This window comes from Peromyscus maniculatus, chromosome 16 (assembly GCF_049852395.1).
Source record: "Peromyscus maniculatus bairdii isolate BWxNUB_F1_BW_parent chromosome 16, HU_Pman_BW_mat_3.1, whole genome shotgun sequence".
NCBI classification, from domain to species: domain Eukaryota; kingdom Metazoa; phylum Chordata; class Mammalia; order Rodentia; family Cricetidae; genus Peromyscus; species Peromyscus maniculatus.
In genome coordinates, this window is record NC_134867.1 from 32393596 (window position 1) to 33356712 (window position 963117).

Below are 963117 nucleotides of genomic sequence, written 5' to 3' on the forward strand. Positions count from 1 at the left end.
TACAGAGACATTATTAATTATAAATGCTTGGCCAATATCGTAGGCTTGTTACTAACTAGCTCTTTCAACTTCAATTAACCCATATTTCTTATCTACACTCTACCATATGGTGGTACCTTTTTCAGCATGGCATGTTCATTTCCTGCTTTCTCTGTGTCTGGCTGGTGACTCCACTCCCCTTCTTCCCTGCCCTCTCTTTTTTCCACAAGTCCCCCCTAACCTCTACCTGCCTAGCTATTGGCCATTTAGCCTTTTATTAAACCAATCTGAAGGTACCTTGGCAAAACACATCTTCACAGTGTACAAAAAGATGATTCCATAACAATAACCGGCTGGCATGTTCTTTCCTGTCAACTCTTTACCATGTTCTTGAATAGACTTTGGTAATGCTATGCTTTTACTAAGATGTCTCCATTAGGGAGCTGATCCCCAGTGCCATGGCTAATCTTGTCTGTCAACTTGACACACCTGGGAAGTGGGAACTTCAGCTGAGGAATTGTCTCCATCAGGTTGGCTTATGGGCATGTCTGTGGGAAAAATTTCTGGATTGCTAATTGCTGAAGAAGGCATCTCCATCACTGTGGGGTGGTGCCATCCCTGGGCAGCTGGCTGTAAGTTGCATAAGAAGGCTACCCAAGCAGAAGCAGGGAGCAAGAAGTAAACAGGAACAGCATTCCTCCATGATTTCTGCTCCAAGGTCCTGTCCTGCAGGAGTTCCTGCCCTGATTTCCCTTGAGGATGGAACGTAACCTGTAAGATTAAGTAAACTCTTCTTTCTCAAGTTGCTTCTAGTCATGGTGTTTTATCACAGCAACAGAAACCAAATTGTAACACCCACCTATATTTGGTACTATTTGATTGAACCTCATGTTCCCACTTTTTAGAAGCCTTTGGCATTTTTCACTGACTTTTAGGATGAGCATCAAATTTTTCAGGGATTGCAAGACCACTCACATTTTGGCACAATGTACACAATGCTCAGAGGATGGAGCAGGGGCCAGGGATGACTGATGTCTCAGTGTGCAGTGCACTTGTATATAACTTACCGTCCAGTATCTTGCAAGACTTTCAAATGCCCCATAAATGCTCCAAGAGGAAAATTTCATCTAAACCCAGATCCTCTGCTTTTCATAATATTCAAAGCTCTTATTTAACTTAATTTTAGAAGGATTTTTAATATGTAACAATTTTAATGGTAGTTTAAACCAAGATACTGCAGCACATCAGTTGTGGGAACTTTCCATTTTTAGCTTCCTAGAAAGAAAAACAGGAAAAATAAAAACATGACAAAACCCTGGGGCATCCCCACTCAGTTACCTTCTTGTGATATGTTAAGGTATATGTACTAACGTGTGTGTGTGTGTGTGTGTGTGTGTGTGTGTGTGTGTGTGTGTGTGTGTATACATGAAGGTAGCTTCAGCTGGGGCAGGATGTAGTGTATAGAGTGCTCAGAAGGTGAAGTACACAGGACACACTTGTAACCTGTTCCTTCCCCACTGGCCTTCATCATCTTGGCACAAACAGTGCCACCTCCCGATCCCCACAACTCCCAATCCCTACTCAGAACCTTCACTCCAGTGTCTTCAGGACCCAGTGCCAGGCAGTAAACCAGTCCTTTCCTTCTGGGGAGCTGAGAGAAGCAGGTGGGGTCAATCTGACCATGTGGGAGTTGAGTCATCATCCCTCATTATCCAAATTACCGGGACAGTGGTACTCAACCTTGCTGCACAGTGGAAATACCTACGTATTGTAAGATGTGCTAACACTGGGTCCCTCCCTCCCTAACAGCTTATGGTTTAGTTTAGAGTGTAAGCTTGGAGATTTTTAACTGGTTCTCGTGGCAACATAGATCAACTAACAAGCATCTTCTACTGATGGTGATTCGGTGCAGGGTAATTAAAGGTAGAAAATGAGGATTTAACTTTGGGATGTTTGGGAGTATGGGTGGGTGGGTGGGTAGAGTTAGAGGTGCACCCCCCCCCAAGTTATCTAGATCTCCTTGTCAATCATATTGGATTGACATAATGGCATGTGCTCATTGCCTGACAGGAAATCCAGTATACCTGGAGAGTTAGATCCCAATCCACACACCTTGGAGTCACCTGGACACTTTAAAAGAGCAAGAAATATGAACAAAAGAAATGAGAAACCCCACTGGTACTTGACTCCCACTTATGCACATGTCCATTTAATCAATACATGGTGGGACTTGGTATATGATATTAAGAATTTGCACAATTCTAATGGGAGACAGCAGAGTGGGGAATTCCGACTTTAGTGCAGAGGATATCCCAGAACAATACAACATCCCAGCTGAGGAGCACAGCCACTTCAAACATTCCCATAGATTATCAATCCCAAAGGAAAAATAACCTGACAAACAGAACCTGAATAAAAGGTTGATATTTGAAAGTATGTATACACACACACACACACACACACACACACACACACACACACACACACGCTCGTATATATGTAAAACAAAGAAAAGGAAGTAGGTAGCCAAATTCACACTGTGTACATGGAAAAATGTTTCAAGACCATAATGGCAAAAAAGAATCTAAAGCTGAACTGAGAATAGCTTCTACTAGAGCAACTAGTAGGTGCAAAAAAGATGAGGAAAGGGTATTTTATAAGAAGTAAAAGAAGCCAGCCTAGTCTACAGAGTGAGATCCAGGACAGGCACCAAAACTACACAGAGAAACCCTGTCTTGAAAAACCAAAGAAAAAAACAAAACAAACAAACAAACAAACAACAACAACAACAAAAAAAAACAGTAAAAGAAGCTGTACAGTGGTGGCACACAACTTTGATCCCAGCATTTGGGAGGCAGAGGCGGGCAGATCTGTGAGTTTGAGGCCAGCCTGGTCTACAGAGCAAGTTCCAGAATGCCCGAGGCTACACAAAGAAACCCTTTCTCAAACAAACAAACAAACCCAAGTTTGTATCCCCTGCATCTATGTAAAAATCTGGGCAAGGCAAAGTGTCACATCCCTGTAATTCCAGTGCTGGGGACTGGAGACAAGAGGAACCCTAGGGTTTGCTGGACACCTAGTCTAGTCAAACCAGTGAGCTCCAGGGTCAGTGAGAGACCCTGCCTCAAAAAACAAGGTCAGTGGCCAGGAGGTGGTGGCATAGGCTTTAATCCCAGCACTCAGGAGGCAGAGGCAGGCAGATCTCTGTGAGTTTGAAGACAGCCTGTTCTACAGAGTGAATTCCAGAACAGCCAGAGCTACACAGAGAAACCCTGTCTCAAAAACAAACAAACAAACAAACAAACAAACAAACAAACAAGCACAAAACAACCCACAAGGTCGGAAACAATGGAGAAAGACATTGAATATCCACCTGTGATCTCTACATGAGTCCACATCCATGACGTGTGGGAGCACACACAGAGACACACAAAAGAAAATTAATAGTATATCAGTTATTTCCAGGAAAATGTCAAATGGCCTAGTATAGATGCAGTTGAAGTTCTCATAGGGAACAAAGCAGAAAGAGAAATACTTGAAGAAATAGCGACCGACTTTGTTTCAAAAATTATAAATTCACAGGTTAAATGAAAGAAAGAAAAATAAATAAATAAAAAGATGGGCATGGAGGCACCAGTACTCAGGCAGGAGGCAGGGGAATTCAAAGCTCACAACTGCTCTATAGGTTGAGGGTTGCCAGGGGGTCTGATGAGACTTTGTTTCAAAAAATAAAAGTCAAAAGAGCCCACTACAAACATTAAAAACATTGTGTGGTTTTCTAATGGAAGAATCAACAAAGTGTCTCCACATTGTTTATCATTAGTTCCGCTCTCAGCACTGGTCAGAGACCCTTCTGGAGCAGGCACTGGTTCTGACCTTTAGAACTATGTGCTGAGGGAGCAACACATATGGGAAACCCAGAAGTCTAGAACCAAAAAACTATCTGTCCAAACAGCCAAAAGAAAGATTTTCAAAGACGCTGTGGAAGAAAGAAGAAAACAGAAGTGACTGCAATGTGGATACATACATAAGAACTTTTGGGCATGCTAGTACAGGTCCTTAGGGAAGGTGAAGGAGGGAGGATCAGGAGTTCAAGGCCAGCCTCAGCAACAAAGGAAGCTCAAGGCCAGTCAGGACTATTGGAAGCCTCATTTCATAAAAAATAAATTGGAATCTTTCTTATTGTGCAAATACCCCTAAAAGAGGATTGGTGGTTTAAAGGATCTGCCGTGTGTTTGGGAGGGTTCTGACACAAAGTGAAATCTGTGCCAACAACTGCAGAAGACGGGAGAGGAAAAAAATGGAAAGATATGGGCATAAGGGTACCACATGGGTTGGCACAGTGTCACCGGGAGGCAGACTGTGGGAGGAACAAAGGCCCAGCCAGAAGAAAACAGTCCAGTATCAAGAGGAAAAGAATGGCAAAGTACAGATAGCACAGGTGTATTTGGACCCAACAGAGGCCATTGAAAGGACCATTGGAGCATCATCGCACACGGGTCAACATTTTCAAAAATAACTGTTCATCTGATGCAGTAGTCAAAAACTGCTTATGGGTTACAACCTGTGCGGGATGTGTGGCCTGTGTGTGTGTGTGGTGTGTGGAGGCCAGAGGAGACATTAGTTTGTCAGTCTGCCAGTTACCCAGCTCCAGTCATCTTCCTGCCTCAGTCCTTACCCCTGAATGCTACAGTTAGGAGTGTGAGCCACACCTGGCCTTTTACATAACCGCTGAGGATCTGAACTCAGGTCTTCACGGTAACCCAGCAAGCACTTTTATGCACTGAGCCATCTCTCAAGCCCAGATTTAAAGTTCTAACGCTAAAAACCTAACATCTCCCTGTGCTGTGGGATGGTCTGTATGTCAAATTGCTCTGATTGGTCAATAAATAAAACACTGATTGGCCAGTGGCTAGGAAGGAAGTATAGGCGGAACTATCAGAGAGGAGAAAAGAAAGAACAGGAAGGCAGAAGGAGTCACTGCCAGCTGCCACCATGACAAGCAGCATGTGAAGATGCCGGTAAGCCACGAGCCATGTGGCAAGGTATAGATTTATGGAAATGGATTAATTTAAGCTATAAGAACAGTTAGCAAGAAGCCTGCCATGGCCATACAGTTTGTTAACAATATAAGCCTCTGTGTTTACTTGGTTGGGTCTGAGCGGCTGTGGGAACTGGCAGGTGACAGAGATTTGTCCTGACTGTGGACAAGGCAGGAAAACTCTAGTTACATCCCTGGGCAGGTTTTCAGGTTTCCAGAAACACCATGGGTTGCAGTGTCTTTCCATGCCCAAATAGAACTTTGGACTGACTACCTGTTAAAAGTTCAGCCCAGTTTGGTAGGGTCCCATGCTCCATCCTTTCCTCCTATGGAAACTCATTTGTCATCCTTGCTGACTCTTCATCTTACACAAATAAGGCTGCCTGCTTGCTAATAGTATTAATTTTCTCTAGCCATGTGGCCAATCATCGCAACCTTTCTGCTTGATACAACAAACGGTCATTCTCATCCAGTCCCGTAGGTTAAGTTTCTGATGTGGGTGTTACCAGTGAAAACCATGACATTGACCAGACATCATTCCCTCCCGGAAGCCCAGTGGATGAGGTGGCCTCTTCATCTCTCCCAGCCTCTAGAGGTTTCCAGTATTTCTTATCTTCTGGCCTCCTACTCCATCTGTCCCCCTCACAGGCTTATGTTACTGGTATGGCTTCCGCCTCCACATCTGTTTCTCCTCGGATCCCTCTTTTATACTTTAAATTACCCCATGATTACATAAAGCCCACCCAGACAATTCAGGATAACAACACTGTTTCAAAGTTAGCTGTCTCAATTCTATCAGAGCAGCCCCAGTTTTTCTTTGCTCTGTGCCAGAATGTATTCACAGATTCCGGGGACAGGGATGTGGACATTCATTACTTCCTGGGGAAGGGGGAGGCATTTTTCCACCTACTAAATGTTTCTAATATCGGCTTTTGTTATTAGTAACACATACCTCCACCCCTTTTTATCGCCCCATGGCTATATAAAAACAAGTTCACACGGCCACCCCCTGTCACTAATCAGATTTCATTAATTTCGTGTCGTTTAAAGCACCTGGCAATTCCATATATCCTCCAGTGGAGTTAGGCATGTACTTTCATGTGCTGAAATAAAATTTAAGTTTATATCCTATTATAACAGTGTAACTTCACAATTGTTACATTCTCCTGCCCTCCCTGCTTGCCTCTCTCTCTCTCTCCCTTCTTTCCTTCTACCTACTTTTGTTTCTTTTTTTCTTTCATGATGGTATGAGTTTGACTTTCGTATTTGAGAGCATTTGCTGAACAACAAGGGTATTAGGTATGTTGCTATTGAAACCCGCTTCCTGCTGACTGTTTGAACTGTCTGAAGAAACTTCTTCAGGGCTAACTGAAGTGTTCCGTCCAAAAAACACCTGTTTAGCTCCACCCATTCCCATCTGCAACTACCTCGGGTGTCATGGCAGGTGCCACCAAGTGCCACAGAGCTGCTGCCAAGGGAAATATTGACCTGGTATGTCATTTCATTATTTCCATTTTCATGCTAAGATACTCTGTTGCAAGTCTGGGGCCAGAGAAGGAAATGAAACTTATCAAATAAAAATAGTTAGTTCCACAGAGAAATAATGGAAACAGAGTCAACACTTCAAATCCAAAATAAACGAAGTCAAAGTTTTGTGCATGAAATTTTTAAAAATCTGTCTTAATTTTGTCTTGGTTACTAAATGATAATTTTGACACATTTAAAAAATAAATGATTAATTCCTGTTTATATGATTACTAGTGGGATGCTTACCAAAAGCTTCCTTCAGTTTATGGTGACTGTTTATGTGTAAACATATCTTTTTTTTTTTCCCTTTTTTTGGTTTTTCAAGACAGGATTTCTTTGTGTAGCCTCAGCTGTGTTCGAACTAGCTCTGTAGACCAGGCTGACCTTAAACTCACAGAGACCTGCCTGCCTTTTCCTCCCAAGTGGTATAAATACACCTTAAACTAGAAACTTTCAGGGTTGATTTTATTCTCTGTATTTTTTTAAGGGAATAAATCTCATTCTTGGTTTAACAAGACAACACAAACACCTGTCAGATTTCTTTTTAACTTCTCTCTTAAAGCAACTCAATATTTGGTTTTCTGTTTCTTTCCCAGCTGGCTTCTTCTCTTTTCTTTCCTTTTGTTCTTTAGGCACACCGTGGTGGTGGTGTGGGAGATACTGGTGTTCAGAAAATGCTGGCTATTGTAGTGAAAAAAATCCTCATTCCTGTGGACAGAAAGAAGACACCAGTGCATTCAGAAAGGCTTAAATAAAAATAATCCGTGCAAGTTTTATCTCCTGAATGTTCCCAGCAAGAAGAATCCAAATGGTATCTTAGAGGTCTATATGCACTTTCTCATTCAATTGTGTCGCTGATTACAAGAAACTCACCCTTCACCCCCTACCACCCAGTCCCCACCACCACCACCACCAAGCCCCCCTACCCAGTTCTGATGTAGAAGGAACAAAAACCCCTCACCCCTCGCCTGGCACTGTTTTCCATAATGCAGTAGCTTTGCTATGTTTCCTAGAGCTATTATAATTTTATAAATAGAGGAAATGAAATACGAAGTTATTTACAGAGGGAAATAAATCTCCCAAACAAATTGAGAGCCAGAAGGACAATGGTCTGGTTAGAACTAGTTTGGGTTATTTACTTACTCATTCATAAACTAGTTCAGTACTTCCTGTATGGGATGTGGTGAGTTAGACAATGAAATGCTGAGATCAGTAAGGCAGGGATCTGCCCCCTAGAGATTTCTTTGAGAAGGAGACCAAAAGCAGGGTGGGATTATGTAGTTATGTTTCTAAAGGTTGGTGAAGAAATCACACAGGAGAGTAGCTGTCTTAGGTGGAGAGCTCATGGACAGCCCGAGCTGAGACTGCAGAAGCTAAATTCCTAGCCAGAGTGTGGCAGGAGAGATTGGTGGGACAAAGGAAACATTGCTGGCAGCCATGCCAACCAGTGGGAATGAGTTCTGGGCAGTGTCGGGGAGATTACAGAAGTCATGGGGACAAAGCATTTGTGGAATGTTTTTGGCAGCATTTACGCACATAGTGTTTTGGTTTTTATTTTGAGGTAGTGTCTTACTGTGTTGCTCTGGCTGGCTATGTAGACCAGGCTGGCCTCAAACTCACAGAGATCCACCCGTCTCTGCTTCCTGAGTGCTGGGCTTAAGGGTGTGTGCCACACACCTGCTCAAAGCAGATCTCCAGTGCATTTTAATTTGTTTGGAGTTCACTATTTCTCCCAGGACTACAAGAGAATTTCCTATGTGAACTAGACTATACAGGATGACATAACTCTTTCCTCCCCTAAAAGCCAAGAGGGCATGGGATCCCTTCATTGTATCTGCTCTCTTTCCTTTTTCCTACCACTCAGGCTCTTCTATTTTAGATTTTCCCCCCCTACTCTCCAGATAGTCCCTGATATTCCCCCCCCCCCCCCCCCCCCCCCCGGTCTGGAATAATAATAGGAAAATAACACACAGCAAAGCTAACACATCACCCGCTGGGCTATATTGAAGGTGTTAGCATACATTTTAATTGTTAAAGTTTATTTTGGTAAGCTAATCTTTTTTCCAGTTCTCCTAATATATACCAATGACACATGTCCTCTTGGGAGAGGAGAGCAGTGGGAAGCCATCCCAGTTCCCCCAGGGGCATGTCTGAGGAGGAAGTCAGCACTCCTCTTTAGAAGGAAGATTGTGACTGTACCAGTAAAACCTGCTTTGGTGGAGGCCAGCAGTCAAGACTTGGATCTTTGCTTTTGTTTGCCTGTAACTCACTCCTGGTTTAAGTTCCTCAAGTCTGGAAGCAGCAGGCATGCATGTCATTGTGGCCAAACATTTCCCATGACGTTTTTCGTTGTTTATTGTTGCAGTAATGAGGGTATGTGGTGGTATAGATGAGGCATCTTTCTGTTTGCAGCTCTGCCAGGCCTCTGCATACTAGGCAGAATGAAGCCTTTAGCTAAGTACTCAGATAGTTCAGGCAAAAGGCTAACCGAGAGGGAATGACTTGTGCGCCTTTTGGTGCACTGCAGTGTTCTGGATCAGCTGCCCTTGTGTGCCAGAGCTTCTCTTAGCTGTGTCTTGGGTGCGGGAGGTAGAGGTAGACTCTGACCAGCCCTGTGGGCTGTGCTTGTCTGTGAGCAGCTTTAGAATATATGAGGTTAGGGCCCTAGAGATGCCCCAGCACGTAAAGGTGTTGCTAAGTCAGATGAAGCTATTGCAATCCCCAGGACCTACATGGAAGAAGGAGAGAACTGACTTCTACAAGTCTGACCTTCACACTCAGGCACACACACTCTCTCTCTCCCCCTCCATCCCCCCCCCCAAAAAAAATACATAAAGTAATGAACAAAAAAAAAAATCAAAGAATATACAAGATTAACCAGGAGGTGCAGATAACCCGCCCCCCCCCCCCCCAACAGAGAATCATGATTTGGGCTAAGACTAAATTGCTTGTAAAAGTCACAGCAGTACATAAGTAACAGAGGTGATACTTGAATATCCACAGATTCTGAAACTCCCTCAATACTTTAAAACTTAGAATATAATTTAATGGGCTTGCTGTAATGGTGCGCACTTGGAATCCTAGCACTTGGTAGGCAGGAAGTATCAGGATCTTTAGTTTAAGTCCAGCTTGAGCTGCATAGTGAGATATCATCTCAAGAAAACAAAAACAAGCCGCGGTGGTGGTGGCGCACGCCTTTAATCCCAGCACTCAGGAGGCAGAGGCAGGTGGAGCTCTGTGAGTTCAAGGCCAGCCTGGTCTACAGAGCGAGTTCCAGGAAAGGCGCAAAGCTACACAGGGAAACCCTGTCTCGAAAAAACAAAACAAAACAAAAAAAAAAACCCCAAAAAACCAAAAAACAAACAAACAAACAAACAACAACAACCAAAAAACAAGCCCAACATGCTGGCGCTGACCTTTCATTCCAGCACTTGGGCTGCAGAGGAAGGTGGGTCTCTGAGTTTGAGGCCAGCCTGGTCTGCAGAGCGAATTCCAGGTCAGCCGGAGCTACAAATAGAAACCTTTTCTCTACAAACAAACAAACAGTCAGCGTAGTACTTGAGGATCCTTCTTTACTTTCTTGCTTAGTAGTAAGGAATGACTGCCTAAGATCAGATGACTGTTAATGGTGGAACAGAAGCCGTCCAATGGCCTTGAAAGCAACCAGCTCCAGGGCAGGAGAGATGATGGCTCAGAGGATAAAGACCTCTGAGCCACCAAGCAAGCCAGAGGACCTGAGTTTAATCCCCAGGACCCAGGTGGTAGGAAGAAAGAGCTGACTGGCCTTCAACCGTCCTCTGACATCCCTTTGTACATGGTGGCATGTCCATGACTGTGTGAATGCACACACCAAGTCACAAAGCAACTAAATAAAATGCATAAAAAATTTAAAATGTATCATCTCTGTATGTTAAGGATGACACCAATGTATTCTTTAATATCTCTATGCTTATACGCAAATGAAATTTTAGGAATTTACTATACATACATATAAATGAATTTCCCACGAGGCCAGTTTTTCTTACAACACATGTTCTGAATAACCCCCATGTATGTGCAATTTGAACAGTGAGGCAGTGGTGGTAGGAGCAAATTCACACAAATCATAAAACTCTTGTTACACAACACATTTGGCTTTTCAGTATATTCTATCATTTTCTTAAGTGAACCTATCATTCAGGCCAGGCTTTTAGAAAAGGACATTGCAGGTGGTAAAACAAGGTTAAAACAACCAGAAAAACAAAACAAACCAGAGTTCTAGCCACCTATGCATTAGCATACACCTTGTAAATATAGAGCTAGAAGTGCACATTATTCTTGATGGATGGCTGTTCCTGCGGTGAAGGTTTTACTGTGTGAAAGACAGCAGGAACAGTATCTGCAAAGCCTGGGAAGGTGCCTTTCCCTTTTCAGACTCAGTGGTTTGAGATTATTACTGTTCGGCAAGCAGGAGTAAATTGGGCCACAATTTCAACAGCTTTGTAGAAGTAGTCCGAGAGAGTGTTGGTGAATGAATCTCAACACACCACGTTGCTCTCCTGTGGCTTCATTGTCTGATGACTTATTCACAACTAACACGCTCAGCTCTGAGGGTTCCTGTCACACTACCAAATATGAAAGTTGCTGCTTTCCAATCAACTAGTTCAAGTGGTATACACAGAGCTTGAATGGATGATTGGCTTCTAGCAAGTGTGAAGCTCTGGGTCCAATCTACAGTACACACTTTCTCTCATGCAACCAATCAATTAACCAACCAACTAGCCAACTAACCAAACAACTAACCAACCAATTAACCAACCAACCACGTAACCAACCAACCAACCAACCAACCAACCAACCAAGTAACCAAACAACACAAACTACCCATGTTAGTTGCTTTTCCTGATGCTGTAATGAAATATTCTGATTGACAACTTAAGGAAGCAGGGGTTTATTTTGACTCACAGTGTGTTGGTTTCCTTGAGTGAAATTATTGACTTATGATGCCTATTCATAGTGCATTCATAGTGAAGAAACCATGGCAGCAGCAGCTCAAGAGAGCTGGTCACATTATATCCAGTCAGGGAACAGACGGAGATGCCTGTTCCTGCTTAGCTGACTTTCTTTCTTTTTTTTTTTTTTTTATGCAGTTCAGGAGCTAGCAGAAAGGAATGGTGCCATCTTTTAGAGTGGGCTTTCCTACTTTCTTTTCTTTTTTTTTTTTTTTTTTGTTTTTCGAGACAGGCTTTCTCTGTGTAGCTTTGCACCTTTCCTGGAACTCACTTGGTAGTCCAGGCTGGCCTCGAACTCACAGAGATCCGCCTGGCTCTGCCTCCCTAGTGCTGGGATTGAAGGCATGTGCCATCACTACCTGGTGCTACTTTCAGTTAACCTAATCAAGGTTAATTAATAATCCCTTAAAGATGTGCCCAGAGACTTGTCTCGTGAATCTAGATCCTGTCCGCTAACAATCAGTATTAAACATAAGACCACCACACAGACCATAGAGAGCTTTTGCTATTTTTTTAACCAATATAGCAAATGCAATTTGCTTTCTACAGAAATCATTATTCTTCTGTATATCTGAACATCACCCAGGACAGCATCCTGTTTAATTTTGTCTAGGGTCCTATGATTGATACTGTTTGGGGGACAATGAACATGACATTTCCTTTAAAAGAGTAATGCTTTCAAAGCTCTTTTGTCAGACAGGGTTGACTTTTCTTTCATGAAGAGTCTGGCCTAAACATAGCTACTTTGCATTCTAAAGGGCTGCCCATGTGTTTAGGACAAGGGAGAGGTCGGAAAGTTTCAGTACCGTGAGATGTTTCCATGCTCTATCTTATTTAATGACTATTTACACGAAATTTTGCAAGTTACATATCAGTCCTAGTTTACAGATAGAAATATGGTACTCAGGAAACTTAAAGAGCCTGCCTAAGTCAGGCGGCAGAGGTGGGTTTTCAAGGTTCCATTTCTCTCTCCAAGGTCAGGCTCATCCTAGCTCCCATTTGGTTTACAGGGTTTACTTGGTTCTTGTACCAAACTCAATGAAACAGTTTCTTTTCTCTTTCAACTTTGATTGCATGTACTTATCGTGTGTGTACACATATGAGTGTAGATGTCATAGGACACCCTGCAGGAGCCAGTTTTCTCTTTCCACCATGTAGTTCTGGGTGACCATTCAGGTATACGAGAAAGAGAATACTCCTTTCCTGTGGGGCGTTTACCCACCACCCCCACAGCTTCCCAGAGTTTTCTTGAGTGCGAGCAGCAGGAAATATTAGATAGAAGGATTTATAGCGGAGAATCTTGTGGAGATAAACAGATAGAAAATAAAGGATAGCCTCGAGAGGGCCTGGAACCTATTCCAAAGGGCCCGGACTGTCTCTGGTCCAGGGTTTTTATAGAGACGCCAAGGGGTGGAGCAAAAGACCTCCTCCCCCAGCACAGCCAAGTGCAGACCATCTCAGACACCTGCACTCAGGCCCGTGGTCCTGATCATCCTCTATTTGGACCTGCTGGGTAAAGCCACGAGGAACCCCAGAACGGGCTCCCACACTTTCCAAAGTGGAGTGAAGTTCTAAGCATTTCCTTGAGCGAAATTATTGACTTATGATGCCCAGAATGAATGAGATTAGCCTGAGATTTATTTTGATCAATGTACACCTTTAGAGGACACCAACTGTACCATAAATACATGACCTCGTGCAAAGAAAATGACAGATTCTTATTGGGAGATCATCTATATGCTGACCATATTGTCAAGAACCTAGGCCTTATGTATATGTCTTTTCTTCTTCTCCTTCTCGTCCTCCTCCTTCTTCTTTTTAAACCACTAACAGTGAAGTAAAGAAACTTGCAGGATTGTAGTGTGGATGTGAGTTATGAAAGGGCATATAATGTTAACTGTTTCTGTCATTGAATTTTAGTTTTTTTTGTGGTGAATAAGTGCATAAAAATATATTTGATAGTAAAAATATAAAATCCAATGTGACACTCCATGGCTTCCTTTCTGTTCTAACCACATTCAAGTCCATTGAGATGTATAGACTGTGGGCCTGGTTAATTTTTGTGTGTGATTTTTTTTTTTGTTTGCAAGTTTTTTTTTTTTTTATAATGGAGTTTATAAAGAGATTTTAAAAACAAGAAATCTGGAGGAAGATTCTTAGCACCTATTTTGATGAGAATGTCACATTCTCTTTGTGCAAACATCATGAAAACAGTCTCTTTGTATTATGCTGTGACATGGTGTCATAAAATGCTTTCTGAAATAGCTAGTATATTAATTATTTTCCTTTTTTTCTATTTTTTTTTTGAGGCAGAATTTCTTTGTGTAACTCTGATGGTCCTGGAACTCATTCTGCAGACCAGGCTGGCCTCGAACTCAGAATCACCTGCCTCTGGCTCTGTAGTGCTAGGATTAAAAGTGTGCATTGCCTCCTCCCAGTCTATTAATTATTTTTCTTATTGCTACAACAAAAACCTGACACCCTCAGTTTAAGAGTGATATAGTCCATCACTGTGGGGTAAGCATGTTGGCAGGAGTGTGAGGTAGCCAGTCACATTGTGTCTACAATCAGGAAGCAGGTAGAAGACAGGAAGTGAGGTCACGATATAAAAGCTCAAGGTCTGTACTCCAGTACATACTCCCTCCAGTAAGCTTCCACCTCCAAAAGATTCCACAAACTTCCAGAACATGGTCACCAGCTGAAGACAATGTACCCAAAATTATGAACCTGCAGGGGACATTTCAGATTCAAATCCTGGCAATTAGTATGCTCATCCTACCTCAGCAGCCTCAGTGATCAATACATTTTGTAAACACGTATTTACAAAGTGGAGCAGAGTTGGTGCCAATCTGAGTTTTAACACAGCCCGCAGTTGGCTTTGATCATTCTAAAGCTTGATTATTACTGGCTTATGAACATGTCCATATCACTATATTTCCATTTAATTAATTTTTGGGATCATGTTTGGTCAGATAACTGAACCCAAGATAAATGATTTTCTTGTCTTATTTTGTGCATAGCAATAACATTTTGAGTTAGCCAGCTTTATACAGTTAGTCTGCTGTAATGATGTGTCTTTTAAAGTGTGAATTTGTTCCTGTGTAATTGTTATACCGGAAATGAGCTTATTATAAGGGAAATTTGCATTTAAGTGCACATTACTTCATTGGCTAGACAAAGTAGCTGAGTGCACGAAAACTTCATACATTTGAACAGGGCCTTGTAAGAATACACAAAACTTGAACTCACACATCACAGGGTTAAGCAAGGATTCTCACATTTCCCTATGAAGTGATACAACTCCTTATTGATTTCACTGTCTCTTCCACCATTTCCTACCCACTCACAAAGCTATGATCCTCCCGTAAATAAACTTCAGGTCTTTTGTCATGCAAAGTGTTGCAGTAATTATGTGTTTTAATACCTTAACAAATATACAGTAATGCTAGCACCTTGTTAGGTATTTCTTTTTAAAAATGTTGTTTTGACATTTGGGGGGTATTATATTCCAATACTGTGTTCTTTTGCACAGTCTGGATAATTTTAGGAAATCTTGTGTTGCCCTGAAGCAATCAAAGTACAATTTGAGCAAAACGTAGCAACTGTTATAACCCTTATTTTAGGACATTTTTGTTTACAATCATGCCCCCCCCCCCCATTAGTAACATCAAAGTGAATTTGAAGTGTTTACCATCAGGGTGGACAGGCTTTAAAATATTTATCAAGGGCACAAGACTGTAATCCCGGGGTTTTGGAGGTAGAAGCTAGAGACTCAGGGGTTTAAGGTCATACTTGGTGCGATGATTGCTTTTATTGTAAACACCTGAGAGAAGAGGCTCAGTGAGGGTTGCCTACATTGGTGGGCCTGTGGACATGTCTGTGGGAAACTGTCTTAATTAAGCTAATTGATGTGGCAAGACCCGGTCCACTGGGCTGTCCAGAACTGTGGAAGAGTGGGAGAGACGGAGCTGAGCACATGTAAGCAACATGCATACATTTGTTTCACTCTGTTCTTGACTGTGATATGAGCAACTGTTTAGGGTCCCCTCCCTGACTACCTACTATGATGGGCTACAACCTGGAATTGTAAGAGCAAATAAACTATTTCTCCCATCAGTTGCCTTTTGTCAATGTATTTTAATCACAGAAACAAATGTCATTAGAACATTTGGCTATACTAATTCTAGGCCAGCCTGGGCTATTTGAAATCCTGTCTCTGTCTTTCTTAGTCTCTCTCTCTCTCTCTCTTCTGTTTTCAGTAGTATGTCTCCACGTTGACCAATTATCACAGTGATAGACAAATACATGAAAACAGCTCAAATTGTCCTTCTTTGCATGGAGCTGGAACCAAATTTGTTGGTATGTGCCAAAAGAACTCAAAGACAAGAGACACTTGACATCACAGGAGGAAAACGTCAACCCTAAGCCTCCCACTTACTGTTATCAGCATTGCATTTGTTTTTCCCCTTCGTAATATAGTGCCTCATCCTACACGGCTCCAGAGATTGGCTGGACTGGGGTGGTGAGGAGATAGAAAGAGGAGGACAGACAGAAACACATGCGCAGAAAAGCTGGGACCAGGTGGGCTGGGCTCGCTGATGGAGACGCTGCTGCACCCCAGAGGAGCAGGATGTCTTTAAATGCATTTGAACATGGAGGTGGGGTTATTACATAGAGCTGAACAGGGAGGTGGGGTTATTATTACATAGAACTGAATGGGGGAGGCGGGGTTATTATTACACAGAGCTGAACAGGGAGGCAGGGTTATGGGTAAGCAGGGTTATTACACAGAGCTGAACAGGGAGGTAGGGTTATTACACACAGATAAGGAGGCAGGTTTATTACATAGAGCTGAACAAGGAGGCAGGTTTAGCTAATCTTGATGGGGGATCAGTCTGCAAGGCCATAAACCTCCTGGAGGAGAAAGCTACAGTGGACATCTTCTGCATACACTGTCAACATTTGTCCCTGGACCCAAGGAAGGCTTTGCCAACACTCTGAGCTTAACCAAGGGAGGTTTTGCTGTTCCCAGGGTTTTAAGGCATTGGACCTTGACACACTGTGCCCATGTTAGCAATACACATTTATTTAGGACTTTGCTGGCTCCCTACAATACAGTCCTTTATTGTTTTTTATTTTTGTTTTTATATTTTTCATCAACTGTCAAGAATAGTTGTCTGTCCAAGTCTGTCAGTGATAGCTTTCCTTATTGTACAAAGAGGCAACATTATTTGGTAGTTAGCTATGCACGTGGGTCATTGACAGACAGGACAAAGGGAAGCAGCTGTTCTTGGATGCTGTATAGGGCTGAGGGCTTGAAGGCCAGGCTGTCCCTACCACCCCCAACAGGAAGACTTTTGACCAAGTCTTGCTTTTTTTTTTTTTTTTTTTCTTCTCCAAAGTCCCAGCTGAAGCTGAAGAAGAAACCCTGTGAGCATGTGCTGGTGGCCATGATGATGCATGCTCTCGAGGCAGGGTCTTTAAACACGAGAGGAATGACTGACCTTACGGTTGATCCTCAATGTATTAACTCCACAGTCAGTGGACTTTGGCTTCCTGTTTACAAGAGGACATTTAGACTTCATCATTCCGGACCCATGCAGTGCCTCAGACATTCCAAAACTCAACAGATCTCATTTTCTAGTTATTTGTCTGTCTTATTGAGTTTTTCATGGCTAGCTTATCCTCAGAAACAAAACGAAGTTATCTGATGGGTCAGAGTGGTTTTTGAGGAGAAATCAATGGGTACTGGATTTGTTCTTGTTAATGAAGTTTTAGAGGCTGTACCGATTTTCTAATATGAAACTCGGGAGAGGATGAGGACTACAGTGAAAAAAGGCATCAAGAAAACCCGTAAGAAGCAGATTAAATCTTGGACTCGAGTTTCTTTGGGTTTTAAAGAGACACATCTATAACAGTATTGCTTCCTGCTGACCTACCCTGAACATGATGTTCAGTGGCATTTTCTTTTCCATCCCTAGAAAACACACTCTATTCCTTCAAATAAAAAACTTGAATAAAGCCATTGTAGTTTATAACTCCCTTCTTGCGTTTTGAGGTAACATGTCTGAGTTTCAGGAATCAGGGTAATGTTGTGAAGCGAGATCCTGTAGGCTGAGAACTCCGGTATGTGCATCACCTTTCAAACTGAGTGTATGCCAGTATGCTGGTTCAGATCTATATGCAGGATGGCTTTCTGAACAATTAGGTGTATGAAAAGAGCGAAGGTAAATAAATTTTGTAGTTAAAGACAGCAATTGGAAGAGTGCACGGTGGTATAATCCTAGTACTTCAGAGGTAGAGACAGGAGGTCATAAATTCCAGGCTAGCCTGGACTGCACAATGAGTTCAAGGCTAGAAGATTCTGTAAAGTGAGACATGTCTCAAAAATGAAATAAAATTAAATTAAATTAAAAGAAAAAGAAAAAACCCTATTTGTTCAAACGATGTTTTGCTTCAACTCATTTATTTCTCAATGTCCTCCCCAAACCTATTATTTCATGATGCGTTGGCGGGAAATCATGATCTCTCGAGTAATGAATGTGCAGCAGAAAATAACAGCGCCTGATGGCCCTTTAAAGCATTTAGCAATTAAAGGTGGCTTGTCCAGAACCCATTTATCCTGAACAAAAACATGGTGAGACTCCGAAGTTTTATCTCTGTAATTATTCATTGCTTATTATTTTGTTCATGGTGCAGCCTCCCTGCTCCTGCATCAGTGCTATCTGTCTTAGATTATGATCTGTCTTGACCTGAACTGTTTTCTAAATTGCTCTGTGCAATTAAATCCTTTGTGATCGTGATAAAAAAAGCATCATTATAACTGGGAGGCTGGAGATCTACAGGCAAAGCCACACCCCACGAAAAGAAGCTACCGCCTGTGAGCAATGGCTGAACGTGCTCTGGGAAGGGAAGGAGTCACAGTTGTTGGCTTTGAAACAAGCACCCATACATGGCTCTCAGTATTTGAACTCCAGCCTAGTTGTGTGCATGCGGGTATGTGGGTGTAACTTCCCGCTTACTCTACAGCTCAGAATAACAAGTAAATTGGATTATACTGTAATGTCAGTTAATGTATTTGTTTTTTTGTTTTTGTTTTTTGGTTTTTCAAGACAGGGTTTCTCTGTGTAGCTTTGCACCTTTCCTGGACCTCGCTCTGTAGACCAGGCTGGCCTCGAACTCACACAGATCAGCCTGGCTCTGCCTCCTGAGTGCTGGGATTAAAGGTGTGAGCCACCCCCGCCTGGCCAATGTATTTGTTAGTAAAGGAACTTTCTGTTGCTGTTTTTGTAGACTTCCATGGCTTGATCTCCTAAACCTGAGGTCTCTGTTAGACTCACTAGGGACTCTTAGTAAATGGTAGACAATAACAGATTTTATACTTTGTAGCAATGGAAAAGTTCTACGCAACTCCCTCAACTAACTTTCATGAACATTTGCTCAGTGTCTGAGACACAGGAGGTGACAGTCTTCCATAACCAACAAATTACTCTTTTCCAAAACAAAACAGCTTTTGCTAATGTGTGCAAAATAACAAGCACACGGACACACATGTGCGTGTGTACCCCGCTCCCCAAATGAAGCTGATGGTCTTGATTTATTTTTCAGAAATAATACATTTTGGATCTTTTCTCTTAAACTGTTTATAAAAACATTTGAAGAAATATGAATTTATTTAAAAATTCTTTCTCCCCTACTGTGTTCTCAGTCTTGTCTTTTCTAGTTAATATCAAAGTATTTTTTAAAATGAAGGTTAAAAAAAAAAACCCAGAAATAAGTGTATTAACATATATAAACTTCTGACATTATTAGTAGTGCCTAAGTCTTTAATGAGTGAGCATCTGGAATGACAAATAAACTTTCAAATCATCTTTAAACTGACAAGCTTTAAAAATTCTCCAAGTAAATTTCCCCAATTTAAGTTATTCTTTCATAATGTACAAAACCTTTAAGTCTGCAACAGGAAGTTAAAAAAGAAACCTTGATGTTTGAAAATAAAAGGTTGTATTTCAGAGAATGCATGAGAAAATATCCCATCAAAGGCTATTTCTATCAACATAAACAGCTGGGGAAAACAGGAATGGTAAAGCCAAGGAGAATATCCTGACCCCGCAGTGGGACTCCGTGCCCACGAGCACATCTCATTATGGAAGCCTTTCTAATCTGGTGCCTTGCAAACTCCAGGTTCGACCTTGGGCAGGTCATTTCATCTCTCAAGGCCTGCTTTCTCTCATGTCAAAGGAAGAGGTTCATCTTTAAAAAAAAAAAACAAAACAACTTAAAAGTCCTTGTTTGTAAATACTATAAAATTATTACCCCGATACATGGCATGATTCTTAAAAATTCTAGAAGCACTTATATAAAAATGGCTTGAACGCACACTGTACCCTGGGCTGCTATGCTAAGGAATCTCAGAGGCATTAGTGACCTAGTTCTCTGATAATCAATGACCACTGAAGAGGGGTACAGTTTCTCTCAAAGTTTGTAAATTCTCCCCAAATACTGGTGGAGGAAAAGAATCTCAACATCTGTAGTGGGCACCCACAATACGTAATTTATAATAATAGGTACTATGTATCATTATCTGCATAAAATGTGTTAAACGTAATGACCTCTGGAGCTCAAGCTAATTATATCGAACTCATGAGCATATGCGTGTTTATCTGGAGTAAAGTATGTTTCAAAGATCAGTGGCCCTGAGTTAGACTGTAAAGGTCAAAGCTCTTAAATTCATCCAGTGCACATCACCTAAGGAGATAGTAGTGATTTCTGTTAGAGCTGTTCAATTCAAGGTAGAGTGACCTCACAAGGCAGAGACTTTCCTACAACGGTTCATTTAGCAAATGTTAGACCAGCAGGCCATTAACGGGAACACAAAAACATTGCAAATACATATTCTTCTTGTTTGTTTTTGTGTTGTCTGTCGCCCTGACAATGGAGGGGAAATCACCACACACGTCAGAGTTGCCCATCTTCCTCTCTCCCAGGCTGGAAATAATTGGCAGTGTGGATCTGAAATGCAGACACAGGAAGTCATTCTGGGTTCGATGCTTTTTTTGTTTTGTTTTGTTTTTCATGTTTTTATTTTGGTGCACTCTCCCCTACCCTATAATTAGATATTACCTTAGTATTAAAAAAGAAAAAGCAAGAAAAATACTGGTTAGGAATGCAAAGAGGAAGTGAGAAAAAACGAGCTCCTTACTTGTCTCCTGCGTGTGGCTGGGCTTATGTGATTGGTGCATTTGACTTTGTAGTCATTTCACTGCCTTCTCTGTAAACATCAATAACGGCACACGAAAAGCACATCCTTCTACTGTGAGGATGAGCACCAATTATTTCTGTGTGTGTACAGGTTGCCTGCTTTCCATCTATTGATCTTCAGGTAAAGGCTGAGACTGAAGTAGACTTAATGTATAGGTATAGGTAACTGCTCTATCTTTATATCTATTGCAATTAATATCTAGGAGAGCAAGCAGGAAAAGATAAATTGCCATTCTTCTGATTTTTTTCCTACTTGCTCCTGAGAAAGTGGGATAGAGAAGGCTTACTGTCTATCTAACTGAAACAGACAGTTGGACTATAGTGAATTCAAAATCCTTAGGCATTTCCCTCAAAGTTTCTTTCAGTGAAAATTGATAAGAATAAAAATTATGTGGAAAAAAAAATTGCAGGGCCATTGCTCCTACCGGAGTTATCTGAATGTTCCCCAGGTCAAGCAATCTGTCAACTATTTCCCTCTAGATTGTAGGATTAGTATATAAGGCCAGATGCTTATCCTGTATATCATTGGGTAGTTATTTTTAGAATCAGACTGAGCATACGATTTGACACTCCTAGAGGAGACTTTCGAAGATTTTACTTCCAAAAATCTGGTGGGATATTATAGTAAAGTAGAATTTCTTTGCAAAATACAGCTGGAAAAACTAAAATGCAGTTTGAATACATTTAAAACGAGTCTCCAAGGCTTTCTTCACTAAATAAAAAGATTGCAAATTAAAAGCACTCAAAAATTGTAGTTGACATTCAGAAACTCATTAGCTTCATTCTTCTCCAAAAATCACCATAGCAATTAGTCTAAACTTTAATTGGTTAAAATTGCTCCTCATTAAGGCACTGATTTTTTTTTTAAAGACATTTTTCCTCCATCTCTGCCTTGGTCTTAAATTTTTTAGAAATTGAAATTCCTATCCTTGACTAGTTTCTGACATGATTGAGTCCATTGCATTTCATCTGTCCAGAGATGATAGTCTTTTCTTTGAACTTTCTCACCCAGGTTTCTTCTGCATGGTCAAATGTCTGAGAATCCCACACTGATATATTGCTTACTAATCTATATATTCTAAAACAGTAAAAAGTGTGTACAGAGTATCCTATTTATATTAAGAAATTTCAAGTAGAAATTTCTGTCAATTTTACTCTATCTCTGTAATGTAGTCTTAACATTTTCATGTCAAGTTAGTGTTCACAATTTAAGATATTACTTCCTATTAAAATATAATAGATGCCATCTTAAAATCACCCACTACTGTTTAATATAAATCTTTATGTTCCTTCCTTCCTTCTATCATATATTCAATAGTCATGTTTAAATTAATTCAGTATCTCCCTGTGCAGATATTATGGTAGAAATGTGGATTAAGGGGAAAGAGATGTGTTGTATGGTCTGAAAATGCTTACGAAAAGCAGATAAACTAATGCTTTTAAACTGTTAAGGGAACAGAGACAATATGACAGACAGGGCAAGAGAGAAGCCCATAGAAACAGAGATTTTACCATCTGAAAGGCAGGCGATGAAAGAGAAGACAGGTTAAAAATGTACATGAAGCTTGAGCAGCTGAGTGTTCAAAGTTGTGTTTTACCAGGTGGTCAGTGGACAAAGGTGTCTTCGATGGAAGACCTGAGGCACAGGACAGGAGAATACACAACACATTAAGAGAAATCAAGCAGTCAACCCAGCTAAAGTAGATGAGAAGGCTCAAGACTGAGGCAGGGACCAGTCGATGGATGACATCAAGACAACAATAATCATGAATTGTAGACAAGAATCAGCAATGTCAAGCAGGAAAAAGAGCATAAAACATAGTTTCCTCTTTTGGAGGAAAGATATTAGATATTTGAAGAAATAGAAATAAAACATTTCCAAACGTAGATTTGGCTTCTCTTTAACCAAACTTGTACCAAAACAGAATAGAAACAGAAACATGGACAGAGAAGTGCAATTGCTTCTGAACTGACAAGGCGTGCGGACCATAGAACTTTGACAATGAGAATCTAAGCAAAGGCCCAAAACTCCATCCTTTTCACCAGTGTGTAGGTTGTTGTAGAATATTATTTTAAGGTGTGTTACTTTTGTTTATGCTCTGGAACATTTATTTAATGATGCAAAGATGTGTTTGATTAAATAAAATCTACCTGCAGTCAGGAGGCTGACTCAGCAACCAGCTGACAGGAAGTGGTAAGGAGGAGCCAGGTGGAGAAGGGTTTGTAAGGAGGAGTGAGGAGCTGCACTGGGCTTTTTGGGGGGAGGACATGAGCAAGGAGAGGAGGTGAGGTACTTGCTATTCAACCTCTCTGAAGAACAGAATTCCACCTTAACCTTTGAATCCTGAGTTTTTTAAGGGACAGAAGTTTAGTTATTTGCAAGAGTCAGAGCCTGGCCGGGCAGTGATGGCACACTCCTTTAATTCCAGCAATTGGGAGGAAGAGCCAGGCTGATCTATGTGAGTTCGATGCCAGCCTGGGCTACCAAGTGGGTTCCAGGAAAGGGGCAAAGCTACACAGAGAAACCCTGTCTCAGAAAAACAAACAAACAAACAAACAAACAAACAAACAAAACCCCAACCAACCAAACAAACAACAACAAAAAGGCAGAGCCTGAAAGAACAGAATTCCCTCTGGCTACGACTCTTGTGGGCTAATTTCTGCTGGTACCTGAGGAGTTGCAGTTGCTGATTTGGACAGCCGTGGCTTAAAAGGCAGCAACAACTAAATAAAAGGACAACAGTAGGTAGCATGGTGGAACTTTAAATTATATCCAGCTAGCCGGGCGGTGGTGGCGCATGCCTTTAATCCCAGCACTCGGGAGGCAGAGGCAGGCGGATCTCTGTGAGTTCGAGGCCAGCCTGGACTACCAAGTGAGTCCCAGGAAAGGCGCAAAGCTACACAGAGAAACCCTGTCTTGAAAAACCAAAAAAATAAAAAAAATTATATCCAGCTAATTTCCTTACAAAGTATGTGACTGAACAGATACAGAAGAAACAAATAGGGGCTGGAGAGATGACTCAGTGATTAAGAGCACCTGCTGCTTTTATAGAGGACCTCAGTTTTGTTCCAAGCACCCACATGATGGTCCACAGCCATCTACCACCCCAGTTCCAAGGGATCCAGTGCCATCCTCTGGCACCTTCAGGCACTGCATACAGGAGATGCACATATATACATTCAGACAAAAACATTCATACACACCAAATAGGTAAACCTTTAGCAAATAGGACAAGAATATTAAAATGATAGGAGTGAATTAGAAGAAGGTTGATTTTTCAAAGAGCTTTTATTTTATTTGATGCGCTATAAACATAAATGTGATGAAATTGTGGCAATTCATGATACATATTGTGGTCCCTTCAACAGGCATTGAAAACAGGGTAAAGATGCATACTAAAAAAGACAACTGAGCAATTCAAACCTAGAAGTAGAAAAGTGGAAATGCAAGCAAAAAAGGAAGAAGGAACAAATAGCAAATACTATAATCAGATCAAGAACTGCTCCCTTTTAGTAGGAGAATGTAATCTATTTATACCAAATATAATTGTCCACTAAACTGGCTTTAATTAGCCTGAATTAAACAATAAGGTCTATTTATATCCTGCCTATACAGAAAAGCTCTCTCTCTCTCTCTCTCTCTCTCTCTCTCTCTCTCTCTCTCTCTCTCTCTCTCTCTCTCTCTCTCTCTCTCTGTGTGTGTGTGTGTGTGTATGTCCACATCTCTGTGTGGGTGCATACATAAGTATGGAAACTAGAGGTCAATGTATGGTGTCTTAATTTTATTTTGAGTCAGTTTCTCTCATTGATGTTCAGTTCAACTAGACAACTAGACCGATAGACTACTCTTAGCAACTGCAGAATAATCAGTTTTGAAGTGTGAATAGACTATCAGAGATATACTGAGCCCTAAAACATGTCTGAACAAATTTCAACAAATTGTGGAATTGCTGAGTATATATCCTGACCAAAATATGCGTAAGTTAGAAATAAACATAATGTATAGAATAGTCTGGAATATTTGGACATTAAATGATTGACTCCATGTAACATCTCAGTCAAAGGTAAGGTTACAAACAATATTTTAGTTATAAACTAATTAAATTTATAGTTTGTATTGAATGATACCTGATCAATATTCTTTTTTTTTATTTAAAATTTTTCTCATTTTACATACCAACCACAGTTCCCCCTCCTTCCCCTTCTCCCACTGCCCCCCCCCCCCCACCTCCCACTCCCCCATTCCCCATCTACTCCTCATAGGGTGTAAGGCCTCCCTTGGGGAGTCAACACAGGCTAGTATACCAAGGTGGGGCAGGACCAAGCTCCTCCCCCATGCATCAAGGCTGAGCAAGGTATCCCACCATAGGGAATGGACTCTAAAAAGGCAGTTCACGTACCCAGGATAAGTCCTGGTCCCACCGCCAGGGGCCCCACCCAGATCAAGCCACACAACTGTTACCCACATTCAGAGGGCCTAGTTTGGTCCCATGCAGGCTCCCTAGCTGTCAGTCCAGAGTCCATGAGCTCCCACAGAGTCAGTTGTCTCTGTGGTTTTCTCCATCATGATCTTGACCCCCCTTGCTCCTATAATCCCTCCTCCCTCTCTTCAGCTGAACTCCAGGAGCTCTGCCAAGTGCTTGGCTGTGGGTCTCTGCATCTGCTTCCATTAGTTACTGGATGTAGTAGGTTCTATGGTGACAATTAGGGTAGTCACCAGTCTGATTACAGGAGGAGGCCAGTTCAGGCACCCTCTCCACTATTGTTAGGAGAGTCTCAGCTGGGGTCATGCTTGTGGGTTCCTGGGGATTTCCCTACCACGAGGTTTCTCCCTAACCCCATAATGGTTCTCTCTGTCAAGATATCTCGTTCATTGCTCTCCCTCTACATCCCTTCTCCAACTTGGCCATCTTGATGCCTCATGTTCCCAACCCCCAATCCCCTCCCACTACCCCCGTTCCCAGTTTACCTAGGAAATCTTAACTATTTCCCCTTTCTGGGGCGATCCATGCATGTCCCTCTTAGGGTCTTCCTTTTTACTTAGCTTCTCTGGGGTTATGGATTGTAGCCTGGTTATCCTTTGCTTTGCGCCTAATATCCACTTATGAGTGAGTACTCATACAATATTCTTGACCAACTGGAGAGAATAAAAGGTACAAAATATTATCACAGATTCTAAGAAATAAAGAAGGAAACAAAAACCTCAATGTCAAAAGATTATGAAAAAATACTAAAAACAGCTGGGCGGTGGTGGCACACGCCTTTAATCCCAGCACTCGGGAGGCAGAGGCAGGCGGATCGCTGTGAGTTCGAGGCCAGCCTGGGCTACCAAGTGAGCTCCAGGAAAGGCACAAAGCTACACAGAGAAACCCTGTCTCGAAAAACAAAACAAAACAAAACAAAACAAAAATACTAAAAACAGACTGTCAACTCTATATCAGATAATTTTTTTTAAAATAGTAATAGTTTCTTAGTTTTATTTCATTACTGTGCTAAAACACTCTGATATAAAAACAACACAGAGGAAGAAAGGATTTATTCCAGCTTATAGCTTAGAGTCTCTCTTTGAGGGAAGCCAAGTCAGGAACTTGAAGCAGAAACCATGGAAGACCACTGTTTGCTGGCTTTCTCAGGCACATAGTTAGCTAGATTCCCTTATACAGCATATGACCACCTGCAATGGGAATGGTGCTGCCCACAGTGGGCTGGACCCTCCTATTTCAGTTCACAATCAAGACAATGTCCCAGAACTAGGTAATTCTTCAATTAACCTTTTTTCTCAGATGATTCTATGCCAATTAAAACTAACTAGGAATACAGGTTAAGTAAAGACTTCTTAGAAAAAGAATAAGTGGAAGAAATTGCCAATTTAAATTATTTATTTATTTATTATTTTTTTCATTTATTTTACATACCAACCAAAGTTTCCTCTCCTTCATCTCTTCCTGTTCCCCACCCTCCCTCCCTCCCTTCCCATCTATCTCCCTTATCCACTCCTCCTTCATTCAGAAAGGGGCAGGGCTCCCATGGGCATCAACAAAGAATGTCATATCACCAGAGGCAAGACCAAGCTCGTCCCCCTGCATCAAGACTGGGCAAGGCATTTGTGCATGGGGAATAGGCCCCAAAACCCAGCTCATGCTCCAGGGACAAGTCCTGATCCCACTTCTAGGGGCCCCACAAACAGACCAAGCTACACAACTGTCACCCACACAGAGGGCCTAGGTCAGTCCCATGCAGGCTCCCTAGTTGTTGGTCCAGAGTCCATGAGCTCCCATGAGCTCAGATCAGCTGTCTCTGTGGGTTTCCCTGTCATGCTCTTGACTCCTGCCTCACTTGCTTGTTCAATCCCTTCCACTCTCTCTTCAACTGGACTCCCAGAACTTGGCTCAGTGCTGATTTTTTAAAAATTATTTTATTTTTATTCATGTGTATGTGTATATGACAGTGTGCATGTGAAGATGCCTGGAGAGGCCAGAAGTCATCGCATTTCCTGAAAAATTATTTTATTTTTATTCTTGTGTGTGTGTATGACAGTGTGTATATGAAGGTGCCTGGAGAGGCCAGAAGTCATCGAATTTCCTGGAGCTGAAGCAACAGGAAGTTGTGATCTGTCTGATGTGAGGGCTAAGAGCCAAGCTCTGGTCCTCAGCAAGGGCAGGATGTGTTCTTAAACCATGAGTCACCTGTGCAGTCCCTGCCAGGAGATTCAACTGTAAGAAATATCAAACATTGTTCCCCAGGTTGAAGAAAAATGATATTAGATAGTGATCTGGAAGTAAATAGAAAAAGTTTACACTGGTAAAATATACATTACATAAAAAGTTACCACTTCATCATTTTAGTGAACACTTGAGGGAGTTAGATACAGTTCCATTGTCTAAAAATGTATCATGACTATCTATTTCTAGTTCTTCATCTTTCCCCAAATGGACTGAGCAAACCATGGGAAGCAAGCTAGTGAGCAGCTCCCCTCTATGGCCGCTGCATCAGCTCCTGCTTCTGGAATCCTGCCCTGTTTGAGTTCCTGTCCTGACTTCCTTCAGCGATGAACATCAAGGCTAAAGTGTAAGCCTAATAACCCTTTCCTCTCCCACTGCTTTTTGGTCATGGTGCTTTGTCACAGCAAGAGAACTGCTAACTAAGACGGTGTCATCTAATTCAGAAGGAAAAATGAGCTGGAGTGCTGGCTCAGCAGTTAAGAATGGGTATTGTTCTTGGAGAGGACCGGCAATTGTTTTCCAGAACCCACATAAGTGGCCCACAATCGCCTGTAACTCCATCTCCAGAGAGACCCAATGCCTCTGGTTTTGTGGAACCTGCACTCATGAGCACACACACACACACACACACACACACACACACACACACACACACACACAGAGAGAGAGGGGGGAGGATAAAATAAACCTTGACAGAACCCAGATAAATAATTCAGAAAAAAGGAACCAAGAAGAAACATAATAAGTCGAAAACACAAGATAGAGTATTGACTTAAATGCCACCATAACAGTTACATGAACTCAGATGATCTAAGTAGGTCCAATCAAATAGCAAGGATTATCAGACTGCATTAAATAAATTGTGTCCAACCCCATGTTATCTACAGAAAAATTTAAAAGAATAGACCAAGGAAGTACCACACATTGAAAACCACTACAATACACTGAGAAAGTTATTCTGTGACTTTCCTGACCCTCTTGCCAAGAAGTACACATCCTGAACTTGATCTGATCTAACCAAGTAGAAACCTCAAAAAATCAGAAGGAAAACTAAAAAGATGACCAGCTTCTCCAGAACTGTCAAGGTTATTAAAGTCAAGAGGGAGATGAAGAATGCTTCCTGACTAAAGAGACCTGTGATGGAAGTTCTGGTCAGGATCCTTTAAATAGAACTATTGTTGGGACAATTGAGCAACTGTTAGTAGGATCCTGCATAGTCGAGAAGTATGTAAATGAGTCCTGTGCCGGTGCCCGCTTCCTGATCTCATGACTGCATTCCATTGTGCAGAGCAGACTGGAACATGTCCTTTTATCTAGCAGGTAAACTGAAGTCTGGGTGTCCCGGCTTCTGCTTGAGAGCTTTTCAAATGGCTTAGGAAGACGTTCTGCTATCCTGGAACGTTTCTAAATGTTTACTGTTTGGTTTTGTAGGGCTGGCAGGGTTGTTTAATGGGTGAAAACACTTGCCATGCAGGCTTGATGACTGTGGTTCATCCTTGGAACCCACATAAACGAAACAAAAACAAACAATATATGGTTGCTAGCCAGCAGTCCCAAGCCCGGGCAGGAGGTGGAAAAAGAAGTGGGAGGTGACTCCTCAAAGTTTTCTTTTGACTTCCATACCACCGTATGTAAATATGTGCCAATACACATATAAATTTTCACACACACACACACACACACACACACACACACACACACACCCCATAATATGATGTAAATACAAAATTTTAAATTTGTTTTATAATAATCAATTTTATAATAACAATGAACAAAATCAGAACGACATTGAAATTCTTTTTTTTTTTTGAAAAACATAGTTTTTTAAATTGATTCTTTGGGAATTTCACATCGTGCGCCCCCAATCCCACTCATTTCCCAGTCCCTCCATATCTGCCCTTAACCCTTGTAGTGTCTCCCTCCCAAAGGAAAACTGAAAAAGAAATCATAAAAATTAGACAAAAAATACAAAAAACAATGCAAATAATATTAGTTAAAAACAAACAAACACAAAAGCAAATAAAAAACCCACTTGGCTCGTCGGTTTTTCTCACCTCTCTATCACCTCTTCACTCGTCTTAGTGGCGTTGGGAGCTGCGGTGTATCATGCAGTATACTCTTTGTACAGACAGCTTTACTTGCAAATGTTCATTGTGTCATGTGTTGTTGGTCTGGTTCAAAGCCTCTGACTTCTGGTGCACCATCAATGCTGGACCCCACTGAGACTCTTCGCAGATATCCCGCTGTTGCCCTGAGTCATGGAGAATCTGTAGCTATGGTTCCACAGGACCAGTCCCTTGGTGAACTCCAACAGGTCATAGGAGTAGATATTGGGGAGTGCCAACTCAAAGCCCTGGAGGTATGTCTTGGTTTGAGAAGGCGGCTGGAACCACCCCCCTCAAGTGAGGGATTGATCCAGTTCTCCTATGGCCGTGGGGGCTGGGGGGTGGGGCCAGCTCTCCCAAGTGGGAGCTGCTCTCCTATTAGAGGCAGGGCCATATTTCCCATGCTGGGGTCATGGGCCCGGTATAGGTTATCCCAGGGCCGGTCAGGGGTGGGGTCAGCTCTCAGGAAAAAGGGAGTGGCTCTCCCTGGCCAGCGAGGGGCAGGACCAGGTCAGTATGGCCCTAGTACTTCAACACATGGTTCACATGGCCCCCTGTGGTAACACAGGCCACAGATATCAACACCAACCCCAGGACCATGTGCAAGACCAAATGAAGGACCACGGACCCGACATGGCCATCAGTAGCAGCTTGGGACTGGATGTCACCACTCGCCCGGGGGTGGGGGTGGAGGGCACAGGCATCCCTCATCGGCATGGGCCCAGGAGCAGCCTGTTTCTCAGACTCCAACGTGGTCCCAGGTGGTAGCCCAGACCCTAGGCAGTACCACAGCTTTTGATGGTAGTAGGAGCCACAGATCTCAACATAGCCCAGTGGTACCATGGACCCAGACATAGTCTCCCGCCATTGCTAGACTGAGATGTCAACATGGCCCCAGGTGGCAGTGCTGGCTACTCTGATCTGTATGGCCCTGGTGGCAGCATGATCCTTGGGCATCAACGTGGCATCAGGTGTTGGCCCAGACCCTGGGTATCTGTACAGCCTTTGGCGGTAACTGGAGCCATGGAACTCGATGTAGACTCCAGCTGCGGTAGGGCCACAGACCCAGACATGCTCGACAGCAGCTTAGGTGCCAGCACAGGCCACTCAGGTTGGCATGGCCCGGCAGCGATGTGTCTGTTCCTTTGTCCCCAACATGGTCACAGGTGACAGCCCAGAAGCCAGCCATCCTGTGTCCTTTGGTGGCAACATGTGCTATGGACATCAACACAAACCCCAGCTGCAGTAGGACCACTGACCCAAACATGGTCCTTGGCAGCATCCTGGGCCTGGTTGTCACCATGACCCCAGGTGACTGTGCAGGCCACTCAGATTGACATCACCTGGGTACTTGGACACCAACATGACTCCAGGGAGCAGCCTAGTTCTTGGGGTATCCCTATGGCCTTCGATGGTACCAGAAGCTGTGAATATCAACATAGACTCTGGGTGTGGTAGGGCAACTGACTCAGACATGACTCTAGGCTGTAGGTTGGCCTGGGAACATTGAAGTTCTTAACAGTTGCCCTAGATGCTAGGGATAGAGCACTGCATTCAGAATTCCCAAGGAGAATCCCCCATGCAGACCATCTACCAGCCAAGCATGAGGGCAACAGAGCAATATTTCAGAGACACAGGTACCAAGAAATGTTATCCCTTCTGTTGAAAATTGGAAAATCTAACATAAACTGGTTATGGTGGGGCATGCCTGAGATCCCAGCACTTGAGAGGTAGAGATAAGTGAATCAGAAGTTGAAAGCAATAGCCTTGGGCTCATTGGCACAGGAGAAGACTTTCTGAACAGAACTCCAATAGTACAGGCACTAAGATCAACAACTGATAAGTGGGACCTCATGAAACTGAAAGCTTTAGTAAGGCAAAGGACAATGTCATTTAGATAATGTAGCAGCCTTCTGAGTGGGAAAAGATTTTTTACCAACTCTACATCTGATAGAAGACTAGTATTCAACATATATAAAGGACTCAAGAAACTAGATATTTAAAAACCCCAAATAATCCAATAAAATATGCGGTACAGATCTAACAGAATTCTCATTAAAGGAAACTCATATGGCTGAGAAACACTTAAAGAAATGTTTAACCTCCTTAGCATCAGGGAAATGCAAATCAAAACTACTTTGAGATTTCATTTTACACATGTCAGAATGGCTACGATCAATAATAGAAGTGACAGCTCATGCTGGCAAGGTTGTGGAATAAAGGGAACACTCATATATTGCTGGTAAGAGTGTAAACTTGTACAGCTACTATGGAAAACAGTGTGGTGGTTCCTCAGAAAGATGGGAATCAATCTACCTCAAGATACAGCTATACCACTCTTGGACATATACCCAAAGGACACTTCACCCTTCCTCAAGGACACTTGCTCAACCATGTTCATTGAGGCTTTATTCACAATAGCCAAGAATTGGAAACACCTAGATGTTCCTCAACAGAAGAATGGATAGAGAAAATGTGGTGCATGTACACAATGGAATATTACTCAGCTGTTTAAAAATGACATTATGAAATTTGCAGGTACATGGATGAAACTAGAAAAAAGTCATCCTATTGCCTTTGGATCAAGATGTAGCATTCTCCAGCACCGTGTCTACCTGCCATACTGCCAGCCGCCATGCTCCCCACCACGATGATAATGGACTAAACCTCTGAAACTGTAAGCTGCCACCTCAACTAAATGTTTGCCTTTATAAGAGTTGCCATGGTCATGGTGTCTCTTCACAGCAATAGAAACACAAACTAAGACACCAACCCGGCCACAGAACTTTTGATCTACGATGCTGTCCTGCCTGCAAAATATGCTAGGGCGCTGGTGGCACAAAGCTTCTGAGAGTAACCAACCAATGCCTGATTGGATTTGAGGTCCACTCCACAAGATGGAACCCGTACCTGACACTGCTTGGGTGATCAAAAACTAGAGACTAGATATCCCAGAAACCTAGGGTAAGAACAAATATTACTGGTCTGAAAAAAAAAAAAATAATGATAAAATGACTCCAAATGGCTATAGACCACAGAACTTATTCAACCATCATCAGAGAAGCTTCCTCTTGAGTAGATGGGAAGACATACAGCAACCCACAGGCAGACATTACACACACACACACACACACACACACACACACACACACACACAGCACACACACACACAGAGACAGAGAGAGAGAGAGAGAGAGAGAGAGAGAGAGACAGAGAACCTTGCTTTTCATCATGTGAAGACACACGCTATGAAAAATAACAGAACATAGAATGACGTGGATTGCTCAGCCTGATGAAGAGAATGAAAAACGCTGTGCCATCAAGCAGAGGGAGCCCCTTAAGCAGAGCCGAGCCACCGTGCAGGAGGTGTTACAGCCCAGTACGAGGATATGCCCGGATAGGTTGGGCACTTGCAGGGGTTTCCAGGTTCTTGTGTCCTGGAACAAGGGACCGGGCAGAAGCGTGTGGCTAGTGGTGGATGCAGTTTGTAAAAAGAGCACCTCCAAACAGGGAATGTCTAGACCAGGACATATGTATATTACAATACCAGTCAGTTCTACATATCAACTATGGGTTCCCCTATTCTCCCCCCTCCCACCCCCTCCCCTTACCCCCAACCTACCCCCCATTCCCACCTCCTCCAGGACAAGTCCTCCCCCGAGGACTGCGATCAACCTGGTAGACTCAGTCCAGGCAGGTCCAGTCCCTTCCTCCCAGACTGAGCCAAGTTAGACCAGGACTTTTATAGGTCATTTGTATAGCATACAGCTTTTCTGCACACGTGGTATAGAGAGCCTGCTTTGGTGGGGAGGGGTTTCCAGTCTGGTGTCTTTTAAATGCTAATCAGGACCTCACTCTGCTCCCCACTCTGTTGTCCTGCTGGGGAGGGAAGCCAGCATTTTCCTTAGCCGCAGGACCCTGTGCATTTCTTCAGATCCGCTCAGCGGCCTGCGAACAGACACTCCCTCTAAGATTGAGAATCTGTTCAATGAGTGCCAACAAGGAGCGACCCGAGGAAAGTAAGCGAGAGGCGGGCAAGTTTGACAGACAGGAGGAGGAGGAGGAGGAGGAGGAGGAGGAGGAGGAGGAGGAGGGAAAGGGCAAACAGCCGGGATCTGATCTCTTGGGGGACAGAGTGTAAGGAGCAGGGAGCTGGGATGATGTGGCGGCGTTCTGGCACAAGAAAGGATGCAATTCGGATTTGGGACTGACCGAATTTTATATTGCTGGGAAACAAGGCCCGTAAACAGTCAAGAGTGAAGAAAAGGAAAAAGGGCAGGGATAGCTGACTTACAGCTCCTCGCTTCATCCTTTCATTCTTAGGGGCTCAATTCTTAGATGAATCAAACTTCCCCAACCTCCGTCTACCGGAGCTAAACCACCTGCCATGGAGGCTGGCCCTGTCCAGGTTTCTACCTCGGTGCTTATTTAACCCTGGAGTCCTTTCTAGAACGGCTGTTTTTATTTCCGCTTTCCTTTGCTTTGTGATTTTCTGTGCATGTCTCTGATAGTTCTCTGGGCGCTTGGTCCCAGCTGCTGACAGCTCTTTATTTTTAGGCTTCCCTATTCAGAGAGAGCGGTCCCTGTGCAGGGACTTCCGCTGTCATCCTAAGCTTTCCGTGGAGCTCGACCCTGTAGCTTTCTTCAAATTCAAGTCACTGGGGAGAACTCTTGAAAAGCTGGAAAGACAAGACGACATTCTGTAGGAAGAAGGAAGAAACGTAACTGGAGACGGAGTCCAAATCAAGCAGATACTGTGAAATACACACACAGACACACAGAAGCACTTAGATACACACACACACACACACACACACACACACACACAGGTAGACAGACACATACACACAGACCCACACACAGACACACAGAAACACTTAGATATATATACACACACACACACACACACAGATAGACAGACACATACACACAGACCCACACACAGACACACAGAAGCACTTAGATATACACACAGACACACACACAGATGGACAGACACACAGAGACCCACACACAGACACACAGAAACACTTAGATATACACACAGGCACACACACAGATAGACAGACACATACACACAGACCCACACACAGACACACAGAAACACTTAGATATACACACAGACACACACAGATAGACAGACACACAAATACACACACACAGACAGACACACACAGACAAACACACACAGATAGACACACATAGAGACACACACACATAGAGACACAGACAGACAGAGAGACACACAAACTCCTCTCAGAAAAGTGAAGACAATAACAGGAGCCAAGAGATAAAGGACAGGACCCCAAATCCCCAGTAAGCCAGCCAGAAGCGCCAAGGCCAAGGGGGCTAACTAGTCCTTAGAAATTTGCATATACAGAAGGCAATACTCTCCCTATAATTTCCCCAAATACCTCCTAGGTTACTATACAGATTATAAATCCTCCCTTTTATTAAAATAAAAAATGTATTTATCTACCTTTTGCCCACATGGTTTGGATACGAGTGTCTGAGAGTGTACCTTGAAACACATTTAGATATATGGGTTTTCAAAGGGGTAAGACCATTATGTGAATGAACCTTAGGTTAAACCTACAGTCTAAAAAGAAGGAATAGGAGAGCTGAATGGATTCATGCCTGGAATTGCAAAGATGTTTATTTAAGCATCATCAAGTTTTATAAAGAGTATTAACCTCTCTTTCCCCAATATTTAGTAATCCTCCCAATGGTGAAAGATAAACTAATGAATAAGCCACACTGTAATTGTCATCAAATATAAAGGTGCACCTCAGGCCATGTCTAACATGCCTTTTCGCAGTGACTTTGAGAACAGTATGTCCTGTCTGTGATGCCAAGAAATGCCACATGAGTCTTTTCTTTTTTTTCCCCGTCCTAAAATGGAATCATTTGTTTCCTGAAAATAAATGTTATCTTCAATATTTCAGCCACTTGAGGTCTACTCCCACGAACCACTGTAAGTGACCCGCACAACCCAGGACCCATTTCCTTGTTCACGACCCTGGTTCCCATATGCACCCACTGCAGACTGCCACCTGGTTGCTAGCTTTGGGTCTCCAGCTCAGGCCCTTTCATTACAGCAGGCAGGAATGCAGGAAGCTGGGCAACAGGAGAGCAGGAAGCTGGGCAGGAGCAGTCCTGTTGCGGGTCAGACGTGTCTCGCCTTGTCTTTCTCCTTTCTCTGCATTTCCTTGGCTGTCTGGACAGTTTCTGAGGACTTGCATTTTTGGCTACATTTTTTTTTTTTTTTTGCTTGCCCCCATTGCTCATTACAGAAACTGCGGGGCCTTTAAAACTCCTCTGCCCCTCTCTCCCCCATCTCTCTTTCCCAGGATCTTGTTCCTGCTGGCCAAGTGTTCTGACACTATGCTACATACAACTCACGGTCATCTTGGAGCTGTTTTAAAGTGTTTTGATGCTGTTAGTTAGTTCCATTAAAAGGCTATTACCCCATGCTGCTTATGTGTGCCGTTCTGCGGACTGGTCCGCTGCCTTGTGCAGGCCAGGCCGGCATCATGTCGATTTGTCTGTTTCACCATGTCCCTGATAGTAAAACAAGTCGTTTCTTCCAGACTTAGCGTGATCCCAGACTCTCCTCTGACCTTCCTCTATACATCCCGTCTTAATTAAAAGTTGAATGAAAGAAGCCAAGCAGCCCATACTTGAAATTCATAAAAACTTCACAGTGAAAAAACAACAACAACAACAAAAGATCTGGCTGAGAAAAATATCTGGCATCCCCAGACCCCTGCGAGTGTTTCCCTGAAGGTTTGACTCTCACCCTTGACACAGCCACAACAGTGGCAGTCAGTGACACTTTTTTTCCCCCTTCTTCTGAGGATTACACAGAGATCCAAGGCCAAGCTCTGCATTCAGACTCAATGAGTCATGAGTTCCTCCTGTGAACTGGTATTAACTCGGCCCCCTGTGCAAACACCTGCGAGCGTTTTGGAGCGAAACCACGGTTACTGTACAAGTACCGGCTTCGGGATGCTCTGGCTGCCTTCCAGGCCCAGCGACGCTGTGTCGTAACTATAGTCAATCTAGCAGCATCGGGGCTTAGAAAACCATACTCCAGAGTGAATGGCCAGAAGCACAGCCGTTGTTCCGCCTCCTCCTCCCCTCCTGCTCCTCACTCCTTTTTTGTCTTACGAGGTAAGCCAAAGAAATTAGAATTTCCCTTCCCAGTGCTGGATCATAGCAGTTACTAGCACTTTGGTCTAAAGCCAATCATTAACTCTGAAAATATTGATTCTAATTTCCCCTGCCCTTTTTTTGGCTAAGAATTGATCAGAAGACAGCCTCTGATCGGCCTCGTTGTACTGCTTAGTCTTTTATTGTCAACTTCATACAACCTAGAGTCACCTGGAAAGAGGGATCTTCAGTAGGAGAATGGCCTGGATCACGCTGGCCCGTGCCCATGCCGGTAAGAAACTTTCTTGATTGGCGATTGATGTGAAAAGGCCAAACGTACTGCGGATTACATCACCCCCAGCAGGTGGCCTGAACTATAGAAGGGTAACTGAGAAGGAAGGCAGGGAGGCAGCCAGGAAGCAGGCCTTCTCCGTGGTGGCTTCAGTTCATGTCTGACTTCCTGTCCTGACTTCCCTCAATAACAGCCTATGACCTGGAGGTACATGATGAAGTGAATCTTCTCCTCCCCAAGTTGCTTTTGGTCATGGTGTTTATCACAGTAGCAGAAAAGCCAACTACAACAGCCATCGTATTAAAAGTCATAAGACGTCCCATTCCAGAATGGGACCTGCCCATACCCTGGGAAGAAGGAGGTTTGTAGAAAAGAGCCAAGAAGAAGAAGGAGGAGGAGGAGGAGGAGGAGGAGGAGAAGGAGAAGAAGAAGAAGAAGAAGAAGAAGAAGAAGAAGAAGAAGAAGAAGAAGAAGAAGAAGAAGAAGAAGAAGAAGAAGAAGAAGAAGCAGAAGAAGCAGAAGCAGCTGAACAGCCAGGTCTCACTGGGCTTTCACTTTACACATTGCTGTAAGATCATACCATTTTTGAGTTGTATTTCCATACAGATGTTCATGCGTCATCGAACCTAACCATGAAATTGGTCAAATAAATTTGTTAGAGCTTTATTCAACTTCCAAACGAAACATTTGAGTTTCCTTACACAATAATAGTAATACCACCCCCACCTCCAAACTCATTATAGAATGCAGTGCATAGCAAGTCCTCTCAATATATTAAACACTGTGATTGATCGTTTATAAAAGTGTTTAGTGAACGGCTAAAGTTTAGATTGATATTTAAAGGGATGTTCTTAGCATAGCCTCAGCTTTCTTCAGGTGGTCACGTCTTTGGCACTCACCCTCATCCTAGCAGGCCTTATCAGTATCCCCTGCTGACTGCTCTCATCTCTAAAATGCCCATGACTACACTTTAGGCTTAATGGAAAAACACTGTCCCTCTCAAAAGTCTATCTAGTTGATAAGTTCTATCTGGTTGGCACTTCCTGAGTAGTCAATGCTAACTTCCTGCTCCGGGACACACCTACCAGAGGTATGTCTCACTGAGTTGTTAGGAATTACTTAGAAAAGTTCCCTCCTGAAAAGGACTCAGTGTGCCCTGATTAACCGTTCCCACCTCATTACCAAAGGCCGACAGGGACAGGAAACCGGGTCAGTGGGAAAACAGCAGTTACCCCTTTGCTGTCCTGTCTCTTCCACATTTTGACTAGGCTCAAGGTTTGTGTTCATCTGTCCATAGGGTTCTTTCCAAGCTCTGCCAGAACTTGGCACGGGGGATGGGAAGGCGGTTTTCAGCGTGTCTCCCCCTGCATACCCCCACCCTTAGGAAAACAGAAGATGGATATGCTCCTTGGGAATTGTCATCTCCCCAGTTCCCGACTGGGGACTGTCACAGTGCTTAGGAACTTGTCATCTGGTCTTAGACTGTTGGTTCAGTTTACAATTCCACTCCTCACCATCTGTGCGAGAGCTCTTCAGTTACGTCTCCTTTGGCTTATTTGTCTGGAAAACAGGTACTTTAATAACAGCGCTTACTTCTTTGAGGAGATTAAATAAGTTACCCTGCATAAGCAGCAAGGATGGTCCTCTGTGTGGAGCACATAGCTATTAAGGTAGGTGTTCAATAAATGGTTGATGGATTGAGAAATGCCATGGTACTTTCAGTCATCAGCATTCACCAGGCATCATTTAATCACTGTGAATAGGCCCGCTGTTTTGAAAGTCTCTTGATTTTTTTTTTTAAAAACACTTTTCCACAGGCCGCCTCTCACGTTTTATTGTATTTGTGTCAAGTCCACTTGTCTGAACATTTAAAAGAGCAAAATAGTGTTACCATTACAATGTGACTATAGGTTTCTAAACATTACATACAATGCTTAATTGCCTCTTGTAAGGCTTTACTTCTTGGAATACATGTAGTCAGTCAGTAGACACGTATTAATGTGGTGTGTAGCATGTAAATTGGGATACCAGGTCAGCCTTTGCATGTATAGCTTGGTTTGTGTATATGTTTATCTGGATGTGTGTGTGTGTGTGTGTGTGTGTGTGTGTGTGTGTGTGTGTGTGTTAGTGGTGAACTGGCAGTGACAATAGATGAACAAGACAAAGTTATTCCATGAAATTTTAAAATTTAATATTTTGTTCCATGGAATCTTGAAATTTAATATTGAAGATCACTACACCAACATCGAGCTAAACAACCAGGCTCATTCTCTTGTGAGCCTTGGGGGTGTCTGCACCCTGTTCCAGGAAGGTATAATAGTCTTCCTTTGTGTCTCTAATTTTCCCCAGGCTGGCATCAGAGTCAGAGCTTAGGCTCTTCAGGTCACTCTATTGCTTGTACAATGTACCTCTGTCTACTTCTATACACAAAATAAAATGCTGCTGTTACTACATTATGAAAAGAATGCATTTTCCCTGGAAAGGATCAAAGTGATTCCACAGAGGTAGAAACAAGGGTAAATTGCAGTTGAAAAAAAGTCCCTTAAAAGGAACTTTAAAAAATATTTAAACAGCCGGGCGGTGGTGGCGCACGCCTTTAATCCCAGCACTCGGGAGGCAGAGCCAGGCGGATCGCTGTGAGTTCGAGGCCAGCCTGGGCTACCAAGTGAGCTCCAGGAAAGGCACAAAACTACGCAGAGAAACCCTGTCTCGAAAAACCAAAAAAAAAAAAAAAAAAAAAGAAAAGAAAAAAAAAAAAAAGAAAAAATATTTAAACAATCTAACTAACTTACTAACAAAAAATAAACCAATGGAGTAGAGTTTAAGGGGTACTGTCCATTCTCAGTCATCCTGGTTTTTCTTTGCTCATGCTCTTCTTTGGGTCATATTTCTTCAAGTCCACTCGGTCCTAAGTGAGAGCATTCCCAAATCAACTTCATAACATTTTGCCAACAGCAAATAGAAGCAATGGATTTCATATCTCTGTTCTTCAATATTTTCTTCTTCAAAACTTTGGCTAGAGTCCTTCCTGTTTCATCCCAAATGTCAGATTGTCCCTTCTCAGACAGCTCTCCTCATTATGATTGTCAGGGTCAGTGCATAGAGGGAGTCTTCCCACTGAATGAACAGGGCGGGGGGGGGGGGGGGGGGGGGAGGTTACCATAGAAACATCTGTTGTTATCACTGATTCACTGCATCCCCCAGAACTGATGAACCACATCCTGTCTCCCAGTTGCACTGGGTGAAGCCACAAACTTGGCATCCCTTCTATGACCAAATAAAGAAAAGCTCTAAAATCTATTCCAAGGAAACATTCCTCAGACTCAGAGTAATGATACTGTTTGCAATGTGTTTAAGTGGGTGATGCTAAGCGATTAGCTGCTAAGAACTGTTAATAGGGCACACAGCAAACATCACCTGTTTCCTGCTCTGCTTTCTGTGTGGTGGTGCCTATGGAAATAAAGAAAATGCCCATGTAAAAGCAAAACATCTGCACGTTCACATTGAAGATCCTCCTTCTGAGGGGTTGGTGTAGTCTCAACCTGCTGTGCTGTGAAAAGAGAAATAATTAAAAGGTCTCTATTATGGGTGGTGGTGGCTCATGCCTTTAATCCCAGTACTTCAGAGGCGAAGGCAAACAAATCTCCCTGAGTTCGAGGCCAGCCTGATCTGCAGGGAAAGTTCTAGGACAGCCAAGGCTACACAGAGAAATCCTGTCTTGAAAATACAAAAAAAAAAGAAAAGAGAGAGAGAGAGAGAGAGAGAGAGAGAGAGAGAGAGAGAGAGAGAGAAGAAAAGAAAAAAAGAAAAAGAAAAAACCAGCCATAAAAAGTCTATGTTAATTTTTTGATCCTTTAATTTAAAAAGTAATAAGTTGATCTATGTAGAAAAGTCACATTTGTGAGCTTCAGATGTATTATCTAGCTTTATTACAGGTTTATTGTCTAGCCTTATTGCAAGAAAGCAGCATTTCCTGGATGGGATACCCAAAGAGACACAACTTCCCATTGTCCACCCCCTACATCACCCTCCTTCGAACAGCTGCTAAAACTTATAGCTTTCCTGCTCTGTTAATTTTTCCCCTTTAATCCTAGTAAAATTGTCTTCAAGCTTCCTTCCAGATCTCTTTCTAAATTCTTCTGCTAATGAGATCAATAACCCAAAAGGGAACCCTGACTTCCTCACTGACACCATCATTTTGGTGCTTTATTGGGCCCAAGACTGGAATTTTGAAAAATTGATCACTGTATTTATTACAAACACATTTCTGATATTCAAAAATAGATATTAACATAATAACACTGTCACCTGATTTTAATGAATCAAGGGAAAAAAAATCAATGTGAACTAGTCTAATAAACCACAGAGTTTCTTTTATTATTCTTGAAATCTAACTGTCCTGGGCTTTACAAGCAAATGATGAATGTCTCCAGGAAAATCAAATAAAAAGCACAAAACACCAAAGCCCACATCATTGCTAATTCTGTCACACGTCTGGAATGCACATCGGATAAGATAGGGCATTTATCTAGAGGACTCCTCATCATGTTGCCTACAGGTACCAATCTGCTGAAATGCTCCTGCTCCAAGGCACAAACCAATGCATTCAAAAACCGCTCTTTTCCTTCCAAGGATCCCACTTTCATTTGGATTAAAGCTTTGATGGAGAAGAGGGGCCGCTGGGAACGCAGGCAGTTTAGGGACTGACTGTTCAGTATCCTTGCTCATCATCCCCAGGCTCCATGGAAAAACGGGTCTGAGGACAGTTGTCTTCTCCAGCAACACCTAGAAGGCCGAGTGGTTGGTGAACCACACCTTACGCTGAGGATGAGGCAGCTGAACCAGTGGTTACAGACAATCTAAACAGAATTCAGGGAGGAAAGGCAACATCAATCTCTCAAAAAAATTGCTGAATGGGTTTAGGGGTAGCAAAGCTATTATCATTGGAGAGCTGACACAGCAAATTGTGTCTTGCAAGACCATGCACAAAAGCAAAGACAATGGGAGCTTTCAGGGATGGAAGTGTGTGTGTGTGTGTGTGTGTGTGTGTGTGTGTGTGTGTGTATGTATGGGTGTGTGTGTATGTGTGTGTGTATGTGTGTGTATGTGTGTGTGTGTGTGTGTGTGTGTGTGTGTGTGTGTATAATGTGAGCTGGCACACTACTACCTTCAGGCTGGAGTCTTGGATTCATTCAGCTGGGATTGTCTGGTCTAGGTGGACAAGTAGGGATTATTTGAACATATAGTCCTAACTGGCTTCCTGTGGTTATCCCAGGAATTTAAGGAAAATGTTTAAAAACACCACTACAAATAATCTAGCCTAGAGAAGGGCACAGAAAGACATTGAGAAATTAGAGATGAAGAAAATGGAAAATAAATTAGTCATGGAAAGCTTGGAAAAGGAGAGCCCTGACACAGGGTTGGAAAAAAAGAAAGCTATTTCAGTTGTTATTAAAGGTTTGTGCTTTAATGTCACAAGCATCTTTTAAGGTTCTAGATTTGTCTTTATGAATGAGAAACCACATGCTGTAGATGAATTTCTAACATGTTATTAAATAAAAAACACGGAGCCAAACATAGGGGTGAAAGCCTTAAAGGGGTCAGGGAAATAGGGAAAGCCACCAGCCAGCCTTACCTCACCAACTCTGCAGCTTCCAAATGCGAGTTACTTCCTGTCTGCCCAGGCCTTTATTGCCTTGCTGTTCTGCCCTCTGATTTGCTCTCTGTCTAGTCTAGCTACATCACTTCCTTTTCCCACATGGCTCTGTCACTTTCTGCCTGTCTGTACAGACCTCCAGACCTCTATGGTTGGTACTGGGATTAAAGGCGTGTGTCACCACAATTGGCTCTGTTCCCTAGTGTAGCCTTGAACACACAGAGATCCTGCCTGCTAAGTGATTGGATTAAGGGCGTGTGCTACCACTGCCTGACTTCTTTGTTTACTAATATTGGCTTTCTTTTTCCTCTGATTCTCCAGGCAAGCTTTATTTATCAAAGGACAAATAAAATATCACCACAACATGTCTTCCAGTAATAAACCAAAGCAAATACATGCTACTGTTTTGGGAGAAACTCTAACCCATAAGGTGTTTCTTCTAGGACTGAGATGTCACCGTCGGGGACTTACATGAGAGTCCCACTACAAGTCTCTCCCCAGTCCTGGTGCTCACTTTATCCTGGGAGAAGGAAGAAGTTTCCTTATTTTGAGTGTGTAAGGCATTAAGTGTAATCATTGAAACCCTTTCCTCTCCCTTTCTGCTATCTGTCAGGAAAGGAGGTATATGAATGTCTGCTCTTTGCCATTTAAGAAAAACTCAGCCCCAGCCCAGCAGGAGGCCAGCAGCTGCCTGGTTATCACAATGGCCAGTGAAGGTGCAGCCCTTTCCAGTGTGAGGGTGATGGCACAATAATCTTACTGTGTGCAGTGTCGAAATCATCATAATCAAGGTGACATGGATATGTTATCCACTCCCAAGTTTGAACATGAAGGAGGGGATGTGTGCAGTATCTAAGTCATAATTAAGGTAATATGGATATGTTATCCACTCCCACATTTGAATATGGAGGAGGGAATGTATGTGTGCAGTATCTAAGTCATCATAATCAAGGTGATATAAATATGTTATCCACTCCCAAGTTTGAACATGAAGGAAGGGATGTTTTATTTGAAAATACCTTAAGAAAATTCTGCTTAATTCCATGATGGAAAAAAAATTAAAAGAAATTTACAATTATATATCAATAAGTAACACATCAGTAAATTATACATACATTATCATGCCAATTTGAGCAAGGTAGATAACAGAATGCATTTGAGCCCTAAGGTCATACTAATGGCCAATATTATTCTTTACTCCATTCAATCAGTTTTAGAAATATTATGGTCCATTTAAAATTTTTGTCTATTTTTAATTAAATTAATTATTAATCTAAAGATCTATATTTATGTTTTAAAATTATGTGTATGTCTGTCTGTCTATGGGGATATGTACTTGTTTGTGAAGTTGCCCATAGAGGTTCAAAGACAGTATTGTGCCCTCTGGAACTGGAGTCATAGGAAGATGTGAGTTGTTTAACGTGAGTGCTAAAAACTGAAGCTGGAGACTTTGGAAATACAGTCAAAATACTGAACCTATCTCTAGCCCCTTTAGTTTAATTAAAAAAAATTTGAAATAGATTTTACATAAACAGGCTGACCTTGAACACATTATTGAGCCAAGGATGACTTTGAACTGTTCTTCCTGCCTTCACCTCTTCAGGGCTGATTACAAGTATGTGCTACCATACTTGGTTTATTTGGTGCCTTTGTGTATGCTAACACAAGCGCTCTATCAACTGAACTAAATTTCAAGTCCATGGACATGACAATCAATAAGAAATGGACATTGGGCTGGGAGGTGGTGGTGCTCGCCTTTAATCCCAGTAATCAGGAGGCAGACACAGGCGGATCTCTGTGAGTTCCAGGCCAGCCTGCTCTACAAAGTGAGTTCTAGGACAGCCAAGGTTACACAGAGAAACCATGTATCAAAAAACAAGACAGAAAAAAAAGAAAAGAGATGGAGATTGAAATCATCATTAAGGACATGAACTTGGAATGGGGCTCTCATAATCTACAGAGCACTGCAATTTAATTAGACAAATTTGATACATTTCTTAGAAAACAGAACTTTGGTTGTCAATGCCGACATTTCTTTCTTCTATTTCTTTATTGTTTTTGTCTGGATTCTATTGCCAGGAGAAAAAGAAATAATTTAATAACGTACTAGGATATCCTGCCAAAATAGTCTTCAAAAAGCTTTACCCAATTTATCCTGCAGCTTAAAGTATGTAAGTGTGTAATTTGAATTCTCATCCTCAGAGTAGGCTGCTGAGAATTTCCACATTTTATTTCAGTCAGGGCCGGCTATGGCATCCATAATTGCAAGCAGGTCCCAAATGTTAGTGATACGAAGTAACTTGGGTTTCTGTCTTGGTCAGAACCCCTTATCTTTTGCAGGTAGGTGAGTACTCAGCTCTGTAATTGCCCTCCTCTGGAATCCTACCTAGGAGAGTTCAAGAGACTTGACATCTGCTCTTTCATATTCTGGTCCCTGAGTGAAAATATCACTTATGTCCACAGGCCCATTAGTCATAACAAATCACTGTGGTGGTATTGTGTTCCCCAAAATATTATGCACCCTAATAAACTTATCTGGGGTCAGAGACAGAACAGCCACTAGATATAAAGGCTAGAAAATGGTGGCACTCATGCCTTTAATCCTAGCATTCCAGAGGTAGAAATCCCTCTGGATCTCTGCGAGTTCTAGGCCACATTGGAAACAGCCAGGCATGGTGACTCACGCCTTTAATCCCAAGAAGTGAGCCTTTAATCCCATGGAGTGATGGCAGAAAGCAAAAAGATATATAAGGCATGAAGACCAGAAACTAGAAGCTTTTAGCTGGTTAAGCTTCAGTCTTTCGAGCAGCAGTTCAGCTGAGAGCCATTGGGATGAGGACACAGAAGTTTCCAGTCTGAGGAAACAGGACCACTTGAGGAATTGGCGAGGTGAGGAAACTGTGGCTTGTTCTGCTTCTCTGATCTTCCAGTGTTCACCCCAATACCTGGCTCCAGGTTTGATATTATTAATAAAAACTTTTAAGATTCCTGCTGCAAATCACATGACTTCACTGAATCTTAAGTAGAGTAAGGAGTGTAAATCTAACATATATCAAAAAGGAGAGAGAGAGAGAGAGAGAGAGAGAGAGAGAGAGAGAGAGAGAGAGAGATATTTTGTGATCAGTTCTATGCCTTACTTTTTTAATATATAAATCTCTCTTGTAAGAGAAGTCAAGCAATGGTCTTTTGTGCATTGCTCACTGGGGTTGAATTGGCTTGCATATTAAGCTAGATATGTTGTAGAGCCTAGTGGAAAAGTTGAACAATTTAAGTTGCTCTCACATTATGGAGCAAGGATGTTCCCCTTCCTGCTCACATAATTTCACACAGTGAACAATTCAGAGGCTAGTGGGTGGTCACCTGACATGAGACTCACTTCCAGCATTATGTCCTATAATGTGTTCAATAGAGACATGGACCATTAGCAGTAATTGGTGACCTATGATTGTGCTGTACAAATTTATTGTACAGTAATAAAAAAAATGTCAGACTACAAGATACACACTGCCCGGTAGCTAGTTTTCCAAGAGGCAATTCTTAGCTACAAGGGACAGAATTTCAGTTTGAATTAGTTGAAAACCAAACATGTACTGACTGCCTCAAGTGAAAATTGCATGGTTTTCTTACTCACAGCTTGGCCAAGAAGGTGGGATCAAAGAGTATCACCCGAAATCTCTTTCCTTTTTCACCTGTCATGCTTGTTTTGGTCTGTGTTCATTTTTATCCTCAAAGGGTCTTTTCTCAACGTAGCTGTAGGGAGAAGGTTGGCAGTTATGTAGGTGGGCTTCAGATTGTATCTGAAGTCTTAGAACTCTGAACTTCAAGAAATAGGACCCGACCTTTCTTACCAACAATAATTAAAAGAAAATCTATTTTCAAATAAAAACTGTGCATATTCTGAAGTATAATATGATGTTTATGTATATCTGATATAATAATTAAGCAAGATTATTTATTGTTAGACACCCATCTTTATGGTAAGAACATTTAAGTTTTCTCTTAGTAAGCTTGAAAGATTATATTATTAAGTAGGATCGATGTGTTGCTCAGTAGATCTTAAAAATTTTTATTTATCTTTCTAGCTGAAGATTTGGCCAGCATCTCCTTATTCTCATTGCACACTCCCCAAACACTAAGTACCAATGTACTCTGCAGAAATTAACAAAGTAATGGCCATCCCTGCCCTGTGGTTGTGATTCCATTCCTATCCTATAATGAGATAGGTGAAGTCCTAGCTCACTAAACCACTAACTCTGACAACAGTCCTCCAAAGGGAAAGAGGCAGGGATGCTAGGCACATAGCTGCACAATCCCCATAAAACCTACTTGCCTAGGTCTAAACATCGTATGTTTCTACAGAACCATGGTCTAAACATCGTGCTTTCTACAGAAACATTCTGGTAGGGGATGAATTATTGATGATGGAGCTCTTATTAAAGTTACTCCAAACACCTTCAACATCAATTTCAACATCCACAGTCTGGTATAGGTTAGATGGATGCTGAGCACAGTTTACAAGGCTCTGCAGTTAGTCATATCTTAATTGGATCCTATCCACACCAATTTATTGCTTAGATTACTTCAGAGTCTGTCAGGTGCTATGTTTTTTTTTTCTTTCCTCTACAAGTTGTGGATAATAATAGTACTTTTTCAGTTGTGTGGATTCTTTATGTTAATTTATGTAAAAGTCTTATCATACTGCTTAATACAGTAATAGTAGACACTGCCCATTATTGTCCTATAGCAACTACTATGTATGGCAGTCCACACCAAAATGACCTGATTGCATGGAAGTCATGCAGAGATCTGAATTTAGCTCTACTATTATCTTTGAACTTTATCATAGACATGCAAATGAGGGTAATGGCATGAAAGATTTCAAGTATGTCCCAAGCAGATTGCAGAGAGAGGAGGAACCGGATTTTCCAGAGTCCATATGTCTCAGTGTTGACTATGTTGAACTTGAGGTGCCTCATGATGACAGGATGGAGATGTCTGGTTTGAAACTCTGTTCTGTACATAAGGACACACTCAGGATAGGAGCCAATCCTGCAAAAGTCATTTGCAAATGTCAGAGATTACAACAAGCTCACCCTGGAGAACAGTTTGAGTACGCTTTCTTCCTCTGTAGAATTTCATACCAAATGGACAACTTTGCTATCCCCAAACACTTCAACAACAACAACAACAACAACAACAACACTTCCTTTAATTGATGAAGTGATTCAGGAGCCGTGCTTTACATTTTCACATGGTAAATGTCAAAGGAATTGAGAACCCCCTAACTCCCCAGACAGGGACCATGCCGCTGGTTCCCCATTCTTATTCTTTTGGGCTTCCTTTCTCCATTCTGCAAGCTTTTGAGCATTGAATCCAATCAAGCATCATGGAGGTCCCGATGAAGGTCACAGCCAAGACTGTCGACACAGATGAAGTTGCTGTGGGAAAGCACGTGCAAAGGGCTGGTGGGGGAAGGGCCAGTGAGGAAGGAATCCTGCAGGAAACCAAGAAGAAACAGTCAATAAGAAGAACAGAAGACATTCTTACCAAGGTCAAGGCAGAAAGACGGGGTTCATTGGAGGGAAGTGGTCAAACCGTCACATCCCTAAAGAAATGGACTAGGCTGAGTGAACACTGTCTATTCATTTTGTCAGTGAGAAGGTCACTGGTGACATTATCCTTGTGATGGGGCAGAGGTGGGGAAGTCTTTATTCTGTTTTAGAAACATTGAACCTGCCTAATGTGATAACTGACTGAGGACTGATGACAAGGCTCTTTGCCTTTCTTTTTTTTCAACCCCAGAATAAAAATGTGCTTTATTGACTTCATAGGAATAGGTCTGAGTGAGAATTCCTGCAAAACAGTGAATAATTGATGGGCTTTATTATAAATAGAGAGACTGACTCAGCAACATTTTACACCTATGCAGGAGAATTTTAAGACTGGGTAGTTTTGAGATGAATACTATATGGATTGTTGGAGCTTAGAAAAATTGAAATCTAGCTTAGTAATTGATCCTACTTCTCTTTAAACTGATTTCTAGTCTTACATTGTTCTCCAAATCAGGCAGTGTTGGAAGAACTCTGGAAATTACTTTGTATTTTCTTATTAACAGTTGATTCCTCTTATTCTCCTCGACACAAAGTCCCATTGAGTTGCCCCCTTCAATATGTTTTGAATCTTTGCAGTTTTTACTTCTTAAGACATTTTTATTAATTCTTTGAGAATATTCTGCAATGCATTTTGATCACATTCACCTACACCTCATGCCCCTAGCTCTTCCCAGATTGCCTATACTTCATCGCCCGCCTCCACTCATGTTCTCTTCTATTTTTTTTTTAAAACTTTAACCCATTGACTCCAGTTTCTGATATTCATATGCTCTTGGATGTGGAACACGTAGGCGATCTGGCCTCAAGTAGCTCCAGCTGCGTGTAACTGCTTATAGCTATGGTCAAATGCAGCTTTGACCGCCTGGAGCCTGACCGGTAGCTCCGGCTGGGCCTGGGGCCTGTAAATTCTGGCTGAGCCGGGACCTGTAACCCCTGGCCTGTGAGGCCACCAATGATTTTTTAATGAACTCTTGCCACGTGCATGCCAAATGTAGACGAATTTCTAAACAGTCTTATTAAATAAGAAACACAGAGGCAAATACAGTTAAAGCCAAAGAGATCAGAACAAGAGCCACCTAGCTTTCGCTTACCACCAGGAGTAGCTTCCCCTGAGAGAGAGAGACGTTCTACTGTCTGACTTGTGTTTTTATTGCCTTTTTGTTCTATCTTCTCATTGGCTCTAAGCCCAGCCACATGACTTCCTCTTTACTGCCTGTCTATACAGACCTCCTGGTCTCTATGGTTGTTACTGTGATTAAAGACTCACACTTGGCTGTGTCCTTGACCACACAGAGACTCTGCCTGCCACGTGATCGGATTAAGGGGGCGTGCTACCACTGCCTGACTCTGCTCAAAGGCTCACTATGACCTCTGATCTCCAGGCAAACTTTATTTATTAACATACATATAAAATCACATTTCAGTATAAATAAAATATCACCACATTCCCCCTATTATTCTAATAAAAAGAAAAAAGGAAAAGAAGTTATAACTAATATAAGAAAAACTATATACAGTAAGTATAATAACTATATACAATATATACAAGCAGTAAATACCTAAACAATGTCTAGTCCATTTGCATTTGACAGACTCAGAGAAAATACTCCATTATCTATTCTATTTTAGTAAGTCCAAAATGTACCTTATTCACTTTCTATCCTAACTTACATTACTAACAGAACTATCTACCAAGAACCACACCCTTAAAGAAAACTGACTCTCCTTCACCTAGAAGTTGTAATCTGTCCACAGCTCTTAGTCACAGTTTGGGACCACCTAATCCTTCCCAGTGTGTTGACTGGCTTGCCCTTGTGCAAGTAACCACAGCTGCTGTGAGTTCATGAGTTCATTGGTCCTCTCCTGTCCAGAAGACACTGTTTTGCTTCAACCCTCCCTGACATCTGACTCTTAGATTCTTCCTGGCCCTTCTTTCAAGATGGTCTGATGCCTTCTGAAATAGGAATGATGTAGAAGTCCCATTTGTGGCAAAGTACATCCCCCCCCCAGCCATTTATTTTCTCCACTTTGACCAGTTGTGGATTTCTGTGTTAACCACCATCTACTGCACAAAGAAACTTCTCCGACAAGGTCTGAACTCTGCACTAAACTGTGAGAGGGGAGATATAAATTGCGAAGACAGTTTGATACTATGTCTGTTTAACAAGATAATAGTAGCTGGTTTACCTCTCAAACAGTACCAGGCATGCATTTCCTTATTTGGAATGGGCCTTAAACCCTTTCAGAAAACAACTAGGTAACTCCATAACATTTGCGTTACTATTGTATCTATGGGCATATCTCGCCAGGTCTGTCCTTCCTGTGTAGCTCTTAGGGTTCACAATTGGGAAAGGCTGTTGATGACGATCCACCAGCAGCCCGAAGAACACTTCCAGCACTGTGAAAGCTAGCCAGCAGCAGGGAAGCTTCCACGTCAACACCAGGATAACTCCTCCATGTCCTGTAACCAGAGTGTGTGGTGTCTTTCGCAATAGAGCCTTACCAACAAATTCTGTTGGGCAACTGAAAACAACAGGATCAGCCTGTATTGCTTTGTGAGGCTCCTGGACACCTCTGACTAACAACTCCAGGGGAAGCATCCCACATCTGCACATCTGGCTGTGGGCTTTTTTGTTGGCAACCTGTGGATGAGCACAATCTCATGTAAGAAATTCTAATCAAACTCTTTCATATGTATATACATTTGGGAGAAAGTCATAAGATAATAGGTTTCCATGATGTGGGTTTTTTTCAAATGTAAACATTCTTAACTTGGCTATCACTCCTTCACCCACTTCTGTTCTATCGTTCATCTGACTCCTCACTTAAACTTCCTTCTCATTATTTTCTTTCCCCCTTTGTATCATTTTGAATGTTTTTTCTTAATGAAGGTGATGTATCTTTTTCCCTATGGATCTCTGCCGAATGGGAAGCAATTTAAAATGTCATTTCAAGTTCTAAAGATGTATCTCAATGAGTGGGCTCAGTGATTCCGCTCATATCTCAGGACTATTGTATCTATGTCCTGGCTACAATGAGCAGCCGCTCTTCCTCGAATACCCTAGACTACTCCTTAGTCTTTCGTGTATCTCCTGTCTCTAGATGAACTATTACTTCACTGAATGCTTTGTGCCATGGACCTTCCACCTGGAAAATAGATCATTTATAGTCAGCGGAGGAATTAACGCGCCTGTAAAATTTCTTATCACTCCTTCTCATTTGTGCAGATTGTACTGCAGAATGCTAAATTCCTTTTTCCTTCCAACATACAACCACAAAGATTTCTCAGCCCACGTCCTTTGGCCTGGCTGCAGTAAGTGTCTTCTCATTGTGATCCTCTGTAGCGTTTCTCAGTTTCCAATGGTCAGTTTACACAACCCGCTAAAGGAACTCTCAGAAGTCACTCGTCGAAGATGGAAGAGCCATTGGAAAAATGTATCCCAGATCTCTCATTTATGGTTTGGGAAAGTTCTGCCGAAGTGCCATTCATGAACTGGATCTATTATCTATTATTTATATGTGTATTTGCCTGCACATATGTACACCATATGCATGCCCGAGGAGGGCAGAAAAGAGCATTGTACCTTCAGGAACTGGAGTTACAGAAGTTTGTAAGCCAGCATGTGAGTGCTGGGAATAAAACCCAGGTCCTTTATAAAGAACTTCCAGTGCTCTTAAATGCTAAACTATCTCTCTAGGCCTCACAATTTCTAAATTTTAATATATATTGTTTTTTTTCTCAAATTAATTTTGCCTCAGAACTCCCCCACCCCCCAAATTCTTAAATTGTGATATGGGCACTTTTTGATTATTGATTCCTATGGGGGTCTAGCCCACTGTGAGTGGTACCACCATTGGATAGGTGGTCCTGGGTTGTCTAAGAAAGCAAGCTGAGCTGTGTTTCTCCAAGGCCTCTGCTTTGGTTCCTACCTACAAGTTGTAGGCCCCTGTTGTCTTCCCTGATTATCAGCTGTAGGGTGAAAAAGCCCTTTCCTCCCCAAGTGGGTTTTGGTCTCTAGGACAACATGTCTTTCTAGACCTGCATAGATGTACTTTGTGCAGTTGGGTGTAGGCTGGAAGATGACTTTGAATAGCTTCCTTATATTTTGCAACAGGATCTCTCGGTGGCGCACGCCTTTAATCCCAGCACTCGGGAGGCAGAGGCAGGAGGATCTTTGTGAGTTCAAGGCCAGCCTAGTCTACAGAGCGAGATCCAGGAAAGTCACAAAGCTACCCTGTCTTGAAAAACCAAAAAAAAAAAAAAAAAAAAAAAAGGATCTCTCATCGAATCCGAAATTTACCAACTTGGCAAGACTAGCTGCCCATAGGTTCCAAAGATCCTGCCATCTCTGCCAGTTCTTCACTGCTGAGATTGTTGGGATGTGCTGCTCTGCCCAGCTTCATGTGGTGCTGACGATCCCAGGTCTTCATGTTTGTGTGGCAAGCACTTTATTGACAGGACCAAGACACCCCCCCCCCCAACCATTTTTAAGTATCCAGTACAGTAGCATTAAATCATTAAATAGAGTCATAATGCTTGTGCCAACATTATCATTGCTTTCCAACATAAGTCTTCTCACCTTGTAAAATGGATACATGGTACACACTAATGGATACATGATGCACACTAATGGATACATGTTATACACTAATGGAAACATGATGGATACATGTTACACGCTAATGGATACATGAGACACACTAAGTAACACTTCCCCATTTCTTCCTCCCCAAGTGCCCAGACATTACCATTTTATTTACTGACTTTATGTTTTTTAAAAACATTTCAAATATTCCAACTCACTGCTGGCTGTCTCCAAAATTCCTGAGAAGGAACCTGAGAGTAATCCCTCGCCTGTGCGTAGTTGCTCATTTCTCCGTACACCAGACAGATTAGCCAGGGCTGCTGTTGTCTGGCTGGGAAGGTAGCCCTTGTTCTCCCTACACTCACCTCTCCCTAGAATTTTCCAATGGCTATTTTTCCAAGGGAGAGCGTTCAGGAAAAAAGTATATTCTTCATAATTACAAGTGACTGGATTGTGGTTTTGGCACAAGGTGTTCTCAGTTTTAGGAAACGTATGAGGTGCAAGAAGTCATATATTCACCCAGTAATCATAAGCCTAAGAATTCCCTCTTCTCAGAGTGAAGAGTGATTGATATCAGGCCAGTTTTCAAATGTAGATGTGGTCCTGAAGTTTATAATTTATTATTTGTATTTTCATCAGTGCCAAGTGCTGTGGTGGTTCGCACAAATGAACACCCACAGCAGCCGTATTTTAGTAAGATTGAATAATAACCGTCTGTAACCTGAAAGGTAATTCCATTATGGCAAGCGTCCTGGGAAAATCAAGTGGACTGACTGTTATGAAAATTTGGGTTCATTGTTAAAAATTACAAGTTTATCCAATAATTCATACAATTGTCATTTGACCTTTAAATGTGAAGCTTTGGACTAAGGGTAGGAAAAGATAGTTTCTTAGAAAGCCTTTCATTAATTCTCCCCCGACCCCAAATGATCAGACCCTGGTTTGGAAGGTAAAACAGATTGTGAAGGAAGAAAAAGGATAATTGCCGTTCAAGTCAAGACTTAGAGCTATTTTCGTTTTTTTTTCTAAGCATTTCCCTTTGTTCCAGAGCAAATAAGGGATTTTTCAAGCTAATTTAATTATAATAAGTGATTCTTAAAATCCTAGAGAGCAGAAAATGACCTTGTTATTCAGGATTAGTCTAGTAAGTAATTAGTAGAAGTAGATCTTGGAAGTACTGGTTACTAAAATCCAATACAGGTTATAAGAATATTATTGTTATAGAGGAGCTTTTAAAAAATGTTTTTACCTTTAGATTAAAAATCTCATTAATTTGAATTGGCAATTATTTAGACTTTGTAAACAAAGAGTGCAGTCTGACATTTAAATTATTTGTTTTGAAAATCAGTGGTAAAAGTGGTATGTTAGGAAACTTTTAAAATCCATTTACAGTGTTTAGAGAAATAGAAAACAAGGCACTGGTTCTGGTTGTTGAATTAATAGTAGTTATAAAGAGCCACAGCTACTTATCAACATGAATATGCTGATGCAAAAGCCACATTCCATCTTAAAGGGAACAAGGGATAATTTATTCTGGAATCATTTTGAGTGACCATGGCCTGGTAGCATAGATTTAGGTTACTCCAAATTTGCACGTTCTAATGTGAAAGTGGTTTTGTGAAATTTTATTGTTTCACAAAACAAGAAATGTCATGAATCAAGGCAAGTTTAAAATACACTGGGGAGTACATCAGGTTTAAAATACACTGGGGGGTACATCAGAGAGCCCAGTAAGCAAGATGGGGGAAGCTTTTCTATAGGCCCAAGATGCTGTCTGATGCCATTCTTAGTTTTGGGGTTGGTGGAAGATAGTGGTCTGCAAAAGTTGACAGATCTTAAGACATTTTTTAAAATATATTAGTCACATGATATTAGTTGTGCCACAGAGGTAGGTGTGCAAGGAATGGCTGTTCTGGAGGGCTAGAGCTAACCCACGGGAAGGTACTTAGCCTCTGGGACTTTCCAATCTCTCCACAGTACCCGTCAGCCAGTGGTCTCTGAAGACACTGCCAGGAGTACTCATTCACAAATACAATGACATCTTGAATCATCAACGCCATGGGATGGATCTGGAATGCCCTCCCAAAGGTCACATGTTTAAGACTTAGTCTTCGGTGTGGGTCTATTTGTAGACGGTGGAGCCTTTATTAGCCGTGTTCTTGTCTCAGGCCTTCAGTTCATTGTGGGCTTTAACACCTTTAAGGTGTTAGTGGGACCCCGGTCTCCTCCTTCTTTTTGTGCACCTCGTTATGAGTGTGACTCTGCTCTGCTTCCCAACGTGCTGCTTCATCACAAATTCAAAAGTGATGTGGCAAAGTAAGCATGGACTGAAACCTCTAAAGCCATGGGGTGGCACACACTCTTGCTGGGTAGTGGGTAGTCATTCCAGCTTTGATCTGGAAGTTCCAACCCACAGAGGCTTCGGTAACTGTCACGCCTACAAGGCGGGGCCAAGAGAGGATCCTGAGGACTGGAGATCCGGATGCGTGCCGGCTCTCTTGGTTCCTGGACCCTGGATGCTGGAGGTAGACCGAGCAGAGTTCTCCAGAGAACAAAGCCCGACTGCGCCACGCCTTTCCCAGACTCTGTAAACTATCCATTCACTTGTTAGTTACCCCACAAAATAAACTTCCCTTTTAACTACATGGAGTGGCCTTAATAATTTCACCAATATTGCTGTGTTTTAGTTTACCTACTACCCAGGTCTTTGTAGTAACATTATAGTAACAGGAAGTATAGTAAGCCGACTAACAGACGGACAATCAAAATCCGGGTTCATATTTGTATAAACTGAGGACGTGACTGCTCCAAACGTATGGTTGAGGGGAACGTTTTTTTTTGTTTTTTTGTTTTTTTTTCTTTCCGAGACAGGGCTTCTCTGTGTAGCTTTGCGCCTTTCCTGGAACTCACTTGGTAGCCCAGGCTGGCCTCGAACTCACAGAGATCCGCCTGCCTCTGCCTCCCGAGTGCTGGGATTAAAGGTGTGCGCCACCACCGCCCGGCGAGGGGAACGTTTTTTATTGTAGAGGGGAGAGAGGAAGACAGAGAGAGTCTGGGCAAAGGAGACCAAGAGGGAGGGGGGCCAAGAGAGGAAGACAAAAGAGAGAGTGTGTAGCTGAAATGGTAGGGCAGACAAAGCTGGGGGGTGGGAGCCCATGAGCTGGAGGTGTTAGGGTAGGTGGGCAGAGTGAGAAGAGCTGAGAAGAGCCACAGGTCACTGGGATACTGAGGAAGCCTGGAGGCCAGCATGCTCTGTGCTATGCTAATAGGCCCCAGAGTTAGCCCTTGGTCCCAAGTTTCTGGTGAACCTGACACTATTTGTGTTATATACTTAGAGCCGGTGCAGCCACAGTTCTCCTAAACAATCTCAAAATTTTGGTTCTCTGTCTATATTTGCGAGACAGGCACACAGGATTTAAAGCTTAACTTGAACTTTTCTGTTAGGAACTTTCTTGTTAAGGTGAACAGGTTCAATATCAGAGATTCCGGGAAGACAGTGACCTAAATAGAACGCTCTGTATTTCACAACTTACTCCTTCCAAACTGACTTTCCCTAGGCAAACAGCTTCTGGCTGAGTCGAAGGGAGCTATTTGTTTCTTTCCCTTTGGTGAGCTAAGGGCCTTAGAGTCTCAGAGCCGCAGGCTAGGTCATTGGTTAGTTTCTCTTTCCTGGGTTGTGATAAAGTACCCTGACAAAAGCATCTTAAGGGAAAAGGGGGTTTTTGTTGTTGTTGGTGGTGGTTTTTTTTCCTTCTTTCTTTTGACTCATAGTTCTAATAGTTCATAATAGAAGAGGACGTCACAACAGTAGGAACTTGAGGGAACTGGTCATATTGCATCCATTGTTTGGAATAGAGAGAGCAATACATGCATAATTAATGCATGCATACTAGTGCTCAGCTCATTTTTATCAACTCCTATGTGAACCAGGATCTGCTGCCTAGGGAATAGTACCACCCAGAGTGGGCAGGTCCTTCTTACTTCAATTAATATAATCAAGACACGCTCAGAGGCCCATATCCCAAGTCATTCTAGGCTTCATCACACCGATAATTAAAACTAACCACCACAATCGTAAATCAATATGGCCCCTAAACAAGAAAACTAGCATGCTTATGGACTTCCCTTCCATTGTCTTCCAGAGGGGGCAGAAATCAATATTTTAAAAATCGCGTAAGACAATATGAACATCTTTAGGCTTGTTGCATATACCCAGGCATATATGATAATGGTAGATGTTTTAGCAAAGACATTTATACTATTTGTGGATGAAGGAAAAGCTTCTTGGCCTTAAATGGAAACTCACAAGTATTTGATGATGTTGAAGAATAATTGACATAAAAATTCACGCGCCTAAAAGTTTCTGGCTGAAATGTTTAAAGCGACCCTTCTTATAAGCACCGGCTTTAAAAAACAATGAAAATTACAAAGGAAATACAGTCTGTCAATGGAGTTGTCAGCCACAAAAAGCAAATATAGAAAGACATGGGGTCCTCTGCCATTCTTCAGTATTCTACAAGATGTGGGTATTTGAAGATACTAAAACACACACCCATTATCATGAAAAAGAAAGATTATATGTGTGCTAGCCAGGGGTCTCTAGGGGAACAGGACTGATAGCAAGAATACTAATTGCAAAGGGCGTTCACTAGATCGGCTTACATGATGTAGGCTGGGCATTTTAACAGTAGCTGGTTGTACACTGGAGAAGTGGTGAATCTGGTAGCTGCTTACTGCACAAAGCTGGATGCCTTATTAACTCTAATCTGGTGCCAAAGGCCTGGAGGATGCCTGGAGATTCCTACGGGAAGGATGAAGAAGCTGAGTTCCAGTGTCAGGGAAGGGGGGCAGCAGCTGTATCGACAGCAGAGTAGATGTACTTACATGTAGAGAGCAAAGGCAGGCAGAAAGGCAAGCAGGACTCCTTTTCCCCAGATCTTTTTATATTAGTGTTGCTGCAAGAAGGTGTCTACTCTAGGGCATGGTCTCAGCCCCTTACTGAGTCCTTTTAGGAAACAGCCTCCTCATAGGTCTATCTGAGGCATGTTTCTTAGTGGATCCTAGATCCAATGAAGTTGACAATCAAGATTAACTATCACAGTGCGGTGTTGGAAGGCATTATCACTTGGACATTATCAAATCAAAGCAAAAAAAAAAAAGTAGCCTTAAGGTAGAAGAGGAGGGTACGTCATCTCATAGTCCCATCTGACTGTCTTCACCCACACATGAGTGCTAAGTATGAGTCTTGAAATGAAAGGGCTGCACTGGGAATACATTTCAACCTACAAATAAAAGTACTAACTATTGTGTAGGAAAACCCAAGAGGCTGGAGTGGATTGGAGAGAAGTGGAAGTATTCAGATAGTTTTGTGTGGGGCACAAGGAAGAAGGGGAACTGATCACAAGTACCTGATGTCATTCATATGTACCTGTGTGTGTGTGTGTATGTGTGTGTGTGTGTGTGTGTGTGTAGTTGAGGGTAGGGGTGGGAAAGCAAGAATTAGGGTAACATTATACAATCTTGGCTAGGATTATTACATGATTTTTGTTTATTTTATTTTATTTTTTTTTTTAGTCGTGGTCTTCATAATCCAAGCTGGGCTCAAATTAGCTAAGTAATCAGGAATGATCTTGAACTTCTGATCCTCCTGCCTCCATTTTCAGGGATTACAGACCTGCACAGCTACCAAGTTTATGCAGTGCTGGGGACTGAACCCCGAGATTTTGGCATGCTCAGGAAGCATTCTGAGCTACATCTCTATTCCACAAATGATGTTTAAATACTGGAGTGATGACAAAGTGTCCGATAAAGACCTTCATTAGTATGTCCATCAAAATAGGAAAGATATAAAATAAGCTAACTAATATCAGTGAAATAATGAAGTCATAACAACCTAACCAGAAATAAAATAAAAATATAAGGAAGAGATAAGGTAAATTCTAATGACTAGTATAAATCTGCATACACGTTTATAAGAATGACTCCCCTCTGCAAAAGGATGCAATGCACAAAGGGTAGAGTTTAAGGCGAAAATGGCATTGTAAGTACAACATTGAAAATTGTGCCTATGACATTTTAAAAAGATAGGTACCTTATCAAAATGGCAGAACAGGTTAATGAGTGTTAAATGATTCAAACACACACACACACACACACACACACACACACACACACACACACACAGTGTATGTGAAAAAGAATACTTTAATTTTCAACATCTTTGGTTTCATTCCAAAGTGCATTGAAAAGACTTCAGCAGGTAAGCTGTTATGAAGTGACCGAACAAGGGTCAGCTGAGTTTGCATGCAGTCTTTTGGGCTGGGATGAGACTCATGGTGTGAACTGTTTGCTGTGCTAAGGTGAGGACCTGAGTTCAAACCCCTCGGAAGACACATCAGATCTGATCAGATAGCGCGTCTCTGCAACCCTGGTGGTCTGATGGTGAGCTGGGAGGCAGAGAGACAGACTCTTCAGTTCACAGAACAGCTAGCCCGAGCTATGCAGCTAGAAACAAGAGATGGAAGGTGGGAGGCAAGGATCGACAGCAAAGGTTTTGTTGTCTGATTTCTGTATGTGCATTGCGGCTGCACACACACACACACACACACACACACACACACACACACACACATGAAAAACATTGATCTCTTAGAAATACATCTTTATTTTTAATTGATAACAAATATATATATACATATATATATATATGTATATATATATATATATATATTACAGTGCCTATTTTAAGACATGTATAAAGTCCTTATTGATCAGGTTAAGGTCAGTTCTACAGTTTTGGGTTTCTTTTTTCTTTTTTTTTTTTTACAGTTTTATTTCAGTGTGGTTGGAGAACACAAATACTTTGATTTGCATACATTTTGTGGTCTGTTGTATGGTCTGTTTTGGACAATACTTCACATGATAATCAGAGAAAATGTGTATTTCATGGCTATTGGAGGAAATATTCTTGAAAAGTCTATTGTGTCCATTTGGTCTCTGACATAATTTAAGTATGATGTTTATTTGTGGACTTTGGGGTGGAGTCTGGGTAACTTACCTATTAATGAATGTAGGGTATCACACAATACTGACCATTGTATGCTACAGACCTCTCCTTTCAGATCTAATATCACTGGGTTTAAACAAACACTGTTGCAGTGCTCTGGGGTGCATATACTTACAATGATTATTTCTTCTCATCGAAATGAGACATTTTTCATTATATAGTGATGTTCTTTGTTATTTTAATTTTCTAACTTAAAGTCTATTTCAGTTGACATATGGATCTAGCTATTCTTATTCGGTTGTGTTTTTTATTTGTGTGACAAAAATTCTTAATATTTTCACTTTTATTAAGTCTTATTAAATGATTTTCTTGTAAATAAATATATTGCTAAGTGTTATTTTTTCTATCCATTCCATCAATGCATTTTTGATTGGGGAATTCATTGCCAATGTTATCATCATTGATTAAATAAAGATCCATGTGTTAGTTAGGGTTTCTATTGCAGTGAAGAGACACCATGACCACTTAACTCTCATAAAGGAAAACATTTAATTGGGGCTGGCTTACAGTTCAGAGGTTTAGCCTGTTATCCTCATGGTGGGAAGCATGGCGGCATGCAGGCAGACTTGATGCTGTAGAGGTAGCTGAGAATTCTGCACATGGATTCTCAGGCAGCAGGAAGAGAGAGTGACACTAGGCCTGGCTTGAACATTTGAAACCTCAAAGCCCAAGTCCAGTGACGCACTTCCTCCAATCAGGCCACACCCACTCCAACAAGGCCACACCTCCTAGCAGCACCACTCTCTATAAGCCTATGGGGTCCATTTTCACTCAACGCCCCCACAACCCGTCTGCTCTTTTGGTAATTTTTTCCTGTTCATTGTCTGCACCCTTTATTCCTTTCTTCTTTTTCTCATTCATCTTTGATGTTGTAGGACTTTCTGTAGTGATAAATTTTGCTTTTATTTTCTTCCTATTTTGTTTCATTCAGTGAATTTTCTGCCACAGATATTTTGTACAGTAATTACTATCATTTCAATGCTAGTATAGTGCTTTCATACATTTTTTTTCTAGATCTAGTCAAACTGTTACATTATCCCTGGATCTACTTTTTTTGTGGTCTTCCTTGCTTGTAGATCCAAAAATATTACATTGTGTCTCAGTTAGGTTTACTCTTACTATGATGAAGCACCACGAACAAGACTAAGTTTGGGAGGCAAGGGTTTATTTCACTCATAGTTCCATATAATAGTTCATCATTAAAAACAGTGAGGGCAGGAATTCAAGCAGGGCAGGAACCTGGAGGCAGGAGCTGATGCAGAGTCCATGCTGGGGGGTGGGACGGGGTGCTGATTCCTGGCTTACTCCTCATGGCTTGCTCAGTCTCCCTTCTTATAGAGCCCAGGACCACCAGCCCAGGGGTGGCACCACCTACAATGGGCTGGGTCCTCCCCACCAATCACCAATTAAGAAAATGCTCTACAGGTTTGCCAACAGCCAGATCTTATGAAGGCATTTCCGCTCAGGTGATTACAGCACAATACTGGCCAGCACACATAAGAAATTCCAGAAATAAACAAATAAATCTCTCCCTGACTCTGTTCTATTTAGGACCTAAATCATCTCTTAGTCTAGCACCCAAACAGTTTATATGCTACTCGTTATAGCCACTTAGTGACAATGACAGTTATGAAGTATCATCCCAGGGTGATACTTGAGCTGTATGCAAGCAACTATTACGTTATTTAATAACAGCCTCAGAGTTCAGCAGCACTGGTAGGTAATTTTATTCTAGCAGAGTCACGTGCCACAGACTGCTGTTCTAATCAACAAAGGACCACACATAGGAAGATACTCTCATGAAATTATAATGAAGTGAAACATTTTCCACGGCTGGTACCCTATTCGTTGTGGCATCACAGCACAGGGGGTTAGTCATACATTTTTGATGCTGCTGGGGTAAATAAACATATCAACTCACATTCATTTGATAGTGACAGTAATTGGGCATGTTCTGGTTTTTGTCTGTGTGGTCCTTTTGTCATTATTTTAGAGGGTCCTTCTACATACAGGAGAGTTCACTATAGAGAGCACGGTCCTGCTTTGCTGTGAGCAGTCTCACACACCATGTGTTTCCTGTGTCTCAGGACCGCATCGTTCACCTCTGCTAATGTTATCATCAGGGCCCCAGAACACATGGAATGCCCTATGTACTATATACCTTTAATAGGTAAAAGAATATACCACCTTGGTTTGTCTAGGTGTACTCTATTGTGTTTGTGTAATGAAAATTGTCTAATGACACATTTTCTAGTATATACTTCTGCAGTGAGCAATAAATTATATTATAATTACCCTACTTTATTAGTTATTATCGATAACATCTCACTGAACCTAATTTATCTATAAAATTTATTTATATTGGGGGTTGGGGATTTAGCTTAGTGGTAGAGCGCTTGCCTAGCAAGCGCAAGGCCCTGGGTTCGGTCCTCAGCTCCAGAAAAATAAATAAATAAATAAATAAATAAATAAATAAATAAATAAATAAAAAAAATTATTTATATGATGGGGATGTTGTTCTGTACGCTGTGAATATGTGTTGCTCTGATTGGTTGATAAATAAAATGCTGATTGACCAATAGCCAAATAGCCAGGGAGGAAGTATAGGCGGGACAAACAGACAAGGAGAATTTTGGGGAAAGGAAGGCTGAGTCAGGAGTCACCAGTCAGACACAGAGGAAGCAAGATGTGAAGGCAAAACTGAGAAAAGGTACCAAGCCACATGGCTAATCATAGATAAGAATTATGGGTTAATAAGTGTAAGAGCTAGTCAGTAATAAGCCTAAGCTAATGGCCAAGCAGTTTTAATTAATATTAAGCCTCTGTGTGATTATTTTATAAAAGGCTACAGAACTGTGGGTGAGAGATTTGTCCTGACCGCAAGCCAGGTGGGACACAGAAAAACTTCCGACTACATTTATATATACATATTATAATACATAGTACATACCTTACATGCACACATAGAAAAGGGTGTTGTTGGCACTATTCGAGGGTTCTGACATCTATAGTGTCTTGGTGGATAACCCCTGGAAGCGAGGCAGGCTCTTCTATCAATCCCAGAAAGCTGCATTCAGTTTGTGCTCTTCTCAGCTTTTGCTTTAAAATTTGTTTTATGTTCAATTTTTTTCAAACTTATCACTTATGACAAAAAATTCATATTTTCAAACAAGGGCAGTATATAATAAAGATAAGAAAAGAAGGAAGAAATGATATTCCTCTTTACAGAAAACGTAATGGAAGTAAACACACAAGATAGCCAATGGGGTAACATCAGAGAAGCTGAATTTTAAGGTTAGCCACTGCAATCAGGATAAAACAGAATGTTATGCAATAATAAATGACTGTTCATGAGTAAACATGCTCTGTAATATAATATGTAGCAAATAAGGCAGGAGTTCGTGGGATACAGTGAAGTAGGAAGGATGATAAAGGATGAAAAAAAAAAAGATAGTTGGGCAGGGTGGCTAGACCTCTAATCCAAACACAGGAGGCTGGGCTGAAGGGGTGTGCATTCCAGGCCAGCTCAACTATAAAATGAGACCCGGCCTCCAAAGCTAGCCAGCTCACAAGCGAACAATCATGATAACCAAACACCAAATGAAATACAGACCATATTAATAAAAAACAAATGGTAGCAGACTAAAAAAGAAAACAGCAGAAAAGGTCAGTGTACAAACAGACGTGTATTTCTATGAAATTTAGTAGTCTCTGCTACTTGTGCGTTTTGAAAGGAAAAGATTGGTACCTAACAATTAAAACTGAATTAATTGGAATGCAATATAACCCCTGTAACATATAGCTTTATTTAATAAGAACATTGTTAAATAAAAAAGGTTCTGTTGTATGGTACATTGGGGCTACAAGGGAATGCATCATGTCTAAACTACATTCTTCTTCAAGTCAGAGAAGGCAGGATGGAGACCTCATCCTGTCTGGGAACAGTAATGATGGCTTCTGGCTTATACTTTTCAAAGAGAACCAGCTGGATTACATTCAAGCGAGGATGTCATTACTTTAGTTTGCCTTCTCTGTTGACTATTAAAATGAGTTGTCTGAAAGATCATAGCCGGTAGCCACCTACGTATATACAGAAAATGAATAATTTGTGCCTTGCCAACGTTTTTCTAGACGTTCAAAAGGACTCTGGTGCCTAGGGATCAACATGTGAAATTCTGAGTCCATGGTACAGAAGTCATGATTGGCTTTCAGAGACAGAAATAGTGACAGTGAGACCAGGTATTCTATTGCTCTATAAGAATTAGTAAGGCATTCTAAATCTATCTAAAATTTTTCTAATACAAATGACTTTGTGGCAAGAGCTTTAGAGGACTATATTCTTTAATTCTCATCCATGAACAAACTAACTGGAACAGAAAAGAATAATAAATCATTCCTTAAGTGCACTATGACATGTTTGTTCTCAAACAGGAGTATATGAGGTCTACACCGACTAACGTAGGATAGTTGAACCTTAATCCTGGTCAATCGTGACTATATATTGAAATCACCTGATGCTATGCTGTGACTGTGTCCCTTAAAATTCTTACCTTGAAAATGTAATTCTCAGTGCCACACTGTTAAGTGGTACAATTTGAAGACATGCTCAGTTCATAAGCTCCCTGTCCCCATGGATGAAATAATTCTGTTATTGAGGGGAGGGCTCGTAATCACAGAAGCAGGTTCCTTATCACAAGCGAATAGTTTTATAATTCAGGTTTGCTGCTCTGATGTTCTCTTAAATGCTCTTTTGCCTATTAGCCTTCCTCCATGGAGTGAGGCAAGAAGAAGTGTCCCCCAAGGTGTGGCCCTTAGTCTGGGGCTTCTCAGTCTTCCTGACTATGGGTCCACTACAGTTAGCCTGTTTATATAAACTGTTCAGCTGTGACATTATGTAACAGCAGCACAAAACAGGCCAAGACATTTAAAAAAAAATACAGTGCTCTTTCCCACATATAGGGACTTTAAATGTTATTCATGGATTTCTATTGTGTAACCAGAGTTAAAAACCTTGGACGTAGAAGGAAATTGCCTCAAAACAACTTAGTAGAAGTATCAAAGCCCTATAAAACGCCAATATTTGCTCATTTTTGGTTTGTTCATACATTTGTTTCAGGTGTTCAGCTTACTCTTTGTTTTCATCTTAATTCAATTGTTATTAAACAAGTGCTTTGTTATTAAGCTAGAGGCAGAGATTCTCTATCCAGCCTTCAAAGTCCTCCCTACTTGGCTAAGATGCGCATTAGTTTTCATTCAGTGCTTCTTACTACAAAAAGACATCTTCTTTTATTGACTCTGGATTGGAGAAAGAAAGAGATAGAGGGAGAAGAGGAGGAGGAGGAGAAAGAGGAGAGAGCGAGCGCGAGAGCGAGAGAATGCATTCCACCCTATTTGGCAAGTGCAATGTCCGAGTGTTTCTCCCAGTCAGCTGTTGGAAACTCGATCCCCACAGGCACATACTATTTGTGTGCAGAGGTGGGCCTTGGGAAATAGGATTAGGTGAGACCTTGAGGGAAAGAGAACTGACCTAGGATGCTTGCTCCGCTTTTCCTCCTGATGCTTCCTGCCATCTTGCCATAGCAAAAAGGGCTCTTACCAGGATTTGCTCCCCTGCTCTTTGGCTCTCCAATCTCCTGAACTCAGTTCAATAAATGTCTGTTCTTTAAAAACCACTCAGTCAGTGTTGTTCAGATAGAGCCCCAGACAACAGATTAGGAGAGCATTAGCATTTCACAACTGGACTCTATGAAGGAGGCATTAACTGTTTTATAAACTAAGATACTAAGACTGGAAAAGATTAAGTAACTTTAGCACAAAGAGGCACTTAGTGGCTGAACTGGGACATAGTCTGCAAAGTACTTCCTTAAAACCTTTTGATTGCAGCTTAACTCAGATGTGAGTAAAATTATGTCATCCTTAGAAGCTGTGCTTATGCATGTGTTAGGAAATACATTCTAGGAATACAGTTTCTTCTTGTTTTTTTAACGCTTATTTTTATTTATTTTATATGGAGTCTAGTCACATGCCATAAGTTTTTCTTTCTTCAGTTTATTCTGAAATACCTTTTTCTTCTGTGCATCCTTCTCTTATGGCTTAGGATCAGCAGTTCTTTCCCTTGCACAGAGACTCATCTACATGACAGGGGAGCTCATGCATGGGTTAATTTACCTTGCTTTCTGTAAATTCAGTGATGCATCTTGGGAGTTTAGTTCATCTGGACATGTCATGACTTGACAAACTACATAAAACCCTCAAGTTCAGGAATACTCTGTGTATTTAACCATGTGCAGAAAACATTTGATGTTGGGGAATATTATTATAATTAAAAAAAATTTTTTTTTTTTGGTTTTTTGAGACAGGGTTTCTCTGTGTAGCTTTGCGCCTTTCCTGGATCTCGCTTTGTAGACCAGGCTGGCCTCGAACTCACAAAGATCCGCCTGCCTCTGCCTCCCAAGTGCTGGGATTAAAGGCATGTGCCACCACCGCCCGGCAAGGGCAATATTATTTTAAGGTGTATTACTTTTGTTTATGTTTGCCTTTGTTTAACTCTGTGAAGCTGTGTTACTGTGCCTGTCTAAAATACCTGATGGTCTAATAAAGAACTGAATGGCCAATATCGAGGCAGGAGAAAGGATAGGTGGGGCTGGCAGTCAGGGAGGATAAATAGAGGGAGAAATCTGGGAGGACAGGAAGAGGAGCAAGAACAAGGAGAAGAGGACATCAGGGGCCAGCCACCCAGCTACACAACCAGCAACAGAGTAAGAAAGAAAGGTGTACAGAAATAGAGAAAGGGAAAAGCCCAGTGGCAAAAGACAGATGGGTTAATTAAAGTTACAAAAAGCTGGCAAGAAACAAGCCAAGCTAAGGATGGGCATTTATAAGTAAGAAAAAGTCTCCATGTGTAATTTATTTGGGAGCTGGGTGGCACCCCCCCAAAGAGTAAAAAACAAACAACAACAATTTGGCACCCTTTTGGGACTACCAAACCTGTATCTAGTGCCACTGTTTGGCTTGGGTACACCTATAGACAGTCCAATAAAGCCACGTGAGTCCATACATTGCTTCTTTTTTTTAAAAAAAATTTCTTACCTCATTGTTTTTGAGAACTTCATACATGAGCACCATATTTACACCACTTCCTTCCCCCTTTCTTCTCCCTGCCATGTTGCTTCTTTAAAGAGACACCTTTCAGAACTTGGCTTTTTGTTTGTGCATATAACCTTGATGGTCTGGACAGTTTCACTGATATTCTTAAAGTGAACATGAAGATCTGAGTCTCTCTCTCATTAATTAATTATGGGTATGGGTAGTTTGCTTTCATGTATATGTATGTGCACCACATGCATGCCTGTTGCCATGGATCCCCTGAAGCAGGAATTACAGACAGTTGTGAGCTGTCATGTGGGTGCTAGGAATTGAACCTGGGTCCTCTAGAGGAACAACCAGTACTCCCGTCCCTTGAATTATTTCTCCAGCCCTAAGACTTGAGTCTCCTGATTTGCATGATTTTGTAGTTTTTTTTTTTTTTTGTCAAGTGAGTGCCAAATGATTTCCACAGGTCACCTCAAGCCACTTACAGGAAGATTCTTTTTGTATCTTAAAAAATTCATCTTTAAAATTTTATCTCATCCCTGTATGTCAATTAAGGTAAAAAATGGTGGGTAGCTTATCATCAAGTTAAAAAAAAAAACCTGTTTCTGCTTTAATAGGTACAGTTATATCGAGTATATTAACTTCAGAGCCTTGTGCAAAAAAGACATGAGCATGAGTTAGGGTCAGCATCCAGGACATTTCTCTCTTCTGCCTTGTGTTTACTAAATTTTTGGAATTCACCTGACCATTAATACGGGGATACACGTGGCAATGGGCCTTGTTTGCTGCATTTTGAGCCTCTGATAGTGTGGCTGAAGCTAACCCTCAAGCGTTGCCTGAAGCGAAACACCCTCATGTCCACTGCTCGGTCTCCTGATTGAGCCTGCTCTGTACTTCTCTTGACAATATAATTCTATCCCCTGAATTAGAAGTCTCAAGTGATTGCAGTCCCTAGGATTACCTCTTTAAAACTTCTCTCTCTCTCTCTCTCTCTCTCTCTCTCTCTCTCTCTCTCTCTCTCTCTCTCTCTCTCTCTCTCTCTCTCTCTTTCTCTCTTTTCCTTTTCCTTTTTGTTTTTTTTGAGACACAGTTTCTCTGTGTAGCAGCCCTGCCTGTCCTGGAACTCACCCTGTAGACCAGGCTGGCCTTGAACTCTCAGAAATCCACCTGCCTCTGCCTCTGAGTGCTGGGAATAAAGGTGTGCGCCACCACCACCAGGCTAAACTTTATTGTGATCCTACATCACTGTCACACTCAGCAACCCCTTGCCTACTGCAATCACTTACTTAAATCTCTCAATTATCTTCCAAATTTGTCTAGTCCCTGCTGGCACAAGTCTGGGAAAGACAGGAAGTGGGTCTGTCTTTTCAACTAACGTATCTCCCATGCTTAGCGTTTCCACTGGCTACCTCATACATTTAGTGCTTGTTGACTCCAGTGTGGGAATCTCCATGTGATTTGTTTGCAGATATACTTCTCATGTGTCAAGTTTCACTGACTGTATTGAAATGTTAGTGTAATTTATAAGGGCACCTGGTTGTACTTTCTACTTTATTGTTCCGTCACCTTTGGTATTAATAGCTTCTATGTTACTATAGGTGTGTGTGTGTGTGTGTGTGTGTGTGTGTGTGTTATGTGTATATATGGACGTATGTGCATGATGTGTGTATGTGTATGGTGTGTGTATGTGTGTGTGTGTGTGTGTGTGTTATGTGTATGTATGGATGTATGTGCGTGATGTGTGTATGTGTATTGTATGTGTGTGTGTGTATGTGTGTGTTTGTGTGTGTAAGAGAGAGAGAGTGAGAGGGTGGAGGGAATGTATGTTCCATGGTGGACACGTGGAGGTCAGAGAACAACCCTCAGGAGCTGGAGTTGATTCTTGCCCCTCACCTTGGAGAGACACGAGCTCTCTTGTGTCAGCCACTTTCCTGTGTGCTCCAAGCTAGCTGGCCTGTGAGCCTTTAGGCAGTTTTCCTATTTCTGCCTCCCATTTCACATGAGGAATGCTGGGATTGAAGATGGAGTCTACTGCATCTGAATTTTTATGTGGGTCCCTGGGATCTGAAGATCTGAACGCAGGCCTCCAGGGCCCCCAGGCTTGTGTGGTCAACATTTTGCCCACTGAGCCATTTCACTGTATCTTACACACACACACACACACACACACACACACACACACACACACACACACACACACTACTTTAATTACACATTTTTTCTAAAGAATCTTTTCAAGTCATTTACCTTAGAGTCGGTTGACTCAAAGATTTCAAAATGTTCTGCACTCCGACTGTTTTATACACTTTAACTGATTTCAGGCCCACTTTCAAGTGATTGCTTTCTTCTTTTTGTTTTTGAGACAGTCTCAATCTGTAACTTAAGCTGCCCTTGAATTGGCTGTGCAGCCCAGGAAGGCCTTGATCTAGCAACTCTACTACCAATTGCTCAGATTCTCTGTGTGACTCAGGGTGCTTGTCAGATGATGGGTATTGAAAACCCTCCTCATAGCAGGTACATAAAATACTGATTAATACTAATTTCCCTTCTTAAACCTGCTGTGGAGGGGAACTGGTAAGTTCAACCTTCAGAAACTTGGGAAATGAAGATCAAGACTTTTAGGCTAACCCTGGCTACAAGAGGAATTCTGTTTCAAAACAAACCACAGCAAAGAAGACAAGTTTGTTTGTAAATGCAAAAGATTGTGAATAGTTTTACTCATGTTAACACTGGATTGTCATGTAATTGGAGAACTCATAGTGTCAGAAACTGGTATCAAACCCACCCTGTGCATATCTAGCATCTAGTAACAAAAATATACAACCACTGTACTCCATTACTTTACATTACTCTAGATGTGATTTCTCAATTCCCAAATGATGCAATTTTATCACACAAGTGTATATACTCTTTTTATTGATATTTGACAATTACAGACTATCATACAACATTTATTGTCTTTCAAAAGCATAATGAGCAATGGGAAGCAGCTGGGACTGTGATGAGTTTGGTTCAAGGTCACGCATGCTCTGACACAGCTAGTCCCAGACCTGTCTTTGGTGGCTCCTGTTCACCCTCTCCTATTTTGATTTTAGAATTCTGGCAGAAGGGAAGGGAAATAAAGGAAACGGCCCACTGCTTTCTTGCTCTACACTTTATCTTGTGAGAATTTATGGTTCCCAGCTCTTGAGAACAGTGCCTGCCTGGCGATTCTCTCAGCATCTCCGGGGCTGTATATCTTCCCATTTTCTTATTGGCCACATTGTAAATCAGCTTTGCAAATAGCCACTCATACAGGAACGGAACTGTGGATGGACAGTATAGAACTTTCTAACCCTGTATGTGGCTTAGCAAACTGTGTCTCCTAAGTGTGCCACTTTTTTTTTTTTTTAATCACCATCCCACCACAATTAATTCTAACACAGCCTCACAATTCTTTGGCAAATAAAAGACAATATTGCAGCATACCTTTGTTAGGTGTGATGTACACGGATGCTAAACTATTTTAGGATATCTCGTGGGGTGTTTTATGATACCGAGGTAGAAAACTTTCATCAGGACTTGGTGGGGGAATAAAACAGATGATGCAGTCTGGTAAGATCCTGTTGACCTTGGCAGAAAGACGTGATAGAAGACACGGGTTTAGAGAATTCCTGCTGCAAAAGTTTTCAGCTGATCTAAGCAAGCACGAAGTGGAGTTGCATGTGCAGGAGAAGGCTGTGCAGAAAGCATCCATTGTGTGTGTGCATGTATTTTCTTTTTTAAGCTAGAACTAGCTGCTTGGGTCTGTGGCTGAGACAGCCTCTGATGGGTGGGAGCCAGCGTGAGTCGCTGAGGGATCAGTGACTTGCTGGAGGCACGAGGATTCCAGCTAAGAGCTGACCTAGCCTCTTGCCAGGGGCTGAGAAGCTGCAGTGTGCCTAGATCAAGGACCCAGGGAGACACAAGGCAGGTGTTTTATCTGGAAGACTTCAACTGGCACACTGTCAAGCAGAGCAGCCAAGCTCGGCAGAGGCAGGCATAGCTGGGCTCCCTGAATGTGTGGCTTTGTGAGAAGGTACCTGGCCTCAGCTCTTTTCGGCTCACTGCTTCTCTGTTCTTTACCTTCCTAGCTTCCCACTGGGGTGGTATTTGTTGCTTTAAAAGTTTCAAGAAGTTTGGGGAAACCCTGCTACTTGGAGATAATATTTTACCCATATTTACTAAGGGGGGGGGAGAACATCTGTGTTCTAAATTAAAACCTATTACTTGGTTTTGTCCTTACTTGGTGGCAAATTCACCCCTGGTGCCTGGATTTGTGCTGGCAAGGTGGATGCTTCCATCTGAGGATGCCTTTGCTCTTTAAGTAGCACAATCCTGAGCACATAAGGTCCATAAATTCTGCAGCTCTTCTGACTTTGCCCTTGACTCTGTCAGCTCTTCCTTAAAAAAAAAAAAAAAAAAAAAAAAAAAAAAAAAAGCAACACTGTGGGGCAGAGCGGTGAGGTGGCTTCCCCTGAGTATATCCTCCCCCTCTCCAAGCTGCCTGTGGGTTGACAGTTTATGTAACACTAACTCTGAATATATGGAGCTGACAGTTGTCAAATTAATATTTATACAGAATTTGCTTCATATGCAAAACCAGTCAGCCTCACGTTTTCAACAGTGGACACTGGTTTAATGCTTTAAATATCGTGCTGATGTGGCTGAATCCGACCGTGGCATAGAAATGTGGTAGTGTGACGGAAGTGCTGGGCCACTTTTAGTGCATGGTAATTATCTCCCACCAGACAACTTTATTACTATCTCTTGGGAAAACCATGAGATTTTAAAAATAATTCTTCCTTTTCTTTCTTATCTAGCTCTGGTCACAATTTCTCACCCAAAGAGTCTTAACGAATTGTTTATTTCTCCATATCTTTACTTCAATTCCATTATAGCTTTAGCATTTGGATTAGACCCAACAGCCCCCTTTAAGGTCATTCAATGATCAAAATATCACTTTTTTCATATTTATAAAATTGACAACAACCTTCTAGCATTATCACTCTATAATTATAGCAAGCACTGGAAAAATAGTCATTTAACTAACCAAGGTCCACAGAGGCTCACAGAGACTGAAGCAACAATCATGGAGCCTATTTGGGTCTGACCTAGGTCCTCTGCATGTATGTTATGGTTATATAGCATGGTGTTCTTGTGGGACTCCTAACAGTGGGAGAAGGGGCTGTCTCTGGCTCTTTTGCCTGCTTTTGGGACCCTTTTCCTCCTACTGGGTTGCCCCACTGAGCCTTAATATGAGGGTATGTGCCTAGTTTTATTGTAACTTGATATGCCATGTTTGGTCGATACCTCTGGGAGGCCTGCCCTTTTCTGACGGGAAATGGAGGAAGAGTGGATATGAGGGAGAGAGGTGGTGAAGGGGAGGAGATGCGAAGAGAAGGGAAGGAAAACCACAGTTGGGATGTAACAAATGAGAGAAGAATAAACAAAGAAGAAAATATATTCATAATTAAAATGTATATAAATATTAAAAACATTCAGATACAGCTGAACAATGCCTGTGAATAAGACAACAATTCTCATGACAGGTCTCAATAATGGTTAAATGGTCAGACCCACCATCTGTAGAGCCTTGAAGTGTTTGAGAAACAAAGCTTTATCTTGGGCGTTTATAACGGTAGAGAAATAGAAATAAAAGGAGCTAGGAGAGAAAATGTAAGGAAATAAGGATGTCTGTTTTTACTTCTCTATCATATGTCTACACCACCCTGTATATTTTTCCCTTATGGAAAAGTTAGAATTACACATACTTGAGTCAATAAATAATCTCTGTCTGCTTTAAAGAAAACCTATAAAATTTGTAAAGGCAAAGACTGTTTTTTTCTTGAATCCTCTGTATCCCAAGCATGAGATACCATGATTGCATAAAATAAGTATGCAGTCCATTTTCTGAAAGAATAAATTAAGAAATTTCTTGCAAATAAATGAAAGAAAAATCAAATAATAACTAGTGAATCTAATAGATACCCAGGCAAATAAGTCTCAGGATTCCATAGAGATTTACAAGACAGCCTGTTGGATATCAGTGGTCCTGAGTATCCAGATGTTACCCAGCGACAGGAAGTGCCACCAGACTAGAAGGTGACTCTTTGCTTTGATTGTCTTGGTGACAGTGAGTTATCTCCTCTGAGTTTGGATTACGGCTGTATGTACAGTAATTGTTAAGACAGGCCGTGAGAGCATCAAACAAAGGCTGTTTTCATTTCTCCAATGTCCAATGTAATTCTTTAATGGAAGAGACATTGGCAGACCATCTAACATGCTAAGCATATTTTTTTACAGTGGTTATAAATGTAACATTATCATAATTTCTCCAAGTCTATGGTATTTTTAAGTATAGTCTCAATATGAATAAGCCCAAACACCCCTGTGCAACTCGTTGGTTGTATAATAATTAATACGTTTAATAAAGACGGTAAAAGACCATCTTTTCTGGAGACAGCACATTTAACTTTCTTACTAGTTTTTCCATAACAATTTGCAATTTAATTTATTCACACTTGTTTACATTCACTAATTTCTTTATATACTATCTACAAGAAGCAATTTGTCTTGTCTTCTTATTGGTTTATAAATTTGAGTTTTAAGACCAATTAAAGAAAAAAATCATCAGATGAATGCAGCTGAATTAATTAACTAGCTGCTTTAACAGAATAAAAATACATGGAAGTTTGTGTCTTCTTTAGTGGGATTCTTTGTTATACCCTAGACTTACAGCCGCTTGAATGGGGTTTAGTGTAGGTTCAAGAATCCAGGGCTACCTTCTGAATATGACAGAAGTGTTACCTGATAGGCTATAAGATCCTCTGAGAATACCAAATATAAAAATATCAAAACAAACATGCACTGAGAAATTTGTTTTTACTTCTAATTCACTGAAACAATGAAAGCCGACTACGAATATTTAGAAAATATTTATGAAAACAGTAGGCTAGATACTGGGTATGTAGAGACGAAAAATGAGAGTTTTTAAAATTCTCAAGATGTTTTTCGATTGAGAAGGTAGATACAGACAGCAAGGGCTTCATTAGAGTCTGATGAGAAGTATAGGCACTCCCAACACATATGAGGAGCCATCATAATGGCTGGTGGGTACAGGTGTCCACTGCTAGGCCTGTAGACCTGGGCTGTGACTCACATGGTAGAAAGAGAGAACTGACTTCTACAAGATTTCTTCACACTTCCAAATACACCCCTTGGCTTCCTTGTGCTCACACATATACATATGCACACACCAAGTAAATAAAAATATAATAAACAAAAACTGAAAGCATCAAAGAATTTGCATGAATTCTTTGAGAGTTTTGTGCAGGCGTGCAGTATATTTTGATCATATTGACTCCCCCCTTTCCATAACTTCTCTCAGGTTCACCCGCAGCTTCCATACCCCACTCCAAACTTCATGTCCTCCTTTTTTTTTTTTTTTTTTTTTAATAGTTCACTGAGTTCAATTTGTGCTGCCCATCTGTGTATGGCTATAGCACAAACCACTGAAGCATGGTTGATGTACGAGAAACCACATCCTTAAAGAAAACTGACTCTCACTACCCTGGTACCAATTGCCAATAACTCCTCAGTTAGTAGTAGGAGGGGCTCATAAGCCTTTCCATGCTGCATACTGGAGTGCTGATTGTGATTGGCTCCATCTTTGCAGGTTGTATGCAGATAACCACAGCTGCTGTGAGTTCAAGAGAACATTGCTCCTGCCACGCCTGTAAAATGTTTGGGCCTGGCTCTCCTTGACTTCTGGCCCTTCTAGTTTTTCTTGGCCCTCTTCAGTGGTATTCTCCGAGGCTTATGGGGGAGGATATGGGATATGGAGGGCTCACTTATGGTTGATAACTCTACAGACAAAAAATTCTCTGCACTTTGGCCACTGTGAGCTTCTGAGTTACTTGCTATCCATTGTAAAAGAAGCTTCTATGATGAGGACTGACTGCTATGTTAATCTAAAGTAGAAGACACAAATCTTTAGAGGGACGTATAAAACTATGTAGACATAGCCAGCTAGTAGAGGCAGGTTCATTTCTGGGGCCTATGAGCTCCTCAGTCACAGGTTGTTGGTTAGATTTATAGTACCAAATATTCATTTATTACTGTGGTTGGACCTTAGATTCAATCAGACAGTTGATGGTTACACCCACGACATTCATGCCATCACTGTGCTCATGGGTATGGCTTACCAGACCGGTATTTCTTGTAGCTTGCAGGGTTCATAACTGCGTATGACTGTTGATTGCTCTCCCAAACTCCACCAACAGCCTGTCTAGCCCCTTCCCATTTGTGAAATCTGTCAAGCAGTGAGGATGCTTCCATGTTAGTATCGGCTAAAGTGGTTTCTCCATTTTCTGTGGCCAAAGTGTTTTGTGTCTTCAGCAATAGGATCTTCTCATCAAACTCTGTTGGACAACCAAGAACGATGGGAATAGCCTATATTGTTTTGTAGGTATCTGAGATACCTACCCCTGGCCAGCAGCTCCAGGGGAGCTATCCCACCCACATTTGGCACTGGGCTTTTTATTTTGCAACTTATAGCATCTGTGATAGGCAGGGAGGTTTAGGTGGTGAAGGATGGGAAGGTAGGTTGGAGGAGGAGGTAAGGAGAGGGATAAACAACATTAAGGATATGTAAAAGATCCATATGGAAACTTGTTTCATAAGCTTTATATATGTGTGCAAGAATATAAATAATTTTTTAGCCAGGCAGTGGTGACTCACATATTTAATCTCAGCACTCGGGAGGCAGAGCCAGGTGGATCTCTGTGAGTTCAAGGCCAGCCTGAGCTACAGAATGAGTTCCAGGAAAGGTGCAAAGCTACACAGAGAAACCCTGTCTCAAAAAACCAAAAAAAAATTAATAATAATAATAAAATAATATTTTTTTAAAAGTGCAAATAATGAAGAGGCATCCCATTCAACCTCAAAATTTACTTTGTTGTCAAAACAAGTATCTAAGGCAACTATACTTGAGGGGTATTTTGAAGAAAAAGACATCATCAGAAGCAAATGGTGTGTGTGTAACTGTGTGCATGTGTAGTAGATATCAATGGGGGGATGTAGTTGCAGGGGTAGCTTGTATATGGCAAAGCACGTAGTTTCTCCTTTGTAGTTCTGTACAGCATTTATGTTTAGTAATCATTATTGACATCTTGGGAGAGACAAATAGATGCCATATCATGAAAAACTTTAAAAGCACATTTACCAAATGGCCTCTTATTCCAAAAAGAATGTGGAACCTTATAAAAATTTTTTCGTAGAATTGCTTCTGGTCTCCTTCATCATCTTCATTCACTCACCTTCCTTCCTTCTTGCCTCCTTTCTCTGCTTTCTATCAGCACGTATTCTCTTTGAATACACATAAAAACAATATGGCTTAAAAACAACAACAACCCAGAGTTCAAATCAAATGTTACTACAGAAAGTAAAGCAATGAAAGCCTTGAGTAGGATTTCCCCAATTGCACTAGTGACCGTTCATTTAAGGTTTGCTTTTTTAATAAAGTGTCCTTTCCCCCAGCACATAGGAGAGATTGCTATATGATCTCTTTGCAGACACTCAGTTGAAATGTAAGGTCATGGTGGACTTTGAAGAGAGATGTTGGAGAATGGACTTGGGAGCTCTGTTAGGGGGTGAGAGCATACTGCAGGGAGGAATGATTAATGTCTGCGCTGAAGAGGGAGCATCAGGAACTGAAGAAACAGCATTGGTGTAAGAAATACTGAAGAGTTCCGATCAATAGAGCTGGGTGATTGATTGAATGGGGCGTAGGGAAGACAGGGCAGTTACTCTCTATTAAGTGGAATTAGATGGGTTCAAATGAGGAAACCTTGGGAAAACCGTCTATTTACACAGAAGAGGAGGAAGGGAAGTTGTAAAAGACTCTGGAACCAGGAGCTATGGAAGCAGGAGTGAAGGCATTACAGAATCTTAGGAGAGAACACAGGGAGTCACACTGAGGTAGAAGATGGAGATTCCAAAGTGACCAGAGGTCGAATGTGGTGGAAACTTACAAGCCTCATTTCATTTGGTCACCACAATGTCATAGGTGGCTATATTCAGGTTGCATTTATGATTTTGCTGTTAAGCCAGAAAGATTTCTTTTTGTTTTTTTGTTTGTATTTTAATTACAATAGTCTCTCTTCCCTTTTTCTCCCTCCAAACCCTCCTGTATAGCCCTCCTCACTCTCCTTCAAATTCATTGACTCTTTTTCATTGTTATTGCATGGATGTATGTATTTGTAAATGCACACACACACATATTATTTGTACTAAAATGTGATTTTATTTGTATGTTAATAAATAAAGTTGCCTGGGGGTCAGAGCTAATAGCAAGCCATAGCAGAGCTGGGTGTTTGTGGCGCACGCCTTTAATCCCAGCACTTGGTAGGCAGAGCTAGGTAGATCTCTGTGTGGTCAAGGATACAGCCAGCATTGGAGACACACGCCTTTAATCTCAATACCAAACATAGAAGACCTGCCTGTCTGTACAGACAGGCAGTGACAAGGCAGTCATGTGGTTGGGTTTACAACCAATGAGAAGGCAGAACAGAAAGTCTATATAAAGACAAACACACAGGAAGTAGGTCTCTCTTGGCTGAAGAGGATCGCTGAAGCAGGAAGGGTAAGGCTCTTAGCTCTGACCTCTTGGGCTTTTATCTTTACATTGGCTCTGTGTTTCTTATTTAATAAGACGGTTACTTCTACATATATACATATGTATGTGTACACACGTGTGTATACACCTATACACATATATGTATATGCATGCATTCCTAAAACTAACTTGTTGAGTCTATATAGTGCTTTTTGTATTTATGTTTTCAGGGCCAACCATTGGGCACTTGACAACTAATTGGTATGCTCTTCACTCAGGAAGGCTCCCCTTCTGCTCTCAGATTTACTCAGTTGCCTATAGTTCTTTGTATAGGGTTGAAGTCCCTGCAGTCCCGTGGGCTTTTTCTCATCCAGTTTGACATGTGCGTTGGTGTCCTCCTTATTCAGCTAACATTTGAGGTCATGTTGGTGAGACTTTACTGTAGAGTGTCTGATAATAGAAAACCTCAACCAATCAATACGCAGAGCCATAGAGCCCAGTCCCAATGGGTAAGTCTCCGAGGTTTCTTTTGGAGACACAAAGCCCATACTAAACCAAGTCTGATTAAACAAACAAGCAAACAACAAACAAAAAAAACATCTTTCTTCACACTAAACCAAGTCTGATTAAAAAAAAACAAAACAAAAAACCTTTCTTCACGTCACTTATTTTTCTTAATGTTGCAAGAGCTTTTGTCATTGAAAAAAAAAAAGAGGAGGAAGGAAAGATAGTATCATACTCCTCCTGTATCCATTTCCTGTCATTCCAGTCAGCTGTCGGTTTAGTAAATTTATATATTTGCAATGACATAATTGGCCCCAAATCTATTTTGATCTTTTCAGATGTTGCTTGTATTCCACTTATTAAATTTTATGTCACACAGACTTACAATGTTATTTTCTGGATTAACATTAATAGCCTTGAGTCTATAATGTATTAATTATAGGTGCACTTAAACATTAACTTTGGATGAATGTAGAAGATAATTTAACTTTAAAACCATAGTAACAGCCTCTCCAAACCTTATAGCATCCCTTATGAAGAAGGGTTCTGGGATCTGTCTCTCTCTCTCTCTCTCTCTCTCTCTCTCTCTCTCTCTCTCTCTCTCTCTCTCTCTCTCTCTCTCTCTCTCTCTCTCTCACACACACACACATACATTCAACAGAGTCCTACAGGAAAGATTTTCTTTCTGATTAAAATTTCCATTTTTAACCTCTCAAAAAATTATATTTTTTTTGTGTATGCACACACACAGACACACAGACACACAGACACAGACACAGACACACACACACACACATACACACACACAGACACACACACACACACGAGTGAGAGAGAGAGAAAGTAATTTAGTGGATGACAGAGAACAACCTATGAGTGATATTTCTTTCCTTCTATTATGGGCAGCCCAGGAGTCAAACTCGGGTTTTAGCTTTTAAGTATAGGAAATGAAGTAAAAAAGTTTATGTAAACAATGGAAATGTGGTTTGAATCTGGTGACAACAGAGACAGGAGAGAGGAGAGAAATATGACTTCCTTTTAATACCTAACAACATTGTTCTAAACAATAGGTCAACTTCTACTTCAAAGTCAAGTAGCCGCAAAATGCTCAAAATAGCCACAGGCAATACTGAGAGAGACCGCAGCCAGGATGCCAAGGCTAAGAGAGAACTTGGGTAAAAAGTGGCCATGGAAGTAATATTTTGGGCTTAGGAAAGAATGAGATGGTTCCCAGGACTTCCTACTTCCTGTTTCAGGCATGAGTTATATTTCCTAGATAAACAACATCTGAAAAAAAAAAAACAAAAAAACAAAAACGGTGACTAGGAATTTTATAGAGGTGAAATTTCTTCTTTCATTATTGTGCAACACAAAATTTCTCCATTAAAAAAGCAAAACACCTCTTTCTTTAGTAAATGAAGTTTGAGAAAATGTAGGACTTTGTAAATCAGTATATTGTTGAGGAAGTAAGATGCGTTCTTATTTCTTTTATCTGTTTTCAACTAAAGGATAGAGATGAGACTGAGAAATAAATCCCCCATTCTTTTAACAAACTGAGAAGAGCTGGTTGAAACTCTTAAGGCCCCCAGAACATGTGTGTAGTAGTGATGTATGCTAATCTCAGTTGGGAGAGACAAGAGAGCTCCTGCCTTCTCAGAATCGGAGAGGTAGTTTATTTAGATGCACAGAACTTGCCAGAAGCCCTTTGAATAGCTGTATGTGGTGGCCATAACTTTACTTCCTAATTGATTTATATTTTTCTTAGTTGTAAAACCAATTAGATTTTTATACAAATATTTCAATAATCTAACATTGTGAACCTGACTTAATTCACCTCTGAAATCACTGCCTATGTCCAAAAAAAGCACAGAAGTATATGGAGCTGAGAGATTTGTTTCAAGGAAATAGGAGATTAAACTCTGCTATGGAAAGTTCTTAAGTCTCTCTAGTTGTCTATATGTTGTAACTTTCTTTTTGCTCAACATATTTGTATTTATTTATTATTTTTAATTTTTTAAAATTTCTTGAGATTACAATGACACCATTTCCCTCTTCTCTTTCCTCTCTTTAACCCTTTCCTCCCTTTCAGCCCTCCCACTACTACGTCCCTCGCTCTCTTTCAAATTTATGACCTGTTTTCTTTTAATTGCCGTGTGTGTGTGTGTGTGTGTGTGTGTGTGTGTGTGTGTGTGTATGTATGTGTGTGTGTGTATGTGTGTGTATGTGTTTAGCAAATACATGAATACAACCTGTTGAGGTTGTATAACGTTACTTGTATGTATGTTTTCAGGGCTATTTCGTCTTGGATAACCAATTGGTGTGCTCTCTCCTGGGGAAGAATCTTCCCTATTCCTCCTGCTCTCAGCAATTGTTAGTTGACCATTGTTCTTTGTGTAGAGTGGAGGCTTCATGAGGTTTCCCTCATCCACATTAGCACATTTATTGGTGTCATCTTTGTTCATATTTTAAGTTCCAACTAAATTTCTATTTTATTTTGCAGGTAGATATGTGCATATGCCGTGGTGTATACGGTGGTGTACATATGCCACGGTTGGCCTGTGGAAGTCAGAGGATACGTCTGTGGAGTTCACTCCCTCTTTCCACCTTTATATGGGGTTCAGGAATCTAAGTGGATTACTAGGCTTGCGTGACAGGTGTCTTTATCTACTGAACCATTAAATACTCACTTGTCCATGAGTATTTAATTTTAAAAAGAACTGCGCTAGGTGCTTGGAGGAAAGAGTCAGACTTCAAAGATGATCAAGGCATGGTAGACTTAAAAAATGGTAATTGTTCTATTTTTTCTTTGACTATGAGAAATATGCTAGGAATCCCCAATTCATCTGTACAACTAATTTCCAGTTTTAACTGTATTTTGGCATTGTAGAGCTGTTTCTTCCCAAGTGAGATATTACTTCCTAGAGAAAGGAAGGAAGGTCATTAAGACAGAGGAGGTGAATGAAACTTAGAAGGCTAAGGAATTAAGTATCAGGAGGCCCTGAAATTCACAAGACTCACCAGGCCCCTCCCCAGGGTCCATAGATAATAATGGTTGTTGAGGAGAGGAGTTATATCAGTAGAGCTGCCTGTATGTCATGAAAGGCACTCCAGGGATGAATCAGCTCCCATAAGGGAATGGGCTTTTCATGAGACACTGCCTGTGTCACCCATGATCCAGTAATTAACCCTTGGTCCATACTCCTATAACTAATGTAAATAGGCTGGCTGGCTCCTTAGGCGAGGCTTGGGTACAGTTGTTTCTGTGGTCTCTCGTCAGCACTCTACCTGAAGTGGACAGATGTTTATTCTCATCTCCACAGGAAAAGTTGCATGACAGCAGGTTGCTGCGAACAAATCCAGTAGTGTGAGAAAGTGTTTCAAAAATGGTTCTTTGAAATCAAACACCGTTGTTAGAGATGGGAGGAAGTTCCTTGGCCAGGATTGTCAAACCTTGGTCATGAGGGTCACATCTTTCTCACATCTAGCTCTAATAACCACTACTGTTAAAAAATATCCACCAACTGTTATTATCTGTAATGCTCCAACTGCTCTACCAGACTAAAATATTGCCTATTTTGAGGGTTTTCTGAAATGTCACGTCATTGGTGAGACCCCTTCTTGATCTATATACTGAATGCAATCTTTCCAAATTCTGCTGGCCCACGAAAGTATCTCCCTTTTCATGTTGTTGAGGTTTAAGATTTGTTTTGTCTGCTCGTTGGCCACACAGCTTGTAACTTCTTTCATAGCACAATTTCTTCTTCAGGTTTATATTACCCATCATTTTAGATCATGTCCAATTGATGACAGGTAGATAAGTGATGAGATAATTTGTTCTTATGGAATTCTTTAAATTATGGTGAGGAAAACAAAATTTTAACACACACACACACACACACACACACACACACACACACACACACACAGAGAGAGAGAGAGAGAGAGAGAGAGAGAGAGAGAGAGAGAGAGAGAGAGAGAGAGAGAGAGAGAGAGAGATCCATTTGCCAAGAGTCTTCATCAGCAACATCAGTTGGGGATATTTCCTTCAATGTGTTTTATTCTTGGCACATTGATCTGCTCAACACATTTTCTTTTTAAAATATTTGTTGTTATGTATATGTATGTGTGTCTGTGTGAGTAAATGCCATGTATGCATGAGTACTGGTGGAAGCTAAAAGGGGGAATCCCCTGGAGCTGCAGTTATAGGAAGCTGTGAAGCTTAGGATCAGTGTGAGTCCTGGGAACTGAACATGGATCTCCTGTAAGAATAGTAAATGCTCTTAGATATGGAGCCATCTCTCTAGTCCTGCTATTTTCTTTTTCAGAAATTACATTTTTGTTTGTTTATTGTGTGGTGTGGGGTAAGCATGCACTTGTCATGTGCAGATGTAGAGGTCAAAGGAAAACCTGTAAGAATTGTTTTTTTTCCTCTTGAACTCAGCTATTTTTTTTTTTAAACTATTTTTCACCCTGGCCACAGTTTTCCCTCCCCCACTTCTCCTTGTCCCTTCTTCTCACTCCTCTCTGTTCCCACACCCCAATCCACTCCTCCTCAGGCTCTGTTAAGGAAAGGGCAGGCCTCTCATGGATATCAACAAAACATGGCACATCAAGTTGCAGTAAGACTAAACCATGTATTAAGGCTGGGCAAGGCTACCCAGTACGAGGAGTAGGGTCCCAAAAGCCAGCAAAAGAGTCAGAGACAGTCCCTGCTCCCACTGTTAGGAGTCCCACAAGAACACCAAGCTACACAACCATAGCATATATGCAGAGCGCATAGGCGAGTCCTATGCAGGCCCCCTGGTTCTTAATTCATTATCTGTGAGCTCCCATAAGCCTAGCTCAGTTGATTCTGCAAGTTTTCTTGTGGTGTCCTTGACCCCTCTGGCTCCTACAATCCTTTCTCCCCTCTTCTGCAGGATTCCTGAGCACCTAATGTTTGGCTGTGGGTTTCTGCATCTGTTTCCATCAGTTGCTGGATGAAGCCGCTCTGATGACAATTGGGCTGGGCACCAATCTGAGTGTAGCAGAATAACCTTAGGCATCATTACATTGACAATTTTTTTTTCTCCAGTCATATTTGATTCTATCCTAGATCGCTGGGTCATCCAGCCTGTGGCTTCTGGTGCTCCAGGCTGTGTCAGGGGTGGGCTCACTCTCCAGGCATGGGTTTTAGGTTAGAGCAGTCATTGGTTGGTCACTCCCTCAATCTCTGGGCCATCCTTAACACCCCCACCCCCCAGCACATTCCATTGAATTCAGCTCTTAAGGCTTGACAACAAGTACCTTACCTTGTTGATCTACCTCATTGATGATATATATATATATATATATATATATATATATATATATATATATATATTTGCTTATCATATTTTTTTTTATTTATTTTACAATACTATTCAGTTCTACATAATAGCCACAGATTCCCTTGTTCTCTCCCTTCCTGTCCCCCTCCCCTTCCCCCCAGCCCACCCCCCATTCACACCTCCTCCAGATCAAGGTCTCCCCCGAGGACTGGGATCGACCTGATAGACTCAGTCCAGGCAGGTCCAGTCCCCTCCTCCCAGACTGAGCCAAGTGTCCCTGCATAAGTCCCAGGTTTCAAACAGCTAACTCATGCAACGAGCCCAGGACCTGGTACCACTGCCTAGATGCCTCCCAAACAGATCAAGCCAATCGACTGTCTCACCTATTCAGAGGGCCTGATCCAGTTGGGGGCCCCTCAGCCTTTGGTTCATAGTTCATGTGTTTCCATTCATTTGGTTATTTGTCCCTGTGCTTTATCCAACCTTGGTTTCAACAATTCTCGCTCATATAAACCCTCCTCTTTCTCACTAATTAGACTCCCAGAGCTCCACCAGGGGCCTAGCCGTGGATGTCTGCATCCAGATTCCTCAGTCCTTGGATGGGGTTTATGGCACAACTATTAGGGTGTTTGGCCATCCCATCACCAGAGTAGGTCAGTCCCGGCTGTCTCTCGACCATTGTCAGCAGTCTTTTGTGGGGGTATCTTTGTGGATTTCTGTGGGCCTCTTTAGGTCTTTGTTTCTTCCTTTTCTCATGTGGTCTTCATTTACCATGGTCTCCTATTCCTTGTTCTCCCTCTCTTTTCTTGATCCAGGTAGGATCTCCCCCTCTCTTTCCCTTGACCCTCGCCCTTCATTGCTCCCACTCATGTCCAGGCTGTTCACGTAGATCTCACCCATTGATGATATTTTCTTTTGATTCATGTGCTTCTTTCTTTCTTTTTTTAAAAATTTACATACTGCCCATTGTTCCTCCCCCCATCCCACCCCACCCACTCCTCCTAAGGGGTAAAGCCTCCCTTGGGTATTCAACATGGGATGGCATACCAAGTTGGGGCAGGCCCAATCCCCCCCCCCCCCCCCCCCCCCCCCGCCTCCCCGATCAAGGCTGAGTAAGGCATGGCGCCATAGGGAATGGGCTCTAAAAGAGCCAGTTCATGTATTTGGGATGAGTCCTGGTCTGATTGCCAGGGGTCTCACAAGCAGATCAGGCCATGCATCTGTCACTCTTATTCAAGGGGCCTAGCATAGTCCTATGCATGTTCCCCAGCTGTCAGTCCAGAGTGCATGGGCTCCCACCAGCTTGGGTCAGCTGTCTCTGTGGTTTTTCCCATCATGATCTTGTCCCTGCTCTTATAGTCCCTCCTCCCTCTCTTCAACTGAACTCCGGGAGCTTGGCTAAGTGCTTGGCTGTGGGTCTCTGAACCTGCTTCCATCAGTCTCTGGATGTAGGTTCTATGATGACAGTTAGGGTAATCACTGATCTGAGTACAGAAGGCTAGTTCAAGCGCCCTCTCCACCATGCTATGAGTCTTAGCTAGGACATCCTTGTGGGTTCCTGGGGATAGTGAGCTCAAGGTCAGCCTCGGACAGCAAGACACCTTTAACAAAAAAAAGCAAGTAATAATTCTTCAGTGATGCATTTATTGTACTAATTTATTTTAAATTTGAAAAAAATTAAAAAAATAAGTTTTGAGAGTTTTATTTTTATGTTATACCTATTTCTTTAATTTCTAGAGTTAACTGAATACTCTAAAATTAAGTTTCATTTCTCAAATATTGCCCCAAATTGTGTTTTTCTCTAAGTGTGTTGTAAAATAAACTCACAACTTTAGGTTTAGAATGACTTAGTTCATCCTAGTGAATATAAATCCTGGTGAAGCATGAAAAAGCATCTCCTACTTCTGTGTCTATTTACCCAGATTATCAGTACCTAAGTACTTATTGGTTGTCCATGCTTATTTTAAATAATATTTTTAAATCCTGGTAAATTATCTTTATAAGTCTGTGGGAGGTAAGGAGAGGGAGAGGGAGAGGGAGAGAGAGAGATATTCAGTCTACTTTATATTTAAAACTTAAGAGATGACAACCACTGTGTTGGAATCCTTTAGCTTCACAAAAACCCTTTGAGTTTGCTCTTTTTTTTTTTTCTGTTTTTCATCTTTATGTGGCTGAAGACATGAAATGTCAAGAAATAGCAATTAAGCTTCCAATAATCCAATTACCTTAAAGCTAATTGATGAAACCAATTGTACATTCATATGTTACAAAGCAAAAAAGCAATGGAAAATTAGTGAGTATGTTATTATGTTATTATTTGATGGCATAAACACTTATTTGTTATGGGTAAATTAAAAAATGAGAGTCAGAGACGCATAGCCAGACATTTTGCAGACAGAAAGATTAGAACTCACTCTCTCTAAATGGGATGTCTCCATCAAATTCCTCTTTTCAGAGCTCAGGGAATCCCATGGAGGAGGAGACAGAAAGAGTAAGAGCCAGAGGGGATGGAGGACACAGGAGATCAAGTTCCTCTAAATCAACTGAGCAAAGCTCATATGAACTCCCAGCCAGCACAAGGCCTACACAGGTCTGTGGCTGGTCCTCTACCTATGTATCACAGCTTGTAGTTTAGTATTTTATGTGACAATTGACTGTGTGAACAAATGGGTCTCTGGTTTTTGTGCCTTCTCTTGTTTTGTTTTGTTTTGTTTTGTTTTTTTCTTCTTCTGTTGGTCTGCCAACTTCAATGTGATGGTTTCTTGTTTTATCTTAATATATTTTATTTGGTTATGTGTGGTTGTTATCTCTTAGAAGCCTGTTCTTTTCTAATGACAGTGGAGAGGGGAGCTGGGGAGGAACTGGGAGGAGCAAAAATGTGATGAGTTTGTACACTGACAAAACCTGGTAAAGACATGAGACACCAAGGATCACATATAATCAAAAAATCATGTTGAAAACAGGAATTTGTTAAAATTGTTTTGGTATTGATTTCAGGGTAGTAAATTATAGTGACTTTGATTTTTTATTTACTCTTAATAGCTGACAATGAGTGTACCTCAGTACTATTTAAAATATAGCTCTTATTTCTAAAGTTACGTGTAATAATGTCACACAGTTGTTATATAAGAACATAGATTTGCTGTATAAGGCCATATTCTTTTTACCATTATATACTTCTTAAGTCCAAGGACACTTTAGACATTCTTGTTGGTGTGTTTATAAAGGAGGAGAGGGACAGAGACCAGAAGCCCTGGATTTACTCTTGACTTTCTTTATGTGCAGTTCACATTTCATGAGCGTTTACCTTCAATCTAACCATTGTTTGCACACACATGTGAAAGTCCCTCCCAAAGTGAACAACAGGATATTTTCAGAGCTTTACTGGCTGCTACCAAAAGTCATAAAGGTATTTTTTAATTACCGTCAGAGAAGGTCTGTTGTCCAGCTCTGGGGAAGTCCGAGTATAGATTCTTTAGGAAAGCTGTGCAGGCGCAATTACTGGGAGGTTAATATTTAGCACAAGGGAATTTGGTTCTTTCTTCTTAAATGGCAAGTTTAATCAAGGTCTGGGTCAGAAAATCCTAAGCAAAAATCAATGGAGCACAAAGAAGAATAAACCATAAACTCTTCTAAACAGTAGACCACGGACCCCTCCCTCCCTCTCTCCTTCCCTCTGCTTCCTTCCTTCATCCCTCCTTCCCTCCCTCCCTCTTTCCCTCCCCTTTCCTCCGTGTCTTCCTCCATGCTCTCTATTTTCTTCTTCTGTCCCTCTTATTTTTTATTTTGTCCCCTGGTTCCTTACCTTCCTTCTTTCGTTTCTATCTTCTTATTACAACAGTCTCGGTCAAATGCTCTGCTTGAAGCACTTTTTGTAAGGACACTGCCTAGACCATGTTTGTACATTAAGAGCATAGGTTAATATTTGTCTTTACTTAATAAATAGCTCATGCTGTAGAAAATCATGTACTTTGGGGCCCGAACCCCACCCATGACCTTCAAACGGAAATCAATGTTCTAATCAATGTAATGTGTACAGCTAGTGATCCACAGCATTCACTTGTAGTGGTGGTGCTGGTGCTTGGGTATCAGCCACATGGAGACCTAGGGATAAAACAAGAGAAATTAAATGAAGAAACTTCAAGTTCAAGGAACAATTTCCCTTGCAGAATAAAATCTTTCCTATTACAAGCAATATTAGGGTGAAATCTCACAGAATTACACAAAACACACTCAATTACAACTGTAATACTATAAAGTATAATATTAAATCCAGACTCGGAAAGAATACAAACGTGGGCTGAAAATATGTTTTATTTCAAGTTGAATTTCATGACAGCAGACTAGGGATAGGATATTGCCTTTTGATGAGCTATTTCTCCCCAATTTTAATACTGACCTAAGGTTAGCCTTTTTGGATTACACAGCACACATCTTTAAAGACCCTTCTAAATCATTCTTGCAGTCAAGTACAAGGTAACTACAACCCAAATCCATGTATTAAATCAAGGGTCTTTCAAAATGTGGGCGGAAAAAGCAAGTGGCTACAGGCACAAGGTGCTGAGTGCTTTGGGAAATAGAAATTAACCCTGGAAGCTTCTTCATTGGGCAAGGTTCAGATAAAATGGCGAGTTACTCCTCAGAGGATACTAAACCGTTAGAATAAGTCTCATCTTGATGTGTGGGCCCCCTGTTTATTTCTGGACACAAGTCTTTCTACGTCTCTTCCACATGTGAGAAAATGTGAGTTATGTCATATGTTTCTAATTGGTCAGGTTTAGAGATGGAGTGCTCCTCATGGAACACTGAGGCTCAGTCCAGAGAAATTGGTGTACAGCCCCCACCTTACCGGAAGCCAGCAGAGAACTGGGAAGTAGATCATTGGCAATGGGGAATGGTCAGACCTTGGGACCCATCTTCAAAGTTCAACAGTTATCCAGAGAAGTGATTTAGACAAGTTGGCATTTAAAGGAATGTGGCAATAAGAATTCCAACAGGTACAATCCTTTAAAATAGAAGACTACTAAGACTTAATATCTCCTGAGTACTTTCTATATGCCACAAACTGTACTGTTATTTACATATAATTTAATAACAACTGTTTACTATGTACTGGGAATCCTTTAAAAGTACTAATTTTCTTGACTGTGACCCTATATTTATAAACTTATAGCAACATTTAGTCACCTCTATGGAGAATTGTGCAATAACACATTTGCTCTGTCATTTCCGCAATATAAATTTTGAGGCAAATATCCAAACAAATAGGCACCCCACAAGGTGGCTCACAGCTGTCTGTAACTTCAGTAACAAAGAACCCTACACCTTTCTCTGGCCTCCAGGGGCACCTGGAATGCACATGGAACACAGAAGCACACATAGGAGAAACACAAACAGTAAATAGATAACAGAAATAGATCATTACTAACAACAACAACAACAACAACAACAATAACAATAAAGCTTGCCAGTGGGAAGTCCTGCCCATCAGAAAATTCTTTCCTCTTAGTTTTTGGCTTTCCATAGCGAGAGAGATTTCTTTATATACTTAAAGCCCTTGTTTCTCTCCCTCTTAGGAATCCAGTACCTCCAACAGCCAGCTCCTGAGTGTAAAGAGATACTTAGTTTGAAGCTAAGTCATTCTGTTGTGTCAGGAGTTGCTCGCTGACACTCCGCTGGCTTCATGAGTTACTGAAGGTGCGCTCCCATGACTTCCTGTGGTGACTTCCTGTGATACACCGAGTGTTCCCAGAAGTAATTGAATTTGTACATCAAGATATCTAGCAGATATTAGCTATCGGAGGCTTGACTACAGCTCAGTACACATCTGCCGTCTGTATGAAAGACTTCATGGTCCACACAGACTATAAGAATGTTTCCTTACCCAGGGTAGTGAAAACTTCCTGGAATGCATGAAGGCAATCCTAATGAGGACTCCTAGTAATGGGGGACATGGAGTCTCAGCTGGCCTCTGTTGTCACCAGGAGAGGCTTCCAGTGGTGGGACTGGGTTGATTTGAACCTGAATTGTTGGCTAAAGCGGTCCATGGAAATTCCCAAACCACCCAGGCTGTTGCTAAGACAAAAGTTGCTCTCTGCAAATGGACAGTGGGACCATGGTCATGGACAACACAACGGTAATTTTATGAAGAATGCTGTTCGGGTAGCTTAAGGTTTGAAATGAAGGTGGGCCGTTGTGGTTGGTATTGGGAAATTAGGGTAGCTTCAACAGCTTTGATGTAATAATATTGGGTTGTGAACTTGAGCACAGAGGGACTTCCTTTCTTAGAGTCCAAATCTCTTGAGCATGCAGGTGTATGTATACCACGTGTATGTGTGTGTGTGTGTGTGTGTGTGTGTGTGTGTGCCCACAGGTCAGAAGAGAGTGTTTGATCCCTTGTAGATGGAGTTACAGACAGTTGTGAATAGCCAGGTGTGGATGCCAGGACCAGAGTTTGAATTGTCTGGAAGAGCATTAAGTGCCTTTAACTGATGAGTCATTTTGTAGCCCCAATATGAAGATTTTTGGTTACAATATTTCATGGAAACTGCAGCTGGATCTCTATGATATCTGCCTAAGTTTTGAATTATTCTTTAAAATCATAGAGTTAGGTAAATAGGATTCATATTATAGTTGCTGGTCATGTAAATTATTGTAAAGGAAGTTGCTCGCTTTAATTTTCTTGCCTTAATTTTCATATTAAAACTTGAAGAGCAATTCCTTAAAAAATCTGGCATATGTTACTAGTTTGGAAAAAAATTTGTATTTCATATATATATGAAAAACAAATCCTGCTGTTTCAGAACCCAAAAGAGAGACCATCTCCCAAACAACCTTTCCTCAGAACTCCCTGTGGGTGCCAGGCCCAGTGAATTTACATCTGACAGACAAATGGGAAACTTTTTCCCATTACACAAAGGCGACTTTATAGTCTGGCTGTCAGGCCGCAGCTCCATTGATGCACTCAGATGTGGGGCAGATGAGGATCATCCAGGGAATCCAGCTGCAGCGACAGTCTCAGGGAGTCCTCCCCCCGGTTGGTTGAAATCCCAACCGCTTATCACAAAAGCGAGAGAAACTCGATAACGACTTGGCAGCAGTGGACCAGCCTCATTCTTGCTAGAACAAGAAAGAGATTGACATACTCTTCACATGATCAAAAGTTTTCTTTTCAGCGCAGCTTGGTCAGATAGTGTGAGGGGCCACGCCAAATCATTTCTTCGCGTCTATAAAATAAAGTTGAGAAAGGGGGAAGAAAAGGTAGAAAAGAATGGGGCATTTATTTGCTGCAAGGACCAATGAAACTGATCCTCCCCCAAAAGAGAAGAAAAGGAGGCTACTCTGCCGGGTACTTAAAAATGTATGCACGGGGGATGATTTCTAGAAAATGCTTGGTGGATAGTTTCCACCATAGACACCAAAGGTAACAAAACTGGGTCATGTCAATTATCACGAGGTAGTGAGTAAAACTGATATTGAAATTTGTGTTGGCAAAAGTAATACAGGTTCATATAAAAGCAAAATCAGTAAAATGCAGAAGGTGTCCACTCCGTGGAATCAGCCGCAGTTAACAGCCTGATGTACGAAAATCACAGAAGAGCGGATGAACTTGTAGGTGCTCTTTAATTTGGTTCCCTTAGTTAACAGCAGAAGACGATGAGATTCAAGCAAGGCTACCTGAGTGGCTGGTCTGCACAGCTAGATAGAAAAAGGTCCTGCTGTGCTCTGAGACTACCTGTAGACACGGATGTTTCCAGTAACCCAGCTTTCTGTCTTCAGCTACTAGGAAATCCATCGGATGGTCTGAACCCCCTCTTTTGTTTACCAAAACAGAGAACGGAAAGAATCGCTCAAAAGGAGAATGGCCCAAGGTAAGCAAAGGAGGTAATTTATGATTGAATGATCAGTCTCAGATGAAAGAATCTGCCATTCTTCTAAACTTGAGGTAAAAACTCAATAGCAATATCTAACAATATCCTGCGATTTCTTTGTTGAACACAGGAGTGTATTTTCAGCTCTTTCTCTGGAAAATCAAACTACAGGTTATGGACTATTTGGCCAGTCGCTATATATGTTTACTCTGTTTTTTTTCCAGCACACCCACAGGGGGCTATTTTATAGTGAATAATACCAAGATAGTTTTAAATTTCTCTGAGATATCCACAAATTCCCTGAATGTTGGTGCCTCTCTCTTTTAAGGAACACTTACAAATACTTTTCTTTATAGTTTATAACAACTGTATTTAGCATCTACCTTCTCTAGGAAGACTATTTCAGTACTATGAAAATCCCAGAAATGTTACTCATACATTTTGCATTGTTTAAACTCATCTTAATACTGTTTCTTTCTTAAACATGTCTCCAGGTCCTCTTTTGAATTTATGAATTTATGCCTTCTTAGCTTTTTAAAATGAAGCGGTGCATAAGCACAGGATAGCAATGGTCCACGTAGTTTTTTTTTTTTTTTTCTCTTAACCTCCACAGTGCTGAATGCAGTCAGCAACATACCTGGGAGTACATGGATGAACAGTCTGTGTACACATGTGTTTGCATATGCATTTAAGCATTGCAAGGTTCACAAATGTTCAAATAGGAAGGTGGTTGGACTTAGATTTGGAATCAAACGTTGACTCCTGTTGCTAGCTGTATGATCTTGGACCATTCACTTCCCTTTAAACGGTAGCTCCTCCTTTATGAAATGGGAAAAATCACGACTTCCTTCACACCTTGTCTTAAGAATTAAATAAGATGATTCATTAGAATGCCTAAGATGTCAGAATGCTTGGTACATTGTATGTTTCAACAAATGGCAATTGGTGTCTTCATCGTTATTATTTTATTCAGACTCTCATGCATTGTTGACTGGCTTTGAACCTAACATGTATCAGAGATTGACCTTGAACTTCTGATCCTCCTACCTCTGCCTACCAAGTGCTAGGATTATAGGTGTATGCAGTTTATGTTGTACAGCAAATCAAACCTAGGGCTTTGTGCATGCTAGTCAAGCATTCCACCAAAAAAGTCAAATCCTCAGGCTTAGCAGTTTCTGATATAACCACTGTCTTTTCTATCTTTTTTTTTTTCCAGAGCTGAGGACCGAACCCAGGGCCTTGCACTTGCTAGGCAGGCACTCTACCACTGAGCTAAATCCCCAGCCCCTTGTCTTTTCAAAGAACTAAATATTATTACATAAAATATGCCCCAATTTTTTTCTTGTGTTCTGACTTCCGTCCTTCAGAAAATACTTCTTTAACACAATTTACGGCGTGTAAACCCCCATACCCTATTTTTCTCAACCATATTATTTCTCCCTGACTCCATCTCTCACAGCTTTCCTGCTTGTTGCTGTGTTGTTTCATACAATATTGTGACCCGTTCCGGAACCATTTGGGGGTATTCTGTCCTCTGTGGATCTACCTTAGAATCCACCTGTCACAGTTGTTGCCGCTGGTGACATCTTTATGAGTTGACTAAATTTCACAGTTGAGCATAGATTAGGCTGTCATGCCTCTGGAGTGCTTGCAGTTCCAAACACTTTACTGGACACTTTCTCTTGTCCCCTGATACTAAGAAGAACATGTCAACAGTGAAACTTATCTGGAAGCTGAATATGATGTGGCTGAGAGATTTAGGTGTCGTGTTATATGGCAGACAGTAGTATTGCTTGATAGGACAGAACACTGTTTGACTTTTTGCCAAAAGACACACTGAGTTCACGATAACTGTCTAGCTCCTCGTGTATCAGAATGTCATTTGCTAGCATGCTAAAAATGTAGCAAGAGGCCAGGGTTATTTTTAGTTTGAAAAGCTTCATTTACTTCTTATAGGCTAAATAGATCTTTAATGAAAAGCTGCTTTAATTTAGGCTTGTTTTTAACACATGCAAAGGGAATAAATATTCAGTGATTTGAATGATGGGTTCCCTGGAACAATGAAATATTTAAATGTTCTTCTTAGGAGCATTAATCGACCATAACGTTTCTTTTTGGCACTCATGAGAATTTCCCATTAAGTGGGAGTCATCTTTTAAGGCTACATATAAAATCATAAACATAGAGAGTTTTCATTTTAAACCTTCAATACTCAGAAATGAGCTTTTCTTCAGGTTGCCCATAGAAATATTTTCCTTAATTGTTGCATGAATAAGAATTGCCTACAAATGAGAATTAATTTTATGATTGGCTTTGAGACAAAAAGCTAAATTATAGTTTCTTGCATGAAGTGTTTCCTAACTAGAGAAATCAGACTTTGTTTTCTTTTCCCACTAACCCAGTCACCACCTAATATCACCTAATACCTGAGAGTAAATGCCAGTTTTTCAGTATTCTAAGATGGTGGGTAATTTCCAAAATATTCCGATTATGTTGGGAGGAAATTGAATCTGGTAGATGAAATGCAGTAATCTGAGATTATCAATAATGAATTTTCATAGATGAATTGAGAATTCCAAGAAAAAGATGGGTATGGAGGGTTACCTTTGACAAGATTGCAAAGACCATGTAAAGGGTCAATCATTGCACTTCAGCTTTGAGTTCATGTGATGGAGTACTTTTCCATCAAGAAAATATGGAACCAGAGAAAAAAAACAATACTTCAAATTTATTTCTTAAGGTATGTCAAGAGTTCTTTTATTGTCCATATACACAGGACTTAGGGGAGACAATATACAGCATGAGTCCCAGCCTAAGACTTCACCAGAATGATGCTGATATGGTTTATAGCTTTCTGTTTTCAATCACTTTTTGACCTTTTCTAATAATGTAGGGAGTTTTCCCACACTGGTAGATTTCAGTCAAGAAATCAGAAGCCCCTCTGTTTATTCCAATAGGAAAGGTTTTGCTAGTGAAATGAGTATAATTATAGCTTGGGCTGCAATTGAATGTCAGGAATCCCTACCTGCACTTGCCAGTGACCGAGTGACTTAGAAAGGATTCTTTTAGATTTTTTTGTTTAATTATGTGTATGTGTATGTATATGTATATGTGTATGATGTGTGTGTGTATAATGTGCATGCAGATGTGTATGATATGCTGTATGTATATGTTCATGAACATGTAGGTGCTTGCAGAGGCCAGAGGAGGGCACTAGATCTGGTGCTGGAGTTACAGGCAGTTTGAGCCACTGGATGTAGGTGCTGTAAACCAAGAGCAGTAGTACGTACTTGTAACCACTGCGTCATCTCTCCAGCCTCTAGAAGGGAGTCTTAAAAGGTCACCTGGAAGCTTTTATAGTCCTCAAGGATCTTTAAGATGTAGTTATCAGTCATCTCATTAAACACCATGGTGACTGATTTGGAAATTCTCATGCAGAATCTCATGCCTGCCTATGAATTTGTTTGGTTGCTTTGAGGGGAAAAAATGCCCCTTCTCCTGTGATACCTTCTTTGTTTTCATGCTAGTTTGTCATATTTATTCCAGTTGATAGCCATCTACCTAAAGGAATTCTGGATGTTGGAATTTCAGTTATCCTTTCTTTGACACAGACAAAAAGATAAAAGATGGACAGTACTAGCGTCAACGTAAGAGTCAGTCTGGAATTATCCAAACATGGTCAATTCAGGCTCCACAAACATTCTTCCACTCACATTCAGAAGCAATGTGAAGTGGTGTAAGTGTCTCTGTCCAACCATGTCCCGTTTATCACCTCTATGTGGGAGTAAATGTGAAGTTCTGTGAGTCACTCTGTTTCTGGGTGGTGTCGATTCTTTTTTCCAACTCGGTTGCAATTCTTCTTGGATACATGTCGCTTACAGACCGAAACATAAGCATAAGGCTCATCTCAGCTAACACATTCTATAATAGAGAAAAGATAAAGAATGACAAAATACGGTTAAAATATTCAAATATATATTTCATAAATAAGGAAAAGAAACGAATTTAGCCTCCATTGGCCTTGTTCCTGCCAATGAATAAGATGCCATAATTTGTATCTCTAGTTCCTTCCTCTTACTATTCATTCCTCTCCTCTTTAGTAATCACCTTGTCTGGTCTTGATTTTTCCCCGATGAGGTAATGTAAAACTTAATTTTTAATGGCTTGAGGAATAAAAACCTCACTTTTATTGGGTTGACTATTCCTTTATCAGCCCCTGACACTGGACACATGAGTACTGAGGCAATTCAGAAAATTCCTTGAACCCTACCTTTCTTAGGGAGTAGCAGGTTTTTTTTTTTGGTTGCTGTTGCTGTTTTAATAATCACTACTATCCCTGCAGTTAGTACAGGAAAATCCTTCTTTTTCTGCCAGTTGGATGGTATAAAAAACTCAAAGTTACATGGTATCGTTTAAGCAGCAAATTCCATTTAGTTTTTAGCAACAAACTGTCTAAACCTACAGAGTTAAACCATTGAAAAGAACAATCCAAATTCTTGTGATTGGCTCCTTGAGGGTAACAGGGAGAGGCAGGACCCGCCTCCTTTCCCCTCTCCCTCCACCTTTTGATCCATGCATTCTGGCAGTGGGGAAAAGATAGCATCATACTGGCTGCTGATTCAGGAGACATATCAAACCTTGCAGGACAGTACCCTCCAAATGAGATGTTGTTACTCTCTTGTGTTATCCAGCACTGCAATGCGGGCTTTCATATGGTACTCCACAGCTTTCACAGACAAGCCAACCTGAGCTGATGTGGTGTACGATAAGACCAATAAATTGCATGGGTGTGGGCCTTTCTCTCATTCCTGGATGGTACACGTGTTCTTTGGCTATCATCAGAAGTTGAATGGCTATCATTACAGAATATCAAACATTCCTTTAGCCCACAGTTAATATAAAAGTAGAGCACCCAGAGAAGGCCATTTATATCCATGTTTATTTTCGTGAAACATGTTGTTCCTGCTTCTGTGATGGAAATAGTCAACTTGGTTTGCAGATTCCTTGGGGAATGGAGCCAATAAATTGAATCAGTCTGTTAGGTAGCTAGCAATTGTGGTAGCAAGAATAGATTCGTTGAAGGGAAAGCTGTGTGTTATTTAGCAAAATGTGCCGTATCTGTACTGGGTGACTGTTTTGTTTATGAGCCCATTGGTCAAGCTAAAGAGGCTGGAGAGGGAGGGTGCTTAGCGGCCACAGAAGAGTCAACTTGGGGTCAGTATTGAGAGAGTGCCCTGCAAGTGAAGCCTGCTGGTGAGCAGTAACTTGCAGCAGGATTTCAAACTCTTACCCATTCATATTTGCTCATTACTTTTTCTTATCAATCCCTTACGTTGGTTCTTTCAAAATCCTGAGACACGCTATAGCTATTATCCATTTTTTATTGTAGAGCTCCTTTTTTGTACAAAACAAACAAAACAAAAACAACAAAATACAAAACCAACCAACCAGCCAACCAACCAACCAACCAACCAACCAACCAACCAAACAAACAAACAAACAAAAAACCCAAATAGAAGTAACAACAGTTCGGGCTGCAAGGATGATTTCTTTCCCTGTCCTCCTTGAGGGCTATTGTATTTAGGGACTGAAATGGTATAGGCTAGTGCAAGATTGGTGGACATATCTTCTAATCACAATTGACTTGGGTTGTTTTAGTCACTTGTTCGAGAACTCCTCCCAGTTCGAAGGTGTAGTATGTGATGTAATTGTCAGCGCAAACTTCTGGGGTTGAAAGTCTGAATTTTTGTGTCCATTCATATTGTTCTGGAAGTTTCATTTTCTTTTGGTCACTAAGAAGGGAAACTGATGTCAAACCCATGTGAGATTTCTGAATTCTCTCCTTTAATACACACTGCTAGGACTAATTCAGTTTTATTTGTGGTTGGGCTGTAAAACATCTCCCCAAAAGTCTGTGTTTTGAGGGCTTTGTCCACATCTGGCAGCAGCATTGAGAGGTGACTGGGTCATAAGGATACTGAGTTTGTCAATGGGCCAATGTGTTGGTGAATCCAGTGCTGTGGAAACTCTTAGGAAGTGGGATCTCAGCAGAGGAACTAGATCGTCTAAGATGGGCTGTGAAAAGAAAAGTCTCTGGACCCTTCCCCTTGCTCATTCTCTACCTTTAAGGCTACTAAGATGAGAAATTCTGCACCTCCAATCTGCTGTCTATGATGTTCTGCTTCATCAGAGGCCCCCGTAAAAATGGAGCCCAGGAACACAGATTGAAACCCTGGTCACCAGGAATCCCAAAGGAAGATTTCCTGATTCAATTGGGTTTCCCAGTGTTTTGTCAGAGCAACAAAAAGTGCCTAATCCACCAGTTTAGGTCGATTGTGGGGACCATCTATACACTCTTAGAAACTTTATTGATATTTAATTTCTATCCAGAACTGTATCCATTTAAATTCTATCATTTAATATGTTCTGACAGTTGTATACTTTATGCATGACCTTCACAATAGACACTTTATGGGAAGTTCCAGTGTACTGACATGCTGCTGCTCATTGTCCCATTGTTGTACTGGGCATTCTTTTGTTATAGATTCACCTAAGTAAATTTTAGAACTAGAAACTAGACGGTTTTCCAAATGACGCTTGATCTTCCTAGTCCCGTCTACAATGTACACGACCCTGTCACTTTACAGTCTTGTTAGACTTTTAAAATGTTAGTGGTTTTGACTAGATATTTAGGGATATTAACTGTAGTTCCATATCGGTTGATGGTGCTTCAATGTTTCATATGCTTATTGAACACGGAATGCTTATCTATTTATTTTGGTGATGCAGAAGTTTACGTTTACTTTTAGTAATAGACCAAATATGTCTATTACGAATGCTGACTCCCGGTCACAGCTGGCCTTTTTTGCTCTGTACAGCACAGTTCTTTCAAAAAACAGTCATTGCAATCTTGATGAAGGGAAATGATCGATTTTTTTTCTTTTTGGCTCATAATTACTGTGTACTATACAAAAACAGCAAACAAAACAATGAAAAGAGTGTATCAAAGCCATACTTTCTACTATGCTTTATTTTAGACTCCACAACATGTCTGTGAGGGTCACAAGAGCGCATTCGATTCCCCTGGGACTGGAGTTATAGATAGTTGTGAGCCACCATGAAGGGGCTGGGAACTGAACCTCTGACCTCTGGGAGAGCAGCCATTGGTCTTAACTGTTGAAGCTTCTCTCCAGCCCCACAGCTGTGATTTTTCCCTCATATGTCAGACTTGAGGAAGGCCTTGAGGCTTCTGCACCCTTTTCTATCTCTAGTTTATGTCAGGTCATTTTGTATCATGGTTGTCTCTATTTCAAATCTTTCATTTTTTTTGTCCAGCTTTGTATTAACTGATTTATTGCCTTTGTTTACACGTCCTATCATCTCTGTAATTTGGAAGCCAGTTTTGATGTATGTTTCTACTCATTATGAGTCTTATTTTCCTACTCATTTTCTGTCCCTACAGCAGATTTTGTGAAATTCATCTTGTTAGGCTGGATGTTTCCATATTACTTACTATAAATGTTTTTTTGAGATTCATTCTGGGACATAGTGAAGTTACCTCAAAACAGATTGGTTGTTCCGGGTCTTACATTTAATCTTTGTTATGAAGGATCCTGGCAGCTAATTTTTTCACACTCTGTGTGTTTGTGCATTTTCTATCCAAAGTCTTGCTCTCCATTCTGACTGCTGAGAAGAGGAACTGTACCTGGTCCGGAGAGAACTCTGGACCCTCCCCCTCCCTCTCTGATGCTCCTGGGTTGCTCTTTTTGTGGTTGTTGTTGTCTGTGAGCTCTTGGACAATTCACTTATGTGTACAGTACATTCCGGTTGCTTCCCACACGTTCTTGCTCATCATCTCCCTCCCATCTCCACTGGCCTCCTGTCTTCTCTCTCTGTGCCTGCCCTAGATTCCTGACTCTTGGTTTCATTGTACAACCCGCTTGGTTTCACCAGGGCCATCTGTGTGACCTTCAGATGGAGACTGGCCTTTAGAGGTTGTTAATCTTCATCCCTAGAGAGTTTCCTCGCAGAGATTCACTGATCAGGATTTAGTTAAAGACTGGAGGGAGAAGGAGTCCATGGAGACTTTTGTGCATCTTTCTGTGTACAACTCTCTCCTCTTTTCCCCTGGCAGGGAAAAAAATGGAGCCTTCTCCCAAAGATACTTCAGCAGATAAGCAGAATATACTATATCTGACGTGGTGACATCACCAGGAAAATGACATGTGGTGGTGATACCTGTCAGTCTCAGGCACCTCCTATTGTCACAAATCTCTCATGCCAGCAGGAATGTTCTGGCCAGCTGACTTAACTCTTCTCCCCTGGACACTGCCAGACACTCCCTATGGGCCTGTCTCTCTTGGGGTCCTTGACCCTCGCTGCATGCTGATGTGTGTTTCTTTTATAGATCCTTCCTTTAGCCATAACTGCACAGCTTTCTTGTTCTAGATACAGTATAATCTTTGCAAATTAGTCTTGTGTAGCTGGTTAAATCTTTCCCGCCCACCCGCTGGTACCCGAATAACCAGATAGAGGCTTCATATTAAGTACAAACTGTTTGGTCTATGGTGCAAGCCTCTTGCTAGCTAGATCTTTCATCTTAAATTAACTCATGTCTATGAATCTATGTATTGCCACGAGGCCATGGTGTTAACAGTCTGTGGGCATGTTGTTCCTTGGGCTGAGGGCTGGCATATGCCCTGACTCTTCCTTTCTTCTCCCTGTATGTTTGCTTGGATTTCCTGCCTGGCTATAATCTGTCTTGCCATAGGCCAAAGCAGCTTCTTCATTAACCACTGGTAACAACACATATTCACAGCATACAGAAAGACCATCCAACAGCAGTCATGTGAATGGAAATTTTCAAAACTCTTTATTCACAAATATTGATTGTCAACTGAGTTGTTCTTGTAATTTAATAGTTGAGTAAGTATATTTTGTTTTTTTTAAAGTATTTTAAATTTCAGAGATGAATTTCATTGCAAAAGTTATGACTTCAATTGTTATGGTTTATGAACTCCTGGACATATTATTAGTATTTTCTACCTTATTTGCATGAGTTCTTTTATAATCTCATTTTTTGAATATCATTTATCTGCTAATATTTTCTCATTTGGTCTTGACTCCTATTTTGGTTAAATTTGATTCTGTATAAAATTTAAATTCTTGTTTACATGCATTGTTCTTCCTCCACTTCAGTTCTCATGCACGAATTAATCTTTAATCCACAAAACTGGAAAAGACGTTGAGTTATATATTTTTGCAAATACTTTCGTGTTTCCAGATGTATTGGAGTGCTGTCCCATCTCTTCTATTTCCCTCCTCTCAGGAAACCAGTACCAGATCTCAACTGGGAGAGACCGAGCAAGCAGGATGGTAGCTAAGTACAGCCCTCTGAAGACATGCTATTCACAGAGACACCAAAGTCAACAGCTACACAGACTGTTTTTATTAGAGTGGAGAAAGCCAGGTGAGACACAAGAGTGCTTGTTTTTTAATACAGTGAAATGGAAAGACTATTGTAGAAACAGGAACAAAAGACAGATGTCACGTCTCTGCACCTCTAAGCATCCTGGCACATGGAGAGATACCTCCTCCTTGTGGGAAAGATGGCAAATTAAATTCGGGTTTAAGTGTAAAAGCTAGTATCAGGCTCAACCAATGAAACCAAGTTCCTGGCAAAGCCCCCACTGACTCTATAGCCAGGCAAGGACGAGCTGGTGGAACTGCTGATAACAACTACTGTCTCTCCCTAGCCTTGTGCTGTAGAGATGGGAGCAGGACTCCACCCCAGAACCAAGGCACCGGAGCCAGCAAAAGGCTTTGTCCTAAAGTCCAGCACCAAGGTTTTCATAGTAACACCAGCATTTGAAAGAAACTGAAGTGGTCCTGCACACAAACAGCCTCTAGGTCAGGTCCAGCATTAAGCAGAGGTATATCTGCCTTCCAGACTGACTCAAGTGTGAGCTGGATTAATTTCTAGTCTTGGAATGAGCTTTGAGTACCCTTCTCCTCTTACTGGGACTGTGGGTTGAACAGGATCCTGCATTATAGAGACTTAGGCACAGTCTTCCCTAATAAGAACCTAGGTGGCCGAGGGACTGACTTTACCAATACTTTCCCACTTCCAGTATTATAGTGTCTCATGGGAACCTATATACTAGATATAAGAAAGGGAAGAAAGTAAGGGGCTGGTCAGGATCTTCACTGTAGGTTAACACTTGGAAGATCTTTATGGCCCCCAGCTCTAGGCTTGCCCATAACTGACAACAGCTCTGGAACAGCGCCAGTGTTAGAGAAAGGTACAAAGCTGTGTTAATTGGGGTTTTACCCCAGGAATGCCTGTGGCTGGCTACAGTGGTCTTGAGCTTAAAGTAAACGGCAACCCATAGCAATCAGTCTTGGTCTGATTGCAGCGATATGCTTGCAGATTCAGGGTGTGGTGAAGCTTGGTGGTATTGTAGCCACAGAGATGACATAAGAGCCATGGGTCGTCCATCCAGGGTGACTTTGTCCTTGGCTATGCAGAATCCTGCAGTGCCTAACTACAGGCTTGTAGCCAGAGACAAAACATCTGTCCCCAGTTGAGATGTTCCTGAGTACACAAGACCCTTCCTAGATGCTTTCTTGTTTTTTTTTTTTTTCCTCACTAATTCATTGACAAGGGCTTGGATTGCCTTCAAATGCCAAAATAGCGACAACAACAGTAGCTTCCCAGCCAGTCTGGATCTCTGCAGAAACTGTGGAAGTGAGGGTAGGCTTAGAGAAAATAAGCAGCCAGTTTAGGGTTTTTCTCAAGACATATCAAGAATGGGACACACCTTCTGTGTTTATCCATGACTGCAGAGGTAATGATAACAGGGGATTCATTCATAAAACAAGAAGTAGCTCCTACTAACTGAGATGGCTCAGAGGATGAGGATGCTTGCCACCAAGCCGGAAGACCTGCTTTTGATTCCTGGGATCCACATGGTAGAAGAAGGACATTGGCACCCAGGGGTTCCCTCTCTGGCCTCAACATATGTGCTGTATGCAGATGTACATACCTGTGCAAGCATGTATATGCACACAGATAATAAATGAATATTAAAACTTTTATTAAAAACCTAGAAAACAGCCAGGCAGTGGTAGTGCACTCCTTTAATCCCAGCCTTCGGGAGGCAGAGACAGGTGGATCTCTGTGAATTCCAGGCCAGCCCGGTCTACAGAACCTGAGCTGTTACACAGAAAAAAAAATCTGTCTTGAAAAACAAAACAAAACAAAAAATCCTTGAAAGGATTTTGAAAGTTTTCTGCAGGAAGAACTAATAAAAAGTTGAGGAGATGTGTTTAACATAATTTATATACTATATGATGTATGCATGTATCAAAATGTTACACATCGTCCCATTAGCATGGGAAAGTATGCTCAAATAGATTAATAAAAATTTAGAAAAGAAGAAGGGAGAAGGCTTGGGCGGTACTGGAATAGTTTAATTTAAAATTAAAAGCCGAAGAAGTAGTCCTTTCCCTTCTCACCCCTCCCCGAGGATGACTTAGCTCACCCACAACATTCCCCGTGGCAGTAACTGCACACATATTTATTTCATTGTTTCTGTCAGGAGAGTGAAGGAGAGCTAGCAAGGTCCAGGGTGGAGCAAATTGACAAGGTTTCAGGAGAAGGAATGACCTTTGAGAAAGAGAATAAAGCATTTGCATGTATATTTAAGGTGTCAGGCTTGTTCCAGGGGGTATGCAGACTTTTGTTTTACAAAAACCACTTTATAATTACTTTTAACAAAAGCAGCAGAAATCTAAAAGTGTGTGGATTTAAGCTTCTGAATTCTCTTCTATGCCTTCAACACTAATTTTCTTTTTGAGATATGTGTTAGGCTTGTGATTTAAATATATGCACTGCCTGGCTTTGTAGAAGGACGAGGTGAATGCAAAGGATGCTGCTAAGGAGCCTCCGAGCTTAAGGGAGAAGGCTTTGTGTCAGGCAAGTGGTGGAGGTTGTATTCATTTCCTCCCATCATCTCAGTGAAGCCAGACTCATGGCCCCAAGTCCTCAGACACAGAGAAGGGAAACAGGTAGGAACCAGACAGTTTTAAGCACAAGTTATGTACTGGTCCAACAGGAGGGCGTGATGATTTCTGGCTGCTGTTTTATCCTTAGTACTCCATTCCACACCTCCCCCCCCCCGATCTATTTATTTCTATATATTGCAGAACACAGTGAGAATTTTGTTATTTACTTACTGATTGATCTGGTTGTTTTGAGACAGAATTTCTCTGTGTAGCCCAACTGTCCTGGAACTCCCTCTGTAGACCAGGCTGGCCTCAAACTCAGAGACCCCCTTGCCTCTGCTTCCTGAGTCTTCAAATTAAAGCTGTGTGCCACCATGCCTGGCTATTTTTAGTAGAATATATTTATTTTTTAATTGACACATGTAAACAATGTTTCTTTCTTTCTCTTTCTTTCTTTCTTTCTTCCTTCCTTCCTTCCTTCCTTCCTTCCTTCCTTCCTTCCTTCCTTCCTTCCTTCCTTCCTTCCTTCCTTCCTTTCTTTCTTTCTTTCTTTCTTTCTTTCTTTCTTTCTTTTTTGGTTTTTCGAGACAGAGTTTCTCTGTGTAGCTTTGTGCCTTTCCTGGAACTCACTTGGTAGCCCAGGCTGGCCTTGAACTCACAGAGATCCGCCTGCCTCTGCCTCCCGAGTGCTGGGATTAAAGGCGTGTGCCACCACCGCCCGGCAAACAATGTTTCTTGAGCATATGTAACCTAACTCCTCTCTCCTGCTCCCCCCGGCACTCAGACATGCCTTATCCTTGGTGTTCTCTCCCCCACTTTTTTTTTTTTTTTTAAATAAAGCACTGAGACCAGTCAGTGTTGCCTGTAGTGATGCTGACTGATTCTGTTGACTTGTGTAAGTACCGTACTTACAGTGGGTTCATGGATGCAAAAGCCATGTCACGGGCAGAACAAGAGCATTTCAGAGCATCGCTCTCTAGCGAGCCTTGGGCAGAGGAGAGATGTCCAAGTTAGGGCTTGATCCCTCTCCCAAAGAGCATGGGAACCTGGAAGCTTCAGGGAAGAAGTGAAAACTCAAAAAGCGCATGCGTAACTGTGAGCGGGTGTCTGTGGCAGACGAGGTCAAAGGGGAAAAGTTCGTGCAGTTTACTGGTTTTAAGAGACAGCAGGAAGACAAAATTTTGAGGCAGCCCGGATTAGACTCCCCGCCCTGCAGGAAAACTCTAGTCCGCATGGGTCTCATTTTGGAAGTGGATTGAGAGGGTAATAGGCATGGAAGTGAGGTGCTACACACGGGTCCTTATCGCTTTGAAAAAAATAAACATTTCCTCTGACAGATCAGACCTTTTGTGGCTTTACTATTCTGTTCTTAGGGCTCAGATTCAATGTCAAAGGAAAAATTAAATCACTTTTACTAATAACTAGGATAAACCCGATCATTAAAACCTGAACATCTTGTTAAAAATCACACACCATCATATATTTCTACCTTTCTGTTTTTTTTTTTTTTGTAATTGGATTTGATTGCTCGTTGTAGGGATATTTATCCATGAAAATTTTATGTTTTGTTCAATGAACAATGTACAAAGTTCATTCTGTTATCACTTCTTAGTGTACTAGTCACTTATTTTCTTATTACATATAATTAAAGTGTTAGCACCAGCAGATTAAATAATCCTGTGTATCTACTCAGTATGGAATATGATAAATAACAGCCATGTCCCCCCCTGCTCCCGCAAAAAAAAAAAAAGTAATTTTTTTCCTTCCCTAGGTATTTGGACAAACTGTACTGGTAGAATTTTATGGGCAGGAAAGGTGGCATTAAGGCTGTCAATCAATTGACTTTTGAGCAAGGAAAAGCTCCCAGATGCAGCATGGGTGTAATGTAATTGCTATCCCTATAAATGCGGAAGACAGCAGCAAGAAGACCAGAGTGAATGACTCAGTGTGACTTTCTGATCAGCAGATGTTAGATCTGTTGTGAGTCTTTCTCTGTCCTGCCAACCAGATCCCAAATCATGACATGGAGACTTACTAATTATGAAAGCTTGGCCGATAGCTTAGGCTTGTTTCTGACCAGCTCTTATAACTTAAATTAACCTAGTTCTATAAATTTACTTTCTGCCTCATGGCTTTATTACCTTTTCTCTGTAGTGCCCATCCTGCTTGCTCTGTGTCTCTTGGCATCTCCTCCTTCTTCTTCCCAGCATCCTCTCTGTCCAGAAATCCTGCTTAGCTATTGGCTGTTTAGCCTTTTATTAAACCAATCAAAGTGACCAATCCTCACAGTTTATAAAAAAGACTATTTCACAACAGTGACTGTGTACATGTGGCCTGAACAGGGCAAGAAGGCAAAGACTTCCTGTATCCCCAGTGCAGAAATCCAGTCCTCTGGTTACCTAACCTCTAACCCAATGGGGCCCACTCTGAACTTCAGATCTTTGGAGCTCGGCGGTGGTGGCTCACACCTTTAATCCCAGCACTTGGAAGGCAGAGGCAGGCGGATCTCTGTGAGTTCAAGGACAGCCTGGTCTACAGAGTGAGTTCTGGGACAGCCAAGGCTGTTACACAGAGAAACCCTGTTTCTTTTTCTTTCTTTCTATTTTCTTTTTTTGTTTAAGACAGGGTTTCTCTGTGTAGCTTTATGCCTTTCCTGGAACTTACTCTGTAGACCAGGCTGGCCTCGAACTCACAGAGATCTGCCTGGCTCTGCCTCCCAAGTGCTGGGATTAAAGGCATGCACCACCGCCCGGTGAAACCCTGTTTCAAAACAACAGCAACAACAACAACAACAACAACAACAACAACAACTATCTTTGGAATTATGACAATAAACTTTGTGTTCTTTCAAGCCACTGCATGGGCACTAATTTGTTATGGTGGCATTATTAGGGATATTTCCTATACACATATCAAGAGGGACATTAGGTTACTTTTATTACATAAACACTGTGGGCTAAGTACTATAAAGTACCAAATACTCTATATGCTTGTGGTAGCACAGGTGGAGCAGGCACAGAAATCTCTCTGTCTGTCTTGGAGTCTGACCATAGAATCCATGGTACTAACCTCTGTCTACACACTCTTTTATTAATCATTGAACGAATAATTAAAATATAGAACATCAGGCTAGTACACATATGAAATGCTCAGCAAATGCTTACAAACAATTCATTTGTCATTAACAATTGATTTTTTTCATAGTTCTCGAGAGTGAGCATAGGGACTCACGTGTGCTAGGTAGACATTCCTCCACCACTGAGCTCTAGCCCTGCCTTTTGTTTAGTTTTGATTTTAAAACAGCATCTCCTTAAGTGGCCCTGGCAGACTTTGAGTTTGTAATTTCCCTGCTCCTGTCTCTCGAGTATATGGAATTATAGCCATATGACCAGGTGAGGCTGCATTTTCTATCAGAACACATTTCATAGATTCCTGTAGAACAATGTTTTGATCAATAGGAGTACTGAAGAGGCCAGAGCTATTCTGCCTGCCAGGTTATAGGTGTGTCAGGGTCCATATGAACTTCCAGTGAGTGGAGCTATTTATATTTTAGCTGTTCATTACATGCATGATTTTAGAAATACCCAGACCTTTCAGAGCTCATTTCTTATAACTCAGAGAATGAAAAGATATATGAACCTTCAAGTATGCCCTGGTGAATTATCCTAGTCAGGGTGCTTCTCTCAAGGATTTCCTGACAGGCATTTTTTTTTTTTGTTGTTTAAATGTGAAGAAATGGAAGCATATTGAACCCAAAGTCAAGTTATAGATTCCTTAAAGGTAAGCATCATAAAAACAACCGATCATTTTTCTTCAACTTTCCCAACTTGTTTTCAGCCATTTGCTCAAAATGTTTTCTCTCTTGCTCTGTAAGAATGTTATGGGTAGTGCCTGAGATCCCCTGTGGTGTTTGTTCTCCATTAACTTCCCATTGATTTTCAGTTATGTGTACACAGTACTGTAGGAGCATAAACCATGGGCACCAGACCTGAAGTTCTCAACTGTAGCTGTGTTATCTTGTTGACAAACTACTACGATGTGAATACTATTTGTGCTCTCCTTTTAAAAAATGTATTTAAAGGGAGTTGTGACAAGTCGGGTCAAGTCTGAGTGATGATGTATATAAATTATAGTGGGAAGGTGTTTGGCACCTTGAGATGAAGGATGTTCAAATAAGAAAGACAGGCTGAAATGGATAGAGATGAAGTTTTGAAAATATGGCACAGCAGAAGATAAAACAAAATGTAAACCTTGAAAAGAGAGGTATCAAAAGGTGGGAAAAGCCAAGTGGAAGGGCGAGGAAGGAATACACAGAGAGCTGATACAACACCTAAAGAGGACATCATGTTTGAAACAAGTGAAATGTTGCATGGTATTTTAATTTACTTTGATTAACACTGCCTCTCACATTTAAAGACATTCAGATTTAAGAAAATTTTTTTAAAAGATTTATTTATTTATTATGTATACAGAAGAGTGTGCCAGATCTCATTACAGATGATTGTGAGCCACCATGCGGTTGCTGGGAATTGAACTCAGGACCTCTGGAAGAGCAGTCAGTGCTCTTAACCTCTGAGTCATCTCTCCAGCCTGACATTCAGATTTTTATTGTTTAGTTTTAGACTCTCAAGCATAAGAGCCACGTGTTGAAACTGGAAAGACATGGCAATACACTAGGCAAAAATATTTAATTTTATTAAGACTTCGTTAAATCACCTGTGAGAATGGTCTCTGGACCAGTCTGTTGGGGGTTGTTTTGATTATGTTAGTTGAGGTGGGATGATCCAACACACCATGGGTGGCACCATTCCTTAGGTAGGGATCATGGATTGTACAGGGGTGGAGAAAGCCAGCTGAGCTTTACTATGTATACATTCATTCATGTGATATGACCAGCTGCTTCAGGTTACGCTATCCCAACTTTCCCAATACGATGGAACATTGAGCTAAAATTTTTCTCTTCTTGAGTTCCTTTTGCCGGGGTATTTTATCACAGCAAGAGGAAAAGATGCTGAGACGTTAGGAGAGGTGACAGCCAGCAGACATAGAATTATTTAAAAGGTGGCTCATGATAACAGGGTTGTGGGGATAGAGCTCAAAGGCAGAAAGACTGCTTCACATTTGTAACTTCCAAAGCCTGGGACAGAAAGAAAAAAAAATGTAGTGAGATGTCTTTATGTTATAGCCTCGTTTTGGACAGTTTGTGATAGTAAGATTTCTTTGTGTTGCAGGTTTGGACAGTTTCTGACTACATAATTGCACTGAGCTAAGACTGAGGTGGAAGACTCTTTGTTTTGTTTTCTGCATCAAATCTAATAGCATGTAATTTTTTTTTTTAGAACTCAATATTGTGTTCTACGTTCATGTAGTATTTTTGGAAACAGAACAAAGCTTGAGATATAAGAAAGCCTTGTCACAGTGCTGAAAGTCTTGTAAAAAGCACCATATTGCGCAAAGTAGCTTTAGACAATGTTCATTTTTCGTGATGCCTCCTTTGAAGCATCTTTCTTGATACAACAAGGGACCGTTTTCTCAGTAGAACAAAGGTATGCTTTGGGATGGCAGGTAAGAGGCCAATGATCTTTAGCTTCATGCCTCTTTTTTTATGCATCCAACAATCTTATGGATTTAATTGTTCAAAATACTTTTTGGGTGGTATTTACCATATTTTGTTTGAAGAGTTTAGGAATCTTAACTAATGTTTAGTTATTAAATATTTGTCACCCCTTTTAAAAGACAGGGTTTCCCTTTGCAGTCCTGCTTGGACTGCAATTCACAATGTAAATGAGGCCAGCCTGGAACTCAAAGAGAACCCCCTGCCTCTGCCTTCGAAGTGCTATGATTAAAGGCTCACACCACCACGCCTGCCTTAAATGCCTTGTATTGATTTTATTTCATGTATTTCTATCAAAAAGCTCTTTCAAATGCAGGAAATAAGACTTTGATTTTTTTTTTCTTTTTTGGCTAAATTGGGCTGAGTTGGGCTGACAGGTTCCTGGATTGGGATTGATAAATGGCTTTTTCTAACAGAAGTCTTTTTGGGACTTGAAAAACTTCAATCTTTCTCCAGCCCAACCGTAAGCTGCAATAAAATAAAGGATTCCACATACAATTTCTTTGAATAGGAATTGGTCCTTACACAGTGAGTTCATTTTTTTCTCTCATCAATTACAAGAATACATCTCCTCCCGTTATTAATTAGCAGAATAATTGAAATAAAATCATTGGCAGCTAAGATTTCTATTCTCTTTGATAACAAGTTAAGTATTTTGTTGCTGTTATTGTTTTGATTCAGGGTCTTGCCATATAGGAAATCCTCCTGTCTCTTACTTCCAAGTGCTGGGATTTTAGGCAGGTGCCATCACTCCTGGTTACAAGTCAAACTTTGACAATACAGTTAAACTCTGCAAAAAAAAATTAAGCCCTGAAATTTTGTTCCCTCCAAGGTCTATTGCAAAGACTTTGTCTAAGGTGAGAAAGAGAGGCAGTCTGTGGAAGTGTTTTATTTAAAATGGTGATCTTCTGAACCACTTCTATTATTAATAAAAATTATCCTTTTATATCGAACTTCATCTGGCCACTCTGAGTCAGATTTCTAAGACTCACAGAATGGAAAACCTGGAATGCTGTTAGCCAGCAATGCTACATGCTGGGCAGAGTGAATTCAAGAAGCAGCGGTGAAGTACTGTACCACATGAAGCTGTGTGGTCAGTTAATACCTTATTGATAATACACTTACCACTAATGGCTGATTGTTTCTTGATAATATACTTAGCTGTAATGGGAAGAAAATACAATGAAGTGTTCTGAGTCTGGCAATTTTCATTTAATCAAGACTTTAAGAGCACCAAGATGGCTCATTTTGTGGGGGTGCTTGCTGCCAAGCCTGATGACCTGAGTTCAGTCTTCAGACCTCACATGATGAAAGGAAAATGTAGACATGTAGACTCCCACAAGTTGTTCTCTGACCTCCACATAATCCGTGGTCACACACACACACACACACACACACACACACACACACACACACACACACACAGTAAATGTAATAAAAAATTAAAGGAACTCTATTTGTTTGTATATTTTACCATAAAGAGAAAACGGCCTTGATTATGACAGAGTTCATATTTTTATGGAAGAATTCTGACCCATCCAAGATAACACAGAAACTCATATTTGGAGAATAACAACATCTTGTTCATTACTTTTCTCTTCACTATGGCAGCATATTTGATAAGAACACCGAAGGGAAGGAGGGTTTATCCGGCTCACAGTTGGAAGGGACACAGTCCATCGTTGTGTGAAAGGCTTTGGTGAAAGGTGGCTATGGTGAGGAGTGCCTGTCTGTATCAACGTCGTCTCCTGGTAACCCATTCTCTTTATCTAGGCTCCACTTCCTAAGAGTTACATCACCTCTTGAAACACTACCACCATCTGAGGACCACGTGTTTAAACACATGAGCCGATAAGAACATTTCATACTCACATCACAGATGTCTGATGGAACATTGATGTGGAAGTCAGTGTGTCACTTAATGCTTTCATTCTTTTTAAGTCATATCTCGAATCCTACCAGTTCTGGTCCTGAACCACAGGAATACCAGAGAATTCCCTGTGACTCACACTGACCAAATGCACAGTGAGTGCGTGAAGGATTAGATTTCTCAAGCTTGCATGAAGATGAGATTATTTACAAATCTGGAACGCACAGAATGGCCATCTGCAAACCAGTATTTTCTTCTCATCTGAGGCCACCATCCCTCCCTGAAATTTTCTTTTTTCTCATTTAGGTTTACTAGTTTTATCCTATAACCTCTCTTTATTCTTCTCATTTGTTTGTTTTGTACTAATGGTCACCCATTGGACAATCCTTTCAATTTCCCCTTGGTATTTCCTCTCAAATGACACTTAATTTTCAGTATTCCAACTCAGTTCTTTTGCTGTCTTAGGTACTGGAGCTCATTCTTCACCTGTAATCTAGCACGGACCCAGAAATATAGACATTTAGTTGATTGGATAAGAGAAGTAGTAGGGATGAAATATGATTTACATGTATGTGTATGTGTGTGTGTGTGTTCGCATGCATGCACGTGTTCATGTGTGCACATTTATGTGTAGGTGTGTAGGTGCATGTTCATGGGTGTGAGTGAGCATGTGGAGGCTAGAAGTCAGCCTTGGGTGTTCATCAAAATTACTGTCACTTAGTTTAATGAAAGAGGCTCTTTCATTGGGGTTGGAGGTCATGAATTGGGATAGTCTGGTTGGCCAAGAAGTCCCAGAGATCTTCCTGTCTCTACCTCCTGGTATGGGAATTATTTGAGTATGCCATAATATCACACCTGGCTTCTTAATGAGTTTTGGGGATTGGGATCTGTTTCTCATGATTGCAAGGCAAGCACATGAAAAACTAAGCTATCTCTCTGGCCCAAATTAGGGACCAGGATGCTTAAAGGAATCTGAGAAGCATATTGTTCACTTATCTGTTTAATACCTACTACTAGAATTGAACAAGTAACATCTTTGGGTCATTCTTCTTTTCTCAAATGAGACAGAGATGAACACTTGAGTATTTCTCTAAAACAATTTTTGTTTCATTCATAACCAGCCTCTTCTCTGCTAGGCCAAGGTTTTTACTCATTGAGTCTATCAATAAGTTGACAGTTTGTAGCTATTTTCCTTTAGGTCACGTTCATTGTTTTATTTAAATCAGCTTGTATGAACTTGTGCTTTTTCTCAGGCTAGAACTCTTTTGTTTGTATCTAAAAATCTAGATTCAGCATCTTATCATCCTTCTCATGTGTCCTATGCAGTACTTATATCATATACTGATAACTGGATATGAATTATAGATACAGACTGCATAATTTTGTATTTATTTTATAAACAAATGGTTAAGATATTATTGTGTGCAAGCACTTGATTCCTTTGTTCCTTCACTCATTTCTCAATTCTTTTAAGGTACTGAGGGTTTATTTAACACATGCTACCATGTAGTGGGTACTCCGCTACAAGTTTATAGCACACAGAACAAAGTAGATATGTTCACTTCTAAGTGTCTACAGGACAGTTGGGAAATCAAGTTGGGATTCAAGGCAGCTGATAAGACATAAGCTCTTCATACTGTAATAATGATATAGAAGCATATTGAATTTTACATTGCAAAATTCAAAGCAGTGTAATTTTAGTAAAATTTGTAAAGTGACCCATACACATGAAGTAGGAAATAAAATCTTACTTGATAACAAGATGGCCAGTGACAGTTTCATCAAGTTTTTTCCAATGAAGAGAGAAAAAAATTAAGTTATCAGTGTGGTTCTCTAAGGGCCTATAAGGAAACACCAAATCTGGTAGCAATTTAAATCCCAGGACAGAAGATCCGTAGAGAGTAAAGCCACACTTCATCCATAGCTTCACAAAAGAAATGTGAAAAATCGACCCTGGTTTGGCAGAAAGAATAAACATAAAAATTCTAACCCTCGGGAGAAAAAAAGAAAACCTAGATCTTGATGAAAGAAAGACTTCAGAAGAGAATGGTTAATGTTAGGAAACTACGGGCAAGCCTAAAAGCCCGGGATGTTTGGATCCCTGAAGAAATAAAGACACCATCACACGAATTTTATAGGGCATTTTATTTTCACAATAGTTCATACTGTAAGTTATTCTTTTTTCCCCCAAAGAGAACCTACCATATAACAACCAGTAAAACAGCAAAACAACAGGTGAAATTGGATAAAAGACTCCATCTTCCAGCAGTCTGAGAGTTTACCCTGTAATTTGTCTTTTATTTTTTCACTTAGCTTGTCTCCGGCTGTCTCATCTAACAATTGGGTTGTAGATTATCACATCACTGAGCAGTCTGATGGTCTGAATCATAGGCCAGGGAAGCTCCGCAAGTGTCACCTTCCCCGTCTCCTGCCCTACAGCGTTCAGACTAACCTAAAAGAATCACTCTTTTGGTCTCGAAAGTCTTTTGTGAAGGAGAGGCCCCCATCTTCCCTTTCAGGGCTCCATGGAAAGCATCTAATTGCTAGGCTATTTTTAGATGAATTATCAATGACTATGCTTTCCTCCAAGTCTCTTAGCAAAGTACTTCCATACAGTGCCAACAGCCCCTGTTATTACCATGTCAGTGTACTATTTTATTTAATAGACCCCTGGGAGGAGGGGAATGAGTTTATTCTTTTGAAAGGATATATATATATATATATATATATATATATATATATATATATATATTTTCCTTGCATTTGTCTAGCATATACTCATACCTTGTTCTTATATTTTCTTTTCCAGTCTACACATAACTCCCTTTGCCTCTCTATAAAGTTTAAAAGAATCAATTGAAGGAATAATAAAGAGAATTAAAGTTGAATTTGGGATTTGGGGTATGAGGGAAAGGGTTTTGGGGAGCTATTTGTTAATGCCCACTGGCTCAGGACTTATTGTGTGACTGACATCACCTGTTGCTAGAGTTTTCCGCCTTGCCCACAGTCAGGACAAATCTTTGTCACCCGCTAGTCCCACAGCCGCTCAGACCCAACCAAGTAAACACAGAGACTTATATTGCTTACAAACTGTATGGCCGTGGCAGGCTTCTTGCTAACTGTGCTTATAGCTTAAATTAGTCCATTTCCATAAATCTATACCTTGCCACGTGGCTGGTGGCCCACCGGCATCTTCACATGCTGCTGGTCATGGCGGCATCTGGCAGTCAGTCCTTCTGCCTTCCTGTCCTTTTATTTCTCCTCTCTGTTAGTCCCGCCTATCCTTCCTGCCTAGCCACAGCCGATCAGGTTTTATTTATTGATCAATCAGAACAACTTGACATACAGACCATCCCCCAGCACAGCCAAGTGCAGACCATCTCAGACACCTGCACTCAGGCCCATGGTCCTAATCATCCTCTATGCGGACCTGCTGGGTAACGCCACAAAGAACCCAAGAAGGGCTCCCACAGGACATACAGAACATCCCACAGCAATCACCCATCTCACAATTAGTATATTCATGTTCTTTCTATTCTGCTTAGGAAGTTAAGGTTATATTTTAAAATACTTATCTGAATATATTTACAACTACCCGGTTATCTACTATTTCTGACTCATCAGCAATGATTTTTTTGTATGTGTGTACATTCTTTACCTTGTGTCTCCTTAAGCAACTTTGCCAATCACTGCTTTATGAGTTGAAGTTTGAAATGACAACCAACCAACCAATCTAGATCTAGATGTCAACAATAGTATTCAATTCCCGTGGCCCCAAAACATTACTTAGAGGGGCAACAAAACAAATACACCCCACTGTGTAAAGGCAGCCCTACAGTTGGATTTTGAGAAAGAAAGGCTTTGTCCACTGTGCTTGCTAAAGGTTGATGGCTTCCTAGAGCCATTGGGTGACACTTTGCCTCTCTCTGGGCAAGAGGAATATGGTAGTGTGAATGGAAGTGGCCCCCATAAGCTCATAGGGAATGGCACTATTAGGAAATGTGGCTTCCTTAGAGGAGGTATGACCTTGTTCAAGGAAGTGTGTCACTGTGGGGGCAGGCTTGGAGGTTTCTTATGCTTGAGATACCGCCCAGTTAAACATTTTCCTTTGTAAGAGTTGTGGTTATGATGTGTCTTCACAATAACAGAAATCCTAACTAAGACAAGGAAGAATGGGGGCCAGAAGGTCAGACAGAGAAAAGCAGACCCAAAGACAAGAAAACAGACCAAGTTCTTATTGATATAACTGGAGTTACACCATCTATTGTCTTGAAATTTAAGCTTATAGATTCTCCAATAGCCTCTTTACTTTCCACAATCCTTCATGTCTTGCACTTTTCTATTCTAATAAAAACAGTCTTAGGTAATGAAATATTTGTTTTGCTGCCATATTCGTAGTAGAACTTGAGACCATATACATTTCAATACAAAGGAGTCTATGCAGGATTCCCCTTTTGACTTAGTTGACCATCTGATTACATTGAAAATAGATGGGAGATGTCATACAGCCAGTAAACTACACAGGTAAGTGGTTATGGGTCATTTTTTATGCTAACAGTTAAATAATGAATACTCCTTTGTTAGAAAACAAATTGGATTAATTTAAAAATGTAACTTATCTATGGTGGACACTACTGGAAAAAAAAAGCTAATATAGTTTAAAGACAGTTTGCTACTGATACCCTTTCGTAGAGGCAGGAGGAGAAAAAGAACAAAAGGCCACTTCTCTTCTTAAACTGCTTGGAAGGAATCTTGATGCAGAAATTGTGCATTTGTACCTGTCTATTCATATCTAGCAAGATGAGTGTTACAGAAGTCCATAGATACTGGTCACTTTTATTGCCACTCTTTGAAGAGGTGGATAAAGGAAGGTAACAGACCCTGGTGAAAAAGCAAACAATACATGAAGCTGAATTCTTTCCCTGGGGAAGGTATATTATAAGACACTGGAATATTGTGAAACTGTCCTAATGGCTTTGTGAGGAACAAGTTTGCAACACTAGACATTAATTGTCTTAGGTAATACAGTTACTATTTGTAGTAGGAGGAGAGGAACAAATGTCTTATTTTTATTAATTTTCAAGTTGTTGCATCATTTCTTTTCTGCTTTTAACAGGAAAGGAATGGGCAGACTTGCAGATGAAATGTCAACTCAAGGAACCTCTAAGTCATCTGATACTTGGAGATGGGTTGGACTTTCTATTGGCAGCAGATTTTGTTTTATTATTTGCATAAGAAACCCCAAAACATTATTTTATGGAAAACTTTATGAAGTCTTTGTAATTTAAAGGAGGAGACTGTACTCACAACAAATGAAATCTTGATAAAGTCTTAGAAAGGGAATATAGCAGTGTAATGAATACTCACATTAAGAAACACAGTGTGACTACATCCCCCACATTGCCCATTTGACTGTCTACTACCTCCACACTGAGGACAACTGACAGTCTGACTTCTTACTCTAAATTAATCATTGGCAGGAGTTTTGAAAAGCAGAATGCCCTACTGAAATGTGAGAGGACTTCCATTCATTACTTTAAATGTTAAACTGTATGATTCCATTCATTACTTCAAACGTTAAAACTATATGTCTTTTAGCAACATTGACTTTCCTACGACTTATACAAGTATCTTCTCATGCCTACCCCACATTTTTGGCATTGAATTTTTTCTATTAAATTTTAAACCTTATGGTTGGTGCTATAAATGACTTTGGTCTAAAGAGTTTACTCTATCATGGAGGATGGATGCCTTGGGAAGGGAGCATCCGCGTGATAATGTGGGTACCTGTGACAGTCAAGGGATAGGGGCTAAAAGTAAAGCAGCCCACTTGTTTTCTCCCCTCATCCTTGTCTGCTCCATAACAGCCACTGGTGCGCTCTTTATGAGAAAAAGGAAAAGGAATAAAAGTTGCTTTTAGATGGCTTCATTTTAAGCCCCTTTAATTGCTCCCGCCCCACGCCGCCGCCGCCCCTAATTTTAACGTTCCTTAATCTTTTGTGTTCTTACCTTAAGGAGTGTAGGTCTCTTCTAGTGTGTTCCATTTTGCATCTGAAGCAGCAGAATTACACACAAGCAGACAGGTGAAAGGATGGTCCAGGAGCACTGGCTTGTATGTGCTCTGGGTGGAACACTGGTGTGGAATAGGTTGGAAAAGGGGCCTTGCCTTGAAAGAATAGTGGTCATTCCTGTATACTGCCAGCTATTCTGGGTTTCTAAGTGTTACATTCTGCATCCAGCTAAAATAATCTTATCATCATTTACTACAGAGAACACAGAATGACTGATTAACAGAACCTAGTTTTAAAAAAAATAGGGGTACTTGAGCCACGTGAGTTTTGCTCGTTATACTGGGATATTAGGAGAAATTTGACTGCTAGAAGGTTTAAAACTTGAGATGAAGCACTGTAAAAATACTTAATAGCATTAAGAAAGTCAGAATGAGAGGAATGTGCCTTAAATGATATTTTGTCCTTTATATTAAACTATAATCCGAGAAATGCTGATAGGAAGACTCTATGCATTTAGCAATTCCCAGAGCCACCGTTTAAATTGGATTTAAATAGAGATCCCTCTAGCCCCTAATTTCCCTACATGGTTTAGTGGTTAAGATCACTTGTTGCTCTTACAGTGGATCTGGGTTCAGTCCCATCACCCACGTGGTAGCTCATAGTCATCTATAACTCCAATTTCAGAAGATCTGATGTCCTCTTCTGTCCTCTGGAGGTACCAGGCATGCATACATGCAGGTGAAACATGCATACACATTAACTAAAAGAAAACAAAAATTATAAAAGAAAACACAATGCATAAAACTCAAAATATTTGTACATTGTGGCAGCATGGTTTATTGTACTCAGCCATTTAAAGGACACATGTAGCATATTACATTAGCATCTTATAATCCTTCATAGCACACATTTTTTTTCTTCTTGCAGTAAATCATTTTTGAAAACTGTTGAGATGATTTTAAAAGATTATCAGGGAAGCTCTCTACCCTTACCATCTTTCTGCCTTCTCATAGATAAACATTTTAAGCTTGGGTGTTGACTCAGTGTAACCTGGAACAGGTTAGTTCAACAAGGCTGTGTACGTGCATGCAGGCAGGTGCTCACTCACTGAATGTGCAATACAGTATTCATGTTAAAAATGGACACAGAATGAATAGTCTGAGCAACAGAGACAAATGCAGTCATTAATAGTGGGGAAAATAGAGGAAGGAGCAAAATGCAATAAGTACAGAACAAATGATCAGGGTCTTAATCTTGTTGATAACAAGAAGGTATGGTGTTTCCTGGGGATGTGACCAGAAATTCCTTTGGTAGACAGAGCTAAGTTTCAAGTTCTTAGGTAGATAGATCAGTAGATAGATCTTGGGAACCAGAAATAACTTTCCAACTCTAAAGAGAAAATCCTCCCTAAACTGCATATGTTTAAATTTGCATGAAATTTCCTAGAGACAGTGGCATGAGTTAGTCAAACGAATAAAAAAGAAATGGAGAGATCTTTGCATGTGTAAATAAATTTGGTATCAAATATCAGATCAGTATCCTGAGAACTAGTACCAATCCATCTCTTCCAAGCCTAATAGCATACTTTCTCTGATGTTGAAAGGCTTTCTGTTGAACCAGTGAATTCAAGTCAAGAGCAAATGCTAGACTAATAAAACCCAAATGCAAGGGGCTTGGGGTGTGGCTAAGCTGTTAGAATGCTCACCTAACATTCATGAAGCTCAGAGTATGAACCTCACTAGTGAACAGAACTGAACATGGGTACACACACGCACCTGTCTATAACTCCAGCACTCAGAGAATCCAAAGTTCAAGGCCAACCTCATCTACATAGTGATTTTCAGGGGAGACTGAGCTATATTGTCTCAAAAACAAAACAAAACAAAACAAAACAAAAATCCCCAAACCAACAAAAAAGAAGCAAACAAAACAATACATACATATGAACATGTTATACATGTGTGTGTACATATATATATATTATATAGTATATTAATGTAAATATACTTGAGATATGTGTGGTTGAAGGAAAATGACCCTCATAGAGAATGAAAATATTAGGAGGTATGACCTTGTTGGAGTAGGTGTGGCCTTGTTGGAGGAAGTGTGTCACTGTGGGGGTGGACTTTATAGTCTCTTATGCTCAAGCCATGCCCAGGGGCATAGTTCACTTCCTGTTGCCTATGGATTGAGATGTAGAACTCTTCACTCCTTCTCCAGCACCATGTTCTTCAGCACCGTGTCTGCCTGCATGGCGCCATGTTCCACTATGATGATAATGGACTAAATCTCTGAAACTGTAAGCCACTCCAATTAAATGTTTTCCTTTATAAGAGTTGCCATGGTCATGGTGTCTCTTCACAGCCATGGAAACCCTAAGACAGTATGCATGTACATGAGCTTGCTATTTATGTATGTGTGTGTACATATGTATAGCCCATTCATGTAAATATACCTGAGTCTTAAGTATTCCAGGTCACAAGATTTTGAAAATGTTATAAAATACTAATTCATTAAACTTCTGATATTAATCCAGGTTTTATAAATTTTTCCTTTAAGCAAGACCTCCAAGTTTTAAAATACAACCAATTTCATTTTGTTTGTTTTATGTATTTTATTTGTAGTAATTATCTCTAAAAAACTTACAACTTGGTCATACTCATACACATTGCTGATGTGAGAATATTACAGTCCAGATGCAGACGACAGATCTTGGTCTCTGGTCCTGCTACTGCCCTGTCAGTCTTGGACATTATTACCAAACATGAGGTGGGCAAGGAAAATCAGTTACTTTCTGTCTGTGAGATTTGCTTGTCCCTTAGATACAAACTTTATAAATAGTGTTGGCTTCTGGAGACTGCAGTGGACAGATGGGAAGGCAGTCACCTGTCTCACCCAAGCGTATAACACAGATCCAAGTATAGCATGAAGAGGACTTGGATGTCAACATGACATTTTCCTTACAATGTATGCAATTAAGCATAGGAGTGGTGAAGAAAATGCAACTTGATGATATTTCCAGGGCCTGAGGAGAAGGCTCAGTGGATAACACATTTGCAGTACAGACCTGAGGACCTGGGCTTAGAGTCCTAGAAGCCATGTAAAGCAGGGCATGGAAGCACCCATTTTCAATCCCGGTGCTTTTAAGGTAAGATGGGAAGCTGAGACAGCCCTCAGAAACTAAAGTGGCATAGGTAGTTACAACCAACAGGAGACCTTGACTCATACAAGGTTGAAGGCGAAGACCAATTATCCAATACTGTCCTTTGACCTCTACACATCTGCCATGGTAAACCAACCCATATTCACACATATGAACACACATACACACACATACATATACACACAAAGGTTAGAAAACTAGAATGATTTCAACCTACTATTTTTAGGAAGCAAATAAAAATGTTTGGTAATCATTCCATTTGGTATCTTGGGATTATTTAGTGGCTCCTGTCCCAGATGGATATTAGCATATTGGTTTGGCACTGCCAGCTAAATGGTCAAATTTTTAAAAAAGCAAGAGCTATTCGGTTGGCTTCAACTGCTTTCTTAAAATGGCAGATTAGTTTTATGTGTGGTGTTTTTAATACAGCTTCATGGCAAAGCAGATTTGTGTAATTTGGCCACCTGCTATAAACATCAATTTTAATCAATCACATATATCTTTGCCAATACAGTTTATCAGTGGTAAATGTTTGAAGATTTTTGATATAAATTTAATGATAAAATTAAGCAGCCATCTGGAATCACAACACAGGGCTCCTCTAAATGGTTTGCATGTCATAAATCTGAAATGCTCTCTCTCGAGAGGACACATGCACAAAGTGTACATACATTTCCCCTCTTTCCAATATTGTTTGCAAGGACATTTTATCATGAATAATTCAGAAAATTTACCTACCAAATAGGGTCTGTATGCAACCAAGGGTGGAAATATGTTTGAGCTCCACTGGTCTAGACCAGTGTTTGGAGAAAATGAATTCAGCTGCTCTCTCAATCCAGGGCTCATAGAGATTAGGATCCTGTCCCTGTAGCTGTCCAGTGAGTGTGTCATTATTGCAAAAAAGATGAAATTCGCTTTCAGATATTGATTTTGAGTGATACTGTGCTAATGATGTGCCCTTGATTCAAAAATCACTTACGGTAAAACACCATATTTATCCTGCATGTGTGAGTTAGATACTCCTCCATCAGAGTAATAATTTCCCAAACTGCTTAGGGAAGACATTTGCAAAGTATTTGCACAAAGATTGTATTACAGTCTGGATCCATGGAAGTAAATATCCTTAATATCTGCATTAGTAGTCATTTCTGCCTCTAACCCCCTCAATCTTCTTAGCTCCCCACATGGCTTATTTTGGATCTTTTCTCAGGCTTATTTTAGATTCATTGATTTATTCATTACTCATGGCAGGGGATGTAGGTTTTTAAAAGATCTCTCTTATTTTATTCCCCTTTTAGAGTTCTTTTATAGTTTGTTTTAAGAAGCCACCTATGGGATTTCTCTTTGAAATTACAGTATCAGGAAAGCAAGAAAGATATTTTAGTATTTTTCTAGCTTAGCCCTGCCTTTTATTCAAACTTATAGGGTTAAAAAGGACTGGCTACAACATTGAAAATCTAAAAATGAAGAAAAATACATTAAAATGATTAGCATTGCCAACTTGATACTTATTCTTTCTACTTGCAAAATAATTAATTTTAAAACAGTTAAGGATGATATATTGTATTTCTAATCCCTACAGTTATATTGAAAATATGCATAATATATAACCCTTATTTACAGATTTGCTCTGAGCATGTAAATAAGTAATATCTCAACTAGAACTCATCTTGGTCATTGTTTATTTCATTTAAAATTAAAATAATTAGGGTCAATGAGATACCTTAGTGACCTGCTGCCAAGTCTAACAACCTGAATTTAATTCCCAGGACTCACATGGTGGAAGAAGAGAATCAACTCTCTCAAGCTGTTCTCTTACTTCAGCAAATGTGACATGACACATGAACACACTCCTCCCCCAACACACAATAAATAAATTAAATGTGATAAAACAAAAATACTTTATAGATTTGAAAAGTATCCTTAGGCTATCCCGTCATATAGAGACATGGGATTCTTTAGCACATTCGTTCAACAAAACCCATACAATGAATTGAATCCTCATCTAAACATGGTCTAACATCAGAATGTTATGCGGTAATATGCTGAATCTAAATGACAAGTTATCACAGATATGCTTGTTATAGTTTGAGAAAGAAATGTCCTCTACAGGTTTATGTACTTGAACACTTGGTCTGCAATTGGTAGAGCTGTTTAGGAAAGTTATAGAAACATTGGAAAATGTGGTCTTACTGAAGACAGTGTATCCCTGCGGGAGTAGGCTTTGAGGGTTTATAGCCTCTCTCTACTAAATCGGTCTGCTCCATGTTAATGAGAAGATGTGATCTCTCATCTTCATGAGTTGGTCACATGCTGTCATGCCTTGCCCACCATTAAGGACTCTTCTAGAACTGTAAGCCACGGTAAAGTCTTAATTCTGTAAATCACTTTTGGTCATTGTGTTTTATCATCACAACAAAAGAGTAACTAATGAAATACCATAGTACCTGTTAGCAATATTTGTGATGCAACTTGTTGCAAGATATGTTAATTACAAATTAATGTGTGCTTAGAAAACAGAGAAAGAAGTAGCACAATTGTCTTTTAAGTTTCTTATGACTTTACAAGGGAAGTAATATTTGCATTGGGCTATATTAGTCAAGGTTTACTGGAAAGACCAAACTGATAGAATATATATATATATATATATATATATATATATATATATATATATTACACAGAACTTAGTATACATTTTAATACATACTTATGCATATACAGTTTGGATGGGATTTATTAGGTTGGCTTATGAAACCAGTGGCTGCATAATTACCCAGTGATTTTCTCTAGACTGGTATCTGGGAAACCAGTGGATTCTCAGTCCAAGAAGTTGGAAGCCTTATAGTAAGAAGAGGGACCCATGATGTAGCCCTCTTCTAAGACAGAAGACCAAGAAGCTACTTGAAGGGCAATACATTCAAACACTGAAGATTCTGATGTCAGATATCCAATGACAACATCAGCAGCAATTTTTAAAAGGCACCTACTCAAGGGGAAGAGTCTGTGTGCATAGGTCCTGGCTTCCTCCTGGTTTCAACCTGTTGACAGCATTGAATTGAAGGAGACTCTTTGTCACTTAGTTCTCTGACTCCCATACCAGTCTTTACTAAAAACAGCCTCCAAGTTCTACACAGACGTGCACTTTACCGTTTCCTAGCCTTCTCCCAAACAAGTCAAGTTGAGAAAGATTTGCCATCACATGGGTCTTAAGGGATGTATCCATGTAAGAAGCAAGAAAGCAGACCGGGGTACATGGAGTGTCCTCACATCCTGTGTTGAAGACTCGATGTCCCAGCTTGTGGCACAGTTGAGAGGTGACCAATGAGGAGGGGCTCATTGATACATTAGTCCATCAGTGAGTTCACAACTAAATGGGCTAGGAGGAAGTGAGCCTTACTTAGAACAACTGTTTCCAAGAAATTACTTAACTTAACCCCAGGTATAAAAACACCTATGGTGGGAATGGGAAGCTGGAAGCTCATCCATGGATGGACTCTTCTTCTCCGGCTGAGTTCTTCATTCGCAAGCTGTGGCACACCAATTTCAAGGCCTCTCCAGTTGGTTTCTGCTGTAGGTTATAAGCCTCTGTTTGGGGATGCTACTTACACTCTCTCAATCCTGCTACTCTAGTCATCTCTTTTAGATGTTTTAAGTGCCTAGTGGGACAATGTTTTTCTATCGAGCTGCTGTGTCTGTCTGCTACTTTCTATTTGATCTTTTCACTCTTGTTTGATACAGACCTGATAAAGTCCCTCATTTGAAACTGAATGTGAGGCTATACAGATCATTCAGAATACTCATGGAAGATGAAACATGCAATATTTATTGGAAAGTAGATACTTCTGTATGAAGATTATTATTACTGCTGTATCCAGTACCTTTATTTTGTACCATTGATGCCTATACAGTGCCAAATCCATATACTGCAATGCATTATAAAACAGGATATTCTTGTGCGAGAGATTATTTGTCCATGTCAAGACATTTGATGGATTTGACTTGATTTGACAGTCTGGGTCAATCAAAACAATCAAACAAGCCTTTATACTACATCCAGTCTAATTACACTGTCAAAGTGTAGATGCTCTCTGATGATAAAGCATCTTAATTGTTTCCTGCAAGGAGCTTAGGGTTCTTAGCTGCCCTTCTAGCATCTAAAATGTTGTTCACTTTCGTGAATATGTAAAGGGAAAGTTGGATTAAATTTTAAGCAAAGCAATTTATTTCCTTACTTAATGTAGGACTAGTACTAATGATTCTTGTAACAATTGTCATAAAGATGATTCATATTTTTCTATGTGGCTTTATAAATGCACCATCTAGCGTAAGATAGAAGATTCTAGTTTAATTGCTAGCATTTATCTTTTTGGGTCTCATTTTCCCCCTGGAGTAACATTTCTAGAAATGATAAAAAAATAAATCATTACTTAAAAGATTGGGCTTTAAAAGTGGAGTTCAAGGTTGTTACATAAAAGTTTTTATGGAGGGAATACTTACATTGGCCTAGCTTGTATGTTATATTCTCTGTTAGTCCACAGAGATAATTCAAAGGTTTATTGCCTTGCTGTCTTTACAACATCAATGTTTAGATTACATCACAATTACCAGTTGCTGACTTAAATATGTAGACAATTGCTTTAAATTTTATCCTTTGAATCAGTGTGTTCAACAAATAACTTCTTTATTTTCTCTCTCCTTCCCCTGGTTCCTCCATTCTCTATTAACTTCCTTCTTGCTGCTTTATTATTGAGAGATTACTGAGTGTGTGCAAAATGAAATAACCTAGTGGCAACTGTGTGTGGTCATAAAAACAACGCAAAAATTTCCTGCATTAAACCATTGTCAAGGTTTGCCTCGAGCAACATTTGAAGATGGACAAAGCAGCCTCCTTTGGAGGGAAGATACTGTGAGTTAACAGAGACTACACCAGAACAAAATTGGCCCCTAAAGAGTAGTCACAAGGGCTGAGTTAGTTAGCAAGAATCTTATACACACTGTAGGCCTTTTTTGCCGGAAGAGGGGAATGGCCTTTAGACAGGACTGAAGAAGGAAATACTAAACACACTGCTGTTACCAACCCTCATAGGAAAGAGTGCTTGGTGCAGAAGCAAGGCATGGGTCATGAGGAGCAGGAAGGCAAATCCTGCCTTTAGTTGTCAGAAAGGATACGTTCACTAGGAGAAAAACCAAATCATTTTGTGTGACATCAATAGTGTTGCTGTTGTTATTTTCTTTTCCCTTTGGGGGGGGGGGGAGAATAGGGCAACCATGGGATCAAAATGGAGTATAAATTTAGAGGACACAGTCATCAAGAACACTCAGTTGTGATGTCAGATTGTCTGAATTCAGATCCTAGCTCCACTCCTCACAAGTTATGGGACTTGGGGAAATTATTCATTCTTTTTGTGCCTTAGTGCTATTATCTTCAAAGTGGAGAAAATCATTGTGCACACCTCATAGGATTATGCTTAGTCAATAGTAATATTATCGCACATATTTAAAATGGGCTATATAAATAAATAGTTCATGATACAAATAATAAGTACTACTACTATAAGAATAAAAGGGCAAATACCTGGTGGTTAGTGTTTGAATGAGATCTGTGGGGTGAAGTTTGTAGTTGAAGGGACAGGTCTATACTTATTTTCTGTCTCTTTATACAAGACCAATTAATGCCCGAGTTCTCCATATTACTCCGAATTTCATAGAAGCTGGTTGTATAAGTGATGAAAAGAATTAAGATAATAAATTTCTACCTAAAAGGAAAAGGATATTGAGGTTCTAAGCAGTAAAATCAGACCAAAAGTATCTCTCCAGGAGTCTTGAGAACAAATATTCAGGGATAGAAATCTTGGGACTTCTGAAGAAGGCATGTTACTATAAGGTCCAAATGCACACACAAACTAAACAAACAGGACCAACACAGCAACTGAAATGGAGATTGGCATCTGCCTGAGAGGCTGCTATCTGGGTCTGACTCATTAATGGTTTATAATTTTAGGGGTAAAAACTAAGGATCTAGAATTTGGACGTTTCATTCAGTCTTCATGTCTGTGATACTATCTATTTGGAGAGTCTAAAAGTATAGAACTCTGTAGACATTTGAGAATGCTGTAGGTTAAAAAATGGTTAATGTCCTTCTGAGAGGTTGATTCATATTCTGTTATCCTAAGGGGAGGTCTCTATTGTTGACAAAAATGTAAATTTCTTCCTAAGTCACATTGTTCAGTCTATGGGGACAACACGGATTGTTTTGTACAGTATGTTTTCTAATGATTTGTCCAAACTGATTTTGTATTCTGGAGTTACACATTGCTCTTGGGTTTTTCTCCCCATATTTCCCCCCCAGCGGATTATTTAATACTTTTAACAAAATGATGAATGGTTCTTTGTATATTCTAAATGTGGTTATTTCTGCTGGAGACTCTGAGCGAAACAAGTATATTCTTGCAGAAGACTCCTAACATGGTTACCTATCCCTTTGAAATTGGCTTTCTCTTCAAGTCTAAGAATTCTCTACAAATTGAATGCTGAGTATTAAAAAGCTGCAATATTTCTTATTTATAATAGTAGAGATAAAATTGTAGAAACAAGTCAAAATAGAGATGGGATTTTACTTTCTTCTGGAGAGGCATATTTTGTAACATAAAATAAATCCATTTAGGAATTTAAAGACATCTTTCTCTCCATAAAATTATGGAGTTACTTTACCCCTTCTAGGAAAATCTTCCTCTATACTTCTAGCATCTGTTGTCTTCTCTCTTCATTGTTGTGTTTTTTTTTACACGATGACAAGTATATTTTTTAAAGTCTTTACCAAATTGCTTTTTTCTTTTATTGAAAATAGATTTTTTTTCACGCAATAGATTCTGATTACAATTTCCCTTCCCCCAACTCCTCCTAGTTCTTTCCCTCCTCCCCTCCCATCTAGATCCATGTCCTTTCTGTCTCTCATTAGAAAACAAACAGGCATCGAAGGAATAATAGAATAAAATACAATGCAGTAAGATGAATAAAAGACAAAGAAAATTGGAATATGACAAAACAACCAAACAAGAAAAGGAGCCGAAGAAAAAGCATAAGAAACACATATAGATGCAGACACATTTGTGTACACAGGTATCCCATAAAAAAAATCCCAAACAGGAAGCCATAATGTGCACACACACACACACACACACACACACACACACACACACACACACACTGCCCCAATTTAGCATTATGAGTTAAAGAACCCCTAAAGATCGCCACTGAGTTCATTCTGTGTTGGCCATCTACTGATGGGCATGGTGCCTGCCCAAGAGTGGTTTGTTTCCCCAGTGAGACTCCCATAGAGAAAATTATCAGTTGGGGATAGCTTCTGAGTCAGGGATACGGGCATCTATCCACTTCTCTCAGCTCCAGAACCCCATCTGGTGCAGACCTGTGCAGGCCTTGTGCATGCTGCCACATTCTGAGAGCTCATATGTGAATCAGCGGTGCCGTGAATACTAAGAAGGCCTTGTTTACTTGGTGTCCTTCATTGTCTCAGGCTCTTACTCTCTTTCTGCTTCCACTGCCCCACAGTTCCCTGAGCCCTCAGGGGGAAAATTTCATGGTAACACCCCATTTAGGACTGGGTGTCCCAAGGTCTCTTACTCTCTGCATATTGTCTGGCTGCGTGAGGGTTGTGTGAGGGTCTCTGCATTTGTTTCCATATGGTTCAGGAGGAAGCTTCTCTGGGGATGGCTGAGCAAGACACTGATCTATGAGTATGGCAGAATGTCATTAGGAGACATTTATTGCTGTTTCTTTAGCAGAGCAGTGGTATTTGGTTTTTCTTTAGGTTCCTGGTCTAGCTCGTCTCAGATTCTTGGCCACCCAAGCAGTGCTAGGTATGGGTTTCATCTCACAGAGTGGGTCTTAACTCAAACCAGATACCCCTACAAGCTTTATACCACTATTGAGCCAGTGTATCTTAAAGGCAAGTCATTTTTGTAGCTAGGGTTTGTAGCTCTGTTGGTGTTTATCTTTCTTTGTTGGTAGCATGCAGAGTGCCATGAAAGTTAGCCCCAAGGGTTTGGGTAGGAACCAGCTTGACTTCTCCATGTTCAATGAGTTGTGTAGATTTTGTCTTCAGCAATAGGGACTTAACATCAGTTTGTAGAGAGCTATCAATAGCTTTGGCAATGGCCTGGGTTATTTTGGGGTACCTATAGGACCCCTTTGTCCAAGAACATTATTAGATGTAACCCATTCCCAGTATTGGGAGTGTCATTGGTGGCAAGAGATGTCCAGTTGGAGTTCTTTTTTTTTTCTTTTATTAAGAAATTTTTTTTCATTCATTTTACACACCAATCAAAGATTCCCCTCTTCCTTCCTCTCATTCCCCTAACCTCCCCTCCCAACCCACCCCTACTCCCCCTTCACAAGAAGGCAAGGCCTCCCATGGGGAGGCACATTCAGTAGAGGCAGGTCCAAGCCCTTGCTCCTGCCTCAAGGCTGCACAAGGTGTCCCATCCATCATAGGTAATGGGCTCCACAAAGCCTGCTCATGTGTCAGATGGATTCTGATCCTACCACCAGGATCACCTACTATCCATGCAGATCAAGGTACACAACTGTCTTGCCATGCAAAGGACCTAGTCCAGTCCCATGTAGGCTCCACAGCCATTGATCCAACTTTCATGAGTTCCCTCTAGTTTGGTTAGGTCATCCCTACATGTTTCCCCATCATGATCCTGATGCACTTGCTCATAGAATCCCTCTTCTCTTTCTTTGATTGGACTCCTGGAACTCTGTCTAGTGATTGGCCGTGGATCTCTGCATCTGCTTCCATCAGTCATTGGAGAAAAGTTCTGTGATGACAGTTAGGGTATTCACTGGTCTGTTCTCTGGAGCAAGTCAGTTCAGTTCAGGCACCCTCTCCACTATTGCTAGTAGCCCAGGGTGGGGTCATCCTTGGGGACTCCTGGCAGCTTCCCTAGCACTGGGTTTCTCTCTATCCCTGTGATGTCTCTCTCTATCATGGTATCTCTTTCATTGCATTCCCCCTCCCTCCCTGTTCCAGCTCAACCATCCCATTCCCTTATGTTCTCATCCCCTATCCCCTACCCTCCATTGCCCACCCCTCATCCCCAGTTTACTCATGGAGATCTCATCTATTTACCTTTCCCAGCATGGTCCATGCATCCTTCTTTGGGTCTTCCTGCTTAGTTAGCTTCTTTGGAGTTGTGGGTTGTTGTCTGATTACCCTTTGCTTTATATCTAGTATATACTTATGAGTGCCAGTTTAAGTTCTATCTCACCTTTTATTTGGAAATTTTTATTTAGATCATCTTCATTTATGCACATATTATAGGAAGCTTCTACTGTATTAGGTTTCCATCTGACGCCTCAAATGACCCTTTGTTTAAATTGTCCTTCCCTTGACCCTTTTTTTTTTTTTTCCGAGACAGGGTTTCTCTTGTGTCGCTTTGCGCCTTTCCTGGAACTCACTTGGTAGCCCAGGCTGGCCTTGAACTCACAGAGATCCGCCTGCCTCTGCCTCCCGAGTGCTGGGATTAAAGGCGTGCGCCACCACCGCCCGGCTTGACCCTTCTTATTTTACTCTCTCGGTATGATCCTCCCATTCCAGTCCTCCGACATCCAGCCTTAACTATCTTATTTCTTCTTCCTACAGATATCCACCCTGCCCTTCTAGTCTCCTTTTCACTGCCTAATCTCTGTGGTTATAAGGATTGTGACTTACTTACCAATGACTTAACAGCTCACATCCACACATAAGCAAATGCATACACATTAGTTTTTCTGGGTTTGTGTTACCTCATTCATGATTTCTTCTGGTTCCATCCATTTACCTGCAAATTTTATGATGTTATTTTTTTAATGGCTGGGTAATATTCCATTGTGCAAATGTACCACATTTTTTTATTTATTTCATCTGCTGACAGACATTTAGGTTGTTTCCAATTTCCGGCTATTATGAGTAGAGCGGCAATGAACATGGTTGAGCAAGTGACTCTGTGGTAGGGTTAAGTGTCCTTGGGTATCTGCCCAAGAGTGGTACACCTGGATCTCGAGGTAGATGGATTCTTATCTTTCTGAGGAACTGTCACACTGACTTCCATAGTGGCTATTCAAGTTTACTCTCCCACCAGCAACGGATGTGTGTTTCTCTTACTCCACATCCTAGCCACCATACGCTGTCATTTGTTTTGTGGATCTTGGACATTCCAATTGTTGTAAGATGATATCTCAAAGCAGTTTTGAATTGCATTTTCCTGATGACTAAGGATATTGAACATTTCTTCAAGTGTTTCTCAGCAATTTGGGTTTCCTCTTTTGAGAACTCTGTTTAAATCTGTACCCCATTTTTAGTTGGGCTATTTGTTTTCTTGATGTCTAGTTTTCTTTTTAGTTCTTTGTATATTTTGGATATTAGTCCTCTGTCAGATGTGTAGTTGGTCAAAGTCTTTTCCCATTCTGTAGGCTGCTGCTTTGTCCACATGATTGTGTCCTTTGTCTTAGAGAAGTTTTTCAGTTTGGCGAGGTCCTAGTTGTTCATATTTGACCTCACTGCTGTGCTATCAGTGTTCTTTTTGGAAACTTTTTTCCCGTGCTTATGAGTTCAAGACTACTCCCCACTTTATCTTTCATAAAATTTAGTGTATCTAGCCTTATATGTGAGTATGTGCACCAGAGTGCAGGTGCCTGCAGGCCAGAAGTGTCAGAGAACTTGGACATGGAGTTATAGGAGGTTTGATTCACTGGATGTGGGTACTGGGAAGTGAATGTGAGTCTCCAGGAAGGGCAATATGTGTTTTTCACTGCTGAACCATCTCTCTATTCCCTCATTTATTTTTACACAGTACATGCAAAGTCTCTGCAGGATTTAACAGGAGGAATAAAACCAGAAATGATGGTGGAAAAAAATGAAGTGTCTTTCCTAACGGTCAAACTACAGAAACCATAACTTCTCTATCCACGCCAAGAAAAAAGTGACCGAGTACCTGCCCATGGAGCAAGGCAATCTTCTCGGTGCCTGAAAGAGATGAGTGGAATGAGGTTTGCATTCTAAAAGATGATCTGGACCTTACAGTGAGTGTAATAGTTACAGAGGCATGGCAGCATAAATCATGATCAAGACCTCTCTCTCAGCGAGTGTCACAGTCACAGTGGCATAGCATAAAGGATGATTAGGACCTCACGGTGAGTACGACAGTATCGACAATGATTTCTGAATAATTTCCTCCCTCATTAATTGCAGTGATGTACTATGGCCTGATAGAAAACAATAAGAAACAAAATAGAGAAAGAGTGTGATAAAGAAAGGGAAAAAATTCAGAAGTGTTTTAGACAGAGAGCATTATTCAATTGACTTTATAGTATATTTGTAAAGCAAAGGTCATTTTATTTTTCTGATAGCTTTTGTTTGTTTTATTTACAGGTGATAATTGCACATTTTTTTAAGTTTTAAAATTGTCTGTTCATTTAAAAGTAATTTATTCATTCAGTTAATTTAAAACTTTATTTCATTTTTGAGAATTTTATACATGAAGATTGTAATTACAATATTTTCACCTTCCTTCTCCACCTTCAACTTCTCTTGTGCCCCCTCTCAAATTATTGACTTTGCTTCTTTAATTATTATTTTATAACATGCACATATGTATATACGCATACACACACACACACACACACACATATATATGAAGAAGTACATCCAACCTACTAAGTCCATTTAGTGTTGCGTGTGTGTGTGTGTGTGTGTGTGTGTGTGTGTGTGTGTGTGTGTGTTTAGGAATGACCATTTGGAATTGGATAATCTATCAATAGGTTTGTCCCTGGAGGAGACTGGTTCTTTCTCTCTCAGCCACCATCAGTTACCTGTAACTTTTCAACTAGAGGTGAGCCTTGTGAAATTTCCTCATCTAAGGTTGAACATCAACTGGTAGTGTCATTATGCAGATCTTGTTTAGGTGACCACATTTTTGATATTATGGGTGCAGCTTCTCTGTCATACACAGAGACATTATTTCACAGCAGATGATCTGGTTCTCTGGCTCTTATTACCATCATGTCCCCTCTTCTGTGATGTGCCTTAAGCCTGAGGTATAGGGTTGTATTGTAGATGTATCAATTAGGGTTGATCACTCCACAATCTTTGTTCTCTTCTTTTTGACCAGTTGTGGATGTTTGTAATAGTCTTCATCTCACACAGAAAGAGGCATTTCTGAAGAGGGGTGAGAGCCACACGTACCTGTGGGTATAAGGATAGGATTTAGAATACATTTAGGAATGACACCGGTCAGGAAAGTGACAGAGGCAGGTTCTCCTTTTGAATCCATGACCTCACCAGTCATAGGCAGTTTGTTAGGTTTACAGTACCAGGCACGAATTCCCTCCTATTGATCAGGCCTTACATCCAATTAGAGAGTTGTTGGTAGCTCCCAAGATATTAAGTGCAGCTATTGCACCATTGGAGAGATCTTGGCAGGATGGTTCACTTTTGTGGCCCATAAATATTAGAGCTGGCCATGACTATTGATTACCTTTCTCCCTTGTCACCTTGCATAGCAGCTTTGGACAGTATGAGAGCTAGTCTTTATAGATAGTATGTTCAAAGTTTGTGTTGTCTTCAGCAATAGGGTATTCCCTTCAAGTTTTAGTAGGCAATCAAGGACAAATGTCAAGGGCCATATTGGTTTGGGAGTCTCTTAGACTTCCCTCCCAATGACTCAAAGGATGCTTTTCATGCTTGCCACTTGTTAGACACTCTATGACTCTTGGGGAAGCATTATCACCCCAAGTAGAATAACTTCATTTGAAAAAAAATTAAATATGTATTATTTGTATTTTTAAGTAAACATAAAATAATGTCTCCCTATGTTTTTTTTTTTCTCAAACATCCTTGGTGTAATTTATCCCTTTCTCTCCCTCTTCTTTTTGACCCCTCCTTCCCCTTCTCCAGTTAAATTCTCCCCTCCATGTGAGGACACAGCCTGAAGGAACTGTCAACTGTGTTTTTAATGTGAAGTTTACCCAAAGAATACATTTTCCTCTAGAGTGTTTGTGTCAGAGAAGCAGACAAGACACAGAAAAGACTGAAAAGAAGATAAAATTCACCATGACAGTAGTCCTCTAATCATTTGAGAAATTTTCCCTGCTTGGTGGATATTTATATTCCACTTAACAATTTAATTAACACATAGTTATCAAAGCCTTTCTATCTTAAAAAAAAGCTGCAAACAGGCTATGGTATATTTTTTAAAAATCAAGAAATAAAATCTTTCTTTAAGAATTTTATGATCTAAATAAGGGCTTTTTTTTTTTTTAAATTTTAGGTCAAGCAAGATTGCGTAGCTGGTTTGTTTCCTTTCTACACAAGTCTGCTGCCCTGTAGTCAAGCCCTGGAGTTTGGGTAGAAGTGGAAGGAAAGAGCTGACTCTACAAAGCTGGTCTTTGATTTCCATATATGTGCACATCCACCTCACATCAAACGCACAGGCACACTAACAATGATGCTGATAATAATAGTCATAACAATAAATATAATGGTAACAATAACAACAATAAATATTTAAAAAGTCAATCCTAAGCCATGATTAAACATTGATAAAAGGATTTAGATAGGAGGTGTCTAAATTTACTTCAGGATATCTGGCAAGCTGACCAGGGGAAAGGCTCTCAAGACAAGCACAGAAGGTAGAACCCAGAGGCCAGGACATTTCCAGCAGCAGTTATACAAGCCAATGCTTGGAAGGGTCACACCATGTAGAATGCTAAACAAACAGGACATGGGATGGGAGGGGGCTGGTGGAGATGTCAAAAGGCATGAATGAGCCTGCTTTGCTGCAAAAGCAGCTGATGAGATGCATTGCCTGTCAGCCTATACTTGAATGTTCTGTAGTGAAATCTTTTGAGCGCTCAAATGTTAGAAAAAAGAAGGTTGTCGCTATAGTCACCAAATACAGAGCATCAAGCCAAGTCTTTGAGGTACTGTTGAAATAGGATGTGATGCTGTGGTCTCACTTGAAATGGTGGTCATTTTCAGAGGCTGAATCTAGATTCCCTGAAGCAAAAGAATAAACAGACACAGAAGGTTTAATGAGCTTCTTAAAGGCAGTCTTCACCTAGTGGAAAGTATAAAGGAGAGTTCCAAAAAGGAATAACAAAAGTTGTTTGCTTTGTCTAATAAATATTTATTAAGCACCCACAAAGTATCACTGTATAAAGTATGACTCTTACTCTTGAAGAGTCTGTAAAGTGCCACAAATATAGCAATCTTTGAGTCTGAAGAACTACAGCAATAGAATCATGGGTGTCTTGTGGCTACTTCCTGCCCCCTAGGTACTTTGAGTGAATTATACTGCTGATCTCAAAGAGTGGGAAAGTTAATGGACAATTGCATTTCTTGGTGTGCTTGTAAGTGTTCCTTTTGTGAACGAAATGTTTGCCTATTTGTAAGACACACCAGAACAAGGTCTAGAGGGAACTCTTCAAGCTGCAGATTCAAACTTGGGGTTGTGAAAATAAACAAACAAGTCAGGATTTTTAGTAGATTGTAATGAAACTAGGGAATGGATAAGCAGAACAAAGGGACTGCCTTAGCGGTGGGCACAGGCTGCACTCTTGGTGGACTGTGAGCATGCATCTCTTTTCTTTGTGCTTTGCCCAGGGTTTCTGAGCATCAGAAGATCTTGGCTTCTTCTCCAATTCCAAGAGGGGGGGGGGCTCTGACTTGTCCCAGCCAATTATGGCAATGCCATAGCCCTGCCAAGTGATTCATTATGGCATGGGCATATGACAGAACCTCGCAAGTGAGATATGACAGACATCATTTGGCTTACTTCTGGGACAGTTTTAGCTACTGTTATTTAGGGATACAAGGAAATAAATTTGCCCTCTTTTCATCCTGGCTTTTGGATGTGGTTGTGTAATGGTGGAACATCTGAAATAGCCATCCTGCCTGCTGGCATGCAGGACAGACAGGCCTGAGGACTCCTCTCTCCATTCTGATGGTGATATGTGGAAGAGATGGAACATGCTACATGCTACACAAGGTGTAACCAACTGATGATCGACCAGTTAACCATTTTATTTCAGCTATAGCTCCAAACTCTGTATAACTCAGAAAAATCTCTCTATGGCAGCCAGTATTGTTTTAATGGCCTTTTCAGTTCTGGAGCCCAAAAGCTCCACTGGAGGGGAGCCTATTTCCTTTGCCCTTTTACATTCAGTACTGAGCATCCTGCACATCAGACTGACAGAAGACAGACTAGTAAGTGGAAAGGCTTGTGCTTTATTTTTTTAAACCACTCTTTTCTTTTGAAAACCACATGGTTGATGGGTGATGTCGCTCTGTATGCCGTGAATGTGTTGCTCTGAATGGTTGATAAATAAAATGCTGATTGGGCAGCAGTCAGGCAGGAAGTACAGGCAGGATAAGAGACCAGGAGAATGCTGGGAAGAGGGAGGGCTGAGTCAGGAGTCGCCAGCCAGACACAGTGGAAGCAAGATGTGAAGGCAGAACTGAGAAAAGGTACCAAGCCACGTGGCTAAACATAGATAAGAATTATGGGTTAATTTAAGTGGAAGAGCTAGTCAATAGTTAGCCTGGGCTAATGACCAGGCAATTATTATTAATATAAGCCTCTGTGTGCTTACATGGGGGACGTGAGTGGGAGAGATTTATTCTGACCGCCAGCCGGCAGGGACACAGAAAAACTTCCAGCTGCACATTATTGGTTGATAGTCAAAGAGGTGAACATAGTTAATGTTCATATCTTGCTAAGTCTATAGGTGAACATGTCATCAATGAGGTCACCACTGTTGTAATATGTACTTAAAGGCTGCCTTTACTAAAAAACTCTATGTGATGGCTAGCGTTGTCAACTTAGTAGAATCTACAGTCACCTGAGAGATGGGCCTTTTTTTTTTTTATCAACTTTACACAAATGTAGATGTATATGGGAAAAGAGAATCTTAATTAGGAAAATGCCTCCACAAGACTGACCTGTAGGTAAATGTGTGGGGTATTGTCTTGATTAACGATGGATGGGGGAAGGCCCAGCTCACTATGGGTGGTGCCACCCCTGACCTTATGGTCCTGGGTTGTATAAGGAAGCTCAGCAAGCCATGGTAGATGGGGAAGGGGGAGGGGGAGGAGAAAGCCAGGAAGCAAGCCAGTAAGCAAGCCAGTAAGCAACATTCCTTTATGGCTTCTGCTTCAATTCCTGGCTCCAGACTCCTGCCTTGAGTTTCTATCCTAACTTCTTTTAATCATGGACTATGATTTGAAAGTATAAAATGAAATAAAGCCTTTCATCCCCAAATTTCTTTTGGCTAACCTGTTTTATCACAGCAATAGGACTCCTAACTCATGTCATGTAGGTAGGGCCATTCCCTAGGCAGAGGTCCTGAATTGTTTGAAGAAGGGAAAGTAGCCGATTGCTGGAATTTACACATTTGTGTTTTCTTTGCTTGTTCACTGTGGAAGGGATGTGGCCAGGACCCCCTAACTCTCCCTCAGTAGTGATTTCTCCACCGCAATGGACTGTCACTTGAACTATGCGTCAGAATAAACTCCCTTAAATTGCTTGGTTAGAGGATTTTATCACTGCAACAAAGTAAGACATACTGACTCCTCCTCCCTGGTACCTACAAGGTAATTATAATCAGGAGAGAAGCCTGGCATCCTTGCATCTAATTTGCATCTGTTATCTTCATCTTAAGATTTTGGGTCAGTTTCCTGCTCAAAGTGTATGTAGGCATGCTAATCACACAGGGAGGGTCCATGTAACACTGGTGACACCTGAACACTCTTACCTCCCTTCAAGGGCAAAGGCAGACAGATAAAAGTAATCGCAGCAAATTGCTGTCAGCTTTAAAGTGTCTTATTCTACAAAAGAGCACCCCAGAATGTACAGCTATTGTCCTAAATCTGTAGCCTCACTTGATTCTAGAAAGAACAGAACCTTACAGACAGATCACCCAAAGAAGAGATCACTCCCAAGAAGGAACATTCATTTCATGGGATGGGCGTGTCCCCATAAGCATTAAGGACATCTTGGAACAACCTTGTAGAATCAGAGCTAAAGCTTCAGCAGACCACAGCTTCATCAAGACAGCTTAATTATGCTCACTTCTTGCCCACTACCCTAGTTCTTTCTCTGTGTAAACCTAAAAAGTTCTTGTCTGTACTCTACAGGAGAACTTGGGGTCATTGAACTCCTTCATTCATTCTTCCCCACATGGCTACATTGGTTAAATCTTGCTTCTCAGCCCCTTGCAATTACTCCCTTGATTGGCATATTGGGGAAGGAACTGGATCCCCATTGTTGGAACTTCTGGAGTTGTGGAGGGATCTTTGTCTAAGACCCTGGTGACACTATAATTTGCCATAAACTTGGATCATTGAATTCACAACTGTCATATTGCTATTTATTTCTCTGTTTTGAAATATCAATATTTATGTATTTGGATGCTTTAATATCGATGGCATATATAAGTATACTTACATAGATTTCTTTTGAATTAACTGATTTAAAAATATTTAATGAGTTTCATTGAATCTTATGGTAGTTTTTGAGTTAAAGTCTGTTTAGTTCAATAAAAATATAACTACTCATGCTCTTTTCTTGGTTGCCATTTACATGGACTATTTTTTCCTATCCCTTTACCTTCAGTGTGTTTGTGCTCTTATATATAAAATTCATTTCTGTAGTGTTTGAATGGTTCCACCTGTTAATTTTCAAAACCCACTTAGCCTCTATGAAACGTTTAACTTCTAACTTTTTTTTTTTTTTTGGTTTTTCGAGACAGGGTTTCTCTGTGTAGCTTTGCGCCTTTCCTGGAGCTCACTTGGTAGCCCAGGCTGGCCTCGAACTCACAGAGATCCGCCTGGCTCTGCCTCCCGAGTGCTGGGATTAAAGGCGTGCGCCACCAACGCCCGGCTTAACTTCTAACTTTTATCCCCTCATGTTTATAGTAATTTTCTTATGAGTACAGACTTAAAATTTTTATTTAAAAATTTTCTATACATCACATAGATTTTTGTTCTGTTCCTCTCTCCCCAACTTATTGTCTTTATTTGTATTTTGTTAAAATTTTTTGTAGTGACATATTTGACTTTTTTTTTATATTCTGCTAGCTAGTGTATGTCAACTCAACCCAAACTAGAGCTATTTTGAGATGGACCCTCAACTGAGAAAATGCCACCAACAGACTGGCCTGCAATGCATTTTTTAAAGGCTGAAGTGCATTTTTAAAAATTGATGATTGATATGGGAAGGTCCAGGTTACTGTGTGTGGGTGTTGCCAGTCCTGGGTGTATCAAAGAGCAGGCTGAGCAAGCCAGTAAGCAGCACACCTCCATAGCTCCTGGTCAGTTCCTGCCTTCAGGTTCCTGCCCTGCTTGATTGAATTTCTGCCCTGACTTCCTATCATAATGGACAGTAGTGTGGAACTGTAAACCAAAATAAACCCTTTCCTCCCCAAGGAACTCTAAGACATGTATCTACCATAAATTTCTCTCTGGGGTAGTCATGAGACATCCATAAAACTTCATATGGTGGTAATAGACTATTTTAGCTACTGACAACTTCAATTTTATACATGGATTAGATTTATTTCCCTAATTTTATTTTATTGATTTCATCATTTACTTAATTTTCATTCTATATTCACAAACCAGCTTTGTTTATAATTAATTTTATTACTTAAAATTAACTGTAGTTTTCTTTATGTGTCTGTGTCCACATATGACGGCAGGTGTGTATTCATGAAGGCTAGAAGAGGGTGTCTGACCCCTTGGAGCTGCAGTGACAGGCAGTTGTGAGCCACCTTCAGTTAGCACTAGGATCTGAACACGGTGTCTAGGAAAAGCAGACAGAACTCTTAACTGTTCAGTCATTTCTCCAGGTCCTTAGTTTGTTATCCTTGTCTTAAATTCTATGCTTAATGATGACTTATAAACCTCCCTTGTGCAGAAGCACAGAAATCTTCCACAGGAAAAAAAGTGGTTTTATGAGAGTCGCCAGATCCAGGTGACAGGCACCAGGACACACTAGAGCAGGCAGGACAGTTGCACCGAAAGAGGACCCTTTGGTCCACAAATTCTCCCATGGAAGAAAGGGTTTGCAGGAATGGGGGCTGAAACCCTTAGTCTACCACACTTCTGATAGATAACCCCGTATGTTGATTTATCGATAGTAATATGTACATGTATATTGGATGTCACAGAAAAGATAAAACCCAGAGGGCCTTAGACTCACGGACATACCATTTAGACAAAGGGACAATAAATTGTAAAGAGGCAATTAGATACTGAAAGGGGGGGGGGGATTCAGCTTCTAGGGATAGTAACTTGTAGGAATGTATGAAACATACAGTAGACAAGGCTATCTAGTCTGGTTGGTTTGTTACACAAATTAGAACTGTGTCCTCCTCTTGGTACAGGAGATGGGAACACCTTGGCAAAGGAGATTTCTGTTCTTTTCTGAAGGGAAACATATGTCCTTGAGTTAAGGTGCTAAAGGAAGGGGCTAGAGAATTCTTCCTGCTGCTTCCAATTCACTTCAGCTCAAAATAACCCTTACGTCAAAGTAGACTATTTTGGAGTGGCATATTTTGATCTCCCTCAGCATCCTGCCTCATATAACATCACCTCATATTTTGTTCTCAGAGCCTGGGCTTGAACCTTTTACTCTGGATTGTGGCTACAGTTAATGTTCTCTAGGAACCAGAGCAAATTGGAGTAGGGTGGTAGTTTTCAGGCTAGACATGTTTACAGATGGTAATTTTCATGTCTAAGGTAAAAGCAAGTCTTAAGCATCGTTGTAACAAAGCTGAGGGTGAAGGCTGGAGGTGTAGCTCAGTGGTAGGTAAATGAAAAAAAAGAAATAAAAAGAAAAGAGAAAGACATGACTGCTCCTAGGTATGGTGGAGGAGAAAGTTTATTATAGATATGTGGGAGAGCACAGCCAGAGGCAGGGACCTCTGGGAGAGTCAGGAATTGACATGACTAGGCTGAGCTGGGTCATGTGGGGAGAGGGGGGTGGGAAGGGAGGAGGGAGAGAGGGAAACCAGGTGCAGCAGCCAGAAGGCCAAAGGTCCACAAGGGAAGGGTAGCCAAAATGTCTGGGTTGTATAGGGAAGAGCCTCCGGTGGAAGGGCAACCCAGCCCCTGGGCTGCAGAGTTCAGGGTAGGGACTGTAACAGGTAGGGACTGAGGGATGCTGGGAGAACCTGGTGGTGAGGTCCAGTTTTGATAAGTTAAATACGCACCTTAGGTTTGAAACTTAACAGTAGGGTGCATGTTTATCATGTGTGAGGCAGGAAGGTTGATCTTTAGTACCAGTAAAAATAATAATAGTAATAATAATAATAATAGTTAATAGTATCATCATCATCATCAGATCGAGATAATAAATGAGTTGAGAAATTTAAAAATATTGTAAAAAGCATATTCTGGGGCTGAGGATGCAGCTCAGGAAGAACAGTGCTTGTCTATGAAGCCTTAGGCTGGTGTCCCAGCACCACCTATGTCTGTGTGGTGGTACACTCCAGTAATCTTAGCACTAATGTGGTGAAGGCTGGAGGATCACAAGTTCAAGGTGATCCTTGGCTATGAAGTGAGTTTGACATGAGCAGCTTTTCAACTAAGATGTGACAGTTCCAATTATGGCAATTTTCTTATTTTTATGACTTCTGAGAGTAAAAGCACAAAGATCTAAAGCAAGTGATCAAAAAGTTGCAATGGATTGGGCAGACAGCTATTTTTTTTTAGGTACAAAAATAAGCATGGTTCTGTCTGGAATTTAGTGGAGTGGATGACCCCTGGCTTTTCTTTAAAATAGACATACGAGGGAGACATAGTGAGCCCTTCATAACTGAAGACCGGGAGTAAGAATGTGAATCTTACGACCAATAAAACGTCTCTTTCTACATCACTATTGATATCATTTGTGTAGGGGTTTGAGTGACATTTAAGAACCTCTTGGCTGTATGAAATTGAATTTCAGTGAAACTACACTGTTACTTTGTGGGGTATCTGACTTAGCCCTTTTTTCTTTTGGAAGATATGGTTTTAATTAGTGTGTTTGAAGGTTAGGAGGACAGCATCATCCTTTCCCAGTAGTGATTACTTTGCAGACTGTAGTTTTATGTCATGGATGGCTGACCTTTCCAGTGTCTCTGAAAGATGCCTGGTTTTGATTCTTACATCGGGAGGACTTTATTCCTGATTGAGAAGCAGAGACTGAAAATGTCACTTCTCCCTTTTGAGGTGTGGGGCATCATTTGGAAATGTTCAGTCTTCCAAGCTTCACGAGGGATAACTTCTGTAGAACGTTAGGTCAGAACTTTCACTACTGACATTTCTCACTTTCAAGTGTAAGCCTTGATGACACAAACACAGGTAGCAGTTCCACAATGCCCACCTCTTTCAGTGACCCCAGCACCCAGTGATGTGCGACTACAGGCTGTGATGGTTAATACTGATGGCCAAGTGGATGGGCTTTAGAATCACTATGGAAACAGGCCTTTGGGCATTTCTATGAGGCTCGTTGAGGTGGGAAGTCTCACCCTAAATATAGGCAGTACCATTCCATGGGCTAGGCTCCCAGGCTGATTAAAAAGGAGAAAGCAAGCAGAGCACCCGCATTCACCTCTCTCCGATTCTTGACTGTGGATGCCATATGACCATTTACCTCAAGTCACGGCTGTGGTGATTTACTCGTCATTGTGGATGATGCTCTTGAACTGTGAGCTAGAACCAACTGTTTCTTACCTAAGTTGCCTTTGTCACTTTGTTGCCCCAAATGAGAAAAGGAACTAACATACAGGCAATGCCACCCACTCGTCACCAAGCCAAATCTTCTTTCTTTAACCTTCTACGCGGAGCTCCAAATCATACCAGAGGTCACCACAGCAAACGGGTCTTTAGTGGTCAGTGACGGGCAGGGACTTGATGTTGCTCTCTCAAGTTATTGCCCCTTCCCCACTTACAAGTGAAAGATACATATTTTCTTAGGGTAGGGAGGGTCAGATGAATTAATAAGTGGGTGGCATATTTATGATCTTTCCAGGAAGGGACCACTGTGTCTTCAAGAATTCTCTTTTTCTGTCTGCTTGGTTGTGGTTAGCTATTTACAGGGATGTTCATGGAAATTCCATAGTTCCAATGGGCAGGAATTTAATCAGAGGTGAGTTTCAATCTGAGAGTGGAGCTAAAGGACAACCAGTCATCAAGAAAGCCACAAAGATGTTTTGAACCAGCCTGAGTGGAAGATCTGCTGTTTCTCATGGAAACTCCCCAATTGGATAAATCAGGAATTCTTAGGGCACATGCCGATCATGCAAGTGTGCTTCGATCAGTGGTCAGGAAAGAGGAGTATTAGAGAAGAGAAAAGAAATGGAGAAAAGAAAGAAGAGAGGGAGGGAGAGAGGGAGAAGGAGAGGGAAGGGGAGGGAGAGAGAGCGAGAAGAAGAACAAGATGAGGGAACAGGGAGACAGGAAGTGAGGACAGGGTACCAGCAAGATTAACTTATTGACAATAATAGAGTTGAAATGGCTAGCATGAGTGTTCATCTTTCCTTGTTCCATGACCCTGGTTTAAGAAGGTTCTCTTTTTGAGAGAAATGGAGACCTTATGTGGACTGAAACATGAGGCGATGGTCTTTGTACAGATTATGATTCCCCGATTAAGTGAAAATTGCTTTACAGAGAGGACCAGACATTCTGAAATTCATTATGGGTTTATTGTATGGTCTTGGCTCATCCTTTTCTCTAAGCTGTATAGAAAAAGAAATATTTTTTTCTATTATTTATCAAGTACTACCGTAGAGTGTGGGCAAGTACTCATTTTGATGGTTTTGATCCTGTTGCTGTTGGGTGTGCTAAAGTTTGGATCCTGAGCCCCCTGTCTACCAGGCAAGTGCGCTGCCACTGAGTTATGTGTCCAAGCTCCCGTATCCAGTTCTTGACTGTCATGTTTTGTTAAGAGTCTAGAGGTAAACCAATGTAATGAGCTGCCCATGATAGAAGAGGCACAATTAGCTACAGATTAAACATTGAGGCATAATTACAGTCTAATTATAAGGAATAAAGATTAGATACCATTGACAGAAAAAGACTTCCACAGCTCATGCAATAGATACCCATTGAGTGTCTCCAAGGCGCCAGAGACTTTTTTGTACAAGTGTTATGATTTTTTGAACTTATTCTTGGATGGCAACGTTAATTTAAAAGTCTTACTAATGTTTAATTAAAAGTTATATTAAGTATCGTGGCTGAATTGATAGCTTTGTCAGGGTAGAACAGAAACTTTCAGTTGCAGATTTCCTAAATGAACTAGGAACCATGAGGTATATTCTGTACTTAGGTTTAGCTGTGTGATCTTTTTGCGCTTCATTTTCTTCATCTTCTAAGCAAAAAAAAATGCCATATTTATCTTATCTATAGAGAAAATGAATATAAATGAGGAAGCCCGGGAAAATGAAAAGTGTTATACAAATGGAAGTTGAATAGTGTAACAGGATAACAGTCAAAAGTACTGAAGCAAGGAATACCTTTGAAGAGCAGACTATTTGTTATCCAAATTAATTATGGTAAATCCAGAAAATGTAATTTGCTTTTGTAAGTATTTCATGGAAGTATTTTTGCAGGGGTTGTCATTGACTTTTGAGCCTAGTCGAAAGAATGCTAGATGATGAAAATATGTTTCAGTTGTTTAGGAGAAAATGGGAGCAGAGGAGGGGACACTCAGGGCTGAGTGTAGGAATCATAATTCAGCTCCCTGTGTCGAGGTACATGCTAGAGTCAATGGCTCCTTTTAAGTTCTGATGTATTTCATCAAGAGAAACTCCTCTGCCTCAGTCTCTCTCACTAGATTTTACCTGCCCTTTAGCCTGAAATGTCTTTTTTCCTTCCCTAGTGGGAAATGGTGACTTGTTATTTGATGTTACATAAGTTACACGAGGAAAAGATCCCAAGCTGACCTATGCCTGGGGGCCTTGAAGGATTACTTCATACTTGAATAGACAGCTGCTTCTTCCTTTTTGGATAGAGTATGCTATATTGTTACCTATCTCTGCCACATTTTCATGAATATCTCTTCAATTTATATTGTTCCCACGTTATTGTTTTACAGGTGCATTTTTTAAAAGGCTTATTTCATTATTGTTAGTTATGTGCATGGGTGTGGGTCTGTGCATCTTTATGTATACATGCATGCAGGTACCTGCAGGGATCAGAAGAGGGCCCTGGGTCTCCTGGAGCTGAGTTATAGGTGGTTATGAACTGCTAGTGTGGGTACTGGGAAGCAATTTGGGTGCTCTGCAAGAGCAATATGTGCTCTTAACCACTGAGACATCCCACTTGCTCATAGGAAATGCTTTAAAGACAACATATATAGATCTGGTACTTCCTTGAACCAAGTAGCATGACATGCTAAAGCCAGACTTGATATGACATATGTTTAACTCTTCCTGGACAGTCATGAGAGGCACCTGATAGCAATTCCAATAGCAGAGACAGCTTATAGCTGTCACACTTAAGTCATTCAAGGCTATAAACTGTTTCAGAAAGTGCGGGGACCCTTGAGTTCCCTATCTTCTCTAATGTCAGATAGTCACCTTCTATGACAAACAAGTTTTTAGGAACATATCTCATAGAATTGTTAAGTACACTCAGTAGAATTTCACACTATGGTATTTATTTCACACCTCCATATCTTTTCAGGCAGGTAAAAGAAACCATTGCATTATAAGCCTCTAACTTTAATTTTTGATATACTTATGTTAACAGCACATGTAATAGCAAGCAAGTTTATTTAGTTTTAATTTTTTTAGATTATAAGTATATCATTTACTCCTTCCATTTCTTATCTCCAAGCCTTCCTGTATACCCCTCCTTGCTCTCTTTTAAAATTCATGCCTCTCTTTTCATTGATTGTTACATATATATGAATACAAATATACATGTATATATGTCCCTAAATACATAAGTACAACCTGTTCAGTCTACATAATGTTACTTGTATGTATGTTCTCAATGCTGACCATTTGGTATTGAACGACCGAATGTCATATTCTTCCATGAGGACGACTGTTTCTTCTAATATCAGCATTCCTTAGTTGCCTGTAGTTCTTTGGGTAGGGTTGAGGTATCCTGGGATTGTCTTAATCCACTTCAGCACAACTATCATTGCTGTCTTTGTCCAGCTCTTATTTAGGCAGTCATGTTGGCGAAACTTTGTGGGTATAGCTTCTGATATTACTAGGAGAAACAATCTCATAGAAAACTCCCTTATCTTCTGGCTTTTACAATCTTTCCACTCCCTCTTCCACAGTGATCCCTGAGTCTTAAGTGTGGGAGCTGTTTGTCCGTTGGGAATGGGCTCCACAACTCTGCATTTTGATTGCTGTGGTTTTCTGTAATGGTCTCCATGTGTTGCAAAGAGAAGTTTCCTTGATGGGGAGGGAAGACTACACTTACGTGTGGGTAGGAAGACAAATATTTAGAAAATAGTTAGGAGTTGTGTTGGTTTAAAAAGTGGCAGTTGTAGATTCTCTTCGAAGATTCCTGAGTTCACTAGTCCTAGAGAATTTTCTAGATTTTCAGTCTCCCATGTGATTTCCTACTTGTTTAGCAGATTGAGTTCAATTAGAGGACTGTTTGTTGACTGCTGCCAAGGTATATATACCACTACTACACCCTTAGGATTATCCTCCAATGCTAGTTATTGATGTGGTTCATAGGCATCATCTTCTTTGGAAGCTTGCATGGTGCCTTCTGCTACCATGAAAGCCAGTCTTCAGGGAGGATGCTGAAAAGCAACTTTTAACAAATTCACTGGATGTAAAAGAGATTTGCTACTGACATCTATTAGTCCATGAATCACTAAGGAAGATTTGGCTGAGTTAACTTGTCTCCTGACGGTCCCTTTTCTTCTTCATTGCCCATTTGTGTCTTTTATCAAGTTGCAAGTTGAACAAATTCAAGACAACTTTCAAGGGAAGAACTTTAATCAAACATCTTTAAACAACATTGATATACATTCAACTCAACTCTGTTGATACCGTAGTCATTGTCTTCATGAACATTATCAACATTAATATTGAAAACTCACTCTTGGCTATGCAGAATGACATGTGTCTGCAGTCTAAACAGAGACTACATAGCAGCTCTAACTGCAAGGGTGCTGCAGCTACAGTTGAAAAACCCATTGTCAAATTACGCCCAGTCTGAAATAGTCCAGCTTCTGAAGGCTTTTGAGCACTGACCTGATGCGACACGTGAAAACCCTTACACCATAAAACCCCGTTTTATGCACAAAATTAATAAAAGCAATGTATAAAATTGTGGTGAGGCTATGTGAATGAACTGCTTGCTAGTCAGCTTTCTGTCACCATAATAAATACTGGTGACAATGAAGATAAAAGATGAAAGGTTTACTGTGGCTTACAGCTCCAGAAATTTCAGTCTTGTGCTTCCCCCCTCCAATTTAAGTCTATGGTCGTATGTCATTGCATAAGCAAGGGGCTGTGTGAAATCACTCACCTCATGACCAGGAACCAAAAAGAGAAAAGAGAGGAAGAAGTTGTGGTTCAATTGTTAATTTTAATCAATTATTTAGTTAATTGCATCTGTGTCATGTGTGCATGGGAAGGTCAGAGGACAACTTATGGGAGTCAGTTCTCTCCTTCCAGCATGTGGATCCTGAGGATTGAACCTCAGGCAGTCATGCTTGGGAGCAAGTGCCTTTACCCCTGAGCCACCTCACTGGCTACTCCAACCATTTCTTCAATAACTTGCCCGTACAACCCAAAGATCTCTCCTCAAGTGTTAAAGGTTTTACAACCTTCCGATAGGGCCATGCTTGGTGATAAGCCTCCAGCACACAGATCTTGGAGAGCACTTTATACCCCAACTGTAGCAAGGTCTATATGCATCCTGAATGAATTTTGTGTTTTCACTTGTGTTTCACTTCTATGATATTTCATATGAATATGCCAATACTCCAAAACTAGGAAAAATTTAAACTCTGATCTACAAGCTAAGCATTTCTGGCAGAGTACACAAGTATACGCAACATACAATAGATGATGGAATGTTTGATGGTGTCTAAGGTGAGCTATGTTTGGAGCTTATTGAAGAGTGCCTATAATTTCTTCTGATTGTGATTCTTCTCCTTTGTGACATAAATATGTATATAAATATATACACATGTGCAATTCTCTACTGTTCATACTTTAAATATCACCAGATTTATTTTATTTGGTTCATGTAAAGCAAACATAATTCAAAACATGATTAATCTTCTACAAAACTAGTCCGCTAAGAAACCTAGCTGATTTACTAGAGAATGGGATAAATCTGTAAAGTCTGTGTGTTTGTATCAAGAAGAGTAATTGATATTACTAGGACAGATGATGATATTTTCATGGGCTGATGGGTGGGGACTTCCCTGGGTGGCTCACATCTATGCAATGGTTAACCCACTTTGGCTATTCTAATTACATGTCTACTGTCCTGGAGTCCATCACTTTCCATCTTAGATTTAGAAGACAGTGTGAATTATCAAATGGAACTTTAGAGAATACATCCCTATGTCAATAATCCAGTAGCCTGAGATTAATTATGTGATTTTATGCTAGTAGCCAGAGAGGATGGGGAATGAAGTTGTCCCATGTCCTATACCTCAAAGCCAAAACAATCAAGAAAATGGGTACAGTTGGTACATAACATTGTCTCTATCACCCTGTATAATGTCCAAGCAGAGATGAAAATAGGCATGTGGAAAGGAGGAAAAGGGAGTGGATGATCGATATTGCCTTGCAAGAACTTGACCCTGACAGAGTGGGTACTGGATAATAATGGCTATCCTCCAAAGAAAGAACATAGCAAGTTATTTGAAAGAGGATTTAAAGAATAGTGCTTCAGATGAAGGACAGGGCTGGAGAGATGGTTCAGTGGTTAAGAACTTGTACTGCTCTTGCAGAGGGTCGGTTAGTTAGAACAGGCTTAGTTCTCAGCACCCATGCCAGGTAGTTAACAAACTCTTGTAACTTCAGTGGTAGAGCCTGCACACACCCGAGCAATATCTGCCCACCCACCATGCATACATATGCATAACTAAAAACAAGAAAAAATAAGTATTAAAAATGAAAAACAAGGTGGAACTTGTGCCCTTCTTCCTTGTGAAAAAGTTCTTGATCAGTGCTTGACCAAAGGACAGTTTTGATCCATTGCTTATGTTGGTATGAGTATGTGACTGGTTACTTTTGGATTACGTATAAATGTAGATGTCATATGGGTTTCTGCCAAAGCATTAAGAGCATGTGCATTCATTTTCCCTTCCTGGGCTGACCTTGACTTTGGGAAATGTGCTCTGGGATTGTGGCTTAGGAAAGCAGAAGAGTAAAAAGTTTCACTGCCTTTTTCCACAAGTCTGGCCTGTGAAAGCAAATGAGACTACTTTTTGCTTAAGTCGCGACTCATTCCTGCCTTGTTTCGCACATCTGATCCAGTTCTTAAATGGCATACTTGAAATGGCAGCATTTCATGCAAACACCACCACAGAATCACTGGACATAGTTCTGATGCTTTGTGTTTGTGATTTGTCCCTGATCAACATGATAACAATGATATCCACAATCAACAAATGTAGTCTCAGAGTCTTTGACATTTCCAAATCACTCAAAATTATCATACGTTAGGAAGGAAAAAGAAAAGATGGCCCGGAGTTCCTTTTTATCTTTTTTTTTCTCTATAAGAATTTCTCCATCTTTGGGGTTAGGGGTGTAGCTCTAACTTGGTAGATATAATGCTTGCCTAGCACTCATGTAGCCCTGGGTTTAAGCTCCAGGACCATGCAATGCAAAAGGACTTGGTGGTCATGCCTATAATCTCAGCACTGGGGAGTTGGATAGGGGAGAATCAGAAGTTCAAGGTCACTCTTGACTATGTAGGAATTCTAGGTCAGCCTAAGCTATAGGAAACCTTGTCAAAACAAACAAATAGAAAGTAAAAGTAAGAAGAAAGAAATTTTCTGACTTTCTATGTCTTCAAAGAACCAACAATATTCCCTGAAAATCACCATTCACACGACACAGAAAACCAGTGTATTTTTTGGTCCCTATTGTTATATGCCACATACAGTACAGCTTCTTAGGAAGGTGAAATTAAAAGAGTATACTATCATAAAACTTTAATTGATTTTTAAGAGGGCAATGGAATTTATATGAATAATAAGGAGCACCATCTTCTAAGTAATAAATTTTATTGAAAATGATAGCTTCATATAGAACACAACTCTGAGAAGTGATAAAAGACTGTATATATAATATGTAGTTCTTAGAATTTAATAAGCCATTAAATGTACCTGAGGAAACATGTGAAAAATTAATTTGAATTGGCAATGTCACTTTGGCTGAGAAATGGGTAACACTGATGGAATCTTGAGCTGTCTGACGGGTGATAATTACAGAACAAGATTAACTGCAATGCCTGACTTTTGTCTTGGCCGTCCAGAGGAAGACAGTGTTTCTTTTCTCCCTGTCTCTGTTTCTCCTTCCTCTTCCCCCTCTTCTCCTCCACATTTCCTTTCTTTCTCCCTCTTTCCTTTCTCAGTACATTTTATGAGTTTTCTGAAAAGACAATGCCATGTGCAGTGATTACTACATAGTAAGTAGAGCCTATCTACACTAGAATTCTGACTTTTGCTCAGCAAGCATTTTGAGTATAAATAGCTAAATAACTGCTCATAAATGAAGTATCTTACTTTCAACTCATATCTTTACCTTGCATGAAGCTGCATGTCTTAGCTGTGGGAGCTGCAAGTCTTTTTTCTTGACTTGTGATGTATATTGTTTTCTTTTTTTCTATTCTCTCTCTCTCTCTCTCTCTCTCTCTCTCTCTCTCTCTCTCTCTCTCTCTCTCTCTCTCTCTCTCTCTCTGTATTTTTATGGGTCTCCAAAAATGTACTTTCATGCACATAGAAGCCTGGGGTTGATGTCAGGTCATTTCCTCCATTGCTGTTTACCTGGTTTTTTGAGACATGGTCTCTTACCGAACTTAGAACTCACTGATTGGTTAGACTGGCCAGCAAGCTTACGCAGTCCTCCCAGCACTGAGATTCCAGCACAGTCCACCATGTCTGGCTTTTTTCATAGATAATGGGACTCAAATTCAGCATGCTTGCACAGGAAGCCCTTCACCAAACTTAATCTCCAGTCCTGTTTTCTCTAGTCTTAAAGACTTCCAGATGGCACATAGCTTTCTATTATACCAACAATTCTCCATTCTTCCCCTCCACCTCATTCTTCTTTTCTATATTCCAGAATGAACTTTTTTTCCATGCCCCATTTTTCTTCACTCTAATAGTCTCATTAAGATGAAAACATTTAAAATGCTTCCTAGTATGAATGGGACATCAGATAGAAATTAGAGAAACATTTGGTTCACAGAACTACATAACTATTGTCTGTGTTAATTAATTAAGGGCAGGTTAGTTCTTTCATTTTTAATTCATAAAATTTGTATATAAGTAAATATTCTGTCATCATGAAATAGGTAAATGATAAACCACATATGAAAAGGTTTAAGGCACATCACACCCAGTGTGTGGGAAGTAAATGAAAGTTTTCTATCTTTTCTCTTTTATTTCTTTTTAAAAGGAAAAGTGTTATTCTAGCTCAGGCTTTTCATTATATAGCTCAGACCAGCTCCAAACTCATGCCAATCCTCCTGCCTCAGCTTCCCAGGTGCAGACAGCCATCATGCTGGGCTTCCAAGCGCTCCTCCACTGGGATTCCTACAGCCATCGCTCTGTGCTTTTTCCCTATGTACACCTATCCTTTAATTTCTCACATTTCCTCTTCATCCTACCAAAATATTATGTTTGTAATTTTCTAAAAACTGTAGTACCCTGACATAGGCCTAACTTTACTATACCTATTAAATCACTTTTTAAAAGCAGATTTCCTAACACTGGAGTTTTAGCATAAAAACAGGGAGAAACAACTGTGCATGAACTTGAGTCTTCTATGGCCATTTGCAGTGTCTGCTTAGGGAGAATGTTAGCGTTTCGTTGCTTTCTGTAACACCCCAGGAATGTTTTCTTGTTCCCTTGCCAACTACACTCACCACCCATTCTGACTGATGTGCCAGTGACAACAAGCATGTAGCTCTCTAAAAGCATGGGAATGAGAATATGACAAACAGGACTTTTCCGGGTGGCATTTGGAAGTGGCTGCTGTGAATGTTCACAGTAGTACCCTTCCACCAGAAGCCGTGACCTCAGTGGAGGCAATTCCAGAGGAATCCCACTAGGGAAGACATCACAGCATCGAACATATTCTCTGTTACCATAGCAACCCCGTGCTGCCTATCACATCACTTCCTCTCCACCTTCACACTGACAGCTTAAGTCTGAGCTTCTTCCTTTAATTTCCCGCATCCTAGCTTCCTGCTTTGTAAGGTTCTGCAGACCATGACTTGGTTTCCTTACAGAGCGTCACTCTCGTCATGTGGCCTACCCTCTGTAAGGGAAGCACATGCTAGTCAGCAGAGGGCAAGCCCTAACTACGTTTGCCCAGCTGAGGATAGAGTAACAAGTTTGTCCCTTAGGTGGCTATTGAGGAAAAGAGGTTCCGACAAGCTTGTATTTCCAAGAAGACCCAGGTTCCCCCTGGGCTGATGCAAGTATCATGTCCAGTATCCATATCAGAATGACACACACATTAAGACAAACCCACCCTCTATGGAGCAATGGGACAGGGGTCCTGTTTTCTCAAATCTGTGACTACACAGCCTACTCTTCACTAGAAACAGAGAAATCACAAACACCAAATTGAAAGAAAATGTAAAACTTCCCTGACACTTCACTTCTGAATATTTACAGAAGATGACAGAACATAGTCAGTTTCTTGTTATTTAGTTCTTGAGGGAAGTGCTGGGTTTGTAAATCCTAGAATATAATCAACTATGTTTCGAGCTTCCCTTTTTTTAGAGCTGGAATTTTAAAAGATTACATATTTTTTTTTGTGCTCCAAATGTGCATGCAGTTACTAATAATGATGCGGAGGGGATGGAAATGTGATCCTGGGAAGTGCTCCCCACTTCCTAAAGTTTTATAGTTCAGGAACCAGAAGACTGAAGATTGAAGTTTGATTTAATATGTGGTGGAAATAGGAGCTTATTATTTATTGCTCTGATATTAGAAATTATTTGAGGCTTCTGTTACCAAACTTTGTAAAAAAACGTATTTCATAAAAATGGCTCTTAAATCAGGTTATACAATGAAAAAAAGGGATGCTGAAAAGTTGTCAGATCTTTACACTGCTCCTGACCTAAATAAATTGGAGAAAGTTCTTAATCTATTATGCTCATTTTCCCATCAATAAATGGAGTGATGATAGTACTTAATTATTTATTGCACAGGAGTCTTGCAATAATTAATTAATGCTTGAGAGCATTTTGAAGATGAAACAATTTAATAGGCCTCATTATTGAAGGTAAATTTTTATGGTAAATATTAACTAGTAAAAGCCCTGTATCTGGTCTCTTCAAGTTATTTTACATGCTTCATTTGGATGTTAACTAAAAATTTAAAAACTGACACTTATGCAAAGAATGTGAAATATTGCCATACAACCTGATACTGTCGGTTTTGAAGCATCTCTCAGAGCCAGCCAGTATGGAAGTATTGCTCTTGGCTTAGGGACATAAGAAGAAGTCATCCATGGTAGAAGACCTGTATTTGAAGCCTTTTACTTGCTTCAGAGAAGGTGTCACTAGACAATGGCAGTGCTGAATATGAAGATACACATTTCTTCCTCATCCATTCTAGCAAAGCACTGAGCAAGCACCATTGCCTATGAAGGAAGCATCACTAGCTACATCAAGGACCAGAAACTCCATCAAGGAGCACAGTATCATCCTCGAGCTTATGAAACTCACATTTAATGCAAAGTGCTAAGTAGTTAAAGGCAAAGTGGAAGGTGACGGGTGCTACACAGAACATGAGCCGCCAACATTGCAAAAATCGTGCAATTCTGAGCACTGTGCAATTTTGTGATGGCAACATCTGGGTGTTCCACCATATTTAGTAGACAAAAAGAGAGGAGCAATATCCTAGACCAGTGGTCCTCAACCAGGCAATTGTCCAAACCCTGTGACATTTAACACGGTCTAGAGACCCCTTTAGTTGTCCCATTAGGGAACGTGCAACTCAGATCTAGAGAGACGGGGCAGAACACACCCAGGAGAATTTCCCACAACAAAAAATTACCTAGTGAAAATGAGAACACAGCAAAGGAAGAACATAGGACTGTGGGTAAAGTGTAGGACCTATATCAGGAGTCATTTGGCAGTAGAGAAAATCAGGACTGGGAACACTGAAAATGTCATTAAGAAAGCTTTTATCATTTTATTCTTTTTCTTTTAAAATTTATTTTACAACACCATTCAGTTCAACATAATAGCCACAGATTCCCCTGTTCTCCCCCTCTCGCCCCCCTCCCCCTCCCCCCAGCCCACCCCCCATTCCCACCTCCTCCAGATCAAGGTCTCCCCCGAGGGCCAGGGTCGACCTGGTAGACTCAGTCCAGGCAGGTCCAGTTCCCCCCCTCCCAGACCGAGCCAGGCGTCCCTGCATAAGTCCCAGGATTCAAACAGCCAATTCATGTAACGAGCCCAGGACCTGGCACCAACGCACAGCTGCCTCCCAAACAGATCAAGCCAAATGATTGTCTCACCCATTCAAGGGGCCTGATCCAGTTGGGGGCCCCTCAGCCTTTGGTTCATAGACCCTGTGCTTCCATTCATTTGGTTATTTGTCCCTGTGCTTTATCCAACCTTGGCTTCAACAATTCTCGCTCATATAAACCCTCTTCTTTCTCACTAATTAGACTCCCAGTGCTCCACCAGGGGCCCAGCCGTGGATGTCTGCATCCAGATTCCTCAGTCCTTGGATGGGGTTTATGGCACAACTATCAGGGTGTCTGGCCATCCCATCACCAGAGTAGGTCAGTTCCTGCCGTCTCTCGACCGTTGCCAGCAGTCTTTTGCGGGGGTATCTTTGTGGATCTCCGTGGGCCTCCCTAGCTCTCTGCTTCCTCCCCTTCTCATGTGGTCTTCATTTACCATGGTCTCCTATTCCTTGTTCTCCCTCTCTTTTCTTGATCCAGCTAGGATCTCCCACTCTCTTTCCCTCGACCGTCCCCCTTCATTGTTCCCATTCATGACCAGGCTGTTCATGTAAATCTCATCCATTTCTCCGTGTCTTTTTTGGGGTCCCGTTTTCCAGGTAGCCTCACTGGTGATGTGAGTAGCAGTCCAGTCATCCTTGTTCCACATCTAGCATCTTCCTATGAGTGAGTGCATACCATATTTGTCTTTCTGAGTCTGGGTTACCTCACTCAGGATGATTTTTTCTAGATCCATCCATTTGCCTGTAAACCTTATGATGTCATTGTTTTTCTCTGCTGAGTAGTATTCCATTGTGTATATGTGCCACAATTTATTTATCCATTCTTCAGTTGAAGGGCATCTAGGTTGTTTCCAGGTTTTGGCTATCACAAACAATGCTGATATGAACATAGCTGAGCAAGTGCTCTTGTGGTATGATTGAGCATTTCTTGAGTATATGCCCAGGAGTGGTATAGCTGGATCTTGGGGGAGATTGATTCCCAATTTTCTAAGAAAGCGCCATATTGATTTCCAAAGTGGTTGTACAAGCTTGCATTCCCACCAGCAGTGGAGGAGAGTTCCCCTAGTTCCACATCCTCTCCAGCATAAAGTGTCTTCAGTGTTTTTGATCTTAGCCACTCTGACAGGCGTTAAGGTGGTATCTCAGAGTTGTTTTGATTTGCATTTCCCTGATGATTAGGGATGTTGAGCAATTCCTTAAATGTCTTTCAGCCATTTGGGTTTCCTCTGTTGAGAATTCTCTGTTTAGTTCTAAAGCCCATTTCTCTAGGTGTTTATTCATTCATTAATTTGTTCATTCATACACTTATAGTCTTGTGGTGTTCTCTGTTGCCTAATGCCTTAGTTACATTTCCTGTTGCCATAAAATACTCAGACAAAAGCAATTGCATGGAATAAGTGTGATATTGATTCATAATTCAAGGGTACAGTCTACCATGGGGAGCAAGTCTAGGCATCAGGTGCTTGAGGCCGCTGGCCACATCACATCTATAGTTAGTAAGCAGAATGTCTTAGTTAGGGTTTTTATTGCCGCGAAGAGACACCATGACCATGGCAACTCTTATAGGAAAAACATATAGTTGAGGGGTCCTGCTTACAGTTTCAGAGGTTCAGTCCATTATCAACACAGCAGGGAGCATGACAGCTTTCAGGCAGGCATAGTGCTGGAGCAGCTGAGAGTCCTACATCTTTTAGGAAACAGGAAGTTGACTGAAAGTCACACTGAGGGAAGCTTGAGGAAAAGAGACCACAAAGCCCACCCCCACAATGACACACTTCCTCCAACAAGGCCATGCCTCCTAATAGTGCCACCCACTTTGAGGGCCATTTTCTTTTCTTTTTCTTTCTTTCTTTCTTTCTTTCTTTCTTTCTTTCTTTCTTTCTTTCTTTCTTTCTTTCTTTCTTTTTTTTTTTTTAGTTTTTCGAGACAGGGTTTCTCTGTGTAACTTTGCGCCTTTCCTGGAACTCACTTGGTAGCCCAGGTTGGCCTCGAACTCACAGAGATCCGCCTGGCTCTGCCTCCCGAGTGCTGGGATTAAAGCCGTGCGCCACCACTGCCCAGCCGAGGGCCATTTTCTTTCAAACACAGGGTAATGACTTCCTTTGCTCATCTTACTTTCTCCTTTCTCCACAGTCCAGGATTCTATCCTAATGGATGGCCCCACTCACAATGGCTGGGTCTTTCCACATCATTTAACTGAATCCAGGTAATTTTCCACAAGCACGTTCTGGGGCCCATCTCCCAGGTGACTCCATATTGCATCAAGTTGATTCTTTCTGTTAACTATCACAACCAACCAAGCTGGCCTTGAACTTTTGGGCTCAAGTAATTCTCTTACCTCAGTCTCCTGAGTAGAGACTACATGCGCATGCCATATGCCTATCTTTTTCTGTTCCTTGTAACTACTTCCTCTGCTGAACCCTGAAGATTGACAGCTGCCAGTGACTTTATTGTTAAAAGCCTTATGCTGTTCTACTGCCTATGTATTAGTAAAAATCCTTGATTAATTTTAAACTAATCTATCCAGGATCCTCCTATGAGCATGTGACCTGGGAAACATTTGTACAATAACAGCTTTGAAAATCATTTTCCAATGGGAATAAAATATTAATCTTTAGATTTCTTTTCAGGACCCATGAGAATGTATTGAATAATTTGTATTTCAGCTTATTTATAGCTGTATTTGCTTTTAAATATGGCTTATTGTATTAGCTCCTTTGCTAATTGTTGCTACAAAATACCCATCAAGATGCTGTTTAAGGAATGAAGGCTTTATTCTGGCTTACAGTTTGAGGGGACATTCCATCATGGTACGGAAGATAGAAGATAGTGTTGTCTGGCCACACTACATCTGCACTCAGGAAACATAGGTCAACAGGAAGTAGGACTGGACTCTTAAAGCCCCGAGGCTTGTCCCTAGTGCCCCATTTTCTCCAGCAAGGCTCTAGCTCCTAAATCTTTCTAAATAGTAGAAGTGCCACCAGCAGTATAGCGGGACATTTCTCATTCAAACCTCCACACATGTTTTAGATGGCCCATAGGACAAGCCTATGGGGGACATTAGTCATTCAGCTCTCCACACATATTTACACGGCCCACTGTTCCACAGAGATGTTCTGATATTATATAGATTTCAACTTTGGCTATATTTGATTTCAGAACAAATTTCAGAACGTTGCAAAGTGAAGTGCTTGAACACAAGCTGCATTTTGTTCTGACAGATGGATTACCAAGAGGGAGGAGAGAGTGAGGCAAGAACCCACTGAGATCAACATTCAACACTGAATAATTAATACACTATGGCTCATACTTTCCAACCTGAAAGAAACCAAGACTGCACTTTAAAGTCAAGAGAATGACTCGAAAAAATTTTCTATTGGCAAGAGAAGCAAAACCGGAAGGGGACTTATACTAGTATGAAAGTGTATTGGATAGCACACCATCGTGTAGTGTTTCATGACATGAGATAAACCAGGAGGTGAAGGGAATGTTCAAAACAGCATTCTCTCTGTCCTCCCCATTCCTTCATGGTTTCCAATTACATCTTCCTCTGAATTGAAAAGTTAGAATTTATACCGGGCATCCGCTGGCATGGATGGAGTGGTGTGACAAAAACTCTTTAGGTAAATGGAGACTCAGTAAGGAAGGAACTCCTAGTATCCATGAACTCGAGGAAAGGTCATCTGAGGAGGTGCGTGTTGAAATCAGACCCTGAACAGAGTGAAGCAGGAGCTGCACTGGGTTTCAACCTCTGTGTCTAATCCAGAGAGAGGCAGGCCAGAGACCACAGACCGACTGGGAACAATTCATCTGTGCTTAGTGTCCCACTTAAATTTGACATTTGATCCCTTGTGTGCTCCAAAGCCTCTTGGGTCCAAATTATTTACATGTATAATGTTTTGGAGCTATCAAATTCTGCATATATTAACACTTGTTTCATTTTATTAATGGAGTAGTTTAGATTTATTTAGCTCGTTCTCTCTCTCTCTCTCTCTCTCTCTCTCTCTCTCTCTCTCTCTCTCTCCCTCTCCCTTTCCCTCTTTCTTTTTTGAGACCAGCTTTTGCTATGTAGCCCAGGCTGATTTTGAACTCCTAGTCATTCTCCTGCCTCAGCCTTCTGAGTGCTGGGATTATAGGCATGTGTCACCACACTTGATTAAGTGGTCTATATTTGGATATACTATAGTTGGCCATTCATATTTCAGTTGATAGACATTAGGACTGTTTCCAATTTTTGCTTATTATGAACAACTATAAGCAAGTATTTATTTGTAGTGCTTATTTGTGAACTCATGTTTGTGTAAATTACTTAAGAGTTACTCAATATGAACATGTATGGAAACACTACATGGTACTTCCTAAATACCTACAATGTGTGTTGTTATGCATTAGTTAAAACTAAATTTAATTATAAGCATTTTGTGTCAGTGGGGGGACATTTAAGTGTGGGCACATCGGTTATGAAATTATTCCGTCTTTTTAGCCAGGATAGTGGTAGTTGGGTTTATGAGAAGCATGTTCTTACTAGGATCTGTATGTTGAGCAGTTGCAGGTCTTAGTTGCTACAAGAGTTCTCTTCATGCAGAGTCAAAATATTTTTAAAATTTTAAAAAGATTTATTTGTATTTTTTTTGTGTGTGTGTTCAGGTGCCTGTGTGCATGCATGTGCACCACAGACATTTCTTGTGTCTGAGGAGGTCAGAAGAGGGTGTCAGATCCCCTGGAACCGGAGTTATGGGTGGTTATGGGATGTCCAATGTAGACACTAGAAACTGAACTAAGTTTTGTGTAAGAGCAGCATCTCTCCAGCCATGTCCAAATCTTTAAAATATGACTTTATTAGTCTTGATCCTCCCACTGGAGTTGAAAGCATGTGACAATACTGATGGCCACGGGAAAATTTTCTTTTTTTCATATCCTTATCTATTTATTAATTATATGCTACCATGGCACATATCATTTTAAGCATCATGATCCTTTTAAAGACCTGAGTTGGCTGAAGTTGGGAATAATCATTATATCCACTGCTTAAATGGCATTACATTGATGTGATTTAAATTAGTATTTATTCTTTAAGAATAAAATTTATAGTGTTTTCTAAAGGTATGTGTACATATATACACATGCAGACACATGCATATCTTTGTATTCTCATTATATAGGTAGTTCTGATATTTATATTATAGATACTAGGCATCATATACACTATTGTATTATTGTAAGAGGCTGTGGTCTGCACACCCATGTTCCCTTGATTCTGTTAAACTCTTTCTTACAAGTTTGTGACTGATAGGCTTTGCAACAATTTCAATATATACTGTGTATGGGAAATCTCCATTCTTGACTCTATCTTTCCATTGGGAAATGTTGATTGGACTGAGGGCAAGTGGTGAGCATGTAACAACCACACCTGCTCTGCATTCTTGAATGTTAAAAGCACTTGTGAATTCTACATTTTGAGCACACCAGGTGAGACCAGAACTGCTTCCAACTGGTTATATGATATGGTCTGTTGCCAACCTCTCAAACTTTCCTCCAATGGAGGTGTCTCAAAGTCTAGAAGAGGAGAGTACACCAGGATGTCCAATGAGTCAGACGAGTTCTCCAATTTAGTGCTGTTAGCAACAATGCTAATATTCTGATATTTTTAATACCTGCTTCTGGTTCCAACTTAATGAGGGAGAGAAGGTTTAATTTAATACCTCCTCCTCTCCCCTCCCCAACAGTCAGTGATGCAGAAACATCATATATTTTTAGCATGCACAGTTGTAGCCAAAGGGGACCCAGAGCAGTTCTGTTTATTTGCATTTTAATTTGACTGCAGAATTTTTTTGTTTTAGGCCCTTTGGTCCAAGGCTAATTTAAATCACTTTCAAAAGGCTAGTATTCCCTTCTTTTCATGCTTTACAAGCCCAAATAATAAAAGATGCCGCCATTCATTTTAAAGCCCATATTCTCTAGGTGTGATTTGTTTTTCAGTTTCATGAAGGGCCAGGGGAAAGAGTGTTGAAGGCTGGGGATTCGGTGATTATAGACATTGTGTGGGGCAAAGACCTTGCTCGGTTCTAAATCTTAACTCTTGTAAATTAGCTGCACGCACATGTTAAAACCACCCAGTCTCTGTGCAGCTCTGCTTCCCTGAGTGTAAAATAAGAGGAACTGTGCCGTGGAGCTGTTTCCTGTACGGCTGATTTGTCCACCACCACCGTCCAACACAGGAGCGCCCCGAGGCAGCTTGGCAATGAAATAACAGAATGATGCAGCCAATAACTCAGACTGTGGTGGAGGGATGGAGACTGTTAGCAGTCCCTCCTCGAAGGAACTAGAAAGGTCAGGAGCTCCCACCTGATCTTCCACAACACTCCCTCCTGTCCCAGCTACACAGGTCTTGGAGTTGCGGGAGTATGGAGGAAGTGGATAAATAATTAGGGGTTGTACTCTTCAGTAGGGGCAGATTTCCATGAGTCACCCATGCTGGGGGTGGGACTTTGATTCCATGCAGCTGCTTTGATTTGCCTGTTCTCTTCTGTAAACTTGCTGGCTCACCGAGCTCAATTTGGAGGGAATCTGTTCTTTGCTCTGGGGTACATAGGTGTTCCCTTATATTTCCCCTGGTGTACTAATTGGGGTTCTCTTATGATCAGAACTGATAGAATGAAGATGATAGATAGATAGATAGATAGATAGATAGATAGATAGATAGATAGATAGATAGATGATACACACACATATGTAATATATATGTATATTATATACACACAGATAATGGATTTATTAGACTGGCTTACAGGCTGTCACCCAGCTGTCCAAAAGTGGCTGTCTATCAATAGAAAGTCCAAGAGTCCAGTCACTGATCAGTCCATGAAATTATATGTCTCAGCAGGTCTTCAGCACATGTTGAAATCCTGAGGAAGCAGGCTTTGAAGCCAGTGAAGGAATAAGTTAGCCAGCAAGAGCGAGGGCCAGCAGGGAAAAAGCAAAAGCTTCCTTCTTCCATGTCCTTTACACAGGCTTCCAGAAGAAGATGTGGCCCAGATGTAAGGGGGATCTCACCATTTCCAAAGAATTGGATTGGTACTCTTACTTCAAATGACTGAATTAAGAAACATCTCTCCCAGGTGTACCCAGCCTCTCAGATTTTAGTTTATTCCAGATATAGTCGAGCTGACAGGTAAGAACATCTTATCACACAGGGGTAGAGCACACAACAGTGGACTTCATAGACTAAAGGAGCTATCACATTTATGGTGGATGTTGTGGTGTCTTCCATATAAACCTCAAAAAGTTACCATGCTTACCTGCTAGAAAAGTAAACCAAGAATTAGGTGGAAATGCTGGGAATGGATTTGTGCCAGCATTTCCGTGAATGACGCTCCATTTGTGATAGCTGTAAAGAAAATTGAGGAAACCCCCTCTTCTGAAAGAAGAGTGGTGAGGACCAGAGTCTGCATCCTGGAGAGCTGAACAAAACATGAGAACCACATCCATAAATGATTTAAAAAAAATCAAATATCAAAGACAGAATTCTGAGGGGATAAACTGCCAAAAAAGTGATAGTTATGTAAAAAGGAAAAGTCTGAGAAAAAGAAAAGAGAAAATTAAAAAAAAAAAAACAGATTAAAAAAATGGAACAGTGATTCCAATGATTGATGTGCTTAAAAATGGGCCAGACATCCGCTGTGCGGTTCTGAATTGGAACATGTATTGTACACGATGATTATTCACACAGTAGATGTTTCTCTACTTAATGACAATTATAGGAAACAACTGGATATACTTTATTGAGCCTACTGAGCTCCGTGTTCTCAGACTTTCCAGAGAAAGATTCATCTATGCAGAGATGAGGCACTTTATCCCAGGTGCTACATTGAGAAAAGGGGTTAAGATATAACTTGTGTTTTGGAGCTTGTAGCTTTGGCTTTTCTTTTCTTTTTCCTTTCCTTTCCTCTTCTTTTCTTTCTGATACTTTCCAAATTGACAGGGAAGAAGTTTTGAGAGGCAGGCAATATCTTCGACACATGCTAAGATCAGTCTGCTGGCTGTCAAGTGTGTAAGGATTTGGGCTTTGGAGTTCTCTTTGTTTGTGTGATCTGGAGTCCTTGCAGCTTCATTACAAATGTTTCAAAGCTTCTAAGCCCGACATACCATTTAGTTTAATAGAAGGAACAATGAACGCTGATTTCCAAGATGCAAATAAGCAGGTTATTTAACAAAGCGTTTTAGTTCACAGTAAACTAAGATTTTGGAGAGATTTCTTTCCTTATATGTAACAGTGTATTTTTTTTTTTCATTCGACATTTCTTAGAATAACATGCTTGATTTCGGAGCCTTGCAAGGATGTCCTGTGCATCTCTCTGTTCGATACACGTAAGAGGAGACCGACTTAACATTGGAAGTTTAAATACATTGCTTTAGAACTTAGATTTTGATTTGCACTCTCTGGAGCTAGGTACCATTGAGATACCAGTGAAAAACACTGAGTGGATGGCAACATAAAATGTTCTATCATGAAGGGAAACTTGATGAAAATATATTTGCTTCAGAGACTTTTGTTGAACAAGTAAAACCAATGATTTTTCCCCCTCAACATCACAAACTGCAACACCCCCCCACCCCCCCGCCGCACACACCAGATTTTCTTGGAGACACATGTAGAATAAAATGTAATAAATACTGCACTTGTGTGTTTACTTACCAGAATGTTCTTCCCAGAAGAAGTAATGATACCCTTTCATTGACATCATCCCCGTGATAACATACTTTTGTTTCTGTCATTCCTGTAATGATAACCTTTCAGCCACATCACCGCACAGCGCTTCTTTTATTGTACATAATGCAGAAAAATAAAAAGGCTATATTATTTCTTAAGGAATAAGGCTGTTATTTAAACAAACTCACAGACATCAGAAACTATGGTTCCTTGCTAATGTGGACTAAAATTTCTATAGATACTTGTGTTCTCATTCAAAGTTAATTTTAATATTCTTTCAACTGTTACATTGCACTTAACTATGGGTCTCTGGGATTTCTTATCTCAAAAATATGACTTAAGCCAGTTAAAGTTGCTTATATCACCAAGATTAGGTTTCAGAATTTTTTTTCTCCAGATATGTTTCAGGCTAGGTTTCAAAGTCTAGTTTGTTTTAAAATGTACAAGTAGATAAATTGCTTGCAAATAAGAAAACAAGAATGTAGAAGCTGAATACAGGGCTGACACTAGTCATGGTGAGAGGTTAACACATTTTCTTTCAAAATACTTTAATAATGTAAATAAACCTATAGATTCAAAGGGGATCATTGTTATGCATTTATATAAGTCCTTTATAAATTCCTATCATGATGAATACAGTGGTAAAGAAATTGTGACACTGAGCCCCATAAATGGGGTCTCTTCAGCTTAAAAAGTGGTCTTTTTTATTTAAGTTTACTAAGTTTGACTATGCTCATCATAAATTATCATATGACTTATGGTAGATGATGGAAGTCAATGTTACTAGATGTAGTAAAAAAAGTGCACCATATATTGAATTCAAAAATCAAGAACTATTTATTTGAAGTAATCAGGTAGTTTTGTTGTATATAAGTGAATCTCAGGTAACAGGCCTAGAGGAATTTCCCAGCAACTGATTCCAGTATTTGACAAGGTTTACGTGCTTATTACGTGTGTCTGTGTAGTCTTGCTCCATATCCACAGAGCAGCTTTAGGCTGGTTTGAAGACAAGTTTGCAAATGGAGGTCAGCATGTCACCACCATGTCCAGATATCTGTTACTAAGTTGCAACCTATTGTTGTTAGGTATTGAATTGTCTTGGAAGAAGAAAAGTCAAGGCAACGTTTTCTTTTTAGTATGTGTATTTATTGAACAGAACAGGAAACCTTTAAGATGGAGTTTTAGTTGTTTTCAAAGTAATATTTGGGTTTACTGTTGGAGACAGAATTCATGATAGTCCGAATGTTACAATGACTGTGTTAATAGTTGATATGACTTAGCATGCTTGGTTCCCTTCCATCAGCATTAAATTTAAGTATACTCTAACTTAAGAGTATTCTACTTTCTTTTACTACCAGCCTTACTGAGATATAAATTGCATATCATTTGTTTAACCTATACAAAATATACACTTTGTTATTTTAATAAATCCAGTTATGGAACTATTGCCACAATCAATTTTATAATTAGTATTTTCACTTCTCAGAATAAATTCTAGACTCACTAGCAGCCACCCTTCACATGTTCCTAAACCAGTCCTCCCTACCTCTCAGCCATAGCCACTTAACTTACTTTCTGTCCCATACTCTGGCCTCTTCTGGGAACGTCACTTGGAGTCAGACAGAGTGGGTTTCTTGTGCCTGGCTTCTTTCAGTGACCATAATGTTTTCAGGGTTCAAGCAAGTTGCAACATGCATGTGTATAGCATGGCTTTTTATTGGCAAATGATATTTAGTTGTGTAACTAGTGCTTGGGAGGTGGAGGTATGAAGATCAGAAGTTCAAGGCCAACCTCAGCTACATAGCAGAGTCCAGGCAGGCTGGAATACACAAGACTGTCTCAAAAAAAAAAAAAAAAGGCATTGTGTGGAATTATCAGGTTTCATTGAGTTGCTTCTTAGCTGAGAGAGTTTGAATTCTTTCTTAATTGTGAATATTAATGATATGACTGTAAACACTCATTTACAAGTTTCTGGGTGGATAGATATTTTTATTTCTCCTTGTGATAGAGGTTGTAATGTTACTCAGTACACAGTTAATAAAATAATGGGATAATTTACTGAAGATTTCTGGGAGGGAGGTAGATTTCCTACTGTGTGCCATTAGGGGGCCCATTCTTCTAGAAATATGTGATATGAATAAGCACATTAACTTCATGAACATGCATTTAATTTTTTATTTTATTAAATACAATAAGGGGGATCAGTGTGCTCTATTAGCACCTGCATACAATATGCATTGAACAAACAAGCCTCCATTTATCTATCCCTCTTTGCCAACCACTTGTAGTAGCTGGACTACAATCAGATCAACTGAAAAAAAAATTCAACATGTGACGAGATCATGTGCTATTTCTATTTCTGGCTTATTTCTCTCAGCAAAAGATCTCCAGTGTTCACCCATTTTGATACAACTTGACAGATATCTTTATTCTTTATGGCTGAATCATATTTCTTTATGTACATAGACTACATTTTTCTTTATCCAGTCATCCATCTGTGGACACATAGTTTAGCTGTTGAGGAGTGCAGAAATGTAATTGTCTCTTTCAGATGCTGATCTCATTTCCTTTGGATATATCAAAAGTGGGATGACTGAATCATAGGATAAACCTCATTTAATTTTTAAGGAACCTCTGTATTGTTCCTTGTAATGTTTATCCTTATATTCTCCCCAATGACAAATGAGAATTATTTTAAAAAAAATTAAAATTTATTGCTACTGTGTATATGATGTGTGTGTGTGTGTGTGTGTGTGTGTGTGTGTGTATGTACACATATGATGGTGTTGTACACACGTGTGGGTGCACATCTGTGTGGAAGGTATCTTCTGTAATCTCTCTCCACATTATCTTTTTTGAGACAGAGTCTCTCGCTGAATCTTGAGATCATGAATCTGGCCAATTCGTTGACCAATAGGCCCCAGGGATCCTCCTGGGTCCGTTCCCTAATGTTGAGATTACAGCTTTCTGCCATCATGCCTGAATTTATATGTAGGTGTTTGGGTTCTGAACTCAAATGTTTGTGTTTTAGGATTACAAAGCAACACTTTACTTACAGAGCTGTCTCTTTAGCTCTTCCTCTTGTATTTTTTCAGACAACATATTACCTCAAAAAAAAATGAAATGAACTAAAAACTTGAACACATTTGGCTTTGTCATAAATTTGGATACATCGTAAATTTGGCTACACATAGAATGCCAACATAAAAAGTATTTTCCATGGCACTGGAGAGATAGCTCAGACATAAAGAGCACTTGTTGCTCTTGCAGAGGACCTGGGTTTGATTCCCAGCACCCATATGGTAGTTCACAACCATCAGTAACTCCTGTTCCATAGCATGTATGTGGTACATGAACAATGTTGGCAAAATTCTCACACATAAAATAAAATGAATAAATCTAAAAAAGTTAAAGCTTTATTCGCATTTTAAAATCTTTTAGAAGGGGATTGGAGTGAGAGCTCAGAGCACTTGCTGCTTTTGTAAAGGTCCTTGGTTTGACTGCCAACACTCACAGGGCAGGTCATGACTGTCTGTAACTTTAATTTCATGGCACCATCCGCTTCCAGACTGCAAATATTCAGATGCATAAAATAAAATATTAAAAAAAAAACGCTTGGAAACTATCTTAGTTTGAGTTTCTATTCTTTGAAGAGACACCATGACCACAGCAAAAGAAAAAAATTAATCGGGGCTGGCTTATAGTTTAGAGGTCTAATCCATTATTGTCATGGCAGGAAGCGTGGCAATACACAGGCAGACATGGTGCTAGAGAAGGAGCTGAGAGTTCTACATCTGGGTGGACAGGTAGCAAGAAGAGAGAGTGACACTGGGCCTGGCCTGAACTTTTGAAAGCTCAAAGCCCACCACCAGTGACACACTTTCTCCAGCAAGGCTTCACCCCCTGTTAGTGCCACTCCCTATGGGTCTATGGGGCCATTTTTATCCAAACCAACACATTCAAACAGAGATAAATGAGCTGACAATGTAAACATTTTTAGGGAGATAAAAATCTGGGTCAGCAACACAAATGAAGTCTTAACTATCAGCACATTTCTAGAAGCATTGCTTAGTGTACCTCATGATTCAAAACATGGGCACACAAACTTTGGAGTCATACTTGAGTGACAGCTCAGTTCATCAGGTGTCAGCATCAGCACCCATGCCTTTCATCTTATGAATATCTCCGTTTCAGCTCAAAGATGAACAAATGGAATTTTTCCAATTAGCCAAGCCCCAAGGCAGGAGAGTAAGAGTTCATTAACATGAATGTGGAAAAAAGCATATGTAAGGCATGAAGGAAGGACACTGCCTACATAGAAATAAAAAAGAAAAGAAAAGAGCAAAAAAGAGAGAAATCAAACTTCAAAATGTAAATTTTTTTGTTTTGTTTTTTTCAAGACAGTGTTTCTCTGTGTAGCTTTGTGCCTTTCCTGGAACTCACTCTGTAGCCCAAGCTGGCCTCGAACTCACAGAGATCTGCCTGGCTCTGTCTCCCGAGTACTGGGATTAAAGGTGTGTGTCACTACCACCCAGCCAAAAACGTAAATTTTTTTCTTTACAAATATTCTTTTCTTTAGCCTTGGTGTTTGTTTGTTTTGTTTCTTTTTGCTGGGTGACAAGGTCTTACTATGAGGCTCATGCTGGCCTTGAACTCATGAACCTCCTGCACCAGGCTCTTGAATATGAGGAACATAGGCTTGGGGATTGCCTGGCTTTGGCTAGCTTCTGTCAGCAGGTGATTTCATCTTGTGATCTCAGTGAAGCATGGTGCCCTTGCCATTGTTTAGAGCTCTTACGTGAAGTCACCCACAGTTAGTCTTGAAAACACATATGCATGGGGAAATGTAAAACAACATAAAACACTAAGGAAGCTTTCCTATTTAAACTTTAATGTTGGTATGATTAAAAACATACATCAAGAGCTCAAGGGCAAACTTCATAATCATAGAGAAGGCTTGCTAAAATAAAAATAAGCTTTCGTCATGTATGGCACAGATTTAATTCATTATTATTTTTTAAAGTAAAAAATGGTAGGCAGTGATTCATTTATTTTGGTGGAAAAACCGCATGTGGCACAGGGTTAATAGCCATGTAAAAGTATCATATCATTTAAGAAGGCTTGGGGGAGCCTAAAGCCTTGACGTCTACATCATTTGCTAATAAGGTAGTTATCTGCAAGCTATTAAATTAGAATATTTGAATTTGCCGAGATTAAAAAGAAATATTGGACTCATAGCTAATATTTTGTGTAGAGATGTTCTATTACATTCTGCAGTTTTAAAAGCCAAATGGAACAGCCTATTTTTGCTTTAGGAAATGTTGCTCTGTTGTACATGAAATAAAATAAATACAAAAAATTGAACTAAGCTAATGCTTTAAGCTTATATTTTTACATTGCTTCAAGCTTTAGAACTGTGCTTGCTTTAAACATTTTTTGTGGTTAATGTTTGTGCTCCAAGAATCCACTGTTTTCTGCTGTGGAGAGCCTATGTGTGAAGGATAATTAATTCCAACAAAAACAATGTTTTCCCCTTTGACTCTAGTGGGAAAATTTGTAGGTAGAAGTAAATGTGAGGTTCCTAGTGAACTATGCAAGAGTACATAAATATTTTAAAAAGTAAACCTGAGAGAAGGTCATGAGCAGGACTTTTAGCACAGGTTGTAAATCTTTTAGATTACACTGATTTTAGCATGTGTCTGTACATGCATGTGAGTTCATATGAAGGTGTACATATGGAGGTCAGAGGACAACTTCTGGAAGTTGATTCTTCCTTCTTCCAGGGTTTGGGACCTGTGGATCAAACTTGGGTTGTTCTGTGTGGCAGCAAGTGCCTTTATCCACCTCACCATCTCACCAGCCCTTGATTATTTATTGTTATTGGAAATTCAAGGTCTGATCATTTATTTGTTACTCTCAAAGACCTTTATTATTATTATTATTATTATTATTATTATTATTATTATTATTATTATTATTATATTCAGACTTAGAAGTAGAAGCTCTCAATGAGGACAGACTATGTCTCTTGACTATCTGTTCCTGGCATTTTTCTGTGGCTTTCTTCATTCTCTTGGCCTTTGAAAGTTTAGCATATTCTGCAATTTCCTCCTTGTTTTTCTTAGTATATTGTTCCTCTAGACATCATCTTCCTTAGAGAGATTGAAAATTTTTCAGATTATGATAGTTCTTTTGGGCTCCAGCTGCCCAGGCATGGTAGTATCTGTCAATCCAGGCATCTCTCTCTCTCTCTCTCTCTCTCTCTCTCTCTCTCTCTCTCTCTCTCTTGTTTTTACAACAACTAAGTTGAGAACAGTCAAATTGGCATCCCCAATGCTTCTACCAGCAGACTTTGTGCTTCCTCTCTGGTTTTCTCTGTCTATAACAAAGATGTCCCTTACTTACCAGCGGGTACACTCTGTTGTGGGTCAGGATGTCTTGTTCATAGAAAAAGCTTTTTTTGTTTTTGTTCCTATCATGGATTAGGACCGCTTGTGTTCATCGTCCACTTCAATGTGTTTCTGAAAGCCAGTGGCTGGCAGGAGATATTCAACTTCATCTTGTCACAGTCAACAGCCCAGGAGGCACCCACGACAAAAAACAAGATTAACCTTTTAATATCTGATTTTTCTTTTACTTTCCCTTTCTTCCCTTCCTTGTCTTTTTGCTTCTTTAAAAAAAATTCTACCAAAGCTATTTTTATGCAGAGACAAGATACGGTCCTCTCTAAGGTGAATTTTAGAATTCCAAGCCCTGTCTATTCAGCACCTCACATCAAGACACTACAATGTGCACGTAGTGTTTATATAAAATCCACGTAAGTTTTAGTTCTAAGAACACTGTAGATATAAATTTAAATCTGTTTCTTTTCTCTTTTGCCTAGCATGTTATATAATTTGTCATAGTTCAGTAAATAAATTGGAGTAAGCAACAAAGAACCCCCACAATCACATTCTTGCCACAAAATTTAATGCCTATGTTGACTTATGTTAAATGAAATATAATCACAAAATTGTTTCCCCCTTACATAGATTTCTTAAGTTTTTAGTGAAAGAAGTAAATGTGCAAAATATCAAAACCAGTTTCTTTTACTGAGAAATTACTTGACGATCAGCTTCACTTGGGACAGGCAGAGCCGACTTATGAGTGGGCTTTAAAATTTCCTTGATACGAGAACTGTGAGATTTCAGAAATGGTTTCCCACTGTAAAAAAAAAAAAAAAAAAAGAAGGAAAGAAAGAATGAGACTCGGCCCAAGAATGAGTCCCCCCAACCCTCCAACTGGCTTGTATGTCTCATAATAAAACTGAAATATACAAATCAAGAAGCTCACTTCAAAGCGTTGTTTCTAGGCATGGGAGAGAAGAACCCAAGCAATTCGCGTTTGCACTGCCCATGCGGTCAGTTTCATCCCTGTCTGTCTGACTCCAAAGGGGAGAATAAAACTGTTCAGACCTGGCTGGCCACAGCTCCGTATTTGTCTTAACTGAGCCTTCCTAGACTCCTTCCTTCCATTCTTGTCTCTCACTGGCTCAGTAACAAATCTCAGGAGGAGGAGCAGCCTCCAATGTCTCACTTCGTTCCTCTTATCTGTCCCACTCTGTGGTCCCTTTCTCTTCAGGCTCCATCCTTATTCTTCATCAAATGATTATTAAGTACGTTTGAAAAAAATTTAGGATGCTTTTCCTCTTCCTCACATTGTGAAATTGTGAATATTTTTTCACAATTGTAGATCCAGCCTATCTCTTTGAACCTGACATGAATCTTCCTAAATTGTAGCTCGAGTTTTCCTGCCTGGCCCACGGTCAGCACAAATCTCTCTCACCCACCAGTCCCACAGCCGCTCAGACCCAACCAAGTAAACACAGAGACTTATTTTGTTTACAAACTCTATGGCCGTGGCAGGCTTCTTGCTAACTGTTCTTATATCTTAAATTAGTCTACGTCTATAAACCTATACCTTGCCACGTAGCTTGTGGCTTACCGGTACTTTACATCTTCCTTGTCCTGGTGGCTGCTGCAGGCAGTGACTCCTCCTGCCTTCCTGTTCTTTTATTTCTTCTCTCTGTTAGTCCCACTTATACTTCCTGCCTAGCCACGGCCAATCAGGTTTTATTCATTGACCAATAAAAGCAACTTGACATACAGGCCATCCCCCAGCACAGCCAAGTGCAGACCAACTCAGACACCTGCACTCAGGCCCATGGTCCTAATCATCCTCTATTCGGACCTGCTGGGTAAAGCCACGAGGAACCCAAGAACGGGCTCCCACAGGACATACAGAACATCCCACAGCCTATAGTACTGTAGATCCAGCCTATCTCTTTGAACCTGACATGAATCTTCCTAAATCTTATCTGTAAGAGAAAATTTCTTATACTCTTTCCCAGACTTTCAGGTCTTTTTTTCTTATTCAACCACATAGATCTCTTCTTCCTTCATTTTCTTCACTGATAAACACTGCCAATGTCATTTTCATTTCCATTAGTCTAATTTTAAGTACGTTAACTGTTTTCCTATCAAGCTTACATTCTTGAGAAGAACTTTCTTTCAGCTCTAATACACATCTACCCAACCAATCTACTTAGTTTTCTTTCTCCTTAAAATTGCTTTTCACTTGACCTCTGGATCAAAAGAACATTATATTGTTTCTTAAGACTAATATTTTTCCTCTGATATACTCAAGTTTTTCAAATATCCCTTCTCACTATGCTGTTATTTTCTTTTCTAAATCCTGGCCCCAGAACTCTCCTGATGCTCAGAATTGCAACTCTCATTTCCTTGTGAAAAAAATCACAAAATAATTGTTTCCAAATGTCTTTGCCTGAACAACTATATTTATTCATCAACATGAATCCATAAGGCACAGAATTATTTCTGGAATCTCCAGCTTATAGTTTCTGTTTCCAAGAATCTGGCTATTTTCTCAAGTAAGCCAGAGATTTGAATACGCAGGCATTCAACATAATGTAGTCACAGATTGATGATTACATTTATGAACTTTGTTTCCTCCCATCCATTTTCCTATCTTATTTTTCCTATTGAGATTAATAATTCTGTTACCAGCTACCTATATTCATTCAAAAATTTAAAGTTAAGTTTGATTTTACAGTGTACAGGGCTTCTAAGGTATTAATGTGGCTCATTGTCTCTTGGTGGCCCTCAACATTACCTACCAATTCATTCATTAAAAAATAAATTCTTAAGCTAGATGTGTTTGCACATGTCTGTAATTCTAGCACTGAAGGGGTTGAGGTAGGAGGACCAAGAGTCCAAGATTAGCCTAGTCAAGAAAGCAAGACCGTTTCTTAAAACAAAACACTCAAATAAACAGTGTGGATATTTATACATTAATGCTTTCCATCCATGAACATGGGATATCTTCCCATTTATTGTGTCTCATTCAATGTCTCTCTTATCTATAACAGTTTACTATATAGGGTTTTATACTGGATTAATTTCAGTAATAATCACTTTCTTTTTGTAGCTATTATATATTGAATTGTTCTTTTGCTTTCTTTTTTTTGCATAGTGTATTGTTATAGAGAAATGTAGGTTTATTTTTATGTGTTAATTCAATAGCCCCAAATTTACTCTATTAATTTACTAGTTTCAGTAGGTTTTTGGTGGAATCTGTGAGGTTTTCTAAAAAACCCTCTGTATCAACTAATAGGACATATTCCTTCTGAAAATGGCTTTTCTTGCCTTGTTTCAGAATTTCAAATGCTAACTTCTTCTCTGAGTCCCTGGTTTCAACATATTTTGGGAACATTTTCACATTTGTTTTGCTGGCAGAATTTTGGCCTTCTAATAGGTGACAGGCTCTTTGGTCTGGTAGACTAGTACTCATATTTTTGCTGCCACCTACAGGTTGGATGACTCGCTGCATGTCTCGTTTCTGAAGCTTGTTATTTCTGCATTGGCAAATAGTGTTCATACAACATATTACTCATGGGATTTTAAAAGATGACCAAGGACGCAATAATACATGTAGCTGGACAATAACAAGTGCTCAGAGATTTCCTCTACAAGAGCAGAATGCTGTTACTAGCAGAAATATAGCTCCAAGATGCAGGTTCTTGTTAGCATAGGTACTAAGATCATCAATTAGTAAATGGAACTTCATGAAACTAGAAAGCTTCTGTATAGCAAAAGGCATCATCATTTGGACAAAGTAGTAGCCTACAAAATGGGGAAGGATTTTTGCTGACTATACATCTTATAGAAGGCTAATATCCAAAATACATAAAGGACTAAAAACGTAGACATCAAGAAAACAAATAACCAAGTTAAGAAATAAGGTATAGATCTAAACAAGAGAATTCTTGAAAGAGAAAGCTCAAATGACTGAGAAGTATTTAAAGAAATGTTTAGCACCCTTAGTCATCAGGGAAATGTAAATCAAAACTACTTTGAGATTTCATCTTACATCCATTGAAATGACCAAGATCATTAAAACAAATGACAGCTAATGCCAGTGAAGACATGGAGTAAGAAGAACACTCAGCCATTGCTGGTGGAGGTGAAAACTTGTAAAGCCCCTATGTAAATCAGTTAAGATAGAAACTTATCTACCTGAAGATCCAGCTAGTTATACCATTCTTAGACCTACACCCAAAGGACACTTCATGCCACTACCGCAGTGGTCCTCAACCTTCCTAATGCTGTGTCTCTTTAATACAGTCCCTCATGTTGTGGTGACCCCAACCATAAAATTATTTTCATTTCTGCTTCATAACTGTAATTTGCTACTGTTATGAATCATAACATAAATATCTGATATGCATAATATGTGATATATGACCCTTGTGAAAGGGTTATTTGACCCCCCAAAGGGTCATTATCCACAGGTTGAGAACCACTATATTACAGAGACACTATGCTCAACTATGTTCATTGGTGATAGATAGAAGTTGGAAACAACCTATATGTTCTTCAAAAGATGAATGAATAAAGAAAATGTGGCATATTTACACAACAGAATATTATTCAGCTGTTAAAAGAATGAAATCACGAAATTCATAGGTAAATGGATGGAACTAGAAAAAAGTCATCCTGAGTGAGGTAACCCAGACTCAGAAAGACAAGTGGTATGTATTTGTTTATATGTGGGTGTCAGCTGTTAATTCAATGATAATCAACTTGCATCTGTAGAAGCACAGAGGTTAAGTATAGCGTCAGGGACCAGTTGAGGAGGGATAGATCTCCCTAGGAAGAGAAATAGAATAGATAGTTGTAGATGGGTGAGGGGGTGGACTGGAACAGGAGGGTCAAACAAGTAGTGAAAGGAAAGAAGGGCATGAGGGAAGGAATATGGATTGCAGCTAAAATTAAGGGCCATTTGAGGGGAAGTATGGAAATCTAATATAATAGAATTTTCCTAAATTATATACATATGAGAAGGTGATCTATATGAAATCACCAAATCATGGGAGACAGAGCCCAGCTAGATATCTCTTGCCACCAAATGAAGCTCCCAGTACTTGGAATGGATTACATTTAACCCAGTTCTTAGCCAGAGGAGTACCATGGGAACCCCCAAACAACCTAGATTTTCACCAAGGCTGTAGGTTGCTCTTCACAAAGTAATGACAAGACTCTATTGCTGAAGGCAACAACTACATAACTCATTGAACATGGAGTGATTGAGCTGTGTTTACCTAGAACCTTCATCCCTATGGGCTAGTGTTCTTGGCACCTGAAGGTACTCTGCACACTAGAAGAGAAGAAGAGTAAACACTAACCCAGCAATAAAACCTTGGATCTACAATGGTGTCCTGCCTACAAGATATGCTAGTTTAACGGTGGTACAAAGTTTATGGGAGTAACCAACCAATATCTGGTTTGACTTAAGACCCATTCCATGAGATGAAACTATTTGTGACTCTGCTTGGGTGACCTGAAACCTGAGACTAGATGGACCAGGGACCTATGATAAAACAAAATACTACTGTTCTATTAAAGGAATGGAAAAATAAAATGCATCCGAATGACATTCTGCCATACTCATAGATTAGTACCATGCTCAACCAGCATCAGAGAACATTCCTTGTGCAGCACATCAGAATAAATACAGAGACCCCCAGCTAAACAATATTCAGAGAGTGAGAGACCTTGGAATACTCCCCCTAGAAGGGATGTTTCTATTACCACCTGCACCCCTCACCAAGGTTCAGGGATCCCTGTGGAAAAAGAGGCAGAAAGAGTGTAAGAGTTAGAGAGGATGGAGGGTGCCAAGGAAACAAGGCCTTCTAAACATAGCATGACTAATGTACATATAAACTCACAGAGACTGTGGCATCATGCACAGGGCCTTCACCAGATGGGTTCTTAGAGCTGAAAGGAGAAGTGGAAGCATCCCCTATTCCTTACACAGAAGCGAACTCCAATTGATAAACTCCAATTGAGTTTTCTGCAAGTAAGTCTCACTGGAGAAACAAACAAAACTTATTGGTAATTCCCATGATCAGCAGTAGATGGCCAACAGTAAACAATCTAAATGGCATCTTTGGAGGTTCCTTGCCTCATAATGTCATACTAGTGCTTGACTCTTTCTTTCTTTCCTTCTCTCTCTCTCTCTCTCTCTCTCTCTCTCTCTCTCTCTCTCTCTCTCTCTCTCCTTGCTTTCTCTCTTTCTCACTTGCTTGCTTTCTTCCTTATTATTTTCTCCTACATGTCCTTTATATATTATGGCTTCCAATTTTGTTTTTTTATGGATTTCTTGAGTGTGTGAAAGAGTGGGTCTCTCTGTCTATATCTCTCTTGCACCTTTTCTTGACTCTTTCCTTTGTGTTTGTTTTGTTTTATTTTGATTTGTTTGGTTTTGTTTTATCTTATTTTATTTTATTATGGTCCCTTAGATGCCTACTGCTTTCTAATGAAAGACAGAAAGGGGTGGGGATCCAGATGGGAGGGGACGTAGTGAGGAACAGGAAGGGGTAGAAGGAGGGGGAATCCATTATCAGAATCTATTGTATGAAAAATATCTAATTTCAATAAAAGGAGAAAGAAAAAATCCAGGTGCCCTTTTCTTTACCTGGTCACAGTATCCAAATTACAATAATTATACCATCTCTACCACAAGGTGTATTGAATTATAATTTAAGTGTTTAAGTGGGTATTTTTGGTTGTAAAGACATCTGTGTTGTTTTCAGTGAATATAAACAATGAATGAAATAAAGTATTTCAAGAGAGAAATTAGGTTTTGTGTATGTATATATATATATGTATATATATGTACACACACACACACACACACACACACACACACATATATATATATATAGTTTGTCTGCCTAGCCCTGGCTGTCCTGGAACTAGCTCGCTAGACCAGGCTGGTCTTGAACTCACAAAGATCCTCCTGCCTCTGCCTCCTGAGTATTGGGATTAAAGGTATGCACCACCACTGCCTGGCATTTTTATATATCTTTAATATTTTTATATTTTATATATTATACAAGCCATTGTATTATAGTATATATTATATACACATATTTATGTACATGTATATAATTGTTATTTTTGATTACATTTAGTTTGATATTTTATTGTTCAATTTTCTGATATTGCAGCAAGATATCTGAGACCACTAACTTCTAAAGAAAAAAAGATTTACTTAGGCTCAGTATTTTGAAAGTTCAAGCACAAAATTGAATGGACCCACTATACTGGGCACCTGGTTAATTGTGAGATGGGCAGATCAGCCCAAATTTCACCCTCACATGCCAGGAGACAAGACAATAAGGGGTCAAGGTGCCATAATTCCCTTCAAAGACACAAATGTTCTATGGACCTTCTTCAAGGTCTCACTTCCCAAAGTTTCCAATACCTTCTATAATAATGCCACCTTGAGGACCAGGCATTTACCATATGGATCAATGGAGCATGTGTAACACTCAAACCATAGCCAATATGAATCTTCCATTTCTCATACACAGGTAATTTTGAAAGTATAACCCATCCCTCAGAAAATCTCTCTTATTCTTACCATGTCCTGTAATACAAAGTCAAAGCCACAGCCTCTTATTCAGAACAGAACCATTTTGAAAACAATGGTTAATACTTTCTCCTTGACCCTTTGTCTTTAGGCTTGAATTCTATCAATCTGTTCATTGAACTGATGTAGACTAATCATTATTATTGCTATTTATGTGTATGGGTGTCTTGCCTTCATGTGTGACGATGTACTACATGTGTGCCTTGTGCCAGAATAACCAGAAGGTAGCACCTGATCCTCTGGAACTAGAGTTATAGACAGTTGTGAGCTTCCAGAGGAAGAGCAACCAATGCCCTTATCTACTGAACCATCTCTTCAGTCCCTTATAATCATCCTTAAAAAACTCATAGGTCTATAACTGTCCCTTCGCTTGAAAAACTTTCATTGGTTTGCTTTTCCCTATGTTGATGAAAAACCACAGCCCTCACTTCAAAGGAAAAGAAAATTATTCTGGAGCCAAATATGAGTGACCATGGCCCAGAAACACAGATACAGGCTGCATTAAATGCTAGGTTCTAAAAGATAACAGTTCCATGGAGTTTTATAGTAACACAACAGTGAAAGTCACAAATTTGTACTCTCAAATACATCAGTGGGTGCATCAGGTAGGGAGGGAAACTTTGAGCAAAGGGAAACTTCTGTAACATGTCTCAGATGTTACCTGGGGACATTCTTAGCTGTTCAGGTGGTGACATCTAGGGTTTTGTTTTTACATTCCACAAGATTTATCTAATAGTCACAGGATGTTTTTGTCTCACACAAAGATAGACGATAAATGGCCATTTTAGGGCGCTAGAGAGAACTGAAGATTATTTGTTTTTAGGTTTTGGACCCCCAATATTCTAACTTCCCCAGATTATTTAAATTCCAACTGGTGAGTCAGCTGGCAGCTTCATTCTGGGGACTAGAGTACACATAGCCCAACAAAGCTAAATGTCTTCCCTGAAATTTAAAATTGCACACATGCTTTTGCTAATATTTTCCATTGTTCCTTAACAAGCTTCCCCTGTTCTCCTGAGACAGGTATATTTTTTGCTTATAGTAAACAATGTCTCAAAGATGAAAAAAATTATAAAAATAGTCAGGAACACGTTCCTTATTTTACCCACTCCTAATATGGTTTTAAACATACATACCTCCCATTAATCCACAGAAATCTGCCTAAAGCTCACAACCAATTACATGTCCTCATTTCTTAACATCCTCCCATAGTCTTTTAAAATAGATGATCAAGTCACATAAAATAAACTTCAGTAGGTATTGGGAAAAATGCAAAGGTTCTGGCTCCCCATCAGATAATGGAGAAGGCAAAGCCCTAACTACACATCTCTTGCCACCAAGTGATACCTCTAGTGCCAGGAATGGCTTACATCTTATTGAGTTGTTGGCTAAAGAGGCTCCATGGAAACCCCAACATAATCCAGGCTAATGGTTGCTTTCCACAGACTGATGATAAGGTCCTACTGTTGAAGGCAATCCCTACATATCTCACTGAATGCAGAGGAGTTGAGCTGTGCCTAACCAGAGGCCTCACCCCTGTTGACTAGTATCCATGGAACTGGAAGGTACTCTGCATGCTACCAGAGCAGACAGGTCAGCACTAACCCAGCTCCAAATTCTTTGCTCTACAATGGTGACCTATTTGCACGTTGTGCTGGCCATAATCATGAGAGTAACCAAACATTATCAGATCAAATTTAAGGCACACTCCACGAGATGTTACCTATGTTTGACACTGCTTGGGTGGCCAAGAACTTGAGAGTAGATAGTCCATGGACCGAAAGGAAAGCCGAATCCTATTGTTCTGTTAAAGGGATATAGAAATAAAATGATTCCTAACAATATTCTTCTATAGTTATAGATCAGTGATTCACTCAGCCATCATCGGAAAAGATTCCTCCTGCAGTCGATGAGAACTACCACAGAGATCCACATCTGAACAATATGCAGAGAGAGCAAGATTCTGGAACACTCAGTCTTAAATGGGATGTCTCCAACAAACCCCTTTCCTCAGGCTCAGGGATCTCTATGGAAGAGAAGGCAAAATGAGTGTAAGAGCCAAAGGGGATGGAGGACACCAAGGGAATGCGTCTTTCAGACACAACGGGAGTGATACACATATAAACTCACAGAGATTGTGGTGGAATGCACAGGGCCTGCATGGGTCCAAGCTAGATGGGCTCCCAGCAATGAGAGGGGAACCAGACAGGAACTCTCATCCTAAACAAGAAACCATTTCCAATAGACAGCTACTCTCAAACAAAAATTAGTTTGCACCAATGGAGTTTCTTTGAATATACAAATCACACTTAAGGACAGACTCCAAGTTCAGGTGTGGATGGCTAATGATCAATACAAAATGAACTCACTTTTTTTTTTAAACTACTGGTCTTTTGTTTGTATATTATAGTTTCTGATTTTGTGTTTTTATGGTGTGTGTGTGTGTGTGTGTGTGTGTGTGTGTGTGTGTGTGTATCTGTTTCTCATGTTTTGTTTTTGATTTGTCGGTTTTCTAAAGAGAGAGAAGATTTGGAGTTGGAAGGGTGGGGATGTAGGGAGGTCTGAGGGAAGGAAATCTGTGGTTAGAATATATTGTATGAAAAAATTATTTTAAAAGAAAGCCCCCAAATCTGAGCAGAAGAGTGTTGTTTTTGCTCTTTTACTCTTTTGGGGGGCTCCGCCACCCAACTCCCAAATAAAATCACACAGAGAGGTTTTTTCTTACTTATGAATGCCCAGCCTTAGCTTGGCATGTTTTTTTTTTTTTTTTTTTTTTTTTTTTTTTTTTTTGGTGCCAGCTTTTCTTAACTTAAATAACCTTTCACCTGTCTTCCTTTCACCTCTGGGCTTTAACCTTTCTCTATTTCTGTATATATTTTCTTTCTTCTTATTCTATGTCTGGCTATGTGGCTGGGTAGCTGACCCCTTCTTTTCTCTCTCCTTGATCTCTCGTATTCTCTCTCGCTCTTTCATTTCCTCTCAGATTTCTCCTTCACTTTATTCTTTCTGCCTGCCAGCCCCTCCTATCCTTTCTCCTGCCTCGCTATTGGTTTTTCAGTTCTTTATTAGCCAATCAGTTGTTTTAGACAGGCACAGTAACACATCTTCACAGAGTTAAACAGATGTGACGTAAAAGAATGCAACAAATCTTTGCATCATTAAAGCAAATGTTCCACAGCATAAATGAATGTAACACTTCCTAAAATAATATTCTACAACAGGAGTCCTTTCAGAGATGTTCTTTGCAAAGACAAATGTAATTCATGTTTTCCCATCATTTTTCTTTCTTCCCCCTTCTAAATTCAAATTAATGGAGGAAGAGGAGAGATAGAACTGTCCCCAAGGAGGTCACAATAGAGCGGGGACCTGAGTGGAATAATTGAGAAGGTCAGGTGAAGATCTGGGGAAAGCATTCCAGGCAAAGCAAATGGTAACTGCAAACTCATTTACACAAGGCAAGTCCTTCCTACTTCAGGGAAACCAACAGTATAAGAGGCAGTTGGGGGCGAGGTCACAGCAAAGGAGGAGGGGCAGGTGTCAGGATGCAGTCAAGGAAAGAGATTGAAGATACAATAAAGCCTTCAGAAGATCTTAACTTGATGAAAATCTACTGCCTGGCTGAGAGCACAGTGGGACCAGACTGTGATTTAATACAATCGTGTGTGTGATCTGTTGGGATGAGAGGCTTGGCCACGGACAAATCTCTCCACTGAAAGTTTTAGAAACACTTCCCTACAGTGACTTTGACAGTCAATTGCTGTGGGATGGTCTGTATGTCAATTGCTCTGATTGGTCAATAAATAAAACACTGATTGGCCAGTGGCCAGGCAGGAAGTAGGTGGGACAAGGAGAGAGGAGAATCCTGGGAAGCAGAAGGCTGAGGAGGGAGACACTGCAGCCACCGCCAGGACAAGCAGCATGTAAAGACTGGTAAGCCACCAGCCACGTGGCAAGGTATAGATTTATAGAAATGGGTTAATTTAAGATAAAAGAACAGTTAGCAAGAAGCCTGCCACGGCCATACAGTTTGTAAGCAATATAAGTCTCTGTGTTTACTTGGTTGGGTCTGAGCGGCTGTGGGACTGGCGGGTGACAAAGATTTGTCCTGACTGTGGGCAAGGCCGGAAAACTCGAGCAACAGTCAATCATGGATGATGTAGAATTAGTGACATTAAGTTCACTGTATAAACACTAAAAAGTCAGAGGCATGATGTTGGAGAAATTAAGGCCAGCCTAGGCTACATAGTGAGTTCCGGGTCAGCTTGTGATATCTAATAAGACCCTATCACAAAGAAATCGAAACGATTACTATGCACCTAAACCTAGAGGGTATAAGTAGAGTGGTACTGAGATAACACACAGCTTATAATGAGTCTATTTAAGGCGGTGGGATAAAACTGAATGTCAACTGAAGCAAAAATTTTAACAAAGTAAGGCCAAGTCATTAGGTGAAAATGGAGTCAACTGTAAACAGAAATTAAATATACATAAAAAATTAAAATTGACAAGTTTGAAGAAGAAAAACACATTAATATGTGTTATAGGAAAGTTTTGTAAGGATGGCTCAGCTCCTAATTCTATGGTTTTGGAGGACTAACCTCCAAATGTACAGAGGTTGATACTTGGGGCTCTGTGTATCACATGTTTACTGTGATTCTTTGAGTACACCCTAGGAAGTTCACCCTAGCTACACTAATTATGTGGGTTTTTTTTCCTCATGGAATTTGGATGTTGGGATGAGAGGCTTGGCCAAGGACAAATCTCTCCTTTATTTCCTTCCAAGGAAATAAAGTTGTCAAGACAAAGAATGATTTGAAAAGGTGTAAAGTGGGGGCTGGAGAGATGGCTCAGAGCTTAAGAGCACTGGTTGCTCTTTCAGAGGTCCTGAATTCAACTCCCAGCAACCACATGGTGGCTCACAACCATCTGTAGTGGGATCTGATGCCCTCTTCTGGCATAAAGTTGTACATGCAGAGAAAGCACTCATATACATCAAATAAATAAGGAAATCTTTTAAAAAAAGAAAGAAAAGGCGTAGAGCAGTGGCTTCCATCATTGAGGATCTGTTGTGAGGCACTTGTCTTGCTGCTGTGACAACATGACTAGAAGGAAGTCAAGGCAGGAAGCGTCTTCTTTGCTTTACAGTTTGAGGTTGCAGTTTGTCAGGATGGGAAAGGCATGGTGGCAGGAGCAGGAAGCAACCGACCATGCTGTGTCCACAGTCGGGAAGCAAAGAGTAATGAATACCTGTGTTTAGCTCAGTTTCTCCTTTTTATTTAGTCTAGGATCCTGGCCCAGAAAATGGTGCCACCCAAATCTCGGGTGGGTCTTTCTTCTCTAACTAACTTAATCTAGAAAATCCATCACAGACGTGCTGCGAGGCTGCTGTCCATTGAGTCTACACGGCCACGCTGACAGTCAGGATAGACCATCACAATTGTGATTATTGGGGCTCATAGATCATGTAAGGGAATCGATTTCTATAATCCTCACCATCCATAAAAACTCTCTCCTAAATTGGCCTGTTTAAAAGGAACATTGTAAGAAATTATGTATCCCTTACTTGAATTTTCACGTAGCCTTTGTCTGCTTTACAAATGAAGATGCATGGGCTGGGAAAATGGCTGGCTCAGTGTTTGAGCACTCATGGCTCTTGCCAAGGACCTGAGTTCATTTCCCAGCACCCACATCTGGTGGCCTGTAACACCTATGGCCTCTGGGGACACATGTGCACACGCACACAGCCTGCCCTCATAATCAAAAATAAAAGGAAGGAAAGAAATGAAGACATGGCTCTCTTCAAGTTTCCTAGAATATTACAATAGACTACTATGCCAGTCTGTAACCATCAGGGTACCAGACAAAAGACAGTTGGAAATACTGATGCGGGTATGGAGCAAGCAAATGCCTAGTGACTAGGTAACAAATCCTCTCATGGACTGTGGGATTTACTGTTCATTGAGTTAAATAAAACTTGGAGAATCTAATAGAATTTCCACTGATTAATCACTAAAAATAATATCTGAAGGAATACTGCTAAGTGATTTTTGTTATATACCTAATAATGAGTTCAAGGAATTGAACAACATTACTGTGTCTAAGCTTCCTCTGGGAGCCTGTTATTAATTTATGTGAATAAGCATCCTCAGCACTTATATCTATGAAAATGAAAATAGGGATGAGATGGCTCATGAATACTGTCTCAAGAATAATAATAGCCATCAATGCATATATGAATTAATAATAAAGACTTATTGAAAGATCAGAAAAGCTTTATTACCTTCCCATTTCATTAAGAAATGCATTGTCAATTAAAGTTTATATTTTCAAGACTGAATATGGCTGAAGTTGTATTTTATTTATGTGTATGATCCTGGGGCTTGAAGCCAGGGCCATGCACATACTAGACAAGCACATTGCCACTCAGCTACTTCTCCAGCCCAAATTAGTCAATTTATTCATTAAATCAACAGAGTACAACTAAACAATTATACTAATGATTTAATTCTGGGAAAAAATAATTTAACACTAGAAACAGAATCAAAGAGACTTATATATTAAATTTATTTACATAGTTTTTTTTTTTTTACAAAAACACATTAAGAGATAAAAATGATGACAAAATGTATCATAAAACTATTTTAAAATTTTGTGTAAGGTTATACCAGGGCAAGTAAATGACGAATAAGAAAAATTTTTATTCCCGAAGGCAATTTTATTTTAAATGGAATATGGTTCCAAATCTCCATGGTGTTCATGCTGAAGCAGATATGTTTCAAAGTGACTTGACAGTTTTATTTTCAAAGTGATGTATTTATAATAAACAGAAAAGTAAACTTTTTTGCAATGATTTGAATTTACAATGAAAAATTTTAGTTCGTAGGAATTCTTATGGAGATACTAAAATAACAAACATTTAAGACCTCACTCAGTTCTAGAAAGAAGGCAGAGTTGTGCTGGCAGAGGCCTTAAAGGACCTTGGGAAGGGACTCCTTCTTCTAAACTGGGTTCAATTTTCAATTTAAAGGGGCGGAAAGATGGCTAGACGTGTGTATCATATAGGTCGAGAACACAGGCTTTCCAGTATGGACAGTGAGGCTGTTTGTTCTCTGTATAGTACTAGACAAGGGCAGTATTGATTTATATCTCCATTTCTTCATCTGAACAATGGCGAACATGGGCTACCTACTTAGAAAAGTTGTTGAAAGAACTACGTTAATATAGTCTGTGAAAAAATGCCAAAAATAATTGTACTAAAGTATAACAGAACACTAATTAAACATTTGAAGAGTAGGTAAAACAGTGAGAAACTGTAATGATTAATTCCCGAGTTGACTCATATAAAGCAGAAAACCTGAACAAAGCAACAATCATAGAAGAAAATAGTGCCTAAGACAGATTCCGATGTGAGTTGACTTTAATGTCCAAGTGATACAGAAAAGTCTGGGATCACTGAGTTTGATGGAGGATTTCTCCATCAACTCAGGGGGATTTAGTTTAGGATTAGGGTATCAGTCAGTTCTGGACACAAAATTTTCATTCAGTCAGTGGTCTCCAGGTTCCTGTTCTGCAATTTGAAGAATGTGATTCACAGACAACTGGAATATAAGTTTAGAAACGAGGTTTAATACAGATTCATACCTGGGAGCTTAAGGGAAGTATGGCAGACAGAGCTCCTGGACAGTCAGAAAAGATTCCTGGAAGTTGGGTGCCCTGAGGTGCTGTTCTGGGGGTTTATATTATAGGACCCAAAGGCAGAAACTGGAATGAGCCATGGGAAGGCAGTCAGTCAATCCAGTCTACTCATCCATGAGGCATCCAAGGACCTTCTCTTGGTTTTGCTCACATCCTCACATACAGCTTCCAGGCGGAAGGGTAAGAGAGATAAGGAGAAAGTAGGCCAGGAATGGGAACTCCCTTCTGGCATTTCTAGCCTCCGGCCAGGACAGACCAAGGACACTTCCAGCTTTGGGCCAAAGACAAGAATTAGAACTCTTTCTTCCCTGCCAGGGTCCCTGCTGCTAAAACTGCCTAGTCAGTCTCTGTTTCCTGCTCTCATCACAGTCCTCCTGAACCTTTTTATGATTTAAAGATCTGCTTCTGAAAATGGGGCAATATGGCAGGCCTACTCCCCCCTTTCTTTCCCTCCCTCCTGCTCTCTCCCTCTCCCCTTCCTTCCTCCTTCCCTCTATTCCTATCTTCCTTTCTTCCATCTGTCCTTACAGTAGAGATCAAACTTAGGTCCTTTTGCATGCTAGCAATGATCTATAGCCTTAGCCTAAATATAATTAGAAATGAACAATTCCCCTCAGGAAAGCAAACACATGTCTTTTAAGTACTAGAGAAAATATTGCTATTGTGAGATGAGAAGCATTAACAACCCAAACTCGACCACATTACATTTGTACAGTGTAAGATGAATTGCTAAACAGTTTTATTAATAAAAAAAATCTGGAGCCAGATATTGGGGTGAAAACTGAGAGATCAGAGAAGGAGAAAGAAACCAGCCACGTTCTTACCACTAAGAAATCCTCAGCCAAGGAGAGAGCTACTTCCTGTATACTCACACCTATATCCTTTCTGTGCCCTGAAATCTCACTTTCTCTCTCTGTCCAGATACATCATTTATTCTTTCTGCCCAACTCTATCACTTTCTGTCTGTCTGTACAGACCTCCAGACCTCTATGGTTAACTAGTACAGGGAATTAAAGGCGTGTGCCACCACACCTGGCTCTGTTCCCAGTGCGGCCTTGAACTCACAGAGATCGGGATGGATCTCTGCCTCCCGAATGCTAGGATTAAAGGCGTGTGCTGCCAGTGCCTGACCTCTATGTTAATATAATGGCTGGCTTTTTCTTCTGATCTCCATGCAAGCTTTATTTATTAGAGCACAAATAAAATATCACCACAGTACAGAGATTTGGTGATAGGAGAAAGGGATTCATAGAAAGTTCTCAGATGGAAAAACTAAGCATGTATTGCTAATAATGGTCCTAAAATTAATCTAATGATTATTGCTCAAATTAAATGGTAGAGCTGGAGAGATGACTCAGTGTTTGAAAGGACTCATTACTCCTGCAAAAGACCTAGGTTCCATTCTCAACACACACATGCTGGCTCATAACCACCTTTAACTTCAATTTCAGGGGATCTGATGCCTTGTTTTGACCTCCACAGGTACCATGCATGCATGTGGTGCACCTATATGCATTCTGGCAAACCACTTATGTAATAAAACAAATAAATCTAAAAATAGTTAAAAATAAAATGGTAACAGACTACTGACTTTCAGTTTTCTCAGAAATGAATTAATTAATATATGCAAAGGGAGCTAGGCCAGACCATGCTTGATGAGGGAGCTGATTGATACACTGTTGTGAAAGGCTATCATGGTACATCACTGTACATTTAGAGCAATGGTTCTCAACCTTCCTAATGCTGCAGCCCTTTAAAACAGTTCCTCACTTAGTGGTGACCCCCCTACTGTAACATTATTTTGTTGCTACTTCATAACTATACTATTGCTAATGTTATGAACTGTACTGTCAATACTTGATATACAAGATATTGGATATGCCACCCCAGAGGAGGTTGTGCCCCCCAGGTTGAGAACCACTGATCTAGATAAATGAGTGACATGACCTTTGACCTCTCTCTCACTGAACTATTTTTTATTGAAAATATTATTTTTCATACAGTATATTCTGATCAAAGCTTCCTTCCCTCATCTCCTCCAAGATCCTTCCCACCCATCCTACCACACATTTTCTTTCTCTTAAAAAAACCTGGGAAAGGCTGAGGGAGGGGGGCAGGAGGAGGAAAGAGAAAGATCTTTGATTAGTGTGTAAAATGAATGGAAAAATTGTCTTAATAGAAAAAGAGAAAAAAACCCAACAGGCAGAAACAAATAAGAATAAAACAAAATCAACAAACTAACAAAAGAAATAAAGAAACACATGTACACACACACACACACATACACACACACACACACACACATACACACACACACACACACACACACACACACACACCAAACTCATAAAAACACTAAGTCAAAAACCATACTATACAAGCAAAAAACCAGTAAGGCTAAAAAAGAAAAAGGAAAAAAGAAAAGCCCAAACAAAGCACTATGAAGCAAGACATCTCCCAAAATACATTTGAGTTCTTTTTGTGTTGTCCATCTACTGCTGGGGATGGAGCCTGCCTTCAAGTTTGGTTTGTGAACCGAGTGAGACTCACTCTCTCGGAGAACCTCATTTTCCCTTTGTAAGCATTTCTCAATTGGCAACAGCTTCTTGGTTGAGATGGAAACTTGTGTCTACTTCCCAGTCTCATGGCTGGGAGTGCATCTGGTTTGGACCTGTGCATGCTGCCACAGTCTCTGTGAGTTCATGTGTCACAAAGAACTATTTATTTACAGATTGTTTAATTTATTTTATTTTGCTGAAGACTCACACATAGTTACTCTCTCTATAGTTATATATAGATGTATTTATATCTAAGAAAATACATGTATAAAGAAAAAGGTATCCAAGAGTGCACACACACTTAGAGCAGTATACAGTGGCATACACTATGAGTTAGAGGCCAGATTTGTCTATGTGGTGACTCTCTGTGGCAAAAAAAAAAAAAAAAATCTCTAAATATCTGTCATTTTTAACAGCACATTGCAAGCGCTCGTTTACATTGCTAATTGACTAACAAGAACAAAAATTTCTACAAAATGCAAGTCAAGCCTTGGGAGAAATGAAATTGGCAGTGGCCACCGAAAACAAATGTTCCCGTTACCTAGAATTAGAGGTGAGATGAAGGAGGAAGAGGATTTTCCTGCAAACTGTCTGTCCTTCGCACTCAGTGGTGGCTCTGCCTTAGGCTGGATTCACCATCACTTCAGCTAAACCACACCGTCTCTTCTGTAGTGAGTGACCTTACACATACATGACCTTGCACATACATGACCTTGCACATATATGACCTTGCACATATACAACCTTGCTTGACTCTCATTCTTTTTTTCTTAACTGACCCTAGATGGCTTAGGGACTTTGGTCAGTCAGACACTTTAGTTTCTCTCCTAAATTTTATGGCACCTTCTGATATGTGTCTACATTTGCATCACATGGAACAAAAGTAAAAAAAAGATACAGTTCTGATTTGTATGAATTATTTCCTTGTTTCAAAGATGCAGATGATAAAAACCAGGAAGACTTTTAAAAATCTTCAATGTTGGACATTTATTCTTGGGGTTTCCCATCTTTCCCAATGCTCTGCCTTGCAGTGTGGTCCTGTCCCCTGCTCGGAACCCGCCAAAGCACCACATCCCCATATGTTACCCAGTTTTCCTTCATGGCTAGCCATTATTTCCCTACCCAGACTTTGGTTCTTTCCACCATGACACTCTCTCAATATCTTTCTTTCCTGGGTCTCCCATTCATCTACCGAGTATCTGTCAATCTATTAGTCCACCTCTCTACCTGTTAGATCTGTCTCTCATCTACATATTCTGTAGCCTTTGCTTTTCACCTAGATATGATAAAGAAATGTGCATGTGTATGTGTGCTCTTATGTCTCATATGCACAAGTGTGTGGAGGTCAGAGGTCAAACTCTGGTGTTGTTCCTTAGGTACTGTCTACCTTGTTTTGTTGACAAAAGATATTTTCCTAGATTGGAACTCCAAAATTTCTCCAGAAAATCAATTTCTATAATCGGACACTAGTCTTCCAAAAAGAACTGTGAGCAAGGTCATTCTTGTACACATTACCTATAGCACTGACTGGTCAGCAAGCCTCAAGGGTTCACTAGCCTCTGCCCCCCACCCCTCCATGCTGGGATTACAGGTGTGTATTTCTAACCCTCACATTTCCAGTGAGGAGTCTGGGCATCAAACACAGGTCTTCATGTTTGGAAAACACGCACTTTCCCATCCGAGCTCCCACCTCTGTCCTACACATACACTATTGACACCTTTATGTATAATTTCTTCTAAGAGGATCTAAATATGAAGAATTTGATCTTCAAGGTTTTCACAAATTGATCCTAAAGAGAAGAACAAAGTACCTATAAACCCAAAAGGATTTGAGAAATTAGCTTAAAGCAACTTGAATTGAAATGTTTATCTTTAATATACTACAAAATAATTCTCTTTGAATCTCATGGAGTTGCAGGGAGAGCTCTGGGCAAGCTTGGGCAATAGAACAAGACCCAATCTCACAAACAAAAAAGAAAAGAAATAAAAAGGACGTTCAAGTAGAAAATAAAACAAATCATTTTATTTATTTAACCAAATATTTAATAAGATTGATTTTCCAAGATGGGTTCTTTCACAACTATCACCTTGCAGGGTTTCTCAAACACCATCTCTCCAAAGCATAGCATTTCCTAGCTAACTCTCTTGTCTTTGTATTTGAGGATGTGTGATCATGTGCTTGCATAGGCTGTTACTTTGGGGTGTTTGGTAAGTAGAAATTTCTTACCCAGTGTTTCTTAGAGGCCTGCTATGCTTACTAGCGGAAGTTATATGGGAGGAAAGCATAATAATGTATGCAAAAGCTACTCCTTAGATTTTCCATGCACTTAGAAAGCTGAATTTCAAAAAGGCCATCTCAGTGTCTTATGGAATTAGTCACCAGAAGGAATTGATGCAGCTTTTAAAAGAAACAGAAGTTCCAGGAGGGTGCTAATGCTTTGCTGGAGTGAGCATCAGTAGGCAGGTAAATCAGTCATACAAAATGAAATTATATATGCACCTATTAAAGATTACCTCTTTGCTAAATAAATGGAAAATTTTATGATGGACATATTGCGAGTAATTGAACGTTCTTGATTGCATGGGGTGTGAATGACAGCAGAGACTCACGGCGACCTGTTAGAGTAAATTCTTCTTAAAAATAGACTGAAAATGCAGACTTGGAAAGGATATTTTACTTTCTTCTAAGTGCTGGAAGTCAGGGATATGAAAGATTTAAATGAAACTCTCAGTGCTAAATTATCTTACAGAGAGAAGTCTTGTTTCTTGTTAATGTATATAATTCTTTCCATGTACTATTTTAAATAATTTAGCACGTGTGATCTAAATAATTTACAGTGACTTGTTTGAGCACAGATGTTAACTAGGCACTGTTTATGAAACATGAAAGGGTCTCCTTGGCTTGATGAGGGATTGGTTGCATCTTCAGGATGTAGGGGTGAAACCAAAAGAGAAATATACTCTGAATCAAATATAGGGGGACAGGTAAATATGGAGGAGGGCTTTCCATGACTATTAGAATTTGTATACCTTCCATTGAAGAAGCATAAGATGCCAGGTGCAAAGGTCTCATCCAGAAAAAGTTGCATATGGAAACATCAGAGGAAATTGAGCGCCTCTAGACCATAAAACAGAATGGGCTGTGTGCCTGCTGGGTGAGTTGGTGTCAATGACAGCAGAAGCTCAGCTGTCTGCTGAGTTCTGCCTTCCATGGCAGGTAGGCAATGGTCACCATGTTCAGTTTCCTTCTCGTTCTCAGTCGTCCCATCACTCTGTACACTGATGTGTCATGTTTGTTTGTCTGGGTGAAAGGCAGTGGCAGAGCTGCTCCCAGCACAAACTTGGCCTAAGCAACTTATATATATATATACACACATACATGTATATATATACACATATGTATATATATACACACATATATATGAAATATATATTATATATACACACACATGCATGTGTGCATGTGCATGCGTGCGCGCGCGCGCGCACACACACACGCACACACACGTAAATTTTGACACCTAAAACTCAAAATCAGAATATTGGATGTCTATTTTTTGCTTAGGTCTGTGCTAGTAGTGAGCTGGTTTCAGTCAAGAATCTTAGTAAACAATGACAATAAAACATATCAGGCAAGAATGCCATAAATTTCTTAAATACTATCTTTTTTCCCCCTCAAAGTATATCCCTTTAAGTACAAGATTTCCCCTGTCCTGTCCCAACAGGTCTTCTTCTTCTGCTTCTTCTTCTTCTTCTTCTTCTTCTTCTTCTTCTTCTTCTTCTTCTTCTTCTTCTTCTTCTTCTTCTTCTTCTTCTCCCCCCCCCCCGTAGCATCTCCTCTTGTTGAGTGATAATGAGTTCAAATGGTACAGTACATCTCCCTGACCTCTCATTTCATTTTATTTTGTCACAAGTGACTGCTATTGGAGTTGAAGGATTTTCTGTTTTCTATAGGAATGGTGACCTTGAGCTTGCAAAGGTGAAGATTTCCATGCGAAACCTGTACAGCAGTAAACGATTCCCTCGGGACTTTGTTGTGCACATGTAAGGCTCCTGCCGTGACTTAAGTCTAATTTATCTTCAGTTCAAGGTGAAGTTAATATTCAGGCTTCGCTTTTCCCTTAGCTAGCTTTCTCCCCTTGCCCATTCAAGTAAAGCCTGAGCATTTTCCCCTTGCATTATCCTTTTTTTGATTTGTATACTTGATGTCACCGGAAAGGTATTTGAAAAAGAGTATTTCAAACATAATATGGCTATAAATATCAAAGTTCTGTTTTTAATTTCGTGGGAGAACTGTTGCCATTTTGTAGACTTTCCTAAAAAACTTTAATTATTTCTCAATTAATAGTAACTTTTGCATCTACAGGCAATTGAAATCAATAAAACTGGGATTCCAACTAGTTTTAGAACACCTGCCCCTGGAATTTGGCGTGACATTCTGGGAGCTAGGAATGAATTGAATTTCTGAAGGCCAACACTAGGGGTCGCCCTTCCGTATTTTAAAGTTTTAGTCATTGTCCACATCCAATTGACATTCCATTAATCTCCGAAGGAAGCAGGCACTTTTGTAAAGGGAAGCAAAGAACTTTGGCTCTAAGAATGCTAGTGTCTTTTGCATTTTTGTATCTGTCTTGCTGTGAAGACAAAATTTGTAACTGAATTTGGTGAATATGAAGATGCTATTGAACTCTTTGACCAAAACTGTTTTGAGAATAAAAATTAACTCTGGGTTAGAGCTCTTAAGACAGTAAACATTTTAGTTCACACACACACACACACACACACACACATATATATATATATATATGTATATGTATGTATATATGTATGTATGTATGTATGTATATATTTTAAATTCAAATAATTGAATTTAAAAAGGAGTTTTTCACTTTTTTAAAACAAATGAATAAATACCTTCTAAAACAGTTCAAATTCTTCACAAATTAAATAGGTAAGTAGTGGTTATGCATAATATAACTATGGGTTTAAATATGTTATCTAAGAATGAAATTAAAGAAAAAAGACTGAATCTGTGGGTATGCTGGTGAATATCTTTAACCCTAGGGCTCCAGAGGGGGAATCTCTTTGAGTTCAATGCCATGCTGGTCTACGTAGAAAATTCCAGGCTAGTCAGAGTATGGTAACATCTGTTTTAAAAGAACATTGTGCTGATCCATATAATGTTTATTTATGTTTTAGTGTGTATGTGTGTGTGTGTGTGTGTGTATGTGTGTGTGTGTGTATATACGTGTGTGTTCATGCACATGAGTATGTCTGTGAATTTGAAAGAATATTTCCATCTACAGTAGTACAAAGAATCTGTAGATTATCAACTGATATTCTTAGATTTTTCCTCCACTGTTGAATTTTCAAGATGTCTTAACAGTTTTGTTAGAAAGCTTGTAAATGTACATTTCTAGTTCTTCTCAGCTATAGTGTATCAAACATAATATGGCTATAAATATCAAAATTCTGTTTTTAATTATGAAAGAGGTTTTGAAATTTCTTTTAAAATTAAGATCGTAGAGCTGAGGATGTAGTTCAGCTGGTTGGGTGCTTGTTTAGTGTGCAGGGATCCCAGTTAAATCCCCAGCACCACATCAAACTGAACATGATGATGTACCTATTACTCCAGCAACAAGGAGGTAGAGACAGGAGGATGATAAGTTTGGGCTCATCTTCAGTTGCATATAGAGTTCTTGGCCAGCTTGGACTACAAGAGACCTTATCTCAAAAGGCAAACAAACCAACCAACCAACCCTAAACTACATGATACTGTACATAAGAAACCTTAAAAAAACTCCTCTAGAAACCTCCTAGAACTAGTGAACACCTTCAGCAAAGTATCAGGATATAAAATTAGCATTAAAAAACCAGTAGCTATTTCATATGTAATGAACACACTGAGAAACAAACCATGAAAACAATTACATTCACCATTGCTTAAAAACACATAGGAATAAACCTAGCCAAGGATGTGGAAAAGCTCTAAAATGAACACAATAAAACACCGAAGAAAGAGATTGAAGATGACATTAAGGATGGGATGATCCCATATGATCACAGACTGGAAGAATTAATATCATAAGATGGCTCTATGATATTAGATACATTGCCAAAAGCTATCTACAAGCTCAATGCAAACCCTTTCAAAGATCCAAGGATATTCTCCATAGGAGAAGAAAAAAAATCCAAAAATTAATGTATAGAACAGAAAAAAACATGGATAGTCAAAGCCATCCTGAGAAAAAGAACAATATTGGTTGTATAACTATCCCTGACCTCAAGCATGGTGCAGAGGTATAGTAACAAGAACACAGTATGGCATAGTCGTGCAAACAAGAACATACGTCACTGGAATGGAGTGGATGACCCAGAAATCAACCCACGCTGCTACAGCACACGATTTTTACAAAGATGCCAAAAGCTCACATTGGAGAAAAGACATCTCCTTCAACAAAAGGCACTGGGGAAGTCGGATACCTAAGTGTAGAAGAAAGAAACTAGATCCCTGCTCTCATCCTGTATAGGAATCAACTCAAAATGGACAGATTGCCTTAGTGTAAGAGGTGAAACTGTTAGAGCAAAAACCAGGGAAAGCGATTCAAGATATGGGCAGAGGCCAGGACTCTGAAATGATTCCAGTCACCCAGAAAAAAAACCCCACATGTTGATAAATGGGATTGCATGAAGTAAAAAAAAAAAAAAAATGCCTCTCTATGGCCAAAGAAACAATCATGTGGAAAAGCAGCTATAGAATGGGGGAAAATATCTTCTAGTTATCCATTTGACAGATGACTAATACCAAGAATATATATAGAATTCAAGAAACTGAATTCCAAATGATATCCAAGCACTGGATTCAGTAAGTATGCCAATTAAATGAACAGAGAGTCCTCAAAAGATAAGTGAATATACCACAGAAATACTTCTACATCCATATGTGTAGAGATTTGAGACAGCATCTCACTATATAGCCCTGGATGTTCTGGAATTTACTATGTAAAAACCAGGATGGTTTTGAACTTACAGATATCTGCTTGCCTCTGCCTTTTGGGTGCCATAGTTAAGGAGGCATTCTACCATGCCTGGGTGTTCATATTTACTGTAACACTATTCACAGTAGCCAAGATACCTGTCAACAATAAATGGGCAAAGAATACATAGTGTATATACCCAATGACATTTTGTTCTGCCATCCACAAGAGAGAGATTATGGCATTTGATGGAAAATGCTTGCAAGTGGAGGTCATGAGAGGAGAAAAGAGGAAGTATATGGAGTGAAAACAAACAATGTACATGACATACTTGAATGAAAATATGCTGATGAAATTCATCAATATGTGCAATGAATCACATGAAAATAAAAGTCTTGCCACAATTCTCTCCTGACCTACAGTTTTCTTTTTATTTTGAATATAATTCTGCTTATCTTTTGTTCATCCTGATGAGAGAAGTACACATTTTAGTTGCTGATGCTTCCTATGTGATGAGCATCAGGTCTTTACAACATCTTCATTTTATAGATGAAGAAACCAAGATAGTTGTTTCCTTGGTGCCAGAGGCTGGATATGAACCTATGCAAGTGAACTGAGCATCATTGTTCCTAAAAGTCTGGTCAGGCTGAGTTAGCCTGCAGACCACAAAACCTCATTATTAACTATATACCATACCCAGTAAGCCGCCTTAGATGGCAAATGTAGGGCTGTGGATGTACCTCAATGTTCTATAGCATTTCTTCTGAACTGAAACATTCTATCCTGGAGGGAGACTCCTTAAGTAATAAGGAAGTAATATGATGTACAAGACTCAAGAAGTAGACATCCCACAAGTCTCAGGAAGTCTCAAAAAGCTTACAGGATTCACAAAGACCTCCTCCAAGGTTGTAGAAGCAAGGCAGCTTCAGAGATGCAGCTCTTGTGAGTTGTCTTGAGTGTACTTTTGGTGAGTTATCCATGTACCTATAACTATCTGCTCACCCAGACTTAAGTAATCCCCCCAAACTCACTGGTTCATTAACCTGTTCTTGGGTGGGATCATTTCTTTGGTCCACCATAAGTGCTATACCTGGAATAAATAAATATTTGTTTACATCTCCCCAGGAAAAGTCACACAGCACTATGTGGGTGGAGTGCTTGCCAAGCATGGGTTCTATCTTTAGCACTACATAAACTGCTGTGTGCCTATGATCTCCACTTGGGATGTAGAGGCAGGAGGATCAGAAGTTAAAAGTCATTGTCAGCTATATATTGAGTTCAATGCCAAGATGAAACTAAAGTGAAATAAGACAGAGTTACAATTTCAAGAGTGTTTCATTATTGTTGTTGAGACTGGTTCCTATATATATCAGGATGTCCTAGAACTTGGTATGTGATCTAGGATGACTGTGAATTTCTGAATAGAGTACTAAGGTTGCAGATTTGTGCCTCCATGCTCAGTGTTACATCAGCTGAGGATTGACCCAGAGCCTCATGCATGCTGGCAAGCACTCTTTCCACTGAGCTATCTCCCTAGACCAAAAGAAGGAATCTTATAGTAGCATTTTGGACACTGTAATGGGATCACTAGGGCAGCTATCTGGAACAATAGGTAATCATACAAGATACCACATTGTTTCCTGAAAGTCAGCCACACTAACTTGCAGGGAAGAACCTCAGCCAGCCGCCTATGTTAGAAAGCCTGTGTAAAGTCCCACAGCTTGGTAATAGTCATGTTGATGCATGTTGGGAAGACAGTAAGGTATCACTGGTGATTTAATGAGATTAAATTTATATTTGAGATGTTTTCTCCCCAGTTACATATTTTCTTAAATTAAGAAGAATAATGAATTTCTCTTTTCTTTGTTATATTCTCATCTATCTATCTATCTATCTATCTATCTATCTATCTATCTATCTATCTATCTATCTATCTGATTACTGTAACCTCATAGCCTCTTGATTATATCTACAGTTTCATACACAGAATCTATAAGCTCACTGAGGCTGAGACTATGTGTCGTTCTCTGTGGCATCCTCAATAACGGTAATCACATCAGACATATGAGAAATGGAAAAGGCGGATTATCAATAAATGTGTTCTCAAATTTTAGGAACTCTGCCATGTTTTGCCATCTGCTGTTGAGATATTGCTCAATACTTTTAAGGTAGGGATTGGGGCTGGGTTCATGGAGATGCTATGTTAGGAAAATGTGGTGTGTGGTCAGTTACAGGTGACTGAGAGACAAAGAGAGAGACAGTGATAGCCCAAGGTGAATTACACAGTGTGAAAGATGAAAGATAAGGAAAGGGAAGATAAGGGAAGGGAAGGAAGAGAAGGAAAGGGAGGAAGGGAGGGCAGGGGAGGGAAGAGAAGAGGGGAAGGGAAGGGAAGGGAAGAGTCTCGTGGGAAGGAGTGGAATGATGCTTATCCATCTGACCAAGGTGTATGCTTTTTTTGGTTTTGTTTTCTGTTTTCTTTGGTCAATTCCCAAGTGGCAACCTAGGCATTGTTTTGGAGAAGTTAAAGTAACATTTTTTCCAAGCTGAATGCATTATAGAGAATAAAATCTTCTCTACCTCATTTTCAGAGTTGACAGAAAGTTGTCTGCGGGCCGAGGCATCAGCCTCCTGTAATCTAGATGCCTGTTGAGGCATCTGGCGGTTGGCATCCACACCTGCTGCTTTTGTTGATTTTGTATCATTTCAGCTACAAAATCTGCCAGCTTCCCATGTTGCCTAACACTGCTTTCACACACTCAGTAGTTCTGGAGTTTAGAAACCCTGAAAGTTCAGAGGCTCTAAAAAGAGTCACAAGCTTGCCTTCATATTGGCTTTACCTTGCTCTTTGGCCCATCCCCTCTCTCCTCTCAAAGTCTGTGTATCTGGTGAGAGAGTGGAAGAAAAGAAGCCTTTCCTGGACTAATGTGTGAATGAATTGGCCTTACACTTGGACTGGATGTCCCAAATTTCCTTTTGCTCACAGGTACCTTCATACCCATCACTCCACCTCATTGACATTTTAACCTGCCTTGCCTTGAGAGGGAAAGTCTTTACCCCACAGTGATGTTTAGGCATACACTACTTTCTAAATGATTTTTGAATAAAATTTTGTTTGGTCATGAGAAGAAAACGAAAACAGCTCTCGCCCCCTTCCCCTTGGAATGCAAGAAATGCAACATGCTTCAAAAATTCTGCACTAAATTCCTTTAATCCTTCATATTCAGGGTGGGTGAGTGCTTGGGACACTCCATACCAGCATTGCTCATCATTCTCTACATATCTTCCTTCTTGAGTGTCTTGCACCTGACTTTGAAAGTATTCCTGAAACTTTCTTTCTTCCAGTCAACTCTTTCTCCCAGTCTCTAACTAAAGTAGGCATTACCTGGGAACCTACAGACCAGTCTGGCCAGAGAAACAGGCAGGCTAACTCCAGCTCTGTAACCAACCACCTACTTCAGCCCCCAACTCCTCCCTGCCTATATCTCCAATGGATCATGCAGACTTTCTTCTCCAATCTTCATCCTACGGAACCTATTATCCCAGTCCCCAACTCCAGCAAGGGCCAAGCCTACAAGAGAAGCTATTAGGCCAGCTAAGCAGGTAGGCAAGCTTCGGATCTTTACTCTCTCCTCCTCTCCTCCATATCCAGTCCCCCAGTCTCATCCTCAGTTCTGCAGCAGACCCTCTGCTTTGGCCTCTCCTCACTCTTTGTCCCCATTCCCAGGAGACTAAGCAGGTCCTGGTGGGACACCCTGCTTTTTACTCTCCTGTGGACCCCTTACGATCCCCTTAGCCCGCCCTCATTACTAGAGTGTCGGCTACCAATACCTAGAAACACATTTTACTCGGAACGCCCAGTGGCCACCTATTCTTGGCAGGATCCCAGAAGAATTCTCTACCAGGCAACATGCAGCTACCACACTCTCCCGAGAACCACAGAAGGGACAAAGCACCCACCCAACAAAGACAAGGCCAGATATCAGCACCTACAATGATCCCAATCCCAGATGCCTAGACTTCAGTGTAAAAATACAATCAATTATTGCTAAGACAATGTGTCTGTACTAGAGCCCAGCAACCTTGCCACAGTAGGCCCTGAGAATTGTGATTCAGCAGAAGCATAAGACAATGACTTTAAATTAGTCTTTATGAATATGATAAAGGTCATTAGAGAAGAAATGTATACATCTCTTAAATCTATGAAATCACAAACAGTGGAAGGAAATTAATAAAACACTACAAGACCTGAAAGTGGAAAGGGAATCAATAAAGAAAACTCAAATTAAGGGAAATTTGGAAATGAAAAATCTAGGAACTTGAACAAGAACCTCAGAGGCAAGCCTCACCAATTGAATACAACAGAATGGAATAGAAATCTCAGGCACTGAAGACACAACAGAACAATCACCACCTCGGGCAAAGAAAATGATATATATATATGTTTTATACATATATAAAACTGGTTCAAAACATCCAGGAAATCTGGGACACTATGCAAAAACCAAATCTAAGAATAATAGGACTAGAGGAAGGAAAAGAAATCTAGGTCAAAAGGATAGAGAATGTTTTCAACAAAATCATAGAAGAAAATTTCCCTGATTTAAAGAAGGAGATGCCTATCAAGGTCCAAGAAGCAAATAGAACACTAATAAGGTCCATTGAGAGGAGCCAGGGCAGGAACTCAAAGCAAACAGGAACCTGATACAGAGGGTATGGAGGGTTGCTGCTTATTGACTTGCTTCTCATTACTTGCTCAGCCTGCTTTCTATAGAACGCAGGACTACTAGCCCAGGGATGGCATATCCATAATGGCCTGACATTTTCCCATCAATCACTAATTAAGAAAATGCCCTACAGACTTGCCTACAGCTAAATCTTATGGAACCAGTTTCTCAATTGAGGATCCCCTCTCTGATAACTCTAGCTTGTGTCAAGTTGACATAAATCTACTCAGTATACTCATCAAAGGAAACATTCACCAAGGTGACATTTCGATTCCCAACATCTATGCACCAAACACAAGGGCACCCAAATTCACAAAAGAAGTACTGCTACAGCTTAAATCACACATTGAACCTCACACACTGAGAGTGGGACTTCAGTACTCCACTCTTGCCAATAGACAGGTCATCTAGACAAAAACTAAACAGAAAAATGCTGGAGTTAACTGACATTATAAACCAAATGGATCTTACAGCTGTTTATACAACATTTTATCTAAACAGAAAAGAAAATACCTTCTTCTCAGCAGCTCATGGAACTTTCTCCAAAGAACTGAGCACATACTCAGACACAAAGCAAGTCTCAAAGGCTCAAGAAAATTGAAATAACATCCTGCACCCTTCCTGACCACTATGGATTAAAGCTGGATATCAACAACAAAAACAGCAGAGAACTTATAAACTCATGAAAACTGAACAACTCACTGCTGAATGAAAAATTCATCAAGACAGAATTAAGAAAGAAACTAAAGACTTGTGAGAATTGAATGTAAATGAATACACAACACACCCAAACATATGAGACACAATGAAGGTGGTTCTAAAATGCTATCCAGAACACTAAGTGCCTACATAAAAGCTACTGGAGAGATCTCATACAGTAACTCATAAGCAAACTCAAAGCTCTAGAACAAAAAAGAAGAACCACACCCAAAAGGAGTAGAAGGCAATATAATAATCAAATTCAGGGTTAAATCAATTTAATAAAAACAAAAACAATACAAAAAATCAATAAACTAAAGAGTTGTTTTTTTGAGAAAAATCATTAAGATTGTCAAACCCTTAGCCAAATAACAAAAAGACAGGAAGAGAAGACTCAAATTTAAAAAAAAGAATTACAAATAAAAAAGGGCATATAAAAAGAGAAACAGAGGAAATCAAAGGACTCATAAGGACACACTTTAAAACATTGTACTCCTCTGGGTGGTGGTGGTGCATGCCTTTAATCCCAGCACTCGGGAGGCAGAGCCAGGCAGATCTCTGTGAGTTCGAGGCCAACCTGGCCTACAGAACAAGATCCAGGACAGGCACCAAAACTACACAGAGAAACCTTGTCTCAAAAAAATCTCCCAAAAAACAAAAAACAAACAAACAAAAAACCCCAAACAACAACAAAACCTCCCTGTACTCTACCATATTCAAAAAAATCTAAAAGAAATGGATAATTTTTTTAATATATATTTAATTTACCAAAGTTAAATCAAGATCCCATAAGCAATTTAAACAGACCAATAATGGTTAGTGAAATAGAATCAGTAATTAAAATCTACCCCCCCCCCAAAAAAAAGCCTAGGGCCTGAATCCTATCAGACTTTCAAAAAACAGTTAATGCCAATACTCCTCAAACTATCCCACAAAATTGAAACAAAACAAACATTGACCAATTTATGTTGCAAGGCCAAAGTTATCCTGATAGCCAAACCACATAAAGAAAGACCATCCACCATGATTGAGTAGGCTTTATCCCAGAGACGCACACAGGTATAGTTCAACGTATATGAACTGATAAATGTAATTCACAATATAGACAAACTGAAGGACAGAAAACACATGATCTTCTTATTAGATGCAGAAAAAGCCTTTGAAAAAATCCAATACCCCTTCATGACAAAAGTCTTGGAGAGAGTAAGTATAAAAGAGATATACCTCAACATAATAAAAGTAGTTTGTAGCAAGCCCATGGTCAATATCAACTTAAATGGTGAGAAGTTCAAAGCAATTGCATGAAAATCAGGAACAAGACAAGGCTTTCTTTCCACTCACTCCATACATTTTCAATATAGCACTTGAAGTCTTAGCTAGATAAATAACACAAGGGAAGAAAATCAATGGGATACATATTGGAAAGGAAAAACCTCAAAGTATCTGTAATTGCAGATGATATGATATTAGACAAGTGATCCTAAAAACTCCACCAGGAAACTACTACAGCTGATAAACACTTTCAGCAAAGCAGTATACACAATTAACTCACACAAAATCAGTAGCCTTCCTTTATATAAATGGCAAATGGACTGAGATAAACATCAGGGAAACAACACCTTTCACAATAGCCTCAAATAATATGAAATATCTTGGAGTAACTCTAGCCAAGTAAATGAAATATTTATTTGATAAAAAACTTTAAGACATTGAAGAAAGAAAGTAAAGAAGATACAGCAGATGGAAAGATCTCCCATGCTCATGAGTCAGTAGAGCTAAAATAGTAAAAATAGCCATCTTGTCAAAAGCAATCTGCAGGTTCACTACAATCCCCATCAAAATTCCAACACAATTCTTCATGGATATTGAAAGAACAATTCTCAGCTTCTTATGGAAACAAAAAACCTAGGACATTGAAAACAATCCTGAATAATAAAAGAATTGCTGGAAGTATCACCTTCTGGGATCTCAAGTTGGACTACAGAGCTATAGTATTAAAAAAACAGTGTGGTACTGACAGAAAAACAGACACATTGATCAATGGAATAAAAATGAAGATCGTAACATAAATCAACACACTGATGGATGCTTGATATTTGTTAAAGAAGCCAGAAATACATATTGGAAAAAGGACAACATCACACACACACACACACACACACACACACCCTCCCTCCCTCCCTCTCTGGTCTTGCTCTGTAGCCCAGTCCAGGTGTTTGAACTTGCAGTTATCTTCCTGTTTCTGCCTCCAGAGTCCTTGGTTTGCAGGTGTGATCAACTATGCCCAGCTAATAGTTACATTTCCATCTGTGCAAGTATGCAGTTCATTGTCGCTAATTGTAGTGATGCTGTTGTACTCTAAATGTCCACGACCCAACATCTTTGTCCAGGCTGTGTGCCTTGATGCGACTCCAGCGATTGTTTTCTCTTGGGATGAGACATACATCAAGTTCTTCAAATCCTCTCTACTTGTTTTTCGTCTCCATTCTCTTGAACCTGAGCATGACTTGTGTATTTCACCTTTACTTTCTACTAAAAACTGTAATATTGGGCTTGAGAGCTTGCTCAGCTGTTAAGAGCACATACTGTTGCTGCAGAGAATCTTTGTTCAGTTCCCAGCACCCACCTCAGGTGGCATACAACCAGTTGCAACTACCGTTTCAGGAGCTATGATACCCATGTATCTGCAAGTACATAGTTCATATAAACTCACATAGGCATGCACACAAACACACAGGTGCACACACACACACACACACACACACACACACACACACACACAGTGGGGGGAGGGGCACTCACAACGATAAAAGTAATAAAAATTAAAAAATTGAAACACTGCTTTCCTCAGGTCCTAATGTTCGACATCCCCAGTTTTTACTCAGTCCTCTAGGGTTTTCTAATTTTGCTTTCAATTCACTAGCCACTGAAAAATAAAAAAAATATAACCTGCACTGTTTGTTAAGAGTAAACAGAGATGATATCAAGCAGCTAACTGCAATTACTCAGCCACATCCTTCCTGAAAGTTTAACCTAACCCTGTTTCATAATCAACCAATCCAGGAATGGTGTTCTATAGACATGCCTTTCTCTGAGATATTATGCATTACTTCACTCACAGAATACTTATAAATGTGTAAGAAGTTAACCATAAAGGCAAATTGGATAAGTCATATTCCATATAAAACTGAAATATTATTTCAAATGATAATATGAGAAGGAAAAGTTCCAGTGATAAGCTGAGAGCTTCCCTTGAAAATATGAAAGAATGGGGGGAATCCTTCTTTCTGACATTTGGTATTATTTTTCTAAAATGTATGTCTTACCTACTTATGCATATTTGTGCCTGGATGAGTGTGTGTGCGTGCGTGCGTGTGTGTGTGTGTGTGTGTGTGTGTGTGTGTGTGTGTGTGTGTGTGTGTTTGTGTGTAATAAAAGAGAGTGCCAGTTTCCTCAAAGCTGCTGTTACAGGTGATGGCCAACTTGTTACATGGTAGGTGGGATCCAAACTCTGGTCTTCATGACGCAACAGTAAGCTCTCCTAACTGCTGAGTGTGTTTACAGTCCTGTGTCTTTTTTTTTTTTTTTTTTTTTTTTTTTTTGAGGCTTGTCTCATGACCTTTGAAAACTCATCCCGACTCCAAGGCTGCATGGCTAGGACTTTAACCAGGCCACACCAATTATATCTTTACCTTCTTTGAATACAAAGGAGCTTTCATATATAGTCCAGGTAAGAGAAGACAATGTGGACATCTGTTCTTAAGCTGCGAGCTGAGTGTGAGTAGCCTAGGAATGGGGCATTGATTTTCTTTGTTTTAAGATTGCTAGTTTGCAACAGGGTCAAGTGAGCTAGCTCCTTGATTATCTGTTCTTACACCTCATCATCCCACAGAGGAAACTCTCTGCAGTAAAGGAGTTTGTGGTAGCTGTTTCCTAAGGTGCACATAAGGGTGGTGAATCCAACCCCAGAGTGAGGGAGAGACAGAGAACTCTGAGAGACTCTGAGACAATCACCATTCTTAACTCTGGTGATACTGTTTGGGAACTAGAATTTAGTGATGTTTCAAAATAAATTTCTTCAGCTTCCTTGGAAGTTTTCTCTTTTATGAAGCTTTCATTTTTCTTCCTGCGAGAGGCAAAGGCAAAATGATTGGAAGTTCACAGTGACCCTGGGCTATGAGCAAGACATTGCCTCAAAAAAATAAATAAATAAAATGAGTACTACTCGAGGACTCCTGAAAAATAATACTCTTATTATTTAAAAATTTCTTTTAAAAATAAGAAAATATAAGCAACTAAATAAAATGAGCAAAATTATGAAGTAGAGGACATCAAAATGACTAAAAGCAACGTAAGAAAGAAATAGAATTTACTTCATATTTGTCATCAATACCAAAATAGTAAGGCTTATTAATGACTTAAATATAAGTAAAATGGTAAAAATAAAAACTGCATATTTTTTAATTTTATGTAGGCAGGAAAGGCCTTCCTTATGAAAACCCAAAAACAAAATCCTAAGAGAAACAAGGGGAAAATTCAGAAGTGATTAAACATAAATTTCAATGACTTGATAGGAAATAAGGTGAGATGAATATTTGTGCATTTGCATATAAATAATATGTCTTAAAAACAAAGCCCCACAAGATAAATAAGGGCAGGAGAGGTGGCAAGCAGTTAAGAGCACAGGTGTTGCTTATAGAGGACTTGAGTTTTATTCGCAGTTCCCATATGATTGCTTCCAGTTGTCTATAACCAGGGGAATCTGACACTCCCTTCTGGCCCCCATGGGCACTGTATACATATGGTGTGCAGACATATATACAGGCGGGTAGCTGGACTTTTCTTTCCCACCTGTCTGTTCCCAAATTACAGATAAGGAGACTTAAAATTATTTATAAATGCTCAGCTGACAGCTCAGGCTTATTACTAACTAGCTTGTACAACTTAAATTAACACATTGCTATTCATCTATGTGCTTCTCTGAGTGAGGCTGGTAGCATTTATCTCTCTGGCATGTCTTGCTTCTGTGTCTGCCTGGTGATTCCTGAAACTTGATGACTATTGTGTGGTATGCAATTTTCCTATGTTAAAGTCAAAACCTTCCTTTTTAACTAGCCCAAAAGGGGGAAATGTGGAATATTCCTTTACACTGTGTGAGTATAGTCGTTGTGACTGGTTTAATAAAGAAGCTGACTGGCCAATAGCTGAATAGGAAAAGGTTAGGTGGAAGAGTCAAACTGTGAATGCTGAACAGAAGAAGGGTGGCGTCAGGAGTCTGGAGCAGATGCAAAGAGAAGCAAGATGGTCATGCCATACTGAAAAATGGTACCATGCCACATGGCAAATCATAGATAAGAAATATGTGTTAATTTAAATGTAAGAGTTAGCTAGTAACAAGCCTGAGCTATTGGCTGAGCATTTATAATTAATATTCAGCCTCTGTGTGGTAACTTGGGAGCAGCTTGTAGGACAGAAACTTCTGCCTACCCAGGCAAAAATCCATACACATAAAATAAAAATAAGTAAATCTAAAATAAAAATCTCCAAGAATTTTTATAAAGTACATATACTAGATAATCAAAGTATCCTACTTCTGGGTATGCAACCAAATCACCTCACCAAAGACATAATTTAATAGTCATGTGTATTCTAGTCACTATTTAGAATAGATAGAATAGGGAATCAGCCATTGTATCTGTCAACAGAAGAATAAATAAAATGTGTGTGTGTGTGTGTGTGTGTGTGTGTGTGTGTGTTGTGCATATGTGTGTGTGCAATGGATATTATCCATCTTTAAAGAGAAATGAAATCCTGTCATTTGCACTAAAATGCATGAAATTGGATGACATTGTGTCAAGTAAGCTGGGCACAGAATGACAAGTTCATCATCTCTTCACTCATATGTTAGTGTTTAAAATAATGTCAGCCTGAATGTAGACTAGTAATTACCAGAGATTGGAGATGCATAAGTGTAAGTAAAGAGAGGTAGAATTTACTCAATGTATGCATATTTTGGACCTTATTGACATGAGCAATTAAGACATGCTAGTAAGAAAAAGAATAGAATTAAATTAAAAAACTTTAAAAAATAATAAAAAATGAAAAAAATAATTGCTAGGGTAAAACTAATTTTTATAGAGGATACAAAGAAAAATGAGGTACCAATTTCCAATGGTCATCATCAGACAATGTGATAGTCTTGCCTGACAAGTACAAAACAATGCACAATTTTTAATATATTGCTGATAAAGTTGATAAAAATTTTTTGGGGTTGGTGTGAAATATTTTTCTGTATTCACTTAAGAGTACACAAAGAAGGCTGATAATATGCCAAGTACTGTCCCAGGCAATGGATGAATGTAATAGACATAGTATACAATAGTCTCTGACCTTATAATATTCCATTTTACAAAAACATAATATAATAACGTCTTCATACAATAATGTACTACTAATAATTTATCTTGCAAAAAGGCTTATTAAAGTGCATAAAGGTTTACATAAAATGATATTTGTCATATCACAGTTAGTCATGGGAAAAATTCAAAACTAGAAAAAAGTTTATCAGTATATGACTATTTGAAAAAAATTACATGTGTTGTGAAAACATTTTTGTAGTTCTTGAAAACAATGAGGTGCAATTGTCATATATATTTTTATGCATAAAAGACATTATATATGTATATACATATTAATATAGGAAATAGAGGCAGCATGCACCAAGTAATTATTTCCTCTAAAGGTGAGATTACAGCAGACCTTTATTTCTCTCTTCATTTTTAAATGATTTAAAGGTGTGTTTCAAATGGCATGTGCTATCCATCAAATAAAAATTGTTTAAGAAGTATAAAATGTACAAAATACATTAGCAACCAAAGAAATCTGAATTGAAATACCACTGTTGTCTTTTAAATTGATGTGAAAACCTACAAAGAAAGGGAGAAAAATTCACAGTGTGGACAAGGGTTTGGGGAACAGGAGCTGATACACGAACTCTCTTCTGACATCACTTTCTTTAGATACTTTGGCAGGATCCGCACTGACTGTCAGGTAGCAGGAGGCTTTGGGCAATGCCGTTCCCCAAAGGTCTTAATTTTCCATGACAGAAGCCTTCACAGTTCCATGGACTCAGCAATATAGATACAGCAAGCAGTTCAGTCTTAGGAGTACATCCCTCAGCATTGCCTGGAAACCTCTCCATCCCAAGTCCTGTCTTTGTTATCCTACAGAGGCTGGTATGATCAATGGAACAAACCGTGTTGCCGGAGGACCAAGCTTATAACCGATCAAGGTCTTGAGAAGGGAAGGCCTTTCTTGTTGAGTGACAGGGGGAAAGAGATCCAGCTCTCAGAGTGGCAGGACTGGACAGAGGCAGGTTCTGTGTGGAAGCTGTGGAAGGACAGGAACTTTGCAGGACCAGTGGGCCATTCAGCAGGGACCACAGAGCTGCTATCTCCTTCTATTCATACAGCCCAGTACTCACAGGATGAATCATTAAGAAAAAGAGACTGGAAATCTGTAACTTCTTAAAAAATCCATGTGATCAAGTTGCATTCTCATTTTCATTCATCAGCAAGGGGGCTGAAGACATTGTTTTAGGGTCTGAAAGCATATTTGTTCACTGCATAAGTCTGCAAGTGGCTCATTGTATGCAAAAACACAGATCAATCATAGACTTATTCAAATGAAATTGTTATTACAGATAGTAGACATAATATGAAGTCTAACAACAAGAGATGCTGTAATAGATTCATGGTATTATCCTGTGACTGGATGCTGGGGAGTCTTAAGAATACCCTTGAAGAATACTTTCTGCCATAGGAAAATATTAAAAACATTTTAAGTGAAATAAAATAAAATAAAATGAGGCTTTGAATCATAGCATACAGACCTGTTTAAAAAGAGGTCTATTTTTATTTTTATTTTTTATTATTATTTTATTTTATAATTTAATTTAATTTTGCATATCAGCCACGGATTTATTCCCCTGTCCTCCCTCCTCTCCCCTCCCTCCTCAACCCACCCCCCATTCCCATCTCCTCCAGGGCATAGACTCCCCTGGGGATTCAGCTCAGCCTGGTAGATTCAATCAAGGCAGGTTCAGTCCCCTCCTCCCTTCACCCAGGCTGAGCAAAGTGTCCCAGCATAGGCCCCAGGCTCCAAAAAGCCAGCTCATGAACTAAGGACAGGTCCTGGTCCCACTGCCTGGGGGCCTCCTAAACAGTTGAAGCTAATCGACTGTCTCACTTATCCAGAGAGTCTGATCCAGTTGGGGGCTCCTCAGCTATTAGTTCATAGTCATGTGTTTCCATTAGTTTGGCTATTTGTCCCTGTGCTTTTTCCAACCTTGGTCTCAACATCTCTTGGTCATACAATCCCTCCTCTAAAAGACATTCATATATTAACTTGCCTGGATATATGTGTTCACTAACTGCTATGAGCGGCTCTCCTCACCTGTGGGTACATGTAGGAATTTTACATGAGGAACTGTTGCTTCTATCTTGTTCATTTGTTCTAAAATTTTCCATAACAAATAAAATGTGCTCAATATTGGCAAACATTTAATTGAGCAAACTACCTCCATTTGGATTTCACTATATTTAAGTCATTTTTTTGTAACTGTTCTCATGATTGTTTATTACTTACCAGTCGCTAATTTTATGTCTGGTGCTATAGCTCATTTGGTAGAGTGCTTGCCTAGCATGCACGGATGCCTGGGTTTGATCTCCAGTACCTGACATGGTGGCACATGCTTGGAATCACAACACTTGGGAAGCAGGGTGGGGGGTGGTGGGTAGAAGGATCAGAAATTTAAAGTCATCTTCAGCTACTTAGCAAGTTCTAGAACAGGCTGTGATACACAAGGCCAAGTCTAGAAACAAACAGCAACAAAACCCAAAGATTTGTTAATTTTAGATATCCAAAGTTATATAAATATGTGTCTTTAAGATTTTAAATTCATATAAAACACCCAAAATCCACAAAATGAGGTGGAAAAAATGTATCCTATTATAATTTAACCACAGATAACCCAATGATAACCATAAAGCTTTTTGCAAAAACTGTTTCACTTTTTAAAAAGTTAAGAAGAGTATGTGTTGGATTGAGATGCACCCTCCTGTATAAAATAGTCAACATCATTATCTGTCTTACGGTTTCTTTTAGAAATGTAAATGAAATTTATTCATGCAAAGTACCCCACAAAATTTCTACACGTCTTACTTGTTCTGATCACCACCAAACAGTAGCTGCAGCAAGCCTGGTACATCATCATTTCCTTCTCTGTCCTTATGCTTAAGCATTGGCCATCAATAGATGTCTACTCAGTGCACCTCTGTCAATCAGATAGATACTGGTGAGAAACACAGTCCCCATTCAAGAAATTTTATTCCCCATTTTACTTGGAAAATTATCATATCTTTAATAAACAGACACATCAAATATGTTAACAAATATCCATGTGGATAAAATGCAGCTAAATTCCTCTGGGCTCCTCATTTGTCTCCATGTTAGTCAATCCTTGGAGCAAAGTGCCAACATTTTCTAAGATCTGTTGATTTTTATTATTTTATAAGCTTATTTTTTTCACATAATAAGCTTTATTCAGACACATCCACTAAGTACATAAAATTGAAAGCAATCCAGAATTACCATGCATTCTACTGAGAGTCACACTAGGGCAATATTGGTAAACAGGCAAATCAACTGCTTTCTATTTGTATCAAAGTTTCTTGCACCAACATCCATGCTCAGATAGCTCACAGGAAGGGTGGACTTTACCTGTCAATCATTTTGCAGTATTTTGCAATACTTCAACAATGCAGCATTTTCAAACCAACATCATGGCAAGACCCCATCACTTTCCCATGACATCATACTACAAAAGAAGTGAACAGAACATACAAAGGGAATCTCAGATAAGTCTTTTTCTTTCTTTTCCTTGATGGGTAAATTAGTTTGAAAGTTGATTTTTTTTAATCACTTAAAAAAATTTTCCACATCAAAGATTGTTTGGGAAAGGCAGATACATTATTATTGAAAATAAATTATTTAAAATTCAAAGCTCCTTTCTTAAATAATTAGTAACCTATTACAATATAAGTACAAAAAAAACCCTGTAATTTCAATGGAATACATTTATAATTCTGAAAACTTTGTTATGGGAATTAGAATGACAGACTTTCACAGTGTTTTATTTTTCATTGACAATATGGGCATGTGTGAGCACATATTCAGTATTCAAAGTATTCAAAGAAGTAGGAAGCTAAACTTAATTCTACTAAGAATTGAGAACTTTATATTTCATGATTTCTAATTTAAAACTTTTAAAAAACAAGAAAGGCAGACCAGTCTACTCTTAGTCTGTCTTTAGAATCAATATAGCACAGCTTGCTTTCTAATTGGCTGGAGCTGTGACTAGGACAGTTACCATTAAATATTTCAGTTTGTTTAATTTATTGAATATTTTGATTCATAAAAACTTAAGCAAATTTTATTGGGAATATAAAAAGACTATTAAAAATGATGTCAACTGTATTATGTAGGTTTGTTACTGTTTCCAAACTGTGTGTGATATTCAGGGTTGGTGGAAAAATATAACTTCAAACATATTCTCAAGAAGTAGTGCATATCAGATTCCCAAAATACTCATTTCTCCACCATAGAAATAGGAAATTTACTAGATAGACAGGTTACAAAAATAGATTTCATGGTGATGCCCAACAGAGACTACTTTTTCCTTCCAAGTATTAGAATTATAACCACGTGCCACCACCCCAGCCTAGGCTCAATACCTTTGACTTCCTTAGGTATGCATCTTAAGCTATGAGGTCATTTAACCTGGCAGACTGCACACTGTTCAAACAGGTAGACAAAAAGTGTAATGAAGAAAGCCACACTCTAATCTGACGGAATAAAGGGTATCAGTAACAGTAAAAAGAAACAATAAAACAAAAACCAAGGCCCAAATAAGCAAATACCAAGTTGTTAAATAGATTCAAATACACTGGTAATCATAATATGCATAAATGAGTTAAATTCTCAAATGTACAAATTCAAAACTAACAGGAGAACTCATGAGGAAAGAAGACTGATCTAAAAATTCTAGTTAAGAAATTAGAAAAACAAAAAGGAGAAAACAATTTAAAGAGATAAAAAACTGCACAAGAAAACACTGCAAATAAATCCAAACACAGATGTAATCACCATAAATGTTTGAAGTAAACAAGTAGTTTTCATGAAAGTTACCACATTAAAGTAAAATGAAAACACCTTCTGCTTTGGCTTATACTTTCTTACAAAGTTATAAAGACATTAAAGTAGAAAGATATAAAAAAAACATAGGCCACAAAAATACAAAATCAAGGATATTTACATTATTAACTGACAATGTAAAGTTAAAAAAAAACCCATTGTCTTAGTTAGGTTTTATTGCTGTGAAGAGAACCTATGGCCATGACAACTCTTATAAAGGAAACATTTAATTGGGGCTGGCTTACAGTCTTAGAGGTTTAGTCCATTATCATCATGGTGGGAAACATGGCTGCATGCAGGCAGACATGGTGCTGGGGAAGAAGCTGAGAGTTCTGTCTACATCTTGGTCTTCGGGCAGCAGAAGGAAGCTGCCACTCTAGACCTAGTTGAGCATATATGAGATCTCAAAGCCTGCTTTCCCAGTGACACACTTCCTCAAACAAGGCCACACCTCCTGACAGTGCCACTCCCTTTGGGCTAAGCATTCAAACACGTGAGTCTGTGGGAACCATTCCTACTCTAGTAAGTTTGCTGTAAAACTGATTAAAATGAGTGAACAAATCAGTATAAATTTAAAAAAAAGCACCTGTTTAGGAATTGATGGTCCAAGGGAGTAAAATTAATAGTCAAGATGCCTACCATTGACATGTTTCATCAGAAAAACAGGTAAGGGAGCTTTGAAGGGGTCCTTATGGTCCTCATGGATAGATTCAATCTTATCATTTGCTGCTGACCCATGTTGCCTTTGTAACCTATGTTTCCTGGGATGGGTGTCCTGGCTTGTTGTTTTCTTTCACTCTAGCCCCACACTGGGCACCACCAAGATGCTGTTGTTTGCTTTTGCTCTTTTGGGGTCCCACCACCCAGCTCCCAAATAAATCACACACAGAGGCTTATTATTACTTATAAATGCCCAGCCTTAGCTTGGCTTGTTTCTAGCCAGCTTTTCTTAACTTTAAATTATCCCGTCTATCTTTGGCCTTGGGGCATTTATCGTTCTCTATTCCTGTATACATTTTCCTTCCTTCTTACTCTGTGGCTGGCTGTGTAGCTGGGTGGCTGAGTGCCTGGCCCCTGATGTCCTCTTCCTCCTTCTCTTGTTCCTTCTTCTCTTTTCCTCCATATTTCTCCTTTAACATATTCTCTCTACCTGTAAGGCCCGCCTATCCTTTCTTGTGCCTTGATATTGGTCGTTCAGCTTTTTATTAGACCACCAGGTATTTTAGAAAGACAAAGTAACACAGCTTCACAGAGTTAAACAAATGCAACATAAACAAAAATAACACACCTTAAAATAATATTCTCCTACACTGGCTGTATATTTTCTATTGATATCTGCACTCAAATTATATTAGCATAGCCACTGTAGGTTTTTAAAACAATGATAGGGTGATGTCACTTTGCTGTTCTCAAAAAGTTTCCTGTATGTTGGCTAAATAATTGCTTTTTCTCATGGATTTTTAGATAAAAAAGAATCAAGTTTCATAGGGTAATGCTGTGATTTTTTTTCTGGAATTACATTAAAATTATACATTACATTTTGTTGTAATTGAATCTTATTTTTTCATTAAGTTTCATAATGGATGATTAAAGATATATAGGAATATTGCACAGACACAAGCACACACACACACACACACAGACACACACAGACACACACACAGACACACACACACACACACACACACACACACACACACACACACAATGTTTTTGAGACAGTGTTTTAACCAAGTTGCCCAGCCTGACCTGAAACTCACAATCCTCCTGCCTCTTGGATGCTGAGATTAGAGACATGGAAAACTATGCCTGTGCTGTATTTCAAGGTCTATTATTATTATTATTATTATTATTATTATTATTATTATTATTAAAACAATATAATTGTAGATTGTCTTTTATTTCCTAGTTAGACAACTTTGTTTTCTGAAAATATAGCTAGTTTGTCTTTTCTGTGAATATTTCTAGAATCATTAGTTGTTTTACCTTCTGGAAATGAAGCTGCGCCTACGGTAGCATGCTGGCCTGTTGTTTTTGAATTTAGTGTTCTTCTTTATTGCTCCTATGGAGTTTCATAAGATGTCATTCTCAGACTGTCATAATTTCATCCAGTTCTAGTTTCTTAGTTTTTCTTTACTCATGGATGTTCTGTTTGAAGGAAAAAAAAAAAGATTAGTTATAGAAAAAGCATCTGAGTGCTTGGCTACTTATATTCAGCCCTTAATATGTTTATCAATATCCTTATCCTTGTCTTACTTTCTTTTGTATTTGTGTATTTCTGACAGAAATTTGCTAGAACATTCACCTTATTAATAGATTTCAAAAATTTCTCCTTAAAATTCAAGCAATCTTGCATTTTGTATTTCAGCCCTGAGTTGTTAAGTTCATATACAGTCATTTTTTATTACTTGTAAGACCACTTCTTAGGAAATTACATGGCAACCTTCTTTATTCAATTGTATTTTTAAATGAGACTTTGTTTTTTCTGAAAAGCATGTCAACATTGCTCCAGCCTCTTCTATTACTATGACATATCTTTCAAACTCCTTTGTCTTTAAACTTTCTGCATGTTTTTATCCTACCTGAATATAACTGCCAAATTCGTTTATACCACTCCCTCCCCCAACTGAGGGATTTGGTAGGTGAATATTCTCTTCTGTTTGCTTTTCATTCAGTATAAATAGTAAATACAATTTCCATTCAAATCTGTACTTCTTAGATGTTTCCTACTAAGCAATAGTAAAAGTTTTAGCATGATTCTCCAATGGGTAATCTGTGATGCTCCTCATCTTGTTATTTTAGCCAAGAAGTTGATACCTCCACTTTTATGACACAGAAAGTTATTTGAAAAAATGCATTCAACTTATTTCAGGAGGGCATTTTATCATATTCAATGTTTTAGTTCCCTCCCATTTTCTTATCTGCTGATGAGTTTTGTGGGTTAGTTAGACTAGACATCACCAGATAGATGATGCAATATATTCTTTCAGGGTATGTCTAAGAAGGTGTCTCTTCCTAGATCAGCTCTTGCATCAGTGGGATGAATAAGGAAGATCAGCCATCACCAGTGTGGGTGGGCATCATTCAGTTTGTAGATGACCCACTAGCATAGGGAAAAAATGCAGAGCAAGGCGCAATCTTTCCTCTCTGGAACCTGTACAGCAACCTCCTCAGGCCTCTGTGGAAACTCACAGAACACTTCCCTCATTCTCAAGCACTTCTGGTCTGGTAAAGGCACTTGCTACCAAACCTGAAAACCTGACTTAGTTCAATCACTGGATCCCATATGATGGAGAGAACCAAAATATCATAGGTTGCACACACACACACACACACACACACACACACACACACACACACAATTAAAATGTAACATAAAACATTTTGAGAGAATGGCTTATAGATAAATGATCTCAGATATAAGTCTGAAAATACTTTTTTTTGCATTTACTGTTGAATATCAGTTTAATTAAGTATGAATTCTTTGTTGATAGTTTTCTTGTCTCTTCCATCTGTGCTTAAGCATAATTGTTGAAATATACTGCTGTAAATGAGAAGTCTACCTCCTGTTTGATTGTGAATTCTAAGTAGTTTATCTGTGTTGCTCTGACAGATTTCAAGAGCGTCATTTGGAAGCATGGAGCATCTTGGAAGCATGGAGATCAGCTCTCTGGATGCATGTGTGGAACTTACCAATGGATCTCTGCATCCTCTTGACCTATGGGTTCGAGCTGTAGCTCCATTAACGTTTTATGTCTCCAATTTTCCTAGCTCTCCAAGTTACCCTATTGGAATTTCTTAGCTATGTTTTATTAAGTTTTTGAACTGTATTTTCAACAACTCAGTTCTTTATCCATCTTTCTAGTCATTTTGTTATTGTTTCCATTTTTATAACAATCATATATATACTACATTTTATTTAATTGACATTCTTTTTCACTTTGGGGATAATTAAAGTCTCTTTTATTCTTAGTTTTATTCTTGCTTTAAAACCCTAGCTCTGATTTATTTCAAGCAAGCTCGGATTAATTACAATGGACTTAAGCTGTGAGTATTGATTTTCTTGGTTATGTTTTAGTATTCTACTTTTTCTTTTCCTCCTCTTCTTCCTCCTCCTCCTCCTCCTCCTCCTCCTCCTCCTCCTCCTCCTCCTCCTCCTCCTCCTCCTTCTGTGTGTGCGTAGTCCTGGCTGTGTTGGACCTTGCTCTGCAGACCAGGCTGGCCTCAAACTCACAGATCTGCCTGCCTCTGTATTCCAAGTGCTGGGATTATAGGCATGCGCCACCCCTGCCCAGGTAGTATTCTATTTCTTTATGTGTTTACAATTTTCACCTCTTTTTCTCTCTTCTTTTCCTGACTACTACCCTCCTCTACTGCTTCTTATTGTTACATTCTTTTGCATGTGGTCATGTATGTGCTGATACAGCTATGTGAGCACATGTATGTATACATGATGGCCAGAGGTCAGCCAGTCACAGCCTTGAAGTTTCATCCAATCATAGACTCCAAACAGATCAGAACACACTCATGTAGGGCAAATGTTAACTATATCTGATCATGTGTGGTTTTTTTTTTTTTTTTAAGGTCCTTCCTTTCTCTGGCTACATACATAATCAACATATGTGGTTAGAGCAAGGCACTTAGAACTGAGTCATTTTTAGCCTGAGTGATGCCTGGTTTTAGAATTTTTTTTTCCTCAAGTAAGCTTTGTGAAATATATCACTTGCAGTTTTCTTTGCTTTTTGTGTACACTGAGAGATTTGAAAGCCCCTTAGGAGAAGACCTGTGGTGCTCGCCCTCAGTGCCAGAATTTGGGAGGTGAAAGCAGTTATATTAGGGTTCAGGTCAATTTCAGCTACATGGCAAGTTTGAGGCCAGCCTGGGCTATAGAAATCTTTCTCAACAAACAAAAACAAAACAAGAGAAGAACTATTAACTTGGAAAAAGAGCTGAGGATCCAGCAATGCCGTTTACGTTTTTCCATGTCGACTGACAGGTTGATTTCTTTTGGTCTTTCTTGCATTTCTTTGAAAACAGTGTAAGTCGATAAAAAGAAAATAGCTTTGTTGCTGGTGTCATCTGGGTAACTAGACAATTGGAGCAAACACAGGCACAGCCTTAACTCTTTAGCTTTTTTTTTTTTTTTTTTCCAAATGGATGCTGCCTGGTGGTCATTTGAACTGTAACACTGGGGTAAACATTTGCAACGACAAAGGAAGCGTAAGTGTGTGACACAGCTGGATGACATAAAGGTAGAACTGTTGGCTTAACTTTAGAATTTAAAAAGAAGAATGGTAGATCATACGGTTGGAAGTGCAGTTATTAGCGATCAAATGTCATGGGTCTCATGCTATTATTTTTCTCTTCCTTGTCTTTTTGCAAGGAGCCGAAATAACTATTTAGTGTGTAAAATGCTAAGTCATCTTAAATGTATTCTGGATGCAAATCTAACATATAATTCTACAGTTTGTGAGAACCCTCTTATTTCCTATTTGCTCACATCTTAAACATGATTTATTTTGCTGGGCAGTGGTGGCACATGCCTTTAATCCCAGCACTTGGGAGGCAGAGGCAGGCAGATCTTTGTGAGTTCGAGGCCAGCCTGGTCTACAGAGTGAGTCCCAGGAAAGGCACAAAGCTACACAGAGAAACCACCCCCCATAAAAAAGATTTATTTATTATTATTGTGTGTGCCACAGGGCTTGTAGAAGGTTGGCAGGCAACTGTGTGGAGTGGTTCTCTCTCTCTCCACCTTTATATGAATTCTGGGGATGGAACTCTGAAGCCCTTTACCCAGGCATCATCTCAGTGGTTTCCTGTTTCTGTTGTTTGTTGTTGTTTTTGTTCAGCAGGGGAGCCACATTGATTTTTGTTATAAAGAGGAGACTAAAAACTTGAGCTGATGTACAAAGCAATTTAATCTCGATAATCAACTAGCTAAATAGATATCATTCAGAGGCAAAGACACCATGGTGCACATTCGAGAGCATTTAAGCGAACTCATTTTTAATCTCTCTCCCGTTGACAATAGGCAAATATTGATACTGGGTGCTACAATGCATGCGGCAAAAGAGAGTGATTTTCATGGTTATTGAAAAAAGGCAGTGGAGCCACTTTGCCTGTGGTTGGTTCTTTTTATCTCTCTGAATTGGCTAATTGTTTCAGGCTTTGTCTCTTATTTAGAGGCAATTTATACAAAAAGAAAAAAAAAGGAGGTTTTCAAATTGCATATTCTGTTGTATTCAAAGCATGTTTCCTTGGAAACTTCGGTTGTCTGAGACAGATATTTACATAAACAATGTTTTCATCAAAGCTAATGCTTCCACAGAAGGGGGATATTAATAGTTTGTCTTGAATAAACACCGAGTTAGCACTAACATACTCTACCCCAACATCTACTGCAACTAACAAATTTAGAGACTCTCATCAACAATATGAAATCATTAAAAAAAACTTTCATAATAACACTAGGTTACATGTTCTATACATTATCAAATCATATTCGTTGTAGTTGGACCAGGCATAGTGGCCCGTCCAAGCAATAGGGAGGCAGAGACAGGTGGATCTCAATGAGTTGGAAGCCACAGTGGGTTCCTGCCAGCTAGGGCTACCCAGTAAGACCCCTGTCTCGAAAAACAAAACAAAACAAATGCCTACTACTAATTCACAACTAGTAGTTAGTTAAAACTGTTGCTTGAAGTGAGCTATCGGGGCTGGTGACATGGTTTAGTTGGTAGTGTTTACCTAGTAGAGTCTCCAGGTTCAGTCCCCAGTACCTCCTCAACTCCATGTGGTGTGTACACTTGTATCCCAAGGACTTGGGAGGTGGAGGCAGGAGGATCAGTACTTCGAGATACTCCTTAGCTACTTAAAGGTTTGAGGCAAGCCTGGGATACATGAAACATTGTCCCAACAAAAATTACATAAATCAAATTTTAAAAATAAAACTTAGCTACAGGGAAGGAAGAAACAGATGAGACGTTTGCTAAAGATGGCATGGCAGATGTTGCCCACAGAGGATCGCTAAGCTTGGGACTACAGCCGTGTCCTGTATTCAGGAAAGAGACTGGAGCCAGGTCTGACCTTGAATAAGGACCAGTAAAGATTTAGAGTCAAGAAGTGGTGAGGACCATGAGCCTGGGGATGTGAGAAAACACCGGTGTCTTTGGATTCAATGGAGGCTTCTCCGTCGCCTCGGGGGGCGGGGGGGGCTTTAACTGATGCTCAGTGTCACACAGATCTTTGCGGAGTGAGTGACCTCTGTGTTGTTGTCTTACGAATTCAAAGAATGAAATCAGGGACGATGTGGCAGGGATTTCAGGAAGGAGTTTTATTCTAGAATCACGGCTGAGAGCTTACGAGGCACAAGGCGAAGCTTTATTGGAGTATATGTTGTCCCCGGAAATGGTACCAAACTGCTAGTCTAGGGCTTTTTAAAGGTCTGGAGGCAGAAACTGAGGCGAGGCATGGGGAGGGAGATGAACTGGTCTGTCCAATAGACTGAACCAGGGGTGTCCAGGTACCTCCTCTCACCTTAAGTCACTTCTTCATGGATAGATTCCAGGAAAGGGCTCTCACGTAAGCAAGGGAGAGGAGAAACCAGCCCTCTCTCATTTCTGGAAACCCTGAGTTCTGTCAGAAGCAAGGACGTTTTGCCTGAAACCTTACTCTCTGAGACTTCAGTAAGGACAGAGATACCCACAGGGCTAGAGATATTTCCAGCTTTAAGGCAAGGGAAATCTATTTATTACCACAGTTCCTTACCCCAAATCTGCCTGACCAGTTTCCACCTCTTGCTCTCATCAATTGTATGGAAAATTCCTAAGAGGAAACACCGTGGATAATGACATGTAATAACTTGGTGGATGATTGCTAAGGATGGGGGAGGCAAACGCACAAAGGGAGTCAGATGCCACGGATAAGGGATTTTTGCTTAAGTAAATTGGTGGAATTCTTGTTCAAATAAAATTCTACAAGGAGAAGAAGGGAAGCCCAAGACTGAGTTCAGTCAAGTGAAGGACTCAGTGGCACCAGTCCAAAGTTTTGGCTGATGGAGAGAGCCTTTGTCAATGCACGCATCAACATTTCACTTTAAGTTAAAACCAATGAATTTGCACTCATTTGCCCAAGCTTTGATGGTGATCCAAGAGCATTACTTTGATGTCTGCTGGGAAAAGCAGTACATTTTCTTCCTTATATAAACACATTCACGATGTACTTTATGATTTCCAGTTTTAGTTTCTTTAAATTTAGTATAGAAGTCCATGCACTTGGGGAAAAAAAAAGACTGAGTATAACTTCTAGATTTTATTTCCAAAGCCCTTGTCAATATTTAACTTTCCTTGCTTGTCACACAACAGTGAGTATGTTAGGCATTAACATTTGTGGAAGTCTTCAAAGCATTTAACTTAGTTTACACAGCAAATCCACCATCAATCACATTTCATCAATTTGCATACCATTTAATTTAATTACATAATTGTAGTAAGAAGTACTGCTAGCATAAACAGTTCAGGAAATTCAGCTCGATTCTGGTAGGAACATATCTCTACTGCTAGGAGTACATCTATGCAAAAAAGAACCAGAGCAGTCTACTGAGGACTTACATTTACCTTTTGAAAAATATCTGAGAACAAGGAGGCTCTGAGTAAAAGTTCTCATTGCCATAAAATGGCTTTTTAAAATTTTTATTTTTGAGTCTTTATAGATACTAGACAGAAAAAGAAAAGATCACGTCATTGAAGAAATTTCCTCAGGCCACCACCAGTGGGGTCCAAGGTGATGTAGCAGGAATAAAATAAAAATACTTAAGGTAAAACTTGCAAGAAATAAAAAAAAAATGCTACCTACAAATACTCTATCAACTTAGCTACCCCTTCCACCCAGACTTCCCATTTTGAAAGAGAAAACTATCTGCCCGTGTGGGATTTCGGCACTCCTTTGGTACCAGGCAGAGTTCTTTTTGAAACTTCATTCCTTGGATTGGTAGAAACTGAAATTGCTTTGTGCATTTTGTTTGGTGGGGAACGCTGCATCCTGCATAGCTCCGGTGGTTGTCCTAAGCGGGACATCAAAATAATGCAGAAAGAACAAACACGTGGACATACAGGAAGCTGAGATTGGGTGGACTGGTTCTCTGACAGAGAAGCTCAGAGCGTTTATTATATATAGTTGAACAGAAAGGCGAGGTTATTGTATATAGTGAACAAGGAGGTGGAGTTGTTTCCTATGAACAACCCTTTTCTACACTATGAATATGTATTACTCTCATTGGTTAATAAAAAGCTGGGCAGGAAGTTAGGTGGGAAAGTCAAACTGAGAACGATGGGAAAGTGGGCAGAGTTAGGAGTCACCACCAGGTACAGAGAGAGCAGGAGACAAAAGGCCATGAGAATAAAGGTATCACCATGTGGCAGAGCATAAATAAGGAATATAGGTTAACTTAAAATGTAAGAGCTAGCTAGTTAGTAATAAGCCTGAGCTATTGGCCAAGCATTTATAATTAATTGTTATTTAGCCTCTGAGTCAGTTATTTGGGACTGGGTGGTTGGGACAGGAAACATCTACTTACAGTTATTACAGACATATAAGCAAGGAGGCAGAGTTATTATCTACAGCTGAACAAGGAGACCAGTTGGGCTAATCTCAGTAGAAGTAGCCTCTAGAAGAGCAGTCTTTGGGCAGTAAATAATCGGATGTGGGGGTGTGTGAAAGCTATGGTGGACACTTCCTGCACACACTGTCAACATTTCCACTCAGACTAGAGGAAGGCTTTGCCATCCCTTGAGTCTCACCAGAGGGGAAGGCTTTATCACTCATATGGGGCTGAGGCTTTGGTCCTTGACATGGAGGTCCAATGGAGAAAGGACTTCACTCACTCCCTACAGGAGAGCTTTGAGTGGCACTTTTTAGATTAAATAGCTGTCTTATAGGGCTTCAAACTTGGAGAAGATTACCTAGTTATAGGTCTTCTTACAAGACAGGACTGTAACTTTCTGATTACTTTTGAATAGTTACAGTACTCTTAACAGTATTTTAATTTGAAGGACTCCCCTTCTGAATTAAATGTCCTCACAGTCCTTTTATCTTCAGTTTTTGATTGACTGATTTGTGCATTTTATGTGCACCAGTGTTTTGCCTTCAACATGCAGTACATGCATGCTTGGTGCTAGCATATTGTAGTTACACATAGTTGTGAGCCACCGTGTGTGCTGGAAACTGAACCTCAATCCTCAGCAAGAACAGAAAATGCTCTAAATTGTTGGGCCAGCTGTCCCTTATATTTTAAAGATTTATGTATGTATTTATTTATGTATTTATGTATTTATGTATTTATGTATTTATTTATTTATTTATTTATTTATTTATTTATTTAATGTGTATGAGTGCTTTAACTGTCCATGATTGAAAAATGTGTGCTATGTGGGTGAAGATGTGACCAGGCCTTTTGTAATACAGATTACAGGCACTAGGCGAGTGTGTTCCTTTGCTTTCTATCTACTTTGACTTTGCAGACTTTAAACAAGAGTTCATTCTGGCTGGAGATCTTCTCCAATATGGCTCCCAGAGCAGAAGCATTGTGGATAGTATTCAGGATGCAGTAGACACCAGCTAGGATTTTTAGAATAGGAATTATGAAGGTAACTTATTTCATAGTGTTGTAGATCTTAAAAAGTTACAGGGCAATTGTCAGCCAAGATGTGCTTGACTCAGAATACAAGTATGAGACCAAAATGTCACCCAAATCTAACCTGAGACAGTGCTTTTATGGTGCATTGTTTCAGGATGATAGTTAAAAACAAGGATGTACATAAGAGAAAGCAAAGCAAAAGCAGATTAAGCAAACGAAAATTAAGGAAAAGTGAGATATAAGGAAAAGCAAGAAATTAAGAAAGAGTGAGGAATTCAGGAAAAGTGAGAGAAATTCCTGAGAGTGGGGTGGTCCTAAGAGAGGGAACAAAACAGCTGTCTAGCTACTTGCTTGGGGACATTCCATAGGACTTACAGCAGAAACTGGACAAACACTGGAGTCGTTTCTCTTGAGATTGGTGAATTTTCTCTGCATATTGTGGACTGAGCCAATGAGAGCAGAAGAGCATCATACCCTGAGCCAATGGAGAACAGAAGAGGATCATACCCTGAGTCAGTGAGTGCAGCAGAGCATCATACACTCTGCACAGATCCTCCTGGTTGAGTCAGAGAGACCATCACATCCTGTTCACGCACTGCTTGCAGTTAGGAAGGTGGTCAGGTGTTGAAGCCCTGCCCCCACCACTGTCCATCTCTTACTTCTGCTTTGTTAGCTGCTGACCTTGACTGCTGTTGCCAGTTGTTGACTTTGTAGGTGTTGCTGGGCTCTGACCTTGGCTTGTGTCTTGTTGGCTGCTAATTAAACTATGCTTTCTTTGTTTTCACATTTATGTGGTCATAACTGTAGTTTTATCATGGGCCTTTTTCCCTTTACTGCCTCCAGACCTCTCATTCCTGCCTCAGTATTGGTCGTTTGACCATTTCTTTCTTGTTTATGTATGGCAGTGTGATTTAGGGCAAAGGCTTTATATTTCAGCAAACTTAATCAGTATTTTTCTTCTAGTTGGTAGACTGCAATGTTTCTTCTCCACAAAATATAAATGCAACTGTGTTTACTGTAAGTTGATATATAAGTAATTTATTATTTTTGTCTAAAAAAGTAATATTTTAGTAATACATATATATTCATATCATTTCTTGTCGGTACTAAAAACCAACCTTCCGAAACTTAAATTTTCTTTCAATGACCAGGTTAATAAATCTAGCTAGTGCTTTTAAAGAATATTATGTCACAGCACTACAAAAATAAGTCATAAAGAAATTTAGAGAAAGATTCTTTATTTGGCTTAATTTTACTTTATAAAGAAGACGGTGGCTCCATTCAAATAAATCCGAATGTAAATATTTCCAATGCAGTAAAACATGCATTACAACATCCCATTATGCTAGAAAATAAAACACCATTTTTTTTTCCAATTTTGCATTCTCCTATTTCTTTGCAAAAAAAAAAAAAAAACTTTGCTTTGATTGTGGTCTTTGTTGCTATTGTGATTTCAAATTGACCAATTTTAGGTGAAGTGGAAACATCTGTGTACCTGTTAAATAGGTGACGGAATGAGCATGGACTTTTAAAAAAGGATACAACACACTTTGTGATATCTTTTTAAAATAGAAGTTCAGTTAAAACAGCCCTTTGCTCTCTCTCGTTCCTTTGGCTTTAGGCTTCCCCCCTAATCCTAAGGACTGAGAAGAAGCCCCCTTCCAGCTTCAGTCAATTAGGGGCGAGAGGTCAGAGTCGACTGCAATCTTCATGCCAGAAGAAGGCTTCTTGGCTCATCCTCAAATCCCTCTGGAGCCAAACTCAGTTCCTCAAGTCAAGAGCTTTCAATGAACCCCCAAATCTCCCACAAAGAAAGACAGGTGACCAGAAGTGAGGCATTGCCCCCAACCTCCACCCCTTCTCACAGAAATGGGATGTAGGAACTGAAGAGCTCGGGTGGAAAACTTTGATGCTGTATTTGGGAAACTAAAGGAGGATGTCCAAAACAACACATTTATCAATTTGTTTACTTTGATGTAAGAGAATAGTGACATGAGAGCTGATGAGCTGAGGATTATATTTCCTGTTTCTTGTCTTGGTTTCCCTTCTAATCTTTTGTTTACCTCCGATTGTTCTGCTATTCTAGTCTCTAATCTTTTATTTCCTCCTCCTTCCTCTGCCAGTCCTTTTCCAAGTCTTTTAACAGATCCTCCTTTCATGTGATAGTCTCGATAATCCTTTCCTCTTCTAATGATCATGTGAGCTGAACACAGAAGTCATGTATTCATCTTAAAGCAAAGGAGTAACACTGGCTCTTGGAGGATGAGATCCCCTTTGACTTTTTGAATGGAAGTAAATAGCACTTGGGAGATGAATCCTCAACCCAGCTTGGGTTTTACTCAATGTAAATCCCATTCCCGGTTTGTAGCTGAAAGTTTCCTGTGTCCCACCCAGTCCACAGCTGCTTAGATCCAAATAAACACACAGAGGCTTATATTAGTCAAAACTGCTTGGCCATTAGCTCAGGCCTACCACTGCCTAGCTCTTATACTTAAACTCAGCCCATTTTTGTTAATCTACATGTCACCACATGTTCCATGGCTTTACCTGTGTGCCGTTACATGCTGCTCCCTGGACAGTGGGCTGGCATCCCTCACTGAGCCTTCCTCTTCCCAGAATTCTCCTTGTCTGCTATACTTCCTGCCCGGCTACTAGTCAATCAGCATTTTACTTATCAACTAATCAGAGCAACACATTCACAGCATACAGAGCAATATCACCCACTACTGGTTAATGCCTTCCATATTCCTTGGACCCTTTATACATGGAGATATCAGACAGACTTCAAACTTAAGACATATAACATTAAAAAAAGAAGAACAAGAAGATATTGCAGTTTTTATCCTACCTTTTTTTTTTTCAGGAAATTGCTTTGTTACTTTCTTTTCATGGGAAGGCTAGTTTATCAGTGTGTATTACGTTATGAATAACTGTTAAAGAGGTGGCTTGGACTTTCTTTATATATAGCATCTTCAGTAAAAGCCATACATTTTTCAGAGAAGAGGTAAGACAAGGGGGAAAAAAGTCCTTAAATTTTTCTTGGTAGAGAGTAGAGGAAGACAAACATATAAGCAAAGGCAGACAAAATCCAGCTCCTGAGATATACATAGATGCCTCTCTTGAAGTCTCTGAACTGAGGTGGGTCCTAAGATGTTATGGTTTGTGTGGGCTATGCAACAGATAACGTGGCTACAAACAACAGAAATGGGTTCACATTTCTTGAGACTACAGAACTCTGTAGTAAGGCACTGTCAGCCCCAGTGTTTGGTGAGGCCATATTTTTGGTCTATAATGATCTGTGCCTTGCCTGGGGAAACAATTCTGATCTCTTTGTTGACTTTTTTGCCCATCAATCCCATCTAAGAGGGTTCACATTCATGACTAAGTCATCTTCCACAAGCTCCACCCATGAATGCCATCTCATATTCAGGATCACATTTCAACCTACAAATTTTAGGGCACGTACACATTCAGACCACAGCAAAGGTATCCACACTTGCTTTGGATGATTAACCTTGCACCTTGGCAAAGAGGAGAGGAGACTCTGTAAATTTATATCAAATGGGGAAGGTGCAGAGCCTTTTTCCATCTCTTCCCATTTGCCCTTACTTTAAACTAATAGTTTTTCAAAAGTGACAGACTTCGCTCTGGCACAGTGTGTTGTTGGTCTTCAGTGTCTGGATAGCTTATGCCTAGAATCATAAAGGGGTCAGGGGTGAGAGCAGATTGACTGAATGGAAACATGAAAGCAGAGGAGAGGTGAGATCCCAGACTGTTAAGAGCCTCATCTAGGCTGCTATGCCCAGAAGAAGAAAAAAAAATGTGTGGCCAAAGTGGGTAGAATGAACCTTGGGTCTTTTTTTTTTTTTTAAACAAAAACAAGGAAGTTTTATTAGCAATTCAGAAGTGCTAATACTTCAGGTTGGAAATAGGCTTATGATGGGTACCAGGTGTGATGTGGCATTTATTAATTATTTTTTTATTATTAAGAAATTTTCTATTCATTTTGCATACCAACTACAGATCCCCCCTCTTCTCCCTCCTTCTGCTCCCCCCAGCCTTCTCCCCCAACTCACCCCCCATTCCCACCTCCTCCAAGAGAAGGTCTCCAATAGGAAGTCAGCAGGGCCTGGTACATTCAGTTGAGGCAAGTCCAAGCCCCTCCTCCTTGCACCAAGGCTTGTAAGGTGTCCCACCATAGGCTCTAAAAAGCCAGTTTATGCACCAGGGATGGATCTTGATCCCACTGCTTAGGGGCTCCCTAAACAGTTCAAACTAAACAACTGTCTAGTCTATCCAGAGGGCTGTCCAGTACCATGGGGGCTCCATAGCTCTTGGTCCACAGTTTATGCATTTCCACAAGTTTGGTTGGCTGTCTCTGTATGGTTTCCCATCATAATCTTGATGTCAACCCAAGGTGTTTTATATTATTTGTGGCTATTGTAAAGGGTAATGTTTCTCTGATTTCTTTCTCAGCCCATTTATCATTTATATATAGGAGGGCTACTAAATTTTTTTTTAGTTAATCTTTGTATCCTGCCACATTATTGAAGGAATTTATCAGCTGTAAAAGTTCCCTGGTAGAAATTTTGGGGTCACTTATGTATACTGACATATTGTGTGAAAATAGTGAAAATTTGACTTCTTCCTTTCCAGTTTCCATCTCTTTGATTTCCTTTTGTTATCTTATTGCTTTAGCTAAAACTTCAAGTACTATATTGAATAAATATTGTTGTTCCTGATTTTAATGGAATCACTTTGAGTTTCTCTCCATTTAATTTTATGTTGGCTGTCAGCTTGTTGTAAATTGCCTTTATTATGTTTAGGTATGTTCCTTGTATTCCTGATCTCTCTAGGACCTTCATCACGAAGGGGTTTTGGATTTTGTCAAAGGATTTTTTTCAGCATCTAATGAGATGATCATGTGGTTTTTTTTCTTTCAGTTTGTTAATATGGTGTATTACATTGACAGATTTTCATACGTTGAACCATCGTTGCATCCCTACTTGATCATGGTGGATAATTTTTTTGATATGTTCTTGGATTCAGTTTGCCTATATTTTGTTGAGTATTTTTGCATCAATGTTCATGAGGAAGATTGGTCTGTAATTCTTTTTCTTTGTTGCAACATTGTGTAGTTTGGGTATCAGAATAACTGTGCCTCATAAAAAGAGTTTGGTAATGTTCCATCTGTTTCTATTCCTTGGAACAATTTGAAGAGTATTAGAATTAGCTCTTCTTTGAAAATCTGGTAGAATTCTGTGCTGAAACCATCTGGTCCTGGGCTGATTTTTGCTTGGGAGACTTTTAATGACTGTTTCTTTTTCCTTAGGGTTATTGGTTTATTTAAATAGTTTATCTGGTCTTGATTTAACTTTGGTATGTGGTACCTATGCAGAAAATCATCCATTTCTTTTAGTTTTTCCAATTTTGTGGAGTACAGATTTTTAACGTATGACTTGATGATTCTCTGGATTTCGTCATTGTCTGTTGTTATGTCTCCCTTTTCATTTCTGATTTTGTTAATTTGGATGCTCTCTCTTTGCTTTTTAGTTAATTTGGATAAGGGCTTGTTTATCTTTTTGGCATCCATGGTCTCTTAGTGTCTGCATAATGTCTGACCAGGATCTTCTGCCTTTCAGAGTCTCTATTGAGAAGTCAGGTGTTATTCTGATGGGTCTGCCTTTGTATGTTACTTGACTTTTTTTCCTTTGCAGCTCTTAATATTTTCCTTTATTCTGTATGTTTAGTAGTTTGATTATTATGTGGCAAGGGGACTTTTTTTTTTTTTAAATCTAGTCTCTTTGGCATTCTGTAAGCTTCTTGTATCTTCATAGGCATTTCCTTCTGTAAGAAAAGTTTTCTTCTATGATTTTTTTTTTTTTTTTTTGGTTTTTCGAGACAGGGTTTCTCTTGTGTAGCTTTGCGCCATTCCTGGAACTCACTCTGTAGCCCAGGCTGGCCTCGAACTCACAGAGATCCGCCTGCCTCTGCCTCCCGAGTGCTGGGATTAAAGGCGTGCGCCACCACCGCCCGGCTCTTCTATGATTTTTTAAAAATACATTTTCTGTGCCTTTCAGTTGGTATTCTTCTCCTTCTTCTATCCCTATTATTCTTAGGTTTGGTCTTTTCATGGTGCCCCAAATTTCCTGGACATTTTGTGTTATGACTTTCTTGGCTTTAGTGTTTTCTTTGACTGATGAATCTATTTCCTCTATCTTGTCTTCAACATGAGCAATTCTCTCTTCCATCTCTTGCATTCTTTTGGTTATGCTTGCATCTGTGGTTCCTGTTCGTTTACTCAGATTTTTCATTTTCATCATTCCCTCAGTTTGTGTCTTTTTATTGCCTCTATTTCATTTTTCAAATCTTGGACTGATTTCTTCACCCATTTAATTGCTTTTTCTTGACTTTCTTTAAGAGATTTATTGATTTCTTCCAATTTTTTGTTCATCTTTTTCCTCAATTTCTTTAAGGGACTTTTTCATTTCCTCTTTATTTTTTATTTTTTATTTTTTTGGTTTTTTGAGACAGGGTTTCTCTGCATAGCTTTGCGCCTTTCCTGGAGCTCACTTGGTATCCCAGCCTGGCCTCGAACTCACAGAGATCCGCGTGGCTCTGCCTCCCGAGTGCTGGGATTAAAGGCGTGCGCCACCACCGCCCAGCCTCATTTCCTCTTTAAAGGCCTCTACCATCTTCTTAAAGTCATTCTAAGGTTGATTTCTTCTGCTTCTTTTATGTTAGGATGTTTGGGTCTTTCTTGCTGATGTAGAACCACTAGGTTCTGATGGTGCCATGTTGGTATTTATATTGTTGAATATGTTTTTGCTCTGGTGTCTACCTATCTCTTCTTCCACTCTGTGCAAGTGGAGTCTGTGTCTGAGGGAGCCTCTCTTGGTCCAACTGATACTCCTGGTCTAATTGGGGCTCTTGGTCCAATCTGTGCTGGTGGACTCTGTGTCTCAGGGAGCAGCTCTTAGGCCAATGGGTGCTATTGGGCTCTGTCTCAGAGAGCAGTTATTCCCATTTGGCACAGGCAGGGCTCATGGCTCCAGTGGTCACTGGTGATGCAGGGGATGGTTGGCTTGGTGAGGTGGCAGGGGAAGAGGCAGTTGCCTGGTCCCTGGGCCTCGAACAGCTGTGGGGAGGGGCATGGCATGTACCCCTGGGGCCTAGGGGCTAGAGACCTGGTCTGCTCAGTCCAGAGATGGGGCCTTACCCATTCCCAATCAGTGCAGAGTGGGCTTATTGTTCTGGTGGTCACTGGTGTCACAGGGGATGGACCTTGGGTCTTAACATGGTAAGATTTTGGAGAGGTTTTGAAAGCAGGCTCCTTAAAAATCTATATAATTAAATTTTGAACAAAATAATATTCTGTTTCTTGGCATAAGACAGAAATCACTGTTGAATCATATCTCTTGAGATGGATTCTCTGATTGCTTTGTAACAGGTCTGAATATTATTTGTGACTCTTGTTCAGCATTAAATTTTGTTTCAAAATTTTTTTCTGGCCTATATTCATATATGAAAAAAAACCAGTTTTATAGTGAGATGACAGAACTTGATTTTACAGATATGTGTGGGTTAGGTTTAGGGTGAACTTGGCTTTCTTATGTTATATGGATCATAAATATGTTTATTAATCCTATAAGTACTATAGTTTTAACCTATAACTAAAACTTTTTTCTTTGTTTTTATTATCATTTTTTAATTTTATAATTTAATTTAATTTTACATATCAGTCACTGATATAACTAAAACTTTTAACTATATCTTTATTTTTATTTCCAGAGTAAAATCTATACTTAAGATGCAAAAACCATGGTTTTACAGGTGATAAATTCCCGTGCCCATCACTTCTAAACCAGGCATCCCCAAACTGGTAAGAGATTTATGCCTCATCTTTTGTTGTTAACAAGTCATTTGAAACAGGGGACTGATAAATTCTGAAATAGACTCTGAAGTATTGGACACCGTTCCCCCATTTCTTTAAGTGAAAATTCTTTTAAACAATTGGAAAACATATCAAGTACCACAACCCATTTAACACTCTTGTCAAAATCGCTCAGCTCCACATGTAAGTGTTCTCAAGCTCTTCGCTCTCCACAGTGACAGGTTATCTATTATTTTGTTGTTTCATTCTTTCACCTCAGTCTCTATTTGAGTGGCTTATTTTCTGTCTACAAATGAAAAGTTAAACCATCATTTTTTGTCTTTCTGATGACACAGAGTGATGTTTGAAAAAAAATAGCCTGGGAGAAGTGATGTAATAGTAAGAAGAGACAGACATGTGAGTGACAGAAGTCAGCATGGCTGGACCAACTTGGTAAAACCCACTCATCTTCCCAGATAGAAATCTGAGTGTGCTAAGACATCCCACTGACAGATGAAAAATATGCATTGAAAGTTTCATCATCCTTTCAGTTTATTACCGATGAGCTTATTTCTTATGACAAAACCCATATTCTCTTTATAAAAATTTAGGTGGATGATGCTTCATGGGCGAGATGACAACAAATGATGTTGGAAGTAGGGAGACAAAAGATCTCTTAGCACACACAGCTCTTAGTTTGGTTCCAGCACTTAGGACATTCTTCATGCTTTATGTAGATCAATTTGAGTTAATCTCACACAGATTTCCTTTTCTATCAGGATTGTTCAGCTGAACATCAAACTTCGGTACCTATCTGTATCCTGTGAATCTCAAACTGAACTTCCAGGTTACAGGGCTCTGATGTAAAGGTCATTGCAAGATTAATTGATAATGACAATTCTTCTGTATACTCAGGCCCACAACTTGAGTTCCAGTCTTGGCCCCTCTTTTGCTCTTTTATCCCACATCTAGGCATTAGGAAATACTGTTTGCTGTAATTAAGAGTATATATGCCATCTAACCCCTTCTGTCTGAACTACCTGTTATAGACTGGGAGATGGCTGGAGATATCTAAATGCTTCTATCACCTTCTGCATAGCCTTTTCTTTTCTTTTTTGAAAAATACTTTCACTATTAGCAAATGGGTTTCATTATGATATTTTTTATATATGGACATACTGGATTTTTATTATATTCACCCACTGTTGGACTCTTTTTCCCTCTAACTTCCTCCAATCCACTTTCTCTTGCTAACTAGCCTTATGTCTACTCTTATAATGCTCATGTCTTCTTCCTTCCTTCCTTCATTCCTTCCTACCTTCCTTCTTTTCTTTCTGTGAGCTCATGAGTTTCACTAGAGTTGTTTACAGGTGTATAGGTGAAAATTTGTTTACAGAGACATGGGCATCTTCGCAGTGGCTCCACCACTGAAGAAAACGTCTCTCCCTTCTGCATCAATGAATGACTGTGCATAAGTTCTCAGGGAAGGGCAGAGCCTCAAGAGCCCTCCACTTTCCATGACAGGTTGTTGACTGGTATTATTGTGCAGATCTTGTGCAGGTAATCACTGCTTCTATGACCTTGAGTGCAAAACTATATCACACACTGAAGTCAGGATTTTGCACTCAACCTCCTACCTTGGTTCTTGAATTCTTTCCATAAAATTCTTTTCAGTCCTTGGTGAATTTTTGAAGGAGCAATATTGCTGTCTCATTTGTGGACCTGTGTTAATTCTCATACTATATTCATGCTTAAACATTCACGCAAACTACTTGAAACATCATTTATTGTCACGTCTTTCTGTGCTCCAAACCCTACCATTATGGCCCATTTTAATTAGAAAACACCACCAACACCACCAACAAAGTTCTCAAACTGGTCTATAAATACATACACGATCTAGCCTACTGTTATATCTTGCATATGGGAACATTCTTCAACATCCATCCACTATAAAGCTTTCTAGTAAATTCACCCTTGATGTCATATAGAAACATTGAGACCAGTTGCCATAATCTATACTATGCTTACTTCATCCCTGAGTAGATTATGATAACCCTTCTCAACTCTGTATGCCAGCCATATAGATGAAAGCAATAACAATAAAAGGTTCACCTGGAGGAAGTCAATATTAGATGGAGTTAGCATATTTTTATACACAATTTACTCTTTTTATTAAATATTACTAGTCATGTCAAGAGAGAATTTTATCGTCAGAAATAAAGATGAAAATGGGGACAATAGAAACAGATTTACAGGTGATCCTGTTATTAACTGATGGAAACATTATCATAATTAATTGAATTGAACATATAATTGAAGAAATAGAGAACAGGAAAAAAGAGGAGTTGAAGAATGTTATCATAGGGGTAGAAGTGAAACAAACAATTGCATTTATGACTGAAACTAAGAACTGTATAGTTAGAAGCAGCAGGAGACAAAAAGTCAACAGAAAAATATCCAGCCTGGACCATCAAAAGAGAAAGAATAAAACCGATATGTGGAATACATGATTATGATCTAAAGTTTCAGAATGAGGGAGAAAATGTATCAGAGGCAACATTTGATCCCCCTGCTTCTGCCTCTTCAGCCTACCCCACTGGTGTGCACCACCACAATCAACCAGAGGCAATATTTGAATAGATGATAAGGAAGACTTTTAAAAATGGATGAAAGATTCAGCAGCACAATTTAGACAAAGATTCTACTAGAAAAATTCTAGCAGAATAAATATAAAAGCATCACACCCTGGAGTAACATAGAGAAAATGAAAATAAAAAACAGGTAAGAAACCTTAAAAGGAGCAAAACTAAAAGACACTTCATCTTCAAAGCCTGACAGCTAATTACTCAGTAGAAATGATGGAAGCCAGAAACCAGTGGAAAGACATCGTTACCATGCCAGAGAAAGTGGTTCTATTATCAACTCTATAACCATAGGAAAACACAGACAAAACAACTAATGGCATTCTCAAACAAAAGGTAAGAAGTCACTGTGAGGAAATCGAACAGAAATACTTAGGGAGGGCTTCTGACAGAAATAAAGTAACCTGAAACAGAGACATGGAATGTGAGATGGTAAGCATAAGGATGCTGGTAAATCCAGACATAGACTGTTCATGCAAATAGCAGTAATTACAGTGATTAATAGTACTGAGACTGTGTAAGGCATAAAATTCCCGGCAATATGAATGTGGAAGAATATAGTGCCCAATTTATGCTCTATACACGTTGACATTTTCTAACTTCTTGCCCTGAGTGGCATGGCTCTAGATTCAGGGCTTAGATGTTGACAGTGTTTACCTGTAATTTTCATTGTCTGGATTTGACCACTAGTCCATGATGATGACAATGGACCAGATATTTAACTATTGCATAATACAGTCATCCATCTTTTCCACTTCTGCTATTAGTGACCTCATTGTCTACTGCCTGGTTACTAAGCCAGCACTACCTAGGTAAAATACTTCTGTTTTTCTTTTCTTTCCTTCCCCCCCTTTTTTGTGAGATAGTTTCTTGTAGCTTTGGCTGTTCTCCAATGCATTGTATAGTCTTATACCTCCTGAACCTCTGTTTTCAGCTCCCAAGAACTGAGATTACCAATGTGATCTACTATGTCTAGCTGAAAGACATTTCTCACATTCAAATTCTTATTGTCTATACAAGTTAAAATTATCCTATATGACAAAATTACCAAATCAAACACAACATGGATGACTTTTGGTTCCTTATATATAAGTGAATATTTTATGCCAAAGTACCAGGTGCTTTTGGTTGACATGTATTCCTCTTGTCAAGTCTCTAACTTCTGTCATATGTCTCCTCCATGGTTATTTATTTATTTATGTATTTATGTATGTATGTATGTATGTATGTATGTATGTATGTATGTATGTATGTATGTATTTGTGTATGTGTGGTGTTTTCACCGAGGAAGACACTGAATATCCTTTGGAAGAACAGCAAGTGCTCCTAACTGCAGGGCCATCTCTCCAGCCCCTTCTCCATCCTTTAAGCTTTCATCTTCTCTGTGTCAGGTGGCAGATAAAGAAACAATGTGACCAAAGCAGAGCTGCTGTTGCAGGTAAGGTGCCACCTATCTCTTCACCTCACACTATTTCAACCACTCTGATTAAGGGAGCAGAACGTGCAGTTGTAAACTTTGATGAACAACTGGTTCTCAACAGGAGCTGGTGCAGCACAGAGAGAAATCATGACTTTGTGTTAAACAGTTAACTATTCTGACACATGGGACACGCGAATAAAAATATAATCCTATTTTAAAAGTGTGTAATAGAAATATATCTCATCATACTTACCTTGGAATATTATGACTATTAAATAGATTTGCTACAGTCTCCAGAGGATAGAAATGAAAATGTCATCTATTTGTAGACCTTATGCAAAAGCTTTTAGTTAATTCATTTATTGGGAGTTTAAGTACTACAAAATAAACATAAACTGAAAAAGAGTCATGTAAACACCCAATGACATGGTACAGAAGTTGAAAAAAGGGATACTTTACTCAAAAGAGATTCTTTGCATTTTAACCTATCTCCAGTGAATTTAACTTCATTGTTTAACCCACTCTAGAGTCATTTGACTTAAGTAGGCATCATAAATGAAGACTGAAGAGAGCTGTTTGCCATCAGCTCTGTGTGCCATTTTCACCCTCTTGTGGATCAGTTACTTTCCTGTTGTTGGATTGTCTAGAAGACCTTGAGTTTGTTTCCAAGAGTAATACAGTACTAGATTCTGTAGCAGGAATCTTAGATGGTCTTATTAATAAAATCAAACCTGGGTCCAGTTATTGGGGTGAACTGGAAGATCAGAGAACCAGAACAAGCCACATCTAACCTCACCTGGCCAACTTCTCAGCTGATCTTGTTTCCTCAGACTGGCAGCTTTTGTGTCCTCATCCCAATGGCTCTCAGCTGAACTGCTGCTCGAGAGCCGGAAACTTAACCAGCTGAAAGCTTCTAGTTTCTGGTCTTCACACCTTATATATCTTTCCTTTCTACCATCACTCCCTGGGATTAAAGGCGTGAGTCACCATGCCTGACCCTTTCCAATGTGGCCTTGAAACTCACAGAGATCCAGAGGGATTTCTACCTCTGAAATGCTAGGATTAAAGGTGTGAGTGCCACCATTTTCTAGCCTTTGTATCTAGTGGCTGTTCTGTCTCTGACCCCAGATAAGTTTATTAGGGTGCACAATATTTTGGGGGAACACATTACCACCACAAGAGTCCCACAGACTTTCAATATTTACACCAGATTTTCAAACCTCCCTGCTCTTAATATGGAATGATATGAATTGCTTTTAATGTGCACACTTGGAGATTGCTGAAATCCTTAATTCCTCACAACCACTTACGTCTTTACTTTGTCAGTGGAAGAAACAAATGATACTTATGGTAAAAACACGAATGCACACATGCATTTGTTCACACATCCACAGCCCAGAATCTAATGAAGTCCTGTTTGGAAACTGCCTGGTGCACCACGCTGAGTTTATGCTTTCTAGTAGTTTGCATAACCGATTCAGACTTAATGAAAACCTTACACTTGCTACTTAATTTCTGATATATTTATTAAATTGGTATAGAAAAATTCTCTCTTAAAACATGGAGTTCCTTCTCTTGACTTGAATTGCTTGCTCATGAGGCACCTTCCTGAATGACACAATAAGGATACCATTAAAAGTTTTAAAGATATTAAATGCTAATTAGGTCTGGTCAAATATACATTAAACTTTTATTGCAGTTCATTTTGTTCTTGATTTATTATTGAATACAGTAGTTATATTCTTAAATTTGTAGCAAATGAATTATTTTCAACTTTTTAATTATTATTAAAATGGCTCATAGCCTGTTGGTTTTCTTTTTTCCCCCTTGATAGTATGTGATAAATGTGGACCCTTCATAATAAGAGCCTTAGAGACTCAGAGTGTGACCTTGCAAAGCAAAAGGTCAGCATGAGCATGCTAGTTGATCACAGAGAACAGTTTTTAGCATTCCCATACAGCGGTTCTCAACCTTCCTAACATTGTGACCCTTTAATACAGTTCCTCCTGTTGTGCTGACCCCCAACCATAAAGTTATTTTCATTGCTACATCATAACTGCAATTTTGCTACTCATGAATTTTAGTATAAATATTTGCTATGAAGGATAACTTATATACGACCCATGTGAAAGGGTCCTTTGACCTCCAATAGGGTCACGACCCACAGGTTGAAAACCACTGCTCTCATACAAGCCCCTTCCTCCCTCTTCTCATTGGCTGAACAGTCAGGACACAATCTTGTATGTCTTCCAGATCTTATTTTTCTCTCTGCCACTAATGCTTTCCTTTATCTGTAGCTAGATCCAAGATGACTCGGGGTACTTTTATTTTGAAAATGAACAATCCTATTTTTATTTATTACATTGCTATTTTCATGGTGGAGAACAAATGAAGGCTTATGTATTAGTTACTGTGATAAAACACTGTGAAACAAAAGCAGCTATGGATGAAGGAGTTAATTTTGGTATATGGTTTCAGCCAATGGTAGGCATGGTAATAGGAATGCGACGCTGTGTAGAAGACAAGAGGGCAAGCTACACACAAACTCTAGCCAGAATCAAGTCTGATCATTGCAATGACTGAAAATTACCAGAGGAAAACATTTACATTGTAGTTTATTCTACATATCGCTTAAACAGTCATTTACTATTTTTCTTGGTCCTGGGATCTAATCTATCACACTGCATGCACGCACAGAAGGTGCTCTATCACTGCACCACACTGCTAGCCCTCAGCTATTTTAAAGTCTTTAAAAGTGCAAGGGAGAGGAGGAGGAGGAGGAGGAGGAGGAGGAGGAGGAGGAGGAGGAGGAGGAGGAGGAGGAGGAGGAGGAGGAGGAGGGTAGAGTTCCATACCTCATGGGAGGTGAGAAAATGATCTCTTGTTGCATGCGCTCTCAGGATTCCTCTCTCAGGAACACAGGGTTTTTGGCTTCCTTTGTGTCTCAGAATGTCTGCAGCTTTCACTTTTTTGACATGGCACTGTTTCACCTTTAATTTCTCAATTATTTTGTGTTCTTTGACCCTGACATGAATGGGACTTTAAAGAATTTCCTTTCATAATTCTATAAATAGATAAATGCAAGCAATTTTATATTACCTCTGTGTACTATTACCTTGTTAAAATCACTTCATTAAAGTTGCTTATGTAGCATGTTTAAAATTTTCTGTATGTGTCGATATGTGTATAATTGAATATGATTAACAATCTCTGTGTCATTCTGTGTTCTACTATATTTTAGATATACAAATATATTTGGTTTTATCATAGTCTAACTGTACTTATGAAATAATGTAATCTATAAATATATACAATTTGAAACAAGGGTTTTCATGTTTTTAAAAAAGTATCTTTTCCTTGCAGCAACTTCTATAGTTTCCAATAAAATTCTGTGTGCAGTATTGAGAGGGGACATCTATCTCTGTTTTAATTATTGAGTGGAATATTTTATATATTTTTCTTTAGAAGTTGTAGTTTTTCAGGGATATTCTTAATCTGATTGAAGATTTTCATTTTCTAACTGTTGCACTTTTTCCCTAAGAAATGATATTAAATTTTCTTTAATTTTTTCCCATGTGATCTTGACCTTCCTACCTTCTACAATTATGGGAAATAAATTTCTACTGTTTGTAAAGCATCCTCTCTGTGATGTTATGGTAGCACTAATGGACTAAGACCGTTAATAATCATTTCTATCTTATTTTACTTTTTCAACAGGGAGTTATGGAACGCAAGCTGACCTCAAATGCTCAGTGCAGCCAGTAAGAGCCTGGACTTCGTGATGGGCCTGCTTCCACCACCCAAATGTGGTAACAAGTGTGAACCATCATGCCTGCTTTATTTCTATTTTAAATATTGGACGATTTCAACACTGAAGTGATGTGAACATGAAGTTTGCCTTCTGTGGAGCATATCAATAAAAATTCAATATATTAAACAGGAAGTAATTAAACCTTTTCTTATGCTATTTTGGTAAAAATAGTTTTAACATTAATTTTGGTTTTCATTGGGTATTAAACTTCATGGCATAAAAGTCTTCCTAACTTCTTAAGGCCTGTAGGGCCTATATAATACCACTTTTGTTTAATTCTTCATTTGGTAATCATCCATTTCTTCCTTTTATTGGTTATTCTCACTGGAGATTAAAAACATTGTTTTTTAAATCTCTGGCCAATAGCCTAGCGAGCCTCAGGTTCAGCAAGAGACTCTGTTTGAAAGGAATAAAGTCAAAAATGATAGAAGATGCTAGATGTTCTCCTCTGCCCTCTGCATGGGCATATGTACCTGCTTACACATGTGTACACATGTGCATACACCTCACCAGCACACATGAAGAAATAAATACAAAATTAAAAAATATTGTTTTTTTGTGAATTTAGATTTACTTTTGTCTACTGCACTTTAAAAGTAACACTTTCCAAGTGTCATCATTACTGCTCTGTATTTTAATTGTTGCATACTTAATTCACTTTTGTTTTGGTAGCTTTTAAAAGTGTAAGCACAGATTCTTTTAAAGGTTTGCTCTTTTTTACTGTCTGCATTAAAAATTATGTTTCCAGTTAATTAATACTTAGCTGCATCATGGTAATTTTGACATATTGCATTTCAGTTACTATTTGGCTTGAAACAGTGTCCTTATTCCTCTGCAGTTTTCTTTACTACAAATTATTTATAAATGTTATTGCTATTAATTATGATTCAATTTAATCAAGGGTCAAAGGGAAAATACTGTTATTCTTTGCAATTACTGAGACTTGTTTCCTGGTCTCACTTATAGTCCACTTGCTAAGTATATACATAATGCAATTATAAGGTGGGGCATTCATAAATGTGCCTATTATCAAGTATGCTAATGTTGTTTAAGTCTCTTTTGTCTTTGATGAAAGTTTGTCTAATGATTGCTAACTAGGCAATATTAAAATCTGTAATCATGCTTGTTGATTTGTCTATTTTTGTGTGTGTTTATATATGTCTATACAGACATGTGGATACATGTGTGTTGTGGGGTAGGAGCATGTATGCATGTGTGTGTGTATTTGGAGACCAGAAGTCAGGAGCTATCCCCCTTTGTTTCTTGAAACAAAGTCTCATTGACCTGGAATTTGCCAACTGGGTTAGAGTGGTTTGCCAATGAGATCCAGGAATCACCTTGTCTCTGCCTCCCTGGGGTTATAAGTATAGGCCATCATATTTATCTGTTTTATTAGTGTGGTCTGGGGATTGACCTCAAGTCCTTACTCTTCCAAGGCAAGTACTTTATCTACTAAGCTATCACTCCAGGTCTCCATTTCTTGTTTTAATTCCATAAGTTATTGCTTGAAGTATTTTTGTTCTGTTATTAGATATGAATAAACTGATTTGTTGTTATGAAGTCCCTCTTTATTTTGTCAGCGGGCTTCCTGTCTTGTCTTGAACTATACAGTCGCTCATATTAGCATAGCTGCATATGGTTGCATTTTATCTTTACAGGGTGGGTCTTACTAGTCTGGAGCCCAGGCTGCTCTGAAAGTCATTAAGTAGTCCAGGCTGGCCTTGAACCCATAGCAATACTCCTGCTACTAACTCTATAACCCTAGCCTTAACATGCATGAACCATAGACCAACACAGCAGATATGAACCAACATGTTTGATTTTCCATATCATTCTTATGGCTATTATTTATATTGTATGGTTATTTCTAAGCATTTGCTAGCAAAATACTGAATCTATCTGTCTCTCTGTCATCTGTCTGTATGCATTTTTAAAAAAGCAGATAATTAGGTGGCCTGGGCTGGCTGAAGATATCCACAGGCCTGTCTGGTACCGTTTGGCCCAAGGTGGGCACCATTACAATGAGCAAATCTATGGTGAAGAAATGAGAGGGAAAGAGAAGCAGAGTGGTTCATGTGCTGTAGAGAGAGGTAACTGAAGAAACTAAGGCGGTGAGGAACAGGTTGATGTGGATGACCTGCATGGCCACCCCAGGCCATAATGACATCCAGGCCCCAGCTGCTGCCGAGGGCCATGTCTGGGTCTGTGGCCCTATCACACCCAGGGTCTGTGTTGATGTCCCTGGCTCCTGTTACTACCAAAGGCCTAGCAGTCGCCTGGTGTCTGGTCCATGTTGGTGTTCAAGAGCCATGCTGCCCTCAGGGCCATTCTGATCTGAGTGGTCTGAGCTGCCACCCAGGACCATCATGGTGACATCTGGGTCTGAGCTGCTTCTGGGTGCTATGTCTAAGTCAGTTGTCCTGTTGCAGCTGGGGCCCGTGTTGATGTCTGTGACTTGTGTTACCTTTGGGGGCCATGCAAACCATGTGTGTTGAAATTTGAGGTATGTGCCAAGCTTGCACCACCCTAGCTCTGTCTCTCACTGGCTGCTGCAGCAGAAGAGTTGGTCCTGCTCCTCACCTGAGGGAGGTGGTCCCAGCAGAGGCCGGGACTCATCAACTGGGCTACCACATCCAGGGCTTTGTTTTGGCTCTCGCCAACATATACCCTATCTATGACCTACTGGAACTTGTGAAAGTCTGGTTCTGTGGAGTTATAGCCACAGGCTCTCCATGACTTGGGGCAACAGCAGGGTATCCAAGGGGAGTTTTGGTGAGGGTCCAGTACTGATAGTGTGCTGGAGGCCTTAAACCTGACTAACCACACATTACACTATGAACATTTGCAAGTAAATTGGGCAAAAGGGTCTACTGCATGATACATAGCAGCCACCAAGAGGAAGGAAGAGGTGATGGATAGGTGGGAAAGATGGAGGATTGAAGTTTTTTGTCTTTGTGTTCTTAAAAATATTTTTGTTCTTTTTTAAAAATTTTCTTTTGTGGGTGGTGGGGGACTGCTGAAGGGTGGATATGGAGGGTCTAGAAATGAGTGGGATTGGGGTGCATGATGTGAAATTCCCAAATATAAACAATATGAATCAAACATTTCTTCATTTAAAACAAAGCAGACAATTAGATTCAAAATTGTACCCTCATTTTTAATTAGAGTGGCCAGATGACCTGCGTTTCATACAGTTCTTATAAGATTTGAATTTTAGACTAATCTTTCGTTCTGTTACCCTCCTCCTTCTGCTCCTGTGTTCTTGACATCCTTTCCATTAATCTTGCTTATTGGCTTTTAATTATTCTTGGTTTTCATATTAATTTTATTGTTTTCCATGGAGAAAGTGATATGTACCCCTTAATTTCAGTCTCTACTATGTCAGTATTTTATTATTGCACTGAATGACAGATTATTTCTAACTTCCTTCCCATCCATTGCGCCGCTGTTTTACACACCTGTCTTCTACACGGGGAACAGATCGCACACCCGTCATTATTTTTGTTCTAAATAATCTATTGCCTGTTAAAGCAATTGAAAAAGTGTTTTAGTTTTCTCACATGTCTATCATTTCTGATCATCTTTATTCTTTCAGGAATATACTTGTTCTGTGTGATATAATTTATTTACATGCTGACAATGTGTTATCTACAATATCTTATAACTCTGATGATGTTTAAAATGATTTATTATTATTTTATCTATATGAGTTTTTTTTTTGCCTGTATGTACACATGAGCAGTGTCTACGGAGGGCAGAAATGGGCATTGGATCCACTGGAGTTACAAGTGGTTGTGAGCTGCCATGTGGGTGCTGTGTACTGAACATGGATCCTTTGCAAAATCACTAAGTTCTCTCAACCACTGACCCATCCTGCCAGCTCCTTTCTTTAATTTTTATACAAATTTTTGTTTATTTCACTTCCATTGTTGAAGCATATCTTTGCTGGCTATAGGAGTTTGGCTGGTAGGTTTCTCTCCAGAACTTAACTACACAACTTCATTGTCTTGTGGAGTTGTGATGAGAAGTCAGTCAGTCTTCTCAGCAGTGTCTTTTTAAAATGTATTATTTGAGAATTTCATCCATGCTCACAATGTGCTTTGGTCAAATCCGTCCCCATGTCCTCCTCTCCACATCTTTCCACATACCTCCTACTTCTTCCTCTTAACTTCATCAATGTCCTTTTAAGCTCTTGACCCATGGACAATTTTTCTCAGTGCTTTAATTTTTTCAGATGTTGGAATATATTATTATTCTATACTTTGGTGCCCATTGCTATATCCCCTCTTTTTTTCTTTTCTTTTCTTTTTAAATTTAATTTAATTTTATTTTACAATACAATTCAGTTCTACATATCAGCCACAGATTCTCTTGTTCTCCCCCTTCCTACCCCCCTCCCCTTCCCCCCAGCCCCCCCCATTCTCACCTCCTCCAGGGCAAAGCCTCCCCCAAGGACTGAGATCAACCTGGTAGACTCAGTCCAGGTAGGTCCAGTCCCCTCCTCCCAGGCCAAGCCAAGCGACCCTGCATAAGCCCCAGGTTTCAAACAGCCAACTCATGCAATGAACACAGGACCCAGTCCCACTGCCTGGATGCCTTGCAAACAGATCAAGCCAATCGACTGTCTCACCCATTCAGAGGGCCTGATCCAGTTGGGGGCCCCTCAGCCATTGGTTCGTCGTTCATGTGTTTCCATTCGTTTGGCTAGTTGTCCCTGTGCTTTATCCAACCTTGGTCTCAACATTTTTGCTCATATAAACCCTCCTCTTTCTCGCTAATTGGACTCCTTTGATGAGTATTTACTTCTTCTGTATCTCTTCTGATTAGTTTTTGTCTACAGTCTGGTTTGCTAGATATTAAGATGGCTGCAGCAGCTGGCTTCTTAGTTCCATTTGCTTGGAGTATCTTTTCCATCCTTTACCGTGAGGTTCTCTTTATCCTTGATGTTAAGGTGTGTTTCTTAGGTGTAGCAGAAGGATGGATCCTGTTTTCACATTCATTCTGCTTGTCTGCCTCTTTTTATTGGTGGATTGAGACCATTAATGTTTAGAGCTATCAATCATCAGTACTTTTTGATTCCTGTTATTTTGTTAGGTTGTTGTTCTGCGTATTTCCCTTCTTTTGATTTGGTAGTCTAGAATTATTTATGCACTCTCTTTTCTTGGGTGGGGCTAACCTCTTTAGGTTCAAGCTTTCCTTTTGGTATCTTCTGTAGGGCTAGATGAGTATAGAGATATTGCTTAAATTTGGTTTTATCATGGGATATCTTATTTTCTCCATATATAATGAATAAATGTTTTGCTGGTTATAGCAGTCTGAGCTGGCATTTGTGATATCTTAGAGTCTGTAAAACCTCTGTCTAGACTCCTCTGTCTTTCAGAGTCTCCACTGAGAAGTCAAGTGTAATTCGAATAGGTCTGCCTTTATATATTACTTGCTCTTTTCCTCTTTCAGCTTCTTTTACCTTTTCTTTGTTCTCTATGTTTAGGGTTTTGATTATTATGTGATTGTTATGTGCCAAGGGGACTTTATTTTTCTGGTCCAATTTATTTGGTGTTCTGTATGCTTCTTGTACCTTGATAGGCATTTTTCAGATTAGAGAAACTTCTATGATTTTGTTGAATGTATTTTCTGTGTCTTTGACCTATGTTTCTTCTCCTTCCTCTATTCCTATTAATCTTGGATATGGTCTTTTCATAGTCCCTCAGATTTCCTGGATTTTTTTTAAAAATATATTTAAAAATATATTTGACCAATTTATCCATTTCTTGTATTTTGTCTTCACTACCTGGGATTATCTCTTTAATCTCTTGTGTTCTGTGGGTGAGGCTTGCCTCTGAGGTTCCTGTTTGAGTTACTAAATTTCTCATTTTCAGATTATTCTCAGTTTTGGGTTCTTTATCGATTCTTGAACTCTTTTATACATTTTCTTCCACTGTTTGTGTTTTCGTTAAGAGATTTATTCACTTTCTCTTTAAGGACATCTATCATATTCATAAAGGCGATTTTAAGGTCTTTTTCTTGTGCATCAGCTATGTTGGGATGCTCAGGGCCTACTGTTGCAGGGTTGCTATGCTCTAGAGGAGACATAGTGTCCTGTCTGTTATTGATTGTGTTTTTAGTCTAACACATCTAGACATCTGAGATTGAGAAGACTGTAATTCTAGGACCTGGTATCTGGTCTTGTCTTTTTTTGGGTGAGCATTTTCCTCCTTGGTTTTTGTTTCTTCTCGCATTCTTAGGAACATGTCATAATTGTGTGTTGCCCGGCAGTGAATTCTTCTGGGATCCTGATAGGTGTGGCCACTTGAGGTTCTGGGTAAAATGTATTTATAAGTATTGAGAGCTCATACTTAGGATTGGATTTGGACTAGGAGGGGGAAATGAGGGGGTCCACAGGAAAGAGAAAAGAGGGGTGCTCCACCAGGATCTGCTTAGTCCCTTAGGAATAGGGGTGGAGGATGAGGTGAGACCACAGGAGGTGGTCTGATAGAGAGCTGGGAATGGCTCTGGGGGCTTGAATTTGGAGGAAGGAGGGAGAGGTAAAGATCCAAAGGTAGCCCATGTACTTTTCTGTTCAGAGTGGCCTGGGGTTCCCAGAGGATGCCTGTTGGAATTTTGGGCTGGGATAAATCAGTGAAGGGTGGAGTTACGAAGGGAAGGGAGACATCAGCTGGTTTTCTGCTTGCAGAGCTAGGGATGAGACTGGGGGACTGGACTTGGAAGAGTGTAGTCAGAGGTGAAGATTGGCAGTAAGTCTACCTTCTTCCCTGGTAGAAGTGATCTGTGGTTTCACAGCACATTTGTTTATTTTTTTTTACAGTTTCTGGTTAACTTTTTGGTTTCCCGAGATCTCATTTGTTTTCCTTATCCTTGGTATTTCTTCCTCAAGTATTTTAACATGTTAAAAATTCTGGGTTCAATGCACTGTGTACTAATTTGGGAGTCTGAATTAGGCATGATGTTCATTACTGAACTTTTCTTAATATCTACCTACTCTGGATATTATGTTTGTATCTTTGGAGTGTTCATTACTGAACTTTTCTTAATACCTACCTACGCTGGATATTATGTTTGTATCTTTGGAGTGGTCCTGCTTCATCCTTTTCATGAAGGGCATCTCCTTTCAAGTCCAGGAGGAATGGTGTTGTGGTATTTGGGACTGTTTTATCTTTGGATTTTGTCATAGTTACTTTTCTATTGCTGTGCTAAGACATCACAAGCAAGGCAATTTATAAAAGAAAATGCTTATTTAGGGCTCATGGTTCCAGAGGGTTAGAGTCCACAATCATTATGGTCGGGAGCATGGCACCAGACAGGCAGACATGGTGCAGAAGCAGCAGGTGAGAGCTTACATCCTGACCCACAGGCTCAAAGCTGAGAGAGGGTGCTAACTGGGAATGACATGGGCTTTTGAAAACTCAAAGCTCATACTCAGTGATACACTTCCTCCAACAAGGCTACACTTCCTAATCCTTCCCATATATTTTTACTAACTGGGGCTAAGTATTCAAATATATGAGCCTCGGGGAACATACTCATCCAAACCACAACATATTCTATTTTAGCTGGTCTCTGAAACCTTTGCAGCCCCTATAACATAATACTTTATGAATTCGGGTTCATACTCATCCTTCACTGCCCTTCTTTTAGCAAACTTCAGAAAGCTATGGGAAAAAGTGGCCAGCACAGTGTTTTCATTTTGTATTGGAGATGCTTTCAGGTTTCAATATTTTCTTCCAATCTTTACTTTTTAGAAATAGTTTTCACCTCATTCTTCAAAGCTGTAGACAGGCTACTTACTGCTCAGCCCACACAGATCCAGACAAAGTGTAAATCCCTGGTGAACCTCTGCTTAGGAAGAGATGCTTTGTAGATTTTTTTTATCAGCATTTCTAGATAGTCTGTTTTTAGAAAGCATGGGGTATGCCATAACAAAAGAAAATATACTTCTCAGATCTTCATATACTTTTTAAAAAATAGTTTGAAAAATCTTACCTGTGTAAGTATGGAGAAGTATGGCCATATTCATGCTACCCAAAACATGCTATGGAGACCAGACGACAGCTTACATGGGTTGAGGACAGCTTACAGGGCTTATTTATCTCCTTTTACCATGTTAGTCTCAGGGATTTAACCCAGGGCTTCAGGTTTGGTGGCAGGTGCCTAAATCACTGAGTCATTTTCCTGGCCCAGGTCTTCATATCATTTTTATCTTTTAAGTTGCATATATTGAAATGTTGTCTTTCTTCTGCTGGAAACCATCAGTGTCTCAGTTCATTTAATGATTCTCTGTTCCATGCTGTATCTTTTATTGTTTTCTGGGATGTCCCAGCTATTCTACAGAAACGTAGATTCAAGGCTGTCGGTGTAGCTCAGTGCTGGAATGTATCCTTATCATGCACGTGGCTCTTGTTCAATATCCAGCACTGTTATGAGGGTGGGAGGGGGAAATGTAGGTTTCAGAAGGAACTGGTTTTATTTTGTTATAGTCTGTCCATAAGTTAATTAATTAATCACATTTATTTTTGGAGACAATATCTTGCTATGGAGCCCAGGCTGAATTCATGATTTCCCCTGTGTCAGCTTCCCAGTTATGTGATTGTAGTGTGTGTCACGAAACTCAGTTTCTAAATTTACTTTGTACTCTCACATGAAAGTAGAAATGCCTTAGTCCCATTGCTCATCCTTTCTCTACTTCTTCCACTCCCTACTCTCTCCAGTATTTTAATTTTTATGAGATTAAATATTTTTGATTCCACATATGAGTGAGCACATAATTTTTTTTTGTGCTTGCCTTTTTTCACTTAGCAAGATGAGTTCTAGTTACATTCATGTTGCTATAACTTACAAAGATTTAGTACTTCTTGAAGACTAAAATGGTAGAAGTTGATTTCTTTGTCTCATTCCAGATCTTAGAAAGCATTCATCTTTTTCTCACTCAATATAATGTTGACTGATCATAAATGGCCTTTATTACATTGAAATATGTTCCACATATGCCTTATTTATGCAGAAGTTTTTGCATGCAGGGATGCTGAGTCTTAGCAAATGTTTTTCTCAGTTGAGATGGCCACAGGGTTTTTGTTTTTAATTTTGCTGCTGTGTTTTGCTGGTATTTACTAATTTACCTGTACTGAGCAGTTACTGTATCCCTGGTAATGGATTCCATTTAAATCTTTTAAGGCACTGTTCAATTTGGGCTCTCAGTATTTTTTTTGAACACTTTACAACAAAATTGATTAAGACTGTTGGCTTATAATTCTCTTTTGCTGGTTGTATCTTTGATTTTCTTATATTCTTCATATTAAATTACTAGTGTCTTGTACAGCTAGCTCATTTCTCATGAGGAAAAGATGTATGAAGAGTGTAATAATGTTGATGAATTTCTATAAAGGAAAGGTAAAATATTTTCTGTGAAATCATGTATTACAGCTATGGACAAAAATGACTTCACAGACAAGCAGCCTATAGCACTTTTCTCAATCCAGTTACTCCAGTGTTTTCTCATTTTCATTATACATTTCTCATACTACAGTTAGCAAACATCCACAATCAGTGCTCAGTTAAATTTTAATTTCAGAAAACCTAAGTCATTTTTTATGTTGTATGACTGAAACTACAATTAATTCCCCCCCCCCCCATATCCAAATGTAACTAGGTGTCCTGTATTTTAACTGGAAGTCCTCTTTACATTGTAACTATATTCCTACTGCTGAGCTTCCCAAGATTACATTCTTTCAAGTCTGTCTTCTACCCCAAACAGCTAATCCTCTAAACCCCTCTAAACTCTAAACCTTCCATCTGCAATAAGGAAAGATTGCTGCTGATTGCTCTTGGCATTTTTCAAGATGACAGTTACCACACATGCACAATCAGGCCATGTCATATGTGCACAAGAGTGGTTATCTCTTGGAATTTGCACCTCTCAAGTACAATAAATGCAACGAAATAATGTTCCTTTGGAAGCAATGACATCATCCAACTGTTTGATTCTATTATTGTAAAGTTCAAAGCACAGACAAAGATCTCACTATGAAGAAAGATCAGGTTATGTTCATAATGTCAGGGAGCATATTCATGCTTAGTGGGAAATTTAGTCTAGATTTTCTATCCTGTGTGTGTGTGTGTGTGTGTGTGTGTGTGTGTGTGTATGTGTGTGTGTGTGTGTGTGTGTGTGTGTGTGTGTGTGTGTGTGTGTGTGTTAAATAGGGCCCCGTTATATGAAGAAGCCCAGGCTGTCTTCAAATTAGTGATTCTTCTGCCTCTGTGTACCAAGAGGTAGGGCTGTGGATATGACTGGGGAAATTTTTTTTTGAATGCTAGAGATTAAACTCAGAGCCTTCTGCCTGCTAGGCAAGTTCTCTACTGATGAAATACACTCCCCAAGCCCAATATATTATTTTAAATTTAATTTTAAGATGTTTAAGAATTTCCTAGGAATATTTAAAAAGTTTAAATGACAATTGCAGTCTTGGGTTCTAAAGATGTAATGAAATGTAGTAACAAAAATCATGAAAACAGTCATAGTCTTCTAAATACAACATTATATACACTGCCATCATTTCTTTTCAAAGACTACTCACAGCACAATACTACTCCCCCATTGTTAAAGTAATCAGGAAATCGACTTGGAAACAACTAGAGATGCACAAGTAAACTGCCACTGTTTATATACCATTTAGCCACTGTTATTTTCAATGAGAATCTACTTGTAAAAATGTACATTTAAGGTGGTTATACAAAAGAGCATTATTGTGCAAAAAGTTGGGTCAACAAAATGTGAAAAGCTTTCAACTAAGCTAAGAAGAATTCTATGAGCATTTTAAGTTTATATTTCATGGAACTCTGGTGATATTTTGTTTGTGCTCTCACAAATAAAGCTTGCCTGGAGGCCAGAGTGCAGAGCTATCCACTCGAGGCCAGGCAGTGCTGGCACACACCTTTAATCCCAGCACTTGGGAGGAGGAAACAGGAAGTGATATGGTTGGGCAGAGAGAGGAAGTGATACGGCAGGGTGGAGACAGGAGCTCGGCCTCTTTCAGTGTGAGAAGTCCTAGAGGTAAAAAGTTTCACTGTGGCTGGCTGCTCTGCTTCTCTGATCTTTCAGCTTTCACCCTGATGTCTGACTCTGGGCATCTATCTATCTATCTATCTATCTATCTATCTATCTATCTATCTATCTATCTATCTATCTATTTATTTTGAGGCAGGATTTCTGTGTGTAGTTTTGGTGCCTGTCCTGGATCTTGGCCTCAAACTCACAGAGATCCGCCTGCCTCTGCCTCCCAAGTGCTGGGATTAAAGGCATGCATCACCATCGCCCAGCTTTGTTTTTATTTTTAAGACCAATTAGAATTTGCACTACATAGAACAGTAGTGATTTTTAAATTAAAGCAGGAACAGTGATTACATAGAAGATAAGGAGAAACTTGGACTATACAACCCAAGAAGATAATTGACCACTGGGGACAGTTTTTGACAATACTGATGCATCATTTTTGAGATGGACAACTTCTTCATGATTCTGTGTGTCCCAAAGACCTCTCTGTATTTTATCTCTGTATGACAAAATGAGATGCTTGAGCAGAAACAGAGTTAGTAAAATCATTCTAATATCCTCTTCTTAATAATCACACCTAATAGCAACCAGTTTTTATTTTTATTTCTTTATTTTTTTGGGTATTCATGTGTTTGCATGTATGTTTGTGGGACATGAAGTGCATGTGTGTGTGTTTGTGTGTGTGCGTGTGCGTGTGCGTGTGCGTGTGCGTGTGCGTGTGTGTGTGTGTGTGTGTGTGTGTGTGTGTGTGTGTGTGTAGGCCAGACATCAACCTTGAGTGCTGGTCCCCATGTTTGAGACAGACTCTCCCACTGATCTGGCACTCAAGTAGGCTAGATTGGCTGGCCATATCCTTAGGCATCTACCTGTCTTTGCCTTCCCAGCACTAGAATTAGAAACAGAACACTCTGTTCACCTTTTAAACATGGGTTCTAGGAACCTGACTCAGGTATTCACGCCTGTGCAGGCAGCAGTTAACCAGCTTGCTGGCTTCTAAACTACTCTTTCGGTGAAGCATGTTAACCGTCAGTTTTGTCCAAGGTTGTCCTGATATTTAGATGAAGAGAGAAAGCTGGAGACTGCCTCTCATTTTCAAACGCACCTCTTTCTGACACACGGCTGTCTACTCTACCTCTCAAGTGATCTTAGTGTCAGCAATGACACATCTCTCATTTCACAAATGTCCAGGGCTTGCTAACCATTTTTTTCTTTTAACAAGTTTTTCCTTTATTATAAAACAGTGCACTTCTGGGAGAGAAACACTCTAACGTGAGTTGATTGAATTATTTCCAGCTTGGTGCTTCCCAACAAACTCAGAGGAATTGATACAGCTGTACCAGTCTTTTAGAGATCTTGCCTTCTTTATTGCTTTAGTATTTGGGACACATTGTAAGGATGTTAATAAAAGAGGAGACACATCGGAGCTCAGGCACCAATGACTAATTCTGACAAATTCATTCAAGCAGTCTGGTTGCATTTCATACTGTGGCTTTGCTAATTTCCTGCATTCAGGCATGCTCTAACTAGGAGGATAATTTCACTGGACAGCAGGAGTGAAGTGCACAGCTATTCCTGATACTTAAGACAAGAGCCAAAAGAGAGGCATTTCCATTTGTCTAGGATCTGTCAGTGCTGCAGGGACTCATTCATATTATTAAGAAGCTTGTCTTATGTGCCAAATGTGTCCTAGGTTGTAACACAAGGAAGCTTTTGCACTCTTGGTATTTACAGTCAAGGTGGAAAAAAAATCACAGTTTTACAGCCTAGCTGATAAACTTTTCATATGCACTTGCATGAATTTCCTTTCATACACACGTGTCCACATTGAAAGCAATAGGTACAAATGCGTGTGTATGTCTGGTGGTGAGTTTTTTTTTTTTTTTTTTTTTTTGGTTTTTTCGAGACAGGGTTTCTCTGTGTAGCTTTGAGCCTTTCCTGGAACTCACTTAGTAGACCAAGCTGGCCTCGAACTCATGGAGATCCGCCTGCCTCTGCCTCCCGAGTGCTGGGATTAAAGGCGTGCGCCACCACCGCCCGGCTGGTGGTGAGTTTTTAAAAAAATTGAATAAAAGATGGAATTTCACAGTGGGCTACTGCAGCTAGAAACACCTCTTTGGTACAGTGACATCTCCTGAGAAATGCAGGAAAAGTGGAGGGTTAAGCCAGTGTGATGCTGCACAGAGCCTTTCAAGGCAGGCCTTTGTGTTTGCAGAAGGACGGAGAAGGGAAGAGGCTGCAGTAACGAAACAGAAGGCTAAGGACTTGATAGGAACCTAGTTGATTTGGGAGACCTGCTGAGGGTAAGCGTTTTATGCTGCAGCACCAGTGGGCATGCACTGCATAACTGTGCATCACAGAAGGGAATAATCTGGTTCAGGTTTTAAAAGTAACGTGTGTGTAATGTAAAGATCAGACTGTAGGAGAACCAACATACCCAAGACCCACTTTTGAAGCTGTAGGGAAGAACATAGGTTAAAAAAAGATGGCTACATCTGGTCTTGTGTGCTGTCTTTAGAAGAATTTGAGTCTCACTAAATTTGTGTTCCATCGACAAGATTTGCTGATGTTTGGTTTTGGGATGTGAGGAGGAGCCAGTGTGACACTGTGAAGTTTGGCCTGAGAAACTAGAAGTATAGAATGTGCTGTTTCTGAGATAGGCAAGCATGTGTGATAGCCCAGACCTGAAATCCCATCCCACTGGAGGCTGAGGCAGGAGAATCACAGGTTGGAAGGCATCCTGTGCTTTATAGTGAGGACTGCCTCAAAAAATAAGAGAAAAGTTTCTGAGAATATTAATAAGGACTGATGTCCAAAATCTTCTGCAGCCATGTGACAGCTCTTCTTGGACATTAGTAAAAACTTTTTCAGAAGACTGAGCTCATTCAGGATCCCATGATGTTACCTCTTGAATATTTTTCACACTTGTTAATAAATGCTCAGGTTGGTGGCAGATAAAAATGATTGGTAGAACTGTTAGGGAAAGGAACACCCATGGAAGCTGAGCCATCTTACTTGACAGGCAGAAACAATGACTTCTTAAGTGGCTTTAGCGCTGGGTAGTGGTCACCAACCCAGCTTAAAGGAATGCTAGCCTTATGACAGCCACAGAAGGACCCTGACTTCATGAGCCATTTGCTACTAACAAGGTCCTGGGAGATTCTCTCCTTCCTTTGGGTTTGAAAATTAGTATTAAATGATCATGGGCTAAAAATTAAATCGACCTTTTTCCTTTTTAATTATTAATAATAGGTCATGTATTTAGTGTCTGGGAGTAGAGAGACAAATCTAAAATCACTTGGTGTATTGATACTTTCCGTATTGACAGTAAAACAATTATTAAACAAACTGCATATTAGGAAAAAATATATACTAGAAATTTTAAAATAACGTGTGTCTTAGTTAGGGTTATTATTACTGTGATGAAACACCATGACCAAAAAGCAACTTGGGGAGGAAAAGGTTTATTTCACTCACAGTTCCATATGACATTTCATCCTCAAAAGCAGTGAGGGCAGGAACCTGGAGGCAGGAACTGATGCAGAGGCCATGGAGGGGTGCTGCTTACTGGTGTGCTCCCCATGGCTTGCTCAGTATGCTTTCCTTTTTTCTTTTTCTTGATTTTTTTTCATTTTTCTTTGTTAGGAAATTTTCTACTCACTCCACATACCACCCACAGATTCCATCTCCTCCCTCCTCCCACCCCAGCCCTCTCTCCCAAGCCACCCCACATCCCCACATCCCCCAAATCAGGGTCTCCCATGGTGAGTCAGCAGAGCCCAGCACACTGAGCCTAGGCAGGTCCAAGCCCCTTCCCACTGCACTAAGACTGTGCAAGCATCACACTACAGGCACCAGATTCCCAGAAGCCTGCCCATGCACCAGGGCAGATCCCAATCCACCTGCCTGGGTGCCCGCCAAACAGTTTGAGCCAAACAACCGTCTTTCATATCCAGAGGGCCTAGTCCAGTCCCATGGGGGCTCCACAGCCACCAGTCCACAGTTCATGGGCTTCCACTAGTGTGGCCAGTCATCTCTGTACGTCCTCCCATCATGATCTCGACATTCCCTGCCTGCAGAATCCCTCTTCTCTCTCATCATTTGGATTCCTGGAGTTCAGTCTGGTGCCTGGCTGTTGATCTCTGCATCTGCCTCCATCAGTCACTGGACAAAGGCTCTATGATGACAGCTAGGTTATTTGCTAGGCTGGTCACTAGAGTAGACCAGGCCAGGCACCCTCTGGACCACTGCCAGCAGTCCAAGGTGGGGTCATCCTTGTGGATTTCTGAGAGCCTCCCTCCCCAGCACCCTGCCTCTTCCTATTCCCATGATGTCCTCATCTATCATGGTATCTTCCTCCCTGCCCTCCCACTCTGTCCCTGTTCCAGCTTGACCCTTCTGTTTCCCAATGTTCTCATCCCCCACTCCTCGATCTCTGCTATCCCCCCCCCCAGTCCGCTCATGTAGATCTCATCCACTTCTCCTTAGCTGGGTCCTCCATGTGTCCCTCTTAGGGTCTTTCCCTCTTAGCTAGCCTCTAGCCATCCCTTCCCTCACATCTAGTATCCACTTATGAGTGAGTACATACTATGTTTGTCCTGAATCTGGGTTACCTCACTCAAGATGATATTTTCTAGTTCCATCCATTCGCCTGCAAATTTCATGTTTTCATTTTTTTTTTTTTACTGCTGAGTAGTACTCCATTGTGTATACGTGCCATATTTTCTTTATCCATTCTTCACTTGAGGGGCATCTAGGTTGTTTCCAGGTTCTTGCTATTACGAATAATGCTGATATGAACATAGTTGAGCATGTGTCCTTGTGGTAAGATTGAGCATCCCTTGGGTATATGCCCAAGAGTGGTATAGCTGGGTCTTGAGGAAGACTTATTCCCAATTTTCTGAGAAACCGCCATCAGTATGCTTTCTTATAGAACCCAGTACCACTAGCCCAGAGGTGGCCCCGACCCACAGTGGGCTGGGCCCTCCCCCATCAATCACTAATTAAGAAAATGCCCTACAGGGTTGCCCACAGCCAGATCTTATGGAGACATTTTCTCGATGGAGACTCCCTCCCTTCAAGTGACTCTAGCTTGTGTCAAGTTGACGTAAAACTAGCCAGCTCAACATGTAAAAAGAATTCTTAAAAATGTATATAGTGGATTATTTTCTCCTAGAAACATTGTATTTTTATGTGTAGATTTTTTATTATCTAGGAAATTTCTTTGCTAAGGGAAACTATTTTTTAAAAGAGCACAATTAAGTGGTAATTTAAAACTATAGTAGAGTCCTAGAATGCAAACCTTTCCAGGAATGACACAGCACTTTGCATGACATACTTGCATCCTATGTGCTGTCTTCTACAGCATGTCTTTCTAAAGAATAATGCTATCATCTCTGAGGTTTCAAAGCAAATCCATCTCATTCAAGAAAATAAGCATCAAAACCGATTCGCACACTTCAGGCTTCAGAAGACAAGACTATTTACCTGAGTTTCAGCTTTTAGACTTACAGCCGAAACATAGAACTTCCAACTGGGCATTTCCCCATGGCCTTCTGATGGTAATGCTTCCTGCGCTGCCCTACAACATGACCAGCCAAGACTATTCTCTTTCATTGAAAAACCATCCTTACTCCTTTCAATTGTTACTTCCATGCACGACACCTTCCTCCTTTCTTTCACCCCAGGCTTTGCTGTCTTGCTACTTATTTCATTGAGAGCTTTATGAATAAAGAACAGCATCTTCATGACCCCATTCTTTATTTCTGCAATGAAGGTGGGTGATATGTCTCCAAATCAGCTAACTCCCTCATCTGCACGGTCATAAGGTCATAACCTTGACTCCCCAGGAGTTATCTACCCCTGGAACAATCAGCTAGATATTCCAGTGTTTGTCCATACCCTCCTTTGGCTAGTCTGCTGAATTCCATCCTCTTGTCATTTGTCTGTCCTCACCAGAATCACCAGCATGGACACCTCCTCATTTCCTTCATCATCTGCTCCTGACTTCTTATGTGTGCCGATGATCCAGTTTGTGACTCTTTTTCGATCATGCTTAAATTCCTATCAACTTATCCTCCCATTCCATCTTCTGGGAAACATATGCCTGTACCCGTTCGTGATCCTTACTGCAGAAGGATGGAAAATGCTTCAGGATCATTAAAGCGGGAAGGAACTATTGGAATAGTTACTGGAGGCTCACAACCTGGGCAAGAAGATGTGGAGAACAGGCACCGAGGCAGTTTCCAGGGAAGGCTCAGGGCACAGATAGATGGGCTTAGGACGCTGACAGAAAAATGGGTGGACACAGTGACATGGCTCATCTGAACAGCGATGCCACAGCTGTCTGGTCCTGATACTGCTGTTGCTACCACGGCTGTACCAATAGCAAGTAACGTATAAGCAGGGCTGGGCATTTGTATCACTTCCTTAAGACTCACAGTCTTAGATGGGAGCATATGTTAGTTTGAAATTTATGTAAATGGTTATATATTGGCTTTATAATAGAGTAGGAGATTCTCTCCTTTGTCTTTTGGTAATTGGAGATGAGGGAGTATCATCAACTACAGAGTAAAAACCTCCCCCAAGTCAGAAACATGTTTGGGAGCTAGTTGGTCAAAACACTGAGAGTTGTCTGACTTAGAGAGCTCTCTCAATTCTGCTGTGTTCCTCATCTCCTCTGTGCAGGGGACAATGAGCACTACTAGGGAAAACCACACGGGCAGGCATCTATATTCCCCATCAGAATTAGACGCCCTCCATTTCCTTCACATCCCCTCTGTTAATTATCCCTCTTCTCCACAGCAATAATTGCTGGTTTTCTCCACCTCTCTGATTCTTCTAAATATCCTTCCCTTTCTTCTATTCTTAGTAATCGCCTTCATCGCCTTCTTTAGGAAGAGAAAAAAGTTTAGTCGAGTCCTATAATTCCAGCCGGCATCCTAACAAGCACCACTGGTCACAGTGACATTTTTCCATCCCTTTCCTCAGTCTTCCCACCTGTGTTCCACACTGGACTTCACACCATTCGGGTTCTTTACTTTGTTCATCCCCCGCCCTTATAATTAGGTACTTTGAGTTCTCTTTTAACTTTGCCATTATATGTCTGTTCATTGATAGTTTAGCATGTTACAGTTGCAAATGGAAGTGAGATTTTAACCAATACTATTCCAGATGCATCCACTTCCCTATTCAATAACATTCAATAGCTTTTTATGGTTGTTCTGAAAGACTGTCTTATTTATGATACTATTTCCGGAATCATTTTAGAAGATGGAAAAAAATCAATTGATCAATATCTTAGTTAGCTTTATGTTACTGTAACAAGACATTTAAGACAATTAACTCATTTTTTTAAAAGAGTTTATTTGTTTAGGCTATGTTTTTAAAAGAGAAAATGGCTCAGTGGATAAGCACTTGTTGAGTAAATGTGAGGACTCAAGTGTAAATCCCTGGAGCTAACTCTCTCTCTCTCTCTCTCTCTCTCTCTCTCTCTCTCTCTCTCTCTCTCTCTTTACACACACACACACACACACACACACACACACACACACACACACAAACACCCCACACACAGAGCAACACATGTTTGTAACCTCAGGGCTCCTACAGTAAGATGGGAAGTAGATACAAGAGGATCCACAGACACTAATGGCCCAGCTTGCTTGGCATGTGCAGCCACAATCAGCAGACCTTGTCTCAGGCAAAGCAGAAGGCCACAAGCAACATGCAAGTTGTTCTTTGATTTTTACACGAGCACCATGACACAAACACACCATACTCACACTCTCAAACACACACACACACACACACACACACACACACACACACACACACACACACACACATTCATGCAGGCATACACTTGCATACACACTACAAGAAAAGAAATGGTTTAGGACATTTAAGCCCAAGACCAACCATTTAATACCATGGCAGCAACACCTTGTGGTGGAACATATGACAAAGGATGCCTCTTCACGTCAGGGTTATCTAGTTACAAAAGAGAGAAAGACCCATAGTCTTACATAGTCCTATGATCTTCTTTGTGAATGTGCTCCACTCACTGAACAGTGTCCCATTGGGAACTAGCTTTCCTCTTTTTGGGTCCTCATCTAGTATCTCACTCGGGACAATGACCTAGTAACTACTGTTTGATCTCCTTATCCTGTATGGACTTCTTGTTGTTCCTATAAAATGTAACATCAACGTGACACAGATGCATGGTGGCACTATCTTCTAGGGAGGAACTCAGTGCTGGTTCCACTAGGTGGAAGGAGGTGCCAGCAAGTGAGCCTTCCCTCTGGAGACTCTAGAGGAGAGGCTGTGGCTTGGGTTTTGCCAGCTTCTAAAGACGGCTTGCCTTTTACAATTCACGTTGTCTTTCCTTTAACTTAAGAACTAGCAATAGAAGTGAAGGTCATTTCAGTAATAGTGTGTGGACCTTCACTGCACCTCTATCTTCTGGTGTTAAGGTCCCTTGTGATAAGTTTCTGGGACAGTTCAGAATAGTCACTTCAAGGTACTTAATCACATCTACAAGACACTTGATGCCATGTAAGGTAATGTCTTCATCGAATATGCCAACTAGAGCATAGATAGCATTGGGTGGCTGTCCATACTATTTTGTACTGGCAAGTTTTGTGTGTCAACATGACACAAGCTAGAGTCATTCAGTGGAAGGAGCCTCAGTTGAGGTCATGCCTCCATGAGATCCAGCTGTAAGGCATTTTCTCAATTAGTGATCAATGGGGGAGGGCCCAGCCCATGGTGGTTGGCGCCATCCCTAGGCTGGTGGTTCTGGGTTGTATAAGAAAGCAAGCTGAGCAAGTCAGGGGAAACAAGCCAGTAAGCCATGGCTTCTGTATCGGCTCCTGCCTCTGGGATTCTGCCCTGTCTGAGTTCCTGTCCTGACTTCAGCAATCCTGATGTGTAAGCCAAATTAACCCCTCCCTTCCCAACTTGCTTTTTGGTCATGGTGTCTCTTCACAGCAATAGAAACTCTCACTAACACCTACACACCTTTGAGTTGCCACTGAACCATTATGTATGATCTTGTGGCCATGTATTGCCATGGTCTAGATTGGTTTGCATAGTCTAAACAAGGAGGAAGCAGTTGACTCACCAAAGACTGCCATATTTTTCTCACATCTCTTGCACGTAAGTGAAGAGTGAACACAGAAAAGCATCATAAGGGCTGGGGAGACGGCTCAGTGGTTAAGAGCACTGGCTGCTCTTCCAGAGGACCTAGGTTTGTTTGATTCCCAGCACCCATATGGCAGCCCACAACTATGTGAAACTCCAGTTCCAGGGGATCTGACACCCTTACACAGACATGAAGGCAGACAAAACATCAATGCACATAAAATTAAATTAAATAAAGTCTCAAAACAAAACAAAACCCTGGCAATATGAGTGAGTGGTTCTGGATCTGAGGGCCTGAGAGCAGGAGAACTGGCCCTGCTCCTTGCTGTAGGCTGCAGCGAGTGAGCCAGACATGGCAGTGCTGGAGAGCTCGCCCACATAGTGACAATGAGGGAAAGCTAACAAGCTGACCAATCCACCTACCACCCAGGCCCAGAACCGGGGCTGAGTTGGCACACCCCAACATCCACTGAATCTATGAACTGTTGGGGCATGTGAAGGGGACAATCCAATAGATTCAAACAGCAGGACCTCCATGACACAGGACAACAGGATATCCAAGATGAGCCCCAAGGAGAGGCCATTATCAGTAATGTAGTAGAAACCAGAGGCCTTCAGCCAGACTGACTGGTGGCAGTGACCACTTACAAGTAAAGATGAATGGAGAATGGACTAAAGGGTAAGCTGTATGACTCAAAGGGCCACACTACAGCTGCCACAACAAGATTCTTCTTTCTTTCTTCCTTCCTTTCTTTCTTCCTTCCTTCCTTTCTTTCTTTCTTTCTTTCTTTCTTTCTTTCTTTCTTTCTTTCTTTCTTTCTTTCTTTCTTTCCTTCCTTCCTTCTTTCTTTTTTCTTTTTAAATTGTGTTTTGATTTGGGGGGGGGGTTGTAAGGACAGAGGGCAGATTTGAGGAGAGGAGGAGATAAGTGTGATGGGAATACATGACGTGAAATCCACAGAGAAGATGTGATTACAGGTCTGCCTGTAGGCTGGCTCCTTTCCTCTTTTGAAGTGTCTTTAAGGAACAGACATTGCGTATGAAAGAGGGTCAATACACTCCAGCCTCCAATCTGTTGCTTTGGTGTATTGACTATTTTGAGCTGAATGTACTTGTGAAACAGCACACTGACAGAGAGGCTTGCTCTCAGTCTTCTTAGCTGTTAAGGCAGAACCCCCCCCCCCAAGGGAACTCAAGTGTCAAGTCAATGATCCATTCACCAGGAATTTTAACAACTGGGAAACACTGGTTCTTCTAACAGAGGAGAAGACAAGTCAACTCTTCAGCTTTTATTCAAAAGATGATGTCTCTCACCTGTTCTTTAGAGAGCTTGTTCATCTTACTCAACGGTAAGTGGATCCCTCCTCTTATCCTATTAGGACAGTACATAACTTTTATTTCTGGCTGCCTATTTTAGTATTCATTTTCTTTGGGTGACACCCAAGTGCCTATTAAAACTAATGATTTATGAAATCCTTTTTCTATTAACTTGCTTATTGTCAGATTGTTTCTTATACCATCTATCAAACCTAGTGGTGTGGAGACAAAGTCCTGCTCTGCAGGGTGTTTCATGGATGACACTTTTCCTGTCATCTCCTCCAGTATCACAATGATGGTGTCTTAGGGTTTAAGTATGATATATTTTGAGGGCTTAGACTTATGCTCATAATAGACATGAAACAAATGGTTTTCTTGGTGTAATGTGAAGGGAAAGTTTATGATTTACCATATATATATATATTCATTCTAGTGGCATTTATTGAAGAGATTAAATTTACCTCTTAAATTATCTTCCCCTTTGCACAAGCAAAATTATTTCAAATGTAGAGACCTACTCAGTCCACAGTATCTATCCCTTATACACATCTTTGGAACAATACATTCTGTTTTCTGTAGCTTCTAATAAGCCTTAAAATGAAGTCATGTATGTTCTTTAATCTTGTTCTTTATAAAGCATATTGTTTTTATTATAGATCCCTTATGTTTTCTTATAATTTTAGAATCAGCCTAATTTTTAAAAATTCTGCTTGGATTGTACTGAAAAGATATAGCAATTAGAGAATTATTCAGCAATATATATTCTATGAATTCATGATTGTGATATATGTCTTCCTTTCTCTGGGTCATTTATTAAAGTTTGGCCACTGTTTTAGAATCCTTATTGTAATTAATATACTTTAATAAATATATTCTTAAGCATCTCATGCTTTTATAAATTGCTGCATTTAAATTTCTATTTCCAAGTTGAATGTGGGGATACAGATTCTAGCACTTGGAGGCTCAGGCAGCAGGGTTAATGGAAGTCTGAGGGTAACCTGGGCTATGTAGTGAGATTGAAGCCAGCTTAGTTTACACAGGGAAGCTGCCTAAAACACACATATACACAAAACCCCCAAAATAAGAGGCAATAAAACAACAACAACAAAATCCCCACCAAATCTAAACAAATACTCAACACAACACCTACTTCAGTTGTTTGCTTTTGTGTGGAAGTAGAATTGACTTTTATTATCTTTATTATCTTTATGTTTATTATTATCACAGGATATGTGAATGGGTTCAGTTTATGGTTATTTTGTATGTTCTTTGCTCCTTTCTATGAGAGATACTGATGAGAGTCACGTGTGACTCTTCAAGATTCATTTCTTATATGCGTTACTTTTGCCAGTTCACATTAACTACTAATTCTAGTACAGAGTGAAGGGGATGAGCGTGAACTCCCTGTTTCTGGTGTTTGGTGAGAGCATTCAGTCTTACTTGGAATTGTGTATTACATCTGCCATAGGTTCTCATAGATGCTAAATGCCTGAGTAAGGAATTTTTTTTCCTGATTTTCATTTTCTCGGGTTTTTGTTTTTATTGAAAACTGTGAGTAGCTGTCTCTCTGAATCTATTGAGATATTCTTCATGTGATTTACCTCTTTTATTTTTATTATTTTAGTAAATTACAATGATCAACTTTCAAATGTTAACCCAACATTGAATTCCTGGAAAAATCACTAGTTTTTCACCTTCCCATTATCATTGTGTAACTGATGGAGTTATTTGACTAGAATCACTAATATCTAAGATTTTACCTACCTACAGAGGGATATTATATTTCCCTCTACCTCTTTCCTTCCTCTTTTGAATTTTGACAGTTTTCCACATCATGTTAATGTGACCCTATAAAAGTCACTTGGGGAATATAATTTCTATGATTCATTTTTATTACCAACTTTTTATTTTCTTAAAGTATTTAATAGATATCAGTAAATGCTTTTGTTCTGGAATTTTCTTTGTGGTAAAGTGAATTGAGAATCAATTAAAAGTCTCTAGTAAATTCAGGGCTATTTAATGTTCATATTACTTTCTCAAACAAACATTGGTTGTTTTTAATAGAAGGTATATTTTTTCTTCATTCAAGTTGTCACATTTATACCAGACAATAAGCCTTTATGTCCTTTGAGACTGCTTTTCCCGTCTGTGTTATTTCTTTTGTTGATATGTCTTTCTCAGTGATAAAATTGTTGGTCACATCATCAGCTACATCTCCAAGATCAGTCAAAAGAGAGCTCAGCTTGTGGGAGAATGTGGAAAGGACAATAGAGGAAGGAACCACTGAGCCTCTCTTGAAAAGCTCCTGGTTCCCCAGGTACTTGTGAGCCCTTCTCCATTTCTCCTCACTCCATTTTCTCCATTTCTCCTTGAGAAGATATTGCACAGAATGCACAGAGGTTTCACTGTAGCGAAGCAGATGATGTACATGAAGCAGTCGGTTGTCAAAGGTCGCAACATGTGCCACTGAGATTGGCATACCTAGATATGCCACTTCAGCTGTTTCTGTGAATAAAACAACAGGTTCACAGAAAGGGCCAAGGAATGAGAACATCGGGGGAACTAACCAAGGCTCATTATGGAAGGCATGAGATTGCTCCAGTAGTTGATGGTGGCACAAAGGTTTCCCACCACCAAGGCTGGAACTTTTGGGGGAATTATGTGCAGAGTTTTTATCCCAGCGTTTCTTCTTCTCCAAGGTCCAGATCAACATTCTGTTTGAAGACTGACCAGTATCCTCTGAAGCATCTTCACTTTTCCTCATGGTATATGTCTTAGGGAATCTTCAGCACATGTAATCCTGCTGTGACATCTGCCTTGTAGAGGGCCTGAACTCCTCTTGGTGATGACACATCCTTAAGCTTTCAGGTAGTGTCCTTGCCTTTGCGTTCATCTGGAGTCCCTAGGGTCACCATGCATAGTCCTATGTGTATCCCTCAGTCCCACAACTCTGCTCTGCAGCCTCCCATGCCTCAACTTCCCTAAATTCAGTTTTCACCCCATTTACTCATTTAAATAATTATGTTCTACTTGGGATCTTCTGGACTAGGCCCATATAGATATCCAGGGGCAATGTATGACTCACCTGCTTGTTCTGTCTGTCTGTCTGTTTATTTGTGACTCTCACTTGTTTTGTGTTATCTTATCTTACATTCAGTTATTTATTGTGGATATTAAAAATCTGAATATTGCAGCCTCCAAATCATTCCAGGTGATGCTATGAGATGAGGATTTAGCTTCTTTTGTTTGTAAACAGTGAACGCAATTGTAAAATTATATTAAACACTATTTTATCATAAAAAATTCTTAAATATCTTTGTACCTAATTCTTGAGTTATTGTCCTTTTCTATTTACATATTTGCTTTCACTTGAGGAAGTTTCTGATAATTTCATAGAACATGTTCTTCAATCTGATGTGTAGAATAAACTCAATTTTTGTTGTTTGTTGAAGTTAATAACAGGATGTTGTTTAGACATAGACAAGTATGTCTAAGAGGACTTACACCACCCAATTTACAATACAGAGTCATCGCAGCAAGACAGCTACATTGATCAATGTGATAAGATAGAGAAATTGATGTGTACAAATGTGCACAGCTGACTTTTGTCAGCACTAGGAAAATAATTCAACAGTTGAGCAAGTGTTTTTAACTAATGATCTGTGATCATGCAGCACCAGTGAGCCAGTAACAACAAAGTGCAGGACTTTGTCCAAATTGCTCCAAGTAGAACATTGGTCCAACACATACGGCAACATAATAGGTAAATCCTATAAATCAGGATTAGGTAAAAACTTCCTAGGTAAAATACAAAAAGCATACTCCATGAAAAATACAGACGAGTTCCGGTTTCACAAAAATTTTAAATGTTTCCTGTTCGAAGAATCTTTTATTCCTGTAAGATGGAGAGTCTATTAGCAGGGAGAGTCCTGTAACTGGGAGAGTCTATTAAGAAATCATATGCATAACAAATAAAAGCTATTATTTATTTATTATTTACTTTCTGAGAATTTCATACATGAGTAATGAGTATTGCATTCCCATCATTTCTATACCTTCCTCTTCCAACTCCTCCTGTGTTCCAACTCCATCTCAAATTCCTGATCTTTTTTCTTTAATTACTATTGATTCACACACACACACACACACACACACACACACACACACACACACACACACACACCACACACACCACACACATACATATGTAAATACATCCTGCTGAGTCTATTTATTGTTACTTGTGTACACATGATTTCAGGATTAACCATTTGGTATTGTATAGTCAGTTAGGGAGACTTAGGGAGCTTATCCCTAGAGAAGACTAAGTCTCTCTTTCAGCTGTCAGTCTGTAGTTCCCCATCTAGGGACAGGGCCCAGAGGGAATACTCCCTTCCACATTAGTAGGTCTACTGGTGTTGTCATTGTTTGGGTCTTGTTTAGTCAACCATATTGTGGCAGTACTGTGGATATAGCTTTCCTGCAATTCTAGGAGACAAAATCTACAGCAGGTGCATGCCTTTTACTGGTTCTTACACTCTTTCCGTGGCCTCTTCTGCAGTGTTCCCTGAGCCTGAGGTGTAGGAGTTGTGTTGTAGATGGATCCATTGGGTCTAAGCATCCTACAAATCAGTTGTTCTCTGAAATTCGATCAGTTGTGGTTTTCAATGATGGTTTCTGTTTGCTACAAAGGGGAGTTCTTTTTGATGTATCCCTTCTAACTATTATTCCTATGTGTACAGAGCTGGCCACATAGGGTAGGATAACTTGCCAGGGGGCTCATCACTGTAGGTGACTGAATCTTGTTCTGTCAGCAGCCACGGACTCTTTGGAGTTCTTCCTCGAAGAGTGGGGCCTTGCGAGATTCCCCCAGCTGTGTTGGCATGTGAACTGCCATTGTCACCGTATTGGTCTTGCATAGATGACCACATTGCTGAAATCTCATGGATGTAGCTTCCATGTCATTTATAGAGGATACTGTCTCATAGCAGATATCCTGGTCCTCAATAACTAAAAAAAAATTAAAAATCTGATTAGAAAATAGGTAAAAATGTCAAGCACATACTTTTTCAATGGATTTATACAATTGGGAAACACGAATGATGTTCATCATAGCTCTTACAGAAGTACACAAATTCCAAGCCACAGTGAGATGCCATAAGCCTATTGGAGTAGTTAATATTAAAATCTCGTTGACTGCGTCAAACGAGTTTCTCATATATTGTTGATTCATTATGATCTTATTTTAATTAAAACAATTGACTCACCATAAAAACTCATATATTATGTGACTCTGGAAGCAAACCCTTCCAAGTGTTGTGTATTATTTCTCCAGTTCTGTGCTTTGTTACACTGGTTGGTGGAAAGACACCTTATTTTTGGTTCTGAGTTTGTTTCACAAATCGATGGCTTCCTCTAAATGTTCCCTTCCCTCATTTTTCCTATTTCCTTCCTTTTTCCTTCCTTCTATTACTTACCCATTACTTTCTCATTGGATGGGGTCTTCAGTCTTCCAGGCTGCTCTGACCCCTGTAGGTAGACAAGGAAGGAACTTGAACCCTTTATCCTCCTGCACGTTCCTTCCCAAGTGCTGGTGCTACAGGTGTGTACCACCATATTCAGCTTCTAATGCTTTTTAATGTTTTAAAAATGCTTTTTCTTAGCCTTTGATGGTCTCCTCACATTCATACTCAGACTCATACTCTCCTGTAGTATTCTCTCTCTGTGAAGCTTTCTTCTCAATGATAATCTCTATGCCTCTCCCTAGCTTGGATTTTCTGTTCTCTTTTCTCCACCCAGGAAATCTGCCACTCTCCTTCTCTGTGCCCTTTCCATATATGGAGACTTGAAAGACCAGGCATGAGACTGAAGCAGTAGCAGGATGGACCTCCCCGTGTCTCCTCTTCCTGGGATAGCAGTAGGCGCGATACATAGAAAACTGTTGTTCCGTGTTTCTCACATTTTGTCTGCGTTTGTGGATGTTTCACACAGAGAGACCCTGTCCTTGAAACTCCTTAGCCAGATGTAAAGGCCTCCAGTATTCTACTTTAATTGAACATTATAAAAACACTTCATAATTCTCTTTTATTCCCTTGTAGTAAATTGGTTGTGTGTGTATGTGAGACAATAAGTGTGGTTCTTCAAGATACAATTCCACTTAGACAATTCCATGGTTTTTCATGGCATTTTAGCACTAAAGTTGGAGTCTAATAAAAGCTTATGGTGGTACAAGGGTGTCCATCTTTTTGACATTGTGATGTGATATTGTCTACTACAGATGTGTCAAACAATGTTCATAGCTGTTCTGGAACACATGTGGCCCAACGACCATACACTGAAGATGTCCAGTAGAAGGTTCTATATAAGTCCAGTGTCAAGACCTCTGCACTTCCCCGTTCAATGCCTGTGTGCTAGTCTCACTGAGCATGGAGCTCTTCAAAGGCAGCAAGGTGGTCTTGCATCTTTAGACATTTACATATCCAAGGCCTTCTCTCTACTTACAATTCATCTTTAACTGTCTTCTATTTGCCCTTGAATAGAGGACGTTTACACTATAATTCCTCCCACTGTAACACTGTGTCACTCAATGGATAAATGAAAAATATCTTTTTCATAGTATAATTTGGGATTGGAGAGTGGAAGATGAGACTAATATTAGAGACCTTGAGTATTTGCAGCATTAAAAAGAGCTAAATGGATTCCTAATAAAATTATACAGTGTTTACCCTCTCCAGATCTTTATTTCATACTAGATAGTCATATGTGTACTTATTTTAACAACCTTCATGTTCAGTAGAGCTTAATCCACCTGTTCTCTGTGTTCATCATTCCCACTGAGCCTCCAGGACTTTCCATTTAGGGCCAGGTTTTACCCAACTCAAGACCAGCATGGTCACTGCACTGTATTCCATGAAATGCCTTCTCCCGTTTCCACTGGTCAGTTGGCATTGCTCATGGCCCTTTCCACAACCATGGGCCATCTTAGGTTCCAGCTTCTTTGGCTTTTTTCTCACGGCACCAGACTCTCTTGATGAGACAAAGACTATTTGTCTTGACTGAGGGTGGGCAAGATTCCTACTCCTATTACAAGTCACTAAGCAGAGAGTGTTGAAGTGGTAAGACAAGTTGGCTCTAGACAATTTATGAAAATTAAATACTAAAAATAAATGAAAAAGTTATCCCTATGGAACAGATAATTTTTTAATATGAAACAATGGCATTTCAGTTGCTGACATAAAACTATGCTTTCAGATATATTTTAAGTATATAAATTAAATCTGTCCAGAAATGCTTTTTTTTTTTTAAAGAAGCAGTGCTGAGGGTTTTTCTCAGGGCCCCACACATGAAAAGCATAGGCTTTATCCTTAGGTACATCCCCTAAAATATGATAATACTGTTTTTCACAATGGTATTGTGTGTCATATGTCTATAATAATTATTTTTGGAAACAATATTTTCTATGCTCTAAATGATAAGAACTCTCTTAAAGTTAGATTAACCTTAATATCTGAATTATATACCATTGGTCATATATTTATTAAGCACAGCACTTGATTTTTGGATTGGCACAAGGTGCACCGACGGGCATGTGATGTCTGCTGCAGGCACCTCTAAGGAGAGAGATCACAAAATGGCTAATTAATAATTCACAGTAGGCTGAGCTTCTACACTGTCTAGCCCCACCATACCCACTGTTATAATTTATCATTTGCAGAAAGTGACATTAGCTGCATGTGTCTTTCCTTTTTATTGTTCGGTTGCTTGTAGCCAGTGGTAGAGAATTTTTATCTTTGTTTTGTCAGGTACTGTCATTGGAGACTCCAGTGTACTTTATTTATTCATGTTTTTATGGGTAAGTGATACTGTAATAAACACAAGTTAACCTAACATCCGGTTTGGAAAATAGACACCCAATGGCCTGGCTCTTCATGTTTCTCTTCTCCACTTTTTCTCTGTCTCTGTCTCTGTCTCTGTCTCTGTCTCTGTCTCTGTCTCTCTCTCTCTCTCTCTCTCTCTCTCTCTGTCACTGCTCTTTCTGAATTATGTGTACGTATTTTCTTGCTTTGAAAAACATGATGTTAGGGTCCCAGAGAGGGGGCTCAGTGGGTAAGAATGCTCTCTGTGTAAGCAGGAGTTCCGGGAAGGATGTAAAAAGTCACACATGGGGCTGAGGAGATTGCTTGCTGTATAGGAGTGAGGATGTGAATTCAGATCCTAAGAACCCACATGCGTTCTAGGTAGGCATATCAGCCCATCTAGAGTCCAGTGTTGGAAGACTGAGAGAGGGCAGCCCCAGTGCTTGCTAGTTACTGAGACTAGCCACGTTGATGAGTATGGGTTTAATTGAGAGACTCTCCCTCAACCAATAAGGTGGAAGAGTTATTGATGGAAGATGATTCCCAATATTCACCTTGGGTTTCCATCTACTTGTGTAACCACATACACATGCACTCACACACACATGCCCCCCCACATACACACGTAGGTGCATACCACACAAACACATGAAAATAAAAACAGGGAAAAAGACAAACGTAGCTGTGTAACCCCAACATTTGGAGGCATACACAGGTGTCTCCCAAGAGCTCACTGACCAGGCAGCCCAGCTGATGGGGAATTTTAGGTTCATGGTGGACCATTTCTCCAGACAATAAAGTGGAGAGCAAGAGACGAAGACATTTGACCTCTTCTGATTTCCACATCAATGCACAGAGGTACATTGTTCATGTGCATGTGGCACGTATACATGCAACACATAAAACACCCAGAGAGGAAAATATGACTTTGCAATTTATTGTTGAAAAGTCTGTTGTCTTCTTCTTTGTGAGAACACCTCATACAGTGATTTACCTTTCCACTTACGAAGAGTTCTTGTTGCTTCCCAAACTGGGCAAGATGCTCCTAACAACACTTGCCAGATGTTTGTACTGGGTATATGTGTTATTATGAGAAAAAAAAAACATCCATTTTTACATAGGACAAGCATTTCTCATGTTTAGTTAAAACAAAGAAATGAACAAATAAACAACAAGATTAGAGTTGTAAATAGATTTGACAGTTTGAAAGAAAGTGTTGTCCAAATGCCGTTTTCTTAGATGATGGACAGGACTTTGAATAAGCAAATTGGAAATGAATTAATTTATTTTTGACACTAGCTCTCACTCTGTATACCAGGCTGGCCTGAAACATGCCAGGTAGTCCTGGATGACCTGGAATTTGCAGAAATCCACCTGCTTCACAATCCACAGTGCTGAGTTTAGAGGAATGAGCCAATTTGCCTAATTTTCACTGGTCTCTTAAAATCTTAAGCCTTTTGTCTTAAGCCATGTTATTTGTTTGTGGCATGTGTCCTGTAAGGCAGTACTAGCTTACTTTTTCTTTTTTTTTCTGTCTGTAACCAGGTGGTAGTCGATATTTCCTGAAGGTAGTGGACTCCTAGCTTCTCTGGTCTTATGTTCAGAACTTTCCCTTAATGTTGCATTTGTAATTTATTACTTTACCACAAGGGTGCACTAAAAAGCCCTCATAAACACAAGAATGAGTTACTTAATTTGCTGTAACTCATTTACCTGGAGCAGTAAATGTTTTATTGGATTCACTTGATGGTGTTCACGCTCACAGGATTTTCCTAGGTTGTTGAGACAACACACATAAAAATGAAAATAAATTTTCCTCTCAGATAAAATACAATTGATAATCGCCTTTAATTAAGTCTTTAAAAAAACTATATAGTTTATTTTAGGCATGAAAATGAATTTAGATAGGAAGTTAAAAAAAACCTCTTTGGTAGTTAAAAATAATTTATCTTTGGGAGAAATAATGATATAATTGGTGCAGATATTTCCGTCTTGAACTGTAAAACTTTACATGGTAGCATTAAGACAAATTTCCTCTACTACTAAGATTACTAAGTAATGTTATGTGTTGAGTTTTTAATGAGTCATACAGACTTGAAAAGAAACCTCACATGCTACATCTAACAGTCTGAACTACTGGAAGTGAGTAAATTGCTTTTCACAGGACAAACAAAACCCAATGCTCAAATTTAATTACCTTCATATGCTGGAAACACATTACATCTTTTATCCTTTTGATGAAACATGGCAGTTATTTTGCTTTCAGGAAGAGCTTTAGAATTTTTTGTTGCAACTGCAACGTCTTTTTATTTTGCACTGTGCATATTTTGATCACCGTTTGTCAAGCTCCATGATAGACCTGGCAAAATAAAGAGATGAAGGCTCTTTTTAAGTCTTCTCAGGATGACAGGGGGATGGAGTTAACTAGAAAGTCACCTGAGGGACAAAACTGGCTTCACTGTTCATTGGAGAATTTTCATGTGTAGATTGGGTGGATGGATTGGAGGGAAATATTGGGGTGTTTTAAAGCTAGATCAGGGAAGAAACAATAGATGGGGAGCCATCTCTTGTGTTTCAGTCTCAGCTCAATCCCCAAGACCCAAAGGACTTCAGAAGATCCAGTTTTCTTATTTGTAAAATAAGAGAATTAGACAAAATGACCTTTGAGTTGTCTTTGTGTTTTATAATGTCGATTCCACTTGCATTCTGCGCAGTGGAGAGGGTACTCCACTTAAACGAAAAAGGAATGGGTTACAAACTGAACATTTTTTAGCAACAGGACAATAAATATATTGTGAGCTCTTAATTTTGAACATAAAGACATCATTCATTTTCACAGTTTAATTCAGCAATGGCATCTTGCCGATATGATAGGCCTAATATGACCCCTTCAACACAAAATCTCTGAATACCACGACATTCTACATTACTGCTATTCATCACAGGGAATGTCTTGGTAGGCCAGTTAGCTTGGAAATGGAAAAATAGGCAACAACAGTCCAAGAGATGGCATTTACTATTGAAGCCTAATAGTGCATGGTTTCATTGAGAACTTCCTTATTTTCCACCATACCTCTCTTTACCTCAATATTGCATTTACCTTTTCAAAATTATGGTTAATAGTTGGTGCTTAAAACAAAATTGTGTAATAACACAAAAAAATCTGTGTATTTTTCATGTACTTTTTAACAATTATTTTTTGCATATTGGATCTCTGCCATTAGGTCTCACCTACTCTCACCCCATGTGAAAAATGCATTCAAAGTGATCAGAACCCTTGGCAAAGCAGCCCGTTACTTCTTCCTACTGCTTGAGTGGCTTGTGTTTGAACTCTTTCCTCCAGTGAGCTGAGGCTGTGGAATGGGCGCAAGCATGATTTGTGAGCTGGGGTTCCAGAATGTCTGATCATGTGGCTTCTACATGTGCTTCATTGTAGAGTGGGTTTAATCAGGAATGAACCATTACATTTTGTAATGTGCGGCTGTTGTCTATGCTTGATTTTTGTCACTTAGTAAATTGAACAGGACGTGTGTGTGTGTGTGTGTGTGTGTGTGTGTGTGCGCGCGCGCGTGTGTGTTATGCGTTTGTGCTCATGTACATGTTGAGGTGGCTTCCTCATCGACATCTCCATCTATTTTTTTTTTTTTTGACACAGCCTCTCAGTGACCTGAAGTTCTGTTCCAGACAAGCTGGTGAATGAGTTCCTAGGATCCACTGATCTCCACTCCCCAGGGCTGGAGTTACAGGGGCAGCCATGTTTGTATTTCTGTCTTTTCAATGTGGGTTTTGGTATCTGAATTTAGTTCTTCATGCTCGCAGAGAAAGCATGTCACCCGTTAGGCTATCTCCCCAGCTCTTCCCTTCAGACATCAAGTGGGTGGACCCATTAACTCCAGACCACTTAGTACGTATCTGATGCATACTATGAAGAATGGGCCCACTTCTATTACGAGGTTACACCTATACCACTTTTACAACCTTTTGCTTTCTCCCTACTTATCTGAGATGCTACTTACTTTATCATGCCTGTTGTCATAACAGTTAAGCATACACATGCATTTTAATTTCATGTCTCTTACCTATCTGCTTAGTTGAACATTATCATTTTAATTACAGAGGCTTTTAATATATTTTAATATATGGGGGTGCTAGTTCCCTCAGACATTAATCTTTTTTGTTCAGACCTTTAAGTCACTTTTTATTCACTCTGAAATTAACTTTATAATAATCCTTTGTAGCTCAAGGAAAAAATCTGTAATGACATTTCTGCAGCATTTACCTTAAATATATAAATTAGTTAAAGGAATGCTGATGTTTTTCTGGCAGTAGACCTTCCCCTCCAAGTCTAACCTGTCCTTAGACCTTCCTTTCCAAGTCTAACCTATCCTTAGACCTTCCTCTCCAAGTCTAACCTATCCTTAGACCTTCCTCTCCAAGTCTAACCTATCCTTAGACCTTCCTCTCCAAGTCTAACCTATCCTTAGACCTTCCTCTCCAAGTCTAACCTATCCTTAGACCTTCCTCTCCAAGTCTAACCTATCCTTAGACCTTCCTCTCCAAGTCTAACCTATCCTTAGACCTTCCTTTCCAAGTCTATCTACTAATGTATCATTAGTGGTTTTCATGTTGGCTTTTCTATGCTTCTTGTTAAGTATGCTTCTAGATATATACATGTGTGAGGAGGCAAGGAAGTCTTGAGTGAAGGTGTGAAGAGTGGATGAATTACAGTATATCGTTTGACATGGGCACAGCCCTGTCAAAGATCAATGCCTTAGACCCACAGGAATGGCAAAGCCTTCACCATATGGGTCCAGCTCAGAACGGGCAAAGCCTTTCTCTGTCCTCATGTGAATGTTGACAGTGTGTGCAAAGACTAGCTGCTGCAGCTTCCTCCTCCAGATGTGTACAGCCTGACACTGCTCTCCTACAAAGCCTGCCTACTGTATTGTAGATGGTAAACTCGCTGAGGTTCCTAGGTGTTGCCGTTGTTGGTGTGTTCCATCAGAGCAAGCACAGCCCTCCCGTCCCCACCTATGTGTCTGTTCTTCATTCTCTCGCCAGCTGTAGTCAAGTTCCCAGGATCCAGCGGTTCTGGCCATGGCACAGATGTGTATTAATGTAACTGTGTACGCAACTGTTAACCTACAAATGTACACACATCTGCTCTCAAAAATAGGGTTTTAGTTAGTTTTTGTTTAGACACAGAAAGACTATGTTGATTTTCACCTGCTACCCCATTAAATTATCTTAATGCAGTAATTTACATATTATTTAAATTTTCCATATAAATATGATTATTTCACTTGTAAACAATAACAACAAAATTACTCCCTTCCCTCTCAACACTTTGTGCCTTTAAGCACTTCCTTTTGTCATTGACCAGTATCTCCAATAAGAAGACTGAGTAATGATGGGTAGTGGTGGTGCATGCCTTTAATACCAGCACTCAGGAGGCAGAGGCAGAGGCAGGTGGATCTCTGAGTTTGAGGACAGCCTGGTCTACAAATTGAGGACAGCCAGTGCTACAAAAAACAAAATGAAAACTAAACAAAACAACAACAAAAAAAGATTGAATAACAGTGGATTTAATTGGCATACTTTCTTTCTAATGAGACCTTGCTTCTCAGCTCAGGCTGATCTTGAAGTCAGACTACGTTTCAGGCTGATCTTGGCCTTGTGGAAGTTCTCCCACCTAAGTCTCCCCAGTGCTGGGATTACAGGCCACGCCTTACTCATTTTTTGGTTTTGCTCTTGATAAAGAACTAACTACAGCAGGGGTGCCTCTGATGTTTTTCATTAGAAAAGATGTTGGCTTTTTTTTGTTTGTTTGTTTTAAAGTCAAGGAAGAGCTGCTTTATTATTAAGGAAGTTTCAATAGTTGTGTTTACTCATTTTTTTTTTTTTTTGGTTTTTTCGAGACAGGGTTTCTCTGTGTAGCTTTTAGCCTTTCCTGGAACTCACTTGGTAGCCCAGGCTGGCCTCAAACTCACAGAGATCCGCCTGCCTCTGCCTCCCAAGTGCTGGGATTAAAGGCGTGCGCCACCACCGCCCGGCTTATTTTTGTTTTTTTTTTATAAGATATTGTGTTGAGTTTGCAAAATAATTTTTCTTCAACTATGAAAATGAGCTAGTGCTTCATCTCTTTAGTATACAGTGTGAGGATAACATGTACATTTCTATAAAGTGGAACTTCAAGTTAAAGGCTGTATGACTTACTACCGTTATTATTATTACTATGTGTTTGAAATAGGGTGTCAGGTAGTCGAAGCTGTTCTCAAACGTGAGATCCTCCTGCCTTGAGATCCTCCTGCCTCCGCCTCCCAAGTGAAGGGAGGTGGGCACTATGGTTTACCTCCTTTGGGTTTTCTGTGCCTATATATTTGTTTACCTTTCCTTAATTATCCTACTTGATCTGCCTCAATAGACACTAACCTCAAATTAATGTAGAATTTTGTCTATAATGGATTATGTTACTTTGAGTGCTCTGTTTTTATAACAGTCTTAAAAGAGATGAAGAAAACCACATATATTAGTTTGTTGGCTGTATGTTACTTTTCTTGCTGCTCTGACAGAACCAAGGGAGAATACTTTTACCTTGGCTCACAGTTTCGGAGGTTCTCCTTAGTCTACCATGGTGGGAGGAGAGTAGCAAAGCACATTGTGGCAGTCAGGAAGCAGAAAAAAGAGGGATATAAGAAGATGCTACAATCCAGTCCCTAAGAACATGACCCAGAACTTGACATACTTCCGCCAACTGTGCCTACCTCCTACACCATGATCTCAAGGGAACAACAACAACCAAACAACAAAACTCCCCGAGTCTTTACTAGCATCTACCATTTTTCTCTATCCCTTTCTCTTGACTCCACAGTGGGAAGGTGCCTGGTCGCACTGGGTGAATATAGGTTTCCGCTACTGCACTGATTCAAATCTTACACTGTCCCCCAAAATCCCCCACACCTTTACAAGCATTAATTCTAGGACCACTCTGCACCCAAGCTAACCTGCAACTTACTATGTAAGCTAGGCTGGCCTTCAAGGCATGGTCATCCTCTTACTTTAACCTCTCACATTCTGGGCTCACAGCAGGGACCCGCCATCTCTGGCTTAGTAAAATCTGCTTACGGGGGATAATATGCAGCTCACTAGCCACTCCATTAGAGCAGTTTGCCAGTGTTTTCCCCAGAACTGGATTCTGGCCTACTATATTCCATATTCAGGTCAAATTCTGCATCTCTCTATTAATTCCATCAAGTTATGGATAGTGTGAGGCTGTTTCTGTGTAGTCATTACAAAACATGGCTGAGAAACAAGCAATTCTAATTAAAATGAAAATATGGACAGGATGAGGAGCCTTTTGAATTTCATTTAAAATTATGTTTCATATAATGTAAAAGTCAAGCAATGACATCATGTTAAATTGATATCATTTTAAACTACATGATGTCAAAATAATGAAATTATCTTTAAAAACTAAGTAATAAATATAAAGAATATTTGAACTTAATTAGGAGTAATTTAGTGCTGCTTTAAAATTCTTTAAACTCATCAATTATAAAAATAAGAACTTTGTAAAATTGAACTTTAACATTGAGAAGTAATCACTGTATAAAAGTTATTTAAACTGTCAATTAATAGAACACATTGCATTGTGTAACTTCTTTCAAGGCATTAATTACTTTTTTTCCCTCTTGTTCTTTGAGAGGGTCTTATGTAGGTCCACCTGCCCTCAAACTATATATAGCTGAGGATAATCTTGAACTTCTGATTTTCCAGCTTCCACCATTTGAACACTAGGCATGAGGCTTGCAGTCACACCTTACCACTCCTGATTTAGGAACCCACAGTTTCATGCAGTCTGCCAACTGAGCTACAAACCCAGTCCCTTGAGTTCTGAGTCCAGTGAAAAGTGTGTAACATTTGTCAAATCACCCCTCCCTTTGGTACCAATTATGACCTGGCTAAACCGTGAGATGATATTCGAAAGTCATGCAAAGCTACACAGGACACCACCATTTAAATAAAAAAAAGAAATGAGCAATGATGCTTCCATTTCTTCTGCCTGTTCCACAAGAGGACTTTCCTGTCTCCTGACACATATGCGAAAAAGAGAACAAATAAAAATTTGCAGTTGTTCTGGACTGGAAAGATAGAGGTGAAAAATACCAAGAGCAGATATGTGTAGAAAAGGATATCTCAGCAAGAAGAGCACTCAGGGAAGGGATGCCCATCCCGCAATACTGCATGTACATAGTTTTCAACAAGGATTTAAGGCATAGAACAAGCCATAATCCAAAGAGGTCAGAGGAAAGCAGAAACTGAGCTATCCAAGACTCCAACATTTACCTCTAGTTTAGTAAGAGAAATTTTTTCTTCCATCTCTCTCCCTCTATGCATTCCTCCTTCTCCCCCCCTTCACCCACCCTCCCTTCCTTTCTTTTTAAAACATGTGTGTTAGCGTATATGATTTCCAAGGTGTTATGTGTGTATGTGTTAGTGTATATAATTTCCATGGTGTTATGTGTAGTGTGTGTTAGTGTATAGGATTTCCATGGTGTTATGTGTGTATATGTTGTGTATAGGATTCCCATGGTGCCCCTGTGAATGTCCTTGCCTTCCAATTTACTTGAAGCAGAGTCTCTTGTTCTTCACCATTGCATACACCAAGCTAGCTGGCCCGTGAGATTCTGATTCTTCAGTTTCTACCTCCATAGGAACACTGGGATTATAGATGCTTACTCCTGCATCCACTTTATAGGTTGTTTCTGGGAATTTGAACTTTGGTCCTCATGGTTATGTGGCAAGGGCTTTATTTACTGAGCCATTCCCCCTATCCAGAGTCTCACTTTTACGTCAGACAGGTTTGTATCTCTCTGTTGCCCGATCTGGCCTTAAATACCTAGAAATTCCACAGCTTCAGCCTCCACAGAGCTGGAACTTTAGGTATGAGCCACCATGCCCTGCTCTAATTTTTCATTTAAAAGATACTAAGTCATAGGTTCCAGAACTGTGAGACAATCAGTTTCTGCGGTTTGCTCCACCTGGTTTGTTTACTTTTAAAGATAGCCTTAACAAAAACTAATGCAGGGATGAACTCACAGACAGCCACATGGAACACAGAAAATAAATCATGACCAAGTGCATTTTATCCTATGAATGCAAAGCAAAAGCGACTCAACATTTCAAATTAGTCAATCTAATTTCAACATATTAATTCAAAAGAGGACAAAGAAATAGGGTCACCTGAAAAGAAGCATTTGACAAAATTTAGCACTAATGTATGAGTTTTACAAAGGAAATCTCCCAGCAACCTAGAAACACATGTGAGAAAGCATTCTTAATCTGATTGAAGACACCTGAGGGGAAATGCAGAGCCACTGAAAATATCCTCTCTCAAGTAAGAAATCAATTGCTGCCATTGCTACCACTCAATGCCAAGAAGAAGAAGAAGAAGAAGAAGAAGAAGAAGAAGAAGAAGAAGAAGAAGAAGAAGAAGAAGAAGAAGAAGAAGAAATAACAGGGAGTTCTAGGGCAATGAGAAGGAAAACTAGGGTCTGGGAAAATAATTTGCAAAAGCCACAGCTCATAAAAAGCTGTATACTACAATATACAAAGAACTCTAAAAACCAAAGAATAAGAAAATAAACTCAATTGTAAAACAACCCAAAGACCTTACAGGATATCTCACCAAAGATGATACATATTCAGGAAATCAGCATATGAAAAGATGCTCTACATAGTTTGCATCAGGGAAAATGCAAAATAAAATCACCGTGACATGAGTTATATAGCTAGTTATCAGATGGCCAAACTCTAGAACAATATCAAATATTGATAGAGCCATGGAACAACAGAAATTCTTATCCATGGCTTCTGGGAATGCCAAAAAGCTTAGCCACTGTTGAAGACAACTTGGTAGTTCCTTGCAAAATGAAACATACATCAAATGATCCAGCATTCATACTGCTTGGCATCCACCCAAAGGAGTTGAAAATTTAAGTCACACAACCCGTTTACAGATTTTTATAACAACTGTATTTATAATTGCACAAACTTGGGAGCAAGTAAGATATACTTCAGTAGGGAAGAGGATAAATGAACTGTCTTAAGTCGAGATAATAGGATGTTACATTATTGTGAAAACATATGAGCTACCACCCTACAGGAAGGTGTGAAGGAAACTTTAATGTTTATTAACAGATGAGATGAGATGAGATCAGAAATATGAGTGTTCAAGCCTGTAAATGAGATAGATGGTTTTAAGGCTGAAGACTCCGCATGAGATACTATCGTGGCAGAATCACATCCTTCTAAGTCTATCCAAATTGATACAATGTATAATACCAAGATTGACCCCCAATATAAATGAAAAATGGGTGATAATAATGTGTCAATGTAGGTTTTTCAACATTAATAAATGTAGCACCCTGGTAAGGTGCATTGATGAAATAATCTGTAATATCCTTTTTATTTTATTGTGATTCTAAAATTCAGGGGGAAAAGGCAGTTTATTTAAATGTTGGAAAAAATTTAGAAGAGAAGAAGTTTAGAAAAGAACAAGTGAAACTTTATTGATGATACATTATTTACAGGGAAAACTATATGCATTGTAAAAAATAGAAAAAAATAGCCTACTTGAACTCATAGGTGATTTTAGCATAGTAACGCAAATTTTTAGAAATTTGAAGGAGAATGAAAACTACCATGCTTATTCTTATGTTACCTTTCACTCATACACTCTACTTATACTGGGCTTGTTTATGTGTGGTGTATATGTTCACATGGGTGTGGGTAAACGTGTATATGCATGCATGCAGAAGTTTGCATGTATGTGGAGGCCAAAGGTTCAAGTCAGGCATCTTCCTCAATTGCTCTACATATTGAGAGAGGGTCTCTCACTGAACCCAGAGCTCATTGACTTGATTAGTCTAGCTAGCCAACTATTTTCTCCTCTAGGCTATTGGGGTTGCAAGTGGGTTGCCTTCACAACCCAACATTTATCTGATCTTAGTACCCCATCATTCATCTTCCTAGCCCCGTGTGCTTTCATCAGGTCATTTAATGTACCAACTATCTCTTAGGGTACACTTCACACACCCCTTATAAGACAAGCTCTGACCATGTGCTCTCTTGGTTGAGCATTGGGTTAGATATTAGCAGGCTGGAGGTCATCAGACATAAGCCAAGAACTGAGAGACTTCAATTGTTACTGGCTCAAGGAGGTTCTACTACCTGCTCCTCTCCCCAAACAAATCTGGAGACAGACATTGCAGGAGGAGATAATTTTTACTCCAATCTGGACTTGGGAAAATTAGGTGAAGACTGTCCATATTGAAGAAATGTCCTCCTCATACTCCCCAAAAGAAAGGTCTTGGAGTAGGGTATAGAGTGATGGGTGAAACATTCATGCTCTTAGCAGAGAATTTTGACTCCAGACTCCAGCAGATCAATTTCTTCTTTAAAAACTAGCCACAGGCTGCATCCCCCACGTCCCTGTTGACACACTAATTTTACAGTTGGAGAGCAGCGATGAAGGAAGGAGAAATACCATTTCAGCTTCGCCTTCAAAAGGCTAGCTACTAAGTAGACAGAGAAGGGGAAGAAGGCTGGAGTCAGAGGGCTTTGTAGAGGCTCGAGAAGAGAGGGTCATTTCCTTCTGGTAAACCGAGTTCATTTTCATCAATTCATTTGTAGCGCCTCCATTGTTAATTCCTCTTAATCCCTTATGTTCATGATTACTGGTCAGAGAAAAGAGATCTGAATTGTAGCTCTGACCCTGAGTAGAGACACGACAGTTTGAGTTGCCCTGAAGTTCATAAGATTACAAGAGAGTTTACATGGTACTGGCTCCTCCTGTAAGAGTTAATTCAGCCTCTGATTGTGCATGCAAAGCTCCAAGAAAAAAAATGAAAGAAAAAAAAAGGTAAAAAAGAAAGAAAGAGGGGAAAAAAATCAAATGTACCTGTTAATCAGCTGTACAGGAAAACAAAGTCAGAAAAAACAATCTAGTCCCAAGACTGTGGAAACAGTATGAAGCCTTCCTAAAAATGAGCACAATAGTTTCTCTGCCATCATCCACTCTCTCTCCTAGAGAGTCTTTTCCTCAGCAATGCTGTCAGCAATTGTCTGACTCACCTTTGAGAGTAGTCCACCACTCCTCCTGTCCCTCCACTGTGTTCTGCCCATCTCTTCTGGTGAGACCACGAGGGCAGCTTGAGACCCAGTGCCATTACCGTGTAGTGTACTGAATGTGTTCTAGGTGAAGGGTCAACACACAAAATCCTCACATTTTTTCTGAAAGACTATAAGATGCACAAAGAGTTGATTGGATATTTACTGGGAATGCCACGGTCTGTTGCTTCCTCAGTAAATAATTATTGAATGAACGACCATGCAAATGATGATTTTGGAACAAGATAACCTTTGACTTTTAAAGCATGGACAAAAATCTCTTGTGGGGGTTCTGTATATCTTAATGATACAGTGCTTGCCACTTGCTTACTATTTAAAAGGCTCTGAGTTGGATACCAGCCCTGGAAAAAAGAACTAAATGCTTTTTTCACTTGTTTGGACTAATGTGTAATTGAAGACAGTTTTCTAACACTAAAAAAAAAAAAAAAAAAAAAAAAAAGATCCATTATGGTGGTACACTCCAGCAAGATATGCTGGAGAGGCAGAAGTAGGGGAATCATGAACTACCTTGCCAGCCTGGACCATACCTTGGGCTGGCAAGGTAGTTCAGTGGGTAGAGGCACTCGCCACAAAGTCTGGCAATCTGAGTTTGTTCCCTGGGTCCAACCTGCTGGAAGGAGAGCCTCAGCTACTGAACATTTTTGTATTCTGAGCTCTTCATGTGTGCTGTGGTATGTGTAGTAGGATTTTTTTTTGGGCCACCGGCTCTCAAATAACAACACAGGGACTTGTTAATTACAAAAGCTCGGCCTTAGCTTAGGCTTGCCCCACTAGTTCTTATAACTTAAATTAACCTGCTTTCATTAATCTATGTTTTACTATTGGCTTTTCACCGTTCTTCCATTCTGCATGTCTGATTCCCTCCATGTCTCTTTGGCGTCTCCTCTGCCCTCAGTTATCTCCTCCTTTTTCCTCTTTCTGCCCTGAAGTCCCACCTATCTATTGGCCATTAAGCCCTTCAGTAAACCAATCCCAGCAATATATCTTCACACAGTGTACAAATATCTTACAACAGGCATGTGCTGCCAATAAATACGTGTCCTTAAAATAGTGTTTAAAGTACAGTCAGAATGCCTTCCACTTATAGAATTATTCTATAGATATTTAAAATTAAATTTCCTCAGTTATCCACTGATAGAATTCTGCTTAACACATAACTGGAGCTAGGTATTTTCAGTCCTATTAAAATGAAAATAAAAGCCATCCTTCAGGCTGATATGATGATACAGGAGCTCCAGTACTCTTTCCCAGGTTAGCTCCTCATCGGCTTTGTAGGAAAAGGGCACATATTATTTGTATCCAAGCCTATGCCTTTCTAGAGTTGCGAGGCAACCTATTTCCACGTAATTCCCTCATATGTTTGTTAAGATTGGCAGCCCTGAAACTTACTGAAGTGAAAACAAGATCAGGAGGGATTCAGAGCTGCTTTCAGGGTATGTGGGGAAAGAGAGAGCATGGCCTTTCCTGACTGGCAGCTTCAGGGGTTGGATAGATGAAAGCACTTGACAAAGAGATGAGGGAAAGCATTTCACATTGGTCATGGAAGGAAATCCTGTATTGGGTGTGCAGCTGTGAATGTAGGTCATGGAAGCAGAAAGGGGACCATAGGGAGGCATCTTAAGTGGCAGATCGGGGGGCGAAGGAAGGAAGAAAGCAAGAGAATACTTTGACATCAAAATGGGATGTAGGCTAAATGGGGGAGGATGAACACCAATAGGAGGGCTGAGGGGGCTAGGACATGGGAGAGATGGAGGATCGACAAGGTACATATGACAATACCATAATGAAATTGATTTGCTAATTTAAAAGAATATTAAACAGTCATATTGTTTTGATAATCAAGATCAATAAATGAAGTACTTAAAGTGAAAAAGGAAATTTGAAAGTAGGCTAGGTATGGAGCCCATGCCCGTAATGCCAGTACTCAAAAGGATGAGGCAGGAAGGTCACAAGTTCCAGGTCAGCCTGGGTTACATTGTAAGACCTTGCTTCAAAAATTCCTGATTGATGCAGTTTTTAGAAGCAGTTCCTGAAAGAGTTCTGCTGATGTTCCATCAGTGAAAGTGGAAGCTGAAGGGGAACTCGTGTGTGTGTGTGTGTGTGTGTGTGTGTGTGTGTGTGTGTGTGTGTGTGAACAGTATGTGTGCAGGTACATGTGGAGCCTAAGAAGAGGGCATCAGAATTTGCAGATCTGGACTGGCTAGTGGTTGTGAGCTGCCTGACGTTGGTGCTGGAGACCAAATTCTACTCCACTGGAAGAGAGGCGAGTACTCTTCCACTTAGCCATGCTCCAGCCCCACAGATGGACTCTTGATTCAAATTGCCAGTCTCCTGGTGTAACAGAATGTGAGCTGTGGCTGTGACAGTCACATCTTTACTGAGGAAGAAGTGAGATGGCTTCAACACTAAGTGTTTCACGATTTGAATTAAATCTACTAAGAGCAACCTTGGGAAGTAAGGGAGGACAGAATACATAAACAGTCAGGGGATGATATGTGGGGTGCAGATTCATCTACACACAGTGGTCTGTTCCTTTCCCTTCAGTTAATGCAATCATGGTAATCTCCCATAGGCCTGCCTATCACCCACACTATCCTACATTCTATCATGATCACAACGGATACTATCCACCACAAAGTATAAGGCATAACTGCCCTTGAGGTAAAGATTTATTTCAGGATAAGTGTTGGATTAAAAAGAAATTCTAACGACAGCAATAAACAGATTTGTAGTTAACAGAAACAAACTGACATTTGTCATGTTGTCCCAGAAAACATACTCTGAAATTTCTATACTTTGGCCCTGTGCATTCAGCCCCCACCTGTGCATGAAAGAGGTGACAAGCAAAAGCTGCTATCATCACCGTGGTACATTTTTTGATTCAGCGGCTGAAAGCGACAGCTTAAGTTACAGAAAATTGGTAGAGGTACCATCAGGTAAGTAAAAGTCATTTTGCTTTTCTTTAGAAGTTAGAGTTCAGAAACTGGGAAGCAGAAGTTTGCAGAGCATCATGACTCGAGCGTTGTAGCAGTACTACGGAGAGACAGATGACAAAGAGAGAAATAAACAGAAAGGATAAGCATGGGGGAAGATGACTGATGCTCTGTGCTCTCTTAGGTTCATCTCCTAGTTTCAGAACAAAGGGGAGATGTGCTGCAAGAATGACAGCCACAAATATAAAAAGCACAAACACCACAAGAAAACAGCCCATACACATGAATCCAGGCCCCTGCTGCCAACATGGTATGCATCAGCAATGGATCACATTTGCAGATGTAGTCTCACACGATCATAATGGAGCTGAAAATTCCCATCACCTCATGACACCATAGCCCACACAACATGGCAGCATGCTACTATTCGTTTCTGTGGGCTTCTTGTGACATTGGGGTAAACCGCAACCCCCAGGGAGGTGCACAGAAAATACAATGCAGTGCACAGAGTATTTATTTGATAAGGAGAATAAATGGGTATGCTCTTGGTTTACATATTGGTTGGGTTTTTTGTTACTAAAATATTTATTAGTTTATAGTCACATTGCCTGCCACCCAAATAAAGGCCAAACATGAAAGCAGGAGAGTCCAGTCAGGACCCCTTAGAGTTTATAAACAAGTATGAGCTAAAGCTGTTAGCTGTGAGAAACAGAATTTTCAGATTTGTTATTTAGAAAAGTCCTTCTATTCATAAAACTGTGCCCTGTGATGCTGACTGCAGACTCATACAACCAGTGTTTACTGTCCCCTGACTGAAAGCCTTCCTCTTGGGCTTAATTCAGTCTCTTGATGTGTTCATCAGGGCCCTGGGAACAATGGGTTCTATCATATCCATATGCTGTATAGCTTAGACGGGCAGTTGTGGCTGTACTGTCTAGACTGATGCAGGTACACTCTGGGGTGATCTTATGACAAGAATTTGTTTAGAACCCACTCAAGTATTAAGTGATGTACGAGTGTAAAAAGTATCCGAAAAAGACAGTCTTGAAGCCAGCATATGTGAATTAAGAAATACTTAATCAAAAGGTTTATGATATATGGACTAGGGAGATGTCTCAGTGTCTATTTATTTATTTATTTTTGTCTTTTTTCTTCGCACTTAAGAGCAGTCAAGTTCTCATGTAGCCCAGGATGGTCTCAGATGCACTAAATAGCTGTGGATGATGTTGAACTCCTGATCCTTTTGTCTCTACTTGCCAAATTCGAGGAATATGAGAATTCATCACAACACCTGGTTTACATGGTGCTAGGGAAGAAACCCAGGGCTTCCTGTATGCTAAGTAATCTAGCCCAGAACAAGGCTTCCAGCATGCTAAGTAAGCAGTCTATCAATTACACCTGGAACCCAGGTCACTACCTTTTTGGAAAAGCAAACCCCATAAGTCACTGTGTTGTATCTATAATTATTGGGCCCAGATTTGCTCCCAAATTGGTCAACTAGGTTGTGGATAAAAAAACAAAAACAAAAACAAAAACAAAAACAAAACAAAACAAAAAACCCTGAAGTTATCTGGAGCATACGTGAATCACTTGTAATCATAGTAATTTTTGATCTAAAAAAATCAGTAAATAATAAAGAAAACAATGATATCTCAAGATATCATCAACAATTATAATATGACATGGACATTAGATTTCTAGTTTTGACAACTGCAAATGTTTCTGCGATTTCTTGGTCATGTGTGTTTATAACCGCAGCTCTGAAAGGCTGAGACAAATATCCTGAGGGCTCTCTGACAAGGCAGTCTGGCAAAACTGGTGAGCTTCAAGTTTAATGAGACACTTAAAAGAACAAAAATAAAAAAAGTGGAAAGCAATAGAGGAAGAAAACCAACACTGATCTCCAGCCTCCCCGTGAGAAGCCATAGATAAATGGACAAGCACACACACACACACACACACACACACACACGCACACACACACACACACACACGCATGTATGTATACACCACGCACAGCTGCACATATGCATGCATACACTACACACATTCACATATGTAAACACCACACAAACATGCACATATGCATACTTAGACTATACAAACACACAAATATGATATACATTGAACTTACTAAGTAGTTTCAGCAAGAATGTGTCCTTAGAGGAGGGGATGTTCTTTAGAGTTGGGCTTAGTGCAAATATATCTCCCTACTAACTGGAATATGAAAAGGCAAATATATTTCAGGATCTGAACTTTTGAGCATCAGCAGAGGGATACAGGTAGAAAAATCTACACTTGAACTTGTCCTGTGATGATTTGCAGGCAAGACATATGCACTAAAGTATGATGTAAATTATCATCAGATTACATGTATAAGACTATGTCTCTAAGATGTATTTGAAACATGAATGAATTTCAAGTTTAGGCTTAGGTCCTATCCCTAAGATATCTTATTATGTATATGCAAATATTACAAAATATTAATTAGCCTAGTGTTCTACTTCTAGATTTAACAACATAAGGGATATTCAACTTGTAAGAAGGACATATAACCCAAACAACCTTTTTGGAGAGGTTTGCCCACTACACGCATATAAAATGCCCTTGAAAGAGATCTTCTAGGTCAGACTCTCAGAGTTTCCACTTCACAGGGTGTGGTGGTTTGAATGAGAACATCCCCTATAGGCTCCGATGTTTGAATACCCAGTTAATGGAGTTGTTTGGCTACGTTTAGGAGATGGAGGAAGTATGGCACTGGGGGTGGGGTGGACTCTGAGATTTCAAAACAGTGTCATCGCATTCCCAGTGTGAACTCTGTTTTATGCTTGTGGTTCAAGGTGTGAAGCCTCCAGCTTCCTGCTCCTCCTGTTTTGCCTTCACTCTGCCGTCATGGACTCTAACTCTCTGGAAGCATAAGCCCAAGTAAACTGTTTACTATAGTGGTTGCCTTGGTCATTGTGATTGATCACAGCAATAAAAAAAGTGACTGATACATAGAGGCTAGAGTCACATTACTTGTCTTATTCACTGAATTTCTTGTTCTCTCTCTCTCTCTCTCTCTCTCTCTCTCTCTCTCTCTCTCTCTGTGTGTGTGTGTGTGTCTTCCTTCCTTCCTTTTCTCTCTCTCTCTCTTCCTTTTTTTTTTTTTTTTTTTTGGTTTTTGAGATAGGGTTTCTCTGTGTAACAGCCCTGACTGTCTTAGAACTCACTCTTTAGTCCAGGTGGGCCTTGAACTCACAGAGATATGCCTGACTCTGCCTTGTGAGTGTTGGGATTAAAGACATGCACTACCACAGCCTGGCACATTTCCTGTTTGTAGTGGGTATCTGTTCCAGCTTTGACCTGGAAGTACTAACCCTAGTGAGGCTTCTGGTAACTGCCGCACTTATCTATGACCTGCCCATGGGATGGGGCCAAGACAGGAGCCCTTAAGACCCGAGATCTGGATATGCTGGCTCTCTTGGTTCCTGGTGATCCTGGATGCTAGAAGACAGATGGAGTCAGAGTTCTCCAGAGAACCCTGCTGGACTACACCTCACCTCTCCCGGATCCTGTAACCAACCCCTTTACTGGCTGTAAGTTATCCCCAAATAAACCTCCTTTTTAACTATGTGGACTTACCTTAATAAATCCCCACAATATCTGGTGCCCAACATGGAACAAACTCCCAATGCCTGGTGGCCCCCACCCTCAGCCTCCTCTGTGGCTGCTGTGCCACATTTTCCACACTTCCCATGCTTCCCTGTCTCTTCTTCCCTGTCTCTTAAAATTCCCACCTCTCCTTGAGACCAAGTGCTTACCCCTTCAGCCCATAACCACCTGGTTCTGCTCCTCCCCTCCCCTCCCCTCCCCTCCTCTCCTCTCCTCTCCCCTCCCCACCCCTCCCCTCCCCTTCCTTCCTCCTCCCAGGCACCCATCTGCCCAGTTCTGTATAGCCAGGGATCACCTCTGCAGTGATTCTGGTTTCATTTCTGATTCAAGGGAGCAGCTGAGTCTGGAGTCCTAGATTCTCCAGCAAGCTTAGCTCCCAGACTGGCAAGAGTCACCGTAAATGAGGCACCTCCCCCACCACCCACAACACCCCCTTAAGAAAAGAAAAAAGGGGAATGGATAGGTATAGGATATTAAGGCAGATTACTGTATATACTAGTAAACTAATTTAGTAAAATATCAGCCTTAGATAAATTGCACTGTTATGGATTCTTGTATATTGATACAAATGTAAACTATTTTTATATTCTTATTCCAGATAATTTGTATATTGATATAAATACAGAACCATATTTGTTGTAATGTACATGTATTTCTACTCTTATTTGAAATGTTTGTATATTGATACAAATTTAAAATTATAATTGTCATACTGCATGTATGTTCTAACTCTGTTTAGGATATTTGGTATATTGATACATTTAGGATTATTGTCATATTGCATATTGCACTATACATTCCTACCTCAGCTTTAGCTATTCTGTGTATTGTCACAATTTGGAGGTCATTGTCCTTTTACTGTACATTTGCTTACAGACTATTGATCCTGTTTACATGAAGCCTTAGTCCTTAGGTTATCTAGGTAGATAAGACTTACAGATTTTTAGTCACTTATGCTTCTCATAAGTTATGTTGGTTAGATTCTCCAGACTTACAGAAACATATGTTAGATGGGTAGGTAATCTTCAAATGCTTCATAGGCCTGGAGAATATGGCATTTAAATGTTTTGATAACTTAGAATTCTGTTGACATGAGACATGATTGCTCCTGGCAGCACCGATCTGATCCCAAGAGAATGTTGGGCTTCTGAGACATTTCTGTTTGGAAGTTTGTCTTCACCTTGGCACAAAATGGCCTACTGGGCAAAGAACTGCCCTTGCCTCCATTGCTGACAGTAAAATGGTCTGACAGATATTCTAGGCCTGGAGCCAATTTGAATGTACCAATGATGCTGAGAAACTTTAGGTGACTGTCCAGGTTGCCAGCTGTCTCTATCTACTCTCATAAGGCTCCCAAAAGTTGCTTGCATCCTTCTTCTGTTTTTCAGGTATTATTATATTTCTTCTCAGGTCTTTGATGGGACTGAAGACTAACATTTACAGTTACAATCTTCTTGTATCTTAGCTAGAACATATTAAGTATTAGATTTAGGTTCTTTAGGATAGGACATCTTTTAGAATGATCTCTGTAATGTGTAAGTTACATATGCTCCAGACTTCTCTGGATTTTAGTATTTTAGTATGTGTCTCTTGTTTGATATTGTTCATGATGGTTGTAGGTCCATCTTGACTGGGTCATTATCCCTTATTCCTCCTCGACAATATTTGATAATCATTCCTATTTATATATTTTTGTATTATGTTAGAACTTTCTTATTTAGACAAAAAAGGGAGATGTAGTAGGTAGCTGTTCCAGCTTTGACCTGGAAGTACTAACCCTAGTGAGGCTTCTGGTAACTGCCACGCTTACCTATGTCCTGCCCCAGGGGCAGGGCCAAGATGGGAGCCCTTAAGACCTGAGATCCAGATGTGCCAGCTCTCTTGGTTCCTGGTGATCCTGGATGCTGGAAGATAGATGGATTCGAGTTCTCCAGATAACCCTGATGGACTGCACCTCACCTCTCCCGGATCCTGTAACCAACCCCTTTACTGGCTGTAAGTTACCCCAAAATAAACCTCCTTTTTAACTATGTGGAGTTGCCTTAATAAATCCCCACAATATCTGTTCTTACAATAGTGACTGCCATAAAAGAATACATTTAAATTTAAATTTAAAAGATGAAAAAGCAATAAATATTTTGGGTTGTGTTAGGCTACGTTTCACAGCAGAGCTGGGGCTTTGGATTGGTTAGTTTTGTCAACTTGACATGAATTGAGTCACTTGGAAAGAACCCCAACTGAAGAACAGCCTCTATCAAACTGGTCTGTGGAGACGTTTTCTTGACTGCTGCTGGCTTTGAGAGGGCTGAGCCCTCTTGGGTTGTTCCATCACTGAACAGGAAGGCCTGGGCTGTATAGGAAATGCAAGGAAATGCAACAAGAGGCATCATTCCTCATTTCTCTTTCAGTTCTTGCCTCCCAGTTCCTGCTGTGAGTTCCTGCTTCGGCTTTCCTTGATGATGCATTGTAACCTTTAAGCCAAATGAACCCTCTCCTCCCCCAAGTGAGTTTTGACCTGGATTTACCATAGCAACAGAGAAGCAAACTAGGGCAAGCATGTATTGATTCTTCAGGAAATATAGGGAACTTATGTATCACATGCTAGAATAAAGAAACTTCCTTGTCTATTAAAAAAACAACAGCTCCGAGGAGCAGCTGCCTGGTGGGAGAGGTGAGATCCCCCGAGACTGAAGAACCCGGGAAGAAGGGGAGCATCATCAGGTCAGATGGATTACCTTTGTGGAGAATATTGGAGATTTGGCGTGAAACATGGCCAAGATAACTGAAGGAAAATGATTTCCTAAATAAAAGAATGGAGTTTAAACTCTTTTATATCTAATTTTAACAGGCTGGATTGGGCATCTCAGTACGGACAAAGAAAATGTTGCCATTTGCTACTATCAGGAGTATTTCTGGTGGTGGAGCCTAGATTGCCTTGATTATGGGCATATAGGCAAGGAAATCACTCACTAGTGATGGACTGGGGCTACTTTATATGGTAATAAAACTTACTGTTCAAAAATTCTCTGCCAGTATTACATCATGCTGATAGCCCCTTAATGGAAGCATGTCCACAATTATATGGGCTGCTGTTGGTGACTTTGGGATATTAACCTCATTTTGAGGGATAGTCTCAGGGGTATACATCACTGAAACTGTCCATTTGTAGTTTGAATAAGACACTTAGTACATTGCCTGGGCACAGGAGGCACATGCAAATATTTCTCTCCTTTGCCTGTGTCATGACTATTTCCATCTTCACAAGTATCAATTAGTTTCTCTTTAGTCTGAATCAGAAGGCATCTGATACAGTGTTTGGTCTGTTTTTTTGTAGACAACTGCAATTCCTCTTTTTCCCCCCGTGCTTAAAATACTAACTCTGATTCTCTCCAATGAAACATGTCAATCAGCTCCATTGAATTCCTGAAGGTTATCACTATTGAGATACCTAATACCAAGCGAATACTATATGCTCATTTTCTAGTCTTAAAGTCACATTTCATTTAATCTTAAAAATTGCTACCCACCCTCAGAGTTCATCATAGTGCTCACCTAGTTGGAAGATATACTTGCAGCTCTGCTGAGTGTAGATTTAAATGACTATGGCCTTCAGATTAGTACCGCTAATTAGGTCTTAATGATTTTATGTGTTAAAGCTGATGTCATAGGTAGATTGTAAATGCCTTGACTATTAAGCCTATCTGAGGAGTATTTGTTTCCTTGACAGCAGTAAATCCAAGGGTCAGCATGTGACAGATCCTCATTAAATGCTTGGTGACTTAAACAGAGCCTACACATAGGTGGAAGGAAGATTCCTAAGTCTCTGAGACAGAACTAAATGCTCATACCAGGGGCTGTGGAGATGACTCAGTCACAAGGATGAGGAACTGAGTTGCATTGCCAACATGTATGTAAAAAGTTGAGTGTTGCAGTGTACATCGAAAATTTAAGTTCAGAGAAGGTGAAGCTAGGAGAATCCCTGGAATCGCTTGGCCAAGCAAACGATGAATTAGTGAATTCCAGGTTCAGTGTCTCAAAACAATATGTGCCTCCATATGTACCCAGACACCCATGCACCCAAAAACCCATGTACCCACATACAAATACACATGCATATCACACACACACACACACACACACACACACACACACACACACACACACACCACTCATTCCTTTAGTTTTAGAAGTGTCTCCTTCAGCACTCTTCCCTGCAAGACGTCTTCACAGCCTTCTTCTTGTCATTCTATTTTCCTTTTGCTTTTAGTCATTTTCTCAGTCTGTATCTACAGGTTCTTCATGACCATAAAATGACACATGAGAGTTATGGCAAGAATCTGCTGCATATCACTGAATAAGAAATGTTACTCATCACCAGCTAATGTGACATGGCAAACCCCCAGTCACTGGAATGTTCTAGGTCTATTCTTGAGCACAGCAAAAAATGGAACAGTCACACCCTGCACTCATGACTTCACAAATTTATTCTCAGAATTGGTGAAGCAGTGACCCTAAATAACTGCTTAGATTTTTGCTGTGTTATATATAAATGTTCCAACTAAGTATAGACTTATCTCCAGCTTCTGGCTTCATTGACAGTGTCTGGTTTAGTAGGTAGCTGATAATCAGTTTGTATTATAAAAATAACAAAATGTAATAGTGCTTGGTTGAACTTCAATGCTCAATAAAGGTAAAACCAATAAGCAATTATAATGAACAAATTACACGTTGCATAAAATCTATATAGAAAGTTGAACTATTGAGATAGACTTATTTTTTCTGAAGAGTTTCATGGAATTATTTTAGAGCTCTTCGAACAGATATGTTTTGAGATGTGGTCTTGCTATGTAGACCAGGCCAGCTTAGAACTTTTTATGTCTGTTCAAGATGGTCTCAAATTCCTAGCAATTGTCCTGTCGCAGCCTTCTGAGTACTGGGATTAGAGGCTGTGTCAACATGCCTGTCTGAATGCAGAAACCTTTGTTATTCTGAATAACAAAGAGAATTACAAATTTAATTAATTACGGTCTAACTATCATTACACTTTCTCATGGGTAGTAGAATATTAGAGAAGATAAACTGGTACATTGTCTCTGTTTTTCACTTATACTCACCATGACAGAAATTTCTCTCTGACGTGCAAGAGAAGACAGTTATTTTTCTAGAAGAATGTCTGTGGTGGTTATTCCCAAGAGAAACTGCCTAAAGGACCTCGCTGGACCTCTCTAGTTATAAGGTTGTTCAAAGACAAAATTTTTTAAAAAAGCAAACAACTCCCTCCCCTCCCCTCCCCAACTACTCCATCTCTCCAAAGCTGCAAGCAAATTGAAACTGTCCTCTTGGGCTTTCCTGAAACTCTTCAGGTCTAACACTTCAGCTCTGCCCTCAACACCTTTCACCTGCTTCTGGTTCTTGTTTTGAAATTTCACAGGGCCACAAATTCTTAATGGAAAATGGCTGAAATACCTGGAGATCAATTTAAGAACTAGAATGAGCTCTAAATGCTATTTGAAGTTAATTAAATATGGTAAAGCAAGGCAGACACCCCCCTCCCCCAACATGCTCTTCTCTCCCAAAAGTTATACATCTATACAGAATCATGCATGGACACTGGTCTCTGACATCTGGCCCAGAACAGACTCCGTTGAGGGACAGTTTTTACTGCAGAGTTCCCAGTGTGCTTCACTGCAGCATTGGCAGATCTTTGTCACTATTGGGAGATCTCTCTGCCTAATCCCTTTTCTTAAGTGTGGGAGCTCCATGGTGACCTTGTGCCTTCTGACATACCCTACTTCCTTCAGTTTTTATCTCTGGCAGACATTCTCACTCAAGGGAGCTTCCGACTTCCTTTATTTTTTCAGTCTGCTTTCCAGAGAACCCAACTGTCAGAGTATTTTAACTGACTTGTCTAATATGTAAAATATTCACTGCAGTTTGTAATTTAATGTCCCTTTTATTCTATCAAGTTATGCAAGAAGAGGACTCAGAGCCCGGGGCTTGTGTCTAGACAGTTGATTTTGCACTGTCATTCCAAGGAATAGGGATAGGGAACTGGACAGAGTGAAACATAGCCCAAGGGTAGTTACTGAGCTGGTCACTAAAATCCTAGGTCAAGTTCCATTACAGACTGAGAAAGTTAGTCCAGCTTCCCCACCCCCACCCCTTAGCGCCTAAGTGTTGATCATAGGGTGGGAATTTTCTTGTACTGCTGTTTGATCCTGTATTTCAGTAGCTGAATGGATTGCTTCTGAGAACTCATCAATGAAACAGTAGAGAATCTGAGAGAGAGAGAGAGAGAGAGAGAGAGACAGAGAGAGAGAGAGAGACAGAGAGAGAGACAGAGAGAGAGACAGAGAGAGAGACAGAGAGAGAGACAGAGAGAGAGACAGAGAAACAGAGACAAACACTGAAGCCAGAGGCTGCTTTTATACCTCTGTGCAGCTGAATTTAACATTAACAACTGAGATAAAATTATAGGTCAAGAGATTGTGACGAGTGGCCAAAAGATAGACACTTGCCATTTTAAGTATCTATGAAGTAAGTCAATTTTGAAATAAATAAAATTATAAAAAGGTGTAACTTAACCTATTAGAGTCAGCTTTAACAACCATCAGCACTCTATTCTTCTCATTTTCTTTTTCATCAAGTGCTTCTTTCCTTTGTTTCCTTGGTATTTTTAAGAAAAATCTAATGGAACATTAGGTTTTACTCATAAGGAACATGGTTTGGACCAGCAAGATGAGTAAAAGTACTTGGCATGCAAGGCTAAAGACCAATGTTTGATCCATGGATGCCAAGGAAGAAGAAAGGAATTATTGGGGTGGGGGTGTCCCTGTGGCTATCACCATCCACAGGCAAAGGAACCATGAAGAGGTGAGAATGAAAACCAGGCACAGGTGGACTTGGTTGGTCCAACTGGATCAAAATCTAAAGGGTCAGATACAGTGGTTTAATGCTTCTACACATTTAAACACAGTAACACTCTGGGGAAAAGTCTCTACATGACAGTTTTAATAACAAAGCTTCATGGGTGGCTACATCAAAATTTCCTTTTAAAACACTGGCTACAGCAAAGTACCTGAGACCTTTATCCTAAGAATAGCTTCTATTGACTGGGGACCCATGCTCAGGGCTAGGACCTAGAGAGGGAGAATTTGTACTAAACATAAGGATGAATTCTATTAATGGAGTGCGGAAAGTATGGGGGGCCTCCTTCATGAGTTTTACCCACTGAGAGAGGAAGCCCAGGGTTAGATCTTAAATAATTCTCAGGATTTGGGGGAAATTTAGGTGGAAGCTGGCTCCTAATAGAAGAGCAAAAGATCACTAGGTTGTTGGATCATTTTCATTTGCTCCAGCATTTCAGGTGACCCAGAATCTTCTTCCTTCCTTTGAAGAAAGCAGTGCTGTGTGCATAATAATTCCGGCTTGTCCAATGCTTACCCAAGGCTGTGCTTCCTACAAGCAATGGCTCTTGAAAGTTGTCCTCTGACCTCCCTGTGTGAGCTGTGACATGTGGCACAAACACACTACTGTGCATGAGCATGCCCTCTCTAAAAATAAAAATGACAAATTAAAAAATAGATTTAAAAAGGATCTTAATTTTTACTTGTATCAAGAAATTTTAAGCCTAAACACAATGTTGTCATCATTTTTAGCAAAATATACTTAACCCATTACAATGTCCAAGTTCATTTTGTCCTGTTTTTAAAAAACACACACATACATACATACTTTCACATGCCATTTGTTGGTTAAAGTAACTGAATTATGTGTCTTACAGAATTTCAAATATTCTTTCCTTGACTGAAAAAAATGACATTCTATAAATGAATTCTATAAATGACATTCTATAAATTCTTAACCTGATTATTTCAGCGCTATAGCATTCAGAGAAGGCTCTCTGAATGATCTCTCTCTCTCTCTCTCTCTCTCTCTCTCTCTCTCTCTCTCTCTGTTTGCTTTAAACATAGACAAAATAAAGGGGAATCTTTATGTTGACTAATTTCTAATAGAAATCTTAAGGTTTTTTATCTTTAATGTAACAAAATCACAGAAATTTTAGCAGTTGTCAAAAAATATAATTTTAAGCCTATACCGTGTTTTAATTGTTAGATACATTGAAATATCATTTTCATCATTAATTTACTATTTTACACAGTTACTTTTGATATTAGTTATTGCAATATATTTCAGGTCATGACAGTCTTGCTAGCCACAAATCTGACTGGTCAACTTGGGGACAAACCTAGCTTACCAATTACACAGGTAGAACACAGTGACTTACGCGGTTTGCATTTCAAAAATGCAGTTATCGGGGCTGGAGATGTGGTTGGTACAGTTCTTGTCTAGCATGCAAGAAGCCCTGTTCTTGACCTCTAGCACCACATAAGCCGGATATGATGTTGTAGACCTCTGTTCTAAGACTTGAAAAGTGGAGACAAGAAGACCAGCAGTTTAAAGTTATCCTCCATCACATAGTGAGTTTAAGGCCAGCCTTCACTAAAGGAGACCCTGCCTAAACCAAAAGTCAGTAGTGATATTTTGTAACATAAATGGTTTCCAAGGCTCTGAATATAACATTCAGCATGTGTAAACCTAGTAAGTTCAAAGAGATATTAAATACATTTGAAGGACACTCAATATTGGCTATTTAAAGGATCTTATTTTTACTATAAACAAATTGGATATTACCAGCTCTAAATGTGGTAAGCAACAGAGACTCTTGTTTCTGTTTTCTTCCAGATTTTAACATTGTCTATGTTGTGAAATAAAATCATGTGCTGAAGTATTAGCTATGAAATTTGATTCTAGGGAAACTGTTCACCTATGTAAAAGGACGTTCAAAAGGGCATGTGTTAGACTGGATCCTGCTGTGTTGGTTTTTTTTTTTGTTTGTTTGTTTTTTGTTTTTTTGTTTTGGTTGTTTGGTTGGTTTGTTTTGTTTTGACAGTTGAAAAGCATCAATACAATCTGTGGAATTTAGACTAAGAAGAAAATAATGCAGAGTGGAAAGAATAGTTTTTATTATTTTTACTTGAAGATTTATCCAACTTAAATTATTGAGTGAGTCATGGAGGAGGTAAGGAAATATTTGGAATATATTGGTGTGTGTGTGTGTGTGTGTGTGTGTGTGTGTGTGTGTGTGTGTGTGTCTGTGGGGGGTGTATATGTATATGCATGTATATGTATAGTGTGCTTGTTTGTCTTTGTGGCACATGAAGAGGCCAGAAGTCAATGTTAGGAGTCTTTCTCAATCACTCTGCACTTTATTTTGTAACATAGGGTCTCTCACTGAAATGGGAAGTTTCTGAGTTGGCTAGACTGGCTAGCCAACAACCCTCTGGATCTGCCTGTCTCTGCTACCCAGCACTGGGATTATAAATGTACACTTCCATAACTGTCATTCTGTGGATACTGGAGACAGGATTCAGGTGCTCCTGCATAGCCAGCAAACATTTTAGCTCCAGAACTGTCTCCCCAATCCTATAGTCACGTATTTTGTTTTAGTTTCTTTTCTCCTATTACTAACCAGTAAGTACTGTTTTAGATAGTCTTGCTGTAGTATTCGTATTGTATATTTTGGGATCAGGAAGCCCTCTAACCTCATACTTCCAAGTGATAGAATTGGAGCTTCCATGTTTAGGAGATGAAGGATGTAAATGACATTGGCACTGGTACTGTTGGGACAATGTCACTAGTGACACACTGTATATACGTGACTTACTGTGTTGCACACTGTTTGAAGGATTGCTTTAACTATTCTTAAGCATAACCTTAAATGCTAATTAAAATCACATTTCCAAGTAGTCAGCATTTATCAAAATATTGTGAAGACTTACATAATATGATATTCATGAATTGTTATCTACACCACTGAAAAGTGTAAGAGGAATTATTTAGTCATCAGTTCACCCATTCTGTAAAAGTTTAAAGCAGCACTTATCATGATATTAAAACTCAAGAATAAAAAAGAAGGAAGCTTCACTTTTCTCCACTGGGATGATGCTCCTGAGTGGTGGTGTGAGTTTGGTTTATCTCACAGGTACTGATCTGTGTGTTCATCTTCTTATTGCACTTCCATGATTTTATGTAATTCTCATCATTTAAATTTTAAAAAGCACATGGAAGCATTTATTTGTTAACTTAAGGCAACAGGCTTAAAATGTGACAGATCCAGTATAGTGACACTTTATTCAATCTGAAAAGTAAGGTGGGTCTGAAGACCTTATTTTTAGTAACAGAGATTATAGTACTGTATGAACTTGCCAGGGCTGACATAACAGAATTCAACACCCTGGGTGTATTAAACAGCAGATATTTACTTTGCACACTCTGGGAAGTCTGAGACTAAGCTGTCGGCAGGACTGATTCTTGATAAAGTGAGTATCCTTGACTTGCAGATGACTGTGTCTGCTCTGTCCTCACAAGACCTTGTCTCTGGTCCAGGTTCTTCCGGTGTCCTTGTGGAAAATTGCCAGTCATATTTATTAATCCACACTCGATGAGTCTCATTTTAACTTAGTCACGGCTTTGGTGGCCAAAGGGTTTGGCTAAGAAACAATGCAGTCCAGAAGCCAGATAACAGTTGAGTGATATAGGACAGGGATGAGTAGAGGAGGGCCCAGAATAGACAGAGAGGGTGGGAAGTCTAGCAAAGAAAGCGCGGTGGGGTTAAAAGGGCAGTGAGAACAGCACCAGATACCCTATTTCAGCCAAACACACTTGTGGGTCAAACACAAGTTTTTATTTATTTTTTCTCTGTCTCTATGTCCCTGTCTGTCTTCCTTATCTGCTCCTCCCACCCTTTTCTGCAGAAAGGTTTGCCCATGCAGGTACATTTGAAGGCCAGAAGTCAACATCAAATGTTTTCTTCAGAAAAAGTAGTGACAAAGAAATAATACATTAAAAAAAAACAATAAAAACAGTAAACAATCAAAAGCCAATTCACAAAAGTAGAGACACAGAGAGATTATAAATTTATGTTTGTTTTATTTAATTATATAATACTATTTAATTAGACTGACCAACATTTTAAACATTGGTCAATCTAATTAAACATTGATAGCATAATTAATTTTTCCTGGCCTTCTGCTCAGTTTTGGTCTAAGACCATGACTGATGGATAGTGCTTTTGCAGTTTTTATGAAAATATGCTTTTCTGGGATCTTTCAGAAGTAAAGCCTTGACACTGTTCCCAGGGTGGCAATGTCCTTCTATCATTGGAAAGAGCTGTACCCTTCCCACAAGTGCTCAGGTAGACTGGTGGCACCCAGTCAATATAATTGGGTTGTATTGCAGGGCATTGTGAGGTCATAAACTATATTTTGTGGCAAATTAAATGAGTCCTTGTAAGATGATGAGAAATTACCAAATATTTATGTACAATGAACATATAAATTTAAAATTAGTTTTATGAATCATTTGTATCTCATCTGTCAAAATAGTTGGAAGAATGAAAGTAACAAAAAAATTCACCTTCTGATCAATTTATTCCCAACTCTATCTAGATTTTCTGCTTTCAAAAATGCCACGTATTATGATTACTAAGAAAATCCATCCTTTAGCCAGTATTTTAATTCTGCATGGTATATAAAACCTGTATCTCCTATGTGTCATTTGCTTAAGATACACATTAATGTTACAAATAATTAGATTGGTTAATTAAAATATTTAATTAAATTTGTCTTCTGTCCTTTCAAATATCTGTACATGTTATTTTTTCTTATTTTATTAAATTATACATTGGAAAAAGACAGTATGCCTGGAAGAATCATGAAGTAAGGGATCAATCATGTGAGCTTGACTTGAATCGTATGGTTGGGAGTCTTGACCATTTACCTTGATTGAGATAATGAATTTCTGTAAACTTTAATTTTTCCATTTCTAAAATGAAGAATAATAGTACTTAGGCTTGTAAGAATTATTCTCAGGAATTATGAAAAATATTTTGATTGGCCATATATTTAAAAATGATTGCTATTGTTACTAGAATATCATACACATAAGATAACTAAAACATAATGATGTTTGTAACAATCAGATTATATATTATGCCACATGAATAAAATAATATATACATTTTCATGCTTTAGAATATGAGATAACAAGTTATCCTGAAGAATAACAATACATTAATTTTTAAAAAAGATGTCACATTATCTTTTGTAATCATTGGTTTTTAAGTATCATTTACTGATTTTTTTTAGAAATAAGGCTTTAAAACAAATTAGCCATTTCTGCAATAATAATAATAATAAATAATAGTAATAATAACAATTTGGATAAAATTTTTTGGGAAAAAAAGACAACCCTCAAATGTTGAGTTCTTTCCTGCTTGGATTCTGGGAAATTCCAAGCTGCCTTGAGATCCCCATCTGGTCTTTCTGTCAGTGGAACAGGTGGAACAGGTGGAGCAGCTGGAGGAGGTGGAGCAGCTGGAGTAGCTGGAGCACCTGGAGCAGCTGGAGCACCTGGAACAGCTGGAGCAGGAGGAACAGGTAGAAACACCCCCGTTGTACCAGGTCACTCCAGCTTTCAAAACAATTAATATGAGCCTAGGAGAGCTGAGTACAATTTACATTTACACTAATACTTTCAAAATGGAAACTATGAAACAGGTATTTAACTTTTATTCCCTGAAAATGGGAGCACCATTTTTACTTTGTGACATATTTCAAAAGAGGAGCCTCTGAGGATTTCTAGAGACCAGAATCTCTTATCCACTGCTCACATGCACTGGCTTTTCTACCTCACATTCTATATTCTTTAAGTTACATTAAGTAATGCAAGTGAAAGTTGCTTAATCCTCATAGGAGACTTATGAGCTCCTGTGAATGTGTGAATCTTAAGGAAGTTGAGTTTCTAGGCTGATTTTTATTCAGTAACTAAAGGGAATCTTTAAGGACTTGGCATTTTGTTTTCAAATTCTGCTTTTTGTTATCATCTTCATCCTCACCTTCCAGCTTCCCTCATTATGCCAAAACAACTGCCCTACCTCCATGCTTTGTAACCACATGTCATCTGGAGAAGGGACTGCTTCTTCCCTAATGTTCAAAGTCAAAGTCCTAAAGTTCACTTCTCTATAGATGAATTATTCATTATGCACGGGAAGCAATGCTGCTCACTCGGGCCAGTCAGATGCCTCACTCTTGAACTGAACTCCCTTAGAATCCTGGGCAGCATAGTAAGTACCTAAAGTGAAATTAGTAATCCTTTTAGGAAAAGCCAGCTCATGTTGACTAAGCAGCTAATAACCAAAGTCAGAAAAAAAGAACTGAAAACATTTTGTAAACCAATCTTAGGTTCTTTGTAAATTTAACCCTACATCTTCAATTATATTATAAAATAAAACACACGTAAACAATGGATAATAAAATAATAACTTACTTTTTTCTAAAAGAAAACCTACATCCCCAGAAGTTATCTGTAATTTTAATATTAATCTACTTTAAGAATATGGATCTAGACCACCTTACACCTGTCAGAATGGCTATGATCAAAAGCACCAATGACAGTCAATGTTGGAGAGGATGTGGAGCAAAGGGAACACTCCTCCACTGTTGGTGGGAATGTAAGCTTGTACAACCACTGTGAAAATCAGTATGGCGGTTTCTCAAAAAATTAGGAATCAAACTACCTCAAGACCCAGCCATCCCACTCTTTGGCATATACCCAAGGAATGCTGATTCATACCATAAAGATACATGCTCAGCTATGTTCATAGCAGCACTATTTGTAATAGCCAGAACCTGGAAACAACCTAGATGCCCATCAACGGAAGAATGGATGAAAAAAAAGGTGGTACATATACACAATGGAGTACTACTTAGCAGAGAAAAACAATGAAAGCATAAAATTTGCAGGCAAATGGATGGAACTAGAAAAAATCATCCGGAGTGAGGTAACCCAAACCCAGAAAGACAGTCATGGTATGTACTCACTCATAAGTGGATTCTAGGTATAAAATAAAGAACAATCATATTACAACCCATAGAACCATTGAGGCTATATATATAGCATGGAGGTTCCTAGGACGACTGTGGCTTATAATAAATTTCGGTTTTACTCAGTTACTGAGCAAGCCTCAATGAAACATCTCACTATTAATATAAATACATACTCTATCAAGATGATAATAGAAAAATAAATAAATAAATTAATTTTAAACAATAAAAATAAATAAAAATAGAAAAATTTGAAATATTAAACAAACAAACATTTTACTAAAGTTAAAAAAAAGGGAGAACTAGGGATTCATCATTCCTCTCCACATTCTATTCTTTCCCTTGTTTTTTTTTATCGGTGGATTCTGCTGGAGTTTATCAGTGGATTCTGCTGGAGGATCCGATGCAGATAAGCACTGGAGGGCTCCTGTTGCAAATCACCCTCTGGAGCGATGGAAGGATCTTTCTACTAGCACATGGAGGAGACCTGATCTAGTGTTGGTGTGGCCCTGGAGATTGGTTTATGTCTTTCCTCAGGACAATGAGGTTCCTCTTTGGATTCCTGAGCACTGAATACACCCTGTGGCTGCTGCAGAAGCCCAACATGACAGAGACCTAATGGGTCATCATGAAAAAAAATCTACCCTTCTGATGCCAATGGAGATTGAGAGCCCAATATGGCCAGCTTTGGCAAGCATTAATGTAAGCCTAGAAACTGTAGCCATGAGATTGGATTCTCCAGAAGAGCTGCCAGCCAAAGTCATGCTGGGATCAAGAAAAACGGGCCTTGGTGGCTCATGTTCCTGGAGTTGTATCCATGCCAGTGGATGTCCACACAATCCAGAAGAGAATTTGACATTGCTGCTGCCGCTGTTGCTGGTATAACAATGGCGCACACCGCTGCTACTGTTTCTGGGATTACCATTTCATAATTGCTTACTACAGCTAGCACAGTGGAGACCCTGGCAACAAAAGTAGCTACCACAGTTAGTTAATCTTTCATTCTATTGGGCATGATAAATTTAATTCAGTAGTTATATACATCTCGATTGGCTTTGAAAATTATAAATTTATAAACTCAAGTTCCAGTTGCTTTTGGGATACTATCTTACAAGGACTCCAACGTACAGTATGGCTTGATAAAGAAGGGAATGGCTCAGTTGCCTTTAGCCTACTGGCTATAGGTGAGATAGGACCTCTGTTGGTCTTTTCTGTATCGAACACACAGATTGCAAGCCCAGTGCCACTTTGAGATCTTTGGCAGCAATTAACCATGCAGCTCACACATGATTGAGCTGGTATGATAATGAGTATTCAGAGACAGGTAACGCCTGGGGGGCACTCACCAACCTAAGACAGAGCACCTGTGTGCCCTGGGCAGGCGTCTCCATGATGGGTAAGGTGACCTGCTGACATCCCACGCAACCCAAGTCAGAAGCTCATTTTTTAATAAAAGGGGGACCTGCAGGGCCCTGGCCCCCATTTTGGGTAACTGTTGCCTTGCTTGCAGACCTTGACCATGATATCCTCCCAATGCTAATTCCCTGCCAGGTTCCACCCTCCTGAATCCTTAAGGGAAGTTCCTTGTCTGTGTATCCTGAATAATGACCATTAACAGCTTAGATGTAAGATTGTAAAACATCAGTAGCGAACTTCTGCCCTCCAGGGTCCTCCCATTGTGCTGTAAGCCTGTATTTAAGACCTCCTACCCCCTTCAAGAAATGACATTTGACATTTAAAATTAAATATATATATAATTGAATGAATACTGCGAATGTAATCTATGAATACCACAATGTGATTAATATCATGAGTGTAATTTAAAAAAAAATAAATTAAAAAAAAGAGAAAAAAAGAATATGGATCTGGAAATATAGAAGTCTAAATAATTGTGCATAAATTTGTAATGGATAATATACTCCAAGAGAGCATTTGTTATGGGACCCTCAATAAATAAATACATAAATAAACCATTTAAAATGAAGCTTCTAGTGGCGTCTTAAGACACTTGTCACATGAGACACTGTTTCACCTGGGACATGGTAACATTGGATTTCTGGACCTCCAGCACTGGATGCTTTCCAAATGCTAGAGAAGACTATAGAGCAAGTTGTAGATGGCTTCATCTCTTTCTCTTCGATGCTATTACCAACCATACTTCCTAGTTCAAATAGATCTCCAAGGGGCCGACAACTAAGTATGAAGAATGGAGGAAGAGATAATATTGCTCTTTTGTCTTGTTGGCTTTAATACAATCCATGTGGATGAGCTGAGGCAGCTCCAGTCAAAATGAGTTTGAGGATAAAGCTAATATGTAGTTGGTAGGGTTCTCTAGAGATAGGGTGGATGGAGAGATGGATGGATAGGTAGATAGAGATAGATAGATAGATAGACAGACAGACAGATAGATAGACAGATGAAAGGTAGACAGATGATAAATAGATAGACAAATAATAGATAGATAAATAGATAGATGACAGAAAAAAGATTATAGATGTGTAACAGATAGATGATAAGTAGATAATAGATATTAATTAGATGGATGATAGAAAATAATAGGTAGATAACATATAAATAATGTATTGATGACGTAGAAGGATACATAATGAATAGATGATAAATAGGTGGTTATAAATGATAAGGAGTTGTCTTACGTGATCATAGAGGCTAATAAGTCTCAAGGTCTGCACCATGGAAGCTAGAAAAAGTAGACTGATGTTTTAGTTCTAATCTAGTCTGGAGGCCTGATTACATGGTGAATGGATGGTGTAGTTCTAGCATGATGGCTGGTAGGGCAGCCTGCATATGCAGGCACCCAGCAAAAGCCCACGTTTTTGTTTGAGTCAGAAGCAGAAAACAATAATGCCTCTGGGGCTGGAGAGAGGGCTCAGTGGTTAAGAGCACTGGTAGCTCTTTCAGGGGACCCAGGTTTGATTTCCAGCACCAACAGGGCTGCTCACCACAGTCTATAACTCCAGTCCTAAGGCATCCAATGTCTTCTTGTAGCCCCTGTGGGTACTCCATGCAGATGGTGCACACACATGCATACAGGGGAACCATATACATAAATACAATAAATAAAATAATAAAAACAAATAAACAAACCTGTGTGTGTCTCAGCTGGAAGGCAAGAAGAATTCTCTCTCTTTGGAAGCTTTCTCCATCTTTTCTGATAAGAGACTGCCTACATTAGGCTATAAAATATATTTTATCATATTGTCTATCCAATGCTCATCTCTCTTAGAAGCACCCTAGTACAGAATATTTGGTCAACTGTCTGAGTATTCCCAGGACCAAGTAGAGACCCCAAATTAGTTACCACATAACGGCAGCTGAGGGCACTTTCTGTTAGAAGCTGACAAATGACTGACAGAAAGAGGCAACCCTTTAAGACTATAGAGCTATTTTTTTTCAGTCATTTATACATTTTTGTTTGAAGTTTTTTAGTTCTATCTATCTATCTATCTATCTATCTATCTATCTATCTATCTATCTATCATCTATCTATCTATCTATCTATCTATCTATCTATTTATTTATATTTTCTGAGGGGGGAGCAGGAAGGAATATGGGTGGTAGTATGTCACAGCATGCTTCTGAAGGTCAGGGGACAACTTGTGGGAGTCTGCTCTCTTCTTCTAGCATGTGGGTTCCAGGATCAAACTTAGGTCCCCAGGCCTGGCAACAAGTACCTTTACATGCTGAGCCATCTCATCTGTCCTATTTACACATTTTAAAATCCATGTAAGGGATCAACACAGAACGAATTAGCATGGTTTGGAAGAAAGCATTGTAAGGATTGGGGGTGGTGGATGTGCTACCCAGCCTACAGCAGAGGAGGAGTGTCTTGAAGATGTGTATGTCCAGATTAAAACTCTCCAGAAAGATTGCCATGCCTGTATTTCTTACTGTAATCACCTAGAAAAATAGGTTCAAACAGTTCAGTAGCCATAGTCCTATATCTAGTAGGTAAAATGGCTTACTTTTAAGTCAGGGCATGTAGTAGCTGATTCATATGAAGGACAGAGGGGTTGGATGAAATTTGTGCTTGGAGGGGGTCGGAAAGTGAGAAGAGAAGAGGACTTTAGGGTCATGTCTGAGCTTGTGCCCGGTTGGCTTGAAGTCTTTAACAGAGAATTTTCATAACAACGCTACATGGAGTGATGGCTCAGTCTCTTGTGGAAGACCCAGGTTCCATCACCAGCAACATGGCGGTTCACAACCCTCTGTAACTCCAGCTCTAGGGGATCTGATTCCTTCTTCTGGCCTCCATGGACACTGGGTATACATGTGGTACACATACTTACATGCAGAGGAAACATTTACTAACATGAAATTTAAAAAAAACTGAGTAAATCTTTAAATAAACAACTCCACTAGACAAAGGAGGCTCCCGCAATGTTGTTTCAGAGTTCTGGTCTGGAATGTAACAAAGACAGAGAGAGGAGTGGAATATTGTACTTGTTATTTGTTACTTTTTTTTCTAAGCAACACAGCATGGCATAGATACAGTGCAGACTGGAGGAAGTTCAGTGTTATTTTGCTCCCCAGTGAGTTTACTGCTATGTAAGCAACAAGAGAAGCTGCCCTTATCTTTACAAAACAAAAACAAAACCTCGGAACAACAACAGAAACCAAAGTTTTTTTATGGTGGGTTCAGAAGCAGCAGCCACATGGGGGCCTGTCTCCAGAGGGTCTTGAAGATTGGAAGCCTCTGGGGGAGGCTGGACACAGAGCAGTGGACTGCTGGTATGCTAATATGAGATACAATGGCAGTGTTGGGAGGCTGGGAGTGGGTTCTGAGTAATTTTTATAGACAGATTTAAAAGCCAGCAGTATTTATTTGAGTTACTGCTGTTAATAAGAGTGTCTCACATCGCTAAGTAGGGTAGATAACTGTCATTTCTTGGCTCTATGACCTTGATACTAAATAAACAACAGAAGAGATGACTGAGGAAAGCAAAGGCTGAAGATGTTATGTCAGTATTACATATTTTGAGGAGAAAGAGAGAGAGAGAGAGAGAGAGAGAGAGAGAGAGAGAGAGAGAGAGAGAGAGAGAGAGAGAGAGAGCGCAAGAGAGGAGAGAGAAGCCACAACTATTTCTTTGTTGTATGTTTCTGTGTCGGTGACTTCTAATTTCAGTGAATGACTTACCTTCTGTTTAAGGGTTAACTTGGTCACCTGCAACATGCAGAATTAAATGAATCAAGTCAAATCCGGAAGTCTCCTTTCTTACTGTGAGAAGCTAAACTCCACATGCAAACTTCTAGAGCAGTGGTTCTCGACCTTCTTAAAGCTTCGACCTTTTAATATAGTTCCTCATGTTGTGGTGACCCCCAACCATGAAGTTATTTCATTGCTACTTCTTAACTGTAATTTTTGCCACTGTTATTAATTGTAACGTAAATATCTGATATGCAGGATATCTGATATGTGACCCCTATGAAAAGGTTGTTTGACTCCAAAGGGGTCTAGACCCATAGGTTGAGAACCACTGCTTTAGTGACTAATAGCAGTTGCCTAGTCATTAGATTTCAGAAGTGCATACTGTCCTTGATTATCTGGCACTGATACCTTTTTTACATTGCCCCCAACACTGGTGTTTTTCAAGCGTCTTAAGTAGAACTTGTTTTTCAGTTAACTATAGGTATATTCTTTCAATAAATTTGGAGTTATGCTTGTGTTATGAATGCTGGTTGCACTCACTAAACTAAGAACTCTGCCTGGTAAATGGATCATATTTTCCACAGAGCTGCTGAAAGACACACTTGATGCCAGTTTTATTCCATTTAGCATGTAAATAGGGATGGGGATATGGCTACTGCTAGGACCTTTGCCTATCACGTCCCATCCCCATTAGTCAAGGCTTCCTTTAGGCTCCACTTCCCAACACCACCACATCAGGGATTAAGCCTCAGTTTACCATTTGGTGGGGACAAACTCTATTCAAATTAGAGCAGGTGTATACATGTTCTTTCTTTCCATTTCCCTTCTTCCGTAACAGTGAGGATAGTGTAATAATGACCTCCTTCCTTCCATACTACAGTTATGTATCAAGTTACCCCCACCCCAAGGCTGGTCTCGCTTGTGTATCTTCACTCCTCTTCTAGTTTAAGAATCATGTCATCTGATATCGCTCCAGTGTGGGTTACATTTTTGTCAACCTGACACAAACTAGACTTGTCTGGGAAGATGGAAACTTAACTGAGAAAATGCCTCCCTCAGACTGGACTATGCACGAGTCTGTGGGGGCATTTCCTTGATGAATGCTTGATATGGCAGGGCCCAGCTCCGGTGGGCAGTACTGTCTGGGGTTGCCTCAGAAAGCAATTTGAAGAAGCCACAGAGAGCAAGCTTGCAAGCAGCATTCCTCCACGGTCACTGCTTCAGTTACTGTCCTTCCCACACTCTGTGATGGACTGTAAAGCGTACGATGACAAACCCTTTCCTTCCCAAGTTGCCTTTGGCCAGGGTTTCATCACAGCGACAGAGAAGCAAACTTGGACAGCCCCTTTCTGGGTTTAATTTGCTGAATTCTGACCTATACTTCATTATTCAAGTGACGCTCAGAAGAATCAGAGTTCACCCGCACAGAATTATCAAGTCTGGACTCCGCTGCCAGATCTTGGCTCCAAATGCACTTCTGCTGAAGGAACCTGACCTTGGGGAAGCTGCTGAACTGCTTTTGCCCTTCAGTTACTCATTCTGTAAGTTGAAGGTAACCGTGCCTATTTGTGGATTTTTTTTTGGAGGCACAGAAGAGAAAACATGCATGAGGCACTTGGCAGAAAAAGGTGCTTCATGGCTGGTGAATATCATACAACATGGTTCTGATTAGGATATGTAAAACAACATGCAAGTCTTTCTCCCAGAAACTGGCTGGTCATTTCTCTAGCCTTGTCTCGGTATGCCCAGTAAGGTATCTTTTCTATTTCAAAGTAAATAACTTCTGAGATGCAATACTAAGTGTTCAAACTATATATCTCCCCCCCCCCCCTGTTTTCTTGCCCTAGAGTGGTCTTATGCTGCTTAGTGCTTGAGGGGAAAAAACGATTCAAAATTCACAGCCAAACTTTGATGGTACACTTTTTCTGACCCTGTCTATGCTAGGAATTGGTTCAAGCAGTAGACACTGTGGTTTTCCTCCAAAGCTCCCGATTCTATCTATTCTTTCCACACGTGACAGCGTCGGCTGCCATGACACTTTTGTTTAGTGACGGCCCTTCAGCTCTTTCATTCACATTATCATCCTGCTACGGAATTCACATCACAAACTAAGTGTGGGTTAAAGACACAAAGGGCTCAGGGGTCCGAACATCGTTATCCACCTGGGGCAACCCTTACGTACTGAGAACATGGGTACAGGGTCGGATCTTGGAATTCAAAGAATTATTTCTTCGTTGTCTTTTCATAGCACGCTACTCAGGTTCTTTCTGCAGAGCTGATTAGAGAATGGTGTAGATTTTATCTGCCTTCTGCCTCTGTGCCGTGAGATGCTCTTGCATCTGGCCCAGTCTTATCTTTGCATTGCCACGAGCCTGGCTTTGTTAGCACAAGAAAAGCCCAAGAAAATAGGCAACTAAAAGGGACCGGGGTTATCTGTCATGTCATCTAATTCTCTTCCTGGCTCTTTCAGTCCCTTGACTCCTCTAAGGTTGTAGTGATTGAGCTTGAACTTGCACCTCCCTTTAAGAGACTGGAATCTTCCCCTTCAAATCCACGCTCATGGCTTTTACCTTCTAGCTGATGACTTTTTATTTCTGACTTTCTCTTCCTGAACAACTAAAGGAAGGAGGAAATAAATTAGTAAAAGTATGAAGGAGAGCAATTGAAAGAAAGGGAGAAAGTAGGGAGTTGGAAAGGAAAAGACTGTGGAGAGTTCAAATTTGATATTCTGTCACGTGTCAGTAACACAGGACGTGAAATCAGCTGTGAAATGTGTGGGGCAGGCCTAAAGCTGAGAAGGGGTTGAAGCATGCCTAGAACCCGGGATCTTCTCATCCTGAGAGTGGCATGAGTTTGGCTGTTCTCCTGCTTTGCTCCGGCAACAACAGACCCCAGCAGAGAAGTTTCCCCAGCCCAGAAGTGCTCCGTGCATGTAGTAGCTGATACACATTTCTCAGGCTACAAGGACTGTTTGCTGTTTATCTAACGACTGAAACATCCCAGGCTGGACTTCCTTTATTTTCTATATGACCTTCTAAGTGTCCTTCTCCTGGCCCCTGATCCTCCCAAGTATGCAAATGAAGCACCTTGACGTTCTTGCCTGAACCAATAACAGAACACCACGTGGATCCAACTGGCCATTGTTGGGGTGTAACTATCCCCTGTCCCCTCTGACAGTTTCCCAGGTGTTCTTTCCTGTCTACTACTCACTATCACCCAGGATCATCCTTTGGCCCCGGCCTTGCTTGTCCACACTTCCAGCCTCTCTCCCAGTTGAGCTAGTGTGCAATAGTCTGACCATGCTGCGACAAAGTAGGACTTGAGCTTGGGATGGACAGGCAAGAAGATACAGATGGGCAAGAGGCTTGGAAAGGGCTTGGGAAAATGGAGAAGAATAACATATATAGGGAACAGTGGAGGGCAGAATTATTGGTATTTCTTCAACCAGTAAGCAATTACAAAACAACTCTGAGATACCATGTCCCAGAATAAGAACCATCAAGATCACCATTATCTGATAAATATACCAAACCTGTTATATGTTGTCAATACATTCATTCTAGTATTTTGGTCAAGATTTCTTCTTAGTTAGGATTTCTGTTGCTATGATGAAACACCATGACCAAAAGCAAGTTGAAGAGGAAAGAGTTTATGTGGCTTACACTTCTACATTGTAGTCCTTCACTGAAGGAAGTCAGAAATTCAAGCAGGGTGGGATCCTGGAGGCAGGAACTGATGCAGAGGCCATGGAGCAGTGCTGTTTACTGGCTTGCTCCCGTTTGCTCAGCCTGCTTTTTTCTTTCTTTTTGGCTTTCTTTGTATCTTTCACATCATGAATCTCAATCCCATATATTTCTCATTCCTTTCATACCCACCCTCTGCCTTTGCAACCTATCCCCCAAAATAAAATAAAAATTAAGAGAAAAAAATTGAAAAAAGAAGATTAAAAAAGAGAAAAAGTCAATCTCATCATAGAAGCTATAGTGACACAGTGAGTCACACAGTAAGTCATATATTTTTACTTTCAAGTGTTCATTGCAAAGAGTGATTGATCTGGTTTGAGGCCTCTGGTTTCTGATACACTATTGATGCTGGGCACTCACTGGACTCCTCTTGGATATCCCGTTGTTGTCCTGTGTCGTGGAGATCCTGCAGCTTTCTTTCTTTCTTTCTTTCTTTCTTTCTTTCTTTCTTTCTTTCTTTCTTTCTTTCTTTCTTTCTTTCTTTCTTTCTTTCTCTTTCTTTCTTTCTTTCTCTCTCTCTCTCTCTCTCTCTCTCTCTTTCTCTTTCTTTCTTTCTTTCTTTCTTTCTTTCTTTCTTTCTTTCTTTCTTTCTTTCTTTCTTTCTTTCTTTCTTTCTTCCTTCCTTCCTTCCTTCCTTCCTTCCTTCCTTCCTTCCTTCCTTCCTTTCTTTCTTTTTTTAAGATCTGTAGGACTGGCCCCTTCACATGCTCCCGCAGATCGTGGGTGAGGTGGATGTTGGGGTAGGGCAACTCATAACCCTGGTTCTGGGCCTGGGTAGTTGCAGGGTTCATCAGCCCGCCAGCTTTCCCTTGTCCTCACCACCGGGGGTGAGCTCTCCAGCATTGCCCTGGCGAGTTTATCCCTTGCAGCAATGAGCAAGGGGTGGGGCCAGTTCTCCTGCTTTCACATCCCCAGGTTCAGCTCCCCTACACCTACACCATCAGGGCCAGCTCTACTCTGTTGCCCAGGCAAGGTGCCGGGACCACTTTCCCGAGTGCTGCAGCTGGTGAGGGGCAGGGACAGCTCTCCCACTCTCATACCGCAGGACCAGCTCTCCCATCCACCTCAGGTGTAGAGGGGAGGAGGCAGCATCTCTTCCCTGTCCATGAAGCCATATGGCAGATGAGGGGCAGGTTGAGATCTCCCACACTCATGTTCTCCAGCTGGCTCAACCTCCCCCTCCTCTGCCGCTGCCGCCACCACGACCACCACGACCACCACGACCACCACGACCACCACGACCACCACGACCACCACCACCACCACCACCAGGTTTGGCTCTGCTGTGCTGCCCAGGTGAGTGTTGCAGCTGGTAAAGGGAAGGGATAGCTTCCTGGCCAGCTGGAGGTGTTAGAGGCGAGAGGGGAGGGTATCTTTCCCTCATCCCCAACCAGCTGGAGGTGTTAGGGGCGAGAGGGGAGGGTATCTTTCCCTCACCCCCAACTACTACATCGTAGATGAGGGAGGTGGTACCAGCTATGCCCCACTCATGTCCTCAGGGTTGGCTCACTCATGCCTTATTTACATGGTGAACTCCACTGTGGTATACAGGTGAGGCACAGGGCTGTTCTCCCAAGTGCTGCAGCTGGTGAGGGGTTCAGTCAGTTCCCCTACCTGCTGCAGGTGGCAAGGGGCTAAGGGAGGCATCCTTCCCTCACCACATGGCAGGCACAACCTGCTCTCATTCTCATGTCCTCAGGGCCAACTCACCTTCGCTCCTGTGAGCAGGGTCAGCTCTATTGTGCTACACCTGTGAGGTACAGGACCCTCTCTCCTGAGAGTTTCAGCAGGACCAGTTCTCCGTAGTGTTGCAGCTAGTGAGGGGGTGGGCCCTAATCTATAAAGCCCGATCCTCTTGGCCTTCAGTGATATCAGGAGCCACAGACATCAGTGCAGACTATGGCTCTATCAGGACCATAAACCCAGACATGGGCAGGCTGCCAGACATCACCATTCAGCCTGCTTTCTTGTAGAACCCAGGACCACTAGCCCAGGGTTGGCCCCACCAACAATAAGTTGGGCCCTTCCCCATCAATCACTAATTAAGAAAATGCCTTACAGCCGGATCATATGGAGGCACTTTCTCAGTTGAGGCTCCCTCCTCTCTGATGACAATAGCCTGTGTCAAGTTGATATAAAACTAGCCAGCATATTATCTTAAATATAAATATATCTATTAACCTAAAATATAGACACACTCATTGAGAAAGAGGAAACATTTCTTAAATTATTTAAGCTTTGAAAGCAAACATTCTTCTATCACATATAACTTCTGCCAATATCACAAACTAGTGTTTTGCTGCTTTATTGTCCATTAAAGAGAAAAGCACCTCTGGCAATATCACTTTCTTTATTATCTTTGCAGGTGTTATCTGGAAGGCAGGATATTGAGTCATTGTCTCAGAGCAGAAAGAGAAAACATATACCAGCAGAGGTCTGCTCAGAGGTTTACAATAATATTCTAAAGGAAAGTATAATTTTATAGCTAGAGTCTTTTGACCCAATTTTACAATTTTAGAAACTTTTAGGCCTATGGCAAAGTCATAATCTAATGATTTAGGTTTAAATTCAATAACAATCTCACATTCTTCTGCTTTCATAGGATATATTTTGAGCACTTCCCAATCTCCCCAAAGCGTAAAAATATTTTCTGTCAAAATTACATTGTACATTGGACCCGGTGAGCAGTTAATTATGCAATTATAAACAAAGCTTATAATGAGGTGGGGCTTGGTATGTGACAGGGTTTCAATGAAGTAATTCTCCCGTCTCTTATTAGCTGTGACTTTGGAGAAGTGATTTCACCTCATTATATGTTAGCTTCTGCACCAGAAATTGAGAGGATAGAGTAATGGAAGAGCCTAATGAGTTAATTAATTGAAAGTTCATAAGGCAGTGCCTGGTAGTGACAGGAACTTGATGAGTGTTAATAATTTCTATTGACTACTGCTCTTGTGTTTGCTTGATCACTCTGTGACCATTCTATGTGCCCAGAAATTCTGACCTGAACTCCTGCTGGGGGGATGTCCTAGTTAGGGATCCTATTAAACAACATGACCAAAAGCAACTTGGGTAAGATAGGGTTCATTTCCTTCATTCAGTTTGTAGTCTGTCAACCACCAAAGTCAGCACAGGAACTCAATGCAAGATCCAGAGGTAGCAACTGAAGAGGATGTGGAGTAACACTGTTTCCTGGCTTGCTCCTCATAGCTTGCTCAGCCTCCTTTGTCATAAAACTCATGACTACCTGCCTAGGGGTGGCACCCCATCCTAGGATGGGCTCTCCCACGTTGATAATTAATCAAGGTAATATTCCACAGACTTGCCTACTGACCGATAATATGGAGGCATTTTCTAAATTGAGATCTCCCCTTTCCCCAGATATATCTTGCTATGTGTCAAGTTGATAAAAAAAAACAACAACAACAACAACAAAAAAAAACAACCAGCAACAAGGGAGACTCAGTCTTCCTATGTGAATAGCAGGTACTTAGCACACTTGTCTCTGGAGATTCCCTTGACTTAAACTTGGAAACTTTGGGATGCATGAGATCATTCTGCAAAGAAACTTACACAAGTAAATGTGTGTCTAGTCAAAAGCAGAGGCGTAGCAGTGAACTTACAGAGGCAGCATTAGCACGCGCCTAGCAGTGGTAGTCTAAGTTGTTAGACATCCTTCCTACATCTCTGAACCAGTTTTATCAGTGATAACAGTGGCCACTAAGAATGTCAAGCTCATATAGGCAGTATAATTTTTGGCTTCTCTTTTGAATCTGGTTTTCCAACCTCATTGCAATTTCCTTCACAGCATTTTTGTTTTTTCAAATTTAAATCTCGAATCATCCAGTGACAGTCAGGATTTGTTGCTTTCAATGCAGAACTCTGATTAATATAGAATTGGAACCAGAACATGTTTGCAAGCAATAAGCCTAAGGGGAAATGGATGGTGAGGGCACACAAGGACTGAAGAGCCCGGAGGCAAAAAGATTCCGCAGAATATTAAAGACTTGTGGTAGTCAGTGGCATGTGGTACTTGAGCCACTAATTAAATTATTCCCTGTGGTCATCTACAGTGAAAAAATCCATTCAAAGCAAGGCCGTGAGAGACCAATGGCTATTGCACAGTAGCATGAAAGGCATTCAATGGGTAGGACAGAGTTTTTCAAATTTATGGACATATTCAAAAAGGAGGACAGTGTGCTCAATTCTAAAATTCTTGGCTTAAGCCTGAGACTGTAAATAACAAAAATTTTTATGACCATATAAAAAGGAGGAAAATCCTATCAGCTTTTGCTGCCCAGCGATGGGATATTGTAAACAAAATGAGCATAACCAGTCTGTGCTCCTGAATTGCGTTGGGTGAATTCATTGCCCTGCTGACTTATACTTTGTTATTTAGTTATTAATGTGTGTGTGTGTGTGTGTGTGTGTGTGTGTGTGTGTGTGTGTGTGTGTAGGGAATGCATATGTGTATATTGCTGTGTGTAGGCCAGAGATCAACCTTGGGTGTTGTTCTATAGGCACTAGGCTCTCTCTCTGTCTCTCTCTGTCTCTGTCTTTCTGTCTCTGTCTCTGTCTCTCTCTGTCTCTGTCTCTCTCTCTCATTTCCAGACAGGCTCTTTCCTTGGTCTTTAACTCAGTGCATAGGCTGGGTTGGCTGGCCCATGGTTCTCCTAGCTCCTCTTGTCTTTGCTTTCTCCATGCTGTGATGACAAGTTTACACCACTATAACTGGTTTTCTGAACACAGTTCTGGAGAGTAAATTTGTCTTTATCCTTCCATAGCAAGCACCTCATGGAATTATTTCCACAGTTTTTACTTTGCCTTTTCTTTTAATCTCTACTTAGAAAATTATTGGTTTGTGTTTTTATTAGTGCATGGATTGCAAATGAAAAAAATGTCATCCAGGTATGAAGATAAATAATTTCTGCTTTTCAGCACAGAGAGCAGAGACACTGACGGCTTAAGCATAGTAATTTAATCATCCAGGTGAACCCACATGTGCTCATGAGGATGTTATCTCCTTGGTGGTGATACAAATCCAACGAATGTGGCAAACCATGCATGTACCACATCTGAAAGTGATGAACCTGTTCAACAGCTCAGAGGGGTTTCTCTTTGCCATTACTTCATGTCAAAGACTGGCCACTGTAATTCTCCCTTCTACATTCATGCTCAAGGTGAGGTCAAGGTAGTGGGAAAATGCTAAATCTGCTACCAGACAATAAATTCTTGCTGGAAATACCATCAATTTGACACATTTCTGATAAGGTACCCTTGTTAGGATTGAGCTGTGTATGTTTACCACATAATAGAAAGTGTAGGGAAATGGGTCTTGCTGTCAACTAATAAGGTCTGCCACATTGTGCTTAGGTACTTTGGCATTTCTGGAGTGTGTGGTTGGAGTTCATATGTTTCAGAACTAGCAGACCCTTCATTTACTTGCCTGAGCCATGAGACAGAATTACTGTGGTAAGGAGAGCCAGATAGGAGCCATGGAGCTTTTCTTTCTTATCAAGATAATGCATTGAAGCCAATATATGATCCCTGAAGAAGGTAATCATCAACAAACACTTGAAAGAAAGAAACCCAGGGCTCCTACCATGTGTTTCACTTCCTTTTCCTGTTAATGTGCAGCATAATGGCTTGTCCCATCCTTTAGAAGAATTCTACTGCCATGATTCAACTTGTTGGCATAACCACTTTTAGGTTTCACTGATAAGGTAGACCCCTGTATTTCCTCTATCTTCCCACTTTTATAGTTCATCTGTCTTACCAGGACTTCTAATGTAGTTGCTTTCCAATGCTTAACTATCTCCTTTTAGTTCTGTGCCATGGGACTTCAGAGGTAAGCTTTTAAGTGTGTATGCCAAGTACCTGTTTGTTAGGATTGAGAGTCCGATAAGCTAGTCATCTTTACATGTACCAAAGTGCACATTTGCAAAGATAATTCTAATACAGAACGGGCTTCTTGCTTAAAAGTCTTGTAGTTAGATACTTGGGGTTTGGTTTATTATGCCTCAAGTAAAATATAATATATTATTAATTGGATTGGTCACTGGGCCAGTCACGGTGGTCAACTTAATTGCATTAGGCTCCAAATTAAACAGAGTGTGGTTGTGTTCAAGTAGAATTTAAGTTCTCTGGAAAGGATGTTGTGAAAGACAGTAGGAGACAAAGGAAGCAGTGTCTTTCTGCCTTGACTATAGAGGAAATGAAATAAACAATGAAACAAACAAAAGACAACAATGAAAGTCCCAAACCCCTCTTCCATCCTACTTAGCTCTTTCCCCTGCAATCTACTTCTGAAGATTAGCTTGACACTGTGTTACAGAATTATAGCATGGCCCCAACTGGATTTCAAGATCTGAAGGATCTACAATCCAAATCTATGTGGACCTCTGTGTTTTATTTTGCTGTTGCATGTAGATTTGAGAATGCTTTGAACTGAAGTTGATGGGCAGTGTAGGGAGTATCGTCTGTAGGACTGTTCCCAAGCTTGGTTCATCAAGCTTGGAGCTCATTTAGGGATCTCCTCTGCTCCCTAAAGCCCTATCTTTCCTCCGCTCACATATAGAAGAATTAAAGGCTTTAAGGGTCTTCTCAAGGTTCCTTTTGTGACACAGGGTAGCTAAGGATGGTAAAAGCACATCACATGGCAAGATTATCCAAATTAGCTCTTACTGAATTGAAGTCCTGTTAAAATAAGTGTCATCTTCTTATTAAGCAGATGTTGTTATTAGAGAATAGCCGTAGTTTCAATCAAGGATGAACCAGGATTGTAAGAGTAAGTCCAATCGATGAGGGAGAGGAGGGATTCTATGAGCAAAGGGCATCGAGATCATGATGGGAAAACGTACAGCGATGGCCAACCAAACTAGTGGAAACTCATGAACTGTGGACCAGTAGCTGTGGAGCCCCCATGGGACTGGACTCAGCCCTTTGGATACGTGAGACAGTTGTTTAGCTTGAACTGTTTGGGGGGCCCCCAGGCAGGGGCATCAGGATCCATCCCCGGTGCATGAGTGGGCTTCTTGGAGCCTAGTGCCTAAGGTGTAACACCTTGGTGCAGGGGGGAGGGCCTTGGACCTGCCTCAGCTGAATGTACCAGGCTCTGCTGACTCCCCATGGGAGACCTTGACTTGAACGAGGTGGGAATGGGGGGAGGGTTGGGAGGGAAGGCTGGGAGGCAGGAAGAGGGAGGCAAGGGGATCTGTGGTTGGTATGTAAAATGAACAGAAAAATTCTTAATAATAATAAAAAAGGGGAAAAAAGAGTCAATTTGAGGACCAGGAAGAGAAGGGAAGGTGGTAAAGATAAGAGGAGTACTGAGTGGGAGGAACCCAGTTCTCCTCTCACACACACCCTCTCTTCCTTACCCCAACCTCAGCAATGACTGGCTATGTGTATCAAATTTCCATCCACTTTTATTTAAGGAAAAGGTCCTGCTGCTTAAATTGCTTGAGGACACTTGGGTTAGAGCACATCTAATGTCCATTGCAAATACAAAATCAATGGCCTGACATACCCACCACTTCTAATAGCAGAACTAACTTTTGGAAAATATTAGGCACCTTATTTGTATTAAAAAAATTTGATGAATTTGGGACATAAAATAAAATGTATATTTATGTTTGATTATTTATTTAAAATTTAAAAGTTAATAATAGATAGATACATAAAATATTAGGGCACATACACAAATCCCCCTTCTCCCTTGTTCCCAAGACATGGCATTTTCAAACAGCAATGACTCCCTAGTCTAACATTTCCAAGCAACATGAACTGGAAAATTGTCTTAAGCTCTTTATCCTTCAAATTCCTCATCTGTAAAATGAAGATGATAATAGGATCTATTCAGTGTAATGAAAACATTGTAAGACATTTTAAACCTTTAGGAACGTGACAAGAACCCCGTCAGCACTCACCATAAATAAAATTATATTATTGTTTATTTTGAAATGATTAAGTCAATATTACATGTGTGACCATTGAATATTTGAATAACTAATTTACGCCATTGTATAAAAAGAAATGGGACGTCTAGAATAGCTCGAAGTAGAAAAACAGAAATGGAAAACAGATGGGAAATACCCGGAAAGAAATTTTTCTCGATATTGCCCATCTGCCTCTCTCTGCCTGCATGCTTTGCAGTAAAATAAATTTCCAAACAGCCAAGTGACAGAATCCTCCATCCAGTTTAATTTGTGTTTGCACTTCAGTGGCCACTGGCAAGGAGTGGTTAGATTTCAATTTGACAATCGTTGCCACATAGTCTTCATGCTTAGCCCACTAGAGGCAAAGCCGTACAAAAGACTGAAATCAGTGGGAGGCAATTGTTCTCCTTATTAATCAGTTCTGGACACATTTGGCAGCCTTCTTTTGTGACACAAGCATTATTCAAATCAAGGTGTGGAGGCTCTTTTCTAAAGTGTTATTTTAGTTGAAAGCATGCAACTCTTCTGAGAAGGTCACAACCTCCTTTGCCTAAGAATATGTTAAGATTAGTGTTTTTCATTTGAAAATTACACGGTTTTCTAACCGCGCCATCGTTGTTCATTCTCTTATTAATTTAAGCATACTTATTCACAGAAAAATAAATAGAACCCTATTTGATTTGGGAATTAAAGGCTAATGCATTCTCCTTCTAAATGGGAGGAAAGTCAGCATTATTTTGATTTCTTTTAATAAATGGCTGTGCATGCAGATCCAGATCACAAAGCAAATGATGGGGGCTCTTTTTTAAAGACAAGACTGAAATGTCGCTCCCGAATCCATTAAGCAGTTTATAGGTTTTTTTTTTTTTCAGAAATAAAGGTGGTTAGTTATTAAGTCTATACATCACTAGAGTAGATGTTCAGTTTCCTGTTTTAGTAAACCGACTAATACAGACACTTTGGAATAAAAAGGAAAAGAATATTTTTTTGGCTTATTTTTAATCCTTATTTTAATCCTTATGGTGGTATTTGTAGATGTTTGGTTACATCTACAAATCCTTTAATAGTTAAAGGAATTGGGCTAAAGGCTTTTTTTCTCTCTTTCTTCCTGTGTGGTTCTTGTTAGGAAATCTCTGCTGTGAACCCGCAGAAGTTCCAACTGAAGGTCTTGTAGTAGCTAATGCTCATGTCTTAGTTCCATGCCGCATTGCTTGGGGTGGCATAGGATCCAGGCCAGCGGTATTGCCTTCTTTAGACTTCCGAGTCTCATGAGGAGAGTGGCATGGTACAAGGAGAAGCATGCAAAACCAACAGACATCTCATTTCTTCCCTTGCCAAGGCCAGACACATAGCACGATGAATTGGACATAGCGGGAAACCATAGTCTGTCTCCCTGTTAGTGGGACTTTGGGAGTACCTGGCAGACCTCACCACAAACAGCTGAAGAGAAGTCTTGTCCAAAGCCCTGTAGTGCTGATCTTAGCAATACCAGGTTGCTCATTCTTCTTCTAGGGAAAAGGGAAAAAGATCAAAGGAAAAGTTAAGCCTGGCTTGCTGGTGTATTCCTTTATTCTCAGCCTTGGCAGGCTGGGACAGGACAATCGCGAGTTGGAGGCCAGCTTGTGCTCTATAAAAGAATGTCAGAAACAGACAAGCAAACAAACCAAAAGGCCCCAAACATATACAACAAAGTAACAAGAGTTAAAAAAAGTTAAATTTGACCTTTTATCCTCTGGCCATGTCTAAATCTCTCTCATTAAGAGTGTTTTGGGATTCTATGTCCTGGCTAGGGTACTTGAACTTTGTGTGAATAGTTTGTTCATTAACTTAAAATTTGGAGAGACTGTTACATTATGTTCTTTGTTAATAAATCATCTGATATAAGTGTACTTGCTGTTGAAGGTGTCTGCAGCACTCTAAGAGTTACAATGGGACTGCAAGGACTTTGTAATTCTTTTTGTATTACTTTTTTTAAAAATAGTTCTCGCTTCCTCACAGACTAGGATGTGTTTTGATCCCAACTATAATAATATAATTTCATCAATCCCCTCCCTTTCCTCCCTCCAAATCCACTCTTATACCTCTTCTTACTTTCTTTTAAATTATGGTCTCTTTTTCATTAATTGTTGTCACACACACACACACACATACACACACACACACATGTCTAAATACATAAGTACTACTTGTGCAGTCTGTATAATGTTGCTTGTCTATGTTTTCAGGGTTGAGTATTTGCTGTTGGATAGCAAGTCAGTGTGCTTTTCCCTGGGGAAGACTAGTTCAACCACTTTCAGCTTCAGCTTTCCTTAGTTGCTGGTGTTCTTTCTGTAGGACTGAGGTTTCATGAGCTTTCCCCTGCCCACATTAGCATTGTCTAATGGTGTTATCCTTGATCAGCTGGTATTTAGGAAGCCATGGTGGTGAGTATATATGGTGTAGCTTCTTGCATTTCTTGGAGACATAAGCTCACAGCAAACTCCCCTGTTCCTTACAATCTTTCCACTGCTCCTTTTGCAATGATCTCTGAGCCCTAGGTGCAGAAGTTGTGTTGTAGATACATCAACTTGGACTGGGCTCCAGAACTCTGAATTTGTCAGTTGTGGTTTTGTGTAGTGGTCTCTGTCTATTGTGAAGATAATTTTTCTTGATAAGTGGTGAGTACTACACTCATCTGTTGATATAAGGACACGTATTTAGAATGTAGTTAGGGACTATGCAAGTTTAGTAAGGTGGTGGTTGGTTGTAGTATCTCTAAGATCTATGCCTTCATTAATCCTGGGTAGTTGTCAAGTATTCCAGTACCAGACATGATTTCCCTCTGGTTGAATGCGTGATAAGGCCAATTAGACAGCTGTTGGTTACTGCCCAACTATGTGTGCCACTATTACACTCAGGGTTATCATGCCATGCTGGTCATTGTGGTTCATAAGTTGGCTGTGCTGTTGTTTGCTTCCCTCCTTTGGAAGTCTGCAAGGTATCTTCTGGTACCAGGAAAGCTAGTTATTAGGGAGGGGCATTCAGGTCATTGACAGCTGGGAGGCCTGGGTCTTATGTACAAAATATATGATGTCTGTGGTGATATATAGTGTCCCCCAATATACTGCGTCTCCCAATAAAATTTACCCGAGGATCAGAGGGAAAAGCCAGCCACTATATTAACATAGAAGTCAGACAATGGTAGCACATGACTTTAATCCTATCACTTGGGAGGCAGGGATCTGTCTGGATCTCTGTGAGTTCAAGGCCACACTGAGAACAGAGCCAGGCATGGTGATACATGCCTTTGATCCCAACACTAACCATTGAGGTCTGGGGGGTCTGTAAAGACAGACAGGAAGTGACAGAACTGGACAGGGAGAGGAAGTGATGTAGCTGGGCTGAGAGAGCAAATGAGAGAACAGAACAGAAAGGCACATAGGTGTGGGTAGACAGGAAGTAGCTTGCTTTGGAAGCTGTGGAGTTGGTGAGGTGAGTTTAGCTTTGACTTTTCCTATTTCTCTGATCTCTCTCAGGCTTTAACCCCAACTTCTGGCTCCAATTTTTTTTTTTTTATTAATAAGGCTGTTTAACAATTTGTCTACAGGTGTCTGCAGAAATAGGGATTTACCTTTTATGTCTTGTGGGCAGCCAAGGGCAATAACAACAGCAATAGCCTAAAATATTTTGGGAGTCTCTTAGACAACTATGACAAGTCAAAAGAGAGCTGATCATGTCTGGTATTGGGGTTTTCATAAAGTTTCAAGAATGTGTTCATCTTTTCATTTTATTTATGCTTTGAAGCTAACTAATAGAGTCTATCTCTTTTTATTTCTAGTTTTCTCTATTTCAAGTTCAGAATATTTTCTCATAAATTTTAAATTTGCTAATAGGAGTTATTTTAAAGTTTCTGACATGAATATATGCATATTGCTTTAGAGGTTTTAAATTTCACAGAAATATATTCATTGACAAAAATCTCATTAGTAATATTTCCATTCTCATATGTAAACATCAGGGACAACTAGGTATATCCAAATATAATTATATAGTTCTCATTTTTAGTGTGAAAACACCCACTGTTTAGTAAATTTTAAAGAAAATTGTATATCATTACAAAATTCCTGTGTCTATAACACTCCTTTTTATGCTGGATTAGCATCCTATGGGAAGGACAGATCATAATTTATTGAACCATTTCCAGCTGACACATCCTATATGCCTGGCTATTACTATTGTGTACACTCCTACAATCATCATCCTTATACCTACATGGCATTTTTTTTGCAAATATAGGCTTTCTCCTTTGAGCTCCCAAAGAGGGAAGTCGTGTTCTGCAAATTAGCTCAATTAAGGTGCAAGAAAATTAAATATGGCAGCAAAAGACTACCAAACTCGAGAACCTTTGAAACCAGAGAACTCCAGAATCAGAAAACTGATACTCAGAATAAAGTATGCTACTCAGGCAAGAGAACTCTGTGCTGGAGGCCATCACAACAGATGTTAAAAATGAATGAAAGCACTGAGAGGGGAATGCTGATAAGAGCGGAGCTGATGGTGGTGAAAAATGGACTGCTGAAGCAGAGCAGTGAGCCGGGTGGATGCCATCCATGGTGGGTGCAGGAAGTAGTAAGAACTGCCATGAGAGTGAGCCATCACAGGAGAAGCCAGGGTGCAGACATTGATTCTCTTCCTTTTGATTGGCACATAATATTTGCACATATTTATGAGGTATGATGTGAAGTTTTGATGCATATATGCATTGAATATGCACGGTTCCTTAATGGAATTCTACTTCTGTGTCAGCTAGGCTGTGAGCCTTTTCCTCTCATCAAAGGTTATATATCTACTAATGCTTTCCTTGCTGTTTTCTTGGGGTGGGGTGGGGGCAACAGTATGAACCCACCCAAGTTCTTTGTGATGTTTTACATCCATGACCTATTTGTAAATCAAATGGGAACAATTGACATCAGATAAATATGAGCTGAGATGAAACAGACTGTGTTGATGAAACAAATGATTCTGCAAATAGAATAATTGGTCAAAGGCACCACATGTTTTAAATATTGCATGAATTGAATGAAATTTACACACTGTAGATTCTTCAGGAATGTTTTCCCAAATGATGTTGGTAATTTTAATCACAGGTTCCGAGAATGTTATTCTACAGTTCTTCCTTTAGCAGTGTGGATGGTTAACTTTTAAATATTTGATCAATTTATTTTACTCATTAGAGTGAAAATAGCCACTTCATTACTATCTTCATGTTTCTGAGTCAGCAGGAGAAGAATATGTATCTTTTATCTTATGAACCACATGTTAATCTTTGCTTATTTTTCTATTGAATTGTTTTCTGTCTTAGCAGTTTATAGACACTTAAAAATAACTGTATGTAAATGATGTACCCATTAATCATTCAAAAGCATCCCCAATAATCCTTGTTCTATAATTTAACTTTATATGTTATTTCCAAAACAAATTTTACATATTTATGTGGAAAATTTCACTAGTTTTTCACTAGTTGTTATGAACTTTTTACTTTGTCTGCTGCTCAAGTATTAACATATTCATTTCTATAGTTTTGTCTATTTTTGAGATTGTATTTTAATTACAGCATTTCTCTCTTCCCTATTCACTTGTATTTTAATATGCTTTTGAAGTTTTAATGTACAGATATTAGAACTAGTCTATTTTTATGTAAGTTGTATAATGATATTCCAATTATCCTAATGATTTCTTTTGCTCAATAAATAATCAAAACTAACATTTACATTCCTTACCCAGTAATTTACAGATATTTCTAAATTGTGATATCTACTGTTTAGTTTACCTCTTACCAAATTGCTAGTGTCAATGACTTTTCCTGTTCCGTAAACACACACACAGACTTGTTTTAGTTATTTGCAAACAGTTTTATCTCTTTTTAAATTATTTAATTAATTAGTATAATTTATTTATTAGGTTTAATTTTTAATTGAAAATTCCTGCAATATATTCTTAAGTTGGTTTCTCCTTCCCCATCTCCTCCCAGATCCTTTGTACCTTCCCACCCATCCAAACTCTACACCTTCTTTCTCTTTCTTTAGAAAACAAACAGGCAAATCAAAAAGCAAACAAACTAGAATAAAAACAAACAAACAAACAATAAAGAGACACAAGAAACACACACACAAGAAAACCCATAAAAGCACAAAATAAAAAAAAATAATATACAAGCAAAAGACCAGTGAGATAAAAATGCCTACAAAAAGTAATATGAGACAAAAAAAAAAAATTCTACAAAATCACCATTGAGTTAGTTTTCTGTTGGACAGGGGGCCCACCTATCCTTAAGGATACTTTATATATACAGTGAGACTCTGTTGAAAAAAAAACTAATTTTTCCTTTGCAAGTAGTTGTCAAGTGGAGATAGCTTCTTCATTAAGGATGGGAGATCATGACCACTTCTTCCTTTTGGTGCTAAAACCGCACCTTTCGTGGACCTGTGCAAGCCCTGTGCATGCTGCTACCGTCTCTGTGATTTCATATGTGCATCAGTCCTGTTGTGTCTGGGAGACACTTTTTCCTTTGTGTGATCCATCTCCTCTGGCTCTTGCAGTCTTTTGCTTCCCCTTCTGCATAGCTCCCTGTGTCTTGGGAGGTGGGGTGGGGAGCTGTTAAAGACATGTCCTGTAGGACTAAATGTTTCAAAGTTTCTCACTCTCTGCACATTGTCCAACTGTAGGTCTCTGTATTAGTTCTCACCTACTGCAAGAGGAAACTTTTCTGATGATGACTAAGAGAGACACTGATCTGTGAGTATAGCAGTATGCCATTATTAGTTTTTTTTTTTAATTGCAATGTTCCTTCAACAGAACAATGTATTTGGTTTTTGCCTAGGCCAAGAGCCTACGTAATTCATGGATACCCAAGTAGTGCCAGACCTCAATTCCATTTCATGGAATGGGCCTTAATTCCAACCAGATAATGGTTGATTATTACCACAATGATTTCGCCACTATTGCACCAGCATGTTTTGTAGGCAGGTCACCATTGTAGATTGCAGGCTTTGTCACTGGGTTGGTGTTTACCTTTCCACTCTGGTATCATGCTGACTACCATCCAGTACCATGAACACTAGTTAGTAGGTGAAGACTCCCATTAGGCACCAGTTTGAATTCTCCATGTTCAGTGAGTTATGTAGGTGTTGCCTTCAGCAATAGGACTTCACCATGATTTTTGTGGAGATAAATCAATAGTTTTGGCAATAGCCTGGGTTGTTTGGGTTTCCATGAGGCTTCTTTGGCCAACAACTTGATTAAGTTGGCCGTTTCTGACTCTGAAAGTTTCACTTGGTAGCAAAAGCTGTCTAGTTGGGCCTTTGTATCCCCTGCTATTTGATGATTATTTTTAGCTTTCCTTTAATTTCCTTATTAAGAATATATATATATATATATATATATATATATATATATATATATATGCTTCTATAGTAGTAGATTTGATATGACACCTCAGTTAGCCAGTAGTGTTTGTTGCCCCTCCCTTACTTCCTGCCTTACTCATTCATCTCTTTCCTTGCCCTCCCCATTTAATTCTGTTCCAGTTTGCCCTGTCTCTCCATAACTGTGTATTCTACTTTCCCTTCCTTGGGAGATCCCCCCACCCCAGTTTTTTACTTTATACCTAGCCTCTAAACAGAGTATAGCTTCCTTATTGAAGACTTAACAGATAACACGCACATTTAAGTGCATACATACATGTTGTGGGATGTTTTGTATGGCAAATGTGATGCTCTGATTGGTTAATAAATAAAACACGGATTGGCCAGTGGCCAGGCAGGAAGTTTAGGCGGGACCAACAGAGAGGAGAATTGAGGGAACAAAAAGGCAGAGGAAGAGGCCTGCCAGCCACTGCCATGACAAATGAGATGTAAGGTACCGGTAAGCCACGAGCCACATGGCAACTTATAGATTAATAGAAATGGGTTAATTTAAGATAAAAGAAGTAAATAACAAGAAGCCTGCCACGGCCATACAGTTTATAAGTAATATAAGCATCTGAGTGATTATTTTATACATGGGTTGTGGGACTGCGGGGGCTTGGTGGGACCTGGAGAGAAGCCCTCCAGCTACACATACATTTGCCATTTTGGGTTTGGGTTAATTTACTCAGGATGAATTTTTTCCTGGTTCTATCCACTCACCCATAGATTTCATGATTTTGTTGTTGCTATTTTTTTCTGCTGAATAATATTTTTAACTGTGTCTGTGCCTATGGAGACCAGATGAGTGTATCAGATTCCCTAGAACTGAAGTTACACAGAATTATGACATGTTCCACATAGGTCATCAGAACCAAATTTAGGCTCTCTGTAAGAGCAGTACATGCTCTTAACAGCTGAACCATCACCCCAGCCTCTAGTTTTACCTTTTTTTTTTTTTGATGAACTTTCACGTCACATTGCTCCTTGATTACATTTTCGTCTTATTCTTATGAATCTTCTTCACCAAATTTGGGCTCTGGGCTTTTCTGTCTCGCCTTGTAGAATCCACTTTTAGCAAGAATCCCACAATGCCAGATTGCTGCTATTCTTACCCTTTGTTCGCCTTAGCCAAAACATTGTCACATCGTTTATCATGACTTCCCTTTCTCTTGATGTGTCTGTCCACTACCCCAATGTTAGCCCCATCTACTTGTCTGTGTATCTTTGCTTGTTCTTGTGTTGGGAGCCATGTCTCTCCCCCACCACAGTAGTCTCAATAAGAGACGCAGCCTGGTAATCAAGAGAGGTTTATTTCTGGGGGTAACTTACAGCCAATAAGGGGTTGGTTACAGGATCTGGGAGAGATGAGGTATCATCCAGTGGAGAATTCTGGCTTGGTTTCCCATCCAGCTTCCAGGACCACGAGGTATCCTGAAGGGGCCAGCACTATGCCCCTCAAGTCTTAAGGGATTCCCTCTCAGTCATGCCCCAGGGGTAGGTAATAGGCAAGTGTGGCAGTTACCTGCTGTCACTCTAGGGGCAGTGTTTTAAGGCCAAAACTGGAACAGCTGCCCACTACAGGAGCCCCAGTATGTTTTCTTTAAGACACAGTTTTCCATATTCCAAAAATCTAGACATTTAAATATTGATTAATTTGAGTATATTTGATATATTTAATGTTTGATCCTCTTTACAAGAGACATAGTTTATATATCTATTTCTAAAGATATATTTTGTTTTTCTCCTTCCTTCCTTCCTTCCTTCCTTCCTTCCTTCCTTCCTTCCTTCCTTCCTTCCTTCCTTCCTTCCTTCCTTCCTGTCTTCCTTCCTTCCTTTGCTTGTTAGGAGATTTGCATTTGCAGGCTTAGGATATGTGCATAGTAGAGACATCTATTAATAACTTAAAACTTGAATGGAATCTGAAGCATAGGTGTGACAAATACATAAAACACATCATTTAAATTTAATTATTTGAACCATTTTATATTTAGCTTGGGAAATTTAAACAATAAATCTAATTCTTTTTAGCTGATATTTATCACCTTTCATGAAAGTCTAAAATTCATAAAATATATACAATGAAAATAAAAAAATATACATTGAATTAAAAAATATACTTTGAATTATTGGGAATGGATTTATATAGTTTTTAAAAACATTTCCAAATGGAAAGTGTGGAGAGCTTTCTTTCATTTTTATGTCCTGGAAGGAAGAAAAAATAAAATTTTAAATTATGAGTTTATTATCTTGGACATTATGATAAAAATTATAAAAGGTTAATAAAAATCAATACTAAGAGAGATATTCCTCTAACTGGTCTTATTTTTGTCATAGGAAAAGAATGAACTGAACTTGCCCTACTGTAAATATTTCTAACAAAAATTATAGAAAACAGGACATGAAATTGTTTATTTTACATTTAGTTTTTGAAATACACTTCTTAAACTGACCATTTCTGCTGAAGTACACAAGCTGTTTGTTAAAAGTGAATCTTAAAGTTATCCTTATTTAAAGTGTTTACATTGTTACCACATTTCTCCAATTTTCTTTTTATTAATTGCTGACTAGCTTAAGTGTGACCTGTGCTTTCTGTATTTCCCAAGATCACATTCATGGACATGGGGCATGCTTTAGTTTTACACAGCTTTTACTTTCTCATTATGTTAGTTACTTTTCTTATTCTAATCGACCCCTGTCAAGAAGCTACCTCAGGAACCAGGGGTCTGTTTTGGCTTCCAGTTTGAGGGACAGAGTAAGTCATGATGAGGAAGGCATGATGGCAGGAGTTTCAGCTGGCTGGTTCCATTATGTGTTGTCATGAAGCAGGGGGTGAAGAGAAAATAGAGCCAGGTAATCATATGTCAAGAGGAGGTGGAGAACTGACTCAGCAGTTAAGAGCACTTGCTGCTCTTGGAAAGGACCTGGGTTTGGACCTTAGCACCCACATGGTGGTTCCCAGACATTCACTCCAGTTCTAGGATATCTGATGCCCTTTTCTGACCACCAGGCATGCACATGCCATACACATACATACAGACAAAACACTCATAGACATAAAATAAATCAATCTTTAAAAAGTCCAAAAAATATTAAGGCTTGTCAGCAATGATTCATTTCCTTCAGCAAGGGTCAACTTCTTCAAGGTTTGGCCTCCTTCTCCAAGGGCTGTAGCATCTGGGGAACGATAGCTCAATAGCTCTACACATGAGCTATAGGGCATACTTCACATTCAAATCTCAACACATAAGGCAACTGGCTTGCTTTTAGTACCTATTATAGTATTAGAAATCATTTCTGAGAATTTGACACTCATTTAGTTTAACACATAAGGAATAGACTTTTCACTTAAGTTTGAGAACTAAGTCAGTAGTTTGTACTGATACACACACACACACACACACACACACACACACACACACACACACACACACATATGCATGCATGAACACCTCCCCCTTCTCTCTCTCTCTCTTTCTCTCATTCTGCTTAGTCTAACTAGTGTTGCTCTAATTTGAATGTGCTTAGGACTGACCCCTGAAAATTAGGGTTTTATCCCTTAAAGAAAAACCTCAAACAAACTGATTTTCCCTCCTCCAGCAGTCAATGACTAACTATAGTTATTTATCTAGGGGTGTGGTCTTGTGAAGTTTTCCTTCATCCATATTGGCACGTCAGTTGACATTGTGTTTGCAGGGTGTGTGAGAGTTCAGGAAAGGAACATCTTGCTCAATCCATATGAACTGTCATATAGTAGTCGTCCTGTTCTCTGGCTCGTAGCAATATTTTTACTCTTCCTTCTGCAATGCTCTCTGAGTCCTAGGTATAGGGTTGTATTGTAGATTTCCCATTGGGGTTGGACACCACAAGTCACCTACTCTTTGTATTTTGACAGGTTCTGTATCTTTCTATTAGTCTCTATCTGCCCCAGAAAGAAGCTACTTTGATGATAAATGAGAGCTGTATTTATCTCTGGGTAAAATTAAATATTTAGAAGGCAAGTAGAAGCTATATTACCTTGGTAATATGGTAGTAGTAGGTTTTCTCTAAGATCTAGAGCCCCTCTAGCTATGAGTTCTTGGCTGGGCTTACAATCCCAGGCATGAATTCCCTCCGACTGAGCTGGCTTTCAGTCCAATTATACAGCTATTGGTGGACTGCAAGACACAAATACTATGACTGTCCTGTTGGGGATATCTTGTCAGTCCTGTTGCTGTCACAGCTCTGTGGAACTATTAATTGCTTTTCTTCCTTGGCAGCTTGGATAGGAGCTTCTGATACCATGAGAGCTAGCTTTCTAGGAGGTTGTCTCCAGGTCAGTATCAGTATGGTTTCTTTAAGTCCTGTGTCCAAAGTGTACAGTGTCCCATGCCTTATCTTATGCCACCTTTCCAACATTCCAGATCATCTGTGATTTTACATCCTAATGAAAAGTTATCACATGCACGTTTTCCCTAGGATTAGTGTTCTGTGGTACCATAATTAAGGCAAGGTTTTCTTCAAATGTCACATTTTTTAATGACATCATATTCTTGATACCTACTCACGAGCCCTACCTCACAGTTCCTACAGTATATTTTTATGCATTTTCCTTAATTCATCTATAATTGTTCTAAACAATTTATTTTTACATTTGATCATAAGATTATTTGGAATTATATATGTGAAAATCTGAATTTCAATTCCTGCAGTTGCTCAGCCAGTTGACTATACCCTTACAGTTGTTTTTTCCCCCTCGTTCATATTAATTCATGATGCAAATGAGCATCTGTTAAATTATTTTGCTTTTAGGTGCGTTATCCTTTCTAATGATTTCCTCTGCACCCATTCTTCTACTTCATAGAAAAAAATCTCTTCCCTTGACTGGGTGCTCTATTCATTGAAATGACTCTGGGATGCTTTTATCAGAACTAAAAATAAGCATCCGGACACCTCCAGTGTCAATTACCTCAGCATATTGAGCTCACACCTGGCGGTCAGCCTGTGTTTCCTATCTCAGGCATTCACACTGCCAGACAGCCAGTTGCTCTAGGCAGAAACTTTAGAAGGATCCTGAAATCCTCACGTCCGGTTGATTCACAAGACTTGTGAATTCACCCTCTCAAAGATCTCCAAACTATTCTCTCCTCGCTACCGACTCGGCATTCACTGCAATCCTGTCCTCTGTCAGAGCTCAGCTTAAATGTCACCCCCTCAGAGGGCTTTGCCTGGCACTGTTTAAGGCGCGTCATTTTACAATGACCACTTAACTCCCTCATTTCCCTTGTAACTCCCGTAACAACTTGTTGTGACTCATTCCCCACTTTTTACTGACTTATGGTCGGTTTTCCCACTTGAATGTAAGTCCTGCGATGGCTGTGTTATAGATCCAGTGTGTCCGATCACTCCTGTGCCAGCTCCTAACTCATAGCAGGCATTTGGTAATAAGAAGGAATGAATGGCTGAATAAAAGCACCACATGCTCCCTTCATTACTAGGTTCATTTGCTTCCTTCTCCCTGGATTGTTTTTGACAAACCCTCATGACTCGGATAGACTCTTTACCAAGCACAGAGGTCTGACCTTGATACTTCCCAGATTACAGACCATTCCCTCTTAAATGCAAAGCCGATATCGTTTTCCTTAGCACACAAAGTAGCAGAGCTACTTTGAATCCACTTTAGGTTTTGACTACTCAAAAATGAAACATCCATATTACATATGCACCATACATCAAATCTACCATACATATTATGCTAAAAAAATCTTAAAATTCATATCAGATCTTAAATTCATCATGAATGAAGCAACAACAAAATGTCCACTGGTAATAGAGTTCCAGGGCAAAGAAAAAAAATCCCTAACTTCACCTACAGCAGTGTTTCTCAATATGTGGATCATGATCCCTTTGGGGTTCCAATGACCCTTTGATAGGATCCTATATCAGAAATTCTGCACATCAGATATTTATTTTATAATTCATAGCAGTAGCAAAATTACAGTTATGGAATAGCAAGGAAAATAATTATATGGTTGGGGTCATCACAACATGAGGAACTTTATTGAAGGGTTGCAGCATTAGGAAGGTTGAGAACCACTGCTCTAGACTGTATTTATTAACTCTTCAAACATGTTCTCAACTTATTTCTTGCTAAGTATATTAAATTCTATTATATCTGTTTTTAGAGAATAAATTTCTGTTTTAAGTATAATAAATTCTATTATTTCTGTTTTGTCTTTTGCTTTTATGTTTTGTTTCTATTAATCTTTTTGTGGATTTTATAAGATTTCCCCATTATTAAATATTATCCACTTTTCTGGGTAAATCAATAGAAATGTTACAGAAAAGAACTGTATTTTGTGATTACCCTGTAGGGTTGATTTCATTCATGCCATTTTCTCTTCTACAGATCATACATTGGAAGAGCATGACAGACTTCCGGTGACAAGGGCAATGTCTCTGTTTACATAGCATCTGTATCATCTGCATGTCGAATTGGACACTTGGACAGCGGCTAAAGAACTGAAAAACCTCAAACATTAATTTTGTTTTATTTCATTTCAGTTTACATAACCAGCCTTGACTGTGGCTACTGCATCACAAAGTTCAAATGCAAACACCCTAATAAGAAGGCAGAAATTGATAGTCTCTGTGAAAATGCAACACTCAATCAGTTGTTGACTGTAAGAGACAAAAGTAGGCTGTTGGAAAGAATGCCAACTAAATAGGAACCACTGGATTTTAGCAAGAAAGAAATTTTCAGAGATATTATCAGGTTTCATTGTGATAGAATACCAGGGTTTCAGAAGAGGTGATATGAATGTACAAACATAGGTGCTGTTGATAAGCTTCATCATTACTAGAAATCTTATGTGAAGAAGCTGCAATCTTAAAGAACTATTTGATAAGATTATGGTGGTGTTGACAGAAGGTCACTCTCTGAAAACTGACAGCAGACCCCATTGCCAAGGACAACATCCACACAACTTATTGAATATAGAGAGGTCCAGCTGCTATGGGTTTGGAGCCTTCATCCCTACATGGTAATCTCTTTGGCCATGGGAAAAGAAACTTGGACACTAACCTAGACACAAAACCCTCTACCTACAATCTATCCTGCCTGCAAGATGGGCTGGGGCAATGGTGGTGCAGAACTTGTGAGAGTGGCCAACCAATGTCTTATTTCACTTGAGGTCCACTCCAGGAGAGGGAGCCCATGCCCTTGATGGCCAGGAACTAGAGACTGGATAGCCCAGAGACCTAGAGAAAAACCAAATATGACTGGCTATATATGAATATATATATATATATATATATATATATATATATATATATATATATATATATATATATATATTCGTAGTTAGGTGCCTTGTCCAGTAATCATCAGAGAGGCTTCCTCCAGTGGCAGCAAATGGGAATGGGTGTAAAGATCCAAAGTCAGACATTATGCAGCAACCCAGTCTAAATTGAAGGTCTGTATTGGGTCCCTCCCCTTGGAGATCCGGGTATTCCAAGGAAGAGGCAGAGGAAATATTATAGGAGTCAGAGGGGATGGAGGACACTAGGAGAACATTGCCTAATGAATCAACTAAACAGGGCTCACAGAGCCTGAAGTAGCAAGCATAGGGCCTGCATGGGTCTGCACCAGCTCCTCTGCATATTTGTTATGACTGTTAGTTTGATGTTTTTGTATGACTCCTAACAGTGGGAGCAAGTGTGCCCATGACTCTTTTGCCTGCTCTTGGGACTCTCTTCCTCCTATTGGGTTGCCTTATCCTGCCTGGTATGAAGGCTTTCCCCTTGTCTGATTGTATCCTGTTTTGTCCTGTTTGGCTGTAGTCTCTGAAGAGGCAATAATTTTTGAAGTTTCTGAAGAGGAAACAGAGGGGGAGTGGATCTGAGGAAGAGGGGAGATGGGAGGAAGTAGGAGGAGTGGAGGGAGAGGAAACTGTAGTTGGGATGTATTACATGAGAGAAGAATCTATTATATATACCTAGACACCTTTGAATACTCTTCCTTTGAAAAGGAGTCTAGTTCTCGATCCATTGCTTATGATCTCTATTTATTCTCCTCATTTGATGGAACACATGGTGTGATTAGGTCATATATAGCCTTATAAATTCACCACCTCCAGAGCTATCTCTTCAGTTGGCCAAATTACAAGACTACCCAGTCAAACTTATGTTGGCATGTGTCTGCTAAGAAGCTAATCCCAAAGTAAGTAGAGGGAAGAAAAGTTTTTAAATGAAAAGAAAATTAGCAAACCTGGAAATGTACAACAACAATGATGACAACAACAACAACGACAATAATAATAATAATAATAACAAATCCCTGTGAAACCCAAAGGTGTTTCTTTGAATGCATCACTAATATTTGCAAGAATCACACTAGACTGTTTTATCTAAATGCTCTCTTTTCTCCCCAACCAGCTAACTGAACAAGGCAAAAAATAGTTTCAAATTCCAGGGGAAAGAGGCCACCATAGCAGACTTCACAGACAATAAAAGAATAATGTGTTTAAGAGAGAAAGAACATGAAGTTGGGTGGATAGGGAGGTGGGGGAGGATCTGGAAGGAGTTGAGGGGGAGGGGGAGAAAAGAATATGAGCAAAGTATATTGTATGAAATTCTCTAAGAATAAAAAGGGAAATTATTTTAAAAGATAATTAGCTATTATAAGTTATTGCCAATTGAATTTGAGAATATAAACAAAATAGATGAAGTCCTTAATAGTCACAAATCACCAAAGCTTGTATAAAAATTGAATTACTTTGTATATACTTAAAGCAATGAATTTAGATCTTATAATCAGGAAAATTATGAGCTCATACAACTTCAGTGGTGAGTTCCATCAATCATTTAGGGAAAAATTGTAATAATCCTCTATGAACTGTTTCAGGAAGGACCACATTCCAAGTAACTAAATAATGCCAATATTACCAATCTGTCATCAGAAAAAGGTTCACAAGAAAATTACTATAGGATGGTATGTCCTATGGGTACAGCGACAAAATACTTGTAAAGTCCCAGGTTAATTGTGATAGTATTGGTCTGCAAATGAATGTACAAATGAAACCATTGGCCACTTAAATTGTTCTTATATAGCTTTGTATGTGTGTACAAGTGTGTGCATGTTGTGTGTGTGTGCATATGTGTGTGTGCATAAGCTAAGACCACAACATGAATTCTACATTTAAAAAATTCAGTACATAATACAGTATTCTTCATTACTGAACTTGAAAATAGCACAAATTAGAAGATCTAAATCAGAAACCTAAAGGTATAACAAATTGTGGTTACTTGGAGTTTATACATGGGCTCTTTGATTTAATATTAAAATAAATCTAACAATTCATAATGTAAACCTAAACAAATTGTGTTAATATATATGCAAAAGAGTTTCTTTTTCTTGCCTTTTTTGGGGGTCAAAATTTAATACTCTTTTCTCACAAAAGTTTCATCCAAAGAAGAAAACTTTCTGTTTCGGTGAGTGCCTGTTGAAACTTCTAGCCATTATCATATGAGTGCCAATGGAATGGAAGGTTGCTTTTCATTCTGGTCTGAAATGGGGTAGAAGCGTCAACTCTTAACACTTGCATTCCACCTGGGACCATTGCCAGGTCCATAGGCCAGAAAATATATAAAAGAGATACCGATCGAACAAGCACTAGTAAAATTGCCTATTTGTACATAGCATAATCCTGTAAATTATGATTCAATGCATTTGTCCAAATCAGTAACATTATTGTTAGTATAAATATTTGAAAAATAAACCACTTTAAACATTAGACTTTCATTAAACCATGGAACATTTAAAGTTTTGAAAGTATATTTAAGACACATGTACTTGAAAACTTCAAAACATGGTGTAAGATGTTAAAAATGTGAATTTATGAGTCATATATTGTTTGTAGAATGGAAGTTGTGGTATTGCTCAGATGTCAGTTTCCCCAAAATTAATTTGTAGACTCAACCTAATTGCAGTCAAAGTCCCTCTTTTATAACAGTAGAGATTGATGAGTTAGTACCATGGACTTTATAGAATCAAACATACTCATATGGTCCAACCTGGTAATTGTGATCATGGGTCCCAAAGCTCTGAAAAGTTATGCGCATGCAAAATATCTGTGCTTAGATGTTTATAACAACTGTTATGACTTGTTCAATCTTAGAAGTAATAAGGAGGTCTTAAAAAAATCACTGATTGCCAGAGACTAGGGGGTCAAAAGGTGAGAAGAAAGATGAATTGGCAAAGTTTAGGGAGTAATTTTAGGGCAATGAAACGACCCAGCATAGCATATTGTTCAAATCCACAATCATATGAGGTAGCAACTTAACATGTATGTGCTGTGCAGGCTGAGTGATAACTGTGGGAGCACAGGGTCATTAGCTGTAACAAGATCACCTTGATGAGGAAGTTAGAAATAGAGGACACACACACACACACACACACACACACACACACACACACACTCCTTTTAACTTTCAGTTAATTTCTATCTGAGTCTAAAACAGTAAAGTAAAAATGTTCAACTTTATCAATAAAAACATTTTATCTAAGCAATTACACAAAATGCAAAAGCCCTAGAATAGTTAAGTGTTTTATTTTGTAAAACTAGTATAGGATTTAACATTACCTAACTTTGAAGTTTGTTCTAAATCTATATTTGGAAGCTGTGACAGAGATAAATATATATGCATATATCGCACACAATGAACTTATTTTTTTGGGGGGGAAAGCCAAAGTTATCAGCTTATCCGCTGGGGAAATGATACCATTTGCATCAAATATTGTCTCAGAGAGAGAGAGAGAGAGAGAGAGAGAGAGAGAGAGAGAGAGAGAGAGAGAGAGAGAGAGAGAGAGAGAGAGAGAGAGACTCCTTTAGAGGACCAAGAGAAGAGCATCCTGATCCCATGGTACACTGATGCAAAGGATATCCTGTGCCTCCTAAAACCTATTAAAAGTTGTTTTTGATGTCTTACTAAGAACCATTGGTCAATAACCACCTGGAATGGCGTGGCCATCTGACCCCGGTGACAGAAATACTGTTCTGTTGAGTTAAAGAAGCCGCCATGACTGAAAAATGGAAATCCTCGCAGACACTTTATCCCCTTTTAATAACGTCCCCCGAGTAGAGGGAAAACTTCCAACCGGTGGAGTGATGAGAAACATTTCAGTAGAGCCTGGACAGCTTTAGTCTGCCACCCCCTGCTGCCGCCTGGACTGTCACCTCCCAGGAGGGGCGTCCCTGCAGGCGACTTCAGTTCCTTAATACTTTAGCACCCTGGCCTTGGGACAGTCCGGGATCACCTGGACCCAGGGCAGCTGCACACAGTTTTGCCAGGACTTTCTGAGGAGCAAAAATCTCTAACTTTACGGATTTCTGGGAGATAATGTTTTCCATCTGGAGGGATTTTGCAGACCCCAGACTGCCTTGGTGTCAATTACTTTCTTAATTCCTAAGAAGTTTTCAAAAGTCCCAGTAAGATATGATCCCCCTGACAGAGGAAGCATCCAGAGGAAAAGTCCTTTCAATCAAGGACCCTTTAAAGGCCCAGGCCTGGGAAGGGGTGGGGACTGTCCTTTCTCCCCCACCCTTGGGCGGTGGCGGGGCAGAGCTGGGGAGGGCTGTCTCCTCCTCTTTTCCCTCGCAGCTGCTCATTCTAGCCTGGGTGGACCGGAGGCAGCAACTCTGTGGGCTCTGGAGGAGTGGATCTGCTCCGGCCACGATGCCAGCGGCCGCAGGGGTCCTCCTGCTCCTGCTCTCCGGGACCATCGGAGGCTCCCAGGCGCAGCGGCCACAGCAGCGGCGACAGTCCCCAGCGCATCAGCAGAGAGGTAGGGTCCAGGGCGCCCTTTCCTGGGACCTCTGCTCCTAACTGGCTTCAGCTGGCAAGAGGCGGCTGGCTAGGGACCACTTTCTTGCTTTACTTTAGGACTTAGGCTTCCAAGCAAAAGGGACTAGGACTCCTGAAAGTTTAGGGTCAGATCCCTGAGTGGGAGAGGTGCAAGAGCATTACCTCCAGTAGAAGGGACCCCAAGCGCTTTCTGCTTTTTCACTCCCGAAGTCCTGGAAACTGGTTTATGGAAAACTTTTCTAAAGTTCCCAGGGCAGCCTTTTTCCAATTGAGAGAAAATGTTTCATCAAATTAGATTCCGTTCCTGCAGAGGAAGGCTTCCCAGAGCTGGAGTTTATCTTAGAACTTTGAGTTAAGTACTTTTTTTTTTTTTTTTTTTTTTAACTTTAGGATCGTGTTCCCAATTATTTATATAAAGCAGTTTAGCATGTGGGATAACACATCCATCCTCACAGTTGTGAAATCTCCTCGCGCTTAAAATAAAGACTAGACCTCTGCGTATCTTCAGACTCCAGGGACCAGACACACATTTCGGGGGCTTTTGTGAAACAAGTGTGTTCAGTGCAACCAAATTTCTTTTATCAGCACACCTTAATGTTTCTGTGCATTTCTTTCTGAAAACTGGGGAGCCTTTGAAGGGTCATCAGAATTTTAACGAGATGCGCGCGCACAGCACTGAGAAACATCATGTGTAACACATTGTTCCAGGACGCATGTCCCAAGGCTGAAAAACTTGAATCAAAGTAGAAAGCATTTCAGAAACATGTGAACTTTATGTTAAAATATTTACTCTTAAAAGTGCAAAATCGAGAGGAAAAAGCTTGGGACAGTTGGAGGAGGCTGAATCTGGTCGAGTTTTGAAATACAATTTCTGTTTATTAAGTAACTGGAATCAAGCCATGCCTAAGAATTCTCATGCTTGTTCTTGCTCCAATCTATCACTTTCCACACTACTGTTTAAGAAGACATGTACAGGCACCCTGAGCTCCTCGGCTGTAGTCTCTGATGATAGTTCCTAGAATAAAAATGACTTCCAGCCTCTCTAGATAACTTCCTTCTATTTTTTGCAGAGGCGAAATGAGGTCAATGTGGCACAAATAATAGAATTACTTGAGACTGCTTTGGGGGAAGTATGGCTGGCAGTTGGTTTGAAAAAAAAAATGCTACATTTAACCTTTTAATTTTTTTCCCTTTCTTCAACTGTGATTAGCAGCAGGTGGTACTTTAATACTATTGGGCTTTGGGAGAGATGGGCTGGGTCTGTGTATTCTCCATTAGAATAAGGCAGAGCTTCAACTCTCCAGTGTAGTCACAAACTGAGTTCCAAATAATTTTTTCTGCACACACACACACACACACACACACACACACACACACACACACACACACGAAATCTCTCCATGCCCTCTTCTTACATCTATTTATTTACTCTTTTGTAGTGGGGTGTACACATGATGGTGGCATATGTGTATCAGAGGTCAGTTTGGAGAAGTCACAACTTTCACTATCTGGGTTCTGGGTATAAAAATCATGTCATCAGGTTTGGGCAAGCACTCTTACCCAAGGATCCATCCTCCTGGCTTTGTAAATGTCTTTGTTATAGCCATTTGTTACAGTTATTGTAATATATTTGGAGATAGGCTCCAGGATAAGTGATTTAAATTTATTAATAATAAAAGTATATTTAAAATTCATTTTATGATGACTTAAATTAGTATGGATGCCTTAGAATTTAATGTACTTATATAGAAGTCATATAAACTTGTATTACAAGATCTATTTTCATCTTCAGTTATCATTATTCCCATGAGGCTAATTTAAAACCTAAGGCTTGGAGTAGTAGCCACAAAAGTTCGCATGACTGATGAGAATATTGTCATTTTCAGAAACTAAAAGAGTAGCCAGTATTATTTATGCTCACATTTCCTTTCCATGGTGCCAGGGTCTCTTTACTTTCCTTTTAGAAGGTTGTTTTCTTTTTGATATTGCATTATCAGTAAGAGTCACTGAATATGGTTTGACAAAAAGTGTTTTCTTGGTTACCATCAACTTTTCTGGTTTTGATTATATGTACTAGCAATGACCTTAATGTCCCGGCACTAACTGTGAAGGATTTCTGATTTCCCTTGTAGACCAGTGCCAACTTATTAAGGATACTGATGTGTGGTATATTTAGACTTTGTAACACAGTGGTTTTCAACTTGTGGTTCATGACATCTTTGGGGACTTGAAAGACATTTTCAAGGGGTCGCATATCAGATATCCTGCATATTAGATATTTACATTGCGATTCATAATTGTAGCAAAGTTACAGTTATGAGATAGCAACAAAAATAATTTTGTGGTCCGGGGTCACCACAACATGAGGACTTCATTAAAGAGTCGTAGCATTGGGAAGGGTGGGAACCACTGCTGTAATAAAATTGGAAACCAGATTTTATTTGTTTGCCTCTCCTTTTTCCTGAAACTGTTGCACACTTTCTATAGAATATTGAATTATAGTGTGAATATCAGTGATTCAATAAGTTTGATTTCATAAAGGAAAAACTTTACTGTCCTGTTAATATATAAAAAAAAGAGTGATTCAGTCAAAACAAATCTACCTTTCAGCACAGCAATAAATAAAATGCTCTCTGAATTCACATTATTAATATGTAGAATTGGAAGCATAACAGTATGTAATCTGCAATTGAGGGAAAAATAATTTCCCAAGAATATTGTATAGTGAGTGAAATCAATCTGGTAGTAAGGCAGTTTTCTTATGTTTCTTGTATAGATAAAAAACATACAATTTAAGTTGTCAGAACTTCAGTTAGTCTGAAGTTAATCCGCTAGTCTCAGTTTGGTTGTTGGTGAATAACAGGTCCAGACATTTCAGAGGTCTCCACACCTGGACCATGGAGCCTGCATGAAATTAGTTTATTACTCATATCCAGATGTTAAATGATTCATTCTCTTCTGGAAATGTACTGTGCCCTCTATTAATGCACAGGAATGAGAATGACAATACCAGTGTGAATTGCAGCAGTTTTAGTGTGAATATATAGTCTGGAATTGTGGCAGAAAAGTCAACTTCCATTCACATCCACATAGAAGCAGACAAGGGTAGCATAGTTGTGTACCTGACTGATAAATCCACAGGCAGGGGGACAGTAGTTAAGGCTTTGAAAATATGTTCATGGGAGGCACAGACCAAGGGAAGACTTTTATTGAAGAAGAAGGGAAAGGAAAGGGAATATAACAGACCTCTTCAGACCTCAAGGGGTTGTTATATGAAAAGGACTGAGAGGGTCTTCTTGAATTGATTCCATAGAAGACTATGTGAAAAAGGAAGACTCTACTCCAATAAAAAGAACAATCCTGATCTGTCTGTCGTTCTGCTTACTACTCATTCCAAACAGTAGGGCAATAACTAGAAGCTCCCTGCCTCTGAAATGTCCGCCTGATGATCAGATGCCCAGCTGGCCAGGTGTTCCTCAGGAGGAGATGCCATGCCCAGAGGAAGTTACGGCATGTGATGTTCTCAGTCTTGTTTCAGTTCCAAGATTCTGGAATTATAATTTATTGTCTTTGGAGTGAATACTTGTCTCTCAGTCTCTGGATTCTTAAAAATGTCAACAAAATGTTCAACGTGTTTGAATGTGTATTTAGATGCCTTTGGGAATTTAAAATAAAAACATGTTTGGGACAAACCTTGCTCATTTCTGGCAACAATACTTAAACATTTGGTAAGGAATTTCCACATCACTGACAATTGCCTGATTTTAAAACATCGTGTGTTATAAAATGCGAGAACAGTTTATAAATGACCTAAGATATTGCTGTGGGGTTTATTGTGGTCATAAACCTAAAGTTATTGTTTTTAACCTTTGTTTTGCCACTTTTATGATTTGATAGTTTATTTACTGTTCCCTGACCTAATAGTTTAGTAAAAATTCTTCAAAACAGTTAAAACTGAGAATAAGAACATATTCAAAATTGACTGATTTATATAGTAGGGTTAATAAAGTTGATACAAATACTTCAAGTTTCACATGTCAGTGAATGAAGATTTCAGTTTGGAGCCTTGAGGTTTTTTTAATCCAGCTGTATCATGCAAATTACTGAGCTGCATCTGTATAAAGGATGTTGGTCATTAAGAAGCAAAAATTGGGCATGCTTTTCCCATTCTTCCTAACTCACTTCCTGAAATGTGGGTCAGTTGACACCTTTAATTATGGTCATTATATAGCCTAATTAGGTAACCCAAGGGTTCTAGCCATGAATGGTGGCTGCAGGAAAAATGTTATTATATTTTCCATGAAGGATAGGTAGAGGGAGATTTCCAAATAGGAGACTGAGAAGATGGTTCTGTAAGTGAAGTGTTTGCTGTACAGCATGATGATTTGAATCCAGATGGGCAGTGCCAACATAAAAGCCAGGAGTAGTGGCCGTTGTCTGTAACCCCATCACAGAGCTGGGGAAATGAGGATCCTGGGGATTCTCTGTCTAGCCAGTATAACTGGATTCATGAACTCCAGTTTTACTGGGGGACATTCTCTCAGATGTGAGACACTGACATTGAGCTCTGGCTCCCACATGAACACACATATATAAGTGCACATACATGTAGATCAAATATAAACCCACACATACATACACTTCAAATTTTTCAGATAATTCCTACTATACTGTAATAGCTATGAACAAAAAAGTGTGCTTGATGGTACATTTCCCAACACACAGACTTCACTTTTATTCACCTACAGCCGAGCATTGCTGCTATTTGTCCATTCACACATCTAGTAAATACTGAATATTCTTTGACAATGAATGTGCTAGACCTCTAAGATTGAAGTACTACTTCTCTTGGTCCAAAGAGACATAATAGGAATTATTAGTCAGTAAACTTTGTAACATATCTCACACATTTCTTTCTTTCTTTCTTTCTTTTTTTTTTTTTTTTCGAGACAGGGTTTCTCTGTGTAGCTTTGGTGCCTTTCCTGGAACTCACTTTGTAGCTCAGGCTAACCTCGAACTCACAAAGATCTGCCTGCCTCTGCCTCCCAAGTGCTGGGATTAAAGGCGTGCGCCACCACTGCCTGGCCACACCTTTCTTCATAACATATGTTATTAGAGGGCTACACATCTGTTCACAATGGAAGAAGAGTACCCAGTAAGGCCAGAGAATGGCAACAACCTTAACCTTGACCATATACTGCACAAAATCAGTGAGGTGCTTGGCTGTTTAAATTATAGAATACAAAGAATTCAAGTTGTGCTTAATTCATGTCATCATGGTTCTTCAGTAGGATTCTACTTTGCTGTTGAGCAGGGTAGAGAGGAATAACCACAACAGCAACAACACTTATTATTGTTATATGGAAGTTAGAGGAAAACCAAAACTGATTAGTGCAAGATTCATGTCAAGGTTGGTGTATGTAGATCAAACAGACAGACATAAGAATGACACACAAGTCCCCATCACCGTGGAAAGTATATTTAGTTGGGATAAACATGGGGTTACAGGAATGTGGTGAATATATAATGAAGTAACACAGTTTACACAAAACAGAATATAGTCGATGATAAACACCTGGAGAAGCATACAGAAGAAAGAAGGGTCCATAGAAGAGCAGGGAGAATGGCTACTGTTGTAAATGTGTTGGAAAAGGTTGACCTCATGAAGAAGGGTCAACTTGAGCAATTGCTTGCAGGTAGAGTAGAATGTCACTGCAGGTATCAGGTGGAAAAGAAATCCCCAAGCAGGGAGCAGCATTGACTGGGCCCAATTAGAGGACTCAGAGAAGTAGCATGAGCTAGATCACACAGTTTTGACCACTGTAAATCTTTGGCTTTATAGTCTAAATGAGATGGAAAGGGTACAGGTTTTGATCAGAGTTAATAAATGACAGAAATCATACCTACATCTTTCCTCATGTAGACACAGCTCATGGAACTAGACTCAATGTCCAAGAATAAGACAATTTGCTGCTCATCTCTTCTCCCAGATGTCCTGTGCCTAGAGGATGTTAAATGATTCTATGTGGTAGAACATTATACCTCAAAATGCCTCTCTCTGTAAAACTCAGATACCTGATCTGACATTTCCTTCCTTTTGTTGTCATCAATACTGTGCCACAATTCAAAGCATGTCAGTGGCTGCCTCAGTAAATGCTTTTGCAGGGACATCTACAGCTCTCTTTAGATTCTGCCAGTGCACTCAGAAATACACTGTGGACTTCTAAGGGTAATTTTCTCTCACATGCACTTTAAAACAAAAGTGAAGTATTTTCAGTCCCACATAGATTCGTCTGTTCTTTGGAGTTGCCTTTGTTATTATCCATTTCAATATCAAAGCTAAACTTCAGACATCATTGTTAAGTGACAGAAAGATATATTGGTCTGATGACCTCTTTTATGAAATGAACTTTGAAACATTGCCTATTATAGGAACAGAAGTTTATTCTCTGTTCCGTTTCGATTTTTATAAATAAGAATCACTGTAAATCTTACAGTGGCCTTTGGACTAAAGTAATGTGATTAGGGCATGATTTAATTCTGTCATTTAAGACAAAAATTACAAAAAGAAAATTGCTTAGCTTTTCCCTTCGGCCATCTCTCTTTCATTCCCATTTAGTAGCCTGCTTGAGAATAAAATATGGTATTTGAAAGAGATGATTTTAGCATTACATTTTTTAAGAAGACATATGCAGAAAATTTCACTTACATCTTTCATATTAAAAGGCACCGATAATTACTAAGATAGGTTTGAAACAATCTGAAATTACATGATGAATTAAAGCTAATGGCTTGTCAAACATATGTAACCTAGATTAATTTTTCCCTTAAATCATCTTCCATATTGTTTTCATTTTTTTGAGGTAAGGTTTCATGTATTCCAACTTGTCTTGAATCTTGCTGTATAAACACATCTGGCTTTGAACTGCTGATACTCATACCTCCACCTCCTAGGTGCTGGGATCACAGGTGTGTGCTACCACATACCTTTTTGAATTATCTTGAATCCAAGGCTCTGACAACCAGGCTGTTGCACATGTTAGCAAGGGCTCTACTACTAAGTATAATTTGGAGATGGTGTTTTTTTTTTTCAAGTTTTTTAATTTTTGTTCAAAGACGTGCCATTTAGTAAAAGACCATGAAGTCAATTCTATTTGTGAGTTATTCCTCATAACACCATGAAGAGCTTAATACAGTTCAAATAGCAAGCTAATCTATGCAAATTCTGAATCATGAACAGTGTCAGAGCTCTGTGGTGCCTGGCACTTAGGCAAGGCCCCTTTTGCAATGCTGCAATGTCTCTCTATGTGTGGTCCTCTTAGCTGACTCTGAGCTGCATGTCTCCCCAAGGCTCTTCCTTCAACTGCTCTCCAGTGCCAGATGGTTTCATTTAGTGTAATAGTATTTAGTAGATTGTATACATTAGCATATTTACTTACATAATGGGGGTGTTTAGTCAGTTAATATAATTATCCTCAGCTTATAGAGGGACAAGGATAGATGTCCTGCAGTCTGTCAAGGACAAAGAACAATTCCAGTGTAGTTTTAAGACTTAGAAGTTCATTTTTGTTCTGATTTTATGAATCCTAAGGCATCATCTCTTTTGGAGTTTTAAATGTCTATGTTTTATATAATACCTTGAGAAATTATATCTTCCTTTGTGAGTTTTGTTACTTTAATTTGAAAATAGCCATGAGACTCTACTCTTCAGAGGTCATCTTCATTTTAACTAATACACTACATAAAACCATGTGAACATATAAACATACATAACTAACTAAAACTACACTTGAGGCAGCAATGTATGGATGCAAATATAATTAGAATTTCTGCTGTAGTATTCTGAGCTTTGCAGCTTAGCCTGTAATAAATTACTTATTGCTGCATATCTTGTGATAATTTCAATTTTCACATACATTTCCCTGTTTTAGAAATAACTCTGAATATGAGAAACATGCACTTGAAAGACGGCAAAAATTAAATTGATAGAAAAGTTACTACTTATCTAATATCAAAATTTTGATAGACAGTTAATCTTATTAGTATTGTAATTGAGTTAGAAAATACACGTGGAAATGATTGGCAGTGAATCAATGCTTGTTACTTCTTTTTCTTTTTCCTTTGAGTATTGGGCTCAACAATAATATTTCCAGCACACATGAAGATAATTTTGCTTACAAAAACAAAACACCCTAAAGTATTCCTTTAATACACCCTAAGAGATTACACATGTCAAAACTATTTCGCTGTAGAGGTGTTGAAAAATTCTGTCAGGGTTGCACAGGTCAGCATGGGAGATAACAGGAAACAAAAACCTCTATAATTAACTAATCTTCATGTTAGTAACTCAGTGTGAGAAGTGATTTGAAACAGACAAGACTATGTAGACATTAAGAATACATTTTTGACTCTCTGCACTTTTTTCAGTTAAAAGGTGATTGCTGGTTTTAAGTATCTCTCTGTTTTAGATACTTGTTAACTAAGTATTGAGAAAGCATTATTATAGAACCCTGTAACAAACAGAAAAACACATCACACAGTTTTGTAAAAATTAGTTACCATTCCTAGCCTATGAAGTATTTATATCCATGATTGACATCTGCTTTGGTGAGATGTAGAAAATATCTCACTATAGTTTGTTTATATTGATTTTTCACTAAGGACAAATAATTGTCTTGAAACACAGTTTTAATACTAAACTGGAGAGAGATATTTAAAAAAACAGTATATATTGTACAAAAGAATGGTTATTTTTTGTTTGTTTGTTTTGTTTTTTTTTTTGTTTTTGTGGCAAGGTTTATCTGTGTTACAGCCCTGTGTAACAGCCCTGGCTATTCTGGAACTCCCTTTGTAGAACAGGCTGACTTCAGACTCACAGAGATCTGCCTACCTCTTGCCTCCTGAGTGTTGGGATTAAAGGTATGCACCACCACCAACTGGCTCAAAATAATGATTTTCATTATGACCTTTTTCTAGATGTATATATTATACATTGAATATATTCATTCTTCAAATCATCTTCTCCTCTCTCTCTTCTACTTGGTCCTTCCTCTCCTCAAAGAGTTTCTTTCTGTTTTCACATCTTTGAAAAATCCAGATTATTCATAGGAGAAAATATTTTTTCCTTTTTTCCTTCCTTCCTTCCTTCCTTTCTTCTTTCTTTTCTTTCCTTCTTTCTTTTCTTTCCTTCTTTCCTTCCTTCCTTCCTTCCTTTTTTTCTTTCTTTCTTTCTTTCTTTCTTTCTTTCTTTCTTTCTTTCTTTCTTTCTCTCTTTCATCTCTCTCTCTCTCTCTCTCTCTCTCTCTCTCTCTCTCTCTCTCTCTCTCCATGTCCTAATAACAGAAAAGGTGAATTGATATGAGAGAGAAACTTTTTAATTTTTATCTTTTTATTAATAATTTTTTATTCACTTTATGTACCAATCACAGATCCCCCTTTCTTCCCTCCTCCCACCCCCAAGCCTTCCCCCCAACCCACACCCCATTTGAGAGGGAAGCTTTTAAAGCAGCTATCTCATCATTTTTAGTTTTTTAGAACACATGTTTTGCAATTAAGCAAACATTCTTTTTCTTTGTCATGTAGACTTTATATCGCAATATATTCTTCCTATTCTAATTTTCTTCAGAATTTCTCTTTAAATTTAAAATAGATTTTTTTTCATGCAATAGGTTCTGATAATGGATTCCCTTTCCTCAGATCATCCCGAGCTCATCTACCAAATTCACAATCTTTCTTGTTCTTTCTCATTAGAAAACCAACAAGCATCTTAAAAAATAATAATAACATAAAATAAAATAAAAACAAAGAAACCAGAATGGTATAAAAAAGAGCCAAAGAAAGCTCAAGAAACACATAGGGAGACAGAGACACAAACATTCACACACATCAAAAACCAATAAAAACAAAATTGGAAGCCATAATGTATAAGCAAAAGTCCTCCAAGGTAAAAGAAAGGAAGAATTAAGAAAGAAAGAAAGAAAGAAAGAAAGAAAGAAAGAAAGAAAGAAAGAAAGAAAGAAAGAAAGAAGAAAAAAGCAAAAACACTATGAGACAAAACAAACAATACTTTAAAAAAATACCACTGAGTTCTTGTTGTATTGACTATATGATGTTGATCATGGGGCCTGTCCTTAAGTGTAGTTTGTATACCCAATGAGACTCCACTGGATAAAAACAATGTTTCCTTTGTGAGCAGTTACCAGCTGGAGACAGCTTTTAGGTTAGGGGTGAGAGCTTGTGCTCACCTCCCCTCTCACTACTGGAGCCCCGTCTGGATTAGACCTTTGCAGGCTCTGTGCATGTAGCCCGTTTCTGGAGTTCATAGGTGCATCAGTTCTGTTGTGTCTAGGAAGCTTCGTTTCTTTGGTGTCTTCCATCCCCACGGGTTCTTACAATGTGTCTTCCTTCACTTACAGAGTTCTCTGAGCCCTGAGAGGAGGGATTTGATGGAGACACGCCATTTACGAATGAGTGTTCCTAGGTTCCTTACTCTCTGTACTCTGTCCAGTTGTAGGTCTCTGTATTTGTTCCCATTTACTGCAGGAGAAAGCTTCTCTGGTGATGGTTGGGCAAGACACTGATCTACGAGTCTAGCAGAAGGTTGTTAGGAGTCATTTTATTGCTGTGTTCCTTTAGCAGAAGAGTAGCTGGCTTTTCCTTAGGACCGTCACCTATCTAGTATCAAGTTCATGGTCACCTGAGCACGTCAGGCATGGGTTTCATCTCATGGAGTGATTGGTTGCTTCCACAGTGTTTGCGCCACGCCACTATTGTACCAGCATATCTTACGGGCAAGTCACTGCTGTAGGTAAAAATATTTGTACCTGGGTTGGTGTTCACCTTTCTCCTCTTGTAGCATGCAGAGGACCTTCCAGTACCATGAATACTAGTCAGTAGGTGAAGGCTCTAGGTAGGCACCAGCTTGACGGCTTGACTTTTCTGTGTTCAGAAGGTGTTGTTTTTAGCAGTAAGGATTTGCCTTTAATTTGTGGTTGTTGTCTTTAGCAATAAGGACTTACCATTAATTTGTGGAGAGCAACTAGTAGCCTTGGCCATAACCTGGGTTGTTATTTGGCTTGTCAGTGTTTCTGTTTGGCTAGCAACTTGATTAGCTGAAAGTCACTTCTGGCACTGAAGGTTTCGTTTGGTGGTGAGAGATGCCTAGTTGAGGCTTTGCCTTCCCTGTTATTGGTTGACTCCATTTAGATTTCTTTCATATATGTACGGATTTTAAGATGCTTCTAATGTATTAGTTTTCTATACAATCTCTTAAATGGCTTATAGTTTTAACTGTTCCTCCCATATTTCCTCCCCCATCCCTCATTTCCCTCCCTTTCCTGGTTTGATCCTCCAGTTCCAGCAGCCTCCCTTTATCCACAACTACCTATTTTATTTTCCCTTTCTAGAGAGATCCTTCTCTCCCCCATAGTCTATACCTAACCTCTGCAGAGATATGGATTGTAGCATGTGTATTGAAGAGTTAACAGCTAATGTCCACATAGAAGTGACTATATATATATATATCACATTTATCTTTTTGTGCCTGGATCACCTCACTCAGTATGATTTTCTTATAGTTACACCCACTTTCATACAAATTTCATGATTTCATTTTTTTAACAGCTGAGGAACTTTTCATTGTGTAAATGTACCACATTTTCTTCATTCATTCATCAAACACACGTTTTTCATTTCTTCAATTTTCTTCCTTAACCTTACGTAGAATGTTTTCTACTTAACTTTATACATTGTGCTCCTTATATGGTGTTCTCTGAGAAGTATTGAGGAAGTAGCGCCGTTCTCAAGCTTCTCACTGCTTCAAGTTTGTGAATTTTACATTCAGTTATTAATTCCTTTGGAGACAACCTTTTTCTTTTCCCTTTCCTAAAGCATCTGCTGTGATGTTCTTGTTCACTTTGTTGTGAATTAATTTCTGCTGATCTTTCCTGAGGATTTCAAGCTGTATTCTGTTTTCAGATCTACCTGATAAGAAATGTTTAGGGAAATAAAATCTAGGTTACCTCAGTAGGTTATTAACAAAATAAGAGGACACGAAATTTCAAGGGACTGGAATCTAGGGGGAGTTAAGTTGAGGAGTGGGAATGGATGTGGTCAAAATACATTGCATGAAATTCTCAAGGAATTAATAAAAATACACTTAAGAAAAGAGAAAACACTAACTAGTTCTGAAGAAAGTAGAAAAAAAAACCCTAGGTAACATACATATACAGCATTTATAAGCAAACAGTTTCCCTTATTTCAGTTAAATTTTTTCTCTAGTTTTTAGATTAAAAATTTTATGTATCATACATGCATACAATAAAACTTATCTCTTCTCTCCCTCTAATTTTCTCCCCAAAGTGCCAACCACTCTTCTTCCCAACTTCATCTGCTTTTGAAAAAAAAAAATCTCACTGAATCCACTTCGTGTGTAGGACATGGGGCCTGGGCAACCTCTCATGGGCAGCATCGCTGAAGAAAACCGACTCTCCTTCCTCCATGAAGCAACAGCTGCCTAAGTCTCTTCAGCTGATGGAGGAACTTCATGAATTCCTCCATTACCCATGCTGGGACGTTGGCTGGCTTGAACTTATACAGGTCTTGTACAAGCAGTCACAGCTGCTCTGAGTACTGACATGACTTTTAAGTGTATTCTGACATTGGTTATGTAGTCTAACTTGTTATCTCTCTCCTGGAGAAGGCGCTGTGTGTGGATGAGGAGAAAAGTCTTGTACTAAAGTTAGCTGAAATGGTGCATGAATGTTATTTTTCTCTTATTTAATTCTTCCTTTTATCAGCATATAGGGGTCCTCCTTTATAGTGGCTCCTTTTGTCTTTGTTTTTTAAAGTTGGTACTTTAAAAATCCATTCACTATATCTGACATAAGTCTGGCTGCTTCTTATTATTGTTTTGTTTGCTTAGGATATCTTTTCCTAATCTTTAATTTTTACTTTGTGTCTAAGCAAGTTTCTTGTAGGCAGCAAATTGTTTGCTGGGTTTCCCCCTTTGTTTTCTTTTTATTCTTTTCAGTCTCTTGATTGATGAATTTTCTCTTTTATATTAAAGTTGTGTGTGTGTGTGTGTGTGTGTGTGTGTGTGTGTGTGTGTGTGTGTGGTCAGAATTTAATCCTGCCATTTCATTACCTGTTAATTGCTTTCTGTTTGTTTTACTATTTTGTTGTTCTCATCTCTCATTTTCTATCTTTTTGACGCATTTTCTCTTTTGTTTTTTTCACTGTGGTTACTGGAATTGATTCTTTTATTTTTCTTTGGTATATCTGCTTTACCAGAGAGTTTTATTCTTTCATGTTATTTGTATAACATATAATACCTTGGTGTTATTTGTCATCTTTTACTTATAAATGCTCTTTAAACATTTCTTGTAGTGTGAGTATAGTCATAATGATTTTCTTCAGATTTACTTGTCCTGGAGTTCTTATTCCTAAATAATTTCTGAAGGATGTATTTACTACATATAATCTTCTTTGCAAAAATTTGACAAGTACCTCATGATGTACTATTGATAACACATCAGGGTAAAGAATAATATGCAATTGGCCCCTGTATGATGTTGGTGGAGTATAAATTCTACTAATGAGGTTCCTAGTTGGCAGAACCATTATTTCTAGAACTATAATTTTCTATCAGAAATCCAGCTCATGTGAGAATTAAACATGCACATCTTGAAATTAGATTTTCTGGAGGTTGAACTCTTGTTGGCTGAGTGATGTTTGGTGAATTATTTAGCTTCTTTCAATGACTGTCTCCATCTTTAAAATTGTGCTAATAATAATAATAATGACTATCTTAGAAGAGTACTCTCAGGATTACAAGGAATCTAGGACTTAATGCATATCAGAAGAGAGTGATGAAGCCATTATCCAAAGTCTTTACTCAGTGTGGTGTCTTCAGCATGACCAACTAGAGCTTTGACTTAAGACATGTAGGAACTAGCCTGGTTCGTCCTAGCTTTCATTTGATTAGAGGAAGTCACCTGCTGGTCTAAGTTGCACTGCTCTGTTTCAGATGGTGATACTGTCTACTTCATGTCGGCACTTGGATGTGTGTTTGGCCTTTGAGAAGGAGCTTTTCCAGTACTAAACATAAGTACTCTGTGTTCCCTTACTTCCTTTTTTTCCAAGCTTTCCCCAGCTTGGAAAATAACACTGATACCCACCTATTGAATAAAGTCAGACACATAGAGGATATCATGAAATTTTTTCTTTCCTTCACCTCCCACATCTAAATCACCAAGGCTTCTATCACCATACCACCAAAGGTTGCTTTCTCCATGTATAGTCACATATTTTCACCTCTGCTGCCGCCTACATTGAAACGCTCTTTTCTTGCCTATGAAGCTACAACAGCTGCTGTTCCTTTTGCCCAGTTTATAATCCATTTTCCAGGCAACAGCCAGAGTAAGCTCTGAAAAGAGAAAATCATATTAGATCTGCCTCCTCCTAAGGCGTTCACAGAATTCCAATTTGAGGAAATAAAAGCTCCATAGTTTACAAAACTATTTGTGAGTGAGCTCCTATGTCTTTTCTGATGTCAAAGTGTGCTTTTCTGTTACATTCCAGCAGCAATGAGGACTTCTTCCTATTCTTCAAACATATGAAGCTTATTTACACGCCTATTCTTCTCTTCTCTTCTCTTCTCTTCTCTTCTCTTCTCTTCTCTTCTCTTCTCTTCTCTTCTTTCTTCTCTGTGTAGTTCCCTCAGCATGACTTTATTTTAATATTTAAGTTTCATCTCCTGGCAAGGCCTTTCCCGAGTATTAGTTTAAACTATCTCCTATTGTGGATTTATTTTCCTGTTATAATTTCCTTAGTCAGGTTAATGTTTATTTAGAATAACTTTATCTTACTTTTCTGACTGTCTTCCTCCACTATTGGAATGCAAACTCTAGATGAACCTTCATCTCCAGAGCCCAGGGAATACTATGCATCAATATTTCTTATTTTAAACAGGGCTGTGTTTAGTCTCTTCTGAACATAATTACATGAGCTAAGCCAACCTTGAATTGATGTATGTAAAGGATGTCTTGCTTATGATTTCTAGTTATGTACTGTAAGAGAAGACCAGTCCATTCATATTTTGAACTAACCCATAACAACTCCTCTTATAGAAAGATAGAAGGGTTGGTTATTAGGCAATTAGTCCTTCCATGGGCTTCAGTATTTTAACAAATAGAAAATTATCCCACATATTTATAATGATAAAACTTTTGTTGTTTGCTTCTTCTTTTTTGTTTTAACAATTGTGTCTGGCTTAATGTGACATGTGTCAGGCACCCAGGAGAAAAACATGTAGTAACTAAATCAATAAACCAGTCTTCTTAGCTCTACCCAAAAGTAAGACAACTATAAGAGAGCATTATTGGTACTACTCATGTGATAAATAAAATACTTTAGAGATGAGGCTACCTTAAATCTTGCTTCTTGAGTTACATTTTTTTCTTTAGACATTCCACAGAATTAAACAGCATAAACAGCTTAAACAGCATTTAAGCTTTGGATGAGAAATGAATATTTCTTGGCTTAATCAGAGCTGTTAGGTATTTGAAGCCCTTTTGGATGAGAATTACAATGTATCAGATCAAAATACCAACTTAAGATGTAAATTGTAGAGACAGAATATAAATAATTCACGTGGATTGAGTTGATTGGCAGCTGTTTCCAGTTTTTGTTGTTTCTTCTTAAACACCACAGAATATTTTTTTCACCCAGAACCCAGGAAACAATTTCTTAAAGTTTCTGTAGACCTACAGAATATGTCAGTGCTTGTACCATAACTTTAGATGTGGTCTCTTCCTTGTAGTTCATAACAATCAAAGTGGGCGATATATGTGGAATTAATAAAAGATTTGGGACTAATGATTCAGCTCAGTTGTCAGAGTGCTTGCCTAGCCTGCAGGAAGCCATGGGTTCAGTGCACATCACCACATAAAACTAGATGTCTGGGTGCATGCGTGTAATTCAAGGACTTTAGGAGAAAGAGGAAAGTGGATCAGGAGTTCAAGATCAGCCTTGGAAATTGGATGCCAGCCTTGGATTTATGAGACATTTTCTACGAAGTAATAAATAAACTTTTAAAAATGTATTTCAATAAATGTGGTGCATTTTTTTTTTAAAGAATAGACTGTTTATCAAGGCCAAAGGTAAGCCAGAGCTGGCCTACTAACAGAGGTGTGGTGGAGGGTTTTGTTATAGAAATGAAATTAACAGAAAGTAAGACAGTGTAAGAGCTTTGAGAGCAAGGATCATGCCTAGTTTTTTGCCACTGCTGTATCCTCACTACAGAAGCTGATGCTTACAATGTCAAAGAGAAGATTGATGAACTAGGAGAAATAGTGTAGCTGACTTTCAGGAAGGAATATGTTCTTTATACCTGTGGTTGTAAGAATAAAAAGAGGAATGGTTGAAATTCATGGTTCTATTCAAAGAAAGCCATTATGATTCCTCCCCATTATAGAAAACATGGCGAAACAGTGCCTACCACAGGACTATTGCAACACGATGCCTTAGTTAAATATTTAAATTTAAGTGATGATGTCTATTTTAGGGTTCTTCCTAAAATCCTCCCCACTTTCAAAGGTCACCATCTAGACTTGATGTCCTCATTTCTCAGTTGTTTGTTATTATATGGTCAAAGTGATTCCCTGCTTTATGCTTTTAGTAAACTATTCAAGCCATCAAAAATACCACCATTCTCCTTTAGCACATCCTTCCCTGGAACACCATACCTCCTCTTCCCTTTTTAAAATAAGGCTTAAACATCATTTTCTCCACATTCTCCTGGTGACGTCACCTTTGTCTGACTGCATCTGTCATGTTAGCACCGGTGATCACCACAACGTATGGCATAAAATTCTTGGTTGTTTAATGTATTTAGAACTGCAGTCAGTTTCGCTCTTAACTGAGTTAATTAAGCTCCCCATTTTTATGAATTTAAATCTTCAGTTTTCATGATTACAGTGCTTGTATGCTCAGAGTGTGGAAGGGGTAGGTTTAGTCTCAAAATTATGCATTTTTCCTTAACAAATTGAACTATTTAGTCATTAAATTATGTCTAACCTCACCAAGTTTAGCCAACATTTTTAAGTGGCAAATTTAAATAAAACAGAAAAGTCACACCCTTTAAAGTTATGTATTTATTTATTATTTTTGTATATGTGTGTATACACCATGTGGAGGAACATGTGTACATTCCCCTGTACATGTGTGCAGATCCAAGGACAGATTTTGGGAGTCAGTGTTTTCCTTTTCTGCTTGGGACCCAGGATCAATTTCAAGTTATCAGATTTGCATGGCAACTACTTCTGCCCATGATGAGCCCTCTCATTCTTCTCTATTTGTCATTTTCCTCTCATTAATTCTTCATACAAAAAAGAAAAGGTAAAGTGATTGAAAGGACAACATGAATCAAATACTGAAAACCTCTGCAGCCAGATATAGAATTATTAGCCTACTGGGAAGTTTCTTTAATGCTAAACATTCCTCTAAGACATAGAATTGATGTGATACAATTTAAACATTTTCTATTCAGTAATCAGTTACTATAACATATAGATACAGTCTGTTGTGGTTTGGATGGATATCTCAAAAGTCCATTTGTAAACCCAGGTCTCTAGAGTGGCAGGATTAAGAAGTATTATGGTCCAGGCTGGTATAACATCCTTATATCATGGGTGGCATACCACCAAAGGGGATTGTGGGACCTTGCCTCATCTGTTCTCAGATTCTTGACTTCAGATGTATATGCTTCAAGAAAAGGATCTTCCCTAGTTTGTCATCCTTGTCAGAGACCCAAACCAAGGGGACCTCCTAACCTTGAGCTTGAATATCCAAAGCTATAACATTTAACTTTGCCTTGATGACTAACATAGATCCTACAATTTAAATGTCTAGTCTTAAGTAACTAGGTAACGTATAATTTTTGTGGATTAAATAACACAAAGCCATGACTCATTGATTTTATTCATTATAATTTCCCTTTCCACCATGTTTCTAGCATATTCTTTACACCTGTGCAGAATCTGTCATCATGGAAGTCGAGCCTTTGCATCTTACATATAAGATGAATACTATAGCATAACCCATAGCTGGAGTAAAAGGGATCACTAGTCAAAGTGAATGAAAGATTGATGAAGAGAGGGAAATAGAGCTCCGTGTATTTTATATCTTATTCATGGATTCTATTTCTACATAAATTGTTAATTTTCTCTCAGTACTTAAACAGTTGAAGGCTGAGGAATTTAATATGAAAATTATATCAGAATAACAGTACTTAGACATGATAGGATTAAGATTTGTTTAGAATCATGCCTATGACTAACCTAAAATGCAGGTTTTTTTTTTTTTTTTAAAAAAAAGTAGTAAGAAATGCTGATTTCTATAGCTGGAGTTTTCTTTCCAGGTCCCGCCAAGCCCCGGCAGTCTGACAGCCCACTCATAAAATAAACACCGAGATGCTTATATTATTTAAACTGTTTGGCCTAATGGCTCAGGCTTCTTCCTAGCTGTTCTTATATCTTAAATTAATCCATTTCTATTAGTCTATAAGTTGCCACGCTGCTCATAGCTTATTGGTACCTTACATCTCACTTGTCATGGCAGCGACTGGCAGTGTCTCTATGCCTCAGCCTTCCACCTCCCAAAATTCCTCTCCTCCTTGTCTTGCCTACCCTATCCTTCCTGCCTAGCTACTGGACAATCAGAGTTTTATTTATCAATCAATCATCCACAGCAGATTTCTTAGACTTTCCAGAGTAAGGCATATATTCATTTAATTATGTGCTTCAGATAATTATCACTTATTCACTTGTACAATTCATTTTTGTATTCCATTCATAAATATTCATAAATACATTTCTACAAATTAGAATCTATACTGTCTTATTAACATATTTTGTTCTTTTATGTTAGGGTTGTGCATGGTTTCCTACATTAGGATGTGTAATTTATTATAATTCATTTTGTAAATTATTGATGTTAAAATATCTAGCATGTATATTTTAATGATGCCAGAATCTCACAGTGAAATTATTCCATCAAAATCATTCACTATTACTGGAATTGGGTTTTGTGAATTACATTCCTTTGATATAATGTAGACTTCCATTCTACTTCACTATAAATGGAGTTTTATTAAATCTGACTCCACAATAAGTGGGTTCCAGAACCACTGACATTTAGTAGAATTGCAGATCTTAGTGTCTTTGTATATTGTGTAATAACAATTCTGTTTTAAAGATGTGACCATTAATTTACATAGTTGTTACATGAAAGAGTTTGTTTAAACTTCACTGCATGATTTCAGAGTGCCTTGATTTTTTTTCTGAAATCATTTGAAAATATTTTGTAGCATAGTTACAATTATTGTATAAAAATGAGATAAATTATGGATTATAATTTTTATGGATCTTAAGATATAATTGTAGGTTTTTCACAATATTCTTTTATTCTTTACTTCTAAAAATCAGAACTTTCATTTAGGCAATTAAATATTTTGGGCTTGGGATGTAGCTCACTTGGCAGAATAATTGATTAGCATACACAAAGCCCTGGGTTTGACCCTCAACAACTGCATTGTGGTATATGCCTCTTGTTCCATTCCAGCAGTGCAATACCAGCCAGGTTATATGATGCCCTTTCTTATAAAACATGAAGTATTTTTCTTGCAATTTCTATCTATCTATCTATCTATCTATCTATCTATCTATCTATCTATCTATCTATCTATCTGTGTATCTTCTCTCAGTTTGTTTTCCCAAGTTTAAGGGACAGAGCTCACTGGGAATAGAATCTTTCCCTAGATTACATATTTTGGGAATGTATTGGTTAAGGTGTTGCTATGTGGAACAAAAGTGAGAAATCTGGGTTGAAGGCAGTGACAAAAGAAAAGATAAATGCAATGGTCTTGATTTTAAAATGTTGATGCTAGGATCTCATCCACACCCAGAAGCACATTTTTGCCAGTGATCTGTTTCATTTCATTTATTTATGTGGTAGAATATTATTTTAAGGTGTGTTACTTTTGTTTATGTTGCATTTGTTTTACTCTGTGAAGCTGTGTTTCTTTGTCTGTCTAAAACATCTGATGGTCTAATAAAAAGTTGAATGGCCAATAGCAAGTCAGGAGAAAGAATAGGAAGGGCTGGCAGGCAGAAAGAATATATATTAGGAAAAAATCTGGGAGGTGGTGGAGATCTAGTAGCCAGAGAAAGAGGAGGACAACAGGGGCCAGCCACTCAGCTACACAGCATGCCACAGAATAAGAAATGATGAAAGGTATACAGAAATAGAGAAACATAAATGCCCAAAGGCAAAAGGTAGAAGAGATAATTTAAAGTTAAGGAAAGCTGGCTAGCAACAAGTCAAGCTAAGTCTGGACATTTATAATTAAGAATAAGCCTCCATGTGTGATTTATTTGGGAGCTGGGTGGTGGTCCCCCCCCCAAAAGAGCAAAAACAAACAAACAAATAATATATTTATTTGTTTGGCTTGAAAGAACCTTACAGTGCAGGACCAGCAGGGGCATTTACCTTGTAATTAGGTCAACACTGTCAGTTCTGGAATTATTTCTTCAAGGGTCTTAGATCAGAGATCAAAGCCCAAGACATATCTGCTCAGTCCACTGTGATGGGAGGAACTCTGTGAATTCATCCAGGTCAATATCGCCCACTAGCACCCTGTGTCAAAAACTGTGCCACAGGCCTCCTCTTTGTCCTGGTTTGAAGAGAAAATGGTCACCAAGTTAGTAGCTCCTTCAAAAGACAGCTTTCTGTTTCATCAGTATGCCACCCACAGCCTCGCCTCCTCAGCTTGTTCTGAGGAAATCTTCTTCATAACTTCCAGCAACAGATCGGGTGCAGAAATGCCCTTGATGCGGGTTGTAATAAGCATTCTTAATTTCCAACAACATGATTTCCCTTTGCCTCTCTCTCTCCCTAGCTAGCAATATGTGGGAGTTGAGTTTCCTGCTGAGTTTTTTAGCATTATTGTCAGGTCAGAAACCAAGCATATTAACAGGAAGCATGCTTTTCTGCATCTAGAAGCCAGAGCATAATAAGCATTGTTAATTTAGTTAAAAGAAAGACAGCTGCTTACGATTACTCTTCTTGTGTATGTGTGGGAGTTAACAGAATAATGTCTCCTTTCCAAATTATGCATGGTTTTCATTTGCTTATATGTGAAATTTAATTGAAGGAATTAAGAAGCTGAATGAAATAATGAGCTGTTTGGAAGGAAATCGGGCTATTGCTGCTCACTTAGATGCATGGTTGTATAAAGTACTAGAAACTAGATAATCTCCAAATCCTTTTTTACTGAATTTTGTATTCTAGGTTATAGTTTCCTGTGAAATACCTAGAAAACCATTCTACTTCCTAAATCAACCTTTTTGGTAGCTAGTATTTAGAGCCCTGGTCTAGCTAATGACTTGCAGTTGGACCAATGCTGTTTTCTAATAAGAGACTTGATAATTGTTTAGATTATACACTATATACAGATGTGTATAAAGAGCTTCTTTGCAAAATAAAGTTTGTGTGTTGAGTTTAAAACCTCTTATCTCCATTTGGCTTTTGTAACATCTGACTAATTTTTTTTCCTCTCTCCAAGGGGTAGTACCAAGTGTGTGCCAGACAACCTATTCATATTGTCTCAACCATTTTTGAGATTCACTGAGGACTCAGACTGTTGCAATTATGACTCCACAACAGGATAGGCAGCTGCTCTGAATTGTGGGATACTTACAAATGCCCCAAAGGCACAATTCCTGCTTTAAATGAACCCTTTGAGGCATAATTTATATCTAATAAAGTTTGGGTAAGAATGTAAAGGTGTATGGTTTTTGAGAGCACATTCACTTATGTAACCATTACCCCGATCATGAAGTAGAACTTTTCCTTTTTCCATCTAGTCCTCCTTGCCCTTTGTGGTGTCCTCCTATACTCTCCAAGTTGTTACCTGATTAAGTGATTTGTCTAAGAATTTCTGAAATCCAAGCCATCCAATTCTGTATTTCTTAGGATCGTCTTAAGACGATCCCTAATTTGATAACTTCTTTTAAAAAGTCATGATGTATGTTCCTCAATATTTGTCCCTTCTAACTTTCTAGCGTTTCCTATGTATAAATTAATTTTGTTTGCTTATTAGTGACATATACACATGCTGACTGTCTATGTTAACTACTTCAAATAGAGTTGATATTCACAATTGTTTTGTAGGTGTATGTTTTCATTTCTCATATTTAAGATTAAATTAATGGATTTCATGTAAGATATTGTTTAATCTTATAACAAAAGAGAGACTTGTGTTTCAAAGCCAAGGCACAATAAGAGTGGAGTGTTATGTCCCTATGGATAGCAATATACATGGTTGGTCAGCTAACATTTTTGGCTACTGAATGAAACCATAATTAATATTTTTCTTCTACATTTTGGCTCTTTTTATATATTTTGAAATGTAACAGTAAAAAGCTTGTTTTATTTGGAAAGATTTTATCTTTATAAAATACTGACAAAGCTAACATTTCTTTAATAATTCTGCTTAAATATATGCCACAAAATAAATATACACTAATTTTCAAAATGTGTGTGTGTGTGTGTGTGTGTGTGTGTGTGTGTGTGTGTGTGTGTATGCCACAGTGTTCAATTGGAGGTCATAGGGCAATATTCAAGACTTAGTTCTCTGATTTCATTATGTGGGTTCTGAGGATGAAAAGCAGGTCATCAGTCCTGATGACAAGTACCTTTACCTGCTGAGCCATTTCACTGATCCAAATAAATATATTTTGTTTGATGTCTTTTTATCTACTTTACATGCATTATTCTCCCAAGTCAGGCAATGGAATGATACAAAGGACAGAAAAAAATCCCCCTGTTAAACAGGAATGCTTAGAACCAGGTGCTATAAGTAAGAAAAGAAATGTGCAGTGTAGATACAAATATGAAAAAGGTATAATTTTCTCCCTCTAGAATTATATTAGTAGAGAAAAAGTAAATGTATCCATATAATGAGGTAAACACAGGCACAATGTATATGGAGAGGGTTTAATATGGTTATTAAAGTGTTTTTAGATTCTAAGAGAGAAAATTTTTTCATTTCATAGGAATAGGGACAGCATTACAAAGGAGATGCAATTTGTACTGAGTCCACTAGATGAGAGGAATTAAGATGGGCAGACCAGGAACAAAGTAACTCAGGGAGAAGGAACGGTGAGTTATGGGGTGTAAATAATGAGCCTGACAACCAGGGAGACAGAATTATCAGTATTAAAAGAAAAGATCCAAACTTGAATTTAGGCTTATTAGTTTATAATGAAATCTATCATAAAAGAAGAATAACTGAAAATCATTTTAAATGTTATTTTTTAATTATGACTATAGGTGCATGCGTGCATGCATACGTGTGTGTGTGTGTGTGTGTGTGTGTGTGTGTGTGTGTGTGTGTGTGTGTGTTTGTATTGGGCACATGAGTGTACGCACCCAAGAAAGCTAGAGATCCCCTGGATCTAAAGTTGTAGGGTGTTGTGAGCTGCCTGGGTTGGATGTAGCGAATGTCTTCTACCTCCTGTATTATCTCTCTAACCCTCAATATCATTTAAAAATATTTGATTAGTGTGTATTAACTGAATATGCTAATGGGGTTCAGTGTGATTTTTCAACATGTGCATACAATACAATGGGATCAGATTCTGCCTCATTTTATCCATGCTCCCCTATGGTATCCCTCTTCCCAGTTCTGGTAGTCACTCTTCCACTGAACCTCGGCCTTTTTATTTTTTCTTCCACATGGAAGGAAGCCTGTAGTGTTCCTTCTGAGTCTGGAGTAGTTGAGCAGGCAGATTATGAAAGTTGAGGTGGAGTCTAGTTACATGTTTTTGACATGGCATGCAGACATAGTTCCTAATTTAACCAGGCCTAGAAGCTACACAGGAAATAACCATTACAGTGGCAATTCTAATAGACAGAGATTTTTAAATGTTGGTTCATGTTTTGTGTCACTTTTATCTTTTAAAGATTTATTTTATTTCTTATTGTGCATATGTGTGCATGCAGGTGTCCATCTAGATGTCATCTGATCCCACAGAGCTGGTTTCCAGGTGTTTGTTAGTCATCCAGTGTGGTTGCTGAGAAGCTAATTTCCGTCCTTTGTAAGAACAGTGCATGCTCTTAATCTGAGCCATCTCTTTAGCTCTTCAGTAACTTTTCAAAGCTGATAAATTTAGCCAAACTCACCCAACTATTGGTTATTCTAGTGATTGATTTGTTTGATATACCTTTTCTTTGGGACATATTTTATGAATATAGATATTTGTACTGGCTTCCCTTGTCTCTTCTTAGAGCTTTTCATCTGAGATAAATGTCCATGGGAATGTAATCTGTATTTTTTTTTTTTGGTTTAGATGACTTTCATAATTTGGATTTAGTCACTACTAACTCGAGATTCTTTTAAAAACTTTATACTTGTAGCTTATTGCAATACCATAGTCAAAGCTCCCATATTTCCACTTCTGGAGTTGATTTGTGACATCCTCTACATTATATACACCACTGTAGTAGCAAAGCAATCAGTGTTAAGCTCTCAGAGCAACTTAGACAGTGCTTATTAGCAATAAAATTTAGTTAAAATATGCTAGGCATAAACATATTTTTATGTTATGGAATTGTTTCAGCCCACAGGTAATCTAAATTAAATGAGGTTATAATTGAGAGTTGTTTGCAAGGGAAAAGAAAATTCATCTGTTACATAGACCACACATAAATTCATCTGTTGCATAGACCACATAGTATGGTCTATGCAACAGATGAATTTATACATATATATGTGGTCTTTGTAACAGATGACTGTGAGTGTATGTGTGTGTGTGTGTGTGTGTGTGTGAGTGTGTGTGTGTGTAATTTTATATCACAGCCAAAATTATCAGTATCTTTTGAGAATATGTGTGGGTGCCATTAAATGAAGCTGTTGTCTTAGACTGTGAGCACAAGAATAAATCTAGACATAAAAAATAGAAAATAGCAAGAAAAGCACTGTAGAGAAGAAAAAATTTTAAAGTAAAGCTAACACTTTCAATCCATTTTTCTCCCTTAATGTTGGTAGATAAAATAATTTTCCAAATAGTTATGAAAAAAGAAGCTCTTACTTTTATTTTTATAATAGTTTTCTATGGTGGGAGGTTTGTTTCTCTGTTACTATTAGAAATTAAAACAAAACAAAACAAAAAATAATAATGGGTTGGAGATGCTATTTTCACTGATCCTCAAATCATTGGGTAGATGCTATTTAAACAGTATTTAGGTGCATTTGATTTTCTACTTTGGAAAAATATGTACATTTATTTGCAAAGTGGAACCTGAAACCAGCAAACTAAATGTAAATGTGTAAAGAGCAACAAAGAATCACTACTTAAGTTAAGAGTTGACCTGTGTAATTTAAATGTGTAATCCTCTGTAATGTATGTATGTAATACTTCCTTCAAGTTCAATATAGCTCCTGGGCTCAGTGCTTCACAGTGTCATCTCAAGCATATCTAATTTTAAAATAACTATGCTCATTTCAAAAGGAGAATTTGCCACAGTTAAGTTGTATTTCATGGGCTGCAGTTTTAAATCATAGCTCATAGGAAAATAACAAAGCAAACTTTCATGGATAACTGTGCTTGACCTGTGTGAGGTAAACGATCTAAATATGTGTCACACAAGTACTTTTTTTATTTGAGTCTTAAGATGAAGATTGTAAATGTGCTGAAACAGACGCATAATTGAACCAATGTTAGTCATTCTTGAGTTCACTAGACTTGAATCTACATATACTTTAATTTCTATTATCTAGATCCTGTTCTTAATTCATTATGACACTCCCAACTATATTTTCACATTATTTTTGCAAACTTTATTTTATAGCAAACAACAAAAAAATAACCTTCTCCTCAATTTCTTGTACCAATTTGATCTGGTTAGTTTTTCTTGTTAGATTGACATAATCAAGAGTTATTTGGGGAGGGGAACTTCTGTTGAGAAAATGTTCCCACCAAATTTCCTGTAGGCAAATCTGTAGTACATTGTTTTTTAAATTAATGATTGTAGAGGGTGGCCCCAGCCCAGAGGTGTGGGGCAAGGAACAATGCTAACCTTGGGCAGGTAGGTGGTCCAGAGTTGTATGAAAAATCAGCATGAACATGCCATGAGGAGCAAGCCAGTGAACAATGTTCCTCTGTGGCCTCTGCATGAGTTCCTACCTTCAGGTTCTTGCCTTAAGTTCCTGTATGACTTGCCTAGATGATTGAATACAAATTATAAGATGAAATGAACCCTTTCTTCCCCAAGTTGCTTTTGGTCACAGTATTTTATCACGGCAACAAAAACCCTAAGACACTATTATTAGCCATTGACAATTTTAAGTAGAAGTCAGAACTTTGAAAACAATAACAGCCAGAGAGAGAGAGAGAGAGAGAGAGAGAGAGAGAGAGAGAGAGAGAGAGAGAGAGAGAGAGATGATTCAGCAAGGAAAAAATGCTTGCTGGCCAATCTTCACATCTCAGGTTCAGATTTCCAGAACCCAAGTAAAAGCCAGATATGGTGGCACACATCTACAATCCCAGCACTCCCATGGTGAGATGGGGGCTGGAGACAGGCTAATTCCTCTACTCCACAGAAGCTCATGGGATGGCTAGCCTGGAGTATACAGAGCAGTGGTGTTCACACATAAATACACATACATACCACAGAGAATTGGCGAGAGACCACACACACACCACCACCACCACCACCACCACCGCCGCCGCCGCCAACAACAACAAAGCCAATTCACAAACTCCGTGAACAACTCCGCCCTCAGACTTAATTGTTTTTGTTTCTAGATCTTGTTTAATGAAAGAGGTGAGGGTAAGACAGGAGACCATTTGCTTTAATTTCAGACACTGGTTTCACGTGGACCTGGACCTAAATGCTACTGCTGTTATTCTGTATTTGGCCAAATGTTGAAAATTAACGTACTTTTCCTCTCTGCAAAAACACTTACCACGGTGACTATTTCAAACATCATGTTTTGCACTATAAACACATACAATTTTGTCTATCATTTTAAAAGGTAGGAAAGAACAGGGAACAGAAAAAAGGAACATTTTGTAAACATTCTTCCCAGACAGTGAACAAGGGAAAAAGGCTAATGAAAACAACAACAGCAAAAAAAACCCTCATTACCTTTCTTGAAATGCATGTGCGTCTATTTTTCCTCCTTTAATTGCTACTGTGCTTTGTGGATTGGTCTGTGGTTTTCTTTGAGGACTTCAGGGAGTATAGGGCAAGATCTGAGGAAGGAATTTTCCCCAGAGCACTTCTGATTCTCTTGGTATTCTTCAGAACAGCGTGAAAGCTGTCTTCCAATTGTGTAGGGTAAGTACAGCCCACTGAATGTGCTTAACAGCAGTTTACCACAAGCCAGTTATAATGTCAGAAATGTTGGAACCTTTTCATTTCTTCTATATTTGAATAATGATAAACGCCTTCATGCTGTGTGAGAACTATTGAAGTGTGTTTCCCTGCAGGTAGACTTGGCAATGTCTTATATAACTCCACTCAATGGGAGTATTACTTAACCAGTGTGAAATGCATTGTCTGATATGAACTGTATCACAATTTGGAATGATGTTTATGCAAGTAGATAGTCCACCAGCTATTTTATAGTTGAAAAATGGACCTCTGAGGCCACAGAAGAAAAAAAAAACCAAGTCTTTATTTGGATGATTGTAGTGAAAACTATAATTGTTCTTTTTGAGAGAACAATAAATTAAGGAAGGAAACTCAAGATAAATTTTACAATTTGGCCCCAGTTTATCATGTATGTTTGATGAGAGAGAGTATGTTTGCTTGGCAATTCCACAATAATATGGATAATGTAACTAAGACATTAGTATAAACTATCTAAATGGAATTGAAATATGGAAGTTTGTGTGTGCCTGGTAGTCGATCAGTTATGTCGACGGATGCACTTCACTGCCTCACTCTGCTGTCGCCCTTCGGAGCTTTGGAAATTGCTCCACTTGCCTCTCTTGATGATCGTCTTGCTGTTCATTTCAAGTGTCAGTCCAGGTTTTAATGGCCTTAAGTGGGCAGCATATCAACCTTGTGACTGAAAAGTTTGTTTGGGTAGTACAGAATGAGAACAGATCCCAAACATTTTGGTCACTGGCCAATTTCTCTATTCCTATCCATTGGGTTTGAAGGTACTCAAAAGAGAAGACACTAACCACAAAATATCAAGTTTTTGTCTTTTTTTTTTTTTTTTTTGGTTTTTCGAGACGGGGTTTCTCTGTGTAGCTTTGGAGCCTCTCCTGGAACTCACTCTGTAGCCCAGGCTGGCCTCGAACTCACAGAGATCCACCTGCCTCTGCCTCCCGAGTGCTGGGATTAAAGGCATGCATCACCACCACCTGGCAAAATATCAAGTTTCAAAGCTCACCCAGCATGCATGGGATGCCTGATCATCCCATCCCTGGATACCTGACTCGGGTCATGTTAGCAGTACTGCATGTTACTTGAAATCACCTTTTGTGGACTGACTGGGATTTCAAGCCTCCTTCCTCTGATAATGTGCTATTGAGGTGTAGGGGTTGCTTTCAGTGATAGCTTTGGGCTCCTTCAAAGTCTGAAGTCCTTGCCTTTTAAGGATAGTTTTTCTAAGCTGGGCATGTCCACAGCATAGAGAAGTGTCTGGTGTCACAACAGCAGTGGCTCTGAAGTCAGCCAATCACCAGAGGGGGGGGGAGGCGGTGAGCTAAAGCCTTCCTTCTCAGCTTCTTTGGGTTTGAACAAGCAAGTAAAATGGAAACTTACTTAATTTGCTCTACTCTGGCTCTGTTCCCCTTCTTAATGGGAATGATTTGAGTAAGTTATGTTATATAGAGAAGACTTGAGCTTATGTGGTGGCATGGGGGAAAGTATTAGGTTGAGGGTACATAAAGGACCTTCCTGTAATTTTTGGATTGCTCTTTCATTTAAAACAGAGTCAGTTCAAATTTCTACGTTCTGATCACACTTTTGATGTGGAATATGGATTCACAGGGGGCTTATGTGACACCATGATATCAAGCCGGGAAGGCACACATCTGGCTTTTGATTACACTTATCAACATGGCCAGTATGGTGTGATCCTATAGTAGCTGTCAGAAACCTCTCCTGGTGTTGATTTAGTTCACCCGTAGTGACCTCACAATTCAGTCATACATGTCATCTGACTCCCTCTTTCTCTGACTGACTCCCCATTTCTCGACTTGGTCTAATGGCATACTCTTTCCCCCCTCATCTTCCTCTTTGAAAGCCTTAGGGTACTTATGGGGATGATTTTTCTAGAGTTGGCACTCTGCTTACATGCATGAACCACATATAATCAAGCGCTTTTCTAATGTCCAGGGACAGCAATCCTCACCATTTTGAATGTATAGTCTTCATCAGTCAGTCCACTAATAACAATATTTTCACTAATTTTTTTTTTTATCATTTTCACTATTATCATTGTTTAACACTGTGACCAACCAACCATTTTCGTAAAATCTTTCAGGGGTGTCTTCGAGCTTTCATGCTGGAGGCCAAAAAAAAAAAAAAAAAAAAAAAAAAAAAAAGGTGAATTTCAACAACTTGATAAAGTCAACCTAATAGTATTTCATCAGTTTCTTTATAGTCCTCACACAACTATCACGATGATTCAGGTGACCATTATCTCAATAGCCAGAAGCTTCATAGTGAACTTTTAATGGAGCTTCTTGCTTGCAATTTAGCCTTCTCCCATTTGTTTCTTGTATTTGAGCTAGAGGCAATTTCATGAAAACAAAATAAAACAGAACACACTCCTCTCTATAAAATGCCATGGTATATCTCATTGACCTTAGCCCCAAGTCTGAGCTCTGCTAATGTGAAGTGAGTTGCTAGTTTTCCTGACAGCAATGGTGTATACCTTCTGTTCCAGTTTAATTAATAGCAGTGCCCCCATTTATTCTCAAAAGTAGCCTGGTCTGAATGATGAATTAGGTGACCATCTTATTTATAAATTACTCTGTGATTTGCCCTTTTGCATTTCTTCCCAACCTCATCTATCACCCCTTTTCTCAGTCATGATCTGAGCTGCAGCCATTCTGATTCCTTGGGATAGATGAGATATGTCATATCCTGTCAGTTCTGGACAGGAGACTGTTGTGTCCCCGAGGCCTGAAATGACCCTCTGCTAATGAGAGTAATGCATGATAGCTGCCATATTTGCATTTCTTTCATGCTTTCAAGAAACAGGTTCTATTCTTTAGAGGACTTCGAATTCTCTGTCTCTGTGTCTCTCCTTCCCTCCCTTCCCTGTCTATCTCTGTCTTCATCATAGAGTCCAAGCTTGTCTTGAACTTGCTGTTTAGCTGGGATTTCCCTTGGAGTTCCTCTAATTCTCCTGCATCTACCTCCTGAGTGCTGGGATCCACAGGCTTGGATTGCCCTAGATTCCAGTTTCCCTGTACTACCCAATCAGATCATTCTCCAATTAACCTACCCATCTACTGACTTCTATGCTTCTTTTTGAATTGCAAATTGTGGTAAGGTAGTGCTTTCTCATTTTGTCACAAGATTTTATAAACCTTGCTTATTTGGGTGCTATTCATGTGTGTATATGTGTATGTTTGTGTGTGCATGGCATCGGAACAAAGATAAGAGAGAATGTACGGGGCTGTGTCCTGAATATCAAGAAAGGAAAACATGGGGAGAAATACCTGAGATGCTTTGAACTGACCATTTGGATGGACAACTGCATTCCATTTCTCATCATCTGATGACCCTGCCTACACATTGTTGCTTACACTTAGCTTAGCAAAGACATGTGAGGAAAAAAGAAGGAAGAGAAGAAAAACAAGAAGAAGAAAAAACAAAAAAAGAAAAGAAAGCCTGAAGCCTATTATATATATAATGTATGTATGTATATATACATATACATACATATATGTGTATGTATGTATGTATACAATTTCCCTCCCATCCTGTCCTCCAAGTCCCTCCCACTTCACCTTCCCTCTGCACCCCCCACCATCCACTGCTCCTCTGTTACTATTAAGAAAAGGGCAGGCTTCCCATGAATATCAAAATATGACATATCAAGTTGCAACTCCCCTTGTATTAAGTCTGGGCAAGGCCACCCAGTATGAGGAGCAGAGTCTCCAAAGCCTGTAAAAGAGTCAGACACAGTCCCTGCTTCCACTGTTAGGAGTCCCACAAGAGACCAAGGTACACAACTGTCACATATATGCAAAGGGCCTAGGTTAGTCCCATGCAGATTCCCTGGTTTTCAGTTCAGTCTCTTTGAACTGCTATGAGCCCAGGTTAGTTGTTTCTGTGGGTTTTCTTGTGGTGTCCTTGACCCCTCTGGCTCCTACAATCCTTCCTCCCTCTCTTCAGCAGGATTTCCCGAGCTCAACCTAATGTTAGGCTGTGGGTCTCTGCATCTGTTTCCACCAGTTGCTGGATGAAAACTCTCTGATGACTATTGGACTAGGCACCAATCTATGAGTTTAGCAGAATATCATTAGGCATCATTACATTGACTTTTTTTTTTCTCCAGTACTGTTTGGTTCTATGCTTGTCCTTTGGGCCATCCAGCCTCTGGGTTCTGATGCTCCAGACAGTGTCAGGGGTGGGCTCACTCTGGTGGCATGGGTCTCAGGCTGGACCAGCCATTGGCTGGCTACTCCCACAATCTCTGTGCCACCATTACCCCAGCACATCCCATCGGTGGGACAGACTGTAGGTTGATGGTTATGTGGCTGTGTTGGTGTCCCATTCCCTCACTAGAAGTCTTGCCTGGTTATTGGAGATGGCCAATTCAGGCTACATATTTCTACATATTGCTAGGACTCTTAGCTGAGGTCATCCTTGTAGATTCGTGAGAGTTTCCCTTGTACCAGGTTTCTGCCTGACCCTGAAGTGACCCCCTTTCCAGTTGTCTCTTTCAGTATTTTCCCCCTCAACACCTGATGTTCCCATACCCTCCTACCCCCAGTTCACCCATGAAATATATTCTATTTCCCCTTCCTAGGAAGATCTGAGTTTCCCCCTTAATCCCTCCTTGTTACCTACCCTCTTTGAAGATGTGATTTGTAGCATGGTTATCCTTTACAACTAATATCCACTTGTAAGTGAGTACATACCATGTTTGTCTTTCTGGGTCTGGGCTACTTCATTCAAGATGATGTTTTTCTAGTTCCATCCATTTACCTTTGGATTTCAGTATGCCATTGTTATTAACAGCTGAGTAATACTTCATTGTGTAAATGTTCCACATTTTCTTTATCCATTCTTCAGTTGAAGGACATCTAGGTTGTTCTGGCTATTATGAATAAAATTGCAATAAACATAGTTGAGCAAGTATTCTTGTAGTATGATTGAGCATTTTTTGAGTATATGCCCATCAGTGGTATAGTTGGGGCTTGAGGTAGACCGGTTTCCCAAATTTCTGAGAAAGTGCCATATTGATTTCCAAAGTGACTGTACAAGTTTTCACTCCTATCATCAGTGGAGGAGTGTTCCCTTTGCTCCACATCCTCTCCAGCATGAGCTGCCTCTTGTGTTTTTGATCATAGCCATTCTGACAGGTGGAATCTCAAAGTCATTTTTTATTTGTATTTCCCTGATGGCTAAAGATGTGGTAGGGTTCAGTCTTATTGGAGCATCTTTCCTAGTCACATAATTTCAGTCAGTGCAGAGTGATTACGCTTGAATCTGAGAAAGTGTTGTATCAAGAGGAACTCACCTTCTAAAGTTGGCAATAGGTTAAACCAAACAAAACACTTTTTTTTGGAATGGCGGATAAAGTAGGGGTTGTTGAAATCCTACTTCCAGCATTTACTTCCAGAAGATGAAAGCAGGATGCTGAAGTGGAATGTTGTTTGCCAGCTGTTTTTATGGGTTGAATTGTGGCTCTCAAAAAGCCCCTTTGAACTTCGGTCTCTCAGTATTTGTGACTGTGACCTTTTCCACAAACAGGAACTCTGTAAATGTGATTCTGTTAAGAGGAGGTCATATGGGGACAGGATGAGCTTGCACCATGTGACAGTGGAGGATACAGGAAATGTAGGGGTCCGGGAGAGATGCTTCCACAAATCACACCATCCCAGGGATTACTGAGCCTCATCAGAAAGAAGAAAGGAATGGGAACAACCTTTTTCTCATGGTGTCTACAGGAACACAGTCTGCAGACATTTTAGTCAAAGGCTTCTAGTATCCAGAAACACAAAGGAATAAATGTCTGCCTTTTTAAGCCACCCAGCATGATGTAATTTGTTATGACATCCCTAGGCAGCCAGTCTAGTTTTTTTTTAAAGGGGGTAAATACATCAGTGTATTTGAATGGAAGAGACGGAAAGGGATGGTAGAACATGCATTTAGTAGTTACATTGAACATTATAATTTCTATGTTTTTCACCTATCCTCCTCCATTGCCTTCTCCCATACCCCTGAACATTATTTCTGATCTCCTTCCTCTTCTCAAATAGTTCCTCCTTGTACTTTCCCACCACATGTATTCCAGTTCTCTTTTTCACCTCTTCCCCCTCACATAATGGCTTTCCCTCTCCTCTCATGGTCTACTTTCTTTTAAAAAACATTCTTGAAGAGTGTGTGTACGTGCATGCATCCACTTGTGTGGGCACACGTGTGAGTGCAGATGCTCACAGAGGCTGGAGGGGTAAGTCTCCTGGAGCTGGAATTAGAGGCTGCTGTCAGCTGCCTGATAAGGGCTCTGAGACCCAAACTTGGGTCTACTGCAAGGGCAGTACATCCTTTTCACAGCTGAGCTGTCTGACCTGTCCCTGTGACCTTCCTTCTAATAATACGATCTATTTCCAACCACCGTGTACCCCAACTGTTTTCTTTTCTTTCAACATCACTGCTATTTTTATTTTTTATTAACACAGTCACTTGAATGTCAGTGCTCAACCATAGCGCAAAAGTCTCAACATTACCAAGGTTTATTTCTTTTACTCGAAAATCATGCACTGTGTAAAGAGGTCCATGAAGTAAGTCAGAGTTCCAGTGGGTCTTGCGATCACTAATTAGATCAATACTTTCCCTGATTACTAAGGCAAAGGTGAGATTAACATAGATCTGACACTCCAGATCTTCAATAATTCAACTAGGAAAGCATGCACATATTTTACTATATAGAAATAGTTATACATCTTCTTAACTGCAAGGGGGTGAGCTCTGTATGGTACGCAAAATGGACTTACTTAGAACTACTACAGATATTTTTGCTTAAGCATCATATTGAAAAATATGGTTTTCAAAGTATATTAAAAGCATTCAAGTTTTGCAAATATTCTGCTTCCTTTATTTATTTTATATATGCATACCATAGCTTATTTGTTTTATATGTTTTATATGAATAATGCCATACTGTACAGTTCCACTTGTTTGAGACACCTGAAGTCATCAGATTCACATGGACAGAAAATAGAATGTTGGCTACAGGGAGCTCAGGGAGAGAGAAATGGCAGTTAGTGATCCAAAAGTACAGAGTTAGGTTTCACAGTATGCAAAGTGTTCTGGAGATGGAGAGTGGTAATGTGTGCAGAGAATTGTCAAGGTTATTGTTAGTGCCAAACTGGGCCCTCAAGATGGTTAGAATACCATATTTATGTTATGCATATTTTTCTACAATTAAGAAAACTTCAAAAGTTACTTCACCACAAGTGCTCTTCCAAAGAAAAACCTGTGGTTTTATACTTCACATTCTCATGCACCACTATGCAAATTACTTGCTGATTAGTTTTTTTGTTTGCACAAATGTATTACATGCACACAATTTGTTTTCCATGTCCAGTGATATCTCACTATGAGAGACAAAGCATGAAAACATCCTGGCCCAAACTGAGTTGGTGTTTTGTCTCTTTTACTGACTTGTTCTTTGTGGTCTTTAAAGCATTGGGCTGCTGTTCTCCATTGGCCTGTTTCAAATGAGCTATTCTGAACAAAGTTTTCTAAGATTTATATATCATTTACACCATTTCTCCAATTTTCAACATGTTTTACCTACACTATACTGATTTTACTTGAAGATGTGTGTGTGTGTGTGTGTGTGTGTGTGTGTGTGTGTGTGTGTGTGTGTGAGATGCATATGGGATGCAGAGTGTTGTTCTCCAAAGATGAATTTGTATGTATGCACAATTCAAGTTTCCTTAGTTTTGAGTCTTTTTAGTCATGGTGGGAACAGGGTTTGGAAGGACAAATTTCAGCTCCTTTTTACAATTGCTTCTTTTAGACATAAAACATACAGAGTTTTGAGGATGGAAATACATTTCCCAAATTTATATTCCACAGAGCTTACTCATATGTTTGTTATTCTTGCTAATCTTTTTTGTTCTCAATATTTAGGATGAATCCAAGATGAAGAATAGGCAAGAAGCTTTTCAGGGCTCCAATGCTCTAACAGGGTGACAAATGATTGACCCTTAAGACTTCTTTCTTTATCCAATACAGAGAAACTCAGTATCTCATCATCATCTAATATCAGTACAGTGTCATGTTGCTAAATGATATTAGGAGTCATATTTTGAAAATTTATGCCTGCTTTTAGCTTTGGTCATCCCTCTGCAGGGGTAAATTCTGGAAATCCAGCCCTTCTCTCGAGCCCTTTTCTCACTTTGAAATAGATAGGACCATTTATCAATTAGAACTATTTAGTGTGATGCTAAAGCTCGGAGCGGGAAGGTGTTTTAGTATTCATCAGCTGCAGCACTGCAGTATTATTGCTAAGACTGTGACAAATCCCAGTCTCCCAAGCTGAGTTAACAAAGACAAAATGGAGAATTAAGTAGGTATATGATGAATATGATCAAAGTTGACATCCAGTTTGAACACATTCATCCACTGGGGTGTAGTTTGGGGGATAAATCATCCACCAAGCACAGAATGGAGAAGTTGAAAGCAGCAGGGCATGTGTTAGTCAGTGCTGAATTACTGTAACACAGTACCTGACACAGGCTACTTAGGAAGTGTTTTGGAGACTGTAAGTATGGCATACGCTCAGTATCTCTGCATGATCTTCCTCTAAGGTTCCCCCCCCTTCTCTCTCTCGGATGTTAGTTCTCCCCTAATGCCCTACTCTAACTCATTCACTTCACACTTTTCCGAAAACCATAGCCAGATAAATGTCCTTTTGAAAACTACCATTAATGGACTAAAATTCTATATAAGCTTACAGAGACAAACTCTATTCAAAACATGATGGGAGCAAAGATCTGGTAGGTTTAACAAGCTGAGAATGATGTATGTGTCTATGCTAAAATATAAGGTAGAAGGGGATCCATCTGTGGTATACATTCTAAGGAAATTCTTAAATTAATTAAATTCTTAAATTCATTGTTCAACACTCCAGTACATGTTCTCTTGCTGCACTTCTTTTTATTTTTTTTTTTTATTTTTTTTTTGGTTTTTCGAGACAGGGTTTCTCTGTGTAGCTTTGCGCCTTTCCTGGAACTCACTTTGGAGACCAGGCTGGCCTCGAACTCACAGAGATCCGCCTGCCTCTGCCTCCCGAGTGCTGGGATTAAAGGCGTGCGCCACCACCGCCCGGCAGCTGCACTTTTCTTAAATAGTAGCCCCCAAATCATTTTCTTAGTAAGAAAACCTATAAATTCTGACCACTTTTCTCTCTAACACACACATACAAAATTGATTAATAAATAGTGACATAACTTGTCTTGAGGACATGCTACGACTACTGACCACTCATTGTGTTCTAGCTAAGTTTCTATTCTATATTCTTTGTTAATACTAGTTCTGACCCACTACACTGGACTTCAAAATCCAGAAACAAATGCTAATGACAATTTGCAGAAACCATCATCAGACTGTTTCATTTCATGTTTGACTTTATTATGGAACTAAACGAACTTGCTAACTGAGTAGTGAGTCCTTTCAAATTTACCTGCCCAGAGACTGAACAAGTTTCTCTGCACTGACAACCTTGCCTAGGGAAGTTGCTTGAAAAAAATCTCATAAAGATTTCCCTCATTAGTTTTTTATTAAAAGTTCATGTCTGTACACGCTAAGGCCAAGGGAAAGAAAAGCTCTTTAAAAAAAATCACAAAATGATTATAACACCCTTCTGAGGATCATAGTTAAGTATGAACTTTTTAATTACCTCGGGGGAGATCAGCCATTTTCCTTGTATTTACACTGTGACCTTCTAGGAGTGACATGCAAAAGCTGCAAGACTTTATTAACAAAGAACTCCTGAAGGATTCAAAATTCTACCACTGATTTCAATGCTTAAAATAGTAATGCTCCCGAAAAAGGTCCCAGACTCTTCTCTACATTATTTTTATCATTGTCATTTTCCCCCCAGAAATATAAAACCAAAGAAATAAGATGAACTTTCTCTTGGCACAGGAATGAGATAAGGTCACATGATGGATGCTAAATTTGCATAGGTTTGAGCATTGTTTCTGTTAGTGATTCCAGAATCTTTAGTTCCTTTTCTGTGACTCTATTTTCTAATTTTCATCTACATTCTGGACATCATTACTTATGTATCTTTCCAGGACTTACAGCACACTGCCCTGGAAATATCTCATTCTGCCTGCAGGCTCTCTTTATCTTCCATGAACTTTTTCTCCTCTGATTTCCAAACATCTACTAGAGGTACCACCGGCCTTACAGCAGTAAACCCCCACATTAGAACCTTTCCTTTCCTCTCATCTTACATTGATCAAGAAGGTCTCAATTTCCTTTCTAGAATAATTCTTATGCTTGCCAAATTCTTTGCTTCTGAAGCTTTACCCACATCCCTTTTTGAAGTAGGTGCTGGTATTGTTTATGGATATCTCTAGTTCTTTTTCTGGGAACATGGGGATTATATGAAGTTAGACATAGGTCAAGGTCATAAGAGCAGAATCAACATGTAATACTCTAAGGCTCAACCATTTAACGACCAGAGCACAGTTCATCATCCTACAAATGACCTTTCAGATGGACACATGAGTAAATGGGCATTAACTTCACCAACACATGGACACTAAATGCACATGAGGAAGAAGCAGGAGATAACATTCTTGTTATGTTTCTTGGTTTAATCTACTGAGACTTCAGAGTTACATGGCATCCTAGTCTGGTAAAACAGATTCCCTCTTATGATTCCAGTCTCTTCCTCCTCCAGTGACTCTTTATTACTCTAACATACTAATCGTGTGAAGAAGACATTGCTTTTCTTTCTTTTCTTTCTTTCTTTCTTTCTTTCTTTCTTTCTTTCTTTCTTTCTTTCTTTCTTTCTTTCTTTCTTTCTTTCTTTCTTTCTTTCTTTTTCTTTTTGTTTGTTTTCAAGACAAGGATTCTCTGTGTAGTTTTGGCACCTGTCCTGGATCTCGCTCTGTAGACCAGGGTGGCTTTGAACTCACAGAGATCCACCTGGCTCTGCCTCCTGAGTGCTGGGATTAAAGGCGTGCACCACTGTCACCTGGTGAAGAAGAAGTTTCTTGTACACATTTATTTCTGTGGTCTTTTATTCCCGGGCTTTCAAACCCATCACAATGTACACAGTAACGCACTTTTCAAGCATCTCATTATGTCTCAGCATTCATACTGACAAGACACCTTCTGCTTCTGTTTCATGATCTATCAGTCCTTGTGGGTGAAGATATTACTTCCCCCTTTCTTTCCTTTCTTTTGTGTGGTGTTTGTGGCTATGTGCATGTGTAGAGATGCATTATTCTCTGTGTGTGCATGTGTAGAGATGCATTATTCTCTGTGTGTGCATGTGTAGGCTCGTGATCAATAGTGGGAGTCTTTCTTATCTTCCATTCTCCAACTCATCTTTTGAGACAAGGTCTCTCTTTGAACTTGGACCATGGTATTCAGCTAGACTGAATAGCCAGCAAGCTCCTTGGAATATACCTGTCTTTATGCCCCCAGAGCTGGGCTTGCAGATGTGCAACACTACGTCTGACTTGATTGTATGTGAGTGTTAGGGATCCAAACTTCAGGACCTCTGGAGTGTGCGGCAAATACTACCAACTGACTCATCTTCCCAGCCTTTGCCACCTCTTTTAAACAAATGATTTAAATGTAACTATCTCTAAAAAAGTATTTTCTGGACACTTATATGAAAGGGACAAGAGATATCACTGTACCTAAATTCCCAAAGGCCTTCACTAGTTCCCATCACATTTTCAATGGTCATTCAGAGTAGAGTTCCTGATGTTTTTTCCCAAGCATAAAATGCTACTTCTGCCTTACTTCGAATTCTTCTGCATAGTGTAAAGTACCTTAATGTTAAGGGATAAGTGAATTTTAAAGCTGTCACGTTTCTCTGTTGAAACCATGAGATTATCGATACAATAATGAGGCAGGTATTGCCAGAGAAGTTTTTATTAAATAATAAAAATAAGTTTTATTACTTATTCATTTTCCTTATTCTTTTCATGAGATGGGGCCTTTCCCTGTAGTACAAACCGCCCTGGAACTTACTATGTAACCCAGGTTGGCCTCAAACATAACTCAGGTTGGCCCCTGCCTCTGCCTCCCAAGTGCTGGGGTTACAGGTGTGTGCCACTATACCCAGATAAGGCTTTCTTAAAAATTACTTTGTCTGAAATACATTATTAATTTTATTTTATGCTCCAACTTACTTAATTTTCAAGCATTTTTTGTGACTTCAGTTTACATTTTAAACGGTTTAAAATTGTGTGCAATAACTGTTTCAAAGAATGTTCCACTTAGACACTTGCTATTGTAGAAATATGTTAATTTTCTTTTCATTTTAAATTAATTTCTTTAAAAATAATTATTCATTATATTTTTCCTAACTGCTTTAAATGTACCAAGTGTTCTTTGATAGGTTATATAGGGACTCAGGTAAATGAATACTATACATTGTCCTAGCTTTGATTATTAAAAAGAAGGGAAAATTTAAAAACTATTTCTTGTGTAAAGTCATACTTAATGGGCCTCTACTTTAAATTTATTCTTAAGTGATGTGTAAAAGCCTAAAACTTGGACATTTCAATGGTGAACATTGAGAAGTAACTGTACATTCAAATGCCTCCTTTGAACCATAAAAGCAGTCTTCCCAGCAATAGTGGTAAGAACAAGAATAGATGTGGCGATATTCTCACAAGCAGAGCTTTGTGTCATTGGCTTCACTTTTGCTAAGGAGGGATCCCCAGTGGCAATGACTGTGCCTTATACAAATCTATCCAGCTGGGGTTCCTTTCAGTACCAATGCCTTGGAGCCCTCAAATCCATCACTCAACAAGTGTTTACCAAGAACTTACAATACTCATGCTTACAGCTCCTTACCAAAGAGAACACTAAATATGGCATATAATCCCTCCTTAAGAGCTTAGGCTCAAGAAAGGACTCATACATGTTACAGAAAAACGTATGGGAGAGCATGACTCAATTCTGACCTGTATATCACAGTCTCTGAGTGGGGAGAATTGAGAACAAGAGGCAATGTCCTTCACAAGAGCAGCATAGGGGAATGGTATTTAGGTAGCACCGGGGCCCAGACAGTGAACTTTGTCTCCTAGTTTGTGGAATTAGGAAAAATGAGCCTAGTCCTAAAGTTAGGCGTGATTTTAATTTATCGACTTTAAAAGAATATAATTGAAAAATAGAAGTTACACACATTTCACATGTGCAAAGTAGTGATTTAATATGTATATGCACATTGTGAGATGATTACCACAGTTAAATTTATCACCTCACAGAGTTAATAGTGTGTGTGTGTGTGTATTTCATATCTCCAGGGGAGATATGAACAAATGTCTATTTATATCAGATAAAATGACTCCCCTGAGGAAAGAGTCATCCTTGAAAACTTGCTTTGATAAGTTTGTCCTGTGAACATGTCTGTGGGGATGGTCTTGATTGCTAGTTGATGTAGCAGGGTTGGTGGTATCATTTCCTAGGTACCTGGTCCTGCACTGTATAAGAAAACTGGCTAAGCCTAGGCCAGCCAGCAAGCACCATCCTTCATGGTCCTTGCCATGCTGCTTCGGCTGTGAAATGAGTTCCTTGGTTGGAAGTAAAGCTGTGTGGAATAACAAGTCAGCTTACCTTCAGGTTCTTGCTTGAGTTCCTGCTCTGGCCTTTCTCAATGATGGGAAGTGACCTGGAAGGTGAAATGAACCCTCCCCAACTCCAAGTTGCTTTTGGTCATGGTGTTCCTCACAGTAGTGGAAAAGGTGGTTAGAACATCATTCCCCCTTTCTCTCCACAGGCCAGCTCCTGTTGACTACCGTTCTACTTCCTGCTTCTGTGGGTTCAGTCATCAAGCTTCCTCATATAAGAGAAAGAATATTTTAAATTTTGTTGAGTTTGTGTGTGTGTGTGTGTGTGTGTGTGTGTGTGTGTATACTTGACTTATTTCACTTAATATAATAAAGCCTGGGTTTATTCATGCAATTGAAAATGGCAAAAGTTCTTTATTTATCGTGTGTGTGTGTGTGTGTGTGTGTGTGTGTGTGTGTGTGTGTGTGTGTTAATATATATGTGGTATACGTGTGTATCTGTGCATCTGGAAACTAGTGAATAGCCTGGGATATTATTCCTCAGATGATGTGCATGTTATTTAGAGACTAGGTGACTCTCTGGCCTGGAACCCACCAATAGGCTAGCCTGGCTGGTCAGCAAGCCCTGGATATCTACCTTTCTCTGTCCCTCCAGTACTGAGAATATGAGTAGAGATTATTGTGACTGACTTTTACATAGGGTCCAGGTCCCATGCTTGCAAGACAAGCATTTTACTAACTGAACTGTCAATCAGCCCTTCCTCCTTTGTAGCTAAATAATTTCCCACCACATACACATGCTGTGGGATGTTCTGCATGGCAAATGTGTTGCTCTGATTGGTTAGTAAATAAAACACTGATTGGCCAGTAGTCAGGCAGGAGGAAGTATAGGCGGGACAAGGAGAAAAAGAATTCTGGGAAGTGGAAGGTTGAGTCAGAGTCTCTCCCAGCCACCGCCAGGACAAGCAGCATGTGAAGATGCCAGTAAGCCATGAGCCACATGGCAAGGTATAGATTTATAGAAATGGGTTAATTTAAGATATAAGAACAGTTAGCAAGAAGCCTGCCATGGCCATACAGTTTATAAGCAATATAAGAATCTGTGTTTACTTGGTTGGGTCTGAGCAGCTGTGGGACTGGCGGGTAAGAGAGATTTGTCCTGACTATGGGCCAGGCAGGAAAACTCTAGCAACATATACTTTTTTCTTTATCCATGTATTCACTGATAGACACAAGAACTAATTCTAAATTTTGGATATTGTGAATAATGCTGCAGTGACTATGGGAATGTAGATATCTCGCTGAAATCTTCTTTTTCATTTCCTCTGAATATATACCCAGAAATAGATTGTAGTGTTATGTGGTATTACTATTTTATTTTTTAAATACCTTTTGCTGTTTTCCATAGCAGTAATACTAATTTACATTCTCACCAGAAGCATACAGAAGAGTCCCCTTTCCCACACCTTTCCTAATATTTGTTATGTCTTGCCTTTTTGTTAATAGCCATCCTAACAAGTATGAAGTGATACTGTGATGCTGATTTGCATTTCCCTGGTGATTACTAATGTTTGTTTTTTTCATATGCCCATGGGCCATTTATACAACTTAGGAAAAAACATTATTTTTTGTACTGTTTTGAGTTGTTTGCTTATTTTTAATAATGAGTATTTTGCTTTTGATGTAACTGACTTAAACAATTTTTTCATGTATTCTTTTATTATCCCTCATCTGATACATAGTTTGCAAATATTTTATTTCATTTCAGAGTTTCCTTTTTCCTTTTGATGTCATTTCCTTTGTTGTGAGAATCTTTCTTTCTTTTTGATCTCGACGCACCTGTTTGTTTTCCTTTGTTTGCCTGTGTGCTTTCATATCCAAAAAAACATCTGCCAAGAAAATACTAAGTGCTTTCCCATATTTTGTTTTGTTTTGTTAATTGATCTTATAAAATGTAAAATACACAGAGTTCATGTTAAGAAGCATAATCAGAAAGCTTTTGAAAGATTGATGTTTTAGTTTCTGAAGGGAGATTTTTGAATGAATAGGTTAATGCGTAAATAAATCAATCAAATAAATGAAATCATATTTTCAAAGAAAATTCTAAATCTCCTCAGATTAGTTCCCTTGACTGTGAAGTCTGAGTTTTATTTCACAAACCCATTGGTTCTCTTATATTCTGCTAAAGAAAAAATATTTTATTTATTTATTTAGTTTTTCGAGACAGGGTATCTCTGTATAGTTTGGATGCCCGTTCTCGATCTCACTCTGTAGACCAGGCTGGCCTTGAACTCACAGAGATCCGCCCGGCTCTGCCTCCTGAGTGCTGGGATTAAAGGCATGTGCTACTACCGCCCAGTGAAAAAAATTTTAAAAGTAATATTTTTGTTAACTCAGACAATTTTGCAGACATATTTTAATCACAGTAACCCCTCAGTTACTCTCAGATATACCAATCCTCCCTATCCACCAAACTTTGTGTTTTTTCTCTTTTTTTTTTTTTAATCTATGAAGTTCAATTTATGTTGCCAAAGTACTTTTGAGGGTGGGCCTGCCTTAGAGTCACTACTGGGGGTCATGCCATTAACAAAAACTGACTCTCCATCTTCAAGTCTTCCAGCCACGATTAAATGCCAATAGCTCCAAAGACAGGTGTGGTATTTCATGCCTACCTTCCATCTCAGTGTAGGGATTTTGGCTGATGAGCTTGCTGACAATCATGTACATGTTATGACAACCATCGTGAGTTCATATGTGGAATTTCCCTGTTGTTCTTGGAAAAAATTGTTTACTTTAAATCATCTACCACCTCTTGCTCTTACAATATTTTCACTTCCTCTTTCAAGAAGATCCTTGAACCTTGTGGGGACAGATGAGATATAGACAGCCATTTAGGGCTAAGCATTCCACTGTCTCTTATTCTTGCACATTGACAAGCTATGGGTCTCTCTGTTAACTGCCAACTATTTTAAGAAGTTTCTCTGATGAGGGTTGGGTGATGATGCACTGATCAACAAGTATAACAATAAGTCATTAGGAGTCATTTTAACACAATGTCTACTTATCAGAAGTAAAAATGTTTACTTTTGGAAACAAAATAAATGATGTGCTATTTTTTTTAAAAAAGGTGAGCTTACACCTAAACATTTTGAGAAATGGTGAATGTACAATTGGGAAAATGAAAATGAGTTTCATTAACAAGACACATCATTAAGCAAGACCAGATTCCCATGTGGCCGATGGTCGTTTTATTCTCCATGCCCAGTGTGCTGTTGTCTGCTCCTGACAGTGATTTTTTTTAAATGTCCTGTGAAGCTAGGGGCCATCAACAACCCACAAAAACCTCTGTCACTGAGAAGTTCAGCTATAGATGATGAAGGAGAATGGTGTTGATCTTGGTTAATCTTGGCTCAAAAAGGACGTCTCTAGAGGACACTAGCTGAATTAGCTATGCCCAATGTGCTGCATCACTTCAGAGCAGCAGAAAACAATCTCATTAAGACAAGCTCAGAAATTAATTCCAAGATACATGATTAAAAAGTAAGCGAAACACATACAGCCAAAGCAGACACAGCATGACCTTCTCAATACTTTTAATTCCACCTCTCTATTCACTGAAGTCTTCTTTGGGACATTAAGTTTTGTTCAGAGCAATAACTTTTGAGGTTACTCATCTATTCAATCTATTATTTTTCTTCTGATTTTTTTTCTTGAGTTCTGTGCAGGCCAGTCTTTTTTTTTTTTTTCAACTTGACACAAACTATAGTCACCAGTGAAGAGGACTTGCCTCCATCAGATTGGCTTGTGGGTATGTCTGTAGTTCATTTTCTCAATTCATGATTGATGTGGGAGGATGTCCTGCCTGAGGAAGGTATCCTGGTTGAATAAGAAAGCAAGCAGAGCAAATCATGGAAACTAAGTTATTGTGTGATATTTTGGTTGGGTTCTGACAAATAAACCTTACTTGGAATCAGAGGGAGGAGAGCTAGTCACTAGTTAACCATAGAGGTCTGGAGGTCTGTACAGAGAGGAAACAGGAAGTAATAAGTTGGGGCTGAGAGAGGTCATTGACCCTTTTGGTCAGAGGAACCAGAGAGGTTGGAAGTCATTGGTGCTCCCAATGCTTCTCTGATCTTTCAGGTTTTACCCCTATATCTGATTCCTGGTTTTTATTAATTAATTAGATTTATGCATCACTAAGTTCATGAGCAGCATTTCTTCATGGCCTCTGTATCAATTCCTACCTCTACAATTCTGCCTTGAGTCCTGCTCTATTTCCCTTTGTGATGGACTGTGATCTGTAAGCAACAGAAACCCTTCCCTTCTTAAATTAGCTAGTGTTTTGTTAAATGAACAGAAACTCAATTGTAACAAACTCTTTTAGGAAAACCTTGAAAAAAACTATATAAATCAAAAGTTTTCACCCAAGCTCTTTTAATGCAATAGCAAATCCAGAGTTTCTTTTAAAAGTTTCTGATCTTTTGTCCCAAAAGTTACTGTTTACTGAAATTTCATTGAAAACTAAAGAGAACTTTTTTCCTTTCAGTTCATCTTGAAAAAAAAAGAATAACCAGGCATACTGAATAAATTAATACTTTTAATTTGATTTTCAAAACTGAATCCACTCATTTAAATGAGTTCTAAAAGATATTTTGTGTGCATGTCTGAATACTGTTTTCATGAAGAATAAAATATTTTTCCTTTTAGTTTTTTATACTGAGAATGGCAGATTTCTTCAATTGATTGTTCTGTTTTTTAAAAAATGAGACCTAGCTCTATATTCATGGCATACTAACAATTATCAATTCAACTAGAGACACTCTTCATCATAAATAGGCCTGAATCTTACCAAGGGAATTGACTAGCAGGGATTGACATAGGTGTGGGAGTTGAGGGTTTACTATTGAGACTGTGGGCAGGAATTTCTTAAAATTATGCTCCCTGTGAGCAGCAGAATCTATGTAAGGTTCTTTCTGTATGTTTCAGAAGATTCTGTCGCATGTGTTCCATAGAGTTCATACTATCATTCCCTCAATATTCTCTAATATCATTTCTTATAATTTTTTTCTGTCATTATTGTTATCAGTTCATGTTGTTTGTTTTCCAACAAGGTCTAATATAGCTTTGGTATGTAGTAAAAAATGAATTTGAACTTCTGGTCTTCCTACCTTTACCTTCTGAGTACTGGGAATATAAGTATACACACCCAGGCCTGGATTATGCAGTGCTGAAGATTAAACCCATGGAGGTCTTGCTGAGTAACAAGCAAATACTCTACCAATGTAACTATATCCTTAGCTTCATTTCTTTTTCTTTTTAACATAAATTAATTTTGTGGCATACAGATTTGTTTCTATGGAATAACAGATGTGTACCAAGCAACTTCTACTCTTTGAGATTAACTTTGACTTTCCTTGTGGATTTTTATATAATATAGATTCTTGTAGTTACTCGGAAACAATGAAGCTCTCCTAATGTAGTTTTCTACTTACTGCCTTATTAGAGAGAATTAGTGGAAATGATGTTACAAAAATATTGCCAACTACTATCCTGGAAAATAGAAGAGAAAGCACAGCATAATTATATGGCATGAAATAGAGCAGAGAACACATCTTTCTGTCCTATATGAAGCATGTAGGTCAGATGTATGACACCAGAGTGGAAGAGTCTTGCAAAGAATGAGCAACTAACATTAAAGAGTTAGAAAGACAACTTGCCAATATATTGATGACAGCAAGCCTGTTTGGTGTGTGTGTGTGTGTGTGTGTGTGTGTGTGTGTGTGTGTGTGTGTAACAAACTCAAGCTCTCAAAACATGTTCAAAGATTTTTGCAATATATCTTTTTATCATTTAATTAATAGTGAAATATCAAGGTTGCTTTTTGACAGGCAAATACTTCATAGCATATATTCTATGTATCAAATCTTAGGGAGTTTAGTGGACTGGAAGTTTATCAGATGCCTATACTCTGATATGATTAGTAAAAATTTTACTAGGGGCTTCATTCTTACTAGACATGATTTCTTTAAGGTTTAACTGAGTATAAATACCCAAAGTGTTGGAAGTATACGATGTAGGAACTATCCCTAAATTAATGAATTAATCATTTGAACTGTCCCCAAACTTCTTGCATAATCCCAGACTTTACAAATGTATGTAAAACATTGAAGTTGATAACCTTGACCCATTTTCTTTTTTTAAATTGAAAGTAGATTTTTTTTTCATATAATATGTTCTGATCATGGTTCCCCTCTCCCAAGTATTCCCAGATCCTTCCCACCTCCCAACCCACCCAAACTCACACACATTCTTTCTCTTTCCCATTAGAAAACAACCAGGCAACCAAAAGAGAAGAGGAGAAAAAAATGAGAGAGAAAATGATTAGGACAAAACAAATAAACAAGAGGGGAAAGCCAAAGGGAAAATACAAGAAACATACAGGTGCAGAGGCCCAACACTCACACTTATATAAGTGCCATAAAAATACAACATTGGAAACCATAACACATAAGCAAAAGATCTGTATGGTAAAAAAAAAATTACCAGACAAATCATTACGAGACAAAAACCCTCCAAAAATACCACTGAGTTTGTTTTGTGTTGTTGTGTTGGCCATCTACTGCTGGGCATGGGTCCTGACCTAAAGAGTGGCTTGTATACTTGATATTTCACTGGAGAAAATTAATTTTTCTATTGTGGGCTATTGTCAGTTGGAGATAGCTTCTTGGTTATGATTGGGGGTTTGTGTCCACTTCTCTAGGTGCTGGAACCCATCTGGCTTAGACCTGTGCAAGCCCCGTGCATGCATGCTGCCATAGTCTCTGTGAGTTCATATTTGCATCAGTCCTGTTGTGTCTAGAAGGCCTTGTTTTCTTGGTATCTTCCATCCCCACTGGCTCTTACAATGTTTCTGCCTCCTCTTCTGTAAAGATCCCTGATCTCTGAGGGGATGAATTTGATGGAGATATCCCATTTTGGTCTCGCTCTCTGTGCATTGTCCAGTTGTGGGTGTCTGTATTTGTTCTCACCTACTGCAGGAAGATGATTATCTAAAGATGGTTGAGCAAGGCATTGATCTATGAGTATAGCAAGATGTAATTGGGAGTAATTTTGTTGCCACATTCCTTTGGCAGAATAGTAGTATTTGGTTTTTCCACAGGTTCATGGCCCATCTAGTTTCAGGTTCATGGCAACTTGAGCATTATCAGGCATGAGTTCCATCTCATGGAGGGCCTCAAATCCTTTCAAATAGTGATTGGTTACTCCCATAGCTTTTGTGCCACTATTGCAGTGGATTATTATGTAGACTGTTGACCTGTTTTCTTCCTTCCTTCTTTCCTTCCTTCCTTCCTTCCTTCCTTCCTTCCTTCCTTCCTTTCTTCTTTCCTTCCTTCCTTTCTTCCTTCCCTCCCTCCCTCCCTCCCTCCTTCCTTCCTTCTTCTTCTTTTTTGACCTATTTTCTTTTTGCTAAATATAATTTAGCAAAACAAATCTCAGTTGCCACACTACAGAAGGACACAGTCTACTTTAGTGGAGAAAGAATAGATATGACAATAAAGGTTTATAATAACATTTTCTTTTGATGGAATGTATTTTATCAACTATTAAAGCAGGCTCAGAAATCCTTTGTCTTTAAATGGCTGAAGAGACTATTTCTAACAAGTATATTCATCAGTGTGCCTTACTTGTTGAGAATTTTTGATTGAAAATGTCCTTTGGTGAGTGAAAACATGCCTTTCATTCAGTGACTATCTGTTAGAATCCTTGAAACCTCTACCTATTGAAAAAATTATTTATATATATATATATAAATATATATATATTTATCAGTTATATATATATATAATATATATATATATCAGTTATATATATATATATATAATATATATATATATCAGTTAAGACACATTTGTTCCACAAAGCTCTCAGATCTGGACTTTTACAACCAACATAGTTTCCATCAAACTGACCAACCAGCTTACAATGTTACACTGATACCGTGTGGAGCAAAGAATAGCTGCTGGGTTCTCGTTCTCTTTCTGTCTGCCATGACATCCAGGTGCTAATCACTGGGGACCTGCATTTTACCAAGACTAGCAACAAATAGCTTGATCCTAAATCAGAACTCATTTTCCAAAAAATGAAGCTTAGAATAAATATCAATAGCAACACATACATAAAATATTAGTGAGTTTAATTCCAGCTGTTTTTAAAATGACTAGTTTTTATGTTGGAAGATCTCATGTATATGCAATCAAGTTAGAAGGTTATTCACTGTAGCAAAAGATTCAAAAAGTTCAATATGCTTAGTCCTTAGGTTATGTCTTCTGTATAGTCATCGCTAAGTAAGTATGGATGGGACCCATGAAAATGCTGGGCTGTCACTGAAATGATTGGGGCATACTTTATCATAAAGTAAAGGATAGAATTCTGCCCACTAATTAGCTTTTTTGAGATATTCAAATGAGAGATCACCTTGAGTTGATCTGACTGTTCAACTCAGAGCATTTAGAACTGAGAGACTATCTCCTGCATCCCTGAAGGACAGGTGGACAGATCATGAGAGGAATTTTAGGGAAGGTAGGAAGTTTGAATGACAGCCAAGATGTAAGGGTAGACCAATCAATGCCAAGATCACTGCTGACTGTTACCTGGTGTATCTTGAGCAGGGAACCTATTCACTCTGTAACCATTCCTGCCCCACAAAAATTGTGATAATAAGCATTTGTTGAATTAAACTGGGGGGTTTATGAACATTTCTTGTAAAACATGCCCAGGTAAACAATCCCATCAAACAGCTACCCATTACTCAAACAACAAACTTGTTCTTTCTAATACATGTAATTTCTATTTGTGTAGTTGATACTTGTTAACTTGAAAATGGATGGGATGATCATAAAATTGAAATGTTTGAAAGTAATTATAAATTTTCCTCTTTTTCTTATTATTATTTCAAACCAACACTCTGTTTGAATGTTACTTAATTTTAAATTTGAGATTTTTTTCTCTGTTTCTCTCATTGTTTTAAAAGATACAGAAACACTTTTCATACTGTACTTTATGCTTGCTTAGAATTACTATATATCCCAGGATGGCCTTGAACTCACAGCAAACCCCTGTTCAGTCTCTCAAGTATTGGATTTGTATACATGAGCCACATGGCTGGCTGATATTTTTTTTTTACTGATAATTCTCTGTTAATATTTATGAAGTGAACCATGTTTGTTGAGACTCACTACATAATGAAGCAAAAATATAAGCAACATAAAGTAATTTCCCTCTAATTTGGGGATATTGAATGCTGATGTAATACTTGCTCCTATCTGGTATGTTAGGTGGCTTGACATCTGATAACAATATTGTCATAAAACTACTTGTTCAATTGCAAGCCCATTATTACCTTTACTTATTGGTTTGCCAGTCTTTGACTAGATAGCTTCTCTATTCCTCATAGTATGTTAGCTCTGAGAACATGAATAATCCAAAATTTATAATTCTGCTTTTGGTCCATGTAACTGAATATTCTAGATCAAAAAGAGGTTGGGAGTAACTTAACTGTAAGGTAACAAGTCTGATTTTTGAGATTATATTTTTCTTAAATTACATGTATCTAAGCATGAATTACTCCTATGACTATAAAACACACATAGCCATCCCCCTAACCCCACAAGAATGTTTCAAGCTTTCTAAGTAAAACAGTGATTGTTTTTGTTTGTTGTTACTGTTTTGGGTTTTTGTTTGTTAGTTTTGATGGATCCTATCTGGTATAAAGGGAGAAAGGTGCAAAAATTATGGACAGTGGGGACGATGTAGGTCTGAAGAAAATTAAAGTATTGTGAGGAACTAGGTGGCTTTTGTCTATTGGATACAAAGTAGAGTCATATGGAAATAGGGACTCTCAGTTGAGAAATTGCCTTCTTCAGGCTGCATACATGTCTGTGGTGGTGTTTTCTTGATTAATGATTGAAGGATGGACGTGAGAGGGCCCAGCCTAACATCAATTGTGCCAACTCTGGACAGGTGGTCCTCAACTGTGTAAGAAGGCAAACTGAGCAAGCCATGGAGAATAACACAATAGGCAGCCATCCTTTGTGGTCTCTGTCTTAGTTCCTGTCTCCTGGTTCCTGCCCTGAATTGGCTCAGTGATGATCACTGATGTGGAAACATAAGACAATAAATTATTTTGTTTCTCCCAGGTTAGTTTTGGTCAGGGTTTTAGCACAGTTATAGGAAAAGAAGTAAGAACATATGGAAAATGATGCTTACAATGTCACCACAATCTGAGCAAAGGAGAAGAGAAAGAACTCAGCAAGATTTTCTAGAAAAGTACAGATGATACAGGTTTGAGATGTAAGTGACAATGTTGGCCTGGAGATGGAGAATGGAAAACTGAGATTTGCAAGAAAAGAATCGAGAGTTGAGAAGGCCATGTAAAATGCAGAGAAGAGAGCAGACACACGAGCAGCCAAAAGCCATGGTTTGAATTAAGCCAGGTCATTAGTTGAGATTAATAAGATTGGGTGTGGAGGTCCTGGGAAAGTCAAGGTTGCAAACATATAAAATAAAGCAAATAGAGAGACATGAGCACATGCACATTCCAGAGTGGTGGGGAAGTTAGCAGGTGGGTCTGACTGCCACCCAGAGACTGTGGTACCCTGACCTTGGAGCAGGGACTTTACAGGACCCAACTTCTTCATTCTGTGTGACTATTACATTGGGCTTTACTAAGTTCCCAGCTTATATGCTTCTAGGATGACTTCTGACAACACAGACTTGTGATCCGAGCCTGCCTGCTCTTTTTTTCCAATTCAGACCATTACTGCCTCCAAACTGCCCTCTACGACACACATAATCCTGTCTACGCTTGAGTCATTTCAAATTGCACAGATTCTTTTGAAAATTAGTGTGAACGTTAGACATCAGGGAATGTGAATTAATTATATGTGTGTACGTAGGGGTGTGGTGATGGTGGGGTGTCAGTGTAATACACAGATATCTCACTGGGAAGTGTCCAACACAAAGGTCAAAGTTAGGAGACTTTTTAGCTTCTAAGAAAAGCATAAAAGAAAGGGAAAGAAGAGGAAAGCATAGAAAGAAAGGACAGGAGGAGAGAGGAAGGGGAAATGCATCATAGGAGCCAGTGAATTGTGCTTCTTTATAACTGCCGGCAAGTGAACTTAGGTGCATTGATTCAAGGCAAAGTTAAAGCCGAGAAAATAATCCTAACAGTGAGTAACCCAGCAAGTGAATATGGGTTATTAATTATTTTTAGTATTTTTTCTTACACAACACATGTTTTAAATCTTCAAATTTCACTAAAGCTGTCATGTTTTCAACGTTGGGATTTGTATTTTATGTGACAATCTGAGATTTGTCACCCCGCCCAATGTTAAAGATAAACTAGATTCAGATTTAGCCAGAATATTATTAATAACTTCCTTTGATGTGCTTAAAGAGTTTGTACTTCCAAAATATAATAAAATATCATCTATATTTTATTATTTCTATAATCTTTTGCACCTAAAGAAACACACACATGTGCACACACGTGTGCATATACACACACACACACATGCTATACAGATAATTTAGGGCACTAAAATTTGAAGTAAAATATTATTCCTATACTTAGACTACAGCAGATTTTCTATCTGATCATCAAAAGTAATATGACCTAATATTGATGGCCCCAAGGGCATCATTGTAGACAGATGGCAGAAACAAGTCAGGCAGGTGTAACATTGCTGTCCACTCTATTGGTGAATATGGACTGCATAGAGAGGGCGATTAAGAGTGTAGCTGGAGGCAAAGCCTTCTGTTCTGGCTGTCTAGGAAGCCTATGAGACTTTAAGGAAAGTGAGTACTTTTGGGGGATGAACATTTCTGAAAGAACTCACCTAAAAGGAAGCAGGAAAAGAGAAGACAAAATGGTAGTAGGGAAAGTGAGTGAGGAGGTAGGCAGCCAGCTAGCTTATGTGCACTTTTTGATATGTGATAAGCTTTGGAATTAGACTGTTAGGAATTTGAATTGTACTCCTCTCTTCTAGATCTTTGATCAAGTACAGATGCCCTCAACTCCATTTAAACAAAACCTGTAAGGTGAGGTTTTATTACTTTGGAGGTTTAGTCAAGAGGACTAAATGTGACAACAGGTAGCAGAAACTGGTAAGGATTTGGCTCCAGGAAATCTTCATGATACGGTTCCTGTAAGTAAAGGGAGCTATTAGAAGAAAGATAACACACTTGTAGATAAAAATCTGGGTTTGAAATTGGGTGAATAGGTGGTGTTTTTTTTTCAGTGATGCCAAATAAAAGAGTCACCATAAATTACGTTATGAATATACCAGGCGACTCCCCGAGCTACATACATCTCAAAGCTCAGTAGAATGATGACTGCGAATCCTTTCTCTCTTCTTGATCCAGGTTCTCTAGGCCGGCACTCCTTTTTAATAGAAAAAAGCTTCTAATCTGTCCCCCTAAAAGCTATTGGTGATGAATTTGGCTCAACAGACCCTCCCCAAATGCTGCTCTTTTAATTTCTCTTTCACATTAAAAATATCTTCAACTTCTTATTTAAGAAGTTTCTCTTGTTAATAAATCGTACCAATTCTCTAAATTCATGAACACTTTGAAATCCTATAGTTTCATTTTCTTTGAAGAAAAGATTCATCTTTACATGGAAAAGCCTTTCCTATTATACAACCTATTTTTGAAGTTACTGGGAATTTGGTTAAGTAGTCTAATGCTTCTTGATAATTTGGACATTTCCCCGCAGGAGTAGGAATCAGTTCATGTGATATCAATCACATATGAATTTTGGACATCTACATTAAGCAAGACATTGCCTTAATGTTCTGGGATCTAGACATGAAGAGATACATGTTCAACTCCTTAGGCACTCAGAAAAATAGATGTGATAATGAACATCGTTGGGTTTAACAAAATTAAAACTGTGCCTATACTTGAATCTATGTTTGCAGGTAGGGAATTTTACAATGTAAAACTTGGACACACCTTCTGCATAGGAAACAGGACTGTGCTTTTAGTGACACAATAGGAATACCATTGTTGGGTACCTTTTATGGACTGTCCTGGATACTTTATTCCTAAACAGGTGTAAGGAAGTTTGTGATATGTTAGTCTTCAGTGGTAGGTGATCAAAATTCAAATTCTTCTGTCCAGGGCAGAGCGAGAGGTCTGAATGATCTATCCGTTAATCTGATGCTGAATCACATCACTAGCGCTCTCACTTTTTTCCTCTCTATAGTCTCCTTTCCTTTCTCCCTCACACTCCTCTTGTGTCTTAGTAATTCACTGAGGCGTCCCTCGACTTGATCCCCCTGCTTCTGTCTCCCAAGGATTACTAGCAGGCACCACAGTGTAGGGGGAAGTTTTGGTCCTGCCTTGCCCTATGGTCTGGATGAATCTCTCTCACATGAGCTCTCACAGCCGCTTATAAAAAATAATCACTCAGAAGCTTATAGTAATTGCAAACTGTATGGTCTATGGCTCAGGTTTCTCGCTAGCTAGCTCTTTCATCTTAAATTAACCCATTTCTATTCATCTATATGTTGCCATGTGGCCATGGCATTACCAGTCTGCTGGCATCTTGTTGCTCCTTGGCTGGCGTCTCCCGTGACTCCACCCTTCTTTGTCTCTGTCTTCAGTTTGAATGTACCACCTAATCTTATTCTGCCTAGCCATTGGCTGAACGGCTTTACTTATCAATCAATGAAAGCAACGCATATACACAGTGAACAGAAAGACATCCCACAGCACCACAGCACTTAGCTCCTGCCAAATCATCACCAAGCCTCTATTGGAAGCACTTCTCAATCTAGATAGACTACTTTCTGTCATGTCGCATTTATTTTATGTGAAAACTGATTGTCAATTGCAAGTGAAAGCAATAAAAGTTCTTTTTATATTTTCTTCTTGTGTAGAAACATATTTCTTAATATCAGAGGTTTCCTTGATAAACTAGTCTCTCAGGAAGGAAAGAAGTTGTAAAACACTGGGACATCCCTGACCAATGCAGCATGAATTCTAACAGGTGACAAACTGGGGGATTCACTGCCCCATCCTAGTATACCCAATGTTTACAGAACCTGCATTTGGTTTATGTTCATGTGCGCACTTGGTGTGTGCATGCATAGATGTCTACATATGTCTGCACATGTGTGGTATTTAAGTGAGAGGCAAGGAGAAGAGTGTGATGTTGGATTATCAATATACTATGGTAGTTGATATTACATGGCCTTTTCTCTCCTCCAAATTAATCAGAGGACACTTTTATGTGCACTTTACACAGGAGACAGACTTTACCCCCTTCTAATGAGAGCAGTTTTCAAATAATCTCATTTATCATCTGATTCTAGTCAAAATGCCAACCCTACAAAATGCATTGGTACTATTTTATGTGTATTTTATTTATAGTGTTCCTTGAACGTTGAAGCCCAGCTGATTTCTTCTTGACTGTAACAAAGTCCAGGGACCAAATTACATTCTTCAGATTTTTGCTGCTGTGTTAGATTTGATCCCATCTCCTTCAGTCTTCAGGGGTGTTGTGTCAACATGGAAGGGAGGCCAAGTCCTAAAGTTTGTCTCCTTCACAGTGGGGTTTTTGTCCATTTCAGAAATATAGCACGTGTTTTGCAGAGGGAATGAGCAGCAGGACACATCTTTGAAGGAAAGAAAGCAATACTTGGCAACAAGGCATTCTGATCTTACCTTTGAAGATCCCTATCATTTTAGCTGTTCTAAAGCAGAAAGAAGTGTTGCAGAGCATTCAAGAACAATATCTATAGCCACAGTGGCATGGCATTAAATAAAGTGAAGGCATGAATATTTAAATTAGATTTTGTTTCTCATACTTTATTATGTCAGGAAGAAATTGCAAGCTCGGGAAATCCTTTGCGTCTCATTGAGAGAAAAGTCTGTTTCTTTTTTTTTATGGCCCCTTTAAAGAAATATCTGCATCAGCAGAAGGTTGCTAGCAGTCATCATATTTGATTTTATTTCACATTTCTTAAACACAGAGTTGTTTTTATGCATATGTGGTGTGTTGGCATTTTTACATTATCAGCTCCTTGATTTAATTTTTATTCGTGGTGCTGACCTGTCATAGGGGATAAATCTACTCAACAGGAACATTCCGTTTTGCTTAAGTACACAGGCAAATGCAATACATTTGAGTGGAGACATTGTAAGTCACAGAAAGAGACATATTTATGAATTTTCAAAACAATCCTCTTGGGTCATATACAAAAGTGCCCTGACATCAAACTCTAGCTTATGTAATATAAGCCTGTGTGTCCCAACTTAACTTGTTACTTATCATCATCATCATCATTATTATTATCATTATAAACATCAATATCATTGGTATTGTGCTACCAAAATCAAAAGTCATGGCCTTGCCCATGGTGGGGCATCTGTTTACCACTGAGGTATTCTTCCAGCCCTCGAATTAATTTTATCATTCTAAAACCTCTCTATATAAATTTAAACTTTCTCAGAATTAATGAACGTTTTTCAGTTTGTCAGGATCAGAAGTCTGATTTAACAGTGCTGTCAGCCTAAACGATACACGCAAGAGCTCTTCAAAACGGAAAGCTGTGCAGTACATTATTGTCACGAAGCTTCCCAGTAAAAAGAGCTGTCAGCTTCAGAAGATGCTCAATGGAGAGAAGTCATCGAAGTTGTTCTATGAAATGTAGTGACTCACCTCGGGGATCTGCTGTGTGCTACTTAAGATTCTTGAGATAAACAAAGTGACATTTTGCATGGTCCTTATTCTCCTCCCACAAATGCTCAGATGCTTGACACATAGTTCATTAGCTCTCTCAAAAATGCTGTGAGGTAGGAACTACTACTGCATCCACTTTACAGACACAGAGCTTAGGAGTTAAGGAACTTCTCTTAGGCCGCACATATGAAAGGGCCCAAGAATCTATGCTTTTATCACTAGTCAGTATGGTTACAGTGAGTTCTATAGCTAGGACAAATTGGGGCTATATTTTCTGAATTTGAAAATGAGAGATCAAAACTTGTGGAAGCACCCAAAATTGTAAATATTTTGATGTGTTTACATGTGCATATGCATGTATGCCTGTGTGTGTGTGTGTGTGTGTGTGTGTGTGTGTGTGTGTGTGTGTAGTTTAGAGAATGTGCATGTACACAGAGACCAGAGAATGATCTTCTGCATAATTTGTCAGGTGCTGCCATCTATCCTTCCTGTTTTCCTAAAAATCAAGTCAAAGTCTGTAACTGACCTAACCTCCCTGAGGAGGATAGACTGGATGGCCAGTGAGCCCTACAGATCGGCTTGTCTCTGCCCTGGCCCCCATTCTGGCATTACAAGCATGTGGCTGCCACCATGCCTTACTTAAACAACAACAACAACTTAAATTTGGGGTGTCAAATTCAGGTCTTGACTCTTGTAAGGCACATATTTTAGTGAGTGACCGCTTTCCTCAGTTCTGTCAATATGTTTTAATGGGATAAAATGAATGGAAAAAACATATATAAAATTTTCATTCTTATTACTGTTATGATGGGTGTTTAGATACAGTTTGAATTTTTAAGGTTTGTTACTTTTAAATATATATATATATCTTCTTATTGCATTTATCTCTTTATCAGTTTTGTTAAATTTAAGGACCAAAATAGAGGTAGTCATTATAGAGACCAGATATTTAAAATATATTAACATTACATGAAGTCACTAATCATCATTGAAGAAGTATTTTCAATGTCTGTATCTTTTGAATGAGAGCTACAAAGAATGGCAGATATATAAGTAGTGTGGCTAACCAATGTATTTAAGTGAACTACAGTGTTCAGTAATGAAGTTCTTTTTGAGCAAAAGGCTAAAATATACTCATTTGATCAAAACACATGAATTCTCCTGACTTGGTAATTCTCATTCTACCATAGATTTCACCATCATTTTTTATAGAAAAAATATACCCCCACAGCAATTCTCAGTTTGGGGAACAATTCTCATCAGAGATATAGAATGATATGCCCATATGGTATGAACATGGAAGTTTGTCTTAGCCCATCAACTTTGTTCAAAGACAAATTTAAGCAACATTTTAATATTAAAAATAAAAAAAATTGTGCAGTAGAATAACATATTTGCATTTTAAAAAATATCCTGCCTAACTCTTCAAAGAAATTTCACAGTCATGGCTGTTAAGTTAGAAATTGGGACTGTGCCAATAGACCTCAGGGTATAGCTATTTATTCTTCCCTGCCTTAGGGAAATTAAAAAAAAAGAGTTTGAGACTTTCTGAGGTAATGTAGCTTTCCATATTTTTTTCTCTCTGAGGATTGGTAGTAAGTTTTGACACACTATGACTTCCACAATGAAGATGAGACAGAGTTAGGTGTTTTTAAAAGTCTCAGTGCATTGGTCTGTTAATCCAAAAGAATAGACAGATCAATAATAGTCTTACCCACGAAAGAGAATAAAGAGTATTAGTATCCAAGGAACAGAAAATAGAGTTAATGACATTTTTCAGAGAGTGGCAACACTGAGCAATATATATCTAGTAATTTTCTCCCTTGACAATTACTACTCTGTGAGTTTTTAATGTTGTTCTCTGTAATGACACACTGCTGCCTCTGACAATCATGATCATCTCCTACTTCCATTTTATTTGTCATGTCATACAAATTCATGTTTCATTCCCCAGTAATACAGTTCCAGCAGGTCACAAAGAAGGCAAAGGAAAAAAAAGAATGAATGTAGCACTGAAACTGAATGATGGCATGGTTGGATTTTATGTGCAACTGACTTGTGCGAAAAGAAATTCAAAATAAAATGCTCCAAGACACAGTGCGTGGCAATCTCAAAGCACGGCAATTCTTCCACAAATTAAAGCTTATTCTCATGTTAGGGTTTTGGTACATGCAGAACATGATAGAATTATAATAGCAACAGCTCCTGAGGTTACTCATCTGATTTTCACTTGACACCAAAGCACAGGAGTAGGGCAGGGATGTGACTTCATGTCAGTGTGATGTTTTCGAAACTCACTCTGATTTGTTTAGTGCTTTTGTTGAGTGTTCATTGTGTGCCACGTATCAGCTAATTTCTGGATGAATGTTAGGAAACTGTACTCCAGTACTGTTCATTAGGTTAATCTTAACCTTTAGTTTATGTCGATTCATTTCTTTATTTATTAAAAAAACAAAATTGTCAAGTATATTAACCAATATGGTACAGCTGCATGTTGTATGCAAAAACTTCCCTTTACCTGCAGACTTGAACATAAAGGAAGAGAGAAGATTAAGTGTTCTAACACCAACTACCAGAAAGCTAGAATAACCTTTCTTTTCATTTATTTTTTTATTGAAAATAGATTTTTTTCTTCCATCATATATCCCGTTACAGTTTCCCCTCCCTTTACTCTTCCCAGCAACCCCCTTCTCCTCCCCCATTTTGGTCTCTCATTAGGAAGCAAACAAGCTTCAAAGGAATAATAGCAAAATAAAATGTAATCAGATAAAACAAAAACTAGCATGTCAGAATAGGACAAAACCAACAGAAGGAAAAGAACCCAAGAGAAGGCACAAGAAACAGAGACTCACTCATTTGCACACTCAGGCACCCTGTAAAAACACTGAACTGGAAACCACAATATATACACAAACGCCCTTTAGGCTAAAAGAGACAAAAAAATATATAAATAAAATTAAATAAAAATAAAAAAGAGGAAAAGTTTTTTTTGAGACAGGGTTTCTCTGTGTAGCTTTGCGCCTTTTCCTGGAACTCACTTGGTAGCCCAGGCTGGCCTCGAATTCACAGAGATCCACCTGGCTCTGCCTCCCAAGTGCTGGGATTAAAGGTGTGCGCCACCACCGCCCGGCCGAGGAAAAGTTTTAAAAAGGGAAAAACCCTGATACTACATTATGAGATAAGAAACCTCCAATGATGCTGTTGAGTTTGTTTTCTGTGGTTACTGCTGGGCATGCAGCCTACCCTTCAGAGTGGATTGTTTCCCCTAGTGAGACTCCCTTGGTGAAAACTAAATTTTCTTTTTCTTTTTGTTTTCTTTTCTTTTCTTTCTTTCTTTTTTTTTTTTTTTTTTTGGTTTTTCGAGACAGGGTTTCTCTTTGTAGCTTTACACCTTTCCTGGATCTCGCTCTCTAGACCAAAGTCTTTAGACTTTGTGGCCCCGAACTCACAAAGATCTGCCTGGTTTCTGCCTCCCGAGTGCTGGGATTAAAGGCGTGCGCCACCATCGCCCAGCAAAAACTAAATTTTCATTTTCAAGTGCTTATCAATTGAAGATAGCTCCTGGGTTAGGGATGGGGCATGTGTCATCTTCTCCTTTTATCTCCAGGACCCTCGCTGGTGCAGACCTGTGCATGCCACTTCCCTCTCTGAATTCATATGAGCATCAATCTTGTTGTAAACCATCACACACCATAGGACTGATATTTGTGACCCCTTTCATCTTCTATTTCTTTACTCTCTTATTTATGGATGTTTCGGTGAATCTTCTGGCTGCTTGGCACAAACGTCCAACAAAAAGCAATTCAAAGGAGGAAGGGCTTATTCTGGATTTTGGTTTTAGTAGATCCTTCCATCATGGTGGCAAGACCAAACATCCTGGATAAAAATAGGCCAGCTAGTCACATTGTGTCCACACTCAAGGAGAAGAGAGAAAACAGGAAGTAGCAGATATAAATGCCCCAGGCTGCCCCTAGTGATCCACATCTTCCAGCAAACCTCCTGAAGTTTATACAACTTTCTAAAACAGCCCCATAACTCTGTACTCAACGTTCAAATGCCTGAACCCATTGGGAACATGGCACATTCAAACGACAAAAACAGAGTTATTGCCTGGGCTCTACCAGAGTTTGATGTATTTTCACTTTTCAATGGCATAAGGCATTCTGTAGATTTCAAAGACATTGCTCCCTGAGTTTTTCTTCTTTTCCATTTTTCCAGGCTGAGATACAATTGGCTCTACTATCCACAGGTCCAGCACCTACTGACACAATAGAGCACCAGTGGAAGAATCACTGGGGAAAAATTGCATGTGTACTGAACGTGCACAGATTTCTTGATATCACTCCCCAAACGGCACAGTGTAACAGTTATTTCTGCAGTATTTACTTTGAATTAGGTATACAAGTAATGAATAGAGTAAATGGGAAGATGTGCACATGTTATGCAAATGCCACACCATTTTCTATAAGGAAGTTCAGCACTGGCAGATGTTGGTATTTACCATGGGTATGGGTGTGGTGGAGTATCCAGAATGAATCCTGTAAGCACCGAGGAATAACTGCATGTGTCTTTTAAAATCTGGGTTATAAAAGCGTCATGCTTCTCTGCCCTCCATCAGATCTCACGGATGTACTTAACCATAGGTGTGAGGGGAACTTTGCACTGTTTTGGAGCCCAGTGAAGAAGGAGAATTTCACTGATCTTGCTGGCTGTTTCACTGCCAGGGATCTGTTGTCTTGGAGGAGTACTTTACACTGAGTGACAACAGGTCCTTGAGATCTCAGAGCTTATTGACAAGTGTAATGTGGAGTGCCCCCCCTCCCCAGTGTAATACTTCAGGCCCATTTTCTGCCTCTTGTTTGAGAGCTGTCACTTAAATGGGGCTCTTTCTGTGGATTTCACATTCGGAGAGATGTGTCATTTACCAATTTGAGGTTTCCCATGAAAATCCTCTTAGCCCTTAGAGAAAAGAATGCATCTCAGTCACATGCCATACCCTGATTCTGTTCTCTGTTTCTAATCTGTTATCACATGTTCTGTTTCGTGGTCATAGAAGACCGCGTATTGATATTAAAATCTGGAAAATTCATACAAGTAGACTAATCTCATCAGTCAAAAATAGTATTTGCTGACATTAAGCATACGTCATAGCACTTTGATTAGGAAATATACAATTTTACAGAACTTATAAAACCTTAACATTTTACAAATGTATTTCTTTATTGGTGGTCTTTCAAGTTCTCCTGTTCTTTTATCATCTAAATTTAATTTAATCTCAAGATATTATCTTCCAAAATTAATTTTTTATTAGCTACCATTCTTGTTCTGTGGAACATTTTTCTATGATGTCATTAAACTGAGTTTCTTAGAGAAAAAAAATTTCTAAGTGTCATTTATATGTTTAATGTATTTTATCTTTGCTACTTTATTTTAAAGTCAGAAAAATAAGACTTCAGAATTCATAGTTTTAACATGTTGTTATAAAATAAAATTATATGTACAGTTGAAGCCTTACCTGCACATCTTTTCCCTGTACTTCATAAGGTACAATAATTTATCATGTGATTATACATGATTTTAGTCTATTTTTGTGGAACACTGCCCGGAATTCTTCTCAAGATGTCTTCATGGCTTATGCCCTTCTCTTTGTTGAAAGCTAATAAAATTGATCATTCTCAGTAAGTCTCCTCTCACCTATTTATGTAGGTTTGCAAATTGACTCTGCCTTATCCATCCTGGTTTCTCAAACGTTGTTCCAGTTCCTCTTCATTTTTATCTTTAATTACACTATGGAGCCACTTCTGAATTAGGAAAATTTTATTGTGTATCTCTCTAATACTCACAATATTCCATACTCTCTGAGAAAGTGAAAATATGATAAAGTTAAAATATTGAATTTTTAACATTTAAACTATATTTATTTAATTGTGTCTGTGTGCTTGTGGGGTAAACATATTCCACAGCTCGCATGTGGAGGTCAGAAGAGATCCTGGGTGACTTGGTTTTTCTTTTTCCATCATGTGGGTTCTGGGAATCAAACTTAGATTCTTGGGCTTAGCTACAGGTACCTATACATGCTGAACCATCTCACTCGTTTTTTACTTTTCTTTTACTTTCTTAAAAAGTGACATATCTGCCAGGCAGTGGTGGTGCACGTCTTTAATCCCAGCACACAGGAGATAGAGGCAGGAAAATCTCTCAGAGTTCAAGGCCAGCCTGGTCTACAGAGTGAGTTTCAGGACAGCCACGGATACACAGCCAAACTCTACCTCAAAAAGCAAAAGAAAAAAAATGACATATCTAAATCTACTAAATATATCCCTACACATCTACAAAAGTGCCCAGAAGGCTTGGAATATGCCTTAGTGGTTGAGAGCTTGCTCAGCATATGTAAGGCCCTGTCTTGGATTGCGTTACTGAAGCAGACACAAAAGAGAATAGGTAAGTATTTAAAAATACTTGTTAATAAATTATTTTCTAATTGCCCATGTTGAAGTTGAGGTCTTCCCATTTTCCCCACCCCATGTGCCCTATGTACAAGCCAAACTTTGCCTCATTATACTTTTGAAGTCATGTCTTGATGTTCAGTATTCTGTAGTTGATAATGAAGGTCTTATGCTATGAATATTTTTAACCTTGAAATACATGAATTTAATTTTATTATTGATTATTCAATGGTGTGTTATCTATTTCTATAACTCTTCATTATATGTTATATCTCATGGATTGATCTTTTAACATTCATCACTCTTTTCTGTTTGATTTTATTTTTCTTTTTATTCTTTTTTTCCCCAGGAGGAACTTCATCTTTGACTTATAACAGCTTTTTTGGCACTACAATTTTAAGTTTGATAATTATTTATGCTTTGAATACGTGTTAAAATCAACCCTCTCACGTGATTCTGTTTTCATCGACACCGTTGTTTTTTGCTACTTCTCTTAGAGCATTGAGTTTGAAAAGTTTGTTGTAATTTCCTTAAGTACCTCATTTTTATTTCTCTTATTTACTTTCCTACCTTTCATGTTAGAAATAATAGTTCTGAATAATCTTAGCTGTCTAATTTTAAGTGGGGACACCAAAACTGTTAAATGAATGGGTGTTAGAAAAGTATATTAACTCAATTATGATCAAGTTGTGCTTTCACTAAGAGACTCCCGAATACCACAAATCCTGACAATTTTCATGGACAGGTATTTGCCAATGTTTTGTCTGTTGTCATTTCTAATGTGGATGGAGTTGGGTAAGAGACCAGAATGTTCAGTAGTATCTAGCATAAGGAATTTTACTTTTTTATTTTCAGTATGGGATATTCCCTTACTCTCTTTATCCACTGCATGAAGACTAAAGAATCAGTGGCTCAATTGCTCTAGAGCAGTGATTCTCAGCCTGTGGGTCAAGGCCCCTTCAACAAACTCTATATCCAAACTATTTACATTAGCAAAATTACAGTTATGAAGTAGCATTGATTTTATGGTTGGGGGGTCACCATAACATGAGGAACTGTATTAAAGGGTCACTGCAATAGGAAGATTGAGAACCACTGGTCTAGAGAAAACATCCCCCTGTCTCCTGCGAGCAGTGGGTTTAGTAGCTAAGTTTTATCGGTCTGGCAAAGGGAGAGATGGGACCTAAGATTTTGCAACCTCAGTGCTTCTGCAGCATGATCCTTTACTTTGTTCCCGACATTTTAGACACTTTTGGGAGCTTAGCAACTCCAGTTGATGTGGCTTGTTCCTCCCTATCACTCTGTGTTCTCTGATCTGAGATACTACCACTCCACCCATTTTCCTTCTGCCTTCTCACATTCCCCTCGTTTTTATTTGCTGTCATAATCGTCTTGGTTATATAATGGCCAAAAAGTAATAAAAAATCCTTTTTATTGATTTCAGTCTTATTTCAGCAAGTTGTGCATTAGGATTTAATGTATGTGTGTTTATGGCTCTGCTTAGTCCAAATTCTAAGAATGGCTACTTTCTTGGGAAGCACACATTCTTCTCCTGCTTTTGAGAGGTAATCATTTTAACCCCCTTTTACACCACGATCACATCAAGAACAATGACATGAATCTGGGTGTGTGTGTGTGTACACATGTGCACACCTTCCAATGCATGCATGTGTGGGTACATATGTACTTGCGTGTGCCTTTGAAGGCCTGAGGTTAACAGTGGGTGTCATCCCCACTTTTTCATTGGCTTGCTTAGGGCTTGTTGATTAGGCAAGCTGGCTGGCTAGGAAAGCCCAGTCATTTGTCTGTCTCTACCTCCCCCAGTTCTAGGATTACCAAGCATGAGCATCATGCCTTATGTGGATTCTGGGGATCGAACTCCGGTTCTCATGCTTGTGTGGCAATCGTCTTAGGAGTTCTCCAGCCCTGAAGTTGGTTAATTTTATGTGCTTTATATCACTACAGAGAAGAATGTGGTGACTTAACATGTTCTCATGTTTTTTGTGAGGAAGCTTACTCCCTTAGGGAAACAGACAATGGAAATTTAGTACAACTACATTAAGTATAGTTAGACAATGGGTGGTGGCTTTAAATTATTAAATGTTAAAGTCACATTTCTCTTTATTTGTGATCTTAAAAAAAGTGACGAATCTTGAGAGATTTTAGCCAAGGCTTTTCTATGAATGTGGCATAGACTTGAGCTAGTAAAGTAATTGATAAATCTAGGGATGGAGAGATGAGACTCAGTGTTTAAAAGTACACACTGCTGTTGCAGAAGGCCCAAGTTTGGCTCCCAGCTCTCATGTTGGGCAGCTCACAACCTCTAGTACCTATAGTTGCAGGAACACCTATACCTACCTACCTACCTACCTACACACACACACACACACACACACACACACACACACACACACACAGAGAGAGAGACAGAGACAGAGACAGAGAGAGACAGAGAGAGAGACAGAGAGAGAGACAGAGAGACAGAGACAGAGAGAGACAGAGAGACAGAGACAGAGAGAGACAGAGACAGAGAGACAGAGAGAGTTAAAAATACAAAACTCTTCTGCCTCAATATGGATTTATTAATACAGTAAAATATGTATAGAAAGTCCCATAGTAGTATGGAATATTTTGTTCATAATCTGATTTGTTTCTTAGTAGACAGGACCTCTGATCTTAGAAATGCTGTTTAGAGTAGTGTCTCACATGAAGCCTTTCCATCTGGCTATCTGCGGGACTCATCTTGTGTAAAACCCACTGTGTGCTTTTTTTATGATCAGGAAATTTAAATCAACATGTTACATCAATAGAGAAGTTGCATCAAAAGACTTAGAGTAAAACCTCCAAGAAGCCCAATACTCCCTTCCTCCATTTACAGCATCAGCAAAGTCAACAACTGTTCCCAGCATCTGAACTCACCGGGCTTATCATTTTGCCCCTTTCATGTCTGTTTTTCTCATAGTTAAAATGTCTTCAGACTTCCAATTCCGACAAGGAGGAAGGTTACAAGCAAGCAAGCCTTTGCATTTTAGCTGACAAAAACATCTTTTTGAAATGCTGTCTATGTGAAACATTCAGGAATTCAACACCCAGATAGTCTAAATTATAGTATAGGAAGCATGCCACTTGTTTGGGGGATGAACCTTCAACATCCGTCTAGACTAATTTACTCCCACATGCAGGTTCTTTCTGTGCTTCTGTGCTGTCCTCAGATGGCTGTGGTTTTCTTTGGAGCTTTGAATGTCTGACCACCTTTCATCAACAGTGGCATTCAATACGCTTGGGGAAAATATCGTTTTCTTTGGAGGTAAGTAGAGGGGAAGAGAAATCATTAAAGTCTGGCGTGTGGAATTGTTGCAATTGAAAGAATATCAAGTGTATTGAGTGCCCTGTATTTTAAAAGTAAGAGTGATCTCTATTATTGCCTTTTAAAAATCTGCCTTTTATATGATACCTGCCATGGGAAAGGGATGCTTGATGAGTAACCAATGATGTTGAACTTGTATTTTCCAACTGACTTGCTTTTCTCCTGAAAGCAGCATTTTAGTGAAATTGTGTTTGTTTTTATTTCTGATAGGTTCTAATTGAAGTTTGAAGGTTCATTACACAGTGCTTGGGAATATGTTGTCAAATACAATTCACCTCTCCCATAGTGAATGCTGGTATAATTTCATAGGACAGGGTGCTTCAGAGTGCTCAGCTGCCCCAATATTTGGCTCCAGTTTCGTTCATCACAGACAAAATAGCCACGGTGTTTTGATTTTCTATTTCCAAATGTTGGTATAGGGAAGCAAATAATGGAGAATGGGTTTGAATGTAAGTAGATGGACTTTTGGAGGCTGTAGCAGTGGTAGTTTTGAAATCATGAGGATTGAGTTTAATCCATAGGACCCACATAAAAAAGCAGTGTGTGTATATATATAGAAGTATATATATATCCACTTCTATAATCACAGAATTTGGGTGGCAAAGACAGACAGGTCTCTGGGGCCTAAAGGCCTGGGCTAATCAGCAAATTCCAGGCCATTAAGAGACTCTGTCTCAAAAAACAAGGGGACCACATTCAAGAAATTACACCCAAGGTTGACGTCCTACTTTCAGGTGTATCTACATAGACACAGACATATATACAAAATAGAAGGGCTTTGTCATTCAAGCAGCATGCTGTAGGCTAATCATAGCCTCCTTCAATTATATTGCAATGATGCAACCTTGCATGTTTTGACAAATGTCTCTCAAAAAATAAAACCACAATCACTTTATCAATCAAGCACAGTCATCTGCATTTAATTTTAATATATGAAAAGGAGCAGGCTAGAATTGTAAAATTTCAGTTGTTATTACATACATACTGCCTCACATAGAAGGGCACCTCTGATTTTATCTGGAAAATTGAGTACATGTTAGGTACCTCTGGTTGCTCAGTAAATGAGTGTACTTCAGCGTGAGAACTGTTTTTATTAACAGAGTTTTATAAACTGGCTTGGGTGGCTTCCAGTTCTGTGGCAGGAATCATCTATCATCATAAACCTGTAACATAAATGTACAGGCTGCGTCCTTGCTTCAGGAGACTGTAAGAGGAGTCCCCCTCATGAACAATTTATATGAGAGGCTCATAAAAAGACGACTGGTGATAGCCCAAGCAACCACAGGCAACAGCGTACTGTTGAGGCACTTTAAATCATGAGAAAAGATACTTCCAAGAGCTTATTAATCTTATTCCAAATACATATCTTTGGCAAATAGAATCGGAAGGAGGGATTTATATTTTTGAGGGGTGCCTAGTTCATCAATGTATCATAGGACTAAAACAGACCTTAATGCATATTCTGACCAGAATATGTTACTGTTTTGCATCTGGGGCCACCAAGGCTGAGTGGTGTCACTTTGGGTTTTGCTTGTTCAACTGGGATGAGACTGTCTGCCTCCAAATGCGTTCTGTAAGCAGAAACTCTCTTGTATGAGTACAAAAATTGTTCATAGCATATGGAGCAAAGTTTACAGAAAGTTCAAAAAAAAAAAAAAAGAAAACCCCCAAACAATCTTATCCTATTTATTTAATTATTCTAAAAGATAACTTAGTAAAGCATAGTCGGCATTTTCCACTTTGAAAAGTTATTGTCATTGGCCCTTATTCATTTGAGTCATCCATTTTATTCTTTTTTTAATGTTCAGTGGAGGAAGAAGAAACCAAAGTTTCAGAAGAAAAGGACAAAAAAGATAGAGACAATATGTGTTTGAGTGTAGATGTTTATAAACTACAATTTTATGACATTATTACTTATGGCATATGAAACTGTGTTTAGCCAGTTAATGTATCTTTTTTTGAGTTCTGTTTTATACTGTTCATAAATTATTCTTCAAAATGTCTCCCAATATTATCCATCCTCCAGAGAGAAATGTTTGAGTCATGCTTTAAAAAATTACATTTGTTTCTTCTTCTTCTTCTTCTTCTTCTTCTTCTTCTTCTTCTTCTTCTTCTTCTTCTTCTTCTTCTTCTTCTTCTTCGTGTGTGTGTGTGTGTGTTTGTATGTGTACGCACACATACACACATGCATGGAGAGCATATGGAGGTGAGGGGACACCTTGAAGGAATCGAATCTCTCCTTCTCCATGTGTTTCAGGAATCCAACACATGTCAGCAGCTCTGACGCTAGTGCCTCTACCTGCCTCCCTTGAATTATTTTAACTCCAATTTTATTCTAATTTCTTGTTTCTTAAATCTAGAAACAATATATTAAAATGTACTAGAAAGAAACTACCCTTTCTCCATAGTGTGTTTTCCACTGGGATATCTTTTACTCTTCTAAAGATGAGCATGAACACCAGGCTTTTTTGCATGTTTAGAATAATCTGGCACTTCTAGGGTATTGTTAATTGCCAACAGGGAATATTGAGATGACAGAGAAGTTTACAAGATATAGAGCTCCTTTTGAAGGCTTATCACTATAATGTCAGTGTTGATGAGATAAAGGCAGGGTTGCTACATTTTGAGGCCAGCATGGTCTACATAGCTCTTCCCAGTCTGGGCTATAAAATCAGAAAGAAATATTTTTTTTGAATATTCAAGTAGTTATATATCAACATTCAATTTTTAAATTTTTCTTTTTCACTTTGTAGAATTTCACCTTGACTTTGACTAGTCTCTAAAATGCAGATATCCTGATTTCCTTTCCTGCTAAGCAATAGTCTTAGAAATTGGTCATGAATTTTAAAATGTGATGGTTTTTCAAATGTTTGATGTTCATGTAAATTTAGAAAATACATCCTTGCTCAAGTGACTTGAATTTTTGAGCTAAATAACTTCTGGAAATACAAGGATTTTTTTTCTATAATTTATATTTTCTGTGAAAAATTTCTTGAAGTCTCTTCTGCTGTTATTGGTTAGTACTCAGGCCCTTTAACTAAAAATGAGATACAATGGTATGTATGGACGAAGACTAGAAACAAAAGAAAAATAATTTCAACTTCTGAGATTTCCCTAAGCTTCATCATGCAAGCTCTTCTTTGGAAAGGCATTGTGCATTTAGCTGAATAGTTTGAAAAATCCTTATTATTTTGATAAATGATTCTATTGTTTTCTCAATGCTAAATATTCATAAAAAGTATCTATTCATTCACATAATTCTTTTTAAAGTGAGGTAGGTTTAAGGAAATAAAGTAGGTCAGTGTGATGAGAAATTAGCTTTTTCTTTAACAAATGGTTAATTTTGTATTCTTTAAAAGAGCAAAAATCAGGCTGGCAAATAAGGTCCTTGTAATAATGAAAGTCCTACACACAGGAAAAATGGTCTTTTTGTTTTTAATCTAGAATTGATTAATTAAACTTCATTGTGCATGTATTGCATAAAAAAACATTTCAAGGACACAATTCTTCCTCATTATACGGTGAGTGAAAGTCCAGATTTCATGGAGTGACTCACACTGGATGAGAAAGTACTCACAAGCTGGGTGTAGCTTGTTAGAGATCTTTTCTTAAGATTCTTGTGAATAGAGGCCAGGAACGTGACCAAGAATGAACTGGTTCAATGCATTTTTGCTGCTGTGAAACCTCAGGCCTGGGCTCTGGCACAGAGATGCTGGGCACCCACAGCACACAGCAGCCAGGCAGAGATACTGGGCACACCCAGTGCTCAGGGTTCTGATAGATACACGCTTTCCACTGTGTACAAAGACATGGGGAATTAGACACTCATTAAAAAGAGAAATGATGCCTCCCAAACAGATCAAGCCAATCAACTGTCTCACCTATTCAGAGGGCCTGATCCAGTTGGGGGCCCCTCAGCCTTTGGTTCATAGTTCATGTGTTTCCATTCGCTTGGCTATTTGTCCCTGTGCTTTATCCAACCTTCGTTTCAACAATTCTTGCTCATATAAACTGTCATCTTTCTTGCTAATTAGACTCCCGGAGCTCTACCGGGGCCTAGCCGTGGATCTCTGCATCCAGATCCTTCAGTCGTTGGATGGGGTTTCTAGCATGACTATTAGGGTGTTTGGCCATCCCATCACCAGAGTAGGTCAGTTCTGGCTGTCTCTCGACCATTGCCAGCAGTCTTTTGTGGGGGTATCTTTGTGGATTACTGTGGGCCTCTCTAGCACTTTGTTTCTTCCTTTTCTCATGTGGTCTTCATTTACCATGGTCTCCTATTCCTTGTTCTCCCTCTCTGTTCTTGATCCAGCTGGGATCTCCCGCTTCCACAGACTCTCTTTCCCTCGACCCTCGACCTTCATTACTCCCACTCATGTCCAGGTTGTTCATGTAGATCTCAGCCATTTCTCTGTCATTGGGCAATCCCCGTGTCTTTCTTGGGGTCCTGATTTCCAGGAGGCATCTAGGCAGTGGTACCGGGTCCTGTGCTCATTGCGTGAGTTGGCTGTTTGAAACCTGGGGCTTAAGCAGGGACGCTTGGCTCAGTCTGGGAGAAGGGGACTGGACCTGCCTGGACTGAGTCTACCAAGTTAATCTCAGTCCTCGGGGGAGGCTTTGCCCTGGAGGAGGTGGGAATGGGGGGTAGACTGGGGGGAAGGGGACGGGGGAAGGAGGGGGGGAGAACAAGGGAATCCGTGGCTGATATGTAGAACTGAATGATATTGTAAAATAAAATAAAAGGAAAAAAAGAGAGAAATGAACTACTTTAAAAAGGAAAGAGCACAAGGAAATTATTTTTAAATTACTGACAGCAAAGAAAGAAAATCTTAATTATTTCATTAAATATTTATTGAATAAAATATTTGTGTGTGTGCCCAACAGTGTTAGATTTTCTCTGTGTGCATTGTACCAGCACCATATAAAGTATGTCCAGCACAGAATATACTTCTGGACATCTTGATGATAGATGTGATATCTACCTATACAGTGCCTAGGGTTTGGGCAGAATCTGTGCTAAACAATACCTGATGAGTATCTTTGCCAGACACTTAAAAACTACTTTTTGTGTGATTATTCCCTGGGAAATATGAACATATTTTCATCCCATATGGGGCCACCAGTTATAGGTCAGAGAAATGATTTTACCTCAATCTAGTTTAGTGGGTCAGTGAGTTTACTTGGGTTTCTTACAGGATCACAGCTGAATCCAAGGTAGCTGTATCATCTAGAACTCATTCTAGCTTGGGTAATAACTAACAAAAGATGTTTCTCTTTGAGTATCCTAAGTTTCTTGCAGGGTGTCCTCTCCTCAACCAGCTGTGATGCTTGTTTAACACTGAAGAGGAGTCTTGGAAATCTGTTGAGTTTCATGGATTTCCCGAGACTTGTGAGTTTCCTCATTTATTCCCTGAGTCTTAAGGACCCTTTCCTCCAGTAGGAACTGTTTCAGTTAGCAGAAAATTACTACAGAAAAACTCTCTTCCCTGAAAGTGTAAGGAAAGCCCTATCAATCAAGGGCCTAAGGCTTAGACAAGCTCCAGGAGGAAGGACATGGGTGAAAGTAGTTTTGTTTTTATTTTTGTTTATTTGTGTATTTATTTATTTATTTGTTTGTTTGTTTAGAGCAAATATCCGAGAGAGAGAGAGAGAGAGAGAGAGAGAGAGAGAGAGAGAGAGAGAGAGAGAGAGAGAGAGAGATCCCTTTTTCTCCCTAGGGAAGCAGAGGCTCTCCTGTTCAGTGGATGAAAAAATGTGAGCCATGATTTAATATCTGGGTCATCCCCAAATTACTTGGTCTCTTAAGGATCCTGGAAGTCTCAGCTCTATTATTACTATAGGTCTATTATTGCTCAAGGAAAACATCACTCATACGCTCCTTCATTTGTTGAGTGAATAATTCTGAGCTCCTATTATATACCAGTCACTGTCCTACACAGTGGAAAAAGCAGGAAGGAACAAAATTTTGTTCTTAGGATTTAGTGATTTTGGAGGGCCTCTTAACCAGGGGAAAAGAAAATCATGACAACTCACAACTATCTGCAACTCCGGTTCCAGGATGTCTGATGCCCTCTTCTGGTCTCTGTGAACACTCACATGGTACATAGACATACATGCAGGCAAACCACTTATACATATAAAAGGAAATAAAGTTAAAAAATAATATGATTGAAAACCAGCAGGAATAAAAATCAGTATTAAATATATTAATTTAAATTAGGAATCTAGCTCTCAGAAGGAAAATTTAACTTTACCTTTAAGAAGTCACTATAAATTTCTAACACTCGTATTTTTATAATTGATCAAATTTAATTTTCATAAAAATTAAGATAATATTCTGACCCTTTAAATAGTATCATAGCCATGGGTGTTTTGATTTAGTTGATTGGCAATGTGTGAAAGAATGTATACTTGTTGTGCTGGGCCGTGGTGGCACATGCCTTTAATCCCAGCACTTGGGAGGCAGAAGTAGGTGGATTTCTGTGAGTTCAAGGCCAGCCTGGGCTACAGAATGAGTTCCAAGAAAGGCGCAAAGCTACACAGAGAAACGCTGTCTCAGAAAAACAAACAAACAAACAACAACAAAAAAACACAACAGAATATATATTTGTGGTGATTTAATGTGAGCCTATGTTCAAGGGTCTCATGATGTGCTGGCTGAGCTAGTTGGGCACTAGAACCTATTGTTAAAGTTTTTCTGTTTGAGTTAAAAATACTAGTGCAAATTCAAAGCACAAATGCATAAACTAAAATATGAACAGCTTTCAGATAGTCTGTCATCTTTAATCCCTTTCTCTGTAGAATATTGACTGCCAATGGTAAGAGTCTGTAAGTTTCCCTTGCTGTATTTAATTTTCCCAACACCCATGAGTGCAGGTAAGAAAGATGGCTTATTTGGGTCTTTATAACTGAAAGTAAGTAAGTTCAGATCTAATCTATATCTATATCTATATCTATATCTATCTATCTATCTATCTATCTATCTATCTATCTATCTATCTATTTCTTAATCGGTTTTTTTTACAACATAATCCTGAATAACCACAAATAAATTTGCGTTATAAAATGAAGACATTCAGTTGTTGGAAATAATGTTCAATCCTAATGTGATCATTTGTTTCTTTTAAGTTCTCAAGAATCTCCTTCCTAAAGTGTTTTATGATTTGACTTTGCATTACTAAATCAATCATTGCCCATTGCAGTCTCTACATTCACTGTCTTCAAAAGAAATGGATTACGTTGTTACATGTAATGGGAATAACATACAACTATAAGAATTAAAAGCAAGATGTGTCATTGATAAGAGGTAGTAGCCATCTTTTGCATATCTCTTGAAGTATGGAATGACTCAGCTGTAAACTAGTGACAGCCAACACTTGCCAAAGTTCAGAAATGGAAACTCAGGCCTGGAGAAGGTTTCCAGGTAAGACAGGGATAGAATTTCCACCGTGGGAATTCCACATGGGTTAGGTCCCTATAAGGCTATGTGGGACAGCAGACCCGCTAGCTAAACAGAAATATTTAATTCAGATAGGTTATGACTTCTGATTGAAATTACTTCATTCAAAAATAGGACACATTTTTCCTCAACAGCACTGGATTTTGAGTCAGAAAGACTTTCCCTTAAACTATGGTTTTGTCTTTTGCTGCACAAGTAGCTTCATATTTGTTACTGGACCATGCTGATCCTCCAGTTGGAATGTGCTCTAGGGATTTGCAATGCTGGACTCCACCAGACTGAGAGAAACATGCACTACTTTATAAGTTGAAGCATTTCACACTGTGCATGGTGACCAGGAACATTTCTTTGGATGGCCTATAATTACTTTATTCCCGATGAGCAAAGACTTTATGATCTCCAGGGGACATTCAGAGGCATTGTTGAGTTCTGGGGATCACTGACTTTGGAGTTAGGGCCTGGGAGTGAGTCCCTTTGGTATTTGTATGTGTATGGTCTTAGCGTGAATGCCTTCTTACAGTTTGTCTCTTTACAGCTCTATGCTTATGCTTACTTCATCATTGAAAAGAAACTTTGCTCAATTAGAAATAATGAACTATTGGAAAGGATGAACTACAGGTATCTTAGAGGCCCAGGAAAAAGGCCATTTTTATTGCAGTGATTTTGGTAGTGCCTTAAGGATAATCCCAAGTGTTCTCTATGTCTCATATAATGCTTTTCACAATATTCTTTGAAAAGGTTTCAACATCATCTTAGCTATATTGCTGTTATTTTTTATTCAGCTTAAATATCCTTTCAGTATTGAAATAGAAAATTTTGACTGAATACCAAATGAGCTCCCTGAAAACACACAGAAAACTTACAAGTTCATCTCACATTTCAAATTTAAAACAATTTACTAGCAAGTTATTATATTGGGATGGGAAAAGGGAAAAAGCTTTCCAAGACTGGTGATTCAACAGTGTTGCCCTGGTAGCCATTGCTACAGAGAGTGACACTGAATCAAAGCCATCTAAAATGCTCCAGACTTTTGACTTGTTTGGCCCTGGTGCTAATGAGCTGAGCACAGAAGATCTCACTTCAGAGCAGGGCTGATTTCCTTACTGTGTGGTAGTCCTGCCTCTGGGTTTGGCTCAAAGGCACAGCCACGTGCAAAGGAGGATACTGATAATAACAGAGTTTGACACTTTAAGATTTTCCTTCTGCCAGAATCTCTTTATAACACTCAGCTTAAAGGAATGAGGAAGTTACTTAAACAACAACAGCCACAGAACAGAAGTATTATTAAAACTTCACTGTTCCTTTTGCTGTAGGCATTATTTTGTTCAAAATAACTTTAGAAACTTCACTGGTGGGATGTGGAGATGGCTCTGCAGTTAAGAATACATGCTGCTCTAGCAAAGGACCCACATTCCGTTATCAGCACCCGTGGTTGTGTGACTCACAATTGCCTGTAACTCCAGGTTCAGGAGATCCAACAGGCATCACAAACACATGCAACCCCCCCCCCCCCACACACACCCCATACTCCTCTAACACATATACAATTAAAGTAAATTAAAAAAAAAAAACTCCATTGGCAATTAAGCCATTAGAGATATAACTTATTTATGACACATTCTGAAAATATTTCTTGTAACCATATAATTACCTAGCTGTATGACTTAGGAGTCTCTTTATTTGTTCTCGTTCATTATTAATTATGAATTACCTTTTTTTTTTTTAAAATGGGAATTTGAAAATAGAGGATGGGTGTAGAGTTTTCCTGCCTTGCCCACAGTCAGGACAAATCTTTATCACCCACCAGTCCCACAGCTGCTCAGACCCAACCAAGTAAACACAGAGACTTATATTGCTTACAAACTGTATGGCCGTAGCAGGCTTCTTGCTAACTGTTCTTATAGCTTAAATTAATCCATTTCCATAAATCTATACCTTGCCATGTGGCTCGTGGCTTACCTGCACCTTCACATGCTGCTTGTCATGGTGGCGGCTGGCAGTGACTCCTTCTGCCTTCCTGTTCTTTCTTTTCTCCTCTCTGTTAGTCCCGCCTATACTTCCTGCCTAGCCACTGGCCAATCAGTGTTTTATTTATTGACCAATCAGAGTAATTTGACATACAGACCATCCCACAGCAGATGGGAAAAATGGAGACAGAAAAAGGAAGATGGAAACCCTAAGTTTTCAGTTTCCCAGCTGGGCGATAAATTGCTAGATGAGCTGAAAGTTAATGTCATAGAGACAAGGGCACGTTTAAGCACAGGGCTAACCCCACTGCTTTCTTATATCAATGATTAGATAACTAAGGCTACTCACAATGATAGCTATCCACCTTGGAAATGGGTGCAGTGCCTGCTTTTCAATGGCAATGTCCCCATGCCAAGGGAATCCTAGGAATTACCTCCTGGCACCAGTGCTGACCAGTGTACCTAATTAATGTACCTTCTTCAAATGCTTTTTAAGCTTTTCACATTAGCACAGACATACTATACCACATAAAAGTCTTAATACATCACCAGCCACTTGTCTAATCAAGGTACATGGTCAGGCACCAGCATTCTCTGCACAATATTAGTTGGCCTTGATGTCATCCTCTGTGACTCTACCTGCTTTATCAAACACAGCTTTGAAGATGAGGACAAAATACATCCTTGCATTCCACCAAAAGAATTGCTTGAAATTGCAGAAAACATGATCCTATTTTTCTAATGTTCACTTTCCACCAAAAGAAATGGCTCTGTGATCGTGAACTAAGGTAGGTAGGTGGACCTGACCCTCAAGGTCAAATACTAATGCATATTAGCTGACAGCATTCCAAGAAATAGCAAAACTTACAGGATTGCATGATACTAACTTGTGGAATAAACATTAAAACCGAGGACTGGAGGGACAGCTCAGCTTCATTGGCTGCCCTTACAGAGGATCTGAGTCTGGTTCCCAGCACTCACATTAGGTGACTCCCAACTGCCTGTCATTCTAGCTTCAGGGGATCTCACACCCTTTTCCAGCTTCTCTAGGTGCACACTATCATGCAGACACATACAGGTAAATAAAGAATTACTAATTAAAAACAAAAATGTTAATGGGGTATAGAATAAAAACCTTGTTTATGTTGAAATATATCCAATCCTACCACACAATAGAATAGAAAGCTCACATGCAGTATATTTCTTGGAGTAACAACTCATAATAATATGCTGGTAGTAATGCTTTGGAAAAGTTTAAACGTTGTGTCCAAAACTAGCACTGATTTTCAGAAAAGTATTTGCAATACATTTTAGTCACTACAATGAAGTATAATTTTGTTCTATTCACTTGGAAGATAAAAATCAGTCAAATAGGCCTTGTATCTTCTTTTAGGGCACAATTGAACAAGAAAACATTTTTAAAGCAAGGTAAATGACATACAGTGAAATAATTACAATGATGCCTACTGACAGGTGCTGTAGGTCCAGAGGTAAGAATATAGGTTGAGTCTTAAATGAATTAGAGGAGTCTTTCCGAGGGAAAAAGAACTAATCTGAAAATGTGTAAGGATAAGCAGGAGAAGTTAAGAGAAACAGAATCTAGAGTTGGGAGAAAGGTAAAGTGGATATAAAAATCCCAGAGAAATAGCATAGATTATGAGGAGACCCTAAGTGAGCAGGGATCTGCTGCTTACGAGTTACTGAAAGGAGGGTTGGAATGCTTGACATATTAGAGTGTGTAGAGAATAATTGAAGAGAAGAAGCAGAGATCGAAGGGAAAGAATTGGAGGAGGTGAGGTCAACTGCTGAGCAGGAAGCAGACCGTGAACTTCATTGTGAGCCTTATTAGAATGTCAGAGAGTAGAAAGATGGCTCTGTGATTAAGAATGAGGATTGCTCTTACAGATGGATCTGAGTTCAGGTCTCAACATCTACCTTGGGAGGCTCACAATCACTGGTAACTTCATCTCCTGGGGCCAGTGTGTGGGGATCAGACACCTCTGGTCTTTGCAGGTACCTGAACCCATGTGCACATATTCACTCATAGACACATACTTTAAAAAATATTTCTTTTATTTTTTGAGATTATAATATAATGACATCATTTCTCCCTTCCCTTTTCTTCCTCCAAACTTTTCCATGTATACCTCGCTCTCTTTCAAATTTGTTGTTTCTGTTTTCATTAATTATATTTCTAAATACTTAAATACAACCTGCTTAGAATATATAATGTTATTTGTATTTACATGTTGTCAGAGGTGACTGGTATGCTCCTCTCTGGGGAAGACTTTCTCCCACTCTCCGAATTCCTTATTTGCCTATAGATTGTTTTTTTTTTTTTTTTTTTTTTTGTGTGTGTGTGTGTGTGTGTGTGTGTGTGTATGTATGTATGTGTGTATGTGTGTTGAAGGTTGAGGCCTTGTCATCTTTCTCCAAACATCTTTGACTCTTTGTAATATCTATTTTTGTTGTCTTTGTTCAGCTTGTCTTTAGCCACTCTTGCTGGTGAGACTTTATGGGTGTACCTTCTGACATTTCTAGGAGATCTCACAACAAACTCCCTATTTATCTGGCTCTTCAAATCTTTCCACCATTTCTTCTGTAATGATCCCTGAGCCTTAGGAGCAGGAATCATGTTGTAGATGTATCAATGGAGACTAAGCTTATGCTTCACAACTCTGCATTTCAGCATTTTGATTGGTTGTGATTTTCTGTAATGGTCTCTGTCTGTTGCGGAGAGATATTTCTTTGACGAAGGGTGAGGACAATATTTATCAGTGAGTATAATTAAAAATATTTAGAATGTAGTTAAAGATAATGGTAGTTTAATAAGGGAACAGTGTGGATTCTCCTCTAAGATCCATGGCATCAGTAGCCCTGGTAACTGGCTAGATTTCCAATGCCAGTCATGATTTCCTTCTTATTGAATAAGGTTGTAAGTACAGTTAGGGAGCTGTTGGTCACCACGCAAGTATGTGTGGCACTACTGTACCTGTAAGGGTTATCATGACATGCTGATGTGGCTGTGGTTCAGAGACATCATAGTTAGGTAGAGCTGTTGACTGTCTCTCTTTTTTTAGAAGCTTGCATGGTGCCTTCTGTTACCATGAACGCTAGTCTCAGTATAATTGAAGGAATTTTCAAGGCCTGAACTAGGACGGTTGCTGAGGAGGTAGACTGTAGCAATACATTGATAGCTTGCTGTGGTGTTTTGACCTTACAAGACTTAGTAATTAGTTATATGCAGAATACAACGTATAAGAAGGGGCTAGATAGGATGTGCAGATTTCTAACTTGGTTGAAAGAAAAACAGGTTTTGAGGGGAAACAAGAACTTCTGGTTTGATTTAGTTTCTGATTTTTGGTACTTCAGAGGCATCCAGTCCCCGATGAAGGTTGAGAGTCAGAACTTATTGGAATTGTGTCTCACAGAAATGGCTATAGTACTTCAGTGCATAAGGTCCACTGGTATCCAAGGGACCCATAGGTACTGCTGGTACAGGTTTGAAGAATAAAAGGCATGTACTAAGAACATCAGAAAAGCAAAGGCCTGGGAGAGGAAGAGAACTTTGACCCAGGGTATACTCAGTTTTCACATTTTTCTCTTTAAGAAAAGCACGAAAATTGAATAAAAAAGGAATTTCTTGTGCTTTAGACCATCTTTAATGCATTGTCTCATTAATAAAGAGTACACACTGTGAATGAAGTTGACATCCATGTGGACTATCTCTTGGGATCTTCAAATCTATGTCATTTCAGTTCTAACAAATCCAAACAAATTGTGTGAGGTGTAGGTTCATGTTCCATATACAAGATACTTTCCAAATACAGAAAGTACAAACTCCCAAGTGTAGAAGAAGCCTCAGATAAGATCTGGTCTAAGACTCCTCTCCCCTCCAAAGTGGGGGGGTTCCCTACATCGTACAGCAGGTCTATCATGTGCTACCAAACAGATATCAAAACAATATTTAGCTTTGTTTTTTCCTTGAATTTGCTTATAAATGCAGTTTCTTCTCCCTTTAATCTTTAAAGATTAAATGGTTGTTCTTATTGATAGATTTCAAAGGTCAAATTGTACTTATAAAAGGAACATAGTAGATATTGCAGATGATTTAAGGTCTCTGTCATGATTCAACCTTACTGTTGCAAGGAAGAGGATGCCATATACAACGCTTATGGAAATGAATGTGTTTCAATAAAACTTTATTGGCAAAATAAGCCATGGAGAGTACTTTGCATATTCCGTGGTTAAATAAAATTTTAGTCATTGTCTTATTTCTAAATGCGTCCATTTAAACAAATATAAGGATATTTAGAGGGCTATCGTACATATTTAGCAAGCATCAATGAAATTTATACATTGAAAATTAGGTTAGGAAAAAAATTGAAATCCTTTGATTTCCCTTTGATGGACTGTCACAAAAGGAAAGCAGCAGCTTGGATCATCTACCAAGAGGATTAACATGAAAGACAAATGAAATGCCAGAAACTGGATACTAGAGGGAATGGAAGCTAAGAAAATGTTTAAAAGGGTTCTTGAAAAGCAAGGCTCACTTGGGAGGTGAACCTGTTCAAAGGATGCATTAACTCGCCTCTTGCAAGAACAAACGATCTTCTGAGGCTCTGCTCCAGCTCTTCCGATATGTGGCACCCATGGTCTCTGTAGACAAAGGGTTCTGCGCATGAGCAGCATGGGGTTAGGGCTCCTGCTGGAAAGAATGGTGAGTTATCTTCAAAGCATGAAGATGAAGTCAGAGAAAGGCAAAAAAGACTTTCATCACGGCACTCTTTTGTTTTTGCTTTAATTTAAATTGTATACATATATGTCTATATGTGTGTGTATATATGTATACACGCACATTGTGTATGTGTCTGTGTGGATGATATGTGTGTGGGCACATGTGTGGAGGTCAGAAAACACACTGCAAGAGTTGTTTCTTTGATTTCACTGTATGGGTCCTAAGGATTGAATCCAGGTCATTAGGCTTAATAGTGAGCACCCTTTACCACCAGCCATCTTGCTGGCCCACAGTACTCATTTATTTGTGTGATTTCATAGAAATCTTTTATTCTATAGTTTTTTTTTTATCTTGATCACTTTGTGAAATTTTTTTAATTAAAAATCAGTTGGTGTTTTAAAAGTGTTTTGGGATTATGACAATGGGCACGAAGGAAGAAAATATTACTCAGGATGGGCTATGCCACCCCCCCATATCACCCCCACCCCCCACCCCCGCCACCATTTCAGTCACCACCACTAACAAGCATGTTTGCCACTCAGAGTACACATGTACGGTTTTCAGAAGGTGTCTGTTACTAGCAAGTCACTGAGATCACTAACCGGACGGACTAGCCATCTTTTTACCATTACTGGCAATCAGAATAGAAGGAAAAGACACAGTGTAAACAGTTAAATGTTTGTCTTTGGGGTGACTCTATTTTATTTTATTTTTTATCACTTAAAAGACTGTACTAGTTAATTGTCCCTCTCACTCCTATTGGCCCAGGATATTCGGGGCTAGGTGAACTACTCTCCAGGTATCTAAAAGGCGCATGAAGAAAGCTCAGACTATGGCAGAGCATTAAGTAGTACAACACAGACTTTTCAATACTTGTGTGAAGTTATTTTTACTGATTCATTAATACCTCTTCTTTCAACATGATGAAAACACAGGCTATTATTATTTTTGTTCAATGTATTTTTCAGATATATATAAAACAGTGCCTCACAAAATGGGAATCACAATGTATTTGTGAAGGATGTGATGCTGTCTCTCTCTCCGATGCTAGATCATGTGAGATAAAGGGTCATGTCTTGTTTATGATATCTTCAGGAATATAATTTCTATGTGTTATTCCTGAAATGTATGTCCCATCTATTAGAAGTTAGATGGAACTGAAGATGATTTGTTTATTGGTACATTGTTCACAGTAGCACCAGAGACCATAGAAATGTGATAGTGCCCTTGGGGCTTTACCCTCTTGGTTTACTGTAAGACAAATTGCTAAATGGTCTTACTAATAAAAAAACCTGGAGCCAGATATTGGGGTAAAAACTAAGAGATCAGAAAAGCAGAATGAAGCCACAGCCACACGTTCTTACTGCTAGAAATACTCAGCCAAAGAGAGGGCTGCTTCCTGTATCCTCACTCCTATATCCTTTCTGTTCCTGCCATCTCGCTTCCTCTCTCCACCCAGCTACATCACTTCCTCTTCCTGCCCAGCTCTGTCATTTTCTGTCTGTCTGTACAGACCTCCAGACCTTTAAGGTTAGTGCTGGGATTAAAGGTATGTATCACCATGCCTGTCTCTGTTCCTAGTGTGTCCTTGAACTCACAGAGATCCAGAGGATCTCTGCCTTCTGAGTGACAGGTTTAAAGGTGTATGCTACTATTGCCTGACCTCTATGTTTACTATAGTGGCTGACTTTTTCCTCTGATCTTCAGATAAACTTTATTGGGGTACACAGATAAAATATCACCCCAATTTACATTAACTTAGATAGTTCTGATAAAATAAGCAATCCCTAAAATCTTGGCTGTTTCAAACAAGAGAGTTTGTCTTATTTCACAACTCATTTATCAGGGATGTGGAGAAAGGAAGACTGTGTATCTGCCATAGATGACAGATGCTAATGGGTGCTGCCTCTCTGGGAAACTGTTGATCACCTTGACTGAGATAGACAGCTGAAGGTCCAGCTCTACTCTTTATGACTTAGCCTGGAAAGTGAGACAAACCACTACTACCTATAGCTTACTGTGCAGAGCAAATTGCATGTTCTTACATAAACTATAGATTTTATTTTGGATATATAATTCTTTAGATAGCAGGAGTAGACTGAGATGGTAGGTGAGACAATAACCCAGTCATGACAGTTTGCTAAAACTCTCAGTGGGACTGTTTACTGATTAAATAGTAAAAAACAGCAAAAGGAAGAGAGAGGTTGGAGTTTGAGAGTGATGCCCAGGTCAATAAATGCTGTCTTCCAAATTCAAATGATTGCTGTAATGACAAAGAACAAAGAAGGATCTACAAAGCTACCACTAATGGACTACCATGGATCAATGTCAACAGTGTTTCCTAATATTAAATGTGACAGTGGAAAGAAAAAAAATTATCCCTACACCAATGTCACACACACTAACAATGGATGTGTGTTTTAAAATATTTCACTTTTTGCCTTATAAACAGTTCCCCTCTGCATACCCTACAGATCTTGAAATGACAATATACGATGAGTGTGGATAGTTGGCCTATAGAAGAACACCTGTTTAGGCCTTCTACATTAATTGCTCCTAGCAGACTAGGAAGAGTACATTTTTTGTATTTTATAAACATTGACATTCACAAGAAGAAAGGAGGAAATCAAGTGTTTCTCTTAGGGATTTAGTGTTTTGTGTGAAACAACAATCTCATTCTTCTATTTGTTTGTGCATGAGTTCTCATGGACTATTGGGTCATATTAGGTTAGGGTGAGGAAACAGATGTTTTTTGAGCTGTCCACATATCTGCTTAAGGATATTCACATCTATAAATAAACTTATTTTTCCATGGTGCCAGAGAGATGATAAGACTTTATATAAAAATATTTCTACCAGCTGATGTATTATGACAGTTAGTCTAATGTCCCCTCCATATCTACTTAGTAACTATATGTCTGTTTTAGCAAATCACAGTATACACACACACACACACACACACACACACACACACACACACACACACACACACACTTTTTTGCTTCTTAGAAACTACCTTCAAGAACAAAGGCAGATTTTTCATTCATGTGTATATCTTGTGATATGTTTCAATAAATCTATATCATGAACAAATACCTATAATATTAATCCACAGACAAAGGTAAGGTTTTGCTTTAAATTATTCTTAACATAATGATGTGATAGTATTTAGATGGTTTCAGTATTTATTTTCCAGGTTTTAATAGTGTTGTAGTTAGGTTTTTTATTGCTCTGAAGTGATATCATGACTGTGACAACTCTTATGAAGGAAAGCATTTAATTGGTGGGAGGTTTAGTCCATCATCATCATGGCAGGAGGCAAAGTGGTGCATAGGCAGACATGGTACGGGAGAGGTAGCTGAGAGTTTACATCTGAATCACCAGACAGCAGGAAGAGCAAGTTAGCTACTGGGCCTAACTTGAGCTTCTGAAACCTCAAAGCCCACCCACCCTGTGACATACTTCCTTCCTTCAACAAGGCCATACCTACAATAGTGCCACTCACTCCCTATGAGTCTATGAGGGTTTTTTTTTTCCAAACCACCACAAGTATTAACTGTTACCAGCTTAAAACCAAATGAATTGAGAGTAAGAGGTATCCCCTTTCTTATTTTTTTTTTTTTGGACTTGATAAAGTATAGTTCCCCTGAATAGTTCACCATGATGTCAACTGTTCTGCCCCTCCACACCTCCCACCACAGTTGACTGAAACCTATGAAACCTTGAGGCAAAAGAAAGAGTTTCCACCTTTATTTCTTCATGTATTTGGTCATGATGTCACAAAAGAAAATGCTACAGGCATTCAACTTTTCTATACTCACAGCACAGTCTGTCCTTCTCCTGCCAAATCAGTCAGGCAGTCAAAGTAGTTAGTTTTAGTTGTGTGGACTCATTATTGCATTGTTCTCTGGCACTATCAACCATGTCTTCCTTCTTTACTGTTACACTGAGAAAACCAAATTTGTGGGAAAAGTGATAAACTATATCTTCAACATTCCTGTACAGTTCTTAGGAAACTCAACCTTTGGCGTGTTGTCATATTTTCTAAATAAAGAATAAATGCTGCAAGACATAATCTTTCATAATTCCCATTCTTGCTTTTCTAGAAACAAATGTCATCATAGACTTGTTACTTTTCTTTCCCTTAAAAGCACTATATATAAAAGTATATATGTAAAATACACATGCATTCTATCTATAGCTCAGGTGCTATGTGTCTGTGCTATTTGCTAATTTTAGAAATGGTGTGATGCTTTTCTTAACTTATTAATTCTTATATTTTAATGATAATTTTTAAAAATTATGCTACTATCTTTAACCACCAAATATTTAATTTTAACTAAATATGTCAAAAGGCAGACTGCCATGTAAATTAATTTTCATCAACTTTTTGAGTGAAAATAGTGTATCATCAGTGCTTTTATAAATATGATTACACCTTTTCTCTTGGCTTTTGCTAACTTCTAGTGACTTCCTGCTTTTCTAGAGATTAAGCATTAATACCCAGATTGATAATCTAGATTCATGGATCGGTGGGTGGTTAATTGGCCTGTACTTACTTCACAGAATGAGAATGGTAGAGAAGGAGAGAGGAAGATAGGAAATACCATGCTAGAAATTTTAGGCTTCATTTTCATAGATGGAATGTTACTGATGGAGTTCGATAGGGCAGCACCTCCATCAGTGACTCATTTTAAAGAATGAGTTTGCGCAACACGCTTTGGAGGTTAAGGGATTAGGGAGGGGGAGATGTGGAGCAGAAAATCAATTTAGAAAACTACTGTTGTGGACCAGACAAGAAATGCTAATGATCTGAATGAAGTAAGCAGAAGAAATGGCAACAAAGACAGAGTGACTGTAATTACAATTTATTTGATAAATTGAATTTCAGTGATCTGAGTTGGATTGTGAACACAATATAAATGTTAATGATATTTGCTTAAGATATACCACTAACATTGTTATTTTCTTTACTAAACTCAAAATCTCAGCAATCAGACCCCATTAAGCATTGCCCTGTGTTCCGCATTATATCGCCAGCATAGTAAGTATTCAATGAATAAACATAGCAGCCGCCTTTACCACAGCACCTACACTTTGTAGTGTGGAAGTTTCTTGCAAATTCTGCTCTTTTCATTCCTGCCTTCAGTCACTCACATTTTCCCATGCCCTATGTAAGGTTCATGCACCACGTTGTTCTTTTATTTTATCTCCTGCTGTGAGGCTGGTTCAATTCAGAAGCACCAGCAAATGCCTTCTGTAATCTGATGTGATCTTTTCTTGCTTATGACCTGCTCCTATTCTTGCCACGTGAATCCCCTATGTAAAACTGATTTGACTAAGGCCTGTTTCCATAGCCACCGTTTGAGGACTGACCCTTCTTCTGAATGACTCATTCACACCACTCAAATAGGAAGGTCCACAGGGACAAGCGTCTGGTAGTGAGCGACTCAGATACCCTATTCCCCTCTTCTCTAGATATATGAATGTGTCTGTGTTGAACACCACACTCTGAAGGAAATAAATATCTGTGCCTTCTAAATTCTTATAAGACTGAATGATACATTTCTCACACAGATGCTTTTCTATGGAAGGAAAAAGCTTTCTTTGTACAGGTGAGAATCTGAGTAAATTTGTTTTGTTTGTTTTTGCAACCATTAAGAAATCATTTCCCATCAATGGTATTCATTTCCCCCCTGACTCCCTCTGTAGTTAACATGGATAGTCCCTTCGACAGTCACAAACCCAGCTAATTAAATTTCACTCTAATCTTCCCTGGGGAGTACCTACTTCAGTATTTGTGTTATAAAACAATACAAATTGCATGGGTGTACCTCAGCAGTCATTTGAATGTACTTGGTAAGTATAGAAAACAAAGATTTATGAATGTTTTGTAGATTACTAAAAACGATCATTATCTTGGTATTGTGTATAGAAGTACAAAATAACTAGTTATTAGACCCAAGATATGTAATTTTTCTTCTACATTATATATTAGTTTCCAATCCTTTCATATAGGTTACAATACAGAATCTTTTATGTATCACATTTTATAATCTCCTTTTTTAGCCTGCCTCCATTCCTCTTAGGTTTATGCCCATGACATATGTGGTCTTGAATGTGGAATGGGTTTCTGCAAAGAAAAGTGGGTCATATGGTTGTCTGTGCAGATTGGGGGAAAAAATCAATAGTTTCCTGGGCTCTTTTGAAGGGTGCTGTTTTAAAATACGGATTAGTCAAGGTTAACAGTACTGTTACCAGTCTGGATACTTCAAGATACCATGAAATTTGAAACTATTCAGTGCTCCTGGCAAAATTCTGGGCTTTTGATGTTGGGACAGGAACAGATATTTTATTGGAAAGTGAAGGAAAAATAGAGATTAAAATGTTGGAAGATCGGGAGGGCGAGGGAAACTGACTTTGCTTTAATAAGAAAATCCTCTGCCCCTTCAAGATGGTAGAAATATCAAAGAAGTGACAGAAACAGTGGCAAGGAGAGTGGAATGCTAGTGGAGAGCCCTCTCACAAATCTGACATCCCAGTGTCTCAGACATTCGGTTATGGAGATCTTCACAAACGAAGAGTGGAAGATTGCATGTGAAGAGACATTAGTCTGCTCCATGATGGCCATGGTCAGCACTCATCACCCAGGCTTGTCATGTACACCCCCTCCTTCTTCCCTGACTAGGTTCTTTTAAATCAATGGTACCACATCATGTAAACCATTATCTGCACATTTTCAGCCACGAATCTCTAAAAATCAAGAGTGATGTAAAAAGGCATCGTCCCATACACTGCCTTGCTAAACATTCAGCATTTATTATTTCATGTCATCAAATAGTTATTGTTGAGCTTTTAGAAATTATTTTTGGCTGGGGTATTTATAGAAAGAAAAACATTTGATACTTAACTCTTTGTTTACCACCAGGTAGATTTTTCTCACAGTGAAGTATTTATTTTCTGGGTTTGAGGGGAAAAGAATGGGTTGATTTATAAGGATTACTTTGGGGTATCTGTGTGAAATCATTAATTTTCAATGTATTTGATGTGTTTCAATCTATTGTACTTAATACTCCTTTCAGTGCTCAAATGGTCCTATGTTTAGCTGGGAGAGGGTCTCCAGTATGTGTTCTTAGCCCATTCAAGTCAACTCTCCCATCACTATTTCTTTGGTTTCTAGTGTGTACTGAGATCATGTTAGATGATCCTATAGATTTCCTCCTTTGGTCTTGGAGTCATTTCACTAGGGAATATAAAAGGATATCATTATATAGAAGGCTACATCTATCCCAGCAGGATATCCCTCTTATTGTACTTTATGTTTTGCCGGTGGGCCAATAGGATGTAATGCATGATGAATTCATCCTGAAATATTCATTTGAGTTTTTTAGGGTTAGTGATTTTTTTTTATGTTTTTACATTTGTGATTTTTTTCTCATTCATTGAAAAATTTGATTCCTGTCAATTTATTCACTCTATCAGCCTAGGTGTCTATATATGTAATTTCAGATGAATAATGCCAAAAGTGTCATATACAATAAATAGTTACTGAGGTAACTCTCTTAATGATTATTTTGCATTTCTTTTATTAAAAAGATTTGTTTCACTTTTAATTTTTTGTTTGTATGTGTGTCTGTGTGGGGTTATGTGCATTTAAGTGTAAGTATCTGCAGCGGCCAGAAGAGGGTGCTGGATCCCTGGGGCTGTACTTACAGATGATTATAAATCATTCAACCTGGGTACTAGGAACTGAACTTGGGTCCTTTGCAAGAGAAGCAAGATCTCTTAACTATGGCGCCATCTGTCTATCCTCTTATCTTGCATTTCAAAAACATTTTATTGGTCAGGAAGACATTACCAAGTTAAAAATAAAAATCTTGTATGAATAATCTACAAACTTTGTGGTCATAGTAAGCCTTGGTGATAGGAATCTTGAATGGTAGTTGGTTGTGGAAGAGAAAAGGGAAAGTAAGCTTAGAGGCAAGACTCTTGGACTTGAAATTCAAGGACCCATGTTTAATTCTTCAGATGTCCATGGTTACTTTTTCACTCATTCAAATTTTGACTAGTTAACTTCTTTCATCTACTCTGTGGTGAAGACTGGGTGAGATGATTTCTATGATTGATATAACAGACACCTGTCTATAGTAATTGCTAAACATATAATTTAATAAAGATAAATGGTAAAGATTGGTAAAGAACTTGGGAATTTCTCCTTGTCTTTGGATGAGAATAGGCAACAGGATATTTCTGTCTGGTGATTTTAAGATAGCAACCACTCCTGGTACCAAGATGAACTCTAGATCAACTCAGGAGGCCAAAACCTCCGTGTGAACTAAATCATAATGATAATCTTTAATGCATCTACAATGACACATTAAGTGCTTTAGCTGCATTAGTAACTATCTAATTATTTACACAAGACTTTGTAATGAAGGGGCTATTATCTTTGACAAATGAGTAAATGAGGTTAAGAAGTGATTAATAATTATTCAAGGTTCAAGGTTATATAGCTATGACTCTTAATATTTTGGTATACTGACAGTCATATATAATCATAAATTTATTTTCTGTGTGTGGGTTGGGGGTGGTTGTGAGCAGATGAGTATATCTGAGTGTGTGGGTTTGCACGAAGCCAAAATACAGCCTAAGTGACCAAAGGGAGTGCAATGACTATGTAGTCTCATTTGGACAGAATAATGCTGATGTACACTTTATGCCCTGATACAATCACTACTGTCACAATTCCCATCCTTAGAATTCCCCTACTTTTGATTCCCAACCGTGTTCAAGAAACTTATGGGGTTCTTTAATGTCATAGTTTCTTCACATACTTTGTGGGAAAGGCTTCTTTCTAAATGAAAGAAAAGCAATTGAAAATACCACCATCCTGGCGGTAACAGGCCTCAGTAGCATTTTAGTCATAGAGAGTTCAGCCTGGACTTCTAGAGAAGATAAAAAGCAGGCTGGTCTGCAGGCTGCCTTCTGTGTTTTAAGTCTATATATTCCCAGAACTTGCATTAGATCCTGCCAAAAACTGTCACTTGGGTAATGTTTCAAGTAAATAAATGATCCTTAGTTGGTCTGTTGCCACTAAGTAGAAGTGGAGGAAGCTAGTTAGCTTGAGGAAGGAAACACAAATAATATTGTCAGCAGGGAGGGCTCAAGAGGACAGGGACTGATGCTGGGCAAATATTGCTTGGGCAACAAGATGGCCAAGTACTGGATTCTTCCAACTTCTTAGAATTTAGACTAAATTAATTTTTTTAAAAATTTAAGTATTTAAAATTATATCACTGGGGGAAATTTAGTTCATTTTTACTCTCCATGCAGGATAAAGATGAAATTCATCAGAGTTAAGCCAAATAAATTAAAATTGAAAGAAGCATTTAATTTAAACAACTCAAAATTTCTTCAGGCTGAAATTGTTAATTTAAACAAGTCTATTAGATTGTGTTGGAATTAATAGCATACTGAATAAAACTGAAATTATCCTTTGGGGGACAATTGAATGAAAGACAAAAAAAGCATGCTTTCCTAAGTGTACATGTGTATGTACACACACACACACACACACACACACACACACACACACACACACACACACACTAACTAGAAGAGTAAAGAATTGTCTTCCAGAAAGTAAAAAGATTGGTAATGGTGGTGATCTATGAATATGAGAAGCTTAAAATAAAGACTAGAAGATGGTATAGTTATATTGGAAGCTAGCTTCTCTAGCTCCATAACATCCCATTAGATTCATTCAGTAATTCTTCAATTACATTTTTTAAGATGGCTTAAAATGGACTCTGTGCTTTTCTAAGCTCTCACAATAGCATTTGTAGCACCAAATATACATGTAAAACACTTGTTCTCAAAAGCTAAAAAGTCGACTGTAGAACCTGAAGGCTAACCAAGCTATGCAAGCCAGGGACAGCAAACTGGGTAATCCCCAACCAGGAGACATGTAAGCTGCCTTTGAGGAATAGAAGTCACTCACTTCTGCTCATTGCGGGTGACCAATTTTTAAAATCTCCGTTTTCAAATAGCATGTGAATGGTGTTCATGGACCTTGTAAGTGTAAGCCTTTGAATTTGCATTCAAGTACCCAATGCCATTCTCTACTGGGCTACCAGAAAACAAGACCCTTTCCTCAGGGCCTAAGCTTCACAATTGTTCAGGGGAGATCATAAAATCTACCTTGCACAATTGTCATAAGGATTAGAAAAAAAGAATGCTCAAAGGGCCTGGTATGAAGTAGGTCCTTATAAATTCTGTCATTATTTTTCATTTCCATCAGCACTGGTTGATATTTTTAAGTCACTTTAGTACATAACTTGATGAATAGAATGGTTATAGTTCATTCAGGTGACTGTGTCATGAACTGGATGGCTTATTAGCAACGCAGATTTGTTTCTTAAGGTTCTCAAAGTTGGGAAAACTTAAAAAGATCATCACAGGATCAGTGCCCATAAGGGTCTGGCAGAGGTCTCATTAACAAGTTTCACCCTCTTGCTATAGTCTCAGAAGGTGGAAGGGACCAAGAGACTTCTCCCAGTTAGTAAGGGCACTAATCATATTCATGAGGGTATTACTATCCAGACCTCAGCACCTTTCAAAAGCCTCACCACCAAATATAATACTTTGAGGAGATTCTAACATGCTAGTTTTGATGAGGGTGGGCACAAAAATCCAGAGGATAGTATGGAAAGAATATATGTGTATTCAATTATATATACATATATATATATATTTGTAATACCGATATATATTACATATTTAAAGGGCTTTCTGATTCTTTATTATCATTGTTCAAATAAAATGAAGCATAGGACTATAATATCAGTCAGAATACCTTATGTAGCTTTGTTTGAAGGGGATATTTATTAACTTTCTTTACATAGAATATGCTATTTATGTTTCCTATGTTTTTTTGGGAGGGTTTTCATACTATGCTATTTCAGAAAAAAACATATTATTCTCTTCTGTATTTTCTATTGGTTCCCTGGAAGAAGCGATCATTTCAATTATTGATTATTTATTGTTTAGTGGGAAACCCTTGTATTCTGGCCCACAGGAATACGACAGCAACACATGTACTGCATGTGAAGCAGGTCATGTATACCTAGCTGGGGAAATACACATCTTCAGATGTGAATATGCATTTAGAGCCTGGCATGCTGCCAAGCTCCTGACACAACATGCCACATGCTCTGTGCTTCAGCTTGCTACTATAGTGGGTCTTGTGGATGGGTCTTCAGCTAGAGCCAAGGGAAGCCTACAGAGTCTTGTAGCTAGAAAGAAGTACTTTCTTTGTGGTTAGGCAATATAATATTTATTAGCTTGCCTGAAGCCAACTACATGGTTAAAGACTACATGGTTAAAGACTAGCTCCTACTTCTGTGTTGTCTTCAAACAGGTTACTTTCATTCTTATTTATCTTTCCTTAATCGGAGAGTTCATTGTTTATTAAAAAGCTTTCATATGAAGTACTTCTATTGTGTGTATGTGTGCCACCTAAAACAAATGAGCAAACAGTGTTTTTAATTGAACCGTGAGCACATGACTTGGCAGAACATTAATCATATAATAGTTATCTCTTTGTATGGACAAAGAAGGTACCTTAATCTGCTTGTGTCCTTGTATTTAAGTTAGAAGAATCTCACTGTAGAAGGACTCCTGGCAAGAATGCAGGCATTTACATTTGTTTATAATTAGAAAGGGAACAATTCTATTGTTCTTTCTTAGTGTAGATGGAAGATTATGATCAAACAATTTAAATACTGTAAGAGAGGTATTGTTTAAATGGGGTTTTGACTTAAAGTCTAAATTCGTGGGACTGTGGGGTATTTTAAAATCTGATCCCTAGAGGTGGCAAAGACTTTTTGTGTGATTTTATTTATCCCTCTTCCAGCATAGCCACCTGCTGCAAAACATTTTATTCTTCTAGATTTGTTCCCCCTCCCCCTGACTACATGTGATGACTTCCTTACAAATAGAAATTTCTCTCAATGGAGAGTTCTTCCTTCTACTGACTTCTGTTGGTGAGCTCAACATTGTTCTTCGGTCCTGCAATATGAAATTCTGCCTTTTCAGATCACCCAGGCCTCTCCCAATGCAAATGGATGGATGTGCTCCAGTCTATTATAGGAGCAGAGACACTTCCATTTCGACTTCGCAGATTCTTACGAGTGAAATATAGTCAGTTTGTAGCATCACATCCAAACTCATTTTAGCATTCCTCACAATAAATTGAAGAAGAGAAAGCAATCTGCTGCCCATATTAAGCAGTGGAGTAAAATGCATGGTTTTAAAGAACTGTTGGCTTTGTTAGGGGAAAGAAGTTCCCGCTGTTGGCTAACTGCTTGAACCCTGTAGAGGAAACTCAAATAGCCTACAACATGTGTTCTAGGACAAAATAAAGAGGCTAGAATCATGTGACTAATTGAAGTGGTATAGTTAGACATTCAATTTTTAATTTTCATAAATACTTCCTATGTACTCTTTTTCTTGGTTTTCTGATTCTTTAAAAGGATTTATTCTTTGGTGATCTTATCCATGTGCAAAATACCATAATGAATTCTGATCATACTTATCCCTTATCATCTGGGATCTCCCTCCAACTCAAGCCAACCCCTCCCTCCTCCGGACAAGACCCTCTCTTATTTTCACATCTTTTAGGCTTGCTTTTGTTTTCACCTTTGACCCACTGAGTTTAAGTAGGACTGCCTGTGTGGGTGTGGGTGTGGAGGGATCTACTGAATCATGGGACTCATCGGCGGCAGTTATAGCGCTGACAATCATGACTCCTGTTTGCCCAGAAGCCATCACATGCCCATAGCTTCCCGGGAAAGGAACAGCGCACAAGCCCTTTCCCTATCCCCAGTCCCATGACTGAATGTTAACAGGTTCAGTCTCATGCAGGCACTGTGCCGGAAAATGTAGCTGTTGTGACTTTGTGAATTCATGGGTACAAGTGTCATGTCATGTCCTCAAGACAGCACTTCCATTCTGCCATCTGTTCATATATCCCTTTAAAAATTTTATTTATTATATTGTTGTGTGTGTGTGTGTGTGTGTGTATGAGATGTTTGAGCATGTATGAGTGTGTGTGTTTGAGTGTGTGCATGAGATATTTGAGTGTGTATGTGTGTGAGTGTGTGAGTGTGTGTATGAGATGTTTGAGTGTGTATGTGTGTGTGAGTGTGTGAGTGTGTGTGTGTGTGTGTGTGTGTGTGTGTGTGTGTGTAGGTTAAAGGTTAACTCTTGGGAGTCAATTATCTCCCTCCACTATGGGTCCTAGGTATTGAACTCAGGTCATCAGCTTGTCAGGTATGTGCTTTCCTTGCTGAACACCTTGCTCTCTCATGCTCTTACAGTCTTCCTGTGCATCTTCTGTGGTATTCTGAAACATTGGAAAGTAAGGCAGATGTCCTGTTTACAGCTGAGCACTCAACAGTCTTCCTATGTACTGTACTCTTGATATTTCTTTATATGTGTAATTGAAATGAAGATATCCTGTAAGAAGTCTCATCTGAGAAAGAATGAGGGAACATATTCATAATCTAATAGTTGCCTTTATATCCATGTGATTTTAGAATAGAACAGATTTCCACCATTATTTATAGATAGAACTTATTTATATGCAAATTGCTTACTCATTTTATATTATATAACATATAGGATAGTTGACATTGTCCACTCTTGCATTTTTTAATCCAGTGAGAACTCCTTGGCCTTTAAAGACTTCACATTCACAATTACACCTCTTATAGTTTTAGAAAATTGTAAGAAACCTTAATCATTAATTTGGTTTCATATTTGTAATGATAGATATCTGTGCTTTAATTTCAGCCACTGGTGGTCAATACTAGTACTACCAACAGTTGGTGGTTTGCTGTAAACTGGAGTCTTATATATTTACTTATATGAAGTGACAGCTTCATTTCATAGCAAAAAGTGGTACAAATGAAGTTCACTTTAACTAGACTTAACTGGGGAGGTATATTATAAAAGAATTCTCCTCAAAGTTAATTCTTGGATCCAGTACTCAGTTTTCCTGAATTTCAAAGAAAAAGCACAAATGCCAGTTATTTGAATACTTGGCCATATGGAAACCATCACTAAGACATAACAATGCTCATTTAATGGGAGACTCAATCTCAGCTACTGAAATCACCTGATCAGAGAAAGAAATGCTGTAAACTTCAGCAGAACCTTGGCATTGAGTGTTATAGATATTCATATGTAATAATCCTAAAGGACTCACAAGTCAATGAGAGATATTGAACTCCTGATTAGCTAGGTTGAAGCAGGAAGATGGAGGCCATGTGTGTATTCTGTGATGTGATATTCCCATTTTCCCACATGGCTTTTTCCATTCTACCATCACTGTGTATTGGAGGTTTTGTTGTAGAGCCTTCATATGCTCTTGCTAGGGAAGTGGTTCTCAACCTTCTTAGTCCTGTGACCCTTTAATATAGTTCCTTATGTTGTGATGACCCCCAACCATAAAATTATTTTGTTGCTACTTCATAACTGTAATTTTTCTACTGTTATCAATTGTGATGTAAATATTTGATATGTAGAATATTTGATATATGACCTTGATGGGGGTTACAACCCACAGGTTGAGAACCACTGATCTAGGAGGAAGGAGAAACTGTAATTGGTCAGAGAAAAGGTAAGGTCCAAGATTATACAAAAGAAGAATATGATGTCATTTAAGATAACTGAATCTTTTATGTAAAAATGTTTAGGGCTATCATGTGCCAAATCCATCACCAGTACTATTTAATTTCTCTGCCTTTCAGTGAGAATTATTCCTGAGATACATAGCAAAACCTTCCTGTGGATGAAATCATCCCACCACAGCAGCACAGCAGATAAGGCTCAGTATTTCCATTCACATATATAGATCATAACCAAATAATTCTCACTGAAAAACTCAAAGGAAAATAGTAAGGTGCCCTTGCCACATAAAGATACTGTTGACCAATGGAAGGTGGAAAAAAATCCTCTCAGATTTGCATGTATTGTACATAGATCCTGACTGAACAATGGGCGTACAGTCATTTCTCACAAATTTCAGCAACATTCTTGACAGTGGCTCATGGTGCCTCTGTTGCTAGGCAACCTAAGAGGAGCTAGAAATTCAACCCAAATTTGCTCATATATGTTAGATTTTATACATATTTTATTGAGAGTGTATTACACACATCATTATAGGTTAGTTGTACATGCCTGTTCTCATTTTTTTTGTGTGTGTGAGCTTTTCATTACCTTATTATGAAAAACATTTCCTGAAACCTTACTATTTCCAGGTTTTTAAAATCAACATAATCCTGCTAAGGTGTGCATTGCTATGACTCACTGTCGTCACAAGATGAAGGAAAATACACAGTCTCACAGCCTTTATTGATGCAGAAAGAGTAGTTTTTAATAAGGCATACAGTATGGAGAGAGAGAGAGAGAGAGAGAGAGAGAGAGAGAGAGAGAGAGAGAGAGAGAGAGAATTTCTGAAATAAGTTGTCTATGAAAGAAAGGAGTAACCTCACTTCTACCTGGTTGTTCTCATAAAATTACCATAATTAATGAGTACAGAAGTAAAGTTAACAGGGTTCTTAAATACAAGGAAATATTAAATGTCAAAAATATGGATAGAAAGGCTAATCAACTTCAGCAACATACAATGAGGTTTAAGGAACTGGTAACATGTTAATTTCAAGTTAGAGTTTTATATTTGACACTGGGATAGTTTGCGAATCTAATTTTAAGAGTTAAATGTTGTATCAACGGCACAGTTCAGAGAACTAGATATTGATAACAAAGAACTTGGTGAAACTAAACAATAGATTGTGGAGGCTGAAGGTTCTCACATTGATGGTTTGAATCAAAGAAGATAGATAAGAATCTTTTAGGGGTTACTAAGGAAGTAGCCAGCCAGTGAAGTCTTGCTTTATAAGCACGAAAATAGAGTTCTATACCAGAACTGTGGGTATCTATCTAGAACTCAGGTAGGTTTAGGGGATTTATCCACAGGCGCTGGCCAGGAGGCAAAAGATATTGCTGTCTGCCTAGTGCTAAGTCTTCCTGGCCTGGAATTGAATTAGGAGGCTAACTTCTATACTTTGGTTTCTGCTCTACCTCACCATTGGAAGGCATCTTTCTCTCTGCTGTGTTTTGTGAGTTGCTGGAGGAGAGATGGGAGTATTGTGCTGGTCACTAGGCTAACAGAGTTTCAGAAGCTCTGGCCATAAGCACGAGCCTGGACATAGTGGCCATGAGCCAAGCCTGTTGCACTGGGGCATGTCTAGGACAAGGTACCAAGTCTGAAGCCTGAAATTAATGTTCATTCCCTCTCCCAAATGGGAGCTAGGTGTCTTTCTCCTACCCTGATGGGAGTTAGGAGGAGGGTGGCAGGTGTATTGTTCTCCCTACCTTCGCTCTCTCTGCCTTCCTTCTTCAATGTATCTTCTCTTGTTATGCTAAAATCACACCTTGAAATTTCTCTCCAGACTTCATTAGCCTTGGCAAAGAGTTTCACAAGAAAATAGCTCTTCAAATGGATGATTCTGTAGAAAGAAATTGATTGGAGGGTCTTAACCCTTCACCTTCTTGTTTCACCTCTAAAGGAAAGATAATGTCAACCTGGTAATCAACTTTCCATCAGCATCTTGGTCACAGTGTTATTGCCGTAAAGAGACATCGTGACTAGGCAACTCTCATAAAAGAAAGCATTTCATTGAGGGCTCGCTTACAGTTTCAGAGGTTTTGTCCATTATGATCACGGCATGAGGCATGTAGGATACATGTAAACATGGTGCTGAAGAAGTGACTGAGTTATATTCTGATCCAATAGCTACAAGAGACTTTGGGCTTGGCATAGACTTTTGAAACCTCAAAGCCTACCCTCAGTGGTGCACTTCTTCCAATAAGGTCACATTTCCTGATGTTTTCAAATAGTGCCACTCTCTGGTGACTACGCATTCAAATCGATGAGCCTATGGGGCCATTCTTACTCAAACCACCATAATCAGGTAAACAATGACAATAAGCCCCAACAATTCAGCAGTGTCCATTAGTGTCACTAGTAGTCAACCGTGAATGTTCAATAAGTATTCAATAACTCTGTAGTTGGATAAACAGCAACTTTCAAGTGTTCAACAAGAAATAACCTGATAGCATAAAACTTCATTAGTGGGAAGAAGAATCATTTTAGTTTGTGTCTGGGAGCATCTACAGATAATTGATACTCTACTCTCCCCCAATAATTGTTGAGCATTTTGTGGTTTGATGATTGAGTTTAATATTTTTAACTTGTGCTAAAATAAGTATTTCAGTAAGAAATGGGTGGTGTGGGTTGTAGCTCAGTTGGTAGAGTATTTACTCAGCTTGAACAAAGCCCTGGGTTCTGTCCCCATTGCTACATAAATCTGGGCCTACTGGAGCATACCTGTGGTGCCAACACTCTGATGGTGGAGGTAGAAGAAGTTCAAAGTCATATTCAGGTACATTTTGAATTTTGGAGCAACCTCTTCTATGTAAGATCTCATCCCCCCCCCCAAAAAAAATAAGTAAAAAAGAATGAGTAGTATTCTTAATCTCATTTTATCCACTGAATTATTTTGCTCAATCTTAGCAGTGGATGAATGAAGTGACTTAGGTTTCTTCTCCCACTTTGCTGATTTCAGTCCGTTTGCCCACCCATCCACATGACAAATCACACTGTCAAGTCCTATTTTACGCTCACTGTCATTTACTCAGCTACCAGGTCCTATGGATACTGCATCTTGAGGTCCATCTAAAAGCCACCTGCTGCTTTTTGGCCCTGCAGCCATGGCTTGCCTGCCTTCACAGTCTTCTCCTTTCTATTCTCAAGTGCCTCTTCAGTTACCTATAGGCAGTCCTCTAGAATTCCAGCCTTCAATTTTCATGCCATCCCTGCTTAATGTTCTCTTAGGAGCACCAGAATCTCTGTCTTAGTTTGGGTTTCTGTTATTGTGGTAAAACACTATGACAGTAAACAATTTAGGGAGGAAAGTATTTATTTCAGCTTAAAACTCTCAGTCCATACTTCATTGCTGATGGAAGTCAGGATAGGAACTCAGGGCAGCATCCTGGAGGCAGCAGTTGATTCAGAGGGCATGGAGAAGTATTGCTTACTGGTTTGATCCTCCTGATTTGCTCAGCCTGCTTTCTGATAGCACCCAGGACCACCAGCTCAGGAATGAGACCACACACAGTGAGCTGGGCCCACCAACATTACTCATCACTCATCAATCAATAAAATGCCCTACAGCCTTACCCACAGGCCAATCTTGTGGGGTCACTTTCTCAACTGAGATTTTTCTCTTCCCAAATGGTGATAGCTTGTGTCAAGTTGATGTAAAAATAGCAAGCACAGCCTGCAAGATAAAATTGTATTATAGCTTAAAATGAGGTATATATCCTGCATATAATTTGGTCCTTCCTCACCAGGTCAAACCAATCTCTGACAACTCTCTTATGCACACTGTACCTGCCGGGCTGCATTTTGCCATTCCTGGGAATTGTGTATGCATACTACACCACAGGCCAGCCAGTATGCCTTTCTTATTGCATATTTCTTATTTGTAAAGGTAACACTGCATCACATTTAACTACTTCTTGACATTTTGATCCACAAACAATCATACTTCATGCTTTCAAAGGTCTTTGTACATGTGTCTTTTATCCCAAAATATTATCACTGATGGGACACATCCTGAGGAGTTGCCAGAGAGGAAATTAATGGAAGCAACCTGGTAGAAAGGATTGAAGAAAATTTGTCCTTCTGTCATACTGTCAGAGCACTGTTTTACACAGACTATGTCGAATGGAGATGGATTTAGGAAGGCTTAGGTGGTCCTTGGAGGAAGGAGAAATAGGAGGCACTTTAAGCATCTTTTGTCACATCCATAACTGGTTCCTATAGCTAGAGTTTTCCTGCCTGGCCCACAGTCAGGACAAATCTCTGTCACCCGCCAGTCCCACAGCTGCTCAGACCCAAACAAGTAAACACAGAGACTTATATTGCTTACAAACTGTATGGCCGTGGCAGGCTTCTTGCTAACTGTTCTTATAGCTTAAATTAATCCATTTCCATAAATCTATACCTTGCCACATGGCTCTTGGCTTACCGGTGTCTTCATATGCGGCTTGTCCTGGGGGCAGCTGGCAGTGACTCCTTCTGCCTTCCTGTTCTTTCTTTTCTCCTCTCTGTTAGTCCCGCCTATACTTCCTGCCTAGCCACTGGCCAATCAGTGTTTTATTTATTGACCAATCAGAGCAACACATTTGCCATACAGAACATCCCACAGCAGGTTCCTTCACCTAGCACCTGAAATACAGAAACTATGCCTGTCATCTATCTACATATCCCCTGGGTACCACACAGTATTCAGCAAGTAGATTATACAAATTACATTGAGTAGGCCCTCAATAAACATTCTTGAATAAAGAATTCTTGGTGCTGTTATTAAAGCCCTGGTAAGTTATTTTTAAAAAGCAGTGTAAAGTATACTTATTTAATGGACTCTTTTTGAAAAAATGCAGTGTTATTTGATGAAGATGTGTGAGATCCAATGATTTTAAGCCAAACCATCACCATCTGTATGTAAATATTGCATGAGGACCTAGTCCAACACCACCCACCGATGGTGACTATGAAAAGGAACCTCCTTGGCAAGTACTTTCTGATGTTGGAGTAAGGCAGGAATACCAAGAGCCTACTTGCTCTATTTCAGGTCACCATTTCCCCCCTAAGAGCTGTTGCACACCAATTATTCCAAAACTGCCTCTTTGAAATAAGAAAATGGGTTGTATTGTCAGTACAATGGTATTTATTGATATTTTCATCTTTGGAGTATATTTAAATCACAAGATCATGGGGGTTCCACTGCTGTTTCAGCTACCTCGCTACCTGCTACAGTATGTGTGCTGTGTGTTCATCAATTGCCATAATTTATGGGCAGTTTTGACCTAATAAAACACATCCTTGAGAAACGTCCATTTTGATATCAATGCAGTAAGAAAAATGAATAACAAAGGGATCAATTTAAAGCAGACTGAGACAGCTCAGGGTTAAAATCATGGAATATGCGCCACCAGGCTTATTCAGCTTTTATCAATGCTGTCATTGACTGCACAGTGGATTGATGGCGCCACTTCAGATCATGGTTGATTTTCATGCCAAAGCTTGCAGAATCCCTGGTATCGTTACTGGTGAAAGTGCTGCTGTCCCTCTTCTGGATATTATGGCTGCTCTGTTGAGGTAGAGAGTAATTCGAGGTTGCTGAATTTTCTTTAAAATATTTCAAATTAGTATGAGTAAGGTATAGTCACTTTCACTATTGAAAAGGGAGAGTATAAAGCATTTGATATTCTCAAAGAAGTCTTACCATTGTGAAATATTTGACATATATCATCTAATTTTGCCATAAACTCAGAAGATTGGAAATATTATCTCTATTTTACCAGAAAGAGATGAAATGGTTTGCTAGCAATTGATCTCAGGATTATGTAAAAAGAACATGTATTCTCAATTAGCTATGGAAGCCTATCAAATCAGTGATTTTATTAAACTTTCACTTTTAAATTTTTTAAAGATTTTAATTATATGTATGTATGTGTGAGGTGGGGTGGAGTAGGGATTGTGTCCCTGAATGAAGTGCCTGTGGAGGCCAGAAGTCAGTGTTGGATCTCCTGGAGCTGGGGTTACACATAGTTGTAACTCCATGTAAAAATATGGGTGCTAAGAACAAAACTTGGGACCTCTACAAGAGCAGTGTGCACTTTAAACTTCTGAACCATCTTTTGCTCCTTATTAAACCTAGATGTGAAAAATAATATTTCTAGAAGTAGTGGAATTTTGATAGAAATTTATGTTTAAGAAATTCTATTTAAAAACAAACAAACAAAAAAACTTTTAAACCTTTGATGAGCTGACTAATAGAATCAGGACCTACATGCTGTCAGGAACTTTGGCAAGAAGGAAGATTATTTTTTGGATAAGATCACTTGTAGGAACTTTCCAGATGATTCACACAGAATTAACTAAATATCTTGGAAAAGAATTTGGGGATAAAGAACATATTGTTCCCAGGATTCAACATGCTTGCTACAATGTGGTCTGTGAGTTTTCCATCTATATGTGTAATCCAAAGGCTTATGTAGAGATCAATGGCTTTAGTAGCTCTAACTACAAAGCAAACACTTTCTTAAATTTATGCTAGCATCTCTAATAAGTATAATTAACTGTGCAAGTCCCCAGTGTTGCCTTCTCTAGAGGTCATAGGAAAAGTTGCCTTCTTCCTTGGGAGTCTTTGGAGAATATACTATACATGTTAACTTTTTTTGTTAAATTAATGCTTATTTGGAATATAAAAGGGTATAATTGAGTCACCTTGTAGAAATTAGTTAACTTCATTCCAAGCCAGATCAAAATCTGTCATATGAGTACAAATGAATTCATTTTTTTTCTTCTAAGCATTTGGGAATTGTGGTTCATATCCTTTGAAAATGGAATGTTATGATTAGTTTTATTTTTAAGTTAAAACACTGATGAATATTCCACATTTTCTTCTAATTAGGAGAATCATTTTTAAAAGTCACAACAAGATTAATCCAAAAATCTCAGTTTAAGAAATAGAAATTAAAATACAGTCTTTAGAAAAGTGAAGAAAACTTTTTTTTTTAAAAAAAGAAGTTTGCAGTCATCAATTAAATATTTGACCTTTTCGTAACTTTTCAAATGTCCATTTTCAAAAGGAGAGAAGCCATTAGAAAGAAAGACCATGAATGTCGATTCTGGGCCAGAGGACAAAAACTGTTTTAAATGCCTTGATGTAGATTCTGAGACTGCAAATGAACATTTTTGACAATTTGAAACCTTGGATACAATATCTCAGGCACAAAGTGTGTGTGTGTGTGTGTGTGTGTGTGTGTGTGTGTGTGTGTGTGTGTGTGTGTACAGTTTGTAGATACACACAAATATATATACTATATATAGTATATATATGCGTATATATACTATGTATGTGTATATATCTACACACACACACACACACACACACACACACACACACACACACACACAGAGTGATTCTTCATGCCTACTGGCTATGTTCTGATTTCAGAAGATGACCTTCCCCATAAGTTTTATATCAAAGTCATAAAATGAGGGGCCCAAGAGAACAATTATCTTTATGTGGAGTGTATTTTCTTTATGATACGGTGGGGTCCCGTTTCCCACCTCTGTTTCTGAAAGATATTAAAGGAAAGATTAAAAATGCTCTGGCTGTAACAGGAAAGGAGACCAAATTGATTCTGGCTCATGGCTCAATGTGTCAATGTTCTTGGCAGCACCTGTTGGCTGGCAGCTGGTGAGGATTATTGCAGGTTTATTTGTCAGGCGTAGTGTGGCAACAATAATAAATCAGACTTCAACTGGATGCTAAAGGGTTTGTTTAGAAGATGTGAACGTCTCCTTGCAACAAAGATGTTGATTTTTAAGTGGGAGCTCATCACTCATGTACTGAAACCAGGAAATCATCCTTCTCCCTGGAAGATCCCACACTGGAAGATTCTCTATCAAACAGGCTTGCAGAGCAAAAGGCAAGGGGACAATACTTTTGCAGTTTTCCTCATTTTGGTTTAAGTGCATTGGAAAATATTATTGATTAGAATTTCATATGGAAGATGATCATATACATTGTGATTTGCTGAAATCATTTTTCACTGTTCTAGAGAAAGGAATTTAAAAACTTTCATGATCTATTTCAATTCAACACATCTTTCTACTACTTTGAATGAGATAAAAAGAACTCTTAAAGTCAAAAATGTAAAACTGACTTTGCCTTCTTAGTCTATGCCATGGCATGTTGAGTACACTGTAGGAAAAGTGTCTCAGGTGAATGTGGAGGGTGGAACAAAGCAATTAATTTATTATTCATTCTGGTAATAATACTTTATGCAACCTGTTATTTTTGCATAAGTTTTCATTTTCTATAAAGGAAGCTCTCAAGAAACTTGCAGTGGTTTTTCTTTTCTCTCTGGGGGCCCACCAACCAGCTCCCAAATAAATACATAGAGACTTATTCTTACTTATGAACTCCTGGCCTTAGCTTGGCTTAATTCTAGGCAGCTTTTCTTAAATTAACCCGCTTCTCTTTAACTACATTTTGCCTCTTGGCTTTCTATATTTCTTTATTCTATATGTCTTTCTTCCCTTCTACTCCATGGCTGGTTGTGTGGCTGGGTGATGTCTTTATCTAATTATTCTTTATCAATAAAAAATCAGGAGTGAGATATTGGAATAAGAAACTGATCAGAGAAGTGGTAAGGGAATGACCAGTAACCTCCTATTTCTGTTGTCCCTCTCTCCAAAATGGCCAAAACCCTAAGCCTTGCCCTACTACTTCCTGTCTCTCTATCTATCCTCAGTCCTTCAAAATCTCTATGGTTAATTTTTGTCAGCTAGCAGCTAGCCCTGCCCTCTGATTCAAAGCAAACTTTATTGTCAAAGTCAATAAAAAAAATCACACATTTCCCCCTTTTTGTCTAAAAACGGGTTTTGGGACAGAAACTTGGAGATGAATGATGCCAACTGAAGCAATGGCACAGGACTCAAATTTCATATAGATGTAGCCCATATCTATATCTTTATGTATTCATACATGGATGTTCACATCCAGATATATTCCAGGGTTTGCTTTTTATATTCAAAAGCTATGCATGGAAAAGGCAGATTTAGTCTTAAGCCTGTTTAACTGTGTATACTCCCTTTCTGCATTTTACTTTACCAGTCTACTCTCTCTTCTTAGAACTTCTTTCTTGTTCTTCATCTGTTTATTCTGCTACTAATTAAAGGCTTCACCTAATGGAGGCTCCAGCTAAAAGGTATTTTAACCACTAGATCATTTGGGTGGCAACTGTTATAGCCTCCATTCATTTATAGTACCAGTTCCTTGCTCTTCAGGTATAAATGGGTAAGAAATACCAATGCTGCACAAGCTTCTGGTTTGGGAAAAAAAGAGAGATCTACTGACTCTTCTCCTATTTGGAAACCGTGGACTCATGCCTGTGCCCTTGGCACATTTATGAAATTGCTGTGATTTGTCCTCTATGTCTTTTCAAGCATTCATGTAATTAGGTTAGGCTCTACCTAATGGAAGAGAATTGTTCTTCTTCTGTGCATAGGCGGCTGGTCCATCCCAGGCTTTTCAAGCATCGAAGGCAGCATTAATGCACTCAGCATCAAGGTTGAACAAAGAAAAGGCCTTTCCGGAGATGACTCTGAAAATCTCCCATTCTGAGCACACTTGTTTCTCTTAGCACTGTTTACTTAAGGGCTTTTAGGGTCAGTGGGAAAGCTTTGCAACGAGTTGGATTTATTTTTTTCAGAACTTTTTTTTTTTGGCTAGTTTTGTTATATGTGCTTGGTAATTCATTTTTAAGTGGTGGAGAGATGGAGATAAGGGGTATCTAGAAATCTAAATATATTTAGGCTTTTTTATTACTATAATTTCAACTAGAAACAAACAAAAATCATGAGACTAAAAATACGTTTAATGTTGTCCAATATAGAACATTTATTGAAAGAAAATGACAAGTGTATTCCTTGCATTTTTCACTCTTCTTATATTCAACCCTTCGTGCCCTTCTATGCTAGACTCAGTTGAAGGAATTCATGATTTATTATTATCATCATCATCATCATTATTATTTCATACAACTCCAACATGTATTCTATCCTTCTGCAAAGCAAAAATAAATTGGCAGTTCAAAACTCATTCATCTTCAAACCATAGGAAATACGTGTTTTGGCAGAAATAGTTTTTAAATTTAGGTATATTTTGTGTTCACACATGTTCTTAAAATAGAAAATACGTAATGGAGTTTTTGTGACTCACTATTTCTTTAGCTTTCATTCTCGTTTGATTATGGTTGTGACACTCTGCTTTGTTAAGTCATTAAGAACCATTCTCTTCTACTGCAAAGAACTACCAACTCCTGTTTCCACCCTTAAGTTTTTTTTATTCAAAATTGGTACAATTCAGAATCAACACACACATAGCATCAAGACGAGCAAAAAAAAAAAAAAAGACCCTCTCATAATTATTTATGAAGGAAGTATTCTCTCATTGATAAAATATACCTCCATTTTGTATATTTAGAAGAATTTTTGTATGCTTTAGGCATAACTTCACTGAGCATTTATATCAGAGTAATAATTTTTATATAAGCCTTTCTGGGTTATTCCAGGCTCATTAATATATTTCTTTGACATTAGTTGCTCTTTGTTTTTCATTCCAGAAGAAAGGTGCTCTACAAATAAATGATTTTAAGACAAAAAACTGAAACTCTAATAGTGCTAATAACATGACCATATCAGAGCAAGGCTATGTAGATTTGAAATATTAATAGTTCAATATCATCATTAGTAACCAATGAAGCATGAATGTACCAGGTATTATAATTTGGCAGGAGAATTAGCTAGCCTTAGAGTTTTGAACTATAACTTGGAAATCTATTCAAATAAGGCATTAAATACAGTTTATTCTAAGTAACCAATTAAGGCTTTTACGTATTAATTGGGAATGCCTTGTCTGAGATTGAACTAAATATAGATCATTTATCAGTAAACATCTAAGCGTCTTAGTTAAAGGATACAAACTTCTGGGCTCAGAGATGAGGTAATCTTTTTGGAGGCCTAAACTGAGAGTACATATGATAAAATGTTCATAATCCTATCTAGTATCTAGGGTTCCACACCCTAGATCACGTGTGGTACAAATTTGAGATCAGCAGGGTCATCGGCGTCTCTGATGTGACAGCATCAAAGTCGTATCAAGGCGAAAACACACCGGTGAATGAGAGAATGGTAATAAAACCAGAATCAGTGTCACCATCCCAAGACACAAAGAATGTAGTCCCAACTAGTCTTCATAGCTTCCTAGAGTTGATTTGTAATATGAATTATAAGGATCTTTAAATTATGAGTATAATGATAGTCATAAGCCTTTACCATTAAGACCACTAAACATTTTAATTATGAAACACAAAATCTACAACATTTTTTAAAAAAAAATGAACTAATTCTCTTTTTATCGGGAAATTTAATGCCTAGACACTCTAGAGTTTTGAATTTGTGCTGTTTTGTTTGAAGGTGAAGGGATGTGGGTGGTAAAGGAAGGTATTATTTTAAGAATCTGAGCATCGCTCATCACTCCTCATCAAAGAATTCCTTTGGACGTTGCCTGGCTGTGCTGCCCAGGAAGCATGGCTTGTTAACCTGCTCGCTGCCTATGCAGTGGGGCTTGCTTATGTCTGCAAGTGTGTGCATTTACAACAACCGTTGGTAGTTGGAGCTCTTCTGGCTTTTGACTACAGTGGAGACTTTAGCTGAAGACAGTGGCATCCAGCTGAGAAAAAGCACCACTCTTGTCTGTACTCCAGTCAGCAGGAGGTTCTCTCTTAGTTTGTTTAGAAGAACGAGGCCCTGTCATCTGCATGGCATACCATGTTTGACAGAGGAATTTTTTTTTCTGCCTTTTGTGTTTTAAGTGGTGAGTGCTACAGAAACTTCTGTCTAGCTGGAGAACCGTTTAAGGTGTCATGTACAGCTACGTTAAACATAAAACTAAGTAGCATTTTTATATCATTATGTGTAATAGGGAAAGGACTATTATCTGAGGACCAAACAGCCAAATAATTCTCTATGATTCAGATTGCACATAAAATATTTTAAAAACAAGCCTGTGCCATAATCCACTTTGGAACGCCGTTTGACATTATCTGCTGTACTTAAGATATATGTGATCTGTGATACTGCAATTCAACGGGTAACCATAGACCCAAGAGAAATGTGAATACTTACGCACCAAAGCACGTACTGAAGAATGTGTGCTGCAATGTTGTTAGTACTGCAGAGCTGGGCATAATGACACTATATTAGCATGGATAGATATTCAATGGGATATTGATAAAAAGGAATACTATAAAGCAGCAAAAGTCATACCCAACAGCATGGATGAGCCCTTACAAGTGATATTAAGAAGTGCTCAGATAAAGAAGAATAGATTCAGCTTAATTTCATACATATAACTTTCAAATATAGATACAGCTTCTCTTTCATGTTAAATAGAAGATAATATTTATCTTGGGGAGAATAGAGTTAAGAACCAGGCAAACACAGCACACACAGTCATATATATATACAAATATATACACATATGTATGTATGCATGCTTGTATGCATGCATGTATTTATTTATTATCCACCAATGTATGGTCATAAAGTGCCTAGGAAGAGAAAAAAGGAAAATTTAAGTAACTGGGAAGCTCTCCACTCCTCTTAGAGATGCGTCAGTCACTCTAGTGCCCTTTGAGGATTGTGTCTGTCTTAGAATCGGCCAAGTAAGCCAGTCTGCATCTGCATCTGCAGAAGAACAGGTTTAAATGCTTCTGATTTAGCCACTTCAAGAATTCAGGTGAGACCTTTCCCTGAATAAACCTGAAGTGTGTTAGCCATGGACAAATTTAATAGAAGTCAATTGTTTTAAAGCTCAGTCTGTTGGCTGTATCTAATTCAACAATCCATTTCAAATTTTTTAAATAACTTTATGTTGCTTCTGTTCTTTGTGAGACATTATATAGTTTTTATGTAGACACAGATTCTTAGGAAATTTTATTGATGAAGGTACTGTTGATTTCAGTAGTGAACACAAACATACACACTCACACACATACACTTACACACACTCTCTCTGGCACACACACACACACACACACACACACACACACACACACACACCTATTAATTATGCACCTGTAGCTTAAAAAGTGCATCCAGTAAACTCAGGACTTTTGTAAACTTACCTGGCATTTGGCAGCTGAATTTTGGAACAGGAAGTCAAGGAAAACATTACAGTTCAAATAGTGTGTTACTTCTAAAAATCTATTTTACATAATCTGTTGGGTGCTATGTTCCAAAATAATACTAAAGGCAACATTAATAGCCATCTTTTATCAGACACATACCCTTTGGTAAAAACAGTAGAATGGCTGATGATACATCTGACGTGGAGGTTTCTGGAAAGAGGTAGTTATTATTATTATTATTATTATTATTATTATTATTATTATTATTATTTTGTGTGTGTGCTTCAAAATAAATGGAATATTTTTCCTGAAACCATGGCTTCATTCATCCTATTAATGGGAAAGGTGACCATTTTAGAAGAACGTTGATAGCTATCACTATTGATAATTAAAACCTTATTTAAAAATATTAACATCAAGGAGCTGAAGAGATGGCACAGTGGGTGAGGTGCTTGATCTCTACCATCTGCTTAAAAGCCAGACAAATATAGCAGTTTGCCTCCAATCCCAGCACTTTGGGAGGTGGTAGTGGGCTCTCTGGAGTGAGCTGTCTAACTAGGCTAGCTGAATCTATGTGCTCTGGCTTCAAAGGAGAGGCACTGCCTCAATTTATAAGGTGAGAAACAAGAGAAGAACACACCTGATGTCAACCATTGACATTTACATACACACACACACACACACACACACACACACATGCACACACACACACACACACACACACACACACACACATACTTGTGGACATGCAAAAAAATAAAGCTAGTATCAAGGAGGATTGTAGTTAGACTTTCCTTGGACCACCAGCTCCCAAATAATGACATGGAGACTTCTTACTAAGTATAAAGCTTGGCCTTAGCTTAGGCTTGCTCCCAACTAGCTCTTAAAACTTAAATTAGCCGGGCAGTGGTGGACCATGTCTTTAATCCCAGCACTCGGGAGGCTGGGGCCGGTGGATCTCTGTGATTTCGAGGCCAGCCTGGGCTATAGAGCAAGTTCCAGGACAGGTGCCAAAACTACACAGAGAAACCCTGTCTCAAAAAATCAAACAAACAAACAAACAAAAAACCTTAAATTAACCTATTTCTATGAATCTATGTTCTGCCACATTACTCATTACTTCTCCTCCAGACTGTATGACCAACTTACTCTGCATCTTCCTGTCAATCTCTGCAGCTCAGATTCTTCCCTTGTGTTCCTCTCTCTCCCCAGAAGTCCTGCCTGTCCTCTCCTGCCTCCTTATTGGTCATTCAGCTCTTTATTGAATCAATCAGAAAGTGCCTTGGCAGATGAGGTTAAACAGAGGCACATCTCCACAGTGTACAAAAAGATTATCCCAGAACAGGGCATGGAAGTAAATACAGTTGTTCTGGGTTAGACCCTGCACAGCTATGTATTTCCAGGGACATTGATATCCCAACTCCAGCAGTTTTATCTCTGTTGGTGTCTCTTCCCATTATGTGCTCTGATTGAGAGGAAATTTCCGGTCTGCTTTCCATGAAAAAATAAATAGTTAAAAGGAGATTAGAAATATTTCTTGGTCAATTTTAGTTCCCTTGAAATAAGAATCCAAGAAGTATGTTGGAAAGTCCCACTTAAATTTCTTTTTAATTTACATTTGTATGTATTAAAAACAAATCAAGTCCACTCCTCATCCTCTCTTCTGTTCCATTTCTTCCCTCACTCCTCCCTCCATTACCCCCCCAACAACTTTCCATATCCTTCCTTTCCACACTCTTGTTGAACTCATTCGTTGCTTTCAGAAGCATACATAATATCGCCAGAGGACGAGACAATGAGTCTACACCAGTTAACTCTGAATAAACCATGAAACTCAAAAGAATGACACTGGCTGGGGCTAGAGAGACAGCTGATCAAGGAATAGTGAACAGCGTTCTTGCAGAAGACCTGGGTTTGTTTCCCAGCATCCTTGCTGAATCACTCACAACTGCCCGTATATTACTCAAGCTCTACAGAGAAATGATGCCGTTTTGTGGCATCAAATGTACAGTACTCTCATTCAGTTCCCTTGCCATCCCACATAAGCAAAAAGAAAAAAAAATGACAACAATTAAGGTCTTAAGGAAAAGGGAGAAATGATTTACCTGGAAGTGATAAATGATACACATGTCAAAGGGAAAGTTTAGCAAGAGAAGACATTTTGTGTATTTCAGTCCTTCAGACACAAACAAACAGACACAAGTTCCCACCATTCCTAACCATGCTCTTTTCAGTTCTGTATCATTAATGTTTCTTGGCTTTTGAAAGAGATGTCTTACACCTCTTCTCCTGGTTTTCTGTATTGATCATTCTAAGTATGTTAAAACTGATAAGTCACCTCATAATTTCAACCATATAAATATTGTCCTCTGCTACAATGATCCTGTGAATGCACAGCCTAATTTTGGTGGTTTGGCTATCTCTTTTTTTCCTGTTGTTCTTGTTCTTACTCCCATATGCTTTCCATGATGACAAACATCTCAACATACTCTTTATTCCTAAACTTCCACTGGTCTTTAGAGCTCTTTGCCCAAATTCCTTTGTTACTGCTGGAGTTCCGAAGCTACTTCCTGTCACTGGATTCTCTTTGTCTGGGGGTCCTTACCTTCCATTCTCTTGGTTTATAGCTCGTTTTCCTCAGGCTCATCCTCAGATCTATCCTTTCCATTTCCTGTCACCTTACCCCCTTTCTCTTCCTGAGTCACTGCGGAAACTTAGTGTATCTTTTGAAGATACCATGGATCGTCTTGATTCCTCTCATCCACAAGGGACTCTGCTCAAAACATTTCATGTTCTTCTTTGCCTGATTACAATTAATTATGGAGTCCCTAACATAGACCAAGGGGCCAATGGAGGTGATTGGCAGCACTTTACAATAGGACCGGGCAGCAGGTGATCAGGTAGAGAGCTGCAATTTGGTGGACAACATCAGCAAGAAGCTGGCTTTTTCCCCTCTGGGCTGTGTCTCCCCACAGAGCTGTCTACCACACTTGCTCTTAGGAGATTGGCAGTTACAAGAGCTGTGGGGTCACAGCTCCTTTGGGGCACAAGTATAAGAAATGTTTTCCTGTAGAAACGGTTTCACTATTGTGTTCATATCATGTTTCTGTTTGAAGTTTTCATTGTGTATTGTTATGGTACACAGTTCTGTTACATAAGGATATCTTCACACAAGTGTATATTGTACATCGAGCAGATGCTCCTATACTAATCTCTCCTCCCCATTTCAACCCTCCTGCTCCTGTTAGCACCCTCCTTTTTCCCTAGATAGTTCCATGTACTTTCATGACATACATATGTTTATGATTTTATGTATCTATATATAATATAGGAACCACAGGGAGAGCAAAACATCCTACATTTGTCTTAATACATTATGTCTTGTAGTATAATCAGATCTTGTATGTCTTATTTGACTTAACGAAAACAAATGAACAAAAGAGAGTTCACAATTTGACATCCCCATAACTCCTCCGAAGTTTTTTTCATTTCAAAATTTCACTTAAATGTTTATTAATCTTAAATATTAGTGTTTAAGAAAATTGTAGCTTTGGATCACAGTTTAGTTAGTTTTGCTTATGATTTCTGAGAAGTAATCTGCAATATATACTCACTGATCAACACGCCGGTGAATTGCTTAGAATGTTGTATCACTTACCTAGTCTAAAATGTTTCACTCATAGACCACTACTCTTCCAAGTGGGCCTTTTTTATGTATATAATAGTTAAGATAATTTTGAAGATGAAAATTTTTCTGAAGCTGAAATTAGATTTTCATTGATTTCAAGTAGACTGTAGGTAGAATTAAATGTATGTTGTGTATAATATAGCTCCTTTCTTGAAATTACATAGAGAGCGCACATAATTCTGGAAATGAAAATGTCAAAAGCTAAGAAGCTCTCTCCTGTTATTTGTCTTCCATTTGCCACAAGCATCTTATAGTGTGGCTGATTTTCTAACAACAAGAATTAGCAGCCGCTTTGGAGAGAAAGGGTAGGGGGAAAATGCCCTGAGCATCCCTTTGAATGGCTCAGGCAAGAGCAGGTGTTATTATCCCAGGAGGAACCTGTAAGTGACTTCTGTGTAATTGGAAGTGTGTCCTACCCTGATAAGAACTTGTGGGAAAAGTAACAAGAGACTAGTAAATAGCCAAAGGGAAAAAAGCCGGGAAAGCATGCTGTGTTCCTCGACTTAAATCTATGTCATTTCTTTAGGGTCTGCAGGTTTCACAAAGAGATGAGGACTAATTTGGAAATGCTACTTACCTCAGATTCCAAAAGAAAGTCTCTAAAATGTGGTTTTAAGTAGGCCATGGACCAAAAATAGCCCATAAGACATGCCAGGATGCTGTAAGAACTAGGCATGGGGAAGTTTCATCCATTTGAGTTTCCCAGCACTTTAAACAGTACTAGAAGGAAAGAGAAGTGAACCATGCTGGGATTTTGTTTTTCTCCTGCAAGAAATGACTGGGTGGTAGAGCCTAAATACATTGTCCATCCATGTTGTTGTTGTTGTTTTGGTTGGTTGATTCTGAATATTTTTTATTTGTTTGCCTGATTTTTTTTTTAGCATACAAATAAGGTTCCTTCTACCAGCAAAATAACATAATCTTTCAGGGGGCTTGCAGATAACATCATACATTTTTGAGGTTTCTAAGGCCAAGCTTCTATTTTGTTTTACTTAAAAGGAATGTTATAGTGCTGCACATTTTTGCTTATTCTACACTGTTGTTTATTCATGAAGCTCAGAAGAAATGCTGTCCATTGACAAGCTCTCATTGTGTATGCGCCACAATGCCAAACCCTCATTTACTCTAAAATTTAGCGTTCAATGATATGCATGTTATAAATTCCTTCCCAGTTGCAAAATTTTCCTGGTCCTTAAGAAATTGTACTTTAATCACATTTAGCCACAAAGTTTAGAAAAACATAGTGCTTTGACATGCAGTGTCAGCCTTTTGCTAGATTTTGATAAATGTGAACAAAAATCAATAGATAGATGACTGAGAAGGACCCAAATAAAATCATCGTGCTTCAAATGTGTTTCCCAATGTACTTCGCAGCTGTAGATTTTTTCTTTAAGCAATAAAACACTTAATACAACCAAAAATTACCTTTTCAATTTCCTTCACAAAGGCTTCTCTGTAGAAGGTACATTAATGCTCAACAAACTGAACAGACTATCTAACTTGAATATAGTAGTATACACAAAAGTAATGTGAACTCAAAATTTATTGTTTATAGTTTAGATATTTAGGAATGTTGTCTGCAACTACATGCCAATGTAGATTGTCTTTCTCTACCTCATTATCATGTTATCACTTTATTATATTTTTTCTTAGTTACCTTTCTTATATTACGCTGTGGCTATGTACAAATCAAAGCAGGACAGGCAGCTTGATGAATGTCTAGGTTCTAGAAAATTTCCCTTGCTTAATCCTTTCAGTATTTCACTTTCTTAGTTCCTTTTCATTGTAGAGAGAAAGCAAACCATAATATATACAACCCCCCTTGACATATCTATCTTTTTCCCTGTTGCCTCATTTTTATTTATTCAACTGGTGATTATCTGTAGGTTCTATCTATAAACCGGTGCCCCCTAAGTTCCTCTGTACAGTTCTTACAAAGCAGTACTCTGGATTCTGGACTGTCCCTATTTTTTTGTTGCATCTGTATCTATAAACATGTCTACAGTGCTTACTTTAAGTTATCATTAGACAGTGCTATGTCTAGAATTCCCATGTGACCTGTCACTTGCTGACACAGAGACCTAGAGAGTCCCCCAGTCATCCTATCTCTTATTCTCACATTAATTAACCACCAATGCTACCATTTGCACCTTGTAAATGTCTCTTGATTTGATTCTCCTTCTCTTTACCTAGTATCAGTACCGTCCAGCCATGATTACATCATGCCCAAGATAATAATGTACTATAGCTTTTGATCATGTGTTGTTGGTATGGCCAGCCCAACTTAGACAATTTCTCTGATCTCTCTCAACTTGTAGACACCATCTATCAACAAGCATCACACTTGATTTTATTTATTCACTTCTGAGTCATACTCTGCTTGCTTATGAGGTATCAGGTACTGTTTGTATCATCAATATTTTTCTTCTTCCATTCACTCCATAACATGGTATTTGTTATGTGTGTCTGAAGAAGGTGCATAGAAGTGAACTTAAAGATGAAAAATACAGAGACTGGCTGTTCTTTAAACTAAATGGTAATGACCAAGAGAATATAGAGTGGTGATGACTGGCTGGTCATAGATATTGAAAGACACTTTTCTAAAAGCTTATATCCAACAGCATAGCAGTTCTTTGAGTCTTCCTTGCATTTGCTAAAGTTGTTGTGCAAGATAATTCATAATTTCAAGATTTTTTTAAAAAGATTATGTATATGAACGTATGTCTGCATGTAGGCTTTTGCATCACGTACATGCAGTATACTCAGAGGATTGAGGAGAGCATCAAATTTCCTGAAGCTGGAGTTATATGCAGTTGTGGGTCTCAGATATGGTTGCTGCGCATTGAAATGGGTTCTCTGTAAGAGTACTATGAGCTGTTCACAACTGAACTATCCCTCCAGTACCCAGAATTTTCGCACAGACCTTCTATGCAGCCCCAATGTTGTATTTAAGTACTGTGCTACAAATATGCAAGATAAATATATCACATCACGTGGGAAAATGTAGAAAGCATGGAAAAATTACTTCTAGTTTCTAGAGGAAATATACACCCAATAAACAGATTTAGTCCATTTAGCATGTAACTGAAAACAGGTCTAAAAAACTTGCATGGTTTATATATAAAGGTATCTTTCCATTTTTTTGATTAAGCAAAAGTGTGGCAAATTCAGAATAAAAAGTCAAAGGCCTTAAGAACTGCTTTCTTTTTTACTCATAACATTTAAAAATTAATCTAACTAGTTTTGGTGCCCATATGTTTGGAAATGAATTCAGCAATGGTGAATATTCCCTGTTAAATATTGTAAGTGTCTGTATTGAGAGACTTAGCTGAGAGTCTAATTTAGTTCCAATCATTGAGGGAAGAGATCATTGAGATGTAGAAAATTATATGAAATGTGTGCCTCTGCTATTTTTAAGCAAAGTAGACTTTTCACTTTCGATTACAAAAAAGTAACTCTCCTTCTTCGTCTCTCCTCTTCCCCTTCTAGCTTGCTTGTTCTCTGTCGTTAGTAAATTTCCAAGAAAGTACTGATGTGCATCTTAATAGAAGGAATGGTGTTTGGGTACACATAATTGTTTAGACGAACTCAAGAGCTCAGATTGTGAATTTTTCTCAAGGACTTTTTTTTTCTTAAGAGTTAAAAGCCCAGAGATTGAGCAGTAGCCAAGAGCTAAGACCACCTTATCTTACCACTCCCTGCTGTCCTTCCCCTGAGAGAGGCATTCTTCCTGTGTCCTGTCTTTTAATGGCCTTTTTGTTTTGCCTTCTCATTGGCTGTAAACCCAACCACATGACTTCCTTGTCACTGCCTGTCTATACAGATCTCCAGGTCTCTGTGGTTCGTACTGAGATTAAAGGTTTGGGTTGCCGCTTGGCTGTGTCCTTGAACACATATTTTTTAAACAGAGGTCTGAGAATGGATGGAGATCTTGCCTCTTGCTTCAGAGTAACTGTAAGCACTTTATTCATCTGTAGCTTTGCAACTGTGTTGAGGAGGAATCCTACATAAACTGAAGGGCTGACAGAGAAGAGACCAACCATAGCAGAATTTGAATCAAATTGAAAATATTTAAATCAAGAAAACCATTTTTGCTTCTTTCAATAGTTTATGTAAATTCATACATTTTAAATGGGAAATTGCCCAGCCACTGAAAAGCAGCGATGGGAGCTTTGTGGTTACAATCTACCTGTGGATGCTACTGCTCATTTAAGTAAATGTCATTTGCAATGTGGAGCCACAAGAAAATTCAGTGATTTCTCTTTGGTGGAACAAAACATTTACTTTTATAATCACACCGTCAGAAACATTCCACAGCCTACCTGCACTTAAAATACAGAACATACCTGAACACATTCATACATGCAAGGTTACATGAAGTTTTTTTTTTTTTATTGTATCAAACCCAGGCATCAACTGCAATTAGTGTTTTACTCTGGATTCTAATGTACTTCATCAATAAAATGCCTTTTTCTCATGAGGATGTTTCCTGTAAGATCTGTTAATGATTTCATGTTTAATATGATCTGGCATAAAATGAAAGATTCTATGAAATAAAAATCCAAATGGCAATTATCTTTCTGTCATGTAGAATAAAATATGCATCTTGACCTGATAGAAAAAGTGTCTATGGTAGTTACATTCATCATATACCAACTCAATTTGTAGACTATATATTTCTCTATTAAATTATGCAACATTTTAATTAAAGTGAACATATTGTCAAATTTCCAGCAACACAGTAGCAAAAAAAATATTTTGCATAAATGTGCACTAAGTGGAGTCTAAGATGAAGAGAGTAATGTAGTAGCTACACTCTTAGGAAACAAGTCTAAGATTAAAGCTGTTTGTGAGCAATTAGTATATGTTTGCTTCAATAGGGGAAAGAGAATTTATTGTAAGTGGAACGCTTTAACTCTTTCTAGTTTCCAAGCAGCTCTGTGCATCTGAGCAACGTGCCTTGTCCTGTGAGTCATGTTTTAGTTTCCAGCTGTTTTCTGACGTTGGAAAGTGAAATGCTGTGGTTTGAAATGGTTCTGGGGACATGATTTTTCCTGTCAGAGATTCTACCAGATGCTGATATAATTTAATATCCATGGAAGACGGGGCAAATATAGAATTACATCAAATTGATTTTGCAGTTTTCAAGCCAGATGGCCATTGGCATTTACATGGACGAAGTCTATACTGTGCACCAAGTTGCATATTTTTGTGTGCAAGTTCTCAGCCATGGTGTGCAGTCACTGGTGTTTTCGCAGCCATCTGCTCAGACCTTACTTTCACCACTCAGCCGTCACTAAAACTGAACATTTTTAAAACTGGAAAATTCCAGCTAGTTTTGATTTTGAGAGAATAAAAAAAAAATGTCGACTTTTCGGTATTAAAACCCCAAAGGAATGTTCTTGACTGAAGGAGAATCTTAGAAATAGCAGTGCAAAAAAGGTAACTTCTCAGTGACTAGAAAGTCTACTTTATTTTCAATGCATTTTATTTTTACTATGTACAAGCTTTCTCATCTGGATCATAAAGTTAGATAAATTAATGACTACAGAGTCCAGGGATAGTCTTGGACAGAGTGAGCACTTCAAGTGTTTGTTGCAAGAATGAATGAGACACAAGTAATAACTTGCCTCCATGTGCATACTTCTAGCAAATTGATTGGCAGGTTTTACTACATGGCGATGAGCTCATGCACATAGATTTGTATAAGAAAAATTTACATTTATATATTGTGAGTGAATGAAGTTGTGCTTAATAAGAACTTTTGCATGTTAACAAGACACCTTAGATATTCTAGACATTGTGGAATTCAAGCATGTGGAAACATGGCTTCTTAGGTCATGAGTGTATCTGCATTAAAAAAAAAAAAGGAGCATTTTAAAATAAAAAAATCATAGCCAGGCAGTGGTGGCACATGCCTTTAATCCCAGCACTCGAGAGGCAGAGCCAGGTAGATCTCTGTGAGTTCAAGGCCAACCTGGGCTACCAAGTGAGTTCCCAGGAAAGGTGCAAAGCAACACAGAGAAACCCTTTCTCTAAAAAGAAAAAAAAATGCTACAGAGTCACTGGCAAAGGACAAAAAAGAATGGAAATTTAATTTTAGAACAAAAAGATGAGTTTGAACAGATTTTGAAGAAAACACTTCTAGAGTTTATGAGGAAAAATTCATGTTGGCCCATGAGCACTACCATAGAAGACGACACATTCAGAAGAGAGACAATTTATCTGGCTAGAGAATGACACTTTAACTGAGAATTAAATAGAGGAAATTAGAATACATTTTGATATATAATGCAGATTACAGTGATAATATGAAATACTTGGAATACTTAGAGGAAATCTTCATTTTTAATCTAAGAATCTACTTTGAATTAAGGTTCTAGAGAGCCATGGTAATAAGAAAAGTGGACTCTTGTGGGCTTTAATCTACACCAAATGCACAGGAATCTAATAAATTGTGTTAATCTCTGTTTTTAATAAAAATGAAGACTGACACAATATGATAGAGAGTAATTGGAACTTAAAACACTGATAAAAGACAAGACCTGCTGATTACAAGGAAGGAAGATTTGTTTCAGGTAGCTCCCAAATCCTGTGAGTGTCTCTACAATCACACTTTAAATTATAAACCATTTGAATTGTTCTATGCAATGTTCATGTCTATGACTAAAGTTGGAATTTGCTTCATATGTTGTATTCATGCTCTGATTAATTAATTAATCAATCAAGAATTTGAGCATTTTCTGAATTCTGGAGTGACACTGAATAGATAAATTATGAGACAGTGTTTTCAATCTGGTTGAGAGAGTGATGATCAATAAATATTATTTTTATGATATAATGTTGAGGCTCTCCATCCACCTATTAGTTTCATAAACATGATTTCCAAATCTGACAAAGTGGGCAGCATTGATGTTTCAAAAGAATAATACTTTCCTAGACATGTTTGTTATTGTCAGGCAAATATATAGTATTTTGAAAATAGTGCTTATATCCCTTGTTTCGACATGCTTGGAACAGGTTAGTAGTTACAGTTTTGTGAGTGAGTAAATTCATATGCTGAAAACATACTGTTCAATAACTTGACCTTGAGTTTTGAATGCCTTTAGAGCCTGAATGTGGCTCTCAGGCTTCAGCTTTTAGGTATATTTTTGTTTAAGTTCTTAGCTTTTTTTTCAACTCTTAATTATTTTTATTTTGACTAAGTGAACTATATTATGGAATATAGTTACACTAAATTATGAATTCCTGCTAGTGGCAATGATGAGATTCCATAATAATAAGGAAAAAATGGACAGCCATTTGCTATAACGCCACGACCAAGTTCCCATTTTAGAAAATATGAATATCCTTCCAAAGTAATTTCAGGGTATAATACCTACTTATAAGTTCAGATGACATAGTATATTCTTAAATTAGGAGGCAGTAGAAAAATAGACAGAATGTTTGTCAAGATGCAAGGAGAGAGCAATAAACTCAGGAATTGCATAGACATGAATCAGATGTTTCACACAGGAAACAAAAAAAAGCAATTTACTGGGGAATCAAAAATCTTGTGACACTAAAACAGGATGATGAAGAAATTACTTTATGTGCAAGTGTGTGTGTGTGTGTGTGTGTGTGTGTGTGTGTGTGTGAAATAGCTAGTGATACCAGAGTGATCTGAGAGCTCATTATGCATCAACTCTAACGATTGTACAATTAAAACCTAGAGAGAATAAATAAGAGTGTGCCATGTGTGGCGGAACATAAAACCTCTGCCTAGGATTTTACACAGTGATGCTCTTGGGGGGAGGGGTGCAAACTGATTAGGAATATTTAATCAGAGGACAGTTGCAAGGATACCTTCTGTAGCAGATTCATGACAATAATTTCTCATGCTGGGTATCTTACTAGTAGGAAGAATAATCCTCCCAAACCTCAGAGATGTTTCCCTGCATCCCAAATAGGATAGCCAGACTCCATCAGCTTCCTCAACATGAATGTCAAGCATGATGGGGGGGTCAATGAGTTTAAACAGGGAAAGCTAGTAATTTCTGTAAGAAGCACTTTTTCCTCTTCATGCTATAGGGAGTAATTCTCCTGTTTCTGCTACCGATATCACTTGAGGAGAGTTGGGGGTCACAGATCTACTCTACCACATTAGCTTTACATGGATTCTAGGGACCCAAGCACAGTTCCTCACTTGAGCTCCAGTACTTCATCCACTAAGCCATCTTTCCAGTCCCTGGGTGTTCACCTCCCTTCAAAGACCTCAGCATAGCCAGTAATAAACTTCTTATCTCTAATTATAGACTTAGATCTGCTTGCATAATATAGGACTCTCAACTGGAATGCAGTGCTGCTTCCTAGTAAAACTGTTGGCTGAGGATTAGAAATCTGCCTTAAGGTGTGTGTGCTCACTTCTTCTCCAAGCCTGTGTCCTGATCTCTGTCTGAGAATGTAAATACCATTGGGTCTCATTTCCCTGAGCCTGTGTCTACTGGTACCATTGCTCAACTTCTGGATTGACCTCAAGCCAGACTCGCTTTTTGTAACTTTCAGACTCTCTTTTTTGCTGCCAACTCTGCTTTAGATCTTTTACCTTTTGTTTTTAAGGTGGAAGTATGCTTTCTGACATTTATTCTGAAGCTATGTTCCATAATTATGTTGCGTTGCTCTGAGGATCTGTGGAGACAAAGGACTTTGCTCATGTCAGTCACTTTGTGCCATTGTATCTCAGTTGAATAACAGCTGGAGAAACTTAGTGACCATGTATCAGATACTTTCAGAAGAGCCTTCATTTGATTTGATAGAAAAACATGTCTCTTATTTAGAAAGCCATCTTTCAATATTGATCTCCCCTTATTTTATTTATAAAATTGAGTTAACAATGCTTACCCAATGCATACAATAGCTTTTATGTGTGGGAGAGAAGAGGGAAAGGAGACAGATAGAAGGATGGATAGATAGATAGATAGATAGATAGATAGATAGATAGATAGATAGATAGATAGATAGATAGGATACAAATCCAGGGAAAAGTAAAAATACTTTGTAAGTTTGAGTCCTCCATATGTATTATCAGCAATGACTCAAACAAAATTTCATATAGTTCATGCTACCTGACAAAGAGAGAGGTGCAGTTTGGGTTTTGTTTTGACTTTATTTTTAGAACAGATACAGTATAATATATGTATTCCATATAGAATTTTTTAAAGGTCAGAGTCTCAGGTGATTCATTAACTTTTAAGGGATATTTAATGAGCTTTTTTTTTGGTGTTGATGACTAGTATCTGAGAGTGAAAAGATTAAGAAACCACAGCCTCAACCCCCAAGGAATTGAGAGTCAACTGGTCATAAAAGGACAGTTAAAGGCAAAAATGAAACTCTGACAGAAAACTCATTATGTATGATAGTTTGTATGTACTTGAAATGAAAAGCACTATTAGCAAAACTGTGCCCAATGACTGTAAAATGCTGATTTTTTTTTACTTCAAGTAGTTACAAGAAGAAACAGAATATTTGTGTTTTCCTGCATTTTTATGTGTGTGTTCAAACATCTGCTAGAGAACAAAGTGTTTTTCTATAAACACTGTCAGATTTCACTTTAAAGGGAATTTGCTATAAAACAAGTATTTCTATAAATGTACCAGAACTGTATAGAATTCTCCTCGATAGCAGAAAACTAAATAGATGCATAAGTCAGCCATCAAGCTCCCACACCACTCCGGCCCCACTCATTTCTCATGCTAGTCCTTCAACCTAAGTGTTAAATTGAGGCCTGGTACAGTTTGAATTGCAATAAGTTCTAGAAGCTATGTGGTAGTTAGTGGTACTGAATATTGTATTCATTAGAATAGACCACTCATGTCTTCTTATCTATATTTGAGGAGGTGGAGTCAGATGGAGGCATAAGAAAAAATTCAAAATAATTCATTAAAAGAGCACAAAATATGAAAAGTTTTATGTTCCAACACAGAAATTGTTAAATATATCAAGAAGGAAAGGGCATGATATTAAGAAGACAATTAACAAAATAAGTAGGAAATGCTTTAAATGGCTTAGAATATTTTCTATGCTACCTGTCACTAGAAAAATAAAAAATAATGCCTTATTGTATCTTGTTTTTATTTTGTTGCCTTCTTGCTTCGTTATTTTTTATTTTTTATTTTCTGATATGAGGAGTCGGGGGCTTGCTGGTTCTTCAGAACCCTCACAACTTTATACTGAATTTTGAGAGGATTTCTCCCATCCAAGTACTAACCAGGCCTGACCCTGCTTAGCTTCTGAGATCGGGCGCATTCAGGGTGGTATGGCCGTAGACCTGAGAGGATTTCTCAAGGGAGAACATTGCCCTATACCTCATGTGTCCAGCTCACGGGCTCTGAGAGTTTGGTAATCAGCACCAACAGAAAGCAAAACATATGATTTGTTCCATCCCAAAATTTATATTCCAAACAATTTTTTAAATTATACATTGTATTTAATGCTTTAAAAAAACATATTTGTATATATTGGCAGGCATCATAACAAAAGACTCTAGCTGGGCCTGGTACCTTAGTAATCCTAGTTATTTGGGAGATTAAGGGAGGAGGATGGCAAGGACAAGACCAGCCTGGATAAGTAAATAAACCTGTATTGAAATGAAAAAAACAGTCAGGCATGGTGGTGCACTCCTTTATTCCCAGCACTTTGGAGGCAGAGACAGGTAGAAATTTGTGAGTTCAAGGACAGTCTGGTCTACAATGCAAGTTCCAAAACTGCCAGGGCTACATAGAGAAACCATATCTGAGAAAACAAAAACAAAACACACAAACAAACAAAAAAAGAAATAAAAATAATTTTTAAAAAGATGGGTATATATACTCAATGGTAAAATGCTTGGCTAGAATGTACAAAGCCATGGGTTCAATTTCTCTCTCTCTCTCTCTCTCTCTCTCTCACACGCGCGCGCGCACACACACACACACACACACACACACACAAGAACGCCACTTGAGAAAAGGGAGAAGACAGAGTAAAAGAAGAAACACTTTTGAGTTATAGGAAACATGAGGAGAGGGTGGGTGTTGCATAGCCAAGATGTCTAGACAGTAATGAGGAAGAAGAAAAACATTGCCTTGTTCTAAAAGCTGACTAAAGAAGGGAGTCTTGAGAATTTGATGGGAAGAACTTGTCAGCCAGGGCAATAGTATTCCATTTTTACCTAGATCTAATAACAGTCTGTTGAAAGCATTAAAAAGAAGGATGAACTAATCAGATTCATACTTGTAGGGAGGGTTCATTTTACACACACACACACACACACACACACACACACACACACACACACACACACAATGTTTGAAGAAAGGCAAATGTTATCAGGAGTCTGTCTAATAGACAATTGAAGAAGTCCTGATGTTAGAAATGCTTGTGATTTGCCTCCACATGTTGGCAGTATTGCTAGAAAAACATCTGGATATGAAATTGGTTTAGAATTGGAGTAGTATTTAGTGATAAAATGACCTGAATATTTATTGGTTTCCAGTTTTCATTATGATGTTCTTGGTGGATCAAGTAGCATACTTTGAACTAGGGAAAACACAGGAGGTGTGAATCCAGGGTGTGTTCTGGGTAAAGGTTGGAGCATGGGCAATCCTAAGCTCTCCTTGAACAGCGTTTGAGATGTTCCTGAGATGTATGAAAGAAGTCAGACAGGATGAGGATAAACAGGTCTAAAACTTCAGAGAGATTTCTGGCCCAGAGCTACAGTGAAGAGTTATGGACTCCAGAAATGGCTTGGGAGTAGATGACATTATTGGGAGGGAAGAGTGTAATAAGAAAAGAGTTGCTGAGAAACTCTAACAGTTACTCATAAAAACAAACAAAAAGTGTGAAGTAAATGAATATGCTTTTTCTTTTCATTCATCTAGGTGTTTTAAGCCAGGGTAAACAGAATGCGTGACCAGACTTTCATGTGAGTTTCATCAGTAGGAATAAGAAATAGAGGAGTGGACTTGAAAGAACACAGGAACAATACCTCTCCTGAGGGTGCTGTGTTCATCAAAACATTCGAGAGTGAATCCCTTGTCTTGCAGGCTATACATATAAGCATGTATAGCAGGTAGTATAGAGATTTTTAAATTTTTAGTTTTTGTTGTTGGATTATTATTACAGCAGACATAGCATAAAGTTTTCTATTGGTTTGCTACATTATAAGCAAGCCTCTCAACTTCAACTTCAGTAACGTAAAGACCTACGAAGGAGACATTCGGTTTGTAGGGCTGGTTTTGGAACAGGCAGACAAAAGCAGGCATTGAGCATATGTTCTGTTGATACCGATGAAGTGAGGTTGGATGGAACCTTGATGCAATTGATTCACCCCAACTGCTACCCCCTCAATATAAATTTGGGTATTCTCATGCTAGAACATTCCAAATAAATGTCTCAACAAAGATGATTATTTTTTTTTAACATACTGATTTTGAAAACCATCTGGATTGTTATTCAGGATTCTCCCACAGGAAGAACATAGTCAAACACACACAAAACAGTGGGTAGATTCTAGTTTTGCCGGAGTGTCAGGTAGGATTTTCATGCCTTTGATAGGGACTGGAAATGTAAGCAGAGCAGTGTTTGCATGACAGCAGGTAAGGGATGGGAGCAGAGTATGGTGGGGACCTGTTTCTAGGGCAGTTAAACTTGAGGTTAAAATATGCTCAATCTAGTCACAAAGATATCTTGCTAAATTTGGTTTTTTCACTTCAAGAAGTATGTTATAGTAAATACTTTGCCAAGCACAGCATAGTTAGAATTGATTTCATATAGTGTGTTCAGAAATTGAGAGAGATTGAAGTACAACTATCACCATCTGAAAGCATGTTACAAACTATTATGATTTCCTTGGTACATCATTGTTCCTCCCAGGTATTTGGGTTATTATGACAGTTACTTTCTCAGCTATGTCTTAATTTTAGGCCCTAGCAAATTGATACGGTAATTAGGATTTACTGCTGCTTTAATTAGGATTTGTTATATAGTAATGTCTTCTAGGCTGGACCAAGTGGTTGAGAAGCCATTTGTGTTCATAATGCTTACTTTAGTACGTATCTGTTATGCAGAGTTTATACTGATACCTGTCAGCGGATCTTGTATACAACCAATGGCGGTTCATCTGATCGTGTCTGGTTTATTTCCCTTTTGGCGATTAAAAAAAATAAAGCCTGCTTGAATTTTTGTCTTTCTCTATTAAAAACAAACTAAGAGTAAGTGTTCTTTAAAATAAATTCTTCAGAGAAACATAACTACTTTTTCTGTTTGTTTGTTTCTGGTGAAAAATAAAAAATAAAAAGGGAGACCAAATCAGAGACCTTTGGAAATGTTCTTTTATTTTGGAAGCGTAAAAAATTTGGAAGGGCAGAATTAAGTGATGAATTATGACATGAATTTGCAAGTCGTGGAAACAGAACTGGAATACATTGTCTCCTTGGCTTTGTTTGCTTCTGGCCAACTGGGTTGGATGTTATTTTTCTCCTAGCTCTCAAGTGCTGTGCGTCTGGACGGCGATTAGTTCAAATTGGGCTGATTTTTCAGTTCTATAAAACTCGTCATCTGCATTGTGGATGGAGAGCATTAAACTCCTTCCCGTGGTGCACAGCTGGAAGCCATTCTCTTCAGCATTTTGTTTTGTTCCAATTTTGTTTTATACTAGTATATTCCTACACACCCACATACCTAGGATTTCGACAGACAAGTGTCTCTTTTACTTCCTTGACACATCTTAGAACATTTGCAATTGGCATGTTCTCTTTTGTCTTTTAAATAGCGAATCACTTGCAAACAGCCCTGTTTACACGCATGAATATATTTTAAAATGCTCTACAGACCTAGAAACTGAAATGGAAAATTAGAAATATTCAAACAGCTCCACTCTACACACTTTTTTCTTTTTTCTCTTGAGAGGTGATAGGTGCTTGGCAAGAACTCAGAGAGAAATACTGTGTACTCTGACTATGATGACAAGAAAAGAGGGAATGATAAGGAGAAAGGCAGAGATCTGCCGTGTATTATAAATAATACATGACTGAACTCCATCATTAAAACAAGTATATTGAAAACAGTTGTTTTGTGACTTTTTTTTTCTCAGCAAGCCACCAAATACCATTAGATATCAGTTATATGTATTAATGTGGATATTTCAAGCTAAATTATGAAAACTAACAACAAGTATTCTTTGAGAAATTAAGTATACACACACACACACACACACACACACACACACACACACACATATATTTGTGTGTGTGTATATGTCCATATAGGTACCTTTGACTGGTAACTAATAAGTACAATATTGTGCTAGACATAAGTAACAAAGACAGCTACTCCACAATATTTAGCTAGTTTAGTATTTAAGTTGATAACAAAGAAAAGACTTATCTTGATGTATTAATGCCATATAACATTAAATTTCCTTTAATTTATACACTAGATATATTGGGTCTTTAAAAATGATAATGTAAAATAGTAGTTTATCAACATTTGCACAAAGGTAATACAAGTAGAAAGTTCAATGATTTAAAGGTAAAGAAAAATACATTTTTCACTTTAAAATCCATTCATTAAGTGACCTTGTGGATATGTATGATCATGATCATTGTGTTATTGTACCTTTTTTAAACTAGTTGTGATTAGTGGCCATGCAGAGAGGCAGGTGGGAGTCTGATTACAAACACTCAGATTACCAAGCGATCTGGCTGTTATGCTGTAGGTAATAGGCAATTCGCAGAGGGTTTTTCCTCTCTATAAATATATAGGTGAAGCAACTGTGCATATGTATTTTTTCATTTGAGCATTTGTAATAGAATAGAAAAAATAAAATGGAGTAGGGATGGAGGAAAGAAGGATATGGTCAAAGTTTCCTTTATTTTTCAAATGGTATGACTTTTTCCTTCCATTTTTTTTATTTGGCTAAAACAGCAAAGCAATTCCATTTTTTTGTCATCCCAAGGCACCAATAAGTTTATTGGCTTTGTGGGTAAGTCTTCCCCAGAAGGATTATAGTGCACATTTTTATTCTCATCTAATACATTTCAATATCTGTGGTATTATATGTTAGCTGGTGTTGTTTTTATACTCAGTCGTAGACTAGCTAGCCATTGCACAGGATTAAAACATTATGAGGATTATAATAAAATGTACTATACCACACCAGGAAGGAAACAAATTCAGTGTAGCAAAATTAGGAAACATGTTCACACTCTAAGGAATATTTAATTCCTTAGCTCGGTCATGGGAGCTGAGTAGATGAGCATATTGCACAGATTATGTAGAAAGGACAAAATTCTATCACACAAACAGAGTTTTGAAATACTTGCTGTCTTTGTAAACAGAATGACATAGGCCAGCATGGGTAGAGGAAGGCATGCAGTAGGGTATTAGCATGGAGCTAACCATGGAATCTGGCTACTATGCTGTGTGCAACAGGCAACTCACAAATGCCTTAAAACAGGAAGTGACAGGATGTTTTAGAAAGATCACTTCAACGACACTGTTGAAAATCAAGGGAGTAAAGTCACACAGAAAGACTAGTTAGGTGACTTTAACTACTTATAGTATATAGTAGTGTTAATCTGAAGACAAAATTAATGAATTGGAAGCGGACATCTTACAATGATGAAGTTGTCTGTAACCATTCACAAAATACTTTTTACCATTCCTGATTTCAGCAAATTGCAATCCCCACTGGCTGATAAGTATACATTTGATGAGAATGGTAGAAATTTGGGGGATAAAAATGACTGCATCAGGCAGCACTTTTGGGATGGTCTTCATGAAGTCACTCCATATTGGAGAAGAGTATATGGAAGAGGAGGATTATTCAAATCTTGGAAAAGGAGTTACTGAGAGATATGGGATGAACTGATTTGCAAGTCCCTTTAATGAACCAGAAGGATTCTGTGGACCTACTGTGGGCCTACTGGGAGATCAGAAGTAATACAGTTGTCAGAGGAAGGGGAGGATTCAGGTGACAGGAAGGGGTGCTTTCTTATAATGAAGCTGTTTGGAAATGAACAATAGGACCTGTGAAACTAGCAGAGAAGTGGGGCCATGACGTCATGGAGACAGCAAGGAGGAGAGCAGGCCAGTTTGTACGAGACTCAGCAGTGAAGGAACAGGCGAGGATGGTGCTCCTTTAATGTGAACAGGGATGGGACAGGGCAGGCTTTGGAAAGAAAATTAATTTTCAGGCTTAAGAAGAGATCACTCAATCAGTAAAAGCTTGTTGCTCAAGTAAAAGGACCCTCGAGGATTTAGATCCCCAGCATCCACATCCAGCTAGGCATACAGGATGTGCCTGTAATCCGAGTGTCAGGAGGAGGTAAAGACGAAAATATCCCCTGGAGCTCCTCGGCCAGCCAGTGTGGCAGAGTCAGTGAGCTTCAGGTTCAGGGAGAGATTCTGTCTCTCACAGGCAGCCTGGGAAGACACTTGATATTGACCTCTGGCCTCTACGTGTATACATACACAAACAAATGCACCAACACACACACACACCACTCACAGTACTGTATCACTCACAGTACCACACACACAAGCACACACACACAGTACCACATCATGCACAGTTAACACACACACACACACACACACACACACACACACAGAGTAGCACATCATGCACAGTATCACACACACACACACACACACACACACACACACACACACACACACACAGCTCAGCCACTGTGCTGAATGCATTTCACACGGACTCATACCATTCTTCATAATTCTTATGTACTTAATATGATCCAAAGTCAAAATCTTTTATTTACTTGAAAGGGAAACTGGAATTGGAAAGTTGCCCAGGGAAAGTAGAGTTCCTGCAATAGTTTGCTATCAAGTGCTCTCTTTGTTCAGTTCATCTAGTTCTGGGGAACTTTGAAAGGACAGTTTCCTTTGTAGCATCCGATCATCCTTTCGCACATTTAAGAAATGTTAATTTAAATTTTGCTTGTGCTGATATTGCAAGTTGATTGAAACCAAAGCATAAGATGAATCTTAAATTTAGGTTACACCTACTGACTTAAAAATGGATTCTGTGAGTGTATGTGTGTATGTGTCACATGGGTGCAGAGACCAGAAGAGGGAATTAGATCCTCCCTTTGTGCTATAGTTATAGGTGGGCTTGAGCTGCCTGACATTAATGCTGGGAACTAAATTCAGTCCTCTAGAAGAGTGGCATGTGCTCTTAACCACTGAGATAGCCCCATTTCTATAGATTTTTCCTGTCAAAAATTTGTGATGAAAATTTTCCTCTATGAAGCAAAGTTTAAAAAAAATTTACATGTTAAACACAATATTATCCACAATTGAGATTCTAAAATTAATATTTTGCTGTCTTTGCCTTTTTCAAATCTATTTCCACGACATATTAATTATATGTAATATGTAATATGTTATATATAATTGACTTAAACATTCCAGATAATTGAATTATGTGTTGTCATTTCAACTTTGATAAAAAGATTCATAAATCTCTTGTCACTGCAAACACTGCCCGTGAGTCTATATCAGTTAATACAGTTAGAAAACTGCATTGAAACGTTTGTTTGCTTATTCCAATATGTGTTTGATCTCAGCAGTGATCTCTATTGAGGACCTTTTTCTGTAAATTTGAGTTAGATTTTATTATTTCTTTGTCTAGGGATCTTTTTAAATGTGCATTGGATTTTGTGAAACATTTTGTAGAAACTCTGGATTCTGTTGTGTTCTTGTGAAGAATGCTCCCCCAGCTTCTTGTTGGTAGTTGTTAACTAACTATATTCACACTTCAAGCTCAAATCTGTAACCTTCCAAGCCCTGCTAGAGTAGAGTTCTTGGCATGTAACCTTTGGGCAGAGTTTGGAAACAGGTTTGGAGTCACTTTTTCTGTGATTCTCTCTGTTCTAGTATCTTCCTCATCACTTGAGAGCAGTTGTGGCTCCTTGGTTTTGCTCTTTAATTTGATTCTTCCAGGGAATGAAACCATGGATGTTGTGAAATGATTATATGGCATTTCCTTCTTGGGTGCATACACCCTTCCTCTGCCTTTAATATTCTAGGTTCCTCTGATTCAACAGCAGCTCTCATGTCAGTAGACAGATGTAGCAGGAATCTTAAAAGTACTTATTAATAAAATCAAACCTGAGGCGAGTTATTGGGGTCCATGCTGGTAGATCAGAGAGACAGAACAAGTCACAGCTATCTCACCTTGCCAATTCCTCAGCTGGTCCTGTTTCCCCAGACTGGAAGCTTCTGTGTCCTCATCCCAATGGTTCTCAGCTGAACTGCTGCTTAAAAGCCTGAATGCTTAACCAGCCAAATGATTAACCAAGCCAAATGCTTCTAGTTTCTGGTCCTCACGCCTTATATATCTTTCTGCTTTCTACCACCACTCCCTGGGTTAAATTAAAGGCTGGCTTTCTGGTATTAAAGGCATGTGTCACCATGCTTGGCTATTTCCAGTGTGGCCTTGAACTCACAGAGATCCAGAGGGATTTCTATCTCTGGAATGCTAGGATTAAAGGTGTGAGTGCCACCATTTTCTAGCCTTTGTATCTAGTGGCTGTCTATTCTCTGACCCCAGATAAATTTATTAGAGTACACAATATTTTGGGGAACACAATACCACCACAGACAGACAAGTATTTTGAGAAGCCACCGCTTTTATCTTCCATAGATAGCTTTGGACCAGTCAGAACCAACACTTGCTTTGCTTTGAAAGGAGCTTAAGTAGATTTAAAAAATGCAACCACCATTGAAAGCCAAAGTGTGCAGCTCTGACTGTGTAGGACATGAAAACCATGCCAATATGTGTGAACATGCCACATTATGAACAAGCGAACACTTTAAATATGCCAAACAAAACCGATGAACTTGCAGTGAGTTTTCCAAATATTTGCCACAAGGGAGCAAATTTTTTTATTTTGTTCCCTTATTTAGATCCAGACTTTTTTCAAGGTATATACTTACCAAGTATATACAATATAAAACTAAATATATTCCTTTTTAAGCAGTATGCATATTGTAATTTCTCATATACATATTAGATAAAGAAAAAATATTCATTTAGCTTACATCAGACTTTGTTTCTTATAACTTTAAATCCAACTAAATTTTATTTAGTTTCGAATCTACTCAGAAAACTGTCAATCATGATTATGTGGATAATAACCACTGCGTTTTGTGTTATTAAAATTGCAGGATCTCAAATTGAATTGAGAACCTGAAAGTCAATATTCTTAAAATGTTCATCAGCTATTTGTAGTTCTTCTACAGTCCTAATGGTTATATAATCTTAGCAGGTGACCCATATTAAGAATGACAATAGATATTATCCCGATGCTTTTGAGAGGGAATGATGAAAATAGCCTAATAGATTTAGCATATAATGAAAATGCATTGTAATTCAGAATATGACATGCCAAAGATTCAATAAAAGCTCAAATATCGACCTATTCTTTGAACTGGTAATTAACAACTAATTGAGGACTTTCCAAGACCAATACACTTCACTGCTTTTTAAAAAACAAACAGCAAAATAATAATAAAATTTGATAAAGCAGCTGCTCCTTGACCTTGAAGCAAGGCTATTATACTGTGAAGAGGTTAATTTGAGTATATGATCAATAAATATAGTAGAAGCAAATCAACAGAAAAAAAGTGAAAGATGCTAGATATAAATTTAATTAATATCTTTAATATAATGCATAAAAACCCCATGAAGCAATATTGGAGTGGTGACTAAGTTATTTATTTTGTGAAGTACATAAATTGATAAAATTTTCAGAGGACCAAGGTCTAACTCTTCATCAAACATTCTGAGCTTTTCAGAGCTAGGTTCAAATTATATTATCAGTTTTAACTGTGTGTTATTTATCTCCTTTGAACTGTACTGCTTTTCTAAACTGCAATTGCACAGTAGGATGATTGGGAATTAAACACCATGAAGAACATAACATGGTTTCTTGATCAATATCGCTTAGGCATCTATAATCCTTTTAAGGCTCTATCTTTCTCATTTATTTGATCCATATACTCCTGTAGAAAAGAATGGCATGGAATCCAGTTTTCTATATTATAAACATAGAATAACTACTAAATAGTGTGATCCTGCATCTCTCTTTTTGATCCTTCTTTCATGATTGCTTTGTCCTTAGATAGCACAGGTCTGGTCTTCTCAAATTAAATCCTACAGGGCTGCACCACTTCAGAATACAAAAGGTTTGCCAATATTAGCAAGACAAAACCAATATCATAGGAAGTTCAGGACTAGTTATCAGTTAAAGAAGAGAGAAAAATGATGGAACCATATTCATAATACCTACTTATCTACAGCAGGCTGAAGGTAGCTTTTGTATACATAAACTGGTTTTCCTGGAAGGCATTAGACAGAGCTTACCTACCTAGCCAGAAAGAAAGATATAGCTCTTCTCCAAACAGAAAACCAAGCAAGTGTTTTTCTTCTCACATTTTATTTTTATACTTTAAATTAAATATTTGAAGAAGAGAGAATAAGTAAGGAAAATGAATGGCCAGTAATGACAAACATACAATGGTCAGCGCTGATGAACCACTAGGTGTTTTTTATGTGTGCTATATGCATCTATATCCATGTCACATACCTATCCAATTACATTCTCTTATGTGATGGGTCAAAGGCAGGTTCAGATACTCTGACAGTTTCAGCGTGACCATAGATTGTCCAGAGAGTTCAACTCGGACACCATTTCCTCTGGCTAGCACTCTTACTCATTTCTTTCTTGTGTTTTTCTAGAAAATAAGTTTTAGTTTCTCCAAAGAGCTCATTTAAAGTTCCCTTCCTCATGAAGTTCATCTTAGTATTTCTCAACTTTCTGGATATATGGTTTAGTGCATGCTCAAAATACCTTTGATGAAAGAATAATTTCACAGTAACATAAAATGGTGCAGAACAACTGAGGAAAAAAACATCTAGATGAACCTCATTTATTTCATCATATATAATTTACGAAACAAGATAACAAAATGCCTAAGATACAGAAGTAGTTCTCTGGAGACTAATTATTTTAAATTTGCAATTTCATAACTTCACAAAGTGGTGAGACTATTTCCAATAACATTTATTTGTTATGTAGGGAAGATAAAATGAAAAATATAGTACGTGCCTGTTGTATCATTTTCTTTTTACAAAACACTCTGTATTTTTTTGTGATGTAAAGATGATATTCTTGTGACTGGCTAGTATTTCTCTGAACAGTAATCAGATAAGCTGACCACAATGCATGAATAGATTGGTTCGTTGTGGGAAGGCCAGAAGATGTAGAGGTGAGCAAAGTCAATAGAAAGAATGGTTGAGCTAGTGAATGGGATTAAGTAACAGAAGTAAATGTTAAAATGCTAGAAAATGAGGGAAAGGTATAAATTTCAAATAACGGTTAGCTGAAAACAAGCTTAAAACAAGAATGCTAAGGAGGGAGGTTCATTGGAGGAGGGGAGTCAGGGGCATTTAGAGACTGGAGAGTGTGGAAACAGAAGCTGTAAGGATGGTTAAAATATATATATATATATATATATATATATATATATAAATGTAGCAATGTGTATATATATGTGTGTGTGTAGCCATATATATATATATATATATATATATATATATATATATATATATATCAATTTGGGAGGGATTTGTGACAGCTGAGGTATCACTTTTTCTACTTCTAAAGTTTTAAAACCAATTACAATAAAGATCACAATATTTAAAATATGTTTTATGTTTTCTCTTATTCTTCTGGTCCAAAAGAAAATTCAGTAATCAAACACAAACACATATGAATTCAATCCAATATTTTAAATACTCTTTCTGGTTTTCCTTTTTAAAAAAATTCTTTCAGTGCAATTCTAAGGTCAACTAAGGCTACAAATGAATACAAAACATATGTTCCGTATCACACCGTGGCAGTGTTAAGAGACTAGACTCTGGGGTCAGATGTCTTGGTTGTGAATCACAGCCCTGCTGTTTGCCATCTGTCTCCCAGGCAAGTTGCTTAGCAGCTTGATAAAGTAGAGGTCAAGTAGCACGCAGATCACATGGCTGTTTTGTGGCACAAATTAGTCCACGAAGATGAAAAGCACTAGAGTGATGGCAGACATGGATGGAATAGTGTCAGCCATGTTGTGGATATGCACTAACAGAGAAGGCTGCTAGCAACAAAGGCAGCTGGTGCCGGCTGATATTTATGAGCCAACATGTATGTCGTCTCTCCATCTTGTAGATAGGGTGAGTTCCGACTCTGTCTTCACCATGTGTTAATGCTTGAATTTAAAGCAGAAAGCATCTATGAACTAATGAGTCCAAGGATCTCAGCCAAACACCATGCATAGAATGCAGATAAGAAGATCTTTCTGTCTGAAGTTGAAATGATAGAGACATCCCTGGTCCAGGTACAGAGCAGAGACAGTCTGAGTGGCTAGAATGTTCCATGTACAAATCAAGTCTACTTATTTGTCATCTCAAGTATGTCTTCTTTATGATGAGGTTTCAGTGAAAGAAGGGCTTTTGGTGACTGACTTCATGCCACTGTCATTGAAAGGAGGCTCATAGAATGCAAGTTATAGACATGCATGTAGCAGAATTGGCATTACCTAGGAAGAAGTAAAAAGCCTCCACTGGGTTCTGAGCTGGAACAAGAGGCCTCTCCAAGTTTGCACTGAGATGGCCCTGAATAAGTCAAATCCTTCTGTTAGACCCAAAGCAGAAATATCTGGCCTAAGATCATTAATTACTATGGCTATGATAAAGTTGTGGTAGCACAGAAACCAGAAATAAATAGTTCTCTAAGAACTTTTAGCACTGTATTTTTTTCCAGTCTGCATATGCATATGTTGTAGTAGTAATTTACACTAAGTGATAATTGGGGTGTAAAAGTACCACGAGAAACATAGGTATATAGTAGTGTAGAAACTACATATGATTATAGCTTAATACTGGGTATTAGCTAGCCAAGATGGAATACAGTATACTCAGATAAATAATACCATCATAACAAATACATAAAGGCTATTTTTAAATGTCTTCTTGAGACATGGCTATTTAAATTAAATTTTTAGAGGCTAAATGTTAAAAAAACATCTTAAGACCCAGAAAGTAAAAGAAATAGTCTCTTACTAATGTACTTTTGATGCAGTGCATTGACTTAAGTCAGGTGTTTAGTCACTAATTATTTGATTTTTTGATTGATTTAATTCCCTGAATGATATCTTAACTTAGTTTTACTTTAAACATAGCAAGAAATTTGTGTGACATATCTTCATTTGTCTCTCTTTTTTCAGGTTTATTTCCTGCTGTCCTGAACCTTGCTTCTAATGCACTCATCACAACCAATGCTACATGTGGGGAAAAGGGACCTGAAATGTACTGCAAGTTGGTGGAGCATGTCCCTGGGCAGCCTGTGAGGAACCCTCAGTGTCGAATCTGCAATCAAAACAGCAGCCATCCACATCGTATGTATTATATATGTATTTGTATGGCACTAAATGGAATGGATGATAAATAGACATTGAGGCCAAGGTGCATTAAGTTCAAGGGACTTGTGAGTCTAAGAATTCCAGAATTTTTTGTTGAGCTTTCTGTGGTCCCTCTTAGTCATTCTAGAAACATATTTTAGCACCAGTGTTCTATACAGACACCAAGTTCAATAATAGAGGGGAATTCACCTGTTGAAGTTCTGTGTCCATTACTAGGATCACTGGCCCCAGAATGCTCTCCAGGGATGTGGTGATTCTCATGGAATTTGGCTGTTCATGGTTTACCTATTTTTGAGGTACTGTTCTTGAGATTCAAGGGGAAAAAAGTATTGTCCTGCCTTCAACTAGTGAGTCAAGGGTTAATGAACACAGGACCTGAAGTGAAAAAAGAGGCCATAAGTTCAGTCTGAGTGTAAGAGAAGGCTTGCCTGAGGAAACCATGGTGAAGCTGGCAGCGTAGGCCAAGTATGAACTAAGGAGGTTAATAAGTGAAGAGGGGATGAGAAGAGCAAGGTGAGGAAGGGAAGAATTCAGAAAACCTTCCTTGTAAAAAGATGTGCAAATAGTTAAGAATGACAAGAACTGAAATTTCCAGAGGGTGGAGTCCAGACATATGTGGAGCCTGGAAATGTTCCTACAAACAAATGGGGGAATGACCAATAAGAGGTGAATGCCAAGCTCTCTTGTCGGCCTCTGTGAACCATATACTTATTCCACAGATTAAGAATATATACTATGATCAATACAAGAACATAAAGTTATATTCTTTGATTTAGAGACATTATGAGAAAATCAGGAAAGGATAAGAGTACAAGAATATCAGGCACTAAGAACTTGGCAAGAAGACCTAAGCTCAGGGAGAGAGTCATGCCTGGACAGAGGCAGCACGAGTTAGGAAGAATAAGTAGATTATCAAAGTAAGTCACACACACACACACACACACACACACACACACACACCCCTAGAGGATATGATGCAACATGGCATATTGAGGGGACTGTGTGTAATCTGCTTTAACTTGTAAATGAATTTGTATGATAAGGGGAAGTGATTCAAAATAATTTTAGAGATGAAGACTGGCTTAGAGATGTGTTTTAGAAAGCAGTGTGCGCATCTATATTGATTGCCTAGAAAAGAGACTAATAGAGTAAATAATAGAAAATAAAGTTATGGTGGAAACAATTTCAGAGTTAGACAATTTTAAAATTTGGTCAATTTTATTCACACACTATATTATTAAGTACAGTTTTAGGTTGCCAGTAAAATAAAGAATAAAGTACCAAGATTTCCCAAATATCCCCTTCCCCAGCATGTGTGTGGCCTTCTCAACAGAATTTTGGTCTTCATTATCCCCGCTCTCTAGAGTGCTAATCTACACTGTTGAACCTATATTGACACATTATCATCCAACCCTCACAATTTACATTGGGTCTCACTTTTAGTGATGTACAGTCTGTATGGGTTTGGACAAATGCTCTTTTACCATGTTTTAGTACGAAGGAGAATAGATCAATTGAGCTATTCTTAATGGAAAGAAAGGGAAGAAAACCTGATTTTGCAATTTGTGGATTCTTTTTTCATCTCAGCAAGAAAATGAGACTATGAGAGAGAGAGAGAGAGAGAGAGAGAGAGAGAGAGAGAGAGAGAGAGAGAGAGAGAGAGAGAGAGAGAATAGTAGCCAAAGGGCATTATATCAAATTTAGGGATTTTTTAAATTGGATATTATAGATACACATATGAATATATGGACACTTCTGTGATTAAAATTACTGATGTTGTATATCCAAAGTATTTGAAGAACTGTTTTATAGAGGGCATCCACGAAAAGACATTCTTATCTTTTAGTAACTCTGGTGTATGCATAGGAGTGGGCAGTGATAGCACACATCTTGGGTTTTTCTATCTATGGTATGGTATATTAAGAGCCAAGGACCAGGGCCAGAGCCCTGGTGAAGCTTTATTAGGTAAGGAAATTACTGTGGATACTCTAGGCAGGTGATGAAATAAAAAGATTTCTAGGTGGGCAATCAAGAGAATGTGACACCAAATAGAGAGTAAAGAGGTAGGATTGGGGGTGTAGATAGTGAGGGGGGTAAAAAGAGAAGTAGCAAATGTCTGGATGGACCCCAAGGGAGAAGGCAGAGACGATAGAGGAGAAATACAGGGCAGCAAATAAACTGAAGAAAACGCCAGAAAACGAAATGAATGGATGGATAATAGCTTGTACGTTCCCTGGGAATGAAGATGAGTTCTGATGGACAGAAATTGCCATCTATTCAGGGACTGGCACCTCACTTTTCATTAAGACATGAAAGCCTAGAAACCTGGACATGGTAGTAGGTGAATGGAGGACCCGGGGTGGTGAGAATCTGTAGCTGTGTGCTTAGACTGGGATGGGAAAGAGAGGATTAGAAAGATAGATGTGTTGACATCACTATGTTTATGCTTATATAAAAAGTATTAAATATGAAATTATAATTACTGTATAATATGATCTAAGTATACTAACTATACAAATACACTTAAATATGTAAATATTTTAATATACAACAGAGAAAGATGGAAGTGAGTAATGTCCTAGAAGCAGCAATAATAATGCAAAATTTGGGGTGGAGAGTGATTAGGTGGAGACTCCTGGTTGGAGAAATAGATGACTTAACCTTTTCCAGCAGAGTCACTGACCCATGCTGTCCCCTGCCTGCTTTAAGGTTCTGTGTTTGGGGGTCTCTTGCATCTCTGTGGAAGAGACTCATATTTTGATCTAGACACACCACGTTTTCCACACCAAAGCCAGAAATTATTCTTTCAGTGAAACGAGGTGCATAGGAGGAGAGCTCCAGGTCTCTGTTTGCTCACTTGTAGTCTCTTAAACTTGTCACAGCCTGGATTTACTTTGTGTTGCTTTTAAGTCTGAGCAGCTTCATTACATTTCAAAGTCAATTTTGATACTGGAAACTCAGAAAGAATAAACTATGACAGGAATAAAAATTTGGCAATAAATTATGTGAATGTGCTTGAGTAAAGGTTGTAGTAACAGATGATAAATTTCCACAAATTCAGGGGCCTTCCATAGTAAATCCACAAGGTCTGCATTTAATCACCATGCAAAGAAAAAAAAAATGAAACAAACTTTCTGGCTGTTAGTAGTTTGCGTTTCTTAATTAAAACACAAACAGTTTGAGAAGATTATCTTATGATTCCCCAGCCAGTTTTCAGATATAGTTGGCTCTTTCTTTGACTTGTATAGTTTATCTTTTTTGAGGATATTATGTTTCTGTCTTTTTTAAATAAGGGTACTCTGCCAACAATTATTCAGTATTTGCAAATTAATTATGATTATTAAAGTGGGAATTATGGTTAATTGTTGATACATATTCCAATCTATTTTCTGGCTGATTCTCATATCAATTTGACTGTAGGCAGCTGATATCAAAATTCCCATCTAAACAACTTATCTTGAAAATTACTGAGAACCTATTTACTCTGTTTGGAAATGTGTTTGCACGTATGCTTTGCTTCCACACATGAGAACAATGATATGAAGAAGAATTAGGAAGATGTTGTGGCCATGTTTTCTATATTTGTTTTTCTGTAAGGGCATTGCCAATCATACTTCGTGTATTGCTCTGATTCTTAATGTGCTGATTTCTGCATCCACTCACACTATCAGAGACATTCGTTGATGTTTAGTTATGCTTCTGCTGTTTCCTGTTTTTATAAAGTGACATTATACCTGACTTCAACAGAATTCAACTGGCACAAATTATTAAATATATTCATCAATTTTCTTTTGATTATTGAGACAGGATGCCTTATTGCAATGAGCTATTGATATGATAAGACTTGATACAAAGTCCATGGAGCACTGTACTTGTATTGAAATTCCAGTGGCAATGTTATATTACCATTCTGTCCTATATTATCATATTTGGGTTAAAATACGAATATCCAACTTTAAGTTTATGTTTTTAGTTGAAGATTATGTAGAAGACTAAACAAGCAAAATTAACATCATAACATTCACAGACTGAAAATGGCAAATTTAATAAACATTCTTTCATGAATGTATGCAGGCCTGTGTTCATGTATGTGAGTACAAAGATATGGACTCTGTGTGTGTGTCCTGTTTCATGTGAAAAGAACAGAGGATAACTGTGGGTGTTGGTCCTTGGGCACTCTCCACTTTTGATTTTGACGGGCCTGTAATTTGCCTGGAACTTGCCTAATAAGCTATGTTTGCTGGCCAGTGAACCCTAACTATTCTCCTGGAAAAAAGATCCAACATAGTCTAAAATGTAACAGGGCTCTGAGATGTGGGGATAATTTTTCCCATAGTACTGAGATAATACGAATCCAGCACTCCTCTGCCAGGAGACTGTCATGTACACAAAATGAGCACTTTACTGACTCAGTTATATTATTTTTTTAAAAAATAATTTTTATATTACTATTAGACTCTTACACATGAAGACCATAGTTTGGTTGTTTTTTATCTTCAAGTTTTATTAACTGTAATTTGTGAGACTCATAACAATGCATATTATTAACAGGCTCATAATTTATTTCAGTACTACACAAATATGTTCCTCATAGTAGTAGCATGAATGGGCAACCCTCTGAAGAAAGGGATCCCACTCAAATATTTTCACTGATCAGTGATAATAAGAACAATGAATGCAGTGTTCCATAGTCTTCATGAAAGTAAAAAGGATATATTTGACTTAATTTTCCTTAATTTGATATTGATTTTTAAAAGTAATTGTAGGTTTCTAAATGTTCATTCACTTATGAATGAATTTTGAATTCATGGTACATTGGATGATGGTAAATGAGACTCAAGATTACTATTACTTATAGAATTCTGGAGGTAGAATTTTTATATTAACTTCTCAAATCTTTTGCACACATATTATTTTTTTTTTCTATCTGATTTTACTTTTCTCCTGGAAGTTGAGGATCTGGAAAATGCTGCTGTGAGTGGAGTTTTGCCATCCCTCTTTTAGAGATAAAATGGAATTTAAGTAATTTGTCCATGGTCGGTCAAGTACTATACAGTGCAGTCAAGAAATAACTGGCATCAAATATGCCTACTCTTTGTACCCCAAGTCTTGTGGCCTTTACCTTTATCATTAGACAGAATACATGTCCCGGCTCCTATATTATGCTGGCAAACTAAGAGGGTAGGATTGATCCTCATAGTGACAAAATTTGCTTAATCATTAGGGGTATTCAAAATAAGGATGGTGTCAGGGTTCTCTAGAACAGCACTGGTCAGGGAATGTATATTAAAGGGGCATTTCTTATCCTGGCTTGCACAATATGGTCCAGATAGACCAACAATGGCTATCTTCATATGGAAGAAGCTAAGAACCAAGTAGCTTGGTTCTAAAAACTATGTGCCTCAACAGTCCTAACCTGGTATTGAGTTCCTGGAGGTTTCTTGCAGAGCCACTGACCTTCAGTGCATGTTGGAAGCCTGAAAAAATCCAGATTCTATTATGAGCCAAGAATAGCACCAGAAGCAGCAACAGAGTAGATAAAATAGTAGTCAGATATACAGATATCATGCATAAAGTTTTTCTCTTGGACCTCCTTTTGTCTGGGCTGCCACTGGAAGGTGCATCCAAGTTTCTGAACAAGTGTGTCAATAGCTTGTCTGTTAGTTGATTCCAGATCCAGTTAGATTGTGAATCAAAATCAGCCACCACACAATATACCTCTGAATATTTTCTGAGACAATTCATTTTGTCCAAGCCCCTAAGACTGATACGGCAGAGCACGCTTATATCAACATGAACAGCAGGGTCACAGGGTAGCAGAGAATCTCACCAACACTTAGTGGGCATTGCAGAGGGCAGATGTGGTAGTTTCCACGTGAGGTCTGAGGGGCTGAGACATCTTTACCACGGCCCTGAGAACAGAAACAGGGACACCAATGGTCTTGTCATCCTCAGCCAGATGTGCTCTGTGCATATTTAGAGAAAAGATCTAGAACTTGTGAAATATGAGAAAAGGTTCCAGCACAGCCAGAAATGTAGCAGGGCTGTGAGATGTGGGGATATTTCTGTTCTGTGAGATCTGTGAGATGAATTCAAAGACACGAGAATTTCAGAGCTCTTGGCTTAGGAGAAAGAAGAGAACTGTAGTGAAAGATATCTTGATTGGAGGAGTGGCTCACTCTCCTTCCTTGTCTCCAGTCTCCCTTTGAGTCCCACAAAAGGTTTCCTGCAAAGCTGTCTGGATTGGGTTTGGGAGGGAAAGCCTGTGTTTGGTTGGTACATTGAGTTTCATGTGCCAGTCTCCTGGCTTGCCAATGTTGATTAGATTCCTCCTCTGGAATTAGTGATACATGACCAAGTAAATGTTGGATAGGGAGTTTGGAGAATCTCTCAGTATAGTTCTCAATCATGGTAGGAAGGGAACAAGTTAAAGACTTGTTACAAAAAAAATCTCATGGGCAGAAAAATGTATTATTTTATATTAAAGCCACATACATACTGGATTGTCCACATCTCAGCACTAAGGAATGTGTACGAACCAGCAATATTCAAGCATCTTTCCTACAGGAGAGGTTTTCTTTATCAGCACACTAGTAGGATTTCTGTACTATTTCTTTGCACTTTGTTTCTAGAAGTATCTTTAAGGCTTTCCATTGTAGCTGGTGGTCAATGTTTGGTACCTTCTTCTGTAGCTGAGATATGTCAGCATTTCCTGCATGTTGTGTAGAACTATGAAACCACAGAGATGCTTTGGAAACAGAAACTGCTTTTTTTTTTAATGCCCGTTATATGCAGGCCTGTTCTACCTCTTCATCTTTGTTTTACTTTTCCTTGATGAAATAGCTATAAACTCCTTATCTGATATTTTCCTTCTCCGCTGCCAACATACAGAGAGACATCCGATTACGAATGCTATTGATGGCAAGAACACGTGGTGGCAGAGCCCCAGTATCAAGAACGGAGTTGAGTACCATTACGTGACCATTACTCTGGATTTACAGCAGGTAGGGCACTTCTTGTCATTTTCCACTTTTGAAATTATACCTTGCATCTGTGACTTGTTTAGTTAGCAATTTTTAGATGAAGGGATATGCTTTCTTATCACTATTATTTTCTCGATATTGTAACAAAGGGCCCTGCCCATTTCTCATGTAGTCATTTATTGATCTTTGGCCCTTATTTCTAAAGCACAACTCAAATGGATCCATGTGGATAGTTTAGACATGATTAGAGGCTGAGTGTCTCTTAAAAGGTTGGGAGTGGTGATAAAAATATGGCTCCACAAAATTTTATGTGAAGAAAATACAATAGCAAAGTTTAAAACTTACAAATCAAAACTTTGCTACCACTCTGCTGATAGTGTGCACACTTCTAAGGCTCTTGGGTAGCAAGGTCTTGAGTAAATTGTTTTTGATTACTGAGAGTTGCACAAGCTATAACAGTTGATTTGCAAATTAAACATGGATGACTAAACAAGGTACTAAGTCTTGTAGATGTATAAAATTTATGTTGGAGGTCAGAGTTTGTATTTTCTTCATGATATTCAATTCAAGCTGAGTTTAATAACCAATACTCATCCTCATTCCAAAATCATTTAGTCTCCTGGAGGGATTTAGGATGGAATTTGAAAAGATGTCCCCCATAATTTTCTCCCAATACATAGTAAGATAGTGCCGTTGACTAGAGGTTAAGACAAGAAAGTTTGAACTTAGATGGATTATGATTTAGCTTGTTTTTCTTTCATTTTCTTGCAACATCATAGAAAAATCATCTAGCTGCACCTCCTGTGCAATGTGGAGATAGACTAGTAAGAATACAAGGATATGGTGAAGATGCTTAATGACATAGACTTCACCGTGAGGCCATGGCTGTCATAGGATACTATGGTTTGATAAGTAACCACTAGCAGCATAGACTGACACTAGACCCAAGAATTAAGCATCCCTTCTCTAGGATCTTGGCCCTTCTTCATGAAGGCTGCACGTATTCCAAAGCTTATACACGGCTGCTCAGGGAGTGAGCAAACTAGCAGGTCTCCCAGTAGATTCTCCTTTATCCCTCCAGGGACTCCTTGGCACCTAGGCAACTGGATTAGAGCAGGATCCCAATGCTGAAGCTGAATAATCAGCTCACCTGGGTTTATCTCTACCCATTAGAATAGTGTTAGTCTTGAGTTAGTTCTTAGTTCTGTCTGGCCATGGAGTACAAATGCCATCCTGACATTCTTTAGATTAGTTGACCTGTAGATGAATTTCCAAAGGATCTTTCCCTCAAAAGGGACTTTTTTTTCTGAGTATAGACAACTTGGTCTTTTATTGATCTCAGCAGCCATGTGATCATTAAAAATCAGCCTTTCCAATCAAGAGAGAGACTGCAGTCCATTGACTCAGGTCATTACTGGTGATAGGGAATCAATAGAGAGTGGAGGTTTATTGTTCTCATTTATTCTCTACTTATTTTTTTATTGCACATGGATCAAGAAAGTCAATTATTAATATCATGTGCACAGATTACTTAAACTTTCCTTTGAGCTGGACAACAATATCAGTTATTTGTTATCAAATGGAGCATCATTTTGCCTCTTAGTTTATAGCCATATGGTGCAATCACGGGTTTTAACTTAATCCTCTATAGTCAACTAATCCATCATTAATTTAGCAAGTCAGAGTTTATCTGAAAGCAATGTTTTTTCACTGAAGGCAGGTATGTATTCCTCACTGTGTTTCACATACTGATTTCCACATGACACATGGTATCTTCAGAAATAGGTGGTGTTTTCTGTGTTTATGCTTCCTCCCATGTCATATAATAACCTTAAGTTGAGTTGATATTCTAAAGCATCTTCTACAGTTATGTTTTCATAACAAGTGAATGTGTTATATTTATAATAAGGTTAACCTAACTCCAGATTCTGAATTCATCAAGTAGAATTGGCTCAGCGGCTATAGGCTCAAATGGTCTGATAGTGTGGCACACAGCCATTTTATATTTGTGTTTACTTTCTCCGATCCCTAAAAATTAGCTTAGTATAGACATTTAAGAGAAGGCAAACTCATATACAAGGTAAGTGCTCATTTCTACATGACCCAAGATTTTAGTTTAGTCAATTAATTAATGTTGTAAAAAATTAAGCATGTTTTATAACTAAGTTTCATAATAGAATTCCTTATACTATAAAGGGTTTCACACTGTCATGTGGCCTCAGTCTGTGGATTAACAAAATTTAGAAGGTGTTCTGGTACTATTCAGCTCCAGGACAGAGATGCAGGAAAGCATCTTTTAATGCAGCGATAACCAGAGAAATGTGGGCATCCTTTACTATCTCCCCCACTTCTCACAACATCACCTCGAGGCAGCTGGTGCTATTACTCCTATTTAATAGTTTTTAGAGGGTTTAAACTCTGAGACATTTGTTTTTCCAAATTATTAATCTTATATCTCCTTAGATAAACGGCACCATCTAGTGACTTTGGCTTTGTGTGGATAACTTAAGTCATTGGTCACAAGGTTCAAAGCTCCCATTTAATAGTTGAAGAGGGCAGAAACTTAGAAAAATGAATTGGCCTTCTTTACAAAGCCTCCACCAGGCAGTGATGTGGTTCACACCTGAAGAGTTCAAATGCAAAATTACAAGTACGTTAGAATATCCTAATAAGACTCTGAAGACCCAGGCCTATAGAGCTCATAAGAGTTGTAATTTAAATATATTTCTATATGTAGTTCAGGTTCAAGGAGTGAGTACTTACTGTTCTGGCTTCTACTGGGAGAATAATACTAATGTCTGTGTTATCAAGGACAGCCCATTAAGATCTCTCATTATCTAACACATACTGGATGCTTCCAGCATGACATAACTACTGTCTTTTTCCACACACCTCGAAAGGATACCTAGTTACTCAGCATCATGCTAGCTATTGTCAGATCAGAGTCAAAGCAATGGTGTTGTAAGGAATAGGCAAATATCACCAACTCTCACTGACTCAGTGAGAGGTTTAGTTCTTCTAATTCTGAGATATACATACAAATCTTGGCAAGTACTAGTGATTTTGTTTACATATTCTTGACTCTTCTGAAAATGCTTTTAATAAATTACTATTTTAAATACAAGGAGCAGTCATTAACATGGCTTGATCAAATCATCATCAATTACACTTAGAAGATTCTTTAATGGTTTAGCATCTGAGACAAGCACTAGAAAAAAATAAGACAATTTATTCAGAAAAAAGTAGCTCCTTATTTTATAAACAGATTGTTTTCAGACATTTATTACTAAGGGATGTTAACATTTCCCAGTTCTATTTACTCACAGCCTATCTTGAGCAAATGATTTAATCATGCTGTGCTTTGCCACTGAGATTAGCAGAATAAATATTACATTGTGGCAAGAATATGGAATAATGATTATCGCAGCATAACAACTAAATTCCATCTGGCAAGCATGGCTATTATTAGGATGTAGAATCAGCATAAATTCAAGTAGAAACTATACTGTTCCATTGAAGTATACAACAAAGCCTAACATCAGGATTATGAACAAAATTGTAAAGCAAGTTAGAAGATGATAATGAACACTCAAAAATTCACAGGATGTCCTAATTTTTCTTTTATTCAATTTCAAGATGTCATGTGACTATGTCATGATTTCTGATTTCATTGATGTCTCATGGGCAACACCAGGCAAGGTCTTGTTCTCAGTTTAGAGCAGTTTCTCCTAAAAACGGGACCAGGTATGCAAGGGCACTAATGGCGACCCAAGATAAAACTATCTGAACACAATGTTTAAGCAGAGGAACCTCAGCTCAACAAGCTGAGCTTATATATATATACATATATGATTTTATAATTAACTTAATTTCACATATCAGCCAGGGATTCCTTGTCCTCCCTCCTCCCACTCCCCACCCCCCAGCCCTCCCCCAATCCACCCTCCATTCCCACCTCCTCCAAGGCAAGGTCTCCCCTGGGGAGTCAGCCCAGTCTAGTAGACTCAGCCAAGGCAGGTCCAGTCCCCTCCTCCCTGCACCAAGGCTGAGCAGTTTCCAGCATAGGCCCCAGGCTCCAAAAAGCCAGCCCGTGTACCAAGGACAGGTCCTAGCTCCACTGCCTGGGGGCTTGGCTTGATCTGTTTGGGAGGCAGCTGTGCATTGGTGCCAGGTCCTGGGCTCGTTGCATGAGTTGGCTGTTTGAATCCTGGGACTTATGCAGGGACACTTGGCTCGGTCTGGGAGGGGGGAATGGACCTGCCTGGACTGAGTCTACCAGGTCAACCCCGGTCCTCGGGGGAGACCTTGATCTGGAGGAGGTGGGAATGGGGGGTGGGCTGGGGGGAGGGGTGGGCGAGAGGGGGAGAACAGGGGATTCTGTGGCTATTATGTTGAACTGAATGGTGTTGTAAAATAATAATAATAATAATAATAATAATAATAATAATAATAATAATAATAAAAAACAGTTCAAGCTAATCAACTGTCCCACTTATCCAGAGGACCTGGTCCAGTTCCATGGGGGCTTCTCAGCCATTGGTTTGCAGTTCATGTGTTTCCACTAGTTTGGCTATTTGTCCCTGTGCTTTTTCCAATCATGCTCTCAATATCTCTCACTCATACAATCCCTCCTTTCTCTCACCAATTGGGCTCCCAGAGCTCCACCTGGGGCTTGGCCATGGATCTCTGCATCTGCTTCCATCAGACACTGGATAAGAGTTCTATCATGACAGGCAGGGTGTTTGGCCATCCTATCATCAGAGCAGGTCAGCTCAGGCATTCTCTCAATCATTGCCAGTAGTCTACAGTGGAGGCATCTTTGTGGATTTCTGAGGACCTCTCTAGCACTCTCTTCCTATTCCCCTAGGGTCTTCATTCATCACCGTATCTCCCTCCCCATTCTCCCACTCTGCTCCTGATCTATCTAAGCTTTTAGCTTTGGCTTAAACACTGTGCTGGAGTCGGGGTGGTGGGGAGACAAGGCTATCACCATATACACTGATAATTGATATGCTTTAGCCCATGCCCATGGAACTCTCTAGACAGAGAAAGAGAATTGCTAACCTCAGCAGGAAAAGAAATCACAAATAGAGAAGAAATTCTTGCCCCATTGGAAGGTATCTGGTTATCTAAAAGGGTGTCTGTTGTCCATTGCAAAGGACAACAAAAAGGGGACTCGCCAGAAGCCAGAGGCAACCGAGAAGATAAGCTTTATTGGGATGCACATTAGTCTGGTCACTTATTTTATTGCTGTCCTTGGATTTGCTTAGGGAGATAGCTGACCAGTAGGTAGAGTAAAACACAGAGGAACAGCTTTATAGTACAAATTTTTGTTGGTTTGTTTTTAAAAAGTTTAAACCTTATTTTATATGTATGGGTGCCTGGCTTCCACAGAGGCTGAAAGAGGGCACTAGAAATCCTGAGACTAGAGATATAAAAGGTTGTAAGCCATCATGTACATGTTGGGACTCAAACCCAGGTTCCTTGGAAGAATAAGCAGTGCTATTAACTGCTGGATCATCTCTCCTAGTAGATGTTGAAATGATATTTTTAGTAGACTTTGTTAGCATGTGTGAAAAGTACTCTTTCTAAACAAGCCAGGAATTCTATGGAGTTACTTATGCTCACATGTAGGTATCAGTTCACCTTCATCTGTCACTCACTGAAATGCATTGATTAAATAGGATTGTCTTAAAAATTGTGGAGATCATATGATGCATATTAGTGATCTAAATATTTTATTTGTTGACATTATAGAGCTGTATTTCATGAGACAGGTTAACATTATTTTATTTTAAAGAAAGTTATTTTTGGAAAAGGGTGGAATTAGTATTTTTAAGTATACATTACTATATTTTAAGTATACATTACTATATTCTATGTGATCAGAATAAAAGACAATTTTTCTTATAGCTTAGATTGTTAATATGATTGAGACATTCTTTAATAGTAGTGCTTATAACTTTAGTTTAAGGGAGTTTGATACCTGCTTCTGGCCTCAGTGGGCAGTGTACACATGCACATACACCCTCCCCACACACATATATACTGGAAGAAACATTAAAATCAATGTTTTTAAAAGTTAATTATTTTTTGATGTTAAATTATTTGTTAATAACATTCTGCATCCCCATGGTTCAAAGAGAAATTTTGGGAAATTTACCAATATTCAAAAATTAAGCAAAACTCTCCTGAACAAGTAATAGGTGGAAAAGGATATTTTAAAAAATGAAAAACTAATTGTGCAGTGGTCATGGAGAGATACCATATCAAAACTTAATGAATGAAGCAGAAGAATTTCTCAAAATGATCTGAATAGACAAATACACTGAGAAGAAACAAAAATCTCTATCAGCCTACTACTGTTCCTCAAGGAATAAACAAACAGATTAACCCCCGAGTTAATAGAGGTCAGAAAATAATACAGATCAGAGCAGAAATAATGAAACTGAAATGATCAACAAAACTAGAATTCAAAAGATATATTAACAATGTTGGCAGAGCCTAGCTAGATTATAGAAAAAAGAAAAGACTCAAACAAGATCAGAAATAAAGGAGAATAGATTGTAACAGATAACATGTATATTGAGCAGGTTTAAGATTATTGTGAAAAGCAATTATCTATATACCAATAGACTGTAAGCCTAAGAGACATGGATGGATTCTCAGACAAGATAACCTTCCAGGGCTAAGTCAAAAAGAAATAGAAAACCCAAATGGTCCAAAGGAATAAGGGAATTAGTGATGGCACATATTTTTAATCCCAGAATTTAAGAGGCAGAGTCTTCAGAGAAAGTTTCAAGACAGCCAAGGTTTCACAGAGAAACCCTGTCTCAGCCTCCCCCCACCAAAAAAAAAAAGATTGCAGAAATTGACCCACTAATACATGTCCCCTAGAAGGACCAGCAGGATGGCTCAGTGGATAACAGTTCTTTTCATGCAAACTGATGGCCTGAGTTTAGTCCCTAGGATTCACATGAAGGAAGGAGGGAACTGACTCCTAGAAGTTGTCCTCTAATTTCTACACATGTGCTTTCATACATACATGTATATGCACATACACAAGCATACAGATGTATACATGTACACACACACATACACAAATGTACATAAATATTTTTAAAGTCTCCCTTTGTAGAAAAACCCAGGACCTGTTGGATTGCTGAACTCTATCAGACATTTAAAGAAATGATGCCAATATTTCTCAAAACTTTTCCTAAAAATCAGAAACTTTTTTAACACTCTGAAATGCTTTTGTAAGAGAACAGGAATAGATTGATATTAAAGCTAGATTAAGACACTAGAAAAATTACAATCAGTATCATTGTTGAACCTAATATTAAAAAAAATATTAGCAAGCCTAAAGCAGTATCACTTGAAAATAACCATTCACCACAACCATATAGAATTTATCCTTGTTACACAAGGACAACTCAACAAATGCAAGTCTACCCATGTAATATAGCATATTAACAGAATAAGGATAAAAATCATATGATTGTCTCAATGGTATAGAAAATACATTTGACGAAACCCAACCTTCTTTTATGCTAAAATCCTCTAAAAAAAGAACAACTGGCTATCAAAGGCATGCATATCAACACACTAAATTCCATATAAGACACACCCATAACTAACAACATTGTACTCGATAGTGAACAATTGAAGGAATTTCATCCAAGACCAGTAGCAAAACAAAGGTGGTACCACTGGTACCACTTTTCTTCAGTATGGTGCTACACACCTTAGCCAGAGTTTTTAGAGAAGAAAAATAAATAAAACATCCAAATCAGAGAAGAATGTGAATTTTCTCAGTTTACAAATTACATGTTCTTATATACAGAAAAACCTAAAGAATCACCAAAATAGTTAAAACCACTAAAAAAAAAAAAATCAGTGAATTCACATTATTATGCAATGTCAATCACTATCCAAAGGAAATCGAGAGCATTGCTTTACATAATGGTATACACAATATAAAATGAAATAGAGATACATGTGAAGTATTTCTACCCTACAATCTATAAAGCATAGATAATAGTAATTGGAGAAGATGGAAATAAACATCATCTGTCTATTGCAGCTTCATGTGTCAGAAAGAACATTTAAATTCCCTGGAGTCTTTTCTACGGAGGCCACTGATGAGGACTCTGTCCTCATGGGCCTGGCATTTCCTGAAGGCTTCACCTTGGGGTTAGGACACAAATATTCAGTTCACAGAAAGCATATGATAAATGTTCTCACCAATTCTCTTTCCAAACATACTCCAAAAGTCTGTCACCTTTTCATTGTCTGTGTGTCTCTGTCATATTTATAGCATTGTTTGAGAAAGGCTCCAATTATTGTAACTGTCTTTTGTAACCAAGTTGGGAACCACAGGCTATATTTACTTGTTTATTTGTCTTTGTTTTGTTATGGCATGCCATTTGTTTTTCTAAGTGGTAAAAGATGAGATGTAAGGGTAGGGACAGGAAAGACTGACACAATGTTGCTGTTATGTTATTTAAACAGTGTCAACATACTTTCTTGTTTATTGAATTAGTAACACAGCTAGACTCAAGTCTAGTGCTATCATGGAACACTATTGGGAGATATATGTACCATTGCGGCAAAGCTAACTGACTATTGGGAAAATGCTTCTTGGAGTCACTGGTTAAATTAGATTAGTTCATAAAAAGTAGGAACAATAGAACATAGGGAAACAAATTGCTTTTAAAAAGGCTGTTGGAAAAGATCTGTTAACATTTTAAAATCATACCAACTTTGTGATGGGAAGCCTGAATAAGACATCCCAAAATAGACCAAATGAGGATGATTTTCACAGCTGCCTGATGGCTTCTACACAAGAAACATCTTTATTTCATCGTTTGACTGGAATCTTTTATGTTTCCTCATTTTATTCTTAGAATTTATGTTTCTCCTTATTATATCTTACTATACTTATGCACACAAGTCTTGGACTTGCAAATTTATGCCATTATTCATATATTGAATATAATTACAATGCCTATTTATAGGTAGACATGATTTACTTTCATAAATACAGCTATATGTTTCAGTTATAAGCTGGAATATATGTGTTTTAATTTGTAGAGGGGACATGATTTTATGTTACCCTGACTGTAAAGATGTAAAAAATCCAAGGAAGACCATAATAAGGCTAGGGACAACATTAGGAGACCTATCCTCCTACTTATTACATCTTGGTTAGTTCTTTGACCTTCACTAGAATCTCTCTTTTTGTGCTCCTCAGTTGGGTCACATGTGGAATGTGGCAGTGCCACTGCCTTATTCAGAGGATTAGTATAACGAAGAACTAATGATATGTAGGAAACTGCCTCGCATACATGCTGCAAATTTACTTGCTATTCAGCAAATAACACTTCCTGGCCTTCAGTAGTGAACATGTGTTGAGCGGAGAGTGAGTGGGCTACTTGTGATGGGTATAATAATGGGAAGCTAAACTAAAATTAGAGTAAATTCAGAAACAGCTTAATTACTGAGATGTTTAAATGATACCGTACATTTTATGTCATATGCAAAATATTTTATTCTTTGTATTTTAACTAAAATTTACATAGATAGGACCTGAAAAACATTGCTTTGTCACTGAAGTACTTTTGTATTTCTTTGTATTATTATGTTGTTACAGCCTCCAGATTATTTGGTTTTAATCAAGCAGTAACCTTGTTAATCACTGCCACGTCCTTTATATAAACTTTATAGACATGATTTTACTACGCCTTATTTTGTTATCATTTACATGTATACTTTTCTATTCCTTTATTAATTCAAACATTTTTTGCCACTTTCTGTTTTGTCTCATAACCATATATAATTGATTTTTGAGGTTTTATTTACTTGGGAACACATGCTTTTTAATAAAACTTATTTCATATATATATATGTTTATATACATATGTATAATTATGAATAAAAACATACAATATTTTTGCCATCACAAACTCAGAAATGTTGAAAATGTAGTGAAAATTGTTGAGTATTTGCTATCCATACCTATCCAAATAGCCATCATGTAGATCGAGATACTATGCAAACTAAATTGTCTCTCCTGCTCTTTCTTACTCCTTACCTTCTTAAGTAGTTGCTTTTCTATTGATGTGAAAAGACACTGTGGCCAAGACAACTTATAGGAAAAAGTCAGTTGTGGGCTTACAGTTCCAGAGGGTTAGAGCCCTTGATGGTGGATCTGAAGGGTCAAGTGACTGGAGCAGCACTTGCTGACTCACATCTAGAACCACAAACAAAAGGTCAAGAGAGTCCACAGAGAGTGAACTGCCAAGTTCAGCCACCAGCCTTGGATAGACTCTTGTCCACTGAATGATATTTGCAGGAGCTTTTGTGGGTGGTGTCATTCTAAGGTCAGAAAATTTGTCAGGACTTTTCTTTCACAAGTTAGGAGCTTTGGTAGAAGGAGTCTTGACCTAAAGGCACCACTCCCATTATCTCAATGCAGATTTAGCCCTTTCTAATGATACGCATTTTCTTAAATATTATAGCCTCTCTTCCAAGACAGGCCTTGACAATTACATCATGAGTACCGGTTTCCTTTTCCTCTCCAAACTGTGTATTTTGTATTTCTTTTGTTGCAGACCTGCATAAAAGGTATAACTAACAACCCCATGACACAGTCAATATTGGCTTTTTTGAAATCTCCTCTACCAAAGAAATTAATCCATTGCTTTAAATTTAGACTTAGGCAAGTTCTTAAGACAAGGACAGAAAGCACATTCCAGTCAAAATATCCCAAGAACAAACGGTCTCTAGTCTACTTGCGAACATTGTTCATTTTTGAAACTTCTTGATCCAGGTTTCCATAGCCAACATAATTTTCAGCATTATTGTCTTCCAAGCTCCTACAGGATGGCATCATAGCTCCACTCACAGCTATAGCATTCAACAGTGCTTTTAGGTCAAAGCTCAAAGCCTTCTACATTCCTGGTGGCGGGGAGAAATTGACAGCTGGAGCAGCAGCTGGGAGCTCACATCTTGAACCACAAATTGGAAGCCCAGCCCACAACTAGGAGTGCCTGTGGTTTTCAAGACCCCAAGGTTCATCCCCAGTGGGGTTTTTCCAAACTTCTTCTACACACTTCTAGTGAGAGCACACCTGCTAAGTCATCCCAAACAGGTCTCCTAACTGGAGTTCAAGTATTCAAATTTCCTAAAATAAGAGGGACATCTCATTTAAACAAACACACCCCTTTTCTTGCCAAACAACCACTAATCTGCTCAGGTCTCTTCATCAGTTGAGGCCATTTGACCATGCAGTCTTCTCTGTGGGAGACTTTTAATTCAGAGAATAGAAATCTGTAATTAATACTTCTTCAGAATTTTCATTTCTGTGTAAGATTAGTAAGTTAGGGTTTTTGAAACATTTATCTATTCCATCTGCAAATACAAATATATTGGCTTATAATAGAGAATTATATATTTTTTATTTTTTTAATGTATAAAAGATTTATAGTCATTTCCCTGTCTATTACCATATGTATAACACCATGATTCTTTTCTGGAAAGCTTTGCTAATATTTATTATTTTGTCAATCTTTTCAAATAAATGTTAGCTTGGTTGATTTTAATGTCTTATTGAATCATTATATTGCACTGAATTCTGCCTTTATGTGACCCAATTTTTGCTTTCTGTTAGTTAATTTGGATTTTATTTGTATTATTTTTCCTACCTTCTTGAAGTGGATAAATACATTACTAATACTTTCTTCTTTCTTAGAATATTTATATAAGACAACATATTTACCTCTCCACAGCTTTTGCTATCTTTTAATTTTGACACTGAATTTTTTGTTATCATTTATTTTAAAACACTTTAAAGTTTCCATTGTAACTTTTCTATGTCAGCAACTTTTTTTTAAAAAAAGTGCTTTGTGTCTAAATTATAGAATGTTTTCTCTCTTTTGAATTTTTTCTCACTCAGTTCCATTGTGGTCATTATATTTTTGATTGTTAGAGGCACGGCTCTTTTGAAATTTGTTTTGTTCAGCTAATGTCATTGCAATTTTGCATCAAGAATGCAGATTCGGCTGTTGTTGGTGCAGTATTACATATACATCAGTGAACTATGTATGTTTTTGTTTCTATATGAAGATCCTAATGGAGACATACTGGCTGAGATTGGAACTTTATAAGCACATTGTAGCAGTACTGCTAACAATACTTCTGTGAATTTCCTGTGGCAGCAGTCTCCAGCTGCTTTTCCATAAATGCTTGTGTTGTATAAATTCTCTTTGACATCTTTGTGTGTTACAGATGTATATTCTATCAACATCATACATTTGATTTGATTCAGAATTAAATGATTCTGAAAATTCTTCCCTAAATTGGACATACATTTCATTTATACTGAATGTTACTGCTGATACTTGGATTCAAATAACTAAAGTCTCACCTCTATTTTGTTTATGTTATCTCAGACTCATATTTTACTCAGCACTTTCCTTCTTTGGGAAAATTAAATGTTTTCCAATTTTTAATCCAACAAAGTATCCTTTGTAGCCCTAGTAGTCTTATGTCTCTGCCTCCCTCCAACTGGGATAGAGGCTTGTATCACTATGCTCAGCTTCCTCACATGAATGCTGGGGATCTGAACTCAGGTCCTCATTCTTGCATCACAAATACTTTGTCTGCTGGGTCATATCTCCTGCTTCCCAATTTTTTTCCTTTTACTAATGAAGGCATATTGGCAAGAATATTCTGTGATTTCCTTTGTCTGTGATGTGTTTATTTTTGATGCTTATTTTTCTGTTGACTATAGAATTTTGGTAGGAAGTTATTTTTTCTAGCTCCTAAAAATGCCAGAGTATCATCACCTGGTTTTCATGATTTCTGCTCTAACTTCAGAAACAGCTCTTACTGTTGCCGCCCTTTGAAACACTCTTGTTTGTTATGTTTTATTATTAACTCATTGTCTGCAGTATTCAGTAGTCCCTTTTTATGTGTCTGGGAGTGATTTTTAAAATGTATTTATTAATTATCCTTGTATGTGTGCATGCATGGGATGTGTTCAGATGTACATGAGCCCACCAATCAATGAGCAGAGGTCAGAGGACAACCTGGTGGAGTCACTTCTTTCCTTCTCCCTTTACGCAGGTTCCAAAGGTGGAACCCAGGCGACTGGGCTTGTAAATGCCTCCAGTCATGAGCCAACTTGCTCAATTGCCCAGGATACTTTTTATTTTATAATTCTTTTAATTATAAAATTTTTTAATTATAATTTTTTTAAATATCATAGAATTCAAAAACTTCTGGATTGTGTGGGTTAATAGTTCCCATTGGTTTGGGGAAATTCCCAGAGATTATTTTCTCTAATATAATTTTTCTCTATTTTTACTGACATGCCAATTTCACATTAGGTAGATAATGGTGTTTGTAGTATATTATACTATATTCCTCCTTTTCTTTTACTTTGAGGTATCTTCTGTATGTGTATTTTCTGGTGACATGTTTTTCTCATAATATCTTTATCATCCCGATGAATCCAGTCTTCTGTTGAACATACTGAACCCTTCACTTCATTCTTTTTGATTTTCTGTTCTTACGCATCCACTTGATAGCATTAAAACCAAATTTGAGGTATTTTCCCACGTGACAATCTGCAGGATATTAATTAGCTATCCTTATAACTGTAACACTAGAAGTAACTGGAAGACTGAATCATCTTTCCGCTATTTTTAGTTCACTCATTAGTGACATGCATGATGAGTTTGAGTTAAATACTCTATGTCTGAGAATTCCTACGAAGGCTGGATAATGTTGTTTACCCTTGAAAGGATTTACTTGCATCTTCACAAAAGCTCATGAGGGTTCAGGTGGCCTTTATCTGAGGAACAGCTTAGATCATCCATAGTCTGTGCAGGCAGGAACTGCAGTGGCCTTCTCCTCTTGACATTTCTTTTGGAGGCAGAACTGAAAGCTCAGTTTACCAGCCAGAGCCTTTCCAGCATGACCTGGAAGTCCAATTTCAGATTCCCCCAGGTTTCTGTAGATTTTTAATGGTCAGCTTAGCTCTTCACCACTCATGGATCACATTTGGCATGCTCTTTATCTCCTGGCCCTTTACCTCTTAGCATTTGCCAAATCTTCCAAAGCCGAACCTGAAATGAGGCCTTCACCCCATTTCCCCACAGATCACCATCTGTCAAGTCTGAGCTGAGGTTGTATCCCGAAGTCCAGTGTGGACTTTCTTGTGTGTGCAGCTGTGGCACAATTCAGGCAGGAGCTTTTTTTTCCTGAACCCCCTGTTCACCTTTCCACAAATCCCTGAAGATGCCGAGAGGAAAATACTAGTTCATGTGGGTCTGCTGCCCTTTGCTCAAGTCTGGCAGTTTCAGTAATTTCTTCACACCACTAAGCAGCTGGTCTTTGCATCTTATTCAGCTTTTATATTTGTTGTCTTTGGGAGATGTGAAAAAAAAAAACCCACAATAAATCATACGTATACAGGTACAAAATAGTTTTAAAAACAAATGTCAGAACATGATATGTGATACAAATTGTACATATGTATTTAAGAAATATTTCAAATATCACTCCTGATAATGAAGCATGATGATTATTGGAATATTTTGAGAAAGTAAGAGAGAATATTTAAAATTATGATCACACAGGAATTGTGGGGAAAGTGAAATTGTTTTCTAAAGTACTTTAAATAGGTGCTATACTCATGAGGAATGATGATGCCCTTTGTTTCCTTTGGCTTTTTTCTCTGAGTAATACTTAAAGAAAATAATTAAGCTGACCCCATGTCTATAATCCTGATACCTAAAAGGTTGAAGGAGAACAATTGTAAGTTTGAGATTAGGTTGGGATGCATAATGAGTGTGAAGGCAGTTTAGGTTACAGAGTAACATCCTATTTTTTTTTTAAAAAAAAGTACCAACAGCATTCCTGAAAAATCTTTATTGAGGAGATAATGGTTGGCATTAGCATCCAGACAGAAGGTCTGGATTCAAATGGAGACAGAAAATGTAAAACAATTATTTTACATTCTTTGTCTAAGTGTGGAAAATTAAGCAAACTTTTAGAGCACTAAAAATGCAGAGTAGAAAACTAAATAAAGCAATAAGACACTGTAAAGCCTGATAGAAGAGTCCCTTTCTTTACACATTCTGTCTATGAAATCTTGAACAGGTGCTAATGGAGCCGAGAATTTAGTAACAGAAAGCACTAACCATGGAAAAGACCAAGTACATTTGTCTCTAGCAGAAGGAAAGAATAGGAAGACGGCTGATTTTTTGGAGCACAGAGATCAAAGAAGGTGGTGTGAAGTGATCTTGGGGAAATGGCTCTGTCTGCTTAGCCACTGTAGGGAGCAATCAGTCACCAGAAGGACTTTGGATTTATCCTGAGAATAATGAGACACTGACCATTGAGATCTGAGCAAGGAGTAACCTGATTTCCTTTATTTTGTTAGCATCACTGTGGGAGGAGGAAATGGCCATCTGAACAGCCATTAGATCACTGCTGTTTCCGGGCAATGAGGTGACGCCATGGCAGTGGCAGAGGAGAAAAGTGCTGCTCTGGAATTTATGAAGGAGGTTGATGTGACTAGATTCAATGGTGGAAGAATCCAGAAGGGAGGTGGGAATGTTGACCCCTATGGTGTAGACCTGAGGAGTGCCTCAAGTCACAGACCAAGGATGATCAGGCAGTATTAGATATTGTGTGGCTATTAAGATTTTGGTTAATTTGTTATATTTGAAATGTACATTTATTACCAATGTGAAAATAGTCAAGAGACAATAGCACTTCTGGGAGAGAATAGAGTGGTAGGGCAAGCTTTGAGATGATGAGGATACAGATTCGTTTAACACTGGTCTCTTCTGTCAGCTAGAATGGGAGTTTAGAGTCAAAAGGAGGGCCGGGCTGAATCCTAGGCCTCCCAGAGTTAGAGGTGAGGGGAAAACTAGATCAAGAGGCAATGGGAGTGTTAAGAAAGAGAAGCCCTCTGCCTGGGTATCAGAAACACAACAGTGCCAGAAAAAAAGCAGATAGCAATGTCCCTGCCCGCGCCCCCCCCCCCCCCAGATTTCAATGAGTAACATCATCTAGCTTCTTTTTGTTGTAGATGTCTTTCTTCTTTCTTCCTTTCTTTCTTTTTTTTTTTTCTACAAAATGGCTACAAACAGTGAGTTGTAATTTGGAACCTTTTCCCACATAGTTCCATCTACCAGTGACCGGTTTAATTATTTGAACACACAAATGTTTACACTGCAATTTTTCAATTAAGGTAATAGCCAATGAAATCCTACAGAATAAAATAGAAGAGATAACATCTTTGCTTCTTAGCCAGATTGTGTCTAAATATTCAAAGTAATATATTACTTTGTCAAAATATCTCACTTGTTTGTTTTTACAAATATTTTAATGCAGCTTTTCTGCCAAGTTGGCTGTGGGAAGCTGATTTTAGATTAATCTCCAATTAGTGGAAACAATGAACACAAATAAAGGAAATTTAGTACAAGTCAGGAAATCAGGCCGAACCCGGAAGAGCAGATGCTTCTCAGCAGGGTGTCATCATTGTTATTCTGATATAAGGAGTCATGTTCAGGAGCTGGAGATGGCATGTTAGGTAAAGTGCTTCATTTGAGTTATGTGTTCTCCCCCGACCCAACCCTAGAGGCATGTGTCCATAATCTGTGCATAAAGTGTGTAGAATCACCAGAGTCTGAAGCTCACTAGCAAGCTCCAGTTCCAGGGAGAGACCCTGTCTCAAAAGGATGTGGTGAGATTTAACAAGACACTTGATGTGGATCTCTTGTCTCCACATGCATGCATACAAATGCAAATATAGCCTTACGCACCCACAGATATGCACACATGTATATGGTACACGTACACACACACACACACACACACACACACACACACACAGAGAGAGAGAGAGAGAGAGAGAGAGAGAGAGAGAGAGAGAAAGAGAGAGAGAGATTCCGAGAGACAGAGAGAGGGTCAGGTTCAACACAGAGGCTAATAGGAATATTCTTCAGAACACAGTGTAAGCTATTTATTAAGCTGTCTGTGGTCACAGCATTTACTCATTCCAGGCTAAAACCTTTCAGTATGGGTTGGAATGCCTGATTTTTCTGAGTAATAATGTTAAAATCAAATTTCAATTTTAATTGATACCCTTTTCAAGAATTTCAAATATTTATACCTATCACGCTGAAAATTAGTGAATTTCCTTAGTGATACTGGAAATACAGAAGGGCTTATAAAGTAAAATATAGAAATTAAGATATGAGAAAAGAAAATGAATGTTATTTCCCTAATAATTTGGGAATATGCTTAAGAAAATTAAGATAGTGATGGCATATTTCAATTAGTTCAAAAAACAATAAGTTAGTTAATTTTATTACAGTTCATATAATTAGATTTTTAGTATTTAAATAAACAGATTATATCTTGACATTATTATTAATGTACACCTGCCAGCTGTATTGAATTTTGAAAGCCTTGCTATCATTTTGCACATGTATCTGCACAAATATGAGTATTTGTTGAGACAGAAAGTGTGCTAGGAAGCAATTGTCCTCTACTTATCCTTATGATAGTGAATACTGTATGACACATACCACCTCTTCTTATTCCGTTTATGTTGCTGTGATAAAGTACCCTGACAAAAAGCAACTTAGGAGAGAAAGGGTTTATGTGGTCTACATCCTAGGTTACCTAGTCAAAAGTAGAGACATGAATGAATGCATATAAGCCTGCTTGTTCTCTCTACATTTATAGTAGGGAATGGTGCCACTCACTGTGGGCTGGGTCCTCTCGGGTCAGTTAATATTCAAGACAGCCTCTCCGCAGCTATATCCACAGGACAACCCAATGTAGACAGTCCCTCACTGTGACTCTCTTCCTAGATGATTTCTAGGTTGTGTTGACATCTGAAGCCAAAGCTATCCATGTAGCACCATGTAAGCTTTACTTATGAGGGAGACTTCTGAACACACTAGTGACACAATTCCTATTTCTTACATCGCCTGCTGATATGCCACGTCACTTTCTTTTTTGTTTAAGAGTGTTCTCATTTCACCAAGATAATTTGCATGGAAATAAATTAAAGCCATATTTAAATTTTATTTTAAAAAGAAATCTGGGTTTGAAGAATATGAGGATAGACAGACCACGCGGTTTCTAGGTAGTAAATACATTCTTGTTATAATAATGAGAAATACATCATTGCGCAGAATGAACCCTGATAGAACCTATGGTGCAGGATGGTTATGATGCGTAGTGAAGCTCTGTCAATGGTTACAATGTACTACTCTCAGGGGGAAGTTCTTACTGTGGAAGACCCTTTACTTACAAGGGCAGACATGTTGGAAAAAACATTCTTTCCGTGTCTTCAGTTTTGCTGTGAACCTAACAATGCCTTTATTTTATCAATGAAATCTTTATAAAGACAGAAAAACGTTCCGTGTTTCTCACTAATTTTTGTTTGTTTGTTTGAGGTTGCCATTTTCAACCCAGAAAGCACTTCACATTTTGAGTGATGTTTTCACTCACCATCAGCTTCTCGGAATACGCTGTTATGGTTCTCTTTGTAAACCACTGCAAGCACCAACAAAAATATGATAAAATCTCTGTGGCATAAACTTGATCATCATGATCACCATTTATGTAAGTTCAATGACATTTAGGACATTCATGTTGCTGCTGGAGCCATAACACCATCTGCCTTTGCGTCTTGCAAAACTTGACACACAGAACTCATTAAAGGAAAACTCCCCATTTCACCCCAGACTCTGTCAAGCAACATTTCCCTTCCATAGTATGAATGTGATTATAGTAGGTACCACATACAGGTGGAATTACACAGTGAATGATGCTTGCTGGAAGTGTGTATCTCACACCCCCACTTTGCTGATGGCTATTTGGGCTATGATCCTGTTTTTGTATATCAAGACTCTGTTTTCTTCTCTTTTGTTCTGTTTTCTACTTATTCGTTTGCTTTTATGGTTGTACAACCTGCAGGTGGACTTGCTAGTACAAAAGATAATTTGACTTTGAAAGAACAGTTCTTTTGTGTAAGCTCCATACTATTTCCACGGTGGTCACACCATTTGACTTTCCCTCCACTAGGGCTCTGAGTTCCAACCTCCTCACACTCTCACCCACACTTATTGTTTTCTGTTCTCTCTTTTCAGTTTTCCAAATTGGTTTATGGAGATAACGGTTACTGTTTTCAACACAAGTTCTCTAATATTTCTTGAGGTCGTTTTTGACACATCCTGAGAGATACATAATAATTTTGAAACTACCTGCTGTTGGAAAGAATAGCAATGAGGAGTGCCCTGTAAAATTTGAATGTCCTGAATCATGATAGATACAACCTTGCGCTAAAGGAAATTAAATCCTGCTCAATTTTGCTCAGCTTGCTGAAATATGTCATCAGTTAAAGGCTCATGATAAATCAAAAAGAGTCAGGTAGTAAATGAGCTATTTTGTTATTTGCATAAATTACAGTTTTATCATACAAATATAACATGTGTGTACTCATGTCTGGAATTACAAGAGGCTTTTTTGTCATTAGGAAGTTGCTGCAGGCACTTCTTGAAAACCTGCTTTGTCCTGTACAGTGGACAAAATGTTTTACAGGGATCTGTGAATCATCATCTGGCATTTTTCAACTTTTCAAGGAAGATAATATTACAAATAGGAACATTTGTGCTGCAGAGATTAAGCATCTTGCTGAACATTTAACAGTTGGAAAGCAATGGAACCAGAGCCCAGCTTAGCCACCCCTGGTTTCACAGCTTTTCCCTCCAGATTCTAAACATTTTTCAATTTCCTACGTAAACCTCAGCATTAAAGAGCATCAAAGTTTTCTCTGTTATTTTCAGAACTGAACTTACTATTTATCACAGCTTTACTAGTCCAATTAGTGAGAAAGAGGAGGGTTTATATGAGTGAGAATTGTTGAAACCAAGGTTGGATAAAGCACAGGGACAAATAGCCAAATGAATGGAAACACATGAACTATGAACCAAAGGCTGAGGGGCCCCCAACTGGATCAGGCCCTCTGAATAGGTGAGACAGTTGATTGGCTTGATCTGTTTGGGAGGCATCTAGGCAGTGGTACCAGGTCCTGGGGTCATTGCATGAGTTGGCTGTTTGAAACCTGGGACTTATGCAGGGACACTTGGCTCAGTCTGGGAGGAGGGGACTGGACCTGCTGGGACTGAGTCTACAAGGTCGATCTCAGTCCTCGGGGGAGGCTTTGCCCTGGAAGAGGTGGGAATGGGAGGTGGGCTGGGGGGAAGGGGAGGGGGACAGGAAGGGGGAGAACAAGGGAATCTGTGGCTGTTATATAGAACTGAATGGTATTGTAAAATAAAATAAAAGGAAAAAAAAGAACACACAAAAATTTTAAATTATTGTAAAGTAAGCTTAAAATTCTACTTGTAGGTGAAACTTTGGATTTATCAGAATCATTATTATTACCCTATAACATATATTTATAGATAGAACTTCACATCCTGTATTGCCTGATTAAATGTCTCTGTGTGTTATTGCCTCTCTAAGAATAATTTGGATGGGGTTAGTGCATTAGTGTGTCCGTTGGTCAGTATAAGCACCCATAAGAAGCCCTATAGACTTGGGAATCTGATAAAAATGCTCTGGGAAACTAATTACAGCAGATTGAACATCCGACAGATAGAACTGAACTATTATTATTGATCTGATTTAGTCAAGATGGTTTCAGGAAGTTAAATCCCCCTTTCTTCATTTTCAGTGTGATTTGTTGATTTTGCTAAGGAAGAATATTTAACTTCTCTGCAATAATCACAATGTAGATTTGAATGTTTCCATGGCATCCTGGCATTTATTGTTTCAATATATTATATAGAATTCTGCACTCAATATTTTACAAAAGAATTTCTGAAAACATAGTAAATGAGTTTAATTCTTGTTACATGATTTATTCATCTTTATCAGATACAAGAAATAAAGGTTCCACAATTAATTAACAATTAATCATAAATTTATTAAAATTATATACCAAACAACTGGGGTTTAAGACATATATCATTATCAAAGTCAGCTGGGGTGTAAGACATATATTATTATCAAAGTATCCCTAAAAATATAGTGAGGATTTTAACAAAACAATATTTTTTTATTTGAAAGAAAATAACCACTAGATAATTGGACCAAGAGATAGTAAAAATTATACCACATCTTCAAATGTGAAAATGTATAAGTGTATTTAATATCTTCTTCATGTGTCATTTATTTTTTCAGTGTCTAATTAGATTCTGGGAACTGACACCACATGGTTGTTTAACAATTGTTATTGAATTATTTATAGAACTGTGATTTACTGAAATGTAAGGACAATGTAAGTGAAACAGAATTAGTTCAACTTAGTTTTGGTGTCTGCTGCTATCATGGGGATCACCAATATGAGATTTCTAAATAAGTGCTCCCACTGATAACTAAACCATTTAAAATGCATTCTACCATTTGAAATACATTTCCTTTTTTCTCTATTATTACAATAATTTTTAAAAGTCCAGAAAAAAATAACTGTAACCATGATGACGATTAGTGAGTAAACTAGAATTCCTGATGGGAGTACAGACCGAGGTAGACCTTATCCCCAGTTAAGAAATACTTACAAACAATTCTAATTTCTCTTTCTCAGTTAAAGGTTTTAAAAGATACTCAATGTGGATCATTTTCCCAACTTGATGCTGGAAATAACCCTGATTATCTTGTCCTCTTCAAACTCTGATGCAGATCCCTTAAAAACTACCTACAAAGCTCATCATGAATGCATATGACATTATCTGCATCACCCCATCCTAATCTAAGCCATCATCAACCTCTCACCATGGCCTGTAGAAAAGCCTCATGTCTAACTTGTTCTCATATCCCTGTCTGCATCCCACTTGCCCTTCAGGGGTCAGAATAACCATTTAAAATATAATTAGATTCTGTTACCCCTCTGTTCAATGTCTCCACATAGCACCCAATCTGTACAGACCCAAATTCCCACTTTTACTTTTCTCTGTGTGTTCCTGGGACCAGGTCCTTATGGTCTCCAGAATCTGTATCTGGGACTGTATACTGCCTGTATCACTGTTTGTCTGCTATTTTTTTCTGAACACAGCGGATCTCTTGGGATGAAATAAATGTACTCCTATATCAAGCCTTCCACTCCTGCCGTGACCTCTGCCTTAAGGGCTGTTCACCAAGCTATAATGTGGCTTCGTCCCTCATGTCATTAAGGTCTTTACTTGAATGTCATCTTCTTAGAAAATTCTTTTGTGAATATGTTCTAGGAAACTCTACCTAAAATCCCACTACTTGCTTATTTACCTTGTCATTATAGTAGCATATTGACAAGTGTTTAACCACCAGCTCTCCAGGGGATAGCAAAGTCCCAAGTTAAAATGTTAGCAACTTTCCATGAGGAAAATATTCCCATAGTGGCTGATTGCACATAACCTCATGCAATATCATTGGGCACAGACAGGTACAACATTAATAAGAGATGCTCACACTGGCTTCTGAAAACCACGTGAATTGGCTCTATCACAGCCCCGGCATGGTGCTAGTTTCTCTAGAATATAACTCAAGTGAGAGAAGGATTTGGAACTCACTCCTGTATTTCAACAGCTAGGTTATAGGATGCCACGGTAAATGATGTGTTACTCCATAATTGTGAAACAAATGGATTAATGAACTAATTAAAAGACCATTCTGTGGGTCTTTAATATACATACGTAACTGCAGACTGTATAATTGGTACCTTGAAAAACAAAAATGAGCCTAGTAATCTTCAAGTGGATTTGATTTCAAGTACAAGTGTCCTTCCTACCCTGCTTATTTTGGGAGTCACCCTAATCCTTATTTGAATGTTCTCTTATTTACTGAGAATAAGGGCATTCAAATGTACCCTGTTCATATTTAAGTAATTTCATTTATGTTCAGCTTACAAAGCTGGATCTGAAGTTATTCCAGTATGTTATGTACCTTAGGCACATAATACATTACTAAAATACCTATATCAATCACATCTGCAATTGAAATTATGACCTTCCTTTCCCTTATATTCAAACTTTAGAGTTTCCTATCCAGATGTTAAAAGGATCCTGGAGAATTTTGATAGCCATGAGGCTCCACTTCTTTCAGTGTGATGTTCATAATGTCACATGTGGAACAGGGGAAGGAATGAAGTACCTGCTCCATACAACATACACGTAAAATGTGTTTCAGCAGCTGCCTAGGTTTACTGGACACTGTTCATGGATGGTCATAAAGGCAAGTCCCATCCTACAGTGACTGCCAGCACAGAGGTTGGGCTTCCAGAAGCTAAGCCTCCATCCTCCATCCTTCTCACAGGGCTTCATTGATCGTTGCGGTCATTTCTCAGCTGTCCGCTGTGTGTTCTCATTTAACTGAGTCCTGGCTTCATGTCACGAGACACACAGCAGGACTCACTCCTGTGCTGCTTTTCCGTTTGTGGTTTTCTCTGCATTTCTATTCCTGAGCTCTGCTCTCATCTATTCTTTGCTGGGCAGATGGTGGTCTTGCAACCTTAGGTCTGGTGTGAGCCAGACTGCTCAGGAAGCCTCTGGATTATGATTCTGGCCCTGATTTTCACATTTGAAGCAGAGCTTGGTTCCATGCCAGGGAAATACTACAATGCCCTGAAGATGTGCTATTTTTTTAAAGATTCCGCTTCTAAACTTTTTGACTAAATTTATTTGTGGAGTGATGATTTCAGAATCAGAATTCAGGGGCAATATTTTGTACTACTTTAGAAGGAATTGAGTGTAGAATTTTTCCAGAGATGCCTTTTCTATAAATTAACCAAGCTAAGGGGTGGCTGAAGCCTCACAAGGGAATCTGGAACCCCCAAATATCTCCAAAGCTATTTATTTTGGGGGGCAACTTTATAGTCATGATTTAGGACACTCCTAACTTGTTTGGAAAGATTTTTGTTAGAAATTATTCTCATGTTACTTTGAAAGATTTCATTTCCCTCTCAACTCTGTGTGCTCAGTTGACTGAACTAGATCTATTTGGTTCTGATACTAAAGAAAAAGAAAAACAAATTCTTATCTTATTTTTTCATCTACTACTTATCTCAAAGAGTTCTCAAAATTATGCATGCTAAAAAAATGCTGACAAAAAGTGGCCATTGATTCTTATTTTTCTTAAAGAAAAGGAGAAAAATAAGATTCAATGACCACTTTTGGACACGGAGCACATTTTTTTTTTGCTTGGGAAACTCAAATTAAGGAGACAAGAGAGCTGTCTTTCCAGGGCTTAGCAAGAACTCAGTTCGGTGCTATCTCCTGGAAACCTCTGAAGGGTTTGGGAACTATGCTTATCACTGCAATGTAGGGGTAGATTTACTGTTTGGGCACTTCCTCTTCCGTTGTTTACTTTCCATTTAAGGCAAAGAACTGAATTAGGAAGGTATGATGTAGTTTCAAAATTTGCCAAAGTTTAAGTATCTTTTCATTCTGAGACAGTGTCTCAATATGTACTAGGTTTGCTTGAAAACAAGCAAATATACCATCTGGCCCAAGAGATTGCAGGTACCAGAAAATATTTTTTTTTCCTGAAGGGAAAGAAATATTCAGAAAGTTGGAGAACAGAGAACCGAAATGAAAATCTGTAGATACGTCAAAGAAGATGAAGGTTGAGGAAAATAATATGAGTTGTCCAACCAAGTTTCTGGTATCTTTCTGGGGTTGGTGATATTAGGGTGGAGTGTGTGATTCTGCAGCTATAGGTAATTTAAATAGAGACAATGTTTATTTTACATAGTCTACAAAGAAAGACACAATAACGGAGAAACATGAAAATAGCTGGTACTATTTTATTCGTAGTAGGTTAATTGGGTAAGTGTTGAGTGATTCAGATCTGCGGAAAGCATTCATGAACCAAAATCAAAAAGTTTCCGCCTGTCTTTGATTTTTTTTTTGATTCTGCACTGTTAACACTCCATTTCTAACTCTTCTCATCACTATAGATCTTTCCTATTGTTCTCCAAATGCTTTGAACTACAGTCATCCATTCATGTCTGTAATGGCACTATTGGAGAACACGTAGGTTGTCCGTACCCCGCTAACTGTAGAAGCACAAAAAAAACCCACAAGGCATGGCTGGGTGTTTCTCCAGGGTGAATAATTTTCAGAAGGCAGGCTTTAAACTGCCATCGTTTTGACTGTCTGTGATTCACACCAATATTGCACTCTGGGATGGCTGTGGCGAAAGGATTGCCTTGCTCCGTGTAGGACTCGGCCCACCTGCTCTTTTACCAGTAGCTGGTGTGAACACCATGCTGAGCCAATGACTTCCTCACAGGAGGCAGGTCAATCTTTTGAAACCATAGATTGTTTCAAATGAGAAAGAGGCCTGTGAGGAGAGAGGAGTTGTCAAGGGCAGTGCTAAAGACAAGAAAAATGCTTGCCTGGATTTCCCCTGCAGCTAACACTGTTAAAACGATAGCAACTTAATGAAGCATGGACGACTAGATGCGTTACTAAGCAGAGGGAGGGCTGTGTTCATTCTGATTTGGATTCCACTTCCTCTTGCGATTAGTTTTAGTAAGGCTGGGCTAAAATTTTGAGACCTTGTGGCCAACAATGCCATTGGAGTTGATAATTATTCATACTTGTTTCTTGGTCTCTGACTACAGTATAGTCACAGAAAATGCCGAGCTATTTATCAAGGTAATTAAGAAAATGTATTAAATGTTTTCACTTTAGAATAAAGCACTAAATTACTGCCAGTGGTAATACTGTTGTGTGAAAGAGAAATATTTGTTTATTAAAATGAGCTATACTAGTAAGCCTTTTATTCTAATTGTGAAAAAATCAAATGTACACAAAATCATAGTGAATGGCATGAGTGTGGGTGTCCTCAAAACCCACCCACTTATGAGAATTAGCTCATGATTTCCCTCATGTCACTGTTTTATTTTTATTTGTGTGTGTGTGTGTGTGTGTGTGTGTGTGTGTGTGTGTATGTGTGTGTGTGTGGTACACACAAGAGTGTGCAGGAGTGTGTGATCTAATGTGTACATGTGGAAGCCAGAAGATGCTTGGTACCTTTATTTCCTTGAGACAGGGTGACTCAGTGAAGCTGTAGCTCACTATTTCAACTAGGCTGACTAACCAGGGAGTTACTCCCACATCTGGCTTTTATGTGGGTACTGGAGATTTGAACTCAGGGCCACATGCTTGCACGGCAAGCACACTGATCCAGTGAGCCATCTCATCATCCCTACCATCCATGTTGGTTCTAAACAAAACCATATATTACACATATGCTACACCGAGACGCAAGATTATTTGGAAGCAAACTCTTGTACATCTCTCTCTAGGTGACTATTGCCTTTCGTATCACTGAAAGATAAAACTTCTTTGGTAAATAAAACCACTACCATGCCTAAAGATTCACACTTGCTTAAGAGCAACAGGTATCAAGTCTCACCCAGAGTCTCTATACGAGCCTACTGTCTCTTTTTGAATGGCTAACTAGTTTCATCACAATGCATATGAGGACATACATTGCATTTGTTTGGCTAAACCTTTCAAATTGCTCTTGATCTATACATTATTTTTCTTAAGCTTCCTTTAAATTTATTTATTTATTTATTTGAGGATTCCTATGACTTGCCCAGTGGAAGGCCTCACATTTCTCCCTTTGATAATGTAGTATTGTTTGCATACTACCACAGTTTCAGCTTAGTTTTCTGCTAACAGAATTTCACTCTTTCAGCTTGACTGTTTTGTGGGTGGCAGGCCATGCCTCCAACATACTGTATAAATGCCTGGGTGTCTCCACTTTGGTGATATTGATGACCATTGATGGGCATTGGTATGCATGGGGCTGTTGATTAAAGTAGATTCTCCTCACAATAAAGAGAAGCAAGCCATGTGCAGCATCAACATATCCCATACAGCCTCTTCTCATCTAGAGGTGTGTCCCTCCACTCAAGACACTTTAATTTTTCCATGTTCTTGATTAGTCTGGTTGTAATGTTTTAAAAGTTAACTTTGTGTTAAGTTTGTCCAGCTTTAGGAAAAAAAAATCTATCTAATATTTCTAATGAAATAAGTAGAATTGCATATTATTGCATGCAATTGTATGTTAATTGTTTATTAATAGAGAAAACTGGAAAGCACCTCATTTATTTGAAATAGAGGTAAAGTTTTTCCTTCTTGTAGAATGAGGCCGAAACGTCCTTCAAGACTGTCTGTTGAAAAGTGAGCCATTTGATTTAAACCCTTTATACAAGATCCAATTTCAACAAATAATTGCAAATTTTTTCTTCACAGGATTATCATCAGTCATCCAGTTAGATTATTGTTTCTTAGGAAAATCTGAGGTGGTGAACCATTCATTTTCAAATGTATTAATTTCATGAGTGTATGTGAGCATTTGAAAAATCTGTATTAATTGGGAGCAGAGTGTTCCCATTCCTCTTGTGACCTGGCAGAGCCACTTACCCTGAGGCAGAGAGGCACATCTGCTTACCTGCAACTTCAATCAATTCGTGCTCAGCTATGCTAACACATTTGCAGGAGGGGAAGATAAGTGGCCTACACAGTATAATTGAGTAACAATTACACATCATTTTAGTATGTGGAATTATTTGAAATGAATTTGCCTGAAGACTGAAAGCATGGGCCAGTGAACTCCTCTGAAGCCCCCTGTCATATCATTCTGGGTTTCCTGAATGAAATAAAGAGATAAATAGACACACAACTCACTCTGAATATAATGACTGTGGATGTTTTTAGGTTGATTTCTGTTTTTAACTTTGCAGCTTCATTTAAAACCTTTTAAACTTGGTGTCAGACTGAAATTTGAGTTGAGCAACACCATTATCAGAACACACATTCTAATCTCTTTTTAAAGAAATGTGGTTTAATTTTTCTGCAATAACTCAGACATTTGTGTGGGGTAAGAGCCCAGTTCTATGCGCCATTGGTGGGAGAAAAGTGTTGTGTCCATCTTCCTGTACACAGCCTTGCATTGAGTTTCATCTGCTCAGCCCACACTAGGCTCCTGCATCCATCAGCGCCTCCTCTGCTAGATTCTGGACTGTGGTGATAGCCATAGGCATCATGAGTTCTTTGACTGTAACCTCTGCTTTCCATCAGCAATTCTCATGGATCTTCCAGAACAACCTCAAGTTCTCCTCATTCATTTCTCTTTGCTGTTATTGGATTATGTTTTGTTTCTTAATTTTTCGTTAGTAGACAGGTGAAACCACTGATGATCACATGAACTGTGTCTGTCAGCTCAAGCAAAGAAACATAGATACCTACGTCTCTGAACCTCTTGAATTCTTCCCTAAGCTTGAAAATTCATACTTTTTTTTGATAATCCTTCCTTGTTTTGACATTAGGTCACTCTCATTACTTTAAAACGCAATGGACAAAAAGCACAATTTGGTTCATGTACCATTTTAAAGCAGAGAATGAAAATGAGCTTTCAAAATATAGTTTTTGTGGTGTGGAGATTGGGTCACAGCTGCTAGGAATGTCAAAATGCATGGACAAAAGCAGATATTAGAATATTGCAGAGATTCCTGCTGGCAATCACTGGCTACAGTTCCCCAACTGACAACAGTGTAGGGAAGGAAACAGGACACAAAATAGGACAGAAATGAGATGGGCACCTGCTAGTCTCATAAGCAACAAGGGAAGGAGAGTCAGAAGAGAGTGAGTTGGGTCAAGTCCCCCCTGAAGGGACTGCACTGCTACTTACAGCCACTGGCCTTCATCAATTCATTATTCTTTTATGAAGTGCTTGCAGAAAAGACCTTGTTCTATTGTTAAGGAGTCATGTTCATCCTGTCTCTTTTTAGAAAAACAAAACACACCACACATATTTTACTCATTTGTGAGTTTGTGTGTGTGTGTGTGTGTGTGTGTGTGTGTGTGTGTGTGTGTGTGTGTGTGTTGCTTGGTGTCTGTGTGAGAGTGTGTATGTGTTTGGGAGGTGTAGGCACATACACCTGTGTGTATGTACAGGCCAAAAGAGGGTATCAAAACTCTTCTTACAGCATTTACATGTTGCCTTGGTTGTTAGGTGAATACTAACTGAAAACTCTGGTCTTGATGGTACAATAGGCACTCTTAATTGCTTATTTATCTTTCCAGCCCTCGTCATGATCCTTTTAACTGTTTACCAGTGACACTCAAAATTTCTAGAATACTCAAAACACAACACTTTTTGGTAGCATCTAGAAATCAATCTTGAAGAAATCACTCAGCAGTGCATACATTAGAGTTGGTTCTGAATACCTCCCAAACCTCATCATTTGTAGCTGAGCTAAGATAATCAGCACCAGGGTAGCACCCAGAGTCCTCCAAGCTTCCAGGTTACTGACTTGAGGTAACCTTGCACAACATCACATTATTTTAGCTGTGGCATGAAAAGGTGTTTTTCTGTAATGCCTGTTGTGTGTGTTAAAATTATTCTTGGACTGATAGATCCTTCAAAAGGACCCTTTGCTCCAATTACATGCCAAATGAAATTACATTCTAAATACTCCAATTACTAGAGAAGGAATATCTAGTTCAACACTGCATCAGATGAGGTAATTACATGATTATCTGTTACATGTGTGAATGAGCAGAAAGAAAAATAGGAAATAGAAAGTTCCCTTTGTTACAGTAACATTCCCAGATATTTGGTGTTATTTAAAAAATTATTTTGGATTTTTTCCAGTTACTAAGTTTTAAAAAAATATCCTCCCACCAAATACCAAGCCTCCCCCACCAAAAATACAACCAATCAACCAACAAATAAATAAACCAAAAAGTATTTGCATATCACGTTCATATATTATGGCCAATGAAGTCTAGAGGTCTTAGTCTTTCTTATAATGGGATGTTTTCCTTTCTTGCTGCATACTGTAACAGATTGGGCCTTTATTCGTCTAGAATAAGGTATCAACACTACTGATTTTGAAGAGTCTTTATATGTAAAACACAGGAGACAGTTAATAAAAACAGCACAGACAACATTAAAGAGCTATTGTTCCAGGCATTGAAAATGTGGAGTACTTAGAAGACTCTTAGAAATTTCCACATTCACTCTCTCAAGCCCTCAAAGAATGCTTCTATTCATTGTGTTTTTCAATAATGCTATTTACAACACTTTAAGAAGTTTATTCATAATAGTACATGCCAACAAATTTAATTAATGTTGCATGGGATGCAGAAGAATCCATAGAAAACAAATGAAAGAACGCTATTGTTTTGAAATGGCGCTCTTTTGATATTTTAAAAGGCAGTGACTGCTTTCCATGGCGCTTAATACTGGCTGTTATATTGAATTATAGAATGAGGCTCTGAGATACTTTGTTCAAAAAGTTTTCATCTATTATTTCAGAGCCAACACAGATGCTCTGGAATCATAAATCTATATCACATCCCAAGAGAAGTTGGCCTGTTCCTGTATCTGCTTTCTGAGCAGCTTGCTAAACAAAGTTCCTTATCTATAACCTCAGTGTATCCTTATTTTTCTTATGTACTAACTGTGATCTCTAATATGTTCCATTATCTTTTATTTCTGTATATCTTTAAAAAATCTTTGCACATTTTTTTTTAAGAAAGAAAGTCACCAACTTGAATATATGTGCAGCAGATACTCTTTTCCGAAGAGTATCCAGCACATTGTGTTCATTATCTCACAGTCTCTTCCTTTGGTTTTCTTTGGGAAAAAATATTGGGAAGTGGAATGTTAAAGAATGCAGAGAAATGTATGCCTTGCTCCCTCCAAGTCATGTATGCCCTGGTGTTGACTAAGATGCAGGCTCTTGCAAACAGAGACGGCCAGAGCTAAATTAAAAGCAGGAACAGGGATGCTTCAGTGATTTTGATTATTCAGTTACATGTCATAAATGCTGAATACTCACTGTCTCAAAATATTGTAGTAAAAATTACAGCATTTCTAAAGCTGTAAAAGCCAACCAAAGTCCTAGTTCTCTGAGTACTCACAATTTAACTGTTCTCTTTTCTTACTGTTTTAAGGCCTTCTAAAGTTGCTTTAGGATTACAGATAACCAAGAAGAGATTATTTCACAGCTGTACAGTAGAGGCCAGTCCCTCTTTCTATTCCTTATGAGAGATCAGTTAGTATATTCCTCAATAAGAGATTCATTTGATGGATTGTTGACTAGGATTTACTTAAATGTAGATAATTCCTTAAGACCAACACCTAAAATTTCAGAAACAGCAAATATTATGGCTAATGGAGTTTGATCAATCCATTTCATAGAAAGCCAGCATTAACTACAGTCCCTATACTCAGTTTGAGGTAGAAGAATTAGAAATTCTGGGCTAGAAATGGACATTTACAACAAATGAACCTAGGGTTACAGATTCAGCTCCATCATAGTGTGTTCTCCTAGTGTGTGAGAGTCTCTGGGTCTAAGTTGCAGAACCACAAAATAGTAATAAAATAATCATGTTGTTGGAAAGTAAGACATTTGTGTTAATACAAGTAACATAACAGGATACTGGGATGGAGGAAGCACCCTCATGTTCCATCTCTCCTTGATTCCTCCTTAAAGCAAATGGCTTTAACATGGTATGAGTGTTGTCTCAAACGTGTAAACATTTTTAAATATTTATATTAACATATATATATATATATATATATCTGAAATTACAGAAATATAAACTTGGGGGCTACAGAGATTATTGAGTGATTAACACTCTTGTGTGCAATTGTGAAGACTTAAGTTCAAATGCCCAACACCCATCTAAAAGGTATAAATCTAGCACGCTTAAGGCAGATACAGGGCAATCCTAGAACAAAATATTTCACCAGATTAGTCATATTGGCAAGCCCTGGCAGTGAGAGATTATGCCACAATGAATGTGATATAAAATGGTCTAGAAAAATTCCCAACACCATTGTTGGGCCTGCATGTGCACCTGTGTACCTGTGCACGTACGCATGGGCACACACACACATACACGTGCACGCACGCACACAGACACACACACACACACACACACACACACACACACACACGAAAAAAATTAAACTCATAAATATTTCCCACTTAAATGGCACTCATAAAAACAGAATGGCACAAGCTCTTTCTGAACAGAAAAGACATCTTGGCTGTACCTTGTCTTACTCCAAAATTTAGTCTGTTGGCCTCAAAGAATAGACGGCATTTAAATGACTGGACAATAGTGCTTACCAACAGAAGGTATTCAGAGTTTTAGCCAACAGCTTTTCCTCAACTTTATCTAACAAGTAAATACTAGCATGAATTCTTATTGGTCTTAATAATAAAAACCCGAGTCAGCCATCGGGGTAAATGCTGAAAGATCAGAAGTAAAGGAGCAGCCACTGGAGAGACTTCTTACCTCTACTGAATCTGCAGACCAAAAAGGGCTGAGATCCTGTCTCTGCCCCACCACATCACTTCCTATTTCTTCCTCCCAAGATCTGGGATCAAAGATGTGAGATCCCAAGTGTTGGGATTAAAGGTGTGTGTCACCACTGCCTGGCCTCTAGTGGCTAGCTCCACACTCTGATCTCCAGGCAAGCTTTATTTGTTAGAGCACAAACAAAAATATTACCACAAGCTCTAATTTCAATCATCTGAGGGATTGTGTGTTTTTTCACTACCCATGGTATGCCCACCTTCTAGGAAGCATCTTCTAGAAAGACCTGTGACCTTGTGACCTATATTGCCCCTTCTATATCAAGTTTTTATTTTTTAAAAATTGCTATCTGAAAGTATATCACAGGTACTATACATAAATTCATGGAGCTCTAAAGGCCAATACTGTTTCTCTAGAATATTCCTTTCAGGATTCCCTCTATGACACAGCAGAGCCTTTAATCACATTGTTGGATAGACCTGTCATCTGGTTCATCCCCACTAGTGACCTCATCATCCAGTGATTTTAAAGCTGTCAAAATCCCTATATGGTATAGGATTTACTAGTCTAGAAATTATTATATTGCTTTATTGTTACTTTTTATAGATTATTATTTCCATTCTAGAGAGATGGTGATTTTATCTAGGTTGCATCTATATTTCTTCCTAGGATAGTATACAAAAATGTCACTTTATAATATGTGAACATTATTCTTTGAGACTTTCTTATTGCACTGCAAACACACATATATTCTTACAAACATTTAACATGCTCTCTCTCTCTCTCTCTCTCTCTCTCTCTCTGTGTGTGTGTGTGTGTGTGTGTGTGTGTGTGTGTGTGTGTGTGTGTGTGATCAAATTGAATGCAGATTTGAAAAGGTTACTATTTCCCTGGTTTCTGTCCACTGGGTTTACTCTGTCAAATTATAGCAATGCCTCCTCCTCCTTCTCTGATTTTTTGATATTTACTTCTCACAAAGAGAAAGCAAAGAACCCCCCCCCCCCCATTTATTATGTTATAGCTTGAATCACTTGTGCACATGTCACTGGGATTTCTAATCCATATTTTCTATATGGGCATGCAAAGGAAGCCACATTTATTGGGTATCTACTGCCAGGTGCTTTTCCAGGTGCCCTGTATACATTATCCCATTTAATATAGTTGTTTCTTTGGGATGTGCTTATTCTCAATCTTAATTCATAGAAAATTAAACTAGAGGCCGGAAAAAAATCTTTCCATGTGTGCACAGAGCTGGACCCACAATTTGAGCACAGGAATGTGCCCCTGAAATGCGTTGTTGTTTTGATGTCATACACAAGGTCTACATTTTTGAGGATTAAGTAGATTTAAATAAGAATGTTTCATTTTTAGCACATATTTTCTTGCCTCTAATATGAGGTAAGAAAATTGGTATGCAGGAAGTGTTTTGCATGACGATGCTATAAGAGAACTTGAAAAACTAGGTGAAATAATACTAATGAGCTGTTAGAGAACTTGAGTCTAATCTTAACCCATGGCCTTCCAAGTCATGGTTGTCAAAATGAAACAGCTTGTCTCAGCAAGAAAGTATGAAATATGAGCATGCAATACTAAAATCATTATTGCAAGACACAATTGATTTATAAAACAAAATCTGAGATGACCTCTTAGATAGTGGCCGCCTTTCTCTTTGGCACAACTAAGAGAGAGCACTTTGGCACTCAGAGCTATGCTGTCGTCCCTCATCTTCAGGTGTTCCAGATTGCCTACGTGATCGTGAAAGCGGCCAACTCCCCTCGGCCTGGAAACTGGATTTTGGAACGTTCCCTGGATGACGTGGAGTACAAACCCTGGCAGTATCATGCAGTGACAGACACGGAGTGCCTGACCCTCTACAATATCTATCCCCGCACTGGACCGCCATCCTATGCCAAAGATGATGAGGTCATCTGCACTTCATTTTATTCCAAGATCCACCCTTTAGAAAATGGAGAGGTAAGATGGAGAAGCTGCATTGAAGCACATTGAATATGGTACAATAAGCCCCATCAGAAAGACATGAACATAACAGTAATTAATGTTAGGAAGGTTTTAAATGGAATTTAGCCCAAGTAGATTTAAATTTGTTATTAAATCAAGAAGAAAACCCAAGGTGATTAGAATGTTAACCACCTTAATGTGTCTCCTCTCTCCAATAAAGATCAGAGATGAGGAAATGGGTTTGAGCTGGGAAGCCGGAGATTAATTTTACAACTGAGGAGATTTTCCTGATGATGACAATTGCTAGTGACTAGGGAAAGACTGGAGACCCAAAGAAAGCTCCAGAGTGTGCATACACAGTCTGAGGACAGTAACAAAGGAAGGGGATGATAAAAAGCAAACAAGCAAACCAAATTGAAACCATGTAAAAATAAATCATGTCACGTTTTGTATGCATTTCTACTGTCACCATGGAGGGCCACAGTGTGATATTATCCCTTTAGTGAAGTCTTCCTGAAAGTTTATGTGCAGACGCTTAAGTTCTCAATTATTATGTAAGCACACATAATTCAAGAGTGTTTGGCTGCCCTGTACTGTGTTTTTGTTTTTCTTTTCTTCCTTTGTCCTGGAGATAATATTTTAGTTTTCATTCATTAGTTTTAATTCCATGGATCCAGGCTATGACTTCCATGATGTTAGCTGTGTGTTCTTGGTCCAGTTACTTAAATTCTCTGTGCCTCAGTTCCACTTCCCATAAATAAGGAACACAAGAGATAGCTAAATTGTTTTGCTGGTAAGCATGATCAAATGAATTGTTGTACTTAAAACTACCCATGAGCTTATATCTTGAAACATCCATCACAAGATGAAAATATCATTGAGTAGCTAATGCATTTAATGCACCAACCTACTAGGCATCACAGCTTTTTGTAACCTTCCTTATGTAGGTCTTTTGTAACCATATCTTACATATGCTCAGAACACTTCCACCAGCCTGGCTTGGACAAAGATACCTAACACAAAGACCATTTTACAACCCAGAGTTGAGTTGCTCATGCAACTTGATGACACTTTATTGAAGGTAAAATCGGTGTGTCTGTGTGAGAGCAGGAGACTCAGATGAGTGATTTGTAGACATGAAATAGAAAAGCACAATGCCCAACAACCGGGCATGCTGCAGAACACTCATTGAGGACACACTGTATCTTGGTGTGATAGGCAGTGGATGGAGAACTGTAGCTAAGGCTGCTGGGCTTCACGAGAAGGAATTGTCCTGCATACAGGTAGGCTGGAGAAAGATCCAGAAGGAAATTATATTTATGTTGAATGCATATTTCAGTATATCAGGTTCAAAAGAGAAACATTCCTATGTGGGATACAGTCTGTAGCCCTGTCTGATATTCTCTCCCCAGTCCAGTATCTGAGGATCATATCATCTTCTATAAACACTTCCAGAAAAGCCACATTCCCATTCTATTTTCCCCATCATAGTCAATCTAGATTGCATCTAAATAACTACTGGAGAAGAAGTTCAGGTCTTGACATGTCTGGCAGACTCCTTTTTGGCAATTTAATTCTACAAATTCAAAAACAGTACCCTTATTCTATCTCAAATTTCATGCTCAAAAAACAATATTTGTGAAGTAAAAACCCATTCCAAATGGTGCACCCAGCAAAGATCTCAATCTGAGAAATGACAAGGAGTCAAATGCACCAAGTCAAATAGCTGTTCAACCTTTGTGCCCAGCGACAGCTAATTCAAGGACAGTTTGTTTAAGAGAGAGAAAAGGGACATACAGAGAGAATATATATGAGTTGAATTTTACTGGTCTTTTCTCTTTCAGTTTTTACCTAGGACTAATAATTATCTAATATTGTAAGTTATTCTTTACCATTTAAGAAATGCTCCAATTCAAAGTTGGTTGAGCAATAAAGTGTACTTAGGTAACTATGTAATGTACAATTATGTGAGTAACTCCTCCTTAGGCATTGTGGATGGTTTTCTGACATTTGGATCGATTCAACCTGCCAACAGGAACAAACATACTTGTTTGCTTGTTTGTTTTGTTTCATTTCTAGTTATTTGGTGGTGGGTTATAGAGACCTTGCCACTTAACTATATAATACCTTTGAATGTATCCCTCACTATCTCTCTATCTCTGGCTATTAAACTTATATTTTCCTCAGTTGTTTCCTTCAATTAGACAACTCTGTTTTCATGACATATATCTTATGTATAATGGGATTTATCTCTAAAATCTAGGATCCACAGATCATATTGATTTGTTTCTTCAGGGGGCTGTAGTCTTAGACAACATGCACTGAAAAGTTAAAGGACTCCTTCCCTAAAAGGACAAAGGAAGAGACAGCTTCTCTGTCCTCCTCCTAAGGTCCTAAGGACAAACCAAAGGACAGTTCCACCAAAGTTTACCCTGGGGAATCAATAAGGAGTTTATTGGACTTTAAGACTGTGGGTGAGAGCTTCTTGCAGATTCATGGGAGGAGACTCTGTAACAGCCACACTGGCAAGTTTCACTCACCATGCAGGATGATTTTCCTGTAGCTACATAGACCAAACCCCCTTTCAGTTAACATCCCCCACTTCTATATACTCTATCATAGCATATCCTGAGGACCCCAAGGCCACATACAGTTATTACAGAATTGCATAGAAATGGCTATGAGGAACAGCTGGAATCTCAAGTGAGGGTCTACCGGCCCTCCTTACTCCCTCCTTCAAGGAGAATGGCAATAGTCAAGAAGCCAAGGGTGACAGTGACTTGTAAACAGGCACAGCCAAGCTAATGAAGATAGAAACTATTTTGCTGTAAAAGACCAGCCATCCACACCACCACTCACTGATGAAGACTAAGAGCAGGTAATCCAGATTTTCCCATGATGTGTTGCCTCAAGTCTCTTTGTTTCTTATAGGGACAAAGTTGAAGTAAGGAACAGAGATATTCCAATACTCTCAATAGAATGATAGCATTTAAGAATAAGAGTTAAAGAGAAGCTTCTCCTAGGCCTTTTCCTCATTTTATGGAGTTCACTTTGTTGAATTTGCTACTTTCTAAAAAAAAAAAAAATAGATTAAGAGAAGGCAGACATGATTCTGTGAGTATTTCCACATACAATTCCTCTTTCAGTCTTTCCTTTACAGTTCCAATTAAAAATAAATTAGCACATATTTGTCACTTTGTGCCTTTGTGTCTCTCACTTGGGCAGTTTATAACCTTTGTGCATTTTCCCTTTTGTATATTTACAAAATATTTTATTATGGCGTATTGTTACTGTATTAAATTCTGTCCAGAGCTAGGTAAAAACTATTTATAGAATTCTAATTTGCTTACAATAATTTTTAATTTCTAGGATTTCTCTGGTTCATTTCCAAGTAGAAGTTTAGAGTTTCTGGTTTGCCATTGGAATTTCATATTTATTAAACATTAAGTTTAGGGAGCTGGAGAGATGTATCAGTGGTTAAGAGAACATACTGTTCTTGAAGAGGAGCTGAGTTCAATTTCAAGCACCTGGGTCAGGCTCACAGCTGTGTGTAACTCCAGCTTCAGGGAAACTGATACCCTCTGGCTTCTATTCAGACCCACACTAACATGGACATAAATACACAATATTTAAAAATAAATATAGTATTAATTTAATAATATAATTTGTGTTGAACCTATAAATATTGTGTCTTTATTTCCTGGAATACAAAGTTATATTTATTTGAGAATTTTGTCTAATAACTCAATGGCCTTTGTGGATATGTTTTGTTGCCCACTTACTGGCTGGTTCTTTTTTATGTTGTCTATATTCACATATACTTCATTAGTTTGCATAAGAAAATTGTATTTGAAAAATGTTTGTGGAAATAATTGAAAGACTAGGATATGATCTTCCTGGGAGGGTTTTCTGATGCTTCTGCCTACCTCACATAGCAATCTGGATCCTCTTTAAACAATTCACAGATTTAAATTCCTGGGACTCTCAGATGAGTAAAGCCTTGGCAAAATCTGGTGACAGCTGCTTTAATTCCAGTTACACTCATTCCTGGGCATCCTGTCTTTGGAGTCCAAGCCAATATACATGGAATTTCCTAAGTCCTGAGCCCTTCAAGTTTCAAAATCCAACTTTTGCCCTCTGAAGCAGGACTGTCAAAGCATTTCTTAGTCTTCTCAGCTGTGTCTTTGGGACAGGAATATGCCCACAGGACTGGACTTCTCACAGTGTACCAGCACCTCTCTAGACATTATTTTTTATCCTCTTGGTAGCTCTCAAATGGCTTTAAATGGATGTGTTTTATGTTACTTGGTTGGCGTTTGTCACTGGAAATGTTTGTCTTGGTTATTTGACCTACTAGAAAGAGAATCAGAGTCATACATGCATTTTTAAATTTTGGAATTGTGTTGCATTTACATAATTAAATGATGCACAGAATGATGGCATAGTTTCATACTAATGCTACTATAGATAATGTCTTTTTTTTAAGATAATGTCTTATGCAATGCATATGTCAAAGCAAAATAGTTAACCTTCATTTGTACAGCATTATGAATCAAAGTACTGACTTTATTCAGGTATTGTTAATATTTTCATTAATGTCTGTTTTTCTCTTCTAGAATCCAATTCAGGAGACAACAGTGCATCTAGAATTGTGTCTCCTTCATAACCTCTGATCTGTAATAGTTCTTAGAAATATTTTAAGACCCATTGAAAAGATATTTTGTAGACTATTATTCAGTTTGGACCTTCCTGATATCTTATAATTAAATTGACTTTCTAGGTTTGGGGGGGGGAATACCATGGAAGAAACAACTGTCTCCTGTGTCTCATATTTAATTTCATGTACATTTTCTTTTTATTCTTTCAGAAGATTGTGCTTTTAGATAACTTTTCATTTCTAGTAACAGTATCTAAATATTCACCACTATCTGAAATATGCGATTTTGACTAAGCATGGGATGATCATTTTTATTCAGACCTTCATAATATCCTTTAAGTATAAAATGAAGTCATCAATAAGAAAAAAAGAGATTATGTTAAAGTTCACCAATGAAAAAAATGATGAAATTATAATATACACCAATATAACACTTTTTTTAGGTTTAAGGATAGAATATAAATAGAACATCATCTTGCCATGACCAATGCCCAATCCAATGATGTATGTTTATTATGTCATTACTTGTTTGAAAACATTTGGAGACATTACAAACCCTTAAGACCTTCTAAAATATCATTTCAGGAAGATAATACACCATTGTCAGGTTAAAAGATACCTAGGTTAATTCACCACTGATCTAAGGAAGGCCAGACCTTGAGTCTGGCCTCTGTGCCCAGAGTTTGGTATTACCTCTGGTCAAGTCATCATTGCAGACTTCTGGCTTTTCTCTGATCTCTTTGGTCTTGGCTGCATTATGCCTGCTTGCTTATTTGGACTTTGTTGCTCCAGCACCCGACTTATTATCTACCTTGGTTTTTCTCAGCACACTCTACATGGTTTTCATGAGATCAAAAATTGTTTACCATGTAGCTTTACTGTGAGGGAACTTCAAGGTTGCACTAAGTTCCCAAGATAACAAGGTTCAACTACTACCAAGAAAGAGATTAACTCTGCATGCTGGGCTTGAATCCCAAGGGAGCAGAGAAGCTCACTGTGAGCTGTGATAATGCTGGTACATTAAGTATTAGGGTCTGACATAGGAGGGAGATAGAGGACCACGGGGGATAACCCATGTGTTGTTATCCAGGTTGAAAACTGTAGGAGGCATTGAGAAAAAGCCTTTAGAGTTTAATTTTAGAAAAGTAATTTTGTATCATCAGTGCTGAGAGGACTCAGCAGGCGTTTGCTTTCCTCTGGTCAGAAAGAATGATCTGGAATTTAGTAATATGTGTTGCAGGGTATGAAGCAGCAGACCCCGGGGAGTCTCCATTAGTCTGTGAGTCCAGCCACAGGAGAAAGCTCTAATGGGCACCCATATGCAGACATGCCTTCCCGCTGTGATGCAGAGAGTCAATCTGCTATCCTACAAAGAGGGCTCCATCTGTGGAAAGCAGTTGCTCCAGAAGCTACTGAGAACTGTCCACATGGACTGCCACTTGGAGACACCACTGAGAAGTTGGATTCCCTTGTAAATCTCATAAACCACTTCCCAAAGACTTTTTATTTTTCTTGGCGTGGGGGAGGAGGGATGAGAGACTCTCACATTTAGAACATATGACAGGGGCATGGGAAGATGTTTTACACATGTGATCCTGGGGTCTGATTCTGAAGACTCTATTGGCTTGCTGTTCTTGCTGTTCAGACAGTTCCTGCTTCCTCAGTTCCCAGAGAACAGAGTGACTGGTTAGGTTACTTAAGGACTTAAGGAAAGAATGTTGGTAATTTGTAACTGAAGAAAGACAATAGCATATTGTTCTCAGGAACTCTAATAGGATTTACTGAACAGAGAGAATCTCTGGGTGGTTTATAGCTGAGTAAATAAATAACCTGAACTATACTGGGCTATTGATGGTTGAGGAAGTGGAGGAGAGAGGAATTACATAAACAATGTTGAGGCTCATGGTCTTGTATGGATGGCAAAGCTTTAGAGATCCTAAAATCAAAATCATAATCAATGTTTTTTGGTTATATGAGATGTTTCATGTCTTGTGGCTGGGATTATTTACTACTTTTAATTTATTTGGATAGTAACTAAATATTCATGGTTTCCATGGTGATTTTACCTCAACTTCCTTATACCCAGACCTTTAAGTTATTTACAAGTGATTTTCGTTCCTTTATGCTACAAGCCTTCCCACCCCAGAGGAGTGCAACTCAGTAGGACTTAGATTCCCTTTGAATTTGCTTTTGAAACGTGGTAATCTCACATAAAAATCCCTGGAGGTAACATCATTAATTCTTGAGGACACTTCTTTTGGAAAACCATATGTATAGCTTTGATATTATTTTGATTTCTTATGTGACAGAATTTTATATAGTAAGGCAGAATATTTCCCCTTCTCTTTTCATCACCTGATATTATGCAGATCCTTAGAGTTGAAAATTAGTAGAGAAAGAGGACACAAATCCGAGACTCTCCTTTGATGTAATACTGCCATGCGTATAGTATGATTCCATGTGTGAGTATCTATGGAAATGAGGAATTATCCCTTCTAAATAAACCTTGGAATTGTTCCCTCAGGAAGAAATGGGGGGACATTACCAATTCCTAGCTCTTAAAAACAGAGATGAAAGTAAATAATTATTTGGAGTTTCCATATATCTTTCCTCAAACATAATTGTCACAATGACCAACATTGGGCTAGTCAACAGAATATAACATGAAATTGCCACCTTACCCTGAAGATTATGAAACCCCCTAAGAAACAAGGTTTCATCTTCAGCTATAATACCCAAAGCACTTGAAGTAATTTGTTTATAAAGTATTATACACATAAATATTATAAATAATTCATTTAAGGTATTTTTATTTATTGTGCTTCATAATACACCTTTCTAATAAAGATAAAATTAGGGAGGCTGTGTTCTTCCTTTGTCTTTGTTAGTCCATAGGCTTTTCCTTAACGTGCACACATTACAAATAGTGTGCATAGATAAGAACGAAAACTTTTAAAATTCACATAGTATCTTTGAAAATAACAAGTGCTTTTTAAATTCATATAGTATCTTTGCAAATAAAGGTGATACTGACTGACAAGAGTGGAATCTGAGGAGAAAACACCAATACCTAGAGAGCAGTTATGGAGTTGAAGGTATTAGCACCTACCGAAAGGAAATGGTGAAGTAGGAACTTGTTAATGGCCTGTGAGAAAGTAAAGGGAGTTGGCACATGTTCTCACTTGATGTGGCTGATGTAACTCTGCGAGCAAGTAACAATGGAACTTGCAGAGACAAGTTAACTATCATACATGTCTAGCCTAGTCTCATGACTAGAGTGAAGGTCTTAATAGTTTATAGCAATGCTTCCATATATCCTGTGTAACATGACAGATGTTCCATAGTTACTATAGCCCATCCCTCATCTTAGAAAGACTGTGCTGTTTGGAGAGCGTGGAGCATCCAGAAGCAGGACCATGTAGTACTGTTTTGTGGACTGATTGTGCGACAGTCTAGGACTGTGAAACCATACCAAAGAAATAAGTAAAGCATGCAACCTTATTTCCATAGAGAATGAACTGTGAGGAAGAAGAGAAGATGGCCTTAAGGGCTGATATGAGGTTAGCACAAAACCAGGAAGATAATAATTGCTCTAGTACTTACAGCATATGACTTTTTATGACAGATGTTACCTGAAGGGCTTATAAATATAAACTCATATAAAGCAATCTTGTGCATCGTGCTTATATGCAAGAGGACCGGGATCATCTCAATACTCCCAATGGATGTGTGAAACCACAAATAGTACTGAACCCCTATGCATGTCATGTTTTTTTTTTTTATTATAGGCACATGCCTATAATCAAGTGTAATGTATGAATAGGCAAGGTAAGTGCAACAACATTAAACAATAAAATAGATCAATTCTAACAGCATGCTGTATTAGAATCATCAACACCATGACTCTTGTGTCGTCTTGGGTCGTTATTTATTTACAGTAAGGACACATTTAATAGAACCACACTGATTTTGAAAGAGATGTTTCTTTAGTGACTAATGGATAGGAGCACAGTGTGATACCAGGATGGAGCAAGGTAGTGTGAAGTCTTATAATGCCAGTAATAACTAACATCAATACACAATTTGAAACTCATGAATTGCTTCTGAGATTTTTGATGTAAAGTTTTTAGACTACTGTTTCAGTTACCTGTGGAAAGCAAGAACATGCTGGATAAATGAATTATCTTACTTTATAACTGAGAAGAAAGTGGTTTAGAGAAGACTAACTTTTCCAGGGTTCATAGCAACCACGTGATCTTTAGATCTGATTTGAATCGGATACTATGTTCTTGGAGAACTAGAAATTTTCCTGTATGTGGAGTTCTCTGGAATATCTGTTGGGAGTCCCAACTCCCTGACAGTTCCTTTCTTTGTATGTGACCACATACAGGTCCGGCTTTCAGCTGCTGTGCCTTTGTGCTTCTGATCTCTCATTCATCTTGTAACATTTAAAATCCATTTTAAATTGCTGGGCAAACAGGCCTCTGATGGAACGACAGGTCACACAGGGTTTGATGAGTCTCATCAGTTCTATTTAATGCAACCAAGGAAGTCTGAAAGGCTTCCAGTTAAAATGTGAATCCCAAGAAACAAATGAAGAAAGTTAGTAGATGAACTAGTATATCTTTGTCATCAGTAATATCAGCAATAGCTCTATCTGCAAATTTGCATTGTAGGTTTTCAAGTACTTTGTCATACATTTTCCTATTGAGCCTCATCAAAGCATTGGAGACACTTGAAGCTCATATTTTAGTATTCCCCTTTTAGAGATAGAAGTGAAGGAATGTGTCTGAGGTCATGAAGCGACTAATGCTCAACATTAATATCCGGTCCAGATCTTCTGATGGTGAATTCCATAAACAAAACCCTTAGGTCCAATCAGCCATTTCTAAATGTGTGTTTTCATTGGCTCAAAGGACTTGGGTAACACGGTGTGGATAATTAAGTGCCAGCTAACTGTCTCTGTTGGGGAAACCTGAAGGTGTGTCCATGTCCATTAATCAGTCTCACACAGGAAAGATAATGTAGTATTATCTTTATTGCCGAAGTATACTTGAAAATACAACAAAGGAACTTGAAGCTATTAAAATGAGCTCTGCTCCATAGGGGAACTGTTTCAACACTCAAGCTGTTATCAAAAGTCCTTGAGACAAATAACTCAGAGCAGAATGGTCATGATTACACTTTATAAGCAAGCATAGCAAGATACCAGGAGCTACTCCACCAGGCCCCCTGCTGAGAGCTGAACAGTGTAGAGAAACCTGCTGCAGCTCATTCTGGCCTGAGGATGTGTATCATTTTGCACCATACCAGACTAACTACAACCAAATATTTTCACTGGAAATGTATGAACTCATAACTTTGCTGAATTCTGCTACCTGGGGAGTACACACAACACAGAGTTTGCATTCCCCTGGTGGGAAGCCAAGTCCCCGGAGTTGGCTTGTGAAGGAGAAACGACAAACCAGGCAAGACAGCAACTTAGGGCATCACATTTTCCTCCTGCAAACTCGCTCTTAAGCTGCATTCAGCAGGAATTACTTATTTTCCTATTCTACTGATAAGTGCCTTTCTAAACCCAGTCCCACTGTTAGGTTCAGCCACGAGAAATTGCCAATACCCGGCTATTTTTTAGTCAACAAAATGCAGTTTCGTATGATTTAAACTAATGTTTGCAAAAGCCTGAAGAGAAATACTTCTAGAAATTGAAACTATCCTAAATGTAGCCTTAGTCATAGATAATGTTTTCACTAATATCATCGAAAGGATATCAGACTCTCTGCTGAAACAATAATTTGTAATAATCTATGACAGATACTTTTATGAAGGCCTTTTCATGACTGAATTAGTGATATGGTAATAATAAGCTCAAGAAAGTCATATCACATGTGTTTTTAATTTCATGGGGGGAAGGGAGGGACGGCAAATGTCATTTTTATAGAACTAACCAGCTTCGTTCAGATGCTGTGGGGAGCTTGGGGATGCTGACAGAATACTGGATACAAATAATGAGTCTGGGCTTGTGTTTAGCCTCTTAGACTGTAAAGTGTGAATCTGCATCTCTATACTTCCAGAGACATATTGAGGTTCTCTTTATGTGCAATACGATCATGCACATAGACATTCGCTATATCAGGATTGACAGCTGCCATCTTTGAATCAACATTTCATCTATTTTTAAACGAGATATCCCCTTAGAGCGACAATCCACTGCTCTCAAGACATATTACCTTATTGTAAGATTATTGGTGAAAGCTCTCAGAGATTATGTCAAGAAAAGGATCTTTGCTTCTTGGAAAAGAAAAATCATAGCAGTGGTTTAATTTTTGCCGTCTTTCTTATCACCATATTATTTCTATGGATGAAAAGCCTTGTGCTTTTTATTCTTACAATTTGTTATGTTGTACTCTGTTATCTCATAACAAGATAAAGTTTCATGTTGAATTAGCTGTGGGAGAGCAGCTTACAATTTTTTATCACTTCTAAGCAAATGTTTTACTCAAAAGATAGGACACCAAAAAATGTGGATTGAATACAGCTTCAGTTTATCCAACAAATGGCTTGCAATTGTAAAAAAAAAAATCATGAGTTTATATAGTGTGAGTAGGAGTTGATCCTTTATTTTTCCATTTAGCAAATACCGAGAAGCATCTGCAGGACAAGACCTGTCTTGGGTACAAAGATTAAAGTGTGTTATATTTAGAGGCTTATTATAAGACATTAAATGCACTAGAGAAAACATGCCAGAGTTTTGGAAACAGTGGTAAAGATATTTCAGGCACTGAAAAGACATAAGGGAGAAATAAAGGGAGAGAGGGATGGAGGGAGGAAGGGAAAGGGGAATGAATGAATGAATGAATGAATGAATGAGTGAGTGAATGAATGAATGAATGAATGAATGAATATGAATGGTAGCGACCTGTTTGGGAAACTGCACAGCTGAGTGGTGCGAGATGGGCTGCGTGTCTTAGGAGTTGCTTTGATTCATCATGATTATTTCAGCTGCCGAATCACTGAATTAACCGAGTGAGGATGCTCTCTGTACTGAGCTGTAAAACAATCTGAGAGTGATAAAATTCCAGTGTTAAACGTACACATAGAGGAAAGAAATAATGGGGGGGGGAATCCACGTACTTTGCTGAAATATAAACAGATTTGAGGGTGGAATTCTTTCCTCATGCAATGGTCCTAGTTGAATCATTGTTGAAATAGAAGCGGGGGTGGTTATGAATGTAAGGGACAAAGCATTTGAAGTTTTGCTTGGGTTCACAAAGGAGGTCTTGCTTTCCTTTGTTTTCTTGTGGTGCTCACGTAATTCAGGGTTTGCTCTTCGTGGGGAGGAACTCCATCACTAGAAGGCCAATGCTTTAGAATCCCCTCTTTTCCTTGGTGGTTTGATAAGCCTTTCCATCGATTGATAGCCTTTTAATAATTCCATGAATAAGCCGTTTTGACTCCTAAGTTACTGTCAGAGATAAGCCTGTCTAGTTGCTTGAAGATGGGTGTGATCTCCTGTCCAGGGTTCCATGCTAAGGAAGACATATGTATTTTTCTTAATAGTGGGTTAGAGAAACAGGGAACCCAGATGTGGAGAGGAAAAGTCATCAACAGAGCACCTAGCTAGTCTTCACATGTGTACTGTAGTATCTGGAGCTATGAGGTTCTCTAGTCACTAATTCCATTCACCATGTTTGACTAAAAGTCTAGCTTTTTAGGTGAGCCATTTAAATGCCATCATGCACTGCATAGTGATGTTGCTGTCAATCACAGCATAAGCCATGAATTATCTAAAAGAATATAGCAGATCTGAAAAGTTCCTAATACCCTAATACATTGTGGTTGCCGTAACATCCTTACATAGCACATCACTCACATTTGTGGTAATGCTGGGATGAGCAGACCTGTGCTGCCAATTGTACAAACACATAATGTATTCAGTATTGCGCAATACAAGGTACTCAGTGATAATAGTGGGTGACGACTTCTGTTTGTGTGTTTGTTAAGCCTGTTAGCATTATTTTAAGGTATACTCTTTCTAGTTATTAAACAACAGTTAGCTGCTCAAAAAGTGCCCCATGGTTCAGGTAACTCATGTTTTCTATTTCTCCCACTGTTCTATTTTCTGTTTGATTGAATCTGAACAAATTTGTTGTTTCATTCCTCATTGCCTCAGAACCAGTAACCAATCTCTCTCTCTCTCTCTCTCTCTCTCTCTCTCTCTCTCTCTCTCTCTCTCTCTCTCTCTCTCTCTCTCCCACTTGCTCTCATTCTCTACATCTCTACATACACATACACAAATACTACACATAGCATGTATATAGAGTGGCTATCCCATGCAGATTTGCAGCAGTCAGGTCTATAATGGTCATACATTTATGGCATCATCTATAAATATATTTCTTCATGCATGTCTCCATGTTAAATAAATATGATTGCATAATCAAACACCAATAAAGCAATCAAACATTTAAGAACTCTTCTGTGCTCACAGAAATAGGATCTAGCATCCACAGAGGAATTTGGATTAAGGCAAAACAGAATAGGGGGGCATATTACCTGTACCAACATGGAGTTTCCCTGTACTTCTTCCCTGTAGAGCTCCTGCTAAAGCTTGGCAAGGCCCTCTGGTATCTCTGAGGGACCACCTAGGAGGAGCCAGCAATGTAAGCCATCTTTGGCCCTCCTCCAGCTAAGGCCACACATTCAGACAAGGGAGAGAGATGGGTCCAGACATTTTATTCCTATCTCAGCACTGATAGTGCTTTTCCTTTTAAAAATAGCATGGATAATTTTCAGCCAGATGATTTTTCTATCAGTAAAAGAACCAAAGACTGAGTGAGAGGAGGGATCTTAGGGCTTCCCATTTGCCAATGTTTGTTTTCACATGAAAGAATCAGCCATCTCCAGGTCCTTTAAAACTCAAAAATTGAAAGTTTATCAAATCATGATAAATAGGGTATTTGTATTTTCTAAATCAAAAGACTTGTATATGATAAGATAGATGTAAACTAAGGTTGAATAGATATAAAAAATAATAGTGTTAGGAATACTAAGTATGACATATGCCAAACCAAACAACATACAGATAGTCTGGCTTGGAAGAGGTACTGTGAGTTATTTTGAAAATCAAGGTCTGTATGACTCTGTCCAAAGCTCACAGCTGCAGAAGGGGAAATAAACAAGTCCTATGAGAAGGCGGCCTGGGTGAGGACAGATGAAGACTCAAAACTAAATGAACTTCTTGGTTCCCATTGGTGTGTTTATAATTCATACAATTCCCCAAGGCAAAACTATGAAAGGAAGTTTGTGGGGATAGGAATACAAGTCGTGTTTGCTCTTTTGTTCATTGTGTTTGCAATCAGATACCATATCAACTTTCTGTACTTGCTTTAGAAACCCAGCCCTGTAGTCTCTGGGTAGTCTTGTCATTTTGTGGGCCATCACATGTCATCTCTGTTTAGAAGTCACAGCTGGCAGCTTTCGGGGTCCACGAACAAGGGAAGCATAGTTCATGCCTGCATTCACGTCCCCTTTCCTCAGTTTATACTGTTACATGAAGTCAAATGTAAGGTCTCCCTCAAAGAGCACCATCTCCGTTAAATCACTCATGGAAATAGAAGGTGGTATCTGACTTGCTAGTTAGGCAATCATGACCAGTAAACCATCTAGCCTTTATGTTTCTATTAAATCAACGACAGGAAGGAACACTAGACTTCTGAAGTATCTGTACAGTGCTTCCCTGATGTGCTGAAGTTTCACCACAAAACCAGCTGAGTCAGTAGTAAAATGGTGAACATTCCTACCAGATACAAGTCTAGGCACTACATAAGTATAAGTCATAGGCACAAATTATTTGTGTGACAATTTTTTTATACCTCTTGGGTACTTAAGAGGTCCCCAGTTAATTAAACACACACACACACACACACACACACACACACACACACACACACACACACACACACACTTCAGTAAAATATGCTCCAGTGGATCCCAGAAAATTGTCTTGGAAATAGCATTATATTTTCTACCTAGGAAATACTTGCTGTAGCAATATTCTCACATCCTTTAACAGAGATCTGTCTACATGTATGAACTAACACATCAGAGTAATCATCATTCTTCTGCAATTGGACACTCCCCTCCCCCATATCCAAATTGCTGTCTCCACTTTTATTTCTCTTTTGAAATTATTTCTGTTTGGTTTTCTTTTGTCACTGGCCTTCTGGATGATCATTTTGTAACATCTGGACAATTTCATATGAACATCTGGAATGGAAATTTTTTGACTGTCTGATGCATACAGACTACTTCTTGAAGAAATGTATTTTCCCAGCTGTTATTAAAACATGGATAAGTGAATGTACATGCTATAAAATTCCATAGGAAGCACAAACCATGTTTAATCTAAAGTCCTGTGAATCTATTTTCCTTCCTACCAACTCTTGCTCTGGAATAAGAGATTAGGCTATTTACAACAGGGACAATTAGAAATAGTCACAGGTGGTGTCCTTGGGTTAGGAGTCTTTGAAATCAGGCGGGTTTGGATGCTGGATCTGGCAGACAGTAACTCTGTAACCTTGAACAATTCTCTAAAGGTCAATGTCTTTACTTCAAGATTTGAAATATGAATAAAAGTCCTCCAAGCTAGTTGTATTAAATGAGATGATTTAAACAATCTATCTGGCTCAAAGTGCAGACTCAACAAACAGCAGCTGTTGTGAGCATTTATCACAGTGCGCCACAGAACACAACTTGAGATTCCTTCTTGTCCTGACCTCCAGTGGATGTTATGTACGTAATTAGTAGTTTGGTACTCACATAAAGTTTTTCAGAGTACAGATTTCTTGAGAGTTGCAATGCAATCTTCTCTGCTAAAATATTGCTTTTTAAGTGGGAGAGAAGGAATTCAACTGTTTTGATTCGTGATAGGAAAGTGAGAGGATTCCCAATCTTCTGCAGCACAGACTAAGATGTGTGTTTGCAGTGGAGAGTGGGATTGGGTATGAAGTTCCACTCCCAGACAAGGGAGGAGCTATTGGCAATAGCTGCTATTTCTCTTAGCTGCTGATAGCTGCTAAGAGAAAGAGAGGCAGTTTTCTTTAAGAGTTTAGCACTTAAAGTTAACCAAACTCCAATGGAAGGGCCACACATTCAGAAATATATGCCTTTACAAGAGGGCTTAAAACTAAGAGTAGGAGGCCGGGCATTGGTGGCACATGCCTTTAATCCCAGCACTCGGGAGGCAGAGACAGGCGGATCTCTGTGAGTTCGAGGCCAGCCTGGGCTACCAAGTGAGCGCCAGGAAAGGCGCAAAGCTACACAGAGAAACCCTGTCTCAAAAAAAAAAAAAAAACCCAAAAAAAAAAAAAGTAAGAGTAGGACACAAAGTTATGTGGATAATAAATGGAGAATATCTGAGAATTAGGAAGAAAGGGGTGAATGTGAGCAAAATAGATTATACAAAATTCTTATGTAACTAATTTTTAAAAAGTTCTCAATTAAAAAAAAAAGAGCAGCCTCATTCTTGATTTTCAAACTAAAAGACGATTCCCCCTCCAACCCCCAGATCATGAGTTAAAAGAGTTAGGAAAATGATTTTTTTTTCAAGGCAGGGTTTCTCTGTGTGTAGTTTTGGTGCCTGTCCTGGATCTCACTCTGTAGACCAGGCTGACCTCAAACTCACAGAGATTCACCTGGCTCTGCCTCTGAGTGCTGGGATTAAAGGTGTGTGCCACCATTGTCCAGCTAGGAAAATAATCTTAATGGCATAAATTTCATACGTGTATTCTGGAAGGGAATGATTTTCTCCAATAAATTTGTTTATTCTCATACTCTCTGTGTTCGTTTGAAAGAAAATGGCTCCCAAAGGGTGTGGCCTTGTTGGAGGAAGTGTGTCACTTTGGGGGCAGGTTTTGAGGTCTCTTTTCTCAAGCTTCACTCAGTGTGACAGTCAGTAGACTTCCTGCTGCCTTCTGGTCAAGATGTAGCCCTCTCAGCTCCAGCACCATGTCTACCAGCATGTTGCTATGCTCCCCATTATGAAACCTCTAACTGTAAGCAAGCCACCCCAATTAAATGTTTTCTTCAGAAGAGTTGCCATGGTCATGGTGTCTCTTCACAGCAATAAAAACCTAAGACTCTCCTTTAAAGAAATTCAGCATTTGATCACGCTTTGTTTTTCATTCTTCTTCTGATGCTTAGAAGAATCTGTTCTCAAGTCAGGTGGATAAGCTAATAAGGAAGGAGCAAAATAAATCAGTTTGTTGGAGTGAAAACACAGTGCTGTGGAATAACCCTCTTGTACACTGTAAAGATCTGTCACTTAAATTGGCTTAATAAAACACTGACTGGCCAGTAGCTGGGCAGGAAGTTAGGTGGGAAAACCAAACTGAGAATTCTGGGAAGAAGGAGGGTGGAGTCAAGGAGACTCCAGCCAGATGCAGAGGAAGCAAGATGAGAACGTTGTATTGAGAAAAAGTACCAAGCCACATGGCTAACCATTGATAAGAATTATAGGTTAATTTAAGTGCAAGAGCTAGTTAGTAATAAGCCTGAGCCATAGGCCAAACAGTTTTTAATTAATAACAAGCCTCTGAGTCAATTATTTGGGAAGTGGCTGCCAGGTATTTGGGAGTTGCTGGCAGCACAGTTCTGTGTACATGTGGTGGGAAATGGCTGCAGGACCTGGCAGGATGAAAAACTGCCTCCATCTACAACATGGCCCTCAATATACCTTGACTTATTTAAAAAAAAAAATGGGGTGGCGTAAAGAAAAAATGCAATGTTGATACAACCAGACTGTGAAAACAGAACTAAAATATTTAAAATATAGATTGGCTGCTCATCTGGGGTGAATTGGCTGATTCAATGGGACTATGAATATAGAATGTTCAGACAAAAAAGAGGGAAATGTTAAGTTATATTATTTCTTTGATTTCTTTGTGTGACAAAACAGAGAGAGAGAGAGAGAGAGAGAGAGAGAGAGAGAGAGAGAGAGAGAGAGAGAGACCAAATTTTTAAGGTAAGTTTTTCCTCGAAATGTATTCTCAGAACAAATTTCAATGAAGTCCCTTTGTGAAAACTTCAAAGAGCCAAAAGTACAAGGTTGTCAGCATAATGAGAAATAAGAAAAAAACAAACCTTTTTTTTCTACCACATAAGAAAGCAGGAAATGCAAACAGTTGTGGTCCACAAGTCTCTGAAGAGCCTGAAAATGAGTCAATTTCATTTTCTGACATCCTATACTAATTTTACTGCAAAAGAGCCCTGGAGATGTTGAGGAGTGTGTGCATTTTTTTTTGACTCTCAAGTATCAAGTATACAGGCAAATTCTAAAGGTCAGACTACCTGCCATGAGCTTAACATTATGTGTCTTACTTGTGATAAGATATGAACCCTGGCTGATGTCATAAATGATGCCCTTAGTCACAGTCATGAGAAGGCCCTTAAACTGTCTATGAATTTGCATAGGCCCATAGACACCAGAGGGTAGACACTATAGATTCATTTATGCAAGGGGCCAAGAGAAGGGAATATAACATGAGCAATAATAAAGGGAACACTAACTAAATTTTACTAACCTAGCCAAAAAAGAGCATTAATGTGACTCTCTGCCACTTGGAATGAACAGAATTGTATCATGGTCACCAGACTATGTATGATTAAAAGAATTTAAAGCATAGTATAAAGTGGCAGAGTGAATGAGCTAGTATGGTACTTAGCACCAGGGTAAAATGAACGCTCATCTTTTGTAGGTGATTGTGCACTAATGAAAGTGTGCTGAATTTTAAGGGGAAAAAAACCAAGAATTTGATTCACAATTTGTTTTGCATTTATTTTGGGGGTGGTGGTGGGGGAATGGGGAATATGTCCATACCACAGTGTACATGTGGAAATTAGAGGACAATTTGTAGGAACTGGGTCCCTTCTTCTAGCATGTGGGTCCTGGGTACAGAACCCAGGTCTTCAGGATTGATGGCAAGCACCTTTACCTACTGAGCCATCTCATCAGCCCTAATTTCTAATTTACTACTTAGCATCTGTAACTCTAGTTTTCTGGAGCCTGGGATAAATTTGTAAATGCTATTTTTTATCTATAATTTAGCTTAAGATTCGTTCTCTCTCTAGCTGTTACCTTGTTGTGACATACACACACACACACACACACACACACACACACACTCATATCAGAGGGTTATCAGTGTATTCTGAGGCAATTTTAAAGAGCAAAAATATTCCAACAAGTGCCATGGGTAGATGACCCAACCATCAATTAATATACAAATGCTGCCAAACTCTTTTACATCAGAGAGAAGGATAGTGTTTGATGGGCCATTTCAGGCCACCTAAAGAGTTGGAATTTCAACTGCCATTATCCCATTCCTAGTACTGCGATCCTGTCTGTATGGAAATTGGACTAGACTGTGAGATACACATAGGGTATGTAGAGTTCTCACCTTACTAAAATAAATAAAGTAAAAGATGTTTAAAAAAAAAACATCTCTCTGAAAACAAGAAGGGTGTGTGATTGTTTTTTAGCTGTTTCCTTAAAGTGGGCAAGAGGGTGAAGCTAGCTCTCAAGAGGAGTTGTTGGACTGCTGTTGCTCCTTGTGCCAGAATGGGGACTAGAAAGAAAATCCCCATGGGAACAAGAAGGAATGGTGTATGTGTACTTAAGCATGAACAAGACTTTAAAAATGGAAGCACAAAATAAATGGTGTCACTATAAGGCAGCTGTGTGTGGAGGGGCCAGTTTGAACAGTAGTAGATGAAGAGAGTTCTCCCTTTCTCATGCTCATCCCATTGTTCACGGCACTGAACAGTTTGGTGTGTTTTCTTCTCTCATTTTCTATGAATTCATAAGCCTGCATCTATGAAATCATACTGCTTACTCTTGTTTTTATATAAATACAGTTATCCTCTCCATGGTATTATGATAGGGTTTTATCACTTATGATGTTATATACATTTTTCCTATTTTGTCATTTAGGGACTTTTTTTTATTTTGCTTTCATTATTTTCAGTGTTTGATAACAAGCCCAGGACCCTTCACATCCTCATCACTTTACTATGGAGCTGAGTCCTTCCCTCACTGTTTTTGAAACAGAATCTCCTTACGATGGCCTCAAACTCGCTGTGCAGCAAGCCTGGCTTTGAACTCATGATCAACCTGTCTCTGAGCTCTTGATGTTTGAGATTATAGGTGTGTACCACCACACCTTGCTGTATTTTAAAACATAAATGCTACATCCTTCTGCAATGTTGGTATTTTATAATGTACTTTCCCATATTCCTATGATGGTACTTCATGTCATTTCCAGCTTTTCATGATTATAACCCATGCTGGAATGGACATCTTGCACACATACATTCTTGTTCTCTTATGAGTATTTCAGTAAATAAATCTGGCTGAAGAATATATACATATTTTACTTTGGGTGAGCACTGACACATAATAAAATGAGGAGCAATAATTAAATATGCTTAGGAACATAGACGTTTTCATTGTTTAATTAGTAGAAGTTGTCATTTGTCCAGCTACATTTGTGCTATCAACTCAAAAAAGCTTAAAGTATGTTTTCCAATATCCATCCACCTGTGTCAGATAGTGGAGTTCTATTTATAACCACAAATTGTCAACACATATAGGAAATACATCAAGAACATTTTGAAGTTGCTAAGTCAGAATTCAAGATATTTCAAGCTAAGACATTCAGATAAATGTTTGGGTCCAGTCCTTAACTCCCCAAAAAGGTTAAAGATAAAAATGGTTTAAATATTTAAAATGCCATTTGTATTAGAATTACCAGTATAAATAAGCTAAGGTGGAAAATGGAGGTTTAAATGTTTTGGGCTTTTTTGAAACAATTAAAAATCCATCACGTAAACATTTGGGTCATTTTTAAAGTTTATCATTTATAAGAAAAAAATGAAAGTCAAGATGGAATGAGATCCAATGAAAGAACTCTGTTCTTCGTTTGATGGGGTCACTCAGAAACGCTGTAGTTAGTCATAAAAGTTGACGCATTTGCCATCAAACAAAAATTTGAATTTGTAGGGCCCTTCTAAGGATCAGGCTGAGCAGAAACATAAAGTTATCTTGTATATTTTTTGAAAAGTGGATCAGAGATTTTAGATTTTTAGATTTAAACCAATAAAGGAAAGCAGAATGGTTCTGTGATGATCCTGAAGTACAACGGTTATTATAGTTTAAACATCTGGAGTCTGGGTGTGATCTCCCTTTCTCTTTCAGGACATGGTGGTTGTTTCTGGTCCTGCTTGGTTGAAAGGCTCAATTTATCCTCTCTCATGCAATCACGCTATGACTCTTCAGTCTGTCTGGGTTGTAAAATCTTCTCGGACATTAGTCACCTCAGATCTGGATTATCTTCTGCTATTGCCTTTGAGGCAAAAGAAAGAAGGAAATGTTGGATGATTACTGTGGAAAGTCTAGAAGCTTCTAACGTCTCTTCTCCAGACTCCTTTGTTGCCTTTAATTGAATGGAAAAGATATTTTTAACCCACTTGAATCAGTATGCCCCTTCAGCTAGGCTTTGCAAGGCAGCTTTGTGAATACTGAAGTGATTAACAGTATATGAGGTTAAATTGTCCAGAGCCCTGTGGTGTGGTCATAATGGGTGGGAATGTGGATTAGCCTAGAGGCCCCTGCTGAGAAGTCAGAGACCTCCCTCCCAATTGTCCCTCATCGATGGTGGGCTTGGGATGTATCTCCAGAACTAATTATTTACAGAGAACTTGTAACAACAAATGAATCACCCTCATCATTGTACTTGCCCTATTTTGAGATGTTTGTCTACCCAGCTTTCTAAAACTGGAAAATTTCAAAGTTCAACAAGAAACACATTTAAAAAGAATTTCTTTGAAGATACCGACTTCTTGGGTAATTATACTTTCAATTTTTATGCCCTTTGTTATTGTTTACCACTACATTTTAATTTGACCTGGATATTTTAATTTAGCATGGGTCATTCTTATACATGTATAATTTTCTTTATATATATTTTTATATATTATATCCCAGACACAGTTTCCCCACTCTCCTCTTCTCCCAGTGCCTCCTCCCCACCTCCTCTTTCCCACTCCCCAATCTACTCCTCCTGGGTTTTGGTTTAGGAAAAATCAGGTCTCCCATGAATATCAACAAAACATGGCATATCAAGTTTTAGTAATCCTAAGTATGCCCCCATGTATTAAGGCTGGGCAAGATGACTCAGTGTGAGGAGTAGGATCCCAAAAGTCAGTAAAAGAGTTGGAGACAGCCTCTGTTTCCACTGTTAAGAGTCCCACAAGAAGACCAAGCTACACAACTGTAACATATATGTAGAGGGCCTAAGTCAGTCCCATGAAGGCTCCTTGGTTGTCAGTTCAGTCTCTGTGAACCCCTGTGAGCCAAGGTTAGTTGGTTCTGTGTGTTCTCCTGTGATGACCTTGACCCCTTTGGCTCCTGCAATCCTTTCTCCCCTCTTCTGCAGGATTCTCTGAACTCCGCCTAATGTTTGGCTGTGAGTTTCTGCTTCTGTTTCCATCAGTTGATAGATGAAGCCTCTCTGATGCCAGTCGGGCTAGGATCCAATCTGGTCACAGGAAATGGCCAGTTCAGGTTACATGTCCTCTATGGCTGAGAGTCTTAGATGAGGTTATCCTTGTACATTTCTGGGAGGTTCCCTTGTGCCAGGTTTTTACCTGACCCCAAAATGCCGCGCTTCCACACTTCCTATAGTCTCTTTCATTATTCTTCCCCTCTGCCACCCAACTTGATTGCTTATGTTCCCATCCCCATCTGCCCTCAGTGGATCAAAGACCTGTTGCTAGAAAGAACAACAGAAATTAAGATAACACATGAAGTTTGGCACCTTCGGTATGGTGTTTGTGACTTGTGCGTTAGTGAAAACAGAGTCATGCCTAGGTTGCTGAACAGTTAGTTGCCCATGGCCTCTTGTTCTTGGCTAAATTCTAACATCTTTTAACCTTTTTTTCACCTGTAAAAATAAATAACATAGCAATATCTTCATAACTCCGAGAATTAAATAAGAATTTAAATTAAGGCTGCATATAAGTTGGAGCATCTAATAATAATAAAAAAAGAGATTTTTCTCTAAAATTTTAAAATTTTTTTCTAAGGAAACGAAATTAGCATTTCAATGCGACAGCCAGACTCTACCATTCTTTGTAGAAATTAGTCATGGTAGCCGAAATGCAGAGGCAATGCAAACACTCATCTGTGGATGAATAGGGAAATGAGATGTATACCATCTCCAGGAGAATATTGTGCAGTATTTAAAAAGAAAGAAATTCAATGAGACATAAAGCGCTTGAAAGTAGAAGACATGTAAATGCAACAAGCCAGATGCAGCAGAAGTAGTGCGGCTCCCCCCTTATATGTGGAGTTTCAAAGTCAAAAGTTATGGAAGCAGAGAGTGGATTGGTGGCTGGCAGGCTTTGTGGAAGAAGGGAGAGAAGAAGGACAGAAAAAGGTTACAAAGGTTCATAAAATGAACGTGGAGGTCTACTCAGCATAGCATGCTTGGCGTTAACTACTTCCATGTATTGTAAAGTTAGCTAACACAGTAGATCTCAGATCACGTTTTGTGTCATAAAATAGAAAGAAGGAAGGTGAGAAGAAAGTTTGGGTGGCTAGGGACATGTTGATGGTGCAGATGATTCTGGCACAGCTTCAGAGTGTAAGTAACAGTGCACTTGTGGTATTGTATTCACTACATTTTTTGTTAATTACCATGCCATAAAGTGTTTTATTTTTAAAAGGGCAAATATGAATGCCTGCTTTAAAAAAATATGACTCCCACAGGAAGCCACGACATTCATGTAGTGTTTCTCTGAAGCAGAGTTATTTTGGCTAACAGCTGAGCTCTAAAAGCTTACTTACACTTGAACTTAGAAACCTTGGCAAACTGGTTGTAAGTTTTGAAACCAGAGTGAATCATCTTTCGTCCAGACAATCTTTTGTCGATGTTTATAGAGCAGCAGCCTTGGAAGGCGTAGACAGCATCTCTTGGAGACAAAGGGCAGATAAACTTGGGAAAAAGGACTCAGAGTCTCCATCCAGAGGGAGGACTAAGCACCAGTCAGCACATGCAAGAGAAAGTGTCAGCTTCTAGAGTCAGGATTCATCTCCTGTTGCTCACAGGGAGGACAGACATAACTGGCTCTGGCTCTGCCTTGCTCTGGAATGTGCAGCTTGGGGAAGTGGCACTGCCTGTTTCCTCAGTGCTTCCCAGGCTTGAGTCCTGATGGTCTCCTTCCCTTATTTAGGGTCTGCATTGTGCTCTCCCAGACTCTACGAAAGTGCATCAGCTAACTATGGTTTCGCAAATAGGGTGGAATCTCAGACTCCTCACAGTCCTTTAACTATTTTTCAAAAGGCTTTAGAAGTTGTCCTTTACCTGTCCTTTCGTTCACAAGTTTGACATGGACAGGCTAGTTGTATGTAGGACGGGCACGGTTTTGCAGCCAGCCCCACCATCCAAACTCAGATCATGTTCAGCACTCGTAAAAACAACTTTCAGTAAATAAACAGTCGTTCCCCACACCCTCTCCCCCTCACTTCGTGCTCCAGCTGTTCTGGGATGAAGGTGCAGCCAGGAAGGAGAGGTGGAAGCAGGAAAACAGTGAGGAGACTTTGGCAGCAGTTCAGAGGATAGATGACAGTAGCCAAGAGTGCAAAGGCAGCTGTGAAGGTGTAAGAGGCGGCTGAGTAGAACAGACACCTTGAAAGGACAGCCAGGAGGATTTCCTGACTGACGGAATCTGCCAAGAGGATGTGTTGGTGGCTTGCCCATGAGGTGGAAGGAGATGGGAAGCCCAAAAGATGAGTCCCTGGGTTTGGCTTGAGCAACTGCAAAGATTGAATTACTGTCCAAGCAGCTGAGGAAGACTGGGCTTGCAGGGAGTTTTGGTAGAGGAGCATAAGAGTTTAGTCTGGGATTTGTTAAACATAAAGGATCTATTCAGCATCATATTGAGGGCAAATGAACACTGTACAGTGGTCTGGAATCCTCATGAGAAATGGTGCTTAACAGCAAGATCCAGGGGGTTGAAAACCAGGTTGATATAGGGAAATGTGATGTGGTGATGTGATGTGTGTGTGTGTGTGTGTGTGTGTGTGTGTGTGTGTGTGTGTGTGTGTGTGTATCACCTACACCAAAGTCTGGCTTGTTTTGTTTACATGTCTTCTAGTCTCAAACTCTTTATGTCTCATTAGATGTCTTTCTTTTTAAAGACTGAACAATATACTACTGATATGGCCAATGATGTTTATGAAGATAGTGTTCTAACCCTGAGAAGGAATGTCATCCTTCATAGGTAGCAGAGAAACTACAACCTTAGCATTCAAAACCCAACGTTTAGGATGAATTTTCTCACAAGAACTTTGCAGGTGTCCTGGAGAGTATGAAATACTGAGCTGAGAAAAAATGTGCCCGAGTTTGGCGTGTGTGATGTATACACAAGTGATGAACAATTTGCTAACTCCATTAGATACACAAGAAAACAAATGTGTTACCCAAAAACCCCTTGTAAGGAGAAGGGGTCTCCAGCTCCATAAAGAAAGATGTGACCAACCTTGGTAGACATTAAACAAAAACAAGTTAGTGTATGCTGTTTATCCTTCAGGATTCATATTCTAAGTTATCTATCAGAACTTACATGCTGTATATTTAAGAATACATCACAGTAGCATGGAATATTTGAAGAATAAATTCAGAGTTCAAAATGTGTAAAGTGTGTGACCATTAGACATAGATTCACTATCTGACAGTCTCTGGTAACACTGGATATTCATAACTAGATTTTCATTTAGGCTTTTGTTTGCCCATGTAAACATTGAGAGATAGCTGTGTTCAAGTTAATTTATCCACAATATTTTGAAAGCCTTTAAGGCAGAATTGTATCTATTGAGAAAATGAAATATTTATTCCTTTAAATTGTTTCTCTCCTGATGATCCATAGTTAAGAGGCACTTGTTTTTCTGTTAAATGATGTCATGTGTGATGCCAGACACATGGGTCAAACCGACTGATGTGGATGGTTGTTGATGCTCATTACTTTCTGGATATTTAGTATCATGGAAAAGAAAAAAAAAACATAATTAGCATTTCAACTTGTCAAATAGATGTTCTCCTGAAAACAAATGCCACCTTTTCTACAATTCCAGAGAGCAGAGCAGGTGACCCACCTACGTAGGGCTAGTTAAAGGAAGCAAAGTTTGTCAATGTAACCTAGCCAGCTACATGCAGAATAGGACTTGTTAATTTCTAGAAATGAGAACTTTCATTAAAAGACTGTGTGTCAAAATTTGTGTTAACCTCTTGTATTTTCATGGTATGAAAGGTACCTCCTAGAGGTCTTAGAATATCCCTTATCAAAAAATGGCTGAAAACAGAAGCGGGCAAAATGGTAAGTTTAAAAAGAATTTATGACATAAAACATAATTTGAATATAATGTGTGGGGCTGCAGAGAAGGCTATGTGGTTAAGACCATGTACTGCTCCAGTAGAAGACATAAATTCTGTTCCTGGCATCCACCCAGCGCATAACCACCTATAAGTCCAGCCCGAGAAGATCTGACCCCTTCTTCTAACCTCTGAAGTAAGCTGTACTGACCCTTCACACAGACCTAAAAAAATAAATCTTTTTGAAAAGAAAAATAATTTGCAATAGAGTTTTAAATTTGTAAAGCATATTGCATATTTCAACCAGTGTTTTAAAATTCTCCATCACTTTTTCATTTTATATATATAATATGTATATTATATATATAATTTTTATTAATAAAGATTTTCTTTCCTTTTACATACCAGCCCCTGTTCCCCCTCCCTCCTCTTCTCCCACTCCCCCCACCTACCCCCATCCCACCCCCAATCCCTCCTCATAGAGAGTAAGACCTCCCTTGGGTAGTCAACACAGGCTGTTATACCACATTGGGGCTAGACCTAGTCCCTCTCTCTTGCATCAAGGCTGAGTAAGGCATTGCACCATAGGGAATGGAGTCTGAAAAGCCAGTTTGTGTACCCAGGGTAAGTCCTGATCCCATTGCCAGGGAACCCACAAACACATCAAGCCACACAACTTTCCCACACAACCCACATTCAGAGGGCCTAGTTCAGTCCCATGCAGGCTCCCCAGCTGTCAGTTCAGAGTTCATGAGCTGCCATTAGCTTGGGTCAACTATTCCTGTGGTTTTTCCCATCATGCTTCTGACCCCTCATTGTTCTTATAATCCTTCCTCCCTCTCTTCAACTGAACTCCAGGATCTTGGCAAAGTGCTTGACTGTGAGTCTCTGCATCTGCTTCCATCAGTCACTGGAGTAGGTTCTATGATGACAAATTAGGGTAGTCACCAATCTGAGTGCAGGGGAAGGCTAGTTCAAGAACCCTCTCCACTGTTGCTATGAGTCTTAGCTGGGGAAAATCTTGTGAGTTCCTGAGGTTTTCCCTAGCTGCAGCTTTCTCCCCATGCCCTTAATGGTATGCTCTGTCAAGATATCTCTTTCATTGCTCTCCCTCCCCGTCTCTCTCCCATGTTCCCACCTCCCATCCCCTTCCATTCCATCTCCTCTATTCCCCTCTCTGTTTGCCCAGGAGATCTTAACCCTTTTCCCCTTCCTGGGGTGATCCATGTGTATCCCTCTTAGTGTCCTCCTCTTTACCTAGCTTCTCTGGGGTTGTGGACTGTAGCCTGGTCATCCTTTGCTTTGCTTCTAACATTCACTTGTGAGTGAGTACATACTATGTCTGTCTTTCTGGATTTGGGTTACCTCATTCAGGATGATTTTTTTTCTAGTTCCATCCATTTGCCTACAAATTTCATGATGACATTGCTTTTTACTGCTGCATAATACTCCATTGTGTAAATGTACCACATTTTTTTTATTCATTCTTCTGTTGAAGGGCACCTAGGTTGTTTTCAGGTTCTGGCTATTACAAATAATGATGCTATGAACATGGCTGAGCAAATGACCTTGTGGTGTGGTTGAGCAACTTTTGGGTATATGACCAACAGTGATATTGCTGGGTCTTGAGGTGGGTGGGTTCCCAATTTTCTGAGATACTGCCAGGCCATGCTGATTTCCAGAGTGGCTGTAAAAGATTGCACTCCCACCAGCAGTGGAGGAGTGTTCCCCTTTCTCCACATCTTCTCTAACATAAGCTGTCATCTGTATTTTTTAATCTTAGCCATTCTTACAGGCATAAGATGGTATCTCAGAGTCATTTTGATTTGCATTTCTCTCATGGCTAAGGATGTTGAACATTTCCTTAAATGTCTTTCTGCCATTTGAGATTCTTCTGTTGAGAATTCTCTGTTTAGCTCTGTAGCCCATTTTTTAAATTGGATTATTTGATATTTTGCTGTCTAGTTTCTTGAGTTCTTTATATATTTTAGAGATCAGCCTTTTATCTGATGTGGGGTTGGTAAAGATCTCTTCCCATTCTGTAGGCTGCCTTTTTGTCTTATTGACAGTATCCTTTGCCTTACAGAAGCTTCTTGGTTTCAAGAGGTCTCATTTATTAATTGGTGCTCTCAATGTCTGTGCTACTGGTATTATATTTAGGAAGTGGTCTTCTGTGCCAATGCATTCAAGGCTATTTCCCATTCTCTTCTATGAGATTCAGTGTAACTGGATTTATGTGAGATCTTTGACCCATTTGGACTTGAGTTTTGTGCATGGTGATAGATATAAATCTATTTGCATTCTTCTACATGTAGATATCCACTTACACCACTATTTGTTCAAGATGCTTTCTTTTTTCCATTATATAATTTTGGCTTCTTTGTCAAAAATCAGGTGTTCTTAGGTGTGTGGATTAATGTTAGGGTCTTCAATTTGATTTCTTTGTCAATGTGTCTGTTTTTATGCAAATACCAAGCTATTTTATTATTATTATAGCACTATAGTGGAGCTTGAAGTCAGGGATGGTGATGCCTTTAGAGGTTCTTTTATTGTGTAAGATTGTTTTGGCTATCCTGGGTTTTGTTCTTCCATATGAAGTTGAGTATTGTTCTTTCAAGATCTGTGAAGAACTGCATTAGGATTTTGATGTGGATTGCATTGAATCTGTAGATTGCTTTTGGTAAGATTGCCATTTTCACTGTTGATTCTACCTGTCCACGAACATGGGAGATCTTTCCATTTTCTGGTATCTTCTTCAACTTATTTCTTCAAAGATTTAAAGTTCTTATCATACGGGTCTTTCACTTGTTTGGTTAGAGTTACCCGAAGATATTTTATGTTATTCGTAGCTATTGTAAAGGGTGATGTTTCTCTAATTTCTTTCCCAGCTCATTTATCATTTGTATATAGGAAGGCTACTGATTTTTTTTTTAGTTAATCTTGTACCCTGCCACATTACTGAAGGTGTTTATCAGCTGTAGGAGTTCCCTGGTAAAATTTTTGGGTCACTTATGTAGACTATCATATCATCTGCAAATAGCGGAAATTTGACTTCTTCCTTTCCAATTTGTATAGTTTTAAATTTATAATGCATATCGCATATTTCAACCAGCATTTTTAAATTCTCAATCACCTTTTACAACATGTGACATGGATGCAATAACATCCTTTTGGGGGATAAATAATTTTCAGTCTTCAGTAGAAGGCAAGGATTTGATTTTATCCTGAAGACTCCTTTTTCTAGAAGGGATATTCTAAAACCTCTAGAAGCTACCCGAAACCAAAGACAGAACCCAACTACCAAAATCTTATAAATATCCCCTACACCCAGTACTGAGATAATGTCTGTTGGTAAATTAGGAACAATAAGAGATTCGTGATAATAATTTAACTTACATCAATATTAGCAGTGTACTCTAATTAACAGTATGCAGATGTCTGTCTTGAAAAGGTCTGTCTATCTTGAAAGAATGAATACAAATGTAATACACTCAGACATGGTTGACCCCAAGTTATTGAGAGTAAGTTAAAGAGAAAGGGGGTTGCCTAAGGGGAATCGGTGTTTTGAGTAAATGTCTTTGCTTTCCAGTTCTTTCCCTAAGCATTCAGTGTTCCCCAGCACCTGTCTATGATAATCTTGAAGGATCCTGAAGCTCTGCTGTCCCCTGGAATTGTGGGTAATGAGGGGACGAACAACTGCACCCCTGCTCCATGAACTTTCCTCCAATTTCAGCTTCAGTTTTGCCCTGACCTTCTATATTTATGTACTATTTTCTTTCCTCACCTACCCTTTGTTCATGAAATAGTCTTCCCCTTGCCACTTCATGACTAGAGAAAAATATGGTGAGGTTACAATGAATTGAGAGAGGTCAGTATTTTTATAATCACTTCAAATAATTATTTGGAACGAGCAGCACCCACCTGACAAACTCTACTTATTTTAAAATTGGTTTTGAATTTGTTGACCTACATAGATATTTGTGGTTTTACCTCAGGAAGAAATGGGATTTGGGGTAGTTTATAGGTACTTCCGTAAAAACTGTATACGCCATTGATGACGTCTTAACGTAAGAAAGTCTTTTCTCCCTTATCATCGGAGTCATCATGCCGCTTCACATTCTTCAAGGAAGGGGATGTGTGAATATGCAGGAAGATACCAGAGTGAAAAGAGAATGCGCTTGGGCTGGAGAGATGGCCCCGTGGTTAAGAGCGCTGGCTGCTGGCTGCTCATTAGAGTTCCTGAATTCAATTCCCAGCAACCACATGGTGGCTCACAACCATCTCTAGTGTAATCTGATGCCCTCTTCTGGCATAAATGTGTACAGGCAGATAGAGCACTCAGACATAACATAAACAAATAAATCTAAGAAAAAGAGAGAGAATGTTGCATTCCTTCAGAAATAAAAAATAAATTACATCTCTCTCTCTCTCTCTTTTTTTTTTTTTTTTGGTTTTTCGAGACAGGGTTTCTCTGTGTAGCTTTGTACCTTTCCTGGGACTCACTTGGTAGTCCAGGCTAGCCTCGAACTCACAGAGATCCGCCTGGCTCTGCCTCCCGAGTGCTGGGATTAAAGGCGTGTGCCACCACTGCCTGGCTTAAATTACATCTCATTTTTAAAGTCGAATATTTAGAGATGAAATTAGGGAACTTGAAACATGCATAAAGACAGCATTTAGGTTGGAGGGTGACTTCAGCCGAAGTATATAAACAGAGGATGGGATATATTGTAATCAAAAGGTCTAGTTAGAGCTAGAAACAGAAATGGAAATTAATTTCCAGGAATGGGAAGAAGTTATTGTTGATCAAAAATCTTATATAGAAAATTCAGCAAATACTGGCACTATCAGAGGCCTGAGATTATTTTTAAAGCTGATTCCCAAGAAGTATATCCAGTCTCACTGTGAATAAAGACAGGAAGCATAGCATGACCTTTGTGATCTCTGGACCTATAGGACATAGTAAAATGCTTGGAACAGAAGGAGGCAAGACATCATATCGGCACAGGTGCTCAGGCCACTATCTGCTTTGAACAGGGTTTTAGAGTTGCCATGCTTAGCTAACCAACAAGGAATGACTCCTCCTGGTTATGAGTCTGTGTCTGCCTTCTCACCCTTGTACCCAAGTCAGCCTGAGGATGACTGTCATGCTGGTGGTGAGGGACATAAAAACCCAGGGCAGAAACTACTGGGGAACTACTGGAGATTGCAGGTGAAGGTGATATTTAAGTGTTCAAAGCATTGCATTTAGGCAATAAATATTCACTGGCATATAGTGGACCTTTTAGGAGCAAGTTTACAGGTGTTAGAATAGCAAGAACCACATCCTGTAACCTGGACATATGATCTTTTTGTTTTTCCTAAGCATCATTGTGATAGTGAACTTTTTATCTTGGAAGTAGGGTAATCGGAACAAAGCGGGGGGAGAGGGGGGAGCAAGGAGATAGTCCTGTCCCTGCTCTCACTGGACCAAGTTTAGAATAGAAACAAACAAACACAAAACCTTCCAAGACCAACAGCAACATCCATAACAATTTCCTTATTTACCCACTTTACTTTGGGCTGAGGAGGAACAGTTGTGTTTTGGTCATTAATAGAAAAGGGGAACAGTGTCTAAACAACCTATTATAAATTCTTCTGGGAAAACATATTACAAATAATTGGGAACAAACCTGAGACTGTGAACTTGGCAGCAAATGTATACGAGAAAGCAATTCTGCTCTGGCCCCTGGATGATTGATTAAATCCTTTATTCCCTTTACCTTTCATTCACACTGTGTTTATCAAGAGGAAAGAGAAAAGAAATGTTGTGTAACAATGTCTCCTTTAGATGAATTACTTACAAAAAAAATGATCAATGACCTCCAATCAGCGGCTTATTCATTTTTTTCCCCTCAAGTTTTAATGTTTCAAACTATTTGTAATTCTGCACCGGTCCTTGTAGAAAATAAGGCCCCAAGTTTCAGCCTGTCCTGCCCCCCACTAGCTAACCAACAACATGAACTGTTTCTGAGCTTCTTTGAGGGCATGGCCCAGCAGCTTCCTGTGGTCAATTATTAGTTAGAGGCCAGAAAAAGAACAAGAACACTGTGTACTTGGTAAATCAGCAGAAAACTTCATCTTCTGCTTGTGTGGGAGGCAAAGTCCCTGTGTGCACTCTGTTTCTTTGAAAGGACTCAAGATCTGCTGGAGCCTTACAGATGTCAGAGTGCAGCAAGCCAACAGCCTCCAAACTTTGTAAATAAATGATTAGGATGCACACTGCACAGAGTAATAGGAGGAACCTTGATTTGGGACATGGATGACAGGTATCACAACTGTGGGCACTCATTCTATCAAATGTACAAAATGAAGATCAAAATTCTTTGTGAAACACTTTCTTAAAACCCCATTCATTAATAATATCTAGCCATCTGTGCTCATCACAGTGATAAGCCACAAATACAGCAGCCCCAGCCACCTTTCAAGTCCGAGGTTCGATTTATAGAGGGTCCCTTGTTACATCATATTCTTTCCCTTTTCATCTTTCTTCTCTTACAAGTTCCTGCCCAGATGTTAGTAATTCTGCAGCCTCTCCTTCCTGAAGCTTTTGTGTTGGTACTTGGTCATCTTCTCTGATCTCAGTTCCTGAAACTGCCTTGTCAAGGGTTGAGAACACAGGCCATCCCCAGGGCAATAGTTTCAACACAGACCTGGAGGGCTTGAGCTTAGAACGCTACTGATCCTTTCTTCCTTAATTGGTTGTGTAGAAACTGGATGTGGATAAGAAAAAAAGACACAGGGATGTGTTTGATGAGCTTCATGCATGTTCTTCCATTGACATCCAAGCACCTTAATGTCTTACAGTTGCTTCTCCATGGTGGGTGGAAACTTTGTGAGTCTCCCTCATGTCTGAAGCAATAGAGGTTGGCCATCGGTAACTGGGAAAAAGTGGGGGAACAATGAAATGCATAGTCATTTGATGTTTTTTTTTTAATCTCAATAAAAACAAGTAACTGCAAATTTTCTCTTTGAGCTGTGCACTATTCTAATAATTTCACATGAATATCTTTTAGTCCTTACAACAGAAGTTTAAGGTATTGCTATTTTTATCTCTTATAATGAAAACGTAGGCAGGGCATGTGCATGTCTTACTATTCTTGTGAAGATGTGAACAAATACCTACATTCCACACATAGGGAACAAAAAAACAGACCAAAGTAAGACATACCACCAATGTCCAGCTTGGTGAACCCGTGAGGTTTACTGGGGTTATGTAGAAGAATACAGGTGAAGCGTTACTTAAAGGAGGAGAAATGACTCAAAGACAGCTGTGTACAAAAAGCCTACCCTAGGATGGGTGACACCTCATGAAAGCTGGAAAACATACTGTGTAGCCTAAAGGTGCTCAACAGTTTGGAGAGTATCCTTTTCAAGTAGCTCAGTTGGTCTGAGCCTCTTCCAGGCACTTAAGCTGCTCTCTGCTTCTTGCTGGCAATTTCACTTGTCTTTACTTCTTCCATGCTGCTCAGTTGCTCTGAGCCTCTTTGTAGCTCAGATTGTCTGAGAGTCTTTCTGCAGTCCTTCCAGCTATGGATGCTCTGAGATAGAAGAGCACAGTGAATCTGGTCAGTTTCAGGGACTTCCTGAAGTTACTGAATTGTTTGCTTCCTGAGTTTAATGAGCTTCCCTTCTTGATGGAATGTTTCACATCCCCTTAGAGCATCCCATTGTTTCATCTCCCTTTTAACATCCCCTGTCTTAAGAGGCCTACCTTTAAGATGAAGAGTGTATTTGAGAGGAGATTGCTGAACAACAACTAGAGAAAATAAATTTTTAAAAAAAGATAGATGGACAATACATAAGATATGGAAAGATCTACTCTAATTTAATAATCTGAACATAAAAGTAAAAGGAGAGGGAAGGTGTTCAAATAAGGGACAGGCAAGTTTCAGGTGGGGTGGTGACTCTAGTTTGCAACTTACAATGCCAGAGGTATCAGGAATATGGTGAGCTTAAGGAACATGCTCCATGTTGAGGAGCTGTATCTAAACTCTTCTCCAAATATCACTATTGTCTTTTTATTTTAAAGTCTCTTACATTTTTCTATTTTTATAAGGGTCTTTTTGGGACCTTAAATCTGTTGAGATTATTAGTGGTCATCACAAAATGCTGCATCAAATCAAGATATTCATACTTTTTGAGAAGGCTTTGAATCAGAGAATGAGTCTGAAAAGAGACTGAATTTCTCCTTCAAACACACATGCAGGCTTTATTCCAGTGGAATGACACGGGATCTGGCACAGTGTTTGCACCGCCTGTTCCAAGATTTTATTTTAATTTTAAACAAGTGTTCCCACACAGGGACTGAAAACAAAACAGGAAAATGTTGCTTTAGTCTTCCTTTGTGTTGTTATATGACTTCTAAGGGTACCAATTGTTCTGGGCTACCAATGTAGGTCATGGAACACTCTCATTGTCCTTGAGACTTGCTCCAATTTACATCTCTGTATTAAAGAAGACCATATTAATTTCACAGCTGTTTATTTTAAGTATGAAACATTTTTTATCAACTTATAGCTTAAAGTTTTAGTACTTTCTACCTTGTAGAATATTCATGAAGTGTAAATTATCTTGTGTTTTTTAACTATCACTGTTAGTTCTCACTTGATAAAATACTCATGTAACAAAACTTTCACCACAAATTTCACTTATTTTGAAATTAAAAATTTAGAATTTGATTGATTTCCTGATATTAGTGCTTCATTCCTCAACTCCAAGAAATCGGCAGTTATGGTTCTGATTTTCTCAAACGATTGCTTTTGTCAACCAGAGAGACTGTATTAATGTGATTTGGGGTTAGATGGATTACTGGGTATGGAACTGTCTCTTAGCTTAATGATCTTCTGTTTTCTATTCTGTCTGAAGCCTGTCCTCTTTCAGAAGATCTGTTCTCAATCTGGTCCAGTGGTGTCTGAGTAGGACTTGAGCAAAATAATAATTCCACACCACACAGTCCTCAACAGACAGAACTAGAAGGGAAAATCCTATGCAAATTAATTAAGGAAAAATGGAACCATAAAAAGAATCTGAAGAATCATGGGTGAGGCATATAGAGGAAATGGAAATAATACACTGAGGAAGTCATATTCAGGACTGTAAGGAAGCATGTCTGATGATAAAATGGGGAGCAGATGCATTGGGTAGACTCATCAGCAATAGTTTCCTGTCAATATAAGTCTTCTAGTTGTATCTACATGACCAGATGTTATTTACTGAATGGAGGGTTATTGAACTTCTGATTTGTGGGGTATACTGTTATGATGGGCTAAAGTGCATAGTGAGAGAAGCCAGAATAGAATTAGAAAACATCCCAGCTACACTTGGACATAATTGCTTAAAATTCAATGTTTTTTTTTTCTTCAAGAAGAGTAACACCCCCCCAGGAAGCATTAGCTCTGTTAATATTGCATCAGTAAGCACATTTCAATGATGAGTAATGTTTTTAGATATCTACTAACTGCATAATAATAACCAGTGCTGTTTCTACATGTGAAGTCCTACTGAATACTTAAGGGACTGGAAGAGATGAATAATGAGTCTATTTTCTTAGGCTATCTCTAGTGAGACACACCCAGAGCACAATTTGGAGCAATGCAAATGTCTGAGGAGTGAGAGAGTTTCCTTCTGGTGTTTTCCTTCATGGCTTGCTCTGGAGCTGCTCCGCTTGGATTCCTTCCTGGCAGTTTAGATCACATGATGACTGTATCCCTCTATAGTCTTGGCTTGACAGCACAAAGATTTAGCAATGACATTTGCATTTGATAAAATGTAAATGAGAAGCTCCCTAAAGAGATTGAGAAAACCTATTTTGACAAGTCTTCTTTTATCCAAGCAAATATTACAGAACTGCAGAAAGAAAAGCACAATGGTAAATAAAATATTTTCAACTTAGGTCACTGTTTTATTACATTAAAGGCATCGAGAATACATGACGTAAAAGGAATTATTATATTTCAAAGACCTTTCAGAGTTAGAAATTAAAGGAAGGGGTGGAGTGCACACTTAGTAATGATTTTTTTTCTCCTTTTGAAAGTTTCAGGCACTTAGTGGCCAGTGTTCATCTTATACATCATGACCAGTGGGAGTCATATGCTCTTTCATTTAATTAAGATGAATTACAGGTTACCCATCAGGTCATGTTTCAGATGAAACTGATCAAAGCTCATGTTTAACAATGGACTTAGAAATAAATGCTTTGCTGGATTGCTTTGAGCTGTTGAAAGCAGGAAAACCAGCAGATTTATTCTAAAACAGGATCATCCCAACACTAAGACTTTGAGAAAACTGGTTCCCCTAAAGCAGTTGGAACTTTTGATTCTGTTTATATGCTTGCTAAAAATTTAGCCCTTCTGTGTGTTCCCCAATTCTATGGAACATAGAAATTCACTGCCACATGAAATGCGTTTTGGTATGAAGATGAAAGAATCTCATCCTACTCCATTGCAAAATGAGGGGCAAAAGAGTCTTTTCTTTAATCGACTGATAAATCATGCAAACCTTTGGGCCCAGGATTTTGATTTTCACTAGAAGAACAGAGAAGTAAAAAGAAGAGGTGACAAATATTCTGTGAAGATAGCTGATTTTCTTATTATGTTTCAATTTGTTAATGACAATGCATTTGACAGTGAAGAATTTGTTTAAATATTTCATGGCAGGCAAAGCTTTCATCCAGGAAAGACAAATGCAAGAATTATAATTTAAAAAAAAAAACAGGAGAAAAACAATGTCAGTTTTAGGGCAATTGAAACAAAGTGTGTGTCTGGAACAAAATACTCGGTATGGGATAGTAAAACAAGTGTTAAGAGGAAGCTCAAGCATAGAGTTGTCAACGATGGAGTCATATTTGATAAACAGTTCACTATGCTAACATCTGCCTGTTGTGTTGAAATGGATTGTTTAAAGAAGTTGGGGCCACACACAGCCTTTGACATTTCATCTTTAAAGCATCACTTTCCAATCAATTCTAAAATCATCAACTACACACAAGTAGTTATTCCAGTTGGGTTTATGAATGTCTAATGAAGTGGTATAGTCATCAAAGGCCCTCTATATTAAATTAGTATGGTGTATGCTACCAAGAAAATGTTTCCCATTCTGGTTAGAGGGAGTACTGAGGCTCATGAAAGGACATCTGCATTTTTACAAGCATATCCCATTAATTTTTCCTTACAGAAATTTCTCCTCTAAAGATGACACACTTAATAGTTTCTTATTGATTTATTAAAAATATATGACTAACCAATGGATAAGGTCTTTTCTGTTTAATCAAGGTTAACAGGTCCTAAGTTCAAATACAATATCATATCTTTCCCAAACCACATTTTTGTATTCATCTCAGATAAAACTTGGCATACCGTAAGGAAACTTAAGTGTAATAAAATTGACTTATGTTGAAGTCATATTAACATGCTTAGTAAACTATGATAAAAGGAAATAATAGGCCAGAGTTAATATTTAAACTTTATTTAAATCAACTTAAACTAAAATGCTCTGAATTAAAGGAATTGGAAGGATTATTACTCTTAATTTGATTTTTGTGAAAATAGCATACTCACATTAATAGAACATTTTCATCAACAATTCTAAGAAATCCTTTTTTTATAGAAGAGTAGTTGATTGAAATTACTAAGTATTTAGAACTTTGATTAACTTCATTCAAAATTTTAAATTAGCCCTTAATTTTCGCCAGAGACTGGCCACTATGCTTGGGGTTACATTAGTTTAAAAACAAACTCCAGAGCTTATTAATGTCTTAGGACTCATGTTTTGGAAGATAGAGAGAAAGCATCAGTAGCAATGCCTTGGGTTTAAGATGATGAGAATGTGGTGCAGGATGGTTTCAGTGGAAGCGGTGGACAGTGATGGCCTGCTGCATATATTTGAAAATTAAACCAATGAGATTTACAGATAAATTTGACACAGGATGTAAGAAAACAGAGGGATAGCTCATGATCCTAAGCATTTGGTGGGAAGTAGCTGAAAGATAGTTATTCAGTGAAACTGAGGCGGCTGGGAGTGAAAAGCAGGAATTCATTTTGTGATTCCTACTGGGCAGCTTTATAAACTAAGTAGGCAGTTAGTTTCTGCACTCTAGATTTCATATAAGTCAGCCCTGGAGACCTAGAGATAGAAAACACCAGCATTGGTGGTATTGAAAGCCATGAGCTCTGATGATATGACTGTATGAGTAACTGGGATTAGAGTAGAAAAACAAACAAACAAAAAATAAAACATGATTTGTTGTTTTCCTGGTGAAGAAGTTCATAATATATATATATTAGAAGAAAAGACAGAGCATGGAGCTCCATGCCACTCTCTTATTAGAAGGAGCTCAGCTGAGCAACCTCACCCACAAACCCAAACTGAACTACTCCAAACTGAAACAAATTGATTTCATCTTTAAGCATGTGTCTCACTCTGAGGATATCACATGGGGTGTAGGAAAATATCCAAGATCTGCAGCGTTTTGGAGTGACACATCTCTGCCTAGAAATTTCAGATAAGGTATTCTCAAGCAGCAATAGTGAGCAAGTTGGAGAAGAGCAAAGCCAGACAAGGCAGGAGCAAATGGAGGACAGCACGTTGTCATCTGAGTCAATGGTGTAACTAATTGTTTCAGCTGCTACTTGTAGATCATGGTAAGGACAGACCTGATCCTTTTAGCTAATAACATGAAAGTCATTGGTTACTTTTGTGAGAGCAGGTACTGTAGCTGAAGTTTTCCTGGTCCTGTCCAGCTCCCATGCCACTTGGACCCATGTAAACACACAGAGGCTTATATTAATTAAAACTGCTTGGCCATTAGCTCAGGATAACTATTGACTAACTCTTATACTTAAATTAACCAATAATTCTTATTTATGTTTAGCCACATGGCTTGGTACCTTTTCTCAGTTCTGCCTTCACATCTTGCTTCCTATGTGTCTGGCTAGTGACTCCTGACTCTGCCTTCCTATTCCCAGAATTCTCCCTTCTGTTTATCCCATCTATACTATACTTCCTGCTTGGCTAGTGGCCAATCAGCACTTTATTTATCAACCAAATCAGAGCAACACACATTCCCAGCATACAGAAAGACATCCCCAGCAAGGTGCTGTCATAGACTATTATTTCAACACATGTTACTTTTGTTTATGTTGCTTTTTTTTTTTTAACTCTGTGAAGCTGTGTTACTGTGTCTGCCTAAAACAACTGTTGGTCTAATAAAGAACTGGCCAATAGCAAGGCAGAAGAAAGGATAGGTGGGGCTGGCAGGCAGAGAGTATAAATAGAAGGAGAAATCTTGGAGGAGAGATCAAAGATCTAGGAGCCAGAGAAGAAGGAGGACTCCAGCGGCCAGCCACCCAGCTGCATGGCAAGCCACTGAATAAGAATAAGATTTACAAAAGTTAGAGAAAAGGAAAAGCCCAGAGGTAAAAGGTAGTCAGGATAATTTAAGTTAAGGGAAGCTGGCTAGAAACTAAGCCAAGCTAAGGCCAGGCATTCATAATTAAGAATCAGCTTCCATGTGTGATTTATTTGGAAGCTGAGTGGTCCCCCCCCCAAAAAAATATAAAATACTATTACCAACAATAGGTAGCTTACAACATGAAATAAACAATGCTATTCTATTGGTTTAATTCAGAATCTCGAGCACTAGAACTAACACATCAAATAGCCAGAAGCTTTTATTTGTATCTTGCTGATGCTGGCTGTGTACATTATAGTTATCAAGGTGAATGTGCAGGTGAATTTATTCAGGGAGGAAGGCTGGGGCCAGCACCCTCAGAGCTCCTAACAGGGTGGATGCAACATCTGACAGATGCTTGTTACACAATATTACACTCAGGCTTTTTGGAGGACATGAGCAAGGACAGGAGGCGAGCTACTTATTGTTCCGCCTCTGAAGAGCAGAATTCCACCTTAACTTTTGAGTCTTGAGTTCTTTAGAGGGACAGGTTTAGTTAAGTTCCCTTCGTAGCTTTTCAAGAGTTGGAGCCAAAGGGAACAAATTTCCTTCCAGCTATAGCCCTTGTAGCCTAATCGCTGCTGGTAGAGGCCAAGGTGCAGTTGCTGATTCAGACAGCTGTGGCTTAAAAGGCAGCAACTATTTTTTTTAAAAAGGGGCAGGGGGACAACAAGGTGGCATGGAAGGGAAGGAGCTCTGGAGAAGTAGGAGCACAAAGGGAGGCATGGCCCCCAAAAGGGGCCATTGACCTTGAGGGCCAAACCCTAGTTTTACGTTTTGATAGTAGCAGCGATACAAGTGCCATACTGTCTCCTTTTCCCAAGCTTCATACGGCTCCTCTCTGTCTTGCAAATCCTTTGTGTTCCACACTCTAAAATGAAACACGTAGGCTAATTTTTCAAGATCATCCTCATTGTCTAACTCTCCCACACAGGGCTGGATTTGCAAGGCTCCGGGATGGCTTCCATTCTTTCATTTCCTTTGCCGTGGATGTGAACAGATCATCTCATTCTGTACATACGGATGGACTTGTTGTTTGAATGCCTGGGGTCAGTCTGCTTTCACTGCGCTCTGTTTCACTGTCGCGCTCTTGGAGGTTGCTGATAAAAAAGAGGGTTTGAAAATATTCCCAGGGGACCCTGCTACTTTGGGAACTTTGTTCCTTCTACTACTCACTACAAAGTCTCTGATGTGTATCGCTGATCTCTAAACCTTCTTCCTTCTCTTGCCCACCTGTTCTCATGACAACCTTGTGTCAATGAGACAATTATTAGGACCACAGCACTTCCAGCAACCTAAAGCAGATAGAGTCTCATAATGAGGGGCAGTTTTCCAGTGCTGAAATCTGATTTGGGTTTTTTTTTTTCAAGACAGGGTAACAGCCCTGGCGGTCATAGAACTTGCTCTGTAGACTATGTTCACCTCAAACTCACAGAGATCTGCCTGCCTCTGCCTCTAGAGTGCTGGTATTAAAAACATGTGATCATGTGTTGCATAAAATATATTAAAACTGTATTTTAAGGTAAAATAAGGCAGACGTAGAGAGGTCTTTCCCTTCTGCTGGGAGAACATGGCATACAGTATGCTTTACCTAATAGAAAACAGTCATTGGCTGATCAGAATGTACTGCTGGTGAAGTTATTTGGCAATTAAACATTTTGATGAACTTTCCCCCATTTATTAGTCTATGAAAACTCATTTCTGAGAAAAGTGGATTCAAAATCTAAAAGGTCAATAGATAGTCACAGTTAGAGTTTTTCCGTTGGGACAGATTCTTGTGACAGAATGGCTGTCTACCTACCAGTGTGTCTGGAACAGCAACCATTACAGAAGACACTGGGGTTCCAGAGCTTTCCAAGGCCTCACAGAAAGGCAGAGGTGGTCAGGAAGCCCGCTAGGTTTCATCTTCCTTGAAGACAGACAGCCTCCAGCTGTCACTCCATAGGAAGTCAGAAGCATGCTAAACAATTCTGTCAACTTGAAATTACACACCATTGTGCCAGAGGAAATAACCTACTCAACATTTTTATTAAATTTAGATGAAAGTAGAAAGGGGAGGAAGGGAAGGAGGAAGGAAGAGAGGGAGGGAGGAAAGGAAGGGAGGGAGGAACGTAGGGAGAGATATAGAGATGAGAGAGAGAGAGAGAGAGAGAGAGAGAGAGAGAGAGAGAGAGAGAGAGAGAGAGAGACTAAGGAAAAAGCATGTGACATGAGCAAACAGCTGGCTGGATTTTTTTTCCTCCCAGAAACAGCTTGGGACTAGCTATGATCACAAGATCTCTTGGCAGAGCGACTTGATGAACACAGCAAAGCTGTGAGGAAAAGTGTTCTTTTGCTGAATATTTCATGGTGCTCTACTGCTGTGGCTAACTAGCCTAAATGAGCACATGCACACCTTTTAAAAAATGTGAGGAATTCACTGATTCTTACATAGCAAATCCTGGTTCACCATACCATCAACATCAAGGAACACTCAGAAACCAGAGTCCAACATATTCAATGAGTTCCTCTTTCCCTTCAGATCATCTCAGGATCAGGCAGTGAGGGAAGACAGGAAAGAAATTCAGGCACAAATTTAAGAACACTGGTAACCTTTTGAGGGTGGTAATGTTGACCTTCAAGGGAGACTAGTTTTAACAGCTTCATGGATCATTTATTTGTTCTTTAAACATTCAATTGATTTCTCCTTCAGCTGAAAGAGCAACTTAATTTAAAACACATTTCTGTTGTTGTTGTTTTTTTTTTTTTGCTCACCTGCTAGATGCCAACATTATAGGATATTAGAAAATGTACGTAACTCTTCAGATCTCCAGCAGTAGAGGATGTTCAGTGTTGTGAGATTCAGCATTTTTGGAGAGCATGCATTCTATCTCCCTCCGATGTGTCGATTTGGTGAACTGATTCATCACTAAGTATCAGAGTTTGAATCAATTAGCTGGAATGTTTTTATATTTTTAATCATGAAGCATTTGGGTCTAGTCGTGTGTGTGTGTGTGTGTGTGTGTGTGTGTGTGTGTGTGTGTGTGTGTGTGTGTGTAGCATCAAATCAGTTTCTCATCTCAGTGTTTGCTATATTTCTCCAGTGACTGGAGTAGTTTATTGGCAGTCAGTTTGTAAAATGCTCTCTGGAGTTATCTAAAAGTAGAATTGTAGGATGGAAATACATTTCATCGACTTGCCTGTCAAAAAAATGTAATTAACACGGGTGATATACTGTCTTCCAAAAGCAGATGAAAATTCCAAGGCTGACCTGAGTCGAGAGTGCAGTGTGTACACAGACTGCCCTGAACTCTCTTCCACTGAGGCTCAGATCCTCCATTTTGAGTTCTCCAGTCATTTTAGTCACATATACGTGTGTGTGTGTGTGTGTGTGTGTGTGTGTGTGTGTGTGTGTGTGTGTGCTCATGTCTGCATTTCCACGTGGTATGTTCAAAACACACCACCCAATTTCAATAGTTTTTACAATTTTGATCTGATTGAGTTAATGCATGAGTAATATTTGTTTTATACAGGATACAGAAGGAACCATTAGAGTATTTGTAACTGTTCCCATAATTCAATATGTAGGTGTGTAGTTTATGGAACCCCTCTCACACTAACAAATGATTCCCCCTTTTTTTACTCTGTTTCAAAAAGGGCTAAAAGAATATTTCCATGTGAGTTCAAGCTGGTAGACTTCCACTCTGTGTGACTTTTAAGGAAGAGAACTAGATTTCTCACATATCCAGAAACCGGCAGGCTATGGTCAGAGGTCAGCATGGTGCTCATCTATTATTGTGAGAACTCTCTTCTGGATTGTGTACTCTAGACTTCTGCCCTTGCTTGGTGCAGATAAAACTAGATTTCTAGCATATTTTTTTTTTATCAGGCCACTAATCCCTTTCAGGAGGATGCCACCTTTATGAGCTAATTACCTTCTAAAGGACTCACGACTGCCTATATCAACACCCCCAAATCAGATTTGGCAAATAAATTTGGGAGTGAACAATGGGAACTCTCCATCTAGTGAATATATTCAGTTTATATGTGCTATAATATCTGTATTAGTTTGTACAAAGAGAAGTGGCAAATCAATAACCCTGTACATTTCTCATTTTGGAATGTGTTGCCCAGTTCATGTTGGAGGTATCTGTGCCATTTGGCTCTAGACTCATAGAAGTCAGACACGTGACCATACAAAGCTAGTCTCATTCTCAAGGTGTGTTTTCAATATTGGTGAACATTTTCAACCTAAAAACTGGAAAAATAGTTTACCCGTACACTTTTAGTTAACCGTTACCTTATTATAAGATGATAGAATTTTATCAGTAGTTGATAATTCAGTTATATTTGTGTTTTTTCAATAATGTTGCCATACCTATTTTGTTCAAATTTATTGTACATTATTTGACTTTCCCTTATGATTTGAAATCATTCTTAAAAGTACTAAGGACCTATTTCCTTTATTTGTGGTAGCTTTTTTTTTTTTTAATTTGAACCAAGTTTATCTGTCCTTCAGTAGATTCTCTGCTTTTTTATGAGTAGTTGATACCTGCTGGGAGAGGAAGAGACATTTTCTTTTAGGGATATGATGGGTAGACCATGCTCCAGTGAGGGCCAGACATGCAAGAGTTAATGGGCACTGCACACTGTACTTGATGGACTTTAAAAAAATCTCTATATAAAATTGGGTGGGAGAAAGAATGGGGAAAGATCTGAAAAGATTGAGAAGAGGGAGGAAATGTGATCAAAATGTATTATATGAAATTCTCAGAGAACTAAAAAAATAAAGAATGGAAAAAATGAATTATCTGTTTTTTTGAGGTAGTCTGGTGCAAGCACATCAGCTTTCTGTGCATTTGGGGAAGTTCTATTTATATACGGAAGATGCTCTGATCAAATCATATTTCTTCTGATGTCAATGTGCTAAATTATTTTTGTTAAAAAAGTCATCATTACATCCAGGTTTAATACAATTTCAGACAATCCATTTTTCTTATACTATGCAATAGCCTGTGTGAATTTTTGTCCTCTTGGTCTATCAATTACTAAAAAATAAATAAATCATAACAAAAGTAAATCTATTGAAATGTCTGAGAGCTAAGATTTATCTAGTTTCCATCAAAATTTATCATTTTTTGCCCTGTATATTATCTCTGAAATATATGTCCCCATTCGTCATAGAAAGATTTCAAGTTCAGAATTATTTTTAATCCATGACAGAGTCCTAGTTTTGTCAGATATGGCTAACATTTTTCTATCAAGTGTTCTTATTTTTTTTTTTACTATATAACAGATTCTTACATAATTTATAGCACATTAATTTGTAGAAAATATAGTTGATTTAATAGTTAATTTCTGGGAATGCTATGAGAAGCAAGATGATGAAAAGGCTTAGGAGAACAATTACAAATAAGTACAGCATGTAGTATCTGGAACATATAACAGATGAACAGCACTATACCCTGAACATCTATTGAGATGACTGTACATATCTCCACTACTTTGCTTCACTTGGATGTGTGAACAAGACCCTGCAATTCCCATGTGGGGAGAAGCAGGAAGAAAACTAACCCTGTGCATCATTTTCTGCACCATGTAGATTCACATTTCTTTGATTAATGGGAGACCAAGTGCTGATGATCCTTCCCCTGAACTCCTGGATTTCACCTCTGCTCGCTATATTCGCTTGAGGTTTCAGCGGATCCGCACCTTGAACGCTGACTTGATGATGTTTGCTCACAAAGACCCCAGAGAAATCGATCCCATTGTCACAAGAAGAGTAAGTGTTGGGGACAGCACGGGAGCCTGAATGACACCATGCCCATCTTCTTAACAGTCGGTCAAGGATCGAGAGAGAAATTGGTCTGTGATTTGTAGGACCATTTATCATTAGAGACTTTAAAACACAGAACACTCTCCTTTGTTCAAATCCAAGTTCTGTGACTTATTAATTATGTGGAATTTATCAAGTCCTTCAACATTTTTCAACTTTAATTTCCTCTTTTGTAAAATGAAGATCATAATATCTTGTTCATAATCTTCTTAAAACATTACATTAGTTTCTTCTGTCACTTTAGGGGATCTGTATTTTTACAATTGGCTCTGAGCTGTTACTTGTTGAAGTATAGGGGATTTGAAACACTTTTGGCCAAAACGCACATGAAGAAATGCATTTTTATATATTTACCATACACATAGCTGGTGTTCTAGTGGAAACCACATTCTAATTCAGTAGGTAGAGAGCAGGACTGAGATTGCACTATTCTAGAAATTTCCAGAGATATCAATATTGTTGGTCCAAAGACCAGGTTATCTCATCAAATATTCTGGCCCCATTAATGATTATAAACCACAAAATTTAAAAAAAGCCATTCCATGGGGAAAATGATTCTACAAAATGCTTTTTTTTCTTTGTGAATAAAATTAACAGAAGCAAACAAAAATCTAAATTGTCTTTTCAACAGATCTTTGACAATCAAAACTAACTGTGTATTTTTCTTCAGTACCAAACACACTGAAATTTCTGTGGTTGTTATGAGAAGGATGATCAGCCCAGTTTGCTGTTCCTAATTTTGATTCTGCCCAATTCCTCCCTATGTACCCCATGCTCTAATCATGAATCTGTATAGTGCCTGTCCCCACACAACCAAGCCATTACAATAGTTCCAATTCAGTTTTGAATCCTAAGGCACAGTCATGCTAACAAAGTGATTGCTCTACTGTATCCTTGAATGTATAAGGGAGCAGTAGAGTGATAGGATGAAATTGAACCTGAGGAGAGAACAGTAGATCTAGACTATGAAGACCAGACCACTGCCACCACTGGACCTACTTATGACACAGTGAGCTGAGGGTCACAATTCCTCATCACTCTTCACCTGTTTTTTCTACTCATTGCTTAACCTACCCAAGCTTACCCTCTCCATCATCACAGACTAACTACCAAGTTTTAATTATCTCCACACAACATATGGTAGACGTTCTAGTGCTTTTTATTTTCCAAACCTGAAGCAAATTTTACTTTGTATTATATTTCGCCAGATTGTCAATTGCCTTATGCAGAAGTAATCATTATTTCTTAACATTGTTTGGAATCTTCACAGATTGAAAAAAAAATCACCTTTAATTTTATTTTTAACATGAAGAAGTCTGAACAATATTGTTGTGAAATTTATTCTTATTTGACAAGTACATCAGGAGACATCAATGAAAAAATACTGTTCGTTTTTTAATCATCTTTTGCAGGGCTGGGTGGGGGTTGTGTTACATATTTATTATGTACAATTGCATTGTATATGAGCCTTTGAGTCAGTATATGAATAGGTTTTCTGAAAGTGCTCAAGTTTAATGAACACTACATGCAAATTTAAACATATAAAAACAGAATATTGCATCTCAGCTCTTCATACTCAAAAGCAAAGCAGTATGTGCTTACACTTAAAATAAATTTATTAATTTTAAGAGCATCTACAATAATACTGCACCAGCCTCTTGAGTAATTATCTCCATTTGTATCTATATCATTAAGTGATGAAGTTAAGTAAGGAGAGTTTTTTTTTTCTTTTAAGTTACCTAAATTTCTCAACATGTTCCACTAGTTCCAAGTCTCAGTATAACAAATAACCTAAGATAGGAAAAATATCTTGCAAGACACTATATGTATATAACTAAAACAAAAGAAGAAGGGTAGAAAAAAAGAAATACATAGAATAATAAATGATTTCTAGTCAGGAAGCTCAGATATATGTTCATTTTATTCTTACTGAAGCTGACAATTTTTCTTGTATATAGTTGTAATAAGAGAGCTTTCTTTCACTGAGAGGGTTATTTGGATACTAAATGATAATGTGAAAAAAACTCTAGTGATTATAAAACGTTATTCACATTAATTAAAATTTCAATTTAGTCCAGCTCTATAATTATGAATAGTATTTTAAAAATAGCTGGTAGTTTAAAATGACTATGACTGTAGCTTTGTGTTAATTTCAGATAGGAAAGCAGTTGTAAGAACATTTTAACATAACAAAAAGCAAGTTTTCTGCACGTCAAAATTTCACTTTACCATTTTTTTCCTTTGAAATTTCTTGTGAATCTGGATAAAAATTATATTGTTACCACCACAGTTTCCCTTAAAGGTATTGTTACATTTCAAATTTATCAAGTAAAAGAGGACATCCTGATTCACAAGTACTGTTTCTCATGATCACAACTAAGAGGTTGTTTTATGAGAAGCTGTGTGAAACAACTTTATGAAGAATTACTGTCCTCAGCCTCAAGGTCAAAACTGCTCTGGCAGCGGGTACTCCAGCCTGTTCATCATAATGTCCATGGGGAAAAAAATCCCCAAGGTAGGCATGGAACATAAATTGAAGGCCTTCTTTTGGGGGGCTATGAGTGCAAAGCTAGGAGTTACCTCAGGAAGAACAAGAATGCATCTAAGGAAGTCCAAAGGCAAAGGTGAAGTTTGAACTGACTGCCCTGCCCCCTCTTCCTGCTCTTCCTGTCCTCTACTTTCAGCAATGCTGACATTTCTTTCTGGCTTTTTTTTTCTTTTTTCTTTTCAGTATTACTATTCAGTCAAGGATATTTCAGTTGGCGGGATGTGCATCTGTTATGGTCATGCCCGGGCTTGTCCACTTGATCCGGCAACAAATGTATGTATATTTATAGAATGCTTAGGCAAAACGAAATGCCACACTGTAAAACACTTCAAGAGAGGCTTTACTGAAAGGAAATGCTGTGAATGGGTGTCAGGTCCCCACTTAAATGCTTTAACGGGAAGCCTTGCCAGGGTGAAATGGAGCTGGCAGTTAAGATGATAGACTTTGAATCCAACCGTCACTGCATCAGAAAACAGATTAGTTTTCTTTTCCCATAAAGGTTCCAAAGTGGTATCTGTTTTGAAGCCTCTCTAGCTATGACAGCCTGCTGCGTGATTTAGCTTTGTGAGGATGCTTGCCATCAATCTACCTGTCCAGTCCTTTAAAATTTTTTAATCAAAAAAAAAAAGATGATGCAAAGAAATAAAAATTGTGCATGGAGGTGAGCGGATAAGTGTCCCTGTGACAGGAAGCTGATGTGGGGGGAGGGACAATCAGAAATCAGGTGGAAGAGAGTATTGGAGTGTTGAAACTGCCAAGGGAGAACAAGCTTGAAAACTTTTGTGTAGAACTTTTCATTAACGACAATGAATGCATTGGGTGAACATAGGCTCAAGAAGATGAACGAGCATGTGTTTTTCTCCTGTCATAAACAAACTGGTGAAATTCAAAATCATCAGCTGTGCAGCCTATGGAAGAGATATATTGAATTGCGAAAATATGTGGGTGTCTGTAAAGCTGTGCTGGTTTATTTATTTATGTATTTAATACTTTTTGCATTTACTAAAACTCTACTACAGGTAACATTACACCCAAAGTTCGTTTTCTGATGAATGATTTGTATGATGTCACCTCTCAGAGAGATGGGAGAACCTGCCCGATTTTTCTGGACTAGTTTGAGTGTAGCTTGCTCTGTGTTATCTAATGGGGTCACTGATGAACAGTGTTTCCCTAGTATTGAGAGCCCCAAAAGCAGCCTTGGAAAGGCTGTGAATGGAGACTAGGACACAGGGCACAGAGACAAAAGCCATGGTAACAGAGATTCTAAACTCCTGCTCTTCCTAAGAACCTGGATTCACAGCAGGGATTAACTTCCTATTTTGTCTCTTCTGAAACTTTTAACAGGGCTTTGAAGTAAGACTTATGTTAGGCATGTGCCCCAGGAAAGAGAGTCTCAATCAACTGGAGAATCAGAATTCAGTCTTCAATTGGGCCTCTTTGCTCTCTTCAGAACCTAAACCCAGTGATGCCAGCTACAGCAGGGACCAACCACGCTGGTGCAGGGCATTTTCAGTCCCCCCAGAATGGCCACTGTGTCCTGCACATGCTGACCCCAGTTTTACATTTTAGTGCACAGTCCAGAGGTTTCTCCTTTTCTACACACACCTTTCAGAGACAGCGCCTCCCCTGCAGTTCTGTGTATCACTCAAAATCTGCTTCTCTCCCTCTGTGGCTAGAAATCACGCTGCGAGTGTGAGCATAACACGTGTGGGGAGAGCTGTGACCGGTGCTGCCCGGGATTCCATCAGAAGCCCTGGAGAGCTGGGACGTTCCTCACCAAGACTGAGTGTGAAGGTATGCTCCTGACCTGAGAGGACAACCCTGTCATTCTACTTGGCTAGGGACACAGAGGACAGCACTGTGAAGCAATGTTGGTTAGGCGATCTCATAGTCCTATTATTTTTTGTTTTAGCCAAGACCATAGTTAGTAAATCCATCAACCAAGTGCCTTACTACCTCAGTTTTCTTGGATTTTTATTTTACATTTCTAAATATTTACCAAATGCTATTAATTTATCATAAATATAAAGATTATGGGAAACACAGAAGAAAAATACTATATACTTTTTGTCATCAGGAAGAACTCAGTACTTGTAGCATAAGACACCAACACAAACATACAAAAATATGGAGACACATAACCACATGCAAAACATACAAAAAACAGACAACAATCACAAACACACAGTAAAATCAAATATGCAAACAGACATACATGAAAACATACAAAATCCATGTACAAACACACATATAATGTACAATAAACAAACGTGCACACAAAACATAAACACAGTAACACAGGAATACAAAGAAACATAAAAACACAAAGATACACAGCTATTAACTAATACATATAAAATCACACACAAAGACGCAGACACAAAAATATTCAAATACACACATAGTCAGGAACACAAAAAGAAACACACAAACATACAAGCCCATACTGACAATATAAAAACACAAATAAACAGACACACATGCACATAAATAGAAATGGAAATGAACAGTAAGTGAAACCTAAAGTCTACAGAGATGTCTTCTAAACCCAGATACTTGTAGAATCTCTATTAGTTCTCTTGGTCCAGATAATTACTTACAACCCCCCCAACCCAATAGCCTTTAACACCCATCACCTAATACGAGAGTCCAGTCAAAGGTGAGAGATTATCATCATGCTAAAACCAGGCTACCAGAGAATGAAAGGATTCATTAATCACACATAGGATATACAATGCTGATGAGCAGTGGCCAGAAAAGATAGTGGAATGTGACAAGGAGGTCAAGACATGAAGCCCTGTGGAAACAAGTATCACTCTTTAGTTGACATTTAAAATTGCATGAATTTATGGTATCCTGTATGTTAGTTATATATACACTTTGCATACTGTTCAAATCTTAAATCATTATATCTTAGTGGTAAAACTAGGCAAGGCCCTTTCCTCGGTGAAGTAGGCAGTATATTATAATTTTGTACAGTGCTTTGCAATACTGTAAATGGGACAACAGAAACTACTTCTATTTAACTGCAAGTTAGTACACAGTGACCAACCTTTGCCCATCTCACCCTCCCACCCCCTCTTGCCCATTCCTGTTAATCAACATTCTACTTTCAAATTTAATGAGCTCATACTTATTAGATTAAACATATATGTGAGGTCATGCTCTGTTTGTCTTTTGGTGTCTGGTTTATTACATTTGACATAATGCTCCTCAGTTCCATTCACAAGATCACAGCAAGAATATTTTATCCTTTGTCTTAATAGTATTCCATTATGCACATATTCCACATTTATTTTCTTCAGTAGATAGACATTGTGGGAAAACAGTCCAAGAATGGAGTCATGTGAGGATTCTGAGTGCTTGTAAGAAACAAGATGAGAGTCTTGTGACCTTAGTATCTTCAAAACACAGAATTGTTCTTGGAATGTGTTTTCATGATCCTCCCCAGGTGTAGTGGAGAGGAGTGAGTTTACTTCACCTGTTGTTATTCATGTACCACTATGGAATAATCATGCTTTTGCCAAGTTCAGTTTGTCCCTGTGAACGCCTTATTTACATGACTCTTCTTAACCCTCAGTGTATAAAATATCTGATGACTCTGAATAAAGTTGGCTATTGCATGAGACTTTAGTCCCCCTCATTTTTAGACCCGACTCTCTCAGGTTCATGATGCCAACTAGAGCAGTCAATACTCATTAGTTTGATTCCATATATTGACTACCCTGAAGAGTGCTTTGGCAAATGTGGAAGGTGAAATATGGCTTTGTAATACTGATTATCAGTAGTCAAATGCTTTAAATTAGATTCTCTGTAGCAATACCATTATATAGCTACTTATAATAAAGTGGCATCTGTGGTGATTATTAGCACAAATTATGCTATAACATTTGATGGACAATGAGCACCAAGAGAAAGTGAAAGAAATGAAAAATAGTGAATGATATGTCAACAAGAGTTCATACTTCATATGATTACCTTAGACATAAAATGAATGCCTTTTTTTCTCCTGAGGGAAATGACTAAAAAGCCTTCTGCCTGATTTTAGATACTAATTTGGTCAAGCAGTCCACCCTAGTAACCTGAATCCTAGATATATTATTTATTTATTTTTATTTTATATGTATTGGTGTTTATTGCATGCATGTATGTCTGTGTGTTAGATCCTGGAGTTGTAAATAGTTGTAAGCTTCCATGTGGGTTCTGGGAATTGAACTGAATCCTCTGGAGGAGCAGTCAGTGCTCATAACCTCTGATCCATTTCTCTAGCTTCTGTGACCTGAATTCTAGAGAATTCTGTTTCTGTAGTTTTTCTTAGGGTAAGAAAAGGTCTTAGCACACACTTCTGTAGAACTGTAGACTCAAACTTGCAGGGAGCCAAATTCAGCTGAATTCAATATTAATATTTTAGTGAGCAAGCCTAAAGCATATATTTTAAGTTCAAAAAGTATGTAAAGTCTCCAATGCAGGCTTGCTATCAAGCAAGAAATACAAGTGTTAACTATAAACAAATTTAACTTATGTTTATTGTGGCTCATATGTTGGACACGGTAAGACTTTAAAACAATTGAATAAAATACTCTCCAATCATAAAACACACTCCTTTTGATGTTTTTGGTGCTACACATGTTATCTTTATTTTGAGTACTTTTGATAGGTGTCTACCTGTTTTTATTATTAGTGGACCAGGTAGAGGCTTAGCCACAACTGAACGCTCGGACATGACTGTATGTCCAATCTTTGTTTTCAGCTCTTCTCAGCCATCCCTGATCTAGCAGGATCCATTCATTCTTATGTAATTTTAAAATGTTAGGGATCGTAAGTCTTTTCTTCTTTTTGTAAGACAGAGGGTAAGTACACTTCCATACTCGGGAGAACAAAGATTTTCAAAGCCCAGAAATTAATGATGAGTATCTTAATTATAAGTTAGTTAAGTACCACACTATTGGCAATGTATCCATTTCTAAAGGTAAACAGAAAATGTCTCCTTTCCAACTCTCTATATAAAAGATAATCACTTTCTAATTAATTTGGATTTAATTTGGATTTTCATTGATTTAGTTTATTTAAATCAAGGTGTATTTCTGAATAGTGACAAATTTTCATTCTGTTACTAAGACTTTATTTAAAGCACATGTCAAGGATTTTCTGTGGAGTGGAAAGTTGCTGATGACAGAGTAGAAAATGGCTCGCTGAGAGCAGACACCATCCTTGTCCTCTGAAGTCATCCACCTAGAGCTGGGCACAGTGCCATTGATGTTGATAGACAGATAGAGGGTTCTGGTTGCAGGGAATATGAGGACTGCCACTCAAGCATCAAACATTAGCCCACAGTTTACATACTCAGCAGCATCCATTCTAAATATTGGGTAGATAATTCTGTATTGCATTACACACTTCAATCTACACTGACAGCTGAAATTTCCACTGTTTCTTACAATATATATTTAAAAGAGGATGTTTAAATATTTGTGTCTTTTTCTAGACCCTCAAAGTCATTTATAATGCATAGACACGTTTATTCCTGTGTTTTCCCTAAAATAAAGCTTAGAACTCTAAAAATATAATGAAACTAATATACTCTAAATCTAAAGTCAGCAGGTTGGAGAAGGCTTTTTCAACAACCATGACAAGGAGGTATCAATCTTACTATATTCGGAGATCTTACATGTCAGTAAGAAAAACAATAATGCTGTCATGCAAAAACCAAAATGGGTGTGTGTCTTTTGAAAAAAAAAATGGCATTCACAATTCAGACAGAAGAGAATAACCCTTAAAATGAGGACACACCAATTAAGACAATGGAAATACTGTTCGATTTTTCAGTGTATGTATCCATCCTCCTAACAAATACTTGAATGCTTGATATACCTAATAATGGTATTAATAGAATGATATGATACAATATTGGTGAGGTTATGGGGAGATGACTTTCATCATGTCTATAGGGTAGAGAGTCATCTAACATAACCTTTATGGAATAGCCACTTTTCAATCTATTAAAATTCAAGTTGACATACATGTAGTTTAAAATAGAAATTACACTTGCAATAATTTAATCCAAAGGTGGTATCATATATACACAGAGGACATATTCTAAAATCTTTGCATTATTTTAATTGCGATTACTAATATATTTCTTGAAGCATGTCTCTCCAGAATTCTTTTAAGTATTTTGCATTTACAAAACAAATGAAAGAAATAAGTCATAAAATGGCAGTTAAATATTCCTCAGTCTCTCAACCTAACACAAGAAAGAGTTTAGCTTCATAGACCAGGTCCTACCCCTCAGCCTTATCCACTGAGCCCAGTATATGTACACTGTTGCTTAAGGAGAAACCTCCTGACAACTTATAACTATGCATCAACAAGATATTGACTTATACCTACTCTCTAGTAGTATTCTGTGTAGCCTTAGGTGATACCCATGCTGATATGGAAAGGCAATTATTGTAAGGCCAGGCAACTCAGCAGAGTATATACATACATAAAACAGCTGTGTACATACATGCACACTCGTGTGTGGGTGTGCGTGTACATGTACGTGTGTGTGTGTGCGTGTGTGTGTGTGTGTGTGTGTGTGTGTGTGTGTGTGTACATGCGTCTGCCCTCTGGTACACAAAAACAAATCAATGAAAGAACAGATAACCAAATCTATGGGAGGAAGGAGACTTTACAAATATCTTTCCCTGATTCTCACTCTCATAAAAATCCCATATATATTTCAAAGCTTTACCCAGTCTTTTCTGGGAAAAGTGATTTTTTTCCCCCACTGTCTTGAATTCCTATAATGCAACATGAAAAAGATAAAGAGGGTGAAGAGCAGGACAAATCAATTGAACTTATCTAAAAGGCATTATGGTAATGGTGTTGCATGCATCATCTCATTTGATGCTTTTAAACATCCCTATCTGCTAATGACTATTGACTGTCTTATGCTTTACATGGAAACTGAGTCCCAGTGAAAGGAGGACATTACTTATATCACATCACTGGTAGTCAAGGGTAAGGGCATCCAACTCAAACTACCTTGGGCTCCCATTCTGTCCTGATTTTTTGGTACCTACCACACATCTGCCTCATTGGCTGCAAAGGATGTGAGAGGACTATACCAGTAGTTTGAAATGCAGATTCCTGAGTTTCACTCGAGAGTAGTGTCCAATACCAAAAACTGCGCCTTGTATGTGATTGCCCGTCTCTGACTTGGTTTAGTGATGTATGAAGAGGGTATTATTGTAATTGAAATCAATAGTAACAAATATAAAATGACTAGCAGAGAATCTAGCCTATTGAAAAGTTTTGTTTGTTATTAATGATGAAAAATGGAACTAATTAACTCCTCCCTCTCTATTTTACCCACAGAATGTAGTACAGAGGGTCACACATGGACATTATTTATCGTAGATTACATGATTGTTAATCATTCAGTGCTTTGTTTGACAATTTATCTGTCATAAGAGTGTAGACTGAACTATATGAAACCGTAGTTAGATTTGAAAAACCAGTGAACTATTGGCATTTCTCTACTCTGTTGAACTTAGAGACTTTAATTATTTCAAATTCTATTACAAGAATGAATTTATTGACATATATGTAATAAGTATAAATGCTTTTCAGGACTTGTGTGTCTATACTATATGGATAGTAAAATATTTTTAAATATATTTAAAACATGATGTTAGTATTTACTGTTTTTTATTTTGACTGCAGCATGTAATTGTCATGGAAAAGCTGAAGAGTGCTATTATGATGAAAATGTTGCCAGAAGAAATCTAAGCTTAAATATACATGGAAAGTACATTGGAGGGGGTGTGTGCATCAACTGCACGCAAAACACAGCTGGGATAAACTGTGAGACATGTATTGATGGATTCTTCAGACCAAAAGGGGTAAGGCATACTTTTCTTTCATAAAGCTAAATTTTTGATTTTTCATAAGAGTTATGTACCCCAAACTAACTTTAATAGCATCTCTAAAATACTGTGCTTCATCCTTTAAAATATGACCGAGTACTTTTCTTACCTGAAAGTGTGCTATACCTCTTTAAGGTTGTGGTATGCAATGTCATAACCATTCCAGAAAAGTCTCTTTGACTTCCTCAAATTGGGTTACATCCCTGCAAAACTGTCTTCTGATCTTAGAAAATTAATTGTTTACTTTTCAGTAAACATTCAACAACAACAATAAAAACTAGAATCATACAGTACTTGTTCATTTGTGTCTTTATTTCTTCCATCATAAAATTTGAAGATTTATTATCAATGTTATGTGCACCAATAATTGTTCACTTAAAAGAACTACTAATATTCCTTTACATGAACATATGAAATAACTCAATCAATTCTCCCATTGATGGATATTCAGGTGATTTTCAGATTCTGATTAGCTCCTACAAACAAGTCTACATATGCCATGTTATGATCTTGTTTTAATTTATCTTCTGGAAATACTTAAAAATAAAATGGCTATTTCATAAGACAAGTATGTATTAAAATTTATAAGAAATATCTACATTGTTATCAAATTATCAATGACATTTACATGTTTACCAAAAATGTTTAATGTCTATGAGTTTCATGTCTCCACTGATATTTGTAGTTGACAATCCTTTTTGATCTTAGTCATTCTGATGGTTTGAAACTATCTCATTGTATATTTCATTTTGATCTCAAGTTCCTTTTGGCCATTTGTGTATCTTCTATCATGAAGCATCTGTTCATGTAAAGATACTATTCTTTTTCAATTTAGAAATTTTTAATTTTTAAACAATATCTTGAGCAAATTTTTATATTTGGTGGGAAATAATGATTTAGACTTACATCTAGTTATTTAGGAATCATATGATGTGGCCATACAATGTGGGTCAAGTTGTAAGCCATGCTCTATGTCCACTAACATCAATATACTCTGAGTCAAACAGTGCAGGTTCACCCACTTTATACTGCATTTGGAACAAGGCTCTCTCTTCAGTAGTTTACTTGCATTTCCATAAAAAATTTAAAATTATTTCTTTTGCTTTCTGAGATTATAATTATATAATTTTCTACTTCCTGTTTTTTCCTCTAAACTCTCTTATGTGCCCCCACACACCCTTTTGGTTTTTAAAATTCATGGCCCCTTTTATCATTAATTGTGTGCATGTATGTGTGTGTGTGTATGTGTGTGTCTGGTCTGTATAATGTTACTTGTATGTATATGTTTTCAGACTGGTCAAGAGAACACCAGTTTGTTACTCCAAAATTTTACAATCAATGTCTCAAATAAAGATAATATTGCTTGCTACTTGTTTAGAATCTATGTATAAATAGGGAGAGAAGGAATATCATGTTAATGTTGAGTCATTTATGAATATATCATGTCTCTATACATTTTTCAAAATAATCCATAACAGTAATTTTGGAATAGAGGTCTTACAAATCCTTGATTAAACTGAAATGAGCCTTTTGTTTGTATTGTGTCTAAAGTTATAAATTAAACTAAACAGTACTAAACAGTAAAACTTTTTTCCAGATTCTTGCATTTTATTATTAACAAAAAATTTAATTCTAAATTTATCATTTGTACTCATTGAAAATTTATTTGTTGGTTCTAATAATCTTATGGCATTCTTTAGAATTGCACACTGAGATTCTTGTCTACAAATAACATCAGACTCACTCTTTACTTTGAAATATTTATGCTGATGTTAAATAGAATTGCTGAGAGCTGACATTTTTATTTTGTTCTCACTTTAAATATAAACATAATAATTCACTATTGAGCCTGATGTGAGTTATGGGATTTTTATGGGTGCCTTTTATCAGATTCAGCAACTTCTTTGCTCTTCCCAGGTAGCTGAGCATTTTTATTATAAAAAATTCTGAAGCATTTTTCAAATGCTTTTCTGCATCTATTAAAATAAATATATGTGTTTTCACTTTGCGTGTTAATATGGTTAGCTTGTATTCATTTGCAGAGCATGGAAACAATTTTGTATTTGTGTATTAAGTCTGGTTTATTTATAAAATACTGTAATTTTCATGTATGAGGTGATTTTATTTAGACAAGGATTTTTGTTTTGCTGAATGAGGGATTTGGGACTTTAATTTTGTGTTTTTACAATATCTTTGTCAGTCATTTGTAGTATGGTTTACCAGCCTCAAACAAAAGAACTAGAAAATGCTTCCTTTACCTCAGATTTAAAAAAAATCGTTTACATATGATTGAAATTAAATCTCTTCCAAACATTTAATACATTTCAGACTAGAATTTCCCAGTGAGTCACCCGAGCTATACATTTATCCCTGTTCATGGATGCTTGGAATGAAATTTGATATTAATTAATTTTTAAAATTAGATATGTGGCTAAACCTAATAGGTTTTGCATTTTTATTTTTGTGTGTGTGTGTGTGTGTGGCAGAGTCTCACAATGTAGCTGTTATCAAATTGAAATCTCCTAGCCAGACGTGCGTATGTTGAAATTATAGACCAGTCTTCATGGATCATTCTGATGCATCTTATTTTTCAGAGTATTTTTTTTCTTCTAAGCAGTGAAACTTTTAGCATGAGGGCTTAGTTTGTGTGTTGACCATCCCCCATCCCTTTTTAAAGCCTCGATCATTTGACAAGTAAGGTACCATTGTCTGCTGGATTTCATCAGCCCTTATGAAAGCACACCTAGCATTTGTTTCTTGTTCCTACTATGTGTAAACCTTGTTAATTCATTATCTGATAGAAAGATTTGATTGATTGTATTTGAGCCAGGGTTTTACTAAATAGTTAAGGATAGTTTGAAACTCACTTTGCAGTCCAGACTGGCTTCAAATTCATTTCTCTCTTTAGCTTCAGTCTCCAGAGTTCTGGCATTTGGGGCTTGTCCCAATGCCACTGCCTTCTATAGAGACCTCTTTAGATTGCTTCTCAGCAATTATTCTAAATATTGGAAAATGTCCCTACCTATCAATCAGATTAAGTGCATGATCTGTGTATGTTCTACAAGCAAATAACTATTTTTACATTTGTGATAAGAAAGGAAGGAAGAGAAAAGACACAGGGTAGAAGGGTGCTAAACAGACAGAACCCAACATCATGCAACATCATGCACATTACCACTCGTCACTTTACACAAAATAGTCTCCAACTCAGCACACAGCAATGTGTCGTCTGGTTTCTTCTGTGCTTATCTTACATGGTTCACTGAGCTTCTCATAGCAATTGACTTTTATTTTGACCCACACTGAGAGTATTTTAGGATATTTATTTTGTTGTTTTGTTGAGACAGGGTTTCATATAGCCCAACCAGTGCCTAAACTCGTAGCTGAGGCTGCCTGTGATACTCCACGCCTGCCTCCACCTCTTAAATGCCAAGATCTCCATACCTGATGGGCCATTATTTCATTAACACTATTATTTGATCTAGGTTCTCTTTCTCCTTTCTGGGACTACATACCTGGGTGTCAGGTTGCTTAATTGTTCCCTGCAGGTTGCTGAGGCCGTACTCACTTTTTATTTCTTTTCTATTTTTCAAATTGAATATCTGACATCTGTCATTGGGTGGATTACTCCCCTCATACATGCACAACTGCTAATTGTAATCTGAAATCAAGCATATCCAGTGAATTTGAAAAATTGAGATTTTTGCTTTTTTGGCTGTCTGGAGTTTGGCTTTTGTCCCCGCCCCCCCCCCCTTTATACTTTTTGTTTTTCAGCTGAAATACTTCATGCATCACTCATAAACATCATTCTTTGAATTCTTTGACACATCCCCAGTTCCTATATTGGCTTGCTTGTATGTTAATTTCAATCTGGGTTTCCTTGGGGTCCACTTTTATTGACTTTTCTTTCTTAAATGATTACTGCATTTTCTTGTTTCTTCTCACACTTCCAAACACACATTCTGACAGTGCTTTTGGGGTGATAAAGTGCAAACCTCCTGGATCCCATTTTCTTCCTCTGAAGAGTTTGAATGTGTCCTAAGTAAAGTAAACTCGCTGATGCATAGAATGGTGGAGGAGAGCATTTGCTGCTTGAGAGACATCTGATGGAAAGCTCATGGAGCTTAACTTACATTTCGAAGTTTATTTAAACCCTGTTTACTTGGTGCAAAGCACTGAAAACTCTCTTCAAGCTTCTCTTTTTCTTTTTAGTTCTTTCCATCTTTCCATTTTCTTGGCTTCTCCTGAATGACTTTTTTTTTTTTAATGTAGCATGGATCAGTTAAGCTGTGGGGGGATGTTAGTATACAGATGTGGATACCCATCCCTCCACAGACCTCTCTTTAGCAGATTTTTCTTTCTGTTCTTCAAACATCAATTTGGATTTTAAAATAATCATAACAATAATAATAATAAATATAAAAATTAATGTTTGAAATAAATGTGATGGGTTGTAACATTTGATCCTAGAGGCTCTTTGGGTGTGTCTATTTTTTATGACTTTTTTTTAATCAGTATTTTATAAATATTTTGGTCCCATAAGCTTGTTTAAGGTAGAGAACATGGCTCATGTCTGTGTTAGAGACAGTACTATAGCTCCATGAGGACATGATTAAAATTTTCTTAAACAAACAATGGATTTTAAACTGTTGTGAACTTGAGATCTATTTAATTAGATATATAATAAAGTCTAGTTTTTACATCATAATTTACATTAGCAAAAAAATTCCTCCTTAAAAATAAAACTAGGTATAGACACTTATTGAAGATGTAGTCTACTGGAAAAAAATGTATATTCCTGTATATTCATTTCCTGGGAAACCAGTTTATGGCTTTTGTTTTCCACCACGTCATCTGGAAAACAAATGTGTGTGCAGTATTGTGAGCAGTTTAGATTTGTTTAATTAAAATATTCAACAATCAATGCTACTTGTGACTGACTCTAAGCATTGACTGTGTGCCAGGGATCTCGTGAGATACCTTCCATGCCATCCTTCTTCGTTTCCTCTTTAGAACATCTTTGAAGCAATTGGTATTGCCCTGGTACCAACATGAAGGGTTAGGGCTGCACATGCCCCTCTGGGATGTGAGCTCAACTTCTGCTTACCGAGTCTGACAGTTTCTTCCCAGATTATGCAGCCTCCTAGAACCAGGTTTCTAACTTAAATATTTAACTGTGCCTCTTTTGAGCAGCAAATATAAATTTTTATTTAAATAACTATGCTATGGTCAGTGTGGAAGTTCTTGAAAAGTAAATTAGGAAGGGAATTGATGATGCTGATTTTAAACCACATCATATTAAAACATATAATAAGCAGGCAGGTTAAATTATGGAATATATATTTGAGTATCCCAACCAAATATCATCATTTCATTATGATAATAATGCAGTGGTTATAAAATAAGTTTTTTAAAGTATACTCTTTGTCTGTGGTTTCCTTTATACAAGCTTTAAAAAAAATCCAGAAAGAAATGAAATATGGAAAAATCTTATTGATTATTGAATCTAAATAACAATTATCTACAGATTAGTGATGTCAGACCCTTTACTTTGTGTATTCACTGAGAAAAAAAATTGATTTTAGAAGCCCACCAGTCTGTGTCAAAGATTCTTATAATTCTTATCAAAATAATTTGTTATGTATTTTTTAAACTAATTGGTCCCAAATTGTTTTCAATGGAGCTGACAATACTGGAATTTTTATTACACTTGATTGAAACAATTTCAATTCTTTTCTTTTCAGGTGTCACCAAATTATCCAAGACCATGCCAGCCATGTTACTGTGATCCCGTTGGCTCCTTAAGTGAAGTCTGTGTCAAGGATGAGATATATGCCCGACGAGGTGAGGCACAGTAGAGGACTGCTGCTCTGATGAAAAGATGAGAGGACGCCAAACATCCTTCTTTTCAGAGAATTTCGCAGTAATTCCATTTCCATCGTCAGGATTCTGACATCTAACAGTGTGCCTTCTAGGAAGCTATTTTTATTCACCATAATAATTTGTTTTGTGCTGAACTATGCTGTTTGAAAAGAAAAAAAAAAGATCATCTGCTCTGATGTATGTGTACAGTAACATGGCACTTTATTGTGGACATAAATTCTGAGAAATTTGTCATAAGCAGTTTAGTTGTAGAAATGTCATAGGGTGTATTATATAAAGCATGATGTCATCAGGCAGTATAATCTTATGGGACCACTCTCCTCTATGTGTCCTTGAGAAAAAATGATTTTATATGACAGTTACGTGTGTGTGTGTGTGTGTGTGTGTGTGTGTGTGTGTGTGTGTGTGTGTGTGCTGGGGGAGGAAGGACATAGAAAAGAGAGAAAGTGTTTATGCATAAAGTATACATATTATGTATAAAATTTTTCTTGTCCTGTAGCTGGAAGTTTTCTCTGGTCCCTGAGGTCAGGATGAATCTCTCTCTCCTCTGTCCTGCAGTCACTTGAGCCCAAGTAAACACACAGAGACTTACATTACTTACAAACTGTATGACCTAATGGCTCAGGCTTCTTGCTACCTAGCTCCTATAACGACTCATTTTTATTAATCTACAAGTTGCCACATGGCCATGGCTTACCAGTGCTTTTACATCTTGCTTCTTCTGGCAGGAGCTGGCGTCTCCTATGCCTCTGCTTTCCTCTTCCTCTCTCTCCAGTTGGAATGTACCACCTAACCATATTCTGCCTCACTAATGGCCAAACAGCTTTATTTATCAACCAGTCAGAGCAACACATTCACAACACACAGAAAGACATTTCACAGCATTGTCCTGTTTCTTAGATTGCTCTGTAACTTCCACTGGGTCCAGTGTAAAATGACAGCATTCATTGAGAGATTTGTGTGCAGCATTGGGCAGCAAATAGAAATCACATTGTGAGATGTAGATGATGCCAAGTGTATACAAAGGACTACAGGTGGTGGTACTATGAGTTGCAACCAAATACTTTGAGGAGTAAAATTCACGATAAACTCTCAACATCAAGGAATCAAATGGCAAAATAATAAAATTAATATTTGGGAGCTAATTACAGGGCAATTGCCCTGGAGAAATTGAGTAGCAACTTTAAAGTAGCAAATAATGAAGACTGTGTGCATTTTTGCCCTGATACCCTTAAAGTTAAATCTTGCCATCATGAATTCTTTCCTTTTTTTAAGGACAAGTCAATCACAATTATCAATAATATTAAGTCACCCACCAAAATTAGTACATTATTCAAAAATTGGTTAGAAATAGAAAAATTAGAAAAATAAATACACAATGTAGTGGTAGTTTAGAAGCAAGAATAATGAAATTCTACGAAGAGAAAAACTTTAATATTGCCCCTCCTTTTTTGTTTCATATTTTACCTTTCATTGGATCCTCAAGGGGAACTGAAGGTGTTGACAGGTGTGAGCTGCCATGTGGGTCATGGGTATTGAACCTGAGTCCTCTGGAAGAACAGCAAGTGCTCTCAACCACCGAGCCATCTCTTCAGCTCCTATAATCAGTAGTTTTGAAGCAAAAATCTAACAAAAATTACTTTATTACATCTTTATCAATGTAAACTAAATATTTAGGTATTAAATCTATTATATTTCATGTCCCTAATTAGTATTTATGTGTCAGTTTTACTTTTCTGCATGCTTTCCTGACATATACATATGTTCTTTGTGTTTACTATTTCCAGTCATTTTTCACGACTCCTGTGCACATTATGCAAACACACTCTTAATACTAATCGCGTGTATTCTTGATTTATTCGTGTTCAGTGATATGATTTCTTATCATGAAGTATTCTTGCATTTCATTATTCTTTGTCTTTGTCTGATGGTGATCACATTTTATTGATTTGCTCTTATTTTGAAGGCCTATTTCTAGTATTCATTCATTAACAGCTTTTTTTCCTATCTTTATCATCAAAGGCATGAACAACAGATTGCAGTCCTCACATCATTCCTGAAGAGAGACCAAAAGTGTTCTTGTGGATATATTATCTTTAACATTTCTCTGTCCAAAGAAAAGGGAATTACAACAGCTCTCATACCCCTCTTCCATGTCCTAAATCTTTTCCTATGAATGCCTTCAGTCTTTTCTTTTTGAAAATTTAAAAATATTTTATTAATTTGTTGAGAGTTTCACATACTGTATTTTCATCATATTCACCCCACTACTCCAATTCTATCCCCATTCAGCCTTTTCCTTACCATTGCTGTGGGTGTCACTACATCACAGTAGCAATGCTAACTTGTTAAGTAGTCCATCTTTGTTCCCAAGGATGTCCGCATCTGTTATGATGTGCTGGGGCAAGCTGGATTATGAGTTGCCAGACATGCACACGACACAGCCTATTCTTCCCGGTGTTGTGCCATAAGTTTTAAACTTTATGGAAAGTACCGTTTGACCATTTTGTTGCTGCTGCTGTTGTATTCTGTAACCTTCGCACACTGAAGTTGTAGTTTGATAGATGGATCATCTTTCATCTTTCTGTCCTTCATTTTTCTTAAATTTCGCATATATACGGTATGTGTGCAGATACATGTGTGTCGGTACATACATGGGCGTGGTTTGTGGGCATGTGTGTAGGCAGTTAAAGGTTAACATAGGCTGTCTTCCTTTATAGCTGTCTACCTTGTTTTTCAAGACAGGGTCTTTCATGAAACCCAGAGTTCATCCATTTGACTACACTGGCTGGCCAACCAGCTCCAGGGATCTGCCTATTTCTACAAGTCCTAATGCTACTTACCAATGTCTACTGCCCCACTCAGCTTCTCTGTGGGTGCCAGGAATCAAAATCCAGATCCTTATGCTCCCACACTTCATTCACTGAACCATCTCTCCAGTCTTTAAACTTTATTTTTCAGACTTTTAGATCTATTTATTTCATTTTATATGTATGGATGTTTTGCCTGCATGTAGCAAGTATATGTACTATTTGAGTGCTTGGTACCAGCACAGGCCAGAAGAGCTTACTGGATCCCCTGAAACTGGAGGTGATTTTGAGTTAGCATGTTGATGCTTCAAACCAAACCTGGGTCCTCTGTAAGAGTAACAAGTGCTCTTAACTGCTGAACCATCTCCCCAGCCCCTCTGGCATCTTTATTTAGGCTCCAGATCCTTTAGTATTAGCTTTACTGATGTACACAGGAGAAGAAGGGTATCTAAACCAACTTGAGCAAAGCTCATATGAACTAGGAGACTAAAGCAGAATGCAAAGGACCTGTATCGGTCTGCACCAGATCCTTTGTATGTATATTATGGCTTTCAGTTTAGTGGTTTTATGGGATTCCTGGGTGTGAGAAAAAGTATGTTTCTGATTCTTGTGTCTTCTCCTGGGGCTCTTTTCCTTCTGTTTATTTGTCTTGTTGAACTTCAATGCCATAGTTTCTGTTTTATTATGTAGCTAGAGTTTTCCTGTCTTGCCCACAGTCAGGACAAATCTTTGTCACCCGCCAGTCCCACAGCCGCTCAGACCCAACCAAGTAAACACAGAGACTTATATTGCTTACAAACTGTATGGCCGTGGCAGGCTTCTTGCTAACTGTTCTTATAGCTTAAATTAATCCATTTCCATAAATCTATGCCTTGCCACGTGGCTGGTGGCTTACCGGCATCTTCACATGCTGCTGGTCATGGCGGCGTCTGGCAGTGTCTCTCTGCCTCAGCCTTCCACTTCCCAGAATTCTCCTCTCTCCTTGTCCCACCTACTTCCTGCCTGGCCACTGGCCAATCAGTGTTTTATTTATTGACCAATCAGAACAATTTGACATACAGACCATCCCACACAGCATTATTATGTTATATTTTTAAAATGAATGAAAACCTAGCCACTAGGATAAAGGTTAACAACTGAGCTGTCCTGTATACCCACTGAAAGAAGGAAAATCAGTTTTCTCCAACAGAGTAACACTGGGTACGTCAACCACTCGAGGACAAGGCCTCATGTTCAGGAGTAGCTGGCCAGTATATAATGAACTTCACAGTTTTTGTGTGTAATTTTTTTGGTTACAGTTTGCTCTGTGTGTGTGTGGTGGGGGGTATTTTTGGGAGGTGTTGTATTTTGTTTTCTAGGTTTTGCTGTTGTATTGGTTTTGTTTGTTTGTTGAGAAAGAACTTAAAGTTGAATGAGTAGGGAGGGAGAGAAGATCTGGAAGGACTTAGAAGAAGGGAAGAATAGGAACAAAATATATTTAAATTTAAATTGTTTTAAATAATAAAAATTAAAAAAAAACTAATTTAGTGATCAGAATCCAACTTCAAAGTTACTACAATTCAAACCTGAAGAGCTAACTTGTGTGTTTCCTTTGAAAGTGCTGATATGTATGTAATGCTTCTTCCCTCAGGTTTAATGCCTGGATCCTGTCACTGCAAAACTGGCTTTGGAGGCATGAGCTGTGATCGGTGTGTCAGGGGCTACAGTGGCTACCCAGACTGCCAACCCTGTAACTGCAGTGGCTTAGGGAGCACAAATGAGGACCCTTGTGTTGGACCCTGTAGCTGTAAGGTACGTTGCTTAATCCAGCTGTGTCCCACTGTTGAGACAGGATTCAGCTCCCCTTGGCTTCTCTGTTATGTCTGCTGCCATTTGGCATGTAAAGCTTCTCCTGTGCATATGACTATCTGTTATGGGCATAGTGATCCTGTAGGTGTCATTAAATGCTGACCAGATTCACTGCCACACCTGCATTTATATAAATTCTGCAAATACATAGGCCCCATTAGTGGTCTATGCCATTTTATAACAAATGATCTTTCTCCCATTGCACAAAAATGTATGCATCACTTGAAAAATTAGTTGTCTCAAATTAAAAAATATATACTCTTAGAGCCACTTCAGAAAATAGTTCTGTCAAGGATTTGTTTCTGGGTTAAAAAAATAGTAATCCTGTGAGATCTGAGTGGAGATAGGTCTTAAAATCCTCACCATACTTAAATTCTATTTAATTACCAAAGTGTAAGAAGGCCTAGTGGAATTGATTAAAGATTCTATGTGTTCTCCCATGGGTACTTTCAGAAAGGCAATTTTATATGTTGTACATAATCAGCTAATAGCTCACCATGTCAAGACTAAGGGCCTTATTACACCTGCAGCCTTCACATATATAGGAAACAGAGGTATGCACAAGTCTGAAATGATAGGACTAATTACTTCAGGTACAGAAGTCTGTTCCATGGTGCTCTGACTAGTGCATAATTGTATTAACCAAGTGAATAAACAATCTTTTCAAAATGGTGGCATGCCACACTATTATAAACATAAAAGCAATTTGATATTTTTGATAGGGCCATATTAAGAGCAAGACAGTTAAATTAAGTCTTTTCTTTCTTTAACTAATTTATTATGCTTATCTAGGAATATATGATAATAGTTGGTACACATGAATTTTGGTGTCTATGCACAAATATTACAGCATAGTAAAATATTTTTAATATTTAAGTGCCTATTAGTAAAAGCATTTCTAAAATATGCTATATAGTATAGTATTTGTGTATTTTATGTATACTTACTATATACAATAACAATAATAAAACTATGTACAGATTATATTTACATAATGAGCATGCATTATATTAGAGACTATTTAAGCATCTATCTTGAAAGTGGACCACTTACTGCCCTACACAGTGAACAGAAAGCCATTGTGAAAGCTCTCATGTATTGGAATATAATAAATTTTTTAGATTTAGTGCATTTCATTCTAGTATTACCTGAAGTGCAAACTGCTAAGACCAGCTCTGGACAGCAATGATTGAGTGGTAGCTTGCTTCAGACACCCCCGCCCCGCCCCCATTCCATTCTGAATGCTGTTGGGACAATTCTACAGCCTTCAGTTCTTCTCCTCTAATATGCACTGAGAAAGATCTTGTTTATGCTCTTATCTTGTCACTTGCTCAAGTGCAGGACAGGTAGAGCTAAGCTTAAAGTGGGAGAGGAACTTCGTGAGTCTGTAGGATACAGGAACTTAAGCAGGAGCAAGGATTCATTTTCAGATACACAGCTTTAAAGAAAGAATGGGCATCTGCTACGTTTAAGGAAAGCCTGACAAAGGAGAGGGGCAAACCTCACTTCATTGGCTTCTTTGAAAGATAGAGCTGGGAAGGCTGAGACAGGAGAGCTCTGGTGATGAGCTGTGCTCACAGGGAAAGTTCCTGGAGCTGCTTAGGCACCAAGTCTTGAGAAGGGTGATTGTAATCCTAATGAGAAAAAAGCCACCATGAACACACTTGATGCTCTAAGCATGCCGTTAAAACGCTACAATAAACAGTAATTAAGAAATCATAAAAGAGATTTAAAAATTAACTACGTGGCATCATTGAAAGCAACATCTTTCAACAGTGTGGTATTTTAAATAGAAAACAGAAGCTCTTAAGGTTTCCTATGACAAAAATTTGCAGAAAGTGAGTTTCATAAGATGCCAGCACAACTATGAAAATATAAAAAAGTATACACACATAATGAATGAGTTACTTTTATCAAAAATTACGTTGCAACATAATTATATCATGGTGTCTTATAATGAACTATGTAACAACGTACAGACACTGCACTGTGATGAATTGCCCATTACCTCTCATTTATAAGAATGATAAATAGCTAAGTATTTAAAACAGCTATGTGTACAATTTAAATATTCAAAGGAACACCCAGTAGTACAGAAAGGAATGAGATATATCCTTTTTAAAAAAAAATATATGATTTGAAGTAGTTATGCCAACTGATAAAAAAATAGATCAAAATTCTTTATAAGAAGAAAATATTATTGAATGCTTACAGTAAAATGATAGATTTTTATTTCAGTATAAAGTATGTGTGTGCATGTATATTCATGTAGTATCGATATAAAAAATAATTGACTTTATCTCTTTTTTTTTTGTTTTTTCAAGACAGGGTTTCTCTATGTAGTTTTGGTGCCTGTCCTGGATCTCACTTTGTAGACCAGGCTGGCCTCAAACTCACAGAGATCTGCCTGGCTCTGCCTCCCATGTTCTGGGATGAAAAGCATGTGCCACCACTACCTAGCAAAAATAGTTGACTTTAAACAAGTATTTATTTATAAATAGAATATAAAATAGATATGAATAATAAGTATGTAAGTATGAACATGCAAAGTGCATGCTAATCAATACAAATTTACATTTCTATTTCTTTATTTTGATATATAAAGAGAAATTTTCATTATTTTCTTTTTCAAATGCTTTTATTTTTTAAACTTTGTTATTACATTTGTTGACTTACTGTATGTGTATATATATGTGTGCGTATATATAGTGTATAGGACAACTTGCTGGGGTTAGTTCTCTCAGTACACCTTGTGAGTCCCGGGGACCTAGCTCTGGTTGTCAATTTGGCAACAAGCATCTTATGTGCTGAGTTATCTGGCTGGCCTGGCTCCTTTTTCATAGTTTCCTTGAGTCAGAACTATCCATTGAGTATGAAAAGAGTTTAAAGAACTTCCTCATTGTGAAACCTGAGGCCTATTTTTTTTTCTTTTATGAATTTTAGGTGACAGAGATTCTAAAAGCTGTGTTGAGTTGAGATGGACACAACTTTTCCAGCATCTATTATTTCAAACATATAGATTGGTTGGATAAATTCAGCTAGTAAACTAAAAATAGTTAGATTCAGGAAAGAGATGGGAATTTCTAGGTGTGAGACCTAAGAGGGAAATCTGTTAAACCTAAGCTCAAGCCAATTTGAGTAACAAAATAGGTGAGGTGTAGGTAGAAGGTCAGTTTTAGTTTCAAGATAAAGTCCAATATTCAGAGGAGTTAATACACTTGAATTGGTCCACAGAGATAGACAAGAATTGAACTGCTTCTTGTGGGGACCCCAGGAGTGCTTTCCAAATGTGGGCGGGAGACTACAGCTCCATGATGTAAATTTAGGGAAGCAGCCGGACAGCTTTTTGTGTCTCTGGAGATCTGGGAGAAGAAAAGTTAGTGGCCAATGAGGAATCAAACTCCCAAACCTGAATGCTATGTGAGAATAGAATTAATTTTATTCTTTCCTTATGATATCCAGAAATAAAATGGTGACTCTGTGATTATGATTGCTTCTCAGGGCAGCGGGGTTGGAGAGAGAGAGAGAAAGAGAGAGAGAGAGAGAGAGAGAGAGAGAGAGAGAGAGAGAGAGAGAGAGAGAGAGAGAGAGAGAAGGGGGAGAGTTTTCTTTAAGAATGTGGCCCCTGGTAGGTAGCACCCTCAGGTGGAAGGCAGACATCCAAGAGTACATAGACAGCACAATCTGGACTGGAGTTTAAACAATGTGACAGGAAGTTGGGTGGGCGGGGAAAGCGGAGAGTAGGGGGAGAGGGAGGGAATGAATGTGATCAAAATACATAGTAGAGAATTCTCAAAAACAAAATGAAAAAAAAAAGGTCAAGAATGTAAAATAAAATTGAAAATGTGGAGACAGTTGATACTACCAAACAGCACAGGAAATTTGGGGAAATGGAAGTAAATGTTTGTCATTGTTATAGGATGAATTAGTACCACTAATTCAAGATGACTGTACCCTGCGCTCTAGAAATTTCATGACTAAACATTTATCCTAAACAAGTTTAACAATACATTTTTAAAATTATATAAAAGATGTTTAATACATAAATACTTGTTATAATGAAATTTAGAAAAATAAATACCAGAAAAATAGAAAACATGAATTATAATAAGCTCACTTTCCTTGTATGTAACCTCTGTAGATTCAACTCATCACAGGATGAAAAACTAGGGCTATATAGAATACTTGCTTAACATGCGTAAATCCCCAGATTTGATCCCTGTATCACAGACAGGACAAAATAGAGAAAAGAAAAAATATTTGAAAAGCAATTATATATATGGAATGCATATACACTTTTCACTTTTAATCCCCTAAATTCAGGGTAACACTGACATGTAATTTACATTGTATTAAGGTTTGGAATTAATCTGGGGATAGTTTACCTTAATGGGAGGGTACACAGATGGAACAGGATTTTATTTACAAAGCTGAGTATCAGTGATTTGTGGGCCCACTAGCTGTTCTATAACCAATTCCTTAGAGATGCTAAGAAGAAACCAAATCTTCATTTCATCTAATAAAAAGAAACAAATTGATCACAGTAAATCTATGTGTATAAGGAATGATAACTTCCAAAAACTTCAGTTAAAAATAGATGGCCTAAAGTTTGCATTCATGTAAAGTTGAAAATATTTAGTAATTGTACATTTTTGCAGATGAGCACACATGTAAGAAAATTTTAAATATACTGTAAGTGAAAATTTTAAATATACATGTCTCCTAAATATAAAAGCTACCTCGCTTTTGATCATTGCTTAGATATTGGTACCATATACTAGAATTTAGCTCTTTTGTAGTCTGTTGTTATACTATTTATTTCAAATGAGTTGGATTGTGGAACGTCATAAATAATATAGATTGACCTTGATCCCAGAAGGAACATTTAATTTTATTTTACCAAAGTCTTAGTAAAAGATTAGAAACTGGAGTCTGTGCTTCATTTTGCTTTGCTTTGTTTTTATTGCACTTTCTGTTATGACCTCAGTAGTTCACAAGGCTACGTGATTGGGCCTCAACTTACCTGTCCGGAATGATTGTGGGCATCTGTCACTGTTTCTCAGACTTGATTAAATTCCCTAGTCCCCAAGCTTTCAGTAACTGGAGTTTTCTAAGTTCTTTCAGACTGCTTAGGAAACTTCATCTCCTTTATTTTGCCTGATGATTTTAGTCCCAGCTTAATCTCCACTTCCCCATCAACACTTTCTTGAATTTCCCATTAGGAAGCATTCTCCTCCAACAATCACGCTCACAGTTTTCCTTTAAAATATTTTCGGCATTTGAATCCTACCTTATGTCTGTCTTACCTTGGGTGATGACATGGAACCTATGTCATGTCTTCATCATTGCACACACTGAAAGATAACACAATGATTATAACAAAGAAGTGAGGAAAATAATGGAAACATCATGGACGTTGGCCGTCAGTTTCTTGTGCCATTTAATGCTGTTTACTTATATATACAGCAATGATATTGAGTATATCTTACCTAAATCTTATTAGGTGTGCCTAGAAAACAGAACATCTGTATGGACATATAGATTTACATGTGATTTTTTTTTTTTTTTTTTTTTGGTTTTTCGAGACAGGGTTTCTCTGTGTAGCTTTGCGCCTTTCCTGGAACTCACTTGGTAGCCCAGGCTGGCCTCGAACTCACAGAGATCCGCCTGGCTCTTCCTCCCGAGTGCTGGGATTAAAGGCGTGTGCCACCACCGCCCGGCCATGTGATTATTTTGTATTGATTGTTGCTTAAAGTCATGACAGTTCTACAAAGAATCTTGATGTACATGATTTTATCTCTAATCTAAATTTCATAGAGAAAATATCACAGTAACATAAATCACTCACACACACACACACACACACACACACACACACACACACACACACACGAAAGACTCTCTCCTTACCCAAAATTAATTAGGCTCTTCTGACTTCTCCTTTTGTCTACACCTTTCCTTTGGGCTTAATCCTCAAGTCTAACCGTGTCTAGTAAGAATCCTCCTAAATCAGCTTCTTGTGAGTCCCTCATCCTTCCCATCAGAACAGCCTGCCCTGCCTTCCACATGCAAGCTGCTGGGTAGTTTTAACAAGGGTACCTATCCTTAATAGTCCCCGTTAGTAGCTTTCTATGGCTTTACCCTCTTGTATTCTGTTTATAAAGCCCCACTTATCCTTGATGCGTTTGGAATGAAGCTCTGTTCTGCACTGAGATCTTATTTGAATAGTTGCTGGGTAAAAATCTTTAAACTAGTATATGGCCAATCCTTTTAAACAACATTGAATAAAACTTAGTTTGTGAGAAGTTAAATTCTCTCATTTCTTTTCATCTTTCCCCAGATCACCACATACTATCTAATTCTGGATCAGTATGTTTAAAGAATATGCACTCAACAAATACTGCTAATTAAGTAATTATCTTCCCATATGTTAAATTATTTTAATACTAAGACACCTAAAATGAGGGCTTTTATGGAAGAAAAATGTGTAATTGACTACATGAGCCTCAAAACTAAGCGTGACTACAAAATTTCCCAAGCAATTATCATTAAAAAACTTAAATGTCACTGTAGATATTCTCAGTAACTTTGTCAATAGAATTCCCAGTTGACTAACAATCACAGTTAAACACACACTGCTAAAGTCGTACCTAATTTATAAGGAGGAAGCTTCATGAGAATGGAAACAGGAAAGCTATTGTGACTCTATTTCTCCAGAGAGAGGCTGTACTGAGGAAGCTATCAAAAAAGAAAATTGATGTCAGCTCACCAGCCTCTGACTTGAAGGGAGAAAAATTAGCTACATAGTAAGGCTTTTCAAATTTAGCTATTCCATTGCAAAAAAAAATATTCCTAAAGATATAAAGGACAGCCACTAAGAGTGTTTTGTAGGATAGACCACAATATCTTTTAATTAGACATTTTACTATGCATAGTCAATGGAATTATGGGACTAGAGCAAAAAAGCCTTCCTGAGGAGATGGGTGTTATTTCAGGAGGGACAAAAACATTAATTTTACATGTAAGATAAGTATGTCCTTGCAGTACATCTATACATGCTGTCCATCTGCAGTTTTAAGGTTTCTCAGTGAAGATTATGATGATAATGTGACCAAGCATGCCCCTTGAGGGGAGGGTCATGATAATGAAAAATATTTTGACTAAATTGAGAACACTGGTCTCAAGCAAAGTGACGCTTTTAATATTACAATGTGGAAGAATGTATTATCAATTATATGGAATATTTACAAGGGGAAATTCATAGGCTATGATTGGTCCATATTTAAAAGTTAGTATATGCAGCCGGGCGTGGTGGCGCACGCCTTTAATCCCAGCACTCGGGAGGCAGAGCCAGGCGGATCTCTGTGAGTTCGAGGCCAGCCTGGGCTACCAAGTGAGCTCCAGGAAAGGCACAAAGCTACACAGAGGAACCCTGTCTCGAAAAAACCAAAAAAAAAAAAAAAAAAAAAGTTAGTATATGCAATTAGAATAACCTAGAAATGAACAGTGAACGTGTATTAGGAATAGTTATTTCTAGAATAAAAGTGTGAAACCTGGAAATTGTACCATTTTGTTGACTTTATTGTGGAAACTATCATTAAATATATAAATTAGCAAAATCACTAATGGACTCTAAACACTTAAAATATTAAAATAAATTGACAAGAGTTGCCCATTGGAAGTAATGAGAGCTTTAATGGCATAGTCCCTGATTACTTAGGTAAAATTAAGAGACATTTAATATTTTTGAAACATCAAATTATGCTGGTAGCTCTTTAAAAGATGATCAGTACAAAGAAGTGCTAGGACAAAAAGAAGGGAAATATCATAACAATGAAAATAACTCTCAGTGTTAGAAGTTCAGGGCCAGTTATATGCTTACCTGTAGTTTGGGGACCAATGGGGTGGTCTGCCAACCTTAGAATGTAACAGATAAGAAAATAACAAAAACAATGGTTTTATCTATTTATTTTAGCCAGTACCCTTTAGTGGGTAACCATACCTAAAAACATCTCAACTGCAGAGGACAGTGTTGCAGTAGATTATTTTTGTGTTAGGAGGAAAACAGAATGCATCTTTTGTATCAACCTCTGTCACTTTTCTGCTTAGTTTTCCTTCAGAGACTGAGGGACTGTCATGATAATCTGGTGTCGGCCATGGCATGTGTTCTTTGTACCTGTCTCAGAGCAGGAATTTTTTTCCAGTGTGCCTTAGGTTATCTGTGCACTTTTCTAGTTGCTTTTGCCATAATCCTCTGGAGTATAGTTTGCTACTTCCTAGCATACCTGGACCAGAGATGCTCAGCTGTGACGAGATGCATGAGTCACAGAAAGAAATAATGTGCAGAGCATTTATTAACAATTTGATATGGGTAGCAAAGGAAACAAAGATGTGCAGAGAGCTCTCTTATACAGCTGATGGTTCACTCTCATGTAAAGTCAAAACCTGCAAGTCCCAGATCTCAGCTCTCAAAGCAGATCTTCCTGTATGAAATGGGGATACAGTAAGAGGCTGACTTGTGGATGGAATATTGGATCACAGATGTAAAAATAAAACCCCAAAATATAATGCCCCAAACCTGCAGAAAGAGTAATGCTCAGGCTTTCACGATCATGTTCGTATGAAGGTACTAATTATATAGATGATTGTGTAGCCTACACTGTCAAAGTTGAGGGTTCTTTGACACTGTTAATACACACATAAAAGTCTCAGAATCAACTTCTGCATTGGAATCATGGTACTCTCTATGACATGAAATGCATACATCACACCACATGTTCTTCAGTAATCACTTTGAAAACTATTGTTTTTAAAGAATAATTTTCAAGCACAACCCTATACCTCAATTGTTAGATGTATTATGACATAACACTTTTTCCTGAGGAGATTTGATAAAGGAAGGAAAACCTAATAAGTTTATAAATTTCCCCCATTGAAGTGTCTAGAAAGTAGAGTTCTAGTGAGCTAAACAGAATTTCTCTGATTCAAATTCAAAAGGCCCAGTCAGGAGTAGTATTAGTTACTTTTCCAATTACCATGACCAAATAGCCAATAAGAAGCAGCTAGATGGAGGGAGGGTTTACTATGACTTACTTGTTCCAGCAGTTCAAGGAGACATAGTCCTTCATGGTGTGGATGTAACTGGAGAATAAGGTGATTGCAGTCAGGGAAAAGAGAATAAACAGGAAGTGGGCTAGATGATCCAAACTGAGGGTCTAATTCCAGTGATGCACTTCTTCCAGCAAGGCTCCTGGACATTCAACGAGCTCCTAGAAGAGTACTGTCCCATGGAAAGCAAGAGTTAAGTGCCTCAGTCTGTTGGGGCATTTCACATTCAAACTACTACAGAAGCCACAAGGGTACAAACATCAGTAGGTCCTATTTAGTTGTGTGTAAGATTTGTCTCTGGTAGAGCATGACAACAGTCAGCGTATTGCAGTTTTGGATGCAATGAGTGCCATTTAATCTCAAAGAAACATTAACATGAAAGCTCCTTTTAAAGATGGCTTGTGAATCAGGTAACACTCAGAACCAGAGGAAACTCAGAGAGCTCTGTGTTCCAGCGTGACCAATAAGCATCTGGAGATAAACTGGAGATAAAGTATAGGAATAACTGGATTGGTTACATCTAGATATTTCCCTTATTTGAACATAGTCTGGCCAGTTAGCAAACTCTGTTTAGCTCAAATTCAGATGCTAGAGACTGGATAAAACTTATCGGTGACAACATTATGCTCTAAATTAGGTTTTTGTCTTGTTGACATATTGGTAAATTGCAGCTTATTATGAAGAAACTGCAAGGATTAACTTGAGAACAGCAAAACGGACCTAAAATACTTTAGTTCAAATAGTAAACTAAATGAGACAAAAGTAGCAGTTGGACAACATGTTCTTATTATTCTACAAATGCTTTATAGGTTCCATCATCCCTAGTATGGTATTTAGATGTTCCTGGAGACCATAGTAGTTTGAGTGACTTCTTAGAAGGACTTTCAGAATTTATAAAACTATGTTATATTCATGTTACATTTTATTACATGAGCAGTTCCAGATGAGAATCACTACAGACAGAAGAGGCACAGTGAAGCACCCAGGAAAAACAAAGTGCAAGATGTCAGTCATCCTCTCCCAGCAGAAGCATGCAGAATGCTTACTCTCCCACCATATGTCACAAGTAGGGAGTATTACTAACTAAGGAAGCTCACTCAAATCTTGTGTCCAGGGTCTTGTCAAATAGATAGTTATGTCAATATGGAATGCTCATGTGACAAGCATATACTTCATCTGCAGTATCCACAATATCTCACTGATACACCATGGCTCTGGAGCCTCCAGATGAGTGAGATAAGGCATTTAGTAGAGTGTTAATATAAGTAAGTTAATGGGAACCTAGTTCCCACATATACGAAATCATTCTAGAAGGCCGTCTCAAATATCTTTTGGTTAGTTCCCCATAGCACAGAGGTTATTATCACAACCCTATTGGCAAATATCTGTCTCCAAAAATATTTAAATGATGATTCATAACAGTAGCAAAATTGCAGTTAAGAAATAGCAATGAAAATAATTTTATGATTGATTGGGGAAGGGGGAGTCATGACAACATGAGGAACTGTATTAAAGGGTCATGGCATTAGGAAGTTTGAGAACCACTGCTCTAACATATCATTCATCGTTAGATGATGTGTTTGAACATTCAAACCTGCTGAGTTAACCCATTCCTACACTATATAGTAGTGAGAGATTTCTGTGTCTCACTGTCAACTCAAGTGCCTCAGATATAATTCTGTGGATTTGTCTCCAGCTTAGCTCCCATTAATTATCTCCCATTTCCTAAGAGAAGAGGTTCCATCTCTTAGAATACCCTTAAATGTCAATTATTTAGGAGTAAGCCTTTGATTTTAAGGGCCAAATGAAATGCTTACCAAAAAGGAAGTTTTCCATGAGTGAGTTTATTTGGAAGAATAGGTGACAAATAAAACTTTCCTCACATTAAACATTATTTTCACTGTCTTTGCTAACATAGATGTCTCCCTATATCTACCAACAAGTTTAATTTTTTTAAAACCATGCTTCAAGTTTTATTTGCAATTTTCTTCCTGGCGTAAAGCCTTCACAGGAAGAATCCGTGCCTCCTTAAGTATGTTCTCATAAGTTAATTTGCTTCGGAGATGAACTGACTATGTTCCACCTTGCAGTAAAGTTAATTTCAGGTGTATCCTTTTATCTAGATAGACACTGGCCTTTAAGAACAAAGACCTTGGCTCTACTCTTGTCTTTTACAGTACCTAGACTTCCCACTTTAATGTGCCGCTCCGGGTCATTAGATTAAACTGAATATACAATGATTTATTCATAATTTTTCTCAAGGTCACATTACAAGGCTAAAGTGGCACTAAGGAATATGTAGCTAATGTCTAAAAATGTCTAATTGTTTAGCTCAGTCTGAATCTCAGAAAAGTGGCATTATTTGCTTTCAATTTAGAGTAAATGAAAAGTAGACTAGACAGAGCCCAGAAGAACACAGTGTTCAGAACAGCTGTACTGTGTCCTCAACGGAAAAAGCTAAATTATAATTATAGATATGTTTCATCTTTCCTGCCTGTGCACTCTTTTGAAGATGCTCTTCACTGCTTTGGGGATTTCTTTGTCCCTACAGGTCCGAGAGTAGATTGATTACTTTTGCTGACATCTATCATTGCAAAATATTTGGAATCAGGCTAGAAAATTTAAAGCTGGTGAGAATGTTAGTAACCACATCAGTTTCTATACATATTGACACTAAATACAAAGACATGAAATGGCACTGTAGGCATGCCCCCCTGTTAAGGATCCCAGAGATGCAGTAATAGTTGGGGTTGTGAATGGGCCATGGATGTTAAAAGCCAAAAATCAAAGTTTAAATAAATTCTCTAAAATCTTAGAAGAAGCTCTTGTTTTTCTTGAAAACTTATCCTTATTTGGAGCATATTTTCTGTCTTCTGTTTTTACATTTTTTTTACCAACCCATATTCTCAATCGTGGCTTACTCAAATATATTTTGTGTATTTGCATGAATGTATGTGTAGGTTTGTCTATGTGAAAGCCAGAGAAGGCCATGTTGGATGTATTCCTGTATTACACTCCACCTTTATATTTTGAGACAGGGTCTTTCACTGAATTTAGAGCTTGCCAATTCAGCTTAGATTGGCTATCCAGGAAGCCTGACATCCTTTCTGACACTGGTTCCTTAGTCCTGGGGTTAGAGGCTCACACTGTGCACCCAGCATCCTTCTGCTTTGCTTATTCTCCTGCCATTGCTTTCTTTGTTAACTTGAATGTTGGCACTAAAACTCTTGTCTCAGTACTTATGTAGCAAGCGTGTTGCCAACTGGACCATCTCCCTAGCCTCTCAAATATATTTTTAATAAGCATCCACTGTGTGACACTTTAATATACATAAAAAATACCATCAACAAGTAATTTGTTTAATCTTAATAAAGTTGTATGAAGCCATTTCTCAACATTGTCCAGGAAACTTGTTATTTTCTGGAAATATGTACACAGAAGGGTGCTTGTTGTAGGATATATGATAACACTATGAACCCCAAGTTTGTATTTGCATTAGTTCAATAAAATCAACCTTGGGTCAAGAGGTAGAGCTAGCAACTAGTTGACAGAAGTTAATCATAGAGAGTAAAAGGGCATATGGAAGATGGATAGAGAGATCTATAGAAGTAGAAGGGACGGACTTTGAGTGCGGTGGTCTTTTTTGACTTGGCAGAGCAGAAACATACTATCTTTCAGAGACACTGGTGAAGAAAGGTCAGCTAGTTGCTCCTCAACCTCTCTGATCTAGCAGGTTTTCACCCCAGCCTCTGACTCCCGGGTCTTATTGATAAATAGAACAATAGAGATTTAGTTAAAACTACATTTGGTGGGAGAGACAGGAGGCAGAACTGGAGGGACATAAAAGTCCCATAGGGGCCATTATTTTGGACCCTCAATTCTTGGCTGAAACAGCAGTAAATTCAAATGCAGTTGCTGAGCTGGAAATTAAACAACAGGTTTCCACCTATGACTAAATATTACAAGTATTTGGAAAGAATAATCTTTGTAAGCCTAGATATGATTTCATGGTTATAATAAAGCAGTGCATTTGAGGCTATAGAAACAGTAGGTAAGCAAGTTAGCTCTCTAAGGAAAGGGAAAGCTATGCAATGAGGCAGAAGGAGAATGTAAGGAAGAGGGGGATAAGGAGTCATGCATGCTTAAGGATGCTGAAAATCTACTTCCTGCAGAGGAAGCCTTCATTTGGAGGTATTAATCAGGATTAACCACTTCTTAAATCAGATTACACCCTTCCCAGATTTTCATTGAGCAGTCAACTTTCATTGGTCTGAGCACACAATGTAGCCTCACCTAGAAGCAAATATGTTTTCTGTGTACTGGAATTAGGATTAATGAACCTAATCTGGAGAACAGTCATTAAATAAGAATGGATTTTCTCCATAATATTAGTCTATATAAATAACCTACTAGGCTAGGAAACACTGTATAAAATTAAGCAGGGAAAAAGTTTCCCTCTTTTCTACTTACCTATACATATTTGCCCCAAATTCTCCACATCTCAAACCTGTATGCTTGCCTCAAATGCATATATTTTTAACCTCTAATATGAAGGTTTGACAATTTTGTATAATAGAAGTGTTTTAATTCTATCATATATTTGAAAGTGAAGTTGCTCTTTAGCACAGAATGGTGAGCTTAATATTGACTCCACATTCATCAGACTAACACATTTTCTTGATGTATCGTATTTAATCTACATTCTTTAATAAAGATCAAAATAGTAACATTGAGTGCAGTCCTTAGCGCTCAGTAAACCCCGATATACACACGGGCTGTGATGTTAGAACAACAGACCTTAAAAGGAAACTTTAGAGCAGTTGTTTTCCATGACATTGCTGTGCTTTACAAATGGGTGAGAAAGTAGAATGAGGACTACAGTCATGTTTTTCTTATACAGGCATAGATCCAACTCTTCCTTTGAAGAATGTCTCTGTTGCTAACACACCTCTCTATGCTTTCAGGAGAACGTTGAAGGTGAAGACTGTAGCCGTTGCAAATCTGGCTTCTTCAACTTGCAAGAGGATAATCCAAAAGGCTGTGATGAGTGCTTCTGTTCAGGGGTATCAAACAGATGTCAGAGTTCCTCCTGGACCTATGACAATGTAAGGATGCTCACTGCCCTCCACTTGCCACCCCATGCTCCTCCCTGTCTCTGCTATTTTTGTTCTTTGGTAGGAAATTGAAAAACAAAACAAAACAAAAACAACCTTAGATACAACTTAAACTTGCCCAGAAAGAAAGTGGATGGAACTTCCTTCAAATGCTCTTTCTGTACTTAGGTTCAAAACCTTTCAGATTTCATCTGTGGCCTAGAGAGGTGACTCAGTGTTTGCTGTTCATGAAGAGGTCTAGAGTTTGGTTCCCAGTACCCACAGGTGGCTCACAACTGCCTGTAATGCTAGCTCCAGGTGATCTGATGTCCTCTTTTGGTCTCTATGGGTATCCACACTCATGCACATACCTTATATACATACACTAAAATAATCCGTATTAAAGTACTTTTGTAAGTGTATAGACTGAGTCATCTCTGAAGTAGATGCATGCAACCCTTGTCAGCTCCCATATATGAAAGCATAATGAAAATCATGTTGCTTTCATCCCAAATGTAAAATGTATAAGAGAAAACATAAGACCACAATAGTAAATTTATTTTCATTCACCAAAATGATCTACATGTCACTTAAGAAACGCCTGACTTGTCAGTTCTTCAGCAATAACTGAGACTGTCTTTTTCTAAAACAAACACATATTACATCTCTACCCACATTGCCCACCAAGCTCCCCACTGCCTGTCTGCAGAGAGCCATTTGTTCCCCTGTAGAAAATATATGAAAGGAAAATGGGATCTTTGGGGATTGCCATAGTGACATGGGCTGGACTTTGAGTGCAGAACATATAGGAAGTAGGCTGGAAGAAGTGAAATTTAGAATGAATAAAGAAGTAGATTTCCAGAGAGAGGCCACTGAGACACTGTGGGGTTCTACCTGGGTAGATATTAATCGATTGTAAACAGCAGAATGGCATGTCAGAGTCATGTTTTATAGACTGATATTTTGATAAGCTAGCTCCTAAGCACTTCTTCCAGCTTCGATCTGCAAAGTAATCCAGAGCACAATCATGAAATATTGTTCTGTCTATATCGCTTTTAAGTTGTTTGAAATAAGAAGTTTCTGACTGTACTCTTGTGTCTGAGTGTGAATCTCTAGGTACTTATCCAATGTATTGATTAAAAAAAAAACTCTGAAGAAACAATGACAAATGGACTCAAAGTCTAACTTCTTCATATTGTTTACAGAGTCATGCTTAACATTCCTAACAATTCCACTGAAAAATTTAAGTTTAATGGTTTGCCAAGGGACAAGGAACAGGTAACACTCAAGTCTTAAGTCTTCAGAACCTAGATCCACACTCCTATTTCAGATGTCTCAGAACACCTGAAGGATAGCTAAAGTTAGAAAGCAGAATTTATTATCGTCTACTTACTTATCCAATGTCCATTGACCTTGTTTGGTATTTTCTTTTGATCAAAGCTGACTTAGATATCCCAAAGCTTTAAAGATGAACAAAAATCAAATAATCTCTACACAAAAAGAAAATTAAAAGTTACGTTTAGTCTATACATCCTCAGCCTTATCACTGTGGTTTACTATCAATCACTTGCAAAACCAACTATATCTCGGGAAGTAGTATACTGAAACTGGTAGCCCCTGTGGTGATTAACCTGGGTTATCAGCTTGCCTAAACTGAGAGTTGAATAGGATTTTCATAGAGTACTCTTCTGCATATAGGCAATAATGTCTGGATTACACAGACTTTCATCCAGTAGATGGTTTGTCCTATTGATAGATTAAAATGTTGAATAGTCTATTTGGGAGGTGGTAGGAATCCTGTAAGTGAGGCCTGGTAAGAGGAAATAAGTCCAATGGGGAATGTTTTGGGAAAAGACATTATGCCATGGATTCTTCCTCTCTATACTCTGCCCACTGGCCACCATGAGTTAGATGACTCTTCTCTAACACAATCTGACCACTGTGATAGACAAATCTTCTGGAAACTAGAAGCAAAATAAATCCTTCCCACCTTCAGTTGTTGATAGTAGGTATTTAGCCACAGTGACAATAAAACTAATACAACCCTGGTTTCTCACTCATAGCCTTACACCTCAGCAAATGCTGCTTTGTCTTAACTAGACAGGATGGCTTCAATTAGAAGTGAAAGTGTATACTTGACCTTGACTAGGGTATAACACTGTAAAGCAAACCATTACTCATCTTTTATTCCTTCCTTAAAGTGATTTCCTTTTCTGGGCCAGGTACTTCTGGTCCCCAGAGTACTTCTGATCCTATGGTAAAGAATATATACAGTTTTGGGAGATGTTGTCATAGCAACATTCTGGTGGATTCAAGTGACATGGAGCCTCAAAACATAAAATTTATAAAGTAGGGAGAATTGTAATATTGAATGAAAAGCTACCTTTTAAGCCTTGCATGTATGATTTCCTTTTGTCCTCTGCTTTATGAATATATATGCAACACTTGTGAGATATTAGGTCTCCTAAAGCAGTAATAAACACTACTGAAGTGAAAAATGTAAAATTCCAAGTCAAATTATTTGATAAATTATATGACATTATAACTGTTATGTAAGTTAGAACGGATTTCTATTTTTGGTTACGTTAGCAAAATGCTTACCATGCAAACACGGGGGCCTGAATATAAATCCTCAGGACTCACATCAACAGCCGGGTACCATGGAGCACAGCAATACCTCCAGCACTGCGGAGACAGAGATGGGAGGAACCAAATCAGCACCAGGGCCAGTGAGAGACCGGGTCTCAAAAAGTTGGACAGCAATTGCAGAAGACAGTAGGTGCTAATCTCTGACCTCCACACATGCATTCACACAGGTACCTGCAGGCACATATGCACAGACACATCTCATGCACATGCACACACACACACACACACACACACACACACACACACACACACACACACACAGTGCTTGGAACCAGATTTTAAGGAACAGTAGAAACTGATTATTATTTGGCTCTATCATGATTCTCAAAAACTTCAATTAAAAAAATAAACAATGGATTCTTTGTGACTACATATGGTAAGTGTGGTGATATACACATCATACACAAGTCCTATGTTTTTTAAGTGTCTGTAGCTTTTCCCCAATCCTAATTTCAAAAATAGCAAGGTCTATGCTGGAGAAAAATGAGCTGCTGCTGTTGTTTGCTTGTGTGTGTGTGTGTGTGTGTGTGTGTGTGTGTGTGTGTGTGTGTGTGTGTGTGTGTGTTTTGTAACCAGTGATGGTTATATTTTCTTTAAGGTTCAAGATATGCGAGGCTGGTATCTCACAGACATCTCCGGCCACATTCAGGTGGCTCCCCAGCTTGATAACCCAGACTCACCTCACCAGATCAGCATCAGTAACTCTGAGGCCCGGCGATCCCTCCTGGATGGATACTACTGGAGTGCGCCAGCTCCATATCTGGGAAACAAAGTAAGTCCATTTGTGACATTCTTCTGGAAACTGTATTTTAACTGACCTATCTAGGAAGTGAGTTTTAGTTAATGTGTGTTATTTTTAAATATTGAAATCAAACACCTACTGTATTAGACTTCCAAGAGCAACTTAATGAGGTAAGTTGGGGGCACTTTCCATGTGGCATGACTTATAGAACGTAGGAGATAGCAAAGGACTGTGACATCTTTGGATTTTCTTATAGGTCCTAGGTAAACTTTTTGAATGAGTGAATATTAATGAAATCTTTAGAGTCTTTTGGAAAACATATTTTAGATATTGGAGGAAACTGTGATGTGTTCATTTAAATATAACTGCTTGTACAGTAGTCTAGGGTGGCATTTTTTTTTTTTACAAAGCTCCCCTCATCTCTTTCAGTTTTATATCAAAATTGATGAGCCATGGCAGTCAGTCACATTTTCCTTCTATCCAATATGCATGCTAATTGGAAAAGGAGATTTATTATGTATCTAATTCAATGTTTGCTATGAGGTATATATAAACTACATAGTTTTTAGAGTTTGGACAAGGAAGTACCCTGAACTTGCCACATTGAAAGCACATGTTGTTTTCAAGCTGGTTCACACATGTAAAATACACACACAATAAAAAATGAGAGCAACTTTGAAAATTCATGGTGTGTGTGTGTGTGTGTGTGTGTGTGTGTGTGTGTGTGTGTAAAATTTATGCTATTGTACATTAATTCTCTCTAGATGTATTTCTTGGTGTTTAGAATTCTGTTTTCTCTTGCCAAATAATTTGTTAGAAACTAAATTTAGTTTTTTGTGAGTATTTTCCTGGTGTATGAAAATTAGTATCTTGTCATGGATTAAGTTACCTCATTGCACCAGGAGCTTGTGACAGCAAAAAGCTGGTGATGAGTACATACTCAGGCAGTAGGACTGGGACTTGTCCCTAGCACATGAGCTAGCTTTTTGGAACCTAGTGCCTATGGTGTGACATTTTGTGCAGCCTTGGTGCAGGGAGGAGGGTCTTGGACCTGCCTCAACTGAATGTACCAGGCTCCGCTGACTCCCCATGGGAGACCTTGCCTTGGAGGAAGTGGGAAGGGGGGCTTTTGGGGGGAAGGCTGGGAGGTGGGAGAAGGGAGGACAGGGGAATCTGTGGTTGGTATGTAAAATGAATAGAAAAATCTCTTAATAAAAAAAAGGAAAAAAAGCTGGTGATGGGGAAATAATATCACCTGCTACCTCTAAGAACATATTGTTAATACTGGCTATAAAAAATTCTTCATTTGTAAACAAAAGTATACTTACAATTATTAGCTGTATTGCATAATGTGTGAACATTTAAGCAGAAATGATAGTAACTTATATATTGCTCAATGAATGGGAACTGGTAATTTTAGCTGATTGAAACATTTTAACTCATAGCCAGGTTCTTATTTTTAACAGGCTTCTAAATGCTACTATGAAAAATGTGTAAACGAATAAAGTAGGTTTTCAATGAACATGTATTTTAAAATAGACAGCATATGTTGCATAAAATTCAATAGCTGTAATAAAAATATAATTAAACTTTTATTTGCTAGGTCCTTTATGACACGAAGTCATTTTATTCTATTCTATTTAGAAACCTCCTGTATCCCTGCCTTGGATTTCTTCTGCTTAACATTGCCAGGAAGTTAAAAATAAAAATAAACTTCTTTCCCTTTATTGCTGAAAGAGCTTCAAGAAGAAATTTAGGTCAAAATCAGATGAGTTTCAGACATTTCTTTCTTTCTTTCTTCCTTTCTTTCTTTCTTTCTTTCTTCCTTCCTTCCTTCCTTCCTTCCTTCCTTCCTTCCTTCCTTCCTTCCTTTCTTTCTTTCTTTCTTTCTTTCTTTCTTTCTTTCTTTCTTTCTTTCTTTCTTTCTTTCTTTGATGACACTAAGCTAAAATTTATTGATTTAATGATAGTTACTAATAGAAATGACCACATTTTCCATCGTTTCTTTTTCGGTCATATGCCTTTTCTTTCTGTTGGCTGAAAATCAAACCAACAGAAGGAAAGCAAGCAAATGGGATATTAAATAACGCTGGAGCAAAGAAGTTGGACATCCTGTTCATAGTGGTTGGATCCCAAAGATAACTTCCCTCATCTGGCTGAACTGTTTCTTCTAACCACCCACAACGGAACCCTTCCTATTCCACAGCAGATCATTTTCACTTCACAAAGCCCTGCCTGCCAGTGTCCCCATTTCCATTCAGTGAGCAAAATGATGGTAACAGAGTGTGCAAATTGTTTGACTATGGAAGGCATTTTTTAGTGTACCGTGGAAGCCCTCAGTGGTTTCCTGTCAGCACGCTCAGTATGAATGAAACAATTTGCCTTAATAACTGAACCATATAAATTTTTGATACCACAATAATACTGCCAGCTCTCAGAAATTACCACAGTACATCTTAACTGTCATGTCACATCACGTAAATTATAGTCATGATGACACACTTAGCTTGCTTGATTTAATATCTTGCTAAGGAAATGGAAAATTGTAGGTCCTTGTTTGTAAATTCAATAAACCCACTTTTCTAAACAGTGGAGGCTAAATTTTTTTTGCCAGTAATTGCTGTGTGAATAAGAGCCACTGCCAGAATCTGATAGGAATAGTACATCATGATTTTCTTTTATATCAGCTTAATCACCGGGTTTTATTGATAGCCATGGTCTATAGGCTATGAGAATATGATGTCATCTCTACTTTTTTCAGTGTTAATTCCTAAGATAAAAAAATTTATTTATGAGATACTATCACTTTTTCCTAAAAATAAGTGGGATAGATTCAGAAACATTTTTCTCTTTCTTTAGTTATACGGCTGCTTGCAACAGAGGGGAATGATGCTGGGCATATGCTTCCTATAATAAAGTCACTGCAGTTCTTCCTTCATCTCTTAGCACCCTAACCACACATACTAAAAGAGCCCTTTCCTGGGACACACTGTGATAACACACAAGCCATCCTGCTTGTCATCAAACTCAAGAATGCAAGCAAATTTAATACAGGATGCCCCTTACCTGGTGAAACAACACTGCCTTGTGGAAAGTAAGGAGCTTCAGGAGTGTGTGTGTGAATTGTGGATGAAGCCCAGAAGATCGTAGCCCATTTATTTACATGCCACTAATAAAATTTCATCATCTCAAGTATGAATTCACTCCTCAATAGTAATCATGACATATTTTTTTTTCTCCTCCACGAGCAAATACCAGGCACCATTGGCAGTTTATTTTTACGTAATTTTCCCATGTCATTCTCAATCCTCCAAGAGGATTAAGTCAGTTCCCCACTGTGGTGCAATGGATAGCATTTTATTTTCACAATCCTGGGCAAATGTTAATGCTTGTTTTTAGGGCATTTGTGCCGGGGGTGGGGTGGGGTGACAGGCAGAAGAGGAGCGAGGAAGAGGACAGAGAGCCCTGATGGCTTTCCAAAAGCAGCTGCTGTTCAGAAACAGTTTGGGAATTTCAGAGTTAGGCTAATTTACTGCTTTGGTAAACTAAATGCTGCTGGAATACTGATGAAGTCATTCGCTTAAGGTTCCCCTAGTGGACTGAAACGGTTGGTGCAGCGTCCAAAAGCAGTTCTCTGTAAAATTCTCCAAGAAGCTGCTCCTGCATGCTTGCTTCCATTCTTACACTGCTGTTAAATTTAAATTTCTGTCTTCGAAGATTATTGAATTAACCTTATGAGATTTTGTTTGTTTGTTTTTTACAAAATCATTCTTATTTTCGACTCCACCATATTGGATTTCTGTGGCTAGTTCAGAGAAACATGCAGTAGTTTCTGCTGGTAGTAATGCCCGCAGTTGGGCTTTAAGATGCTCCTCATGAAGCCTTTCCATGTAGAAGCATCTCTGGTAAATCCCTTTGTTGTACTCTTCGGAAGGCACACATTACATCTGTGCACAGGAAGAAAATGAATGCTGGAATCATTCCGACAGAGTGGACATAAAAAGATCCGAGAAAATACTTTGATTGATGGTACATGCTTAAACAAACAAAAACAAAAAAAAATATTTTGGTTAGATTGTTGACATGTGACCCCTGTGTGGAAGTTTGTGTGGAAGTTGAGAGGAGATTTCAAGCCCATAGGGTTTTTTTTTTAAAAAAAAAACAAAAAACAAAAAACAAACAAACAAACAAACAAAAAACAGTCATTGTTTCACATTTCTCAACATCGTTCAAAAGTGGAGTTCAAGCAGGGCAGGGTACTCACACCTGAAATTCAGCACTCAAGTGAGGAGGGGGGATCACTTTGAGTTTGAAGTTAGTCGTGTCATGGGGTATATAGTGGTTCTAGGACAGACAGAGTGAGAGCCTGTCTCAAAAAAAAAGGTAACCAGAAAGTTGAATTTTAGATTCTCTTTTCCACCTACAATTCCTTCTAACTTGAACTGTGGATTAAGCCAAATGGATTAATTAAAATCACTGTGAATGTGGAGGAAGACCTGGCCATAAAAGTTAAAAGGGTAAGTCAGCTGGTAGTCTTTTTTTAATTTCAAAAATCAAAGCCTAGTAAGAGTGATTTAGAATTAGACCCAGGGACCCAGGAAATATTTTCTGCCCAGAATAACCCCAATAAATTGTTAAGGATAAATGAGAAAATCCATGTTGAAACATAAAAAGACCAAAGAATCATTCACTGACTGTAGTTACTATGAAGTATGCTATGCAAAAGTACGTATCCCCAAGAAGGATTCAAGGTCACAGAGAATAGTCTTTACAGCAAAGATATGTCCTTACTGTAATATTAGTTTGATATGTACCTTATTTCTCCCAGAAAACTGGTATATAGAAGAGAATTCTGATTTTCGTATGTATTTTGTTTTCCTTATTTTATAATGAAATATAATAGGCACAAAGATCACTTTCTGTAATTAACTGAATGAGTTAAGTTAGGTAGGGGAACATTCAGGTTAATAACAGATTGTTAGGGAGATAAAGGAGTTTCCACAGTAGCATATCAATGTGAATAGGTTGTTGTTTGGTAGACAACAAAACTAATAAAGTCTAGGATTTTAACAATAGAAATTTACTGGTCAGGGTAGAGGAATGCATGGCCACCACGATTCTGCACAAAACATGCCATCTAATATATTCACTCAGCTATGAAATTGTGTCTTCATGTGTGTTAATATACACAGTCAAAAATCATTGGCCAGTAAACCAAAATATCTCAACTAGGAAAACAATGAAGGTAAATTGGTATCTAGATATGTGCTACCCTTTGTAGTTGGGTATTGTTCAAACATTTATCTTTAACTTCTTGGAGTCACTTTGCTTTGAAATTAAAGTACTGAAGCAACATATCCAACAGAAAGTGTATGAGCAGAAATAATATGCAGAGTGTGGGAGACTGAGGCAGGAGGTTTTTAGTTCAATCCAGCCGGGGCTATAGAGTGAGACCTGATCTCAAACGCACGCACGCACGCACGCATGAGGAATATTAATGTATTTGAATGCAAAAGAAAGCCGATGACAACAGAGAAGACACAGACACAAACTTAATATTAGAAGGAATGGAATGAAAACAATTAAGCAAATGGGGATAATGATATGCAAAGAGGGGTGTCTGTGGTGATTGCAAGCTTGAGGCCATAAATTCAAAGCTCTAGCCTCTAAGTAAAAGCTGCATGCAGCAGTCCTCCCTCAACCCTAATCTTGTACTTCGGTAGCAAAAATAGGTGGGTTTCTATAGCTCCCTGGCTAGTTCCTGGCCAGTTCCAGGTTCACTGAGGGACCCAGTCTCAAAAATAAAGGTGGAGGCCAATTTAGGAACACACCTGGCATTCCCTTCAGGCCTCCACATTCATAAATACACATGAACACATACAAATACATGCAGGAGCATACACACACACAAAATAATCATAATTGAAATGACTTCAAAAATTAAAGAGGCAATATCAGAAGGTCAACAGGTCAAAACATAAAAATTCACATACTAACTCTGAATAACTTGAAAAATGATGAAATGCAACACAGTGAACTGACTTGGGTTGAAAACACCTTCACTGTCCTCCATCTTATGAAACAATGGGAGTTTCTTCTCATGCAGTTTTACATGGTTTGATATCTTTGGTCTAAACAAAACTTTGACCAGGGAGGTAAGAACATGTAACTCATCATCCAAAATCATGGATGAAAACAGAGGCAAATTAATCATTACTGATACAAAGATTCAAAATATAACTAAAAGATGAGATTAATATAACTAAAAGACACGAATCCATAAATGCCCTGTTCATACATGAATTTTTTTTTTAGCCAAATTGCAAATCAGTGTTAGTAGGATAGACTATGGATCTGGAGCCAAGAATTATCAGTAGGGAAAAGGGTAAGTAATGTGCTCTTACCTTTCATCATGCATAAAAATGAATTCCAGCTGGAAGGAAAGATTAAAATTTCACAATCACACTAAATAAGCTCCATGACGATAATGCACTGGGATGCCTGCTTTTGACCATAGTCTGGATTTCCTTCCCTCGTTTAAGTCACAGGAACACTTGACCAAAATTATATGATTGGACAGCTTATAATACTGAGCATTGGATGCCAAGGTAACACAATCACTGAGAAATGAAAATTAAAGAATCAGGTTTACAGATGTCTCAGATTAGTGCCTGAGCAGTGGTTTCTGGAGTGAAGTACACCAAGGGAAAAACCTCAATAGAGCATGGGTACGCCAAGCAGAAGGGCTGGTACACACAGAGGCCGACTTACCAAGAATCTGCTCAGCACAACGTGAAGGGAGAACAAGCCACAGAAGGTGGAGACGAAGAACATGAGATCTGCATTTCTGCAATCAGGGACCCAATTGGTGAGTGGTTGGCAAAGTGTCTGGAGCAAAACTTGTTCCCTGGAGTTGGCTCGCTTTCCCGTGACCCAACCTGGAATGCCTCCATAGCAGTGAGGACATTCGGTAAAGTGTCAGAGGACACTTGCTTAATAGGGGGACTAAACTAGCTCCAGACCACAGCCACTCTTCATTCATGCTAACAAAGTCTGAAGGCAAGTCTGGAGAGAATCTACTGAAAAGAATTATCCTTTCCGGGAAAATTAACTGCATACCAAAACCAAGTCCCATCCAATTAAAGTACAACAAAACTCAGGACTTAGCAGTCTAAAATGCACCAATATCTGGTATCACATCAGATATTACAAGGCACAGGACACATGAGTAGAAGTGGAACATATGAACCCTCACCCAATGAAGCAAAATCAGGTCAAGGGAGAAGACCCAAATATGACAGGATAACCATGAGGAGGAATGGTAGAATCCGATTAGGAAGAGAGCAGAAAAAGGGGAAACAGCCAGGGGTGTAGCAAGTGACAAAACATGCAGAGAAGAATAAAGACAAGGAGCATAGCAGATTCCATCTGTGCCGATCAACTGTCGACATGATGGAACGAAGAACCAGCCGGGAGGTGGGCATCTGGCCATGACTGGGGGATTAGCTAGTTTGTGTTAATTATAGAGGTGAAGAGACCTTTCCACTTTCTGAGCAGCAGTATTTCCTGGCTGGGATCCCGGATGGCAGGGATGGAGAAATGGAACTGAACAGCAGCATGCCTGCATTCATTCCTTTCTCTCTGACTCCTTATGATGGATGCTTCAAACTCTTGCACCCGTGACTTCTCTAACATGATGGACTGGAGTTTTGACCTGTGAGCCAAATAAACCCCTTTCCCCTGAAGCTGATTTTGTCAGAGTATTTTCTCACACTAAGAGGAAACGAAACTAAGACATTGACAGTTTGTAAGATGATCCGGGTGTTGGTGCCCTCCCAAACCTCAAGTGATAATACTAAGAGGTGGGTCTTTTGGGAAGTAATTTACTCATTCCCTTGTAAGTGGGTTCGGTGCCATTACAAATAAAGGGTAAAGGTAACTGTCCTGCCCCTTAGGAGTGCAGTGTTGTGCTTCTCTTTTTAAAGGTGTTTTTGTGAAAAATAGATTTTTTTCATATAATATATTCTGACTATGATTTCCTCTTCCCCTCCTCCTCCCAGGTCCTCCACACCTCCTCAGCCATATGAATCCACCCATTTTTATCTGTTAGAAAATAAAGGGATAATAATAAAATATAATAAGATAAAACAAAAGCGAACATGTCAGAATAGGACAAAAGAGAAGGAAAAAGAGCCCAAGAAAAGGCACAAGAAAGAGATATAGATACAGAGAACCACTCATTTGCACACTCAGGAATCCCATAACAATACAAAACCAGAAGCCAGAATAAATAGCAGAGAAGAAGCCCTCATCAGATGTGGGAGCTACTGATGGTTTGATATTAGACCCCTATTCTCCAAACTGTGAACAGTAAATTTCTGTTGTTAATAAGTGGCCCAGTTTGTGGTATTTTGTTATGGTAGTTGAATAGACTAAGATTCTTCCAAACTAAAATATAATGCAAAGATATTTTAAAGGTTTTTTTCTGAGAAAGGAAAGACAACAAAATAAACAAGCCGGTATTGTCAGTTCAAAATTTTCAGCAGACTGAAATATCTTTGAAAAATGAAGACAAAGACATTCTTAGAGAAATAAATCACAGAGAAAATTACATTACAGGAGATGGAGAAAGTTCTTCAGGCAAAAGCACAAGCCATGCCAGATGGAAATTTGGCCCTATAAGACAGATTATATGTATTAGAAAAATAAACAAAAAGGGTTTTTCTTCCCTACTCCTGCTAGCTAGAAGACCTCTCTGGCCCACTATTTTTTTAGCCCTCAGGTCAAACATAACATTTATGGAATAAATGACCAAAGACAGCGACTTAAGCTAGAACTTCAAGTAATCCTTGTGTAAAACTCCTCTCTGAACTTAGAAAAAGGAAGACATCATCATGGCAAGTGTGTTTAAAATAGCCTCCCATGTCCTCTGACACTTCTTATCCCAAAACTAAAGAGAGCACGCAAACATCATTTCAAATGCACACTATATCTTTTATTATTATTATTATTATTATTATTTATTCTTCTCTCATACATTACATCCCAATCACAGTTTACCCTTTATCCCCTCCTCCCAGTGCCTCCCACCATAACCTCCCCTCTCCCCCAGATCCACTCCTCCTCTGTTTCCCTTCAGAAAACAACAGGTCCCCCAGGGACATTAACCATATAGCAAGACAAATTATAACACAACTAGGCAACACACTCTCATATCAAAGGTAGATGAGGCAACCCAAGAGGAGGAACAGGAACCCAAGAGCTGGTAAAAAAGTCAGAGACACCCCCCAACACACACACACACACACACACACACACACACACACACACACACACACATTATTAGGAGTTCCGCAAGAACACCAAACTGCACAACCATAACATATATGCAGAGGGCCTAGCTCACACCCATAAAAGCTCTGTGAATGTTGTTTCAGTCTCTGTGAGCCACTATCAGCCCTGCTTAGTTGATTCTGTGGGTTGTGTTCTTGTGGTATCCTGACCTCTGTTGCTCCTACAATTCTTCTTATTGCTTCTTGGCCTTTTGGCTAAGATCAAGTATAGTATCTCTTCTTACCAGTTTAATATCTATTTCTTAATGTAAAAAGGTATGCCTTTCTTCTGTATTCCATTCAACAACACTTTACACTTATATTCCATGTGCAGCCTAGTAGTAGACCATGGGAGCCAATGGACTGATGGTTCTGACAAACTTTCCAGTTCTATATAGGACATACCCTCCAAATGCTACTCTGCCTCTGGGAAAGAGCTAACTTTAAGTGCAATTTGCTATGCTATTTCTGAACCTGCCATGGCAAGAGTTTTCTGGACATTCTGTTTTACTTGTTGATGCATTGTGGGCAATGGACATTGTAGATGGTGCAGTCTGTAGAGTGAAACGGTGTGAAGTCCCAGAGAGATGGCTATTTACAAGCCAAAGAGAGAGGCCTGGATCAGATTCTTCCTCACAGCCATCAGACAGGGACATCCTTGCCAACAATTTGCTTCCAGACCAATTTCCCACTGTTCGTTTCCATGAGAACTGACTGAAAGCTCTTACATGGGTAAAGAATGACCTGATTTGGTAATATATGAGATAATACTGGTTAATGTTTTATTCTATGTATCTTACATAGACATGAGTTAGATAGTAAATGTTTATCAGTGTTGTGATCCATTCAATCTTGGCCTCCATGGTTTACAAAGTAATAGTTAGGACATTCTTCAGAATGACACAAAGTTCTAAAAAAATTTCCCTTGGTACATAGAATATCTTCAGAAAATATAATTTGCTTTGTGATTTTTTTCTGTAGTTGTTTTCTGTGATAATTTACATTGAATGTAAGCTTCATATCAGGAAAAGATTTTTGCTAAAGAATACATCTTTGCATACCTACTTGCTGCTGACACAATGCCTGATGGCAGAGATAGCATTACAAATGAAGATGGACAGTTTGAAAGTTGAGGTTTAACAAGGAAAGAGATGATATGACTTAAATGTCAGCTTTGCAACAAAATGAAATGACCAGTCTTGGAAATACCTACAGCACAGTTTGCTCTTTATCTTGAATGTTTCAGAGTAGAGCTGATACATATTATGTCATCTCATCCAAAACAAGTGGCATAAGTGTCCCACTGGTTCTTTCTTTACTGAAGACCTGGCAGAAAAAAGGATTTGAATATCTTATGCTCCTCCGTCCCTGCTCAAGAAATTGCCCAAAATTCTGAAACTGCAGTCAATATCTCATAGTAATAATAACACAGATGAAAATGAAACAATTAAGATGGACCCTAACTCAATATTACGGGAGTCCTTGCATGAGAGGAAGTTTGGGGACAGACAGACAGACACACAGACACACAGACACACAGACACACACACACACACACACACACACACACACACACACACACACACACACACAGTAGCATATGAACATGAAGGCAGCTGTCTTCAAGGCAAGGAGAGATGTCTAGAACATACTCTTCTTTCTCTGCTATGACACCCTCTCGGTTTCCAATGTCTAGCATCTGAAACTGTGAGGATGTCGATTTCTATTATTTGAACTGCCCAATCCATGACATTTGTTATGACAGCGTAAGCCAACCAAGTAATAAAATATTAATTCTTTTTAAAACCCATTGGCTTTCATTCTTGGTGTAATATTTGGCAAACAACTGGCAATCTGTCAGTTCTGTAAGGAAATCATAGGAATAGATAAGAGCAAGGCTTGGAGTCAAATAGAAAAACACTCAACAGATAAGAATGAACAGTTCCTAGGAGAGGAAAAAATGGCCCTAAAATACAAGAAATTATGCTCACTTGTTTCATAATATGGTAATTACACCGAGCAGTCATCTATCATGCACCATATGATAAAGGTAAGAAGATAACATGCTCTTTAATGAGACCTTAAAGAAACAGATCCTCATCAGTTGATAGTTTGATGCAATCAAAGACATCCAACTTTAGAAACCTCCACTGAAGTTACAAATGTACATATTCCTACAAACTTCCCTTCTGGGGGCTCAGTCTAGAACTCCACATACCTGTGTGAAGTGTCACAAATGGATCTTAGCCACAGAAATGCCCATCGATCAATGAGTGATACCATGAATGTTGCTATAGCTATACAATCAAACAGCATATAATGATAAATAAGCTAGAATTCCTATGCATCATAGTTGCAAAATAATATGAAGTGATACATACAAAGTATATCTTTAAATGGTTAAACTGATGTGATATATACATATACATATGGATGTGTATGTATGTATGACTAGCATTCATCTTCAAGTAGAGAAAAAAGAATATGTATTTGTACTTATAAGGTGGCTTGATTCTTTAGAGTCACATCTAGTATTTGAATTGACATGAATTTGTGGCAGAGACTATTCTATTGCCCTTCTTGAGAAGAAAATATTGTCCAATTTGTAAAACAAGGCATGCTAACTAAAACAACTTTAATTTATATTTATAATTTAGTCTGCTACAAGCTGTTATTTTGCCTTCTACACTTTGCCGTAAAAGCTGTTCCTTAAATGTAATCCCTTAATATGTATTAAGGGCCCAGCCCTATCTGCTCAACAGTGGTTGTCATGCTTAATTAATCTCTGGGATTCAAATAACAGTACTCATATCTTTCCAGATTCTTTAGTAAACCCTGCCTGCTGCAGCAGCGCCTTTGGGGGAAGTACACAGTTGAGACTTTTATTTTTTGTGTCGCCTGTCACTCCTAGAAGTGAGAGCTGTGTCCTACCTGACTTACTCTAAAGCTCCTGCTCCATCACCTGAGTCTGGGATACTGAGCGGCCCGCATCTCACATTTGCCACATTGAAGAAGAGGGAGTTAGGACCCCAACCTGAAATGTGATGAATTATTGAACAGGTAGTTTGTGGGTGATTGAAAATTACCTGCAAAAAAAGTGCTTATCTCCTTGAGGCACATCGAAAGCTAGCAGAATTGAGCCAATTAGACTGACTGTCTCTTCAATGAGTTGCGACCTATCCATGGTAATGGCTTATTATGATGATAAATGAACCCATCTCTCAAACTGAAGCCTGAGTACACACTTCAGCAGTTTCCTTGAATCATGAGGCCATTACCTCTCAGCCTCAGATCGACAGCAGTGACAGCCACGGAGGCAGAGAGCACACATGACTAGACACCGATGATTGTTTCACCCTGATGAATATATTTACAGCGATTTCCAAAGAAATGGGCCTTCCTTGTGCTTTATGTGTTGATACCTGAAAGAGTTATCATACTGGCTTCCTTCATTAGGAAACATCCCTCCCTGGGTGTAATGCTCTGAGATGACTGGACTCGGAATTTTCATTTATTAAGTCTTTGGTTATTTACAGTATTTGAATATTTCATTCTTACCTGTCTCCTGGTTGTGCAAAAGTTCCAAAGAAAAAAAATTTTTTTCACTGAACATACATGAATAAATGAATATGTTTTTGGAAGAAAGAATTTCACCCATTAAATTTCACATTTCATCTTTCATGTGAGTGGGAGAAACTATACCGAACTTCGTTTTTCTTTATAGAGAAATTTTATCACTCAAATGTACATACTTTGATTTGGGGCTGTGAAGGTGTGCTAAAAATTCTGTAGGTAATTACTGAAGCTGGATAGTTTTAATATTCAACTATAGACATATTTTTGGCTTTAGGAGAACCTGAGTATCAAGTTATTTCACTATATACATATATAGATATATATACATGTATATGTGTATACTTACATATATTTAATAATAAGTCTTAAGATTTCTTACAAAGTATTAGGCAAATTTTGGCTTATAAACTTATTTGTATTGCTTTAGCAAAGACTTGAAGAGAGACAACATCTCAACTAACTTGAAATAGCAGCTCAGAAGGTGTGGGGGCTGGGGCTTTTAGGCTTTAGGGGAAATGGGCAGTTTTGAAATAGTTCCTGCATGACAGGTAACTCTCTGAGACTGTGCAGAACACAAGATATAAAACCTTGGCATTTGTCAATAGATCGAGGCCAAGATCTAGAATCACATATTGCAGAAGCTGATATAAATCTATAGGTATGTTAGTTTAGATGGATCTTAGTTGAGGAAGAAAATTGTCTCAGCACTGACTCAAGCATGTATTCATCTATTTACAAATCAGGAATAGAAATTATGTGAACTCCCAATATTGTTTATCATGGGAACAAGGAATTCTGTTAGCCTTAGTTCTTACAGACAGCAGCTTTATGAAATCTGGGTCGTAACTTTGTTTCAATATACTCACTTTCCCTCCAGTGATAGGTGGATGAATACCAATACCTAATTCATAGAGCCACTGTGAGGATTAAATGAATTAACAAGCATTCATCAGTTAAGAGGAGGCATGGAAAATAATAAACACCTGCCAGAAGCTCTTGTTGTTAACTCTAATTGTGCCTATATTCCACTGAGGCTTTGCAACTCTTCCCCAAGACAAGAAAAATGAAAACAGGAAAAATAAGAAAGGGTAAGAGAAGAGTAAGGTAGAAAGAGGGGGGGAAAGGAGAGAGAAGGAGAGAGGGAGGAAAAGGAAAGTGAAAAACAGAGTGAAAAAATGGAGCGCAAACGGAAATGCATCAGAAGGGCCCATTGATGTATATTTAATTTTAGAGCATTTTGTTTATCAAGTGACTGCCAGGAATTCTTATCCTGTTTATAAAGTGGTGCTGTGGTGGGAGAGTGAATGACTTTTCTCTCTAATTTTCATCTGAGGCTGGATTTGAAGGGATCATCAGCTTCACCATTCCAGAAAATGCCCTCTGTAATGAAATGCAGTGGAAACAACCCACAGGGAAGAAGTTTCATTGGCCATTGAAGGTCCTGCAGGCAGTTTGCTGCCTTAAGCTTGTTTCCACCCACAGCCCAGGAGGAAAAAATGAACAGTGTGTTGCTGTTGCTCTTATTCTGATATCAAATAACTTTAAATTTGGATGCAATAGTATTGATTAAAGATTAAAGTACTTTGTTTGGCTTCCCCCTCCCCCACCGCCCCATCCCAATAAGTCTAGAGATACAATTTCAATACTGTAACATGTAATCTTAATTACATTCTTGATCAGGACTCTTTGCTAACTTTAAAGTGTAGTAATTCAATGTATCTCACTGTCTGGCAGATACATGGAGGATGATGGATAGCATGCTGGTTTGAAAGTAGATTCTTTCTGTTGTGCCAAGTTCTTGATCTTTGTGTCAGTAGTAAAGATATTTAGGCGAGGGAGAATGTTAACTATGCTGGGAATGAAGCCCACAACAGCTTGATTCCTGAGGCACAGCCTGGTCAGGGTTTAACTCCATCTTCCTGACTCACACACTGTAGTATTTTTACTAAAAGGAGACAGACCAGACTAAGGGGTGGAGAAAATACTCAAATCTAAGTCTGTGTTTTAAACTGAGTTCTATTAATAGCCATGGCAATCTCTGATGGATGTCTCTCCATCTACTCTGTGTCTTTGTAGGTAGGTCATCTAGAGTCTTCGTTAAACATTGGCACTGCTACCTTAACCCAGAAGACTTGGGCAAATACCTGAGAATTTATACTTTTGTTGAAATTCTCCCTCCATCTTTCTCTCCCCCCCATCCTCCTCCCTCCCTCCCTCCCTCTTTTTATCTCTCTTCCTTCTCCCTCTTTCTCTCCTTTCTCGTGTGTGTGTGTGTGTGTGTGTGTGTGTGTGTGTGTGTGTGTGTGTGTGTGTGTGTATGATGCTTGTGGGCAATTTTGTATGTGTATAACAAAAGATACCTTCAGCTGTTGCTCCTAGCCTTCCACCTCGTTTGAGACATCATCTTTTTGTTGTTCCCAGCTGTGTGTGTGAGGTTAGCTGGCCTGCAAGCTTCCATGGAGCCTCCTGTCTCTGCCTCCCCCCTTGTTATAGGAACACTGAGCTACTGTGTCCTGCTTTGATGTGGTCTATAAGAATTTGAAGTCAGGTCACCACATGGGTACAAACATTTTATTCATGGAACCAACTCTCCAACCCCAGAATCTATAGTTTTAGCAAGTTTCCCACCCTACTTTTCGTCCATAAATACGAGATACTCTTTTAGGATGACTTCTAAAACTACTGATATATATCATCTGTAGATGGCTCTACACACTTAGGCTTTCCAATGCTTAAGAAAATATACTGTAACACGCTTTATTTGAATTCAGAGGCCAGCTTTATGATCTAATAGTTTAGTATGTACAAGAAATCGCTTAAATGATTCTCTTTTAGCTACCACTAAAAAATATGCAAATTTAAATTTATTATCAAATTCATTATAAACAGAATAATCTAGGCACACATATTCACACAGGAAGAAAATCAATCTCAGCAAGCAGCTGTTTTCTTTTAGAATAGGAAGTCTGAAGTGCACAGCCATTAATATTCGGAATGAGGAAGGAACGAGACTTGGCGGGAACAGAATGTTTTGAGGGGGTTGGGAACAGTTTTGGGTCCTACAAGGGCTTCTAACTTTCCCAAAGTTTGTTAGGAGTGCTGCCATCTGGAGACTGCTACCACAAGGCGAGTGCCAACAGAGGCAAACCCTTACTTCACTTACACAGCTTCAACTCCTCATAATGTGGAAGGTTATGTTGTATCAGCAAAAGACTCAGTTTGCAAACAAAATCGTTTTTTAAATTGTATAGTGTGCGTGCGTGCGTGCGTGTTGGCATGAATGATCAGATGACAACTCTCCGGAGTAGGTTCTCTCTGACCAACTTTGTATGGCCACCCCTGTGCAGTTGCCTCTGCCCAATAAGCAGGCTCTTCAATAAAATCATTAGTAGAATGTTCAAAACACACAAATTATGTGACAAGTCTGGGGAAGACAGAGAGGGGATGGGATGGCCCAGGGTAGATGGAGGTAGGGGTGGCTCTTGCCATAGAGAGAGGTAGGATATCACACTGTATAGTAGCAGATAGGAGTAGTTATGGCTTTCAGAGGGAGGTATGAATGCTGCTAGTTCACCAGAAAGTAGGAGGGGCACTGGGTAGAGAAGGGAGAGATTGGCATATGTCTAAGGAGATGGGGATGTGGCATCAAATGATGAGGGATAGCACTGATTCACAACAAGTGAGAAAAGCTCCCATTGCAGGACAAATGGAGATGGTGCTGGTTACAGGGCCACAGGACAGGACCAGGTCACAGCATCTGACCGGGTGGGTTTTGAAGTTCGAGACTGGAATCGTGGCTGAGACAGGGCCAGTGGTGTTGATGGTAGATAATGCGGGTGTCCGAGTTAGGCACTCTACTTGCATGTATACCTCCAGTACTGATTTCCTCTTAGAAAAGCCTAATTCTGGGGGGAAAAATGTGAAAACAAATAGATCATGTGAATTAAAAGTCTTCTGCAGATTTAAAAATCTTTGATTCTAACACCATATAGAATCATTCACTCAGTTGACTATGAGGTAAGAAATAATAACTCTACAAAGTATGGGAAAGGCACCATCTAACAACAGTTGAAAAGAAAAAAAATTTACCCAGTTGGGCTATTCTCCACATCCAGATGCGCTGATGAAAAACATAAGCCCAGCCGTAGACAATGTGAAAAGTGTCAAGCAAAGCAACTAAGATGATTCAAGACCCCAAACAACTAGTGTTTGGGAAACATCACTTTCTGCCTACATTGCAGAAAAAGCCATTGAACTTTCTTTCTACCCTTACCTCCCAGCTCTAAAATGCTATTCACATACCTGGTGGACAGATGCTTTAAGAACCTCAAATCTGATCACCTATTTCTTCCTTAAGAAGGTTAGCATTAGAAGGATAAAATGGAAACCCAGAATGCCTTCTACACTCACTGCCCCCACGAAGCTTAAGAAGACAGTGGTCCACCATTAAATGCCCATAACTATCTAATGCTTTCTCAGTTTTCCTGATTCAGCATTCCTTTTGTGGGGCATTTCATCCACAACTTTCCTGATTGATTAGCTTTTGTTCATCCAGAACAATGAAGATCAGATGCTGAGTTCTATGGATTCATCTCTGACAGCTCTTTCTTAGGCCTTCCCCTGGGACCTCCCTACACTTAGAAACTTTTTTTTTTTTTTACTCTCTACAAATTTGTTACCTCCCCCAACACTTACAACTTGATTCTGTGCTCCCTGAGCACACAGATTACTTCAGATAGAAATTCCACAACTTCTTTTGAGTGAGTAAATGTGTGCTTCTGTGTTAACATTTATTTCTAGTTCCTTAGAAAATGAGGAAGGAAAAGTATAGGTTGAATTCTCTTAAATGAGAAAAAAGTTTGAAACCTCATTAAAAATGCTTGCTTGGAATTTCCTAAGAAGTGTCTGAGCAGATCTTCTAAATATACATATATACATAAAATATGTCTGGAGTCATTTAGGTCCATATCTGTTCAGTGCCAAGGGGAAGGCCTAAATAGTTTTCTAAATTCTTTCCCAACCCTCAAATTTTCTGTGCTTATAGAGCACTAGGTGGGTAAAAGTATTTTCCTATGTGTTCTGGAAGAATGTAAGACATGAATATTTACACAGAAGAAAAGTTTCAGAGATGAGAAGACTATGAATTGTACTCTATTAAGTGGATTCTACATTCTGTTGTGTCCTGATGCAGCTTCTCTGTGTGCTCTGTGGTCCATCCATTCCAGGTCAAAAGGGAGTATGGACTGATAGGGATTCCCTTTGCCTCTTAAGTCAATGTGTTTTAATCTGTTACCTGTTTTGCATTTTGACACACCTGGAATGAAATGTAGAAGGTGAAAAGCCAAGCGATTAAGTCATTTGAATAAAGATGCACAGCTTTTCCTAAGTCCAAGCACACACAGAATTTATGACTTCTTGACATCCACTTAGACCTCTTTCTATGTTTCAATGCAAGATGTAAAAAATAAAAAAAAAAGAGTAGGCCACTTTATCAGCAAGATGGGTTAAAAATCAAACAGTTTATTTTGAAACTTCAAGTTTATGCCATCAAATTTAAGAATTTGGTTAAAATAACCTAATCTGTTTACATTTAGGAAGCAGCTGTCTTTCAAGATAGTAAAATAAATAGATACAATAATATTTGGTCAGCTGTGGCTTGCAATTTAAATGCTTGATTTAATACTGTTTACTCTGCCTCATTCTAAAATATGTTCTCCAGTAGAAATGTATGCATTTTAAAGTATTTCAAGTGTTCATTGTGGATTCTTGATCTAACCGTCTTTCCACTATTCTGCATCCATTGATCAGAAATGATACTTATTTTTCTTCAGTGTGTGTGTGTGTGTGTGTGTGTGTGTGTGTGTGTGTGTGTGTGTGTGCGTGCGCACATGCAGGCACGCATCTGGGTATAAGTGCAAGTGTGGAGGCTAGAGTTCTATATTGGATATCTTCATCAATCTCTCTCCATTGTATTTTTAGAGTTGCTCCCTCAACTGTAAGTCATCTATTCAGCTTTGCTACGTGGCCCCTGAGCCCCAAGGATCTGACATCTTTGCCTCCCTAGTGCTGGAATTATGGTTGGCATTACTATACTGGCTTTTTATGTGGGTGCTGAGAACACAGGTCCTTGTGTTTGTTCAGCAAAAATTTATCTACTGAGCCATCTCTCCAGTCATGTCAGAATATGTTTTCTAAGACACATGTTACTTTCAGATTTAAATTTTTAAGTGACAAAATGACATGGACCATGGTCATCATCATGTTCTCCCTGGCTTTGCTTTTTACAGATGTCCTGTTCTTGGGGGGCATTCCTGAATAGCCTTTTCAGATTGGCTTATTTTATTCTGTAATATGCATCCAATTTTCTTCAATGTGTTTTCATGACCAATAGATTATTTGATTTTAATTGTGAGTAATATTCCTTTGCCAGCATGGGCCTCAGTTTAGTTATTCTTCCATCTACTGAAGTACATTTTAGTTCAAATGAATATTTAGTTCAAATATCCAAATTTTGTCAGTATCCATAAAGCTGGTGCTATGAACTGTTATGTGATATTTTGATTATATTCTGAAAATAAAGTTTGCTTTCTATCAGAAGGCAGAGCTAGCTTCTAGCTGGCCAAAATTAACCATAGAGGTTTTGGAGGACTGAGGACAGATAGAGAGATAGGAAGTAGTAGGGTGGGACTTAGAGAGGGTCTCAGCCCTTTTGAATGGAGGAACAAAAGAGATAGGAGGTCACTGGTCACTTCTCTGCCACTTCTCTGATCATTCAGGTTCTTACCCCATATATGACGCCCAAGATTTTGTTCATAAAGAATAATTAGATAAATGTATCATCTGTCACCCAATATGGGGCACCACTTGTGGGTGGATTTTTCTGTCCCATCTGCCAGCTCCCAAATAACCACACAGAGACTTCTTGTTAATTATAAACACTTGATTGGTGGATTAAGCTACTTTCTGACTAGCTCTTATAACTTAAATTAACCCATTTCTTTGCATCTGTGTTCTTTTATTACATGGCTTGATTATGTTTACTTTGTAATGCCAATGCTACTTTCTATGTGTATGGCTGGTGACTCCCTGTGTCACCTCCCTTCTTCTTCTCAGTGTCCTCTCTGCCACAAAAATCCTGCCTAGCTATTGGTCATTTGGCTTTTTAATAAACCAATCTGGGCAACAAATCTTCACAGTGTACAAAAAGATTATTCCACAAGAATAAATACCTGGGCTGTTGTTTGTACTTGTTCTTTGTAACTTTTCAGTTGTGAGGGTAAATAGCAAGGAGTGTGGTTACTACACTGTATGGAGAATTGTTTTGTCAGAAAATGTCACCATTCTACTCCACTATATTATTTTTATATTCTCAATAGGATGTGAGCTTTCTTGTTTCCATATCTTTACTGACATTTTATTGCCATTATTTTGCATGTAAGCTATTCTAATAGGTGTATAGTAATATTTTGTTGTGTTGACTTATGATTCTGTAATGATTTACAGCATTGAGTAACTCTTCATATGCTTGATTTGCATGTGTACATAATATTTCACAAGTTGTCTTCATGTGTTTGCCCATTTTTGAATCACCATATTTACTTTCCTACTATTGATATCAAAGAAATATTATAATTTGGGAAAGATTTTTACTAGGTATAATCTCTTGCAAATACTTCCTTCCCATCTGTAGCTTGCTTGTATTATCAATGTTTAATACCTTTTTACTGAGTATATGATTTTTACTTTTGATAAAATAAAACGGTCGCCTATACATCTTAAGCTAATGGATAAAATAATGATTTGGTGTAAATAGGAACAGTAATGGTTGATTGTGCCAAAAATCACCTCACAATGTGATAAAAATCTTCAATGAGAAAGAAAATTTTATTTTTGAAATGGTAGAAAACTCATAGAGCAAATGGGAAACATAAACTCTGATTGTGCCATCCTGGTAACCTGCAGCAATTTTCTACAGAGTAAATACAAGTGTAGAGATAACTACTTTATCATTTATATTTTATGAAAATGCTCTTCTTTTGTTTTCTTGTCAGTTTGATGGTAGAAGAACATCCTTGAGGGCAAAACATACCTTTTCATATGTTAGGGCTGCCTAGAGCAGATCCTGGTATGTTATATAAATAACAAGTAATCTTTGTAATTAAAATGATGTTCTTTGGAATAAAGATGGAGACACACGTTTATCTGAATAGCCTTGAGCTAGTTTTTACAATAAGTAGATTTTTACTTTCCTAGAATATGTAATGAATCATGCTGTGTTACCAGTAATTATGAATTAATGTTTAAAATACAAAGGATATTGTCTTGGAGGTATGGGATAATCTACTTTATGACTAACGGTATTTATCATGAAGATGCAAGCTACTGTTGAATTGTAAAAAGCTATGCAATATCTATTTTCATTCTTAAAGAAAACCATTCTTTCTTTTTACTAACATAGTACATATTAAAAGATAATAAAATAAAACCAGTAAAATAAAGTTTGCAGTATTTATGATGTAGACTTTCTGGTACAGAATTAGAAAATATTTTTAAGTTATTTAGAATACTTAGAAGGAGGTATAATTATTAGGAACTTATATTACTTGATAAGCTTATATTAAGGTCTTCATTTCAAAAATTATATTTGGAGCAAGAAAGTAAACTATATAATTATATTCTAGGTAAATTAGGAGTGCATTTAAGATACAAATCAAACAATTTTAGAATCACTAGCCTCTACAATACTTCTTTTTTTTCTACAAGTCCAAACATCAGTTGTCTACAGTGTGCCCATATCCAAAGGTTTGTAATTATAGCCACTGTATAAATATACCAGCACAGAAATTGTTTGGGCAGTCTTTCAGTTACTTTTAGCAAATAGCTAGTCTCTTTGTGTCATTGTTGGCCTTCTCTTTAAGTCAAAGAAACATGTGTCACTAGACCGTTGTCAATAAGGCTACCAAAAAGCAGTGCATTGCTCTATCCAAAGGATTTTTCTCCTGTGAGTGCCCTCAAGGTGCTTTGCATGGATATCCTCTATTTTCAGGTCACACACAAATCCAAATCTTTTATTTTGTTCATATTAAAACACAAAGTTCTTTCCCCGTCAAAATGATAACTAAAGGGTCTGGTTAATCCTTTTTGAAATTTTCTCATCGAAAAGTGAATCAAACTAAGTTTTCTGGGAAGCCCCACTATGTAACGTATTCTAGGCACATTCATAGATGAACACAGTTTCCTACTTATAGGCTGGGGTCTAGTCAGCCACTGTGGCTTGAGATGAGTCTGGAGCTCAGACACAGATGGGCCTCATAAAGTTCCCCTACATGCTAATCATTTTTCTTTGCAAACAATGCATTTGGGGCAATGGCATACAGTTTGTATCCAGAAGATTCCTAAGAACCAGGGAGAGTCTAAAAGGACCCTCTCCCTTTGTCCCTTAGATGTCAGAGAGAGGGAAGTTGTGACCATGTGTGATCCCATTAGACCTATTCAAAAGTCAAACGCTTTTGCCTCACGGCACTTGAATTTGCCAGAATTTATTGATTTCTTTTTCAAATACAGAAACATCAACTTTTCATAGTCATTTCAGTCATTTTAATGCAGGAAAAAAATGAGAGTAATGAATCAAAGCTTAAAGACTTGAAATATGAACTAGATTAATACAGATAATGTGCCCAAATCCATTATTTCAGATGACATTAAGAGCAGCTTCGCCATTACTACAGATGGCATCCCAATTAACTCCTAATAAATCAAAAACAAGAGTGCATTCATATTTGTAGTAATCTAATGATATTTGAACTGAACTGTCTCACTCTATTGTGAAAAATTCAATGTTTTTTCTCCTCTGAACTCAAAACAGCTTACTGCAAGGAACAGTGTTTTGCTGACCTTAATGTGACCTTCAATCTCCTCACATCCTTACAGACAATAGCTGTTCAATGGGCTTACTGTATCCAATAAAACTGACTAAATCCTAGTTTTAAAACTTGTGTTTCTATTTAGTGTACTCGTGAAAATTATAAAGCCTTTCATGAAAAATGGGAAAGTTATATCTGGTTGTTAAAACCTTGGGGAAACCCATACATTATCTCTGTGATATAAAACAGCAATAGGACCTAAGATAAAATAATGATTTTTCACATTCTTCAATAACATTTATTAAATGCCCAGTATTATCCAGTACCTTCTGAAAACTGATTATAATGAAGAGATTGTGGTTATTAAAACATTGTCATATAGTTGGAGGTAAAAAAAATGAGAGAATTATGTTGATCTAAGTACAGATAAAATTTGAATAGGAGACAAGATGAAATTATATTTTTAAGACAGACAGTGTTGCTCATTTTCCATATTTTGTATCCAATAAAATCATACATATAGATAATATTTTCAAGTACTTAAATTTCAATGTATGGTCAGTTTTGTCAACCAGAAGCTACATTTAGTAAATGCATTACTGAATGATAAGTTAATATTATCAAAGATGTGTATATTAGACCCTATGCTTACACAGTTAGGGTAATAAAATGGTAGCAGTAACTTGATGTAGCTTAGGTTTTGCCTATTTTTTGACATACATCTCATGATGTACTCCAGGCTAGCTAGAAACTAAAAATCCTTAGTTTCTGCCTCTGAGGGCAGAGATTAAAGCTGGTGCTACCACATTTAACTTACATAAATGCTTTCCAAGTGTCTAATGTATGATCAACACTAGCCTGTTCATTTGGTAGGTCCCATGTTCAAGCTGTTCTGAGGGAAACATTAGTCATAGCAAATTGGAGTATGTTTGATGTTTATCTCGCCTGTGGATTAATTTTTAGATAATGAAATATTGCACTTTATTGTTTCCAGATAAACTGATTGATGGACTTTATCTCTCAGAATTTTAAACCAATGAAGCCTCACCAAAAACTTATGTAAGATATTAAAAATAAACAACAAAAACAAAAAAACCCTTATGTGAGCACAAGCAGAAAATGAGAAGAATAGATCCCAGTGATTTCCTCTATACTTAGAATTTATTCCCAGTTCCAAGGATAAACAAGAGCAATGTCAGTAGCTTGAGAAGCTTGAGAAGAAGTCAGGTAATGTACTAACAACATTGAAAGTATTTAGTATACAGAGGCCATTTCAAGAGCTTCTAGTATTTGGGGCTGGAGAGATGAATCAATGATTTAGAGCACTGGCTATTCTTCCAGAAAACCTGTGTTTGATTCCAAGAACCCAGAGAGCAGCTAATGACCATCTAGCTATCTGTGACTTCAGTCCCAGGGAGTCCTACACCCTTTTCCAGCTTCTGTGGGTACCAGGAATACAACTGGTGCTCAGACATACTTGCCAGTTGTTACGTACATACTTTCCTGTGTACATTAAAAAAAATGGTGTCATGTAATTTAGGGTTCAAACTGATGATGGCCTATCAACCACAAATGCACTTTTTGCAAATCAGAATGAGAAGTGGGGTGGTTTAACTCTGTTCCTTCCTCTTAAATATGTTAAAATGTCATGCTGTCAAAATATTTTTCAACTAGTATCATTTAAGAGTAAGACATTTATTAGTTGAATTTCAACTGGAACTTAAAGTAATTGATAAAAAGCATAGAAAGCTGGGGATCATAATTAATATTCTTATCATTGCTAAAACTCATACAAGGGTATATACTTTTGTATCATTTGTATAATTTTGTGTACAAAATTATTAATCCTGGGTATTAAAAGTAATCTAAAATAGATGTTAAAAGTCTGTATTCAGTAATATCTTTAAATACTCTACCAAGATTTTTTTAAATATAAAAACATATTTTGCTACATTGCTCCTCCTAAAAGGATAGTGCATTCTTCTGAGTAAAAGGCAATCTTAAATCAACAAATTACTAGTTTAAAGTAGTGTTTATTTCATTTCTTTTGAAAATATTTTTGTATATATTTTATTAAAAATAAATATACCATAATGTATATATTTAATAAATAAGTAAGTATATATGTAGAATGCACACACACACACACAAACTTATATTGGGTACTATTCTTATTTTGGGATGAAGTATCTAACTGGAAGAAATTTAAGACAGAAAAATTTATTTTGGCTTACAATTCAGAGGAATACAGTCTATTACAGTGGAATGACATCACCGCAGATTTGTGAGCTGGCTGCTTCCCCTGCATCTGCAGCCAGGATGCAGAGAGGGATTCATGCTAGTGCCCAGCTGATGGCTGCTTCCCCAACCCTCCTTTCTTACTCAGCCATCTCATCACAACCCATGTGATGCTCCTATTGCCCACATTCAGGGTGGGTCTTCCCTATGCTGCTAAAACTGATCCCAAGGCAAGAGCAAAACAAGTACAAAGACCCTGACACACAACTGTGCCTGCATGTTCAAAAGACATGTGAGGAAGAGAATGACAGGGATGGAGAGGGAGAGTGCAAAGCCCTGCCATCATAATTTGTATTTTTTTTTTCAAGAAATAGGGAGCCAGAATTCTTTGCATACCTTATTATAATCCTCTGGCTTATTTTAACAGTCAAATATTTATTATGCTTGGGAGAATCAGATAAGAGGGTTTGCAGTTATTCTTAAGAGACTTTGTAATTATCCAACCATTGGTTAAGACTTGGTTCAGAGTGGGAGTTAGCAGAAGTGGCAATACCAGATACGTTTTGAAGACAAGACTAAGCACACTGAGTGATTTCTCTGGTTGCAGTAACAAAGTAACACACAGAAGCAATCTAAGGAAGAGAAGGTTTATGTTGGCACACAGTCTGCAGGAACCATCAGGTTGGGGAAGGGAGGGCAAGCAGGAGTTCCTGAGGCAGCTAATCACGTGATATCTGCAGTCAGGAAGCAGGAAGTAACAAATGCTCATGCTCAGCTTGCCTTCTCTTCTCTGTTTCAAACAGTTGGGAGATCCAGACCATGGGATGGTGCCACCATATTAAGGGTGAGGTTTCCTTGCTTTGGTAAACCTTTCTTGAAACACCCTCATGGACAAAACCAGAAGTATATTTCTACACAGAGATTCTAAATCCCATCAAGTTGATAGTGAAGATTATCCATCACAAACTTGTTCTGACAAATTGATAGAAAAGAGAAGACTCAAAGATGACTTCGAGGTTAAGGGTTGAACAACTAAAAGAATAAAGTAGTTGAGCTAATTTGCTGTGGGAAAGTATGTTTTAGAAAGATAATCAGAGGCTCAGTTTAACTAGTTATATGAAGTGGGGGAGGCCTATGAGACATCCAAGGAAATGCTAAAACTGATAATAAAAGGTCTGATGTTCACTGGGAAAATCTGAATTGGAAATTAAAAGAATGCTTGAGCCACCAAGACAGATGCATTTAAGTCAGAAGAATCAAAGATATTCTTTCCATCTTCTTTAAAAAATACTATGCTTGGAGCTGGAGAGATGGCTCAGCATTTAAGAGAACTAGCTACTATTCCAGAGGAACCAGATTCAATTCCCAGTACCCACAAAGCAGATCATATATATATAAAACCCTAGTTCCAGGAGACTAAGTCCTCTCTGGCTTCTACTGGCACCAGGCATATACAAGGTACATAGATGTACATGCAGTTAAAACATCCATGGGCATGGTGTCCCATGCCTTTAATTTAAGCATTCTGGAGATAAAGACAGGTAGATCTCTGTAAGTTCAAAGCCACCTGGTTGGCCTAGAGAATTCTAAGCCAGCCAGAGCTACATACTGAAACATGGTATCAAACAACAAAAGCAAGAACAGAAAACAAATAAAATCAACACTTGTTGTCAGGCATGGGATGTTGGGCAGGTCTTCGTTTTCCATCCTATTCAAGGCAGTTTGAGGTATTTAGTATCCACATCTTTTTTCATCACAACTTCAAAGCTTTGACATGATTTTAAACACATTGTAGTTTTTTCTTCATTGAAATGGAGGTTTTATGCATGTCCCTAAAGCCAAAATAACTTAATCTAACATGATCATGCTTTGCAAATCACCCCAATCATCTGCTTGTTCTATCACGAATAAAATATTCCAACAAGGAATGGCCAGATTAACACTGTGGAGATGTATTTTACTTCTCATGGAAGAATTTTAATTGGTGATTCACATAATTATTTCTTATATGATAATTATATTAATGTATTAAACGTGCACATGTGTGTGGATGTGTTAAATGTTTTTATATAACATGCAGTTTCAGTTAGCATGGTGCTAATGGTTTTACCTGCATTGTCTAACTGGTTTGGTCTTTGCACATTTTCCTGGTGTATTACCATTCCTCCATTAGACTGCAGACAGTATGAAGTGTGCTCATTCCTCAAGGAAGGGAGGTGAGCTTCACAAAGATATGATGTAGCTTCATCCTTCATCCACACTGTATCCTTCTTTGGATGTTTTCAATCTAGGAGAGTAACAATAAGAAATACCTCTTTTTTTTCTAGGCATAAACACATTTTGTTTTCTGTCTGTAAGTCCAGTGAACTATTCACACACTTTCTTCTTCCTCTCTTTTTACATTGATGACTAAGATTAAGAATTTAGGTATTTTTTTTTTAAAGAAAACACAAGCTAGGAGTGAACATGCTCTCTAAAATATTGCTCAGAGCACATTAAACATCAAATGACTTAGCAGCTTAAAGAAAAATGTCAGCTTCTGAAACAGCATGTCATTAGATATTAGGGACATTTATAAGTTTATAAATGCATAGTTATATTTTGCCTTTATACAGTTGTTTTTGGCATACCCTCAGTACCTATGTGGGGTTCCATAAACATTTCACCTTGATTAAAACTTTATTTTGTAATGTTCTTTCTTTTCAGCTCAATAACCCTGAAAATGTAGCTGTCTGTCTAGCAAAGACATGCTTTTAGTTTGGCAGAGCAGGCAGACAATATGCTCCTAATTTTTGTCAATACGTGCCGAGCTTAGCAAAGTCACTTGAAATTTGACTGAATTTATTTTGGTGTTTAACTCTTACTTTTGACATGATTTATATTCTGGGTTGATCGCAGCTTCTCCCTGCTTGAAAATCAGCAGGATGACATTAGCTGGAAAGGTATATATGTTTCTATTACAGTAGTGTCTGCCTGGGCGTCTGCCCTGTTACTAGAAGCCTGTCAGAATGTTCAGTGAGCCTCCCTTTTCTGCATATTATGATTTAATCTGCTAAATTCTATTACTCCCTGAGAGCTCTGCAGTCATCTAATATCTTACAACAAAGCCTCTTCCAAAAGTTATAATACCTTATTTCAAAATTATCATTGCAGGACCCGACTCTAAACTGGAATTCTGGGTAGGTTTACAGAACTCCTAGCTAGTGAGCACCTCATGGCCATTTATTTTTATCAGTGGTTCTCAACCTTCCTAATTCCGTGACCCTCTAATAAAGTTCTTCATGTTGTGGTGATCTGCCACCATAAAATTATTTCATTGCTACTTTATAACTGTAATGCTGCTACTGTTAGTAATCATTAGATACGTATATGATAGCCAATATGCGACCCACAGGGTCACAATCCACAAGTTGAAAACTACTGATTTATATGGATCTAGAATGATATTTATTTAAATTGTTATTGATAAATTTGGTAGGATAAATGACAGACTACTAAAAAAAATAGCAGGATCCTAATATTTCAACCCTATAAATATGTTACCAAATATAATCAAATGTGTTTTGTAGCTGGGTGTGGTGGCACATGTCTTTAATTCCATGAAGCAGAGGCAGATGGATTACAGTTTGAGGCTAGCCTGGTCTGCAGAGAGTTTCCAGACACCAGGGCTACACAGAGAAACCCTGTCTCAAAACTGTCTCAAACAAAAGCAAAAACTGTACCTTGAAAATGTGATTCATTTAAGGTACCTTGATTTTTCTTTGTTGGTTGACAAAAGCTCTCGTAAGGCTTCCAATGGCCTCAGATTCACTATGAGGATTCAGATGACCTTGAATTTCTAGTCTCTACCTCCCTAGTGCAAGGATTACAGGACTTGTACTCCTGGATTTCTCCAGTGTTGAGGTTCAGCGCAGGGCTTTGTGCATGGCCTGGTAGGCAGGCACTTCATTGGCTGAATGATAGCCTTAACTCCTGAATGACCCTGAGGTGAGTGATTATCTTAGATGAAGTCGGAGGGCACAATCTAATCACACAAGGCATTTGAAGCACAAGAGGAAGAGAAAAGAGCATCAGAATAGTCACACTGGAGAGATGAGGAAGTGAGAGTTGAAGAATGAAAAAGACTTGTTGGCCTGTCTCACAAGTAGTCTCCTGAGTATCTGTCATTTAAGGTGTGTACTGCTGACCTAGTGAAGAGGTATTTTGGTGAGGAATATGAGCCGACTTGTAGCTTGAGTTTTTCCTGCCTGGCCCACGGTCAGGGTAAATCTCTATCACCCGCCAGTCCCACAGCTGCTCAGACCCAACCAAGTAAACACAGAGACTTATATTGCTTATAAACTGTATGGCCATGGCAGGCTTCTTGTTAACTGTTCTTATATCTTAAATTAATCCATTTCCATAAATCTATACCTTGCCACATGGCTCGTGGTTTACCGGCATCTTCACATGCTTCTTGTCATGGTGGTGGCTGGCAGTGACTCCTTCCTCCTTCCTCTTCTTTTTCTCCTCTCTGTTAGTCCCGCCTATACTTCCTGCCTAGCCACTGGCCAATCAGCGTTTTATTTATTGACCAATCAGAGTAAATTGACATACAGACCATCCCACAGCACAGACTGGCTTTGGAGATGTGAAGGGGACTTGGCATACGCACATAGTGGTGAGAGGCCAGGATATGTGTTCATTGTGTAAAAACCTTCTTCTTATTCTGAGATAATCCACAAGTACTTAATTCAAAATATTCAGCCATTTCACTGCTGTCTCCATGATGCTATGCATGCATAGACAGAAGCTCCAAAGTGATTCATTTACCATAACAATATGTGGAGTCCCACCGGAGGTCGCCTTGCTCTCATTTTTCTGAGTTCTCGGTTTTTTCATTGCAGAGTCCAAATGCCTAAAATAAAACAAAAGAAGGGAGATTATATAAAAAATAAATTGTGAAACTGTTGGTTTTTTCTTCCATGTATTTTATATTGACACAATATTTTCAGTCTAGGTTTAGTTACATTTTTTATTTTTATGAAATCTTTTATTAAAGAAGCAAAATATTTATTCTGATGAGCACATTTTATGAATAGTTTCAAAGTCTAATCTGTATTTTCAGAATTAGGTATTATCAATTTAAGTTAACATTAACAGGTTCACTGCTTATTTTATATGTGTTTTTGTGCTATTTACTCAATCTCATGGAATGTGATTTAAATATGCAGTAAGTTAACCACCTCAGACATATAATCAGAGACATGAAACTGGTCATTAACCTAATGTATCTGTGAAGCTAAACACATTAGTTATTTTTCTGGTCACATTGGTAAAATAAATACACAGCAGAAGCATGTTAAAGAGGAAGAATTTTCTCTAGTTCATGATTTCAGAGGTAGGAAAGGCATTTCGGCAGGGAGTGATTAGAGTGTGGCAGGAAGAGCTTGCAGCAACAGCTTCTTTCACCTTGGTGGATCAGGAGAGAGAAGTTTGGATGGAACCAGAAGTGGGTATCACCCCCATGGCCTGTCTCCAGCCACCCACTTTTACTAGCTGTACCACAGCGCTGAAGTTTTCACAATCTCCCAAAACAGCGCCACCAGTTCATGACTGTTCAAGCACATGAACCTGTTGGGAGGCATTTTACAATCAAAGCATAACAGGACATGCTGGCAGTCTGAATTCTCCTCTGTACTGTAAATTAAGGCTATAAGTTTGAGAGAATAAAACGCAATAAACTTGATTAATTATTCTAGTAAATACGTGGCTCGAAAAAAGTTGGAAGTAAAACCTTGGACAAATTTCTGAAATGTTAAAGGGACAAACCTTTTTTGTCAAACCTCAGTTAGCACATCATTCTAGATTTATCTTCTTTATTAGATGTTTGTATGCATTATAAGCAAGAAAGTCAAAGAGATTGAGAAACCTATAACCCATTGAACTCAAAGTAATCTTTGGGTACTCCAGTGCATAGTTTGTGAACAAATAATACATTCTTACGAATTATGGTGCTGCTAGTGTATTCAGAATTTTACATTTGGCTTTCCCTTAGTTAACCCTTAGTGAGTAAATGATGATGACATTTTAGGATGATCTAAAAACTCAGTGCTCTGGCTCTATCATTTCACTTGCAGCACATAGCCAGTACCTCTTCCAAAGAGCAGACTTTCTATATCTACCCTCCCCATCCATAGGCAGAACCACAAGGCTTTTCTATACTTTTATCATAATATAAAATACAGGATTTATGTTTTTTATGACTTGTGACAAAATAGAATCAATCAACTCTCTTCACTGTCTCCATAGGTTGTATATGCTTAGAACAGGGGTGAGCTATCATCCACCCAAATATAAAACTATACTTATTGGATTATCTGACAATAACTAAAAATTACAATAGGATTTTTTTGACCCAGACAAATTATTAGAGTTTCTTAAATGCCACATATATAAAATAAGCTATTAGAGAAGTTAATAATATGATAAATGTTCTGCTTAATGAGTATGATGCACATTGACATTTCTGTAGTTCTCATTAGTTAAATATAATGCAGCTCTGAAAATATCTATTCTGGCATTAATTTTCCAAAAATTTATTATATCACTTACCTTGCATCAAAAATACCTTCCCTTGATGATTCTTTCCTTTCTTGATTTGAACTCTTACTGCTAACTTTAAAGTGTATTGCTAAAAGTGCATCCGGATCATGATGGGGAAACCTGCAGAGATGACCAAATCAAACTAGTGGGAACTCATGAAAGTTGGATCAATGGCTGTGGAGCCTGCATGGCAGTGATCTATGAGTGTAGCAGAATATCATTACAGATCTTTTTTCTTTTGATACTCTATAGTGTTTGTTTTTACTGTTAGTCTCTGGGCTCTCTAGTCTCTGGTTCTTGGTTACTCAAGCAGTGCTGGAATGGGTTCTTTCTCATGGGGAGGGCTTTAAGTCAAATCAGACATTGATTGGCTATTCCCACATTTTCTGTGCCAATATTTGCAGGTCAAAGGTTTTGTGGCTGGGTTGATGTATAGATTTCTCTTTTGCAAGCCTGTGGGGTACTTTTCCACACCACAAAGACTAGAACATAGGGGTGAAGGCTTGATTTAGGGACCAGCTTGACTTCTTCATGTTCAATGAGTTGTGTGGGAGTTGTCTTCAATAATTGGGCTCATTGTCAGTTTGTAGAGAGTAACACTCTGTCTTAGCAACAGCTTGGGTTGTTTGGGGATTTCCATGGGACCCACTTGGCCAACAACTCAATTTAATGGAACCCTGCCCTACCACTGGAAACTTTGCCTGGACACAAGAGAGGAGCATTGAGACTTAATATCCCCCATATAGTCTTCATTAGTATCACCTTCATAGATGCCAGAAACTGTGCTAGGTTTCCACACCACCCCCAACCCCAAATGTCTCAGCCTGTACTCTCTCACTCCATTCTATCTCCCCCACACCCGATCCCACTTGCCCACAGTCTTCCCATAAAATCTGTTCTATTTCCCCCTCCCATAGAGATCCATGCATTCACACTATACCCCTTCTCTTAACCTGTTCTCCCTGGCTCTACTGATTGTTGCTTGGTTATAATTTACTTAATGGCTAATAGCCATTTATAAATGAATATATACCATATTTATCTATCTGGGTCTGGGTTATCTCACTTAGGATGATTTTTTTCTAGACTCATACATTTGCCTGCAAATTTAATGATGCCATTTTTTGTTTTTGTTTTTGTTTTTTTATTAGCTACTGATTAATACTCTGTTGTATAACATTATCTTTATCCATTCTTCTGTTTAGGGACATCTAGGTTGGTTTCAGTATCTGGCTATTGTGAATAAAGCCTCAATGAACATGGTTGAGCAAATGTCCTTTAGGTAGAATGGAGCATCCTTTAGGTATAGGACCAAGAGATATATTGCTGGACCTTGAGGTAGATTAATTCCCAACTTTCAGTTTAACTGTCATATTGATTTCCATAGTGTCTGTACAAGTTTGCACCCCCACCAGCAGTGGAGGAGTTTTCCCATTGTTCTACATCCTCACCAACTTGTGTTGGCTACCACTTGTATTATTCATCTTAATCCAACAAGTGTAAGATGGACTAGTAAAGTAGTTTTGATTTCTATTTCCTTGATGGCTAAGTATGTTGAACATTTTTTGAGTGTTTCTCAGCCATTTGAATTTCCTTTATTGAGAATTATCCTTTTTTATCTATATACTTTGGGTTATTTGTTTTACTGATAACTGGATTTTGAGTTCCTTATATATTTTGGATATTCATCCTTTATCAGACGTGTAGTTGCTAAAAATCTTTCCCCATTCTGTGAGCTGCTGTTTTGTGTGATTGACAGTGTCCTTTGCTTACAGAAGCTTCTCAGTTTCATGAGGTCCCATTTATTAGTTGTTGATCTTAGTGCCTGCACTATTGGTATTCTGTTCAGAAAGTCATCTCCTGTGCCAATGTATTCAAGTCTATTCCCTACTTTCTCTTCTATCAGTTTCAGTGTAACTGGTTTCATGTCGAGGTCTTTGCTCTGCTTAGACTTGAGTTTTGGGAAAGGTGATAAGTATGAATCTGTTTGCATTCTTCTACATGCTGACATCCAGTTTGACCAGCACCATTTGTTGAAGATGCTGGTTTTTTTTTCCAGTGTGTATTTCTGGCCTCTTTATAAAAAATCAGTTGTCCATATGCGAGTGGATTTATGTCTGGATCTTCAATTCAATTCAATTCCATCGATTAACATGTCTGTTTTTATGACAGTACTATGCAGTTTTTATTACTATAGCTCTGTAGTACAACTTGAAATAGGCAATGGTGAGACTTGCAGCAGTCCTTTTATTGTTCAGGATAGTTTTAGCTACCCTGGATATTTTGTTTTCCCATATGAAGTTGAGAATTGTCCTTTGCAGATCTATGAAAAATAGTGTTGGAATTTACATGGGGATTGCATTGAATCTGTAGATTGCTTTTGGTAGGATGGCCATTTTTTTATTAATCCTACCGAACCATGAGCATGTGAGATCTTTCCATCTTCTGGTATCTTCTTCAATTTCTTTCTTCAAATACTTGAAGTTTTTATCATACAAGTCTTTCACTTGCTTGGTTAGATTTACCACAAGATATTTTATATTATTTAAGGCTACTGTGAAAGGTGCTGTTTTCCTTATTTCTTTCTCAGTCTGTTTGTGATCTGTATATAGGAAGGCTACTGATTTTCATGAGTTAATCAATCTTGTATCCATCCACTTTGCTGAAGGTGTCTGTCAGCTGTAGGAGTTCCCTGGTAGAATTTATAGGGCCACTTATGTATACTATCATATATCTTCAAATAAGGATATCTTTACTTCTTTCTTTCTAATTTGTATCCCCTTAATCTCCTTCAGTTGTCTTATTGCAATAGCTAAGCCTTCTGGAACTCGATTGAATAGATATGGAGAGAGTGAACAATCTTGTCTTGTTCCTGATTTTAGTGAAATTGCTTTAAGCTTCCCTCCATTTAAATTTATGTTGACTATAAGCTTGCACTACATTGCCTTTATTATGTTTAGATATATCCCTTATCTCCCTAATCACTCCAGGACTTTCATCATGAATGGTGTTAGATTTTTGTCAAAGATCTTTCCTTCCTCTAGTGAGATGATCATGTGTTTTTTTTCTTTCAGTTTGTTTATATGGTAGGTTTTATTTTTGATTTTCATATATTAAACCATCTCTGCATCTCTGAGATGAAGTCTACTTGCTCATTTTGTATGATCTTTTTGATGTGTTCTTAGATTTAGTTTATAAGTATTTTATTGAGTATTTTTTAAATCTATGTTCATAAGGGAAATTGTTCTGTAATTCTCTTTCTTTGTTGAGTTTTTATGTGGTGTTGATATAAGGGTGACTGTGGCCTTATAAAATAGCAATGTTCCTTTTGTTTTTATTTTGTTGAATAATTTGAGGAGTATTGGTGTTAATTCTTCTTTGAAAGTCTAGTAGGTTTCTGTGCTAAAACTTTCTGTTCCTGGGCTTTTGTTTTTTTGGGAGACTTTTAATTATTGCTTCTATTTCACCACAAGTCATAGATCTATTTAAATTGTTTATCTGATCTTGATTCAACTTTTTAAGGTTAGCTATTAAGGAAATTATCCAATTCTTTTAGATTTTCCAGTTTGGTGGAGTATAGGTTTTTGAAGTATATATTATGAGACTCTGAATGTCCTCAGTGTCTGTTGTTTTGTCTCCCACTTGTATATGACTTTGTTAATTTGTATAGTCTCTATTTGTGTGTTAGTTAGTTTGGGTAATGGTTTGTCTATCTTGTTGATTTTGTCAAAGAACCAACTCTTTGTTTCATTGATTCTTTTTGTATTTTTCTCTTTGTTTCTATTTTATTGATCTCAGCCTTGAGTTTGATTATTTCTTGCCACCTGCTCATCTTGATTATGATTACTTATTTTTGTTCTAGAGTTTGTAGGTGTGCTGTTAAGTTGCTTTTACTAGATCTTTCATTTCTTTATGTAGGCATGTACTGCTATGAACTTTCCTATTAGCAGTGCTTTCACTGTGTCCCATAAGTTTGGGTGTACCATGTATTCATTATTGTTGGATTCTAGGAACTCTTTAATTTCTTTATTTATTTCTGTCTTGGCCCATTTTTTATTCAGCAGAGAGTTGTTCAGTTTCCATGAATTTGTATGCTTTCTGTTTTTTCTGTTGTTGAAATACAGCTTTAATCCATAGTAGTCTGATAGGATGCACAGTGTTCTTTTAGTTTTCTTGTATCTGTTGAGCCTTGCTTCATATCTAAGTATGCAGTCAGTTTTAGAGAAAGTTCCATGAGGTGCTGAGAAGAAGGTATATTCTTTTGTGTTTGTGTAAAATGTTCTGTAAATACCTGCTAGGTCCATTTGGTTTATAACATCTGTTAGTTCCAGTATTTTTCTGTTTAATTTTTGTCAGGATTACCTGTCCATTGGTGAGAGTGGGCACTGAAGTCTCCCACTATCAGTGTATGATTGTTGGTGTGTGATTTAAACTGTAGTAGTAATTCTTTTACAAATGTGGTTGCCCTTGAATTTTGGGTATAGATGTTAAGAATTGAAATGTCATCTTGATGGATTTTTTTTCCTTTGATGTGTATGTAGTATCTTCCCTATCTCTTTGGCTTAGTTTTGGTTCGAGGTCTATTTTGTTAGATATTAAAATGGCTATACCAGCTTGCTTCTTGCATCTAGTTGATCAGAATATCTTTTTCCAACCCTTTACCCTGAGGTAATATCTATCCTTGATGTTGAGGTGTGTTTCTTGGATCCAGCAAAAGGATGGATCCTGTTTTTTCATTCATTCTGTTAGTGTCTTTTAATTGGGGGACTGAGACCATTGATAGTGACAGAAATCAATGGTCAAGGATTGTTGATTCCTGTATTTTATTGTTGTTGTTGGTGGTGGTGATGGTGATAGTGGTGTCTGTGTGTGTGTTTCCCTTCTTCTGATTTTGCTGGTGTGAGATTATTAATTTTTTCTGTTTCTATGGGTGTAGTTAGGTTGGAGTTTTCTTTCTAGCACCTTCTCTAGGGCTGAATTTGTGAATGATATTTATTAAATTAGGCATTATCATGGAATAGCTTATTCTCTCCATCTATGGTAATTGTAAATTTTGCTGGATATAGTAGTCTTTTCTGGCATTTAATTTCTCAGTGGAGACTCTAAAACCCAGAAGTGCCTGGACAGATATGCTGCAGACATTTTTATTTTAACTAAATGAATTACATAATTAAAAAAAAAACTTGCCAGGTGGTGGTGGCACATACCTTTAACCCCAGCACTGGGGAGGCAGAGGCAGGTGGATCTTTGTGAGTTCGAGGCCAGCATGGTCTACAGTGTGAGATCCAGGACAAGCACAAAGCTACACAGAGAAAACCTGTCTCAAAAAAAAAAAAACAAAAAAAACAAAAAAAACCTTGAGCCTATAAAAAAATAATAGCATAAAACTACTCTATTTTGTCCTTTAAAAATAACAGATATCAGAGGAAGTATTATAGGTTCTGTATAAATGCTAACAAAAGGAAGGCCATTTGACCCTCATAGTTTTTAAATAGTAGTAGCTGAACTTTTCAAATATATCATTGCACTCAACATCATGTAGAAAACAACTGAAAATACAAAGTATTTAAGTATATCTGGAGTACCAGAACACCTTGAAACTGGGAGTGCAAGACAACTGTTTGAATTTGTTCCATGTTTCCTGCAAGGATTTGATAGGTCATTGCAGGGACAGTGTATCTTGCTCCATGACATCTTGTATCTCATCCTGGCAGACTTGAACAGCCATAGGTGAGCTAAATATTGGATATCTTTTAACTTACATGTCTATGCTTGGACTATAAAAGCACAATGTATGCTTGTGAGAGGGGACCATTAGTTCTTCTGCCCGTGATTTGTAGATGTGGCTCAGGCTTCCTTAATACACGTTGGCTTTAGGTGGTTGAATTTCATTTGTTGGGCTTCAAAGGAAAGAGTACTCTTAAGGCAGGGTGCAAGCTCAGTGATCTTTGTACCTTTTCTTCAGAAGTCTCAGAACACCATGTCTACAGTATTTCATTCATCAAAGCAATCAATACCCACTACAAACTTGGGCCAGGGAGCAAAGACTTCAGTGACACTCCCCAGGATGGATGGCAAAGAATGTGTGACCATATTTTAAAACAAATATTACAAAATAAAGCAAAAAAGAAAACCTCAACAAACCAAACAATTATATATGATCACATTTCAACATGAGAGACTGAATGAAGCCCAAGATCCAGATTCTCTGCCAGTATTTGCAATTTGCCTTTAGCTGATTATGTATCTTCCCCATATCATGCTTTCTTTTTGTTAAAATAAACACTTTATGTTTAAAAAAATAATCTAAGATGCTTTGACAAATGAGGATATGAATAAAATTATTTGATTTTGTTTACCTGATGATGTATGATTACATTTGGAAATTAGATTGTAGATTATGAAACACTGGAAGGTTGTTCATGTTATCAAAATACCACTCATTTATCACTGAATGCATGAAAATTGATGATCAGAACAAGGTGAATGAATATTACTTTGTTTTTGATGACTTGAGAGAATTTAAAAAAAATTTTAATTTAATTTTGTTTTTTTTACTACATCAGAATTATAACGGCCACTTCTGAGAATTACATGAGTGAGTGGCCTAAATTGGTTTGAGTTGGGAAAAAGGTAAAGGTGAATATTTTTGTATCTCAGTAGTCAGGTCATGGATTAACTTATAGAGGAATCTTGTTTCTTCTCCTTCCATGAGACAAATTATTGTTCATGGACAGAAAGCTCCTGGAACTTTGAGACATGGACGTGTTTGCTGCTGTCATGTACTTTGTTGAAACAAGTATGTGAAGTGCTGCATATGTAATTGGAAATGTTTTATATTAGTCGCTAGTGGCCCTGGAAGCCTTCTAACTAATCACCCCAGGCCCGCGCATTTTCACATCCCAAGATCTAAATGGAGCTCAATGAGGGAAATTGATGAGAAGCCTGACATTTAATGAGACATAAAAGCTTTTGACTGTGACCTTGAGCTGTGATTCGGTATTTATGATGTGAAATGACTTGCCTTCTTCTAAGTGGAGAAACATCTGGCCTGTGTAGAAAGGATTTTCATTTCGAAATGAGAAATGTAAAAAAAAAAAAAAAGAAAGAAAGAAAAGAAACTCTATATAAAATCAAGTGTATGCTGCAAAGTCTAAGGCAGTAGGTGAAAGTTCACAGGACACATGAAGGTGGCCCCCCACCAAGGTAGGCAGTTGCTGTGCTGATGTGAAAGAGCGTGGAGAAAACAAGTTTCCCAAGCTGCACAAACATTTGTACCCCCATGAGAGTGTGAGAAAGTGCATTTCATGTTGTGATTGATAGAGGGGCTTTGCTGGCCCACTCTGAACTCTCAGCAGAGCTTCGGAGTGCTCTGAGGGGCTGTCTGCTTTTGTGTGTCAGAAACTCTATTTTGTTAGAAAACAGTAAAGAACACTGTTTGCACTCCTTTGTTCTCAGAGGGTACCTATAGTTTATGGGAATTAAGCAACGTAGGGAAAAATCCCAAACTTATACATCTTACAGCAAATGCTCAGCTTTACTTGGAAATTGGCCATTGTTGTCTTTCTTTCTCTTTGTCCCTGATCTCTTCCTTCAGCATTATTTTTTCTTCTTCCTTTCCTTCTCCTTGTCTTACTCTTCTTTCTCCTTTTACTTAGGGATGACATAGTCTGAACTACTTAGAAATATACATGTGATTAAATATGCAGATCCTGACAAGACTGTTTTGTTTTGATTTTTTAGACAGGGTCTCAATGTGTGCTCATACCTGGCTCTGAATTTACAGAGATCCTCCTGCCTCTTCCTCCCAAGGGCTGTTGCTGAAAACCTTTTTATGCTGATATGTTACTTAGAGAAAATAAAAGGGAATGAAATGAAGGCAAGTCCAAAGCACTATATAATACATTCACTGGAAAGCAGTGAGTTCTGCATGATGCAGAAGTTTCCAGTTAAGCAAAAGTTCTTGAGATGCACTGAAGTTGTATGATCTAAGGAGCATAAAGTTTCTATTTATGAAAATTTAAATTCCATGTCAGCTAGGTTAAGTATAATTAAAGGTGTCAAACAGTGACAAGACCAAACCAGCCCAAATCCCAGCATGGATGGGGAAGAGTTATGAAGTCCCATCCCTTCTAGAGGAGCTATTGGGAATTGGTGGCTATGGGGTAAAGGGGTCAGAGTTCTTTAGGGGTCCCCAGTTGGCTACCCATGGCCCTACACCCACATACATGTTGACAATACTAAATAGAGTCAGTGGGTTAAAAATAGCACATGAAAAAATGAGAGGGAAAAATGATGGGTGGGTGGATATGAGTGGTAATATGTTTTGGATGTGCCCAAAACATATTAAATGCATAGGTAAATTTTTCAAATATTAAAAAAAAACCCTTCTTTAAAAATATGCATACATGTACTTCCCAAACATACTAAGTAAATATCAAAGCAAATAGGAAAATTTTTGAAATTTATACATGAAAGATGATGATTCTAAAGCTCATTGCACTAATAAATAAACAAACAAACAAACAAACAAATAAATGTTGCTCCAGCCATAGCTCTGAGAAATACTCAAACTGGGGCATCATATCTGCTCTTTTTACATTCATATTCTTTTGTTTTGGTGTAACTTTTTTTTGAGACAGGCTTTCTCTGTAAAGTCATGACTATCATGAAACTCATTCTGTAGACCAGGCTGACCTGGAACTCATAGGGGTCTTCCTACCACTGCCTCTGGAGTGCTGAGATTAAAGGTGTGCTCCACCACCGCCCAGCTTGAGTTTATATTCTGTATTTTGTTTTTTGTGTATGTGTTCAGAAACAAGTAATTAATTTTTTTTAAATAACAGCCAAGTAAACACTGCTGTTTTCAGGGATGCCTTCCCTCACATTGTGCCAGCCATACAGAAACTTTTCCTGATTTCTAAATGCACTTTGAAAATATTCTGTATAACAGCCACGTTTTTATTGGAAAACAAGGGCATTATGCAGGTACTGAAGATTCACAAATATTTTACTTTTTTCACACATTCTAGATAAGAACACCGATTTCTTTTTCTTAATATTTTTAGGGAGACTTATTTTATCTGATAACAATAATTAAAGAATAAATGATATCAAAATAATAACAATCATTTATTTTGGAGTTGGTTTAATATTTATATTTATCTATAACTTCATATATATTAAAACATATATATATATATACATTATATATCTAAAACCCTTTCACAATAATTACTGAATGCCATACATATTTTATTATAATGTTTATAGTTTATTTTTATTTAATACAATTAGAAAGAATACCAATGTACAGCCTTGGAAAGCTTCATTTACTTTAGTTGAATGAACGAATGTCCTATTTGCTTAACACTTGGAATAAATGTTCATCATTGATGCTTATGTTAGTCTGTGAGAGTTCAAATCCTGGTTTCACCACCCACTAACATCATAGGTTTGAAAAGGTAGTGTCATCATCCCAAACTAATGGTTCCCAACCATTGAAATGAAAAACCATCAACAATAATATTCCCATCTCACAAGGCCATGTATGTACTTTTTTGAGGATTAAATAGATTAATTTTTGTAAAACTGTAGTTCAGTGAGTGTCACTTTGTCAGGGCATCACTTAACCATCCCATTCATCAGCATCATTTTTATATCTCTGAGAGAGCCATACTGATGGACATGAGAGTATTTTCAAAGTTTTCTGCCATAAATATTTACTCCTCAGTTGATCCTCCATATTTTATACATTCTTTACCCAAAACTGACTAATAGGACATATTATTAAAAATTTAGCCTTTATCAGCCTAATAGGTGAAAAATGATGCCTTAGCAATTTCTCACCAATAGAAACAGTATGTCTTAGTGCTAAAAAATAATATTTTATGTTTTATACGCTTGAAATTCACAAATATTATTTTAATTGAATTCCTTGTACAAGCAAAAGCACAAAAGCGATAATGTTTAAATAAATTCTGTATCACATATCAAACATAAAGAATACGTTGTACACACATTCCTGCCATAGATTTTTTGCTTCAGAAAGAAACCTAAAACTTGAAGGTAAATATTCTCATCCTTTAGGTACAAACATTTTTTTAACTTCAAGTTAAATTAATTTTCCCAATATATGTACTACCTTTAGAGAGGAAGTTCATCTTTATATATCTTGTTTATTTTTTTGTACGTGTATGTGTGTATCTGTCCCTCTGCCCTGCATGTGGTTTAGCTCTACAATCATAGAGCATATGTGCATAAAACTGATTACTATTCTGGTGCTTTACATTGGACCTTGCAAATGATTTCCCTATAACGTTTAAGCAATCTACCATTAATACATTAACCTCAAAGCTATCAGGATGAAATTGCAAATCATACCAAGCTACCAGTTCTAGTCCGACCATTCAGCTGATGCAGGAGTCTTTCTCCACATCCCAGACAGACAGACCTGTTCCTGCACCTTCAGAGACAGAGTGAAGAGTTCACACACTACTTCACTGCATTTCAGGCAATTCTAGATGTTAGGGGTTAATTTTATGCAGGATTAAAAAGACACTCCTCCCATGACATTTTCTGATACAGGTTCTACATTCACACAGTGAATCACAATTTCCCTGTCTATCACACATGATAAACCTTCGAATGTTCCAGGAAAACAGCTTTTTAAAGTCTTCTCTTTTACTGTTAGGTACTTGAGTTACCTTTCTCAACCCCTCGTTCAGCTCTGGGAGCCATCAGCACCCTGGTCACACCTCTTCGGATGAACTCTAATTTGTCAACCACCCTCTTAAATGGTGGTGTCAGGAACTGATCATGGGGTGCTGGATGTGCTCTGACTAGCTACGAGTGCAGGTGCATCTCCGCTTCCTTAAGCCTGTGTACTTGCTATCTTTTTAATTCAAGGGTTATGCGGCTTGCCCACAGATCATACCATACTGCAGATGTATTTACAACTTATAAAATATGTATTGGGTACTGAGATTTACATTATTATCCTACCACATAGAAACTGGCGAAACAGAATAGCATAAAGTTGATTTATATGTGTGAATATCTTGCTTTTTATGCTCTCTCCATATATAATACATTAAAATGATAGATGGTTATGAATGCTATTAAAACTCAGCAGATATTTATGCAGGGTCTACTGTCTTTGAAATATTTTAGCAAAGAACCACAGGGAAACATCAAGACATGTGTAAGAGCTGAGTCCTCCATCACTATGATCTCCCAGAAATCCTATGATTTTCTTAAAGCATTTAGAATCATGAAATAAATATTTTTGCCACTAGGGCTTAAGTGAGGGCTCTTTGTAGAATTTTAATTTGGAAGATGATACTTACTACAATGGTATGGTAAAAAATATTCATTTACTATGTGCATGGTGCCAAGTGAAGGACTTTATGTGTATTTTCTCATTTTTTTTTATCAAAATGAGCTTTTAAGAGAGGGACAATTCAGGTCATGTTAGTGAAAAATAACGGAACTACTTACTAAAGGCATAAATAACCTTCCCAAGAGTCACACATCACATATAGGCAGAGTATGAATCCCAAACTGGAAAGCTAAAACTCCAGGAATGAGCTTCACCTCTGTGTGATTTATATAAGACTCTAATATTAATAGACATATCAGACCACTGACACAAGTCCTCCCGTTTATTCTGGAAGAAGGCACTTGAATGTCTTTTATTGGCCTGTTGATTCTTCTCTGGAGTATGACTTAGTACCCTTTGAACTTCTAGGATTCTTATCTTCTAAAATTCACAACCAACTTCTACTGCCTCAATAAAGAACCCCCTGCAGCATCCATGAACAAAGGAGAAGAAGAAATGAAATGGTAGCAGATCAGTGACATCTAGAATCTAATCAAAATACTTCGTCTGGTAGTCTCACTTCTGCTTTTGCAAAAAAAAAAAAATATGAACTGCTATTTCAAAACACCTTCATCTGAATAATGTAAACCAAAATTAACTGAAAGACATCATGACAAACCGTGCTCAAAGGGTTACCAAAAGGTGCTAGCATTGTGGGTCCCTACAGAAGAGAAAAAAAGTCTTCACTCTTGTTTCTCTTCTGGTAATAAAGCAAGGGATAGCTGAAAGATAGCCACACACTGTCAAAGGTAATAAATATCCTCATGAGACAAAATTCCCTAAACAGTGAGAGAGGGAGATTAAAGTTCTCCTTTGAAAGAATAGTCCCTCTCTCTCTCTCTCTCTCTCTCTCTCTCTCTCTCTCTCTCTCTCTCTCTCCACAATATTTCCATAACATTTTTAAAGGATTGTACATCTTGTTATTACTCATTTGTCATTTATGTTACAGTAAGTCTATTTATTTTTAACTTAATGGAACTTGGATTAAAATGCACCCTGTTGTTTTAACCAGCGTCAGTGTTGTGTGTCATGAGCACACAGTTACAATTTTCTTGGCAGAGATCTTGAAAAAAAATTTAAAACCCTAGTCAGGAAAAAAAAAACTATGTATATATAAAACTATATTTTATGGTTTATTTGATTAGATCAATGTTTAATTATGTATTACATGTATTTTGTACAGGATTTTTGCATATAAATTAATCTAGCCCATAGCAAGCGTGCCAGTGGAATGTTCCATCCAAACTTAAGTAGACGGAAAGTGAACAGCTGTTGCAAAGACCTTGCTTTGAGTCTGAGCCACAGAGCACAGAATGGTTCTGTGAAGTTGGCTGCTATGCCTGCAGTTGTTAAGATTCTGCTCAGCCCAAGATCTTATCAGTGTGTGACACAAAATAAGGATAGTTCTCTGAATCAGGGAACTTTAATGGAAGAATAAGTATTAATTTACTGTACAGGATGCTCTCTTTTATTTTAACTATTGCTCATCTTCTAGACAGTGTACAAGTAATATGTTCACAGGTCATAGATATTTTTCAAGAGTCCTCAATTAAGTCTATATATGAGGAAAAGAAATGCTAATCTGTTTGTTGTACATTAAAATATATCTACTGGTTTGCTTCTTACAGGAGAACCACTGATAGTATGATTTTCAATTATAGCCAAAAGTATTGTGATTTGGCAAATTTTTTTGGGGGGGGGTTTCGAGACAGGGTTTCTCTGTGTAGCTTTGCGCCTTTCCTGGAACTCGCTTTGGAGACCAGGCTGGCCTCGAACTCACAGAGATCCACCTGCCTCTGCCTCCCGAGTGCTGGGATTAAAGGCGTGTGCCACCACCGCCTGGCAGCAAAATTTTTATAACCCCATTTGAGTTGAATTATAGATGAGTATATGAACATTATAATTTGGTCTTGGTTGTGACTTGAAACAGAAAATGTATTGAAGAATGTGTGCATATAGGATCATAAATTCACACATATGTCCATGAGACACTCACACTATCCTTTCAGTCCTTCTTTCACAATAAATGTCTCTCACAATTATTTTCTCCTCCTTGCCAATCAAAACATGAAATTGAGTGTCTCTTATAATTATCAGAATGGAACATTGAATAGAGTACAATCAGTAAAAGTCTGGTGAAATACGGTGAATTTCAAGCAGAATAAATTTAGTGTGGTGAGCCTGTGTACTGCAGGAATCTGGTGATTCCCTCACTGATGGTCACATTGAGGATCTGACATTGGTCATCAGCCCTAGAGCTCTGTTCTTGATCTGGTCACAGACGGCGTGTTCATCACTACGTCGTACTTCCGGTTGTAGTGGTGATGTTGAAAGGGGAGATCCCGAAGTTAGAATTTGCCTCTTCCAATTCTAATAAATGAAATGACTAGAGATACCATGAAAGAAAATACTGTGAAAACTCGGTGTTGTTTATGAAAAATTAAATGAAAATAAGAAAATCAAATGGATCAAAAGATTGAAGAAAAGAAATAGAGAGGGAGGAAAAACAGGCAGGTAGAAAACAAGGGAGGATGAATCCATTTCTGCAGTCAGGAAGAACACAACCTCCAATCTTCTTTAAAATAATACCTATTAAGCCTTAAAAACATTATACAATGTATTTTGATCACATTCATCTCCCAGCACTTCAGAAGATACCCTCACTTCCCTAGACACAATTCTGTGTCCTTTTTGACGGGAGGAGGGGAACCATGAGTCCAGTTTGTGTTGGCTAAATACACCTGGGTACTGGGAGCTGCCCTAGAATGTGGTCAATATACAACCAATCAATGGCACCCTTAAAGAAAACTAATTGTCGCTCTACCAACAGACACTAACTGCCAAAGGTTCCTCAGCTAGAAATAGGACCTGGTTCTCACATCACCACCTTGATGCTGAGGATTTTATCTGGCTTCAGCTTGCGTAGGTCTTGTACATCTTGTCACAACTGTTGTAAATTTGTATGTGCAAGTGCCCTGTTCTCTCAGAACACACTATTTCCTTGAAGTCATCCACCACATCTGGTTTTTAAAATGTTTCTGCCTCCTCTTCCATACTGATCTCTGAGCTTTGGGGAAAGGGGTATGATATAGATGTCCCATTCAGAGCTGAATAGTCTGTAGTTTCTTACTCTGTGTGTTGACTAGTTGTGGGGTCTTTGTGTTAACTATGATCTTCTGTGGGGGAGGAGGCTTCTCTAATGAGGTTTGAGAGATGCGCTAACCTATCAGTATAGAGATATGTCATTAGGAGTTGTTTTAATACTATGCCCATTTAGCAGAATAATAGTAGTGGCTTCTACCATATGGCCTATGACCTATCTAGTTTCATGTTCTTAGTCCAGATAATAGTCTGGGATCCCAGGTCTGGGATCCATTACATTAAATGGGCCTTAAATACAATGAGAAAGTGATTGGTTACTCCCATAGTAATCTCTACCAGCTACACACCTAATGAATGGTTAGTGTTTAGTCTAGATTATACAGAGAACTGGAAACACTAAGCATCATGAAACAAAAAAGCATCTCAATTAAAAAAATGGGGGCAAAGCATAAATACAGAGTTCTCAAAAAACAAAATGCAAATAGCTGGAAAAAATGCTTAAGAATTTTCAGCATTTCTTTTTATGTGTGTGTTTTAAGAAACTTTAACACTTGCAAAGGCCTTTAGTGTCAATTATTCCCCCACATTTTTCCTCCTCTACCTGCTCTTCCTCCTCCACCCCATTTTGCTTGTCCTTCCTGTTACATTAGCACCCCTTTTATATCACTCCATTCTATCTCCCCTCCTTTGAAAGCCCACTTTACTCCCCATGACCTCTTACTATTTTATAACTTTTTAAGTATTCCAAATGAATAACACATATCTGAAGATTCAAAGCTACCAGTCATATATTGAAGAAAACAGATGATATTTGTTTTCTGTGTCTGGGTTACTTCACTCAGAGTAATTATTTCTGGTTTCATTCATCTACCTACCAGTTTTATAATTTTATTTTCATAAGAGCAGAATAATATTTACAAAGTGATAGATATCTAGGTTATTATCTGTTTAGGAGATATTGTGAATAGATCAGCAATAAACATGGATGAGCCAATATCTCCACAGTAGGATATAAATGCTTTGAGTAGATGCCCCAGAGCAGTATAGCGTGGACCATGGTAGATATATTTATAGCTTTGTTAAGCCTTTTAGCACTGTAGAAACATCCCAAGATATATCCATACACATATACAAATGAATTTATATGGAGTTATCATGTAACAGGATAACAATGTTCCTACTACACACTGCATGTTAGAAATAAAACCTCCAGCACTGGGACATCTTTTTGAGTTGATGGCCAGTAGTGTCCTACACTCTCCTAATCACTACATGCTATTGCCGTTTCACTTAGTTATACTCCTGCACTTGATGGTAAGACTCTTTTGCTGAAGACACCATAACTTGAATCACAAACATGAAGAAATCCAGCTGGTACTGACTTGGATCATGCTTACTGGCTAGCTCTCATAGTTTTAGAACAGTGCTATGTAGGCTGCCAGAGGAGGAAAGTGATCATCACTCTTACCTAGCTTAAAACTCTATGAGATACAGCTATGTCTGGAAATGCCCATTGATGCAATAATGGTCTGAATGCTGTAGATCCAGCCTGCTTCTTATAGAAACTCTATACCACGTGGTCTCTTGCATTCTAAACCAATGGTCCTCAAATGTATCATCATCTCTTTTTGGCAACCCTAACTCCTAGCCAATTTTCTATATGCTGAAAGGGAATGTGTTCTTAATTCTCCTTTGTTGATCCTGCATCTTCTATTACTTAATACCATCTGCCTTATTTTGTTCTAATACTTTACAATCCCTGAAAAAGCAGTGCATCTTCGTCTATGTCATAAACACAAAAGACCACAATGGGACCTTGCAGCACAGTGAATAGACTGAACACATGCACTGTAAATATGTGTATATGAGGAAGGAATAACTTTTCAGAATTTTAGTTGCTAAGTCTTCAGAATCTAGAAATGGTGAAAAGGAAGTAAAAATACCATTTATTAACAAGCAAAATCCATGCACAATTATCACAAAAAAGAAGAAGGAATCTGAACCAGGTCAAAGCTGCTTGGCTGATCACAGTGACTGCTCATTCCTCATTCCAAAAGGGCTGTGCATCCCTTGACCCCACCTTATATTTGGATCACATCCAATTCCAAAGAAATCCCTGACTCTTGGACCCAAATGCTCTTTTCAATTGGCTAGTAGTCAGGTGACAAAATTCCCATAACATTTGCCCCTTTTTGTCTGACTAAGAAGGAATGGTTCTAATCCTAACAAAATAAAACTATATACAATAAGATTTATTGTCAAGTATTGTTGAGAAGAAAGAAAAGGTAATAACCTAAACAAAAATACCACTCTTGGGCATATACCCAAAGAATGCTCAATCATACCACAAAGGCACTTGCTCAGCTATGTTCATATCAGCATTGTTTGTAATAGCCAGAACCTGGAAACAACCTAGATGCCCTTCATCTGAAGAATGGATAAATAAAATGTGGTACATATACACAATGGTGTACTACTCAGCAGAGAAAAACAATGACATCATGAGGTTTGCAGGCAAATGGGTGGATCTGGAAAAAATCATCTTGAGTGAGGTAACCCAGACTCAGAAAGACGAACATGGCATGTACTCACTCATAGGAGGATACTAGATGAAAAACAAAGATGACTAGACTGATACTCACAACTCCAGGGAGGCTACCTAGAAAACAGGACCCCAAGAAAGACACAGGAATCGACCAATGACAGAGAAATGGATGAAATCTACATGAACAACATGGACATGAGTAGGGGTAATGAAGAGCAAGGGTCGAGGGAAAGAGAGCTTAGGGGAGTGGGAGATCCCAGCTGGATCAAGAACAGAGAGGGAAAACAAGGAATAAAAGACCATGATAAATGAAGACCACATGAGAATAGGAAGAATCAAAGTGCTGGAGAGGTCCACAGAAATCCACAAAGATACCCCCACAATAGACTACTGGCAATGGTGGAGAGACAGCCCGAACTGACCTACTCTGGTGATAGGATGGCCAAACACCCTAATTGTTGTGCTAGAGACCCCATCCAATGACTGAGGGAACCAGATGCAGAGATCCACCGCCAGCCCCAGGTGGAGCTCCAGGAGTCCAATTGGCAAGAAAGAGGAGGGTTTGTATGAGTGAGAATTGTTGAGACCAAGGTTAGATAAAGCACAGGGACAAATAACCAAACGAATGGATACACATACCCTATGAACCAATAGCTGAGGAGCCCCCAACTGAATCAGGCCCTCTGGATAAGTGAGACAGTTGATTAGCTTGATCTGTTTGGGAGGCATCCAGGCAGTGGGACTGGGTCCTGTACTCAGTGCATGAGTTGGCTGTTAGAAACATGGGGCTTATACAGGGACACTTGGCTCAGCCTGGGGAGGAGGGGACTGGACCTGCCTGGACTGAATCTACCAGGTTGAACTCAATCCTCAGGGGAGTCTTTGCCCTGGAGGAGATGGAAATGGGGCATGGGCTGGGGGAAAGGCGGGGGAGGGGGGAGAACAAGGGAATCTGTGGCTGATATGTAAAATTAAATTAAATATAGAATAAAAAAGCAACAACAAAACAAAACAAAAAAAATGAAGCTACATACAACAAGAACAATTATCAAGTAAGAAATAAATTCTAAATGGCCAGACCATAAGTAAATTGACAAATTTATAGAGCTTATTCCAAAAGCTGTTCTTTCCTGAAGAATCCAAAGTTTTGTAACTAATATGTCTTTAGCTAAGATTAAGAACTGTAACTGAGCCGGGCGGTGGTAGCGCACGCCTTTAATCCCAGCACTCGGGAGGCAGAGCCAGGTGGATCTCTGTGAGTTCGAGGCCAGCCTGGACTACCAAGTGAGTCCCAGGAAAGGCGCAAAGCTACCCAGAGAAACCCTGTTTCGAAAAACCAAAAAAAAAAAAAAAAAAAAAAAAAAAAAAAAAAAAAAAAGAACTGTAACTGTAACTGTCTGGTCTTTAACTCCATCAAAGACCTGAGAAGGAAAATAATATTACCTGAGTAAGCAGGAAGTGCAAGCAAGCAACTTCCAAAAAATGTAAGAAATGACAAAAACAGCTGGTTTACTGGACAGTCACCCAAGGTTCCTCTGCAATGCTGGAGAATCCATCTTTGGCCTACAGATCTATAATATCTGACAGACCTTGTTCAGAAGCAGGACATTTTGAAGGGCTATTCTACCCTGTCTTGGCAAAGTTTGGAAGTTGCTTTTGTGTTCTCCTCGTCCAGACTGGACAGCATACTTACTGTCAGCAGTTGAGAAAAGGGCAGTTTCTTGCCCTATAGGCCAGCTTGTGCTACAAAGAAAACAAACTCCTTATGGGGTGTCTTCAGTGCCCATCATCCTCTTTAGAAGTAGATTGGTGCCCCCAAAAGCAGACATGTCTCATGTCAAGAAAAGTCTAAATTTTTAAAACATTTTAAATGATATTTTCAGTAGATCTTGAAATGTTTGAACATTGCCTATCTATTTGAAATGAATCTCTATATACTTAGAAAACCTAACTAACATGACTGTAAGTTTGATAATTATTGGTGACTATAAACCTGTATTTCTTTATCATCCTATATTACTTTTAAGGACTACAACTTTGGATTGCATTAATAAACAAACTGTATAGGTATGAGCTATATAGATAATACCTTAAGCAAAATTATAAAGAGATTACAGTATAAGGACAATAACCTGAAATTTGTAACAATATACAAAAATATCTTAAAGGATAGTAGAAACATATATATAGTCTGACAAAAATAACCTTAAATTTGTATCAATATATAAAAATATCTTAAACAGAAGTAGAAACATATATACAGTCCAGCAAAAATAACCTTAAATTTGTGCCGATACAAGAGAATCCATACCAATGTTAATTATTTAACACTGATAATTGCTTTTTTTGGTTTGAAAGTAGATTTAATAATCTACCTTTTCATCCTATCATTCTGCCTTTGTTCTGCATGTGGTACCAAATGGAAGCTGACAGCTATGTTTAATTTATCCAGCTCATTATTACAAAATCTTTTACTCATTTCATTTTACTATATTCCGCTTGAAATATTTGCTCTGGTAAGCAGAGGCAAATATTAGGTTTTACACTCCATTTAGTGGGATAACACTGATGATAATCTGACATCAGAGATCCAAATATTCCTAGCTTATTTCCAGAGAAGAATTTGCTTTCCAGGTGAAGTGTCCTCAATATGTGCCTCATCCCACACTCTCTCAATTCATATTTCCTTAAACTTAGTGGAACACACACAGGCACAACCCCATACCCAATATTTTGTTGGTAAAGTCAGTTTTGTGGATTACATTCAGTCCTTTCCATTCATGAGTGGTGTAGCATGAATCTTAAAAGTTTTTATTAATAAAATCAAACCTGAGGCCAATTATTTGGGTGAACACTGGAAGATCAGAGAGACAGAACAAGCCACAGCTAACCTCACCTGGCCAACTTCTCAGCTGATCTTGTTTGCTCAGACTGGAAGCCTCTGTGTCCTCATATCTAAATGGCTCTCAGCTGAACTGTGCTGCTCAAAAACCTAAAAGCTTACCAGCCAAATGCTTAACCAGCCAAATGCTTCTTGTTCCTGGTCCTCATACCTTATATATCGTTCTGCCTTCTACCATCACTCCCTGGGATTAAAGGCTCACTTTCTGGGATTAAAGGCATGAGTCACCATGCTTGGCTGTATTCTTGAACACATGGATTTCTGACTACCTCTGCCTCCCAAGTGCTGGGATTAAAGGCGTGTGCTACCACTGCCTATCATGTATGTTTAATATTGTGGCTGTTCTGTCTCTGACCCCAGATAAGTTTATTAGGGTGCACAAAATTTTGGGGAACACAATACCACCACAGAGTGGAAAGATCTCTGGCTCTGTTGAACCATGTTTTCATGCTAGGAAAGAGTCACACATTGTATGGAAGCAATGTTACTTACAAGCAAGCCATTTCTTTCCAATGAAGGTAGAATTCAAGCAATACTCATGGGAAAGAGCTGTCTGCAATGTTCTTGTCTTAATGGTGTGAAACTAAAGTCTGGAAAATGTAGGGTTTAATCTTGAACTACATCCTGGAATAGAATGGTGTCTTGCCTTCCAATGGGAAACTCCTTCTCCACTTGGTAGCTGAATCTTTAAAGACTTTATTTTTTAAACTATGTATTTCTTTATATAACTATCTATACTCATTTTATTCTCTCTTCCAAGCCTCTGTATATTGTTATACACACTGAAAACCCGTTAAAGATTTATTCCCTCTGAAAATGTCTTATTGTGACTCTATAGTCCCTCTCTGACCAGGAGAGATTTTTAAATTATTAAACTGCATGGCTAGGATGAAAGTGACAGCCCTGGCTGCTGACTCCACCCCCCTCAGCTTCCCAACATGGCAGAGGTACCAAGGAGAGGCACACTTATCCCACCGACTCCGCGGTCCGTGCTGCCATCACGTAGTGTGCAGCTGGCACATAAACCCTTTTTGACTCTATGAGTAAAGGCTAAATCCAACATGTAGTGGACTGTATAACTTGGAGACACCTCTGTGTACTGGTGGTGGAGTTCACCATGCTGAGCTCAAGCTCAAATACCCAGTGTCTCTGTACCTTGGCATCTCTATATCTCAGCCTGTATGAGACATGAAGTAGGAAGCTGTTCTTAGCTCAATTTTAGAATTTATTTTTAAGTTCTCTCAAGTTTTAGAAAGTCCAGCCAACTCATTGGACAGCCAAACGTAGTCAAAAGTTTTCCCTGGTCCCGCCCGGTCCTGCAATTCTGCAGCTGCTCGGACCTAAGTAAATATACAGAGGCTTGTATTAATTACAAACTGTATGGCCATGGCCTATGGTTTAAACTTCTTGCTAGCTAGCTCTTATAACTAAACTCAGCCCATTTCTATTAATCTATATGTTGCCATGTGTTCCGTGGCTTTACCTGTGTGCTATTACATGCTGCTCCCTGGATGGTGGGATGGCGTCTCCCTAAACTTCCTTTCTCTTTCCTATCTCTCTCCTTGGATTTCCCTGCCTGCCTCATTATCTAATGGGAACCACACATATCCACAACGTACAGAAAGACATCCCCCAGCATACAACTCTGGGCTCAGTTGCATCACCCTAAAATTCACATGCTAAAGTACAAATTCCCATTACCTCAGTCTATGCCTAAGTTCTAAATTGGGATCTTTAATGTCTACCTCCTACTGTATATCTTTATTTATTTAGAAAACACTAAATAATTCAGTTTTCTTTGATATATTAATAAAAATCAGCTGCAGCCTTTTTAGCCTCTTACTGATGTTTAGCTGATTTGAATGAGCTGGCTATGTGAAAAGTTCAATGCTCATTCTAAAAGAGCCAAAACCTTGGTATACAGATTCATCCTCCATTACTTATAATAATGCCAAGTGTTATTGTTCAGACAGATATGTATTATTTTATATATGAAAAGGCATTAGAGTAGCACATTTCTCAGAGGAGCAGCGGAATAAATGTTTTCTGAATTTCAGTCCCTCCAGAGCACCATGTAATGAGCTCTTCTAAGCCAATGCTGAGCTGCAATGTAAAATCCTGTTTAATGAGCCATAGCAAGCTCTGCGTGGCCCCTTTGGGACAATTCCAAGAGATCAGGGTTCTTTCTCCTCCATCCACTGCCTTCCCAGGAAGTGCCTTCTGGTCAAGGTCTGCCATGAAAGGACACCCAGAGAGCCCAGGTCAGAGAAGCTGGACTCTGCATGTCAGCACAAAGCTAACAGCAGAATACAAATCATCAGCTTTGTTCTAAGAATGTCTTTGTTTACAGTGCCAGGGTAGAATTTTTAAGGGGCTCCAACATTTGCATTGATTCTGTCACTCACAGATCAAGTTTTGATTCTTGCCCTATAAAATGGTCTTGTGTTCTAGTAGAAAAATATTTTTTAGAAGGTTAATGTCAATGTCAGAAAATGTAAGCATCAAGCATATGTTAGAAGAAATGAAATTTGCTTAATGAAAAAGGGGTAATAACATTCATCCAAACTATCTTACTTGATTACATAGGCAAAAGTAAACCGTCTCAGGTAGTTCTGATTGAATTTACATGTAAATTTTGCATCTAACCTTTATTTTTCTTTGACCAATAATGTTTCTCAGCTTAGCTCATGGTCTATGTAAAATGCCTTTCAAATGGAAGAATGTCTTTGTTGAATGTATTCAGAACCACAGAGTGTAAGTAAACATGGGGATGGATAGAAACTGTCCAGTTTGACACTGATCCTTCTCTTGGGGGATTCTAAAACTTAAACTATGGACTAAGAAGATGACAGGGAAATCTGTGATTGGTTACATAGAATCTATGCTATTTTATCAAGCCTACATTACTGGGGAAGTAAACAATGAATTTATATTTATCTCAAGCTTGCTGTTGATGGGCAAAGGTTCATATAAAGGTTACTTCTACAGAAATGTCTATCATCTCCACTCCATACTCCGGTTATTGCTGCTGTTTCCAAATATTGCCCTATAGAACAATAAAAGGGTTTTAAAATAGTACATAAAAGATGGTTCAATAAACCATCCCCTATGCTGAAATGATCATGCATCTCTTCTCTTCTAGCTTCCAGCTGTAGGAGGACAATTGACATTTACCATCTCATATGACCTCGAAGAAGAGGAAGAAGACACAGAAAAAATCCTTCAACTGATGATTATCCTACAGGTACAAAAATAAGCATGTCACTGTGCAACCATATGATATCTTCACGTCACCTGAGGAAACTCACACAGTTTTAATTGATTGGTTGACATTGAAACATGTAAAAAAAAAATCCAGAATGGGTTCTGATGACAAAGGAGATCATTTAGAAACATTTTGAAACTGAAAGTTAAAACATGATCATATTTCTGCTCTTATAAGGTTATATGATCCATGTGTTTAGGTCAATACTAATTTAAGTAATACATTATATTGTAGATTTTATGGTTTGATTTTTTTGTTTATGTCTTCAAAGGGAAAGGGGGAAAGTAACTTACTTGTTGAGCCATTGGTAAGCTTTGACTTGAAAATCTTACTTTAGGAAGAAAATATACAAGAGAAACTGCCATTGGGAACTAGAAGACCATGCACAATTCTAAATGCTGGGTGCAGTATCGGGCTTAGAGCCCTGTCTTACTTCTTTGCACTGCCATGGTGGAAAACCCCCCTTGTAGTCACATACATGTACCCATAGGCACACACATGCATGTGTGTTAGTGGTTTTAAATAGAGGGTGCTCATTGAGCTCTAGGCTCTGTTCTTGCCCCAAGTCTTCCTTGCTTATGGGTCAATAACAGAATGGCAGCATTGCTCCCTCAGAATCAGTTTCTTCCAGAACCCAATGTAGTGGTTTAGACTTCATATAAACACAAAACTGCGTGAGTATCTTGGAATTCCTTGAAGATAAAGGGAGTTTTCTTAAGCATGAATGTTGAGAGATGATATATCATTAAAATGTTAAATGAAGAAAGGTGACTTGAATGTCCTAAGTAAACCTAAGTGATTTTTATGATGATGTTTTCCTACTTTGGACATCACTGTGCAGATCTTTCCTTATATAGAAGTCAGAAATATTTTAACTTATATATTAATGAAACTTCCTTGCCTAATGTCCTATAATTCTTATCTCTGCCATAAATACAGGATATTTGCAAGCTCGTAGAAAACTAAACTATTTGTAACCATATATATATATATATATATATATATGTCTGATATCTATTATTTTAGTTGATGGAGAAAGCAAGTTCATGCAAAACTCATAATGGTAGATTTTGTAGTATATGAGATGAAGGCTGATCTTCACATTGGTTTGTCTTTGATTCTTGTACACCAAAAGTATGCTAAATGATGGGGAAAGCCAACCTTAAGTTAAAACCTTCCTGAGGATAATCTGGAATAGAGAATTCAAATTCAAATAACCTTTATAAATTTTGTAACTTTCTTGCAATTTTATCTATGTATATTTTCTTTTTTTGCCTCCCTTTAGGGAAATAACTTGAGAATCAGCACAGCCTATAAGGAGGTGTATTTAGATCCAACTGAAGAACACATTGAGGAGTTACCACTCAAAGAAGAATCCTTTACCATACATGGAACAAACTTACCAGTCAGTAGAAAAGATTTTATGACCGTGCTGGCGAATTTGGACAGAGTCCTCATACAAACCACATACAACTTGGGGATGGATGCCATCTTCAGGTAAGATCTAGAACTCCATCTCCCAATGTTCATATATGTAGCTGGGGCAAACAAAAGTGTGCCAGAAAAGTACATTTTAAAAGGTCTAATTTTGTGTCTTCAAGTAAAAGACAAGCGTAAGTTCTGGTTTCTAGAAGGTAATCTAGAAGGCAACCTTTAAATTTTAAATATTGAGAATAATGTATGGGACTTTTAACACGGAGAATCCTCTGCAATTTTGACAGATCATGTGATAGTGACTTCCTAATGAGAAACAAAAAGACGGTTTCTTTTATGGCAGCTCAGATGGTGAAATGCTGAAGATATGTGATTCCAGGCTGCTCATACTCAGAAAGTGGTTTATAAAATATTTTCTTCTATGAATCAATTAACTTGTTTCTAATAGCATCTAGATTGTAATAAGAAATACAAGCTTATTCATTTACATTATCATGCACCCCTTCATAAAACACTGTGACACTGTAGTAGACACATGGTTTAAAGGAAAGAGTGAGAGATTTTGGAGCTTAAATTAGCTCTGTTGATCTTGGCAAGTGATTGGTATTTGTGGAATCTTGATTTTAAGTGTAATGTGCCCATAATAGTATCTATCTCATCCCACTTTCACCAGGGCTATGGTTAAAATGATGAACTACTTTATCTTGAATATTTTCAAAGGCTAGTTAGTTCCTTCTTATTATCTATATATTGTGCTAATAAAGAGAGAACCCTGACTTGAGCCAAGTTTGATCACAGAGAGAAGTTCCTATGTTTATTATTTTAGAAACAATGATATTTTGTCTCATAAAATTTTTATTTCAGATATATGGGAATATGATTTTCCTCCTTTTCTTAAAAAAAATCCAGATAATAACACAAGATATTATTGCACCTTCGTTCTCAATGAGATGAAGTTAGAAGATCAAGCTTGTTGCTACACTGACAGCTGTTATGGCTTGATTCAGAGCAATATCCCCTGCTCCAGGGCTTTCAGTTGCAGTTTCTACCCCCATTATTTGCTAGTGCTGCAGAGTTTGTCTTTCACTTGTAATATTTCAGCAAAGTACAATCATCATTACCATTTCCCAAAGGAGGGAGCTGCAGGTTCATAAACAAAACCGTTGCCAAACAATATGCCTCTTTTGCATAGGCAATTCTGTTAGAAGCTGGGTTAAAGTGCTATAAAGATGAGATGCCGCACTTAGGAATTAATTATGTTCCTCCCCCCCCCCCGTTTAGTAAATAGAGATTGTCATGATGTTTAAACAGTATAAGGAAATGAGTCCTCCAGCTTTGAAAGTGAACGACAACCAAACTGACAAAAAGTAGCTGGAGGGCCTGTTTATTTTTGTCGCATTGCTTCTCGGGCTAGTTAATTCAAAGACACCCTCCTGATTTATGTCAGACAATTTCAGCGTCTACCCATCTTAAAGTCATTGGTCTCATTTAAATCCTTCTGGGGTTCTCTCTGAACTTATGAATGTGGTCAGGGAGTGTGACTATGTGAACTGACTTAGAAGTGCTCCAAGAGGGTGATTGCTCTCTGCCACCCTTATTACTGAAGTGTTGTGGCCCAAGAGGTGGAGCCAATGTCAGATTGAAGCTCCAGTCCATTCTAGGAGAGGGAAAGTCACCATGAATTCCGAATCAGTTAGCTTTTGATATTTGATTTATCTTTGATCTACCAGTAGATTGTCTTATTTGTGAAACATTTTTTGAATTGATTTCGACTTGTCTTTCACAGTAGGCTTCTGAGTTGGATACCACTTTGTGTGCAAGTACAAGGAAACTGAAGTATCACAACAATGCTTCATATTTAGACTCACTGAAGGGTAGTTATCTCAGCAAAATGGGCTTAGGTTTGCCCAGTTGCATGGTTAGGTGGAATTGGATAGAAAACTGAGCTGTAGGTCAAGGATTTTGACTTCTGTTTCCAACACAGCTATTTAATGGCTGTAAACATGAATATGGCTTTGACCTCTTTGTACTTTAGTCTCTTCATTTCTGAAATAAGGAAGACAATTGCCTTGCCCACTTCAAAAGGTCACTTTGGGAAAAGAATTAGAGAATTGCTGAAACACTTTTCTAACAGAAAATCAGCTCACAAATATGAAGTATTTATATCTGACTGATCTCATTCCATGTGATTATACTTTCTCTAAACATCACTTAAGCTTGGAGACATCTAGAATGTGCTACACTCTGCTATTTCCACAACTGTGAGAATACTTGCTGTCATTCTTATCCAGAATGCTGAAAAACTAAGTATAGCTGACTGATACCCTCTTTATGGCCGTATTTAGTAAAATGAGGAGAAAAAATAATATGCATTATTTTTTAAAGAATGTAACACAAGCGCATGGAACAGTAGGTAAAGTGCTTGTCACAGTAGCCACCAGGACACAGTTTGGATACCTAGCATCCTCATAAATTTCAGATGGACATGGTGAGTTGTCTTAAGAAGTGGAGATGGGATTGGTCCCTAAAACAAGCTAGATTAGCCAAATTTATGACCTTGAGATTCAAGTGAGAGACTTTGACTCACTATATGAAGTGGATATCTGTCCAGGAAGCATCCAATATCAACCTCTGGCTATACATGTATACTCATTCATACATATACTCATATGTACACACACACACACACACACACACACACACACACACACACACACACACACCACAAATAACAAAAATGTAAACAAATTGTCTTCCTTTTGGCCCTACAATAGACATTGTTAAAATTCACCAAATTCTACTCCTTTGGGGATATCACATTTCCCTTGACTCCTGAGGGGGGATGAAGTGGTTTAGCCAATGTAATATGGACCAAAGTAATGAGCTTCTTCCCGGGAAGAGGAACATTGATCTGTCAGTGTGAAACTTCCTAGAGTTTATTCAGCAACCAGAAGATAAACAACCTGGAATTCTGGCAGCACATGGAGGTCAGCACCCTGGTTGTTTTCTTCTTCTAGATCCAGAAGAGAGGTAGACTTTTGGGAATCCTCTCACAGACTTGGATCAGCTACCAGAATTTGGAGTTGCTACTAAGGCAGAATCAAGGTCGTTGTGACTTTATCAAGATAGACTTCATATGCATTCATTATATGCAAACAAATACAGACTCTTTAAAAATATTTTTAAATTCTTGATTATTTTTATTGTGCTAATGTTTGGCCTGTATATCAGTGTGCACTTGCATATCTGGTGCTTTTAGAGGCCAGAATAGAGTTCAGCTGGAGCTGGAGTTACGAACAGTTGTAAGCTATCTTATGGGAACTAGGAATCAAATTTAGGTCCTCTGGAAGGGCAGCCAGTGCTCTTAACTGCTGATCCATCTTTCTAGTACTACTTAGAAATATTTTTATTTGACATATAGCAGTTATACATATTGATGAGGTTCATAAATAATTTCGATTCAAGTATATCATACCCTTTGAACTCACCCTCATATAGAACCTTTTAAAACTGAGATATTTTCGTGTGAATTTAGGAGTTTTGTATTGAATAGAATTTGACAGAGTTTGTACTATAAATTATCTAGGAAAAAACCACATGAGCAAAAGCATCTTTGGTAATAAGAGACATGGAGTCGAAGAGTACATACTTTCTGTCTACATTTGAAATGAGCCATACAGGTGACCATATTTTAAAGAAATATGTTGACAAGGACCCCAGGACTTAAAAAGATTTAAATAACTCACTTTTCATCTTGCTGTTGGTGAGAAGCAGAGCCAGGATTTAAGACTGCAGGCATTTCTTCCCATGGTCTTTAAGTATCTCTCAATGTTCAATTATAAATATTGGACTCATTCAGTCTACAAACACGTACTGAGCATCTTGCATGTGCATTGTCTAAATCTCAGTTATCTGCCATGTAAACTGGCAGAAACAATATCTAAATTTCCAGATTGAAGATGAGGTGAGGGAACAATGCCTATATAGCATCTGATTTACCAGCCTATTTGGGATGCCATGCGGGGCACTGAATTCAAAGAAAGCATAGTCCAGAATGAAGGCAAGATGCATCTATTTACAATAACATAACGGATGCTACAATAAGAGTAAATACTTTGTGCACTTGGAGGACTAAGAAAAAGAGGTGGAATTTTATTTAGCATTTTATGTTTTTAGAAATGCCTGGAGCACCATCACATTCTCTCATTTATTCCTCCTGCTTGACATGGATTAAAATGTTTGGAGAAGGACTGAGGAGAGGTATTACTTAGTAAGAGAACTGCTTGACACATAGCATGAGGACTAAGTTTAGGTCCCCAGCACCTGGGAAAAATACCAGACAGGGCAACTGTCACCTGTAACCCCAGCTCCCTGGAAGTAGAGACAGCTGAGAACCTGTCGCGTTCTGAACAGCCAGCCTAGCAAAATTGATGAGCTCCAGGTTTAGTGCTTGACAAATCATGCTTTAAAAAATGAGCTGGGGAAAAATTGGGGAAGACACCCAGCATTGACCCCTAAGCCTCACACATGCTCACATGCATGCATATAATACACACACACACACACACACACACACACACACACACACACACACTACATATACATACACCACACACACACACACACACACACACACACACACACACATACCCACACTCCACATACACATACACCATGCATATCACACATCATACACACACAACAAATACATACCCCCACTCACATACAAAAACATACCATACACGACAAACATACGCACACACACATGCGCACACCACAAACATATACACTCACATCTAACACACAAAACCCCACACATATACACCATACACATCATGCACACATACCACACATACACATCACACACATATCACATACAAACACATACCCTACACATACACCACACACACACACACACACACACACACACACACACACACACACCAGTACACAAACATATTACCAAACAAAAATACACATACCACACATACACACATATATGACATGTACATACCACACACACACACATTACCATACATACACTTACCACAGACATATATATATACTCCCACACAAACACATACTCCCCCACACTTACACACACACCACACACACACACACACACACATATATATATATCACATACACACACACTCCACTCACACATAATACCACATACACACACCATACATACACACATATCATAGACACACAACATATACACATAGCACACACACAGACATATACATCACATATAAACATTACATACATACATACATACACACACACACACACACACACACACACACGTTTGAAGTGGAGGTATTCTTTCCCAGAAACTCCTTTGGATGTCACCTGGATCACTAAATCATCTGTCACCTCGTTAGCAATGAGGTACAAATGATGGGTCACCTCTAATGAGAGGGTCTTAGCTATGTTCCACAGGGCAGAGGCTGGGGACTTATCCTGGTGACTGAAATGGCCTCACCTGTATTAGTTCGGCCTTGCAGCAGTGACCAGCTCTCTCCTCATCCTTATTTTGAAGCATAGTCTTGCTGAGTTGTCCTGGCTGCCTCTGCATCCTTCTGTAGCTCCAGCAGGCCTTGAACATGCTTTGTTCTTGCCTCTCAGACTTCAGAGCTGGGATCCAAAGCCTACATATCCAGACCCAGTTAGAAAGAGATGCTGAATCACTCACTGCCTTAGGTTTCAACAAATGCAAAACAGAATAAAATATTTTACTAGCAAAAAAAAAAATCTTTCCATGGTGGTCATCCTTAAGTTACATTTTTTTAAGTTGAATGAAATGAAAGACTTTAAGGAAAATGTGTGATGAAAAAAGAGGGGTTATTTAACTGAGTTTTAAGACCACAGGAGTTTTGCTGTTTCAGATAGTTTTGGTGGTTTTGGGGTACCATGACTTAGCCAACTTTGTTGAGAAATGCAATCAAACAGAAATAAATGAACAGGACAGCATGTGATTTGACTCGAGTGTTTTTCATAGTAACTTGTAGTCATGTATCTTCTCTCCATCCATCATCTTATCTGTGTTTTCAAGTCATAATAAGGAGAATCAGTTAAACCTTGGAGAGTTCCTCATTTTTCAGCATTCAGTACTTTGTTGCTGCCAATGCTTTGTATTTAAATGAATGCAGCCTGGTATCAAGGAAAGCAAATGACCGTGTTGAAGGGGGAGGAAACAGCGCCTTCTTCATGGGTAACACTTAAAACCGTTAAACGCATTAAAATCCCATTTAACAAACAGCAGAACTTAATGAACATTGGGATTGCTCAGGGAATACTAATGTGGAATATTACGGGGAAAGATGTTCTAGTGTTGAAATTTCTCACAGCTCAAAATGGTTACACAGATTAAGAAGAACATCTGCTGTTCAGAAGACAAAGGAGACTTGGCAGTTCACAGAAAATATTTCCTATTTTCTATCTTCATTTTCAAATTGTTTCTTAAAGTACTCAAACAACCATTCTTCCACAAAGTCCCTTCTCTGGGTTTTACATTTTATAATGAAAGTCCTGAAACATATCTGTCTTTATCAATCAAACTGCTAGTTAGTAAGCTGTGACTCTTTCATATGGTAATCAACTAATTTATCAGCAGTGAAACTATTTGATTCTTAATGATCAGAATTATAAGCTTATTATTTGATAGTACATTAATTCTAGGCAACTGGATGCCATGATATATTCAAGACATTTCTTGCTTCTGGTTTTAAGTCCTGACAAATTTTCCCCATTTGTTTTCTATGTTAGATTGAACACACAATTTAATTTTTCTTACTGCATTTTATTTCTCTGATATGTGGATGATAGGTTTTATTGGACTTGTTGTCACAGTATATTTTAGTTAGCATGTCTACTATAACTGTATTCCATTCACCTACTAACTTATATGTATTTTAATTAATCTTGAATATGTCTATCCATTTATCTATTTATCCATTCATTCATCCATCCATGTATCCACGTATGTGGTACAAAAACTGAGACACTCCTGCTGCATATGTAAGGAATGTGGCATGGTTTATGTTGAGAAATAATCCATGTTTGTGTCAACCTAAGTAAATACTGTCTTTAGTTGTATGCCTGTTGTGTTAAGAAAACTTGACAACCTAGATATTCTCCAAAGTTTATAACCATGAAAAATGGAAAATGTGTACCGAAAATACGTTTATAAATACTCATAGCATTCAAATGGTAGAAAAATCTCAAATATCCATCAACAAATGAGTAGAAGACAGTTTGGCATACAGTGGAATATTACTTAAGAATATCAGTAAAAGCCGACATTGAAGTCACATCTTATTGAGTTTACCATTAAGAACTACTTAAAATAGATAAGTAATGAGAAAGCAGAACAAAACAAGAGAGGAATCCTGACTGGGCAGTGGGGACAGGCATAGTTCAGGATTGATAAAATGTCTTGGGTCTACAGAAATGACCGCTGTATGGTATTGTGAATATCCTAAATGACAAAAGTGAAATGAGAGAGGAGCTCATGAAGTTGTACCCTTAGCTGTAGAATTGTTGACAATTTATGAGGGGATGGAGAGAAGAAGGGAGGGATGGAGAGAGACACACACGGAGAAAAAGAGAAAGACAGAGAGGATAGATAGATAGATGATAGATAGATAGATAGATAGATAGATAGATAGATAGATAGATAGATAGATAGATAGATAGATAGATAGACAGACAGATGCATAGATGAATGGATGGATAGAGATAGAGACAGACAGTCAGTTTTCTTCAGGGATGGAGCCCCTTATAAACCATAATTGCTCTGGTGGATGTTTCTATACTCATGCATGTTTTGTTGGGTTTTGGGTTTGTTTTGTTCTTTAGGAAGAAGAAAGTAATTGGGGAATAGAGGAGGAGCTGAAGGGGAGGGAATGGGGGTGCATTTGTTAAAATGCATTATATGTGCGTATGGGATTCTCAACTAATAAAAAGCTACTGATTTTATTTTGTGAATGTCATCTTAAATAGTAAGAGATAAGTAATGAGATGCCCATGGAATTGGATCTTTCATGTATTAGGTTGCCTGGTGAGCAAAAACTCCACTTTGTGATTTTTAATTGACCTATGTATGGAAACACTATAAAGACAGCCCATCAGCCTAAGACCTTCTACCAAGATGTTCAAAGAAAGTACTGAAAAATAGTGTTGGCTGTGTATATATGCAGATAAAGATCATGCTTTGTCTTTTGAAGGTTCCACTCAGTGCCTAGAGAGTTTCCATCCATCTACATATTTCAGACTGAAATTAACCTTCTTTTTCTACTTTAAGGATCATCTAGAAATTAATACACACTCCAAATTTCTTTTCAAATAATAGGACAAAAAAATGAACAGCAAAATAGAAAAAAATAAAAGAATAAACCTTTGCCACCAATAAGCGTGCCAATGAACTGAACAGACAATTCTCAAAAGAAGAAATACAAATGGCCAGTAGATGGTTTAAAATGTGTTCAATATCCTTAGCCAGCAGCAAAACAGACATTAAAACTGCTTTAGATTCCATCTCACTCCACTAGAATGGCTACTATCAAGAAAACGAATGACAGCAAATGTGAGTGACAATTTGGGAATGAGGAACCTTTATTTATAGTTGATGGGAGTATCAGCTGGTGCAGCCACTGTGGAAATCAGTGTGGAGCTTTTAAAAAACGTTAGAAAGAGAATGACCATATGATCCAACTAGACTACTTCTTAGCAGCCATATAACTATAGTATTCTTCATCCTACCCCCAGAGTTAATTGCATGTTGATGTTTATTGCTTCTCTATTTATAATAGCAAAGAAAATGATTCACAACATTCCTCTCCAACCTTTGACTTGTACATTCCCTATGACCTCTCTCTCACAATGTTCCCTGAGCCTGGGAGAGAGTGATGCCCTATTTAGGGACACTCCACAATTGCTTATTTTCAGCACTGTTACCAGTTTTGAGTCTCCGCATTAACCAACGCCCACTGCAAAATGATGAGAGTTGAGGGGAACACTAATCTGTGAGTATAAACCAATACTTAGAAGGCAAACTGATACCATGACCATTTAGCAAAACAGTAGTAGTAACTTTACGCCTACCATGTATACTCTCCCAGCCATGACCTTTTGACCATAATCCAATCAGAATGTGTTTGGTTACTCGTTACCTCCATAATAATCACAACATATCACGCTGGAGGATCTATCCTCCCAGGCGAGTCATTACTGTACCTCATGGAGTCAGCATCTAAGTAGAACTACTCATGGCTCTTTCCCTCAAACAACTTTGAGTAGCAGGGTTCAGTGCTGTGAAAGCTAGCCAGAAGCAGGGTAATTCCAGCTTAGATCCACCCTGGCTTTTCAGTATTCTGCAACCCAAGTATGTGGGGTCTTAAGCAACAGGGTTTTTGTGATCTAGGACATTAGCAATAGACCTTGTTTGGAGGACTCATACTGTTTAGGGTACTCTGGACCTCTTTGCACAAATAACTTACAGGGAGCTATTCCACATGTCACACTTATATTTTTGTTTGATGATCTTATCATTTATCTATTTTTCTATTTATTTATTTATTTATTTATTTATTTATTTATTTATTTATTTATTTACTTACTTACTACTTACTTACTTACCTACTTATTTACTTACTTATTCTACATCCTGACTGCAGTTTTCCCTCCCTCCTCTCCTCCCAGTCTCTCCCCCACCTCCCCTCTGCCTCCCCACCTCTCATCCACTCCTTCTCAATTTCTATTCAGAAAAGGGCAGGCCTCCCATGGATATTGACAAAACATGGCAAATCAAGCTGGAGTAAGGCAAAGCACCTCACCTTGTGTTAAGGTTGGACAAGGTGACCCTTTATGAGGAATAGGGTCCCAGAAGACAATAAAGGAGTCAGAGACAGCACCTGTTCCCACCGTTCGTAGTTCCACAAGAAGACCAAGCCACACAACTGTCCCATATATGCTGAGGGCCTATGCAGGCTCCCTGGTTGTCAGTTCGGTCTCTGTGAGCTCCTATGAGCCCATGTTAGTTGTTTCTGTGGGTTTTCTTGCGGTGTCCTTGACCCCTTGGGCTCCTACAACCCTTCCTCCCTCTCTTAAGCAGGATTCCCTAAGATCAGCCTAATGTTTCACTGTGGGTCTGTATCTGTTTCCATCAATTGCCGGATGATACCTCCCTGATAACTTTTGGGCTAGATACCAATCTGTGAGTATAGGCAGAATATCATTAGGTATCATGACATTGACTTTTTTTTCCCCCTCCAGTCATGTTTGGTTCTATCCTAGGTCTCTGGGCCATTTGCCTTCTAGGTCCTGGCACTCCAGGCACTGTCAGGTGTAGGCTCAGTCTTGAGGCATGGGTCTCAGGCTGGGCCAGTGATTGGTTGGCCACTCCCACAATCTCTATTCCACCTTTAATCCAGGACATCCTATAGGCATGACAGACTGTAGGTATAAGGTTATGTGGCTGGGTTGGTGTCCCAATCCCCCCACCTCCCGGAAGTTGTCTATTTTCTAAAAATTTGAAATTTGAATTTTCTCTTCCTCTTTTCTTGTTTTTGTTTTTTGTTTGTTTTCTTGGTTGGTTTTGTTTGTTTGTTTGTTTTTTGAGACAGGGTCGTGTTGTGTAACCTACACCAACCTCTATTTTCTTCTACTACTTTCATAATTTCTTACATTAGGACTTTGATATATTTGATTTTTTTTGTCATTGCTATTTTTATTTTCTTGCTGTTTGTTTTTGGGTAGTCTTTTTACAGAGTAGGAACTAGAGGTCAGATTTAATCATCTGCATATAGATAATACAGTTTTATCAGCACTGTTTGTCAAAGGTGTTGCCATTTCTTCAATGTATGTTTTTTGGCACCTTGTTAAAAATTCATTTTTCTGTAGGTGTGTGTGTGTGTGTGTGTGTGTGTGTGTGTGTGTGTGTTTATATCTATTTTCTTATTCCTTTGGCTTGTGTATCTATTTTCTTTGTCAGTGTTCTAGTCATTGAGTTTCTATGGCTCCCCAGAATACTTTGAAATCAGCTACTATGATGCAACCAGATTTGTGCAAGTTGCTTTATCTGTTAAAGGACTTTAATGTTCCTTATGAATTTTAGAATTGTTCTCTTTGGATTTAGCTCCATAAGGCATGTCACTAATATTTTTATGAAAATTGCATTGAATATTTATGTAGAAGGCTTTGAATATTATAGTCATTTCAGTAATGTTGGTTGTTACAAGCTGTGAATTTTAGGTATCTTCTTTGTTTTTTTGTTCCCACTTCAATTTCTGTCACTGGTGCTCCTTGGTTAAATTTATTACATGGAATTTTTAGAATTAAATTGATTTTCTAATTTCTTTGTCAGAAATATTGTTGATGGTTTACAAAAACTCTAAGTTTCAAATGCTGATTTTCTATACCATTTCCAGCCATTGGGACTTCTGGATAGAGTACATAGAGTAAGCACTGTACAGCAAGCACATATAGTCTTCAAGTAGAGTAATTTGATTTCCTTTAATGGTCATTAATTATAATTTCTGTTTTTTTGCCTTGACATATTGTTTTAAATACATATTTATATTATACTGTGATGGTTTAAGATGGATTAAACAGTTTCTTCATCACTGTGATGTCATTCTTGACTATAACAACTGAAGAGAGGAAAAGCATATTGTGGCTCACAGTTTAGAGAATGCAGTTCATCATGGCAGGAAGTGTGTTGGTAGAGGTTGATGGAAACAGAAACTTGGGACACAGCTTATGACATCTCCATAGACGGAGCAGAAGAAAGACCTTTACCAGAAGCACAGATGAACCATAATCCTCACAGCCTACTGGGATGGCCCTATGCCAGTGTTAGCCCCATAGCCAAAGGTTCCATGGCCTTTCAAAACAGCAACACCATCTGGAGCCCAAGTCTTCAAACACATGAGTGTTTTGAAGACATCTTACATGCTGTATAATTTGTTGCATCTCAGTGGACTGGGAAGACGAAAGCGCTTGATGTCAAAATAGGGACCAAAGATAACCATCAAGAACAAACTCTATGGTTCTGCATCTGTCACCTCAGGTCTATGTCCAGAAGACCTCATAGATGCCTGATGATACCACCACTGAGGGGGAATCAAGTGTTCAAGGTTCCAGGTGAACTGATATAGATACTCTAAATCCAAATCATAGCCATAAATTACTGCTAGACTATTGTATGATACCTAGTATAAGGCTAGTACTGTATAAATAGAGGCAATGTGGTATTATTTAGGAAATAATGACAAAGGCTATTTTTAAAAGTCTACAGATGCTCAGTACAAATAAAGTGTTTTGTCTAACTATTTTCAGTACGCCTTGATTAACTATATGGATGTAGAGTCCATTGGTAGCCAGTACTGAGTCTGTAGTGAATGACGGCAGCAGCTTCACATTACAGAAGCATTCCTTTTCAGCGTGGATGGTTTATTCATGTTTACATTGTTATAGATATTCACATATCACCATTCATCTAGTTTCAAAATACTTCATAGCTTTCATAGATTTTTTTTTTCGAGACAGGGTTTCTCTGTGTAGCTTTGCACCTTTCCTGGATCTCACTCTGTAGCCCAGGCTGGCCTCAAACTCACAGAGATCCCCTGCCTCTACCTCCCAAGTGCTGGGATTAAAGGTGTGTGCCACCACCACCCGGCAGCTTCTTCACTTACTTACTATTAATTTCTCTCTTCCCAGGTTGAGCTCTGTCGGTCTTGAATCTGCCGTCCCCTATCCTACTGATAGAAGTATCGCAACTGCTGTGGAAGTTTGCCTTTGTCCACCGGGATACAGTGGCAACTCTTGTGAAGTAAGTTTGTCGGAACCCATCTCTCAGATAGTGTTGCCAATAAACTGCCCTAAAAGGGATGTTTTGAAAATTTCAATCCCTAACTACATAAACATATTATTTAAATAAAATTGGCTTCAAGGGTTTTTTTTTCTTCTATTCTTTGAGAATATCATAGATGCTTTCAATGAAGTGTGATCCTATCTACCCGTACTTCCCTCCTCCCAATCACTGGATCCTCCAATATGTGCTCTTTTCTACTGGGTGTCTTCTTTTTGATTGCTGTTACTATTATACTATGTCCAATGAGCACCTCCCAAACGTGTGTGGGCGTGGCCATCTGCAGCAGCACGGACAAGCTACCAGTGGCCCTAACCCTAGAAAAGAATGATTCTCCCTCCCCTAGTAGCAGTCAGCTGCCAATAACTCTTCAGTCAGGTGTAGGGCCTTGGGAGCCCCTCCTTCATCCATGCTAAATTAAAGAAGGAATTAGAATGTCTGCCTAGAACTCATGGCTCTTCAATGGAATTAACCATGTATTTCCAAAGCTATAGTGCCCTTAGAAATAGTTTGCCTTACCGTAACTGCAATTTGTGTGTTCCCTCCCTTTTTAGCAAGCTCTAAGGTGATGGTGGCAAAATAGTATTTCAAAATGATTTCCTTTTTATTTCTGTTAAGAAATGGATACTTGTTTCATGTCTCTTTCCTCTCCCATTTTTAAGTCCCTCTCCTTCTATTTCTTTCTGAGGAAAGCATCTCTCTCTCTCTCTCTCTCTCTCTCTCTCTCTCTCTCTCTCTCTCTCTCTCTCTCTCTCTCTCTCTCTCTCTCTGTGTATGTATACTTCCCTGGTGGAAGGAATGGCTTATAGATAAATAAGAGCTTAAGTTTCTTTACGATGGTACCTTGAAGGAATTATTTGAGTGCTCTGAGATGTTCCACTCCACAACACTACTTCTGCCATTTGGAGAAACACCCCAGGCATAACTTTGCTGGCTCTTGTGTTCTTTAAAGTAATACATGCTTCCAGAGGCTACACAGAGCTTAAAGTCATGTTCATGACTAATGTGTTTTCTTTAAACCGGGTAGAGATTTGCCCGTCTAGAAATGAAACTAAATGTAATTCACTGAAGTACTTGCTTTTCCAAAATTTATAGAGATAAGAGAAAAATAATCATGGATATGAATTAGTTATGTCAACTCAAATTTGATCTTACATATAAAACACACGCTGGACTTGATAAAATATTCCTTCATTACAACTCTTCCAGTTTTGATTTCAAACCAGGCAGGTCCCTTTGAAGCTTTAAACTCCTATTTCAGTTGGAATAATAAATGCCCTCATTCTATTCTTGATTTTAATATATTCCACTTTATTCTCAGTTCTCCCCATCAACTTTTATACTAAATGCCCATTGAATGTAAAATCAGAATATTGGGCTTGTTCGATTATATGCCTTCTTTCTTTTATTCTTTTGAAATATTTTTGATAAGTTATATATTTAGTAAATTTTATAAATTCATCTGCATAAATTAGCAATAAGTATACAGCACGATCTCTGTCCTTAAAGATCTAGCAATCTGTTTAGATAGAACAAGTGCCACTGGAAAATTGAATCGCAGCAGTCTATAATTAAGGGGGTAGTAAGTGTTATATAAGGTAATGGCGATAATCAGTCACAGGGTCGAGCTGTTCAGTGGAGGGAGATGTCAGGAAAAGCATCATGGAGACTTTAACAAGTGATGATGGAGAGGACATAAAGAATAAGGTTCTAAGAATTCCAGATGTGGTTTCTAGAAACATCACTGAAGTCTAAGAGACAGATCAACAGTTAAAATCACTGGCTGTACTTCCAGAGGACCCTGGCTCTATTCTCAGCCCCCACACGGTGGCTCACAACAATCCGTAACTCTAGTCCCTGGGGATACAATTCTCTTCTAGGCTCCTCAGTCATCAGACACACATAGGATGCCCAGACAAACAAGCAGAGCAAACACATAAAGCAAATAACTAACAAACAAATTAAATAAATAAATAAATAAATAAATAAATAAATAAATAAATAAATAAATAAATAAATAAATAAGTAAATAAGTAAATAAATAAATAAATACAGTTTTTAAGTAGCTGGAATAAGTAGGGATGTTGAGAATGTATGAGAGCAGGTACATAAAACTTTTTGTTTTGTTTTCAGTAAAACTAAATGCCACTTCTTCCTCAGTGATCTTCCACACTTCATTCTATTCTTATGTCTACTCAAACAAAACTGCTTTTGCTCTTGCTGTCAAATTCAAGGTAGCCAATGAAATCGTGTGACTACATTTTATCTTACCTGTTACCATCATGTGACCCAGTTGATTCCTCTCTCCCTCAAATGCTTTCTTCTTCTCAACTCTATGCCATCACCACATTTTCCCAAATTTCCATTTAGTAGAAAATTGAGAGGGTGATTTTGCTGTTTTGTCTTTTGTGATAATTTTTCCTGGAGAAAATAGACAATATTTTCACAAGGGTGGTAGTTATTCAATAAAAAACTGAGAGGCAGAATGTTGTAAAAACATAATCTTGGCCAGGCTGTGGTGGTGCATGCCTTTAATCCCAGTACTCAGGGGGGAGGCAGAGGCAGGTAGATCTCTGTGAGTTCAAGGCCAGCCTGGGCTACAGAGTGAGTTCCAGGATAGGTTCCAAAGCTACACAGAGAAACCCTATCTCGCAAAACAAAACAAAAACAAACAAAAAACCCATAAACTTGGTTCTAGAATATGAGTGAAATAATATTCCATTTAGAATACTTTGTCCTCCCCATTTCTATTATTTTGGATGGGGAATGAGTACAGAGGTGTGGGAATAAACCATGGTGCTTCTTAGCTTATAAGTGAAAAGATAAGTATATGGCTTTAACTTTTCCATGGATATTAATATAAATTCCATGGCTAAGAAAAAAGTGTGTCAATTACTTTTCTATTGCTGTGAAAAATAAAACACCAACACCAAGATAAATTATGGAAGAAAGCATTTAATTGTGCTAACAGCTCCAGAGGGTTAGAGGCCATGTTGGAAGAGCAGAGGCATGATGGCAGGACCATCTCAGAGCCCACATCTTGATCTGTAAGCAGAAGACAGAAGGCACACTGTGAATGGCAAATGGTCTTTAGAAGCATCAGAGCCCACTGCCCCCAGTAACATACCTCCTTAAGCAAAACCACAACTCCTAATCCTTCCTAAATAGTTCCACAAAATGGGGACCAAGTACTCAAACTTATGAGCTATGGAAGTCATTTTTCATCCAAACCACTGCAAGGTGTAAGGAATTGGAATGCTTACTGAAAGAAGATTGATGCAAGTACATTTCAAAATTATTTTTTGAAAATGTGTATTAAAGAAAATACCATGAGGATCCACTTTGACAACAATAAATTACCGCTCTTTGTGTTGTCACCACCCTTATATTTTAATTGAGACTATGAGGGTCCTGCCCCTTGATAGTCCCCTCCCAGGGCCCAGGGAGAATCTGTAACCAGCTGATAATTAATCTTTGAGGATAAAAAAATGAATCTATATACACGAAACTCCATACATTTTATTATTCTCTGTCAGTTCTCTCTCTACACAGCTTCTATTCTGCTCTCGTGCCTAGCTCCTTTCTTGCCTGATTCTCTCTACATCTTTCTGCTATTCCCTCTAAGACTATCTTAATTCCTTCATCTTAGTTCTGCCCCATCGAGGTTCTCATCCATCTAGTTCCTTTCCATCTTAGCACCTCTCCCATCTCCTTCTTTCTCATCTTGTTCTTCCCCATCTGGTTCTTCCTCATCTTCCATCTTGATCCTCTAGTACTCTCTTCTAGCCCTTCAATCTAGTTCTTACCCATCTAGTTCTTCCATTCTCTTTTTTCTTCTCCATTTCATCCTCAAGATCTCTCCCAAATCCTTTTCTATGTCTCCTTATACCTCTCAGCTCCCTCATCTCTCAGGTATTAGTTATAAAATCAAGCAATAGCGATGATCTGGCTGAGCAATGACACCAGGCTTGAATTCTTACAGGGTCATAAAGGCAGATAAGAGTTTTGCTCAGGGAGTGACCATCAGGTTTTCTTTTACAACCCATAAAGGGAGTGGTAAAGGAGGAGGTCAACTGAGAGCTAATAATTGGTTAGTATATCAAGAAAAGGGGGGTTATGTGCTCAGTCTACATTCCTAAAAGTGGTTAGATAAGAAGTTAGGAGTCTATAATATTAGTAAGACTGTATAAGAAAGAAGGGTCTCAGCTTAAATTGCACAGGAAATGAAGGTATCTGCCTGACCTAGGAGACGGATGATTTTTCCATAAGGTTATTACCTTAGTTCAGGAGATCGATTGGCCTTAGATGCTTGATAGGTATTTTAGATAAATACACTGTTAGGAGTTCTTGGAAGCACACATAGCATACAAGAGAATCATTGTAGGAATCAGCTAATATGTACACAAAAGCTAAAAATATCACCAAGACATCTTAAGCCATGGCTTGACCTTCAGAAGCCTTAACTTTTTAAAAGTCCTTAACTTTTCTAAGTAGTAGCTTTTGTCATAGTAGCTGGATTCCATTATATTTTCCTGCAGCCTGCAGCAACATTTTACCTCCATTTGGATTGTGGAGGCTTACTGGTTTTGAAAAATATATGTTAGAGAAGGAATCACTTGTACCGAAATGGGGGAAAACATACTAGAAGGAGACATGAAATTAAACCATTGTCTCTGTACTGCTCAAATTAAGAGGAAGTGAATTTTATTTTCTTCTCAGATAAGAAATATTAGTATGTATTTTTCACATGTTTGTTATTGTTGTTCAAATGGAAGTTTCCTCACATCCTGAGGCAAAAGGATCATTTCCCACATTACACAGCATGGTTCTATGTAGTTATTACCGCAGTGATTCTCTCTGAGTTCCATTTCCAAGCAGAAAAGGGGCCTTTTCTTTGACATATGATGACATATTTAACCATCCAGAAACATAGTAAATAACTCACAAGATGCAATTGCAACCTGAGGGTACCATAAACTTCCAGAGGGCAGCAATGTTTGCACATTTTTTTTTTACATCTCATCTCATCTGTGGAAGTCCACACAGAAGGAAATGTAATGAATGGTGATAGTAGATGTGAAGTGCTGACCCGCAGGTAATATGCCATGCAAATATCTCATATTGGTTTTCTGTTTTCAAATAATTTTATTCCACATTTTAAAATATCAGTGGTGAATATAAGCATGCTTATAATCAAATAACATAATGAATTAGCAAGGCAATACATGCTAAATAAGTCATAACCTGTTTTATACAAATTTGAGAAAGCATGAAGGACAGAGGAAATTTAAGATCAAATATATGAATTATGAATGTGTGCCAGTGACTGGGTATGTTTTGAAATGAAAGAGGGGAAACATTGGGTATGCCTTCCAAGTGATTCCAAAGATTCTCTGGAAGAGAAGGTGATCGGGGCAGTCAGTTTGTGGGGAAGGGCGTCCATGCAGAGAATCAATCTGTGATGACACTGTGCTCTGTGAGCCTAAGACTCTGTAGACTCCTGCCATGCCCACTGCCTTCTTCGGTGCCTTTCCTTCTGTTTTCTTGTCTGTGCTTTTTGCTTTGAGACTGTCACATTTCAATTCTTTATATCTCTGCTTTATTTTTACCATTTCAGAAGAGACACCAAGCTAATGCTTCCTCTAATCTCATACCTGCCAATAACAGTAAGGTCAGTACGAAGCCTCAGTGTCAGGAGTAATAGCACAGTAGTAATGTTTCAATAATGGGTTTGCTTATTTTGACAAGCACATTTGCTGAGTTTGCTACCTGGGTTATTTTCTATTATCAGGAAAAAGGGAACGACTTTCCTTTTCCTTTAAATACTGAAGAGTGACACTGAAACCTTATCTTTTTTTTTTTTCAGTCCTGTTGGCCTAGGCACCGAAGAGTTAATGGCACTATTTTTGGTGGCACCTGTGAACCATGTCAGTGCTTTGGTCATGCAGAATCTTGTGATGACATCACAGGAGAGTGTCTGGTAAGTGCTACTCTATTGAGAATGCTGATTGACAAAGCTGAAATCTGTGCAACAAACCCTGGAATTCTGTTGCTACCTTTGCAACCTTGAACACGTGAGTCAGCAAATGATGTGTCAAACATCTTTATCCAGAACTGCGTTAGAAGAATGCTCTTTCATATGTGTGGTGATATTGAGTCCCCCAATATATTGTGCACCATAATAAACTTATCTGGGGTCAGAAAACAGAACAATCACTAGACAGACATAGAGGCCAGAAAATGGCAGCACTCACACCTTTAATCCCAGGCTTCTAGAGGCAGAGATCCATCCGGATCTCTGTGAGTTCAAAGCCACACTGGAAACAACCAGACATGGTGGCATACGCCTTTAATCCCAGGAAGTGATGGCAGGAAACAGAAAGGAATAAAAGTCATGAAAACCAGGAACTAGAGTCTGGTTAAGCTTTAGGCTTCTGAGCAGCAGTTCAGCTGAGATCCATTTGGATGAGGACTTAAAGGCTTCCAGTCTGAGGAAACAGGATCCGCTGAGGAAGTGCCAAGGTGAGGTCAGCTGTAGCTCATTGTCTCTCTGATCTTTCAGTGTTCACCCCAATACCTGGCTTGGGGTTAGTTTTTATTAATGAGACCTTTTAAGATTTGTGGTACACATATGTGATCTGCCTAGAGACTGTGAGGAAGTGCATTTTCATATTCATCTAAAATCTGAATTAGGGTCAAATAAATCATTATAAAGTATAACTAATGACTAGGATACACATCGACTATGAATATATATGGTTTCTCTCTCTCCTATAAATCTACAAAAAGTAGACTATTCTAAAACATAAAATGATTTATATCCCCATAATATGAAAAAACATACCACATTACCATTACAATAAAAATAATTCACTTTTTTATATGTTAGAGGTTTCTTTCACTTGGAAAATAAGGACATATTATGTATGTTTATTTAAAAATTTCAACATTGAGATCAATTAAAGTGTTGTGCATAGATTTTAACATATTAAACGTATGTCATGCATCTTCAGTGAGATTGTTCCTTCTACAATTGGCTCTGTACTTTTAACCAAAAACTGAAGCTGCACAAGCACAGAGCACTGTCTGGGCTGCTAAGTAGCTGGAGGCCTGGAGAGTTCTTCTAAACAGACACTCGAGGGCATGTTAGCTTTATATTGTCTGCCATGGCATGAAACTTGAAAGAACACCTCTCATGCCATTAGTCTCACAAAACAGAATTTGAGATGGTGCCAGCTTTGGAGGATATCATATTCTCATCTCTCTGCAGAATTTAAGGCAGACTCTGTTGTCTGTAATTCTTATGTTGTATTCCTCTTGCTGATTTCTCTGCTTTCTCTTGTGCTTAAATGGTACTAGGGAAAATCCAAAGTGAAAAATCAGGGCTTTTGTTCCAATATAATTTGGCATTTCAGTTTATTGGTGCACTTTCTGTTTTCTCTGCATAAGATTTTTGTTCAATTGCAGAGCAGCGTAAAGCATGATAGCCCTAATTTGTGGATCAGTAGATTTTTCAAATGACGATTTTGCAAATAAAAAGACTGAGCGATTTCCATTTTAATTATACTACAGTCTTTTAAAGTGACTCTGGGGGAAATATTGAACTACCTTTAAACACTTTATTAGCATGCAGCAGAATATATTCAATTCCAAACTAGCATTCATTTGCTTTACTTATCCTGAAAGGACAAAAATAAATATGCCACAATACCAACCTCATAATGTCCCCTAAGATATTCTATAAAGTTAGTTCATTAGGATTAAATCAAATCCTGAAGTTGATGCATTTGGTGATATGATACATTGTCAAATAGGGACCATTTGTTTCAGAACAAAATAGTTTCTTTCAGCAGAGTGTTATGAATAGGAATGGTAAGAATTGGTAGGGCCCACCAGGTTATTGACAGTTTGATGGCCAAGAAGAGAGAAGCCAACCTTCCAATGATGGAAGGATCTTAGGGAAACCATGGATTCTTAGTAGCCAGACTCAGTCTCTTCTTCCTAGGTTTCCTGAGGGAGCAAATGATCCCGCAGACTCCTCTGGAGATGGTCGTGTTGCTTCTCTGTATTGGTACTGATAACTCTGTGCTCAATCCCATTCTGAATGTCTTAGTTCTGACATAATCTATACAGACAACAATATTAGGATATTGTGTATTAAAGGAATTCTGATAGATCAGTCAAGTTTTCATTTTATCTCCTTTTGATTATTCAGGGGAAATTTTTTCACTAGTAGCAAACATAACATGAAATTTACTTATTTATTATTTTTTTTGGTTTTTTGAGACAGGGTTCCTCTGTGTAGCCCGAACTGTCCTGGAACTTGCTTTGCAGACCAGGTTGGCCTCAAACTCAAAGAGATCCACCTGCCTTTGCTTCTTGAGTGCTAGGATTAAAGGAGTACACCACCATGCCCAGCATGGAATTTATCTTCTTAAAGGATGTTTTAGTGTAGCTTACCTTTGAAAATTGATTATAAATTAGCACTTTAGGGTTCAGAACAAATTCCAGGCTTCTGTTTTAGAGTTGATCCGTATGACAAGGTCATCTCAACTCAAGTACACTGGAGAAAACCCAGAGAGTATTTCAAGTCATGTAGGAAGGCTGTGTGAGTCTCAGTATTTTCATGATCTAAATTGCAAGCAACGGTTAAAAGTCACGTTGATAGCAAAGCTACCCATGAAAAGACTCTGTTCATCAGAGTAGAAAGTCTATCTTTTCCACTGTTGATTTCCATTGTATTGCTTGCCTGGTGGTATCTCAGCATTGATTACCAACATACTTGAATTTTAAAATTACTCTTGTTTCCATTTAAGGAAAGGTAAAAATAGACAGCATAAGGAACACACTGCACTTATTTTTGTTTTAAATGTGTAGTTGAAGGCATGCAAATTATCTAAGATTTTCAGTTGAATTTCAAAAATTCTAATTTTGGTCTGGTTACTGTGTAATCAGTTGAATGATCCTATTAAAAAAAAAAACCCAAAGATATTTTTTCCTTTTATTTTATTTTACAATACCATTCAGTTCTACACATCAGCCACGGATTCCCTTGTTCTCCCCCCTCCTGCCCCCCTCCCCTTCCCCCTAGCCGACCCCCCATTTCCACCTTCTCCAGGGCAAAGCCTCCCCCGAGGACTGAGATCAACCTGGTAGACGCAGTCCAGGCAGTCCAGTCCCCTCCTCCCAGGCTGAGCCATCAAATTTTCATCGTGTCAACTTGAGATAGGAAAATAATTTTTCAAAGAATAAGCAATTTCTTAGGTTTAAGAAAATGAGAGGTGCCTTACGGGGGATTTGGAAAGTGAAAAGAAGCAACAAGAATATCCAACTAAAAGAAAAACCATTTTCTGCAAATGGACCCATTTTCCTTGCGTATCTTGTGATAATCATTAACAGAAAGACTAACATTCATGCTTTCTTTAAAAATATTTGCTAAACTAATAGAGAAAGAATTTTAAATAAAGTCCATTTTTAAATATACTAGTTATTGTGAAAGAAAACCATACTTCTCGGTTAATGGGCTTCAGCTCCCTTTCTTCACAGATATGAATGGGGAGTTCAAAGATAAAATTAATAAATTATATTTTGGATATCTTTCAACAAACAAGCCTGACCTCTCCAAGGAATTTTAATAAGTTGTTCTCAGAATTGTATCTTTACTTATTAATGTCTATGCTTCTGTTGAGTCCATTTACTAAATGTAATTGAAATCAGTCTGATTTTAAAACATCAAAATAAATAATATTCAGAGTTTCATTAACTTAGTCTATTTCAGTGGTCACGCAGGTTAATAACTTTATACTCTCAGTTTAAAATTAATTTATATTTTAGCTATTTCTCTCATAGAATTTCTCTACTGATCATAAAATAAAGACTGCATACCCTTGGGTTCTATGAACTCTTTCAGTATGCAGAGAAATTATTAATTGTATATCCTTATTACACTGAAATATATTTCAGTAGTAATGAGCACTTTTCGATAGGAAGTAAACACCCTCATTTTATCATGGGAGACTAATCGCGTTGAACTCTTGGAAGCCTCGGAGACAATTCTGTACTTAGCAGCTGCATTGTTCACCTGAATCTCAGACTTGGTGACTTCTACAAATGAAGCCCAACCCAAGGAAGGTAATCTAGCTCATTTGAAGGACTCAAGAAGTAAATTATTTTTGTTTTTGAAGAAGACATGTTTCCCAAAACAAATGACAAGAGCATGTAGCTTCTGTTTTTTTTTTTTTCGTTTGTTTAATTTCTAAAGGCAATAGTTACATACCTTGCAATTTCATTATATACTGTTGTGTTTAAATTATATTGTTTTTTTAACATTCAATTATGGACCAAATAAACTCCTCACTGACATAATATGGGAATGCATTGTTCAATCCATCCAAATCCACTAAGTTCCAAATTACTGCTGAGCTAAGAGAGCAAGTCCCAAGGGATTTACATAATGAGCTACAGTTCCTATTAAACCAGCATTTTTAATGCCATTAGGGCTTTATGCCTAAACACACACACACACACACACACACACACACACACACACACACACACACAGAGAGAGAGAGAGAGAGAGAGAGAGAGAGAGAGAGAGAGAGAGAGAGAGAGAGATTGCCTTATGAAAATAAAAATAGGATATAAAATTTTCATATTGAAAATTTTCTTAATGAATTTTGGTCATTTTCATTAGGTATGCTACACTGAAACTAGTGTGAAGTTGTAAGATAAATATTAAATAAGTGTTAAATTAACTTCCAGTGCTATTTTTTTTGTGTGTGCTGTAACCTTGAACATTTAATATGGGAAATCACTCTCCCAGATGGGAACCCACTAATAACTTTGGAGAACTATTTTTTGGTAACATGGTTGTGCTTGAAACCAAAGTAATGAAGTGATGTGTGCTTCTTTCTCAGAACTGTAAGGATCACACAGGGGGCCCATATTGCAATGAATGTCTTCCTGGTTTCTATGGTGATCCCACTCGAGGAACCTCTGAAGACTGTCAACCCTGTGCCTGTCCACTCAATATCCCATCAAATAAGTGAGTACCAAGTTGACCCTACCACAGAGCTTCACTTCCACTTCTACAGATGCACTTTTGATATCAGAAAGTTACATGTGTGGATCTCTCAAGAGAGAATGTAAATTTTGATATGTGAAGTATTTAAAATTATGACCATTTCCTTGGATTTTGCCATTTGGGCTACAGATTTGATTTATAACTTAAGAGATAAAATTTCAAATGAAATTTCTAAATTAATTCCAAAGAGCAGATCTACTTTGTATAAATCTATACCCCTGGTAAATAATCATTTATTATAATATGTCTTTATATTATAGATGCCTTATTAAACTTGTTCCACAGCATCACTGTATCATAAATGAGTATTGAACTATGGATGATGGTTACTCTATATTCTTACATAAATAATGTAGATTTTAGAAAAGTATAATGTAAGCATCATATCATTTCTATCAATTTTTCTCATTTTTGTCACCTAGAGAAATAATCTGTTGGAGCAGACATTTTAAAAAGAAAGAGACATATGCAGCTTGTCTGAGTCTTTTCCTGACTTGACGAGTGTTGCTGAAGTTTTTCTGTGTCCCGCCCAGTCTGCTGCCACTCAGACCCAAGTAAACACACAGAGGCTTATATTAATTAAAATCTGTATGGCCTATTGGCTCAGGCTTCTCAATAGCTAGATCTTACATCTTAAATCAACCCATTTCTATAAATCTATACTTTGCCACGTGGCTTGTGGCTTACTGATATCTTTACATCTTGCTTCTCATGGTGGAGGCTGGCAGTGTCCACTCTATTCTGCTTTCGACTTCCTCCTCTCTAGATAAAAATGTCCCGCCTAACCCTATTCTGCATACAAAAAGACATTCTTCCATCATATGAGAATACTATATTTCAATTGCTAAAATGGCACATTCCCAAAGCATAGGCATGTCTCAATGTATAGGTCCTGAAAAAACAACAACAAAAACACTGCTATGGTGTACATCACTCTGAAAATAAATTAGTAATTTTTATAATGAATACATATAAAGAAATGTCATTTTATTTCTTTTGTTGTCATTTCTAAAGCTGCAAATTAAACCCAGGGCATTGAACATGCTGTACCACTGAGCACAGTCCTAACCCTAACTAAATTCAAATGAAAGAAATTCCTTTTTGAAGAGACCTATTAAAGGCAAATTTGATGCTTAATACAACTCTTGCTGTAGTATGTTTCTTCGGCTCTTTCCAGTTGCTGTGGTAATACTACAAGAATAAAAACTGTAAATATTCTTAAGGGAAATGTGTCAACTGAAGCTTTTTAATGTGAGAATTTGATCAAGCAGGGCAAACTCTAAGGCCTCAACCAAGAAGTCAATGTTCTATATTGTCATCTATTAGATTATATTCCAAGTGAAAAACTTTGGAAAGATCTGCCATTCCTTAAGTCATCACTGAAGTTCCTGTTATCCACACTGGTAAACTCTTCACCATTCTCTCCAGCCACACTTCTTTTCACAATTCACTGATGACCGCAGGAGAGAGCAAACTACTGTTTAAGTGAAGGCAGGTTGTCAGAATAGATCTGAGCACCATGCTTTGGTGTTTCAAGAATAAACCTGTAAGGTGGAGAGTGAAGTTTCTGAAAAGATGGTATTTTTATGTCATATCTAGTGCCAGAATTCCTTGGCTTCCTGCTAACTCTACACTTCAAGATGTAAAACTCTGAGCAGGTTACCAAAACACGACACAGTTCATCAACTTAACCCTCTTGAGGAGGTGTGTGTGAATTACACAATTAAACTGTGTTAAGCACTTAAAATAGTAGATGACATAGAGAACTGAGAACTGATTTAAAGTAAACAGTTCAGAGTCCTAGTCTCAATTATCCTGTTGGAATTTGAAGTAACTAAATGTCCCTATTATTTCCAGTCCTCTGAAGTACATATTAAAGAACTTTTTAAGGAAGTAAAATCTATATTTGAAGTGAGAACAATTAAAAACAACTCATTGATCTGCCTGGTAAGTTAGGTTCCCTAGAGAGACACTGAAAAGAAATGAGACCCTGGTTTAATGTGCTTTAATGATCATATATTTCTAGAGTTCAGTGAGTGTGTCTAGACAGGCACAGAAGTAAACTCTAGACAAATTTCTAAACAGTCTTATTAAATAAGAAACACAGAGCCAAATACAGAGGTGTAAGCTGTAGAGATCAGAGCAACAGCCGCCAACTAACCTTAGCTTACCACGTCACCATAGCTTCCCAAGAGAAACTCTTCTGTCTAACCTGTCTGTGGCTTTATTGCCTTCTTGTTCTGCCTTCTCATTGGCTCTAAGTCGAGTCACATCACTTCCTTGTCACTGCTTGTCTATATAGACCTCCAGATCTCTATGGTTGGTACTGATATTAAAGGTATGTGTCACCATGCTTGGTTGTGTCCTTGAACACACAAGAGACTCTGCCTGCCATGTGATCAGATTAAGGGCATGTGCTACGGCTGACTATGACCTCTGATCTACAGGCAAACTTTATTTATTATCATACAAATAAAATATCACATTTCAGCACAAATAAAAATATCAGCACATTGAAGAACCTTTAATCACTAAAGGTGTCAGAAAAAAGAAAGTAGAAAACTGGAAAGCAAAGACTGTGAAGGAACAAATGAAGATGATTCCTCCCTAAGTAATGGCTACTCAGGGCGGTGCTGGATGTAATAGGTCTGTGCTGGACATGATGGGACAAGATGGTTGTCAGCTGCATATTTGTAGGGTTTACCTTCATATTCACTGTGGCTGAATGGTATTGTCCAAACCATCTACCTACATATGACAACCATTATTCCACACCAGTATTTACTGATAAAAACTGACAGGTGGCACCCGAGATTTTCCTATAACACATGTCCTCAGCCAAAATATTGTCAGTATTTGCACCACTTTCAGTTCAGAAACACTGGCCATTCCTGTTATCTTGTGAATCCCAGCCCAGTACACTTTACAAGTAGAGAAATATTTAGATATATAGGCCTTATGGATTTCCTCTCAAGCCTGACCAATTTTGTATGTAAGTGTCATGTGGGAGAGAATCTGCATGGTATTTACTGGCATTCATGACCCATGTTTCCTCTATGTGTGTTGTGTGTCTCTTTTTATAACAGCTTCTTATTATTTCTTCTAGATAAAACTAACTCAGCAAATATTAAAAACCCATGCATGATGCCAAAGGGATTGGAATCCCAGTGTCTAATGGCTGTGTTTCCTAAAACAAATACATTCCAGTTTGGTTTAATTATGTTGATCAAGTTTTCTAAAAAATAAAAATAAATATAATAACATAAGTAACACAAGGCAAAATTGACTAAATTTTAAGATAATTTATTAAAGTAAATATTTAATTGTGAAATCATAATTTTACTTTTAATAGTAGATTTGTGGGGAGAGAGACTGCCTATTTTAAATTATAGACTTAATTGTGATATTTTTGTAAACAGAAAAATAAGAATTAATGGTTTATAAGAATAATAGTTTATAAGTCATAGCAATTTTATGACTAAAGTCATATATTCTTTTAAATTTAAAACAGTTTACAAAATTATTATAGTTTAGCTGCACAACTATGTTGCAAAAAGATCATCTTTATCTAATAACCTAAATATTTTCATCGAAACTTTTCAGTAGGTGTAGGCACTTAATAATGAAGGAAACCATCTTTGTATAAGGGGAATAAAAAAAACCTTTCCTGTTGTAATCCATGCTAGTTACTCTGAGGTATAATTGAATATTCACATTTAATTTATAAGATGTGATTTGAATTTTCTCAGGTTATTCAGAAATAATAAAAAAGAGCTAAAGGTTGCTGCAACCTCTATCTGAAGTGCAGGCTTAGTGATAGTTTTATCTCAGTGATTTATCTCTTAATCCTTGGTCATAAATCTTAGAAATCACAGGCGTTTTGGCTCCAAACTTCTTAGATAATATTGCTAAATAAATCAAATGTGAAGGAGATAAAAACATATTGGTATGAATATGAAGATGTATGGATACATATGAGCATATAATATTTAAATTATAAATATAGATCACCTTCATCAGCTGTTTACAGTGTACACTGTCCTTTTCATCTTAGTGATGTATATATTTTAACTATGGATAGTAACTAAAGTAATGCAATTTCCTTCTGGAGAAACAAATAAAGTACAAACATTTCAGTTTATATTCACTAATTTGTAGTTACACAGCTCGTAGTTTAAAGACAAAACTCCACGAATATTTTTGCTTGAACACTTAGGTTCTATAAAAAATAGATATTATCACTGAGGACTTTTGAAATTTCCCTCAGTTATGTAATGTGTTTAGAGGTATTGTCAGAGTGGATGGGAGGTCGGGCCTTCACAAGTCCTGTGTACGATGTCATAACACTACTTGGCAGCTCGGGAATACCAAGAGCTATGTTTATAAAACAGTGGAGTGTTTTCTAGAGCCGATCTTAGGGATCAGACATGAGGTTTTGTTGGGCTGGGGATATGGCTCAGCGGAGACAGTACTTGCCATATGAGCATGACAAGGGTTTAAACCCACTGGGTCTACGTAAAAGTTGGCTAGGCATGGCGGAGACCTGTATTCTCAGAAATTAGGAAGCAGAGATAGGTGATCTAAAGAGCAAGCTACATAGCTAGATTAGTCACAATTTGTGATCCCCAGAACTAGAGAGAGAGAGACAGCCCCTCTCTCAATGAATAAAGTTGATATCAATCAAGTAAGATAACCAGCATCAGTTTCAGGCCATCAAGAATGGTCACACACAGCCGGGCGGTGGTGGCACACGCCTTTAATACCAGCACTCGGGAGGCAGAGGCAGGCGGATCTCTGTGAGTTCAAGGCCAGCCTGGTCTCCAAAGCGAGTTCTAGGAAAGGCGCAAAGCTACACAAAGAAACCCTGTCTCGAAAAAAAAAAAAAAAAACAAAAAAAAAGAATGGTCACACACATACATGTGCAGCCCATTCACCTGTGCATACATAAATACAAAAACACATATGCATGTGCACACACACACACACACACACACACACACACAGTAACATTGAATTACCAAAATTGGTACTTATAATCAGGAAACGTATTTTAGGACAAGCTAGTCCACTATATCCCATGACAATTTAACATTGTTTAGAACAAGGCTAATTATACCTGTACATGTGAATTCATAGTTATACATAAATAGATTCACATATATAATCAAATAGTACTGAGATTGTACATATGAGTTTATGTGTACACGCACGCACACACACACACACACACACACACTTATAAATTAAGTCTTTGTACGTATAATAATATATGCTTGGCTATCAAGAAGGGCTGTACCATTTATCCCAACAGCAGCTTGCCTCTCTCCTCGTCCTTGCTCTTGGCTCACCCAGTGTTTGGTGTCACAGGGTGGAAAATCTGGAAGCAGGGCCTTTTTTCTGTCGGTGAAGAGTGAGCCAACTAGAGTTGAATGGCATAAGGTTGGAATCACTTGGAGTCAGTGATCATTTTACCATTCCCTCTTTGTGTCCCACAGCAATTAGCTTCACATTTGGGCCAGAATCAGTTTGGAGATGCCTCCTCTGCCAGTCCAGATTCTCAGGGCATCATTACTATGCACATCAGTTTCTGGTTCTAGTTTTATTTATGTTGTTGACTGTCACCTTCTCCTGTAGCTGCTACTGCAACTGCTCTAGGAAAGAAACAATGCTCAGTTAGCATTACTTAAGGAATATGAAAGCATACATAGAGGAGCATTTTAAGAAGAGGTTTTATTTGAATACACTGTGGCAAGTATTTATATTACTGGAAGCTTAAACGCACGTAATCTCACCAGCAAGTTTGAATGACAGGTGGTTATAGGGAGAGGAGAGGATCAAATAAAGACCCTGAAGTCATGAATCTCATGTAAATTCTCCTGGAAATTAGTGTATGACCTTGAGGAAGAAAAATTAAGTTTGTCTCAGCTAGCTCATACGAATCTCTTAAAATTCAGTACAATTATGATAAAAGTACTCTGAAATGTAAGAGCTCGTCAAAGTGAATATATTGTTATTGCTTAATATTTTTCCTGAAAAAAGTATTTCTCTCTGTCAGTGAGCTCAGTTGACTTTATTGCAGCTAGTTTTAACTGACAAGGGAGTATTTTTTAAGAATTTAAGATTTATTTTAGAAATGGTTTTAAGGTGTCAGAAGCTTGTCAACCACCTTTGACATGCCTTTATGGTAAACTGATTTAGAATTTTAAAAAAAAATTCACTTGGTTTTCCTTTAGTCAGTATAGTCCAGCAAGGTTGGCAAACTCGGGCTTCCCCTTGGGGTGTCTTTCTCCATAATGATGAGGCAGTTAGAGAATGCCAACGTTGGAAGAACACACAGGTACACAGCAGTGAGTTGTCAGAATCCAGTAGTAGGGTCAATCGGATTTCCATTTATTTGTTTTAATATGTGCCAAGACCTCATGCATGTGGATCCTTCTGTTATGAGCTCTCTTCTCACAAAAAAATTGTCTCTAAGACCCCAAGCTGGGTTCCTACAGCACCTATCAGAAACTCTCCACTCTGATAATGTTTATAAATTCAAGGTTTTCCTGCCTTGACTTTCTCTCTGATTCACAGATTCATTTAGGCTTTACAATGAGCTGAAATAGCTAGTCTGAAGGGTCTAATGGGTCATAATAGCTTGGTACTATAGAGAAATGAGAATTATTGGAGCATTGCAGGACCACTTGGAGTTATGCCAGAGGGAGGTCACCTTTAAATTGTAGTCACAATGATTGGCACCAAAGTTGGAAAAATATTCCCAAGCCACACCAACTATCAGAAACACAATGAGACCAGGGCCCAGCGTGCTTAACTTATGGTGATCTCTTTAACTATTTGGCTTTTAAGCAAGTCTTGACTACATTGTTTTGTATTATGGAATAGGAAATATTATAGGGAAAACATAATTGGAGTAAGATTAGTTGAGGGCAGTTACCTTTAAAATGGTAGAATGATACAGAGTCTAGAATAACTAATTTCACAGAGATCACTCTTATGAGAAGAGGCTGGGAGCATAATGGGAAGCAATGTAGGAAGACTAATAGGAGATATGAACTTGTAGTTAACTGGTACCAAGAATTTCTCACATGATATTATGTAAGGGGTCTATAGGTAAGAACAATATATATATATATATATATATATCTGAAATCTGCAACATGGGACTCTGAAAATTTTTAACATAAAGAAATAATGAAAGCAATTTTATGAGATATGTGTCACGTGATTTAAATATGTACAAGGCATACCACAAAACATTATATGGCACCTGTGTGTGTGAGATGATATTATTATATAAATATAAAATTGCATTTTATATAACTTTATATAGCAGATAAAAATAAACTTTTAAAAAGAACAGTCTAACACAGAGTTCAAAATAGATGAGGACTGGCTCATGGGACAACCAGAAGACGTCTACATTGGGTCAGTTGTTGCAGGAGAGGTGTTTCTTACCAGGCAAAGAAGTGGCACAAAGGTGAACAGGATGAAAAAAAGGCTGATGCTGCCATGTAACTGTGTTGGTTTTCTTGCTTGATGTCACACTCTGGTACTACAGCCCCAAATTGGAACTGTGTTTAAAGACAGGTAAATTTTGGAGCACACTGGGAGATGTGACGTAACAAAGCTGGCTTGGTTTGATTTGCGTAATTATAAATCAAGCAGAATGTAGGCATTAGGTATTTGGTGAAAGCTTCTCCAAGGATTCCATCCATGTAGCATTGTGCCTGTGGGTACACATGCACAGAAGCCTGCATGCATGCATGCATGCCCTGCGGCAGCTCGTCCGGATATAGGAAGCCATACAGCCATGATGACTCCACGGCTGTCTAAACACCACTCAGATTTCTCCATGCTGCTTCAGATTCTGAGGGGTATGCTTGGAGAGGAAGAATGTGGAAGTAGGCTTCGTCAGGGCTGCAGAATTCTTGAAAAGCTGCTATGTATCCACTCTTTTGATTGGTGATCTCAGAGCGCAAACAGTCCAAAGTCAGTCAATAACGTGTCACAGGGGCACTGCTCTTCATGGGGCTGTATTAGTTTCTGTCAAAAGAGCCATGTCATTTCATCCTCCATTGTCCAGACGTTGATTTCTGCCTGGGAGATGAGAATGGCCAGCCTGTACCCTCTTGTCACAGCAGTTGTAGAGAAAGAGATGTGAGGATACACTGCTAATGATCTCATGTATGCCTCTTCCTATCTCCTGAACATCACTACAGCTTTAGTCCAACGTGCCATTTAGACCGGAGTCTGGGACTGATCTGCGATGAATGTCCTGTTGGGTACACAGGACCACGCTGTGAGAGGTAAGCATGTACCACATTGCCTTGCAAAATGATTTCTACCTTGGGAGTTATAAAGCCACAGGCATGATCTTCCCCTGCTCCAGAAAAGCTGCAGTGCTCACTGGGGTGAAATAAACTTTCTTATCACACTTGTCACACAAATGCATTCTATTTTTATAGTTTATTTATTCTCTGGAAATTGGTCTATAAATCTCCATTCACTCCGAGGATATCTGATTAATGTTTTAATCTTAAAGGTTAAGCATTAACCTACACTCTTTCTAAAAAAAAAGTGTTGCTCAAGTGAAAAGCCATCATTTTAAGATTTATCTTACTGTCTACTCTTGGCGCCATTTATTTTTCATAATTAGCTTTTTGTCCTTAAAATGTGGCTTAAATTCATAGTTCATAGTTCAGCAAGTGGCCTATAATTTACCGTAAATATATTTGAAAGAAAAAACAAAGTGCAATTTATTATCATGACTTATATCCCCTTCTAATCATTCAGAAACTGGTATCTTAATTCCTGTTGAGTTTCTGGGCAGCAGGAACATAGATATTATTTTAGACAATTTCCATAGTCATATTTCTTCCTTAAATACCTTTGGAAAACTATTTCTTGTGTGTATTCACTCCCAATTTAAAAAGTGATGCAAGTTTCTTCCTTAACGATGTGGACAAACATAAATCGCTTCCCCATGTTTTTAATGCTGAAAAATAGTCTCCTCGGTGACCATTGGTGAGGATATGGGTGAGGCAGAGGAACAGAAACCAGACCATGGACATGGGCTGCCTTCCCTCCTCCTCACCAAGGCTAACGATCAGGACAACTATGTCTACCCATCTTTTCCTGCCTTCTTGGCAGCCATCACCAGGTCAAACCTTCACCCGGGGAGAATTTGGCCAGCAGCTAGTAGTCTGCACACAGCATGCCAGTAGCAGTTTCCAGCATTAATAAGTCCTGTTTGTGATTGTGGCAGCATCTGTAAATGAGAAAGGGGAGAACAGACCTGAAATAAGAAGAATTTATTTGCAGTTGAGAAACTGAAGGTCTTTAATTGTGTATTTTTCAAAAGAGGAAAGGCATGTGTTTATGACATTCTAATAGGACAGCATACCATCACTAAAACAGAATTACATCAATGTCTAGTACCCCGCCCCCTCCCCCCCCCCAGCTCACTATAGACAATCTTTTTTTAGCAACTGGAAAATGACAGCTGCTCTGTCATACAAGGCTATTAAATCTGCTTATATAGGTGAGCATGGTCTCTGATGTATTTATATTGCTTTGCTTTGTGCACTGTCCTTTCTACTCGTTAGACGTTTCTGAGACATCTGCAATTTAACAAGTTACATTTTATTTAACAAATATTTATTTTGCAAGCACCATATGTTAGGTACAAGGTAAAACACTGAATGCAAACAGATGTGTTTTTCCATCTTTGTCCTCAAGTAGCTCACAACCTTCTTTAATGGTAAGAATAGTCACATGTGTTCTAGGGAGAATTCTAATTGAATGATGAAAATCGGCAAGGAAAGAAATAGCTGACAGAAAGCATGACACCCTGTCTAAAATATGCATTAATCAGATTTAAAAGAGGGTGAGATACAAGTGTAGCAAATGGTACATCTTACTTCCAATTTAAATTTGTCAGCCAAAAATAATTTACTAGTATTATTAAAGAGCTAATGAAATGTTCTGTTTTCTTTGGGTTAAGATTTTCCTTGGACACTTGGGATTTGCCATTTCAGAGTATTTTTATGAGTCAAAAAAAGCATCGTATGGGTCAGAAATACTAATAGAAATATTTTTGAAATGTATTTGTGGATATTGAAGGGAAAGATGACAGAGGTTGGGCCCAGGGAGGGCTAGTGTTTACACTGTATATCTTGTGATCGAAATCATCCTTGCATGCACAACATGACCAAACCCAACATTTTACAACTGATGTGGTGTCTTCCACACTGTCACTATTCCTGTAGTAAGGACTTCCATGATCACTTAAGTTCAGGAGATAGCCATGCACATGGTAATGTTCTAACGTTCCCTGTAGTGGACAATGAACTTGGCTAGCTCAATATTGCCTATATAGATGCAGACTTAAATCTTCTGCTTTTATTTTATGATATGAATATGTCAAGAGGACATGAATTAAACTTATATTATCTATCTCAATTAATTTCCTTTCTGAGACTCCAGTCTTCTGTGGGAGTTGTGATGACTTAGATGCATGGACTGGACAATTAGACTTTTCCTCCCTTCTCTCTTGCGAGCCACCTTGAATTAAAGTTCTATCCAGTTACAGAGTTAAAGGTGTTTGTGTGCATGTGTGTGTGGTAGGTGAGTGTCTGTGGTTATACATATTTCAGAAAAATGGACACACAGTGTGGTTAACTAGTACTGAATGATTCATCCAAGCATTTTCCATCTGACCTCTTCCTTTCCCTGGTCCTCACAATTAGCTTTCCCTTTAGATATTTCTACTATCTCACTCTTTTTCCCACGCTTAGGGAAATAATAACTGCTCAGGAACCATTCACCTTCCTTCAGTCTAACACTGGGAACTGACAGCATCTATATCTTCATTTGTCACTTTCTGACTCAGCCCCATTCCTTTTAAATAATGCATTTATTTATTCTCTGAAATTTTACGGAACATATTTTAATCATATTCATGCCTCTGCCTGAGCCCCTTCCAGATTCTTTCCCACTTCCATACTCATTCAGCTTCATCCCTTCCCCATTTAAAGAAACAGACACACATATAACACAAACAAACAAACAAGCCCACAAACCCCAAAACACAGAGTCCAGTTTTTTGGGTGACTACTTTTTGAGTGTGGTTAATACTCAAGATATCACTCCTTTGTAAAATAAACAAATTTTCCTCTTCCAGCAGCAATCAAAGGCCAACAGTCCCTTAGCCAGGGCAGGGCTTGCACTTAATTCCCATCTCTCCTCCTCTCTCCTGAGGAATCATCCAATTTTTGTTGTTTGGGCAAGATTTACAAGGAGTGAGAAGCTAATAGAAACCACAACCCAAGTCTAGGAATTCCTGTTTTCTTACCTGTCAGATTCCTTTACTGGGCCATATAGTACAAGATGGATTTGTTCCTTAAATAGAGGGAATAAAAAATACAAGCAAAGCGGCCAGCCAACAAAACTAGGGAGTGTAATGACAATCGTAAATACAACAAAGCATCAGACTATTAATGATATTCTTTGAGACGCCAACGGCTAGCTGCAGCTTGCAAACACTCATGTTGCTTCTTTGATGAGGAAGAGTTTCACAGAGGAAATACAGTTAGGCTATTGAGAAGACATTTGTCATGACGCTCTGTTAAGATTTAGGCTGTTAGTATTTAGAAAAGCAGAGAGAAACAGCATTGTAACAGGCATGAAAGGATCGAGTGAGCTTTGAACGACAAAGAAAAATTGAAATAAAGAACACAACGCCAATTAAGGGCCAGTGACACTTGATCAGGTACTAACTGACTTTCGGCATCTGTAGCTTCAGCAACGTATGACACAAGAGAGACACTGAGAAATACCATGATACATTAACTAAGAGAAGTCTACAGGAAAAGGTGAAACGGTATGATCATGGATTCCTTAAACCCCATCTCCTCCCCAGCGGGCAAATACTAAGAACTCACTAGTCGAAAAGAGAGAAGCCCAAAGCGTGCTCACAGGTAACCATTGAAAACATGGACGGCAATTGACTCCAAAGGCTTAACATTTTGAAAATCCACCACATTTCAATTTAAATTTTAAATTAAATTTAAGTTTGAATTTAACTTAACTTTAAATAATTATTTAAATTTAAAATTCACCAAATTATAACAACAAGATTCACATTAGATATAAATGAAGTTCCTTTTTCTTTTATTTCAACTCCAAAAAAAAAAACACTGAGATATTCTCTACTTCAGTGAGGTCTTAATCTGGACCAAGTACACTCACTCTCAATTACAGTGCTGCAGACATTTTCTGCCCAAGTCTCAATCTTCAGTCCTTAGGTCTTGGCTGCAGAGAGACAATTATTCCTTCTTAATAATCCCGTCACAGTCAGAATTGTGACACCCAAGGTTTTTAGAGGCTACTCATGTGATTGTGCACTTGGAGAGGGAGTGATTGGCGCTTGGACCTAGCATCAGATTCTGTGCCCGAGAACCACTTCTTGCCAGTGCAGGCTTGGTGCTTTGCTCAGGTGCCCGGTTGGGCCTGCTGCCCCTGCACTGCTTCCGGGTTGGCAAAGGCAACTTGTGGGCTCGCCAGCTCGCCTATTATCTAGCTGAATGAGAAGTAGTAAGAATACAGCACCACAGGCCAGGCAAACCCATTAGACGACTCCTGATGCGGTTTTCTCCGCAAGGTGACTACAGTCCTTCCGCGTTTGGACCAGGCATTAGCACCTGTTCAGTAACTAACATTCAGCTCCACATCCTGAAAAGGTCTTTGATGATTCTGTACATTGATTCTAACTCTTATGCATCTCTAGTTGTTCTGTGGTTAGATTTTTTAAGTGTATATTTCTTGGACCTAGGCAGTAGAATAATATTATGCCTTATTTATATTAGTGTGATATAAAATAGCTCTGTTGATTTCTCTCCTTTTCTATTTAAGTTTTTTTTTTTTTAAGGAAGATAGAGGATGCAAAACTAGGTCAAAGATGATAACCCAAAATTTCATTAAAGGTGCCGGAACAGAATGAGACAAAGTTCCATCGGTCCTATTATATTTTTTTCCTATTATTGTTGGTCGTTATTTCTGCCATTTATCATTCATATTTCCCCTCCTATAATAATTGATATTGTTTCCAGAGTATCAGCTACAGAACTGTTGTGTAGCCTTAATTCTTTTATCAAACAATTATGATTTGACTTGAGAAATTACAAATATGAAAAAGAATAGTCTACACATTTCCATATTTAACAAAGAACCCTACAAACTGGTATTCATTGCCCTTCTTCATGTGAGAGGGCTGGAGATTTCACATTATAATTAGTTTAGGTAAATTAAAATCAGGGAGGCTGGGGCAACCTACAGGGATATAATATTGACTAACAGTAATTGCTGTTATTAATAATAGACATATAGTATGATACTGTCTACCATCAGGATACATTTTAATCCCTAATGGGACCTCTTTAGCTCTTTTTAAAGTCTAATATATACACACATACATCAGTAATAAACACCAAATGGATAAGTGTTTAAGAGGTTGCTCACATGTGGCTGTGCACTTGGAGGAGGGAAGAGTCCTACTTTAATCATGTTGTATATGAATTGTCGTGTATATTCACATTTTCCTTATATGTGTCCTGAAAGAAAAGTGGCAGGTACATGTTCAGTTATTCTTTTTAATTATATTTTTCTGCACGTATATTTTAAGTCCAGGAGAATATGGGACCTAATAATTGGTACATTTGTTAAAAAAAAAAATCTAATGCTTCATTACATAATTCCATCTCTCCTGAGGTCAATAAGACATTTTGGAAGAAGCAAGATCAAAAATACTAGGTTTTTGTTGGCTTTGATAATGATTGATGTACAACCTATTATTCTAATTGGCCAAAGGCAATCTTAGGAGAAGCAAAATGAGATGTGAGCATGTGTGGATATGATCATAATAGCTAAAGATCAAATAGGGTAAAAATCAGGTTAAAATTCAAAGTTATCTTCTAATTTATTAAAAGAAAAACTCCTGAAGGAATTGTGAGGAAATTTTATGCACCACAATGCTATTTCATGGTCTATAATAAAGAATTAATAAGTAATTATTGGCAATAATAGTAGCAATATTCTTCTAATCTCTGAATATACAGCTTTCATAATTTTATAAACCTTTTGTGGATAGAATTAAAACACCTCTTAAAAGATTATGATAAAACCTCAAATCTTCAAAATTACATTCCCACTTAATAGAGCTTCTATAAAACTTAGAAAGATCAGTGTATCAGTATCAAATGAACAACTTTGACCTAATCATGTGATTAATGCATTCTCCTGTCCCATGTTGTACTTAACACGTTTGTGTTTCCAGTGGTAGAGTGTCTCTCTCTAAGATGTTTCCTTGTTTGAGCAGGAAGGCATAAGCACTATATGCCATGAAGTTATTATATTCCTCTACAATATTCACGCTCTCTCTCAGTCTTGACCCTTGCTGCAAAGTATTTTATTTGATAAGATGCCACAGATAAGAGAGGTAGAGTGGCCACAACCTTCTAAATGCTCTTTTATTTCCTCTTTGATACAAAGCATGAGAAAATGTAACTGAGGGGACCAAGGCAAATAGAGATAGGAAATCTCAGCATCCTTACCATTGAGCAGTGTTTTAAAACATGTACATCAGGAAAAAATGGGTAACATAACTCATAAATAGTTTTTATGCCCCAGTTTATAATGATAAACATGTTGTTTTTCAAATAAATGTACAGTTTGGGATTGGGTTTCATATTTATGAAGACCTAGAATTCTCTGGTATGAATTTGGGTCACAGGTCAGCCCCACCATACAGCACAATACTGTAATAGGCAGGCCTCCCTACTTATATTTCTCCTGAATGAAGATTCTACAATGAAAAGCAGCCTCTTAATCTATATGCAAATGTTCACAAATCCTTTAGTAATTCAGAGATACTCAGAGCTCCTACCCAAGTGACAATAATATTTTCTGAGTCACAATTTCCTTCAATAAATGTTGAGTTTGCATTTGTTTCCTTGTAACAAGCTCTTGCTGTAAGAACAACAGCAGCAAAAAATATGAACCTTATATATGTGGACAGAAAATGGCCAATTGGAGTTGGAGACATATGATTTGTTATATTATAAAGGCTTTGTAGTGTGGACTTAGATTCCTTCATAATGCCAGCCACAGATTTCTTATTATGCTTTGGTTCCATCTTCAATGTCAGTGACAAGATTTTTATTTTATTTTTTGTTAAAAATCTAATTATGAGTGGAGCTGGCAGATTTCATCTTGTATCTTTACCACAGTTCGAGAAAAGCATTTTTTTAATCACTCTGCAGCTGAGAAACAGCGTGCTAAGGGAGGAAAATCCATTATCCTGGCAGAGGAATATAAAGGACATGTAAACATTGAGTGGGGTGGGTTTCGTGAGCCTCTTCCCCCACCCCCCAGCCCATGCACACACACACTAAAATCTCACTGTTGGAAATTATTACCTTAGGTGTGCAGAAGGCTATTTTGGACAACCTTCCATACCTGGAGGATCATGTCAGCCATGCCAATGCAATGACAACCTTGACTTCTCCATCCCTGGCAGCTGTGACAGCTTGTCTGGCTCCTGTCTGATATGTAAGCCAGGTACAACAGGCCGGTACTGTGAGCTCTGTGCTGATGGATATTTTGGAGACGCAGTTGATGCAAAGAACTGTCAACGTAAGTCCTGAACTATTGATGTCCCTGACAGAATTGATGTATGATACCTCAAAGAAGCTGATGAGTTCTTGAGTGGGGATTGGAAACTAGGAAATTATCTGTAATACACAGATGATGGATGTCCAGTGAAGACACAAAGTCTGCATGTTCCAAAATAATTCTTTGTAGTAATGAACAGAATAAACCTCTTAAAATGTATTTATATTACAAAATGCTAATTTTCAAGTTATATACATATTTATGCTTACATAAGCAGTGAAATTTTAGAAATGAACTTAAATCTGTAACAGAAAAGAAGAATTTAGAAATGACACAGGTTATTAGGCCTTTTTCATTAGTATCAATTCAATCATTTGATGAAAATAAATTCATCTGTCCATATTATTACATGGTACTTATCAGCCAGTGTTAATTGGTCTTGCTTTCATAAGAAGACTTTACAGAAATATAGGTTTTGCATTTCATAACAAGTGTAAGAACATGACAAGGATTTTACACACTGGCATCTGATAGTTGTGTGATTAATTCTTATGCCAGAATTATTTGTAGAATGGTACTCAAAGGTTTGGGGCAATTTGGTACAATGTATTCCTCCTCTAATCTTTTTCTCCTTAGCTATACAACACAGTGTTATATGGAATACAGTCTTACACTACATTTTGTTTTATAACAACACAATATGCAAAAGACAATTAAGTCCAAAAGTATGAATCCACATCAGTGTCTGGTGCTTATTGGCAGTTATCCACTTCACTGATATAATCTTTAGGAAGAGAGCTATAAGACCAATAATAGTTCATTTCTGCTGAATTAATATAAGCAGAGACTTGATGCTGAGGTGAGTCCCAGGACCTATGGAATTGCAGACACCACAGGAAACCCTGCCTGTTATCTCTGGTGTAAACAGCAATGACCCTACTTCAGGAAGAGATGTTTCTCTCCTCAATTGAGGAACTGGGTGTTAGCTTTCTGTCATTTCAGAATGACTAGTTGTTAAGTTAAACAAATCAGTCTCTGGAGTAACTGGCATTTGTTAAAATCACAAATTGGCTTTCTAAACAAAATTTCCCACAAGACCAGAGTGACTTTAAACACTATAGAATTTGGCATTTCTGTGAAATATCAAGGAACACAAGAATGTCTTATGTTCACACGGAATACCTGGGATATTTAGTCTCTAACTATGGGTCTCTAGGAATGGTTTCCTCATATCCAAAGGGTCATAAGTTTTCTGTGGGGATTAATGGATGTAGCACATACAGGAGATGTGGTGAGCTCTTGATGATGGAGATACCTTCCACTGCGGATCTTTGCAAGTGGTCCCTGTGGTAGTTTTGAGCATTGGTGGCTCACTAATTCTAAGTCTAGTTACCCATTTCATAACTTCTTTTTATGTCTTCTAATAACTCTGTCCACCAAGCTAAGGACATCCCACTCATTTTATTATGATCTGTGCATAAAGTCCTATGAGATCAGAAAAACATAAGAACAGCCACAATAAAAAAAAAAGAATCATCATCAGTTTGTGTACCACTTACCATGAAATATAGGTCTGGATATGATTTTTAAGGTTCTTCAGCATATGGTTTGATTTAAAGTATATAAAATATTTTAGTGAATAATTTTATATTTTTCAGGATTAGAATATCTCCTTTATGCATAGAGTAATTCCTCATTGAGTTCATAACCGGGTGCTAAGCACTATAATCACAGAATTCAGAAGGCTGAGGCAGGAGGATCACAGATCTAGGCCAGCCTGACCTACACAATGGGACCAACTTAAAGAATACACACACACACACACACACACACACACACACACACACACACACACACGTTTCCAAATAAAACAGTTCTTTATTTTTCTCAAGATAATTTTAATGAATATCTCTCTAGCATAATGGAATGAATATCTTTTTTGTTCTATTTCTCTATAGATACTTACAAAATCTATTGCTTTTGTTATTTTTAGATGTTATCTTTAGACATTAATCAGTTACCATCATTCCATGGTAAATCTAATTTTGTCGTTCTTAATTTTAAAAGAGGGAGTTAGTGATTCTAAATAATTTGAAATTTGCAAATCTTATGTATTGTGCACACAAAAAATTTATGTAAAGTTGCAATATTCAGAACAATTCTCATGTCCACTTGAAAGTGAATTTTTTGTTTTGTTTTGTTTTGTTTTTCGAGACAGGGTTTCTCTGTGTAGCTTGGCGCCTTTCCTGGATCTCTCTCTGTAGACCAGGCTGGCCTCAAACTCACAAAGATCCGCCTGCCTCTGCCTCCTGAGTGCTGGGATTAAAGGTGTGCGCCACCACCGCCCGGCTGAAAGTGAATTTTTAATGATGATATATTTTCTCATCTTTTTCTTATACTACAGTTGTAGACTATCCTTGGGCTCTTGACTGAGAAAAAGGAGTGGTCAATTGGCTGGGCTGGTTTCTTAGTGGCCTCAAGTTAGTAGACACTGAAGGCCAAACTTTGATGAAAGAGGACCAAGCAAATTTTAGAAAAATGGTGAAGAGAAGTAGAACTAGGAGCCAAATGAGCAGAATAATATCAGAAGATGACAGAGCAGCTATTTTTAATGTATTTATAAGATGTGATGTTGTACCATACTTGCCAAAGCCATGTATGAATAAATCCATGTCATCTTCCACTCACAATTTTATTCAGGTATCAGTGCAATTATGGATACCATTAAAAATATGCTTGTCATAAGCAGAGTCAGCCATTAATTGCTACCTCTATCAGAGAAGTAAAACAGGTTTTAGAGTTATTCAGCTATTAAATGTTTCAGAATAACTTTATAAAATGCTTCTAAAACAAAAGTGATAAAAGAATAACTAAAGCAAGCATGTCCTCCACCTTTGCAGATGTAATAAAAATTTGTAAAATTAAAGTGAGTTTCAGCAATTATAATATTGCATTCCTAATAGATTTGAAGTCATGTTTGTTTTCTTATGTGCTTTTATAGTATAAAGGTGACATATAATCATTTAAATCCATTTTTATTGGAGTTTAGTAAAAAAAAACTGCACGTAGTAAATAAACAGCATACTGAAAAATGTTTTCTTAAAAATGACATTAATGCTATGTCAAGAGGACTATTGATTTTGAAAATTTCTCAAAATTGCTTCAGCCTTCCAGGGGTATGTATTTTATATATGTGATTATAACAAGTAGATGTTACCCCAATGTGTCTATGAAGAGGTTCAATAGCATTGAACCAGGAAACAGGGGACTCCATGGCTCAAACAGATTCCTGGACCGTCTATAACACTTACTAAGCATGTGGTATTATATGCGTTATTACTTCTTTGAACTTCCTTATCTTCAGTCTCAAGATTAGAGTAACAACTGTATTAGTATTTTATTAGTGTGACATGCCAACCATGTGTGAACTATGGTCTACGACAGGTAGAGATGTTGCAGGGATTATGTAATGGAATGTCTGAAAGAGTACCCAGTGAATTTAAGACATCCTAATACTGAAGTCAGCTACAGTTTTCTTTAACAACTCTCATACAGATTTGCAGCACTTCAAATCTTGGATTTTTAGGTTAGTGATGTATGCAAAATTATCCAAGGCTTAAGAAATATCTCATGTCTGAGATGTTTCTAAACACAAGCATTTCAAATAAGAGCTACTTGACCCTTATTTGGAATTTGTAGGACCGTATTCTCATTTGCCGTGTGTCTTGTCTTTACAGCCTGCCATTGTAACATCAATGGCTCCTTCTCAGAGATTTGTCACACTAGAACTGGGCAGTGTGAATGCAGACCCAATGTGCAAGGGAGGCGCTGTGATGAGTGCAAGGTAAGGACCACCCTCACCTGCTTCCGATGATGGATTTCAAACATATATTGAACAGAGGGGTCAGAATTATTTACTTCTGAAAATGGAATATCTATATTCAGTGGGGCATTTTCTCAACTAGAACAAAATTTGCTGTACATTGCAGTTGACCTGTGAAGCATTTTCTCAACTGGAACAAAATTTGCTGTACATTGCAGTTGACCTGTGTCCCTACATGCAAATTGGTATAATAATTGCTGTAATTGAAGTATTTACTCAACAGCTAGGGTATATTTAATTCTAGTCTGTGAGGAGTAAAATAATTTACCTTGAGGGGGCGGGTAAATGTGCAACTCCTTTTGCTTCCAACCAAATGTCCCCCACACTTCAAGTTCTGTCATTTAAAGGTTAGTTTCAGTGAATAAACATTCAACTTCGTGAAAAATTTCAATATAGTTTTAGGAATATTAGGAATGGCTAAAATGAAATATCCCATCCATTTGAATGTTGTTTTCAGTGTCTGTGTACCATGATGGCCCTGCCCTGTGCTGAGGTTCCTTCATGAGACAGCCTCTCAATTTTGGCTCATGTCATGTAGATACATTTTATTCACAACAAGCAAGTAATTTTCAGACGTCATACTGGCCTTTAGTAGAAAGTTTCAAAATATCCCTGCTTCTACCTCTTGAATAATAATACCATATGCTCAATTCTGCTTTGTTTCCTTGTTTTTCCTTCTGTTGGGTTTTAAAGCTCAGTACATGGTGGGACTCAGCGAAGCGATTCTGTGAGCTGTGTGACTGCAGTCCCCTGGGCTCCGTGTCACCGCAGTGTGATATGACGGGAAGATGTATCTGTAAATCAGGCTTTGTAGGGAAACAGTGCAGCCTCAGCAGGCAGGTGCACCATCCAGAGGAGAAGCCACACAGAGCGCAGCAGGTGCTGGGGTCTCCTCGGAGGTGGGGTTCCAGCAGTTCCAGCGGGTGCCCCAGGGGAACCTATCGGACCCCTGTGCCGGTAGGCACTGCATGGCTGTGGGGCATGCTGTGTTCCTGGGCTGTGGCTGAAGTGGCTTGGAAACCTCTTACCAAATAATTTTGGTCATTAAGTGTGCAAACTGGTCGCTAAGTGTGCAAATTGCAAATGCAGAAATTATACAATGCCTGACTAAAGCCTTGCCTTTTTAAAAAAAAAAAACAGTGATTTTATGCTTTTAAAATTGCATTCAAGTGCATAAATTTCCATTAAGCATGGCTGTGGGGTTGGAGAGATGGCTCAGCAGTTAAAAGCATTGACTGCTCTTCCAGAGGAAGCAGGTTTGGTTCCTAGCACCTAACTCACAATCATCTGCAACTCCAGCTCTGGAGAATCCAACACCCTCATCTGGCCTCTGCAGGCACCAGGCACCAATGCGGTGCACACACATACATGCAGGCAAATGACTCACACACATAAAATAAAATATTTTTAAAAGCATGTCTATGGACAAACGAAGTAAAAATTTAGTTGCAAGGAGCTCAAGGTAACAAAAGTGACTTTTTCTGGAGAATTAAGAGCATTGAAGTTAAGAAAAGCCTAACATTTCATTTTAACAAAGGTTTTGCTCATGTGCACTCCAAACACAAGGAGCACACACTCCCTCTTTAAGTGTACAACAGACACAAAGTAAGGAAAACTTTCACTTTCAACAATTTCTTCCCCATTGGGTGGCTCACAGCCAGCTACCTGTAACCATACCTCTAGGGCATCTAACATCCTCTTCTGGAATTCCCAGCATTTGCAATCATGTGCATGTACACACACACAAACACACACACAGACACACACAAGCACATGCACACACTCTCACAGACACAGACACAGATACACACACACACACACACACACACACACACACACACACACACACACAATTAAAAATAAATCTTAAAAACAAAGTGCAGACTCTGAAACCATGCCAACTAATTTGGGATACGAATTGCCCAATTGTCTCAGTGGAAACTTCAGATTTCACTTTTCTGTGCCTATTCACAAAAGAGGTGGTAGGTCCAGCTATCTGAGAGGGTTGTCCTGGAAATTCAGATTTGTTAGAGTTGGAGAGCAGTGCTTGGCACATAGGAAGCAACATATAACATATAACTACTAGATTTTGTTACCGCCCCAAGTGAGAGTTACTGACAGGAGCCATCAGGCTTCCAGTGGGGACTGGAAGGGAACTCTTTCTTGTATTTGGGTTTCCATGGAATCTAATTACAAACTAGAAGTGTCTGTTCCTTAGATTTATTTATTAGAGCAGTTTTCTTTGAAATTTGGAATAGATTTTTGAGTACCAAATATATTAAAATTTTATTATTCTATTAGGAAGTTTAGTAGCTTTATTTGAACTACAATATAATAAATATTAGAAAACTGTTGTAGTAACAGTTTGTTTTATATATTTCCTTACATAATCAACTTTGAAATTTTTTGATGACAACTGTGATTTAGAAATCCATTTTAGATTTGTTTGATTTACCCATTAAAGGAAAGTGTATATCTATACATACATATGCATATTTGCTAAATGTGGACAATTCAGGAAATAAAGATGATTGTACATTCCTGTCTTCACAGTCAGGGTTAGTATATGAAGAAAGTTAAAACACAGTGAGAAATGGAAAATTTTACAACTATAATCAAATATTTTATTTTAAAAAAATCTAAATATAGTGGACCAGGGAGATGGCTCAGGGGTAAAAGTGTCTGCTGTACAAGCCTGAAGCCCTGAGTTCCAGCCTCGAGTCCACAGTGGGAGGAGAGAACCAGCTCATGAAAGCTGTTCTCCTCGCACGGGACACATGCTCTCACTAGAAATGTACATCATACACTCAACACTCACAGCCATAGTATATAAAATTTAAGTCTCTGCTTTGCTCCCAAAAAACCTGAAGTGCATTATCATCTAGACTCTTTTGGAATCCAAGTGTTTGTGTGTGTGTGTGTGTGTGTGTGTGTGTGTGTGTGTGTGTGTGTTTCTGAGTGTGTGTCTGGGTGTGTATGTGTGTGTGTGTGTGGCTGTGTGTGTGTATCTGGATGGATGTGTGTGTGTCTCTGTGTGTGTGTGTTTTTCTGTGTGTGTGTGTCTGGGTGTGTGGCTGTATGTGTATATCTGGATGGATGTGTGTGTGCACGTGCGCGCGTGTGTCTCTGTGTGTGTTTTTCTGTGTGTGTGTGTGTGTCTGGGTGTGTATGTGTGTGTGGCTGTGTGTGTATGTGGATGGATGTTTGTGTGTGTGTGTGTGTGTTTGTATTTTTCTGAGTGTGTGTGTTTGTCTGGGTGTGTATGTGTGTGTGGCTGTGTGTATCTGAATAGATGTGTGCATGTGTGTCATTGTACGTTATATAATTGAAATCACAGTCTAGATAATGTGTATGCTGCTTTTTGGAATTTTTATGTGGTGTTGGATCATAAACATATTCCTGTCATTAAAACCGCTTCAAAATAGATTTTACTTAATTGCCTCTCATTTGATAGCATGAATGTACTATAATTTAATTTATTCAGTACCTTCTCTAACAGTGAAGGTTTGAGTGTCACCATAATTACATGCTATGATAAACAATTTGTAATGAGCATGCTTGTTATTTAGTCATTGTTCTAATATCTGATAATTTCTCTAAGGTTAAGGATTTTACATTGAAATGATTTTTATGAGTAAAATCTGTTTAAATTTTACTTTATATGTATAGGTGAATTTAATTACAAAAGTATTCATTGTTGTCGATCCTTACCTACTTTCTACTTTTTTTTTTGGTTTTTTGAGATACTTTCTACTTTAAAATGATGAAATCTGAATTATAAATAGAACTTAAAATAAAGCCAGCAGTAAAAATTAACAATTATCACATTCAATCAACTCATTGTACATTTTAAACAATACAACTATTCTTAGCTAGTCATATTAAGTCTAATTCTCATTATAATTTTAATTTCTCAAATTTATTTCTAATACCGCTAACAATAATATTAAAAATATAATGAAGCTTATTCATTTCTCTTTGGGTGATTCCCAATAAATGGCAAGATTAATTTTTACCAAGAAGTAATTATGAAGTCTAATTTTCCAAAATACAAATTATTTTGACAAAGAAGTAATTATGGAGAGTAATTTTCCATATTAAAATGCCATAATAATGTGACATACTTTATATTTATAAAAGAAAGTGGTGTACATTAAGTATGATACATGGTTCTCACTTTTCTAGTAGTAGTGATGATTCCTGAATCTGCCAGTGTTTTTAATCATAGGTACCCTGGGCCTGGTAACATGTATTTCAAGAACATCTTCACAGATAATACTACAAGGCTGGGTGAGAAAATGATGTGGTTATAGGTAGATACCAGATCTACAGTTTCAAACTTGGTTGAAAGGCCTGGCCTTACCTTTCTAATCTAGTGTATTAATCTTTTCTCATTAATGAGTTTTGATTACTAGAATGCTGATCAATAATATTGAAAGCATTTTAGCCAAGCATAGGTAGTTCATGACATCTGAAAGCAATCATTTTAGTGTATTAACAGTAAAGTGAGTAAAACTTTTAATTAAAACCAACAAGGTAATACAGAATCTACTTCATATTACTATTAGAACCAAAGAAGATCATAGAAAGGCTTTTGAATAAAATGAAAATGTAGTGCCTATTTTGATAATTAATTTGATGACATTTCTAAGTAACCATATTTTTCACTTTGTCAACATTTACCCACTGAACAATAGACAGTTGTCAATTCCACCACAGAGCCTGGTGACCCATGGGTTCCTTACTGCCAACTGCTCTCTAGATTGCATGCTTTTTGTTTCAGGATGAGCTCATTTGCTGAGATGTACACATTTTCTTTTCTTTTCCACACCAGCCTGAAACCTTTGGCTTGCAATTGGGAAGGGGATGTGTTCCCTGCAACTGTAATTCTTTTGGGTCTAAATCATTTGACTGTGAAGAAAGTGGCCAGTGCTGGTGCCAACCTGGAGTAGCAGGGAAGAAATGTGACCGCTGTGCCCATGGCTACTTCAACTTCCAAGAAGGAGGCTGTACAGGTCTGTAAAAGAGACTATGCATTCATTCTCAGATTTTATTCTCCTGGCTCTTGTAACAGCTTGTTCTGTTAAAGGAAATGCAGGTTGAAAACAAATATGTGATACAGAATATTTAAAGTAATAAATATGTTAATTTGTAATAATGAACCAATAGCACAGTTGGAAATTCTGCCCTGCATGTAACTATGCTTGCAAGTCTTGAGCAACCATCAGCAGATCCCAATGCAGATGGGCGCTTTTGTTTGTGCCCTCCATTCCCATGACTTCTACAGGTTGAAAAATCAAATGTTCAGGGTTTGGGGTGCCACTGTTGTCTTAGTCCCCCTTTCAAACTAAAACGTCTCAACTTCTCCTGCCACATAATGGACACAAGAATTGAGGAAGGTTTTTGTTTTGTTTTGTGGTGCAAAAAAACATGCTTGTTTCAAAGCTGCATTAGAAGGCTTTTCATTCTGGAAAAGAAGCAAGTTGGATCTTGATATTTAGTTCATGGGAAAATGCCGGTTGTAGTTTCTAACATGATTCCTTGAAAGAGTGTTTTTCCTATGTTCAACCAATGATTGCACACTGATCATGAACTAAACACACACACACACACACACACACACACACACACACAATTAATCAATTAGCACACTAGGAGTGAAAGTAAAGATTGAAATTAGCTTTGATTTATATATCACTAATTTGGAATTGGTGGCATTCCAACAACCACAAAAATGAGCTGTGCTTTTGTTTACTAAGTTTGTTGACTGACAACTATTACCTCTGTATTGTGCTTTCAGCACTATGGCAAGATTTTAAAATGTCATCTTTGACTAGTGTAGCAAATTCATGCAAGAATCAAAATAATATTTTAAAGTATTTAAGGTACCAGTATCTTTCAGAGCACACCCTGAATTATAAGCCCATGGTTTTCTTCAGAAAGAAAGTCATTTTGAGTCATTTGTGATGTGATAGAGATCTCCTAAGACCTGTGTGATCTCTAAGCTAATATCTGTAAGTACTAAACATTATAATGAACCACTTAAAAATATTCTGATCTTTAAGTGAAATTCTCATTAATATTTTAACATGATATGAATTAATGCAGAGCTATCTATGTTAGGGATTCTGTTGCTGTGATAAAGCATCATGACCAAAAGCAACTTGTAGAAGAAAGGATTTATTTCATCTTACAATACTTAAGTCTCACCCAATGAATAAGAGAAGTTGGGACAGGAGCTCAAGGCAGGAATCAGGAGGCAGGAGCTGATACATAGGCCATGGAGAAGTATTGCTTAGTGATTTGATCCCCATGGCCTGCTCAGCCTGCTATCCTATACAACTAAGTAGCACCAGACTAGGGATGGCAACATCCAAGGTTAGATGGGCCCACCCTCATCAATCATCAATCAAGAAAATTCCCCACAGCCTTTTGGAGGCATTTTCTCAGTTGAGATTCTCTCTTCCCAAATAGTTTTACCTTGTGTCAAATTGACAAAACAAACTATCCAGCTCAGGGTCTATTGTATATTCAATGAATTCTACTAGCAAAAGTCAGTAGGCCCTCTGCACATATGTTAGAGTTGTGTAGTTTGGTCTTCTTGTGGGGCTCCTAACAGTGGGAACAGGAGCTGTCTCTGATTCTCTTACCTGTTTCAGGGACCCTTTCCTCCTACTGAATTGCCTCTTCCAGCCTTAATAGGAGAGGGGGTGCCTAGTCTTATTGCAACTTCATATGCCGTGGTTGGCTGATACACATGGGAAGCCTGCCCTTTTCTGAAGAGAAAGGAGGATGAGTGGATGAAGTAGGGGGAGAGGGAAGGTTGGGGGAGGAAATAGGAAGAGTAGAGGGAGAGAGGGGAAAACACGACTGGGTTAGGAATTCATTAATTCATTCATAAAAATTCAAGAAAAGAGTATTCCTTACACGAAATAGCCTATATGTATTTTGTGGCTCCATCAATAACTAGTTTTATGACCTTGAATGTGCTATTTGACTATAATTTCTTTCTGAAAAACTCATCTTTTACCTTAGGCTCTCAATAGTATCTATGTCATGAGGATTTGTTGGAATTCCCTGTGTTATGGCTTTAGAGTAATGGCTGACTATCAGTATTGTGAGTTTCTTACCATTATCTTTATTAATAGTTTTAGTTGTAGTACACATTGTGCTTTGACAGAGAAAAATAATTCATTGCTCAAGTTTTCCTGTCTTATGATTACACTAAAATTCTATACAGAGAATTTCTATTTCCAAATAATGATTCAAAGTGTCCCAACATGTTTCTTAGTACATAAATTTAAACATAATGCTATTTTTCTTCTTAATGAATGTCATGTATAAATAAATCTATCATCACAGCATTAGCAAAAACAATAACAATAGCAAAGACAATAACCACTGGCATTTATTTGGCACTTAGTCTATGTCAGGCATGGTTCTAAACGTTCACAGCTGGTATGAAACACTTTGAGTAATGATAATTATGACCCCTTAAAATTTAATTTAATCAAATACCTAAATAGACTCAATTAAAATGATTTAACCATCAGCTAACCAATTAAAAGCTTTCCTACAACATTGATCTTCAATTTGAATTCAAGTATTTGGTATTTATTTTCTTGCAATAATTTTTTTTTAAATCAAATGCTGTGCTGAACTGTACTCTTACCAGTTGGATCAAGTCTGTACACTAAGCGGCATGCATCACTTCTCATGGTTGGCTTTGAAGGTCTTCTGAAACCCAATTCTTACATTCTTTGAGAAAATACAATAAGTAGGAAATTCATACTTTTATAATTCATTTATAGTGAGAAAAAAACCTTTGAAATTAAAGTACTAAATCGAATCATAAGGAAATTAGAAATAACTCTACTTTGAAAGTTTTATAATGCAATTATTGTTTAATATATATTAAACTAAAATATACTGTTATTTGTAACTATATACATGATATACTGGATTTAAAATGTTGGGGTTGTTGGTTTTATTGAAAATCAAAGTCATTATCAGAAAGAAAAAAGTTAACTTTTACAGCAAAGTATTCATAAGCTTGAAATAAGTACATGAAATAAATATGACCTAAATCCCCTTTAGACCCTAGAAACCTGACTCCACCCCTACTCAGCAGGAAACAGCTTGATGAACATAGCCTCCCTTTCTCTTTGTAGTTCCTCAGGGTCTAGAATAAAGAGCTGATGACCTACAAGCCTCTAGTGAGCCAAGAAGCTCTGAACAGGAAAGTCATTTGCTGACAGCATCTCCAGGTAGTTAGGGAGCTCCTGACAAAAAAGACAACATACCAAGTTCCTTTGGGATTTACAACTTTGAGGATGCTGCGGAACAGACGGATCTTCTACCTCAAAGTGCCTTTTTCTGCTCTAAAGAACCCCAAGCTCCCTAGACCTCAACATACAAGAACCCACTGCCCCAGAGAGACTGCAGGCCCTCAGTTTTCTCATTAAGGAACAACTGGCTTATAAAAATCAATCAATAAAATAAATACATGAACAAAAATATTAGACTTTATAGTATTTGGATAGAAGATAAGTAGTTAAGAATTTGGTAACAGATGTCCTCTCCCTGAAATTTAATAGAAAAACTAAAAAATTTGAAATTACTAAATGAAATGCAACATTTATTGACACAACACTTTTGTGAAATATACTGTACTATGGTATAAATAACGAAGTATGTACATCCTCCCCTCAACAAGGATCCTTCAACCTGGTATCAAAAATGGAAAGAACAAATCAAGGCATTAAGAATTTAAAATGTTATTTCAAATTTTACCTTTCTTTGACTCATCTTTGCTTTCTCTCTTTCCCATGTGAAGCTTGTGACTGTTCCCATCTGGGCAACAATTGTGACCCCAAAACTGGCCAATGCATTTGCCCTCCCAATACCATTGGAGAAAGATGTTCTGAGTGTGTTCCCAACACCTGGGGCCACAGCATTGTCACTGGCTGTAAGGTAAGTGGATCACTGTTGTCATCCGAACATTTTCTTATAAAGTTTTCATTCAGTCCAGGTCTGTAACGTACATTTCAACCCAGTATCACACACCACAAAATAACATAGAATTATCAAGGACGATCTCAAAGACACTGGCCATTATTTTCCACTTTACTGTGGCAGAGACGTTTATTAGTTGAGCTCATGATGCCTACAAAATAAAGGGAAAGGGAAAATAAATCTATAATAAAACTCCAAATAACTATTTCATTCTCAGACATAAGAAAATTCATCTGTGAAATAAAAGGGACTGAAAAGTTAATTTGCCAATATCCTGTTAAAACTGTGCCAAATTAACTTGGTTTTAATTTTCAAGAGGTGATTAAAAGGAATCTGAGGAGTCAAATTATCTACCGTTAGTTTGAAAAATCCTCTTTTCCCCTATAGATAGACCATAGAAAATGTCAAAGCATGACTCGCTCTTAGCATCAGCAGTGAATCACCCACGAGACTGCTATAGAAATATTCATGAAAGACGCCACAGGCAAGGACCCTGTGGTTTCAGTGAGGTTTTGGTGTGGGCTGCAGGTGTAGACACCTTAAGCTTATCTGAACCCACTGATTTGGAGGTAACAAGGGAGAAGCCATAAGGATGTCAAGGCTCTATTCTGGACAAAGTAGAAAAGAACACACCCTTAGTCCTGTAGGAATCACAGGGAAAGGAGGAACTTCAGGAAGGGGAGGGGACGTTCAGGGCTTGTTTGGTTCTTTGTTGTTTAGTTTTTTTTGTTAAACACTAATTAAATGAGATTAAAAGTCATTTATTTAAAGTGCAGTGAGCCTTGACCAACAATTGCAATAAATTAACTATGCCTTGTGACACTTGGAAATCAGCCTCCTTCACCCCTCCTGGTACTACTGTGTTGAGTTTAGTGATTTCTTCATCTTTATGAGAATAGGATAATACTCTCTGCTGTTTCCTTTTTCTTGATGTGAGGAGAGAGAATTTGATTTACCTTCCATCACTTAGTGCTATGCTTTTAAAGTTTATTCATCATACAGCAAACATCAGAAGTTCGTTCTATTTAGTTGCTTAATAACATTGCATTGTATACTCTACTGTAATGTGTTTATCTGTTTACATTTGATAGGCAGTTTGGAGCATTCATTAATAACTTTGCTGTAAACTTTAGTGTGGAAGTCAGCAGTATATTCATAAACCGTAAATTTTAATTTCTCTTAAGAATACTCCAAATCTTTGCCAATACTGACAATTCTGATTATTTTAATTTTAATTATTTAGTTGGTTATGTATTCCTTTCTTTTGCATTTTTTAGTGATAAACAATGGTGGGAAATGGTTTGCTTATTTGACTAGCTGTTTGCAACTACTAGGAAGTTGTTACAAATCTTTTACACACTTTCATTCTGAGAATATTTTCTACTAATAAAAATAATTATTAAAGGTTTTTGTGTATTCTAAATGCACATTCTTTAACACACACACACACACACACACACACACACACACACACACACACACACCACGAATATAACTTGCTTTTTACTTATATCTTTGTCTAATTTTTATAAGCATGAACAAGTGTTTTGTATCATTTCTTTTCTGGATCCTAGTTCTTATATTTTGCCTTGGAAGAATCTGCTGGCCTAAGTCTAAAGATTTCTTTCTGGTGGTTTCTTTATAAAATTTTATAATTTTAGCTCTGAAATTTAGGTTCATATTCTACATTTAATATCAATTTTTATCTAGTTTGAGGTAATCGAATTCACATTGTTATGGCTGTCCAATTTTTCCAGCATCATTTGCTGAAAAGACTCCCTTCCTATTGAATTAACATGGTTCCTTTATTAAAGTAGTTCTCATGTTCATGATTTTTGGACGCTTCTGTTTTCTTATATAATTGTGTGAATAGTACAATGTTTTTTATCACTGTGGTTTTTCCAGCAAGGAATGAATCATATTACAAGTCCTCCAGCTTTATTTCTCATTGCCAGTATTTTGAAAAGACTTTAGGTAAAATACATGGTATATTTTGTTGTATTCCTTTACACTGTTTATTCTCTGATCATTTGGATCCTTATGAAGCTTGAATTTATGTTGTCATAGGGAAGGTGAAAAAAAACAAATCTAGGGCCAATGAGCTTCCCTCTCACCCTTCTGATAGCCCAGTTCATTGTTGAATTTCTCCCATCTTATAATCAGAAAAATTAAACAATCTAAGGTTTTCGTGAGGTCTAGAGATGTTTCATGCTAGATGTCTTTAATGCTTTACATTCCGTCACCAAAGAGTTTCATTGCTTCCCTAAGCACATTCGAAATCAGCCAAAGCCTCAACCATTCTTGTAGCTTGAGTTTTCCTGCCTTGCCCACAGTCAGGACAAATCTTTGTCACCCGCCAATTCCACAGCTGCTCAGACCCAACCAAGTAAACACAGAGACTTATATTGCTTACAAACTGTATGGCCATGGCAGGCTTCTTGCTAACTGTTCTTATAGCTTAAATTAACCCATTTCTATGAATCTATACCTTGCCACGTGGCTGGTGGCTTACCGGTGTCTTCACATGCTGCTGGTCATGGCGGCAGCTGGCAGTATCTCTCTGCCTCAGCCTTCCACTTCCCAGAATTCTATTCTCTCCTTGTCCCACCTACTTCCTGCCTTGCCACTGGCCAATCAGTGTTTTATTTATTGACCAATCAGAACAATTTGACATACAGACCATCCCACAGCACATTCTCCTGCTTGTCTCTAGATGTCTCACAGTAAAACTCTCATTCTGAGCATATGGTGTTTGCTCCTGTAAATTCTAGCTTCTTCAGATTTTCAAAACAAGCACCATTGTCTCTCAGCTCGGTTCCTTGCTGGGCCTTTGTTTGTTTTACCTTTCTCTCTAGTATTACAGCCTAGAAGTTACCTCCACTCACAGCCTCCTTTTTTTCTCTTTTCTCAGAAATAATAGTTGTATAATTCATTACCCAATATCTAAAAATATTTTTTGTTGTTTCCTGGTTTTTGTTTTGTTTTGTTTGCTTTTATGGTTTAATCACTTAAACACAGAGATAGTGTTTAAAAATAAGTGGGCATTTTGGCGTGTGTATATGAAATGTAACTGGTCCAGGTAACATGAAAGTCAACGGCACCTACTGGATTTTAAGTGTTAATAAAGGCCTTTTAAAAGGTGGTGACAGTCCTTCCAATCAGCCACCCTGAGTCTAAAAAGACTGAAATGTGGCAACAAAGTGTGGCCTTTTTAGCCCCATGATATTGTCCTGTGTAGATAGGAAATCTGTATTTTTGACTGATCAAAGGGAAGGGATTCATGAGCTCCCACCTCCAACTGAGGAGATATAGACAGTTGATGGCTTCTAGGGGAGGAAGAGTCAGTTTTATTTAAGGTAGAGCTCCTCATACATAGGGCATCCATGCTCTGTTGGCTGGCCCACATCAGGAGTACGTTGTCAGCACAAATTGGAGCCGATGGGTAATTTAAAAACCTAAAAAGAGAACACATAGTAGGAGAGTGTAGAACGCTGGGGATGGATCTAAGAGGAGTTACCAGAAAGAGTTAAGAGTGAACATAATCAAAATACATTTAAAAAAATTCTCAGAGAATTCATAAAAATTTAAAATTAGGTGAATACTGGCCTAGAATACACTGACCTCAAAAAGAGTTTAAGTATTGATAAGTGTTTAAGGAAGTTCAGAATGTGCTCCAATATGTGACTAGAAAGCATAAACACTAGACAAGACACTCATTTTTTTTTATTTCTCAGACTATTAAGTTTGACATTCTACCGTGCTACATTTTGAAAAGCAATATTTTTCAAGAATTTGAAAGTTTTTGTTGAGTATAAAGAGTGCTCTACATTTCTAATTGATTGCTATTATCACTATTGTAATTATTATTATTTGCATTTTAAAGTCACTTAGAATTATTTTAAAAAAATAAAAGTCATAGGAGTGAATTCTATCCATAAAGCTTTCAATAGGACCAAATTTTAATGAAATTCTTGAAATTAAAGCTGATTCTTTAATATATATATATATATATATATATATATATATATATATATATATATATCTCAAGCAGGGATATGGCTCAATGTCTATAAAAGTTATTGGGGGCATATTCTTTTACTGGTCACTGGACATCATATTGCTTGAAGTCTCAATTGAATTTTATTACTTCAAACTATTTGTTTGAAGTAACCTAAATTTCTGAGTGTGATAGCACATTTTGCTATCAGGATTTATAAAAATCACGTGGCTTTTAGACATTATTTATGAGCAAGCATACACTCTGCTGTTTAAGAACTTGGGAGAGTATAATTTAAGGCAACCGTGATTTGGGACTGAGGGAGTCTTTTCCTGTTTGCCATGGAGCATTGCTCCATGCTGAGGTGTGTGCACACACATCCTCTGAGCTGTCTTGCAGTAGAATACCAAGCCTGCCATCCTTCACTAGCAGAGGGGAGGCGAATAAATCTTCTGCTGCTAAACAAACATTACATCCAATTATAATTTAAGTTTGATGTTGGGTAGAGTGCTATCTAAACGCACAGTTAGTTGTCTCCTCTATTTCCACTGTAATTTCTCAAATAAACTTCCTGATCTGGAACCACTCCAAAGTCTATTTGTACTGTCAGTAATCCTCAAGAGCTAGTTATTTGATTGTATACAACAAACTGGTTAGAAGACATTTTATATATTTTTTGTCATCTAAAACTAACAGTGTTTTTTAGAACCTTTTAAAATCTATCCCATGGTTATAGTTTCCATGCAATATCATTATTTTCTTTCTATTTTATTTAAGTGACTCCACACATACTCAGTGAAATTGGCAAAGAAAAATTTTCTATGATTTACTAGGTCATTCTCATTCTGAAAGCTCATTCTACATCTGCTATTCTTTAAGTGAGTTATGTGAGGGTCATTGTATTAGTCAGGGTTCTTTAAAGGAACAGGAATAGCTGGGCAAATATAAATATATGTGTATATTAAAAGGGGACTTATTAGATTGTCTTAAAAAAATTGGTCCAGGTAGTCTAAAGAAAGATTGTCTCACAAAGGAAAACAGAGAATCCTGTAGTTGCTCAGTCCATGAGGCTGGATGTCTGAGCAGTCCCAATCAGGCACTGGAGTCGTGGAGGGTTCCTGGAGAACTGCTGGTCTTCAGTCTACTTTGGAATGCCAGACAAAGCTGGTTTTAATACCAGCAAAGTAATGACTCGGCAGCAGGACAGGTGGAGTTGCCAGCGAGACTGAGGGCATGCAGGCGAAGAGCAAGGCTTCCTTCTTCCATGCCCTTTTAGGTGGGCTGCAAGAAGGCATAGCCATGATGTAAGGTGGGTCTTCGTGATTCAAATAATCTAAGAAAATCCCTCGAGGAAGAGCCTAGATCTTGGTTTTAGTTGATTCAAGATATAATCTACTAATCTTGACAATCAAGAGTAGCCATCACAGACATGATCATGGGTTATCTGTGTCATAGAAACTACAACTGTTAGAAACCCCCTTCTTGCTCCATCTCTCCCTCTCGAAGTACCCTGTTGAGCTGGAAACCCATCCCTTGCTTTACCATTGGACAGTCTTGAATATCCATATATCCCAGTTCTAAATTAGGGAAAGGTGCATCTGGCTTTCTCTTGGACTTTCTTACTAACCTGTATCCTCCTGAAGAACATAAATGTTCAGACCCTGTCCTGCCACTTAACTGTGACTGTGCAAGTTTGAAAACCTCTTACATCCTCTTTTCCATTATCTGTGAAATAATAACATGAAACTAATTCCATGGACCATGCATGTCATCCATTGTGTCTGCTCCTCACAGCACCTCTTTGAGGTGGTCACTGTATCATTTCCTTTTTAAGGATGAGAAACTCTGATGCAACCAGAGGTGAATTAACCTGATTCAGGATATATGGCTAATAAGTGGTAGGTGTAAGTGAAGCATAGATCTGGACACCTAATTGCTCTACTATAGAAGTGCTAGCTAACACATGACATAGGTCCTGCCTTTTCCTGGATTGCTCTGGTTGTAAAATGCAATGTTTGTGTGTGTTTAAAGGAGACTAAAAGGAAACAACCAGATCAAGGAGTTGAGGAAATACTTAAATCTAAGTCTGTTTTTGGAACTGAGTTCTATTAATAGCCATGGCAGTCTCTGATGGGTGTCTCTCCATCCACTCTGTGTCTGTGTAGGTCATTTAGATTCTTCATTAAACATCCACACTGCTACCTTATCCCAGAAGACTTGAAAAAATACCTAAGAATCCATCTTTCATTGAAATTCTCCCTCCCTCTCTCACTCCTCCTTTCTCTCTTTCTCGTGTGTGTGTGTGTGTGTGTGTGTGTGTGTGTGTGTGTGTGTGTGTGTGTGTGTAATGTTCATATAGTTCCAGGTACATAATCAACTCTCAAAAGCATATTTCTATTTAAATTTTTAATTAAATTTAGTTCCTCCTATATTCAGAAGGAAGGAATACAGTAGAAAAAGGGTTTGTTTTCATTTGTTTGTTTGTTTGTTTAGTCTGTGTATACATTTTGTTCTTATTTTAATGATATACTTAGTGTAATTAAATAAATGGAAGTTGAAAGCCAGCCAAAAAACAGAAAGAAGGAAACCATGTTCATATCACTGATTGAAAATAACTATTTAAAGATTCTTTTTAAGTGTGTGTGTGCATACACACAGGCACACATGTGCCATCACATGAGCATGGAAGTCAGAGCAACTCTCTGGAGTCAGTTCTCTCTCATCACCTTGTAGGATCAGGTCCTTGGGCCTGAACACTAGCACCAGCCTCTACCCACTGAGCCATCTCACTCTGTCTAAAAAGACTCTTAGTGCTAATTCCCCCTACAGCCTCTTCCTTGCACAGTAATGAAGAGACAGAAAACTAGTTTGCTATCAGTGCTGAGGAGATAGCTCAGTCAATATAGTGCTTGCCGCACAAGCATGAGGCCTTAACCTTGATCCCCAGAACCCACAGAGATAGCCTAATTGGTGAGGCCCACAAGCTCCTGTAAGAGACAGTGTCTCAAAAAACAAAGTGGATAGAACTTGAGGAAGGACACTTGAGGGTGACCTCTACTTCCATATGCACCTATGGAAGCATGCATACACACTTGCAAGCACACATGCACACATATACATACATGGGAGGACACACAGAATAATGTTATTTAAAATAACTTAGAATAAAATGAAACAATAAAGCAAAAACCTACATTTACTTTCTTATCACATAGCACTGTGGTTTCTAGATTGCCATACATTTTTTCCTACAGGCAGAAAGCTTTTAAATGCTATGTTCACCCATGGGTCCCAAGGGACTAAACTCTACCATTACAAAACATATAATAGATACATGGTTCATATGTGCATAGTGGAATAGCAACGTTAAGATTAAAATTTCAAGATATTTCCCCTGCAGTTGTGTCAACAGTTGTTGCTTTGTCTCCCTGCCACAGGCTTGTAACTGCAGCACAGTGGGGTCCTTGGATTCACAGTGCAATATAAACACAGGCCAGTGCAACTGCCGTCCAAAGTTCTCTGGTCTGAGATGCTCCGAGTGCAACCGAGGTCACTGGAACTACCCTCACTGCAGTGTCTGTGAATGCTTCCTGCCAGGGACAGATGCCACCACGTGTGATTCAGAGACTGGAAAATGCTCCTGCAGTGATCAAACAGGGCAGTGCACCTGTAAGGTATGAATGGCTGGAGGGGTGCAAGGAAGAGCCTCATTCACTGTGGATGCCATTGCTCAGCTTTACCTGCATTCACTGTGCACTATTCTTGCTTCATTAAGCAACACAAACAAACATTCACGGCCAGACACAGATTTCCTTGATGCGTGATCATTGGCATACGCTCCACTTTTCAAGAACTTTCTTTCAACCCAAACCCAGCCTCGTTTCCAGTTAGTACGCAGGGTACAATTTCTTCAGTGAGTGACGTTATTTTTCTTCTCTGTTCTTCTTGCGCAAATGAATGTCTGTGGAGTGGGCAGGGGGGACTTGCAGGCGCAGTCAGAGAGAAACCACAGCTGACAACCAAGCTTATCACCAACCATTTCTCCTGCAGTTCATCTGCAGCCTTGCACACTTTAGCATATTTACTGCTATGGAAATTCAGTAAAATCCCATCACATATGAAGGCTGACATAACAAACTGTGGCTAACTACGTGCAAATTTCGGTCCTCATTAATACTGCTAAATGATGTAGAAAAACAGCCAATTAAAATGGATAAGAGGGATTTTTTTTTTGTCTTTTATATATTCCTGGACAAAAAAAAAATCAATCCCAGGAAAAGTGTGGTTAAAACAGTGTCACAGATAGCTTTTCAAGACAAAGTCTGTGCAAAGAAAGGCAGAGGAAATGGCTGATTAAAATCTGGTAAGCGACCAGCCTTGAATTTCAGAAAACAATAGCCTCTGCACAAAGGGACCTAGCTAAGCAGATTATCACACTCCACACATACACACTATATTATGGTCATATGTTATATTTGGTGTATGTTGCATATGCATTATATTATGGTAATTATATAATATTAGAGTAAATACATAAATGTTGTATTTTAGTTTTCTGACTTTTTCTTAGCTTGAAATTATTTTTTTTTTTTTGCTTTTGAAATTCTTATTGCTCACAGCAGAGTCATAAGAAAAACACTGCTAGACCTCAGCAACAGTATACAGCACCCTTAGTAACAGGTACATTGAGGAATCAAGTGCCTTTTAAAGTCCTAAGAAATCCAGACAGGGATGTGAGCTAAAAATACTTTTGAGGTATAAATCTCTTACCCTTCATTCAGGTGTTTTATTTTACTAAATGAAAAGGAAATGTGTCGCTACTCCTTGTTCTTAAGTTAATTTCTCCTATAACATTATAATGAACCCTGAAAGGACCTTCTTCTTTCTTCAGGTGAATGTGGAAGGTGTCCACTGTGACAGGTGCCGGCCTGGCAAATTCGGACTTGATGCCAAAAACCCACTTGGATGCAGCAGCTGCTATTGCTTTGGAGTTACCAGTCAGTGCTCTGAAGCAGAGGGACTGATCCGCATGTGGGTGAGTAAGAAGCCGCTGAGCCATGTAATGGTATAATGTTCATTCCTGCAGGAATCTTTTAGTCGGGCCCTGAGGGGTAGTAGGAAATGGCAAAACATTTAAGTAACCTTGTTCCCGTGTGCATTCAGAAATGGTAAAGGCTCTATGTACCATTAGGCAGTTGGCATAAATGCTTCTTTAAAATTCTTCCTAAGAAGATTGTTCAGTTACTGTTGATAGGGAAGTAGATGGCAAGTGGAAACTGGAAACATTGCCAGGGAGGTGTGGTGTTCTGTCTTGGGCAGCAGCACCTTATATACTGAGGAAGGAGGTGCTGGAGTATGGTTGTTGACATTAGTGCAGCCCTGAAAACCATGACCTGTTGCTTGCCTTCCAACTAGCCATAGGAAACTATCCATTGTTTGCATTGGGATTATGCTTATTTTGACTTTTATTTCCTTTTATCTCTCCATAATTTAATTTCAACTTTTATTAATGAAAAAAATATTGCAATTTTTAGAGATTGGGGTTGATTAATATGCAAAACATTTCAAAGCATTTCTTTCCTCCTGTCCTCACCCACCATGTCTCATTTCTTTTTCTTGTGACATCTCATCAAAATAGGGGCAAGAGCCCGTACAAGCCTGTCTCCATACTTAGCTTTAAAAAAATGCTTCATATTCCTGTTTATCTTCCTGCTGAAATTTGATGCTTTGCAGGTGACTCTGAGTGATGAGCAGACCATCCTGCCTCTGGTGGATGAGGCCCTGCAGCACACAACTACTAAAGGCATTGCTTTCCAGCACCCAGAGATTGTTGCAAAAATGGATGAAGTCAGGCAAGATCTCCATTTGGAGCCTTTTTACTGGAAACTCCCAGAACAATTTGAAGGAAAAAAGGTAAAAATAACTCTGAATTCACAACCAAACAAGATTTGGGAGTCAGGTCATTTGGAGGTTTGCGTAAATCATCACTTTTTATTCTTTTTTTCTTCTTCTTCAGTTGATGGCCTATGGGGGTAAACTGAAGTATGCAATCTACTTTGAGGCTCGGGATGAGACAGGCTTCTCAACATACAAGCCTCAAGTTATCATTCGAGGTGGGACTCCTACTCATGCTAGAATTATCACCAGGCACATGGCTGCCCCTCTCATTGGCCAGCTGACAAGGCATGAGATTGAAATGACAGAGGTAAGTTTGGTAGTTGTTTGGTGCAGAGATACTAGTGACTTTTTTCGTTCGGTTTTATGACAATGGGCTTTTTTTGTTATTTGCAGAAAGAATGGAAATATTATGGTGATGATCCTCGAATCAGCAGAACTGTGACCCGTGAAGACTTCTTGGATATACTCTATGATATTCACTATATTCTTATCAAGGCTACTTATGGAAATGTCGTGAGACAAAGCCGGTAAAGTATAATAGAAAATACTCAAGTTAAGTTCTTGTCCTAGGATCTATCACAGGGCTGGTCAGGAAGATAACAGACAAGAAATCAACAAGTGGCTAATTTGGGACTAAGATGATAGAAGACAAATAAAAGGATGTGTCCAGTCACTTGATAGAAGAAGCCATAATTTCCCTCCCAAATAAATAAGAACAATATTCTTACTTTATTAGTCATGGTGAATTTAATGCACCAGGCAAAAGTTCAGGATAGTACATATGTTTGTTACATATAATCAACTGTAATGTTGTAAGATTATTGAGAAAATTGACCTTGAAACATGAAGGTGAGTAGTCAAGGCCAAGTTAGTCCAGACTCTTCCATCCTTGAGCATTCTTATTTGTCCATGCCAATGTAACCTGTATGTTCATTCACGCTGGATATCATGATGTAAGATGATGGAAAATCATAGTGAAAAAAAGGTAAACAGATGAATTAAAGAATTGAATGTGACATCAAGGAAGCCAAACTGGAAATACCTCAAGAGCATATTCAGTGTTTCCATGTGAGTCAGGAGGCCAATTAATATAACCATCATTTAAAATGGTCCTTGGGACCATACTGGTGCTTTTTCCAATATCATCTTTTGCTGAGGCCTTTGGACAGAAATAGTCTCAAAGTTTTAAAGAATGAATGAGACACAAAGAACCTCATATTGAAAGTGTGGACTATTGTTTTCCATGACTCTTACTATAAAATGATGGAAAGACCCAGTGACAAAAGTCAAGGGATGTTTGTCTCATTTGAAAAGTAGGTAAGCATGTTTATGGACTGTGCTAAAAGTGGTAATTGGAGAGAGAAAATAGAATAAAATAATGTAGAATAAAGAGAGCAATGGAGGGTCCAGGAGACATCTTCACTAGTGGAAGGATCATGCAGTGAAATTAAATGAGAACTCACATAGATATAGTTAATTTCTTACTGCAGAGGCTGTACATTGTGTTGAATTTACTTAGTAACTCAATGTCTCTTTTACATGTTCTATTCTTTCATCTTCTGGAGAAACATCGAGTCAATACTTGCTTGTAAAATAGTCTTATGACAAATTAATGTTTCAAGCTAGAGAAAATAAGGAAAAAAGAGGAAGCCTCTCATAGTCAAACTAATGGATCTAAAAGTGTCTGTATTTTAGATATTAATATAGTGCTAAGCATACACACAATCTCCCAGAGAACTCATTTTTGTCTAATAGAAGATTCATGTTGTTCACATCATTGATGAAGGAGCTTTCAGTGAAAGAGCTAATCATGAACCAAAATTCACTTTCTCATTTTTATTCCTTTTGTTTCTTTGTCATAAAAATAAACCATGAATTAAAAAATAAACACTGTCACCTTTATTGTTAATTACCTTAGAATAGCAAATGTACACTAGTCATAGAAGCCAAGGCAGGTTTGTATATTAGACCATATTAAGAGCTTGGCAGTTCATAGAACATGCTGTTAGTGTAACTAAAGGAACCAGTGTTGCCTTCATTTTTCACTATACATACTTTTTCCAAGCCCTATCAAAACTTGAGTTAAGCTTGCCAAGAAAACAAGTAAGGCAGAAAAATCACCTCACTTGATTGTTGAAGACAGTGGAATCCTGGCAAAAGCTTAAAAACTTTAAAATGCCCCCCAAACTTCAATAAGACATAATACAGCATCTTTATCGTTACAGGAACCATAGCTGTGTCCAAAACAGAGATTAAAAGTCACATGTAGTTGAAAGGAAGTAACTTTTAGACCTTAGTACTCATTTCAATGGAAGCCGTATCCAGACACAACCATTACACTTCCACCCATCTCACTTCTCCAACCTTTCACTCACATGTGAACTCCTCTGATACACCTGAGAAACAATATTTATGGCACAACTGTCTGTTGTTGCCACTGTTCACTAGTCTCCAGATTTCTAAATGTCGCTCTCTCATACACACGAATGTCCAAGAGAATGAAGGCAAGATGATGTGTGTATCTTCTCAAAGTAGCTATGGAGCCCCACGGGGCTTCAGTGGAGAGAAGGCTGCTCACACAAGCAACTAGTTTTCCTCTTGCTCCACAGAGTCCAGGGAGAGCAGAGCAGTGAAGGCTGTCTTATCAGAGACGAGTGGCTGTTTACAGCTCACTACCATTACGCTACTCTAAGGAGAAAAAAGCAAAACCAGCATTTTAGCCCAAAATTGGTTTCATAAAGGCTCCCAAGTACAGACCAAAATGCTAGTGAAACCAGCACGAGCAGTCATAATTCAATAAAGTTTACCTATGCTTGTTATAAAGTTTCTGATTCAACCTCCTTAAGCTATTGGAGGTGCCCTTTATTGAGGCAAAACTATCCAGTGTCTCACTTAAAAGTTTATTTGCAGAATATTTGCATGTTGCAGTTAGTCAGTCATGAAATAGTCTGGGTTTATGGACTGCATATATATTTTAATGCATAATTTCAAATTAATGAAAAAGGTATTAGTGGATTCACTGGGAATATATTTTTTTCTTTCTCACCAATAGGAAGGGTGAATTAAGTCACTTGAAGGATTTACCTAATAAAGCTAATAAAATATTAATTTGGGAAGCTCTTTATCCTCTTAAAGATCAGGGTTAGCTCATAGTCTGCATTGTTTTCCAGGAGGCTTTCTAAAGTTCTTGAAAGGACACACAGAGGCTCCAGAGGGAAAAAAAAGTAGTAAATTAAAAGCAATTTCACTTGTGACTACTGGAGACATTCTAAGAGAGAGTGACCTTGGGTTGCCTGGTTGAAAGAATATAAATGTCTAATTAATTGGCCATGTCTGCATGAAGCTACTCTAATTTTAAAAACTAGGAGGGGAAAATCTTTATAATAACTTCTCAACAGGACAGCAGACATCCAATTTACTAAACTCCTTAGGATTTATGTGGATATTTTCCTAATACATAATCTCAGACTTAGAGGAAATAAAAATATAGTAATCAGATGTGGCAACTGAGCTCCTGGAATTTAAGCAGCTTCAAAAAAAATGAAGTTATTAGTTTGATGGCCCCTTTCTACAATGTATAATATCATGTTACCTTGATAAATGTGTGTATCTTGGTTCACTGAAAATGAGTAATCAAAAGAATTTACCTGTGACTGGCAGAAATCTGAGGATGTTCTTCTTTAGGACTTAAGTCATTCTGAGAGGTTGTATGTGGGTGTGTGATCATGGACTCTGCTCTCTGTTTCTAGCATCTCTGAAATCTCTATGGGAGTAGCTGAACCAGGACATGTAACCACAGTAAGCCCACCAGCACACTTGATAGAAAGATGTGACTGCCCTCCGGGATATTCGGGATTGTCCTGTGAGGTAAGCCAGCAGCTACTAAACTTGCTTAAGCTTAGCTCTCTTCCAGAGGCAAATGGAAGTCCTTCCCAGACTGTCTTTGCACTTGACTTCCAAGTGTACTCTTCGCCTATTTATTTTATCTTTCATGCACACTGTGAGACACAGAGGCAACATGATAATGTTATTGTTACCCTGTAAAGAATCACAACTGAAGGGAAAGATCCGATAAAAATTAAGAGATTTGTAACGATATGTCACAGTCAGGGGATGAGAGTGTTTCAAAAGGCTGGTCTGTTATAACTCATCTATCTTCTTGGCACCATTTCTGAGCAGTTAGAGGCATTTAAACTACAGTGATTATAAGATATGATTATATCTGTTTTGAGAGTGTTTTTATATAGAACAGACAAAATTTATGCACTAAATAGCAGGCTGTTCCATTGAACATAGTCTTCTCAAAAGGACATAATTTCTTCCAACGATGCTATTATCATTCAGTCATTACAATTTTAAAACCATTTCCTTTTTTTCATTGATAGGATATCCCTTTGAATACCTTCTGGCAGGCTAATCAATTTCTATAAATATTAACTCGTAAAAGAAATACCACAATATCAGAATGTTGGGAAAGATAAGAAACTGAGCTGAATTTGAACCTAAAACCTTATCATGTTTTAGGGCTGAGGCTTTGCACAGGCTTTTTAAACCTCTTTAAACTGGACACGACAAACACTCAAGTCAATGAGTAACTAATGGTACCACATCTGGTCTTCCACATCTGGCCTTCTGTAGAGCCTAGTTTAATGTCTGGCCTTAAAGACTTTTCTGGGACCTGCTGGATCCCAAATTCTGTCTCATTAGTCACAATAGTTAGTGCCCTTTGCATGGTGGCTGGATATCATTGGTGTCTCCTCCTCCTACCACTTAGGAATCTTATGAAGGGTCTATGAGCTGTGAACCTAACACATATATCATTGGTTTGTAGTCAGTGTTACTTGCTAGAGTTGAGGCTATGACACATGTAATTAAAGGCCCATGTACTGATATTTTTAATACATATAGTTTAGTCTGCTTACTTTGTAAATGGGATCATGGAAGTTTTGTTGAAAATGGTATGCACGATTCCAGGTCAAAGTTAAAATACAAGTTGAAAATACTGACTATGGACTGGTGAGATGCCTTTGCAGGCAAAGGCCCTTGCTGCCAAGCCTCACAACCTGACTTCTTTCAGTTCCCAGAACCCATGTGGTGAAAGGAAAGAACAGACTGCCTCTGGTTGCCCTCTGACCTCCATGCATTCATGGTGGTATGCACATACCAAAGCACATACAGACAAATTGATGAATAAAGAAATAAATGTAGTTAAAATATCAAATACATGTTTCCTAAAGATGGACTAGCATATGTGAAGAACTATAGAAATCTGATGTTGTGACTCGTACCTCACTCCACCAGTTCAGGCACTTTTGCTAGTATGTGGCTGATCTGCAGGTTTTTACAGACAGTCACCACAAGGATTCATATAAGAGAAAATTCATGGAAGAAAAACCCTATTGTAAGGTCAGTGCTGTTCAGCTTAGCCACCGCTGTATAGTTCCACACTTTTCAAAGGACAACTTCATAGGGTGACTGAAATAAATGCCTTGAAGCAGCTCCATCACCTGCTCCAAAGGGGCTATTCATTGTGATATGCCACTTTGATATTCTAAATAATCAAATAAGCCATCTCATTATTAACTGTTCCCTTGCACATCTATTTTTACACACTACAAACTATTACACTTATCCATGTGCCCCTTCCAAACATATACAGTATATGGCTGGAAAATGAGACAATGTGCACACACAAAATGGGCTAACATTTAGTGAGCATGAAAAATAAGAGCATACAGGACAGAGAGAACCTTAGACTTTTCTAAAGAGATGGAATTCTGTTTCATTGTGTGACTGCATTGCTAGAAAACTGGGTGACCTTGACCAAATCCCTTAACTGCCACAGACCTCATTATTATTATATATAGTTACCGTTATATAGTTATCTAAGGTATAAGGTGGGCGTTCTGAAAGTTCTGACTCAGTAAGGTAATTTTCCAATAGAAAATATTCAGAGTCAAGCTTGACCTTCAGGTTTCTTGAGAAGAAAGATATTATGTCTTCATTTGTCTCCATTTATTTAATATGATTCTCTTTACTTTTCCACAAAAAAGTATTGGAAGATCATAAAATTATTTCAGTACAATCTACATACCTCCACATACTTCACGTTCAGTGATTCATATTGTGATTTAGAGGCTTTAAAAATGAGTAAAACACACTTTAACATTGATTTTTATCATCTGTCATTATCTGAAAATATGAATCAGCACAAAATAAGCCAAAAAAATCAAATTTCTATTGTTCTTTACATATGCTATTTCATTCTTAACTACATTTACTTACTTTTTCATTAATTTGTCAATATGTGCTTTGCTATGTGCACTAAGGAAAACCTAGAATGTGTTCACACACACTTGTGTACCCACAGCTTTATCTGTGTCCTATAAGCCCCACTCAGGCTCCTATTTATAGGCACTGTTCACAGTGAGGATTTACTGGAGAGATTATGGAGATAAAAGCTTATCTCTCATAATAAGACACCTGACATGTTCTCCACATCCCATTGCCTCTAATCCATTATACATCTTATTTATAATTCATTTTGATTCTAAAGTGTAATTACCCAGGCATAAAATCTAATCGTCAAAGCAAGAGCTAAGGATGGTTTTGAAATAATCCACTGCATTCCAGTAACATATGCTTTGGGTTACGAATACACAAAACGATTCCTCTACATCTTCACCAACTGTGTTGAATTCGACAGATATTTACATTGATGAGCTATTCATTTCCTATTTTTAGACAAAAGGAGATTGCATGAAGACAGAGTCAAGTATTACCATTTAAAATATAGCCAGTTATAAAGATATTACACTTTTGCCTAATACCTGGAGTGGTGGGACACTATTACTCTGTTCATCTCAATTTCCTGTCCTTCAAATACCTAATTATTGTGGTTTATGATTGAAAATGGGAGCTAGATTTATTTTAGAAGTCAAATGAAAGGTTCTCTCTCTGCATTATACTTGTTTACAGAACCACCTTAATTAACCTTTTTTCCAGATGAACTCAGGATAAGATTATTACCTAAACCTAAATTCAGCTGAGGTTCCATGTAGACACCATTTTTATGACTTTTCAGCATTGGGTATATGATACTCTGCAATGTCATCACAGAGATCAGAAGTTTGATCATGATGTCTAGTTGATATTTTGATAGTTCTGATTTCTGAACTCTTCTTTCCAGGCCTTATTTTAGTGAAGTTTCTGGATCAGAGATGAATGGATAGCTGTTTGATTGTATCAATCAGGACTTATCAGTTTGGGCAAAGTAAATTTTAAGTCCCCAGTGTATACTTATTAGAAAGTCATAAAACCCAAAATTCATAATGTGGAAAGACTTGGTCCCTTCCACATGCAAGCCTCGTTTGTGACTTTGGTACCGTGGCATGTGAGAGAGACCCCAAGACTGTTTTCATGCAGCCAAGTCCTCCTTAATGATGGAAACATATGTGAGAACTGTGTCACTAAGGAATTCCATCCCTATGCAAACATCATGGCACGCATGTATACACAGCAAAATGACTGTTCTGATCCCACTCAAAGTAACCTGTGAGGCCATTATTGTGGATGTGGTATGTAGCTGACTGAAGGGTTGTTTTGTGAGACATGATTATACCTCCAAACATTAAGGGACATGTTGTGGATAGATGATATGTGTCGCATGTTTTTTTCTTGAGAAACTTAGAGCAATCATGGCTGCCTTTATTTTTAATTTATTTTTAGCAACTACATCTAAATCTTTCCTAGGACAGGGCACTTACGTTAATTTTATGGAAAGCATTAAATGCATGGATTAAATGATCCTCACAACACCCCTATACAAAAATAAAATTTAATTTGTTTCATACTCACTCTATCCCGTACAATCTCAAACACATTTCATGGCATCTTTATACCATCACCACAGTATTATTTGTGATCTCCATATTGCCAGTGGGAAAACCAAGGCCCACGCAGGTTAAAAAAACTTGCCCACCATTACACAGCTGTGCAATAGCAAAATTATGATTTGAACTGAGATAAACTTTTTTCCAAAAATGTAAATTAACTGATATTCAAATATTATGGTATAAAAGATCCATGTGTTTCAGGCCAGGAAACCGAGGCCTGCAGTACTCAAAAGTACTGTGCGCAATAAAATGTAGAAAGTGTCAGAAGAAAAAACTCAAGTCATGTTTGCCTGGGTGCAATGCCCATGAAAAGAGAGGGGCAGAATGTCTCCACTGGCACCTGCACTTGGCTACTTCCATTATTTCAGAGGAGAGGACTGTGTGGAGCACTTGGCTGCTGCCATTGTCTCAGAGAAGAGGGGACTGTGTTGAGTACTTGGCTATTTCCATTGTCTCAGAGGAGAGAGGACTGTGTTGAGCACCTGGCTATTTCCATTGTCTCAGAGAAGAGAGGACTGTGTTGAGCACCTGGCTAGTGCCATTGTCTCAGAGAAGAGAGGACTGTGTTGAGCACTTGGCTATTTCCATTGTCTCAGAGGAGAGAGGACTGTGTTGAGCACTTGGCTATTTCCATTGTCTCAGAGGAAAGAGGACTGTGTTGAGCACCTGGCTAGTGCCATTGTCTCAGAGGAGGGAGGACTGTGTTGAGCACCTGGCTAGTGCCATTGTCTCAGAGGAGGGAGGACTGTGTTGAGCACTTGGCTATTTCCATTGTCTCGGAGGAGAGAGGACTGTGTTGAGCACCTGGCTAGTGCCATTGTCTCAGAGGAGGGAGGACTGTGTTGAGCACTCTGAGACATGTTGGCTCACTGCTCTCATTTAACTCTCCTGGCTCTCTCTACTGCTCCATATTTTTGGACAAATTTGATTCTAATGTTTTGGAGAGATGTCATATTATGAAAGGAAAGATGAGAAGAGAACAGAAGAAAATTGAGCTTTGTCTAATTTCAGGACATGGGAAGAGAATTTTTGGAAGTTTGAACTACAGGAGGGAAAAAGATCTAACAAAATGAAGTTTGAAGATTATTTGCTTTTCTTAACTTCTTCATCAGGTTCCAAATTTTTTTTAAAAAGAAAATTTAAAAGTAGCTCTTTTTCTGTCCTAATTGAAGCTTTTTTATGCTGTTGAATTTTGCCCTTTTTTTCAGTGAGGGTAGAAACACTTAATATTTTAAAGACATCTTCAGTTTTTTGCTTTGTTTTGTTTTGCTTTGTTTTTATTTTTTTTTTGCTTGTTTTTTTTTTAATAGAAAGAATAAATACAAAGGGATCCAGGAACAGAGGAGATTGAAAAGAAATAAATATGACATGTTGTTTTAAACACTCTTTAGTGCTCCAATTCTTACATTGAAAAAGAGTCTCTTTTTCTTTGTTAGGAAACACAGCCCACCAGAACACAATATTAAACTGTTAAGAAGAAACCTGAGATTTCAACTCAAGTAAACACACCTGCTGATTTGTGGGATGAGGGAGCCATGTCACAAAGATAATAACTGGCCCACAGTCTTCACAGAGACTAGCTTTGAAACCACAGCTCCCATATTTATTGGGGCACAGTCCCAAGGAACCCACATAGGCTTTTCAAACACCCTTTGCAAACAGAGGGTGATGGGTGTTGCTTGAGACCTTCAGCCACGCCCACTACCCCCACCTTCCCAGCAGTTTTAACACAGCTCTCTGCCCTTCTTTTTGCCAACTCAACTGTAATCTCCAGGGGAGGAACCAAGCATCACAATGTTTCAAAATTCCCCAGAAAGCTAAAAATCAAAAGGAAAGGCCTAAAACTTCCTTCACAGAACTCAGTGTGGAACGTGGGCTGTGGACACTGCTGGCAACTTATTGCCAGCCGAAGAAAGACCTATAGCAATAAGAAACATCTGATGGACTACAAAACCACCCCAGGATTATCAGTATATTTCAGCCTGAGACACTGAACTTACTTTTCTCAATGAAGTGTCATTTTATTGACTTTGTTCTTTTAAGTCTTGTTTGTTTGCTTGTTTTGGGGGGGGGATATAAAATAGACCTTAGAAATTCCTCCCAATATTCTTAATTTTCATGCTATACACTTTATACAACCATACAAACAGATCCTGAGCAAATAAACCAACAAAAGAAGAATATTTAGAAGATATTTAAGTGTGAGATCCATGTAAATAAAATGCAACTTTATTCAAGTCAACATAGTAACAATTTGCACCATTGGTCTACACCGTGCACCATTTTGGGGTAGGAAGGAGAGGTGTGTGTGTGTGTGTGTGTGTGTGTGTGTGTGTGTGTGTGTGTGTGTATGTCTACAGCATGTGTAGATTTCTTTGTGCATGTTCTCATATGTGTGAGTGTATTTGAGTGTAGAGGTGTAGGGTTGATGGTTCTTCCTTGATTACACTCCATCTTACAAATTGAAGCAGGGTTTCTCACTGGCTCAAAGCTCACAGCATTGTCTGGGTTTACAAGTGGCTGCCACACCCACCATGTTTACATGAGTTCAACCAATCCAAGCTTCTGCCCTCATACTTAAGCAATTAGTACTTTTCCCACTAAGACACCTCTCCAGGCCCTGGGCCACCATCCCAGCCCCCTGTACACCACCTCCCAGCCATGTGCCCTCTTTCCATGCCCCTGTGTGACATCTCCATAATCTCTGTGTGCCACTTCCCAGCACCCGTGTGCCACCACAGTCCCTGTGCATCATCTCCCTATTTTAAACACACCTGGAGTTGTTTTTTGAGTTATGCTTAAATGAATTCTTCAGCTGTAATGTCTAGACTTTTTCTGTAACAATGATGACAATTAACTTCAATTGTCAATAACACAATTACATTTGGAATATTTATATATATACCATGAGATCAAAAAGAGGCAAAATTTGGTTTGTTTGTTTTTTTTTAGTTTTTTTTTGTTTATTTGTTGACTACTAGGCTCAGTCTTCCTTTAGTTTGCTCAAAGTTGGAAAGGTGTTAAACCTCATTAGAATTTCTTATAGGCTAATAAAAGCCAAGAGCCTCTTAATTAAGTGCTTAATTGAGGTACACATTCAACAAATCAAAATAAACACCAGGAGAGTACTGAGTATTGATTTTTTTTCTCTTTCTGTGGGACTTCTGTATATTTCATCCTGGGCTGCTTAGGCCAGATCAAAAGCATGTACAAGCATTAGGAAGTTCTTGGTAAAACATGTTTGCCCTACTTAGCAAGCTGTCATTCTCTCATCAGCAAGAGCGAGGTTTTTAAGGGAAGAAAGAAAATCCTACTTAACCAAGGTGGTAAAACAGGCTCTCTCTACAATCCTCAGAGGCATCTGAGAACTACCACCTACTCCTTAATCAAAAATCAAATGCTGTCTGATGAGTAAGACCATTGAGCCTGGAATACAAGGCACTCTCATCTTATGTCAAGGCCGTTTTATTCAGAAATCCGGTGATGGTTTTGATATATTTATATAACAAAACCTTCATGAAGATGAAACTCTTGATTTTGCATATGTCAGCATCACCAGCATTTTCCTGTTGGTTTTGGGTTTTTATTGCAAAATGAAAAAATACAGATCAGGAGAAAATAAATTTTATGAATGGCCTAATGGTCTCAAGACACATAGAGATTTTGTTATTTTGAATTTTTTTCTTTTTATAATCTTTAAATCATATTGATATAAATAATGCACCTATGAAATTTTTTATTTTATTTGGATGAGTATCTTTGGACATTTGCCAACTACCCATCAAGCACAGAGAAGTCTATTTTTGGCTGTTGAGGACAGTGGAGTTGCCTTGTTAGTCCGTATGACAATGTTAGTTAAAAATAAACCTCTCAAGGAACAGACACCTCCAGGCCTTCTCAGGCTAAAGGCAGTAGATGCAAATGAAAGTTTTACCTCTGCTAAAATCTGATTACAGGGGGTGTGCCTGCATCTCAGAACAGAAGGACCTATCAGAAATATATAAGTGATGCTCCCCAAATTCACATACATACATGGAGGGGCACGAACCAAGGTCATCTTTAAAACCACTGGAGACCTTCAGTACTGATGAAGCAGGAGTGCCACTGAGGCCATTCTAACTGCTTTCCTTTTATTCTAGACGTGTGCACCAGGATTTTATCGGTTGCGTTCTGAGCCAGGTGGCCGGAGTCCTGGACCAACCCTAGGAACCTGTGTTTCCTGTCAGTGTAATGGACACAGCAGCCAGTGTGATCCTGAGACGTCAGTATGCCAGGTAGGCACCTGCAACTTCATGGACAAGAGCTGGGCACTTGCGTCTCCTTCCAACTTTGCAGGTCCTCCATGCACAGGCTGAATCATCTGCAGGGAGTATGACTGTTGTGTGCTTGAAATAGAACATGCCAGGGAAAAGTATGGTTACCATGTTTGTCATTTTAAGATGTAATGAAAAATAATGATGGGGAAAACTCAGTTCCTCTCCAAAGAAAAAAAAGAATAATAGCAGCTTAGAGTACAGGAGAATGCACTGGTCAAAAAGTATGTCATGTGTCAGTTTCTGATTATAAGCAAGAGTAGTTTTTTATGGAATATGGAAATTTTACCAAAATGTTTGCAAAATTAGGATGATAGAGAGCTTGTGGCACATTTGAGGTCTTGACTTCGATTTCCAGGGCTGCAAATAAAAGAGAAAGGAGTGGAGGGACTGAGGAGGGAGGGAAGGGATAAAAAAGGAGGGAGGGGAGGGAGGAGGGGAGGTCAAAAAGAAAGGAAACATTACAAAAAGTATGTTTCCTCAAATTTAGCCTAAAACAAAATGTTAATATTTTAAATATCTCCCACTAATTGTATCCATGTTTAAAAACAAAATATGCAGTACTATTAGTGTTTTATATTCTGCCTTTTGTACGTGCCTATCACGAACATCTGTATATACATTGATTTTATATCCTGTAACTTACCTATTTCTCATATAATTGACGCTATTCTCAGTGTTGCGTTTTCCTGTTGATGCCCAGAACCCAGAGCCACCATTTGCTTTTGGAGTCCGCCAGGACTCCTCTGTCTTTTGTCCTTATTATTTCAGGTTCCTCTGTCACTGCGGAATCCCTAAAGTTGAATCGCTCCAAAGCACTAAACATCTATTTGTCCCGTCTTCTCCTTCTAGTCCTGAGCCATGTAGAATTCATGGCTACACATTTTAAAAAATCCCATGTAGAATTCCCCTCTTCTCCTAATTTTCTCTTCAGGTTGCTCACAGAATCCTGACTATCCCCTTACAAGCTGCCAGTCTTGTGGCCTTCCTAAGCAGTCTTTTTTTATTTTCATGTTCTCCACACCTCTAACCCTGAAGATAGGGTGGGTGTCCCTTTCCTTCACGGCCAGTCTCACACCCTGCTCCCTTTCTTCTCTGTAGCACCGCTCAGCTTTGAGTTATTCCCAAGTCTGTCTTTGCACTGTCTCTACTTGTTAAGCCAACCACCAGCCCTCTAGTTAGCCCCATCACTACCTAATGGTTTTTTTCTTATGTCATTTCCATCCTCCATCAAAACTACTAATGTAATTCTTCTTTATTTTAATGTCCATTAAATCAGTCCTCCATTCTGCCCCCTCTCAATCTCTTCTGTCTTTGCAGTCTCCATATTGAACGTCTGCTTCTCTGGTTACTATCTGTTTCTCTCCTGCTCAGTCCTTAATATTTCAACATTTTAATCTCATCATTGAGCCTTACACCTTCTCTCATGTTTAAAAGCAGCTGACTTCACGTCCTTCCATGTCATTCTTCAGCCTCCATCTACCTTGGTTTTCTTTCTCTTTCTCTTTATTTTTCCAGACAAGGTAGACATCTCATTGCCATGGGACTTGCCAAGTAAGCTAAGATGGCAGGCCAGAGAATCCTGCCCCCACAGTGCTGGGATTACAAGCACAGAACACCATGCCTGGCCTCTTATATGTGTCCTGGGGATCAACTCAGATCCTCATGCTTGTGTGCTGAGCTTTATTCTGACTGGGACATTTCCCCAGTCCCTGGTGTTGCTTCTTATGAAACCAGCAACAATCAGAGAGAGAGAGAGAGAGAGAGAGAGAGAGAGAGAGAGAGAGAGAGAGAGAGAGAGAGAGAGAGCCATAGCTTACCTGAGCTCAATGATCCCTTAATCCCTTTCTGTCTATGTTACTTCTTACTCTCACACTTTTCCTTACATTGGAAGAATTGATCTTTCTGGAAAAGACCAACTCCTAGGGTAGAGATGTAACTCATGGTAGAGCACTTGCGTAGCACACATGTGGCCTTGTGTTCAATCTGTAGAGAATGGGGAAGGAGACACCAGGTCTTCTCTGTGCATTCCTGATCTCACCTCTTTCTCCCATTCAAGAACACCATCCTGTTGACCTCCTATCCCATCTACATCATTGTTTAAAATGGAACAAAACATCCTTTTGGGCTCTGCTTCCCTCTAGCAACCACTCCTTCCATCATCAAAGAATGTTCTATGTCCTGTTCACAGTTTTTCTCATTCTATTAGGACTCCAGTTACTAAAATCAGGCTTTTACTTTGGGGGCTGTAGTAGAGCCAATCACTCACTTAGCCTCGGGATTCACCTTTCTTGATCTGTAATCAGAGTTGGCCACGATGAATTTCCCCATTCTTTTTGGAAGTCTGAGTTTGGTGCATTCCCCAGCCATGACACTGAGGATTTCCAAACCCTCTGGCTCCTCCCCCTCAGCCCTCTTTACTTTTCTCCTCATTATCCTGGTATCAATGCATGGTATTACTGGGATTCGATGCTATTTGCATCCCTAATTACACTTGTTCCCATGGTGATCATATACAGGACCACGAGTCTCAGTATCTATGTATGCTGTGATCCCACAGTATTTACATGATTCTTACCATTTAACTTTAAATCTCTAATCATTCTAAAAGTTTTCGTGGTGTGGGAAAGTAATGGTTTTTTTTTTTTCCTTCAAAGGTATTATAGTAAAGACACATTTTATTGATTAATATTGTCTTTTCCTCATGACTCATGGTTTCTTAATATTTGCACAATTAGTTTTCCATAATAAAATCTGCTTAGGTCTTTGTTCTGCTTGTTTTTTTGTTTTTACCATTATGCTTTGCTTCCCTTCATTTTAGAATGTGTCCCTCTAATTTTCTTACTAGATGTCCATATATTTGTTCTGCTATCATTTTTTCTTCACGCTTTTGATCCATTTTTCAAAATGTGTTACTCCAAGTTTGATTGAAATTGCATCAAACTTCTTTATAAGGATTTGCTATATTTATACAGTTCAGTTACATTCCCTCTACCTGGGAAGGTTACTGTCTTCTCTCTTCAAACATTTTATATCTTAGAGTAACCTATTATAAAATAAAGGTTACATATTTTATATATTAAAATTGAATATATCATAGTTTAATTTCAGTGGTAAATATAGTTTGTGTTAGAAGTTCATTCACTAGTCATTAATGTAAAAATTTTTTAACATGCTTCATAACATGTTTGAAATCCAACCATTTTTAATTGCAACCTATAAATTTTTGATTATTCATATTTATTTTATCATTACAAATTTTTGTTTTCAAATACTTATAATTGTGTTGCTTCTTGTCATAAAGTATATCTGTAATAATTATTTTATACGCCTTTAATCCCAGCACTCGGGAGGCAGAGCCAGGCGGATCTCTGTGAGTTCGAGGCCAGCCTGGGCTACCAAGTGAGTTCCAGGAAAAGGCGCAAAGCTACACAGAGAAACCCTGTCTCGAAAAACCAAAAAAAAAAAAAAAAAAAATATTTTATAAAATTTTTATGTTTTTTTTATTTTACAATACTATTCAGTTCTACATAACAACCACAGATTCCCTTGTTCTCCCCCTTCCTGCCCCCTCCCCTTCCCCCCAGCCCACCCCCCATTCCCACCACCTCCAGATCAAGGCCACCCCCAAGGACTGAGATCAACCTGATAGACTCAGTCCAGGCAGGTCCAGTCCCCTCCTCCCAGACTGAGCCAAGCATCCCTGTATTTTATAAATTTTATAGATTAGGAATTACACAAAATTTTAAGCAGGCACATAAGCAACAGCTTGCCTAACTCCTGATTTCAATATTAGTGTCTCATTCTTCTATCATAAAGCTTGGTGGTAGAGGTTCATTTAAGAACATCATTCCTTGTCGTATAAAGGAACATCTTTCTATTCCTGTATTCTTGGAGATTCTTTCAATCAGGCAAAGATATTAAAATATCGCATATACTTCATTGTGGAGGGTGAAATGATAGTAAAGACAAATTCAAAAAGTGATCATGTATGGTTTCACCCACTAAATGATGAGTAAGTACCGTGAGTAAATTAATAACTAACATTAACTATCCTTGAATTCCTGAAATAATTAGTGTTTGCTTTTGGTGTCATAGTCTTACTTTCTGCTTGTCTGTAAATTTCAACAGATAATTTGGGGGAAGGACACAACTCACAAGTTAAATGTACTGTTCTTATGTGTTTTTAAAAGATTACATTTGATCATATAATTGATTCAGAAGCACCCATAAATGAGAATTTAATTTTCCTTTTATTAGAACAGAGGCTGCTGTCTTCATGCTGTTTTTCTTTGTTCAGTTGGGTATTACAGATAGTTTTCTGCCTGAAGAATCCTCGGTGAAAGTCTATTTTCTAAGAAATCCCTAGATGAAGTAAGAAACAAATAAATACTTCCATCAAGCACACACAGTTATACAAATTGTTATGCCTAGAATTTTTATATTGTCCTTAGGGGAACTGGCAACTTTTGAATTTAGACAACTTTATTTATCTTAGAAACGGGCCTATGAGGCAAACAGGAAACAAGTATGATAACCTCATGGTTCAAGTGAGAAAGGAGAAGCATACTGATGTCTCCTCTGCTGGGCTCCATCTTAATGTTCTGTCTCTTATACATTGCAATGTCCCTAGCTTCGCTGGTGTGGAAATCTTCAGCACCACTATCTTGACTCAAATCCCGGCTTCACCTCTTACTGACTGGATGACCACAGTCAGTTTCTTCAGCTTTGGTGGTGTCCGAGGTTCCACATTTATCAAACAATAACAATAATAATAGTGCCTCCTCAGATAATTTTTTATACAGTTTCAATAATATGCTGGTAATAATACAGGCCACTGTACATATGTTTTCCTATTTATTCTTATAATACATTAATGAGATAGGCAGTATCATTTCTTTACTTATAATTGATGAACTGATATGAGGGAATAATTTGCTTAATTGAAAAACAGTGAGGATGGTATCTATTATTCATGTGTCAGGTTGCTTAAATAAACATCCACTTCATGATATTCCCACAAACAAAAGTAAAACTGAAAGCTCCATGTTCACAGCCAATAGAGTAATGGTGTGCATAAGTTGCTGCAAAAGATGGACCACAGTAAGCTCCAGACACATCACTGATGGTATGATGCAGCCTCTTTAGCACAGGTTCAAAGTGTTTACAAGTAATATAGATAAGATCTTTCAAACATTACATTACATAAAACTGAAATGATTCCTAATGTTTTAGATGATAGAAAATATGCTGACAGGTGACCTTATGACCCACAATTGACAATATGAAATTGACAGAAAAAATTAATTCAGTTCACCTGTCCATTTGCTCTTGTGACTTTTGTGGCTTTTGTTACTAAGTATTTCCAATGTGCCTGCCTTGTGGTAGGTGCTTGGATATAAAGATGAGGATGATAGCAGCATATGGTGTTAATTCATGTGATGTAGATGTGCTGATTGGATTGTAGATTTACTGGGTGCCCATACAGGGCATTGCTGTTTGTACATGCTCCAGAAATCAAGGCCAGAAAGACACCTAATGTGTTTGCAAATCTCAGCAACACACTTAAAATCCCCCATGTTTTTAAAGAAACTCAGTATCTAGGATTGTTAAAGGCTTAGCTTCTAACAATAGATTTAGGAAGTAATGGTGTTTTTAGATATTCGAGCATCTTCCCTGGGAAAAGGGAATTAGAGTTAATCATCCCAGCTTCAGAAGGCAAAGCTCAGATTGCTGCCACGGGACAAGAATGAAGCAAATGTTCAGATGGCATAAGGAAAATTCTATTGCTGACAGTTGTGTAAGGTGGAGAGACCTGTTTTATGAAGTCTGTGTATTTTGTGATACCTGAAGGAAAGCTTAGAAAGTATTCTTATAGTGAAAGATTATGTTCAGTTACTTCTCACCTTAAGTCTGAAACACTACAAGATTGGGTTATACTCATTGGCTGTTACAGAAGACACATGGAGCACCCATAACCCAATAAGTAAAGCAAGCATGTAGATTTCATATATCTTAATATACTATGGAAGAAACGCTAATGTGTGACCTCTCTGAATGTATTTAAACTTATTAGCTATTCCTAGTATATACATTTCCCTAAGGGAAAACGCCTATGTAAGAGAAAATATTATGCACACTGTTTCAAAACATTGACTAGTCATATGAAAGAGCTATGTGTCCAAGTTTCTAAAATAGTGATATGATCTATATGCTTTGCTTACAGAACTAGCCAGGATATTTTATTCACTTAACCAAGTATAGCACGCCAGTGTATCTATGAAAGATCGACAATTCAGAGAAGGTTAAAATATGCTTGTTTTCTTTGTAAACAATGTAAAATTACAGAGTGAGGAAAAATAAAACCACATTTTGGGCCTCTATATTTTTAGTAATGATCATTACATTTAAGCAACTGAGTTCGGTTGTTACTGGTATATCTAGGTTACATAAAAACACAATTATTTTGTTGCAAAAGCCGAAATGCTGAAGACTGTAATTGAAGAATTTGTCTTTGGGGCATTTTTATTTTTGTAATTATAAAATGTGATCTTAATACCTTCCCCCAAAAACACATTCCTTCAATGGCTTGTTAGATGATTTGAGACCAAAATACATGTAATAATTTTATTTTGGAATCATTCTCTCTCAGAGTGCTGCCATGAAGTACAAAAAGGCTTTTCCTGCTAAAATATGTAGATTATTCTGGATGGTCAAGTAAAGGAGGATTATGGCACTTGAATCAGCATCATAATGCAGCAAATCATTTGTCCTGCTGACCAATTTTTTCTGTATTTATTAGATGTGGTACCTGTCCTTCATATTAACAATCTTGACCCATCTTATCCATGTTACCTTGAGCATGAGCTCTTTCATTCAGTCATTTAGAATAGTTGTTGCATGCTGGTGATGTTTCATTTGCTGTGTTAAGCTAGAAGAAGCTATTAAGCCATATTTAGGACACCAAGGAATGCTGAGGAGAGAAAAAAACATTTGACATAAGAGCTGACATGATCTATCCAGATAAGAAGATGAAATGCTATTAACTGAACAAAGGATTTACAAATGAAAGTCCTAGAGGTAAAGGAAAGAAGCCATAAACGGGGGCTTCCAGGTGCTCTCCCGTGGCTAGCTCCGTGTACATAGGCAGCCCGTGCTGGAGGTGAGGCTGGAGAGGGAAGTGTGTATCTTCGTATATCTTACTACTGAATTATGCTTCTTAGCATCACTCGTTAGCATACAAAGGAATAAGCCATTGCTCTGATTACTCTAAAGCCTGTCTTAGAAAACAAAGCTCTTAGAAATCCAGCTCTAAAATTTTCTCCTCTCGACTCTCAAGACCCAATGCCATATCTTTTAACTAAACAATATTCATGGTTGCATTTTTGTTGCTCTGTTTTCTAATTGTCAGCTTTTTTTAAATTCATAAAGTGGTCATGTATCCATCAAGGTAGGGTATTATTTGATACTTTTCTTTCCTCATTTGAGTGTCTTATGGATGCCTCCTCCTATATCCATACTGATTGCTCTTTGTGAAATGAAATGATTCTACTTTATGAGAATTTCTAATCCCAAAACTGTATCTTACTCTACAACTCTTCTTGTTTCTTTATGAAAATGCCTTCAAACATATCAGTGGAATACCTTTCATTATTCAAGCATGAAAAGGAACTATTGACCAATGGTTGCAGTGTTGGATTGAATCTTCTATAGGGATAAAGAACCACCAACATTTTGCAGGAAATAAATTAATGACATTCATGATCTAATAACAAGGCTGACTATTTTTGTGTGCATCCTCTCTTAATACATCTATGCTTTCCACCTTGGTTTGACTATGGACCCCCCACCCCCCAAAAAAAGACATGCGCCAGGGCCTTGGTCTTTTAAAAAGCACTTTCCCCAGCTCCTCATAGAGCTAAAATTTGAGAGATTCTTGAATTGCTATTTGCTCCTTTTGAGTAAAGTAAAAATGTACACAGAAATTAATTTAGGTAGAACAGAAATTCTTACTGATAATCTAGCTACCACACATGGCATCAGCTTCTTAAATGAAAAGTATCTTTAAAAATACTTGAATCTAGAACTGATCATTGTAAACGTTCTCCCCACCCTGACCCATGTGTACACATTGCTGGGGAACTGCATGATATAACACATTGTAACTCCTTGTACATTAAAAGCAACTCTTCCTCCATTTTCTTTTACAGAACTGTCAGCATCACACTGCTGGTGATTTCTGTGAGCGATGTGCCCTTGGCTACTATGGAATTGTCAGGGGATTGCCAAATGACTGTCAACCATGTGCTTGTCCTCTGATTTCTCCCAGCAACAAGTAAGATTGATACATATAACCATATTTTCCCATTAGTAATCCCATCTGCCTGGCGCATAGACTGTTTATGAACTGCCAATTTTTCCAAGTAGACAAAAAAATCTCAAGCCACGGTTTTTTTTTTTTTTAAATAAGATAAAAACCAAATTCAGTATGTGCATATTCTACAACTCATTTTTCTGTTAAAACCCTCTTTCAAGTAAATAATGCTTATTAATAAAAATGTAAGCATCAATATTGACATTGCATTTGTATCTAAGACAAGTGATATATGTGCAGACACATGGTTTCATGAATGCACGGGTCTAGTGTAACCTTACACTTCGGCTGTGATCAGCTTTGAGGGATTGTCCGAGTGCAGACCAAATCACATTTGTGGCTGTTTCCTTTCCTTTTGTATGTTAGATTCAATACTGGGAAATAATTACCAATGAAGCAATTGAAATACAGCACAATGAAATCTGGGTAACTTACTATTAAGCTCTTTTTAAAAAGCCAGTATCAGCTAGGAGCACAGACCCCTTTCTGTCCAGATGGTTTGAGCTGGGTACCATGGAAACACCACCACAAGGGGAAAGTGGTGGGGAAGCATCTTATTTTCATGCTGTCTGATCCTTCTGCCTTGGTTTATATCTATTGTTGCGAACCCCTTGATGTTTTTATTTACCTTCTTGCTAAGACCAGTTTATTTTCTGTTAGGTGATTTGTATACTTCAGTCTATACATGAGGAAATCATTTTCCTCTAAGAATCTGATTTTTAAAAGAAGGTTTGACAGTTTGCCTAGCCCTGAAACTCTGGATACCTTGAGTATAAAAGAACCACAAAGCCATGCAGACCAAATGAACTTCCACTGGTACACACTTCTCCTGTTTCTTCATTTTTTGCTCTGTATGCATTCTGAAAACAGTTATGTACAAATTACCCACCTCTCCTCTGCAAAAGTATAATTCTTTCCAGGGTGTCAAACATAAATTGTTAGGTATGGTGGATATTGATGAAGATAAAATATATGATCTCATTGTTCAAGTAGAAAATGATAGGTGTATGAAATGGAATATTATTTTTCATTTCCCTTTCTGAGCTCTCCCTCTGGTGCCCATGCTTAAAGAAAAGAATGCCATTTATTTCATTGTTTATTAAATGTGAACCCTTTGGATTAAAAAAATCAATAGTAATTCCCTGTTGGTTATACTATAATAGCAGAAGCTACATAGAGTGTAAAATAGAACCTTGTCATTTCTTGGAGAAGTTTTTTTTTATATATAAAATATTTGCATTAAAAGCAGTGGTCAAAGAATTCAAAGTCACAAATACCATTCTTAACTGTGAAAGAGTCAAGAATATGTCAAAAGAAGGGTAGATTAAGGATTTGTATAGGTTTGGGCAGTAAGAATTTATATGCACAAATGCTTAGAAAACAAAATGCAAAACATGCTTAAGAGCTGGTAGGCAACAGAGTTTGGAGTATCGGGTATAAACAGGGCTCTGTAGTGGCTGACAAAGATGACCAGAAGAATGGAGACCATATCAGAGGAACCTTTGAGTGCCAATCCATGAAATTACTATTTAACTTCCTACGTTACTTTAAAGCACACAAGCTTTCTTTCTTTTTAAAAAATTAATATGAGCAGAGCTACATTTTTGGAAGCCTGATGTGCTAGAAACAAATGCAATGAATGGAGCTGGTGAAAAGGAAAAATGAAGACTCCAATTAAAAGGCAGTTGCAGTAACCCAGGCAAGAGATAATGAGAGCTGGAAGCCAGGTAACAATCACTAGAGATCAACACAGGGATGACTGTGAGGAATTTGTTACACACAGCGCTCCACAACTGGTGACTAATTAGGTGTGAGCGGGGAGAGTCCAGGCAGGAGTTGAGGGCTTACGCTTTTAGCCAGTTTGCCCCCCAAAATGGTGGAGCCATGAACTCACACAGGGAAATCAGGAGAGAACTGCTGCTGAAGACAGGTAATTTATGGTTTAAATGGGTTCAATTGATGTGAACTGTCTGTCTGAATAGAAATATGCAAATAGCCACACGGAATGGAAATCTGAAAATTGCAAGAGCAGATGAAGGAAGGAATATGTTAATACATGAATTAAAGTCAGATTGGATTTCCCAGGTGGATGGTCCTTAAGGGAAGCACAAGGGAAGAAGGCAAAGTGGGACTTTTTTAAGGGATACAAATTTCCATCACTAGAAAATGGAAAACAAATGCAGGAGAAGCCCGACAGACCAGAACCTCAGGAAGCATTGTCACTTACACCAAGGGAAAGATGGGCAATAGTTAGCAGGCATTGTTCTCTCAAAGGATACTGAGCAAATATAGCAGCTTTTAACTGGGAGGGTCATTGCTGAAAGCTGACAATAGCAGAAGTAGACTTTAAATAGAAGGAGTTTTAGGAAATTGCATAGATACAATACCAGCTTGGTTGGTTAGCAGAATCAATAAAGCATCTTATTTGTATCTTAATGCATGACTTTATTTGTGTTATTTCAGTATAAATTTTATGCCAAGGAACCTTAAAGACTCAAAACATCATAGTTGCAGCTCCAAAGGCATTCGGACGTTATTAACCACAACTATAAATAGTCTTTTGAAATATCATAACCAGTGTTCAAGAGCCTGCATGTAGACACTCAAATATATATGCGTGTATCCCACCACTTATTCAATTTTCTTATCGTACATTTTTAGAGAACTCTTAGTCAAAAAGGCTGAGCTGATTTCATGACCCACTAATCTCACCAGCTGTAGCTTGAAATGTATTAGCCTAATTAACAAAAAGATCTATGGACAGTAGGAAGGGTTAAGAGGCAAAGTAGAAAAACTAGTCAGGGCCAAGAGAGGCACTTTTTCCCCCCAGTGTGTGAAAATAGATTCTGCGCTACAGATGGGAGAGGTGAAATGTTTTATTTTAGTAACTGTAGTTTATGTAGCCCGTGAGAAAGAAAAGGTAAGGAAGACTCAGTGATTACCAACTCACTGCCACACCGTTGGCTTCTTTCCCTCATATCAAATCAAATACCACAAACCTTCAACAGTGTGACTCAGCAACCCCACTTACTCCCCGCTGGGTGTTCTACTGTGCACACCCAAGGAAAGGGCAGATGTTGAAGGTAGCATCAGAAACCTACGTCAGCCTGTCTTTGCAAGCTGTGGCCCACAGCACTTTTCCAAGTGATGCTCATCTTGCAGCGGCACGCTCATTTCCAAACATGCTTAGAAATCTTTGTTCTCACTGAGACCTGAGGTCATCCATACACAATCCAGTCCAGTTCTAAGAATCCTGTTCTGTCACAGTCATTTTTCTAATGTAGCATGGCTTAGTACTTTTTCATGCCACTAATGCATTTTACATCATGTCTTGACGTCAACCAGATGCTCTTCCAGATACTGAAATTTTACTAAATAGTAAGTTATCCATTCTAATATCCTGAATAAAAGAGGAAATATGTGTCCTGTCCTACATTTGTGTATGGATCACAGATAATTGTGCATTCCATGAAGATAACCATATTTATCTATTCCTTTGGCCAACAAACATTTAGCAAGGGCCCAATTCACTTCCATCTGAGAATACCTTCTCATGCTGGGAACATACAAGCAACAAGGATAATCCCATTTCTTGCTCTCTCAGAGCTTGTATTTTTTGTAAGTAAGACAGTGAACAAAGAGACATGTGATGTGATATATAGATTGAGACAGTGCTTCCAGGAAAAAGCAAGTAGCCACGAAGGATGAGTTCTGCATCATTTTCAGCAAGGGTCAATGACCTCCACCAACAGATGTGGCTGCTGGTGCAGTGATGTGAATGAAGTGGCAGGATGAACCTTTGGAACAGCTGCAGGATTAGACCAGCTGAGGGGAAACCGTGTATTGACTCTTCCAAAAGTCCCTTAACCAGCAGAGGCCGGGTTAATGTGGCTGGAGTGGAGTGAATGCAGAAGACGGTGGAGAGGGGGTGCTCGCAATTTCATGAAGGTCACGGGTGACACTATATAGGGCAATGTGATGAAGCCACTGAGAGCAGCCCTGGTGACATTTATACATCAAACAACAGTTTGATGGAGTGCAGAAGAAGTGGGCAACATTGACGCTATGCATTTAGCAGAGGAGACGGAAGCATAGACATTGACCAAACTGAGGAAAACCAAGTGCATTTTTCAGAGGAGAAGAAAATCAGCGTTAGATGTTAGAGTCCATGCTGTATGTAAAGCCCTCCGGAGGAGGGAAGTGGCTTAGAGGAGAAATCTGAATCTGAACTGGAAACCAGGCGAAGAACACAACATAGGTGCGGTAAAGAAGCAGCCTGTGATCAGGGATCAAAGCCAGAAGGAAGTGGTTCCCAGGAGGCCAGTCAGCACTGTAGTCCACAGAGGGTCTCGCACAGAATGAACCCTGTAAATTTCACAAGCTGTGGGGTGGCGTGTTTGTTTGAGACTAGGGGAATAGAGAAAAAGATGGTCATGAAGAGAGGCACACAAGGGTTTCCAAGTGATCCTGAAGACGAGATGAGAGTCAGGGCTAGAGAGACAGGAATGGGAACTGTGAGGAGAAAGACTGAACACTAACTTCAGGGAGCTGTAATTCCTACCTGCTCCTTCCAAAGCCCTTCGATACGCTTGAAGGAAAACTCAAAAGTCCATACAAAAATCACCATTCAACAGTTTGTGTCAGCTCGTCCAGGACTGCTACATTCTCATACAGTATTTTAATATATTTATTTATTGAGGACTTTATTATTTTACAGAAATAGACTATAATTTCATTGTATTGGCAGTCCAGAATTGTATTTAAAATGATGTCTGGAATCTGTCTCCTAGGCCTATGTGAGGTTATGTGTGCATGCCCCCCACACACACATGTTTTCACCACCAAGTTTTAAGTTAAAGAACTGAACACTTGACAGATGTGCCAGTTATGAGTTTAGGGTTTCCAAGCTGGAATTGTATTCTGGGGGAAAAAAACAACTGGTTGGATAACAAGGCTGTTGTGAGTAGTCGATTCATTTGTTTGCACATTTCAAGTTAAAATTTAGCATTCATTCATGAACCATGGATTTATATAGATTTTATGCATGCACAGCTATAATAAGTTACCACACTAATGATGCCCATGCCAAAGAATATGGTCATAGTATGTACTTTCTATTGCTACTTGGCATGGACAGATTTGGAAGACCCCAAATAATGACACGGAATATCTGCATCATCACCACTTGACAGCCAGGAAGTTTCCTCTCCCTAAGTTGCTAATGCTCCATGAAGTCTTATCCAGTGGGAATGAAGCACCGGTTTGAGAAAAGCTTGCCACAATCCTAAACTGTATGATAATTTAGTTATTTTTCAAGTCTCATCAAGCACCCACCGCCCACCACAGCCAGGTATTGGGTGATCCTCGAACTATGGTCTGGCTGTGGTATATGCTTGTGATAGGAATTTAGTTACATGGAAGTTATTTCATAGTCTATAAAACAGTGAACAAATTTCATTCATTTTAATATAGAAATCTTTGTCTTCTTGCCACACACTAAATCAAATTACTTTGCGTCATTTGTTAGAATGTTGACATCTAGATATGTTGGGAAAGGTATTGTTGTATTCTGGATGAAACATCTATTCATACTCCACATGTTGAACTGCTGGTGGGGGGAAAAATTATACAGGTTCTTTGTCTCCTCTTTCTTTTGTTTGGTTTTCAACCTGAAAGGCATGGAGTAATACCTGGTCTACTATAAGACACATACACATAAATTCCCATCAAAATTGTCTTTATGATAACTTTACTGAATATTTAATATTTACATAGGTTTCACAGAATTATTAAAAATTTCAAAATGCTGATATTTTAATGTGGTACCTTATTAATTCACCAAAAATGAACCAATTTTGTTATCTATAATTAGTAGTATTTAATTTTCTTTGCCATAAGAGCTATGTCAATATTTATAAATATATTTATTATCCCACCCTTCAAAATGTCCCAGTGACCATGGTAATGGGTAGAAATTTTTAATTTTATTAAGTGAATGATTAACCTTTTATGTGTTTTTTTCTGATTCAGTTTCAGTCCCTCTTGTGTGCTGGAAGGTCTGGATGATTACCGTTGCACAGCCTGCCCACGGGGGTATGAAGGACAGTACTGTGAAAGGTACTGATAGTCACACATGGAGATTATAAAGGGTCAAGACTCTATTAATCCTTTCTGTAATTTCCTCATTTCTGTGCAAGTAATTAATACTTCAAAACTATTTTCATAGCTTTAGAATTGTTTCTTTAAAAAGTCGTTTGCTTTAACTTCATATTGAGACCTAGTGATCCCAAATAATTTCATGATTATTTAATTCATGTTTAGTATAAACAGAGTCAGATGTGACTTTAAAAGAACAAACTTCGGGTTTTTTCAAAGGTTTTTAGTAGCTATGGAAATTAAGAAGCTGATCACATTGTTCTCAATTAGTTCACTGGCCAATAGTATCTAGCAATAACTTCACACTTGCTAATGTTCATAGCACTTTGGCCTTGTACCAGTGGGTCTTTGTATAGTCTAGAATTAGGTGGTAATAAGGGTAGTTAATCAGTCCCACCCAGAAAATAAGGTGTTAGTTTTTTGAGCCCCATTTTTAGTAGGCTATCAGTGTTCTTCAAAGGCTTCTTATAGTCAGAAAATACAAAATCTGATAAAGCACCATTAAACTGAATTTAGGTATCATGCAAATGCTAAGCTAAGGAACACGGTTCCAGATTGACTATCTCTAAAACAGTAAGTTCACATCTTCCACATGTATATTTACATGAGATCAGGAAGCCGGGTGTTCAGATGGTTAGTATGAGTTCTAGTATTTCAGACACTGCAGGAGCACTAATACTAAGCATTATCAATATGATAGATAGATAGATAGATAGATAGATAGACAGACAGACAGACAGACAGACAGACAGACAGACAGACAGACAGACAGATAGATAGATAGATAGATAGATAGATAGATAGATAGATGATAGATAGGTATACACATAATCTGTGATCTTAGTATAATTGGCAGCGATTTAATAGTTTCATAACAATAATTAGTGGATTTAGCTTAGTTCCAGCAACCTATCTGGGCCTCTTTTTCCCACCTACTTAACACTGCCTTCCTGATAATCAGGTGTATAAAGGACCCTATTCTTGTCCTGCCTAGGCTCTTTCACAGAAAGAGGTGTAATTAGGCTGAAAATTTACCCTCATCTTTCTCTTGGTGGCTCACAGCCAATGATTAACAAGAAAGGATGGGTTTCAAACTCTCTATCCTTTGTCTTGAGGCAGAACAAATGTTGACTCTCTTTAAATTCTAAGATTTTCTATTCAATAAAGCTAGGGTTGAAAACTCATCTGAAACCACACTTACAGTTTTCTTTTCCAAACCTGTTTGCCCACTTCACTAGAATCTCCTAGGAGATCCTGAAACCATTAATCATTTTTGAAAACTAAATAACCATTTGTTGTTATTTCTTATCAACTACTTAAGATTCTTTTATATAGCCAGTAATGGTTGTATGGATTGTGGCAATGAAGATGACTAGAGTAAGTAGATATAAGTTTGTAAATTCCAATAAAATGTGTATGTTTGCAAGATATATTTTCATAGATCTGTGTATGATAATGACACATAATATCCAGCACTTTCATAAATGTAAAAATGGTGCACTCACACCATCCATATCACTGGGAATTAGCAGAGATTAAACTACAAACATCCAAAAACATTTTCAGTTATTTGGAAGATGTATACATCATTTGGACATCGATTATAGATGATAAGGCTCTATCTTCTGTATGTCTGCTATGTCCTTTGGGATTATGTTTATATGAATATTCATTTAATGCTTTTGTGAACACCAGTAGGATCATGACAAAAAAACGACCCTGGGAACCAATGGGATCATCTTTAGCAATTTATTATATAAATATTTCATGTTGCAGCCAACTTTATATATTGAAATTATCACTCACTATCTGCACACAAAAGCAGGTGTGTAGAAAAGACTAAAAGAATATATAGTAAGGTCACAATTGCTGTCTGAAAGCAGAGTGCTCACAGAAATCCATCATTTTATTATGCATTAATGCAGAATCAGTAAGAGCTGGTAGTTCATGCAGTTTATGGTCGAGCAGGGTCATATACTATCAAATGTGAATGGTCTGAATTGTTTTTGCAATTCTCAGATGTTGTTATAGCTTTGAATTTATCATCTCTAGCATAGAAGCGATTAGGTTATATTTCCCTAAAAATTGCTTCCATTCAGCTAAATTAAACCAAAGGTCTTGGTTAAGTTTCTATTGTAACCTTCCAGATAAATTTGTTCCACTTATGAGAGCTTCTTAGATCATTTAAATCACCTTTGACCTGCCCAGTGCAGTCAGGGTCTAAAAATGCTTAAGCTCCTTGATTGTCCCTATAATAGAGAGCCCCTCCCATGCTTCACCTTGGTTAGTCTTGCACTGAACCCTTGGAAGATTTAATCAATCTGAACCTGCTTAGAATGCAGTCATTTCATGTGAAGATGTTAAGCAATAACTTCAGGGGTTTTATTTAAATAATATTTTCATTGAACACTTGTTATCTTATATTAGAATGGTAATGACCAAGCCAGGCCTGTGAACATAGACCCATCATCAGAGCTGCTCAGAAGGCTCGGGCAGGAGGATGGCATGTTCAAAGCCTGTCTGGGCTACACACTGAGTTCAAGACCAGCCTGGGCAACTTAGTGATAGCTTTTCTGAAAACAAAAATTGAAAAGAGATGCCGGGCGGTGGTGGCACACACCTTTAATCCCAGCACTCGGGAGGCAGAGGCAGGCAGACCTCTGTGAGTTCAAGGCCACCCTGGTCTACAGAGTGAGATCCAGGAAAGGCGCAAAGCTACACAGAGAAACCCTGTCTCGAAAAACCAAAAAAAAAAAAAAAAAAAAAAATTGAAAAGAGATACAGAGTGTATGTTTTCATGTGCAAGACTCGAGGCTCAATCCCTAGCAACACACACACACACACACACACACACACACACACACACACACACACACACCCCTAGCAGATTTAAGAATGTGATTTAATCTCCATTGTTTTGTCCCATTCCAACCTAGGTGTGCCCCAGGCTACACTGGCAGTCCTAGCAGCCCTGGAGGTTCCTGCCAAGAATGTGAGTGTGATCCTTATGGCTCCCTGCCTGTTCCTTGTGACGCAGTCACGGGACTCTGCACGTGCCGCCCTGGAGCCACAGGAAGGAAGTGTGATGGCTGCGAGCCCTGGCATGCACGGGAGGGCGCAGCGTGTGTCTGTACGTATACTAACTCAGCTGCGAGTTCCACGTCTGTCTCTGACCCAATCAGCCCGATATTTCCATGTTTGCAGTAGCTTCTGCTACTCTACCTCCTCTCTGAAGCTATCTACCCACCTTCTGCTGTTCCCCATGCTGGTTTATTTTATTTTTATTTTTTATTTTTGTCTCCATCCTGCTGAGCCAAGAGCAGCTGAGAAAATCCTCAGCATGCTTTAGTCAATTCATGGAAGACCTACAACAAAGCTCCTCCAGGCAAGTCTTATTTTTGCCCATCTCAGGATTTACCATTTTGCCTAAAGTTGGCATTGCCTTTGTGACAGATTAAAGATCCAAGACTATTTAATCTTTTAGAATCCTCCTGAATTTGTAATTGGCTGGATAGGCGTTTTAAGCCTTGAATTACAACTGACTTCTTTCCCCAGCGTTTACATAATGCTTTGTGGCTTCATTGCAAACTATAAACTTCGAATGCAGTTATAATGCACTCAAGTATTTAAGCTTTTTTTTTTTCCATACAGAGTAAACAGTGGGAAGATGGCTTGTTTCTCCTCTCTCTCTCTCTCTCTCTCTCTCTCTCTCTCTCTCTCTCTCTCTCTCTCTCTCTCTCTCTCTCTCTCTCTCACACACACACACACACACACACACACACACACACACACACACCTTTCCTCTTCCTCTCTCCCACTGTCTTTCATCTCTCCTGATTCTGGATTCAGTGTTGAAATAACATCGGATTCAGTAGTTAAATATGTAATTCTGGATCTTACATCAATTCAAATCTAGAGTAAATTATTTAAAGAGTTAAAAGGAGAGTATTGAACCATGCTATGCTTTTTCTTAAAGAAATTTGTTTCATCACATTTTATTGCAAGAGTTACATATTTCCACATGTTTATGCATGACAGTCTTCCCGGTTTTCATGTCTTATGAGCATCTAATTCTGAGTTGCATTTTTAAGAACTTTCGCCTGTACTCTGGTTTTCTAAAAAGCTACCTCAAAAGCTAAAGCTGGGTTTAAAACTAGGTCAAAACAGTAAGACTCCAGCACTTGGGGAAATAAAAAAACAAACAAAACAAAACAACCAACTGGGCAGGGGACTGAAGAGATAGCTCAGAGGTTAAGCGTACTTGCTGTCACTAAGTCCCATGCTGAGACCCATGTCAGGAGGTTCAGAACTGCCTGTAACTCCAGCTCAAGGGGATTCAAAGTGCTCTTCTGACCTCCACGGGCACCTACACTCGTGTGCACATACACATGCAGAAACACACACACCTATGCAGAGACACAAGTCATTTTCAAAATCCAAAAGCAGGGTTTTCTTGGTATTCCAACTCTCTTTAATGAAAATACGTAGTGTTTGAAGTAAGTAAAAGGGGCTATGGATGAGACTCAGTGTTTGAGTGCTTACCTTGCCTCCACAAAGATCTGCATTTAATCTTTGCACCATGATGGGGAAAAACAAGTAAAAGTAAGTGTGAGGGTTGGTGTGAGGAAAGACTATAAATACAATATGCCAATGTAATATGTTTGATAGTACTGTTATTATATACACACACATACATACATACATATATACATACACACACACATACATATCCACTCTAAATGTGTTTACTTAAAAGATAATCTTTAAAGTAGCCCCAGGCCAGCAAGAGAGCTCTGCAGGCAAAGGCACTTCCTACCAAGCCTCATAATCTCATCAGTCTCTGAAACCCACATAGAAGAAGAGATATGGCTTCCACAAGTTGTCCTCTGACCTGCCCACCTGCACTACAGCACACGTGCTCACACACATACAAATAAATAAATAAATAAATAAATAAATGTTTTTAGTGCATTGCCAAATGTCCCACAGCATTGCCTTCAAATTACCTCATTTACATGGATATAACTAGATAAGTAATATATAGACACATCTCAACAATCCTTGAACTATAAATAATCCGTTTTATTAATTATTCAGACATCAGTTTAAAAAATGTTTAATGTGGCATGCAAAAATTAAATAGTAGCACATTAAAGTCAGCAAAATATGAAATTAAAAGGATTACTTTCTAGACACTTATTTCAAAATGAATTGTGATTTTTCCAGTCAAGTTAGCTTTGTGTTCTTTTTCTGGTGATTAATTCTTTACTTACATATTAAATTCATGCATCATAAGAAAACTTAACTCATCACTGTCATGTAGCTCTAATTTTCACATGTTCCATCTGCTCTTCATTGATGACAGTACTGACCCTATACTGACAGAGTCACATGACCTGCCCGTGTCCGTCCATTTGCATTATTCTGGTCCCACAGGCAACGCATTTGCACTTGTGGTGCTCACATCCATTACTGCATCCTGGAGATTTTCATTTCTTCTGGAATATTATAGTGATTTTTATCCCATTTAAAAGCTGTTAAATTGTGGAATTGATTTCTGTCTAGATCCCTATTCTACACTATTTACATCTGTGTTGTCTAGGTAGACGTTTTTTCTACAGCCTTCCTCCAGGCTGAGTGGTTCCCTCTAGCTTCTGGGCCTGCCTTCCACCCTCTTCCTTAGGTTGACCCTAAGAACTGTCATGCAGAGCAACTCTAGACTTTTCTTCCTTTCCTATCTTTTAGAGTTTCTACGGTTTAGAGCAACCATACTGTGGCTTTCTTACACTGCTCCCCTCCCCCAGCTCACAGCTCCTGATTCGCACCCCTACTTTGAAAATGACTTAAGAAAACAAGATTCAGTGAGGACAAAACTCTGGCTCATTCTCAATTCTCTTTGTAAGAGACTTCTCTATCCCCAAGCTAAATTAGATCAAGGGACCAAAGAATAGATTGACCTGATGTGTCTTATCTGTGGGGCCTACTTCATCGCATGGGGTCACAGTGGGCTTTTTATAAGGCCTGAGGGTCTGAGTTAGGGGAAGGACCCCAGTGAGGGAGACAGAATATGAGAAGGAGTAAGAAAAATGAATGTCTGTGCTGTTGTCAGTGAGTGTGGTGTTGACTGCAAAAAAGAACATGTCTCTGCTTGGTAGAAACTAGATATCACACCGATGGTTTATTTGTACAGATTATATGAGAATTGATCTTGTTTTCTTTTATTAATTCTTTAAGAAACACAATTGATATTGACTCATATTACATATTTAAATGTTTTGGTTTTAGTTTTAGGTTTTTTTTTTTTTTTTTTTTTTTTGATTTTTCGAGACAGGGTTTCTCTGTGTAGCTTTGCGCCTTTCCTGGAACTCACTTGGTAGCCCAGGCTGGCCTCGAACTCACAGAGATCTGCCTGGCTCTGCCTCCCGAGTGCTGGGATTAAAGGCGTGCACCACCACCGCCCGGCCTAGTTTTAGGTTTTTATTTACATCTAAATTTTTTTTCATCATGTATATTCATTGTACATGGTGCTGTGTTACGTAGAACATTTGCATACAAGATTATGGCCTAGGCTTCTTCATTGTGTTATTTTAGGAGAGCTGTGCATTTGGAGAAAGTGTACACAGACTCAATATTTGTTTAATGAAAGATAATAATTCATGCTAAAAAATTTGGACAATGCAGAAGAAATCATGAGATGCCTATCACTGCCTAAATTTCTGTAAATGTCTATTGGTTGTTTATGGGCCTCATTGACCAGCAAGCCAAGCTAGGAATTCACTGTATATAAAAAAGACTTCAGCCTGGTGTGATGGTGAATACTTGTAACCTAGCACTTGGGGAATGGAAACAAGATAAAAGGATCAGCAGTTCAAGGTCATCCTTGTCTACTTCACAAGTCTGAAGACAACCTGGGTTTCATGAGATGCTGTCTCAAACAGAAATCAAGTGAGAGTGGACTGGAGAATTTCCTACCAAATGCAATCATTTCATATATTATATTTCCATTATAATAACAATAAATGTGTACAATAATCTTTTCATTAGGAAATATGGAGACTTCAGAGTCTCACAGTAAGCTGAATTTAGACCCCATCATAGCAATTAACTGCACTGAATAGAATCAGTAAAAGGCATCACTAATACCAGGAAACTTCAGATTCCTAGTTCAGATGTCAGGCATCACCTAAAGCATTCCTTTTGTCACTAACAGGTTAATCATAATAGCAATTTGTAAAAGCTCACCTTGCTTGGGAGCTTCCCATTTTTTAGGTACAATCTTCAACCCTCCATGCATTCTTGTTCATTCTTTCAGTGTATCTGTACATGTTACTGAGAGCTGGTTTTGTCCTTCCATCTGGTGATTAGCATCAAAAGAATTCAAATGAGATACACAGCGCATAGTGTAGAAGACAAGTAAGGTATAGTAGAGTAATATGAAACTCACCAGGATGAGACTGGACAGTGATCAGAAGACCCATTAACCTAACTAACATGTTAGATAAACTTTATGCTATTTGTTTTTAAAAATATTTCATTGAACTTGAAAATTTCTATATAATTATATATTTATTTATGTATTCAGTGCGTGTGTGTGTTTGTACCTGTGTGTGCCTGTGTGTACTTGTGTGGATGCATAAAGGCCACAGCATGTGTACAGAGGTCAGAGAACAACTTCCAGGAATGTCTTTCTCTCTCCCCCTTGTGAATCTAGATGATCAAACTCATGCTATTAGGTTTGGGAGCAAGCCCCTTTATCTGCTGAGCCATCTTATCAACCCCAGGTCATTCTTTTTCTCTTAGAGGCTGTCTCTAAGTTTTAAGAGATCATATATTTAATCAAGATCTATACATATTCATCAGGATTTGTCTACAAAGATTGTGTATCATTGAAGTAGAAAAGGTACATTAGACTGGCATTTGGGTTAATTTCATATCTTTCTCTTTCTTTGTCTCTAAGCATCAAACTCAGAGGTTCCTTTGCATGCTAGCCAGACAGTCTACTACTGAGCTTCATTCCAGCCCCAAATTATCAGTTTAAAACAAAGAAAAACGGAGTTACTTAAGACAGTTGAACAATTTTATTCGTTAGGTGTAAGTTCTGAATATTTTATTGTAATTCTCAAAACAGGATTTCTGTTTAATAAGTAGAATTATACAAATCCATTCTCCTGTCTAAACCCTCATTCATAATTGACATGTCATTTCATAAAATAAGATTACCCACCTACTCTGAAATTTGAGAATGAATGAGAAAGCCATTATATATTCAATGCAAAAAGTTTTGTATGTGAAACACAAAACTTGATTTGTTCACATCCTATTTTCTTAAAATTCATAGTTAACAGAATAAGTCATACAATGTTTAAAATAGACCATGAGTGACAGAGTAAAATATAGAACACTCCTGGGGAACTGCAATTAAAATTAGTAACTTTGGCAAAATGTTACTCCATAGAGTGTACCCAAAATACCATCTCGTGTCTTATAAATATCAAATTCGTGCTTACTTTTATAGTCACTGCATAAGAGGTATCTGTTGTATATCTATTTTGTTATTTATATCACAGCTTATTTAAAATATGGCATATAAGATGATGCCCCTCTTATCAGCACTGCAGTAGCAATCACGAAGTGTTCTTGATTCTGCAATTCTGCAGAGACACAATGAAGGTGCTTCTCCTTATATCTTGTTTTGTATTTATTTCTTTATTGGTGAGGGTGCTGCATATGCTATGGAATTCATGTGGAGGACAGAGGACAACTTGAGGAGTTGATTCTCCCTTACACCATGTAAGTTGCAGGAATCGAAATCAGATCATCAGGTTTGGTGGCAATCATCCTTATTCACCAGGTCATGTTAGTGGCCCAAGATTCTTGTTCTTGATAGCTAGTTGCCAGCAAGCATCTCACCACCGTGATATACAGTCCCTTGTGATCACTAGAATATTGTTAATTCATTATAATCAAAGATGATTAATGATGGCACTTACTCTTTCCTATACACAGGAGCAGGAATAAAATAGGGGAATGCTGTTATCATTGCAAAAATAAACAATACTTACTGCTCCAAAGGATGATTTGAAAAGACCCCCTGGAGTGATTTATTAATCGGTGACTTTGCATATCATCACCCTTTGTCCTCACCCCTAAATTTCATGCTGTCTCTACCATCACTTAGTTCTCAAATAGGTTCCTTTGCAAAGTCCTACTCTCAACGTATGTTTGCCATGGCTTTCTAGAACTGTAAGTCATGATGTCATGTTCAAATCCAAGTGCAGAGCAGTCTGTTTAGGCAGCTTCTGTGCCTTCCTCTATTTATCTGCTCTTTCAGTAGAACAGGCTTCTTTTTCTCATTGACAGCCTACTTAACATTGTTCCATACTATTATTGTGTGAAACAGTATTTGTGAGGCTGATTCCAGATGGGCCTAAACACTCTTTATGCCACATTGACAACCCCACGCCATAAGCAAATTAAGGCACTGAGCAGTCGATTTATGAAGATTACTGATCATTGTTGCTTTTATTTTAGTCAGGCTTTCATTTAAGAGTGAACTAAACTCTACTTTGGTTTGTTTTACTCTGGATAGGACAAAAAGGTTTATTGGCCCCTTTTGCAAAGAAGAGAAGAATCATATGTTGGTCAAAGTGAGATAGTTTTTATAGACATGATTTCATAGTCTCTAGAATGGAAAAGCCACATATTGGAAGTATCTTTATAAAGACAGCCTGTGCTTTTTGTTAATTTGGCACAAGCTTGGGTCATCTGAGAAGGGGGATTCTCAAATGAAAAAATGTCTCCATCAGATTGAAGAAAAACTGGGACATTATTTTTATTAATGATTTATGTGGGAGGGTCCAACCCACTATGAGTGATGTCATTTCTGCACAGGTGGTCCTGGGGTGTGTAAGGAAACAAACTAAGCAGCCTATGAAGTGCAAGTCGGTAAACAATCTTCTCCAATGGCTTCTGCTCCAGTGTCTGTCTCCAGGTTCCTGCCTTGAGTTCCTGTCCTGACTTGCTGTCATGGTGGATTATCAGCTGTAAAATAAAATAAGCCCATTCCTCTCCGAGTTGCTTTTGATCATAGTATTTAGTATAGCAATAGGAAGCAAGCCAGGGCAGACCCTGACTGCTCCTTTGAACTCTTTGGTCATTTTTAAAGGCAAGGCATTTTGAATATCTCATCAATTTCTGATCAAGTATTTCTTTGGCTTAGGCTGAATCACATTTTTCAGAATTATCTCTAATTCTAGATACTTTAAATCACCGAAAACCACTCTTGGACTCTCCCTACAATTTCTCTTCCCTTTAAGTTTCTGTATTCATTCTTTCTACATTCCTAACCACTGGTCATGACTATTTTGATCCTCACTAAACTGCTGTGAGCATCAAATAAGAGAGTGATGACAAAGCACTTTGCCCACTATGGTGTGATTGTTAGGTAGGCAAAAAGAAAAAAAAAAGAAAAGCTATATTCTTGTGGTATTCATGTGTGTTTACAGTTCTATTTCACTTTTGCAAAACTATATCATCCTTGAACTGCAATAGCCTTGTCTTTACTGCTTTATTTTTTCCATTTAATTTTACTTTGTGTGTGCACCAAGTGCATGTGTGTGTGCATGCATGTGTGCATGTGTGTGTCTCTCTGTGTATTCTTTATGTATGCTAGTATGCATGCATTTATGTGTATGTATGTGGAGGGCAGAGGACAATTTCAAGTTTCATTCATCCTCAAGTTCTGTCTACCTTGTTTTTTTTTGAGACAGGGTCTCTCACTGGTCCAGGACTCACTGAGTAGTATGGATTGGCTCGATGTTAAGCCCGAGATAGCCATCTGACTCTGGCTCACCAACGATAGTACTACAAGTCTGTGCCATCATATCTAGATTTTTAAGTGTATCCTGGGGATCAAACTCAGGTCCTCGTGTTTGTGTGGGAAGCACTGGACTGTCTGAGCTCTCTCCCAGCGTTACTTTTCTCATCTTACATAATTTGATTTAGTTTAAATGGCATGCACGTTTGTGTTTTACAACTTCTACATGTACAAATTTCTGAACCTCTGCCTAAATTTACATTACTGGAAATTTGGGAGATTATTTTTGTTGTTACCTGAAGATACCAGAGAAACAAGGAGGGACCACTGCTGGAATGATTAGTCTCATTGATAAAAGAATTTAAGAACAAACTTAAACAGAAGTCTGGGGGTGGCAGATTTATAGAAGAAGGAAGAGGACAGGAGGGGGAGGAGGAGGGGGGAGGAGAGGGAAAGAGAAAGAGGAGGAGAGGGAGGAGGAGGGGGAGGAAGAAGAGGAGGGGAGGAGAAGAGGGGGAAAAGAAGAAGAGGAGGAGGAAGGAGAAGAAGACGACAACTTTAGGGCAGGCAAGCTGTAAATTTCAGCAGCTTCTGAAGGAGAAGAATACAGAAGAGAAAGGAGTTAAGACTGCCTGAGTTAAGACTGCGACTTTGTGGATGTTAGCCACCAGGTAAACAGACAGCCACACAGCAGGAAGGTGGACTTTGGAGGAAGACTAAGGAAGCCTAAAGCACCAGAAAAAGCAGTATGAGGCTCTGATGGGCATCCAGAATGAAAAGACAGAAGAGAAGGAAAAGGAGGACTTACATCTAATTGGGATTCAGAAAGGCACTCTGACCCAGCAGAGTCTCATGGAGATTCAAAGGGACTGTTCTAGGTGGCAGGAATTCAGGGAAGAAAAAGTACATTATCTCCTTACAGGGATAATTTTTCTGCCTCTTTAGCATGGTTTAAGGTGAACCTGCCTTCCTAAGGGTGGTCCCTTAACTAGGTCATTAGCCCACCCAACTGGATTAACTCTCAGCAAGCAGACAACCCGTGTCTCTGCCTAGAGGTGGTGGATAGGAAAGAACAGCTTTCTCTTCATTGGTCTTCTGATGCTATTCTAACACTTACCAAATACTTCCCTCTCTAAGAAAAAAAAAAAAAACCAGAAGGTGAAGAAACCTTTTGAATAAGTCTGAATTCAAATTCTTATATCAGATACTGACATAAACAATGAAGTATTGCAGAATCTGTTTTAATAAGCTCTAAATCTGGTAAGTTCCCATTTGTTGTCTTATTTCTTAAAGCAAGCATCTCACGGTGTCACCTCCAGTTGGGCTTAGCATTCTCCATGTATCCCAGGCTGACTTTGAACTTGCCATTCTCATGCCTTTTCCTCCAGAACACAAGGGTTGCAAGTGTATACTATCTGCCCTGCTTAAAAGTTCCTTTTTCAAGGGACCAAGGGGAAGATAGACAAAAAAAAAAAAAAAAGCAAAACCAAAAATCACCCAGAACCAGAGATGTATCAGTGTCTTTCAGTCCTCCTAATTAATTTAAAATATACACATTATAGTATATTTTATTTTTTGTTCAAAATGTGAATTTACATTCATCTATCCCTAGTTGATTGGAGCAGACAATTTATGTATTTCTACCGAAAACTGGTTAAAGGGTTTGGCCTTTTCCAAATGCCCAGTATACTCATTTCAGCTCCAGCTTCTTTGCTTTAAATGCACTTTGTGATTTTTTTTTTTTGTGACAGTAAGCCAGTAATTACTATGCATGGGGGATTCTGGTAGAAACGCAATATTTTGAACTAATTGCTAACAGAAAGATGTGTAATATCGGCTACACGATTTGCCCCTTACATGTGCCCAGCTATAACAATCTGAATTTAGTACTGCATTTGTTAATATTAGACACAAATTTATCCTGACACTTTTATAGGCCAAGGCTCGGAAGCATTTAGTCATGTAAAATCTAATCATAGTCTTGAAATATTTGCTTTTACTCTCATGCATTTTCGGCAAGCTCTCACTTTATAAGCTTATCCATATTATTGAATTAGGAGAATGGTTTAGAGAGGTTTGGAGGATGTCCTGATTATGAGGTAGGTACTAATTTACACAGCAGCCTTGTCAGAGAGCCATTGTTTATAGAATGTGAATACCCATGTGTCTCTACGCTCCTCAGATCTTCCTATCAAAGTGAATTAAATTTGTTTTTCATTTGCATGGCATCTCTGGTGTCTGTTACCATACACTTCATACATTTTAAGGTCAAAGAAAAGTAGCTTGTAGCATAAGTGAAATATTTCACATCAGAATAAAATGACAAATCATTATGTAAACGGTACAACCCCCATCAATGTGTGTACCTTAAAACTCAATGAATGAGTTGAAGAGAAGCTTTGAAAAGTCCCCCATGGCTATTATATTCATAAGTCTTTCTGAGCCATTCAGACAGATGTGAGTGTAATACCTAGAGCATACTATAAAACTTACCTTTCACTTATGGAAATCTGCTTTGCTCCCTAAGACACAAATGCAGAGAGCATAACATAGGATCTAATAGTAGATCCTTGGACCCAAAGACATAAAATGGCATGGATGAGTTCTTGAAGAAGCAATAAAGTACATTTCATTTCAACAACTGAAAGGGAACCAAAGCAGATAGATGGGCATAGAACAAAAGGAAGAAGCTCAGTCATCATGTGCCTCTTGGCATCCTAGCTCAGCAATTTGTTCTGTGGTATTTACCATATATCAACCTTCTGCATCAATCAGTACTTCTGCATTCTAGTTCTCAGGATGGTCTTGTATGAAATGAACAGGAAAAATAACAACAAAAACAAACAAACAAACAAACAAAAAAACCTGTGGATCCTTTTCTTGGAAATTTCAGCAACCACCCAATAAGGATCCTTTACCAATTCAATAATAAATAGTCTAGTCCAATTCATTCTTAGAATAGATAAGTTATACCAAAATAAACAAATTAGAGAAAGGACTATCAAAGGATTTCGGATGAATACACAACCCTAAAAAGCATAGAAAGACAACATGTTAAATACGTTCTGAGACCGAAAAAAGATCAAATTACTACTTATATTCTGAAAATAACTTCTCTAAATTGAACTTCACTGGAATGAAATGGAACTCATTAGGGAAAAAAAAATTGTCATTTTTTCATAGCGGTGTGTGTGTGTGTGTGTGTGTGTGTGTGTGTGTGTGTGTGTGTACATAGGTGCATGTAGCAGGGTTTCATGTGTTGAGAATAGAACCCAGGGTTATTTGTGGAGTAGGCAAGAAGTCCTTTGCCCCTGAGCTGGATCCCCAACCTTTTAAGACAATAATATTGAGGATTGTTACAAATGTTTGTGGTTTTTTTTTTAACATATTAATTGAGACCTTAAAGTCCCTAGTGTGAATCTACATTCCAAACCATAACTCCAAACATTGAGCAAATATTGCTCACATCTTAATTACATGGTGGGGTCCCCACTGGTGACAATGAGGTTTAAGCCCTTCTTCCTGTCATGCTGCCTGTCTCTTAATGAGGCTAACCTGGGACTATACTCTGGGCAACAGAGGTCTAAGAATGTGAAAGTAAAATCTTTGAATCTTTGAGGCCAAAACCTAAGCCTACCAAAAACAAGTCTCTTGTCATATTCTGTGGATAAGAGTATATTGCAAAGTCAATCCAGAATTGGGAGGAAGTTATATAGACTCTCGCTTCTTAATGGTAGTAAAATCAAAGAAGTTGTAGATCTGTTCAACCCACCCAGAAATGAACATCTTAGTCCATAACCTAAATGTGTTCTTTCCCAGTCATTCTTACCCACTTTTTGCCCGCCCCCCCCATCTCCTCCATTACAGTACATTCCTCTGGGTCACCAGTAAATAGCAGTACTTGCGTGTACTCATTGGGAGAACATACAGTGTTTGTTTTTCCATGCCTAGTTTATCTCACTCATTATAATGTTTTTCTACTTCTACCCACTTACCTTCAAAGTTCATAATTTCATTTTTCTTTGTAACTGAATACAGTTCTGTTGTGCACATATACCACACTTTCATTGTTCATTTGTCAGTTGACGGACATCTGAGCTCATTCTGTCTCTTAGCTTTTGTGAGTTCAGAAGCAATAAACACAGATAAGCAAGGATATCAGTTGTGGGATATAAAATTCTCTAGGTGTATTCCCAGGACTGTAATAAGAACAGACATCTCCCTTGATTCCAGACAATCTCTTCCCCTCTAGTCAGCAGGCTACAATGTTTCCTCCAACTATTGTTCTTATCCTAGTTTGTATTCCTTGTACATCTATATGGCTCTCCATTGGCTATCAAACATACCATTCTCACCTTTAGACATTTCCTATGTCTAAAAAAAAAGTCTCTTGTCATATTCTGTGTGACCAACACTTTTCTTTCTCTGATCCCAAACTCCCACCTCCCTGTTTTTCTCTCCTGTTCATGATGTGTATAATTATGTCATATGCCTTCTTCAACTATTGGTCCCTGCTATTCTTCTTCCAAAATATTTTCTTATCCTTCTTTCACAAAGATAATAATGCACAAACATTCATTAGATTTTTACTGTGTACATTGGCCTAGACACTGTGGCAAAGATGTTTAAAGTCTGTTCTAGTATATGTGCTGCCAAAGCGAGCACTTAAAGTCTGTTCTAATGTCAAGGAGAAACCATTTATAAATATGTAAACAAGAAAATATACTAGCCAGTACAATCAATCACAAGGATTCAATTGGAAAAACACGAGGAATACAAGAGTGTCTTGCAACTTATTAGTTCACATGGTAGCTTCAGTCATCAAACCTTCCCTTCTGAAAAAGCCACACATTTGAGCTGAACACTTAGGAACCAGGTGGGTGAAGATGAAATGTCCCAGACAGAGGAGACCACAAGCTAAGTAACATCCTCCTTTGGGTATTGTGCAACCCCACCATTTGTAATAGGGCACACTCTTTCAAAACACTGACTGCAACAGTCAACTGGAATCCTTTAGAAATACTGATGGCTGAAGTTTTTCATGGACATATTGAACCCAAGTCTCCAGGAGATGGAAAGGGGAAGGCCCAGGCATGAACACATTATGGATTTCTTTGATTCTGTGGTACATCCCTAGTTGAGAACCCTTGGGCTCCAGCTAACTGTCTAGATTTTTGTGGGGGGATTACATGGAATCTTTGTGAAATGTGGATTGTGTAGGTGGCTATTCTCAGGGCTCTGTATCTATTAAGCTCCCAAGCACTGCCAAGACTGCTGGTCTGCCTCTTACCCAGGGTCATGCCCAGCCAGCAGTATCAGTGTCTCTTGAGAGCTTCTCAGGGAAGTACATTCTCAGCATGAGAATCAGAAAGCGTGGCATCCCTTCACCTCTAGAATCAGAAACCCCGAAGGTTGCCTAGTCCTCTGACGATCTGAAAGCCCTCCCTGTGATTCATGGCCCCAATTGTGTTTGAGAGCCACACTGATGATGTTCACGTCTTTAGACCAGCCAGCACTTAATTGTGTCTTGTGATGTGTTCTCTACCGTGATTGAACGCTGACAGGTCTACTGAAGCTCTCGCTGCCCAAGGGTGTGAAGAAGTCACTGTTCTTTCTTCCTTTTCATTGTGTCTCCATGGTGCAGAAATTCTCCATTTCATTCTAGTTGGAACAGTAAGAGACATGGTTCTAGCTCTAGACTTTAGCTCCTGCCTGCAGAGCCTCTTGTTCACTCACTTGTAAAATGTCAGGAGCTTGCATAGTAACTCAGATGACATGCCACACTTGTACCTGCCACCTGCAGGGAGCTGATTTATTAAAAGCCCTGCTGGGGCTGTTAAATCCCTGTGAAGGGATATGGCAACTCACCTCTAACTGCTGTCCTATCAAAAAAAAAATCACCCTCTCTACAACCTCCCTTTGTTTACAAGCTTCTGTAAATGGTTTTCCTCTCCATTAAGTGCTCAGGGGAGTGCTGTTTAGAGAACTAATTGAATTCTTGCCAGTCTGGGGCATGAGCCAATCCTGCTTCAGAACTCAGTGTTTTCATATACATACATATGGTATGTATGTATGTCTTCTAACATGGATGTGTTTTTGATCCATCAGCAGACTAGAAGACAGAATTTGTATCTGTTTACATGGATTTATATATATAGTATAATTATATCAGTCTATACTTCTTGGTGTAAAGATTCATGTCTTACTAAAAAGTGCAAAGTGCAGAACTAGAGATGCAGCTTAGTTGAGAGAGTCCTTGCATAGCATGCACAGAGCCCTGGCTTCCAGTACTGCATAAACCAGGCACAGCAGTTCATGCTTGTAATCCCAACACTAGGAAGGTAGAAGACAGAAGGTCATAATTTTAAGGTCATTCTTGGCTACATAGCAAATTCAAGGCTAGCCTGGGCTATAATGAGAAAGACCTTGTCTCAAAAAAAAAATGCAAAATTAAGCAAATACACTTTACATTTTCTAAAGGATGAATATATGTTTTTAGAAACTGTGATTCTACTTTACGTTTAATTTGGCAATGGACTGGCAAATGTCCAGTTCTCTCTACCAACTCCACCACCACCCTCTCTACCACTATGAAGTTTGAATAGTTAACATTTCTGATCATTAGGGATAATATGAATGATACTAGCAAAGTCAGTTCCTTACAGATTAGATCTTTCCCTACCTTTAGAAGCTGTGTATTATTTACAAGACTGGATAAAGTTTATTGTCACAGCAGAGATTTGTGGAGCTGCAGGTCATTGTGGGAGATAAAAGATTTGGGAAAAGGAGGAAATGCTGGCCAAAAAGTAAACATCAAGACGAGGAAAAATCATCGCAGAAAGAAAAGTTCTTTTGGGGGGGCTTAAAAATTCTGTTGGGGGCTAAGGAGAGGGCTCTGTCAGTAAAGTGCTTGCCACATAATAATGAAGACCTACGTTCATGTCTCCAGCACCCAAGGAAAATGTTGAGTGTGACAACACGCTCTTGTAATCACCCACTTTGGAGAGGCGGACACATGAACATCTCTGAAACGTGCTGCCCAGCCAGTCTAGCCAAAATGGTAACTCCTGGTCCAGTTAGAGTAATAAAGAAAGATCCCTAACATTGACTTCTGACCTCCACACACTCATTCAGCATCCCCACACGTATACCTGAACCTGTACCTACATGTGCATATACACAAACACATGCAAAATCTTTTGACTATCTATCACGATAATACTGCTATACCTCTTTCATGGTACATGAAGACGTTGTGGGAGAAATTGCTACAGATGCTATACAGTACCGTGGAAGACGTACAGCACGTTTGGACACAGTGAACATTCTGCCGTGTTCTCACAGATTCATGTTCTGTGTTTTGCCTTTCTTTTACTAGTTCTACAACATGCTTCACCCTCCACCCGGGGCAACCTCAATCTGCTCTTCTTGTTTGGTCCCTCTAGTCAAGTCATCCTCTGTCTTCCAGGGTCTGAGTGACAGATACAACTTGCTCTTTTGTTGCTCCCTTCTTTCTTCAGCTGCCGTCAGTATGATAGCGTTAATTATCTGACATCCATCTCGCCATCTTTCGTAGAACTACGCTTGGACCATCAACTCTTCCACAACTGATGTCTTTGACTGTCTGGCTGGAGTGTTCGGCATGAGTAAACGTTCTTTCTTATTCCCCTTTCACAGTCTGTGGAGATGAGTGCACAGGCCTTCTTCTTGATGACCTGGCTCGTCTGGAGCAGATGGCCATGAACATCAACCTCACTGGTCCTCTGCCAGCTCCATACAAAATTCTCTATGGTCTTGAAAATACAACTCAAGAACTCAAGGTAGGTAGATTCATGAACAGCTTCAGGGCCAGGGGATGAGATGACAGAGGCTTCCCAAATGGTCCTGGCCATCATTTGTACATGTTCCTTCCAGGAAAACAAACTCTAAACTGATGTTTCAAACTGGAAAAATGCAATATGCAGTGTGCTATTAAAGGCAAATACTCTTATATCCCCCTCTGTTTGGCCTAAATAGGTTTTATTATGTGACTTAAATATGTGCAAACATAAAATCAGGTATGTACCCCTTATACTTATAGCTCTATAAAATCAAAACAAATTAATCCTTACAGAAGTCTGCAAAACCAATAAAATTCAAATTAAAAGCATTAATCTGAAGTAATGTGATTTTGGCTGAAAGTGAATTGCTTCTCACAAGAAGAATATGATATTGACTATATTCCCACTCCTCTACAAGTGACTGGTAGTTTCCCAGTTCTACATCCTGCAGAGGAACTGGACAGCCCCCTACAGGGGGTCCTGAAGGGACAGGCACACATGACTTATACATGCAAATTGACCTTTGATCCATGCAAATGTAGGTCCTAAGATCAAGTGCTGGCATCCATCTCCTAGCTGCCTACGCTGTGAGCGAGGAAAGCTTTCACTGCTCTTTTTTATTACTGAACAAACAAGATTAAAGCATTTTTGCAACTTTGAAAGCAATTCTGAAGGTACCAGTTCAAGACACACGATTCCAAAACAATGCTAATGCTTTCAATCTGTGAAAAGCTAGAAGCGACATTTAGAAATTTAATGTGGCTTCCTGTGACTGAGGAGTCACTTGCATGTTGTCACTCAGTTTTCAAGTACTGATTGATAAGTCATACGCTCCCAGTTGCACTCAGTTCCTTGTGTAGTTCTGAACTCCTCTGGTTTTTCCATACCTTCAGGGAGCCTACATACATTTTCTGCTGTTTAAAAAAAAATAGTTAAATGATAATTAAGTCATTAGCAAAATATATAGTTACCATGGGCCTTCTAAAGATTTGAAGCACAAAAATTGAAAAAACAGGTAAGATTCAGGGTAACTAGAGAAACCACCAGTAATGAGAGCATAGGTTTGTTGGGACCTGAGTGGCAGAGAAGGTTTTCAAAGGAAGAAAAGTGCTGGTGAGGACCAGAGGGAGACATCTTTACTTCGTTCACTAGCTGGCAGCAGATACATTTCTAGAGGATATATCCTTTAATATTCTTTATTAATCCTCACCATTGCCTTATTGATGTTGAAAAGTTATATAATTAGAATTGTATGTGTATTATAATACTATGTTCTTCTAACAACAACAAAAACCCAAGAAGTAAAATGGAGTATTGATAAATAGTTTATGTCCCCCCCCCCTAAATTTCTATGTTGAACTTTGTCTTAGTCTGTTTGGCTGATTCAGCAAAAGGCCATAACTGGCTAACTTATAAACAATAGGAATGCATTTTTAACATTTCTGCTGGCTGGAAAACCCAAGTTTAAGGTAGACTCAGTGTCTGGTAAGGGCTCATTCCTTGTATATATGTGATTCCTTGCTCTGGCCTCATACAGTAGCAAGAATTGTGAGCTCTCTGGGTATATTTCAAGGGGTACAATCCCAAGCAGAAAGGGTCTCACCTTATCACAAAAGCACACTTGATAACATCATTACCTTATACACTAGCATTTCAACCCATCAATTTGTGAACTATATACACCCTAGTTTCCACCGTGATGGTATTTTGAAATCATATCTTTGGGAGGTCACCATTATTAAACTGAGGAATGAAGATGGAGCCCACATGATGTGATGTTAGCCTCATAAGAACAGGAAGAGGAATTCTCTGCCAGCCATTTCAGAACACAGGGAAAAGATAACCATGTGCAGGTCCTCACCAGCAACCAAATTAGTTGGCAACCTTAGACTGTTCAGCTTCCAAAACTGTACATTTTGTTCAACCCACCTAGTCTGTGGTAATTTTTGCTCGAATAGTCTGAAGTAACTAACACAAAAGGACTGTAGTATATATATATATTTTTTTTTGAGTAGGAAAACTGAGGCAGAGTGAAGTTTTGCTTGAAGCACAATGGTATGGCTAAGTGTAGAGGGGAGATGTGAATAGAGGCAGTATGACTTCAGGGCCTTTGAGATGGAACATCTTTTTCAACCGTGAAGTGACCAAAATAACCCTTAGGAGAGAATCTAGTCAGCCAGTAGTGAGGCCTCCTTGGCCCCCGGCCACGCTCTTACCACCCATTCTTGCTTAAGAGAGCCACTTGCATATGACAGAGATATGCATTGGTGACATTAGAAGTCAGGCCTGCTTGTGAGAGATAAGGCTGGAACTCTAGAGGACAGGGCAATATAAAGGACAGCCTTGAAGGCTAGGCCACAAGCTGTTTGCCTCACAGTCTCACATTCAAGAACATGAAACACTGTATGAAAAGGAGGCCAACCAGCTATTTTCAACACAGAGAGAGAATGCAGACTGGAAAACAAATTAGAAAAGCAAATATTTAAGTTGGGCATAAACATTTTTAAAATTAATATGTTATCAATGGATGGTGAGTTACCTGGAGGCCCTCTGGAAGAGGTTCTACCCCTGAACGTCACTAATACCAAAGACTTCTGTCACCCACCCCCCTTTCTTACGCCTTAGAGTTCATGAAAATGACCTCCATAATACTTAAATTCTAGTCTTTCTTCATTCTTTATATCAATTCTTTTTTCAATAATACATCTATTATCTGAAAACTTAGGATCCTATTTTGATATTTCACAGCCTTTGAGAACTATATTTCTCATCTTACGGTTCCCAAGTTCTAGCCAAAGGCCACCAAAACAGTACACATGATGGCCAAATCTGAGTTTCTTTATTTATTACCACCATTGACATTAAGCAACATGGGGGATCATGAAATATCTCACTAAGAAGGCATAAAGAATGACATGCAACATTTAGACTTGTACTTGGCCTCTGTAAATGAAACAGGTTCCCAGATGCAGGGGCTTGCAGTCCCTTCAGCCATTAGAAAGTGGAAGTGAAGCTCTAAATACTTTCCTAGTGAATCTTATGCAGAAGAATGGAGGGCGGCTAAAGTTGTGATTAATAAGGAGTGATGATTCCTCCTCCTATTAGGCATGAATGGGCATTGGGGTACTTGTATGATCTGTACAAGGATGTGAACTGTCTGCCTTCGACAAGCTTACAGAGTGAACTAATTTTCATTCTCTTCATCACTGTCACAAGATGGCCCTGTCTAAAAGTAGATTGTAATTGTAGAGGAATCTGGCACAGCTGTGTGTGTAAGGCCAGCCCCTACCAATCTTGACCAGAGGACCAGCCTTGCAAGAAAAAGTCCTTGGAGCAGGGGCCATTCTCTTTCTCGCTTGTAAGCCACAGCTATGCGGATTGGAAAGGGAGCCTCAAATCCAAAAGTCCTTCTAAGCACGACCGATTACCAGCTGATGACCTTTCGTAAAAACTCTCTGCAGTCCCTAGTTTTCTCATCCAGAAAATGGAGTGACTTTTGCCTCACGAAGTTCTTATAAGAAGTGAATTGGGAGGAAAGGGGGATAAAAAAAAATTAGAACACAGTAATGTCTCAATAAATTGCAGCAAGTTAATATTTACCTGAGTATCTGGGGTGGTAGTCGGTGAGTAAGTGCCCACTTATAGTAGTTTCTTTTCTACTGAGGGTAGAAATGCTAAGTATTCAGTGTGTACAGGAAAAATGTGCTCCACCCGACCCTAGGATGGCTGCCAAACCATTTACTAAGATGTATATGGTCTAAATCTTTTTCAGCACCTGCTCTCACCCCAGCGGGCACCGGAGAGGCTCATTCAGGTGGCAGAGGGCAATCTGAACACCCTCGTGACGGAAATGAATGAGCTGCTGAGCAGGGTGAGTTGAAAAAGCCACGAGTCTCCTTAAGCACATAGACCTTAGGGAATCGGTTTCCTTCCAAGTAAAGAATATGACAGCGCTGTTCTGATATCTTCTTTCTAGTTTTCAATTTTGTGCATGAGATCCCGAAATAATGGTTGGCTAATTCTTCTCCAAAGGAATTCTTATTTCCCAATATCCCCCTCCAAACACACACACACACACACACACACACACACACACACACACACACACTAAAATAAACAACACTGACACACTTGACATGGGTCGAGGAAAAAGGCTAATGATGATTGTATATTTTGAGGACTTTATCTATTAGCCTCCATTGTAAAAGTTTTTTTTTTTTAATCAATTCTAAGTTTCAAAAACTCTGACCTTGATTATGTAAAGGAAAAGAAAAACAAATGAAAATACTTGTTGTGTCTAATCCGATGGGAGTTTTTGCATTTTTACAGAAACACAGTCTCAAGCAGTACTCCTACTCAGAAAACGAAATCTTTATTGTCAAAATCTGGAGCGTTTAAGACACCATTTAGTCAGGCTGTAAAAATCCATGCTGCTTCTATCAGACTTTCCCCCAGCAATTGGTAGGTTTAAATTTTCAAAACTGCAAGAGGGTTGCAGTTCTTTTTACCATTGGCGACTGGGGAAAACAGCATAAAGTCTGCCATCTTGTGGACAGAAGAATGCATGCACATGGAAACTGGCCGGCCACTCAGAAGCCAGGCGATTACATCAACTTAGATGTAAATGAGGAAAAATGTTGCAGTTAGAAGATTCTTGGAGATTACCTCGTCTATTTAAAGAAAGGCTGGGCAGAGGGAAATAAATTAACAATGGCCACACAACCTGATAAAGTCAGGGTCCCGAGCAGACCCAGATCCAGTCTCACTGGCCCTTGCCCTATGAACTGCATCAGGGAGAGCCCTACAGGAAAACCAAACGGCTTCTAAGCACACAGAGCTAAACCATGGTCCCGAGGTTCCAAAGCACATCAGAAACCCCCTTTCAAAGACTCAGCCCACCAATGCAGAATGTGCAGGCTGAACAGAGCTCCAGGCTAAAGTTAGTGAGGCTTACTCCGCTTTATTTAATGATTAGTAACTTTTGACTTGTTACATGAATATTACCAGATAAGATAGTTTAAACAAGTCTTGCTAAACTCCATTCAATTCGACTCATTCCCATCTGTTTGTCCCCCATATCCAAAGTCCAGATTATGGGGTGGCAGATGAAAAGTACTAATGAGGCTCCACCTACCCTGTGGACCAATCTGGTGTGTGTGTGTGTGTGTGTGTGTGTGTATGTGTGTGTGTGTGTGTGTGTGTGTGTGTGTGTGTGTGTGTGTGTGTTTAGGTGTATGTAGGATGATAAAATTTTGTCCAAATACATAATAAAGTATGAAGTAAATGAACAAAAGCATACATGAGAAATGACTAAAAGTAGAATAGTTTAGCCTGGTGAGGAACAATTAGAAAAAAATAAAGTCCATGAAACAGGTGCGTTTCACGCACTTGCCAGTTGATTGCTGGGTCACACTGTTGCAGGAACTATGACAGACCCGCAGATACCAGTACCATTGGAGCTGGTGCAGTTCCTGCTCTCACTGAACCTGTGCAGACTAGTGATCTCAGTCTAGAGACAAGGACGACTACTTCACCAGAAGTGTCAGATCTCTTTTCTGTCTCAGCCCATGTGTTTTTTTTTCCTTTCAGCAGACTAAATTTGTATATCTTTAGAAGTCTTTTAAGAACAGTTAAAGGCTCAGAGCAAAATGGAATGGAAAGTGCAGGAAGTTTCTACACCTCTTCAGCACTCCCACGTTCAACTGCCTCCCTGTTCACTTTTCCAACTAGAATGGGATGTTTCTCACTGTCAATAAACCTATAGTGCTGCATTATTATTGCACAAAATTTGTAACATGCTTTGACATTCACTCTTGCCACTGCACATTGTATATAAACGTAGAATACTCAATATCTAACATGATCATATCCTACAGAATAGTTTCACTCCCTTAGGGTCTCTCCATAGGGCGGTCTTAGCCAGAATACAATGTAATTGGAAAACTAGATGCAACATTTTCAGACTGGCTTTCCCCCCTGAGTTATATACACCTAAGGTTTCTCTCCATCCTTCCATGGATTAATAGCTCATTACTTCTTGGCTCTGAATAATAAACATTCTACTCTCTTCACGCATCACAGCTGATTTATCCATGAACTTAATGAAGGATGTCTTGATTGCTCCCAAGTTCTAGCACTATGAAGAAATTGACTATAAATATCTCCGTTCAGATTTTTGTGTGGACATAGTTTTCCATTCATTTGAGTAAATATCAAGCAACATAATTGCTGGAGTGTTTTTTAAATGAGTGTGTTTAGCTTTGTAAGAAAGTGTCCATGCCTTCTGAACTGGGTAGAACATTTTGCATCCTCAGCAGCATTGGATGGGAGTTGCTATCATCCTGTGCCCTTAATGAATCTTGGTATTGTCAGATTTGGGGGGTTGGGCCATTCCAGAAGCAGAATATCATGCTCAACCTTTTTTTTTTTTTTTTAACATGGGTGATGGAGATCCAAACTCAGATCTTCATGGCTGTGCAGTATGCACCTTACCTACTCAGCCCTCTCCACAACCGGTCTTTTTGTTGGATTTTAAGCGTTTTTTGTATGGTGGGTAATAGTTCTCTGTTCTATGGCTTATTTTTCATTTTCTAAAAAGTGTGGGAGTTTTTTGTCCTAATGTAGTCTAGCTTATCAAAAACATTTCCCCATTAGTGTATTCATTGGTATTTTAACCCAGAAGTCATCACCATCACCCACGACTCTCTGTATGTTTATTCTCTTGCCTTATATTCTAGGAACTTTATAGTTTCTCATTTTATACTATGATCCATACTTGATTTCAATGATAAATTTTAAAAAATAAAACTAATGTATTATGTATTTTTTAGATTTTTTTCAGAAGCTACAAAAATAGTGCAGAGGCTTTCCTTATATCCAGTCCTCAGTGCCCTTAATTTTTAACATCTTATGTTATTACAGTATATCTGACCAGCTGTTTAAATGAAAAGTAGCTTTGTTTTTTGCATCTTTAGTTTCTACTTAGTGTTTTGCCCTTCTGTGACTTCTTCCATAGTGCCATGCTCCGTCCCGTGTAGAAATCACATCTTCCTAAGTTGCTCTAGCTAACAAGAGTCTTCAGGTGATCGAGGTACATGAAAAGTCGAATGTTTATAGAAACATATGAAATCATAAACAGGAGGATAGAAGACTCAGGTATCCAATAGTGGACTACACAGCCAAGGCCCAAGCAAAGAGTTGTGTGATTGGACCAGAGCGTAATCCATGCAATGACTACAACTTCTTGTTCTCTAATACCTACTGTCTCGGACTAGGGTTTCATTGTGAAATTTACCCAGGTGAGGTCCCAGACCTATGGGAATCATGATGCTATTGGCTTGAGGTCCAGTCTGAGCACTGGTGTTTTCATGAACACCTCAGATGATTCTGACATCAGCCAAGGTTGAGGTCCACATACTCTCAAAGTTGCCTATAGCTAAAGCTTCCATTCCTAGTCTTTACATTGGTTAAGACACGTGCACTTTCACTCTGCAAAGCTGGTGTAACACCTGCCCTTTTGCCTTGAAGCACTTACATATTTTGTGTTCATTTTTAAAAGAGAAATCTATTTCCCTAACATTCCTGGTTAAAAGGATTAGTGTCAGAGTAGCTACAAAAAATGTAGACAAATCCAAAATCAGCGCTGACTTTGAATTTCTCAAAAACTGTATTAAAATGAGTCAGCACTTATATTAAGTTAGATACTTTCTTTGATAGCTGCTTCCCATGTGCTTTATATTCTATGAGAAGATAGTACTTGAAACAGCCTGAATATCAAAATTTAGCTTTGCTTGCTTTGTCTTTTACTATCTACTGAAAATCAAGCTTAAAGAAGATGAAGGGTGTACAATGTAACAAAATTAGTTTTTCAATATTTAAATGCCTGCAATGGCATGTGTTTATGATGCTTTATTTTCATTTTTCAAAAATTAAAGTTCAAGTTGCTAGCATTGTCCTTTATTTTTTTTCTCTTGTATTTTTAAGGGGGTGAGGGTATATGTAGCAAATCATGCTGGTTTGGCTTGTACCTTTGAAAATTGACACAGGACATATTCAAAAAGAGATACCCTTAGAAATGTCTCCCTCACCATTCCACAGAGCCAGGTGACAGCTTCCTGTATCTTTCCTTGTGTGTTGTTGGTCCAACAGCTTGCCTGCAGAGTGAGTCACTGCCACTTAGATATACAATGCAGGTAGTATCTAAAGATGACCCTTGAAAATATTATGTAAATGACTAAATCTGAAATTTAATTATAGCAAGAACCATATAAGTCTGCAGATGCAAAGGTGGATGGCATTTAAGCAATGTTGTCTATTATGCAGTTAGATTTGCTCCATTAGATTCTTGTTTTAACATAAAAAGCCTGTAATGAAAGACACTAGTAATATCCAACCAAGAAAATGATGTGCAGAATGTAAGAGGCATGGTGAGACCTGTTTGAGCTACCACAGGGAGGTAAAAGCCACACTATTCAGGAGTAAATTAATGTCTCCCTAATGGTCAAGCATGCTGTCTATATATAAATACTCTAAAATAAATCAACAGAAACTAAAAGCCAGGAGGAAAACAACCTAGTTGAATGAGCATGTTTTCAAAAGATAATTAGAAGCGATGTGTTGGTACGTAAAGCATTTTTGGAAAGGAACACTGGAAAGATTGCAGTGTTCAAGCTGGGGTAGAAGTAAGAAAACCAAAGAGGATAAGTGTGCAGGGTATTAGGATAAGTAATAAGTATTGGTCAAATAATCAAAGGATATGACAACCATGAAGAGGGAGGATGACTAAGAGATAGGAATGGCAATTTTCTAAAACAAAAGAACACCCAGACCAAATCCACAGGCAGCTCCTATCAGCTGATACTTAGCGTCTGTCAGTAGATATCAACAGCCTGTCCTGGGTGAACTTGTTCCTTATCAGTTTCACCCACTGCAGTTTGTCTAGAATGATGACACCTAGTAGGAATGATGATGTCTGGTACTCTTAGGAATAAACAAAGCTAAGACACATCCCCTAGCACTCGAAGGCAGAGACGATCCTAAGTGAAACTTCTGCCAGCATCCACTGCCCTAGGTTACAGAGCATTTGTAAATGGCTTCCCTTTGTAGGGTCTGTTCTGGGGTTGTTTTGACCAGATGATGACTTAGCTACAGTATGATGAGAGACATGTTTTGGAATATCTATATCTAGGTGATGTTCTGATGTGGACTTTGAAGTGTGTTGATTTATTAAATGCTTACAAGTACACTGAATATGCAACCATGACTTCTTCCTGCTTTGGATGTTTTTTGTATGTTTCACTCATATACCTGGGTGTTTGATAGATGTGCAATAGCACTTGGCAGAGACAAAAAATTCAAAGCCAATAAATCTGTGCTTTCCCCGTCACCTCCATGCCAGTGACTTCAAGTAGACCATTTAGCTTCCCATACTTTCACTTCTACCTTGTAGAAATAGGGCCTGTGTTTTGATGTGTCTCTCTAGGAGGAAGGTAGCCAAGATGAAAGCATTGGAAGCCCTTGTGAATCTGCATGGAATCTGTCTGTCAAAGGCTGACTGTATAACCTGTCCTTTAGTGTGTCAATACACCCAAGCCAGTGTCTTGGTACCAGAGACTTCACATCTCCTCCTCTGTTGGAGTGTAGCCGAGAGAGGAAGTTATTGTATGTGCCAAAGAGATTCATCCTAATTAAGCCCTAAACTGTCTGAGGACTCCAACCATCCTAAGCCTCCACCCTGCCTTCACCATCCTGGAATCTCATATGTCATCACAACTTTGAGTTACCAAGAGACTAGGAGATAGAATATGGTGTCCCTACAAATGGAGGGCCTCTTGCCTGGCTCTCCTCCCAAGTACTCAGCTGCAGTTCCTAAGTAGCAGCTTCATGTGAACAGTGAGAAATGCCCAGAAACCTGTTCTGCCATCCACATTCACTGGCAAGCACAGCACCAGGCATATGGTCAGTCTGAATGACATTGGGATTCCTCCAGCAGGCTTTAGCACTTCAGAAGGGTGGCTGGGTTTGATTATTTTTATACCAGCCAATCATACGACATTTTAGACCCCCTGCAGTTTGCCACATACCATGACCAGTTTGCTCGGGAATAAAGGAATTGGGGCAGAATGCCACGACCCAAAGGTGAAAATTAGACAGATACAGCAAATTGTCTAAGAACGATGGCAAGTTTTATGAAGAAAATTGTTTCGTCACCTATATAACCACATCCGGGGACTATTTACTTTTTTAAAGTTAATCACCATACTAAGAGATAGATACAAAATGATGAACACCACAGGTCAACACTTGCCCTCGTGGTGCTTATAGGAGAGGGGAAGTCATTGTGTGGGTAAGTCAGTTATTTATTTGTTAAAATAAATGTGATTCCAAAATGCATTGTCCTATGGAGGGAATACTTGTCTGCAGTAAATCTGGAGGGCTAGTTAAGAACCCCATCAACAGCCATGCTAAGAAGAGAAAAAAATTAGAGGGGATGGAAGAATGAAAGTCCAGTCTCTGAAAGTGTTAAGGAGAAGCTCATTCTGGGTAAAGACAATAAGAAACAAAGGGATTCAAAGAAGGGACTGCTTTGGCTTATGTGATGTGCTGAAAGGGAGCCAGGGAGACTCATTCCACACGGTGTTAGCGATCACCTTTGCAATTGTGTTTCTCACCTGAGTGATACTGGAGTACTGGCATGATGTGAACTTAAAGTGTTTGTTAATGAGTCTCTTACACACTGCTCCATAAATGCAGTAAGCCAAGAGAAGAACACAATGGATATGTTCTTGCCCATCTAAATATATGAGAGAGAATACTAACAGACATTTTAAAGGATTAGCTGTATTAAATTTTTACAGATTAGTGTACCTGATGGTGTGACAATGTGGTCAGTTGGTAATATAGAAAAGATGGTGTTACAGCAACAAATAAGCATCAGGTCAAAAATATATTTTCTATGTAGTAGGATATACTGGTGCTGCTGGTGGATATATTCACTCATAACATATTGAAGGATGACCATATTGTAGATCCCGTCCATTATGGTGTTCTGTGACATGTGAACATCAGAGTGTAAGGTCAGGGTACAGTTTAGAGCACAGAAACTTCTAAGATATTTCAGATTGTCAATATCTTAAATAGTTTACTGTAGTCAGCAATCAAAAGTAACACTGAAAAAAATTGTGTGTGTGTGTGTGTGTGTGTGTGTGTGTAAAATTATTTGACACATCTAAGACTTGGGTATAAATAGCTACAGAGACCTGATTTGAAAGAAATTACTGGGTCTCTTAACAATTACCATGGAAGCAGGCAACTGAGATACTTAGAAATTATGTGCACAGTTTACTTCTAAAAAGAATTGTTAAAAAGCTAAAGTAAAAACAATCCCATTATTAATATTTCAGAAGAATAAATCAGACCATTAAGTACATTGGTGAGTATTCTCCAGGTCTTTGCTACCTGCTGCAAACAGAGTTTTAAATGGTTCCAATGGCTTCTTCACTTTTCATCCTTGTGATGTCAACACTTGGAAATTTAAAAATTGTGTAACAGTAGTTGGAGTTCAGATTCCACCATTGATTCAACTTCTTGTTGCCCCTGGGGGAGAAAAATAAAATGCAGAGCAATTCCTATGTTATCTCCCTCCATGTTTTGCACTGGCCAAACAAACATTTGCTGTGTAAAATCCACTGTGTGTTTATTTTTTTTAAAGGAATTCTCTGGTCATTCCTGGAATGCAACCACTCTAGTACAAGACTGCCCAGTGGTTCTCAACCTTCCTAATGCTGCAACCCTTTCATACACTTCCCCATGCTGCCATGACCCCCAACCATAAAGTTATTTTCATTGCTGCTTTATAGCTGTGATTTTGCTACTGTTAGAATCATAATGTAAATATGTGATATACAAGGTGGTGTTAGGCCACCCCTGTGAAAGGGTCATTCCCAAGAGGTTGCGACCAACAGGTTGAGAACCATGGATATAGAGTGTTACAGCTATGCAAACTTAAACCTCATGCAATATCACACAGAGGCACATTTTGATTCTCTGGTTGTCAATAACTAGATTACTAGCATTTTTTAACAAAAGAGAAGTCCTATTACACAGAGAAACAAAGCTTAAGCCATGCCATTGTGCTCTGGACCTTGTATTACTGTTAAAGAAATGTTTAACATCATCCAGTCTATTTGTATTTTACCATATTATGTCTGCAATGAACACTTCAAATCCATCCTGTTGTGTCGAAGGCATCTCCAGTGTCACCCATGTATGTTTAGGTTGTGGTTTGGAAGGTAGAGCTTTTGGGGGGCTTCTATTTCATTTTATTGACCATGGTGTGTGATTCCATGATTAGCAGCCATATGTCTGGCGATGCCATATAGGAAAACAAGTATTAATTCTGTCTTAATGTTTTATTGGCATCTTTGGAGTGTTACAAAACAGGCATGTAACTACTGAGTAGCTAAGTACTCTCCACCCCCCTTTGTTTCTTAATTAGTATATTGATCTAAACTGAATCCGTAGGATCAAGCTTATTGAGACAGAAGACCAGTTCCTCCCTCGAGAGATCATTGCTGCATACCACATGGTTTCAAAAAATAAAGTACAGACAAAACTGCAACATGCAGGGGCTGAGGATTCCATTAAAGACTTTTGGTATCAGAACCATGAAGATACTTCAAATAACTGTGTATTAACACTTTTGTGTCATCACACATAACGGGGGTTTTAACAGGACCAAATGCAGCTCTCTGATTTCCATTTAATGGAAAAAGTAATAAAGTTTAATTGTATACTTGAGCACAGGGTGTCGTTGCCGGTCCATCTGATCAATAATTCATCGATTGCCTTTGGCTCAAAGTAAAATCTGAAAGGAAAATGTAGCCAGTGGGAGTTTATCTAGCTCTAACTTCATCATCTCTATTAATTATGCTTTTCCTAAATCTGGACCATTAGGCAACCAAAGTGACAGCAGATGGCGAGCAAACAGGACAAGATGCTGAGAGGACCAACACAAGAGCAAAATCCTTAGAAGAATTCATTAAAGATCTTGTCCGGGATGCTGAAGGTATAGAAAATCACGTTTTAATTTTTTGTTTTCCCCTACAATCAAATTAAAGGAGGAATTACATGGAACTGGAATTCCTTTGTAATGAGGTGTCATTTCTAAATTCAAGTCTTAGGTTTGAAGAGTGTTTTGGTTGAGATATTGGGGGTTATGACTGTCTGAAATCAACAGCATATGAAGTTAAATGAACGGTGGCCATTGATTAATTAATGATTATGGTGTAGAATAGGCATCAATTCTAGGATGCTTAAATAGTTAATCGAAAACGTGTACTTGGCTATTTTTCCAGTCAAAGCTCTCGACAGTTTGTTAATCCTTTCCCTTTAAAAGTTATTTTTGTAATTCCATTTGGTACATGAGCACTGCTTTTTCATTCCTCAAAATGGTCCTTCAAGTACTTGGTACAGGTTATGAGAGAACATCTGTTGCTCAGGATTTGGCTGCACAAGTTCACCAGAGGCTCCTTGGCATGTAGTCCCCAATTCCCTAGGAATTAGTTCTTGGCATCTCCTAATATGACTGAGAATTCAAGTGGAAGCCACTTCTTTGGGCAAAAGCCCAGACTAAGAAGTCCTTAGCACTTCAGTCTCTATAAATAAATGTTAAATATTCATGCATGTTCAGAAGGTTCATAAAGTGGCTTCTTTTCTTTAAGAAGTTCAACATCTTTATTGTTCGACAAAGCTGTGGGCTTTTGCAATTTTGCCTTGTGATATAGAAAAATAGAGGGAATATGAGCTAAACTTCAAGGCAAATTCAGACCAGTGATCCAACATCAATAATGACTGACTCCCCCATTGCGTGGAGCAACAGTGTTTTTAGATGAGTCTGTTCTGAGGTGGAATATGTTACTTTCTCTAGAAAAATATCTCAGTACTCACTGTGTTCCATGCTCTGGTCCACTCCTGTTGAGTTCTGCCTGGTATTATTTTCCACTGATGCTGTTTGAAAATGCCCCCAAACAATGGATGTATGACAGAGAGCTGCTTTCTTCCACATAGATCTCTGAAGGTAACCTTTCCCATCTTTTGTCTGAAGTTTCAAACCCTCAACACCCAATAGCCTCCTAGTAATTCATTTTAAAATCATTTCTGCTTTTGTTTGGGGGTCAATGCTTAAGAATACTTGCCATTCTTGCAGAAGACCCAGATTGGATTCCAAGCACCCACTCAGGCAGCTCAAAAAACCTCCTGTAACTCCAGTTCCAGAGATGCAATGCCCTCTCCTGGTCTGTAAAGGCATCTGCATGCACTTGGTATCCATACAAACACTCAAGTTGTACATACACATAAATAAAATAAAATACATATTTTTTAAAGCCACTTGGTTGTAAACATAACAGCTAATACACGATTTAGTGGATGTCAGTTCATCACTTCTTTCTCTCTGCTTTGCAAATGACTCCCCCACCCCCACCCTTACCCCCAACCCACAAAGAGACACTGATATAGCTGCTAATTTGGTCAACATGAGCTTTTTATGTGTCTTTTTTGTTGTGTTCTGGATCTTACAGTTTGCACACCACACAAAGTCACCGCTAGGGGCAGTGTAAAGATAGCATTTAGCCATATCTATGGGTCTGTACACCAGACGAAAAAGCATTGTCAATCATGGGAGGTAGCTCTCATTCCCCACATTAGGCACTGGTCGGATGACCCGAATACATCTGTGCAGGGACAACACCATTTTCTAATTCATGTAAGGTGTCGTGTGGGATAGCTGGAGCTGAGGAAATGGGAATATGGCTCATTTCTGTCAGCAGACACTATTTGGTAGAATTAATGCAAGTCTCACAATTAAAGTTCAAATTTGTATATACCAGAAATATGCTAAATTCTAGCTGAGGTATTCTATGAGATTGGCCACAGAAGACTTAACAGTTTAGGGAAGAGGGGCGAGAGGAAAAAGAGATGAGGAGGGAAGACAAGAAAGAAAGAACGGGGAGGAGGGAAAGGAGTTGCCTAAAAATTAAATAGGTTATCCTACAGAGCCACACTTGTTTTTCCTTCACCTAAACTTTAGTAATGGGGGTAATCAGGAGTCCTTTTGTATTTTATTAGTGGTAGTAAATTGCTGTGGAAAAGTGAATGCTTCGGCCTGGCATTTGTCTGTTTCAGTTTTGTTTAGATAGATGAAATGCTCATCTATCATAACGTCTCCCATTATGAGTCATGGCCTCTTCACAGACAATCAACTTCTATTCAACCACAATGTATTTTTATATCTACTGTAATTTTATATCTACTGTGCCGTGACTCTTGATCAGCTCATGAGTGAACTGCATTTTATCTCATGGGTTAGAATTAATGAAGGACAGAGATCAACCCCATTAGTGTTTATGTCGTGACTTATAGTAGAACTTAATTAGTACTAGACATCTTTCTTGTCTGTTTCCCAGAACAGACTAACAAATTTCCTCCCTGATAAACTTACTCATAGGAGGGCTTTTCAGATTTAATATGGAGAACATATTTGCTTCCTCCAAGGAGCTGGTATGTTTTCTTTCATGGATGCTGCCTACTTCCCTTAAGAAGACTCCAATTATTCTGTGCTGTGCACCAGCCACTGTCATGATTTGAAGCTGATTTAGGATATTTCAGAAAAAACATGGCTTTCTATCTATAAACATTTCCTTCATTCTTGTTTCCCCCCCCCCTCTGGTTTCCCTTTATATTGATTTTACCTCGTCTTTAAAAATATTTTAATTATCATAAAACCCTCTTCTGAAATAAGATCAGAATAAGTAGAGTCAATTCAAGTGGCATATTTGCAATTCTTTTCAACTCTGTAGGAAATGTATTGAAAGGGACACTATATACCTTGGAATAAAGGATTAAATAACATATTCATCTTTAGTTTAAATTCTGGTTCCACCTACATAAGCTGTAGAAGGATCAAACCTTGTCTGCTCAAACTAGATTTCTTCCCAGTGCTGGGGATTGAGTTGAGGACCTCGTGCATGCTGGGTAATATTCTACCACTGACCACTGACCCAGCCCCTCTTACATACAAATGATATTTCTTTCTCAATGCAGCATCATGATATTGCAGCCATTTTTGTGTAGCCCATTAATTTCTTTATTTCTTCACTTGATATTTTAATTGAAAGGATGTGACTTATGCATTCCAAAAGAGGCAACTAAGGTCTGTGTTTCCTTATTCTCTTTCTCTGGTCATTATTTCCCTACCAAATTCTTCTCTGCAGAGATTTATCTTTGAGAACAGACTATAAATGGCATTGGTAGGTGGCATAGGCCCCATCTCTACCTACCATCACACAGGAATTAAGTTTTGCATTAAGATTTCAGAAGGAAAATGAATCATTAGGCCTTTAGCTGTGACACTCAGGAACAAGTGTTGACTACAGCAACTTTCTAACCAAACATATTTATAAGGAAAGGGGGTGATTTGAAAAGAACAGGTGAGATACAGTCAGCTTCTTGCACTTGTCAGTGTTCATTACAACCCAGGAGGCACCAGAAACTTCTGGAGGAATTGGTCAAACACCAGATTGTTGGTCTCTGGCTCCCAGAATCTTTGTTTCAGTGGATCTGTGATGGGGCCTGGGAATCTGCATGTCTAAAATGCTGCTGCTACCTCTGGACGGGGTACCACATTTCAGAGCCACCTATTCAAAGCCTACCCCGACTGCTGTGTACACATGAGCTGGGAGCTCTACACAGTGCAAATGTGAAAAAAAAAAAAAAAACCGTTCAATAAGGAAAGTTCAAGATTTATCACATCTTAAAGAGGTCTTCAGATAAACCTCTAAATGTTAGAAAATACCTCTTGGGCAGGCCAGACTCTTCACTCTGAAGATTTTCATGGGTAATATTATAGAAATATATATTCAACAGACAAAGAGCTTGAGAAAATATCTCCCTTCAACTCACCAAATTAATGTCCCATAGAACATTCAGAAAACGTGAGGCTAAAATGAATGATAGAGCTATGTAACTGTTTCAATTCACCAAGTTTTTAAAGTTTTATTTGACAGAGAATTCTTTTTCCAAATGAAATCTTGCCCAGAACACCAACCTATCAGGCAGTTTCTTGGCAGAAAAGACATCATTTGTAGAGTACTTGAAGCACCTGGAGAATCCTAATATTCCAAAGAGCGCAGCTTGAAACCCCATTTACTGCATGGTAAACACAGACTTCCAGGATGAATGTTAGTGCTGAAGGCATGCATCTCTCCAGCCCAATCTACTCCCCTCCTCTCTAAACTGGTGTTCCTTCTCTCCTTTAAAAAATTGAAGATGAGGGAGTTGTAGAAATGTGAAGGCAGGTCAGTGTTCAGTGAGTTCACCGCTGATAGCGTTTCCCTTCGCAGTATTCTAAAAGTGACTGGATATGGCTGGTTAACAATGCAAAAGATCTTGTGTGTTCAGCCACAAGGTGTTAACCTCTGCTTCTCCTAGTTTTTACCTTTCCCTGAAGAGAATCTGAATCTCTTCTTTATTTATATGTCCTCCATTTGAGGCTAGACACACAATACTTTAATTACTGTGGTTTCTCAAAAGAAGATTAATGTCCCATTTTCCTCTTTGTTGGTGACTGTTACCGGTACCTGCCTCTGATTCTCAGCAGGAACACTCAGCAAATGGTAAGTGTTGCGTGTGACATTTTCATTACCTAATTTACAAAATTTGCCTTACCCCCGACAGCTGTAAATGAAAAAGCTGTAAAACTAAATGAAACATTAGAAAGTCAAGACAAGACCGTGGAGAGAAACTTGCAAGAGCTTCAGAATGAGATTGACTGGATGCTGAAAGAACTCAGAAGTAAAGATTTTCAAACCCAGAAGGAAAAGGCTGAGGATGAGCTGGTGTGAGTAGATGTTCTGGGGTCTTTTCATTTGATCAATTGAACAGCATTATTAAGTGTTAACTACATTTCTACCCCAAAAGTGAGCAGAACACGATTTCCTTTCTTCTCCGGGGATGTTTCTTATTATTTATTTTTCATACTCTCATTTAATTCTACCTACTTTGCTTTAAAATTAATTCAAAGCCTGTTTTTCCTACATATATAAAATAATAAGTAAATGAACTTTTTTGGTGTTACCTTTCATAAGCAGGCTGGTAGGCTTGCTTTCCTAATTACTGATGTTGGAAGTGTTGGAACTATCAATAAGCTTAAAAGGCTAGAAGTGTGACTTGGCTAGTAGGTGTTTGCTTTATACGCACAGCACTTGACCTTGATCCACATTACATAAGCTGGACATGATGGCACACCTACAATTCCAGCACTTGTGAGATAGAGAGGCAGGAGGATCCGAAGTTCATGGTCATCCTTGGCCACATATCAAATCCAAGGCCAACCAGGTGAACATGAAACCCTGTCTCAAAGGAGGACAGAGAGAAAGGGAAGGGGAGAGGAGAAGAAGAGAAGGAGATGCAGAAGGAAAAAGAAAAGATGGGCAGGGAGAAGGAGAAAAAGGAGGAGGAAGAGATGACCACCTACTTTGATAATGATAAATAAGTCACACTTTGTGGGGCTATCATTAGTTTGCCATTTTAGGAAACACTGGCAACTTAAGTCAAGGACTTTCAAGATTGCTGAGTTGTAAGAAAAAGTAGAGTAGATTAAAATTAAGGGGCTTAGGGACTTAGCTCAGTGGTAGATCCTAGCAAGCACAAAGCCCTGGGTACAGTTGTCAGCTCCAAAAGCAAAAATAAAAAAGACAAAAATAACAAAATTATGATATTAAGCTAGCTACACAAAACCCTGGTGTGATATTTTATTTGTGCTTTAATAAATAAAGCTTGCCTTAGAGGTCAGGGAAATAGGAATAGCCACTAGCCAACTATACCTTACCAGCTCTGCATCTTCTAAATCTGAGCTACTATCCATGCCTTTATGTGCCTTGCTGTTCTGCCCTCTCATTGGCTCTTAGCCCAGCTACCTCACTTCCTTGTCACTGCCTGTCTGTATAGACCTCCAGGTCTCTATGGTTAGTACTGGGATTACAGGTGTGTATCACCACACTTGGCTCTGTTCCCTAGTATGGCCTTGAATACACAGAGACCCTGCCTGATAAGTAAAATATCACCACACCCTGGGAGTTCTATCTACAATTACCTAAGCAAACCGTCACTCCTCACAGTCAAAGAAAGTATCGCATTGTGTTGGGACAACTGGCATTTTGATCTGTTTGTCTTTATATATGCAGCGAAACAAAACTTTTCCTTTTGTCAGTCACACTGTGATCATGGCATGATACCCCTAAACAACTAAAAGTAGAAGCTTCCTACTAAACTTAACAGGTGTCTTTTCAATTTTAATTTAGAATTCTGCCACAATAAGACACCAGTTCACCTTGACTTAGTGCATAGTGAATCTGTTGGTGTGTTTTCACATATATTTAATTTTTTTGTGTTAGCATCTCCTCATAATATAGCTTAATGTAAGTAAACCCTTATGATGTACACTTGGGGGCTGTGGGTATTTGCAGGGAAGCAGAAAGCCTTGCAAAGAGAATAAACAGGCTGGTTGGAGAGCCCAGAGCCAAGAATGAAGAAATGGAAAAGGACCTCCGTGAGAAGCTGGCACGTTACAAGGACAAACTTGATGATGCTTGGGATCTACTGAGAGAAGCCACAGAGAAAACACGAGATGCTAATCGCTTGTCTGCTGCCAATCAAAAGAACATGACCATTTTGGAGGTGAGAGCTAGGTGCTTTCTCCTCATTATCTTGGGAATGGGGAGAGGGTTGAGTACATCTAGAATAGTGAAGTTGGCATATGTTTACAAAGGTCAAGACTGTGACTCTGGGAGGTCTTCTAAGAAACAAAACAGTGTGTGTGTCTGTCTGTCTGTCTGTCTGTCAGTCCATCCATCTGTATCACTCAGACTATGGAAGGTTTGTAATGATGGCCTGCCTGGAAGAAGCTTTTCCCTGAGAGACAGAGAACCTCCACGTCAATGACAAGCATGCTACCACCTAGAAATCCAGATGGGATCAACCCATTCCCAAGTGCTACAATGAGTACATTATAAGGGAACATGCATAGATGATTGCTAAGCACCCCAGTGCCATATAATTTTGCAATTCACCAACCTGAGTGACAAACTGAATTCAGAGATGTGGTTACAAACAATCGATACAGTTCCCTCTGCATGTGTGGAAGCTGAGGATATGAGAGACCCGAGAGACCAGATCGGGGGACCCTTCATTCCCTTCTTCTCTGGAATGTGTTCATGGACAATGACGTTTTTAATGGGACTAACGTGACAGATGAGTCTGGGTTATTTTCCCTCCTTCCCCTCACAGAGACCAGTCACCATTTACCAGTGTTCTGCTGAGCTTAAAATAAAAATAGGTTCTTTGCAGCATCCCTTTTTCCCTCCATCCCTCCACCCCTCCCTCACTTCCTTCTTTTCTTCCTTCCCTTCATGCTTTTCAGTCTCTTCCTTGATCATAACATGGACAGACAATGCTTAGGTCCTCTGAGAGTGCATGTAATGTACACAGTGGCACAGAAATGTGTTTGGTGCTTAAACACCTTTCTCTCCATACACAACCCACCTCTTCTTGTTAGTTTCCCAGCGGATCTGAATGCTGCAGGAAACCCACAGCTCTGCTAATGTGGAATTTCACAATCAGCAATAACTCAATACTCCAGCGTTGCACACGGTTTCTAAAATGTTTGTTGAGTGTCACTGACAGAGAATTAAACCGGCCACACAATTTAGTTCTTGTTCTTTTATTTGATCTGTTTTCCTTTGGGTCTAAGAAAAGTAAATTAAAGGAAAAACTGGGGGAGACATTCCCTCTTCTGGGACTTAGCCTTGTCACAGTGGTAGGAGACTGAGGAGGTAGACTTTCACTGTAAGTAATGTATCTACTCTTAACCAATTTGGGGACCAGTGACACACTAGCAATAATCAAGAGAAAGCAGTCTCTGGAGAGTCAGAAAATGCTGAGGCTGTCCTGTCACAGGCTCCATCATGACATCCTAGTGCCGTAGCTTACCCAGAGGTCTACCTCTTCATTTTATGGCATCAGTTTAAGAAATTAAAATTCCCTGTGTGGAAAGCCTACTAAGTATTGGAGAATTATTTCAGGAAGAGTTACCGCGGCACACTGAAGGGGGGCCTCGGCTTCTCCTCACATGAGTGATGTGTAAAACCAAGCACTGTCATTCTTGGACACCCTGGCAGATGCTTGTGCCTATGCCGTCAGCCCTGGAGTTCCATGTCATCATTTCTGTATTTTTATTTCATAGGCTGTGCTTCACTAAGTAATAAAGGCTTATTTAAATACTTTCTGGATGAGACAGGTGAATTAAGTAGATTATCATGAAAAAAAGTATGGTGTTTTTTGTTTGTTTACATTGGTAGAGCTATTAAGATTGGTGCCAGTCTAGCCTTTAAAAAGTGCCACTTAGGGCCATTTGAGATGGCTCCGTGGGTAAGAAAGAGCCTGAAAAGCTGAGTTCAATTCCCAGACTTCTTGTAGTGGAAGGAGAGACCTAACTCCCTCAGGTTGTTTTCTAACTTTCACATGTACACATGTACATTTACACACACACACACACACACACACACACACACACACACACACACACAGTAAAACAAAAGTTGACTGAAGAATTCATTAAACAGACAGTATCTACCAGGAAGTGGTGACACATGCCTATAATCCTAGCTCTTGTTTGGCAGAGGCAGGTGGATCTCCATGAGTTGAAGGCCTCCCTAGTCTACAAATTAAGTTCCAGAATAGCCACGGTGGGTACATAGAGAAACTCTGTCTTGAGAAACTGAAAAAAAAAAAAAGGAAGAAAAAAAAAACAGACAGTATCCATGATTCATGGGTTCCCCTGCAGAGTCTACATAGGCTGGCCTACGGTGTTACCTAGTGTCTATTCCTAAAATCCTTGGATTCACTTACTAGCCACATAGATTTGAAAACAGTGGCAACATCATACACAGCAGATTTAATAATGAAATGGCTTTCAACTTTCATTGTACTGTACCTACTGTTAAGGTAATATTAAGACCCAAGTCAAAGGGATAGTTGTTTATTCATTTTAAAATGGCCAGCTAGTAACCTTGTTCTTAAAAATATCCTCCAAAGCTGGGGATGGTGGCTCACACCTGTGATGTCTGTACCTGTGAGGCAGAAATAAAAGGATAATAAGTTCCAAACTATACTGGCTACATAACAAAGCCTCATCTCAAAAGACAAAGCAAACAAAACAAATCCTCCAGTGACTCAGACGCAGCCTCCAGTCTAAGAAACCCTGATGTAAAACAACAACTCTGATGGCCTTAATAACCTGAATCTACTTGGAGGTACACACAGGCAAACAAACCCGTCACTCTGAGCACTGCAGTGAATACCATGTAAGTAATCAGTGTGGATAGGGGCAGCTTACCTGCCCCTGCATGGAGATGCTGACACTTATTCTGGGCCCAGAGTATAAGTACCATCTGATAGAAGCAGGGGTGAGGAACATTTCAGAAACAGGGACAGGCACATGAAAAGCAATATAGGAAAAGAGGTAACATGTGTGACAGAGAATTCGTGATTGGTAGAATTGGAATCGAGTACATGTGACTGAATGTTGGCACAGATAGCCAGTGGAAATAAGCAGAGTCCAAACCTTGAGTTACAAGAAAATTGGGTTATGTGACTAAAGAGTTTTGACTATAGCTTAAACACTATAGGAAGCAACCAAAATATAGAATCATATACTAAAATTGCACATTAAAGGGCTTGTTGGGGGCTCGTGTAAACTGAAAACCGAGCTTTGTGTTATTAAATAGTGTGATTATAGGCCAAGAGAGTAAACTGACCTAGCAAATATGGCTGCTGTTGGTAACCCAGTCATTTCAGGTTGAGTATGAATAAAAACTAACTGTGTCAAACTTATAATATGAAAAAAATCTAGGTAATGTATCATTTCCCTGTATTTAATATTATAATTTATATTGGCTAGGAGGGTCAACAAAATATTTGCAAACATAATGTCACCACACCAAAAACTGTGAGAAACTGATAGAAATGAGAGGAGAAGATGCTCTCCAACATGGAACTGTGAAGGTACCAGGCAATCACAAGAAATGTCAAGTAGCGCGGGCCGGCTCATTCGCAGGCTACATAAAAGTCAGTAGTGAAAGGCGGCTCTGGAAATGCCCTTTGGGATGAGATCACAGAAGGCTTTGAACACAAGCTACTGGTGGTGGCTGAGTTAGAAGGAAATTTCTAGCCATTGAGAGGAAACGGTGGGGGATCAGATGAGGGACTCAGTGAACCCTCTGCTCCAGTGCCCACTCTTAGTACTTGACTGCAGAAAAGACTGCAAGAAAGAAAACTAAGTTGCTACACAAAGGTAGATAGGGACGTGGTATTTGCAGGTTCCTACAAAAGCTATCGGATAAACCACAGCAAAAAAGATGGGCAATAGTCATCCTGAAGGGCTCTGAAGGGATGAAGATCTATTAGCTAGAAGTAAAGTAAAGGTAGGAGTATAATCAACCTTGATATCTAAGCAGAATGAGTTAACTATTATCTTATGGAATACTTATTATTTTTATTGAGAAATTCATGAGTGCGTGTAATGTGTTTGATCAAAGCCATCACTCATTCTGTCCCCTGCAATTCTTTCCCATACACCCCTACTTTCTTCCCATCCCAACTTCATGTGTCTCTTTTTTATAAGTCACTGTGTCCACTTAAAGCTACCAATGTATGCATAGATACAGGGCCATAGGCTAGAGCTTGGATAACCTACCAGGGGCTTCATTCCTAAGGAAAATTGGTTCTCCCTCCCACAGCAGCCATTAGTTGCCAATAACTCCTCAGGGGTGTGACTTCATGAGTCCTCCCCCAACCCTATCATAATTTTAAAGACTAACTGTCTCTATATAGGGGCCTTTCTTTTTTGTCTCTTAAACACTCTGAGCTTCCAGTCCACTTATTCCATATCCTACATCCATCTTTACTCATTCCTTTTTATTTATTTTCATAACACTAATCTCATGGTTACCTAAGCTGACATATTAATTGCCTAATGCTCTTTCTCCTTCTGTTTTAGCTATCTCTCCACTGTTGTGGCAGAACAAATACAAAATAAAAAAAATGGATAAGGAAAAGGTTATTTAAGTTTCATCTGTCAGCGGTCTCAGTCCATGGCCAACTCATTCCGCTGTTTGCAGTCTATGGCAGAGCAGAACATCATGGCAGGAAGATCAGCATAGAGGAAGGATGGTCACCTTGTGGTGTCCTGGAAGGAGGAAGGGAGAAAGGGAGGAGGAGAATGAGAAAGGAAGACTCACATGATAAATGTTTTACTTTCTTGTATTAGTGATTCATTTGGCCATTGTTGAACATTTAAGATCCATACCATAATACTCTTCCAGAGGAGTCATAAGAAATATATCTTCAATTCTGATTGGATCCTCCAGGCCCCAAATGGTGGCCAGCACAAATATAAAAATACTTTTTTAATCAATAAGAACAAAAGAATGTCATAAAGCAAAGAGAAATCAAAATTTTCTCTGATTTCTCTGGAGCTCCAAATCTCCATATTCCTTGTTTCAAATCTAGAGTCTATTATCTAATTTGAAAATCAGCCACCTTTAAAACTTGTTTGCTCTCTCTAGATCATCATTTGCTTAAAGATGTGATAAAGAACACATTGTGACACTTACATTATAGTTGGATCCCTGAACTGACCCAATCAAAACTTTAAACAGATACTCTCTACTTTACTTAAAGGGAAATAGATGTAGCTCTTTGCTTAACATGCCATTGGCATAGTACCTTTTAAAATTATGTCTAGTGTTCTACCTGCATCTATGCCTGCAGGCCAGAAGAGGGCACCAGATTGCATTATAGACAGTTGTGAGGCACCATGTAGTTGCTGGGAATTGAACCCAAGACCTCTAGAAGAGCAGCCAATGAATGCTCTTAACCTCTGAGCCATCTCTTCAGCCCTGACATAGTATTTTAAATGACTTTGGTGTATTACTACAAACAAGTCACAATGAAAAGAGCACTTTTGAATTTCTGTGTACAATGTACCTTTACATACATTTATACAAGTGCTAGGGGCTGAGTGGCTATTATGTAAAGAATTCCAGACACTTGGAAGCAAAGATGTGACTGGAAATCAGTGACACTGGAACTTCTCCTGGGATTTTTGTCCAAAAAAAGTGGCAATCACAAAAATCAAATACTCCACTGAATCTTCCAGAAACACAGTAGCTCAATGAGCTGCATCACACACAACACAAGCCATAAGCTTCCCTTTCATTCATTCATTTAAAACCATTTACTGGGGAAGTTCATAGGGGTACTAGAGAGACAGTGCTGCATAGGACTGTTTCAATAAGATTCATATTGTAGTAAAGAATATATTCTTGGTTCTAATTAGCAAGTATATGAAGTGGTTGGAAGCCTGGACATGTGAGACAATGTACAGAGTAATGGTGTGCTGGTGTACAATGCATGATCTGCAACAGGCACTATGATTCTTCCTTATACATTCTATTCATTGTCCGTCACTATGCACAGTTCAGTAGGCTGTGTCTTTTCAGTGGTCTCTGTACATGCATCTGTGATGTGTTTATTTCTCTGATATCCATTACATAACTGATGTTTTTAGAAACCCCCCCCAAACAAAAACTAACCAAGATGGATCAATCTTTATAAAAAATGAAAGTTAAAAAAATGAAAGTCATTTATACATCTATAATTGGTGAAATACCCCCACAGATTAAATTTTAAAGGAGTCTTAAAAGGTGACTCATTTGACAAAGTGCCTCCCACACAAGCCTGAGGACCTGAGTTTACATCCCCAGTACTCATATAAAAGCCTTCTGTAGCAGCCTGTGTCAGTTGCCTCAGTGATGGGAGAGTGCGGAGACAGACAGATCCCTGAGGCTCCTCAGACAGTCAGCACAACCAAATCCTTGAGCTGTGTGTACAGCGACAGAACTCATGTCTAATGCAAGATGAGAATGATTAAGGAAGACATCTGTATCAACATATGCACACATACGTATATGCACATGCACCTACTTACAGATAGGCATTTACCTACCTAACATGTACATACACCATACAACACTCAGGTATACACACACATACACACACACTCACATATACACACACATACACACATATACACATACACATAAAACACAGCCACAAATGCACTCACATTCATATACACACATATATACACACTCACACACATAGACAATAATTAAGCTAAGTGAGAACTAAGAACAAAACTATCAATAGAATAGTTAACAATTACACAGCATTTCTTTGTGCCTGGCAGTTAGAAGAACAATCTTTTTTGTTTAATTTCACAGAAGCCTGAGTTCTTGTTACAGAGTTCATTCTGAGTCAGTACTTCCCATAAAGAATTGAGACGATGTATTTCTGACAAGCTTCCTGTTGAGGCTCATACTGCTGGTGAAGGAACCACACTTTGAGTAGTGGGGAACTATGCATTTTGTAAGAGGTCACATTGCTTGCTCAAAATTTTGTAGGTGTTGTTGTTTGTTTGTTTGGTTGGTTGGTTGGTTGGTTTGGTTTGGTTTTTCGAGACAAGGTTACTCTGTCTAGCTCCGGCTGTCCTGGAATTCACTTTGTAGACCAGGTTGGCCTAGAACTCACTGAGATCCACCTGCCTCTGCCTCCTGAGTGCTGGGATGAAAGGTGTGTGCCACCACCACCTGGCCTAATTTTGTAGGTTTTTAAGCTGGGACTCACCTCAAGATGGCTGTTGCCTGAATGTGATGTGCTCTACCTAGTATGTACATAAGGATTAGGAGGAACATGGGTGATTTTTCAGATTGATAGTCAGGGAATGGGCCATGACTGAAAATATAGAGGAAAAGAGCCCAAAGGACTGAAGAACATGTGATAGAAGGAGCTGAAAAGATGTGTGTACTGGGAGCATGGGGAAGTGGTGGGTGATAAAATTAGGAAACAGAGGTATGAAGCTAGCACTCACTCAATGCAAATAAGAAACATGATTTCTGTAGTCTAAGAGTCCTTTCACAGCTCAGAATCCAAGGCCTGTTAGGTAGATACGAGTAACACCTTTAAAATTTCTATTTAAGTGTACGTGTGTGTACCTGAATGCATATATGTGTACCACAAGCATGCAGGAGCCCAAGGAGGTCATATGAGGCATTAGATCCCCTGGAACTGTAGATACAGGTGGTTGTAAGCCACTGTGTGGGTGTTGGGAACTGAACCTTGTCATCTGCAGAAGCAGCAAGCGCTCTTAACTGCTAAGCTCTCTCTCCGGCCCTGCCCCCATGTGTTATACTTCTAACTACACTATGTTGTCTGCGACTCCTCAGTTAGTGCCTTAGTTCTTTCTGGCTGCTATCACAAAATACCAGAGCTGTCTAGCTTAAAAGCAGAATGAGTATATGTCACATAGTCCAAGGAGCAGGGGTAGATAATCCAATATCAAAATACGGGAGGACTGGTGATTGGCGAAGGTCTGTTTGTTGGCTCACAAACTCATCCCTTTGCTGTGGCCCTACATGGTGGAAGGGTGAATAAGCTCCCTTGTGTCTCTTTTATAGGAGCACTGAACCCATTTATGGGATTTTAGCTATATTCTCTCATCACCTCCCAAAGGCCCCACCTCCTAGTACATTGGAGTACTGAATTTCAGCATAGAAATCTGATGGAGACAGAAACACAAAGACCACAGCACTGCAATGACTCAGTTTCCTGCTCATTTCAAGTTGATGAACATGGGCCCTAAAGAATCAAAGGCTCATAGGCTGCTCTGAACATCTTTAAAAAAAACTACATTAATATGAATATAAACTACCATTAGTATTTATTTACATGAAAAATATATAAACATTTAAAGGCCAGAGACTAACAATTGATTGTGCTAAACATGTAGGGGGAATGAGGGTTGGCAGAATATGAATGAGTTTGAAGTACCAAGAAAATAATAGGCAAAGGCAAACTCCACATGAAAGCACAGCAGTAATTCTCTCCCATTGATTTTCCTCATCTAGGCCAGGAATGAGGTCCATGTAGCTTTGAGACAAGCCGTTAAGTTCCACAGAGAAGTTCTCATCTCATGAAATCATCCATTAGGTCTATTCTTTTGGGGGACAGTTTCTTTTTCTTGAAAGATATTCTCTCTAAGTTCCCTTCAAATTCCCGTCTTTTGAATTTTACAGTATTTCCCTAGAGTATATTTATGCTCACAGTGTAACTATTGCTGTGTAGGTTCTGGAACGCAATGCATTTTTCCAGTTTAATCTGGCACACTAGGTGCTGGGAATACATGCTCCGCATTTGCATTGCAGTTAAGATGGAGGTCCCACTTTGCTTTCGCAATCCTTTGAATTCTCTAGCAACTATCACATTGCTTTTCTTTGCCTAGATGGCTTTCTTGAATGGGATGGAGAGATCCCTTGTACATGCTCTGTGTTGAATTCTTAATAGGGTTGAGTGGGAAAGTTAAATCATTGTCATCTAGCCAAACTGTCAATATCATACACTTTGTTTGTGAACCTTGTGTTCAGACAGCCCAGGGGAAATAGGAATACACAGTAGCAGTGGGCTTTCCCAAGATGCTATTGTAATATCTTTTTCTTCGCATGCTGTAGAAAAAGAAGGAGGCTCTGGAAAGTGGCAAACGGCAAATAGAGAACACTTTAAAGGAGGGTAATGACTTACTTGATGAAGCCAACCAACTTGCAGATGAAATCAACTCAGTCATAGATGTGAGTATTGAATAAACCTCAGAATGAAGAGAAAGAAGATGGTGACAGAATTCCTTCCCACATCATCAACAAAACTCAGTAACAGAACAAGAGCCTCTCTCTTTCTGTTTTGTTTTTTGTTTGTTTGTTTATCTTTTGTGAGAATACATTATTGTAGTATAGTGTTGTGGACACACCCATCTATTGATAACAATTAGGACCTAACATTATGGGAGTACTCACTTATGCAAGCTTATGGGTTTTTTTTTTTTTCTTATTGTGTTGACCAGGTCATTCCTTATTTCTAGGCCAGCACTCACCATCTGTTTTACTAGCTCATACAGCATTAGTTAAAAGAGAAGTGAAAATCTGCAAGCAAACCTTTGGCCGACTGTCTCATATGTTGCATGGTGATGTGCGGGAATAAGGACACAAAGGATCTAAAATCTAATGATTGTCACTCGTTCATTTGTTGCTATGAAGTAACCTGTGGGGCGTTTACCCACCACCCCCACAGCTTCCCAGAGTTTTCTTGAGTGCGAGCAGCAGGAAATATTAGATAGAAGGATTTATAGCGGAGAATCTTGTGGAGATAAACAGATAGAAAATAAAGGATAGCCTCGAGAGGGCCTGGAACCTATTCCAACGGGCCCCGAATGTCTCTGGTCCAGGGTTTTTATAGAGACGCCAAGGGGTGGAGCAAAAGACCTCCTCCCCCAGCACAGCCAAGTGCAGACCATCTCAGACACCTGCACTCAGGCCCGTGGTCCTGATCATCCTCTATTTGGACCTGCTGGGTAAAGCCACGAGGAACCCCAGAACGGGCTCCCACAGTAACCTTACAAGAAAAATAGGCCTTTCATGCTGTAAATTGGCTTCATAACATTCTATGTTTTTCAATTTAGATGACTGCTTTTATTCTCTGTTTGCTCTGCTAGTAGACTGACAGGAAAAGAAAAAGTGAGCATGTGTGATTGTATCTCCTAGAGAAATTAACAAGTTCAAGGAGGCCTGGATGCATTTGCTCTTAATGCTCTCTCTTCTCTCTCCACATCAGTATGTCGAAGACATTAAAACTAAGTTGCCACCGATGTCTGAGGAGCTCAGTGACAAAATAGATGACCTCTCTCAGGAAATAAAGGACAGGAAGCTTGCTGAGAAGGTGTTCCAGGCTGAGAGCCATGCGGCTCAGCTGAACGACTCCTCTGCTGTGCTTGACGGGTATGCCATGTGTGGTTGGAAATGTCTGCATAGCTTGACACTCCTCCAAGAGTTTAGACAAGCAGAAAGGGTAGAAAATCACTTTCAAGTCCTGATTTTTGTAATTATGAACAAAAGAGCCGCATGGCTTTTCTATGGAAGATCCTAATTAGGAGGATGTAGGCAAAGATTTCCTGGAAAAGCATCAAAAGTCCCAGTTAAAAGTGAATTCAACTATGCCTGGTTAGGAAACGAACAGAGCCTTAGGCTACCCTTACAATATTGTGTTTTGTTCTTTATTAGGAGGCAACCAGGGTTGTCTTATTAGCATTTTAAATAATACACAAACACATTCTGCTGCACATTTTAGTTTTCTATTTCTAACGCAATCTTAGCATTTCTCTGTTTAAAGGTGCCTGTGAGTGTGTATCCTTATAAGCAGCTTTTCAGTCTCCTCCCTCCAGTAAGATATTGCATGCACTGCTCTAAAGTAACAGTGCAGTGCTGGTGCACCTAGAACCCCAGTACTTGGGAAGTTGATGCAGGAGGACACAAGTTCAATGCCAGCTTCAACTGCAGTGTGCTCAAGGCCAGCCTGGTCTGTAATAAACCCTTTCAAAAATAAAAAGAAATGTAATAAACAACAGCTCACTGTAGCTGGGATTATCATGTGGGCCAGAAGAAAGATGGAGAACAGGGTTTGCTTATTAAACAGCATTTTAGGTATGGCTGATTTACTTCCTCTATACTTTTGTGATTGGCTCAAAAAAAAAAAAAAAAAAAAAAAAAAAAAAAAAAAAAAAACAACCAAGAGCTATTCATCCTAGGAATAACTTTCCAAAATAAATCTATTTAATATGCACTACATGCAAGTCTGTGTTCTCATCTTTGATAATCATTGATGCAGAAAGAATGATGGAAAACTCAAGCATCCCATGCACAATTAGTCTTTTAACAAACCTTCCCCAATCTAGAACAAAGAATAGTAGATGAATCAGTGGCCAGTAATCAGCAGATTCCAAATCTCCCATTAGGGATGTGTTAGTCATGATTCGATTTTTTTTCTATGATCTCTTTATGCTTTCTGGGAAGTGTGCCTACTCTGAAGATATTGTAAAATTCATTTGATTAATGGGATACAAGTGCTCTGGAAACTGGAGTGTGCTTGACAAAATGGGAAGTACTGTAGCCCTGCACATACTTGCCTGGTCACGTGGTTGCAAAGGATTTAGCAGGCTGTCACAGATGTTTAAGATATATGGGGGAGGGAGCAGGGGGCGCAGAAGGAATGCTCAGTGGGTGAAGATCCTTGCCGCCAAGTCTGAAGACCCAAGTTCAATCCCTAAAACTCACACAGTAGAAAGAGAGGACTGACTCTTTCAAGCTGTGCACATGTGCTTGTCTGCGTCTGTACACACACACACACACACACACACACACACACACACACACACATGCACAGAGAGAAAAGGGGAGGGAGGGAAGGAGAGAGAGAAACTAATCAATGTAAAAAAAAATCTTATAAGACATGGTGGCTGTATTTCACAGCATGTCTTGAGGAATACAAGTTTAAATAGAACAATACCACAGGATACAATCAATATACACACATCACTAGGGTTTGGAATTATCCTGCTTACATTGGTCATGATCCCAAAGAAATTGGGTTATTATGCCTTGGTTGTTCTTTGTTTGGGTGCTAATTCCTCTAAAACTCTTTTCTCGGTCTAACCTGACAGAATCCTGGATGAGGCTAAGAACATCTCTTTCAATGCCACTACAGCCTTCAGAGCTTACAGCAATATTAAGGACAATATTGATGAAGCTGAGAAAGTGGCCAGAGAAGCCAAAGATCTTGCCCACGAAGCTACACAGCTGGTAAGAAGCAGACAGCATCACGTGCTCAGAATGGAAGTTGAATTATTTTTCATTGTATGCTTAGCATGTCTCTCATCCTCATCCCTCTCCTCTTCCTCACCCCTAATCTCTCCCATTTGTCTGCTTGGTTTCCCCAGACAATTTCAACTCAACTTTCATTTTCTATGTACATGCATGATTTATTTTACTATATAAAATTTAGATACTGAGAATCAGGAAAAACTTAATATTTGCCTTTCTGGGACTGGCTTAATTCACTTAATATTATTTCCTGTTGTATCCATTTTCCCCAAAATCACTTAGTTTTATTCTTCTTTGTGGCTCAAAAAAAAAAATCCCATTGCATACAAGTACCATATTTTCTTCATCAGTTCTTCTGTTAAAGTCTATAGCTTAGCTTGTCAAATATTTTTAAAATTAATTTTCAAACTGAAATGAGACATGACAAACCTAGCAAAATGGAGTAGTTGCCATGAGTCTTTACTGAAAATCTCACGAAAAATCCAGCTTAAGTATTTTCTCCCTATCTGTTACCACATGAGTCACTCACTGTCTACTGTTGTCCAAGTTCAGAGATCACTGCTCAGTGCCAAGCAGATTCATGCTGCAACTCACAAAATTAAAATAAGCGAATATAATAGTTGACACAGAGAACTTTAATCACCTTTAGTCCAAATGGCATTGATTTTGAAAAGCAGCCTGAGCAAAGCAGTTCTGCTTTTGATTACATGGTGTTGGGTTTGACAGACAAATGCACTTTTCTAAAACACACCAGATCATACGTTTCTGAAATATATAGACTATTTTTATGAGCAGAAAAACCGCTATCTTTTGGTCATTGTTCAAAGTATGCATGGAACTAATATTTTAGAGCTTTGGGATTCTAAGTTGTGCGCCTACCTTTAGGATCCTTTTTTTTAATTATTAAGAGATTTTCTATTCATTTTACATATCAACCTCAGATTGCCCCTCCTCCCTCCTCCTCCCAACCCCCAGCCTTCTCCCCCAACCCACCCCCTATTCCTATCTCCTCCAAGGCAAGGTCTCCCATGAAGAGTTTAGGATCTTTCTCTTCAGACATGGTAAAAATTCTTTCACTGTGTGTAGAGCAACAGTGTGTAAACAGTTTCTCCAGTAAGTGTCCCTCCGACTGCTCTAGGTGAAGAAATGCCTCATGGGAAATACCTTGCAAAGTACAATGCCTAGAACAATCACTGAAATCATTTTGCTTCACAGAGAATCTACTACAACAACATCAATAATTTTGGAGGGAAAACACTTACTGGAAATTTGTAAATGAAATATGCATAAACTAAGGCTTGCAAGAGACAAATTGACATTTCCCTGGCTTTGATACTGAGCAAAAACATTTTCTTGACCATGAGGGACATCAGAAATAATTATCACATTCTTCTGTGGGAACATTTTTGGTTATAATGAAAACATCATTATGCTGTCCATAATTGCTACATGAAACATTAGTGAGTGTTTGCTCTGGCATGGGCTAAACTAATGTCATATACTATATTTCTCTTTTTATAGATTTAATACATTGTCTTTATTCTTAAGTTTCCTGTATGCATACATTTAAATGTGATATTATCCAGCTCCCATTTCTTCCTCCAATCCCATATAATCTTGCCATCAAGTCTCCTCCCTCTTCATCCCCCCCCTTCTTCTTCTAAACTCATTACATCCAATTACTGCTGCCCATATACCTATGGGAATGGAACCATCCAATAAAGTATGGGGAAACTATCAGTTTCATATTCAAAATAGTGATATAATCATTGAAGATACTGTCCTTACAAAATGATTATTTTTTAAAATCTAACCTAAATTTTACTCATTTACATAGGTACTGTTATTATTTTAAGAACTTAATTTCCAAGTTCACCAACTTGTTGTCTAAATGATATTTTGTTTGATAAATATCTGCAGCTTCTATCATAGTGTTTAGCAAGTGGTAGAATGTGTTTGTGATACATTAATACATTTACACATATTTACAATTTATATTGTTAAAAATTATTGTAATTATTTGTCTTTTCTAACATTTTGTGCTAAAGAACTATTTAGTACTATTCATTTAACTATGTGAAACATTCATGGTTATGCTGACATAGTATTTTTCACTTCTCCTTATATCTGGCAGGCTAACAACCCCAAACAAATCCCATTCTCCATTATTGTTATTTTTTCTCTTTCTACAGACTACAAAAGTAATGAAATTTTTGAAAAAGTGCATGACAGAGAGAACCAATTATTTATTCAATACCTATCAGGACATGTAAAGAACTGTCCTGGGTAATTTGTTGGAGAAAGTTTCATGAACAGAAAAGACAGGGCTTTAATCTTAAGAGGTCATTATAATATAGTTTATTTCTTTCAGAAAATTAACATATTTGTACAACATTCAATTGAGAAGTTACCTAGCAGCCCATAAATCTAAAATCTAATATTACTGTTTTAGTGCTATATATACCATAAATAACAAAGGAGCACAAGTTTATTATTTACTATGAAAGGAAATGAGGGATACCAGTATGGGAGTATGAGTAGTCATGTGAATTATATCTAGAAAAAAAGCAAATGTTTATGATGAATTATAAAGAAACATCAAAGAAACAAAAGTAGATACTTTTGCTAGAGAAAGATCTATTAAAGAAGTAATAAAAGATCCCATTGAAACACGGAAGAAAATGGTGATGAGACAATTTAAGAAAGAAAAGGAAAACATTCAAAATACCATAGGAAGAGAAACAAGTGAATGGTTGAAGTAAGCTCTATGCATAATGGAAGCAGCATTTTAAAATCAAGATCATTCCTAACAAGTCACTGAAATTTATTTATCAACACAGAGAGATAATTAAAAATGGAATTGAAATGAAAATATAAGAAGTTGATTCCTTATAAGCAGGCAGAGGCTATATTCAATTTTAAGTTTATAATATGCCATTGTTATATCAGAAATAACAGCTACTTGTATCAAAACACAATTTCTTTAAATATCAAGATGAAATATTACTTAAGAACTGAGGTATTATGGGGAAAGTCATATTATATTTATGTTGGTTTCCAACTGAAAGTAAATTATATATTATAAAATATTCATTTTTCTCAGTCCAGTCTTTCTAATCTTAATACTTCTCTTTTGATGTGTACAAGCAAAAGGAAAAAGAACTGTGTTACATAAAGGAATATGGAAATCCAGTTATTATTTTTCTAAAATTAATGTATTGGCTTTGAGTCCTATGAACACATCCTAACAGGTGATCGAGATAGCTGAGCAGTTTAGAGCAGGCGCTGCTCTTCCAGAGGACCCAAGTTCAGTTCCCAGAACCCACATTGGCTCATAACTGCCTCTAACCCTTACTCTAGGGTAACCAGTGCCTTCTTCTGGACCCCACAGGTATTGCATTCAACATGCAATTCCCTTACCCACCCGACCCCTGCAAATAGACACACATTTACACAGAACTAAAAATACTAGCAATAAACCGTGTTTTAAAAGATCCTAACATAATCAAGAATTGATATCTCAAATTTCTATACCACAAGTGAACTTAAAGCCTCTACCATCCGCATTGCAAGTGTGTGAATATATGGATTTCACACGCTGTTGGGTCTCATAAATGGTCACATAAAGATGTGCAAGTTCATTGACATTGACCTTGTCCTCTACTGCTGCAGAGGTCTCAGGTGCAACATGTACTTATCTAGAGTATACAAAGGTTCATATGCATGAACCCTATAGCCATAGTCTTAAACATAATAGAGTCACCACACTGTCCACATTTCCTCCATCCTCTCTCTAAGGCTACCTTAGTCTCTATAATCTGGAAGTCCTAGTCTTCTCTAGTGATCTAAAGTAAAGATTACTTTTACTTTCCATGGAAACTGAACTCTCTCTCTCTCTCTCTCTCTCTCTCTCTCTCTCTCTCTCTCTCTCTCTCTCTCTCCTCTAATCCCTCTTTCTCTTTTTCTTTTCCTCTTCCTCCTCTCTTCCCCCTTTCCCTCACTCTCCTCCTCCTCTTCCTCTTTCTTCTTCCTTCTCCTCCTCCTCTAGATCCACTCTAGTCACTGTCATTGTCTGACTCCCAGTTTCTATCTCTGATTGTCTCTTCTGTTTTCTCTTGCATGCCCATCCTCAGTGTTGCCCTAATAATACTCTCCTGGCTTGATTCACTCATGTCTTTACTAAGAGTTAGTATTAGAGATGGGGAAGAATTCATACTGCATGCATTACTCAGAGTTCTCTAAAGAAACAGAATAAGGAGCAGATAAAAATATATAGATAATCGAATGGCTGATAAATAATAAGTAGGTAGGCAGGCAGACAGACAAACATGAATTTAAGAGAAACAGACCCAAATCTGAAAAGTCCCACCACTTGTCTGCTAGAGACCCTGTTGTATATTTCAGTTCTAATTTAAAGACCTGAAGACCACAGCAGCCAAATGTGAATCACAGCCTAAGGGCCATAGACAATGAGCTTAGATGTTACAGTTTAAGTCTGAAGGCAAGAGAAAGGAATCATATTTCTTCTTCCTCCATCTTTGATTCTCTTAAAGCCCTTGGGGGGTTGGTTGATGCACAGATCTTTCTGGGGAGGGGTGTCTTCTTAATTTTGATCCAGAAGCACCATTACAGGTGTACCCTGTAACAAAATTTTATCTGAGCATCAGTGTGAAGTCAGTTTGATGCATAACCATGACATTAGTCTTCGGTTCTGAGACATCATACTATTACTATATCCCCTAAGTTATCCAACACTAAGGTTCTCATTTTCTGCAATGACTCATATTCCTTGGGAGATGTGATTCTAAAACTCTCTGGCAGTTTCTTTCCCAGGCATTTCTAAGACAAATATAAAATACAGGAAAAGTCTGAGTAACTTGGTGTATATGTGTTATCTCATTGAGGCAGTGGTGGAAGAAAGTAAAGAATGCAACAACCAAGACTGGAGAGATGGCTCAGTGGTTATGGGCACTGGCTATTCTTCCAGAGGTCCTGAGATTAATTTCAAGCACCCACATGGTGGCTCACAGCCATTTATAACTGTAGTCCCATGGGATCCAATGTCCTCTTCTAGTGTGCAGATAGATGTACATGCAGATAAAACACCCATATACATGAATAAATAAATAAATCTTTAAAAATGCTATGAGCAATGAGATTTATTCAAATGGAAGAAAGTGTAAAGCCTGGGTAAACGAACTCTTTATATAACATGCCTAAGAATCAAATGTTGGCACTTGTGTCCTGAGATATAAATAGAGTCGCTCTTGGAGGCAACTCCCCAGTGCTCATCATTTGCTAATACAGGAGAATGAAAATCTGCAGGAACCTTTCCTTTGTTTTAGATTGAAATGTCTAAGGAACAAACTGCACCTGTGACAATTTACTTTTCTGTGGCCACTAAGTGAGGGGAAATATCTGAACAACAAAATCACTTCACCAACTAAAACTTCCACAAAGTGCACTTCAAAAGAGCACAGGAATTAAAGAGAAAAAAGAAACAAAATAATAGATGTGTGCAGATCTGAGGGAAAGTTATTAAAAGACATAATGATGATCATTAGTAATGCATGGAATGAAAAAGGAAGGACCAAAATGTGGGTGGTGAGAGGGAAATAAGTTAGGTGGTCAGTTCAAAGTTTTTAGGGTTCTTGAATTTGGGACAGGTGAATAAAAGAGCTGACCACCTCTAATCTTTATGACATATAAGCTTTATAATACTAAAAATACTTGTAAATGAATAAAAATAATAGCACAAAATACTCCAGGGAAATAGAACTGATTAGACATAGGTATCATATTACAATCAATCCATATGAGTCAATAAATGGGTAACAGAACTTATTGAGATATAAATTGAGGAAATACACTCATGAATATGGAACAGAGTAGACAACTGAAGTTGTACTCTGATCTGAGTAGGAGCAAATCCACCTTGCAGACAGGAGCAGGGAGAAGGGGCATGTGACCCTTCTCCCTTCCCTTATAAGAGGTCATATGCAAGGGCAGGAAGCATTGCTTTCTTCAGGCCCTATAGCCCAAGGTCACGGGTGGAGCAAATACCACTTCAGTACTGATTCACATTTACTGCTCTGAGAAATACCATATTAGGCATTTGCTCACCATCAGCTCATACGGAATGCAATGGCTCTGATATCACACTAGGTGATATGGTGTGCAACCACCATGATATACGTAACCCTATTTAGAAAAACTGTAGTGGCTCATGACTGGCTGCAGAGATATTATAAACAGTTGGCTCATGAAGTTGTGGGATCAGGCAAGTGCCAGATCTACAGGTCAGACCAGCAGTCCAGAGCCCCAGAAAGAAGGCATGCTGCCATCTTGACTCCAAAGGGTGATAGAAAAAAAAAATCTCTGTAAAGGAACCTCAGTCTTTTCTCTTAAGAAAGACCTCCAGCTCCTCTCACAAAGCTCTCTACATCATGGAGAGTAATATGGTTTACAGAAAATCTACTGAATTAAAATTTAATCATAATTTCAAAATAACATGATAGTGACATCTAAACTAGGCTTATAAAACTTTTACTGACCTCTTTCACCTGAGGAAGTTTTACGTGATCCCAGTTTATGAATGTATAATATGTATATGTACACCCATGTATGTATATACACAATTATTTTTTAAAAAACTGTTATTTTACAATAAATATTTTGTACTTTTAGTAAATGATATATATATTATTTCAAAATAAATGTATGATTTACTTTTAGTAAATGTGATGTCTATTTTATATATATATACACCAATGTGATAAATATTTTATATATATCATATATGATATATATTAAACATACATTTACTAAAAGTAAATCATACATTTTATATATATGTATATCAAACATTTACTAAAAGTAAGTCATACATTTATTTTAAAATAATAGTCTTATATACATATAATTTTACTATTGATAAAAACTAAATAAATTTGCATAATAATGAGGTTTATATGCCCTTGTTTATTTTTACATAAAAAATCTGAACTCAATATTTAATATAGCAGAACAAAGAAAACATCAACATTTTCAGAGATAATTAATACTTTTATTTTATAATTGGCAATACTGAGAACACTTTACATAAGCATGTACTCAAAATGGCAAAAGTATGTTTAGTAACCTTTAAGAAATTGTTAGAAATTCTGTTCTAGTCCCAAACAAAGTTTTATGTAATGACATTTTTTTGCAATTCAAGTCAGCAATTCGATCAGCACATTTTGAAGTCAAGCACTGTAACATAATAAATCAAAGACATAATAATTTGCTACTAACATACTGAAGACAGAAAATATTAAAACTGTTCCTTTTCTAGAAACCATCACATTTCTGTACAAGCAGAAAACATATGTATAATCAAAACACTGCAATTTTTGACATACAATAGTCTCAAATATGAATGATGATGTTTCACTGGTGTAGTGTGGTGCGTCAGAATCCACAATGCAGAGTGTGCTTATCAGTGTGTTCAGAACCAAGGCTGCAGTAAAGCTGAGCAGTATGGCACTGCACAGACACACCTGGGGTTCAATTTTACACGTTTGACTTTGTTGTTTTTTTTTGTTTGTTTGTTTTTTTTGTTTTTTTTTCGGGGGGGGGGGTTTCAAGACAGGATTTCTCTGTGTAGCTTTGTGCCTTTCCTGGGACTCACTTGGTAGTCCAGGCTGCCCTCGAACTCACAGAGATCCTCCTGCCTCTGCCTCCCGAGTGCTGGGATTAAAGGCGTGCGCCGCCGCCGCCGCCGCCGCCGCCGCCGCCGCCGCCCCCGCCACCACCGCCGCTGCCGCCACCGCCGCCGCCGCCACCACCACCACCGGCTTACACGTTTGACTTTGAATTAAGTTTTGGTCAGTGCACATTCAGAGACCTATTATTGCTGCCAAAGTTTTAGTGGACCTCACATTGCACAAACTATAGCTTAAAAAGCAAAGATATAGTATCGCTTTGAATTAGAAACTGGGAGCCATAGCCTAGCACATTGACACCAGAATAGCCATCACGAAAAGCCAAATATGTTATATATGAAGAAAGAAAAACAATGAGATCAGAAGAAAAATCTTTAACCTATCCCATAGAAGACAAAACAGACAAAAGGAAAAACATCACATCTATGGGAACATATGTGTACATGTGATAAAAATATGGTAGAATTTAATCAATCCAATTACAGAAGTCAGAATAGCTTTCACTAGTTGTTGCATATAATTCCAGAAATTTCAGAGCCTAGACACAGTTCATGTCTGCACCATAAGTCACAGTCCAATTTGCAAGGTACAGTCATTGTCCTCCTCGAAGTTAACACCACACTACACAGACTCCAAGACTGTCTTGGCAGAGAGGAAAAGCAACATTCCAGCTCTCACCATATGGTGCACGACCTGGGCAAATGTGGTCAAGAGTGCATTGACCAAAATTAAGTAGCTCTCCAGTCTAGCCATATGGGAGGCTGAGAGTCAAGAAAACACAAAAGTGTTGGTGAGAATCAGCAGTCTGTTACACAAGTTGTCTCTAGAATTAAATGCAAAACGACTAAAATGTTCAATCAGGTTAGAGTGATTTTCCTACTGGATCCGAATTGTTATAGCTTACACAAAATACTACTAAATACACTGTGAGACTATGGAAAGATTGCAAATGAAGGATCTGAAAGATAACAAATCAGGCAACAAAGCAGGGAAACTAATGAGGAAAAAAATGCAGGAACACTGCTAACAGTAACAATCACAATCGGCTTTAAAGTTTCTGAAAGGAATTATTAGGGAACAGCAATAAACTCATTAGAATAGAATGAAAAGAATGATTTAGTAGGAAAACGTCAAGCATGGCGAACTCCCAAGGTCTTAACAGAAGAGCCTGAGAGTAAAGACAGACACATCAGAATGAGAAAAAAATTCATCATTTCTGCCATGAGGGCCTTTAGCATGCCTCTTAAAAACTGACAGATCAGACAGAGAAATAAAGGCATGCAGGTTTGAAGAGTCCTATAGACAGGAATAGTGAATGGCCTTATGGAACCTTGCAACAGTTAGATAATTGATTCTGCACGCCTCAATAGTTAAAGTACACATAGAATTTTACAACAGCAACAACAAAAAAAGGACCATGAAGTGGAGCTCAAAGATTGTAACAGAAACACATGATGATCCGAAGGCATCCAGGCTGCGGACTGTCATCATAGACAGTAAAATTAGAAACTGACAAAAATGATGTAAAACAAGTTCATCATAGGGCTAGAGGAGGGCTCAGTAGTTAAGAATACTGGCTGCTCTTGCATAAATTCTATTCCCGGCACCCACATGGCAGCTCACAACTGTCTGTAATTCCCATTCCAGAGGATCCAAGGGCTGCTTTTGGCCTCCACATTCACCAGGAATACACACGTGGTATACATGCAAGTATCTGCACACAGACAAAAGACAAATAAATCAAAGTTCAAGATGTAAAACATACTTCCAAATATTTCAAGAGCCAAAGGACACAGAATACTTTGAAATCACTAAATACTTCACACAGCAAAAAATAACTTGACAAATTATAAAGTGCAAATAAACTGATAATTACTGGAAGATGTTGGGAAAAGATAGAGAAGAAACTAATTAAATCTAAAGCTCTATTCAGGGCATTTAAAAAGTATGAAAGAAGAAATAAAAAATGTAGAAATTAATGACATAGAAAAAACATTAGAATTAACAAAATAGAAAGCTGATTCTTCAAAAAAATGGGCACATAAACACAAAAGGCAGGGAGTATTGAGGAGACACAGGAGCAGGATTAGGAATGAATAGCTCATAGCTGCTTGAGACCATGCAGATTCAAAACTCAACAAATACACTCGAATCTCCAGCAGCTTTATTCAGATATTCTAAATACTCAGATGTAATGGTGAATAAATCTAGAGCAATTTTTGTTCAAAAACAAGACCGATGACTTCAAAAGAATTCTATCAAATAAATTATATCAGTAGTTCACAACCTACCTACAGTCAAATGATAACATCTACCATCAACTCAAGGATCCCAGAAATAAAATATCCCAATGCACAGGAATAGAAGGCAAGGGTCCCCAACTTATTTTACAAAACTGAAAAAAAAAATTGGAGTGCAAAATTCTATGTCAAACAGTAATTTTTGTTGATTTTAAGATTTATTTTTATTTTTGTTTGTATGTATATGTCTGTGTCTCTGTGAATGTAAGATATATATGTGCAGGTACCTACAGAGGCCAGAAGAGAATACTCTGGAGTTGGGTGTACAAGGAGCTTGGGAGCTGCCTAGCAAGGTTTCTGGGATCCTAACTCTGGTCCTCTGCAAGAGCAGTATGTGCTCTTGACCTCAGCCATTTTTCCAACTCCAGAGAGAATAGGTTCTCTCTCTCTCTCTCTCTCTCTCTCTCTCTCTCTCTCTCTCTCTCTCTCTCTCTCCTCCCTTCCTTCCTTCTTTCTTTTTTATGTATATGCCAATCCTTTAAATAGAAATGAGTAACTTTAAATAAAATATTATGAACTGTATCAAAACATAGAGAACTGAGAACTCTGGATGAATAGAGCAGAAAGATCCTGCTTCTGATGTGGAGAAGGAGAATGCACACGTCTACATTTCTCTTCTCCCCTGTATGTTTAAACTATCATCTAGTTAAATGATTTAATTAAAGAGAAAAAAATTAAAATAGGACCATAAGGTCAGTCTTAATTTTTTTTAATTAGGAAAGTAAGGCTAAAATGGATCTAGAAGCAAAGTTTCTTATTTCCTGTAAACTCATAATGCTCATGTGTTTGCATAGCTGTACATTTTAAGAAGGGGGCTGATCATTTCAACCTACAATTCCTCCAGACCTCACATTTCTCACTTCTGAGATCACACCCTTAGAAGCTGCCACTTCTAGATCCTTTCAGTGTTTCTTCTCTTTTATCTCTTGGTGCTATCATTTTAATGCCACTGTGATGAGTGAGTCATGGCTCACTTACAGAACATGAAACCCCAGATTTCATTCACACAAGATCAGATACTTTATTATTTGCTCCCTAAGTGCTGCAGACATCCTAACAGTGTCTTTTCCTGTTCATGCTGGTGGGTCCTGCATCCGTAAGATGATGGAGGATGATGTCCTGGGCAGCTTCATCCATCCCTTTTGCTCACTTCTTTGTTCCTTCTCTCAACTTCTGTCATTTTAATCATCACATTGTCATTGTAAGTGATACTTAGGTTTTTATCTCTACCCATAGCTGTTCTAAGAGAATGAAGAAACCTTTTCTCACAAGCCATTGGCTTTCCCTAAAGGACATTCTCTGATTGTTAGTTCCCCAGGATTTTTTTTTGGGGGGGGGCGCACTCTGCAGGAGGGAAAGACAGATAGCAGTGAAGTATAGTTTTGTTCTCATGGTAGACTGTGGTCCTCGACCTCCTCGCTTGTTTCTGTGTGCTGATGTGTTCCAGATCCTGTGAATTCCTTCCCTGCTTTATTCTCCTCTGTATGAGGACTATGAGAAATAACTGTAGATGATGAAAGAACAAGAAACACCCACAGAGCCATGTTGATATGGGTAGAGAAGAGTGCCTATTTTAATTAGAGTTTCTATTGCTATGAAGAGATGCCATGGCCATGGCAACTCTTATAAAGGGAAAACATTTAATTGGGACTGGCTTACAGTTTCAGAGGTTTAGTTATCCTGTTATCATCTTGGCAGGAAGCATGGCAGCATGCAGGCAGACAAAGTGCTGGAGAATGAGATGAGAATTCTACATCTGGATCCACACAAGCAGCAGGAAGTGACAGTCACATGCTGGCCAGGCTTGAGCTTCTGACACCTCAAAGCCAACCTGCTAGTAACATACCGTCTCTAATGAAGCCACACCCACTCCAACAAGACCTCCTAATAGTGCCACTCCGTATGGGTCTATGGAGGGCATTTTTATTTAAGTCATCACAGTGTCCATCCTGCAGAAGGGAAAATTCCTCTGCTGAGATGATGGCCTCTTTGATCTTCCTCTCCATAGACCTCCATCCTACTGCTATTCCCTAGTGACCTTGGTACTATCTTGTAAAGAAAGACCAGTCCTTCAGTAAAAATTCAAAATTTAAATTGAGATATATATATCTTACTCTGCATTTTACTTTTTCCATTGATATTTTGAGGGCCTTTAATTGTCCACTTCTTATGGTCTGAGTAGGAAAGGCACCCTGCTTAACTCGATATGCCAGGATACATATGGCACTGGACACTAATCAGACCTTTTCTCTTGGCCCTAGGATGGACGTTTGGAGTGGTACCCCAGCATCTGCATTTTGTATGTAGATCTAGGCAGGTCTGACATTCTCTCATACCAAGGAATCTTCTCCAGTGGCTCCTCTCTCTTCCTTTTCTGACTAGTAATGAGAGTGTTTTAGTTCTTCTTTTCTTGTCCCTGAATGCAGTGTCTCTAGATTTAAAATTAATGCTGTCAACAGACTCCTTAGTGAACAAAAATTTGAATACCAAAAATTACCCTGAATCATTTATTTTACACCTCTTCCATGTCCAAACACAAACAATGGAATTAGAAATATAGAGTAGTTAAGATACAGATTTTAATAATTAATGAAAGAGTTATATTGACATAAGATATAAGGAAGTTGAGCAGAGAAGAAAACTACAAAGAAATATCTCTCTTCCTCCTCTCTCTCTCTGTCTGCCTATAGTTTGAGCTCACATCTGAATATCTCTATGAGTCTAAATGTCCTACATGTTGTTTATAGTACATGCAGTTCTTAGAACTTACAATTTCACTTTTAAGTTTTATTATTTTTAATTGAAAACTAATTTGCGTATATGTAACATGCATTGTGGATTCAATCCTAGTAAGTGTGAGGTAATAGCTTATGTTTTTAACTTTGCATTCCCCTGATGGTTAATGATACTACCTATTTTTTACATAAAACTGCTGCCCTTCTTCTGAGACACACCCCAGTTCTTTGTTCCTTTTCATTTGTTATTTTTCTTATTATTTGGACATTTGAGATCCTTTATTTTGCACTACTTCTTTATCAGAGGTATGGTTTGCAAATATTTCCTCCCATTCAGTAAATTTTGTTAATTGCTTCCCTTTTTCATTGAAGATTTTTAGTTTGATGTTCTCTCCTTTGTCTGGTTTTGTTTTCACACCTGTGCTTTTACATATTTAAAAAAATCATGTGGGCCACATGTGCAGAATTCTCCCTTTATGTTTTCCACAAATGTTTTATAACTTCATTTCTATTTAAGTTTTAATCACCACTTAGTTCATTCTCTGTTACTGTAATGAAATAACCAAGGCCAAGAAATACATAAAGAAATTTTTATTTATTCACAACTTTGAAGACTGAAATTCCCAAATTAGATGGCATCATAAAGACAATGTCCTGAAGCTCAGTGAGCTTGTGGCTTCTTGGTGGGAACATGTGTAAGAGAAATAAATCGTATGTTAAAGACAAAAGCAGTTGAAGAGGGTACAGCTTGTTCTTTCATATCAATCTCTTGCAAGAAATCACTGAATCCTACAACAAAGTGCTAATTCCTTCTGAAGCAGCATTTTTGATGACTTCCCACTTCTGTTTTAAGGATTATTGTTTTAATCTTCAGCAGTTTCACATATGTGTATCATGCACAAGGCCCTATCTCTTAATTGTCTAATCAACTCAATAATATTATAAAGACCAGCTATTCTCAACCTTCCTGATGCTGTGACCCTTAGTACAGTTCCTTATGTTGTGGTGACCCCCAACCATAAAATCATTTCGTTGCTACTTCCTAACTGTAATTTTATTATAGTTATGAACCACAATGTAAGTATCTGATTTGCAGAACATCTGATATGTGACCCCAAGGGGTCACAGCCCACAAGTTGAGAACCATTGATATAGAGCAACCTTCCCAGACATGAGTCCTTGGCAGACAAATCACATAACATCCTTTGCAAATCCGTTTTGCATTGATTTTTTCTACATGATGTAAGATAAAATCTACTCTCATTTTCTTATGTATGGCTAACTAGTTATCACAATATTTTTTCTTGAAGAGATTGTACTTTCCCTGTTGTGTATTCTCAGGCCATTTGACAAAGCTCCACTGACCACCAGTGTGTGGGTTTTTTTCTGAGAACCCTACCTTATTCCTTGTCTGTGTTCCAGTTTTCTCTCTGGTATCTTAATACTTTGATTACTATTACCCTGAAGTATATTTTGAAGTCAAGTAATATAATGACTTCAACTTTATTCTGTCTGTTCAAGACTTCTTAGTTTATTCAGGAGGATCAATCATACATCCATGAAAAACTCTGTTAGAATTTTTTCTTTATCTGTGGAAGATGTCATTGGATTTTTGGTAGGCATTGCATTCAAACTGTAGATCAGCTTTGGAAATATGGTTGTTTTACTCTCCCAATCCAAGGAAGCAGGGCATCTTTGCTTACTTGTGTACTTTTAAATTTATTTTATCAATATCTTACAGCTTTTAGTGTACAGAGCTTTCATTTTCATGGCTATTTTCCTGAGACTTTCGTTCATTTTTCTCATTTTTTTCTTCATCCCCCAGGAAGTAGAATTGGTTTGGGGCTTTGATTTCTTCATTTGTTAATTTTGTTTTATTTTGGTTCTCTTTCAGACAGGTTATTATTAATATCTATAAGTGCCCTGATATTTTTTTTAAAAAAATTAATTGACTTACATTTTATCATGTGTAGCATGATGTTTGGAAGTTCATAGGCACCATGGAATGACTACAACTAGGTCATAATAAAAGTTTTACTGCCTTAGGGTAAGAGCAGATACATCCCCTTCACAGTACTCTAGAGAGTACGATAGGCCATCATCAACTACAGTTCTCCTGTGGACAGTTGGAAACCTCATCCCTCCTGTCCAATGCAATGGTATCCTTTAATCTACATCTCTCCATTCATCTTCAATCATACCTCTAATCATGACCAATCTACCTCTGTAAGGCCCGTACGAGATGTCACACAGTGGTGAGATCAAGGGGCTTTTGTCTGCTTATGCCTGGCTAATATTTCTAAGACAGTATCCTGCATGTTCATTCATACCATCACAAGGGAATTTCCTTCATTTTTATGGGTTCATAGCATTCCACTGGGAGAAAAATACTGGGTTGCATGGGCTGATTTAGTGCCCTCCAGCTTTAAAATTTAATTTTTATGTGACTTAAAGATCACTCTACAATTATAGATGATCATTTCATACCATATATCAAAAATGCATAATAAGTGCTTTATAAAGTACTTTTTATTTGAGATATTAAATATGTTTATATTTTCATTGCTCATTAACATTAAATTCATTTTTGTTGTGAATCTACTAAAATTAATGAGTAAATAGCACTATTAAACATAGGATAAATAAAGATGAATGAAATTCTTGTCTGTCCTCAAACCAGGAATATTTATTTTTCATTACTTGTCTTACTAATAAAAAAGTAAGGTTGAATATTCCTTATAGAAACTGCTCATTTTCTTTATTTTATTCTGTTTCTCCTTGTGTTGTTCTCTCATTTATTATTTTCTTTTATGTTACTACTATCCCTCATAATTTATTCTTTGCTTTATGCATTTCTGAAATCTATGTTGACAAGATTCTTCTGATTCACTGTAAGACAGTGAATTAATGTGAATCTTGTAGTTATGTGATTAAGCATTAAGGCTTTGCTAATGAGTGCTTGTTTAGAAATGTGGTCACATGTTCTGTTCAGTACATCTTATTTAAATTTTGTTTCTATAATTGGATGAAACACAACACATAAAGAAGACTAGTAAGGTAATTTTGTGGTATTTTCTACAGAAATAATTGTGTAAGTGATGATAGTCCAAATATTGTATGGTGTAAGCCATGCTGCATACATTTTTAAAACAGGCCTTGTTTGGGTTTTTTTTCGGGGGGGTTGTTTTTATTCCCTCAATAGTAACATAATAGTCATTAATACAATAACTGGGACTTTCCATGAATTTCTACAATTTTAGGAATTAACATTTAGACCCATGTAATGTTGACAGCAAAATAATAGAAATCCACACTTGATATGACAGTTGAATGTGTCAGTGAAACTGGTGAACAGCATTTGTTCATCTTCATTAGTGACTTGGCATCATATCTGAGAACTAAACGTTTTCCACAACAGCAAATACGAAAATGTCAGTGAGGATCTAAGGTGCACAGTCCATACTAGTCTGTGTGTGAAAACCAGCTTCATTATACCACCAGGACCTGGTTAATTTTCTTTACACATGATATACACACTTGAGTCAATGACTACATAATTATCTACTGGAAGCAGAAAAGCCAGTGCTATTTCATGACCCAAAAAAACAGCATTAAATGTTAGCAAAGGTATATATAGCCATCCCAGGGCCTGCCACGTGGACAGTAAGCTGTGGCACTCAGATAAGCAAAAGTGATTGTGGGACTGGAGAAAAGCCATTTTTATGTATGTATGTTTTAATTTCTTGAGACATTTGACAAAATATTTATCAGATCCTTTTATATTTTAAGTTCTCCATTTAGATGGGTTTTCTAGTGTTCTCATCCAGCTAAAAAGTCAGTCATGAACTCGGATTCCCAGAAGCAATCCTAGGGATTTCCCCCCACCCCAATTTCTGTGTGTATTCTGTTGCTTTTAGTCTTCACATGGACTCACCCAGTCTCCCTACATCCTAGAATCCATGATGTGATGTATCCAGGAATCTAAAATGTGTCAGTTTGCTCTGATCATAGCCATCTCTTGGAGTTATGTCTTAACTGATTTTTAACCCACTCTTCCTTTTTAGTTACTAGTTCTTTAAAAACATGCTATTCGGGCCAGCCGGTCCATTCAGCAAGTCATGCAAGCTTGAGAACCTAAGCTCAACCCATGGATCTCACAGTGGAAGGAGACCACTGACTCCAGCTGTCCTCTGATACCCACTTGTGAGCCATGACATGCGTGGATCTGCGCTTACATCGAACACACATCAAACATACACATATACACTAATGATGTTAAATTGAAGTTCAAGAAGAAAAATTTAGTTTAAAAAACTGTATTTAAATTGATACACAGTGATTTCCTTATTTTCAAAATGGATGCAATCTTTATAATATTAGTGTAAAGACAATTCATGTGTATTTTATAAAAAATATTAAATACAGTCAAGGAAGAGGGAACAGTATAAAACTGTGCAGTCCCACTAACCACAAATGATTACTTATAGTTTATTGTCTATCTGTCCATACTTCTTATGGTAATACTTTTTCATAAGTGTGTCTTTTCAGTGAAACTGATTTGTAACTTTATATAGTAACTAACTTAAAAAAATGTTTTTAACAATATTCTCAAAAATTATGTCTTTTAAAGTATATATAATAGTAGATTCCCTCATTTCTTTCTGATAATTCATTATAAACGGTACATTACTCTTAATTTTTCTCAGTAGTCTAACATCACAAAGAATATAATATCCTCTTTCCATATTTTATGTAAACATATCACACCTAATTACCAACATTAAACATGACTTTTACATTTTAAATAGTTTTCTTTATTGAAAAGATTTGAAATTTAAAATCATGTAAGTTAGCATATTATCTTGGCACATTTCCCCTTTTGTAAGTGTGTAATTTGTCTTCTAAAATTAGTTATTTCATAAACAGGATAGCACTGTCAGTTACTACTTCCATTAAAAAATAAAAATGAGAATTCTGCATGTATTCAAATAGCCAATGCTTCCAACAAACTCAGAAAATTTATCTCTAATAAATTTATTTGGGGAACATCATAAAAGTCTAATACAGAAAGCAATATAAACAGTGTTTAGCCGGGCAGTAGAGGCGCACGCCTTTAATCCCAGCACTCAGGAGGCAGAGGCAGGCAGATCTCTGTGAGTTTGAGGCCAGCCTGGGCTACCAAGTGAGTTCCAGGAAAGGCACAAAGCTACACAGAGAAACCCTGTCTTGAAAAACCAAAAAAATAAATAAACGTTTAAGCTTTCAAAAAATAAATCACTAAGGCAGTTTACCTACTTGACAAATCATCACTTACCTTCAGGGTTCCCTTCACATTCCCATCCCTCTTCCTCCTTCCCTGACAAACAAACTCTTTCTTGGTAACATGCTTCTGCTCCCTAGTGGCAGAGATCATTTGTTCTTCAATGGTGATGTTGGAATCTGTCTGTCTCCTCCACTCCACTCCAGTTCCATCAGGAAAAACTGCTCTCTTCCCATTTTGGATAAACAGGAGTGACCATTGTGTTCACAAGCAAATAAGTTGATTTTGTATTCATAATATTTTGTTTCCATATGAGTTACTACACACTTCTAACAAAGGTTAAAACTAACATCAAAATGCAGTTAATGCATTTAACCCTTGGTTAAATCTTTACAAAGTTTATCATTTCCATTTTTAAATATATTTACTACTTTGTCTTAAACTCTTAAACTTCATATTAAGTAACTATGAATATATAATTCATATAGACACCTACATGAAATAAATTCTATTTTAAATGACAGCAAATTTTATATAATTATGTGTATACATACACACACATATATAATCATACACTCAGAGAGAACAAAAGAACAGATTTATAAAGATACAATCATTAAAAGCAAGAAACACAGTATCTTTCAACTCTGAGACTCTCACTTGGATTTCACATATGCTGTAGACACAGCTCAGAAACTCAGATGTGATGCTCATGAATATGTATGAGGTATAATTAGCTTGGAGAATGTTGCTTCATCACCTGTCTTGGTTCTGTTGCTGTGCTCCAGTAACTTACTAAGCAATGTTGGAAAGGGTCTCTCCAAATTCCAATGAGTCGAAACAGTTCTGTTCATCCATAAGATGTTAGTGTTTTCCATTCCCTTATCATATGAAAGCCTGTCTTCCCAACCTGGGTCTTGGCAGATTGCTTGTAACTGACAGTTGCATGCCATCAGCTGTTTAATATTTTGAAGATTGTCTGAAAACATTAAGGCCTTTTTTTTATTTCTCTACATTGTGTAAATCTAAGCCTCTCAATTCCACAGGCCTATTACAATGGCCAACTTAAGGCTCCTTCCCTCCTGTAACTGCTCACTTCAGTGTCTTTCATTATAGCAATGATCCTACTCACCAACTCTGAAACTGTTAATGGCTCCAGTTGCTCATTTCCCAATATCCCAAATCTGACTTCAAATGTTATGGAAAGGTCATTCTAACAGTTTTACTTTATGGTAAGTCCACACACTCCACAAGGCCCATGGAACAGAAATACTTGTTCACTCATCCGTGGATCAATATCCCCAGCTTCTCTGCCTTCCCGACACTGCTTCTGCTCTATCCCCTGCACGCCTTCATACATCACTTATCTCCTTGCATGCCAGTGAGGAATGGTAAACTACAGCTCTAGAGAACTTCCCAGCTTCCTAAAATTCATGAGAAATAAGATGGTTGGAATAAAAGGGCATAAGGTATTTTAAAAGGCAAAATGGAAGGAAGAAACAAAACAAAACCCACTGGCTGTAAGGAAATCAGCCAGAAAGGATGCAGACTTGCTACAGGACAAAAGGTACAAGGTGAGCTGGAGCATCGAAAGGTAATAGCCATCCAGCCAGATTAATAATCACCAATGCAGGCAATAAAAGATATGATGTCACTGTGCCTTCTCCAGAAAGGAAAAGAAACTCAGGATACATTTAAGTGATGCTATGCCAGTAATTCAGTAATTTTCTTGGAGTAGACAAATTTTTTTAAAAATTATAAACTGTTCAAATTCACCTGCAAATAAACAAATAATTAGAATAGTTTTGTAATGAAGAAACAGATTTGTAGTTTAAACACACACACACTGCACACACGCACACACACACACACACACACACACACACACACACACACACACACGCACACCATTTTATCAGCCTAGTATTACTGTTATACAAATACCAGGCAACATCATTAAATAAAAACAAAAGTATAGACTGATTTTCTTCATGAAAGCATGTATAAAAGTTCTTGATGAAATTATAATATATCAAATCCAACTATTCATTAAAAGTATTATACAATGTTTATAAATGAGGTTAATTACAGGAACGAAATAGGTAAATTTGAAAACTCAAACAATATGTTTTAAAATATTAAAGAAATGAAAAGCAGCATATCCAAAGTCATTTCTTAAAAATATTCTCAGCATACTGTGACTAAGAGAACTTCTCTACCGACCAGCTAAGAAGGTCTGCTGCATAAAAGAAGACCCTTCCACTGGCATCATACTTCAGAGTAAAATGTTTCAAAGTTTTCTTCCTAGTTCAGGAAAAGGGAAAGGATGTCTGTTCTCATGGCTTCCATTCAATATCATACTGCAGACCACAGCCAGCCCAATAGACAAGAAAACAAGAAATAAAATTCATCCATCCTGAAAGCAATGTACAACCACGTTCATGGTGTCTAAGTGTGATTAGCTATTATGATCTGTAAAAATGTTACTAGAACTGATAAACAGATTGATCAATGTTAAAGAGTATGGCAAAAATATACAAAGTCAATCACTTGTAGATTCTGTCAACAAGGAAGTTGTTGGAAGTTGATGTTAAAATGGACAATAGCATCAATAATGATGATAGAGATAAAGTTTATAAAAGTTCAAAATGCCCAGAAACTTGAAATAAATAAAGAAAAGCTGAATAATCAAGATATATACAATGTCTATGGATCAGAAAATCCAAAATTCGTATGCTGACAATTTTAGTCACATTGGGATATACATTGAAAAAACTCCTAATAAAACCTGGCTAGCTTTTATTCTTTAGAAATTGACACATCTTTTGAAGAATTCGCTGAGAATAAAAGAACAAAACAATGACACATTGCTGAATTGGACTTCAAGGCTTTCTATAAAGCTGTGATGTGTAGACAATGTGGTGTTGGTCAATATTAATAGGTAGGTCACTAAAACAGAGTAGAGACACACCAAGACTACATGGTCCAATGTACAAAAATTCATGTCAAGTCAATAAATGCACATACAAGAGTTGGATATTTGTGTTAAAAATATCTTATACCATATTCCAAAAGTAACTCCCAAAACACTATAGACCTATGGATAAATTACAAAAATATTAAGAGCTTAAACTGTATGATTTTAGGGGAAGAGAGATTCTTAGGACACAATGCCAAAAGCCTGGTACTTAACATGGGAAAAATGATAAACAGACTTCATTAAAGGTTATAGATGTTGACTTTAATAAACTAATTTTAATAAAATAAAAATTCAAATCCCCAAAATAGTAAAATCTTTTACAAAATTATATATCTGACCAAAGACTTTTATCAAGAACATGTTAATATCCTTCAAACCTAAATAAGAACAAATAACTCAATAAAAAATTGAACAAATTTAAACAACAGGCATATCTGTAATCCGAGCACTTGCGACATAGTGGAAGAGGATCAGGAGTTCAAAGACAATCCTGGCTACATAGTGATATCTAGGCTAGCCTGGGCTACATGAGACCCTGCCTCTAAAACAAATAAGATTTAAACAGGTTCTTCACCAAAGAAAATAGCCAATAAACACACAAAAGAATGCTTAGCCTGGTGCATCAACAGGAAAATTGAAACTAAAAGCAAAACACCCACTTATTAGGATGTCAAAGTTTTCAAAATAGTGAGGATGTGTTGGAAAGAATGTACACAAATAGAACATCCTATTAATGGGGATTTAAAATAATTTAAATACTTTGTTGTCTGGTGGTAATTTCTTAAACTCTCAATCATTTACCTACATGTGATCCAATCTTTCAACTTCAGGGTGTTTACTCCTAGGGAAATGAAAACATGTTAATATAAAACATCACACAGGAATTATCAAAGAAGCTCTATTTAGGATACACAGGGCTGAAAAAAAAATTCCAATAACCATCAGGTGTGAGGTATAACCATGTAGTGAAACCGCCCACCAGTTGCAATCAAATATTGATACACAGCACAGAGGAATGTCCAAATGCATCCAGTGTAAGAAGCTAGATTTTTTTAAAGGCTGTACTACATCATTAAATTTATAGAAGATTGTGTAATTTGCAAACATAATGTTGGAAATAAAACGAATGCTTAGAAATGGAAGGAAGATGTGGGAGTAGATATGGGTGGAGTGAATAGGAAGAGAATAAAATGAAATGCTAGTGTATTTGCTACTTTTATTGTTGATGGTGGTTTCAAGGTTGTATGTGTGTCAAAATGTTAAGCTTTCCTCAGTCTATGCAGAAGGTCCTGAGCTGGAGCCCTAGAATCCACATTAAAAACCTTAGTTAGAGCCGGGCTGTGGTGGCACACGTCTTTAATCCCAGCACTTGGGAGGCAGAGCCAGGCGGATCTCTGTTGAGTTCGAGGCCAGCCTGGGCTACCAAATGAGTTCCAGGAAAGGCGCAATGCTACACAGAGAAACCCTGTCTTGAAAAACCAAAAAAAAAAAAAAAAAACAACAACAACCTTAGCTTAGCTAAGCATAGTTGCTTGTATTCCCAATGTTGAGGAGGCGGATACTGATTGACTCCTAGAGGTCTGACCAGCCAGCCTAACTCTATTTGGGGAGTTCAAAGCCTGTGGGAGACCATACTCAAAGACAAATGGTGAAGACATCGATGCCACCAGAAGTTGTTTGTATTCCAGCCTCAGCCTGCACACATCTCGCTCTCGCTCTCCCCTCGCTCTCGCTCTCCCCCCCTCGCTCTCGCTCTCCCCCCCTCGCTCTCGCTCTCCCCCCCTCGCTCTCGCTCTCCCCCCCCCCCGCTCTCGCTCTCCCCCCCCTCGCTCTCGCTCTCCCCCCCTCGCTCTCGCTCTCCCCCCCCCGCTCTCGCTCTCCCCCCCCCCCCCCCCGCTCTCGCTCTCCCCCCCCCTCGCTCTCGCTCTCCCCCCCCTCGCTCTCGCTCTCCCCCCCCTCGCTCTCGCTCTCCCCCCCCTCGCTCTCGCTCTCCCCCCCCTCGCTCTCGCTCTCCCCTCGCTCTCACTCTCGCTGAGTGTAGAAACGATGTTCTTATTTTTCTCTAGTTTCCTTTCTTTTTCCAAGTTTTCTATACATTGTGAATGACCCATATTGTCTTCATGATGCAGGGTCACCATTATCAGCCTGATGTCTTACTACAATAATATTCTCCTCTGCCAAGAACTACTCTACCCCCATACATTTTACCTGTCTCCAGATTCTCTCCCATCCAAGTACTAACCAGGCCCCAACCCTGCTTAGTTTTAGAGATTAATTAGACAAGATCACGTGTGTTCAGGGTGGTGTGGTCATAGACCCTCTCCCGATTGCCTTGACTCCTAAGCTGTAGAAATGTTCTCTCCTGATTAGCTTTCTTGTCTTGTTCTCCACTGTCAAAGAGATTGTCAGCTGTCAGTTCTGTTGTTTTCATGTCTCCTTAACTAATTATCATGAGGTTTCTCTTTGTAATAGCCTATCTTTAATCTGTTTTGATTCAGAAAACTTAGAATCAGGCAATAATGATAGGCACAATACAATAAATATAGAACCTGGTTGAATGACCTGAGGCTTGCTCTCTTTTAGTAAAGCACATGGAATTTTAGTCAAGTCCACGGAACTCAGTTCATTATTGTTATCTTAATTTTAATTTTTTCAAAAGCTGTAGCCCAGGCTGGCCTGCAGCTCGTAACCTTCCTGCTCTTCTGCTTCAGCATACCTTACCTGTTGTGCTGCTATAACTCACTCACTTTCTCTTTTCCATGGTTCTTTGCTAGTTTTCAAGTGAGCACACACAGTCACGGGTTTCACTGTAGCATTTTCATATCTACTCTGTTCTTCTTCATCTTCTATTTCCCTGTCCTACCCTCTCCCCTTTCTTGTTTATTCTCCCAATAATCCCACTTCCTCTTTCATGCCATATACCTTTCACTACCCTCTGCTTTCCTTACTCTCTTTCTCTTAAGGTTGGTATCTCATGTATCTTCTCTCTAGTTTCATCACATACACATACACACACCATATATATGTGTGTATGTGTATACATATATTTTGTATATGTGTGTTATATATACTGTATATTATATATATATGTGTGTGTGTATATACATATATGTGTGTATATATACACATATGTGTGTATATATACATATATATGTGTGTATATATATATGTGTGTGTGTGTGTGTGTGTATATGCAGGATCTACATATGGGAGAAAACATGTTACATTTGTCCTCTGAGTCTAACTTATTTCACTTATCATATTGATTTCCTAGGCCATCAACTTTCTTACAGATTTCATGATCTCATTTTTCTTTACAACTACGTAACATTCCATTGCACATATTTCCACATTCTCTTTACCCTAAGCACAATTCCGTTTTGCACTTCTTTTTTTTCCAAGATAAATGATACTTGAGTGGTGTTATTTGATCAGTTCCCAATATAAGACCTGGATCTAAGAACCCCTCTTTCTAAAAATTCCATAGAATTCTAGTCCAAAGCTGGTTTTTCAGTGCACCTTTGCCATTTTTATGCATATGATTCTATCATATACTTTGCTACAGATCTTAATATTGTATCATTGATTTAACTCTTGGTCAATGAAGTACTTAAATAAAAACGTGGATAACGCATTAAAACAAATTTGACCATAGCATCACCGCATTCTGTCATCTTCCCTAGTTTTGTGCTGAAAAAACACAACCGAAAAACTGCATTTACTAGGATGCTCCAAGTGACTTTGGAGGGTGTTGTGTCTAGAATAAGCCAAATTCGGATAGATAAATGTAAGCATAGGCAGTTCAAATTCTTCAACTCTTGTACTCTGAAATATTTTCCCATTTAAAATGTACATGTAAGATCCTATTTGATTTACCTCTTGGTATATATGCATTATGCAATGACTTCTAAAAAGCAAACACTATCTAAATGGATAACTAGACAGGAAGTTAAGTGATCCCTTTCCAGTTCTCTTATCTTTGTGTCACTCTGTTCATAGCTAATCCTGAGCTAATACATATTGCCTAGAGATCCCTGGGTTCTAAGACTTTCAATTAGAAGTTCATGTGTTGCAGTGGTACTTAGAGCTGTGTTTAAAAAGAGATTCATTTTTGTTTCCATTTCAACACTGAGAATGTAGGAAGGGCTTTCTGGTCATCCTCTAAAGATAAAATATAATGAGAGGTGAAGTCAGTGGATGTTTTTAGTTCTTAATTTGCCCTGGCTACTGACAGATGATGCGGCTGCAACATTTCCAGCTTTCATTTTTGGACTCCCGAGAACCTCAGCAGCCCCACTTTTTCTACCTGTCTGAACAGTACAGTCGGAAGGTTTCTGCTCCAACGCTTCTCAACCCACACGGTAAACAGCTTCCGGTCATCAAATATGCATTGAAAATCCGAGACTCTAAATCCATAGTGCTTACCGTAAGCTCTGTGTATCTGCTGCCTTCTAGGCCCTACCTCTCTATGGTTTAATATGTGACACCTTTTCTTCTGTCCACAGGCAACAAGTCCTCAGGGATTATTAAAGGAGGAGGCCAAAGGCTCCCTGCAGAAAAGCTTCAGGATCCTCAATGAGGCCAAGAAGTTAGCAAATGATGTGAAAGGTTAGTGTGGCCATTGTTTCTATTATGTTAAGGTTAATAGCATTACAATGCGAGGATACTACACCATACTATTAAAAAATGAAACTGTGAGCCATGACACACACACACACACACACACACACACACACACACACACATATATATATATATATATATATATATATATATATATATATATATATATATATATAACAAGTGACCTTTCTTACAGGCCTAATGACACTTAGTCTTCAAGCTTCACTGAGCAAAATTTCATAGCTTTAACTAAGTTTCTACAGTATTGCTCCACCTATCTAAAACAGAAATTTTCAGTGTGATAAAACTTTAGCCTGCCAAACTCCATTTGATATGGTTTCAGAAATAAAATTCAAGTAAAAAATGAACTACGATGTTGTGGCATAAATGTGTTAGTGAAATCTTTAATTTTGTCAATAGGTTCTGAAGTCTTTAAATATTTACAAAATAGTCATGTATTTTCTTCTTGATTGAAAACATAAAAGTGCACAAGACAATTTCTACTCTGATATATTATTAATGTTCGTAAACATGGTTGTTATTAATGTAAGCTATTGTATCTATCATTTCATTCAAGTATCACCTGTTTCTCAATACTTTTTTCCTGTTTCTCTAGTCTCATGCCTTAGGGTCATTTGGCTTGCATCCACCTCCCAAATGTTGCTACACATCATGGAACCTCACAATGCCATCATTCCATGGTGCCCTATGTTCAAAGTGTTATTCCATCTTCTTAAATTTGCTCATTCTGTACTTCTTCTGCTAAGCACCTTATAACAGAGCACCACAGTTTAGTTCCGCAGCATTATGGATGCTGGGTAGAAAGGGCAAAAAGATGGCAAATTCAAGATCAGGCCAGACGACATAAGTCCTTGGGGACATGGCTCACTGATAAAGGATTCACGTACTGTACACAAGATCCTAGGCTCCATCCCTAGTCACTCACTCAATCAATCAATCAATAATTAAATAACTAAGTTTCTGAAAAAATAAAAACAATCTTTGCTAAGATAGCTTCCCTAAGGAATAATGGAATATCTAATTCACACTTAACCTGCATGTTCAATCTTTCTCATAAACAGACCTGTCAAACCATTTCTGGTATGGATTTTATATTCCTCAAAGAAAAGACATAAGGTATATTCTAACATTGAACTTATAATGTATAACATACTGCCTAGCACAAATTATAAAATAATTACTGATTTTAAATAAATAATAAAGTATAAGTTACTGACAATAGATTTTTAAATTGAGTTTTACTCATGTTAGAAAACATAAAGTTTGAAACAGTCTAGATTTGGCATGCTTTAAAGTAAAATATCTTGGACTCTCTTAGCAATAGATATGGAATTACAGGAGCCATCTCTATTATAACTCACGTGGATACTAAAATGTGTTGGACTGTGCATTACACAAGTTCCTGGTGACAATTCTGTGGCGATGGCATCTCCACTGCAGCAGAAGAACAACTGTACAGAGCCACGCACAGTTTTCTTACTGTCCAATTAGAATTGCTCCAATTCCTTTGCGGCCACACTTTCCTATCTAATGCCCATGCTAGAGGCTATAATTTTACTCGGGGCATTGAGGTGCGTGTACAAATATAGAGCCAGACTCTGCCTTTATTCAAACAGTTGACATATTATTCCTCATGAATTTTCTTTGTTTTAATTTAATGTTACAAAAGTTTGGGTGACTAGTGGTAACTCTCACTTGCCTATTGCACGTGACACCCTGGATTCAGTCCCTAGATCCTCATACACTGAGTGTGGTTGTGCATGCCGGTCATCTCAACACTGGAGAGGTAGAGGCAGGAGGATCAGAAGTTCAGTCATCCTCGGTTACATAGTAAGCTTGAGGCTAGCCTAGACTCCATGAGACCCTCTCTCCAACATATATATACTCTATGAAAATACTTCTATTTTGAATACTGAGTTTTGGGTTGCTTATTCAGATCTCATTCCTAAACTGAGAGTTTTACTTACTTTACACTGGTTCCAATCCTGTTCTTGACTCTTCTGTTTCCCCAAAATCCTAATACTACACATAAAAGGACACAATTTCATTTTTGTTTCACTTGAAAAAAAATCTGAGGATTGGGGTGGTAGACAGGATTAGGAGAGAGATGTTCATTAGTTTAAATGTCTTTTTTTTTTGTACTTCAGGTAGTACATTATTTAAAGTAATGAAAACCCACAAACTACTCAAGCAATAATTCCCACAGAAAACCAAGCCAAGGCCATGACGGAGATGGGAATGTTTTCTTGCTACGTTATGACATTCTCCTGATTTGTGGCCAATTACACAGGTTATAAAATGGCCGTTAATCAGGGAAATGCCATATATTACCACGAGGAACTGCTGAAATGGGCCCTGCAGAGCAAAACTCCTGACAGCAGCTATTAAAATAGAGATTTAGTCATTTCTCTCTCTGTGGTGCCTGGAGTTAGCAGGAATAAAAATGGTGGGGCCAGCATGCCCTCCATATTTCTAATTTGTTGCTTGTTCAAGTCAGTCCAGCTCGGCTTGTTCCTGTACTCTGGCCACAAATGACTTACTGCTGCTCCCTGCCATTTTTATGCTGTCCTTGCCTTGAGGGAGTCTGAACTTGCCAGGAGCAATTTGTTTTGCTTTTTAATTTTTGAATATACATCTGTTAAAAGTGAGTTTTACCCTTGCACATGTTTGAGCCTTGAAGGCAGTCTGCAATGCACTATTGGAATGTCTGTGTGGAGATAAAAATCATTTTGTTGATAGATTTGAGCTGCAGGACAAATTGGTGACTGAAAGGGTCAGAAGATGAATTAATGGCACTAGGTGAATACCACTTTACAGAGGAACAAGGAGTGTTGTCAATAAAAGAGTCAGTTGGGGTTCTCATAGAATATGTACGGGGCAAAAAATGAAGTGGTTTGTGGTACAGAAACTGTGTGAATGCTAAGATTTTATGTACTTCATCTCATTGGAGTCACTTTTCAGTTTTATTCACTTCCCGTTTTGCCTCTAATTGTTGGCTTTGCCCAAGGTAAGTGAATTTAATTACTTATGAAAATAAGTGATCGTTCTACATACTAGAAATTGGTGACATGAAATAAAAGAACTATTCTAAGTTCAAGAATAATAAATATAATTAATAATAAATCTGAGAATTCCTAGATCTACAGTACTATGCAATATATGGAACAGGGCAAAACTGTGTTCTCAGCATTAACATGGATCACTCCAGTTTATACCTTCTTTCTGTACTACTATGGTGCCTCAAGTTCTCAGGCATGCTGTCCACGGAAGTGTATCAGAAAAATGTTGAGACAATAGAGGTGGTACATTTGCAATACTTACCTTTTGAGATTCTGTTACTAGTCTATATTAAAAAAAGATTTTTTTATTTCATTACATATTTATACCCTTGTTAATGGATAGGAATACCGTAGCCCTGTTAAATATGACATAGGAGTTTAATGTGATGAAATAATTCTTATATTATTAAAGTTATCTCCTTTTTGAGTTCACATACTACCAGTTGCCTGCATCAGTTTTTCCATATGTGCATGTACGAAAGGCAAACAAAACCTGCTCCATTGACAGAGATTTGGCAATATGTAGATGGGATTGAGTCTGTGTCCTCTGGCCACCACACTGTCTCATCTTTTCCCATTAATGTTGCTAATTCCCTGTACAGACTTTTGTTCACTGCTTTGGATGTGAACAGTAAAAATCAAGAGAATAGGACTGAGATGGGGTCATGTTGGGGGAAAAACAACAAAATAGTAGCAACATGGAGGCAGTGGCGATGGGAATGATGTTCCTTGAGAGTGAGACTTGGCTGGCAAGTCTCCACCTCATTTTGTCAGCAAACCTTCACGAAGTTCATTAGTGCCATCTTAGCCAGAGACAGGGACCTGTACAATACAAATGGGTGTCCTACCTGGAAATTACTGGTGTTGGTCTCTTTTTCAAAACCAGAATCCAGGATTCCAGGAGGTGTGACAGAATTTACCAATCAGTTTAGACATAGTAGAGATAAACACAAACACCTTCAACTTCTTGATAACTCAAGGGATGGTGAGGCTTGTGTGAAATCAGAGAAACTTGTCCTACTTAAAGGCTTTCAAATTCCATTTCCTTGCTGACTAACACAAAACAAATCTACAGGCTTTTAATCAGGAATACAATATGGATCTCAAATCTTGCCATTTAGTTTTATTAATCTAGGTGCAGAAAGAACTACCTTTACCTCCACATCTTAAACATTTAGAGAACCCATCACTAGACACATACCTCTTCCCTCCTGTCAGAAGAAGTCTGCTATGATCCTCTAGTGGGAGGAAGAACACAGCAGTTGTAGCTAACAGCTATTTGGGGTCTGTCAATCACTGTACCCAGTTCTAGAAGTCCTAATTTGGATGCTTTCTGATTCATCAATGAGTGCTTTGCAAATAACATAAAATGAACATATATATACATATACATATACATATACATATATATGATCAAAATAGCATAAGAAACTGCAATAAACACCTTATATTTAAAATACATATTTTTAATCATGGGGGGGAAATGAGCAACTCACAAACTAGACTAAGATTGTTGTGTAACTCATTTGATATTCTGTACTTGGTTCATGAAGCATTGTGGTACAGGGGTGGTCTACCATACAGAAGATCTGATCTCAACCTTCTCTCTGATTTATCATGACAATTGATTGACAACACAGCAAATATACATCTTGAAGGTCCCATATATCTGAGGAATTATAAAACTGAATACTGTAGACAATCATATAATCATGTGATGTATGCATGTCTTATACATAGAATGTAAGTTACAGATCAATATATATAATTCAGTCATATATATATATATAAATATAAATATATATATATATGGACTTGGTCAGTATTGATTCTGGAAAAATGGAAAAACAACTTCTTCTGCTAAGATCAATGTAGCTAATATACCCTTCTTAACATTATCTTCTACATAGATAAGGAAAGGAAGTTCTAAAAGATTGATGAAAAACAGATTCATTACTTCAGTTAACATTAGCTAAATCTTTGCAGGTTGCCTTAGATCTTTAAAGGAAGATCAGGCTATCAAAAGTTTGTGCTAGCTTCTCTGGCCAACATTTCAGTTTTGAACTTTACATTATTAATAATCATGTTTTATAATCCTCTCTCCCATGTGATAAGGTGTTGCCTAGTACATAAAATGCTGTGTTCAACTTCCAACACAGTGAACCAAACAATACAAATAAAAAATTTTAAATAAACAAAACCAATGATCAAGAACTGTAAAATACTTGCATTGGCTTAACTAAAGAATTGGATATTCTAAAAGAAGGTATACCTGTGACATATAAGGAAGCAAGACCTTACAAAAGAACAGTGACATGTAGAAATGAGTTTATATGTGGGCAGCCTCAATAAATAGTTTTATAAGTGTATTTGAGTATGTTAAAAAGTACATTCTAGCAGGAACAGCCACAAAGGCTTTGAATCGAATGACTTTATGGAGAGGTGAACTTTAAAAGGCCTGAGACACTAGGTTACTACACTTACTCAAAGTCTTTTGGTATTATTTAATTTTGAAACCTTATTCATTGTTTTGCAAAAAATCACTTAACTATTGGAATAAATAAGAGCAAAAAACCCTGAGTCAGAAGTTCCCCTGCTTCAGTTGTTATTCGTTACTACACGTAGTCAATTAAGCAAGTGAAGAGACAATCTGTTTTTACATGGAGGTGTTTCCCTCAATCTTGGCCCAGGCAACAAGCTGACCTCGCTCCTAAATAATTCATGTCAGATACATCCCTGTATTCTCCACACATCCTACCTCAGAGAACAGCAAAAGGAAGTTCAGAGGACCTAAACTATCTTGAGCTCGAGAACAGGTGTAGAGCCCCACCCCACCCCCACCCCCCACCCCTGGCACTGTCTCAGGAACATGGGAAACCTGAGAAAGCACTGATGTAGAAGTAGTTTCCTACCCTTCCCCGGGGGCCTCCTTTTGGCTAGGACTATCTGATGTATGAATCACTGTGCTTGCAACGGAAACAGTTGCTCTGGCATGTTCTCATTCTCTGCCTGTGGTTTGCTTCAGCTCCTCCTCACTTCATGAGCTCCATATTTATCCAGTTCATGCATGGAACATAGTCGTCTACATTAACGTGATGAGAAAGGGAGAGAGAGAGAGAGAGAGAGAGAGAGAGAGAGAGAGAGAGAGAGAGAGAGAGAGAGAGAGAGAGACCGAGAGACCGAGAGACCGAGAGACCGAGAGACCTTGAGGCATGTTAGATGCAGCCTTCAGAAAGAAGACAAAGAAAGATGCAGCTACTGTGACTGGACATTGTTTTTCTGTGGTCAGGAAAAGGCAGGCCCATACCATCCAGCTTTGTCTTCCTCTTGTACTCCAGAAGTTAAACGGCTTACATAATGGTTTCTTTCTACCATCAGTGATTCTGTTTCCTCCACCATGTTATAATTCCAGCTGGACCACAGGCATTCTTTGGCATGCCAAAGCTGTGGTTCCACTAGGTCTCACAGAGCTTCCCTTGCAAGCCAACATAGCCATACCCACCTGTTGTGGAATATTATTTTAAGATGTGTTACATTCATTTATGCTGTAGAATATTTGTTTAATGATGCAAAGATGTGTTGCATTCTTTTATATTGCTTTGTTTAACTCTGTGAAGCTGAATAAACTGATAGCAAGGCAGGAGAAGGATGGGCAGGGCTGGCAGGCAGAGAGAATAAATAGGAGGAGAAATCTGGGAAGAAAAGATCAAGGAGCAAGAAAAGGAGGACAGGAGGACTCTACGGTCAGTGACCCAGCTGCACAGTAAGCCATGGAGTAAGAAGTAAAGAAAGGTATATAGGAAAGAAAAAGATAAAAACCCGGAGGCAAAAGATAGACAGGATAATTTAAGAAAACTGACCAGAAATAAGTGAAGCTGAGGCTGGACATTTATAAGAAATAATAAGCCTCCATGTATTTATTTGGGAGCTGGGTGCCAGGCCCCCAAAGAGCCAAAAGAGTAAAAACAACCAACAACACTCACCTTTCTCTTTCTTGCTGTACTTCTGACTTCCATCTCGGAATCTGTGCTCCACTGTGTTCAACTGCTGCTTACCCGATTCTATTCCCAAAGCTACAAAATGTCCACCTTGCTTCATGATGTTCCATAAACTACTAAGCCATAAGTGACCATTGTCAGAATGCATAATTAAGAAGCCAGGGTCAAATAGCTAAAACATCAAGATCCGGAGTCAGAGTATATGCATTAATTTTGGATTTTATATATATTTTTATTTTCCAGTATAGAAAGCAAAGGATGAAGATAATACTTTTAAAATAGAATTTGAAGGGTAGACAAGGTTTCTCTGTGTAGCTTTGTGCCTTTCCTGGAACTCCCTTTGGAGACCAGGCTGGCCTCGAACTCACAGAGATCCACCTGCCTCTGCCTCCCAAGTGCTGGGATTAAAGGCGTGCACCACCACCGCCCAGCCTTTTTTTTTTTTTGGTTCAGTGAAAATCTTTTTCAGTTACTCTTTCTTCTGAAAAACAGAATTTTTCATCCATTCTTTTCTAAGCATGCAGAAAATGGTATAAACCCAACGATACCCTTTAAATTAGTGGCTTTTTAAAAAATAAACTACACATGAATATCTTGCTTGCTAGAGAATTTGAATACTTGTTGTGTAGAAAAATCAAATTCAGTCAGGAAAGTAAGAAATGAAATGTTTGCAGTTCTATTTCCTTAACAGATGAAGACCTCTGGGTTCTCAGTGGCAATGCAGCCCCTTAATCCCAGGGAATCCACACAGACAGTGCCCTCCTCACCAGACTAGACCTATTTCACAAAGGAGGCTTTGGTAACCATTCAATAACTTTATTTTAGTGCCAGCAGTGAAAACAGCAGAACTGTTCAAGGAAAGATGAGCTGTGATTGACAGAGAAGAAAATTCAATTACTTGGAAAGTATATTTGAGAGAACAAAATTGAAAATAGTAATATATTAGTGCCATAAATGAGCACATTGATATTTTAGAGATGTGCTTTGCTGGGCTGGTTTATGCTTTGTTTTCTGTAAGATTCGGTCTTTGTCTTGGATCATAAAGCGAAACACCTTAAACAAGACGATGTGATTATATTATCATAATCTGCACCATAGTCATGGCTGCCTGTGGATTATGGCAGTGGTTTAATTGAGCTGCCTATAAAAAGCCTTTAAGTGCGTTGGAGTGGATCATTAGTGTATCCAGTACTTGTTCATGTCCAGAGCACTGCAAGCTCAGAATTCTCAGTCTTCCTTCCTTTTACCTTCTTTCCAGAAGGTCAATGGAGGACAGGGTGATGATTCTTCAGCTGTTTGCTGTTGTCACAGGTCCTTACAACAGCCCTATGCATGCATAGCCATGAGAGGGCAGGCACAGTCCAGTTAAAGCAATCTTTCTGAGGAGCATATTCTCCTCTGACCTCATCACTCTGGGTACAGGGAATAATGAAAATAACAGTCCTCCTGTTGGCAAGTACTACCAAGACTTTTCCTACACTTAAATATACTTTTTAAAAAAATCAAAGAACAGAAGTATACACACAGAGAAAAATTAAACTAGTACAGCCAGATATATACTAAGAAGTTTTAATTTCCTGCTTTTGAAGCTGACAATTGCTGTTCCATTGATTCCTAGTTCCTATTGTAAGTGCAACCAACATTTTCTAGTATATTATTTCCTGCCTAGTTCCCAACCTCTGTCCTTCCAAATTATTGCATATACATCATCATCTGTGTCGTGGATGCCTTAGTTACTTTTTCTGTTGCTGTGATAAGACACCAAGGCAGCATATAAAAGAAATAGTTTGTGTACCCCTTTAGTTTCCGAGGGGTAGAGTCCATGACCATCAGAATGGACGGACATATCGCCAAGCAGGCCATCATAGTGCTAGAGCAGCAGCTGGGAGCTCACACCATGAGACACAGCCATAGCAGAGAGTGGGAGACATTGGAGATGGCGTGGGCTTTTGAAATCTCAAGGCTCACCCCCAGTGACGCACATCTCCAACAAGGCCACCCCTCCCAATCCTTCTCAAACATTTCCACCAGAAGAACGAGCATTCAAGTAGGGGAGCCTACGGGAGCCGTTCTCATCCAGACAACCACAGTGTATCTTTCTTATTCATTGGAAAGTTTTAAGGATCATTATACGCCCACACATACACATATAAATCATTTTTAAAGGCTGCATCATCCATACTATTGTATGAACATGCCACATTGATGTAAAAAAAAAATACTCTTAACTGAATTACTTAACATTTTCTTCTTTTTTTTCATATGACAAAGATCTAATGTGTATCACAGATGATACACATTTCCGTTTTTGTTCTGTATATCTTATATCCACTTATGTACAATGTTCTGACCTCAGCCTCTGCAGTGCTGAGGTTTCAGGGTGTGCCACACACATAATAATAAGGTCAGTTTCTCAGTAGAACTTCTGGTCCTAAGGCTGGGATGATGCTCAGTGATAGAAGATTTGCTTAGCATATGTAAGGCACTTATACAATCCCAAGTGCTGATAAAGAATTGCCAAACCAAATCCATTTCCATTTAAAAATTCTGATAAATTTATTTAAATGCTCTTAGAAAAGCAGCATTGTTAATCACTTTTTACTTCCAACACTCTTGGGAACACTTGATATTATCAGAGTTTCCTTTTGATTTTATTAGTGTCTTGAAAATTTCATACATTATATTTTGATCATATTCACCCCCTCCCCAAACGGCTCTCAGACCCATAACCCATTTCTTCATCTACCCAAATTTGTGTCCTCACATTTAAAAAAAATCATCAAATCCAATTTGTGCTGGCCATGTACTCTTGGGTGTGTGACCGTTCAATGGAGCATGGTTGCCCTATCAGGAGCCACACCCTGAAAGAGAATTATCTTTCCATCTTCCTAAGTTGCCAATAGCTCCCTTCCGTGTTGGGATTTTATCTGGCTTGAGCTTTAGCTGGTCTGGTGTGTGCTATCACAACCACTGTGAGCTCGAGTATACAACTTCTTTGTCATGTGTAAAAAGCTCTGTCTCCTTGTAGTCATCCCTCCACCACCTTCAGCTCTTGTCACCTTTTTTACTCCTTCTTCCTCGGTGACCCTTGGGCCTTGGGAGGAGGGGTGTGATATAGATGTCCCTGTATTCTGCAGTCTCTTATTCTCTGTACCTTGACAAGTTAAGGGTCTCTGTTTTAATTAGCATCCCTTACAAAAAGAAGCTTGAGAGGATTTTGATGAGGGTTAAGAGGTACAATAATCTGTGGGTATAACAATTAAGTCACTAGTAGCCCATTTAATACTCTACCTATTTAGTAGAATAATAATAGTAGGTTCTCTCTTAAGGCCTATGGTCTGTCTAGACAAAGCTTCTTGGTTTCAATAGTAGTACCAGGTTTGAGCTTCATCTTATAGAGTATAGTAGGCCTTAAATCTAAGCAGATAGTAGATAGTTACTACCATGACATTTGTGGCCACTATTGCATTGGTGGGCTGTCATTACTGTTCACGTATGATCAAGATTGATGATTACTTTGAATCTTTAGATATGTGTGTTTTATTGGAAATATGCGTCGAGGTCAAAAAATTAGTAGGGAGCCATGGCTTGGCATTCAAGGGAGGAAAGATAGGTATAAATAGGTAAACAGGACTAATGAAACAAGAAGGGTTATGTGGGATGGGGAAGGTAGCTCAGAAGAGGGAATACATGGAGAAATAACTAACACTAAAGACCTTTGAAAAAATCATATGGAAACCTGCTCTTATAGAGGCTTCATATCACACATACATATATATATATATATATATATATATATATATATATATATATATATATAAACATATGCTCATATTTATATACACACATATATGAGTTATTAGGTAACTCCACTTAATTTCATATATATATATATATGTTATATGTATACATAATTAGGTAATATATATTGTTAGGTAACTCTGTTTAATTTTATTACCTAATAAAGTGTTACCTAATAATGGAGTGACAATTGCCCCCACTGGATCCAGCGGCTAACAAATTAAAATCTGAGTTTCTTTTGGAGTTGTTGGCAAGGAAGGTTCCATAGACTCCCAAACATTACAGCCTATTGCTACTACTCTTGATCGCCCTCCAGGACTTTGAGCCTACTGCTAAAGATGCCCTGTCCTTTATTCATATAAGCCATAGAAATCAAGCTGATATTGACCTTGAAACTTTATCTCTATTGTCTAACTTCTACAGTGCTGGAAGTGCTTTATTCCAGAGGAGGTTATTAGACGTTTGACTTTTGCTAATCTGATAGATGAAAAATATGTTTGGTTCTTTTGCTTAAGGTTCTTTTATCATGATAATGTTGAGTATTTTGATTTTACAATCTGGTTCTTTCTTTTTAATTTATTGCAATCTACCTTTCCTGTATTTTGTCTAATATCTTCCACTACTTGGAAGACTTGGCATATTAACCTATCATTTTTGCACATATACTGTGTTTATGTGGCTCTCCTCTCATTTCTGTAACTGTAACAACAAAGGGAAAATGAAATGGAGACATATAGATGGAGAAGGATGAGGAAAGACTGGGTATGTAAGTGGAGATGGGAAGACCATTACTACTGGCTGTACTAACTAGTTCCATCAATCCCTGCTCCTGAAATCATGCTGTGAGGAAGAAGGGAAATGATTTGCTAGAACTAATAGGCATTGCATGTGGTATGTATCACAAACTCAGCAATAGCTACCCATCACTACTACTAAATGCTAGCCGGTCCTTTCAAGATTAAAGACCCCTCTCTTACTTATCCTTTTTCAATGTAACTCCTTACTTAGAGAGTCTGCCTTTTATCAGTGTTTTTGCATTCCATTAAGCTAGCTTAAACAATTAGTGAGCATCTCCCAAGGAAATGAAAATTATGGTATAATAAACTACCAAAAATATATTCACAAAGGCTGAAGACATGGCTCAGTGAATAAGAGATAAGGATAAAGAACTGAGTTTGGGTCTCTAATATCCAAGTAAAGCCCTCGGGGTATAGCAGCAGCACACCTGTAACCCTAGAACTGTGGTGAGATGGCAGTGATAAGAGGATTTCCCAGGCTTACTTGACAACTAGTCAAACCAAAATGGCAGGCTTGAGGTTCATTGGGACACACAATATTGACACCTGGCTTCTGCAGGGGTTTGCACATGCACAAATAGGTATACATACTTGCATAAATACATACTTTTCTTTCTAAGTGTGGCAAATGTTATTGTGTGAAGTAAACCTTGTGCTTTTGCAGTTTAACTGGTCATTTATAAATGATGCAAGAAAAGCGGGCTGGTGACTAGCTCCTTCAAACTTCAGATATTGTATTAGTGACTTTTTCTGTTGCTGTGATAAAGCACTGTGACCTAAAGCAACTTACAGAAGACAGAGTTTCTTTTGCCTTACAGTTCCAGGGGCGGGGTGGGGGGTTATCCACAATGGCAGAGGAGATATGGAAGCAAGAAACAGATATGGTGACAGGAACAGGTTACTGAGAAACACATTCCTATCCACACACAGGAAGTAGAGAGAATGACTTGGAAGTTAGGCAAGGCTAAAAACTCTCAAAGCCTTACTCCAGTGTCAAGCTTCTTCCAGCAAGATCTGGCTGCTCCTCAAATGGTTCATAATTTCCCTAAACAGTACCAGCAAGGTACCAAGTTTTCAAATACCTGACCCTATTGGCCTGGGGGAGGCAGTTCTCACTCAGTCCACCACATATGCTTATTGTATATTGGTCCCCAGTAAGATTCCTAAGCCAACCTTTTTTATATCCTTGAATTAATCTCTGTTTTCCCCCAAGTGATTTCACACTTCTTGACATTGCTAGAATCTAAGCCATATAGTTCTTATTACAATAAAAGCTAACCTAAAGTTTAAAAATGATAATATAGATAATAAGATAAAGGAGCCAATATGTACACATTTAATATTAAATCATCACTCAAAAGTACTGGTTTTGAATGTAAGATAACATAAGCTAATGTAGCAAGACAAAAGGCTTTATTGAAGTCCATTTGAGGGAATTTGTAAAAATATTGCTTTCTCTATGAAAAATGATGGGTTTATCTGGGTTGTATTGTTTTTCTTTTGCTTTAATTTTTATTTCTGTTCCAAATAATACTCAGTGATGCTTACTGAAATAAGATATTCTTTTCTATGATTATATAAAAGATTTTGAAAAGCTAACCCAATGATCCATTTTTGATAATAAAATTTGAATATGTAAAAATCAGTAGAGGGAGGTCAAGAGAATATCATTAAAATACACTTGAAGGCTGAATTTTGGAGGTTTCTAGCCCATAGGAAACCATCAAATTAAGTCATGGAGACCAGATACCAAGAGAAAAAATGGTATGGGTAAACATTCTCAAGTACCAAATGGTCATAATATACATTTTGAATGGAGAGATATGTGGATGGATAGATTATAATAAATGAATCATACCTTTCTTCTTGCTGTTTGTTAACTGTGTGTTAAAGTTAATTGAAATTGCATATCCAAGAATAATATAAGTCATTTTGTCTTTTGGGGGCTTATGTACACAGAAAATGACAATGACCTAAATGGCCTGAAAACCAGATTAGAAGCTGCTGATGTTAGAAATGGTGATCTCCTGAGAGCTTTGAATGACACTTTGGGCAAGCTGTCAATCATTCCGAATGGTAAGCATCATGGTCCTGCCCTCTGCATCATGTGAACTGAAATACAGAAGGATCTTGGTAGTTTTTACAATTTTCCTAACATTGCGGCTGCAGGTTTTCTTAATTATGAATTATTCCTTTGAGAATCAGAACCACACTTAACAATATGGCTGTGCTACCCTTTGTTGCCTTTAGTTGGCATGCATAGGAACATGTTATAGCAAGGAAGAGACCATATTATTATATTGTCATCCCTGTTTCAGCCTAAGAACTCTTGGATTAGTTAAGAATAAAAACCTTGGATTAGGAAAGAATAAAAACATACATGCACTGTTCTCTACGACATTGGTGTACTCCCACAATCCACAGTTTATTAGCGTATCTACACAACAGACAAGAGCTTGTCGACATTTCATATGTCCTGCTTGACTAAAACGACCTTAGCTATTCCCGATTTCAAAAACAGTAGTGTCAACCCATTTCTGTAACATCATCCAACCAATTAAAACTATTTAAAATGAGTGTTTGATTATTAATTCTGAACAGTGCAAATTTCCTTAGTGATCTTATTTTTATATTTTCCTAGCAGGCTACAGTGAATTATAAGTACTTACTAATCAATTCGATTTAGTGAGCATATGTAATCTCTCATGCTAATTCTCCAAGGTGGAAAGAATTATTTTCACTTTGCAAGTGAGAAGCTGAGAAACAGAATGCTAATGGCCATTGTTTAAAGTGATGCTTATGAGATTTGAACTTTGCATTTTATCTTCGCAGCCTTACCCACCACTATAGACACACAAGCATGGATCTATTTGTACAATTGTTTTAGTCACTTTATATCTGTGCAATTAAAAAAAACAGATATAAACAGCTTATAAAAAGAGATTTACTTTAACTTATGGTATCAGTGAATGGTCAGCTGACTCCTCTGATAAGGGCCCATGGTGAGACCTAGTATCATAGTGGTGGGAATGTGTGGGAGGAGCTACTTAACTCACAGTGGCCAAAAAGCAGAGAGAGGGGCGGAGGAAGGAGGCTGGGAATCATGTAAACCCTTCAAAAACAACCTCCCTCAGGTGACTCCCTTCCTCAGGGCTGCTCCCCACTGTGCTTCTTTCAGTTATCGCCACCACCCCCCATAGTCCACCAAATTATGAATCTGGCGCTGGATTCATCTATAGATGGAAGGCGGAGACCTCATGGTTTAAACACTTCCCCAAATCCCAGCTCTAGTGACAAGTCCTTCAACATAGGAACCTTCAAAAGTTATTTTACATTCCAGCCACCAGAACTATGCTTTACATTCAAATCAACATCCAGAAATAATAACATACATGTATATAACATAGGAAATATTAAAATTCGAATGCATTCTACTTTTATTTTATTATGTTCATGAATTTCTTGACTACTTAGAGCCTACCAAAGTGCCAATACAGAAAACAAATAGAAACATACAAGCACAGGTTCTAACATTCCCAAAAAAGCCTATCCCAAAATTAAAACACATTCATTTTGCTTCTATGGATATACAGATTAATTCTTAACTCTAGTTTTGATGAAGCTACATGAACTGGATGGATTCCTCCCTTTAATATGCTCAGCAGCAAATCACAGTATACACTTAAACTACAAACTTAGAGAATAATCGCTTTGCTATTTTAAAAGCTAATCACGTACTCATCACAAAGGTCCCTGAGAAAATTCAATTTAGCTAAAAAATTTGCTTCATTTGCTACAGCTGATGGAAACACAGTTCAGCCTTCACCCCTGTGTAAATGTATCCCTGAGGTCAGCCAGCCACAGCCTCTCTCTGCCAAGCACGGATGAGACCTGCAATGTCTTTTCTTTGTTTTCTTTCTCGTGCCCATGTGTGCCAACAGACACGGCTGCTAAACTGCAGGCTGTCAAAGACAAAGCCAGACAAGCCAACGACACAGCCAAAGCGGTCCTGGCCCAGGTCAAAGATCTGCATCAGAACCTTGATGGCCTGAAGCAAAACTACGATAAACTAGCAGACAGCGTGGCCAAAACAAATGCCGTCGTGAAAGACCCTGCCAAAAACAGTAAGATTTCCTTCCTCGCTATGATAATATCATTTATTTCATCACACCGTGATAGTGGCCTAGACTCATGAGTCGTAGAGCAAGAGGAAGCCCTAAAGCTCGGTGCCCTCTCCTTCCTGGTGTGGGTGTGAGAATTAAAGTTCCCACCATTCCAGCCCCCAAATCTCTTAGCTCTGCCTGGGCTCCTTTTTCAGTTATTTTTATCCAATCAGAATTCCAAGCTAGGGATTCTGAGAGTTGACATGCTATTTGGTATGTGGATGTCACAAGTGTTTAATCCGTCAGTGTAATTGAAAATACAGTTAAACACAGGTGATTATCTGCTTAGGATTGGAGTTGCATGGGACGGAGAATTTAAGGGGCACATTCATTAGCTGTCCTGTGAGAGAAAGCTGTCACCTTCAAATGCATCAACATTTGAAATTTCTCTGCATTTATTATTTAGACTTCAGTCAATTAATATTTCCAGGAAATAAAGCATTTATCTGCTTTGTAACGACTGTTTCTTCGCATGTCTTCTATAGTGTATTAAATTCATTAGAATTTTCTGAGAAATCTGAACGAATTTAGTGTAATGATTTATATTTTTAGTTAAATTTAGTCGATAAACATTGATACTTCTTAGAGTATTTTCCTTTTTATCACATGATAAGATAGTATCTTAGTATGTGATTTCTCTAAGGGAGAACTTAAGGTTTTATTTTGCTTTTTTTTTTTCTTTTGGTTGTTGTTGGTTTTGGGGGGGCTGTTTTTCTTTTCTTTTTTTTTACTTTTTGCTTTTAAAAAGCTAGACTATCTAGCAGTATTTTTATGAGGTATAAGAACATTTATAGAATGTGATGACAGAAGAGGTGTTATCAGATGGTAGTGGCTATAGAGTGGAGGCAGATCTGAGTGTCTTCACATCAACCCAAATGTTAATGATGCCGTGACAGAAGACCTCGTTATGATGGTGATGCTGGGGGCATGCTCATGACAGCTTCCTGGGCAAGGGAGAAAATCAACACGAAAATGATGTGCTTCAGATCTGGGAAGAGGAAAGACCCACTCCTTGCTGTTTCCTCAAGGAAGATAGGGAATAAACACAAATTGTACTTTTTTTCATCTAGACTCAGAAATAATCCCGTGTGTTTCAGCAACTGCCCCCCTTCAGTAAATCAGAAGAGTTAATTCTTCTGATACACCACAACACTTCTCCAAATCAGGAGACAATAGATTTAAAAGAAAATTTGCTATTTTATTTCACTTAGCACACAATTCAAGGTATCATTTTGTTCTAGTTTAGATTGAATCTCAGCTGATGATGTCCTTTTCATAATACTGTTATTTATTGTAACTGTATCTTCAAATAAAAGAAATATTTATCGGTAAATATTAATTAAATATTTTATTTTTATCTTAATAACATTTCCTTTCGTGTGAACAGCTTACTAAAGGGCATTTCCCCCCTTTTTTTTAAATTGAATTGTTTTTAGCTGGGCAGTGGTGGCATATGCCTTTAATCCCAGCACTCAGGAGGCAGAGGCAGGCAGATCTCTGTGAGTTTGAGAACAACCTGGTCTACAAATCCAGGACAGGCACCAAAGCTACACAGAGAAACCCTGTCTCAAAAAACCAAATTAATTAAAATTGAGTTGTTTTCATGCAATATATTTTGATCGTGTTCTTGCATGCTTTTACCTGATAAAACTTATTTGAGTTAAAATAAGGTATATTTGTAAAGAGCATTTATTAAAAAGTGCCACTTTTGTGGTACTTTACAATACCTGTAGAAAATATTTTCTCATGAATTTTCTAATTTCTTTTTTTTTTACTTCCATCTGAAATTCCCTGCAGAAATCAGTATGTATATGTTTATTCATGTGCTTTCTAGAAACTTTCATGCTTCTCTACTTATTGCAAAAAGCTTCAGTTTTGCATGTGACCATATATTGAAACTGCTTTAGGCATTGCACAGCTATTCTTTACACTATCACTAATTAATACCAGATATTTAAAAAGAATATTCATCCAGTGAGACTAAAATGTGGATTTATTTGGTATAAAATGTCTTAATAGTGCTATGGAAACCTAATGAAATATTTGAATCTTATCTGCATAAAAGTGTAAAACTGCCTTTTGTAACAGATTGATATAAATTACCACATCTCTGATAGCACAAATTCAGCCATTGGGTGTGAATGACTTCCCTGCACACGAGTTAAAGAAGCTAAGATAGACGATGCTACTGCCACTCCCCCAAAGCTCATTTTCCCTCCCTCCATTTAAGTAATTATCCTCGTAATTAAATTTCTTCTAAACAATTCTTCTTGAAATAAAACTGGTTCTAAACAAATGAGCAAGTCATTTAACTATAAAAATATTGTCTCTTGAACATTTCAGAGTTTGAGCCAAACATCACAGCACTACAGATAAGTAGGGAAAATAATAATAAAATCAAACGTATCAAAATCTGAAGTACATGATCGAGGATGGCCTCTGTGGAAAATAATATAGAAGAGTTACATTACTGTCAGGCATTGAAGAAAAGTCTTAAGCCTTTGCTCAGTGTGTTAGAAAAATAAAACTGACAAGAAACAGCTAACCAACTAACAAATTAGAATATAGAAAACAATAAAATAGAAAATTAGTAGGCTTAATCCCAAGAAATAAAGGACAACCAGGTGATTCCTGAAGGCAATCAAACTAGATAAAGGAGAAAATGGAACAGAGAAGAGAGTACTTGGGAAAGTGCCATGTTGGTAAATTTTAGAGCCTACAACATACAGATGATAATCTTCCAGAAAAACATCCATTTATCAAAATATAACTGGAGAAGCTATTTTAAAGTCTACTTACTCAGACAATTAGGGGAAAAAATGAGAACATGTTCAAACACGAGTATACAAGAAGCCTTAGACTCGGCTCATAGATGACTCCGCTCTCAGAACTGCAGGAGGATAATTTCCACACGGCTTAAACAGCTTTGGAGAATAGAGGTAAAGGAAGGAGGGGGAACCTCCAGTTCCATTTTGAAGCATTTGGAAAGGCTTTTAGGAGATTTAAGAGAAATGGGTCAAATATTTATCTTAGCCTTAGTAGCTAGCCTTAGCCTAACTCCTCTTTCTCTTTGTTGTGAATCTAGCTGTAAAACTCCATTGTCCTTAATTCTAGGGCAAATTCTAATAATTTGTAGACTATAAAATAACACTGGAGCGTTAAAAGGAAGAGATCACTGGAAAGTACAGAAAACAAGAGAGTATCTGTGGCATGCTACAGATTTGACAAGGGCTTTGATCTAGGTAACCTGCATCTCGAGAAAAAACAAACAAAAACAAAAAAAACATTAGAGTCTTGCTCAAGTAACCCTACAAATGTTAAAAATAGTTCCACATTCTTTTTAAATTCCACTAAGAATACAGACCACATTAATGAGCATGAGTCCAAATCACCTACCTCAAAATACAGTTTAAAGATGCCAATATGCGGGACTAAGGACTGAGCTGAGGTCAAGTGTTTGTCTATCAAGCATTGGGCCCTGGCTTCTATACCCAGCATGGACAAAACCAAACTGAATGATTGTTTATGCCCATGTGAACATATTGAATTCAATCTTAAAGACTAGTTCTCAGTGTCCCAAGACCAGGTAAGCAGCAGATTCATCACAGTCTTGCAGGGCAGGTAGTCTTGGACCTTGCAGAGTTCTTCAGGGTCACAATAACAGAGAACTAAATAAAACAAACTCAATTAGATAACAGATGATATAGTTTGGAGAAGACTGCCAGCATCCTAACAGCTGAATAATCAGCTTTCCACACCTTAGATACCCAACCCCCAATGCTGTCCCCATGTGAGCACATACTAAAGGTCTATGGGTCAGATAACCTTCAGTCCAACCAATATATGGTGCAGTATAATGAACTATTCCTCAAGACAAAATTGAGCTGAACTTTGAGTGATTTAATTAAGGTAGAACAGAGTTGCCTGCAGTCTAAGTGTTATTCAGCAAGGTAATGTTCTTCAAGCCATGTCTCCATAGCTTCCTTCTCAAACATGCCCAAAGAAAGACAAAGAGGGGGAAAAAAGCAAAGAAAAAAAGAATACAGTTTTGCATGAGAGCATGGATTTTAATGCGGTTTCTGTGTGGTTAGAGCAGGTGATATTTTAAAGGTACCCCATATTCATTCCTGTAAAGGTCAGCTTTGAGGCTAAAAAGTCAGCACTGATTAAGCTTATCATATCTTCTATCTTTAATGACAATTTTCATCTCAATTGCAAAGCCGAAGACTCTCTCTAACATCTCTGGCCTGCTTTAATCTCAACTAAAATGTTCACAGCGGGCCTCATGCACTCTGTCAGCCATCACGCTCTTGCTTTAGTCACATAGGCACAATGAAATAGATTAGTAAAGTTCACTGCTGTTCTGACACCTATGTCTGTGTGTGTGGAGGGGGGAGGGGTGCATGCACATCCTCCTCCCCAAATATGCTAATTTTGTTCTGTGCAGTTGCAGATGCAGGTGCGACAGTGAAAAATCTAGAACAGGAAGCTGATCGGCTAGTAGATAAAATCAAGCCTATCAAGGAACTTGAAGATAACTTGAAGAAAAACATCTCTGAAATAAAGGAACTGATTAACCAAGCCCGGAAACAAGCCAATTCTGTAAGATCTTATTTTCAGAATTAAGAACTATTAATACACGTTACTACTATTATTCCCAGAGGGGACGTCTTCCCCAGTGAACTCACTATATAAATGTTCTCTGGCTTCTTGAACTTATGGCTATTTTGGTAGTTAGAAGAAAGAAGGAACACTTTTTTTTTAATAAGACAATTTTTTCATTCATGATAAACCATACTTACTGTTTGAGAATTAGGAAATCTGGTATATTTTGTTGATACTTTAGTATACTAAAACAACACAAATGAAAAGCTTATTCTTGCATACTAAAAGGAATAATGTGGGTATCTTATTCATTAATATAAAAAGTACTATGAGTGGGGTTGCAACTTGAATTCACAAACAAGGTTAGGAGAAATTGAACCTTTATTTCAATTAAGTACAATATAGCTTTTGATCATTTTTTTTAAAAAAAACAACCAACTTACTTTTGTTGTAGTGCTTCTTTTTATATTTATGGGACAAAAGTAAGAAAAATCTGGCTTGAAATTTACCCAGTTAGAAAACAATTCAGACAGACAGACCTCTCTAAACCAAATAACATGCTAAAGGACTGAGGTGTTTAAATGTTATGTTTATTTTTTGTTTTGCTTGTGTGCAGGCATGTGCCTCAGCATCCATGTAGTGGCCTAAGAACAACATGCACAAGTCAGTTCTCTCCTTCACCCTGTAGATCCTAGGAATTTAACTCTGTCAGGCTGGAGGCAAGGACTCTTCTTCATAGGCCTTGAACTGGGACACTTAAATGCCAATGTGAAACTTTAGATATGTAAAGACAAACCATGATGACTTTAGAGAGGATAGATTTTAGTAAGACACCTTTTAATATTGTCCATTTTAACTTAAACTTCCATAAAATGTTTCATTAAAAAAAAAAAACTTAGTAGCTAGGATGGTCAAAAAGAAATTTTTACTAATTTATCAATTTATAGTTTTTAGTGGTGGCCATGAATCTGTGTGAGTGATCCTATATACTTGTCCCTCCTTATATGTATCTAAGAAATCTAAACAAGGCCATGACAATCATGTTCCAGGTGAACATTGAAAAGTATCTTACATTGATTGAAGAAAACAACAGACTAGAGAAAATGGAGTCATGTAAGATAAAAGGAAGTGGTAATGCTATCTGAGAAGATGCCTAGTCAACTATAATGTGGAAACCATGTGGTGTGATTGACAAGTGCTCACTATGTCTTTGAAGCACATGGTAAAACGAATCCCAGTGTTGCAACTTTATTCAGAGACGTACACAATGAAACTACACCTCTTATGTTCAGTGCTTTTTCCTGGGAAGTATGCAAAGATGAACTAGTCCACTGTTATACTCAGAAAGTTGATAATGGAGTGGACAAAATGGAGCTTTATAGTAGTTTCTTATCACTACAAACGAATACAGCTTAAGGAAGGGAGGGTTTATTTGGCTTATACTTCCCAGGGACATGGTTCATCATGGCAGAGAAGACAGGACAGGGGGAGCAGGCAGTTGGTCACCCTGGGAGCAGACAGCAGTTGGTCACATTGGGACTACAGTCAAGAAGCAGAGTGATGAATGCTTGTGCTCAGCTTGCTTCTCCTCTTGGTTCACTTCAGACTCCCAGCCCATGGAATGGTACTGCCCACACTAGAGTGGGTCTTCTTCAATGAACCTAATCTAGGTGATCACCGACAGACAAGTTAGACGCTTTCTCTTCAGTGATTCTAGATCTTTTCACATTGAAAATCAGTGTCAGTCATCACAACTATACTCACTGGGAACTTGATGGCCAAATATGTCACTTTTCTGACCCTTGTCCCTACTAGGCTCTTTGCTTTCTCAATGTAAAATGCTTTCAGTCCAAATTCAAAAGTCCACCCCCCAAATTCCTTGTCAGTTTCAGCTCTATGGTAAAGTCTTTTCTGTGACACAAGACTATCTCTGAGCAGTGAGCCCCAATAAAATGAGAGAAAAAATACATACTTCTAATAAATATTAATTCAGGATAAGCAAGAACAATTGGACCGAAGCAAGGCAGAAACCGAGCAGGGCAAAGAGTGAATCCTGAAGCTTCATGTCCAGCATCTGGCATTCATTATGGAATGTTCTGAGCTACAAAAGGCTTGGGTTATCTTCCTCCTCCTCCTCCTCCAGCTCTGCACCCTACAACACACAACGCTTTTCTCTTTGGCTCTCCTGCATTCCAGTAGCTTCTCCTGGTGGACATCTCATGATTCTGGCATGTCTAACATCCTGAGGTCTCCATTGCAACTGAGGCTTTACCTTCACAGACTCAAGCAGTAGGCTCCTCAGACATCTTTGCCAAACTCCATACAAATGCCATACATTCCCTAGCCTCAGCAGCTCTCTGAAGATGTGGTACAAGACTTGTCCTGGGAATCAAAATTAGGTCATCAGGTTTGGTAACAAACACCTTTACCTACTGACCTATCTTGCCAGCCCAGTTAAGACATTTCCTAATTAAGGAACTAAATGCATTTATTTTAAAGTGATTTACTTTAGCTCATTGATTGCATAATTGAGTAACTTACACTGTTTTTTTTTAATGAATGGCTAATTACCAGATGAAAAATGCAGTGCAAATCCAGTACATAGAACAGTGGGATATCCAACAATGTTTAATTGTGTTTATGGTGATTAACTGGTGAATAATGTTGTGCCAGGAACCACCTTGGAAACATCAACTTCTTAGTGGTAATTTCATGAGCCTTACAATGAAGTTACACTAGAATATTGTAGTTGGTAGAACTGAACACCCCAACAGAATATTTGTGTTTTAGAATTTTCATGCCTCTTGCAAGAGTGATACATCCAAGAGGTTTCTTTTAAAGAAATGTGTAAATGCTGTGTTTTGATTTAGCTATTATAAGTTGTTCATATGCAGTCAAATGCCCTACCACTGAGCCACACACCCATTGGAAATTGAAACATAGGGTATTTTCAAGAATAAATTTGTAGTTATGATGTAGTTGTAAACAGTTGGGCACCTTGAATGTTCCAGGTATTTGATGTATGCTCAGAAAGAAAAATCAGCAAGTCCAATGGGTTTTTATGTGAGTGGGTAAGAGCTGAGCAGTAGGTGACTTTGTAAAATCATCTCTCATACTGGGCATAACACTGTCCTTCTCTTCACAGAATCAGACTGTATGGATATGGGAAGTGTACAATAGAGTACATTAGTTGCAAATCCTTGTAAGATTAAGTATGCCTGGTTTGTAAATGGTCACACTCATGGCCTGGGTTTCCAAAGTGAGCTTTGTCTGTTCACTTGGGTGCTGTCTTTACATTTGGTACTGCCACCCACCCCTTTTAGTGCATTAACTGAATGATCAGTTACTTCTGCCTCAAGTCTACAGACAAGGTCTGAAACATCCTATTGTAGCAGAAATCTTAGATGATCTTATTAATAAAATCAAACCTGAGGCCAGTTATTGGAGTGAATACTGGAAGATGAGAGAATCAGAACAAGCCACAGCCGCCTCACCTCGCCAGTTCCTCAGCTGGTCCTGTTTCCTCAGACTGGAAGCCTCTGAATTCTCATCCAGAATGGGTCTCAGCTGAACTGCTGCTCGAAAGCCTGAAGCTTAACCAGCTAAAAGCTTAACCAGCCAAATGCTTCTAGTTTCTGGTCTTCATGCCTTATATATATTTCCGTTTTTGCCATCACTCCCTGGGATTAAAGGTTCACTTATTGGGATTAAAGGTGTGTGTCACCATGCCTGGCTGTTTCCAGTGTGGCCTTGAACTCACAAAGATCCAGAGGGATTTCTACCTCTTGAATGCTAGGATTAAAGGTGTGAGTGCCACCACTTTCTAGCCTTTATATCTAGTGGCTGTTCTGTCTCTGACGCCAGATAAGTTTATTAGGGTGCACAGTATTTTGGGGAATGCAATATCACCACATCCTATGACCCTGCATTTCACATAATTATTGTATCCTCACACTATAGCCAAGGAGTATTATTTAATTGGGCTTTTTAATGAAATGTGATTTTGTTTCTGATTCAACCAGTGATAACAAGGCTTTAAAGCTAAGCCTATAAAAGCACTTATGAAGTAAAGATAAAACAAACTACACACGGTTACTTTCCATTGCTAATCAAGACCCTCTATGATTTTGAATAAGGTTTCCTACCAGGGATGGCTGCATCTACTGTGCAATTCTATTCGTGAATTACAGTCAGATTTTTGACTTTTTGTTCTCTTTGATCCTCTTAGGTTATCAATGGCACTTATAACCTGCCTCAGATACTAAATTTGCTCAATGCCACTAGCTGTCTTTCCTCATGAAGGTTTTGGTTCATTCACTGTAAATTCCTAAGAACTCACTGTATATTATACCTTTCTTTGAACATTAAAACATGTCTGATGGCTCCCTTTTTTTTCTAACTACTCTCTATTATAGGGACCTTCCTTTCTGGTGCTTTCTCCTTTTAATCTCTCACTCTGGATAACTCTTTGCATAGCTGCTATTTTACTGGATGACTTTTTTTCCACTCAAGCTGCACATCCATTTCATAGTACCAGCACCCAGGGTAAAGTCTGTACATTCCCTACCTTAGGATTCCTGTCATTCATTTTGATTTGACTGCTCTCAACACTCCACATAGAAGGGAAATTCTATCATAGGGAAAACAAAGAACAGACTTTCTGACTGGAGATCACACAACCAAGACCAGCTTACAGGGATACAAAGCAAATATCCTCAGATCCAAGGTGACCCTGAGTCCTCAACCATCCATTGTCAGGTTAGATCACACCTTTGCAGGGGACAAAGGCACAAAACAGTCTAAGTTGGCTTTCTAGATCACTGTAAGTTCAGACCCCCACATAAAGCCTGTTTTCCTGCAGAACAGTTTCCCCTATGTAGAGACGCAATTTGCTTAGAGACCAGATGAGGAAACACTTGTCGAATGCAGGCCCTGTTGAGTCAATAGGAGAATCATCAGATTTGCTCTTCCCCTAGAAGTCCCTAAATGTAAATCTTCCTGTTTCTCAGAGCCAAACACTTCTCCTTGATTTTGTTTTTGTTTTTTGCTTTTTGTTTTTTTAAACATAAATCATTCTGGATCTAGAGCCTCCTCTGGCTAGTTTCCCCCTTTGACCGAAAAGATCCACAATACTCCCTACCTTCACGCCCAAAGTGAGCCTCTTGGTGATACCTTCTATGTTACCAAACCGTGGCAAGTGGTTTGGTGGCCTAGTCAGTCTTCTTCAAGGTCTGCACAAGTTTTCCATGTGGATAACGATAATATTAGTGGGTTTTTCTCAAGCGCGAAAACAATATGAGTAACAAAAGCTCTAAGAAGAAATAAACAGGTGGGAAGTTATGATTACAGAAGGCCGGTAGGCATTCTGAAGCTAGTTAGCTAGACCTCTGATGTCTAATATGATAGACTTCTGAACAAGGGGCAACATAGGTTTCACAGCTTCCCTTCTCCCTGCTGAGCACTATTAACTAGCAAAGCAGCAATCACTGATGGTGATTTTTTCACCTGACCCAAAAGAAATTAAATCCAATAATCAAATAGTGCCATTTGTGACTGAATGAAACCTCATTTAATAGGAGTAAAAATTGGCATGAGTAGTGCCATTCTATTCACATAAGAATTCCTTTCTTAGCAATTTATAGTAATTTTTGAAGTACTATTCAGAAGGAAAAGGAGCTGTTATATGTATTAGTAGTGATAGACATTTGGAAATTATTTCCATCTCATTTCCTGGTAACCTAATAATAAGTGTAATTTATTCTGAAATATATATTCTGAGGGGAATGATTAATATTCTTTTTTGTTAGAAGATCTAGAACAAACCCTGCTTGGCCTCTTTGAACTGTAAGAACATGGGTGGGCCGACAATACCCTCTTGAAAACTGGATTCTTCTTTAAGTGATACCCAAATCACTGAAATTTTAATTAAAATTCTTTACCAAATAAACCCAATGAAGATCATTTCCATTTGTTCTGCATAAAATCCCCTCTGTAAAAGTGTCTTCAAAGAATGGTAGGAAGGTGAGAATTTGTTAGCTTCATGCTTTAAAAATAGTGGCACCCTAATAAGCAAGAGAAAGAATCATGAGCAAATCATTGGCAAAATGCTAGTGAAGAACTAATTACCTGTGCCCTTCCTAAGGTACGTAATGATGTCTGCATATGGACAGGTAATGATACTATTTGGTGACTGAAAAATTACATCAAAGAAAAGGATGATGATGGTTTTGTGGTGATTTGGGATGTACTTCAAACTCACAGAGAGATTTATTTAGTCATAGGCTTTCACAGAATTTTGTATCTTGTTTTTCTTGAAGATCAAAGTATCTGTGTCTTCGGGAGGTGACTGTATTCGAACATACAAGCCAGAAATCAAGAAAGGAAGCTACAATAACATTGTTGTCAATGTCAAGACTACTGTGGCTGACAACCTCCTTTTTTATCTTGGAAGTGCCAAATTTGTAAGTCTAATATTCAACTTTTTTTTTTTTAAAGCTACTGTGTATGTGTAGAGGTCAAAGTTTAATCAATGAAGAAAATAAATAGAATCTAGCAAAATGGCCCCTAAAGTGTCTAATGTAGCCTTTTGTGTCTGGAATCTCGGAATCTTAGCTGACAAATGTTTGCTCTGAGTTGTGTTGGAAAGACGAACGGGTGACAATTCTTTCCCAGGTCCAGGCACATTTCTTTTCATTTGTCAGTGTGCTAATATTTATTTTGCATTATATTTTCAGATCTAGCCATTTCATGAGAAAGTCTAATAAGAATAAAAGTTTTTTTTCCTATTCTCAAATTAAGAAACAATAATAATCTTTCATGTTAATGAAGTGCAAAAAACAAATTCTAACCGACGCAAACTCTCGCAATGTGTTGAATTTATGATTCGAACTGAAATTACACAAGTTGTGTCTGCAAACTCTCATCCACCAAAGTTAATTTGACTTCTCGTGTGTGGGAATCTCTTAAGGTGAATGAGGTGTCTAAACTGACTGGTTGTGTCATAAGTTAGCATTTGCTATTCATGTGAGGGAGCCTGTCTCACCTTGTCAAAAACTACCACAGCTACCTCTGATAGAAGACAGTGTCTTGGGTATAACTATGAAAAGTTCTCAATCCAATTATTTTACATGTCATTAGAAAACACTCCACAAACCTCCTCTTTCAGAGTGCTTTGTTCTGAAGCATATTGTTTTCACATTTCTTTGATCTAGATTGACTTTCTTGCTATCGAAATGCGTAAAGGCAAAGTCAGCTTCCTCTGGGACGTTGGATCTGGAGTTGGCCGTGTAGAGTATCCAGATCTGACCATCGATGACTCATATTGGTACCGTATTGAAGCATCAAGGTAACGTCTCAGTAAAGAATAAGATAACTGGATGGCAAAGTTTTAAAGTAAATTTCTAGCTTATGAAAAAAAAATTCTGTTGCTATTTCAATAATGTAGCTGTGTGTGAGTATCCATGTGTGTGAAGGTTATATGCTATGTGTATAAATGTGTGAGAAAGTGCATTTGTTGTTCCTGTTAGGAAAAGACATGCATTCAAGGTATAAGCCAGGGAAGCTATTCCAATTCTAACTCCTTAATCTGTTTTCTGCTAGGAGCTGGATCAGGGCAAGAAAAGCTGTCTCAGACATCTTACTTCACTTGAGGAGAAAAAAAGAAAAAATACAGCTACTTGTTCTTACTAAACATACAAAAGAGCATAAAAATTGTCATTATTATCTTTGTGTACTCAGTTCCCCTTCTAGTCTACATAGTAACTACAACTCCAGGCCTATTCTATGTCAAAATACTGGGTCCCATATCTAGCATGTACAATTCACCCATACCACTTTAAATGGGGGCAGAAAAGGAGAAAGGAGAAAGCTGTGCTCACACCCACGGTAATGTTGGAGTGATTGAGTACCTTGCTCAGTTCAGAGACATATATTCTCCCAAAGTACAGTTCTATCAGCAGAGATTCATTCTATTCAAGAACTCTCGTTGAACAAATCCATTCTTGGTTCCCACATATTTCACTTAGCGCTACCTTCTCGAAGACAGAGTTTACCACAATGAGACAGACGGGAGAGAGATTTAAGGAAGTTTTGTCATGACCGCTTGTCTCCAAAGAGACCAGATTTTCATATTTAACAACTCATGCAAATCAATCACTTAAAAGGGAAAATGAAATAAAATGATAATAGCTTTCAAGATTTTTTTAACTGAATTTAAAAGTGTACTTCTACAAATTTGTATACACAACTCGGCAGACTAACGACTGTGCTCTACACATTAAGCTGGGATGACAAACAATGATTCCTACAATTCTGGGAAGATTACTTCAACAAATTAAGATCCATCATAAGGAATTTTAGGCAAAATTATGCAGCCTGTGCTGCATAAGGGTGGCTCATTAGGACTCCACTTGCCGAATTAATTTTAACAAAATACTAAATGAAGTCATAAAATTTGTTTAAGTTGCATGTCTTATAAGACAGCAAATTATCATGTAAAGCAACAGAGAAATGCCTTCTTCTTGGTTTACAATAATTCTATTGTCTAATTGTTGCTGTCCTTCCTTATCAATGGCCTGGGTTATGTTGTTATTTCCTTATTTAAATGTAATGGTGAGTACTTAGCAAAGATAAATGTATAAATGTACTAGCAAAGGTAATAAGATCAAATCTTTGAAGTGGTTTGAGAAGTGCTGATTTCAGAATGCTTGGACCTAAACACACAGTTCTCTGAGGATTTCTAAGATAACTCTGTTTTACGTCTTTGAAATCTGAAGGTGAGAGGATATGATTCATATTTCATTTTCTGTATTTTGTTTCCTTTTATTTCAACACACATGTATGCTTGAAGAACGGGGAGAAATGGTTCTATTTCAGTGAGAGCTCTAGATGGGCCCAAAGCCAGCATTGTGCCCAGCACCTACCACTCAGTGTCCCCTCCAGGGTACACCATTCTAGATGTGGATGCAAATGCAATGCTGTTTGTTGGAGGCCTGACCGGAAAAATAAAGGTAACGAGCTTTTCCCCATCCTTCCTCTCCCCTTTATAGACAGCGAAGGGAAGGCATGGAGAACGCTGAAAACACCTGCCCATGTTTTCTTAACTTGTGTTTGTGAAACCATCGATTTAAAGAACTTTCTGCTTTGGTGTTTTGTTTCTCTTTGCTCGGCTTTATTTTTTGAGACATGGTCTTACAGTGTAGCCAAGGCCTGCTTGGAACTTGTAATCCCCCTGTCTCAGCTCCCAGCTGTAATGATGATAGGCATGTGTCATAACACCCAACAGAACTTCCATATTTGAGTTGTGAACATTCAAATCTGGAAGTACCATATTTCCAAGCCTGCAATAGTAGTTTATTCCTTAACTGTGACATCCAAAATTGGCATTCTTTTTTTTTTCAGTCACTTCAAAAGCTAAGTGTTTCTTAAATATGCATCATTTTTGCAATCAATTTATGATTTATAAAAGTGAAGTGCAATAAAGTTCATACATCTAATTAAAAGATTTATGAATCTCCAGGAAATATCATAGGGACCATACACTTTCAAATCATGATCTGCTTTAAAAAGTTTTTGAGTTGCTCTTCTCCTCATCCTTCGGAGCAATACATTTAATATTCATAATTGCTCCGTGGCAGGTCCTTGTGCATTTCAAATTGCGAAGTGCTTGCATCTGAAAGAAGCTTATGTTGATTAGATAGAATTAGGTGTTGAAAATCGACCTGTGGGTGAGATGCAGGAACACAACCGAATATAATGGATAATCCTGGGCTTGTCAAAATCACCCTGGGATGAGATTAGCCAGAAAGTGTAAAAAGCCAGGGTGACCCCACATTCTTGAGAACTCAACTTTCATGGAGCATGAAGCTAATTTGTTTGCTTTGTGCAAAAAGACGTGACTCTAAAATATGGGAGTTGATTCCACAGCTGCACACTATAACCATCCTCACTCCATAGAACTACTTATGAATATATATAGTACATAATAGTATGTAGTCATATTGACAACTTTCTCTGCTCCCTCAAATAAAAACTGGGGCAATACATAGTAGCACGAAGCCATGGATTTTGAAATCATATCTGGGTTGCATTTCTTTCTCTGTACTACCTACAAAATATGTCCTTATGTAAGACACTTAACCCTTTGGGCTTCAGTGTTCTTTACTACAAAAGAACAGTGAATATATGCCTCACTTGCATGTTAACAGATACAATAGGAAACTTTGATAACATTTGATAATCCTCACTACGGGCTAAGTCACATTCTAAACAATTTACATGTTATTTAATATTCATAGCATAACAAAATATCTTAATTTATTTGGGCTGCTGTAACACTATTATTAAAGCAAGCAGTGTGTAAGCAATAAACAGAAAATTTTTCACTGTTCTAGAAGCTGAGAGGTCCAGGATCCAGGTACCAATAGGCTGGTATTTAATGCGAGCCCTTTCAACATGTAAGGCTCTGTCTTGTAATATCCTCCCGTAGGAGAAGGAGTAAATGAATTCCCTTTGGCCTTTGTGGTGTATATATATCTATATCTATATATCTATATCTAATTACACACACACACACACACACACACACACACACACACACACACACACACACACCAAAGGTGGATGTTGGATGTCTTCCAGTGTGGCTCTCCACTATCTCAGTCCCTACCCCAGTGCCTGAGTGACAGTGTGCTGCCCTGCCTGACTTTTTGTAGGTGCTGCAGATCCAAATTCCAGTCATCATGCTTGTGTGGCAGGTACATTCTCAACTGAGCCACATCCCCAGGCCCAAGCTCATTCTTTTTTATTATGCAGGTGTCACTAGTGCAAAGCAACTCTAAATTGGCCTAAGGATAAGAAGAGCATATAGACAGAGGAAATCTATAGAAAACCTTAAGCAATCACTTGGACCAAGAGTTCTAAGTCCCCCGACACCCAAACTATAAACTAAAAGCTACAAGCACAATGACCTTACTGCTTAAAACTCAAATGAGCAGGAAGAGTTCTCGAGTGCAGCATCTCACGATGGAGGAAGACTGAGAAAGGGCGCAGAAGCCGCAGCAGGATGACCTATGTCTAGTCAGCCAAGAGGCTCCAGCTGCTGACAGCATTCCAAAAACCTCTCTCGTTAACATCTGTGGCCCTTGTCCCCATTCCTATGCATGGTCACAGTGCTGGGGAGAGATGCATATTGTTAATGTTAGGACCAAAGCTATCACCAGAATGCGTCAGGTTCTCATAGCATCATCTCACAGTTTTTCTGCAACACCTCAAACTATTTTTTTTTTTTTTACTGGATAACTTGGGTACAGGTAGCCTTACATATCCATTACTCCTCTGGTTGCTGTGACCAAAGATAAGACAAAACAACATGAAGAAAGCGGCGGGGGTGCGGGGTGGGGAGCTTATTTTGGCTCCTGGTCTGAGAGTACATGTCTCCTGGAGGGGAGAGGAAGGCATGGGCACAGGGGGGTGAGGTGGTTTCTTACACTGAATTCACAGTCTGGAAAGAGAGGAGGAAGCTGATGCTTGGTGTGCTTTCATTCTCTCTTTTCTTTTCTTTTTTTTCTTTCTCTTCAGTCTGGGAACATGCACATGTCCTAGTAGCTCTCTGATACCATGATAAAGACCACAGCCAAAAGTTACTTGGGCGTGGGGGGGGGGGAGAAAGAGCTTATTTAGCTTACACATCCTGAGCATAGCCCATCACTGAAGAAAGTCAAGGCAGGGACTTGAGCAAGACGAGAGCCTGAAGGCAGAAACTGAAACAGAAGCCATGGAGGAGTGCTGCCTCCTGGCTTGTTCCCCCAGAACTTGTTCAGCCTGTTTTCTTATACAACCGAGGACCACCTGCCCAGCAGTGGCACAACCCCAGTGAGCTGGGCCTTCTCACATCAGTCATTTGTCAAGAAAGTACCCTACAGACCTGCCTACAAGCAATCTGATGGAGGCATTTTCTTAATTGGGGTTCCTACTCCCAGATAAGTCTAGCTTGCATCAAGTTGATACAGATCTATCCAGGATATCAGGCTATAGGATGGTGCCATCCATATTTAAAGTTAGTCTTCTCTGTTCAGGTAAACCTTTCTGGAAATACCCTCAAACACACCCAGGAGCGTATTTCCATGATGGTTCAAAATACTTTTAAGTTGACAATGAAATTAGCCATCACCGCTAGCTTTGACATAGTTTCTGATGTAGGGAGCAGACTGTGCCACTACTTTGTAAGTCAGGGCTGAGACAAGAGGTGTTTAAACAAGGGTTTCTAGCTTAGACCTGGTCATTTTCCTCCTTTGTGACTGTAGTGTTCACCAAGCTGAAGAAGACCTGTCTCTGCAGCAATGACACCAGAACTGACATTCAACAGAAAATTGTATGGAAGTCCTCTTAGATCCCAGACTCTGTGCTGGGGACAGCAGCAAACAGAACCTGTGTGGATATATATGGTCCTCTCTTACAAAGCTGCTGCCATTCTCCTTAATCTCTTGAGATGTAGGCTTACCTGGCGGGGAATGAACACTTTACCAGCAGTTCTCTACCTGTGGGTCTTGACCCCTTAGGGGCCACCTAAGACCATCAGAAAACAAGGCTATTTACACTATGACTCATGACAGCAGAAAACGTACAGTTAGAAGTAGCAATGGAAATAATGGTTTTATGGTTGGGGTCACCACATGAGGAACTGTATTAAAGGGTCTCGGCATTAGGAAGGTTGAGAAGACTGTTGCAATTTAATTTTGCATATGATCTCTCCTTCGTCATTAATAGCTCTGTGTGAATTCTCTCATGACCTGAAGGGAAACATCTTAGTGTGCTGTAGGCCAGATTTGCCCAAAGTAAGCAGTATCCATGCACTACTTATTAATACACATTTGTCTGTCTTGGGCATTGGATTTAGGGCCAAAAATAATCTAATTCTCACAATGATCCCATGGGGCAGGCATCTGTGGAGAAACTCAGTAGCCAGCCTAAGGTTAGAAGCTGAAAATCATTTCTTTCTGCCACAAGTATAAATGGGCTTTCCATCCTCAGACTCAGCAAATAAAGAATGGAAAATATTTGAAAAATAAAAATTGCACCTACATTGAAAATATACAGATGTTTTCTTGCCTTCTTTTGTAAATAACATAGTGTGATAACTAACCACACAGAATTTATATTACATTGCTTTATGTTTATAATGTAACCTAGAGATGATTTGAAGTATATAGAAGGATGTGTGTATGTTATCTACAAATACTACACCATTTTATGTAAGAGATTTCAGAATCTAAGGACTGTACACTGCAGAGGGGTTTTAACAAAGCACTGGAGGACACAAAAGGACAATTGCTTTTGTTAATAGAGATAATACATGTACATGGAGTTCCATTTGAGATAGTATGTAAAAGATAACCAGGACCCACTGATGAAATATTTGAGCTTTCCCCTCTTTGATCTATGCTGTAGTAGCTGTGAGGGCATAAGAAGACTGCCAAGACTGTCATATGGAATGGACAAGAGCTACTCTGCCTCCTGTCGCTAATAAGTCACAACTACTGCAATTCGTGAAGTCCTTAACGCTAACAAATGCCACATGTGTCTCTGCAGAAGGCTGACGCTGTACGGGTGATCACATTCACCGGTTGTATGGGAGAAACATACTTTGACAACAAACCTATAGGCTTATGGAACTTCCGGGAAAAAGAAGGAGATTGCAAAGGCTGCACTGTCAGGTGAGTTTAGATGGGAAGGTCTGTTCTGTGCATCACACAGGTTCCATTTTGCTGTGTATCCGTCTATCAGGACGCAGAACGGGGTTGACTGTGCTTATGGTGGACTTACCAAAAGTGAGTAAGACTTTAAAGTCCTGGCCCAATCCTGGCCAGCATTTTCCAAGGACCTTGAAAGTGCCCTTCAACACATTTGCATGGCCATGTGTTTTTATAAAATCTGCACAGATGAGCGATTTGAACCACAGTCAATTAAGACTAGCCTCGTGCTATGCCAGTGTCTCTTCGTGGCCAGGAGAGTTTGCTTATCTATTAATGACTTCTGGTCATAATTATTATTTTATAAGGAGAGAACTCCCCAAACTGATTAAGCATACATATAGATGCCTAACTTACATGACTTTTCCCGTAGGACCTTTCAGACTGACATCTGAGATCCTGCAAGTGCTTACAGGGATAACTGGAGGACCTTGAGATGCTGCTTAAAGTGGGGGTGGGGGTGGGGGTGGGGGTGGATGACAGGTGCCCAGTCAGTCCAGGAAGAAGTACCAGAATACATAGCATCAAATGTAAGAAAGAGTCCAGAACAAAGAGGATTTTAAATCATATCCAGCATAAAATTCATGTGTAGAAAATAAATGCTTTTATATGAACTGGAGTAGAGCGTATAAAAACAATAATCTAAAAGTAGGGAATTTCTCAACATGAAAATATAGAATCCCCTAGTCATTTGAGTCTAAAAGTGATTCAATTATAGTAAAATTCTGAAGAACACATTAAATACCCAGAAGATTAATGTAAAAATACACAAGAATTCAGAGGTACTAAGTAGTTTGTGTTTTTAATTCTAATTTAAAGAATGCATAGGCATTTCCAAACCCCAAACCCCAAATCCCATTAATGCAGCAAAACGCAGTGTACATTTTCTTCTAAATATCTCTACAATTCTTTTCAGTAAGAGTTTCCAAAATATCTCTAAAAGTTTTAATGTCTTTCTTCTGGTATCACAACCTTATCAACATGGCATTAAGACAGGTTGAAAGTCTGACATATTTAAGGTGATTTTATCGAGAACATATTGACACAGAATATGGAAAGCTGTGTATAAAATTCTTTCAGTTCAACAAAAGCCATGAGATACAATGTAAGGCTTGCTTGTACATGCCTATAATCCCAGCACTAAGAATGAAGAGATAGGAAGATCATAAATTCAACACCAGCCTAAGACAGATGAGGTCTAGACTTGCCCTAAACATTTTCTTGCTAGTTTTCTAACTGGAATTTTTAGGAGATTATTAACAACAGAAGTAAAAGAAAATCTTGCAGAACTATTCAACCACTTGACATTGTGGTATGATATTGTCATCTATAAATGTATTGGGTCACATTCCTAGCTATCTTGGAATACACGTACCCATAGACCACAGATTGAACGTGCCTGATTACCCTAAAACATCAAATCGTCATTCTGTCCTGCACAGTTTATAAGAACACCACATTATCAGCTGCGTAAAAAAAAATTCAATACATAATGTATTACATAGGGAATTTAAACTTCCAATCTTCTGATACTAGGAAGAACTGAATTAAAACTCAGTCATCAAAAGTTGTATCACAAGGAAAGGAGAAAAATCAATAAGGTGGTTAAGTTATAAAGCACAATTTTTAAAATCCCTTTGAATGGGGTATTAAAAAATAACTTTGGAAATCTGTTTTGTAAAGCAGCCTGCCACCCTGAGGTGAACATCAACAATGTGTCTAACCGAGTAGAATGTGGAGAGCCCGGAGATAGTCAATGTTGACCGCCCAATTCTCTACCATGATATACTTTGACTAAGCCCCACCCCTCTGCAGTATTGACCCCGCTGTCTCAGTTAGATTTCCCTTGCTGAGGATAAAACACCATGACTAAAAGCAACTTGGGGAAGAAAGGCTTTATCTCAGCTTACAGTTTCACATCACAGTCTATCATCAAGGGAAGGCAGGGCAGGAACTCAAGCAGGGAAGGAACCTAGAGGTAGGAACTGAAGCAGAAGTCACAGAGGAGTGGCTGCTTACTGGATCAGATCGCTCCCTCTGGCTTCCTCAGCCTGCTTTCCTACAGGATCCAGGATTACCTGCCTGGCAGAGGGAAAAGCCCACAATGGACTGAGCCCTCCCACATTAACCATTAACCAAGGAAAACAAAAACATAGGCTTGCCCACAGGCCAACTTGGTAGGGAGATTTTCTCAATTGATGTGCCCTCTCCCCAAATGGCATTACATCAAGGACAAAAAGCTAATTAGGTCTTCTTCCTTATGTACTCAGCTGCAAAACTACCCTTTTCTTTTTAAAGTTCTATGTTTACATAAAAAAAATTCCACTATAGAATTATTTATCCTTTGCTTTATGGATTATTTTGATTAGGATTGCTCTTATTCTTCAGTGCACTTTGATTTTATAGCTGCATACATTTTGATGATCTCCTGAAGCACTGTTGTCCCATTTGATCTTCCATTTGTAACAATAATATTTGTAGAACTCTAGGTATTGTTCTTTGCTTTCTTTAGAGAAAGCTTTGTTACATTTTTACAGAAAGACCAATCATGCAATTTAGAGGACAAAATTGATTTTGTGAGAAAGATAAAAGGTAAGTCTACAGGAGGTAGGCTGGGAACATTCTGTAGAGACATCAGAATGTCTGTCTTAGAAAGCTGTGTTTTTAGATAAATATTATAAAGGTTGCAGTTGTAATGCTTAGAATGTCAGTTGGGGAGTAACTCTTTTTTTTAATATAAGACATCACTTTTGGATTAAGATACATAAACTGCTAGAAATAAAATACATTTAGCTGAACATCAAAATTACAAAGAAATTTTAAGTACTAAGACACAATATACATTCATTTCTACACTGACAACTGTCCATAGAATGTGGCTGCTGCAGACCAGCAGATTTATTCTGCACTTACTGGACTAGACACACAGGTTTAGCACAGAAATAAAAGGCAAAATTTGATAGCCTGTGTTTGTTAGGTATAAAAGCCTTGCCACAGTTCCTTTAAGAGTATGATCAAAATAGACAGGAAATTCATACAATGTTGCATGTTGAAATGTAGCATATACCTAAATGAACTAACTTTTCCCACCTCAAAGTTACTCATTCAAAGCCGGATTTTCCTTTTTTGACTAGTGTCAGTGATGAATTGAGTGAAGGTGTGCTGCCTATTGGCTGGCTCACTTCTAGCCAGAAACTCCCGTAAATCGTCTTTTGCTTGAGTGAGATAATGTCGTCAATGTTGGAAGGGACTTTAGAAATCTAAAAGTGACTGAAACTTTCATGTCGCGCTTGGGGAATTCCAACATGAATTGTTATATGATTTCTGTGAGGTTCTCCAGCAGTTGCCAGGGTACCTGATATCTAACTCACACTGAAAAGAAGATAGATTAGGGACACAAGGATGTCAGGGCTTAAATTCCCTAAGTTTTGTAACAAAAAATAAACTGGTATTTCTCTTTTGAATCTAGAATTGTGTAGTGAGTTTTTTTGGGGGGTGGGTAATTTTAAAGTTATCAGTAAGTAACAATGTATAGGAGACAAAGAAGGTCGAAAGTGGATGTGATGGACTCCCACAGTCCTTTCCTGAGATGTTCTTGGTACAGTTCTGGTCAAGGAGAACCACAAGAAACATGAATGGAGTCTCTTGTAACAGCCTCTTATCTCTAGTGTGGTGCTCCAGAACTTACTGTGCTATCATGATGAAAGACTAAATTACAGCAAAGTTATTCACTATCAAGTATGTGACTAATAAGCTAATTTAGCTCCTCCGTTTCCAAGTTAAGATTTTTTATAAACACACACACACAAAAGCATCGTTTATCTTATATTAACTGTTTTAATCCTTTCTAACAAGGAACCAAGAGCAAGCCAACTTGTACAAGTGTGAAACAGCTCTTCCTACACAGCACACTCAATTTTATACTCTATAATTTTGATCTCATTAGCCATGCTTTAATGAAAATCACACTTTAGGCAATTATTTTATGACAAACCATCACACTTTTTTTAAAAGATTTATTTATTTATCATAATACAGTGTTCTGTCTGCATGTATGCCTGCAGGCCAGAAGAGGGCACCAGATCTCATTACAGATGGCTGTGAGCCACCATGTGGTTGCTGGGAATTGAACTCAGGACCTCTGGAGGAGCAGCCAGTGCTCTTAACCGCTGAGCCATCTCTCCAGCCCCAAACCATCACACTTTTCATTATCCTCTCTACCCTCAAAACTATACAATAATCCAGTTTCAGAACTTAAATGATTATGAATACGCAGATGTTGAACGTCTGAAAACTCTCCCCACAATGGAATTTCTTCTGAAAGAACAACTGATACATAAATGATTGGGTGTGTGGGTAGGTAGGTAGCTGGGTAGATGGGTACATGGTTAGATACTTAGATGCCCAGATACATAGATGAGATAAACTCACATTTGAAAAGCCAATACTTTTTCAATTGTTATATTTGTAATATTTATCTTAATCATTAGTTATTAAGCTAATATTGAACATATATTACCTATGAATCATTTTGCTATATGAAATTCTCCTTCATTCCACAAATGTTTATCGCAATCTGTTAAGCAAGGGCTAGCATAGATGCTGAGTGTATGGCTGCTATAGGTAGAGACCCATAACTTCTGAATAATCTCTTAAAGTCACATACTGACAAACACAATTTAAAAACACAAAGTGAAATGCAGGCATCTTTCATTGTCTGAATTTAATTTGTCCAAGGAGAACTTGTTTAACAGCAATGATTTAGAGATTGGGGTCTATATTCTACTATGCTATCTAGACAGGAAGTGTCATAATAGATTCAGTCTATCCCAAATTCTAACAGTGTGTACAAATATCACTAAGAAGTGCTTAAATGTTATGCAAATTTATACTAAGTGCTTGCCTAAAAATGCCCATGAAAGTCTAGGTAAGAGATTATGGTTTGGAGTCTAAGAGTGTAAAGAGTGGAGGTGGAAGTGAGAAGGACATGTGTCGTGTTTAGATAGTTTCTGTCCTACAACAGCTTGCCATCCCGTCCTGGGGGATGGTCTTGTTCAGTGAAGGATGACAGACCAAGGAGGTCTAACTGATGTGAAATGTCTCTTTTCAGTCCACAAGTGGAAGACAGTGAGGGTACTATTCAGTTTGATGGAGAAGGTTATGCATTGGTGAGCCGCCCCATCCGCTGGTACCCCAACATCTCCACAGTCATGTTCAAGTTCCGGACATTTTCATCAAGCGCTCTCCTGATGTATCTTGCCACACGAGACCTGGTAATGTGGAGAATGGGAGATGTGTTTGCTTCTGGTTTTTTTTTGTAGAAAACCAATACAATTATTAGTTATTGGTGAAATTACCAACTAAACCTAAAGGGAGTCAGTAATGGTTGTGTTGTAACCAAGAATGATACAGGAAATGCTTATATGTTTTCAGTGATGATTTAATCACAATACAGTTTAGTTACTTTTTCTCTGAAGTATCACTACATGGATAGCTCTTTATGAGAAGCACCCGGCGATAACTTTCCCAGGATAGAGGTATGTAGCAACAATCCTAGTTCCCTAGCTTTATTTAAGAGACCTAAGCTGAAAGATATTTCTAAATACTCCTAGGCATCCTTTTTCTCAGGCCTACATTTCTTTAGTAAATTTGTTTGGGGATCTTAACATTTGGTGTGCTTAATACAATTTCCAAAGAAACCCACTTTGCTCTCCCATCATGAGAGAATGTGTCCCAGTAATTTGATGGTGGCCATCTGCACTATAACATCATACTCCCAAGCAAAGAGAATTACAAAGAGTAACACTAGTTCTATTTCTGAAATGTACTTCTGTCAGAGTGACACATGCCACAATCTAGCCATAAGGCCCTTTTATAAACCCCATAAAAAAAGCGAATACACATATATTTCTCTGTGTATCTAATCACTGGTGTATTTTTACTCTATTAATAGAAAGATTTCATGAGTGTCGAACTCAGCGATGGGCACATAAAAGTCAGCTATGATCTGGGTTCAGGAATGGCTTCTGTTGTCAGCAATCAAAACCATAATGACGGGAAATGGAAGTCTTTCACCCTGTCAAGGATTCAGAAACAAGGTGAGTTGTTAGAGCAAGAATGCAGTGTGGGCCCTAATCATGCCATCCAAAGCACCCGTGATCCTAATCAGGAGAAGGACCTTGCCTGTAATTTCAGCTACTCACAAGTTCTGGGGAAAATTGATACAGCCATTTCTTTGGCTTACATTATGGGTGGTTTGGATTAGACAAGACTGATTGAAGAGCCAAATGGTTCTGTCATTTTCCCTTTTGAAACCAAGAGCTTAATTTGAAAGCATAAAAATGTCTTACAACTTGTGAAATTATATCCCATAACAGGTTTGTGTGCTTTTCTATCTTGTTGAGATGTTTCCTTTAGTTTAGAATCTGTAGGGTGGAATGACACAACTATCAATTCCTTGATCTTCAAAAATGCCAAAAAAATGTAAATATGTTCCAGCAATTAATTGAGAAGTAATGGTGTGACATTTGCTATGGTTATGAGACTTTTTTAAATTGAACATTATTTCAGTTGATCATATGAGGGTGTATTGTGATCTGTTGTTAGAGAATGGGAAGTGCACCCTTAAACTTATACATGCTGACAGACATGCAGATGTATGTGTACTTGTGTATATGTATATAGTGGTGTGGGGTGTGTGTGTGTGAGTGTGTGTGTGCGAGTGTGTGTGTGTGTGTGTGTGTGTGTGTGTGTGTGTGTGTGTGTGTGTGTGTGTGCCGGCTAAACTTTTTAGCTCAAGACACTTGAGAGGATATAACCTCACATCAAGAATGCCTCCATCAGTTTTACCTGTGGGGCATTTCCTTAATTGCCAATTAGTGTACAGTGGGCCAGCCCACAGTAGATGGTACCATCTCAAGGCAGGTGGACATGGGCTGTTTATGAAAAGTAGCTAAAGGTGAATCAGGAAGCAAACCAGTAAGTAGTATTCCTCTCTGGCCTTTGCTTCAATCTCCAGTCTTGAGTGATTTCCTCAGCTTTTGTTGTGATGAACTATAACCTCTAAGTCAAATAAACCCTTTACTCCCCTAAATTGTTTTTGGTGAGAGTGTTTTATCAGAGCAATAGAAAGCAAATTAAAGCAAGACAGATAAACATAGCCAAGATGGGAGGCCCTGTCTCTTAGTTCTCAATTTGGTGTAATGGTGCAATGGTTATTTGGATAGCATCTCATAATTCTCTGTCCTGTGGCATTGCCAATATCTGAAACCCAAACTTTGATACTTATGCAAATAGAAATAGACCCAATTAATGTTGATGTTGCCATTGTGATATTTTACCAATGTGATGTGTGCACCATCATTGTCCCCCATACTCCGTATTTGATAAACTTTTGCCAATCATATACTAAGTGCTGTGCAAGGACTAAAGGAAATCTGAAGCAAATCTTTGCCTTCAAGAAACTTACAGTCAGATAATACAGGGATGGTTAATTGCTGATAGAGTTGTGTATCATAAGGTAGCATTCATTCTGTCTTCATAAGGTTTTCTATTGCTGTGATAAAATACCATGACCAAAAGCAACTTGGGGAGGGGAGGTTTTGTTTATTTACTTTATTTACTTTAGTTTGTTTATTTACTCTTCCATAACATCATTGAAGACAGTCAGGACACGAATTCAAGCAGGGCAGGATCCTGGAGGCAGGAGCTGATGCAGAGGCCATGGAGGAGTGCTGCTTACTGGCTTGCTCCTCGGGGCTTGTCCAGCCTGTTTTCTTATAGCACCCAGGATCACCCTACCATTTACAGGACTGGCACAACCCACAAACGAGCTGGGCCCTCCAAGATCAATCACTAATTAAGAAAATAACCTACAGGTGTGCCTACAGCCAAATTTTACAGGGGCATTTTTTTTTCTCAAATGGGGTTTCCTCCCCTCAGATGATTCTAACTTATGTCATGCTGATACAAAGCTAGCTGGCACATAGTCTCAGAAGAGAACTGTGGGATGGAGAAATCCGCTCGAGGGAGTGCTCCTGAAACACGAGCAAGTGGGGAAGAGTGGCGTAGATGAAGAGCCTCTGTAGAAAGTTCAGAGGAATGCTGCACCAACCCTGGAGCCACGGGAGAACAAGATGCACCAGTTTGAAATGGCATCTCCTTGAAGCAGGAGGAGGTGCTTGGAGAAACTCGTTAGGGGAGACAAAAGCTAATGTTATTCTTTGGTAGCTGGTGTGCTGCATTCTTCATCCCCATGTAAGAGAGACACGGTGCTCACAAGTCATACAAACCCTGTGTAAGAACATTTGATTGGGTGTTTCCCAAACACCTTTACTCCCATAAATCCTTCAGCTGCTGCAATAGAAACGTTTCTGCCAGACACATGTTGGCAGACACACTGATAGCTATCAGTAAACGTGTAGGCTAAATGAATGAATGATGGTAGGAAATAACTGAATTATGCTTAAATAGCAGGGTGAGTCTCTGCATAGGCCTGTGAGCTAAGAAAACGACTTTAGTCATAGGGAAATTTAACTCTTCACCAAGATGGTGGTATTATTGGATCTGGACTTCACTGGAATTTCTTCCAGAGCAACTTTAGTCAGTATGTGTGTGACCATTTTGTTTGCTACCGAGATCTTCAGAGAATCAGTAAAAAGAATAAAATTAAAGTCAATAATGAGACTAGAGAGGGGGAGAATGGAGTTGACTAATACCAAGTATCTTAAGCCTTATAAAAGCTTAGAGGAACAAGATCTGGAATAATCCCTTTTCCTTAGACAACAAGATTATGCCAGCGCTATTGAAGGAGTTGTTAAATTGAGAGACAATAACAGGGTTATTGGGGGTTTTTTTTTCCTTGAAAAATAGTCAGCTCTATTTGAGACCAATTGTATTCAAGGTACCTTCAGTAACCTAGGGAAGCTGTGTACCTTCCCTAGGTGCAGGCAATTAGATGTGGTAAGAATCATGGAATTCTAGAGAGGAGATGGAGAAGTTGGAATCATTCTCATATTCACAATGGTCAAATATGAGTAAGGGTGAGAAAAAACTGAGTATGATATCAGATCAAGATGACCCACCACCTTGAAGCCCACAAATATTGAAAGAGTAATTAAATGGAGACCCTGTAAAGGAAGCCATCGAGAAATAATCAGAGAAAGATTAAATGAATCCTTGCAAAAACCTAATGTTAAAGAAAGACAAGAAATAATTTCCTCAAAGAATGAGGAGCTGTACATGGTGGCCCAGGCCTATAATCCCAGCTCTTGGGAGGTAGAGGCAAGAGGATTGAGTTAAAGGTCATTCTGGATTACCTAGTAAATTCTAGCCATGATTACATCAACTCTTATTTCAAAGAAAAAAGAAGAAGAAGAATTTGGCTTATCACAGATCATAGAATGCTGACAGAAGATAAAAGCAAAGGAACTCATTATCAGGGGAAATGTGGAAGCCATAATCATTCTTGTAAAGAATGGTATCAGGTAGTCAGGTTAACTGTGGCTCGTTGGGGTGCAAAGGACTATGGGAATACAAGCACTGTGACGGCAATCTGATTCTGAAGGAGGTCTGGCTCAGACAGAGAACACAAGGAAAAGGCAGTAGCTGACAGTGTGGATGTGGAGTCAGAGGGCAGGTGGTAGGAGATGAGAGGACACTCTAGTGTTCTCCATCAGTTTCTAGCATGTCCTAACTACTTGTGAGTGTTGAGAGAGAATGAATGAACAATTCTTCAGCGTGATGGTAGGCTGTGAAGAATGTGCCCGAAGAAAGTCAAATGACGAAGAGAGGAGCCGTTACTAGTCCAGCAGGAATGCTAAGGAATGCAGGACCCAGTTCAAGGCAGGTGGAGGAGAAGAGTCAAAGTCACACAAGAGGTGCATATTAGGGACATGGACATTCTCGGGTCATTCTCCCCAGATGATGAGGCACATGAGAAAACAAGAGGTCAGAGACTGACAAGCTGGAAGAAAAGTTCAATGGGCATTGTGAGAAAGGTATAAGAAAACACAAGAGTGCTGTGCTGGGCAGGCTAGTGCTACAAATTCTAAAGACAGCAGTGTGTTCAATAAATCTATAGGTAAAACCATGGGTGTGGGATGATTCAGCTTCATAGGAGTATAATTTCCATATATTGTCACCTTGGAAATAAATCAATTACTGTAATTTTCCTGTTACCTTGTGTATTTTTGTTCTGTCCATTGAAGCAATTAATCGCAAAGTCAAATTACAGTACTGTGTAAATGTAAAAGTCATTAAAGGAGCGTTCCAGTTTATTGTAGCTCAATCATTGCCCCCAAATGGTGTTATTTTTTCCAGTTCCCACTAAACTTACATTATTACCTCTCTGGGGTTCAGAAATCAGAGGGAACCTTGACAGTCCTGAACCTATACAGTGTCCTACGCATCGTTTCTGTTCTGCATTTTGATCCCCATACAAACTACTGTTGCTGGTGCCTCCCTCCCCTTTGCTAAGTGCCTTCCGGGTTGACTCTGGGCTCCCATTCTGCTCTGCCTTCTGAAATACCTCCGTCCAGGGCATCGCTCTCACTTTTACTTGGGAGTCTTTAGAGAACGAAGCATACTACTCTTTCCCCATTAAAAAAAAATGACATTAAATCCCATATACTTCATTTGTCCAGAAGTTGGATCCTCAGATTAGCTTGGGAGCTTCTCCTGCTGTATTTGTTTTCTAGCCTCCAGCCCCCCATTGCTCAAATCAAATAGGTGGCATTTTTGTTTTATTAAAATTATATAGATGTCTGGTATTCCACATGTTTTTACATATCTAATATATCTTCTCTGATACCTTTAAAGGATTATAGTATTCTGGCAGGTTAATTAATATAAATTATCTTTCATATTAAGGAGAAGAGTGTGGAAGCCACAAGAGAAAATCAGGCAATGGTTATAAACAAATAATTAACAAAAGACAAACCAATTCAGACGTCTTATTATATATGGTTGGGAAATGAAATCTCAGTGGAAGAATATAGTCATTGAACATGCAGAAGCAATATTGAAAAATTACATACATGATTGTGAAATAAATTTTACGTCACAGTGGAACTTGACACTAGGAAAATGTGAAAAGGATGCCACTCCATGGACACCAGAATGTCTGAAATTTAAAAACTCAGTCATACCCAGTTCTGCAAAGATTCAGAACAGGAGAAGCCCTACACACTGTAGCAGAGAATGGAAGATAGCACAACATGGGTAAATATTGTGCAAGCTCACCAGGCCTAAGAACCAGCCATTTTTCTCCCTCTTGTGGGGTTTGAAAGCATAAATCTGAACAAATCATTGGCCCAAATGTTCATACCATTAAAAGGATATTATAGAACACTACTTGACCATAAAACTAACCAACTATTACTATGAGAGAAATGAATGGATAGAAAAACAATGAGTGATGTAAGTTAGACACACTGGAGTACATTGTATTAAATTATAAGGGTAATGCAAACTCTTCTACAGTCACACAAAGCATATGGGTGTCAAACTATGTTAGAAGAGGGGTAAGAAGGTGTACCCACAAAATCTCACAAGGAAGCTTTTGGAGGGATAAGTAACACCCACTTTCTCGAAAGAGGTAATGTATTCCATGGGTGTATGGATGTTTCAAATTTTGTCAGAATGTACACTTGAAACATGCACAACGTATATGCCAGCTAGTCAACTATATCTCACTAAAGCTATTTTAAATAGCATAATTAGTGTATTTATGTGGAATTAGCATATCAGTAAGGGCAGTGATTTTATTAGCTATGAATGCTGGTGGGGGGTGCCTTCTAGTTAAGAGACTGGCTAGGAGTAACAATGCCAGCAAATACTCAGCCATACTCATGTATGTTGAGAATACAAAGTACCCCACTTTGGTTCAGAATGTGTTTAGCATTGAAAGAAAGTGCTAATAATGGTGTCTTACTTGTTAAATGTGAATTTTTAGGAAAAATACAGGCCCAGGCATGAATATTTGGGGGAGGGTGTTATTAGATTATAAATATATATGAATGTGAGTTTACTCTGTTGGCTAAAACTAAGATGTGAGCAAAGGAAGAAACCTTAGAGAACATCAGTATCTCCTAAGTATTCAAAGAAGTATGGGAAGGACCAGAGAGATGACTCAGCAGGTGCTTGCTGCCAATTCTGACCCCTCAGTTTGAGCCTCAGAACCTACATAGTAAAAGGAGAGAACTGACCCCTGAAAGTTATACCTGACCTCTTCACATATGTGTGCACATACATATGCTAAGTAAATGTGATTAAAACTTTTTTAAGGGTAAAAAGGAAGAGATTGAAAATTAGAGGTAAGAAAAACTAGAGGCAAAAGAAGAAAATATCCACAATGAAAAAGAAATGCTAACAGCATCAAATATTTCACTGAAACTGTGGTGAGGACTCACAGTGCTCGGGCTTTGAAAAAGGAGGTAGGGAAGGAATTCCAAAAGGCCTGAGGCCTCTGCAGGGACACTTTGCTCAGCCTGGGTGCAGGGAGGAGGGGACTGGACCTGCCTGGACTGAATCTACCAGGCTGAGCTGAATCCCTAGGGGAGTCCTTGCCCTGGAGGAGATGGGAATGGGGGGTGGGCTGGGGGGAGGGCGGGAGGACAGGGGAATCCATGGCTGATGTGTAAAATTAAATTAAATTATAAGATAAAAAAATTTAAAAGAATAAAAATAAAAAATTTAAAAAAATGGACAGTAAGTAACAATAACAACAACAAAAATATGCCAAGTACTGAGGTGAGATGAAGTAAGGCTCCAGTAATGAAGGTGACTGCTTTTGATCAGTGACCCTGTTCTGTTAGTTGCTTTGCATAGATTATTATTTGTTTGTAAAACCACTGCTCTCCTGAAATTCAGAAGCATTCCTTGAGGGTATCCCTCACTCTCCTCTTAGTCTTGAGCAGACCCACAGCCACTAACAGAAGTGTGGTTCCCCCAAGTGCTCCGAAGGGGACCAAAGCTGAGAATAGCTACTTAGGTTTCTGTTGAATGTGGAGAAGGAAAGGATTACCAAGGTAGAAGCAATGCATCACAACACAGAGAGGACTCTAAAATGACATGCTAAGCCCTCACTCGGTGTGTTTTATGTGGTACCACCCTCTTTCCTCTGCTGACTCATAAAATTGATGGCTAAACCCACCAAATCTTGAATGTGTGTGGAGGTAGCTATTTTTGTGTTCAACCAAGAAAAACTTATGGCAAGCATAACACAATCTACCAAGATCGTCTTCATCCCTGGTGCTCTTAACAGCTTCAGGAAAGCCCTGCTGTCAAGACAGTAAAACCATGCCAGCCTGCATCTTCATCAAAGGTAGCTCTGGGGCTGGTGAGTTTCACTTGAATTTTGCTGATGTTCTTTGACTCCGAGAATGGCTTCTAAAACTGCATAGACGCTCCCACCGATAAGGAGGAAAAGCACATCCAATCACTGGCTTGTTGGTGACAGAGGCAGAATCCCATTTCATGAACAGCATGAAAATATCCTCCAAGTCTCCAGAAAGAGACAAGTTTCATGTTCCAGTGAACAGTGCCATATAAAGCCGCCTTTGTGATCTGGATTTTAAAAAAATGTATGACAGTCTTAAAAATAATTTCATAAACCTATTTTCTTTGGCTACCAGACTAGTCTAAGAGGTGTGTGTATATAGAGCTAATTATATGTGTAAAAGTAATTAAATATATGGAATTAATTAAAATTCTGAATATTGATTTGTTATTCCTTTAGGGTGGTTTACTAGTTTTATTTTTGGCTTTTTACAAAAGTGGGCTTTTCCTAGGTATAGTGGTACATGCACTTAATTCAGGCACTCAGGCAGCAGAGGCAGGTATATTCCTGGGAGTACAAGGCCAGCCTGGTCTGAATAGCAAGCTCCAGATCAGTCAGAACTATACACTGAGAGCCTGTTTCCATGATAGGTAGATTAGATAGATAGATAGATAGATAGATAGATAGATAGATAGATAGATAGATAGATAGATAGATTCATACATACATTCATACATACATACATAGACAGATAGGTAGGTAGATGAGTTTGAGTTTTGTGGTATTAATAGGTTTAGAGGTATTTGATTTGAGTCATTTTTATATGCTGAGGGTATTTGATTTTATTGAAGATATATTTTGAGTAGCACTGTAGACTACAATGGAAGTTTGTACTTTTGCTATTTTTTTGTTTTGTTTTCCAAAGAATCTCAATTCTAAATGATGATGAATGGAGAGACTAAAATAATCTTGATGTCAAACAAATGTGAGTAGTACCTCACCTGTGAGTCTCTGTTGGCACACTGCAGAGTACATTGGCATACTAAAAGATCTGGGCAGCCAAGCCTTAAGATATATCTTTAACACTGTTTGATGTAGTGTACATCATGTGTATTTGAACCAGGGACATCCAAGAAATTAACATTGCTAACAGAGATTTCCTTCCAACTAATTGGTTTAAATGCCCATTTCCAAACCCACACTAATTCAGATCCTCCACCAGGAAGCAAAACACGCCACATGAATGAATTGATGTTTCACTATATATCAAGGACCAACAACATATGAAGCACTTGAATGTTAGGTCTAAGCTAAGTGTATAGCATGCCAAAGAAGCATATCACTCAGAAGGAGTCTAGCCTGACATTTAGAAATGAGTGAGGAAAACCGATAGTGTAAGAATTCCCATTTGTTTTCTAAACAATGCAGCCTCAGCAAGGATGTGAGTTATTTCCTCTTTCTTCTCTTTGTCTACATTCTAGTCCTCTCCACATGAGAAAATCCTCTGACATCTAAGAGAAGCAATAAAGAATAAGGATAGCACATCATTCATGACATAGCCTCCCAGTCTAAAATGTGTTTACATTAGATGTGGGTCTCAGCAACTCATGGAACCAAGCATCCCCGTTTCTCCAGTGGCATGTGCTATGGTCTTTTACAAGAAAGTAATACTTTTCAAATGAACAGAAACCTCAGTAGTTCTGAAGAGGCTGAAATTCCCAGGAAGCGGCCAAGAGTTGAAACTTTTCTAGTTATCCAATTTCTAGTTCGATAGTCCTGCAAACACAATACTAATTTTCCTTAGTATGAAAAACCATGTCAAGTGGTTTGTTGACAGCCATCTAAACTGCTTTCTTTTGTCTCCACTGATTTGCCTTCATTGTGTGGAAACCATTATTTCCTTTCTTGGTGTGAATGTTCCAATAATGTACCATATTTATGCTATTGTGGTGCATTAAATAGTTATATACATAGTACACATACTGAGAGAACACCAATGTCTGTCTATTCAGAATCTAGACAGAATATATCTCCAGTTGTCAGCAAGAACATAGGTATGGTGGACCTTGCACTAATTAAATGGAAAATTCCTATCTCCATTACAGCCAACATATCGATTGTAGACATCGATACTAACCAGGAGGAAAATGTAGCCACTTCGTCTTCTGGAAACAACTTTGGTCTTGACTTGAAAGCTGATGACAAAATATATTTTGGTGGCCTGCCAACTCTGAGGAACTTGAGGTAATCTGGTGTGTATTTAAAGTGAAGGTTTTAATTAAATGGCCATTGTGTCGCTAGAGTTGTGAAGTTTAATTACAATGGCAATGTCATATAACCTTTAGCTATAGAAAGGACTAGTCAAAAAAAATCATGTTGTATGTAAGAACAACACAAGGATTTGGAAATGGGGGGTTAATTTGACGTCTTTGTTGAAGAGATAAATTGGAATTGCTATTTCTCTTATGTACACCTGCTGAAAAGAATTATGAAAGTAATTAAAGGTGGAAGCCCAAGTTGAATGTGAGTCTTGTAATTGCTGTTCTCAGTGCAGAGTCACTAGAGAGAATGGCATTCTGACATTGTGCAGAAAATTAGTCGGTGTTCAGGATGCTGGGAGCATAATCTATGTTATTGCTAAGCATTAGCATCACAATAGCATCGTGGAGCTGTCCCACGTATCCAGTACTAAATGACATTCGTTACTCACGTGCCTGTTCCAACATATTTTAGGGATTTCTCATATGCTCTGTAGTGAGCAGGATAGAGAGACATCTTTAGCTCATAGTTCAGTTAGTTCAAAAGCAGGGACTAAAAAGTCAGAAAGTAGTCCATGCGGTATAAAGTTAATTTACAGCTTAATATAAAACATGAGAAATGAATCCTATAGAGTATCTAGTATATACTATATGTTCACTGAATCTGATTAAAATGGAATGAATTGACCTGGTTAATCTGGGGGTACTTATGACTCTCTCAGAGTACCATGTTTTGAGGCTTTTCCAACTTTGGTTTTTGACTTCTTGTTGATGGTTTATAAAGGTTTTTGAAAATCCTATAAAGTTGTTTCTACTCAATAAAAATACTACATTAGAATGCTATCATTGGAAATCATGGTGGGGATTGGGGAGCAGTTAGCTCACTATTTCCCATGAACAGGTCCCTGAACAGAGGAACCTTAGTCTCAATTTTTTATGTCAGTTTCACATCAACTGAAGTTGTTTTTCCCAAAAATCTACTCCTAGACCAGGCAATTGTCTATTTGCCAGTCTTTCATAGTGTATATTGATAAGCTTCATGGTATAGGTCATGAGTGCATGCACACACACACACACACACACACACACACACACACACACATACATATTTTATGTATCAGTATATTTATTTGTTAGTAATATAATTCTGAAGTATCAAGTCATAAAATCACTACACATCAAAATGATTTAAATAGTGATGTAGTTATCACTTAGTAGTTCCTTTGTTAAACAAGCATTCAACACAAGATTGCTGAATACCTACTATGTGCTAGGCAGCATACCAAACACTGGTGATACAGGACTTATTTAAACCCAAGATTTACCTTGAAAAATTACCAATTGTATTCATAATGAGTTAAACTCCCTAAAAATAGTTCACTTAGTCTAGTAATGATTTTTATTATCAGAAACACCCACAAACATACCATGAATTAACTTCATTGAGAATGGTTTGTATCTTGGGTGTATTTTTGGAAACTATGTTCTGAATCTTGATCACTGAAATGTTACTTTCTCTATTCAGCAATTTAAATTATAATACTTGTGTAGCATGGCCTACTATTTCAAAATAATCTCTATATGCATATTTGTGATTGACAAAGTATTCATTCATTCACCTGCTTTTCTCCACAGTCAGAAACCCTGTATGGTGATGTGGTAAACACAAATTATTTTCACATATATTAATAAGCTTGTGCTTCTTGGGAGTCAATATTTATAAGCTATTCATAAATACCATGTTGGTGTACTTTCTCATATAATATGTCAATAAAAATAAGAACTCTGAAATAGTATTCCAAAATAAAAATGTCTAAGAGATGATGTTTAGGGAGTGGCCATCTCTGAATTCTGGTTTCACTTCCATCAAAGACATTTGTCTATTCTATGTCCTTTCCTTTTTAAATATTCCTTTCTATCAGATGGGTTTTTTTAACAAGATGTATTATTAAGGTTAGTTGTTTTACTAAATGGAAATGCAATTATAAGTAAATTGGTTTTTTTTTTCTCTTCCCTTTGACTTAGTATGAAAGCAAGGTAAAATTTAAATTTTATGCATGCCTTCTTCAAGTGCATGGCTGGGGCAGTGTGGCTTTGTGGGGACAGCAGCGGTGCAGAAGCAGAGCAACACCAATGCAATTGCTTCCACGGTAGATGTCATGAGCAAATAATGTGTGCTGCAAGAGTGCTCATGCTTCCCTGCACTTTTCAAGGAGGCGGCTGCTTGCCCACCATCAGTTGGGTTACAACGTCTGTTGTGTCACCAGCCCTAAGGGAATTTCACTGCTTACTTATTCAAACACTTGGCACAGGACCTTCTGGTGGCCGGCAGGACATATGTAAAGGGCAGCTGGTCAGTCAAGTTTATGGGCACAGTCTAATTCTGGGGACCCATGTTAAGATGGCTTCTGAAGCAGAACCTTAGAGTCCGGCCTCCCTGGCACTGTGCTGTTTGCTCAGCAAGCCACCCGTGCTACCGAATGCTTAGCACTGCCTTCTTGCTTTTTGCAGACCTGCAAATATGCATTCACATGGCCACTACACCTCTTGTCAAAGCTGCTTTCTTATTGCCATATATAAAAGTATCTAGGGAGCCAAAGGAAAAACACTTCTGAAGATAGTACACTTCAAACAAAAATTTGAGTTAAGAATGGAGAGGTTTAAAGACGATCTCTCCATAGCTTTTTAGCAGCCTTTGCATCCTTCCCTGCAGGCAGATATTAGTAAGAATTAGCAATCTTGTAAGTGGCTGATCAAATCCTGGAGATGTGGCTGGCTGGGCTGGCTGACCCTGGACAAAGCCAAAGGAGTTTTGGTATTTCGGAGCCTAATCCTGCCAGAATTCTGAACCAGGAGATAATGAAGCTGAAGTGATCCAGGAAATGTTTAAAACCAAGACCAGATTTTAATATCAGAGACTAGAAGACATGGATGGTGGGAAAAATAAACACAAGTTATTTTTTTCATTGCGTCATTCTGAGACTAGCCATGCCCTGTTTGCAGAGATGGGTAAAAGGCAAAGACTGAACATTCAGTGGAAATACAGATAAATAAACCTCCAGGACAGCACTGTGTAGCCTGGCAGTTTTATACATGAGTGGTGGGCCTAAGGAGAGAGACCTGTGGTCACCCTAGGAGAGCAAATCACTGTACCATGAATCATCCCTGAGGCTTTCATAATGTTGAACTTGCTAAATCATTACGCGTTGAAAAGGATCTTAGTATTTCCATGAAACAATAAACTTGTTGGAGTGCTTTATTCACAAACTCCCCCAACCCCCAAAATTGTGATAGATCTGTCCACCTCTAAAGCACAATTCAGAAGCAAGTGAGCACCGCAAATGAAATCCACCATCCCCTTCACTTTGTACACAATGATAAGTAAGATCCCTCCCCCCCACCCCGAACCCCAGGCTGGCAATGTTCTTCATAATTACTGACTGAAGGAACAGAAGGAAGAGACCTTGGGAACCAGAGAAAATGATCAAAGGAAATAAAGAAGTTCCAGAGAGACGGAGGTGGAAGTAGAGAAGAGAACAAATACTTGACAAGAAATAAATCACCTGGTACAGACTGCCAGGGTCTAATTTGCTTTCCCACCTGTTTTTCCTCATGCCATGTGTCTTTTATAAAGATGAAAACGAGAAACTTGGCATCAAGGGACGATGAGAGGAGAATTAATCATTAGCCTATCAAGTACAATATTGGTGCGGATTGGACACTTTCCAGATGTTCATCAACACTGCATAATGAAAAATTACAATTTTACCCCTATATTTTGATATTGTTCAATGTAGCAGCTACTAGCCACTGTGAGCATTTAACTTTAACACACACAAACACACACACACACATGCATACAAACACACACACACACACACACACACACACACACACACACACACACACACACACACTCAGCTCCTCCTTGGCACAAACTACACTGGAAGTTACAGATGCCTGGGAACTAGTAAACTCCTGCACTGGGCAGTGTAGAACAGAGCATATGCACCATCAGAGAAATCCGTGCTGTCATAGACTCAAGAAATGTCATCACCAGGCATGTCCTGTCAGTGTGTGTGAACTATGCATCTAGATGTGCCGTGCTCTTCAGTACATCCAGAGTTTGGTCATTGAAAACACTGTCACTGCTGCCATTGTCACCATGCCTACTTACACGTACAAATACAGACTCCCAGAGAAACCAGATCACTTGGTCAATATCAGATAATACATCAGAGCAGCATGTAAGAGTCAAAGGCCAGGAGCTAATATCTAATTAATGTCTAATCTATTATCATCCTTGCAGTGTCATTGGAAGTAGTGAACAGAAAGCAAGCATCCAAGTGTGGTTTGGGTGTAGAAGACATTGACCAAATTAGAAGAACTGACTGTATCCCATTAGGTTGCCTTATTTTGTTATGGCACACACGTGCACACACATGCACACACACACAACACTTATATGTACTCTCTCACACACATGCACACAATACACACACATACACACACATGCACATGTACACATATACACATACATACACACTCACACACATACTCACTTGCACATGAACACACACACATTTTCACACACATACACACCCAAGCATATATACACACAAATATACACTCTCACACATACATACAGATGTACACACATATACACACTCTCACATACATTCTCTCACATACCTTCTCATATGTGCACACACATACACAGGCACACACACACAGTACCCACATGCACACTTCTCTCTAGCTTCAAGAATATTTCAAATAAACATTTCCAAATATTTTTCCTAAATTTTGAGCAAGATTTTTAAGAGCTTTTTGAAAACAATTGAATTATTCTGCCCACACAATTATCTGCTCTTTAGAAGCACTTATTTCATTATGCACATGAAGCATTCATAAGTCAGTTGATTCCTGGGCCTCGTATTGAAATGCTGTGAGTGAAGCTTCTCTTGGAGAGAAAAATGGTATCAGAATTCTGTATCCAGGGTGATGTCAACATCCACTCAACCCAACTACCACATAACAGTCAGCACAGTTTGTGGAGGGCAAGTGTGTGCATGTGCACTTTGATAGACATGCACCTGCCTCGTGTGTGTGTGTGTGTGTGTGTGTGTGTGTGTGTGTGTGTGTGTGTGTGTGTGTGTGTTTACTCCACATGGCTTCCTTCCAGCACTCAGAGACTACACTGTCATCAGTCTAATGCTATTGCTTTTGCTCTCCATTTGACTACTCAATAGGCCAGAAGTAAATGTGAGGAAATATTCTGGCTGCCTCAAAGACATTGAGATTTCAAGGACTCCATACAATATACTCAGCAGCCCCGATTATGTTGGCGTTACCAAAGGCTGTGCGCTAGAGGTTGGTTCATTTCTAAAGGTTCTATAACATATTCATATCGTACTTCATTTACTTAACGTGAGTGCTTTTGCTAGAATTGTTCCTTTGTTAATATGTTTTAGTTTTTGTACGCATCTTTTCTTAGTTATGCATGAATGACAGAGTAAGACAGAAGCATTCTATAAAGCACCGTGATGGAAATAGCGTTATGAAGAGCCAAAACTGTGTGCCATTTTCCAAATTGTGTAGTACTTGAATGTATGGCATGTATATTTAATATGAATAGCTCTTCTGGTTAGGTCTTTCTTCTTTTTTAATAACATTTTTTCTCATCTTTCTTAAATTCATTTCATCTTTGCACATCATACAGCTTGATGACCTTTTTCTAGGCTATGTTAATAGTTTACACAGACGGCAACCCCATCCACCATCTTACCAGTGTGCAGCATCTCGTCCAACTCTGCAAAGACTCTTGTGATAGGAATGTAAAAAATCCCTCCTATCTCAGAACCTCTTCTTTGTTGCTAGTGCAGCCTGGGGACAAGTGCTCAGTAGTGACTCTTCAGTTCTGACCAGTCAATGTGAGCAAGACCCAATGCACCACTTTCTTCTTTTAAAATATCTGTAGCATAGCTAAAGATGACCACACATTAGTAACAGGAATTTTCTGGAAATTCTATAGTGATGAGATTTTAAAATAAGAAAACGTTGGATCTCTCAAACACAAATTTGTAATTACCCACTCGACTATGTTCATTTCGGCTGTGTCCTCCAATTTGGATCATTTTGAGTCCCTCAAGTGGAGTTCAGTGAAATGAAGAGGAGACAGGGAAATGAGGAAAGAGTGGATTTGCCTTCCAGAAGCTTTCAAGATTGGGACAGACCTGTCTGGCTCTTTGTTGTGCGTCACTGCAGGCCCTGGGTGAAGTGGCCGTGGACTCCCACTCCAAACCTAAGGAGAAATACTGAAAGGACTAATACTCTAAGGGTCCACTTCTTAGAGAAAAAACTTAGGTAAACTCTTCAGTCTAACTCTTCATCTGCACTCAAAAGATGTATATGTGAGAGTGGAAAGCTGTCCAGAGCTGAACAGCCTGGGTGCACAATGGAAAGGCATTCTATGTAATGTAAAGATGCCTATGTAAAGGCATTCCAAAATAGGGGATTATTTGGCTAAAATAAGAGACAGGAAATTGCTATAGATAAATATTGAAAAGTCTGCATGGTAGTTTTCTCTGAACTGTCTAAAATTGTGAAATTTGAGAATCAGAATAGAAAGTAGATTATACATTTTACCAACTCCTGTACCATTTTACTGGATTTGGAATCCTGTTCAGGGGTGCTGAGAGTGGGGATAACCCCAATGAAAGGGATTTTTTTTTTTTTGCTTTTATTCCAGAAAAATCCAAGACATTAAAATACCAATATTGTAGGCACCTTAAAAGTCCAATGGCACGGCCTTGCTGAAATAAATGCCAGGACTCTCAGACAGCAGAATTCCTCCAACTATTAAAAGCGATGATAAACCAGATGTGGTAGCATGCACCTTTAATCCTAGCACTCAGGAGGAAGAGGCAGGCCAGTCTCTGTGTGTTCAAAGCCAGCCTGGTCTACAGAGAGAGTTACAGGACAGCTAGGGCTGTTACACAGAGAAACCCTGTCTCAAAAAAAAAAAAAAAAGTGATGATGAACTTCATTTACTGGCAGAATAATCTCCATATTTGAAAAGAGATGTTGCAGGACTGGAGAGAAAGCTCAATGGTTAAGGACCTCTACTGCTCTTGCAGAGGAATTGCCTGAGGCTCACAATTACCTCTAACGCCAACTTGAGGTAGACCCAAAGTCCTCTTCTGGCCTCTGTGGGCACTACATTCATGCACACAACCACCCCCTCCCTGCCCCACTGCCCCCCCCAACTTAATTTAAAAAGAAATAACATCTAAAAAAAAAAGTAAAGATGAAATTCAGTCTAAATATAAAAAGAATGGAAAAGAGGACACGGTTGTGAAGGATAAAGTGAAGGTGCAGATGACGTCTAGAAGACTACATGCTTTCTGCATAGCTTTGAGAAGTGGGTCACTTTCTCCGCTTTGCACTGTGGTTAGTCTCTGAAATATGGGTATATGAATTCTATGATTAGCCACAAAACATTGATATTATTTTGGAAAAAAACAGACATGAAATATTAGATTTATTTATTTTTAATAATTAGGTTTATTCATTTAATAATAAACACTAGAAACTATTCTAGAGAATATTTGTACTCTTGATATTGATGAACATTTTCCTTTCCCATGGGCTCATCATGAGGAAAAATGTAGATAGAAGCCATGGTCACACCCATCTTTAAGACATAAAATATTAATTGATACTATATAGCCAAGAGATTTAAGAAAGACAGTAAATTAGATTTAAGCCAAAAGAAAATGTTGTCTACCAATATTCTTCCACAACTTATGTCTAGAGTTATATCTTTAAAACAGAAGCCACACTTTTTAAATTTTAAGCAGAACTGTTTAAGATTAATTGTATTGGAAACATTATTTTCTCCAACTGCTGTTAAGCTCTCAATGTGACTATGGATTTTCATGCTCCCTAACATTGCACTGTTTTTGTAATCATGTTGAATGCATTGAGGAAGGAGGCAGTGTGAAGAATTTAGCTTCTCATCTCTAATGATTTCTCTGGTTTTTCCTGCAGAATGTTTACACAGTGAGCTTCCCCAAGCCTGGTTTCGTGGAGCTTGCCCCTGCGTCCATTGATGTCGGAACGGAAATCAATCTGTCCTTCAGTACGAAGAATGAGTCTGGACTCATTCTCTTGGGAAGTGGAGGGGCACCAACACCACCCAGGAGGAAACGGAGGCAAACTGGACAGGTACCTTCACAGCTCACACCTAAGGCATTTCCCCTTGTTTTTAAATAGTACCTTTAGGGGGTAGGGAGATACTCAGTGGACATGATCAGTTGGTGAAGTGCCTGCCTTAAATAACACTGTTGAGTTGGTTTTATAGTTTAGAATTGAAGTATTTATTTTGACTATCATCTTGTTTAACCAGGACGGATTATTCTCAGTGAGAAGAGTCATAGCTATTACCAAGTCAGGGATGATCAAGCGAATAAACAAACTATTTTACAAATATATCTATGAATATGAAAACACCTTTACAAATGAGATGGTGTCATTTTTATTAGATGTTTGTACATGTATACATGTTTGTAGGGAGGGATGTGTGTGTGTGTGCACAGGTGCATGTCATGTGCGTGGCCTATAACTCACCAAGAAGGCGAGGCTGTCTGGCCTGCAACCCCAAGGAATCTGCCTATATCCACCTCCCCAGTGCTAGAATCACAGGCATGTGCCACTATACCTGGGTATATTTTTAAATATGGGTGCTAGGGATTGAACTGAAGTCCTCGTGTTTGCAAAGTGAGTGTTTTACCAATTAAGCAGTCTCCTAGGCCTTAATTGGAGGCCTTTTAAATTGTTAGATTTTAATATTAAGTAATCATTAGTAGGCAATAAAATCTTAATTTCTTTCTCTAAAGCATAATTAAGCCTACAACAAAAGAGTAGGTAAGAGGAGCAAGCACTACAGAACTTTGAGAATCTCAAGAATGCACAGAGAGGCTGGAGAGGTGGTCCAGTGGGCTAAGGCCCTTGCTGCTGGATGAGCTTGATTCCTAGGGTCCATATGCTGGAAGAAGAGAACCAGCTCCCAAGAGTTGTCCTCTGACTCTTGCTACATGCCTCATGCCATGGCAGTTATGTGGCCCCCACATGTCCACAAACACATTCACAAAATGAACAAATACATAATGAAAATTAAAGAATGCCATTATAATCTAATATCTTAAAATTTAAAAAAAAAACATAAAACTGTCATAATAGATTTAAGAAAAACATTAGGTAAAATTCAACAACATTCATGATTTAAAAAAAAAACACTTAGTGAACTAAGAGGAAGGAATATTCTGTCCGTAAGAAGATGATGATTAGTGGTCCTGATGGAAGACCATCACAAGACATGTGACATGCTCTAAAATGAGGACCTAGGAAAAGAAGGCTACTTCCTATGCATCAATCTCTCAGCTGCAGCAACAGAAGAACAAGCAGCTAGATAACAAGAGGAACTGTGAGCTTGAAAATAAACACAGCAGGTTAGTCATAGATGAGAAAACTGCAAAATTTTATTGAAAGCCATTAAAGTCATCCTCAATGATTGCACACATTCATCTTGTTAGGAGTAAAATACTCATTATTAAAATATGTCAATTCTCCCTAATATGATGTACAGATTTAATTTCCATAAGAATACCATCTTATCTTTCTTGCAAACCAGAGCATATTAGGTATTTTATTTTATAGCAAAAATCAAAATCCACCCAAATTCCTGAAATGGAAGAGCATGGTGGTAGAGCTCTTGTACTGGAAATTGTTCCTTCTGAGTCAGAGATTTAGACAGTAGTAATGCTTTCATTCTTGGAAAATTCTGTCCTGGTAGTATAGAACAGAGAAGACTGGATAGATCCAAGTATAAATGCAATGACATTTACAAATAGGTAGCATCCAAGATCATTAGGAAAACAGTAGGCTTTCCCTGAATGATTCCAGGCAGTTGGTTTCTATACAGGAAAGAATAAAACAATTTCTACTTCATATCCAACTGAAAAATAAGTTCCCAGAAAATTAAAGGTGTAAATATGGAAAGAATAGTAAGTTTAAAACTTTTAGCAGAAAATAGCACAGCATGGTGGCACACACCTTTAATCTTAGCACTCAGGAGGCAGAAGCAGGTAGATCTCTGTGAGTATGAAGCCTGGTCTATCTATATCATGAGTTCCAGGAAAACCAGGGCTATATAGAATGAAAATCAATCTCTCTCTCTCTCTCTCTCTCTCTCTCTCTCTCTCTCTCTCTCTCTCTCTCTCTCTCCTCTCCCCCTCTCTTTCCCTCTTTCACTCTCTACGAACACACACACACATATATGCTATGGATATAGATATAGATAGATTAGATAGATCTAAATTGGAGATAGATAGATAGATAGATAGATAGATAGATAGATAGATAGATAGATAGATAGATAGATACTTTTGATCTTTCTGATCTCCTGGAAGAGATTTAGAAAACAAAATAAAAGCATAAGTACAATCACATTAATATTAAAACTCTCCATTCATCAAAAAGCACAAAATATCATCATCCGCCTGAAAAGGTATTGTTAATGTAACCATCAGAAAACCTAGTAACCACACTATGAAAGCAACTTTCAGAACCCAAGATACAACGGAAACATGTACAATAATGAACATATCTGACTAGACATTTCACAGAAGAGAAAGCACAATGGATGCAAAACTACCTTTAAAACACTCAGCTTTGAACTAAGAAAGGAATGAATTTTCAGTCCACACTAGATTTTATATCCACTGGAATGATTGAACATTATGAAATATAGTAATGCCAAGTGTTGGCAGGGCCTTTGTTAAAGGTAGTTCTTACTGCTGTGGACAGAGAAAATTGATACAGATGCTCTGGTGACTGCTTTGAATCTATTCTATAAGGTGGACCTCATAAGCACTCTACAAGCCAGCCATCCCACCCCATTCACAGACTTCAGTACTGGCAAGGATGCACAATGAGACAAGTACAAAAACAGCCCAAAGGAACAGTTCTTATTTATAGCACATAAGTGGAAAAAGGACCCAAATATTTATCACCTGGAGAAGAGACCAGTAAACTAGCATTTTGGCTTAATGGTGTAGAAAGCAGGAGTCGCAAGGGATGAGTTACAATTTAACAAGACAACAGGGATGGATGAGAACTAAGTTAACAGTGAAAGCCCAAGGCACACTGTGATATCATCTGCATAGGTTTCTGTAAGAAGCATTGAGTGTATTACTTACAAATACAAATGTGACTCTTCAAAAATAATTTTTAAAACCCTGGGATGATAAATCCCATAATAGTGGTACCTCTGAGATGTGGAAGCAGAAAGACACGATCAGTAAGAAAATCAATGGATATCTAATGCTAGCTTCTTAAACTGCATGGTGGATTACAGTAGATTTGACTACAGAGTATAAACATGTATTCAGCATTTACATAAGTACGTTTATATTGTGAGGACCACATCAGTCATAACAAAACATTCTCAAGGGGCTGGAGAGATGGCTCTCGAGTTCACAATGCCTTCTGTGCTTGCAGAAGACCCAAATGGATGGCTCATAACCACCACTTATAACTCCTGTTCCAGAGAGCCTAATGTCCTCTTCTAGCTTAGACAAGCACCTGAACTCACATGCTCATATTTATACACAATATACACATATAAACATAATTTTCAAAATTGAAAAAGTTTTTTTCAAATATTTTTCTTGACACATAGAGGAAGAAAAAGTAATATTTAACTTCTCATTGCGAGTAATGATCATTGAATAGATATAAAAAGGAGTGCTACCAAGTCTTCATCTTCTAATCCTGAAAAATAAAAATCTTTTCTCACTTTTGCAAATGACACTCGATTATATTGAGGACCAAACCAAACATTCTGAGATTTTCACCACATCCCCTTGGCCACTGCTAATAATTAAACACCTGTCAGCTCCAAATTTCTTAGCACTGAATAAACGGATTAAATCACCAGATTTTAGGCAAATTCTTAAAATAGAATGTGTTCCTGATTAAGACAATTAACATAAGAAGTACAGTAAGTACTAAAGTAAAAAATGCCTCAGAAATGAAATTTTAATCCCCAAACATTTAATGATAATGAATATCTAGCTTTTAAAAGTCATATAATACTTGTTATCTTAAAAAGGAAACAGTGTTGAATTGTTCGGATGTGCTTGAATCAGTGCTGCCTAAATGGACGCATTTTATTTGTGAAAGCTAACAGTTGAAATATCCAGAAGGTTATTTTTGATTGCGCTGCCCTAAATGTGTTTCCTATCTCAAACAATCAGTTAAAATAGTTTTTGAGTAAGTAGCTTGTGGTGGCCCCATTGAGGGATGATGAGGGCTAATCTTCGGTGCATTGTGTACTGGACACACAGTTTCATAGATAACCTAGTGAATTATTGAAGGGATGGTGATGCAGATGGAAAACACATTAACCATCAGTTACACGTGGAGCACAGAGTGGTTACTATGCAGCAGCTACCCTGCTACTACACAGGAGAGGGAGTGCATATAACATCAGCTTTGGGTACCAGGATTGCACCCAAGCTCCCCGGAGTTCATAATCGGATATCAAAACCATACTGGTTGCCATGGTAACACTGACAAGAAGAAAACAAGCTTGTTTGTGGATGGAAAAATCTCTTCCTTCTTTCTAAATGTGGGAGAGAAGTTACATGTTTGTGGCAGTGATCTATTCCACCAGCTTGGAGAAAAATTAAAGTCTAAACACTCAAATGCCATGAGATTGAGTCAGACCTCATTTCTAGAAACTAGCTGCCCACTTGTGAGTGTAAAGGAGAACGATTCTGTTGACACCCTTTGATTCCTGACAGGTCCTGTAAGTTAGAGGACAGAGGTAAGCAAAGCTGTTGTGTTGAGGATTAGCAACTTGTCAGACAACTGATATTAATATATCCACCTGCCTCATTACCAAACAACCAACATGGATTTAAAAAAAAAAAGACATTCCTACATCCTTATCAACTCTATTTAAGTAAATATTGAGAGGCAAGGGAGATGGCTGAATGGGTAAGAACTCCTGCTGTGCAAGCATAATGACCTGAATTCAAATCCCTAGGATCTACATAAGTAGTGAGATGTGGCTATATGAGGACCTCTTACACGGGATTATTGCTGGGGCTCGAGGGATGCCAGCCTGGCTCCAGCTTCAATGAGAAAGCCTATTCCAAGTGCGTGAGGCAGAATGTTAGAGCAGGACCTGACTTCTTCTGGCTTCTCTGTGCTTGTGACAGGATATCAACCACTCCAGCTGTCACAGATACAACTCCTGTTTAATCCTCAGTACCTTTTTTTTTTTTTACTGCAGGCCTATTATGCCATATTCCTCAACAAGGGCCGTCTGGAAGTGCATCTCTCCTCGGGGACACGAACAATGAGGAAAATTGTCATCAAACCAGAGCCAAATCTGTTTCACGATGGGAGAGAACATTCGGTTCACATGGAAAGAACTAGAGGGTAAGAGGGGGTAGAGCACGTGTTGTTACTTTGTCTAATGTGGACTCCCTTTGCAAGCACAGCTCTCTGCCCAAACCTCCCTGTGTGTGCGACAGACCACATACTCCAAACGGTGACAATGCACTGATGCCCTCTTCTTTGCATTTTGTGTTTGGGAAACCTCATTGGCAGGGACCTGAGGAATTCTATTACTAAGTTTCCCTTCTGTGTGGTTCTTCCCACCGCCTTCACACGATGCATCCTCTCCAGCTAGAGATAAAGAACAGTCACTCCCCTGCACCTTGCAAGTAGCTTTTTCTCTAATAAGATAATCATAGAATAGGTCAAGTCAAGCCAGCAGCCTCTGGCTGCTGCTAGCTCACTCAGATTTCAAACTAGTTAGTACAGCTGATTAGAAACCCATCATCGGGTGCTGGAGGGATAGAGGGATGGCTCAAAGGCTGCTCTTCCATAGGTCCTGAGTTCAGTTCCCAGCAACCACATGGTGGCTCACAACCATCAATAATGAGCTCTGGTGCCCTCTTCTGGCCTGCAGGCATACATGCAGGCAGAACACTGTATACATAATAAATGAGAGAGAGAGAGAGAGAGAGAGAGAGAGAGAGAGAGAGAGAGAGAGAGAGAGAGAGAGAGAGAAGGAAGGAAGGAAGGAAGGAAGGAAGGAAGGAAGGAAGGAAGGAAGGAAGGAAGGAAGGAAGGAAGGAAAGAAAAAAGAAAGAAGGAAGGAAAGAAAAAAGAAAGAAAGCCACCATCAATCCTATGGAGCATGACAGTAGCTATGAGACCTACAGAGCCTCTTACGGGTGTGTTTTGATCTCTGTTTGTTCCCCTAAAGCGGCGGCAGGGCCCTGTAGTGGCTTTCTGGGAGAAGTGGGTCAAAGTAGAAAAGGAGAATGGTGGCCATTGTAATCATCTATAGTGGTCACTGCTCTACAGATCTCCAAGGATACTTGTCCTTAATCCAGAGCCAGGGAATCATTCTTAAAGCATATAAACTGATCTCTCATTTCTGCACAACACTTTGTATTTACTTGGTTGGGAAAGTCGTCTGTGTTCCTCATCAAAATACTATGTAACAATTCAGAGAGGCAATTAGTTCAGAAGGAGGATGAGAGGAAAAGAAAACAGAAGCCCAGAGATTTGGGGGCCTCAGACCTCCAGACCAGCAATCCATTTATTAAACCAAAGGCATAGAAGAGAACTGGAAATCCAATCTGATGAAACCTCAAAACTCAGAGGGCATGTGGGAGGGCAGCAAGTATGAATGTGCAGCAATGGTCCAAAGAAGCAGCTGCACTCACACATCGGAGGTCTGTATTTCCTATTTGTCCTCTTGTAGAGGTAACCGTTTAGGTAGCTAACGAGGTTTCTTGTTTTCTCAGTGAATAATAAAGCCTTCCTTGGTTTGCTCTGTTATTGTGATACAGAGCATTTGTTTGTGAGCTGAATTAATACTAAGCATCTGTGTTGTGTCTAGACTGAAAGGTTTGGAAACCATGATTAAGAAAAAAATGAGTGATCAATATTCAGACAACTCAGAACTTTTACTTATTTAAAGCTAGGTATTGTAGGGTGCCTGGGGTGTTGGGGGAAGACAGACTAGATTTTCTCACTTAAATTTTGGGGAGCACATTAGAACACCAATTTCACATGTCTTCTCATCTAGATTTTAGGCCATTTGCTAAACATTAATCTTTCTCACTGTGGGAAGGATGTTTTACAAGTCCTTAAATCTCAAATAATTTCCACAAACAAATACAGATTTGGGAAATATAGGTGACCAAAATTCACCAAAAGAATGTTATTTTCAAGAGAAAGAGTTTAGAAATTCCCATATGTGTCATCCTGTTATATTAATGTGTCCTTTGAACAGGTGTTTCTTCAAGAAGGGTATTTTGTTATGCCACCTTCACAGCTGTTGGCCATCAATCCAAATTTCATTTGATTAAGCTCTGTATACAATACATCCCTGAAAACTGGTCACTCGGTTAATTAGCCATATAAACAAACAGGTTTGCCATTCACTGTTAGTTACGAAATGATGTATTAGACATATGACTGTGTGGTTATCTAATTCTGTGCCAAAACAGGAACCATTTACTATGGTATCCTCCTTGGCACCCTAAGGTCAAAACACAGTCATTGTCTATTCTGTAAGCAAACACAGGAAGCTGGTTAACCAGACATTACTAATGAGTGCACGAACGTCACTCAGAAACATTGTACTGCTTCCTATAGCAATTCTAAGGAGTGCACTGTGTTGGATTCCAGGCTGATTGTTTTTTAATCATTTTAAACTGTGTGTGAGAAGTGTATTAATGTCCTTTTATCCCAAATGAGAAAACATTACATAATTTGCCTTCAATTGCATACATAGCAGAAACAAAAGCCAGGTTTAAAAACCGGTTGTAACCAGCCTTAACATTCCATCTACTCTTGGTCTGCTGTTTCTTCTTACCCAGTGGAGACTTCAAAGATTTAATATTACTAGACAGTGAGTATGGCGTGCTATTACTAATTTGGAAATACTTGCTTTCTCCTTATGTTTTTTATATGCTCTATGTCAATCACTTCATTCCCTTAATTCCAGAATATTGTGGTCCCTGTAGTAACATTCTTAAATTATTTAAATTTTCAGCAAGTTGTGAGACAAAAGTTCTCTCCCCTTTTGCTCCTTTTTAGCCCTACCCCCCGCCCCAATCTCTCCTTTTCTACCTCTTCCTTTAAAAAACAAAAGTGAATCCACATCAATCATCTGCTTATCTCACTTCCCGGCACTCAGGGACCCTTCCTTCTGTGACTGCCTTGATTTTAATCTTTCCCCTGGAGACTACTACCATGGACATCAGCTCAAACTGAATAAAAACTTTGAAATCCTAAGGCCTGAAATAGCGCCTTGAGTTACTGGGATAAAGGCCTGAGTGGATTCTGTTCTCTGTGAAAGCTTGGTACACAGACAGGTACAGAATATGGCTAAAGACCATCAACTTGGGAGATTTTAAGAAGTTAGGACTTCCAGAGACCATGATTCAGACATTCCAAGCATTGTCTCTATAGCATTCAATATATGTCAATTAAAAATATTTTATTTTTCATGTAAATTACAAATATTCAGTTAATACTTTCCTCCACATACACAATTGCTGGTGACTTGAAAATTATTGGACCCATTTTGCAAATAAGTAAGGAAAAAAGTACAAGAAATAAAATAATTATGGGACTGTGAGAATCAACCACTGAAATTATCAAAGAAAATAATCAGCTAACATATCACAGTACTAATAGGGGATGAGTGTTTACCATAGTGTTTTGCATGAAGTAGCCTATCAGTTAAAAGTTATAAATGAGGGGCTGGAAAGATATCTCAGTGGTTAAGAACACATACTGCTTTTGTAAGAGGTCCAAAGTTTGGTTCCCAGCACCCATATCATATAGCTCACAACCATCTATAACTCCAGCTCCTGGGCATCTAGTGCCATCTTCTGGATTCCATAGGCTCCTGCACTCATACTCGAATATACCTACACAGAGACACACATACATACAAATAATTAAATAATAAAATAAATCTGTAAAAATAATAAAATTAAAACAGATTGTCACATCAGAATGGAAACATTGTTAGTGCCCTTATCTGAAAAGGAACTAAATCAATTATTTATATTTAATGTTTCTCAAATATAAAATGCAAGAAAAAAATCAACTGTAGTCTTCTAGCATTGCCCTTATTATGTACCACAGCCTCGGGGCAATCTCTTAATTAATGTATTCCACTGTTTGAAGTGAGGGTTTTTAATCTCCATTTTATAAATGAATAAAATGAAACTAAGCATGATTAAATAACTTGCCCAAGGTCACGCTGCTAGGAAGACGCCACATTAATACTGAATTCCAGTCTGGCCCTCCTAAAGCCTCACATTCCTTCTGCATTTCAGCCGAGTAAGGCCTGTTGTTGTGTTCCCCAGGCAGAACAGGATGATTGGAGAACCTACCTTAGAGAGAGAAGGGCCCCCAGTTCCTTAACACTCTAATCAAGACCAGAAAGTTCCTCTCAATGGACATCCCTCACTAATCTCCAGCTAAATCCTTGGGAGCACTGTTCAATGCCTTAGGAAAAAACAGGGCTTCAGCAAGAGAACCCTGGCTGGGAGAAGGTGCATCTCAGTGAGTCACTCACACCTGGACATGAGTGGATGTCTCCCGTCCAACACTGAGCAGTAACGTTGAACCTCCTGGGTTTTGCCAACATCTTCTTCCAAGCCTCTTCTTTTAAAACAAAGTTCTCACTAGTTTCCTTCTGTAAACAAAGTCTTGCTTGTGCCTCTAATCCCCTGAACATTTTGGGCCATGACAAAGTTTATTTTGTTCTATTTTCCTATGCTGGAATTAGACCAAAGTAGATCCACTGCTCAGTTCCAAGTCCTGACTTGTGTTAATTTATTATTTCCAGCTTGCTCACCTTGATGTCCCCCCCTCCCCTCCCCTTCTATTCCTCCCTCTCTCCTCCCTCCCTCCCTCTCTTTCTTCCCACTACTTCTAACAAAATCAGGTAATATGGCATTTTAAGGCTGAGTTTGCACCTGGGCACTTAGATCTCATCTTCAGATAAGAGCTAAGTTCTCTATAATCCATTTACAGTCCATCCACAATGACGAGCAGCATTGTGATTACTGTTGGGAACCAAGCTCCAAACCTGCTTGTACAAAGAAAAATAGAAAATGCCTTTGGTCGTTTTCATCATTAGAACTCCGTGTCTTGGTTCTTTGCCCCTGGATCCAAGGATTGTTGTGAATAAGTAGTATGCAGTTCTCAATTAGTAGTGTGTGAGTAATCACTCATAAGCAAATTAGGGAAATTAATGAAACAGCCACTGAGGAAAATCACTGCAAGGAACAATTAGCTTGGTGTTCTGGCCTGCCTCTTCAATTCAAAAGCCAGCAGCTACATTCTTTATAAAATGTACTGTAAGTGTTTGCTGTTGATTCCTGCAATCTAAGCTCTCGGGAGGACAGTTTGTCCCCTAGCAAGAAGATAATAGCTAGCACAAACCAGGACATAAAGAGCCAGACAAAATGCAGCCCCACGCTGTGCCAAACTCACAGATCCTTATCCGATTAGACATTGCCATACAGCCCCGAGGCCTCTGTTCTCACAGAATGTGCATTGGGTTGCAAACCTGTGTTGCCACCTGCATCAGAGACGCGTGTCCCAGCTGCTTGATTACCAAGTTTCAGTAAACTTTCAGTACAAGTTAATGAGCAAGGCATGAGACAAAGTCCGAGAAAACAATGGTGTTTGTTAGTTGCTTGGTGTAGAGGTCCTAATCATGTAATCTGGGCAGTCTTGAAAGCCACGGGAGATCAGAGTGCCATGGGACATGCTTGCAAACTCCTAGCTCTCAGAGGGTTGAGGCAGAAAGAGAATGAGTTCAAAGCCAGCTAGACTTCTTTCCAACAATAGTAATCATGACAGCATAATAGGAAAATTAATTTCTGCGAGCAGAGAGTAAGAGGTGGCGGGAAAGGTGTTTCTAACGGCGCTGGATATTTGTTATCTTTAAATGTTTTTTCAGCATCTTCACTGTTCAAGTTGATGAAGACAGAAGACACACACAAAACCTGACGGTGGAGCAGCCCATCGAAGTGAAAAAGCTCTTTGTCGGGGGCGCGCCCCCTGAATTTCAGCCTTCCCCACTCAGGAATATCCCTGCTTTCGAAGGCTGTGTGTGGAATCTTGTTATTAACTCTGTGTAAGTGACTTTCAATTCTGCTGCCTGTTTGCTCTTCATTCATTATGAGGGTCGCTTGTAGCATCCATATTATCTAAAACCACAGTAGGGAAGGGGCTATGAATACCGTTAATTTAGACCTGAAATTCTACCCTGACCATTTCAAGTCAGAGCTGGGGACTGATTTAATTGTTCAGGAAGAAGACAATGAAAAATAAGAAAAACAACTTTCATTTTGATTGTATTTGACTAGCCCCATGGACTTCGCACAGCCTGTCGCCTTCAAAAATGCTGACATTGGCCGCTGCGCCTACCAGAAGCCCCGTGAGGATGAAGAAGATGCAGTTCCAGCTGAAGTCATCCTCCAGCCTCAGCCAGTACCTGTCCCTGCCTTCCCTTCACCTGCCCCCACTCTGGTACATGTAAGTGTTCACATAGACACTGCTTTTGAACCTTCAAGTTTGAGTCATTTCCAGAATGAAGTTGTTCAAGGGATTTAGTAGACTCTGTCAACAGGAACCTGTCTATAAAAACCTGGCCTTCTCACCTCTTCTTTGGGTTGCTTTTATCTTCATATCTTTCCCTTTAATTTTGATGTTCACAAACTGGAACTGATTTTCCTTTGAAAAATTGAAGAGGACAGAGGGTATCAGAATCCAGATTCAAAGCCATTCATAATACCAATAACAGAGATAATCATGCCAGTGTGCAGTCCCTTTGAATTTTACACATAAATCTCATATAATTTGTGGTTTTAATTTTGAAAACTGGTAATGCATAACTGCAACTGTGTGTAAATATCACATAGACGTATGTCTGTGTCTGACATGATTTCTATTGTTCACACACGCATGCATACACACACATACACAAACACACACATACAGAGAGAGAAAGAGAGAGAGAGAGAGAGAGAGAGAGAGAGAGAGGGAGGGAGGGAGGGAGGGAGGGAGGGAGGGAGGGAGGGAGGGAGGGAGGGAGAGGGAGGGAGAGGGAGGGAGATGGAGTCACACAAAATATGCCACATTATAAGAGGTGGGATATCCTTCATGAAATCCTTAGATCTAGTCACCAACCCATGCCCCAGTCCCAGCTCTCAAGCCAACCATCTGAGTGAATGTAGGAAAGCTGCTTAGCAATCAAGGCCAGGACCCTAACTTGCAAAGTGAGGATATTAACAGCCCAGCTGTCAAATGCCATCAGAATTTTAGAAGATAGTTTCTAACTGCCTGAAATAGACTAAGCATATACGAATAATTCTACTTGCTGTTTTCAAGACTTAACTATGTGCCCACCTCTAGCCAAACAAATTCTATCCAATGTGATGTGTAGTTCTCATAACAGCTCTGTGAACTCCAAACTGACACCCATTTTCAGTAGATTGGATAAGAATTGGCTATCTAAAGTAACTCTGGAGTTCACGCAAACAACTGGTCAGTGTCAGGATGGTGATTTTAATCCATTAGATCAGACCCTGAAACTGGCTGCAAATGAGCACAACACTTCGCCTTTACAATTCGTTGTACTTTGACTAGCCCATTGAGGGCTGCTAATGGGGTTCCAGTTTTCACTATTAGAAACTATAAACAACCAAGTACATCTGAGAATTAAACTCACCATTACTCATTATTGTATTAGATTTCCAGTAGGAAACTATGAAGCCAAAACATGGGTACATCTAAGGCTCTCATATATGTCAAAATTGCTTTTTCCAGAAGTTACTACAGCTTACAGTCTCACCATTACATCAGAGATGGTCTATCTCACTGCACCCAGGAGCATAGACATCGATCACAGCTGTGGCCCACATCTAATGAAATTTAGAGCATGTGTGGTCTTAAGTAAAGATTTTTGAAAACACTTGGACACAGCATTCTCTCCTTTAGCTTATTCTCTAACTGTTTCCTTGTCCCTGAAAATTATTATTACATGACAGGCCAAATAGTCATCATTCAGAAAAACTGATTATGTACAACGATCAACATTTAAGCTTTTGAAAAATGAGTCTTACACTACTAGAGTTATTATAATGAATTAACAATAATGAGTATATTATAATCATGATTCTTGTGATGATATAATAATCAAAGGGTATGGTGTATGTGGAACTTGAAAATTGGGATTTTATTTTTATAAGATATTATTTTATATATAGTTAGAAGTATTGTTATCCCAGTCTTTACAAAAAGAAATGCCTAGAGTTACCAGTAAATAACAGGAAGCCCTTGGTCAAGTAGGGTGATTTCTCCCTGGAGTACCACTGCTACATGGATTCTTCCAACAGATGCGTCAATAGGATGCCTCTTAATTAGTTGTCATATTTGGTCAAGCAAAACCCCCTGAAGCTTCTTATCAGTAGGTCTTCATCTTTGTGTGTTGGTTTGTTTGGATAGAGAAGATCATTGGTAGTCTCTACAGAGCCCCTCATTTTTCCTTGTGAAATGGATAGCCCAATCTGTGGTTAATGCATTGTCAGCCATCCAAAGTTAGAAAGCATTTCCCACATGTTATCTCACTTGACACAGTGCCAGAACCTAGTATCCCCTTGTGCTTCTGTCCTATTATACAACCCATTCGAGTCTAGGATATTCCTGTAAATCCTACAAACTTGGCTTTAAGGGGTCCCTCAAGCACACCACTCTGCTTTCTGAAGAGCACTGTTTTTAGAAACATGTAGATTTTTACAAATGAGTTTTCTTGGAACCTCTTATTCTAATTCCGGTTTTCATTTTCTCTTAGCAAAAATGCTTTAACTTTTTCAAAAACACAACACTGCGCTTAGTCGACATGACTGATGTCAAGGGCTTGAGGAGCAGCCCAACTTGTAGATCAAGAAAGAACTGTATCATGGGTAGAAAAGATCTTGGAAATCCCAACTCCTTTATAAAGTATTTATCTTTTAATATGTATGAGTATTTGCCTGCATGTATGTCTGTGCACCACGTGATGCACTCAAAGTTCAGGAGAAAGAAATAGATCCTTTAGAACTGGATCTATTTCTAAAGTATGGTTGTGAACCTTCATGTGGGTGCTAGGATCCTTTGCAAGAGCAACAATATTTACTTCTAATTCACCTCAGCACAGAATCCTAACTCTTCCGTGACCCCATGAGAGAAGTTGCAGTGTGGACTCAGATTATACAAACAACTAATAGAGTCCTGAACTCCATCTACTATTTCTCCTCCTACATATCTGTGACTGGAGGGTCAGAATTGTTTTAGGACTTTCCAACTTCATGATTTTTTTGTTTGTTTGTTTGTTTGTTTTAAAACAGATTCTCACTCTGTAGACCAGGCTGGCCTCAAACTGACAGAGATCCACCTGCCTCTGCCTTACAAGTGTTGGAAATAAAGGTGTACACCATCGCACCAAGCAGAATTGTATTTTAGAGGTTTGGCTCCTATTTCATATGATACACATTGTCCACTTTAATTTTGTATATTATCCATTTTAAGTGGGTTTATTTCTTTCCTTTTTTGGAAAACAATCTTTTTAGAAGTGACTAAAGTTAACAATTTAGTAATTTATTTTATAAAACATATTTATCAAAAGCCCAATAAATGTAAGATTAATATCACCATGGCTACCTAGGGAGGAACAGAGAGGGGATGATGAGGCTACCTACCATTGCTCACTGAGCTGTGCAGGTGAGGTCCTCTCTGAGTGTGAAGTAATGCAGTGACAGTCAGGACACCTAGCGTTGAAGGTCATTAGGTGCGGAGTTACATACTGTCCGTAAAATACCTAGAAAAAGGCCTAGCCTGTGCTAACACCCCACCATACTATTATTCCTTCTGTGAGAACTAGTTGGTCTAACCTTCCACACTTCCAAGGTGAACCAACATACTAGGAGCCCTCGGGTGCTGATGAGTGTTCTAATTATAATCAATTTCAAACTCAAGAATTAAATGCTTTTTGGAACTTGTTTCTATCTATTTTTAATTCTCAATTCTTTTAGATTTTTAAAATCGCTACAGGTTGATCTTGGAAGTAAGAACTATCTGCAAGCCTCATATTCTTGACTGACAGGAGCCCCTGTCCTTCCTGGCCATCCTTATCTTCCTTATACTCTTCACCCCTACCTTGCCAGCCACTTAGAGTACAAAGAAAACATTCACTAGGCTTCAGGCTAATTGAAAAGTACCCCGGGGACAGCCCTGCCCTGTGAAATGGATATGTCAACCCTGTAGTTATTATGTGGTCCACCATCCTAGATTATACAATATTTCCTGTATGTTATCATGTTATCTCATTTCACAGTGCCAGAATCTAGCAGCCCCTTGTATTTTTTTCTGATTATTTAGCCCACTAATATCGGGAGAGGGGGAGGTAGAGATTCCTTGCGTGTTATATTTGTGAATATTTCTCATCTAGAATGACAGTGATGGAATAGGTAAGTATCTGGGCTTATCAATACAGAAATATATTGATGTGTTCAAATGGGACAAGTGTGCACTGTTGATCCCAAGCCTTCCTGAAAAGCACAGCCCATGAGGATTGGCATACAACAAGTTGGCTGATTCCTTTTATTTGAATCTTCCTGGAGTGTTGAATGTAGCACATCTAAGTTCTGGTAGAAATGAAGAGTTCTGATAAGGTCTCTTTGGGAATTGAAGAGAAGAAGTGAGCTGAAGAGGAAAAAAAAAAAAACAGAGCAATGGAAAGTGATCCCTGTGGCAACATCAATGCTACAACTTTAAAAGCTATGTACAGTTGAAGCCATAGGATAAATCAATTGGGCACTGACATGTAGTTAAAGGATAAATGCACATCCTCCACACTCCAAGGAACCTGACTTAAGGCATATCACTGGAAAGACCCCATCCCCACCAAAGAGCTCACATACAAGGAGGTAACATGATTCAGTGCCTCAACAAACACAGCAGGAGGTATTGTATAAGTCAGGACATTAAAGTTGATGCTGCAAAAGTACCTATTTAGTATTCACCCACAGTGATCATCAAAAGCAAGGATCAGATGGGAGTTGAGCCCACACTTATTAGTGGGATCATTGACTCATAGAGGAAGAAAATTACACAACTTTTAGCATGAGTCATCATTTGGTGTCCATTTGGATAAACACCGTTGAAATCTCTGCTCTACAGCGATCTAAAGTCAAAGTAGGATTACCAAGAAATGATATGCTGCCTTGGATTTTATCATTTATTTCCAAGTGTCAACTTTGCATCAGGAATTGGAAACGACCGCAGCTTTATTCTGACCTGAAGTTTAACCACGGGAAGGTTTGCCATGACAACTGACCTCTTGCCTTGTGAGGATGGAGCCAGGAAACATGGCTCCCTTCAGAATCCTTTCAAGCCACTTCACACCCTCATCAACAGATACACTACTCCCCTGAGCCTCCCACATCCCTGTGTGCCTAAGAACTATCCTCTACAAAGCAGAGACAAAGCTGTTTTTTTTTTTTTTTTTTTTTTTTTTTTTTTTTTTTTTTTTTGGTCCTTTATCACCTTTTCCCGTACATTACATGTATTATCAAGCATCACCACCAGGTGGCAGAAGTGTAACATGCTGAGATGGATGAGCCTCTGTTGAGGCTGATTTTTTTTTTTTTAATTATTATTATTGTTGTTGTTTTAACACGTTTCAGAGGTCAGTGTTTCCAAAATACAGGAAAAGACCTCTCTCGGGCCCTCATCAGCTGAGAGGAATAAGAAAAGGAAAAAAAGCAAGCTGTGCTTTGGCCATTCCTCCAACTGCTCTTGCTTAGCTTAGGTTTCTATGGAGGACTGGCTTGAAAATGTCCTTCCTGATGAGATGGCTTCATTCCATGAGAAGAACCATTTGCTAGTTGCTCTCAGGTATTCCCCCACTTAGAAGGTTGGAAAGGGAAAAATAAGCTAAGCTACACTAAGAGCAGGTCTACCCTCTCTCCAAGAGCAGGGAGGAAAGGAAGCCCCTACCACAGCAGGCAAACCTCTGGAGTGGACCCTGGACCCACCCTAACATCAGACCCCCCCCCCCAAAGTGATGGAGATTTGGCAAGATCCAGTGAAGCCAAGCAAGGGGAGATGTGTGGATTCGCAGGGAAACATTGTCTTGGAAGAGAATTTTTTTTTTTTAACATTTAAATCCTAAGGTAGATAAATACTCACATAAACCACCACAGACACACCTCTATCCTTTGCCAAGGACCAGTTTTATGAAGGGATATAGATTATGGGTCTGTTTACTGAGGTGATATACAGGGTATGCATCCTGTCAACAATCGGCGGTAACGCAGGGCTGGCCTGTTAGAGGATGGGCTTGTTACCACTCGCTTCTATGACTTTGAGCAATCTGAGGACACTCTTGTACTCACTGATCTTCTTGATTATCCCCCTTATACAGACATGAAGCTGGTCTCTGACAGTGTTCTCCTCTTGCCTAGGGAGTCATGCTATAAAATGACATTGAAGTCAAAGGACCTGGACTAAATCCCTTCCAACTTCAAGTGTTTCTAAAATGACTGTCTAGAAAATTTAATAATAGTTCCATGGTCAGTGGCGACCTGTTCTATACCTGCCCAGTCTCCCAACAGACAGTCATGGGGTTCGGCTACCACATGACATTCAAAGACAAAGGCTGTCCAAAACATACCACTAACAAAATACCTAATCTTTACAACTGTCATCCCGATCACTCAAAAGGTCATATTAGAAAACGACATATTAGAGTATTATTTGGTGTCCTTTGGTGAATGGATAAGTGGCCGCAGCAGTAGTAACAGGAGCATTACCTACTAGTGGATTTCTTCAGGCTGTGCATTATTGGTTCCTAATTCCTTGGCATCCATTGGCTTTTCAATATCTGTTTTCAGAGCTAAAAGTTTAGGTGTTCTGGTAAAATCTGTTCCCAAGAACTCACAACATATAGATTCTCTTAGAGAATTATAAGAAAGGCTACACATTATGATATTTGCTGAGAAGGTCCTCTGTACAGGAAATACCCCTGAAAGCCTGATAAATGATCCTTATTCTATTCGTGGCCTTTGTGGGACAGGACATTAAGGCACCGAAGGCTTTCCATTTGGGCTTTCTTTGTTGGCCATGTAATAAGGACAGTACTGCTGGGTGTTGTGAATAGAATTATCCTGCCCTACCCACTGGGCCTTTGCATAGCTGTACGAATTTCGGCCAGGCTTCTCTTCGAAACTGACCATCTCCTGGGAGGCAGAAAAGGATCTACCTCCAGAAAGACCAATTTTAGAGCTTTCAAAACACTTTTAAGCCCTTTTACCTGCTGCGGCATAGCAGTGCCTTTGACTAAGCTCGAGAGAAAAGAGAATAAGGCTTTTCCTTGCATAAAAATGTCCTAGGTGCTGATGAGTCATGTCTGAAATACTCTGCTGGAGAAGAACACCCCTCATCAAAAGCCTGCCCCGGGCTGTTTGGGAGGCCCTGCTTAGTCAGCGTTGGCTGGGGCAGCTGCCCTTTCGTAGCTATTAATCTCAGATCTGAAAAGCAGATGTGTGCGTGCAAGGGTGCACGTTATTGTTATGGACTCTCGCGTAGCCTGTGTTCTCAACGACTCCGTCAGCCACCTGTACAGCAAGCTAGCCTGTGAAAATAGAGAACGGATGAGGAGAAGGCCTGTGGCTTTTGTCATTTGAGAAGCCCCGTTTCCTGAGCTGTGCATTATGGTCCAAATTGCCAGGTTTGTTTATGTGATTGGCGAGGCCGTGTGCAAAGGGGAAAGGCAGGGCCCCTTCATCAAAAATTATTATGAATTTCCAGGTGGTGACAGTGTAGTATTAAAGCTAGTAACTGCGCTTCTATGTGCCTAGTTGCCCCTCTCAATCACCCTAGGAAGCTGATCTTTGAATGGCAGCAGTGGAAATGCTGTATGGTGGGTTGCATTTTAAAAAAAAAGAAAAAAAAAAAAAAACCTCATGCTGGTTGCCTAGCAACTAGCTAAGGCCCTGAATGGGCTGACTTGCAGGTTTAGATACACCATCTTGAAATTCTAAATTTACGGCAACCTTCTAGTGGACTGATAATTTTCGAGGAAAAAAAAAATACTGTAGTGGGAAATGGAAATGGGGAGGGCAAGAAGGAACACATTTTTCTACTCTTACAATCCACGTGGCTTTCCCATAATTCTCCCTGTTCCATCTTCTGAAAACAAAACTCCTCATCAGTGAAGTAAATGTGGAAAAGAAAATGCAATTTCCCCAGAAATATCAACCATGTTTCCCTTGGAGAGTAAGGAAAATATGAATGTATCGATACATTTTTTTTTTTTAACACATCCCTTCAGCAATTCCAGACTGTGGCTAAGGAGCACTCGTTCAAATTCACTGAGCACTTCATAAGCACCTGTGTGTGCTGCAGGCTGCAGAGAAGAGTGGGGGGGGGCAGGAGGAGGGGGTTGTTCTTGAGGAATTCTGCATTGTTCAAAGTCAGGAAGGGAACAGATATGAACACGCAGACCGCAGCAGTGTCTGTTTGCAAAAGGCTGCGATCTCATCTCCTGTCCTTGGTCTTTCTCAGGGCCCCTGTGTTGCAGAATCAGAACCAGCTCTTCTGGCAGGGAGCAGGCAGTTTGGGCTTTCCAAAAACAGCCACATCGCCCTTGCCTTTGATGACACCAAAGTTAAAAACCGGTATGTATTCTTCTGGAGCATGACATGGGAACCAATCATCAAAGCACTGAATATTCACATTTAATCAAGCCTAATCAACTACGTGTAAAAATCCCTAGTGTTAGAGGATTGTTTGTTTTTCATCTACTGAATGAAGTAGAAAATAGAATTCTGTTTGCTTTGAGCTTATATGCAGGAGATTCATAACCCTAGAAACACCCCCCTCCGCCCCGCCCCCGTTACAGATTTTATATCCTTCATCAATGTGCATGCCCTCATATGATACCACTTTTTCACAGCCTAATAGTGCTCTTAGTTTTCTGATTCCTTTCCACATTTGCATCTCACAGCCTCACAATTGAATTGGAAGTGCGAACCGAAGCTGAATCAGGCTTACTCTTTTACATGGCTCGGATCAATCATGCCGATTTTGCTACTGTCCAACTGAGAAATGGATTCCCCTACTTCAGTTATGACTTGGGAAGTGGAAACACTAGCACTATGATCCCCACCAGAATCAACGATGGCCAGTGGCACAAGGTAACAGTCCCTGGGTTATTCTAAGAAGGGTCCTGGAGACATCCTGGACCTTCCCCTACCACTACTGATTTGTCAATGCAGACCCTAACTCTAGGGTTACAGAAATTTGGCAGAGACTGCACAAGTGGCCAGTGGTGTGTACAGTGGCTAGAGCTTTAAGAACGTGTTTAGACCCGAGTAGGTTTCTGCTTCACCATATGAGCTCATTGTGATCCTAGAGTCCTGTCATTGCTATATAACTGTGGTCCCCAAGCATCTGTGCACAAAACAGGGCCAGGTAATTGAAGATGGTTCCATTGGCTTAAGTGAGAATCTGAGGACAACACAGTGTGTTCATTATGATGCTTTTGTTTTCAGCTTAGAGAAATAATGTTTATTCCAAGACTATGCATCCCTCTCTACTAAGAAATAATATGCGGCCAAGGCAAAAGTTGGCAACATTAAGATGGGCTCTAAGACTTAGCCCTCACCCCAGCACATTTTGATCTGAAAAACCAGGAGGCTGGAAATCTCTGCAATACCAAGTTTAAGGGGCCCCGAGGTACCATTTCCACCAACAGTCATTTGCAACAACTTTAAACGTTGGCCTTACATCCAGAAACTGGTGCTATTGTAGGCACAGAAGGCTCATTTGCCAACTTGTTCCTCTTTGGCAAGACAGCAAGTAGGTAATATGTGGCCTGATTAAAACAAAAGCTCAAATTTTGTCTCTGCACCTGTGATACCCTATTAAGTAAAGTTTCCCTAGGTAGACCAATGAAATGTTTAATTTTCAGAGTGCAATATTATTAGATGTTGGGTGTGATGGATTAACCTGCTTTGGCTTGTCATGTCAGAGAGAAAGCCAAAGAATGGAAGAGAATAGAATTTCAATACAAACCGCAGGTCAATCAGTTTGTTATCCCCAGACAGAAGCTATGAGATCTTTTTTGCTTGGGACCTTCAAAATAGCAAGTGTGACTCCTGAGGAGGGAGGTCATGCTAAGGTTTCTTCTGTTCTCTGGCTAATAGAAGAATAAATAAACACTTGGTGGGGGGAGGGGAATGACATATTGTTGGACCACCAAGTTGAGATTAGTAAAGGCAATTTATGTAGAATAATAAACCTTAATAGTTAGGACAGATTTCATTTGTGAAAGTTAAAAAAAAATTACTTCATAAATCAGAATAGATGTTTGAAGTGTGGTCTTATATTGTTCTAATCCTGCCCTAAGTTGCTCTTAGAGTGCCCCAACATTAAAGGCCTCCATCTTCCCTTGGCTGAATGCAGACTCCCCAAGCCTAACATTCCTCCCCTTTCCCATTTCTCCTGTCATGATTTCAGCAGATCTCAGGTTTACGCTCCCTCCCTGACTTTAGACCAATCAGCTGCTCCAGGAATGGCAACGCCCCTCCCCTTCCCTGATCTTCCTTCCTAAAACTTTTCACAAGGAGGGCTTAATAGGCATACATGAAGTTCAATGAGGATCCCGGGCTTTGCTCATCCAACTTAACACACTACTAAAGGTAGACATGGAAACTGAGTGCAATGATGCATGCTTCTCATACCAGCACTGGGGGGACTGGGGTAACAGAATCCTGAGTTCAGAGCCAACCTAGGCTGTACAGTGAGAACTTGTTTCAATTAATAGTGATAATAATAATAATAATAAAATGGCATTTGTATCTCTCTCAGCTCAAAGCAGAGCTGTTAGTCTACCAAGTTCTTTATGACACATCCACCTCTGAAGCATATATTTCTATTTCTATTTCTGGAATTTTAGCTAAAAAAATTATCAGAAAAAAATATATTCAATGACAGCATTTGCTATGCTCTGTAAAATATACTTGCTTTCACTTGTATTATGGGCTTAGCACATCAAGGATATTGTTTTCCCTCAGAAATACCAGGAAAGTTCTGTGTCTTGTGTTTGTGTTCAAGATTGATGTTAATGATGCCTCCTCCCCTTTGTAGATTAAGATTATGAGAGTGAAGCAAGAAGGAACTCTGTATGTTGATGATGCTTCCAACCAAACCATCAGTCCCAAGAAAGCTGATATCCTGGATGTTGTGGGGATGCTGTATGTTGGTGGATTGCCGATCAACTATACCACACGCAGAATTGGTCCAGTAAGTCTCTAATTCCTTGTCGCTTATTTGACAATGACTTGTGTATGTATTTTTTTTAATTCTGAGGTCCCATGTCTCATCATTACTTACTGGTATGTGGGAAATCATCTTATAAGAGAAATGAAAGTGGTCTTCTAGGTAGCCTTGACTATTCGAGATATTACCACAAAACATGTGGACCCTGGTATCCAAGATCCTTGGTTTGAATATCTGCTTAACTAGATATTCACACTAGCTGTATAACCTTAAGCAAATCATTCCACTTCTCTTTAAAAGAGCTATTTTCAAAATATGATAATACCAACCAATTAAAGATCCCATAAAGATTAAAGGAGATAATACATATAAGGTGTTTGGAAAAGGACTAGGCATATGGAGAGCACTGGACAACAAGGAAGATGAAGGTCATAATATCCATGTTCTTTCAGATGTAGAATTTAAAGTGTAGCTACACAATTTTGACTTTAGAATTTAAAAGCTTAATAGTTGTACAAACTAATACTTACCAGATAAGTTTCGTAAACTTGGCTTGTGTCTTGGTTTACTTTGGAAAGCATGATTCTGAGACACATGGAATTAGAGTTTTTAGTGATTGCATTACAGACAAGTGTGATAGACTTCTTCACTTACTTAGCAAGTGCAGGTTTATGCATCAAAGTCCATCACTATTAAAGTCATAACGCTCAGCACCTGGCTGTGTCTGTGTGTATATATATGAATAATATATATTACCTTTTTTCATAACTACCTACCTATCAAAAACATGAGTCTGGGGTGATGATAGCAAAAATGATGAACTTGAATTTCTAAATCCAATGGACTATAGTGGATGAGAATATAGAATTAAGTTAGTTCTAAATTTCATCATCCCAAAAATATTTTATATAAACTTTCACATCTTGTGTATATATTTTTCTGAGGGCAGGGACCATTGCTTTCATTGGGTTTTTGTTTGAAGGAAGCAGAATTGATCCAAACTTGTCTTTTTTAGTAGAAATGGAAACATAGATTACAACAGAATGCATTAATAGTAAGGTTAAGAAATTATCCTTAGAAACACGAGATCAGGAATAGAAGAAACTAATTAAAAGTTACCATCCTCACATGGAACTCACAGCTCTGTCAAGTCAAAGGTCACATAGTGTAACCCAGTCCCTTAGATGTTCAGGCGATTGTGGTCCTAGCTAGATACATCCCGGGGGGACAAGTTCAATGTCGGATTTGGGTCAGCTGTGCTGTCAAGTCTGGGGTACAGAAGTCCAGACAAAGGCAGCTTTAAGGTGTGTTCTAGGACAACTGGCTAATGACTGCACATAGTATACACCCCCAGATGACTGACTACACATGGAGGCAAAACACTGCTAAATTGGCATCTATTTCCTCTATCCCACTGCTCAGGTGACCTACAGTCTTGATGGCTGTGTTAGGAATCTTCGCATGGAACAGGCCCCTGTTAACCTGGACCAGCCCACTTCCAGCTTCCACGTTGGGACATGCTTTGCAAATGCACAGCGGGGGACTTACTTTGATGGAACAGGTTTTGCCAATGCAGGTGAGGTACTTCCACTTTCTTTCTGTTGATATTCACGATGTATAAATGCTGACTTCTTACCTATGCCACGAAATAGAAGTCCCCAGGTCCTGAACTATTATTCTTCATTTAAACCCAAAAGTAGTTTCTATAACTAACAACAATAACAACAACAACAACAAAAACCCTCTAAAACATTCACATATGGTTTGTGGGGTGGGGGCTGTAGTTTAATGGTAAAGCACTTGCCTAGCATGGGTGAGGCCCTGGGTTCAGTCTCTAAGAATGCCGAAGCAAACCAGCAATGACAACAAAAATGCACGTGTGTGATTCTGATAAGAACTGACAGAAAAAATAAGTTGTAGGGAAATAGATATTTGGAGAGTCTGTTTTGTTTCCTTCACTAGAGATCAATGGCAGCAAGATGAATCTAACTATGCAAGAAGATGCACATGGAAGGGTTGGCTTTGGAAGGGTCGGCTTTTCAGTGTTCTGTCTAACTTCCTGTAAATGAGACAGTTGTAGCATGAATCCTAAAGGGTCTGGCCAACTTCTCAGCCAATCCTGCTTCCTCAGACTGGAAGCCTCTGAGTCCTTATCCAAATGGATCTCAGCTGAACTGCTGCTAAAAGCCTAAAAGCTTAACCAGGCTATAGTATATTTAAGGCTGGTCCTCACGCCTTAAATAACTTTCTGCTTCCTGCCATTACTTCCTGGGATTAAAGGCGTGAGTCACCATGCTTGGCTGTTTCCAGTGTGGCCTTGAACTCACAGAGATCCAGGTGGATCTCTGCCTCTGGAATGCTAGGATTAAAGGCTTGTGCTACCACTGCCTAACCTCTATGTTTAATATTGTGGGTGTTCTGTTCTCTGACCCTAAATAAGTTTATTAGAGTGCAAAATATTTTGGGGAACATAATATCACCACAGATAGCATCTTCCTTTCTTTCTTTAAAATTCCTTTCAGGGTTCCATTTCATCACACACACACACACACACACACACACACACACACACACACACACACACACGTAATGCACAGTGGTATCTATTTGTTGTTGACAGTGACAACAGATGTCATTTTGGCTGGCTTTAAGTATTAATTTCCAATTTAGGTCTACATTACTGAAATCAAACATCACATTATAAAGGAAAATAGAATTAATCTCTTCTTACATAAAACCCCTTACATTAGTTACTATAAGATAATACTTAGGACTGTGTGCTTTTGAGTAACATGTATTCATTCATTAGGAGAAAAATAAGGAAGACATAATGTGGGAATGCTAATTGTAGGAAATGGGTAAATGAGATGTAATTCCTATCTTTAAAAGTATATTACCAATAATAAAAATTCAATTTTCTGAGAAATCACAAGAAGGAAAAGACAAATAAATTTTAAATACTATAAAAGACACACAGTGTTCTGCAGATTTATAAGAAGGATTTATTTTGCTTAGGAGTCAGGAAAGGTTTTATGGATCAACAGATTTGAGCAAAGCTTTATTATATGACTTGAATACTTCCATGCAAAAGTTGTGGAAATGGATATTAGAATTCTCAAATTCTGGTCTAGGGAGGAAACCCTATATCCATAAAAGCAGAATTCCAAGAAAGAGGGGATGTGTCAGGTATGGAAATACTGGAGGATGTGATGGAACCCAAAAGTCATGTCCTGTGAAAGTCAAAATGTTTCTCAGTGTTCCTGCAAATTCACACGGGGCCGCCATACCATTCTCTTAGCCAGCTTTGATGCCAAGCTTCAACATCTGTAGTGAATGGACTGGCTTGCCATCCCCCTACCCGTTCCTGCCCTGGATCCAATTGAGCCAAAGAAAGAAATCACTTCTCCTATTTCCAGCAACTCCTCCCACCACTTCAACTCAAAGCAGAACACAATTCACATAAGACTTGGGTAGAAAGAGCTGCAGGTTACTTCGGTGGAAACCATACAAGTTCAATACAACAAGTTCAATATCTCCGTTCTTAAAAAGCTTTCCAGCCACCCAATCACTGGACATTTTATCAGCCTCCTCGATACCTCTGTCTTCAGTTGAAGCACCTTACATCATTCCTTTCTTCTTTCTTCTTCTCTCTTGCTGTTTTATTTTCCAGAACAATTCAGCTCCTTCTGCCCTTTACTTGAAAAATTTGCTTTAAATCCATCTACCCTTTCCCATGCAAACTCATCAAGCAGGAGAACAAAAAGTCTAGCACATCACAGGTGCCACCCTTCACTGAAGACAGTTGTGCTCACACATGGTATTTATTGCTTGCACAGTAAATAGAAGGTATAGAGAGGATTATCTTGAATGCTTTCCTAATATTCTGTGGAGTTCATGTAGTCTTAACTGATCCTAGGAAATCATTTTATTCCTAAGTGAAATATCTTAAATTCTTTTTTAAAGGCTGAATAAATCTATGAGCCAAATATTAAAAAGTGTAGAGAAAAGAATTAGCTGGGTTATATAGAAAAGATTATGTTCTAGAATCTTACCATAAAAATTATATTTGCAACTCTTCTCTTCATTTAATAAAATATTTAGGACTGTTTAAACTCTCTCCAATCACTGTAGTGCCATTTAGAGCGTCTCAATAAAATTTTACTGAGTAATCATTGAAATGCTTTACTTAACCCAGCAGACTTCTGAAATAACCATACCTGGCTTTCAGAGTCCATGATTCAGTCTTAGTGTGGGCTCATTCATTTGGTTACTCAACAATTCAGTCTCAGCATGTGATCACTCATTCAGTTATTCAATGATCAAAGCTCCATTGTGTGGCAGTCTCAAGAGTAAAACCAGGGGCAGTATAGATAAAGTCCTGGCCTCTGGCATCGGCAACTAAGAAAATAAGCAATAGTGATAAAGTGCACACTGCTGGTGAAGCTGCAGATTGAAATTGTTTAGCCTCAAACTCTAATCAAGATTTTTTTTTCCCCAGTTGGTGGGTTCAAAGTGGGATTGGACCTTCTTGTAGAATTTGAATTCCGTACCACAAGACCCACTGGAGTTCTCCTGGGAATCAGCAGTCAGAAAATGGATGGAATGGGTATCGAAATGATTGACGAGAAGGTGAGTGAGTGTTTGCAGCCCAAACACAGTTCATCCTCTCGTGACACTGGTGTTTCCACTCAGCTCCGTTTTTAGGTCTTGATAGCTTCTTCATTGCAAGAAAGCTAGATCCTCCTTTGTCCTTCTTCTGGGTCATCACAATCAATGTGCACTTTTATCACAATCATCCTGTACACCAGCCTATACTTTAAATGTGTCAGTCGACACCACAATTGTGCTGACCAATTGTGGACCAAGTGTTTCTAGATGCTCAGCTCTTAGTGTGATGCTCCGAGGACATCTGCTCTCTTTATGCACCTAGTCTACAGTCTGCTGGTACAGAGGAAAGGGAAGAGGCTCAGGTAATCTGAAATCAGCCCACCTCTTACAACAGGCAAGCATCTCCCCTGTGACACTGAGGCCAGCCACATACCAGTCCCCAGTTTTCACTTACAAGCACCCAGATACTTTTCCAAAAAAAAAAAAAAAAAAAAAAAAAAAAAAAAGCAAACGTATACAAGTATTACTAGTTTGTGTACAACCAATAAGCCAATTGCACAAAATTTCTGATTGACTCCTATGTAAGAATTACATTTCCACTGTGCTTTTATTTCCATCCTTGGGGTCCCGGTGTTGCCCAAGAAGAAACATGACGGGTTGATGTAAAATACACCTTCCTTGCCTCTCTCTCTCTCTCTCTCTTTTGTGTTCCTCATATCATCCCATAAGCAACATAGAAAAAAAATATCCAGGAGCTTATAGCCAAAGAGGATGGACAAATGAACAGTTAGACAGAATTTCCTAGATTTGTCCAATATTCAAAGCCTACGTTCATTACATCTTTTTCAAGTTTCCTTGCCTGCTTGTAGCCTTTTACTCTTTTCATGTCACTGTGTCATGTGATTTTTTCCACCAGACTCTTCAGAGATGCAAAGCGTCACTTTAACAAACTCCACTCAGTGTCCTAAACTCTAATATTTACGTTGCCATAGATTTTGCAAACTTTTCGCCTAGCCTTATTAATCTTTTTTAAAACAAAATATTTCTTTCTTTCGTCTACCTTGTCAAGTCTATTGCCAAGCTGACTAATGTTTTTAATATTTCTGCATGTTCTTTTTCTTCATCAGCTTCAAAAGAATTCTGGTGTCTCAAATTTCAGGGACCTTGCCATGTTACTAAAAACAGATTTCTCTCATTTAAACAAGAACGTCTAATCAAGTTCTTCCTTGTGGGGAGTTTAACTGGCCTTCTGGCTCGGGTCCTGGGCACCTGTGACATGAAACTTGCCCCAAAAAGTAATTTATGTAACTCTTAATCCTGTATATAAAATGAAAACCACGAAGGAGAAAGAAAAACACAATTAAAACATCAAAAGCTTACATTTAAAAGCAATCCTTTAAAGCAAATTTGTCAGTCAGTTAGTGAGTTACTTTAAGCAATATCTCCTAAGAAAGCTTTGTGAGGTTCACCATGAACACTCACACTCTAAAAAGATGTGTGGCAGAAAGTTTTTTGTGTGGATTGGGTTCTTGGTTGTTGCTGTTCTCTCTTCAGTGGTTTTTCTGAAATGAAAACCAACAACACACACACACATTGTCTAGTAACATTGGCAATACCCAAGAGCAAAGAATGTGTTTTGTCACTGGGTCCTAAGCTTTAATTTTGCATGTCAACTTTCCTCTAGGTTGTGTGTGGTGTGGTGTGTGTGTGTGTGTGTGTGTGTGTGTGTGTGTGTGTGTGTGTGCTTGATTGTGCCTGTACATGTATGTGTACATGTGCATTTGGAGGCACACATGTATGTGGGCACACATTCACAGAATCATGGCCAGAAGAAGACACTGTGTAGGGCTATCCCGAAGAGTTGTCTACCTTTCTGTTGGAGATACTCTCTGTTGCTGGCTTGGAGCACACCCAGCAGCGTAGCCTGGCTTGCCAGTGAGCACCAATCTGCTTCCCTTATGCTGAGATTATGAACCCATGACTGCCACATCCAGATTTTTCACTTGAGTTCTAGAGACTGAACTCAAGAACTGCACTTCAGCTGTACCCATCATTTCCATCCTTTGGTGCTGGCATCTCCTGCAAAGAAAAGATAATCTAAAATACACTCTCCTTGCCTCCCTCTCCTTCCCTTAGTCTTCAAACCATCCCATAAACAACAGAGTAAAACATCCAAGAACTCAGAAGCAAGGTTAAGCACGTGAACGGATAAGCAGAACCAAATACTTAAAATAAACTAAGTAGTTTTAAGTGCATGTCAAGCACTTTACTGCTGAGCTATTTCTCCAGACTCAACTCTGGTCCAGATTTTTTTCAGAAAAACATTGAACAGGCCCTCAGTTGTGTTCACTCCAGACTCTAATTTCCACTGTGTGGGCTGTGGAGCGTTCCTCTACTGAAGCCACCTGTGACGGCTCATTTTCCTGCTTCCCAGCTTATGTTCCACGTGGATAATGGTGCTGGCCGATTCACGGCGGTCTACGATGCCGGGATCCCAGGCCATATGTGTAATGGACAGTGGCACAGAGTCACTGCCAAGAAGATCAAAAACCGCCTTGAGCTTGTGGTGGATGGAAACCAGGTGGATGCCCAGAGCCCAAACTCAGCATCGACATCAGCTGATACCAACGACCCTGTTTTTGTGGGCGGCTTCCCAGGTAAGTGCTCGCTGCTCCAGCAAACATGTCCTTTGCTCCTTGTGTTTGTGGTTTTCAACATGTATATTTGTAGAACCATGTCCAAGAATGTGGACTGAAGGGTACTTACCTCCCCGCCTGGCAATCTCCTCCCATAAATAACACTTGGCCGATAATTTCCAGTCTGTAAAATGAGAGGACCATTTATTTAAACCACATGGGGCTGAAATGTTCATAATCACTCCCAAAGTTTCATCCAAGGGGAGGATAAAGCTAAAGGAAATGAATTTGCCTTATAAAAGATATAAAGCGTTTCACAGCAGTTGAGGCAGAATTAGTGGGGGCGGGGGAAGGAACTCTGAGTTTAAAATTAATGTCTCAGAGGAATCATAAAATGTTGTTGAACTTGTTTCCTCCAGTTCTGTTCTGGAATTCTCCAGGTTAAATGTAGCTAGTTTCGCACATAGGTTATTATAGAGTTTATATTTATATTACAAAGAAACCCAAGCAATAAATCTATATTTGAAAAAAAAAAAAACCTTCTTCAACCCATTAAATACAGCATGTGAACTGCATAGTTACCTAAAAAACCCATGAGCAAGAGTGGCGAACTGAGCAGTGAGGCCACTGCTTCTTCGTGAGCACTGGAACAACACAGACTCCTGGAGTGAGCTGTCATCATTTTGAAAGGACAATTTCTTCTGTCCTCCCTGATGCAAAGTCCTTCTGCTTGGGAAGCAAAAACAATGTGCCGTATTCAGCACGAGTTGACAGAACAAAAGACATTAGAGGAGACTGACAGTGTCTCCTTCCGGGGCTGCATTTGACTTTTCTCTCTATTTTATTTTATGTGCATGGATGTTTGGCCTGCATCTGTGTCTGTGCACCATGCGCATGCCTGGTTCCTGTAAAAGATGGCCTCAGATCTCCTGGATGGGGAGTCACAGCCAGTTGGGGCCCCGTGTGGGTTCTGGGAGTAGGGGTTAGCCCAATGGTAGAGTGCTTGTCCAGTGTGCACAAGGTTTCTGGTCTGGATCTCCAGCATTTGTAAGGAAGAAAAAAAAACCCCTCTTGTTCTGTCTTTTCAGCTGGTCTCAATCAGTTTGGCCTGACCACCAACATTCGGTTCCGAGGTTGCATCCGATCTCTGAGGCTCACCAAAGGCACAGGCAAGCCACTGGAGATTAATTTCGCCAAGGCCCAGGAACTAAGAGGTGTTCAACCTGTGTCATGCCCAACTACCTAATAAACCTAAGTTCAAGTCTGTGAAGGGTCCATCAAAACAAGTGTATCAAGTTAAACAATATACTTTCCTATGCATATTAATAAAACTAATGTGTTCACATACATAGAATTCTTTCTGTATTCGGGTGGTGATAATTCAGACCACAGATTGAATTTTAATTCAAGTTCTCTTTCAAGCTTATGATTATTAAACCAATTATTTCATTCTAAATAATTGCATGTTTTGTATGATTTTAAAGATGAAAGGTAACTGACCATAAAATGAATTTGCAACATGCCCTGAAGTCATCATTAACAAAAAAAAAAGAGCTCATGCAGTTTGTGGAGGCAACTATAGAAAGAGACAACATTTATGAATAATTTTGTCTTCCTCTTCCATGGCTGTTGGCTTTGGCTTTGTGTTCAAGCCACTGAAAACAAGTGGATTCTGTACTTGTGATTGGAAAGCAATCAGGCTCTTCAGTCCCTGTGTTTGCAAAAGCATTAGCAAATCATTTCTCTAATCCAAGTTCATTATTAGAGCATTTAAGTAGCCTTGTGAGTGAATACCTTTTCATGCTGAAGGGTTGATATTATAGATCAGATTCAGGCCAGAGAGCTTAATTACTTGATTTTCTTGTTTGATAATGATTTATGGGCTTCGAGAAGAAGCCAGAGTCAAGCTACAGAATGACAGCGAAGCTCACAGCCTCTGCTACTTCAGGAGATTGTGGACTCTAGGTTTATAAGAGGGAGTTCACAACCTACACTGAGATGGAGAGAAAGCGAGGAAACAGAACTTGTATTTATCAGGAGACAACCCACCAGGCGCTTCAAAGACATGTCCCCCTTGATCTTTCTGGCATGTACTGTGACCTAACAAATTCATTTCCTATAAACAAAAACAAAAACAAACAAAAAAGTCTGGGTTAGTCCTTCCTTCCTTCCTTCCTTCCTTCCTTCCTTCCTTCCTTCCTTCCTTCCTTCCTTCCTTCCTTCCTCCTTCCTTCCTCCCTCCCTCCCTCCCTCCCTTCCTTCCTTCCTTCCTTCTTTCCTTTCTCTTTCTTTCTTTCTTTCTTTCTTTCTTTCTTTCTTTCTTTCTTTCTTTCTTTCTTTCTTTCTTTCTTTCTGTTCAGTCATCTTCAAAGGCATGTGGGAACCAAGATTAGGCTGGATTTTATTCAAGTTTAAAAGGAAACATTTCATTTGCCACCTTCAGAAGAAATGGTTGTGATTTAATAATTCAGAACATGTAACACAGTGTTTCTCAACCTTCCTAATGTTGTGACCCTTTAATACAGTTCCTCGTGTTGTGCTGACCTCCAAGCAGAAAATTATTTCATTGCTACTTCATAACTGTAATTTTGCTAACATTAGGAATTGCAGTGTAAATATATGATATGTAGGATATCTGATAGGCGACCCCTGTGGAAAGGGTCATGATCCACAGGTTGAGAACCACCAATGTAAAAGGACAAAAAAAACAAAACAAAACAAACAAACAAACAAACAAACAAAAAACTGAGCACCAAGAGAGTGATCTACTAGGAGGTGGTATCCACTAGGGGAATGAAGGCGCTGTTTCCATCACTGTGATGGCAAATGTACACTTAGCATTTTACCATTAGCCAGCTGCTCTGCACAATTTATCCACGTTTCTAGTCTATAGAAAGCGATTCTCAACCTAAGCTTGGGTTTTAAAGCTATTTCCTTAGAGAAAGAAGAAAGAAAGAAAGAAAGAAAGAAAGAAAGAAAGAAAGAAAGGAAGGAAGGAAGGAAGGAAGGAAGGAAGGAAGGAAGGAAGGAAGAAGGAAAGAAAGAAAGAAAGAAAGAAAGAAAGAAAGAAAGAAAGAAAGAAAGAAAGAAAGAAAGAAAGAAAGAAAGAAAGAAAGAAAAGAAAGAAACCTGTTGTGAGATACAGCAGTTCTGATTCAGTCTAGAGCAGAAGGGTTTTTGGAATCTTCTCCATGAAGAAAGTCACCACTATTAAGAAATAATTATCTACCATGCCAACTGAATTTTATAGTCATTTGAAATTCCTACTATTATCATGACCTTGGTTATTTCCAAACACATAAAAAAATCTATATTGAATCTAGTTGCCTTTTAATCAGTCTTTTAGCCATTAAACTATTTGAAATCCAATGTGTCTTGAAAATGCAACCATTACTTCTGCAGTGGACCTTGACATAAATTATTGGGTTTATTTTGGATACTGAGTATGATAAACATGAATAAAGATGCTTTCCTTAAATTAAGAAAAAAAAAGCCCTTTTTTTCCTCAAGTTCTGCTCAGAATGATACATAAATTTGAAAGCCAAATGGCATGATTGACACTCCTATCAGAGGCAAGTCCTGCTGAAGTCAATTCTAGATAAATGGTTTGGAAGGGTAGGATTCAGGGTGTCCTTTGAGATGAATGCAGGGCCTCCTGATTGCAGGCAGACATTAAAAATGGCTCTGGTGCATTAACAAAAAAAAATTATATATGGATTTTGCCCTGTATCAATTAAGCAATAATGTTGAGTAGGGTCCTTGCATACACACACACCCCAGTTTCCAACTGAGTCTAATGTGTGATTGGGAATAAAAACCTCAAGTCTCTTGCTATCTCCATATTTTATTAGAAGGAGCTAAAGGGTAGCCTGAAGGGTGACAATGTGCTCAGAGTCCAGCCTTAGTAATATTTTCCAACATAGTTCCAGAAAAGTTCTTTGAGACAAAATGTACCCTGCCAGTCTTTGAGTAGATTTCTCTCACCCTAGGATTATACTGAAGAGTCGATCCATGACGGTGCGTGAGCAGAGCTTATCTAGATTTTAAAGTCAAATTTTATGAAAGACAAATTTCTCCACCATACTTTAATTTCCCACCTCAAATATCAAATTAATTTTTATCCCACAGTAAGTTAAATTATTTTTCAATCAGTCCTTCTCAGCAATTTTCTCACTTCCTGTCATAGACAGCAATCATGAAAAAAGGTGAATAGTTGTCATTTATTTTCCAAACAACCACTCCTACCAGGTTGTCAGCCTTTCCTTTCTAAAAGGTGCTTGGCACTTCAAAAGAAAAAAAAAATGTGAGGGTCTTTTATGGAAGTTACCATAGTAAATACCACCAAGCATGGAAAATACAGAAGAGAACAGACAGACCTCAACTCCAAGTCACCAGAACCCTGACACGCACAGCTTCAATTAGCAGTTATAAAAATTGTAACTATTTTCTCTCACTATCATTTTGTCTATTGTCCCCGACCACAAAGCCCTTCTAGATTTTCTACTTCACAAAAGAAAAGACAATCTTAACAAATTGAAATCTTCTGATTTTATGGAGATTTTACTGGATTTATTTATGGATAAAACAGATAAATATTAACAACATAAATACAAAACAAAATAGTAAAGTTTTGCAAATGTGGAGTCATTTTTACAACTACCTGCAAAGATCACACTCCTGGAAAACCTTTATTATCATGTTTATTTCTGTTTTTTTACTTTATATTTAGATAGTAGAGATATGTGAACACATTAAAATGTAGTTTCCTCCTTTACTTGACTGAAATTAGTTCATATTGCAGGTCCAAAACTCAAGCAGAGGGAAAGTCTACCTGGTCTGGGTGCTGAACTCAAACATTATTTTAGAATCTAGAGAGTGGTAAGATAAGACTCACTGGTTAGCATTAGCACCTGTGACCTAAATGGGTGTGACATCTGTGTCCGTTAGTGATAAGGGAATGTTAGGAGTGGAACTGTGTCCTCACAAAATCCATGTGTAATCCCAACCCTCACCTCTGCATATGACTAGTTTTGGAGATGGAACCTACAAAGACAACTAAAAAAAAAAAAAGAGGACATAGAGTTAGGCCTTAAAAGAAGAAATCAGAAAACAGTTTTTGAGAGTGAACCAAGAAGAAGACAGCCACTTACAAACAAAGTAAAGAAGCTTTGAGAAGAGACCAACGCCACCACCGCCCCCTACCCCCGACACCTTGAACTTAGACATTCAGTATACTGAAATGTGAGAAAACAATTTTCTCTTGTTTATATTACCCAGCCTCTAGCTCTCTGTTATGGTGCTGTAAGCAATCTTACACAGAGTATTCCTTTATTGAGGTATAAATAATATTTTTGAATCTAAGGTTCAATCATCAACACATTTCAGTGTCCTGAATGGTGACAGCCACATCAGAGAAATCAATTATTTTGAAAGTGACTCTTGTCTCTTCTGTTATGATTAGAAAAACAAATTAAGAATTTTCCAAGGTAAAAGATTGTGATTCTCTACCTGAAGAATTAAAATAGATCCATATGTCTCACCCTGCACAAAACTCAAACTGGGTCAAAAACCTTAACTTAAAGATGGAAACACTGACACAGATATGAGGAAATATATCAGGATGTAGGTATAGGCAAAAAGTTCTGAATAGCCCTCCCCTCATAGTACAAATTGCCATAAGAATTGGTCAAGGAAGATTACATAGAACTGAAAAGCTTCTGCACTGAAAAAAAATATATATCAAATAGCAAAGGCAACAGACTGTAGCTTTTCCTGCCTGGCCCATAGTAGTCAGGACAAATCTCTCTCACTGACCAGTCCCACAGCTGCTCAGACCCAACCAAGTAAACACAGAGACTTGTATTACTTACAAACTGCATGGCCATGGCAGGCTTCTTGCTAACTGTTCTTATATCTTAAATTAACCCATTTCCATAAATCTATACCTTGCCACGTGGCTCATGGCTTACTGGCATCTTCACATGTGGCTTGTCATGGTGGCGGCTGGCAGTGTTTCTGACTCAGCCTTCCACTTCCCAGAATTCTTCTCCTCCTTGTCCCACCTATACTTCCTCCTGCCTGACTACTGGCCAATCAGTGTTTTATTTACTAACCAATTAGAGCAACACATTTGCCATACAGAACATCCCACAGCAACAGACACTACAAAATGGGAGAAAACCTTTGCCATCTATGCTTCAGACAGGAGGTCAATATCTAGACTATATAAAGAATGGCAAAAATTAAGCACCAAAACAATATAAAACGTTCAGTCAATAAATAGCCCAATTAACTGAACAGAAAGTTTTCAAAGGAAGAAACGCAAAGGGCTAATAAATATTTTTGAAGTGTCCAACATCTTTAGCCACCAGAGAAATGTAAATTAAAACTAATTTTACATTCCATCTCACTCCAGTCAGAATTGCTATTATCTAGAAAACAATGGAGCTCTTCTCCTACAGTTCCAGTGTTCCAGTGTTAGTCTCAGTTCTGTAGCAGACTGCATGTTGTGTCCTCCCCTTAGGAACCCATTCCCAGCAGATCACCCACATCTTCTCCCACACTGTTTTTCTACCACCCCATTCCTTTGTCTTAGCTACCAACCCCTATAGGCACTGCCTGGAAACTCACTGGCCGTACTGCTGGGGAAATCAGATAGGAGATCTTCACTGTCCCCTCCTGTCCTCCAGTTCCAGTCACCCAGTCTTTCCCTAGCTTTGTATCAGGCCACCTGATATGACCCCTATTCCCTCTTGTTCTAGGAATTCGATCCATTCAGCCAATAGTATTGGGGTGACTAGCCTTATGGGGCACAGTCTTCTCTGAGCACATAACTGAATAAGAATGGAAAAGAGGGGTTACATACTCTCTCTTTGGTGGTGGCAGCAGGAGCAAGCAGTGGAGAAGCCTGGCTTGTGGTTGGTTCTCATCACCCTTGGGCAGAACAGCAGGACAAGGACAGCTGGATTAGCAGTGGCATCTTCTTTGTTCTGTGTCGGAGTGTATCTTATTGATTTCATTTCCTTAATAAATTTTACCTAGCCTATTGTATCAGTGTCCCACTTTACCCTTTCTGCCCCCATTCCCAGGGATCTTACACAGGTCCTGGTGGCATACTCTGCCTTCCTTCCTCCTGTGGATCTCTCAACTCCCTTCTCCTAACCCATCCCCATTCCTGAGTATCAGCTTCTGATATCTAGAAACGTGATCTACATGGCCACATCTGGCAGGATCTCAGAAGCGTCCCCTACCAGGCAACACACACTCTCCTAAGAACCAGAGAGAGCAACAGAAACCAAGGAATGGAATACCCAATGAACAAAGACAAGACCAGATATCAGCCCCTAGATTTAAAATCAGCCCAACCACACCCAGATGCACAGATACTAAAATAAAAACAGAGTAACAGCCAAGATAATATGTGCGCACTAGCACCCAGCAAACCCTGCTACACTAGGCCCTGAGAAATGCAATATAGCTCCAGCATAAGACAAAGACTTCAGAATAGCTGTCATGAATATGTTCGAAGACCTTAAAGAGGGTATGAGTGCTGCAGGAATCCTAAATGGTCTTAATAAAAACCCAGAACCAGGTACTGGGGTAAATGCTGAAAGATCAGAGAGACAAAGGAACAAGCCACAGCCACTTCTCACCTCACCAACTCCACAAATCCTCTGACCGAATGCTCCTGAGCCCTCAGTCAAAAGGGTCCTAGTTCCTGTCTCCTCATGCCTTATATGCCCTTCTCTGCCCAGCCATCTCACTTCCTATCTCAACCTTCCTAGTGCTGGAATTAATGGCAAGTGTGCTTCCCAAATACTGGGGTTAAAGGTGTGTGCCTGGCTCTGTTTCTCTCCTAGACTGGATCAATCTCATGGAGCCCAGTGTGGCCCTGAACTCACAGAGATCCAGACAGATCTCTGCCTCCGAGTACTAGGATTAAAGGTGTGTGCCACCACTGCCTGACCTCTATGTTTAACTCTGTGGCTGGCTCTGTCCTCTGATCTTCAGGCACATAGGAGTAACTCTATTAATGACAACACAATGGTAGAATGAAATGAAGAAAACAATTCAGGACAATAAAAGTGGAAGCATAATCAATAAAGAAAACACAAAGTGAGACTAAGATGAAATGAAAAACATAGGGACTCAAGAAGAAACTCAGAGGCAAGTCTCACCAACAGAATACAAGAGATGGACTAGAGAATCTCAAGCATTAGAGACAAAATAGAAAAAATAGACACACTGACCAAAGAAAATGTTAATCTAAAAAAGAAAAAATGGACATATCTAGTATTAGTAAATTAACAGTACACCTGAAAGCTCTAGAACAATAAGAATTACACAAGAAAAGAGTTGGTTGAAAGAAATAATTAAACTCAGGAGAAAAATCAATAAAATAGAAAGAAACAAACAAATTTTAAAAGACAACAAAAAATCAATGAAACAATTGATTCTTAAAGAAAAACAATAAGATTGACAAACCCTTAGCTAAATAACAAGAAGGCCAAAAGAGACATTTGAATTTTAGAGATGAATTGGGGAACATACGAGAGACACCAAGGAAATCCAGAGAATCATAAAAATGTACTTGACAAACCTGTATTCCACAAATTGGAAAATCTAAAAGAAATGGATAATTTTTTCCATACATACCACCTTCTAAAGCCAAATCAAGATCAGATAAGCAATTTAAACAGAGCTATAACCCCTAGTGAAATAGAAGCAGTAATTAAAAGTCTACCAACAAAAAAAAATTTCAAAATCTCAAACAAGACAAGGTTGTCCACTTTTTCCATATCTATTCAAAACAGTACTTGAAGTCTTAGCTAGAGCAATAAGACAACAGAAAGATATCAAAAGGATACAAATAGGAAAGGAAAAAGTCAAAGTATTTAATTACAGATGATATGATTGTGTATATATAAATCACCCTAAAAATTCCACTGGGAATCACCTACAGATGATAACCACTTTCGGAAAGTAAATGGAGACAAAATTAACACATGAAAATCAGTACCATTCCTATTTACAAATGACAAATGGACTAAGAAAGATATCAGAAAAACAATACCTTTTGTAACAGCCTCCCTGCCCCCCACCAAAAAAAAAAAAAGTATCTTGGGTTATCTATAACCAAGCAAGTGAAAGACTAGTATGATTTAAAAACTTTAAAACATTGAAGAAAGAAATTCAAGAAGATATTTGATATCTTTCTCACAAGAACCCTTGAAAAGGTGGGAGCTGGCCTCCCACAGTATATGAAGGTGATCTAAATGACATCACCAAATAAGAGGTGAGATAGAGCCCCAAGTGGCTATCTCTCATCATCAAACAAAGCTTCCACCACTGGAAATGGTTGACATCTAATCAAATTGTTGGCCAAAGGGGTCCCATGAGAACCCCCAAACAACTGAGACTATTGACAAGGCCACTGGCTGCTCTCCACAAACTGACAGCAAGACCCTACTGCTGAAGACAACACCTAAACCACTCATTCAATGTGAAAAGTCAAGCTGGTGCCTCGCTGGAGCCATCAGCCCTGCAGACCAGTGTTTCCCGGTCCTGGAATGTACTCTGCACGCTAACAAAGGAGAAAGATAAACCCAGATACAAACTGTTCAGTCTGCAACTGTGTCCTGTCTGAAATATACATGGGTGCAATAAGTGGCACAAAGCTTGTAGGAGTAACCAAACAACATCTAATTTGATTTAAGGCTCACTCAGTAAGATGGAATCCATTCCTGACGCTGGTCCTTGTGTAGCCAAGAACCTAAGACTAGATAGGCCATGGACCTAGGGAAAAACCAAATACTGTTGTTCTTAATGCTAAAACATTGAGTCAAAATGACTCCTAACAACATTCTGCTAGACTCATAGATCAGTACCTCACTCAGACATCATCAGAAAAGCTTCTTCCTGAAGCAGATGGGGACAAATCAGAGACCCACAGCTAAATAAGTTGCAGAGAGTGAGAGACCTTGGAACACATAGCCCTAAATGGGATGTTTTCATCAAATCCCTCCCTTCACGGGCTCAGGGAAGCCTGAATAAAAGGAGGCAGAAATATTCTAAAAGCCAGATGAGACAGAGAACACCAAATGATGAAGGCCTTCTAAACATGGCATATGAACACAGCACCTATATGAACTCAGAATCTGTGGCAACATGCACAAGGCCTGCACAGATCTATACCAGATGGGGGGCCCAGTGCTGAAAGGAAAAGTGGACACAAGCCCCCATCCCTAACCTAGACTCTATCTCCAATTGAAAACCATTTACAAATGAAAAATTAGTTTTCTCCAATGGAGTCTTACTGGATATACACACTACTCTTAAGGGAAGACCCTATGCCCAGAGGTAGATGGCAAACACAAAACAAACTCAATGGTATCTTTGCAGGTTCTTGTCTCATGTTTTGTCATGAAGTGTTTTTTAACCTTGCAGGTCATTTACATATATGACTTCCAGTTTTGTTTTTATGGGGTTCCTGTGTATGAATGTGTGTGTCTCTCCATCTATGTATGTTTCTTGTGTTTTTCCTTGGCTTCTTTTCTTCTGTTTGTTTTGTCCTATTCCAATTTATTCTGTTATGGTTTTAATTTTATTATTATTCTTTAGGTGCCTATTTGTTTTCTAAGGAAAGACAAGAGGGGTGTGGATCTGAATGAGAGGGGAGGTGTAGAGAAAATCTGAGGGTATGGGGGATGGAAAAACATAATCAGATGTATTTTAAAAAATCTATTTTCAATAAAAGAAAAATTATAACAAATACTGGGGAAGAAATTTGTGCAGCCAATATGCACATGAGTGTGTAAGCTTCTCAGAAACTTAAAAATAAAACTACCGTATGAACCAACTCTTCCATCACTGGGTAGCTTAGTCACTGTTCTATTGCTGTTGAGATATACCTTGTCCAAGGCAACTCATAAAAGAAAGCATTTGAGAGATGGCTTACAGTTTTGGAGGGTTAACCCATGAGCATCATGACAGGAAGCATGGCAGCAGACAGGCAGACATGGATGGGATGAAGAGTTTATATCTTGACCTGTAGCCAGGTAGCCAAGCATACAGAGACAGAGACTGGACATGACATGGACTTTTGAAACCTCAAATTCCACCCCCAGTTACATACCTCCACCCAGAAGCTACACCCACTCCAACAAGTCCACACTTCCTAATCCTTCCCAAATAGTTCCACTAGCTGGGGACCAAGCATTCAAACATAAAAGCCTATGAAGTCTCTTCTCATCTAAACTACCACATTCTATTCCCTGGGCCCTACAGGCTTGTAGACATATCAGTGCAAAAGTCTCCATACACTTTCACAGCCTCAACACTGTTTAAAGGTCCAAAATACCTTGTGCGACTCAAGGCAATCTCTTAACTGTAATTCCCTGTGAAATCAAAACCAAAAAGCAGATCACACATTTACAACATACAGTGGCACAAAATATATACTACCATTCAAAATGGAAGGAAAGGGAGCATAATGAGGCAATATTGAACCAAAACAAGATGGAAACCCAGCAAGGAAAACTCCAAATTCTACAGCTCTACATCCAATGTCCATGGTCTTAGATGGCTCTTCTTATCGCCCACTCCTTCCAGCTTTGTTGACTGCAATACAGTTCTCTGTCCTGGCCTTGTTCCACACACTGTCTACAGCTCTCCTTGAGAGATATATCATAGCGCTGTCATCTCCAACATCCTGGGATTTCCAAAGCAGTCCAGGCTTCACCCTCACAGCTTCACACAAGGGCCTCTCTGGACTTGCCACACCCACTGGCCTTGGCCAATTTCCTTAACCTCAGTACGATTCTACAACCCCTTTTCATATCTTTCTTGACTCTAAATCCAGAACCACAAAGCTGCCAAGCTCTTCTGCTTGCCAGGACTGGAACCTGGCCTCACCTGGCATGGCATTTGTCTCAGATTCCTGTTGTTGATGGCTCCTTGGCTGCCTAAGCTTTCTTTTAATTCCTTTGCACAAGTGGGAAGTGTAGGTGGGTGGGATCTTGCCAGAGGGTACCATGGCCTTTATTTCATTTAGCATTAGGTCTTTCTTTCAATTTCTTATCTCCTTTACCATGAGACTGGGCTCCAACATTACATCTCCTGGTGTTCTTTTTCTTTTCAAACCGTACATTTTGCATTTCTCTTTGTCCTACTTATTCCTTTTTATTGTAGACCTGCGTAAGAGTGGCCATTAGTAACCATGTGATACAATCAATAGTAGGCTGCCTTGGAATTTCAGCTGCCAAAGACATTAATCCAAAAACTCTCCATTTTATCCTCAGGCAGATTCGTAGGAAATGGAAAAAAGAAGATACACTCTTTCCCAAAATATCAGAGCACCCTCTAGGCCACTTACTAATACTCTTCCCCTCCAAAACCTCTTGAGCTAGTGCTTCCTAGTCCTCATTGCCATCAGTACTACTGTTTTCTGTGGTCCTACTAAGAAGCCCATAAAGTCTTGCTTAAAGGGTTCAACCATTTTACTAGTCCAAAGTCTCAAAGTCTTCCATGTTCCTCCAAACAATAGCATGGTCAGACTTGTCACAGCAAAACACCACTTTCTGATACCAACTGTGTCTTAGTTGCTTACAGTTCTGCAGCTGTGAAGAGACACCATCACCAATGCAACTCTTATTTAAAAAGCATTTAATTGGGGACTGGTTTACAGTTTCAGAGGGTTAGCCATCATCATCATATCAGGAAGGATGGAAGCAGGATGGAAGGCATGGGACTGAGAATTTACATCTGGATCAACAAACAGGCAGAGAGAGAGACTGGGCCTGGTATGGGACTTTGAAACCTCAAAGCCCATTCCCAGTGACACACTTCCTCCAACAAGGCCACACCTATTCCAACAAGGTCATACCTCCTAATCCCTTCCAAATAGTTCCACTAACTGGGGACCAAGCATTCAAATGTATAAGCATCTAGGGGTGGGGGAACATTTTCATTCAGACCACCACATGGGCATGTACCCAAAGAACTCTGTACTCCACAGCAGAGAAATCCGTACATGAAGAATGGAATCAGTCTAGGTGGCCAATAACAGATGAATGGAAAATGAAAATGCGGGATATATATACCATGAAATTTTAGTCAATCATGAAGAAAAGTGAAATCATGAAATTTATGTACTTGCAAACATTATATTATGTAAGGCAATTCAGGCTCATAAAAAAAATGATTACCCCCCACCCCCATATTCTCTCATATGTGGATCCAGCTTCAAACTGTTAAATTTGTGTATTTACATGAGAATAACTGGGCAAAGTCTAGGAGTCTAGAAAGGGCCCTATTCAAGAGGGATGAGGCTTTAAGAAAGAGAAGTGAGAAAGACCTCCTGGCTTTATCACGGTGGTCTTGCTTTGTTTTGATTTTTTATTTTATTATTCTTCTTTATATGCCTGTTTATTTTCTAGTGAGAGACAGAAAGGGTGTGAAAGATCTTACTGTAAGGTTAAAAAGTCACAATGGAAAATGGCAAGGCTGGAAGATGGGGTGAGGGAATAGGACATAAGGATGGTTTAAAGAGAACCAGTCAAAATGAAGTATGCATGAAGATGTTTTGTAGGGCAACTTAAAACAACATAATAAAGTAGCAGAATATTCATTCACATTTTAAAAATGTATTTGCTTTTGAAATAAGGTGTCATTCTATACTATATATATATATATATATATATATATATATATATATATTGTGTGTATATATATTATATAGTTCTCTATATATACTATATACACAGTATAAATATATATAGAGAGATGATAGATAGATGATAGATAGATAGATAGATAGATAGATAGATAGATAGATAGATGATAGATAGATAGATAGATAGATAGATAGATAGATAGATAGATAGATTGACAGAGAGACAGATAGACAGACTCTATAAGCTATAGTGTCTATAGGTTCACCTGACCTGGAATTTACTTTGTAGCCCAGATTTGCCTTGAACTCACAGTAATCCTCCTGCCTCAGTCTCCTAAGCTACAACATACTTAAATCAGGTTTTTTATGTGTTCATGGAGAATATTAGACATAGCTACATAGAATTATAAATTGGGGAACTAATATTACATGTAATAACAATTTCTTGAACTGTTCAGTAGAGAAGACTGTCTTGAGAGCTAGTTTCTACACTTGAGTTTGAAGAACTAATTGTAGAAGGAACCTTAAAAGTTCTTATTAATAAAATCAAACCCGAGGCCAGTTATTGGGGTCCATGCTGGTAGATCAGAGAGACAGAACAAGCCACAGCTATCTCACCTTGCCCATTCCTCAGCTGGTCCTGTTTCCTCAGACTGGAAGCTTCTGTGTCCTCATCCCAATTGCTCTCAGCTGAACTGTGTTGCTCCAAAGCCTGAATGCTTAACCAGCCACATGCTTAACCAGCCAAATGCCTTCTAGTTTCTGGTCCTCATGCCTTATATATCTTTTTGCTTTCTACCACCACTCCCTGGGATTAAAGGCTGGCTTTCTGGGATTAAAGGCGTGTCACCATGCTTGGCTGTTTCCAATGTGGCCTTGAACTCACAGAGATCCAGAGGGATATCTATCTCTGGAATGCTAGGATTAAAGGTGTGAGTGCCACCATTTTCTAGCCTTTGTATCTAGTGGCTGTCTGTTCTCTGACCCCAGATAAATTTATTAGAGTACACAATATTTTGGGGAACACAATACCACCACATTTCCTCTCTTTTTGTCTAAAATTAAAAAAGCTTATAACTAATACAAGAAAAACTATCTTCAATAAGTATATGCAATATACAGTCAAATTACATTAACAATGTCTAGTCCATTAACATTTGACAGATCAAGACAAAAAAACTCCATTATATATATTAACAATGTCCAGTCCAGTAACATCTGATAAACTCAGACCAAAAAATTTTCATTACTTATCTTATTTAAAACAAGTACTTCCTTTTTAAAAGTAGATTCCATAAACTAATCATTAACTTCTTGGTATATCTAAATGCTGCTGTGTTTCCCACATCCTCCTGGAGTTCAATACCTCTGTGTGGGCACACATGATATGGTAAGAGACGGGAATAGTGGCCATGGTGAAAAGTGATCACTACTACATTCAGAGGGTGGATTGCTGTTTCTTGAAGAAATTCCCATGGAGTGTAAGAAAATAAGGGTCAGACTTATGATGACCTGACAGTAACCATCTAAGAGGCCCCAAGGGTAGAAGTGGTCTTCTGTGGAAAAGATAACTCAGAATTTAGTTTTAGACTTGGCAAATTTCAACTGTGTATCAGGCATGAAAGGGCATGGCACTGTGAATATGAATAGTTGGATAGGGAGATTAGAGGTCAAGAAAGAGATTTAAACTATCCACATAGTCATCAGGATTTTAATATCATTTATACAGGACCGAGTGAGAGCGGTAGGAAGAGACTAGGAGGACTCTGGACACACTCATGTTATGAGTGTTCAGAGTAGAGGTGCCAGAAGACTGTGCAGAGCCTGGAAGCAGGGACAGGAAATTTCTAGATGATCTTTGCAGTGTAGCACTAGGCTCAGCTTCTACATGGGCTGTAGTAGAACTCCATGGGACAAATAACTGGCAGCTTTTGTCCAGTACATACAAGTAAGTGAACCAAATAAGCCCTAAAGTCACAACAGCCTGTATTTTACTGAATAACCTTGTTCTCACAGTTCATTGACAAATTAAATGTGTGTACATGTACATCTTATCAAGCTCTGAGACCTTTAAAAATTACCATTTCCCTCATTAGTTGATGAGTTAAAATCATTGGTGTTTTTACATATTTTTCTGACAGTCATAAATTTTTGCCTCTGTAAGCCGTACTTTAACAGAGAAGGGAGTGAAAGGAAATAACAGAACAGACTGGATTTGCTCAGGTTAATTCAAAACTAAATAACAGTTCACACAATTTATTTATTTATGGTTGAATTTTCTCAACCCTTCTAACCTTTTGTTTCCATTACTGCATTTCTTGTGAAGTAAATGTTATTTTTAGATGCTACTTTAATGTATTTTTAAGCACAGAAAAAGAATTATAGCTCTTTATATTTCTTTAGATTCTCTCTCATTTGTTTGGCTTTAAGTTTTAGAGAGAGGGGAAAGAGAGAGAGAGAGAGAGAGAGAGAGAGAGAGAGAGAGAGAGAGAGAGAGAGAGAGATTATTCAGATCTAGTCTTATCTTTGGGTAATATAATTGGAGCCAGAAAACCAATTACTTGTTGTAAAATATGTTTATTTTCTTTTTTCTTTCTTTGCTTTCTTTTTTATTTTTCTTTTTCCAGACAGGGTCTCCTGTAGTCCAGGCTACATTCAAACCTGATATATAGCCAAGGATGACCTTGAACTTCTGATCCATTAACATCTACATAAAGAGTACTAGAATCAGAGGCATGTGAGAGGGATTGAGCCCAGGGCTTTGTGCATACTAGGCAAATACTCTAATAACACATCTGCTCCTCCATCCCCAACATTTATATTTCTTTACAAAAGTCAGACCTTTTGGCGTTCAGAATCTTAGATAACACACAATCACAAAAACACACATAGAATTTTCTAAAGTCATTTTATAGCTTTGCAATACAGAGAACAATGACTTTTTTAATTATAAAAATTAGATAATTACACTATTTAAGATAACCATAATTACTTGATTTATTTAACATTTTCTAACGAAGTCCATGATCATACGTACAGCTAAGATAAAATTATTGATTGTTAAAAATCACAAGAAGAACTATCTGAACAGATTATTGCCAAATTTGGAGAGACCATTTTGAATTTATCAGGTTACAATGAAGCAATCCTTGTAGCCTTCATGGAATTCATCCAAGAAACCCTGATGGGAACCTCAGGGAACTGGGTAATCAGAGCTAAAACCTGAAGTTACTGTTAGACACTTGTAACTGCTTATAGAGGAAGACAGTCCACACATACCAAGACACGATGAAAAGGACCAAGGGGGGCACTCCCAAGACAAGCAGCAAACCATATCCACCAAATCATGCTGCAAAGGGTCGGCGCTGCTGTGTCAGTGAACTGTATTTTACTGGTGATTCTGTACAGCAATTCCAATTCCAGGCTTAGAACCCCCTAGAATCATCTAAACAAACAAACAGCAGCTCATATGTATTTCAGAAGATGTAGCAGATGAGGACAGAAAAACAGGGAGAGGAGGAGGAAGGAAGGAAGGAAGGAAGGGAGGAGGGAAAAGGGGTGAGATAGGGAGGAGAATGGGAAGGTGGAAAGAAGGGATGATGGGAGGGAATAAGAGGAAAAAATTAGACTTCATTATAAAGGCAATGTCCACTTTAGTTTAAATATGTAGGTAAGAGCCATGTATTGAACAATGGTTATTGTTTTGTCTTAATATATTTAATGAATATTAATATTTTAAAATTCAAAAACATTATGTGGAATAAAATGGATCAAAACAAACTTTATTATCTAATATTTGCAATTCTTAAATTTTCATACTTTAAAGTATCAAAGGATTCATCTTAAATTTTTGGCTTCTCTATGACAAAAGGGGAAATTTTGCATCACTACATGTAGGCCCATCTTGAAAAGAGCACCTTGTTGTGAATAGTTTAGTTCAAGTAGGCAGAAACTGGATGCTTCCTTTTTTTCCTCTTTGCCACTGGTTTTTAATGTATTACAGGCAATTGTAGTGTCAGATTTAGAATATAAATTATGGCTCTCATGAGGAAATGTGGAATTTTTCATATTTACAGAAAGATGCCCGGCATCTTGTGTGAGTAGTAGCTGTGTGACTGAATCATGGTGTTTTTATCTGGTTTTCATTAGTTGGTTTGTGTTAGTCAGGGTTCTCTGGCGGAGAAGAACGGATAGAATGAGCGTATATTACAAAGCGGGGTTACCACATTGGCTAACACAATAGGGACTGAGTAGTGGCTCTCAGCGAGCTGGAAGGCTGTGAATCTTGTCGCTGCTCAGTCCACGAGGACAGAGGACTCAGAAGTCCTAATCCAGCACTGAAGGCCTCGAGGATTCCTGCAAAGCCAGTGGTTTGACTTCCAGGCTGGAAGGCTAAAGAGGCGGGGCTCTGGTGGCAGTGAAGGACAGTGGTAGCAGAGGTGGTAGCCAGAGCAGATGCACGCTAGCAGGAAGTGAAAGCAGCCAGACAAAAAGCAATACGTTTTCCTCCGGCCTTCTTATTCCTCGGCCATATTGAAGACGCCTCCCATTCTGAAGGAGGGTCTTTTCAGTCTCAGTTAATTCTTCCAGAAATTCCTTATCGACTCACCCAGAGATACATATCTCTTTGGTTATTCCAGGCTCAATCAAATTGACAAGAAAAATAATACCATAGGAGCTATGCTTGCTTGGTATGCCCTAGGGTTTTCTCAACTGTGAGTAGTTAGGATAACAATTTCATATTACTTTAAATTATATAATGCTTTTAAAAAGAGAAACACAAATATTTACCACCTCTATATTACAAAGATGAGAACTCCTTTTAACACACATAATTATTCACAAGAAAATATAGCTTAGGCAAGACTATCCAAATTGTATTTCTGAGACACATCAGTGGGTCATAACATCAAATAAGAGGATTGTAAATGAGTTATTTATTTTAGAAAATTGAATGAAAGGGGAAAGCACAGAATAGCAACATGAAAGCACATCATACAGTGTGAGACTGCTTTATGAGCAAGTCTTTGTGAGTGGACATGCTGGGTTATTATATAAAGTGTATTTAAAATATAGGCTAATGCCTTTACTTCTGTGGATTATAGTTTTAAAATGTTGAAGCAGATATTAGCAGAAATAATGCTATGGGAAAATGCAGGGGGAGAAAAGGGAAGGAATCAGTAAGGCAATGCTATGGTTCAAATAAGAAATGTCCCCTCCTGGTTTTTAGCACTTGGTCCCCAGTAGGTGGTGCTGATGGAGAAGGTGCTGTAACCTTTAGAAGGCAGAGATTTTCTGTAGGAAGTACATCCCCGGGGGAAGACTTGAAGGTTTATAGCCTTGCCCCACTTCCTGTTCAACCTCTCTGTTTCTGTGTGTGGATAAAAATGTGATCACCCAGCCTCCTGCTCCCACAGCCATGCTTGCCCTGACTGCTCTCAGCTCTCCATCATGATGGACTCGATCCTGGAATATGCCAAAATACACATCCTTCCCTAAGTTGCTTTTGACCTTCTTATTTTATTATATGAAGAACAGTAACTAACACACATGACTTTTTTTCATATTTTTGATAAAAAACATTAAAAATAACAATAAAAGAATAATCTTTATTATTATACTAAGAAAATGCGTACAATTTATCCACTAAACCAAATGATATTTGTTTCCCCGAACATTGTGTACCATTAAACTAATATCCTAGATGTATTGCATTTAAAAGTATGGCTTAGCCAGGCTTGGTGTCCCAGGCTTATTTTTTCAGACTGAAGAATATAAGGCTGAAAATTTGATATGAGTTCAAGGCCAGCCTGAACTACAGAACAAGACCCAATGTCTAAAAACAAAAACAACTCAAAAAGTTTAACATAATCAATAGCTTCCTTAATAGGAACTATTTTGATTCCAATGGATACCAAGGCTTCTGTCATGTCCAGAAGCTCATCTCTAAAGGGACCGAGAGTCCTGAGAACAACAGACTTCCAAAGGAGTCACAGAGCTGAAGACAGAGTTAGCACAATACTGCTCACAATGCTGCCTTTGAATTAAAACCTTGTAAAAATCATCTCTTTGCTCTGCAGACTCTAAAGAGCAGATCTCCATAAAAGGGAAGGGGAAGGCAAATATAAGACAAAACAATTTGTGCTAATCAAATTTCAATGAAGAATAATGTGTTTCTCAGGGCCCGTTTCTAAAAATCACATCAAGACAAAACTGACGAAGGTTATGCATAGCTCATGGGCAATTATATTGTGAAGAAAACAATAAACTCCATTTCGTAGGAGAGGCTTTTAAAACTATGTCCAAGGCCAAGGAATGGTACATTTGTTGCACTTAGGGAATGAGAGGCAACCTCTCCCCCAGATCCATGTTCCTCTGGAAATTTGTCCAGCCCATGAATTCTTTTCCATAAATAATGATAACTCAGCAAGTGAACTTTATCCCATCCACCCGCCCACAATCCCTGGGATGATAAAGATGCTAATTAAGTCCGTGGTGTTTCCAGTGAGGTCTCTTGGAAGCAGTGCATTCCCCTCCTGAGTGATTGCATGTGGAAGGAAGACTGTGATAGCTGGTATGGTGATACCTCTGTGGGGAGACTGAGTATGCAAGGAGCCAAGGGATGAATGGGGGCAGAGACGGTATTGTGAAAGGTGGACTAGGGAAACACTATATTCTGGAACCTGCCGTTACTCTGGTCTTTTCTGCTTCCTGACCAGCACCGTTCTTGTGTTGAAGGCTGGTAGTGGGATTTCCTCACAGTTGCAACAATGAGCTCTCATTGTCAGGCAGAACCATTGCGTGGAAGGCACTCTGTGCATGATTTCCCAGCCAAACTTCACACCATCATCTCCTCTACATTTGAAACATGAAACAAGAGAGGCTTAAACTGATTGTGTGTTCATCCCAAAGTCACCAAGCCAGGAAGTCCCAAAGCCATGAATCCTAACTTTGGAATATCGTCACCTCACCAGATTCAACACTCTCTGAAAGTAAAACTGATTCCAGCTCCCCCCCCCCCCCGCACCACTTAGACTTCAAACGCTTTTTAAAAATGAAACTTGCAAGATTAAAGTGGAAGAGAGTTGAAAAGTATCATTCCTGACCATTCTTTCCACATATCACTTCAGTACTAATGCATGGAGTCACTATTGAGATAACTCACATATGATCTTGTCACATTTCCTTAGTAGTAGCCAAGAGTGTTCCTTAGCAGAGATAAGGGATTTTCATGGGACTTGAAGAAGGAACAGCAACCTGAGCTCATGAGGGCCACAGCTAGGTACTGAAGCTACGGTGTCGTGCTGCAGCTCTGTGCATCCATTTCTGCTTCCCACTGTACTGGCTCCAGTCTTCTCTCCTTCCAGATGGTATCTCAGCATTGACTGCTGTGAAGAGGCAACCCCCACTTACATCAGTTATTTTTCAAAGGGCCCTTGGAGAAGCTCTAGCTGTGCCCAATGGCAATTCTAAAGCCCCTAACACCATAGCAGGTTTGGAGTGGGTATGAATCAACTGTTGCTACCAGTGGTCCAATCTGCATGGTCACTGGAGGGTCAAGTGATGTAAACTTGAGTGCATAAAACAAGCCCTTGCACCTAAGGTGAGGGGGTGCCCTAGAGAAGTGGGGGATTATCTCCAGCACTAGCCAAGTGTTGAGTTCATGGTGCATGCAAACTCAGAGGAAGCTTTGAGTCCTGATGAAACTTGATAATTAGGGGGTTTGGGAGGACAGGGAGAAGTCATGTAAAGAGGGAAGCCTAGATTCTGTTTCACAGAGAGCTGGTGAATTAATATGTCTGCGTTTGTTTTTGTTTTTTTAATATGCAATAGTAGAAAACAGATATTTTAAAATGATACACTGACACTTTGAAAGCAGAGTTTTTGATAGGCCAAAAGAGGTTGTAAGAATGGTGTGTTCATTTCAAATCCTTTCAAAATGATAAATGACTTTCTCAGCTAAGTGCTATCTTGCAATGAAAGTCATACCACCACAACTACGGAATATTCAGTCACTGATTAAATGATAATGAGTTTTTTAAAGTCTGTCTCCTTCCTCCTGTTTTTTTTTTTTTAAACAACCCATCTGCCTGATAAATCAATCTAAATTGCTCCATAATTTAAAGGTCTAGTTATCTACTCAAAGTGTTTGGTTTGTATGTTTATTGTAGTCCATGTAGTACAAACATGAAAAAAAAAAAAAGCCTGATTTTCTTAACGGAAGATCTATAATGGACTCAACCTAGTGTACTTCTGCAAGATTAATAAAGCAACTTTTCTTTGTGGTTATAAGACAGACGTTCAAAATAAAATCCCTCAAGCAAACAGTGATCACATGCCTTCTTTCATCAGCCAATGTCTTCTGAACATATTCAAGGTGGAACATGGCTGATGGATCCATGGTCTCCTCTTCGAAACTAAATAAATACTTGGCTCTTCTCAAGTTTACCCACCATTGCTTGGGTGGAAGTGGCAGTGACTAACCTGTCTCACTCTTCTGATAGGGTTCCTTATTTTACTGTGCATTTTCCATCTCTGTCTCCTTTGTTGGCTTATTATATTTGTTTGTTCAAGAATTCGGTAGATTCGGCTTGAAATAGTTCTTCAATGAAGATGTCTGGCCACATACCCCAGAACATATCCCAAATTCACTCTCTACTCTGGATTGCTGATGGAATCAGTGATCACGTATACCAACAACATTGAAAACTAGGATGTTGAACGGACAGATAGGCTACACATCCCTTATCATCCTCTTTAAGAAATTACTGAAGAATTGGTTGGGGATTTAGCTCAGTGGTAGAGCGCTTGCCTAGCAAGCACAAGGCCCTAGGTTCGGTCCTCAGCTGTGAAAAAGAAAGAAAGAAATTATTGAAGAATGACTTCTACCCTCCTTCCTATCAGAGTTCATTTTCCTTGAGCATGTAGGAAACTACACAAGCAAGGAGTTAGATACCAGGTAACCAGGAAAAATTGAAACTGTATTTTGTTAATTGTGCCTTGTTATGCAAAGAATCAGATAAAAAGGAACCAAGGCAACTATGTCTCTATCTTGGTGGCTATGTCTCCTGATGGTTAGTGTGGTGGTTTGGATGAGAATGGTCCCCATTGGCTCATATATTGGAATGTTTTGTCCCTTGTTGGTGGACTGTTTGGGGAAGGATTAGGAGGTGTGGCCTTGTTTGAGGAGGTGTGTCATTGGGAGTGGGCTTTGGGGTCTCAAAAGCCCATACCATCCTGTTAGTTTTCTCTCTGTCTCTGTCCCATGAGTGTGGATCAAATGTAACCTCTCAGCTACTGCCCCAGCCCTATGCCTGCCGATCTTCTGCCATGATCCCTATCATGGTGGTCATGGACTCACTCTCTGAAACTGTAAGCAAGCCCGCAAATTGAATGATTTCTTCTATAAGTTGCTTTGATCATGAAATTCCTTCACAGCAACAGAAAAGTAACTAACTTACACAGTCACAATGTTCCTGTGTGGTTAAGCATCCTGGAATCTGTTGCTTATATCAGAAACTCAGGCATCATTGGGACTTCCAAATTGCCACACTGGCACAATGAAGGATCTGCATCCTCAAAATTCCAGAGCTGCATAATATCATTTACTTTGAGGTTTTGACTTTCTTATGGTGGGCTTTACAAGAGGATTATGGAGAAAAGATCTCATTTATTACAACCTGACAGGGAAAAGGTGGGTTACCTTGTCCCTATGAGTATAACATCCACACTCGATATTCATTGAAGACTCACTCCACAGGATCCAATGGGCTGCTAACCTCCCCATTCCAACCTCTATGATGGGTACTATCTGCTCTGTACTGCTACATATAGTTCTCACCAAACTGCTTGGCTGCTTTCCTTCCAAGTCAGAAAACAAGGAGAAATTTTGATGTGCTAATATGTGTTATAGAATATTATTTTAACACGGCAAAGATGTTTTACATTTGTTTATGCTGCAGAACATTACTTTAACTGTGTAAAGGTGTGTTGCTTTTGCTTATGCTGCATTTGTTTAATGATGGAAGGATGTGTGTTTAATTATGTAAAGATGTGTTGCGTCTATTTCACCTTGCCTGCCGAAGGCACCTGATTGATCTAATAAAAAGCTGGACAGTCAATAGCTAGGCAGAGAAAGGATAGGCAGGGCTGGCAGGCAGAGAGAATAAATAGGAGAAATCTAGGCTTAAGAAAGAGAAGAGAGGTGAGACTGAGGGAGATGCCCAGGGCCAGAAACCATGCAGCTGCCTGCCAGCAGACCCAAGAAGCAGTGAAAGTAAGATCTACAAAAAGAAAGAAAAGTAAAAAGCCCCAAGGCAAAGGGTAGATAAAGAGAAAGAGGTCCAGTTAAAAAGAGCTAGTCAGAAACATGCCTAAGCTAGGCTGAGCATTCAAAACTAATAATAAGTCTCTATGTCATGATTTGGGAGCTAGTTTTTTCTTAAATGAAAAAGCCTGATACAAATAGGTGAAGTGTTATGAGCCATGTGGATGGAAGTAGTTATTTGTTTGTTTGTTTGTGTGTTTTTTGAGACAGGATTTCTCTGTATAGCTTTGCTCCTATCCTGGATATCGCTCTGTAGTCCAGGCTGGCCTTGAACTCACAGAGATTCACCTAGCTCTGCCTCCTGAGTGCTGGGATTAAAGATGTGCACCACCACCGCCCGGCATAGCTGTTGATTTTTAAGTACAATGAGAAGTAACCACAGGGTTTTAAACATGCGGGCTGCTGTGATTTCTGTTTCTGCTCTCTAGGAAACAGGACAGAAGGGACCCAGGAATAGAAACAGGAGCATGTCAAAGTAATAGTGTCCTGCACTAGGGTGTGTTTGTAGAAACAGAAGAATTGCATTCTTTTAAGGAGGCAGTTGCACTTAAAAATGAGAAGTGCTTGAAGAAGACAGGGAGGAGGATTTCCTAAAGAAGAATAATTCCTAAATATCTGGCTTGAGTGACTTCACAGATGATGTGACTAGTTAAAATAGGCAGACTTCACTAGAACGGGAAGACTAGAGAGGTAGGTAAGTAGAATGTGATGCTCATGAAGCAAATGGTTAAACATCCTAGCTTATTAATCTAAGTCTTATGGAAATGCGCTATCCAACATAACAGAAATTCCAGGTGCTGGGAGGGCTTTAGGGGCCCTCTGTGGACCTCTCAGTTCCCTCTTGTTCTACCTGAGTCTCTCCACAAGGACATCGGCAGTATAATTTTTAGATACCAGCATGTCTACCAAAACTTTTGTCCACTTCCTAGAAGTGGACAAAAGCTTGCTAGAGTTTTGCAACAGTCTCTACTTAGGGATAACCTATAGAATACACAGGCCCACAACCAACTTCATGCAAATGAAATGACTCCTTATATTGTTGGGCACTATCCGGGATATTTTCCTAAAACTAAAGATAGAATTTTCTAGCCAAAATATGTCAGAAACTTGGAAAGAATAGCAAATCACTGTTTTGTGCTAACTTTAATGTATAGGAAAAGTATGCCTACTCAGAAGCATGTACAAAGATGTTTAGAGCAACTTTGTATAAAATTTCCCATATTGCGGGCTGGAGTGATGGCTCAGTGGTTAAGAGCACTGGCTGTTCTTCCAGAGGTTCTGAGTTCAATTCCTGGCAACCACATTGTGGCTCACAACCATTTGTAATGAGATCTGGTGCCCTCTTCTGGCCTGCAAGCATGCATGTAGGCAGAACTCTGTATACATAATAAATAAATAAATCTTTAAAAAAAAAATTCCCATATTGCAAGCAGCCAAGGCATTATTCAGTAGGAAGGCTGGTAACCAAATTTGATGTATTCATGAAATGCAATGAAATGTTATTTGGCAAATAAGAAATGATAAAACCATGAAACGATGGAGGAAACAGAAACACACATTTCTAAGGGAACCAAGTCACTAGGGAAGAATACACACTGGGTGATTCTTACTCTATGGCTTCCTAGAGGAAAAAAAACTTTAGAGATTATAAAGGGATTATAAAAGATTATAAAGCAGAGGGATGAGTAGGGTAACATGGGCTTTGGGGGGGGGGCAGTGGGGCTGTCCTGTATGAAACTGTACTGTCAGACACCTGCCATCATGCATTTGTTAACATCTCTCTAAAACAGAGTGAGTCGTAATGTGAGCTACAGACTGTAGTTAATAATTTACCCACATCCATGCATCAATTTTAACAGATGGACCATACCAATGGAAGATTCCACTAACTGAGGAAGCTGCATATATGGTTTGTCTTTACGAAAACTGAGGTTTTTTTCCAGTAACAAACATGGGACAAACAGACTTGTGTTGTTGGCTAATAGTATTCATGATAGGTGAGAAAACAAAGTAGCATTTCTGCACGAATGTTTTGATTCTAGAAGATTCATGTGACTATATCAAGCAGGCTGATGGACCTGAGGTAGACTCAAAAAAAAAATAGAATAGGTGAAAGAGATACAAATTTTACAAGTAGAGATTCAAGAGTCTGTGGAAATTATTAGGATCTCCAAGGGCAACTGAGAGAAATAGCCTCTATATTTACATGTTGAGATTTTAAAAAGATAAAAGTAAAGGATAGAGAAAAGGTAGAGAGATTTCAGAATAATGTCCTAAGGCAAGCGACTAATAAGACTTTATCCTCTAAATTATTCAGTGGTGAGGTGCTGGGCATGTTCATTCACCTAACTGGATCTTCCCATAATTCATAAAATATCCCACTATACCCCACAGCCATACCCAATTATTGTTCGTCAGTGAAACAAATATAAAACTTAAAAATAATGGAGCTAAGCAATCTCTTATTAAATAATCAAAACTGTATTGTAAAGAATTTACAAGTAAAAGGTCACATGGGAAGATTGGTCAGACCCACAGTCTATGATCTCAATGGACTTCTGCACAGTCAGAAGAGCCATGCTGAAGCTGTAAAGCCTCACACTGCATTTTACACTCACAGTATCAGCTATGCTTTATGAACATCAATTAAATTGTTATGTGCTGATCAACTGTAGGAGAAAACAAAAGAACCCATGAGAGAGTTTAAGCTAGAAAAACAAGTAGCTTATGTGCTCTTGCATGATTTATGTGTCCATTACCAGAATTAAATAGTCACTCATCACCTATATTTACTCTTTCTTGCTCACTCTTCTACATATTACACTATAACAACATGTACATGTGTTTTCATCATGTATACTGGTAGGATTCATGTATGAGAGAGAACATACCTTTTTTTTCTTTCTGAAATTGTGACCTGGCTTAATGTTATGTACTCTAAGCCCATTGTTTTTCTCTAAAGTTTATGATTTCAGCTTTCTTTAGAGTAGTATTCTATTTTATATATGTAATATAGTTTACATTATTGATTCATCAGTGGATGTGCAACTAGATTGGTGTCAGCTCCTTGATAGAGTGAATAAAGCAGTAATAAAATGGGAGTGTGCTGTGGATATCGAGCGCTTTGTATGCTCTGAATGTGTTGCTCTGATTGATTGATAAATAAAATGCTAATTGGCCGGTAGCCAGGCAGGAAGTATAGTATAGGCAGGATAAGCAGAGAGGAGAATGCTGGGAAGTTGAAGGCTGAGTCAGGAGATGCTGCCAGCCGCTGCTGCCATGAGAAGTAAGATGTAAAGTACTGGTAAGCTATAAGCCATGTGGCAAGATATAGATTAATAGAAATGGGTTAATTTAAGATATAAGAACTAGGTATCAAGAAGCCTGCCACAGCCATACAGCTTATAAGTAATATAAGTCTCTTTGTATTTACTTGGGTCTGAGTGGCTGTGGGCCTGGGTGGGACTGGAGAAAACTCCAGCTACAGGGGTGCACCTATCTCTGAGCTAAGATACGGAGTTTGCGGGGTGTATGGCCACGAGTGAAATAGCTGGGTCGGGTGGTTGTTATGTTTAGTTTCTTGAGGAATCTGATTTCCACGATGCCTGTATTCATTTTTACCTTCACCAGCAGTGAATAAGGGTTCCTCTTCTCCAACAGTTTTGTAGGATTTCTTGATGATAGCCATTCTAACTAGGGTGAGTGAAGTGGTACCTCAGAGTCGTTTTGATCTGTATTGCCATGGTGACTAGAGATGTTTAACACACTTTAAAGTCATTATTGGCTATTTCTGTTTGAAACAGAAACACAAACAACAACAACAACAACAACAAAAACTCTGTATTCAGTCCAATAGCTCATTTGATGATTGGCAGGGTTTTTTTTCTTGGTATTTAATTTCTGAAGTTCTTTGTGAATTCTGGACATTCGCTCCTTGTCTAAAGAATAGATGATCAAGATTTTTCTCACATGCTGCAGGCTGTCTGCTCTGCTGATTGTTTATTTTCCTGAGCAGAAAGCTTTTCTTTTCATATAGTCCCTTGTGTTGGTGTTTGGGGCCAGGTCCTGTGCTGTTGGTGCTCTATCCAGAAAGCCCTGTGTCTAGAAGCATATTCCCAATGTTTTCTTCTAGTCGTTTCAGAATTTTCATGTTTAAACTAAGATCTTTGATGAACTTTGAATTGATTTTGCACAAGGTAAAAATGATACGAATCTAATTTCATTCTGCAGTGGATATCCAGGTTGGCCAGGACCTAGATAGCTTATTGCACAAATCATCTTTTCCTCAATGTTTGTCTTGGTCTCCTTTGTCAAAAATTAAGTGGGCATAGCTTTGTGGGTTTATTTCTGGGTCCTCTTTTCTATTCCCCTGGTCCCCTGTCTATTTGTATGTCATTTTAAGCATTTCCTTTAAAAGAAAGAAAAGAAAGAGTACCATTGGATTCAGAGAGTGCAGTGTGTTTTTCATGATGAAAGCAGAAGGCTGTTCCTGGACAGACAACATGGTAACCTTGACAAGAGCTGTTCTGTAAAGACTTGAGCCCTGAATAGGAAACGAGAATTAAAGAGGGCTTATTGTAGATGAGCAAATGTTTTTTGTAAACGGATTATTTTGTGTCAGCCCATGCCTCGCATATAAATCTCTCTCTTTCTCAACAGAGAATGAAATGGAATGGGAACATTAAATCATTTGAACATATGTGTATCCACATGACTCTGATAAAAGATGCCAGCCCATTGGACAAGCTAATACAATTTCATGAAGGGCCCTGCCTCTCAGCAAGATGCAGCTCCTGTAACTGAGAGGCCATCAGCTAGTCAGATCACATCTGCCTGCTCACCAAAGCCCTCCTAGACAGATTTTAGAGCTGAAGAAAGGGGGAGTCTTTCTACAGGTCTATGCCTTAAATAATTGACTTAAATAAACCACTCAGTCCATCAATAGTTAATAAAGCATTATCTGCTTGATGGAGTAGACTAAAACAGGAGAAAATGTCAAAAGACAAATATAATCAACTAGACTGCAGTAACAAAAAGATGACAGTGAATGTAGAGCAAGCCTTAGTGTTGCTAGACACAAGAACCCCTGCCCTCCTCCTGCTACCCAGGCAACCACTCACACACAGATCAAGAGTGCTCTGGGTTTTGGCTGCAGAGCATGAGGCACATCACAGACACTGTTTTGCTCCTACTACAAAGGACACCAGATACTTGGTTCCAGGACTAAGCTCCATTCTTAAGATACACGACCAAGAAATCCATCATAATCTCTGTGGGTTAACCTCAAGAAATAGCATAGCAAATTTGAGCACAACTTGGCATAATTTAAATCTTTGCTGTTCTACTTCAAAGTCAAGGTGCTGTACTAAGGCTAGGCTGTGAGAGTGATTGTGTTAATCTGGGACAGTCAATGTGCAGAATTTGAGAGACTGGGTCAACAATAACCAATGGAGCTATGATTAGATGATTGTGCGGACAAAATACTTGGAAGAAAGTATCAGTGGGGCTAACGTGGAAGCACTCAAATAAAATCATGTGCAAGACATACAGAAATGGAGTTCCTGTTATCAGGAATGAGATATCGTGATTTAATAAGAGAAAATGATCTACTCCTAAGACTAAAGTCTAGAGGTTACTTCTACCAATAATTGACTATTGGTAAAATGCCTATAGCTGGACAGCTAAGTAGTAAAATTTGAACCCCATCTGTAGGTAAAAATATCTTCTTCTCTGCTTGACCTAGAACATTTGTTAAGAGAATTCTTTCACAGGGAGTTGTAAACATCATCTACCCTATCCTGAGAAGGAACCGATGCAAACCAGAGGTTGATTCCATCCAAGTTAACTCTGGTGAGCCAATGAGTTCACTAGGCTTGCTTACAGAGGGTGGGGGAGTGGGGGAGATCCTGAAGCAGCTGAACCAGAAAAGTTTTCCTCAACATGGATGATGGCTTCCCCGTGTCTGCATAGTTTAAAGCTCTGCCTTGATTAACCTTCCTTAACTATGTCTTGGTCAGTGTTCTATTGCTGTGAAGAGACACCATGAATGTGGCAACTCTTCTAAAAGAAAACATTTAATTGGGGGTGGCTTAGAGTTTCAGAGGTTTAGTTTATTATCATCACAAGAATTTTCTTAAGTTTCTTAATTTAAGGGTAATCATTTAAGTGTAATTTTAATTTGAGATTTAAAAAAAAACTGGAAGAACTTCCAGTGTGTGTGTGTGTGTGTGTGTGTGTGTGTGTGTGTGTGTGTGTGTGTGTATCCTAGTCTTTTGGTTGAATTAAACACTCCAAAGTTGGTTACTCCTGATTTTTGGCTTGCTTTTAGGCAATATTTATTGTGATTTAACAACATTTTGGTTTATTACCACTTCCTGGATTTTCCCTCTTTCCTCTGGATTCTTTTGTTCTGTTGCTAGGGATTCCCTGTTGTGGGAATAAATCTCCTGATTTTTAAATTTCTGGATAAGTGCTTGTCTAGCTTTGAATATTAAGTAATAGGTTGATGCAGATGATTCTGGACAAATATCTTCAGGCAGCACTTTGAAGGTGGGAACCCATTGTCTTCAGGGTTATAACTGAAGCTCTCTAACAGACCTGCCTTAGCACTTTGGGGGTGTATTTTGTTTTCTCCGTGATGTTAAGGTTTTGTTCTTAGTTGGTGGGAATCTGCTCTTTGACTATAATGTATCAGCTGAAGGTTTGGTTTGATTTGTGCTGTTCAGATTTCAATGTACATTTTTCAGTTTCAGAGTGGAGTTTTTCTTGTAATGTCTCTTTGTGCATTGTCTTTTCCAAATTCCCTTTTTTCTTCATCTGAATCTTAATTAAATTGAAGCTTTTCATTTTGCCTTCTTTGTGCCAATCTGTCTTTCATATTTCCAGAGACAGATCCAGGATTTTTGGAATCTGCAATTTACACAATCTGGAACTCATTTTAGGGATGATATAAAAAGGTGAATATAAAATTAAATATAAAGACAGCATGTCTTTAGAACATGATGAAAAATCACTCAAATTATAAATTGAAACAAAACAAATACATGAGGGTCTGAAGAAATGGCTCAGTGGTTAGAGTTCTACTGCTTTTGCAGAGGACCTGGATTCAAGTTCAGTTCTAAGAACCCACACTGAGGCAGCTCACAACTGACTGTAATTCCTGATCCGATTGTGTGTGTGTGGGGGGGGTGGCCCTGATGCCTTCTCTGGCACTGCAGGCACTATTCTCACTGTGCAAACCCACACACAAACCTATTCACATAATTTAAAATTAAAATGTTTTAAAAAAATCAATATACCTCCCGAGCGCTGGGATTAAAGGTGCTCGGGAGGCAGAGGCAGGCAGATCTTTGTGAGTTCAAGGCCAGCCTGGTCTACAGAGAGAGCTCCAGGAAAGGCACAAAGCTACACAGAGAAACCCTGTCTCCAAAAAATCAATGTATTTCAGTGTCCTCTCTAATGTGTTTCTATCATAGTCTCTATTATAGCTTCCTTTAATCCTGCAGCACCTCAGGTTTTATGCAGAGGTGCTACTTTTTGTTTTTTAATTATTGTCAATTGTGGAGAAAAACTTCTAAGAGGTTTTTTTGTATGTATATTAATTTCTCTTCCCGATGCTATGACTAGACACCCTGGCAAACGCAACGGAGCAGGAGAAGGTTTATTTTAGCTCTGTCCAAAGGAGCAGTCCATCATGGCAGGGAGGTCAAAGCAGACGAAGTAGCTGGGCATATTCGTCTACAGTCAGGAATCTGGGAGGGGTGAACACATGCTCAGCCTGCTTCCCCATTTTATGCAGGCCAGACGCCCTATCCAGGAAATGGTTCTGCCAACTTCAATGAACCTAATCAAGATAATCTCTCACAGGTATGCCCAGAGGCCCATCTCCCCGGTGGGTCTAGATTGTGCCAGGTTCACAATTAGAACTTTGCCATCATAGAATATAAATAAGATGACGTTCTGACTCCATACATCTCAAACTTTGCCAACTCTTCATTGTCCTTACTGTCTTAATGACAGGTGCTGTGGGACATTTTCCTATTATAAAGTGATCTTAGTCCTTAATGCCTTTCAAAATGCCTGTCATTCAGGCATTGTGGCAGAGTAACTGTTCCCAGAACCTGTTCCTGGGTGAGGATGCCTGCAGTAACAAATATTCAAAGAAGTTACTACAATTACAAATTCACCCCTTCGAACACAGGCTGCATATCACCAAGTCAACTTTACAGAAAATGTAAAGCCCCCTCCAAATGTTTTCTCATGTGAAGAATGTGTAAATGAAGACAAATAAAATAGAGAGGTTTAGTAGCTGTAACCAATTGCAGTTAAAAACTTCACTTTTGCATACTGGAGATGCATAAAATATGAGGAAGGGGCAGACAGATCTCTGTGAATTCAAGACCAGTCTGGTCTGCAATGTGGTTTCCTGGATAATCAGAATTGTTGTCTCCAAAAAGCTGGAGGAGGAAGCAGAAGAAGAAAGAGGAGGAGGAGGAGGAGGAGGAGGAGGAGGAGGAGGAGGAGGAGGAGGAGGAGGAGGAGGGGAAAAGGAGAAGGAGAAAAGGAGAAGGAGAAAGAGAAATAAATATAAAATATGGGCACATTGCTGAGGGGATTTTATCCTGGTTGGGACCTGTGTGAGAAACTAAAGCTTAAAGATAGTTATTTCATTAAGCATATTTTATATCTGCCTCTGTATATGTCACATAGGTTTCCATTTTGTTTTGTGATTTCTTCACTTCTATTTTCCATTTCTCTATTATCTCTTCAACATAGTCTACCAGTTAGCCCATCTGCTGACTATTTCATTGTAATGACTTTAATTTGTGAATTTTTATTATTTCATATTTCCACATAGGTCTTGTTTAAAATGTCTTCTTGCTTTCTTCAATTTCTTATGAGTCATTGTCATTGATCATAATATATCATTAAAAATTTTAAATCCTTGTGTCTTTATTCTAAGTTGTTCTATTATTTATAATTCTCTTGGTGGTAATGTTTCCAATTATTGTATCTGCTAACAGTCTCAGAATAGGGGTGTCTTGTGCATTTTTAAATTTGGGGTATATGTTTATCATGAGAGTCTTATATGTATCCTGGCTTATGGAGGTATCCTATACAGCACTTCCTTGCTTACGTTCATGAATAGACTGTAGATTTAGTATTCAGCTACATGTGGGGCGTAGTCCTGATACCACTGATATAAAAATTCCAACCCCTGTTGCAAGCAGATGTAAGGTAATTTGGCCATTTAGCAAGCAGCAGATTGGGGAGTAAATATTATGATAACACTCACGAGCACAAATACATATATGCTGCACATATTTAACCTCAATAGCAGATGGTATACTACAAAGAAATAAACCCCTGAACCACATTTCATTTTCAATTTGTAACAAAAGAAACCAAACATTATTAGCAAGAAAGTATAAAAGACAGTCACATGCATTAAAAGCCTCATGGCAGAATCGCCTCCTTCTATAGTCCTAGGCTAAGTGATCTGGATAAAAATAGGTAGTACAGTCACCATCAAGCTCTCTAACACTACTACAGCTATGAACTTTTCTAAGGTTCCTAGGTTTTTACACTTTATATTGTATAGTATTCTGAGCCAAGCAGCTATCTTAAATCTGATTATTTCATCAGCAAAAACTCTGGCTTTCTCCATCATTACATCTATTAGCAAAAACCTCTGATGAATATTTTCATGAAGTTTGACAGGTACACAGCACCTGGCTGCAAAAGCATAAATCCCTGATGCAGATACTTTAAATGCTAAATAATACTGCCTACCACTGTGTTTGTCAGATTTTGGTCTTTAATATTGTGGGAGGTTTTTTTTTTTTCTTTGTTTTTTTTTTCCATTTAAGTGAAAAGATGGTCAGTCACCAGCAGCTTCCAGAATTAGAATACCCCTTCACCAGGGTAGGGATGGAATGTCTGTCTCCCATTTCCATCATGAACACAGATATTTTGAGGCAAATTGACTAATGTGAGTTAGACATCATCAAGGGAAAAAAATGTCTCTTATGCAGCTGAAATCAATTCCTGACTGCGACATGGAGACAAAACATTTTTTCCAGATATGTGTTTTAATCACTTGTTATATTTCACATATGCATGCAAATTCTCAGGACAGGAATACCGCATTATGTAATTGTATGGTCCCTTTTTATAGCTAAATTTTGGGTTTGTAGGTATACCATGTACATTCAACCTTACTCATTGTCTAAATTTATATTTAGAGTATTATTTTGATATCTAGACAAACAGATGGATGAGGGGGTGGGTGGGTGTATGGATGGATGGATGATGGATGGATGGATGGATGGATGGATGGATGGATGGACAAATACTCTAACATTTGTAGGCCATGCTTCACAATCAACAGTGCTTTCCCAAAACTGTTTCAAGTTCTGCATCTGGCTTATATTATCTCCACAGCATTTCCCCATGCCCCCACTTCTTTGGACGCTGCAAGCAGTCACTACTAGCAACGAAGGAAATTACAATGGAAGAGAAAATCTTATCGTGAAGACATAGTAATTTTTGAAGTAGTACCCCTGTGGCCTGCATTATTACAGTCTCCCAATGAGCTTAACTCCCCTTGGGGGAACAATTTCTATGACAGGAGAAGCTGATTCAACACATTTCTGGATCTGTATCCTTTCCTGGTACTGGCTGTGCTCTAACCAACTCTGCTAAGTGATCAAGTTTCATGGCACATGTAATCATAGCACAGCAGGACTTCAGTAAACAGCAGAAATTAGAGGTAGTGAGGGAAAGCAAACAATTATAGAAGGGAAAAGTTAAGGATTGAGGAGAGGTGGCTCCTAAGGCAGATAATCCCTCCTCACTCAGCCTTGAGTCTAGGGAAACATAAATCCAATGGTGGATTGCACAATTATCCAGCAGTAATGGGCTTGGGTCACTACCAGCCTGGGAATGTTCAGGCAGGCAATCTTCAAAGTAATGGGGCCATTTATGGGTCCCCAATGCCATGATGCCATTCTACGTTAAACAATCGCCGTAGTAATAATAACTCCCAAAGTTTTACAGACAGTGAGTCTTGAAAGCTCAGCTCCCTGTGATTCTAAGCAGATGACAATGTGATAGGGCATGTGACCTCAGATTACTCAACCTCCAGAAGCTTTGGGGACGCGGTGTTATCAGGCATCTGTCTGTAACTGGAGGTTCGGCTGAATGAATTATCTCCCCCAGGGACAAGTTTAATGGCACAAAAGAGGTGATTCATTCAATGATATTTTTTTCCCAGAAGTTTAAGATCTCTTGTGTATGTATTTAAAACCTGGAAGTGGTTGTATTTCCCTTTCTGTAATTGCCCTAAGGAAAAGTACACCCAGAAACCCAGCAATGGTTCTCTATTTCATGTCTCTACTCTTGTTGATATCTCCATTGCAACTCCAGAGACTGTCCCTCCCCTCATTTCAAACTCCCCTTTCATCCTCTGCTTATGTTTTTATTCATAGAAGGAAAAGCTTTTTTGTTTTCTGGTAGTACTTAGCTTTAGGTTTAATAAGTAAATACTTAAAACGAAAAAAAAAAGACATCATTTCAGAATTTAAAATGCTAACTTCAGCACAATGCTCAAAAAAATAACATCAATATGATCTTTATATAGTAAAATATACACAAGGAATATCTTACCTTGTTCTGTGTGCCAGAGACTCCTGCTGACAGTTTACTATGTGTTGATTCTTTTGAAAAACTCCCTCTTGGGTTTACATTTGAAGATGCTAGCCCCAATCCTTTCTGCCTAAAGAGGAAAAACTGCTTCTATCATGACCTAGGTTATCATCTCCATCTGCCTTGAGAATAAAGAAAAGAGGCAGGAGACATCAGTCTCTGTAGTGCCCGAGCCAACACACGCATAGCTTCCCATCTCAGGCTCAGGTAGGCTTCTCCAGGTATTTCCTGGGGGTTAGCTGAGCCACCACCACCCCCTAGTGTGCAGCCAAAGTCAACACTTGGACTCTCCCATCGGAGCTGTCATTCTCCCTAAGTGGATATATTTACCCAAGGCACAGGCAAGAAGGAAATTTTCTTTAGAAAATGGCATACTGGCTTAGCTACCAAAGACATAGTCTTCTCCCAGAATACATAGGAAAATGCAGATTCTGCTGTAATTTCAAGTAGCTTGAATCCTCTCTGAAAAGCAAGCTTTCAGTTTTTGCATGTCAAGATCCCATGCCTTTTCTCTTATTTTGCTGGTTAAGGAATACATTCAGAAAATAAATACACATAAAAACCCCATTGACCCAAATAACTATTTGCCTTGTCTCCTCCAGCTGTAACTCAAAAGTGGTCCATAAAGTCTTCAGGGTAATTACAAAGGGAATGCTCCAGAAAACTGTAGTAGCAAATAGATTTAAGGTAATTCCTGGTGACTAGACTCTGGCTACTACCATCCAGTTCATTATTGCTTCTCTGAGTTGCTTTCTTGCTTTTCTCTACTGGAGCCTCAGATCAATCAGTAGATTTTGTTGGGAGGGCTTGTCCAGTGTAATGACATCTGGCACGGAGCTGTAATCGTTTCTGTGTGGGGCATGTTCCACTCTGCACTAAGTCTCTTTCTTCATTAAGAGACTTTGAATCTCATAATGGGCGTTAAGCACAGAATGGAACACCTGGCAGCAAATGCTTCTTCCATTTAAATCAAATTTCTCTAGGAAGTTGGGAGCAAAGGGTCAGCAACATTCAGAGAAGGAAAGGCAGACAGTCCACATCAGGAACACAGAGGCAGCTTCCCATGTCTAGCTTTCCATTTCCAGAGAGTGTAGGTGAGCTCTCTAAATCTTTCTTCCTTTCTAGCTGATCCACTGACTTGTCAAGAGAATGATCAGAATGTCCTCTCCCCCACCCCAACCCCGCCCCGCCCCATAGTGATGACCCCATTGGCTTTCTTCAGTGTGGATGGACAATCTCTTCATCAATGTCTGGGTGCCAGCTGCAAGTGGCCCATCTTTGGGGAAGCTTCCCCAGAACCATTCTATCTCGAGACCTCACAGTTTTCATGGTGGAGGAATCAGCTCCCCAACAAACTTGCCCCATTCAGTTTCTAGGCAAAGATCACTCTGAACATTTTTCTGGCACCCCAGCCCCAAGAGTCTTCCTGACTGAGCATGAAACTGGTTCCTGACCTGCTTCCCCAGCATCTCACAGCCATGCAGGGTTCTGGGGCATAGCAATGAAAGTCAACCTTCTTCCAGGATGCCAGAAGACAGACTTCCCATAAATCTCCCCAGAACAGCATCACAGTGAACTCAGCACACCAGTGCATACAACAGTACTCTCCAAAGTTAGCATAGCCTTTTCCTGGGTGCTTCATCTCAAGCTCAGTGGTGATCTCTGCACCATGACACAGCTATGTCAGCATTCTGGGGGCATTTGATAGATAGCCAAGGTCTCATTGTGAGCATCTGCTAGTAGCATTGTAGTTGGTTTTTTTTTTTTTTTTTTTTTTTTGGTTTTTCAAGACAGGGTTTCTCTGTGTAGCTTTGCGCCTTTCCTGGAGCTCACTTGGTAGCCCAGGCTGGCCTCGAACTCATAGAGATCCGCCTGCCTCCGCCTCCCGAGTGCTGGGATTAAAGGCGTGCGCCACCAACGCCCGGCGGTTTTTTGTTTTTTAAGTGGGATCACATTCTGTAGCCTAGTCTAGCCTCTTGAATTAAAGCAATCCTGCCTCTGCCTCCCAGGCTCTAGGATTACAGATGAAAGACAACAAGCTTGGATAGTTCTTTATATTTCACTTTCTTTATTCAATTTTTCTTTGTGGTGCTTGGATTCAGGTCTCCTATGTGCAGCAAAATAATTGTTCTATCAATGAGCTATTTATCCATTATTTTCTGTCTTATGCTAGACCATAGATAATAATCACTCAGACAAGAGGATAGATAAATTCCCAAGGCTTCAAGTGTAGAAGCATTGCTTTGCCCTTGATAATTTCTGCCCTATTCACTCATCCTCTAGACACCATTACATGATAACTGGACATGATCATTGGCTTGCTCCTACTGACCACCTACTCCATAAAGTCCCTACCTCCACCATGCAAAGATTGTCCCTAAATCTGTCCCCACTCTAGACACCTCTTCAGGGAAGGGGCAAATAGTAAGAGTCTCTCAGATTCCTACACAAAATCATCTAAGGTACACCCACACTTCAATCTTTATTTTTGTAAAAAAAAAAATCTCAATTTGCTATTTCATAATAGTGACTTGGCCAGGACTCTGAATCTATCACAGTTCTAAATTGCCAAGTTAGTGAAAGTCCCTGAAATCATGCTGAGAAACAGGATATGTGTGTTTCCACTGTGAAAGGTCAGTCAGGAATTTCTCAATTGTACCCGACAGTATTGGAGCCAGGTCAGCCTGGTTTTGACAGTGAAAAGTCCCTGGTTGGCACATAGATAACCAGCGTTCATTATGTAATCTTCTATCCATAACCACAGGAGTGACAAATTGACTTCTGTGGTGATTATAAATAAAAGAAAGGCTCGAGGGGACTTACTTCCCAGTCTTTTGGGTCGAAGCCCACAGTTAAAGTTGCAAGGTTTTTTTTTTAATGTACAGTAAGACCCTCTCTTTGATCTGATTCTTCTACTGGTTTTTCATCTTCAGTCCAGGCAGAAATATATTTTGCTCCAGTTATCCTTCTAGATACAGGACTTTTAATCTGGGTTTGGAAAATACATGATTCCTTAAAGAATTAATATCTGAGCATAAGATTCAACATAAACAATGGGTTTTTATCCAAAGGCAGAAACACATGGCAAGGTTCTGTTTCTCAAGCAAGCTCTAAAAGGTCCAGAGCTATTGATTTTGTTTGAAATTGACTCACTGAGATGTCATCAACAGCCTTTCTTGAGTCTGCACACACACTATACCGAGGACCAGCCTACATCTTGCTTAGAAATATATACTTCATTTGTACATCTCCTATATCCTTAGATTTTTGTCTGGTTTTTTTTTTTTTTTTTTTTTTGAGATATAGTCTTACTGTGTAGCCCTGATGGCCTGGAACTCACTGTGTAGGTAACCCAGGCTGGCCTCATCCTCACTGAGATCCTCTGACTCCACCTTGGCCTCAGCCTTGGTCAGGATTAAAGGCATGCACTAACACACCTGGCTTTTGACTGCATTTTTGTCGATTCCTTTCATTGGATCTGAAGGCTGCAGCACTTGAAGCACTATGAAACACTTTGGAAAATGGAAGAATGAGGAAGAGATGAAGCTGAAGCCAGACTAGGGAATATTGCAGAGCCTTGTGAAGAGCAGAGTACTTGAGCTAAAGATGGCTTTGAACTAGAGCCTCTTGAGTAAAATCAGAATACACAAAGAGAAATGGTACCCCTCAGATTAACCCTGGTGCATACTAGGCAGATAGTCCTGTTGTTGTTTCATTGTTTTGAGACAGGGTCTTTCTATGTAGCTCTGGCTGGTCTGGAACTTGCTACATAGACCAGGTTGACCTCCAATTCAGAAAGACCTACCCGCCTCTGCTTCCAAGTACTGGAATTAAAAGCATGTGCCACCATGCCCAGCTGGCAAATGGTCAGTGTATGCCATGTGGGTCTTGCTCATCTACATCCTACTAACAATGCGTAAGATTTCTTTTTTTCTACCTATCCTCACCAGCATTTGTAATTGGGATGGAGGTTGGTGAAGGCAATTCTGATATTAGACGATAACTCCTGGAACTTTCTATTTGTATTTCCATGATGATTAATGATATTGAACATTTTTTCTTGTTGGTAGATATTGATATTCTTTTTTTTTAAATGTCTGTTTAGATCATTTGCTGGTTTAATTAGATTGCTTATTTTTGCTAGTTTTTTTTTAGTTCTTTTACTTTTATTGTAGAGATTGTTTATTTGTCAAACAAATAGTCATCTATCTATTCCACTGATAGTCCCGTTGCTTTCCAGAGCCACTTCAGTAAATATCATCCCATTCGCCAATTCTATGCTTTTAGAGTCCTAGACAGTACTAACATCTCAAATAGTCCCCTGTGTTTTCCTCTACAGTTTTAGGATTTCTGGCCTTACAAACCTCTGTGGTCTATTTTGAGTTGATTTTTGTTCAAGGTGAGAGAGAAGAGCCATGCCTCAGTCTTCTGCCTGTAAATATAGTTTTCCCAGCACTCTTCATTGAAGACACTATTTTTCCCCTCCAGTGTATATTATTGGCATCTTTGCTGGGAATCAGTTGGCTGTGGATACCTGGGCTCCTTTCTGTGAATCTCTGTCCTGTTCCATGGATTGATCCCATCCTCTGTGTTGCTGTTGTTGTTGTTGTGTTTGCTGCTGTTTTACCAAAACCACACACACGACTGCTCTGGAGTGTGCCATGAAGCCAGATTTGCCCTTGCCCTTACTTTCTCCTTTACTCCTGTCTACCCTGGCTGTTGGATTCTTGTACTTCCTTCTGAAATTTTGATTTCCTTTGTTTCTATTCATGTATGTTTGTCTATGTGGGAGTTTGCACTATGTGTCTGCAGGTGCCTGTGAATGCCAGAAGAAAGCATCAGATCTCCTGAAACTGGAGTTGTTGCAAGGCACCAGACATGGTTGCTGGGAACTGAACTCTGGTCTTCTCTAAGAGCACAACATGCTCTTAATGCCTGAGCCATCTCTCCAGTCTCTCCCTTGTGCTTCCACAGGAATTGGAGGATTGTCTTTCTAGTTCTGTGGAGAATGCCATTAACATGTTGATGTGGGTTGCTTTGAAGCTATAGGTCCCTTTGAACATATGGATATTTGAACCTTCTTAATTGTTCCAATTCATAAACATGGTAGTCTTTCCTCCTACTGTTTTCAGTTTCCTTTTTCAGTGCTGTGATGGTTAATCCTGATTGTTGACTTGAAGAGAATTAGAACTATCAAAGAAACAAATCTCTGGACATGCTTGTAAGAGATCATCTAGAGCAGTGGTTCTCAACCTTCCTAATGCTGCGACCCTTTAACGCAGTTCCTCATGCTGTGGTGACCCCCAACCCTAAAATTATTTTCATTGCCACTTGATATGAATTGTAACAACATAAATATTTTTGGAGGGAGATTTGCCAAAGGCATTGTGAGCCACAGGTTGAGAACCACTGGTCTAGGTGAATTAAAATAAGAAGACTCACTCTAAAAGTGGGTAGTATTAGAGATGGAATGTTGGCTTAGTAGTTAGGAGAATGGGCTATTCTTCCAGAGAACCTGCTACTAAGCATCCATATGGTGACTCACAACATCCAAAAGTTCCAGGGGATCTGATACTAGTGCCTCTGCAGGCACTAGGCACTTAAATAGCTCATGGTCCTACATGCAGGCAGAATATCCAAACACATTTAAACAAATATTAAAGCAGGTAATACTAGTCAGTGGGCTAGGATCCTGACCTGAATAAAAAGGAGAAAGTGGGCTGAACAGAGACATTCCTGGATACTTGCTTCCTGGCTGTGGGTGCTTCCTGTTCCTGCCACCATATTTCCCCTGCTATGTATGACCTGTAGCACCTGGAAGAGTGAACAAAATAAATACTTCTGTCACCAAATTGCCTCCTGTCAATCATTTGGTCACAGCATCAATAAAAAGTAACTAATGCAAGCATCTCATAGTTTTCATTGTGTAGGCCTTTCACTGTTTTAATTCAGTTTACTCCTCAGTTATTTCTTTGTGACTATTGTGAATGAGATCACTTTCTGACAAATTCAGATTCATTTTATCACTGGTTTTTCTATGCTAATATTTTTGTCCTGCTTCATTGCTAAAATTGGTAATTAGCTCTAAGAATCTTCTGATGAAGCCATTAGGATCTTTTAACTATAGACCCATGTCATGGACAGCCAAGGATAATTAGATTTATTACTGCTTATTTGTATCCCTTGTATTTCTTCCTCTTGCCTAATTACTTGGGCTACTGTTTATTTCCTTCTTTTAAATCTTTAATCTTATTTACTTGACATAGATCTTTCTTTCTTGGTGAATCTGGCTAAAAGTCTATCAGTTTTGTTCATAATCTCAAAAGAATCAGCTCATTGTTTGAATGAATGCTCTTTAGTAATTTTTACACTCCACTTCATGTATTTCTGCCTGAATCTTTGTTGCTTCTTTCCTTCTACTAACTTGGGTTTGCTTTGCCTTCTAAGTCCTTGACATAAATTGTTTGCTTATTTGAAATCTTGTATTTTTATGTAGTATTTATTTTTATAAGCATCCCTTCTAGTACCACTGCATTTGTTGTCTCATAAATCTGTGAATGTTCTGTTTCTATTTTCATCTCTTTTTGAAAAATTCGGTACTTTACCCATGAATTGCACTGGCTACTCTTATAATGGAAAACAGTTAATTGGGGCAGGCTTACAGGTTCAGAGGTGTAGTCTGCCATTGTCATGGTGGGAAACATGGAGGCATGCGGGCAGACACGATGCTGGGGAAGGAGCCATGAGTTCTACATCTGAATTGGAAGGTAGAAGAGAGAGTGACACTGAGCCTGGCTGAGCATTTGAAACCTCAAATTCCATCCCCAGTGACACACTTCCTCCTCTAACAAGGCCACACACCTTCTAATAGTGCCATTCCCTATGATTCTATGGGGGACTTTTTTAAATTCAAACCACCACACACTTCTTGCTCTTTTTTTCTTCATGATTGCCCTCCATCTCCTGGCCTAACATAAAGATGCCCCTATTAGGTTTTTTTTTTTTTTTAATCCATTCAGTCAATCTATGTTTTCTTTAGATGAATGCGTGTTTTATATGTATGTGTGTCTATGCATATCTATGCAGATGTGCCCTTATATATGTGTATCTGTGTGAAGATCCCAACTTGAAGTCGGGTGTCTTCTTCTGGTGCTATCTTGTTTTTTGTTTGTTTGTTTGTTTGAGAGAGAGATCTCTCACTAAACTTGGAGCTCAACTCTTCAGCTGGCCTGGCTAACCATTGCACTCCAAAAATCCTCCTGTCCCTGCCTCCATAACATCGCACTTCCCACTGGGGATACAGATGCACAGTTGTGCTTGGCTTTATGTGGGTACTGGGGATCTGAGCTCAGGTCCCCATGCCTGCATGGTAAGCATGTTACCAACTCAGATGTTGCTTCAGCCCCAATTTATATCTATTAATTGGAGGGTGTCCTTTTATATTCAATATTCTTATTGATCATGAGGACTTACTCCTTTCTAGTTATTTTTAATATTTTTTGACTTATTTGTGTTTGATGGTGTGTTGTATTGGACTTTTTGATTATTTTCTCTTTCTCTTTTGTACATCTGCTCTTCTTGTCAGACTAGCATTCTCCCATGCTGTCCTCTTATTGGTTGTCTGCCTCACTCTTGAATGTGGGACTTCCTTAATAAGCATAGTCTGTAAGGCAGGTCTGCATCATGATTTCTCTCCTTTTTTTTGCTTGTCTTTAAGGTCTATATTCTGGATTCATTTCTGAACAATGCCTTTGAGTATAGTATTTTTGGTTAGCCATTTTTTTTTTCAAAAATAGGAGCACATAATTACCTTTCCTACTTAACAATTTCTCCACAGGTGCCTGCCCTGAGGAGATTTCTACCAGGGTCCAGAACAGATGCTACAAGCAGCTTAGGATGCTCATCTGAGGGATATCAAATGAATCTAAGCACATAGAGCTCTTTAGTCCATTCACTTTATTCTTCTAAATCAATTCTATCTACATATCTTCTTTTATGTTCTCATACTTACCTACTCTCTGTCCCTTCTTCTGTTCTCTCATTATTCTACCTAGTTCTTTCCATCTTCCTTCTCCCCGAAGCCCATATATATTCACTAACAACTTGTTAGTAAAAACTACAAAATAAATTCTCAGGAACAAGTATTTGATAAGAGTCACACTTGGCAAAGACTTGGTCAGCTCAATTGGTGACTGACAACAGCTGTAGGTTGTAAAAAGTTCTGGTTATCTCTTAAAGGGATAGTTAAAGTAAAGAAATTACACCAAGGAGAGATTTAAGGAAAAGGTAAAGAATATGTGTACTATTTTATGTGATTAATAATATCCAGACATCATTAGTCAGTTAACAGCCTTTTTCTGTTAATCACCTGAATCTCAGGACCTATACATAATTAGTCTATTGAGCCTAAAATCTTGCATTAAAAACTGATGCAGAAATAAATACAAAATGTTAATTGTTTTTTGAATCAGAGTGGGAAGGTTCCGGTGGAGGAAGCTTAGGGCAACATAGGTGCTGTTGATCTCCTGAAGGACTGAGATATACCAAGGCCAGACACTGCACTATCACTTCTGGTTCACTATAATTCTTCTGAAGGGTTTTGATTCAACAAGGCCAGGCACCTGCAATTCCACTCTGTGAAAGTGCTACAAGGACACTTTGTCTGGACAATTTTGCCTTGTCAGTGGCTAAGGACAGAGAACAAGACCTCTAAGTATCTACAGTCTACATGGAACAACAGACGTAGTTATGAAGCATATTTTAGTTTGTTTCTAATCATAAAAATTGTACAGTTAAATAAGAAACCATCTTCTAGACTATCCACAATCATGTGTGCCCATAAAATTGAAATGTAATTGCCTGGCAGTGGTGGCGCATGACTTTAATCCCAGCACTCGGGAGGCAAAACCAGGCGGATCTCTGTGAGTTCAAGGCCAGCCTGGTCTACAGAGTGAGTTCCAGGACAGGCTCCAAAGCTACACAGAGAAACCCTGTCTCAAAAAAGAAAACAAACAAACAAACAAAAAACCCCAAAAAGACAAACAACAACAACAACAACAACAACACACACACACACACACACACACACACACACAAACCACATCTTTGGCTGGGTGGTGGTGGTGCATGCCTTTAATACCAGCACTTGGGAGGCAAAGGCAGGCAGATCTCAGTGAGTTTGAGGCCAGCCTAGTCTACAAAGTGAGTTCAAGGACAGCCAGGACTATTTTACAGAGAAACCCTGTCTCGGAAGAAAAAAAAAAAGATTGAGATGTAATCATGAGATTACATGTACACATTACATGAAAATGCACAGTAAATGGGGAGATATCACAGCTGTTATTGCACTAGAAGTTTCCAACAAGAAACAGCCAGTCCATTCAAAAGGCAATAATTCCATAATGCTTTGCATAATAGTTTAATCCAGCAGAACTCTTGGTTCTGATAGGTTGGCCTTCTGAGCACTAGTTGTCACCTGCTGTATACGCCCATGCTCTTTTGCTACCAGTAGCTCTCATTACCTACTAACTGGAAAGGTTTCTGATGACTAATCTGCTGGGGTGGTCAAGGGATATCTTCACATGTAATCATTGCCCTCCTCTTGCAGATTTAGTTTTAGACAGTTAAATATAATATGCTATTGCAAATTGTTCTTGGGGTCATGTATGCCCATGGCCAGAGATGTTAATGTCATTTCCAACATTAGACCCGTTTTCTCTTATTATTTCATTAACTGCTTTCTACGCTCTACCATTCTTGTCTTCTCTGTGGGGCATTTCAGAAACGTGAATATTTATTCAATTGTTTCAAAAAATCAGAAACACTCTCTTTAAAAAAGAAAGGAAACAAGACTTCTCAAGCTCTGATAGTCTTCTCCTTACCTGTTCCATTTGTCACAGCTTTCAGGAGAGTTTATCTGACATACTCTTCATTTCCAAAATTTGTATTCTGGGATTTTTTTCTTTCTTTCTGTTTTTTTTTTTTTTTTTTAAGATCTCTATGTCTTTGTTGAATATAAACCTAAATGGTCTTCCCAATTCTACTTAACTGTCTACTTGCATTCTCTAGGATCTTACTGAGATTTCTTTTAAAACAATTCATGTGTGAGAGACAGCACACATGCTATAGCACACATATGGAGGAAAGAGAACAAATTTTAGGGATTTGTGTAGGCAGAGTTTCCCTGTCCTGAAAGCTGTTTCCCAAATAACCATTCAGAGACTTATTATTAATTATAAATGCTCAGTCATTACCTCAGGCTTGTTACTAGCTAACTCTTACAACTTAACTAATTTATATTAATCTACATTCAGCCATGTGGCATTACCTCTCTTTCATCTTGCACCTCCTGTTTCCTCTCCGTGTCTGGCTGGTGACTCCTCTGACTCCACCCTTCTTCTTCCCAGTGTACTCAGTCTGGTTCTCCCACCTAACCTTATCCTGTCCAGCTATTGGCCCATCAGCTCCTTTATTAAACCAATCACAGCAATATATATTCACACAGTGTAAAGGAATATTCTACATTTCCCCCTTTGTCTAATTAAAAAGGAAGATTTCAATTTTAACACAGTAAAATTATACACAACAAAAAAGTTATCAAGTAAGAATTACAGTTAAAATATTCAGTCTATTTGCATTTAACCAAATTTGAGAAAATATTCTATTATTTATTTATCTTTGTGAGTCTAAAGTTTTACTAATTTACCTTTTATTCTAAGGAAAACTTTAGTTATGACTGCCTACTCTTCAACTCCATCAAAAACCCCACAAGGATATAATATTATCTAAAAACAGGAAGTGCATTTCAAGTAACTTCCAAAATTCTAGAATGACAGAGACATCTGCCTGGCTGGACAATCATCCAAAGTTCTTCTGCAATGTTGGGGCATCAATCTTCAGCCTACAAGCCTAGAATATCTGGCAGACTTTCCTGTAAAGAAGGAATTTTGAAAGACTGTTCTTCTTTGTCTTGGCAAAGTTCAACAGTCTTTCTTGTGTGTCCTCTATTCCCAGTCTATACAACATACTGTCAGCAATAAAAGACAAGAGCAGTCCCCACCCCGCCAGTGGCTAAACTTGTCATTATAGCAAATTCCACATGGAATTTCTTCAATGCCCATCACCTTTTCTGAAGTAGATTGGTGCTGTAAGGAGCAGACATGTCTCACTGTCATGAAAAACTTTTGGTTATTAAACATATTAGATGCCATATTCTGTAGGATTTTGAAGTATTTGAAGACCATCTATCTATCTATCTATCTATCTATCTATCTATCTATCTATCTATCTATCTATCTATCTATCTATCATCTATCTATTTATCTATCTATCTATCTATCTATCTAAATATATCTGTTTAACTTTGAAAACATTTCTAATATTACTACAATTTGATTATTATAGATGACTAACTACTAACCTGTATTTTTAATTATACATTACATTTTTAAATGAGTCACATAAGTACAGTACCCAAAACAAGAGTAGAAATATACATATAGTATAGCAAAAATAACTTTAAGTTTGTATCAATAAATCATAATCTATATCAATGTAAAATATTTGGAGATTTAATAGTTGTGTTTTGGATTAAAGTAAATTTAATAATCTATCATTTTATCTCATCATTTCGATATCATATTTTTGTTTTTTCCTTTAGAAAGAGATCTTTGAATTTAACTCTTTTGTTTAGCTTTTATTCTGACTATGACCAATAACAACTTGTAACCAACCCCCCTTAAATGATAACCAACATCCATAACCCATCTTTTGGGAATATTGGTGTTGTTTTTTTAGACTGATTCCTGTTTGTCTTGGGGTGCTGACATATTTGGGGGAAAATGGAAAAAAATCAGGATAATTGTTAAGTCTTGGCTGGAGTATTCTGTGAGGTTGGATCATCTCTGTCAGCAGCCTTGAAGTTGTTATGGATGCTGGATCACCTGGGCCATCTGTTTTTATTGAGGTCTAGTCCCATTGTTCTGAAAATACATAAACTTTTAAAGGTAACATACATATCTGCATTAATACAAGTATAGACTGTGCATTGTACACAAGTCAAACAAAGATGATTTTTTGTTTTATGTTTGAGCAGGTAAAATATACATTGTGTGTTTTATAGTTTTTCTAGGTTTATTTCTTTATGTCTGTAGTCAGGATTTCAAGGGGTTTTCCCCAAATTTGATCCATATCAATCTGGAATGAATCCATAGCCTCTCATTTCCTATGGAAATAAAAGCATAATCTCTCCCAAAAAGCACACCTTTTGACTTCCATTTTGAAGTCAAGATATTTTTTAAATAAATAGGTGGTTTAATCTAGCAGCTTTCATAACCCAGTGTCTCTTAGCAGCCAAAAAATTCAAAGACAACACAATGACATACAGGATTCAGATTCTCTGTATATTTTCCATCTTTACATGCTCTTTTATATTACTTTACTCCCTTGTAAAGGACTTTATTATTTTAAAACTACACACAATATAAACATATATATATACATATATATATATATATATATATTACTGTCTATATCCTTTTCTTTTCCTCTTTCAAGCCTTTGTATACTTTTAAACACATTGGAACCCATTTAGAGGGTTTTTCCATCTGGATCTGTCTTTATTGAGCATCTTTAACCTTTTCTGTCTGCATAAACAAAACCCCAAACCCACCATGCAACGTTTTGGCAGCTCAAAGACTTGAGGCAGTGGCTGGGAGAAGCCTCTGTACTGGGACCATGTGAGAGAACCTGCCATGTGGCTTAGCTCATGGTTTGTTGGCAGCTGCTGAGAGACACTCTCTGTACTACAGCCAGCATGAGAGACACAAGAGTAGGAAGTCACATTTGGCTCTGTTTTTGTATGTTTAGAACCTTTGTAAAGCTTTCTCATGTTTTATGTGGATGTAGGTGCAAGAAGTTTGGCCACTATTTGTAGGTGGAGTTTCTCTGTGTCTTGTCAGTCACTCCCAAATAACCATTCAGGAACTTAATATTAATTATAAATTCTTGGCCAATCGCCAATAGAATATCAGGCTAATTTCTAGCTAACTCTTACATTTTAAATTAGGCCATATTTCTTATCTACCCTCTGCCACATAACTGTACTTCCTTTCAACATGGCACATTCATCTTGCTTCTCTCTACATCTCTCATGATCACCCCAGGCTCTGCCCTCCTTCTTCTTCTTCCCAGCATTCTCTTGGTCTGGTTCTCCCACCTACCCTTATCCTGTCCAGCTATTGGCCAGTCAGCTTCTTTATTAAATCAATCACAGTGACACATATTCACACAGTGTAAAAGAGTATTCCACAAGTTTGTTCTCTTCTGCTACATTTTGGGATTTGAGGATTGAACTCAGTCAGACTTGTCTACAAGCACCTCTAACTGCTGGCCCATCAACAGCACCAACACTGGATTTTCTACATGCTTTCCCAGGCATTTTGTCCACATTGATTTCTTTGGGATCTATTGCTGGAGTGTTATTGTATTCTTTGGAGGCACCCTATTACCCGTGTTTTCACACTTTCTTGTGTTATGTTCAAATTTGCACATCTATTAAATCAGTTAGTGTTCTCCCCTCCATAAGATGACATTAGTAGGCAGGGTTTTTTTTTCCCTACAGGTGGGAAATGTTGGCTTTATTTCTTGCTAGGCAAGGTAATATAGTCTTCCTATAAGTTGCTTGGCTATAATCAATGACTTTAGGCACACTGGATACTGTGGCAGAGTCAGAGAAACCTCTGTGTTTGTGGGCCATGCAAAAGAGAGAGCACTTTAGCTGTTTAGACAAGTGTATAGCAGACATTGGGTGAGGGGTGCTCACTATGTACTTATTAGTACAATTGGGACAATTGGGAGTAGTGGCCCCATGAGAAAATAGAGACTTCCTTAGATGTTATTGATGCTAGCCAGCCCTGGTACTCCTTCGGGCCTCTGGCACTGACCTCTCCAGCACCAATGAGGGAACTAAAACACATTTTCAACTTACCAGCAGCACAGGCCCACGCACTGCAGTGAGAGAATTGAGGGGGAAGCTATGGTCTCTGCTCTGTCCCTCACACCCAGCTTTGAAGCAGCCCTGAGTCACACACAGAATGGAGGAGGTAGGGTGACAGTAGGCACCCCAATATTCCTCTCTACTGTTTTGATAGTGGTTTAAGTCTGGGACTGCAGCAGCTGCTGGAAGCAGGGTTTTTATTCAAGCTCATTTCGTTGTAACACATGTTCCAGAGCTAGGCACAAAGCTCCTCTCAGCCCCTTTGGCTGTACATGGATGGGGCAAGAGTTTTCTTTTATTCTTCTCCCAGGTAGTAATGCCTGAATGTTTTAACTTACATTCTCTGATAACTGAGGGATGGTGAATACTTTTAGATACTTGTTTCTTTCTCTAGAAAAGCACGTATTAATGGGGTTTAGGATATGACGTAGCATGTTGGCTGTAGAAACAAGAGTAGAATCAGGAAGTTGCTGACTTCTCCCACTCTTGTCCACTACAGCAGAGTATAAAAGAATTCCATGGCTTGCCTACACATCATGTCATAGGACCCTTATTGATGAGATTCATTCCCTACATGCAGAGGAAAGGAATGTTGGCATCTCTAGGGACTAATGAAGAGCTGCAGAAAAGATCTGGTCAAATGCGGTCTTCTTGAGCATTCTCTGATTACAACTGGACCATACTCCTTTGTCCAATCACTACTGCAAAACTAGCCCTTCATCAAAACAGCATAAAATATGGGTATCATTGAGTGTTCCATTTCCTTTCACTAACTCTTTTATGTATTTATGGGTTCAGCATGATAATTTTACACATGCATATAGTCTAGAATGATCAAACAGAATAAAGTCACTTCCAGCTCATTATTAATGATTTGTGTGTCATGTGCTTTCACACTTGGTAGTTACTTTACAGTAGGTCATAGCTTGTTGTTGATAATATTTACCTTGCTGTACTATGATAGCCAACTCCTATCTCCTCAGTTCGACTTATATAACTTCTTCTCATTCTATGAACAGGGTATTGTATTCCCTAGTGACCACATTTCCATTCATTCTATGAGATTGACTTCTTAGTTTACAAAAATGAGAACATATGACATTTCTTTCTGTGGCTTATTATACTTAACATAGAGGCCTCCACTTTTTTCCCATGTTGCCATAAAGACAAAATTCATTCTTCTTTCAGGTTGAGTAATATTCTGCTGTGAATCTATACACTCATCCATCACTGGAAATTTTGGTCAATTCTCTAAAATGGTTAATATACATACATACGTGTATACATACACACACACACATATGAATAAATGTGTGTGTGTGTGTGTGTGTGTGTGTGTGTGTATACACACATAGTAAACATGATATGCAGGGCATCACTTTTTTCTTTTATCCCAATTATGAGTTTAATGGCTCATAGAGAAGATAAAGTTTTTATGACTTTTAGAAACCTTTCACCATTTTTCCACAGGATCATGGAGAGTTCTTTCTCTACATTCTTAGCACTTTCCTGTTCTTTATTAATAGATAATAGCTATCCCAATACTGGATATCCCTATACTGGATAGGATAAGATGATTTCCCATTGTTTTTATTTGACTTTCCATGATGATGCTCTTATTAATGATTTTGAACCTTTCCCCCTTTATAGTTACTTTTCTATTGCTATGACAAAATACCTGAGAGAAATAACTTAAGGAAATGAAGGATTTATCTTGGCTCACAGTTTGAGGGTATAGTCCATCATTGCAACCAGAGCTTGAGATGGCTGCCCGTATCGTATCCACAGTCCAGAAGCAGACAGGGATGAATGCTTTTGCTCAGCTCCCTTTCTCCCTATTCAGTCCAAGGCTCTAGCCTATGGAAGGGTGCCCCCCCCAGTAGAGGTAGGCCATCACATCTGTGTTGATTACCAACATAATCTCCACAGACATTTCCATAGGCTCATCTCCTAGGTGATTCTAGATCCTGTCAGATAGACAATATTAAGCATCAATTACCCTATGCTTATTGGTCATTTGTATGCTTTATTTAGATCTCTAACTTATCTTTAATAATGACAACATTTTCTCCAATTCTTTAGGCTATCTCTGGGCCTTGCTGATTATTTGCTTTGCCATATATTCACTTAATTCACTTATATTCCATATAATGCCATTTTGCATTCAGTCTTTTGGGGATCCTATTAACAACAACAATGAAACATCTTGCTTAAATCAATGCCTGGAAGTATTTCTCCTGTGTTTTCCAGTGTCACCTTAGTTTGTGGTCTTACATATAGTTCTCTGATCCATTTTAATTTAACTGATCTGTTTTGCTCTTTTGCATATATAAATTCAGTTTCCCAGCACCATTTGAAGATACTGTCATTTCTGCCATATATTTTCTCAGCACTTTGGTCAAAAATCAATTGGTTGTATGCTGTGGGATGTTCTGTATATCCTGTGGGAGCCCTTCTTGGGTTCTTTGTGGCGTTACCCAGCAGGTCCGCATAGAGGATGATTAGGACCATGGGCCTGAGTGCAGGTGTCTGAGATGGTCTGCACTTGGCTGTGCTGGGGGATGGTCTGTATGTCAAGTTGTTCTGATTGATCAATAAATAAAACCTGATCGGCTGTGGCTAGGCAGGAAAGATAGGCGGGACTAACAGAGAGGAGAAATAAAAGGACAGGAAGGCAGAAGGACTGACTGCCAGATGCCGCCATGACCAGCAGCATGTGAAGATGCCGGTGGGCCACCAGCCACGAGGCAAGGTATAGATTTATGGAAATGGACTAATTTAAGCTATAAGCACAGTTAGCAAGAAGCCTGCCACGGCCATACAGTTTATAAGTGATATAAGCGTCTGAGTGATTATTTTATAAGTGGATTGTGGGACTGTGGGTGACAAAGATTTGTCCTGACTGTGGGCAAGGCAGAAAACTCTAGCAACAGTTGTATGCATATGGGCTAATTCTTGGACACCTTCTCCTATCCCTCTACTCTTTGTAAGTTTTTCTTCCAGTTTGATGTTTTTGGTTGCTATAGATTTGGAGTCTGTCTTGAATTAGGAAGTATTTTTGATGCCTCCAGCTTTTTTTTTCTAGTGTCTCTTAATTATGTGAGTCTTTTGTGATTCCATATTTATTTCAAGATGCTATTTCTGTAAAGAATGTTATTTGTATTTAATGGACATTGCATTGGATCAACAAACCATGTTGGATAGTGTGGTCATTTTAACATTACTGTGTCCTCTAATCTATGAACACAGATTCCTTATCACCATCACCATCTTCTCTTCTCTCCTCCTCTCTTCCTTCCTTCTTCCTGCTCTCCACTTCTCCTGTGTCCTTTACAATATTTTTCACTGGTATTTTGTGATTTTCTTTTCCTCCATTAAATTGACTTCTAGTTTTTAGAAGCCATTGTAAATGGAATTATTTCTTGATTTCTTTTTGGGAAGGCTTGCTATTGACGTGAAAACCTGCAACTACTTTTTTCATATGCTGACCATGTGTAGTAAAACTTTACAAATTTTCTTGGTTTTAACAGTCCTTTGATGGAGTTGAATTTTTGTGCATATAATCATGCCATCTGCAAACACATAACTTAACATCTTTTCCAATTTGGATGTATTTTATTTGTCTCGTCACTTGTTAAAACTTCTAAAACAACGTTTAACAAAAGTGGTGAAAGTGGGTATGCTTGTCATGTTCTGGATGCTGAGAAACTACCAGTGTATCGTTGGCTCTGGGCTATGGGCTAGTCATACACAGGCTTTATTATTTGGAGTTGTGTTCCATCTACATATAAATTATTCAGTTTTTCTCAAATGGGATAATGAGTGTTATCAAATGCTTTTTTGTGCCTACTTGGGTGATCATGTGGCTTTTGACTTTTGTTGATGTTAGCTATTACATTTATTGATTTGTAAATGTTTAATCATCCTTAAGTCTCTGGGGGAAATCACACTTGATTTTTTTCAATGTAATCTTGAATTTGGTTTGCTTGTATTCTGGTGAGAACTTTACATCAATTATCAGGAATGTTGGTCTTTAGTTTTATGAGTTTGCTTTGTTTTTGGCATAATGCTGGCTCTTAAAATGAGTTTAATAGTGGTCCTTCATTTTTCAGTTTTTGGAATAGTTTGAGAATAATTAGGATGACTTTTAGAAACTTATAAAAATCTGCTGCACAGCTCTTAGTAATGGAGTTTTCTTTAATGTGAAATAGTGACTATTTCAAACTTGTTATTATCTATCTGTTTATATTTTGTATGCCTTACTGATTCACTTGTGGCAGGTTGTATATGGCTAGGAATTTGTCCATTTGTTGAAGGATTTTTAATTTTCTATTATAGAGTTATTCATACTCACTTATGATCCATTTTGTTTCTGTAGTATCACTTGTAACATTTCCTTTTCCCATCTTTGATATTTGGGGCTTTCTCTCTTTTTTTCCCTATTTGGTTAGTCTAGCTAAAAGTTCTCAAATTTTATCTTTTATTTTATCCTAGTTACATTTTATTCATTTTTTATTTGGTTTTCTAACTCTGTAAAACATATCCTAAGTTATTTATAATTTTTCTCTTTGATATATACATTCATTTCTGTAATTTTTCCTAATACAGCTTTTGATATATCTGTATATAATACAGTTTGCATTATATTTTGTTTCCATTCAATTCAGGATTTGTTGCCTATTTAGGAACATGATGATGCTCAATTTCCATTTATTTATATATTTCCTACTGTTTTGCTATTGATTTCTAGTCCTAATTCATTGTGGTCTGAGCAGACACAGTGTCTGATGTGAGATTTTAGAGTGCTGTAGGCTTGGACAGTGTAGGAACTCCAGGATCAGGTCAAGGCCTGGAAGTGTGGGAATGGTGCCAGTGGGCTTGGGAGATTTACCTGGCAGTACTGTGGATAAGCTGTACCTCTAGAACTAAACCTGGGAGTATGGAAATGGTGAGGTGGGCTTGGAAAACTCACCAGTAAAAGCTGATAGATGTGTTGTACCTCCAAAGCTAGGCATATACTTCACTTTTAAAAAATTAATCCATTAAATATGTACTTTTGAAATCATATGTATGTTTTTCCACATAGAATTTTTTTCCTTATTAATTCCATAGGTAGATCCCTAACCATATCATTTTATGGTTCCAGTGGTGGTGCACACCTTTAATCCCAGCACTCAGGAGGCAGAGGCAGGCAGATCTCTGTGAGTTCAAGGCCAGCCTGGGCTATAGAGTGAGTTCCAGGAATGGCACAAAGCTACACGGAGAAACTCTGTCTCAAAAATACAAAAAATAAAAAAAAAAATTCAAAACAAACCAAAACTGTATTTATACTTAATTTTGTTGTTGACATTTTAGAAATCATTTTAAAATCTTAAAGCATATACTGCTTTTTCTCTACCTAAATGTCTGTGTGCTTATACTCAAGATGATGTGATTCCAGCTCTGCAGTGAAATATGAGGACAACTCTAGAAGTCTACACCTATGAACCTCAGTAATAAAAATGTCAGTATCACTTTCCTGTCCACAACCTTATTTGTATATTTTTATGTATAATAGTTGAGTTTAAATACCATCTGACTTACTTGGGGAGGGACAATGTAAAGAAGTCTCAGGTTCAAAGGAAATTCCATGTTAACAATTACTGCTAATAAGTAAAATATCATGGAGCTGGAAAGATGGCTCAGTATCTATCAATCTTGATAAGCACTTACTGCTCTTGCAGAGAACTCGGGTTCAGTTCTCACCTGGTGGCTCACATCCAGTTCCAGTAGATTTCATGCCGTCTTCTGGTCTCCCCAGACTCCTGCATGCACATGGTGCACATAAACTCATGCAGGCACACACAAATATACACAGAAACTTTAAAATCTTTTTCTGAGGGCTGGAGAGAGCTCAGAGGTTAAGAGCACTGGTTGCTCCTCCAGAGGTCCTGAGTTCAATTCCCAGCAACCACATGGTGGCTCACAACCATCTGTAATGAGATCTGGTGCCCTCTTCTGGTGTGCTGGTGTACATGCAGACAGAACAGTGTACTATGATAAATAAATAAATCTTTTTTAAAAAATCTTTTAAGAAAAGTGACAGAAGGTGATAAATTTTCAAGATCAGACATCACAATTTCTAAGGAAGCCTTCTGACTTATCCAATGAGGAACACTATCATAGAATACTATGGACTGAGTGGCTTAACTAATATAAAGGAGTTTCTTAGTTCTGGGAAACAGAAAGTCCATGGTAAAAAGGTATTATAATTCAGTCGTGGATCAGACTCTCTTCCTGGTTAACAATAACCACTTTTTCCTAGTTTTTAAATAGCTTTTACTTGGACCATTCACATGGAGAAACTGCTCTTTTATTATGTGACAAGCCTACTAATCCCACAATGGACCTGTTCCCATGAGCATATCTAACTATACTTACCCCTCAAAGGTCCCAGTTCCAAATACCATAATTCTGGGTATTTTTATCTTTAACAAATAAATTTGGAAAGGACATATTCATTCCTTAACATCCTCATTAAATAATTACTTTTCATTTCAAAATGCCTCCATCATACCAAAGTTAAAAATCAAATTTTAGAGAAAAAGAAAACAAACTATTTAAAGTCAAACCAGAGGAAATGCTCTCCACAAGTAATTCTGATACCAGAAAATTCATTGAGTAACATGCTCTGCTATGTTGATACTTTCTGTCACATCTATACTTACTAAATGTACAGACATAATAAATGTAAACTTCATAAGTGCAATTTTGTGCTTCTGTTACTAACATAAATAATATAAAGATAACATTTTATGAACATATTACAATAACCATATGAGACATGATTAGCCTCAGTAAGTATCCGTATAATGTACCTTAAAACAAAATTTCATTTCTTTACCAATGAAATTAATATAAAAGAGAATAAAGGGGAGACACTGAATATCACTCAACCACTATTAAAAGAAGTATAAATTAATACTTTGACAATATATGCAGCAACACCTTCGAATATTTTTCTCTATCTCAGTTATCACCGCCTGGTATACTTCTTAGAAACTGAAAAAAAAAATGCATGATCATAACAGCCAGATAGCAAATTATTATAAAAGTCAGGTTGTTTCAAACTATATTATTTCAAAAGCTAGTAGATCATTACAAATAACTGTAATCAGATAACCATGACTTCTGTCACATAGTGAATGATCAAAGAATTGAAAAAAGTTGTGTACTGTTACTGTAACTAAAGTACTTCAATTTATATTGCTGTGAGAAAGGATTCTTTCTGTCTACACAAATATAGACATAAACACATAGATGTGAGAATGATGTTGTATTTATTAAAACTAAATGATGTCTGCCCAGTGGCAATAAGAGGAAAAATAAACTCAAAATCTTCAATAAGAACCTGTTTTTTCAATAGAATTTAAATTCTGAATAACTATCAAAATTTGACATATTTTTGTTTCCCTGATGTAAACACTTATTTTGGATAGAGAAATGTATTTGTTTCATATCGTGGGATACATTACTTTTGAATGGAATTCTAGGGAGAAAGTACAATGAAACTGCAAGTAAAGGAATTATGTAACCATTCTTGTCAATTAGGTTTTTACATTAAAAAACATGTTATCAAAGCACTGTGGGGTATTTATTCTCCTTGAAATATATTAAAGTCTTAGGATATCATTTGAATATTCTAAAACTAAGAATGAAAAGTCGGGCTGTCTTTGGAAAGTATGTAAGGTGATTGTGATGGCTGTTCTTTGTTGTCAACTTGACTACATCCAGAATGAACTAAAACCCAAAATGGTTGGGCATACCTGTGAAGAATTTTTGCTTAATCATTTGAAATGGGAAGACCCACTACTAGTCCAGATCTTTAAGGTGGGAAGACACACCTTTAATCCAGATCTCTTGAGGTATTAAGACCCACCTCTAACCCGGGCCCCTTTTTCTACTTGAAGCCTACATAAAGGACGTAGAAGAAAGAAGTTGCTCCTTTGGCCTACTTACTCTTCCTTTACTGGCATTAGAGCCTACTTCTTCAGGATTCAGATGTATCCTCAAGACCAGCAGAGACATCCAGCCTGTGGACCAAACAATACTAGATTCTTCGACCTTCCATTAAGAGGCAGCCATTGTTCGATTAGCTGGATCATAAGCCTCTAAGTCATTCTGATAAATCCCCTTTCTTATATATATAGAGAGAAATTCGTTCTGTAAGTACTGTTAGTCTAGAGGACCCTTACTAATACAGTGACATATTGTGGGAGGAGGTTAACTGGAGATAAATTG

At 38.7% G+C, this 963117-nt stretch overlaps 1 protein-coding gene, 1 long non-coding RNA gene and 1 pseudogene across 2 annotated transcripts; 2 read left to right on the forward strand and 1 right to left on the reverse strand.

Moving 5' to 3' along the window:
- Window positions 1–262542: 262542 nt before the first annotated feature.
- On the reverse strand, window positions 262543–289249 carry LOC143268964 (uncharacterized). The gene is made up of 3 exons (XR_013045215.1): window positions 289082–289249; window positions 263758–263809; window positions 262543–263290 (listed from the first exon to the last, which is right to left on the reverse strand). It is a non-coding gene; the product is annotated as an uncharacterized LOC143268964 (long non-coding RNA).
- A 45361-nt stretch (window positions 289250–334610) lies between these two features.
- Lama2 (laminin subunit alpha 2) lies at window positions 334611–906595 on the forward strand. The gene is made up of 63 exons (XM_076552567.1): window positions 334611–334974; window positions 470669–470839; window positions 477755–477867; window positions 512007–512249; window positions 557390–557569; window positions 560355–560444; window positions 561848–561965; window positions 567882–568060; window positions 573829–573928; window positions 578408–578568; window positions 592698–592838; window positions 596074–596247; window positions 650883–650984; window positions 652291–652502; window positions 665163–665274; window positions 671180–671293; window positions 676230–676357; window positions 684619–684705; window positions 691878–692089; window positions 695806–695912; window positions 700786–700966; window positions 704788–704924; window positions 712401–712637; window positions 713855–713998; window positions 714697–714876; window positions 714980–715168; window positions 715255–715388; window positions 718611–718728; window positions 726896–727030; window positions 735280–735404; window positions 741474–741560; window positions 744536–744729; window positions 760093–760235; window positions 764008–764106; window positions 773190–773301; window positions 777969–778131; window positions 779759–779969; window positions 788918–789034; window positions 790071–790234; window positions 791953–792091; window positions 817596–817698; window positions 831349–831465; window positions 833331–833513; window positions 838000–838154; window positions 844475–844618; window positions 845369–845502; window positions 847006–847165; window positions 851745–851869; window positions 857016–857178; window positions 857859–858003; window positions 867290–867428; window positions 872695–872815; window positions 875495–875671; window positions 880806–880954; window positions 886527–886703; window positions 886936–887104; window positions 895175–895287; window positions 895617–895806; window positions 897761–897916; window positions 899315–899468; window positions 902391–902521; window positions 904935–905157; window positions 906225–906595. The coding sequence occupies exons 1-63, from the start codon at window positions 334626–334628 to the stop codon at window positions 906380–906382; spliced, it is 9588 nt and encodes a 3195-aa protein (XP_076408682.1). The 5' UTR covers window positions 334611–334625; the 3' UTR covers window positions 906383–906595.
- Window positions 605746–605861, forward strand: LOC121823303 (U2 spliceosomal RNA; annotated as a pseudogene).
- Window positions 906596–963117: the final 56522 nt, after the last annotated feature.

What these genes read in the sequence shown, in the direction of transcription:
- Lama2 (XM_076552567.1), top strand. Translation starts at nt 334,626, where the DNA reads ATGATCCCCCTGACAGAGGAAGCATCCAGAGGAAAAGTCCTTTCAATC. An exon ending in TGATGCAAAGAACTGTCAAC is followed by an intron (nt 692,090 to 695,805) that starts GTAAGTCCTGAA and finishes TTGTCTTTACAG; the next exon opens with CCTGCCATTGTAACATCAAT. An exon ending in TACCGTATTGAAGCATCAAG is followed by an intron (nt 845,503 to 847,005) that starts GTAACGTCTCAG and finishes GTATGCTTGAAG; the next exon opens with AACGGGGAGAAATGGTTCTA.